Source organism: Maniola jurtina, chromosome 22, assembly GCF_905333055.1.
Source record: "Maniola jurtina chromosome 22, ilManJurt1.1, whole genome shotgun sequence".
NCBI lineage: Eukaryota > Metazoa > Arthropoda > Insecta > Lepidoptera > Nymphalidae > Maniola > Maniola jurtina.
Window position 1 is genome coordinate 2560474 of NC_060050.1, and position 1127141 is coordinate 3687614.

The 1127141-nt window shown below is 36.6% G+C and overlaps 23 protein-coding genes, 8 long non-coding RNA genes and 1 other non-coding gene across 45 annotated transcripts; 17 read left to right on the top strand and 15 right to left on the bottom strand.

The window, feature by feature from the left end:
• Window positions 1-13383: 13383 nt before the first annotated feature.
• LOC123876787 lies at window positions 13384-18042 on the bottom strand. Its single transcript, XM_045923139.1, has 4 exons — window positions 17812-18042; window positions 15594-15677; window positions 15110-15245; window positions 13384-13675 (listed from the first exon to the last, which is right to left on the bottom strand). Exons 1-4 carry the CDS (start codon window positions 18031-18033, stop codon window positions 13503-13505), a joined length of 615 nt encoding a protein of 204 aa, XP_045779095.1. The 5' UTR covers window positions 18034-18042; the 3' UTR covers window positions 13384-13502.
• Window positions 18043-33240: 15198 nt separating this feature from the next.
• Window positions 33241-34195, top strand: LOC123876786. Its single transcript, XM_045923137.1, has one exon. It carries the CDS (start codon window positions 33471-33473, stop codon window positions 34125-34127), a length of 657 nt encoding a protein of 218 aa, XP_045779093.1. The 5' UTR covers window positions 33241-33470; the 3' UTR covers window positions 34128-34195.
• Window positions 34196-86644: 52449 nt separating this feature from the next.
• On the bottom strand, window positions 86645-92332 carry LOC123876765 (serine/threonine-protein kinase 40-like). The gene is made up of 7 exons (XM_045923124.1): window positions 91667-92332; window positions 90777-91010; window positions 90297-90429; window positions 89244-89424; window positions 88759-88852; window positions 87684-87881; window positions 86645-87231 (listed from the first exon to the last, which is right to left on the bottom strand). The coding sequence occupies exons 1-7, from the start codon at window positions 92144-92146 to the stop codon at window positions 86671-86673; spliced, it is 1881 nt and encodes a 626-aa protein (XP_045779080.1). The 5' UTR covers window positions 92147-92332; the 3' UTR covers window positions 86645-86670.
• Window positions 92333-92472: 140 nt separating this feature from the next.
• Window positions 92473-97079, top strand: LOC123876762 (AFG3-like protein 2). Its single transcript, XM_045923120.1, has 2 exons — window positions 92473-94359; window positions 96155-97079. The coding sequence occupies exons 1-2, from the start codon at window positions 92907-92909 to the stop codon at window positions 97009-97011; spliced, it is 2310 nt and encodes a 769-aa protein (XP_045779076.1). The 5' UTR covers window positions 92473-92906; the 3' UTR covers window positions 97012-97079.
• A 1626-nt stretch (window positions 97080-98705) lies between these two features.
• LOC123876756 (transcription initiation factor TFIID subunit 3) lies at window positions 98706-103319 on the bottom strand. Its single transcript, XM_045923108.1, has 2 exons — window positions 103100-103319; window positions 98706-102945 (listed from the first exon to the last, which is right to left on the bottom strand). The coding sequence occupies exon 2, from the start codon at window positions 102924-102926 to the stop codon at window positions 99423-99425; it is 3504 nt and encodes a 1167-aa protein (XP_045779064.1). The 5' UTR covers window positions 102927-102945; window positions 103100-103319; the 3' UTR covers window positions 98706-99422.
• A 461-nt stretch (window positions 103320-103780) lies between these two features.
• Window positions 103781-115537, top strand: LOC123876766 (general transcription factor IIH subunit 1). Of its 2 annotated transcripts, XR_006798417.1 has the most exons (12): window positions 103781-104184; window positions 106486-106687; window positions 107667-107803; window positions 108491-108692; window positions 109782-109887; window positions 110189-110314; window positions 110824-111087; window positions 111160-111258; window positions 111946-112072; window positions 112363-112553; window positions 113077-113275; window positions 113434-115537. XR_006798417.1 is itself a non-coding variant. In XM_045923125.1 (11 exons), exons 1-11 carry the CDS (start codon window positions 104031-104033, stop codon window positions 113197-113199), a joined length of 1731 nt encoding a protein of 576 aa, XP_045779081.1. In that variant the 5' UTR covers window positions 103781-104030; the 3' UTR covers window positions 113200-115537. The 2 variants fall into 2 exon arrangements, 1 of the variants encoding a protein (XP_045779081.1); XM_045923125.1 differs by having other exon boundaries at window positions 113077-115537.
• A 3677-nt stretch (window positions 115538-119214) lies between these two features.
• LOC123876771 (syntaxin-12) lies at window positions 119215-128599 on the bottom strand. Of its 2 annotated transcripts, none has more exons than XM_045923129.1 (6): window positions 128473-128599; window positions 127465-127701; window positions 124895-125060; window positions 122660-122788; window positions 122031-122169; window positions 119215-120475 (listed from the first exon to the last, which is right to left on the bottom strand). In XM_045923129.1, exons 2-6 carry the CDS (start codon window positions 127689-127691, stop codon window positions 120300-120302), a joined length of 837 nt encoding a protein of 278 aa, XP_045779085.1. In that variant the 5' UTR covers window positions 127692-127701; window positions 128473-128599; the 3' UTR covers window positions 119215-120299. The 2 variants fall into 2 exon arrangements, with proteins under 2 accessions (XP_045779085.1, XP_045779086.1); XM_045923130.1 differs by having other exon boundaries at window positions 127465-127696; window positions 128473-128593.
• A 3397-nt stretch (window positions 128600-131996) lies between these two features.
• On the bottom strand, window positions 131997-137857 carry LOC123876764 (zinc finger protein 2-like). The gene is made up of 8 exons (XM_045923122.1): window positions 137322-137857; window positions 136772-136943; window positions 136472-136564; window positions 136143-136277; window positions 135688-136026; window positions 134758-134858; window positions 134069-134112; window positions 131997-133437 (listed from the first exon to the last, which is right to left on the bottom strand). The coding sequence occupies exons 1-8, from the start codon at window positions 137417-137419 to the stop codon at window positions 132293-132295; spliced, it is 2127 nt and encodes a 708-aa protein (XP_045779078.1). The 5' UTR covers window positions 137420-137857; the 3' UTR covers window positions 131997-132292.
• A 5360-nt stretch (window positions 137858-143217) lies between these two features.
• Window positions 143218-154942, top strand: LOC123876779. Its single transcript, XR_006798421.1, has 3 exons — window positions 143218-143356; window positions 145827-145828; window positions 154930-154942. It is a non-coding gene; the product is annotated as an uncharacterized LOC123876779 (long non-coding RNA).
• A 28872-nt stretch (window positions 154943-183814) lies between these two features.
• Window positions 183815-285956, top strand: LOC123876758 (fibroblast growth factor receptor homolog 1-like). 4 transcript variants are annotated; one of them, XM_045923115.1, is made up of 15 exons: window positions 183815-184047; window positions 223114-223257; window positions 271277-271433; window positions 272970-273097; window positions 274309-274611; window positions 275328-275519; window positions 276079-276281; window positions 277454-277589; window positions 277904-278160; window positions 278474-278711; window positions 279667-279856; window positions 280223-280331; window positions 281271-281464; window positions 282704-282841; window positions 283281-285956. In XM_045923115.1, exons 2-15 carry the CDS (start codon window positions 223155-223157, stop codon window positions 283483-283485), a joined length of 2553 nt encoding a protein of 850 aa, XP_045779071.1. In that variant the 5' UTR covers window positions 183815-184047; window positions 223114-223154; the 3' UTR covers window positions 283486-285956. The 4 variants fall into 4 exon arrangements, with proteins under 4 accessions (XP_045779071.1, XP_045779069.1, XP_045779070.1 ...); XM_045923113.1 differs by lacking the exon at window positions 276079-276281 and adding an exon at window positions 276753-276970 and having other exon boundaries at window positions 183816-184047; XM_045923114.1 differs by lacking the exon at window positions 276079-276281 and adding an exon at window positions 276753-276970 and having other exon boundaries at window positions 183816-184047; window positions 223117-223257.
• Window positions 196599-198027, top strand: LOC123877096. The gene is made up of 2 exons (XM_045923603.1): window positions 196599-197462; window positions 198011-198027. Exons 1-2 carry the CDS (start codon window positions 196634-196636, stop codon window positions 198025-198027), a joined length of 846 nt encoding a protein of 281 aa, XP_045779559.1. The 5' UTR covers window positions 196599-196633.
• Window positions 252051-253840, top strand: LOC123876769. Its single transcript, XM_045923128.1, has 2 exons — window positions 252051-252342; window positions 252678-253840. The coding sequence occupies exons 1-2, from the start codon at window positions 252159-252161 to the stop codon at window positions 253838-253840; spliced, it is 1347 nt and encodes a 448-aa protein (XP_045779084.1). The 5' UTR covers window positions 252051-252158.
• LOC123876768 lies at window positions 253880-256131 on the bottom strand. Its single transcript, XM_045923127.1, has 4 exons — window positions 255991-256131; window positions 255666-255827; window positions 255429-255526; window positions 253880-255033 (listed from the first exon to the last, which is right to left on the bottom strand). The coding sequence occupies exons 1-4, from the start codon at window positions 256080-256082 to the stop codon at window positions 253880-253882; spliced, it is 1506 nt and encodes a 501-aa protein (XP_045779083.1). The 5' UTR covers window positions 256083-256131.
• Window positions 285957-288212: 2256 nt separating the features above from the next.
• Window positions 288213-304646, bottom strand: LOC123876774 (putative glutathione-specific gamma-glutamylcyclotransferase 2). The gene is made up of 3 exons (XM_045923133.1): window positions 304151-304646; window positions 300932-300967; window positions 288213-290563 (listed from the first exon to the last, which is right to left on the bottom strand). Exons 1-3 carry the CDS (start codon window positions 304382-304384, stop codon window positions 290015-290017), a joined length of 819 nt encoding a protein of 272 aa, XP_045779089.1. The 5' UTR covers window positions 304385-304646; the 3' UTR covers window positions 288213-290014.
• LOC123876778 lies at window positions 291225-298775 on the bottom strand. The gene is made up of 3 exons (XR_006798420.1): window positions 298643-298775; window positions 294212-294213; window positions 291225-291235 (listed from the first exon to the last, which is right to left on the bottom strand). It is a non-coding gene; the product is annotated as an uncharacterized LOC123876778 (long non-coding RNA).
• A 3704-nt stretch (window positions 304647-308350) lies between the features above and the next one.
• Window positions 308351-684529, bottom strand: LOC123876757 (rho GTPase-activating protein 7). 3 transcript variants are annotated; one of them, XM_045923109.1, is made up of 20 exons: window positions 684290-684529; window positions 377284-377355; window positions 350021-350169; window positions 336377-336490; window positions 332134-332276; window positions 319706-320321; window positions 318868-319013; window positions 317332-317472; window positions 316983-317092; window positions 316179-316346; window positions 315981-316093; window positions 315337-315589; window positions 315077-315180; window positions 314610-314737; window positions 314132-314291; window positions 313710-313804; window positions 312179-312316; window positions 311629-311769; window positions 310887-311063; window positions 308351-310441 (listed from the first exon to the last, which is right to left on the bottom strand). In XM_045923109.1, the coding sequence occupies exons 1-20, from the start codon at window positions 684501-684503 to the stop codon at window positions 310327-310329; spliced, it is 3297 nt and encodes a 1098-aa protein (XP_045779065.1). In that variant the 5' UTR covers window positions 684504-684529; the 3' UTR covers window positions 308351-310326. The 3 variants fall into 3 exon arrangements, with proteins under 3 accessions (XP_045779065.1, XP_045779066.1, XP_045779068.1); XM_045923110.1 differs by lacking the exon at window positions 684290-684529 and adding an exon at window positions 653091-653617; XM_045923112.1 differs by lacking the exon at window positions 684290-684529 and adding an exon at window positions 383924-384502.
• Window positions 415927-428172, bottom strand: LOC123876781. Its single transcript, XR_006798423.1, has 3 exons — window positions 428152-428172; window positions 420053-420345; window positions 415927-415967 (listed from the first exon to the last, which is right to left on the bottom strand). It is a non-coding gene; the product is annotated as an uncharacterized LOC123876781 (long non-coding RNA).
• LOC123876763 lies at window positions 439071-442628 on the top strand. The gene is made up of 3 exons (XM_045923121.1): window positions 439071-439283; window positions 439705-439907; window positions 440124-442628. Exons 2-3 carry the CDS (start codon window positions 439712-439714, stop codon window positions 442097-442099), a joined length of 2172 nt encoding a protein of 723 aa, XP_045779077.1. The 5' UTR covers window positions 439071-439283; window positions 439705-439711; the 3' UTR covers window positions 442100-442628.
• On the top strand, window positions 500013-504002 carry LOC123876783. The gene is made up of 2 exons (XR_006798424.1): window positions 500013-500057; window positions 503872-504002. It is a non-coding gene; the product is annotated as an uncharacterized LOC123876783 (long non-coding RNA).
• Window positions 511551-516444, top strand: LOC123876780. The gene is made up of 3 exons (XR_006798422.1): window positions 511551-511659; window positions 514030-514031; window positions 516435-516444. It is a non-coding gene; the product is annotated as an uncharacterized LOC123876780 (long non-coding RNA).
• On the bottom strand, window positions 564984-578757 carry LOC123876777. Its single transcript, XR_006798419.1, has 3 exons — window positions 578725-578757; window positions 571561-571564; window positions 564984-565151 (listed from the first exon to the last, which is right to left on the bottom strand). It is a non-coding gene; the product is annotated as an uncharacterized LOC123876777 (long non-coding RNA).
• Trnak-cuu lies at window positions 684058-684130 on the top strand. Its single transcript has one exon. It is a non-coding gene; the product is annotated as a tRNA-Lys (tRNA).
• A 14232-nt stretch (window positions 684530-698761) lies between the features above and the next one.
• On the top strand, window positions 698762-722648 carry LOC123876776. The gene is made up of 3 exons (XR_006798418.1): window positions 698762-698773; window positions 708453-708455; window positions 722490-722648. It is a non-coding gene; the product is annotated as an uncharacterized LOC123876776 (long non-coding RNA).
• On the top strand, window positions 699842-702285 carry LOC123876767 (uncharacterized protein PF11_0207-like). Its single transcript, XM_045923126.1, has 2 exons — window positions 699842-699937; window positions 700506-702285. Coding segments are annotated over exons 1-2 (1602 nt in total). The 5' UTR covers window positions 699842-699935; the 3' UTR covers window positions 702106-702285.
• Window positions 703397-706171, top strand: LOC123876772. The gene is made up of 2 exons (XM_045923131.1): window positions 703397-703714; window positions 704807-706171. Exons 1-2 carry the CDS (start codon window positions 703561-703563, stop codon window positions 705484-705486), a joined length of 834 nt encoding a protein of 277 aa, XP_045779087.1. The 5' UTR covers window positions 703397-703560; the 3' UTR covers window positions 705487-706171.
• Window positions 708605-850372, bottom strand: LOC123876755 (rho guanine nucleotide exchange factor 17). Of its 5 annotated transcripts, none has more exons than XM_045923103.1 (20): window positions 849981-850372; window positions 797242-797347; window positions 793533-795555; window positions 727479-727556; window positions 723141-723323; window positions 722034-722262; window positions 720985-721297; window positions 720811-720902; window positions 720088-720310; window positions 717892-717983; window positions 717089-717219; window positions 716660-716820; window positions 716019-716111; window positions 715177-715451; window positions 713438-713618; window positions 712421-712488; window positions 711815-711951; window positions 710872-711049; window positions 709958-710128; window positions 708605-709021 (listed from the first exon to the last, which is right to left on the bottom strand). In XM_045923103.1, the coding sequence occupies exons 2-20, from the start codon at window positions 797301-797303 to the stop codon at window positions 708735-708737; spliced, it is 4977 nt and encodes a 1658-aa protein (XP_045779059.1). In that variant the 5' UTR covers window positions 797304-797347; window positions 849981-850372; the 3' UTR covers window positions 708605-708734. The 5 variants fall into 5 exon arrangements, with proteins under 5 accessions (XP_045779059.1, XP_045779062.1, XP_045779060.1 ...); XM_045923106.1 differs by having other exon boundaries at window positions 797235-797347; XM_045923104.1 differs by having other exon boundaries at window positions 797242-797340; window positions 849974-850372.
• A 12663-nt stretch (window positions 850373-863035) lies between these two features.
• LOC123876760 lies at window positions 863036-869420 on the bottom strand. Its single transcript, XM_045923119.1, has 8 exons — window positions 869208-869420; window positions 868572-868746; window positions 866595-866687; window positions 866366-866500; window positions 865846-865960; window positions 864949-865809; window positions 863837-864336; window positions 863036-863584 (listed from the first exon to the last, which is right to left on the bottom strand). Exons 1-8 carry the CDS (start codon window positions 869279-869281, stop codon window positions 863144-863146), a joined length of 2394 nt encoding a protein of 797 aa, XP_045779075.1. The 5' UTR covers window positions 869282-869420; the 3' UTR covers window positions 863036-863143.
• Window positions 869421-870200: 780 nt separating this feature from the next.
• LOC123876775 lies at window positions 870201-877463 on the top strand. 2 transcript variants are annotated; one of them, XM_045923135.1, is made up of 6 exons: window positions 870201-870274; window positions 870594-870859; window positions 872318-872385; window positions 873000-873119; window positions 874029-874079; window positions 875337-877463. In XM_045923135.1, the coding sequence occupies exons 2-6, from the start codon at window positions 870673-870675 to the stop codon at window positions 875421-875423; spliced, it is 513 nt and encodes a 170-aa protein (XP_045779091.1). In that variant the 5' UTR covers window positions 870201-870274; window positions 870594-870672; the 3' UTR covers window positions 875424-877463. The 2 variants fall into 2 exon arrangements, with proteins under 2 accessions (XP_045779091.1, XP_045779090.1); XM_045923134.1 differs by having other exon boundaries at window positions 870213-870423.
• A 2838-nt stretch (window positions 877464-880301) lies between these two features.
• Window positions 880302-968271, bottom strand: LOC123876759 (protein trachealess). 2 transcript variants are annotated; one of them, XM_045923118.1, is made up of 11 exons: window positions 947933-947936; window positions 941800-941802; window positions 937375-937610; window positions 915861-915937; window positions 912186-912275; window positions 905250-905418; window positions 896308-896432; window positions 892894-893087; window positions 892036-892145; window positions 883999-884146; window positions 880302-883482 (listed from the first exon to the last, which is right to left on the bottom strand). In XM_045923118.1, the coding sequence occupies exons 3-11, from the start codon at window positions 937520-937522 to the stop codon at window positions 882297-882299; spliced, it is 2247 nt and encodes a 748-aa protein (XP_045779074.1). In that variant the 5' UTR covers window positions 937523-937610; window positions 941800-941802; window positions 947933-947936; the 3' UTR covers window positions 880302-882296. The 2 variants fall into 2 exon arrangements, with proteins under 2 accessions (XP_045779074.1, XP_045779073.1); XM_045923117.1 differs by lacking the exons at window positions 941800-941802; window positions 947933-947936 and adding an exon at window positions 967512-968271.
• A 74825-nt stretch (window positions 968272-1043096) lies between these two features.
• On the bottom strand, window positions 1043097-1047909 carry LOC123877097. Its single transcript, XM_045923604.1, has 4 exons — window positions 1046939-1047909; window positions 1045265-1046392; window positions 1043721-1044241; window positions 1043097-1043148 (listed from the first exon to the last, which is right to left on the bottom strand). The coding sequence occupies exons 1-4, from the start codon at window positions 1047749-1047751 to the stop codon at window positions 1043097-1043099; spliced, it is 2514 nt and encodes an 837-aa protein (XP_045779560.1). The 5' UTR covers window positions 1047752-1047909.
• Window positions 1047910-1070472: 22563 nt separating this feature from the next.
• Window positions 1070473-1095667, top strand: LOC123876789. The gene is made up of 3 exons (XM_045923141.1): window positions 1070473-1077401; window positions 1093307-1093310; window positions 1095654-1095667. The coding sequence occupies exon 1, from the start codon at window positions 1071722-1071724 to the stop codon at window positions 1076930-1076932; it is 5211 nt and encodes a 1736-aa protein (XP_045779097.1). The 5' UTR covers window positions 1070473-1071721; the 3' UTR covers window positions 1076933-1077401; window positions 1093307-1093310; window positions 1095654-1095667.
• A 967-nt stretch (window positions 1095668-1096634) lies between these two features.
• LOC123876790 lies at window positions 1096635-1113575 on the top strand. Its single transcript, XR_006798426.1, has 3 exons — window positions 1096635-1097189; window positions 1097374-1097378; window positions 1113566-1113575. It is a non-coding gene; the product is annotated as an uncharacterized LOC123876790 (long non-coding RNA).
• The last annotated feature ends 13566 nt before the right edge of the window (window positions 1113576-1127141 follow it).

The window sequence follows — 1127141 nt, forward strand, 5'->3', positions numbered from 1 at the left end:
TAAGGACGTTTTTCTTACTTTTGAGATGCTTAGTTGAACTATTTTTTTTTGACCACGTTTGAACTTTTACAAGGTCTGATAAAGTAAATAAATTAATTAATTATACATACTAATAATAATATAGACCGTAGGTAGGTATAGGTGTCTGTCTGTTGCCATTTCATGACTCAAGCTTTTTTTTACTTTTCTTTTTTAGGGTTCCGTTCCTCAGAAGGAAAAAAGGAACCCTTATAATCCTTATGACGGACACGACAGACGGACAGACTGACAGATAGACAGACAGACAGACAGACAACAAAGTGATCCTAGAAGGGTTCCGTTTTTCCTTTTGAGGTACGTAACCCTAACAATGTATTAAAACCAATGTGTGTATTAAAATATTGTAAATCCCAATCTATATTAACAGTTACAACTTATCTACACGGGTTCCAAAAGCCAATATGCATATTTGCATTGTTTGTTACCGTGAAATGACTATACGCGAGTGCATATTTGTTGTACAATCAACCGCTCGCATTGAACATCTAACTAGACAACTATATACACTAAATCAATCTTTATGATCCTAAATTTAGGATATATATTCGGATGTAACATTTTCACAATAATTTATTAAACTTTTCGGTTGATTGTGAAATGAAAACAGCTTTTGGCGCGGTGCGTTAATGGATTTCAAGTCCTACATTGTTTTCGGATACATCGGGACAAATGGAGGACGGACATTTGCAATCAGAGTGGTTTTTTATTGGACATTCATGCTATTCCGCTTATTGTTATATGTGGTCACTTTTAGACACATCCGGACCACTATTAGTTTGGAAATCGACTAGTACCTTAGTTAATGAATGTTCGAAGGGTGAGCGTCCAATAAGTGCAAAAACAAAATAGCATTTTAATTTTTAACCGCTTGCCGTTTTCCCCCTGGCTACGACTTTATCTCGAAGTTAGTAAAATTAAAATTAAAATACAAAAACAAGTGATTTGTAAGTTGTTAACTAGATGGCGCTAAATTATTTTAGCTTGTGGTCTGTACCATCATACGAGAAATAACATTTTTTATTTATTTTTTATTTTCATGACTGACCACTAGCCATAGTTACATATTTATTATTTTTTTATTATTTGCTGTTATAGCGGCAACCGTCGATTTTGAAGCGCCACGCAGAAATAAGTACACATTTTTTTTAAGAATATTAGCCATGTTAAATGACTACTATTTCCCTTTCCTCTCCAACTAAGAGTCAGGTGCTAGGAGTAGGTACGACAATAGTGCAACGGGCGGGGTTTGAACCGTCGACCTTTCGGTTTTCAGTTCACTCCTTTACCGATTGAGTTATTGAGGCTCTAATACAAAGACATTATCATAAGATACAGTCCACTGGTCGACAGACAGATGGACAGACAGCGAAGGCTTAGTAATACCCAAAGGCTCGAATGGGCCCCGTTAGCACTTCGAGTACGGAACTTTAACAACTTGACTAATATCTTCTTTCACTTCATATTTTTATTTTTCTAAGCTTTAACAATTTTTAATCTCGAAAGTTCCTTTTATCTTTCCTTTTGCCGAGAGCTTCATCTCAGGAGCGCTTAATTGCATTCTCTCATCAGGTACCTAATACCTCGCTAATTATTCTCTCAAGTTTAGCACTTGATCTCTCTTTTACGAATAACTGAAGCGTTTCATACTGCAAGTTAAGTTTAAGCAACGAGGTCTACGTACTACACACTAGATGGGTCATTCTGGAAAAAAAATGTTATATGAAGCTGTCAGAATTGTTGTTATGGCAATCAAAAATGAGCCCCCCAAAAATTTTTGTTCGGACTAATAGGAAGAACTTTCTAGGACGCAGTTACACAGGAAATCTTTAGAATCTTTACATCCAGTGGCATGTAGGTCATAGAGCTATAAAACAACTGCTTACCCCAATTGTAATAAATCAGATCATGACCTGTCAGTAATTATTATATTTCTACCTAAAGGCTTATCCAAGCTTCAAACCATGTCTGCTTACCAAGTGACACTGGCTATAAATTTTTTGGGGGAAAAAATCATGTATGTTAGGTAATTCGTGTTTTTTTAAATTTTATTAGCTGTTTTCTCTATTACGTTAATCCCTCAATTAGAACGGATTTCCAGAAATTCACTTGGAGGCAGCAAAGCCAAGGCCTGTCAGCCAGTATTTGTAAGAAAATCCTAGCAGATATATGACAGCTGAAAAAATAAAATGCTGGAAGGCTGGAAATGTTAGTAGCGTAAATAAATATCACTAATCATAGAATTCTTTTCATGTCTCTCCCTACTCCCCCGGGGCAAGGAGTAGAGACTAAAGGAGGAAAGGCTTTAGGAAACGTTTACCTGGAGACCCCAAGATGTAGCTGACATACTAACACACAAGCAAACAGAGGGTTGCTCTGAGTGCGTTGAACTTGGTCTTGTATTGTACGTACCGCGACTTTTCTCTCAATTTCCTTTCATGCACCCTTTTACATGGGAATAGTTGGGCTTTGCGCTAGAAGTGTTATGCAAGTAATCCAGTAGGTTGATTCCGGAAAAATCCGCGTCAATCATTATTACATGCGCAATTGTTGTGATTGGCTGATTTATGGTATTCTGTTGCAACAATGCATTGTAGCCAATAGTGAGCGAGCGTCAACCAATCAGAGGTAATTTAGATAATGACATTGTAGTTGTCATTCTACTGCAATCGAGCAGCCGGATACATACTGCACTCGGAGGACCAAAAAACATCCCAGTCAAGAAGCTGCAGTTGTTCCTGACCAACCAGTTTCGGGAACTATAAATGGGGGTGATCTATGTCTGAATAATAATATAACGTGTAATATATTATGAAAACTTTATTAGATCCATTAATTATTACGAAAGTTTAGCGCTAGATCTCCAAATGAGTAAGTGCTCGTCATTTTAAAGTTCTACTAAGGCTCTAGACTAGTTAGGGAACTTATAACAAAACGACGAGGGATCAACGTCACTGGCATGCTTCAAATGTATATCGTCGATTCAAGATCAAACTGAGGGTTCACTCACTCTGTCTAGGATCTGGACGTAGGCTCCTAAGAAGAACCTATTCGCTCATGCATAGTGAGTAAACAAATTTTTTTGTAGGACTCAAGTCCATCTCTTGTGACCACTATGTTATCCAGATTACGCTTATTGCCATAGTTTCATAAACTGGTCACTTCCAGTTCACGAACTATAAAATGACTATAGCTTTGTAAAAAAAGTCCTGTTTTTTATAATAAAACTTTTCTTTGTGGTTTGCACATGTCTTGCTAGTATACCAACTACATATCGTAGTATAAATTTATACTGCGGCCCTTTGATCCGCCGATGTCACCAAGGAATATGTTAGACGTATAAAAAATGGGAAAGGGTTAGAAAAATTATAATATTTTTCAATAGAAAATTGCGAACATGGTAGACATCAATTAGAACGTAGGTTAGAATCATAAACTACTTAGGGAGGCTAGAATAAAGAACTTACATGTTTTTTTACATACACCTTTCAATATTTTTAAAAACAAAAAAAACCTTTAATATTCTTTAAAACAAGTGTAAATTAAAAATTTATAACACCCCCGACGATACAAAGTATCTGAGTTTTCCAAAACATCATTTTCAAATAAATAATTATGTATTTAGGCAACGTCCATCTTGACAGCTTGACATTTGTCTATTGACATAATATTAAGAACCTAACGGTTATCTAACCTTCTTTTCTACAAGAAAACTAGAAAAGAGCTGATAACTCTTAAACGGCTGAACCAATTTTTTTAGATTATAGCTAAGAACACTCTCGATCAAGCCACCTTTCAAACAAAAAAAACTAAATTAAAATCGGTTCATTCGTTTAGGCGCTACGATGCCACAGACAGATACACAGATACACAGATACACAGACACACAGATACACAGATACACAGACACACAGATACACAGATACACAAGTCAAACTTATAACACCCCTCTTTTTGGGTCGGGGGTTAAAAAGATCCTTCAAAATTGTTTAAAAACTAGATGAAGCCCACAACTTCGTCCACATAAATTAAGGATTTTAAAAATCGCATGGGAACCCTTTGAGTTCCCGGGAGAATTCAGGGTATGAGCTATCTACATTCCAAATTCCAAATTGTGGGGTGAAAGAGTAACAAACATCCAAACATCCAAACTTTCACATCTACTTATATTAATTATTATTAGGATTAGAAATAAGGATATAATTTTATCTTATCTGAGAACATCTAATTTGGAAACCAGACAAATGAATAAATAAATAAAAGACCAAATGATAATGAATTGATATGAATTATCCCGCGTCAATGTATATTTGACACAAAAAAATAATATTAAGTATACCTAAAGTTTTGTTTAAAATATAAAATAACGTTTTTGTATTTCTTCAAAATAGCGTGTGTTTAAAGCAAACAAGAAATGTATTCCCCGAAAATAATAATTTTCCATATATTCAAACTGTTTTCAATGCGCCCGAAAGTTGAATAATAAGTAATCAACTTAAAAAATCAGGACCAAAAATGGTATGATTGTAAAACACAATATTAATATTTATAAAGGAAGCGAATATTTTTTAAGGATAGGTTTTATTATACTTATTCGAGTGTTCGAAACCATTTTCTAAAAGTTTATTTCATTAAAATACTTTTTTATCCGCGATAGCTTAGTGGCTAAGCCCTATTCCGATTTCGAGGTTCAATCCCGGACACAACCTTTAAACTTTTCGGAGTTATGTGCGTTTTAAGCAATTGTGTATCACTTGCTTTAACGGTAAAGGAAACCATCGTGAGGAAACTTATGCCAGAGATAATAATTTATCCGGCTGAGTTTGTTGTGGGCTCTTTTTAGACTTGGGCGCGTTTGGAACCCTCGTAGCTTTAGTTTTAAGTTAAGAGGGGTCTCTCCGACACTCGCTTCATACAAACGTAGTTCTAATTCCAGATATTAGTTTCTAGAATATGTCTGCTAAATTTCATGGACTTTGGTTGCTTAATATTCAAATGAAATTGGAACTACGATTGTATGAAGCGAGCGATGGAGAGAGCCCTGTTAATGTAATGAATTATCACCATCATTGTACATCATTGTTTGACGATCAGAAAGTGCACAATAGTGCTCAATTTGAATTTTGAGTGACTTTGACTTTTGATAAAGGTAGCTAAAAATAAAGAGATATACTCGTAAACCTGCTACCCCTTTTAATTCCTAACAACACAGACGTCAATAAACATTCGTATGCAAAATCAAATCAAATACACCCATTAGTCGCGTACGTGAGCTCACGACGAAACGTTTTATACCAACTCTCCTGGACAGTAACTTAAATGAAAATCATAACTTCGCTCGTCTGACGTACCTGACTGAGAAAATTAATGAACAACTTAGTTTTAGTATAGCTTATGTTCTTTTTATTACATACCTACCTATGTACCTATATTATGAACAAGTAGCATTTTTTCTAGTTGAAATAAATAAAAGTAAAAAGTTACCAATTTTATACAGAAATATTTATAACAAAATAGATATTTGTGCAATAGGCAGCCTTATCGCTAAAATAGCGATCTCTTCCAGGCAACTTTAATAAAAAGCTCCCGAATTTTAAAAAAGGTTTAATAATAATTATTCAAGAAAGAATAATAATATAATTATAAGCCTTTAAAAAACCTATACCTAAGTATCGTAGTGAGTCTGAGTACCTACCGATATCCACTTCTATATCTCATATTATCTCATATTCATATTTGGATGAATTTTAACGCGAAAAAAGCGTAATAAAAAAAAAATTTTAAAAATACAATTGCCCTGCCAAAAAATTGAAAAGTAATCACATTCGGAAATGGCGCAAATACAGCCGTCTTTTTGGTTTGGTATGTTTTTTTTTTTAAAGAGCTTCGGATAATGTAAGGATTCTAATCATACCCCATACATCCAAATCTGTTTAGGCATTTAGAAGCTATGGCTGAATAAAACTCTCATACTACATGAAAACATTACACTTCTTTTTGGGCAGTCATGCAAAGAGCCCTAATCTCTTTAACTATATTTATATACTGTATTGTATATTGTCAATATTTCAATCATCCGTGCCAGATCAAATCATTAACGGATTGAGGATGTCAATAGATTAGCATAACGTTTGTTCATGCTCAATCCAATCTACAAACTGAAGACCCAATAGCTAAACAATAAATGCGGAATGTACCTAATCTGACTCATCCATACTTCCATACTTAATAATATTATAAATGCGAAAGTGTGTCTGTTTGTCTGTCTGCTAGCTTTTCACGACCCAACAGTTTAACCGATTTTGATGAAATTTGGTACAGACTAAACTTACATCTCGGGGACGGACATAGACGATTTTTTATCCCGGAAAATCGAAGAGTTCCCATGGGGTTCTTAAAGGCCCATCTGTTTGCACAGGGGTACCTTGCGTCCTAGAAATTGAGATGGGTGATTTTTATCCCGGGAAATTAAAGAGTTCCCACTGGATTTAAAAACCTAAATCCATGTGGACGAAGTTGCGGGCATCATCTAGTATGAAACTTATTGTAGCTCAAGAATTGCTGAAATGAAATGAAATGATTCTTTATTTTGCGAAATGTGAGTAACAATGATGGTAGGTATATTGACAGGACCTTGGTCCTTCACATTTTGCCATTTGTGTATGGCGTGCAAAATATATAGTTAGACTATTAATTACAATAAATAACCAATAAAAAACCAATAAAACTGAAATTGTATTGTAACAATTTGAGAAGACCAGCTGTGTTCAGTGATAGGCCAGTTGGGATGATGATATATATTTTACGTAGACTCTTTCAATTTTTTCAATAACTTAGTAAAAGTGACTGAAAGCTGGCCAACTACAGATTGGCCGACTTCACATATCTTTGAGAACATTATGGAGAACACTCGGGCACTATATTTTCAGCAAGTGATAATATTGAATTGGTTAAAACGCACATAACTCTGAAAAAGAGTTGTGTGGCTAGACTAGGCTATCACCCAAATATCGGAAAATAAATGATGTATTTCTTGTGCAACAACCAACCTTATTTTATCAGAATTAACGAATTCATTCCCTCATTATCCATATAATTCCCTCAAGGCGTCTCACATTAGCAAGTTCCTCTCGAACTTGGAACGATAACGTCGACTGCTTTACTCCTTTACGGTCCAATTTGCACAAATTGCTCCAAGTTCAGAATTGAGACAAACTTAGCAGATATCGTTAGCTATACGGAACTTACTTCGGCGCATACGAGTACAGGCAAACCGCATTTTACTATTATTGTACTGATCTTATAGGAGATTAGAATTAGATTAAAGTATGCATTCTTAACCCATCGACATAGCTCAAAGAATTAGCAAGCAGAAGTGGCAATGGGCAGGTCATGTCTGTCGTAGAACCGACGTGGACGGCCGATGAGGCAGACCTGTTCTGGAGTGGAGACCGCGTACGGGTAAGCGCAGTGTACGACCTCCTGCCCGCTGGACCGATGACCTGAAGAAGATGGCGGGGAGCGAGTGGATGAGGAAAGCGGAGGACCGGGTTTGTTGGCGCGCTTTTGGAAAGGCACATGTCCAGCTGTCGACGCATACAGGCTGATGGATGGATGGATGGATGCACTCTTAAAATAAAAACAAGCTATAGGTCCAAACTCCAAACGCATTTGCGCTGCACTGCGCTTGTTCCATATAAATTTCTAATAATAATATGCAGATAAATGCATGCAGATAATGTACTAAAAGCTATAAAGTAATTAGGTAGGTACGAGGTACCAGTCACCAAACCATTGTCTTCATCATTCTAGACTCTAGACTTTAGAGCGTTGATCAAACTATAAAATCATGATGCCTAGCGTAACTTGAGTAAATAAATAAGTATAATATAAATGATCGTTCTGTGATGTCATACGATAATACTGACGGATTTACTTTTACACATATTTTGCATAAGTTTATTGCTATCCTATACTGATTTTCTTGATTGTTAAGAAAGAATATAGGTACAACAAAGATACAAGGTGGGAGAAGGTAGAACGTTAGTGGGAATTGGAAGGCATTAATTGCTATAAATGATTTTTTAAGGATGCAAAAAAATAAGGTTCCTCCCTACTACGGTCTACTATTCCAGACCAAGGTGCTACACCTGAACTGGGTATCCTAATCCTACCTTGTGCACAGAGTATATACTCTAAGGGTGCCTTTCCACCAGAGATGTGCTATGTAGCTATGCTACGAAGATGTGAAATCTACGCTACGAATATGTGACCGTTTCCACCAATACTACCACTTAGGTACTCTGCACATAGCTACACCACTCGCGACGGCCTATAGCAGGCATCCATAGCACGCATCCTTCCATATAAAAAACATATCTTAGTTGAATCCGTTTCCACCGGTGCTAAGCTATGTGCACCAATGAATATGATTGGTGGATATCAAACGCATCCATAGCAACGTAGCATAGCACATCTCTGGAGGAAAAGCAGCCTAAGGCTAAAATCTATATATAGGGCGCACTTTGACTTTATTCAGACTTAAGATACTGTTAAAACGAGACAGTGTTATACCGCTGACATAAATCTGTCTCGTTTTAACTGAAACTTAAGTCTTAAGCAAAGACAAAGTACTATAGATTTCAACCTAAATGTTATTTGAGGAATGTGTGTATTGAATTTGCAATACAGAAATTGAAATGAATTTGCTTATGACTTTTTCAGGTTATCAATGAAACACAGAACATACGAGTAATAATTGCAAAAATTTTCCTTTAATCATAAACATGTGAAAATTGAACAACAACAATGATGTACGAGGTGCAAAGACTAAAGAGGCTCAAAGGTAAACAGATGTTGAGGCTCAAGGTGCGCCAAATGGTGTATTTGAAGGGACGAAGCTCCAAAAATTTAAGGACATCGTAAGTTCTGTTTCTGAGAGCATCATCTGAAAAGATAAAACCATTAAAGTTTTATGTCCCTCTAAGTTCTAATGGTCCAAGATGCCACTGCCACCAGACCTTCCTTATTTTCTGAGAAACAAAACATGTGGGATAGAGTAGAACTAGTATGTACTTTTAATGTACGTATATTTGCTAGCATGTACCTCGGGCCAATTTCAATCAGTTCCTAGAGGCACGTAAAAACATTATACACTTTTTTTTAATGTCTGAGTGCTGATTTTATACAATGTATAGTTATACAATTATACATACAAACATATTATTTAGTACTTACGAGAACAAACCAAAAGTTGTCTATTTAGATGTATCTTGATCCTGTCAACTTGTATAGTAACTAATTCTGCTAGGATTGCTGGTACAAGCGGTATAATTGTATTGATTGCCCCATCGAACATGTATATAACGTCCATCTGCAACCACACAGCAGTAACCGTTCGTTAAAAATTAAGTTTAATAAAAAAAAATTCAAAAGAAAAATAAAACCGAAAAAGAAGAAGACGGTTTTACTTTTCTTTTGAAATTTTTTTTATTTCACAATTTTTTGTGGCCCCACTGTACTATAATATGCTTTGCCCAGTTAAAACCCTATTGTTTACCAAGCTATTACACTGATCGCGAGCAATTTGCTCTTATCCATTGAGGAGTTCTGTTCTCCATCTCCGCAGATATTCATCAGATCTTCATCAAATTTATATGGGACCACCTGCACAGTATAAATACCCTTTCAAACAAAAAAAAATCCAAATCGATTTAGGGGTCTTTGAGTAATCGGGGAACATACATAAAAAAACCTTTTTAACCGACTTCATTGGAAGTCGGTTAAAAACCTCGGTTACGTGCGAGTCGGACTCGCGAAGGAAGGTTTCCAGGCTGGGACACACCAAGCGCGTATGCAGCACGTAAGCGTAGACGTAGCGCGTACCATGACGTTGTAATGTATGGAACTGTATGAGATATGGCATACCGCTTGCGTGACGTGAACGTTCGCGTAGACGTAATGCGTGCTGTCATGTCTATGGATTCACGCGCGTCCCTACGCGCGTGGTCACGTGTACGTGCTGCATACGCGTTCGGTGTGTCCCAGCTCCATTTTAATATTTTTATGTGCAACACTGCAAATTAATGACAACAGCGCTATCTATAATAAGTTAACATCGGTCTGCATCATCTATATATGATTTAGTAAATTAATTTTTTCGTGAAGACATTTTAACTTATTTTTTTTTTTTTTTTTTTTTTTTTTTTATTGAAAATATTACAATAAAACTTAAAGCTAGCCTTATCTAATTACTATACAAATCATGCCCGCGTGGAATGGTGCCAAGAATACTGGCTGCATTTCCGCGTTGGACAGCCAGGCTGATCCGTTGCGCAAAAAATGAGCCAGCCCTTCTGTCACCCGATGAGGCTATTAAACGCGGTGAAATGTCTCGTAAAAATTTCTTTGCACTAAGACTCCATGGCCCCAGGGTCTCCACGGCAAACGGAACAAAAATGTAACTCTCAATAAGAGAGGCATACTTGCGCCGCTTGCCGTTTTCAGCCATTTCTGCTGCGGCTCCCGGTCTTGATACTGTCTCCCTGATATGACACGGGGCCAATGTGTCAACGCACGTTGCGTCCCACATTAGCGCCCGTCCCCGTTCCCAGGGAACCAGCGTCAATCCATCAGGTCTCTTGCCATCATCCCGACTAATCCCTGCCGGCTCAATGAGCGCAGGAACGTCTATGGTGGCAAGAGCCCTTTTGATCGTGTCGTTAAGAGAGCCATGCCTAAATAGCCTACCAGCGCTCCTTTGGCAAGAGAGTCCGTGGATTCCAAATTTATCAACCTCTTTTCCACACGGACATCTGTGCTGATGGCACAGCGGTGTTCCCAATCTGAGACCTAGAGCCACACGAAAACTTTCATTATCTAAAAGGGTGCCGAGATTTTTGGATGGCAAGGCATGAAGCCAATACCCAGATTCCTTTTCCGATAATGCTAGGAGCCTGGCTTGATCTCTGTCACTTGTAAGATTTTGCAGCAAATTTGAATGTGTCAGCTGAACCAATGGCAAATCCCAAAGTTTTTGTGTAGAACGTTCCTTTGGAATATCGACATTGGGACATCTGACCTTCCAACTCTCTAGGGCCTCTGTGGCATAGGTCAATGATATTGAATTTGATTTGAGAATTTGAGAGCTAAGCTCTCTTATACTATGCACAGAGGACAGAAAAGCTGGAAGAGCTACACTGGAAATTTTCCTCACGCCGATGCCACCGTACTTGACCGGTAAAGTAGCTTGGTTCCAGGAGTGCTCATCAAAAGTTAAATTTAGAATTTGTTCTAGTGTACTTTTAAGGGTGGCATCCATATTATCGAGTAGTCCAGGAAATTTCCAAATTGGGCTCGCGCGAAGGATATAAATTAATTTAGGTACGAAAAGGCAATATTTTAGGATCGAAAATGCAATGTGAGAATTTAGAGCGCCCAATTTGTCGGTATTAGTCGAAAATGTTCTAATTTTTTGATCCAAAAGTGGTTGTATGGATTCATTATAAAGAGGAGCACCAAGAAGGCAAAGTGAATGTTTATCGAGTATCTTAATGCTAGGGGTAATTTCATTAAATAAATCAGAGGCCAATCGTATTCTATCTTGCGACAGTTTTTCTGTGAAAAACAATTCGCATTTCGAAAAATTTAGTTCTAAACCAATTTTGCCAAACTGTTGCTTAATATGGTTAAGATCTTTTAGAACGTCATCCACGTTGCCCCCAATGGTTCCATCATCAAGATACCATATGTTAAATTTAGATGTTAAATTTGAAATATGGTTATGGATCCCTAAGCTGAACAGGGCCGGACCTAAAGGATCCCCCTGCTGAACGCCTACAGAAGACTTAATATCGCTATCTCCAAAAAATAATTTTGAAGCTGAGCTGTAACATTGCCAGACATATGGATAAATTTCAGGAAGTTGCGTTGAGACTTCGGTCAGCAAAGTTGCCCTGTCCAAAGAATTAAAGGCATTCTTTACATCTACTTTCAGCAGTACTTCAACCTCGCCATTCGCTAAGAATGTACGAGCCGAATGAACTGCTGCTTCACAACCTCCTTTACTGCCGAATCCAACTTGAATAGGTTGGAATTTATCCTTTAGGGTAGAGACTATGTGTTTACACGCTAATTTTGACGCCAAACGGCGAAACGTACAACCAACAGCGATGGGACGGATGCCGCCATCTTTCTTATTAAAAGCACAATTATCACTTATTTTGTGATGTAACCATAAATTCACGGTTTTCGAATTTTCCCTTGACCTGTGCTATAAGACTTAATGAATGCAGTCAATGAAATCGGCAAATCTGTCTTTCGTTGCTTCAAAGCGAATTTGTATTCGATCTTTCCAAGTCCATTTAGATGTTCGTAAAAATGCTCTCCATTGCTCAACATAGATACAAGTGAAATTAAGGTATAGACCACATATTTGTGCACCGAGGTTATTACAATTTGTATCGGTACAGGAAATGCAATTTGCACGTTACATCTTATATAGGTTCCAAGTATAATGAAACATAAACAATAAATTCTTCCTAGAATTGCAAAAATCATGTTTGTTCTGAGCTCTGAATACAATCCCAATATTAAACGAACAAACATAATTACATCAACAGTGGTGTTGCGTTTCCAATAGCTCATCTTACTTTTCGTTACAACAATAAATTTACTATATTACAATTTAAAAATTCACAGTACATAGTTTTATTATTACGATGTAAAAAATACATAGATTCAACTACGTCTGTGTTAAAATGCTACTTCAGCACAAAGTGCTCACATATTGTTAGGATCAATCAATTTAAAAGCTTCCATTTTCATTTCTTTTCATTTCATTGCTTTCATGAAATAATCATGAGGTTAATTAGAGTGACAAATTAATTATTTAGTCTAGTTTCTATAACGATATGAACTCTACTGTTCATAGAAATAGATCTGACGTGGTTTCAGAAGCATACGAGTTGATAGAACATTTTTCAATGATATAAATATAGATATCTATGTATAAATACGATAGATAGAAACAACAATAAATACAAGTGTAAATTAAAAATTTATAACACCCCCGACAAGTGAAGGTTACAGTAACTAGAAAAGAGCTGATAACTTTCAAACGGCTGAACTGATTTTCTTGGATTATAGCTAAGAACACTCTCGATCAAGCCACTTTTCAAACAAAAAAACTAAATAAAAATCGGTTCATTAGTTTAGGAGCTACGATGCCACAGACAGATACACATTGCAAATACACAAATACACACGTCAAACTTATAACACCCCTCTTTTTGGGTCGGGGGTTAAAAAAAACTTATACAATGGATATAGACATAAGAACGCCTATGTATTTACATCATCTGAAACTATATTTAATTTATCACGCAACACTAATTTATTATAGCCTATGTGTTCTGAATCAAGCAAAAATTTTAAATCTATCAAATCTTAAAATTAGTTCCAGATCCCTAGCCATATACGTGAGAAAATTGAACCATGACGATAGTATAAGTGGTACAGAGACTAATGAGTCCCAAAGGTAAGGATATGTTGAGACTGAAGGCACGCCAAATGGTGTATTTGAAGGGACGGAGCTTTAGAAACTTGAGAGCGTCGTATGTTCTGTTTCTGAGAGCATTATCTGAAAATGGAATTAAAAGTCAATGATAACACATGTTTAATTAATGTAATAAGTAAACAAAAGCACCAATTTAAGTAATATTGTTTAAATTAGCGACTTGAAAGATAATAATGATGTCTTTTTTTATTTCATAATGTCTCTATAATTTATGAAATTGTTACATCGAAAGCTTAGATACTTATAATATCAAAAGTGCTTGGAAAGTACCTAATGAAAGATGTAAAATAACGATTTATTGGTTCTGTTATATGCGAACATAGTTAGACCTTAGATGTTGTTAACCAAAAAAAGTTAAAAACGACATATAATTAGTTTTATTGACAATTATCCATATCCATACTAATATGTAGTATTTCGTTAAACTGTGCTAATATGCCATATAAATGCGAAAGTGTGTCTGTCGGTCTTTCTGTCTGTCTGTCTGCTACCTTTTCACAGCCCAACAGTGTAACCGATTCTAACGAAATTTGGTACAGGGTTAGCTTATATCCCGGGGACGGACATAGGCTACTTTTTATCCCGGAAAATCAAACAGTTCCCGCGGGATTTTTAAAGACCCATCTACTTAACAGATTTGTATGAAATTTAGTACCAAAGTAGATAGCGTCCCTGTACTCGAAATTGGCAACTTTTTATCCCGGAAAGTCAAACAGTTCCCATGGGATCTATAAAAAATCTAACTCCACGCAGATGAAGTCGCGGGCATCCTCTAGTTCAGCATAAATGCTGTATGCCTTGCACTTACACAAAAACCATACAGCGCTGGTTTTCAGCACTGGCTGACTTCCACGCACCATGGTCTTGGTCCTGAATCCAGCGGCTACTTACGAGTCGTTTGATGTGTTTTCCGATTAGAAGTAGCGTTTTCAGCACCTTGGGTTAACCAGTATCGGTTTTTCGAACTATGTGCCTTGCCCATTGGCACTTCAGCTTTACAAAAATTCAAAAATTCAAAATTCAAAATGTTTTTATTCAATTAGACTTTTACAAGTTCTTTCGAATCGTCAAAAGCATCTACCACTGGTTCGGAATGCCTTTCCTACCGAGAAGAACCAGCAAGAAACTCGGCAACTACAACCCGTTGAGAGTGTCGGTTACTCTGGTTTTTAACCCCCGACCCAAAAAGAGGGGTGTTATAAGTTTGACGTGTGTATCAGTGTATCTGTGTGTCTGTGTATCTGTGTATCTGTCTGTGGCAGCGTAGCGCCTAAACTAATGAACCGATTTTAATTTAGTTTTTTTTGTTTGAAAGGTGGCTTTATCGAGAGTGTTCTTAGCTATAATCCAAGAAAATCGGTTCAGCCGTTTGAAAGTTATCAGCTCTTTTCTAGTTACTGTATAGTTACCTAACGTAACCTTCACGTCTTGTCGGGGGTGTTATAAATTTTTAATTTACACTTGTTCTACGTATCTTCTCTTTGTTTGTATACTTACTGGAGCAAAATAATAGTTGTCTCGTCAAATGGATTCTGATTTTATCAACTTCAGCGGTCACCAACTCCGCGAACAGGGCCGGTACGAGAGGTAATATTACATTGATCATACAGTCGGCTATGTACATTATGTCAAGCTGTTATGTCAAACATATAAAAAATAAAATTAGTTACAAAATGTTTGAGAAACATGTCAAAAAGGGATAAGTAAGTACCTAGCCAAAATATATAAACCGGCTTATTCGATATTTATTTATGTTTAATTTTTATGAATCGTAAATCATTTATTTGCCAAATTATGTTATGGGTTATCATCATCGATATATAATTGTTAAAATAATAATTATTGTTTACAGCGAAAACTTTACGGGTAAGTAAACAGCCAATGTGCAAGTTATAATTATCAAAAAAAAAATACTTTTATAAAACTAAGTATGTACTTTTAAAATAAAACGGAATGAAATTATAAAAAAGTCGATACTCACATCATATTGGTCACCTTTCGAAACAAGTTTCTCCAACACGATCGTAAAAACATATACGAAATAAGACGGCAAACTCAGGAATATCTGAAAACAGAACTAAATTAGTTTTTAAGCTTCCGTACATTTATGAACATCATCTGGAATATGCTGTTTGTATTTGGAATCCCTATTACGATAAATATGTTAAGAGATTAGAAACTATACAAAAAAATTTTTTACGGAGGATGCACTATAAATGCACAAGAGGATACCTTCCCTATGACCAACTTCTTTTAAAATATAATATACTAGACTTACAGTCGAGGCGCAAACAACTTGAAGCTATGCTCTTATTTGATCTGTGTCATAACAAATACGATTGTATTCCCTTAACTCGTAAACTCTGCTATAAAGTACCAGTTAGAAGTCATGTACGTAGTAATCAGACGCATAAACTTTTTGCTATTATAAAATGTCGTACAAATTCTGGCAAACGCTCACCACTATGGAGAATGACACAGTCATATAATGCATGCTTTGGTAATATTGATATCTTTTCGACTCGCGTGGGCTCTTTCAAGAAGCTGGTCATAGATTCTCTTAAAAATAATAATACTATATTAAACTAAGGCTGTAGGATAATTAGAATATAGACGATAAATTAACTAATATATTTTTAATTACAACACTAATATTAATTTATAGATGTAACTATGTAGTAAAGTATAATTAATAATATGTGGTTGACGTAGTGGGTAGCACATATAATATTACTATATCTATATTATTACTGTTTTTTACTGCTTGTGTGCTACCGTTTGTTAATCCAAAAAAAAAAATTAAAAAAATAAAATAAAAAAAAATCATATTATTTTGGGTGCATAAAATATTTTTTTCCGAGCTAGAGCATCACAATAAGCCTAATAAGCCTTTACCGGTTGAGCTATTGAGGCTCTCTGAGGTAAAGGAGAGACTGAAAACCGAAAGGTCGACGGTTCAAACCCCGCCCGTTACACTATTGTCGTACCTACTCCTAGCACAAGCCTGACGCTTAGTTGGAGAGGAAAGGGGAATATTAGTCATTTAACATGGCTAATATTCTTTTTTTTTTTAACCGTGAAAGAAAACCCCAAAAGATGTTCGTTTCTTTTGGTCAGAGTTTACAAACCATTTTATAAATCGTTGTTTTCAGTATTTGTTGTTTAAATACAGTATATGATGCATAATACACCGATATTACATATTCCTAACTAGTTTAATTTTTGAAATTGCTCCCGTCACAAAAATGGTCTAAAATTGACAACTTCGATGGATAAAAAAAAACATGGTACTTTACTCAATGAGTTCTAAACAATGATACCCCACATGTTAGAGTAAGAAAAAAATCTAGCTCCATCATATAGGAAAAATAATCTAATTGAATTTCTAATTGAATATATCATTTTGATTTTGGGTCAACGCTCTACACTGAATGCGAAAATTTCAGGTTTGTAACTCAATTTGTCTACGAGCTAGAAGAGCGTTGTAGCGATGACAGACAGACAGACAGCAGAGTGACATTAATAGGGCTTCGATGACCGCAACCAACCTCTGATGCTATATTTGAATTTATGAGCACGATTAAGTAAAATTAAAATTGCAAATAACTTAGGATACGCATCATGGATACCTGAGGTATGTAAAGTTGCGTCAGTAATTGATATTTAACAAGTGTAAATTAAAAATTTTCAACAACCCCGACCAGTGAAGGTTACAGTAACTAGAAAAGAGCTGATAACTTTCAAACGGCAACTTTCAAACGGCTGAACCGATTTTCTTGGACTATTCCGCGCCTACGATCCAAAGTATCTGAGTTTTCCAAAACATCATTTTCAAATAAATAATTATGTATATCTAGGCAACGTCCATCTTGACAGCTTGACATTTGTCAATTGACACTTGAATATTATGAACCTAAGGGTTATCTAACCTTCTTTTCTACAAGAAAACTAGAAAAGAGCTGATAACTTTTAAACGGCTGAACCAATTTTTTTGGATTATAGCTAAGAACACTCTCGATCAAGCCACCTTTCAAACAAAAAAAAAGTAAATTAAAATCGGTTCATTCGTTTAGGCGCTACGATGCCACAGACAGATACACAGATACACATATACACAGACACACAGATACACACGTCAAACTTATAACACCCCTCTTTTTGGTTCGGGGGTTAAAAATCAGAAAACTTTGAACACTCACCAGTAATTTGGATGCATGACCAATTTTTTTCACATTATCTAATTGCATTTTATACACATTTACATATTTTTCTAACTCCAAAATGTGATGATTAACCTCTCTATCGAACATGGTTGGTGAAAAGTCTAATTTACTCTCCATTGTTTTTCGAAGTACCCTCATTCGATTCCACAGTAATTCAAACATCATTATACGTGTCATATGACTGACGTAAACAGCCATATATATCAATATTATATTTATCGCAGTAAATGCTATGTGCCAATACCAAAAACGTATAAAGAATATTGTAAGACGACAAAATATTCCCAACATAATTATTGAAAATATTACAATGGAAAAAAGTGGTTCAATCTTTTGAATCTTCAAAGACGAAGCAACGTCGATCTTATGTAATCCTTCAAGATACTCGTAGAAATTTTCTCCTTTGCTGAACAACGATACTAACACTACAGCATTGTAAAACACTAGTTTTTGGATTAAACTAATTAAAACATTTTTAGGTAACTTCTTTGTCAAATTTGCATGTATGTAAGCTCCTATAATAGCAAAACAGACGCAATAAAATTTAGCTATAACGGTGAAAATAAAATTTGTACTAATTTCAGAATACAGTCCGAGAGTTACACGGATAAACATTATAACATTTATGGAAATAGAGCCTTTTTTAGGAGAAACATTGTCTTCCATGTAATTGTTTTTCACCAAATTCATGATATTTTGCAATAGAACAAAAGACGCTAAAATATCTCAATTTAACACAGAAACCACAAACTCACAACAGTTACTGTTATTACAATACACTGCATTAATACACTCAAAGTTTTCCATCACGTTTTCATTAAATTAATGTGCTTCTGTCACATTTTATCTATAACATACACAATAATAATGATATTTATCCATCAATATTATTAATATGAGTTAGTGTTTTCTATGTCAATTTAGACATCTTTCATAAAATATATATAAGTGAACATTAATTTATTTAGTCATCAATACCTATCATGTTAATCAAGGACAACTTTTAATTCAAAAGCAAAATTATTTTTGCTAAAAGAGTTTTAGGATAACGTTTTGATCAAAGATTTAGTAACAGTAGTTAGTTCATGATAATTTATAAAAACAAATGAACGAAATAGTTTTTTTTTAAACCATAAGCAGATACACATTTTTTTTATAAAAGAATATTAGCCATGTTAAATGACTAATATACCCCTTTCCTCGCCAACTAAGCGTCAGGCTTGTGTTAGGAGTAGGTACGACAATAGTGCAACGGGCGGGGTTTGAACCGTCGACCTTTCGGTTTTCAGTCCGCTCCTTTACCGGTTGAGCTATTGAGGCTCTACAATAATAATGTACTTCGAAAGAAATATTAATTTCAATCATCTAAAAGCTCTTTCTTTAATTATCTCTTCATCGATTAATGTCGAATTGCTATGAGCAATATTGGTCGGTATAACTTAGGGCATTATTTATATACAACACAAGCCTCGTAGACATAGGACTTCAAATTGGTAGTTCATCAAAACACGAGTATTAAAACACTACAATGATCAAAGTAAAATCTAAATGTGTAAAGGAAGGTTTTTCAAAACCGAAGCCTACATCGAAACTTCTTAAATTAATTTTAACTGTTCTTTTCTTCGTATTCTTTATGGATTTTGGTTTGATAAAATATAAATCATTCAAGAGAAAAATTGTCATTAAAATAACCATTATATTATCTTCTTTCTTAATCAGTTTCACTATGTTGTTTTATTATATCCCATTTGAGGGCATTTATTTCTATTGGTATACAAACTATATCTTAGAATATAATGTTTATATTCTCATATTACTGACTACTCCGGAGAGTAAATCATTCTGCACATTTCTTACTGACTTACACTCTATTGACGTTAAACTCTGCCATGACAGTAATTTTTATCGATTAGATATCAAGATCTTATTATATTGGGTAGGATCAATAGCACTTAAAACTATAACAACAATTGTTTATTGTTCAATATTCGATGAATGTATAAAACCTATGTGGGTTCAATTATTGTTCTTTTTCCCTTACGTGTCCTTGAACATTCCTATGATACTCTTTTTCTTTATATTTTACGCTGCTCGTAACCGATTAGTTGTTTTAAGAAATTTCATTGAAAACAGCCATTGTGAGGCTTCATACTTTCAGAGCTTATATAAATCTCTAATTGATGCAACTGAAACCATTAATCAAGCATTTGCTTCCATTGTAAGTGGTAGATTCTAGTAAAATTGTTTAGCTATTTTGAAACTATCATTTTCACAATAGATTTTTTTTCAGTATGTCGTAACATTGATTGCTGAAATTCCTTGTTTTCTGGCAGTCATATATGGAATTATAAAAGAAATCACACATGAATCGGTAAGTTTACTAGCCCTAATAACTAATTCTGATTTAGTCAAAACGTGCTTTAAATTTTCATCATAATTTTCATTATCACCACTTTTTAGGGTTCCGTGCCTCAAAAGGAAAAACAGAACCCTTATAGGATCACTTTGTTATCTGTCTGTCTGTCCGTATGTCCGTCGGTCGTGTCTGTCAAGAAAACCTGTAGGGTACTTTCCGTTGACCCAGAATTAGGAAATTTGGCAGATAGGTAGCTCTTATAGCACAAGTAAAGGAATAAATCCGAAAACCGTGAATTTGTGGTTACATCACAGAAAAAAAATTAAAATGTGTTTCACTTTTCAAAGTAAGATAACTATACCAAATGGAGTACTTATGAAAGTAGTAGTAGTAGTAGTAGAAAGTTAAGTAGTTTTTGATTTATCGCGCCAAATGTCGGAAAACATGTACCCTGTAGGTAGTACGGAACCTTCGGTGCGCGAGTCTGACTCGCACTTGGCCGGTTTTTTAATGGCTTATCACTTGCTTTTAATATTATTTATTCCGTGAAATCAAAATCAAAATCTAAGTAGATTTGCTTGACTATCTTATTCACCTAATTATATATTGATTTTATTGATGATGTTCACAGAAAAATTTTGCTGCCTACTTGACTGAGAGCCTCGTTGTGACGTCATTATTTATTGTGATGTTTGCGCCTGCAGTGGCAGCAGATTCCTTATTGAGTGAGGTCAATAAAATCAAAATTTATTTACATGACCTTCTGCTCGAACATATAGGTTTGTTTAATCTATTTTTTTAACTGGCTTATATATAAAAACAAGTAGTTTCTCGCTGAGCTTTCTCACGGCCTCTCTGGCGCAGTAGTAACCGCTGTGTTCTTATTAGTGGGAGGTCCCGGGTTCGATTCCTGGCAGGGGTTTGGAATTTTATAATTTCTAAATTTCTGGTCTGATCGGCCGTGGTTAGTTACCACCCTACCGGCAAACCCGTGCCGCCAAGCGATTTAGCGTTCCGGCACGACGCCGTGTAGAAACCAAAGGAAAACTGCCATATGCCTTCCAGTTTAGCCCGCTTCCATCTTAGACGGCATCATCACTTACCACCAAGTGAAATTACAGTTAAGGGCTAACATGTATCTGAATAAAAGAAAATACCGCACTATACGCAGCCCATAGGATCTTGTTGATGTGACAAAGAAATCATGATACGAGTAAAAACCTAAGTACCAAAGGTATAAAAGATTTCTCCTAGAAGGTTACTGCGATTTTTTTTTCTATTAAGTCAACTTTGTGCTAAGCTGGAACCTTTTTAGGGTTCCGTACCTCAAAAGGAAAAACGGAACCTTTATAGGATCACTTTTTTGTCTGTCTGTCTGTCCGTCTATCGAATCTGTCAAGAAAACCTATAGAGTACTTACCGTTGACTTAGAATTATAAAAATCCCACGGGATTCCTAAAGGTCCATCAAACGGATAGACCTTTAAGAATCCCGTGGGAACTCTTTGATTTTCCGGGATAAAAAGTAGCCTATGTCCTTTCCCGGGATGTAAACTAACTCCGTACCTTTCATCAAAATCGGTTAAACTTTTGGGCTATGAAAAGGTAGCAGACCGACAGACCGACAGACAAACAGACTCACTTTCGCATTTATAATATTATATACATAGTATGGATAGTATGGATTAAATAATTTAGGATTGTGTTAATTAATGCCTAGTAAGTAATTATGTACTTATTTTTTAAGATCCACAACAAGAGCGGGAAATACAAAAATTTATCAATTACATCGATGCTCGTCCATTTAAGTTCACGGTGCTTGGAATCATTCCATTGGATGCTACTCTACCGATGATTGTTCTTAATTTATCCATCACATACATAATTATTTTATTACAATTAACACATTTGTATTAAAACGTTATTATCTAACATGTATAATATTTCTAGCACTAATTTAGTATATACAACAAGTGTAAATTAAAAAATTTCAACACCCCCGACAAATCATTTTCAAATGAATAATTATGTATATCTAGGCAACGTCCATCTTGACAGCTTGACATTTGTCAATTGACACTTGAATATTATGAACCTAAGGGTTATCTAACCTTCTTTTCTACAAGAAAACTAGAAAATAGCTGATAACTTTTAAACGGCTGAACCAATTTTTTTGGATTATAGCTAAGAACACTCTCGATCAAGCCACCTTTCAAACAAAAAAAAGTAAATTAAAATCGGTTCATTCGTTTAGGCGCTACGATGCCACAGACAGATACACAGATACACAGATACAAAGATACACAGATACACAGATACACAGATACACAGATACACAGACACACAGATACACAGATACACACGTCAAACTTATAACACCCCTCTTTTTGGGTCGGGGGTTAAAAAATAATATTAATAGTGTGATAGTGTGATAATTCTTCCTGTTTTATATCGCTATGCTGTTTGTTCAAGAATAAGATACAAGAAGGCAATGGTTCTTGAGACGGCACGCATTGTGAGGAGGTTCCTCACTCTGGAGCCCTGACCACTGGTGGCTTGGGTTCAACCCACCCCACTGCTAGTGGGTCCCATTTTACACATATTTTAATTAATGTTTTTTCCGTGATTCCGTTAGTTTTCTGTTGTTTCTGTTATTATATTTTTTGTTAAGTATTTCTGTTATTCCATTTGTGTAAGCACTTTTTAAAATAGAATAATAATGAGAGAATAAATGAATGAGAGTAAAGATATTGTATTTTTAAAAACAGTTGGTGTCCCGTCCCGTAAGGCTATGGAACCATTGATTTTGAAGTCTGAATGTGAAACCAATTTTATTATTATTTCAATATTTAGAAAATATAATGTTTGCACCATCTGTTTTATTTCAAAACTTGATTTTGTTCAAGTTTGTTGCCTGTACTCCAAGATTTGTAATTCATAATAATAAATGCGAAAGTGTAGGTATATCTGTCTGTCTGTCAAATTTGGTATCACGGAGATAGCTTGCATGATCCAGAGAAGGATATAGGCTACTTTTTGTCCCGGAAAATCAAAGAGTTCTCATGGAATTCTAAAATAAACTTAAATCCATGTGAATGAAGTCGTAAGTATCATCTATTTGGTACAGAGATTGCTTGCATCCTTGAGACGGGCATATCATACTAATTTTTATTCTGTAAAATTAAAGAAATTAATCAAAAATCAAAGAGTTTCCATGGGATTTCTAAAAAACTAAAATCCCCGCGGACGAAGCCGCGGACTTTATATAGTTAGTGTTAATATCGCAGGTATATTGTCAAAGCCGTGATATTACAATCTCACTAGTGATATTATAATTAAACGGTAGATTGTCAAACGACAACCAGAGGCGGCCTCATACCTAACGACCAGTGAAATTGTCAAAATATCATTGCCTTAAAATATCACTGGAGTGACCCCGTGACATTATAATAACACTAAAATCAGAACGTTAAATTGCAAGAAGAGAAGTCATTGACAATCTACCGTTTAATTATAATATCACGAGTGAGATTGTAATATAACGGCTTTGACAATATATAAGTCAGTAAAAAACTTTTGAAGACAAGTCCGTCGTAAACTCCTGGAAGCATATCTTAGTATAAAGTTCTCTTACACCCGTGGGAGCCAATCAGATTTTCGTAAAGATGAAAAATTCATGAGCACTATAACTCTCAGTGAATATGTCACTGACACTGTGACACACTGTCTAATAAGTCGACGAGCTTTTATTACAAAACGATGGCAAAACATTATGTTATAGCATATTGTTTTGCAGTAGTACCAAAACCATTGCCTCAAAATATTTTGAACTGCTGACCCAGCTTCGAGATGTATTCTCGTCCGAAATTCCTCAAATTAAAATTCAAAATATTTTTATTCAATTATGCTTTTACAAGTACTTTTGAATCGTCAAGAGCATCTACCACTGGTTCGGAATATCTTTCTTACCGAGAAGAACCAACAAGAAACTCGACGGTTGCTCTTTTCAAAGATTTGATATACAATATTATGCCATGTATGCATATAATTAAAGTCCCGTGCATTGCTGGAGCGAGCTGCAGGTCAAATCCACGCTCGTTTATCATTGACATAATCTTCGATAGTGTAATATGCTTTTCTCAGGAGCATAGTTTTAATTGATTTTTTAAACTGGTGTAAAGGCAAGTCCAAAATTGATTGCGGATTTTTTTTTGTGAATTTTTTTTCCAGTGCTTGAGGACCAAAGTCTTTGAACAGTGAGTTGCCAGTGATGTCATAAATATGGATCCGAGACATGTCGTTCAGGTGGTCGGGTGGTCTCATAAGTAATGGGGTTAGTGGAGTCAATGAAGCCGTAAAACAGCCAATCTTCGGAAATCCTCAGAAACCCGATTTTTTTTTTTAATTTTTTTGTATTATATATTAGCAGATGATCCCTTCGACTTCGTCCGCGTGGATTTAGGTTTTTAAAATGCCGTTGGAACTCTTTGATGAAAAGGCTTTGTCCTTCCCCGGGATGCAAGCTATCTCTGTACCAAATTTCGTCAAATTCGGTTGAATGGTTGAGCCGTGAAATGTTAGCAAACAGACAGACAGACACACTTTTGCATTTATTATATTAGTATGGAGTATTGATTTAAAAACAGAAACCTTTTGAAGCTGGGAAATAATACGTATGATATTGATAGATCCATGACGTCCAGTAAAACGTTACCTTCTCTTTGAGAAGTTGTAGAGGTCAAATGCTATCAAATGACCTCTAAATACCTATGGGGCAAAAAGGGCCTGTTTTTGAGTTATTGATTGATTTGGTGTTTTTCGGAAAAATACGTACTCGTTTCATTAAAAATCAATTTTAAAAAACTGGCCAACTGCGAGTCAGACTCGCGCACCGAGGGTTCCGTACTCGGGTATTTTTTCCGACATTTTGTACGATAAATCAAAAACATCAAGCACAACCCCTTTCATATGATACCCCACTTGATATAGCTATCTTACTTTGAAAATTGAAACATATTTTTTTGTGATATAACTAAAAATTCATGGTTTTCGAATTTTTCATTTACTTGTGCTATAACCTGTCAAACCTACCTGTAAAATTTTATGATTCTAGGTGAACGGGAAGTACTCTATAGGTTTTCTTGACAGACACGACAGACGGACAGACGAACAAACAGACAGACAACAAAGTGATGCTATAAGGGTTCCGTTTTTCCTTTTGAAGTACGAAACCTTAAAAAGTAAGGCATTTTAAAATAAAAAATGCCAATATGCCTTACCTATATGTATAATGTTACAATAAAAATAAATAGAAATAAAACTCAAAATCATTTGTGCAAAGTAGGTACACTTTGCACAAATGATTTTGAGTTTTATTTCTTACTAGCTAGTAAATCGTCCCAAACTTTTATCTGGTGGAATTTCTAAAATCCTTTCTGAGTGGAGGTTTTCGTTATAAAGGAACCCTGAAAACCAAATAAGAAGTTTCTAGACTTCTTATCCTTACATATTCATATTATAGTTACAAAGTAATCACTATAGGTAAGTAACAAGTGAAATATTTAAAATATCTAAGAAATTAATCTTTATAAATAGTAACATTTAGCTACCTACCATCAAATAAATAAGTTTTCATCACTTAAGTGCTAAGTGATTAAAATGTTATCAAATCTAATGAATTTCAGGTCTTCAAAATTATTTGAATCTAATTTTCATAATTACAAAGAGCTCTTTGTAGGCGCAGCACGTTCTTTTAGTTGAGTGAAGTTCCCCCATATCTGAATCATTGAATAAAACCAGCATGATGGTTGAAATAGAATCTGCATCCAGAAAGAAAGACCACCATCTGGAACCTAAACCAATATCTAAACTATTAAAAATAGTATTCTTCGTTGCTTTAGTTTTGTTTTCAATGGATTTTGGAATAATTAAATACAAATCGTTTCAACAGAAAATATCTATAAAATTGTGCATTTTATCAGTTGCATCATTTGTAGCAACCAGTTTCTACATTTTAGCATATAAGTTAAAAATATATTACGTATATATTATCTATTATTCGAAATATGTAATTCTGTATTACGCTCATGTGTTAATACTTCTATGCATGCCGCAGAATAAAACATTTTGCACATTCCTTGAGAACTTAAACTCTATTGACGTAAAACTTGGTGCTGACAGTAATTCTTATCGTATAGACATCAAGCTACTAACATATTATGTTGCAACAATGATATACAAAGTTATAGCAAATATCACTTATTGTTCAGGCCCACAATTTTATGACGAATGTATAAAACCTGATTGGGTTTCAAATATATATTTCACACCATTCTCTGCGATTGACTTTCCCCCTGTTGTGCTTTTCTTCATATTCTACTCTGCCCGTAGTCGACTAACTGTTTTAAGAAAAGTTATCGAAAGAAGAAATTTTAAACCAATATATATTCAACATATATATAAATCTCTGATTGATTCAACCGAAATTGTTAAAAAAGCATTTGAACCTACGGTAAATAACTACCTAATTTATAAAATAATAAAATGTTTAGATAAAAATTAAATTAAAACAATGATGAGTAAGTAATTTTTGTTTTTTTTTTCCAGTTTATCGTAACACTATTTTTTGAAGTTCCTACTATAATGGTAGTTATTTATCAAACAATAAAAGAGATTACAATTCAATTGGTAAGTACAAATACAAATAATTTTAAATTGTGGCTTTGGGTCATTTTTCTTTGGGACTTTAATCCAAAAGTGATTGATAATATTGTTTTATGTTTACAGAAAAATCCTATCGGGTATTTGACGGAAATTTTTGCGGTTTTCTTTACATGTGTCATAATTTTTGCGCCAGCAGTGATAGCCGGCTCTATATCAAGTGAAGTTAATAATATCAAAATTGATTTACATAACATGATTCTTGAAACAAATGGTTTGTATAATTCAGAAAAAGCATCTTTTTTATTGCCTTTCAGGTTCACTTATATTATGTTTATAGCACACAGATCATAAGTATATGATCTTTGAAGAAGATCTGAATTGATGTTATCTCATTCTGAACTTTTGCTTCATTATACTAAATCAATTTTTCGCTTGATTAGCCATGAAATCATTGGCTAATGATTGGCTTTCTAAATTATGTATTTTCTCTGTGTACATATGTCTCAGTAATTTTTTGAACTTTTAACGATTAATAGTAAATAACAGTCCAGGCCTGAAATAGAGTGACTACTGTCCGAGGAACATTGGAAGGTCGAGGCGAAGCCGAGGACTTTTCAAGTGATTTTGAAAGGATGAGGCGCCAGCCGAATATTATACGGCCAGTAATCGCTTTATTTCAGGCCTGGACTGTAATACTACTACTGTACCATTATATTTATTTTTACTACTAAATTGTAGAGGCCAACAATATGTATTTTCTCATTTAGCAAAAAGTCGAATTTGTAATTTATACCAATTTCTTTTTCCTATCGTTTGTCTCTGAGTCGCTTTCACTTTGCACGATCTATAGCATTGTCCCTTTGAAGATCGTTCGCACGTGCATCTGCTAATGCGATGTCAATCCATCTATTAATAAAGTACACATTTTTCAGATCCACAAAAAGTGCAAGATATTCAGAAGCTGATCAATTACATTCAAGCTCGCCCATTTAAGTTCAGAGTGCTCGGAATCATTCCCATGGACGCGACTTTTCCAATGACTGTTCTCAATTTATATGTCACATACATCATTGTTTTATTGCAACTGACTCATTTGTATTAAAATCACTATAGTTTGCACGACTTGAGGTGTTTAATTTAATAAACCATCTAAGTATTTTAATCGGCTGTGCACCATAACCTTTACAACGCAACCCTTGCAAGGTGAGGGTATCTTGTATCAACAAGATACCCTCACCTTGGTCATACGATATACATGAATGACCTCTCAGAATGTAAGGTTTTTGGCCAAAGTCCACCACGCTGGCAAGTGCGGATGGGCATCTTCACACATCTTTGAAAACATTATAAAGATTACGCAACTTTGAGAACTCTCAGGCATGCAGGTTTCCTCACGAGGATTTCCCTCACCGTTAAAGCAAGCGATATTTAATTTTTGAATTAGTCCGGAATTGAACCCGCGACTTCCCGAATAGGAGGCGGACGTCTAAACCACTACACTATCACTACTTTTAAAATCTTAAGTAAATAGCTCGTAAAATAAAACTTAAGTAAATACTTTTAAAATCTTAAAAAAATATCAACAAAGCACCCATAATCTATAATCTAAATATATAAATGAAAGAGGTGACTGACTGACTGATCTATCAACGCACAGCTCAAACTGCTGGACGGATCGGGCTGAAAATTGGCATGCGAATACCTGTTATGACGTAGACATCCGCTAAGAATGTACTTTGAAAATTCACAAAACCACATTTAATAAGCCACAAATTCACGGTTTTCGTATTTTTCCCATTACTTGTGCTATAAGGCTTACCTACCAGCCAAATTTCATGATTCTAGGTCAACGAGAAGTACCCTACAGGTTTTCTTGACAGACACGACAGACGGACAGATGAACAGACAGACAGTGTTCTGTTTTCCTTTTGAGGTACGAAACCCTAAAAAAGTAGCTTAGCGTCTTTAACTAATTCATGCAAAAAAATCACGTCGATCCTTGCTTCGTTGCGAAAACCAACAAGCAAATACTCTTTCACAGTTGCAGGGGTACGTGTAAAAAGGGTTTAACCAACAAAGACAATATTCCAAGATAATTGCATTTTGAAAGTTCAGACTTCATTTTCGTTATATCTTTAATATTAAACCTCAAATACATTTTTTTTATGATTCCATATATTATAAGATACCTTTGAGTTCTCATACATAATTTTTTGCATCAAAAGGAGTACAACAGCACCTACTTTAAATAACTGATTTAAAGTTTATTTCTTACTAGCTAGTAGGAAGATTGTCTCAAACTTTTCCCTGGTGGAATTACTGAAATCCTTTCTTAGTGAGGGACTCGTTATGAAGGAACCCTAAAACCGAATAAGTTTCTAGACTTCTTATCCTTACATATACATACATTATATTAAAGTTATAAAGTAAACACTATATACCTAAACTATATGGTTAATAACAAATAAAATATTTAAAACCAGAAATCCTTGACTGTCTGCCTTTATAGATGGTAACCTTTATCTACCTACCATCAAATAGGTAAGTTTTAATCACTTAAGTGCTAAGTGATTAAAACGTGTTCAAAAATAATGAATTTCAGATCTTCAAAATTATTTCAATCCAATTTTCATAATTATAAAACGTTCTTTGTAGGCGCAGCACGTTCTTTTAGTTTAGTGAAGTTCCCCTATATCTGAATCATTGAATAAAAACAGCATGATGATTGAAGTAGAGTCTGCATCCAGAAAGAAAGACCACCATCTGGAACCTAAACCATTATCTAAACTCCTAAAAATATTCTTCTTCATTGCTTTAGTTTTGTTTTCAATGGATTTTGGAATAATTAAATACAAATCGTTTCAACAAAAAATATCCATAAAATTCTGTTTTTTAGCAGTTGCATCATTTGTTGTAACCAGTTTCTACATTATAGCATATAAGTTAGAAATGTATTACGTATATATTATCTTTTATTCGAAATATGTAATTCAGTATTACGCTCATGTGTTAGTACTTCTATGCATACCGCAGAATAAAACGTTTTGGACATTCCTTGAGAAGTTAAACTCTATTGACATAAAACTTGGCGCTGACAGTAATTGTTACCGTATAGACATCAAGCTAATAATATATTATGTTGCATCAGTGATATACAAAGTTATAGCAAATATCACTTATTGTTCAGGCGCACAATTTTATGACGAATGTATTAAACCTGATTGGGTTGCCTATATATATTTCATACCATTCTCTGCGCTTGACTTACCCTTTGTGATGCTTTTCTTCATATTCTACTCTGCCCGTAGTCGACTAACTGTTTTAAGAAAAGTTATCGAAAGAAGAAATTGTAAACCAATATATATTCAACATGTATATAAATCTCTGATTGATTCAACTGAAATAGTCAAAAAAGCATTTGAACCTACGGTGACTAACTAATTTATAAAATAACAAAAGGTTTGGATATAAAATTTCAAATAAAACAATGATGAGTAAGTAATTTATTCATTTTATTTTCAGTTTATCGTAACACTATTTTTTGAAATTCCTACTTTAATGGCAGTTATTTATCAAATAATAAAAGAGATTACAATTCAATTGGTAAGTACAAATACAAATAATTTTAAATTGTGGCTTTTCTTAACAATTAATGTTTTGAAGATTGGGTCATTTTTCCTTGGGACTTTGTCCAAAAGTTATTGACAATATTATTTTATGTTTACAGAAAAATCCCGTCGGGTATTCCTCAGAAATTTTTGCGGTTTTCTTTACATGTGTCATAATTTTTGCGCCAGCAGTGATAGCCGGCTCTATATCAAGTGAAGTTAATAATATCAAAATTAATTTACATAACATGATTCTTGAAACAAATGGTTTGTATAGTTAAGAATAAGCATCTTTTTGGTTAGTTTGGTTTGGTGCTTTTCAGGTTCACTTAAGTATATTATGTTTATAGCACACAGATCATAAGTATCTGATGTTTGAAGATCTGAATTGATGTTATCTCATTCTGAACTTTTGCTTCATTTTACTAAATCAACTTTTCTTTTGATTTGCCACGAAATCATTGGCTAATATTACTGGCCGAGGAACATTGGAAGGCCGAGGCGAAGCCGTGGATTTTTCAAGTGATTTTTAAAGGATGAGGCGCCAGCGAATATTACTCGGCCAGTAATCGCTTTATTTCCGGTCTGGAATGTAATGTACTAAAAAATAAATATAATGCTACATAACATCTACTGTTATGTAGCATTATATTTATTTTTTTACTAAATTGTAGATCCCAGCAATATGTACCTATTTATCTCATTTACCAAAAAGTAGAATTTTTAATCTATACCAACTTCTTTTTCCTACCGTTCGTCTCTAAGTCGCTTTCACTTTGCACGATCTATAGCATCGTTCCTTCGAAGATATTTCGCACGTGCATCTGCTAATTCGGTGTCAATCCATCGTTATTAATTTATATAATAAAGTACACATTTTTCAGATCCACAAAAAGTGCAAGATATTCAGAAGCTGATCAATTACATCGAAGCTCGCCCATTTAAGTTCAGAGTGCTCGGAATCATTCCCATGGACGCGACTTTTCCAATGACTGTTCTCAATTTATATGTCACATACATCATTGTTTTATTGCAACTGACTCATTTGTATTAAAATCACTATAGTTTGCACGACTTGAGGTGTTTAATTTAATAAACTGTCTATTAGTATTTTAATCGGCTGTGCACCGTAACCTTTACAATGCAACCCTGACAAGGTACCCCCACCTTGGTCAAACGATATACAGGAATAACCACTCAGAATGAAAGATTTTTGGCGAAAGTCCACCACACTGGCAAGTGCGGATGGGCAAACTTAACGCACCTTTGAAAATATTAGGAAGATTACGCAACTTTGAGAACGCTCAGGCATGCAGGTTTCCTCACGAGGAGTTCCCTCGCCGTAAAGCAAGTGAAATTTAATTTTCGAATTAGTCCGGGATCGAATCCGCGACCTCCCGAATAAAAAATAAAAGCAGTAAAATAAAAAATAGTAAAATAGGTGTTTGAAATTTGTGTGGTCCACGTGGACGAAGTCGTGGTCATAAGCTTGTACTATTATAGAGGTGTAATCAGAACGCTAGCAAAAACGAAAGCAAGTGATATTAGTATTGATAAACTGATAAGAAACCATAAAAAAACCTATAAAAAAAAATTAAAAATCCTGTATTTTTAAAAGGTCACAATATATTGCAATTCAAACATCTGACTGACGCTAGAGGTCAACGAAAGTTCCGTAAATATGTCATTCGAAATCAACGCCGCGTCGTAGGTGGGGCACAAGTTTTGCACGCTAGAGAATGCTGGTTTGAAAAATACTAAAGCACTAAAACTGCAACATAAGGCAAGTGGTTACTGGCACTAGATTAATGTGTTAAGGTAGTATAATAATAATGCGAAGTTCTTGCTAACGTTCTGGTAACAGCCTGTATAATATGTACCCGTATTTAATAAAAATTGTTGTACATTTCTACCACCAGTATGTCGCGTTGTAGCTTTCAGTGCCCGTTCCTTCGTAGCGCCATTAAAACACGCTGGATCTGTGGAATCTCCACCATTCGCCATTTTATATCTTGAATACATAATTTATGTTCCGACTCATCTCCAACTGGAACTAGCTCCCTTAGCTTTTACATAGGATTCATCGCTCCACGTGTTAAGGGTCATGAGCCCGGCCTGCCCGCGAAATTCAAATTTAATTTGGTTTTTCACAATTTGTAAACTAATACGACAACTTAGGCTTATGGTATTTTAATTGCGACAATGGCAGTATCATCCTCACAGGTTTGTATAAAAACCTTTACTTGAAAGGGTCCAGTTTAAGAAACTAGCTCTAGTATCGACTATTCTCACAAATTAGTCTACGCTAACTAGAACTAATTTCTTAAACTGGACCTTTTCTAGTAAAGATTTTTATGTAAACCTGTGAGGATATACTGCCATTGTCACAATTAAAATGCCATAAGCCTACGTTGTCGTATTAGTTTACAAATTGCGACAAACCAAATTAAATTTGAATTTCGCGGGCAGGCCCGTCTCATGCCCCTTATGCAAATTTGTTGCTGATCTTTCTCGCTGATTCAGAACCAGTGCAGTGAAAGCATTAGATGATTTAAAAATACTGGGTTAAGTTTATTTAACTGGGTTAAGTTTAGTTTAAGTCAGTCGTCGACTAACGGTCGCACGTAACGCACGCACGCTCGTTAAGCGATCACATACATATTTCTCATAGTACCTACTTAGTACCTAACTACAATGCAGTCTAAGTGTGATGTGTGTAAAAGAACGGTTACAAAATCACTACCGGGATTAGAATGCAGTAAGTGTGACATAGTTGTGCATCTTAACACCAGATGCAGTGGTCTGACTGGTAAGCAAATCGCCGCCCTCAAAGCGGCCACCAGCTTAGAGTGGACTTGCCTTGAATGCCAGCGGGAATCACCAAGACGCAATTCATCAATCATTATTCCGGAAGAAGACGACGAAGACGACAACACACCTGTTCAAATCGACGCAAAGAAGCTGTTGAGCAACATTTCCAAGGAAATTGAAAAGGCGATTAAAAGTGAGATGCGTGAACTTAATGAGGCATTGCAGTTTCATAGTGGAAAGCTAGACGAAGTCGTGGAGTGTATGGACGCATTCAAACAAACTATTAAAGCACTCGAAAGGAAGAATGTGGAGCTAACGAATAAAAATAATAACCTAGAAACTCGTATCGGAGCCCTCGAGCAACGATTACAAGAAATCGAGCAAGAAAAGCTTATAAATTCAGTGGAAATTGCAAATGTACCATACCAGAGCACAGAAGCGGACAGTAAAATATTGGAAAAGGTGGCCCTGAAACTCCAACTACCCATTGGAGGTATAAAAAGCTCACGAAGACTCCAAGGGAAGAAAGAACAACCGCCGAACATTAGAGTGGAATTACAAGACGAAAGTACTCAAGAACAATGGATTACGGCTGCTAAAAGCATCAAAACTATGGTAGTGGACCTTTGCCCCTCCGAGAAAAATAATAAGGATATAGTTTACATCAGTGAAGCAATGACGAAAACCAACAAGACCTTACTGTGGAAGGCTAAGCAAGAACTAAAGATTAACCAGAAATTCAAGTACGTATGGTTTAAAAAAGGATTCGTAAAGGCACGCAAAGACGACGGTTCAAAAACCTATATTTTACGAACCATGGCGGATGTAAACGCCCTACTAAAGAACAAAACGTAAGGCATTATTTGATACCTGCGTTATATACCTGCGTTTTAATATGGACAGTTCACTAGACGAAATTTACGAATTATCGGACTGTATAAATATTAACGACTTTTTAAATAATATCTCTAATATTAATATAAACTTATTGTGTGTACATTTCAACATTAGATCTCTTATAAAAAACTTCGCCACGCTAGAACAGTGTATACTTACTTCGAATAAATGTATTGACGTAGTTATCCTCACCGAAGCTAATATATCTGATAAAATAAGTTGCCTTTATCATATAAATGGCTATCAAATGTTCACAGCTCTAAGAAAGTCAAGAAGGGGCGGTGGCATTATCGTTTATGTACGTAATAAAAACAAATGTAGCATAAAAAATATTAGAACAACCTACTTCGAAAATATATTATTTACAATAACCACCCCTTCTAACTACACTGCGAACATTTGTGCTATTTACCGTCCTCCTAATACAAGTAAAAACCTATTTATCGACGAACTCTTTACCACTATTGATAAATTCGCAAAAACCACAGATTTTTACTTTCTAGGAGATATTAACATAAATCTGAGACTAGACAACCCTATAAAACATAAATACAGTAACATGCTGCACAGCCTAGGCCTTATGTGCGGGATCACTGCACATACTAGGATTGAATTATGTAATGGCAAAATAAGCAAATCGTGTATAGATCACATTTATGCTCGATCCCGCACACAAGACCTGTATACGGCGGCGATCGGTACGACACTGGCTGACCACCGGGCGGTGATACTCGCTTGCCTCGGCGCTCGAACACAGGATGTTCCGAAATACAGAACTTGTCTTAACAACCAAAAGTTATTCTCATCATTAGAACAGATAGATTGGGGGCCTACAAATAACATGACGTGTCCAATATCTATATATAATTACCTAAAGACTAGACTTACGGAATGCTACAAAAAATCTGAATATAAAATAAAAATAAAACCTAACAACGTACGAAGTCAAAACATATGGATCAATAAAAAAATTATACAAGCATGTGAGTATAGGGATGATTTGTTCTTAAAATGGATAAAAAACACGAATGATCTAATCGCAAAACAAAAATACAATAAAGCCCGAAACTACGCCAATATGTTAATTCAAAAAACTAAAAATAAAACCACAAAGTCGGACATTATCGCAAACAAAAATAACCCTAAAAATCTATGGAATATATTGAATAGGCTAACTGGCAAAATGAAGTCTTCAATAGACGAAATACTGCAAAGTACTTTTGGTGGTCATTGCAAAGATATTGCAAACAATTTTGCGGATACGTTTAACAATAGTGTCAAACGGATAATTCCTAAATGCTCCGAACCATTGCTCGACAATTCAACATATAGCTCTTCAGCAAATGTCACCATGCGCTTTAAGCCTGCAGATCCCAAATCAGTAGAAAAAATAATCAAATCTCTAAACAGTAATAAAGCACCAGGAGTAGATCGAATAAGAGCTATTGACATAAAAATGCTATGTGGAAAAATTAAAGCAACCCTATCGAACCTGATAAATGCAAGCGTAATTACAGGTAAGTATCCTACTGAACTAAAAACTGGCATTGTAAGACCAATACATAAAAAAGGCAGTAGGCTCGATTGTGATAATTATAGACCGATAACGATATTACCTACGGTTGACAAAATCGTCGAAAAATACATTAGTAATCAAATACACAATTTTTATGATAGCAATGACATACTAACAAACAATCAATATGGATTCCAACCACGTAAGAACACTACTCAATTGCTTTCAGCATTCACAGATAGTGTATACAAACATATCGACAGTAAAAAGCATATTTTGGCCGTATTCATTGACTACAGCAAGGCTTTTGACACACTAAGACATAATAAACTGTTGCAAACCTTAGAGGACAGCGGAATTAGAGGTAAGCTACTCACATGGTGTGAAAACTACCTGCAAGAAAGATCTTACAGGGTTAGAGTTGGTGACGATGATAGTCTTCCAGTTCAGGTAACGGAAGGAACGGCACAGGGATCCGTACTAGGACCTTTGCACTACCTTACTTACGTAAATAGTCTGTCCAACACCATAAAGAAGTGTGAGATCTACCAATTTGCAGATGACACTTGTTTAGTTGCCGCGGCCGACAATATAGAAGAGGCGCTCACGCAACTTCAAGATGATTTCGACTCGCTGGCAAAATGGTCTCACGACGCAGGGCTGGTGCTCAATGCCAGCAAAACTAAACTGATATACATTAGCACCAGCCACAATAGAAGCTCGTACAAGCCTAAACTAATAGCGCATAATCACCATTGCCTTCATGTGAATACCGCTAAGAATCTGACACCTTGTACCTGTGATACAATCGACGTAGTTGACAAGCACACCTATCTTGGGCTTGTCATCGACAGTCGACTTAACTGGACAGACCACGTTAACCATGTGTGTGACAGGCTTAGAGGGATATTAGCAAAATCTTCGCTAATAAAATCTAGAATACCATACAAAACTCTCTTATTACTGTACATTTCTTTGGCTGAATCGGTTATATCATATGGGTTGTCAAGCTACGGAAGAACATACAAAACTCACCTTGATAAAATATTCGCACTTCAAATACGGATCCTAAAGCAAATAGTTCCAAATAAAATCAAATTAGCTCATAAAGATGATTATCGTAAACTATTTGCTTTCTGCAAAATAATACCAGTACATGAAAAAACAGAACTGACATTATTACTTGAGCAATATTTTAATGAAAACTTAAGAAAAGTGCAGACCCCATATTCAGCCCGAAGAATTGACAACCCTAAACTCTTATTACCTAAATATAACAACTTATATGGAAAAAGAAGATTGAATTACGTCATACCTTACTTAATTAATCAGCTCCCTAAGTCATTAACCGACGTAATAAATCAAAAAAATATAAAAGTTAAATTAAAGGAATACTATCAACAAATTATAATATCGAAGTATAATAATTAAACTGTATATTCTACAGTCTAATTATTGTACCTATTTAATTTTGTAAATAACGTGCCAGTAATATCGAAATATTGAATTGATAAATAAGTATCCACTTGTTACTACAACCTACACTTACTAATAATAGTAATATCTTAATTCACTAATAATACTAACAACTAAACTTACCTATAATACTTATAATAATACTAACAACTTAACTTACTACTAACATATAATAATATCAATCATATATTTAGCATCATATTTGATAGTTACATTACTTGAACTAAACATTGCACTTACACAAAACAAAATCATCCTGTACCAAAGTTATAAATCACACACGAAGTAGTGTTAGTAAGATATCATATTACATGAAGTAGTGTGAGTGAGCGTCGACTGGTTTTACCACGTCTTACGCTATTCGCACCATCCTACCTACCAACTTTTTTTTTTATCTACCTACATATATTTAGAATTCTTATTGATAACCCATATTTAGCCTAATGTTGTTAGTTTATAAGTCTAGTTGTAAGTACTAGTAGAAATTGTTATACTAGATTAAATTATTGTTACGTGCACTACACATTGTCGACGACAGGTGTGCGGAAAAACTGATAAAGTTTATGAATACACCTGTTTTGTAAAATTTGTAAAAATTTGTTCTTAAATAAATAAATTATTATTATTATTATTATTATTATTAAATAAAAAAGGTTTGTATTTCTATTTCTATTGAAAATTCCAATACGTTTTTTGTAATTGTAACTGTAATTTTCAAAATATATTGGGCACGTATTAAATTGAGCCCTAGTAGTTCCATGTAAAGTTTATATTACAATATTCTTTACAACAATTCAAATTCAAATCCCTGTGTGTATATACTTATTGTATACCCGTGCTGATTTGGAATACGTCAGGTTAGTAATCTCTATAAGATTGATGGATCCATTATTGTAACACAAGTGAGAATACAGACCAGCATACAATGAGCTTCTACGAAATTCTACACAAAACCAAAAATCTGAAAATTCAAAGAACCTGTAAAGCCGGCTCTACACTCGCACGTGAAGTCGCGCCGTTATTTCACGCCGTGAATGTATGCCGCGATCAACGCGTGAACTGTGTCCCTTCCACACTCGCAAATCTTCACAGGCTAATAAAATTGATTTAAGTATAATTTTCTTTCCTTCGTAATTTTTATGTTCTTCTTTGAAAATCTGCCTTTTTGTATTAATTAGATTTGATAGTAATTTGTATAGATACATAGATGAATGTAACGCCGATCAAGAACCCCTTACTTTAAGTGAATGCTGTGAAGTCGATTGTTTGTGTACTTACGTGTATGGGTAGGCTTATAATAGGCATAACTCATGACTGAGTAGGTTCCTGCGGTAGTGGAACGGTGCGGGAGGGGTGTGATGACGTGACGTGGCGCTCAGTGATTCGTCGACTTGTGACAACTGTCACCCTCCCGCATCGCTCCACTACCGCAAGAGCCTACTCAGTTATGCGCTACACCTATAATAACACTAGATAATAGCAGTGGACTAAATATTTCTTAAATAAATAGTATAGTTTGAGAAATAAATTATTGTCACAAGTAATATACAATACTTATCCATACTAATATTATAAATGCGAAAGTGTGTCCGTCTGTCTGTCTGCTACCGTTTCACGGCTCAACAGTTTAACTGATTCTGACGAAAGATACAGGGTTAACTTATACCCCGGGGACGGACATAGGCTACTTTTTATCCCGGAAAATCAAAGAGTTCCCACGGGATTCCCGAAAACCCACCCACTTAACTGATTTCTATGAAAGTAGCTTGCATCCCTGTAATTGACATAGGCAACTTTTTATCCTGGAAAATCAAACAGTTCCCACAAGATCTTAAAAAACCTAAATCCACGCAGACGAAGTCGCGGGTATAATCTAGTACCTAATAACATACATTATGTAGTTAAAGATGATGAAATGATAGATGTCCACTCCTGGGCATAGGGACTCTTGTATGGACTTTCACACGCCACCGTTCGATCTTGCGCCACCGCCGTCCAGCGGCTCCCTGCGACTTTTTTGATGTTGTCGGTTCGTTAAAAGCCGATTCACACCAAGCACGTACATGTGATACGTGCGTAGTGACGCGCGTAAATTCCTGACACACCGGATTACGCATACGTCCACGCTTTACGCAAGCGGTGTGCCATGTTTCATAGAATTCCATACATTACATTAACGTAATAGTACGCGCTACGTCTTCGCTTACGCAGCCTGTGTGAACGAGCTATTAGTGGGGGGTCCTTCAACGCTGCGCTTTCTGGGGTCAGGTCGCCGTTTCAGCACCTTGGGACCTCAACATCTATTTGTTTTTCGAAGTATGTGCCCTGCCCATAGCTACTTCAGCTTCACAACCCACGAAGCGTTGTCGGTTGTCGGTTACTCTGGTACTCCTACGGATCAAAACAATAATTGTATTATTTTCTTAAAAGTTACCAAGTATTCAGATAAACAGGATGTTTCATGAACTGATGGAGCTCTAGTAAGGCTGGTCGGTATTCGGAGGCCCGTTGAATAATTCATATAATTCCATACAGACATCGTTCGACGCGATGTCACATTATTCACAATTTGCGAGATACCTTAATTCGCGTGTATCATGTAAATACATTTTTATCCGATTTATTTTACGGTAATCTGCTTGATATGATATAGATACGTGTTTTCATTCCGTTAATTCGATGTGATATCCATTTGTTAAGCAGGATTTGTTTAAATACGCATTAAGCATCACTTATATACCTACTAAACTATCTTTCTTAAGTATCTATGTATTAATGATCTCAATTAGAAGATGATACCCGCTACTTCATATTATGTGCATTTAGGTGTCTTAAAAATCCCGTACGAACTCTTAGATTTTGTGGAACAAAAAGGCCAAGTGCGAGTAAGACTCGCGCACCGAGGGTTCCATACTCGGGTATTTTTTCCGACATTGTGCGCGATAAATACAAAACTATTATGGATAAAAATAAATAAAAATCTGTTTTAGAATGCACAGGTAAAGCCCTTTCATATGAAACCCCACTTGAAACATATTTTTTTGTGATGTACGTGTTCACGGTTTTCGGATTTTTTCCTTTACTTGTGCTATAAGAATTACCTACCTGCCAAATTTCATGGTTCTAGGTCAACGGAAAGTACCCTATAGGTTTTTTTGACAGACACGACAGACGGACAGACAGACAACAAAGTGATCCTATAAGGGTTCCGTTTTTCCTTTTGAGGTATGGAGTACAACAGTACCTACTTTGAATAAGTGATTTTGAGTTTTGAGATATATTTCTTACTAGCTAGTAGGTAGACTGTCTTAAACTTTTCCCTGGTGGAATTACTGAAATCCCTGAAGGAACCCTAAAAACCAAATAAGTATCTAGACCCAGCGGTCAGCTTATCCTAACATATACTTACATATATTATAGTTATAAAGTAATCACTATTATAGGTGAGTGACAAGTAAAATATTTGAACTAAGAAATTCATATTTAGAAATTATAACAAGATTTAACTGCCTACCATCAAATAGACCGTAAGTTTTAATCACTTAAATGCTAAGTGATCAAAACGTGTTCAAAACTAATGAATTTCAGGTCTTCAAAATTATTTCAATCCAACTTACATAATTACAAAAGGTTCCTTGCAGGCGCAGCACGTTCTTTTAGTTTGGTGAAGTTCCCCCATATCTGAATCATTGAATAAAACCAGCATGATGATTGAAGTAAAATCTGCATCTAGAAAAAATGACCACCATCTGAAACCTAAACCATTATCTAAACTCCTAAAAATAGTATTCACCGTTGCTTTAATTTTGTTTTCATTGGATTTTGGAATAATTAAATACAAATCGTTTCAACAGAAAATAACTTTAAAACTGTGTTTTTTATCAGTTGCATCATTTGCTGTAACCAGTTACATTATATCATATTATTTAGAGATGAGTAACGAATATCTTATCTATTATTCGAAATATATAATTCAGTATTACGCTCATGTGTTAGTACTTCTATGCATGCCGCAGAATAAAACATTTTGCACATTCCTTGAGAATTTAAACTCTATTGACGTAAAACTTGGCGCTGACAGTAATTCTTATTGTATAGACATCAAGCTATTAACATATTTTGTTGCAACAATTATATACAAAGTTATAGCAAATATCATTTATTGTTCAGGCTCACAACTTTATCACGAATGTATAAGACCTGCTTGGGTCGCAAATATGTTCATACCATTCTTTGCGATTGACTTTCCCCTTGTTGTGCTTTTCTTCATATTCTACTCTGCCCGTAGTCGACTAACTGTTTTAAGAAAAGTTATCGAAGGAAGAAATTGTAAACCAATATATGTTCAAAATGTATATAAATCTCTGATTGATTCAACTGAAAATGTTAAAAAAGCATTTGAACCTACGGTAACTAACTAATATATGAAATAATAAAAGGTTTAGATATAAAATCTCAATTAAAACAATGATGAGTAAGTAATTTATTTATTTTCAGTTTATCGTAACACTATTTTTTGAAATGCCTACTCTAATGGCAGTTATTTATCAAATAATAGAAGAGATTACAAATCAATCGGTAAGTTCAAACACAAACAATTTAAATAAATGATGGCTTTTCTTAACAATTAATGTTTTGAAGATTGGGTCATTTTTCTTTGGGACTTTATCCAAAATTTATTGACAATATTGTTTTATGTTTACAGAAAAATCCCGTCGGGTATTTCTCAGAATTTTTTGCGGTTTTCTTTACATGTGTCATAATTTTTGCGCCAGCAGTGATAGCCGGCTCTATATCAAGTGAAGTCAATAATATCAAAATTAATTTACATAACATGATTCTTGAAACAAATGGTTTGTATAGTTAAGAATAAGCATCTTTTTGGTTATTTTATGTTTACATAAAAATCCCGTCGGGTATTCCGCGGAACTCTTGACGGTTTTCTCCTCATATGTGTCATAATAATTTTTGCACCAGCAGTGATAGCCGGTTCTATATCGAGTGAAGTTAATAATATCAAGATTACTTTACATAACATGACTTATGAAACAAGTGGTTTGTATAATAATTAAGAAAAAAGCATTTTATTTTATTTTTGTACTGGCTTGCAGATTCACCTTTACAATATTTTTAAAACACAAAGATCTTATTTATTTCATTAATTAATTATTTAATATGATTTTATTAATTTACGTGTATTAGATACATGTAAGTTGATTTGGTAAACTTAAAGGTACTAGGGTTCCAAATGCGCCTTTCAAACACCTTTGTAAAGAGCGCACAGACACACAGAGAGACCGATACACAAAAGTTAGGAAACAATGTAAGTTGAGTGTTAACTTAGCCATAGATAGTCGTTGACGGACATAGACCTGTCAGTGTGCCGAGTGGGAGATCCACAAAATTATTCGAATGACTTCACTACTGCGTTAACCGAGCTAACCTCAAACGCATCGAGAATCGCGAGTCAGCGAGTGTGAGATACCACCGAAGCTAACCAGCCCATACGCGTGTACTCACCGTGAATGGCGTTTATTATTTTTGTAATGTTGGCGTCGTGATATAAACCAACCAAATTTAGAATGAAATTTCTATGAAGTGATTGTATGGAAGCAGCTGTCTATCAAAATTTAACTGGTTATATCTACTCTCTATGTTTATGTTTTGAAATCATCGTCTTTGTAGGTAGGTATAGTATGTACGTCATCATTATGTATTAAAAATGAGTCAAGTGTGAGTCGGACTCGCACTCTAAGGGTTTCGTAGCATCGTACAAGATATTTTAATAATTTTACGTGGAAGACTATAAGTTAATAACAACAGCGCCATCTATATGTGATTTATAAAACTGATTATGTTTATGAACACATATTCTTTTAGAGCCTAGAAAAGTAAATTAAAAGTAGTTTTGACTAAAATACCGCCCTGCCATAATTTTTAAATCGTAGTCCTTTAAATTAAACTTGAAAAATGCAAATAAATGTCTTTAAAATTATCTCCTCACTCAACTTTCACTGTAAAAATCTATGCGACAACTTAACTATCGCGTTAGCGTCGTGTTTACTCGATTTACTTCGCGAATTGTCAAAATTTGATACTCGCACTCGCATAGTTCTTGAATCAACCAATCACGTGCGCTCACGTTGTCACTTTCGCATGCGAGTCGGTAAACAATAGTCGGTCCCGAGGACGTAAAAAACTCGCACTCACAAATTATGTTTCCACTTCTTGTCACTAGATGGCGCTATTTCAATTCCATACAAAACGCAGTTAACTTTTACGCGATCGAATAGGTTAAAAAACTCCGACTAGGCACACAGAACGAGAGCGGTGAAGTGACGCGACGACGTTCCGTTTCGCGTTACAGGCAACATTTACATTTTACATTTTTTTTTCAGATCCACAACAAGTCCAAGATATTCAGAAGCTGATCAATTACATCGAAGCTCGCCCATTTAAGTTCAGAGTGCTCGGAATCATTCCCATGGACGCGACTTTTCCAATGACTGTTCTCAATTTATATGTCACATACATCATTGTTTTATTGCAACTGACTCATTTGTATTAAAATCACTTTGGTTTGCATGACTTGAGATGTTTACTTTAATAAACTATCTAAGTATGAATCGGTCTTAAGATGTAATATTCCGTAGTTTGAAATCAACTTAATTATTATTGTAAGTCAAGGCTATTATACAATTGATGTGACAAAGTTGCTTGGAAGCAACCAGCTGAACTTTTAATTGCCCCCTAGATGGTTGAGTATATTGTTACCACTACATATTTTAATTTTTCATGATTTGAAAAGAGCAATCGCTGAGTTTCTTGCCGGCTTTTCTCAGTGGATTCTGTGTTCCATAGAGTGATAGAGTCATAGACGAATCATAAATGAGACACTAAGTAAATTAAAAACATCTCGTCTTGAATTTTGCTGCTCAGTTAACACGCTTGACTAGATATCCAAATGGAGCGATCATTAAAATAAAAACTTAATTTAGATAAACAATTAACATTTATCATTTTGGAAAAATTCTAAAAGCCATTAGTGACAAATCAATTAATTTTATATTCAATTACAGTGTCATCTGAAATGGTGACACTGACAAAATTAATAGAAAGCACTTAACCGATTACAAAACTATCGATTGTAGGTTATATTATTATAGTATATTTTAAAATATTGAGAACCAAAACAAACGTAGCGTACTATTGATTAGAATATTTCCTCCTTCAAATTACTTTCAGTAACCCAGTTACATTCTGTCATACAAAAGTTGCTGACGTATAAAAGAGCATAATGATTCAAGTAAATTCTGAAATCAAAAAAGAAGATGATCCAAAACCAAAACCAATATCAAAACTTCTCAAGGCAATGCTTACTGTAGCTTTAATTTTATATTCAATGGATTTTGGATTGATTAAATATAAATCATTAAAACAAAAAATAGCTATTAAACTGGCTTCTCTAACAGTAATAACGCTATACACAGTCATTTTACTCATAAAGTTACTTTTGATGTATGAAATGGGAAATTTTATGTGGTACACTAGATACATCATTGAAATTAACACTCATGTTCTTGTATTAATGGTAACACCAGAGGCTAAAACATTCTGTTCATTTTTAAACCACTTGCATTCAATCGATGCAAAGATAGGCGTAGACAGTGATTCTTTTCGATTAGATGTGAAGATTTTGATTTACTGTGTTGCATCAATAACACACAAAATGGTTGCAACCATTATTTACTGCACAGATTTCGAAGATTGTATGAGACCTATTTGGATTCAAATATTAATTTTTGTACTTTACTCGTCCTTGGAGATCCCTCTTATTATTCTTTTCTTCATATTCTACGCCACTCAGTGCCGATTGATCGTTTTAAGAAAATTCATTGAAAAGAGAGGATGTGAACCGATACATTTTCAGTATTTGTATAAATCTTTAATCGATTCAACTGAAACTGTTAAAAAAACGTTTGATCCTATAGTAAGTAGTTCTGCAACATAAGTTATATATTTATCGATTTATTGAATTTCAAACAATTATTATTGATTTGTTAACTATTTAACGATTATTATTAGTATTACTATCATTCTGTTCCAGTTTTACGTAACACTATTCATTGACGTTCCTTGTATTATGGGAATAATTTATCTAATTATAAAAGATATTACAGTCGGTTCGGTAAGTTAATTTTTTAATTAATATGTAATATAACTTTACAAATTACGAAATCATAATTTTCAATACTTACAACAGTTAATTTGAGAATCCAAAAAAGCCACTGTTATTATTTCCCATTTTTCACTTCACTTATATGCATAGTTCCCACTGACCGCCAGTTTTTGTTTTGAATTTATTCCATTGCAGACGGGTCTTTCGGGTTTTACGTCAGAGAGTGCTGTGGTGTTATCATCACTTATTATAATTTTTGCACCTGCAGTAGCAGCTGGTATATTGTCAAATGAAGCCAACCAAATCAAAGTTTGTCTTCATAACATGCTACTTGAAGAAAACGGTTTGTATGATTTCTGGAGTTTTTGTTTCCAGATGTACTATAGACAAGTGGTCCGATTAAAGTCAGCAAAAATAGAACACAATGACATTTGGACCTACAAAATTAACGTTAATTTAATTTTAATAATGATTTTTTTTTTAATTTTTACAATGTGATTTCCAATGCCCTGACAATATGTCCTTATATAAATTTTAGATTCAAGCATCTACCCGTAAACATATAAATGACATCTAATATAATAATTGTACCAGTGGTAGATTATTTTGACGATTCAAAAGCACTTGTAAAAGTTTAATTGAATAAAAATAATTTGAATTGAATTGAATTGTACATGAACGCAAATGAATAATAAATGCATTTAAATGCTGTACGGGAGCGTAGTCTGTGTGTTCGACCATAGCCATAGGGAAATTTTCTAAGCTGGGTTGTTCTCCGGGGCGCCAGCTGGGCCAACGGTTGTATCTTGAAACTTCTATATAATATAGTGCAGATTTTAGAAAACTCTGTTAGTGTGATTCAGATTTGCGTGTTCTACTTTGACTTCCGATGAAGGTATCCTTACTGCCATCTAGTGCGAGCGTCGTGAGTAGTCAAGCTTGAGTTCGTATCCAGTGATTGCTGATTGAGACGCGCCATCTGCTTGTGAATATGGCGTCCGCCACTATACCATTCGATTTTCGGACAAAGACAAAGCCCTACGGTAGATTTGGCGTAAAATCGGATATTCCTAATGCATTAATTTTGGGAACGCACTGCCATATTTTTACTATGTGTCAACTGGCATGTCAAAAGTACAGTTTACTCTAAGATTAAGGACTAAAATCTAACTTTTGACATGAGTTGCAAATATGGCGACTACGTTCTCGCAAATATGGCGACTACGTTCTCAAAATGTATGCACTATAGCACTTTTCACTGCCTAAAGCTTGGATGAATTATTAAAGTCGACCATTGATGGACCAAAATTAGTCTCAAACTTTTTGACTATCTAAAAACAATAATATTCCTTTAAAAGTAAACTATTGTTATTGATGTTTCAGATCCACATAAAGAGCAAGATATTCAAAGGTTCATCAACTACATCGATGCTCGTCCATTTAAATTCAATGTGCTTGGAGTAGTTCCAATGGATGCCACTTTGCCGATGTCTGTTTTGAATCTGTATATCACATACGTCATTGTTTTGTTGCAACTAACACACTTGTACTAAAAATTCTACAATGAAAAGTTACGTTTTAACAGTAACACTTTAATAGTTTTTTTTTTCCTTACATAAAGCTCCAGTATATAATGGCAGCTATATTGCTACTACCAACTAGCCTATAGTGGCGAGTTTCTAATTTAATAGTGACGAAACTTTTAATGAATTATGTAAGGCTTTTGATTATAACTAGCCCGAAGTTTTGTTTATTATTCACGTATTTAAGAGTAATAGGTATACAAGGATTTTTATAACAAATATAATCACTTAAACGAGAAGGATTTATTATTTATCGCATTTGAGAAAACCACCTTATTAAAATTTAGGGTTAGACACCGCGTCTTGCAAGGAGTTGTTACTCAGCTGGATTATTCAAACAATTCATAGAGAGTTTGTACAAGCGGTATAAGATAGTGGAATAGATACATTTTTATTCAAATAAACAAAATTTTACAAGTACTTTTGAATCGTCAAAATGATTTACCACTTGTTCGGAATTCCGTTCCTACCGAGAAGAACCAGCAAGAAACTCGGTGGTTGCTCTTTTCAATTGTTCAATTTACAATAATATTCCATACTATTCAAGCAATTGCAGCCCCTCGCATTGCTGGAGTCCAATCCATGCTTTCTTATCATTTACATAATCTTCGATTGAATATTATGCTTTTACCAGGAGCATATTTTTAATGGATTTTTTTAAACTTTTGTAAAGGCAAGTCTAATATTGACTGTAGAAATTTATTATAAAATATTACACTCAATCCCACAAAAGTGGGATGTGGTAATCTTTTTAGTAAGAAATTCTGTCTTTCAGTTGTTATTTTTTTTTTGCACACTAGCGTTTGGCTGCAATGAGAATTGTTGGTAAGTGATGATTCAGCCTAAGATGGAGCGCGCTATGCCTAAAAGATGTCTATTCTCTCTTAATTTGAAAGCACCCATTTTAAAATGGAGAGGAGAACTGATGCCAGTAGGGCGATAATATCATAGCTGTTCGAATTAGAAAAGAGGAAGCAAATCGCTTCATATGTGTCCGTGGAATTTTATCTACGTACGGGTGCAGTCTTTGGCGATGCCTTGCAATACGATAGTAGAAAGGTGATGGAGTGGCCAAGTCAAAACGTTCTTAGGCACACTCTCCGAAATATATCCGAAATACTATATAATATTAATTGCTCCAAAATGATATAACTTAGCAAAATAAACTTGATTCCAGATGAGCTCATAACTAAAGCGATCGCCCCAACTTCCTAAATAGGATGGACGATAAAATTTCCAAAGAACAATAACTCGGATTGTATAAACAAATAAAATAACGTAAGTCGCCATTAAAATATTTTATCTGTTATGAATATAATCCAGGTTTTATGGGCCATCTTAAATTTGAACAGTTTTAAGGGCAACATAAAGAAGGCATAAAATCGCGAACCGCCCTTAGGAAGGATTATCTTTCGCCCTACCTTTTTTTTATTATTTTTAAGGGGTGCCACTTTAAAACCCCTTTGCTTGTAAAGTGAGATCTGGGTTATTAATCGAATTAAGAGTGAGTTTCGGAGAAAGCTTGCAAATTAACATGAATGCTAGACATATACTCAAATAGAACCAAGCCAGGTAAGCTCATCACAAGCTTAAACCTGATATTGAACACAAAATATCAGGCAAAACTAGGCAATCATCATTAACCCATCCCGGCTCACTACTGAGTACCTGCTCTCCTCTCAGAATGAGAAGGCTTGGTTGGTGGCCAAAGTCCACCACGCTGCTGGCCAAGTGCGAATTGGCACAGTTCTCACACCTTTGAGAATATTATAGAGAACTCTCACTCTCAGATACTACAGGTTTCCTCGCGGTGTTTTCTTTCACCGTTAGGTGGATGTGACGGGACTGCCCGCGAACCCGCGAAATTCAAGTTTTATTAGGTTTTTCGCAATTTGTAAAGTAATACGACAAAGTAGGCTTAAGGAGTTCTAGTTGCGACAATCGCAGTATCATTTCCACGTGTTTATATAAAATCTTTACTTCATAAGGTCCAGTTTAAGAAATAAGCTCTAGTATCGACTAATTTGTGAGTTATAGTCGATACTGGAGCTAATTTCTTAAACTGGACCCTTTCAAGTAAAGATTTCAGACCCATCGCTTGCCCCTTGAAGCGGTGATAAGTATTTGCTTAAAACAAAAAAATATTTATAAAATAAAAAAATCTATTCTATTCTATGTTCTGACTACAATACTTTCCTAAACAGAACTCCAGGATCTATACAATTATGATCAATGCATCAAAGTTTGCGTCCCACAGGCGACAACCAGATGAATTTCGCACCATCCATCATCTTTGTACCGTCCCCAGAGTCCAGCGGTTCAAAAGTTAAATTGACTGCACTTTATATTCTCCCATAATACGTACTTGTAAACATCGCTCTTATTGCGTAAACCGTAGTGATGGAAATCGAAAAACATCATTTTTACCCTGCAACTTTGTTACGGTATGGTACGGTTTCCTTAATCTAAAGGCGACAAATCGAAAAGTTTATTATTAAGATACACTTGATACAAGTGTAAATTAAAAATTTATAACACCCCCGACAAAGTATCTGAGTTTTCCAAAACATCATTTTCAAATAAATAATTATGTATCTAGGCAACGTCCATCTTGACAGCTTGACATTTGTCAATTGACATAATATTATGAACCTAACGGTTATCTAACCTTCTTTTCTACAAGAAAACTAGAAAAGAGCTGATAACTCTTAAATGGCTGAACCAATTTATTTGGATTATAGCTAAGAACACTCTCGATCAAGCCACCTTTCAAACAAAAAAAAGTACATTAAAATCGGTTCATTCGTTTAGGCGCTACGATGCCACAGATAGATACACAGATACACAGATACACAGATACACAGACACACAGATACACAGATAGACACGTCAAACTTATAACACCCCTCTTTTTGGGTCGGGGGTTAATAATTAAAATTGGTATACAAATTGAAGAATTCAGACTTTTTCGAATCATGTAGATAGCAATTTTAACAGGGCTCTCTCCGTCACTTACTCTATACAATCGTAGTTCCAATTTCATTTGAATATTAAGCAACCAAAGTTCATGAAATTTTGCAGACATATTCTAGAAACTAATATCTGTGCCTGTGGTGTTTTAGATTTTTCTAAAAATATGTAGTTTTAAAATTACAGGGGCTCAAAGATTTGTAGTGAATTTTTAAGACCGCGTAACTTTGAAACCGATTATTATTAAGATTAAATTGATTAAGAACCTTGCCTATAGGATGTACAAAATCTAGATAATTATGTCTATAATATTTTATTTAATCTTATAAATATTTGTATTGTGACTGAACTAACGGGGTCCTAAAAAACTCTACCCTATTTTTCCTTCGGATCTTTCTAAAGATTACATTTTAAAACAATTTCTTTAAAGTGGCACGTGTATCGTATAACGGTAGGACCCCTTGTAATGTTGTGTCCATAATAAACCAAGAACTTTTAGAGCGTCGGAAATAATGAGTTCATCAGATTTAAACGACTTTACAGAGTTCAAGTATTGAAAATGTGTGATTGCGTATAATGTCTCTCAAGCGTTCGGTCCGGCAAGACTATTGCCAGTGCTAACTGAGTTCGAGTATTGAAGGTGTGTTGTTTGTGTATGAATATTTATTTAGCATTTGATCTGATAAGACAAATGCTAGTTTAAGAATCAAAAGGTGTGTTCCCGCTTAGGACTGAATTAAACTATGGATAGGATCATGAGACATTCTTACAAGACAACACATTATAAAGAGCCCTACTTATTAGACGTGTGTGTGTGAGTGTGCTTCTTCCTTCGTAAAGGAAGAAGTTGTGTGCGGCATCATTCGCTCCAGTTGGCGTAAAAGGGGCTTAGAGCGAATGATGGTACGTAGCTCCACCACGCCACGTACGGTGAGCTTCTGCCTTCCCTTGGTATCCCATCGTCATACTGGGACCCTCGATAAATCAAGAGATCAATATGGCACATAAAATACCAATGAACAGTAGCTCCCCCCCCCCCACACACGTCATCATCCAAATAAACAGCGCAGCGTATGCAAGCATACTTTAGGAAGTGGTGCGTGCCACTTATGATCCCACGTTGCAGCCGAAGCTGAAATAGCATTTTTATAGTGGTGCCCTCCCACTACAGACCTGTAATAGGTTTCAAGGACGGGTCAGACTCACTGCGGGAATATCCACAGGCCTTAACCCAACCTTCAGTATATATGCATTAGCGTAATTTTGTATGGGTATGTTATTAATATTGGGTAACCACCGCAAGGCGGTTAAGTATTCCAACAAATGTCAGAATACAAACAGAACAGCAGCATTACCTGCCCTCTGTGGTCAGTCTGTTATTAAAGCACATTAGAATCATCTCAGCAAAGGATTCACACAAAGCGCCTAAGACACTAGGGCTCTCCTTAGTTAGGATTGACAAAGCATCAAAGGCACCAGGGTACTCCCTCGCATAAGTTTCTTCCAACGCACTCTGTCATATGTCAGATAGTTAGTTAATATCACCGAAAGCCATCTCAAGCAAAGATCACCGAACATCCGGAGGACACGCGGTTCTCCCCGCCTGAGCAGCCACGTCGTCAACAGTTCAAACATAAATCGCTTTTAGATCTTAGGAGGTATCGCCCCTATATAACAAATATATCTGTGTAATTAAAGTGGTCCCTTCTATTAGAATATTTGCTTAGAGTGTTTCTCTCCAAGCACCAACTTGGTCCGAGTCTCAACTCAGTATTCTTTAATATAAACTTTATGTATCGCTCCAGTACAGAATTTAAACAAATTAATTATCTCCGCGCATTACGACGTCCGCGCAGGCACCGCCCGCCGACGCAAATGCACGCGGTCCCGCTGTGCGAGTTACTTCGTTCACGTTCTGATTTGGACTCTGCTCCGAGCGTTACGACGCCCGCGCACACATCGCTCGCTAACGCAATTCGGCCGCGGTCGATCGCGTCTCTGCATCACCGACATGCCAAACGGTGTTTGCCTCTTCTCGAAAATGCGGACGGCCCACATTAAGATTAAAACGTCTAACTGAATTAATTTTATGTTCGTATGTGTAAGTACATCTCTACAAGTATTCACTGACCTGATTTTGATAAAATTGAAGCAAAAAATTTAATACTATTTTAATATAGTTTTATATCACTTTGGTGTACGTCTAGGGTCGTTACAGTATCACTTTAAATTACACGAAACAAATAATATATCTATCGTATAAATAAATTCGATGCAATTACTTTAAATTACCTCAATGAGGTGCATTTAGCGATCGGTACAGTCGCGACAAACAATCATTAATACGAAATTAGTCAACATTAAATTCTACGTACGCAATAAATTAATATCGAGTCTACAAATAATACCACTAGACAAGACCGCAACGTCGATTTGGTGAACCATGCGCTACGAAAGCTAACAAACTGTAGGATATTTGATTTTTACCTAACTGCGGCAAAGCCAAAAGGAAGGGTTATGATTTTAGCAGTCTATGTATGTATGTTTGTATCCAGATTATGTGTGGAATCGTGTGTGCCGTTTATTGAAGTTTGCTTTACATCCACATTTTAAATTACGTACCTAATACTGTAAATTACATTATAGTAGTCTCATCTAAGAGTCCAAAGATACAAAATATTATGTTTTAAATAGTACAGTGCCCGGCAGGAAATATTGTACATTGAACTTGGGCGCGTTTGGAACCCTCGTAGCTTTAGTTTTAAGTAACGTAATTAATTATCACCACTATATCGTACAAGTTTAACCATTTCGACCATCAAAAGGAGTACAATTGTACCTACTTTGAATAAATGATTTTGACTTTGACTTTGACTTTGAACTTTAGAAAGAGATTTCGGCTCCGTAGAGCGTTGTCCCGGTTACTCATACCTGTGTGACGTCAGTTTCCACGACAGAGACGAAACCCTTTCTTTTCGATGTACAATATTTCCTGCCGCGCACTGATCGATGGTTGTATGCATTGATTGAGTTTCAAAATCATAATGACAAGTGACAGCTCCTAGAAAGCTGAAGTAGATAACTAAAACAAAATCACAAGCCGTGTCCATAAATTAGGACCTCTGATCGGATATTAATAAAGAGCTTAAAATCGACACTGATATATCGACAAGCGATTTATACACAAATCTCCGAACGGTTTTACCGGCTTTGACTTGCATACGATATATGACAAAAAAAAGCAAAAATATGGTCTCCCGCATTCGCTTTTGTGTTCCTTCTGTTTGTATGTACTTTGTTTTTGACTTAGTTGGTTACTAGAGGATGCCCGCGGCTTCGCCCGCGTGGATTTCGGTTTTTTAAAATCCCGTGGGAACTCTTTGATTTTACGGGATAAAAAGTAGCCTATGTCCTTCCCCGGGATGTATCCCATATCTGTACCTTTCATTCAAATCGGTTCAGCGGTTGGGCCGTGAAAACGTAGCAGACAGACAGACAGACAGACAGACACACTTTCGCATTTATAATATTAGTATGGATTATTAGAGAAAGCTTCATTCAAAAAATGTTGTGATACCACCACCTCATTTTATCTCTGAACGTCCAATAGTATAAGATTTTATTCAAATAAATTTAACAAGTGCTTTTGACTCGTTAAAATAATTGACCACTGGTCCGGAATGTCGTTCCTACCGAGAAGAACCAGCAAGAAACTCGGCGGTTGCTCTTTTCAACTGTTCAATTTACAATAGTATGCCATATTATAGTTAATACAAGCAATTACAGCCCCGCGCATTGCTGGAGCGAGTCAAATTATGAAAGCATTATTTTATGCTCACATCTTCGTTATCATCATCATAATTACCTATTGCCAGCCCACTACTAAGTACAGATCTCCTCTCAGGTAGAAGGGCTTAGGCCCAGTGCGGCAGTTGGCAGTTTGGCACAAATATGTTACTTACATTTATTTAGTGTCGTTTGTTTTTAACCCCCAACCCAAAAAGAGGGGTTATAAGTTTGACGTGTGTATCTGTGTATCTGTCTGTGGCATCGTAGCTCCTAAACTAATGAACCGATTTCAATTTAGTTTTTTTGTTTGAAAGTGGCTAGATCGAGAGTGTTCTTAGCTATAATCCAAGAAAATCGGTTCAGCCGTTTGAAAGTTATCAGCTCTTTCCTAGTTAGGCCTTCACTTGTCGGGGGTGTTATAAATTTTTAATTTACACTTGTATGTATTTATTTACTTTGTTTTAAATACTAACAGTACAGTAAGGTGTTAGGATACAGTGCAAGCTCGGACAGCGCGTGATGAATGTGCGGTGTCCGCTGTCAATTGTGGACTATGCTAATATATGGGAGTTGTGATTTACGACTACACTTCATTAGTTACCCGCTGTGATGTTCACGGCTGTGTACATGTACTACGCTTACAATTAATATTAATACATCATGTGAAGAAGCGATGATAAGTGGTTAAGATGTCGGACTTCAAATTCAAATTCATATTCAAATAATTATTTTTATTCAAGTAAACTTTTACAAGTGCTCTCGAATCGTCAAAATTATCTACCACTGGTTCGGAATGCCGTTCCTACCGAGAAGAACCAGCAAGAAACTCGGCGGTTGCTCTTTTCAAGTATTCAATTTACAATAATATGCCTTCTATCCGAGAGGTCTATCCAGTACCTCTAGTTTTTCGGAATCATGTGCGATATAGAAACAGGCGTTGCGGAAGCATCCTCAGGAGATGTAGACCTTACAATGCATCTTTACAATTGTGCATTGTACATGCCTGTCGTAGAGGCGATGGCCGTAGGAGCCGGAAAGTCCTTGAATCGAGAACGCGTTTAAGCAAGCGTAGTGTGGGACGCCCTCCAGCACGATGGACCGATGATATAAAGCGGCTGGCGGGAATTGGCTGGATGAGGAAGGCTGAGGACCGGTTGTGGTGGTGCTCCTTAGGAAGGGCCTATGTCCAACAGTGGACATCCACAGGCTGATTATAATGATGATGACGGTCTACATCTCCTGAGGATGCTCCGGTGTCGGAACGAAACGTGCGTCGAGTGTGTTCTGTTGACTTTTTGAGTTCATCTTGGAATAATAACAAAAGATTCAACCAAAATTCAAATGCCTGTTAGTATACTAACAACCAGAAATTATCCAAAAAATGACCCCAAGATTCCTGAACGAAAATTCACAAAAGCATCCATCCAATTTGTTGGAGTAACGTACGAGTAGATACGCGTACAATTGTATTCGTATTCAAACATCGCTATTTACATAAGATACCCTATTTGCTTTCTATTTTCGAGAAATGATCTTTTCAATTGAAGGAAAGTGAATTGATAACGCACCCATGCTGAAATTTGGATTTCAATGGAACTTATTACACGAGGAATAGAGGTTATAATATTAGAGATTCTGTTAGTGATTAAGGCAAGGGTGTTATTCAATTGCGATGCGATGGCGATAGAAAATTCAGTGAATATACTTCAAAAAATTATAGAACTAACATAACAATTCAAAAGGGCCATTCAAAATTCCTTTTCAAAATTTTTAAAAATTTTAAAAGGAATTTTTAAAAGGAATAAATAAATAAATAAATAAACAAATAAATAAATAAATAAATTTCCTTTTCAAAATTAAGTTTTTTTTTAAGTTTTTTACGACTCAATAAGATCCATTTGCTACAATAGCTAATCAACTAAGTATTGAGTCAAAAATTTGATGCTACACCCGCTAAGAAGTTGACAAGCACTTCTGTAGTTATAAAATATAATATTTTAAAAATAATTACAAATTTTTAAAATATTATTATTTTGAAAAAGTAACTTTGAAACTTTCTTCCAAACAAGCCTACATACCTTAAAATGATCCTCGTTAATTTTGACACTATATTAATTATCGATAATATAAAATTTATCTTATAGCATAGCTAAACATTCGCTTTTCTTATTAGAACTACGTCCTTATAAGCCCGTAGGATGATAGGCGTAGGTTATTAAAATACAAATATTTATATTTGTGATACTTTTACCCGAATGTTTGGATTTACTTTGGTGGTCTAGTTACGTTTTCCCTTTGAAGGCTCTACCTTTGGGTTTTATCGATGTTGATTTTGCTACTATCCTTTTCTAATAGTTTGCCGAATAAAAACGGTTTTTTCCTCTATTGGTGTTATAACATACTATATAGTAACATACAGATATAATATGTTCTTCAGGGAGAATATACTTTGAATTTGATCTGGATGTTTTCTCTATAACTGGTTTGTTTTTGGGAGATGGTTCTCCAAACATTGCCTCGACTATTAAATTATAAATATTAAATGACTATGACTAACTAATCCTTCACTTCGATTGGACTTTGACTGTTTTGATTTTAGTTTACTTTTCTTCTTTATATGACTTTTTGCAACAAAAGATTCAAAGATGTTAAATTAGATGACTGCACCTCAAGCATACTGGACATTGATGGTTTTGACTTCAGTTTCATTTTGTTTTTTTTTAGATTCACTCGTTTATTTATTTGTTGGTTCCATTGGCGTAGAAGGAAACTATATTAGTCCATATTATAAGGTACAGGGTGTTTCGAAATATATCAAAGTATTTTATAAGTTTTACTCGTGACTTTCATCATTCCCCGGATAACTTGGTAATAATTTCTATACATCGTGAATTATGATATTATTTGGATCAAAACTAAACTGAAAAAACTTTATTTTATATGGTGTAAAATTTAACACTAAAATATTGGTAGTAAGATAAACTATAATCTCTATCCCTATCGACAAAATGTCAAACAAACTTTTATAACGTAAACATATTTGCATAGAAATGGCAATATATACTGTCGGAAATAGTCGGTGGAAAAATTTAAAAATGAATATTTACTGGTCACTTGCAATAACCTTCCCGTGCCGTGGTACAATGGACCATTGGGCTGCAAGCTCTTTATTGGTCTGTGGTGCAAACTATGCGGTGACGGCGGGCTTGCATTCTCAAGAATTTGGATGATTCTTCTTTTTAACCCCCGACCCAAAAAGAGGGGTGTTATAAGTTTGACGTGTGTATCTGTGTATCTGTGTATCTGTCTGTGGCATCGTAGCGCCTAAACGAATGAACAGATTTTAATTTACTTTTTTTTGTTTGAAAGGTGGCTTGATCGAGAGTGTTCTTAGCTATAATCCAAAAAAATTGGTTCAGCCGTTTAAGAGTTATAAGCTCTTTTCTAGTTTTCTTGTAAAAAAGAAGGTTAGATAACCGTTAGGTTCATAATATTATGTCAATAGACAAATGTCAAGCTGTCAAGATGGACGTTGCCTAGATACATAATTATTTATTTGAAAATGATGTTTTGGAAAACTCGGATACTCGGACACTTTGGATCGTAGGCGCGGAATAATCCAAGTCGGGGGTGTTACAAATTTTTAATTTACACTTTTTAACTATAAACTGTATTTAGTCAATGTAAGCCCGCCTAGTTTCAAACCCATCGGGGCTCCTTTTCATAGGGACTCGGCTCGCTGCGCGTCGTGGTTGAGACTGCACGACAGCGACTGTCGTCGCTGTGAGGGTGCCTAAAAATGGCTGCAGAACATCTTCCGACAGTTCCTGCTCATCTTTTATAACCTGACCTGACTTTCATTTATGATTTGATCACGTAAATAAACTCCAAAGACAGCTCTCTCCATCGTCCGCTGAGGGACTCAGGGCACATAGAATCTGCTAGCACTTGTCCCTTAACCCGTCTTCCTCCATATCGCCGGTACGCACTAACTGTACATCAAACGGACATTCGTGTGGACCGCGTCGCATACTAGTTGTTAATTTTGCACGGAACGCCTCCACGCTACTGGTTTATTCCTACGGCTATGGCCTCCGAGGGGGTGATTTAGACCCGTAGCTTGACAATGGAAGACTCCGTCCCGAATTTAAGGGTTAAATGTGGTGACAGCAAGCGTATTTCAGAACGTCCGTTTCGTGTAATTGTTTTGATGATTAAATGGACTTGGAGAAATGTCTATTGTTGTATTGAATTGTTTGAAGCTTTCATTTAGAAATTGGATGCAAAACCCATAACTACAGTGCGTACACAATATATATCATGCAATACTGATCTGTTCGGTTGCTTGCTTTTCCTGTATATTTAGTGTAGTAGCGGAAGGGCGGGTAGTAGCGCATGCTGTACGATTATAACAGCAAAATGAGCTTCTTGTTGTTTGTGTCAAGTCTATGATCGGAGCTATAAATAGGCACAGTCAGCAACAAAGCTAAGTTTGCACCCATCCATACCGTTGCTGACTGTACCTAGTACATACGTCGTTTATTGAATATCTCGTGGACAGACAGATACACAGATACACACGTCTTTTATACGAACTTCTAACGCGCTTCTTTTTTGGCGGTTAAAAAGCCGTACGGCATCTTAGAAATCCCGCCAAACATGCGTTCTATTTCGCTCATTCATATGAACAACACTTCGCGCTGCCCAGCCAATGAGATTTGCGTTTTATCGCTGCGTGAAACAAAGAAAGATTCAAACAAGACGTGTAAGAAAGATTCAAAAACAGTCTTTATCATCATCATCATCAGCCTGTGGATGCCCACTGTTGGACATAAGCCTTCCCACACACCCGGTCCTCAGCCTTCCTCATCCAGCCGCTTTAGATCGTCGGTCCATTGTGCGTCCCACACTACAACAGAAAAACAGTCTTGCTTTAAAGTAATCTAAATCCAAATTAAATATTTTATTAATACAAATATGACCGAGCCATAAACTATGGGCATGCAATAGCAATCAAGCGAGTGGTCATACAGACCGGCGGCAGCTGCAGTGACGGGTTAATTTCGTATGCTAATACACGGGATGTGTCGCCTATTAAAATATTGGACATTACTATTGTCTGTCCTCACTATAATCTCACGCCTTCAATACTTTAACATTCTTAATTTTTAACCCCCGACCCAAAAAAAGGGGCATTATAAGTTTGACGTGTGTATCTGTGTATCTGTGTGTCTGTGTATCTGTGTATCTGTCTGTGGCATCGTAGCTCCTAAACTAATGAACCGATTTTAATTAGTTTTTTTTTGTTGAAAGGTGGCTTGATCGAGAGTGTTCTTAGATATCATCCAAGAAAATTGGTTCAGAGGTTTAAAAGTTATCAGCTCTTTTCTAGTTACTGTAACCTTCACTTGTCGGGGTGTTATAAATTTTTAATTTACAATTGTGGAGGATGAACTCGGGAATTCTACAATCTTGTTATATGTTTCCAATTCCAAAATGGCAACATTTGGTGAAAAAAGTCACCTAACCTAGGACGAATCCCAGCAAAAAAGGTCTGTGAACGTAAGAAGAAAGCCTACCAAAATGGAACGTTATTTTCAAGATTGCCCTCGCTAACATTGAAAATCGCCAAAACTCCTATAACTTTGTTCATTTTTAACGCAAAACAAATTAAGTACTTTAATGTCCTACTTGCGGTGTTATGTATCGTGGCTACACCAACGTTTAACGAGAAACGCCGTTGAACATCGCGTTGATAGGCGTTAAGTGGCCGTTAATGACCGGGACATTAAACTAACAGAATACCTACAATAGTAGTGGTAAATACATGTGTATTTATAAACGGACAACACATTTTTACATTTGTTCACGGGGTCTCTCATTTCCATGATTTCGAATGGAAATGGTATTTTTTTAATAAATTTACTTGAATATGGATGCACTCGGCACTGGTGCAAAATTGTGTGACATTTTATTGCTCATAGTAGCAATTTTGGTTCACAAAGTATTTTACTTTTTAAGTATAACTTAAAATTTAAAAAACCCCCGACACAAAACCCTCTATAAGAAAACTAGAAAAGAGCTGATAACTCTGTAACGGCTGAACCGATTTTCTTCGATTATAGCTAAGAAAACTCTCGATCAAGCTACCTTTCAAACAAAAAACTAAATTAAAATCGGTCCATTCGTTTAGGAGCTACGATGCTACAGACGGCTACATGTCAAACTTATAACACCCCTCTTTTTGGGTCGGGGGTAAAACTATTATATTGTTGGATGGGAGAAACAAAAAGCAACTGGTTCAAAAACTAAACTAAAAAAGCGGTGATAGCTTAGTGGTTAAGATGTCCGCCTGCTTTTCAGAAGGTCGAGGGTTCCCTCCCAGGCACACCCCTCTGACTTTTCGGGCTATGTGCATTACAAGCAATTAAGTATTACTTGTTTTAAACCTTGCTTGAAAGATTTCCATAATATCCTCAAAGGTGTGAAATCTGCCAACTGGGCCAGCGTGGCAACCTATAGCCTACACCCATCTCATTCTGTGGCGAGACCCGTTCTCAGTAGTGGGCCGGTAATAGTTCAATCATGGTTATGATGATTCAAAAACTACTAACAAACAGATAAAACAATGTCTTTTAATTAAAAAGCTTCAATTTGATTAAATATCTTAAATTTCCGCGCCATTATCCAAGAACAAAGGATCTCTCCATAATCTACAATCTCAGCAACAATACTCGTTAACTCGTTTCATAGTTGGTGTCATTAATCATGCCTTATAAAATAAAACGATTCGGACTTTGATCGGAACACCGCATTAGGAGAGCTTCCAAAAACGTCTACTGACTTAGTTTGTTCTTAAATTTTAATCCTTCACGCTGGCCAAGTATGAATTGGCGAAATTCACACACCTTAAGGTGAACGCACACTTTTCCGAGCCGAACGCGTCGAACGAGTCGCATGAAACGAATTTTATAGGAAACTAGCCGATGCCCGCGACTTCGCCCGCGTGGATTTGGTTTTTCGAAATCCCGTGGGAACTCTTTGATTTTCCTGGTTAAAAAGTAGCCTATGTGCTAATCCAGGATATTATCTATCTCCATTCCGAATTTCAGCCAAATCCGTCTAGTAGTTTTTGCGTGAAGGAGTAACAAATATACACACACACACATACAAACTTTCGCCTTTATAATATTAGTGTGATCTTATGAAACCTCGCACACTTTCGAATCGTCCGAATCGGAAGTGTGCGAGGTTTCATGAAATTTCGTATACAGAATTCTAAAATTCGTTTCGTTCGACGCGTTCGGCTCGGATAAGGGTGCGTTCACCTTTAAATAACTTTCTGGAGAACTCTGAGACATGAAAGTTTCCTCACGATGTTTTCTTTCACCATTAAATCAAGTGATTAGAATTTTAGATTATTTTTATTACTATGAAATAATTTATTTTCGACATTGGCCTCATCCCAATCGTCCAATTAGGTAAACTTTTACTATAAGTATAAGTAACTACAGATTTAATTCCATTTGAACGGAGCAATATTTCTATGGTTAATCCAGAGCGTAGTGGCAAGGTAATAGCGAGTGGCATTGTATATAAAACACTATTTCTCGGCTAATACAATGTAGCTAAAAGCATTGACAAATCCAGCGCAATGCATCAGGGGCGGGATAGACCGGAACACAGTAATTACGCGTCAAACAAAGGGACACGTATGTAAATATACGCGATATTACGCGGATAGACAGACGTATGTGAAAATTATACCAGACCACTAGCTACAGTTACGCCAGTTGATGACAAAGAATTTCATCCTTGATTAAATTCCGCTATTTGTGCATACCTTTTGAGAACTCACGCGCCATATTTGCTGTATGTGTCAACTGTCGTGTTAAAAGTACTATTTTAAGGATGAACTTCATTCAAATTAAAATCTTATACTGAGGGTCCAGATATCTTTCTATAAGATACCTTTTTAAGATAAGGGTAAGGGTAGGGCTGTTTAGGGTAAGATATCTTTTTATCTGTGGGTAATGATCCCTTTGGAATTTCGATGAGAATTAGAGAGGATTATATTTGAATGTTCTCAAGCGTCCATCCAGCAGCGGGGTCTTCTCCATCTGACCTAGGTCAAGACGGGGGTACGGGCCTCGGGGTGTGGCCTCCTTGACCGGATGTGGCGCGGGGAAGAACACTTCCCCGGTAACGTCCTTTAAGCCATTGTCGGCTAAGGCCTGCCTTCTTGGCTTTGGGCCTCGAGGTCTCGGATGTGTGTTGGATCCAGGGACCTTGTGCTGTGGGCGATGGACTCGCCATCGCGCACGGGGGCGTTAAGCGTCCATCTCTCTACGAGAGCCTAGTTCCTCGCGTAACCGCTAGGAGCGCTGTACGCTACGGCAAAGCCGAAAGGAAGGGTTATGATTTTAAAAGTCTATGTAGGTATGTATGTAGGTTTGTATTTATGTGTGTGTGATTTTGATGAATGTGGTGTCAATCGATTCGTTATTATAGTCCGAGTAACATAAGCTACATTTTATACGAAAAAATTGATCTGATGGATATTACATCCAAAAAAGGCTTCAATTTTTTTTTGCTATTGTATCGAGTGAGATATCAAATGTAAGAGAAAATAATTCCGAGTTCATAAATATAAATATAGGACAATATTATAATACACCGAACGACAGAAAAACAGTTTTATACTACATAATATATCGCTATCTATTGGCATTTCGTGTAGTAATCGGCTTTTGTACAAATAAAAAAAGTTTTCTTTCTTTTCTTTCTTTCTTTCTTTTCTTTCTTTCTTTCTTTTAGTGCTGTTTAACTTTATCTTGTTTAAATACCTGGTATCGAATACACCGACAGTACCCACAAACCACCGTAAAGGCTGGTCATTAAACAGGGATTTGAAGGGTCGAATGGACCGAAATAAAGTTAGTCTCGGCACTATTGAGGAGCTATAGTGCCCAGGTGATTAACAGCGCTTTAGGGTTGATAATCTTCACCCACGAGACACCGGGTAACGGTTTATTGCCTCACTTAAACCGAGTTTCTAATGGATAACATCAAATTAGAGTAGGATCCGGATTAACTACTTCATTACTTCATAATATCTATAGGTACAACCAGCGACAAAGCTATAGGTTTGCACGCGGCCGTCCATAACTTCGCTTGTAGGTACCTTCTGGCGGGTGAACTGTAAACCTAGCTTTATTGCTAACTGTACCAACAGTTCCTTTTAAGTATATGTCGTAGGATGATGTTTCATAATTATGACATATTTTTAGCCCCCGACCCAAAAAGGTGGGTTCCCAACGAGTAACACCAAAACGAGTAACAGTGACAGAGTAACGATTTTTTTTCCCAACGAGTCACACCACAGCTACAGTGTAACTCGTTGGGAATTATAATCAATAAAAAAGTTGCAACGAGTAACACTGTGACTAGATGGGAATAAAAATCGATGTTTGCACTTCCCAACGAGTCACACTGAAACACGATTGGGTAATAATAAGTTTTACGTGTGTATCTGTGTATCTGTCTGTGGCATTGTAGCTCCTAAACGAATGAACCGATTTTAATTTAGTTTTTTTTTTTTTTGTTTTAAAGGTGGCTTGATCGTATTTCATAAAAACAATGTTACTTCGTAGGTTCAATAGATTGAGATCGGTTGTAAAAAATTATCCGTGAAAAATTATTTCTTAATTTGAAAAGATAATAATTGGTTGCGACTTCGTCCACATGCTTATGATTGTATTATAAGTAAATTAATATTAATAATAAATAAATCATATGATGTAATGATATCTAATACCTAAATATATTGTTGTACTTACTACGAAGTTGAAAGTATGCCTCATCACTATAAAAATACTTATATAGATTTTTATTATCATTAGATAGTATATTCGTCAATCTAAGGTTAGTCCTAACTTCCTAAAAGCCTTACATTAGGCTCCAGCTATGCAGAATCGCCGACGATATATCTCTACTAATCTGTTCCCTTCAAACGCCTCTCGTCCTATCGCGCTACGCCACCTTTAGCATCATAAATCATCATTTGAAGCTCCGAGCCTTCATGTTACCGTAATATCTTGATTTAAGCTCAAACTATAGTTACTAAACTATAGGGATAATATAGTGTTTTCTGAAAGGTTTCATCACCACTGGCTAGCTAGTGGCCAAACACTGAAAAAAAAACCGTCTAAGTGTGAGTCAGACTCGCGAACTGAGGGTTCCGAACTCGGATATTTTTTCGACATTTTGCACGATAAATCAAAAACTATTAAGTATGCATAAAAATAAAATAAAAATCTGTTTTAGAATGTACAGTTAAAGCCCTTTCATATGATACCCCACTTGGTATAGTTATCTTACTTTGAAAATTTTATATACTTTGCCTTGTGTACTTTGCCTTTTCCTTTACTTGTATGCGGTTAATAACTTGTAGGCAAATCAAACTCGGCAAAATGCACTTATCGAGGGCGAGAATGTTTATCACGTTTTAGTAAAATGTATCCAGATCGAAAAAGAAGGGTTTAATTTTAGAAATAAGTTTAACATTATAAGTATAGAGATAATCTAAGGATCATTACCTTAGATTTCTCTGAATCAATTTATCACATCGCTTCACAATTATTGTTGGAATGGACACGAAAATCACAGAAAGGAACATACGTTATAAGAGAATCAGCGTCTAGTTGACCGTGAAATTGTTATCTGTATGAGACGTTTTTGATGTGTGGGAGGGCTTCTATTGTGTGCCTAAGTAGTTACACACTACACAGGTATTTTTAGTATGATTTAGAGATGGACCATTTCAAGTTAGTATGTGAAAAGTCACTTGAAAAGCCTTTTCATAATACGCATGGAGGGTTCCGTACTCGGTTATTTTTTCCGATATTTTTCACGAAAAACGTTATGCATAAAAATAAATAAAAATCACTTGGTATAGTAATCTTAGTTTGAAAGTTGAAAATACTAATTAATTATTTGTTCATGACCACAGTTTTATTTTGTGATGTAACTACAAATTACCAACAATATCTACCAATTTCAAGAGACAGACAGACAGACAACAAAGTGATCCTGAAGAGTTCCGTTTTTCCTTTTGAGGTACGGAACCCTAAAAATCTAACGTAAAATCTCACAGAGTTTGAAAATTGTTACATTTAATAGCGTTTTATTGTTTAAATTTTGTGCACGCACGATCATCGACCGAAGCTAAGACGCTAAAAAACGCACGAGCGAGACCACTCGCATCGCTGCATTTTAGAAAGGGAAAAACAAAAAAGAAAAAGGTAACACAGACGAACCCACTTTCCCATTTATAATGTAAGTATCCAGGATTGAATTCAGATCTTGTAGGTATAACTACTATTCTTTGGACGATCCAGCCTGGACCTTAATTTAATTTAGCCCTAATAATTGCAACTACCAAATACGAGACAAAACTAACAGAACAAGAAAATACTTTTATTTGCAAAAAGTAAGTTGTTAAAACGATAACAAAACAAGTGTAAATTAAAAATTTATAACACCCCCGACAATTGAAGATTACAGTAACTAGAAAAGAGCTGATATATTTCAAACGGCTGAACCGATTTTCTTGGATTATAGCCACTCTCGATCAAGCCATCTTTATAACAAAAAAACTTAATTAAAATCGGTTCATTAGTTTAGGAGCTACGATGCCGCATACAGATACACAGATACCCACGTCAAACTTATAACATCCCTCTTTTCGGGTCGGGGGTTAAAAATGTAGTATGTATTTCCAAGATTAAATTCCGTTCCAATTCACGCGATGTTCCATTAGTGAAAAGCGATAATAAATCAGTTTAAACTTGCTCGCACTGCTCCGAAAATACAAATACTTTTTGGTAATAAATCCATCTCGAATTAAAAGAACGAGAACAAAGACAAGCACACACTGGTAAATCCGGCACGCTAATACATTCTCTGAACAAATGAATTAATTTAACTCTGAACGTAAAATTATTTGCAGTTTTCAAAATGCAAACATAGGTAGATACCTATACTTCTGTTGACACTAATTCTTTTTCTATTTCTATATAATACTAGAGGATGCCCGCGACTTCGTCCGCGTGGATTTAGGTTTTTAAAGATCCCGTGGGAACTGTTTGATTTTCGGGATAAAAAGGTGCCTATATCAATTACAGGGACGCAAGCTACCTCGATACCTTTCATACAAATCGGTTAAGCGGATGTGTTTTTAAGAATCCCGTGGGAACTCTTTGATTTTCTGGGATAAAAAGAAGCCTATGTCCGTCTCTGGGATATAAGCTAATCCTGTAACAAACGTCAGAATCGGTTCAACTGTTGGGCCGTGAAAAGGTAGCAGACAGACAGACAGACATACTTTCGCATTTATAATATTAGTATGGATTTAGAATACAATTGAAAATTTCTATACATTTAAAATACTTTTCGCAGCAAGAAACTCGACGGTTGCTCTTTTTAAATATTCAATTTACATTAGGTATGTTGTATTGTGCCATATATCTGTAACTAGATTTCTTCTGTTACGTAGTTTCTGTTACGTAGATATACCTACTTAGGTTTCGAAAAAATCGTGTGGGAATAGGTAGGAATTTGATTTTCCGGGATGAAAAAAAACCTATATCCATTTCCGGCACGCAACCTATCTCTCTTTACCTATCTATCTCTGTTCGTCAAAAGTGAAAAGATAATAGACAGACAGAGACATAATATTTTCGCATTTATAATGCGTAGATTTAGATTATAAATATTAGTATGGGTATAAACAAGTACCTACTCACAATATAATGTGCAGTATTGCATATACCTATTTATTATTGTTATAAGCCTACCTCTAAAACTTTTTTTTCATTTTTTTTGTTTTGTTTTCCTTAATATTAAGTATACTATTACATATTAAGATTAAATAACTGTTTTTTCAGAGGTGATCCCAAATGCGGGCAAAGGCCTCCCCCCTTTCCTTTCAGTTCTCATACTGTGAAATTCGGGGTTATATAGCATATACCTATACCTACATTTATTCCATACCTATACCTACATGATAGTAATGGACAAGAACGGAAATCGGGGGTAGGGGTATGTATTGTCACCTGTTCGAGTTGATTATGCCTGCGAGGCATCTGAACGTAGACAGTTGCTAGTTTAATTAACCTGTATTGGCTGGCTTAACAGGGCTCTCTCCGTCACTCGTTTCATACAATCGTAGTTCCAATTTCATTTGAATATTAAGCAACCAAAGTCCATGAAATTTTGCAGACATATTCTAGAAACTAATATCTGTGTCTGTGGTGTTTTAGATTTTTCAAAAAATATGTAGTTTTAAAATTACAGGGGCTCAAAGATATGTATGAAAATTTTTAAGACCGCGTAACTTTGAAACCGAATATTTTAACAGAAATCTGGAAAACCACAGACATAGATATTAGTTTCTAGAATATGTCTGCAAAATTTCATGGACTTTGGTTGCTTAATATTCAAATGAAATTGGAACTACGATTGTATGAAACGAGTGACGGAGAGAGCCCTCTTAAATTGTAGACAAAGCAAGTTTGTAAAAATGTCACTGAAGAAGCCATCTGTCATTACCCACTGCATTACATCGATTAGTCCTCAATTTACAGTACTCCATAGACCATAGTCAAAGGCAGTTTAGTTCAGTAATTCAGGCCACAATAGTAATTAAGCTAGCAACTCCAGTCATACGCCGTGGGGCACAATTACATACAGAGTCCGTCAATCAGTTCAATTCCTAACAATGGGCATTGAAGTTAGTATTAGAACTTCCCATATGTAACCATCTGCCAGCTAGCCGTAAAGACGATTTAACTGCATAACTTCACAATGAGGGTGATGAAATAAATTATTTTTTTAGTAATTAATAAATAGAGGGTCTTCCAAAATTCGTAAAATCCATGTCCACTGTTAGTTTTGAGTTTGCTAACCATTTTAAATTATCGTTTTAACTAAAAAAAGTACGTCAAATTGCGTCAAATGTGTATGACGTCACATCTGTGTATTTCATACAAGCTGCCTTACTAGGTCTTCTGGAGAACCTAACCCGTAGGTATAACTGGAGATGTGTGGCACAGCTTTCAAAAATAAAATTTTTCTTTCTTTCTTTACTAAGCGAGTGTTTTGACGTTTGATAGAAAGTCGTTGATTTGACTAGTAGTTATCATCCATATTACTGCCTTCCTTATTTTACAAAGTAGGTATCCAGTTTTGGCTCAAGGGCGGTGGAGACGTTGGCCTCCAATTTGGGAGGCCGGGGGTTCGATCCTTGGCATGCACCTCTAACTTTTCGGAGCTATGTGCTTTTGCGGAACGAATTTGGCTGATGTTTGGAGTGAAGATAGCTCATACCCTGATTTAACGCATAGACTGCTTTTTGTCTCAGAAAATGTAAGAGTTCCCGCGGGGTTCAAAAACCTATATCCACGCGGATGAAGTCGCGGGTATGGTCTAGTATCGTATAATATTTCAAAATGAAATGTTCATGAAACAAAAGATAATTCAAAACTTCACTCCACCTCGGGCCTCGGGCCTGCGCTATGAAATCGAGAAACGGTTTAGCCCGATAACTCGGTGCTTCAGCCAGCAATGTTGCCGCTAGATATCTTTGCTCTGTAATTCAAGATACCTATCCCTAACTACGAGCTTTCATTATCAAGTCGACTGGAAAACTCACTTTCTTCTTTGCGGCGAAAATCTATAAACATGTTTTAACTCGCAGGCCGGGTACTTCAAACGCTACATGCACCTTAAACTTTGATTGGAGAACAAGTGTAAATTAAAAAATAACACCCCCAACAAGTGAAGGTTACAGTAACTAGAAAAAAGCTGATAACTTTCAAACGGCTGAACCGATTTTCTTGGATGATAGCTAAGAACACTCTCGATCAAGCCATCTTTCAAACAAGAAAAAATAAAATCGGTTCATTCGTTTAGGCGCTACGAGGTCACAGACAGATACACAGATACACAGATACACACGTCAAACTTATAACACTTTTTGGGTCGGGGGTTAATAAGCCATTTTCAGATTTTAGTCTACCTTACAAAAAACATACTTAGTCTTACTTAGTCACTTAGTAAATATAAGTAGTAAGTAATTAGTAGATAGTAATTTTGACACATTTTGATTTGCTCAGTAATTAATGTTTAGTGATTTTTCGACCAAAAGATTTTGAAAAAAAACTTATTATAAGCCGCCAAGGCCGCGACTTGAAAGATTGCTTGAGCTAAATCAAATCTTTTTTCAAACAGAAGTAACCAATTATTATTAGTTAGTGTCATAAATTAAAAGATATCTTTTAGTTACTACATGATATGATATAAAACGATTTACTTCAACCGCACGTAAAGGATATTTATTTTTTCAATCAACATAAAGTTAAGTAAAACTAATTTACGATTTTCTAAAAACTATTAGAAATAAAACTTTTTATATTAATCCCAAGCAAGAAAAAATTTGAATCTCGCTTTTTGTGGATAAAATTTTAAACTATTCGTAACAATTTATCAAAATTAGGCAAATCAACTTTGAATTTAAAAAATGTTGTTTTTATTAGCTTGAAATTTATTTAAACTCATAGTAGTTCTCCGCAAGCCAGCTGCAGGCGAGGCATGCATTATGTATAACTTTTTATAAGACGCTCCAGAAAATGCAATTTGAAACAAAGTATCAAGTTTAATGTGATCTCAGATTAAAAATGGCGAGAAAACACTGACTCGGAAGTGTATAAAATGATTTACTTCCTTCTACTGCATTAATGTATTACCTATCTTACTTGGCTTTGTTTTTCATACAAACTTCATAAAGACACGATACCGTAAGAAATGAATCGGGTATCTACTATTAAAATCAGTACCCATTATAAATGCGAAAGTCTGTTTGTTTGTTCATTCTAAATTGGTTGCGAATCCTGAGATTTGAGTCGAAGTTAGCCTAGAGCTGGGAAATAATTGGAGGTGTTAGTTACACCCCTGTGTCTCGACACTTAAGGCCGTTTGACCTACTGATTTCTCTCTGGTCTTCTCGGACTTCCGATTATTGGAATAAGAGAGTGAGGAAATTGAGTAAATAGGTACCTATGTTTGCGCACGCATTAAGAGGGGTCTCTCCGTCTCTCGCTCCATACAAACGTAGTTCCAATTTCATTTGAATATTAAGCAACCAACGTCCATGAAAATTTGCAGACATGTTCTAGAAACTAATGTCTATGCCTGTGGTTTTCCAGATATCCGTTAAAATATTCGGTTTCAAAGTTACGCGGTCTTAAAAATTTTCATACATATCTTTGAGCCCCTGTAATTTTAAAACTACATATTTTTAGAAAAATATAAAACACCACAGGCACAGATATTAGTTTCTAGAATATGTCTGCAAAATTTCATGGTCTTTGGTTGCTTAATATTCAAATGAAATTGGAATTACAATTGTATGGAGTAAGTGACGGAGAGAGTCCTGTTAATTTCTAGCGCACTATAATAGAGATACGAGTAGGTAACGAATGTTACCTAGAACACTTTACGAAATGCCTGTAAAACTTGCCTGTGAAAACTGAAAAGCCTTGATAAAAGAGATTAGTCCATCCCCATAGACCTTCCACCCCATAGATTTGTTTTGTATGGTCCAACCAAACGGACCGAAATACATAAAAGGTAGTTCTTTCCATTTCTTTTTCTTCTTTCAATCCTCCGACATGACAATCATGATCTTATTGCAACAATAAGCCATCCGGTTGTGTGAAGTAACTTCTGGTCTATTAACTAAGGTCAATCGTCATGTTGTATCTGATCTTTCAGTCGAACACCTATTACATTTTTTCTTTAGTCTGGAGGACTGTGAGCTTCTGGTTGCCTTTAATTTATGAGGCTAGTTTGAAAATAATGCAACTTTAACCAGGTATATAATATTCCCATCTAGTTTTACAGATTTAAACAGACTTGTTACTTTCTGAAATATCTAAGTTCCAAATTAATTTGATACTGGCACAAGTGTAAATTAAAAATTTATAACACCCCGACAAGTGAAGGTTACAGTAACTAGAAAAGACCTGATAACTTTCAAACGGCTGAACCGATTTTCTTGGATTATAGCTAACAACACTCTCGATCAAGCTACATTTCAAATAAAAAAACTAAATTAAAATCGGTTCATTAGTTTAGGAGCTACGATACCACAGACAGATACACACGTCAAACTTATAACACCCCTCTTTTTGGATCGGGGGTTAAAAACAACAACATTGTATACAATCCACCCGCTCGGGTAAAGAGCAATAAAAATTCACAAAGAACAACAGAAGCTCTAATTAAAGTATAATCCCGTTCTTTATAATTGCATCCATTAGCTAATAAGTCTTACAACAATTTCGCTCCGGAGCGAGATATTTTATTACGTCCTAAATTAAAATCCGCTAGAGGTAATCCGTCAACAAACGTCCGCAAACAAGATGGTAGGAAAAGGATGAACAAAATGGCGGAACCCAGGTGCAATTTTAAATGCGGAATTTTTAAAAACGGTTTACGTTTTCTTTCAGTTTTATTGTGGAATAGGAGAAAGGGTTTAGCGCTGGTGAATATGTAAACAAGTTGTAGATACCTAGAACTAGGTACTTGCCTAGTACCTACGTTATCTGTATTTTTACCCGACTGAGGCAAAAAGGAAGGGTTATGACTTTAGCAGTCTATGTATGCATGTATGTTTGTATCCAGATTCTGTGTGTTCCACCGTAGCGCCTTACTACTGGGCCGATTTTGATGAATGAGGTATCAATTGATTCGTTATAAAGGTCCGGGTGACATATGCTACATTGTATACAAAAATGACCTAACGGATATTACATCAAAACAAGGGGGGTCTTTAAAATTTTTTTTTGCTATTGTATCGAGTGGGATGTGAAATGAAAGACGAGAAAATTCTGAGTTCATGAATATAAATGTACTACAACATTAAAATATACCAAGCGACAGAAAACGATTTTACTAAAATATTTCAGCGTTTAGTCGGGTTTTAGTTTTCAACTTTATCTTGTCATAGAGATAAATACTTACGTTTCTACCGAGGATTAACTATCACACTAATATTATAAAGGCGAAAGTTTGTATGTGTGTGTGTGTGTGTGTGTATGTTTGTTACTCTTTCACGCTAAAACTACTGGACGGATTGGGCTGAAAAGAATTGAGATAGATTATACTCTGGATTAGCACATAGGCTACTTTTTATCCCGGAAAATCAAAGAGTTTCCACGGGATTTTTAAAAAACTACATCCACGCGAACGAAGTCGCGGGCATCAGCTAGTAAACTATAAAAGCTATCGAATGTTCCAATCGTAAAGCGGGAATTTCGCGCTCGCTCGCACATCGCGATCTATTCATGAGGTTTTATGACCTTTATGACAGTTAAACTGAAGGAACGGTAAACTCTTGTTCTAGACTTTTATTGTTCTTGAACTATGGGCAAGATATCCTGGTGGTTAGATGGAATAAAATAACCTTTCCATAGCTGATGCCCGCGACATTATCCGCGTGGATTTAGGTTTTTCAAAAGCCTGTAGATATTTTTGTTTTTCGACATAAAAAGTAGGTAGGTTATGTGTTAATCCAGGTTTTAATGTATCTCTATTTCAAGATTCAGCCAAATCGTCTAGAAGTTTATACGTGAAATGAACGCGTTAAACTGAGTGGCCTCTTTTTTTTGTTTTTGTTTTTATTTTCTTATAAAAAGAATATTAGCCATGTTAAATGACTAATATTCCCCTTTTCTCTCCAACTAAGCGTCAGGCTTGTGCTAGGAGTAGGTACGACAATAGTGCAACGGGCGGGGTTTGAACCGTCGACCTTTCGGTTTTCAGTCCACTTCTTTACCGGCTGAGCTTTTGAGGCTCATGAAGGATAACATTTGAAGGATAACGTCTAATGCCAATTGAATTGGGGTTAGAATCGTCTAACGCCAAACGCCATTATGAATGCCGTTGGCCGTAGTACGTTGATCGTGGCTACATCTACGTTTAACAGGAAACGCCGTTGAACATCGCGTTGATTGGCCGTTAATGTGCATGCCGGGACGTAAGAATTTATTTGAATACTGGCTGTGCCCGCGACTTCGTTCGCGTGGAATAGTGACTTTTCGGGCAGCATGTACGATAAAAATGTTATAAATTATTGTTATAACAAGAAATTGACATAACTTTTTTATTTATGAACCGATTGACATGAAATAAACACTAAATCTTAAGTGAAGCTTACTACAATATATTAGTGAAAACCGTATCTAAATCGAATAAGCCGTTTCTGATATTAGCGTGCACAAACACACAGACAATCAGACAAACAGACAAACAGACAAACAGACAAACAGACAAAAAAAATTAATTACAATTTCGGGTTCGGCATCGATATAATAACAACCCCTGCTACTTTTTTTTTATATATTTCCATTGTACAGACACCACTTTTCTACAATTTTATTATATGTATATAGATATAGATAAAATATATACTTCCATCGTATGGCTACGAACAAAATGTTGAGTTTAGGACAATGAGGGCCATAAACTGTACTTACCAATCGGCAATCGCTCGCGGATGATTAAATTTCCAATATTTAAAAGCGATATAAACTGCATCGGCACTAAAACAATCATAAAAACCGATTCCGATCGTAAATTTAAAAATTCCCGCCCGATTGGACTAGGTACCTACGTGCCTTATTCTTTTCTATTCAAGGGAACTTTATGGGTCCCGTGTAGAAGCTATCGTCTTGTTTATTTTTATAGTTTTCCTTAGACATACCTACGCCAATTATTAACAAGATGAAGTACCTACAAGTGTAAATTAAAAATTTATAACACCCCCGACAAGTGAAGGTTACAGTAACTAGAAAAGAGCTGATAACTTTCAAACGGCTAAACCGATTTTCTTGCATTATAGCTAAGAACACTCTCGATCAAGCCACCTTTCACACAAAAAAGTACCGCAAAGTACCAACTAGCGGCTCTGGATGCCGTTGACCGTCGAGCTAGGAGACTTATAGGCGAAGACTCTCCTTTGTTGGCGAAACTTCAAAGTCTCGATCACCGCCGTAAGGTCGCCGGCTTATCGGTGTTTTATAGGATATATTTCGGAGAGTGTGCACAGGAACTTTTCGATCTTGTCCCCCCTTCACCATTTTACCAACGAACCGCAAGACGTCGGGCGAGTTTCCATCCTTATGTCGTCGACATTCCATCTACACGCACAAAACGTTTTGCGTCTTCATTCCTCATACGCATGGCTAAGGTGGCTAACTAAATTAAAATCGGTTCATTAGTTTAGGAGCTACGATGCCACAAACAGACACACACATCAAATTTATAACACCCCTCTTTTTGGGTCGGGGGTTAAAAACAGTACTAAAAAATTACTACTACCCGCGAACTGCCGATAGATAGCGATCTGCGATAGATCTAAGATAATATAATTGTTTTTCTGTCGCATTTAACATTTTAACATTGTAATATTATAATATCTATGTTTATAACTCAGAATTTTTTCCTCTATCATATTTTGGGAGACCCCCCCCTCTTCTTTGGATGTGACATCCGTCAGGTCGATTTTTTCGTATAAAATGTAGCCTATATCACCGTACAAACAAATCGATTGACACCTCGTTCATCAAAATCGGCCCAGTAGTTTAGGCGCTACAGTGGAACACACATTAATACAAACCTACATACATACATAGACTGCTAAAATCATAACCTTTCCTTTTGGCTTTGTGGGGTAAAAATCTGTCAAGTTAATGTCAGAGCTATTATTGTTCGTAAAGATTCTCCAAGCCAATCAGATTAAACAAAACCTTTCAATACAGATGATGCCCCGCGGATATGTCTCTGCCGGTGCTTATAAACGCAATCGTACGGATTATTTTTATTTACCGTGTATTAGATATCTACCTATATGGACCCTTATGAGTGCACTGTTATTCGTATTCCATCGTTGGGGTGCTCCCAATAGACGAGACTTGACACAGAATGTAATTTGCTACGTAGTATATGTTTTTTACTAATAATTTCCGTTGATTAATTACTTGTCCAAAGATACGTTATATTTAAGCAGCTGTGTATGCATTGCAATTGACATAACTGACATTTCGAATACCGGCTTTTTTCAACGCCGGTATTAATTCCGAAAAATTATGTGAAAAAAGTTGATTTTTGAAGAAATGTTTCCGAATAAAGTAAGTACCCATGAGCTCTATTAATATCACTCTGCAGCTGTCTGTCAGTCTGTATTTCTGTCTGTCTGTCCGTCTGAGCGAGGTCCGACTAACACTTGCCGGTTTTTATTTAGAATAGAATATAATAGATTTTTATTCAAGTACCTAAACTTTTAGGCCTGTGTCCAGCAGTGGACGCTTACAGGGTGATGGAATGGAAAAAAACTTTTACAAGTGCTTTTGAATCGTCAAAATAATTTACCACTGGTTCGGAATACTGTTCCTACCGAGCAGAACCAGCGAGAAACTCAGCGGTTGCTCTTTTCAATTCAATTGTTTACAAATAATATGCAAGCAATTGTAGTCCCGCCGTTACCGGAGCAACGAGCGAGCTCATTCATTCATTTAAGCTTTACGCAGCAATTTACGTTCTATCGCCGAACCCCGGTTATTTGGGCACGTATTAGCATATTAGGCGGCGCCCGAGGCGACAGATCCGCTTCATACACTCGGCTTTTGTCAGCAAAATTGTTCCATGCACAGGGCGGGCCGAGTTTCTCTTCCTTTTTTTACCCGATTGCGGCAAAGCCAAAAGGAAGGGTTGCCATTGTTTTTCTAACGGTGAAAATCTGTGGCTTCACCTTCTGTTTTTACCCGACGCGACTGCGGCAAGGCCAAGAGGAAGCGTTATGATATTAGCAGTCTATGTATGTTTGTTTGTGTCCAAATTCTGTGTGTTCCACCGTAGCGCCTGTACTACAGAGCCGATTTCGTCATTATGGTCCGGGGAGCATAGGCTATATTTTACACGAAATAGACACCTCACTCATCAAATTCGGCCCAGTACTTCAGGCACTACGGTAGAACCGGTGGAACATACGGAATCTGGATACAAACGTTACATATATTCATACATAGACTGCCAAAAATCTCGTGTGGCGAAAATCATAACCCTTCCTTTTGGCTTTGCCGTAGTCAAAGTAAAATTAAGAGCATCCTCTACACATTTCACGTATGAAAGATTACGCCTCGAAGCTTCCACAAGGCGGAGCAAAATGGCAAATATATCATTTGATGTCATCAAGCTATAAATTATTTACGCTGTTTTTATTCTACCTGCTTCCGAGCATTACGTGCAGCGTGGAGACAAATCTGAATGCAAAGTCGTCAAATTCTGTTTCCAAACCCGTGAAGTCGAAGTTTTTCGACCTCCGTGGCGAAGTTGTAAGCGCTGCGGTATTATTAGTGGGAGGTCCCGGATTCGATTCCCGACAGGGGTTTGGAGTTTTATAATTTCTTAATCTCTGGCCTGGTCTAGCTTCGACCGTGGCTGGTTACGTATGGTACGATGCCGTATAGAAACCAAAGGGGTATGGGTTTAGTAAAAACTGCCATACCCCTTCCAGGTAAGCCCGCTTACCTATAACTCGTGCGCATTAACATGGCACCTGACAATCAAACAATCGGCGAGAGCGGGACATCGCGCGGGGAAGTGGGAGGAGGATTGTTTTCGAGCCAGGTGCCATGTTAATGCGCACGGGTAATACCTGCCAAATTTCATGATTATAGGTTAACGGGAAGTACCTACCCTATAGGTTTTCTTGACAGACACGGTGGACAGACGGACAGATAGACAGAAGTGACCCTATAAGGCTTCATTTTAAGGGTACGGAACCTTAAAAAGCGTGAATTGTCTAAAACAGTGAGAGGAAAATAATAATTTGGGTATGGAAGAAAATAAAAATACCAGTGAAAAATGTGAAAAATATTGGCACGGTGAAAATAAAATAATGTAATTTGGAAGGATAGATACAGTTTTTGAAATATCGGCTGTCATTTGTTTGGCGCAAACACGTAGTGTACGCGATGAGGGAAACAACATGGAGTGATGTTGGCTGTTGGATGAGGTAACTAAGCTGGTAGATACCTAGCTACGGGTACCAACTATTGAGCTTGGGTGTTGCGAGTTTCTTTCGGAAATAAACCCACCATCAATTATTAATGTAAATGTACATGAAAGCAAATAAAAAAATCTGAATCTGAATCTGAAATTTTCGGGGAGAAAAAGCAGCGCTTGGGCTGGTGTACCTACCGCGGTAGCAGGTTTATCAATTTTAACCGACTTCCAAAAAGGAGGTGGTTCTCAAATCAGCTCTTTTTTATCTACAGTAGAAGTTAATAAAATAATAAAATAAAAATTTCTGTATCCAACTCATTAATCCTGATGGTGCAGACTCGTCTAAGTTATCAAGATTCCGGAAGTATTCATAGTGAATTAATATTGTAGGTACCAAGCAACGACTTCATGCTTGAACTCTAAGTCCCAACACCTCAACCCTGATGATGCAGGGCACAGCACTCCTAAACGCCCTTCCGGCATCAGTTTTCCCTTCCACCTATAATATGGGTACCTTCAAGTCAAGAGTGATCATGCTGAATGCAACTTCTACGCAAGCGCGCTCCATCTTAGGCTGCATCATCACTTGCTAGCGAGTCTGATTGCAGCCAAGCGCTAGTCTATATAATTTAAAAAAAAATAGTGATTCAGGAACTGCGGATGACGCGACATTATTTAAGGTACCAAGCATAGACTATCTACATCATTGAACTTCGGAGTCGAACTTCTCAATCCTGATGCTGCAAAGTACTGAACTAAGCATTTATCATATTAGATGGGTAGTAATACGGCCACAGTTTTACGATAGTGAAATGGCTAAAGTAGTCTCGAAGTATGGGAATATAGCAAAAAAATTAAATGTTGATTAAAAGCCGATTGACACGCACGCACGTACATGTGACACTTGCTTGTGATCTTGATGTTGAATCCGTAGACATAACTACACGCATTACGTCACGCGAACGTTCACGCCACGCAAGCGGTATGCCACGTCTCATACTGTTCCATACATTACAACGCAATGGTACGCGCAACGTCTACGTTTACGCGACGCATACGTGGCCTGTGTGCCCAACGCTTTAGTAATATCTTTTTTGTAGCTTTGTTGTATTTTTGCAGCTCCCGGTTGAATAGAATTGAATCGTGTGTGCAAATGTGATGATGCACATTAGGGCTTCATTCGCTCGCGGGGGATGGATGCCCGCCATTTGTCTCGGCTCTGTGCCGCGATGATGACTCCATTATTTATACCCTTTTGTACATCTCTGCGATATGATGTTTATTGAATTTTTACGGGGGAAATGAATTGGTTTGAATTTGCGCTGTCTTTTGCAACAGATACTGTACCTATACTAAAAAAATATAAGTATAGGTAATCCACTCAATCATCATCTCATCTCATTGTACAACAAATCTACAAATACATACTTCCATACTTTACTTTAATATTATAAATGCGAAAGCGTGTCTGTCTGTCTGCTACGTTTTCCTGAACCGATTTTAATGAAAGGTATAGACTTGGGATACATTCCGGGGAAGAACATAGGCTACTTTTTATCCCGGAAAATCAAAGAGTTCCTATAGGATGTTTAAAAAACCTAAATCCACGCGGGTGAAGCCGCGGGCATCCTGTAGTACAGAATCTTGAATCCATTGCCGGTCTACTACTGAGCACGGGTCTCCTCTCAATCAAAAATGAAAAGAGAAGAAATATAAATCTTATTTCGTAGCTGTTTACGAAACATTGGTTACCAACGTGAACGGAACCAAAAAATCAGACACTTAGGATTCATTCACACGAGAGCTTTTTTAGAAAAAGCGTTACGTTAAAACCCGGCGTTTTATAGCGTTGAAAAATCGTTGCGTCGCGTTGCGCTGAACATACAAAGTGCGCGTTAAAAAAGCGTTGACGTTTGAACAGATACTTGGGAATGCATTTGTTCTATTTGAAACGCTTTTTTTTTTACCGGACTTTAAAAAAGCTCTCGTGCGAATGAGGCCTTAGGTAATAATATAAGGGCGCTCTTAATCATTGAGAGACGTTTCGATAAGTCACAAATAAGGTAGTATATCAACTCTACACTTAAAATAATATTATATTCCCCAAAGGATAGTTGGCAACTTATACAGAAGTCAGAACGGTTGTTTAACAAGCATTAGGCAAATTGTAGCCGCGAGCGATAGCTTTGTACCACTTTGAACTACATACCTACTTAGTTACCTATTCGTGTTCGAGGAGTAGGTGGTAGGCAGTTTTCTGAAAGGGCTTTAAGAAAAATTCAGTATGAATTATTTTATTAATTTGAGTGGTATCTTAATATTATTATTGGTTAGGTAATTACAATAATGCAGACTCTAAAAATATCTAGGTCCTATTTTATCAGTTATCAGTATCGCTCCATACAAACGTAGTTCGTCTCTCATTGGAATACTTACCAATCATACTCATTGGAATTTTGTAGAAACGTTCCGGGTTCTATGCCTGTAATTTTCCAGATTTCCGTTAAAATATTCAGTTTCAAAGATCCGCGGTCTTAAAAATTCACATACAAATCTTTGAGCCCCTGTAATTTTAAAACTACGTATTTTTAGAAAAATCTAAAACATCACAGGCACAGATATTAGTTTCTAGAATATGTCTGCAAAATTTTATGGGCTTTGGTTGCTTAATATTCAAATGAAATTGGGACTACGATTGTATGGAGTAAGTGACGGAGAGAGCCCTGTTAAGTAGACATTACAGATGCGAAAGTGTATTTGTTTGTTGGTTTGTCCTTCAATCACGCCACAACGTTTCCATTTAACGGGTCGATATGATTTTTTGATAAATATCATTGAAAACCTAGAGAGTGACACTAGGTAGGTACTTTTATCCCGGAAAATCAAAGAGTGCCCAAGGGATTTTTAAAAAGCCTAAGTAAATCCACGCGGGCAAGTTCTGGGCATCAACTAGGTATCATCATTGTCATCGTCTTGTATTTTATTTAATTACCTATATAGACTAGCGCTTGGCTGCAAATAGACCTGCTAGCAAGTGATGATGCAGCCTAAGATGGAGCGCGCTTGCCTAGAAGTTGCCTATTCACTCTTGACTTGAAGGTTATAGTATGATTATAGTAGATGTTTGTAGTATGATTGTAGTAGATGGTTATAGTATGTAAGGATATTATAGGTGAAAAGGAAAACTGATGCCGGAAGGGCGTTCCATATCCTAGCGGTTCGGATTCGAAAAAAGGAAGCAAATCGCTTCGTACGTGTTCGAGGAATTTCGACTACGTATGGATGCAGACCTTGACGAAACCTGGCGGTACGATGGTAGAAAGGTGAAGGAGGAACCAGGTCAAAAAGTTCATGTGCACACACTCCGAAGTATATCCTGTAGAGTATATCTTGTAGAGATTTCCACACGTCAAGATCTTGTACCACCTGAACCCAGCGGCTACCTGCCACCCGTATGATGTTGTCTGTCCATATCGTGAGGGATCTACCAAGTTTACGCTTTATAGTAGGTACTTACCATTCTAGCACCTTGAGACCCCAACAATTGAAAAGAGCAACCGCTGAGTTTCTTGCTGGTTCTTCTCGGTAGGAACGGCATTCCGAACCAGTGATACATTATTTGACGATTCAATTTAGCACTTGTAAAAGTTTATTTGAATAAAATCTATTCTATTCAACGTCTATCGGCTTTTCAAACTATGTGCCCTGCCCATTGGCACTTCAATTTTGCAATCAGTTGCCGGTTACTCTGATTCTCCTACAGATCTCTTCATTTTTGATTTGAACATGTAGAGAAACTCCATCGCCCGCTCGCAGTCACTCATCGAAGTACATAGGTATAACATAATTTATTTATTTTATTAGATAAACAAACTCCATAGCCCCACGAATAATCTAACATTTCAACCTCAAATTGACACAGCATTTGATCCCCTTACCCTTTAATTGGGGGAAGCTTCACCCACTGAACTAGACCCTGAGGCGAGGTTTTAACGAGGTTTATCAAATTACCTAATGGATGGTATTGTTTTAATAATTTATGGTAGGATTACTTACAATTTGCATATCATACGTCCCTTACGCCTCACTACGTAGGCTTGGATGAATTAAACACGTAGGTAATGCGTAGCTAATACTTATCATGTTTGCATCTATCTATTAAATCCATCCATACTATTACCTAGTATTATAAATCTGAAAATGTGTCTGTCAGTCTGACTTTTCTTAGCCCATCTGTTCAACCGATTTTGATGAAAGGTACAGAATTGGCTTAGGTACATCCCGAGGACGGACATCAGCTACTTTTGTACTCGATAATTAAAGAGTTCCCACAGTATTTTAAAAAAACCTAAATCCACATGGACGAAGTCAGTCATCTGTGTAAAATCGTAAGAGTTGAGCGTGCCAGTTTCCTTAGTTGATCTTTTTAACAGATATAAGACATTCCTCGTGGTTTCTTGTCTTCCACGTTCCCAACCAAATTCAGTGGCTCGATTGAGATAGAATGATAGCTACAATGTCATGATCGCAATCACCTCATTGGTTGATCTTCAGTCCCTATTAGCTGCGATGCATGTTGCTGATTGGTTGACGCTCGCTCACCATTGGCTACAATGCATTGTTGCAACAAGGATACCATAAATTCAGCTAATCACAACAATAATTGCGTAATAATGATCGATGCAGGGTTTCCGCAATCGACTAGCAGCTTCTCAATTGTAACTTACTTTTATTTCTGCAGGGGACGATATCCAACATACGGTACTCATAGCTAAGGATCACTAAGGATGAAGGAACCGACTAAACTAAAGGAACTCCAATTGCGCGATAGGCAGATGCATGCAAATTCAATTCCTGCCGTTTCCGAAAATTTTGAAAACTACTGAGTACCTGTAGCTTATGCATTAAAAAAATATTTTTAGTTAAAGATGCGCTATGGTGGAAAGATGTGTTTGCGAGATAGATATGTAATTTAGTAGACTAATTATATCGGAAACAGAAATCTTTTTTTTGTGTGGAACCACAAATTCACGGTTTTTGGATTTTCCTCTTTACTTGTGCTACTTATAAGAAAAGCCTACCTGCTTTTCATGATTCTACGTCAACGGGAAGTAATGTATATTATAAAGTACCTAATGCATAACACTTATAGGTTTCTTGACAGACAGACAACGAAGTGATCCTATAAGGGTTCCTTTTTTTCTTTTGAGGTACGGAACGCTGAAAACAATTTAACTTTGTTATTTCACAACGTAGATTAATACTCGTAGTTCTTGCTAGTATAAAACGAAGCATTAATATTAAAATTAGTTCTCATTTAAATGAAGGCTAGGTCTGACGTGCGGACGCCGGGGCGGGGCGGACGCTGAAAAATGGCGGCGCCTCGCCTTGGGAGTTGGGAGTTTAGTTTTATGAATTTCTTTTACTTATGCTTTAAAGCTTTTGTGAAATTATCTATAGATAGATACCTAGGTAACTTTAGGTACCAAAGAACAAGATAAAGTTGAAAACTAAAATCTGACTATGCTGAAATAATATAGTAATTTTCTCTCGCTTGGTATATTTTAATGTTGTAGTACATTTATATTCATGAACTCAGATTTTTCTCTTCTTTCATTTGACATCCCACTCGATACTATAGCAAAAAAAAATTGAAGACCCCACCACTTTTTTATGCAACATCCGTCAGGTCATTTTTTTTCGTATAAAATATAGCCTATGTCACCCGGACCTTTACAACGAATCAATTGTTGACACCTCATTCATCAAAATCGACTCAGTAGTTTAGGCGCTACGGTGGAACACACAGAATCTGGATACAAACATACATACATAGACTGCTCAAATCCTAACCCTTTCTTTTGGCTTTGCCGTAGTCGGGTAATAAATCAGTCTCAGATTATGTAGTCTCTATTCATGTTGATCGTCATAATCGTCAACCGATAGACTCCACTGCTGGACATACGTCTCTTATAAGGTGAAAATGCCACGGTATATAGCCCCACTGTAATAATAAAATATGCTATGCCTAGACGACGAATTGAGAACCTCCTCCTTTTGAAGTCGGTTAAAAATAGCAATAGGAAACGAGCAGGCGGGTCACCTGATGTTAAGTGATTACCGCCGCCCGTGAACATTGATGTATGGGAAGCTGGAAGAAATCTCTGTATAGAGATAAGCATTTTCGTCTGTAACTTAATTTATTAACCGACTTCGAAAAAAGGAGGAGGTTCTCAATTCGTCGGAATCTTTTTTTTGTAACTACGATTTTGCTACTTAAAAAAACATTGGCAGCAGTAGAGGAACCGTCAATGCGTTGCCGGCCTTTCAGGGATTTTTTGGTCCGCCCCTTGAATAACCCCAGTAGTAATATTATAATGAAAGACGAAACTGTTTTTAAAATACATCTTTATTAGTCTACATACTCCTTTCACAGTATGCATCTAACAAATAACAAAATTGCCTACTTATTATACTTACAATAATTTTCTAAACTAGTATCGAATACATAACAAAAAAAAATCAAAATAAAAAATACCTAAAATTTAAAAAGAGTACAAAAAAGACATATATTTTAAAATTTAAAATACTTTAAAATAATCGGTCAAGCGTGTCAGACTCCTCACGATGGGCTCCGTGTACCATCGTACAAGTAAAATTTTCGATTATTTTTTTTCATGGCGGCCATATTGAAATTTTTATTGTTTGTTATTATAATGGCAATCACATACTGTGATTTCAATCTGATTCATATTTCAACATACGGACGGATGGACGAACGAACAGCAAAGGCTCAGTAATAAATTTTAGGGTTCCGTAGCCTAAGGCTGCCAACGGGACCCTATTACTAAGCCTCCGCTGTATGTCCATCAATCCAATAGAAATATAGGTACATTCTGTGAAAAGGAAGTTGGCGAATTTGGACCCAGCATTTTTAAAAACCGTTCAGATTCAGAAATCATTTAATTTTAATAATATTTTTCAGAGTATTTTTTCTATTTAAGCCTGATACTTTTAGAAGATGGGGATCAAAAATATAATTATTCACAAGCACACATTATAAATAACCGTTACATGGCAACACAAGTGAATATCTTTTTTCTCCCAACTTTATTTGATAGACTTTGATGAAGTTTCTTGTTAGACTGGTTTACTAGAACAAGCATGAGAAGTTTGATTCGTGAACGTGGGCTTGAAGCTCACGGTTCTGTTAGTTTGGGTCTGAAACTCTATGGAACTCGCCAATCTCCTTTCAACTCACTACCTATTACGGTTCACGAGATACATCCCGCTGACAGACGGACGGTCCCGCTGGCACCGTTCGGGTACGGAACCCTAAAAAAGAGCGTCCCTAGCGGCCATTTTAATTTAAATTGAATACAAAGTTGTAAACGCAAACTGCAGTCAACGAGTTTTTATTGATTCAAAAGCTACACTTTTACATTTGATTTAGTGTTTTTTTTTGTGTCAAAAGCAGACTTGTAAACCATTCAATATTAGATAATTAATTTTTTTTAAAAATCCAACTCTAGAATGTATTTTATTCACTAGTTATAAGTAAAAGAGGTTTATTTCTTACAATTAAATACACCTAATAATATAAATTCCTTAATTAGTCACCTACTTAAAGTAATATTTACAATGCGGAATATTTTTGTTGAATTCCTAAAATTTTGGCGAAGTAAAAAATCCAAATCAATTTTTCTTTACAATTAAAGGTAAAAACGTAATAAAATCGATTTAAAATGCTATCAATTATTACAATAAGTACATTAATAGCCAACTGTTAAAAATATTTTATGTTTATGTAATAATAATGTGAGGATTTTATCAATTTGATTAAAAAGTGTCATAACAGAAAAAAAAACATAGTATGGTAGAAAGATAAAAAAGATTACATTTTGTCATACTATACAACGTTTCGTTTACGAAAAAATTTAATATTATTTATTAGTTTTCAAATAATATATTTTTTTAATTTTTCAAATTTTTATTTAACTAAAACAATTGCCTAAATATTTCAATAGCCCATCTATTGAAATATTTAGGCAATTGTTTTAATTAAATAAAAATGATTTAAAAAAAACAATCATAATAATTTTTCGGCAGAAAACACGGTCCGAATATAAACTTTTAAACATATTGATAAAAAAAAAAAAACATTTTTTTATCTATGACCAGTCATTTTTTTTTTATCTATGTTTCTTATGTGCCAAAATACAGTTTAAAAAGAAATTCTTGATTATAATTAATTCCTTCCTTCATTAAATTCATAACACAGCTACCAATATTTATTTTATTTAAAACTTATCTAATTCCCCAAAATATATAGAATACCTTGGTACCATTTTATTTTCCCCATTAGATTATTGTCTTACCCTCTTCCAAGTCCCTAACAAAAGTTTGAAAATATTAATCAGTTTAATAGAAAACTGAAGATTTTTTGTTACTTAAATCAAAACAGAAATGTATTAACCTCGTGGATGTAAAGAAATTGATTAAAAATATCGATTAGAGAAGAAATCGCGTATTTCTTCTCTCATAACAGAGAAAGAGTTCAAAGATAAGGGTTTCCGCGATAGATGGAGAAGAGGTTATTAAATTTTATGCCGCAGCGCTATGCGAGCTGAATTGCACTTTATTGCGGCGCAACAAGAGTCGCTATTTATTTAAAAGTCTTTACAGAGTGATCATTCTGTACCTGGAAGGTACTATTAAGTATTCTGTGACAGTATAAAGAGATTATTTTCCGTGGCCTTATAAACATACACTTTTGACATCGATGGCTTAGTTCGCAATAATTGGGATGATGCCTATGTCAAACATAAATTATTATCTGTTAGGAATTATTAAATACCAAAATTCGTAAAATCCACGTCCACTATTAGTTTCAAGTTTGCTGACGAATCATAAATTAACGATTTGACTAAAAAAGTACATCAAATTACGTCAAACGTTTATGACGTCACATCAATTTATTTCATACAAGCTTCCATATTGAAGCACGCGTTTTGACGTTTGATAAAAAGGCGCTGATTTGACTAGTAGTCATCATCCCTATTGTGAACTAAGCTAGTCCTGTGTCAATCGTTCATTCTCTGCAATTCGGTCGTTCAAGTACTGATTGCAGCAACGACTGAGATCTTTTCGGTCGTTCATCAGTCATCAGTCGTTCGGTACTTTTCGGTACTTCGGTACTTCGATCCAATCTGTCATGATTGCTCTTCGTTCCTCACGAATGTATCGTTATTCGGTACTCAGTCTCAGTCGTCAGTCGTGAATCGGACGATGAGACTCCAAGTCTCGATTGCGCACGCTCGTTTCGTATAGTTTCGCGTTTCGTTATAGGTCGTCCGACGACACGGGTTCAAAATCGCTGCATTATTGTAATATTTTTCCCGATTGTATGCACTGTTATGATGTAATTACCTATCTTTTTAATTGAGCTTTTATTTTTAAACGTGTTTAATCATTATGTTAAGATTTATACATACTAAAAACCTTATGCATCTCATATACACGTGTTGCCTAAATGAAGTAACTAGGTAGATACCTACGATTTTACAATGAACATAACAACTGTAAATATTGGGAAAATATACCTACCTACCTAGTCCATATCTATATATTATTACTTACTATTACTATTTTACTATGATCTGTAGACCAATCATTTCTTTCAATATTTTTTAGTTTCATTCTTCGTTCTCGGTTCGTGGCGACTGGTTGAACCGGATCGGTCAAAAACGACTGATTCGTTCATCAGTACTTTTGCGCGACCTCAGTCAAATGACCGAATCGGTCGTGACTGACACAGGACTACTAAGCCATCGACATAATAACATACAAACATATGATTAATTAATTATACTCCAAATCGGAATTATCAATAGCTGGCCGAGGATTATTAACCACAGCCTCCGCGTTAACCGTATGCGTCGGCGCCGGGTTCATAATCCTATTATTATTGGGTATTCTAGAAACATCTAGAACGGGCAACTGTAAAACGTAATTCTGATCGAGTCTATCCATTTGTAAACGCGATCTTTCCGACCAAGGGATCGGTACTATGGGATTGGATAAGCGAGGGATTCTTTGAGCCAAAGCGCGCAGTCGAGAATTTTCTGGACGATCCGATCGGCTTTCCGATACGAAATTCTGTACGTCAGTCGGTCGTTCTGTCCGTCTCGAACTTTCCGAACGTTGGTTGGTAAACATATGTTGGTATCGAGCTATTTCCCAAGAGTGCAAAGGTCTTGCGTCCCTACCTATTCGCTGGACGGTAATTTGCCGTTGGTTTTGGTTGGTGTCTGCAGGGGTGGTCGGGTGAACTAAAATGCTATTTTGGGTCACTCTAGTCGGCGATGGGAAGTTTAATGCTAGGAAATCTGGTAGAGGTACGCAGAATACGCCTAGTTCCTCCTGCAAACAGAAAAATAGTTCAATTAATAAAAAAAATTGTTCAAGTGCTAGCCGAACTAGCACATGAAGTGTTCCATACCATCGTACAACAAATAACACTGTTTAATTATTATTTTTTTGTGATGTAAACACAGATGCACGGTTTTCGGATTTTTAGCCTGGTCAAGTTAGCTCAAAAGTAAGATTACAATAATTCGCGTAGAGCGTGAAAATTTGTAAGAATGTTCGTAATTCCATTATACATGATAATATTATGTGAAAAGTCCTCATTAATTTGACATTTGCAAAAAAAAATCAATGTCAAAGTTCGCAAATATGAGTTTTTTACGTTTTTCAGCCAAATGGTAAGTTTTATCATAAAAATAGGTTAGACTAAATTGTAGATCATGCGAGTATCTATGAAAGTTGACATAATAACGTAATAATTGACGTATAATGAATATTATACTTACATTGGCGTTGGGCGTCCTCTCCCCACTATCAGGGATGGTCAGGAAGGGCTTTCTCTCTATCTCGCTCGAACCGTTGGTGACGGGTTTCTCCTTCTCTTTCTCTTCGTCGAGCGCAATGTCAGGAACCACTTGTAAATCCTCAGGAGGGTTGGGAACTATGACGTAGCTTGCTATGATGCTGGATAGCTGGTCTAGGACCTAAAACATAAATTGTCCATACCAATATTACAAATTGAACAATTGAAAAGAGCAACCGCCGAGTTTCTTGCTGGTTCTTCTCGGTAGGAACGGTATTCCCAACCAGTAGTAAAATATTTTGACGATTCAAAGCACTTGTAAAAGTTTATTTGAATAAAAATCTATTCTATAGACTAGAGCTAGACGATACCTTCGCCTTCGTCATTAACTATGCCCATAAAAAAAAATCCCGTCAAACCATTGATTACTAACATTTGTAGGTTTCCATACCTCAAAATGAAAAAATATGTACGGAACCCTTCGTGTGTGAGTCCAACTCGCACTTGACCGATTTTTAGGTATCAGCTGCTAAAGGTATCTACGTAAATACCTAAAACCAGCACTCAGACTAAAAGAAAAGTGAGTTACGTTTTAACGTACCTTTAGCATATAATATCTTTAAATTGGTTCTGGGCACAAGCAAATATGCGTACGGTAGAGTACACTAAGGCTGAGATCTATAGAGCCCACTTTGACTATGCTCAGACCTAAGACACTGATAAAAAGAGTGTGCCGGCATAAAATTGTCTCGTTTTAACTAGAACTTAAGTCTAAGCAAAGTCAAAGTGCGCTCTTTAGATTTCAACCTAAGTACAATGGCAACGCCTTAAGACACTAACTGTTTAACGTTGACTAAGAGTAGAAATACGAAAGGTACGGAAGGTAATGCTGCAACAATGCAAATCATCATCATCATCATTATCAACCGATAGACGTCAAAGTGCACTCTATAGATTTCAACCTAACAACTACTCTATCCTACATTTTTATTCTCAGAAAATAAGTAACGTCTGATGGCACTGGGATATTGGATGAATGACGAGATTGATGAAATTACCTGGTCAGCAAGCAATCTGTGTTTAGGATCCTTGACAAGCAACCGCTGGATCAGGAACACTGTGTTGTCAGTCACTTGTACTGAATTCCCATCCCTGAAAATAAACATTTTGAGTGTGATCAGTTCCCACTTTAGAAATCTAAGAATAATAGAACAGATAGAATAGACCTCCCTGGCGCAGAGGTAAGCGCTGTGGCCTATTAGCGGGAGGTTCCGGGTTCGATTCTCGGCAAGGATTTGGAATAATTTCTAAAATTTTAGTCTGGTCTGGTAGGAGGCTTCGGCTGTGGCTAGTTACCACCCTACTGGCAAAGCCGTGCCGCCAAGCGATATAGTGTTTAGACGTAGCGTTAAATAAACAGCCATATAAAAAACCAGAAAATTGAAAAATTGACAATTTCATGTCACACTTTACTTAATAATAATTTTAAATGTCTTTAGTTTTAGTTTGTGTACAAAAATGGAGATATTAAGCCAGTACTTACGGTGGTATATTATAGTTGGCAGCCTGTATACGACTGAACAGCTGGGCTAGACTCGTATCACAGAATGGGAACTGGCCATACAGCATTGTGTATAGAACTACCCCTAAAGCCCACATGTCTGAGGGCTTGCCAAGGTAGGGCTTACATAATAACACGTCTGGCGAGATGTAGGCCGGCGAACCTGCAAAAAAAGAATCGTCATCATGTTCAACCCATCACCGGCCCACTACTGGGTACGGTTCTCCTAAGTTTTACAGGCCAGCCTGCTACGCTGATATATTATGAAAAACCGGTCAAGTGCGAGTCGGTCTCGCGCACGAAGGGTTCCGTACCATCATACAAAAATATCATTTTTTTTTCTTTGCGATGTAATCAGAAATTCAGTTTTCGGATTTTTTTCATTTACTTCTGCTATAAGACCTACCTACTTGCTCATGATTCTAGGTCAACGGGAAATACCCTATAGGTTTTCTTTACAGACAACAGACAACGAAGTGATCCGATGAGGGTTCTTTTTGAGGTACAGAACCCTAAAAAGATGTATGCTGGGTTGAAATACCCGCTATTTACCTTATTACCCCACTACAGCAAAGCCAAAAGGAAGGGTAATGATTTTAGCAGTCAGCATTCTATGTATACGTATGTATCAGACTCTTTTATAAATAAATCAGTAAAGGGGTTGACATCTTCCGCAACACACTACCAAAATTCAAGAAACAAATAATAGAATTGTTAAGGTCATAAATCGGTTCATATTACATACTATTACACATTACTTATTACTTGTAGTCAATTTTCACCATTTGTTCATTAATTACTAGTTAGTATTATTATTATTTTACTTTATTTTAAGGCATAAATTTTGTACATTGTAAACTTTTTTATTGTTTAATAATAATTCTTTTTTATTTCTTTTGGCACAAGTTGTGACACCTAATTAATAAGTTATATATTTAATAATGTGTGTGTGTGTATATAGATTTAATAATGTATTAATATTATAATTTTCTGGTGTCCTAATAAATAAATAAATAAATAAATTATTAGTCCTACCTCTCTGGTCCTTCAGCAGATCCCTATCGCTACCTAAATGTGTTCCAAGACAGAAATTAGTTAGGATAACCCTGCCTGTCCTTTGATTTAATACTATGTTGCCCAATTTCAGATCTCTGTGTACTATGTTTGTCTGTAAAATAAAAGATATTCAATTAATCCTACAATATTAGCTTTAACCTGTGGTAACTGTTCATAGATAATAATTATCTTCATTTGCTTTAGTGGTGAAGGATTTTTGCATAATGTTCTCAAAGGTGTGTGAAAACTGCCAATCTGCACTTAGTCAGCATGGTAGACAATGCCAAAACTTTTTCTGAGCAGAGACCCGTGCTCAGTAGTGAGCCGGCAATGTGTTAATCATATTGAAACTAATACTAACTTTGTTCATTGTTAAATTTTTTAACAACGAACAAAGTCAGTATTATTTTATTCTTATAAGGCTGTAATTAATATGAACATTGATTCATAGTTACTTACTTTATGCAAATTAGCGACAACCCTAACAATATCATAGAATATCAGTACAGCCTCTTTCTCCGGAACCTTCTTCACTTTAGTGACATACTGCTGCAGGTTTATGAGCTCACTGCCCTTGTCGCTGAACTGGTGGGCGGTGACACTGTCTAGAACTAGGAACAGTCTTTGTCTCACTCGGCCAGTGTAAATGAACCCTGGGCCATTGGGATTTGGCACTTCTTCTAATGCATGGTCCTGAAAAAGTAAAAAATACTGTAACACACACACACACGCACACACCCACGCGCGGGCGCGCATACACGCACGCACGCACAGACGCACCACACATACAACATAGCAATTTTAATATTTAATAGGTTTAATTAATTACAAGCAACTGGCCCCTGCTTCGCACAAGTGGTAATTTTGTCATGAAACAAAATAATATTAAATTATAAGCATAAACCTTCTTCTTGAATCACTTTATCTATTGGTGAAAACTGCATTAAAATCTGTTGCTTAGTTTAAAAGATCCATGCATATATTATACAGACAAAATAAACAAAATGTTTTTGCTTAACAGGTCTGAACACAAACCACAAGGTGTGGAATGTCCTACTAGCATCTATGTTTCACTATGATAACTACTCATTTCTCATTTAAAACTAAGGAAAATGCTAGGTTTAAGAATAAAAGACCCATAAGTCCAATTTTCTAAAGAGAAAATCAACCTTGTTTCATGACTAAGTAGTAAGTACTTATACCTTATGTATATACAGGTATGATATAAAATACCTATAAAGTAAGAATAAAACATGCTAAAACTAAAGGTCTTATTAGGTTCACAAAACCAATTCATTAGAACCCAGAGGACACCTTCTCAGAACACATTAATTAACACTACTACAAACCTTAAATAGTCCATGATGATGAATAACACCATCCTGGTCCTTCAGCAGGGACAGAAGTGAATACTCAGTGTGTAAAAGCATCTTCCCCTGCCTGTCATCCTGAGTTTCCACCTGCCCCTCATTCCTCAAAGTCAATATCTTTATTTGGTAAAAGTCATCAGTCTTTTCCTTCCTTGCCAAGCATTGGACAATACTTTTCACAGGACTAGGCCCTAATTTAGGCCCCAGTAGGTAAGGTCCCGCCTTACGAACTAGTTTTTCGGGAACAGGTGTGCCAGGCGCAGGTATGTCGCTTTTATTGTACGTTACTTGCGTTTTCTTAGGTGAATTTGGACTTAACTTTTTGGAGTTCTTTAGAACTGAGCTGGACGTTGAACTCACGTATGCGGCCACTCTAGGTATCTTCGGTCTAGGTTGCAGTAACAAAGGTCGGGTACGTTTACCATGGTTCACACTACATCCAGGCTTTTCTTGATCCATAACTTTAGTATACAAATGAATTTGTCAACGTTAAACTATGAAATAACAAGCCACACTTTCACGTTTTAAGATTTGTAGACTTTTTAACACTAAAACATGCTGTTTTGAACTCCGACAACGGTACAAAAGTGAAAATCGAAATCGAAATCTTTTTATTTACCTACCACTTGGCCAAATGTCATCCACAAAAAAAAAACTAATTATGACAGTTCCACAGATTGCTACTTGTGTCCTAGATCACGGTATCACGATCTACAAAATGAAGTTTGTCTATTTACAGATGAATCTGTGAAGTGCGAAGAATAGACTTTCATTGTGCTTTGCGAGTTGCGAGTTTACAAAATAAAATCTTCATGTTTCCATTGGTTTATAAAAACTGCATTGAACGTAGTTATAATTAGTTATTTCTATGAATTTAATAATAATTTTTATTCAAAATACATATTAAAGGTGTATGTAGGCCGTAGGGGATAATAGTAAAACAGGGGGTAAAAGTAATCGCGATAAGATACATTGTTCGGCGTTCCCGGAAAATCTTGTGAAAAAGAACTTGTGAAAACGTGTGCAACACTATTCTATTTTCTATGATTACCTACTATTGACTTTGAATTTTCAGTTTTGACAGATATTTTTAACCATGTTTTCGGGAAGACTTGTGTAGTTCTGAGTCTGGAAGATATTATTGTGACATAATAATTAATTTTATTGTGAAATACGAAATTGACAGAGGTACTGTAAATAAAAGAGACCCTAAAACAGTATGTGGAAGGGCCTCAGATTAACGCAGTCGCAACTGTTGAAATTAAACTTCAATGGACATAAACTCCAACCTCTCGGAGTACCAGCGTTGGATTCTGTGTTGAACCAGTGGTACGAGTTCTGCAAGAAGCCTCCTAAAGGGTTCGAGAAGTATTTCCAGCCGGGTGGTGGTCAGAAACAGGAGAAAAAGCCTGAGAAAGATGATTCGCCAGCACCGTCCAAAACTACGCCGCCTCCTCCGAAATCGAGTTCGTCACAAGATAAATGGAATATCAATATGTTTTCGAATACCCCAGGAGGGAGCAGAGGCCCCGGCCGTGGCGGTTACGAGGGCCAGGACCGAGAAAAGTGGATGATGTTCGGCGCAATGGGTGTCATGACATTAATAGCTTCAATAGCATACTTCGAGCTTAGATATAGAGAGATAAGCTGGAGGGACTTCCTTAATTTATATTTAAATAAAGGGTCAGTCGAAAAATTAGAAGTCATAAACAAAAAATGGGTAAGAGTCAAGCTACAGCCAGGTGCATTTGAGAATAAAATTATATGGTTTGCGATTGGCAGTGTAGATTCCTTTGAGAGAAATTTAGAGAATGCACAGATTGAAATGAATGTAGATCCACCGAATTTCGTCCCCGTCATATACAAGACGGAGGTAGAGGCCGCTAGCTTGACAGGTATGCTGCCTACTTTATTGATAATTGGATTTTTAATCTACATGATGAGAAGATCAGCTGATATGATGGGTAGAGGAGGTCGTAAAGGTGGCGGCCTATTTGGTGGAGTCATGGAGTCAACTGCCAAACTTATAAACCCAACAGACATCGGTGTAAAGTTCCAAGACGTAGCAGGTTGTGAAGAAGCTAAAATTGAGATTATGGAGTTTGTAAACTTTCTGAAAAATCCACAGCAGTATATTGATTTGGGAGCCAAGATACCTAAAGGAGCCCTATTAACTGGGCCTCCTGGTACTGGTAAGACGTTGCTAGCTAAAGCAACTGCTGGTGAGGCAAATGTGCCATTTCTAACTGTATCAGGCTCGGAATTTTTAGAAATGTTTGTCGGTGTCGGCCCATCTAGAGTTAGAGACATGTTTTCTATGGCCCGTAAGCATGCACCATGCATCTTATTCATTGATGAAATAGATGCTGTTGGTAGAAAGAGAGGTGGTCGTAGCTTTGGGGGTCATTCGGAACAGGAAAACACTCTGAATCAACTTCTAGTAGAGATGGATGGCTTTAATACCACAACAAATGTTGTAGTACTTGCTGCAACAAATAGGGTGGATATTTTGGATAAGGCGTTGCTAAGACCTGGCAGATTTGACAGGCAGATCTTCGTGCCTGCTCCAGATATAAAGGGAAGAGCGTCTATATTCAAAGTTCATCTGGCACCTCTTAAGACGACGATTAATAAAGACAATTTGGCTCGCAAAATGGCTGCATTGACTCCAGGTATGTGCAGTTGTAATAACCTCTTAACTTTTCAGAGTTATGTGTGTTTTAAGTAATATCACCTGCTTTAAGGGTGAAGGAAATCATTGTGAGGAAACCTGCATGCCTGAGAGTTCTCCATAATGTTCTCAAAGCTGTGTGAAGTCTGCCAATCCACACTTGGCCCGCTTGGTAGAGTATGGCCAAAACCCTTCTCACTGAGAGACCTGTGCTCTGTAGTGAGCCGGCGATAGGTTAATCATGATGATGATGATGTGCAGTTGTCAGAGAATGTAAAATCTTATATTTTTACTACATTAGTACTGAGAAAAATTTGCAATGATCAGCTCTGTTCATCTAAATTATATAAAAGGAAAATGACTGACTGATCTATCAGTGCACAGCTCAAATATGTGAACTGGTTTTTTTTTATCCATACTATCAATACTTAATTAATATTATAAATGTGAAAGTGTCTGTCTGTCTGCTACCTTTTCACGGCCCAACAGTTTAACCGATTCTGACGAAGTTTGGTACAGAGTTTATCCCGTGGACAGACATAGGCTACTTTTATCCCGGAAAATCAAAAAGTTCCCGCTGGATTGCTGATGCTCCTGCCCGCTGGACCGATGACCTGAAGAAGGTGGCGGGGAGCGGGTGGATGAGGAAGGCGGAGGACCGTGTTTGGTGGCGCGCTCTTGGAAAGGCCTATGTCCAGCAGTGGACGCATACAGGCTGATGGATGGATGGATGGATGGATTGCTGAAGACCCATCCGCTTAACCGATTTGTACGGTTGGTACAGATCACGGAAAATCAAACAGTTCCCACAGGATCTTTAAAAACATAAATCCACGCGGACGAAGTCGCGGGCATCTTCTAGTTCATTATAGGCAAACATTTGACCACAATCACACAAGATGGAAAGTGATTATAGCCTAAGATGGGACGCGTTCTTGTGCCAGTGACATCAATCTCGACGTTATGTTACAAGTTCCCTAACTGTTATGAACTGTGACTGAAGCCACAAGATGTTTGTTGCGGTGAGTATTGGATGCTACATGGGTAATGCTTGGCACTCTGGTAGAGAGTATGGCCTTGCATCACACCACCCGTCGCCGCCTGTCTCCCTGGCCCCAAATCCGTTGCACGTGCGGTGCGGCGCCGCACGACTTCGTAACGCATCGTGTAACATGGATCCAATGATTTTTATGTAGGACTAGCTGATGCCCGCGACTTCGCGTGGAACTAGGTTTTTTAAAAATTCCGTGAGAACTCATTGTTTTTCGAAATAAAAAGTAAATGTGATAATCAAGGGGTATCCATTTTAAATTTCAGCCAAATCCATCAATAATGAAAGAGAAACAAATACACACACACACACACACACACAAACAAACTTTCGCCTTTATAATATTACGGTGATACGCACGGTACCGCTGGCATCTTGAAACCTGTTTGTCGTTTTTTGGAACCATGCACCCATTGCCACTTCAATAATGTCTTATTTCTAAATAATTTTTTAATACATACCAGAAATTGTGGGACCGGCATTATTAGAACCCGCATCTTCTGGGAATCGCGCCCAATGCCTTGACCATTAGGCCACAGTCCGCCTCGCTGCCAGTGCCGAAATTCGAGATATGTATGTTTACCCAGTCTTGAAGCGACTGTTGAGCGGTGATTCCCAGAAGATGCAGGTTCGAATCCTGCTGATGCCACAATTTCTGATGTGTACTTATTTAAAAATTTTTTTGAAACCTTGAGTAAAACACTATCATAAAAAATTATAAACGTCTTTTTATTTTCTTTTCCAGGTTTCACTGGCGCGGACATAGCCAACGTGTGCAACGAAGCAGCTCTAATCGCCGCAAGAGAGCTAGCCAACAACATCACAATGAAAAACTTCGAACAAGCCATTGAGAGAGTTGTAGCTGGCATGGAAAAGAAATCGAACGTACTCCAACCTGATGAGAGAAAGATTGTGGCTTATCACGAAGCTGGGCATGCGGTGGCAGGCTGGTTCTTACAACACGCCGATCCATTACTGAAAGTCTCCATCATACCAAGAGGCAAAGGGCTTGGATACGCCCAGTACTTACCAAAAGAACAGTATTTGTACAGCAAAGAACAACTCTTTGACAGGATGTGCATGACATTAGGAGGTCGAGTAAGCGAAGAGCTTTTCTTCGGTAGAATAACAACAGGAGCTCAAGACGACTTGAAAAAGATAACCCAAAGCGCTTACGCCCAAATAGTACACTACGGAATGAACGCTAAAGTTGGGAACGTTTCCTTCGAAATGCCACAACCCGGCGAAATGGTCATAGATAAACCATACTCGGAAAAAACGGCAGAGTTAATCGATTCCGAGGTCAGAGAATTAATAAACTCCGCGCACAAACATACCACGGAATTATTGACGAAACATAAGGAAAACATCGAAAAAGTGGCTGAGAGACTTTTGAAGCAAGAGATTTTGAGTAGAGATGACATGATCGAGCTTTTAGGACCCAGACCCTTCCCTGAAAAGAGTACTTATGAAGAATTCGTTGAAGGTACAGGTTCTTTAGAGGAGGACACCACACTACCCGAAGGTCTCAAAGATTGGAACAAAGAAAAGCCGACCACGCCAAAGTCTGATAGTATACCCTCTGCGAGTCCCAGTAAATAAGCCATTATAATAGTTAGATTGTTGAGTTTTTAGTCGGTTTATGTGAAATAAATAGATTACATTTAAGACTTAATAAAGTGCTTTTTTTGCTTTTGTTATGTTTTGATAGGTGTTGCAATCACAACTTTATATGTGTACTAATGTATGTATGTTGTATAATTTACATATTAAACTACGCAAAAAGTTAAAATAAAGATCATCACTGACTTACCTAGCACCGCACAAACATGCCCAATCTCACAAATACAATCTCTAGAAAAGAGAACAGAATGAACAAAAAAAACCGGCCAAGTGCCAGTCAGACTCGCGCGCCGAGGGTTCCGTACTGGGGTATCTTTTTCCGACATTTTGCACGATAAAAGAAATTATTATACACTAGAGAATGCCCGCGACTTCGTCCGCTTGGATTTAGGTTTTTAAAGATCCCGTGCGAACTGTTTGATTTTCCGGGATAAAAAGTTGCGTTGCCTATGTCAATTACAGAGTCGCAAGCTCCTCGCTCCGCTACCTCGGTACCTACCAAATTTCATTCAAATCAGCTAAGCGGATGCGTTTTTGGGAATCCAGTGGGAACTCTTTGATTTTCCGGGATAAAAAGTAGCCAATGTCCTTCATACCTATTTAAAGGTAGCAGACAGATAGGTTTGTCTGCTACCTTTTCACGGCCCAACAGTTAAACCGATTTTGATGAAATTTGGTAAGTACAGAGTTAGCTTATATCCCAGAGGGCATAGGCTACTTTGTATCCCGGAAAATCAAAGAGTTCCCACGGGATTCTTAAAAGCCCATCTGTTTAATTTAAGCGATTTATGTGAAATTTGGTACAGAGGTAGCTTGCATTCCGGAAATTGACAGTAGCAACTTTTTATCCTGGAAAATCAAAAAGTTCCCACAGGATTAAAAAAAAAACTAAATCCACGCAGACGAAGTCGCGGGCATCATCTAGTCTGAAATAATTATGGTAGGTAAATAGTACAACTAGACTATCCTCATAAAGGTGCCCACGCACTTGAACTGAACCGCGCTGCACGAAATTCTCTCCAGCCGCGACGCGCGTACCGCGTAGCGCGTCACTGCCGCGCGTCGCGGCTGGAGAGATCGTGCGGGGCGCTGCCGCGACGCGCAGTTCAGTTCAAGTGCGTGGGTATCTTTACTCGGCATAATGAGTAACGACTGAGATGGAAGGCGCGTGGCGCACTTTGAATCTCCTTTGTGTTTATATAGGTACATAGGTAGGTGTATACATCATCATGATCAACCCATCGCCGACTCACTACCGAGCACGGGTCTCCTGTCAGAATGAGAAGGGGTATGGCTATAGTCTACCACGCTGGACAATAGGGATGATGACCACTAGTCAAATCAGCGACTTTTTATTTGGCATTGTACATCGGTTACGATTTCGAAGATGAACGCATGCTTGGATCAATAAATAATAATTAATTAATTCATCCAAGAACGTACTTATGCACAAACTAAATAAAAAGCAAAATACGAAAGTTAGTAAAAAAAATTTAATTCAAAATTGATTCCTAATTTTATTCAGCTTGTTGTTGTATGTCGCATTAAATACCTAATTACTATTTGTGTATGCACTGAGAATGTTTTAATGAAATAAATGAATTCTGGCTATTACTGTTTTTTTTCTTACTCCGAATAATTTATGAAGACAGGAATTAAATAATTTACTACAATTTAGAGTACCAATATATTTAATTGGCCACTGGCTGAAATCAAACTTTTTACATTTACCTCCCCTCCATGTATGAACGTTAGGGCCGAGCACCTCCGCGCCGCTGTGTCAACTTACTGGTGATAATAATTCACACACAGAGAGAGAAATGCGAGATTGTGCTAGCCCTGTACATAGATAAGGAACAACTTCAACAAAAAAATTAAAAACAAGGTTATATTAAAATTATAATATGAAAATATTCAAATATTGGCTGAATATCCATCCAGCCTTCTTTCTGTTTATTTAAATATTCACTACATTACATTACTTTATACATCACCAATTTCTTAAGTAAATTCAGTTTTTTGTACAATATAAAAAGAATCTTATATTAAACCTCTATGTTCACACGCGGTCGTGCACGACACGCCCGCACTCTCATTAAAACTTGATCTAACCGAGCGAACGATAAAATAAGAAATTTAACAAAAAGCATTAAAATTATGGTAATTAATTATTATTACATGTACCTACACTACGTTTTTATGTTCAACATTTTATGTCAATATTAAATCATTATCTATACTTAGCCTAGCCTATGATATAACGTTATAAATGACGAAAACGTATCCGCACGATATCAATCAACAATAATTCATTAACAAACCGCCATCCATTCACTCGCCACTAAACGGAAAATTAAATCTAATCTCAGTAACAACGAAAAGTCCGACAGTCAATGACAGTCTCTGATTTTTTCCGCTTTCGGTTTGCGGCCGCGTTTCTTGCCGGAGGTCACGCCGGCCAACACCATCGCGGCTCGCTTGGCCAAGCACGACTTGCAGAACCAGTCCTCCGTCGCGCCCGGCTCCTCGGTGATGCCCACGCACACCCAGTGGTACCAGCCGTCGCAGCCGTCGCACCCGATCATCGGCGAGCCGTTGTCGGGCCGCCCGCACGCCGGGCACACCCAGATCTTGTTCCCCTGCTCGTCCACGTAGTACGGAGTCGGCAGCGCGCCGCCGGGCTTGTCCACCGCCGCCGCAGCGGGCGCCGGCGCGGACTCCTCCGAGAACGAAACCGACTCGTCGTCTAACTCGTCCACTTGACTCTTCTTCGACATCGGCTTGAACAAGATCTTCTTTAACTTGGAGTGACTCGACGGCGGACGATTCTTCCTCGACGGCGACGCGGGAGGCGGCGACAGCGGCGTCTCCGCGTCTGCTATGTGGTTATGCTTTGAATGCTTCTGTTTCGGCGGTCTCGTTACTAGAGCAGAAATCTGAGCCAACTCTGGGGAGCGACTGTGCTCCCGCGACGTCGGCTCTTCTTTCAACGAGGAAGCGTCATCCTCCTCCTTTTTAACAACGGGCTTTATATTCAATTTAAAAATATCCGGTGAACTCGGAGGCATCGGAGAGTTAGAGTTGGAGGAACTTAATTTAAGTGTGAGCTTAGGTACCAAGCCGTCGGCGACCTTTTCTTTCTTTTTCTCCTTCTTTTCCTTTTTGATTTTGTCTTTCAGCTCGTGACGCTCCTCTTTATCTTTCTTCTTTTCCGCCTTATCTTTGTTTTTGTCCTTCTTATCTTTTTTCTTCTTAACTTTCAAACCATCTTTGTCCCTTTTTTCTTTTTTGTGGGATTTGTCCTTTTTCTTTTCCAAATTATCAGGTTCTTTTTCTTGTGGAATATCTGGGATTGTGACCTTTTCTGGCTCAGGTTTGGGAACGGGCATCGGTTCGGGTATCGGCGCGGGCTCCTCTACTTTCGGCGACGGCATCCGCACGGGCGGCGGGGGCACCCTCGGCGGCTCCGATCGAACCGGCTCCATCTTCGGAGGATTCAGTTCGATCGTTATATCGGGCTGTACAGGTGGCATTTTATACAAGCTAGCTTTATGATCTTTATTTTTCAATTTTTGTTTCTGTAAAATATTTGGAATGGTCGGAGATTTGTGCTTGTCGTGACGATCCTTGTCACGCCCTATCATGGGCGACTTATGCATTATTCTTTCCTCTTCGTTGTCGACGGGTATTACCTCCAAACTAGGGCGACGGAGCATTTGCGGGAACTTTACAGATGACGAGCGAGATGTGTGAGGAAAGTTGCCCATTTGCATGAGGTGATTGGGAATACCTGGTCCTAGACCACCCGGCAGGAAGCTGGGCCCCGGTATCAGTCCAGGTCCTGCTGATCCTAATGCAAATGGATTGGTAAGTAAGTTTGGAGGTGGTAGACCTCTGAGTGCTGGGTTGTTAGCTATGTTAGCAAATAGGTCGCTAGGTATCAAACCTGGTCCGGACATCATTCCTCGACTGTGAGGCATGGCTGGGAAGAAGGGGAAACCTGGATGCAATTGTGATAGGTTTGGATCTTTCTTTGGCCTATTTGGTTTTGGTGGCTTTTCATTACCCAGTTTCATTTTCTTTTTCTCAGCCATTTGCACCATTTGGAAGGCTTGCAACTGCTGTTGCTGCTTCTTCAGTTTTGCTTCAATCTTTGATGCTTTGTCCTTCTTCTCTCTATGTTTCTTTTCCTTCTTTGTCTTTGGACTCACACCGGCCAAGTCTTTGGAGAACGGATATTGCAGAGATTTGTTGATCGATAGGACACCTGTTGGTCGGGGCTCAGGTTGTAAAGGTCTAAACTGTGGCATGGGGTGCATGTCTAATGAATCATCATCAATGCTAATAACTTCATGGGATCTTATATCTATTTCTCTGGACAAATTTACTGGACTATTGTTATTGTTCATAATAGACTCAACACTTTTAACTCTAATGTTTTCACTTTTTGATTCGGGTGCAGAATTCTGTATTCTTGAGATCATAGCATCGGACTGTGGATGCAATTTTTCAGGGACAACCTCTGGAGTGTTTTTGTCTTCTTTTGATTTGTTCGATATTCTTTTAAAAATATTGCTTTTTGATCTGTCGGGTTGGGAGGCCAGTTTTTCCTCTTCCTCGATCACCTCCTTTTTAATTTCTACTTCTGGGATGAGAGAATTTGTGGCTGGCTGTGGCTTGTGTAAAGGTAAAGAGTTTGATGCGAGTGGTGATTTTGAAATTGGTATTTTTCTTGGTACAGGAATTGCATCTTCGGCGACTCTAGGTGGTGGTCTACTTATTGGTGGTGGAAGAGGAGGAGGAAGGTCTACGGGCTCCTGCTTGATGACAGGCCTCAGGGGTTCCGGCATGGGCACGACTGGTGGTGGCAATGGTGCTGCTGGAGGGGGCATAGGGGCCTTCACGGGAGGCATCGTCTTCGGCGCAGGCATCGTTACATGATTGTGAAGGGTTGGATGTACATCTTTACTCTTTATCGGGTATCCTGGTGGATGCCTGTTCAATTTATTACTATCCCTAGATTTACTACTTTCGCCTTTATGACTCTTATCTTTCCTTTTACTCTTCATTATCTTGCCGTTTAATAACTTATTTTTCTTAGATTTCTTATCACTTTTGTCTAACAATGGTACTTTCATTGCATTCGAATGATGTGAGTTTGCTTTGTGTTTGTCATGTCTATCTGAAATTATTGTGGGTGGTTTTGCTTCTGGCAGTTTACCTTCTCGGGCGGGTGACAAGAAACCAGACATAGTCATCATGACACTGCTGATTTCTCTAGTTCTTTCCTCTTCGTCTAATCGTAACCTTGGCCTTTTGCTATTTGGTAATGACACTGGATCAATTGGCCTTTTAAATATGTCTTTAGATTTCTCGGGACTGTCAGTGACTGATATTTCAGGGCTCGTACAGGTAGCATTGGTCTCTATGCTATCAATACCATTTTGACGGATCTCAACTGTGCCAGCCACGGCTGGAGTGTCTCTTTCTTTCTCGGGATACATGGGAGGTAAATGCTCGTGCACATGCATGGGCCTCGTGACGACCTCATGACTGCCAGGTTTAAGGAAATTCAAGTTAGACTCCTTAGGTTTGGGGAACTTTTCAGTTCTAACGGGTGGTGGCACGGGTGGCACACTGCGTGTGTACTCCGCTAGCTCTGGAAGTTGTATATGTAAATCACGAAACACTAATCCTAAGTCATGTAAATTTGGTTCAGTCCTATTGAATTGTTCAGCATATCTGTTAGCTTGTGTGCCCAGTGTACATATGTACTTTTCCAAAACGTGTACCAAAATGTCGAGTGGAGTCGAGTTTATACCGTTCCATCCTATAGTTTGGCATATTTGCGCAACATTCCTCCGTAGTATCTCACGGGCGTACGCCTCTGACATTATGACACCAACAAGTTATCTGGAACAAACGAGTATAATGCATAAGTACGACGAAACAACGGTCAAATAACATGAGTAGAATTTGCTGACCACAACAACCAGGGTCACTTTACACTCCAATAGCTGTACATACGATAGGAGAGCTAAAACAGCATATCTCATGGTTTTCATACCTGCAAGTGTCTTGTAGTACCGAGACGGTAACGCAAATAGGTGGAAACCTCGAGTTTGGAACACACATGTATGCTTCGCTACGATCTTCAGAATTTACGATTAATTTATCATAACACATTTATGGATTACAATGCAAATTAACGAAGTGTTTACGTAAAAACTTCTCAGCATTCTACAAACACAGAACCCCGTGCGCCATGATTGCATTTTGGTTGTCAATGTTTGGTGTTGCAAGGTAATAATAAAGAAAATGGCGGTCAATTACGGATGCGTTCAGTGAGTTGACCTAATTTAAGTTTGCGATTCAAGTCCCTTTTTATTTCAACTAACGAAATTAAACTGTCCATGTTCTGATTTATTTCGTAAGCTAACTACGCATCAAAAGAAACCAAACAATTTTATCAACCATAAGCATTGCAGATAATAGGTACTCTAGTAAACCCGCAATACGAAGTTGAGCAATTTAGCATTCGTGTGCTAGACTCTACATAAGTTTTATGACCATCTGTATTCTGAAATTCCATGGAAAATTCCTGTCTTTTATAATTTCATTCGACTTCAGTGGCACTCTAGTTGGATCCATAGACAATTTATGATACAGATCAAAAACTTTTCTATGGCATAAATTAAAAATTCTATAGTTTATGGTAACAATTGAATTTGACATAAAATGTCAAACACAAACCGAAAATGGTTTTTGGCGATGTGCTTTTCGTGAATGTAAATTTCGTAAATAATTTACCTTTTTTATACGCGTTACAACGTTTCCTAATATGTGAGACCCAGTAATTTAACTAAAAGCTACAAAACAATTACACTTAGTGCAGATAGTTGATTTGGTAGGTCTTCGGAATTCGGTCTCGTAGTCAATGACCAGGGACTTTTTTGTATTAAAAGTGTAGTGCCTGTTGATATTTTTACGAGTTTAAAATGACTACATCGTCGGAGGACGTTCTGTTGAGCGTGGGACACGTTAGGTATAAGAAGGGTGATGGGACTTTGTATGTGATGAACCAAAGACTAGCATGGATGTTGGAAAATCGGGACACAGTCGCTGTGTCTCACAAGTACGCTGATATTAAAAGTAAGTTGTGGGTATATTCATATTCTTAATTAATATTGTAGATATTCACTGCTAGAAAGGTCTTCAAGGTCTACCGCTTTACTATATATCTGAGACAGCTTGCACTTATTTGTTCTTGCTATAGATGTCCTTGTAATAAGGCCAGCTCTCCAGTCTTACATTTTACTTTTGCTCCATCGTCTAAGGCTATAGAGCTTTAGGCTGCTCTTACTGGGACTACTGACTTAAAATGAGGCAGATTTATGTCGGAGTCTTAACTCTGTCTTAACTGAAACTTGAGTCTGAGCAAAATCAAAGTGCATCTATACATCTCGGCCTAAAAATCATCATCATCATAGAAATGGTAATAAATATAAACTCTTGAGCAATCCACAACAAGGTTATGAATAAGTCTAGTGGTATTTCCGCAAGAAAAAATCACATCTAAGTATTTTCTTCAGAGCTTTTATGCTAGCTTATTGATAGTCCAAGACTGGTAAATGTTATTGGTGGGATCACTTTCAATGGATGTAGATTTTGATCAAAAGAATATTAGTCATTTTAACCATGACTAACATTCCCCTTTCCCCTCCAACTAAGTGTAAAGCTTGTTCTAGTAGTGGGTACAACAATAGTGCAACGGGTGGGGTTTGAACCACCAACCTTTCTCTATAGATTTCAACCTTAGACCTGTCAGTTTTAGACATTGTGCAAAACAGGATTAGCCACAATAGCTATATCAAAGTAACAAATAACTATATTTGGACAGCTGAATGCGAATCCAACTGCTTTAGTTAGTTTGTCACACTAATATTATAAAGGCGAAAGTTTGTATGTGTGTGTGTGTGTGTGTGTGTGTGTATGTTTGTTACTCCTTCACGCAAAAACTACTGGACGGATTTGGCTGAAATTTGGAATGGAGATAGATAATATCCTGGATTAGCACATAGGCTACTTTTTATCCCGGAAAATCAAAGAGTTCCCACGGGATTTCAAAAAACCTAAATCCACGCGGGCGAAGTCGCGGGCATCGGCTAGTCATTAAATAATTAATCAATAACCTTGACTAAACAAATGTTCTCACACATTGTTTAAAATGTAATGACTAATCTGAGAACACTTTTGGAATCATGTTTTAAAAGCATATCCTCAACTTCACAAAAAGGAACCCACATCACAAGAAAACATTTTTTTGTTAATAGCTGTTTCTATAAGTTTTGTTTTTGTTAAACATGTTTGTTACCCTATAGTTATCCTACCACTTAATAAATAAGAATGTGACAATTCAAAAGTACTTGTAAAAATCCAAATGAATAAAAATATTTTGAATTTGAATTAAAAAAACGCTACCATGTGATTAATCACATAATGGTAGCCAAGGTCATAATCCTTAGCAATAAAAATATGAGAGAATCAACCATACAAAGGATTTCTGTAATGTGTTATTTTTATTATTTATAATAGGCTAAGTGGCTTTTGCTGATGCGTCTATATCATAAGTGCTTTGAGTTTTCCAAATCTTCTTCTTTGAGGCTATGCAGTCCTTGCATTGGCCGGCTATTTTACAGCTCTTTCCTGACTGAAATTAGACTCGTTATGGCTGGCAACTAAACAGTGACCGTAAGAATCTGTAAATACGCATGCAGTCGCCACAACTTCGTGCCCATACACACAGCAACTTCCATATAAATTACACATACTAACAGTCTTGAGTTGCCAGGTGGCTAGCCGACTGCGTAATGGCTCTTGGAGTAACTTCCTCAAGAGGTACAATGTGGTTCCCTAGGTGGCTACTATGCACTAGAAATAGCAGACTATGTTAAACAAGCCAAAATAAAAATAGTAACATGGCTTGCTTCCTTAGGTTACTGCACTGTGTTACTACTTTTCATTCAGACATATAATGCAATGCAACAAAATACTTCATAGCTTTACATCTTTATTTTTTTTAACCTTAGAATAGTTATACCTTAATTAGTGAACCAAGTGTCAAATAAAAATTGTAAACGGCACATTGTTATTGCGAATTAGGTACCCACGATACAGGATTACCTACTATGGGTACCATCAGACACAGAAAAATTGTACAAGACTTTGTATTTGGTAAATGAACATTTTTCATTTTCATTGTCATGTACATCAGAGTCTAAACAGACTCTTAGGTTTAGGTTTAAAGAGTTTATTTCTCAGAAGAACAATGTTCAGCTATATGAGAATAATTCTAAATATAAATATAGATAAAACATAATTTTTATAGGTACGGTGACTTTATACAATAATAATATAACCCTTGGCATGTCTAATCTTACTTAATCTTTTCAGCACAAAAAATCTCTCCCATCGGCAAACCAAAAGTGCAGCTACAAGTGGTCCTCCACGATGGCACGTGTTCCACGTTCCAGTTCGTCAACCCGGCAGGCGCGGAAGCTCAGGCCAAAGACCGCGACCAGGTCAAGATGCTACTGCAGGATCTATTGCCTAAGTTCAAGAGGCAGATTGATGGGGAGTTGGAAATGAAATCTAGGTATGCATACTTCATTTTCCACAGATACCTAGAAATGCCGACAATCAAAGAGGACGTGAACAAGTATTCCAAAAAGTACAAGCTTAGATTGGAAAAACATCCTAACACACTGGCACAGAAATTGCTTGTAAACCCCAACACTAAATGCCTTAAAAGATGGCACATATTGGAATTGGGCGAGAGATGATGCTCCATAATTTACAGCACGAAAGGGGAGGACATTTATTGGAATGGCCCCTAAACTAAGGAACCAAAAGCAGATGGACTTATTGGAAACAAAAGAAAACTTCATTTTACCTCTACAGAATTTTGAGTTTATTCACAGAGAGCTGTTAGTATAGGGCTCTCTCTGTTACGTAATTCCATACAAATGACAGAGATAACAAACTCGGTGGATGTTAGCAGAGTGAACTAGAGTGAGGGAACAATTAATTTGATCCTGTATCAACGATATGTCAAGTATTAGGCTATGTTGTTGTAAAATCAAAGAAAAATGGGGCTACTTTAGGGCTACCTGCGTCAAATGTTTTTTTTTTTTTAGCCATGTTAATCATGACTAATATTCCCCTTTCCCCTCCAACTAAGCGCAAAGCTGTATTAGGAGTAGGTACGACAATAGTGCAACGGGTGGGGTTTGAACCGCCAACCTTTTAGAATTCAGTCGGCTCCTCAGCCTGTTGAGCTATCGAGGCTATTTTTATTTGACACCTGTCAGTGACGTCGGAGCATCAACATTTTGTTAGACATTCCCTAAGTGTTGTTTGTTGTTGTTGTTGAACGAAACTTGTTTTCTGTACTTACTGTATGGGAGAAACTGTGTTTCAAAAACATTTGAGATTCAATTTGTTCAAAATTCCTTGTCTACATTATAAAGGGATTTTTTGTGCAAAATTTCACCTTTCTTCATCCAAGAGTTTGGGCTGCATGTTGATGTACATATATTTTGATAAATGTTAACTTGAAAATTGTTTAATCACAGGTTACTATCATTACATCCGACACTGAAGCATTTATACGAAGACTTGGTGATATCAAAGGTGATCAACAGTGAGGAATACTGGAACACCCCCACTTTGAAACACTACACAGAATCTACTAGCATGAAACAGGAGGCTGGTAAGATTGTTTTTTTTAAATTTATTTTTAAATATATTATAATATTATAATATATTTTTTTTAATTTTTATTAGCCTAGCATTAAAACTAGTCAATTATGACTAACATTCCCCTTTCCCCTCTGACTAAGAGCATAGCTTCTGTTAGGAGTAGGTAGGACAATAGTGCAATGAGTGGGGTTTGAACTGCCGACCATTCAGATTTCAGTTGGCTCCTTTAATTGTTGAGCTATTCAGGCTATTGTTATTATATTTATCTAGTTACTTCCTTTGGCACGGCAACCTTTTATTGGTCTTTATATAAAGACTTCTAACTTTATCTTCTTTCTTCGACTTCTAAGTTTCAAACTGCGGTGCAGTTTGGCGAGAGATAGTTTATAAGGAATTATTGTGTCTATGAATAAATAAATTAAAAAAAAAAAACTAAATGTTCCAGATATTTGTATACAACTGTTAGGGTTCAAAAGATTGCTAACAGGATTCTATTACTATAAGTCTCAGCTATACATCCGTTTGTCAATGGGCTGTATCTCATGAACTGTAATAGGTGGAGAATTGAAATTGTACACAGTATGTATTCTTACTGCCCCTATAATGACAAATATTAAAAATTTCATAATCTTGTACGATGGTACAGAACCCTTTGTGTGCAAGTACAACTCACACTTAACCAGTTTCTTTTCCCCAGGTGTATCAGGAGCGTTCCTAGCAGATATCCAACCACAGACAGATGGCTGCAACGGACTGAAATACAACCTGACACAGGACATCATAGACGCGATATTCAAGACATACCCCGCCGTGAGGAAGAAACATGTGGACTATGTGCCTAACAAGATGACAGAAGCTGAATTTTGGACCAAATTCTTTCAATCGCATTATTTTCACAGGTACTTTATTATATCTAGGTCACAATAACATAGTGAACGGTAAGCATATAATAAACTAAGGACAGTTAATGGACTGTAAATTAGATTTAGAAATCACACTAAGATTATAAAGGCGAAAGTTTGTATGTGTGTGTGTGTGTGTGTGTGTGTGTGTGTTTGTGTATGTTTGTTACTCCTTCACGCAAAAACCTCTGGACGGATTTGGCTGAAATTTGGAATGGAGATAGATAATATCCTGGATCCTTTTTATCCCGGAAAATCAAAGAGTTCCCATGGCATTTCGAAAAACCTAAATCCACGCGGGCGAAGTCGCGGGCATCGGCTAGTTATTCATAAGTAGAAGTTTAAACTAGAATAATATTACTTACTAACCCATAGGCTAGAATCTGGATGGTAGTAGCAATAAAGCTGCCATGATATGATGGAGCTTTATGGTAAGAAAAAAAAAGTTAGGTAAATTTCAATAATCAAAGTTACTTCCAAACTTCACTTAGGTTCATATTGCGTGAACGACCAGAACTGTGAATTTGTTTACTAGCGTGTGACGTCATACAAAAATAAAGACCAAATTAGTTATTGTGGATAATCGTTTTGTATGCGAATTTCCTTGAAAACTAATTTTCAAATGACCGTTAAGAACTTTTGACAGATAAAAAATCATTATTAGGTTCGATGTATATAGACTATGTCGGACTTCGTCTGTGTTGGCGTCTGCTGGCGCGCGTTCTGTGCCTTTTTGGAGTGTTTTTTTTTTGTTGGAAGTGGCCAGTTTTTGTGTTATTGCTGGTGGAACTGACTGGGAGACGCTCTGGAGGGGCGCCGCGCGTGTGTCGGCGGGCGCCGGCACGGACGAAGTCCATACTTATACATAATAGTTTCCGTAACTTGTAAATGACTACAAACTTGACATTGGCTAATAAGTGTAAAGCCAGACGAGAGAGAAAAAAAAATAGACTATGTCATAGGTATATTCATAGAGTTGTAATATGTAGTTTGTTTATTTATTTGTATTTTATCTGTACGCGCAAGTAAACAAATTCATTGATTGGCCAAAGTTTCGTGTTTTATTGTTTTTGGATAATTTTCCAGAGACCGCATCGCATCGTCGTCGAGTAAGGACCTGTTTGGTGAATGCGCTAAACTGGACGACCAGGCCATCGCGTCGGCCATGAGACATACCACAGTGGATCTCACCGTGAGTTCTTATTCTTTGGGGCTATGCCAGAAATGCGCAACCTAACGCCGACTAAAACTGAAACCAATGAAATACAAACCTTATGGCTTGACGTTAAGATTTTAAACTCAAGAACAACAGAGACATCGTGCTATCTCTCTCATAATACGCGCATACAAAACATGGCATGCAGGCAACAACTAATAGCGGACGGACGCGCGCTTCGTTCTTCGTTTTGCTTTTTGCCCCACTGGTGAAGTTTACTTCAAAAATGTACCACAAATCTTGTTATTAAAATAATAAAACGTCTTTTTATGTGTAGGTGGATTTACCTCAATTCACGGAGTCTGTCCCGTTCTTACCCGAAGACGATTTGGGTGAGAAGGAAAAGGACGGCACCTCCATACACCGCAGCATGATCAAAAGATTCAACCAACACTCCATTATGGTATGTATAATTTTCACAAATGGAACGTATACGAATAGATCGATACTATCGCACGCAAAATGCGCCACACACGCGCTACAGACGTGCCGCACACGTGCAACAGACGTGCTACAGACGCGCCACACATGTGCAACATACGTGCCACACACGCGCAACAGACGCGCCACACACGGGCAACAGACGCGCCCCACGCGTATAACAGACGCGCCACACACGCGCAATATACGCGCCATACACGCGCAATATACGCGCCACAGACGCGCGTACATCCATACATCCATAATGCTTTGTTTTTTATGCAAAATTCGTATGGAAAAGTCGATTTTTTTTTAACTATTAATCTTATATCACTTCAAACATGGCAGTTGTATGAACTCCTGAATGATTTAAGATAAAAATTAGGTAAGAAAATCGACTTTTCCATGCAGATTTTGCATAACAAAGAAAGCCTTTCCAGCTCGGAAGGGCTTTCTTGTGTGAGATGTAAAATTATTATATTTTTCCCGCAGGTGCTCAAAGCTAGTCATAAATCAAACAGCAGTACCAATAGCAATAACACAAGTAGTAATAGCAATAGCAAAACAACGAATAACAATAACAAAGTCATCGAGAACGGTGTGAAAGAGACGAACGGTGTCGAGAAAAGGACCGCGCGAGACAAAGATCCGACCGAGCCCGTGGATAAGAAGAAAAGGATTTTGGAAAAGATACATTATGAAGATCTAGATAATGTCCAAATTGGTGAGGAGGCGCAGGAGTTAAAATTAACGAAGGTATGTAATAAAATTTATGTGGCTTTAGTCTCTGGCATGCAAGTTTCCTCATATTGTTATTTTATTTTACAGGTGGAAAGGTATTTGTTAGGTCCGTCGTCACAAGTGAGTCAGTCCAGTACTAGCACCACCCGCCCACCGCCGCTGTCGGCGCTAGCGTCTATATGTCAAGTAAGCAAGAATTTAAAAAAAAACCTATTAAAATATACATGTTATCTCTATGTTAAAATGCATCTAAGTTTATAATAATACTGTGTGTCTCCATAATATAAATAAAAATAAATAAGTGCAGCGTGCTCAGAGCACCAGTGTGGACAGGTTTTGTTGAGACGTGCGCGAACACGAACTGGAACCAGGTATGGACACAGGGAGGGACAAAATGGGAGTACTGTTGTATAAAAGCAGGAGTTATTTTGCGGAAGTCCATGATATACATTATACAAGGAACCTATAATCCGCTAAACCAGACAAATCTGTATGGTACAACATGCAGCATGCGATATGCACCGCTCACCCTCCCACTGCTAAACATGCAGGAAAAGCCAGCCACCAAGCAAGCAATACGCACCACCAACACGCAGCACCACACAAATCACCACTCGACGCACGTTTCGCCCCGACACCGGAGCATCCTCAGGAGATGTAGACCTTACAATGCGCAATTGCAACATACAAATTTGTCTGGTTTAGCGGATTGTAGCAAATTAAGCTTTTGGTTCCTTCTAAATGCCAGTATGTATTCGGTTCGTGCACGCGCTGCGTCCACACTGATATAATGCTCCTTTCAAGTTATATTGCATGTTACCTTCCATCAGTCTGTACGCAGCTTTGCAGAGTTAAAAAACCTGTCAATTTCAGGCGTGGTCGAGTGGACAACAGTGTCAAAGGCCGTTCAGAGTGAGCGCGTCAGCGGCCGTGGGTGCTTTGGGCGAGCTGAGTCCAGGAGGGGCGTTGATGAGGCAACACCAAGCCGCGTGTATGGCGCGTGAGTCTTATGTGTAGTTCTTCATCCATCCATACTTCTCGACGTATGCGGTCTCCAATCTAGGACTTTCAGCTCCAACGGCCATCGCCTCACGACAGACATGACCTGCCCACTGCCACTTCAGCTTGCTAATGGTTTGGGCTATGCCAGTGAACTCGGTTCTCCTGCGGATCTCGTCATTTCATTTTCATCCTTCAGGGAATCTCCTAACCTAGCCCCTCCCATAGCTCACTGAACGGCTTTAAAGTGGACAAGGCATTGAAATGAATGAATTTCTGTTCCCATTTCAGAACTAATACCACCGGACGTGAAAAACGAGTTACACCGCATTTACCTATCCGGGGGCGAACTACTCCGCGAGCTGTGGCGATGTTTTCCGCAGCCCGGCGCCAGCGCGGAATCCGAAGACACGCCCGTGCGCGCGGAAAAGTTCTACGATGCGCTACTTAGGTTTAGAAACGTCAAATTAAGGCCCTTTGAGGTAAGTCTGGAATTCCGTTCGTGGCAATGTAATATCGTAATTTTACTTAATTCAGCGAAAAAAAAGAAAAAAAAGAAAAGGAATTTTCGTTTGGAATTATCCGTCAAGATTGTTCTATGCGTCATGAATTTTTCACTAAATTGGTTGCAACCCCTCCAATCCTGGTATAAAGCGTCTGAACTAACACAGGGGGAAAAATTCATCATGTTATGATGTCTTAGCTAGAAATATGCATTTTTTAATGGATTTTGTGGGAATTAAAAATTCCCGTGATAAGTAAAATATATTAAAAATGTATTAAATCAAAATATATTTCTAGCTAAGACGCCACAACGTGGCTTAAACTTTCCCCTTTGTTTGTTCTGTATTCTGATGCATTATAACAGGCCGTCATTTTTTGAAAAATACTCGTGGGTGTTATGTTTTTTTTTTTAATTCAATTCTGATCTACTTTTTAATTTTTTTTCGATAACTCACTTTATGTCGTAGATAAGTGCTTTTAAAACATTTTTTTAATTTACAGGAAAAAATGCTCCGTGAACTAACTCCGTTAGCGACTTCGCTAACCAAACATATGAACCAAATGATCGACACAGCATGTGCCAAGTATGCAATGTGGCAACAGAGACAGGCCAAGCTACGGTAGTATACGCCTCACTACAATGCCCTATCGCAAATATAGGATTTGTGTGCTAAAAGTGCAATTAAAGTGACATTATTAAGTGATAAATTGACTAATAATATTATGCGCCAAGTTTGCGATAAACTGCGCCAAGTATCCGGTAAACTGCGCCAAAAATGCGCCATGGCAACACAGGCCAAGCTGCGCTACTACGTAACTACAACATCGTACCGCAAACATAGTGTTTGCGTACTTAAAACCAATTAAAGTGACATTATTCAGTGATAAATTGACCATTATTATTATGCACCAAGTATGCGATGAACTGCGCCAAGTATGCGCCATGGCAAGTTAGGCCAAGCTGCAATAGTACCTAACTGCAACATTGTACAGCAAATATAGTTTTGTGTGCAAAAAACTTATTAAAGTGACTTTATTCAATGATAAATTGATTACTGTGCGCCGAGTATGCAAAAAAGAGGCCATGTTGCATTAAAATACGCCTACTAATGCATTAAAGTTACTAATCATTAGTAAATAAATTCATTATTACATGATGCAGTCTGGCCAAGTTGCAGTTGTATATACCTAAGTGTTATCGAATCCAATAAAAAAAAAATATATTTTATTCTAACCTCAAAATAAACAATTTTCCGTAGACTGACGGATGGGTTTAAAACAAAAAACTTAAACCCCTGTGAATACGGCTGTTTATCCGACTGAAATGATATTTAACAATAATTCTAGAGTAATAGATAACAAATTCCCATAAAATGCCCATTTATCAAAAAAAAAAATGTTCAGATGTATTTTGGCTCTATAAAAAATTAATAGCAAAAGTTATATGAAAAAAAATGGGTTTAAATTGGATATGTTTTACATTTAAACCGATTATTATTTGTTACTGATGTAAATTAGAAAGCAAAATATAAAAAAAAAAAATATTATCTTTTGGCATTTCCAACAACATAATATTATAAACCATGGTTCAAAGCATATAATATTATTGAAATCCGATAAAATGTTTAGAAGTCTGTGGCTACTAATAATAATGTAAAACATATTTGATTTATAACCTCTATAATATAAAATTACAAAAAAATGTTCAGAACTTGAATTATAAAATAATAAGGGTTGAATGGCCTGAAAACAATGACATTATTGCTTGAAAAATTAACTAAAAAAAATGTAAAAAAAATATTGTACATAACCTTTTTGTATTGTATAGTTCTTGATTACTGTTAAATTAAATGTAACACAAAATAAAATAAGTAGGTACAGGTTGCGTCAAACTTCTAGAATGCTTTATATCATAAAAGAAAGAGATTAACTTGTACAAAATGTAAGTATTGAAAAGAGATGGCATAATGTTTTAAAGTTTCAAACTAAAGGTAATCGCACACTGCTGTGAAACTAGTTCGCATTTTCATACCTGAAAACTTGATTTGACTTTTGCGGGTCCTCTAAAATTAGGTGATCAACAACTTCGAAAATATCGTAACTTGACAACCCAACTCAAACTCAACCAATAGGGATGTTGCCAACTAATCAAATCAACAACTGTCAAAAACGTCAATCTGTTTTTCAAGTTAACGTTACCTGTGAGTAAATAGTAATCTGTCCTTAAGTAAATGACATGTCAAATGACTTTTTGAGATGTTAAATCATAGTTTTCCCGAAAGTCAATCTATACAGATTGATTAAATTAATTGACGAGCAGTTAACGTTAACGTGAAATGTTAACGTTAACTGTTATTCAGTCTCAGAGTTCTAAAAGTTTGGCGCGGCCGATAGATAATACTGAATGAAGGCATTTCTATTAAACCAAATGACTGTTTGTTTTGTATATTTTTTAGCTATCACAATAATACTGTGTAAAATGAAACCAAATTGTGACTAATTCTGTTGTACACAATCTCTAAACTAAAATGACAGGTCTAAATATATTGCTGTCCCTTTCATAATGCACTCTGTGGAAAAGGATAGAACAACAGTTGATTTCACGGTTTGTGTACAACATAATTAACCACATTCTTAGTGTGATTCCAACACAGAAATGTTACTATGCGTTTGAAATAAGTTGAGAAATAAAATAAACAATGCAGTTAGAAATTAAAAAGAGTTGTGCTTGATTTTTTTCACAGATATGCAAAATATATTGCATAAAATATAGATTAAAATAAAAGGTTAATTTATTTGAGTCGCATTGTCCTTATTTAAATTTTTTAATCATATGTGATTCGATTTTATATGACGTGAAAAAACTTGACTTTAACAGTGTTTGACACAGTTTGACAGTGTGACCATCTTTGATTGGCCAACACTATTGGCTAAAATTGGCAAGGGTATGAATTTTGCAAATTAAAAAAAAAACGATTCCGACGAATTGAGAACCTCCTCCTTTTTTTAAAGTCGGTCAAAAACAATTTTATTGAGATAATCGCTATGATACAGACACAACTTTCGTACTAGGCCCTTGTTGATGTCAGTGTGACAATATATTATACTAGCGACCCGCCCCGGCTTCGCACGGGTGGAAAAATCCTATCTATTTTCCGGAATAAAATATAGCCTATACGGATTCGGAAGGATCCCTCTAAGTAATGGTAAAAGAAATTTTGAAATCGGTCCAGTAGTTTTTGAGCCTATTCAATACAAACATACAAAAATACAAAGGTTTCCTCTTTATAATATTAGTATAGATTTAACTTATTTAAAACGCTAAAGTACATTTTTGTAATTTTTTTGTACTGTACTAATCTGCCGTGATTTGTAACTTGAAAGAAAATAAGAAAAGTTGATTCTTCCTTTTTTTTAATTTTGGGGGGGTGGGTTATTTTCTGTGTATTAAGTACTCTAATAAGATATTTTTTGCTAAAAATAAAACTGGTCAACTGTTTACTATCGTTCCTTTTAATGCATAAGTTAAACAAAACAAAAAAAAAGTTGTAATTTGTAATAATTTATCGACAATAATCTGTTTAGTAATAATAAATGTTAAGTGGAAGTCAAAATTTTACGTTACCACATCGTCGGTTAGGTTTTACTATTCCTATGATTACTGTTTCGGTTAAGAAGTAAATTAAGTTTATTTTCCAAAAAAAAGTGCTGCTATACACACGATTGGTTCCGCATAGATTTTAGGGCTTGGCACTTGATTCTTGTCCAATACTTTTATCTTTACTTTTACAATTACAAATCAGAATTCATTTCCAAGCAAAACAGTTAAAACTTTGCTAAAATTGAATCCACTTGGATTCTTCTCCACGAACTTTCGTGATTTCGATCAAAACGGTACAATCACAGTTGTTGGATCCTCTTGTAAAATTTTATTTCGTGCAATTATACCGTTTTGTTCGCCAGCTCCTCATTTCTCTCGCCCGGATGTGCCGAACCGACTATGCGTATAGCAACACCAATAAATTAATAAGCTGGGTTTTCACACTAATACATGCTTGACGTGGTCACCCTCACTCTCGCAACGAGACGAGCGATCTCAGTGAAACGGCATACAACTTTAATATTACATCCATACTAATATTATAAATGCGAAAGTGTGTCTGTCTGTCTGTCTGTCTACTACCTTTTCACGGCCGTTTAACCGATTCTGACGAAATTCGGTATAGAGTTAGCTTACATCCCGGGGACGGACAAAGGCTACTTTTTATCCCGGAAAATCAAACAGTTCCCGCGGGATTCCTAAAGACCCATCTGCTTAACCAATTTATATGATATTTGGTACCGAGGTAGTTTGCGTCCCTGTAATTGACATTGGCAACTTTATCCCGGAAAATCAAACAGTTCCCACGGGATCTTTAAAATCCATGCGGACGAAGTCGCGGACATCCTCTAGTTTGAAATATGCCAGTGCTCTTTGATAAAACGCATCGTATTGTATTCGTATTTGCGTAAATGCACTTAAAGATGGCATTATGTACGTGGAAACCCAGCATAAAGATTGTCTCATCGTGAATTCACGATAAAAAGCAATAATTTTTCGTACCTAAAGCTTATTGTAAAACCAACCAGAATATTGATAAAAAGCTGCAAAAATTATAGTAATTAAGAATATGAAAAAATTGCAATACCTATATCAAGCGAAATATTGTATACTTTGCATAGATTAAAATAATATGCATTATTTTGGAGCTTCCTATCTTTAAAGCAAACTTTATTTATTTACCTACTTTGCAAAGCAAGAAATAAATTATGTATTTTTCTTAATAATTTGGTTGGTTCAAAAAAATGTTTATTTATAACTACACTGTCAATGTTCTTATAAGGCACGTTTGGCGCTCAACTCTCAAACTGAATAAAAATTGTAAATAAATAAACAGTATTTTCAATTAAAATTTTATTTCTTACCTACCTAAATATTTCTACGAATTTTCATTATATGGAAGCTTTTTGAACAATGCAATCAAAGGTAAAAATGCTTTAACCCTGGAAGGATTCTCACAGCTTTTGAATAAAAAATTCTCATTAAGTAAAAGTAGGGTTGATTGAAAATTGATATGATGAAAATATGTAATATTGACTATTCCATGTTCCATGTTTTATTGAATGATCCCTAAAAAAATGGATTCAAACTCCTCAATCCTGATGCTGCAAGAGTCCTGACCACCAAAGCTGATGGGTTAAAGAAACTGTCTGTTATAAATTGATATTGAAGGTATCTATCTATACACCTTTTTAAAAACCTAAATCAACGCGGGCGAAGCTGCGGGCATCTTCTAGTCTTAAATAACATTCGTAGTTAAAGAGCAAGCGACGGGTCTGCCCGCGAAATCCAAATTTTATTTGGTTTTTCGCAATTTGTAAACTAATATGACAAAGTAGGCTTATGGAATTCTACTTAGTTGCGACAATGGCAGTATCATTTCCTCGTGTTTATATAAAAATCTTTATTTGATAAGGTCCAGTTTAAGATATTAGCTTTAGTATCGACTAATTTGTGAGAAAAGTCGAAACTAGAACTAATGTCTTAAACTGGACCCTTTCAAGTAGTTTTTTATATAAACCAATGAGGATGATAGCAGCCATTGTCGCAGTTAAAATACCATAAGCCTAAATTAAATGTGAATTTCGCGGGCAAGCCCGTCTCTTGCGAGTTAAGTTTAACAATTTCGACCATCAAAGGGAGTACAATTGTACCTACTTTGAATAAATGATTTTGACTTTGACTTTGACAAGCATATTATCTCCATTTTAAAATGGTAACCCTGTTAGCCGATTATCTATGGTCAGAATGCAAATCGCAATGATCCCAAACTGCGTAAATCAGGAATCGACATGAGAGGCTACAATAAATAAGACACCGATTTTTTTTATAAAATATCTTTAATGACAACTATAATGAAGCGATAATATTTATAAAACAATTGTAAAATGGTTTTTTTTTCCTGGATGAGCTTATGATAAATTATAAATTATGATAACATTATGATACATTTTGACAGTCTTAAATACCTTACTATTAAATATTATACAAATGGCATTACATAATAAATAACTACTAATACGATGTAAGTAGATCAAATTCGCAGGGCTACTTTGAATTTTGAAATCATTAGGATATTCTATAAAAGTAGACTATTACCGCACTCGGGCGAAAAAAATATCGCACAAGTGGGGTAATGTAACCCTATATCAAATGCTACCAGGCAGTTAGACACTACCCGTTAACTTCATTCACATAATAAAATGATGTAATGATGTTGCTAATGAAGTTATGAACGAAGCTAGCACTTAGGGGGTAATTTCCGGAACTAATTTACCAATTCTGAAAATTCTTTCACTGATAGATATTATTCTCCAGTGCTACAGGCTATCAATTATATTATGCGAAATAATTAGTGGGTAATATAACTTTTTATTTAGGATAAGTTAGATTAGTTTTATATGTACTAGTATGTGACCAATATGGCCACAAAACTAAATAGTTTTAAAGGTATTTTGTTGTTGATAAAGTTTAAAATCCGTCTTAAACTCTTGGCGCTATTTAAAACCTTGCCTACGGTTCGGGTATCGAAATTTTCGCCGAGGCTATAATTTTCTACTTTGCGCCCTTGCAAAATAAATAACTATTGCTATGAGTACACATTTGTAAAATTCATAGTAGCTCTGAGGGATAAAGTTATAATAATTTATATAAATTAAATTATGTCCCCATAATTTAATTATAGTTTCTAAGTTTAATGTTTTAACTAAGTTAGAGCACTTTAGAGATAAGGCTAGCTTTAAGTATTATTGTAATATTTTCTTAATAAGAAATAAAAAAGTAAAAAAAAACTTTTAGAGATATTTTAAAACGCTCAAGTTCATTTCTCATTATGGTAAAAACGTAACAATGTTTAGAAGTAGGAATGAAATAAGTAACTGTGAAAAAAATTACACCCTTTTTCGACCATTTAGTGAATATTATGATACAACAACAGAAAATCTATAAATACTTAACTTAGATATTATATCTAGCCACACAATCAGTATGGCCAGGTGAAAATTTTTGAAATATGACTTTTTATGCATATTCGACAATCACGTGAAAAGTATGATTAATCTCCAATGATAACACTTAAATTTTTGACAATTACGTGAAAAGTATTACAATTTGCAACGATTAACACACAAGTTTTCAACCATTATGTGGAGAGTATTACAATTTTCGACAATAACACTCAAGTTTTCGACCATTACGTGAAAAGTGGGACAATTTTCGACGATAACATCAAGTTTTCGACCATTACGTGAAAAGTGGGACAATTTTCGACGGTAACATCAAGTTTTTGACCATTGCGTTAAAAGTATGACGATTTTCAACACTATCACTAGTTATCGACCATTACGTGAAAAGTATTACAATATTCAATGATTAACACTCAAGTTTTCAACCATTATTTGAAGAGTATTACAATCTTCAAAGATAACACTCAAGTATTCAACGGTAACATCAAGTTTTCCACCATTACGTGAAAATTATTACAATTTTCAACGCTAACACTCAAGTATTCGACCATTACGTGAAAAGTATGACAATTGTCGACGATAACACTCAAGTTTTCGACAATTACGTGAAAAGTGTGATAATTTTAAATTTTTTGCACAAATGAACATAAATAAACGGTTTATCTGAATGCTTTAACGAGCCACACGATTAATATGATGGCCAGTATGATGCCTATAAGCGAGAAAAAGAACATCTTCCGCCTGTAGCGGCGTTGGTACTCGGCGGCTTTGGCCAGCTCGTCCACGCCGGCTTCTACCCCCGCGCTCGCGGCTGAGATGTGGCTCTCCACTGTGTCTGTGGATACAACAAGATAAAGTTGAAAACTAAAATCCGACTGCGATTGTCTTAATAAACGCTGGTATATTAGAGTATTTTTTTTTAATTATATAGACTAGCGCTTGGCTGCAATCAGACCTGCTAGCAAGTGATGATGCAGCCTAAGATGGAGCGTGCTTGCCTAGAAGTTGCCTATTCACTCTTGACTTGAAGGTACCCACCCATATTATAGGTGGAAGGAAAAATTTATGCCGGAAGGGCATTCCATTTTCTAGCAACTGTAAGGTTATTTTTAAAAATTGATTCGTGTTGTCAAAAGTAATATAACATTATTTATTTATCTAATGCAGGTATTTTGATAAAATCAATATTTGGCTCATTCGATGTCATACAATCTGTTGCTAGGAGGCCAACAAGATTGAACTTGCATAAATACGGGTGTTTCGAAGGTTTTAGTTGAGTCTCCTTCTGAGATTCGGAGCGATATCGCATATTTTCGGTATTTGGATTGTGAACTGAATAATCAGATGTTGTGATAGCAATCACGCTCTAATTAAATTATTTATTTTGGCATTAGTTTGTTTAGATTAAAATCCTTTACACATTGAACTTGTGTTTTTTGTGTTGGTTTTGGGAGGACATTCCAATAATTCGATAAAAATATTTAAATAATACCTGCTTTTCTGAGTGACGCCAATACAAGAAAAGAGGAAGCAAATCGCTTCCTCTTTTCTTAACGTGTTCGAGGAATTTCGACTACGTATGGATGCAGACCTTGATGATGTTTGAAAATTGTTTTTCTGTTGCTTGGTACATTTTTATGTTATTGTACATTTTATATACATGAGCTCAGAATTTTCTCCTTTCATTTGACATCCCACTCGATACAATAGCAAAATAAAAAATTTTGGAGACCTCCACTTTTTTGATGTAACATCCGTTAGGTCAATTTTTTTAGTATAAAATATAGCTTATGTCACCCGGATCTTTACAACGAATCAATTGACACCACATTCATCAAAATCGGCCCAGTAGTTTAGGCACTACGGTGGAACACACAGAATCTAGCCCACAACAAACTCAGCTGGGTATTTTTTTTTAATCACCACTTTACAAAATCACTTATATCATTAGTTCTAATAAGTATTTTTTTATTCAGATACGAGTTAGACCTTGACTGCAATGTCACCTGGTGGTAAGTGATGATACAGTCTAAGATGGAAGCGGTCTAACCTTGAAGGGGTGTGAAAGTTTTCATTGAACCCATTCTCCTTTGGTTACTAGGGAGTTTCCACTGTGCCAAGGTGTTCGTCAAAACAAAAGTTTGTTTCTAATGCCTAACCACTAGCTTAGTGGCTTATTCGGCTGCATATTATGAGGTCTCCGGGTTCGAGTCCCGAGTCGGGACACAAAAGTAATTGGGGTTTTCTGCCAAGACTGCCCTCAAACTAGAAAGTTGGTGACGTATCCACATGTCTTCAACTCCATTGGTCCTTTACCTGATCTCTCTCCGGTCGTGTCAAATTGCCGTCCCATCGGAATGAGAGAGTGAGGGAATAGAGGGAACTCTTACCGACTGTCTGCGCCTGCGCGCTGACCATGTCGGCCAAGTCCTGCATGATCTGGTTGACGTCCAACACGTCGGCTTCGATCTTGTTGATGTACGCCTCTTTCTCCAGCAGCATGCTTGTCTCGAATTGGACGAGCCTCGCCTGAAATAAGTGTTGTATTATCATCACCTCAAGTATCAACACATCATCGGCCCACTGCTACGAATGGGTCTCCTCTCAGAATGAGAATGGTTTAGGCCAGAGACCAGACTTCAATTAAAAGCATTGTTTAAAAAATCTTGACTTACCTACTTGATACTTGATTATAGTATAATTTCACATTTGCATGCCATGGCATGGCAGATTGTAGCTCATAACAATTGAAACAATGGCAATAATCAATTGACACCTCATACATCAAAATCGGCCCAGTAGTTTAGGCACTACAGTGGAACACACAGAATCTGGATACAAACATATATACATACATAGACTGCTAAAATTATAACCCTTCCTTGTGGCTTTGCCGCAGTCGGGTAAAATGAAGTGTCAAATGAGCTCGGTGACTATTATTTATGCTAATCACTGGGTTAGCTGGACGGTACTCTTAAGTTTCTGTGGTCTCATCGTATTTAAGTCTAACTCTACTCACCTGAGCCTGTTGGTTGGCCAGCAAAGCCGCTTCCTCGTCATCTGCAATGGCCTGCTCCTCCAGCGCTCGAGGATCGTTCCGAGGTCGGCCCTGAGTCGGCATATGGGCCGCCATCTTTTCTGACACTTGCTGCAAATAATATTTTAAGATGAATAGCAATTTTTTTAAAGATTAGATACACTGTTTACATATTCAGATGTCTCTCGGACTTCGTCTGTGTTGGTGTTAGCTGGCGGGCGTGCTGCCTTTTTGGAGTGTTTTTTTTTTGTTAAAACTGACTGGAAAGCGCTCTAAGGGGGTGCCGTGCGTGTGTCGGCGAGCGCCGGCACAGACGGGGTCCATACTTGTATAGTTTAACTAACTTGTTACAAATAACTACAAACTTGTCATTGGCTAATCTTTGTAAAGCCAGACGAGAGAGAAAAAAAAAGATGTCTCTCAACAAGTTCTAAGTTTTCATAAAAAGTAAACTTATTGTAAAATCTTATTACAATGTAAAGGATTATTTACTTAAATCATCAGAAAGTTTGGAAATGAGTTTCTTTAAAGCTTTGATAGTTCTAATAAGTTTAAGTGATTTTGTGAAGAGGTGATAACTGATAGTAAAAAGAAAACCCAGCTGAGTTTGTTGTGGGCTCTTCTCAGACCTGCGCGCGTTTGGAACCCTCGTAGCTTTAGTTTTAAGTTTACACAATAAATTATTACCATTACAAATTCAACAATCGACAATCAAAAAATGTACAATAGTTACCCAAATCGAATAAATGATTTGACTTTAACTTAATAATATGCATGTATTGATGTAGATAAGTCTATAATCTATTATACAGTGTGGATGGTCAAGGTAAGGAAGAACTTATAAAACACATCTCAATCGCATATTTTCACTCCATTGCGCATCTTCAAACCAATGGTAGGCAAAGGTAGGTAGTCATTTACCAAAAACTATTTGCATTTTGTAAAATTATACCTATTCACGCAAAAATAGAACTAACATTATTTACCAAGAACTTTAGAAAAAATGCTGAAGGTGCAGTCAACTTGCAGAATTGATAATGTAAAACTACAATTACCAAAACATAATGAACTAGGTATTTGTATGGGGAAAGAATGCTTAACTATGTTATAACACCTAACCTAATTAATCACTTAGGTAACTAAATCTCCGAGAGCCGCCACAGAAAACAATATAAAATAAAGATATGTTGCGTACAAAAACACTTCTCACGCGCTATTTTTTAACTGTTTGGGTCAACTGTCATGTCAAAGTACGGTTCACCTTTAAAATAAGGACTAAACCCGTTTTTTGACGTATTTCACGCAAAAAGTTGGGATATCATTTTTTACGCATTATATTATATTCACAAAGAGGAGGTAATTTAAAATTTAGGTAAAGTAAGTGATACTTACTGTACCTAAACTCTAAATTACCTCCTACCCACATTTCGATCGATAATTTATAGTTAGGTAACTTAGTAGATAAATACGTAATTTCTAGCTGGGTAAGTTGTTTTACATTAATTTATACTTGTATTAGGTAAATGTGAATGTAATCAGTCTAATCTAAAAGCGTTTGTATTTGATTAATCTAGAACTGTTTTTTTATTTATAATAAATATTGTGTGCCCTATGTCGACGGCACTACGGTAGTGTATAGAAAAACTCAACCGAGTATGTGTTTCGCCATATTCGTAATAAATAAGAAATAAAATAAATTAATAATACCTTTTATTATCAAATTACTCCTCCCACTAAACAACTTATGGACTTCTTAAAAGCCAGCACATGCCAGACCTTCGGTATTTTATAAAAGCTGAAATCTGCGTATTGTTCCCAAAACAGTGAGAAACGATCAGCGACTATGAAATTTGGATCATGGTGGTTTTGGGAGATAAAGGTGTAAAAAAGAATAACTTAAAACAAAACAGTACTTTACTAATTACAATCTAGCCTACAAGTGAAGCTAATAAGCAATATTATATCAACCTAAACTTATAAACTTAGGCACTTATATACCTAAAAATCGGTCCATTGACTTATCTTAGTTTATACTTAGTTTTTATTAGAAGACACTTTGTTCTTGTGTTTTTTAAATTGCACTAGCACTAAATATGGTTATGAATGCAAGCCTGACGCTTAGTTGGAGAGAAAAGGGGAATATTAGTCATTTAACATGGCAAGTATTCTTTTTTTTTTTAAATGGAGATTTCGAAAGTACAAGTAGTTTTCACTGACCTTTTGCACAGAAGAATACTTGGCGAGTGCATCTCTGAACGCCTGCGTGAGGCGTTCAACTTGCAGTTTCTGTGGCTTGTCCCCGCGCCGCACCACCACGCCCAGCCTCTGTATGTCCCGCGCCGTCGCCGACACAGAACTGTTCACGTTCTGTTGTGTGTCGTGGCTACGAAATTAGAAGATAAAGTTGAAACCTAAAACTGGACTACCTACAATCTTAATAAAATAGCAAAATAAAAATTTGGAGACCTCCACTATTTTTAATCTATATATATACTAATAAAATTGGAGTGTCTGTCTGTAATTTCGAAATAACTACCTCATATTAAGCTCATATGGTTATTTGAACGATACCATAACTGAATCATACGTTTTTAAACTTTTTGTCTATCTGTCTGTCTGTTTGAAAAGGCTAATCTTCGGAACGGCTAAACCGATTTTGACGGAATTTTCACAGACAAGTAGAGGATTGGCCAGGGAGTAACATAGGCTACTTTTTTAACCGACTTTCAAAAAGGGAGTTGTGTTTTTCTACCTATGTACACCGAAATATCCGAGATTTTTGAACCGATGTGCGTAATTTTTAATCGATAGCGCTAAATACACGCGGGCGAAGCTGCGGGCATCTAATGTAACATCCGTTAGGTCAATTTTTAGGGTTCCATACCTCAAAAGGAAAAACGGAACCCTTATAGGATCACTTTGTCGTCTGTCTATCCGCCTGTCGTGTCTGTCAAGAAAACCTATAGGGTACTTCCCGTTGACCTAGAATCATGTTTGGCAGGTAGGTCTTATAGCACAAGTAAAGGAAAAAATCCGAAAACCTTGAATCCACCCCAAACCCCACCCGTTATACTATTTTCGTACTTATTTCTAGTACAAGCATTACTCTTAGTTGGAGGGGAAAGGGAAATAGTAGGGTGGATTATGCAAACTAGGGCAGTATCATACGACATTCAAAGTAAAAAGTAACATTGTGAGTGTATATTGCTGGACAACTTTTTTTTTCTGGACAGCTTATGAAGTTCCAGCGAAAACAAAAATCCGTAAAGTGCGAGATGGACTCGCACATTCCATACCATTGTACAAGAAATACCTAATTTTTTTCATGGTGGCCATTTTTAAATTTTTATTATTTATATATTGTTAAGTATAGGCAATAGAAATACACATTCTATGAAAATTTCAACTCTCTACCTATATTAGGGCTGTTGTTGTTGATTATTTTAGTGGCTTTATACTATACTAGAGGATGCCCGCAATGGATTTAGATTTTCATAGATTTCATGGAAAATGTTTGATTTTCTGGAATAAAAAGTGGTCTATTTCGATTACAGGGACGCAAGCTACTTCGGGACTGTCATACAAATCGGTTAAGTGGATACATTTTTTAGGAATCCTGCGGGAACTCTTTGATTTTCCGGGATAAAAAGTAGCCTATGTCCGTCCCCGGGATATAAGAATTAGAATCGGTTACACTGTTGGGCCGTGAAAAGGTAGCAGACAGACACACTTTCGCATTTATAATATTAGTATGGATTAGGGTTAACAAGATACAGCCCACTGACAGTTACGGACTGACAGTGGAGGCTTAGGAAAAGGGTCACGTTTTGGCACGCTTCGGAAACAGAACCCTAAAAAGCAGGTAGTTCAATACTAGCTGTGACAGTCTAACTTCACTTCTCGCAGCATCGTGACCATGATCCATGGAACTGGATCTAAATATCGATAATTTAAACCCATCACATTTTGGTACATATCTACTCACTATTTACATTATAAGTAGGTACCTATTTAAATGTTGTAATATATTCTATTTTTGTTATACTTATTAAATTAATTCCAAAACTGATAGGAAATATGACAAGGGAAATTACAATATGTAAATATAGGACCTATATTTACCTTTTCCGACTAAAACTTTATACCTACCACAGCATATTAACACACATTAGTTAATTAAATCAATTTCTGCCTTTTGCAACATAACTTCATTAGCATATGATCTAATAGCTATAGGGTTTCATTATACATTGTAGTATTGAATATCATCTAAAGAAGGTCATCTAAATCCATACTAATATTATAATTGTGAAAGTGTGTCTGTCTGTCTGTTTGTCTGCTACCTTTTCACGGCCCAACGGTTTAAACGATTCTGACTAAATTTGGTACAGGGTTAGCTTCTATCACAGACATAGGCTACTTTTATCCCGGAAAATCAAAGAGTTCCCACAGGATTCCCAAAAACCCATCCGCTTAAACGATTTGTATGAAATTTGGTACCAAAGTAGCTTGCGTCTCTGCAATTGACATAGGCAACTTTTTATCCCGGAAAATTAAAGTTCCCACGGAATCTTAAAAAACCTAAATCCACGCGGACAAAGTCGCAAGCATCCTCTAGTAAACTAAATATATAAAAGGAAAAGGTGGCTGCCTAACTGATTTATCAACGCACAGCTCAAGCTACTGAATGGATCAGGTTGTTGGCAGATAGTAAATTATTATGACATAGACGTCTGCTAAGGAATTTTTGGAAATTCAACCAGTAAGGGGGTAAAATAGGGGTTTACATTTTGTCTCTAAGCTGCACACTGTCGTTGGGTCCTCCGATCTGTCTCATCATCTTCTCCAGTGCGCGTAGGCCTGTGTTGATGGTATTGATGTTGTCTGCAATGCCCTCGCTCAGGTTATATAGCTCTGTAGGGCTGAAGTCAGCAAAGGCGACCGTAGGGGGCGCTGCCACGGCGCCATAATCGCGGCTGGAACCACTTATCGGTTCTCGTTCCCGTTCAGACATATTCACTGCTCTGAAATAAATAAAACCATGTACACAAGCAAAGACTCAGACTTTGCAATAATTGTGTGTTGAGGAGTCTATATCTCCTGAGGATGTTTCGTTGTCGGAGTGAAATGTCTGTAGAGTGTGTTTTAGATGATTTGTGGAGTCTGCAACTATTGCTTGATTTTTCTGTTTCTTTAATACCTAGTGAGAGGGAGGGGTGCATATCACTAAGTTATTGAAAAAGTTGTAGATATCAACAGATAATAGTAATAAAGTTAAGAACTAAATTAATAAGTAAGTTAATGCCTAAACCAGATTTTATTCATAACAATTTTTGTTCAAGAAGTGGCTGCAATATGGACCATTTTACCCATTGTTCTATAATATGTAAATTGTGATAATAGTCTTAAAATAGGCCACTTAGGCCTTACTAACCGCTACTGAAAACTAATTAGAATAATTTTTATATTGCACCATTAAAATGTTCTGAGTCAAAGTCAGTTGTTCTTTTTATGGGTCCACAGTTTTGTGTAGGTTTATATGGATATATAGGGTTAAATTATAAGCTTCTAGGTTCCTTCTTATATATTATAAGCTCTGTTCAAGTAATCTGCTACTGTTTTAGATTCTCCATAAATAACTGATGCAAAACAGACAAATGACGTACAAAACCAACATAAACGGATAATGTTCAGATTAAGCTATGAATCATTTAAATTTAATACGTACTAATATCTAAAAATGCAACAACAAACCTATTTCCACTGAAATATTAAAGGAGGAATGTAACACTTACGTTTGAGCAGTCTGATGGAAGAAAACCGGATTATAGAATTAATTTTACTTTATGAACCGATTAGATTCCAGTTTTGTGATGTTTTAAGTAACTAATGATATGTGGTTTTAGTTTCGGACTTAGAGATGTTATAGTAAAAAACAAAACGTCATTCGTAAACTAGTGTTGCCTCTATTTGCACTGTTAAAGGCCGTATACACGGTCGGAAACAACCCCCAACAGAGGTCACCTTGGATCAATCAACCAATTTTTTTTTCTCTCATCTGGCTTTACACAGATTATCCAATGTCAAGTTTACAGCTAATTACAAGTTAGGGAAACTATATAAGTATGGACTTCGTCTGTGCCGGCGCTCGCCGACACACGCGCGGGCGACGACCCTTTATAGAGCTTCCCAGTCAGTTCAACCACCAAAATCACCAGTAAAACACAAAAACCGGCCACTTTTAACAAAAAAAAACACTCCAAAAAGGTACCGTACGCACGCCAGCAAACGCCAACACAGACGAAGTCATCAACCAAATTGGGATTTCCTTTTACACGGTGGTGTGGTTGGGTTGGATCCTCTTTGATTGGATCAACGATCAACTTGTGAGTGGATTGTTTCCTATGTCGGTCAAAGAGTATGTAATCAATCATATGAAACCTTTGGAAACCGAGTTTTTAGCCTTTTATCTGAATGAGAAATTGGATATGCCGCCCCTGTTTCCACAGCAAGAACGAATATAAATTATTGATAGGCTCTGGACTTACAACCCTTACAACCTATTATATTGACCTACTGGAATACTATATTTACCTATGTACCTACTAAATATATTTACCTAAATGATGCAGGCATATTTGAGCTGTAGATTCGTATAACGATTAGAAAAACGTGATGTTATTGTACTATGTATATGGAATGGCTCTAAAATATTAAAATAAAACAGTGAATTTCAGATTTTTTACTCAGCAATACCACATCCAAAAGGATACAAGCATGACATTTCACAAGATGGCGGCGTTAGTTCCGATTTTGGCCACGCGCTAAAAGATCAAAGCTACAGTCCGACAAGGCTCTCTTGGCGCGTGACCAAAATTGAAACTAACGCCGCCATCTTGTGAAGTGTCATGCTGCCCCGTAGTGCTGCCCCCTTGTATGTGGTGTTGCTAAGTAAAAAAATCTTAATTTTACTGTTTGTAGGGATCCGTACCTCAAAAGGAAAAACGGAACCCTTATAGGATTACTTTGATGTCTGTCTGTCTGTAGTGTCTGTCAAGAAACCTATAGAGTACTTCCCGTTGACCTAGAATCATGAAATTTGGCAGGTAGGTAGGTAGGTCTTATAGCATTTGGAATAAATCTGAAAACCGCGAATTTGTGGTCACATCATTAAAAAAAAATAACAATTTTCAAAGTTAAGATAACTATGCCAAGTGGGGTATCGTATGAAAGGGCTTTACCTGTACATTCAAATTTTTATTTATTTTTATGCATAATAGTTTTTGATTTATCGTGCAACATGTTGGAATACCCGAGTACGGAACCCTAAGTGCGCGAGTCCTACGCGAGTCTGACTCGCACTTGGCCGGTATTTATTTTTCAATATTAGTGATTCCATATAGGTAGGTACGTAACGTAGCTTCGCGATATATTATTCTGATAATAAAATTAATACATCATAAATGTATTTATCTTATAGCTATATAATATATAGCTATATTTAGCACTAGGTAAGTATAGTATTTGAGCAGGTAAACATGATAGGTTGCAAGTCCTATCAATGGTTTTTATGATTCATTTTCGATGTTACATGTCAGTTTTACCTTACCCCTAATAGATTTCCACACGGCATCGCAACAAAAAGCGTCGTCACTTGGCGGCACGGGTTTGCCGAACAATTGGCACACGAACACGGTGGCAATTAGGCACGGCCAAAGTATCCCACCTGAACAGACCTGAAGCCAATTTTGAAATTCTCTAATTGCCCTTGCTATTACAAGTTGCCGGGACAAGTAGGTACTAAGGCTGAGATCTATAGAGCGTGCTTTGACTTTGCTCAGACCTAAGCTTTTAAAACGAGACGGTTTTATGTCAGCAGTATCGCGCTTTTTGAATTTAACGGGGCCTACAGGACTGTTTTTTAATAATTTTATTCTTATCCCGTTGGCCCCGTTAACGGGGACACGGCCAACGGGGCCAACAGGACTATACGGCGGTCTCGGTCTAAGATAAATCAAAGTGCGCTCTATAGATCTCAACCTAAGTCCTTCCACCTATGCACCCCAGCGCTCACCGTAGGAAGGTCGTCAAACATCTACAAAATTACGGTACCTACCTAAATAAATAAATAATACAAAGGATTAATAATAATAATTGTTTATACTTAATTTAAAAAATGATTTATTGTCATAGATACAAAATTCGATAAATAATAATACAAGGTCAATTCCTAAAAACTACCAATTATAAATTAATATAAGAAAGCAATCATCAAGCATTGTCAAGCAGTCAGCCCCCGGGCCAAAGGTGGCCATGAAGCCTCGATAGCTCAACGGTTGAGGAGCGGACTGAATTCCGAAAGGTCGGCGGTTCAAACCCCCACCCGTTGCACTATTGTCGTACCCACCCCTGGCACAAGCTTTACGCTTAATTGGAGGGGAAAGGGGAGTATCAGTCATGATTAGCATGGCTAATATTCTTTGTAAAAAAAAAAAACTGGCAGCATTGCCACGCTGAATGGCGAAGGACAACCTTTGGACCGTAGGCCCCAGACCCAGAGCACGGATCACAGCCTCTTTCTCTTAGAAAACGTCCGATGTCGTGTTATACTTTTAATATTATAATTAGAATTTATTTATTAATCACTTACCTACTACACAAAATATTTTACAAACAATAATAATAATTAAATATCAGCGAAATATTATTTGCAAACGAAAACAAGATAAACTATAAAAGTATTATTTACTAAACAAAAAAGTTAGGTACGCGCTTGTACATGTTGTCGCCAACGTTGTCTGTCTGTCTGTCTAGAAACCTATAGGGTTCTTCCCGTTGACCTAGAACCATAAATGGTAGGTAGGTTAATCTTAAGTAAAGGCCAAAATCCAATAACCGTGAATTTGTCGTTACATCTCAAGATAGTTTTTTTATAGCGAGCAGGCGAGTCACCTGATGTTAAGTGATTACCGCCGCCCATGAACATTTGCAGCACCAGAGGTACCGCCGATGCGTTGCCAGCATTTCAGGGATTTGCTGATTCGCCCCTTGAATAACCCCATGTTGTAATCTAGTGGGAACACCGGCGATGGGAGTTGATACCACAGTTTGCACGTGCGTGGAAAAAAGGATCTGGCACAACGAGCGGTCGAAGTGCACCAGGTGGCGAGGGTGAAATTGCTTTGACAATTTTAAGTTTAAGGTGGAAGCGACGGGCCTGCCCGCGAAATTCAAATTTAATTTGGTTTTTCGCATTTTTTAAACTAATACGACAACGTAGGCTTATGGCATTTCAATTGCGACAATGGCAGTATCATCCTCACAGGTTTATATAAAAATCTTTACTTGAAAGGGTCCAGTTTAAGAAATTAGCACTAGCATCGGCTAATGTGTCAGAATTAGTATTTAATAATACGAAATAATTTGTTATTTAAGGGCACAGTTAATGGAGAGTTAAATCGATATCTGGGTTAATTTTAGGCCTATTACGAAAGATAACATAATAATAGGCGTAATAAGTTTGTATGGAGAAGCGCGTAAGAAGAGCCAGCTTTGAAGGCCCTGTTTGAAGTACGCACGTTGAGCCATCTCCGAAGGCGGGTTGAGACGTGCGGCTCACGAACATGGTGAAGGCTTTTCACCAGTGGCAGTGTGAGTTCTCATAATATGCTTCATTAGATTACTTCTGTCTGCACATTTGTACTCGCATGTCGTACACGAATATGGCTTTTCACCAGTGTGCGTTCTCATGTGCATCACAAGACTCCAATTTGTTGTATATTTGTAATTGCATAACTTACACAAGAAAGGTCTTTCACCAGTGTGCGTTCTCATGTGCCTCGCAAGAGTAGTATTTCTTGTACATTTGTAATTGCATAACTTACACAAGAAAGGTCTTTCACCAGTGTGAGTTCTCATGTGCCTCACAAGACTACCACTTGCTGTACATTTGTAATTGCATAAATTACACAAGAAAGGTCTTTCACCAGTGTGCGTTCTCATGTGCGCCACCAGACCACTATTTGTTGTACATTTGTAATTGCATAAATTACACAAGAAAGGTTTTTCACCACTGTGCGTTCTCATGTGCATCACTAGACTGCCGTTCACTGTACATTTGTAAGCACATAACTTACACGCGAAAGGTTTTTCACCAGTGTGCGTTCTCATGTGCCTCACTAAAGAGCCACTTAGTGCAGTTTTGTAATCACATAACTTACATGAGAAAGGTTTTATATCAGTGTGTGTTCTCAAGTGTGTCGCAAGACTACTATTTGTTGTAAATTTGTAATTGCATAACTTACACAATAAAGGTCTTTCACCAGTGTGCGTTCTCATATGCGTCCTCAATTGACATTGATATTTACATTTGTACTGGCATACCTTGCAAGTGAACTGTCTTACTTCAGCGTGAGTCTTTATGTGTTTAACCAAGAGACGTTTTCGTTTATACATTTTTCTACAAATGTCACAAATGAACCAACTTTCCTCAGTGTGTGAACTATTTTGTGACAAATTATTAGACTTGATATTAATGTCATTCTTCAAAAAATCGGTTTTACTTTGTAAACAACAAGTTTTTCGTGTTTTCTTCAGCGTCTCGTCGAGTCTCGGCATAACTTTCTTAGAGAACACATTATATAATTTGACAACACAATCTGTTAATCTCTTGTTTTGACAACTGGCGTCTGTATCGGCTTGCTCAGTTGAGCGCACTTTTGTTTCATTATTTGTCGCAAGACTCGCGGGCAGAGGAGCGCCTGAAACGAAACATTTTGACTATTTCTTTGTACATAAAGTTGGTTTACAAAATATGTGTAAAATGTAAAATAAAAAACCGACTTCTAAAACCACAAGCACTAAAAAGTAAAAAATAATTAATGTTTCTACATGTTTAATATATGTATGAAGTCGGGCGAGCTCACACTTGGATTTCTAGTTTATTTTATTATGCTCGCTCGACTTCATACATATATTAAACATGTAGAAACAAAAATTATTTTTTACTTTTTAGTGCTTGTGGTTTTAGAAGTCGGTTTCATTTTTCTTTTGAATTTTTTTTATTTCACAATTTTTAGTAGTAGGTACTATAATATGCTATGCCCAGTTAAAACCTTACTGTTTACTAAGCTATTACACTGATCGCGAGCAATTTACTCTTATCCATTGATGAGTTCTGTTCTCCATCTCCAAGATATTCATCAGATCTTCATAAAATTTATATGGGACCACCTGCGAAGTATACCCTTTCGAACAAAAAAAAAATTCCAAATCGGTCCAGGCGTCTTTGAGTAATCGGGAAACATACATAAAAAATATTTAAAAAAAAGATTCCAACAAATTGAGAACCTCCTCCTTTTCTGAAGTTGGTTAATAAATGCAGCATCTTACCTAAGGTCTGAGCAGAATGTGTAGATGGGCTGGGGTCTGCCTGTCTGTGAAACAAATAATTAAAACAAGTGTAAATTAATAAAAATTTATAACACCCCCGACAAGTGAAGGTTACAGTAACTAGAAAAGAGCTGATAACTTTCAAACAGCTGAACCGATTTTCTTGGACTATTCCGCGCTTACGATCCAAAGTATCTGAGTTTTCCAAAACATCATTTTCAAATAAATAATTATGTATTTAGGCAACGTCCATCTTGACAGCTTGACATTTGTCAATTGACATAATATTATGAACCTAACGGTTATCTAACCTTCTTTTCTACAAGAAAACTAGAAAAGAGCTGAATAACTTTTAAACGGCTGAACCTTTTTTTTTGGATTATAGCTAAGAACACTCTCGATCAAGCCACCTTTCAAACTAAAAAAAGTAAATTAAAATCGGTTCATTCGTTTAGGCGCTACGATGCCACAGACAGATACACAGATACACAGACACACAGATACACACGTCAAACTTATAACACCCCTCTTTTTGGGTCGGGGGTTAATGAGTCTAAAGCATACTATTGTTGCTGTACTGTATATAACAGGTTAGAGAGGAAGAAATATTATAATGATTTCCGATACTAGTATGAGTGTATAACTTGTAACTTGAACTAAATGTCATCGGTACTGGCAGGTATACTGACTTGTTCTCAGTGATGAGTGAAGAGTGTGCAGAGCTAGAGCTCACGGCTGTATGAGGCCTGCATACTTGTGACGTCTCACATTCACCATCACTGTCACCCTTCTGCAAAACATAGAAAAAATAGTGGGTGTAACCATGGCCGTAGCCAGGGGGGAGGGGGTTTGGGGGTTCGACCCCCCCCCCCCCGAAATCCCAGAAAAAGAAAATTTGTTTTAAAATGCATAATAGAATACTCTTGAATTTACCAATCTTTTTTGTAAATATATCAAAAATCTCGCGCTCGATTCACTCGCGCTTTTATATTGTATTAGTTCATGTCCGGAACTTAGTTCACATTGATTTGGGTTTTAAAAAACCCCGTGGGAACTCTGATTTTTTGGAATAAAATACATATGGGATGCTATTTCTGAATAGTATCAAATTTTTGCTAATAAGATGGACCCTGAAAAGGACTTTTGCTAGTATTTTTTGTAAATTTTTTAAAAATTTCGCGCTCGTTTCGCTCGCGCTTTTATTAGTTATATTAGTCGATACATCGGAACTTCGTCGATACGGTATTACGTTTTCGAAAATCCCGTGGGAACTCTTTGTTTTTCGGGGATAAAAATAGCAGAAAAGTAGAGTGAGATGCGTTCAAACATAAAATTTTGTTATGGCTGAGCTTTTTATCTTTTTTTAAGTGTATTAAACAAAAAAAATTGCGCTCGCGCTCCTATTTCTTCTTGTAGTCTAATCCTGCTATCAAATAGAAAGGTAAAATTCCACTAACCAACCAGGTATTCACCCCGTCCAGCCGAGCAAAAGATTTTTTTCTCATGAAAAGATCGGTTAAGACCCGGATGAAACCCAAACCCCCCCCCCCCCCCCCCCCCCCGGTGCTTCAAAAGGTAAAATTAGGTCACCCTAAGTTCGTAGTGGAAAACTATCTCACCTGAAGATTTGCACTCATATGTCGCATGTACACATGTTTCCTCTCAAGAGCTTTGGAAAGAGCTTCATCCAGTGCTCTTGATTCCATCATAATGCTATAGTCAGATATGTCTTCACCATTAGAAGTTATGAACTCCTCAACAACCGACATAGAGTCATCACTTCCTTCAGTTTTCACTAGAACTTGGTGTCCGGTTTCCTCTATTTCTGTATGTTTGTCTTCTGAGGGGTGTTCTACTATGTGTAAGTTACAGTGGTCAGGTCCTAGCATTATCAACTCCATGTTACTTTTTAGTTGATGTTTTGTGCGGTTTATTATTTTAATATGACGTCTTGTTATCTGTTGAGAGACAAGTTAAATATTTAGTGTGTACCCATATATATAAGAATCAAATTTAAAGCAAAGGTGGAATTAATTAGTTCATATACTTAAGTATATATGTATTAAGTACTCACTAATTCATGTTTTTCAACTAAGCTCATCATCAGTTCACGGGCTCTCAGGCTCTTGTCTCTAAATCGAATAGAGTTTATCAATCTCTGTGCACATTGTACGCAAAGTGTTTGTTTTAGGTTTCCTTGATCACACAACTGAAACACAACAACATTTCTTAAATAATCCTTGTTTGTATCTGCACTGTTTCCTACTTATCAAAAACATTTGACCGTGTACTGCAAGGTAGGTTCAATCTAGATTCTAGGGATTCAACTTTAATATACATGGCTCTGTGCTGTGTGTGTAATACAATACATAACTATAGGTACATCACAAATTAACAACTTACAGGCTGTCCAGTTAACTTTTCATATGCTTCTTGCAAATTGTGTTTACTCATTAGTAACATCTTGCTGTCAGTGTCTAGGCATATCAAGCAAACCTGGAAATATACTATTAGTTACTTCTAAAATACTGCTTCTATACAATACTACAACAAATGGTCCTTCTTCAGCCACACTTTATCTGATTTAGTTACTTTTGATTTACTGACAACTAACAATACATGTATATAAAGACCAATGTATATTATACCATATTCTAGCAAATAAACACTTTTTATTCCTATTCTTATGACATTATGAGTTACCTGCACGGTCGAAGGAATAGCACCAGTATGAATTTGCCTTAAGCCACTTTCTGTTTCATAAATGTCATCATTTAGAAAGTGCTGGGAGCAGATCACAGCAGAGTCTGGTAGGTTGTCTGGTTTCCCGAGGGCTCGGAGCCATGCAGCACGGAGATGCACTTCACTCGGGAAACTGGAAATTACCTTTTCTGTTACATATAATAAATTTGTACCATAGTGATTCATATTTACACAGTAAAACTACCTATACTCATGTTTCATACAGTAACTAGTTACATTTCAAATACACACACACTTTTTAGTTGTCTGTCTGTCTGTTTATCTGTCTGTCTGTCTGTTCGTCCGTCCGTCTTGTCTGTCAAGAAACCTATAGGGTACTTCCCGTTGACCTAGATTATGAAATTTGGCAGGTAGATAGGTTTTATAGCACAAGTACAGGAATAATATTAAAATGTGTTTCAATTTTCAAAGTAAGATAACTATACCAAGTGGGGTACAAGTGTGAACGGGTTATGGCTACGACTTGCGAGTCAACTCAAATAATACTCACCCATGAAAACTGATTTCCTTCAGTTCTCCATCAGAGGATGGTATTGTCCGAAATATATTGTCCGAAGTATTTTTGCAGAAATGCACACAACACCGCATTTTCAGTGCTTATTGTTTTGCCTTGAATCTCAATTCTCAAGGTTGATTTATCATTGGAAACGGAGTGATTTACAATCTCTGGGTACTCTTGTGTAAATTAACTAAAACTTTAGTAACACGCAGCGATATAAATGGTATCAGGTGGAGTTAGGCACGCTTAAGCAAATGTTAAATTTGTTAATGGTTAATGGTATGGTAGACGGTAGTTTTCCGTGTTATCTTTGTAATTTAGTGAAATAATTTTTAGACATCAAGTTTATACAAACAATCTAGATTACCCACATTAAGTATGCGTTTGGAATTTGGCTAACCTATTTTAATAGTTTAAAGTACTTTAAAGTTTGTATCACTTTTAGACGTTTAGACGTTTTTGACAAAAAATTGATAGAGTGAAAACCTCGTAAGTGTAAAAGAAGTAACTTTTCAGGAGGAAGAAAAAACTGCGTGCTGTAACCATCGATGGCTGTAGCAGAAGCGAGTATTTACGAGTTTCTCATTTAATGTCATAGATAGCGTTACGAGTATCGAATGAACAAATTAGTCAGATCAGGATGTGCGTTGCGAGGTTTTCTTCCTAGAAACGCAATATAAAATAAATTTGAGCAAAAATGCATTCCCGAGGTTTTCACTAAGACGACAAGACGACGATAATTGACCTATGACATTGACCCACAGATTAGGTATTAGTGACCTGATCAATTCGTGGTCTGTGGTAGTGATTACATACTCTTTGGACATGCTCTGGACAGTTGACATGTTGACACCTTACTTTTTAACGGCTCTGGGTTCTAAATCTTGAAGCGAGCAACAATAGTAATTATTATTTATGTAGTAAATAATAATTGCAAAGGTATAAACTTTTTTACTGGTTTCACGGCCTGTGCTATATTTATAAAGTATTCTGTGACCCTCTACCCGATTTGCTTATTTTGATGCAGTGATGCTAGAGGAACAATCCGACGAGGATTTGAAACTTGCGGGCCGAAAGATTTGCCGGGGTGCTGGCGCTCGCTGTCGTAGAACAAAGGCTGCCAGCAATTAGAACTTCTTCAACTCTAGGACAAGTCTAGGACATGCATGACATTTCCTACCAAACCAAACTAAAAATAATGAGTTAAAATATCTATTAACTATTAAATAATTATTAGGTATACCTTAATATCAACTTTGCTAACGACCAACCCGGGGCAGATCCAATCTATTTGATTTATGTGTGATCGCAAGGTACAATTTTTACTCAAAGTAGGTGCTTTAAATGTACAAGTACAAGCCTTGGTCTATCCAGCAATCTTACTTAGAAAGTGTAAATAAACATTAAAGCCATTTAATGCGTGCACAATAAATAACAAAGATTCCACAATAAATCGGCACAATTCCAGCAAAGCGATTACATATTCAACAAATCAACATTCTTATTCTTTAGTCCATAAAGTTTGCATGTAAAAATCTCACAAGCCACCAGGATACATAAACCAATCCGCACCTGTTGTGCGATTAAAAATAAGGCTAGACGTTTAAAAATCGAACAAGTGCGAGTCGGACTCGCGCACTGAGGGTCCCGTACTTGGGTATTTTTCCAACATTTTGCACGATAAATCAAATACTATTATACATAAAAATAAATAAAAATCTGTTTCAGAATGTACAGGTAAAGCCCTTTCATATGATACCCCACTTGGTATAGTTATCTTACTTTGAAAATTGAAACACATTTTAATTTTTTAAATGATGTAACCACAAATTCGCGGTTTTCAGATTTATTTCTGTACTTGTGCTATAAGACCTAAGTACCTACTTGCCATTTTTCGGGATTCTAGGTCAACGGGAAGTACCCTATAGGTTTCTTGACAGACAGACAGACAGACAACGAAGTGATACTATAAGGGTCCCGTTTTTCCTTTTGAGGTACGGAACCCTAAAAATCAGTCAAGTGCGAGTCGGACGCGCATACGAAGGGTCCCGTAAAATCGTACGAGTAATAACACTTTAAGTAGGTAGATAAGTAAGTATATTGTTTTATTATTTATTGTTATAGAAATAGGTACATATTCTGTGAACTCCAAATTACACGGACAGACGGACGGACGGACGGGTGGACGGACGGGCAACGGAGACTTAGTAAGAAGGTCCCGTTGATACTCGGGTACGGAACCCTGAAAAGCTTGGAGATTAAAATTAAGTGTCAGAACGGATCCAAAGAGTTTGCGTGCAGAATATTAAACTTTTTTTCTGTGTTGTAACAATAGACCTCCCATTGTTTTGTTTTTTAATCTGGGCGATTATGTTGAGCCTTGAGCACAGACTATATCTATGATCGAAGGCCTTGAGGCCAGAGGCCTTGAGCCCCAATGGTGAAGCCTATGCGGAGGATACTGGATAGTGACTTCGTCTGTGTTGGTGTTAGCTGGCGGGTGTGCTCTGCCTTTTAGGAGTGTTTTTTTTTGTTAAAACTGACTGGAAAGCGCTCTAAGGCTGGTTTACAGTGACGCTTACCGCCCGCGCGGGTGGTAAGCGCGGTGGCCGAATAGCCGTCAGCGCGGGCCATCCGCGCGACTATGTAACGATCCAAGAGACGCAAAGCTCGTGGCCCGCGACGCTTACCAACCGCGCTGGCGAAAGCGTCACTGTAAAACCACGATAATTTTCCGAGAACAAAAGTACTACCCTATGTCCTTCCCGGGGTGCATGTGTCTGTATGAAAATCGGTTAAACGGATGGGTCGTAAACAGCTAACAGCAACACAAAAAAAGGTGAACAATAATAAATAATTATTATTATAGATCTATTATTATCTATAGATATTATAGATAACAGCCAGACTGACAGACACATTTTCGCACTGACTGATTTATTCTATTAAAATTTAATTCAATCAACGTCTTTCGAATCACTTAGTGCCAAGTGCATTTAGTAAATTCTAGTACCTACTCAGCCTAAACAAATAAAAAAAAACAAAACACTAGTGCCTAATGGTGCGGGCAGCTTTAATATTGTAGGCATCTATGCAGGTACTTATAAGTATACTAGAGGATGCCCGCGACTTTGTCCGCTTGGATTTAGGTTTTGAAAGATCCTGTGGGAACTGTTTGATTATCCGTGATAAAATGCTTATGTCAATTACAGGGACGTAAGCTACCTCGGTACCAAATTTCATACAAATCGATTAAGCGGATGGGTTTTAGGAATCCCGTGGGAACTCTTTGATTTTCCGGGATAAAAAGTAGCCTATGTCCGTCCCCGGGATATAAGCTAACCCTGTACCAAATTTCGTCAGAATCGGTTAAACTGTTGGGCCGTGAAAAGGTAGCAGACAGACAGACAGACACACTTTCGCATTTATAATATTAGTATGGATTTGAAAATACTAGCCAATCTTTGTGCTTTTAGCCGTCCAGTTGCTCAAATGCAGTTGAGTTTAGTAACTCAACTGCATTTGTGCGGTGCGATCTTAGAGCTTTCTTAGACCACTTCAAATACCTAGCGATGTCGATTCTAGACATAAAATGTGATAATTCCTGTGTGATACGGACATTTGAGTTCTTTCAGACGTAATCGAAGTAAGGTTTATTCACTTAGAAATGTCCAAATACATTTAAAAATTTGGCAGTCAGAGAACTGAGCCGACAGAAGTGAAAACTTAAAACTATGAAATAACAGTGTTTTTTTTTGGATTTTCAAAAGAATCGTAGTAGGTACCTACTGTTTAAAAGTTATAATAAGTATCAAAATTTGTACGCGCTACACGCCATACTTTTAGCTGATTCTAGCTGACCACAATCACACCTGATGGAAAGTGATGATGTGGCCTAACATGGGACGCTTTTACCTAGAAGATGCCTATTCACTCTTGTTTTAAAGATACCCGGATTGTAATTGGTAGGGATCACATGTATCTCTTTCATGCGCGTAAACTTTTATCCCTCATTATCTATCTCTCTTGCTGTCTCTCTCCCTCTCCCCCTTTCTCTCTTTCTTAGGAGGTAAGACTTGCGCGGGAGCTTACTTTGACTTTGCTGACTTAAGTTTCAGTTAAAACGAGACAGATTTATGATAGCGGTATTATGCTGTTTCTTTTGACGTGACAACGTCTTATAATTCGATAGAGCCGGCTGCACGCACGAAAAACCATGACTCATGCGGCGATACCTCGCTCTGAGGCGTTCCATGTAAGGCTTGAAGTGCAAGCGAGAACGCGAAACGAGCGACAAAGAAGCACAATCGGCCTTTGTTGTCACGCGTTCAACTATCGTCAGTAAACCGACTTTACAGACAACCAATTTTTTAATAGTGTCTTAAGTCTGAGTAAAGTCAAAGTACGCTCTATAGATCTCAGCCTAACTCTCATGCCAAAAATCAAAAGGTAGGTAGTTACCTAAGATTGTTACTTTTACATTTACGAACGAAAAATTTGACCACAATAAAGTATAGCCGATTTCTATGTGGAATTTTCTAAGTAAGCAGGCTTTATTAGATAACAAGTTAGTATTTACTTTACCATTGATATAGGATATGGGTAGTTAACTGACAGGCCGTATAAGCACTGTCGATTAGTATACTGGGGAAGTGGAGACTAATTACTCTGGTAGGTAGGTATTTCTTGCATTTCACAAGTTTTGTTTTTCTAGAAAGTAACAATTAGTCTGCAATTATAAACCATTTATTAAGCATTTTAACATAGATTAGATATGACTAAGCGTCCTATTGAACTGAACGAAATAAAGGTGTTAATTACGTATTAGGTACTTTACACTAGTTAGGTACTAAAACTTGATGACCGTCCTGGCACGTCCTGGTGCAGTGGTAAGCGGTGATTTTGGGGATACCCCATTAGGATTTTTAGGGTTCCGTATTTCAAAAGGAAAAAACCGGCCAAGTGCGAGTCAGTCAGATTTTTTTACCTTGGTGCGCGAGTCTGACTCGCACTTGGCCGGTTTTTTTAAAGCCGGGCAATTTCTTCTAATCTTTCACTAGCCAAACTCTAATAGGGAGGGTTTATTTGGGACTTTACCAAATAAACACGCAACGGGCACCAAGGTCTCTCATATTATTACATCGCGTCGATGTTTTCATTAGGTAGGTAGGTGGTAATGCACCAACCACATAATAATATTTCAATTGTGATAAATTAAGACAGAAAGAAAGAAAACTTTTTTTTATTCGATCATTATAACACTAGGTACAATAATCTTAAAACTAATTTAATTAATCTACATAATATTATACTTATAAGTCAAAATATACTAAATAAAGTGTCATATTACGTGACCAAATATAGGTCTCCCACTCAGCATAATGCTACAGCAATCTGCAGCGCTCGTTTTCAGTGGGAGCCTAAAAAGTAAGGTCACGGACTACAAGATACTTATACTAATTTAGTTTAAAGAATACTATCTACTATATTGTAAAATAAAGTATGCAGGCAAGGATTAAACAAAAATTTAAAAAAAACCACAAAGACTAATAATATAAAAATGACGGTAAATTATTATAGTAGTTTTATTGATTTTGTATAGGCAGGTACCTATACCAAATTTCTGCCGGGAATCGAACCCGGGACCTCCCTCTAAGACCACAGCGCTTACCACTGCGCCACGGAGAGTTGATAGAAGATTGTGTGAAGTCTGCTAACCCGCACTTGGCCAGCGACCCAGGGCGGCGGACGATGGCCTAAATCTCTGTTCTCAGTAGTAATGATGATGATTGTTCTTAGCTTGCGTGATTAGAGAAATGATAGATGGTTATCATTGTCACCCGAAGCTACACACTTTCTTTACGTAAAAGCTCACCAAGACTAAAAGGGGGTTTTAAAGAACAAGGCAATTTATTAAAGTTTGAACTTTTGACCTTACAAGTCGCATGAGCTAATGATGTGTCGAACATCCTATTAGGTGTTGTGGTGTGTTGTGTGACAATGTTACAGGTAAAATGCTGAACTGCGTAAAAGAACAAAAATACCTACCTATTGATTTTTACCCGACTGCGGCGAAACTCAAAAGGAAAGGTATGTGTGGACCTGTATGTAGATATGACGGTTCCTATGTCCACTCATATCTACTCAACGGCTCAACCGATTTTGATAAATGATACGTCTGGATGACAAGACGTGTGTCACTGAGTACATAAAGTTCAAAGTTACGCGGTCTTAAAAATTTACATTCAAATCTTTGAGCCCCTGTAATTTAAAACTACATATTTTAGAAAAATCTAAAACACCACAGACACAGATATTAGTTTCTAGAATATGTCTGCAAAATTTCATGAATTTTGGTTGCTTAATATTCAAATGAAATTGGAACTACGATTGTATGAAACGAGTGACGGAGAGAGCCCTCTTAATCTTTTAATAATGTAAATGTGCGAACATGCATTCTAGCACCATATTAGCGTTTTCCCCGCTAATTAGTTAGTAACCACTGATAACTCCTAGGGATTACTTTACACTAAGTATTTTTACTTATCTATTTGTAGAGGAGCCAAAGGAATAAACATTTATCGATACGGTACTGGGTAATAATATAGAAGTTAAAATCGAATATGCAAATGTTAGTTCAAGATAAGTAAATGTTACTTGTTTATGTACTTAATCAAGTACCTATTTACATATAAATACCTAAGTACCTATATTTTGTATGCAGTATTTACTGGAAGTACATACTTAAGTACCTTTAACCAACTTACACAAGTTATTTTTAATACGATTACAAGTGTAAATTAAAAATTTATAACACCCCCGACAAGTGAAGGTTACAGTAACTAGAAAAGAGCTGATAACTTTCAAACGGCTGAACTGATTTTCTTGAATTATAGCTGAACACTCTTGGTCAAGCCACCTTTCAAACAAAAAAAAAAAACAAAATTAATATCGGTTCATTAGTTTAGGAGCTAAGATGCCACAGAGAGATACACAGATACACACGTCAAACTTATAACACCCCTTTTTTGGGTCGGGGGTTGAAAATAGGTTTAGTTAATTATAATTTTGTACTGTAGAAGCACTTAGTTATAACTATTCATCCATAAAAGATAATAATAGGTAAGTCGATTGTTGCTTTCTTTAAACAATGAAAACACCTTTATGCTTTAATTCACGAAGTAGGTACCTATGGATGCGGTAAAATTCGTACTTTGCACAAGACAAAGTTTAAAACTAAAACCCGACTGCAAACGTCTTAATAAACGCTTAAATTGCTTTTCTGTCGCTTGGTAGATTTTAATGCTGTACAGTTATATTCATGAACTCAGAATTTTCTTCTCTTTCATTTGACACTCAATACAATAGCAAATTAAAAAAAAATTGGACACCACTGCTTTTATCGTACAAAATATAGCCTATTTCACCCGGACCTTTACAACGAATCAATTGACACCTCATTCATCAAAATCGGCCCAGTATTTTAGGCGCTACAGTGGAACACACATAATCTGGATACAAACATACATACATACATGGACTGCTAAAATCATAACCCTTCCGTTTGGATTTGCCGTAGTCGTAAAAAGGTAACTAAATAAAAGGTTAAAAGCGCAATGCTGGGAAACAAGCGGCACAAGATCGTCAAGTATTATACAGCGATCCTTGCAAGAGAACTGTGGACGTCCAACAGTAGACGTTTATCAGTTAAATTACAACAGAGTCTCGATAGCTCAACGGTTGAGAAGTGGATTGAATTCCGAAAGGTCGGCGGTTCAAACCCCACCCGTTGCATTATTGTCGTACCCACTCCTGGCACAAGCTTTACGCTTAATTGGAGGGGAAAGGGGATGTTAGTCATGATTGAAATGGCTATTATTCTTTTTAAAATAAAAAAAATAAAAATTAGGGTCCCACGGTGTTAGATTACCTTTTATGAAAGCGGAGCGATGGGAGGCAAGTGGAACAAGACCGTATTCCACTGCGATCTTTGCAAGAGAACTGTGGATGTCCAACAGTGGACTGTGGACGTTTATCAGTTAAATTACCATGTCCATGCAACTTTCCTTGCCACCTCTGGTGGTGGGGGTCTGGGGTGTCACTCTCACGTCCCGCGTGGCAGGAAGCGTTCTCGGCACGCGCGTCGTTTCCTCGCTGCCAGGATGTTTTGCGCTGCGAGTTGCTATTTGCGTTACTAGGTTCCGTTGTGTCTAGCAGTAGTAATGCCCAGAGCTGGATTAGAACACAATAATAGATTCCAACAAATGGTGCGACAGTGGATTTACGATATCGACGTTTTTTGTCATAGGCTTGTTACCTGCCTCTCCTTGATTTATTTATTACTAGCTGATGCCCGCGACTTCGTCCGCGTGGATTTAGGTTTTTCAAAATCCCTTTGATTTTCCGGGATAAAAAGTAGCCTATGTGCTAATCCAGGATATTATCTATCTCCGTTCCAAATTTCAGACAAATCCGTCAAGTAGTTTTTGCGTGAAGGAGTAGCAAACATACACACATACACACAAACTTTCGCCTTTATAATATTAGTGTGACTAATGTGATTTGGGGTAGTATTAATTACGGGTTATTATCGTTACGGGTTACGGCATCAAAAATACGGGAGACAGTTGCTTTACATAGATTTTTTACCTGTGTCCGAAGAAACAGCTTTTAAAAGCTCTTCATTTTGTGAAACAAATTACCCACATTATATCAAAACTTTGCATGTTAACACATAAATTGAGTCGGTTTTGGCACGCATTGCGGCACAAGGAAAATATTGTTTCTACTGGACAAAACGTTAAAATTTGGTTTCGTCCCAGCCAGCTCTGGCTGAATTTGTAGAAAATACGGGAGCTTTATTTACCCCATATTTTATTTTTGCAATTACGGGGTTCTGTATCATCATACCCTGAAATATGGGGTGTATATTTAGGTATACATTGGGGCAAATAAAACACTAACTTTACATATTAGCTGCTGTAATAATCGGTCTGTACATGTCTCTTAGGCAAACAATGGCCGACTGACTAGTCACACAATGTATATGTATAATAACAAGATAACGCCTACTGTAAAATATACGCAATTAATGCACAACCTGACAAGGCGCTACGCCGAAACACGGGGTAACCCGTAAAATACGGAGCATCTTGAAATCCTAGTAGCTATATAGGTAACTAGCTGATACCCGCGACTTCGTTCGCGTGGATGTAGGTTTTTTAAAATTCCCGTGGGAACTCTTTTATTTTCCGGGATAAAATATCCAGGGTATAATCAGCTATCTCCATTCTCAGCCCAATCCGTCCAGTAGTTTTTGCGTGAAGGAGTAACAAACATACACACACACACACACACACCCACACACACACACTAATACAAACTTTCTCCTTTATAATATTAGTGTGATACAAGTACCTATGTAATTATGTATAGATAATAAATAGATTCTACCAAATCCAAAACACGTTTTCTCTACAAACAACTATGTATTTGCAGAAGACAGCTTGCACCGCATACCTCGAACACGAAGGTCATTGTTGCATTCAGACCTGTAAATAGATTCTAATACTATAAATAATGCAATTAATTTGCCTTGTTTGCGTACATCTGTAAATGCAGGATTAGCTTCTGACAGAGTTATTTGCAATGTACAAGTAGTTGCAACTTGCAACCACAATGACCATTCGCATTCAATGATTACAATATAACAGTGAAATAATTTTTCTTTCACAATGGACCTTTTTATAGTAATTATTATTAAAGAACTAGAGGATGCCCGCGACTTCATCCGCGTGGATTTAGGTTTTTAAAGATCCCATGGGAACTGCTTGATTTTCCGGGATAAAAAGTAGCCTATGTCCGTCCCCGGGATATAAGCTAACCCTGTAGCAAATTTCGTCAGAATCGGTTAAGCTGTTTGGCCGTGAAAAGGTAGCAGACAGACAGACAGACAGACACACTTTCGCATTTATAATATTAAGTATAGTATGGATAGAATTAAAAAGTCGGCGAGACATTGAAGAAAAAACACCTACGTCGAAATTAAAAGATCATTATGACCCATCACTAAAAATCATGGGTCTCTTATTTTCTTCTTCCTTATATCGAGTACATATGCGTCCACCACTGGGCCTTATCAAGAGCCAGGCCAGCAAAGACAGTTATCCGTCTTTCACGTCCACCCGCCTTCTAGACCGTCGAGTGTCGACCTGGCTAAAAATCATCCTATGAGGTCCTACACTGCGCTTACAATTAGGAACCCTTCAAAGCCGCAAAGTGCCGCGATAACACCTGATAATAATTATTCTGATAAAATATTACGTAACAGAACCCAAGTGCAAACAATCCTGGTTTTTATTATTTCCCTGCGACATTATGAATAGATTAATAAGCTCAGGTACCCGGCAGTATTTTATAGTTCGCAAGAAAGATGGCCGACACAGGCGAGTCTTGGTCATTTACATCATTATGGAGCGGATATGAGGAACAATTGAATATTGATGCCCGTCCGCATGGGGATGGTCATTTGTCTAATCAATATTAACAAGTAAAAATCAAACGTCCGTTTGCCGGACGCTTGGCTGTGGGACGAGCATGCGTTTCAATTTTCTAGGGCAAATTTTGTCCAGCCTACTGATTCGCTAACTCGTTGTATAATAGTGTTTCCATATATGAAATTATATTATATTATTTAATTAAATATTGATAATGTGGAAACGCTCTTACTGTTAGAGTGTTTCCACATTAGCTGAACTTAGGTACATTGTCTCTGTGTGTGTAGTCTTGACGTGCGGCGGCTATTTTGAAACTTGGACTATTCCATGTTTGGTTGTAAATATGATGTCGTCATCATTTAATACGACATAATTACTTTAATTAAACTATTAGAATCTAGATTCTAGTCTAGACCATGCTTGTGGGATAAAACTCACGAGGAATATAAAAATAAAATACTCCGAGACAATAATTGGCGACAAGTATGTGAATACCTTAATAAGAAGCACGAAAGTGATTAAAAAACTTTCCAGAAGCGTTTAGTAGCTAGCTAAAAAGAGTATAAAATGCTCCTTCTGAATATTTAGCTTGTAGAATGGGATATATCTGTCTAAAAGATCTGTCCACAGACAGTATTGGACAGATCTTTTTAACCGACTTCAAAAAGGTGGAGGATCTTAATTCGTCAGAATCTTTTTTTTGCGTCTCAAATGATCTGATAGGAAGGATTTTCAGGAATCCCATTCGAGTGAAGCCGGGGCTGTTGGTCAGCTAAGTAGGTAATTAATTGTAATCTATCATTTGATAAATCCATACTAATATAATAAAGGCGAAAGTTTGTGTGTATGTATGTGTGTGTGTATGTTTGTTACTCCTTCACGTAAAAACTACTGGATGGATTTGCCTGTTCTGAATGAAAATAGATTATACTCTGGATTAGTACATAGGCTACTTTCTATTCCGGAAAATCATAGAGTTCCCATGGGATTTTTAAAAACCTAAATCCACGCGGACAAAATCGCGAGCATCCTCTAGTAATCAATAAAAACAAAAATCAGTCAAATAAATGGTCCATTTTTTGTCCCGTGTTTTATGGCCACCCTTCTAGCGCGGTGAAAGTTCTGGATAAGCTTTTATTATTAGCTTCTGGCTTCCCTTGTGGAATGAAAGCTAATGGCTAAGCTATCTTTTGCTATTTGTGTATTTATTAACCACCGATCCAAAAAGAGGGGTGTTAAAAGTTTGACGTGTGTATCTTTGTATATGTCTGTGGCATCGTAGCTCCTAAACTAATGAACCGATTTTAAAATTTAGTTTTTTTTTGTTGAAAGGTGGCTTAAATGGATTTTTAAAAATTTATTTACGAGGTCGAAGCTTAAGTCGCGAGTATCATCTAGTCCTTACTATAATATTATAAATGAGAAAGTGTGTCTGTCTTTCTGTCGGTCTGTCTGTCTGCTCCGTTTTCACGGCCCAACCACTGAAACGATTTTAATGAAATTTGGTACAGACTTGGGATACATCCCGGGGAAGGACATAGGCTACTTTTATCCCGCAAAATTGAAGAGTTCCTACGGGATTTAAAAAACCGAAATCCACACGAGCGAAGCCGCGGGCACCCTCTAGTAGTAAATAAAGCACCCATATTGCACAAATTAATATAAAAGCTACTATAAATTTTAAAATATAGGTACTTACTTAGTTAAAAAATCTTTGAAAGTGCAAACTTCCGGTTCATTGACCCTGCACTGTCAAAGTAGTTAACATCGTAAATTAGTATACAATGGGCATGCATATTCCGAAAAGAATTATAATTTTGGGCACGGAGGAGTTGAAAGGACGTTGCCAAGATCACCTCTGCTCTGTACAAAAAAAGCTGAACGATAGTTTTGCTGTCTGATTTTAGGGTTCCATAACTGAAGGATGCGAACAGGGTCCCATAACGACACCTCCACTGTCCGTCCATCTATCCGTCCGTCTGTCTGTCCAACCATGGTGACGGACGGACGGACGCATAGAGTCACTCTGTCCGTCCGTCCTTGTTATATGTCAGTTTGTCACCGGACTGTATCTCATGAACCGTAATAGGTAGAGGTATCACAAAGTGTGTATTTCTATTGCCGCTATACTTAACAACAAATAATAAAACGTATATAGCTCCGTAAAGTTAGAGGTGCGTGGCCGGAATCGAACCCTCGACCCCCCTTTCATACATGCACTGCACGATGTGCAAGTAATCACAACAACAACAACAAGTAACAACTTAACTTTTTAATTTACACTTGTAACAAGTTAACAAGTGTAAATTAAAAATTTATAACACCCCCGACAAGTGAAGGTTACAGTAATTAGAAAAGAGCGCTGATAACTTTCAAACGGCTGAACCGATTTTCTTGGATTATAGCTAAGAACACTCTCGATCAAGCCACCTTTCAAACAAAAAAACTAAATTAAAATCGTTTTAGTTTAGGAGCTACGATGCCACAGATAGATACACAGATACACAGATACCACATCAAACTTATAACACCCCTCTTTTTGGGTCTGAGGTTAAAAACATAATATTTTTATAGGTAGGTAGGTCTTTTTTATATATAAAGTTGTTTGAAAAGGTTCAAGTACCTATACTCATACAGTATTATTATAATAAAGTCTAATAATAATATGCAGATTAACCGGAAAAGATTGTAAACGAATCATAGATGCAAGATGCGACTCAGTAACATCGAATATAATAAGCTATTCAGGCAGAGAGTTGCCATGATATCTACTAGAGTAGCGATATTCGGTAAACTGTCTCTGGTTTGGTCTCTTTGGAGGCTTCGGCCGTGGCTAGATATCATGCTACCGCCAAGGCCGTGCCGCCAAACGATTTAGCGTTCCGGTACGATACCTCGTACAAATTGATAAGGACTGCCAGGCTCTTTCCAAATTATGCTGCGACGCTTAGACTGTGCACTTACCACCAGATGAAATTGTAGTCAAGGAATAATTATGTCATCTTAAGCTTTTTTAATTAGATAATTTTGACGCCCGATGTATTTAGTTGCGGAGCACACTCTGGTAACGGTCGGGGCTCCTAATATTTTAAGATCACTTCGTTGTCTGTCTGTCTGTCTGGCAGTTTGGAGAAAACGGTGGTGCCTAAAGTTTTGTTCTCATATTTGGTGTTTGTGGAATACTATAAAATGTTACATAGAATCATGAAATTCAGGTAGGAAGACAGATCGTTTAACAAACATTTCATATTATAAGTACCTAAATTATGTACCTAATTATGAAAAATCGAAAAATCTAACTTACCTACGGCCATCTTGATTATCACAGTCAAAGTGGGCGTCTATCGGTTGATGACGACGTACAAGGGTTGCACCTCCATGATCTATTTAACTCGATGCATTCAGGCATCAAGCAGATTTACAACGAGGCGTCTAAAATTATCATGTCTAATGTAGATACAAGTAATTGTAATGTACGTAATGCAATAGAGACATTAGCATAATTTATTCGCCATAAATCCTAAGTGTTATCAACGTGCGCAGCAATTATGCGGATCCCTTTATCATGGCATGGTTTATTTCGCTTAGGACCTAGAAGCCCTTAAAATATTCCATGGCTGAAAAGTTGTCACTGACAACTCTTCGTCACATGTTTTTTTTTATTAAGAAAATAGCGAGTAAACGAGCAGGCGGGTCACCTGATGTTAAGTGATTACTGCCGCTCATGAACATTTGCAGCACCAGAGGTACCGCCGATGGTTTGCCGGCATTTCAGGAATTTGTTGGTCCGCCCCTTGAATAACCCCATGTTGTAATCTAGTGGGAACACCGCCGATGGGAGTTGATACCACAGTTTGCATGTGCGTGGAAAAAAGGAGTTGTCGTGGCCAACCGTGATTTCAACCGATGCATACCCATCACTTATCAAAATTGGACTTTCAGAGCTCAGAATCACTCAGCGGGCGACGAAGCTAGAGAGAGAAGCTAGAGTTAGAGGGGAGAGAGCTATGCTTGAGTTTCTCTACGTGATCAAATCAGAAATGAAGAGATCTGTAGGAGAACCAGAGTAATCGGCATAGCTGGTTACGCAACGGATTGCGTAGCTAAAGGGCAGGCCGGGTCAGTTTTTTTAAAGTTTCCGTACCTCAAAAGGTAAAAAGGTACCCTTATAGGATCACTTCATTGTCTGTCTGTCTGTATGTCGTGTCTATCAAGAAAACCTATAGAGTACCTTCCGTTGACGTAGAATCATGGGAAGTAGGCTAGTCTTATAGCACACGTAAGGGAGAAAATCCCGTACAAATTCAAGTGATCTAGGTCATCTTTTAGTTTTCCTAGGTATATTAATAATATTAGGAATATGGACGGTTTGGTACCCGAGGTGGGACCAAGTGGCACAACCAATTCGTATTTCACTCAGCGATATGTACATGGCAATTAACCAGCTCTCTGCCAATAAATCTACAGCACAGATACAGCCCATAGCGATAGTAATTGAATTGTTAGGGGCTTCACATTATAATTATACGGCTAAATAAAATATAGCGAGATCTACCAATTATACCGACTTGTATAAGGTCGATTTTTAGAGTTCCGTATCTCCAGAGGAAAAAAGGAACTCATATAGGGTCACTTTGTTGTCTGTCTGTCTGTCGTGTCTGTCAAGAAAACCTATAGGGTACTTCCCGTTGTCCTAGAATCATGTTTGACAGGTAGGATAACACTACTAAAGGAAAAAATCCGTAAACCATCAATTTGTGGTTAAATCTCCAAAATAAAATAAAAAGTACCTACCTAATGAAAAAATATTAGTTAACTAAATCACATATAGATGGCGCTGTACATCATTAACTGGCAGTGTTCTACATAATGGTGGATCACATACTTGAGACAAACAGCAAACAGCAAGCGTGTTGCCACCGATATTGATTGGTTATACATCGCTGCTTCATTGAGTGGTAAGTTTCCTTAGAAAACCTTCGATGGATTAAAAACAAATGTCAAATGAACTCTATGACTATCATTCATAGTAGAACACTGGTCTTAGGTAGATAATTTCTTGAGATCTCACATCAGGAAATTAAACGTGCTCCGAGCGTATAATTTGCAATATGCACTTGAAATGCATCGTTGGCAAAACTAAATTAGTATATTTGACGGTTAATCCCATCTAGTTTAATTGCCTATCAGTTAAACATTTAAGAGGGCTCTCTCCGTCACTCGTTTCATACAATCGTAGTTCCAATTTCATTTGAATATTAAGCAACCAAAGTCCATGAAATTCTGCAGGCATATTCTAGAAAGATAAGATTTTAAGATAAGATAAGCCCTGTTAAGATTTTAAAATAATCCAACGGTTTCCCGAGCCTAACAATTATCTTGTTAGTTAAGTAATAAACTTTCACGACTTGATTGGATATTCGCCTTGTTTATTTTGTACCTACATAAATACCTACTATTGTTCAGAATCTATAATTATGCAGGCGCCTAGAGGGGATATTATGACAATTCAATTTAGTATTATAGCAAGGAAGCGATGATAGCATGATACTTATAGCCCAGTGGTTAAGTGGTTCTATTCGGAGGATCCAGGCTTCAATCTTCGGCACGCAAGTCAAATTCGGAGCTATGTGCGCTTTTAGTAATTAAATATCATTTGCATCACTTGCTTTAACAGTGAAGGAACATTGCGAGGAACAAATATTTCGAGTTAGGTTAGCGGTAGATTAGGATTTTTAATATTACTTAGTTCTTTTGGATATTAGGCACTCATCCGATCCGAGTCCCTGAAAATACGAATATACATATACAAGTGTAAATTAAAAATTTATAACATCCCCGACAAGTGAAGATTACAGTAACTAGAAAAGAGCTGATAACTTTCAAACGGCTGAACCGATTTTCTTGGATTATAGCTAAGAACACTCTCGATCAAGCCACCTTTCAAATAAAAAAAACTAAATTAAAATCGGTACATTAGTTTAGGAGCTACGATACGACAGACAGATCCACAGATACGCACGTCAAACTTATAACACCCCTCTTTTTGGGTCGGGGGTTAAAAACTCGGACCGAACTCGGATATTGCTTACGTACTAATCCGATCTCTGATCCAAATCCAAGCCATTCAGTGGACATCTTTGACATATTTTGTAAGTACGTCCGATTTGAATCCGAGGCACATCCGAGATTAGTCACGGATGACGGAGAGATATCATTTTCAGGGTCTCGAATCGGATCAGTGAGTAAGCGATCTGTAAGAAATTGTAGAATTGACAACGCGGACTGGAATTTTCAGTAGGTACCTTCTGAAAAATGCGTTGCGATGCGTGTAGCGCGTTTTGCACAAAAGGTAGGTATTGGTACGTGTAGAACTTACGACCCCAATTAATCTCAAAAGAAATCACACAAATGTTTATAAAAGCTTTTAGAAGGAGTTCTAAACAGTAGGAGGTCATTAACCAACGCGTGTAGGAGAATACTTGGATATTTACAAAACTGTGGGTAAATACATCTAGCAGTCTACAATACGATAAAAATACGATGAAAAAATACGCACTGTATTCAAAACTTGCTTTTTTATTTTTCATAATTAATTGTATTGCTTTATATTACTTTTTATTAACTATTCCTGTCAGGAATCTGAACCCGGGGACTCCCACTAATAAAACCACAGCGCTTACCACTTCGCCAGGGATGTCGTCAAAACCCAGTGGTCCTGTACTACGGCAGAATCGAACGACGATGAGGCTACTCCCTCTAAAGTGAACGTGTTGCTTTTTGTTCTAAACCAGTGTTCCAAACAGTAGCCAGTAGGTAAACCGAATCAAAGGAAATGTTAAAACAACATCAAAGTTCTAACGTTCTGGGCGATCAAGGACTCATTAGGTGTTAAAGCTTCCCGCTTGTTGATAACGGAAGCCAATGAAAAGTTTGCTTTTTTATGTTCGGTGCTGGTTAGAGTGATTGACATGAGAGAATTTGGGCTAGTTTTGGAGTGAGCAAGCTTAGATATACATACAAAATTTGGGCACGCTCTTTATGAGTTTTCGGAGTTATGTGGATTTTAAACAATCAAATATCACTTGCTTTTGCACCATTAGGTGAAGGAAAACATCGTGAGGAAACCTGCATGCTTGCGAGTTCTTCATGATGTTTCCAAAAGGTCTGGTCTGCCAATCCACACAGGGCCAGCGTGGCAAACTACCCTTCTCATTTTGAAAGGAGACCTTGCCAGTAATGTCTAAATTAGAGCCTCGATAGCTCAACGGTTGAGGAGCGGACTGAATTCCGAAAGGTCGGCGGTTCAAACCCCACCCGTTGCACTATTGTCGTACCCACTCCTGGCACAAGCTTTACGCTTAATTGGAGGGGAAAGGGAAGTATTAGTCATGATTAGCATGGCTAATATTCTTTATTAAAAAAATATGAGCCGGCAATGGGTTGATCATGATGGTGATGAACTATGTCATCTTATACAGTGATTAAACACCCATGTTTACATACTGTTTACACTGTTTATACCTATTTCGGCTAGGATAGGAAGTAACGGAGTCATTTCACACCTTTCTATAGAAACTGGTTCAGTAGTTACTCACTGCACTGCTAAATGTCTAATTAATTTCCGATTATCACGTTTTACAACTTGAACAGTTGAACATTCATGAAAGAATCGCTTTTATGTTTAAACTAAACTGGTAAACTTACAAATTAAGGTAACTTGATCTCGTACTGAACTGAATTAAGGTAACTTGATCTCGTACAGAAAAGTAGGTGTACTTTTCTGTAATTAAAGATTCGAAATGAAGAGATCCGCAGGAGAACCATGATAGAGTGAACTAGAGAGCTCTCGGTGTGATCGATATATCAAATATTAGGCTATGGTGACGTAAAATCAATGAAAAACAGGACTATTTAGGGCTTTAGCAAAGGAGCTGATAAGTCCTACTCAAGAAACAGCAGTATTAAGAGGTAAGACGCAACTGAATGAAAAATACAGAGCACTGGGCGTGGCGTCCTCTAAAAGAGAACTTCCAAAGGCTGTTTTGATGATGATTTTGTCTAAGAGGTTCCTCTAGAGCCTTTACAAAGTAAAAGATTGTCAAATCAAAAATCTTTTTTCAGGAAATCCGTAGGAGAACCCAAGTGAGACACGACCCAACGGCTTAGCAAGCTGAAGTGACAGTGGTAGGCCGTGTCTATCGCAGAATCTCAATGGTTGCTGGGGCAGACGTGTTCTAGAGTGGAGATCACGTACACAGCGTACGACGACTTTGAAGCCCGGTACTGACGACCTTAAGAAGATAGGGTAGGTGGATGAGGAAGGCGGAGGACGTTGTGTGGTGGCGGGTTCTCGGGAAGGCTTATGTCCAGTTGTTATTGCTTGATTGATGGAAATCTTTGGAAAACATGGATTAAATTATCCTTGTCTTAAATAAGTCGTTTAAAGGATCATACTGCAAGGATGCCGCAAGGGATGTCGCTAAGGCCATAGTAAATTGATTAGTGCGAGAAAATGTTGTAATCTCAGGTCGCGGGTCCTTTATTGAGGACCATCATTGGTCTACAATACGAGAGGTACAATTGAATAACGATTTTAATGTCCACGGTGTACTGGGGTTTGAGTTTAGTGATGGACATATTTTTGATGATTGTTTATCGAGGTTTTTTAATGTTGATCACTCTCATCTTCACTTTTCGGTCAGATATATTTTAAAACCTGCAGCATTAATGCTGAGCCGGGGCCTTTTCATCTTGTGCCATGTGGGTGCAGGAAGTTTTTCGATTATTATTAAGTAATTATTAAAAACTACTAACCTACTAACAAGATGAATAAATGAATTTTCTTTCTTTCTTTCTTTCTTTTCATTGTCTGTCTGTTGGTAGCTATATTTTTATATGGTGGTAGGTACAATCTTTACGCACTACATCTGATCCGAATCAGAGAATTTTTGTTCCGAAATAGCCGTAGGTACTACTTGTAGGAGCGGTTTTTCAAAATTTTGTTTTCCGAAACCGTAAATCCTGATCAAAAATTTTCGGATTCAGATCGTATTCAGTGCGTAAGGTACCTTACTGTTTGTCTATGAGAATTTCGATATTATTTTATTATTATTTTTGAAGGTATGTTTCCTTTTTTCTAATAATAATTATTATTGGTAATTACTTAGCGTGTTTTTATTTATAGTAACTTGTTATGTTCTACCAATTAACCTTCGATCCTTGATATCATAGCTTTCTATCATACAATAATGTGGTCAAGCAAACAGGACGGTGTTAAATAGGATTATCAAATATTAAAACAATATATTGTTATGAAAACGAAGTAAACAAGAAAGTAATTAGTAATAATTAGTAAATAACGAACGCGTTACTATTTACATTATCACGGTCGGTAGTGATGCCGATGTGTGTTTCATTTCAATCATTTTTTTCTAAACTGAATAGTTTGCGCGAGAGACACTTCCAAAGTGGAAAATGTCTGCCCCCCCACCCTGTAACTTCTAAAATAAACTAAAAAAAATTACGATGTACATTACCATGCAAACTTCCACCGAAAATCGGTTTGAACGAGATCTAGTAAGTAGTTTTTTTTTTTTTTAATTTAAAAAAATACCCTAGTACGGAACCCTCAGTGCGCGAGTCTGACTCGCACTTGGCCGGTTTTTTGTTAAAAGGATATTGGCCTCTTAGGTAAGTATAGAGGGTATAATATACATAATATAGTTCGGTACACGGTTATGATAACTATAAGTAAGTACCTAATGGAAGTTTATTAATTGTACTTTGTAGCCATTTACATGAGCGTATCAAGGTGTACCAACCACAATCACACCTGATGGAAAGTGATGATGTGGTCTAAGATGGGACGCGTTTACCTAGACCTAAGGTGCCTATTCACTCGTGTTTTAAAGATACCCGGATTGTAATTGGTAGGAAACACAGATCGCGGAAGAGTATTCCAAACCTTAGCCATGCGTATAAGAAATGAAGACGCAAAACGTTTCGTGCGTGTAGATGGAATGTCAACGACATAAGGATGTATTTTATTATTATATTGATTATTATTTACGAAAAATTTATCTGCCCTTTAAAACGTTAATTGATAACTAAGTTAGAGTCATAAAAATAAAATAAGTTGAATTATATCGATATCTGTAACCATAAAGGGACATCACTAGTATTCTAGAACACTTATCAATGACGCACATGATCCATGTAGTGGTCACTAAGTGGATACGGGAGTCTATTTGGCATTGTATTTGTACTAAATCACCTGCTGGTAATCTAGTACATAAATAACTACATAGTTCACTGAGATTTGATGATGCGGCTCCCTTTTATTTCTTGAGAAAATCCTATTTTTTTTTATTCAGATACAAGTTAGTCCTTGACTGTAATCTCACCAGGTGGTAAGTGATGATGTAGTCTAAGATGGAAGCTGGCTAACCTGGAAAAGGTATGGCAGTTTTCATAAATCCATACTCCTTTGGTTTCTACACGGCGTCATACCGGAACGCTTAATCGCTTGGCCAGTAAGGTGGTAACTAGCTACGGCTGAAACCTCCTACCAGACTAGACCAGAAATTAGAAACTATAAAATTCCAACCCTCTGCGAGGAATCGAACCCGGGACCTCCCAGTAATAAGACCACAGCGCTTGCCACTGCGCGTGAAGCTGACATGGGCAGTATCGAACTACGTATTCGGTATTTATCTGATATTTTATACAGGTACCTACCGATATTTATCGTTAAACCACGGAATAAGCCTAAAATGATTGGTACTTGTTGCTTATTTTGTGACCACAAAATTTTCAAGTAGGCTATAAAAAGAGCTAGTCCGCACAGCGAATAAAAATCGCGCGATTTTTTTTTCGCAATTCTGTAACACTTGCAATCATAATATAGAGAAAACCGCACTTGCGATAAGAAAATCGCGCGGAAAAAAAACTGTTATTTGATACCACGCGTGTTTAATAATTTAATTTATTCCCGAATATTCGTCAATAACAATATAAATAGTAAATGTCACAATATAATATAATTACGTCTAATTTATATAAATTCGCGCGAATATTTTGTGCAGTATGCGGTTGTACGGCTCTCACCGCATGAATCGCAGTGCGTGCAGGTGAAATTCTGTACGCGGAAAATAAATCGCGCGAATAAAAATCGCTGTGCGGGCTAGGTCTTAATGTGTAGTAAAGTTCGATGGCTTAAAGCTCATCAATTGGCTTGTGATCGTCTTAATGGAATGCAATTGGTCTTGCTTCTGAGAACGGTTATTGATGGCCCTTGACATCTCGAGCATCGTGGTGCACTGCAAACTGCGAATGTTGCATGCGAATTAATAATAATAGTTTTATATAGTCCATACCAATATCATTAATGCAAAAGTGTGTCTTTCTGTCTAAGTTTAACTAATACTTTACTTAAGAGGGCTCTCTCCGTCACTCGTTTCCACTCTTTTCATACAATCGTAGTTCCAATTTCATTTGAATATTAAGCAACCAAAGTCCATGAAATTTTGCAGACATATTCTAGAAACTAATATCTGTGTCTGTGGTTTCCCAGATTTCTGTTAAAATATTCGGTTTCAAAATTACGCGGTCTAAAAATTTTCATACAAATCTTGGAGCCCCTGTAATTTTAAAACTACATATTTTTAGAAAAATCTAAAACGCCACAGACACGGATATTAGTTTCTAGAATATGTCTGCAAAATTTCATGGACTTTGGTTGCTTAATATTCAAATGAAATTGGAACTACGATTGTATGCCACGAGTGACGGAGAGAGCCCTGTTAATTTATAATACTCCGGAGATTGACAGCTACTTTTCATTTCAGAAAATCAAAGAATTTACACGGGATTTTAAAAAATTGCTTGTCTTAAAGCAAAAGAAATTGGATTAGATCATCGACCTACCTATACCTACGATAATAACAAATAATTGTAGATCATTGGATTATTGAAATATTTTGAGGTGTTTCTGAGGCATTCATTCATGAAATAAAGATAAGTTTAATGGATTTTGAAGTTTGAAAGTTAGCTGTTTAGCTAGTTCAGTTTCTTATAGAGGTTTTTGTATCGGGGGTTTATTAAATTTTATTTAAGTCTAATAAATCTACTATCCGAATCTACTGAAAAAAAATTATAAATCAAGCCAATTAAGTAAAAAAAAATTTTTCGTATGTTTTTAGTCACGCGATCGAAAATCACCGTCACCCAATATGTAGCAGCCATTAAGTTCACAACAGATAACAAATGTTTTATGTGTTATCTAAATAGAGTCCGTATAAAATTCACCTCCTAACGACCTCGTATAGCTTTCTCGTACAAATTATGTTTTCCTTGCGACACCGGACGTAAAAAATAATGGTCCGTGACACCGCAGAGAACTATAAAATTTGAGAAGTGTTACTGTTTTTGGTTGGGTTATTTAGGAAGTGTTTTGTTATATCCATGGCTATAAGAGTGGATTTGGCCCGATTACCGATTGGGATTACCCATTCCGAAGTTAATAGATATAATACTAATACGGGTCTCAAACCACTAGACCTAGGTGTTTAGTGTATAGCAAAATTTTAAGTTTCTAGAACTAGTAGTTTGAGTTTTATTCTAAAGTTGCCTTCAAACTACGGAAATATAATATAATATATAAATATCGCTCACCCTACTTTGAAATGTCACTGTTCACACTTAGATGTAATATAATATTACATTTCCGTAGTTTGAAGGCAACTTAATATGTCGATATCTTTCTTCTTTTCTATGCACAAAACACATCTGTCTCACCGCTTACGATCTGCCAACTGCCTTATCGTTCTCTACTTTTTGGCGGTTGCCACAATAGCATTATTATGCTAGCTAACACTATGACGCTATTAATATAATAAAAAAGGGTTCTAAAATCAATCACGCGATTCGAATTTCGAACCTAAGCTATGACGGGAAGCAATTTACAACAATCTTACTAGATAGCACCACAGGTATCTTCAATCACTCACTATAAAGCTTGGATCTCGCTAGCAAAGTGTTACGGTCGGACCGGCTGGGCCCCGAGCATGACATGACACCCGCTCGGAAGAAGATCTTCAAATTGTTACGGTCGAGCCACAGACCAGAGTGGGTCGAGCCCACAACACACTGCTCCCGTACCTACATTTTTAAATTAAAAGCTGCGTCTGTAACTTGCAACATTCTCAATCTAGGGTAATATCAAGGTTAGTTTAATGATTTAGGCTGACTTGCCCTAGTTAAAATAGATTAATGGATGCCCTATAAATTATCTACGTATTAGCAGCTAACCCTGTTTTATGCGGAGTATGATCTGTTCTAATATTTTATAACAGTTCATCATCATAAGCATAACAAGCAAGTTTGGCATCATGGCCAGCATCATGATCTCAACCCGTCGCCGGCCCAGTACTGAGATTTTTTTCTATTCAGATACAAGTTAACCCTTGATCTCACCTGGTGGTAAGTGATGATGCAGTCTAAGCTGGAAGCGGGCTAACCTGGAAGGACTATGGCAGTTTTTATTAAACCCAACCCTTTGGTTTCTACACGACATCGTATCAGAACGCTAAATAACTTGGCGGCATGGCTTTCCCGGGAGCCACGGCCGAAGCCTCACACAATACTAGACCAGAGATTAAGAAATTTTAAAATTTCAAACCCCTGCCGGGAATCGAACCCGGGACCTCCCCCTAAGACCACAGCGATTACCACTGGGCCAGGGAGGTCGTCAAAAAGAGGTTGAGATCTATAGACTATACTTAGACTTGGCTCAAACTTAAGACATTGTTAAAACATTATATAATTATTATATCGATCCGTCTCGTATTACGAGTAGGTTGAAACTTAATTCTGAGCAAAGTTATAGTAGGTACGCTCTATAGATCTCGGCCTGAGTATCGGCACAGTTTTACGATATACAATTAAATCTGTGGTATCCGCATAGTTTTACGATGTATCGGTCTGCTTACCACCACGCTGGCCACTATCAGAAACTTTTATAATTTTTGCAAAGTAACAGAACCCATAAAATTCTTCTGTGAAAGCAGTAATTGCGAACAGACAACAATGAACTATAAATTTATTAAAATCTCCGGTTGTAAAACTGTTCCGGTGCCCAAAAATCTTTTAGTCATTAAAACATCGATCCGCTATTGTTATCGATTTTAGTATTCACTCGATTCGCGAAACGTCGGGAAATCGAGATGCGAATTTCAGATAAAACCTTAATAGTGTACTCGGATTGAATTTGAATCGGTAATTCTGAGGACTTGCAACGATTGCGGCGGATAGGTAAAGATTTAGGTATGTAAAGGCAGTTTAATTGGGCGCAGGTCAAACAGAAAGCGTAGCGTGTAAGGGTGACCAATAAACATTGAGCCAGAGTAAACTTGAGAGAACACTCGGTTTGAGCCTGACATATTAGGCTGTGGGTGACGTGAAATCAAAGAAAAACATGCTATTCATAGGCTAACGTCAAATGTAGGAACTAGCATCAAAGCTTCGATGTTTTATTGCAAGTTCCCTGACCGTGATTGAGCTATGCTGCGCTGTGCTGTGCTCAACTAAGCTAACTTTCTCGTACTGTTTTTTTCTACAAACAATAATGAGTTACGCGGTATGCTGTGCGACTACGACAACGCGACATACATGCGCACAAGTGCGAGCAAGTTAGTTGCAAGACTGAGCGAGATGGGCAGAGACTGAAATGGGAATTAATGGAATAAAGCTATATGCACAGAGATTCCCTTCATAATCTAACTAGGGTTCCCCGCGTTTTGATTGACCGATTCCTTATAAATCGGTCACATCAATATTGCAATGTACCTACTATGTGAGATGATTTCTCATTTAAACCAAGGTTGGAATACCAATGAGCACTAGATCTCTAGGTTTACTTATTTATTATTTATAGCCTAAAAAATCGTATCTACTTAGTACTTAGCTACCTATATAAATTTTGCGATTTTTGAAAACTGTCAACACTGCGCTTTTCCGTGCGAGTTTGCCATTCAAGCACCTGGGACCCTAAGGACCGGCGCACATATGGCGGAGCGCAGCGCAGAGCATTTTTCACAGTCAAAATATTATCGACATTGTCTTCTATATGTACATTCAATAATATCTAAAATCAATTGTGCATCCGTGCGAATACTCGCGCATCCGCGCGCAGTCCCGCGTCTGCTCGCGCGTTCTCTGGTAGAAATTGGCGTAATGTGTCATACGATTAGAAAACTTCGCGGGCATGCTCTGCGCTGCGCTCCGCCATATGTGCACCGGCCCTAACGTCTACCAATTTTCGAGCCAACTTTAGGTAATTCACCACGGTTAGTGAAACGACTCCTAAGATTTTTTAAGCACTGGGTCTCCATGGCAAACAGAATAAAAAATAATTCTCGATAAGAGAGGCCTACTTATTCATATTTAAATAAACATCATCATGATCATCCCATTGCAGGCTCACTACAGAGTATGGATCTCCTCTCAGAATAAAACGGGGTTTGGCGATAGTCTGCCAAGTGCAGATTGGCAGACTTCACTCACTTTTGAGAACATGATGGAGAACTCTCAGGTACGTAGGTTTCCTTACGATGTTTGCCTTCACCGTTAAAGCAAGTGATATTGAGTGATAAGAAATAAATACCTGCCTATATCAAATTTTGATTTTCCCCGAATAAAACCAGGCAATCATTAACGTTGTCAGTGTGTACGACATCTTGCAAGATGCTCTAATGACCCACTTCCCCTTCCTTGCTCAGAAATAACACGAGACAAATTCGCGAGACATTTTCTCGAATTTTCCGAGCACACAAATTATTATCATGGGTATAGCTAAGTTGGTGAATACTTTTGATGATCCAAAAGCATTTGTAAAGGTTTAGGTGAATAAAAAATACTTGTATGTAAGAGTAAAGTTGTTTCATCATCATCATCAACCGATATACGTCCTCTGTTGGACATAGGTCTCTTGTAGGAACTTCCACAATCTACACGCCACGGTCTTGCGCCGCCTGAATCCAGCGGCTTCCTGCGAGTCGCCTGATGTCGTCGAGGTTCCTAGTGGAGGGGGGGTAGAGGAGGGGGCAAAGCACCTTGGGACCCCAGTCTATCAGGGTTCCATATCTCAAAAGGAAAAATGGAACCCTTATAGGATCACTTTGTTGTCTGTCTGTCTGTCTGTCCGTCCGTCCATCTGTCCGTCCGGCCGTCGTGCGTGTCTGTCAAGAAAGCCTATAGGGTACTTCCCGTTGACCTAGAATCATGAAATTTGGCAGGTAGGTACGTCGTATAGCACAAGTAAAGGAATAAATCCGAAAACCGTGAATCTGTGGTTACATCATTAAAATAAAATTAAAATGTGTTTCAATTTTCAAAGTAAGATACCAAGTGGGGTATCTTATGAAAGGGCTTCACCTGTACATTCTAAAACAGTTTTTAAATTATTTTTATGCATAATAGTCATTAATTTATCATGCAACATGTAGGAAAAATACTCGAGTAGGGAACCCTCGGTGTGCGAGTCTGACTCGCACTTGGCCGGTTTTTCGAACTGAAAGTTGTTTGAATTACCGACGTAAAAAGGTCTGGCATTACAAAAAGAACGCTCTGGTGGTTACTATCTCATACGTTTCTTTTTTTCTCAACCAAATCCGCTGAGATCAAGATGAGAGCTGAGCTGAGATTTGCGTTATTATACCAGTTAATTAAGCTAATGTTAATTGTACCTATTGATAGAAAAAATAAATAGGATGTTACTGTAGTATGGCACTCGCTAGGTGTCAACAAACAATGCATCGCGTCGAAGGTCGCTCCTTATTCTGATAACGATGCGCACGGGCAGCATATCAACGCGTTAGTCACGGTTATGCAATGTGCACAGAACATGCTGGATGATCGGTGATCCATTATTGATCGTTCATTGATTGACAGTATAGTCATCAATATAGCTACTTGATTATGCCGCTAGATTTCACGGGCCAATAAAGAGGACAGGTCTAGTGGTAGATCTTTTTCCTTAAAAAAACCGGCCAAGTGCGAGTCAGACTCGCGCACTGAGGGTTCCGTACTCGGGAATTTTTCCCGACATTTTACACAATAAATCAAAAACTATTATACATACAAGTGTAAATTAAAAATTTTCAACACCCCCGACAAATCATTTTCAAATAAATAATTATGTATATCTAGGCAACGTCCATCTTGACAGCTTGACATTTGTCAATTGACACTTGAATATTATGAACCTAAGGGTTATCTAACCTTCTTTTCTACAAGAAAACTAGAAAAGAGCTGACAACTTTTAAACGGCTGAACCGATTTTCTTGGATTATAGCTAAGAACACTCTCGATCAAACCACCTTTCAAACAAAAAAAAGTAAATTAAAATCGGTTCATTCGTTTAGGCGCTACGATGCCACAGACAGATACACAGATACACAGATACACAGATACACAGATACACAGATACACAGACACACAGATACACAGATACACACGTCAAACTTATAACACCCCTCTTTTTGGGTCGGGGGTTAAAAATAAATTAATATCTATTTTAGAATGGACAGGTAATAATATGAAATCCCACTTGGAATGGTTTTCTTAGTTTGACAATTTAAACACTTTTTAATTTTTTTTTAATGATGTGAAAAGCGTTGACGTGTGAACAGATACTTGGGAATGCGTTTGTTCTATTTGAATGCTCGCGTACGAATGAGGCCTTATTTTATAAGGCGACCAAAACAGAGTACCTGCTTAAAATATTTTAAAATTCTGACCTACTTCAATCAACATTTTTTTTTTTTAAGAATATTAGCCATGTTTAATGACTAATATTCCCCTTTCCTCTCCAACTAAGCGTCAGGCTTGTGCTAGGAGTAGGTACGACAATAGTGCAACGGGCGGGGTTTGAACCGTCGATCTTCCGGTTTTCAGTCCACTCCTTTACCGGTTGAGCTATTGAGGCTCTAAAGATTATCGCACAACATGGCCAGTAGGTATTTTTATAACTAACTACTTAGTAGCCTAGTGATCTAGTGATTTCATGTTGTTTATCGAAGACATTTTCATCAAGACCCATCGCTTTCGACTATTAGGTTATTGTTCTCATTACAGTCAAGGCGCCAGCTTTTGTCTGGCGCTTGGCTTTTAAGAGGGGTCTCTCCGTCACTCGCTCCATACAAACGTAGCTCGTTTCTCATTGGAATACTTACTAACCAATCATACTCAATGGGATTTTGTAGAAACGTTCCGCGAACTAATAGTTACTACTAATGTTCTAGAAACTAATGTCTATGCCTGTGGTTTTCCAGATTTCCGTTAAAATATTCGGTTTCAAAGTTACGCGGTCTTAAAAATTCACATACAAATCGTTGAGCCCCTGTAATTTTAAAACTACTTATTTTTAGAAAAATCTAAAACACCACAGGCACAGATATTAGTTTGTAGAATATGTCTGCAAAATTTCATGGACATTGGTTGCTTCGTATTCAAATCAAATTGGGACTACGAATGTATGGAGTAAGTGACGGAGAGAGCGATGTTAATAAGAAATCATTTATTAGGTCTCCACCCACCTCGACAACCCACTTCTTAACAGTAATCCTCAATTAATGCAAGCTGTTTATGAAAAGTGTAAGTTGTAATTAAAGTTTACTGTTTTCACGTCATAACTGACGTATAAACGGGTGAGTAGGTGTTGTTTTGGTACAGTGGGCGGTGTAGGTGGTACCTAACTACCTACTCTAGCATTAAATTAGTAACCATTGTAGGCACAGAAATATTACACCTATGAATTACCACACGCATGATGTTATATTTGGGTTAGCGGGGCCTGTTCCTGGTATTTAATCAAGGTGGACTTACCTATAGGTACATTACAATAAATATTATTATTATTTTGATTCCTATAGTCGTCTTATTCAGCAAAAACCAGCCAAGTGCGAGTTATGCCCGCGCACTGAGGGTTCTGTACTCGGGTATTTTTCCGACATTTTGCACGATAGATCAAGTACTATTATCCATAAAAATAAATAAAACCTGTTTTAGAATGTACAGGTAAAGCCCTTTCATGTGATACCCCACTTGGCATAGTTATCTTATTTTGAAAATTGAAACACATTTTAATTTTTTTTTAATGATGTAACCACAAATTCGTTGTTTTCAGATTTATTCCTGTACTTGTGCTATAAGACCTACTTGCCTGCCAAATTTCATGATTCTAGGTTAACGGGAAGTACCCTATAGGTTTCTTGACAGACACGACGGACAGACAAACAGACAGACAGACAACAAAGTGATCCTATAAGGGTTCCGTTTTTTCTTTTGAAGTACGGAACCCTAAAAATGAATGAAAAGCTAAGCTTGGACAACTTTAACCCTTCAACGAGTAATATTACATTAATTCTGAGTTATTATGCGTGTATTAAATGATTTCAGGTAGAGCTACAATTTATAAGGTACTTTAATAGTTATTATGTAATTTATTTTAGTCTACCAATCCACATTGGGCCAGCGTGGCAGACTAGGGCCTAAACCTTCTCACTCTGAGAAGTGACCCGTGCTCAGTAGTGAGCCGACAAATGGTTGATCATGACGATGAATAAGCTACGAACTTTTATTTACTTAGGCAGATAAAGAACTACATTTCTATATTTAGAAATCACAAGTATTAAAGCAAAGAAATAAAACCCTAGTGTACTAACTTTAATTAGATGCTATTTGAGAGTAAATAATTTACTTATTTTAGGCAAAACTAGCAAAGAGAAGGAATGAAACGATGTACAAAATTAACACTCTTTATATTTTTCAATGATTCATTGGATTGGTTTATCAACGAGTTAAAATGGGTACACAACAATTACACAGTTAAGATGAGTTTCCACGGAAATTATTAGGTACATTATTAGGTATACATAACACAATTTATAACAATCAAATACAGAGAGATACAGTAAGAATACTTATCTTTATTCGAGGTGGCTCGTTGCACAAAAACTGAACTACTCTCACCCCAACAGTGGTTTATATAGGTTACTATCTTTCTTTGTTCCCTCTACATTTTCCTTATACCAAGCTGACAACATAACACAATATTCTGTTCATAGTAAACAATTAGGCTGAATTACTAACAATTATATGTTTCCAGGCACTAGTTAACATTAATATTAATAATTGAAACCATTATCAAGTTAATACAATATTTAGTTTAAAGTTATTTATCAAAAGTACACACAAGTCATAAGTCAATTGAGGTATTTTAATTCACAATTATAGTACAGCATTACACAAAATTATTCTTAAAGATCATAAGATATTATTCTAATAATTAACAAATAGTTTTCTCTATTTAAAACATTATTATAATTTAATTAAGTAGCAATGACGTGTAACTTGAAAGTTTCTGTCGGAACTCTATAATAGTCAACTGTTCTATTCTTGAATCACATTATTTTCTTGAAACATAAATTAACTACACATTACATCACAAAATTAATAATTATTTATTCTAATAATGTCTACACTTTTCTCTGTTTTTCAATTATACATATTTTAGTAACAAAAATAAAAGAGTATAGCTAATCTTGATAATCAGCCTATTACCATCATAATAAGTACGAATACAAGATAAACAAGTGTTGCCACCCCTTTTTACAATTATTGCTACCTAATTTAACAGTAAACAGTGTTTACATACTTCAATAATTAACTATTCCTCATAAATCACAGAATAAATTTCTTATTTTAAAATAATAATCTATCACGGCCAAACTGACCGTGCTTCGCTCTCGAAGCATAACGACAAAAAAAAACAACTTTTCACATAAGGACAATAATAACTCATGACACAGTGAAAAACCAACATGTCTGTGGCTACCATTTACTCCTTACTTTCAATGTGTGTGAAATCCAAAATCACTCCACCATTAATTCCAATAAAAAAAATTGACAAGTTTTTATTTCTTACCACAGTACATATGTGATACTCCATGGCCTTAAACACCATTGGTTTTCAAGCAGCACCAGAAAATAGCCATGAATACCATTGGTTTTTGAAGCACCACTAAATAATAAAATATCCTTTAACACCATTCGTTTTATAGCAACATTTTATAATATCCTTTTAACACGAGTGGTTTTAAAGCTATAGCATTTATTTTTTTACTAAAAATTACAATCTATCACTGGTCATCGACATGCTTTTTTATTCACTACTTTCAATATAATCTTCAACCAAGACATTTTGATCTATCCATTCACCAGGCCAACGTCTTAACTTTTCCTTGGCAATTATAATATCCTTTAAACTTCCTTTCCCTTTTAAAGAAAATCGATCATTTTCCAAAATATTGATAATTTCATATGGACCTTTGAATTTGGCTCTTAATTTATCATGCCGTCTGTGATCCTGATTTACATAGACTACGTCCCCAATGTTATATACTATATTATCTCGCCTGGATAAATCAAAACGCTTTTTAAAATCACTAGCTACATTGACTAGTCGTTGGTGAGCTAGTAAACGCTCAGCACGAACATCTACTAATTCTTTTTGTACATCATTACCATTATCAGTCACATCATTCAATCGAGCCTGTATGCAAGGTATATTACCATTAAGCCCAACCAATAAACGAATAGGAGCAAAACCAGTAGATTTTTGTATAGTTGAATTGAGTGATAATTGAACTTTCCATAAACCGTTTGGCCAATCTGACGTATTACATGACGTAGTTAACATATCTATTATAGTTTTGACATACCTCTCTATTTGACCGTTAGCACGTGGAGTGCCAGTAGTTATCATATGATGTTCAACTTGCCAACTTCTAAACAATGTTTGTAATAGTTTACATGAAAAGTTTGTACCGCGATCTGTAATGACTAGTGAAGGGGTGCTAAATAGAGTTAACGATTCTCGCACATTATTGACCATTTCATCACCACCCATTGACTTCAATGGTTTTAAAATACAATACTTTGTGAAACCATCTATAATCATAAGAATGTATTTATAGCCGGCACTAGATTGTTGAAAAGGACCCGTACAATCTAAATGTACCGTATGGAAAGGTATAGGAGTTTTTTCTATTGGGTATAACATGCCTTGTTTGGGCCCTGTATGTGATTTACGCTCTGTGCAAACTAAACAATGAGAAAGATACTTTTTAATAAAACTTGTTAGTCCTGGAAACCAAAAAGACTCAGAAAGTTTTTGAAAGGTTTTATCATAACCTACATGACAATTTTCATCGTGAAATAAACGTAAAATGCTTAATCTGCTGCCTTTGGGAACATACAACCTTGCCCTACCATCGGAGTTAGTTTTGTAGTATAATAAATTATTTTTAACTAAGTATTGGTTAGTATCCAATTCGCCCGCCTGTACTTTTTCAATCAATGACTGAGTTTCATCATCCTTTTGTTGTGCGATTTCTAACCATGAGTTAGTTGGTATTAATACATTAATGATCTCCTTAGATTCTGGATTGAAAATCTCAGTTGTTGATGTAGATAATTTAGGCTCTTTTTTCGTAGTAATTGGTACGATAGGATCAGATAAGGTTACGGGGTTCCGACTTAAATAATCTACATGACCGACGAATTTTCCTTTTTTGTAAATTATTTCGAAAGAAAAATCTTGCATATACGTCCACCATCTAGCAACGCGTGACGAGATATCTTTTTTATTGGCCGTTGATTTAATAGCGTTACAGTCGGTGATGATTTTAAAGTGTAACCCTAGTAAATAAACGCGAAAATGTCTTAACGCATTGTATACAGATAAAGTTTCCAATTCATACGAACAGTATTTAGCTTCCGACGGAGATGTTCTCTTACTATAGTATGCGACCACTCTATCCACGTTATTTACTTTTTGCAAAAGTATTGCCCCATAACCTAAGGCACTCGCATCTGTGTGTAACTCAGTAGGCAGCGAATGGTCAAATATTGTCAGTAACGGTTTTGATATTAAATGATTGATGACATACTGACGTGCTTCATTTTGCTCAGGACCCCACTCCCATAGTTGGTCTTTTTTTATCAATTTTGTAATACTAGCAGTCCGAGAAGCAAACTCGGGAATAAACTTCCGGAAGTAGCTAGCCAACCCCATGAATTGTCGTACCTGCTTAATTGTCGTTGGAATGGGAGAGTTCACTAAAGCAGAAATCTTATTTTCACTTGGTCTAACACCCTCTTCGGATATGTGTTGCCCAAGATATTCAATACTAGTTTCAAAGAATCGACATTTATTTATATTAATTGTGAACCCTGCGACATTTAAAGCATTTAAAGTTAAATCTAAATACTCAAGACCTTGTTCTATTGTTGAAAATGGAATAAGTAAATCATCTACATAAACAAGTAAAAATTTAAGATGTCGTACAGCTTTAGTTATGGCTCTTTGAAAGACAGATGGGCCATTGCAAATTCCAAAAGGCATTTTCACAAATTCGAAATGCCCATCTGGCGTGACAAATCCAGTATACTTAACAGAGTCTGGTGCAATAGGTATTTGGTAGAACCCGTTTTTCATATCGATTGAAATAAAATATTTTGATTTACCTAGCTTATCTATCTGATCCTCGATAAGGGGCAAAGGAAATCTTTCTCTTTCAATTATTTTATTTAGGGCTCTATAATCTACGCACATTCTATCATTTCCGTCCTTTTTTTTCACTAATAATATGGGACTCGCATAGTCCGATGTACTCTCCTGAATTATATTGTTATTTAACAAATCCTTTATTATTTCTTTAACCTTTTCTCGTTCCACTGCAGCTAACCGATACGGGCGGTAATTGATTACTTCATCTTTTTTTAATCTAATTTTTAATTCTCCCGTTCTGACGGTACTCAAATTACCGTTAGACGGTATAATGGACGGGTATTTCGTAAAAATTTTTAAAATACTTTCCCTTAGATTAGAATCAAGATGTTGGATCCTATCAGATAATTGGGATAAACTGTTATTACCGCATTGATATTCTAGTAAATTAACTTCTTGTTGAATTACACGAATCTCTGTATTTCGAATTAATCTACTTCCATTTGAATCTGTAACAATGGCTACGTCCGGATGTAACACCGCATTGCGCCCTATTATACAATCATATTTGAAATCATTATTTTTTACGACGTAAATATCTAACTCGAGACAAATTTCCTCAAATTTAACAGGAACTGTTATTTTCCCCTCTACGTTTATTTTTCCGTTACCTATACCATCAATAGTAAAAAAACAAGGCGATATATTACAATCAAGGCACTTGGCAATTGAATATTTAATGATACTACAACTAGCCCCCGTGTCAAGTAAACAGTTAATCGTGTAGTTATTGATCGTAATCTCAGTTAATTGTCATAGTTGTTTAGCAGCAGTTTCCTTATCGATCCGTTTTTTGTGAAAGCAAAAATCAATGGAATGACCCTCCTTGCTACAAAATACACAGTAAAGATTTTTAGTCTTTTTTACAACTTCTTTACCGTCCGAAGAAGAAGAAAGATTTTTATTTCCTTGTAAACATTGAGAGGAAATATGGCCTAATTTTCCACAAGAAAAACAAGTACGGTCCTTATCAGTTTTAACTCGCTTTGGAATACTAGGCCCGGCACTATTATCGGCATTATTTTCTAATGGGCGTTTTCTTGTTTGTTTCGAAAATGTAGAAAACAAAGTTATTAATTCCGACGTGTTAGTAACGGAAGTATTATGGCAAGTTATTTTAATATTTGGTTCCCGAATTCCCCCACACACAAGCTCAATTAATTGATTTTCAGAAAAATTAATCTTACAACTCTGTAGATTTTTAAAGATAATAAAGATTTTTCTTTTCAGGATATAATGCAATAATATCTTTGCTAAAATTCTCCCAATTTCTACCTTGTTCGGGCTCCCATGACTCAAACCAAGATAAAGCAGACCCTCGGAGGGCCTTACCTGCTTTAGCTGCTTTTTGAATACTGCTCCATCCAAGCTCGGTGCCGAGTAACTCGATGCTTTTGCACCAGGTCTCAGCCCCGTTGTCGCTTTTCTCAGGATCAAAAATAGGCAGCGCGATGTCATCGCTGCGTTGATTGGATGTTAACGAGTCACGTATACTCTTCAAGATTTCTTGCAGCTGCTCGTGGTTGAGATTCATTGTCCCTCGTTTTTTCAAGACCTGTGTAACAAAAATGCTATTAGGTTTCCATTGCCATAAATAATTCGTATCCCACTTCTGATATTAAATGATTTCAGGTAGAGCTACAATTTATAAGGTACTTTAATAGTTATTATGTAATTTATTTTAGTCTACCAATCCACATTGGGCCAGCGTGGCAGACTAGGGCCTAAACCTTCTCACTCTGAGAAGTGACCCGTGCTCAGTAGTGAGCCGACAAATGGTTGATCATGACGATGAATAAGCTACGAACTTTTATTTACTTAGGCAGATAAAGAACTACATTTCTATATTTAGAAATCACAAGTATTAAAGCAAAGAAATAAAACCCTAGTGTACTAACTTTAATTAGATGCTATTTGAGAGTAAATAATTTACTTATTTTAGGCAAAACTAGCAAAGAGAAGGAATGAAACGATGTACAAAATTAACACTCTTTATATTTTTCAATGATTCATTGGATTGGTTTATCAACGAGTTAAAATGGGTACACAACAATTACACAGTTAAGATGAGTTTCCACGGAAATTATTAGGTACATTATTAGGTATACATAACACAATTTATAACAATCAAATACAGAGAGATACAGTAAGAATACTTATCTTTATTCGAGGTGGCTCGTTGCACAAAAACTGAACTACTCTCACCCCAACAGTGGTTTATATAGGTTACTATCTTTCTTTGTTCCCTCTACATTTTCCTTATACCAAGCTGACAACATAACACAATATTCTGTTCATAGTAAACAATTAGGCTGAATTACTAACAATTATATGTTTCCAGGCACTAGTTAACATTAATATTAATAATTGAAACCATTATCAAGTTAATACAATATTTAGTTTAAAGTTATTTATCAAAAGTACACACAAGTCATAAGTCAATTGAGGTATTTTAATTCACAATTATAGTACAGCATTACACAAAATTATTCTTAAAGATCATAAGATATTATTCTAATAATTAACAAATAGTTTTCTCTATTTAAAACATTATTATAATTTAATTAAGTAGCAATGACGTGTAACTTGAAAGTTTCTGTCGGAACTCTATAATAGTCAACTGTTCTATTCTTGAATCACATTATTTTCTTGAAACATAAATTAACTACACATTACATCACAAAATTAATAATTATTTATTCTAATAATGTCTACACTTTTCTCTGTTTTTCAATTATACATATTTTAGTAACAAAAATAAAAGAGTATAGCTAATCTTGATAATCAGCCTATTACCATCATAATAAGTACGAATACAAGATAAACAAGTGTTGCCACCCCTTTTTACAATTATTGCTACCTAATTTAACAGTAAACAGTGTTTACATACTTCAATAATTAACTATTCCTCATAAATCACAGAATAAATTTCTTATTTTAAAATAATAATCTATCACGTGTTTGTCCAGATCACAAAATTATAATAATACTAACACTAATTATAATAATACTTACACGTGGATGAACCTAGGTTTTTAAAAATTCCATGGGAGCTCTTTGACTATCCAGGATAAAAAGTACCCTGTGTCCGTCCCTGGGATGCATATTGTATGTATTATTATCCCTGTACGTGGGCCGTGATAATATTAAAGTCGCATTGCCATGTCTTAAACAACATAAAATAATGGGTATCTGCTATATGATACTAATTTTAAGTATGGATATTTTTTGTGCTTTCGCTAAAGTATCAGCTTCATTTTTAACACATCATACCTACTCTCTCAGAAGTCTCAAGTGTCAGGGCTATACAACTTCTGAGCTGTCAAGCGCGAAGGCGAAATCACACAAAAACTTATATAAAAGCTATTTTTGGCCAATCAATAACAAAATAATATACCTACTTAGCCAGTTACAATAGGAAGAGATGCCCAAAACCTTACAACTCGTTACTCGTCACACGGATGAATGAAAATGATAAGGATAAGAAGAGAGGAGCGGAAAAAGAGGAAAATAAGAAGTTCCAGAAAGCATTTCTGATGGCTCCAACTTCGTCCGAATGTACGGATTTAGGTTTTTAAAATTCCGTGGCAACACTTTGATTTTCCGGAATAAAAAGTAGTCTATGTCACTCTCCAGACCTTTACTATATCAGCTGTGGCGTGATTGAAGGACAAGCCAATAAACCGACAAAAGAACATAGAGATTTTCACACTAATATTATAAAGGCGAAAGTTTGTATGCGTGTGTGTGTGTGTGTGTGTGTGTGTGTGTGTGTGTGTGTGTGTGTGTGTGTGTGTGTGTGTGTGTGTGTGTGTGTGTGTTACTCCTTCACGCAAAAACTACTTGACGGATTTGGCTGAAATTGAGAATGGAGATAGATAATATCCTGGATTAGCACATAGGCTACTTTTTATCCCGGAAAATCAAAGAGTTCCCGCGGGATTTCAGAAAACCTAAATCCACGCGGGCGAAGTCGCGGGCATCGGCTAGTCTAACAATATACCCTAATGATCTTGGCCTGATACAGCCATGAAATCCCTGAATTTTTTTACATTTCTCAACATACAGTATGGATATAACTTACACTAACTCGAAAAACCGGATACACAGCATCCCATACAAAATATTACAAGCATACATTTAATCTATCCGAGGCGACATCTCAACACGAATAGGAAATGCAAGCTCAAGGAAACTATTAATTGTTCAAATAGACAAAGAGCTGGTGTCAATTATAGCAATTTTTTAAGAAAAACATCTATAGGTACTTACTTAAAAAACCGAATAAATGAGCAGGCGGGTCACCTGATGTAAAGTGATTACCGCCTTCCATGAACATTTGTAACACCAGAGGAACCGCCAATGCGTTTGCCTTTCAGGAATACGCCTCATCTAGAAATCTAGCGGTTTTTCTTGTTCCTTTTGTTTCTGACAACTAACTAGTCCTCATCGTCGATGGAAGTCCACAGTTGGACATAGATTAGACATAGAATTATTATAGAAACGGTATTTGTTTCTTATCTTCAATCCATATTATGAGGCAAGCATTGTATTTTCTACTTTTCCCACTATAATTTATTATTTAGTAGAAATCTTATTTTAAGCAATTTAATATAATATTACTTATTTAACGGTGAAAGAAAATATCTTGAGGAAACATGTATGCTTCAGAGTTCTCCATTATGTTCTCAAAGGTGTGTGAAGTCTGCCAATCCGCACTGGGCCAGTATGGCGGACTATGGCCACATCCTTCTCATTTTGAAAGGAGACCCGTGCTCAGTAGTTGGCCGGCAATGCGTTCATGACGATGATGATTATAATGAACAGATACTTAGTACTTACCTATAGGGGAGATGTGAGATAAAAGTCAAGACAGATCCAGATCACAGTCCTAAAGCCACCTTTTCCATTCTTTAAGAATCACGAGATGATTAACACCACTATCTCCTTGACTATAAAGCACCGCTTTGAGCGCGTGCGCATCCGTCCGTCGATACTATACTGGTTCGGTTTTTTCAAATCCTAATATAGAAAGAAGAAATGCTTCTTTTTTGGCTCGCTATCCGTCGTTTGAAATAGTTAGGCCATTTCTTAACGATGTCCTGTTGGGTAAACAAATGTGGAAGAGGTTTTTTAAAATTATTATTAAACATCAAGATAAAATCAAACTCACACCATTTATTCAAATTGGGTATGTACACTTTTTGAGTGTCAATTATTATGGAATTTGTAAGATGATGTAAAACTTAAAACTAAAGCTCCGAGGCTTCCAAACAAGATTTGAAAAGAGGCCCACAGCACACTTGCCGGGTATTATTTTCATTAGGTATCACTAGAACTTTCAATGCTGACAACTCATTCCATAGTAGATCTTCGTTAAATTGTTAACAGGGCTCTCTCCGTCACTCGCTTCATACAATCGTAGTTCCAATTTCATTTGAATATTAAGCAATCAAAGTCCATGAAGTTTTGCAGACATATTCTAGAAACTAATCTGTGTCTGTGGTGTTTTAGATTTTTCTAAAAATATGTAGTTTTAAAGTTACAGGGGCTCAAAGATTTGTATGTAAATTTTTAAGACCGCGTAACTTCGAAACCGAATATTTTAACAGAAATCTGGAAAACCACAGACATAGATATTAGTTTTAAGAATATATCTGCCAAATTTCATGGACTTATTGGTTGCTTAATATTCAAATGAAATTGGAACTACGTTTGTATGAAGCGAGTGACGGAGAGACCCCTTTTAAATCTTCTTTATTCTAAGTATATTTTAATAAAACCAGTCAAGTGCAAGTCGGACTCGCACACGATAGGTTCCGTAGGTATGCCATGCAAATTAAAATATTTTTTAATTTGTATGGCGGTTATTTTGAAATTCGCCATTTTGTTTTTTATTTTTTGGTGGTTGTAGCGGCAATAGAAATATTAATTTCAACTTTCTATCTATTACGGGTCTTGAAATACAGCTCACTGACAGACAGACGAGCAAACAGTGGAGCCTTAGTAATATGATCCCGTTGGCATCCTTCGGGCACGGACTCTAAAAAGAACCTTTGATATTAAGGAACCTGTAGGTATCCATTCCTTTCAGTTTGGTAGATCCATATCCATAATTACCTGGCCATGTCAAAAGTTCCCGATACGATGTGACAGACAGACAGGCGCGTTGCGTAGGAAGTCATTAGTTACGCGTTATGCGGACGCTACTCTCTACCGGCTACCTACTGCTGTACCGTCCACAAAAAAGAAAAACTTCAAACGAAAATAGCACCTATTTACCTTAACAATAAAACCAATAACTCCTTCCTACTAATTTTTAAAAATAGTAAAAAGTTTGCCATTTTTATTCAATATAGCGCAATAAAAGTAGCTAGGTATTTATATTTTTAATAGAGACCATAATATTTGCTTGTAGTTGTAAAGGTTTGACCATAATAAGTGCAGTGTACCTAATGTGTACCTACTCTTTAAGGGTAATTGGCTATAACCACTATAACAGTGTTAAAAAGTCGTTAGCGCGATTCAGTAATCGGATTTCACACGTGTAATGTAATAGCAAATGAGATTTGAGTAATTTAATACTTCCGGTTGTCTAAAGCGCAATGCACACTGACAGAGTAGAGTCACAGAGTAAATATAGTATTCTTTATGGTTTATAACTTATTAGTAGAGTAGGATAGAGTAAGAGTAGGACCTACTGTCAGAGATGGAGTGGAGTTGGCTTGATTCTCCACTCCACTCCGTCTATAATAATTAAGTATGTGTTGGTCCTTAATCGAAGTCTTGTACTTTTTAGGATTAATTGGTTATTTGTTAAAAACTCGTTAGCTCGATTCAGTAATCGGATTTCTCACGTGTAGTTAACTGTAGTTAATGAGATTTGAGTAATTTTATACTTCCTGTAGTCTAAAGTCAGGTTTGACTCTACTCTGGAAGTAATGCCAGCTACTTCCAGCTGGTCTGTGCACAAAGATTCTCTTTTTAGTGTAGACATGAGAAAAAGCCCAATTTTTCGAAATTCCCACGGTATAGGGAATAAAAAGTTATAGTAAGAGTAGAATGTTTTCGGCAAGAGAAGCCGCGGAGGGCTAGTCGGCAAGTCATAAAGTTAGCTCTCAGAGGATTCGTGGACATTGGGTGTCGAAAATATTCTTGTTTCTCACCCACCTCACCTACTTAGATTCAAGATTCATTTATTCAATCAAAGTTCTTAAACTATTTTAGCACAAAAAGTTATCCTAAATATTAATTTTATAATATTTTTGTTATTTGTTAGTTGATGTGTTCTTAACAGTAGGCATACTTTACAAAAGTTAGTAAGAACGTACGAATAGGCATGACAACCCCAGTGCTTAGTAGAATTTTCCCCGTTTCTTCGGTAGTTTACATCCACAAATCAATAAAACAATGTCCATAAATACGGGATCTGTATGAACGTTCATAAATCAAAACTGCGGAGACTGTTGCAATGGGCAACGGGACATAAAGACTTGGCTATAAATAATAATCTAGGTATTTGACTTAAAGCACCTTAAAGCTTCGTCATAATCTAAAGTTTGTTCAACGGTTGAATAGGTTTTGATGAAAGGACAACCACAACTTTCTATGGTGAGTTGGTGTCAGGTTAACTCCCTATAGGGAGTTAATCTAGAGAGATCGATATATCGATCTCTCTAGCGTAGTGCTAAGCGCTGTGGTTTTCTTAGTAGGAGGTCCTTAGATCAATTCCCTTCTGGGTCCGTTTTGAAAATACCTAACTATATGATGCCCGCGACTTTATCCGCGTGGATTAAGGTTTTTTTTAAATCTCAGGGAATTCTTTGATTTTCCGGGATAAAAATTAGCTTAGTAAGTTACCTAGGACTGTACATGATTTCACATAAATCGGTTTAACGGATGGGCCTTTAAGAATCCCGAGGGAACTGTTGGATTTTCCGGGATAAAAGCCTGTGTCCTTTTCCGAGATGTAAGCTAACTATGTACCAAATTTCATCACAATCGGTTAAACTGTCGGGCCGTGAAAAGCTAGCAGACAGACAGAAGACAGACAGACATTTCTAAATTGGTTCGGTCTGGAGACTGGACTCATGGGAATTCACACACCTTTGAGAACATCAGGGAGAATTACTGTCAGGCATGCAGACTTCATCAAGATGTTTCCTTCACTGTTAAAGCAAGTTATATTTTATTTGATTAAAAAGTTAAAACTCACCTTACTTTCGTTTGTCTGGTGGGAGGCTACGGCCGTGGCTAGTTACCGCCCTACCGTCAAAGCCGCGCCGCCAAGCGATTTAGTGTTATCCGGTACGATGCCGCGTAGAAACCGATCAGGATTCAGGAGTATGGGTTTAATAAAACTGCCATTCTTCTACCAAGTTAGCCTGCTGCCATCTTAGACTGCATCATCACGTACCACCAGTCGAGTGAGATTGCAATGTGTAATCGAATAAAAAGCCTAACTCTGAAATGTTCGAGGTGTGTGCCTGGAAGGCTGAAGTCTGGGTCTGTATATTATAGTACCTATATATGTATAATCATAATTTACAACTTGTTGACTGATTCTCGAGTCGATAGCTAAGTATAGCCGATCATTAATAGACTTCATTCATAACGATGGAGTAGTAATCGGTTCCAGTTGTCGATACGCTCCGATATCGATTACATCGACGTATTTGAATATGTTTTTATTACTTTCTTTGCTACGATCTTATCTGATGGTAAAAAGTATCTCGTTTAAACCTTAGCTTGCATTACCTGTATGAATTACCTACATATTTTTAACCCCTGACCCAAAAAGAGGGGTGTTATAAGTTTGACGTGTGTCTGTCTGTGGTATCGTAGCTCCTAAACTAATGATTTTAATTTAGTTTTTTTTGTTTAAAAGGTGGCTTGATGGAGAATGTTCTTAGCTATAATCCAAGAAAATCGGTTCAGCCGTTTGAAAGTTATCAGCTCTTTTCTAGTTTTCTTATAGAGGTTTTTGTGTCGGGGTTTTTTTTTAATTTTGAGTTATTCAAGATAAGTGTATTCATGAAAATGAGTATCCTATTTGGGCTTTCGGTCAAAACTGCAGTATGGATTTTCGAAAATTCCTCTCGGGGGATCCGCTAGGAGAAGTATGACAATAAAAACGTACGATGCTCGATAATCATAATGGCTATAATATATCTACTCCCATATTTCACGAGAGGAGTCGTACATTGACGACACCCACGCGAATTATTTGCCTACCATTGCATTGTTTCATTATTTATTACTCGTTGCTGATTTATTTGCTCAAGATGTTACCCGCGGCTTCGCTCGCGATAACATCTTGTACAAACTCTACTTAGGGCGTTCCTGATAAAATTTATGATCTATGCCCATTTATCCAACTATAGCCGTTTCTGGTAATAGTTGTGACTATTTTTTCCGCAGAGAATCACCTAGGCTGTTCGACGCTTCTTCATCGTGTCTTCCAACGCTACGCTTTCAGATGTAAGGTCGCCATTGTACCTTGGGACCCTAACGTAATTCTTCTATGGATTTCCTCATTTCTGATTAGATCACGTAGAGAAAACTTCAAGCATCTTTCCATTGCCCGCTGAGTAACTTTGACCACTTTATTATAAGGCCCATAGTTAGCGACCATGTCTCGGATCCATATTTACTTATGTCATTTGGCAACACGCACTTTTCGAAGGCTTTGGTCTTCAAGCACTGAGGAATTTATACTTTTACAAAATAATTATTGATTTTTTTTATTCCAATGATGTTGGGCCACTATTACATAGTTTTAATAGTAACTGAAAGAATCGACTGTGACAGACGGACGGACGGACGGAGAAAGTCGCTAATAGTTCCATTTTTACCATTTTGGTACGGAACCCGAAAAATGATAATGAATAATGAAATTGGGTAAAAATGCTAAAACATTGAGTAGTATAAAAATCCTCGAACTCGAAATATTTTTTTTCACTGAAAAAAAAAACTATTTCCGCAAAGGCACGCGTTCCACCGGAAGCGGATACCTATTCGAGTACAGAAGTATGTCGGAGCAAATCCGTTGCCAACCGATTGGGTATCGATTGATTGATGTATGTAGGACTGTTTGAAATAAAATCTATTAGCTGCCATATTGGTTAAGGGGAGCGCGTACTCTATAAGTTCTATAACTTTTAAGGGCCAGCACATACTCGAATACTGTCCTTACGAATATTATAAATGGGAAAGTATGTCTAGCTGTCTGCTAGCTTTTCACGGCCTATCCGTTTTGACGACAGGCATAGAGCTTGCAGCTCGGAAAAGAATACATACCTTGGCTTACTTACGAGTGTGTTCCAGAAAAGCAAAGAGTTTCCACGGGATTTTATACGGCATCCGTGGCTAAGTGGCAAGCGCTGTGGTCTTATTAGTGGAAGGTCCCGGGTTCGATTCCCGGCAGAGGTGAGAAACTTTATAATTTCTAAATTTCTGGTCTGGTGGGAGGCTTCAGCCGTGGCTAGTTACTACGCTACTGGCAAAGCCGTGCCGCCAAGTGATTTAGCGTTCCGGTACTACGCCGTGTAGAAACCAAAGGAGTGTGGGTTTAATGTAAACTACCATACCCCTTCCATCTTAGACTGCATCATCACTTACCACCAGGTGAGATTTCAGTCAAGGGCTAACTCGTATCTAAATTTAAAAAAAAACTTAAGTATTGAATTTTGTTACGTAGAATATTTCTGTTTACTCTTTAATAATATTTGTTTTATATATAATTACAATTTTATATTTGACCTTCTACTAGGTATCTACTATGCAAATTACGTGTTGCTACGTAGTATTTAAATCTTGCCCGATGGTCTTCTCATTTGAAACGCATGCTACATTTCGATTACATAGTAATGGATTCTGTATAAATAGGAAGCAGGAACATTAGAATGAGGCAGACAGTAAAATTGTTTACTGAGAACTTCTCGTGTACCACTGACTGTACGGAGGAAATTAACTTCCTAGACTAGAATACGAATCAATTTCTCTAGTAAATCATTTACTTATTGAAAATGAATTGTACCTTGCCTAGTAGGGCAGCCCGGTAACTCTATGGATGACCGAACTTTGAGGTTCGAATTTGGCGTTTTCATTTCCTTCGTGCCTCGGAGAGTAAGCCGTCGGTTCCGATTATTATAATTATTGACATCTGATACTAACTGCACAAACCTAAGAGTAACCTTAGTAGAGTTGCATGCAGAAGGATCTGGGAACCGATCGCGTTACTATACAAAGAAAATTCTTACCATTTGATTTATGTTAGAGGGTCAGGAGTCACGACCCTTAACAATGAGGAATGTGGAGGTACAGATTCGTCCACTGACCGTGGTCAAAATTCTGTCACAAGGCCATTATCTTTCAGAAGAATGTTAGCTACTTACATATTTTTTATTCATGACTAATTTTTCCCTTTTCCTTCAACTAAACTTAAAATTTGGACTGCATTTTTTTATGTCTAAGGAAATATTGATCAAAATTTCAAAAGCACAAGTTAATTCAATGAAACAGCAGCAATTTGTTTCACCCGATTTCGACATGAATGTTGAATTGGATGGAAAAGCTACATCTTTGTAGGAAACCGAACCGATATCCGACTGTTACAACTTCAACGAAATAAATTTGTTTCTGTTCCGTTGAATAGAAACCAACATTAACATGTAGCCCGAAAAACAAGGATATTCAACATTATATTTTTGGTGGCAGATTGGATAAAGCATCAAAAGTCATTAGACAAAAAAGAAACCATTTGGCTATTAATTTACCCTCTGAGACATAGAATAGAATTATGTACAGATAACGTATTATGCTTCTGATGTTACCTGATTACTTGGCACTTGTTTAGCATTCAAAAAAGTGTTTGAAAGTATAAATTAAAAAATCTGTTACAAATTATTAAAAAGGAGAGCTTGTATTTTTAAAGCATTCTTGTTACTAAGTACCTATAATATAAATGTAGATAATATAGGTAGTAATATTTAAAAATGTTTCAAAACTAAAGATAAATGGGCAAAAATAAAGAAATATCAAAAACGTTAATGTAAAACGTGAAGTTTTTTGAAAATTTTAAATGTTTTATAATATTTTACATTATCTTAAAGCCCGCTCTATCCTGTACATAAAATATCTCTTTGTTGGAAACATAAAAAACATTAATCAGACGACAGAATAAATCAAGAGAATTACGTAACTGTAGCGGCGGCTGCGTTTTCTTAATTTTCACGCAAAGACATTCGGCTAGACAGAGAGAGAAATAAAACAAAGTGCGAGCTTTTGATACTAAAGATAGAGATAGCATGACACGACAGATTGGGGCGCACGCGCATCGCTGAAAGCTCGCGGCTCCGATAATCTTCAGTCTTAACTCAACCCTCGAAGTGTGCGGACGTGAGAACCGTATCGCGTTCTCTGAAAAATTCAACTCGATATCGTTTCATCGTGAACTAAACCGTGTTGAGTGACATTTAAGTGCTGTGCTAATTTTCTTGTGACCTCTGTCGATATATTTGACTTGATTTTATCATTGTGACATTTAGTTATCGATGTGCGCGGGAATTGTACTCGTTTCCCGTAGCTGGTAAGCCCATTTGTGTTTATTTTAGGATATAATTAAATATAGAACGTTCGTGTATGAAAACATAATTAGTTTCATATTTAACATGATTCAGAGTTACCTAGAAATATTCGTAGCGTGTAATGTTGTTGCCGGTTCGTTGGAAAATGGAATTTGAGACACATGTGTGGCACATACCTATGTATTTCTTATGAATAGGAATAAATGTAATTATTTATTTACTAAACTACGGCGAAAACCAAGCGAGGGTTATGTGTTTGACCTGTATGTATTTATGTACTATGTATGTGTATGTCCATTCCTATGTGCGCTCGTAACTATTCAACGGTTCAATCGATTTTGTTAAATGTCTTGATGACGCGAGTGTCACTGGGTACATAAAATTCTTAAAAAATTGAAATGGTGGATTTTGGGGCTATAAAATAATTGTGCTACTTAAAAAAGATACAGTGCGAACAGCAGTCGTGGTTTTTTTGAATTAGGTACTTGTTTAACTTATTTTACTAAGTTAAGCTAGTCACAGCAAAGGTAGATTTCAAAACAGCTTCAAAATTAATTATTTAAGTTAACGTTGACTCAAGTAGGTAACTGGATGCGGGACCAAAAGGTGGTAAAAACTACTTATGGGTCCTGAAGAGTGTGCTCTCGTAGCTTTAGTCAATCATCATCACCATCATCATCATTATCTTAAAAAATTCAACTATATTTTGAAAAAAGTGTTCAATGGTACCCATTTTAATTAAATGACTTGAGTATGAGTTTGTTTTAAGCCGTCGATCCTTGTTAAATCAACTTATAATAATAATTTTAATAGCTCTAAATGAAAATAAGAAACTTCTATTTTTTTACGCGCTACGCTCCGTAGCGCTCGCTGTTTGATGTTGTGGCAATAAACGATAAGCTAAACCAATATCGATAAATTATACATCAAAAATATTCGCAACCCTAGCAAATATTTTTTCATGTATGTGAAAACCAAAATAAAATCGATTTTTTTAAAGATATTTTCAGATATAAATCTTTACCTAAATAATATAGATACGAATCGATCAAAAGACATAGTAGGTATGCGGTATGATATATTTTATTATATAGTATGTTTGATCAACGGTGAACAATTAGAGCCTGTAAGGTAAGCCAAGGTTGAAGATTATGTTATAAGCCTGCTCGCAAACTTGCCGGTACAATAAGATGGAATTCTGTTATACCTGAAGAATGTAAATTATCTGTTGTGCGGGCTAGTAGTTTACTAACAAAGATATCTCACTACCTTTAGATTATTAGGTGTTATTGCCATACCAAGAAGAATTAAACGGTTTTTGGTCACCATTAAAATGAAAACAAATACACTTAAATAGTGACTGTCCATTAGAAATAACGAAAAAAAGCTTTAAGTCGATCCATTCATAAAATTTAATCAAAACATTATGAACAGAAATTAATTACATAAAATATTAAATTTCCGAGCAGGCTTTAAAAAATCCAAAACAGTAGCTTTACTTTGCTTTAAGCCTGCTTTAATTTTTTTTCGATTGTTCCAATAAGAATAATAAATTGTTGTTATACGTGAGAGTCTGTAAAGTTCATGAATATTATTATATAATAATATTATGAAGTGGTGATCATATAAAGTTATCAGCCAAAAGAAAGGCATCTGCCGAATATTATCTCTGATAGTTTTTACTTTGTTCGTACTCGTAGGACGTAGATGCTTCTGATTTTGTAGGTAGTTAGTACTCGTATGTGGAGCATTATATTAACCAGTTTTAAATAAAACGGATTAGAAAATTGGTTCGTAGCGTTTGCGTCCAGCCTATTTCTTTCATAAGGCGAGTCAAGGCTAGAGGCTGGGACCCTTAGCATGCATCCCGCGTCCTAACACGTGGCCAACAATGTGTTTTTGTTACTAATGGACAGAGCGAGGCGTGGAGTCGCTCTATTAATATTTATTGTTAAACTTTATTATATTGTAGTGGTCTTCAACCAGGCCTATTCTTTCATATGGGAAGTCAAGGCTAGAGACTGGGACCCTTAGCATGCATCCCGAGTCCTAACATGTAGCCAACAATGTGTTTTTGTTACGAATGGACTGGGCCAGGCGTGGAGTCGCTCTATTAATATTTATAGTTGATTTATATTCTCCCAACCAGCCTTATTCTTTCATAAGGGAAGTCTTAAGGGCTAGGATCCTTAGAATGCACCACGGCCAAACAAGGTGAGGCATGGAATAGCTGTATTAATATTTATTGCACATTTTTATCCTAATGAATAATCCTGTAAAGTTCAAATGTAACTTTTATTGCCGTTCGCTGGCAAATAAATAATTTGCAAAATAATATTTCAAATTAAATACATTTTACCTGAAATAAATTATAGTTTTATGCATGTTGTATTAGTATGAAAATTAAATCCATACTCCATAGGTACTACATAATATAAATGTGGAAGTGTGCTTTCTGTCTCTTATCTATCATCTTTTCACAAGCGATCCGCTTAACAAATTTTGACATTTAGCACAGAGCTTATGGCCATCTGTACGAGTTTCGTCAAAATCAGTTAAGTGGATGAGCCGTGAAAAAGTAACAGACTGACAAAATTTTGCATCTGTGATATAAGTATGAATATTATAAATTGTAAATTTTATAATGTTTTTTGTGGTGGACTATGGCCTAAGCCCGAAAGAAAACCGTGCTCAGTAGTGCGCTGGCGATGTGTTGGTCAACAATCTTGATTCAAGATGATAATTTTTTTGGAGTTATGATGGAGTCTCCCGTCTATGTTCTAAGTTACACCTAACGTGTGCCAAACACGTGGTTGTGGTCCCCTAAGCAAAAAAGTTTGTCTATTGCTTTCGAGCCGTTCTTATGTTTATTACCACCAATCAATGGCACCAAGTAGATATCTTATGGAGATTTTCTGAGATGAAATTGGGCATGTTCAAATTAAATTGCCCATACTAACTTCTTAAAATACATTGGTATTATTTCTGAATAGTGCGCAATTCGAACATTTATTTGAATTGACTTTATTCAAATTAAAAAATGTATATAATATATTATGTACATTATTCCTTATAATGATTAAATAATTAACTTGAACTTCTATCATAATTATACGAGAGCTTTGTCCGAAGAAATTAGCATGTTAACCTATAATACTTAATATTCTTTGATATATTTTTCTTGATAATTCTTTGATAATATTGAATTAGATATGTGAATACATATTTATATTTTTTTTCTTAAAAAAAATTGTGATTTGATACTTTCACGCCTTGCGGTTTTAAATTCGCGCAAATATTTTAGTTCAAGGCGTTCACCGAACTCGCATGCATGTAGGTGAAATTCCGTACGCGCAAAAAATCACCAGAATAAAAATTGCTGTGCGCGCTAGGCCTTATTCCTCAAAATTACCAAGCGTAAAACTGATAAATCTTGCTACAAAGTCTTTCAAAATTAATTACTGCCCAACGCCATCTTAATAAGGATTCTTTGCATTCTTCAATGTCCAATGTTATCCAAAATTTCTTCTGTATTTAGGTTAAAGCGTTCACGTATTGAGGTTTATCGCCATTTTTACTCGCAACTTCGGAAACGTTTCGCTTTTTCGTGCTTTTTCATGTTATTTCTGTATACTTTGATCATGGCTAATGAAGCTCGCTTAAAGTGGTTATTATACGATGATTTATTGAAAACATTAGCTACTGTTGCGATATAGTTCTCCTTTATATCTTAATTGTGCTATTTTATTGGGGTTTTATTGCGTTTTTAATGACGAGATTTGACTAAGACTCTCTAGTTTCTACCACCACTAGGATTTCATCTCGATAATTCCTCGAATGTGAACTTTTATTCACGTTACAAAAAACTCTCTCACTAGAGTTAAGCTATTTATTGGTTACTAGTTGTTGCCCGCGATTTTCCTATTTTTCTAGGTAAAACCTATATCTACGCGAACGAAATCTCGGGCATCAGTACCTAATATTTTTTTTTGATAGTAGAAGCTCTGTGGATGAAGTACAGCTGTCGCGTGTCTCTGTTACAAGTAGTTCTACTTCTTTACAAAACACTGGAACAAAACCGCCATCGACTCTCAGTGCATCGTGTTTACAGCTCTTTAGAATAACATTTACTTATTCTAAAAGCTTTTGAACTATCAATTTCTACGTATAAAACATTAAGTTGGCTAGCAAATGGGTTTTCCGCCCCCGTATCAAGATTATGACTAGGCTTGGCAACTACCATAATATTTAATTAGGTATCTACTTACATTTTATAATGATTTTGAGATAGGTACCTTTATAAATAGGTACCTTTATCAATTGCAAAGAGGTACTTACCTATTAATTGTAAGGTCTGTACGTTTCATGACGATGGAACTGAATCATCGAGTATGTTTTAGGGGAACCATAAACAAAAACAAGGGGGATGGCGTGGTGGTAGTGCTTGGTAGCTGGCTTTTCCTGCATGTTTGGCAGTGGGCGGGCGGGCGGTGCATATTCTATATGTTGCACTATACAGATTTATCTGTCTCAGCGGATTATAGCAAATTAAGCTTTTGGTTCCTTGTTGGTGTAATATCGTGGACTTCCGCAAAGTAGCCTGCTTCTAATCTAATGTAATTTATTATGTAAGTTCATTTATTAGAACCCACAAGTTCAATGTATTTCCTTGAATTTAAATGCAATAACTAACATAGGTATTGCCTAATTCGTATTCTTATAACTATATCGGGTTTTATTCGCCTGGCGGCGTAAGAGGTTGTGTGTTGCATAAGTTATTAGAAATTACTATATGGTTATTTTAAGCATCGATGATTTTAAGCTACATACTATTCAAATGTGAAATCCTTCCTTATTACATTGTGTCAGGATAGGTACGTTTCAGAATTCCTTTAGACAGATTTGTGTTACTCTAAACGAATAGACAGAGCTACGAATAATTCGTAGAGACTGGTATCTACGAAAATAAGCTATATTTAGCTTTTATCACCAGTCTACTAGTTATAGGCTACTTTTTATCCCGGAAAATCAAACAGTTCCCGCGGGATTCCTAAAGACCCATCCACTTAACCGATTTGTATGTTTGGTAACAAAGTAGCTTGCGTCCCAGAAATCGACAATTTTTATTGACAAAATTATCCTCTCCGCACACTTATTATGGACTATCAAGGTACAAAAATGATGTGATTTTGGTAATTAACAGGAAAAGCATAGAGTTCAAAGGCCTTGTTTATAAATTATTATTATACGTAAATATATGAACTCTACGTACAGTGCATCGGCGTACGCTGTTATTGGAATATTAATATAAAATTTTATTCTCATGACATTATTTTGTATGCCGAGCTGCACAAAAATGGATGACATAATATCGAAGGAGTATATGGATGCCGCCGCTCGTTATTATGGTACGGCTACACTATCGGATTCGGCAAATGATTCGCAAATAGTGTGGCGATACGATTGCCGCCGGCCGCACAACTTGCGATATTACTAATCATTCGCCATTCGGATAGGAGCTATAATATCATCAGGAAAATTATGCCTTATTTTTGTCATTTTCTTTGATTTAGGCCCAGTTGTATGACAGGTGATTAAAGTTTTAAAGTTACTTTACGGTTAAATTTTGACCGTCAATAAAAGAAAAATAGGTCCCATATGTCAGCGTTTAGTACCTCTCCAAGACTGGGAATTGGCGGTCCGTAGTGGGACTACGATAGTAACCTAGTTAAGGTTAGCCCATAAAGTAGAATGTTTTTCAAATATATAATGGGTTAAGAAGAATCTCAATATATAGGTACTGTATATTAGTTTATTATGACGAGAACGTGATATCCTATCTAAAGGAAGCAAGCCGCGTTGATATATTGGCGGATATTGTTGACCTGCCCCGACCTTTGCATCGATCTTAAATACTATAGGTATCATATGAATCCAAGACACTAACATAAGAAATTGATATCTATTCTATGCACCTATTACTATATGGGCGAAGTCTACGTGGACACGTGGAAATAAAATAAGTCACCAGTAATAAAAAATACCTAAAGCTACCCAGATAAGTCTTTCAGTAAAGCCGTATACGAGTAATTTATAGCCTCGATAGCTCAACGGTTAAAGGAGCGAACTGAAATCCAAAAGGTCGGCGGTTCAAACCCCACCCGTTGCACTATTGGCGTACCTACTTTTAACACAAGCTTTACGCTTAATGAAAGGGCAATATTAGTCATAATGATAAACTTGGCTAATATTCCTAAAAAAACTGTACTATTAAAAATAAAAAATAAAAGTGTTCTAACTTCTAATTAGTGACTGTTTTGGTGCTGCAGAATGCAGATGTTATTTGGCGATCACTAATCACTGATTAGTTAACATAAATACATGGATATACATATTTAAATATTACATCTAATTATATTGTGTGTATTTTTGAAATTTCTTGTATCAAAGGTATGTCAAAATGAATTGTGAATATATGAAAATGAATTGGTATATTTCACCTAAGTTAATAATATTATTAAAACAGAGAAATTACTACCTCTAAGTTCTAAATCAGAAAAAAAGGCCAGCCCGCACAAAAAGGTAACTGTCAGTATTTTCCGGAAAAGGTCTTAATTTAGATCTAATATTTTATGTATCATCAACAAAAGTTAGAAAATGTCTTTATCTACAACTACAACTTATAATTTGTTGTCATTCTTTCTAGAATAAAAAGCATTCCACCATTAACTATCAAGTAGGATGACCAACAAACGACAATGTACGCGCGAGCTCCCTCCATTATGTTACAACCAGAGAGTTGCTGCACTTACAACAAGAGCAGCAATCTCCCGCAAAATCTAGTCAGCTTTATTAGTGTAACAAAGTACTACTGGTAAACTTCAAGTTTATTTTGTTATTGAAGTAATTCATTCTAGACCTGCTTTATATCTATCATTATCTTTATGAAACACCAGATGATGCCCGCGACTTTGTCCTCGTGGATTTTTTTAATCCCGTGGAGAAAAACCCATTACTTTAAAGTGTTCCAAATTCTGTACTCAAGTAATTTTTATAACTTTTTGCGCCAGCGCCAACAGAATCTTGGACACGATACCCAGATTAGATTTAATAATTATTTTTTGACGTCTCATATGGGTACGAGGTCTGATGCTCTATTGACTACCTCAATGATTACTGCTTTAACTAATGACGTCACATTTTTGAGATAATCTGTGAGCCTTTTGTACTTTCGACAAAGGTCCAGGGGACGCCGACAAAGGTTAACTTTAAGCGAACGAGAGGAACGGTTAATGTGTGAGTGTGTGTTTGTTTAATGCCGTGGTAATGCACCTTGTATTCATGACTTCTGAATTATTTTGTGAGAATATATTGTTTTGAATATTTCATATCTATCTATCTATCTTATTTTTTTTTCTTTTATGGTTACTGTTGAGCCTATAGTTGTGATCATATAAAATAAAAATGAAATACCTACGTATTCATGTATGCCAAATTATATTATGGCACTTATAATATTACTGGACCAACAATTTTTTAACTAAAGCAGATTCTACTGAGGAGAGCTGGCAAAAAACTCAGCTCAAAAACGTATCTTGCCTTAGGGCTGTGAGATCTTTCGTAGCTTAAACCATGCGAGATAGTTTAATCTTCTGTCATCGATTATTTTGTAAGATCAATGGCTTATGGACAGTTTAAACTATCGATTAAATTGAATCAACCCAAAGCTTACACTTTTCTTTATGGGTTAAACTGTTTTTATGTCAATAGACAATTTTGATATCCACAAAAGATACTACAGAGTAGTCCTGACACTTATCTCTGAAAATTTGAAATCATTTAGATATTTGCTAACCCTCAACCCAGTATTCAAATCAAAACAAACACACGGTAATTCAATAAAACAAAAACGGCCCCTGATTGCTTCAAATCACATGAGTGGTACATTATCTTCGATTGTCCAACGACAATAAATACGAAGGAACGTTTTTCAAACGTGCCACGAAAAATCAAACTTTATGTCCTGAAAATAAAGCCGAGGTTTATGTTGATATTATTGTGAAGTACTTATTCTAAATAGTGTATTTGAAAATCAACTATGTGGGCATGGGTTTTAAGTCGGTAATTGTATACAAAGATTTGTTGTGGTGTCTTCACCGTTCCGATTTAAGCATGAGACGCAATAAATTTCAATTAATACCGTCGACAGCACAGTATTGTCTTACAAAGAGATTTGGCTATGATTTTTTTTCAGTTCGTTGTGGTTCGTGCGAACTTTTCTTTCGTTAATTCGGTTGTTAGTATAATTTATGGAACTATTAATTCGTTTAATCTTTCGGTCTTAACGCTTGAAAGTTGAGATGGTCTAAAACAGTGTTAGTTTATCAAAGAGTAGACTTTTTTGTCTAGACATCGGTCCTGTTGCATGACAGGGCGGTTAAAGTTACTTTACGGTTAGCGTCTGACCACCAATAAGAAGGAAAGTTAATGCACAATTATTTAGTATTTTAGTAGTTAAGTAGGTGTATTCGTACCTACATGATAAAGGTTAAAAAAATTACAAAGTTGACAAAGCCTGACTTGTGCAACCCATTATGATTTTGGGGACGATCAAAAACGGTAACCGTAACGTAAGTTAAATCGCCTGTTATGTAACAGGGCCTTAGTAAGAATCTGGCAATGCATGACGTGATTTCTAATTCTATTCCGAAGAAAATTTTAAAAAATTAGACTTTATACTTTGACGAAAGATTTTATACGTCTTTGTTACCTGTTATCTGCCAAAGCCACCATGATCGAAACGTCATAGTCGCTGATCGTCCCTCCCTTTGTTGGGGACAATGCGCAGAGAAACGTTTAGCTTTAATAAAATACCAACGGTCTGGCACTCCCGGGCTCTTTATTGTCATTGAATAAAAAATACGTTTAATAGAAAAAAACATCTGATTCAGAAAATTGTGAAAACATAAGTATTTTTGGGGTTATCTTTCGTATTCGGGAAAGGGAACATACGAAGTCCCGAGGAGAAATATCCATCCATACCTACTAATATTATAAATGGGAAAGTGTGTTTGTCTGTCTGTTTGCTACCTTTTCATGGTCTAACAGTTTGACCGATTTTGATGAGGTACGGAGTTACCTTACATTCCGGGGACGGGCATAGGGTACATTTTATCCCAGAATAATGAAAGAGTTCCCACGGGATTCATAAAGGCTCATCCGTTTATCCGAATTATGTGGGTACAGAGGTAGTTTGCGTCCTGGAAATTGACATAGGCAACTTTTTGTCCCGGAAAAGCAAAGAGTTCCCACGGGATTTAAAAATAATCTGAATCCACGCGGACAAAGTCGCGGGCATCATCTAGTCACACTAATATTATAAAGGAGAAAGTTTGTATGTGTGTGTGTGTGTGTGTGTGTGTGTGTGTGTGTGTGTGTGTGTGTGTGTGTGTGTGTGTGTGTGTGTGTGTGTGTGTGTGTGTGTGTGTGTGTGTGTGTGTGTGTGTGTGTGTGTATGCTTGTTACTCCTTCACGCAAAAACTACTGGACGGATTGGGCTGAAATTTAGAATGGAGATAGATTATACCCTGGATTAGCACATAGGCTACTTTTTATTCCGGAAAATCAAAGAGTTCCCACGGGAATTTTTAAAAAACCTACATCCACGCGAACGAAGTCGCGGGCATCAGCTAGTTTTAAATAAAAGTTCATTATCCGAACACAAGAGAACATAATCAAGATTCAAGTGTAACCCCCTCTAATGTTATATCAATTGTCGGTGCCGGTCGTTCTCTTCCATTTACAAGCAAATAAGCAATTGATTATCAATTCGCCTTTCTTATTTATTGACCGACTGGCGACTGTGCGATGCATCGAGTCCCTTTAAATAATACGATATCGATACGACTACGACACGACCGCACACAAAAGCTTGATCAAATCATTTATCAAAGTAGGTAAAATTGTCTTTTTAACAGTCAATTGTTGGATTTGTAAGACAATGATGTAATGGTGATAATTTAAACTTAAAACTAAAGCTACAAGGGCATCAAACGTGCCCAGATCTGTGAATAGCCTACAACAAACTCGGCCAAGTTTCTTTATAATAAATATTACTACTTTGTCCAAACACTTTTCACTCTGAGAAAAGACTCGTGCACAGGTAGTGGGGTTGATGATGATGATGACGATGATATTGTTAATCGCACCTAACTCCACCCTTTTAAAAGTTAAGTCGAGTAAGGAAAATATATATATTGTATACTTAATATTTTCTAATTAAACGCGATAAGTTTTTCTCTCTTAAGATGCACGATTCTATCGTTTGAAAACATATCTACAATAGTTTTAAATTTCATTTTAATGTTATCAAAATTTAAATATCCGAAAGCCAAACATATATTTTGTTAGTGGATCGTTCCCGTACAGTGTAAAGGCGGATGCACTATCAAAGCACCGAGAAACAACGATAATAAAGATATAAAATATATTCATTATACATCGAACATTTTATATGACAAGCGAACAGCTTAGTATATTGTCCGTAAGTAATGAATTGCTAAATTCAAATATTTACGGTCACTGTATGTAAACGCGCATTATCTATTGTTTGCTCGAGTGATTTATTTGCAAGTATTATGTAAACTGCACGTGAATAGAGTTATTGTAAGCACGTGTTGCAATCGATCGTAGTAAAATACTCAAACCGTACCTATTTATAGCTTATTTTTTTCTGAAGTGAATTTCACTGTTATCTCGCCTGGTGGTAAGTGGCAATGCAGTTAACCTGGAAAGGATATCGCAGTTTTCAACATCCCCCTACTCCCTCTCACGAAATTTTAGACATGAAACAACATTATTTCAAGATGTTCTCTTCCGCTCGTTCTTAAAATAACTCAATTTTTACTGAAAAAATACTGAAAAAAATCGCGCTTGCTGCGCTCGGGCTTTTATTTTTAAGAAATAAAATCGGAAAGTCTACTGTAGTGAAGCCGGGGTGTGAGACAGTTAGAGTTTTGTATTTTAACAAAAAAATTGAACTCGTTGCGCTCGCACTCCTGTTAATTTCTTTATCAAAATATTAAAAGGCAAAATTTTATTGATCCGCCATAGACAGGTAGATGGAAAACTGCACACAAACCAAAAAAAAAAGATACAACGAAACTATAAACTAAGAGTAAAAACCATAATAACCATACAGCCCTAACCGAGACATTTTTTTCAATTTTTTCTGATTCTGAATGTCTGAACCTAGCATAATCTGATGCCTAAGCCAGGTACTAGATATTATATAACACGTCCACACCGAATGGCTTCGGATATGATAATGACAATCAACTAATAGAATATTCAAATTTTACCTATTTACTGTCATACATGCATCCCGATTAATATTTCTCCACGCCCATCAGAAATCGTTCCCACTTCCTTGTACGTGCGGTGCATTTTATTGACTTTCTTTTGTCCTTTTCTCTCTAATACAAAGTTGTGTGCATGCGAGTGAGAGGTGAGAACGTCTGGTAGCAGTCGATCATCTTTATTCGTGATGGCCAGTGGTATATTATCGAAGCTTCCGGTCCTGTCAAGTCATTGACTCAAGGAATACTGGACACGGTTGGTTCGATGGTCCTTGATGTTACTTCATTATGTAATAGGACAACTCGAAGTTTTATTCAAGCCATTGACAAATACGAGTAATAAGTAGCGTATCTTAGACAGAGATGCTACTCAAAATATTTGTAACTAGCCGATGCCCGCGACTTCATCCGCGTGGATTTAGGTTTTCAGCTTTTTGATTTTCCGAGATAAAAAGTAGCCTATATTATCAATCTCTAGGTCTTTAACTATATCCATGCAAATCACCACTTTCGCATTTATAATGCTTATAATATTATGGGTAGCGATTCCTTGATACTTTTTTTTTGAAGTATCAAGGAATCGCTACCCATCACACTAATATTATAAAGGAGAAAGTTTGTATGTGTGTGTGTGTGTGTGTGTGTGTATGTTTGTTACTCCTTCACGCAAAAACTACTGGACGGATTGGGCTGAAATTTAGAATGGAGATAGATTATACCCTGGATTAGCACATAGGCTACTTTTTATCCCGGAAAATCAAAGAGTTCCCACGGGAATTTTAAAAAACCTACATCCACGCGAACGAAGTCGCGGGCATCAGCTAGTAATATTATATTCCAAATTCCAATGCTGCGCATTCCGGTGTGAGGTCACCATTGTAGCACCTTGGGACCCCAACCTCTAACGGCTTTTCGAACTAAGTGCCCTGCCCATTGCCACTTTAGCTTCGCTACCCACTGAGTTATTGCAGTTACTCTGGTTCTCCTACGGATCTTCTGATTTCTGGTTTAATCACGTAGAGAAACTTCAAGCTCGCTCCATTTGCATTGCTCGCTGAGTGACTCTGAACTTTTTTAAGAGGCCCATAGTTAGCGACCATGTCTCGGATCTATGATATGACATCACTGGCAACACGTACCTACTGTTTCGAAAACTTTGGTCTTCAAGCACCAAAGAATTTTGGACAATGTGAAGAGATTGCCTGAGAAGTATGTGAGGCTTGTGAAAGCGATGTATAGACGAGCGAGTACAAGGGTCAGATCAGAAGCTGGCGTTACGGACAAGTTCAATGTGGAAGTAGGCTTGCATCAGGGATCGGCTTTAAGTCCTTATTTGTTTGTCCTGGTAATGGATGCTCTGACGTCAAACATACAGGAACAAGCACCCTGGTGCATGCTGTTTGCCGACGACATTGTGCTTGTCGGAGAAGATGCGGCCGACGTCCAGAGCAGACTGCGTAGATGGCAAGAGAAATTGGAGAGTGTTGGCCTGAGGATCAGCCGAACGAAGACAGAACATCTGTTCTGTGACTTCGGTGGCCCCTCCAGTTTCTCTGATATCTCTTTGGATGGCGTAACTCTACCTGTCTGCTCCAATTTCCGGTACCTCGGTTCGCTCTTCCAAAGTGACGGTAGCATTGATCGAGACGTGAACAATAGAATGAATGCGGGATGGATGAAATGGCGACAGGTCTCAGGTGTTATATGCGACCCGAAAATGCCCCTTAAACTTAAGGGGAAAATTTACAAAACTGTCGTTAGACCTGTCACATTGTATGGTTCAGAATGTTGGGCGGTAAAAGGGAAGGATGAAAGACGAGTACATACGACCGAAATGCGAATGTTGAGATGGATGTGTGGTGTGACAAGAATGGATATGATAAGGAATGAATATATAAGGGGAAGTTTAAAAGTAGCACCAGTGGTAGAAAAAATGAGGAGTAATAGGCTGGCATGGTATGGGCATGTAATGCGGAGGGAAGAGAGTCATATCACTAGAAGAATGTTAAATATGCATGTGGATGGAGAAAAGAGAAGAGGACGACCAAAGAAAAGGTGGATGGATTGCGTGAAAGAGGATATGCGTATAAAAGGGGTAGATGATAAGTTGATGGATGACAGAAGAGAGTGGAAGAGGAAGACATGTTGTGCCGACCCCACGTAGCATGGGATAAGGGCTGGAAGAAGAAGAATACATCTCGAAGCTTCCTGAACGCAGCCCAGCTGAGTTGGATTCGGTGGTTAACCTCTTTCTCGAAATTGTACGTACCTGGCTGGATTGTATTGTACGGCCCACGTACATTGTATATACTCGTCTACAATTTCAAGTGCAGAGCTCTCAACGATTTTTGGATGGGACGAGACTTGAGCATTAGACGTGATTTTCGTCTCACTCACTATTACCGGTACCAATTTGGCTCAATTAGTACGAGGTAGGAAAACCATAAACTTTCGCCCAATACATAGTTTCGGCTACAATCAACACTACTTGTAAATTCTATCACAGTGCTGTTAACCGTTCGATTAACAAGAAAGAATTCTGTTACGACATGCTGTAAGAATTCAAATCGATCCTCGGGAATGCTAATGGCTTACTTTCCTATCGTAGGTGTCTACACGATTTGATGACCTTATTTACATTACCATTTTGAAAACTATATTTTTTAATCAGTTTTTGCATTTTTTTATACCTGAGGAATTAGCATGGTTTGAAAATTAAGCTAGAGTTCTTAAAATGGAGAAATTCCATTGCTATCAAATTTAATATGTCTATCATATGAATAACAGCATGCCTATCATGTTATGTTATATTATATTATTGGTAATTTTAACCTACGCTTTTATAACCACCGCTTTGGCTATAAGATTACCTAAAAATAAGACTTTTGCTGAATTGTATAAAATTCACTTTTGACCATACCTACCTACTTCTACGGACTACAATACTCTACAATACATTGATTATACTTCGTCCATTGAACTGTTCACAATATCACACCAAGTTTCCTGTCAATCGCTAATTTTTCAACTCGCACTATCACTATCATCTAACAAATTGCTTACAATGAGGTGTTAAACTCAACACCCCCTATTGTCTGGGGAGATAGATATCTTGTCATTAGTGATGCGAAGCACTCCTTGGCCTAGCTGAGATGAATTGGGAATTAGGAGGCTTTCTTAGAACTGTTTTGTTTGATAAAAAATGTGTCGATACCCGTAAAGCATCCATTTTCGAAAGACGAGGGTCGCATCTCTAATTTGTCTTATTTTTTGGTGAAATTTTGGTTGATTTTTGATGGCTTGCTTTTTTAAATAATTTTGTTGAATGTTGACAAAAGTCTCCCTTTTTGATCTAAGATAGATCATTACTAAAACTCTTTAGCCTGCTTTCTAATTTCATTAGATTTATTTATTACTAGAGGATGCCCGCGACTTCGTCCGCGTGGATTTAGGTTTTTAAGGATCCCGTGGGAACTGTTTGATTTTCCGAGATAAAAAGTAGCCTATGTCTGTAGTAAAATCAGAGTTTCGTCAGAATCGGTTAAACTGTTGAGCCGTGAAAAGGTAGCAGACAGACAGACAGACAGACAGACACACTTTCGCATTTATAATATTAAGTATGGATTCACATTTCATTTTTCAGATGTATGTATGATACGTCTTGTTCATTTGTTGGTACTTACCAGTACTTGGGGCAGATTTTTTTAATCATTAAATAATAAAGACACTGATAGGTTTCCAGTATAAAAATTGTCGGTTCTTATTTTATTTATATTCATTAGATTATAATCTTTTCAGTACCAAAGTATAATGTGTGAACCAGGCATTTTCAGTAACCTTACTTACAAAAACCTATGAAGGTAAATGATTTGTCACCCACATTTTCTTTCCTCTTATTTTCAACAACTCATGCTCAACTATCATTTGGTACTGAATGTCTCAATACACACGCCACGGTGCAGCCTGAATCCAGCGGCTCCCTGCAACTCGCCTGATGTCTTTCTTCCAACTAGTGGAGGGGTCTTCCAACGCTGCGCTTTCAGGTGGGAGGTCGCCATGCTAGCACCTTGATGGGACCCCAATGTCTATCGGTTTTTCGAACTATGTCCATGCCCTACTCATTTCCACTCTATCATACAAGTCCCAACAAGTGACCCACATTACAGTGGACCCCCGGTAATCCGGCCCCTGTCTAATCCGGCAGCCCCTGTAATCCGACAAGTTTATTTTATTATTGAACTAGCTAATGCCCGCGACTTCGTTAGCGTGGATGTAGGTTTTTTAAAGTTCCCGTGGGAACACTTTAATTTTCCGGGATAAAAAGTAGCCTATGTGCTAATCCAGGGGATAATCTATCTCCATTCTTAATTTCAGCCCAATCCGTTCAGAAGTTTTTGCGTGAAGGAGTAACAAACATACACACACACACATACATATACACATACAAACTTTACCCTTTATAATATTAGTGTGATGTGATATGGTTTACTTTTGACATATAGAATATTATCGTTGGATCTTTAATTTGTCGGATTAAAAGGTACTCTTTAATAAAAAACGCCGGACTATAGGGGGTCTTACGCAGTACTCTATAATCCTACAAATTCGATAGTCCGACACTGCCCTGCAAAACGTTTGTCGGATTACCGGGGGTCCACTGTATTATGTAGGTCACTTATTGGGACCAGCTGTGGACGTCTATCGGTTGACGACGACGACGACGATGATGTCTCAATCAAGTACCAAAGAGCCTGCAGTCTAATAAACCACTCAATAGACAAACAGGAGGGTGGGATAAGTAACTGGAGTAGTTACAGTTTAAAAATAAACAAAGGCCCGATCTATCAATCTCAAGTGCTCTCGAGTCTCGTTCAATCTGGACTCTGGCCTATATAGTGCCCCTATTGTTTGGCCACCTTGCTTCCATGTTAACCTATTTCGCGGAGTATAGATTATAATGTTCTTGTAGTGAAACATTAGATAATTAGGTCTGTGGGATGTTTTATATCTGTATAGGTAATATAATTTATTTCTTAAGCGGCTTTAAAAAAAAAAGATTTTCACCTTTATCATTTAGTAGACTTGGTGTATTTTAAAAGAATTGTTATTTCAACTGTATTTATCTTTTGTTTAAAATAATATTGTTAGATATTACAGAGTATTTCAGTATTTTTGTACTTATTTTTGCTATTTATGATTTTGTTAAGAGAAAAAAAACCAAATTTAAAATGTGTTTGTGAATTAGTATAGCTAGTACTTACTGAGAATAAGCCCTATCTAAAACTATGTATGTTAAGCATTAGAATTTTCACATAGCACCCTTCGCAGTTTGTAAAATCTATGCAGGGAACCTTTGTCCATCAGTAAAAATCTCTATCTATCTAATCTAAATCAGATTCTAAAATTGAAAAGTTCACTGTTAAAATTCAAAAATTCAAAATTCAAAATAATTTTTATTCAATTAGACTTTTACAAGTTCTTTTGAATCGTCAAAAGCATCTACCACTGGTTCGGAATGCCTTTCCTACCGAGAAGAACCAGCAAGAAACTCGGCGGTTGCTCTTTTCAAAGATTTGATATACAATATTTGCCATGTGCAAAAACAATTGAAGTCCCGCGCATTGCTGGAGCGAATTGCAGGTCAAATCCAAGCTCTTTTATCATTTACATAATCTTCAAGTTAACAAGTTCAAAGACCGTTTAAGTTCAACTCGAATTAACGTAATTTACTAGCTAGATATAAACAAATAAAGCAATTTGCCGCAATGGAAGTACTCTATAAGTGGTAACGTAAAATATATTTTTTAAACCAAATCCCTCTGATGTAGAGCAATAAAACCGATCGTCTTTGGGGATATCCGTTAGAAGTTTATTTTTGTGTGACCGCAGGAATTTCTGTTTTTATTTATGTATCTCGTACGCATTGAGCTGTGATCATTCAACAATAAAAATGAAGTCACTATTTAACTAAGTAGGATATATCTATTTTTGCTTTTTAATAATCTAGGGTTGGTTGTTGGAGTTCGCATATATTTCTCAGAATTTTCATGATGCCTAGATAAGAAGGGCATGAATATAAAAGAAAAATCAAAGAAAAAAAACAGAAAAAAAGTTATGAAAAATGGTGGTTTATATTGTATGATTTTTTTTTACTATACGAACGGGCATTTAAAGAATGATAATCAAGGAGATCTACATAATAGTATCTATACCAGCTGAATAAGATTGGGTTGGATTTTCAGAAAACACGCATACTTCACGCATATAATTATGAAAAGGTGAAGAAACCAAGACTTGAATTCTAAGGAATCTTCTATAAATTGATAGCATTTTATTTGATCTTGACTAGTTTAGTTTTGCTGATTAATAAAAATATTACACTAATATATAAAAATAATATACTAATATAAAACTAATATGCTAATAACTAAAAATAATTCAACGTTTAGGTCCGAAAATCCATGCAAGGCTGTGGTAATATCATCAGCTAAAATACAAATTCTACAGTTCAAGAGCTTTTAGTCCATGGCCTTGAACCAACCAATTGTATATTAATATCGACCATAGTAACTCGTTTCCCAAATGATTCTCAAACGTTCTGAAAGTGCAGTTTTTTACAATGTAAACAAAAGTGTTTATTTCACAGCTCACAGGCGATTTTCGTTCTAAATATACATATGACGATTCCGAAACTGAAACTGTTCGACCTTCCGTGGAACTCAATTTTTTTATAAGAATCGTTTCAAATTATTATTCACAGACATCTCTAAATATTGGACTAGTAGTTTTTGTTCGCGTAAACTCCACCAAGGCTCTAATTTTCAAAAGTTTGAGCTTTGCTTTGATAGATCAATCAGTCAGTTAGTTTTTTTTTAAATATATTTAAATTCTTCTATTGAAATATCTTCTTTAGGTGCGTCTGAGCAAAGTCAATCTATAGATCTCACTACGAGTATAATAAGAGTATACATAGGGTCTGAAATCATTGAAATTATATGAAAGACTTTTGAATTTATTTCTATCACCATAAATTTTGAAAGTTGTCTATATACTCGTACTAACTGATGCCCGCGACTTAATTCGCGTGGATGTAGGTTTTTTAAAATTCCCGTGGGAACTCTTTGATTTTCCGGGATAAAAAGTAGCCTATGTGCTAATCCAGGGTATAATCTATCTCCATTCTAAATTTCAGCCCACTCCGTACTGTAGTTTTTGCATGAAGAAGTAACAAACATACACACACACACACACACACACATACAAACTTTCTCCTTTATAATATTAGTGTGATATAGTAACTAAGGTTAATTCTCGAGTTTTACTATGATTTTAATCCTTATGGGAGCAACTAATGTTAAAGTAAGTACTCAAAAGGTATAAGCCCCAATTTTTTTTTGCCATCATTTTCGGACTTACGTAGTCTCAATGGGTACTTTTCATCTTAAAGAACCTGCCTAGCTATATTTGATTGCTCAAGTAGTTCAGATAGAACTCCTGGAAAATTATTAACTCTTGCCTTATGGGTATCTAAATTATGAGTGGCAGGAAACGATGGACGCCGGAAGGACATTCCACACCTTAAACGTAGGTACGTATTAGAAACAAGGAAGCAAAGCTTGATGGACATTTATAGAATATTAATCACATAAGGGCGCAAAGTGCTAACCCTAACAGTATTAGTTGACGATAAAAGAAGAAAAAAGTAGTAAATGTTCTAGCAGCTAGAAGATACTAAGCAGTTTGAATAAGACCAAGTCAAAGTCAAAGTCATTTATTCTAATTGGGTACTATTGTTCGCTTTCTGACTGTGAAACAATGATGTAGTGGTGATAATTCATTATGGTAACTTTAAACTAAAGCTACGAGGGTTCTGCCCAGGTCTAAAAAGAGCTCACAACAAACTCAGCTGGGTATATTTTTTTTACTGTCACCACTTTTCAAAATCTCACACTATAAAGGCGAAAGTTTGTATGTGTGTGTGTATGTTTGTTACTCTTTCGCGTAAGAACTACTGGACGGATTTCGCTGAAATTTGGAATGGAGATAGGTTATGCCCTGGATTAGCACATAGGCTACTTTTCATCCCGGAAAATCAAGAAGTTCCCACAGGATTTTGACAACATAACTCCACGCGAACGAAGTCGCGGGCATCATCTAGTCACATATACTTATTAAGCTTATCAAAGCTGTTTGGCAACTCATTCTCAATTCAAAATTACGTGTGGTTATGGTACGCATAGAGAATTTGCACACTATAGAATAGAGCCAAAGCATTTTAATTAGAAACGTGTGCCGGCCGTATATCTTTTTAGCGGATTTCCTGACCTCGAATTAAATTCGGATGTCTTGGAAATCACATGTGATTGAAAAAATATGTCGCATGTAAACAGTTCGTTTATACGCTTGTTTTTCTTGAGAAGACTGTATTTTTATAGAATTATCGTGAATTATAAAATTCGTCGAACCAGATATACCTACTTAGTTTTTTATTTTTCAAGCATCATAGTTTTAGATTTTAAATGATAAGGAATAATATTATTTTCCTAGGTTATTCGAATGGGAGGATTATCTTGTGCTCAATGTCTTATAAAGAGTTTGGGTCGAGGGTTAACCCTCGACCCAAAAAGAGGGGCGTTATAAGTTTGACGTGATCTGTGTATCTGTCTGTGGCATCGTAGCTCCTAAACTAATGAACCGATTTTAATTTGGTTTTTTTTTTTGTTTGAAAGGTGGCTATATCGAGAGTGTTCTTAGCTGTAATCCAAGAAAATCGGTTCAGGCGTTTGAAAGTTATCAGCTCTTTTCTAGTTGCTGTAACCTTCACTTGTCGGGGGTGTTATAAACTTTTAATTTACACTTGTGTTCTATTTGACATTCTTATAAGAACTCATTTAGGCCAATCGATTGAATGAATTGTATTTAAATCTATTATACTTGTTTTAAATTTACCTGGAGAATCTTTAGCATAATCGTCGCCTTCGTTTTGTTTTATCTTGAATGTGGCTAGACCTTTAGCAGCTAAAAATAAATCCGCATCATATAATTGAAGAAAACATTTAGTACCACGTTCCGCCCGATTTTTGATAACATTAAAATATTCATTTGCACATTTATCTTCCTAACCAAGGAACTTCAATTGGCAAAGACGTACCGCGCATACCTAAATTGAATTCCAAAGCATTTTTATCTTTATTAGAGCTGGGTTAAGAGTTTTATTTCTTTGTGGGGTTTATATTGAATGATTAGGAAGATTGACGTAATGTTTTAGCAGGCTGAATGATCTCTATTCCCGGTTCTTGAATCTTGAGTCTTGACCATGCCTTGATTTGACCTTAATCTATTTTATAAGATAGATATTATTTTCCCGCTAAGTTTATTTTGTCCATATACTCGTACCTACGATTTTCTTGGAAGAAATTCTGAGGTAAGTACTGAGGAATTTATCAACTTGCATTGCGTTGTTTAGCAGTGTGATTGATCTTAATATTGTGTTTTGAGGTCTTTACTATCATCATTGGGACTTATGTACATTCATTCATCTAAGGTACTTCTAAATGTTTTCCTAAATAGACTTTTGATTTATTCTTGCTCTGGGCTTTGGATATGCGTGGTATTTGAATAGCTATATTTAGGATTCTAAGAGAAGATAAAAGTTATCGCAGTTTTTTGATTTAGAACTGCAGACGTTTCAATTGATTCAGTAGTGATTTCTTAGGTGCATGCACAAAAACAAACAAACACATTTAGTCGATATAGATAAAAGACTTTTATGTAAGTAGCGGCTCCGAAAGACTTTTGATAAAATTTTTAATAAAATCAGTACAGCAATTTTCTAGACTACGTGGTGGCCTTTAGAGAGCCTTCAAATTTACCGCGCGGAGGCAGCGCGAACGCAGCGCTGTAGCCGCGCAGCAGCCAAGCTGCATCCGCGCGGCACTTTGTAGCTTTGAAGGCGCCCGTATTTCTAATGGGGTTTTCCGGCAATCTATGTGGGGTTCTACTTAATGGCATTTCCTCTTACACTGTCGTTTCCAATCTTTGCTTTGGAAAAAGTTAAAAGTCTTGAGACATTTCTCTCGTAGACAAATCACGGTGAATTTATCGCGGCGCGGACAGCATTACGGCCGGAATAAACAGAATTAAACTGTAATTACTTAGACACAAGGTATAATTTAGTTCGCATTAATGTTTACTAATGCACCGCCGAGTGATTTAGCAGTGGGACGAAGATTTAGACATTTTTAGATAGACCTTTAGTTTGATCTGAGTTTAGAGTTTTCAAAAGTGTTAGTTTTGGGGTTTCTTGAAGGGCTATTATATCTTCTATCTATGAGTCTAAGGCGTCTGCGTCCTATATGAGAGGTCGGGGGTTCGATCCTGCGCACGCACCTTTAACTTTTCGGAGTTATGTGTATTTTAACTTTAAGACAATTAAATATCACTTGAAGGAAAACATCGTGAGGATACCTGCATACTCCAGAGTTCGCTATGATATTCTCAAAGACGTGCGAAGTCTACCAATTCGTACTTAGCCAACGTGGTAGACCAATGGCCCAAACTCTTCTAATGCTGCGAGGAGATCTGTGCTCAGTAGTGAGCCGGCTATCGGTTGATCATGATGATAGTGATCTTCTGTTAATCTGTACGGCAAATCTGAGTCTTTCTAAAAAGTTTGCTCTAGATTTTCGCTTAAATACTACGATAGTTGGTGAATCAGGATATGACGTTCATGAATTTCCACTAACCATCAAATATACCTAAGATACCTACACTTAGGTCATACCTGCCTATTGTAATTTCCAGATACAATTCTCTGAATTCAGTATTGTTTAATCTCGCAGTGAATTAGATGTATGGATACATACATACCTATTTTTTATTGATTCAGCATACCTTATCTGATGAGAGCTTTTAGTTATTTATCGTATAGTCTCAAATATTGTCTTTCCACTTGTGTCAAATATGGGATGGAATAATAAACAGATCCTGATCAAGTAAGTACCAGAAATGATATAGGTACTAGTAGGTCCTACTGTATCAGAATGGGATAGTAATAAATAGGGCCAGGTTAAATACCACGAATACGAAGTATATCAAAATATAACAGTAGTACTTAAATATAAATCTCAGATATTGTTGTTTCATGTACAAATTACTATGTCGAACATGGGATAGAATAATAATAATCAGATCCTGTTCAAATTCCCAGAAAACGCTACAAATATGTTGCTCACAGTCCAACAGTACTAACTACTAATATGAACTACCTACACTGAGATAGTGCCGTACTGTGTAAAAATTTCTGTGTCAAAGATGGGATAGAATAGTAAGCAGGTCCTGTTCGAATACGGGGAATGTGCTACGAGCATGTTGTTAAAATCCAACAGTACTAAATACTACTCTGAGTCTAAGATAACGTCATTCCCTGTAAACATTTCTGTGTCAAAGATGGGATAGAATAGTAAGAAGGTCCTGGTCAAATACCAGGAATATACGAGTATGAAGAGGCAGATCAAAGTACACCTGTTGTAACGTAGATACCTACTACGTTCAATTTTCACTGAGCTTTAGGCTAGGTGCACATTGGCTACTGCCGCCTGAGGCCTGAGCGTCTAGCCTCTTTAGCAGCCATAGAGTCTAAGGGAAAAGTTCAATTTGTACGCCTGAGCCTCCTCTGAGCATTTCGATGGAAAGCTAAAGATAATAATCAATGCTCAGGCAATTTCTTAGGAGTATGCAGCGCGTGAGTATGCAGAGTGCGTTTAGGGTCTGCACTCTGCACTCTAGACGTCACTGCCACTCGACACTTAAGTGTATGAACATGCAATTACCCGCCCAGTCTACGATCCAACAGAGCTGACACTCCAGTCTAAGCGATACTCAGACCTTAGGGACTTGGTATAAGCACCCCGGCACGCTGTGAAGACAAAATGTATGGCGGTGTGTGGAACGAAACGGGCATGCATCGGACGCGGTGATTGGATTTTATGCCATTGTCCAAATAGCGTCCATATATATATTTTGAGTCAAAGCGTAGTCCCGGGGCGATTACTATATCAAGAGTCAAGATACTTAAACTAAACAGCCAAAAAGCAGTTACTCAGTCGCTAAAAAGAATCGCTCAGGTGATAATAGCCAATGGGCGTCTACCTTTAGAGTTGTAGCAGAATTCGCGTCACGTAACAGTGTGTAGCGACCGTTATGGCTCGTAGCGCCCAATTGAATAACGATCGAGCTGACCGTTAGTGATGTACTGATATCGATGTTTATGACATTATTCTGGGACGGAAAATTTAACTTATTTTCTTATGATTTTTAACCAACGTCATATAAATGTTTTCTAATTAGATCAAAGTACTGTGTATGACTGCTAGTGATGTACTGATATCGATGTATGTGACATTCATGTGCTAGAATAGGATACACGCCATCCATCCATCCATCCAGACCTGTAAATTAAAAAAAAGTGAATCAAAGAACTGTGTATCAAGAGTTTGCAGAAGAACGCTCGCGCCCGTCAGTGATGTACTGATACCGATGATTCCAAAAAAAGTACTTTTCCATATTAAATATCTAGGTTACTTCAAAACTTCTCAATTAACATGTAGGTTTATTAGCGTGCATTTAAAAGGAAGTAAATGAAAATAACTATTTCAACAGCGGATGCACAAATTCCTGAAAAGCTGGCAATGCATTGGCGGTTCCTTTGGCGCTCCAAATGTTCATGGGCGGCGGTAATCACTAAACATCAGCCATTTTATACATAACTATGAAACTACTATACTAGAAGTAAGATACAAAACCTTGGATGCTATGATGCCAAAATAGATACCTATAGTTGTTTTGCATAGAATTCAAAATTCTTACTATCCTTACACCCGTATTCACAAACGTTACTATGAGGTCTCATAGTGCGCTCGAACGCACAGTGTCCGTTCCATCAATCAGATGACTGTATCACGTCAATTTACAATGATCTGATTGGTGGAACCTACACTATGCGTTCGAGCGCACTGTGAGACCTCATAGTAACATTTGTGAATACGGCCGTTAATGTCTTTATTGCCCTTTGCTGTCAGTTGAATCTGGTTTTATAATACAGTTTGATTTCGATTAGTAAAGAATTCTTGAAAGGTGTTTTCAAGATAAAAGGGATATAAGAATGAGAAATGGCATAGACGCGTGATGCGAGAAAGTGATTTTAATGCTCAGAATATCGATTAAAATGACTTTTATACCACTCGAGCGCCAAAATTGTTGACAAATTGTGAACGTTTGAATGAGGTTAATGGAAACACAGCTTTGGGATAAAGCCAACCAATGTAAACCCTGTGAGTAGATTCTCTTAACCGTAGGTTTTTGAGTTTACGACCACGGTCCGAAGAATGCTAAATAGTCATTAATATAGCTAAAGATAAAGCTGAAATACTTAACATTTCGAAAGAATTTCCACAATAAAGTTGGATGGAAATGATGCTAAATTTTATTTCAATCTACTCCGTAACATGGAATGTTAATCCAACAAAAACATAAGAAATGCGAAATCCCAACATAAATATAGAAAAACGATGTTAAATTGTAAACATAATCCAAATACCACATAATGCACGGTGCAGACGATTTAACGTAATAACCTTACTTCCCGCAATATGCGGTAATAACGTAGCGAATTTATCGACAATAAAGATCAATTACGCGTACATCACTAGCAAATCCCAGACACTTATCTTGACACAATAGTCCGTTTCGGTGCAGAGGGAGAATAATACTCTACAACATATAGTGATTATTTATACACACCATTACAATCTCTATTATTATAAGATTAGGGAATAATATTGTTTGATATATTTATGGCTATTTAGCATTGGACCTTGAAGTTCGTTTGTACAATACGTTTAACAAAATACGGAAGTTTTTTTTTTTGATTTTATGGGTTTTGAATAGGTTATTATTTATTAATAGGTGCTGATTTCAATTCGATATGGGATATTTGTATAGTTTACGTGAAATATTACTTTATGAGGGTAGTTTTTGTGATTCCCGAGGTAGTTAAACAATGCTGTGGTTTTTAACAGGGCTTGGATTTTAGCTACTTATTCGATCTATCTGATATTCGAGATTATTATGTTCAGTGGTTAATCCGTTTTTCGTGGCAATATACCTAGTCCTTTGGCGTAGCATATGAAGAAGACGTAGTTTTTTAACCTTATGAAAATAATAATATAATAATTTTACTTTGCGTAGCTTTCCCGCGCAAAGCATTGATCGATGGCTTATGGTTTTACTTTTAGTAGGACGTAGTAAAATCTTTTGAAATTCCATTTTTCAGTTTCGCAGACTGACTAAATTCAAGAAGCAATACAAATTATGAAACACTAGCCGATGTCTGCGACTTCGCCCGCGTGGATTTAGGTTTTTCGAAATCCCGTGGGAACTCTTTGATTTTCCGGGATAAAAAGTAGCCTATGTGCTAATTCAGGATATTATCTATCTCCATTCCAAATTTCAGCCAAATCCGTCCAGTGGTTTTTGCGTGAAGGAGTAACAAACATACACACAGACACACACACACACATACACACACACTTACAAACTTTCGCTTTTATAATATTAGTGTGATTAGTGTGGTTATCTCGTACGTAGTGATTTTCGAAACAACTAAGAAGATGAACTCAGATTGCCCTGGTATCTAAGTACTTATTTTGTATCTTACACAGATGGCTTTTCGTTGAAAAGTAGACGATCCATAATAATTTCCAAATATCGAGTTTTCTTGTTTAAAAACTGGTCATGTTTCTAGCTATTATCGGCTCATAATTCGCGCGCGAGCATTATTTGGGATACGATCTTGCAGAAACCATCGATAGATGGGAAACAGCAGTCGCCGACTGCCTGTGTTCACATCGGGCGAGTTACTTGCTTGTTTTCTATGGGAAAACTTTCTATCAATTCATATTTCACGGGCAAGCATTATTTGGCGCACCGTTTTGCAGGTACCACTGATGGAGGAGGAAAAGTAGCCTCCGACAAGTTGTACAGTTTGCTTGTGCTATCTCTGAATACAGACGGTCTTGTAATGTAATAAATTATAATCATACAATTAAGTATGGTTTGCCAAATCATACTTAATTGTATGTTGGTTCTAATTTAAAACAACGCCTTTTCGTGATTTTTTAGTATCTTTAATTGATTGTGTATTGAGTAGGTATGTATTGTAACATTTTGTTTCTAAAAAAAGAAACAACTGTTTTGAGTTTCTTGCCAGCATGCTTGCCAGAAAAAGAACTATCAGATAATTTTATAAACAGTAAAAAAAGCATTTTTTTTTTTCAATTTCTAGTTCGTTCTCCTTTACGGTTAGTTTAGTTGTCGATGTAAACGAGGCACAGCGACTACAGAAATAGCATATTGCGTGCAAGATTTGACCGATCGCACGAGCGAACATAAAATTAGATTCGAATATCCAGACTATGTTGCAGACTTTAACTTAACTAGGGTTATTTTACGTTCAGACATTTTAGTTTTTACAGACATAATATGTAGGTAATAAATATTATAAATGCGACGCAGTACCTATCCTGTCTGTTAGGCTACCTTTATCCCAAACATAAAAACCGGTCAAGTGCGAGAGGGACTCACACATGAAGCGTTCCGTACCATCAAGAAATAAAACTCTTTTTTAGGGTTCCATACCGCAAAAGGAAAAACGGAACCCTTATAGGATCACTTTGTTGTCTGTCTGTTTGTCTGTCAAGAAACCTATAGGGTACTTCCCGTTGACCTAGAATCATGAAAGGTAGGTAGGTAGGTCTTATAGCACAAGTACAGGAATAAATCTGAAAACCGCGACTTTGCGGTTACATCATTTAAAAAAAATTTAAATGTGTTTCAATTTTCAAAATAAGATAACTATTAGGTACCCAAGTGGGGATATATTTTTATTTTTATGTAAGTATAATAGTTTTTGATTTATCGTGCAAAATGTTGGAAAAAATACCCGAATACGGAACCCACAGTGCGCGAGTCTGACTCGCACTTGGCCGGCACAAATTTTCCTTCAGACTTGCTATACTTACGCACAGGTGCTAAACTAGGTCAACGCATAAACATGTGATATATAACTTTGCTTCCATATAACCCCGTAAAGTTAGAGATGTCCGGTACCAACCCCGTACCCCCCCCCCCCCCCCATTTATCATCCCGCTAAATGTTCACTTAAATCATAAGTACCTAGGCACTCATACTTTAGGTAAGTACTAGTTACCTAAGTACCTAAACTGTCTAAACTAATATCCACAAATCATCTGTAAAAAGGAACACAACGTTCATTACAAACAATCGAATGAATAAATCACACTAACATTTCGTGAATAATTCGAAGGAAACACGTTTCTCAGGAAATTAGTAGTGATTTCTCTCGAACGAATCTTATTTATTTCCTCGATTTTAACAGAAACGTACTTGTTCCAGTATTTATAGCGCCGCGTCATTCTTTGAAATTGTAACTTCATATGAGGAAATTATTGGAAAAGCTTGTTGGAGAAACAAAATAAAGGCATTGATTTCAGCTGGAACTACAAACAAGTTTGTTAAACTCTTATACGAATACAATACAATTTATTCGAAACTAAACTCTTACAAGTGCTTTTGAATCATCAGAATAGTTTACTAATGATCCAAAATGCCGTTAACAGACTTGTATTGCCAACTGAGATTATTAAAAAAAATTAGTTTGGATCTCTGCACACAAAAGTACCTAGTTTATCGCGATGTAGGGATATAATATGATGGTCAATAATAAATCAATGTGCAACAAAAATTAATAACTAAGTACTTATAATTACTTATAATATGTATCTACTTTTTTTTATTCAGATACAAGTTAGCCCTTGACTGCAATCTCATCCGGTAAATGATGATGCAGTCTAAAATGGAAGCGGGCTAACTTGGAAGAGCTATGTCAGGATCCGTAAAAACGGAGCCCTATTAATGTCTGTCTGCTGTCTGTCTGTCCGTCTGTTTGTCCGCGTGTCTCTAGCTCGTAAATTAAATGTGTTAAAACCTGAAATTTTGGTATTCGGTGTAGAACATTGACCCAAAACCAAATAATTAATTAGAAATTAAATTAAATTATTTTTCACGGGGACTCCCATACATCAAAAAGGAGAGGGAAAAGCCTAAGCCAAAAGAGCAGATATTATTTAACAAATTTTATAAGTTATTTAACTAATGTTCTCTCATAAATCACAACGCGCAGAGGCTTATCAAGGGTTTTAATAGAGAATCTATATGTACACTTAAATACTTTGTAAGCAGATAAAACAATAACCAAAAAAAACAGTGTGTGTTCAAGAGTATATTATGGGTGCAAATAAAATAAACAATTATTATACAACGGTCGCCCGACGACGCCAGATGGCGCGTGCGGCGTTTTTTATGAATATTAGTAAACACTGTTTGAAGATAACGCTACAGAGTGATTTCTTTGATTTAGCTTATTACTCTACACCTACCTAAATACCTAGGTACCTACTCTATCTAGCACATGAAATGAAACATACTCATTACTCATAATTTATGTGTGATTTTGTGAGCACTTACAAGAATAAGTAATTACTAATTACAAAGGTTAGTAAGCTGCTAAGTTTAAAGATCATTATAGGAAATCGATTTTATACTTTCTTTACTAGATCTTTCACTTATAGATTCATTCATTATTTCCGAGTGATATCCATATCTATGCCTACTTAATATTATATGTTAATACGAAAGTGTGGTAGTCTGCCTCTATTTTCTTAGTCCAACAATTTAACCATTTTTAACCCCGACCCAAAAAGAGGGGTGTTATAAGTTTGACGTGTGTATCTGTGTATCTGTCTTTAGCATCGTAGCTCCTAAACGAATCGACCGATTTAAATTTAGTTTTTTTTGTCTGAAAGGTGGCTTTTGATCGAGAGTGTTCTTAGCTATAATCGAAGAAAATCGATTCAGCTGTTTGAAAGTTAACAGCTCTTTTCTAGTTTTCTTATGTGTCGGGGGTTTTTTTAATTTTAAGTTATTGACGAGTACAGAGATACCTAGCTTGCGCCTATGGGAATAGACGTACGTACATACCTATTACCTACTATATACCTATTCCAATATTCAGAACACACTCAACGTAGACGTTTCACTCCGACACCGGAGTGTCCTCAGGAGATGTAGACTTTGCAGAAATAACAAACAAACAATACTTATTGTGTTGTGTGTGTTTCGGAAGATTGATGCGGTGTGTGTTATTGGTGTGTATTGATTGTTGTATGGTGGGAGGTGGGCGGTGCATATCCCATGTTGCAGGTTGCAAAGTCTGTTTTAGCGGATTATATCAAACGCTTAATTGACCGCCAATAAATAGTAGTATCCTGCATAATGTTGTCAATGGTGTATAAAGTCTGCCAATCTGCACTTGACCAGCGTGGTAGACGTTTTTTTAATTACTATAGGCAAGCGCTTGACCACAATCACACCTGATGGAAAGTGATGATATGGTCTAAGATGGGACGCGTTTACCTAGGTTCTAGTAGGTGCTTATTCTAGACTATTTGCACGAGGCTATTTGCTGCCTAAAATTAACAAAGCTCATCAGTTAATTTCGCACGAAACCGCCAACCGCCATAATGTACAATGATGTAGCAAATTCGATTCTCGATTTCTACAACATCCTGTGCAAGGAAACGCACGTGTTTGTAAACTTCCTGCCTCCAAACACCACGTTATTTTGCACTTTTATCCGTCATTAATCTATTGTAATAGAGTTCGAAATCGAACAATGCGGCTATTCTTATAAAAATGTAAAAGCACCTGTGCGCCTTAAAGCTAACACAATAAAAGTCAAATTAGTATAGGCTTACTGTAAAGTAAGCTTCTGTATAATAGAGCTTCTGTTCTGCCATTATTACAATGGAAATTTTACTTTAAATATAGGAATGTAGAGTTGAAAATTTTTACCTTGGTTTGTGTATCTATACCTTACTTTACCTTCGTTTTTATTTATTTCTTTGTTATTAATTTCCGAGATTAAAAAAAAGTATAACTAACAAGTTTTTTATCACGCCAATTAACTTTTTTCACCGATGATCGACATCAAGTGCATGTAAAAAGGTAAATCCATTGCTAAATATACTGTTTACACGGCTGCTCAAAAAGAGGTGTATTGTTTTCAGGGTTCATGCATGTTTTTTTATTCCACCATAACTCCTAAAAACCTTATCAGATTTGGATGTATGGGGTATCCTTAGAATCCTTACATCACCGAGTAATACTGACTTTATTTTTTTTGAAAAATTCAATATGGCGGGTATAATATGGCAAATGTGGGAAACATAATATTCAATTATTATCTTCATTTTTAAACACATGACAGACATTAAGACGGGAGTGCACATTGCAGCCAGGTTTTTGAAAACTTTATAGGTAACTTGTTAATATAAAAATATTCATAAAAAATTACTTAGTATATATATTTTGCGTGCCTCATTTGTTATTTTATCTGTGCCAGCCACACAGCTCAAAAAGGCTAGAACGCTGAGCCTTGAACCCACTTTGAATTAAAAAAAAATAGAAATAAATTTTATTTTTTAATCTCCACCAACTTGTTATATTTTATCTGCGCGCGCCTCGCACAGATAAATAACGAATAAAACATGCACATGCATTATCACAGTACATGTAGGTTTTCGTTGTATAGCCCACGCCGACATAAATAACGCACATTCATCCAAGGGAGACATGCGGCACTGATTTATTCTTATTTGATTTCTAAAGGGTTACTTCGGATAGAGTGCTCCAAGATATTGTTCTTTTGTGAACAAGATTCAAGTGGTTTTTGAAAGATATAGGCTACTTGAACTTGAAACTACTTAAGTTCCTTGCTAGCTACTGTACAACGTCTCAAAAGTATTTTTAAATTGTGAAGATTGAGTTCAAAAGAGTTTTTTTCATTCTAACAATGAACATCGGTTTTCGAACGGATTTCAGTTCCTGATAACTGTCACATAATGTTATCTAAATAGATATGTGCGATAAAAAGAAGCACAATACACTGATATCACAGGGAAATTCCAACAAACCATCAACAAAAAGGGGTCAAACTTTTAGTAATGAGTAATGCGATGCAGAGCAGAGACCTCGTATGAGTTTATTTTCTAAGCTTATAGACAAAACGTCTACCTTACAAAGGTACCTTTTTAAATAGCCAAAGATCGAAAACCATACAGCCCTGAACATGCCCTGAAGAATCATTTGAAAATAGAATTTGTCACCCTTGTATCACAATTATTTAACCGTCACTAAGACAACAGATTATAAAAAAAAACTCGGAAAATAAATCATCTAAAAACGGAACGTTGAAAGTTCTATTTTCGAACGAGGGTAACAGAACAATAAAAAAGTAATCCAACCCTCGAGTTATTTCCACTTTAAAATTTTTCAGCTTAACCCTTCAACGTGCTGTGATATATGAGACGAAGGCACGTGGTTTAAACTGCCTAATGCAATGTAACATTTACTAGAGTTTAAAAACGTTCAAAAACGGTTACGATATGGTAGGTCTTAATAGCACATGTAAAGGAAAAAATCCGAAAACCGTGAATTTGTGATAATATCACAAAAAAATATTAAAATATGCCCATGAACAAATAATTAATATTTTCAATTTTCAAAATAAGATAACTATACCAAGTGGGGTATGACATGAACGAACCTTACCTACCTAAACATTCTTAAACAGATTTTTATTTATTTTTAAGCACAATAGTTTTTGATTTATTGTGCAAAATGTCGAAAAAATAGCTAAATACGGAACCCTTGGTGCGCGAGTCTGACTCGAACTTGGTCGGTTTGTTTTCTTGTGTTGATACGCTCTTAGTAACAAAGTCTTAAAACGTTACAAGTACATTCAAAATAGATAATAGATAAGTAAAAATAACCTGAAAGCAACCCCTTCCAACGCACGGGCGCTGAATCAAAACTGAGAATTTTATATCCTTGTTTATTTTAATGTTTAATTTTATACCATGCCAACGAACTCGTGCGGTAATGCGTTCCGATAAAATTGTATGTAAAGTAACACCAGAGAAACTCCAAAGGAAAAATGCATTAAAAATACCTTGGTAATTGGTAGACGTCCATCACACCGTAGCTAACTTTGAGTTTTGCAAACCTGGCATACATATTAATATTATGAATGCGAAAGTGCGTCTGTCTGTACATCTGTCTGCAAGCTTTTCAACGGATCATCTGTTTAACCATTTTTGACGAAAGGTACAGGGAATAGAGATAGTATGCATTTCAGCTGCCAGAGAAGGACATAGGTTATTATTTTGTCCAGAAAATCACAAGAAAGAAAAAAATCACAAGAAAGAGAAGAAGAAAGAGTACTCACAGGATTTAAAAAAAATGGTCTGTGTTAAGGAAAATCATTCTATAACGTGGAGTACTTTATTTTAGTTTATTTATCGTTTGGTTTACTTTATTACTATTTAAATGGCTTAACATGCACAATTTTTATGAACTTAAAGAATTTTTTGACATAAAATAGATAGATATGGACTTTGAGTGATTTTAACCATTGATGTTTCATGCACGAAATTTGCACGCCATTCCATGGCAAATGTGGTGATACCAATATGAATTTGTAAGACCTATTTAACCCGCATTTAAGCAAATAAAATGATTTGATTTGATTTGATTTGATTTAGGTATCACACTTTAAAATTGAAAACTTGCATGTATCTACCTACAGAGTAGGTACATAAAAACATTAATGGTCAACGCAGCAACGTAACGTTACCAAAAATAAATTCGTCTCCATAATAGTTTTTTACGAGACTTAATACCTTTAGACGTTGATGTAAAAAAGAAAGATGGACAGTTACCTATCAAATCAAATCAATCAGCCTGTTTGCGTCCACAGCTGGACATAGGCCTTCCCAAAAATACGCCATCAGACACGATCCTCCGCCTTCCTCATCCACCCACTTCCCGCTATCTTCTTGAGGTCGTCAGTCCTGTTACCTATACCTACCCAGAAATACTCCGTATATGTATTTAGTTTTGCAAGGATAAGACTCGAAACCTACTAAGAAACCGGCCAAGTGCGAGTCAGACTCGCGCACTGAGGGTTCCGTACTCGGGTATTTTTCCAACATTTTGCACGATAAATCAAAAACTATCATACATAAAAATAAATAAATATCTGTTTTAGAATGTATACGTAAAGCCCTTTCATATGATACCGCAATTGGTATACCTAGTTATCTTACTTTAAAAATTGAAACACATTTTAATTGTTTTTAAATAATGTGACCACAAATTCGTGGTTTTCAGATTTATTCCTGTACTTGTGCTATAAGACCTACCTACCTACCAAATTTCAGGATTCTAGGTCAACGGGAAGTACCCTATAGGTTTTTTGACAGACAGACAGACAACAAAGTGATACTTATAGTTCCGTTTTTCCTTTTGCGGTACGGAACCCTAAAAAGGTGTACATCTTAAGTGATGTATGTCAATGGTCTGTGTATAGAAAGGATATTCTCAAGGTGTGGACTGGTAAATCTTGGCTGGTAAATAACTTATAATATAAAGCGGGCAGTAAAGGGAATGCGTTTTGACGTTTATGTGTTTTCACGCACCCTGTATTTCAGGCGCGGTTAGGGTTGACACTTCCCAATTTCTTGTGTAACAAAATATGAAACTGCTTTGAAATAGCCAGGTTAAAACAATTAATAAGACAGACTTAGTACTATGTTTTATTAAAATTAGATGAAACTCAGTTTTCGGTGTGATTTTTTAGAAATATGTAATTTTTTAAATTCCGTTTATTAATTTAGTGATCCCTAAAGGTATCTGTATTTTTTATACATTGAACTGGCGGGTCTCATTTTGAACATTTCTTATTTCATCTCGATTTCGTAAGATTTTTTTTAATATTACCTTTATCTAAACCTATACTTATTATTACTCTGTTTACGGAAAGAGGTAAGTATAGAGCTCTTTTTGTTACGTAATCCTGTACAAATGACAGAGACGAACATCTCAGCGGGGTTAACCATTTTGAGACACCGACCAATCACAAACGGAACTATGTTTTCGAATTGAAATTCGAATATTTTTTGCAAACATGTTTGTGATTGGTTGGTGACTCAAAATGGTTAAAGCCCACTGAGATGTTCGTCTCTGTCATTTGTGTGGGATTACGTAACAGAGAAAACTATATACTAACTTCTTTTCGTGGATAGAGTATAGATGATATAGTACTCGTAGTTTGGACACATAGAGCAAGTAAAAATTAATATTTTTTTGTGTTTATGTGTCAACCCTAACACTTTGCAATGTGAATTACGTATTAAATTTTATAGGCGATGTGTAAGTAAGTAGGTATTTTTGGAAGTGCAACAGATGTTTGGAAACCATACATCTTTGCAACAAATAGGCCCACTGTTAAATATTAGTCTGGTTCTGTCGGAAATGTTCCCATAGTGTAATTTGTAGCAAAATTTTCAGTATTACAGACCAAACAGCCGTGCTGAGAGAGTCATACAATAAACTTTAAGGGCCGGGGCGGATGGCGGAGCGAAGAGCAGAGCATTCTCACAGTCAAAATATTATCGACATTGTCCTCATTGAAATAATATCTGAAATTGATCGTGCATCCGTGCGGATACTCGCGCATCCGCGCGCAGTCCCGTGGTACAAATTCGCGTAATATGTCACGCGATTGAAAACTTCACGGGCATGCTCTGCGCTGCGCTCCCCCATATTATTTATGTGCGCCGGCCCTTAAGCCACAATTTCAAGAGTAGATATATTTTTCGCTAACTTTTTTTTTATTTCATATAAGATAGCCCTTGACTACGATCTCACCTAGTGGTAAATGATGATGCAGTCTAACATGGCAGCGGGCTAACTTGGAAGGGGTATGCAAGTTTCATTAAACCCTAGTCGGTTTCCACCGGTCCGGCTTTGCCGGTAGAGTGGTAACTAGCCACATGATTTTTGCATGGATATAGTTAATGACCTAGAAAGTGACCACTAGGTATTTAGTGGTTGCCTTTAAATATGACTGACTTATTGTTGTAATTTTTAAAATGTTTATAGACCAAATTCACAGAACAGGGAATCGGCTTATTAATTATTTTGTGCGGTAATAAAAACTTATATACTATAATATATCGTTATTTTTGGTGTGGAGGAAAAAGAACAGAATTACGAGGATTTACAGAATAATTTCCTGAAGATATTCAGTGATATTATGAAAATAGATTGTACTAGTTTTGAAATACAAGGTATAAAAAGAATTGGTAAAAAATGCGATAAACCTAGACCCGTTATTGTTACATTTTCTACATTTAGGAGAAAATTCAAAATTTTACGCAACAAAAAATCACTTGAACAGTTAAATTACTATATAAAAGAAGATTACCCACCAAAAATTTTACAAAAAAGAAAAGAACTTCAAGAAATTGCGAAGGAAGAGCGGGAAAAAGGCAAAAAAGTGATAATCAAATATGATAAGTTAATTGTCATTCCACAAAAAGAGACAAGTGAAAACACAAAACGAGGAAGTAAACGCAATCTTTCTGAAACTCCTCCTGACAAGAATGATAAATTTACAAGAAAACCCAAAAAGACGACCCAAACCCAAAAAAGTAACACCCTAACATCTTACTGGACCGACAAAGCCACCCAAAAATATAACCAAAACGAAAACCACTTGAATCCAGAGTCTACAGCAACACCTTAATAAACGGAGATATTTACTTAGTTATTATAATACTTACAACATAAGGTGCCTCCCTCCTCCTCCTCCAAGACGGCTGGTCACCGTGGAGGAGTATGACCACAACCCCCCCGGTTTGAATATACATATTTAACTACTCAAAATACAATATTTATTATAATATTTTTTATAATAAACGCATAATAGGATAAAAACAGAATTTATTTACATAATTGAACAAAATGGAATGTACTTGCCTGTGAGGCTATGATAATTACTTAAACATAAAAGGAAAATTCTGGGATACTAATTACTAACATGAGGAATCTAAAGAAGAAGTAGGAATATGAAAAGAATTGATATAATTATTATGGATTTTTCAAGAGCTTGCATTAATGAAAAATACAACAAAATAAAGACAAAACCGGGGGGAGGCCTTATACCCAAATATGGGATCCTTATCTAGATTTAATAGTGATTACCTACGCAAACAAATAATTACTCAATAATAATATATGTATATAGCAATAGATATAAATGTAGGTATATACTAAGTAGTTTTAAACATTTGTAAACTAACGATTTTATTAACTAACACTGTACAAAACATAACATATGAACACACACACATATAAAACACAATTGTACTTACTAACAAAACTAACATAAAATAAAGGTAAAAAATGTAGAATAAATAGCTATATAGTTGTAAGAAAACCTCTTCTTCTTCTTCCAGCCCTTATCCCATGCTACGTGGGGTCGGCACAACATGTCTTCCTCTTCCACTCTCTTCTGTCATCCATCAACTTATCATCTACCCCTTTTATACGCATATCCTCTTTCACGCAATCCATCCACCTTTTCTTTGGTCGTCCTCTTCTCTTTTCTCCATCCACATGCATATTTAACATTCTTCTAGTGATATGACTCTCTTCCCTCCGCATTACATGCCCATACCATGCCAGCCTATTACTCCTCATTTTTTCTACCACTGGTGCTACTTTTAAACTTCCCCTTATATATTCATTCCTTATCATATCCATTCTTGTCACACCACACATCCATCTCAACATTCGCATTTCGGTCGCATGTACTCGTCTTTCATCCTTCCCTTTTACCGCCCAACATTCTGAACCATACAATGTGACAGGTCTAACGACAGTTTTGTAAATTTTCCCCTTAAGTTTGAGGGGCCATTTTCGGGTCGCATATAACACCTGAGACCTGTCGCCATTTCATCCATCCCGCATTCATTCTATTGTTCACGTCTCGATCAATGCTACCGTCACTTTGGAAGAGCGAACCGAGGTACCGGAAATTGGAGCAGACAGGTAGAGTTACGCCATCCAAAGAGATATCAGAGAAACTGGAGGGGCCACCGAAGTCACAGAACAGATGTTCTGTCTTCGTTCGGCTGATCCTCAGGCCAACACTCTCCAATTTCTCTTGCCATCTACGCAGTCTGCTCTGGACGTCGGCCGCATCTTCTCCGACAAGCACAATGTCGTCGGCAAACAGCATGCACCAGGGCGCTTGTTCCTGTATGTTTGACGTCAGAGCATCCATTACCAGGACAAACAAATAAGGACTTAAAGCCGATCCCTGATGCAGGCCTACTTCCACATTGAACTTGTCCGTAACGCCAGCTTCTGATCTGACCCTTGTACTCGCTCGTCTATACATCGCTTTCACAAGCCTCACATACTTCTCAGGCAATCTCTTCACTTTCATAGCCCACCACAAAACTTCGCGAGGAACTCTATCATATGCCTTTTCAAGGTCGATAAATACCATGTGCAGGTTTCTATGTGCATTCTTGTATTTCTCGCAGAGTTGACGGAGTGCGAATATTGCATCTGTGGTACCTCGACCTGGCATAAACCCGAACTGGTTTTGGGTAACCTCAGTCTCCTCTCTCATTCTTCTTTCTATCACTTTTTCCCAAATCTTCATACTATGTGACATGAGCTTTATTCCCCGATAGCTGTTACAGTCTTGTACATCACCCTTGTTTTTGTAAATGGGCACCAGCAAACTGTTGCACCACTCTTCTGGGATCTCCTCCTCGTGTAACATCTTATTGAAGAACAAAGCCAGCCAGCTCCATCCATCTCCTTTTAGAAACTTCCATACCTCAGCTGGTATACTATCTGGCCCTGTCGCTCTACCATTTTTCATACTTAATACTGCCATTCTTACTTCATCTATACTCACCTGTTTCACCACACCCAAGTTAGTTGGTACATTAGCTAGCTCTCCACTCCACTCATTCTCTTCGTTCATTAACTTCCTGAAATATTCTCTCCAACGGTCTTTTATGTCATCGTCATTCGTTAAAACTTTCTTTTCGTTATCTTTTATGCATTTAATGTGGGTAATATCCCTTTCATTCTTTTCTCTTGCTCTTGCTAGTCGATATAGATCTTTTTGGCCTTGGGGGCTTTCAAGAGACCTATACAATTTTTCTTGTGTCTTTCCCCTTGCGATAGCGACAGCTCTTTTAGCTTTCTTTTTACACTCCATATATAGTTCCTTTTTATTCTGCTTCACAGTCATGTCACTATCACTCACACCTTTCCACTTTTTAAAGGCATCCTTTTTTTCTTTCAGAACTTTTTGTACGTCCTCACTCCACCACCACGTGTCTTTATCTATCTGTCTTTTATTTTTTGTCTCACCAAAAACATTCCTTGCAACTCTCCTCATACATGAAGCCATTTCATTCCAGCACTCATTCACTGATTTCTTTTGAAAATCACCATCCATCTCGATCATTTTATCTACCACTTGTCTCTGAAACTTTTTCGCACATTCCTCTTTTAGTTGTAAGAAAACCTATTGTACTTAAAGATAAGGAGTAAATAAAGGCTTAATAATAATAAAATACTATAATATACTCATATATTAATAGCCACTTTAATTTTATTTTCAAAATTCCATTGTTCCAGAAGCTAATGGATCCCAACAAGACAAGTTGAACCGCTGAAACATGAAGCCGGCGGCCATTGCGTTTTGGCGCGAAATGCCGATCGCTGTCAGCCTCGCGCTCGCGGCTTTGGCGTGCTGCGTTTCAGCCAGAGACATTGTTTTGGGTGAGTAAATAAACAAAAGTTTAATTATTTGAGACTAATTTAAACTGGAGAATTATTCTTGGCGCCTGATTGACATTCCACGGGCGCAAAGTTTAGGTGTTAATAGCTCGTTCACATAGTCTGCGTAAGCGTTGCATAGACGTAGCGCGTATCATTGCGTTGTAATGTATGGAACTGTATGAAACATGGCACACCGCTTGCGTAAAGCGTGGACGTATGCGTAACCCGGTGTGCTAGGGGTTTACGCGCGTCATTACGCACGTGTCACGTGTGTGCAATTGGTGTGAATCGGTCTTTAAGGTTAATTTGTTATTCTATGAAACCGTGCGTTCATCGTTGAACTCATCTTCGAAACTTATTCGACACACGTCTAATATATTATTATCTGCCACTATTTGTGCATAAAAAGCAAGGCTGTCTAGAAATGCTGGTTTTATATTGTATATAATATATAGAAATAAAGAGACTCATAGAAAGATAGAGCTACCGATTGATGTAGTTTTCAGCTTTTTGTTGATATTGAGTCAATGTCATACCGATACAGTAGTTTCCTGTAGTAACTGTCCTGTATCTTTTGCTAAAAGATAATTGCTATAAGTAGCTACATTTCTAGACTCTAGGTCTAGACTAGAGTAACCTTGCGTAATTAATTGATAGCTACACTGCACATTGTGACGATCTCTATCACCTCTAATTGGCTGATACGCCATTGGCTAGAATACACGGATGCAGCAAGAATACCAGAAATTCAGCCAATCACACTAATTGAGATGGTAGAAATATGTAAATTCTAAGTTTACTGCTAAGAAGGCTGGTCTGTAACTAAAATAATGAGGTGAAACCGCAGCCATTGCAACGCATTTTCGAATATTTTGTCATTTTCATCGATAAAGCGTTGCAAAGCTGCGAGAGATATAATGTCGCATTGATTGTGCTAAGGCTTCTGGAGAGTTATTCTTGGCACTAGTTGGCATTCCACGCTCTCAAGATTTGTATGTAAGGTTAGGTTAGCCGTGAAATTATCTAAAACGATGACTCTGATCATTGTTGAGTTCACCGTTAGAAACAATATTTTTTTTGACTGAAATTTAGGTTGCTAAACCAAATTTTACTAAGATCCATCTTTTTTTAAAGTAAATAATTAGGAAAATGTATTTTGTGTGCTCTTGCAGTTTTGTGATTGAGAATCAAAAGCTAGTGGGCCTGTAGCCTACTTATTTGACTTAATTATAACCAAGTTCTAAAAAGGACGACATTCTCAGTTTGAGCGTTATGTACCTACTTGCTTGTATGTACATATTTTTTTTAAATGCTTCAAATAATAATTTTTCCTTTGTACATAATACTTTATTCAATCACACTTCACATCACATCACACTAATCACACTATAATATTATAAAGGAGAAAGTTTGTATGTGTGTGTGTGTGTGTGTGTATGTTTGTTACTCCTTCACCCAAAAACTACTGGACGGATTGGGCTGAAACTTAGAATGGAGATAGATTATACCCTGGATTAGCACATAGGCTACTTTTTATCCCGGAAAATCAAAGAGTTCCCACGGGAATTTTAAAAAATCTACAACCACGGAACGGCATCAGCTAGTGGTGAATAAAAAATGATTTTGGATTCTCGCTATCAACGTAGAACTATAGGATTAAAGAATACCCCATTATTGTTTATACCTAATTAATTCTATTTTTAAAGTCCCGAAAAAAATATATTTATTGTATGATTTAATAAAATTATTGCTTCAAATATTATCCGTTAAAGCCAGTGCAGTGCTTTTAAATGCAACCACTCTTGAATACCAATATAATCATAAAATTGTTTAACAATACAATCATGTCATACCTAAATGATTTTTAAATAGATATGATGAATATGGTATGAGGCATAATTTGCAATGAATAATAAATTCGGACGGTTCCTTTCCATTGCCAAAAATATTGATGCATTGCGCCTGTGTTAAGAAACTTGTGATTGTTATTGGTGCAATGCAATTATCCCGTTTTTCCGAAGACCAAAGTCTACGAACAGTACGTAGTGCCAATGATGACATTTATGGATCAGAGACATGATTAGGCCAGCAACGCATTGGCGGTTCCTCTGGTACTGCAGATGTTCATGGGCGGCGGTAATCACTTAACATCAGGTAACCCACCTGCGCGTTTGCTCGCTATTTAATTTAAAAAAATAGTTTGGGTCTCATAAGAAAGCTCAGAGCCACTCAGCGGGCGATGGAGAGAGCTATGCTTAGAATTTCTCTACGTGATTAAATCGGGAATGAGGAGATCCGTAGAAGACCCAAAACTGACATAGGTAAATCGTTTGAGTAGCTGAAATGCTCTTGGACAGGGCACATAATTCAGAAAAATCATAGTCGTTGGGGTCCCAAGGTTGGTTCTCATCAACCGATTCGATAGAATCCAATACTCATAGGTCTCTTGCAGGGATATCTACACACCACGTCTTACACCGCATGAATCCAGTAGCTCCATGCATGTCGTTTATCCACCTAGTGAGAGGTCTGGAAATGCTGCAATTTCCGGTGCAAGGTCAGTATTCTAGCAACTTGGGATCTCGACATCTATCGGTACTTATTGCATCAACGATTCCTAATACAACTGGCTAAAGATTTCGACTATGATTTGTATGCAAGAGCCAAATGCAAAAATTTAAATTCCAAACAGCATGTCGAAGATTTTTGTTAATATGTCATGCTGGGATGTACGATGAATATCTAATATCTAATTTAGCATTTCCAATTTTATTAGGACGATCAAAATTCAAAGCGTGTACGATTTAACCCATTGTTGGATTTGGACTTTAAGTCAGGCTCAGAGTAGGTATTGATTTTAGCAGAAGTATGATAAATTATATCCGGATCCGAAAAAAACATTTTTGTATTACTTCCTGCGTCTACTTATCACAGGATGTAATAAACAATTAATGTAATCTTGATGAATTTTGATGTACCAACGACTTAAGTACAACGCACACTCACAGAGTGAAGTGAAGAGCGTGTTTCTTGAGAGTAATTTAAACTAAGCTTTATTTACTTTAACATTACGAGCTTTGGAGGGAAGCGCAAGGCTGCGGCGCCACGCATTCTTCATACTACAATATTGCTTATTACAATACTGCCAGCTACAATATTGGTAGGCTTAGGACTTTCAAAAGAAAAGTGAATAGGTATCTTCTGGGCAGGCACTCTATCTTAGGCTGCATGATTTCCTACTATTTGGTTTGATTGCAGTCAAGCTATGTCTATATATTTTTCAGCATCAGCAAATCTTTGTCAGCATCGCTTGTACTTGTACTGTCGGTACAAATTGAAGGGCAGAATCTAAGCGTAGCACGTTATTGTTTCACGGACCCAAATCGATTGCTTCCCAAATGCGACAACCCTCTCATTTGGTACTCATTAAGCCGCCGGATGCATAGACAATTATTTTAATGACCAGTCTACCAAGCTCTTTGCTTTCTTTGTGGACATGTTGATTATTCCTGAATAGCGTACAGAGGGTGGGGGTCTTCTGTGATTGGTTAAATGGCTGGGATGTTTTATTCAACAATTCATTTGATGTAGACCAATCGGCTCCGGTTATGCTAATTTACTTTTATGAAGAATAAATGGACCGTTTGATACATTTTTTATCAGACTGTATTTTACTTTCAATCAAAAGATTATTATCAGCTTAAATTAAGTAATTTATTCTATAAACTTGCTGTCTACATAATATGGCATCATCTTCTTTTTAAAACTTGAATAAGTATATCTTAAAAGTTCTATTCAATTTAATTTCATGATTATTTTAAGCTTTGTATTGCATTTCAACAAGAATTTTTTTCTGTGTGATGATGAAAGTTGATTTGAATTTTTGGGTTTTAGGTATTTACTTAGTCTTGAATATTATTTGAAAATTCATATTTTATGTATTTCTAAGCTTTGTAATCAGATACCTACAGCTATGTAGTTGATTTCAATTTCTTATTTCATCTATCTATACCCCTTATAAATTCTGTTTGAAATCCAATTCGTGAAGATGACATGTTATATGCCTACCTGTAGTTTTCCAAATAAAGAAATTATGTAACTACATATTTACATTTTTTATGCCTTACTATGCCTTACTTTTTTCAACTATCGTAGCAAATGTCTTCCGCGTTTTGTCCTTATTACTTTTCTCCATCAATATAAATTCGTTTTATTACTTGTAATAAAATATACATTCAAATCTTTGCACTATAAAAATAAGTAACTATACTCCACTCTATATGTGAAACAGATCCAATGGTTAGTCTTAGACTATAAAATTTATTTTCGATTTTATGACTGAAGACTATCGCGATGGTTTACGATGGCAAAACAAACACCCTCTTTATCTGAAAGTCGGCAAATATTTACATGGATGACATTCTGCTTCATCTGTGTTTAACTGTTTACCCCAATTTGGTCCTAAACAAACACTTATAAAAATGTCGATAAGGAAGATTTACAAGGAAATACCTAGAAATGAAAGTTTTTGCGACTCATATTGGGGAATTTTAGATAATTTTTTCCTTTATAGATAAGTGTTTATTTTATATTATGTTACGATAACGGAGATACTAAAAAAATTAAATTAAAAATTTAAAAAACCCCCGACACATAAACCTCTAAAAAGTAAAAAAATAATAGGTAAGTATGTATGGGCCCTTTAAGAATAGTATAAATAGTAAAGTTTTTATCCAAGCGTTCGTTGCGTCGAGGGACCGCTACCTATCATAAACTATGAAAGTCATCTGTTGTAGAAAGAATAGTCTTTAGCGGTCCCCCGACGCAACGAACGCTTGGATAAAAACTTTACTATTTATACTATTCTTAAAGGGCCCATACATACTTACCTATTATTTTTTTACTTTTTAGAGGTTTATGTGTCGGGGGTTTTTTAAATTTTTAATTTAATTTTTATTTCACGCTTTTTAAACTTTTATGCATAAATTACCGTTTATTTGTGCCATTCTAAAACCAAATTTCTATAATAATATAAATCCAATAAGGCAGCTAATATCTCTTCAAAAGTAACATCAATGTTATGTTAATAATAATTATACGTTATAATACGTTAAAAATATTTTTGACCGAACATCACTGAATCAAGAAATATCTGAATGACTCACATAGTTTAACACGTCCAAAACGAAATATCTGTTTCTAACATGTCGTTGCTTTAAAAATGTACCCATTTTACGTAGTCGTATAATAGTTCGCTTTTTTTAAGATATACGATTAAATTGAAATCGACTTTCATCCGATGAAATAAGGAATAAAGTGGCTCGTATGTCATTTTGTTTTTTTTTTTTTTCTTCTCTCGTCTGGCTTTACACTGATTAGCCAATGTCAAGTTTGTTATTTACAAGTTAGGAAAACTATATGTATAAGTATGGACTACGTCTGTACCGGCGCCCGCCGACATACACGCGGCGCCCCTTTAGAGCGCTTCTCAGTCAGTTCCTCGGTCAGTTCCACCACCAATAAACACCAGCAGGACACAAAAACCGGCCACCTCTAACAAAAAAACACTCCAAAAAGTCACAACGCGCGCGCCAGCAAACGCCACCACAGACAAAGTCCGTCATTTTGTTTGTTATTGCATGTCAAATTTTTATTTGACATAACTTTCAAAAACCGGTCAAGTGCGAGTCTGCCTCACACATGAAGAGTTCCGTACAAGTTTTTTTTTATGTAATGACAATTCAGTTGTCGGATTTTTCTCTTTACTTGGGCCACAGGAGTAGAGTGCTTGGGCTATAAGATATTGCTACCTGCCTTTCATGATTCTAGGTAAACGGGAAGTATCCAATTTATAAGTTTTGATTCTCTTGAAAGATGCGACAGACGGACACACAGACAGACGACGAAGTGGTGAAGGAAAACACCGTCAGGAAACCTGCATGCTTGAAAGTTGGCCATAATGCTCCCTCAAAGGTGCGTGAGGTCTGCCAATACGTGCTTGGCCAGTGTGGTAGCTTCTCATTCTGAGAGGAGACTTGTGCTCAGTAGTGAGCCGGCGATGGGTTGATCCTGATGATGATGATTTTTAAACGTATTTTGTCAAAGTAAATAAGCTGAGTTCAAGCAGATAAAAGAAGGTGCGCCTTATGCATCATCCAAACCTGCGCGATAAAGCGACTACGAAGCGGGAACCTCAGCCGCGCGGAGGGTCATCACCTTCTACGATATTTAATGGTGCCATGCACACCTACGCGACTACATCAGTCGAGGCTACAACATCTTTTTTTTCTCTACAAATACCTACTGAACCCTAAAAATAGTTTGACTATGGTTTGGGTTTGGGTTGATTGTTCGTGGCCTTTGGTTGACTGTTGTATATTATAATTGAATTGATGTTTTCTCGTTTAACTGTGATTATAATATTTTATAAATTAGAAACTCGAGATTGGAGTTTTCCAAAACATTATTTTCAAATAAATAATTATGTATCTAGGCAACGTCCATCTTATTGACATTTGTCAATTGACATAATATTATGAACCTCTGTTACAATAGTGAAAGATCCCAGGGCCACCAGCCGTCACGTATTTTCTGACGAACGAAATGTGGACGATTGAGTAGTGTTAGTATGTACTAAGAACGCATGCCTACAGACCTGCTAGCTTGCTTAGACGGCCAATTTTCAGGTATCAGGTAATCAAAGTACATAAAAACATTACTTAACTCACGTAAATTCTCCAATTTTTTTAATTTTTAGCTGATTTTTTTAATATTAATAATTAATTGACATAAGTAAACTATAAGAGAGTGAGAGAAAAGTCAATATATCCTAATACATGTCTCACTCAGTCTCATGCGCGTAGATAATGCCCTCGCGCTCAAACTCACAGAGGCATTAAAATTGAATTTAGGGGATGATTGGCCCTCTGGATCGGTCTGTCTTCTTGTAAAAGGTTTTGAAATAGTTGTCTGGTGGACATATATAAAAATGGAGCATCAGAATTTACGTGCAGTTAAGTAATTACTTATTTTGGGAGCTTTAAAGCGTCTGCAAAGCAATACGGCCGACGCGGGAAGTGTCTGGGAGTATTGGCGACTTATTTTTAAGGATATTGCCTAAAATATACGTAAAAATCAGCTTGGAGAATTTACGTGAGGTAAGTAATGTTTTTATGTACCTTGATTATCAGAAACCTGAAAATTGGCCGTCTAAGCAAGCTAGCAGGTAGGCTAGGCATGCCTTCTTAGTACTTACTAACACTACTCAATCGTACATATTTCCTTTGTCAGAAAATACGTAACCTCTGGGGGCCCTGGGATAAAAGTAATAAGAAAACCAGAAAAGAGCTGATAACTTCCAAACGGCTGAACCAATTTTTTTGGATTATAGCTAAGAACACTCTCGATCAAGCCACCTTTCAAACAAAAAAAACTAAATTAAAATCGGTTCATTCGTTTAGGCGCTACGAGGCCACAGACAGATACACAGATACACAGATACACAGATACACAGATACACAGATACACAGATACACAGATACACAGATACACAGATACACAGATACACACGTCAAACTTATAACACCCCTCTTTTTGGGTCGGGGGTTAAAAATCGGCTGAGTTTGTTATGGGCTCTTTCTTCTCAGACCAGGGCGCGTTTGGAAATGTCATAGCTTTAGTTTTAAGTTTACGTAATTAATTATCACCACCTACATCAACTTTCTACCTTATAATATTGTAAAAAAACGTAAAAGTATAATAGCATCTTGTACCTAGATTTTGAAAAAACAATTTTAAATATCTTCAATATACACACTTCAAATTAGTATGGAAGAATGTATGAAGTCGTTCTCATACACATTTCATACACGAAGATATCCAAGAAAAAAGGTAAAGAGGATAATACCAATAAATTTCAAAAAGTAACAATGCAGAATTAAAAGTATATTTATTAAACATTAAAAGTAATGTTAATCCAGCTATTGTGATCGCAACAATATTGGAATACAAATATTATGATCTTCCAAGCCATTGAGTCGAGAGATACCATAGAGCAGCAAATGTCATGCGTCAGGCGTCAAAAAGCACTTACAAATTAGTCGAGCCTGACTTCCGAAATTTCACTATTGTCGTATCCACTCCTAGTACAAGCTTTTCGCTTAGTTGGAGGGGAAATGGGTTATTAGTCATAATTAACATGGCTAATATTCTTTTCAATTAAAAAAACGCAAGTTTGGAAATAACACAAATTAATTCAGCCTGTGGTTCCCATTGAAAATTATTAGTAAAAAAAATATATTTTAGAAAGCTTAACAAGTTCTTATGCTTACATTTGCTTTCGTCATCATCATGTTACGGTAGGTACCCTCCTCAAGGTGGGCCACCGTTATGGCGCTTTTTTGAAATGAAATGAAATGACTTATTTATTTTGCGAAATGTGAGTAACAATTTTGTCATATTTATTTGAGTTTTTTTTTGGCCTGGGGACCTGTCTTGCCTAAAAATCTTCCCTATGAACACTAATCTTGCTCCAATTTAGCTAGACAAAGCAAACATGTACAGTACACTCACCAACACACACACCCAAAATACACACACACACACACATACACTATAATTAATTAGTAATGTTTTTAATTATATTCTGAGGTGGTCGTTAGCTGTGTTAGTTAAAAAACTGTGATACAGCTATATCACAGTTTTTTAAACTAACACAGCCGTTACCGTTTCTTTAGTTCAAACATAAGGTACCCTTGTAACGTGTAAAGAATGTAACCTGGTGAACTTGTACACCAGTCAATAAAGTCGATTTTGCAGGACATTGCTGCTCTAGTTAAACGACAACTCTCTGTCCCAAGGCTGTGTAAGGACGGAGCCGGTCACGACGCAGAATCACGAGTTTCCCAGTATGTGGAATATCGCATGCGCGGGACGTGTATCAAGATATGACGAATTCTCATAGGATGCATCCGTCAGTGCGAACTTGGGTAAAGAACACCGACTTCCGTCGTGAGCGTCATTGATATTCAATACTAATGGTACCTATATGCAAATCCTAATGCCTCCTTTTTCTACATTCTAATATTGAAACTCTACGGAAAGTAATTGTTAAACAAAACCATAGACACCATAGAACCGTACAAAACCGTTTAAGCCATGTTTAAGCTTTCTAAAATTTTTTTTTTGAAAATTTTGGTAGTTTTATCATTCATATTTAAATAGAGTAAATTTTACCATACAATGTTGGTTTCTATAAAATACATAATTATGTTTGTATGGTAGGTTCATTATATCACCCCAGCACCAGCCCACAACTGGGAATGCTCCTCTCAGAATAAGAAGAATGTACACAGGTGCAACAGGTGGATCCACCACACTAGCCAAATGCGGAGTGCCCTTTTGAGATCCTTAATTAAGTGCTAAGTGCTTTTCGTCATGTAGGTTTCTTCACAATATTTTTCTCCACCGTTAAAGCGTAGTGAGTAATAGATTAATATCTATTCAGATTATTAAACTTATATAGATTGGCACCTTGCCCCTGAAAGCGCAGCGTTGGAAGAACCCCCACTAGGTGAACGGACGACAGCAGGCAAGTCGCAAAGAGCCGCTGGATTCAGGCGGCGCAAGACCAATCTCTTGTAGGGATTCCCACAAGCCTATGCCCAGCAGTGGACATCTATCGTTTTTTGGTGATGATAATGATGATGATAATATTTATTCTGTGGCTAAAGCAAGTAATATTAAAGTTAAACGCCAAGCGGAGATACCTACTTCATGCTCTTTATAAATATTTCAGCACATTGTTACCGATAGGCATAAAATTAAAGTCTTTTTACGACTCCTCTCCTTGGCAGACAATTTACCCACCGCAGTCAATTGTTTTCAAGAAACATGCCATTAAATGGAATTAATAGGGCATAATGCGTTTGACATCTATAAAACCCCACTAAGTTCAATTGCATGGCAGGCGATTAAAATTACGTTACGGTTACAATTAAATTTTGACCGTCAATCAAATCTAAATTGCTTGTACAAGTCAGAGTTTGTCGGCTTTGAACTATTTGAACATTAATGATGGAGGTATGAATTATTCTACGGGCCTGCGCCGTACAGTGATAGAAAAAACTTGTAATATAAAGTTTATTAATTTTTAGTTAATGTTTATTGACATTTTATGCAAATTATGCTGAGTGAGAGTATGTGCACTGCACATCTGTAGATCACTGGTTCATATCCGATTAGAAGGACTAAATATACGGGCAGAAAAATGATAGAGAGTGCTTGTAATATAAAGGTTGTTGATTGCTAGGCGATACCTAGGAGTAACATATTATGCAATGCTTACGATGGTGGTTTGAATTTCGAATTAAATTGTAAGTATGTGTAAAAGATAAAAGTAGTTCAGTGATGATTGCGCAATTTTGTGTAGTTTTAACTGTGGACCGCACAAATACTAACTTGTGCAGACAACTTTGCTTTCTGTTGATGCTCAAAGTTTAACGGTAACTTTAACCGCTTGTCATGCAACTGGACATGAGTCCAATGAAAGCAAATTCAGCATCCAAACTATATAGTTAGGGAGATGACGCTTAAAACGTCGTAAAGATTTTATAGTTTGAAGGAAAATAAATAGTTTTTCGCCGCGCCCCATCGAAGAGTTATACAATAAAAAGTTTACAACTGTAAGAAAATAGACTGGCTTAGGAGTGGCCACCGTTTCCTAATCGTAGCTTTAACCGCGTACAAATAAATAACATCCAGTTCCTTAATAACTTTCTGTTTTCACATGCTTAAAAATCTTCTGTACACATTTGTATACGTGTACAGAAGATTTTAAAAAACCCAAAAAACCCGACTAACAAAGCCACAATAACGTAAAAAAATATTTTTGTTTCTACTTGTACGAATACCTATATTGAATCGGGTGAGAGAATTGCGTCGATTTCTAGTTTCAATACAATGATACAAAAATATTTTTTATTTATTTGTAGTGGCTTTTAAGTCGGCTTTTGCAAAATAAAAATTTTGCAGGTCCATAAACCGCGGAGAAATCGGTGTAAGTACTTATTCATAGAACAAATTTACATTTGAAAAGAGCAACCGCCGAGTTTCTTGCTGGTTCCTCTCGGTAGGAACAGCATTCCGAACCAGTGGTAGATTATTTTGACGATTCGAAAGCACTTGTAAAAGTTTACTTGAATAAAAATGATTTGAATTTGAATTTAAATTTGAATTCAAAATAACTCACTCTTCCTTTTTGGATGCCGGTCAAGAAGAAAAAAACTGACTGACTGATGTCAACGCGGCCACATTACTCGTATTTTTAACCCCCGACCCAAAAAGAGGGGTGTTATAAGTTTGACGTGTGTATCTGTGTATCTGGCTGTGGCATCGTAGCGCCTAAACGAATGAACCGATTTCAATTTACTTTTTTTTTGTTTGAAAGGTGGCTTGATCGAGAGTGTTCTTAGCTATAATCTAAAAAAATTGGTTCAGCCGTTTAAGAGTTATATCAGCTCTTTTCTAGTTTTCTTGTAGAAAAGAAGGTTAGATAACCGTTAGGTTCATAATATTATGTCAATAGACAAATGTCAAGCTGTCAAGATGGAGGTTGCCTAAATACATAATTATTTATTTGAAAATGATGTTTTGGAAAACTCAGATACTTTGAATCGTCGGGGGTGTTATAAATTTTTAATTTACACTTGTGACTCTAGAATACGTGTAGTCAACAGCGTTTTGGCAAGCCAATGTTAATTTCATGTTTCGAAAACAAAATTGTAGTTCTCCGAATCATGGTGTTCTGACTTTGCAATAAAATAATTATCACCTCCAGAACAGGTCCATTAAATTTAAGATTTAGATGAAGAGCGGGCAGCTGCGTGAGAAAATAAGAAAAAAATATATGCCATCAAATCCAGAATTATCCTCCAACATGATACACTTTACATCAAAAATACAGAGTATTCTGTACAAACAAGGTTTATATTTAATAAGTCAATTTATCAAGATGTGCATGGCTTCTAAAATGCGTTTGTGTTCCTCATAAATCATTATCATTTTCTCATCAAAACTAAACAATATTAGAACTGAATCAAGGGATTCTAGACCTTATACCATGTTTAGTTTAGGTCAAAATTGAATGAAGGGTTTAAGAGCTAGACCCACGCGTAAGCTAGGATTAAATGCACGATTAGTCAATACGACTTGTTTGTGAAAGTTATGGCCTGTTGTAATGGATTTGCCATTGGAACCACCCTGATGTGAAAATAAATGTCCCCATAAAGTACTGACCATTTCTCGCGGTATGTCTGATAGCTATAAATGATACGCATAAATCAGAAATATTGAATATATCGTTAATGGAGCAAAATGTACGTACATGCATATCGGTCATCATAAGTTAGGACATAGTTCCATAGTGTAATCACTAAACACGTTGTTCACAAACATAAATATACCACCTTGTCCTTCGTTGAAAGCAATTTATCATATCGTTGAAACTTATCATAATATTTTACGGTGATAAGTTATCCTTGTAAAATGCTTTGAAGAGTTTAAATTAATGTCTTTCTAGAGTTGAAAAATGGTAATTTCATCGATTGCGATGATGTCAAATTAGCATAATATTCCTAGGATAAGATGCGTTGTGGAGAAAATTTAAATCTAAGCTACATAAGGGCCTGTTTCACCACCTCCAGATAAACTTTATCTAATGAATAAAGATGTTATGACAGTTTTTGGGTTGGGAATCTGTCAGAATGTCAAATTTATCCATTTGATAAAATGTATCTTTCGGTTGTGAAACAGGCCCTAAGTATATGCCCGCGACTTCGTCCGCGTGGATTTAGGTTTTGAAGATCCCGTGGGAACTGTTTGGTTTTCTGGGATAAAAATTTGTCTATATCAATAACATGGACGCAAGCTACCTCGGTACCAAATTTCATACAAATCAGTTGAGCGGACGGGTCTTTAGAAATCCCGTGGGAACTCTTTGATTTTCCCGGATAAAAATCAGCCTATGTCCGTCCCCGGGATATAAGCTACCTCTGTACCAATTTTCGTCAGAATCAGTTATACTGTCGGGCCGTGAAAAGGTAGCAGACAGACAGACAGGCACACTTTCGCATATATAATATTAGTATGGACATGAAAGTATGGATTGGATGTAGTTTCGCTCACATTAATAAATTACTTATCGGTTATTTTAACTGTCACTCCCTATTCATAGACTACAATATTTCACGTGCCATAACATTTAATTTTGCATGAAGAATCCTCTTATTTCATAGCAGCTGCCTCAGTCAGCTGTCCACACATCATCCACTACACGAATAAACGTGCATTCCTCATATAACATGCGTTTAGATTTTCATTAAGTTACTCGTACCAATAGCTCTTCACACTTCACAAATCAGCAAGGTTATTACTTTAGTTGTCTTCACTTTTATTAACCCCCGACCCAAAAAGAGGGGTGCTATAAGTTTGACGTGTGTATCTGTGTATCTGTCTGTGGCATCGTAGCTCCTAAAATAATGAACCGATTTTAATTTAGTTTTTTTTGATTGAAATGTGGCTCGATCGAGAGTGTTCTTAGCTAATCCAAGAAAATCGGTTCAGCCGATTGAAAGTTATCAGCTCTTTTCTAATTACTGTAATATGTAACCTTCACTTGTCGGGGGTGTTATAAATTTTTAATTTAAGTACACTTGTTGTTGCTGATTCTTACTTAATGCCATGATTATCTCATGCTAGTGAATACTTTCACAGTGTAAATAGGGCTTATAGTTATTAGAAGTGTATACTGTACCTATAGATAAACTGATATCTGAAAATATTTTTAGTGACCACAATGTTCTTAACAGCATGCGTGACGATTACCAGTAAAAGTTTCAGATAAGCAAGTGGATTTTAGACCAAACAACATGTGAGATGTTAGAACTAAGCCGTATTGGGTTTAAATGGGTTTTATAAAAGTAATGATTGGTTTGGCTTTAAAAACATTTCTTTTATTAGCGGTGATGGAAAATAGCGTGAGGAAACCTGCATGTCGGAGAGTTCTAAAAGTAACGTAAAGTCTGCCGATAAGCACTTGGCCAGTTTTGTGGACTATGGCTTTCTCACTCTGAGTGGAACGTCATTCTTAGTAGTGGGGTTTTCAAAGATTTGATTGATTCTTAAGTATACTTTGTTAATATCATTAACTTAACAATTAAATGATTTCTTTCAAACTTCAGCAAAATTTGGTAATCTAGCAGATTATTTTGATACATGTCTTTTATTTTATAAGAGTGACTTGTCATTGATGTACAACTAAACAGACGCAAACGCAGCTGCCTTCTCTAAATATTTGCCAGCATGATACCACAGTTCATTGGCACGCCGATCTATATTTGAGATCGCTAGGGAAACTAGTATTTCCATACGTATCATATACTTGATCAGTGGCTTACTCTATGGAGAGAAGTCTTTAATTTTTTATTAAATTAACTTGCTTGCATACTACCCATCACTGCCCATATTATAAATACGAAAGTGTGCTTGTTTGTTGGTTTTATCCTTTAATCACGCCACAAAAGAGCAACGGATTGACGTTATTTTTTGCACGTAGACTAATTTTCCCGGAAATTCAAAAAAGTGAACCATATAAGATGTAGTTCTTATTCTAGGAGTGAACTATGACGTTGAAAAAACATCTCACAATACTACAAATAATATTAGACAGACAGACAGACTTTTACATCAAGGTACGTGCTTCACTCGCATATCTACACGAATAATATTATAAAGAGATGTTTGTAAGTTTGGATGTAATGAGGGTAATCTTCAGAACTAGTGATCTGATTCGGAAAATTCATTTACCGAGAGCTACGAGCACATTAGATATCCCCATAGCTAATGCTACAAATTACATAATATGTCACGTAGACGAAATCACGGGCAAAATCTAGTTCTTTTATAAACTTAAGAATTGACTACTACTCATTTTTCTTCAATAGGTTAAATATACCTAAAGTATTTATTGCAGGGTGAAAATATAAAATATTGCTTCAGCTTAAAAGTCCATTGGATGATGATTTTCAACGAAGCCATCTAACTTAAACATCGAAATTATTTAGAAACCTTTTCTTTTTTCTCATTTAGCCTCAAAACGTTCTTCTCCCTAAAGACCATTAGCAACGGGGCGAAACGTAACGTCAACGCCACCAAAAGCAAATGACAAATTATTCACTTGTCAGTATTTACCAGATTCTGGTGCAAAAATATCTGAATTGGCATAACGAAAATCCTTATGTCCAAAGTCTTTAAGGACTAATTTTGCTGAACCAATGGTTGTTGGACGCAGATGTGTGTACCAGTGCAGGTTTTTGAAGGCACATGGTGTCTCTCCGTTCATTTTACAGTCTGATGCTATTCTAGGAATCATATTCCACCATATCTTCTGGTGTATTTTTGGTCAGGTGGCCAGATGTCGTTGCTATTTTGTTCCTTTTGCAAAATTTTCAGCAGGGGATGTCATTTTAGCAATTTGTCTTATTAGGTCTTTGGGTTCATGCGCTTGGATTTATTGAAGGACTCTTGGTTTTATTTTGATGGTATTTGTGGTGCATCACCCCAATTACTCGACAATGACTAATTGTTCATTATTTTAGGTCACAGGTCTCTAATAAAGCTTTCGCTTTTGTGTTTTGTAATTCGACTCCAATTCTGTTGTAATTGCGGTTCCAATTAAATTAGATGTACCTACTTACTAAGTAAATTGGTTTCATCGTCATTTTTACATTATTCAATCATAATAATTGAATGTTGACATAAAAGTAAACCGGCCATACCTACGCGAATGTTTTGCAAATCTGTTACCATCAGGAAAATATTGTTTGTTCCAATTTTATCTATAAGGACTGTTTTTTAATTTTTTTTGCCTTTGAAGATAAAGATTAGGAATGGCAAAATGTTAACACTTAGCGCTATTTTATTCGTTATCAGTTTCTTCAGTTCAGTTTTTGTCTCAAAAAATAGATATCGGTAAACAGGGATGCAAACAGCGCTAGGTTACCGTTGTTTATAAACGTAGCGCCTTTTTGCGAGGTGTCGGCGCTTCACAAAGAGATGCATGTGTGTATGTTATTACGATTTTCTCACGAACACATCTGCTCGAACAGGAATCCTGTGCAGTGGTTTGAATTCGAGAAACGGATGTTTAATATGGATGAAGCGAAAGGGATTTTACTCGTCGTGAATTAAAAACGAAGTAGTCAAGCGCGAGCGGCGAGTTGAATTGGGAGGGTTCGATTGACTATCGAGTGAACTGTTTGAAATATGAGTTTGAGAATCGTTATCGATCAATATAAATCGATATAAGGTAGGTATAGGTAAAAAGTCGATACAGTGTGTCCGTTTGTAAGTTTGTTATTGTCTTTGTTCTTGACTTCTCAACCAACTTTACTTACTAGGTACTTTACTATTCAATTGATTGGTATAAAGCTTAGCCACTACCGGGAGAAGGACATAAAAAAATATCCTGCGAAAGTAGCTAGATTGCTTCAAGATTTTTAAACTAAGTTCTCGTGGGCAAAAGCTAATTCAAAAATAAATGTAGGAACAAAACAAGCCTTTTTTATGGAGTTGATATAAAAATAAAGAATAGCTTTAAAAAAACAAAAATCTAGAGAGTTATAATAAAGAGTTCGAATTCGATGTGTGGTTAAATGAAGGAACCCTAAAACATACTTACATGCATCGATAAATTTCTCTTTCGTAGGAAAATGTGGATGCCTTTTAGTATGTAGAGTTAGTTCGACTCTTACTAGTAATAGTAGGTGGTATTTACGTTAAAGGAATAATTTAGGATGTTACAGCTTATAACTATTAAAAAAAATTAAATCATATACCTACCAGTTTAAAAATATTTCACAGGCTCGTTATAACTTAGAAAGTGTTACTTAGTTAATAAAAGAGCACGTCGAAATCTTTAAAATGACCAATTTTCAAAATTCGCGGAAAACTCTCCAGGTAAACTGCTAAATGCAGTGAAATGAGTCAATGCAGATGCTTGTCAGTTTTGCAAATTCAGACGAAAAACCAAAATGGAATCAATTAGCAACTAACTTTTTTTTACGACAGGTCAGGATTATTAAGCTGCAAATTAAAATAAGATAAAATAAAATTATAAGTATATAAGTCTATGTTCTCAACAGTTTTTTGTAACCTTGTTAAACTAGAGATTTATGGAGTGTCCTTTTTGACTTGTTTATTTATTAGAGACATCGCGTCGCGCAAAAAACGACCTTAAAAAGGTCGACGTCGCAGTAATTGATTAACGGTTTTAGATTTTTATGAGACATTTTTAACGAGTAATAATAATATCCACAGCTAGATAATTTAGCATTATTACCTACTAGCTAATACCGGCGAATTCGTTCGCGTGGATAAACGTTTTTAAAAATCCCATAGGAACTCATTAATTTTCCGGGATAAAAAGTTGCCTATGTGTAAATCCAAGGTATAATCTATCTCTATTCTGAATTTCAGCAAAATCCGTCCGGTAGTTTTTGCGTGAAAGAGTAACAAACATACACACATACACACAAACTTTCGTCTTTATAATATTAGTGTTAAGTGTGATATACATTAGTGTGATATGTGTGATCCATACCGTCTACCACTGTGCCAAAAAGATCGTTAAAAAAACTTCAGATTTTTCAAATTGACCAAAACGAGGATCGAACCCTGGTCCCTGAACTAATAAGGGCACAGCACTCACCACCCGCAAGATGTTAACTCAGGAATTGTATCCGGGAACGATGTTTTTAAAAGCAACTCGTATCACTTTACTGCATTGGTTAGCTTTACTAAGAAAACATGGGAATTGTTACCTGAGGATTTATCTTTCAAAACAGTATGGCTAATGTGGCTTATAGTCAGGGGTATGGGTTTATGAAACTGCCATACCCCTTCCAAGTTAGTCCACTTCCATCTTAGATTGCATCATCACTTACCACCAGGTGAGATCGCAGTCAATGGCTAACTTGTATCAGAATAACTAGCAGTGATTTTTAAGTCAACATCATCATGATCAACCCATTGCCGTCTCACTACAGAGCACGGGTCTCCTCTTTGAGAACGTTACGGAGAACTCTCAGGTATGCAGGTTTCGCATAATATAGGTATAACTCCTAAAAGTTACAGGTCAAATCTTATATTTAGAGCTTTGAAATTTCAGACCTCTCGAATATACCGAGGCGGACGTATATTTAAACCACTAGCTAGGCTATAATAATAATTAATTATAATTGGCCGTTGTTATTTTGAAACAAAATAAAAAACAAGCAATATCTCTTCACCTTGATTTGAGACAAATGTCGTAATACCTAGACCGAATCTAGACAAAGTGCTCTCATCTGACCTCCAAATACAGTTAGCTAATGCAGACGAGTAAAAAACCAGACACGGAAAGCGTTTTATTATTGAGATAATTTTTAATAGTCATGGTGCATACTGACCGAATCTGCACTCGGACCGTAGCATTAGCATGTCGTTTGAATTTGAGATCTATTTTCTAGGTTTTATGTTGCATATTTCTTTATTTTGACGAAAGATGAAGATTTTTTGGATGTGTTGCTAAGTAATTGGTATACTTATTGCAATTTAATGGAGTCTTGTAGTTACTTAGTACTTACCTAAAGGTGTGATTGATTATATACCACTAGTGTATCTAGGTCTGCCAATCCACCCTGCTAATCCGCACTTCGCCAGCGTGGTAGATTGTGACCAAACCTTTCTCATTCTGAGTGGAGATTGGTGAATAGAATAGAATAGAATAGATTTTTATTCAAATAGACTTTTACAAGTGCTTTTGAATCGTCAAATAACTTACCACTGGTTCGGAATGCCGTTCCTACCGAGAAGAAGAGAAAAGAGAAGAGAGAAGGTGGTCTGTTAGTGAGCCAGCGATGGTTTGATCATGATAATGATTAGTATATGTAGGTCTCTATTGGACACTGAAATCCTTGTGCTGGCTATACACGCTCAAGTTTACCTCCTGTCAAGTTTGCAGCGGATTTGACAGTAAACTTGACAGTGAATATGGCTATCATTGTGTATGACATGCAGACACTTGGAACTTGACAGTAAATTTGATGGTATATGGCTAGCGTTAGGTACCTACTATATCTATAGCTGAATAAGGGGTGTTAATAAAAAAAGCATAGGTGTTGGTTAATACGAGACTGAGAAAATCTTATATTTCAGTACTCCATGCACTTAGATAATAATGACCTTAAATTCAATCACAGTACAATAATAAAATGATAAAAGTTTGCGATAAACACTTACTATATAGAATTATATTAACTACTAGAGGATGCCCGCGGCTTCGCCCGCCTGGATTTCGGTTTTTTAAATCCCGCAGGAACTCTTTGATTTTCCGGGATAAAAAGTAGCCTATGTCCTTCCCCGGGATGTAGTCCATGTCTGTACCAAATTTCATCAAAATCGGTTCAGCGGTTGGGCCGTGAAAACGTAGCAGACAGACAGACAGACAGACAGACAGACAGATAGACAGACAGACAGACAGAAAGACAGACAGACACACTTTCGCATTTATAATATTAGTATGGATATTTATAGTTATTTGAACCATAATATTCTATTTTCGTTTCACCCCCGCGTATTCACCTATTCAAGTCAGGTTCAAGGGCGGTTGTGGGGTAAATCGGAACTTGTGTTTACTTTGTAACGCCACACACCATGCCTGTGCAAACTTCACTAACTCCTATATAGTAGGTATTTACCTAACAAATAAAACGATGCTGTATGTACTACAGAATGCCAAATTGATTTGACGATCTCCCTGGCCCAGTGGTGAACGCTGTAGTCTTATAAGTGGGAGGTCCTTGGTTCGATTCCCAGCAGGGGCAATTTGGGAATTTAGAATAGAATAGAATAGAATAGAATTAAATTTATTCATTGGATCAACATACAGGTAATACAAAACACACTTAAAATATAAAACTTAAAAAATAAAATTTATTACTTCTAAATTGTCTCTGGGCTAGTCTCCGGTAAAACCGTACCGCCAAGCATTTTAGCGTTCCGGTACGATGCATTGTAGAAACCGATGAGGGGGCTACTGTACCTACTAATGTGAATGATATGGATTTAATAAAACTGCCATACCCCTTCTTAGTTAGCCCGCTTCCATCTTAGACTGCATCGTCATTTACTTGGTTACTGTTAGGAAACACTGGCTATCTTTTTCAGCCAGTGGACCGGTGATGATAATAATGATGATGATAGACTATTAAAACCATAACTCTTTCTTTTGGCGCTGTCGTAGTCGGTTAAAAAGAACAATAACCGGCCAAGTGCGAGTCAGACTCGCGCACTGAGGGTTCCGTACTCGGGTATTTTTTCCAAAATTTTGCACGATAAATCAAAAACTATTATGCATAAAAATAAATAAAAATTTGTTTTAGAATGTACAAGTAAAGCCCTTTCATATGATACCCCACTTGGTATATATTTGAAAATTGAAACACATTTTAATTTTTTTAATGATGTAACCACAAATTCGCGGTTTTCAGATTTATTCCTGTACTTGTACTATAAACCTACCTACCCGCCAAATTTCATGATTCTAGGTCAACGAGAAGTACCCTATAGGATTATTGACAGACACGACGAACGGACGGAAGGACGGACGGACAGACAGACAACAAAGTGATCCTATAAGGGTTCCGTTTTTTCTTTTGAGGTACGGAATCCTAACAACAGGCGGCGCGGCGTCACAAGAATCAACACCGACTACCAAGCTAAGTGCTAAGTTATGTGAAGTGCAGTGCAAATAGTGTAATAGGTGTCATTTAGTTGGTTTACCTGATATTATTTATTTGCTAAGTAATATTTAAACGCTGCCTCATTAACTAAGATGACATGCGTAGTCGGTAGTTAATAGAAGTTTAAATAAAAATAATATTATGTAACATCCTGTGTCTAGGACTTTAAACTTCGGTTCTCATGTTTTACCTCTGGTAACCACAGCTGGTACGAGTGTAAATTATAAAATAACACCCCCGACAAGTGAAGGTTACAGAAACTAGCAAAGAGCTGATAACTTTCAAACGGCTGCACCGATTTTCTTGGATTAGGTATAGCTAAGAAAACTCTCGATCAAGCCACCTTTCAAACAAAAGGCTAAATTTAAATTGGTTCATTTGTTTAGGAGCTACGATGCCACAAACAGATACACAGATATACACGTCAAACTTATAACACCCTTCTTTTTGGGTCGAGGGTTAAAAATCATCGAATGGGTAAAATTAAGAAACGTTAGAATTCATTGGAATTAAAAATAATAATATTATAATAATATGAGTCAAATCCAGGTTTACAAGGCCTAACCAACACAACCAACAGGAGTCTACAACCACCCCCAGTTCAATGCCCTAAACCAGTTATTAATTACTCTGAGTCAATCAGGGGTGATTCCACACTCTATTCGAGTGCGATATGACAACGATGACTAACAGCCCCGTCTGGGCTGAGCGGCGTCTCCGACCAAGGTCATGTGATTCATGGCAATGGTGTGAAAATATTTATATTAGCATTCAAATCCTTTTCGCGTTGACTTGCGGGCCGTAAATGTCTCCTGAAGGCGATAAAGTCAGAGTTGTACGGCCAATCTTTTATTCCCAGAGGACACAATGCAAGCGACAGTATCTACCTAATCTTATTCAGATGCTCAGAAGTTCAAAGTAAGGCTTATAAAATGGATATGTTTGTAACTGTAATGTTTTTAACCCCCGACCTAAAAAGAAAGGTGTTATAAGTTTGACGTGTGTATCTGTGTATCTGTCTGTGGCATCGTATCTCCTAAACTAATGAACCAATTTTAATTTAGTTTTTTTTTTGTTTGAAAGGTGGCTTGATCGAGAGTGTTCTTAGCTATAATCCAAGAAAATCGGTCCAGCCGTTTGAAAGTTATTAGCTCTTTTTAGTTACTGTAACCTTCACTTGTCGGGGGCGTTATAAATTTTTAATTTACACTTGTTCACTGCCTGAGACTACTTATCACCTTCAGTAAGTACCTACGGGATAAATATGGATTTTTGCTGTCTTCTACCAGATCGGTCCTATCCTTTCTATTACTTCTTTCATATAATAATAGCTAACTAGCTATATTAACTAGCTAGCTATATATTGTGGGGCTGAGGGTCGTCACTCCTTTCCATGTATCGTTTAAGTTCGATAGGAGTTTTTTTTTGAAATAATAATACGATGTGCTCCTAAGTTCCAGTTATTATATCGATTTATGTCGCCATTATCTAGGTTGATTGATATATAAAACATTGTAAAAAATATTGATTTTAAAGGTATGAGCCTTTATAGATTCCTATTTTTGACAACTTTGTGCGCAACTAGATAAGATTAGGTATCTAGATCCTGTGCCACGAACCTAATACTAGACGCTATACGCTCTAACGAATCATATCCATCTGCCTAATTGCAAACACCGTCTTCCCTACATCCGTCTGTTCTTGTGTAAGCATAGAAAAACAAACAAAACTCAAATATGATGAACACTTGCTCTACTTAGCCGCTAAGATACAGTGAGTCAGGCGGTAAGGATTCGCGATTTGCGCGGGAGTGGGCGGAAATGCCTAATCTTGCCATTAGCTATCGAGGTTCCCACTTTACACGTGCTAGACGCAAACAAAATACAAGAATGTCAAATGTGTCTGTCTACTATAAAAACTGTTTCAGAGCTATTAATAGTGGCGGTACTATAGAGATACTTGAGAGAAGAATGAAATACCTGCCAAAAATCATGATTCTAGGTCAACGGAGGTACCCTATAGGTTCTCTTGACAGACACGACAGACAGACAGACAAATAGACAACAAAGTGATCCTATAAGGGTTCCGTTTTTCCTTTAGAGGTACGGAACCCTAAAAAACGAATAATATGATGATGAGACTATATTATTATCATGATGCCTAATTTATTTCATACGAACTGAAACGACCCAAGAAATTAATATAACTGTACACTTTCCATGCACAGCTATTTAATTTTCAAATAAGCTGACGTGTTGAATACAAAGCACTATTATGTTTAATCAGTTTCGGTCACAGTTAAGTACCTAGGTGCAATGGTGCTTAAATTTGGTGGCGTATAGTTATTGATATACGTGATTTGATAACGTGTATTGTAACGTAATACATTCAATGCAAGGACTAAGGATACAATATTGATTACATTGGTTTTCTTTGACCTACTTCTGAAGAGCCTTTTTATGATTAACTTATTTTATTGAGGCGTTCGCAGTGGACGCAAACAGCAAACAGGCTGGTTTTCCAGATTTCTGTTAAAATATTCGGTTTCAAAGTTACGCGGTCTTAAAAATTTTCATACAAATCTTTGAGCCCCTGTAATTTTAAAACTACATATTTTTAGAAAAATCTAAAACACCACAGACACAGATATTAGTTTCTAGAATATGTCTGCAAAATTTCATGGACTTTGGTTGCTTAATATTCAAATGAAATTGGAACTACGATTGTATGAAACAAGTGACGGAGAGAGTCCTGTTAAGGAAAGCGTATAGGAACTAAATATATCACAATGTGTTGATCAGTCATCGTTCACGGAACCAAAACCGAATAGGGTTCGTTTGCGTCACTTAACACAATGCGAGAGATGTGTTTACGTATGTTCGATTGTTTGTTACGCGCAGGACAGGCGCCAGGATTAAAAGCATTCGAAATTCAAAAGTACGCACATACTTGAACCCTGAAAACATTACACTGCTTTTTTTTGGAAAGTTGTGTATTAAGAAGAGAAATAACAAAAAACTTTGGAGAAAGATCATGACTCAGATGTAAATGTCGTATTAATATCAAACATAATATACGACAAGATAACATAAGAAACCAGGAATTAAGTGCTCAAGATCATAGATTCAGATTAATATCGAGTACCTAGCTACTTAGTAAATAATCTGAGAATTTGTACCTACTGGTGAAAGTAGTATATTTAGACGCAACCGCAATCCAGCTGATAATCTCAATAATTTTAACAATACCGTTATCTTTTATCTACAAGACGGGGATTTTCAATTAAGCTTAACTGGGCGTAGTAAGTTATAGTACACCGCGATTGAAAAGATAAAGGGATGTCTTCTTTGCCTTAGTATATCCTGATTTAGCTTACTTAAGTTTAATACTTTAATCGGGGGACTTTAACCGCGGTTAATAGCCTCATCTGGTGACAGAATGGCTGGCTTATTTTTTGCGCAAATAATCAACCTGGCTGTCCAATGCGGAAATTCAGCCAGTATTTTTGGTAGTATTCCACGCGGGTTTGCTTTATACAGTAATTAAAAAAGTCTAGATTTAAGTAGTATTAACATTTAAAAAAAAAGACTATTAGAGTTCAGTGATTCTGAAATATCTTAGAATATTTATTAATATATCATGATTTGTATAGTAATTAGATAAGGCTAGCTTTAAGTTTTATTGTAATATTTTCATCGAATATTTTAAATTCACGTTTTGCTGTGAAATATTTCAAAGTATTATCTTCAGTTTAAAAATATGAAAAAATAAAAATTAATGTTTTAGTTTCATCTTCGAAACTACGAATGTGACTGTTAACGACCAAAGTCATTATGACCAATTTTAACTCAAAAAATAGGCTTAAAATTTTAAGAAAATTATTTTCAACAAAATAATAGATAAAATAATGATTTTAAATTAACTTTGTGAACTACTAATACTATTAATACACTAATATTATGGTAAGAGATAAAGTTTGTAAGTTTGGATCTTGTTTGGATGTAATCTCGGAAACTATTCATCCGATGTCAAAACATCTTTCGTCATTTCAAAGGTACTTTACTCCAGATGGCATAGATTTATACTTAGGTATAATGTAACCACTGTACTCGTAAGAATATATGCGCGCCAACTTGGGGCAGAGGGAAATCTCCGGAACTTCATCACAAATTTGAAAAATTCTTGCACCATTTAATAGATACATTTCTTCAGATGGATATGAAACAATATACCTACATACTATGTATATTAAATTCCACCCAAACGAAGCCTGATAGATCAGCTAGCAAATAAGTATACTAAAGCAGTAATTATTGAAGTCTAAAACTTAGAAATGATTTTTTTTCGAAACTGTTCCTTCATTAATAATAATCATCAAGTTAACAAGTGTAATTTATAACACCGGAGACAAGTAAAGGTTACAGCAACTAGAGAAGAGCTGATAACTTTCAAACGGCTAAACCGATTTTCTTGGATTATAGCTAAGAAAACTCTCGATCAAGCCACCTTTCAAACAAAAAAAAAACTAAATTAAAATCGGTTCATTAGTTTAGGAGCTACGATGCCACAGACAGATACACAGGTACACAGTGACACAGATACTCACGTCCAACTTATAACACCCCTCTTTTTGGGTCGGGGGTTAATAATACACCTTTGCGTTGCGGAGTAAAAAAGCTATTTGATTGATTTGCATCTATGCGTTTTATAATTTTAACTCTTATACGAACTCTTGTATCGCACATCCGATACTGATTTGTAACAGACCGCTTTTAATTTCGTCTGTGGTGTTTTTAATTTCGTCCCGGTTATTCCTTCCGGACCTAGCGCCAGTAATAGTGCCACTAATAGTGCCAGGGAAACGGTCTCGTGACAAATGGTTTCCTTGGTTATTTGGGATGGTCCAAATTAGCTGGCCGGAAGACGTCTCCAAAGAAATGGAATAAGAAACCGAAAGTATTTGCCAAGACATAATAAAATATGAAACTGTGTGTGTGTGCGCGTGTGTGAAACACACTCTATTCTTATCTCTATTCCCTCACTCTCATCAGCCAACGGTAATCCTATTCCTTGGTTATTTGGGATGGTCCACATTAGCCGGCCGGAAGACGTCTCCGAAGAGATGGAATAAGAGAAACGGTGTGTGTGTGTGTGTGTAAAACACTTTATTCTCTCTATTCGCTCATTCTCATCAGCAAACGGCAATCGCATTTCCTTGGTTATTTGGGATGGTCCAAATTAGCTGGCCGGAAGGCGTCTCCTGGCGGAGATGGAATAAAAAACCGAAAGTACCTATGCCAAGACATAATGAAATATGAAACTGTGTGAGTGTATGTGCGCGTGTGCGTGTGCGTGTGTATGTGACACACTCTATTCTCTCTATTCTTATCTCTATTCCCTCACTCTGATCAGCGAACGGCAATCCCATTTCCTTGGTTATTTGGGATGGTCCAAATAGCTGGCCGGAAGATGTCTCCAAAGAGATGGAATAAGAAACCGAAAGTTTTTGCCAAGTAATAGGTGAACACCTATAATAGTTATATCTTTGGCCTTCGTGGGGTCCGAGATTCCTTATAACTGCAAATATTTTTAAACAAATCCCGGCAATCAAACCGGGACCTCATGATCACCAGCCACTAGGTGACTAGAGTCTAGACCAATGAACCAAGGAATAGACAGGCATAACGATCGCCTTGCGAAGTAAATTGTGGTTATTTAATAGTATGGGTGGGTATCAGACTGGGCGGTGTTATGTGATGTAGTGCATCGTATGTTCTGCCAATTTGTAAAGTAAAAGTCATTTCAAACGTAATAAAAAAAAATAGGTAGGTACGAAAGACTGATTTTTTTTTTTGATTACGTTTTGTCTGCACCGATCCATATCCAAAAGTCTAGACTGGTTTTTACTACCTATCTACGTTTTATTTCATAATGCTCCATTATATTCAATATCAATACTAGCTGATGCCCGCGACTTCGTTCGCGTGGATGAAGGTTTTTAAAATTCCCGTGGGAACTCTTTGATTGTCCGGGATAAAAAGTAGCCTATGTGCTAATCCAGGGTATAATCTATCTCCATTCTAAATTTCAGCCCAATCCGTCCAGTAGTTTTTGCGTGAAGGAGTAACAAACATACACACACACACACACACACACACACACATACAAACTTTCGCCTTTATAATATTAGTGTGATGAATTCAGTGCTATTTTATCTAAGGATACCTGTTTTAGTTTTCATATTTACTGGTGAAAACTTGATGACAATGCAGTAAGATTTTTTTTTAGATTAGTAAGTAATAAGTATGTATTGTGCAAAGAAGTTTTAATTGCTACGAAGTAGGAATTTCTTAATTTCTTACTGATTCCATACTTACTACATAATTACCTACTAGTTATTATTTTCTCTATACATAATATGTACTTAGAATTTAATGTTTTACTCATTCTCAAAGAGATTAATTAACATAAAGCGTATAAGTTGTTTTAAACAACAAGAATTTATGAAGCTTTTCGCATTTCTAGTCGCTAGTACTCTGAAATGTACCCTCAAAATTGCGGAAACGAGACGATTTCAGCTCTTTACCTAGGATGCTAATTTCAGAGAACATCGATCAGCTACACTGACAGAAGAGGATAATAAAACACTTGGACACGCCATAAATGACGTTAAGTTTGCAACTATGACTGTTTACAGAAGCATCCTGAAATAGCTAAATACTAAGTCAACACGAAACATTGCAAGCTACAACTGTGCCTGAAATACATTTTAAAACAAGTGTACTTAAATTAAAAAATTATAACACCCCCAACAAGTGAAGGTTACAGTAACTAAAAAAGAGCTGATAACTTTCAAACGGCTGAACCGATTTTCTAGGATTATATCTAAGAAGACTCTCGATGAAGCCACCTTTCAAACCAACAAAACTAAATTAAAATCGGTTCATTTGTTTAGGAGCTACGATGCCACAGACAGATACACAGATGCGTCAAACTTATGACACCCCTCTTTTTGGGTCGGGGGTTAAAAATACCTGGCCATTTGAGCGATGTCATTTTGTTAGCGGTCTGTCATCTATACCTAACTATTCTATATCAATGATGAAAGTTACCTAAAGGACATAATTTATGAACATTTTGCGAAAATAAGCTACTTACCTATCTTGTAAATAAAAACCTGTAAGTACAGCATTTTCAAAAGGTCCAATAATTTTACTAATATTTTTAGTTTTTTGACTGCAGGATTAATTCCTAGTCCAGTAAATAATGCGGTGGCTGCGCGGGCGTCGGAAACAAGACGAATCTGCCGCGAGCTAATTTAATGACACTCAATTACGACTGTGATAAACTCGTCGCGGTGTTTGTCTAAATCTCGGCTACTTGGCTGCTTAGCTCATATCCACGACCACGTTCTGTATATAGCCCTGTATGTTCATAGAAGCTTGTATAATATGTCTTTCATTTAGTATCAACATACAGAATTAGGTATAATAAGAATTAAGTATTCGAGCCTCAATAGCTCAATGGTTGAGAAGCGGACTGAATTCCGTAAGGTCGGCGGTTCAAACCCGACCTGTTGCACTAATTGTCGTACCCACTCCTGGCACAAGCTTTACGCTTAACTGGAGGGGAAATGGGAGCATAAGTCATGATTAAAAGGCAAGGTTAATATAAAAAAAAAGTTGACAATTCTATAAAAAAACTTAATCTAATTTGAAAAAAATAACTATTTGATTTTTGAACATGTTAATCATAACATAATTTACAATTACTACTTATTGCTCTACCTAGATATTATTATATTTTATTTTGTTCAGAAATCCGTTTGCTTATTGACTTTCAATCAAATTTAACGATTCCAGAAGCTAATGAATGTCTTTCACGTGTTGATTTTCAGTTCCTGAACGTGTTCCGTGAAATCGATTTCCCACAAATCAAACTAATGGGGATGCTGACTGCCATTTTATCACGCCAGATGGCGCATCGTCGCCATGGCCATTGAAAACTGTCATATTCATACGTTTAATAACCTTTCACAAAGTAATTTTTTAATTTTCTCAAAATATGCCTCTTTGTGCTGTGCCAGGATGTACTAACTCCGGTGTCCATTTATTTCCGAAAGATCCAAAGTTAAAAAAACAGTGGGAGAAGGTTATACGTCGCAAAAATTTTGTGGCGACTTTGCATAGCAGGTTATGTCGGAATCATTTCCAAGAGTCTGATTATGTAGGAGAGTCAGCTTACACAGGTGAGTTAAAAAGTATCTAATTCCAGTCATTAGTGTAACAGAATCGCAGTTATCATTTGTACCAGTGTGTTCATGGAACTATAAATATTTTACTGTGTTTGAAAGCTGATTTCCAACACACATAATTTGGTTTGAATATTTCCCTAGTTTCTTTTAAAGAATAAACAAACCATGCATCACTAATGTATCACTATGTATCCTGTCACCCTTTATCCACCTATAGTTTTAGGCCTGGTCTAAAAAGCTCTTATTTTTATCAATGTTACTAGTTATGTTACAATACTAGTTTAGACAAATAATATTGCTGACTTGTTCAATTTATTTTTATTTTTCAGGATATCCTCAAATATGCAGGTATTTAAAAAAGGGGACCATACCAAGCATATTTCCTTGGTCCACCCATGTGTCAACAACTCCTACATCAAGAGCCCGTCGATATTTGGCAAGAAGCAGACGCCAAATTGACTTCGGTCAACCAACTGTGGATGAAAGTATTCCAGAACCCTCTACGAGTACTGAAATAGAAATATCTACAATAATAGAGTCCTCAACAGAAGACATTACTCCAAAAGCAATATCTGTTAGCACTCAGTGTGGTAGTACTTTAGGAATATTATCACTAGAAGCTATGAGAGGCAATAATAAAACTATTCATTTTTATACCGGTCTTGAAAACTATGACAAATTCATGCTGCTCTTAGACACATTAACTCCTATGTGCTATAATTTAAACTATTTGAGAAGTACAGTTATGAATGTTTGTGTTCGTGACCAAATGTTAATAACAATGATGAAACTTAGAAGGTATTTACCAGATTTTGAGTTGGCATTTTTGTTTGGTATTTCAGAAACTAATGTTGCAAACATTTTTATAACATGGATCAATTTTATGTATGAAATATGGAATTTAATTGATATTTGGCCCACTAAAGAATTAGTTGAATACTTTATGCCGGAGGCATTTAAAAGAGGTTTTCCGAGTACAAGAATTATTGTGGACACAACGGAAATACCCATTACAAAGCCTGGTAATCCTATAGCACAGCAAGTGACATTCAGCAATTATAAACACAAAAATACTGTGAAGGCTATGATTGGGGCAACACCTGGTGGTCTAATATCATATATCTCAGAATGTTATGGTGGTTCTGTCAGTGATAGACAGATCATAGAAAGATCTGAGCTGGTTAATCGTTGTGACAGTGGCGACTCTATTATGGCTGATAGAGGTTTCAATGTGCAGGATATATTTGCTACAAAAGACGTTACTATTAATATTCCAACATATTTGAAAGGAAAGACACAAATACCTGGTATTAGAATAGTCCAGGATCGAAAACTAGCAAGCAAACGAGTGCACATAGAACGTATTATTGGGCTAGCCAAAACTTACAAGATTTTAAAAAGTGAATTAAGCCCATACCACGTAGCCTTATCATCAAGAATTTTATTCATTTGTGCTTTTGTATGTAATTTTAGAGAAAATATTATGAAATAAAAGCTGTTTAATCTTATATAAATTTTTTATTAGACATTATTATTCTTTATATAGGAGTTTTTTAATCACAGCAGCTTTAAAGAAGTTGTGATAAAAATAATCAAGTTTTTCTAACATGTACTTAATGAATTCTTCATCATAATCAATGAATATGACTTCTAAACTTTTGAAGGTATAAACCAATAAGTTGCAAAATTTCCTTTTTGTGACATACAATTGCCCTTGTATTTGATAGTAATATATGTTGTTCTTTTTCAAAGAGAGTTTCCCATTTTCATATTGTAGATATGGCACATTTAGTGGACAAACTTCTTTGTTCCGCGAACTATATGGACATTTTACTTCTATTATTGTTTCTGATCCCAGTAAGCCATCAGGGGATGCTCCTAGGTAAGGACGTTCCTTACTCAAAAATAACCCACATTCTGTAATTTCAAGATTAAAAGTGTCCATATATTTTTTCATTGCAATTTTTTCATTTATATTACCATGTGCCATTGCTTTGGTTTTTATTGTAGTTTTATGTAAGATTTGACTGGAATATTTCAATAAACTTTCAGTTTTTAAATGGCACACAGTATGAAAAATGCTGGCTGTTATATGGGTTTTTCTGTAACTATGCCATTTTGGGTTATTGCTTTGTCCTCGAGTCTCCCTTTCTATTTCCAGAATCTTTTGTTCTGATACATTTTGCAATACCATAGATTCTAAAAAACAATCTATGGCACTTTTTTCCAAGTACTCATGGTCCAAACATATGCTTCGTTGGCTGGCTACAGGATATATCTGTTTTATAGGCATTGATGACTGTGGATAATTTAGAATCATGGACTGGAATCTGCATTGAAATGCCTTCTTGTCAAAATCAGGGTTTTGCTTCAAGTATGGCGAGAAGACAGTATTATTTATATCCCTTTTTGATGGGAATCTGGAAGCTCGTAATGGAGTAGCATAATATTTCCTTGATGGCTTATGGAATGTCTGTAGTTGTGACGTAGAAACTTCATGAAGTATTATTATTTTTTGCTGGACAATGTTTTCTGCTGCAAGAAGCACCACAGCAATGTGTTTACAGTGGGCTTCATTGCCTTCACCTGCTGCACATTCACAGTTTGCCTCTTCAGGCATTCCATCGTTATTTAATTTGATGTTAATCTCGTATTGAAGTTGTTTCATGGATGCCTTGCAATAACCTGGAAGTATAGGTATAATAAATTTTAATTATCAAATTAAGGCAAGTACACAAACAAAATCTAAAACCACACTGTCATACCACAATCAATAGTAGTTGCATATTATTTCAGTCATCGCCTTTTATTTTCTTATATCCTACTAATATTAAAAATGCAAAAGTATGTTGGTTTGTTGGTTTATTCATTTGTCCTTCAATCACGCCACAACAGAGCAATGGAATGTGATTTTTTGTATGGGTATAGTTAAGAACCTGAAGAGTGGCTACTTTTTATCCTGGAATATTGTGTGAGGAGTTTCAGTAGTACTTAATCAAAAAACTTATTCCACACAATTTCCAAGGCATCAGCTAGTTAAAATTAAATAGCTAGTCTAGTATAAGTGGAAATAAGCCTACCTTTTAGGTAAGTATCTTGGCCAGATGTTGCTGATCGTAAAACAAGAAGGTATCTCGATTCATACAATTTAACAGCATCGCAGATATTTTTATTGAATCTGAAATAAATACCAATGCATGAGGACTGAATGAGGCTTAGGGTATTACATGATAAATAAAGGAACAGTATTATTATATTAAATGTCTTTTGAAAGAATTATATTATATTATTTGTTATTATAAGCACTAGGTACCTACCTATCAAAGTAACTTTGAATATGATGTTTGGTAATCTTCGGCAATATGGTGGAGCTATTAACGTCTTTGTAAAGTTCTACAGCAGGTACGTCAATTGCTTGGCTTTGAGAAGCTTGCAGGGTTTGGTGACCAAAATTAAAATTTCGATCGTAGGCTTCTAACCTAAAAATTAAAAACATATATTATGTACTAAAGTAACGATCTCAGGGCTATACTTAATTTTTTAACATGAATTATTTAAGAATAAAAACATTCAAATCCAAAAAAAAGGTGCTAATTATATAAAAGACCACTAAAAAAAATTAATAATATATATTAGGACTACCTTTCTACAAGTTCCGATTTCTTTCCAGTTATCCTCCCTCCTCGTTTTTTTAATTCGTCTTTCAATTCTTTGAGCTTCCAGGTAGAATACATATCAAGTATTGCGTTGATCGATAGGTTTTAACCACAAAAAACAGCAAAAAATCGATTTGCAAACTGATGTAAACAAAGCAATTACAAAATGACAGCGGCCATCGCGCTTCTAGCGCCCTCTGCGCTCAGCTTTGCGTCAGCATCTTCATTGAAAGCAACCGAAAGATGCGCACGCGCACCTCTATAAATAAATCCAACATGGCGGGCGACCCTTCGTACGTAGACAAAAAATTATTTAAACCGTCGTCTGGCCTGTTTGAAGCTATTAGCAGAAACCCGTATTATAAATGCGAAAGTGTGTTTGTTTGTTGATTTGTCCTTCAATCACGTCGCAACGAAAGATTTTTGCGTAGATAGTTAAAGACCTGGAGAGTGATGTAGGCTACTTTTATCTCGGAAAACCAAAGTTCCCGCAGGTTTTTTTGAAAACGTTAATGTACGAAGATGAAGTCGCGGGCATCAGCTAGTCTATAAATAAATCCAATATGGCGGGTGACCCTTCGTACGTAAAAAAAAATTAAACCGACGTCTGGCTTGTTTGAAGCTATTAGCAGAAATGAAGTCACTATGGGGCTTTGTTAACTAGATGTTTAAACTAATAATAAGGGAAAATGTTACGTCTGTAGTTTTTATAAGCAGACATGAGTTCTTAGAGTGCTTTAAAAATACGCCTATTGTCATCATCATCGTCGTGATTATTTAACCGACAGACGTCAAGAAGACTTAAAACTAAGACACTTGATTCATATTTGTAGAGCGCTATCTCTTCTACTCTTATGCGTTTTCATCTTTTATCTTACTCATTACCGAGCACGAAATTATATAGGTAGGTACATCATGTAATATGAACGCAAAATATTGTCTTTGTCATAATTGTCTTTAACATTATCTATGACTTCACGATGCATATCTAGGTACAGTGCCACCAAAATCTGTTTAGGCGAGCGAAATTTTAACTAGACCCGAGTCAGCCGCCATTTCAAAATCCACATGGACGAAGTCGCGGGCATCAGCTAGTATTGCAATGTAATTAAACTGTATTGAAACTTCGCCATATTAATTTTTTTTTTGGTGAATTACATAAAATAGTAATACAAAATTCTTCACTAGTGACGCTGTCACTTGAACATGAGTTGGTACCTGGTGGCACTGTAGTTTGATATTCAAATGATCACGGATTATGGTGTTTTTTTAAGAATATTAGCCATGCTAATCATGACTAATACTCCCCTTTCGCCTCCAATTAAGCGTAAAGCTTGTGCCAGGAGTGGGTACGATAAAAGTGCAACGGGTGGGGTTTGAACCGCCAACCGTTCGGAAGTCCTCAACCGTTGAGCTATCGAGGCTTTCGAGGATTTGGTAACATAACTTCATAAGTCTAAGCTGTAATATTACCGGTCGCAGGAGGAATCCAAAAAGTGGGCCCGAAGCCCGAAATCCGAACGGGAGGAAACGGATGTGTCGTTGTCGCCTTTTTAATAATTCTATTTTATATTCCGGTCGCGTAGCCACGATTGTGGCGATTAAAAATAAAAATCTCTTTTCATCTTGCCCGTGTGTACGGCATCCTATATGAAAAATTTGCTTTTGAAGTTCATCACTTCCACGATCTAGGATTCATAACTCAATTTTGTTATTTCTCCTCGTAGGCACGTAGACAATAACGGTTTACATTATGAAGTTGCTTTCAAACTATGGAAATATAATATAATTTATATATATCGCTCACCATACTTTTAAATGTCACTGTTCACAGTAGGCAGTTAAAAGTAGGGTGAGCTATATTTATATATTATATTATATTTCCGTAGTTTGAAAGCAACTTTAGTCTTTTCACCGCTTCAATATTGTTGTTTTCAGTATTTACCTAGAGGCATTGTAATGTTCCTCTTATTTTTTTTGTTTATCATTCTACGAGTTATATTTTAATCTAAATGACCAAAAGATAATATTATGATTTATCTTTCTTTATTACATTATCATTATCACAGTGTTGGAGTATAAAACATGTCGGTGGGTAAAAGTAACCCTATAGTGCGCTTCTAAGCGTTTTCCATACAAACCTTATACCATTCTGCCAACCTTTATGAAATTTTGTAGATACGATCTAGGAACTAATTATTATGTCTGTGGTTTTCCAGATTTCCATTAAAATATTTAGTTTCAAAGTTACACAGGCTCAAAAATTTACATACAATTCCTTAGTTTAGGCCCTTGTAATTTTAAAACTAGGCAACAAATCACAGACATATTAGGGTAGATATGTAGATATTGGTTTCGATATTGAAGTTTGATTGTTTAATACTTAAATGAGATCTAAACTACGTTTGTATGGGGCGAGTGACGGAGAGTCTGTTAAAGATTTGTAATTTAAGAGATGATTTAGATAAATTCAGTCAGCTGACTAATGTGAATTTATTTTTACAGGCGATTTATCTAAAACGTACCCTGCCAAGACGCTAGTTGTACGTGCCACGATATTAGTTATGACAGAAAATTACACCATCACTTGGAGAGGAAACGACGCTATTTCCAAACGTCATACGCCAAAACTAATGTAACGGTAGTCATGCGACACCCTCAAAGATACAAACTTATCTACAACTTCAAAAACTTCATCCAGTTCTCTATTTAATGTGTAATAGAGTTCAAAACTGAATAGCAAGCTCATTTTAAGACGGTAAAATGATGTGGCAAGTTATGCAGTATCGTTTTTAGAAACGACATCGATACTTGACGCCCCGAGTGTCTTGCAGTTTTTTGATTGCTTTATTTATAAAATTTTGAAGTATTTTAATGGTTTCGCTGTTTTAGTTTTTTTTAAATTAAAAACGAAAGTCTTAACAATTTTTTATATGATGGTAACAGCTGTAAGGTATCGTGTGAATAGGTTACATCTCATTTATATCAACTAAGCACCTTTCATTTATCTAGTGTTTTTATACATCAGTTTTTTTTTGTTTTTTTTTTTTGCAGTCATTTCAAACGCATTATATATTTTGGCTCTTAAATTTACTGATTGCATCTTTGCTATTTTTTTCGTCGCAGTCATTTTAACAAATTACAAACTTTAACCAGATAGTTTGACCAGTTTTAGGGAGCTCAATTCGAGTACAAATCCTATGTGGTCATGAAAATGATTATCGACAGGGGATGATGGAAAGTTGAACCATTCGAGGCTGGGATGGGTAATAGCCTTACAGTAATAGGCTAAGAGACATATTTTGACCTTTATTGTTTGACTAGAGGATGCCCGCAACTTCGTCCGCGTGGATTTAGTTTTTTAAAGATCCCGTGGGAACTGCTTGATTTTCCGGGATAAAATGCCTATGTCAATACAGGGACGCAAGCTACCTCGGTACCAAATTTCATATAAATCGGTTGAGTGGATGAGTTTTTAGGAATCCCGTGGGAACTCTTTAACTTTCCGGGATAAAAAGTAGCCTATGTCCGTCCCCGGGATATAAGCTAACCGTGTACCAAATTTCGTCAGAATCGGTTAATGTTTGGCCGTGAAAAGGTAGCAGACAGACAGACACACTTTCGCATTTATAATATTAGTATGGATTTAGAAATATTATAAAAATCATTTACGAGTTATTTCACTATAGCTAATAGAAAATATAGAAAACATACTAACCGACATAATGGGCTGCGAAGCTGAAGTGGCAGGACACATAGCTCAGAAAACCAATAGATGGAGGGGTTCCAAGGTGCTAGAATGGCAACCTCGCACTGGTAAACTCAGCGTTGGAAGATCCAGGACCATGTACCTAACACTAGATGCACTGACATCATCAAACGAGTTCAAGGGAGCCGTGGGATTCAAGCAGTGTCTGGAAGTCCTCACAAGAGACCTATATCCAGTAGTGGATGTCGATCGGTTAATAATGATGACGATAAATACAAAATATTGGATGATTTGTGAATATGGTAACTTTCACAGAAAAAAAACTATAATTTTATAGTAATAAACGAGACTAGACGAGAATAAACAATGTTGAATATAATCATGATTTATAAACTGGATACATAAGCTAGGATAATTTATTGAGCAAACTCCGCTTGTGGAAATAGCTATGATACAATAAATATAATATAAAACTTCTCTGAATTCCTGAAATTATTAAGATTTAAAAATATCATCCACAGAAAAGGGTCAATGGTTTTTTTATTGATACCAGATTTTTGCTTGACTAATATTGTACGTGAGAAGATGCAGTTAAAATGAAATACGATGATATAGATGATATCAATTGGATGCTAAAAGAGGGAAAGGTTGACTAAGTACTATTTTTTACAATTGATCAACCCATTTCTGCCCCACTACTGAGTACGGGTCTCCTCTCAGAATGAGAAGGGTTTAGGCCATAGTCTGCCACGCTGGCCCAATGCGGATTGGCAGACTTCACACACCTTTGAGAACATGGAGAACTCTCAGGCATGCAGGTTTCCTCACGATGTTTTCCTTCACCGTTAAAGCAAGTGATATTTAATTGCTTAAAACGCACATAACTGAAAAGTTAGTGGTGCGTGCCCGGGATGGAACCCCGACCTCCGATTCGGAGGCGGACGTTCTAACCACTAGGCTATCACAGCTTGACTACTATACCAACAGTTAATAGGCACATTTTAAACTGATAATGATGATTATAAAGCTTATAAAGCTATCACAATACATGATATCAGATCAGATCAAAATTAAGTAATTATAAAGAATTATACTATAACTCTGATTATATCACACGCTAAGACTGAATATAATAAAGGAAATTATAGGTAAGTATAAAGGTATAAACACGTTAAAGGGTCGCGCATTCGGAATAATTTTACTACTAGTATAAAGTGTTCTCATTTAAAAAGCTGAACATTTAAACAAGGTGCACAAAATATAAAACAACCTTTAATAGTCTGTCTGCTTTATTGTGAGAGCAGTAATTAAGGCTGGTATAAAAATGTGCCTTTTAAATACCTAAGTGCAGGAAGAATAAATTTATTCTCGACAACAAAATGTACTTGTTTGCGTTCGCGCTCTTAATTAAGTTTATCTCAAGATCCTATCTTCCAGTGGCATTTAGAAAACAAAGGTTACTGTTCATCCGATAATGTTTTAATGACTTCCCAGTTCCTGTAGGAACTTGTCGTTTGGGCCCTGATGTATTAATTGCTGAAAAGCGGATAGGTTGTGTAAACATAGCCGGTGATAGACGTTCCTAATATCGGAATGGTATGTATTTTTAACCCCCGGCCCAAAAAGAGGGGTGTTATAAGTTTGACGTGTGTATCTGTGTATCTGTCTGTGGCATCGTAGCTCCTAAACTAGTGAACCTATTTTAAATTAACCTTTTTTTTGTTTGAAAGGTGGCTTGATCGAGAGTGTTCTTAGCTATAATCTAAGAATTCTAAGACAATCGGTTCAGCCGTTTGAAAGTTATCAGCTCTTTTCTAGTTACCGTAACCTTCATTTGTTGGGGGTGTTATAAATTTTTTATATACACTGGTGTTATTGGGAATATTGTGAAGATAGTATTCCCTTTCTTCTTACGAAAAGACATTGTTTATATTATATTTTCATGCTAGGTAGCTGTTGTATAATTATATCGCTGCAAAATGGCATAAGGCAGATGGGAGATGTTAAACGACAACTAAATTAGACCATTTCACTGAACAAATCTAGTCAATAGTTACTGACAAACGAACCTTAGGGATATGGCTAACTCCCGACCATGTCGCTGCGACAATAGACCAAAGTAGTGGAATACTTACAACAGAAACACCCAAACTAAATCGTAAAAAGGCTATTCAAAAAAAGCAATTGTCAATCTTCCTCTACCTAGTAACGCTTATAAATAAGAAGTTATTTAAAAACACATTAGGTACGTAGATTCCGTAATTAAAGCCCACGAATCATATTTCTTTACTAATAAACCCGTCAACGCTTCTGAGGGCGACAGGTCTTTTCTGCAGACTCGTTACCGGGAGTTCTAATAAAAGTGAGTTATGACATACGACTTCAAGATATAAATACTACGCTAAAAGACAAATAACGCGCTCCGTATGAGAAATGATATAGAAAAAGTTTCTACGAAACTAAATTATCTTGTTGATATAGAAGATAATTTGTAAGGCGAAGAATTTGTTTTTGTAGGGGATAATTGGGCAGAACTTTATTAAAACTTTAATCTTAACTAGACGATGCCCGCGACTTCGCCCGCGTGGATTGAAGTTTTTCGAAATCCCGTGGGAACTCTTTGATTTTCCGGGATAAAAAGTAGCCTATGTGCTAATTCAGGATATTATCTATCTCCATTTCAAATTTCAGCCAATCCGTTTAGTAGTATTTAGTTAGTAATTTAGTAGTTTTTGCGAAAGGAGTAACAAACATAGACACACACATACACACAAACTTTCGCCTTTATAATATTATTGTGATAATTAATTAATAAAAAGTCTTGATTCTCTCACTGACTATCTCATCAACACCCAGCCCAAATTCTTACACCAAGAAAGCTAAAATTTTGTACAAGGTGTGTAAGGTCTGATTTATTGTAATTCCCACAGGATAGGAAATAAAATGAAGTGATGTACGTGAAACGATACAATCACACTAATATTAATAAAGGCGAAAGTGTGTGTATGGTCTGTGCGCGCGTGTGTGTTGTGTGTGTGTTTCTTTGTTGATAGATTTGGCTGTGGAATCGGAATAGATTATACTCTGGATTAACACATAGGCTACATTTTATCCCGGAAAATCAAAGAGTTGCCACAGGATTTTGAAAAACCTAAATCCACGCGGATGAAATCGCGGGCAAATACTCAGTGTAATGAACTGTACCTAATAATATTGACCTAACCTAGTGACTTTGTTGGAAGAACAAGTGTAAATTAAAAATTTATAACACCCCCGACAAGTGAAGGGTACAGTAACTAGAAAAGAGCTGATAACTTTCAAACGGCTGAACCGATTTTCTTGGATTATAGCTAAGAACACTCTCGATCAAGCCACCTTTCAAACGAAAAAAAAAAACTAAATTAAAATCGGTTCATTAGTTTAGGACCTACGATGCCACGGACAGATACACAGATACACACGTCAAACTTATAACACCCCTCTCTTTGGGTCGGGGGTTAAAAAAGAGATACTCCTAGGATTCTGATTGCTAGAACTTTATAGTAGTAGCGTAGGTATAATTTTCATGAATTTGTTTCCAAATTAAACAGCTAAATCATAATAGAAACCATTATAATAAACGTATTTCAAACATATAAACTGTAAATGATGGACTGCAAACAACGTCAAAGGTTGGCACAAAAACAGATATTAACAAACATGTAAATCATAACATCGTTTTAAACACGAAATTAGCGCGGCTTGTAGCGGTGGTCTTTTGTAATTCCATGTAGTATGGTTTTTTGATAGCTTGGAGCTATTCCAAGGAGACTATACGTGGGCGATTGGTTTTTTCTACGTGGAGATAATGTTTGTACTTATTAGTTTGTATAATTATTCAGTACCTCCTCATATTATCAACTGTTGTTCTAGTGTAGAGGCATGCAGCCTCTTTTAAGACCGGCAGCTGCGAAGAAAGCAACACACTTTGCAGCTGTCACTTAGAGAACACAATTTGAATTCGGAACGATTCAAAATATCTTGCTGGCCTGGACGAACCCCGGGCAGCGCATTCAACGAATTCACTTCAGATCATCAAGACCGACACCTCGGTCTAGCGTCAAGCTCCGGCCCTCGTTTTCCTACCACAGTTTTAATTATAACCAAGGCATATATTGTAAATAATAATTATTCATGTAATACAACGTAATAATTGTAGCGGCATTTCATTTATCAGTTATCATGGTTATCATACGCTGCATGGCTGCTACACTAGATCTGCTTCAGTAAATTATATCTCCAAAGTATCCACTTCTACTCTTATGCATATTTGTACACGTTTCTAGTTTTCGTTCAACTCTGTTTTCTCATTGTCTAGAAAATTATAGCCTTAAAAATTATCATCATCTCAACCCATCGCCAGTCCACTACTAAGTACGGGGCTCCTCTCAGAATGAGGAGGGTGTAAGCCACTACGTTTAAGAAAATTATGGAGAATTCTCAGGCAAGCACCATCACCATCAAATTCACCATCAAAGTAGTATTTAATTACCTAAATGCACATGAACTCTGAAAAGTTAGAGTGCGAACGTTAAAAAAAAGATTTCGACGAATTGAGAACCTCCTCTTTTTTTGGAAGTTGGTTAAAAATATAGTAAAATAAAACTTTTAAAAAAAATTAAAAACTTAGTTTTAATTTAAACTTTAGTTTACTAGATAAGTAGAGATTAGAGAGCTGTTGCAGATTTTTACAAGCACTTTTGAATCTTCCAAAGTCAATCCGTATTTCCATAGTGAATTCATTATTATTTACTTTGAATCATTGTTTTACATTAAACACAGATTATAATCAGAGGTCTGTAAACAAAAGATTCGATATCCCAGATTAAGGGGTTTCGAGCTATTGTTCAAGAGTTAATAATACCAATAATACGCCCTTTGATGGTAAGATTGGGAACATATGACAATTAGAGGACTGATCTGAGTAAGAAGAATACGGAATTATTTAATATTTTAAGGATAATGAAACCACACGCGCTTTGGTCGTCTTGTATTTTGGGAGGAAACGAATTGAGGTATCCCTAGTTTTAAGGACTCTGAAAGATCATAAAAGATTAAAAGATTAGTTGGTCAGTCAGTCAGTAAAAGTCACATTCATAAAATAAAACTAAACTTGCACTAACAATGAACAGTTTTAATTGGAACGGTTGAAGGGTGAGAAATGAAGATATTATTTTGACTGTAAACTCATTGGTTGTTCGTTGAAGTTAGGAAACACATAGTTAGCTACCATCTTTTCTCAGATAACCCTATTAGTATTCACATTTACACAATATTTCGGCTGCCTACATCCTTTCGCCTTTCCCGCCACTTGCAAATCGCAAATGGAATAAAATTATCGAAAAATTCCAAAACCGACGGTCACACATCCAACGTCCACATTTTGTTCTCACGAACTTTGTCGCCATTGTTTTTGTAAGAAAAAAACTCGGTGATTGAGTCTTGAGTCTGAGAAAGGTTTTTTGGAGCCAAGGGCGCAGGTTTGCATCTGTTCAACATGTGCACCAAATCGACCTTTAGTGGGTTTTGCAAAAGGTATAGTGATGTGTGACATCGGACAGTGAAGATATTATATCGACAGAAATGACTGAATCCATACTAATATTATAAATGCGAAAGTGTGTCTGTCTGTCTGTCTGTCTGCTACGTTTTCACGGGCCAACCGCTGAACCGATTTGAATGAAATTTGGTACAGACATGGGATACATCCCGGGGAAGGACATAGGCTACTTTTTATCCCGGAAAATCAAAGAGTTCCCACGGGATTTAAAAAAACCGAAATCCACGCGGGCGAAGCCGCGGGCATCCTCTAGTAATAAATATTTTTGTTATGAAAAATCTTTTCATATGAAAAATTAATGAATGGGTGAAAGAAATTCCAATGGTAGGTAGGTACGAGTATTTGCTCAGTACGGGGCATTATTTCCGTACAGCAATTAAACAGGTATTAGGTAATTCCTAAAAGCTTTTTTATTTATTTTTTACTTTAGTTTCTATTACACCTAGATACTAAGGGTCACATTAACTTGCTTCGTTAGGTTCAATCATTTATTTAAGTATTTTTAAAAATTGTCTTAGTTAAGTAAATAAATAAAATGTAACATGAGAATCACGAAACAAAAATATCATGAGGTATGTAGTTGATCTGAGCCTTGTGAAATTCATCTCGTATTTAAAATAAATAAAAACTGAGGGTTAAATACTTACAGAGCACCATGATTCATAAACCATTCAATCATTCGCAAAACATTTTAAATGCTGTAAAAATGTTTATAAATTCTTTGATCAAAGCAATAAAAAATATTTTCTTTTACAACAGAGCATTTCTTATTCATGATTTCCTTGTATTTTATTTCGTAGCAGGCGCCGTGGCAGAGCTTCTATACTTGAGGAGCTGGCGAATAAATCTGACGTTTTCACTGATTCTGAGCGTAACTCTTTTTCTTACCAAATGTATAAAGAAAAGGACAGACAAATCTAATTTAATTTAGAACTGTCAAACCTCGTGACTATAAAGGCCAGTCTAACCTATTGTTTAAAGAGTGAACTACAATTTAAAGTTTTTAAATTTAAAATTCAAATGCCGTCCTTTTTTGCAATATCAAAAAGAAAAAGATGCAGATACTCTAAAGTTTAGAGAAAAATATCAGAATCAAGCCTTTAGTCTGTTGTACACAACCTCTAAATTAAACTAAACTAGCTGATGCCGCGACTTCGTTCGCTAGGATGTAGGTTTACAAAAATCCCGTGGGAACTCTTTGATTTTCCGGGATAAAAAGTAGCCTATGTGCTAATCCAAGGTATAATCTATTTCCATTCTAAATTTCAGCCCAATCCGTCCAGTAGTTTTTGCGTGAAGGAGTAACAAACATACACACACACGCGTACACACAAACTTTCGCCTTTATAATATTAGTGTGATCGGCAGGTCTTAATCTAGTGCTATCCTTTTCTGCAGGGAGCATTATGAAAGGTATATAGCATAGCAATACATTTTTGACTTATCATTTTAATTTAGTTGCACTTAAATTAACATCGAGAATCCAAAATCTGCAAAAAACAGACAGATAAAAAGCAAAGTAATCCTACAAGGGTTTCTTTTTCCTTTCGTCGTACGGAACCTTAAAAACACCGGTAGTATGGACAGTTCTACTTTTGTTCGCCAGCTCCTCACTTCCTTTAAAAGTTATCGACGTCGAATGTCGATAAAACAAAGCGCATCACTGTTCAAAAGCAATAAGTCACAGGCCACAAATCTGTAGGGTCGTTAAAACTTCAAGCGAGCCCACTCCCCGAAATAAAGGAGTGCAACATTACAGACTTCACTTGCCCCGCTGACCTCTACACAAGCACGCTGGACCTGCGATAGCTGACTTGTGTAAAACAACTTGATTTTCGCTATTTTAGCGCTGGTATTCAGCAGTGAGCGTCATTTAAACGTACTGGGGCCTTACTACCATCGCTTAAAGTAGTAATGTTTTAATATTGTTTTGACATTTTTCATATAAAACTTGTATGAAATTGTCAAAACAATATTGAAACATTAATTACTTTTAGCGGTGGTAGTAGGGCCCCTGGGAACTAAATTATATTAGTGACTAGCTGATGCCCGCGACTTCGTCGACGTGGATTTAGGTTTTTCGAAATCCCGTGGAAACTCTTTGATTTTCCGGGATAAAACGTAGCCTATGTGCTAATCCAGGATTTTATCTATCTCCATTCTAAGCAGCCAAATCTGTCCAGTGGTTCTTGCATGAAGGAGTAACAAACACACACACACACACACACACATACATATATACACACAAACTTTCGCCTTTATAATATTAGTGTGATGACTGAATGAATATCTGTAAACATAGTGTCAACACTAAGACCAGTAGCTCGATTCGTTAAAACCTGCATTAATCATTATTACAATCGCAATTGTTGTTATTGGCTTCTTGTTGCAGCAATGCATTTAGCCAATAGTGAGCGAGCTTCAACCAATCAGAGGTGATTACAATCATGACATTGTAGCTGTCATTCTACCACAATCGAGCCCAGCTGCTCGATACTCGAATGATAGCTACAATGTCACGATCGCAATCACCTCTGATTGGCAGATACTCGCGCACTATTGGCTACAATGCATTGTTACAACAAGAATACTTAATACTTACCTATCATAAATTCAGACCATTACAACAATTGCGATTGACAACCATTACTGGTTGTCAGGTTTTCCGGAATCGACCTGCTGTAAACGTAATGTCAACACGAAGACCAATTACCTATATCAAAAGTTAATTTTAATTCACGGTCTGTTTAGTGGTGCTCTTCGAATTGGTACAAAAAATAACTGATATTTTCTATGGCATACCTCTTCCAGCGTAATATTATATCCATTTCAGTGGCTTGCCCATACACTAGCTTTTTAACCTTGACTCACAAGTGATACAGGTTCTAGTGCACTTGTTTTGTCCAAACCAGTCCGAAACTTGGTCTATCTAGTTGAGATAAGGCTGTACAAGGTCCTTATGGAGAAACCGGGACTTAATAGTTTATACTAATATTATAAATGCGAAAGTGTGTCTGTCTGTCTGCTACGTTTTCACGGCCCAACCGCTGAACCGATTTTAATGTTTGGTACAGAGTTGGGATACATCCCGGGGAAGGACATAGGCTACTTTTTATCCCGGAAAATCAAAGAGTTTCTAAGGGATTTAAAAAAATCGAAATCCACGCGGGCGAAGCCGCGGGCATCCCCTAGTATTCTCATAAATGGAATTTCAAAATACTTAAACATATTTTTATGGAATGCTTATTAATTAATTGGGTGTTTTGATAACATATTGACTTTAATCTCTATTTTTAGTTTTAATTTCGATTTAAGTTTATTTTATAAAATTGTTAATTAAAATATGTAACAGAATACAAATATTTTTCATTCAAATAATATTTTTTTTTTGAATAATTCTCTCCCCCGAGATGATGCCTGAAGCCATAACACTTCTCATTCAGAGAGGATGTCCGTTCTCAGTAGTGGGCCGGTGAAGTGGGTGGATCAGTCAATGATAATAATTTTTTCTATGATACCCATGAAACCATAATATTTAATACTTACCGTAATCAGAAGACCTTACGTACTGCGTAATTATTTATTTAATTAATTTTTTTTTATTTAATTATTTCAGCGTATAGGTATCTACGAGAGAATCAAATAAAAAAATAGGTCTTTGTGTATAAAGCTATGTAAATTATTATCCCCTAAAAGCATTTTTTTTTGTATTTCTCTCGTCCCAAAAAGTCAACGTGTCTTTTCAAAAGAAATAAAGTAGGTACCCTTAAGCTCAGAACAAGCTCGAATTAACGTTGTTTACACAACCCACACATCCCATAACAATTTGTTACGCTAATCTCATAAAATGTGCATATTCATTACTCCTTATGCTCACAGACCAAAGATAAAGATTTGGACAGTGCATGCCGTGAAAAAGTGAATTATCTCTAACTAGCTGATACCCGCGACTTCGTTCGCGTGGATGTAGGTTTTTAAAATTCCCGTGGGAACTCTTTGATTTTCCGGGATAGAAAGTAGCCTATGTGCTAATCCAGGGTATAATCTATTGCCATTCTAAATTTCAGCCCAATCCGTCCAGTAATTTTGCGTGAAGGAGTAACAAACATACACACACACACACACACATACAAACTTTCTCCTTTATAATATTAGTGTGACTAGCTGATACCCGCGACTTCGTTCGCGTGGATGTAGGTTTTTAAAATTCCCGTGGGAACTCTTTGATTTTCCGGGATAAAAAGTAGCCTATGTGCTAATCCAGGGTATAATCTATTGCCATTCTAAATTTCAGCCCAATCCGTCCAGTAGTTTTTGCGTGAAGGAGTAACAAACATACACACACACACACACACACATACACATACAAACTTTCTCCTTTATAATATTAGTGTGATTTTGTATTATTACCTCTGTGATTTTTTTGATGCGTTCCTACTACTTTACATATAGTGACAAAGTATTATAGGTATATTATTTAGTAAGTCTATTACTTCCATCATCATACCATCATCCTATACCCATCATCATCATAACGATTTTTCTGACATCAACATCCACATGGATGTCCACTGTGCATCCTTGGCATGAATCCCTGCACAGATCCCTGGGTGGAGCTTATTCGAACAAAATCTATCAAAACGAGATAATATAATATCGTAAGATTTATTTATTTGTTGTGAACACATTTCTAGCATACAATATTTTACAATACAATATTCTTAATTGATAAATCATAATATTAAAAAGAAAATAAAATAAATATAAATAAACAAACCTTTTTTAGAAACCTTAAAGAGATGCGAATTTTAAAAAGAAGATGATTTTCCTAAAATCCCTTGTGGAATGCAACGTGCCTTAAATTAAAACTCGTTATTATATTTGCTTCACATTAATGACATTGACTCCATCTATCCTTACTTTTTAGTCTATGATTAAACTGCAGCCCAAAAATAATGTTAGCGTTTTTACAACCACACGTCTTGAGACTTATGAGGGTAAGCGCGATATTTTAGCGCGCATAAAATTAGGTTTCTGCCCATATGCAGCACGTACAAGGCACTTGGTTTTTTTAATGTTTACTGACCCTTTTGTTTCTTTACTCACCAGTGACCGTAGATACTTCGGAGTTCGGTCAATTCGTAAGTTTGGATATAGGGGGTAATCTCCGGAACTAATGATCCTGTCTCAGATTAAGGATTGGTCTCTAAAATTGGAGTCTAATCCTTAATCTAAGGATTCTGTTCTAAAAATTCTGTCACTGATAGACACCTAAAAAATTAATTCAGCTTCATTACTCCCCAGTGCTATAGACTATACCTAAATTACTACACTAGGACTACACTAGGACGAAGTTGTGTTGCGGGCAGATGATTGACTTAGATCACTGCTCATATTAATTATTAATTAATTAATGCGAAAGTGTGCTTGGTTCGTTCTTCAATCACGCCGCAACGGAGCAACAAATCGGCGTGAATTGTTGCATGGATATATCATATGGATATATCATGTAGTTAAAGACCTGGAGACTAGTACATATATAGGCTTTTTATCCCGGTAGAAAAAAATTGAAATCAAAGAGTTCCCACGCGATTTTAATTAACTCCATCCACGCGAACGAAGCCACGGGCATCAACTAGTAATTCAAATCTGCCCATCAATAAAATAAAGCCTGTCTTATGCATCTTTCAAAGCTGGACACCTTTTTTAAACTCATCATCATCATCATTATGTCCTCTCCTGGACATAGGTCCCTTCACCCTTAGGACACGTCACGGTCTTTACATCCTTCCTGCGACTCATTTGATGTCGTCTATTTCCCTAGTGGAGTGTCTTCCAACGCTGCGCTTCCCGGTGCGAGGTCGCCATTCTAGCACCTTGGGACCCGACTGTCTATCAGTTTTTCGAACTATGTGCCCTTGCTTTTGAAACCCAATTTAATAAAATATTTTCATATTGTTACAGATGAAGACTACACAGTGATACAAGCGTCAACGAACGAGAGGTTACGATTGATATGCGGGCTGAAGCCGAGGAATCAGGTGCATGTGGTGCGATGGTACATCGATGGCAAACCTCTCGACACCCAGTTGAGGCCCAGAGTGGTGCAGATGAAGCAATGGTTAGTACAATATACCTACTAAGTAGGTAGGCAGTAGGCACTACTAGAAATCGATATCTACCTATTGATATAATAAATGTGAAAGTGTTTTTCTGTCTGTCCTTACAGCCCATCTGTTTGACAGATTTGGATGGGTACCTACAGACAGATCTGTGGGTACAGAGATAACTTGCATCCTGGGAATACTTCGTGTTCCAGATTTTTTTTTTAACGAGGGTTTCCTAAGACCTAAATCCACGTTTAGGAAATTGCAAGCATCCTTTATTTTGGGCACAGGTAGCTTGTATCCTTATATAGGAGTATAGTATTTATATCCCGGAAAATGGAAGAGAGAGAAAAAGGAAATCGAAAGCCTACATAGTGGATGCAAGCTATCTCTACCATATTTAGTAAAATCTATGAAACACATGGACCGCGAAAAGGCAGCAGGCAGACACACAATTTTGCATCTTACGCCTGCAATTTTATAACCAGTATGAAATTTATTTATTTGGATCATGGAACTCTCATATAAGTATGGATATTACTCTCCTTCCAAACCAATTCCTTGAATATTTCACATAATCTCACCAAACAAACAAGCAAATGCTAAACAAGCTAAGCTAAAGCTATACAATTTCTCATAACATTTCTTACTACCCGTCGTCATACTCCCACCGGATTTAGATCTGAATTTCTATGTTTTGCGTATCATATCCTGCGCTTAAATCGCGACTAGGAATCTAAAAATATCGCACTAAACCCAACTAGTATCAATATTTATGCATTTCTGTCCGAGCGCGCAATAATTCATATGCAACGGCATATTACATGGGATTCTATTTGAGGCATGTGAAAACAAGCTTAGGTGCGATCATAATAACTCGTCAATCATTTGTTTATGGGCAGCACCGAAAACGATGGTGACTATAATCACATACATAAAAATTAATGTTTGTGTCTGTATATATTCGTTATCTATGCGTTCGCGTTGCGTTCATCCACTTGCATGAAGGTTTATGCCATTACCATCAACGCCGGACAAACTGTGGAATCAACTCCCTTCGGTGTTCCCATTAGATTACAAAATGGGGTTATTCGAGGGGTGGACCAACAAATTCCTGAAAGTCCGGCAACGCATAGGCGGTTCCTCTGGTACCTACTGCAAATGTTCATGGGCGGTGGTCATCGCTTAACATCAGGGTTACCCACCTGCTCGTGTGCTCGCTATTTGTATAAAAAAAATACAAATAAATACGGTGGCGCGCGCGTCAGTATTGCCAGCCAGACCGAGCATTAGCTAGTAGGAAATATCATCATCATCGTCAACCGATAAAGTCTGTTCCCACACGCCGCTTGAATCCAGCGGAACTTTTTGAATCCACCTAAGTAGAAAATGTAAAATACATCATTCTATCATTTCTATAGTGTCTATGGTACCTTGATATGATGAAACACCTCCTAATGCAGAGGTGTGAACTGCGAATACTTTTTCATTAGTCAACCTACTCGAAACCTTACCTAACGGAAACTATTAACAGTTTAATCTCTTTTCAGGTTAAAAATCAAATCGTTCCGAGCCAAAGACGCTGGAGTGTACACGTGTCAAAATGAAGAGGATAAAGGCAAGGAAATGAGTGTTACAATCAAACACAAGCCAGATCTCACTTCGGACAACATAGAAGGTAATGTTTAATTTCATTTAATAAATTAAAAAATAACACCCTGACAAGTGAAGGTTACAGTAACTAGAAAAGAGCGGATAACTTTCAAACGGCTGAACCGATTTTCTTGGATTATAGCTAACAACACTCTCGATCAAGCCACCTTTCAAACAAAAAAAAACCAAATTAAAATCGGTCGGTTGAGGAGCTACGATGCCACAGACAGATACACAGATACACACGTCAAACTTATAACAACCCTCTTTTTGGGTCGGGGGTTGCCATGGCTTTGAAAGATCTTCTGGGCCTGGTCTGGTAGTTGTCAACAGAAAAATGCAAATAAAGCTTAAAAGTCACAGTCATCCACCATGGATTGACACATAGGCTACTTTTTATAATCTACCTCCAATTGAAATTTCAGATATTTATCTGAAAATCCAGCCGTTCAGTAGTTTTTGCGTGAAAGAGTAACAAACATACACACATACATACTTTCGCCTTTATAATATTAGTGTGAGTAGGGTAGTCACACAGTGTGACTACACTTTACAATATCCTTGCAGCTATTAATCAGAAAAAGAAGACACAGAAGTTGCATACCTCTGCTATGTCTCATCGTGTTTCCTTTACCTATAACATCCGCCCTTTTCTTAATGACTTTCGCTGGTAGGTATGTGTGTTCGTAAGCTGAATCTGCTTAGACATTTCGATATTGCATTCAATAGCTGTCTTCATTGCTCTCCAGATGTGTAAATACTACCAACGTCCTGGATTCCTAAGCAGGAAAATGTATTTGTGTAAGCTTGTCGACACATTATTGTCAATTAAAATACTTCGAGTGCTCATAAACTTGGGTTATTAAAGGAATTGCAAGTCCAAGGCAATAAGTGAATTAATGCGAAGGTCAAATTGTTCTTGAAATGTGCAGTAAAATTTCTCTTACTTATCTTTATTTTGTTTATTATGATTATTGTATCCTTGCTTAAAAGCAATAATATTTCCAAAATAAAGAGAGATTGTCAACATTTTCCTTAAAAATAAGTAAGTACCTACCTATTTAGCCAAATATTAATCTGATGTATCAACTTCTGCTGAATCAAGAAACCTTTTCAATGATTATATGTATGAGGAATCTCTTATCTATTGATTGCATTTTCGACGCAACACTCCACATCACGAGTTTCACACAACATAAGAACACGGATTAAAAATCTCATCCCGTTTGTTCACAGAATACCAATCAGACGTGGACGTGTTAAGACCGATGCCTGAAATACTTTCCCAACATTCAGCATCACTCGTCGACAACAACACAATCGAAGAGAACGCCACTGATCCTAGACTCAAGTACAAAGAGTATGACGTCACCAAGGACGACGACATTGATGACAAAAATGAAAAAGAACATCTGAACTACGGTCATGTAGATGTGACTAAATCGAAATATGCACCAAAGTTCAAACATCCAACGAAACTGTTCAAAATGGAAATGAAGCCAGCAGGAAGCTCTATTCGTTTGAAATGTGCAGCTGAAGGTGAGAGGAATTTTAATATACCCATTACTGTATCAACGCTAGAAGTTAATTTCGTTGAACATAATACCTTAGACAGGATCAAAATCCATGTAGCTTTCAGAGAAAATTGTGTAACAAAACAGTGATCTATCAATTTATTTTATATTTGTTAGTGCTGATTCCTGCAAGGATTAGGGGTTTTCAAGTATCCCATAAGTTTTTTTTTAAAGGCCTAAGTTTCAGAGATGAAATTGATACATATATGATGAAATTTCGTCCACTGGTTTAGGTTGTGCATTCCCAGTCAGTCATAGTTATTTTTTAATAGATATTATTTTATTGTTAACTGAATTTAGCAGAAGCTTGATCTAGTCTGATCATGGTATGATCTAACTCTAGTGATAAACTTCGTACATGACGTCAAAGACATATTTTATTCTATGAAGTGCAGTGAATGACGTCACGAAATGCATTTCACGTGTAACGAGATAAATGCCTTTAGTTAAGGAAACAGGACCAAGGTTAGCCATGTATACTTGGATTCGTTGATGCTTTAACCCAAAAATACTTCGTAGGATTGTTATAAAGCAGACATTTTTAAAGATGCATTTCTACTACATCACATAAAAGTAACACCAAATGTAAATAATGTTCTAAAATTAAATGTACTGGTCATGGCACTGGGTGCGCAGCACACGAAAATAACCCCAAGTTTATTACAACGTAAACATTCGCAGGTAATCCCATGCCGAACATCACCTGGTACAAAAATAACGGGACACCAATATCGAGGAGCTTCTTCAAACCATCGTATGGGAAGTGGTCTATGGCAATTGACGAATTGACGAAGGCTGATAACGGGAACTATACGTGCAAAGTGTGCAATGAATTGGGATGTATCGAGCATACGTACACACTACACATACAAGGTAAATTCTATTATGCTAAAACAAACTTATGAGTTTATTAGTTACTGAGTAGATCCTCCTTATACGAGTGTTGTTTAAGTACGCGTACTCGAAACTTTATTTAATTTGCATTGCCTTAGCAGTTTGTAATTTTTTGTAACTGTCTGATTTTGAGGTCTGTATGTCAATGGTCAAGACTTCAAATAAGTACCTAGTAGGTAGTTATACGCATAACTTCAAGTACCTATCTTAAACGTTTTCTACAATCTCAAAAATTTTGAGTCTTTAGTTTATAAATCAGTTGAGAAATATATATCTTAGGATGGTGGCTGCAAAGTGGCTGGTTATGGTTTAATATAGATTTAAAATCAGAAATAGGATTTTTGTTTCCGTACAAAAAATGTGTTAAAACAAAAAATCTGATACCTAAGTGTCTGTTAATAGAGATTGAGTAAAATAAAAACCCACTGTTGATAAACGATTAAAAAACAATGATAATACATATACGTAGTTATTACGTATATTGCAACTAATTGAGAATTTATCAATAAAACTTAAGCAAAATTATATGTTCCCTTAGAACGCTACCCTTCTAAGCCGTACATAAAAGAAGGTCACCCAGGGAATATAACGGTGCTAGTCAATGAGACTGTCACATTAACCTGCCCACCTGTTTCCGACTTGGAGCCCTACCTTTATTGGCTCAGGCCTACGAACTATACGTCAAAAGACACGGAGGTTGGACCGAGTGACGCACCAGCTCCCGTTGGAGATGTTATCGAGGTGTTTGTTTATTTTGAATCTAGGTGATGGTACCTAACTTGGTTGCGGTGAAGCATAAATGGCAATTCATGCAAATACTCTATTATATTTCTTTTCCAACTACTTTTTATTCTTCTATAAGTACTTTGATTTACTTACTTGCATCTATGATTGGAACATAATGATCCAAGAAGTTCAAATATTAGGTACTTTTATTTTGAAGGAGCTAACTCTGTAAAAACTTAAATAATAATTTGCATGAATTGCCCTCACAATCATTTATTAGAACAACAATATTGTTAACAATAATTGTAGTTACACATAATAACCGTTTCATGTTTAATCATTTCTTCACAAAGGTAAAGGTACCAGGTATTGTTTTTCATAAGGTGGAGGTTATTTATTAATTGGTGATGGACAATGTTTAAAATGTATGTAACAGAAGTGAATTCCATATGTATAATAATGAGCATATTATGTCTTTCTTTATAGAGCGTTTATACGCAAAACCCGTCCTAACAGTAGCGGCTGTTAACCAAACCGCAGTGGTCGGAACCACTGCTGTCTTCACTTGCGAATTCCTCAGTGATCTCCATCCGTACATTTACTGGATGTTCTACCCTAAAAACGAGTACATCTATAATGAGACCACAACTGACCCCTCTACAAAGGAGTCCATTGTTGTTGAGGATAATAATAGGATTGTTTCGGTGAGGGTTTTGTCACTAACAGTTGGTTGTGTGTGTAACGGCATGTTTAGTTAAAATTGCAGAAATCTGTGCAACATCAACAGGATAATCTGCAGTTTAAACACATACAGCGTATGTGATCACAATCAGCATGGCTTTAAAGATTGAATTGAATATAAATCAAGTCATATCTAAGCGAGCGATAAAAAAAACGAGGCTGTTACTAAACGTTTTAAATAAATAAATGCTTATATTTCTTATATTTGTTGCATGTTATCTACTAACGGACTAACATTTAAACCAAATACGTTATTAACTATTTAATTGTAATTTAGAAAATGTAGGAATACTAAGTTTTTCGATGGCTATTCTAAAAACTGATGCCAAACAATAAATAACTCTTCGCTTCTCCCAGCTATATTTTTCAGTTTATTATTTTCTACGAGTTTTATCATAACTTATTAATGGTAATACAATTAATATAACAGTAACTGAAATTCGCAGACTGAAAACCCAGCGGATAAACCCGAACAGTTGACCATATACAACGTTACCAAAGAAGATGAGGGGTGGTATGTCTGTGTGGCGCTTAACTCCCTTGGCAACACTACAGCAAAAGGCTACCTTTCCGTAGTTGATTGTAAGTAGATTTAGTTCCTCAAAGTTTACTATTGCATCAAAAAGAAAATATAATATAATTCCATTTTGTCACTTTTTTTTGTTTGTCATCTCATCAAGGGGTCTTATCTTATAATAGGTACATAAATTATGTCATTATTAACCCACAATTCGGAAAAATTGATTTCCTCGTGGATGACTCCATATTGTAATATGTGATCATTGATATAAATCTTTCAATCATTACTTTCCATTGGAGTAGAATTATAATACATTCCCTCTGATCACTAATTATTACCAACTACATATAACTTTAATTATTTTCATTAATTACAGCATACCCAGACACAAAACCTCTTGATCACGGAAAACATAGCCACCTTATAAACATACTAACCGCAGTACTAGGCGCCATGTTTTTCGTAGCAGCCATCATAGTGGTGATGATATTCAAGAGGCTGAAAGAAGAGAAGATAAAGAAGCAACTAGCTATCGAGACGGCGAGGGCGGTGATAGTGACGCATTGGACGAAGAAAGTAACTGTGGAGAAGCCAAATCTAAGCGGAACTGTCACCACTACTGGGGAAGGATTGGTAAGCATACGTTATAAGTGAGAGTGAGATATTTTGATGTCGATTGATATTTTTAAAATGTATTTAAATTGAAGAGTTGAAACGAATGAAAACGAATCAGCCAGCAAAGCCAAAGCCAAACCTTAAGCCAAATTTTAGTAACCTATTTACTCCTAAGATAAGCAAGATTACAACTCGGACTACTGTACGAGTAGCTAGTATTTAATTCACTTCCTCAAATCTTATTCGATGGAGAGTCAAGAAATAATAGAAATGTATAAGTAGGTTTTAAAACGAAAACACGTCCGACTTTGATACTAAAATTTTGTTACAGTTAATGCCAGTGGTAAAAATCGAAAAACAGAAGCTCTCCCAAGTGCAAAGCAACTGCGATTCTATGATGATGTCAGAATACGAACTACCAGTGGACATAGACTGGGAGGTCCCTCGAGAATCCCTCAGTATCGGCAAGGTCCTCGGTGAAGGAGAATTTGGGAAGGTTGTCAAAGCTGAGTGCGTCGGGATTGTAAAGCCGGGGATACAGTCTGTCGTTGCTGTTAAAATGTTGAAAGGTATTGTTATTTTTTCCATTCGTTCCATTTCATTCCATGAGCCTGTAAGCATCCACTGCTGGTCATAGGCCTTTCCAAAAGCGCGCCACCAAACACGGTCCTCCGCCTTCTTCATCTACCCGCTCCCCGCTACCTTCTTCAGGTCATCGGCCCAGCGGGCTGGAGGTCGTTCCACACTGCGCTTACCCGTACGCGGTCTCCACTCCAGAACACGTCTGCCTCAACGGCCGTTGGTTCTGCGACAGACATGGACTGTGGTGCTTTGTTTAACATTATTAACATACCATCTTGCTTTATCAAAGCAGTTATTACAAACTCCTACGACTTACTGAATTAAGCTCATTCAATGTTGAAATAAGCAAAGGTGTGTGGAACCATATTCTTTGGGATTATGCTCCATGATTATCCTGCAGCTTTCAAATTTCGTGAATAGTACTTTACTTTGCTATATTTCTCAAAATAATACGTAACAAGTAACAACATACCATATAAAACAATCCCAGGAAAGAGAAAATACTGTAATTTACTACTGTACTACTAAATAAAGTACTGTATAAAAATACTGTACTACTACTGTACTACTTAGTTACTGTAATTCACGCAAGAGTTATCACACTAATATTATAAAGGCGAAAGTTTGTATGTGTGTGTGTGCGTGTGTGTGTGTGTGTGTGTGTGTGTGTGTGTGTGTATGTTTGTTACTCCTTCACGCAAAAACTACTGGACGGATTTGGCTGAAATTTGGAATGGAGATAGATAATATCCTGGATTAGCACATAGGCTACTTTTTATCCCGGAAAATCAAAGAGTTCCCACAGGATTTCAAAAAACCTAAATCCACGCGGGCGAAGTCGCGGGCATCGGCTAGTTCAACATAATTGAGCTTTCATTTTAGCCAATAGCTTAAGTCTCTATTTAAAAATACCGATAATCTTACTTATTGGTTTGTTGACAGAGGGTCACACAGACGCAGAAATGATGGCGCTAGTGTCAGAAATGGAGATGATGAAGATGATCGGCAAGCATGTCAACATCATCAATCTGTTGGGATGCTGCACGCAGGATGGACCGCTCTATGTGATAGTAGAATACGCTCCCAATGGCAACCTCCGAGAGTTCCTCAGAAACCATAGACCTGGGAATAGGTAACATTATTATTTACTATCCATGGCATGAATCGATAACATTATCAATTAAAATTGAGTATTTGGAGAATAATTGATAAGCTGAAATTGATAAAACCTTTCCAAATAAGATTCTAGTTGAGTTTGGTGTTATTGGATAAATTAAATGATCGAAAATCCAGAGAAGTTAAAAATTAGACAAATTAAAGAAGGTATAAATTTTCAATTTCATTGGATTATTGCAAAAAGTTATTTTTGAAACCCTTCATGTCTTTAGATAATATCTGTGCTAGGGAAACAATATTATTAATAACTGCTAGAAAAATGTTGAAGTTAGATTGAAAAGTAAAAAAAAATACCTACTAACCTTGTTGGATTTAATTTCAGGTATGAATCAGATGTAGAAGATAAAGAAAAGAAAACATTAACACAGAAGGATTTGGTATCCTTCTCATATCAAGTTGCGAGAGGAATGGAGTATTTAGCATCTAGAAGAGTAAGTAAAGTTTGTCTTATTGTTGGAACATCATATTATTACATTGTTCTACTTTATTTTCTTATACATTAATTTATATCTAGAAGTTTTCTATCTACTGCTATATTCATATGAGCACCGTTCATTTTGCATCTTCTTTTAGTGCTCTTTTCTTCTTTTCTTTTCAATGTTCTTTTAAAAAGAAAATCTTTTTCGTTTTTTTTTTCATATTTCGTTTCTTTTTCTTTTACATAGTCTGATTTATGTAATCTTTACCTTGCATTTTACTCTTTTACTTCCTTAAATTTAAAAATTTTACCTTCCTCGTTTACTGTTCCACTTACATCGTGTGTATCTTTATATATTTCATAACATACCTGTTTCCTTTAAACTTTTGTTTAGGTCTGTTTTTTATATTACTCTATTCAAATGCGTCTAACTATTCACAATTATTGATTATATTGATAGTAAAATGAAATTGTGAGTGAAGAGGGTTGCAAGGGGCACAAAATGGCGCCTGTTACTAATTTGAATAGGGTTTCTATTGAAGTTTCTTTTGTCTTAGTATTGGAACGTCTTTTGACGATTCAAAGGCAAGAAAATTTGATTACAAATAGCACCTGATACAATTTTGAATGAGAATTTTTATTGGAGTTTCTTTTGTCTTAGTATTGGAGCGTCTTTTGACGATTCAAAGGCAAGGAAATTTGATTACAAATAGCACCTGATACAATTTTGAATGAGAATTTTTATTGGAGTTTCTTTTGTCTTAGTATTGGAACGTCTTTTGACGATTCAAAGGCAAGGAAATTTGATTACAAATAGCACCTGATACAATTTTGAATGAGAATTTTTATTGGAGTTTCTTTTGTCTTAGTATTGGAGCGTCTTTAAACGATTCAAAGGCAAGGAAAAGTTTATTTGAATAAAAATCTTATTAAAAAGTATTCTATTGTCCAGTGCATACACCGAGATCTCGCAGCGCGCAACGTCCTAGTGTCAGACGACTGCGTGCTGAAGATAGCGGACTTCGGGCTGGCGAAGGACGTCCACAGCAACGACTACTACCGCAAGAAGACGGAGGGCCGCCTGCCCGTGCGGTGGATGGCGCCCGAGTCGCTCTACCACAAGGTGTTCACCACGCAGACTGATGTGTGAGTTATTTACCCCCGACCCAAATAGAGGGGTGTTATAAGTTTGACGTGTGTATCTGTGTATCTGTCTGTGGCATCGTACCTCCTAAACGAATGAACCGATTTTGATTTAGAGCCGATTCACACCAAGCACGTTCACGTGACCGCGCGCGTAGTGACGCGCGTGAGTCCACAGACTCACAGCACGCATTACGTCTACGCGAACGTTCACGTCTTGCAAGCGATATGCCATATCTCATACAGTTCTATACATTACAACGCAATGCTACGCGCTACGTCTACGCTTACGCGACGCCTACGCGCCCTGTGTGGGTAGTGCTTTAGATACTAAGTATCGTAAATTAAATATTTAAACTAAAACATATCTACACACTCAAAAATGGAGCTATACTTTTAAAACGTAGTTAGGTAGGTACCTAAGTATTTAAGAGACGCCATGAGTACCTATTGGTTCTCTCAATTTAGTTGTTTTACAAAGGGACAGTGATCCAACCCACACAGCGTTAGTTTTTAAGATAGGTATGTACCTATACATATATGCGTACCCCTATAAGAGAGAAACGACACCCATGTACCTGCATTATAGCGAAAAACTCGGGTTAGTGAGAAACCTCTATTAACGAGAATTAGATTTTGCTCCCTTGAACTCTCGCTTATCCAGGTTTAACTGTACCTAGATATAAGTTTAGAGTACTAGGTTGGATCCTTTCAATGTCCAAAAACGTAAATGAATTCGTGGAATGTAGGCGTCGAGGACAGATTTGATTTAAAAAGTTGATAAAGTTACCGTTATACAAAATAATCTGTTGTGTAATATTGCTATAAATATTCACGAAGGCATTCCAACCATATGTTCCATTATTCCATAGAGATATTATAAGATATGTTCGTATCTTTATATTCAGAAAAGAGTCAGGAAGCTTCGCTTCAAACATTAAATTTTCCGTTTGACAGCCTCCCTAGCGCAGTAGTCTTATTATGGAAGGTCCAGGGTTCGATTCCCGGCAGGGATTTGGGATTTTATAATTTCTGGTATGATCTGGTGGGAGGCTTCGGCCGTGGCTAATTACCACCCTACCGGCAAAGCCGTGCAACTAAGCGATTTAGCGTTCCAGTAAGATGCCATAAAGAAACCAATTGCTATAACCTAGGTAAGCCCGCTTCCTTCGTAAACTGCATCATCACTTGCCACCAGGTGAGATTGCAGATAAGGGCTAACTTGTATCGTCTTCCTTCCAGCTGGTCGTTTGGGGTCCTCCTGTGGGAGATCATGACGCTGGGCGGCACGCCGTACCCCACGGTGCCGGGCCAGTACATGTACCAGCACCTCAGCGCTGGCCATCGGATGGAGAAACCGCCGTGCTGTAGCTTAGAAATGTAAGTAGTTATTTACCTATTTATCAATCCTATCTGTAATCTGTCGATAAGTTACTTAGCAACGTACTTATCTGTCAAAAATTGATTTTTTGACAAATACTTACCTAACGTTGATAATTTATCGATTTGTTTATTTTTCGGCAGATAGGATTGTATTAATTTTGTCCTTTAGAAAAGAACAAATTCAATATGAAAGTATTATTTTTGATTTTTGAATCGGTCCGAAACATTTTGCTTCCAAGATGGCTACCGTACCATGTAGGTGGTAGACGTTGTTATACGTCCGGTCATTTAACTTACGAGTTACGAGCGATAATGCAAATTAGCACTAATTAATTACTCAATAAAATTGAATTAGTCAGTTGAGTAGTTTAGGTTTTATAGATAAAATTATCGACTAAAATAAATTATCTTTCTTATACCTCAAATTCCATTCCAGATACATGTTAATGCGCGAATGCTGGTCCTTCTCCCCGGGTGACCGGCCTTCCTTCACGGAGCTGGTCGAGGACCTGGACAAGATCCTCACCGTCACCGCCAACCAGGAGTACCTGGATCTGGGACTCCCACAGCTGGACACTCCACCCTCCAGCTATGATGGCTCAGGGGACGAAAGTGATAGTGAATTCCCTTTTATTAAATAAAACTTTGCTGTCTGAGTAATAAAAGTTTGGTTTAAAACGTGGATACAATCCAAGAGTACCTGGACCTTGAGCTCTCAATGTCCAGCTACAACGGCTTGGGCACCGAGAGTGATTTGGACTCTGGCGTTAAAAAATATAACGTGGAAGTGAACTGACAAAATAATTCCTACTTGGGTTCTTTGTTTTTAAAAGAGGTATTTTAAATAATTAGGGCCTGTTAGTACCTTTGAACGTAGTGCTCGGAATTTGGTAAATATTTGTCCAATTAATATCAGTGATGACTGTTTTTTTTTGGACTTCAATCGATAGTGTAGGCAAAGCAGCCTTTTAGAACTGAAAGCCTTTTAGATCTTTTTTCCAGTTGCCTAACATCCGAAATTAATAATTTATCAATTTACCTGTGATCGGTGGATTAGTTACTAACACCCGTTTTCAATATTCAATCTGTATTTGTAGTCTGTAGAAACGTTGCTATTTATTGTCAAAACAATATACTATTTGACAAATAACAACGTTGCTGTAGTTATCTGCAGATTACAGATATAGATTCGATATTGAAAACGGGCGTTAGCAATGCTGTCAATTGTCAAAACTTTTATGATCCTTCTTGTCATTGACAAATAGCAACGTTGCTTAGATAGTAACTTTATAAATTAAGATTCCTACAGATAGACTGATTTAAATATTAATTTCAGCTATTTAACTAAAAGCTCGCTTTCCACACTGTAGGTGGCTTGGTGTTAATTTATTTTTAACTCTAGGAGTTTTAGCAATTTTACGATTAATCTTATTTTTTATAATAATTTTAGGAATCAAATGTTAATAATTTTCCCACCTTAGTTATTTAAATAAAACAGATTAGTACACTTGTCTGAAACTATTTTTTGTAGTGAGTAGGTACCTACGAATATAGGGATTATTCTTATTGTATTTATTTGACTGAACGTCGTGAAAATGCTATTCTAAATATTTAACTATGTCTTAAGATAATTCTGATAAATAAAATGTATGAATCTGTTCATGTTGAAAATTTCATAGTTGTGTAGGTAAATAGAAACAAAGTAGTTACTCTACATATAAAACCTATGGAAGGTATGAGATTTTTTTAATGATTTGTTCAGACTGATTTTATTTTACCTTACGTGTGAATAACAAGTGAATTGTGAATTTTTATTATATGAAGAGTTGGATATCTCTAAGTTGTCAGGTTTTATAAGTTTTTGTTAATGACGAATTATGTACCTATTTGTTACTTTTTGTTTATTTTAATCTTTTGCGCATCGTACACATGCAGTAATTTAGTGTATAAGTATTTTTTGTTTATTTATTATTTTTGTATACCAAAAATGCATCACTAAGTAAGTATAATATTGCATAATATTTTGCTTATTATTATTAATATTAGGTATATTTTGCACAATTACCTACAAAAGATTTTGTACATATTCTAGAGCCAAAGTTTAGAAATTGATGTATTATATAAAAGTATTACTATTATATTAAAATGTATTTTTAAGTGTTTTAATTTTAAGTGACAAAGTTTTCGACTCGCGATTTTCAAGTGCCTTGAATAAAATATTTGTCTAAGTACAAGGTGAATTAAGATTTTAGTCAAACAACTAGTTTATTTAACTGTTATAGGCAATTTAATGTCTACAGTTAACCATAACATATCTATGATTATGTGTGGTATGACTTTTCAAATTGTGCTAAAATTATTGTTCAAAAATTAGAAAAAATACCACATATCATATATCCTCTGTATAATATCTAACTAGTCTTATCTATCTTTTTTTTGTCACAATTTTATGACATCTTTATACCATAAATTATACCATTAAATAAAATATATTTTTTGAACCAGAACACTAGACGATGAACCGTACTTAATTAGTATTTAGTAAACAATATTTAATAGGAAACTATCGCAAAAATTAAATCTAAGTGTATATATTTCAATTGTAAAAATAGTTTAGGCATTGAATCACCACCATTTGAAATAGGTAACAATATTTTTTTTAAACTAGACAATTTAAAATTGTAATAAATATTATTATCATTATTTTTTTGTAAAAAATCTCACAATATTTTCAGATTTTTTTTCGGTCATAAACAGGTCTTAAAGCAAGTTGCACCTTGTTGTAAGATTATGAAAGTGAATACCGTTACGTACGTAGTTATACCTAGTTGGTAACTGCCATTGTTTTTTTTTTTTTTTCAAATCAATCAAAAATTATGAGAACAATAATTCTCATTAATAGGTACACAATTTAAGTACATAGGTACGTAACAATAATTCCTTTATTTTCTTTGGTGCCGTAATTTTTGCATTTCTTAGTATGTGCGTATTAGGTAGTGTGGAAAATGTTTTTTTTTTTCAAAATATCTTGTTTGTATATTTGAGTTAATTACTATGAATGTATTATTGTTGTACTGAGAAAAGTGGTGAATAAAATTATAGTGCAAATAAATATATTGTTTTAATTATTATTAGCTAATAGGCCCCAATTTTTATATTTTACCCTTTTTACTATTTAATAATTAATAAATAACCTGGTAATAGGGATGATGACTGCTAGTCACATCAGCGACTTTTTATCAAACGTCAAAACGCTCGTTTAGTATGGGAGCTTGTATGAAATACACAGATGTGACGTCATACACATTTGACGCAATTTGACGTACTTTTTTTAGTTAAATCGATAATTTAAAATGGTTAGCAAACTTAAAACTAGCAGCGAATGTGAATCTTACGAATTTTGGAAGACCCTCTATCAGTGGCGTAACTATATCATCTAGGGCCCGTGGTAAATTCTTTTAATGGGGCCCTATCAGTAAAAATCGCCACGTTGTACTCAGTTTAATTTTAATAAACTTCGAGAGTTTCAGCATACCTACTCAATTACACGTTGTACCTACATATCCCACTAATGGCCATAGGCAAGGCCGTAGCCAGGACAGCCGTTTCAATTTGACAGCAAGATAGAAAACAACAAGATATAGGAGCGCGAGCGCAATTTTTTTTTTTTAATACAGATAAAAAAGCGAGAGATGAACGAGCTCAGCCATAAAAAATGTTATGTTTTAAAGCACCTCACTCAACTTTTCTCATGAAAAATAAAGAGTTTCTAGGGATATTAATTAATGTTAACCCATGCGGATGAAGTTCCGGGTAAGTACTACAATAACAACTAATACAACAAAAGCGCGAGCGAAATTTTTATTAATTGTATTTACAAAAATCTATATTAATATTAGCGACCTTTTCAGGGCTTATCTTCTTGGGCAAAATTTGGTACTATTCAGTGGTAGCTTGCATTGTAATTTGTAAAGGTATTTTATCCCAAAAAATCAGAATTTTCACGGGGTTTGAACGAAGTTCCGGTAATCTAATACAATATAAAAGCGCGAGCGAGGCGAGCGCAAAATTTTTGATAGATTGTAAATTCGAGAACTAGTTATCATGCATTTTGAAAACAATTTCTCTTTGTCTGGGATTTCGGGGCCTCTTGGGCCGGGGCCCTCTTGGGTCGGGGGCCCGTGGCAATTTGCCAGCCCTGCCACCCTATTGTTACGCCACTGCCCTCTATTATATTAATTACTAAGAAATAATTTATTTTTGATCTAGGCATCATCCCCATTCCCTACGAAACTCGATTTCTCTTTGGTTCATTCATGTCTAAATTTCGTTTTCGAAACTAAAATTCTCACACTAAGTAGAGGTGGTTTAAAAAAAAGTCAAAACTTTTCACATGATTTTATTTTAGTATGATTTATTTTAGTACATGATCGATATTACTCGGCTTTGCCGTAAAATCAACCTTTTTTATACCTAGTACAAAATTTCATACAAAATCTATGCAATACCTAGTGTATTAAGTAGGTATATTGTCATATTATATACAGTAATATTCCTATGGATTTCATTTATTATGTAAGAAATGCTGAACGATTTTGAAATGCTTTTTAAGAACGCTGAATTTTACTTAGAATATCAATCACTTAAGTAGATCTGAAGATCAACAAAACAATATTCTTTTATTGATTGTAAGAAGGTAATATTAAAAGGCTAGAGTCAAATCGTTCAACAATCCTTTTTACTTAGATTGTTAAATTAGGTAGGTACTTATTTAATAATTTCAGATACTTTAATAAATTATAAGAAAATAAACTTGATCACAATTTGGTTAACTTAAACTTATAACTTATCTTTAACTTATCTAGATTCGTAACGTAATACTTTGTCAATTTCGTTTTCCATTATGGTCATAACTAGTCATTGGTAGGGAATATGATTATTAATGAAAATATAATTCTGATTACATATATATTTATATACATATATAGTTATGATATTATAATGATTTTAGGCTTATTTCGTAATTTAATGACATATTATATTGTAGTTAACGGGTAACATGATTAATTTGGTGTTTTTTATCTTCCGATATTTCGACCAGTTGCTAGTATATTCTTTTTGTCAGTTACAGTCATAAATTCAGTACCATTGATTTTCATTTCAAAACGTTTCCGCTAGGAGCGCTGGCTGTAAATGTACAAACTTGAGCTTTAAAACAAGGTAGTTAAGGGCCATTTTACTTTAACGCTATAGTATTTCGACTCTCAAATACTATCAACGTTGGCGAAACGTAAAAATCTTTATATACTGAGTGCTATGACAGACGAAGTTCGAGATTCTTTAAAATAAAATAAAACCCAAAACAAACTAATTTTACCTCATTTAAGATTTTCACCAATGATTATAATTCTGGTTTAATTAATCAGAAATCAGATAATAGCATATTAAATCAATATGTCATTAAGTTTTCTGTAATTACGCAAGTCTTTATAAAAATATGATTTTGATAGTAATAATAATTACTTATCTATTATCTTCGTTTCTCAACTGATACAGAAAAGTGACTGATGCTAAATCACACATTTGGAGTGTCAATCACTTTTCACATTTGGAGCGGAAAAATGGTCCATTCAGGACATAAATTAATAAACTCAGTAGTAATAAAATCAGATGATAGTTTGTATAGAGAGTAGTTTATGGGGCTAGAATAAAAGAGAATATTTTAAAAAAAAACCGGCCAGGTGCGAGTCCGGACAGACGGACGGGCGGACGGACGGACCGACAGACAGACAGACAACAAAGTGATCCTATAAGGGTTCCGTTTTTCCTATTGAGGTACGGAATCGAAATTTTTAACACACTTAATTTATTATTATTAACGTCACGTGGCGCTGTACGGAAGACGATTAATGACGTCACAAACGATAAACGACAGTTATTTTTCAATTTTTTAACATAAAAATATTTTCTCGCAGAAATTACTCTATTTTTATGTTCATAAATCAAAATATTAACCGACTTCAAACAAAAAAGGTAGAGGTTCTCAATTTGTCAGAATCTTTTTTTTTAATTGTTTTCTTTAATTCTATTCTAGACCCGTAAACTACAAAATAGCACAATCATTTTAATGCCCTATTATATTCCAAAATTTTATTCCCTATTATAGTCGAAGAGCCTATTTTTCTGTCGATAGAACGATTTCAACTCGCACTAGTCAGTTTTTTCATTACATTGCATTGCATCTACAGACTTCCAATAAAAACTAGCCAATTATTGACCACATACATTCTTTAATATTATCTTAGGTTATTGTATAAGGAAAAGTTAAATGGTATGTATACCTATAGAAAAAATAAATAAAATAGGAAGTTGTATTCAACGGCATGGTATGTTATCAAACCGTGTCCATACATAATCAAAACATGCGAGACTATTTTGAAATCCATTGAATGAACAATTGATTTGTATACGCTTAGGTACTTGTATAATATAATAATATAATATTCAGTATATCGTCAATATAATAACGTCCTAATACCTCAAGTCATATTATAATCACAATACAATTTAATGATTTTCGAATTCATCATTGTAATATTTATACTTAACTAAAAAAATATACGCTCATCACATTTGGAATATTCCGTTAGGCGTGAAAATTATTTATCGAAACTTATAACTTAAATCCAAAAATTTGTTTTTGTTATTAAGAACTACCCGTATTTAGTACCTACAAGAGTCATTTAATGGTTGCTTCGTTCGGATTTGTTATAAAAACTTAATATTCGAGCAAATGCAATTTTACTGCTACAAATAATATAAGTGTGTGGATCTATTTCGTTAAAAGGACGCCAACGTCTTCGCCAGCAAAGACGGGTCCCAAAATGTCCACACACAACTTTACAAGCCTATCAATAACATAGTATTAATCCTGAAGTCCTCACCTCTTTCATATTTTATACGTCATAAAGTTTTCATTCAGTGTCATTCTGGACAAAGCTAAAGCCAATAATACAGTCCTCAAGTCATCAAGGGTTTGACGCATTCGGAAATGTCGAGGGTAAGTTCATCTCATTCCCTAATGGTAACAGTAAATAAAGGCAACTCTCAGTCAAAAGTTCCAAGTCATTTTCATATCCCTAAGTGCATTTAATAAGCGACTATTGGAATTCACATATTGACGCAACGCAATTTCTTATCAGGAATCCGAGAAGCGAATTGGAAGGACGGAACAACTGCTTTGGCTTCAGGTTTGCTTTCCTCAGCTTTCTCCACATCGCCCATCAGAGTTTTCAAGCATATCTTCATGTCTGCAGCGAATATCTTGACCAGTCTTTCTAAGGAGAATAAATGCTCATCCAATGCTTCAGGGATTTCTTCCCTCATGAAATCGGCTAACTTCAAGAGATATTCGACATTTGATCCGGCAGAACCACGGCATTCCAAAATCTGTTTCGCTATATCTGGTAACGGTGCTGCCCCGAGCCAATGTCTATTTTCTGGGACAGCTATATAAAGAAGCGCATCTTTTTTGCTGTCTATGGAGTTATGGTTTATGTCTATGGAACTATGACTAGTTGAAGGCAGGAATACGGGTTTGGGATGGAAGTTCACTGTGTATATTCGGTATCCTCCTAATTGGCATTCTCGCGTTGAAAGGTAAGGCAGAGCGGCTTTGTCTTCTGCTGCGATTAAGAAGGCCTTCCCCCAAGTTATGCCCTGTAAAAATACAAAAAATATGTTATTATTATTATATTTGTTAGCTGTAATAATCAATTATTATACATATCAATTGGTTTGATCAAACAATACCAGCAGGTAACTGGCGATAACCAGATTATATGGTGAGTTGTGATTTGAGAACCACATCCTTTTGGAAGTCGGTAAAATAGTAACCAACGTGGATAGAAGGGTTAAGACAACCAAATTGAAATATATGTCACAATTGTTTACCCTCATTAAAACCCTGTTCATGACATTGGTTCTACATAAGCTGTCGCACGTGTGCAGTGTACTATAATCTATTTACAGGTTAAGTAACTTGTATAAGAGAGATAATGACATTGAAGAGGCGTAGGTGGTCATAACAGGCGGACATAACAGGGTTAATGTAAGCCGATTAATATAAGTTTTAATATGCAAATGCGCATTGGAATTATAATGCAACTGCAATCTCAGATAAATATGACAAGCTTGTTTAGTGTCTAGCTCTATTGAAAACACAGATCAAAAGATTTCTGCACGAGTTAGAAATATATGAGATGATAAGGTTTCTAGCACTTAGTTACTGTGTCAACAATATGAACTAGCTGCTCGATTGCGGTGGAATGACAGTTACAATGTCACGATCGCAATCACTTCTGATTGGTTGCTGGATTGGACGCTCGCTCGCTATTGGCTATACAATGCAACAAGAATACCATAATTTCAGCCAATCGATTGCGATTGTAATAATGATTAATGCAAGTTTTACGGAATTGACCTACAGGTCCAATACATAAACCAATAGCTATAACTACATAGTGTACTCGTGTCTAGATAAAGTAGAAAGTTATCTTCATCGAGTGTCTTAGATACGGAATCTGAACAGACATATTTAGGGCGCAGACGCAGACGTTCTAGAACCAGAGCATAGTACATTGTAAATAGTTGAGAGATTACAACAAAATAGTCAACGCCATAGTATAATTTGAATCGCATCCAAAATTTCATTCATGAATTTGTAACCATCCAGAGCCAATCATTCACGAAATTGGAGTTCGAAGGTTAAATGTGCAGGCGTTATTTTGCGGAAGTCCATTATATAGCTTCAATATAAAAGCTTAATTTGCTATAACTTAAAAAAAAGCCACGCAGAAATTCAATTTGCAATTAGGCATTGTAATTTGTAAGGTCTACATCTCCTGAGGATGCTCCGGTGTCGGAGCGAAACGTGCGTCGAGTGGTTTTGGGATTTGTGTGGAGCTGCGTGGTGGTGGTGCGTTTGGCTGGCTTTTCCTGCATGTTTATCAGTGGGAGGGCGGGCGGTGCATGTCGCATGCTGAATATAACAAGACGATAAATACAGCCCAAGCAGAACAATTGCGATATAATAATAATAATTGATGCAGGTTTTCCAACTTTGCCTTAGCTCTTGTCATAGTCACAATGTCTGTTTGTGTTTATCATTTCAGGTCACAGGTCAGTCTGTTTATCAATTCATGTGTTCCGCACGTGGTATTACTTAATATTTGCACTTAAATGAAATAGTATGCATGTGCAAATATTGGTCTATTGACATGCAATTTAAAAACATATTAACTCGTTAAACTTATCAGTTTGAGCTAAATGGTTTTTGTAATTAAAACGCAATACTGGTAAGGGGCCGCCATTTTTTGAAGTACGCTTTTAAGTGTCAAAAGCTGTATCCTACTATCTAGTACTTACTATTAAAGTTTTCGAGGATATGTAAACTCATACTACATACTGCTGATCTGCAATTCTCTTTACTGCCCAAATGGCCTTAAATATATAATACTAGCTAACGCCGGCGACTTCATCCGCGTGGATTAAGGTTTTTCGAAATCCCGTGGGAACTCTTTGGTTTTCCGGGATAAAAAGTAGCCTATGTGCTAATCCAGGATATTATCTATCTCCATTCCAAATTTCAGCCAAATCCGTCGAGTAGTTTTTGCGTGAAGGAGTAACAAACATACACACACACACACCTACACACACACATACAAACTTTCGCCTTTATAATATTAGTGTGATTATATAGGTCACGACTCACAGGTTTGTTACAGTGTGTGTTATAAATAAACTTAGTGTAATTGTGAATATAAGCACTGCTTTGTGTTTCCATTTACTCAGTTGCGAGGAATTTAATGTTCCTGCTAATTATTTGCTAATTTTCTGAAAATAATGGTTCATTACAAGTGCACTTTTTTTGTTTTATTTTAGACACCTTTTCTCATTCCAAAAAAAATATAGATATATTGCTCAACAGGAATATGATTAATCCTTAAATTATTTCAATATGTACAAGTAAGTGGGTACTTTTACTAAGGGTACGGTCTACTGTTGAAAAATCATAATAACTAACCGCTTACTTTGTTTGATATTGCACTGTGTGAACGAGCCCTTATTCTAAAAATTATGTGGAACGGTGCCCATTGGTAAATGAAAAATGTCTATTTTAATGTGTGCTTGAATTATTTCGCGTGGAGTAGGTATTTAGAGACGATGGCCAAGTTTTATCGGTTTTAATAATAAACATTCCGGTGACCTGGACTAGTGATATTTTTATCAATCAATTTTTCATCATGAAGTAGGTACGATAAATTCCTACAACTTATAAAGAGCTAATTAGGTAGACGCAAAGATTTGACTAGACTAGACTTATCTACAATAAACAAAAAAATCCTTAGTAAAAATACAATAAATTAGGTAGGTGGTACTACAGTTAAATTACTTTCTCCATCGCGACATGGTGTGTGGATACTGAATGCTTACAAGTGTAAATAAAAAATTTATAACACCCCCGACAAGTGAAGGTCACAGTAACTAGAAAAGAGCTGATAACTTTCAAACGGCTAAACCGATTTTCTTCGATTATAGCTAAGAACACTCTCGATCAAGCCACCTTTCAAACAAAAAAAAACTAAATTAAAATCGGTTCATTAGTTTAGGAGCTACGATGCCACAGACAGATACACACGTCAAACTTATAACACCCCTCTTTTTTGATCGGGGGTTAAAAATGGGACGTATGTACCATCAAAATGGTAGGGACTGTCCAAAGTTAAACATCCGGTTTTTGAAGCAACTTCTAGATCATTAAAGAATTAATTACTACGATTATATCGTAACGTTAGAGATAAGATAAGATGAAATGCCATATGTAACTGTTAATAAATAGGTCAATTGTTTATCAGTCCATACATGCAGAGGACTATATACCTACTTCCTGACAAAGTAGGTACATAGTTAATATAATAATTACTGTCCTTTGTTCATAGCTCTAAGAGTTGTGTTTATATAAAAAGTGATAATGGTTGAATAAAAATAGAAAAGCCAAAAGGTCAAGGGGTTGATCACCTAAACAAGTGCTATTAAGAGTATTTGCAGTAAACAATTAATAGTAAAAGTAAGGGATAATATTTCAAATGGCCGAGTTTCACTGCGATTTTACATAAAATCTATTGATAATAATTAATAGTAAGTAGTTTTTATTTTTAGACATTTATATCAAATGTCTGTTTACTGAAGATTTAAAAAATTATACAGTGCACAAGGAACCAAAAGCTTAGTTTGCCGTAGAATCCGTTGAGACAGACATGTATGATGTAACAAACAGCATGCGACATACACCGCCCGCCCTCCCACTGCTAAATATGCAGAAAAAGCCAGCCACCAAGCAAGCAATACGCACCACCACCGTCGCACATCACCACCAAAACGACCATTCGACACTGCAGTAAGTATAACAATACGGTTTTGTTCAACGTAAGGTATGTTTGTAGATGAGTGGACTGATGACTTCTTTGCAATATTGCGGAAGAAGTCATCATCACTGGTGACAAGATTGCGTTCTAGTACAAACCGCTTCCTGCCCGGCTAGCATGGGCAGTAGATAACAAGTGTAAATTAAAAATTTATAACACCCCCGACGATCCAAAGTATCTGAGTTTTCCAAAACATCATTTTCAAATAAATAATTATGTATTTAGGCAACGTCCATCTTGACAGCTTGATATTTGTCTATTGACATAATGTTATGAACCTAACGGTTATCTAACCTTCTTTTCCACAAGAAAACTAGAAAAGAGCTGATAACTCTTAAACGGCTGAACCAATTTTTTTAGATTATAGCTAAGAACACTCTCGATCAAGCCACCTTTCAAACAAAAAAAACTAAATTAAAATCGGTTCATTCGTTTAGGCGCTACGATGCCACAGACAGATACACAGATACACAGACACACAGATACACAGATACACACGTCAAACTTATAACACCCCTCTTTTTGGGTCGGGGGTTAAAAATTATATCCCCCGATAGTGGATATATCCACTGATGTCATAGAAATCAGTGGATATAATCGGGCATATAATTTTTATCTACTGCCCATGCTAGCCGGGCTGAACATGTTTGCGAGCAAGATGGTTTCACCAATGCTTGAATTAAATTCGGGATAAAAAGTAGCCTTATGAATCCATGGTATAATCATCTACCTCCATTCTGTCAGCCAAATCCGTCCAGTAGTTTTTGCGTGAAAGAGTAACAAACATACGACACAAACTTTCGGATTTGCAATATTAGTGTGAAACTGTCATTTTGCCACAAGTAACATTAGTTTTTAAGAAGTAAGTGTGTCTACTAACAAATGAGCCCTAGTTGCTTCGAATAACAAGTGTAAATAAAAAATTTATAACACCCCCGACAAGTGAGGGTTACAATAACTAGAGCTGATAAATTTCAAACGGCAGAACCGATTTTCTTATTTTATACTCGTAGCTAAAAACTCTGGATCGAGCCACCTTTCAAACGAAAAAAAACTAAATTACAATCGGTTCATTAGTTTAGGAGCTACGATGCCACATACAGATACACAGATACACATGTCAAACTTATAACACCCCTCTTTTTGGGTCGAGGGTTAAAAAGATTTATAGCATTCCGTCTACATGTGATGCCTGCCTTGATTTAATCGAAGTTTCCTAACAGTCGTGAATTGTGTCTAAACACTGATAAAACGCAGTACATTACTAAGGTGAGTGGTCACATCATGACACCGTCCAGTCGTCAACACTAACGATATCAATTGCATCCGCCGATTTGCACATTGGAAATAGTGTGATGTGATGTGTGTCTCAGTGTGGGAACTTTGACTCTGAGGCTGAGACCTCTGAGACACTGTCAAAACGAGTCAGTTTAAGAAATTAATTCTAGTATCGACTATTCTCACAAATTAGTCGATACTAGAATTAATTTCTTAAACTGGACCTTTTCAAGTAAAGATTTTTATGTAAACCTGTGAGGATGATACAGCCATTGTCGCAATTAAAACACCATAAGCCTACGTTGTAGTATTAGTTTACAAATTGCGAAAAACCAAATTAAATTTGAATTTCGCGGGCAGGCCCGTCGCTTCCACCTTAAAGCATATTCAATAGTATTCTTTAAAAGCAGGTGGTTACAATTCAGGAATGGGAGAAACTTAAGTCAAAAATTAATCATAAACATAAGAATATTTATCTAACTACGCCAAACCGATGAGTTCCAATACGTCGTCAATGGCGCGCCTTACTAATAAGTTAAAAATAACAAAAAAAATATCTGTGATGTAAAGGTTAATGCCTTGTGTATGTGTAGCTGAGATGACGCCTATAAATGGTTTCATAATAAAATTGTTATCAACCCACAATATAAACAATTGCACGACTTATCTTAGACGATATGCACGCTATCGAAAACAAAATACTGACAAAATTGGCGAACCGGCTATCATATTATTTTAACGTGTAAATAAAATAAATAAAAGATAAGCTAAGGAGTAATATAAACAAGAGCGAGAAGATATAAATGAAAGAGATCAATACTTTTGTTAAGCAATTACCTAAATGGTACTATTTGAACACGATACCTATTGCTTGAATTTCACCCAAATTAAATACTTAATTAATCTTCTGAAGAAAGAATGGTATAGAATTCTTATCAATGAATTTCTTCAATTGAAAGGACACAAACAAAGCAAGCTAAATAAAACCGTTAACAGGGCTCTCTCCGTCACTTACTCCATACAACCGTAGTCCCAATTTCATTTGAATATTAAGCAACCAAAATCCATGAAATTTTGCAGACATATTCTAGAAACTAATATCTATGCCTGTGGTTTTCCAGATTTCCGTTAAAATATTCGGTTTCAAAGTTACGCGGTCTTAAAACTTCACATACAAATCTTTGAGCCCCTGTAATTTTAAAACTACATATTTTTGGAAAAATCTAAAACACCACAGGCACGGATATTAGTTTCTAGAATATGTCTGCAAAATTGCACAACACAAATGCATCTCTTGTCTCATTCTTGAACAATGAAAAATCTTTGTATATGAGGACTATAATACAAACTCAAGAATAAAGAACCCTTATTGTATTCAAGTGATAAGAAGATCAGAATAATACTGCGACACAAATGCAGGCATTGTGGCGACACGTGTTGATAAATTGCGTCGGAAATACTATAATGTGTGAAATTCCTTCTAATGTACAGCGTTATTTCGAAATACTAGAAGGACAAGTGTAAATTAAAAATTTATAACACCCCCGACAAGCGAAGGTTACAGTAACTAGAAAACAGCTAATAACTTTCAATCGCCTGAACCAATTTTTTGGATTATAGCTAAGAACACTCTCGATCAAGCCACCTTTCAAACAAAAAAAAAAAAAAAAAAACTAAATTAAAATCGGTTCATGAGTTTAGGAGCTACGATGCCACAGACAGATACACAAATACACACGTCAAACTTATAACACCCTTCTTTTTGGGTCGAGGGTTAATAAAAATATGTAAACCGACTTGTTCCATCCCAAACATTTCCATTATGATGGAACTCCGAAATCTGAACACTCTTTCGGGAAATGTTTCTTGCATTAAATCATATAACTTGAAGATCATTCAAATATCGTTATTTGGATTTAAAGCCCGCTTTGGGTACCTAAATAATATCACACTATATATAATATTATAAAGGGGAAAGTTTGTGTGTATGTGTGTGTGTGTGTGTGTGTGTGTGTGTGTTTGTTACTTCTTCACGCAAAAACTACCGAACGGATTGGGCTGAAATTTAGAATAGAGATAGATAATACCCTGGATTAGCATATAGACTACTTTTTATCCCAGAAAATTAAAGAGTTCCCACGGGATTTTTAAAAACACCCACGCGAACGAAGTCGCGGGCATCAGCCAGTGCTTCAAATAAAAGCAATGTTGGACCACATATATACCTACTCATGTTGCGAATTTTCTTCTGCAGTTATGATGCAGTACATCAGGTCTTATATTATACTAGCTAATACCCGCGACTTCGTTCGCGTGGATGTAGATTTTTTAAAATTCCCGTGGGAATTCTTTGATTTTCCGGGATAAAAGGTAGCCTATGTGCTCATCCAGGGTATACTCTATTGCCATTCTAAATTTCAGCCCAATCCGTCCAGTAGTTTTTGCGTGAAGGAGTAACAAACATACACACACACACACACACACACACACACACATACAAACTTTCTCCTTTATCATATTAGTGTGATGTGATGCGTATTTTGAATGCGTCACAAAATTTTACGCATTTGTGTCCCGATATATCTTAAGGAAAAACCATACCATGTATTGCATACCTACTTGTTGTAATGTAAACTTTGAACAGGTATATGCAAAATAATTTGGCGCTCTGCCATTGTTATGTTTAAAATTTAAGCTTAAATGGAACATGAATTCGTGGCCCAGTTTCCGAAAATGTAACTATCGCATATTGACGAGTGATGTGCCAAAATAAAGTACCTAATGATAATTTACCAGAGTAACCGATATAGCTCACCGATACATGGAACTAAACTGGCAAAAGGCTAGAACCCGGCACATAGAATGAAGAATCAACAGACGTTTGGGTCGTAAGGCCAGACAAATGGTGACCCCGCGGCATAAGACCCTCTACCATGGACGGACCTCAAGAAAGTTGCTGGAAGGCACTGGATTTAAGCAGAGTTCCGTGGAGATTGCAAACCTCCTAGCCCTAGCTGGTCCTATCGGTTGAAACAATCTGGTGTTTGACAACTACTCAAGTCAGTATATTTTTATCAAACGTCAAAACACGCATTTAGTACGCGAGCTTCTATGAAATACTAGCATGTGACGTCACAATAATTAGGCGTGCTTTATTTAGTTTAATCGATAATTTAAAATGGTTATTACACTTAAAAATAACAAAGGACGCGGGTTTTTCGTATATTGGAAAACCCTCTCTTTAATAATCACAGAAAAAAAATTTTTTTTTGACTTATGTCAACCGAATTGAATCACTAACGGCCAAAACTAATGCTCAATCTATCTTTAACTTGTCGACCAACGCTGTTATTTGTCAAAAAGTCTTTTGACGAATAACAACATTGCTAAGTAACTTATCGACAGAATCACAGATAGATTGATTTTAGTAGTCATTTGATACTCGATACCTACAGTTGTCAAGGCATTATAATAAGTTTATAACGTTCTATGATGTACGGGTTAACGTACGTGCTAAGCATTATGATTCAAAAGTATTACAGTTTTCGTCATCCGGTTTATCTAAATCGGTCATAAGTGCAATACATAGGAATTTTTTATCATACTAAAAACTGGAATTCTTGTTTAACACACAAAATTTATAATTATTCCATGAAAAATTGTACTTTTTAGGGTTTCGTACCCAAAAGATGCCGACGTGAAAATTTAAAAAAAAATCTCTTTACCAACAAGTGTGAAAAAAAGAAAAAACAATTTGCATAGATCTTGAAAGTCCACGAGCTAACCTCGTTTGTGAATGAGGGTCACATTATCAGTATCCCGCGGAAGACCAAAGATTAGGATCGAGGTCACAGCCCACTCGAAAATTAATCGAAGACAATCGATTTCGCAATGGACTAGATTAACTTAGATTAATGTTCAATGATGTTTTTTACATTCATTAGAGCTGGAACAAAGTTGCCAATAATTCAGGGAAACGGATATCAACCTTGATAAATACCTACGTAATGCGAAAAATAATATTTTTGAAAGCTTGACTAAAGTACACTTTTTTTTGTTCAAATTGTGTCATTTAGGAAAGGTCTCTCTTCCAATTAATGAAAATAGATTAGACCCTGGATTAACACATAGGTTACTTTTATCCCGGAAATCAAAAACCTATACCAAGCGAACGAAGTCGCGGGCATCAGCTAGTACTTAACTGAATGTTGAATACAAATCTCAACTTTTATTCTCTATATAAGTGTATACATACCCGCTCATAGAGTGGGACCCAACGTGGGGTTCGAACCCACGACCCTGGCATTAAGAGTGAGACTCTTAATGGCTCTGCCGACTGAGCCAGCAGGTGAAAGATTGTCAACACACAGTGAATCATTAGCGGAAGACACGACAAGAAGAGAACAAGGTCAATGCCAAGCTGCTTCCTAAAGTAAACAAAAACAATTCTTTGGCTGCTTAAGAAAATCGCGGAACATTAAGCAACAAACATTTAATTGCTAAAACCAACAAAAACAATAGGTACTTTGGATGTGATCAGGAACTTGAAAAGCGGGGCTAATTCACGCGATTATTTAGCAAATACCTTCCTATATCTAACTACAGGAAGGTGTGAAGAAAAAGATATCGATCTCGATATTTTTAGGGTTCCGTACCTCAAAAGGAAAACGGAACCCTTATAGGATCACTTCGTTGTCTGTCTGTCCGTCTGTGTCTGTCTGTCTGTCCGTACTGTGTCTGTCTGTCTGTCTGTCCATCTGTCGTATCTGTCAAGAAAACCTATAGGGTACTTCCCGTTGACCTAAAATCATGTTTTTGTTTCAGTTTTCAAGGTAAGATAACTATACCAAGTGGGGTATCATATGAAAGGGCTTTACTTGGACATTCCAACACAGATTTTTATTTATTTTTAAGCATAATAGTTTTTGATTTATCGTGCAAAATGGCGGAAAAGTACCAGTGCGCGAGTGTGATTCGCACTTGGCCATTTTTTTTTCTGTTTCTAGGTCTATTTAATTCTCAGCTCTTTGTTATCCTTTCTCGAAAACCAATTTTCGAGAGCCCAATGATAAAGGCACTATAAAAATAGGCGATAGACAGCTGTGGAACATACCTCAACCTATGCGATGATATAGATCGCAGGTCTTACTCTTAGCTGAGATTTATAATAGTGGACCTTGACTTTATTCAAACTTAAGTTACAGTTAAAATGAAACTTTATGTATGATACAGCCAAATGCTTAAAGCTGTAGAAGAAGAGAATAGGGTAAAGAGGAAGACAGAGAAAGAAGAGTCAGCAAACTAAAATGCTTTACATAATTACCTCTTTATCTTCTATTAGAGTTGCGACACGCCCAGGCTGTGAACAAAATAAAAAAGTTTTTAATATTTTTTTTACTAGCTTATAAATAAAAATATATAATATGAAAATGCCAATTACTAATGTAATGTTATGTACTTAACAAAATTGATTTCAATGTTATTCTTATTTTTGCATTGATGCCTAATAATATAATCTTTAGGATTATTGAGAACTTTTGTAATGTTTAAAAAAATGTCAGTCAGCAGGGAAGATAGAATAGAAAGGATAACTTAAAACCTCAGTTAAAACTATGAAATTGCAGTAAGTACTTATAGTATCAAAAATTAAAATTTCATAATTCGTAAATTAAAACCATGCATTAGTTTAGTTTGTACATCTAATTATAATTAACATTAGCATGTTGGTGACACCCTTGACCCTTAACATTTACTTCAAATAATCTAATCTCAACAGTTGATATATTTTAGCTTCCCAGACAACGTTTTTACTCACATTAAAAATGTCATGGCCAAGAACAGGTGTCTGTCTATATTTATTAAATAAACTAACAAATACTATGTAATGCCAAAACTAGTTATGTATGAGTTGTAAAAAAGTGACAGACAGATAGACACAATTTCGCATTTATACTATGTAATGCCAAAACTAGTTATGTATGAGTTGTAAAAAAGTGACAGACAGATAGACACAATTTCGCATTTATAATATCAGTAACGATAGATACCAGAAGTGGCAAATAAAACCTGTGATAAAATGTACATATTTAAAAGGGAATCAAAGCCATTAACTATGTACTGTAAATATTTATAATGATTTGATTGATGTATTAGCCTAGTATGACCAATGCATTAAATGCTTTGATATCATCAATGATAACTAATAGGCTTTTTATATCATATCTCTGATAACTATAATGATTTTTTGAAGACAACCATTAATTCTGACAAGTAGAAAAGCACCATAACATAGTAGGTAAATTGTATCAACATTTCATCAAGCATTAAGAGGGGTCTCTCCGTCACTTGCTTCATACAAACGTAGTTCCAATTTCATTTGAATATTAAGCAACCAAAGTCCATGAAATTTTGGAGACATATTCTAGAAACTAATATCCATGTCTGTGGTTTTCCAGATTTCTGTTAATATATTTGGTTTCAAAGTTACGCGGTTTTAAAAATTCACATACAAATCTTTCAGCCCCTGTAATTTTAAAACTACATATTTTTAGAAAAATCTAAAACACCACAGACAAAGATATTAGTTTCTAAAATATGTCTGCAAAATTTCATGGACTTTGGTTGCTTAATATTCAAATGAAATTGGAACTACGATTGTATGGAGCAAGTGACGGAGAGAGCCCTGTTAACAGTTGTTAATGCTTGATGAAGTGTCAATACAATTTGCAATCAGTCAAATCTTCAGCATGGTTATAAAATATCTAATAGATAAATAGATAGATGCATCAATTCTTGAGAATACAAAAACCACTATATCTATACTAATAAATAAAATTGGAGTGTCTGTCTCTAATTTCGAAATAACTACCTCATATTAAGCTCATATGGTTATTTGAACGATACCATAACTGAATCACACGTTTTTAAAATTTTTGTCTGTCTGTCTGTCTGTTTGAAAAGGCTAATCTTCGGAACGGCTGGACCGATTTTGACGGGTTTTTCACAGACAAGTAGAGAATTGACCAGGGAGTAACATAGGCTACTTTTTTAACCGACTTTCAAAAAGGGAGTTGTGTTTTTCTACCTATGTACACCGAAATCTCCGAGATTTCTGAACCGATTTGCGTCATTTCTTTTTTAATCGATAGAGGAACTTCGCGACATTGTTTCATAAAAAATTTGGAGTCCAACTCCTCAATCCTGATGCTGCAGGGGATCTGACTACTTAGTTGAATTATGTTAGACCATGCCCGTCCATGCAAAACACAGATATTCCACAACTAGTAGCCCATCCACTGGTTTTGCCATGCAAACATGTATGGTGTAGCATTAATCAACCTTTATTGTATAATGAACACTAACTCACATTCTTATTTCATGTACTTAGTTTATAATGGGGCAGACATGTACTTAGATATAAAAGTCCCTAAATAAGTTTTAAAAAAATTATCTTTTTTTTATTTACTTACTATAATACTGCCTAGCAAATAAAATTTTATTTCTGGTTTAGGTATGATAAGTAAATAATATTTTTAGCATTCAGTTAACCTTTTTAGACTAAAATTTAATGAAATACATTTATTAATTTTACTGCACTTATTGTATTGCACTTCGAGTGCAATACAATAATGCATTCCGAGCTCTGCTGGGGCTGCCATGGAGGTGTAGCGCGTCAGGTATGTTTGCGATGCACAGGGTTGACGATTTCTACGCTATAATGCGTAAGGCCAGGGCGAGGTTCTTGTCCCGACTGAATTACAGTCAAAACCTAATATTAGGAACTCTGAAGTATTATCATCATAATGAACCAAAATTTTTCCACGTCTGATGTTTTTATTTTATTTTATTAATTTTATTTTGTTTCATTTCATTTTATTTTTTTGGCACAATACACAATATACAAAACTTTGACTATAATATTATTATTTTAATTACTTCAATTATTTTAATTTTACATTATTTTATTTTATTTTAATTTTAATTTACGTAATTTAATTTAATTTGTATAAAATTATGGACAATTTATACTGTCTGAAATAAAATATTTTTATTTTATTTATTTTTTTATTTTTATTAATTTATCGTCATTTCTAATTTAAAAAAATGAGTTTTGGTTTACAACCCAATATATATAAGTATAATTATTTGTTCTTGTTTTGTTTTCTGATTTTTATACTTATTAAGTTCTTAAATTTATGTCATTTTAAGGCTAAATTGAGTACCTAAGCATAGGTTTAAATTGACGCCTTGACACATAGTCAAAAGTTCCGCAAGGTGAAAGGTAACTTAAATATTGCATCAGACAATACCATGATATGATTCAAACAGGTGCCAATATCAAGTACCAAACATAAATAACTTAGTACCAAATACAATTTTTTAAAATATAATATGTACCTATTTATATTTCTTTCTGTATAATATGTACCTATTTTTATTTCATACTGATCTGACCTTTTTTGAAAGAAAGTTTTATTCAATGTTAGGATATAAAACATATTACGTACAAACGGTTCTAAGAATGAATTATATACTTAAGTACCTTAGAATCAGTGCCTCTGTGAGTAGTGTTCCCTTGCCAGAATCTTCTAGAAAATCCTTTGACGTATCCAGTGACTGACTGCTGAAATTCGAAGCCAGGGTTCCAGCAAAGAGACCCGTAGCCAAATACCCAGAAGGCTTCTTTTCGTGTCAACTCTCCAGATTTTTCTTCAACAGCAGAAGTAATCTTGACATCAAAATCAACCTTTTCTTCTTTTTTCTCCATTTTAATCATGGAATTTCCGAATTTCTCTATTTATATTCACCTCGTGTTTGTAGAACACTTATTTCGAATGAGTGAAAGTAGTCGAATGCCGTAAGGATAGATTTATCACAGGTATTAAAGTGACGTTATTTATTCTACTTGTGTTTCATTGTCGGTAATAAATTGGAATACGCGCGTAGTTAAAAATATAAACTAACACTACAATATTACGAAATCAACTCGATAAAGAACCTTCCATGACGCCGTATAATTGTCAACTGACGTCTGACGTTTATCTTCTCCCGCTCCGCTCGCGGTTGCTGTCATGTCATTCATCTGTCAGGCACTATCCGGCGTTTTGGCGTTTCCGCATTCCACGTTCCGTTTCACGGGTCTGCCCGCGAAATCCAATTTTAATATGGTTTTTCGCAATTTGTAAACTAACTATAATACGACAAAGTAGGCTTATGGCACTTTAATTGCGCCAATGGCATTATCATCCTCACAGGTTTATATGAAAGTCTTTACTTGAAAGGGTCCAGTTTAAGAAATTAGCATTTTACCGTAACTACTCAATTCCCATGATTCAAGACGTAGAAAAACTACGAAGTGAGCGATGGAGAGAGCTATCTCTCTCCATCGCTTACTGAAAGACTCTACATCGTTCTTTACCTCCGTCAACTCTCTCACTGAGAAGTTTTGACTCCATTTAGGGTAAAAATAAAACTTCGTTTCAAGTATCATCACTTATAATGGTCCATATAATTCATAAAGAATAAATCACAATGCATTAGTTTATTATTACTTAGAATAAGTATTTTACACATAACATACAAGGAGTATTAAAAGTTGAATTTGAATTATATTATTTTTTACATAAATATCAGCTTGTTGGATTAAAATAGCGTGCATTGGAACGATGATATTTTAAAGCACCACCAGACAAGCGGAATGTTAGCCAGTCGGAAAGGGACAACATCATTATAAGTTGAGAAGTTATGTAAGTGCATCCTTATCTAATTTGTAAATATTATAGTTTTATACCAACATTTACAGTTCTTCAACAAATTCGCCTTTTAAACATCTTAACTTTTATGAATTCAAAAATTTTGATATGGAAAATACTGCATTAAGATTTCGTACACGTACATTATTTACGTTACCTTACTATTAATTAAATTAACGGTTATTTCTTATCATGCGGGTTTTCAAAAGAATATATCTGATTTATTTCTAAGAGTGACTAGTATATTAATTATTATATTTGTGATTTTTTACTATGATATTTAGTTTAAAAATATAATATAGGTAGATAGTTATAATAATATTTATTACAAGTATTAAAAATTAATGTAGATATGTATCTAAGATACCAAAATACGTAAGCGCTCCTCATTTTACTTTGTGTTTATTTCAATTTATACCTACTTATTTAGGTCGCTATATTTTGGCATGATAATAAATAACGTTAATTAAATAAATCTATTGTTGTTTTTTGTCTGGAGCTTTGAATGCTTTTAACGTTGTGTTGTAAATAAATGGAATTCACTGACATTGATATTATATACGAGTAGTTACATTGGAATTCAAAATAAAAATAATATTAGCGTGTAGCAATGGAAAACAACACTCTTAAGTTATTTTCAGAAATATTGCATTAATTATTGTACAAACTATTCTTATTTTGAAATTTGCGAGGCTGAATTTCAGTGTGGGTGTTTTGGTTTGACCAGTTGGCCCTTTTCATATTGGAATCCCATTTTTTAGGGTTCCGTACCTCAAAAGGAAAAACGGAACCCTTATAGGATCATTTTGTTGTCTGTCTGTCTGTCTGTCCGTCCGTCCGTCGTGTCTGTCAAGAAAACCTATAGGTAGGGTACTTCCGTTGACCTAGAATCATGAAATTTGGCAGGTAGATCGGTCTTATAGCACAAATAAAGGAATAAATCCGAAAACCGTGAATTTATGGTTACATCATAATAAAATGTGCTTAAATTTTCAAAGTAAGATAACTATACTAAGTGGGGTATCATATGAAAGGGCTTTATCTGTACATTCTAAAACAGATTTTTTATTTATTTTTATGCACAATAGTTTTTGATTTATCGTGCAAAATGTCGAAAAAAATACTCGAGTACGGAACCCTCAGTGCGCGAGTCCGACTCGCATTTGGCCGGTTTTTTAAAATAATATATTATTATATCCATTAACAATGACGTAAACGCAATTCTAAGTAACCCTCACTGATTTTTGTATTTTTAAAGTGCTTATTTTAAAGTTATTTCACAAACTTTTGATTGGCCCAAAAAGTTTTCAATTTTTTTTAGATATTTTTGCACATGTTCTATAATCAATAAATATTTAAATATATAGAGAAAGTATTACTAATAAATATAATTTGTGTTTATCCATACTATCGGCACCATTACTTAAATAACCTAAGTAATTAACATAAATTGTGATTTCACAGGTAACTAACAACACAAAAATTATGTTATTCTGAGATTACTGTTTATTTAAAATATCATTATCATTTATCACCTAATAAACTTAGTTTAATATATACAAAATAATCTGTGATATTTGGCTCCATATTATTTTTCTATCTTACTTAATTGGAAATAATTTGTTTTTGTATGAGTGCTTCTTATTATAGTTATGCATTTTATATTAGCTTTTACATCTTTTATATTTTATGTGTCTGTAAATAATATCTTTTTATTACTATATAACATACATTTTATGATAATAATATTATGTTGATTTGCAAAAATATTTAAGTACATCAAGCAAGCATTGGTACTAGGGTAGTACGTACATAAGTCTCAAAACCATTACTGGTATAAAAATAGTGCTATCCCTTTCGTTAGCCAACATTGTGACAAGGATCACACTATTTTATACCTGTCAATTTAGTACTGACATTTGTCTTGAAAACAAATTGCAATTACCTACTAGATTCCAAGCAACTTAGTTGCAATCACAATAGTTTTTGATTTCTGAGTATTTTTTGCAACTACCCTCATTTTTTGTAAATAAATAATTCAAATAACCAAATAAGAAACACTTCATATACCTATACTTACAACAATAATTATTATAACACATTTAAATTTGTGATGATCTTAGAATATACTACACCTGAATATCTATGTACTAAGTATTTATTTACAATCAGACTTTTTACAGTAAATTTTAATTTATAACACTAACAAACACCAATAATTTTTAATGAATTATACAATTAAGGTACGTTTAAATATCAATAATAATTTTTTGTGGTGTTATTATAAATTTGCCGTCTTGGAAACTACCATAGACTCAACTTTTTTTAAATGACCAAATTAATTTAGTATTGCTATCTTACTCTTAAAAAATACATTTAAAAAGAGAACAATGCTGAACGCACATTACACCGATTGGACGAGCCGCACGTAATAACTTAATCAGTACCTACTATCTGAAAATTCGTCAAAGAATCGCTCTATCTAGAAATCTTCGGTTATAGACAGATTGTGCAGCTACCATACCATGTATGGTAAGTATACCATTTCACTGAGATGAGTCATGAGGTAGGGTTAATAGTTGACTTAAAAATCAAGCCTTCAAGTCACTGTCACTTTCCCGTAGTTTACGAGCAATCTCAGTCAAGTGATACCATAAAGATAGTCATAATAGGTCCATGAGTGGTAGTGGTACCGTCTAAATCTGAAGTAGCGTCCTTGTCTATGGCAACTAATAGAGTATTACAGAATACAGATTATAAAAATTATTATTTATTGGGGGATTTTGTAATATAGGATTTTTTCCTGAACACAGGGCAGGTACTGACAATGTTTTATAATTAAGGCAAAAGCATATTTATAACAGGACGCAAACTGACCTGCTGCCACATAACTCGAGTGGGTTCTGGTAAAATATAGTCTGAAAAACCATAGTTAACAAACACTCGACATCATAGTTATTATTATTTTGGTGTTATAAATATGTTTCCACTCTTATTTTAATATTGAACATTATGTTAATATAATAATAGATATGACTAGTGATATGTAATGATAACTTTACATAGAGCTTGGTAAAACATTTTTATATCCCGATGCAAGAACACGGGAGTTGTCTTTGACGTATTATTATTGTTTGTAGCATCATAGCTCCCAAACTTAATATGAATTGATGTTCGGAAGATCATCTCAAATATTTATATCTGCTTATTCAATGTTAAAGTTCAGGAGTTCGTGCTACAAACTGCTAAGTACAACGCTATAATTATAATACTTGTTGATATAGATAATATTATGAGATATTACAATTTATATAAGTAATTATTATTGAAAATTGTGATGATTTCTTATATCTTAATAATATAAAATATTTACATAATGCACCATGGGGGGAATTTTACAACGAATTTCGTATAAAATATAATTTTCTAACCTAAAGAAAACTAAATAATATGCATAATGCAGTCAGGCTTTTTGGTAGGTCCCTTGTGGGCGATAAGGGCCGTATTACATTCATCTCACAGGCCACAGCCTAATCATTTTAAATCGAAGGAATACCTTATATAGGATTCTTAGTTAGTCAGTGTAATTTTCTTAGTCTGTGGTAGGCCTTTCGACAAAGGTAGGTATATCAGTTCGATAAAATGAAGTAAAACTTTACAAATAAAGCACTTTGCCCTGAAACTTTTAAAGTGAAACTTCGTCATATTATTTACTTTTGCTGCCACATACTACACATATATAGGTAATATGTGTGTGCCTTAATGATATTATGTTATTTTATGATAAAGCATTGCGTTTATTTCGTCATCTCATATATTATACCTACCTATTTATTTCAATTTTAAAATAAAGATATTAACTGTCAGTCGAGTAGCTACCTCATGTAATGCGGCCCTTATAAGGTATAGAATATAACACGAATGTTGGAGGTAGGTAAAACTTCTATTTATACTAATAAATATTATTTTTTCAAAAAGATTATGCTTAAAATTTACATATTGTATGACTATCATTAATATCAAAATTTCAAGTTGATCGCATATCTGTCACCAATCGCCATGCATTATAAGATAAGAGGATTTAGGATTTTTTTTAGTAATTTCTCAAAATTATAAAAACTTCATCCGATCTTGAAACAAGCGGGATTTGATATCTCCATACAAAGGCAACGTAACTCTAATCTCGTTAACTAGAAAACTTGCAATAAAAGCTATGAACTTGACGACTACCCATCTTACACACTTAAGAAAAGCGATAGCTTTTATTTCATTTTATTTTCAAATGCCGTCAACAGAATGACGATAAACGAAATGCGGTGCGTGCGGCTGATAGATATGCCATCAACTTTAACAAACCACGATTGGTGGCTTACATTTTAACAACACAAATTTTTGACTTTAAGGTGCATACAAACTAGTGTCGCGAATTGTTGTGGTAATCGGAATCAAACATCGGAATCAATAATATTGTAAAATAAAGTTCCTTCCTAAAATAACAACATTGACTACGTAGGAATTATTATAGTGCCCGAATGTGTGCACAAAAATAGGTGCAAACTCCATTCCCTCATTCTCATAATCCGACGGGCAATGCGACAGAAAACCCTATAACTTTTTGACACAACCCATTACTCAAAACCTGGACCTTATAATTCCCAGCTGAATAAGTTAATGATAATTGCGTCGTTGGCGCCATTTTTAGCTTATTATACAGACGCCAAGAAGTTGCCATCAGATGCCAGATGTCAGTTGAGTGAGACATCACTTCGATATTGTACTTAATTTGTTTGCACCTTAATAAAACGCCTGTAGGTACCCAAGGCTGTATACATATTTCACAAACAACGCCATTACTAAGGCTGAATTCATATTTCACAAACACAGCCTTAACGTATTCACATATCACAAAGTCTTTTCAGGCTTAAATCCAGTCCAATATGGAGTGGACTTAAGCGGAATGTTTGGATCATACATTCGACTCGGGCCCTTCTGTGTTGTGCTTGAAAGAGGCTCGGATTCTCGCTAAGTACAGAGCGCAGATGTGACCGTAGCATTTGTTGTACCATTCGGGTGTTCGGCCCCTGAAATTAAAAAAAATGGATTTTGAAGGTAGTCTACAAAAGTATTAGATTACGTTTAATAAAACGAGCTTAATCTCTCAAGGATGCCCATTTTCAGGAGTCAATAGACAATGGTTCGTTCAACTCTTTCGAGGTACAAAGTTATCAGTACGATGTTCATATTTTAAGGTATTCTGTTTGTAGTATTGTCTAATTATTATTATTGATATTGTTTCTTTTCAGATATATATCAAGCAAGTAAAAAAAAATCTAAAATAGATGTACCAGAGTAACTGACATTGCTTATTAGGTTGTGAAGCTGAAGTGGCAATGGGCGAGCACATTCGAAGAACGAACAGATCTTGGAGAGAAGGTGCTGGAACGTTGACCTCGTACCAGAAAGCACAGTATTGGTAGACAGAAGCCCTACAAGAGGCCTATGTTCTAGAATAAATCTTGTACTCACATGGTATCAACCCTAGCTAAATGCACCAGTCGACTTCTGCCCTTCCCAGCCGGTTGAGCGAGGTATCGGGAGGCGAGGACCACTCCCCGCGCACCCTCTGTCGGCGGCGCTCCGTGAGCTACTGACGTTTCCGCGACCGCACACCATCCGCCACCCCCACCACCTTGCTGCCATGACCTGAAAAACAATTGAAGTAAAATAAGTTTCCTAATATTTCATGGCTTGGCAAAGGTCCCCTTTCTCATTTGATACAAGGATAAAGGTAGACTTGCCTAGACGCTAACGATCACAGGCACTTCTACCTTTTTTCCTCTCTTCAAGATACCCGACGTCTTGGAAAAGAAATCGAGTAATGTAGGACTTTTAGCTATTATACTCATCCTAGAAAGCACCCATATTTGGCGGCCACTCTAGCAGTTGTAGGAAAGTCGTTGTGATTCTGCCAATCACAGCAGCTGCAGCCATATAACTTTTGAGCTAAGAGGGCGAAAGTCCTGTTTGGAATACATCCTGAAAATATATTCCAAGAGTCTCTCGACCCAATCAAACCTTCACCTAGATGCGTATCGAAAATAACCTCACGCTTGAGTAGGTATCGACCACTTCATCTCAGTTATGGGAAATCTTAATGCAATCTAAGATAAAACACGCTAGGACAAGGCTGCCAATATTATTCAATCTCACAATTTCGATATGTTGTCTTCACTCTTCGGGAATCACTTATGAATTTAAAGTTACCTACCGCAAAATGCAATAGTCTCTCGGCGCTAAGTTGAAGCTAGATGCTGTAATGTACTGAAACACCTCAGCGTTCGGCCCCAACTTCTCGGCAACCCTCCACTTCACCAGAGAATCATCCCAAATGTGCCGTTCGCGGAGTATCCTGAAATGAAAAGAATGAATACTTTTTCGTTAGATATATTAAACCAGCTATTAACCTTTATATTAACCTTCTCGTGTTAAGTTTTGGAGGGTGCAATACGGGTCTAGTTTAATATATTATCATACTACCTACTGCCAAAAATGGCGAGAGTGACTAGACCATCGTTTAATCTTTCTGCCCTAAAAAGATTAAGGAATAAAAATACATTTTTACAAGTAGCTGGTCAGAAATCCAGAACAAGACTGATAGATAGAAAACTTTACTACACACAAAATATGAAAATCCAGGTCAAAACAAAGAAACTAAAAACAATTGTATGCAAAGGCGGTCTTATTGCTCAGAGCAATCTCCACAAGGCAACCTTTGGCGTAAGGCAAGACTATTAAAATAAGTAAGACAAATAGTTTACCTTTGCATAACCTCCTGCGGCGGCGCTTCAACGTCAGTGGTGGCACGCCACAATCTCAGCGGATGGCCGTCCCCTACCTTCTTGCAGCACAACTCCACGTGAGGCGCCGCTCCTGACACTGACATCCAACCTCGCGTTCTGCAAATATGGACTTTATGGGTATTGTAACAAGGGCTACTGGAGGGGTATTTCTCTCAGGGATAAAATCCGGAACGAGGAAATGCGTTGGAGAACTGGAGTCACCGATATAGTTCAAAGGATAAGCAAGCTGAAGTGGCAAGCAGGTAGACCATATTTGGCACAGAACCAATGGCTGATAGGGCAGATTTGTGCTGTAGTGGAAACCATTTAACGGGAAGCGCAAACGATCTTCAATCCGCTAGCGTTTAACGGTGGTAGGTAGTCGGTGGATGAGGAAGGCAGAGGACCATATTTGGTTGTACTCTTCAGAAAGGCCTAACTATGTCCAGGGGACACATACAAACTGATGGATTATAAAGGCGAACATTTATCTTGTCTGTGCTTTTTGGTGTTTAAATATATTGACTGGTTATATGAACTTTGTATTGAATGTGAATTTATTTCTCATTTCTTTGTAGTTTATAGGAAACGAAGCTCTGAGCAACTCCTGTAGTTTAAACACTGTCTGACTTGATACTTGACGTAGTTATATTGTTGATTTACGAACATATCATGTCAAATGTAAAGATTTATATTTCGTGATAATTATTTTATTTTATCAGTGTGTTGTGATGTGTTCATTAGATTTATCATTTTTTTTAATTTGTTTAACATGCTACTATTATATAATTTTTTCCTTTCTTTTGATTCTTTGAGGAAAAAATCTGCTTTTTATTCCTATAGGGTCAAAGTTTGATATTACTTAGGTAACCAATTTGTTCTGAATTTAGCTCAAAGAATAAAAAATAAGGAAAACATTAAGGTTTACACCAACATAATTCCATTTATGTTTTTAATTTATTTATAATACTACTTAACCTTTCTCTATTTATCACATTGACGCTAAAAACAAAATCGCTAATAACATCTAGGTGTGCCCTATACGGCTACTAATGACGATGAAGTGAATAACCATCAAATTAGTAATTATAATCTGTTCTTTAAAGTTAAAGATTTCATATCATTGTAAGTCATGCAGAACTTTTACTAAGGTGTTATACCTTAGGCTGAAGACAAGGCTGGTAAAATTAAGATTTATATAGGTACATTTTAATATCTGGCACGACTTAGTGAAATATTTAAAGGAAATATAGTAAAGTAAACAGTAAAGAACAGATAAATCATCAAAGATGAGAAGACCATGAGATATGACGCTAACACCTAAGTCTCACCTCTTTCCTGAGCGGCCACAGACTCTAAAAAGGCATGAAAAAGTTAAATGCTTTAAGAAATGCTAGAGAAAATTTGAGAATTCAGAAAATCCTACTGTTAGTTCACAGTGTTGAGTTAGTAGCAGCAAAGTTTTTAAGGGGTTATTAGAAAAACAATCAATGAGAAGGTGAATACGTACTTTTCTTTGGCTTCTTTTAGTAAAGCTTTGATGCAGGCTTGCTGGAAACCTTTCCAGTCTTGATTAAAGTCTGCGCCTAGTTCTTCAAGGGCGACCTGAAATGTATGGTAATTTGAAAATTAGTTATATCCAAAACGTGTTATTAATAAGGATTAAGATTACGGTAAGGAAATTCTAGAGAAACAATAATTTAATTGCAGTATCTTTAATTTATTTCTCTAAAAAGCACCATTTGGTATCTAGCAATTTAAGGGTAGTTAGAAAATATGTATCATATTTCTTGTTCAAAGCTAAACAAGTAACAAATGATGATCACCAATCAAGTGAAGAAGAAGAAACAAATGATGATTATTTGGTAGTAGGTACATCCTTTTCTGATGTTGAAGCGTGAGTAGCTAACTAATATTAGGTTTTATGCTTACCGGCACGCTCTCTTCAAAGTAGTTGAACTTGCATCTTGCCAGCATATCAGCAGGCGCCAAAAACAGTTGTTGATGCTGTTGTATGAGCAGCAATAGACACGCATGAGCTGCCCGCGATTCACTGATTTGACGCTGATCTGCTATGCTTTCTATGATCGTCCTGAAATTAACACAATTTGAAATTAGCACACCAGAATAAAATAAAACAGAACAGGACCTTGCACGAAGAAGAACTAGAATGACTTGAATGGAGGAGATTAAAAAAGGAAAGCTAAGTAGTTAGTCGGTGTCAGTAATGCTACATAATTTGGTAAATAACCCTGCAATAATGCAATTTCTTCTCCACGCTTTGAGCTAACTTGAGAAAGGGAAAAGCCGAAAACAGGAAACAGGTGTCCAAAGAATAAAATATTAGGTACATTATCATGTTCAACAGCATTATATTTTGATCTTAGAACCCCATGTGAAATCGTATTACCTATTTGAGTTGCCCTCTTTAGTGCTGCCGGTGTGTGGAGGCGCGTGATGAAGCCTTAACAACGTTGGTGCAAAACAAACTGCTAAGTTGGAAGCTGTCATCTGATTCACAGCCGAATGTTCTCCTACCTGTAAAATTAATAATATATTTTTGAATGTTGAGACTTTTGGAGTGGTGAACGCTGTTATCTTATAAGTGAAAGATCCCGGGTTTGATTCCTAGCAGGACTTTTATAATATCTTAAATTATTTCTGGTCTGGTCTGGTGGGAGACTTCGGCCGTGACTAGTTACCAACTCTAGTGGAAAAGTCGTGCCGTTAAGCGATTTAGCGTTTCAGTACTGTTCCGGGTAGACAACGATTCGGGGTATGAGTGGAATGAATTGCCATAATCCTTCTAGGTTAGCCTGCGTCCATCTTATATTGCATTATCATTTACCAATTAAAAAAAATAAGAATGTAACAAACCTCAGACAAAAATATTAAAAGAGATTGCAACGCTTCTAAATGTTCTTCTGGTAAAAGCAACAAAGCACATTGCACAGCATCAGGTCTCAGTGGTTCAGGTACGTCTAAAAATATTTCCAAGAATGAATTATTGTAAGTTGTCAATATTATCGAAATTATAATTGAATCGTTATTAATAAAAAGTAGGAATAAGGCTGGCCCGTTAAGTACTCCTTGGTGTACTCTTAAAAATTAATGTAATAAGTATTGTTAAAACTTACGTTGAAAAATTGCAATAAATGTTTCACTCAGTTTATTCGTCAATAATGAATCTGGTAGCTCTCTAAAATACTGCTTGACCATATCCGCTACATCGTGCGCCTGCGCACCATCGAAGTTTAGACTAGACTGGTTTGGATCAATGGTGTTGATGTTTTCTATAGCGAAAGCCGCGTTTGTGCCTCCGGCTGATTCTACCATTGCACGGAGTTTTGCTATTCTCGATTTCACACCTGCTTTTCGAAATATACCCATCTGAAAAAGTTTAAGCATTTAACATTCTCTCTCTATCGCCTATTGTAAAATGTATTTATCCATAGGTTGCAAGAGAAGCGGTTAAAGTAACATTACGGTTAGCATTTTGACCGTCCTTAGAACCAGAATGGGTCATCATTGCTAGATTTTTATCTTTAATTTCAATTAAGAAAGTGTGACAACTAACTTATGCGTCCACTTTGCTTTTATTATTGCTCAAAGTTAAATGTTAACTGTAATGTAATTTATACGACAATAATGCTGCTGGGACTAAACGTGGTTACGGCAAAACAATGAATACTAGAAAGATTTACAGAACTACTTATTATATAAGAAGCAAGTACTAAAATAATATTCTAAGAAAATTATGTAGGCCCCAATTACCACTTACCTGATCTAATGCATTATTTTTCAACCAATTAAGAGCACACTGAATTGGTTTTGGTAACGAATGTCCTGTCCTTTGCAATGATACAGTCAATGGTACACCAAAAACAGTTTTATCTGAAAAAGTACCATATAAATTATTATTCGAAAAAACTATGAAAGCCAATAGTTTAATAGGAAATGTGTGAGATCTTATGCTTACCTTTGTAATCCGGTGTTTTGATTTTCCTAATAAGTTTTGGTAATTCCCAGTTCCAACCAGATTTATGTGATGGACAGTATCGTTCCATACAAGCTGTGAGCCGTAACAGAGCCAGTTTTCTTAGTATATGGAGCTGACCACATGATAATGAGGACATAGGACGGGATACTGAAATTAACACGAATACTATTTATACCTGTCCTGGGCGCGTTAAACCTTCGTAGCTTTAGTTTTAAGTTTTCGGAATTAATTATCACCACTATGTCTTCTTACAAATCCAGCAACTGACTATCAAATCGAGTAGTACCTAGTACTTTGAATAAATGATTTGACTTTGACTAAAATGTACATAGTTATAGTTTTGGTGACGGAAGGGCAGGCTTACTGTTGCACAAAGAATCAGCTATTTAGCAATATTCGAAAATCTAGTGTTCTTGGCATGTATATAATAATATACATGGGGTATAATGTTAGTGTAAACAATAAAAAGGTACATACAAGAAATCTGTTAATCTGCCAAATGTTACGATAGCATTTTTTGAAACACAATTAAAAGTTTTCTCTTTAATTCTTTAATGATCAGAAAATTTCTGCTACAAAAACTCGAGCTTTACGATAAATTGTTCACCTGAATTTAGTTAAATACCATCCCAAAACTTTCGTGGATTTGAAATGAATTTTCTTAAACGATGTTTTACTTTCGTGAAAAGCTTCTATTAACTTAGCTTTCTAGATAAAGGTTCTACAGAACAAACAATTTTTTAGCGGTCTATGATTATGATAGATCTAAATAATAAAACTTACGGTAGGTTTCAGGATTCTTCTGATTTGGTGAAGGCTGCAACGTGTTATTTGCTTTTGGCCCGCCATTTAGAGTGTTCGTTCTAAAGGAGTACCATCTCTGTATGTTGTGTCTGAAAGAAAAAGAATGAAATTTACGAAATGGAGAAAAGATTTATGATAATATAATAATATATATTATGTAGATAATTATGATATATTATATTAGGATACTATTACTATATTAGGATATGTTGGGATACTATTACGTGATAACAAGCATACATTGGACGATTAGATTACCTAAGCCATGAGCTATGGGGGAAATTGGACGATTTACTTGATTGCATAATATGGTGGCCATTAAACTTACTTTTTAGTCTTCATATCAAGACTATCATCGTCATCGTCATGATCTCCATCATGTGATCTAGATCCCGCGGAGTTTGGACTGCTATCCATTTCTGAACTTCTAGACGCAGATTTGTCTCTTTTAAGGCTTCTATCTCGAAATCTGCAAACATATCACAAATAACCATAAATATGATATCATTCATGACATTTTTTGGGGTGTTCAATTTTATTCTTGAACTTCAGCAATATCGCTGTGGATTAAACATTTCCTCGGATCGGCCTCAGTAGGTATTTTGAATAGTTAAAAGGTGCGGAGATTAACTTTAATCCTTTTTAAAGTTTATATTTCTCGTAGATTTATGTCCCACCTCTAATAAAATAATTTCATTTTAAAACCAAAACAAGCAAATATAGTTTGTTGTGGCAAGTGATTTTCGAAAGAATTCGAAATATGGGGACAAGATTGACAAAAAAAATTATTTCATGATTGAGTTTATTTTATCAGAAATGTTGAGCATAAGATCATATACCAACATAAAATAACGTTTGCAGCAAAGGATATGGATAGACATTTTATTCGAAAACTAAAGTAAAAGCAAAATCCATCACGCCTGTAAATAGATAACCAGAGATGAGTCACAGTCAAGTAACCATGCCTTACACCAATACTCTCGACATTGGCATATTGAATAACTTACTATACTCTCATTGTTTCCATTGTATTACTTGTTACAGAAACGCATTAAGTAATGGCCCTGACTAAGGTAATTAGTCTGCAGTAATCGCTTTCAAAATGGCGCAGTTATGGACGCCTGTGGACGTGCTACCATGTACGTTGCCATTGATTTATTAGCTTACATAACCGTCCTTGCATATATAACGATTTCCATTTTGGGTCACTACACTGGATAACAAAATAATGGACTTATCTAATCCTTTGTCGTAGAACTTCAGAGCTTTAACTTGATACAGTACTATCAAGACAACGAAGCAAAAATGACACATTTTAACCATACGACCGGATCTAATTTTTGGAAAATTCATACATAGGTGATACAAAAAAGTATACATCCTTAAAATTTTTCTACCTCTTAATATTTTGGGCAAATCAGTAGGTAATATCCTAGTATTTTGATTTCTTTCACATCGAATTTATAAAATTTTGCTGAGTTTTGATTTTAATGAAAACTACATTTTGAGTTATTGCCAGCAACAAGTCTTGTATCTGGTTATCTACACAATAAATAAATTATTTTAAGATAATTTTTAAAAAAAGTTTACGTGTGTATGTCTGTGGCATCGTAGCTCCTAAACGAATGAACTGATTTTAATTTAGTTTTTTTTTTTGAAAGGTGGCTTGATCGAGAGTGTTCTTAGCTATATTCCAAGAAAATCGGTTCAGCCGTTTGAAAGTTATCAGCTCTTTTCTAGTTACTGTAACCTTCACTTGTCGGGAGTGTTATAAATTTTTAATTTACACTTGTTGTATAAACGACTTTGATTACAGAGTTCAATAACTTTAGCAGTAGGTACGATTAGACATGTTCTTACTCACTTTTGTCCTTCTTTTCCTAAGTTCAAAGAGCTTGTTCTAATAGCTTGCCGTCTGTGGTGGGTATGGGCTGGAGATTTCTGCACTTCACGTAGCACTTCAGGATCCGGTTTTAGTTCTAACTGCGGTGCCAGTGGTTCTATGCTTACCTGAAACGATAAATCATGTTAACCTGGCCTAGAATGTTGAAGTTCTGCTTTTGAATGTAAGAATATTTCTGTGATTTGGACCACTGCGTGGAATGCCCTTCCGGCGTCCGTGTACCAAAATACCTTTAAAGCAAGAGTGAATAGGCATCTTCTAAGCAAGCACGCTCGAACCTAGACCTCATCATTTCTTTATCAAACACTAGCCGATGCCCGCGCCTTCGCCCGCGTGGATTTAGGTTTTTCTAAATCCTGTGGGAACTCTTTGATTTTTCGGGATAAAAAGTAGCCTATGTGCTAATCCTGGATATTATCTATCTCCATTCCAAATTTCAGCCAAATCCGTCCAGTAGTTTTTACGTGAAGGAGTAACAAACACACACACACACACATACAAACTTTCGCCTTTATAATATTAGTGTGACTAACCGATGCCCGCGACTTCGCCCGCGTGGATTTAGGTTTTTCTAAATCCTGTGGGAACTCTTTGATTTCCCGGGATAAAAAGTAGCCTATGTGCTAATCCTGGATATTATCTATCTCCATTCCAAATTTCAGCCAAATCCATCCAGTAGTTTTTACGTGAAGGAGTAACAAACACACACACACACACATACAAACTTTCGCCTTTATATTAGTGTGATGATTGTCGTCAAGCGCAAGCCTATCACACAATACAATAAAAATTCACATACCTCTGTATTATGATGAGTATTATGTTCCTTATAATAGTTGTGTCTCCAACTTGCAGGTTGACATTCTGAATCACTAAGGGCGCTTGAATCGTCACTTTTCAGACCTCGATGGAAGATCCTCTTGGCTCTACCTAATTTTGACTTGGAACTTTTATTGCTTGACCCCATACTGTTATCTGACGCGTAACTAGAACTATCATCACCGAAAGGAGGGTGTAGAATTGGAAAGGCTTGTTCTAAAGGTGCTATAGGTGACGGTGGCATGATCGTCATAGGAGAAGGAGGTTGTGTTCTAATAGCTGGAGCATGGATAGGGGAACTGTGGAAGTCTGGGAAAGGAAAGGCAGTTGGTGAGGTTGGAGTCATGTCTATGTAGTTCAACTCAGGATATTTGTCCTGTTGAACATCTAGAAAATGCGGTGATGATACTATAACTTCTGTTCTATTCTGTCGCTTTCTTCTTCTCGTTTTGAGGGATTCAACTCTTCGTAGTAAAGCTTTAGCTCCATCACGTAGTCTTTCTGAACCAGTTCGTCGGAATCTGGTACCCGTTTCCTCTTCATCTTCTTTGTCGCTTGGTAACTGAATGTGAGTTTGTTGACCTGGTACTGTTAATCTGAAACAAGAACATCACGTGTCATTATTGGACGGAATTTGAATGTACTTCTTCTCGTGCCACTCTACTATTGGAGGTTGGCCAGCATTGATGGCATGGCCAAAAGGAAAAGTTGTTTTGAACCAGAATTTGAATAAATGACTCAATACTAAAACCACATTTTTTTCTTTAATTTATAGACTACAAAGATCATTCCAAAATCGATAATCAATCTGCTGTTGAAAGCTTGATTGGACATCAGAATTTCGAAGCTATTAATTAAAATGACGGTAACATTGGAATCGTTTTATCTATTTCCAACCGATTTAAGGCTTCTATCACATATGTAAATGGGAATATCAGAGAAGATATCAAAGGCAGGGCAATTAGTAACAATTTACATACCGAACTGAATGGATTAATGAAAAGGCAATTTGTTACGACGATTAGATTAATTTCGGACATCGAAAGGCGAACCCATTCTACTGGTTTTGCTATGACAAATTGCCGAGTTACGTAGGTGAGTTAAATAATGTTTGGATCGAATATTAAAGTCAGACAGATGTCATATCACTAGAGAAACAAACTTCATACATCAGCAGCCCTAGTACAATCAATGCGACACATGTCTCGCGGCTTTTGCAACGCTTTGTCAATGAAAATCTCTTTGATGATATTAAAAGCGTGGATTTGACTCCCTCCAGCAATACGCGGGGCTGCAATTGCTTACCTATAAATATGTACATTATCATAAAGAATACATTTGAAAAGAGCAACCGCCGAGTTTCTTGCTGGTTCTTCTCGGTGGGATTCCGAACCCGTGGTTTTCGACAATTTAAAAAGCACTTGTAAAAGTTTATTTGAAAAAAAGTCTATTCTATTCCTTTACTCTTCTCACATTACTGCAAGAGTTGCGTCGTATGATAAAGATAGCAATAGATATTATTGATAGTTGAAAACCAGGTTAGGTTCTTTAGGGTCATTTTGCAGAACATCACAATTCACAACCTCTAGTATTATTATGTCAACTCCGTGGTTAAAATTATGTAAATTGAATTAAACGACACAGGTGATACGGAAGTATGGGCAACAAGCAGGTACACTAGCGGCACGCTATGATGGCCGGTTTGACACATTACAATAGTGATGTGGAATGTCAATTTATTCTCGAACAAAAAACAATTAAGTTTTATTTTTGTACCTGATTAAATAGGTTTAATAAAACAAAAATGTATATGTTTATTTAATTTATTTGAACGAACTGAATATTTGAACGAAAATGAATATACATACTTTATATGCACACAAGAAACATATGAATACAAAAGATACCAAAAAAGGTGCCACAAAAGGCCATAATTAATCAGATTCGTCCATACTACTATTTTCACTGTCGTCACTGCTATCATCACATACATTAATAATTATATGTTCGTTTTCTATAATATTATCTATTTTCACATCTCTTTCATAATCTTCCCTTATTAATTTAACAGTTCTATTCACAACCTTTTCCCAGTCTCCTTTAGTCACATGTTCACAAGCTTCTTCTAATAATTTTAGCATTTTTTTTGTGGTAAATGGGGGTTCTGTATTGTGTCTTGCAGCATATCCCTTAATTTGAGCCCACACCAACTCAATCGCATTATACTCACAATGGTAAGGCGGTAACCGTATAACTCTGTGCCCATGTTCTAATGCTATTTCGTCAATGACGTATCGGATCTTGGTTGGTTTGTTTTCTTTTAAAAGACGTACTAATTCCGCTTTTAACATATTCATGTTTGCATCTACGCCATTTTTACGAAGCCATGCGACGATATCAGCTTTCTTTTGGGATTGGGCAGGTGGCTTGTCAATTTGCATCGAGTGGTATGGGGCGTTGTCCATAATTATAATAGATGGTTCAGGGAGGCTACACAACATTGAGGTAAACCATTCAGTAAACTTTTCTCCATTCATGTCTTCATGATAGTCTCCAGTGGTTTTTGACGCAAAAGCCATGAGAGAACCTTCGACAAACCCGTTGATGGTTCCGGCGTGACAAATTATAAGTCGCGATCCTTTTCCTACAGGAACTTTGGAAGTAGATGCTGCTGTGTCATCGTTCCAAGAACGGCCTACAGTATGGTTAGCATTAAGCCATGTTTCATCCAAGAACACAACATTTTGCCAATTTTTGATTTCTTTCACTTGCCGTAAAAAAGTATACCTTGCCATCGCTATATCAAATCTTTCCATCAATATTTTGCGTTTGTTACATTTTTTGTATCGAAATCCAATGGTCTTCAAAATCTTCGTTAAAGAACTTTCCCCACCGAAGAATAATCCAGCTTCCTTCAGTGAATGCACCAACTTTTTTCTTGTTGGATACTCCTTCTGTAAATAGTAGCCGTAAACATGTCTTCGGATAGCATCGGCATCAAAGCTATCGATGCCTACGACTGGTTTTGCTCGTTTTCTCTTTTTTGGTGTGTGAAGTTTATTTTCTTCTGTGCCAGTCTCGCCATATTTTTTTTTAGTTATCCGTCTAACAGTTCGTTGTCCAATATTAAGCGCATCAGCTACGCGTTCAACCACTGACGTTATAGGTAAAATTGGCCCTCCATTTTGAGCTTCACGATCGAAATAGTTACGAAGGCGTATTACGAACTCACGTGTCTGACTATTTAGAACAGTTCTCTGCGTACGTTCGGTCATATCGACGAAATCCACAACAAAGGGCTTGAACAGAGTCCAAATTAACGAGCAAGGGTCAACAGTAATGCAGTATCAATATTTGAAATCCAAAGCCAGGTCAAAACTATATCACAATCGCATTGCACTGACAGTTTATACTTTTCGAAGCAACGTCAATTCGAAACTGCTTTGTTTTGCATTGAGCATTGACGCGAGTTTGCCGGAGGTAGTAGTTGTGCTAGCCAGCGATCCTATGTGACGATCGTATTAGATTCCATTTTTAAAAATTTATTGATATTTTTTTGCGATTTCAGAGGTTTGTCCACATAGTGAAAATTGTTCATATTCACAAGTACATTCACCCCTTAAATGGTGCAAACTGATTTTTCTACACTTGTATACATTTAAGAAATCAATTTAATAAATAAATTTTGAGTCCTAAACCTAAAACTACATTCGATAAAATTTATGAATCTCTGCACATCACTATCGTCAATAAAGTAATACAATTATTTCCTTCAAAGTCGTTATCAATTAATACGGAACTTCATGAGCGGACAAACGTCAAACCGGCCATCATAGCGTGCCGCTAGTATAGGTACCTATCAGATATCAATGTTGTCAAATGATACAAGTTGTTATGGGTACATTCATTTCTAATTACTTTTTGTGTTATGTTACAGCTCTTCATGTGGAAACTGTAATTGGACTATAAAAATCACATTATAATTAAAATATTTACAAACGAAGAAACAAATGACTTGAAAGTTGCATATTTATTTTGTAATTACCACTCTTGCATATGCAAGCAAGTAAGAGGGCAGGAGTGCATATTTCTACAAGCAAAGTAGGCTTGGAATAATTGGAAGTAGGTATATAAAAAAACATTCCGAAAAACATTCCAATCCATTAATATTATAAATGCGAAAGTGTGTCTGTGTGTCTGTCTGTCTGTCTGCTACCTTTTCACGGCCTAACAGTTTAACCGATTCTGACGAAATTTGGTACAGAGTTAGCTTATATCCCGGGGACGGACATAGGCTTTTTTTATCCCGGAAAATCAAAGAGTTCCCACGGGATTCCCAAAAACCCATTCGCTTGACCGATTTGTATGTTTGATACCGAGGTAGGTAGCTTGCGTCCCTGTAATTGGCATAGGCAACTTTTTATCCCGGAAAATCAAACAGGTCCTACGGGATCTTTAAAAACCAAAATCAACGCGTGCGAAGTCGCGGGCATCCTCTAGTCAACAATAAAGTCAAAATTTCACTTTTTTTTAATCTACGGACTACAAACTCAGCAGTGATTATTTTTACGACATATCTATGTTTTTAACCCCCTACCCAAAAAGAGGGGTGTTATAAGTTTGACGTGTGTATCTGTGTATCTGTGTGTCTGTGTATCTGTGTATCTGTCTGTGGCATCGTAGCGCATAAACGAATGAACCGATTTTAATTTACTTTTTTTTGTTTGAAAGGTGGCTTGATCAAGAGTGTTCTTAGCTATAATCCAAAAAAATTGGTTCAGCCGTTTAAGGGTTATCAGCTCTTTTCTAGTTTTCTTGTAGAAAAGAGGGTTAGATAACCGTTAGGTTTATAATATTATGTCAATTGACAAATGTCAAGCTGTCAAGATGGACGTTGCCTAGGTACATAATTATTTATTTGAAAATGATGTTTTGGAAAACTCAGATACTTTGGATCGTAGGCGCGGAATAGTCCAAGAAAATCGGTTCAGCCGTTTGAAAGTTATCAGGTCTTTCCTAGTTACTGTACCTTCACTTGTCGGGGGTGTTATAAATTTTTAATTTACACTTGTTACGGATGATTTTCTATTAAAAAGAAAGCGGGTGTTAGTTAAAAGATTACGCAAATCTAATTAATAGCTTTTAAACCAGACGTAAGAGATTAAAGAACAAGTATTAAATAGCTTGCAGGCAATGAAAATATTGTTTCAAAATATAGTATAATTATAGGTTACTTTGATATCTTTAAACATAGAGATGATTATACATGGAGGAGCAAAACTCAGATAGGCCTATAAACTAAAGGATGCCCGCGACTTCGTCCGCGTGGATTTCGGATTTTAAAGATCCCATGGGAACTTTTTGATTTTCCGAGAACGTTGCCTATGTCAATTTAGGGACGGAAGCTACCTTTTCCCATGCAAATCGGTTAAGCGGATGTGTATTAAGAAATCCTGTGGGAGCTCTTTGATTTTCCGAGATAAAAAGTAGCCTATGTCCAAATTTCGTCAAAATAGGTTAAACTGTTGGGTAGTGAAAAGGTAGCAGACAGACAGACAGACACACTTTCGCATTTATAATATTAGTATGGATTAAAGATTTGAGGTTGGTACTACTAACTGTTTTAAACCTACGTGTTTTTCAACTATGCTACAAAACAGACTTGTAATTTTTTTGAATGCTTATAAAAATAAAGATACGTCTATCTTCTTTACTATTTTTATATTACTGAAGAGTTGCATCATATGATAAAGCATAAAGATATAATGATCTCCTGACTTTAATTTCGGCCACGACAGTCAACCTCAACTGTGCCTAGAAGGAATTCTCAAGGAAATAACTTAATGCACAAGTTTGTGCGCAGACTAGACACTCTGAGATGTAGATAATAGAGTGCATCTACTTACTTCTACTCATTTATACATCTGCTCATTTATCTACATCTAAGATGTAGATAATAATTCATTAATTGGATATAAACAGAGACAGGCGCAGGACTCGTCAAGGCACAAGAATAAAAAAGATAAATAGAGTTATTATAACATAAATAATAACAGATAATAGACATAAGCAGCGGTAACGCCAATTCGCTAAATGCTGAAAAGTACAACTGGTGTCACATAAGTTAGGATGAAGGCATTGCACGTTCTAGTAATAAAGCATCTCACTGTCCTTCCAAAGTTATGTGAAACTCCTTAGGCTCAGGGGTCTTTAGGGGTTTAGAATAGTTAGGCAACTTTCGAGTTCGTAGTTAAATAAGTATACATAACTTGTTTGCAATAATTATTCTATTAAAGTTCTCTTAGGAAGCCATTTTCAAAAGCGGAGTTCAGTGGAATTTAATTATTACCGACCGAAATGTCTAATTTGCTAGTTTGTTATTTAATTTTGGTTTTGCTTGGATTTAATTTGTATTAGCAGTCTGTAGCGGTGTCTAGGAACCTATTTACAAAGTTTCAGAGCTTTGTTGTTCGAAATGAGAATTGTTAAAATAACTAGTTAATTGAAAGTGGCAACAAAATGTTTGAGAAATGTTTTAATTGGACTTTTAAATATATTTTTAACCCCCGACACAAAAAGATGGGTGTTATATGATTGACGTGTGTATCTGTGTATCTGTCTGTGGCATCGTAGCTCCTAAACTAATGAACCGATTTTTATTTAGTTTTTTGTTTGAACGGTGGCTTGATCGAGAGTGTTCTTAGCTATAATCTAAGAAAATTGGTTCAGCCATTTGAAAGTTATCAGCTCTTTTCTAGTTACTGTAACTTTCACTTGTCGGGGGTGTTATTTTTCAATTTACACTTGTTTTGAATATTTTCGTGTTCGAGGTTACGAACAAATTATTCATCACTAGAGGATGCCCGCGACTTCGTCCGCGTGGATTAAGATTTTTAAAGATCCCGTGGGAACTGTTTGATATTCCGGGATAAAAAGTTGCCTATGTCAATAACAGGGACGCAAGCTACCTCGGCACCCATACAAATCGATCAAGCGGATGAGTCTTTAGGAATCCTTCCCCGGAATGTATCCTAAGTCTGTACAAAATTTCATTAAAATCGGTTCAGCGGTTGAGCCGTGAAAGCGTAGCAGACAGACAGACAGACAGACAGACAGACAGACAGACAGACACACTTTCGCATTTATAATATTAGTATGGATAATAGGTCTGTCTACCTATTATGGTGAACACTGAAACTTGACTTTTGATACTTCCTTGCATTATACAAGACAAATTCATTTTCTTTCACAAAAGCTTTTTTATTCTTCAAGTCAATTTGATAGGTACTCTCACATTATAATATGGCTTCCAATTGTAAAGAACACGCACTTCTATTTTGTATTGAAGATGGACACGATGGGTGAGGCGGTTGCCACACTTCTAGCGTTTTTAACCCCCGACCCAAAAAGAGGGGTGTTATAAGTTTGACGTGTGTATCTGTGTATGTGTCTGTGGCATCATAGCTCCTAAACTAATGAACCTATTTTAATTTAGTGTTTTTTTGTTTAAAAGGTGGCTTGATCGGGAGTGTTCTTAGCTATACTTAATCCAGGAAAATCGGTTCAGCCGTTTGAAAGTTATCAGCTCTTTTCTAGTTAATGTAACCTTCACTTATGTGTGGGTGTTATAAATTTTTAATAGGACAGACAGATACACAGGTCAAACTTATAACACCCCTCTTTTTGGGCCGGGGGTTAAAAAAAAAGTTTAAAACGCTATCAGTGGAGCCACACAAAAAACAACACAACCTATCATTATTCTGTACGGTTTGGCAATCCGAAATAGAAACGTGATAGGTGAAGGGCCGAGCCCAAATAGTGAGTAGAGCAAATACCCACAGGGCGTAATTACGGCCAGATTGACGGACGTCACGATGCACCATTGTTTACAGCTACCGATTAGTCGTGTCGTAACTCATAAGTGGAATCATTTCCCATGTTCAAGCAGTGTAATTATAGCTTTTTTTATGTGTTTGGAAGTTGAAAATGCTAATTATTTTGTATTGTTATTTTTTTATGTATGTAACCACAAATTATCAGTTTTCAGATTTTTCCTTTTACGTGTACTGTAAGACCTACCTACCTGCCGAATTTCATGATTCTAGGTCAACGGGAAGTACCCTATAGGTTTTTAACAGGCAGACAGACAACGAAGTGAAATAAGCGTTCCTTTTGAGGTACGGAACCCTTGTTTATTTATTTATTTATTTATTTATTTACTAAAGTACCGCCCACAGAGTTACACATTTAAATTATACATGTTGTTCCTTAAATTCTAGAGCTCTTATGCAACTCCACTTACGGGCAGTCACAGCGTGCATTAACATAAACATAAGTCGTACAGTAAAATATAAAATATAATATAATAGCTAACCTAAGGACAATGAAAAAATACTTAAGTTATAAATTTTAAAAGAATATAATGAGATGGAAATTAAGTTAAAGTAAAGTTAAGTTAAACTAAGCTAAATTATCTTAAATCATCTAAAATACAGAACCCTAAAAATTATACCTCAGATAGGTCCCACTTTCGATCCACCACTTGACTGTTAACAATCTGACGTAGAAAAGGAAACTGGCTTACTGACTCCATTATTACTTGACAGCCGCCCCTTCTATTACAATCAAGACACGGTCGTGTGTCGAAGTCAAGTTCGATAATTACATCGCTAATAGATAGTCCGAGAGATGCTTTAAGGTTTTTGATTTTCCAGGATAATAATTAGCCTATGTCACTCTCTAATTTTTCGGAGTTAAGTATTTGCCTTTTAAGCAATTTTTAAAATTATAGTTTACTAACGGATGCCCGCGACTTCGTCCGCGAGGATTTAGGTTTTTAAAGATCCCGTGGGAACTGTTTGATTTTCCGGGATAAAATGCCTATGTCAATTACAGGGACGCAGGCTACCTGACCAATGACCTGAAGAAGGTGGCGGGGAGCGGGTAGATGAGGAAGGCGGAGGACCGTGTTTGGTGGCGCGCTCTTGGAAAGGCCTATGTCCAGCAGTGGACGCATACAGGCTGATGGATGGATGAGGCTACCTCGGTACCCTATTTCATACAAATCGGTTAAGTGTATGGGTTTTTAGGAATCCCGTGGGAACTCTTTGATTTTCCAAGATAAAATGTAGCCTATGTCCTTTTCCGGGATATAAGCTAACCCTGTACCGAATTTCGTCAGAATTGGTTAAGCTGTTGGGCCGTGAAAAGGTAGCAGACAGACAGACACACTTTCGCATTTATAATATTAGTGTGGATAGTATGGATTTTTAAAAGTTAGTCCTTTCACACTATCGGAACCCTGACGTAAGTTCTCAGTTTCTTGTAACTCAGAGCCGCCGGTCTTCCTCCTCCGTCTCAAACTAAAGCAATTAACAATTAAACATCACTTGTTTTAACGGCGAAGGAAAACACCTAGAGGAAACCTTCATGCCTGAGAGTTCTCCGTAATGTTCTCGAAGGTGTGTGAAGCTAGCCAATCCACACTCGGCCAGCGTGATGGACTATGCCCAAACCCCTTCTCATTGTGAGAGGAGACCCTGTTCAATACTTGGCCAACGATGGGTCAATGATGATGATGTTACTTTCTACGTCTTTAACTAAGGGGCAAGCGACGGGTCTGCCCACGAAATTCAAATTTTATTTGGTTTTTCGCAATTTGTAAACTAATACGGCAAAGTAGGCTTATGGTATTCTAGTTACGACAATGGCAGTATCATTTCCACGTGTTTATATAAAAATCTTTACTTGATAAGGTCCAGTTTAAGAAATTAGCTCTAGTATCGACTAATTTGTGAGTTACAGTCGATACTAGAGCTTATTTCTTAAACTGGACCCTTTCAAGTTAAGATTTTTATATAAATAGGTGGGGGTGATACTGTTACCGTCGCAAATATAATGTCAAAGCCTACTTTGACGTATTAGTTTTCTAATTGCAAAAAATCAAATAAAATTTGAATTTCGCGGGCAGACCCGTCCAACATCCATCCATCCACCACAACTACATCGTTCTATGATTGCGGGGTGGTTGAAGAACAAACCAACAAACAAATCCACTTTTGCATTTATAATTATGGGTATTATTATAGTAAAGCGCTCTCAAGGAATCATGTACGGCTCTTGGTCTATTACATATAGCTGGTAGCGCCGATAAAGAACAAAAGACTTACAGCCATTACGTACTGTCTCAAGATTGACATGCGTCCAGTTTGAACAGACCTATACATCGTTCACTCTGCCTACTAAGTATGCATATATAACTAACCAGCGTGTTGTTTGTTATTAACCCCCGACCCAAAAAGAGGGGTGTTATAAGTTTGACGTGTGTATCTGTCTGTGGCATCGTAGCTCCTAAACTAATGAACTAATTTTAATTTAGTTTTTTTTTGTTTGAAATGTGGCTTGATCGAGAATGTTTTTAGCTATAATCCAAGAAAATCGGTTCAGCCATTTGAAAGTTATCAGCTGTTTTCTAGTTACTGTAACCTTCACTTGTCGGGGGTGTTGTCAATTTTTAATTTACACTTGTACTTTGCAGTTTACTACTAGATGAGGTCCGCGACTTCGAACTCTTTGATTTTCCGGGATAAAAAGTAGTCTATGTTAGTCTCCAGGATGCAAGCTATATTTGTACCAAGTTTCATAAAATATGTTTAAATGGATGGGCCTTTAAGAATCCTTTGATTGACTTTGATTTTCCGGGATGAAAGTAGCCTTTGTCCATCGAAACCGATTAAACGGATGTGCCGTGAAACGCTAGCAGGCAGACAGACAGACACACATTCCCATTTTATAATATACAGTACCTACCTACTTATGTTTTTTTTTTTTTTAACTGGGACAGTATGGGGAAATCCAGAACTATTGGAGATACAGGAAAACTATCTCAGGAACCTTTACGTCTTTTTTTTGTGAAAACAATTTTGTCATAGTAAATTTTTTGGTCATGCATGAGTTGTCCATAAAAATCAACGACCAAGTTTTTTTAACGCCAATCGACTCAGTTTCCTGTAAAGATCATTCCATTGTATCGAAAGAAAATATTCGAACAAATAATTTAAACCGGACATTTTACTCTCTAATATACTTAGCTTAAAATTTTTCCTTAAGGGATTAAAATTCAAGAGATGTGTGAAGGCTCTATCTAAAATGGTGACGTTTGACTTTAAAAGAGAGACGAGCCTTTGTATCTAACATTTCAATCAGTTGCGCAATCAAGGGCCAATTATCCCAACTTGGAAGTATTTACTGCCACTCGTCATTAAGGCATGGACAAACAAGAAACGGGACGGCAGCGACGCATACTGGCAGCGTTATCATAATGTATTAATCACAATTTCTGCTGGAGAAGGCGTTACTTTGCCGAACTCCATGATATACAAGGAACCTAAAGTTTAATTCCTTTTGTTCTTTAAAACAGACAAATCTGTATGATACAATGTGCAGCATGCCATATACATCCGTCTACTCACTGCTACAGAAGCAGGAAAAGCGAGCAATCAATACACACTATCAACACACAACACCGTATAAATCTTCCAGAACACACTCACAAAGTGACTTTGCATTTTGCATTGTGCAGTCTAAATCTCCTGAGGATGCTTCGAAGTCGGAGTGAAACGTTTATTTCTTCACCACTACTGAATGACAGTGGTGAGGAAATATCTGCACATTAGTACTGTACTTTAGCGCAAAAAGCAAGAGGTTGACTGACGAACCAATAGCGCGGCGCTACGAATACGCACACCGTCACTTCACTTCATACCACCTAATATTATATCCATAAATCACCCACTGCGCAAGTTAAAAGTCAGAGTTATTTTGTACCTAACACGTTGCCGCCGCGCGTTGTGTCTGGCAGTGCCTTTACATTACTCGCTCATTAACATGATGGTTCCAATGATTAGGGAGTATTGTGAAGAGGTTTTATTAATTTCTTTGTTGGTTTATTGATTGATATGATGCGTGGTTTGGTGATAAATTATATGTATGACATTTTAATTTCTTTTCCTTTGTTGGTATAAATTTTTGGGCATATGAATGATGAATTTATTTTTACTTTTATTTAACTGGAAAGTGATAAGGAAGTGTAGTTAAAGTCCAATTAATCAAAGAAATTAATGACATGTGGGATGAATAATTAAAATCTTGATTCTTGCATGTGAGATTTTGTTAGCATACACGTCGTATCAAATTGAATATGGTTAAGAGCCAACTTAAGCTTTTAAGAGCTTTTTAATGAGTATCTGATACTTGCGACTTCGTCCGCGTGGATTTAGGTTTTTAAAAATCCCGTGGAAACTGTTTAGTATTCTAGGATGAAAAGTCATACTATATACTGCATCATCACTAACCACCAGGTGAGATCGCAGTCAAGAGCGGACTTGTAACGGTATTAAAAATACTTACATATCAGGCTCAACATCTGTGTAGTGTCCATCTGCATCCACCAACCCCACCCTGATGGTGGGTAGGGTCTCATCTTCATCATCTTCGACCTCCCCTCGCGCCTCCCGCGCTTCTCTCTCTGCTAAAGCACGGGCTGCTATAACCTGCAATGAAAGTTCTCAATTGATAAAAACATTTTAATAGGTAGCAAGGCTAAGTCCGACTAGCCCAACGCAACAGATTTTTTGTAGATTATGACTTATATTCGCTATTCCCCGTCAACTAAACGTAAAACTTATGCTAGGAGTTAGGACTAGGTTCAACAATAGTGCAATAGGCGGGGTATGAACCACTGACTTCTCGGAATCCACTCCGTTGAGCTATTGAGGAGTTTTAGATGAGTAAGTACTTGAGGAGTTCCTATGACCACTTCCCAAACCCATCATGAAACTCTGGACATCATCAAAACAAATCCAACGAGTCCAAACGCAACAAAGTTATGTTATAAAGACTAAGATAGAATTAGACATAGAACTAGGATCCAGACTAAAAACAACACTCAAGGCACAGGTAACTTTTCAAATCCATCAGACTCTCATAGGTCCTTTGCAAACACTTTTGAAAGCAAAAACATTTTCGCACCCCTGTCAGCTGTGCCCCTGTTTGATGTTGTTGTATGTGTAGGACAAAACTATACTATGGAGTACCAAAAAGGGAACAACTTTTCCATTAAAATAGAGATAATTTATATAAGTCATAAAGTATTATTACTGCCATACAAAATGATAGTTATTTTTTGTGCGGGATTGAAACTACCCACAGAGCGAACCGGTGCGGGTGGCGGAGTGAACTACGGGTATTAAAATGTATACAATATATAATATGTACAAAAATGGCAAAAATCTATTTGCTTCAAAAACAAGTCGGCAATCCAAGTCCAGCGTACTTCTATTAGAAGAGGTCAGTGAATTTTTCGAATTTTCCACGGGGTAGCGTGACGTTAATTGTAACTGTATAAAATAATAATATATTCATAGGAATAATTTGCCCGGAATAGCTGTTTTATGATCCAAGTTGAATAATGCATGGAAGGCGTTATTAGACTTTGTAATTTGTTTTTGGTACCTTTGGACGACAATATTAAAATGTGTATTAAAGGACACGGACAAAGGGCTTGATCCACCAATTTAAAGTCAGTGGCTAGGGGAAGTTGTCCTCAAGGATAAGATTTTAATGTGAGATTCGTAAAAGAATAGTATATTTCGAAGAGTGTGCACAGGAACTTTTCGATCTTGTCCCCCCTTAATCATTTTACCACCGAACCACAAGACGTCGGGCGAGTTTCCATCCTTATGTCGTCTACATTCCATCTACACGCACGAAACGTTTTGCGTCATCATTCCTCATACGCATGGCTAAGGTTTGGAACACTCTTCCGCGATTTGTTTCCTACCAATTACAATCCGGCTATCTTTAAAACAAGAGTGAATTGGCATCTTCTAGATAAACGCGTCCCATCGCGTTGGGTCTAAAAACATTTTGTATGTTGGCTTTCTCTCTAAAGTAGACCCCCGCTAAGAAACGATTTTGAGAAATTCCACCCGAGTGGAGTTGGGAAAGAAGTTTATATTATAGCCTTTGATTAAAGGTATTATTCCTATTATATCTTGAGGAGATCATGCCGAAGGCGGCAAAATTTGAGGAGCGCAGAATTTTCTTCTCAAATAAAATTATTGTGATTGGAATTAGATATTGGATTACTGATCAATTTCTGGGGCATGTTTCTGACGTAACCGTTATTATTTTTAGGTACTAAATAATGCTCGCGACTTCTGCCGTCCTGGTTTAGGTTTTCTAAGAAATCCTATGGGAACTGTTTGATTTTCCGGGATAAAAAGTAAAGTGTGTCATTTTCCAGATGACTTCTTCCGTCTAGGTTTAGGTTTTCTTATAAATCCTATGGGAACTGTTTGATTTTCCGGGATAAAAAGTAAAGTGTGTCATTTTCCAGATGACTTCTTCCGTCTAGGTTTAGGTTTTCTTATAAATCCTATGGGAACTGTTTGATTTTCCGGGATAAAAAGTAAAGTGTGTCATTTTCCAGATGACTTCTTCCGTCTAGGTTTAGGTTTTCTTATAAATCCTACGGGAACTGTTTGATTTTCCGGGATAAAAGTAACCCATATATTTTCCTAGATCTGCAAAAGAGCGGAAAGCGCCATATACAGGGTGGTCAAAAAGTCGTGGATCAAACGCAATAGGGAGATAGAGGAGGTCATTTCCAGCAAAAAAAAATTCTACAGCATGGCCATATTTAAATTGCCCTAAGAGTTATGAATATTTTTGGGTTTTTAAAAAAAATACCAGATTCTCTTACAATTAGACTAATTAAAAAAAAATGAGATAAAAAACAATAAAACAAACGATGCTGTGTCATTACTAGATAATGTATCAGTACTACAAACCTTCTATTGAGGCTCGGGCTACCAAATTACAGGAGCAATTAATTTTTTTCCAAAACTTTTAAAGCGTTACCAAAAATTAAATGTCACTTTAAAAGCGCACTGTGAAAAAAAATGTACTACGGAAAAATGACCCTGTATTAGAAAAACTTGCTGATTTAATGCCAATTCAAATGAGGTATAACACATTACTCTCTGTTTCGTAATTCTGGTATTATAAACGTTTTTTCATATCAAGGTGCAAATTTCAGTAGATTAGTTTACTTCAAAATAATTTTGAAGATTATCATGTTGCTAGTTAAACTGTTAGTTTTTTGTACGTTCGAATGCTAGAAACATCACTGTGCTTGTCACACTTAAAATTTGTGAAAAGAACAGAAACTCTTCACTACCACCACGTGCCAGAACTACCCAGAACGCCCTCTTTTCTAGGAAAAAAAGGATAAAAAACTATGCCTCTCTTTCACATCCTTCTTTATTCCAACAATGCAAATAGAAAGGATGATTAGTGTGAACGAGAGGCATAGTTTTTTTATCCTTTTGTTTCCTAGAAAAGATGAACTACTTGCAAGACGGGCGTTCTGGGTAGTTCTGGCACGTGGTGGTAGCGAAGAGTTTCTGTTCTTTTCACAAATTTTAAGTGTGACAAGCACAGTGATGTTTCTAGCATTCCAACGTACAAAAAACTAGCAGTTTAATTAGCAGCATGATAATCTTCAAAATTATTTTGAAGTAAACTAATCTACTGAAATTTGCACCTTGATATGAAAAAACGTTTATAATACCAGAATTACGAAACAGAGAGTAATGTGTTATACCTCATTTGAATTGGCATTAAATCAGCAAGTTTTTCTAATACAGGGTCACTTTTCCGTAGTACATTTTTTTTTCACAGTGCGCTTTTAAAGTGACATTTAATTTTTGGTAACGCTTTAAAAGTTTTGGAAAAAAGTTAATTGCTCCTGTAATTTGGTAGCCAGAGCCTCAATAGAAGGTTCGTAGTACTGATACATTATCTAGTAATGATAGAGCATCGTTTGTTTTATTGTTTTTTATCTCATTTTTTTTTAATTAGTCTAATTGTAAGAGAATCTGGTATTTTTTTTAAAAACCCAAAAATATTCATAACTCTTAGGGAAATTTAAATATGGCCATGCTGTAGAATTTTCTTTTGCTGGAAATGACCTCCTCTATCTCACTTTTCCGTAGTACATTTTTTTTTCACAGTGCGCTTTTAAAGTGACATTTAATTTTTGGTAACGCTTTAAAAGTTTTGGAAAAAAGTTAATTGCTCCTGTAATTTGGTAGCCAGAGCCTCAATAGAAGGTTCGTAGTACTGATACATTATCTAGTAATGATAGAGCATCGTTTGTTTTATTGTTTTTTATCTCATTTTTTTTTAATTAGTCTAATTGTAAGAGAATCTGGTATTTTTTTTAAAAACCCAAAAATATTCATAACTCTTAGGGAAATTTAAATATGGCCATGCTGTAGAATTTTCTTTTGCTGGAAATGACCTCCTCTATCTCCCTATTGCGTTTGATCCACGACTTTTTGACCACCCTGTATATGTGATTTAGAAACTAATCATTTCTTCGCGAGCACATTTGTGATGTAACCCCAAATTCAGTTTTAGAATTTTTCTTTTACTTGTGCTATAAGACCTAACACCTGCCTTTTGATTCTTTTTTCTTAACAGACACGACAGACAGACAGACAACGAAGTGATCCTACAAGGGTTCCTTTGTCCTTTTGAGGTACGGAACCCTGACTGAAGTGCGAATTGACAAGATTAAGCTTACCTGCAATCTTCTCTGGGCCTGCGGCGTGATCTCGACGACTCTCGACCATCTTCTAGACTTCCTCTCGTATTGCCACTTGTCACTTAAAGCGCACTGCTCGTCGTCTGAGTCGTTCTGTAACAAATAGAACAAGTATAAATTAAAAATTTATAACACCCTCGACAAGTGAAGTTAACTAGAAAAGAGCTGATAACTTACAAACGCCTGAACCGATTTTCTTGGATTGTAGCTAAGAACACTCTCGATCAAACCACCTTTCAAACAAAATAAACTAAAAAATCGGTTCATTAGTTTAGGAGCTACGATGCCACACACAGATACACAGATACACATGTCAAACTTATAAGTTATAACACCCCTCTTTTTGGGTCGGGGGAAATAGCATATAGGAAACTGAAATTTCATCCAAAGTAGGTAGATACGATAAGATGGCTTTTATGACATAAGATGATAGGATTTGTGACAATCCAAATGGAGAAAATCATACCAGAGAAATAGAAAAACGTAAAAAAACGGTATTGTAGTACAAAAAAAAACTTTCGTCTAAGTATTTATCAAACGTTTTTTAAAGCTTCCTTTGTAGAACAAAGAACCCTTGTATATCAAGTATGTATGTCTTTAATTATATTTAGAGAGATAGATAGATAGATAGAACGCTTTATTGCACACAAAAACACATGTAAAGGAACACAACACAGAAAAAACAATTGTGTGCAAAGGCGGCCTTATTATTGGGTTTAGGTAATGATAGCACCTATATTCTTGAAATTTGAGCTTTTAACGAAGCTTTCTTCATTCATATGTTTTACGTTTAGCACCATAATATATCATCCATTTCCCATTTCCAACTTCACATTTTCCGTAAAAGTGGGAACGGGCGAGAATGTCAAGTATACGCAGCTCGCAACGGACTTCGTATTGTGAAGGAACGCTTTGAATAGCTTTCGAAAGCCTTCGGTCGAGAATAAATGCCTTCATAACTTCCCTTTGTGGGAATTTTATGTGTTTATAATTTAAAAAATTTCAGTGTTTAACCACCTTAAATATAATAAATAAAAGGGAAATATGTTATGCTAAAGTCATTACAAGTAGTTAAAAGTTAAAAGTATCTTTTCTATGCATAGGTACCTACTTAATTGGTCTCTTAACTCTTTGTAGATAAAACTTAAATGCTAGCATAAATATAGGAAAGTTCTGAGTATTTTGATTTGACTATCCAGTCCTTAACTCTATGATATAAGTAACTTTATTATAATATATCGGTCGGTGTGATATAGCGTTACTAGGTTATGCCTGCGTCTTCGTCCGCGTGGATCTATGCAAAATTCAAACCTCTATTTTACTCCTTTTGGGGTTGAAATTTCAAAAATCCTTTCTTAGCGGATGTCTACGTCATAATACCTATCTGCCTGCCAAACAGCCCTATCCGTTCAGTAGTTTGAGCTGTGCGTGTTAGTCAGTCAGTCAGCTTATCCTTTTATATATTCAAGATTAGGTATGTCAGTCAGTCGGCTTTTATTTTTATAGGTATATATTGAATAATTTAGGTATATATTATATCGGTCCCGAATATTCAATGTCGAAGGCTTGCTCCCACAAATCCGATTAGTCGTCCTTTGTGCCGGTCCGTCGAAATTAACTCATTTAGGATTAACACCACAACTCTATGACCAAACTATTGTACGGTAGGAATAGGATTGATAGAGTTTTCGGTCAAGGCGAGATTCTATATAAAATCAAAATCATTTAAGTATTCAAAATAAGTACTATTGTACACCTTTTGTTTGTCCGATTTGTTAGACTTGAAGGATGATATAGTGGTGATAAATATAATTAATTACGTAAACTTAAAACTATAGCTACGAGGATTCCAAACGCGCCCAAGTCTGAGAAGAGCCCACTATAATTTCTATATATATCTTCTAGTAGATACAGTGCCCAGCAGGAAATATTTCGCTTCCTCACCCTTAAGTATTAAGAACATTCTGTCCGTTTACAAAAATAATTTCTTCTCGAATCAGCCCATCACACGCTTACACGTATTTTATCATCATAAGGTCATCAGTCTCCTTAACCAGCCATTGAACTTCGAGAACTGGAATTATAATAAAAATACCTACTAATTTTGCAATTACGACCATTTTCGAAGTATTTCAAGATTGCGCCGAGTCATTTGCGCGGTGGGTACAGTCGCCTGAATAAGTTTTACATGGCTCGTTTTAACATTGTTGTTGAAGTCTGGACTCTGGCCTCTAGACACTATCGTCTATCTCTGGTAGGTACTGTGATTGAAATTAATTTACTACTCAGGTTGCATTATATGCTGGCTATATTATATAGCCTAGTGGTTAGAACGTCTGCCTCTTAATCGGATATCGGGGGTTCGATCCCGGGCACGCGCCACTAACATTTCAGTTATGTGCGTTTTAAGCAATTGAATATCACTTGCTTTAACGGTGAAGGAAAACATCGTGAGGAAACCTGCATGCCTCAGAGTTCTCCATGTTCTCAAAGGTGTGTGAAGTCTGCCAATCCGCATTGGGCCAGCGTGGCAGACTATGCCCTAAACCCTTCTCATTCTGAGAGGAGACCCGTACTCAGAGTGGGGCGGAAATGGGTTGATCATGATGATGATCGTGAATATACATATTATTAGTTTTCGCTAGATTTCATAAATTCCTCTATTTATTTTATCCTGTCCGATAACAAAACATTGGGTAGCTGTGGCCACCGGGCAACTAGAGTTGCCACGGAGGCTACTTAATTTATTTACCTTGTACTAACATTACTAACATAATTATAAGGAATTATTGTTACTAACACACTAACTTTCTATATAGACTGTTTTGTACATCCATACTAATATTATTAATGCGAAAATGAGTTTGTCTGTCTGTCTGTCTGCTACCTTTTCACGGCCCAACAGTTTAACCGATTCTGACGTTTGGTACAGAGTTAGCTTTTATCCCGGGGACGGATATAGGCTACTTTTTATCTCGGAAAATCAAACAGTTCCCACGGGATCTTTAAAATCTAAATGCACCTGTAAGATGGTCTGAATTAAAATATTATTTATTTCTTTATTCCTAATTTTTTACCGTTTCAAATTACGTTACATTAAATTGTAAGTACCTCTAAGTCAATGTTTGACTTCATTTTCTTTCCTTTTTCGTTGGTTCAAAGTTGATTTTTCCGTTTCATGTTTTCCTTTCCTATTAAATTTACATAATGTATTCATATTCCATTTTGTTTTATTAACATTGTATATTTATGAGTGTAGATTATAGACATTATTCAGATTATTCATCACTAGAGGATGCCCGCGAATTCGTCCGCGTGGATTTAGATTTTTATAGATCCCGTGGGAACTGTTTGATTTCCCAGGATAAAATGCCTATATCAATTACAGGGACGCAAGCTATCTCGGTACCGAATTTCATACAAATCGGTTAAGCAGATGGGTTTTTAGGAATCCCGTGGGAACTCTTTGATTTTCCGGGATAAAAGGTAGCCCATGTCCGTCCCCGGGATATAAGCTAACCGTGTACCAAATTTCGTCAGAATCTGTTACACTGTCGGGCCGTGAAAAGGTAGCAGACAGACAGACAGACACACTTTCGCATTTATAATATTATATATGGATATATGGATTATTATGTATTCGTTTGTAAAAAAGTTTGAGTTGACGTGTTAGTTTGCGAGTTGATGGTCTCACTAATACTAATGCGCAGTTTATTACATGCGGTACGGTCCAGCCTTTTTCTTAACCCCCGACCCAAAAAGAAGGGTGTTATAAGTTTGACGTGTGTATCTGTATATCTTTGTTTCTGTCTGTGACATCGTAGCTCCTAAACTAATGAACCGATTTTAATTTAGTTTTTTTTTTGTTTGAAAGGTTTTTTTGTTTTTAGCTATAATCCAAGGAAATCGGTTCGGCCGTTTGAAAGTTATCAGCTCTTTTCTAGTTACTGTAACCTTCACTTGTCAGGGGTGTTATAAATTTTTAATTTACACTTGTTTCTTCTGGCTTTACACAGATTAGCCAACGTCAGGTTTGTAGTTATTTATAAGTTAGGGAAAGCCAAGTACGATTTTTCCACCCTTTTTTTCAGAAACCAATTTTCAATTCAAAATTCTGTAAAAAATACCGGCCCAGCCTTTACCATATCGTCGAGCGTCGTATCTAACCAAGGCTTAACTCTTTATTTCCGTCGATTTAACTCTATTGAAATCGACAGCTCGTAAGCTGTCATCTAGTCGTTAGCGAGCTGAATGGCGAATGGGAGAGTGAATTAAACGTATTGGATTCGCTTCTGCCGCGCGCTACGACAATTTGTTAGCATGACGTGGTACAATGCTATCGATAAAATGATCTGAAACCGAGATAGGTTACCTCGGGAACGAAAGTTTTAACTATCTATCTAGATAGGTATAACTAGCCGTGACTACACATTTTATTAGGAACCCATATTATAAGGATATTATAACATAATTATAAGGAACTAGCTGATGCCCGCGACTTCGTTCGTAGGTTTTTTAAAAATCCCGCGGAAACTTTTTGATTTTCCGGGATAAAAAGTAGCCTATGTGCTAATCCAGGATATTATCTATTTCCATTCCGAATTTCAGCCAAATCCATCCAGTAGTTTTTGCGTGATGGAGTAACAACCATACACACACATACCTACACACATACACACAAACTTTCGCCTTTACAATATTAGTGTGAAGTGTGGTTACTGTTACTAAAACACTAACTTTGTAATTAATTTGTATTTATATGTACTTTCAGTCTGAATAAAATATTATATTTATTTATTTAAAAATGTGAAAATATTGTTTGTATATTGGTTTGTCCTTCGCAAAGGAGCAACGGATCGACGTAATTTTTTGCATAGGTAGATTTACTTAGTTAAAGAGCTATCAGTGATATTATAGGCAACTTTTTCAGAATTCAAAAACTTTCAAAATCCAGATGAAGTCGCGGGTGTCAGGTAGTGTTAGATAATCGACAGTCATTGAAACAAATTGTCGAACAGGCTCAATGGCGGATAGTGAGCAGTGAAGTGAGTGCAATACGATTAATTCACTCGCTCAGATTTATTGCCGCTCATTCGATAACAAGGTTATGACAGGCGGCTGGGTTTGAATACATTCAGCGTTTATGTTGTGAATTGGATTAAAATGTAGAGCGAAATGATGGATGGGTTTTCGCTATTTATCTATTGTTTGACTGAAATATTAATAAACGTACCAATTCTAAAGTTTAGTTTAGACCACTAGGGTTTGGTATCTATTGTTTTCTCTATCACACTAATATTATAAAGGCGAATGTTTATATGAGTAAGAGTGGGTCAGGGTGTGTGTGCGTGTATGCGTGCGTGAGTGCGTGCGTGTGTGCGTGAGTAAGTGAGTGAGAGTGTGTGTATGTTTGTTACACATTCACGCAATAATTACTGTACAGATTTGGAATAAACATATAATTAACATAACCGACAGTCGTTAAAACAAATTGTCGAACAGGCTCAATGGCGGATAGTGAGCAGTGAAGTGAGTGCAATACGATTAATTCACTCGCTCAGATTTATTGCCGCTCATTCGATAACAAGGTTATGACAGGCGGCTGGGTTTGAATACATTCAGCGTTTATGTTGCGAATTGGATTAAAATGTAGAGCGGGTTGATGGATGGGCTTGCGCTATTTATCTATTATTTGACTGAAATATTAATAAACGTACCTATTCTAAAGTTTAGTTTAGACCACTAGGGTTTGGCATCTATTGTTTTCTCTATCACACAAATATTATAAAGGCGAATGTTTATATGAGTAAGAGTGGGTCAGGGTGTGTGTGCGTGTATGCGTGCGTGAGTGCGTGCGTGTGTGCGTGAGTAAGTGAGTGAGAGTGTGTGTATGTTTGTTACACATTCACGCAATAATTACTGTACAGATTTGGCTGAAATTCCGAATAAACATATAATTATGTTGTTGTTTATAATATGCGTGTGTGTGTGTGTGTGCGTGTGTGTGTGTGTGCGTGTGTGTGTGTGTGTGTGTGTGTGTGTGCGTGTGCGTGCGTGCGTGCAGTAAATTCAACCAAAACAAGTTAGTGCCTACTGCCTAAGACCTAAGCAGTGACAAATGTACCTATCAATCAATCTAGCGAATTAAAAAGGCATTTTCGCCAACATGTATTGTTATCTTACTTTTGTTGTGTGCCTAGGTCCTAGACAGTAATTATAAATTATAAATTTAACACCTGGCAATTTAAGCGGTCTAGATTCGAACCTGTGGCCTTTGATACGGGTTCACTCGTGATAATAATTGCGCGCGGCCTTTGAAAGTAATTGAACCAATTACGCTATTAAGCTAATACTAGATTACGTCCAGATTACTTGACTTTACGTACATTTAGAGAATAGGGTGGCCATGAGTGTGTATGATTGATGGATGGTCTCATTTTAACAAGATCTGTGGTACGAGTAACTTACAGACCTTAACAAGTACGTTGGACCTGCGATTGCCGACCTGTTTTTGAAGCAACTAGATTTTCCAAGTTAGCCCGCTTCCATTTTAGACTGCATCATTACTTACCATCAGGTGAGATTGCAGTCAAAGGCTAACTTGTATCTGAATAAATAAATAAAAAATAAAATGGCACATAGTCTGGTTATAAGTCAAGATATTTTAAAGTAAGGCCCATACTGAGGTTTACCACAAAGCGATCAATTAATTTGAAAAAAACCAAATATTAAAAAAACTGATATCTAGAGTCGATATAGGTAAGTGTAGATAGGTCATGTCCGCTATTTTTGAAACTGATGGTGTCTGTACAAAGGTGTTTATCTAAATCACATATTTAACATATTGGTCGACGTGGTAGTTTAGTAATTTCCGGTGTACCTAATATTTGATATTTAAGTTTTATCGCCTGATTATTATAATCTAGTAGAAACTAGAGAGTGGTTTTGTATGAGTAGAGTATATTCATTAATGTTTTTATACTGCTTACTAGCCGATGCCCGCGACTTCGCCCGCGTGGATTTAGGTTTTTTGAAATCCCGTGGGAACTCTTTGATTTTCCGGGATAGTAGCCTATGTGCTAATCCAGGATATTATCTATCTCCATTCCAAATTTCCAATTTCAATCCGTCCAGTAGTTTTTGCGTGAAGGAGTAACAAACACACACACACACACACACACACACACACACACACACAAACTTTCGCCTTTATAATATTAGTGTGATAGTGTGATTAGTGTGATATCAGGAATCGCAGATTCGATTTTGGTGACTTCCCGTTGCAAGTGTAGTCGTTTCAACTTTTTTTTATTGAAAATAAAAAAAAACCAGAAACAGAAAAAAAAAAAAAAAGTGTAGTCTAGGTGTAGTTGAGCAGAGTCGACTTTAATAAAAAAAATACCCGGTTGAGTTTGCTGTTAAGTAGCTATTTCTTAAACCACGCCCGTATGATAGCGTCGTAACTTTAGTTTAACAGGGCTCTCTCCGTCACTTACTCCATACAATCGTAGTTCCAATTTCATTTGAATATTAAGCAACCAAAGTCCATGAAATTTTGCAGACATATTCTAAAAACTAATATCTGTGCATGTGGTGTTTTAGATTTTTTTTTAAATATGTAGTTTTAAAATTACAGGGGCTCAAAGATTTGTATGTGAATTTTTAAAACCGCGTAACTTTGAACCCAAATATTTTAACGGAAATCTGGAAAACCACAAGATACTAGTTTCTAGAATATTATGTCTGTAAAATTTGATGGACTTTGGTTGCTTAATATTCAAATGAAATTGGAACTACGTTTGTATGGAGCGAGTGACGGAGAGACCCCTCTTAAACGTTTCCGTCTGTTGTGCGTTCCCTGCGACTCATTACGACATCGTCTGTCCAGCTACTCCACTCCACTATTGGAGGGTCTGCCAACGCTGTGCTTTCTAGTGCGAGGGCATCCAGGACCCTAAAGTCCATTGGTTCTTCTGATTACGAACATCATTCATTTTTTAACCCCCGACCCAAAAAGAGGGGTGTTATAAGTTTGACGTGTGTATCTGTGTATCTGTGTATTTGTGTATCTGTCTGTGGCATCGTAGCGCCTAAACGAATGAACCGATTTTAATTTAGTTTTTTTGTTTGAAAGGTGGCTTGATCGAGAGTGTTCTTAGCTATAATCTAAAAAAATTGGTTCAGCCGTTTAAGAGTTATCAGCTCTTTTCTAGTTCTCTTGTAGAAAAAAAGGTTAGATAACCGTTAGGTTCATAATATTATTATGTCAATAGACAAATGTCAAGCTGTCAAGATGGACGTTGCCTAAATACATAATTATTTATTTGAAAATGATGTTTTGGAAAACTCAGATACTTTGGATCGTCGGGGGTGTTATAAATTTTTAATTTACACTTGTATATACATTTTCAAATAATTCAGCATCTGCTACGTAAACATGTAGAATTTAATAGGTATGATAAGATTTCATATTATATTTTCCACAAAAGCCGGCATCTTTTACGTAAAACATAACAGGTATTCAGTGATCAGCAAACACCCTCTCCGGTAAACTAAAAGCTGGTACGAGGACCCCTTCGCACCCTTTTCAATTTGTATGTCATGTATATGAATTTATGAAGGTATACTTAGTTGTTTCTCTGAAATATTATATTGTTGTTGGTTCATTATATTTTTGATATTATGAAACATGGTATGATTTTACCATTAGAACGTTTTTTAGGGTTTCGTACCTCAAAAAGAAAAACGGAATCCTTATTTGGTGTCTATCTGTCTATCTGTTTGTCCATCTGTCGTGTCTATTAAGAAACCTAGAGGGTACTCCCGGAAACCTAGAGTCATGAAATTTAGCAGTAGGTAGCTATAGCACAAGCTCTTTTGGGTCTCAGGCCATCTTCTTAAGCGATAACTTCAAAATGCACTTTTTATTGTTTTATTTGTCAGCCTATCTGATCATGCGAACTTTAAGATAATCGTAAGTTATTAATATTATTCAAAATGCAAGGTTCTTGACCGCCAAAATCGATTGCATAATTTATTCTTATCACACGGAATTATCGAATCGTAAACATAATGGATAATAATAAGGCTGAGACCGTGGAGTCATCTGATATAACGGATTCAAGACTTGCATCGATGGGGTTTTTTGAAAGGACGAACTGAAAAAAAAAAATTAGCAGATTTCTGATAAGAGCCGCAGGTAATAGGTACCTATGAAATAAACGCATATAATAGGTATTGCTAAACTTTCCATAAGGGTGTCTGGCAGGGGTTGTCACGATACTAAGTGGCTTGCAATGCATGATATGATTCTAATACTATTCCGAAGAAAATATTTAAAAAAAAATAGGCTTTATTATTTATTTTATACGTCTTTGTTACCTGTTATCTGCCAAAGCCACCATGATCCAAACTTCATAGTCGCGGGTCGTTCTTCCCTGTGTTGGGGACAATACGCAGACAACTTTCAGCTTTTATAAAATAACGAAGGTCTAGCCCCCAGAGGTTCTCTCTCTTTAGGTATTTATTCACCTCTATTATGCCATCAATACTTATTAAACACTAGAGGAATCCCGTGAGTTCGTCCGCGTGGATTTAGGTTTTTAAAGATCCCGTGGGAAATGTTTGCTTTTCCGGGGTAAAAAGTTGTCTATGTAAATTTCCGGGATGTAAGCTAACTCTGTATCAAATTTTATAAAAATCGGTTCAACTGTTGGGCCTTGAAAAGGTAGCAGTCAGACAGACAGACATACACACTTTCGCATTTATAATATTAGTATGGATAATTCACATAGAATTTTATCTCACCCACTCACATCGGAACAATGCTCGGCTTCCAGAGTCTGACCTTTGAAACAATCAATATTGTGTAAATGTTGATGGGAAAATGCATTTGGAGCCGTTAGGAATAACTGCAGATAAAGAATAGTTGAACGAGTAACAGTTATCGCAATACATTATGCATCTTGCAACATAGCTGCATGTTATGTAGGTAAAAAAACAGACTATTCTCCATAATGATCTCAAAGGTGTGTGAAGTCTCCACACTGGACCAACGTGGTGGGTAATGACCTAAACCCTTCTTTCTCATTCTGTGAAGAAACCCATGCTCAGTAGTTGGTCGGCGACGGGTTGATCATGATTATGATGGTGATGAAACGTCAATATTAAGTTCAAATTGAGTGCATCAACTTCGTAACAACTCAATATAACCGGAGATTGCAGTTTCCAGAGGTAAAGACCACCAAATAGGTCATTACGGGCGCTAAATTAGACGATCCCCAACCAACGTGGGTTGCTTGTAGCGGTCGAAGTTGGTTAAGGCTGGGACAGACCCAAAGCGTGGCTGGTGGCAAACGTCACACTGCATCTAATTTTTTTTCAATTTTACCTTATTGTACACTGTCCTTATATTATAGAAGGAAAAGGTGACTGACAGACTGATCTATCAACGCACAGCTCCAAACTACTGGACGGATCGGGTTGAAATTTGACGTTGATATCCGCTACGAAAGGATTTTTGAAAATTCAACCCCTGAGTTTGTGCACTTATTCGTATTCGGGTCGTACCTGTTTTTATGTAACCAAAAAAACGGATCAGAAATTTACGAATTACTGTTTGTGCACTCATTCGAATTCGTTAAGAAAAAAAAAACAGATCCGAAATTCAGGAATGGCGTGTTCACGCGCCGTCGATTTCTGCCCACCTTCCCCATATCTCCCCGAATCCTACGACTGACTGATCTATCAACGCACAGCTCAAATGCTTGACAGATTGGAATAGGCATGCAGTTAGTTATTATGATAGTAGATATCCGCTAAGAAAGGATTTTTGAAAATTCAACCCCTAAGGGGGTAAAATAGGGATGTAGTGTAGTCCACCAACCCCGTTGTCCCTGTTAATGAGGACACGTTAGCGGGAACAACGGGACAAATTTTTAATAATTTTATTCGAATCCCGCTGTCCCCGTTAACGGGGACACGGCTAGCGGGGAAAACGGGACTACACCTCGCACGAAGTCGCAGGTATTAGCTAGTATCATAATATAATTGCAAGAAACTGTATTTATGAAGGGCATCACACTGACACACAGTTGAAACTTCTACGAGCTGCATTAGAGACTACATAACGTCGCCATTGTTTCGGCCACGCGTTGTGTTTGTCCAAGCCTTACAATATGCAGCGAACTTTATGGCCAAAATTACCTTAAAATGAACTCCTGTTTAATGAAACCTTAAATTTGGTGGTGTGGCCGTATTACACGGAGCATATTATTAACTATTACAAAAGGCTTACTTTTCAGGAGCAAGATTTTGTATTTTATTTTAGTACTAATGAATATTAAAATGCGATCTTAAATTGTACAATGTTGGTAAAGGGTTTTAGGGTTATTATAAAGGAGTTTACAAGACTTTTCTTCAATTGCAAGCGTTAAAGTTGCCCTTTAGGTCTCTAGATATTCCACGAAACACGGAGACCGGATGGTCTATCGGGACATAAGTGCGGTTATATCCTTTTCGAAAAATTAAAAACGGACTCTTGGAAATCAAGACGTGACCGAAGCCACTAGGGTCAAAACCCCACTTTATAGAAAGTTGACTATTTTCATCACCTTCCTTATTGATTACTCCGGCACTCCGACAAAGTTTCTATCAATAACTTAATGCACTGTCTCATTAAACCTAATTGCGAAACTTCCAATAAAATACAAGGTTTACAATCATTGCTGTGGCAAACAGTTCGTAAAATATGAATAGGCAAGAAATATGCTATCGCAGACGTCCGATAAATGGTCAACCCGACAAATGTCGGTGATTATAAACACACTGTCATTAAACAGTCTGTTTGATTTAGATTTTATAAAAACCTTACACTTTGATTTTCTGGAATCAAAGTTTTCCGTCTCCAGGATACAATCTATTTGTATGCCGAATTTCGTGAAGATTCGTCAAGCTGGTTTGTCTTGAAAAAGCAACGTACTGACAGACAGAAACACGTTAACATTTATTATAATAATATTGCACATGCTCTACGCGATGAAGATGAAAAATCAGTTGTCTGTGTTAGACTTTATACATAAAATACGAAGAAAGTTGTCCACTTTGCCTTTGACAGACCATTTGAAGCGTAGTCAAGTCAATAAAAAGCTCAAGTAAATAAAAGTAAGCGCGCATTATGCTAATCGAAACGAAGCTGAAAGTTATGTCGTTTTCATACCACTGTTTGTATGTTATGCTACAGGAATTGAGAATAATAATTAGACATTTAATGAAATGTTTATTCCAGTTGATTAAACGTATTGCGAGTCTTCAAATAGGTACAAGTGTGTACTGTACAATACTCATTCATCTAAATAATATATAGAACGAAAAACTGACTGACTGACATATATCTATCAAAGCACAACTCAAACTATCGGACGGCACGGGCTGAATTTTTTTAAAAAAGAATATTAACCATGTTAGTCATGACTAATATTCCCCTTTCCCCTCCAACTAAGCGTAAAGCTTGTGCTAGGAGTGGGTACGACAATAGTGCAACGGGTGGAGTTCGAACCGCCGACCTTTCGGATTTCAGCCCACTCCTTAACCGTTGAGCTATTGAGGCTACAATTACTATTATGACGTAGACATCCGCTAAGAAAGCATTTTTTTAAAATTCAACCCCTAAAGAGGTCAAATAAGTGTTTGAAATTTGTGTAGTCCACGCGGATCAAGTCCGCATAGCTAAGCTAGTAACTAGCGGCATAAGCTATTTTTTAGGGTTCCGTACCCAAACGACGGAGCCCTATTAATGTCACTCTGTTGTCTGTCCGTCTGATAGTCTGTCCACGTGTCACAGGATTCTAGCTTGTAGACTAAATACCGCTGAAGAAAAATTGGTTGTCTGTAAAGTCGGTTTACTGACGATAGTTGAACATGACAACAAAGGCCGATTGTTCTTTGTCGCTCGTTCCGCGCTCTCGCTTGCACTTCAAGCCTCATAGAACGCCTCAGAGCGAGGTAACGCCGCATGAGTCATGTTTTTTTGTGCGTGCAGCCGGCTCTATCGAATTATAAGACGTTGTCACATCAAAAACATCGCGAGGAAACCTGCATACCTGAGACTTCTCCATAGTGTTCTCAAAAGTATGTGAAGTTTGCCAGCCAGTCAATTTGGCCAGCGTAGTAGACTATGGAAACCCGTGTACAGTAATAAGTCGGTAGGTTGATCATGGTGGATGGTGATAACTGATAAGTAAGTAAAACTATCTTCAATTTTTACAAAATGGCGATGGTTCAATAATAGTTTCAACAAATCTATGTAGATAACAAAGTTTTTCAATTAAGTACTAGATTGGATTTTATCCCGGGACTCGTTTAGAAACTAAGATTATCTCGAAATAGACTCGTTTGTCCTTTAACATGATTCCAACTTTAATTTCTTGGATTTTATAGTCTTTGAAGTGGTTTTACCCACTTAGATTAAATGTTACTCTCTTACTTATTGACTTACTTGTCCCGGTTTCTACACAGCTTCATACCGGAACGCTAATTCGCTTGGCGCCTCGATTTTGCTAGTAGGGTGGTAACTAACCACGGCAGAAGCCTTCCGCCAACGGTGGTAGTGGTTTTGTTACTTACGGATCTCTTTTGATGGTGGTGGTGTTCCAGCTTCATATTCGCGCAGCGGTTGAGTGCAGTGAGTCGCCTGAAGAGGGACTGCAGCGAGTCGGCGTCGAGGAACGGGTGGTCGTTTTGGACCCCTGATATGTCGATTGGGAACTGGAGGTCTGGAACAAAGAAAACAAATTAGGTCAAACTATTGATCCAATAATTGATATGATAATAACTATAAAATCAGATTTTTCAGGGAGCCGTTGGATTCAGGTGGCGCAAAACCGTGGTGTGCGGAAGTTCCTAGAAGATACCTATATCCAGCAGTGGACGTCTATCGGTTGATGATGACGATGATGAATCGGATTTATTGAGACAAAGAAAACAGGCCAAACCCTGTTCGAGATATCAATTAGTTTACTATTTTGTTATTTTATATTCTGTTATAAATATTTATGAGCGTCACTCAGAAAAAGCAAGTATTATTTAAATATTTTTAACGAATTATTGAATGCCCTCCCAAAACCTACGCAAAGAACATAGGTTCAACCTTAGATTTCTGTGGGTACAACACATAGAGGTTATCCGAGAGTTTGTAAGACTTATGTAAAATCGTAATAATTCCTGGTTTTCAGATAAGAAAATAATTTCAACCCCTTGTGTGACCTTGTTGTCAAATGAAACCACTTGTGAATGTCGTAAAGCTTTATAAAACCTTCAGGTTTAATATGAGAAAAACGTATGAAAGTCACAAAGCGTTATATTAAATCTCTGTACATGACTAAACGCGATATGAGGAAGGCAAGACACAGTAGCGACTTTTTGTTCCGGAACATTTTGTCTTAAGACATCATATTTTAACACATGGGTCATTTAATAGTATTCAAATATTAGTCTATATCAGAACTGACTTATTTTATTCTATTTTAGAAGTCTTTATTGCACACATTACAGGAAAACGATACAAGATACAGAAGACATTATACAAAGGTTGCAAGGGCGGCCTTATTGCTAAAGCAATCTCTTTATTTTTATATGAACTAAGTTTATATTTAGTTTCTCTCTCTTTCTCTCTCTATAGCACTTGATCTGCTACTTATAATAAAACGATTATGATGATAAGGACGATTTATGGCTATTAAACATATTTTGAAAATTTTAATCGAGGTAGCATTTTTATCCATAATTTATAGAACCCGAAACAGTACTTTTTAAATTTTTCTCTGTCTGTGCACGCTTCATGCTTAATCTACTGAAAAGATTTTTAGCCTACTTATGCTTAACTCGTTTCGGTTTAACGTATAAATATTATAATATTTAAAACAGCTGGCTCTAGAAACTTAAGATTTTGTATGGATAGGAAGTTCTGTCTATAATATAGACACCAATTAAGAAAGAATTTTAAAGTGAAACCGAGGTGAGTCTATTACTTTGGATACACAATTAATTTAAAAGTTTTCAAAAAAAACCCCTGACTGTGGTTTGCACTGCATCTTTTTCAGCCCGCACGTCATTAAAGCGCATAAAATCTGCCATTCAGATTTTTTAAGAATTCTATTTACCTACCCAGGACACTCGCGCCATAAAGACGACTCTTATTACGTATTATTTATCAAAATCGATTGAGCCGTTGAGTAGTTACGAGCGGATATACAAGGACATACAAGTCGAACACACATGTATAGCCCTCCTTTGGGTTTCGCCACAGTCGGGTTAAAATGGGACTGGGCAACATTTTGTCGTACAACAAGTCGCTAGTGAGAATTTGGTCTAGCAACTTTATTGCTAAGGGTACAGCAATAAGGGTTATATTGCTATGAAACATACTTGTATCTAAACGGCACGATTATTCACTGAACCTGATAATGGTTAGACGTTGAGGGGAAAATTAAAGAGCGTTTTTAATTTATCGCCGGTATTTGAGGAAAAGGTTTCACGCCTTCTCTGGTGAAGTGATGAGTACTGTGGTCTTATAAACGGAGTTTCCGGGTTCTATTACGGGCAAGAGCAACTTGGAAACTTATATATTTTATAAACGTCTCATCGTAATGTTTTACATAAGTACGGTTAGCCTCAGAATTCGAGTAGCAATTCCGCGAAACTATTGCATCTATGTTGCACTTATGACCTTTTTCTATAAACACACCACGCACACTTGTCGCATGTGCATATGAGTTATAACAGTGCCACGCGAATATGATCATTAAGGTGTTAAACGACTAACGGCCTTTGACTGTACCGTGACTGTACCTATCCAATATTCTCAAAGGTGTGTGAAGTCTGCCAATGGCCACATGGCAAGCAAGGTGAACTGTGGCCTCAATCCTTTACAATCTGAGTGTAGAGCCGTTCTCAGTAGTGGGCCAGCGATGAATTGAGATGATGATAGACGATGATACCGGAAATACGTCTCTTGTAGGGTCCGGTCGTTAGCTACTGCAAGCGTTTTAGTGGTCCGGTTTCCGAATAGACCTATATACGAATTTACGGACTGGGCTCTTTGGGTTCCTTGTTTTAGGTAGTGACATGCTAAAACAAGGGACTCTAAAAAAATAGGGTAAATTGTCTATATGGGTGTCCAGATTTTTTTTTATTTTGTTCGAAAGCAACTGGAATTTCGAGGAGTAAATAGACGAGCGGTTTCGTGTTCACTAGTGGTGACAAAGGAAAATGGAGTGTGTATTTTTTGCATATACAGGGTGTTTGGTAATTATTATATAATGGCGACACGTACCCATGCTACTTTGATCTGACAAATACAATGCTGAAGTAAAATGACGAAATAAAATCATAAAAATTTCCATACAAAATTTTAAATTTTTTTTATGACTAAGTTTTCATGGCCCTAACGTGCCCTAACTCACTGAGATCGTTGGCCTCGGCCTATCTAAAGATGGCCAACGATCTCAGTGAGTTAGGGCACGTTAAGGTCATGAAAACTTTGACATAATTTTTTTTTTAAATTTTGTACGGAATTTTTTATAATTTTATTTCGTCATTATACTTCAGCATTGTGTTTATCAGATCAAAGTAGCATGGGTACGTGTCGTCATTATATACTAATTACCAAACACCCTGTATAGAGATTTTAGCATTTTTCAGACAGATATAACTGAATAACAAATATAACTGAACTCTTTGCGTGTTCTATCGCCTTTATAATGGGGACTGCTCTGAAGAGTTGTTTGGCTTCATTCCAGCCTCCTTTTTCTACAACCGCACCGCACGCCACCGCAAGCAATTTCACCCTCACCATCTGGATGCCTGGTGCAATTCGGCCACCCGTTGTGCCAGATCCTTTTTTCCACGCACATGCAAACTGTGGAGTCCACCCTTCACATACACACCCTTCTGCGGTGTTTCCATTAGATTACAACATGGGGTCTACATTATAAAGGAAGGATTTTCAGCTTTCTAGGTCCAAGGATTTGGGCTGGGCTTTGATGCGTCAGTCAGTGAGTCAGGTATTTTTCTTATCATATATTACTAGCTTATGCCTCGACGTCTTGTAGTTAGAATTTTTTTTAATCCTTTTTTTAGCGGATGTCTACGTCATAATAGCTATCTATCTGCATGCAAAACAGGCCAATCCATCCAGTATTTTGAGCCGTGGGTTGATAGACCAGTCAGTCAGTCAGCTTTTCCCTTTATAAATATAGATTTTAGATTTAGATTGAAACTTTACTAGTAAAATGTTCTGGCTATAGTTCTATAAATAAACAATAGTTCAAGGGACGAACTGGCATAGGCATATTCACGTGATTTGGGAGTTCAGCATGAAAGCGAGTTCGTTCAAGCGTGCAGGCACAGTCCACTGCGCACGAACTAAATTTAACCCCGAGGGTAGTGTCATGTGTTGTGTAGACACTATGTGTTGAATTTCATATTGTTTTTGTGGTAGGTAAATTGATTTTAAAGTCATGAATATAATATATAATGTTTATACGTATATATAAGTTTTTATAAAATGAAAACTGACTGAAAAATCTTTACAATGTAAAGGATTATATTTAAATGATACGAAAGCTTGGGAACGAGTTGCCAAAGAGCGTGATTTTGTAAAGTGGTGATAGTGAAAAAGAAAGAATAAATACCTGGCTGAGTTTGTTGAGGGCTCTTCTCAGACATGGGCGCGTTTAGAACCTTCGTAGCTTTAGTTTTAAGTTTACGTAATTAATTATCACCATTAAATCATCATTCAAATCTAACAAAGCGGGATTTTTGAAAACCTAAATCCATGCGGACGAAGTCTAGTATAAAATATACAGGTTCAAAAAATAGGGTGATATTTTAAAATCACATACAGCTACTTTAACTTTACTTGTGTAGAAGATGGAACAACGAATGTCGTCTACACGCTCGGAGTCGGTAGTCGGGACAGTTTCCTTTGTACTTCCTCCGTTTCCTGTTCACGCCGGGGACTGTGACGTGCGCTGACAGCTGACCTGTTTTACACTTACTTCTTAGGTACTTAGCAACTACGTACAGTAGTACTTTTCAAATGAAGAGCTGGTGAACATAACTCTTTAAATTTTTTATTTAAAGAGTTAGCGGGAAATTAAATACAGGAGGACCAAAAAACTGAATGTAAACCGTTGAAAGTTTAATGTAGACTGCCTGTATGTGTGTGGCTTTTTATACTGTAGACTTCTATAGAATAGGTAATTGTCGTCAACAGATAGATATCCACAACTGAACTTAGACGTCCTATAGCATCTTCCACACACCACACATAGGGAAATTCGGGCAGCACTCAGTCTTATTTTCTAGTACAGCGTTTTTTATCACGCAAATAAAAAAAATACGGGTTCAAGAAAAAGGTGTCATTTTAAAATCACAGAAAGTTATATTAAAACTTGTGTACAAGATAGAACAACGAATGTCGCCTACACGCTCGGAGTCGGCAGTCGGGACGGTTTCCTTTGTACTTCCTCCGTTTCCTGTGTGCCTAGTGAATTGAAACAGCGCCATCTAGTGACAAGAAGATGGCGCTGTTTCAATTCCATACAAAACGCAGTTAACTTTTACGCGATCGAATAGGTTAAAAATCTCCCACTAGGCACCCTGTTCACGCCGGGGACTGTGACGTGCGCTGACAGCTGACCTATTTTACTATTCTTACCATCTGAAGTAGGTATGTACCTAAGTAGCTTTAACTTGCAAGTTCTGCAACTGAAAGTCGGAATCTCACATGAAGGATTCCGTACCTCGTACGAGAAATGACACTTGCTAATTTTTTTTAATTTTTCTTAGCGTTTATTTTTAAATTTTTATGATTTGTTGTTATAGCGGCAATAGAAAAAATATTCTGTAAACATTTCAACTAGGTATTACCACTACGGTTTACGAGAAACATCCCGTTGACAGACAGACGGATTGAGAGTGGAGGCTCCCGGAGTAATAAGGTCCCATGGGGACCGGTCGAGTACGGAACCCTAAAAAAATCAGCATCAACTTGGAACCATTTTTAAACACCATGGCACCATTGAACATTGACTTTTTGCCTCTGTGGAGTCCACGCCTCTGGTAGGTATAGTAATCAAATAGTACTCTTATGTAGAGCACTAAGCACTTAGCTAGTGAAGTCAAATTACCACATTCGGCTTTGTGAACTAACAGTTTTTTTTTTTTTTTTTCTTTATATCTGGCTTTACTCTGATTAGCCAATGTCAAGTTTGTAGTTAATTTTCAAGTTATTGAATCTATAAAGTATGGACTCCGTCTGTGCCGGCGCCCGCCGACATACGCGCGGCGCCCCTTTAGAGCGCTTCCCAGTCAGATCCACCACCAAAAAACACCAACTAACACAAAAACCATCCACTCTTAACAAAAAAAACACTCCAAACAAGCACAGCACGCGCGCCAGCAAACGCCATCACAGACGAAGTCTGAACTAACAGTGTACATTTCAGAGCTATAGTTCAATTAGGGCTGCCAACAACCGCCGCTCTGTGAAAATATAAACTCTCCCATCCCGAATTATTTCCCATCCCGAATCTCTGTGCGGCTACGTGTTGATAATGATGAGTAAGTCGATAAACGACAACAGATTGACGAAAATCCGAATTAAATTATACATAATGACAAAAATAATCTTGTTTTACGAGTGGGGTGCACTCGTATTTCAAATTAAAAAAAAATATTTTCTTCTAGTGCCAACCCTAGCTTAACATGCACTCAAATTTCACAGAAATAGAGAGATTTAGTATGTGTTCGCCACATGAAATGGTTTATTTACTACTTGAAGCTTTTAGGGTTGTCTGAGATTGGACAGCGGAGTTCAGAAAATAAGAAAAAAATACCGCCTAAGTGCGAGTCAGACTCGCGCACCGAGGGTTCCGTAAGCTCCAATTTTTCCCACATTTAGCACGATAAATCAAAAAATATAAAAATAAATTAATACTCGTATATTTTGTAGAGCTTTGAAGCCCGTAACATACAATATCAACAAAAACCTTTCCCCGCAAACCGTCGTCCAATCCGACATACAATACATACTTAACATAAGTAGATAATATTGTTGGTCGGGTCTTTCAGGAATCTGTTGGAGACAGGTGTGATGGACAGCCCTACTTGTATACAACACAGTTGATATGGTTGACTTGTGGTTGACGTACAATAGTTTGGGTGGACAAAACGATTTTGTGCCTGATTACAGTTGCAAATGTAAATTGAATAAGTACACTATTCATTTCTGAGGTAAGGAATTTACGAAGTTAGAGATACTTTACCTATTTCAATATTCAGATTCATTTCAAAGTAGTTTTCATCATATAGTTTTAAATATACTAAAACTAGCTGATGCCCTAGATGCAACTAGATGGATGTAGGTTTTTTAAAATTCCCGTGGGAACTCTTTGATTTTCCGGGATAAAAAGTAGCCTATGTGCTAATCTAGGGTATAACCTATTGCCATTCTAAATTTCAGCCCAATCCGTCCAGTAGTTTTTGCGTGAAGGAGTAACAAACATACACACACACACACACACACACACACATACAAACTTTCTGCTTTATAATATTAGTGGGAAGTGGGATGTTTTACAAGGACAGTCCGTTCTGAAAATTATCGATGATATTATAACTCTTTGATTTTCCGGGATAAAAAGTAGCCCATACTGTGTCCGGGATACATGCTATCTCTATATAAAACGGATGATGCCCGTACTTCGTCCACGTATTTCATGGTTTTTAAAATCTCATGGGAACCTTTGATTTTTCCGGATCAAAAAATAGCCTATGCCCGTCCCCGGGATACAAGGTGTCCGTATCAAATTTCATGAAAACTAGCAGGTAGGCAGACTGACAGATAGCACACACTTTCGCATTGATAATATTAGTATGGATGGATTGTAAACTTAATTTTAAGCAGAGGATATGAAACATTGCCAATCGAAAAACAAATTAATATTTATTTACAAAATAATCAGAGAAATTCAATTAAAATTATCAGAAGTTTTATTTATTCAAGCTTGGAACTTTAAGGAAATCCGCCATTTTGAATAATAATAATTCTAAGCCTCTTTGCGTTGACCTATTTCTTCGTAATTGTCTTCGAAAATTTCTTCAAAACAAAGAAAATGTTTGCGAAAAACTGATCAATATTGACGAACAATGAATATACTTGCATGAAAATATTACAAAAAACTATTTTTAAAGTTTGTTTTATATATTTTAATTCCATAAACATAAAGCAACCCAGCGTAAACCTCGCTTTTAAGAGGGCTCTCTCTGTCACTCGCTTCATACAATCGTAGTTCCAATTTCATCAACCAAAGTCCATGAAATTTTGCAGACATATTCTAGAAACTAATATCTATGTCTGTGGTTTTCCAGATTTCTGTTAAAATATTCGGTTTCAAAGTTACGCGGTTTTAAAAATTTTCATACAAATCTTTGAGCCCCTGTAATTTTAAAACTACATATTTTTAGAAAAATCTAAAACACCACAGACACACATATTAGTTTCTAGAATATGTCTGCAAAATTTCATGGACTTTGGTTGCTTAATATTCAAATGAAATTGGAACTACGATTGTATGAATGAAACGAGTGACGGAGAGAGCCCTGTTAACTTATTTCCGCTAATTAGTTACAAAAGAGGTCAATAAAAAAATTGTAACAAAACATCCTGTGGATACACGTGCAAACTGAAAATTGACTTTTACAGGCTTTCATACTGTTCAGTAAATAAATTGAGGCCGGAAATTGATTCTGCACAGCTTTCCAGCGGAAAGCATGCATTGTTGTAGGTTTTTTTTAATTTCAATGAAGAAAAAATGTGATTTTGGATGATTTTCAGCTGAAAAACTCTGTTTATGAACTGATTTTTCAATAGCAGAATAAACTTGTAGTCTCTGAGCTGGGACTTCGTCTGTGTTGGTGTTAGCTGGCGGGCGTGCTCTTTCTTTTTTGAGCGTTTTTTTTGTTAAAACTGACTGGAAAGCGCTCTAAGGGGGTGCCGTGCGTATGTCGGCGAGTGCCGGCACAGACGGGGTCCATACTTGCATAGTTTAACTAAATTGTTACAAATAACTACAAACTTGACATTGGCTAATCTTTGTAAAGCCAGACGAGAGAAGAAAAAAAAAAGAAGTCTCTGAGCTTTCTACCAATACTATAAATGAGAAAGTGTGTTTCTTTGTTGGTTTGTTAGTTTGTCCTTCAATCACGCTGCAACGGAGCAACGGATCGACTTGATTTTTTGCAGAGATATAATATTATAGTACTCATAGAATTTGAAATTGACATACTCTACTTTATCTCTCAGAAAAATCAAAGTATTTCCACATGGATATAGGTTTTTCGAAGTTCCGAGGGAAATCATTGATTTTCCGGGGAAAAAGTGACCCATGACCGTCCCGGGGATGTAAGCTAACTCTGTATCAAGACAGACAGATAGACAGACAATCTTTCGGATAAAGAACTCAAATACAATATTTTACATTTTGCACCTATAGGAAAAAATGTGCCTAATCCCTTCTTATCATAAGAACATTAATGTCAAGTGTAAATTAAACAAGTGTAAATTAAAAATTTATAACACCCCCGACAAGTGAAGGTTACAGTAACTAGAAAGGACCGAAAAGACCTGATAACTTTCAAACGGCTGAACTGATGATTTTCTTGGACTATTCCGCGCCTACGATCTTAAGTATCTAAGTTTTCCAAAACATCATTTTCAAATAAATAATTATATATTCAGGCAACGTCCATCTTGACAGCTTGACATTTGTCAACTGACATAATATTATGAACCTAACGGTTATCTAACCTTCTTTTCTACAAGAAAACTAGAAAAGAGCTGATAACTCTTAAACGGCTGAACCAATATTTTTGGATTATAGCTAAAGAACACTCTCGATCAAGCCACCTTTCAAACAAAAAAAAGTAAATTAAAATCGGTTCATTCGTTTAGGCGCTACGATGCCACAGACAGATACACAGATACACAGACACACAGATACACACGTCAAACTTATAACACCCCTCTTTTTGGGTCGGGGGTTAAAAATAACACCCACGACAAGTGAAGGTTACAGAAACTAGAAAAGAGCTGATAACTTTCAAACGGCGGAACCGATTTTCTTGGATTATAGCTAAGAACACTCTCGATCAAAACACCTTTCAAACAAAAAAAAAACTAAATTAAAATCGGTTCATTAGTTTAGAAGCTACGATGCCACAGAGAGATACACACGTCAAACTTATAACACCCCTCTTTTTGGGTCAGGGGTTAAAAATTTATTCATAGCACGAGACTTTTGAAGAAAAGAAAAGCTTTTAAAAGTTCCTAATTCTGCCGTGTCATGGAGATACGAAAGGGCTATTAAACCTTATTAAAGCCGACACCTAAATCCTTTTAGGCTCTGTATACATACTTACTCGTATTACATAATATTAAGAAAGTCGAAAAGACAATCTGTGCCAACTTTATCTAACTATACACATATAACAAGTGTAAATTAAAAATTTATAACACCCCCGACAAGTGAAGGTTACAGTAACTAGAAAAGACCGAAAAGACCTGATAACTTTCAAACGGCTGAACTGATTTTCTTGGACTATTCCGCGCCTACGATCTAAATTATCTGAGTTTTCCAAAACATCATTTTCAAATAAATAATTATGTATTTAGGCAACGTCCATCTTGACAGCTTGACATTTGTCAATTGACATAATATTATGAACCTAACGGTTATATAACCTTCTTTTCTACAAGAAAACTAGAAAAGAGCTGATAACTCTTAAACGGCTGAACCAATTTTTTTGGATTATAGCTAAGAACACTCTCGATCAAGCCACCTTTCAAACAAAAAAAAGTAAATTAAAATCGGTTCATTCGTTTAGGCGCTACGATGCCACAGACAGATACACAGATACACAGACACACAGATACACAGATACACACGTTAAACTTATAACACCCCTCTTTTTGGGTCGGGGGTTAAAAAGACGTTTTGCCCTGACTGACTGACTGAGTGATCTATCAATGCACACACTGGGTTTAGAAACTTGAAATTTTGACAGTAGTTTCTTTTATAACGTAGGTACTTTTTTTTTGAAATTACCGCCTTTAAAGTGATTCAATAGGGGGTAAAATTCCTCTATTTTTCAATTTATATCAATGACAATTGGTAAATACCAAGGCTGTGAGTTAAAAATAGGTTAAAGATAAAGAAATGCGTGTTTCACAATCTTTAGAAATTTCACCCCTAAGAAGCTTAAATAGGGGGTGAAAGTTTATTTAAAAGTCCGTCATTTTCAAGTTTTATCCATAAAATATGGTATTTGGGCATTAATGCTAAAGCAGGTAGTTTAGACTTTTTTTGAAATTCCACCCCCTCACCTCACCGATAGGTATTCTCATTCCATATCAGCTAGTAGTTTAGGTCAATAAGTATCGAAAAGGTTACTGAACCGATATCCTAATCCCCTTCAGGGTCTGTATATTATTTAGAAAATTGCAAAAAAAGCCGAGCCGGGTATATTGCGGTGTATGTTCACAGTTGACTGGACGAAAAAAAAGGGGTATTCATTCACCCGAACTCATTTATAACAGCGAATCCACGGACGACTGCCCGCCGCCCTTTGTGTATAGTTAATTGACGGTCTGTCAACCTGATAGGCGAGGAGCTAGTGATCAGCAGAGTTACACCATTCGGGCATTTTTTAACCCCCGACCCAAAAAGAGGGGTGTTATAAGTTTGACGTGTGTATCTGTGTATCTGTCTGTGGCATCGTAGCTCCTAAACTAATGAACCGATTTTAATTTAGTTTTTTTTGTTTGAAAGGAGGCTTACTCGGGAGTGTTCTTAGCTATACTCCAAGAAAATCGGTTCAGCCGTTTGAAAGTTATCAGCTCTTTTCTAGTTACTATAACCTTCACTTATCGGGGGTGTTATAAATTTTTAATTTACACTTGTTAATTATGTTGTGTTGTCGATGACTTACTTATCTAATGTTAGTATTCACAAATCAATGTATGGTGCAACATGCAGCATACGATATGCACCGCACTGCTAAACATGCAGGTTTTGGGATCTGTGTGGTGCTGCGTGGTGGTGGCTGGCTTTTCCTGCATGTTTAGCAGTGAGAGGGCGAACGTTGCATATCGCATGCTGCATGTTGAACCATTCAGATTTGTCTGGTTAGCGGATTATAGTAAATTAAGCTGTTGGTTCCTCGTATGTCAAACATTAGGCTATAAGTGACGTGAAATCAAATAAAAAAAGGCGAATTGGCTGTATGGCGAACACTCAGGTATGCAGGTTTCCTCACAATGTTTTCCTTCGCCTTTAAAGCAGAAAATATTTAATTGTTTAAAATTCTATAACCCCTAGGTTAATCTTTATACAATTGTAGCGCTTGCGAACTCTATGGCAATAGAAGATATCTGATAGACCTATGCTAATTGAATACAGTCTATATCTCAATATCCATTAAGACTATAATCGCATGTCACGTGTCAGTTTTGCACAGTGAGCGAGGCATTGTGTTTGCTTGGACTGATTCGGTCAGTTCGGTTTGATTGATTGGACTTATATTTCGATGTTGGTCTATTTGAAAACCGTAATTGAACTGCAGATCGAATCAAAAAGCGTTTTTAGAGTCTTACGACAGACAGACGACAACAAAGTGATCCTATAAGGGTTCCGTTTTCCTTTTGAGGTACGGAACCCTAAAAATTAATAGAGCGTTTTCACCAACTGCATGTTTCACGCTTTATTGGAGGTGAAAGATGACTAGGTACCTTACTTATAATATTGTTTAATATTCTTTTCTTTGAGAAAATGAAACTTGAAGTTTTTGCGACAAAAATCCGTAATATTATTTGAAAATTGTATTAGAAATCATTCATCTAGAACGCTCGACGCGGCGAAAGCGTCTATTTAGTGATTTTTTTAAAGGTTCCACATGTTTTTTTAACCGACTTCCAAAAAAAGAGGAGGTTCTCAATTCGTCGGGATCTTTTTTTTTTAACGTTTTATAAATGAAGCATTATTAGGTATACTTAGGTACATGCCCTTTGTGATGAAAGTGAGAGGTGAGTGGCTTGGATAGGTACCTATTCTTGTTTTTTATTCAGATACAAGTTAGCCCTTGACTGTAATCTCACCTAGTGGTAAGTGATGATGCAGTCTAGATGAAAGCTAGGATTCTAGGCTTGATAAAAAATTAATACAATAAGAAGCAGGAATACCTTTACACACGTGTTACTAGTATTGTATGGTGTAACTAAGTATCAACATAGGTATAGAACGCGACAGGTCGAGATGGCAATCAGGGTGGGGACACAATGCGGAATAGCGCGGATGACGTACTGGTGTGCCGGGCACCCCCCCCCGCCTCGTATCCCGATTGCCATCTCGACCCGTCGCGTTACACGTAGATACTATAGTACTTTTTTTTTAACGCTGGGAAATGATTTTACGCATCCCACCCGGAAGCAGCGTAGAAGCCACGCTGCTTCCGGGAGGGTATGTGGGACTCACTGGCAGCCCAGAATATTTATTTATTTATTTATTTATTCAAAGGTACACAAAACAGGTTGTAACTAAAAATGGTCCAAACATAAAAACAAAAGATCCTAATCTAAGTGACAACCCCTAATAGGTGTACACAGCAATACTATACCTAAATAAAATATACAATTACACAAGATATACACAGAATTTTTAACATGAAGGCTTAATAAAAATTTACAATAATATTTACAATATAAAATGGTTTACTACATGAGTTTAAGTATTTAAATAGCGTACTATAGTACCTATCCTAACAACGTTAATCATAATAAGCTTATTTAAGTCCAGTTAGATAGGTAACCACAAACCACGAACAGTTCACTAACTAAATTATGACTAAATTACTAGTCCAGTCCGTAGGTAAGTAGCGAAGCGAAATTCGTTCAAATTGGAATTTCTAATGAGTTTGCGTTACACTGCATATCGTTACGGGATCCGACCTCGTACTCCTGAGTTAATTATTTAATTCGATGTTGCGGGTATTGTTCAAAACTCATGTCAAAACTATATTATAACTGTGTTACCCAACGACCTTTATTAATGTAGTACAAGTACGTACCACAGATGGATCGTTCGGAACTAAAATTTTCGCGCACTGCACCCTTTTTGCACCCGACTGTGGCAAAGGCAGAAGGAAGGGTTATGATTTTTGCTGTCTATGTAAGTATGTATGTATGTGTAACAATTGTGTGTATATGTATGTATGTAGGTATTACATTGCATATCACAACGTCAACGGGATCCGACGACCGCGTACTGGTGAGTTCACTATTTAATTAGATGTTGCGGGTATTGTTCAAATCAAAACTCATGTCAAAACTATATAACCGTGTTACCCAACGACCTTTATTAGTGTAGTACGAACCACTGGATGGATCATTCGGAACTAAAATTTGCCCGCACTGCACCCTTTTTGCACTCTTTTTACACGACTATGGCTAAGTCAAAAGGTAGGGTTATGATTTTAGCTGTCTATGTATGTATGTATGTGTGTATGTATGTATGTATGTATATTTGTATTCATGTATGTATGTACTTCTAGCGTAGCGTATTCTACCGTAGCGCCTAAGCTACGGTAAGATTTTGGTTTATCGTGTAAAATGTCGAAATAAGATACCCGAGTATGGTAATAGCTTTTCTATAGGTACTAATTTAGTCAGCTACTTAGACTGCATACAACTAACCGAATAACACGGTTATTTAATGCAAGTCACGTGTTACCGCTTAAAGCTACTCACATGTTCTCAAAGCTCTCAAGAATCCCTACTGGGAACGGTATCGTTTAATATAACGATATAACCGCTTAGTATGTTACGAGGTATATGGATCAAGCCCCATACAATACAAGCATTGTATCGGATTATACGCACAAGCGCGGTAACCTTGGCTGTGAAACATGCATTAAATTCTCACTATAAGTGGTTACAGATTAGTTGATCGACTCAATTGCATCGGTACACTAAGGCCTTGGAAAAACAAAACGCGCGACGTGAGCGACGCACGATTATAAGAAGCACGTTAAGAAGCAAGTCATTTAGAATCAAATACACAAGCCCTGCTGTTATCTGTTTTTGTACAATGAGCAGTTATATGCAAATATTGGACTATTTATTTTGGGAGCACTGTTATGTATTCTACCTAAAAGTGGTAACAGATTAGTTAGTCGATTCAATTGCATCGATGCAATAAATTATTGGAAATCCACGTGTTACAAGTCTCGAGTTCTCAATGATGTTCATAAGAGTCCCTACTGAGAATAACTACTCCAGCGTGTTACAAGGTAACTAGGTATATGGATCAATCCCCGTAGAATACTATCATTGTATTCGATTATACGCATATTATGCGCGCTAACCTTGGCTGCAAAACAGGCATTAAATTCTCACTCACTATAAGTGGTTACAGATTAGTTTGTCGACTCAACTGCATCAGTGCACTAAGGCCTTGGATAAATTAAACGCGCGACCGTGAGCGGCCCGCGATTGCAACGTTGAAATACAAGGCTGATAGCGGAGCTTGCGCTGCGAAACCGTGCTTTTTAGGGCTCAGTAGTAAAACAAGGAAATCTTATTTACCGTTATATCGTTCAGTCAGCTATTTTAAAACAAACTATAAAAGCTGTAAAGTTTAAAAACAAGGTTATAAAAACCTGTTACCGCTACACAGAGATGCTACTTATTAATTTTTTTAAATTTTAATCTTGAAAAATGTCTTCAAGTCAAAAAAACTTTGATTTAACTTCTTAGCTTCAGTTCAGTTTTTTAAGAAAAAAAACATGTATTTCCCGTGGCGCTTCGTTTATGCCCAAGCCTTTATTAATATTATACAACAGCTATGAACTCCCAAGTTGGGTGGGAGATTTCTGTTATCACATCCTACCTAATAATATAAATTAGGAATATCTAAGTAAATAATAATTTTATTTATTATACCTACGTATTCTACGCGATATTACGATTATATTCATTTACACCTTTATATCTATAACCTCTACAATATTATTTAAATGAATAACTCAAAAAAAAAAAAAATATAACAAACAAATTGTAAGCTATATTGTGGCTGCATTCTTAAAAAAACATGAACCTTTGAGCGTAAAATTTCACACGTAAACCTTGACGTTAACGTAATATTTCTTACATTTTTGTGAATTTCGCATGCCATTAACGAAATTCATATGACAAACAAGACATCACTAAAATGACATCAAATAAGACAACAAATTAGATACAACTTATTGTCCTTATTGTATAAAAAAAATAACTTACATTTATTATTGACACCTCACGAAAACTAATTTTATTTGTCAGGCCAAATGAGTTCGCAAATAAATAACAGTTAAGCAGTTAATTTCACACTAATCATCTAATCATCAGTAAAATATGTGCAGACCCACCCAAACGCACCACAAAACTGCCATGCCTGATGGCTCTACAAAGTACAAATATGTCCAGATAAAAAATATTTTTGACATATCTGTTTTCGTTCTGCTGTCAAAAATTCCGACCCCCTGCCTTGTTACTCCAAAACTAAGAAAACTATTTCTACAAATTCAAAAAGCTCTTATCACAATAGAAATAAGGCATATAATTGTGTGTACATTTTTTTCAATCTGCAATATTTTGATTCCTTGTTCGGGTCACGTCGACGTCGACGTAAAACTATTGCATAAGATTTTAAATCTTAGTTTAGTGTAAATAGAGTCTAAAATGAAGGTCTGCAGTAGTTTTTCGAAGAATTTAGTCATTTAAAAGGATCGTTTACCTGAACGATAAGACTAATCGCTTATGGTTTATTTGTATTTTGTTTTGGCATGAGAATGACATAAATGATATTTTGTCTATTTTATGATAGGCGAGCGCCCCAATTTTTTATTATATTTGTAGAATTTGGGAATGCTTACACGAGATAAATCACTCTCATTTTTTTGGATTCTGTATTTTTTATTTTAAAGAATATATCCCTACCTTAAACCTACTTAAGTATTTGTAGCTTAATAATGCGTACCTACTGTATCTATTTGGAAGAAATTTTCTTTGGGAAAGCCTAACGATTGCGAAATTCTGTTTGTAATTTTCTCCTTGCGTTATTCCAAGAAATTTTTCATTCGTAGTATTTATTTTTCACGATATATTTACAAAAAACAGTCAAGTGCGTGTCGGATTCGCAAACGAAGGATTCCGTACCATCGTATAAGAAATAACAACTTTTTTTAATTTTCTTGGCGGCTATTTTGAAATTTTTATTATTTGTTATAGCAGCCCATTCTGTGATAATTTCAACGCTCTACCTTTTACGGTTCGCTATATACAGCTAGCTCGCTGACAAACGGACGGACAGTTGAGGCTTAGTAATATGGGATCTGTTAGCTGTTAGCCACGCTTCGAGTACGAAACCGACCGTAAATCATAAATTGTTGACTTTAAACTGGAGTAGAGTTGTCATCGTAAAAGAATTTAACAGAGCTCTCTCCGTCACTTACTCCATACAATCGTAGTTCCCATTTCATTTGAATATTAAGCAACCAAAGTCCATGAAATTTTGCAGACATAGTCTAGAAACTAATATCTGTGTCTGTGGTGTTTTAGATTTTTCTAAAAATATGTAGTTTTAAAATTACAGGGGTTCAAAGATTTGTATTTTTCTTTAAAAAAAGGCCCAACTTTGTGCTCGTTTTTCTAGACAACGAAGCAATTTAATGAAATTTGGAAAAACCACAGACCTAGAAAATTTAATGAATATCATGCAGTAAAAAAATTATCGTTATATATTTTATATTGTTATAATTATGTTGGAACTACGAAAACCAGAAATTACACCCAGAAATCTTGAAAATTTCGTGCTGTCTCGATTTCTGCAAGAGGGGTGGTGAGGTGCGGGGGACGACCAACCCCCGACGGTGACGGGAGGCGGAAACTGACAGTCTAAACTGGTCTAAACACACGGGCCACATTTAAACTACACCCGACTCTAAACTTGTCGATAGGTCTAACTAAATACACTGGTACATTTCAACTTGCGTTAGACGTATGCGTTACCTACTCAGACGTTGCCTGTAGATAAAAATATGTCTCATGTTTGCTGGCAATAGCGCATGCATCAAACCCTGCAAGTTGCACCTATTCCTCACCCAATACGCAATTCCTCACGCAATACGCACAGCTTTAATATTATAATTTTTGACAATGTATACTATATGTAATGCCATATCACAGGTCACTCTCTGATTTATTGCTAACAATTTACTTCCAAATCAATTCCAAATGCAAAGAAATCTAAGTGTGTTCAATTCACACTGCCCAATACCAGGACCTTAAATGACATAAATTCATTGATTAATAATCATATGTTGAAAATAAAGGAGAACCCCGTGTTTCTCGGTATAACGTTAGATGCAAAGCTTCTATGGAACACCCACATATCAACACTTGATGGTAAACTCAACTCTGCTGCTTACACTGTTAGAAAAATTCGACAGGTACTGACGTGGAAACTGCAAAAATTGTATATTTTGCCTATATTCACTCTATTATGTCTTACGGACTCTTGCTATGAGATAAAGCGATAGATATTGAGAAAAAAATGTATTACAGAAAAGGACAGGACGTGCAATTTATAATTTAAAACCGCGCGCTGCCATACAATAAAAATATAAGGAAATAAGTACCTTATTTATTATCTTATAGTAGCTTTTAAATATATTTACAACTAGCTAATGCCCACAGCTTTGCTCGCGTGGATTTAGGTTTTTGAAAATCCCGATCCTTTCATTTCCCAGAACAAAAGTTGCCTCTCCGTAATAGCCCGTCCCCGGGATGCAACTTGTTTCTGTATCACGTAAGAACATTTAAACGGATGATCCTTTTCAAATCCCGAGGGATCACCAGGATTTAGGAATGCAATTTCTTACAGCATCAGGGTTGAGGTCAACGACAAAGTATTTACTTGGTATAGATACCTTCAATATCAATTAATAATCGACACTTTTTAAATCCCATTAGCTTTAGTAGTCAGGTCCCCTGCAACATCAGGATTGAGGAGTTGGAATCCAAATTTTTTATTGAACAATGTCGCAAACTTTCTTTATCGATTAAAAAAACTAGCCAAAATTACGCAGTTAGGTTACCTGCCAAATTTCATGGTTTTGAGTCAACGGGAAGTACCCTAGAGGTTTTCTTGACACACTCGACAGACAGAGAGATAGACAACAAAGTGATCCTATAAGAGTTCTGTTTTTCGTTTTGAGGTACGAAACCCTAGAAACGTAGGAACGGCATTCCGAACCAGTGGTAAATTTTTCTGACCAAAAAACACTTTGAAGTTTACCTAAAAGTTTACAGGAATAAAAATTTATCATTGTACTCCATTCCATTTCATTCTATTCCATTCTGTTCAAAGATAAATAGATTATAAAAATATTTGTCACCGAAACAATAATTTACGATACATCAACCAATATCAATTTTACTGATGACAATCTGACTATTACCAAAGTGAACGACTACTATAATATCTATTATATACGACTAACATAATATGTATTATAAATTGTGTGCCGTTTGCATTATCACTAAGTTCTCATTAAGTTTGTTTTATTTGGTTAAACTTTCTGGCATTTATATTGTTATGACGTTTAATTGGCAAACAGTCTGTTTATTGGCTGAAACTCAAAAATTCAGCCAATCACAACAAATAAAATATTTTAATAATGATTGATGCAGCTTTCTGTAATCGAAAACAAAATATTTGACATTAACTTGAATGTGACAGTGATTTCCGAGTAGGGTTGCCAGAGGCCCCGTATTTTACTGGTTACTGGTTGGTATTTCAGGATACAGAAACCCGTAATTATGAAAATAAAATATGGGGCAAATAAAACTAAATATTTTTAGGGTTCCGTACCTCAAAAGCAAAAAGGAAATAGGATCAATTCGCTGTCTGTCTGTCTGTCCGTCTGTCTGTCTTTCCGTCTGTCCGTCTGTCTGTCTGTCCATCTGTCCGTCTGTCCGTCTCTTCGTCTGTCATGTGTTCATGAACAAATATTAGTATTTTCAATTTTCAAAGTAACTAAATATTAAATCAAGTAGGTTATTATATGAAAGGACTTTACCAGTACATTCTAAGACAGATTTTTATTTATTTTTATGCATATTTTTTTTAATGCATAACAGTTTTGATTTCTTGTGTAAAATGTCGAAAAAAAATACCCGAATACGGAACCCTCGGTGCGTGAGTCTGACTCGCACTTGGCCGGTTTTTTACAAATTCAGCCGGGCTGGCTTGCGAAACCAAACGCTGACGTTATGTCCAGTAGAAAGAATACATATTTTCCTTGTGCGACAATGCGTAGAATAATACCTGCGTAGCCGAAACCCACTCGATTTTGATCATGGCCGTAGCCAAAGAGGCGGAGGTTGGTTTTAGGATCTAAGCCTTTTTTTATACAAGTTAGCCCTTGACTTTAATCCCTCCTAGTGGTAATAGTGCAGTCTAATTTCTTGGCCGGTAGGGCCATACTAACCATATAACTAGCCATGACCCACCAGACCAGAAATTTAGAAATGGCCACTGCGTCTGGGAGACCGTCAAAAACCTAAACCTAAAATAATACTTACACTATTTCTTGCATTTGCTTACCAATTTTTTTTGGAAATATATCAAACATTTCGCGCTCGCTTCACTCGCGTTTTGAATTTGTATTACTTGGTGTATGCCCCGCAATTTCGTCTGCATGAATTTAGGTTTTTAAAAATTCCGTGGGAGATTTTCCGGGATAAAAGCTTATGTTCGTTTCTGGGGTGCAAGTTACCTCTGAATAGTAAGTATCAAAATTTTGGTAAAGAAGTATCTTGCTATGGCTAAACTCGTTTCCCTTTCACTTATTTTTTTCTGTATTGAACCAAAAACACTTACGCTCACTGCGCTGCTCTTTTTCATTGTTGTATTTTATTCCACTATCAAATTGAAAGGCGAAATTCAACTAACCAGGTAATTAGCTCATAAAGTTGAGCGAACGTATTTTTCCTCATGACAGGATTCAGTTCCGGCCCTGATAAAACCTCTCCCGAAATCAATTCCTGGCTACGGCCATGGTATTGATACTTTGAAGGTGGAATTACAAGTTAAATGTAATTTTAAGTTAACATGCAAAGATTGTATGCATGAAATTTATAACATTTTATTTTACAAAATGAAGAGTTTTTAAAAACTACTGAAATAAATAAATAATCTTTTATTTAAAACCACATTGTAAACACAGTTCCCCGATCAAGACCCGGCAACATACAGAGAAAAAATACAAAACATACAAATAAACTGAAATACCTAAATAAGCTTTCAGAGAGAACCACCGCCTATTTCTTCAAATACAATAATAAACAATTCAATAATACAACAATATATAAGAAACAATGTCTCCCGTAAACAAATCTAAACCCCGTATTTTTGATGGTGGTAGCCTGTAAATCTAAAAGAGGCAGGTGGCAACCCTACACCTACCCTACACCTAGACAGAATGAAAAATTTGTTTTCATTACTCGGCAGGCCTACTGCCAAAGTTTGACAGAAAGTGTGGCGGTAGTTGTGACCTCTGATTGGCCGACTCTCTTTCACTATTTGCTAAAATTGATGATTGCAACAACAATTTTTGCTTTTTTGTAATCTAAAACAGAACACGGACGTCAAACAGGTTGACTAATTGCAATCATTTCTGACCGGCTAACATTGTTCCGCTAGTGGCTCAAACTCACTGTCGCAGCAAGAACATGGTAAATTCAGCCAATCACAGCAATTTGAATTGGTTATCACAAATGTACCGATCTAGGAACCGAGAATGCACGAACCAGGGCAAATAGAGATAAGAACAATAATATCATACGTAGGAAATCGACGGGGGCTCGTTGACAAGTATCCTCTTAATATAATAAAGGTATTTTCCCAGGATAGTCTTGTCTGCGTCATAATAGCCTCCCGGAAGACCAACCTTTCTCTGGAGTCGGGCTTCAATAATACCTCAAAATGCCTTATCTTATCAACGATAACGATTACACCCAGTCTAACTATCATACAGTAGGGCTGGTTTGAGATTTGCAGTATTTTTTTAAAGGCTTGCAACGCATCGGTTACCTCTGGTGCTGCAAATGTTCATGGGTGGCGGTAATCACTTAACAGCAGGTGACCCGCTTGCTCGTTTTGCTATTTTTTTTTATAAAAACAGGACAACTGGAGGCGCTTATCCCGTAGTATAACTATTCTGAACTTTTCAGAGTTATGCTGTTTTCAAGCAATTAAATATCACTTGCTTTACCTAATGGTGAAGGAAAACATCGCGGGAAAACCTGCATGCCTGAAAGTTCTTCATAATTGGCAGGCAGGATTTTAATGATGAATATCACGTTATTTTTAGGGCTCCGTACCTCAAAAGCAAAAACGGAACCCTTATAGGATCACTTTGTTATCTGTCTGTTTGTATGTCTGTCTGTCTGTCCATCGTGTCTGTCAAGAAACTTATAGGGTACTTCCCGTTGACCTAGAATCATGAAATTTGGCAGGAAGGTAGGTTTTATAGCACAAGTACAGGAATAAATCTGAAAACCGCGAATTTGTGGTTACATCATTAAAAAAATGTAGTAAGATAACTATACCAAGTGGGGTATCATATGAAAGGGCCTTACGTATACATTCGAAAACAGATTTTTATTTTTTTTATGTAAGTATGATAGTTTTGATTTATCGTGCAAAATGTTGGACAAATGCCCGAGTACGGAACCCTCAGTGCGCGAGTCTGACTCGTACTTGGCTGGTTTTTTAACAGAAGGGTTGCAGGTATCCGGGGCGTCCAACAAACCAAAGGTCACTGAGCCAGCGTAGTAAGTATTTCTGAACTGTACGTTTGCTAAACAGTGACATGTCTGGGAATTCAGAAATGGCGTTATCGTAAATCATTTTCTACTCGAGTAGTATTTACTATTGAAGTGTTCTGGTATATCGGTTATTATCGCTTTTTTTGTTAACTTTTTTAATAATCCTATTGTGTGTGAATTGTTAGCTTTATGCAACGTTTCGAGTGTAATACGAAAGCCGGGGTAGGGAATGATAAAAGTAAAAGCTATGTCGCCAAAGGCTGGCGCCATACTTATATTTTTTTCTAAGATTTTTTTTCGACTAAGAAAAAAAGTGCGACTACTATGAATATGATGTTGGCAATGTTTCGTAATACCTAACAAAATCAAAAAATATCGGTCGACAATTACGGGACAAATTCAAGTTTCAAAAATCAAAAAAGAAGTTGAAAAAAAAGTTTAAAAAATTAAAATCAAATATTCAACAAATTGGATCAGCGTGATTTTTTACATGGACATGGTTAAAGCACATGAGTAGTTAAAAATTAGAAGAGTGATATATGCTACTTTTTATCTCAGAAAATCATAGAGTAGGTAGACCCACGGGATTTTAAAAATCTAAATCAAGTCACGGCTTTCAGCAATGGCTGTGCCTGTGATAATTTATATAGACGGACAAGGCGGAACTATTAAGTTACCCTTAAAGTAACCCTAAAAAGTTCCTAGGATGTGGAACGCCCTTCCGGCATCAGTTTTCCCTTCCACCAATAATATGGGTACCTTCAAGTCAAGAGTGAATAGGCAACTTCTAGGCAAGCGCGCTCCATCTTAGGCTGCATCATCACTTGCTAGCAGGTCTGATTGCTGCCAAGCGCTAGTCTATATAATTTAAAAAAAAAACCAAAATTTTAACATTTCCTTACATGGAATGCGTCCTCATATTATGTCACAAATAGGCAAGAGTGACTGAGCATATTGCGTCCTCAAAGGATAATTTGGTTCATATTGTCATCGCGACGCGTGTGACCGTTAGAATCGTATGGACATGATCATATTATTATCATATCAGATGTTAGTGATAACATCAAGGCCTAGGCCACACGTCCCTAAACTTCTAAAAGGCTTTTATTTCTTTTTACAAAAAACTCTCGGAATGGCTAATTCACACATATTTTAATAATAAAAAAAAACAAAATCAAAATCATTTATTCAAAGTAGGTACTATTGTACGCCTTTTAAGATTTGTAAGTGGTGATAATTAATTACATAAAATTAAAACTAAAGCTACGAGGGTTCCGAACGCGCCCAGGTCTGAGAAGAGCCCACAACAAACTCAGCCGGGTATTCTTTTTATCGTCACCAGTTCACAAAATCACTTAACTTATTAGAACCATCAAGGCTGTTAAGCAACTCAATCCCAAGCTTTCTCATCATTTAAATAATCATTTACATTATAGTTGGATTTTTCATTAAGTAATTTAATCCATACTAATATTATAAATGCGAAAGTGTGTCTGTCTGTCTGTTTGTCTGCTACCTTTTCACGGCCCAACAGTTTAACCGATTCTGACGAAATTTGGTACAGGGTTAGCTTATATCCCAGGGACGGACATTGGCTACTTTTCATCCCGGAAAATCAAAAACTTCCCACGGGATTCCCAAAAACCCATCCGCTTAACCGATTTGTATGAAAGGTACCGAGGTAGCTTGCGTCCCTGTAATTGACATAGGCAACTTTTTATCCCGGAAAATCATACAGTTCCCACGGGATCTTACATCCACGCGGACGAAGTCGCGGGCAACCTCTAGTTAGTAATAATGGTGACAATCTTAAGAAAACCTTTCAATAAAGTAATGACGCGTTTTATCACCATATAAGTTGTGACGCGCCCTTTACCGGTATGACGTTTACACATTCATCCATACATTAATATTATCAGGTATGACTCGTGCGAATACTCGGTTTTATTTCCTACTTTGTCATTCATGTGACAAATATTTCCTTTTAACCATATTTATTTATAGGTTTGCATATGGAAATTGTATAACGTGTCATGAATACAGTATCTTTGTTTAAATAAAAGGCTTCTATAGATATTTGACTCATCTCTGGCAATTGACATTTTGAAATTTGAAACATTGGTACCTATATTGCAATGAGTCAATAACGAGGATCTAAACTCTACGTCGTGTTTCGGAAGTAGGTAAAGTAACTAAAGTAGTAAAGTCCGAGTTGGACTCACATGCAAAGGGTTCCATACCATTGCATAAAATCGCATTTTTAAAATTTCATGGCCATTTCGAAATTTTTATGATTTGTTGTTATAGCAACAATAGAAATACACATTCCGTGAAAATTTCAACTCTCTACCTATTACGGTTCACGAGATATAGCCCGGTGACAGACAGACTGTTAGATATAAGCAGTCATAATGGTAATTTTTGTAAAAATGGGTAAACTTTTTTTCATATTGGAAAAATAAATTAAAATATTAAGGAAAAACATAAAATTTTCCTTATGCTACAGCTAGAATGTCGGAATCATTTAGATACCACTTTGACATAAATACATACAAATTAAATATTCTTATTTGCATTAGTCATACATTTTTACTAGAATTGAACGATGACATAGGAATCTCTAGGACGAATGTTTCTACTTTGATTGATCGAGTTTTTCCTAAACAAGTAAAAACAAACTGGGAAATCCGAAAGGTTACCAACAGGTTCTACTGACTATATCAGCCAGGCATCTGTTGAAAATGATAAAAGTAAGATACGTAGTAATTATTATATGTATTAAACTCAAATGTGTTTAATGGCAATGTAGTATAATTTTGTAAGCTTCAAATAAATACATGAAAATATACTGCCGTTTTTTAGTTAAAAAGCGGCTAACCTCAAACACTATTTTTCGACTTAAGTTAATGCCAAAAAAATTTGAAATGCAAAAAATATCAAAATCAGTCCATTGGTATTTGAAATGATCGCGAACATATTAAGTACTAGGCTGATGCCCGCAGCTACGCCCGGGTGAATTTAGGTTTTTAGAAATCCCGTGGGAACTCTTTAATTTTCCGGGATAAAAAGTAGCCTATGTGCTAATCCAGGATATTATCTCCATTCCAAATTTCAGCCAAATCCGTCCAGTAGTTTTTGCGTGAAGGAGTAACAAACATACACACACACACCCACACACACACACATACAAACTTTCGCCTTTATAATATTAGTGTGATATAGATATTACATATTATATAAAAGGAGATTATGTACTTGGATCGAATACATAATACCCTTTCATTGAACTCGGTCAAAAATACATCTAGATATTATAGTATAAAACGAAAAGCTGACCTGACTGACTGATCTATCAACGCACAGCTCACACTACTGGACGGATCGGGCTGGGTATGAAGATAGGTATTATGACGTAGACATCCATTAACTAAGGGTTTTTGAGAATTCAACTTCTAAGGGGGTAAAATAGGGGTTTGATATTTGTGTGGTCCGCGTGGACCACACAAATATCAAACCCCTAAATGGTTAAATGTTAACCATTGGTAATGTTGGTATGGTTAAATATTAGGTACCATTATTTTTGGGGCGCATCCATATCAAGCTAGCAGATGAAGCAAAGAATAGCGCTCAATTGAGAAGGATTTGGCTTCATCTCTGCAGCTGAACTTCGTTACCATCTCTACATACAGGATGTTCATAAAATGTAACTTTGAGATAACATTATTAAAATACCTTACAAAGTAAGTGCTTAAAACAAAAAAGTACTTAGTTAAAAAATTTTTTTTATAAATTCTTTAATAAACGATGTCCGTTTATTATATTCAAAAAATAATTAAAAATTGATGGATTTTATTCAAAAATGTTCCTAGTAGGTATTTTATTCTAAAATAGGTCCAATTTGGAAATAAATCTGGTATCTTTTTCTAGCGTTTGGGAATATTTTGCAGCACTGTGCTAGATAAGTCGGTAATCTTGGAACACCCTATATATCTGGGACAAGCAGCGGATAAGTATGATTAATAGATTCTTGGGGCAGGTCGGAATCCTATTTAACTAAACTCTTCCTTAAAGGACTTTGACAATAGACACACACACACTTCATTTTGTATTAAGAGAATGTATATGTGGGTATAATGACTAGTTATAAATCTATACATACTTACATATTATAAAACTGATAAACTGACTGACTATAATATCATCAACGCACCGATTGACTGAATAACCGGAGATTTTTGTATATAGGATAACGTAGATCTCTACTAAGTTACACTAAGTAAGTTTTTCAGATATTCTATCCGAACTTACCCGGGGCGGATCATCTAGTTCTGTACAGTTTTTTTTCCAGGTTTGGGCTTGCATTTTAAAATAGTTCAATTGATAAAATTAGTTGTGCTAGCCTACTGGTTAGAACGTCCGCCTCCTAATTGGAGGTCGGGGGTTCGATCTCGGGCAGCTAACTTTTCAGGAAGGAAAACATCGTTAGGAAACCTGCATGACTGAAAGTTTTCCATGTTTTCAAAGGTATGTGAAGTCTGCCAATCCGCATTGGGCCAGCGTGGCAGACTATGGCCTAAACCATTCTCATTCCGAGAGGAGACCCGTACTCAGTAGTGGGGCGGAAATGGGTTAATCATGATGATAAAATTAGTTAACACTTGCGAGCATGGGAAAACCATGGTTTTTCAAGACCAATCGTCTTTTTCTGCTCGTATCTCAACACAAAAATTCTATTTAGTTCTTGGAAGACTTGTAGTTTTTTAAATTTCTAGACTAAGTGCTTGACTGCAATCAGACTTAAGTAGCTCATTAGCACTCGGTTATGAAAAAAAAAACCAGCTATACTCTGGTTCTTCTACGGATTTCCATGGGTTGATGGAAATCAGTTTATAAAACTCACCCTCGTACATCTGCGCATATTGGGGAAAGCCGGCAGCTCGCAGCCATTTGCATGCCTCTGCTGCTTCGATCTCTGTAACAAAAATAAAATCTTTTAGAAAAATTCGTAATTCTATGGTTCTTACTAGATCTCCAAAAAGGACGTTAAATTAACCCCATTCTACGCACTCAAGGCCTTTTATGACATAGACAATCACTGGTTTTAAAAATATTTTGAATACATTCTATAAAGAAAACTCAGCAAAAAATAAAGACATGTAAGTAATATTCCTGCAGCAACTAACTACAAAGGAATATTGGTAAAGAACGATTTTTTTAGACAAGAAGCAAATTACCATAATAGAACGATTTTCATATGAAGAACATTACCATAGGATACGGCAGGGGTACAAAACCTTGTCAAAAACATCCAACCCTTGTCCAAAAAACTTATTCAAATTCCACTCGACGTCAGTTTACGTGATATAGAAAAGGCGAGTCAACAAAACAATGGCTTAAACATTTCACCTCGCCTGATAAATATTAATAAGTTCCTGAACCACCGTCTGTCGATCCCTGACGCCCTTGGAAAACTGTAGTTCGTCCCAAGAGCAAGTGGGAAGTTCTTATAAGCTTAAAGACTTTCTTTATAAATGAGCATCATTAGCATCTGAGTACGCCGGCGCCACCAAGGTTTCCATGCCTAATAACTGTACAGGTATTGTATTATAACTTTTCTAAACTTTGACTTTAAAAAAATTAAAAATGGTTTTATTCAATTAAACTTTTGCAAGTACTTTTGAATCGTCAAGTGCATCTACTACTGGTTCGGATTCTATTTATCAAATCTTTATTCTATCTCAGTCTGTTAAGTTCTGCTTATTATTTTGAACTGATTTGACACTTTTTATTCGATAGTAAGTTAGCCCCTGCGATCTTGTGTGGAGGTAGAAGACTGGACCTATAAAGCGTGCTTTGACTTAGAGATAAAATGATTTGAATGAGATTTTTGTCTCTGATACAAATCTGTTCCGTTTTCAAATTCAAAGTACACTCTATATACCTCAGTATAAGAAGCATCATACTGGACAGCTTTAATGGATTGGCGGCATGGCTTTGCCGATACATCATGCACTGAGAAAAATGACACCACCTAAAATACTAAACTGTTATATATTTTATCACTTAATTAAGGAATTACTTGTATATTGTTGAAAATTGATTATTAGAAACAACAACCGCCGTGAGCATTCGAAACATCATTGGTAGATTCACTGGACGATTTAATAATAATAATAATAATAATAAACATTTATTTCAGAGTATTTCATCCATATAGTGTTAGTGACAGGGCCTTATGAACTATGTTAGTGATTAAATTAAATTAAATAAATCAAATCAAGTCAAATAAAATCAAATTAAATTAAATCAAACCAAATCAAATTAAATTAAATTAAATTAGATTAAATTAAATTAAAATAAATTAAATCAAATTAAATTCAACTAAACTAAATTACATTATTATTAATTGTCAAATTAGGCTCAATTCATGTAGCTTCGGGACCACTGGGTGTTCATATGTATGTACACCCAGTGCTTCATAAAGGGGTTTTCCCACTTTGCAGCCAATGTGTTCAAAATACTGTTGGAGCTCCCGCGCACTCTGCTCATCACAGATGCAGCTCTTTAAATTAAAATCACTTTAAATTTTATTTGAATAATTTTTTTTTAATATTATATTCTTTTACCTTCTCATAACTACCACCAGTTCTCTTGGTGTACCGGTATAGGTCACTAGTGGTGGGTCTAGCTAACTGGTTATGCATGGTTCGTACAGGGCAAAGGGCCAATCAGGGCTATTGTACGTTTGACAGCAACTAATGTCTATATAATAAGGAGAAAAGTAGCTGTATACACTTGGATATGTGAAGGAAGCTCGATGGAAATTGGATGCGATAGTGTGCGATTTCGTAAAATAATTTTTAACCCACGACCCAAAAAGAGGGTTGTTACTTGTTATAAGTTTGACGTGTGTATCTGTGTATCTGTCTGTGGCATCGTAGCTCCTAAACTAATGGACTGATTTGAATTTAGTTTTTTTTTTTTTGTTTGAAAGGTGGCTTGATCGAGAGTGTTCTTAGCTGTAATTCAAGAAAATCAGTTCAGCCGTTTGAAAGTTATCAGCTCCTTTCTAGTTACTGTAACCTTTACTAATTGTCAATTAAACCGTTGACAACTCACCCCTTGACTACAATTTCACCGAGGGGTAAGTGATGTCTACTAACTTGGAAGGGGTGTGGCAGTTTTTTTGAACAGCTGGACTCATCGTATCGGAACGCTACATCGCTTGGCTTTGGCTTGGCTAGCTTTGGCTTTGGCTTGGCTTGTACTCGCAATTGTTGTGGTAGATATAATATGAATACTGATGGATAAATAATAAACCGAAAAACAGGTTCTATCTTATTTGTTTTATTGTGTATAAAATTGATTCTGATTATTGATTTAGACATAACAAAAAAAAAAGGATTTTAACTGATTCCGTTTATCGAAAAAGAAAATTGCTCAAAGTAGGTATTTCAGTTACCATACGGTAGATCTATACATATAATAAAATTGTAGAAAAGTGGTGTCTGTACAATGGAAATAAATAAAAAAAATAGTAGCAGGGGTTGTTATTATATCGATGCCGAATCCGAAATTGTAATTAATTTTTTTCGTCTGTTTGTCTGTGTGTTTGTGCACGCTAATATCAGAAACGGCTTATTCGATTTAGATACGGTTTTCACTAATATATTGTAGTAAGCTTCACTTAACATTTAGTGTTTATTTCATGTCAATCGGTCCTAAAAATATGCTGCCCGAAAAGTCACTATTCCACGCGAACGAAGTCGCGGGCACAGCTAGTCTTACCTAAATTATACCTCGATAGTTAGAGAACCAAGTTTTTATAACATATCTATATGTATAGATACATTTCTAATATCTTTGATAAGTAACCACAAGTCCATCATAATTGCTCATCATTAAACAAACATAAACTGTAAACAATTTAATATCTACCCAAAACACAACTTTGACCTTAACCAAAAATAAAAATATAAAAAAAAACCGTATCCGATTAACATAACTAATTACGTAACCCAATGTTAAGGTCGGAAGAGGTCTGCATTTTAAGTGCTCTTGCTTGTGGTAATTTTTCACCGGAACTTTGTACTGTGTTTGGACCTCACAGGTTCCTATTGTACTGAAGGTAGGTAAAGTAAGTTCTATTTATTCTATTACAGCCTTTATAATACAGGTTTTACGGTCTGTTCTCAATGAAAATGAAAAGCTTAGTGTGAATTTGTTATGTAGGTTTACCAAGCGATTTGTTCACTGAGGACTGAAATGATAAACAATATCGTAATCTTTTTAATTGGTATCATAATACGAATGTTTATAGAGCGAAATGAGATATTCAATTTCTACAGACTACAGTAACCTTAACAGGGGTCTCTCCGTCTGAATATTAAGCAACCAAAGTAAATGAATTTCTGCAAACATATTCTAGAAACTAATATCCGTGCCTGTGGTGTTTTAGATTTTTCTAAAAATATGTAGTTTTAAAATTACAGGGGCTCAAAGATTTGTATGTGAATTTTCAAGACCGCGTAACTTTGAAACCGAATATTTTAACGGAAATCCGGAAAACCACAGGCATATTAGTTCCTGAAACGTTTCTACAAAATTCCATTGAGTATGATTGGTTAGTATTCCAATGAGAGACGAACTACGTTTGTATGGGGCGAGTGACGGAGAGACTCTTCTTTACGAAATAGGACGATTCACTTGACGGGTCATAACAGACAACAGATATACAGACAGACAACGCAGTGATCCTATAAGGGTTCCTTTTTTTCTTTACAGATATGGAAACTATACCTACATATGGAATTGATATTACTTACATAGTGTTATCAAGTAGAAAATGGTAGCCATCTAACCCAACCATCAAAGTTTTCAAAATATTATGTGCAAACTCATTTTAGGGATAGGCAATATAGTGCATAAATGTAAACTAGCATTACCTATGAGTACTTATTTCAGCGAAGTCTACGTTTTTAATCTTTTGAATGAAATTTTATAGCGAAAATACTTTTTATCTTATCGCTGTAATAGATTTGTGTACATAAAACGTATATGTTGTTGTAAACAGGTTTACATGTAGGTATACAAATATTAATAGGACATACCTACATATTTTATTTTGAAATCACACTTCACACTAATATTATAAAAGCGAAAGTTTGTGTGTGTGTGTGTGTGTGTGTGTGTGTGTGTGTGTGTGTGTGTGTATGTGTGTGTGTGTGTGTGTGTGTGTGTGTGTATGTGTGTGTATGTGTGTGTATGTTTGTTACTCCTTCACGCAAAAACTACGGGACGGATTTGGCTGAAATTTGGAATGGAGGTAGATATTATCCTGGATTCCCACATAGGCTACTTTTTATCCCGGAAAATCAAAGAGTTCCCACGGGATTTTGAAAAACCTAAATCCACGCGGGCGAAGTCACGGGCATCGGCTAGTACGTCAATAAAGGCAAATTCCTAAGGTCTTGAATGCCGATACCACGGATAATTTCATGATTATGCGTTTCGCGTTCGTTATACGGCTGGCATAAATCTGCCGCGTTATAACGTCTAAGCAAAGTCAAAGTGCGCTCTATAAATTTCAACCTGAGAGGAGATCTGTACTCAGTAGTGGGCCGGCTATTTGAGATGAAGATGATGATACTAGAGCAACGAGGCATTCTAGATTATTAAAATAACAACATGGTAATTTGTATGGTAACCCTATCTGCCACTGGGATGCTGCGTAGAGATGAATCGTGGACCACCATCAAATGCACTGATAAAAATAAAAGTAAGGCTTTTAGTTCGTATGTAATTTGTACATGTTGAAACATTTATTTATTCACGTCTACTTGATAGATTTTAGTGAAATATATTATCGTCTGTCTGACGAAATGTGGATACGTGAGAGGCAATGGGCCATAACTTTGATGATTAATGATTTTATGACATCTAAATCCCTACTTCAATTTATAACATGCAAAAGTAAAGTTTTTTTATCGGTCTTTCTTTCAATTACGCCGAAACGGTATCGGCGTGGTTTTTAGGGATCCGTACCCGAAGAGTGCCAATGGGACCCTATTACTAAGCGTCCGCTGTCCGTCCGTCCGTCCATCCGTCTGTCTGTCTGTTAGCTGGCTGTATCTCGTGAACTGTACTAAATAGAGTGTTGAAATTTTCACAGAATGTGTATTTCTATTGTCGCTATAACAACAAATAATAAAATTTTCAAAATGTTAAAGTATAATCTTGTACGAGGGTACGGACTCCTTCGTGTGCGAGTTTTTTACCGGTTTTTTACGACTTGGCACATGCTACTTTTTATCCCAAGAAAATAAATGATTCTTGCGGGATGGAATGCCATTTTTCACGCATTTGTCTGTCAATCACTTAGTAACAGATCAAAGGGTCTATCTAGTTCCTAAGTGATTCTTTCCGTAGATATATAATACATTTATAGTTAAAATCCTGGAGAGTGACACAGGCTACTTTTATCTCGAAAAAACAAAGTTGCCACGGTACTTTTAAAAAGTTTGATAAATGGGTGGAAAAACCCCGGGATTTTATTTTCCTTATTTACGTGTTCATTTTAATAATATTTACTTACTTTTAGTATTTTTTCCATGGTAAAGTAAGCCAGTCTAAAAGCCCAGTAGGTAGGTAGGTGTCTGGGTAATCGCAGTACGTAGCATTCATTGATACACTATCATTCATTGTAAACTCCCAAAATATAATATTCTTTATTCTAATTAACTTTTGAACTCATTATTACGATTAGTTATCGTCATGTGACAACCTCATTATATAATGAAGTAAGCATCATTAAATACAAGTAATCAGTTACCAGTTATTTTGACACAATACTGTTTGTATTATACATGGTTTATTCGATATTTTAGAGTGAGGGAGCTCTCGGTTTGATCCTGTCAAAATGTCAGATATTAGCATGATATGATATGATAGCTATGGTGACATGAAATCAAAGAAAAAAAAGGGCTACTTAAGGGCTACCTGCATCAAATGTACTAAGATTTTTTTTTTAAGATTTTATTTTTATTTTTTATTTGACGCCTCCTGTGACGTCGAGGCCTCGATGTTTTGTTAGAAGTTTCCTAACTGTGCGTGAATTGTGATATTGTACACAAGGTTCGATTACCGGTTGACATACACCTTGTCAACCAATAACTAAGTAGGTACTTCTACAGGACAACCTAAGTCAACCCTATCATTTATAAAACAGAAGTCCACAGCGCTTGCCACTGCATATTAGAAATGCGAAAGCGTGTTTATATGTTGGTTTGTTCTTCAAACACTTCGCAACGGAGCAACCGGGAAAGTGATATAGGCTACTTTTTATCCCGGAAAATTAAAGACGCCCAACAGGATATTTGATCCTAAATCTACGTAGCTAAATACTCGCGCGGACATCATCTAGATTCTAGTTAATTACGAAACAAGTGATCAACTAAAGTAGTTTCCAGAAAAGGTAAATTAAAGTAGCACAAAGTAAAACAATCAAAGACATTAACATAAAAGAAACTAAAATAAATCACCTGTAATTTGGTCCACGCTCAAATTTGGAACACTCATTGCTTATCACTTTACACAAAACACTAAACAACGAATCGGCACGCGCCCGCGCATCCTCATAAACACTGATTCATACCACTTTCATCACAGAAAAAAAAATCTCGATCACTAACAAGTTTTCCGGCGAATTAACACGTTTTTAACGAAGCTATTTTCTCCAAAAAGTTACACAATAACCGGTTTTAGTACCGGCACTAGGTGATCAAAGCTTACGAGTATAAATCGATAACCATACCGAACACCTGTACGTTTTCCAATTTTGTGCATACAAATTAACGTTGTGTTTGAATAACGTTACGTTATAACGGTAAAGTACACTCCCTTGAACTAGTTCACTCCAAAATAAATACACATCACTAATAAAAACTCGAACGACATTCGATTTTTGAAAATGACATAGATGCGTGAAAAAAATTAGGTGCGCGATATTTTTAAACTATAGATTAAAAATCAAAGCTCTCGTGATCGCGGTAAAAAAAAAAGGTTGAAAGGTTTTTTTTAATGGAATTCCACGATTGCAAGAAACAAACGCGCGTGCACTTGAGGCGTTGCTCTAGAATGAGATTATCAGTGTTTATCATAACTAGTCGGTACTTACGTCCTTTAATCGCTGACCACGTCACTTCGTCAGCGATAGCCGTGGGCCTTTGAGTTAGGAAAAACTCGCGACATGTTTGATGGGGCAGTTTTAAGGAATCTAGAGATGCCAATCTTCAAATGTTAGAGCCTCGATAGCTCAACGGTTGAAGAGCGGACTGAATTCCGAAAGGTCGACGGTTCAAACCCCACCCGTTGCACTATTGTCGTACCCATTCCTGGCACAAGCTTTACGCTTAATTGGAGGGGAAAGGGGAGCATTAGTCATGGGGGGGCATGCGATATGCATGCCCCCCCCCCTCCCCCTCCCACTAATGAATAAGCAGGAAAAACAAGCAATAGACACCACCAACACATAACATCACACTAATCTTTTAGAACATACTCAACAAACGTTTTCACTTCGACAGCTGCACAGCTGAGCGTCCTCAGGTGATAAAGACTCCATAATTCATAATCGCAAAGTGAACAACTTGCTTACATTACAGTTACTAGAGCGTAAGGTTACTGGGACCTTAACGAAGACAAATAAATTTCCGAATCAAAGATTTTTATAAAAAGAAGCAAAAAACTAAAAGAAAAACTCGCAAAATTAGGGTTTATCGAACCGATTCTGCATGAAACTAGATTTGAAATTCTTTTATACTGCTATCGCCTCGTATACATTTATTTTGATGTGTGATTGAGTGCTGAAACAATTTCAAACCTAATAATATAAATGCGAAAATGTTGTGTCCCTCTCTCGTTAATTTGTCTGTTGTGTGTTGTTTAAATGACAAAATTTGGTAAGTAAATACAGAGATTGTTTGATTGTTTGTTTGTTGTTTGTTTCATACCGGAGGTGAACAAAGGCTACTTTTATCCCTGTGCATCAAAGAATTTCCACGGTATTTAAAAAAATCTGAATTCAAGTGAAAAAATCAGGACTGATCGTGTCGGCAACCAACTTGTTGGAACATCTATAGAAGCTATTTTAGTTAGGAAAACCTCGAGACATGTTTGATGAGGCAGTTTTGCCTAAGCTGTAAATAATTACATAGTGGAAACGTCGTTAGCTGTTGTTATGTAAAGCGAATTATCTGTTACGTGATATCAAACAAGATAAAACTATGTTATCTGTCAGTTCGTCGCTTTCAGTTTTCTATTCTAAAATTTTATGAGATGATAACAAATTAGTTTGTACCCACTTACAAAATAACTTATTATTTGATATTAGATATGTCAACTTTGATGATAAGTTTGGTAAGCGACGGTACAATCCAAGGTACACACGCACACTAATCACACTAATATTATAAAGGAGAAAGTTTGTATGTGTGTGTGTGTGTGTGTGTGTGTGTGTATGTTTGTTACTCCTTCACGCAAAAACCACTGGACAGATTTGGCTGAAATTTGGAATGGAGATAGATAATATCCTGGATTAGCACATAGGCTACTTTTTATCCCGGAAAATCAAAGAGTTCCTACGGGATTTTAAAAAACCGAAATCCACGCGGGCGAAGTCGCGGGCATCGGCTAGTTGATGATAAGTTTGGTAAGCGACGATACAATCCAAGGTACACACACACACACTAATCTAGAATTAAGTCTATTATTGTCACAAATACGAGTATGTACTCACATTAAGTATGGGAATTAAATATGGAATCATAAATAGTCGTAGCCAAGCGAGTTTTAAGTAAACTGCCATGCCCCATCTAAGTAAGCTTGCTAAGTTAACTCGCTTCCATCTTAGACTGCATCATCACTCAGCACCAGGTCAGATCTTAGTCAAGTCAGTCAGTCCAATAAAAAATGTTAATCGGTTACCACGCGCTATCATACCTAAGCCAAGCAATAATTTTTATAGACGTCACACAAATATTAAAAAAAACTTAAAAGGCAAAGACCGTGCTGTTGCATATACATATATGAATTTCGAATTGAATCAGTTGCGTTGGCAATATATAGTAGTAATTGGTATAATCACTCTTGTCTACAAATCCCAGCCTTATTTGGATATTTAATGCCATGATCTCGTACATTTAGTCTCAAATTAGGGTTGCCTCTTTTTGTACCAACCAAAGCTATTGAGAATATCGTTGAAAACTCAGCTTACTAGATATATAACAAATAATAATTTTGAAAATGACGGATTTATTTTGACGCGTCTCTTGCAGGCTGATAGAGGACTGTACCAGAGTGGCTTAGGCTAATCCTACTAAATATATTTTTTTTCCTTTGATAATGCCTGCGACTTTATCCCTGTGCGTAAAGGTTTTCACATTCACGTGGGTTTAGGGTTTTCAAATCCCGTGGAAATTATTTCATTTTCCAGGATATAAAGTAGCCTATGTCCGTCCCCGGTACAAGTATCTCTGTACAAGATTTTATTTTAATCGGTTCAAAATATGGGTCGTGAAATGGTAACAGAAAAGACACACTTTAATATTCAGAGCCTCGATAGCTCAACGGTTGAGGAACGGACTGAATTCCGAAAGGTCGGCGGTTCAAACCCCAACCGTTGCACTATTGTCGTACCCACTCCTGGCACAAGCTTTACGCTTAATTGGAGGGGAAAGGGGAGTATTAATCATGATTAGCATGGCTAATATTCTTTTTTTTTTATATATATGAAAGCGTTTGTAACTGTATATCCATCACAAAGTGGGAACCCTATTTAAGATATACATACATATTTATTGCAATTCAGGCTGTATGTTAAACGCAATAAGTATCGAGCACGTAGGTTTTTCCTGTGGCCGTGTAGGTACAGTTTTGCAAAATAAACACTGTATATGCGTTAAGATTAAGGACGTATTTGCACACTTGTATAGATTTTCGGTACGCTTTGTGGCTAAAATATACTAAGTAAATTGGAACTACAGATTGCTAAAAATAGATTGGTCCTTTATCTCCAGAGATCGAGTAATTTTTTGATAAAATCATTAATTTTGATACTATAAGAACGATTTTCCTTCACCTCTTCCACGCAGAATTAACGATTTAGGGTCAAGTTTAGGTACATTTTTCTCAGTTTACGTACGGATTTTATTCTTCTAATAAATATTTTCCGTTAGCACATAATGTGTACCTCAAAATGTGAGATAATTATATTAATAGTATTATAAAAATAAATAAAAACATCGTGTATAAATTTTTCACGTATTTTGCTTCAACCGCAAACCTTAATACAGTGCACTAAGGGTTATTTTGATATTGGGCAGGCAATGGTATGATTTCAAAATTATATCAGTCAGCGGCCAGCCGCCTTCGTGGGTGGTCTCTGCGTCGGTTGCTATAATTTTTTGATGTGGAAAAGATCGCTGTACGAACACAAAATAGTTCGACAAAACCCTAACTGATATTTATAGGTACTTATTCCGTGATTGTGCTGATATTTTGGCAAGGTAAGATAATAATGATAATATTATGTACCTATTATCACATTTTATCGTTAGCTGGATTTTTTTCTTGAGCATGATAGTGATCTGATAGTGATCTTCGAAGGCTGCGACAGGAACTTGAAGACTAGAAGAACTAGATGTGTCCAGTTTGGGCTCGTTTTCTTAGTCATGACGAGATCTTACCTCCGGATTTGTGGAGTGACCTGATGGTATACCTCGAAAGTCACTATTGGAACTCGGAGACGAATAGAGCTAGGTGTTTCGAGTTTGGGCTCATTTTCTTAGTCATGATGAGATCTTACCTCCGGATTTGTGGAGTGACCTGATGGTATACCTCGGAAGTCACTATTGGAACTCGGAGACGAATAGAGCTAGGTGTTTCGAGTTTGGGCTCATTTTCTTAGTCATGATGAGATCTTACCTCCGGATTTGTGGAGTGACCTGATGGTATACCTTGAAAGTCACTATTGGAACTCGGAGACGAATAGAGCTAGGTGTTTCGAGTTTGGGCTCATTTTCTTAGTCATAATGAGATCTTACCTCCGGATTTGTGGAGTGACCTGATGGTATACCTCGGAAGTCACTATTGGAACTCGGAGACGAATAGAGCTAGGTGTTTCGAGTTTGGGCTCATTTTCTTAGACATGATGAGATCTTACCTCCGGATTTGTGGAGTGACCTGATGGTATACCTCGGAAGTCACTATTGGAACTCGGAGACGAATAGAGCTAGGTGTTTCGAGTTTGGGCTCATTTTCTTAGACATGATGAGATCTTACCTCCGGATTTGTGGAGTGACCTGATGGTATACCTCGGAAGTCACTATTGGAACTCGGAGACGAATAGAGCTAGGTGTTTCGAGTTTGGGCTCATTTTCTTAGACATGATGAGATCTTACCTCCGGATTTGTGGAGTGACCTGATGGTATACCTCGGAAGTCACTATTGGAACTCGGAGACGAATAGAGCTAGGTGTTTCGAGTTTGGGCTCATTTTCTTAGTCATGATGAGATCTTACCTCCGGATTTGTGGAGTGACCTGATGGTATACCTCGGAAGTCACTATTGGAACTCGGAGACGAATAGAGCTAGGTGTTTCGAGTTTGGGCTCATTTTCTTAGTAATGATGAGATCTTACCTCCGGATTTGTGGAGTGACCTGATGGTATACCTCGGAAGTCACTATTGGAACTCGGAGACGAATAGAGCTAGGTGTTTCGAGTTTGGGCTCATTTTCTTAGTAATGATGAGATCTTACCTCCGGATTTGTGGAGTGACCTGATGGTATACCTCGGAAGTCACTATTGGAACTCGGAGACGAATAGAGCTAGGTGTTTCGAGTTTGGGCTCATTTTCTTAGTCATGATGAGATCTTACCTCCGGATTTGTGGAGTGACCTGATGGTATACCTCGGAAGTCACTATTGGAACTCGGAGACGAATAGAGCTAGGTGTTTCGAGTTTGGGCTCATTTTCTTAGTGATGATGAGATCTTACCTCCGGATTTGTGGAGTGACCTGATGGTATACCTCGGAAGTCACTATTGGAACTCGGAGACGAATAGAGCTAGATGTTTCGAGTTTGGGCTCATTTTCTTAGTCATGATGAGATCTTACCTCCGGATTTGTGGAGTGACCTGATGGTATACCTCGGAAGTCACTATTGGAACTCGGAGACGAATAGAGCTAGGTGTTTCGAGTTTGGGCTCATTTTCTTAGACATGATGAGATCTTACCTCCGGATTTGTGGAGTGACCTGATGGTATACCTCGGAAGTCACTATTGGAACTCGGAGACGAATAGAGCTAGGTGTTTCGAGTTTGGGCTCATTTTCTTAGTCATGATGAGATCTTACCTCCGGATTTGTGGAGTGACCTGATGGTATACCTCGGAAGTCACTATTGGAACTCGGAGACGAATAGAGCTAGGTGTTTCGAGTTTGGGCTCATTTTCTTAGTAATGATGAGATCTTACCTCCGGATTTGTGGAGTGACCTGATGGTATACCTCGGAAGTCACTATTGGAACTCGGAGACGAATAGAGCTAGGTGTTTCGAGTTTGGGCTCATTTTCTTAGTAATGATGAGATCTTACCTCCGGATTTGTGGAGTGACCTGATGGTATACCTCGGAAGTCACTATTGGAACTCGGAGACGAATAGAGCTAGGTGTTTCGAGTTTGGGCTCATTTTCTTAGTCATGATGAGATCTTACCTCCGGATTTGTGGAGTGACCTGATGGTATACCTCGGAAGTCACTATTGGAACTCGGAGACGAATAGAGCTAGGTGTTTCGAGTTTGGGCTCATTTTCTTAGTGATGATGAGATCTTACCTCCGGATTTGTGGAGTGACCTGATGGTATACCTCGGAAGTCACTATTGGAACTCGGAGACGAATAGAGCTAGATGTTTCGAGTTTGGGCTCATTTTCTTAGTCATGATGAGATCTTACCTCCGGATTTGTGGAGTGACCTGATGGTATACCTCGGAAGTCACTATTGGAACTCGGAGACGAATAGAGCTAGGTGTTTCGAGTTTGGGCTCATTTTCTTAGACATGATGAGATCTTACCTCCGGATTTGTGGAGTGACCTGATGGTATACCTCGGAAGTCACTATTGGAACTCGGAGACGAATAGAGCTAGGTGTTTCGAGTTTGGGCTCATTTTCTTAGACATGATGAGATCTTACCTCCGGATTTGTGGAGTGACCTGATGGTATACCTCGGAAGTCACTATTGGAACTCGGAGACGAATAGAGCTAGGTGTTTCGAGTTTGGGCTCATTTTCTTAGTCATGATGAGATCTTACCTCCGGATTTGTGGAGTGACCTGATGGTATACCTCGGAAGTCACTATTGGAACTCGGAGACGAATAGAGCTAGGTGTTTCGAGTTTGGGCTCATTTTCTTAGTCATGATGAGATCTTACCTCCGGATTTGTGGAGTGACCTGATAGTATACCTCGGAAGCCACTATTGGAACTCGGAGACGAATAGAGCTAGGTTTTTCGAGTTTGAGCTCATTTTCTTAGTCATGATGAGATCTTACCTCCGGATTTGTGGAGTGACCTGATGGTATACCTCGGAAGTCACTATTGGAACTCGGAGACGAATAGAGCTAGGTGTTTCGAGTTTGGGCTCATTTTCTTAGTCATGATGAGATCTTACCTCCGGATTTGTGGAGTGACCTGATGGTATACCTCGGAAGTCACTATTGGAACTCGGAGACGAATAGAGCTAGGTGTTTCGAGTTTGGGCTCATTTTCTTAGTCATGATGAGATGTTACCTCCGGATTCGTGAAGTGACCTGATGGTATACCTCGGATGTCACTATTGGAACTCGGAGACGAATAAAGCTAGGTGTTTCGAGTTCGGGCTCATTTTCTTAGTCATGATGAGATCTTACCTCCGGATTTGTGGAGTGACCTGATGGTATACCTCGGAAGTCACTATTGGAACTTACAAAACGAGCTCAAACTCATAACATCTAACTCTACTCGACTCGAAAGTCCAATAGTGGCTTTTGAAGTATACCTTCAGAGCACTCCAACAAGTTTCAAGGTATAATCTCGTCATAACTAACAAAACGAGCCCAAACTCGAAACACCTAGCTCTATTCGTCTCCGAGTTCCAATAGTGACTTTCGAGGTATACCATCAGGTCACTCCACAAATCCGGAGGTAAGATCTCATCATGACTAAGAAAATGAGCCCAAACTCGAAACACCTAGCTCTATTCGTCTCCGAGTTCCAATAGTGACTTCCGAGGTATACCATCAGGTCACTCCACAAATCCGGAGGTAAGATCTCATCATGACTAAGAAAATGAGCCCAAACTCGAAACACCTAGCTCTATTCGTCTCCGAGTTCCAATAGTGACTTCCGAGGTATACCATCAGGTCACTCCACAAATCCGGAGGTAAGATCTCTTCATGACTAAGAAAATGAGCCCAAACTCGAAACACCTAGCTCTATTCGTCTCCGAGTTCCAATAGTGACTTCCGATGATACCATCAGGTCACTCCACAAATCCGGAGGTAAGATCTCATCATGACTAAGAAAATGAGTCCAAACTCGAAACACCTAGCTCTATTCGTCTCCGAGTTCCAATAGTGACTTCCGAGGATACCATCAGGTCACTCCACAAATCCGGAGGTAAGATCTCATCATGACTAAGAAAATGAGTCCAAACTTGAAACACCTAGCTCTATTCGTCTCCGAGTTCCAATAGTGACTTCCAAAGTATACCATCAGGTCACTCCACAAATCCGGAGGTAAGATCTCATCATGACTAAGAAAATGAGCCCAAACTCGAAACACCTAGCTCTATTCGTCTCCGAGTTCCAATAGTGACTTCCGAGGTATACCATCAGGTCACTCCACAAATCCGGAGGTAAGATCTCATCATGACTAAGAAAATGAGCCCAAACTCGAAACACCTAGCTCTATTCGTCTCCGAGTTCCAATAGTGACTTCCGAGGTATACCATCAGGTCACTCCACAAATCCGGAGGTAAGATCTCTTCATGACTAAGAAAATGAGCCCAAACTCGAAACACCTAGATCTATTCGTCTCCGAGTTCCAATAGTGACTTTCGATGATACCATCAGGTCACTCCACAAATCCGGAGGTAAGATCTCATCATGACTAAGAAAATGAGTCCAAACTCGAAACACCTAGCTCTATTCGTCTTCGAGTTCCAATAGTGACTTCCAAAGTATACCATCAGGTCACTCCACAAATCCGGAGGTAAGATCTCATCATGACTAAGAAAATGAGCCCAAACTCGAAACATCTAGCTCTATTCGTCTCCGAGTTCCAATAGTGACTTCCAAGGATACCATCAGGTCACTCCACAAATCCGGAGGTAAGATCTCATCATGACTAAGAAAATGAGTCCAAACTTGAAACACCTAGCTCTATTCGTCTCCGAGTTCCAATAGTGACTTCCAAAGTATACCATCAGGTCACTCCACAAATCCGGAGGTAAGATCTCATCATGACTAAGAAAATGAGCCCAAACTCGAAACACCTAGCTCTATTCGTCTCCGAGTTCCAATAGTGACTTCCGAGGTATACCATCAGGTCACTCCACAAATCCGGAGGTAAGATCTCATCATGACTAAGAAAATGAGCCCAAACTCGAAACACCTAGCTCTATTCGTCTCCGAGTTCCAATAGTGACTTTCGAGGTATACCATCAGGTCACTCCACAAATCCGGAGGTAAGATCTCATCATGACTAAGAAAATGAGCCCAAACTCGAAACACCTAGCTCTATTCGTCTCCGAGTTCCAATAGTGACTTCCGAGGTATACCATCAGGTCACTCCACAAATCCGGAGGTAAGATCTCATCATGACTAAGAAAATGAGCCCAAACTCGAAACACCTAGCTCTATTCGTCTCCGAGTTCCAATAGTGACTTCCGAGGTATACCATCAGGTCACTCCACAAATCCGGAGGTAAGATCTCATCATGACTAAGAAAATGAGCCCAAACTCGAAACACCTAGCTCTATTCGTCTCCGAGTTCCAATAGTGACTTCCGAGGTATACCATCAGGTCACTCCACAAATCCGGAGGTAAGATCTCATCATGACTAAGAAAATGAGCCCAAACTCGAAACACCTAGCTCTATTCGTCTCTGAGTTCCAGTAGTAGGTTCCAAAGTATGCAATTTCATCAAGTCGGGAGGTAATGTAATGCTATCCTTCTCAGATTATTTTAGTCATAGTAGGAGCTCATAATTTCATAAGCATGGAAATGTTGTTCATTGCCAAGAAGTCATGGTGAAATATTTCATCATCAGACCCTTAGTCTGTAGGCACTGTTCTACTTACTGTATTATTGTCAAGATACATATTTAAAAAAAAACTGTTAAAAAAAAATAGATGACCAAATATAAAATAAAATAAAAATATCAAAGTATCAAAATCAAGTCGATTCACTCATTTTGACGCAGCTGTGTGCGTGTGGGCAGTGTACTTATGTAGTAGTGCAATTTTGATACCTATTCATTTTGCAAAGACGTCCTTAACGATTTTAAGAAATAAATATATTTATGGTAATAGGACATTCGCTTGTCGTAGAATGATACTGTGCCGTATTTGGTCCATTTAATTAGTATAAGTATTTATAATATTATAAAAATGTCGTCCTTTACGTAAGCTGTTCACCCTCTTACCCTATAGATCCAACATAATGTCTTAGCTTGGATAAATATCCAATATTGTGGTCCAAGGTATTGCAGTGGCATCAGAAAGTCAATGTTGGCAGACCCCTTACTAGCTATATTCAAATTTTATGAAAAACGTCAATTTTTACTTAAAACCTCTCTATTTTTAACCCCCGACCCAAAAAGAGGGGTGTTATAAGTTTGACGTGTGTATCTGTGTCTGTGCATCTGTGTATCTGTCTTTGGCATCCTATAGCTGCTGAACGACTGAACCGATTTTAATTTAGTTTTTTTTGTTGAAAAGTGGCTTGTTTAAGAGTGTTCTTAGCTATAATCCAAGAAAATCGGTTCAGCCGTTTGAAAGTTATCAGCTCTTTTCTAGTTACTGTAACCTTCACTTGTCGGGGGTGGTATAAATTTTGATTTATATAATAATTGTTTAATAGTAGGTAAACAAAGATTATTACTATTTAAGACTACATGTTGTAACTTTGTCTGCGTGGGTTTTGGTTTCAATTCTCGTGAAATCTTTTTTTTTAGGGATATAAAATGCCGTATATCCGTCTCCGGGATGCACGGTAACCCTGTACATGATACAAGAATGGATTGTTTTATACTAATAGTTTAAAGTAAATAAAAATTAATTTAAATGCACCCAGGAAATAGAAATACCAGCTCCATTTTATTTCAATACGCCACGGAAGTCCTTCCGCTGCGAATGGGTTTCAAAATTAAGGAAAATATTTGGAGCCGCGCCTTATCGGAGCTGTCATTCAACATGGGCTACCTATATCTAATTGTAAAGCCCGTACAGTGTTTGTACGGTCAGCCTCAGAATTCGAGTAGCAATTCTGTGAAACTATTGCATCAAAACCTGTCGCACTTATATGACCTTTTTCTATAGATACACCACACAGAACTTACTGGCGAATATGATCATTAAGGTGCTAAACCATTTACGGCCTTTGACTGTACTTTGTATGATCCGTACAAGAACAAGGTTCTGCGAATTCTAGTCATCATCACCATGATCAATTCATTGCTGGCTCACTACTGATCACTGTTTTCCTCTCAGAAGGGTGTGGCCTGAAAACGTAATCATCTTAGAAGGCGAGGTTTTTTAATTGAAACAGTTTTGATTTAGGAGTGCGAATTACGATCAGTTAGAAATAGTATAGTACAGGTAAAATAAGACCGTTAATGAATAAATATAAACGTTTTGTGGCAAAATATGTACATCAATGAAACTTTATATATAACTTAGTATAGAAATCTCGGTTAGTAGGATTCCATCATTCTTACTTTATTATCACCTAAGCCTTCGTATGAGAGTCAATCGAACTTATCATCGGATAAAAACTAGGTATTATGACGTGTAAAAGGTTCATGATGAAACAGAAGTCAAACTTGCGGATGAACAAAACCAGAGGCCCAAGGGCGTGTGAGTCACTTACGGAGAACCGATAGCGATCAATTTTACTGTTTTCCTATACATCAGGGAATAGCTGCAGAACGTAGTCGCAATCGCAATCGCTTTCATAATTTCAATCGAGTATTTTTCGTAGAATACAATTACTACACTTACACAAATGTAAATTAAAAATTTATAATACCCCAGATAAGTGAAGGTTACAGTAACTAGAATAGAGCTGATAACTTTCAAACGGCTGAACCGATTTTCTTGAATTATAGCTAAGAACACTCTCGATCAAGCCCCCCTTCAAACAAAAAAACTAAGTTAAAATCGGTTCATTAGTTTAGAAGCTACGATGCCACAGACAGATACACAGATACACACGTCAAACATATAACACCACTGTTTTTGGATCGGGGGTTAAAAATAATACTCCTTATTAATGAAAACGTAATGGATAGAATAAGGTCGGAATAGCCTAAGCGTAGCGAGCAATATTTTTTGCTATACAAAAAATTTTGGTAATTTTAACGGCTGCAAGTTATCAAAAAAAAGCTGCTGTTGAAATGGAAGCTGCTATATTATATTTAAAATAATACTAAATACTAAAATAAAATTTATGATAAAATAGTTTATTAGAAACAACTAGCGCCGCACCCGCAGCTTCGTTCCCATGGGTATTTCAAAAAATCTGGCCCTATTCTTTGGATCCATTATAATCAATGTGTCCAATGCAATCTCTGTGCAAAATTTTAGCTTTCTAGATCTAAGGGTTTGAGCTGGGCGTTGATGTATCAATCAGTCAGTGAGTGAGTCAAGACTTTTTTATACTTACACAATTTTTAAATACATATCAAAAATTGCGGAACCGGCAGGATTCGCACTCGCGTCTTCTGGGTTCGCGTCCGACGCTCTGACCGCTAAGCCACGGTTTCACTTACAGCCAGTGACGAAATTGATTATAAATATACATAAGTGGTAAATTATTTATGCCAGCCTGTATGCGTCCACTGCTGGACATAGGCCTTTCCAAGAGCGCGCCACCAAACACGGTCCTCCGCCTTCCTCATCCACCCGCTCCCCGCCACCTTCTTCAAGTCATCGGTCCAGCGGGCTGGAGGTCGTCCCACATTGCGCTTGCCTGTACGCGGTCTCCACTCCAGAACACTTGTGAAAGTTTATCAAGTTTATTTGATTATTAAATCTATTCTAAACTATTCAATTCTATTAATACATTTTCATACATTTTTAGATTAGGTTTTATATTGAGTGTCATTAAAAACCATAAACTGGACATTTCAGAGTCCCATAATTCTGGGAGACCTACGCGCTGCCACGCATAAAGGCAGATAAAGTTTTCACAAAAAATTACATTCGCAATTTGAGATACTGATTGCGAGAGCGTAACGCAATAACCCGCATTAAACTATGACGCAATAGTGACTAAACCTCTTTGTTTATTGCAATTATAAGCACTAACCAGAGTTTTATACTGCCATGTGAAATTCAGGTCGATAAGGTTATAAAAGGTACAAATGGTTAGCTTACATTAATCTATACTTCCATACTTAATATTATAAATTCGAAATGTCTGTCTGTCCGTTGGCCTGTCCGTTTAAAACTGGAGCTCGATTGCGGTAGTATGATAGCTACAATGTCACGATTGCAATCACCTCTGATTGGTTGACGCTCGCTCACTATTGGCTACAATACATTGTTGCAACAAGAATACCATAAATTCAGTCTATCACAACAATTGAGATTGTAATAATGATTGATACAGTTATTCCGCAATTAACCAGCTGGTTGTGATGTTTGTTACAGAGTTAGCTTAGATCCGAATTTTCCAATTTTAGCAACATAACCTATTTTTGTTTTCAAATTCTGTCTGTCTGCTACCTTTTCACGGCCCAACAGTTTAACTGATTCTGACGAAATTTGGAACAGGGTTAGCTTATATCCCGGGGACGGACATAGGCTATTTTTTATCCCGGAAAATCAAAGATTCCCCACGGAATTCCCCTAAACCCATCCGCTTAACCGATTTGTATGAAATTTGGTACAATGGTAGCTTACATCCCTGTAATTGATATAGGCAAATTTTTATTGCGGTAAATCAAACAGTTCCCACGGGATCTTTAAAAACCTAAATCCACGCTGACGAAGTCGCGAGCATCCTCTTGTACAAAATAAATTAGAAAAACTAAATAGTTATTTGTAGGTAGACGTAAAATTAAGAGTTTTTTTTAAATTGGTACCTATAGACTGTATTGGTCTTATTGATTTTTACAGCAACATGAGAAACTATTAAAGACATCGCTTTATTGCCTTATAAATAATCATAAAACAAACTGCTAAGGTCCAAGCCACAGTGTACCTTTTAATGATCCTCATAAATGATGGAACATTACATCTTCGGGTTAAAATGTGCTCTTGGATTTTGGAAGTGTGACTCGTATGGTGTCAATTCTGAGTCTTCCTGAGTATCTTTGAGTATCTCTTTTTATCTTCTTTTCTTCCTTTTTAAAATTGCTAAAACATAGTACCAAGTGAAAGACTAAATATTAGTGCTACTCTACAAAGGTTGTAACTGTACATTGTACTTATACGTTGAAACTGCTCCTGTATATAGGTTCCTATATGTTTCATTGTAGAGGGCGCTAAATACTAGTATTTATTTATTTTTTTACTAGAGGATGCCCGCGACTTTGTCCGCGTGGATTTAGGTTTTTAAAGATCCCGTGGGAACTGTTTGATTTTCCGGTATAAAAAGTTGCCTATGTCATACAAATCGGTCAAGCGGATGAGTCTTTAGGAATCCCGCGGGGACTGCTTGTCTTTCCGGGATAAAAAGTCTATATCCTTCCCCAGAATGTATCCTAAGTCTGTACAAAATCATTAAAATCGGTTCAGCGGTTGAGCCATGAAAGCGTAGCAGACAGACAGATAGACAGACAGACACACTTTCGCATTTATTACATCCCATAGGATCCCATAGGATTTTTCTACCTATAGTATAGTAGTTGATCGAGTAGATAATTAGCTCTATATCTTAGTTAACGGAAGAGCTATTTGAAAAATCGGTCAAGTGCGAGTCGTAATTGCACACGGAGGGTTCACGCCAAAGAGTTAGCTAATGGAAAAGCGCTCAACATACAGTCTACAGTAATTGTACTACTACATAATATTATGTAGCTTATGTTAATGAATAACCCAATTTCTATTTAAGCGGTACTCGGAAACACATCTGGCGAGGCTGAGTCTACTCTGCAGTGCAGATGCTGTCAGGAATATAGCTTTCAAGCTTTATTGTTTCTACCGCCGCAGCATCCGCGTTAAAATGATTTATGGGTTCGGGTGACCACGATTTATATAATTTGAGATTTGTCTTTTAAGCTCATTTTTCAGTGTGGGATATATACATATTATATTACAATCGGGTCCAAATAGGCATTCAATGATGGAATAATTCGCATAGAGCTAAAAATTAGTACGAATGTTGGGAATACCAATATAAATAAACTGTGGAAAGTCCCCATCGATCTCACATTTGCAAAAAATATATTATATTCAAGGTCAAAGTTCACAAAAATAAGGGTTTTGCATTTTCCAGCTAAACGATAAGTTTTATCATGAAATAGGTTAGACATAAATTGTAGATCATAAAATTATCTACAAAAATAGTCTTATACTTTTTTTAAGAATCATCATTCCTGAGATATCGTGATTCTAAAAGTTTTGATTTTAGTTTTAGTCGGCTTTGAAGACAGTCAATAAGGTGATGAGTACCATTACCGAAGACTCCGTCAGACCACATGTGCGCCAAATTAGTGTATCAGCGAATTGGCAATTATTCTTAGAGTCAAAGAATATTAGCAGGATAAACTTTGCATAGTTAAATTATACCTAAATATTAATTATAATAAAAAAATATCATAATCACAAGACGAAAACAAACGAAGTTATATAAAGTAAGCATTACGAACCAAATAAATCTAAATAAATTAGTTTACACAACAATCATCGGTTGATAGCGAGTTTTCAATGTAAAAAAAATTGACAATAACTACCAATATGGTCACATTAAGATAAGGTTTATCTTTATTAGGTTATTTTTAACAAAATGTCATGTTTTTGTTAAGGTTTTTGTTATAATAAGTAGGTAGGTATAAGATAGGAAATCTGTACCTATTTGCTAATCGTAACTATAACGTACGTAACGTAAATATAAAATACAAATATATTTTCTTAGGTTAGACATTTACCAGTAAAACAGTGAATCAACCACTCGTTCAGTTTTACTGGATAGAACAAATTGGCAGGGAAATATGCGATAGGTTGATCGAACTTAAACGTCTTTGTCCGCGTTGGTTTAGGTACCCATAATATTTAATTTTGCGGGATAGAGTGTGTTACATAGGATACTTTTTATCCCGGAAAATCAATGGGATGGACATAAGCTATGTCTATGAAAATGTACCTAATGTTTAGGCAAAGTTACAATTGAATTTTTAGTATTAAATTTGATTCTGCGTTTTTTAATATAATTTTGGGGGGCGTATAAAATAACAATTAACAGTATCTACTATTAGTTTTAAAAACTAGTTTTAACCATTTTACTAACGAGTTACACTTTACATACTTTATTACTCTCTACGAGATGTGCTTACTAGATGTATATCCATACTTCCATACTAATATTATAAATGCGAATGTCTTTCTGTCTGTCTGCTACGTTGTCATGGCTCAACCACTGAGCCGATTTTAATTAAATGACTTCTAGGCTACTTTTTATCCCGGAAAATTGAAGAGTTCCAACAGGATTTTAAAAAACCAAAGTGCACGCGGGCGAAGCCGCGGGCATCCTCTAGTTGTAAATATAGTCTACTAGATGATGTCCGCGACAGACATACTTACTACTTTTGCATCTATATAGTTTCAGTGAATTTTAGTGATTACACTCTCTCCATACGTATAGCATCGCTGTTTAAAATATAAATATAGATTAAGAAAATGTACAGTAGGTAAACCTTGCGGGGAACTAACGCACATAAAATAAATACTTTACGTTATTTGACGTGAACTAATATTATGGTTTTGGTAAGCACACATAATGTAAAACAACATGTAGAAACTAATGTTACAAGTTGTAACTGACACGCTCATGTATGTTGCATGGGTTGCATGTGAATCGAGGTAATGGAGTTAATGTCATGAATAATTTTTGTTTTGATAAAATTATGTCAAATTAAAAACTTTTTTGAAGTTACGAAATAACTTTAAACTTTGAAACCTGTTCAAGTTTATCTTTTATAAGGGTGAGATTCCAATTAAGATTTAATTAAAAAATAACGCGGCTCCTCCCTTCAAGGGGGTAGGTGAAAATAATAATTCACCCCGAAAGTATAGTAAAGAAGTGATAGCTTAGTGGATAAGATGTCCGCCCTTTTTCGGGAAGTCGGGGGTTCGATCCCGGCTTCTGTAAATTTTTGGAGTTACGTGCGTTTTAAGTAATTAATCACTTGCTTTAACGGTGAAGGAAAATAAAGTGAGAAAACCTGCTGCTATGTACATAATATGTGAGTTATTTTACTCTACATAACTGCCCTGAACAGATTTGGATGTAGATAGGTTTTTTAAATAATAAAATAGCGAGCAAACGAGCAGGCGGGCCACCTGATGTTGAGTGATTACCGCCGCCCATGAATATTTGCTGCACCAGAGGAAACCATGCGTTGGCGGCCTTTCAGGAATTGGTTGGTCCTCCCGTTGAATAACCCCATGTTGTAATCTGGTAATGTGGTAGGTACGGGGAATCGTTTGTATCCTTGCATCATTTCGAGTGCATTGCTTGCATCGATTTTTTGATAAATGAATCAATATGGTAGCCGTATGACACTATTTCATGTGTGAAAAGTTTTACTTTTTACTGCGTTTTTTTTTTACTCAGATACAAGTTAGCCCTTGACTGCAATGTCACCTGGTGGTAAGTGATGATGCAGTCTAAGATAGAAGCGGACTACCCTAAAAGGGGAATCGCAATTTTCATTAAACTCATACTCCTTTGGTTTCTATGCAGCATCGTACCGGAACGCAAAATCGCTTGGCCGCAAGGCTTTGCCAGTAGAGTGGTAACTAGCCGCCATATTGATATGTGTGAAATTTTTACTTTTTAATTCGTTTTCTGGCAGGGAAAACCTGTTTTTAATGATTTTTTAAATTACGATTTGTCATCAAAGCAATGTAATTGTCATAAGAAGGTCGTTAAAAGGGGTCTCTACGTCACTCGCTCCATACAAACGTGGTTCCAATTTCATTTGAATATTAAGCAACCAAAGTCCATGAAATTTTGCTGACATATTCTAGAAACTAATATCTATGCCTGTGGTTTTCCAGATTTCTGTTAAAATATTCGGTTTCAAAGTTACGTGGTTTTAAAAATTCACATACAAATCTTTGAGCTCCTGTAATTTTGAAACTACATATATTTTAAGAAAAATCTAAAACACCACAGGCACAGATATTAGTTTTTAGAATATGACCGCAAAATTTCATGGACTTTGATAGATTAATATTCAAATGCAATTGGAACTACGATTGTATGGAGTAAGTGACGGAGAGAGCCCTGTTAATACTGAAAATGTAAGTAACTAAGTAAATGTAGTTGAACGAGTCGGTGCTCTCAGCATGGGGTGCCGCCATAAAATATCACGCAACGACACTTTTACGACGCCACATGACTGACCGCTCGCTGGCGGGACTATTTTATGTGTCACTTAAAATTTCAATGTTTAGGATGAAACATTTAGTGGCAAGTCGGGAGATGTTGTATAAACGTTCATAAAAGTGTCATCCTTTATTTGATGACTAGCTGATGCCCGCGACTTCGTCCGCGGCTATCTGGTTCCTAAGAATCCCGTGAGAACTCTTTGATTTTCCGGAACAAAAAGTAGCGTCACTCCCATTTAAAAAATCACGTTGACCCGTGACTCCGTCGCGATTGAAGGACAAACCGAAAAACCAATAAACCAACAAATGAACACACTTTCGCATTTATAATATGGGTAGTGATGAAGTATCACTTGCTTTAACGGTGGAGGAAAACATCGTGAGGTAACCCGCTTGCCTGAGAGTTCGCCAATCCACACTTGGTCAGCGTGGTGGATTATGGCCAAAACCTTTTCATTCTGAGAAGAGAACCGTGCTCGGTAGTGAGCCGGCTATATATTGATAATGATGCTGCAATGATGGTGAACTTTGTCGATCTCCCTATCGCGGGTCTAGGAAATAAAGCTCACAGGAAAATGCTCCCGAAATGAAACCCCAAGGAAAAACCACATGAAATAATATTTTTGCATGACTGACTAAAATGATCTTCGTCAGAAGACTCGTTGCGTCGTCCTATCGTAAGGCCCGGTATCCAGCCAAGCGGAGAGGAGAGGAGATGTGTTCAGTCGACCAATCAGATTCATAATAGATGACGCGAAAAAATTATCACGTTCCTAACGTCTCCTCTCCGCTTAGGTGGATATCGGGCCTAAGAGTAGGTGCCTACCATTAACATTGACGGTCATCTTTGGAGCAAAAAACGCTTATTATAAAAATACATTACCGTTTTTACAATCAACAGATACGCATTGCGTACATAAGGACATAACATTTAAGCACCGATCTTTATTCCGAAGACGTCCCAAGCGAGAAGTAGGTATATCATTAGAGGAATTCTCTGTCGTAACATAGCAATATAATGGGGTTTCCTATACATTTATGTCAACCATAAGTGGTTCCCCATCAACCGCCCGTAGTGTTTTTATTAGTTTACGCACATCCGTTGAATAAATTCCAGCCATCAAGAAACACATCTTGAAGAAGATATAGCGGACTCACCCAAAACAATGAACTGACATTTCAAGCGAGGGGAAGGACGGTTACACATGATAGTTACTAATAAAAATTTACATACTGGTTATAACCAGTGCATAAATCATGACATAAACAGTGTGATTATTTTATAAGGCCCTTCAAATATGAAGAGTGGGCTTGTCTAACGTAGCATCGATGTTAGTCAGCTCATTTAAGTGATAATCTGTTGCATCTAGTCAATGATACGATGGATGATCCTATTTTAACATTCGCTTTTCCTCCGTTTTTTTGAAGAGCAGGTTTAGCTATCTAAAAAGTAATAATAGTAATTATTCTAAGCTGGTTGGCTATCCATACCTGACTGCACAATAGTAAACGGCTTACATGACATTTTTTAGCTTGAATCTGACTAAGAAATTGAGAATAATGTCGAAGAAGCTACGACGCGGATGCAACAAATATAAATTAAAAACATACTATCCATTCACACTTTGGTGTCTTTGCATTTTTTTACCTTTGAGGACCAATGCATAATTTAGCACCTCCCCACAGAGGGCCTAGGTTCGTTTTCTGTAGGTAATGGATTGTTCTTCTATGACTAATGCTACTTATGGTAGACATTTTATAAAGTTACCCATAGGTTACTTTAGTGTCACCTCTATGTATGTTCCTGCATGCTCAGCTGGTCATGTACCTTGGCAGAAATAACGATAAGTTTTGTCTTGTCCCCTTGAGCGTAATATTGCTCATTATCACTGGTAATGGATCGTTACTGTCTCGATGACCGCGGCTCTTCATTAAAGGCGTTTTTGTGTAATTACTAGCCTGGAGGTTACGGCCGTTCTTCACATGGTAGGTGGTCATTAATATAAGGTTTAATTTATGTTATGATAAATTTTAATTTTAGGTTTCTACAGTAATGACTTCAAAAATTATTAGGCAGTTGTGACATTTTTTTTTCAATATAAGGTGCATTAAAAAAGATTTGTTTGAAGATCTCTCTCGAGTTCAGAAGAACATTGTACTAAGTTGGGGTAGCTCTTTGAGGGTTTTCGTGTTTTTTGTTACCCATAATATCGTATAATATTTGAAAACCATGTTTTAAAAAATGCTAAAAACGGTAGAAATGCTAATAAATTTTCAAAATTAGTATTAGTTAATTAGTGATCTTTTTACTCCTCCAGGAATGAGGCTAGTACTCATCGATGTATATGGATTAACCTTTCCCATACAATTCCGTCCGCAAAAATACGCTTGAATCTTACGTCATCGGCATTGACAAAGTCAAGAGACTTTTGCAAATTCTATTGACTTTTTGAGCGCGTTTTTTATCTTCGAAGGGCCCATCCATATACATCGATGCTAGTACTAGGTACTTATTTTCACGGTTGATTTTGACGAAATTTAGTACAGAGTTCGCTTGCATACAGGATACGGACAAATGCTGCTTTTTATCACGAAAAATCAAAAAGTTTCCACGGGATTTTAAAAAAACCTAAATCCAAGCAGACAAATTCCAGATCATCATCCAGTAATCAAAGTAACTAAATAAAAAGATTATATACTTAGATCAGAAACATTTTTGCTTATGACCACTGACTTTATAATAATATCAAATGTATTCTGATTTGTTATTCATAATAATATGCCACGCTATCGACATCAACATCAGCGTAAAAACTAGCTTGTAATTATATCACACGTAAGGTACTAAGTCGTACACTGTAATAATAAAGCTAGATTTTCTGTACGAACAACTTTTTTATAATTTATGATTAAGTTTACGACCTATTAGTTAAGCACGAAATACACGACAGTTCCGATCCGTTTCGGTGTGCCCGAAAGGTGCCAACTGCATGCTATTTATTACTGAGCATTCGCTGTCCGTCCGTCCGTCTGTCAGCGGGCTGTATCTCATAAACTGTAATAGGTATAGAGTTCGCTTCGTGAATGCCTTCATGTTATCATTATCGTCATTATCCATTCATCGCATCACTACTGAGCTACAGATCACTACAGGACGTTTCCTCTCAGAATGCGAAGGGCTTGCCATAGTCCACCACGCTGATCAAGTGTGGATTGGTAGACTTCACACACCTTTGAGAGCATTATCACACTAATATTATAAAGGCGAAAGTTTGTATGTGTGTGTGTGTGTGTGTGTGTGTGTGTGTGTGTGTGTGTGTGTGTGTGTGTGTGCGTGTGTGTGTATGTTTGTTACTCCTTCACGCAAAAACTACTGGACAGATTTGGCTGAAATTTGGAATGGAGATAGATAATATCCTGGATTAGCACATAGGCTACTTTTTATCCCGAAAAATCAAAGAGTTCCCACGGAATTTCAAAAAACCTAAATCCACGCGGGCGAAGTCGCGGGCATCGGCTAGTGGTGTATAAATCTGAAAACCGCGAATTTGTGGTTACATCATTTAAAAAAAATTAAAATTTAAAAGTAAGATAACTAACTATACCAAGTGGGGTATCATATGAAAGGGATTTTTGTATACATTCTAAAACAGATTTTTATTTATTTTTATGTATGATAGTTTTTGATTTATCGTGCAAAATGTTGGAAAAAATACCCGAGTACGGAACCTTCCATGCGCGAGTCTGACTCGCACTTGGCCGGTTTTATTATAAAACGCACATAACTCTAAAAGTTAAAGGTGCGTGCCCGACCTGCCAGATAGAAGGCGAAAGTCTTAACCACTAGATATTTCATAATATAGTTCTTTCTATTACAACTTCTAGAGCTGCGTTTAATACGCTATTGTCACGCGTCATGTATGACCAGGGTTTTATACCTATTTTATCAATGCTCGCAAAACGCAAGCTTGAATGAAACGGAACCGGATTGGAACCGGCCCAAGTGGGTCGTGTAGTCCGAGCATAATGAGTACGATAAATAATACATGTCACACAGCCTTCCACTAATATTCCTTTACAAATAATTCGCTAACACACCTGGCAGGATACAAAAAGTATTTCAGTAGAATATTAAACCAGTGGAAAATACTTAGTAATATATCAGCCATAAAATAATATATTATAAACTAGCTGATGCCCGCGACTTCATCTGGGTGGATTTAGGTTTTTCGAAATCCCGTGGGAACTCTTTGATTTTCTGGGATAAAAAGTAGCCTATGAGCTAATTCTGGATATTATCTACCTCCGTTCCGAATTGCAGCCAAATTCGTCAAGTGGTTTTTGCGTGAAGGATGTAACAAATATACACACACAGACACACAAACTTTCGTCTTTATAATATTAGTGTGTGTAATTTCAGCCAAATCCGTCAAGTAGTTTTTGCATGAAGGAGTAACAAACAAACACACACACATACACACAAACCTTCGCCTTTATAATATTAATGTGAAGTGTGAAGGAATAATTAGGCGGGCTGAATTTACAGTAACTAATGATGTAAGTAATTGATTTCCAAAATCTAAGTGCACTCGGCCGATACGTATGCATCATATTATAAATAAATAAAGTTAGTAAGTAAATAATTAATTCGATTACAAACTCAGCATCCAGTTTAACTTTACCAGAATTTGAAGATCTGATCTCAGAGGCTATACAAAGGTCAATCCACAAACGACATGGGTCTGATACATATCATTTTGATAGCTGAATCGAAATCTAAAACCGATATTCAAATTAGATTCCACATTACCTACATTATATCTAACTATTCATTCTTCGATATTCTGATACTCCAATAAACCCTCTTTTTTGAAGGTTATTTACTTGTTTCAAATATTTCATTATCCTCTCGTATATCCTTTATTATCTATATTCTAGAATCGATATTCATAAGGAACAATAATTTCAGAATCAAATCGATCTTCTTTCTCGAGCATCTTTATTCCTACAGTTTTAAAACTAGATAGTTAAAGATCTAACTACGATAAACTTATAGGAAGCGTTTTTGAATGAGGCGTAGCTATCAGCGCGCACGGTGGTCAGCGCTGATAGCTACGCGGCCGCACGCGTTGCGCGTCTGCGCCGCGTAACTGTCGGCGCTGACCATTGCACGAGCGCCTCTGCCTTCTATGAGCGTTCTAGTGTCGAGCGGAGCGGATGTAGTCATCGTGTACAGTCATGGCGAATCGCCGGTTTCTATTCCTTTGGGATAAGTAGTACAAAGCAGCAATAATTAATACACCCCGCATTTTTGTCGTCGTCTGTACAGTAAGGCGTTCAGTACGACACTGAAACGAGCCACGCTGAGCCTCAGAGCTGATGAACTACGCGCAGAGCTATGAGCGCTGACGGTGAGCGTGAGACTAAAATCAGCCTAACAGATCCTATTCAAAGGCCACTCGATACGTGATACGTCGCTGTCCTGATTATATTCGCATTTCTCATAATCAAATCACTTCAAAAATCACAATTACACATGCAAAAATCAATCCCACCAAAAACATTTCATGTAAAATGTTGCCAAGACTCACAAGTTCATAATGCTTTCACTGTTAAAAAGTTATGAGATCTCTAGTAGAGCCAAGCCCCTAGCTGAGCTTAGAATTGCGCTGCCCATGGGACCTATCCCAAGTCCAAAGTATATAGCTCTTAAATGCTCTTGAGTATATCACATTGATAATAATAAAGAACAAATAACTCTACTTACAAGCTCTGATTTTACAAACCCTAAATCTTGGTTAAAAAAGGACGGCTTGGCCGTTTAATGTTCGTGGTACTTTTATCTGATATGACATTTAAGCCCGGAATAGCTTGTGCGACAATCATGAAGAATAATATAAATTAGTAATTGTCGAACAAACTATTCCTTATGACCTTAATATTATAATATGTTATGACATGTAATAGTTTCACGAACATTAAACGGCCAAGCCATACTTTTTTAACCAAGATTTAGGGTTTGTAAAATCAGAGCTTGTAAGTAGAGTTATTTGTTCTTTATTATTATCAATGTGATATACTCAAGAGCATTTAAGAGCTATATACTTTGGACTTGGGATAGGTCCCATGGGCAGCGCAATTCTAAGCTCAGCTAGGGGCTTGGCTCTACTAGAGATCTCATAACTTTTTAACAGTGAAAGCATTATGAACTTGTGAGTCTTGGCAACATTTTACATGAAATGTTTTTGGTGGGATTTCATTTCTTTTTGGCAGGTGCCCTAGATTTTTTTTTGGATCTATTTTTTGTAGGTACCTCTTTTTTTAAAAGCTTTTATTCCACTTGCAATGTATGTAACTATGTTTGTTTGGGTGGAATCTTGCAACTCAATTTTAAAGCAGATATATCAAATTTCAGTCTTTTAGGACTTCAGGAAACACATTTTTTAAATGTACAGACTGGGAAAAGTTTATTTTCCAATTGTTTGAATGAAATCCCTAGCCTACATACCAAATTTCAGTCTTCTAGGACTTAGGGAAGTACTTTAGAACTTTTGACTAGAGGGGTTTTGAATGGCAATAAATCTGAAACCATAACAGGTAGAGAATTGATACTTGGTACGTTTGATAAGTCTGTCAAGGACATATTATCCTGAAAATATCAGCATTCTAGCGATAGACTTTACAAATAATTTGCTTCCCCCATACGGGGAGTGGAGGGGGAAAATTTTGAATTTCTTAATTTTCCTGTAGTTTGTATGCAATTTCTAGTGTACACACCAAATTTCAGTCTTCTAGGACTTCGGGAAGTACCCTAGAATTACAGACTAGAAGTTTTGACTGTCAATAAATCTGAAACTATAAAAGCTAGACAATTGATACTCAATGCGTTTAATCAATTTGCCAAGGATATCTTATCCTGAAAATATCAGCATTCTAGCGACAGAATTTACAGATTTGCTTCACCCATAAGAGGCGTAGAGGGGGGGCATTTCCAATTTCTTAATTTTCCTGTAGTTTGTTGTCAATTTCTAGTCTACATACCAAATTTCAGTCTTCTAGGACTTCGGGAAGTACCTTAGAGGTTTTGAGTAGAGGTTTTGATGATCATCAGTGAGGGACGAAATCGGCGTATTTTAGGTATCAATAAATCTGTAACCATAAAAGCTAGATATTTGATACTTAGTATATTTGGTAAGTTTGCTGAGGACACCTTATACTGCAAATTTCAGCTTTCTAGCGTCATCCAGACCGAAGTTATGACGAGTCGAAAATACGGCGAAACACTTCGAGAAAAAGGTACGTAGCGCCCCGGCCGCCGTTTGGCTCGTCTTGGCGGGGGCACTGCCGTGCCCCCTGATATCGCGTAATCGTTTCTGCAATTCTGGATCTTGACAAAGATCTAAGAGATCATAATCAAAGGTCACTCGTTTAACATACGTCGGCCGTGTCGTCTCGATTATAATCGCATGTCTCATCATTAAATCGATATTCGAAAAGAATGATTTCACATGCAAATCGATATTGCATAATCGGTCGTGCGAATCTCATTGCATAGTTATAATGTTGTAAGCGTATCGAATTAGCATCGTCCTACGTGCACTTCCTACGAGGATATGACTAAATCTGATGATGAATGGTTTCCCAACCGCCCGGTAATACTTAGGTGTCGATCACAGAAATCAGAATACATATAGAAATGATAAATAAGAGTGTCGACGCACCGCCCGATGGGGTGGGTGTGAGTCTGTGACCAGGATTGGCAATGTTTCAAACAAATGTTTAAAACACGTGTTTTAAACATATTTTTTATTTTAAAAAAACAATTTCAAATGTTTTGAGATTTTTCCAACCCTGGCTATTATTTGTGTACGTCTTTGCACATGTGAGTTGCCCAAATCGGCGATACGCGGTCGCCGTATTCAAGACAATAGATCATACTATTTCCATTACTTCATTTAGAGTTCTGCGGTGCCGATGTTGCGAGATATGTTGCTCTTGGTGAAATATAATTTATTGTAATTGGCCTTTTGTTTATGAGCAGAGTTCGTTGAACTATGGCAGTAGATTGTGTGATTTTTTGGTGTGCTTTTCTATTCGGAAGGGTAGGTACGATAAAAGACAATCATCCCAACACAGAGCACAGAGCACAGGTTAGTCAGAATTGAAAGAGTTTAAGCCAAAGTCCACCACGCTGGCATCTTGCGGATTGGCGCACTTCACAAATCAAAAGGTATATACGTATACCTATTTGCTTAAAAGTAAAACACGCATAGCTCCGAAATATTAGAGGTGCATGCTCGGATCGAACCCTGGACCCGCAAATAGTATGCCAATATCTTAACCACTAAGCTATCATCATAAGAAACAATACTTAGTCACACGAGTAGATATCCACACTTAGTCCTGCATAAAAACGCTGTGTTGCATACAACGTACCAACTGTAGGTAGCTGTATAGTATGTCAAACACTTTGACGACCTGTCTTATGAGTATTTGATTTCCTGTAAGAGAACCTACATGTACCATTTTTTTTTTATTATATAGACTAGCGCTTGGCTGTAATCAGACCCGCTAGCAAGTGATGATGCAGCCTAAGATAGAGCGCGCTTGCCTAGAAGTTGCCTATTCACTCTTGACTTAAAGGTACCCATATTATAGGTGGAAGGGAAAACTGACGCCGGAAGGGCGTTCCATATCCTAGCGGTTCGAATTAGGAAAGAGGAAGCAAATCGTTTCGTACGTGTTCGAGGAATTTCGACTACGTACGGATGCAGACCTTGACGATGCCTGGCAGTACGATGGTAGAAAGGTGAAGGAGGAACCAGGTCAAAGAGTTCTTGTGCACACTCTCCGAAATATAGACTCCGAAATATAAACCCACCTACTCATAAGTTCAAAGCTTACTAATAATATTATTCTAACATCTAGAATAAACACTTAGAAAATTAATAACATCATAATTCGTAATCGTGACTTCACTTCATCTCAAGTGTAAAACATAAATACAAGCAAACATGTACACTTCAGTTTTTCTGATTTGCGCGCATAAAAGCTGTTTGGCAATCATTAAAACGTTAAACAAACAGTTCACGAGATAAACTGACATCACCTTACCCCGGTCTTATTTTCTTGTGTTGTGGCTCAAGTGAAAGGCTTGAAGCGTTTTTGCATTCCTTAAATTGATGCTCAAAAAAAGAAGAAGGTAATATATCTGGAATGCTTGGAAATAAAGAAGCTGTAAAATATTGGCAGCACTGGCTTTATAGGAAAAGAATTTATGGTATACTCAGATTAATTATCTCTCTATCGTATTTATACTCTCTCCACGGAAACAAGTTAGTACGGCAAACATACTCTCGTTTCTGATTGGTTGGTCACTCAAAATGGTTAACGCCCACTGCCTTTTTTTTCTTTGTCATTTGTATCGGTTTACGTAACAGAGAGAGACTTATATTAACTTATCTCCGTGGTTAAGTTTGTTTCTTTCTAATATTGGTATAATAGTTCTTTGAAAAGGCTTTAGAATATCATTTACGTAAATAAATATATTTTTCATTGAGTAATTTGGTGGCTAGCAGATTTTACAGCAGATGATTGAGTTTTTTATAATTTTTTAATTTTTATACCATAAATTCCATTAAACAATGGACTCACAATGTTTGACACATTTCCAAAGCCATCCGTAGCTACTGTACAAACTTAGTTGCTCATTTTTAGCAATCTATTTTTACCCCTAGCACTATTTATCCATACAAATACTATAAAAAGTGTGGCAGTCTGTCTGCTAGCTTTTCACGGCCCAACAGTTTGACTGATTTGATGGGTACAGCTTACATCCCGGGGAAGAACATAGGCTACTTTTTATACCGGAAAACCAAAGAGTTCCCACGGGATTCTTAAAGGCCCATCCGTTTAACCGATTTATATGAAATTTGGTACAGACTTAGCTTGCATCCCGGAAAAATCAAAGAGTTCCCACGGGATTAAAAAAACTTAATCCACGTGGACGAAGTTGCGGGCATCATCTAGTTTTTCATATAATCTGGTAGCATTGGAAACGTCAAAAAATGTTGTTTGATTAAAAATTCGACTATAGGAGTTTATGACCTGTACCACACTTTGATACAGAGAGCAAATGTTGCGTTTTGTTTGTATATTAACGCAATCACACTTACGAAACGGCGGTGTTAGGCGAATCTTCCTCGTGTTTTTTCTCGCATTCCTCTGTATTTAGGAAGCTCTTATCAAAATATCATGAAAGTTTCGAAATTTTTATTAGACCTTTATGTAATATGGTGTAGGAAGGACCCTGTAGAATTATATAATAGAAGATACGCACAAATATTAAAAAAAAAACATAAATAATTTGTTAAAACATGGATATTTTAGGGTTCCGTATCTCAAAAGGAAAAATATCCGTCTGTCCGTCTGTCCATCTTTCGTGTCTGTCAAGAAAACCTATAGGGTTAGGTACCTAACCTAACCTTTTTATGATGTAACCACAATACACAATTATCGGATTTTTTCCTTTAATTGTGCTATAAGACCTACCTACCTGCCTTTCGTGACGCTAGGTCAGCGGGAAGTACCCTGTAGGTTTTCTTGACGGATACGACAGACGGACAGACAGACAGACAACAAAGTGATCGTATAGGGGTTTCTTTTTCCTTTTGAGGTACGGAACCGTAAAAACGAAAGCGCAGCATTGGAAGACTCCCAATAGGTGGACAGACGACTTCAAGTAAGTCACAGGAAGCCGCTGGATTCAGGCGGTGCAAGACCATGGCGGGTGGAAGTCCATACAAGAGACCTATCTCCAGCAGTAGACCTCTATCGTTTGATGATGATGATGATGATGATGATGATGATGATGATATTTTCGCCGAGCAAAGCCGCGGGTGGTCACTAGTGCTATTATAACCTGATACAATCAGGAAAGAAAACATTCACTTTGCGTGCGGTCGGGTTACAGCGGAGCAGAAAATCTACGACGGCATATCAAACTGACCGGAAACTACAATTAATTTGCATAGGGTCTAGTCCAATGGTAAACTACCAACATTTACTCTTTTTTTTATTTTTTTTATTCACTCTAGGTAAGCGCTTGACCACGATCACACCTGATGGAAAGTGATGATGTAATCAGTGTAGTTATTTTCTCTAACTTTTCACTCCGAACCGTTTTGAAACATTATAGATTGTACTAGCTGATGCCCGCGACTTCGTTCGCGTGGATGCAGGTTTTTTAAAAATCCCGTGGGAACTCTTTGGTTTTCCTGGTTTGGTTATTGTTAAAGCACTACCTAAGTATGTATTTCTTTTTCCCGACATGTTCGCCTCATTATCGCGGACATACCCACAATGTAGGTAAGGTATCTAAGTGATAACTTGATTATCACAATTATTGTCTCATTCGGTTCCCACGAAAGTCCATTAAGTGGGGAGTGGGCCCATGCCCCATCGATCTGACTTGGTACAGCACCACTATCAAGATAATTCTAGCTCAGGCTATGATAGTTGTCCACATGGCACATGTTCCGGTAGATACGGTGGCGCGTAGAAATCGATAAAGGGCATGGGTTGAATGGGATATTGCATTCTTCGATCTTCTTAGTTGAGCCTGGGATTTTGCACTACCATTGTATGATTATTTTGGTGGAGATTGGCTCCATCTTGTGATCTAAAATCTTGACCTTCACAAAATACACAGGTTGGTATTTTAAAATCAAACACAGAGACTCTCAAGAACGCAAAAAGTACAAAGAACCTACCTAAAGACAACATACCAAGTCGTGAAAAAAGGAAAACCGGTGGAAAGTCACATTTTATCACTTCATCATATTGTGACTCTTATCAACATTACAATAAGAGCAAAAATTGACTGTTAAATTTGAGTCTCAAAACACTCGAACTTTTAGAATTTGCATAACTCGGGAACAATGTTCTTTGTCCAGGTTTTTAAACAAACAAAGGTGAAAAAAGCTACAAGTGGCTCATGTCAACACTTGCAGGTAGCTTCGCGAGTTCACTGTCAGGATAAAACCACATTAAGTGCCTGTGCTTTGTACTGCAACCACAGGATATAGTAGACTAGCTGATGCCTGCGACTTCGTCCGCGTGGATGTAGGTTTTTAAAATTCCCGTGGGAACTCTTTGATTTTCCGGGATAAAAAGTAGCCTATGTGCTAATCCAGGGTATAATCTATCTCCATTCTAAATTTCAGCCCAATCCGTCCAGTGGTTTATGCGTGAAGGAGTAACAAACATACACACACACACAAACTTTCGCCTTTATAATTTTAGTGTGATTATAGTGTAACTGTAGTAGTTGGTATAAGATCAAAAACACACTCACTAACTTCTCATCATTTTGTATAGGTATGTATCTTAAATTAAACAGAATAATCTCCACAATACATAGGTATCTGATTAATTTAACCACCAAATTAATCAATCGTGGAATGAACCCCGGTAAAACATTGGTATTTTTTTGGTATTCTGTTTTTTGTTGTGACTGTAAATTGTGGTGTGTTGCTTTTTTAGAGCACCAAAAGGGTGCCGAAGTGACTCTACTAAGCCTCCCCTGTCCGTCGGTTTGTCTGTTAGCGAGCCGTATCTCATGAACTGTAATAACTACAGAGTTGAAATTTACCCAGAGTGTGTATCAATTCCTGCTACATCAACAAGTAATAAAAAACTGAAATGGCGAATTTCAAAATGGCCGCCAACATCTTATATTATCTTGTACAATTCGACGGTACCCTACGTGTGCGATTCCGACTCACACTTCACCAGTTTTTCTTTAAGAGTAAGTAAAGTGAAGATAGTAAGGAAAGTAAAGATAAATTACTGATTTGCCCCACCGGAAATCGAACCCGGAATCTTGTAGACCAATGCTCATCACTGTGCTAGGGAGGTCGTCATTTCATTTTAGTTACAGACCAGAGCCGATGTAAATACTGTAATCCTGTTTCCGCATGGCATAATCCGCCATCGACGATTTTCCGCAACGCGTCTTTCGACCGCACATAAACACCAACCAGATATTTCTCTTCCTGGTTCCTGCTATAGAAATATCACACAGAAACATGATAATGTTGTTATGTATGCCATACTCATATTATAAATGCGAAAGTGTGTTTATTTGTTGATTTGTCCTTCAACCACGCCGCAATGGTGCAACGGATCGACGTGATTTTTTACCCGACTGTAGCAAAGCCAAAAGGAAGGGTTATGATTTTAGCAGTCTATGTATGTATGTATGTGGGTATGTATGTGTGTGTTTTTATCCAGATTCTGTGTGTATCACCGTAGCGCCTAAACTACTAGGCCGATTTTGATGAATGAGGCGTCAATCGATTCGTCGTAAAGGTCCGGGTGACACGGATATAGTTCAAGACCTGTTGAGTGGTAAAGGCTACTTTTTATCCCGGAAAATCAAAAAGTTCTCGCGGGATTTTAAAAATGCGTGGACTTAGGGTTTTATTAATCCCGCGAGTACTCTGATTTTCCGGGATAAAAACTAGGTTATGTCACTATACAGGGTCTTTAACTATATCTATGCAAAAAATCACGTCGATCCGTGGCTTCCTCGCAGCGCGCTCGACGACCAACCAACAAACTAGCTTATAATAATATGGGTAGGTACTAGGTAGTGATCTACATCTCTTCATTTACCTTCGCTCAGGATTCATTTTGCACTGAACCTTCGAGAGAACCTGAAAATTACAATGATAATAATATGATGTCACATCAAAATTCAACATCACCCACATCGCGAACTGTATCATTACAAACCGGGGCGGCCATTGCATAAAAACATACACACATAATACATTATTCAACACACATTGTATTTAAATGGCGAACTTTCGCCAATCCGAAGCTTTCGAACTAACCCTGGACATCTAGGCTGTGGGCGTCGCCTAAATGACGAGCTGGTCTTGGTGTAATGATAGAAAGTCTATGTTTCGTCGGGTTAAATGTTTTATTTAATAGCTTTCGCCTCTGACTCAAATTGTTCTAGATATGTGGCACCAGGGGCGGACTAAGGGCACGAGGGCACGTTCCGTCCCAGGGCTGGGGTCTTCGGGCCACAAAGTCCCGTAACGTCCGTTAAAAAAGCGTTCAAATAGAACGAATGCATTCCCAAGTATCTGTTCACACGTCAACGCTTTTTTAACGCGCACTTTGTATTTTCAGCGCAACGCCGGGTTTTAACGCTACGCTTTTTTAACGCTCGTGCGAATTAGGGAAAAAGCTGCTATTATTGTCTATAATTTATTGTTCTGAAAGCACGAGTGGAACCTGTTATTGTGAATCAAGAGCCCGCAAGGGTCAGACCTTCGTTAATTTATAAAAGCTGAAAGTTTCTCAGCGTATAGTTCCCAACACAGGGAGGAACGATCCTCGACTTCGAAGTTTGGATCATGGTGGCTTTGACAGATAACAAGTAAAAAAGGTGTAAAAAAAAAACTTACACCAAAGTAAGAAGTGTATTTTCGCATTTTTTATATTTTTTTTAGAAATCACGTCATGTATTGCCAAACACTTAGGTCGTGGCAACCACCACCCTTAAGAGGGCTCTCTCCGTCACTCGTTTCCACTCGTTTCATACAATCGTAGTTCCAATTTCATTTGAATATTAAGCAACCTAAGTCCATGAAATTTTGCAGACATATTCTAGAAACTAATATCTATGTCTGTGGTTTTCCAGATTTCTGTTAAAATATTCGGTTTCAAAGTTACGCGGTCTTAAAATTTTCATACAAATCTTGGAGCCCCTGTAATTTTAAAACTACATATTTTTAGAAAAATCTAAAACACCACAGACACAGATATTAGTTTCTAGAATATGTCTGCAAAATTTAATGGACTTTGGTTGCTTAATATTCAAATGAAATTGGAACTGCGATTGTATGAAACGAGTGGAAACGAGTGACGGAGAGAGCCCTGTTAACTTAGATTAATTGTTAATCTTTCAGCTTTTATAAAATAACTAAGATCTGGCCCTCACAGGCTTTCTCTTTCTCTATTAGGATAAGACGTTTAGTTTTTATTGGCCACATTCGCAATGATGTAGCTATGCCATCTGTCTTCGATTCAATGTGTGTGGTACAAAAGAAAGATTAACGGCGGAATACCAAGCTTTATTCTTTTTCTTTCTTCTATTTGATATAGCACAAGTGTAAATTAAAAATTTATAACACCCCCGACAAGTGAAGGTTACAGTAACTAGAAAAGAGCTGATAACTCTCAAACGGCTGAACCGATTTTCTTGGATTATAGCTAAGAACACTCTCGATCAAGCCACCTTTCAAACAAAAAAAAACTAAATTAAATCGGTTCATTAGTTTAGGAGCTACGATGCCACAGACCGATACACAGATACACACGTCAAACTTATAAAACCCCTCTTTTTGGGTTTAAAAATGTCAGTTTCTTGTTGTATTTATTTCAGTACCACCCACAGAATCACACATTTAATTACAAATTTTATTCCTTAAGTTCTATATGTCTCGTGTAGGTAACTCCATTTACGGGCAGTCACAACGTACAGTGAAAACAATCATATTATAACAGTCCTACATACTTTTGTTTCTAAATCGCTATCGCTTGTGAATTAAACAAAATGAAATGATACCTCAGCTGCGCGGCAAAGCAATGAAAACTAATATTCGTTCCCCTCACGTCTGTTTGATCGGTGAACGAGATTTTATAATTAATGGCTTATTAATGTAACTAGCCGATGCCCGCGACTTCGCCCGCGTGAATTTAGGTTTTTTGAAATCCCGTGGGAACTCTTTGATTTTCCGGGATAAAAAGTAGCCTATGTGCTAATCCAGGATATTATCTATCTCCATTCTGAATTTCAGCCAAATCCGTCCAGTGGTTTTTGCGTGAAGGAGTAACAAACACACACACACACATACAAACTTTCGCCTTTATAATATTAGTGTGATTACTAACCCCCTTTCGACCGGTAGACACACATTGCCTTTTTTGGTATGATCCCCATTGAAAATCATTTAAGCCATTCCAGTCCAGGTGTGTAACAAAAAGTGAAATTGTAATGTAAATAAGAATTTAGGGTCGATTCACGTTGGCACAGAGTCAAAACGAATAGAAACGTTAATTTAAAATTATCTATACATATAATAAAATTGTAGAAAAGTGGTGTCTGTACAATGGAAATATGTTAAAAAAAAGTAGCAGGGGTTGTTATTATATCGATGCCGAACCCGAAATTGTAATTAATTTTTTTTGTCTGTTTGTCTGTTTGTCTGTGTGTTTGTGCACGCTAATATCAGAAACGGCTTATTCGATACGGTTTTCATCAATATATTGTAGTAAGCTTCACTTAACATTTAGTGTTTATTTTATGTCAATCGGTTCATAAATAAAAAAGTTATGTCAATTTAAAGAATCACGGCGAACATTTCTATTCCACGCGAACGAAGTCACAGGCACAGCTAGTACATAATATAACAATTCATTATTGACTCTATTTTCAACAAGTAGAAGAAATAGAAAGAAATATTTATTTCATCTTAACACCATAAAATTACATTTCACAATTCCACAGGGTTGTACACAATTGTTATTGGAACAGGAATACCTACTTGGTTTGAAACACTATTATAATATGTACATTGTACAGAGTAAACAGTAAACATGGCTTTATTATATCTTCTCTATAAAATCTACTGCCCCTACTTAGTGTTGCACAAATTTCGACCGAAGAAAAGACTTTTTCTAGGTTCTTTTCTGTGCGTTTCAGTCAAGATAGAGGTCATAAGTAGACAGGGAAGCACTTACCTCTATAAGAGATCTCTACCAGTGACCCTTGGCAGTTCTCCTTTTTCTTAAAAGTTAATTCTTGATAATTTTGAAAAAAAGCCAAATTAACTTTAATGGCAAAGAGTCAAGAGAGTGTAACTTTTTAAAAGGAAAGTCGTTTCTCTAGTGTTCAGCTAAGTATTAAAAGTATAATATTATGCAGAGGAAAGAGAACAAAAAAAATATTGTGGAAAAATGAACATTTTAAAATATTATCATTCCAGAGAATCTAGAATCAAGACTCTAAAAATTAGTATTTCAAGATTTTATTATAAGTACCTACTCTGAAACCTGGTCCCAGTTTATTATTTAACGAAATTATTTGATCAATTTTATCAACCGTATAATACACAGGTGTTGACACAGTAATTTTATTTATATGTACAAACAGGCTATTCGGAACCAGCCCATATAAAGAAAATCGCTTAATATAATAACAAATTAATAAATAATTCATTAAAACCAGTATAAATGAGAAATTGTGTCCCCAGTATGGTGCTGCTAACGGTACCGCAGAGATGTTAAAATACATTTCCAAAAATAGTAGTCGTCTCGTAGGTACTTTAAAATTCATAAAGTTAACGCAATGACTCGGTTATTTTCTTTTGTGAATGTTCACTTCACGTTGAAAAAGTTTCATTCTTGTAACATCAGAAAAAAAAATTAAATTTCAATAAAAAAATAACGGGTCTATATTATCGGTTGAATCGGTAATTTTATGCCAAAACGTTGTAATATTTTTGCATTATTTAACGATAACTTACAGGATGGAGTTTTAGATTTTCATTTGCACTACAAAATTCCTGTAATTAAAAACTTCAATAAACAATTTAAAAATTAAAAGTAAATATCATTAATTTTAACGTTGGTACGTATAACAAGAAATTTCTGTCATTCAAAATCAATACGTACTAAATACTAATTTAAAGCACTGAATTAAATACACTTTTTCTGGCAACCGTACCTGACATTCTTTTCCAAAACGCATTCAATTCAATGCGGACATGATCGCTTAAAACAGAAGCTGTATTTAAGTAGCGTTGACAAAAAAACGACCTGCAGGAAGATGGAAAAACAAAAGCCTCCAAAGTCAGGACTTCTGAATGGATGGCCAAAAAACATGGACGATTTCCCGTTGTGTCCTCGTTGCGATTTTAATGGACATGTATTTAAGACTGTCGCCGTTTATTTATGTTACTTTTGGCACATGCTTGAGGTCGGTTCGGCAACTACAGCAAAAACAGTCAAATTATGTACCTGCAAATACAAACTCTTGCAGGAAACAAAGCAAAATAAAGAATTTTTGACCCCTTTTACAATTTACACATCATTTATGCATGAACAACAAAGATTTACAAGAAGAACTAATACGAAAAATTAATATAGTTCCCCAAGATTTCAGTGTTTACGGATAGGTACACCAAGACACCTGGTGGTTTTTAGGGGTACGTCCCTCAAAAAGAAAAACAGAACCTTATAGGAGCACTTTGTTTTCTGCCTGTCCGTCTGTCAGTCTGTCGTGTCTGTCAAGAAAACCTATAGGATAAACCTATACTTCCCGTTGACCCATGTTTTCTGTCTGTCTGTCAGGATCATGAAATTCGGCAGGTAGGTAGTTTTATAGCACAAGTAAAGGGAAAAATCCGAAAACCGTGAATTTGTGGTTATATCATACAAAAAAACAATAAAAATGTGTTCACAAAAAAATTAATTCACTAAATCACATATAGATGGCGCAGACCGTTATTAACTTGCAGAGTTCTACATAAAGGTGTTAGGTATATCTTGTACGATGGTACGGAACCCTTCGCATGCAAGTCTGACTCGCACTTGACCGATTTTATAACTGAATAAATATATCAACCACTATTGAATTTTTATTTTATCTAAAATAAATTATGTAAGTATAGGTAAACCACCACTAATTTAGGTTTATTCAAAAATGATTAGGTAAGTGGTTAAGATATTTTTTCATTTTAAATTAAATCATGCATTTTATTTCAAAATAATTTTGGGATTTACTCAGTACATTTCCCCGTAGATCGCCGCGACTGATTTGTATCTAGTTAAAACTTTCCTCGTTTGAATTTTAGTAACTCATTTAGTTTATTTTTTGGGTCAGAACTCAAGAGGCGTCGAGACCAAGTGATTCAGATATTCAAATTTGTGTAATATTTGTGAATAAATCTACTAAATAGATACACAAAAGGATAAGGTGACTGACTGACTGACTGATCTATCAACGCACAGCTCTAGGACCACAAGACTGAAAGGCACACAGCTAAGCTAAGATTTTTTTTAATTCAACCCCTAAGGCAGTAAAAGTTTCGTTTGTTCGAAAATCAGTTAGTTTTGAAGTTATATCCATGAAACTTGGTATTTAGGTTTTGAAGGAAAACGGTTAGTTTTCGGTTAAACATAAAGGAATTGATATTTCAGGATTTTAGAAAATTCAGAGGGAAAAGGAAGAGAAACAAGTGTAAATTAAAAATTTATAACACCCCCGACAAGTGAAGGTTACAGTAACTAGAAAAGAGCTGATAACTTCCAAACGGCTGAACCGATTTTCTTGAATTATAGCTAAGAACACTCTCGATCGAGCCCCCTTTCAAAAATAAAAAAACTAAATTAAAATCGGTTCATTAGTTTAGAAGCTGCGATGCTACAGACAGATACACAGATACACACGTTAAACTTATAACACCCCTCTTTTTGGGTCGGGGGTTAAAAAATGGACTTTCATAGACAGGTAGAGGGTTATCTAAGCAGTATTCTATAATGATCTAAGTATCTATCTACACGGGATTTTTAAGAGCCTAATTTCACGCAGACGAAGCGGCAGGCAAAAGCTGGTAGAAACCATCGTTTACGCAATATTGTAAGCCTCAACCAGTCGACTTTTTGTGCTGATTAAAACAGTTTTAAATTCTTGAAATACGTCATGTACACTACAATTTTTTTTTTCAAGACTCAAGTTTCCATATACGTAAAAGCAAAATGTGTCACCGTAAAATTTCTCGTGGGAATATCGTTATATTTGTTGGTGGATCGGATGTCAATCGATGTTTTAATCGATCCATCTTTCATTCAACAATGGACACTCAATCACCTACTGAAGATACTGAATTTAGTTTGTAAAGAATTTTTGCAAAATCTGAATGCTTCTTTGGAAAAGGCCTTATTTTTGCCTTTTTCCTTTCTATATAAAAAATATCATATTTGTCACCTCTTGAGTTGCCCATAGTAAAGATCTTTGTTGTAATAACCGGCAAAGTTTCTTGAAGATGCAAAGAAGTTAATTAGAAGTGTGCTTGTTTTATCAAGTTAGTAGGTGTCATCTAAGGCTCAGAGCAGACCAAGTGCAGCTGGAATTGACGCGCGGCGGGCGGCGGTGAGTATGCAGCGGCTAAATACACGGCGGTGATATTATAGGCCTGGATAGGATTCTCGATCATTTGGTTTAAGTAAATAAAAACACAGTGGTCGCACCTCGCCACCACTCCACTTGGTCGGTGTGCCTTGCACTTTAGACTTTTTACTGGCTGTTAATGTAACAAAATTAAGAAAATGTTCTTGCAGGTTCGCAACTAGCTTTAGTTTTTTAAGTTTTTATCCCGTCTCGCCCTTTTTCTCATAAACAAGTAGGCAACCACTTTTTATCCCCACTGCATTGCATAACCACCATAGGAATGTCACCGCACCATAAGATGGAACTAAAATGAATTTTATGCGCTGGCGCCGACAAAAAATCCAAAAGTACACTATTGTAGAGAACTTGGATTTAAAAAGTTGCTATTTTTGTAAAAATAGACAGGACTATTTAAATGTCTAGATGGCGTTAAGACCAGTGGCTTGAAATACTTATGTTTTTATTTATTTCTTTTCATCCACTGTTTTCTTTACATTTCAAGTCAAGTAGTAACTTCTTATCTAGCTTTAAGTTTGTCAATGTGTTTATCCCACTAATATCATAAAGGCGAAAGTTTGCGTGTATGTAGGTGTGTATGTGTGTATGTTTGTTACTCTTTCACGCAAAAACCACTGAACGGATTTGGCTGAAATTCGCTGGATTATGGTGCCCACGCACTTGAACTGCACTGCAGCGGAACTGCGCGTCGCGTCAGCGCCCCGCACGATATTCTCTCCAGCCGCGACGCGCGTACGTCACTGCCGCGCGGCGCGGCTGGAGAGAATATCGTGCGCTATCGTATCGTTCCGCTGCAGTGCAGTTCAAGTGCGTGGGCACCTTTAACGTTACTTTTATCTATGCAAGTAGTTTGTTGGCGAGTTAGGACAGGCCTATGTCCAACAGTGAAAGTCCACAGGCTGATTATGATGATCATAAAATAAAATTTATTTTACTTAATATAAATTTGTAAGGACCTGCCGCCACTTGAAACATGTTTACAATGTCACTGCGTATTCCCTATTCCAAAAGATACATATCAAAAAAAGTAAACACTAAACCCAGGTGCACTTCCTTTGAACAAAGTGACTTGACATTTATAAAAAAAACAAAATAACTCCCGAGTCCCAACCGAATTGTATTTCCACTCAGCGAGCGGTATGCTCATTGAATAATGTATACTGTAGCCGAGAAAAGTTGTACGCACATCTAACACGCACCGTACGCGCCGAATATAAAGCATTGCAGTACCTCAAATCAAAATTTATTTTTTAGCTCATTAGTCCGAAAATACTTTTTGTCGTTCAGAGACGCGGTTCCTCCTGAAAGTCTTCATATATTAAGTGATCCGTTGATATACTTACTTTATTTTTATTATATTATTGAATTAAAAAATATGTTAGTCAGTTTCAGTTCCATTACATAACAAATACATATATAGATAGGTAGTTCAGTTCGTTAAATTATAAAAATACATTATGAACATAAAATATAATATTATTTATTAAATGTTTCAAATTGGTACCTGTGGTACTAATACGCCCAAAAACAAAATTTTTGAATTGTTTTTCTTACATTTTTATTAAGTTGTATACTGGGATGAAAAAAAAAACAATTGTGTTTCGCACGGCTGAAAAATTAGCAGAAATGTATTGAGTAATGTATGTCAGACGCGTGCGGCCGATGCCATACACTTTCAATGTTTAATATGGTCGCTTCGGTTTTGACCCGTGGAAGGCTATCTTTAAAGCTACCTCTGTGACACGTCGCGATTTCGTTCGTTTCTACAAACTTATTTGATAAAAGAATGTAAAAATTGACTTGACATTAAAAAAAATATCTGAAGACCCAACTGAATTCTATTTCCACTCAGCAAACTGTATGCTCATTGAATAATGTATAGTTGTGAAAAACACATCGCACATCTATTAGCGCGTATCTTTACGCATTTTAGACGACATTCTTAGCACAGAGTTTGAGCAGATTTTTTAAAGTAATTTCCAAAGTAGTCAGACCAGAGACGATTTTATTTAGATTGGCTAATTTTTATCGGTCCACTAGCTTATTTACGGTAAGATGTAGCATTTTGATGCGATGCTACGTAAAACCTCTTTATCTTAGCTACCGTAGAAACCGATTAGAGAGGTCTATTTAGTTGTAACATGTCTTTTCTAATACATGAAGCGATCTGGCATAATATTATACTGATAACTTAATAAGAATTTTTGCGACATCGTTTGCTATGACATCGAATTTTAATACCAAAAAACATGCATCAAATATTGCCGTTGGCTTAAGAGGGATCTCTCCGTCACTCGCTCCATACAAACGTAGTTCGTCTCTCATTTGAATACTTACCAATCATACTCAATGGAATTTTGTAGAAACGTTCCGGGAACTAATATCAATGCCTGTGGTTTTCCAGATTTCCGTTAAAATATTCGGTTTCAAAGTTACGCAGTCTTAAAAGTTCACATACAAATCTTGTGCCCCTGTAATTTTAAAACTACAAATTTTTAGAAAAATCTAAATCACCACAAGCACAGATATTAGTTTCTAGAATATGTCTACAAAATTTCATGGACTTTGATTGGTTAATATTCAAATGAAATTGGGACTACGATTGTATGGAGTAAGTGACGGAGAGAGCCCTGTTAATATGTGGCACGTTCGGCGGAGTGCTGGTAGATGTGCGCTCACTATAAGGTAGCCGAGAAAACGGCTCTAATTTATGTGAAGGTATTTTGTACCTCGCCTTAATAGGACACCCAAGTCCCGAACTTTTTAGTGCAAAGGCTACCTACATTGACATTTAACGTGATCGCACTAGGGAGTTAGGGGCGTGTGTAAAGTTGTTATGTACCCCATTTTATATGGAAAAGCAATTGGAAAACATGAAGGTCCGACCTCGTTGAGACTGTTGATACAATAAAATGTCCCAATAAAAGGCGGGGAAATATTGTCCCATTTGTTTCATCGATGTATTACTTACTACGATTTGTATCAATTCGGAAAGGGACAAATCTAGCGAAAACTCGCGAATAAAATTCCGCTACAACGCTACTTATTGATACAGCCTATCTATACCCATCAATGTATATGGATTAGCCTTTCCATACAATTCCGTCCGCAAAAATACGCTTGAATCTTACATCATCGTCATTGACAAAGTCAATAGACTTTTGCAAATTCTATTGACTTTTTGAGCGCGTTTTTTATCTTCGAAGGGCCTATCGGCTATCCATATACATCGATGTCTATACCTAATGGAAACAACAAACAGGGCTGGCTCATTTTTGAGAAAAGGATCAGCCTGGCTGTCCTGGCTGTCCAGTCTTGACACTTCCACGTGGGCATGATTTGTATTGTAATTAGATAAGGCTAGCTTTAAGTTTTATTGTAATATTTCATTAGAAAAACAGACAAGATGTCAAAGGAAAATAGCACGCATTTCTTCAAGCATGAATCCCACAAAATGTAATAAAATGCGCGTACTAAAACGCTAGTCTGAAACCGCTCTAACAACAGAACTATATTAAAATCATTACAATGTCTTTGAGCTTAGCTCTAGAGTACAACTTGAAAGTTAACTTCGGAGCATAAATCTGAGTTCTTAAACTTAAGTAAGGCATAAATCTAAAAGGAGTGCTTAAAGTTAAGCCTATTTCTTTTGTAAAGTGCGTCGGCATTCTACAAGACCACTATGGCTTTACCTTTATAAAACTCGAAAGAATGATTGTATAAATCATAGCATTAAGGTTGTCATGGATGAATCTACTCTATTTAACTATTTGATATTAGTTAATAATAAATAGTTACCTAATAGCTTAGTGGTTAAGACTTTCGCTCCTATTAATATAACTTTTCGTAGTTATGTCCGTTTTAAGCAATTAAATATCACTTGCTTTAAACGCTGAAGGAAAATATCGGTCCAATCCCCTAATACAGGTCCAGCGGTGGACATCTGTCGGTTGATTAAAGTTATGTTCATCGTAGTCTCAAGTCTCTACCTTCAATATCCTTAAACTCTTATATATATTTGATTGATAGTGATACTTATATTGGTGCGTATTAAGCCTATAATACTACTAAACCGTATAATACGCTTTGTGGCTTACCGTGGCAAAGGATTTGAGTGCACTTATATTTATTAGGATAATCCTCTTATGATCTACTGGGACATTTGTGGAGTCTATGGCTTACTGAGCGGCTAATATACAGGGGGTATCATTTTTGGATTATTTAGTCAATGAATATTGCAGTGTTATAATATTTTAGTATGTTTTTGTTTCTTAACTATCGATTTTTAGTGTTTGAGTAATAAATAATCAAACTATTCATTGGAGTGAGAACCAGCGTAAGTTTTCGATTTAAAAAACGTAAAAATGGAGTGACGCCATTAGACTTTTTATCCTACGTAATAATAGCAAAGTTAAAAAATAGAATTACGCTGGTAAAGCTTCAGACACCTAATTGATCATAAAATGTTATTATCCTCATTAGAAAAGTTTGATATAAGAAACTTTTTGCATCGAATAAAAGCTTTTCCAAGAAAAAATTATTAATTTGGTCAAATTGAATTTAGTTTTAGTTGAATAGGACTGTCTGATACCCGCGACTTCGTTTGCGGGATATAGGTTCTTAAAAATTCCGTGGGCACTAATTTTACGGGGTAGAAAGTGTTAGTTCAGGTTATATTAGCTATCTACATACCAAAGAGTCATGTCGGTTCAGTCATTGTGGCATGAAGGAGTAACAAACATCCAAACGATTACGTTTATAATGATAAGTAAGACGAACAAAAACACCCTGTATATTACAAAATATGTCAAAATCAATATTTATGGGGTTTAAAAATTTGATGGTGAGCATTAAAACCAGCCGGTAGCTATTTATGAAAGGTTGTTTGTCGGCGGCTTTTGTTATTTTATTTTTATGTGATCATAAGATCACCTGATTGTAAGTGGTGATGTTGTCAAAGATGAAAGACCCTCTACCTTGAAGAGTACTAAAATACTATAGTTCTTTTCTTTACCACAAACGACTTTACGGAGCGTACCTACGAGTGGCGCCTGTTACGGTTTTTAGTTTGCCTATCGTGTAATTGATAGCAAATTTTTTGTAAATGAGAATGTTTTATCTTAAAAAGCCCGGCTAAGTGCGAGTCGGACTCGCGCACCGAGGGTTCCGTACCCAGGTATTTTTTTCGACATTTTGCACGATAAATCAAAAACTTATGCATAAAAATAAATATAAATCTGTTCTAGAATGTACAGGTAAAGCCCTTTCATATGATACCCCACTTGGTATAGTTATCTTACTTTGAAAATTGAAACATATTTTTTTTTTTTTTTTTAATGATGATACCACAAATTCACGGTTTTCAGATTTATTCCTGTACTTGTGCTATAAGACCTACCTACCTGCCAAATTTCATCATTCTAGGTTAACGTGAAGTACCCTATAAGTAGGTTTCTTGACAGACACGACGGACGGACGGACGGACGGACAGACAGACAGACAGACAGACAGACAAACAGACAACAAAGTGATCCTATAAGGGTTCCGTTTTTCCTTTTGAGGTACGGAACTCTTAAAACTTAAATTCACGCGGACGAAGTCAGGTATCAGCTGGTATTTCTACAAAATATACCTACTTATTTGGAATTTACGTTGTATGGTTGAGCTAATATGACAGAGATATATGGAGCAATATGTTATACACACAGTATTGTATTAACGAGTATAAATTACACTCATCGTAAATACTTGACGGATTCTCGCGTACCTGAAACAAAAAAAAATGGTTAAGTCCACATACAAAATCACAAGAGAATTTGAACTTTATTTTCTTCATATTAAAGTGTAATTTTGTATAAGCTGTGGAAAATACTATCTATATACCAGCCACACGCCATAAATCCATCACTTTAGAAATAGAGTAAGAGCAAGTGATGTATTTGTACGAAGTGTTTGTACTGGTTTATATTTTACATACTAGGCAACATGTATCGACTTGTAACTTGTTCATATGACAAGTAAATATATATTATATAGCCAGACGAACACCCCCTTTCCAATATTTTTTTTTTATATTAAATATTATTCAAGATATTATGAAGAATTGCTTCAAAGACAACTTTTGATCCTGCCTGCAAAACCTAACGCATTCAAGGTTTTTAAAAAGTAATGAATTTTCAAAAGCTTTGGGACTATACTTTTTCGATTCTTAGATTCGTAAAAATGAGATATCAGTCCTTGAAACGGATATTAAACAGAAATCGAGCTTGTGTTATGTTTAATAATGACTTATATGCTTATGAGTAATGATTTTGAGAAGAGTTCTTGCCAATTTCTTGTCAGTTTTTTCCCCCTTTGAGTACGGCTTGTCTTGGCCTATCATAAATGCCTGTAAAGTAGGACCTACACGAGTTTAATAAACTGAGTTTGAAATTATAGTTCACTAGCTCTTAGTGTACAAATACTACGAAACGATTATTTTTCTCTCGTCAACAATAGTAGCGCAGTTAATCTGGCTTATACAATTACATCCCTATCCAATTACTGAGATATTATCTTTTTTACGTAAAAAAATATTTATACTACCATTGTCCGTAAATGGGATTTATCGTAACCCTTTCAACGGGTTACGGAGCTATAAGAAAATGGAGGAGGCGTGTGATCAATGCGATCATTTGTTTTGGTTAAATAAAATAAATAAAGATTAATTAAGCTTGAGAAAAGAAAATGTTAGAAAGTACAAAATTCATTTATAAAATTGTATAATTAACTACCACAATATATTATGTACTTACGCCTCTACGGCTAATTTCTTGAACTTCTGTAAGAATTAATTATAATCTTTTGTAACACACGTTATGCAAAAAAAGAATTTCTATTTCTAAAAAAAAAAACACAAAAACAACAAATCGTACAAGCTACGAGTTGATAGAGGATTTATATGAAACATGACATGTTCAAACTGCTTGTTGTGTAGTAAATCAACAGAAAACTTTTACTAAAAAAAATAACTTATCATTAACATTCTATAGTTTGTTCAGTACGGTTTGTGTATACACATTGTTGAAAAAATGATATCCTCACATGATCACTTCGTTATCTGTCTGTCTGTCGTAGCTGTCAATACTGGTCAAGTGGATCAAAACCTATACAGTACTTCCTGTTGACCTAGAAACATGAAATTTGGCAGATAGTACAGTCTTATAGAAAAAACTGTGAATTCGTGGTTACATCACAATAAAAATGAAAAAGTGTAATTTTGAGTACAAGGCACAGAATGTGCGAATCCGAATCGCACTTGCCCGGATTTTTTATGAGCCATATCCATATTTTATTGGATCCATGTTTAGACAAAGGTCAAATATAAAGCTGGGTCGACAAGTAATAGCATATTGTCGACCTGTGAAACGGATGCGCCATTGTCTGTTTGTCTATTCAATATTTTAATAGCAACCTTTCACAACCCTTCTTTATTTATTTTTCACCCGTATCTCATTGTCAGACATTTTTAACCGACTTCCAAAAAAGGAGGAGGTTCTCAATTCGTCGGGATCTTTTTTTTTTTTTTTTTTTTATTTTTTTTTTTTTTTTATGTATGTTCCCCGATTACTCAAAGACCCCTGGACCGATTTGGAAAATTTTTTTTTTGTTTGAAAGGGTATACTGTGCAGGTGGTCCCATATAAATTTGGTGAAGATCTGATGAATATCTTCGGAGATGGAGAACAGAACTCCTCAATGGATAAGAGCAAATTGCTCGCGATCACTGTAATAGCTTAGTAAACAGTAGGTTTTTAACTGGGCATAGCATATTATAGTACAGTGGGGCCACTAAAAATTGTGAAATAAAAAATTTTCAAAAGAAAAATAAAACCGACTTCAAAAACCAAAAACACTAAAAAGTAGAAAATAATTTTTGTTTAGCTACACATGTAATGTACCTAGGTATGAAGTCGGGCGAGCTTCACTCTTGGATTTCTAATTTTGTTTTAATATGCTCGCTCGACTTCATACCTAGGTACATTACATGTGTAGCTAAACAAAAATTATTTTCTACTTTTTAGTGTTTTTGGTTTTTGAAGTCGGTTTTATTTTTCTTTTGAAAATTTTTTTTATGGATCGACCCATATTGATGTAGATAAGGATTACCGTTAATTGAAAATCACACTAATATTATAAAGGTGAAAGTTTGTGTGTGTGTGTGTGTGTGTGTGTGTGTGTGTGTGTGTGTGTGTGTGTGTGTGTGTGTGTGTGTGTGTGTGTGTGTGTGTGTGTGTGTGTATGTTTGTTAATCCTTCACGCAAAAGCTACTGAACGGATTTGGCTGAAATTCGGAATGGAGATATATAATATCCTGGATTAGCACATAGGCTACTTTTTATCCCGAAATATCAAAGAGTTCCCACGGGATTTCAAAAAACTTAAATCCACGCGGACGAAGTCGCGGGCGTCATCTACATAGTTTCTGATATAACTTAGTTTTTATCACGGTTCTGTCCGCGACCATATTATATTCATAATCATAATGATCAACCCATCGTCTGGCCTGCTGAGAACGGATCTCCTCTCAGAATGAGAAGGGCTTAGGCCATAGTCTACCAAGCTGGCCAAGTGCAGATGGACAGACTTCACATACCTATAGTACGCGACAGATTGAGATACTAATCGGGTTATGAGGCGGGTGCCCCGCACACACGCACGTCGCGTCGCGTCACCTGCGCTCACCCGCAGCGGGTTAGCACGGGCTGTGCGAGTGTGCAAGGCGTCTCCACCCCGATTACCATCTCAACCTGTCGCGCACTATGATGAGAACATTATCGAGAAAGCCTTTAATTTCAAGTTTTCCTTTAAAGCAAGTGAGATTTAATTGCTTAAAACGCGCATAACTTCGAAGAGTTAGAGGTGCGTGCCCGGGATCGAACCCCCAATCTCCTGAATACGAGACGGACATAACCACTAGGCTATCACTTTTCATTACGGGTGCCTAATTCATAGGTAACCGCAAAACGTCACAGGCAGGTTCATCATTAAATGACCGCTTTGAAGCCGAAACCACACTTACCGCAACACCTACGATATTGACTGGCTTTGATCAAGAGTTTCACGAAATTGGTCATTGTAGGTGAGTGATTGACCTAACTAACCACGTATAGGTAAAGAATACTATTACGACAGTTCACGACAGGGAACTTCTAACAAAACGTAGAGGCGTCATCGTCACTGGTGGGCGTCAAATGGTGGTCAAAGGACATTTGACGCAGGTAGCTCTTTTATAGTCCTATTTTTTAATCCCCGACCCAAAAAGAGGGGTGTTATAAGTTTGACGTGAGTATCTGTGTACTATCGTAGCTCCTAAACTAATAAACCGATTTTAATTTAGTTTTTTTTTGTTTGAAAGGTGGCTTGATCGAGAGTGTTCTTAGCTATAATCCAAGAAAATCGGTTCAGCCGTTTGAATGTTATCAGCTCTTTATAGTTACTGTAACCTTCACTTGTCAGGGGTGTTATAAATTTTTAATTTACACTTGTTATGGTTTCACGTCGCCATAGCCTAATATTTGACATATCCTCATTTCAGGATCAAACGGAGAGTTCCCTCACTCTAGTTCACTCTGCTATTTAACTACGTAGAGAAGTGACACTCACTTCCCTACCAGTATGTTGTCGCCCGTAGCGTTAAGAGGGCCGTCTCCGTCACTCGTTTCATACAATCGTAGTTCCAATTTCATTTGAATATTAAGCAACCAAAGTCCATGAAATTTTGCAGACATATTCTAGAAACTAATATCTATGTCTGTGGTTTTCCAGATTTCTGTTAAAATATTCGGTTTCAAAGTTACGCGGTCTTAAAAATTTACATACAAATCTTTGAGCCCCTGTAATTTTAAAACTACATATTTTTAGAAAAATCTAAAACACCACAGACACCGATATTAGTTTCTAGAATATGTCTGCAAAATTTCATGGACTTTGGTTGGTTAATATTCAAATGAAATTGGAACTACGGTTGTATGAAACGAGTGGAAACGAGTGACGGAGAGAGCCCTGTTAATGGCACGGCTACTGGCATTGCCGCGTTGGCGTCACTTGGTTCTCATCTTGCTGTCACGTGAGCGAGAAGCACTGATGTTGTTTATGTAAAGCGTTGTGCTTGTCCAGCCTGATTACAGTAGACCCCCGGTAATCCGGCCCCTGTCTTATCCGGAAAATTCGATAGTTCGACAATGTCCTGCAAAACGTTTGTCGATTACCGGCGGCCCACTGTATTTTCGCTCACACTGTGCCTCAGCCCTGCAGTTACGTACACATACACAAACACACGCGCACACATACATACTACTCATATGTTAACAGGCCGGTGTTCCGGTAGTAGTAATATCAGTTCACTTGTAGGTAGGTGGTAAACTTTTTGGTGGATATTGGGTAAGCATAGGTACACACTACACACGAGGGGGTAACCAAAATTTTCGCAAGGTTTGCCGTGCGCCGGCGTCGCTATATACCAAAAAGTAAATAATACATTGATTTGTTATCAAGAAAGATGCTGCATTTTAGGTCTACCGGTGTTCGTTGTGCCTTATGCTCCACTAAGCTCTGTTGTTTACATGTATTTCTATGTAGATATAGTAGGTACCTACATCTTATTAAAACAATGGTTAGCTATAAAATTGCCTCGCCTGACGTGTGAGCCGGAATGGTATTTTTAGTGTTATTTATGTCCAACGCTTCATTGGGCGTTGGTGATTAAGCTGTACAACGCTCACTCTCATTGTGAAGCGGGAGTGGCCGGACAATGCCGAGGAGTTTATTGTGTTACGCTTAATTAATTGTATGGACTGTAGTGTTGAAATAGATCGCTTTTGTTCGTTTACTTATTAGCTAATGCTTGATATGAGTTGCAAATGACTCACACGCCACCTATTGTATGTTGATGGTACTATCTCAAAAACTTTGTGTTGTTCTCTGTCTCGAGTACTTCTACGATCGCCACCACTAGCGCGCAGGCGATCCTAGCGATGATGATGACGATGTTAGACCTACTGGATATGACACTGTAAAGGAAACAATCCAAAACCGTGAATTTGTGGTTACTTCACAAAAAAATGTGTTCACAAAAATTAATTTACTAAATCACAAACAGATGGCGCAGTAAGGCATTAACTTGCCCGAAGTCACGAGTTCACAGTGCGCTTGTGTTGTGTTATTTCTTGTACGAATGGTACGGAACTCTTAGTGTGCGAGACTGACTCGCACTTGACTAGTTCTTTTTCCTTCTTCACAATAATTCCGCAAAACCAGTTACCGATAAAACCCTTCCAATAAAATTATGAACGCTCTCGATATTATTTGGTGAGAATCGTGTTGAAAACGCCGACCAATTATTGTGAAGAGGATTATCCTGTGTAATTGTATTACCTGGATTTTGGCACTTAAATTACGCAATCTTCAATCTCTGTGAGGCTTGTTTCACACTGATGGCGTTTTATGAATGCAGAAGTGTCTTTGTTGGTTTGTCGTTCAATATTCAATCGCGTCGCAACAGAGTAATGGATTGACGTGATTTTTTGCATTGGAATAAGTCGTTAAAGATTTGGATAGTGACATAGGCTACTTTTATCCCGAAAAATGACTATGTCAACTCTTTGAATTTCTGGGATAAATAGTAGGCATCTACCTAGCCTATGGCCGTCCCCGGGTCGTAAGCTATCTCTTTACTAAATGAAAATCTTGCCGACAGGAAGACAGACAGACACACTTTTCTATTCACAATATTAAGTACATGGATAGTATGGATATGAATTTCGCTTTAGTACGATTAGTTCGAAATCATGAATATCTGGCCTCAAAACAATCGAAACTTAATTCAAACTCTTCAAAGCCCAAAAAGTTATTTTGAACTTCATCAAGTTCATTTCCTGTCATAACATAACATGGGTCCAATTTTCTCTATCTATCACACTAATATTATGAAGACGAAAGTTTGTATGTGTGTGTGTGTGTGTGTATGTTTGTTAATCCTTCACGCAAAAGCTACAGAACGGATTTGGCTGAAATTCGGAATGGAGATAGATAGTATCCTGGATTAGCACATAGGCTACTTTTTATCCCGGAAAATCACAGAGTTCCCACGGGATTTCGAAAAACCTAAATCCACGCGGACGAAGTCGCGGGCGTCAGCTAGTAGTCTATAATATTCAAATTTCTATACGCAAGCATGAAAATGAAAACGGATAATTTTGCATCTGCAATGCGTACAAGCCTTTATTTTCACATTATTTTCATTCAAGATCGTGTCCGGTTTATTTTATTACTCTTAAATTCTTATAATTCGGCTAAGAATTCGGATCGGATATTATAAAGGGGTGTGGCCGAAGACGAATACAGAAAATTCTCAAGACCGAACACCTTGTATGGCGATAATACTACAGGATGTAAATTATCTTGGAGTTATCTCATGTGAACGCGGTTTTACATCTGTAGAAAAAAATGTAGGTGATGATAAAAGTCACGAAAGTTCAATATAAGTAGACTTTATCAGTTTGCAATTTAACACTTTTTGTACTTTTTGTTTTAAAATAATTGGAAGTAGTTAATATTGGAAGTGTACCTACCTATTTAAACATTGTTGCTGCAAATTATACTTAGTAGAGTTATCAACTCACCATAAAAAGCTTAAGTCTTTCGGTTCGGAGGCCCGGATTACATCACTGAATGAAAACCCCTGGTCTTTTATGGAAGGAGGAAACAATTAGGTAAATTATCTTGAACTATAAATTAATTTATTTAAATCAAAATACGCTTTTTATTTCCTAACTTAACTTTGCAGTCTCTAGTATTTTCATATTTATGTCTTGTATTTTTCTATGTTGTTATTTTTATTTATTTTAAACTTAAGTATGACTTTGCGATTATGTACAATTCAGCTTATTTCTACGTTATTGGTTTGCTAGAATAATATAATCCTTGTGAAAAAAATGGCTGCTTGTATTATTTCAATAGGTATGAGGCGGGGGGACGTGCCGCACACCCGCGCGTCACCCACGCTATCCCGCCCCGAATTAGTCGGTTGCCATCTCGACCTGTCGCGTGCGTACTATACAACAAGGCTTTATAAGCATTTGAAACTCATAGTATCTCTAGCCACTAGCATCTCCCATCTTAGACTACATCATAAATTACTTTTGTCTGTCAAGCGTTAGCCAGTCTACAAAATGTTATAGAGAAGCATAATTTTTGTTTCTGTTTACACAATTACTGTTCAGTTTATCTCGAGTGATAATCTTGTTAGTTCAACGCCAAAGCGTGGAGAATTTATCGACGTATACCATTTCACTGAGGCGGGTGCGTGAGAGATAATATCTGTTTCGGATAGCGCCTCTACTGATTCAGATAAAACTTTCTTAACACCCACAGCTCGGTATGTACCCACTTATTAGAAGAATGGAGAAAGATATTCCCATCCTATAGCGTCCTACTCAGGTAGGTAACTACTTATTATCAGATTAGCTGATCCCCGCGACTTTGTTCGCGTGGATGTAGGTTTTTTAAAAATCCCGTGGGAACTCTTTGATTTTCCGGGATAAAAAGTAGTCTATGTGCTAATCCAGGGTATAATCTATCTCCATTCTAAATTTCAGCCCAATCCATCTAGTAGTTTTTGCGTGAAGGAGTAACAAACATACACGCGCACACACACACACACACACATACAAACTTTCGCCTTTATAATTAGTGTGATAGTATAAGAGTTAATATTAAGACGGTTAGTTCTACCAATAACATCAAATATCAGGTGATGATGCAGCCTAAAGTAAAATACGCATGCCTAGAAGGTGCCAATCACTATTTTTTTGAAAGTGAAAAAGGAAAAGGGAGGCCGAAACGCATTCCATATTCTAGCAGTGCATATTAGAAACGAGGAAGCGAATCGCTTCGTACGAGTCCATGGACGAGTAGAGTAACCTTTGCAATGTCTTGCGGATCGCTAATAAAATGGCGAGGGGGGAAATAGGTAGAATAGCTCCTGGGCACACTCTCCGAAATATATCCTGTAGGAAACCAACAGACAGGAAACCTTGCGCCGATGTTCTAGGCTTTGGAGCTTGCCAGCGGCGTTTCATCGCCAATGAATGTAGCTGGACGATCCACAGAATCCAATGCATCAAGTGAGTGCTTGGCAGAGCCATCCCATAAATAACTGCAATATTCCATGCACAATCGAACTTGAGCACAGCTAATAAGTTATCTATACAAGTGTAAATAAAAAATTTATAACACCCCCGACAAGTGAAGGTTACAGTAACTAGAAAAGAGCTAATAACTTTCAAACGGCTGAACCGATTTTCTTGGATTATAGCTAAGAACACTCTCGATCAAGCCACCTTTCAAACAAAAAAACTAAATTAAAATCGGTTCATTAGTTTAGAAGCTACGATGCCACAGACAGATACACAGATACACACGTCAAACTTATAACACCCCTCTTTTTGGGTCGAAGGTTAAAAATAAATACGACTACTAGATATACCTATGTCGTAACTAAACCATTGATGACATGACGACAGATTCCCACGCGACCAGTTTTGGAAGCCTCCAAATTATTTTACGATACAATAAACACTGATGAACTAAGAGCCGGCGAGGGCCAGAACCTCGTTATTTTATAAAAGCTGAAAGTTTATCTGAGCATTGTCCCCGACAGGGAGGAACGATCATTCAGCTATCATCTAGTATCGTGGAATGCCTTGTTAGACAGACAAGTTTAAGTTAGACACCCTTAAACTTTACACTTTAAGGGTGTCTGGCAGAGGGTTGCCACGACTCTAAGGTCTAACAATGTATGACTTGATTTCTTTATTCCGAAGAAAATATAAAGAAAATTCACTTTATACTTTGACGTAAATATTTATCCTGTTATCTCCCAAAGCCACCAGGATCCAAACTTCATTAGTCACTAATCATTCTTCCTTGTGTTGGGGACGACACGCAGATAAACTTTCAGCTTTTATAAAATAACGAAGGTCTGCCTCTAGCCGGCTCTCTCTCTATGATGTTATCAATATGATAATGAAGCATATGCAAACACTTTTACTTCCTTTATGGTTTGATCAAGTATTCGGTAGGTATGTGCAATAGTTTTTATTACTATTTTAATTACTTTTCATTTCCTAATTACGTATTAAAATGTTTTGCTTTCGCTTTCCGTTTACTCATCTGGTTCAAGACTAAAATGTGCATTTTTAATTAAACAAAATTCGTTATATCTTTTACGTTAAAAGGAGTATAATGTTTGCATGGTTCATGTAAGTTGGTATGTTTCTTTATTCTGCCATAATTTCTAAACGCCCGGATGGATTTAGATGTATCGTCTGAATCCTTACCTACATCATCCCGAGAGACACTAGATTTTTTTTGGAAAAAAAGCAACAGGTAGGTAGGTACCACGATAGCGCCTTTTTCAAATGTGATAAAATCTGTTATTTCACTTAATAAACACCAGACTTGATGCCAATCTAGTCGGATTTTTAGAGTTCCATAGCCAAAATTAAAATGTGTTTAAATTTTCAAAGTAAGATAGACCAAATGGGAAATCATAATATGAAAGGGCTTTACCTGTATATTTTGTAAAATGTGTTTCAATTTTCAAAGTAAGATAACAATACCAAAAGGGAGTATCATATGAAAGGGCTTTACCTGTACTTATATTCTAAAACAGATTTTTATTTATTTTTATGCATGATAGTTTTTGATTTATCGTGCAAAATATCGGAAAATTACCCGATTACGGAACCGATCAGTGCGCGAGTCTGACTCGCACTTGACCGGTTTTTTATGAAAGATAGAAGGGTATGTAAGGTTTTTTATGAAATTTATCTCTGTAATCTCAGGTCAGGGTACAAATTCTAAATTCTATCTAGTTCCATGAGTGTACGCATTAAAGTGTTGGAAAAACATAATCAATTTTATTTCTTAAAAAATCCTGTGATAAAAAATTCGAAACCTTGCAAAATTAAAATTAGCTTTATCCTTTTGATCTACTAAGGGATCAATTTTGAGAGCCGTTTAGTATGCAAATTTTGCGAGCCCGATTTGAGGCGGCGTAATCCAAGTTTGATTTTCTGATAAATTATTATTCAATCAACTTCTCAAGCCAGGCTTTGTTGGACTTCATTTTGTATTCAATAAGCGCTATCGGAGTTTGGGCTTTTGTTTTCGTGTCTATTTTGAATACAAGTATGGCCAATTTTATAATTTTTGACGCAAATTCAAGTTTTGCGTAAGAAGATAGATACATAATATCCCTACTATATTAAAAGTAGGTAAATCACACATAATTTTGAAAAGTTAAAAGGGCGTGGCCGAGGTGTTAACTCTTAACCGCTAAGCCCGACGTACCTCTTTTTAACCTCCGACCCAAAAATAGGGGTGTTGATAAATTTGAACTGTGTATCTGTGTATCTGTCTGTGGCATCGCAGCTCCTAAACTAATGAACCGATTTTAATTTAGTTTTTTTTTGTTTGAAAGGTGGCTTGATTGAGAGTGGTCTTAGCTATAGGGTAAATCCGGGATAGATGCCGCAGCTGGATAGTTGCCCCATTTTCTAAAAACCTAACTTCGCAAAATCGCAACACAGCGTTAATAGTCTAAACCGAGAGCGCGTGCGCCCCATGCTCAGTGCCCCGCAGACCATCGCACGGGATTGATGTGTTTAGCTCGTGCGTGCGATTATCTCCGCGACGAACACGACGAATGCTTCAAAGTTTCAAACGTAAGTATTTACTGTTACGTATCTTTTTTATGTAGTAATAAATTCTGTTTTATTTTTTTATATACATATATTGGTTAATTAACTATATATCTACTTATTAATAATTACCCTTTTGTATTTAGTTAATTCAAAAAATAAAAGGGCATCTATCCATAACAAAAAGGATAGTCGCCCCAATTTTTTGCAGTATAGATGCCCTTAGGGGCATCTATCCCCCATAATACTATACATTATATGATAGCATATTTTTAAAATTACTTTTTTTTTATTTTGATATAATTCTTATTGCGTTTTCATATAGATCTCTACTGATGGTTTGTAATGTTCTTTGGGGCTGTATACCATCATAGTGTTGAAAATATATTTCAAGTATTATGTTGTTTAATGAATGTGTATTTTTGTTTGTTTCTACTAATCACAGTTGAACCATGCCACGAAGATATAAAAGAAAGGAAGGAGTACGACCTCGAATAGTTTCTTGGACTACAGAGGCATTACAAAACGCTTTTGATGAAATGGACAAGAATATCATGGGGATAAACAAAATATCCCGACAATTCGGAATTCCGTCCAGAACATTACGGAGACGTTATGCTGCTAAAAACAAAACAAAATTAACATTGGGTTAGTAAGTACATATATGAATGTAAGCGGGCACTTAAAAAGTGTAGATCGGTATTTTTTTCCTACACTGAATGTGTTAAAATATAGGTAGATATAGGAAGATAACAAATATAATATAAATAATAGTAGTTTGTTCCGCTTCTACTAAATAGATAATTTATTGCAGCCTATCTATTTTCTAAACATTTTCTTTAATTTTCATTTTAATTGCTTTAGGAAAACATCCTATCTTCGGTTTTGAAAATGAGAAGAGGCTAGTAAAGCATATTTTGAAGCTTGGAGAAGCAGGATTTCCTCCAGACAGACGATCCATACGAATGCTAGCCTACCAATTTGCCGAAAAGCTGAAGTTAAAACATAAATTTGACCATGAAAGCCAAAGGGCTGGAAATGAATGGTGCAAAAGTTTTATTGAACGAAATCCAGAGCTGGCTATCAGACAAGCTGAGGGTTTATCTGTGGCTAGAGCTAAAGGTCTTAGTAGAGAAGAAGTGAATAATTTTTATGAACTTTTGGCCAAAGTCATGATAGATAATGGCCTTTCAGATAAACCGGAAAGAATATTTAATATGGACGAATCAGGTATTCAGTTGAACAATAAACCCGGAAAAGTTATCGCCAAGAAAGGCGCAAAGGTCGTTAATTCAGTCACATCTGCGGAGAAAGGTGAAACCATGACAATAATTGCCTGTTGCAATGCGATTGGTAATTTTCTTCCACCGGCAGTCATAATAAAAGGTGTGAATAAAAAGACAGAATTTGAAGATGGACTTCCACCGGGCTCAAAAGTTTATATGAATAAAAAGTCCGCATATATTAATACTGAGATTTTTTATAAATGGCTAACGGAACACTTCATTCCCCTCAAACCGCAGGGTAAAGTTCTACTTATTTTAGATGGACACTCATCACATTCAACTGCACCAGACATGCTACAAGCTGCAGCTGACAACGACATAATTTTATTATGTTTGCCTAGTCACACAACTTCAGTTCTGCAGCCTTTAGACAGATCGGTATTTGGACCTCTGAAAACATATTTCAACCATGAAACTAATCAGTTCATGCGCATGCATCCAAACAAAAAGATCAGCCGTTACAATGCTGGAGCGCTTATACGCAATGCTTGGCTTCGCGCTACTACACCTGCAAACGCTCTTGGTGGCTTTAGAGGTAGCGGAATTTATCCACTTGATCCGAATGCTTTACCAGATACAACATTTATAATATCAGATATTGGGTTGAGCAGACAAAATGCGGGCGAATCTCGTGGACCTGATGAAGGTGATCCTCAAACATCAAGAATCCTGCCTCAGACGTCTTCTTTGTCATATCATCATCCAGAGCTGGACAATACAAGTGAAACTGTGGAACTATGTGTGCCTGTCGAAGCTGAAAGGAGAGCACAAACACCCCTACCACAGACGTCTTCATCGACATGTTGTCAACTTAATCCCGTTAATGAAAGAGAAAATATTACTGGATTAGACCAAAATAAGACACCACCGAATTCGATACTGGCTTCAGTCCATAGGGAATCTCCGAGTATTTTGATTGATCCTGAAGTTTTAGAAGATATAAGCATTGTTGATATTGGTGACGATACAATTGAACAGTTTCTAGCTGGCATAGAAGAAAAGGAAACGCCTTCAAAAATTCTGGTCCAAGCATCGCCAATACCTCAAATACCCTTGACTATGGCTAAGAGGACCAAGCAATCAGCAGATATTCTAAATTCAAAAGAAAAAATAAAAGAAAAGAAGAATATGGCTGAGAAGAAGAATAAACGAGTTAAACCTAAATTAGACAAAAGTAATAAGACTGAGACTACCAAAGAAAAACGAAAATTTAAGAGTACAAATAAAAAAACTAAAGAAGGTAGTGATAAAGAAAATGATACAACAGATAGTGATAGTGAAGAAACACCCACAACAACATACTATAAAACTAGAGGGAAAAAAACTCAAGGTTTGCCTGTAAAGAAAACAAAGAGGGATAACCAAGAAAGCCCAAAAGATACAGACGATAACTATTATTGCATAGAATGCTTTGATAGCTATCAACACACGAAGTCAAAATCTGATTGGATTCGGTGCATATCGTGCCAGAAGTGGCTGCACGAAATTTGTACACTTTTTAGAAATTATTGCTCAAGATGTGGCAAACTGAAAGCCCTTTCTAATTCGACCTAAACTAAGGACAACATTTAATTATGTTGATTTTTTAATTTCGTTAAATTTTGAAAATTTTAGATATTAGCTTTTTATTAAGAATTTTAAATATTATTTTTAATATTACCTTGCTTGTCTGCTTACGCACATTAAAATTTAGATTTTTTTTCTTAAAAAAATGTTAATAAGTTTAATTATTTTTAAGGATACCATTATAAAAATTACCTAAATAGTACAAATAAAACATATCAAAACTATGTATTATACTTATTTCAATCTATAGGGCGTCTATCCTACATCACAGGCATCTATCCTCCTCAGTATTTTCATAGTGAGGCATCTATACATATGGGTAGGCATCTATCCTCAAAAAAATGAGTTTTCAAAAATTCAATTTATGCAGAATCTGTTATTGTTAAATCAACAAAAACGAGTCGTATTGCTAGTACAAAGATCAAACTTTTAATATTCATGGAAATTCTTTATGAAAAACGTACAGTTTGAAAATTAGAAAGCCTTTTCAAAAAGTGGGGCAACTATCCCGGTTTTACCCTAATCCAAGAAAATCGGTTCAGCCGTTTGAAAGTTATCAGGTTTTTTGTAGTTACTGTAACCTTCATTTGTCGGGTGTGTTATAATTTTTTAATTTACACTTGTCACATAGCATACTCAATCCGAAAAAAATAGCGATCTATCCAATTTTCGGACATAAAGATTACAATAAAGGAGTGATGATCACACTAATATTATAAAGGCGAAAATTTGTATGTGTGTGTGTGTGTGTGTGTGTGTGTGTGTGTGTGTGTGTGTGTGTGTATGTTTGTTACTCCTTCACGCAAAAACTACTGGACGGGTTTGGCTGAAATTTAGAATGGAGATAGATTATACCCTGGATTAGCACATAGGCTACTTTCTATCCCGGAAAATCAAAGAGTTCCCACGGGATTTTTAAAAAACCTTCATCCACGCGAACGAAGTCGCGGGCATCAGCTAGTCTTAAGTAAGTTTCTTTTTTTGACCAACTGAACTAAGTAACCTCTCAAGGCTCAATTGTATATAATAGGCCACACAGTTCACTAGGATACCCATCTATCTCATCACGATATCAGGGAATTAACGATCGATAAAAATCTTCAATCGATCTCTAAACAGAAGCCCTGCGTTGCATTAAATATTATGCAACAGAAAGATTACTATTATGTAAACCCCAAATAACTTGCCACTTGACCTCTTATCAGAATGCCCGATATCGAAATACCGAAGCAAAACCAATAAAAAAACCACCAAAGCAAAACGGACTCTAACCGAACTACATACGGTCCTGAAAATAAAAAAATAATAAATCTCAAGTACAAAGTTTTAATTGCGGTTGGGAAAATAAATGTCAATCGAATTTCTACTCTGATTTTTATGTAATAAGGTTGTACGATAATTCTGTTGGTGATGTGTAGATGGGTTAACTTAATTTCAGGGCTTTGAGAGGCATCCTTTGATGTAAAGGATATTAACTACCTACTACCGGTAATAAGATTTTAACAAGCTTCCGTTGAGCATATTTACGAAGGATCGTTATTAATTTATGGTAAAACATAGTGTAAATATATCTACCCCATCCAGGTAGGTATTTTATTTTTATTGAAAAGGCACACAAAACACTACAACCTGTTTGAGTGTCTAAATATAAGAACAAAAGATCAAGATCTAATAGGTGTGCACAGCTTTGATAAATATAGGCATTAAACAAGATAACATAGAATTTGGTCAAGTGCGAGTCGGACTCGCACATGAAAGGTTCTCCGTATCATCGTACGAGGTGTACCGTATATCTAAGAATTTATAGATAGATAGAAAGTCCTTATTGCACACAAAAACACATGTAAAGGAACACAACTCAGAAAGAAGAAAACAGAAAAAACAATTGTGTGCAAAGGCGGCCTTATTGCTTAGAGCAATCTCTACCAGCCAACCTTTGCTGAAAGGAGAAGATTCACTTTATGTGAATTCGAAAATTATTTATTTCGTGAACATTTTAATTTTTTTTATTACCACAAATTTCGGATTTTTTCCTTTACTTGTGCTATATGACCTTATGCTACCAACCTCATGATTCTAGGTCAACGGGAAGTAGTACCCTATAGATTTTAATTCCATTTTCTCGACAGTCATGACAGACAGACAGACTGACAACAAATTGACCTTATAAGGCTTCTTTTTTTCCTTTTGAGGTACGGAACCCTAAAAACGCCAAATTCTTCGCAAAAACCATCGTACAATCATAAATCGTGTTGACGCAATAATCCTCTGATGTATTTTCAAAAACATTTTTATCAAACAGGTGCCCGAAACACGATTAGTAAGCAAAATGGAGAATAACGTTTTTTAACTCACCCTTCATAATTTATGGGTGAGTCAGCGTAACGGTGTGAATTGAGGCTCGGACACACAGGACGCGGAGGAATCGCGTCAAATGGGTCTCATAGAAGTTGCAATATAATGATAAATCGACGACTTCTTGGCGCAGTGGTGAGCGCTGTGCTTTTATTTTGGTCCCGGGTTCGATTCCCGGTAGGGGTAGTTTGAGAATTTATAAATTCTAAATTTTACTTAGACAAAGTAGCCGATATTCTTTACTTTGACCGCAAGCACACGCGATTGGCTTCATTCCGACGCTCTGGCACATAGACTGTATTACGTAGTTCTGGTTTGCTAACGCCACAGCGCGTCTCTACCGCTGCGCGTTGTGTTTGTCCAGACTTTAAAACCTCATGATGGATGGGGCTGTTAACCTGTTTATTATTCGTAATCCATTTATTGTACTTTTGCATTATCCAGATGAAATGCGAAGTATTAAGAGGAATGAAGTTTTGGCAGGAATTTTGAGAAGTACAAAGGAGCGGGGCAACAGCCTCAGAGTCCGAGAAAATGAAAAATGGAAAAAGAAACGGTCGAAAAAATTATTTATTCAACATCTTTCTGTATTTTGTTCGATTGATTGGGGAATAATACGTCTATTTTTCTCGACTGCGGCAAATCCAAAGGGTTATGATTTTAGCAGTCTATGTAATGTATGTAGGTACATACGAGTATGTTTGTATCCAGATTCTGCGTGTTCCACCCTAGCGCCTAAACTACTGGGCCGATTTTGATGAATGAGGTGTCAATTGATTCGTCGTTAAGGTCCGGGTGACATAGGCTACATTTTATATGAAAAAAATGATCCAACGGATGTTAGATGAAAAAAGTGGGATCTACAAAATATTTTTTTTGCTATTATACGGAATAGGATGTCAAATGAAATATTTGTAGGTATTATATTTCAGCGTTCATTAAGACGATCGCAGTCGGGTTTAAGTTTTTTAATTTTGTCAATAATGGACATATTCTTTGATTAATTATAATAACATAAATAGATATAGAGATAAAATTTTCAAAATAACCTAACATTGTTATCAATCAGGTTAATAATTTAATACCAACAAAAAGCGCATTTGCATTTGTACAAACCACAATTTAAATATCGTACTCCACTCAATCTTTCATGTCAGTCCGATGATGTTTTAACACCTCATGATTAACATTAACAAACGCATTTCGAAACTTACGACTGACGAATTAATAAACAGTGTGACGTAACATTTTATTAAGACAATGCACAACGTCCCATTTATTCCCGTACAATACACAAACGATTACCGACCCTATTACGATAGCTTTAATGTTGAAAGTTGCGTGTGTGATGGCAGGCTCATTTGCACGTGGTTTACTGTAATTTTCTTCATAGATGCATGGGTTCAGACAATGGCCTGTGGGCGTCTAAGGGCCACGATCTATTGCGCACATCGGTTCAGCTGTGAAATAACACAATTCCGCTGATACAATATCATTCAAGTGTCTGTCTGTGTGTCTAACGCGCGTTTGCATTGATGAAATCTATAGATGAAAACATGTTGAAAATTCTCTTTCTGGCAATGTATGACATGACTATCGTTTCTTCCATAACTTGTTAAAGAGAATCAGCAAGTAAAATTTTTCACACTTGAAAATGGTGACATACAACCGCCATATTGGTTTTGAAAAAAAAAATAACTAATGTCCCTCGAGATGACGTAAAAATTCTAACAATGCTGGTAGATACTAAGTACAGTTATTGAGAAGCTATGCTGCAATAAAGGAACGCACATACATACACCCTGAAAACATTAAGTACATTTTTTTCTGGCAGTCGTATAAAAAGCGTTCTTGCACTGATGTCAAAGTCAAAGTCAAAGTTGAAAACATACAATTTTTTCCTGGCAGTCGTATAAAAGCGTTTTTAATACAGTTGCTCAAAAAGTGGCGTATTGCAGGGACGTATAGCGTTCGGGATGTGGGCTATTACATACTCGTGCTTTTTTTTTACCTTTCCCGCACTCGTACTTTTTCTTTCCCAACTGTCAAAATATTAAAAAGAAAAACCAACCATGAAGTTTTTACTAAAAAAAATCATAGAAGTTTTTATGATTCATGCAAATACGTATATTTCTAATAAGAAGCTACTAATTTGTTTCAATATCAGATTTAATGATTTGATTGAATGAGTTTGGTTAGGTTTCATTTCATTTCATCTCATTAAATTTCATTTTCATTTCATATCAATAAAAAACTTCTACTGAAGACTTGGCTGTATGGGCATAGTTCCCTTTGCCTACCAGAATGGGTGAAGAAAAAAAAACTCTGCTTATATTCTACGGTTGGCGCCATTTTTCAGAAATTTTCTTTGCGAGTTTAGTTGTTGGTTGCCTAAAATGAGTAATTTCGACCCTAGTTTTTTATATCTATTAACAATAAAGTTGTTTTAAATTAAATTAAATTAAAATAGTTGAGTTTATTGTGTTTTTATTATTTTATTAAATTGCTTCATTTTTTCGCAACTGTATTAAAAATAGTCGTTCAGTACACGTGCGGAACCGTCATTGCAACTCGTTCCGACTGTCAACCCTCGCCTTCAGCTACGCCTCGGCTCGGGTAGACATTTGTCGCAACTCTTTGCAATGACAGCCTTTCCGCACTTGTAATGAAATATACTATTTTGCACTGATGTCAAAGTCAAAGAAAATCATCAAAAGATCGTTTATTAAAATAAAGTACCATTTGTATAATTTTTGACTGTCAATTATTGTTGAATTTGTAAGATACGTATGACCTAATGGTGATAAATTAATTACGTAAACTTAAAACTAAAGCTACGAGGATATAAGAAAAGTATTCTAACCTGCTTTCATGCAGGTAGAATCGTAGGCAAAGCCAGTGTTTCAACTAGAAATATTCACAAGATGTTGTCAAAATGTCAGCAAATGATTTTGTTTTTGCGGTGTGTTCACGGCAACGGACAGTTGTTTAGGCCTTGTTTGGCAAATGTTGAATGTAGGTAATCAAATGTATTGTTGCTTATATTACCGATTGCTAAATTCTAAATTGCTAAGTGTAGGCTTAAGCATCCACTTTACTGTTATACCGTGATATTACCGAGATTTTACGGTGTTGGGTTAATTTAACTATTGATATTGTGGGAGAGTAGGTATTCGTCCTACGCTCTTATGCGCGTACTGATAAAATCTTTTCCTGAATCCTGACCGAATTTCGGCCTCGGCAATCTCAACGTCGAATAATCAATTACGCAGAAAATATTATATACTTGGTGCACAAATGTTTGCACAAACATAAGTGCATCTATTCCCTCTTTCTTATATTCCAATGGGACAGTAATCCGACACGACAAGAGAGAGATCAGGTGCAGGCTCAATGGCTTTATGTGCTCTCCAAGGCGACATTGCAAACTTTCCAATTGCTACTGAGTACCTACCAATTTGAATGAAAAACTCATTGGACAAGAAATGACAAACCCAATAGGTTATTTGACCCGACCCGGGACTCGAACCCGGGATCTCATGATCCGCATCTAACAACTTAACCGGTGAGGTAATATACCACTTTTTTCATCGATTAGAAGGAAGCCCTTGATTTCGATCACACACACTCGATGGCAAGTGATGATACAGAACGCATCACTTAACGACACGGCTCTGGCGATATGGTGGTAACTAATTTTTGTCCGTAAAATTTTTGATTTAGGTTTTAATATGGTTTTAGATTACCTACTTAAGCTTCTTTTCGTCAAATATTTTCTGCAAAATATTTTTACGTAACATTTCCCTGTAGGTTTCCCTGTTTTGGCGTTAATATTATAATTTTCTTGAGCAATTTCGAGGTTACGTTACGTTGATTTGCCTTATATAAACGAGTTAACAGTATCTACGGGAACTTAATTTTATACTTTAAAAACCAGAGAGATGTTAATTATATTCATAGAGAGACTGGATCTGCCTATAATATATTATTCTGTTCTCGTGTGTCAATATTATGATGCAATTATCCATACTAATACCTATTATAAATGCGAAAGCGTGTCTGTCTGTCTGTCTGTCTGTCTGCTACCTTTCCAACAGTTTAACCGATTCTGACGAAATTTGGTACAGGGTTAGCTTATATCTCGGGGACGGACGTAAGCCACTTTTTATCCCGGAAAATCAAAGAGTTCCCACGGGATTCCTAAAAACCCATCCGCTTAACCGATTTGTATGAAATTTGGTACCGAGGTAGCTTGCGTCCTTGCAATTGACATAGGCTTTTTATCCCGGAAAATCAAACAGTTTCAGATTAAGGTTTATTTATTTGCTTTCATGTACATTTACATTAATTGATGGTGGGTGCTAAAAGCTAAATACATGAGACCCTGTCAGGGTATTGCAAATACAATTTTAGGTAGCATATACAATTTTAACAGTTCCCTCGGGATCTTTAAAAACCTTAGGTAATCCACGCGGACGAAGTCTCGGGCATCCTCTAGTAAAAAATATTTTTATTTCATATCGTTTCCTCCGTGTCTTAGGGAGCATGTAAAAAATCGGTCCCAGTTATTATCATCGATACCATCATCATTATCATCATCATCACGATCACCCATCGCCGGCCCACTACTGAGATCAGAATGAGAAGGGTTCAGGCCATAATCTGCCACGCCGGCCCAGTGCGGACTAGCAGACTTCCCATACCGTTGAGAATATTATGGAGAACTCTAAGTCATGCAGGTTTCCTCACGATGTTTTCTTTCACCGTTAATACAAGTGATTGATTAAAACGCACATAACTCCGAAAAGTTTGAAGTAAATATAGTTATAGTTAGTTTGCAGTCAAACTTGACATTGGCTAATCTTTGTAAAGCCAGACGAGAGAGAAATAAATGGCGAGAACTCATTATTTACCTAACTATGATTTGCTCCTCCATAGTGTTATTATCTCGATGTCACAGCAAATTACGTATGCGTGTAAAATATTGTTAGGGTTTTAATATAAAATGAAAGCTTTTAAAAATAAGTTCGTAACAACAACGCCGAAGGGACTTTCAAGCTATTAGGTAGGTATACTGAAATAACTCTGAAATATACTGAAAGCATACTCTTTGGCGTAAAAATTATATTACGCTGTTGTATCAGAGCGTGCTGAGTACTGTCACAGTCTGCTCTTTGTTGAGAGGATTTTATGATAATAATAATATGATATTACATACTTTATGACGTTTATTCGCCAGCTACTCTCCGGTGCTCCTAGCTCTCTCAAAGGGAACCACAATTTGTCATGGGTACGTAAACCATGTGGTAGCTTATATATTATTGTATTGAAAAATATGAGTAACTTAAGAGGGGTCTCTCCGTCACTCGTTTCATACAAACGTAGTTCCAATTTCATTTGAATATTAAGCAACCAAAGTCCATGAAATTTTGCAGACATATTCTAAAAACTAATATAGCTATGTCTGTGGTTTTCCAGATTTCTCTTAAAATATTCGGTTTCAAAGTTACGCGGTCTTAAAAATTTACATACAAATCTTTGAGCCCCTGTAATTTTAAAACTACATATTTTTACAAAAATCTAAAACACCACAGACACAGATATTAGTTTCTAGAATATGTCTGCAAAATTTCATGGACTTTGGTTGCTTAATATTCAAATGAAATTGGAACTACGATTGTATGAAGCGAGTGACGGAGAGAGCCCTGTTAAAAAAAGTGACTGTCTTAACGTTAAGACGAGAAAAAAAAAATGTTACTAAGCAGTAATTTACTTACGTAAAAAATGTACAATGGTACCTAATTTGAATAAATGCTTTGGTTTTTTATAGCGTTCTTTGTTGAAACAAATTACTCGTAAGTTTGTGGGCTTATTTGCTAATGGACAGTAAATTTTAATAGATATAAGTACATATTACCTGTCATAATAATAAGGAACTCACGACCATTCACGGTGCATGTGCACGACATGCATTACGCATGGCGTCGTGTCAGGAACCGGATGGCACGTGCATGCAACCATGCTGATACCTAGCCTGACAGGCTTCCTGTATCCGATTTTATAGCTTTATTTCTTTGACTAGCTAATATTCCTTAATAGATCATATTAAGGCTGGTCTACACTAGCGCTTTAACTGGAACCACTCATCATCCACCACAGCCACACCCTCCGCTCCTGGGGCTATGCCCCATGGGTGCGTCTATTGCGTCTCTGCCAGGGACACTCAGAGGGACGCGCGGACAACAACCCGGCCCTACCAGGTCAATTAGCCATGGCTAACAATATCCTTTGAAGAGAAACTGTTAACCATGTTACCAGGGTACTCCGGCCCAAGCGCTGCTGTTATCCTCAACACTCAGGCATACGGGGAGGTTACCTGACTGGATAGTTTCATAGAACATCTGGTCTAATCCACTCCAGTCTTGGACTTGGATTGCTAGGACGTGAGATCCCTTGGATGGGATAGGAGAATAATAATTTTATTTATTAAATTTATTTTGCAGGGTCTCATTAGTGAAGTTCTCTTTATTTTGTCTCTTATTTCTCAATAATAACATTAATGAACGTCATCATCTGGGAATTAATGAGCTTCGACGATGACTGGTGATAATTAATAGGCACTTCTCGTATTTCAATGAAAAGTAAAAAATATTTATTTTCGACTGGCTTTCCCGGTGACTTACCTACACGTGGACATAAGGTCTGTTCAAGATTCTGTGGGAATCACACTAATATTATAAAGGAGAAAGTTTGTGTGTGTGTGTGTGTGTGTGTGTGTGTGTGTGTGTGTGTGTGTGTGTGTGTGTGTGTGTGTGTGTTTGTTACTTTTTCACGCAAAAACTACTAGACGGATTTGGCTGAAATTTGGAATGAAGATAGATAATATCCTGGATTAGCACATAGGCTACTTTTTATCCCAGAAAATCAAAGAGTTCCCACGGGATTTCGAAAAACCTAAATCCACGCGGGCGAAGTCGCGGGCATCGGCTAGTTTCTCATAAAACTTTCTTAGTGGAGGCCTACGTTATAGAGAAACCTTTTCTCTTTCTCCAGAGATAAAAAAGAACCTTACATTATCACTTCGTTGTCTGTCTGTCGAGACCTTGTTGTGGTCTTATTAGTGAGAGGTCCCAGGTTCGATTCCCGGCAAGGATTTGGAATTTTATAATTTCTAAATCTCTGGTCTAGTCTGGTGGGAAGGCTTCGGCCGTGGCTTGTTACCACGCTACTGGCAAAACCGTGCCGCCAAGCGATTCAGCGTTCCGGTACGATGCCGTGTAGAACCCAAAGGGGTATGGGTTTTATAAAAACTGTCATACCCCTTCCAGGTTAGCCCGCTTCCATCTTAGATTGCATCATCATTTACCACCAGGTGAAATTGCAGTCAAGGGCTAACTTGTATCTGAACACAAAAAAATGCTGCCCTGCATGCAAAATCTCTAGTTACCTGATCCATTGGTTTGATCTTAGTAATGCATTTGTTAACAAGAAAACTAGAAACGGCTGAACCAATTTTTTTGGATTATAGCTAAGAACACTCTCGATCAAGCCACCTTTCAAACAAAAAAAAAAACAAAATTAAAATCGGTTCATTCGTTTAGGCACTACAATGCCACAGACAGATACACAGATACACACGGCAAACTTATAACACCCCGCTTTTTGGGTCGGGGGTAAAAAGAACATACTTTTGAGAGATTCCTGCTACGTACGTTTTTCTATTTCCAGAAGTATGGTCATACCTGAAACAAGAAAAATTTGGTAAGTTTCGAACCAAAACGCCATAAAAATATTTACCCAACATTGTCATCACTACTACCCATATTATAAATGCGAAAGTGGAATGTAAAGTTTGTTGGTTTATTGTTTTGTTCGTTTGTCCTTCAATAACACTGCAACAGGGCAACAGATTGACCTTTTTTTTTTTTATTCACTATAGGCAAGCGCTTGACCACAATCACACCTGATGTAAAGTGATGATGTGGTCTAAGATGTGACGCGTTTACCTAGAAGGTGCCTATTCACTCTTGACCTGATTTGTACATGTAGTTAAAGACCTGGAGAATGGCATAGGTTACTTTTTACTTATCCCCTAAAATCAAGGAGATCCCATGGGATTTTTGAAAATCTAAATCCATACGGACGACGTCGCGGGCTTCAACTAGTCCAAAATAATTTTCAATGGACCAAAATATGGACCAGTTCAATAGCAAATTAGGCAGCGTACAGACAAGATATTACCATTTTCGTATTTAATAAATAAATAAATAAATATTCCTTATTTCAGGCAAAATGTACCCATATTACTTATTAAAGAGTAGTACTTATTAAGAGAGAGAGAAAATATAAATTATATGAAATAAAAAATTATGATTAATAATGATTATCAATAATTATGATAATTCTATTTTCAAACGAAATAATACTTACTCAGTACTTAAAATAAGTAAATAGCAAAGAAAACGAGCAGACGGGTCACCTGGTGTTTAGTGAATACCACTGCCCACGAACATTTGCAGCATTTCGTCGCTTGAATAACCCCATGTTGATTTTTTTTATAGGCAAACGCTTGACCACAATCACAGCTGATGGAAAGTGATGATGTAACCTAAGATGGGACGCGTTTACCTAGAAGGTGCCTATTCACTTTTGTTTTCAAGAATATTCCAAACTTTAACCATACGTATGAGGAATGATAACGCAAAACGTTTCGCGTGTAGATGGAATATCGACGACATAAGGATGGAAATTCGCCTGACGTCTTGCAGTTCGGTGGTAATATGGTGAAGCGGTATCGAAGATCGAAAAGTTCCCGTGCATACTCTCCGAAATATATCTTATTAAATCGATGATCGACCTGATCGAGACTTTGATCGAGACTTTGAAATTTCGCCAGCAAAGGAGAGTCTTCGTCTATGAGTCTCGTAGCTCGACGAATTGCTGTGTCGTTGTTACAAAACTGGGAGTCGCGCGACATTTAGTCGTTCGTTTGCAAATAGCCTTATATCACACAAATCTATGTAGAATACCAATGCACACGTGTACCAATAACGGAATCACTTCATTATCGATACGACGAGGTCTGAACAATGTTTTTTTGAATACAAAATAAAACATGTATTCCAACTCCCAACTGCTTGTGATTCTGACCTCTAAAATAATAATGTTTTAACCGACTTTCAAGGAGGTGGTTCTCAATTCAGCCCGTTTTTTTAGGTTAAAATTTAGGTATCAAGCGACGGCTTCATGATTACACTCCAAGTCTGAACTCCTCAAACCTGATGATGCAGGGTACATCAGTCCTAAACCATAGAGATTCAGAAACTGTTTCTTGTTTCTGGTGAAATATTATAGATTTTGTTATTTAATTCCAAGTCCCAACTCTTGAGTCCTGATTCTGCAAGGTACTGAACTCCTAAGCTGTGTGGATTTGAAAAGTTTTGCTGGTGAATTTATATTTTAGGTACCAAGCAATTACTACTTTAACTAAAAAGCTTAAAATTAAAAAAATAAAATTCATTAACTGACTTCCAAAACCACTACAAAGTAGTGTCGGGTTCGATTTCCAGCAAGGATTTCGAATTTTATAATTTCCAAATTACTGGTCTGGTCTGGTCTCGTGGGAGGCTTCGGCTGTGGCTAGTTACCACCCTACCGGCAAAGGCGTGCCGCTAAGCGATTTAGCCGTCCGGTATGATCAAGTGTATAAAGCAAAGTGCCATACCCCTTACAGGTTAGCCTGCTTCCATCTTATCTGCATCATCACTTAACACCAGGTGAGATTGCAGCCAAAAGCTAACTTGTATCTAAATAAAAAAAAAAACTGAAATAATATTAACAAACCTATGCTACCTAAACATTAAAAAATACTTGGATTAGCGATAAGACCGCTTTTTTAATCCCCGACCCAAAAAGAGGGGTGTTATAAGTTTGATGTGTATCTGTGTATCTGTCTGTGGCATCGTAGCTCCTAAACTAATGAACCGATTTTAATTTAGTCTTTTTTTGGTTTGAAAGGTGGCTTGATCGAGAGTGCTCTTAGCTATAATCCAAGAAAATCGGTTCAGCCGTTTGAAAGTTATCAGCTCTTTTCTAATTACTGTAACCTTCACTTGTCGGATGTATTATAAATTTTTAATTTACACTTGTACCTAGATTTTAACTTTTCTTTTTGTAACCTGTCATTTGTATTTTGTGGTGCAATAAAGTATATACATACATAGCTGAGTAGGTATACCTAACCATTCAACCCTCAAACACCATTAATAGAATTGCTATCTATTAATTAATCAACCCGTTCAACGCATATGTACGTTCTATTGTACCCACATAGGGTTGTCATCCGCCCGGGTTGGTCTAGTTTGGACGAGGTTTTGTGTATTGTCCGAGTTACAAATTTTGTGCGCTATCTAAGTATTCGGCGCAAGAGAGAAATATCACACTAATATCATAAAAGCGAAAGTTTGTATGTGTGTGTGTGTGTGCGTGTGTGTGTGTATGTTTGTTACTCCTTCACGCAAAAACTACTGGACGGATTTGGCTGAAATTTGGAATGGAGATAGATAATATCCTGGATTAGCACATAGGCTACTTTTTATCCCGGAAAATCAAAGAGTTCTCACGGGATTTCGAAAAACCTAAATCCACGCGGGCGAAGTCGCGGGCATCGGCTAGTAATTTAATAATAATTTATAATTTGTGTAATTTTTTTATTTTTACATGATTTATGATATTGTCACTAACGTTAAACGTATTTTGCTTGAGAAATAATTTAAAAATGAGTGAATGAATCTAATCAATCAATCAGTCTGTTTGCGTCCACTGCTGGAGTTAGGCCTTCCCAATAGCGCGCCACCACACACGATCCTCCGCCTTCCTCATCCACCCACTTCCCGCTATCCTCTTAAATGTCGTCAGTCCAGCGGGTTGAAGATCGTCCCACACTGTGCTTGCTGATACGCGGTCTCCACTCCAGAACACGTCTGCCCCAGCGGCCATCAGTTCTGGGGCAGAGGTGGCCTGCCCACTGTCACTTCAACATTAAAAATAAACACAAAAAAGACATAAGCTTTTTGTGCCGGAAAATCAAAGAGTTCCTAGCCGGGATTAAAAAAAAAACGAATCCACGTTGATTAAGTCGCGGGCTGCACATATTTGGTACAGCTTTGTATCCTGGAGATGAGCATAAAGACTTCCCACGAGATTTAAAAAAATATATCCACGCGGATGAAGTCGCGGACATCATGTAGTATTTTAAATAAACAAATAATAATTTTTGAAGTAAAGAATTATGGACAGCTTTCAGACAAATCCCAGGGTTTTGAGTTCTTTTTCCTAGCTTATAGAATTAATAGATGGCAACCCTATTGTACATCAAGGACGTTCAAACCCGCTAGCTTTGCTGTAGGTTCATTCACTTTGATCACAATTGGGGCACAACAGGCCTCATGGCTCATTAATCGACTTAAGATACACACGGGCGATTAACGGTTAAGACTATAAAGGGTGTGGAGAGCTGCAAGATTGACATCTGTATTTTTAACTTACCGATGTGCTATTTTTTGATGCACTAGTTTAGGCTTTAGGTGAAGATCTGGGACAGGACTTCGTCTGCGATGGCGTTTGCTGGCGCGCGTGCTGTGCTTGTTTGGAGTGTTTTTTTTTGTTGGGAGTGGCTGGTTTTTGTGTTAGTTGGTGTTTTTTGGTGGTGGAACTGACTGGGAAGCGCTCTGGGGGGGCGCCGCGCGTGTGTCGGCGGGCGCCGGCGCAGACGGAGTCCATACTTGTATAAATTCAATAACTTGAAAATATCACAAACTTGACATTGGCTAATCAGAGTAAAGCCAGATTAAAGAAAAAAAAAAAAAGATCCGGGACTCAATTCCCGGCAGGGGCAATTTGGGGATTTATAATTTTTTATTTGTCTCTGGTCTGGTCTTGTGGGACGCCTCTGCCCTTAATATTTGATATATCGTCGATTCAGGATCAAATCGAGAGTTCCCTCACGATAGTTCACTCTGCTTAGGTGCCGGCAAAATTCATTTTTCGTCCTCATTAGCGATATTAATAAAAAGAAAAACCGACCAAGTGCAAGGCCGGACAGACGGACAGACAGACAGACAGACAACAAAGTGATCCTTTAAGGTTTCTGTTTTTCCTTTTGAGGTATGGAACCTTAAAAAGGTGCACATACTGTAAATTCAGTTTAGAGAAATGCACAAATATCAACGCCAATTTTCAAGTTTTTGTTATTATCTCATCTTAGTTCGATGATCTTAGTATAGGTACACATGCAAAAATGAGCTAGATAACGCAAAAAAACTCAAATTATGAAAAATATTGACTTAGATCCTTCACCCTCCTAACCCTTCATTTTATTTAGGTCTATAATATATAACTTTCCACTGTCAAACTAGATGGCGTAACGAGTACAGTGCGCCGCGCTGATATATCGAATAACGAGTACTATAAATAAATACATATCGTACGCTATCCGTCTTAATAGTCCTTCTTCTGAATTCTGATAGGTAAATACAAAACGAAGCGGCAAGTGAGTATTACCCACTACCCAGCATTGCACTGTAGCTGGTTAGATCTTGTCGAGCGTTCTGTTATGATTACCTTGTGGGCATAGCCTTCGAAGTATTTGCTCCTAATTTTTGGAAGTGGTAGCTGCGGCCGGGAGTTCCCACTCGTACTAATCAATCAATGCTACCATCATCATCATTCATATTTCAGGATCAACACATCGGCGACCAACTACTGAGCACAGATTTCCTTTCAGAATGAGAAGGCCAATAGTCCGTCACGCTGGCCAAATGCGGATTAGCAGGCTTCATACACCTTTGAGAATATTATGTTTTCCTTCACGGTTGAAGTAAGCACTAACTCCGAAAAGTTAGAGGTGCGTGCGCTATTGTAGGGTGTAGTAGGACTTGAAGTCTCCGCTGTCCTTCCGTCTGTCTGTCCGCGGGCTTTATCTCATAAAGCGTAATATATGTCAAAAGTTGAAATTTTCAGTGTGTATGTGTTTCTATTCCCGCTATAACGACAAATAATAAAAAATTTAAAATGGCCGCCATGCAAATTTTCTTCTCTAGAAATAAAAATGAATAGCCGAAATGTATGTAGGTACGCCCATAACTTCCGAACGTCTGCACCAAATTGGATAATTATTTTTTGGATAAAAAACTTAAATCCACGCAGGCAAAGTCGCGGACCTCATCTAGTAGTTACCTAACAAATAAAAAACAACTCGCGCTTGATAATTTCATAATTTTCTAAAAATGTTCTTCAAAACTTTCTGTTTCTTTAAAATGCCCAAATCACTTAACGAATGCAAAAAGTGGGCAAAAGTTTTATGGGTCAAACTTATTGAAGAAATATAAAGTTTCCAGAGTGGCAGTTACGAGGCTCATTAATCATAAATTTGGGCTTTTGAAAACCAGCGAGAAGAGAAAAGTCGCAGTACGTGCTTATGCATAAATTATGCGAACTCCTATAAATAACTGTTTGTGTAAGGAAAAGATGATGAAAACAGATTCTGAAAGATAACTATCGGCCTATCAGTATTCTGCAATCTCACCTGGTGGTAAGTGATGATGCAGTCTAAGATAGAAGCGGGCTAACTTGGAAGGGCTATGGCAGTATTCATTGAACCCATACCTACTAGGTACTTTGGTTTCTACACGGCATCTTATCGGAACGCTTAATCGCTCGGCGGCACGGCTTTGCCGGTAGGGTGGTAGCTAGCCACGGCTGAAGCCTCCCACCAGACCAGACCAGAAATTTAGAAATTGCAAAATTCCAAACTCCTGTCGGTAATCGAACCCGGGACCTCCCACTAAGACCACAGCGCTTACCACAGCGCCAGGAAGGCCGGCAAAAGAATATTGCCCAAGAACTTTTTGACCTGATTCCACCTTCAACATTCTACTAACATACCGCAGTCGAAATTCCACTTATACGTATGAACTGATTTGCCTCCACTTTTATAATTCGTACCGCGAGGATATGAACCACACATCCGGCATCAGTTTTCCCTCCACTTCAAGAGTAAATAGACATCTTCTAGGCAAGCGCACTCCATCTTAGGCTGCATCATCACTTGCCTGCAGGTCTGATTGCCGCCAAGAGCTAGTCTATAAATAAAAAAAAACAATGTCTTCGCCACACCCACACCAGTTATTTCAGCATCTATTTTTAACCCCCGACCCAAAAAGAGGGGTGTTATAAGTTTGACGTGTATCTGTATATCTGTGTATCTGTGTGTCTGTGTATCTGTGTATCTGTCTGTGGCACCGTAGCGCCTAAACTAATGAACGGATTTTAATTTAGTTTTTTCGTTTGAAAGGTGGCTTGATCAAAAGTGTTCTTAGCTATAATCCAAGAAAATCGGTTCAGCCGTTTGAAAGTTATCAGTTACTGTAACCTTCACTTGTCGGGGGTGATATAAATTTTTTATTTACACTTGTTACAAATCCATTTACACCTACAATAACCATCTAAACTACCAACTAAACAAGGACCGAATACTCCCGTTTACGTAGCGTAAGTAATTTGCGAGCCATTTCTGCGTACCGTGGCTTAAGTAAACGTAAATGGTATGCAGTAAACCGTATAATTACCCGCTCGCTCCGAGCTGTGGTCACGAACAATGCCCGCGCGGTAATTGTCACTCGTGTGAATCCAGCTTTATCAAGGATAGTTGAAAAAATTATAGCAGCTGAGAGCGACTTTTTCATTTTTCGCATTTTACGCTTCTAAAAAGTAGTTTTAATAATCATTTCATCGCTGAAGTAAGATTGCACTCGAAGTCAAGGGCCCAAAAAAAACTTTTATGAGCAAAAAGCGTTGAAATGAAAAACTTTGAAAAATTTAATTAATTCCGCCGTCACAATGTTTGTTGAAGTAACATGATAGCTCCTGACCCTTGTCACTTGAAGGAAAATAAACCCAATTTAAGAGATGCTGCATGGGCGAGAGATGATGCTCCATAATTAACAAACTCCCAAAATCTTATTATGGCCGGAGGGCCGATCGCAGATAGACATATTGGAAACGAAAAAAAAAAAATTATTTAAGAGCGATTGCGCTCTGCATCCTATCCGAATCCGTGAAAATACGTTCCGAAGTAGGCATAGAGTTATTTATATGGGTAGCTTACGCACTAACTCCGACTTCCATCTTCCGAGTTCTCTCTGTCATCCGTGAGAATATTTTGGATATGGCAAAGATGCCCACTGAATAGTTTGGACATGGATCAGAGATCGGATTAGTGCGTAAACAATATCCGAGTTCAGTCTGAGTATTTATAAGTATATCCGTATTTTCACGGAATCGGATCGGATGAGTGCGTAACTTTCATTTCTGTACCGAATATACTAATGCAGACTTTTTACTTAGATACTTAATTTAACAAACTGATACTCTAAATAAAGAGTAAAAAAATGTATTATGACGTGGCATTAAAAAATCAATTACAAGAGAAGGATTTTTCATGATCCATGTTCGAATAATACCGCAGCAGCTGGCGTACAGGATGTGATCCATTGTACACGGCCGGACTATGCAAATTGATAGAGTAAGGGATGGTGGATGGTACAAGCGATAGCGATTCAAGATGCTCTAGAAGGTGTGTTATAAGACGATGCAAGCGAAGACATAGTTATCTAAAGTGAGGGAACTCTCGGTTTGATTCTGAATCGACGACATGTCAAAAGGGTAACGTAAAATCAAAGAAAAATAGGGCTACGCCACTGGCAGGCATCAAATGTTAGTACATGTGACGCCTGCCAGTGACTTCGAAGCCGCAACGTATTGTTAGAAGCTCCCTAACTGTCATCTGTTCCCATTAGGCGTATGTAATACATTCTGCACTCATGATGCATTTGAAGTCAGCAGCAGGAGTCAACCGATTTTACTGCATCGAAAATGTCTTAATGACGTTGACGATGAAGCTGCTTGGCCTATTCCTGACAATGGGTAAATAAGGGCTAAAAAAGAAGAAGAAGAAGAAGATTGTTATTAGTACTAACCCGTCGCCGGTCCACTACTGAATGCGTAGAATTTTTCTCAGAATGCGTAGATTTGTAATCGCTGGAAGTTTGGATAGCTTAATTTTCCAAGTAGACTATAAATTATTGCGAAAAAATACAGTTACAGTAGATTCACGCGTAGGAAAAGTTGATGAATTCATTTACGTTAGTGAATAAAAAAAAAGTCTATGAATTCTGCTAAAATCAGAATCAGAAGACAAAGCTACATCAGCTTGCTTGCAATTCAAGCATAAGCAAATGATTAAAAAGCAATCACTGTGACAGCTTATTACTTATACCACGCGTAAAATAAATGATATTTTGATTGATTCATAATTCATATCGATGTTATAGGAAGATCAATTACCATGATGAGCAAAACATATACCAAGTTCGTATCATGTCTTTTTTGTTCACGATCGCCATAATTCAGTCCCAACTCCCAGCACTCTCACATTATGCTAATATGCTGACACAAGTATTATCTTACACGATTAAACAATAGACCTGTCTGGTTGGAATTCTAATATTCGGAATGACTTGTATAATAATAAATTCCTATCTTGATATTCAAACATAATATTAGCATGTATGATGTAATTGTTATGTTTTAAGGGGCTCTCTCCGTCACTCGTTTCATACAATCGTAGTTCCAATTTCATTTGAATATTAAGCAACCAAAGTCCATGAAATTTTGCAGACATATTCTAGAAACTAATATCTATGTCTGTAGTTTTCCAGATTTCTGTTAAAATATTCGGTTTCAAAGTTACGCGGTCTTAAAATTTTTCATACAAATCTTTGAGCCCTGTAATTTTAAAACTATATATTTTTAGAAAAATCTAAAATACCACAGACACAGATATTAGTTTCTAGAATATGTCTGCAAAATTTCATGGACTTTGGTTGCTTAATATTCAAATGAGATTGGAACTACGATTGTATGAAGCGAGTGACGGAGAGAGCCCTGTTAATTTCTCTTTGAGTGGCTATTTCTAATGTTATCTTTTATGAGACTACAGTTCTTTTATTTTGTCATGTTTTATTGGCTTCAACTCTTCCAATCCTTGCCACATTTTCAGAATTTTCCTCTTTTTGTGACTGTTTCTAATGTCATCATTCATGATACTAGAGTTTTCTTCTTATGTCGTGTTTCATGATATGCTTTACTTCTTGACTTCAGCTCTTCCAACCCTTAACTTTCCTTTAGTCTTTTTCTCTTTTTGTGACTGTTTCTAATGTCATCATTTATGATACTAGAGCTTTCTTCCTTTGTCATGGTTTAAGACATGCTTCACTTCTTGATTAGAACTCTTCCGACCCTTGCCTCATTTTCAGTCTTTTCAAACAATCGTCAACAGCTAGTCATAAGCAAGAGTTTCCACAGTACCTTGTGCTGCTTACAAGTCCAGGTGCTCACAGTTGCTAATTTGATTTCATTTTCCTTTGATCTTCAGATTAAGAAGACTTCACCGATATAAATAGATTTCTCATACAACAATAGAAAGTATCAAAGCATAATAATTTAAGAGATTTTTAAAATGACATTAGATTTGTATAGGTTTAAAATAATTCTGTAATTTTTGGTTAAAAATAAAAAAAAACAATTCTAAAAGTACTAAGGTATTAAAATTAATTCTAAGAAGTCCAGATTAACAATGTAACCTAGATACAATGCGGTAATAAATATCAAAGATTAAATCTAATAACCATGACCTGAAAAGATTCTGCTAGAATATCATCAATCATCATACAGGTAGCTACATTGGCTTAGACAAATTAAGTATTGTGTTGGAAGATCTATTCACAATCACTATAGAACATTGTGGATCGTATCGAATTGATGTAAACTACCTATACATATCGGAAATATAGAAAAGCTATTGATTACTGAAACATTAAAAAGCAAACTTTTACATGAATCTTATCTGATCTAAGTTAATACTGATTGGTGGAACCTAGTAAGATGTATGATAATCTATGTATAAACCAAAATTAAATACTTAAGTAAAATACCTAAGAAAAATTAAAGGGTTTCCACGGGATTTCAAAAACTAAATCCAAGCAATATGTTGCAACTTGCAACAAAGCCATACAAAGACGCACAACATCTAGAATTATGTTAAACAAATATTTATTAATGCAACTCGCATTTCAAGTCTAAATATAACCAGACATTAATAATCTTGGTCAGCCCTTATCAGTTGCGAAGAATCGTCCGAAGGCAAATAAAATTTCAATTAGACCAGTTCGAAGAACGTGGTGTATAAAAAGGTTATTATTATGGCTAATACACGTGCCTTGAATAGAGATGTACCAATACTATGCGAACAGCTGTTTAGTCTGCAGATGAGCATGTATTCAAGCGATGCATTCCTTAGATAAATGTGTATCAAGATGGGTCGAGCCTCCATAAGGCGCGGGTTCATAAAAACGTATCGCGTTTTTCGTTAGCTGCGAGATACACTATGATTTTATTCATTGATTTTGGTAGCGTCCCCAATCTCATTGAAATCAAATCTGTTACTGACAAAATGAAGATGCATGTGTATTTAATATTATTTTCGTTAGATATCTATTTTTTACTAATTTACTCGTGATTGATTGATTTATTCGTTGGGAGTTCCGTCCTCCATCTTTGAAAATATTTTCAGAAAAGCAGAACTTCATTCTTACAAGGGAGTAATCTGACGGACGGACGTTGTAATACAAGTCGTACACACATATAGTACACGACAAGTTGAGATGGCAATCGGGGTGGGGACGCCCCGCACACTCGCACAGCCCCCACGCTAACCCTGTGCAGAATAGTACGGGTTTGCGGGGCGTCTCCCCGCCCCGCCTTATATTCCGACTGCCTGACGCGTACCTACTATACGCCCGCGTTCTGTGCGTCGCTACCGTATCGCTATGTGTGTGACCAAGCCTTTAAATAAATGTGTATCAAGCTGTTATTCGTTATTCAGGAATTTTGTTCACCTCGCTTACCATGAGAAAAGAATTTTAAAATAATGCTACTAGTAATTAGTAATGCCCTAAAAGAACTTAATCGGAATAAAAACAGATATAACCAACCGACATAAAAAAATTAAGTTGCTTATCTAGTTTTATAAGTAGGTATGTTTCATTATCATCATCATCATCTTCATTTGCGGCCTCCCTGGTTGACAGTAAGCGTTGTGGTCTTGTTAGTGGAAGGTCCCGGGTTCGATTCTCGGCAGGAGTCTGGAATTTTAGAATTTCTAAACTGATCTGGTCTGGTGAGAGGCTTCGGCCGTGGCTAGCACCCTATCAGCCGTTTAAAATCAACCTGCGAATTTTAAAACGTTAGTTCAATACAATTGAAAAATTAAACACTGCATTTTTGTTCCAGTTAAACTTATAATAATTATTGAATTAAAGAGAATAAAGCTGAATGGGACAAAGACGAATTAGCAATTTAAAAGCGTATCGTTAGTTTAAGGTTAAATTCACAGTAATAAGAGCCTTGTCGGCTAATTGAAAGAAAGTGGACGAAAATAAAAGAGTTTTAATTAATTCAGGAGGGGTACTCAATGAACATGTTTTGTTTTGTTTTATTTAAGAGTTATAAAATATAGCGAAATTATTTTGTATGAAAATTTTTATAATTTTATTTCGTCATTATACTTCAGCATTGTGTTTATCAGATCAAAGTAGCATGGGTACGTGTCGTCATTACATACTAATTACCAAACACCCTGTATTGTGCACCAAATTTTACCCGAGCGAAGCCGGGTGGATCAGCTAGTTCTAGAGAAAAAATCTAATTTACATTCTACAGCACACGTGGAAAAAGTTCCTTTGAATTAAACAAAATTCAGATTCCAGTAATTGATAAAAAAAGGAGCTGGAACGAGCGGGCGATGTGGGGATTTTAAATCAGCGGGATCGAACAAAGCATTGGAAAACGATTAATGAAAAAGAAAACATCAATGAGCATTGCGATGAAAAGGTAAGTATCGACAGCGAGCTATAAGATATTGAGAGTTAGCCATTAAGCCCTAATTCGCATGAGCGTTAAAAAAGCGTTGCGTTAAAACTCGGCGTTGCGCTAAAAATACAAAGTGCGCGTTAAAAAAGCGTTGACGTATGAACAGATACTTGGAAATGCTTTTGTTCTATTTGAACGCTTTTTTAACGGACGTTAAAAAAGCGTCCAAGTAGAACAACGTTAATACCCGCCAACGCCAGGTTTTAACGCAACGTTTTTATAACGCTCGTGTGAATGAGGGCTTAAAAAAGTCACCGTCTAAAAGCATTTCTCATACATGGCTTAGGCGTCATTTCTGTCATACAAATTTTGACGTGTATAAATCAAGATATAAACAACTAACACGTTATTTTTGAGGGTTGTAACCGCTTCAATAGTTTTGTAAGATACAAGCATACAAGTTACGAGTAGATCGAATTTCAAAATATATCTCAAGCTTAGCATCCAAATTCGAACAGTATCTCGAACCAGAGACGCATAAATCGTGAAGACTTCAAACCACTTTTACTTTTATATAGCAAAGGGAGCCGCATTTCTTAACTATACACTTGCTGTAGTCAAAGTTTGCAGAATGTGCAAATTCACTAGTGACTGGGCAAAGTAGTCTTTGTCAGAGTCACTGAGTAATGTGTGGTTTAGCGTTCAAAAATATCGATGATTTCCCTATGCCTGGGAATAAGAACACTGTTAAACAAGAGCAGTGGTAGGCAGAAGAAAATCCATAAAAAGTAGTCGGAGTAAAACTTGTGTAAAAGCTAGTAGTTTCGAGTTTTGGAGTATCTTTGGATTATAAAAATTATACCCCTGTTTTAAAAGAAAGAAAATCAGGCAAACTCTAGAACCATTAGGCGCTACTCTACCAAGAAAAACGATTTCTTTGGACTACATAGTACGCAATGGATAGATAAACAAAAAATTTTGATGGCTATAACTCTTGCTTACAAACTGATGGATAGTGTTATATTTAGTTTAACAACTTCACACGCGTAGTTCTCCATAATTACATTCCGAATAGCCTGTCAACGGCCCAAAAGCTCTACGCAAAATTGACTCTGCCCGGGCATTACCTATTTTGCGCTCACTATGAACTTTGGCTGTGGCATATACACAATAATGTATTTATGTACATTCATAAGGTCGATTATAGTAGGAGCGGTCATAAATTTTGTTATTAGTAGTGGGTAATTCGCCGTTTCGATGTATGAAATTATGGCCGTTTGATTCTTTCTTTGCGTTTTTTGCTTTCCTTGGTTCGATTTTCCTTATAGGATTCTTTTGCTTTCTTATTGTGGTTATTTTGGCTGTGTTGGCTTTTCACTGGCAAAGCCATCTTTATAAAGCTTTTTGACAAATTTTTTATTTACATATGTAAGTATTATAAGAGTTTGAGAAAATAAATAACTTCATATCTAATTCAAGCGAGGTATAAATGTTATAAGTACAACAACAAATTATCATTATCATCATTTTCAGCCCGGCGCTGGCATCGGCCATAGTCTACCACGCTGGACGAGTGCGGATTGGCAGAATTCACGCACCTTTGTGAACATTCATCCATACTAATATTATAAATGCGAAAGTGTGTCTGTCTGTCTGTCTGTCTGCTACCTTTTCACGGCCCAACAGTTTAACCGATTCTGACGTTTGGTACAGAGTTAGCTTATATCCCGGGGACGGACATAGGCTACTTTTTATCCTGGAAAATCAATGAGTTCCCACGGGATTCCTAAAGATCCATCCGCTCAACCGATTTGTATGAAATTTGGTACCGAGGTAGCTTGCGTCCATGTTATTGATATAGACAACTTTTTATCCCGGTAAACCAAACAGTTCTCCAACTCCAAAAAGTTACAGGTGCGTGCCCGGGATCAAACCCCCGACTTCCCGAATAAATAGCGGACGTTTTAACCACTAGGCTATCTCAGCACTAGGCACGGCTAAAAATTATACTAGATATATCATTGTTAGTTTCATCAATTAATTTTCTTTCATATTTTGTACACAATAGAATTGAATCCACTGTATCATTAAATCCTTTATCTTCCTAACAATAGTATTTTAGTTACTACAAGTTTCAAACGCTAGTAAGAACAATAGAAAAGCATATATAATACAAGATTCGTGATTAAACATCGAGGTGCAATAATTATTTCACAATTTTATCTTGTCTCGATTATTTTATTTATAGTGCACTAGAAATTCCCAATGAGCTCGAAGGGTTAGGATAGTGATGCTGAAAGTGAAACTCTATTTATCGATTCATGGTGAAATAAATATTAACTTAAAATATTCCTATAGGTATTTTTTTTTGATAGTTAGATAGGTATCTGTCTCGATTATTTTAGATCCAAGGGGTAAAAATAGTGATGCTGAACTATTTATCGACTTATCGAGAAATCGGAAGCTTAGTTAGATACATGGGCTGGCAAAGTGTAAAATAAAGATCATCATCATCATCGTCGCTATCTTAAACCATCGCCGATTCATTACTGACTATCAGTGTACTCTTGTGCTAGGAGATATGTGCTGTGTGGTGAGATGGAACTTCGTGAGGTTTTTAGTCGGTAGGAGTCCGGCATACCCACTGCGCTCCCCCGTGGCCGGTGGCATCCACGACGGATTTTCCTCACGGAAAAAATATATTTAGTTGAGCAAACTCTTGTGCACCTGGATCTAAATTATTTTAATAAAATTAACTGTCATTTGAAGTATCGATATCATAACAAGTAGGTAGGACAACATCGCTTTGTTGATTCTTCTTGTTCATTACTTACAAAATTGATCTAAATCATGTAAACCAAATTGATCATCATGTAAAGTATCGATATCATAACATGTAAGTTAAACTAAGTCACATCCCTAGTCTTGCATGCGGGTGCTTATAAGTCCTGATATCATCTATTTTTATCTATGAACTCCTGCAGCAGCATTACAAATGAAATGAGGCCCTTTGTTGTAAAATTACAGTATTTCTCGTTATTGTGTCTATGGTAGCATCGCGCGGTGTCTATTGTGCGCGCCATTCTTAGACAACTTTAACGCTTTGTTGACTCTTCTTTGTTCATTAGTTACAGAATTTAAGAGGAAAACCTATGCGAATGACATTGACGATTTCCCCTTCAAACTAGCAATTTTGACATGTCATGACCCTCTATTGACAATTAATCAAGCAGACATTTCAATCTGCGAAATTTACGCGGACTTTTAGTATTTTGACGTAGGAGGGTAAAAGATCCAGTACATGAACGAATAAGGACTACCCTGACTTTGACCTAAAATTAAGATATATGAGAATCGTTCTATATATAATTTTTATATTTTTTTTTATCTGTGTCTATACACAGTAGGTATACACTCTTAAATTATTTAAATATCAAAAACGCAAAAAAATGCGTGGTATTAATTATTATAAATTATTTTATTTAACAAAAGGATAAATTGCCAGTAAATGAACTGGGAATTTCAGTGAATAAACGAACTCTATCTAGTGCATAAACTCTCGATTCCTATTAATAAATTCTTAAGTATATTTTCGCCTTGGAATTTTAAAAAAAATGTCAGATTTTCAGTTTTTGACTTATTGTATATTTTTTTCTACATTTTGCGCGATAAATCAAAAACTATTTTACATAATAATAATAAATAAAACCTGTTTTAGAAGACTGCAAGTTACAATAGAGCCGCTTGGAACAATTTTTTTTGCTGTTTCTTCTGGTAATATTCACAATGCAGAAATAATAATCATCATGGTGTTTAGATGGTTTGCGCCAAATTATAAAATTTTTTTTTAGTAAAAGTAGTTAACTATTCTTATTTGCTCATAAACGCAACGAGGAAATACAGCTTCCACATATAAAAATTTGAGTCCAGGCCTTGCTGTTAGCTGCTAATGGGTTCTCAAAGTAGCCCGAGTATGCTTGTTTTACTGGGCACAAAAGGAAAGAATGAAAGGAGCTTACCCAGTACATCTTAAAAGATCCGTTATAGATACATGCATCCTGCCATGCCTTACCTATGCCAGCCAAACATGGGTCCAGACAAAGAATATAAAAAGAAATAGTGACTTGCTAAAGGGCGATGGCAAGGTGCATAAATTAAGCAAAAAATATTCAAAGTGAGAATTGAAGACATAAGAAAAAAGACAAAGCCTACAGACACCTTGAGACATGCCCTAAAACTGAAATGCAAATGGTCATATTGTATCGATTTTTACAGATGAAAGAAAGACAGGTAGGTAGACCGAAGACGCGTTGGTCTAATGCTATTGTGCAAATCGCGAGAGAAAATTAGCTTGATAGTACCAAAGACAGAGAGAAATGGGGATACCCAAGAGGGATCCATATCCAAGAAAGCAGAATACCAGAATAAATATAAAAAAAAATTCAAAAGAAAAATAAAACCGACTTCAAAATCACAAACACTAAAAAGTAAAAAATAATTTAAGTTATTGTGGTTTTTGAAGTCGGTTTTATTTTTATTTTGAAAATTTTTTATTTCAAAATTTTTAGTGGCCCCACTGTACTATAATAATATGCCATGCCCAGCTAAAACCCTACTGTTTACTAAGCAATTACACTGATCGCGAGCAATTTGCTCTTATCCATTGAGGAGTTCTGTTCTCCATCTCAGAAGATATTCATCAGAACTTCATCAAATTTATATGGGACCACCTGCAAAGTATACCTAGCTTTTCAAAAAAAAAAAAAATCCAGATCGGTCCAGGCGTCTTTGAGCAATCGGTGAACATACATTAAAAAAAAAATTGAATTTGCTCTTATCCATTGAGGAGTTCTGTTCTCCATCTTCAAAGATATTCATCAGATCTTTACCAAATTTATATGGGACCACTTGCAAAGTATACCCTATCAAACAAAAAAAAAATCCAAATCGGTCCAGGCGTCTTTGAGTAATCGGGGAACATACATAAAAAAAAAGATACCAACGAATTCAGAACCTCTTCCTTTTTTTAAAGTCGGTTAAAAATATACTAAGATTTACTAACATGGTGTTATACCATAGAGTAGCAAACAGAGGCAAAGCTTCTAAGAAGCGAGCAAAATTTATAACTATTTTGGTAGGGCTGGCACTGGAGGATACAATTTAATTAACAATAGTTATTTGTTCAACAAGATGGTAAAGTTTGTTTTTGTTGTGATTGCCTAGTTTAAATATCGATCTTTAAATATCGATCGATAGATCTAAATATCGATTTTGAACGAAATCAGTCAATTTAGAAAGAATTATAAATGGTGCCAACTTTTTAAATTTTGGTTACAGGTTCCTATTTTGTGATCCCAGGGAGCTCTAAATATCGATTTTGAACAAAATCGGTCAATTAACAAAGAATTTCAAAATGGCGTCGACTTTTTTAAATTTTGGTAACAGTTTCTTATTTTGTGATCCCAGGGAGCTCTAAATATCGATTTTGAACGAAATCGGTCAATTAACAAAGAATTTCAAAATGGCGTCGACTTTTTTAAATTTTGGTAACAGTTTCTTATTTTGTGATCGCAGGGAGCTCTAAATATCGATTTTGAACGAAATCGGTCAATTAACAAAGAATTTCAAAATGGCGTCGACTTTTTTAAATTTTGATAACAGTTTCTTATTTTGTGATCCCAGGGAGCTCTAAATATCGATTTTGAACGAAATCGGTCAATTAACAAAGAATTTCAAAATGGCGTCGACTTTTTTAAATTTTGGTAACAGTTTCTTATTTTGTGATCGCAGGGAGCTCTAAATATCGATTTTGAACGAAATCGGTCAATTAACAAAGAATTTCAAAATGGCGTCGACTTTTTTAAATTTTGGTAACAGTTTCTTATTTCGTGATCCCAGGGAGCTCTAAATATCGATTTTGAACGAAATCGGTCAATTAACAAAGAATTTCAAAATGGCGTCGACTTTTTTAAATTTTGGTAACAGTTTCTTATTTCGTGATCCCAGGGAGCTCTAAATATCGATTTTGAACGAAATCGGTCAATTAACAAAGAATTTCAAAATGGCGTCGACTTTTTTAAATTTTGGTAACAGTTTCTTATTTCGTGATCCCAGGGAGCTCTAAATATCGATTTTGAACGAAATCGGTCAATTTACAAAGAATTTCAAAATGGCGTCGACTTTTTTAAATTTTGGTAACAGTTTCTTATTTCGTGATCCCAGGGAGCTCTAAATATCGATTTTGAACGAAATCGGTCAATTAACAAAGAATTTCAAAATGGCGTCGACTTTTTTAAATTTTGGTAACAGTTTCTTATTTCGTGATCCCAGGGAGCTCTAAATATCGATTTTGAACGAAATCGGTCAATTTACAAAGAATTTCAAAATGGCGTCGACTTTTTTAAATTTTGGTAACAGTTTCTTATTTTGTGATCCCAGGGAGCTCTAAATATCGATTTTGAACGAAATCGGTCAATTAACAAAGAATTTCAAAATGGCGTCGATTTTTTTAAATTTGGTAACAATATCCTGTTTTGTGATCCTAGGGATCCTCAGATATTGATTTTGAACAAAATCTATGACAGTTCAAGAAAATAGATTTTAAACACTATTTAAATTATTATCATTAACATTAAATTAAATGAAAACACGACGCGCGACGTGTACTGCAGCCCCTGAACTTGAGCACAGGCCGAGCCGATATAAACCGATTTCTCTCCGTACGCGACGTAGCGCCTGTGCTCACGCACACACGCGCCTCAAGCTTGTAGTAGTGTACCTATCGTAGCGCGCTTGTATGAAGCTTTGACTCTGTTCGCTACTCATGTGGTTATACAACGCAATACCACACTAACAAACACTCGTACAAACATACAGACAAGTATATACTCACACACACTCACACACACACATGGACGCACGCACACGCACATTTGAACGGTTTGAACGGAACACGGTTTTGAAATTGAAATTGAAAAAAGTGTAAGAATTTGTAAGAAAATATTTAAAAAAGGTATATCAGCCGGTTTTTTATTCCAGCTCTTAATACATGTAAAAACGTCCAATCTGTTCATTTACTTGAGCCTTTACCCTAGTACCTAATTATATCGACCGCCCCATATCAAAACAAAGTAAATGTCATTTTTCCGAAAATCGTTTTATGTCATAAGCCTAACTTTCATAGTATGTCCCGTTGTATTGTAAGGACACCCACATTAAAGTAAAATTAAAAGCTAGTAAGTCGCTTTGACCATTTTAAAACATAGTAAGTCTATGAACTGGCTAGGTTTTTTATAGATTAATGCGCCTTACTAAGTTTTTCAAAGGAATTAGATAAAATAAAATAAATATCACCCATTATCTAAATACCATGTCAAAACAGTAAATACTTAATGATGCATTAAAACTTAAAAGTAAGATAGGAAAAGTCAATGACCTCTACATGTCAACTGTTAAATATGGCTTGCAAGGGAAATACTTTGCATACTTACATAATGTTTTTAAGGTTCCATATCTCAAAAGGAAACACGGGACCCTTATTGGATCACTTTGTTGTCTGTCTTTCTGTCCGTCTGTCCGTCTGTCGTGTCTGTCAAGAAAACCGATAGGGTATTTCCCGTTAACCTAGAATTATGGGCAGGTAGATAGGTCTCAACTCTCATAGCCCAAGTAAAGGAATAAATCCGAGAACAAATTTCGTGATTCTAGATCAACGGGAAGTACTGTATAGGTTTTCTTGACGGACGGACGGACAAATGGACAGACAACGAAGTGATCCTTTAAGAGCTCCGTTTTTCATTTTGAGGTACGGAACCCTAAAAAAGAAAGTGATGCACATCTAATGAATAAATGTGTAGGCCAGTCTTCACACTAAAATATTTAAACCCCTTTAATTTAAAAACTGTCATAGCCTAGTGGTTAGAACGTCCGCCTCCTAATCGAAGGTCGGGGGTTCGATCCTGGAATCACGCACTACTAACTTTTCAGTTATGTGCGTTTTAAGCAATTTAATATTGTATATCAAATCTTTGAAAAGAGCAACCGCCGAGTTTCTTGTTGAAGACTACGGCCTAAACTTCTCTTGAATTTAAACCACTTACTAGGTTTTGATCTGAGAAAGAAATTTGACATTAATTGACAAAATTGAGAGACCTAAGCTTGTATAAGAACACAGAAGTGTCATAATTCGTGTTCACTTTGCCTAACGTCTCTCGGAGAGCAGAGAGAGATTTAAACTGTTTCTTATAATCACTGGCCATATTTCAAATGCGAAAGTGTGTTTGTTGGTTTAATATTCAATCACGCTGCAACGGAGCAACCAGTCGACGTGGTTTTTTGCATGGATACATTTAAAGACCTTGAGAGTGACATCTCTCTCCGCATCGTATTCTTTATTGCTGAGGGTTGTGACCTCTTTCCATTATTCCTACATCTAATGGTAGGTTTTCTTGGGATAATAATGCGGTGGGTTCAAAGAGCCTACGGAACTCGACTAGAAAAACGAGATTTTGACTCTTAGGTTTAACGGTTATGAATTAGTTATTATTATCAGTGATAAAATTGATTAGGGCTGCCAGGTAAAATGACATTTATCTCGGAAAATCAAAGAGTTTCCACGAGATTTTTTCCAAGTTTGCGCTACTAAGTACATATATTATGAAGAGGAAAGGTTTGTTTGTTTGTTATCGATAAACTCTGAAACTACTGAACTACTTGCACTAAAGACATAATCATCAACATCAACCGACAGACGTCCACAGTGAACATAGGTCTTTAATAGGGTCTTCCACATGCTACGGGTTTGCGCCGCCTGAATCTTTGCGCTTGCGCTTGACGACAATCATGCTTTAAAGAAAGCAATGATGAGGTCCAAGTTGGAGCACGCTTACCTGGAAGATGCCTATTCACTCTTGGCTTGCAGGTATCTATGGTATATATGGCAGGAAACACGGCCGCCGAAATGGCGTTCCAACCTTTAGGCTCTCCCCATTGCCCGCAGCATGAATCTGAGCTTCCTTATGATGGTTATATTATGTACACAACCTAGGACACCATCCCACAGATGAGGATTGGGATCTTGCTAACAACACAGTCACGCGAGATAGAATCAGCTGGGCTATTGACACCTTTCACCCTTTTAAATCAGGGGGGACCGACAAAATTTTCCCTGCACTTTTACAATGGGGAAAACTTCAACTGACACCATGGCTGGAAATAATATATAAGGCCTGTATAGCATACAAATATATCCCAACAGCCTGGAGAGAAGTAAAGGTAGTCTTTCTACCAAAACCTGGAAAGAGTGACTACACTTTACCAAAGTCCTTCAGGCCTATCAGCCTTACATCATTTCTACTAAAAACACTAGAGAGACTGGTTGATCGGTATCTCAGGGATGGAACCCTAAGACATGTACCCCTACACTCACACCAACATGCTTACAGCACTGGCAAGTCAACGGAAACCGCTCTGCATTCCGTTGTTGGCAAAATTGAACATGATCTAGAAAACAAACTATCAACACTGGGTGTCTTCATTGATATTGAAGGAGCTTTCGACAAGACAACCTTTAATAGCATAGACAGGGCCTTGGGACGATACGGGGCGCCAAGAACTATACGCAGCTGGATAAGAGCATTATTAGAACTAAGAATCATACAACTAGATATCAACGGAGTCACAAAAGGCATAGTAGCGAGAGGCTGCCCTCAAGGAGGTGTCCTATCACCAATCTTGTGGAACCTTGTAGTTGACGACTTGATAAACAAACTAAACACAAGCGGATTTTACACCATTGGTTATGCTGATGATCTCACCATCTTAATCAGTGGAAAACTAGAGAACACATTATATGAAGTCATGCAACGGGCATTGCGCGTAATCGAAAGATGGTGCAATGAAAATGAACTCACCGTAAATCCAAAGAAAACAGAGATGATTCTGTTTACCAACAAAAGGAAAATAGAGCTAACCAAACCACCAACTCTGTTCAACACAAGCCTCAAACTGTCAACTGAGGTAAAATACCTTGGTGTGACTCTGGACAGCAAGCTCAGCTGGAAAAGGCATACAGAAGATAAAATTAATAAATCGCTTACGATACTAAACCAATGTAAACGCATGCTGGGGAAAAAATGGGGGCTTAAACCAAAGATAATAAAGTGGTTATACCTAGCGGTAGTAAGAAGCTCATTAACATACGCCGCTTTGATATGGTGGCCGAGAACTCTTCTTACGACCGCCCAGCAAGAACTACAGAAATTTCAACGACAAGCATGCCTCGCCATTACAGGCTGCATGAGTACCACACCAACAACAGCACTTGAAATCATACTGGGGATCCCGCCCCTACACTTACAAATCAGAGAAGAAGCAACGCTCGCAGCCTTGAGACTGAAAACCTCAGGTCTATGGAAAGAACAGAACACAAGGCACACTAAAATTCTAGTGCAAAGCATAACCAAAGAACCACGCCTGGAGTGGAAATGTGACAGAACCAGGAAACAACACATACTGGACAAACCATACAAAATATATCCAGAGATAAACATAGATACGAAGTCAACACGGGATGCAATAGAAGTGTACACCGATGGATCCAAAACAAAAACTGGCACAGGAGCAGGGGCCTACTGCCAAGAACTAAACATGAAAATAAGTCACGCACTCGGTAAGGACAACTCTGTCTTCCAAGCAGAGTGTGTAGGCATTACAACCGCAGCCATAGCAATGGCAAATCGACAGGTAAAAAACTTTAAGATTAACATTAACTCAGATAGCCAAGCTGTTCTCAAAGCTTTGGCTAAATTCTGGACAACCTCCGAACTCATACAAGACTGCCATAAGGCTCTGGAAACACTCGCCATGTCGAATGATATCACCCTACGGTGGGTCAAAGGACATGATGGGGACCAGGGAAACGAGGCAGCGGACGCATTAGCACGCAAGGCCACGACGCTGAAGGTGACAGGGCCTCAGCCTATTGTACCCATACCCTTCAGTGAGTATAAAACTTGGTTGCATGAACTAACACTTAAGGAGCATTCCCAATTATGGGCAAACGCAACTGACTGCAGGCAAGCCAAAGAGGCTTTCCCTAACATAGATATACGACAAACTAACAAACTACTCCGCCTGGACAAAGGTAAACTTAGGAAGGTGGTGGGACTCATAACAGGGCATAGCCCACTAAACAAACACCTTTTCGTTATAGGTGTTACCGACAGTCCTCTGTGCAGGGCCTGCATGGAGGTCGATGAGACGCCGACACACGTGCTCCTGGAGTGCATGGTCGTGGCAGAACAACGAGAACGCCATTTGGGTTCCCCAACCTCACTCCATGAAGTCCTCGGCAACCTGGGCGGTCTACTTGGCTTCTGGAGCGAGCTTGGATGGCTGGAGTGAAGACTTCGGCGGGGAGGGGCAACGCACGCACAACAGACGGAAACGTTTAAGTGCGGAAACCAGCCCAGAGAGAAGAAGAAGAAGAAGAAGATTATGTACATATAATATCTCATAAGAAATCTCTAACACACAATCCAGCTAAGTAAGTCCAATTTCGAAAAAAGCTAGCTAGCCGACAAATCTAACTCAGGCAGCCTTCGGGAACCTTCGAGATGTCTCTGTCCAAAATTCCTCAATGCTTGAAGAACAGTCTTTGAATAGTGCATATTGTCAGTGATGAAATATGGATCCGAAATATAGGTCTTTTTTTTGTATACAGGAAATGCCTGACGCATACCCCTCCGTCATGTGGGGCTTGCACCAAACTTGCACTACTACGAAATCCATTTCGGAACACGGCACCCGGAACGAGGCGCGCTATCTCCTAACATAGGTATAATACCTATTTAGAACACTTACTATCTGTCATCATAATCTATGACAACCTCCGAGTATTTACCTGGTAAAACCGTAACTTTAGAATAAAATTTAGTATATAAGCAGGCTTCATTTAGAAATGAAAAAATCCCTATTTTATTTTTCAACGATTATAAACACAACTTTCATTCAAAAATAATAAGCTTATATTCATTTTAAATAATATTTTGCGACGAAATGACGCGCACAGTCCTTCCGCCATGACAGTCCAGTGGACACTGAATTCCATAGAGCGCCTGCAAGAAAATAAATAGCACAGGAAGTTTTTTGGTTAGTTTTAGATTATTTAAGAAACGAAAAACATTTAGTATAAAACTAACAGTTAAAATTGATTGCTAAACCTAAACATATCATTTTCTGGAGGTTGGCTTCAAAGTATCAAGATGTTAAAGAAAACTTTTACAGAACAAGTTGCGAACAGCAATGTTTTCAACTTGGTTTTTTTTTTATTATTGGGATAATGTATACTAAATTAAAAAAGGCCCTTATAATCTTCACAAACTGAAGTTTTTAATTGCATGTATTTAATAGCTGTTAATGCTTTAGAAAAATAAACAATTTACTTCAAAGTACAGCATTTTTGCGATTTGTCAAATAGCAATTACCTTAACGTCTTCCTGGATAATGTTTTCTTTTGTAAGTGTTGTTTTTCATTTAAATTTTGCCGTGGATTTTTATTCTTAATTTTCCTATTATGCTCATTGTATATTTTCATCTTATCATATTCTTTGTATGAATTGACCAGGTTTTATTCATTATCCTTAACTGATTTACCGGGCTACACATTTTTCATACTTATAGTATACTAAGTTTTTTTTGTTAGGTTATAGTTTTTTGACCGATGCCATAAAGCGGGGTATTAGGTGTCTTTTTGAGGGGCAAAATACGTTACAAGGAAATCCGGAGGAGAAACAAAATGAGCGACATACTCGTAGCTCAATAAATTAGTCAGCTGAAGTGGCAGTGGGCTGGTCATGTCTGTCGCAGAACCGATGACCGCTGGGGCAGACGTGTTCTGGAGTGGAGACCGCGTACAGCAAGCGCAGTGTGGGACGACCTCCGACCCGCTGGACTGAAGGTAGTGGGAAGTGGGTGGATGAGAAAGGCAGAGGACCCTGCGTGGTGGCGCGCTCTTGGGAAGGCCTATATCCAGCAATAGACGCAAACAGACTAATTGATTGATTCCAGAGTACCATAGAAACTTTTACTTTGAAATCAAAAACATAATAAATTTAAATTGACGCCATATAAATCAACGGTGAAGTGTTAGACAGAAAATTACCTTATATGGGCATAGTTTCATCCTATTGGCTTTTAAAGGTGCCCTTGTCCAGTATTTGATAGATTTATAGACTACAGCTGACTTGATTTGCAAATCAGAGGCTCTGATGTGGTTGAATATTTATTTCACTATATTGAAATTTTCTCTAAGTACTTGACACCTATATCTTTTAGATTAAAGAGTAGGTCTACTTTCTGTATCTAACGGCTGTTTTTAACCCCCGACCCAAAAAGAGGGGTGTTATAAGTTTGACGTGTGTATCTGCGTGTCTGTGTATCTGTCTGTGGCATCGTAGCTCCTAAACTAATGAACCAATTTTAATTTATTTTTTTGTTTGAAAGGTGGCTTGATATAAAGTGTTCTTAGCAATAATCCAAGAAAATCGGTTCAGCCGTTTGAAAGTTATCAGCTCTTTTCTATTTACAGTAACCTTCACTTAATAGCACTTTGGGTGCCAATAGACAACACATCACCACACCACACCACAACAAACTTTATTCATTGTGACACAGCCTAACTGACATCTAAAAGCCACAGTGTAAAAGGACATGAGCATTCCACTTTAAAACAACTCTAAGCATTCAACAGATTCTCTGTGCTATGTACTTTTTATGACTTCGCTTTCACTCATAATGAGTTTCATGGAATCGCGTACAGCAAATGAACATTGCAATGAAGTCCAATTAAGTGTAATGAACCTAGTAATAAACTCACATATAAATAACTTCCTAATTCGGGTTTCCTCTACTACAATTGATAGTAAAATTATGAGTTATTATGTGGGGTTCGTTGAACTTGAGTTTTAATTGTATAGAGCAGATGTTCTCAAAGTGTGTGATTTAGATCTGCAGGGGTCGGTTTTTAGTGAATGAAAGGGACTGATAGCATCGACGAAATCATTTAACAGACGTCGCGTCGGTTGCTAAAATGAACCACTGATTGGAGTAATAGGTACTTATTTTTGCTATTTACCCGACTGTGGCAAAGCCAAAAGGAAGGGTTATGATTTTAGCAGTCTATGTATGTGGGTGTGTATGTTTGTATCCAGATTCTGTGTATTCCACCGTAGCGCCTAAACTACTGGGCTAATTTTGATGAATGAGGTTTCAATCGATTCGTCGTAAAAGTCCGGGTGACATAGGCTACATTTTATATGAAAAAATAGACCTAACAGATGTTACATGAAAAACGGTTGGGGGTCTCCAAATTTTTTACACATGCACATATATAATATTATAATATACTATTAATATAATATAATATAAAAATTAAAAACATATATATAATAGTCCATAGAAAAGAATAGAACATAATGGTTTTTTTTAAATAAACTTTTATAAGTACTTTTTAATACTTTACCACTACCATAATTTAATATTTTATATCTTGTATACTAAAAGTATTGTAGTGAGGAATTAAATTTTTAAAGCAATAATGAAAAAATTATTTTTTTATAAACGAGCTTTCAACAAATAAAGTTTCGGAACCACAGAGATAGAGCAATTGAAATTTTTTCGTTATGAATTTCGCTTTCAGCTTGTGTATTCTAGGCCAATGTGCCAGCTTAGTGTAATTGATGTGATGCTATGATTGGAATGGTGATAGTATTTAAGTATGTAACCTACTGGCGAGATTGCTATAAAGTAGCCTTGGTAGGTATTCGATTTTCCCTTGGGAATTGGGTTGATGAAAATTTTACTGTCGTACTAATAAAAACTGATATACCTAGCTAGTTGTTAATAAATAAACCGGGCAAGTCCGAGTCGGGCTTCTGGCTGTATTAGGGTTCCGTATATAATTCTGTTTTGGTCAAGGAAACTTTGGGAACAACAGACATAGAGCAATTGAAATTTTTTCGTTATGAATTTCGCTTTCAGTTTATTTATTTCTAGGCCAATGGCTTAGTGTAATAATTTATGAGAAATGAAATGAAATGAAAATTTGCTATGATTGGAATGTATGTAACCTTTAGCGAGTGTGTTTGCTATAAACCTTTAGGTATTCGATTTTCCCTTGGGAATTGGGTTGGTGGAATTTTTTACTGGCATAAAATTAAAAACTGTGATACCATAATGGTTAATAAAAAAGCGATGATGGGCTAGTGATTAAGAAGTCGGCCTCCTAACCTCTAACTTTTTGAATTTATGCACGTTTTAAGCAATTAAATACAAGGCATTACTTTAACGGTGAAAGAAAAGACCGCGAGAAAATCGCATGTTTGTGAGTTCTCCATCGGAATTTACATTACGAAATTAGTGGCACGAAATTAGTTTCATCTCATTATCAATTGCACGTGTAAACGTCTAATTTCGCAGATATGATAAAGATAAAGGTAAACATTGTGAGGAAACCTAGGTATATGCCTGAGAGTTTTTCATCATGTAGGGTTAAGTACTCAAATATGGCCTGCACGGTTGACTAGCGATGGCCCGAATTCTTCTCATCAGTAGTGGGCCGGCACTGAGTTGAAATTAGTTGTGGAATGTCGTACTATGCGGAATTTCACTAGATTTAATAAGTCCAAGCTTCACCGAATTAGAAAATTTAGGAAATGTAGTGCTGTTTTTTAGAAAAAAACGGCCAAGTGCGAGTCGGACTCGCGCACCGAGGATTCCGTACTAGAGTCGAATTTTTTTGACATTTTGCAAGTTAAATCAAAAACTATGTATAAAATAACTGTTTTAAAATTTACATGTAAAGCCTTTTCACATGAAACCCCACTTAATATACTTATAAATCTTACTTTGAAAGTTGTTCATGAACACATTTTAACTATTTTTTGTGATGTAACTACAAATTCACGGTTTTAGGATTTTTCCCCGTATGTGTGCTATAAGACCTACCTGTACCTACCTGACATGGTTCTGGGTCAACGGGAAGCTTGTTTCTTGAAAGACACAACAGACAGACAGACAGACAGCGAAGTGATTTTTTCCTTTTGAGATACAGAACCCTTAAAAAAGTAAGTAAGTATCTATCACAGGCGCATCTTCATTTTCCATTTTCCTAGAACATTTCTCAATAACAGTACCTACCAATACAATCTACATTCAATGGAAAAGTATCAAATTTATTCAAATCACAGCGCAATAGAGATGTCAACATTTTATATCGATAAAGCAATCTGTCGCCGTGTTTACATAAACATAACGGTAATGCTAAGTAATTTTGAATACAGAAATTGTGCACGTGAATTCAATAAACTAGCGGCTATTCAACCGTCTGTCAGAGACGGCCATTACTTTTAAGGCTGGGACAAATAAACCGCGTAGCGACAGTCGAGCGAAGACTATCACGTATACTATATGTAGAAAGTTTATTTTTACATGGAGGTGTATGCATAATGCCATACACACGCACACGAGGCGCATTGGGATGTGGCATCAGTGATAGGGAATGCTTTTATTTATTACTCTCGACTTTTATGTACCACAGGCCAGATCATTCCAAATAAAAAAGAAATTGAGCTGCAACTTAATATCCATGTCTTACTAATTTCTAGTTTCACACAATGCGTTTTTATTCATTGATAGCTCGTCTATAAGTAAAAATTTTATTTTATTTTTCTCCTTTAATTAGTTAGGTATACTTATCGGTCGACGAGACGTATGACTGAAAAAGCGCAGCCATGCGCTCGTTTCGAAGTATGAACGCTTTGTAATATTTCTGCATTCATACCAGTGGAGATATCGTTACGCGACGTGTTTGTCTTAGGCTTTAAAGTACTGTTATGGAATATAATTTAGAATAAATATGTCGATAATAAGTTAAAATTTGGTTCTAGTTGGTGCCACGGGGGACTTTATGGTTTAACACTTTAAGGTTTAACCACACAAGGAAATGGCTATGTTTTATTTATGCTGAACTTTATCATATTGATTTGTATCAATGGACACAAAATTATTGAACAGATCAGTATTGTCTTTTTTTATAAATATAAAAGAATAAACTGACTAACTGACAAATAGAAACTTGAGAATTGATATTTTAGATATAGGTTTTCTCTATAGCCTAGACTCTCTTACTCAAAAAAAAATCAGAATTTCAACGGGATCTTTGAAAAATTTAAATCCAGGCAGGCTGTCACAAGAATATGATATAGGTTGACAGATACAGACTAGAATATTATGACTGCGAAAGTGATAACTGTGTTTGTTTGTATGTTTCTTCTATCACGTATTAACTACTAAACCGGTTCCAACTTTCAATTACATTTGGCATTAATATAGTTTGCATCCACACATGATACTTCTTATTCTGGGAAAATAAAGAGTTCCCACAGCATTTAATAAAATATATGTCGCGAGCAGACAATAATAATATTACTAAGTAGGTATCATATTTTTTTAGCAGCGCATCTGGTATTTGTTCAGTATCTGATCATTGCTACACCAACAAGTGAAGAGTAAAACATTGAAGAGAATAGCGAAGTAGTATTATTGTAACAACGAGTACTATAATAACATCAGCAGTAGATTTAACAAAGCATAATAATGTACCATTAAAACAACATTTCTCTATTTCGTGCCACAGTGTACTTAAATTAAATACGGAAGTAGCAGTATTCCCACAATCAATTGTGTGATGCCTCAGTAACTTTTTATGACAGTGAACTACTGTCAAATTGTACTTACTTGCTTGGCCCTGATCACGATCAACCCGTCACCAGCCCACTACTGAGAACTGGTCTCCCCTCAGAATGAGAAGGGTTTAGGCCAGAGTCTGCCATGCTGGCCCAGTGCGGATTGGCAGACTTCACACACTTATGAGAACATTATGGCGAATTCTAAGAAATGTAGGTTTCGTTACGATGTTTTCAGGTGTATTGGCCCCTTGAACCTGCGCAGTGGGTGATTTTAGTAAACTTCCAGATTTACTATTCTATCTGTATTCTGCCGAGTTTCTTGCTGGTTCTTCTGGATAGAAACGGCATTCCGAACCAGTGGTGGATGCGTTTGTAGATTCAAAAGTACTTGTGAAAGTTTAATTGAATAAAAAAAAAGTATTTTGATTTTGATAAGTTACTTAGAGAAACGTTTTTGTGTCAAAAATTATATGGTATTTTTTGAAATAATGATAACGTTCCTAAATAGCTTATAGACATAGTACAGATAGATTGAATATAGAAACTCATCTGTCAAATTATTCAAAACCCAACGTAAAAACCCAGCTACCTACAGTAGGTATGTATATTATTATTTTACTCGTGATTTTTTTAAGAATATTAGCCATACTAATCATGACTAATTCTCCCCTTTCCCCTCCAATAAGCGTAAAGCTTGTGCCAGGAGTGGGTACGACAATAGTGCAACCGGTGGGATTTGAACCGCCGACCTTTCGGAATTCAGTCCGCTTCTCAACCGTTGAGCTATCGAGGCTATATGTCAAGCAGGTACAATACATTATATGCAAATATTTAGGAGACGTAAGAAAAAAAATCTCACCTATCAACTTGCATACTTGACATAAGTGAAAGCGTATTACAAGAGATTGAAATCAAATTGTTCTTATCTAATTCCATTGTGCCAATCTGTTCCATAATCAACCGAAAGTGAAAATTGAATGGCCTACAGCTGAATCGATTCGCAAACGATTCGTCACTGTACGCTACCGCTTGTCGATAGAGGTGTTCGCATCACTAATCTCGTGTCGAAATTGATTGGATCGGATTTCAATTGGCGTCTCAATGTCTCTCGTTTTGTGTCGACAAATTATTTTCTATATTATTGATGATTTATTCTTTACTAGAGGATGAACGCGACTTCGTCTACGTGGAATTAGATTTTTAAAGATCCCGTGGGAACTGTTTGATTTTCCGGGACAAAAAGTTGCCTATGTCAATTAAATGGACGCAAACTACCTCGGTACTTTTCATAGAAATCGGTTAAGCGGATGGGTCTTTAGGAATCCCGAGGGAACTCTTTGATTTTCCGGGATAAAAAGTAGCCTATGTTCTTCCCCAGGATGTTGTAAGCTAACGTTGTGCCAAATTTCATCAGAATCGGTTAAACTGTTGGCCCGTGAAAAGATAGTAGACAGTCAGACAGACAGACACACTTTCGCATTTATAGTATTAAGAAGGACTAGGTTATGGTTGCGATTTGCCCATGTCCATTGCTGGGATACAAAAGCTGTCTTTGTACTAAAGGACAATGCTCATAATATAGTATGGGAAGATAAAAGATGGAATAGGTAGGTATAAATGAATAAATAAGCACTGCATAGTTGTCCTAGATGAAATATAATAATCCGTACTAATATTATTATAAATGGGAAAGTGTATCTGTCTGTCTGTCTGTGTCTATCAGCCTATCTGTCTGTATGCTAGATTTTAATGGCCCGGCAGTTAACCGATTTTGATGAAAATTGGTACAGAGTTATCTTACACCCTGAGAAACCCTATGTCCTTACATAGGCTACTTTTTATCCCGGAAAAACAAAGAGTTCCCACAGGATTCTCAATGTCCGTTCAACCGATTTACATGAAAGGCACAGCGGTAGCTTGCGTCCCGGAAATTGATAAAGGTAACTTTTATCCCGAAAAATGCAAGAGTTCCCACGGAATTTAAAAAAAAAACCTAAATCCACGCGGACGAAGTCGCGGGCATCATCTAGTAATAATATACTTTGATTTGATTTCATTCTTTGGAGCCGCTTTAGATTCACAGTTCACACCCGTCACGCGCTACTGCCATCATGCGATGTGCTTAACATATTCGCATCACTAATTTTTGTGTCGATATTTTGTAAGCGCGACTGATTGAATCAGATTTCAATTGGCGTCTTGATGTCTGTCGTTTTGTGCCTACAAGTTACTTCCTATGTTATCTAAGAGCGGCCACACACGGGCAGTTTGGAGCAATCGTGCCTAACTGCACTTTTCAAGCTACGACTGCCCAAGTAACATTTTGAAACAATATAAGCCAATGTTACCCCAAAATGGGCGCCAAACAAGAGCTCAAATAAAACAGCCTAAAACATGACAGTATTTGACTAACGGTTAAACAAATGATAAGTATATTTTATTCAAATACTATATAAATGTTTAAGGAAACGATTTCATCTATTTTGAAGCCACTATGCAGGAAGGTTGTTTAGTACTATATAGCTATCCTTAAATATAGATTAAATAATTTATCTAGACTGTAATATCATCACCTATTAGGGTTTCGGTTCAGGTATCATGATAATACTGACTTCTTTGACGCAATAGTCCCCCTTTCAGCAACTGTAGCTAAATTATTATCGACTGCTCGAGCGATCTTCTGCGTTGCTAAATTAACTGCTCAAGGTACCCGTGTGTGGCCACTCTAACACAGATTAGTTACATCATGTACATAACTGGCTTTGTAATAAAAAATCCAATTAGCATTAATAATGTAAGTAGATATTGCTGTGTCGGGATTATTGTAATTTCAAGATTTTATTTCGCATTTCCTTTTACACTTTGCAAAACTCGTTTTTATTACGTTCCATGACTATTTTTAGATTTGATTACATACTCAAATACAAATAAAGAAAAAAATACACGATATTATCCATCTGATCTTTTCCTGAAAAGGATCTGTCAAATACCATAATTCCGTGGTATTTGACAGAAAATGCCGTGTATGCCGTGCCGATAGGAGTTTCTTAGCAAGATGCCACCTATTACGGACAACGTTCAGTATAATTTTAAATTATAAGCTCCGTAAAAGCTCCGTAAATATTAGATACGGTGTCATTATATATTGAGCTGCGCTGCGCGGCGCAGCGCGGTAAATATAATTTATATGAGTTTCTATGGGGCAAAGCGCACTTAAGCGACGCGGCGCGGCGCGGCGAAGAGGTATAGTTTTATATGAGTTTGTATGGAGCAAAGCGCACTTGAGCGATGCGGCGCGGCGCGGCAAATATGGTTTTATATGAGTTTGTATGGAGCAAAGCGCACTTGAGCGATGCGGCGCGGCGCGGCAAATATAGTTTTATATGAGTTTGTATGGAGCAAAGCGCACTTGAGCGATGCGGCGCGGCGGGGCTAATATAGTTTTATATGAGTTTGTATGGTGCAAAGCGCACTTGAGCGATGCGGTGCGGCGCGGCAAATATGGTTTTGTATGAATTTGTATGGAGCAAGGCGCTTCCGCGTCGCGTCGCGTAAATGTGTTTGCACCTTAAACTTTCATTACATTATTGCTAATTATACGTTTTATTATAGCGCGACTTTATACAATTAGCGTGATAGTGTTGCCATTATGTAAGCCATAAGCTCGTCTAGACGGTGTTGAAACTTTTTTTTTTATAATTGCATGTGGTTCTTTCAATGGAAGTTTTGGTTTATTATAAAATAGTTAGGAGAAACTTTCGCAGAGATAATCAAGATAAGAAGATGTCATTGTACGTTTTCTTTTATAGATTTAATTTTATAACATAAGACAAGATTGTTATATTTTATGATGGCAATTAAGAGAACTTTTTTGAATGTAACATCATTTAATTATAGTGTATGGTATAAAATCGTCATAACCTTCGTAAATCGATAGATGTTCACTATTGGACATAGGCTCTTCCACACACCGTCGGGTCTGCGGTTGATCTCTCTCCGGTTGTGTCGAATTGCCATCCTATCTGACTATGAGTATAGGATGACTGCAGATGGCTGCAGATCGTCTCCCTACAGTTCCTACTGATCTTCATCGCTAACCCGTCACCGTAATCTAGGCAAATACGTAAATATCGTACTTTAACGATGAAGGAAAATATCGTGAGGAAACTTGCATGCCTAAGAATTCTCCAGTGTATGAAATCTGCCAATCAGCTCTAAGCCAGTGTGGGAGACTTCCCCTGGGGCCCTTCTCATTTTGAAAGGAGACCCGTGCACAGTAGTGAGCCGACCAAGGGGTGCTAAAGATGATGATTATTTTATTTCTCGTCTCCAGTTGTTAGGACCACGTTCGTATGTGTGCACTCCCGTTTTATTGTAATATCTCGGGTTTTATTGACCCACGCTGAAGTTTGTGATTCCAATCAAACTGTTCAAACAGCCAGCCATCTCCAAAGGTTTAAATGTATTATTGCAATCGTCACGTGGGCGAATTGGCGGGGATTTTGCTTCTAAGTATTTTTTGTCATATGATTTATTTGGTTGCTTTGACAAGGAGAAAAAGAAGAAATGGATTGATAGAAATTATAAGTGTGGTTCTTTGTGGTCGTGAAATAGCTCATAAAAACAATAATGTTCAGAAGTAAAATCCGACTATGTACTCCTCTTAATAAACGTCAAAAATTAACAGGGCTCTCTCCGTCACTTACTCCATACAATCGTAGTTCCAATTTCGTTTGAATGTTAAGCAACCAAAGTCCATGAAATTTTGCAGACATATTCTAGAAACTAATATCTGTGCCTGTGGTGTTTAAGATTTTTCTAAAAATATGTAGTTTTAAAATTACAGGGGGTCAAATATTTGTATGTGAATTTTTAATACCGCGTAACTTTGAAACCGAATATTTTAACAGAATTCTGGAAAACCACAGGCATAGGTATTAATTTCTAGAATATGTTTGCAAAATTTCATGGACTTTGGTTGCATAGTATTCAAATTAAATTGGAACTACGTTTGTATGGAGCGAGTGACGGAGAGACCCCTCTTAATAGGTATAATTTCTCAACACATCGAACAATATTGATGCATTCTAACCAGATCAATTTCGATTTTCTCTTCTCGTTTAGTTTAATACTACAGTGGATTTATTATCGAGGCGTGCGATCTGCTAGCATATAAATGAAAAGTAGATTATATAACCGACCATACTTATCACAGTCTACTCATGTGGTACTTATAATGTGACATCTCACATTATGGGTGGGTTTGATGCATTCCACACTGACTAATAGAGCGATGATAATATTTCCGGAGGTGCCAGTAAAGAGTTGCCCACTAAAGTTCTTCGGATATATTGTCTCCCTAGTTCGTACCTATATGTTTTTTTTTGTAGTAGACCAGCTGATGCCCGTGACTTCGTTCGCGTGGATTTAGGTTTTCTAAAATCCCGTAGGAACTCTTTGATTTTCTGGGATGAGAAGTAGCCTATGTTACTTTCCAGGTTTTTAACTATACGTTCATGCAAAAAATCACGTCGATCCGTTGCTCCGTTGCGACGTAATTGAAGGACAAAACAACAAACAAATACACTTTCCCATTCATAATATGGTTAGTGATGGCAATAAAATAGTGAAAAGCTACCACGTGTGACCGACACACGCAAAACGATAAGAAACTAAAAGTACAATCGCGACGCAATAGAGATGGACCATTTCACAGATAGCATGTGAAAAATCACGTGAGAAACCATTTCATGTGTAAAACTTGCTACCTCCCGCTTTATTCTTTAAATTTAGTGGGTGCACGGTGATAGTTTTGAGCAAACAGCACGCGAGCAAAAACATTCGCATCGCTGCGTGTTAAAATAATTTTTGTCCAGAAAAATCAAAGAGTTCCCTCGGGATTTTTAAAGACCCATCCGTTAAACGATTAACATGAAATTCGATACAGTGGTAGCTTGAATCCCGGAAATTCCTCGGATCCGGAGTTCCCACGGAATTTTTAAAAAACCTGAATGCACGCGGACGAAGCCGCGGGCATCATCTAGTTAGTTAAGTGAATTGATGTAGCAAATGATTATGTAAGTGCGCAAAATTAACTAATCATTTTCCGTGTAAAATAACCTGTGAAATCACTGTGAAGAAAAATAATAATATCAAGAAATGAAAGTGATTTCGAAGTAACCCATCTCTGCAACGCAAGTGTAGAATAGAGGAAAGTTCACTTGGTCGTCGTAAATTGTGGCCACATGTGAGATTGCGATCAAGTCTTACTCAACGATGTGATAAAAGATGCCGAGATACAGCCTCCGGAAAGATCGCAGATAGCGGTGGAAAGCTGTGTGCGTTGTCGATAGTATTTTACCTCATTTACACTTAAGTGTACCTTCTTGGTTCTTATAATAAGGTGTCTGGGTCTAGCGAATTGTGAAAACGTCTACGTGGCCTCCAACAATTCAATAACAAGTATCTAATATATATAAAAAATTAAAAAAATCCAGTTAGTTGCCAATCTCTAGGACAAAAACCAGACATCGATATAAAACTCCTTCTTACACTTTCCGCTTCGCTCACGCAAAAATAGCACAATCTCCACTCACCTATCTATAAATTGGGCACAGCGCTGATCATTAAAAAATTACTTAGATTTACCTAAACATTGAGATTTAAACTGTGAATTTTTCTTAACACTCAGTGGAAAGTGATGGATTGTTATCAAAAAGTTATTCAACCAGAAGGATGTGAAAGTGTTGTTAAGTTCTAAAAGGCGAATCAATTTCACAGCTATAGTCAGGCTGGGCAGCTAGAATAGCTCAGCATGAAATAGATCACCTAGATGGCAAATTGTATACATATATTATAGACAGAAAGAGCCTATGTTGCAATCTTTGGGAAGAAGTTAACTTGGCTAAAGAAAAAATTGCTGTACCATTATAACTGGAATGAGGACTTCACAAAAATGACAAAACTTCAAAGATAAGCACATAAGCTTTAGCGGAGAAGCGGAAAGAGTATATCATTCATATTTCTAGCATTCTTTTTTAAAATGGAACAAATGGGACATCGATAAACCGTACATCGATATAAAATAAGAACATCACTACAAGTTGCAACTGCGTAATGAACATCGCTGCAACCTTGTTACACTTTCCGCTTTGCTCACGTAACCGAGGGACGAGTAGGTACGGTATGGACTAAGAGCCCCGTCAGGCACGACCTTCGCTATTTTATAAAAGCTGAAAGTTTCCCTGCGTATTGTCCCCAACACAGGGAGGAACGATCAGCGACTATGAAGCTTGGATCATGGTGGCTTTGGGAGGTAACAAGTAATAAAGGTGTAAAAAATCTTACGTCAAAGCATAAGGTCTAATTTTTTTATATTTTCTTCAAAATAGTATTAGAAAACACGGCATGTATTGCTAGACACGTGTCGTAGCAACCCTCTGCCAGACGGCCTCAAAGTTTAAAAGTTTAAGGGTCTCTGGCAGATGGTTGCCACGATACTGTCTGGCAATGCATGACGTCATTTTTAATATTATTTGGAAGAAAATATAAAAAAAAAGACTTTATACTTTGACATAAAATTTTATGCACCTCTCTTATCTGTTATCTCCCAAAGCAACCATGATCAAAACGTCACAGTCGCTGATCGTTCCTCCCTATGTTGGGGACAATACGCAGAGAAAATTTCAGCTTTTATGAAATAACGAAGGTCTGGCACACGCTGGCTCTCTCTCTAGTACGTTCATTATCAACTCGAGGAATTCACGCCAAAGTTTTAATTAACCAAAAGTTTATCGCTCTACTGCTATGTTATTTTACCGTGAATTCACGTGTACATTTAGAGTATGTTTGCTTTTATGGAAAATTATTTAACAAATACAGTTAACTAGTTAGGTACATCAATAGGCTGAGAGAAGCTCTCGGCCTAACAGATCCTATTTTCCAAGCACATGCAAACTGTGGAATCAACTACCATCTGCGGTGTTTCAATTAGATTATAACATGGGGGTTATGGGAGACCAACGAATTTCTGAAAGGCCGGCAACGCATTGGCGGTTCCTCTGTAAATGTTCATGGGCGGCGGTAATCACTTAACATCAGGTGACCCGCCTGCTCATTTGCTCGCTATTTATATTGAAAATAAAAATTATGAGCCCTGCCTATTACGACGGGCTTTGTAATCCGCTGAGCTGAGTCGGTAACTCTGGTTCTCCTACAGATCTTCTCATTTCAGGTTTATCACGTAGAGATACTCCAAGCAAGCTCTAAGCATAGCTCTCTCCATCACCCGCTGAGTGACTGAGCTTTCTAATGAGGCTCATAGTTTTTTTTTTCTCTCGTCTGGCTTTACACTGATTAGCCAATGTCAAGTTTGTAGTTATTTGCAGGTTAGGAAAACTATGTGTATAAGTATGGACTTCGTCTGTGCCGGCGCCCACCGACATACACGCGGCGCCCCTCTAGAGCGCTTCTCAGTCAGTTCCTTGGTCAGTTCCACCACTAACAAACACCAGCAAAACACAAAAACCGGCCACTTCCAACAAAAAAACATTCCAAAAAGTCACAACACGCACGCCAGCAAACACCACCACAGACGAAGTCCAAGCTCATAGTTAGCGATCATGTCTCGGATCCACATGTCATTGTAATTTAACTTTAATCTTACTTAATTTAACTGATAAGCAACGGACACTTGGAGCAGTTAAAATAACTAAACATACTCATAGAGATACTACCTACCAATTTTAAGATTATTTCAAACATTCAATCTGAATCATTGAAAGTTAAGCAACAGGTAGGTACTTGCCTACTTACATTTCAGGTCTAGACCGAGCAATAATTTGTTGCGATACGAAATTTCAATGCAACAGGAAATTCTAACAAGCAAATCTGCGTGCCTGGCATAGTACGAACGCTGTTACTAAAGACACTTAAAATTCCTTCACATCGGACCCTAATAATTTCTAGTTGCGAAAATCTGATTTATCACTGCATTATACCAAATTAGGTTTAGACTTCATTCATACATAGTTTAGGTATGATTTTTCTGTTAAAAATTCTCAGTAGGTAGTAGCCACGACAACAGCTTGCTGCATGAGGCCAGGGAGTGCATCCTCCAGAATGAGCCCATTGACTCCAGGATGACTGGGCGACGCGCAAGAGATGCGCCAGCGCACGTTCTAAGAGTTCCGGGCCTCTTAATATGCGTTGAGAATGGCCACCGAGGGGGTTTTAGTGGGTAGAAGTCCCACATAACCCAAATGTTAAATGTTCCCAAGATACCCGATCTCTTTGAGGAGAGATCGGGTATCTTGGGAAGATTCCCCCCACCGTCAACAAAAAAAAGGTTGTAGCCTGGAGTTAGGAAGTTGCGGTGTACCACCCTGTACCTCAGAGAGTAGGTAAAGACATTGGTCCAGCATCTGAACTCTCTCCGGTCTATGAGAGTGAGGGAATAGAGTGCACCTGTGTGAGCACACACACTATAATATCTCCCACGCAGTTGGCTAATCTCTTTGAAGATTAGCCCCCCGTGGTCAAAATTCAGAGGGTAGGAAATTATTAGCAATACCTACTTACCGTTTTTGAGATTTCTCTGACATAAAGTTTCCTCTCCAGTCATAATTCTCAGGTTCGATTCCCAGCTGAGTTATCACACTAATATTATAAAGGCGAAAGTTTGTATGTGTGTGTGTGTGTGTGTGTGTATGTTTGTTACTCCTTCACGTAAAAACTACTGGACGGATTTGGCTGAAATTTGGAATGAAGATAGATAATATCCTGGATTAGCACATAGGCTATTTTTTATCCCGGAAAATCAAAGAGTTCCCACGGAATTTGGAAAACCTTAGTCCACGCGGGCGAAGCCGCGAGCATCGGCTAGTTTGTTGTATATGCTTTCTGAGCTAGCGGCTGATTGACTGACAGCATCTCAAAGGTGTGTGAAACATCTTCGAGAACATACTGGACATACTTACGGGAGAAACATAAGAGTTAAAATGGAACTATGGAATTTAGTAAAAAAATCTCAGGCTCTATAGAAAAACTGGGTGGCCTTATACATGATTAACCTACCTTCATAAATAGCAGTAATAAATCATTTAATATCTAGTTCTAGTTTACATTAATCAGGTTATACCTATCATAAAGCGTAGCCATTTCTCTTATCTCTTCCTCAGCATTCATCGCAAAGTGTCACACTTGTCGATAAAAGATAGCTCTGTCGATACGTCAACAATAAACTAACTGCAGTTCCGCATTTAAGAGGGCTCTCTCCGTCACTCGTTTCATACCATCGTAGTTCCAATTTCATTTGAATATTAAGCAACCAAGGTCCATGAAATTTTGCAGACATATTCTAGAAACTAATATCTATGTCTGTGGTTTTCCAGATTTCAGTTAAAATATTCGGTTTCAAAGTTACGCGGTCTTAAAAATTTTCATACAAATCTTTGAGCCCCTGTAATTTTAAAACTACATATTTTGAGAAAAATCTAAAACACCACAGACACAGATATTAGTTTCTAGAATATGTCTGCAAAATTTCATGGACTTTGGTTTCTTAATATTCAAATGAAATTGGAACTACGATTGTATGAAACGAGTGGAAACGAGTGACGGAGAGAGCCCTATTAAGCTCAATCCGTGAGATAAGGCGTCTCGTTCTATCGACATTCCCTATCACAGCCCTAGTAACTATTTGCAATGCAGTGAAATATTAAACAAGAGTTGAAATAAAGCGCATTATAACAGGTATTTTTGAAGCGAAGTTTTTATCCTTCACAGACGTTTAGGATAAGTGCAAGTCGCAACGCCCACGCTTTTGTTCACAATTTAAAAATACCTTGAAAACCCCAAAAAAAAAGAAGTTTTTTTTTAATAAAATGAACTTACATCTAAATTGAAACTAAAAAAAAATTAAATTAAATTAAAAACTAAATAAAAAAATAAAAAATGTATTGTACTGTTTTTTTTTAATGAAAATATTACAATAAAACTTAAAGCTAGCCTTATCTAATTACTATACAAATCATGCCCGCGTGGAATAGTGCCAAGAATATTGGCTGCATTACTGATAACAGAATATATCACATAAGTTAATAATTCTTTAAAACATATCACGTAAGTTAGTAATTCTTTAATATAATTTTTTCTAGCCGATGCCAATTTGACGCACGAACCGTTTGCACTTCATATTATTTGTTGGTGACTCTACATTGGCACCAAGTCCAAAAATATTATTATAGACAAGTGTAAATTAAAAATTTATAACACCCCCGATGAGTGAAGGTTACAGTAACTAGAAAAGAGCTGATAACTTTCAAACGGCTGAACCGATTTTCTTGGATTATAGCTAAGAACACTCTCGACCAAGCCACCAAAACAACAAATCAAACAAAAAAAACTAAATTAAAGTCGGTTCATTAGTTTAGGAGTTACGATGCCACAGACAGATACACAGATACACACGTCAAACTTATAACACCCCTCTTTTTGGGTCGGGTGTTAAAAATAACGCGTCCAGTTCAGAACCTTCTCCTTTCCATAAAGACGGTTAAAAACTTGGGCGTTCCCGTAAGGCGTTGGAGATTTCTAATTTCTTAAATAGGTCTCTAATCGTTTGAAAGTAGCATTTTAATAAGAAGCTTTAACATAAAACAAAAGGTTTGCACAGAGTGTATTGCATCCGCTAACATTTTAAAACCCTACTTAAGGTACCGTTTCATCACTCATTGAATATTATAATTACTGTTAAATTTAAATAATTAGGTATGTTTTCGTCAAAGAGGTTTGTGTGATGACCTAAGATCTAACTAGAAATTTTGAGCATCTAAAAACTGTTAGAAGGCCCTTCTCAGTATGGAAAAGTTGACCTAACAATCGAACCATGGCGGCAATTTTCTGAACTCCTTTGATCTAACAGACTTATGAGTTATGACTATTCTCTAGACTAAATTTAGACTACTAAACTACATTTTCTCGTTCTGTTAAGAAAGAAATATTTTAAACTTAAGCGTAGTGGCAGAAACAGACCTTTAGTTTTGTCGTTTTTAATTAAAACATTTCATCTCGGTTTCTCGGAAGATTTTTCATTAAAACCCCTTTGAGATGAAATAGCTTGTGGTGGTAGTCAGTCTTTTATTTTGAAAATATGCAATACTGGCTGATGCCCGCGACTTCATTCGGGTGGATTTACGTTTTTTAAAACCCCCGGAAACTTTTTGATTTCTCGGGATAATAAGTAGCCCATGTGTTAATCCAGGGTATAATCTATTTCTATTCTAAATTTCATCTAAATCCGTCCAGTAGTTTTTGCGTGATTGAGTAACAAACATCCAAACATCCACACTTTCACATTTATCACACTATCACACTAATATTATAAAGGCGAAAGTTTGTATGTGTGTGTGTGTGTGTGTGTGTGTGTATGTTTGTTACTCCTTCACGCAAAAACTACTGGACGGATTGGGCTGAAATTTAGAACGGGGATAGATTATACCCTGGATTAACACATAGGCTACTTTTTATCCCGGAAAATCAAAGAGTTCCACGGGATTTTGAAATATCTAAGCCCACGCGGACGAAGTCGCGGGCGTCAGCTAGTAATATTATATTAGGATTAGGATATTAGGATTAGGATAAATACAAATTAAAGGTACCTTCTTTCTATATTTAGGTTTAGACTCCAGCGTTCTAGCTTTTGCCATATCGAAGAGCAATATTTTGCTTTCATAATAGGGGTGTCTAACTAGTCAAATCAGTAACTTTTAATCAAACGTCAAAACAAGCGCTTAGTATGCGAGCTTCTATGAAATATTGGAATGTGACGTCAAAATGATTAAGACGCGTTTTTTTAGTTTAATCGACAATTTAAAATCGTTATTCCATTTAAAACTAACAAGTGACGTGGATTGGAACCACTGAGAAGTAATTTATTATTGACATAGGACCCTATTAATGTCATTCCGACTCCCAGATCCTTTCGCAATAATTGAGTTTCAGCGTTGGACCTTTAGGATGATAAAATAGCTGCGAGAGATGGACAGACCGACAGTATTCCATACTTGTACCATTTTGTATGTTGTCGTAAACCTCCTTTGATAAAGGTCGGTTAAAACAACAAAATCTCTCGTATCTTAATTATAATAAAATGGAGTCACGTATACAGATTTGCAAGTGAGAGAAACTTTTAACGACTTTTGCTTTCCCAGTTTTGTTAGGTAAGTAAGTAGACATAAAGTTTTGTCATTTGCACACTTTGACAATTGTATTTAATTCTTACGAAGAGCTTTTGAACTCTAAAGGTGCCCACGCACTCGAACTGAACTGCAGCTGAACTGCGCGTCGCGGCAGCGCCGGAGAGAATATCGCGCGGGGCGCTGCCGCGACGCGCAGTTCACCTGCAGTTCAGTTCGAGTGCGTGGGCACCTTAAGTAGGCATGTAGGTAATTTTATAGGTAGGTACGTGCAAATTACTATGAGTTGACCTCACACTGTGACCTTCCATATGTTTGAAACCTAGAGAAGACCCTAATACATAAATATTCTTATCATCATCAACCATCACTACTATCGTACTGCAAGGCATTGCCAAGGTCAGCATCCGTATGTACTAATAAAGGCACTAATCAATTTTGATGTAAAATTCATTTCTGCTCCAGATCAACCACCTTTAATTAACTAGGAATCTATAAAGAGCAAGAAAATAAAGTGAAAACAAAATAAATCTTTTATACGCAGTAAAAGATAAATGCATCGTAAAATCGTTAAGCTGGGTTCACACGAGCGCAATTTAGCGTAAACCGCTCCGAGCTGCAATAAACAACGCGGCGCCTAATTGCACGCTACTTCCGCGCGCGCAGATACCATCGCGCATCGTCCAATAGGTACAGATACCGCTCACATGGGAATGTTTTTACTACCGGCCAGCGCTATAAATATAAAATCTAGCTTTAGACGTATATGATTGGACGCCTTTTTTATTAGCTTAGAAGAAAATTAATACCATTTCAAGAAAGCAAATATAACACGTATGTAAGTGAGAACTAAAAATCCATTTCGAAATATAACTGGTACAGGTAAGGCTTTAATGTCTTAGTTATATTTATTTTTATGTAGTAAAAGATAAGTGCGTCGTAAAATCGTTAAGCTGGGTTCACACGAGCGCAATTTAGCGTAAACCGCTCCGAGCTGCAATAAACAACGCGGAGTCTAATTGGACGCTACTTCCGCGCGCGCCGATACCATCGTCCAGTAAAGATGGCGCTACCACAGCAGATTTCATAATTAGCAGATTTCATAATTATACCGCTGTGCGCTTACCAGCGCACAGCGGTATAATTATGAAATCTAGCTTGTAACTTATGATTCAATGCCTTTTTTGTTAGTCTAGAAGAAAATTAATACCATTTAAAGCTACATATGGAAGAAGAAAAATAGTGAGATGCCAACGATTTCTTCCGCATCTATGTAGGCTGTTTATAATCCCGTGGGAACTCTTTGATTTTCCTGGATAAAAAGTAGCCTGTACAGGATCTTGCATTCTTGTTATGTGCGTACCAAATGTCAAAATCGGTACTATGTCCTAAGCCCTATTCAATAGAGAGAGAGAGCCCTAAGAGAAAATCCGTACAGACGATAGGTTGCAATGATGATGAAATTAATAAAAATTTGTCATATTTTTGAGCAATTTTAAAACGCGCAAGTGTGCTCTCACCTTAATAAGATGATAGATGACCGCAGAGGCAGGCTGACTTATTAGCCAGTACCCTTTCCTCTTGTAACCTTTTAGATAGTAATTAAATTACCTTTGCACTACAAGCTACCTTATTAAGACAGACAAACAATTAGAGTGATTGTATCTTTAGTTAGACAACTCGATGGTTTTCGATGATGGAGGGTACGAGGTTCGATTCTTGGTAGAGTCAATCACCATTATCGTCGTCGCCGTCAACTGAAAGACATTCACTGCTGGATATGGGTCTTTTGTGGGGACTTTCACACGCCACGTTCTTGCGTTCCGTAATGCTGGTTTTTTTAAACACTAGACTATTATACCTAGAGATTATTTTAAATAACGAAGGTCTGGCACGCGCTGGCTCTCTCTCTATAAACCCAACGGCTTCCTACGATTCGTTTGTTATTGTCTGTCTGAAAAATACTTAACAGGGCTCTCTCCGTCACTCGTTTCATACAATCGTAGTTCAAATTTCATTTGAATATTAAGCAACCAAAGTCCATGAAATTTTGCAGACATATTCTAGAAACTAATATCTGTGTTCTGATTAATATCTGATTTTCAAAATTTTCACACGCATAATGCCAAGTCAAATAATTTTCGATAAAAATAATATATTGTGTCATATTTTATTTCAATAACTCCTCTGTAGACGCAAACACCTTTATCTACCTACATTAGACTCTCGAATGCTCTCTTCGAAGACAGAATACCTCTTGATGGCCGATTCACACCAATTGCGTATGCAGCACGTACACGTGACACGTGCGTAGTGGCGCGCGTAAACCCGTAGACGTAACGTCACACATTACGTCTACGTGAACGTTCACGCTACGCAAGCGGTATGCTACGTCTCAAACAGTTCCACACATTACAACGCAATGGCGTGCTACGTCTACGCTTACGCAGCCTGTGTGATCGAGCTCTTAAACACACGCATCAGTACCCATACACGTGTGTCGCTAAAAGCCTAGGCTTTGTAAACAGCAAACACTAGATAGAACGTAAAAACCCCTTAGAACCCTGTGTTTACCGTTTCCCATCCATCTAAGCAACTGGTGGCCTCCGTGCTTCGATTTATAGTGATGTAAAAAGTTCAGGTAGGTATGAGTTATCGATAAATGTATTTTTTTTTAATTATCACACTAATATTATAAAGGCATAAGTTTGTGTGTGTGTGTAATGTGTATATATGTGTGTATGTTTGTTACTCTTTCGCGTAAAAACTACTGGACCGATTTGGCTGAAATTGAAAATGGAGATAGATTAACACATAGGCTACTTTTAATCCCGGAAAATAAAAGACTTCTCACGGGATTAAAAAAAATCTATATCCACGCGAACGATGTCGCAGGCATTAGCTAGTTGTCGATATTTTTGATCATAACGACTTCATTATTCTTATAATAATTCCTATTATTGCATGAATAAATTAAACCCAGAAGTCTTGTTTAAAAAATAAAAATTGCCTGGACTACAAATCAAATCATAATCTCTCTCTTAGGGAAAACTTCAACACAATGCTAAAAGCATTAGGGCCTTACCGATTGTACTAAAAGCCAGTTTACTGATCTCAAACAGCTCAGTAAACAATCAACCCAAGCCAACGCTAGATAGGACGTTAAAAAACCCTTAGGGTCCTGTTTTTCTCGTTTTCCATCCGTCTAAGCAATTAAACAACTGGTGGTTTCTTCAGATTTTTAGTGATGTGAAAAGTTCGGTTACGGCTTATCGATAGAATAGTTAATTTTCTTGTCAAAGTGAACATAACAATGTCGAATTATCCACTGATGTATCATTATTTTCACTGACCAATCTGTGTTTTTGTAGCTTGTGATTAGTTACCATTTTATATTTTTAAGGTCGTGGGATGCGATTTATGCATTTTATTTAATGCCAAATAATTTAAACTAAGTTTAAGGTTTAACTGGAAAAGAGCTGATAACTTTCAAACGGCTGAACCGATTTTCTTAGATTTTAGCTAAGAACACGCTCGATCAAGCCACCTTTCAAACAAAAAAGGTTAAAATCGGTTCATTAGTTTAGGAGTTACGATGCCACAGACAGATACACAGATACACACGTCAAACTTACAACACCCCTCTTTTTGGGTCGGGGGTTAAAAACCAAGTCAAATGAAGTGCAACGCGCGACGGCAACATGTGACACTAGGGAAGCAGCACTTGCACACTGATTTGTATAGAAATGACTGGAGAGCATAAGTGAACGACTTTTACACGCAACACTTTTACAGATATCAGTCTATCTAGTCTAGAATAAAATCTAAAACTTCAACACACTGCTAAAAGCATTGGATAGTGCTCATCTGTTTGTATCTCTCAACAAGACAACACTAGAAAGAACGTTAAAACACTTGAGCCCTGTTTTTACTGGTTCCCTCAGTAATAAGCAACTAAGCAACTGCATTTGATTTTTTATTTTTATTGTTTAGTGATGTAGAAAAGCTTGGAAGAGAAAATATTATATCGATAAAAAATTATCATATTTTAGTAAGTACCTCATAAACACTTATTTGTGACTAGCCGATTCCCGCGACTTCGCCCGCGCGGATTTAGGTTTTTCCAAATCCCGTGGGAACTCCTCGCTTTTCCGGGATAAAAAGTAGCCTATGTGCTAATCCAGGACATTATCTATCTCCATTCCAAATTTCAGCCAAATCCGTCCAGTAGTTTTTGCGTGAAGGAGTAACAAACATACACACACACACACACACATACAAACTTTCGCCTTTATAATATTAGTGTGATGTGATAGTGTTGATTTGTATAGGTATACCTAGACATAAATAAGAGCTTAGGTTTTGCGGACATAACATACTGAGCGATTTTTTTTGTAACTTTTTATTGATTGATGAACTTTTTTCCATTCATTGGGAACCTCCGATACCCAGCTTTATGTACTTATCAATTAATTAATTATTACCTAGTGGTATAAACTTAAAGTAAAATATAATTATTAAAATATGATACTTATCGACATATCAAATAGGATATTCAATATACTATTGAAATTAGTATTAGGTATAGTATTAGGAATATACTATTGGAGTTAGAGCCTCGATAGCTCAATGGTTGAGGAGCGGACTGAATTCCGAAAGGTCGGGAAACCCCACCCGTTGCACTATTGTCGTACCCACTCCTGGCACAAGCTATTCGCTTAACTGGAGGGGAAAGGGGAGTATTAGTCATGATTAGCAGCTAATATTCTTAAAAACCGGCCAAGTGCCAGTCAGACTCGCGCACTGAGGGTTCCGTACTCGGTATTTTTTCCAACATTTTGCACGATAAATCAAAAACTATTATGCATAAAAATAAATGAAAATCTGTTTTAGAATGTACAGGTAAAGCCCTTTCATATTATGATACCCCACTTAGTACAGTTATTTTACTTTGAAAATTGAAACATATTTTAATTTTTTTTACATGATATAACTACAAATTCGCGCTTTTCAGATTTATTCCTGTATTTGTACTATAAGACCGGCCTACCTGCCAAATTTCATGATCCTAGGTCAACAGGAAGTACCCTATAGGTTTCTTGACAGACACGACGGACAGACAGACAACAAAGTGATCCTATTTAAGGGTTCCGTTTTTCCTTTTGAGGTACGGAACCCTAAAAAAAAATTGTGGGTATTTTCTAATATAAAGTGATATTAATCGTCTATTTATCCACAATGGCCGATAATAGGGAGCCTATTTGCGCACGCACGCACGCTCTATTGGTGTTTGCAGACAACCACTGCTCCGTGTCGGCAAATAAATTGATTGTTAATTCCACTAATGGTCAAGGCTGTATGGATTGATAATTTGGATGAATAAGACTGATTACGATTAACACACGAGTTCCATTGCTTTGACAGTAAAAAAAATAACAGTAACTAGTAATAAGTAAGAGAAGTAATTATTATACTAGTGGTATTGTAGTCTAGAGGCAAATCTATCCATTTTGTTTCTTTCATAGCTTTATATTAACATTTTTTTCATTTGTATTAAAAATTCATTCTAAATTATTGCTGACTAGGCAACGCTGGCTCAAGTTAGTTAGTGACGGACACTTTTACTCTGTTTAATGTAAAATCCGTTCGGGTTGATTCGCTTAACTCAGTGATCAACACTAAATGATAGCCATTGCTGCTTCACTGAATGATTCATTGATAAAAATAAATGTCAAATGAGCCCGGTGGGTATCATATACTTACTGAGTTAGCGAATCACCCCGCTGAAATTGGTAAACTTAAGAATATCAGTGTCAGTTGTGTCATATGAACGTTGACGAAGTCACGGGTATTAGACAAACTTTATGTTAATCTACATATTATAAATGCGAAAGTGTTATATAGGTATTATGATGGAGTAGGATTTTCTTGACAGTTTTGACACAGTATCAAGTAGTATCTATCAAGAAAATGCCTACCATTATTGGTAGAAGATACGACCCTCAGCAATGTGAAATTTGATACATATTTATGTGGATTGCTATTTGCTACACAGGCCGCTAGAAAGCTTCTGTTGATTCATGGATGTAAGAATGATTAAAGCTCAATGACTGGGCATGTTGCAATTGTACAATTCATCGAGATCAATGGCACAGCGTGTACTAAGATTGATGCAATGCAACAAGTACGCTATACAAAATAAACATATTATAGGTAAAGGGCCAGAGCAAACGTGAACCCTTTAAGTGGCAGCGATCGGCGATTTTGGGATCGCTTCGATGCTACATTTTGACGACTTTCAAAATCGAAATCGCGCGTTTTAGCGACTCTTTGGATGCAGCTTCAAGTTTTGACAACTTTCTACATTCGATCGATGTATTGATGACGCAGTTTGAAAATCGCTATAAGGATTAAAAGTATCGAGTGTATCACAACCCTATATCGACTGAATACGTTTCTAGATTTAAATTGACGTGTGAAATGTGCAAAATTAAGAATAAACCAATGGTAAAATTGCGTTTATTAATCAAATTTTCAACTCTATTAACGCTCAATCGATAACAAATTGATTTTGACAGCAGTAAAAGTTAGTTTATTGCCGCACGGAATGCCGGGCTTGACCTTAGCTGTCAGTTGAGTTGGCTTGAATGAAAGAAACCTGCGTAACGATCATTGGTTTGGTACGCACGAGATATTAATAAGTTTTGCTGTGCGAATTCGGACACTCATGATAATTATTTTCTAGGGTTCCGTAGATAACAAGGAACCTCTTTTACCCGACGATAGTGTTTGGCATTTATGTATTACTGGTATATATTACTGGTACCTTATGGTACTGGTGGTAGATGCTCTTGATGATTCAAAAGTATTTGTAAAAGTTTAATTGAATAAAAATTATTTTGTTTTTTTTTGGATTTTTTACTAGCTGATGCCCACGCTTTGTTCGAAAGGACCTAAGTTTTTTTTTTATCCCGTGAGAACTCTTTGAATTGTTGATCCAGGGTATAATCTATCTCAGTTCAAAATTTCAGACAAATTCGTCCAGTACTTTTTGTATGAAAGGGAAACAAACATACATAGGTACATACTACATACACACATACATACAAACTTTCGCCTTTATAATATTAGTGTAATTTATCGGTTCATTAGTTATTTCGTAGAGCTGCCAAACTATTCGAGATTCTGATAAATGGGATATCATTGACTTCATGTTAGCATCCCGAGTGTAGGTAAAATATGTGTCCGTGATATAGCTTTTACACGTTATGGCATAGTTATATTATTATAGAAAAAGTCGTTTTTTCTACAATAATATAACTACGTCACAAAATATTGTGACGTTATTGTAGAAAAACTTGACATATTGTGTAAAGGCACTTAAGGCCTAGAAATTTAAAACCGCTTCATGTTAATTTAATCTCAAATGTTATCTTTATTTTCAAATATGATCTTCAAAGACATAAAAATGTCAGTTGCAAAGTATCTATTTGTAGTGGTCAGTAGTAAGTTTTCTTTGTCCACTGAACTACAGAACCCTATGTGTATGACGAGACACGCACTTAGCTAATTTATTTATCTCACAATTCCTAGACGTAGTATTGTTGAGAAAGGTTGGCGCCAACAAGCCTTTATGGTAGATATCTGTACCGTTAGATCCGACATTGGCCTTACAACTAATTGCGAAAGACTGGAGACATACCCAAAACATTACTCTCAAGTGACTGAAGTCTCAACCCAACCACGCCACGAAATATGTTGGTAATGTGTTTCTGGTCATCACTACCCACATCATTAATGTTAAGTATAAGTATAGCTGTTAATCTGTCTGTCTCTTTATTTGTTTGTCTAAAGCTTTCTCGGCCTACTCTTCGATGTTTGGCACTGGGATGTGAGTTATCCCGGAAAATGAAAGGTTTAAAAAAACCTGAATTCACACTTAAGAAGTCTAATGTTGTTGTTTTTTTTAGTGGCTTTTTGTTGTCGCCAAAGCTAATGTTAAGAAAGTTATTAAATAAGTACGATTGTACCTACTATTTAATCCCAATGACTGTAATTTTTTTTTTGCGAAACTACTTTCATGCCTTCAAATGAATATTTTACCTAACTTAGTCTGGAAAAAGGTTGACTCTAATAATAAAACATTACAGCCAATAATTCTGCATCAGCTTGGAGCATGTTATGAGTATGACACCATTCTAAGTCTCACAATAGGTAGAAATACGCAATAGGAACTCCCGATAGAATTAATTGCCCACTTTAAAGAATGGGTGGAGATTAAATCATAAGATTGAGGGAAAGCTCATCTTGGGAAACCAATTAGTGGATTTTAATGCGGTTTTCATTACCCTACGGATTACTAAGGTTAAGTAGGTCAGTATTCATTAGAAAACTAAACTTGATCGCACATTAGATATATCACAGGCTGCACGCAGGTTCTAGCTCAACAGTTATAGGAGCTGAAATCCGAAAGGTCGGCGGTTCAAACCCCACCCGTTGCACTATTGTCGTACCCACTCCTAGCACAAGCTTCACGCTTAGTTGGAGGGGAATGGGGAGTGTTAATCATGACTCATGATTAAAAAATGGCAAATATTCGTCTTTTAAAATAATAAAAAACCAGCCAAGTGCGAGTCAGACTCGCGCACTGAGGGTTCCGTACTCGGGTATTTTTTCCAACATTTTGCACGATAAATCAAAAACTATTATACATAAAAATAAATAAAAATCTGTTTTAGAATGTACAGATAAAGCCCTTTTATATGATACTCCACTTGGTATTATAGTTACTTAATTTGAAAATTGAAACACTTTTTTTTAATGACGTAAACACAAATTTGCGGTTTTCAGATTTATTCCTGTACTTTTGCTATAATACCTACCTACCTACCTGCCAAATTTCATAATTCTAGGTCAACGGGAAGTACCCTATAGGTTTCTTGACAGACACGACAGATGAACGGACGGTCGGACAGACAGACAGACAACAAAGTGATTTTACTTTAACGCTGAAGTTCTTCGACGCTCGAAAGCTTAACGTTGGTAAAATGTAAAATCTTATACTAACCATACAGATGTTGGTATTGAGCGCGTGTGAGTGTTTATGATCATTCGCATCTTGAGTATGGAAAATGCGTTGTTTGCGGCCCATGCGGAATTTACCCATATGCGGCGGTTACTGTAATATGCGATCACTATTACATTTCTGATGAAAGTCACGTTAACTGCCCTGTAATTTGAGATTGTAATTCTGTCTTTTGGTAGTAAAATGTTCGGAGTCATTTTATTTGTAATTGTAAATTGTAAATGAATTAAGTGTACATTTAACGGTAGCTATAAAATTAGTTTACTTTTACTTTGATTACGGGCGTATTAGTTTATTCATCTCAAAAGAAAGTGGCTGTATATTTCTTCATTAATTTTCGTATTTTATTGAATGATGAATTTATTATAAAATTTTATACAAGCACGTACGTACCTACCTACAGCATAATTTTTATTAACTTTGGTATAAACAAAATATTACATGAATAGTAAGCACAAAACGGACAGCTAAAACCTATCGCCTAGCAGACAAAAATGCGCATTGCAGGCATTCTCAAATACTTATTTGATAAATATGTAAGAAGTTGTTAAATATGTATGCTAATGTAAACAAAAAGATATTAATATAGGTTAATATTGAACTTCATTCTTATAACAAGTGTGAATTAAAAATTTATAACACCCCCGACAAGTGAAGGTTACAGTAATTAGAAAAGAGCTGATAACTTTCAAACGGCTGAACCAATTTTCTTGGATTATAGCTAAGAACACTCTCGATCAAGCCATCTTTCAAACAAAAAAAAACTAAATTAAAATCGGTTCATTAGTTTAGGAGCTACGATGCCACAGACAGATATACAAACACACAGATACACACACGTCAAACTTATAACACCCCTCTTTTTGGGTCGGGGCTTAAAAAATATTATTAACAGTATCGATAAAACACGAGACAGCACTAAAATAATCGTAATCGATTGCAAAAACCACAAGATCTACGCGTCATGCAGTCTAGAGGCTGGACGGTTGCAAAACAAGCAAAAACTTTACAATCACCATTTTGCATTCAGTCCATGCGATTTTGAACCTTATATATCATGAATTAAATATCATCTTTTATACTTTAGTAAATGATTTTTGTAATAAAATGAGGCAGCTCTACGTGTTTACGGAAACTCTCTTTTAAAATCTTATTGCTTTGATTTTAAAGTTCAAAATAGTAAAACAAAATTATGTACTTATTAAAAATACATGTTATATCGACATGTTTAAGTTAACATGTCACGGCGGCCCTCAATGGAATGTTGTTTAGTAAATAAAAAGCTCTATCTATCTACTTTGTCGTCTCAGCACATAGCAATTAGCTACCTACCGTGCCTATAGTGCGCGAAAGGGTTAGCGCGGGCAAGTGGTGCGGGTGTGCGCTCACCCCGATTGCCATGTCGACCTGTCACGAACTAAGTATAGCAAATCTTAGGTTTTCATCTCCATTCATTATCATTATACAACCTTATATACTTACCTACAATCGAAGATTATGTAGCATGGATTTGACTCGCTCCAGCAATGCGTGGGGCTGCAATTGCTTGCATAGTAGGTACCTATGGCATATTTTTGTAATTGAACAGTTGAAAAGAGCAACCGCCGAGTTTCTTGCTGGTTCTTCTCGGTAGGAACGGCATTCCGAACCAGTAGTAAATTATTTGTGACACGTTGAACTATGTTGGTTATTCTGTTTCTGCTACGGATCTCCTCATTTCCCCATGATCAGAGGAAGAACTTTAGCTAGGTAACTATACCTGATTGTTTTTTTTTTGTGATAGATAGCTCGTAATTGATTAACGGACACATTACCTGAAAAGAAAAAAGACGAAATTAATAAAAATATATAAAATTATGTCCTACTTATAGGTACCTACTTATTTGGACAGTTTAAACAATCCGGGTATCTTTAAAACAAGAGTGAATAGGCAACTCCTAGGTAAACGCGTCCCATCTTAGACCACATCATCACTTTCCATCATGTGTGATTGTGATCAAGCGCTTGCCTATAGTGAATAAAAAAAAAAATAAGTTAATCAAATAAATAGATTCTATATATACGTATAGTTATTTGGAAATCACTATAAATATAGAGTTATTGTGTAATGGTTTTTTTGTTGTGTGTCTTTTTTATGATATGATCTATGATATGATATGCTTACAATAAAGCATATTATGTCAATTCAATTCAATTATATTTTCAATTCAATACAAGACAGACTATTTTTAAGAAATCATAATATTATTTAGAGCCCGTTACAGCAACAGCATACCTAATATTGATAAAGACCTTAAAAATAATCGCTCGATTGTGTGTTGAACATTGTAAGCTAAAGAGTAGGTAATAAAGCCAATAATTACTTACAACGATTAAACACGCATGAATGACTTAATACGCGATTAAGAGGAAAAACATTAATTATAACGTATTTACAGCGTAATTAGCAACTAGCACCGATAACGTTACTCGACAAGTACTTATTTAACGATAAAAGTGTTATTAATAAACCGAGGATATAGAAATACGTATATTTTACAAGTAGATTAACTTACCATTTTGCGTAAAATGAAAGCGACTCCGTACTGTAATCATTTAGACAATTATCTAAAAAAAATTGTATAATAATGTTGTACGAGGCTTTCGTACAACGGGCGATCAGTAGGTAAAGCCACGTACAGCAGTGAAACCAGCCTTAGTACCTAACAGCCGGTTCCCATTTGTCGTCTGTCGGACCCGGATTTTAATCGGATGTTCTAGCGGCCGAACATTTTATATGAAGCTATTCACACTTGTCTGAAACCGATTTTGTGTCAAAATGTTCTGTCACTGGAACATCCGATTAAAATCCGGACCCGACAGCCGACAAGTGGGAACGGGCTGTAACCTGCCAACTGTCCAGCGTAGAGAAGTCGGCACGACAAGCCGGGAGCGACCACCGACTAGTATGAGCTATGGCATGACGGGCTTCGGGTCTTGTGATACAAATTAGCGTAAAGCGTATTAGCATAGATAAAGATTTTTTTTGAAGAATATTAGCCATGCTAATCATGACTAATACTCCCCTTTCCCCTCCAATTAAGCGTAAAGCTTGTGCCAGGAATGGGTACGACAATAGTGCAACGGGTGGGGTTTGAACCGCCGACCTTTCGGAATTCAGTCCGCTTTTCAACCGTTGAGCTATCGAGGGCTCATCCAAAAACCAAGCTGATATTTGAAAATATTTTTTGTAATGACAAGTGTAGATATAAACACACATAAAAATTACAAAATGATTTTTATTATTATAAATGTAAGTGTAAAATGTGTCTGTATGTCTGCTAGCATTTCATGGTCCATCTGTTTAACCGATTTTGACGAAAGGAAAGGAAAGGAAGGACATAGGCTACTTTTTGTCCCTGAAAATCAAAGAGTTTTACACGTTAAAAAATATCTAAATCCATTTCGAACAAGTAGCAGGCATCATCTCCTGAAATTGAATTACTTGACATTTGATTTTGAAAACAGCCGAGTTTCTTGCTGGTTCTTCTCGGTAGCAATGGTATTTCCAACTTGTTAATTCTTTTGACGATTCAAAAGCACTTAAGTAAAAGTTTATTTGAATAAAACATCTTTCTTTTTCTTTTCTTCTCAAGCCTAAGGACATAATGCTTACCTAAGTACATAAAAGCCTCAATAGCTCAAAGATTATAGGAGCGGACTGAAATCCGAAAAGTCGGCGGTTCAATCCCTACCCGTTGGACTATTGTCGTACCCAATCCTAGCACAAGCTTTACGCTTAGTTGGAGGGGAAAGGGGAGAAGTTTGTTAGTCATGATTTAAATGCCTAATTTTCTTTAGAAAAATAATATTTTATAAAATTTATGTACAAAAAAATATGGGTAAAAATATGTAAAAATTATTTTCGATCTAAATCATACTTAACACTAATATTATAAAGGCGAAAGTTTGTGTGTGTGTATGTTTGCTACTCCTGCGCGCAAAAACTACTGGATGGATTTGGCTGAAATTTAGGATGGAGATAGATAACATCCTGGCTTAGCACATAGGCTACCTACTTTTTATCCCGGAAAATCAAAGAGTTCCTACGGTAATTCGAAAAACCTAAATCCACGCGGACGAAATCGCGGGCATCAGCTAGTATAAATATGTAACATTTTATGTGAACAAAATGATTGTCCCTAATATCCAATTTTGTCCAAGCCCCTTGTCCGAAATCCGTATAATTCAACCTAAAGTGTATTCAAGCTGCCTTTATTATTTCTCGTCGTCCCTTCAGGCTTGAAGGCAAGCTGAAATTAATATCACGATAGTCGTGACCGCTCTACATTTTATTTGGTTCATAATATTATTATTAGATGTGTAAAATTATAATCCTGCTACAGGATGCCCGCGACTTCGTCCGCGTGGATTTAGTTTTTTTAAGATCCCGTGGGAACTGTTTTATTTTCCGGGATAAAAGGTTGCCTATGTCAATTACAGGGACGCAAGCTACCTCGGTACCAAACATACAAATCGGTTAAGCGGATGGGTTTTGCGAATCCCGTGGGAACTCTTTGATTTTCCGGGCTAAAAAGTAGCCTATTTCCTGCCCCAGGATGCAAGCTATCTCTGTACCGAATTTCGTCAAACTCTGTTTAACTTAATATGGGTTTATTGCTATGATTTCTTGTTTATCATGGTTTCTTATCCCATGTAAGCATTAACAAAATCCTGCGGGAGAATCCGATACCATTAACAAAGGCGGTCGGCCGCGGGTTTTAATATTAAGCTTCCATTATGCGGTTAACAATGTCAGTTGTCAGAGATGTTGCTGTGTCGTTCAGCTCGTACTAAATCCTTAATGGCATCTATTAACCTTTACTTTACGCTATACACATTATAATATTATAGTCGCGACAGGCCGAGATGGCGATCGGGGTAGGGACGCCCCGCACACCCGCACGTCACCTGCGCTATCCCGCATCGCGTGAGTGCGGGGGCTATGCGGGTGTGCGGGGCGTCCCTACACCGATTGCCATCTCGACCTGTCGCGCACTATACCTATCATAGATAGATACGTATAAATGTATCTATATTCTATAGGTACTTTAATTAACAAGTATAAATTAAACATTTATAACAGCCCCGACAAGTGAAGGCTACAGTAACTAGAAAAGACCTGATAACTTTAAAACGGCTGAACCGATTTTCCTGGATTATAGCTAAGAACACTCTCGATCAAGCCACCATTCAAACAAACAAAAACTAAATTAAAATTGGTTCATTCGTTTAGGAGCTACGATTCCACAGACAGATACACACATACACACGTCAAACTTATAACACCCCTCTTTTTGGGTCGGAGGTTAATAAATAAAATTGGAGTCTGTCTGTAATTTCGAAATATCTACCTGATATTAAGCTCAATTCATATGGTTATTTGAACTGTACCAGAACTGAATCACACGTTTTTAAAATTTTTGTCCGTCTGTCTGTCTGTTTGTACAGGCTAATCTTCGGAACGGCTGAACCGGTTAGCGGTTAAAGCAAGTGATATTAAATTGCTTAAAACACACACATAACTCATCACAACCAAATAAAACTTTAATTAAAGTATCCCATGGAAGTATAGCTATAAAGATGGTAAAAGCCTAGTGTGCTAACATATGGACATCTAGGTGCCTAGACATTGTCTTCACCTTTCACTTTCGATACGGCATTGTACTGCCCAATTGCAATTATCTAATCTAAATCACTTATCTAGATGCTTGAAACACTATTGTATTAATTACCACTACTATGGTTTCTGAACTCAAAAAATTCACATACTCGTAGGAGTTACTTACTTTGAATGAATTACTTTACTTAATTTTCGATAAAGAAAATCAAGAAAAAAATTAGGTTTCCACGACCAAAGGGTAAAAACGGCGCCCTATTGTATTATTTTGACAATATATTTTGATGAACTGAGATCTACAGAGTTTACTTTGAATTTGTTTAGCTCTTACTTAGAGTTAAAATAATTAAGATCAATATATTATGTAAATTTTCCGCATAAATGTTTCATAAAATATTATAATTAGCTACCTACTATTAATTTTAATCTATCCATAAAATCAAAAAAACCAATTAAAGTTAAAATTAGAGTATTAGTTAGAGTTAAAATTAGAGTATTAGTTAGAGTCAGATTAATTTGCCTCGTTTTCACTGTCTTGAGTAAAGTCAAAGCGCGTTCTAAAGATTGCAGCTTGGATGTCTTTATTTATAAAGTGCTCTTGAATCTTGATATTCACTGGTATACAGTAACAAAAAATAATTCCAATTCAATAATCCATATCGAATTTAAAATTAGAGTTTCCTGTAATCATTATAACAAAGATCTATAGGTTATTATTAAGAGACTTTTCTCCTACATTTCAGTACATGTAATATGAATCTATGTATAATATTTAATCATATTCCACCCCGATGTAGTCATGGGCGTCTGTACTAATCTGATAAAGCGCATACCGTTATGTATTCAAATAGATACAAAATATAAACAAATACTCATTTTAATTCTCACTCAGCTATCACTTGCAGCCCACGCGAGTCTGTTTCGAGAAACAATGGTACACACAGATATACATCTACGCCACACCGCGGCTTGTTTAAATGGTCGCGAACAAAAAGTAATTCCTCTTCTCGAGGGGAGATGCTACACGTTCTACTTTTCTAATAATCGGGCCATTGCCACTGGGTCAAGAAATACACATCACTTTTAAGTGTTATGTTTAGATTGAATAGGTATAGGTTTAGCTTTATTATACCACGCCGCGTTTTGCTGCGAGCGTATGTGGGTGTTTAATTGTGGCAGCCCAAAAAAGCATTAAATAGCGTGAGCGCGGGTTTCACAGTCTAAAAGTTGGATTCGCTCTAAAAATTGGATGCTCAAGCCAGCATGATGTGAGCTAGAATATGCTAAGAGAACGAGAAGAGAGAGAGAGAGAAGAGAAGCTACGTAGGTGAAAAAATGATGAGGAAGTTGTGTATTCCATTACGATTTTCTCTCTCATGAAATGCTAGTGCTGTGTAGTCCTCCACGCGGACCCTTTCGGGTCCCGGGGTAACTGGTCAGGGCGATGGCCCTCTTCTGTGGTGGCTACGCCGCCTGCGACTGCGGGCGGGGCACGGGGTTGGACCACTGGTCGGGGAGTCGAGTCCGGGTTGTCATGTCCGTTGGTGGCCGCACGGCAGTGCGATCGAGCCCGCGGATGTTCGCGAGCGATCGGCTACTGCGGCGGCGTGGAATGTCCATGTGGCTAACGCCCGCGGCTCGGCGAGGTCGAGCCCGCCGGAGTGCTAGTGCTAGAGCTTGTCTTGATGACGAGAATGTCTGTGTCTTATCTTAGACTTGTTGCTTGACTGTCGCAAATGTATTTAAGAAAATTTTCTTGTCTTGGGCTATTGTTTATTGTATTAGGTATATTGTATTAGATTCTTTAAGTTTCGTAACAATACTGGTTGATTCATAAATTAAGATTCGTAATATTACCACGTGTAGTTTGTAGGAATGTGGTGTTTGCGATTATACCTTGTGTTTTGTTGTCGCTAAACTACCAATTTTAAGCATAGTATAAATTATGTCCTAGTTAACTAACTTAGTTTACCTAGTTTAGACCTCCAGGCCGCTGGACTGATGACCTGAAGAAAGTAGCGGGGAGCGGGTGGAAGAAGAAGGCGGAGGACCGTGTTTGGTGGCGCGCTCTTGGAAAGGCCTATGTCCAGCAGTGGACGCTAACAGGTTGATGGATGAAACTTAGTTTAAGTTGATAATTATTTTAATCAATAAAGATAGGTTCTCGTCTTGAATCTAGTTGGTACTTTCCCTGTAGGTATGCGTTGGACCTCAGATATATTTTTTTGACGTTGACAAATCCAAAACGATGTGTTTTTTCATAGATTTTAACAAGTCCTATGGAGTCTTTTGTCAAATTTTCATAATTCAGTCTGTTGGTAAATAATTTACCAACTGTTATCTCCTAAATGAACTATGTATGTAGTAAGAGGCAAGTGCACGCTTGCGTTTTACTTTGCTTTGCGTTTGCGTAAGGAAAATAAATAAAAAACTTTTTCATAGTTTAATTAAATATACCTAAAGCTTTATAAGCGTGACTGACATTAATTTAATTTAACTTTGTAGGTACCTTTTATTTATGAAATAAAAATTCCATTCAATCGCAGAGTGAACACCAAATTGCAAAAGACAAATAACGAATAAATAAATCGTGAAATATTGACAGTAATGACAATAATATGGCGACCGACCTTGTCAGAACTTGTCAAAATTTATTGAATAAAGTAAAAGGTATCCCACGAGCGCCGGTGATGCAATGAACCCTTCGATTAAACTAGGCTAGCAACTGTTAAGGTAAGTGCACAACGCCGCAAAATTCGTGCGACGTGAACAGAACGGGACGATTTGCGAATATAAATAGTGAATGGGACGAGTTGCGAATGGACGAGGTTCGAATGGGACGAGCTGGGAATGGAACGAGCTACGGATTGAACGAGTTTCGAATGGGGCGGCTTGTCAAACCGTGTGAAAGCTGGGACCGAAAAATTGCGGCAAACGTAAGAATATAGAACGTGTATTCTCTGATTAACTAAGAATGAAAGTATTTGATACTTTATTCTTTTAAATATTTTCTTGTTACGTATGCTAATTGATTATCATAATAATTAAATGCATTAACAGTATTTTAAACTGGTTTTTTTCTTATTTAAAATGTTCACAAAATACCTGGTAATTTCTATTGGCTGGGCTACAATTATTATTAGATTCCACATTTAAAACTTTTACGTATTAATAGATCAGGTCTCATAATTATAAATTCTGCAGAATGTTTGCAGGTTTATAAAGACGCATAAAAGTCACCCTCAGCTTTCATTATACAAACTTTATACCAAAAATATCAAGTATTTTTTGTAAATTGGGATCATAATTAATACTGATTAGGACATAAAAAGAAACAGGAGCTTCTTTGTTATCTAAATGGAGGCTGTTAATTTAATTAATTAGGTTTATATTGTCCTGCTTAATAAGAAAATGTATACAGCCTAATTTATTTAAATGGGTACTTTTCCTGAATAAAGTAGGATCAAAATAAATAAATTAGCTACATTGATGTCAGAAATGTCTTTATTTTTAACAAAGAACCTTAGCTATTCCAGGTGTCACACTTATCTGTTTGAACTATGACACAGTTAATACGAGACAGATTTATATTTCTCACATAAATACTCTAATTTGAAAAGATCCGATCCGATATAGTAAATATATCGGAACTGTCCAGGACATAATAGGTCAATAATATCTAGCAGATTAGAAGGGACTGGATTTTTTTTCCGTTTGTTCCACAATCGCACTAACAGTGCAGTGTAACAGAACGAAATATACGCCATAAACGTCTCGACCTGTCTTGTTAGTCTAAGCAATTTCAAAGTTAGTCAATATCAAAGTCAAAGTCATTTATTAAAATTGGGTACTATTGTACACTTTCTGATTGTTAAACAATGATGTAGTGGTGATAAAATATTAACTTAAAACTAAAGCTACGGGCTCTATAATAGGTATAGTGCATTAGTGTTAATCGCTGCGTCATTAACACACTGTGAATACTAAGCCTAGACGTTGAACTCTGCTTATCATTACATGCTCCGGTAAACGTTTAAATGAATTCGTTAATGATCCAACGACAGGTTGAAACGTTAATGATACGAACTGAACCTATGGTCCATACTCTAAGAGCTATCGAATGAATTGTCCAAAATATTTGAACATTATAGGTATTCGTAAGTGATTCAAGAGTATTAAAGATACTTATCCACGCAATTTTCAAAAATTGTCGCTGCACTGCCGATGGTGATGAAAATGACTCTAAAAGTTGTAAGGGTTTTTAAACATTTTCAAGTTCTTTGAACAAATCGTTCACTGGCTCTTAGAGTATAAGATATTGGATGAAGCAATAAACACTTTGGTTTATGCGTTGGATTCCACATGAAAGAGATGCATCTTATGGAAATCAGGAACGGTATTCTGTTTTAGATGGGGCCTTAATTAATTATTAAGAAATCTGTAAAATTTTCAAGTAATGCTGTTTTTGACCTACCACTTTTATGTTGATTTAAGAACTTACTAGCTAATGCCCCCGATTTCAAAAATTTCAATCCCTTATTTGAATTCTCAAAAATCTTTTGTTAGCAGATGTCTACGTGATAATAGCTTTCAGCCCAATCCGTCCTGTAGTTTGAGCTGTGCGTAGATTGATCAGTTAGTCAGTCAGTCGTCTTTTCCTTGTATATATTTAGACTACCAACTACAATACCGGCAAAAACTTTCATACTAAACCACAAATAAAATTGTCAAGTGCTAACTTCACATCGAAAAAAGTTATTCAAGAGTTTCTATGACCTGGCATCAATACATAATCGGTACTTCTTCAAATTAGAGAAATAGAGATGGACCATTTCACAGGTAGCATGTGAAAGTCACGTGAAATGGAATATTATGTAACAATTGCTACCGTACTGTGAAAAATCACTAAGTAAAATCTCTCCAAAGAAAATTATCACATTTAAACCCGCTTTATTGTTTGAATGCTCGCACTGTCATCGGCCCGAGCTAAAAGGATAAAAGGAACAAGAGAGAAGAAAAACATATTATTAAATTAAAGTTTCACGGAAAGCAAATTTTTGCATTTGCAATAATAGGAGCAAAAACTCAATTACTGTGAATAACTTGTCTGTAATAAAATATCATCACTATTGATCCTTATCATAATACTTAGTTAGGTACATTAAAGCAGAAAACGATTGAAACTTCGAAAATTAAAAAAAAAATACTTTCCGTGAAAAACCACCTGTGAAATCACTGTAAAGAATTATTTTTCTTTTATTTCATCTAATGATTATATTCAAAAGTAGCAATAATGCCCATCTCTACACAGAACAAAGAATGAGCTTTCCAAAACGGAGACCAATTATATTATAATACCTACACAGCAGTCTATTTGTCCGTCAATCAATCAGTTACAATGGGGTGTTACCGAGTTCGTATGTTATCTGTGTCAAAACGTCATGTGTGGGCCGTTTGACATTTAGTATAAATACATAATAGAGGTTAGAAAGCTCTCAAATTAATTTTTGGTACAATATAGCACGCAATTTCCTACTAACCCTATTTTTATACCTACTGAACTAAAATTGATTGGCAAAACTAATTGATTTGGTGAGAAATAGGGTTACTCTACCGCCAAAACAGTATAGTATGATTCAGCGTAACGTATTTTCACAGGTAGCAATATACCTAATACAGCATTGAATATTGAATTAGATCAGTTATATAAGTTTAGGATATCGATACCCCTTTCAGAGGTCCCTTCCTTCCTGAGCTTATGTCGAGTAACTTCAAGTTTGCTTCAAATTAACTTACGTGACATGAATGCTAGGATAGTTATTTAGTATGGACGGGTGTACTTTTTTGTAGACGGGTTTTGCTTGAAATTGAGTTCAGATTTGTATTGGATTAATCACGCAAGTCCAGTCGGTTAACCTCTACACATTGAACCTGTGTTTTTTGTGTGGGTTTTGGGAGGACATTCCAATAATTCGATAAAAATATTTAAATGATACCTGCTTTTCTGAGTGACGCCAACATTAGTTATATTGGCATACCTACTCTAAAATCATTCTGCCTTTTTCATATATTGAACTATCATACTAACGTATTCTCATATTACCACAAAAGCAACATAAATCACGTTTGTTTCATTTCAGTCTTTTGCATATTTTAAACTAGCTGACGCCCGCGACTTCGTCCGCGTGGATTTAGGTTTTTCGAAATCCCGTGGGAACTCTTTGGTTTTCCGGGATAAAAAGTAGCCTATGTGCTAATCCAGGATATTATCTATCTCTATTCCGAATTTCAGCCAAATCCGTCCTGTAGTTTTTGCGTGAAAGAGTAACAAACATACATACACACACACACACACACACACACACACACACACACACACACACACACACACACACACACACACACACACACACACACACACACACACACACACACATACAAACTTTCGCCTTTATAATATTAGTGTGATTCCCCAGCGTGGCAGCGAAATGGATCCTTTCATAAAAGTTCATTAGCGTATCTTTAAACAAATGGAGTGCACTTTATTTTGTTGAACATATCAGATTTTATCTACTCTCGTCGGAATCGCTTAAGGCGCATTCACACTACACACATTATGTAGGTCGTGCTTCGAAAGCACGTTAAAAGGGGTCTCTCCGTCACTCGCTCCATACAAACGTAGTTCCAATTTCATTTGAATATTAAGCAACCAAAGTCCATGAAATTTTGCAGACATATTCTAGAAACTAATATCTATACCTGTGGTTTCCAGATTTCTGCTAAAATATTCGGTTTCAAAGTTACGCGGTCTTAAAAATTCACATACAAATCTTTGAGCCCCTGTAATTTTAAAACTACATACCTACCTATTTTTAGAAAAATCTAAAACACCACAGGTACAGAACTTTCTTAAACTGAACACTTTGAAGTAAAGATTTTTATGTAATCCTGTGAAGATGATACTGCCATTGGCGGAATTAGAATATTGTACGCCTACTTAGTCGTATTAATTTACAAATTGCGAAAATCCAAATTAAATTTGAATTTTGCGGGCAGACCCGTGTCATACACCTTAAATTCTCCACTGTACAGTACGTATTTTACGTACGAACGGAATGTTTTATGGCAATCTCTCATGTTTATGGGACGGGTGGCGTACCTACAGCAACAGGTTTCGCTTTCGTCCAGCGAAATGAATCAGATGGCGCGAATCCGCATTTTTGCTTAAATGCATTTTTCTTAGTGGCATAATTTTAATACAAAAGACATCACTCACTACTAATATTATAAATGCGAAAGTGTGTTTGTTTGTTGTTTTATCCGTTAGTCACGTCGCAACGGAGCAACGCATAAACGTAATTTTTGCCTGAGAATCAGACCTGGAAAACAGTCCTAACAAAAAAATTGGGGAACAACCGAATTTTTATACCAAGAAAATTCACACTGAAATGTAATTGATGGAAATCGTCACGATTCATAAAATTAAGTAATATAATATGTTGTATTTTTTTTATTCAGATTTTTTTTTGGGATCTTTTAATTACTATGTGATTATGCCAGATCCATTATATCCTAATAAAACTTCGATCTATCTTAACTTAGTAGGAGCACTACTACACGTGAATATTTGGCCTTTTGAAAAAGTACCTTAGTATCTTGCCGCTCTTCTCATTAGAATTTGTTTTCCAAACCGATGGTAAAGGCTTGACATGTTATAAGAGTCACAAGTGTTGCCAACATTTTGAATCTGAATATTGAATTTTACTATTATTAGTCCGTGTCAAAGATCACTTGAAATCATCAAACAAATCACTTAAAGGCGTTAATAAGTATCTTGGTATAACGACATTTCACAATCCTAAAGTTCCCCCTATAATAGTCAAATGATTCACTGAACTTATCGTGAACTTTCGACTTTAACTAGAAACCACATAAACACGTGTTATTAGTAAATAAATTAGCATCCGACGTGATTTTTGCTCGTTTAAACACGCCGCCGACGCCTTTCTAATCTTTATATATGCTAATTGTGTTTGGACATATAAAAGGCAAATATACGGCTGATTCATTGAATGACAAGCTTATATTAATGCTAATGTGAGTATTAAGTTTCTTGCATTTTTATACACGCCCTAGCTTTTACTCGCGGCGTTTTTCTACAGAACTTATTGACCCAATTTCCTTTTTATCATCATTCGCCTTATAATGTCTTTTTATAATGGTCTATTAATCTTGGAGACAAACGAGTTATCATCGTTCACTGGACTGTTAATATAGGTTACTTGTTAACTATTATCTTACCGTGCCGTCAAGTGATCTAGTTTTTCATTACAGTCATCGTTATCAATCAATTGACAATTGACATCCACTGCTGGATATAGATTTCTTTTAGAAACCTTCTCTTCTTGTTTCTTGTAGTTGTTGTTCTATTTGGCACGCCCGCCGCTGTCTTACACCTTCTGAATCTAGGAGTTCTCTGCGACTGTTAATTTAGTCACCAAACGGGTCTACCAATTATGCACTTTTTGGACCTCATGACAGTCCTCAACAACAATAATTACTATCTTGGTCTCACTTAATTAAACATTTCTTCTCAATTTATTAAACATATATTTATATCATGATTACTAGGTCATCAATATAAACCAAGAATAGAAAAAGTCCTAATAATGAACCTTGTGTGACACCAATTTGTCGGTAAGGCCCCAGCGGATTCAGAGGCAATGAATAAGTATAGATCACTATAATAATTGCGTTGTTTAGAGCACTGAAAAATCCCCACAGACTGCCAATTTTTCAAAAAAAAAATTGTCAGAACCACCAACAGTCATTACACTAAACTAGCAGAATTATAATATGAGTATATCGAACTACCTGTGTATGTGCACAGCGCGATCCGCGCTTGAGGTGAAATTTCGGCGTTTGAACGTTATAGAAAAAACTGCTGACCTTATAAAAGTCACAGTTTTATCGAAACGCCATAAAGTAAGTGATAAGAGCGCGGAAGCTGGGAACGTATCTCAAATAGTATCTTGTGAAATAGGAAGTGATGACGGTAACACTAGGAGCGACATCGATACCCGTGAGTCAGAGTTGCGTGGGACAAGACATGAGCTGAAATTCTCTTAAGACGTCTTACATCATTGAAGAGAAAGAACCTAGACGCTAAGATAAATCCCAGCTTTATGGCTATAATAATGATACCTAACTTTACAGTCGTTTTGTAATCCTTCGATCTCCTGTTCGGCGGGTCTCGGGTACCCGTAACTTTTCGGAATTAGGTATGTGCGTTTCAAGCAATTAAATATCATTTAGCATAACAATGAAAGAAAACTTCACGTAAGAAATTGAGGAAATCTGTATGTCTGAGAGCTCTAGAAGAATGTTCTCGGGTGTGTGAACTATGCTAATTCGCACTTAACCAGAGTGGTAGACTATGACTTAAGCCCTTCTCATTCTGAGAAGGCACCTGTTTTCAGTAGTGGGCCAGCGAAGGATTGATAATATGCAAAAAAAACAACATACAGTCGAATCGAGAACCGATTTTCGAAGTCAGGTAAAAAGAGCAAAACTTGTCATGTAGTGAATGGCGTAGTAGTCAAGATCAAGTAGTGAAACAACAAGTGTAAATTAAAAATTTATAACACCCCCGACAAGTAAAGGTTACAGTAACTAGAAAAGAGCTGATAACTTCCAAACGGCTGAACCAATTTTCTTGGATTATAGCTAAGAACACTCTCGATTAAGCCACCTTACAAATAAAAAAAACTAAATTAAAATCGGTTCATGGGTTTAGGAGCTACGATGCCACAGACAGATACACAGATACACACGTCAAACTTATAACACCCCTCTTTTTGGGTCGGGGGTTAAAAATGAAAGCTACAAGGGTTCCAAACGCGCCCAGGTTTTAGAAGAACCCACAACAAACTCAGCTACTACTTACTTATATATACTTATTACCATAAAGCCACCATAACCATGTGCAATATGAAAGAAAAATATCTCTTCTTTTTCCGTTTCCAGTAATTTAGTTCAGTGCAGCTGCCAAACTACACTCGTTTATTTTAAAAGTACTACTTAAAGGGTACACCAGTACTTTATAGCACTTATTTGTCAGCTCTTGGCGCTAAAGCATTGTATTTACGACAGCAAACGCAAGCCTTATTTATTTCTCCGTTTATTTATGTCTCAGCTTTTACAATGGGCCCGATAACCACAATAGAATTTCTGTCTAGGCTATAATTCGATTTATTTTTCAAAGTCATAACTCGCTTTATTGTCCGTTTGTGGCCGATTTAAAGTTATGCAATGTCATAAATCTTGTTGTCGAACAAAAATTAAAAGATTGAGATAGTGTAAGAGTAAATAGAAAATTGTGTGCATCCAATTTGGCGGTAGGGATGTGATTGAGGTTCTGAAATCGATTTTAAAGTCGTTAAAAGCTTTAAAAAATATGAGTAGCAAGCAGATCACCATTACCTCACCTCAAAAATAATAATTTTTTACTTTCAAAAGTGATTCATTAGATGCTAATTGAAATGTCATTCTTTTTACTTTAAAGGCATTACAAACTTATTATTTAAATTATATCCAATTAGTTTTTTAGTTAACATATGATATTATTTTAAGCGCATGAGAAATTAGAATACGTGCAAGCACTGAATCGATTTTAACGGCTTTTATGAAAATGGATTTAATAAACATCGATTTTCTATTAGTAAGCGATTGAAATAAGAATCTATTAATTTATGCCATCCCTGTTTGTCCCTATTGGGTACGTTGATGTCAGATAGCGATGGAATTTGTAACGGTGGTTTATGATTGTTTAAATTACAATAGTATACCGCGAACAGACATGACGAATATTAATACTCTAATCTGATAGCAATTCAGTGCAAAAGCAACCAGTATTCTTACTATTCTTGTTACAATCACACTTCAATCATAATAACGAATTACGATCTAGAAAAAATGATAAGAACTTATTTTCATTATGATCCTAATATTTAAAAACATACACACATACATACACACACACATACACACACACATACATACATACATACATACATGCATACATAGACTGCTAAAATCATAACCCTTCCTTTTGGCTTTGCCGCAGTCGGGTAGCAAAAGGATTAGGACACAGTGGGTTCCGTACCATCGTACGAGGTATATCTAACATTTTTATGTAGAGCACTGTTTCATTCATTCATAAAAAAACTTTGAATGCAAAGACTACCTATGAATATGTAAATGTCAGTAAACATTTTCGTACTAGGATTTCGTTAATATTTGCTTAGGCTTTTCTCATTATTCTTACTTGGATAATAATAACTTTGGCCTACATGAACTAGTTTCTTTTGATCTTTTTAATTAATTTTTGTTATATTCAATTCATTTCTACTTATCATTATTCCATTAAAATTATTTGATTTGAACTACGATGCCCGCAACTTCGTCTGCATGGACTTAGATTTTTAAATCCGGTCTTAAAATCCTTGATTTTCTGGAAAAAAAATAAGCTAGTCCGTCTCCGGGATGCAAGCTTTCTCTATAGGTACCAAACGGCAAAATCGGGTAAACGGAGGAGATTTGAAAAGGTAACATACAGACAGATAAACACACGTTCGCATTTATAATATTAGTATAGATTTCTGATTCTAGTCCTTATAGAGAAAATAATTCAAACTTGCAATAACCGATCGGGTAATTTCACATAATAAGTTAATTCGCTTAAGTAAACACTTCCGCTTTGAATCATATGTGCTATAATTACTTGGAGTTAATTCGTGTTTTCGAATAAATATTCCGATTGTAATTATTCGAAATCACAATAAACGATTAGACAATGTTACCACCAAACTGAAAATCGAAATCGAATCGAACTCGAATTGGCATTGAAATTTTCGACGGCCATCGCATTCAATCGATACGTAATAACTGCCAATGTTATTGTCCGTTTATCGCCGATCGTTGTTCGACGTGAAAACGATTTTGTAACGATCTCTCACGCAGATCGTTCCGTTTCGAGTGTCGAGAGTTCAAGGGCATCGTGTCAGGGGCACTTTATTTCTGTAATGCAATAAAGTACGTCTGGTTTCGGATTTTATAAAAAGGCTCTTTGAATTTGCAATTGGTTTTTATCGAGTGGGATACAGTTACATTGAATATACGTTTCTGATTCTTAAATTTTTGTTTTTAATTTCGTATTGTTGATACGCATACCTACATAATCCCTGGGACGAAATCCAACCCAGTGGTGGTTGGACTTAAGAAGGTAGCAGGAAGTAGGTGGATGAGGAAGGCGGAGGATCGTGTGTGGTGGCGCGCTCATGGGAAGGCCTATGTCCAGCAGTGGACGCAAACAGGCCGATTGATTGGATAACTTATGTAATTATTTTGTTTTTGATGCCGGATTACTACATCCGCTAGAGGTCAACTAGCATTGCGTAGATAGGTACCGAGGGGTCAATACCGCGTCGTAGGTGGGGCAGTGACCCCGAGTTTTGCACGCTATACACTGCGGGTTTCAAAAATACTAAACTACTAATAATTTTAATACTATTACTGATTCGTTTAACACCATATAGTATTATATTATAACCATATTATAACTAAATGATGATCGCGACTTCATCCGCGTATATTTAGGCTTTTTTTAAATCCCGTTGGAATTCTGATTTTCCTAAAAAATATCCAACAACTCTCAGTCTATATAAAAATGGACTATAATGTAATAAATTTTAAATTAAGTGGAGAAATCGATTACAAGCTATCGGAAGTCATGTGATTCAGAGAATCTCATAAAAATCGCCAGTTTCGATATGTGATATAATATGTAAATATTATACCTATCGACATTTTTTGATTAATGTTAGTCTATTTAAGTTTTACGACCATATTATCTATACGCGACGCTGATTGCGTCTATTTATATTATAATTTATTTCTATGCATAATTTATTAGCTAATAAATTGAGTTTGGTGAAGTATTTATTACTTATGTTTTTGGAATGTCTTTCAAAACCGACTATTGCTATTTGATTGCGTGACTAAATTGCTCTTGCAAAAACTGTATGCGCGGACATCAATTAGAATTTAGGTCGCCGGAAGCCTGAACAAAGATTTATTTATTTATTCAACAGCCAAACATTTTTCAATTTTTTTAGGGTTCCGTACCTCAAAATGAAAAATGGAACCCTTATAGGATCACTTTGTTGTCTGTCTGTCTGTCCGTCCGTCCATCCGTCGTGTCTGTCAAACCTATAGGTAGGTATATAACCTTCCCGTTGACCTAGAATCATGAAATTTGGCAGCTAGGTAGGTTTTATAGCACAAGTACAGAAATAAATCTGAAAACCGTGAATTTGTGGTCACATCATTTAAAAAAAATTAAACATGTTTCAATTTTCGAAGTATGATAACTATACCAAGTGGGGTATCATAATATGAAAGGGCTTTACCTGTATACTCTAAAACAGATTTTTATTTATTTTTATGCATAACAGTTTTGATTTATCGTGCAAAATGTTGGAAATAATACCCGACTCGCACTTGGCCGGTTTTTATTAATACATTCAATCAATCAGTCAATCAATCAGCCTGTTTGCGTCCACTGCTGGACATAGGCCTTCCCAAGAGCGCGCCACCAAACACGGTCCTCCGCCTTCCTCATCCACCCGCTCCCCGCCACCTTCTTCAGGTCATCGGTCCAGCGGGCTGGAGGTCATCCCACACTCCCAATAGTATAATACATTAAATTCATTAAATTAATTCTAGCTTCTAAAAGACTAATTTAGCTTAGCAGTCTACTAAAATAACTGTTAGAAAATTATGCAAATCGCAAATTTAATCAGTGACCGTTTTTGGAAAACTGCAGGGAACCTACTATTTTTATCAAGCAAAGTCGCAAACAAATCAGTATTTTTGAAGAGACATTTAGTGTATCTAATATAAATATAAATTTTATTAGAAATGGCTTAATAAAACTTAAGGATTCGTGTTTTTTTCATAAAATATGTATATTGGTGTTGAACGTTATTGCACATATTTACGGTTATTATACGTAGAGATGCATAGTTTAGGGTTCTGTAACTCAAAAGGAAAAAGGAACCCTTATAGGATCACTCCGTTGTCTGTCTATCGTGTGTGTCGAGAAACCTATAGGGTACTTCCCGTTGACCTAGAAATCATGAAAGGCAGGTAAGGTAGCCTGGTCTAGCACAAGTATAGTGAAAACCCGAAATCGTGAATTTGTGGTTCCATCACAAAAAAAAAAAAATGGTTATACTTAATTAGTTTACTAAATCATATCAAGATGGCACTGTACGGAATTAACTTGCAAAATTATACTTCTTTTTTATTTAAGATTTCTTATACGATAGCGCGGAACCCTTCGAATGCCAGTTCGACTCGCACTTGACCGGGTTTTTTCGTATTTTATTGTATTCTTTAATGGGATGTTTATACAATTCTATTCTAATACTATAATATCAAATATAATAATATTATTTAGTTTATCTGTTAATGCGAACATCACATTCCTAATTCATTTGTCGTCAATTAATTATATTGGAGCATAACTTTCTCAGTTTGCATAAATAATAAATATACTTTACACTAATATAATACAGGTAAAGTTTGTTACTTTGTGAGTTTGTATGTAAGAAGTAATCTCAGGAAAAAAATTAACCGATTTTGAAAATTCTTTCATTATTAATTAGCTACGTTATCCCCGAGTACCTACCTACTTACCTATTCCCATAGATGTATATTCCACGCGGGCTGAGCTGAGTCACAGACAAAAGCTAATGTATAGAAAATCATCGAAATTGGTTCACCACTATCACTACTTACCTACTATATAAAACCTCGGCCCTCCGCCGAATTTGTCTGTCTGTTCGCGTTTATCTCAGAAACTGCTGATTCTGGATTTTTATACGGTATTCAGTTCTCACCAACGGATAAACAGAGGATGAACCTAGAAATCCCATCATGCACACAATTTATTTTAATAAAATCTTTTATTAAACTTATAATTTTAGTCTTTTACTAAAATCTTAGCCCACACACAAATATCACCTTGACATTATGACAGACTGAAATGTAATATAATTATTATATACCGATGAAAATACAATCGTCTGACGATCTTGACCTGATGCTGCTGTCAGAAAGGTCACAAAGGTCAGACAAAACCCTGGCTGTTAATATGTCTAGTTTATATTTAAGTAAAGTTAATGTTAAGCTTAGTTAAAGTTATTTGTTATTATAACTTATTCCTTTTCTAGAAATATTTTTATGCACATATATTGTTTATTGTAGGCAAAATAAAGCGGATAAATAAATAAAAAATAAATAAATCTTTATTATCTTAACAAAACAGTGTTTACAAACTTTAGTGTGAGGCCCTGCGTCCTGATGAAGTGAAAACTGTGTTTCAGGAGGCAGTGTCTTCCCATAATATAAAGTATCAGCAGGATGTAACTACTTATAAGATAAAATATAAGATAAAAAGATAAAACAAATAATAAAAGAAATTGACAATTTACTTACAATAATACTAAAAGCCTTAACTTTACACATAACACCTTATGTAACAATTGTACCAAGAATACTGGCTGCCTTCCCGCGCTGGAGAGCCAGGCTGATCCTTTGTGCAAAAACTGAACCAGCACTTCTGTCACCAATAATAGTGTCAATCAGTCAATGAAATATCTCGTAATTTTTTTTTTTACTAAAACTCTGTTCTGACAAAAATATTTTGGATACAGTTAGCTAGTTTTTAAGCGGATAAAACCACTATAGACAAAGCCAGTATTCAACCAACAACTGTTATAATCATATTAGTTATAACTAATTTAAGTTGATCCGTTGAATTTGACCTTAAACCTCCATAACCATATATTAACTTTCTCGCGTTTATTTGAAAAGATCAACTGTTGAGTTTCCTGTATGATTTTATCACAGTATAATATTCAGAGCTGACTGATTAAACGTTAACTGATTAAAGTAAACTGTAACGTTAAACTTCACACTGTTAAATGAGACTGGTTAATATTGTGTTATAGGCTAACAGCCAGCGCGTGCAAGACCTTATTAACCCCCGACCCAAAAAGAGATGTGTTATAAGTTTGACGTGTGTATCTGTGTATCTGTCTGTGGCATCGTAGCTCCTAAACGAATGAACCGATTTTAATTTAGTTTTTTTTTTGTTTGAAACGTGGCTTGATCGAGAGTGTTCTTAGCTATAATCGAAGAAAATCGGTTCAGCCGTTTGAAAGTTATCAGCTCTTTTCTTGTAAAAAATACATACTAAGTGGAACTGTGTAGAGTGCTAGATTTCTTAATTTCTGGAAGATGGATTTTTGATGGAACCTGGAGGTATATAATATGGAAATTACCAAAACCTTTTCTATCCAACCAGCGCATTAAATGACGTACGTACCTGTAAATAAAGATAAAAATAAATTAGTATTTTTTCATTTTTAACCCCCGACCCAAAAAGAGGGGTGTTATAAAAATAAGGAATAAATTGCACATACAAGAACACTAAGCAGAATCAAAACAAAACTTCTGCAATTATCAAGCATGCGTTTTCATTTTCTCCAGTTATTATAATATTTTCCTCAAACTATATTTATGGAACACAGATATCAGACCGGCAACACAATAATACGGCCGGATTTAATTGCCTGTCCGTACGCCTCGAATTACCATATCGACTTCATTTGCATAGCCTAATAACTTAATTTGGCTTGTTTTACGTTTATAAGGAGAGGCCGCACACGGAGTGCGGTGCAAGACTTATCACATAATATAAGCACATTTTACAGTAATGTCAATCTAACAATAATCCATACTAATATTATACTAATATCCATACTAAAATCACTAATATTATAAATGCGAAAGTCGTGTCTGTCTGTCTGCTAGATTTTCAAGGCTCAACAACAATGGGTACAGAACTACAGAGTTAGCTTACATCCCGAGGGAGGACATAAGCTACATTTTAACCAGGAAAATCAAAGAGTTTTTACTATAAGGATACAACTGCTTTGAGCTCCTTCAGTTGGTCTCAAATCAAGGCTGTTGATCCGAAATTCGGGATGCTGTGGCTGGACGGATGTGCGCGGGCGCAGCAACTAAACGTGACGTTACTAGCTTTTTCAGTCTTGAAAAAGCGCTATTGACGACGTGTGCTGCCATATACGCTCAGGTTAAAAGCTGGGACACACCAAACGCGTATGCAGCACGTAAGCGTAGACGTAGCGCGTACCATGACGTTGTAATGTATGGAACTGTATGAGATATGGCATACCGCTTGCGTGACGTGAACGTTCGCGTTGACGTAATGCGTGCTGTCATGTCTATTGATTCACGCGCGTCACTACGCGCGTGGTCACGTGTACGTGCTTGGTGTGAATCGGCTCTTAAAGAAAAGCCGCACGCGATGTGCGGTGAGGGTCTTCTCACATAAATTGGACAAGAGATTCGGTTCGGAACGAATATAGACGGCGCGGCATCTAATTGCAATGACGTAAAGTATATTTTCAGTGCTGAAAATGCATTGCATACGGTGCGTACTGCAATGTGCGATCAGGTTTAAGGAAAGGCCGCACACGACGTGCGGTGAGGGTCTTCTCACATAAATTGGACAACTTGATAGCGCAACGGACTTAATTGCTTATCTTGTCAATGAAATGCCGGGAACTTGTCAATTATATCAATGAAGATAAGCCGTAGAAGCGGAGGCTTTCGCAATGTTTAATTCATTTTACGACTCGATATCAAATTGGGGACTTTTAAAAAAATAATAAGGATTTCTTTTATATAAATATAAAATAAGGTGCAGATAAAATTTTATTGACAAATTGTTTTTATCTCCATTTTAACAGAGTATCTGATGCAATTAAAGTACGAAAAAGAAACGTTAACTAACTATTCAGTTATTAACTAAGGAATGTTGACCTTTTGATAGTTTTCATATTTGTATGATATTTTATTTGATTCTTCACCGTTAAAGATTGTTTTCGTTTTAAGCTAACGTAATTAATTATGACCAAATTACATTATCCACACTAGCCATACTAATATGATAAATGCGAAAGTGTGTCTGTCTGTCTGTCTGCTACCCTTTCACGGCTCAACAGTTTAACCGATTCTGAAGAAATTTGGTACAGAGTTAGCTTATAAGTTATATCCCGGGGAAGGACATAGGTTACTTTTATCCCGGAAAATCAAGGAGTTCCCACGGGATTCCTAAAGACCCATCCGCTTAACGGATTTGTATGAAATTTGGTACCAAGGTAGCTTGCGTCCATGTAATTGACATAGGCAACTTTTTATCCCGGAAAATCAAACAGTTCCCACGGGATCTTTAAAAACCTAAATCCACGCGGACGAAGTCGCGGGCATCCTCTAGTTATCTTATAAATTCAACATTGACAGTTAAAAATTGTGTAATGTAGGTACTTTGAATAAATGCTTTGAGGTCCAATCTATATGAAAGCTCTCTCATCATAAATTTTTATACGTCGCATCCTTTTGTCTTTCACTTTTTCGTTTACCGTTTGCTTGCTTGTTGTAAATATACAATTATTTAAAGGGGAAAGTGGCACTGAAGGATTTATTTATACCCATGGGTATTATTTTGTGGTGTGACCCAGTATGGACCCCGCAATTTTGGTTCCGATAGCTATTGTTAGCAGAATTTGTCGGTAGACATTTTGATCATAATAATATCACCTTGGGAGAAGTAATTTGATGGATCGAGAATTGAGATACAACTCAATAAAAAAGAGGGCTGTGTGATACAATCAAACGAACGGACAAACAGGATGAACTAAAAGAGTTCTAGTTTGCCACTTATCGCTCGAGCCGCAAAAACGGTGTGTTAGGGGTTACGCGCGTCACTACGCACGTGTCACGAGTACGGTGTGAATTGACCTTAAACATCTAAATCTGTTCAGGCATATAGAAGTTATGGTGGAATAAAAAACTCACATACACACATGAACCCTGAAATGTTACATTCCTTTTTTGGGCAGTCGTATAGAAATGGCAAAAGTGAGCAAGACCCGTAAATAGTCTATTGACCTCATGAATGACCTAATTGGTATTTGGGATGCACTCAGCAAAAATTTGGTCCCAAATGGTATCCTTAAATAGACTAGCCAATTTGTCTCTATTCTTAGCACTTAAGTTTATAAGGTTGTAGTGACAGTGGATAAGACTAGCGGACGCGCAGGCGGGAACGGTGGTAGACTATGAAACGGGGAAGCCAGTCTTCAACAAAAGATTAACTCTTTAATATTCCGGGGCAAAATGTAGCCTATAGCACTCACCAGGTCCTCTCGTTCCAAAAATCAATTCAATCCGTTGCTTCGTTGCGACGTGATGTAAGGAAAAACCAACAAACACACATTCGAATATGAGTAGTGATTGTCAAACTAACAAGCATCAAGACTTCAAACACGCCGTAGCGGAGCAACAGATTAACCTGAATTTTTCATGAATATAGCTAAAGACCTTAAGAGTGACATACTCTTCTACATTTCATCCCACAAAATGAAAAGTTCAAACGGTTAAAAACTTAAATCCACGCGAACGAAGGTGTGGGAATCAGCAGGTCTTCTATAACTTCAAAAAAATGAACTGCATATGTTAAACCGCTGGAAATGTACACTACATGTAAGTTGCAAAGCGACATCGTAGATCCTACTAAGAATAGGTTTTGCAAATAAGTCATAAAAATCGCTACTCGACCATTAATGTAGCCTATCCTTGAGGCAGTAATCAACAGGGACGAATCGACGGGGAAGCGAAAGAGGCGTACCTAATCAGTTCGTGAACAAAATTGAATGAGACGTCCAACTGAAATGAATAGCCGAATTCGTTTCTGTCTTATCATTGACTGAGTGAGAAATAAGATGTGATTGAACATTCAATTAAGGATCAATGAGTAATTGCTTAATACAGTCGCAATCATTATAACGTATGTTGAAGCAGTGATGGCCCAGTGGTTTAAACGTCCCGGCCTTATAATCAGGGGTCTGGGGTTCGATCCCGGGCACGCACTTCTAACTTCTCGGAGTTATGTGCATTTCAAGCAATTAAATGTCACTTGCTTTAACGGGGAAGAAAAATATCGTGACGAAACCGGGGTTTGCCTAAAACTTTCCATAATGTTCTCAAATGTTTGTCTGTCAGTCTGCCAATCCGCACTTTTCTAGTGTTGGACTATGGTAAAACCTTTATTATTCTGAGAGGAGACCTGTGCTCAGTAGTGATCCATCGATGGGTTGATCTTAATTATGATAATAGCTTGTTTAGGAAGCTGAACTGAAGGATACCCATCTTTTTTTATGCAACTTTTTGTATCTAAAATGGCTTGCGCTTGACCGAAAATCTTGCCTGATGGAAAGAATAATGGCTTTTAGAACTTCAAATGATATTACGTACATATTAAAGAAACTTCTAATAAAGTTCCATTCATGTTTACAGAATTTCTCCAACAGCATTATTAGGTATTAGAAAATACTAGCAATCCTACCATAATATTAGTTTAGTACAACTAATATTTTATCTAATATCTATACTCTTGGTAATAGCGGACTATTATCTTCGAAGACAGGAGTCAGGCAAACTAAATAAGTTTCGAATACCATTATTAGGTAGTAGTCATGATGAATAGCTTTCAAGTTACAACACTCGGCCATACTGATGTGCAATTTAGATCGGAAACCTGTAAGGGAACAACATAACAGACATACGACAAGACTATCGCAATTGGGATGGTGACTACTAGTCAAATCAGCAACTTTTTAACAAAACTTGTATGAAATACATAGATGTGTGGTCATAAACATTTCATGTACTTTTTAACCCCCGACCCAAAAAGAGGGGTGTTATAAGTTTGACGTGTGTATCTGTGTATCTGTCTGTGACATCGTAGCTCCTAAACTAATGAACCGATTTTAATTTAGTTTTTTTTTTTGTTTGAAAGGTGGCTTGATCAAGACTGTTCTTCGCTATAATCCAAGAAAATCGGTTCAGCCGTTTGAAAGTTATCAGCTCTTTTCTAGTTACTGTAACTTCACTTGTCGGGGGTGTTATAAATTTTTATTTACACTTGTAGTTAATTGATAATTTAAAATGGTTAGCAATTTAAAACTTACAATCGACCTGGATTTTACTATTACAAATGCATATTCTGTCTGTCTGCTAGCTTTTCACCGCCCATCCGTTTAACCAATTTTGACGATATCTTGTATCCCGGGAAAGGACATAAGCTATTTTTTAACCTGAAAAATCAAAGAATTCCCACGGGATATTCAAAATTCTGAATTCACGCGGAAGAAGTTGCGGGCATCATCTAGTCCATACTTAATATTATAAATGCGAAAGTGTGTCTGTCTCTCTGTCTGTCTGCTACGTTTTCACGGCCTAACCGCCGAACCGATTTTAATGAAATTTGGTACAGACTTGGGATACATCCCGGGGAAGGACATAAGCAACTTTTTATCCCGGAAAATCAAAGAGTTCCTACGGGATTTTAAAAAACCGAAATCCACGCGGGTGAAGCCGCGGGCATTCTCTAGTAATTAAGAAAGCCAAGGAATTATGCATACTTTTCGACCTCCACACCGATGTGATATTAGCTGATGCCCGCAACTTCGTCCGCGTGGATTTAGGTTTTCAAAAGTCTCGAGGGAACTCTTTGATTTTCCGTGATAACAAGTAGCCTATGTCAGTATCCAGAACTTTAACTATACCCATGCAAAAAAATCACGTCGATCCGTTACTCCGTTGTGACGTTATTGAATGACCAACAAACCGACAAACGCACACACTGTCGCATTTGTAATATGAGTAGTGATGTTAATTCATGAGATAATTAATATTTAAGATCGAAGTTTTGTCTGATGTCTGCGCTATCTAGTTTAGTGCATAAATCAATCACACGGTCACAGGGAGCGAGTTGCAAAAGTTTGAATACATTATTAGCTTATTTACACTCACGATATTAGCATTTAATTGACTTCAAAACGTGAATTCAGTTATATATCAATCGAATCTTAGGTATATTCACAAACGTGTTTATTATTTCTTGATGATATTTACAATAATTCATCACACGTTTTACGCTTAATGAAGACTTAAGCCTTTTATCCCGGAAAATCAAATAGTTCCCATGGGATCTTTAAAAACCGAAATCCACGCGGACGAAGTCGCGGGCATCCTCTCGTATATTATATAGTATTCACGGGAAAAAGCGAGTTTATAAAGGTATAGATTGTCTACCTGTACCTGATAGAGACATCAGTGGATTTTCCTTTAAAAGTAATTCACTTTTAAAAGCTACGAAATGGCCTTTTAATTATACCCATTACCAAATCTGTTATCCCTGGGCGAAAACTTTATAAAGGTTAAAGGTAAATAGGCAGAGAGAGTGTTTTTTAATTGGGACTAAAAGATTATGTTAGCTCTTTGTTTTATGAAACTTGAAATAGTATTGCTACTAATCACATTAAAAAATTTTAGATCTATAGTTTTATATGGATTTGGCCTAAGTCTACCACGCTGGACAAGTGCGGATTCGTAAACTTCACACACCTTTGAGAAGATTATAGAGAACTCTCAGGCACTCAGGTTTCCTCGCGATGTCTTCCTTCACTGTAGGCAGGTACTTATATTTAATTGCTTTAAACGTACATAACTCCTAAAAGAAAGAGGTGCCCGGGATCAAATCCCCAACCAACCGTATAAGAGTCCCCGGAGAGAAATAAAGAGGCCGATATTTAAACTTTATTTTAAAATACGTACGCACCAAGCTAAAATAAAGAAATAAATAAAACAAAACTATTAACTGAACAAACACGAACAAGACCGAAACAACTCAATCCTAATGTATAAATCACGTTTTGCCATTTGAAACGATTCGATGTATGAACCGTATACCATTTTTGGTCTAATGGTATAACCGTACAAATCATTATTCATTAAGAGTGTGGACACATTCATAGTTTTGATGCCAAGGCGAGTTAGGTCGTCACGTTTGTTGGTCAATGCGCCAATACGACTATTTATATTTAACGACAAAGTTCCAATTACTATACGATTTAGAATGACAGAATAGAAAAGGATAGGCCTTTAAAAATCCCGAAGAAACTTTTTTATTCTGCGGGCAGAAAGCAGCCTAAATCCGTCCTCGGAATGCAAAGTATAGCTGTACTTTTCGTAAAAAATGGTTAAACAGATCGGTAGTGCAAAACAGCAAAAAGACAGACACACTTTCGCATTTATAATATTAATAAGTATATCATGGATTGACTCTGTTTCCTTTTAGTATAGAGATACATACTTTTACTATTTTTTGCCTGGAGTCATTGCCCATTTATGATTTCACGGTTTATCACTGTTCCTGGTTAGGATGTTTGTCTTGGCGTCGAATTGTTAAAAAAATTGTCTGAAGCTAATGCGCCATAACAATAATTGTTGGCTAATACAGAAGCGATGCCAATATTGATATTTGCATAAGTTGCTTCTGCTGCCAGCTATTGCAAAATACTGAGTCAATGTTGGTTTAATGTATTATTGATCACGGAAATGTCTTTGAGAATTTAGTAGTAATTAGCCTTGATGAGTAACTAATTTAAATTCCATTACTAGTTAGTCTTGGACTGCGATATCACCTGGTGGTAAGTGATGATGCGGTGCGGCCATAGACAATGGGTACGGCGGCTTTTATTAAATCCATGTGCCCATACCCCTTATCGGTTTCTACAAGGCATCGTACCGGAACTCTAAATAGCTTAGCGCTACGGCTTTCGCCGTCGGATGGTAACTAGCCACGCCCGTAGCCTCCCACCAAACCAGACCAGAGACAATTTAGAAATAATGAATTCCCAAATTGCTTCTGCTAGGAATCGAACCAGGTATCTCCCACTTATAAGACCACAGTACTCACCCCTGCGTCAGGGGTTTCGTCAAAGTAATTAAAAAAAAATTAGTAGGTATAAAAAAATGACTTAATTTGCTTTGGAGTCGCTCAACAACGCGTGAGCCGTCACGTTGTTTAGCGACTCCAAAGCAGTTCCAAAAAGTTGTAAAGCCACGTGTCCACAGGCAAGTATTTAAATTCTGCGATTTCTTGCTGAAGTCAGCTTTGGCAAGTTACTTGCACTGTCTACACTCCCGCAGCAAGAAGTCAATTTTTGCAAGTTACTTGCAGGAACTTGTCACAAGGGACCGTATGGAAACATTCATAAAGCGGGGCCGCGCGTAGGATCATTGCAATTTCCGTCGCACTTTGCAGTATTGTGTGCTCCATAGTATTACACTTAGATTAAGAGGGGTCTCTCCGTCACTCTCTTCATACAAACGTAGTTACAGTTTTCCAGATTTCTGTTAAAATATTCGGTTTCTAAGTTACGCAGTCTTAAAAATTTACATACAAATCTTTGAGCCCCTGTAATTTTAAAACTACATATTTTTAGAAAAATCTAAATCACCACAGATACAGATATTAGTTTCTAGAATATGTCTGCAAAATTTCATGGACTTAGGTTGCTTAATATTCAAATGAAATTGGAACTACGATTGTATGAAGCGAGTGACGGAGAGAGCCCTGTTAAGGATTGGTTTCCGCTGTGCTCCAGTGTTACATTAAAAATCTCTAAGGGCCTTTCTCTAGACACATTTTTTGTCTGAAAGCTTAAGTTGTATTTAATATTTTTATAAAGATAGAAAATGCTTTGTACACAACTTTACTTTCATGTTTAATTTTAGATATATGGACCGATTTTTGCTCCATATTTTCCACATAAGGAACCAGTACCTTTATAATTGAATTAATAGGCGTCTTTATTTAGTAAATCAACTATTTTACAGTTCCAACAAGTTTTGGTTCTTTATATTTAAGTGCGACACATACACAATCTTATGCATGACTGCTGGTATTTTTGAAAAACATTTTATCTGAAGAAAGAGCCCAAAAGTACTTAAGCAATTTATAAGTCACTAGAGGACGCCCGCGACTTCGTCCGCGTGTATTTAGGTTTATAAAGATCCCGTGGGAACTGTTTGATTTTACGGGATAAAATGCTTATGTCAATTACAGGGACGCAAGCTACCTCGGTACCAAACATACAAATCGGTTAAGCGGATGGGTTTTCAGGAATCCCGTGGGAACTCTTTGATTTTCCGGGATTTTTTTTTTGTTCCTTGTTTGTTAAGTTTATTTTGTGTTGCGCTGTAGTTTTGTACCTACATACCTACTTTAATAGTGCATGCCGAGTCCACATCGAGAAGACGCAATTGCGCGCATGTATCTTTGTCCATGTATCATCTTGTATTTTTTCTTTCCAATTGTAGTCGGTTTTGTGGACTGAATAAAAAAAAAAAAAAAAGTAGCCTATGTCCGTCCCCGGGATATAAGCCAACCCTGTACCTTTCGTCAGAATTGGTTAAATTTTTGGGCCGTGTAAAGGTAGCAGACAGACAGACAGACACACTTTCGCATTTATAATATTAGTATGGATTTTTGAAGAGCTGCATGCATCATATTAAATAGGTTTCTAGGTAGGTTTTCAAAAATCTTAACCCACACAGACGAATTCATGAACATCATCTAGTTTAATATAAGTTTATCATTTGAAATGCTTATGATTTTGGCGAAAACAAGACTACTTATATTCTGGTGTGATTCAGGGGTTGAAATTCGTGTTAAATCGGCGCCATATGTCAGGATCTTATGCAATTAAAGACAAGCATTCCAAAAGGAACAAACAATGTTTCACAGCCTAATAGACTTGCCTTTATCGAGTCTGCCACAAACGCAGCATGTCAATCTCGTTAAGGCAAAGGGCTAAATCTCTAATAAGGCGCACAAGAGAACAATACAGCATTCACGGACTGTCGTTTATGAAATTATCTCGTGATCAGGAAGGCAAATGACGAATGGAGGGCCTTAATAGGTAACACTTCTAACTTTCACGTAGGTACTTAGGTATTTTTACTGTGTGGTTTTGGTTGATGGTCTTATTTTTGTGCCTAATTTGTCATTGTTCAGGTAAAAGGTTTTGAAACATTATAATAGTTTATGGTATGGTATGAAGTGCACTCCCTTATGGCAAAACATATTACCTACGTACTAGAAACAAGCTTCAGAACAAATATTTTAAAGCTGGACGCATATTAAGATTGGTGAACATCGATTGTAAAAAAAAAGAAAAATGTTTTCAAAGTGCCTTTTGTGGCCCAAAAGGTATTTTAAAAACATTTTCTTTGTTTTTATTAAAAAGACGGATAGTTCCTTTAGTTTTAATAGTTTCAAAATATTTTCAAAATTGCTTTCACGACGATAGATATATGTGAATTTTTGGTAAAAAGATAGGTACGCCAAATCATTTGGCGTACCTATCTTTTTACCAAAAATTTACAAGCCGTTTCCTACCTGGAGAAGCCCAAAATTTACAAAATTTAATTATAAACAAGAAGTGGTAGGTTTTTGTTAAAGAGACAAATACCTACCTTTGACGTATTTTATATCGATTTATCGATTCACATAAACTTCTATCTATTTACCATGTTCAGCATCAAATTAAACCTACATTTTGCTTTCTAATCACACACATTATATCTACCTACAGTAGCCCCCTACGTGTGTACTAAATAAACACCTGATTTGGCAATTCAATTTCCAATCAACAGTCTGAAGGGCGTTCATAAATATTTATACACGGGTTTGAACACAAACTGTGTAAGGACTTTACTAATGAGGACCGTTTACGCTTTGAATTGAAAAGTGTTGGCCCATTGATGGCACTTGAATGACAAAATGGTGGATTTCACAATCAATACGTGCGTCACAATTATATGACATTTTAAATCAATTTCAATTGAATGTGCCAGAAAAGGCACATTTATTATTCAAACACTCGATGACGTCCGCGACTTCGTCCATGTAGTTATAAACTTGAAAAAACCATGGGAAATGTTTTACGGGATAAGAAGTACCTAATCTATGATCAATCTGTAATCTTTGACTATGTCTATGTGAAAAATTACGTGGATTCGTTGATAAATGTTTAGCTTTATTAAAGAAAAAATTTATATTTTTTCGTCTTTCAAAGAAAAAGGGCGTGAAAAATCGCATGCCATCCTTCTCCAGATCGTTTAATATGCTATATCAATTTCACACAAAAAATCACTTTAATCTTTTTTTCTATTGCAGCGTAGTTAAAGGACAACCAACAAACAAACACATTTGTTATGGGTACCGGGTTACCGGGTTGTGATTTTAAATCAGTTCAATTGAATGTGCCAGAATAGCGACTTTATTATTCACTTATTCTAGACTTGAGACATGTGATTAATTTAAGGCTTTTGGTACACAAGTAGGTACTTGATGATATAAGTATCTGGTGGTCCCTATATACATTGACTCAGTGACTTGGGACAAGATAAAGGCCCACTTCTAGACGGAAGTGGGCCTTACGGGTACGGAACCCTAAAAATTGAAATACCTATGTATTTCAATTTTTAGGGTTCCGTACTTCAAAAGGAAAAACGGAATCCTTATAGGGTCACTTTGTTGTCTGTCTGTCTGTCCGTCGTGTCTGTCAAGAAACCTATAGGGTACTTCCCGTTGACCTAGAATCATGAAATTTGGTAAGTAGGTAGGTCTTATAGCACAAGTACAGGAATAAATCTGAAAACCGCGAATTTGTGGTTACATCATTTATAACAAAAAAAAAATCGTGCAAAATGTTGTAAAAAATACCCGAATACGGAACCCTCAGTGCGCGAGTCTGACTCGGACTTAGCAGGATTTTTAGGGTTCCGTAGTTTTATTTAATTGTTCACTACTACTGTACACTGTCATTACAAGGGATCCTAGTACGACAGTGTACAATTATATTCTACTTGCTCCAGTAATCTCTTGCGAGTTGTGACTAATTTGATGTATGGTATTTGATATCTTACACACTGCGTTTATGAAGAAAGGATATTTTTATGTATAAGGCCTACACTAGTACGGCCATGTAGTCCTCACCGTGCATGCAAAATGGCCTTGTAGGTACAATATGTTCGCCAAGTGCACTCGCCGAGTGCATTGGGCTATCGTATACAAGGGGCATTATAAATACAGCTTAACCAGCTCTAGTCAATCAAAAAGCAACTAAGATTTCCCAGTACTAGGTCGTTAAACTAAATAGACCATAGCAAATTATAGGCCTCAATTTTATTATACGCTTATCCTAATATGGACTCGCCTATCAAACATAATTCATATTACTGTTCCAAGTATATCAAATGATCGGGCACTTCAAAGCGATCCAGTAAGGAATGTATTTACGGCATAGAATATGATAAAGGTTTGGTCAAACGTAACGCGAGATGGCAGTTGTAAAGTTCAACACGAAGTTCTCGCGTGAACTGGCCGCAACCAATGAGTCTATGAGGTTTTTTATGCGTGTTATATTCATGAGTCGAGAGTCTAGCGTCCTAAACGCTATTGACGCGCGTATTTGAATTCGCGCGAAGCTTTTGCAGGCGACGTATTGGCACTCAGTAGGTACCACACCAATGTGCATATAATTTGCGTGAAACGATTTGTGGCGAACTTGCCTCTTGTGGACAATTCTAACTCTGGAAAACGCGTCTAGGAGCTACGATGCTGTCCTTTCGCTTGTGACATAATATTATATAGCTCTAATAGAATTCTAACGTCGCAAAACTTTAACGTCAAAGTAAAAAGGATTCAACCGCCTTGTTTTACAGTTCAAATTAGGCAGTACATCCGCAGTCTGCGCCCAAGTGGAAACCGTGCTAGTTAAAAATCGACAGTACTGAATGTATAACTTTAAACCTTAGGACATTTGGGTTCATTTTACTTTGACATTATTCAGTTTCGATGCTTGAATTTATCAATTATCAAACTGTTATACCTACTGTAAAGCCAGAAAAAAAAATCTTAGAATAATAATAATTAATCTAGTCCCATGAAGTTTCCAACATGCAACGCTGCCGTTGCGCTTTGTGTCTTCCCAAGCCTTTAGGCAAGGAATTTATTTACGGCATGGAATATAATAAAACATTGAATCCGTGTCCAAAATCAATATATTTCTATGAGGTGAATCTAAATCGGCGTGAACAATGGATCGTTTCGGCTTCCGTCACTTGGTGGTCCAAATAAGAAGGAAGAGCGATTTTAAATCTTTCTTGTCAAGTTTGATGTTTTTGAAATATTACCGACTATTATATGCTCACAACTTCGTCCGCGTGGACGGGAATAGGAAAAGGTGACTGACTGACTGACCTATCAACGCACAGGTCAAACTGTTTGACAAATGGGCTGTTTAACATGCAGATAGATAATATGACGTAGAAATTCGCTACGAAAGGATTTTTGAAAATTCGACCCCTAAGGAGGTTATAAAGTGGTTTGAAATTTATGTTCACGCAAACGAAGTCACGGGCATAACTTAAATTTGTTTTGGCTCTTCTCAGACCTGGGTGCGTTTAGAGCCCTCATAGCTTTACTTCTAAGTTTACGTAATTAATTATTATCACCATTACATTATCATCTTACAAATCCAGCAATCGACTATCAAAGAGTGTCACCTATTTTGAATAATTTTTTTGATTTTAAAATAAATAAATAAGATTTTATTTCATACCCACATAATATGTTGTATACGAATAGGTCCATATACAAAGTTAGTGTGTTAGTAACAATGATTCCTTATAATTAAGTTATTAATGTTAGTACAAAGCAAATAAAGTGGCCTACCGTAACTAAGGCTTTTTGACTACGTACGTATGTTTTCACTTTGACTAAGCTAGATTTAATAATAACGTTGGTGTTTTGTCGCTCGCTTCATTTTATAACTTGGAACAAGCTAAGTTAACCAGTAAACCACAAATTGCGGACTCCCCGCGGCTATTATAATGTACACCGGCGTAATTGCTTCCTGTATGACGACAGTTTACGTGTAAAGAGCCCCTGTGTAGTTGTATTCTGTATGTATATTCTTTATTTTATTTAGGCATCGTAACGCCGTAAGGACGACCTCCGACATGATGGACTGATGACCTTAAGAGGATAGCGGGAAGTGGGTGGATGAGGAAGGCGGAGGATCGTGTGTGGTGGCGCGCTCTCGGGAAGGCCTTTGTCCAGCAGTGAACGCAAACAGGTTGATTGATTGATTGAACGCCGTTTATGGTGTCTTGCTGCATCCCTAACACAACTGCAGCAAGACTTCAAATTTTCGGTAGATGATCTTCTCCTGCGCCTGAGACAGATCGGGAGTCGGCGCGAGACGGCGCAGCACAGCGCTAGATCGTTGGTTCGTTGGTCATTTTTCGCCAGACCCAGCCACGCTTCGCCTCACCGGTGTGCAACCACCTTTAGCTTTACACACTGTATCCGATTCGAATCCAATCCGGATACTAGAATTCTAGGCAGGTATAAGTATGTAGGTCTTATACAGGGTGTAACCAGAACGCTAACAGAAACCCACCTACGCCGTGGCATTGACTCCGAGTGGCCTACTTACGCAACATCCGTTGACCTCTAGGGTCAGTCAGATGTTTTATTAAGTACAGGATTTTTCTATTTATTTTTTTGCGTTTTTTTTGTGGTATCATATCAATTATCATAAGTACTATCACCTGTCTTCGTTTTTGTTGGCGTGTACTTATACCAAAACAAAATCAAGGATAATTTCTAAAGGGTAGTTACTAAAAAGCCGAGGCGATGTCACAGCTAACTTCGTTTACAATTTGTATGACAAGGTATGTAATTGTAAGCTTCATACCGAGTTCAAACGTAGTCTGCCACCTTACGCCTTACTTTGACTTCATTGAGGATACAACACAGATTACTTAAACGTAGAGGAAATCCATACGAATCTTAAAAAATTCGAAAGTGTGTCTTTTAACAGATTTTGACAAAAGTTACAGAGATAGAACACGATGGCGCCGATTTTGCTGTCTTCTGTTGGAAGACCATCCACTAGGTAGATGGACTAAACAAACGAATCGCAGGGAGCCGCTGGATTCAGGCGGCGCAAGACCGTTGCGTGTGGAAGTCTCTACAAGAGACCTGTGCCCAGCAGTGGACATCTATCGCTTTATAATGATCATGATGATGATTATGTGATCTCTAGCAGCTTATGAGTGACCTTTAAGAGAAAAAAAGTTGCATTACTTTACAAAATGAAGAATACTCAACATTTACTCAACATACTCAACATTTAAAAAACCCAAACACAAAAACCTCTATAAGAAAACTAGAAAAGAGCTGATAACTTTTAAACGGCTGAACCGATTTCTTCGATTATACCTAAGAACACTCTCGATTAAGCCACCTTTCAAACAAAAAAAAACTAAATTAAACTCGGCTCATTCGTTTAGGAGCTACGATACCATAGACAGATACACAGGTCAAACTTATAACACCCCTCTTTTTGGGTCGGGGGTTAAAAAGTTTCATTAAAATATACGAGTAGGTACAGTCTCTGTAGGTAACCACTCTACGTGACTCAGTTGTAGAGAATTACTCGTAAGATTGAATTACAGCTTCGTCGTGGTCTGAAAATTCAGAGAGTAGGTATCTACCTCTTAATTCTCAACCCACGACCTTAGGAGATACCTATATATTTACGTTATTAACCATTTTATAAATTGCTTTATGTAAATCTAAATTACACTTTTTAGGGTTCCGTAGTCCGTACCAGAAGATTTCCTACGGGACCCTACTACTAAGCCTCTGCTGTCCGTTCGTCTATCCGTCTGTCTGTAACTCGATATGTAGAGAGTTGAAATTTTCCTAGTGTGTATTTCTATTGCCGCTACAACAACGCTACAATTTTCCTAGTGTGTATTTCTATTGCCCTACAACAACGCTATAATAATAAAAAATCGGTCAAGTGCAACTCGGAGTCGCACAGGAAGGGTTCCGTACATAGTACAAAAATAACACTTTTTAATTGTATTAATTTCCTAATAATAAATATACATCTACATGAGATAGATAGATAGATGTAGATGTAGATCTATCTATCTATCTCATGAAGATACTGAGGTGCCGTACTATAGGTACGACCCAATGTCAGTTCTTGTAAATAGCAGTGCCTTGCTTTACTGGGATCGGTCGGTTATCACTGACAGGTATATTGTAGCCAATAGACCTGATATAGTGCTAGTTGACCGATCAGCGCGTCGAGCAATGATTGTTGATGTCACTATTCCACATGATGATAATCTAGTGAAAGCAGAAAAGGAAAAAGTATCGAAATACTTGGACCTGGCCCACGAGATTACCGCCATGTGGAGTGTTGACTCAGCGATTATTGTACCGATAGTTGTATCAGTCAACGGTCTTATTGCGAACAGTTTCGACCAACATCTTAAGAAACTGTCGCTTAACTGTTGGATCAAGGGTAAGATACAGAAGGCAGTGGTTCTTGAGACGGCACGCATTGTGAGGAGGTTCCTCACTCTGGAGCCCTGACCACTGGCGGCTTGGGTCCAACCCACCCTGTTGCCAGTGGGATCCATTTTATCATATTTTTATTCAATGTTTTTTTTTTCCGTTACTTTAGTTTTTTGTTGTTTATGTTATTTTATTTCTCTTTTGTTTCTGTTATTAATTGATTTTGTTGTTGATGTTATTTTATTTTTTGTTCTTTCTGTGTTTCTGTTATTTTTTCTGTTGTTTTTGTTATTTTATTGTTTAAAAATAGGATAAAATGTGAAAAATAAATAAATGAGAGAAAAAAAATATACATCTACATGAAATGAATAGGTACTTTCATTTCTTAACAAAACCTACGAAAAGAGGTAAGTACCTTCCTATTTTATATCTTTTTTTAAGTAAAAAAAGTAAGTTATCTACATCTTTTATTGTGGAAATTTTTCATTTCTTCATAAGAAAAGACTAACGCGCGAGGGTTGAATATAAAATATTGTTTTCTGAGCTGCTCTGAATAAATAATGTTATTCATATTACCTACCTATTTATTAAATTTTATATTATCTTTTTCATTTAAGGGCCTTTTTATTAATCGTCACAAAAAATCTCTGACAGACACCAAATATTGATGCGCCTGTTTTTAAGGGACTTCAAAAAAAGGAGGTTCTCTATTCGACTAAGTATATGTTTTTGGCACCGACTCCAAAAAATGGAACTACATTAACTCTGTGAGACATACCTACTTACATACAAGTTTATACATAATATTAATATGTTCAGTAATAAATTAAATTATTTTTGACTTTTTAGTGTTTGTGGTTATTGAAGTCGGTTTTCATTTTTTTTGTTCTTTTTTTTTATTCCTATAGGACTTTCCTCGGGGTTATCCTAATTCGATTTCTCGAAGAACATAATTTCCAGTCTTTTGTCTTGCTAACAAGTCTCTAAATACGAGTAGATATAATATTATAAATAAGTTACAAAGAATACTAATTAAGATAAATATTTTAATCAGTAACATTTTCATTACATATTTCATATTCGAAATAATGCACCTCCTTGTAGTATTATACTACGTCAGGTCAGAGTGAACAAGAGTGAGGTAACTCTCGGCTTTGACGCCTCGACGAATCAAAGCCTAGCGTCAAGATTAGGTAACATTTGACGCCTGCCAGTGTAGGCGAAGCCTTGTCGTCTTGTTGCAAGATTCCTAACTGCCTACCTTCGAACATAGAGGACGTGACGAAAATTCAATTTCCGAACAATACGGCTCCTGTGATGTTCGAAATTCAAAAACAAAGGCATGATTCGTTGACAAAGGTTTCACTTTGAACGTTCGGAAACATCCGTTAATTCAATCGCATGCTTTTTAACCCCCGACCCAAAAAGAGGGGTGTTATAAGTTTCACGTGTGTATCTGTCTATCTATCTGTCTGTGGCATCGTAGCTCCTAAAGTAATGAACCGATTTTAATTTAGTTTGTTTTTGTTTGAAAGGTGGCTTGATCGAGAGTGTTCTTAGCTGTAATCCAAGAAAATCAGTTCAGCCGTTTGAAAGTTATCAGCTCTTTTCTAGTTACTATAACATTCACTTGTCGGGGGTGTTATAAATTTTTAATTTACACTTGTAAATTATTAATACACTTTATTCTAAGATTGAATTAAGTATCTTGTTTGAATTATATACTGGTTTAATGAAACTCGTAAAACTATAAATAAGCGATTTGAACTAAATTCAATAAATGTATAATGTTCGAGGTCTATAATAGAGTTTGCTTATAATTATCCTATCTAAATAGACCGTCCCACGCCAAAGCTCGCACTAATGACAGGATATCACGTTAAGGCGGACCCAGGCTAGCATATACACACAGTTTATAGCATTTAAATATATGTGTGGCAACACCCTTATAAGATTGCTTACTTAAAATGTGGATAAATGAAATATTATTGTTGTAATTACTGTAAAATGCTGGCGAAAGCCGTGTAAGATTAGACTTCTGATCAAAATCCTTTTTGTAGAGTTCCGCATCTCAAGAGTTAAAAAAAAACGGGCCGAATTGAGAACTATATCATTTTGGAAGATGGTTAAGAGGGCTCTCTCCGTCACTCGTTTCATACAATCGTAGTTCCAATTTCATTTGAATATTAAGCAACCAAAGTCCATGAAATTTTGCAGACATATTCTAGAAACTAATATCTATGTCTGTGGTTTTCCAGATTTCTGTTAAAATATTCGGTTTCAAAGTTACGTAGTCTTAAAAATTTTCATACAAATCTTTGAGCCCCTGTAATTTTAAAACGACATATTTTTAGAAAAATTTAAAGCACCACAGACACAGATATTAGTTTCTAGAATATGTCTGCAAAATTTCATGGACTTTGGTTGCTTAATATTCAAATGAAATTGGAACTACGATTGTATGAAACGAGTGACGGAGAGAGCCCTGTTAAAAATTAACCCTTGTAGGAATAGGAATACACTTCGTTGTCTATCTATCTGTCTGTCAAGAGTCAAGACCCGTCGTCAGCAAATGAAACCCGATCCGGAATCAAAACATGTATAGGGTACTTCTCGTTGATCTAGAATCATGAAAGGCAGATAGCGATGTCTTATAGCTTAAATAGTACAAGAAAAGGGAAAATCCGAAAACCGTGAATTTATGGCTCTATCACAAACAATTCAAAAGTTTTTTTTTTTTTTCAGATAAAGTTAGCCCTTGACTGCAATCTCAACTGGTGGTAAGTGATGATGAAATCTAAGATGGAAGCGGGCTAACCTGGAAGGGGTATGGCAGTTTTTATTAAACCTATACCCCTTTGGTTTCTACACGGCATCGTACTGGAAAACTAAATCGCTTGGTGGCACGTCTTAGCTGGTAACTGGTAACTAGCCACAGCCGAAACCTCCCACCAGACCCAGACCAGAGGAAAAGAAATTATAAATTCAAAATTTTCCCCTGCTGGTAATCAAACCCGGTACCTCCCACTAATAAAACCATAGCGCTCACCACTGTCAAAAAATATGGTTCAAAGAATAGCACAAAAAAAATTGCCAAGGTAGGTACGCCTGGGTTTTTCAAGGGCGAATTACATTTTGTCACGGTAATATTATCTATACAGTATTCTAACTCGGCCGTATCTTTGAAATAAATACCTACAGCTGCGCGGTACGTAAACATGCGGTAGGGCTGCCCGCCTCCAGCATTTTATTTACATTTGCCTACTTTGTGTTTCCATCTAGTTTTGTGATTGTAAATATACTTTTTTTATATAAACAAATAAAATATTTTGTGAATTGCATAGGAAATGTTCAATAAAAATGCGTGTTGTTTTTTGATTGGTAGGTTTAATTAAAATTGGTAGGTTTATGATTGAATAACAATATCGGTATTACATCAATTCAGACCGAAAAATATTTACGCCTCGACTGAGACGTAGGAAATTAAACGAACGTTACGAATTATTAAATTTTAAAGTTAAAAAAATCCGCATTCTAGTATAAAGCTTTTAATTAAAAATTGTTTTGGGAAACATGGACAAGATGGAGAAAAAGCAATATCTTTTACTTGGTTATAGATACCTACAGCTACTTTACAATTTATATATTTGGTTTTAAATGAAGTACGGAATATTTTCTCCATTTTTTCTATATATTCCACAAAATCATCGCTGGGTATAATCAAAAAAGTTTGCGAATTAATCTTATTGTAGTCCCGGTACCTTAAATACCGACATTCTAAGCTGAAATTGTGGCTTCTTTGATCGGGTTTCACATACAACGAAAAAATCGCGCGGTTATTGTTAGAAAAACAAAACACCGCCCGTTCGTCACTGCGGGACAGTCGCGACTGTCTGCGTGTCGAGCGCCTGCCGACATCGAGGTGCGTAGGTATAACTCGCGTTTCGTCCGTTTGTATGAAGTTGGAATACTGTACATAATATTACCGTGATTTTGTTTTCATTATACCCGTATAATTTGCACAATGACGTGGCTGTAGCTTGAACAGCTGGTCCCATCTCATGATGCCATTGATATACTGAACAATTTCAAAGATACACAGTTCCTTTAATACATCTACGTCCGCCAAGGGTGAATTACAAATTGTCTTGGCCTGTATTATTTGCACGACGCTGTAGCTTGAACAGCTGGTCCCATCTCATGACGCCATTGATATACTGAACAATGTCAAAGATACACAGTTCCTTTAATACGTCTACGTCCGCCAAGGGTGAATTACAAATTGTCTTGGCCTGTATTATTTGCACGTCGCTGTAGCTTGAACAGCTGGTCCCATCTCATGACACCATTGGTATACTGAACAATGTCAAAGATACACAGTTCCTTTAATACATCTACGTCCGCCAAGGGTGAATTACAAATTGTCTTCGCCTGTTTTATTTGCGCGACGCTGTAGCTTGAACAGCTGGTCCCATCTCATGGTGCCATTGATATACTGAACAATGTCAAAGATACACAGTTCCTTTAATACATCTACGTCCGCCAAGGGTGAATTACAAATTGTCTTGGCCTGTATTATTTGCACGACGCTGTAGCTTGAACAGCTGGTCCCATCTCATGACGCCATTGATATACTGAACAATGTCAAAGATACACAGTTCCTTTAATACGTCTACGTCCGCCAAGGGTGAATTACAAATTGTCTTGGCCTGTATTATTTGCACGTCGCTGTAGCTTGAACAGCTGGTCCCATCTCTTGACACCATTGGTATACTGAACAATGTCAAAGATACACAGTTCCTTTAATACATCTACGTCCGCCAAGGGTGAATTACAAATTGTCTTCGCCTGTATTATTTGCACGACGCTGTAGCTTGAACAGCTGGTCCCATCTCATGATGCCATTGATATACTGTACAAGATCAAAGACTCATTTCCTTAGGTGAAAATGAAAAATGAAGATGAAAAATATTTACTAACCAAAATACAACATACTTACCCATTCAATTTTTCACTGTCCGAAAAATATATCTGTATTGCTTGCTCAAGGGCGAATTACATTTGTTTCCATATGCCCGTATAATTTACACGATGTCGTAGCTTGAACAGCTGGTCCTATCTCATGACACCATTGATATACTGAACAAGGTCAAAGATACACAGTTCCTTAGGTACATATTATACTTTAGCCTGAAAAGGTGATCGAGTCCGCAGCTGGATTTTTTAAAAAGTCCTACATCCACGGTCGAAGTCGCGGGCATCATCTTGTTAATATATTCGCCTGCATAATTTCTCTGGTTGTAGCTTGAACAACCACCTGTCCTGTCTCACGTTACCATTGATATTTTGATACGCTGAACAAGACCTTCAAACTATACATCTTTGGTTTTGTATACCAATGTATTATCCGTGAGATATAAAAAATGCAAGATGTGCATTTCCAACGGAACAGTGACGGCTGGGACCTATAGATATTATTCAGTAAGAAGGTACCTACCTACTTACATAACTTATCCTTGCAAAATACGAATATCATACCCGCTTACTAGTTTTGCCAGCTGTCTTTTATCTCTATTTGGGCACAATATACCTAAATAGGGTTGTCAATGTCTCTTAAATATATTTTTGAACTAGCTGATACCTGCGACTTCGTTCGCGTGGATGTAGGTTTTTTAAAATTCGCGTGGGAACTCTTTGATTTTCCGGGATAAAAAGTAGCCTATATGCTAATCCAGGGTATATTCTATCTCCATTCTAAATTTCAGCCCAATCCGTCCAGTAGTTTTTGCGTGAAGGAGTAACAAACATACACACACACACACACACATACAAACTTTCTCCTTTATAATATTAAGTGTGATGTGAAGATTATTTAATAAAAATAATAATTAGGCGCATTAATTTAAGTGAAAGGTACGTAACATTTGTTTTAGTTGCGGCTAACAATTAATTCATTGGTATGTACCTACCTTAATGTATTGAGTCAGTACTTAAGAATAAAATTGACAGAAAAATTATCAATTATTACAGCTTTTGGCTTCCACAAAATATTAATTCATTATTTTCGGAAAGACAAAAGCTTATAATAATATAAAGTACTATTATAACCATTGATTTTAGAAGAAGAATTGTCTCATAAGTCATGTGAAATATAAAGTGAATAAAATAATTTCAAAAGATAAGTGAGTAGTTGACAACCCTATTTAAAAACATTTGGTACGTAATGTAAGCTATTTTCAACCGTAATTCATGCCAACAAAGTCCATATTCCCATACGAACAGAACAACTATCAATAGATGTTATCTCAATGAACATTCCATTACAGAATTCTATTCACTCCTCGTTTATAAGAAAAACAAACGAAAAGGTATCACAAAGGTCCTAATTGGAAAGCAGATGGCCCTTAGCCACGTGCCGCTGGCGCCAACATCTGTGACAAAAGAGCTTCAATGCAACAAAATTTTCAAACTAAATTACTTCATATTCCAATCACAATAAGGTTCAGTTTATAAATTATAGGAATAAATTCGGATGAAATAGAACCGACATTATAATAAAAGCCTATACATCCAGGTGGACAAAACACTAGACTTTATTTTAAAAAGATAACAGTCTTATTCATAAAAAATTGTAGAAGCTTTATTAGCTTGTTATAAGCAAAGTTCTCAAAAACATGATTCATAAACGTTCAATAGTGCTAAAAGTGTTCAATAACGGCTCCATAACTTATAACAGGCTGAACCCTACTATAAACCCTTATTAAAGAACAAGATGGTCGCCGTCTTGTCTTAACAGCTGATAATTTGTTTGGAAGTGAGGTTATTTTGTTTTGGTTGATTCTAGTGTCATTGCATTGTAATTATTATTTGCATTATCAACCCATTTCCGCCCCACTACTGAGTACGGGTCTCCTCTCAGAATGAGAAGGGTTTAGGCCATAGTCTGCCACGCTGGCCCAATGCGGGTTGGCAGACTTCACACACCTTTGAGAACATGGAGAACTCTCAGGCATGCAGGTTTCCTCACGATGTTTTCCTTCACCGTTAAAGCAAGTGATATTTAATTGCTTAAAACGCACATAACTGAAAAGTTAGTGGTGCGTGCCCGGGATCGAACCCCCGACCTCCGATTAGTAGGCGGACGTTCTAACCACTAGGCTATCACAGCTTTTTTTAATTATTATTTGTACGTTATTTATTCTGGATTCGAGAGGCTGTGGTAATTAACTAGAGTTGCAAGTTTTAACTGCCATAAGATGCTAGGGACGGACGTCGTGAAGTAGGTACCTAAAAGTTTCTACCTAATTTCGAAGTTTCTTTTCATGTAATAATCCTTTACATAGCTATGTGATTTCTTCTAACGTAAGAAATATGGCGGTGATGCAGCTCAGTACCTAACTACATAAACCGAGAAGGATTTGAGTAAAAAAAAGGGCTGGCTCAGTTTTTGCGCAACGGATCAGCCTGGCTGTCAAGCGTGGAAATGCAGCCAGTATTCTTGGCACCATTCCACACGGGCATGATTTGTATAGTAATTAAATAAGGCTAGCTTTAAGTTTTATTGTAATATTTTCAATTTAAAAAAAAGGATTTTATTCCATGAATGTCCAGGTACTGTATCTAAATTCTAATACATACTTTTACCTAATACATCTTTTTTTTAAATAGTATAATAAAATCTAACGCTAATTTCTAAATTCCTTCCTGTTTCCATTTTTATAACTAATTAAATCGGAACCAAACTCCGAACGACAATACCTAACTATCCTCCAGAACTCAGACAATTGACCGAAATTCGAAAACAAATGTCACACCTGCGTCACTTTTCTGTGTAGAGCCCAGTTTTTTTGCAATTTTGTCTATGAATTCATCAGAACGACAACATAACAAAGCGAAACTAGCCTATAGCGAGAATTTAGTTGTGAGAGGTTTATTGAACCTTTATGAATAAAGAAAGTTATGAAACGTTTAATAGGCCTAATGAGCATTTTAGCTAATGAACGTTTTAAACCTATATTAAGGGATTTTTATGAATAAGACTGTAAGTATACATTTTTTGTAGAAGTAAACGTACTGCTAATATCGCCTTTTGAAAAGTCGGATTTTAAGTTTGGCTTTGCTGCCAAATACTGCAAAACATTTTCTGTGAAATTAAAAAAATGCGCTCGCTTCGCTCCTTCAAGCCCGAGTCAAGAAAACTAGTAAATTAAAAAAAAATGTTTATTTAGCACACATAACAGTCAAAGTTTATTAGTGCTTAAATCGAGTAATATGGATATTATGATAAGTAGGTAATATAATTTATAAAGAACCTTATTTATTGGACCCGGATAAAATAAATCACATCTCATCAACACTCGGAACGTGTTGAAAGTTTTAAATAACTCAATGATCGCCCAGCAGTCCATATAAAGTGTTTCAATGTTTATAATTATTTTGCTTCAGGTGACCAAGTATTAACCACTGCAAAACAGGACAAAAGAACTGAATAGACGTTGGAGTGCCAAGGTGCTGGAATGCCGAGCTCGCACCAGAGTGCGCTGTGTTGACAGACCTCGAACGAGGTGGACAGACGACGTCGAACGAGTAGCAGAAAGCCGACTGTGGCCTCTGGAAGTCCCTTCATAGAACTGTCTGTCTGTCTGAATCTGTGCGTCCGTGTGGACGAGTAGAGTAGAGTGTTCTACTCTACTCGCGCAATTAATCGCGACGCGCCACACTAGGTCACTTGCCTTTGCAACGCGATGGACGTCGAAACTGTGGCAGCGTGCGCGCTATTGCATACTTAGTGACAAAATCGGGAGCGATGGGCATGAACGAGGAACATGCGAATAACGCCGCCAACACTACGTCTCTGCCTCCGTTCCTCGCTGCTTCCCACGTCACACAGGCAGTGTGTGGACGGGGCGGGTTAGACCAACAGTCTATCGATTGACGACGACCTTGACAGTATAAAAGACAAATTCGATATGAACACTATGAAGACTCAAGTACTTTATGTAAAAGCTTCACTGAAATCGGCCCAGTAGTTTCTAAAAAATAACAGTTGTAATATTGCAAAAAAGTATTGAAAAATGCAGTTTTTACATCATGTCCTGAAACCGAAGCTGAGTCGGTTGGTTGTCTGGTTCGGTTTCCAACGAAAGTGAATACTTTCGAACGAGTTGTATGTTTGTTGTGTCCATTTCCTGTACGTCTAAACACGTTGCCTTATATCGAATGTTCAATTGCTACCACTGGTTTTTAATTGATAACCATATTACTGTTAATTGAAATTCCGTTAGGCTCTCTACACACTTAGCAGCTTCGATACTTTTTTTTGTAACTTGTTGCAAAGAGATAGTGTGAAGTCGATTAAAATCTATAGCGATCTTTTCTCAAAATCAAAGCCGATGTTGGTCACTGACAGGTAATCGGAAGTGTGGTATTGGTATTTTGGTAATGGATATTTTGGAAATTACTATTCCAATAATCTTGAGAATTACTTTCTTTAATGTAAATGAGCTGTCAAAAGGAAGTTCTCATCTCAGCAGGAAGCTCAAAATGCTAAGCAAACCAAGCGTCAAATAGACAGTAGGTTGTTTACATGTTAATTAGACTTGTCTTAAATTGATAAGAGTTGTAATTTGGCGATTGGAATTCGATTGCTTTCAGTTTTATCGTTGACAGGTAGCACTAGATTACGATCTTGGTTTTAACCTGTAGATCATTATTACAATCGCAATTGTTGTAATTGGCTAAATTATATAGTATTCTTGTTGCAATAATGCTCAACTCCTATCGGCGGTGTTCCCACTAGATTACATTCAAGGGGCGGACTAACAAATTCCTGAAAGGCCGGCAACGCATCGGTGGTTCCCCTGGTGCTGCAAATATTCATGAGCGGCGGCAATCACTTAACATCAGGTGACCTGCCAGACTCGCTATTTTGTATTTAATAAAAACAATGCATTGTAGCCAAGTGTGCGAGTGTCGGGCAATCAGATGTGATTGCGATCATAACTCTGTCGCTGTCATTTTACTGTAATCGAACCCCAGAGCCGTGAGTATTTTCAGTCACTAAATTAGGCGTCATCAATAAGGAACTCTCTTCGTAAGAAAGTTTCATGATGATAATTATGATGATTAGTTACTGTTAATCCGTCAATTTGTAGAGATTTTATTTAATTACCCCAAAGGCGCTGTGCAATGTTCTATTCTATACTACAAAGAGAATACTAACTTTATTACTCATTTATAGTATCATTTATAGCTCAAAGGATTAGCAAGCTGAAGTGGCAATGGGCAGGTCATGTCTGTCGCAGAACCGACGGTCGATGGGGCAGATGTGTTCTGGGGTAGAGACCGCGTACCGGTAAGCGCAGTGTGGGACGACCTCCAGCCCGCTGGACCGATGACCTGGAGAAGGTAGCGTGGAGCGGGTGGATGAGGAAGGCTGAGGACCGTGTTTGGTGGCGCGCTCTTGGAAAGGCCTACGTCCAGCAGTATGTGGCCTGATGGAATGGAATGGAAAACTTTACTACTAAGTATGCCTCCAGGCTAAGACCAATGTTTTTGTTATAAAATTGAAATTTTGATTTAATACTACCCTCAATATTCATGAAATAAAAACAAAGTGACGCAGTACAAACAATGACGACACACGTCCCCCCACGTCATTTTATGGTATAGTTAAAAGAAACAAAATGTCTTACATGCTCCATAAAACACTTTTATTGTAGGCGTTCAATGTGACTTACCCTTCCAGTTTAAATCGCACGCCGCGCTTCTTATGTGTCCAAACCTTTAGTGCCTACTCTGCTATTATGTTATGTATAATGTAAATCATCCCTTTTCGTTTTTTGCTACAACAACATTGAGTTCGTAAATAATTTACATTTGAAACATTACTATGCAGAGATTAGGTAATAACTTTATTATACAAAGATATTATTATATGTAGGTACCTAGTAACTGTGGTTGCAAAAAAAATACATGTACCCAATTGGTAAATCTAGCAAGCGAACCTCATAAAATACCTTTAATATTCAGAATTTTAAATAATATTCAAATAATTTTTATCAATAATAAATTAATTATTTTAATTTTAATAGTGGCCTTTTTAAAATTGTATCATTTGTTTTATAGCAGCAATAGAATATACGCACTCTATTTACCCACCCAAAAAGAGGGGTGTTAAACGTTTGTCGTGTGTATCTGTGTATCGGTGTATCTGTCTGTGGTATCGTAGCTCCTAAACTAATGAACCGATTTTAATTTAGTTTGGTTTTGTTTGAAAGGTGGCTTAATCGAGAGTGTTCTTATTAGCTATAATCCAAAAAAATCGATTCAGCCGTTTGAAAGTTATCAGCTCTTTTCTAGTTATTACTGTAACCTTGTCGGGGTGTTATAAATTTTTAATTTACACTTGTTTATATAAATTATTTAAAAAAAATTACACTAGAATATCTAACTGTCAACAAGATAATATTTTACAATTAAAACGATTGCATCGGCTTCTACCAGCGAGTGCTTTACACAAGTCTATAGCGTGTCAAATGTTGATTTATTTATAACTTTGATAGCATGTGAAGTGCCATAAATAATGTAAGTGACCTGTCACTTTGAAATAACTAATAAATAAGTGAAAGGAAGGACGCCGAATGCCTCGTGATTTCAAATGGCTATAACTTTTGATGATATTTTGTTACAATTTGTGGTACTCTTTGAGTATGGACACTCAAAGAAAATATTTACAAAAGTAACTAGGTAGGTACTTTATTTAATAGCTCAATAAAAATAAACAAAAAGTGTACCTATATGCTTATTTAAATAGGATAAAGATAAATTAAGTCAGTATCCATACTAATAAGAATAAAAAGTACCTATTATTATTAAAACGCGTTTCTGTCTGTCTCCTAGCATTTCACAGCCTCGGTGTTTAACAGATTTTGACCAAATTTGGTACAGACACAGCATGCATCCTGGAGAAGGACATAGGCTACTTTTTTCCCGGAAAGTCAAAGAATTCACACAGAATTTAAAAAGACCGAATCTTACGCGGCTCAAGTTAATTCAAGTTATTAATTCAAATCCGTAATTAATTTTTATAGCTTAATTAAACCAAAAATAATGTATTCAAAGAAAACGATTAAGTAAATATATAGAATTAATAAAAGCACTTATTTTTATATGCAGATGTGTCAGTATTACACATTGTAAACCTAACATTATAATATTAATAAGATGATAATGAGACTCATTAATACGTCTTTCAATACTTAACTTTTTATTAACGAGATAATTAAATTTATGAATTATTTTCAATACATACTAATTAATTTGCTGAGGTTCGGTAATATTACCACAGTTTTACGATATTATATTACCTGGGGCGAAGGAACGCCATTACTAAATATGTACTTAGATACTTATAATAATTAATATAAAGAAAAACCGGCCATGTGCGAGTTAGAATCCCGCACCGAGGTTCCGTACTACAGCCGTATTTTTTCAACATTTTGCACGATAAATCAAAAACTATTATGCATAAAAATAAATTAAAATCTTTTTTAGAATGTACAGGTAAAGTCGTTTCATATGATACCCCCTACCTGTCTTTTATGATTCTAGATCAACAGGTAATACCCTATCGGTTTCGGGTTATAGACAGATAGACAGACAACGAAGTGATCTATAAGGGTTCCATTTTTCCTTTTGAGATACGGAACTCTAAAAAATGAAAGTAAGTATTTCAAATAATTTATTAGACACTAAAGTATAGCTTATAATGAGTTTAAGTTTTAATTTGTGTAGGTGAGTATTAATATTATGAAATATTAGGTATTTACTGTAACTTATGAGGTATCTTCACATTTGTTGGAGACACTTATGTGTAAGACATATATTGTAAGAGTTACGACGCTTTAAATTATTATTTTTATTAATATTTTCACACGGCACTATAATTTCCTTGTTTTTTATCGATGATATAGTTTTCCCTTGACTACAATCTTTTTTGATGGTAGGTGTAAAATAACAGAGCAGATGTTTCTTTTATATATAGTTACTTAGGTATTCATATTGCATTACTCGTCAAGATAGATTCTAAAAGGAGTAGGAATATGTCTTAGCATTTACATTTTTAATGTTTCAATACGAAAAAAAAAACTAGATATCTATACCTTCTTAACTAAATTAAGTACCTATAGTAATTTTTTTCATCGCTTTTTTCCTACCTAATATGCTATGAAATAAAACATTACACAGCTTAAGTAGCATGAATATTATTAATGACCTTTGCAGACGTATGTAACTTATTTCTCTTAAAGCTACATTGCATTCAGACAAAAAGGACCTCATGTATGCCCGGCCTTAACCCGTCTCCGTGTAACTCAATATCTCTGGTAAGGTACCCCCTACCGGCATAGCACTGTGACGTGTATATAATAGTGTATTTACAGCTATCATTAGAAGAGCCGAGTGGACAATTTAATAAAGTGTCCAATTTAATACGTTGCATCGTGATGATTACTATCGTTTTACTGGTGTCACTTACGTGGTTATTCAACATGGTGGTGTTGACCTCTGTGTCATAGATAATGTCGACCAGGATGAAATGTAGTAAAAGCCATTTCGTCGAAAATGGGTTTTTGATGCTATCTTACACAGTTTGACGAGCTCTATCGATCTGTATTTGTATTGTTTCGATAGGTATTGGGCATTTACAGCTATCATTAGAAGACTGTCCACTTTAACAATTTATTAGTGTCAAATACGTTGCATCGTGATTATTGTCGTTTTAGTGATATCACTTACATCGTTATTCAACATGATGATGTCCTTTTATCCAACATGACCTTTAGCGTCAGTCAGATATTTTATTTGCAATATATTGTGAACTTTTAAAAAATACAGGAGATTCTAATTTTTTTATACTTATTTTTTGATATTTTTATCAGTATTACCAGCTGTCTTTATTTTCGCTGGCGTTCTGATTACACCCTGTATAGGTATGAATAACCATTTATAGCGCCAAGTAAACATTCTAATTCTGTAACACCACGACCACACATGGGGGACAAACCACGTTATTTCTGTCAGTTGCCACCAGATTGTTTCCAATCTTTTCTCTTTATACTAATCAAATAAACAGTCTTAAGACACGCATGTTGTAGATCATGGGTTTTGTTTATTTTTATTTTTAAATGCATTTGGGTTTGATGCAATTGAAATAATAATACAATGCATCAATTTGTTTTCTTCTTTTTTTTTTTGAGATGAGAAATATGCACTCTAATATTATGAAAGATTGTGATGTATAAAGGACTAGAGGATGCCCGCGACGTCATCCGCGTGGACTTAGGTTTTTAAAGATCCCGTGGAAACTGTTTGATTTTCCGGGATAAAAAGTTGCCTATGCCAATTACACGGACGCAAGCTATCTCGGTACCTTTCATACAAATCGCTTATGCGGATGGGTTTTTCGGAATCCCGTGGGAACTCTTTAATTTTCCGGGATAAAAGGAGCCTATGTCCGTCCCCGGAATATAAGCTAACCGTGTACCAAATTTCGTCAGAATCGGTTAAACTGTTGGGCCGTGAAAAGGTAGCAGACAGACAGACAGACAGACATACTTTCGCATTTATAATATTGGTATGGATAAAGAACACCTGGAAACTAGGTGGTTGAAATAAGGGCATAAACGAAACTTTGAAGAGGAAAATGCCAAAGCCTAATTAAAAGATGCTATTATGGGCTTCTTAATTGATTTAAACCGATAGGTACAGTGGGACACAATTAAAAAAATCTATACCTATCCAGTAATAAAAATTTATGTTATAGATATTGTACCACGTGTTATAGAGTCGAGTGGGTAAAGTTGAAAAGATAAGTAAAGGCCAATGGATGAGTTTTCAAGTAAAAACTACAATGTAAAATTTTAAGGTACAGTTTTTATTATTAATTCACAAAGATGGTGTAACTACGTACCACATCATTACAGTGAAAATTTGAATCTGGGACCTTTGCTTGCTCAATGAACTTTGACATCGATCCCCCAGAAACGTGTTAAAATAACTCTGATTTTACTTTCTTTGTCATAAGAATTTAGCAAGTATGTCAAACCAAATTATCCGTGCATAATCCGACCCAAATATGGGGCTGCTCCAACAATGTTGATTTGCTTGCTCTACAAAAACCAACGCCCGCCCTCAATTGCGTTCCCAAAATAATATGTGACAGATTCCAAGAGTTCGCATAGTGTCCATATTTCTTATTTTAAAAAACTACTTACTTCTAAAATACTTAAATCAAAAATTTTTACTTATTATAAAATCTTTTTGAAGTTGAAGGAGGAACTCCTTCATCTTTCACGATCGTACCGCAAGGCATCATCAAGGTTTGCATCGGTAGTCGATTTAACGGACACGTTGTACGAAGCGATTTGCCTCCTCGTTTCTAATTCGAACGCTTTGATTTTCCGGGATAAAAAGTAGCCTAACTTTTTATCTCGGAAAATCAAAGAGTTCCCACGAGATTCCTAAAAACCCATCCGCTTAATCGATTTGTATGAAATTTGGTACCGAGGTAGCTTGCGTCCCTGTAATTGACATAAGCATTTTATCCCGGAAATCAAACAATTCCCACGGGATCTTTGAAACCTAAATCCACGCAAAGTCGCGGGCATCCTTTAGTGTCAAATGAAATTAGCCGTGCATAATCTGACCCAAATATTATGGGACTGCCCCAACAATGTGGATTCGCTCTATAAAAACCATGCCGTTCTCAATTGCGTTCCCGAAATAATAATGTGACAAATTCCGAGAGTTGGCATAAAGGGTGATTATCATCAAAGCGTTCAAGTGACCCAAATTCATGGCACATTTGCCTCTACTCAGAAGCTGAAATGTAATAGCGTGTCTTATTTGGTGTGGCGTAGGTGTTACAAATCTGTAATTTGCCTGCTTGTGGATTTGCAGTGTATGATTTAGTATACACTAGCTTTTACCGCGATTTCGTCCACGTTGAGTGAATAAAGTAGGTACCTGATCCATTTACTTTTCGGGACAAAAAGTATACTTTCGACTCTTTACAGTCTCGAAACATTAAATTCTGATCAATCGATCAATCTCGACAATCAAGGATAGAAAGAATATTTTCGTACCTCTAGTCATATTTTCCAATTTTTCCTTTACTTATGCTATAAGACCTACCTACCTGTCAAATTTCATGATTCTAGGTCAACAGGAAGTACCCTATAGATTTTCTTGACAGACACGACAGACGGACAGACAGACAGACAGAGAGACAACAAGTTGATCTTATAAGGGTTTCGTTTTTCCTTTTGAGGTACGGAACCCCAAAAACATAACACGGACGAGGCTCAGAAGACTCGGATCTGTGAATCGAAGGTCTGATGTGACCTCATACAAACAAATTGTGTGTCTCGGGCCCGGCATGGTCTAAAATAAATCATCCCTAAATCAACAACAATATTGTTCTATTTAGATAGGACACCCATAATATTGGAGTGAAAGTTCGAGAGGTCTGGGCCCTAGATCAATTCCACAATAGAAATGTCCCTCTGACCCTATGAAGACATTGCATTGTATCAGCGTCCACCTACGCCGCTTTTATGATGATTATAACGATCATAGCACGACGTATCCTTTAAAACTTTAATAATAAATCAGTGAGTGAAATTGAAGATTTAGTATACCAGAAACGTATGACTATCATATATTTTAGTGATTTGTGGAAATTTGTTGTTTCCGCTCCGATTTTCTCTTTTTAGCGCAAGATCCATTCTGATATTATAAATACGAAAGTGTGTCTGTCTGCTAGCTTTTCACGGCCCAACATAAAGCCGATTTTGATGAAATTTGGTACATAGGAGTACATTTCCTAGGAGATTATAAAAACCTAAATCCATGCGGACGAAGTCGCGGGCATCATCTAGTATTGAATAAGGCTGACTTTCATGTAATTTTTTTTTTTAATTTATAGACTGGCACTTGGCTACAATTAGCCTGCTGCTAAGTAACAATGAAATGCAATCTAAGATAGAACGCGCTTGCCTAGAAGATGCCTGAATAAAAAACTGTACCTTCTATTGTATCCTTAGTATAAGTTCGTAATATACGTAATAACGTTGAAAGATTTCAAGTATCGAAACACCTAAGTGTAATCTGGAAGCTCCTACATTTCTCAGTAACAAACATAACCTTTCGACCTTCATCCCATCCCGTGAACCATGGACTATTGTTATACAAACCGCAGAGTCACGAAACTCATTATTAGCAACTCCAAATATATCGTGAATAAAAAATTGAGCTTTGCTTTGTATCCTTAGTACAAGTTCGCACTTTTCAACAAAGTTGATCGATTTCGAATATCGAATGGCCTAACTCCATAGATATATACCTAACTCTAATCTGGAAGCTTCTACATTTCTCAGTAACAAACATAACCTTTCGACCTTCATCCCATCCCGTGAACCATGGACTATTGTTATACAAAGTGCAGAGTCATGAAACTCATTATTAGCAACTCCAAATATAATCGTGAATAAAAAATTGAGCTTCGCTTTGTATCCTTAGTACAAGTTCGTACTTTTCAACAAAGTTGATCGATTTCGAATATCGAAATACCTAAGTCTAATCTGGAAGCTTCTACATTTCTCAGTAACAAACATAACCTTTCGACCTTCATCCCATCCGGTTAACTGTGGACTATTGTTATACAAACCGCAGAGTCACGAAACTCATTATTAGCAACTCCGAATAGGTCTATCGTGAATAAAAAACCGAACCGCACTCTGTGATCTTATTACGAGTTTCTACGTTTCGATAACGTAGTACGATCTATGAACGTTGTCGATATGTTCACTCTCGTACTAAGCCTTCCGATGTTTACTGAGCGATATCTATCATTCTTTGTTGTTGCCGACCTTTGTACAAAGTGGGTAAGTACATACTATTGATAAGGTCAAGTGGGAGTTGGGATTCCATATCAAATTCCTAACATAACCTTAACCATTATAGCTCGCTGTAAATAAAGTTAGTTAATAGTCGAAATAAATAAATCAATCCTATCTGTAATCTATCGATATGTTAGCAACGATATTATTGGCCAAAACTCGTGTGATCCTTTTTGACAAATAACAATGTTGCTAAGTAACAGACAGACAGACAAGCTTATGCCCGCCACTTCATCCGCGTGGGCTACATAAACAAATGTTTATTTTATCCTTGGGGTTTGAATTTTCAAAAATCCTTAGTCGATGACTACGTTATAATATCTGCATGTCAAATTTCATCCCGATCCATCCAGTAGTTTGAGCTGTAAGTTGATAGATCAATCAGTCAGTCACATTTTTTTTTTAATATAATATACATAATAGATTACACAATATACATCGATAGTTAATATTGGGCGTAAATCTAAATAGGTACCATAGTACCATGCATATTTCATAGAAATATTCTAAGAAGAAGATAGATTCTTCAATAGATATTAGTGGTTCAAACGAGAGACCTTCTGAGATCGACATGACAATAAACAACATTTGAATGTTGTATCTTGCTATTGATCTTGAGTTCGAGCTTCTGTGCCACGCATTTTCCGACGTAACCCTAAAACGCACGAGCAATGGCAGAAACATTACGAAACACAATAGGAATACCGTTAACGCCAATGCTGCAATGTAAAAGGCTACTCAGACGCTATAAAACTTGTGCGTTTTTATTTACTGTACGTAACTAAAAATCATAGGGTACGTACTTATGTATTGGTCTCAAAAGTAATGCATGCAAGAAATGTATTGAGTATTAGTTATATTATTGTGGTCAAAAACAGCATCGTTAATATACTATAGTCTGAAACCCCGTTATGGTACTTGGACAAAATGACGGACAGTTAGCCGAGGAAAATGGATGTCAGCGTTGTGACCGTAGTTCGGTTCGGTTCGGTTTGGTTTTGCCGTGATTTATATATAAAATGGTTAGCCCAGATGTTTGACTAGATTTATCCGCACACAATATGTAAAATGTATAAAATAACAATTATTATTGTTGTGAAAAGTCGCAGCGTTATGCGCCATCAGTTTGAAACGCCATTAAGTTACTTGGACAAAATGTGACATGGACAGTTAGCCGAGAAAAATGGATGTCACCGTTGTGACCCTAGTTCGGTTTGGTTCGCTCTGCCGTGACTTGTACGTACAATGGTTACTTAGCCCAGATGTTTGACTAGATTTATCCGTACACAATATTATGTAAAATTTATAAGATAACAATTATTATTGTTGTGAAAAATCGCAGCGTTTATATGCCATCAGTTTGAAACGCCATTAAGTTACTTGGACAAAATGTGACATGGACAGTTAGCCGAGAAAAATGGATGTCACCGTTGTGACCCTAGTTCGGTTTGGTTCGGTCTGCCGTGACTTGTACGTACAATGGTTACTTAGCCCAGATGTTTGACTAGATTTATCCGCACACAATATGTAAAAAGTATAAAATAACAATTATTATTGTTGTGAAAAGTCGCAGCGTTATGCGCCATCAGTTTGAAACGCCATTAAGTTACTTGGACAAAATGTGACATGGACAGTTAGCCGAGAAAAATGGATGTCACCGTTGTGACCCTAGTTCGGTTTGGTTCGGTCTGCCGTGACTTGTACGTACAATGGTTAGCCCAGATGTCTGAGTAGATGAATGCCTTTATGTCTGCATGCCCGACATGAAGATTTGTTGCAGTCACTCGATGTATTTGGTTTTGTGCGGTTTAATGAAATATGATTTCGGTTAATATTTTATTATTCGGTCGGTCAATATTTGTATCTACATACAGCTTTAACATTACAAAAATTTGTTATGAAGAACTAGAAAAATAGGTTTTAGAAAATGTAATCTTTATTTTTCAAACTTAAAATAAGGAGCAGTTTTTTAATTCGTTACGTACTTATTTAATATTCAAAACTATTCCATTTATCTAGGGTACAGTAAAAAGTACTGTAAGTAGGGTAAAGTTTAGTTTAAAAATTTTATGTTTATGTAAAATTGTTACATACTTTTCAGTGTTTTTTTAATATAATAGGTACCTACTAGCGACCGTCTGTTTTACTACTGAGGGAATTTTTTAAAATCTGGTCTTATTCTTTGTCTACATTATATGTAAGGGGTTGCTGGGCGTTGATGAATCAGGACTTTTCCTCTGGGTTTTAGTGGGTATTCTGGTCTGGCAGTGAGTTCCACATACCCCTCCAGGGGTAAAAGCATTTCCCAGCGAAAAAAAAGGACTTTTCTTTTTGTACAATTTTGGTCTGGCCTTTTCAGTAATCAAACATAGGACATCTTGCTTGCGTGTCTAATATTCGTTAAATTGGCATAGTTACCGTAATTTCGCAGATTTGTTACGGTTTGGTGGATACAATTTATTTGTACCGTTATATTATGTAATGAACTCTGATGAGAAATAAGCTGTTACTAGAACGGTATAAAAATTGCTTTTATGGTTTTCTCTCATGATAAGTTTCGGCTGCTGTATATTGCTAAGTTTTACTATTTTAAATGGTAAGTTTTTTTACATAATTAACTGCTGAGGATCTTTCTGATCTGCATTTCAACCGGTGGTGGTAGAATAAACTACAGCAAACTAACAGACTCGACCATTCTAAAGAGCCTCCGTTTAGCCTCAATAGCTCAACCGGTAAAGGAGTGGACTGAAAACCGAAAGGTCGACGGTTCAAACCCCGCCCGTTGCACTATTGTCGTACCTACTCCTAGCACAAGCCTGACGCTTAGTTGGAGAGGAAAGGGGAATATTAGTCATTTAACATGGCCAATATTCTTTAAAAAAAAAGAGCCAGCAAAATGAGTCGTGTTGAAATAATCGTTATTTGTTTGTATTGAGGTAGCCTACCATTCAAGGTATGGTGCTAATCCATACTAATATATCTATTATAAATGCGAAAGTGTGTCTGTCTGTCTGTCTGCTACCTTTTCATGGTCCAACAGTTTAACCGATTCTGATGAAATTTGGTGCACGGTTAACTTATACCCCGGGGACGAACATAGGCTACTTTTTATCCCGGAAAATCAGAGTTCCCATGGGATTCCCAAAAACCCATCCGCTTAAGCGATTTGTATGGGTACCGAGGTAGCTTGCGTCCCTGTAATTGACATAGGCAACTTTTTATCCCGGAAAATAAAACAGTTCCCACGGGATCTTTAAAAACCTAAATCCACGTGGACGAAGTCGCGGGCATCCTCTAATCATAATATAAGTTGTCGGAAAGTTAACCTTTAACTTACTCAGGGAAACTTCTAATACAGCCCTCTCCAGGTTTCATAGCTCGCTGAGAAACTTTAAAATGTCCGGGTGCACTTTAAAATGATTCATAAAAGTATGCCTCAAATTCGAACAATGTCGACCACGAAAATAAATACGTCAAGTCGTCACATAAGTCAAAGGCAGGAATTTCAACGCGGGTGGTGACAGTCGATAATTGACCTTAACCACTTAAGGTGCGGTTTCTAGTTTAATAAATCAAATAATGGTTTTTTTTTTTCAGGGAATTCCCTAGATTCTGAAAAACTAGGAAAAACTGATATTATTTAAATATCTTGTAAGTATTTAATCATTATATTAAGGACACCCCAAACTATCAAAATAGACCGCTTCCATTTGTTATGCAAATTCCATCATAGGCATAATATCCAGCGAAAGCCATATTGCCCTCGGGAGAACTTCCTGTTGGGGAAATGACAATATCGACTGACATCCCTATCCTGACATTATTTATTACAGAAACATTGATGAGAATCTGATGGAGTGGGTAACCAACTAAATCCACTTTGTTCCTGTAAAACATAAAACGAACAAGATAGTTTTTATTAATAAGAACATAAACATCATTATTGGTTATTAAAATATCTTAACGAAATCATCCGTAAAAATCCATACTAATGCTATAAATGCAAAAGCATAGACTTACGATTTTTTCGCTACGCAGAATGTGCAAAAGTGTATCTGTCTCAAAATCAAAACAAAATCAAAATTTAAATAACTTTTCACCTAACTCATGTCTTTACTACATATTTTATGTTTCTAAGCGGTTCGAAATGGAGAATGCAGAGGTCAGAGTCTGTTACCTATTCACGATCCATCCATTTAATCAATTTTGACGAAATTCAGTGCCGAGATAGCTTATATCCCAGACACGGACATGGGTTACTTTTTATCCCGAAGAATCAAAGAATTCCTACAAGATTTAAAAAAACCTAGTTGCACGCGGACGAAGTAGCTGGCATTGTCTACAGATTATTATAACATTGACGGAATTGACGATTTTTTTCCAATAGGTATTTTATCATATATAACTTTTCATATTGTGATACGTCATATTTATTATATAAAAGGAAAAGCTGACTGACTGACAGATCTATCAACACACAGCTCAAACTACTGGACGGATTGTGCATGGTTATTACGACGTAGGCATCCGCTGACAAAGGATTTTTGAAAATTCAACCCCTCACGGGGTAAAATAGGGGTTTGAAAATTTGTGTAGTCTACACGGACAAAGTCGTAGGGATAAATCAATGAGTTACTCAGCGATGTCGCATAAACTGCTGACTGAAATCGAAATAAGTCAGAGAATATGTATACCATATAAGTATCTATAAAAACTGATGAACCTAAATAAACGTACAGCTAGAACTGCTGAGCCTAAAAATGCAATGCAAAATTGCATGTACCTAGGTTCGCTCTATAATGAAGCTTTCCACTAAGAAAGGATATTCTTAGAAATTTCAAAGGCATCTTCAAAGACCTAAATCCACGCAGACGAAATCATTGGAAAAGCTTTTTCGCCAGCCCTAATATGAAAATTTGATTCCCTTTTCAAACATATTTTTTGCAGAAATACTTAGGTTAAGAGAATCTCATAATTAATTATGTTATCCATTACCAAGAACCGACATAGCTGATTCGTATTCTACGAAATTAACAGAAAATAGTCCATCTGTTCTTCTGAATTCATTACAACATAAAAATATTGAATTCTCAATTATTTGGAACTAGATTAGAGACATATTCACACTTAAATTCAATGACATCTAATGTCAGATTTTTTAAAATCAGATACAAGTTAGCCCTTGGTTGCCATCTCACCTGGTGGTAAGTGATGATGCAGTCTAAGATGGAAGCAAGCTAACCTGGTCGAGGTGTGGCAGTTTTTATTAAACCCTTACCCCTTTGGTTTCGAGACGGCATCATACCGGAACGCAAAAACGCTTGGCGGCACGGCTTTGCCGGTAGGGTGGTAACTAGCCATTGCCGAAGCTTCCCACCCGACCTAATAATATTAGTAAGTACTACTCACAACACAAGAGAGGCCATTCCCAAGATCCGTCTTGTGCATAGTACTTTTATAATAATCAAATGATTCCAAACAAAAATGTTTGCAGTAGTGTTGTTATGGATATCCATATCCGTAACCGAAACTATCGGATATCCGAAATAAAAAAATATCCGTAACCGTAACTGAATCCGTAATAAAAATTTTGGATAGTTTCGGATAGGGCGGAGTCTAACTAAATACTACACTCGTACGAATTAACTATGCACTCCGCTGGAATGCGACACCTTCATCAGTTCATATTTTACAGTTCCTTAAAAAATTAATATCCGTAACCGAAACTATCGGATAATCCGAAATAATTTAATATCCATAACCGTAACCGAAACTGATATTATTTTTTACCAATATCCATATCCATATCCGGATCCGAAATTATATATCCATAACATCCCTAGTTTGCAGCCTGCAACTCATTGCTTAGGTACTAGGCTACAAATGGGTACAACTAATTAATGTCCAGTGTCATACTTATTATTTTGAAAGCTTCATAGAACACGATTTTTATTTGTAATAGTCTTAATTCAATGCTTAAATTCAAAATGGGGGCAGTATCTTTATAGTCCAATACCAGGAACCAGCGACGGCACCGGCCCTTAACTGCGATATTAACATTCGAGGCTCGTGTACATTCCTCGACCTCACTTTGTCGGCTGATCTAGGATATGTTCTATGGATGTGTATGGTGAAAGAATTTGTTATGATTTCTTTGACCGAATAGCGTAAGGGCCTTATACTTTAAAGAAAGTTTACATAGGATAGGAACAGATTATCTCTCTCTCTGTATCGTGTATTTTTCTCATTGCTGACGTGGACCTCTTTCCATTAATAACATAAAATTAGGGGTATTCTTGGGATAATAATGCGATAAGCTCTCAAATCTTTCTACATAATATGATTCACCTAAGAGTGTGGGATTTTGACTCTTTACTTACTGATTTCGATTTCATTATTATCAGATAAGGCAATATCCGGGGTGGAAACGCTAATATTGAACTTCCAAAGTCAAACACACATCCAATTATTTAATTGAATTACCTATTATTTTGGAAAAATGGGAAGATGAGGATCAGGAACATTGTAGCAAAGATTGGGTAAATTCTAGTCAAGATCATAGATGGTTTAAAAAATATACTCTACAAGGAATTGATTTGCTTGCTTTATCTGCTTTCAGGTTGAAATTGAAAGTAATTGATTTTTAACCCCCGACCCAAAAAGAGGGGTGTTATAAGTTTGACGTGTGTATCTGTGTATCTGTGTGTCTGTGTATCTGTGTATCTGTGTATCTGTGTATCTGTGTATCTGTCTGTGGCATCGTAGCGCCTAAACGAATGAACCGATTTTAATTTAGTTTTTTTTGTTTGAAAGGTGGCTTGATCGAGAGTGTTCTTAGCTATAATCCAAAAAAATTGGTTCAGCCGTTTAAGAGTTATCAGCTCTTTTCTAGTTTTCTTGTAGAAAAGAAGGTTAGATAACCGTTAGGTTCATAATATTATGTCAATAGACAAATGTCAAGCTGTCAAGATGGACGTTGTCTAAATACATAATTATTTATTTGAAAATGATGTTTTGGAAAACTCAAATACTTTGGATCGTCGGGGGTGTTATAAATTTTTAATTTACACTTGTAAAAGAAATTGATTTAACCAAGCTAACACTGAGTACGATTAGAATTAATATTAGAAGGAAATGGACACAGAATTGAATTTCAGAGTCAGCTCCTACTCACAATAAACTTGAACAGTTTCTACATAAAATGCGTTTATATTTATACGTATGTAACTGTTTGCTGTACGTAGGCGGTAAGCCAAAGCTGTTGTTCTACCAACAGCTACTGGTTCCGCTGGTAAGTGACCTTGAAGTTTCGCTCAAGGCATGAAAACGTGCTTCGAGTACGCACGACTGGCTTCCTCAAGAATACGCTAATATGCAAACTTTCTGATCAGATTTCTCGATAGGCAGGCTTAGTAGAATATTGCTTATATCTGTAAGGATGATGAATTTCGAGTATCGAATATATGTCAGAGTAAAATCAAGCTAATGTTCTTTTACCAGCTACTAGTTCCGTAGGTAAGTGACCTTAAACAGTTTCGCTAAAGGCATGAAAACGTGTTTAGATTACTTCCTTGGGAATATGCTGAGATGTAAACTTTTTGATTAGATTTCTCGATAAGCAGGCTTAGTACAATTTTGAACATCCCTACAAACATTGACATATTTCGAATATCGAATTTCAGTCACAGTGAAATGGGCTAAATGGTCGTTGACGTTCACAGATGGTAAACCAAAACGGTTGTTCTGCACACAGCTACTGGTTTCGCAGGTAAGTGACCTTGAACCGTTTCGCTCAAGGCATGAAAACGTGCTTCGATTACGAACTGGCTTCCTCGGGAATACGCTTATATGAAAACTTACTGATTACGTTCAGAAGACTTAGTACGAGATTGCACAATGTTGATAAATTTCAATTTTTAGCTATTTAGAATAAACATAGGTAAGTATTTAGTTACAACACATTAGGTCTAGATCAAACGTAGTGTTTCGACACTTCGGATCTATCAACGTTGTCGAGACGTTAAACTCATACTTAGCCTACGGAATTTTGCGTTGCTTATCTCGAATTAAAGTTTTAATTGTCTAGATATACGATATACATTATATAATACATATTATTGCGGAGTAAGCTCAAAGTATGTTTAATTAAATTATGCCTTTGGGTATGGTAATAAATTTTCTTTACTTAGCTGAAAATAATGAGGTTTTCTTCTCTCTTTCTGCTTTATATATTACAATAATAGCCCCTTTTGTGAGTATTAAACTTAAATTAATATATGCTGTGTTATATATCTTCCTTCGGTCAATTGCATCGTTACTAATTTTCTCATCTGTTTATTTTCTCCATGTTTCTCTTTTCATCCGTTTTGTTTTCATCGTACGCTTTTTAACCCCCGACCCAATAAGAGGGGTGTTATAAGTTTGACGTGTGTATCTGTGTGTCTGTGTATCTGTCTGTGGCATCGTAGCTCCTAAACTAATGAACCGATTTTAATTTTAAAAAGTTAGAGGCGCGTGCCCGGGAACGAACCCCTGACAACCGATTGAAAGGTGGACGTCCTAACCACTGGGCTATCATAGCTTTACTAAACTACATAAATCACAATAATCTGTGTTTAGACACAAAGAGTAGTTCCACAAACATTGTTCTGTTAGTAGAAGAGATTGAGTATATACCTAACTTCACCAAAGCGAAACACTGCAACCTACGCCAACATGTCACTTACTTAAACAATACATTTGTAGTGCGGTTTCCACACAGTTTATACTACAAACTATGTAAGTTAGACTACAAATTGCTCGCCTATTGTGACTTCTAAAACGGTTCAATTTTAATGCAATGCAAATTTCAAATAGATCCATCATTTCATAACCAATCAAAGGTCTTTAAAAAATTGTCTTGTGTTGCAACTTAGGACATTTACTTACCTACTTATTTTAGTTTGGTTCAATTTGAATAGCTGTTTTAATTTCTATCACGTTTTTAGGGTTCCGTACCTCTAAAAGGAAAACAGGAACCCCTATAAGATCATTTTGTTGTTTTTGTCTGTCGTGTCCGTCAAAAAACCTATAGGGTTCTTGCCATTGACCTAGAATCATGAAAATTGGCAAATAGATATAGGTCTTATAGCACAATTAAAGGAAAATATCCGAAAACCGTGAATCTGTGGTTCCATCACTAATTTTTTTATCGTTTTCAGGGCCCAAATTAGACTACTTTCTCTATAACCTACCAATGCTTACTGATGTAAACAGACAGAGTACATGTATTTATTATAGAGACGCATCCACCACGCCCCGAAAACCTGACCAGATGTGATCTGAATATAATGACGTCATTGTATGCAACATCATACACGCCGCAGCATTGTGTGGGAGTACATGTTAACGTACTCAACTCGACTTTTTACACTGGTTTACATTTGTAACCCAGGGTCAAGTTCATCTGTTGAAATGTTGTCACCTTTTTAGGGTTCCGTAGTCAAGGGTGCTAACAGTACCTTATTACTAGTCGCGAGCATACGCTAGACTAGGTAAAAGCATGGTTTACCTCAAAAATATTGAAACACAAGTGTAAATTAAAAATTTATAACACCCCCGACAAGTGAAGGTTACAGTAACTAGAAAAGATCTGATAACTTTCAAACGGCTGAACCGATTTTCTTGGATTATAGCTAAGAACACTCTCGATCAAGCCACCTTTCAAACCAAAAAAAACTAAATTAAAATCGGTTCATTACTTTAGGAGCTACGATGCCACAGACAGATACACAGATACACACGTCAAACTTATAACACTTTTTGGGTCGGGGGTTAAAAAGATAAGAAGTTTAATAATATGCTTTTGAATTAAATTTCTGCCATGAATAAACTTGTTTTAACAGAACAGTAAAGCAGATCATAAAGTTTAAAATTAACATTAACTTATGTTTTCCCGTAGGTATTACGCAAACTTCGCGTACCATTGAATGGACATAATAATATGCAAGTACACTGGACATGCAAAATGGCAGTTATTTTTTGTGCCGATTCGAGGCGCCCAAACGCACACTGGCAAATGTGCCAAATAGTCTTCATGTTGACACTATGTTAATGAAAATGTACCTATTTAATAGATGTCTCATCATATCACATCAAAAACAGATCGGCAATCGCTGGTCCAGTGCACTTGTATTAGTAGAGCTCAGTGGTATCCATAAACTCGGTATAACGCCAACTACTAGCCAGTAAAAGTTTTCCAATCTTCTGTTTCTGTATTGAGTTATAAATTTCTTACTTTACTGCACAGTTATGTACCTAATATCTTACTCTAGTAAAAATTGGCTCCCACATTATGACTTAGTAGGCGGCGTATTTGGCTTCCAGATGGTGTGATTATGCAACTTTTTACTGTTTTAACAACTTTTAACGGACAAGACCATATTGGCTATACTCATTGATGTTATTAAAGAGACCATTTTTAAGCTTATGTTTGTGGTTTAAAGACATGGTTTTATTTTTTCTTTAAACGCTATGGTTCCGTTTTTAAAGCGAAGATGCGTTCACTGCAGTTTAACGGACCAGTTAAATTATTACTAGATAATGTATGAATAATCTGATTGGCCTACTGAATACACCTCTGTTCCATTCTTCTTAAGTGGGTGCCAGGTCTTAGGGTTCGTTTCCACTGAGGTAGAGCGGAGCGGAGATGTGTTTTATAGACCATTAGTAAAGGTTATTGTTAGATGACGTGATACTTTTATCGCGTCATCTCTCAAGAATCTTATTGGTCTAAAACACGCGCATCTGTTCTGCATTAGTGGAAACGGACCCTTAGACTGAAATTACAATAGGAAAAGGTTTAACTAAAAACCTTTGCACCAAAAGACAATTTCCCAAGAAAACTCTACCGGAATTCAAGATGTCGCCTGGTGAAATCTAGTGATTATAATCTGTGATAAGAAACTAAAGGAATGTCCACCACAATTTCCGCCTACCCGCATGCGGTTCCCCATGGGAGTCTAAACTCACCTTAACACGTAGCATGCAGTTAGTGGGTGACCATAATGTTACAATATTAGAAAATATTTCAGGACATTACTTAAGGGCTATTTAACCCTTGAAAAAATATATGAAGAGGCTTTGCTGTTAGAGACCTATAGAGCGCACATATTTGCCATTCCAGCAATGGGTTAGGACTTCGATGTCCTGTTGAAGCAGTTTAAGATCTTTACTAAATAAATCAATAAATAAAATTAGTATAATTTGGTCGGCAGTTCTCTACCAGGGTATTAATAAGCTTCTGTTTTAATTTTATGGCTTGATAAAATTTTTATTGGAACTACAATCACATCACATAAAATTCAGTAAGAATATACTAGAATCTAGCTCACTTAATTAATCAATTGTTTAAAAAAGCACTAACTCCTAATTGCATTCATGACTTATTTTGTTACATTGTTTTTGTCTATTCAATTTGCATTGTAAATACAATAATTGAAAACTTGCAAACAATAATAAATAATTAAATGCAACATCGGACGTGATTCAATCAAAAACTTAATCTCGCTTGGAATTTTTAATTCGTCACTTTAAATTCGGTATCATTCAAAATTAAACTTTGATACCAAGAATTTAAAGTACCAAATCAAAAAATAATGTATTCCGTTAATTGAATTTCGATACAAAATATCGAGGGATGAATATGCAAAAGTTGAATGCAATCAATTTGGCTAAAAGAATAAAACCCTCGAAGTATTTTGACATTTAAATAATAACTTATTTAATGATGCCGAGATGATATGAAAAAGTCATAATTTTTAAAAGAAAAATTTATTGAATGAAAAATGAATTTGTTTGTACAATTCGCTTGCATTGTTACATATTGTATACTGATACAATTCGTGTGGTTTTTTTAATTAGTTCACTCAATAAAAAGTTTATATGTGTGTACCTATTTCGAAGTAACAATATAAATTACATACATTGTGATGCAGAATTGAGAACGCCTGCTCTTTTTTTGTAAGTCGAGGACAGTTTTAGAATATTCGGAAGCCTGGCAACCCTACGCTCAGTTAACGGGGTTGCCCGCTACAATAAGCCCGGAATAAACGAAGCGATAAATCAAAGCAACTGAGAGTGTTGCCACTTGGCAGTAAAACGTAATTGAATAATACCAACTGCAAAGTCACAATAAAAAATTAACAAATTTCGCCCGCCATTCCCTCACGCTATAAATTTTACGACTCGAGTCGTTTCCAATTTGTTGTTGTTGGTGTTTTTAATGGAACTTTTAAGAGCTGCTACTTTTTGTTTTTATCTTCTTTTTGATTCAGTTAAGGTTTATTAATTGGAAATGACCGTGACTTTGTTCAGGTGAAACATTATCATCCTTTTTTTTTTACTTCTTAAAAAAATATTTGCCCTGTTTATCATGAGTCATGACTAATGATTCCCCTCCAACTAAGCGTAAAGTTTGCGCTAGGAGACTAGATGTACGAAAATAGTGCAACGGTAGTGCATAGGACCAAATACTTATAAGTTTCAGGAGCTTTTTAAACTTTTAGTACATTTATCTATATCTCAGTATTTAGAGCGAAATGCTTTACAACAAATAAATCGTTAGACTCTAATCTTCTACATTCCATGCCAATTTTTAGTCATTGACCAAATCAAAATAGGTACCTACCTATAACAACTTCGTAATTTCTTTTACTGTACCTATTACTTTTACTACTTTTTAAGTCAAATCAATAATTAATTTAAAATGGTTATCAAACTTAAAACTAACAGTGGATGTGAACTTTACCAGTTTAGGAACGCCTTTTATTTAATAATTACTAAGAAATAACTAAACAAATAAATTTTTGACACAGGCACCATCCCAAATTTACTGTCATGCGAAGATAGGCATCATCTGGTGAACTGAGAATTCATTGAACTATGCCACTTACATTACACATCGTAGGTTTGTTATTTTTGTCAATAAATCTTTTGAACCAAAACGATTAAGCTTCATCATAGACAATAAATAATCGGAACCAGTGCTGTTATTCTCTTACGAAAGCAAACAAATTATCTACAAAGATGGCCGGCGTCGAGTTGTCACTTCGATTACGAAAGATGGCACTTAGGTTGCGCACGCGCTCCGTTTGATAAATTATTCTCTACTGATAATCTCAATAACGCTTGAACTTCTAACCTTTGGAGTTGCAATTTGTTTAAAGGACTTAACGCTTAATTCAAGACTATTTGCGTGATGATTTTCATGTACTTATAAGTTTTTAAGTAATCCTTATAATGAGCAATCATCAACATTTCTTACCAAAAAGCCATTATATCGGCACATCACACTAATATTATAAAGGCGAAAGTTTGTATGTGTGTGTGTGTGTGTGTGTGTGTGTGTGTGTGTTTGTTTGTTACTCCTTCACGCAAAAACAACTGGACGGATTTGGCTGAAATTTAGAATGGAGATAGATAATATCCAGGATTAGCACATACTACTACGCTACTTTTTATCCCGGAAAATCAAAGAGTTCCCACGGGATTTCAAAAAACCTAAATCCACGCGGACGAAGTCGCGGGCATCATCTAGTGAGGGATATGGATAGGCTACTTTTTATCCCCGGAAAATAAAACAGTTCTCACGGGATTTTTAAAAACCTAAATCAACGCGGACGAAGTCGCGGGCATCAGCTAGTATGATTATAAAGTAAATGCCGTCTTTTTCAATAGCTGTCGTCAACTAAAAGCATTTACAATAAAGGTAAAAAATAAAATCGTTACTTTAATCTTAATGGACATTTAATATCACGTGGACTTATACATCAGGTTGCAACTTACGAGTTACAACATAATATTACGATGTCATAAAAATGTCGAATTTCTTAAAACAAATAACTTCACAACGTAATTTCAACTGTTTGTTACTTCACATACAAACTCGCAAGGCCCTGTATTTGGGCTAATTACGATCATCCATCGCACTCTACCACGTAATGAAAGAGTGGGATATCAGATCGGCCTAAATACGGACACGTGTGAAATCGGCACTGAATTTTAAGTGATGCCAATTTGTTTTCATTTACAACTTTCTTTTAGGAATTTACTCATTTTTCGATCGGAATTTCGGATGGGATTTAAAACAAACCAGTTTTTCGGTATCGAAAAGTCATTGAAGGCTTTATAAAATACTAGCTGATGCCCGCGACTTCGTTCGCGTGGATGTAGGTTTTTTAAAATTCCCGTGGGAACTCTTTGATTTTCCGGGATAAAAAGTAGCCTATGTGCTAATCGAGGGTATAATCTATCTCCATTCTAAGTTTCAGCCCATCCGTCAAAGCAGTTTTTGCGTGAAGGAGTAACAAACATACACACACACACACACACACACAAACTTTCTCCTTTATAATATTAGTGTGATAGTTTTGATAGATTTAAAAAATATAGAGATAGATTGTTTGTTGTCTTACTTGCACTTGGCTGGTTTTTATATTCTTTCAAGAGAACTATTCGCATGTCCAGAAGTGTACTGTGTACTAAGTCTGTGAGACAACGAAATATCCAGTACAAGATATACTTTAATAGCCAAGTATTTGATAGCATTTAGACTATGACCTGCCTCAGAAGTACTCGTACATAAAATACGTTAAGACTTACGAGCGAACCTTAGTTTTATCGGCAAATTGATAACTCGCTTTACATATTGAATTTATGCACCTTCCACTTTACGAATGTTCCTAGTCAATAAAATTTTATCTCGTCATACAATATGCCTGTAGATTATTTTGTGATATACTGAATATGTAGTAGACACTTTCAATAAACTATATACAGGGGGATTTTACAAATACTAGGTCTTGCAAGAAAGCTTATATCACTCAGCGTGCGATCAAGAAAGCTATGCTCGGAGTTTATGTACGTGAACCAGAAATTAGGAGATTAAAAGGTAACCTATAGATAACCCAACGGGTTGCGAAGTTAAAGTGGCTAAAGTGTTGTTAACGGGTTGCGAACCGATAGAGGTTGGCGTCACATGGGTTCCCACTAGGGGAGTATATTGTTGTGCACGCATACTGTCGAGCGAAGACGCCTGGACACGATATAGCTGAATGAAGGGCTATCATGATGCGAAGGGAAGAGAAAGAAAAAGAAGAAGATAGAGATTTAGGAGGTCAGCTTGAAGTAATGCCAAGCAGTTCCGTGTCCATAGGGATTTTTTCCTCCCCCGAAGAAAAAAAAAGAAAAACAGGGGAATGTGTTGTGTATTTTATCTGTTTATTCTGTGTATTTTATTTTATTTTTTGGGGAAATCTTTTAAATCAAAGGTGTTACAGGAAATTAATCATATTTTGTATTTTGATGAAATGACAACTATAAATAAATACCTACCTAATGGCAAAGTAACATTTTTTGGTCAAATGTAAACGTAGCATATTCATAATACCTTTAAATAAATTTAAATTTGATAATATTTGTCAAAACAATATTCGATTATAGTTTTGAACAAAGAAATTCTACATCTACAGGTACAAACTTTTTTTTATAATAAATTAATATAAAACTTTTGTACAATCTTTATACTTAGTTATTACTTGTCTTGCCTGTTAGTTCGCAACAGTGTTCCCATTTCTGTTTGTTTTTGTTTTTTTTTTTATCTTTAAAGAGATTTTTTTTATTCGTATTACATTCATCCTGTATAAGACTCTCATCTGCAACATTGTAGCTAGGTGTGTTGCATTTAAATGTACTCCTGAACTTGTCAACGCCCGCGGCTCTGCCCGTATTTCACGCGTAAGCACGAGATCTTTGCATTTTGATGGGACGCGTAGCATTGGGAGTTAGGAGAGCGAGTGGCAATAACAATGATATAACGGCGGATTTATTCAGTGGAATCGAAATTCATCCATATACGTTGGTACTATCATTATTATATATGTGAAAGTATATAGGTATGTCTGTCAGAGATAAACGTTGCTTGTATTCTTGAGAAAGACGTAGGAACGTTTTACCGGAAAATCAAAAGTTTGATCGAGATTGTTAAAAAAACCTTAATCCACAAGGACGAAAAAGGACAAGGAAGGAGGGAGAAGTGGTTTGTGCACTCATTAGATTCGTATTCGTTTTTGTAAAAAACTAAAACCCGACTACAATCGTCTTTATAAAAGCTGAAATATTTATAGTAAAATAGTTTTTCTGTCGCATACCTAGTGTATTGTAATGTTGAAGTGCATTTATATTCATGAACTCTGAATTTTCTCCTCATCCATTTGACATCCCACTTGATCCCCACTTTTTTATTTTTTTACGTGGGCCTAATTAAGTATTTATGATAATATTAGCCGATGTCCGCGACTTCGCCCGCGTGGATTTAGATTTTCAAAATCCCGTGGGAACTCTTTGATTTTCCGGGATAAAAATTAGCGTATGTGCTAACCCAGGATATTATCTATCTCCATTTCAAATTTAAGCCAAATCCATCTAGTAGTTTTTGCGTGAAGGAGTAACAAACATACACACACACACACACACACACACACACACACACACACACACACACACATACACACAAATTTTCGCCTTTATAATTTATTAGTGTGATGGGTATAGTAGTATAGTGATACTAAAGGCATCTTCTGAAGATAACTTATTCTATGATTTTGTCACATTGTTATTAACACATAGTCGTAAATAAAGACGTTCATTACACACATACATAGTTCAATACATACGCCATACAAATAATGAAACTGTCAATGTGTGTGTGACCGCGACCTCTCTATTCTCTTTCGATTTGGTTATTGCTTGGTCCATTGATACTAGTATTGCTATTGACACTTGATTGTTGTAATTTATACCAATAATGAGCGATTATGAGGGTCGGGTTGGGTAATTTTTATTTTTTGTTTGAACATAGTTTTGACTTTATGCAATAGCGACTAGTAAAGCTATTCGATGATAAATTACAATGCAGTCCATACTATTATTATAAATTAGAAAGTGTGTCTGTCTCTCTGTCTATCTGTCTGTCTGTCTATCTGTTTGCTACCTTTTCACGGCCCAACAGTTTAACCGATTCTGACGAAATTTGGTATAGAGTTAGCTTATATCCCGGGGATGGACATAGGCTACTTTTTATCCCGGAAAATTAAAGAGTTCCCGCGGGATTCCTAAGGACCCATACGTCTAACCGATTTGTATGTTTGGTACAAAGAATCAAAAGCTTTTTGGTATAATCCGCTGAAAAAGGCAAATCTGTATATACAACATACAGCTTGCAACATGCACTACCCACCCTCCCACTGCTAAGCATGCAGGAAAAGCCAGCCATCAAGCAAGCCCCAATTACCACCGCGCAACACCTCACAAATCCACCAGAACACACTTGACGCATGTTTAGCTCTCACCGTACCAGTCCAGGGATTAAGCCAACGACCTTTGGGTCCGCAACTAGAATTATGGGTCGAACGAGTAACGACGGTGATAAATCGAAAAATTTTGGCTAAGAAAGTAAAGACAGGGTCAAGTGAGGTCGTTACGCGCTACGCTATACCTACGCAGCATCGTACCGGAACGCCAAATCGCTTATCGTTACGCCTTAGGTACCATACCAACCGAAACTAGCCGAAGCTACCCACGAACAGAGCAAACTTAAGCTTATTACCCGACTACGGCAAAGCCGAAAGGAAGGGTTATGATTTTAGCAGTCTATGTATGTATGTATGTATGTATATATGTAAATATGTATGTATGTTTTTTTGAAAATTTAGTTCACCCAATCGGGAATCGAACTCGGAACCCACTTGCTTGTAATACCTACTACAACGTGGCTATAACACCCTTGGGAGTTCTGGGATCTAATCACACTATCACACTAATATTATAAAGGCGAAAGTTTGTATGTGTGTGTGTGTGTGTGTGTGTGTGTGTGTGTGTGTGTGTGTGTGTGTGTGTGTGTGTGTGTGTGTGTGTGTGTGTGTGTGTGTGTGTGTGTGTGTGTGTGTGTGTGTGTGTGTGTGTGTGTGTGTGTGTGTGTGTGTGTGTGTGTTACTCCTTCACGCAAAAACTACTGGACGGATTTGGCTGAAATTCGGAATGGAGATAGATAATATCCTGGATTAGCACATAGGCTACTTTTTATTCCGGAAAACCAAAGAGTTCCCACGGGATTTCGAAAAACCTAAATCCACGCGGACGAAGTCGCGGGCGTCAGCTAGTCTAATGTATGTTAGAATTTATTATCTAAAAATCTAAGTTCCAAACAATTACATTTTACTAGATGATGCCCGCGACTTCGTCCGCGTGGATTAAGGTTTTTTTAAAAATCCCGTAGGAACTCTTAGATTTTCCGGGATAAAAAGTAGCCTATCCTTTCCATAGATGTGAGCTAACTCTGTACCAAATTTCATTCAAATCGGTGAAAATGTTGGGCCGTGAAAAGCTAGCAGACAGACAGACAGACAGGCCGACAGACAGACAGACACACTTTCAGCATATATAGTATTAAGTACTTACTTAACTTACTTGCATCTGCTAGTACAATCACAATGCTTCTTCTCTAGTGATGTAAGTACCATTACTACTGGCGTTACCGAAACATCGGTGTCATCGACCCAAATACCGTTGTTGCAGTACTAACAGTGGGCTGATTGTACTACGAGGAAGCGCTTTTCGTCGATATAGGTCGACTTTGAGCGCTAGTGAAGCGAATTATTAGACAATTTTAAGAAAATCTATCGATAAATCGTTGCGGAAACTTAGATAATACTATTTTCCTCTGCAGTTAATTTTTTTTTTCGAAAAGAATATTAAGCATTGTACAAGCGTAAATCTTATACTAGGATAATGTTATTAAAAAACATTATTATGAAAAGTAATAGTTGAGACAAAAACACAACTTTAACTGCATGTTACTGATTTCTTCAAAATTGTAAATTTAAACAATTTAAATAACTAACAGGTTATAATCATTTAATAATCATAAATTCAGTAATAATAATATTATTTTAATTTAAATAAAAATAATAAATAAATAAAGCCTTTATTCCAATGTAATCAATTATCATGTCCAACGTCCATCGGTTGCTCTTGCTATGTGTCCGACCCAGCGCCATTTAAGGAGATATGCTAGTTTGCCGAGATTATTTTAACTTACAAAATTATTATTCAGATTTCTGGCCAAGCAGAATTCGTACTCGTAATTCTTGTATTCACGTACCTGTAAAGAAAAACATAATAGTTAAATTATGTTAAATATTTATAATGGCAATATAACCAAGACAATGTGACTAAGCAATTTTGTATTAAATTGACTTAATATATAGTTATAAATATAAGATGATGACGTAGTAAACTATACTTTAAAAATAAAGACATGACACTTTACATAATGGACGATGATCGTAGAAGAGTTAAATAACATTGTAGCATTTGATGACAATTTTACATTTTAAAGTAGAGATTATCTACAGTGTGTGCTTGTTTTCGATGGCACCTTTTAATGACTATTTAACATTTTATAAAATATCACATCACACTAATATTATAAAGGCGAAAGTTTGTGTGCATGTTTATTACTCTTTCACGCAAAAACTACGGGATAAATAAGGCTGAAATTCTGAATGGAAGTAGATTATACCCTGGATTAACACATAAACTACTTTTTATCCCAGAAAATCAAGGAGTTCCCACGGGATTTTTAAAACCTATATCCACGCGAACGAAGTCGCGGGCATCAGCTAGTGTATAGAACATTTTGGCGTATTATGGCATTACAAAACACAATCATAATACAAAACACATTATAATTATCGATTGTAATTTTTTATCGATATTGCTTTATTCTCATCCCTAACCGCGCCGAATTGCATCATTGAACAACAACTTAGATTTGGTAGATGTTGTTTCGTTTACCAACTTCTTCCATCCTCATTGCCACAGAGCGTTTTCTTTGTTTTTGTAAAGAATGGCTTCTTAGGGTTAGTTCAGACTAGAGGCGTTCTGCTTTAGAATTTTTTATGCTGTTTTTTCCCCTTATATATTCGACCATGGATCTAAGTGTCTTAGCTGAAATCAAGCTTTTCTAACTTATTTAATAGTACAGACTAGTCCTCAGAAGAACCGACAGGTGTAAAGTGGTGCAAAAGAGGTATGTTCCTACATTTACGTACAAGTTCTTTGGTTCTTGGTGTCCAAGACCAAGATTCTCTTTAGATTGTTGTAAATTGTTGATCGCCAGCAAGTATTTAAGCTGAATGCATATCTACGAGTATTAGCAATTATGTTCTCGAATGCATTAAATTTTAAATGCTGTAAAAAATTAGGTGTCTGAAAGTGAAAAAAAAAAACTATGTAATATTGGCAACTGTACTGTACCTACCTAAGTACCATTTTTTAAAAATTGCCTAGATTTTTCTGTTAATAATGATGATGAAGAGCCGTTTTACACAATAAGATTGTAATACTTAATTTGATGAATTGCATCAAACTAAGTGTTATCTCTGTCGTGAGTGATGATGTCAGAGCGAGAGAGAGAGAGAGAGATGTGATGATACTCACGACAAGACAAAATGTCGTAAAACAAAAAGTCTCATAGTATGATCTTCGCTACAACAGCTCACAGTCAATGACCGAGAATAGCGATTTGTAACGCCTAGTTTTCTTACAATATTACGGATTATCCGATTATGCAGTTTTACTGTTGCAATGGTGGCGTTACTTAATTTGATTTACCGTTCTAAATTGATAAAAAAGAGTCATTGATATTTTTTTATCAATTTTGAACGCTATTATTTTTGTACCCGGCTAACCAAGCTTATCGTACTTTCCGAGGCACGGAGGAAACGAATAGGCCAAATTCGGACCTCCAAAATCGGTTATCCATCCAGTTACCTACTTGGATCAATGATGCTTAACAATCGTAAACGATTGATATGCGTTGTCACAACTATGTACCTAAATGATATAGGTTTAATAAAAACTGTTCCCCCCAAGATAGCCCGCTTCCATCTTAGACTGCATCATCACTTACCACCAAATGAGATCGCAGTCAAGGGCTAACTTGTATCTGAATAATGCCCCTCCAACAACAAAATGTTCCATCGGCGGTGTTCCCACTAGATTTTCCACTGGGGTTATTCAAGGGGCGGACCAACAAATTCCTGAAAGGCTGGCAACGCCTCGGCGCGGCGGTTCCTCTGGTGCAAATGTTCAAGGACGGCGGTAATCACTTAACATCAGGTGACTCGCCTGCTCATTTGATCGCTATTACCGGCCAAGTGCGAGTCAGACTCGCGCACCGTGAGTTCCGTACTCCGGTATTTTTGCCGACATTTTGCACCATAAATAAAAATTGAAACACATTTTCATTTTTTTTCTGGGATGTGACAGACAGACAAACAGACGGACAGACAGACAGACAGACAACAGAGTGATCCTATAAGGGTTTCGTTTTTCCTTTTGAAGTACGGAACCGTAAAAATTAACTCAAATCACAATAATATCTTAATTCTTAATACAGCTGTTTCAGTGACATCAAAATGTTCAGAGGGAACGTGTGACGTCATACTACACATGTCTCGCACCGGATGCTCGCTGAAACATTTATCGGAGAAAGTGCTATAAACACCGCCTGTGTGCCTATATGGAGCGCGCATCCGCTCGCGTTTGAAATTCCATTCGTGCCATATCTATGATTGTATTGGACTAACATAACGTAATAGTATTATCTTTACAACCAAAAAAATCTGTAAAGTAATTTTTGGAAAACTCAACATATTACTGAATTAGTTTTATTTGATAACAAGTGTAAATTAAAAATTTATAACACCCCCGACAAGTAAAGGTTACAGTAACTAGAAAATAGCTGATAACTTTCAAACGGCTGAACCGATTTTCTTGGATTATAGCTAAAAACACTCTCGATCAAGCCACCTTTCAAACAAAAAAAAAAACTAAATTAAAATCGGTTCATTCGTTTAGGCGCTACGATGCCACAGACAGATACACAGATACACACTTCAAACTTATAACACCCCTCTTTTTGGGTCGGGGGTTAAAAATCAGACAAAGTAAATAGTATCAATGTTTATGAAGGCATTGGTCCCTAAGATACGTAGGTACTTTCCTAGTATAGGGGCTAGGATTTTTTTTTTAATATATCGCGGTGGACCCACTAGATTACAACATGAGGTTATTCAAGGGGCGGACCAACAAACTCCTGAAATGCTGGCACGGCAACCTATTGACGGTTCTTTTGGTGCTGTAAATGTTCATGGGCTATTTTTTTAGGGTTTCGTACCTCAAAAGGAAAAACGGAACCCTTATGGGATCACTTTGTTGTCTGTCTGTCTGTCCATCCGTCGTGTCTGTCAAGAAAATCCATAGTTTTTAATCGTAATAATTATTATGGATATTTAAAATGTTACTTACGATTATTTATTTTTAACGGTAGAGTAGACCTACTTCTTGTCCCTGTCTATATTTAACTACCCGTATGTACTACAAGAATACAATAAAATTCAATGTGGCTATAACATTTTCAATGTTAACTATTACATGGTATAGTTGCCATGTTTTACAACCATTCAATAGGGTCTTACTTGGGGTAACCAACTATGCCGATTCTCTCGGATAAATCTTGTACTTTCAGGAATTCTAATAAAATAGTTCTTATAAAGTCTAGAATTAGCTAAGTTGTAAACAAATAGACCGACAAGAAAATCAGTTATATTGCATTGTCATTCAGTACCGAGGTATCTTTAAAATTTCAAGTCTAGCTAACCGGGAAGTCATTTAAAATTGATTGTAACATTGCTGTCGAACCAACAAACAAACAAACAGACAGACCGTCAAGAAAGCTAGTTAAAATTAGCCAACTATTACCTAAAGGATTTAACCAGCTGATCGATTGCGGAAAAAACTGCATCAATATTGCCGCAATCTCAATTTGTTGTGATTGGCTATTTTATGATATTCTTTCTGTAGCAATGCATTTCAGCCAATAGTGAGAGAGTTCTTTACTATTTGATCCACGGAAAAACATAGTACGGAAAACATTGCTCGTTTGTGATTGGTTGGTCAACGGTCACTCAAAATGGCGTTCACGTACTTTTTGTTCTTGGTAATTCGTATGGGATTACATAAGAGAGTGACAGGAACGAGTATAGATAATAATATTATTTTTTGGCACCTTCTGTGAAGTTTTACCTGTGTCTCGATTTTAACATATCCATACATGGTAACACTAACCATGCATATTGAAAACAACTGTGTTAACATAGTTTGACGCCATGTTTTATTGTTTATTCTACGCTTTACCACAGATTAAATAACAGTTTGCCTTGTACGGAATACGTACAGCTACCATTTAGTACAAGGTTAATAATAGTTTCGTTTGTAGTTCTACTATAGTTAAATGAGCAAAGTTTCTTTTTTTAGGGTTCCTTTGCAAAACACGAAACCATTCTTTGTATACTACTAAATGTTGCATGCGATTCCATCCGCATCAATTTAGTTTTTCCCGTGGAAACTCTTTGATTTTCCGGGATAAAAAGTATATCTCCAGGATATTATCTATCTCCATTCCCAGCCAAATCCGTCTAGTAGTTTTTGCGTGAAGGAGTAACAAACATACACACACACACACACATACACACAAACTTTCGCTTTTATCATCAGACAAGTGATAAGCTGACAAGGGTTTAGGGCTTAGGCCCAGTCCACCACGTTGGCCAAGTGCAGGGTAGACTTCACACATTTGGTTTACCTCCTTGAGTGGTACCCTAACAGGTAGGTATATATTTTTTTGGGAAAATAGCCAAAGTGTAGGAAGTGTAGGTGTAGAAACTAGTATGGCTACAGAACTAGTCTTAGTCTAGTCGCTAAGTCTTATGCGTTTTAGACACGCTTGACCAGTTTTTGTATTAATAAAATTAGGTACAATTTTATTTCAATATGTTGTAACTTGTAAGTAACGTGTTTGATGACCTTCGCAATGCTATAGAATTTTCGATATAATACTGGTACTATTCATTCGATATACCTAGTTGGTAGATATTCAATTTCAATGTTGTGCAAAAATGAATTAGGTAAGTAGGTTTATACTGTACTAGATGGCTCCCGCGAGTCACGGCTTTGACCGCGTTAATTTAAGGTTTTAAAAATCCCGTGGGAACTTTTTCATTTTTCGGTATAAAAAGGGCACTGTCCTGTCCATCTCCAGGATGCAAGCTATCCTTGTACCAAATAAATAATGCTCGGAACTTCATCTATGAGGTTTTTTTTAGTTTAAATCTAAAGTCTATCTCATAGGGTTCTGCTTGAGTTTAATTGCAGACAAAATGGTCAAAGCATAGATTGACCATTTACCAGAGTAATCTATGTGGATTAAGGTCCAGGTACTCTATGTGGATTAAGGTAACACTGAATTTGCATGCAGTGTTTATTTTAAAATGATTTAACATAGTTGGGCATGATAGAAAAACCAATGTATTTATTATAGTTATTAAGTTTATGTTAAATCGCTAGTAAACCTTTAAATTAAAAAAAAAAAAAGGTACAGGTACAGGAACGGGCAGCTCTTGATATTGCCTATGTCCAGAAGTGGACGAATATAGGCTGATCGATTGATAGATGGATGACGGATTTTACCAAAAGCGGCGTAAATCAAAGAAAATCGCACATAAACTTGCTTCCTTTCAACTTCACATCAAAGTATCAAACACGACATAATAATTATACCATCAACTTGACCTGAATATTTCTCTCAATTGACATTTACAAGCATCAAGTGACACACCATGCAGGAGACATGCACGTTCTTTACTGATTACACAAAATTCTAGCATTTGCGGGAAGAAATATTATAGGCTTCCAATACGCACAACTATACTTCATCTCTATGACAAAACAAAAGACATCCATAATGTTACAAATAAATTTGCAACACACCACCCCTATCACGCACAACACACTATAGACACCCAACGCAATGGGCCATTTTTTCGGGTATTAATGTGGCATAGGAATGTGTTGGTCCGTTAAAAGTTCTGACCATAAGTCCTGAATGACACAATCATAATACTCACTACATGATGCCAACAACTTCGTCGCTTTAGGTCTTTAACTATATTCATGCAAAGAATCACGTTGATCCTTGCTCCTTCACAGCATGATTGAAGGAAAAACCAACAAACAAACATTTATAGTACTTCCAATAGGTATTTTGACATGGGTACTGATTATTATTTAGTGGACCTGGTGGTCCGATACTTTTGCCAATAGTAACGTTGTGTATGCCTTCTCCCTTTCGAAGGCTGGCGCCAGGATGCTTATTAAGAGCATAAAATTGAAGTCTACACGCAAGCAGGCTGTGTGGTCATTATAATTATAGTGGTTAATTAATAGGTGGTTATTACTGTCGTAATGGTGTTAACCTTCTATGGAAATTATCGTTTACTAGCTTGCGCCCGCGGCTTGGTCCGTGCGCCGCCGCTCTCACGTGCGTCGCGTCGTCCTATTTCATTCAAGGCATGAAGCTAATATTATACATTTAATCAGTTAGTAATTAGAATATTATCTTCGTCCTAAATGGAAGGCCTAAAGTCAAATAAAAAAACATAAATAGGTACAACTTGTACCGCTAGTGTCTTTTAAACGTGATTTTTTCTTTTGAATCATCACCATCACCACAAACCCACTACCAGCCCAATACTAAGTCTACTATTACACAAGTGTAAATTAAAAATTTATAACACCCCCGACAAGTGAAGGTTCCAGTAACTAGAAAAGAGCTGGTAACTTTCAAACGGCAGAACCGATATTCTTGGATTATAGCGAAGAACACTCTCAAGCCACCTTTCAAACAAAAAAAAACTAAATTAAAATCGGTTCATTACTTTAGGAGCTACGATGCCACAGACAGATACACAGATACACACGTCAAACTTATAACACCCATCTTTTTGGGTCGGGTGTTAAAAAAGAGAAGTGACTACTCTTAGAACGAGAAGAGTTTAGGCCACAAGCATTCACGGACGGCTCCCAGTTTTTACCTCTTTACAATATACTAGCGACCCACTCCGGCTTCGCACGGCTAGCTTGTTACAGTTTTCATAAGGATCTCTAATTTTCTGGAAAATAAATTATAGCCTATGTCACTAAGAATAATGTAGCCTTTTACTGGTGAAAGAATTATCAAAATCGGTTTATTACGGATTACTTCCTACAAACAAACTTACAAACATTACCTCTTAATAATATAATAATAATAGTATAGAATAAAGATAATTAAGTAAATAAGTTAGTAAGTACTTAATAAGTTAAGAAAGTGAGCTTATTATGTTTTCACTTGCGTACGTATCTTTAGAAATCATATTACAGTAGAGCCTCGGTAATCCGACAAACGTTTTGCAGGACATTGTCGGACTATCGAATTCGTCGGATTATAGAGTACTGCCTAAGACACCTTATAGTCCGGATTTTTTTACAAAAGAGTAACTTGTAATCCGACAAATTAAATTACAAATCCAATGATAAGATTCTATATGTACTCATACTCTGAAGTACAAATCATACTTCACTATGTATGTCAAATTTAGTAAATTCAATAATAATAGACATGTTGGATTACAGGGGGTGCCGGATTAGACAGGGGCCGGATTAGCGGGGGTCGTCCACTGTACTTTACATTACACAGGTAATATCATTGATGTACTAATGAATGAAACGTAATACGAAACTAAAGAATGCGAAATGGAAATCCACACTTCGGTAAATTCATCAGCAAGTATGTAATAACATCACTTCGTAATTTCTACATTGAAACGTTTCAATAATTTTGCAAGACTAAAAACACGGAACAACCTTGAGTGTAAGTTTACACGTTAAGAGGGGTCTCTCCGTCACTCGCTCCATACAAACGTAGTTCCAATTTCATTTGAATATTAAGCAACCAAAGTCCATGAAATTTTGCAGACATATTCTAGAAACTAATATCTATGTCTGCGGTTTTCCAGATTTCTGTTAAAATATTCGGTTTTAAAGTCACGCGGTCTTAAAAAATTACATACAAATCTTTGAGCCCCTGTAATTTTAAAACTACATATTTTTAGAAAAATCTAAAACACCACAGGCACGAATTCTAGTTTCTAAATTTCATGGACTTTGGTTGCTTAATATTCAAATGAAATTGGAACTACGATTGTATCGAGTAAGTGACGGAGAGAGCCCTGTTAACAAATGTGACACTTGAGTATAGAATAGAATAGAATATCCCACCAAAAACATTTCATGTAAAAAGGTAGCCAAGACTCACAAGTTCATAATGTTTTCACTGTTAAAAAGTTATGAGATCTCTAGTAGAGCCAAGCCCCTAGCTGAGCTTAGATTTGTGCTGGCCATGGGCTTTTAAATGTTCTTGACTATATGACATTTATAACAATAAATAACAAATCACTCTACTTACAAGCTCTGATTCTACAAACCCTACATCTTGGTAAAAAAGGACGGCTTGGCCGTTTAATGTTCGTAAAACTAATACATGACATAACATATTTTAAGGCCATAAGGAATAGTTTGTTCGACAATTACTAATTTGTATTGTACTTCGTGATGGTCGCAGAAGCTATTCCGGGCTTAAATGTTATTTCAGATAAAAAATCCACGAACTGTAAACGGCCAAGCCGTACTTTTTTACCGAGATATAGGGTTTGTAGAATCAGAGCTTGTAAGTAGAGTGATTTGTTATTTATTGTTATAAATGTCATATAGTCAAGAACATTTAAAAGCTATATACTTTGGACTTGAGATAGCTCCCATGGCCAGCACAAATCTAAGCTCAGCTAGGGGCTTGGCTCTACTAGAGATCTCATAACTTTTTAACAGTGAAAACATTATGAACTTGTGAGTCTTGGCTACCTTTTTACATGAAATGTTTTTGGTGGGATTTCATTTCTTTTTGGCAGGTGCCCTAGATTTTTTTTGGATCTATTTCTTGTAGGTACATCATTTACATGGCCCACTCTCTATCGTTACCTCTTTTTTTAAAAGCTTTTATTCAACTTGCAATGTACTCGTATGTAAATATGTTTGTTCGGGTGGAATCTTGCAACTCAATTTTGAAGCAGATATACCAAACTTCAGTCTTTTAGGACTTCAGGAAACACAGATACTTGGTACGTTTGATAAATCTGCCACGGACATCTTATCTTGAAAACTTTAGTATTCGAGTAACAGATTTTACAGATATGCATCTCATATACGAGGGGATGAAGGGGGACCCGATTTCTTAATTTATCTGTTGTTCATAATTCTTGAAATTCCTGCTTAATGCCAAATTTCAGTCTTCTAGGACTTCAGAAAGTACCCTAGAATTTGTGACTAGAAGTTTTGACTGTCAATAAATCTGAAACTATAAAAGTTAGACAATTGATAGTCAATGCGTTTAATAAATCTGCCGAAGACATCTTATCCTGAAAATATATCAGCATTCTAGCGACAGAATTTACAGATTTGCTTCCCCCATAAGAGGCGTAGAGGGGGGGAAATTTCCAATTTCTTAATTTTCCTGTAGTTTGTATGCAATTTCTAGTCTACATACCAAATTTCAGTCTTCTAGCACTTCGGGAAGTACCCTAGAATTACAGACTAGAAATTTTGACTGTCAATAAATCTGAAACTATAAAAGCTAGACAATTGATACTCAGTGCGTTTAATAAATCTGCCAAAGACATCTTATCCTGAAAATATCAGCATTCTAGCGACAGAATTTACAGATTTGCTTTTCTCATAAGAGGCGTAGAGGGGGGGCAATTTCCGATTTCTTAATTTTCCTGTAGTTTGTATGCAATTTCTAGTCTACATACCAAATTTCAGTCTTCTAGCACTTCGGGAAGTACCCTAGAATTACAGACTAGAAGTTTTGACTGTCAATAAATCTGAAACTATAAAAGCTAGACAATTGATACTCAGTGCGTTTAATAAATCTGCCAAAGACATCTTATCCTGAAAATATCAGCGTTCTAGCGACAGAATTTACAGATTTACTTTTCCCATAAGAGGCGTAGAGGGGGGGGCAATTTCCAATTTCTTAATTTTCCTGTAGTTTGTATGCAATTTCTAGTCTACATACCAAATTTCAGTCTTCTAGGACTTCGGGAAGTACCTTAGAGGTTTTGAGTAGAGGTTTTGATGATCATCAGTGAGGGACGAAATCGGCGTATTTTAGGTATCAATAAATCTGTAACTATAAAAGCTAGATATTTGATACTTGGTATATTTGGTAAATTTGCTGAGGACACCTTATATTGAAAATTTCAGCTTTCTAACGTCATCCAGACCGAAGTTATGACGGGTCGAAAATACGGCGAAACACTTCGAGAAAAAGGTACGTAGCGCCCCGGCCGCCGTTTGGCTCGTCTTGGCGGGGGCACTGCCGTGCCCCCTGATATTTTTATTCAAATAAACTATTACAAGTGTTTTTGAATCGTCAAAATAATTTACCACTGGTTCGGAATGCCGTTTCTACTGAGAAGAACCAGCAAGAAACTGCGGTCCTACTGAAGTAGCATAATGCTTGCACTATTAAGTTTGCAAAGGGTTCAAAGAAAAATTCGAAGTACCTCAAAAGAAAAACTACTTCATTCTACATGAAAAGGTAACAGACAGACGGACATGCAGGCACTGCCCTGGGTGCTTGGTGCACTTTGGCCGCTTGTTGTGCCAGATCCTTTTTTCCACGCACATGCAAACTGTGGAATCAACTACCATAGGCGGTGTTCTTACTAGATTACAACATGGGGTTATTCAAGGGGCGGACCAACAAATTTCTGAAAGGCCGGCGACGCATTGGCGGTTCCTCTGGTGCTGCAAATGTTCATGGGCGGCGGTAATCACTCAACATCAAGTGACCCTGCTCGTTTGCTCGCTATTTTTGTTTAAAACTAGCTGACGCTCGCGACTTCATCCGCGTGTATTTAGGTTTTTCGAAATCCCGAGGAACTCTTTGGCTTTCCGGGATGAAAAGTAGCCTATGTGCTAATCCAGGATATTAATATCTATCTCATTCCGAATTTCAGCCAAATCTGTCCAGTGGTTTCTGCGTGAAGGAGTAACAAACATACACACACACACACACATATACACAAACTTTCGCCTTTATAATGTTAATGTGAAAACAAAGGCACTCTCACATGTATAGTAATTTATATTGTTTCCAAATGCTATCTAGAATAAAGTTAGCAGGTATAGAGTAGGTACACACTACACAGTAGGTAAATACGGAGCTAACGATTATGAATACCTAACTAAAACATAAACAAGTTATACACGACATTCTTCTCGTCGGGCAACCTTGAATTTGTGTGTAATATTAAAATTACCATACACGCGTATTTATAGACACGTTATAAATATACGGGGTGTATCTCTTTTCATGATTTATGAATAATTTATACAATTTATTATCTAATTACTGTACAAATCATGCCCGCGTGGAATGATGCCAAAAATACTGGCTGCATTTTCGCGCTGAACAGCCAGGGTGATCATTTGCGTAAAAAGAAAAGCCCGCCTTTCTGTCACCAGATGTGGCAATTAATCGAGCTAAAATCAAGTCTCGTAAGAATTTTTTTAATTACACCTCCAAAGAATTTAAGAACTGATGAATAACTTACATTTTATGTGTTGACACAATTTCGGCGATAAAGCCACTAATTATAATATGAACATATTTTATTCCTGTTTATTTCAATTTTAAATGAGCTTTTAGTGCCCTTGAATGTGGACACAATCAACTCACGAGATCGATTTGTTTTGTTGGGGAACTAATTTATGCTACTATTATTGTCCCTACTGTGTGTTTGCGAACCAAAAATTCAAACTGGTATCAGCTTGCAATATTTTCATAATGATCTCTTTTAACCAACTTCAAAGAAGAGGTAGGTTTTTCGTTTAAGTGGTCAGTGGTTCATAACAGAAACAGCCTGTATACGGTTTGGCTAAATAACTGTTTATTCTAATAAATCATACAGTAAAATGTTAATGCATACAAAATTTTGTGATGAATCGTATAATGATATTCGAAATCAAAACTGTAGGTTACATATTATAGAATTAAGTAGCTTAATTTTTTAAAGTGGCATTAACATAGCAAGTTTATTATTGTCGACAGGTTATCTTACATGGCTGGCGTGGTACAAACAGCAACAAAGCCAGGTTTGCGTAGCAACTATTTACGGGTGCAAACCTAACTTTGTTGCTGACCTTACGTGTTATGGGGTTTAACGGTTCGAATACGGCAAGGAATTTTGTCGAATAATCCATACTTATACTGTTATACTATATACTATACTTAATATTATAAACGCGAAAGTGTGTCTGTCTGTCTATCTGTCTGTCTGCTACTTTTTCACGGCCCAACAATGTTACAGATTCTGACGAAATTTGGTACAGGGTTAGCTTATATCCCGAGGACGGACATAGGCTACTTTTTATCCCGAAAAATCAAAGAGTTCCCGCGGGATCCCTAAAACCCATCCACTTAACCGATTTGTATGAAATTTGGTACCGAAGTAGCTTGCGTCAAGAAGAAGAAGCCAAGTGCAGATAGGCAGACTCCATTCATCTTTGAGGATATTGTGGAAAACTTTCAAGCACGCAGGTTTCCTTACAATGTTTTATCTTCAGCGTTAAAGCAAGAGATATTACTTCATTTAAACCAACTATCTACCTACTATAATAATAATTACAGCTGGAACTTTGATTATTTACTTATTAACAATTCAAAGATGTATTTACAAACAGGACGTTTTGGGTCTTTACATACCAATTAAATATTCCCAGAGGTCCAGACAAGCTTCTGCTTCGTCAGATATAAATTATTTATAATATTCCAAGATCTCGAAAGGTCACACTATAGGTCAGAGGTCACGTGATAAAAACCCGAGAACAAAGGTCATCGCATACTTGAACCGAGGCGCAAGAGCCACAAAAGCCGCAAGAGACTAATCAAATCCACACAAGATTCGTATTTGAACAGCCTAAGCTGAGCTATCTTAATTTGAGGCAAACTGTGACTAAATAGATACGTGTGCTCCTCTGTTTTCATAAACCATAATTACAGTTTGTCAATGTTGGAAAATTAAGACTATATCCTAGGAAATTTATTTCGAAAATTATGATAAATAAGTATAAATAAAATAAGGCAAAGCGAAATTATGTCATGAAATAGCTTGATGGCTGTGGCAGCGTCTCAATTTGAGGATTGGCTCCTTTGGATAGAAAAATACAGACGACCTAAGTAGCAATCTGTAGTCATATAGATTCGGCGCGTAAACAGCTGATGACGTCATTTGCATTTTCAGAAAAATACATTCTGCAGCGCTTACGCCTTTGACGGCTCTTGCGGCCTATCTCTAGTGTGCACTGATCTTTAGAATTCTGATTTTTTGCTGCAGTATTACTATGCGCTTCATAACACATTTTAAAAGTTGTTTTTTTTAGTTGCGGTTTTTTATCGTAAAAGTTTAAAATTCCTATTAAAACTTGTTGAGTGGAGATATTAAAATGTAGAGTTGAAGTATCTTTTTACGTGAGTGGTTATACTTTGTACAGAAATTGTTGAATTTAGAGTTAAAGTGGTGCTCTTTGAGTGACCTTTTGTGAGCGTTAGCACTCTGTGGCAGCTGGTAAGAATTAACCATTTTCGTATTATTTTAGTTTCAATAGCCTTTTTAATATCTCCCAAAACGATGAAAAACTCTGTAAAAAGGTCTGTACTTTAAATAAACAGAATACGGATGGAATCACCCCGATTCCTATCTGCCTGTCCGTCTGTCCGTCTGTCTGTCAATATGTTACAACCGTTTCTTTAGTAGGTACTTGCTCCTTACCTAATATTATTTACTTGATTAACAAATTTCTGTAACGGTCTAAATTACGGATGTAAAAATCCAATTTTTTAAATAAACCGGCTTTGAAAACAGATAGACGGATAAACAGAGATCGTGGTAATTCCATAAGTGCTTCTACGTCACTGGCAGGCGTTAATTACCTACATTTGACGCTAGGTAACCTATGAAACGCCTATTTTTCTTTGATTTCACGTCCTAATATTTGACCTATCGTCGATTCGGGATCAATCCGAGAATTCCCTCACTCCAGTTCACTCTGACTAAACAGAATGAATAACTAGTTTAAACGTACGTGCACCGGTTTCTAATGAGATGCATTTTGGAAATTATATTAGCAAATAGCAATTTGCATGCAGAAGTTGCCAATTTGACCGCAAATTGCCTGCGCTCTAAATCGTTGGGCTCTGTTCCAAAAACAATTAAAGTTATTGCTCCAATTTGTGTTTTGGCAAAGAATTTTGTTGCAAATTGGTAAATCGTTAGAATAGCTGTTTCACACGATTAGGAGGTTATGACAATTTCACTAAGGGAGGTCACCCACGGCGTTTCATTTGTCAAGCGTGTACAGGGTTTCATTGATTTCAGGTTTTCTAATCTTATGATACGATTATTTAACCCCCTGACCCAAAAAGAGGGGTGTTATAAGTTTGACGTGTGTATCCGTCTGTGTCATCGTAGCTCCTAAACTAATGAACCGATTTTAATTTAGTTTTTTTGTTTGAAAAGTGACTTGATCGAGAGTGTTCTTAGCTATAATCCAAGAAAATCGGTTCAGCCGTTTGAAAGTTATCAGCTCTTTTCTAGTTAGGTACTGTAACCTTCACTTGTCGGGGGTGTCATAAATTTTTAATTTATACTTGTTATTTTTTTTTTATTCGCAATATTGTTGATTTTGTCTAACGGGAGCAAAGGGCCCTGAATAGCTTGGGGTTGGAGCCCTTATAACGATTCGTCCGTATTGATTTAATACAGTCACGCGGTTGCATCAATGTGGAAACGGCGTAATTGCGTGAAATAAAATATGTAGGACTAGCTGATGCCCGCAGCTTCGCCCGCGTGGATTGGTCAGATCCCCTGCAGCATCAGGATTAAGCAGTTGGAATCTAAATTTTTTATGAAACAATGTCGCAAAGTTCCTCTATCGATTAAAAAAGAAATGACGCAAATCGGTTCAGAAATCTCGGAGATTTCGGTGAACATAGGTAGAAAAACACAACTCCCTTTTTGAAAGTCGGTTAAAAAAGTAGCCTTTGTTACACCCTGGTCAATCCTCTACTTGTATGTGAAAATCCCGTTAAAATCGGTTCAGCCGTTCCGAAGATTAGCCTTTTCAAACAGACAGACAGACAGACAGACAGACAGACAGACAGACAAAAATTTTAAAAACGTGTGATTCAGTTATGGTATCGTTCAAATAACCATATGACCTTAATATGTGGTAGTTATTTCGAAATTACAGACAGACACTCCAATTTTATTTATTAGTATAGATGTCTCGGTAGGAAAGGCATTCCGAACCAGTGGTGCCTAGATGCTTTTGACGATTCAAAGAACTTGTAAAAATCCAATTGAATAAAAATATTTTGAATTTGAATTTGTAGTATATATAGGTATTGTATTATAAAATATTTGTTAAAAGAGGAGCAAAAAACTTAATCAAAACTGTCGAAATTATTTTTTTAATCGAAATCACGAACTTTGGACTCATTTTAAGCATAGTTTGAGCCCGTTTCCCTTTTAAATGAGTTCAAGTTTCTATTCAGTGATCGAAAACATTAACTTGGGACATTTTAGTACAGTTTTAGGCCGTTTTGCTTGGCAATGATTTCAGATTTGTATTCAGTGGGCCCAAACAGGTGATTTACACTGTTTTGTTCGCAATTTCCTAAATTATTACTCGTATATTATGTACTTAAGATACCTAATTATAATTTTATACTCATAATATCTAAGCCGATTGAAGCTCTCAGCCATGGGAATTAATTCATTTTATATTTACGACTCTTAATCCCTATAAACAACAAGCGGTTCATTTACATTCAATATAAAATATTGCGCACATAAAATGGTTCCTATTATCATAAACTCCTATGGGATTATATTATCTTTTAACTATTACTGGTTATTGAGGGGATTTGCTACATATCTAGAAATGAGGAATTCTTGACCTTGAAATTTTTATTGGTATGTTTTAAACAAATAAACTTTCTGACCAAGACTACCCAAGACATAAATTATTACTTTCATATTATCACATGGATGGCGTATGAAATTGGTTCTCGCTCATAGAGTATAGAAATAATGAATAAAACATAAAAATAACAAGTGTAAATTAAAAATTTTCAACACCCCCGAAAAATCATTTTCAAATAAATAATTATGTATATCTAGGCAACGTCCATCTTGACAGCTTGACATTTGTCAATTGACACTTGAATATTATGAACCTAAGGGTTATCTAACCTTCTTTTCTACAAGAAAACTAGAAAATAGCTGATAACTTTCAAACGGCTGAACCAATTTTTTTGGATTATAGCTAAAAACACTCTCGATCAAGCCACCTTTCAAACAAAAAAAAGTAAATTAAAATCGGTTCATTCGTTTAGGCGCTACGATGCCACAGACAGATACACAGATACACAGATACACAGATACACACGTCAAACTTATAACACCCCTCTTTTTGGGTCGGGGGTTAAAAATTAGAATAGATACTTACGCGTGATATGTACCTAATCCTGGTTTTTACCCCCGACCCAAAAAGAGGGTCATAAGTTTGACGTGTGTATCTGTCTGTGGCATCGAAGCTCCTAAACGAATGAACCGATTTTAATTTAGTTTTTTTTTTGTTTGAAAGGTGGCTTGATCGAGAGTGTTCTTAGCTATAATCGAAGAAAATCGGTTCAGACGTTTGAAAATTATCAGCTCTTTTCTAGTTTTCTTATATAGGTTTTTGTGTCGGGGGTTTTTAAATTTTAAGTTATTTCTTGTATTTCCTTAATATACTAACTAACTAACTATCGACTGTCCCCATTAACAATTGCCAATTTTGTTTCTCTTACGACGACGGTTATTTGAATAAAATTGTTTCTATCTCTATATAACTTGATCTATCAGGATAATAAATATTGTATTCCTTAGCATTATTATCGATACAGTACATCCATATCGTATATCAAGTTAATTAAGCAAAGGACAGGTGTTGGTTGGTGTTACTTTGTATTGAACCTGAGTTAGGGACATTTCACACTTATTCGGAGACTTTAAAATTCTCGGTTAGTGGTAGACTGACTGCTGGTTAAACTCGACTATCACGTTTTATTAGAAAGGCGTAAAATTTGAAATTGGAATTCATAAAAACTTCGAACGCTTCCTATCGAACAATAATTGCCAATAAATAGAATATTTTTTATATTTTGAATGTTAAATTACTGTTGTAGTAAATACAATATAATACAAACAAATATATATCGAACAGTAGCTGTCAATAAATAGTATAATAATGTTTTTAACATTGAATTACTGTTATATTAAATGACATATATATTTATAAAAACAAATAGGTATCATAGAGCAAGCAAGACAGCGAGTAATTATCTGAAATACCATGTGGATTGGATATTTGAATTATTAAGTATGTACCTCAATGATGATAATGCATAAACTAAAATCGAATCGTGTATGGCTTGAGGTGAAGGCAAAACAGAAAGGAAAGAACACTGATATGAAAGCGCCGAATCAGACGAACAAGTGTAAAGCTACCCTAACAGTTCCATTAAAAGAAAATATCAAATAGATAGGAGTAAATGAATGAAAGCCATAACATTTTTATTGTTTCTGAGAGAGTTATCTCTCGAGTCTGTTGTACCTTTTAATAGAATCTTGATGAGGTTATGTTCGTTCTATGACTTCTATGATTTCTATAACATTTATGGTTCAGTAAGCTTTGCTCGTTAACGAGTCTTGATCGATATTTTAATGATTTTGCATATGTTATCTAAAATAATCTATAAGTAACTATATAGAAAGAGAATTTGACTAAGTACACAATAGGTATATATCTAGATAGCAATTGTTATCCAGATATCTTTAAAATAATAGTGAATAGGCATCTTCTAGGTAAACCTGTCCCATATTAGCCAACACCATCACTTTCCATCAGGTGTGATTATGGTCAAGCATTGCATTTATTGAAAAAAAAAAATACCGCTGCCCAAAAAAATATTGGATCCAAATTTCAGCGAAATTGTGGCGTTAAGAAATAACATACTTTCACTTTCATAATTTAAGTAAGATAAGATTTTAATTAATTATGAAATATTATAGTTTTTTATCAGGACATAATTGGTCCCAAGCGGGCTAAAAGAGACTGCACCGGCCTTGGTATTCATAAATGTTTGAACGCAAGGACATATCGATGTGGTCATCTGCAAACTACAGTAAAATGCATGGGGTTTTAAGTCAAGGTGAATACTTCAAACCTATAGCATACCCCGATACCAGAGTTAACAGGGCTCTCTCCGTCACTTACTCCATACAATCGTAGTCCAAATTTCATTAGAATATTTAGCAACCAAAGTCCATGAAATTTTGCAGACATATTCTAGAAACTAATATCTGTGCCTGTGGTGTTTAAGATTTTTCTAAAAATATGTAGTTTTAAAATTACAAGTGCTCAAAGATTTGTATGTTAATTTTTAGGACCGCATAAATTTGAAACTCTAGGTTTGACGATAGTATGTCATGGTGACGTAAATCTGGGATGATATAAAGATTTTCACGATAACCCATACATCCAAATCTGTTCAAGCATTTAGAAGTTATGGCAGAACAAACGAACTTACACACATAATTAAACACATGAACCATGAAAACATTACACTCCTTTTTTTGAGCAGTCGTGTAATTAGAAATATGGTTTACTTCACAATGTTGCTTCTTCATATCCAAATGATAACAATCTTATATGAATATCAAAATAAATTCAAATAATTATGTACGTAATACGTCCTACGTAATTTTCGTTTTCCTTGATCCCTTTGATGATACCGCAAGTCTTGCTGTAAACGTAAATTACGTTGTTTAAACAGCATGAAGAACACAATACGAGACCTTGTATGTAAGAATGGGCAGGGTAATTATAGGCAGGGGAATCTTACGGTAGTCGGAATCGTACGATTTAAGATTTTAAGCCTTTCATTTCGGTAAAGTAAGTATATACTCAGATAGTAGGACCTGTAATAGCGTGGTTAGGACATCCGCCTCCTTGTCGGAGGTCGGGGGTTCGATCCCGGGCACGCACCTCTAAATTTTTAGTGTTATTTATTTATTTATTTACTAGCTGACGCCCGCGACTTCGTCCGCGTGGATTTAGGTTTTTCGAAATCCCGTGGGAACTCTTTGGTTTTCCGGGATAAAAAGTAGCCTATGTGCTAATCCAGGATATTATCTATCTCCATTCCGAATTTCAGCCAGATCCGTCCAGTAGTTTTTGCGTGAAGGAGTAACAAACATACACTCACACACACACACACACACAGACATACAAACTTTCGCCTTTATAATATTAGTGTGACTATAGTACCGCCCACAGAGTTACACATATGTAACTAATGTATGTATGTATGAGTTATGTGCGTTTCAAGTAATTAAATATCACTTGCTTTAACGTGAAGGAAATCTACATGCTCCATAAAGGTGTGTAAAGTCTGCCAATCCGCACTTGACCAGCGTGGTAGACTATGGCCCAAAACCTTCTCACATTGAGACGACGACTGTGCTCTGAAGGTCTGAAAATCGGTTTTGTGGTTAAAAAGGGAACAGATACATAGATAGACTGTCTGCCACGACAACACACAACAGCCATCGAAGGTAAAAGACAGACATGCCGGTGTTTTCTGTTGACTGTCATTTTGGCATTCAAAAATTAAAATATTGCTAGAGTGAAAGTGATCTAATTGAATTACAATAAAGTTCAACCTACATATTATATACCCCACAATGATCCCACACTATTACTGAATAGTATTTGGTAACTTCCTAAATAAATAACCGTAAATCAGTCTCCTTCAAGCTCTGCAGTTTTTGGCAATAATGACTCTCAGGGCGGTTCCACACTCATTCGGTCCGAGTCCGTGAAAATATGTTCCGAAGTAGTCATAGAACTAGAGATCGTTTCAACGAATAGTATACTTAGTTCCTATGGCGTTATGTTGGCTCCCCTGTCTGTCTAAGTCATTGGGTGGTCATTGGCACCATATTGGCATGAGAAGACGCAGATTTTGTTTATTTTCATTTAATTTTCATTTCATTCATTCATGAAAATCCAATGAAAATAAAAAAAAATGCGTCTTCTTATGCAAATATGGTGGCAATGAATTGGACAGACAGGGGAGCCAACATAACGCCATAGGAACTATACTTTGAAGTAATCTTTATTTGTATGGTAGCTTATGCACTTGGTAGATCCGACTTCCGTCATCCGAGTTCTCTCCGTCATCCGGGAGAATATCTCGGATGTGCCTCGGATTCAAATCGGATCTAAGACGTAGGTATGTAAAAGATGTCCACAGAATAGCTTGGATTTGGATCAGAGATCGGATTAGTGCATAAGCAATATCCGAGTTCGGTCCGAATTTTTTATACTTATCCGTATTTTTGTATGGCGTAGTGTGGGACGCCCTCCAGCACGATGGACCGACGATATAAAGCGGCTGGCGGGAAGTGGCTGCATGAGGAAGGCTGAGGACCGGGTGTGGTGGCGCCCTATAGGGAAGGCCTATGTCCAACAGTGGACATCCGCAGGCTGATGATGATGATGATGATGATCCGTATTTTTACGGAGTGGGATCGGGTGAGTGCGTAACCGCTCTCAAGGTGTGTTGGTGTAGAATGACTTTATACAGCTGGCTATCCTTAATGTTATTTGTATTTAAAATTTACGCCGAATGAATGTAATGCATCGATGCCCACGCACGACCCTCGATAGGTTTACATCATCGCAAAATATTACTCAGTCCTAATATCACAATGTAATTGGTGAAGGCTTGATTGTAAATACCGGTCAAGTGCAACTAGGACCCGCCAACAAAGGGTTCCGTACCGTCGTACAAGATCTTATCTTCGTGCTTTAAAATTATTATTCAATTTATTATTTTGAAATTTTTATTACTATTTATTTGTTATACTGGAAATAGAAATAAACACTCCATGACAATTTCAACTCTCTGCCTATAACGGTTCATGAGATACAGCCCGCTGACAAACAGACAGACAGACGGACAGTCAGCGGAAGCTTAGCAATAGAGTTCCGCGCTTGCAGCCTTTGAAAACGGAATACTGAAAATTTCTTTTAAATCAATTTCTGGCTTACCTAAATGTCTGTCGCTGCGTTATCCTTAAATGTTATTTGTATTTAACATTCACACTGAATGAATGAATTCATCGATGCCCACGCATGGCCCTCGATACGTTTACATCATCGCGAAATACCTATTACTGCTAACGACCTATCACAACACTACATAATAGGATATTTCAGAGAAGTACTAATCTATTATTTAGAGCCTCAAACACACAAGAAAAAATTACGTCATTGAATAGAAGATTGGGAACGTATAGCAGAAAAAAATCATTAAATCGCATGCCAGAGGTTTTGTAAATGACGAATCACAAGGAACCAAAAGCTTAATTTGCTGGAATCCGCTGAAGCACACAAATCTTCTTGGTGCAATTTGCAATATGCACCAACCACTCTCCCACGGCTAAACAAACAGGAAAATGCAATTGCTTTGCGTTGTAAGGTCTTCAATCTACGGTCTTCTGAGGATGCTCCGGTGTCGGGGTGAAACGTGCGTCGAGTAGTTTCGGATTTGTGTGGTGCTGCGTGGTGGTGGTACGTGTGGCTTGGTGGCTGGCTTTTCCTGCATGTTTAGCAGTGGGAGGGCGGGCGGTGCATATCGCTTGCTGCATGTTGCACCGTACAGACTAGTCTGTTTCAGCGGATTATAGCAAATTAAGCTTTTGGTTCTTGTGTATCATGGAATTCCGCAAAGTAACGCCTACTTCTATACAATTACGAATGAATTTCTGGCATACTAGACGATGTCTTTGGATTAAAGGGTGATCACTTAATTGTGGTTTTTTTTAATTTTTAGTAAGTAAGTATATTATATTTTTATTTAAATCTATTTAATCTTGACTTAAACAAATTACCAGGCAATTAATACCTGCAGGCACGAGCATGATTCTAGAATTTGCCGATTTGTTTGCCTTATAGAAGCTTCAAAATACCTATCAATCTCATCGACGAGCTAATGATACTAAGTATTTCGAATTTTCCTCAAACAGCAATACAGTAGTAGGTATAGTTTGACTGTCCATAATCACGTTTCAAGCATAAAATACTTGCCGCGTGGGAACCTGTCAGCGATGAAATACAGACTGCTCTACTTTTTAAACTAAATGACACTTACATCCAATGAATGAATCTATCGATAGTCGATGCCCACGCGCGACCCTCGACAGGTTTACATCATCGCGAATTATTACTTCTAACGTCACATCACTACTAATATACATACTTGTAATTAGAGGTAGATTGATAGAGACCTTCGCATTTTAAACACGATGGTTGAAGACAATTTGTTGGTAATTGTAACTAGGTACTCCATAGATAAACGATGTCTCTTAAGAGGGGTTTCTCCGTCACTCGCTCCATACAAATAAATAAAAAAATACTTGGTTTCAAAGTTACGCGGTCTTAAAAATTCACATACAAATCTTTGAGCCCCTGTAATTTTAAAACTACATATTTAAAAAAAAATAGATTTTTTTTATATATGTAGTTTTATGTATGTATGTCACCATAGGCACAGATATTAGTTTCTAGAATATGTCTGCAAAATTTCATGGACTTTGGTTGCTTAATATTCAAATGAAATTGGAACTACGATTGTATGGAGTAAGTAACGGAGAGAGCCCTGTTAAGATACGAGCTATTTCAAGCCTAAACTATCGCGTGGGAACCTGTGAGTGATGAAATATAGATTGCTCTATTTTAAAAGTTAAATGACAATTATACCTACATCAAATGAATGAGTTTATCGATACAATCGATGCCCACGCGTGGCCCTCGCGAATTATTACCACACAATACTTAATAGTATCTTCAAGGTTATTAATTGATGTCACTTTAAAAAAACACAGTTGAAAATGGCGCCGACAGCCGCCATATTGAATTTTTTCAAAAAAAAAAAAAATTGCGAGTGACACTTGGGATTAAGTAATTCTACTGATATCCCGTACATCCAAATATGTTCAGATATCAAGAAGTTTAGGTGGAATAAATAACCTCACATGCATACATTCATGAACCCTGAAAACCTCACACTCCTTTCTTGCAGTCGTGTAGAGTTCAGTGGAAGAATTTAAACTCTAAATGAAAATGTAATTTGAACAAGATAAAGTTGAAAACTATAACCCAACTGCGATGTCTTAATAAACGCTGAAATATTATATCAAAATTATTTTTCTGTCGCTTTGTATATTTTAATGTTTGTACATTTATATTTATGAACTCAGAATTTTCTCTTCTTTCATTTGACATCCCACTCGATACAATAGCAAAAAAATTTTTTGGAGACCACCACTTTTTTCATTTAACATCCGTTAGGTCAATTTTTTTTATAAAATAAAATACATAGGCTACTAAAATCATTCATAACCCTTCTTTTTGGCTTTGCCGCAGTAGGGTAAAAAAGTTATAATATAATACAGACATATAACTGATTATTGTACCCGATAGGGACATAAAAAATAACTATCCCATAAATCGTCTGTATAACTGCTCTATTTTTAAAAGTAAAAGGCATATTACATCAAATGAATAATTTTATCGATATAATGCACGAAGCCCACGCGCGGCCCTCGACAGGTTTACATCATCGCGAATTATGACTTCTCACGGCCTACATCACAACACTACAAATGCTACAATACGAACATTGATCCCTCTCGAGTTTTGAATGGAAGCGTGGGCACCTGCTATCGATGGAATATAGATGGCTCTATTTTTACGCCACTACGGCTAAGTAATTCAATATCATGTAGTTAAGTAATAAAATAGTAGTAAGTAATAATATAACAAAGTATTAAAGTAAGATATGAAAATGCAACGATAAAGGACAGCTGGACCTTGGCAAAAAGGTCTAAATTAAGTTAATATTAGATTAGGATACATACTTATATTATTAATGCGAAAGTGTGTCTGTCTGTCTGTCTGCTACATTTTCACGGCTCAACCGCTGAACCGATTATAATGTTTGGTACAGAGTTAGCTTACATCCCGGGGACGGACATAGGCTACTTTTTATCCGGAAAATCAAAGAGTTCCTACGGGACTCTTAAGAATCTATCCTTTAAACCGATTTATATGAAATTTGGTACAGAGGTAGCTTACGTCTCGGAAATTAATTTCGGCAACTTTTTATCCCTTTAAAGCAGAGTTCCCACGGGATTTTTAAATAAACCTAAATCCACGCGGACGGAGTCGCGGGCATCATCTAGAATTAATATAAATTAGCGAAAGATGTTGCAATATAAGCAACAGGTAAAAATGTCGCATAAAAATACAAAAAAAAAAAACAAAACGCCATTACGGCAAAGCCAAAAGGAAGGGTTATGATTTTCCGGGATAAAAGTAGCCTATGCCACTCTTCAGGTCCTTAACAGACGTCCATGCATGAAATCAAGTCAATCCTTGCTCCGTTGTGACGTGATTGAAGGACAAACAAACCAACAAACAAACACACTTTCGCATTTATACTATGGGTAGTGATATGGGTAGTGTTATAGTAGGTATGCCTTTGTTTATTCTGAGAGTGCCTTATTCCCTCTGGCGCCTGCAAGTATGAAAGTACTCAAAAGGTATCTCTAAATGACATGTTCAGCCTTAGTCGTTGGTTTGTTTTCTTTATTAGGCTTTAGAAGGTATTTATCACGTATAAACCTACAATGTTTCTAGGAAAACGCATAAACTTGATACAAAACGTTGTCCCGCTGCTTTCATTGTTTTAAAGAGCCAAAACATTGTGCTAATGTGTGTTGGGCGAGTATTGCTTTTCCGTTTATAGTTTAAGAGATGGTGGTGGTTAATTTTTAACCCCCGACCCAGAAAGAGGGGTGTTATAAGTTTGACGTGCGTGTTTGTGTATCTGTCTGTGGCATCGTAGCGCCCAAACGAATGAATCGATTTTAATTTAGTTTTTTTCTTTGAAAGGTGGCTTGATCGAGAGTGTTCTTAGCTATAATCCAAAAAAATTGGTTCAGCCGTATAAAAGTTATCAGCTCTTTTCTAGTTTTCTCGTAGAAAAGAATGTTAACTAACCGTTAGGTTCATAATAATATTATGTCAATTGATTGTCAAGATGGACGTTGCCTAGATACATAATTATTTATTTGAAAATGATGTTTTGGAAAACTCAGATATTTTGGATCGTAGGCGCGGAATCCAATCCAAGAAAATCGGTTAAGCCGTTTGAAAGTTATTTATTGTAACCTTCACTTGTCGGGGTGTTATAAATTTTTAATTTACACTTGTCCAGTTAGGAGATATTTATATCAAAACTATGTAATGTAATGAAACGCTTTAAAAAGCTGTGCGTGATAGAAAATTACTACCATCATCATCTACCTATATTATAAATGCGAAAGTACGTATCTTGGTTGGTTTGTCCTTCAACCAGTTTGTGGAATTCACAACGGATTGACGTGATTTTTGGCATAGGAATAGGTCCTTAAAGACTTGGGGAGTGGCATAGGTTACTTTTATCCCGAAAAATCAATGAATTCCCACGGTATTTTTAAAAACCTAAATCCACACGGACGAAGTCGCGGGCTTCAGCTAGTTGTTTATAAACATATAAATATTACTTTTTAGTGATGTGACTGTCTCAGATCAAATTCAAAGTCAAAATCATTTATTCAAAGTATCTAGCAATTGTAAGTATTCCTTTTGATGGTCGAAATTGTTAAATTTGTACGATATAGTGGTGATAATTAATTACGTAACTTAAAATCGATCACTAACAACGAAGATGTCAAGCCACCATAGGTAAATTGCCACCAACTTCTAGACTATTCTGTTGATAACAGCTGCACTAAATGACGTTTTGTCCATACTTAGATGTTTGAGGCAATCGTGTTTTCTCAGAAATGGTGGAATAGAGACATAAGTCTGTATTTTAATACACGATTTTATTTTTAGATAGATATTTTTGTAGTTTTTGAACATCGAAAAAAAATTAAAAAAAAAAAACTAATTTCGTAAGGTAGAATGGGCAGCAGATACAACCCTGGAACTAGTTATCACCTCAGGTAGCAAGGTTCTTTATTTTTAACCCCCCCACCCAAAAAGAGGGTTGTTGTAAGTTTGAAGTGCATCTGTGTATCTATCATCTGTGGCATCGTAGCTCCTAAACTAATGAACCGATTTTAATTTAGTTTTTTTTGTTTGAAATGTGGCTTGATCGAGAGTGTTCTTAGATAGTATTATTTGGATTTCTGTGGTTCTTAGCTATAATCCAAGATAATCGGTTCAGCCGTTTGAAAGTTATCACCTCTTTTATAGTTACTGTAACCTTCACTTGTCGGGAGTGTTATAAATTTTTAATTTACACTTGTATTTATTTTAATTGCGTCATTCTTGATTAGTATCCATGCATAATGGCCTTAATAGATTTCTACGTGGAATCGTTCCGTAATGCATTGGTTCCGTTCCCTGAAAGATTCAGAGTTTGAGCAATAAACCAGATTTAGAGACTAGAGTGTTCCAGAGTTCTTAGTTCAGACCGGACTGACTCAAGCTCTCTGTCAATTAGATTGACATCTAAATTAATGTACTAATATCATCACTAGCAAGCGCTACCACGCTTAGTTCGTGTTTGATCGGGCTCAGAAATCGCTCAACTCTGAAATTACTGTACCTATTTTCATATGGTTTTCACCAATAGAAAGAGGAAAATATCGTCTTAAGTGCTAACTGCTAACCGTGCGAAGCCAGGGCGGGTCGCTAGTACATAAAACTCAGAGTAGTAAATAAATTACCGAAGCATTACAGCAATCCAGGTAAAACAACCGTACAGTTAAGTAAAGACATTAGGTTAATATCTGTCTTCCTGTTCGCATGAAAGAATTATTATCCCGTCACTTTGAAATCCCTATCCTGCAGCCACGGATAGGTTGATGGGTGGACGTGTAATGAATTTGTTGGACTGTAATTTAATAGCAAATTATATCTTGGTATGCTATTTAATCCATGCTTAAAATAAAACATAAGTTTGTCTATCTGGATAGGTTCTTTTTAGAGTTCCGTACCTATAAAGGAAAAACGGAAGCCTTATAGGATCACTTTTTTATCTGTCTGTCCCTCTATCGGTCTGTCGGTCTGTCCGTCCGTCGTGTCTGTCAAGAAAACCTATAGGGTACTTCCCGTTGAACTAGAATCATAAAATGTAGCAGGTAGGTAGGTCTTAAAGCACAAGTAAAGGAATAAATCCGAAAACCGTTTTATCCTTACATCACAAAAAAAAAATGTGTTTCAATTTTCAAAAGAGAACTATACCAAATGGGGTATCATATGAAAGGGCTGTACCTGTACATTCTAAAACAGATTCTTATTTATTTTTATGCATAAAAGTTTTTGATTTATCGTGCAAAATGTCGGAAAAATACCCGAGTACGGAACCCTCAGTGCGCGAGTCTGACTCGCACTTGGCCGGTTTTTTTCTTATAGAGATTTTTGATCCTGACCAAAAAACTATGCATGCGCTGCCGTAGAGATTGACTGCTAGGTTAAAGCATCTATGTTCCCACTGAAAATCGAATCTTAAACTTTTCCTTGCAGGTTCAAATCGCACACGTTGAGACATAGATGTCTTCACGTCATGAATAGTCAAAGGGTCGTTTCGCTGGTAACGGCCAATAGAATTTTAACCAGGCAAGTCGCGAATGACACTTGTGAAACAATGCGCATGCGATTTCACAGTTATTCTCGTACGATCATAATCTCGGACGCGCGGTGTAAATGCATTTATTGGCCAGCGTTGACTTGCGACAGCGTATACGTAACTTATATATTATATTCTCTACATTTGTACGGTTCCGTACGTCATAAGGAATAAAAACCTGGCCAAGTGCGAGTCAGACTCACGAACCGAGGGTTCCGTACTCGGGTATTTTTTCCGACATTTTGCACTACAAATCAAAAACTATTAAGTATGAATAAAAATAAATAAAAATCTATTTTAGAATGTACAAGTAGAGCTCTTTCATACCTACCCATTTGGTATAGTTACCAATCTAACTTTGAAATTACTAATTAATTGAACAACATTTTAATTTTTTATTGTGATGTAACCACAAATTCACTGTTTTCGGGGTTTTTCCTTTACTTGTGCTATAAGATCCACCTACCTGCATGATTCTCGGTCAACGGGAAGTACCATATACGTTTTCTTGACAGACACGACGGACGGACAGACGGATCTCTTCGCGACTTGTCCACGCTATCACTACAAAGTTACTATGAAATCTAAGCGTAAAATCGATTTTAGGATGTAAACGTGAAACACTATTCATATTGCGTGGTTACCAAATGCTAACACAATGCTAAAAGTCAATGTAGGTATTATACCTACCAAGATTCCGTAATGTTGCTTAATAAACTACTTATTTAATTACAGTGCTAAGTTTAGATTAGTGTAATTCATAGGAACTTGTTACTACGCAAGATTTACTCAAAATCCAATAGAATTCGATATACCTAATACCAATACAGCTTGATTTAAACATGTCGCGGGTGATGCCGAGTGCAAAAGCTAGTTAAGTTCAGCTTTTTTACAAGGTTTATTTTTAATATTACATTTATCTCATTGATATAATTTCTACAAAGTACATGGAGTTAAAATTTACAAGTAAGTATTTAAAAACAAAAACTAGATTTTTTTTAAAATAAATTAATTTAAGTAATTTTTCGATTACTTCAATTCTGCTAAATACGAAAAGGTTTTATAAAATTCAGTAAATAACTCAATATTTCAAATTTTTTGTAAAGGGATTTTTAATCATTATTGAATGAATGAATTAATGAATGAATATTATACACCACAAAAAAAAACAGAAAAAACACATACAAAGCACAACAAAATATAGGCAGGTCGGTACAATTTGGTGGCCTTACTTACTTTATCGTCAAATTAATTTTCCCATAAATCTATTTTTAAGAGTTATTGAATACAAATTATTTGGTACAAAACAATGGAGCAACGTGGCTGGTTTTTCGAAAGAGATCTCCGATTTTATAAAATGTGTAATTGTATAGTTCGTCAGTAATCGTCATATATGGCTGCAGCATTATAGCGCGGGTGTAACAATGACTCATTCAGTACACTTTGTATTCACCGACAAGTAGGTATGTCGAGATAATGAGCGGTTCCGGGAATCTAGATGCTGTTTGGTGAATAAATGAGATTTTATTTACTCTTTCACTTAACATCAAGTGAGATCATGGTCAAAAGTTAGTGGGTAATGCTTTTATAGCTGATGCCCGCAGCTTCACCCGCGTGGATTGGTCAGATCCCCTGCAGCATCAGGATTGAGGAGTTGGACTCCAAATTTTTTATGAAACAATGTCGCAAAATTCCTCTATCGATTAAAAAAGAAATGACGCAAATCGGTTCAGAAATCTCGGAGATTTCGGTGTACATAGGTAGAAAAACACAACTCCCTTTTTGAAAGTCGGTTAAAAAAGTAGCCTATGTTACTCCCTGGTCCATTCTCTACTTGTCTGTGAAAATCCCGTCAAAATCGGTTCAGCCGTTCCCAAGATTAGCCTTTTCAAACAGACAGACAGACAGACAGACAGACAAAAATTTTAAAAACGTGTGATTCAGTTATAGTATCGTTCAAATAACCATATGACCTTAATATGCGGTAGTTATTTCGAAATAACAGACAGACACTCCAATTTTATTTATTAGTTAGTATAGATTGCCTAGTGGTAAGACTTCCGCCACCTATTTAGGGGATACGGGATTAGATTACAAGCACGCACCTGTAATTTTGTGGAGTGGAATTTAAAAAATGCATATATTACTTGCTTCAACGGTGAAGAAAAACATAGTGAGGAAACCTGTGTGCCTGATAGAGTTCTCTATACTCCTCAAAGGTGTGTGAAGTCTTTAGTCTACCAATCCGCATTCGGATAGGTGGACTATATAGCTAACAACCTATTATTAATTACCTATATTACGATTAATAATTACCTATATTATCTATCTATTCCTAATGTATATCTACACTTCTATAATAATATTATAAAGAGGTTAAGTTTTTAAGTTTGTTTGTAGGAAGTAATCTCTGGAACTACTAATCTGATCTTAAAAATTCTTTCGTCAGTGAAAGCTACATTATTCCTGAGTATCAAATAATAAGCGAACCTACGAAAATTTTTAATAAGCTACCCGTGCGAAGCCTGGTCGGGTTACTAGTATTATATAAACAGGTAAAGTTTGTAAGTTTGTTTGTAGGAAGTAATCTCTGGAACTACTGAACCGATTTTAAAAATTCTTTCGTTAGTAGAGAGCGACATTATTCCTGAGTGACATAGGATATTAGGTATAGATTTTTCAAAAAAATTAGAGATTCCTATATCTATACTTAATATTATAAAGAGGAATTATTTTTGTATGTTTGTATTGAATAGGCTCAAAAACTACTGGACCGATTTCAAAATTTCTTTTACCATTACTTAGAGGGATTCTTTCGAATCCGTATAGGCTATATTTTATCCCGGAAAATAGATAGGATTTTTCGTGGTAGTGTCCACCCGTGCGAAGCCGGGGCGGGTCGCTAGTAAATTATAATAAGCTACACGTTCGAAGCCGGGGCGGGTAGCTAGTAGTAAATACGTCATCTAAAGATTATAATAACAAGACATGTTCGTTATTATTGTGTACTGATCTTAATGAATTCCTTATAAGATCTTCCTTATGAAGTAAGTTCCTAATAATATCAATAAAAAAATAATACAATAAATCCCGAATGATTCATTTTATTGTAATTGTGTATTGGATCGCAAACCGCAAACGAATTTCTTAGAAGTTGGGACACGGAAAAATACTAAAGCTACCACCTACTTCATAATATTTTATAATAATTTCGCATTTTTATGTAGGCATTATGTATTAAAATTTTTGTTATTTAACATACTATATTATAAAGCACATTTTTTCAATTATTTTTTTTCGTTTTAAATTTGTTTCATCTTTCATTTCGTCGATTCATGTATTTTAATGATACTAGGGCAGAAACATTCACGCAAGTGCTAACAATAACTGTTCAAAGTTTCATCTCAATTAGATGATTGATGCGCGAACGCATAGATCTGAAGAACACACAAACGTTTATATTTTATTTATTTATATCGAAGTCACGGGTATTAATATTAGCAAAAGTTTATTTTATGCTTTACTATAAATGCGAAAGTGTGATTTATTATTTATTATTTTGTATTGCACACACAAACATACATAATATATATTATACACGAGGATGTAAAGGCGGTTTTATTGCTAAAGCAATCTCTTACAATTTCAATGTACCTACTTCTTTGATTTTTGTATTGTGGTAAACAAGCCTACAGGCCACATGCATAAAGAGGCAACTGCCAATTTCAATCACGATGTATTTATTCTTTGTCACAATATTTTTGAGCCCCAATAAATGATTTGATTGACTGGCATTTTTGCTTTGCTTCACATTTACATAATCGGTGGATGTTATTGCGATGAACGGCGCGCCACCGATTTGCGCACAATGATAATCCTGCAGATTTTTTGCTAACACAATGCCACAAAGGCGATTACAATTTATAAGGAGTCATGACTTTTTCATACCTTGATTTTGATTGTCATGATAAACAGAATAAAAACATGTGTTATTTTATTTAAATTTAAATCCTCTGGACTGAGCTCCAATCTAAATAAAGTAGGTACAAAGTACAAAGAGTTTTTTTTAATGCGAGATACTTACGCTTGACGATAATCATCCATACTAATATTATAAATGCGAAAGTGTGTCTGTCTGTCTGTCTAATACGTTTTCACGACCCAACCGCTGAACTGATTTTAATGAAAGGTACAGGTTTTTTATCCCGGAAAATCAAAGAGTTCCTAGTTGCCTAGAAGATGCCTATTCAATCTTGCCTTGAAAGTATTTAGGTTATATGTGGCAGGAAACACAGACACCAGAAGGGAATTAAGCATGGATCTTCTACAGAATAAGGACCCAGGCCATAGTGCACCACAATGGCCAAGTACGATTTGGAAGACTTTAGACTTGGAGAATATTATGGAGCACTATCAGGCATACTATATTTATCACGATGTTTTCTTTCACCGTTATGATTCAGCATTAAGTTATAGTTAACCATCTCATTTTCTATAACCTATATTTTGACGGTTACAAAAACTTATTAAAGCATCGATCTTACGAAACATCAAACGCATGTAAATGATTAATTTATTTTCCCATGAGCTCTGTTACGTTAAAGTTTAGAAAGCTATAATTATTTAACGGGTTAGAGTATACATAATTGAACACATAAAACAAATTGCGGTAATTGGTTTTATGTTAATGCCATCAAACTATTGCTGTAAACTGTAATATGCTCGCAATTGAGTCTTTTGGCCGGTTTACATCATTCCAGTGAGCTACGTCGTACAAGTCGTACTAATTCAGCTTTCATTGTTGTGATTTCAGAGTAAAGATTCTAGTGAGCGATCTGATCTAGTAACTGACTGATAGATTGACTAGTGTAATTTCTCTATGGCCATTGAGTAGTGTGCAACTCAATGGCCTATTTCGTTTTTAAAAAATATCACTAGGTTATGGCAGGCATATGTTGCGAAAAGACTTGCTTAAAGTTACCACCTATCGTCCCTTGATGGTACTAAACCAGAAACCTTCACGGAAGTGCCAACAACAACTGTACAAAGTTTCAACTTTATCGAGTGAACGATACGAACGGCTAGTCAGACAGAAGATGATCATTAATTAATTTTTATATTAAATGTATGTAAACATGGGTAATATTTCCCTGTTCCCTCCAATTAAGCGTAAAGCTTCTTTTAAGAGTAGGTAGGTACATCTGTAATGCAAAACGTGGGGTATTACCTTTCGTATTCAGGCCGGCACTTGCCGTGCTCCGGCTAAGGATTGAAAAGATTTGATTGAAGATTGCAGTGCAATAACTTACTGGCCCTGTGTGTGTGTGGAGAGTCTTGGATAATGTGAACTGGCCTTTTCAGTCTTCAATTATTATGGTGAGACCAGAGACGCGAAAGTTTTGGAAAGTCGAGAAACAAGTCAAAAACTCGACCCCCAACATTACTGGAAAAGTCCGATGTGAATTAACGCCTGTTTAGGTGTGCTAATAAATGTTGAACAAGTGTAAATTAAAAATTTATAACACCCCCGACAAGTGAAGGTTTACAGTAACTAGAAAAGAGCTAATAACTTTCAAACGGCTGAACCGATTTTCTTGGATTATAGCTAAAAGCACTCTCGATCAAGCCACCTTTTAAACAAAAAAACTAAATTAAAATCGGTTAATTAGTTAAGGAACTACGATGCCACAGACAGATACACACGTCAAACTTATAACATCCCTCTTTTTGGGTCGGGGGTTAAAAATGGGTGTTACATTGTTCTTCTTTTTTAGCGATAGGAAGCTAAAAGCTCTTAAAGTTTTTTTTTGTGAAATAGAATATTAGCCATGTTTATCATGACTAATATTCCCCTTTCCCCTCCACCTAAGCGTAAAGCTTGTCGCTAGCGACAAAAAGTTACATCAAAAAATTCTCAGAAATTGTAGAGAGAAATTTCCTTACAAAACTGCTCAATCAAATTAAATTATTTTAGAAAAGAAGATATTACCACAAACAATAAATAATCTTCCCACTGCCTGAGCATAACTAAGTTTCTCAGAAATAGAAAACTGTATTATGAAAGTCGGTTTTGAAGTAGGTATTGTTTTGTTTTTTATTACGCGCGCCTACATCAATCACGTAGGAGGTTTTGAAAAATAGCATAATTTTGCAATTTAAAAAGTGAAATTGCGAATCTGCAATATTTATTGTTTAGCGTTACATCATGTCTTTAATAGCTGAAGTAAAGGTAGGTAAATGAACAGTTAGCTTTAGGCAAAAGATTGTTCTTTAAAAATAAATAAAGAGAAAAATATATTTTTTTACTATTCTTGTTCGCTTTTCTATATAAGTAATACTAACAGACACACGCTGGCTTTGCTCGAGTGGAATTTTTGAACAATCGTTATGGGGGGGTGGAATTTTTCAAATCCTAAAACACGTAATTCTTCGTTTTTTCGGAAAGCTCAAATACTAATTTCATAGTTACAACTTTAAAAACAACGGGCTTTTATATCATCCCCTATTTATTTAATCCTTCCACAGGGGTGGAATTTCCAAAACCTTTTCCTTTTACACTTAGTGTGTATTATAAAAGGACATTACTTCCAGTTTCTAACTCCAACGGTTTATGTTGCGTATAGATAAAAATAAAATTAATCAGTCAAAGTCTTTTTATGTACGTAAAGACTATCTGACGCCCGCGACTTCATTCCCGTGGATATAGGTTTTTAGAAATCCCGTGGGAACTCATTGATTTTCCGGGATAAAACGTAGCCTATGTGTTAATCCAGGGTATTATCCATCTCCATTCCAAATTGCAGTCAATACCGTCCAGTAGTTTTTGCGTGAAAGAGTAACAAACATCCATACATCCATCCATCTATACACACACACACACTTTCGCGTTTATAATATTAAGTAGGATTGTAAATTATTATAGCGCGCATATAAGTTTCTAATATTTTTTGATACGACACATTAAGGTGAACTCACATTCCCGTAAAACGCCCGTAGCAATCCTCTGACAAGTCGTAAGTTGACGTATGAAATGACTTCTGGCCTCAGGCTTTAGTGGTGAAATTACAGTAGGTATGTGTGGATACAACTTAATAATGTACCTATGAGGCGATAACAGAGTGAACTAGAGTATGGAAGCTCTCGGTTTGATCCTGAATCGACATCTGTCAAATATTGGATACAATATGATGCCCGCGACTTCGTCCGCGTGTATTAAGAATTTTTAACGGACGTATTTAGGTTGTAATTAGGTTGTTTCGACGGATTTGGCTGAGGAGATAGATAATATCCTGGAATAGCACATAGGCTACTTTTCATCCCGGAAAATCAAAGAGTTCCCACGGGATTTCAAAAACCTAAATCCACGCGGACAAAGTCGCGGGCATCAGCTAGTCATAATATATGAAGTGAAACAATCACGATTGGTAAAACTTATCGCACGATCTCAATAATAAACTTGTCGCGTTTATAACGATCATATTTCATAATAGAACCTGTTCGTGAGTCAATAGAGACTGATCGACAATGATGTGACAGCCATCGGCGCTTATTCGTTCAATCGTTGCACGTTGCTTATCTTTACGGCTATTCTGTAAGCGCAAAACCTTACTTGCAACGCTGCTGCCATTGCGTTTAATCGACCCGTCTTAACTTGAAGCAAACCATATTAAACTCGTGTAGGTTGAAATGACTATTTCTTTTACTATTGTTTTACTACCACAAGAATTACATCGTACAATTACTATAGAAGTTAAAATAGGCAAATACGTAATAGCAAATGCAGCACAAATTAACTGAACGGTAAAAATTAAGAACTGTACAGCAGTTGGGTTGAGAATTGAGACTGTTTTGTGGGACTAATGTCAGTTAGTCAGTTAGCGTTCTAACTCTGATGGTTACTCTCTGGTTGATTGAACGAAGAAAAGAAAATGGATCACTTTCTAATCCAGCATCTTCCCGCCACCCTAGGTACCTACATATGGTTTATGGAGCTGAAAGGTGCCCCACAATACGCAGTTGTTTCCACGCTATGCTACTCTATATATATGTTGCACAGTGGCATATACCTATCGATCTCTATATACGCACTACTTTGTGCAATTTATTGAGCCTCAACGGTGAGCTCAAAGACGAATAAAGCGTTTTATAGAATAGCACTCTGTAACGCAATACTCTGCAAAGGTAAAGCCGCTACCGAATAACTGGTTAGAACTGATCTTTGTGTTTAATGTCATAACTCATACGACATGTGCGATGTGAGGTTTATTAGGAAAATGAGATGTTATCTCGGTGATATCTTGTGTGAATATACGCCGCCCAAGTATGAAGTCCAGGGTTCGATTTCGAATTAAGTGAAAGTTGGAATGTGTGTTTTAATTACGCCAAAACGGATGAACGTATATCTACGTCTAGGTACTTATGCTCGAACGATATTTTTGAAAATCAGTAAGAGGGTTGGAACATTTAAAAATTCCGAAATACGAATTTCTTTATTATCAACCAAAAGCCCAAATACTTAGTAATTTTTATGGATATAACCTGAAAAAGACGGACTTTAATACAACTATTGAGGTTAAATAGGGGAACCCCTATTTAACCTCAATAGGAATGGAATTTCCAAAAAAATATTTCTTTATATCTTCTTTCATTTCATCTACGTCTTAAAAGTAATTTACTGTTATTTAATGTTACTAACCCTAGCGGTTTAGGGTGTGCGTCGATCAATCAGTCATACAGTAAGTATTATATACGAGTAGATTTTGGTCAAAAAGAATGATTTGAAGGGAAATATGTTTTGAATTAATATTCTGAAAGTTAGTGTTTTTGGCGTTCCTTGTACAAGCCGAGTGATGTTCCGAAATCCTTCACTTAAAACTTAAGGTGCCCTAAAAATTGCATACTTTTCCTACTTTATCGTACCACAGCTATGATATTGGTCTCGTACAAAATATTTAAATTCCATACACGTATTCAGCGAATTATGTTTCAATGAATCATTTTGTTTTTTAAACGTAATAAGCATGTTGCAATAATTTTTATGTTTTCAAATTGAAGGTTTAAGATATATCAACAAAATAGTCTGAGAGTCCTTGGGTCTTGATACGTACCATTTTTGTACCTATGATTTCACAGACTAGCTTATTACACGAATTTAAAAATAAAAGATTTTTAAATTCGTGTAAAAGCTAGTAAAATAATATTATTATGGTTACAAAAATTGTAATATTATAAAATCATGAATTATTATTTGTAAGTAAATGATAATGTCATGTATTTGACTTGCTTTAGAAAATTTTGACATAAAACTTCAGAAGAAATTATTTTGCAAGCTCTATTTAACAAAGTATCGGAAAAATTATACGTCCACCACGTGGCTCTTTAAAAAACGCTACGATTCCCATACATATTTAATATTTATCATGTCACTGGGTAGTCTGCACAAGCTTTTGAGCAGTGTGCACAAGTCTTACGTTATTTATTTTTGGTGAGTATACCAAGCACTTCCATTGGTATAAACATTTTGAGAAAATCACCCACCAGCTCTTATATTATAAAACAAAGCGGTTGTACACTTATTTCATGTAAATGGGTGGTCTAAATAAACTTCTTTGTAGTACGCACACGTCTTAAGTTATTTATTTATACAAAATTCTGTGTAAATACTTTGGACAAATTCACCCACCAGCTCTTATAATATAGAACAACGCGGTTCCACACTTATCATGTCACTGGGTGGTCTGCAAAGACTTGTAAGTAGCAGGGGCGGATCTACAGGGCGTTTTCGGGCTCCATGGATATAAAGGGGCCCCCAACCCCCATTGAAAACAAAATGGACTGTATAATATATCATAAGGTTGGACAACGCAAACTATATCGACTTAGGGCCGATTTTTCAATCGTCAAATATCTTTTACTTGTGGAATTTTGACGTATTGACAAATTTCCTATACTCCTAGCACAAGTTTTACGCTTAATTGGAGGGGAAAGGGGAATATTAGTCATAATGATAAACTTGGCTTATATTCTTCTAAGCAGAAAAAAAACTCTCAAACCTTCCTGAGACAAAAGTTTTTTCACAATTAAAAAATTGGCCCTAAATCAATTATCAGTTTTTTCCATAAATTGTGATTTAACAAATAATGAGCAAATAAAGGAATTTGCACCTCAAAAATGCAGAAAGGTTGCTCTAAATTTTTTCCTATACCGTGCACCTGTGCCTAGTACTTTAAATTTCTATTAGTTGATTACATAATTAGGCAGGCCCCCAATTAGTATCAGCCTAGGGTCCCAAAACTCATGGTCCGTCCCTGCTAAGTAATGTGCACGGCGTCTTATGTTATTTATTTTATTGATTCCTATTTGTGGATGAAACGTTGTAACTTACAAAAACAAAATGTATTTCGCAGGCTATACGTTTTTATTTTTCTTTTCTTTTTACAGGGTCACTAGATGATGCCCGCGACTTCGTCCGAGTGGTTTTAGGTTTTTTTGAACTCTTTCATTTTCTGGGATAAAAAGTAGCTTATATGTTAATCAATGGTATAAGCTACCTCCATTCTAAATTTCAGCCAAGTCGGTTAAACTGTTGAGCCGTAAAAAGCTAGCTGACAGACAGACACACTTTCGCATTTATAATATTAGTGCGGATCTAATATGAAATGCTTGGGCTGCAGGTGTTTTCGATTTCACATAAAACACCATTCTACTCGTAACATAGTCGTCACGGGTGTTAAAAAATCTTATGCTGAATAAATTATCACAATCGGACGTAAACAAAGTGTGCACAATTCCAAAATTCACACTTTCTAACGTCTTTGTGTAAGCATTATCAAATTATCTGCCATCTGTGACGCCACTGCGCTTACGCGACATAGGGCCGCAATTTTTTGATATTTTTTTTGGGTTCGTACCTCAAAAGGAAAAAGGAACACTTATAGGATCGCTTCCTTTTCATCATCATTTATTGTCTGTCTGTCCGTCTGTGCATCTGTCCGTCTGTGCATAGTAGTTTTTGATTTATCGTCCAAAATGTCGGAAAAAGTACCCGAGTACGGAATCCTCGGTGCGCGAGTCTGACTCGCACTTGGCCGGTTTTTTATTTTTATCATTAGTTATATCCTTTTCCATGCATTACGTTACTATTGAAAATTGTGGCAAGTTATGCCCTTCTTATGCGTTTGTGCACACACTCGTATTCGATTAGTTTTCGTGATTGGTCAAAACACGATGGCATTCACGATAAATGTTTGGTTTTTGTGCACTATTACATTTTGTAAAAGAAAACAAGATTGCTTTTGTAAAAATACGGATGTGAGTCGAATACGAGCAAGTGAAAAATAGCGCAACATCGCGAAGAAGGTGATATCTCGAGGAAGCCACGATCCTAAAAATTGAAGGACCGACGCGAGAAGAAGTGCAATTTATCTATACATAAAAGAGTTATTTATTTATACAAAAAACTTGTCTTAATTGACTGACTGCTCTATCAACGCACAGCCTAAACCCAGGGGTTTAGGCTGTGCTTAGGCTTTACATAAAAACATTGGTGTAGGACGAATCATCTAAAATTATAGTGTGGACTGTAAAATGTACATGTAAATGAGGATAAAAGTCCAGGTGGCAGCCCTGTAAGTCCACTTTCGGTAAGCAAACATTCAGTAACTACTCGCCGCGAGCGAAACGGTGAACAAACATCGAGTGCCAGCGAATGGTAAAGCGTTATGACATTTTAAATATTAAACGAGCCGCCAGTGTGAGCGGTGCATTATAGTTTTCCCTTACTTTTAAGTGAATTACATATAAATTCTAACCCCCGACCCAAAAAGGGGGTGTTATAAGTTTGACGTGTGTATCTGTCTGTGGCATCGTAGCAGCTAGCAGGTAAATATTTTTCTTCAACATAATGACAGTGAAGTCACTTACGCTATTTTTCTTATCAAGTGTCATCGTGCATCGTCATGGGAGAGTGAACGCGCTAGATAAAATACCTACATTTCTTCGCCGCGCGTGGGAAAATTGATTTTCTTTCACTGTTTAACATTCACACATCTTAAATTACTTACTTGGTAAAAAGAATTATAATATGACTATCACATTTTTTAGCAAGATTCGTCTTTTCCAACCCACCTAGGTATATCTCTGTGTAAGTATATTTCAATTAAAAAAAAAAGAATATTAGCCAAGCTTATTATGCTGTCTAATATTCCCCTTTCCCCTCCAACTAAGCGTAAAGCTTGTGCCAGGAGTGGGTACGACAATAGTGCAACGGGTGGGGTTTAAACGGCGAACTTTCGGTTTTCAGTCTGCTCCTTTAACCATTGAGCTATCGAGGCTATGCCTTAAATAATCCGCCGTTTATTCGGGAGGTCGGGAGTTCGATCCCGAGCAAGCAGCTCTACCTACACATATAAACGCATGAGTCAGCCTAGATAACAGGTGTTTTTATCAAGAACCCATGTCGAATTTGTCAAGAGCCTGGATTTGACCTTGCAGGTCGCCCCAGCAATGCGCGGGATTTCAATTACTTTTATACATGGCATAATATTGTGTATCAAATCTTTGAAAAGAGCAACCGCCGAGTTCCTTTCTGGTGGATCTCGGTAGGAAAGGCATTCCGAACCAGTGGTAGATGCTTTTGACGAATCAAAAGTACTTGCAAAAGTTAAATCAAAATATTTTTTTTTGAATTTTTTAGAATTTTGAAAAAGGCGGTAAGGGGAGAACCACTATTTCTACTCTTTGATTTTACGTATCGTGTATTATTCGAAAAAAAAAACACAAAGATCCATTCACATTGTAGACAACGTACATATCCTCTGCCTACCCATATAAACACATGAGTCAGCCTAGATAACAGGTATTTTTATCAAGAACCCATGTCGACTTTGTCAAAGGTCGGTACACCGGATTCCTTCAAACTGGTTGGTGCTCATTTTGCCGTTTCAAAACTAGCTTTAAGGTCTGGACGTATACAAAGCGTTACAATAGCTGCACAGTTGAGCGTCACACTAAACGCATTTATTCGTTAGACGCACTAATCTCTATAATAAGTACAAGCAAGTAGGCTGTACGCTAGGCTTGCGATTGCCGATCTGTTTTTGAAAGAACTTGATTTTCGCCATTTTATCTGAATGCGTATGATATCTGGTCTCAAAGTTTCTGATACGAACCGCTAAGGTTTAAAATGCACTTCCGGCGTCCGTGTTTCCTGTCATGTAGATATAAACTTAGGTTATAGACACCTTCAAGGTAATAGTGAATAGGCATCTTCTGGGCAAGCGCGCTCTAACTTAGACCTCGTTATTACTCTTTTAAAGACATCACTTCATGGTGACCATAACCGTTTTGCCGACAGTATATACGAAGAAAAATAAGACGATTTACAGGTGCTCCGCAGTTTTAACTTAAAATCTCTAAAACCGCGTGTCGCTGCGATCACGCGTTGTGTCTGTCAGACCTTTATCTCCCGACGAGCGTTTTTACTCGTTTTTCAGCTCCTTAATGTCATAGTATAGATGACCTTGGTGCAAAACGAAAACAAGCAAGGTTGGGCAAGGCTTTTGATTCAAAAAAGGTAAACTAAGTTTGGAACTTGTTTTGAATCTACCTACGTAGATCCTTTATACGTCTAAATATTTTCAAGACGTTGCATTGGCTATACTTAATATATGAGAAGATACCTGTTAATACGTATATCAACGCTCAAAGCTTAAGAACCTAAACGCACGATCGACGAGTTGCCTGGCAACTCGGTCGACGGCGACCGTTAGAATCTGTGATTTGTATGGAAGTTGCCGAGTCTATACGCGCCGAATTGTGGCGACTCTATCGCATAGACACGGCAACTTCGAGTTGCCCGTCGACTGAGTTGCCGGGCAACTATCAACCGTGAGCAATACCTCTAAGACTGCATGCAGACGAAATATTTTTTTTTAGAAATTCCATTGGAGCGAAACCCTGCGGCTCATTTAGTGTCCATACTATGTATAAACAAATGTCATAAATGGGAAAGTGTGTCTAGATGTATTCTACCTGTTCTCAGCCCATCCCCCTAATCGATTTAACCAATATTTGGTACAGTGAAATAGTTCAAAATTCAAAGAGTTCTCATGGGAATCTACGCAGACAAATACGCGGATAGCAACTAATATTAATAGGACCTCAAAATGAAAACAATTCCTAAAAAAAATTTGAGTAAGGTGATTAATTAATTAATAAGTAATATTAAGTATTCCAAATAAAGCTAACTACTAATTAGTACGGGTCTAAGGCCTAAGCCTTACTCAGGAAGATATCAAAGAAATTATAGCATTATAACACCATAGGGGCATATCTCATGAATTAATCTATTATTTGAACAATGGGGAGCTGCCGGTCTCAGCTGTAGTAACCGCATATGCAGTTAGGGTAACCATTTATTTTGCAAATCACTACCCATATTATAAATGAGAAAGTGTTTCTTCGTTTGTTGGTTTGTCCTTCAATGACATCGCAACGGAGCAACGGATCGACGTGATTTTTGCAAGGTTTTATAGTTAAAGATCTGGAGAGTGCTACGCTACTTTTTATCCGGGAAAATCAAAGAATTCCGATGGGATTTTTAAAAACCTTTATCCACGCGGATGAAATCGCGGGCATCGGCTAGTGTCAATAAAGGTAAATAGTATAACAGAAGGTTTGTTTCCTAACCATCGTATAAGATATATTTGACAAATAAATTTGGCATTTTGACGAATTCCCAACACGAAAACTGCCAAAATGTCAAATTCATTTGTCAAATAAAGTTTATTTGGTGGTTAGGAAACAGCCCCATAGTGTTATGTCAAAACATTAACATAATAACTAAGTAAACTCAACATTTCTCTAAAACTTATTTCGGAATTTCTTAAAGTTTAATAATCACTTTAGTAAAAATTATAATTAATTTGTTGGTTTAGTTTTTGGTATTTTTAAACAACTTCCAGATATAGGTCATATTTTAGAGGTTTTCCTTGTAAACGTTCAAAGTTTGTGTTAAACGCAAACTTTTTCAATATCCAATGAGAACGATTTAAAATAGCATGAACATAAATTCTTAACTAAGTACACAATAGTTAAATTCCATTACGTCTTGACAAAAAGGATACCAAATGGTTTTTCTTATCAATAGTTATATAATTAAACTTAAATATTTATAAATAAAACCTGTACGTTAGGCGTTGAGACGTAATCGCAATTATGTATATCTATTAATAACTTACTTATCTATGTATTTGAAAGTTAGTTTACCTAACAGCCTGTTTGAAACTGAATTCCTATCACACTAATATCACATCACACTTAATATCATGAAGGCGAATGTTTGTATGTGTGTGTGTGTATGTTTGTTACTCCTTCACGCAAAAACTACTCGACGGATTTGGCTGAAATTTGGAATGAAGATAGATAATATTCTGGATTAGCACATAGGCTACTTTTTATCCCGGAAAATCAAAGAGTTCCCGCGGGATTTCGAAAAACCTGAATCCACGCGGGCGAAGTCGCGGTCATCGGCTAGTAGTTTATTAAATCTAGATACCTTATGTTAGTTTATTATACTGCTTTTATCCTCGGTCCAAGGTTGTATGGATTTGGCCTGCGACCCCTGCATTCCAGGAATCGTAATCGTTAAGATAAGACCCGGAGTGACTTATTTTATGGTCACCCTAACCGTTTGCTACTAGCAATGCAGTAACTTCATGCTATTCTATCATTATCAATAAGAAATACGTCTAAGAGACAACATATTATCGGTGTTGGCCGATGCAAAAGTTAAAAGCCCATGCAACATTTTTACCTACGACGTTTGGAAACTGTAATTACAATTCTTACATTAGCGTTTCAACATGTGATTTTCTTTGTAAAACTATGTACTACTACTTCTAAACTAACTTTTTTTTAGTTTTGATTGGAAACTGTAATAAATTTTCTGTAGTTATTTTCTACTATGTTGATAGTTTCAATTTCCAAATATGCAGGTAATTGTTCTTTGTTTATTAACAAAGTTTAGTTTTAAGACGTTAGAATTAGATTTTTTTAGCCTATGGTGGCCAGAATTGCTTGGCAATAATGCCATCTCTTTTTCGCCACACTAAAGTGATAGTGTATCTATCTCACATTTTTGATTCTGGCATCTGAAGCCTAGATAAAAGCCTAGATAGAAAGACACAACTACAATTAGCCAGATACTTATACTTTTCACCTATCTACTGTATTTTTTTTGACCAAGCGGTCTAGTGATTTGGGAGACGGGGATAGTACACATAACGAGTCCCTTCCAAGAGAGGGGTTATTGCTTTTTGTTCGAAATGAAACAACACACGTCTTATCTTATCTACACCTTTTGCCAGTAAATATTTAATACCACCACTGCGTTTACCGTCATTTCCTTATGCTAGCTTCACACAGAAAACATAAAACAGTTTATTATTAAGTAATTAACTTTTTTTTGTTTCCTGACTGATAAAAACCTTGGTAAAGGGACGCCATTTTTGAAGCATGTGTCGTATGCTCGTATGCATGCACGAATATGTCGTGGGCACCTTCGCTTCGAGTGCGTAATCAACGTGCCATTATTTATGTAGGTAGGTACTAGGAATAATAGGTACTAGGAATAATAGGTACTAGGAATAATAGGTATAGGAACTAAACTAGTCTGTACCTAGGTCTACGGCCTACGCGCATACGTAGTATCACATACAAGCGTACGAATGTCTTCCCTTTCTGGAATGTGAATGTGAATGTATGAGCTTTGCCTATCTGAAGTTTCATAGTCTTTGTTGATAAATTAAAATGACGTAAAAGTGAAGGACAGGACTTCTATACTAGGACCACCTAGGACGTCGTAGGTACCACCCTTATGCCCATCACTAACATTGTTTTTAGGGTTCCGTACCTCAATAGGAAAAATGGGACCCTTATTAGATCACTTTGTTGCCTGTCTGCCTGTGTGTCTGTGTGTTTGTCCGACTGTCCCTCTGTCTGAAAACTTATAGGGTAGGTACTTCCCGTAAGGACCTCTATACCTACTTATAACCATTGATGTCGGAGGAGCCACCTTTATACCCATCACTAACATTGTTTTTAGGGTTCCGTACCTCAAAAGGAAAACCGAAACCCTTATAGGATCACTTTGTTGCCTGTCTGTCTGTCTGTTTATTTGTCCGTCAGTCCGTCTATCCAAAAACCTATAGGATACCTTCCGTTGACCTAAAATCATGTTTGGCATGTTTGACCTAAAATCATATTATGCAGGTCTTATAGCACAGCATATAAAGGAAAAAAAATATATTATTGTGCCTATTTTCTATAGAACTAGATTTAAGTACCTTTTAACAATTACTTTGAAATATAATGAATGGGTCTCCCACTTAAAAACTATTGCTTAATAGCTAAGTAATTTCCACTTCACTTACACTACACTTAATTACAAACTAAGAAATAATTACTTACATTAAAATCGGCAGCAGCTGTCGAATTGTATTCATCTAAATTCTAAATGCTATAAAACATCACACTGTTTAATAGGCGAAGAGCTGGTTATATTTATTGTTTATTAATGTTAATTTGACTATTTTATTTTAGTGTTAATTGTAATCATATTATTGTACCTACAACGAATTGTATTTGCAATACAGACACATAGACAGGGTCTTATATATATGTAGGTATTGCTATAGTATATGCACCCACCATCAAATGTTCATGAAAAAAAAGCAAATGAATTAAATGAAATATTTTAAATAAGTCATTTATTGTACCTACTAAGACACTTCTTATGGACATACAAAATCATAAAAAGAAATATTTTGACTCACTGACAGACTTCTTAAGGCTCAGCCAGATAGTCAGAAAGCAGAGAAGTTCCCTTTCTAAAGTAGGTAAGGAAAAAGGTTAAATTTTCGAAATTTCGAAAATCTAATAACATAGAAAAGTAGCAAACTACTTAAATATTTTCAGATAGGTACTTTTGATCAAAATCCGTTAAACGCATGTACCATGAAAATAGACACACTTTCGCATTCATATTATAAGTATGGACTACTATAGATACAAGTAAGTACAATATGTTGCCATATTTTATTGATACTTTTCTTCTCCGTTCTTTAATTATTAAAATAATATATTATGTACCTAAATGAAGCAGTGTATTATTTATAATACATCCAGATTTGAGAAACATTATTTTTTCTTTACTTTTACAACAAAGTTCCTATTAACTTTTTTAACTACACAAACTTCTACAAACAAGCCCCTCTTTGAGTATAAGTACCAAAAGCTGACCGCAAGCGAAACCTTCCCTTTGCGAAATTAAACATTAATTAGGTACGAGGCCGTTACATTAGGATTTACAGCTACTGCGGCTATAAGCTAAGAGTTTGTTACTTGTAATAAATTAGTTAAATCTTTCAGTTTCTTGTCATCATCATCAACTCATCACCAGTGCACTACTAAGCACGGGCCTCTCCTCAGAATGAAAAGCCTTAGGACTAGTCTACCTGACCAAGTGCGCATTGGCAAACAAATATTATGGAGAACTCTCAGGCATGCAGGTTTCCTCACGATGTTTTCCTTCGCCGTTAGAGCAAGTGATATTTAATTGCTTTAAACACACATATTCTCAGAAAAGTTAGAGGTGCCCGGGATCAAACCCCCGACGAACTAGGAGACGGTCTTAACAACTAGAATATCACCGCTTACTAATACATCACAGACAAAAAAATAACAAGAGTAAATTAAAAATTTATAACACCCCCGACAAGTGAAGGTTACAGTAACTAGAAAAGAGCTGATAACTTTCAAACGGCTGAACCGATTTTCTTGGATTATAGCTAAGAACACTCCCGATTAAGCGGTCTCGGTTCATTAGTTTAGGGAGCTGCGATGCTACAGACAGATACACAGATACACAGATACACACGTCAAAGTTATAACACCCCTCTTTTTGGGTCGGGGGTTAAAAATAAATTATGTATGTACTTAGTAATACCTAGTAAATTATGTTCTTGAATAAAACAAAGGGCATAAAAACTGGCGAGCTCTCAGACTAGTTTTATTTTTGTATATCCCCGCTCTGTAAGTAGAAATTATTATGAGCGCCTTTTTTCGGTAATAAAAGAAAGCAGTTTGTTTAAATTTATAATAAGTCAACACTTTTTATGATAATTTTATGCTGTAACCTTGTCTAATAACTTTTGCCTTTGATAAAAAATACCACCTTAATTGGCTCCCTCGCTAAATAAATTGAACTGAACATAAAAATTACAAGGGTTAATAAATAATAATCACTGTAATTTTGATTTTAGACTTTTTACCTAACTTTTAACTTAATTAACTTTTAACCTAAGAGAAGGAATGCCATCTAAGGGACTCCACGTGCAAATTTCATACAATTGCCTCTGATGGAAGCAATTGATCCGCGCAAGATTGCAAAACTAATCTATACTATTTATTTCATAAATAAAATTGGAGTGTCTGTCTGTAATTTCGAAATAACTACCGCATATTAAGGTCATATGGTTATTTGAACGATGCTATAACTGAATCACACGTTTCTAAAATTTTTGTCTGTCTGTCTGTCTGTCTGTCTGTCTTTCTGTTTGAAAAGGCTAATCTTGGGAACGGCTGAACCGATTTTGACGGGATTTTCACAGATAAGTAGAGAATTGACCAGGGAGTAACATAGGCTACTTTTTTAACCGACTTTCAAAAAGGGAGTTGTGTTTTTCTACCTATGTACACCGAAATCTCCGAGATTTCTGAACCGATTTGCGTCATTTCTTTTTTAATCGATAGAGGAACTTTGCGACATTGTTTCATAAAAAATTTGGAGTCCAACTCCTCAATCCTGATGCTGCAGGGGATCTGACCAATCCACGCGGGCGAAGCTGCGGGCATCAGCTAGTTTAGATTAAAACTCCAGGACCACAATCTTCAGAAATGAAGGAATGACTGGTAAATCCGGACTGAGAGAACCTAAGGGAATACCCGACTGAAGCTAATTAAAATACGGTCGATTTCTACTTACCTAGAACCATTCAAAAATCTAACACGAGACTTGATTTCTTCAAGAGTTTGCTGAAAATAAGTTCATCTTTCAAAATTTTCCTACGATTTCCTTTAAATGATTTTCTGAACAAGTGTAAATTAAAAATTTATAACACCCCCGACAAGTGAAGGTTACAGTAACTAGAAAAGAGCCGATAACTTTCAAACGGCTGGACCGATTTTCTTGGATGATAGCTAAGAACACTCTCGATCCAGCCACCTTTCAAACAAAAAAAAAACTAAATTAAAATCGGTTCATTAGTTTAGGAATTACGATGCCACAGACAGATACACACGTCAAACTTATAACACCCCTCTTTTTGGGTCGGGGGTTAAAAAGGGAAACATCGAAAGAAAACCTGCATGCCTGAGAATTCTACAAATGTTCTCAAAGGTGTGTGAAGTCAACGTGGTGGACTGGGCCTAAACCCTTGTCAGCTTATCACTCGTCTGATGATGATTCAAAATGTTGGTCAATTCAATGATGACTAATAAAATGTTGATCAATTCACGCGAAATTATTTTCACGAATAAGTAAATGTGTAGGTACATTAAAACACCGAATCAATTTGAAAGTTGGGTAAACAATCACAAAACTAACACCTACGTAATAGCCTTCGGTGATCAGTTTCTAACTTTGCAAGAGCTATTATGGTGAAATCGTGGATACCCATTGCGGTAACCGTGTCGCCATTGAAAACCGCGGTCAAAGGGTGCCACCATAGCCGTCCACTACATTAAAGGCTGAAATTTGAGAGTGTTTCCATGTTTACAAAAAAAAGAAGGATTTTCAGAACGAAAAAACCTCCGTAAAAAACTGTAATAAAATTATTTATAAACTAGCTGATGCCCGCAGCTTCACCCGCGTGGATTTAGATTTTTAAAAATCCCGTGGGAACTCTTGATTTCCCAGGATAAAAGAAAATACTTTCTTCACGAAAGTGGAAACATGATCACACTTCACACTAATATTATTAAGGCGAAAGTTTGTGTGTTTGTGTGACAAAGTCACGGGCATCCTCTAGTTATTATAAATCAACAGTATCTTTAAAATCTAAGGATAAAACAATGTCAGCATACCGATACAACCTGTGTAAGTACCCGTATTCCAATTTGAAGAAATACTTTCTTCGCGAAAGTGGAAGCAATTTCATACACAATATTAATTTAATGTAAATATAAAAAAACAATTATTATATTATTACGATTATAGACTAGCCTATTATTTTATTCGGTTCCTAAGATTCGAAGACATAAATGGAGGCGTCCTGAAAAATTCGTAAAATATTGTGCCCCTAATTTTTACCTTTGATTTCTAGATTTGGCAGGAATTGAATCAGGACTTCTATGTTGGAAAGGTATAATTATTTGAGCCTTTTTAGTGAATTAAAACCAGGCGGGTATGGCTACGCCTAGGGAACTAACTATTAACTAGTTCCAATCGAATACAAGTTAGTATTAAATTGGAGAAAACTTCCAAGTAGTAACACTGGTCTGAACATATCTAGTCCTTTTAGGGAAGTGCGCAGTATCTTAAACTGTGTTTTTAGGGTTCTGTACCAAAATGGTGCCAAAAGAACCCTATTACGAAACCTCCGCTATCCGTCCGTCCTCTGTCTGTCAGCGGGCTGTATTTCGTGAACCGTAAATTAGACGTAACCGTAGAGCTGAAATTGATTTCTATTGCTGCTTTAAACAAATAGTAAAAAATTGAAAAATGGTCGCCATGAATATTTTAAGATTTTAAAAGTGTTATTTCTTGTACGCTGGTACCTACGGAACCCTTTGTGTGCGAGTCTGACTCGCACTTGACCGATTTCTACTAAGGCCATGCAAAAAAAACCGGCCAAGTGCGAGTCAGACTCGCGCACTGAGGGTTCCGTTTTTCCTTTTGAGGTACGGAACCCTAAAAATCAAGTCGATCCGTTGCTTCATCGCGGCATGATTGATGGACAAACAAACAAACACGCTTTAGCATTTATAATACAGTAAGTAAGGTGTAGTATTTGTTGCTAATCCATCCTAATACTTAATATTATAAATGCGAAAGTGTGTCTGTCTGTCTGCTACCTTTTCACGGCCCAACAGTTTAACCGATTCTGACGAAATTTGGAACAGGGTTAGCTTATATCCCGGGGACGGACATAGGCTACTTTTTATCCCGGAAAATCAAAGAGTTCCCACGGGATTCCTGAAGACCCATTCGCTTAACCGATTTGTATGAAATTTGGTACCGAGGTAGCTTGTGTCCCTGTAATAATTGGCATAGGCAACTTTTTATCCCGGAAAATCAAACAGTTCCCACGGGATCTTTAAAAACCTAAATCCACGCGGACAAAGTCGCGGGCATCCTCTAGTCTGTTATAATATATTTAAAATAGGGTCAGCACCAACTCATGTAATTTAAGTGTTTTGCATACGTACCTACGGAGCTAAGACACTAGGTAAGCACTTGCCATAATATATTGCAGCGGCAGAACATTTAGTGCGCTTGTTATTCATAACAGTAACTTGATACCTATTTAATACCTACTTAAATAACTGGTCAATGACCTCTACAATACTATTTTCTCTAGCAAAGTGCACTTTGAAAAGAGTCATATTTACTATCATATTTTTTTATGGCGGCCATTTTGTATTTTTCATTATTTGTTATTATGCGGCAATAGAAATGCAAATTCTGTGAAAATTTTCTACCTATTACGGTTCACGAGATACAGCCCGCTGAATGAAAGATGGACGGACGGACGTACAGAAATCGCAGTCTATTACTAAGACCATGGTCCCATTGGCACCCTTGGTACGAAACCCTAAAAGCATGCAATAGACTCGAAGAGTGACATTACTTTTTGTCCTTACGGGATTTGAGGACGAAAAGTCACGGGCAAAGATCATCCGTAGCGCCCTCAAAAAAACATAGTTTGATTCTTATATTCTAAATCCCCTGTGCTTGTGCCACTTTGAAACCACACATTTTTACTGAAATCTGGCAAACCAGATATTTTTAACCCCCGACCCAAAAAGAGGGGTTTTATAAGTTTGACGCGTGTATCTCTGTATCTGTGTATCTGTCTGTGGCATCGCAGCTCCTAAACTAATAAACCGATATTAATTTAGTTTTTTTTGTTTGAAAGGTGGGGCTTGATCGAGAGTAGCTATAATCCAAGAAAATCGGTTCAGCCCTTTGAAAGTTATCAGCTCTTTTCTAGTTACTGTTACCTTCACTTGTCGGGGATGTTATTAATTTTTAATTTTCACTTGTTTTAGAACGTACACGTATCTACAATTTTTCATTAAGATTGATTAGTTTTTTTTAGTTTAGTTGAAATCAGGGCGCTTTTAGAACCCTCGTAGCTTTAGTTTTAAGTTTACGTAATTAATTATCATCATCATTGCACCAATTATATTTTACATATTAAACAATCGACAATCAAAAAGTGTACAATGGTTTTTACTATTTACTATTTTTAATAAATTGACTTTGACTTTGAAACCAAAGTACCTTTGATGAAGAAAACGCTGGGGAGCGTTCGCGAAACATATCAAGAATAATTATAAAATTTTGACTCCATCTATCTCTGTTCCATACACCATGTAAAGGCATATATCTAATCTGTGCTACAAGAATATATCAAAGTCAGTCTACATTACGGCCAACATCATATTCGCATGACGTACCTGCGCGCTGTACCGATATTATGCGTGCTTTAGTTTAGTGTAACAATTAGTCACTTCACTTTATTCGAAACTAATTACTCTTGTACACAAATTAATAACTAGTGTTGCACGTTCAACATTAATCTATTAACTATGTATTTTCAATCAAGGACTATTAACCATGAGAATATAATTTAAAGACATGATTTCTCTAGTGAAGCCACACTTTGTAGGCACACGGCATTTTCGTGGGCTGGTATCTATATTTTTTGTTAAATCCATTATAGGCAAGCGTTTGACCACAATCACACCTAATGGAAAGTGATCATGTGAGCCTACGATGGGATATTGCCTTAGGTAAAATTCACTATCCAAAAAAACCCGGTGCACAGCGAGACTGACTTACACACGAAAGATTCCGTACCATCGTAAAGAAATAACACTTTTTATTTTTTTAAGTTTCACTTTTTACTTTTTGAAATTTTTATTACGTGTTGTTATAACGGCAATAGACTTACCCATTCTGTGAAAATTACAACTTTCTACCTATTACAGTTCACGAGATACAGCCCGCTGACAGACAGATGGACGGACGGACGGACAGACGGACAGCCGAGACTTAGTTATAGGGTCCCATTGCAACGGAACCCTAACTGCAAAGGATTTCTAAGGGATTTTTAAACACCTTTTATAACGTGGATGAAGTCCCGGGCAATGCTAGTAGTAAATATCGAGTGTATCGGTAGTTGCGTATATCGAAACACAAACATTTTATAGCCATCTGGTAGTAAAGTAAAAAGACTCTTCCGTTTTATGTATGCGCGTAAACGCGTTTTAATGGAGTTGTATATTTATTTAACGCGATAATCGACTAGAGACTATAAAAATGTTCAAGGTTAAAGCATTCTATAGTCCGTTTTTTCTTAGTTTAAGAGGGCTCTCTCCGTCACTCTTTTCATACAATCGTAGTTCCAATTTCATTTGAATATTAAGCAACCAAAGTCCATGAAATTTTGCAGACATATTCTAGAAACTAATATCTATGTCTGTGGTTTTCCAGATTTCTGTTAAAATATTCGGTTTCAAAGTTACGCGGTCTTAAAAAAATTCATACAAATCTTTGAGCCCCTGTAATTTTAAAACTACATATTTTTAGAAAAATCGAAAACACCACAGACACAAATATTAGTTTCTAGAATATGTCTGCATTTCATGGACTTTGGTTGCTTAATATTCAAATGAAATTGGAACTACGATTGTATGAAACGAGTGACGGAGAGAGCCCTGTTAAAGAAAAGCTAAACAAGTAGCTACTCGCAGAAATGCGTAAGGCGCATATTATGTACCCTTGTTACTGCGATCTGTCGATTTGCCATACATTTAAAGCATAATGAGCTAAGCAGTGATGTTCGAAATGGAAAAATATAAAAATCATTTTAGGTACGCCTTATCCTTATTAAGATTTGCTTATTAATAAGAATCATATTTTAATCATTATTATAGCTAATAAAAACTATAAAATTCCATTAAAACGCCATAAGAAAAAAACAAGGTTGGTAAAGCGTATTATTATTCGCATTTTTTACTTACTTAAGTAACGTACTTTAGTAAAAAAAACTCATGCCTCTGTTATCTAATTATTGGGTTACTGAACTTCTTATTATAGACATCGCAAGATAAAACAGGAATTAAGTAATAATTTTAATGTGTTTAATAGTAATAATTGTAAGCACTAATGTTTAATAGGCGACACAGTTATCAATAAAAGATAATAAACTACTAATGTAGCTACTCGATCTCATTCCTCCTTCACCTTTTTATCAAGACGGTCTGCAAGGCGCCATAATAGCTCGTTCACACAGGCTGCGTAAACGTTGCGTAAGCGTAGACGTGGCGCGGTACTATTGCGTAAGGAACTGTGAAACATGGCACACCGCTTGCGTCAAGCGTGGACGTAGCCCGGTGTGTTAGGGATTTACGCGCGTCACTACGCCGCGCACGTGTCACGTGTACGCAATTGGGGTGAATCGGCCTTAACGGATTGAACTCACGCGCTTCGAATGTAACTTCTCTTGTACAAAAATTGTGATTTTACGGTTCCGTACCTGAAGGATGCCAGTGGGACCCCATTACTAAGACTGCTGTCCGTATGTCTGTCCGCTTGTCTGTCCGCTCGTCTATCTGTCAGCGGACTGTATCTCATAAACCGTAATGGGTAGAACTGAAATTTTCCCAGAGTGTGTAATTTGTATTTCGCTATAACATAATAAAATAACAAACCCAGACGGCGAATATCAAAATTGTCATAGGTCCAGTGTTGGACATACATAGGTATCTTGTAGGGACTTCCATGTAACAGTTGGATGATGATTTTTACGACACTTGTTGAATCAATGATTTTTTTAGGACCTCAAAAGGAAAAACGGAACCTTTACAGGTTGTTGTCTGTTTGTCTGTCTGTCCGTCCATCCATCCCTCCATCCGTCCGTCCGTCTGTACGAAGGTGCCTACTCATTCTTCTTTTGAAGGTAGGTAGCAATATTATAGCTAGCGAGAAAAACGGAAGCCGGAAGTGCATTCCACATTCGCGGAAAATCCGCGAGTCATACTCCTGTATTACCCCCCATTTATACAACCAATTAAAAAAAAAATATTAGCCATGTTTATTATGCTGACTAATATTTTCCTTTCCCCTCCAACTAGGCGTAAAGCTTGTGCAAGGAGTGGGTTCGACAATATTGCAATGGGTGGGGTTTGAACCGGCGACCTTTCGGTTTTCAGTCCGCTCCTTTAACCATTGAGCTATCGAGGCTTTAAATTGCAATAATTCGGTCATATTGCTGTCACATTCATGCCACTGTGGGGCAGGTGTATTCTTTATCAACGGCATTCTTGCCCCGGTTAGCATGATAACGAGTTATGTCAACAACCGTATTATGTGATACTGCGCCCACGCAGCATCTTTATCTCCCGGACCGGTTTTAAGATGTGATAATGCCCGAAATTATGAGTTAATAGGTACGCGTGGTGACTTGTGATGTAATACATTATTTGCTTTACAATTGACTTCAAAGGATAATATCTTCGCTGCGCTGTTGACTTTATTATACTGTCTACAGGATCACTAGCCAGTTTTATTTTTTATTAAATTATCCGATTGTGAGTAAAAATATTATAGTCCATACAAAATGACTTATCACGCGCCATTTTAACTCTATGAATCAATGTCATGTCAAAAACAAGGTTCATCTTTAAAATAAGGACTAAAATCGTACTTTTGACAAGATATTTTGGCACATAAAGTTAAAATAGCGTGTAAATTTTTTACGCATTATACTTATGAATTTTTTTACACGAATGCCCAAGAGAAGCGCTAGAGGTTTACAATATATTTACCTATTTATTACCTAAAGTTACTTTTAAGGAAAAATCGCATCGGTTTGTATCATATCGACGTAATGGGCATCGGTCAGCATAATCGGATATGCAATCAGTTGATAATAACCATTATGATTTAACTTTAAACCATTAAATAAAACTTAATGGTAGGTACTTAATTAAAATCTAATGGTCATTTTTATCATTTTGAGTTACCTTTATTATTTTCTTTAATAACTTATATCAGTAGGTATTGTTGGAACTGGCTGTACACTAAATTGTTTATATTTAAATATATTCTTATTCTTATTCTTTTTCTAAAATCCTTTTGTTTTACGTTCGATGACTTTTTATCTCACTTCAAATATATATAGCTTTTCTTTTTACTGATATTTTCCTATAAATTCAAAATATCCCAACAGGTATAATCTAAATACTTATGGTTATAAAACTTATTACATGTCAATTGTTTTAAGGACTGAAATTCAAAACAAAAAGCTTTCAAGTCACAAAAAGAAGTCGAGGTTTATTTTACACTCACATACTTTCTTATCAATCCGATGGGAGGGCAATCCGACACGATCGGAAAGAGACTAGAGCGCAAGATCAGCTTAAGGGTGTATCGACAATTTCCCAACTACTACTACTACAGCCGCTACTAGAGTTGCCATTGTAATTTGTAACTTTTATTGATTTTAGAAGAGTTGCTGAGTTTCTTGCCGGCTCTTCTCAGTAGAATCTTCTTTCCGAAAAGGTGGATGTATCATAAGAGACCCTACATGTTGTACCCTGAAGTAAATGAATTTTTAATACATAATTTATTATTAAAACATTTGGTAGTTATGAATAGGTAGTTTGTGTATGTGGTAATTTCCAGAACTAATGATCCCATTCTAAAATTTCTTTCACTGATAGATAGCTATATTATCTCAGAGTACTATTAAGCTATCACTACCCATATTATAAATGCGAAAGTGTGTTTGTTTGTTGGTTTATTGGTTTGTCCTTCAATCACGTGGCAACGGAGCAACGGATCGACGTGATTTTTTTGTATGTGTATAGTTCAAGACCTGGAGAGGGACATAGGCTACTTTTTATCCCGGAAAATCAAAGAGTTCCCACAGGAGTTTCAATGGGACGAGGTCGCAGGCAATAGCTTGTCACACTAATATTATAAAGGCGAAAGTTTGTATGTGTGTGTGTGTGTGTGTGTATGTTTGTTACTCCTTCACGCAAAAACTTCTGGACGGATTTGGCTGAAATTTGGAATGGAGATAGATAATATCCTGGATTAGCACATAGGCTACTTTTTATCCCGGAAAACCAAAGAGTTCCCACGGGATTTCGAAAATCCTAAATCCACGCGGACGAAGTCGCGGGCGTCAGCTAGTATGCCATAATTTTATTGAGCTGACATATTCCAGTTACGCGCAAGCCGAATGTAAATAACAACTATGGTAAGCGATTGTTGTATCGGACACAATTATAATTAATTGCTCTTTAGAGTAATGAAATAGACACCTAGGTAATTAATTTTATAATAACGCGATTTATCAGTTCCAATAATACGACCAGAGCTGTTATAAAAACTATGCTTATGGTAATTACCATCATTTATTTAAAAAAAATCGCCTTAGAAATAGCTAAAAAATAGTAATAGTAAAAAAGGTCTAATCTCAGAAATCAGAAAAAGGACGGGTTTGGCTATAGTCCACCACGCCGACCTTTGAGAACATTATGGAGAATATAGGCATAAGGTTTCCTCCCAATATTTTATTTTTAACCCCGACCCAAAAAGAGGGGTGTTATAAGTTTGACGTGTGTATCTGTCTGTGGCATCGTAGCTCCTAAACTATTGAATCGATTTTAATTTAGTTTTTTTTTGTTTGAAAGGTGGCTTGATCGAGAGTGTTCTTAGCTATACATCCAAGAAAATCGGTTCAGTCGTTTGAAAGTTATCAACTCTTTTCTAGTTACTGTAACCTTCACTTGTCGGGGGTGTTATAAATTTTTAATTTACACTTGTACAATTAAAGCATTTGATAGTTAATAGCTAACAAGTGTAAATTAAAAATTTATAACACCCCCGACGATCCAAAGTATTTGAGTTTTCCAAAACATCATTTTCAAATAAATAATTATGTATTTAGGCAACGTCCATCTTGACAGCTTGACATTTGTCTATTGACATAATATTAAGAACCTAACGTTTATCTAACCTTCTTTTCTACAAGAAAACTAGAAAAGAGCTGATAACTCTTAAACGGCTGAACCAATTTTTTTAGATTATAGCTAAGAACACTCTCGATCAAGCCACCTTTCAAACAAAAAAAAAACTAAATTAAAATCGGTTCAATAGTTTAGGAGCTACGATGCCACAGACAGATACACACGTCAAACTTATAACACCCCTCTTTTTGGGTCGGGGGTTAAATATCACTTGCTCTTGACACTTACAGGCGAATAACAAATTATCACTCATGCTTAGAGCAATCTTATCCTTATCCCATCGCTTACAGTCACAAAGCATGACAGCAATCGGTCAGTAATTCAGTACTGTCACAATCAGTACCCAACTAATATAATCGGTCGTGAATCGGACCCTTATTGTGTAATCGCGATTCTGGTTTCTAACGACTATCCATCTAAAGGTGCGCTTACACGGGCAATTTTTAAAAGCAATTATTGCTGGCAATACAATCTTTTGGACTATGAATAAATCTGGAGGACCAGTCTGCAGCAGTTTCAATAAATCAATAAAATGTGGCAAATATTCCCGCAGTATTGTTTATTAATTGCTCCATATTATTCCAGCTCAAGGTCGCTGACACGAATTTTCAGTGGGTGTGGAAAAAGTCTATAATAATTTAAGTCCTTAATAATTTTTTTCTCTATGGTTTGATTACGTCTCGCTTTCTTAGAGCGAGTCGTCTGTTTTGTAATTTATGGGCCAACTTAATTGAAAAGAAATTAAAAATCACTTCGGGATATTCGAGTTTTAAACTGCAAAATCAATAAGTGCAAGGAAAAAAATTTACGTAAATTTGCATACCCGCTGGATATTTACCAATTAGTGTCGGTGACTTTGAGCAATATGGAGTATAAATGAAGCAATTAGAAAAAAATGTTGCCGAAACTTTTATTGAATTGCTGCAGATTGCTCCACTAATTGCTCCAGATTGATGCATATATCTGTTACTGAGCAATAATAATTGCTTAAGCAATTGCCCGTGTAAGTGCACATGTGACATGTTGAGCAATAATCTCTGTGATCGCACGAGCATTCGTGTGTGGTAGCTCTGACGCGATGATATCATTATGATAAAAGTTTGGGACTCCGTTTACACTATGACGCATCGACTTACGAAAGGAAATATCCAATTACTTTCATACCTTTTGATTGTATGACTTGGCAAATGGCATCGATTACTTACTTACAGGTTGGATTGATGCTATTCGTTTTAACTATAAATTATTACATAATAATAAGTGAATATTTAAGGTAGACTAATATTAAGTTATTTGAGGCCAAGCAAGACTAGCATACCATCTTACAAAACACAGCGAGTTGAGAACCTCTTCCTTTTCTGTAAGTTGGTTCAAAATAAGCTATGACACTAGTTATTTCCAATCAAATTATTTCATCAAATGTCACGGTTAAAATGAACTCTATCCTTGATCATAATTATTATATTGTACAGTATTTTTTTAGATAGAAGTGTCTTATCTAACGGTGTTACTTTAAATAAAAAGTGATCTGGTCTAAAGGCCTCAATTTAGATAAAAATTAATTTAAGATTCCACGAATGGTTTTTGTGTAAAGCATTTAACTTAAGTTTTATTTTTTACCTGATAAACAATTTAATTTTTGATGCAAAAATATCGCCTTTTAATGGAATTTCTTTTGATCGTGATCTCGTATTGTGGACGTACTCTTAGCCCGTTTGAATGGTAAAGCTATACTTGTCCTAAACACCGCTTAGTAATGTTAAGTACATTAACATGTGACACAGCACTTGGCAAGGCAATACCGGTAATACTAACTGACTCCATTCAAAGAACTCTTCCCGAAGGCGTCTCATACATATAAAATAGTACCACGTATCTAATTGCGAAACAAACCTACAGTAATTGAAGATACATAGGTATTCTACCCAACAAGCGGTAATAGCTCACACCTTCTGAGACCTGGGCGCGTTAGAAACCCTCGTACCTTATCACCACTAACTACATCATTGCTTGACAATCAGAAAGTATACAACACCAATTTGAATACGTGACTTTGACTTTGACTTTAACCTAGTGTTTAAGACTATATTCGGAAGGTTCCGGGTTTGATCCCGGGATCTAACTTTTCAGAGTTTGTGCGTTTTAGAAAAGAAAAGATCGTGAGGGAAATTTCATGCAGATTGCTTGAGCTTCCATAATGTTCTCAAAGGTATGTAAAGTCTGCCAATGTGCAATGCTCCAGCGTGGTGGACTATGGCGTTAAGTCTAAACGTGGCTTAAACCCTTCTCATTATGACAGGAGATCCATGCTTAGTAGTGTGTCGGCGATGAGTTGATTATGACGATGATAATGATTTTGTGACAGATTCTCTTCTCTCAGATCACATTCTCTTCAAATCAAAATGATTATATACATATTAAAGTCCTATATTAAAGATTAAAAAAAAAGAATACTAGCCATTTTTAATCATGACCAACATTCCCCTTTCCCCTCCAACTAAGCGTTAAGCTGCTAGGAGTGGGTTTTTTTTTTTTATATAACGGTTTTATCTGTTGCTATTTACAGTGCAACAACCTTAAAAACTATCACTTGTAATATTAATATTGTAATATACTTAATCTAAACTTAAACCAATTTTATGAGTGTGCTAGGAGTGGGTACGACAATAGTGCAACGGGTTGGGTTTGAACCGCCGACCTTTCGGATTTCAGTCCGCTCCTATAACCGTTGAGCTATTGAGGCTTAAGATATAACAATCATTATGAATAGTAAAAGCTTAAGCAAAAATAGTCTGCAAAACCTGTGGGCTACTCATATAGGCTCAAGCTAAATGAGCGTCTTAATGTGTTATTTCTAGATTTACGAGTTCCCTGCATTTACTATTACCTACTAGCTTAAACAACGTTATTAAGGTATGCAGTATGCTAAACGTTTAGGGTTGTCCCCTCGAGATTCCTGGCATTGCGTTTACTTCACTACACATAACTACATGTTTCAAATACACTCAGCTAAATTATGTAGTTATAAGTCTCTTATTAAATTCAAAGGCTTTTTAAGTGCTGACTTATTGAAACAAAACAATTCAGAATTAGCTTTTTACTTAGAAAAATTTCAGTGTTTTTTAATTCCAATTAAACTTTGTTTAACTTTGTAACTTCAGATTTATAATATTAGTGTAAAACAGAATAAGATTACTTGCGTGATTGGCTGCAAAAAATCTGTCTCAATCATCGCTATTTTCAAATTACCGAATATAAGTCAATTATTGTTGTGTTTGGCTGAATTTATGGTATCGGTTTTATGGTATTTGTGCTGTAAGTATGGATATCTGCAGCCAGTGAGAAAGTGTAGTGATTGCGATTATGACACTGTAGCTGGCAACTTACAGCTGTATGTCACCTATATTTGGCTTTTGCCAGCCCTACATACGCAAATCCAAAGAAATGCACTCCGCGTGATTATAAGTATCAAAGAGCTTCTGCGTCGCTAATCGACTTCGCAATTAGTGGTCTAATAGCTTTTCTGATCTATGTACTTTTAGGTACTACCCTACTATAAACGCGAAAGTTTGTATGTATGGATGGATGTATGTATGGATGTTTGTTATTCTTTCATGCAAAAACTACTGAAATTTGGAATAGAGATAGATTATACCCTGGATTAACACATAGGCTACTCTTTATTCCGGAAAATCAATGAGTTCCCACGGGATTTTTAAAAACCTATATCCACAGGAACGAAGTCGCGGGCATCAGCTAGTACAGTATACGTGTGATAACAGAACTCGCATTAGTAACATGTAGAGGTGTTCTAAATTAAAACTGCGCACGCGCACCCTATTTTTATATTATGTTACCGCTAGAGTACCAAAATTGTTAATGTCTGGATTAACTAGATAATCTTAACATTACCGATTTCAATTAAAGTACCTACGGAATTGTAGGTAAAGAAGCACATTTCTGAACTTTACCTAGTAAATTTTCACCTTGATATAATATGTATACCAACCTTTAAATTGTGAAATTGTCTATTTTGAACATATTTGGCTGTGGCTACACGAAAAGAAAATAGTACTTACTAAAGAACTCCGATTTATTCGTCGAGGGACCCAAAGATGTCAAGTATTTAATGGACAACGCTAAAGGACTCGCTGCATCCTTCCTTCATTCAGCTTTAGTTTCGTTATAGATGTCGACAGCTCGCTACCTCACCACATCCTTCTTTCGCTCCATTCGGCCTCAAAGGCTCACTTCACCTAGGAGCTCCTTCACAAAACATCTTTTTGTACCTTAAGGAACTCAGCCAGGTAATTTCCAAATTAACTAGTTAATTTCAACTCTGCTTTAGCTCACTTTAGCAGTAACATATTCAGTTTGCAGGGAAAGAGGGAATATAATATTACTTACTAGAGGATGCCGATTTATTTTCCGGGATAAAAAGTTGCCCATTTCGATTACAGGAACGCTACTTCGGTACCAAACATACAAATCGGTTAAGTGGTTGGGTCTTTAGAAATCCCGCGGGAACTCTTTGATTTTCCAGGATAAAAAGTAGCCTTTGTCCGTCCCCGGGATATAAGCTAACCCTGTACCAAATTTCGTCAGAATCGGTTACACTGTTGGGCCTTGAAAAGGTAGCAGACAGACGGACAGACAGATAGACAGACAGACAGACACACTTTCGCATTTATTATATTAGTATGGTCTTAAAGAAAAATGAAAATCTTTTTTAAAGGTAACGACGCAATTCAATGGGTACTTATTCATACCTACTCGCAATTTATTTCATGCTAACGTGTTAACGTGTATGTATAGTTATGCGCTGTTAAACGATGAGTGTAGAGTTTAATTAGGGTCAGTACTCAGTTCACAGAGCAAGGTCGCTTTTTGTATGATGAGTTGATGACGTTTGTTGGGAACAATAACAAGTTTTAATGAGAACCATTGGTGCAGTGATGTGGCCTGAAAAGGAAGAGGTTGCAGGTTCAATCTTCAGATAACGTTAGGTTTCTTTAATAGGATCACAAAGTAATGTATCCACAGTCAATTTTAGACTTGCCTTTACATAAGTTTAGAAAATCTATTAAAAGTATGCTCCTGAAAAAGGATACTATATACAATCGAAGATAATGTAAATGATAAAAAAGCATGGATTTGAATCGCTTCAGCAATACACGGCGCTGCAGTTGCTTGTATAGTAGGTACAGTATGGCATATTATTGTAGGTAAATTGAACACTTGCAAAGAGTAACCGCCGAGTTTCCTGCTGGTTCTTCTCGGAGGAACGGCATTCCGAACCAATGGTGAATTATTTTGACGATTCAAAAGCACTTGAAAAGTTTACTTGAATTAAAATATTATATTTTATTCTATTATATCACTACGGCATATTATAAAATATGCGAAAGTATGGTCTTTGTTGGTTTGAAATTGAATTGAAAATTGAAATTAAAATATGCTTTATTGTACACCATCATAACAAGGAATACAAAAGTAAAACATTACACAACAAAAATGGTAGAACGATTTGCCCTTCAATCATGCGGTAACGGAGCAACGAATTGACGTGATTTTTTTATATGGTATATTTAAAAACCAATCTATCCATCCAGATGGATAGATTCAATCTATCCATCCAAATGGATAGATTGGACGACATCAAACGAGTCGTAGAGAGCCGCTGTATTCAGGCGACACAAGACCGAGGCGTGTGGAAGTCTCTAAAAGAAACCTATGTCTCCAGTTTGACGTCTATCGCTTGATGATGATGATGATGATAATCACTTAACACTATCAGGTGAGATCAGAGTCGCTAACTTCGTCATTTATTATAAAAAAAAATTTAATCACAGTCAGTTACATTGCAAGGTCACGTTTTTGTGTGATGATGTTTGGTGGAATAACAACCAGTTTATTATTTTGCGTCGCGAAATTATTATAATTACAATAATTACTATACTGTTCTTAAGAACTGTTAACAGGGCTCTCTCCGTCACTCGTTTCATACAATCCTAGTTCCAATTTCATTTGAATTTCATTTCATTAGCAACCAAAGTCCATGAAATTTTGCAGATATATTCTAGAAACTAATATCTGTGTCTGTGGTGTTTTAGATTTTTCTAAAAATATGTAGTTTTAAAATTACAGGGGCTCAAAGATTTGTATGAAAATTTTTAAGACCGCCTAACTTTGAAACCGAATATTTTAACAGAAATCTGAAAAACCAAAGACATAGATATTAGTTTCTAGAATATGTCTGCAAAATTTCATGGACTTTGGTTGCTTAATATTCAATGAAATTGGAACTACGATTGTATGAAACGAGTGACGGAGAGAGCCCTCTTAACTGTTAACACAGGAGACAATTTCACAAAATATTAAGAAACAAACGAATGCGACTGACTGAAGCTGTCATTGTCGACTGCTTAATAAGGTGATGTTGACAAAAATATTATACAGTATTTTGCAATATCAATCATGTATTCCAGTAAGTATTATTATTACCAGTATTATCGGTTACACGTAATAACTTTTCCAAAAGTAGGTTCATCTTACTTGTTTTAAAGGAAAACTAAAAATGCATCTTTTTGCAAACATTGCAATAAAAGTAACTAAGAGTCTAATACTCGTAAGAGATCTCGGAGCCTCCCAATATGCGCTGAGGACGACACCGATTTTTAGTAGGTAAAAATCCTAATACCTATCCTATGTCTTTCACAGGACATCGAATATCTCAAGATGATCCCCCCCCCCCCCCCCCCGTTAACATAAAAAAAAACAGAACTGTTAAAACTTTTTTAACAGTTATCTTTGGGTTTAACTTTATAACTTTATGTACGTCAACAGCTGCAAAGTTAAAGTTTGGTATGGTGATAAAACACAATGAGTTAATTTGCCTATTTTTTGGCATTAGACTAAAGATTCCCAAGAAAGAAACAACAGCAGCATTAAATATAGTGAGTATTCTGGTTTCTCATAAAAATAGTTCTCATACAATGATGTTAAATGTTACTATTACGCAATATAAGTAAATAGTATAATGTATTTTCTCGCGATGATGTGTTTAACATTTGATATCAAAGCAATTTATCTCCGTTTAAATATAAGGATGTGTGTCATGGGCGTTGAATTGCTGTACTAACTAGTAACAACAAAAATAAACATAAACATTATCGTCATAGGTACTGTGCGATATATTTAGAATTGGCTTGTAATTCCACAATTCAAAAAATATGTATTTATATAAACCAACAAACCTTAAAAAATGATGGAAGAATTACTTAGTAAAATCTGTTTCAGGCAACCCATTTAATATTAATTTATTACTTTGAAAACCAAACCATAACGTCGATTGAACTCACCTTTTTTAACCCCCGACCCAAGAAGAGGGGTGTTATAAGTTTGACGTGTGTATCAGTGTAACTGTGTATCCGTATATCTGTGTTTCTGTGTATCTGTGTATCTGTCTGTGGCATCTTAGCTCCTAAACTAATGAACCGATTTTAATTTTGTTTTTTTTTGTTTGAAAGGTGGCTTGATCGAGAGTGTTCTTAGCTATAATCCAAGAAAATCGCTTCAGCCGTTTGAAAGTTATCAGCTCTTTTCTAGTTGCTGTAACCTTCACTTGTCGGGGGTGTTATAAATTTTTAATTTAAACTTGTAATCAATATGATTATCATCAGTAAGGTAGTAGGTATAGTAATTTCATAACTTTGAGTTACTAACTATGAATAATAATTATTGTAATAATTTCATTTGCAGTTTTGTCTTACTTGTCGTAATATTATTATGTTTTCTATTGCTAACTTACCGCATTCCATCTGAGACTGCATTACCATTTACATCCGGTGTGATATCCATTACATGCGCCAGAGCAGGCCTGTCCAATAAAAAAGCAACTGCCATAAACTAGGTGTCTAGTCTAGACAATGCTAGGACAAACACTACTTGTGTCGTTATTCTTATTTTTTGTACATTTACGTTTACAACAAACAAGCGTGGCCTCCATCTGACGAGTCTCTGTTACTGATTTTAACGACTCCGTTTCCTATTAAAGAGCTCAATACTATTTGCAGTCACATTAACGATTGTCATTGCAATTTGTAACTTACAGCCTTGTAATAAAGATTCGGGGAGTTAAAGTGAGTGCAAATTAAAGTTGGTAAGCGCATGTGCAGCAGCCGAGTCATCATCATTACCATTAGCTGGTAGATGGGATCTCGCGAGTCTTGTATTTGGTTTAAGTGTTACATCCGCTAGTAAACTATTTATTTTGTTCGATTTGAAATCATTTCTTTTAATTCAATCGATAAAAACTCCACGCTCTTCATTGTGAGGTAGTGAGCCTTTATGCTCCTGACATTGACTGACAACGTTGGGATTAATAGTATCTCTTATTAACCCCCGACCCAAAAAGAGGGGTGTTATAAGTTTGACGTGTGTATCTGTGTATCTGTGTGTCTGTGTATCTGTGTATCTGTGTATCTGTCTGTGGCATCGTAGCGCCTAAACGAATGAACCGATTTTAATTTACTTTTTTTTGTTTGAAAGGTGGCTTGATCGAGAGTGTTCTTAGCTATAATCCAAAAAAATTGGTGCAGCCGTTTAAGAGTTATCAGCTCTTTTCTAGTTTTCTTGTAGAAAAGAAGGTTACATAACCGTTAGGTTCATAATATTATGTCAATTGACAAAATATGTCAAGCTGTCAATGCCTTGATACATAATTATTTATTTGAAAATGATGTTTTGGAAAACTCAGATACTTTGTCGGGGGTGTTATAAATTTTTAATTTACACTTGTTAATTTTAAAGAGAGTGTCTGGTAATGTTCTTTCAGAATTTGGGAAATAATTATAGATTGCTACGGCTGTACTCACTATTCACGTATGTACTTAGTAAGCCTGCCTAGTTTTTAACCCACTCGGGGTCCATTTTCATAGGGACTCAGCTCGCTGCGCGTCGCGGTTGAGTCTCAACCGTGAGACTGACACAACAATGTAGATGACAGTAACAATCTATACTTATAATGGAAATCACTCAGGATAGTTTAACACAAAAAAGTGTTTATAATAACAAGCAACTAAATCATCATCATTATAATCATCTCAACCCATCACCGTCTCACTACTGAGCACGGGTGTCCTCTCACAATGAGGTAGGCTTAGACTGTAGTCAACCACGCTGGTCAAGTGCGGATTGGTAGATTTTCTTTTAGGCCATTATAGGGAATTGTTACCCATGCAGATATCCTCACGGTGGCTTTTTACTCCAAAATTAGAGGATTAGGTATGCCTTAACCACTTGGCTATCACCCTCCAACCACCTATCACCGCTTATAACGGACATAAACGATATTTCGGTTCGTAGAATTGACACTATTTGATACAAGACAACCTTTGACATTAAATAGATTGCGAACTTGGCTCATATCATTTATGGATGTAAGAAGAGCTAATTAGCTATTAAATAGATACTTAGTTAAGCTGGTAATTAGACGACATTTAAGTTAATTAAAGTAAGAAAAGATATTATACGTCTTCGTTGCGTAGGCAACCGCAAAAAATCTGAATTTCACTATCATTTAACATCAATATACTTACTTAAAAATAGTTTTTATATTACGTTAATTTGGCAAATACCTATGCAGAAGAAAAACTATATTCACTTAAAGGATCATTTGCATGACAGGCAGTCAAAGTTACTTTACAGTTACTGTTAAATTTTGACCTTGAATAAAAGCAAAATGGGTTACACAAGTGACGGTTTGTTAACTTTGGACCATTTTACCTTTAGTCTTAAATCTTAATCATGTAGGTACGAATATACTAGGTAACTTGTACAGTCTTGTTCACCTCGCTTATCTTTCGATCAGAATTCAACGGTAACTGTACCTTAATCGCCTGCCACGTAAATAAAAAATGATAAAACTAAACCGGGGTTAAATGCTTGGTAAAATTGGGCCTTAGAAACTTAACTCAAAGTTAATTTAGGCAAGTGACTCAATTTATTAATAGTACACAATAACCGATTGCTGTATTAGTTCAGTATGTACAAGCCTTAATCGAGGGCAAAATATCATGTAGGCGTTTGAATAGCGCTTACAGTACTATCAATGGAATTTGAATGAGACCACAACAATGGTGTTGACCTGGTATTGACATCGAAGCAAGCGTCAGTAGCTCGTATGGGTTTCCAAATAGTTCTAAATCGTCTATTGTATAGCTACATCGTATCCTAAGTTTCTTATACTAATATTTGTAGTATTAAAAGGACGGACAGGCCGCTGATGATAAACATAAGGCAAAAAGTTTTACCAGAAATGTCATGTGTTCAATTCACACAGCAAAACATTACACAGCACTAAAATTTGCATTAAGTAGGTAATTATTTGAATAAAATCGTTGTATCATACAGACAGATAGACAAACATGACAAAGCTGTAAGGATTCCTATTTTCATGCTCCATAAAAATAAATAAACAATATAGATTGCTTATCACAACTTACAGAGTCGTAAAATTTCAGTGTTATAAAAAAGAAAATATTAAAAATTATTAAAGAAACTAGTATATTAGACTATATAAAAGCAAGATTAGTAGAAAAAAGCCGGCCAAGTGTGAGTTAGACTCACGCATCGAGGGTTCCGTACTCGGGTAATTTTTCCGACATTTTGCACGATAAATCAAAAACTTAAAAATAAATAAAAATCTGTTTTAGAATATGCAGATGAAGCCATTTCAAATGATACCCCACTTGGTATAGTTATCTTATTTTGAAAATTGAAAGATTTTTTTTTTAAATTGATATAACCACAAATTCACGGTTATCGGATTTATTCCTTTACTTGTACTATAAGACCTACCTATTTGCCAAATTTCATGGTTGTAGGTCAACGGGAAGTACCCTATAGGTTTTCTTGACAGACACGACGGACGGACGGAGACAGACAGACAGGCAGATAACAAAGTGGTCCTATAAGGGGTCCTTTTGAGGTACGGAACTCAAAAATAGATATCTAAACCACTGCACTTTTGTATTGGAAAAATATCACAAGGATAAAGGAAAGACAGCCATATGGATTCTCACAAACGCTCCTCGAAAATCTAGATCTATGACAATAGGCTTTCAGCTTTTCAAGCACGCAACCGGAATACAAGAGAGATGCAAATGATCTGCAAAGTAGCTCATTCCGATAAGAGGTCCGCAACTAGAGAGGTGGGCCGGGTCACTCATCGGTCACCTGATGCACTCAAGTCATTTCCGAGAAACTAATATTCTGCCGTCCGTTAACTAAAACGCTCTAAGTGATGCATGGTAAATATTGAGTTATTAACCCCCGACCCAAAAAGAGGGGTGTTATGACGTGTGTATCTGTGTATCCGTCTGTGGCATCGTAGCTCCTTAACTAATGAACCAATTTTAATTTAGTTTTTTTGTATGAAAGGTGGCTTGATCGAGAGTGTTCTTAGCTATATTCCAAGAAAATCGGTTTTGCCGTTTGAAAGCTATCAGCTCTTTTCTAGTTACTGTAACCTTCACTTGTCACATAAATTTTTAATTTACACTCGTTTAATACCATTTTTTTGCAATCAATTAGTTGATTCCGGAAAAACCTGTATCGATCGTCATTACAATCGTAATTGCAGTGATTGACTGAATTTAATGGTATTTCTGTTGCAACAATGCATTGCAGCCAAAAATGAGCAAGTGTCGGTCAATCAGAGGTGATTGCGATTGTCACACTGTAGCTGTCATTTTACCTTCGACTTGGTGTTTTGATTACAATTTGAAGATTGGTTGACGTAAAAAAATGTACTTTTCTATATCTATCATTTAAAGTTCTTGAAATAAAATAATCTGAATAGAAACAGAAATGAATCATTAGTTTTTAATGCTAAGTAAATAGGTGTTATGTAAATATTAGTTAGGTACCTACTTATAACATTAATTATACTTGCAGATTTTTATGCAGCATTTGGTTTAGTTTAAGTGGAGTGTTGGATACCTACTAGAATTAGTCTTTTTAAAAAAAAGCGCATTACCAGCTGAATAAGCTTGTTTAAAAAATTAAAGAACACAAAAGCTGTATTTATTTTAGCAGCAGTGTCCTTTAAACTCCTCTGTTAAACTTATAGTTTTAATAAACTTAGTAAATAGCTCCTAGATCCCAATTCTATCAAAATCGACTTTTTATACTTAGCCGCTTTTTAGTTAGCAGCCGTATTGCGGTCTTGAATTTAGATGGGTGTGAACGAGAACAAGTTTATTCAAGATCGAAAATGTTAAGTCATCCATAAAAAGTTTTCAACAAGCTAGATGATAAATAGATAATGTTTAGCCAGACGGCATCTTATTAGGTGTTTGTTTTTCAATGATGTTATTAAAGACATAGAGACAGACTGTGTCGCAAACAAGTCGACCTTGAACTGAAGTTTGAATGTTGAATTGCGTTTCTTATCTATGATTTGGTCGGTACATTTACGAAACTCAATCAATATTTGATCTTGCTTTACGACATGGTTTATTTGGATTACGATATCATTTTAATTTACGAGCTTTTTTCGCCGACTGCTTTCATTGTATGTACATATCAAACAAGGTTATTTCTGTTTCCTTTATTGGAAATAAATAAATAACAATTAAAATAGTTAGCATGCTTCCTTTTCCTTACTATTTTATTTTATTGCTTTAATTTACGGCTTTAGACATACGAATTGAAATGCGTGTCTAAAGTTTAATAAAATACATATTATGTTCCACATCAATATAGATATGTTTTTTCAAGTTCCTTGTTTTTTAAACCACATAAGTTTTCGATACTATTAACACAGCTTGTTTTTTTTAACAGTAAATGTATTGGTGTAGACAAAAAGTAAGAACTGGTTTGTCCATTTTCTAAGCATTAGCAGTAGGTATTTTTGTATAAGTATATTAAAACAAGATAGGTAATACAGCCTAATCTCAATTTCTTTGAATTGCATTGATCTGTTACTTTGAAGCATGCTGCAAATTGGTCTGCAATAAAAGTATTTTTAGAATTATCTCTACTTTTAACTTTAGTTTTTAATATTAGTTATGGTCTTTTGTTGAACAAGGACTTTATAAGGTCAACTGATATGATCTTGCCTAGCAATATTCTCAAAACACAAATTCTTTAAATGCATTATTTAACAATTTGTCCTTTAAGTCAATATTGTGTTTACAAAGAAGTGCCCAAGCTAAATGGGCGGCGGATCGGTGGCAAGAATCTAGTTCACCTTGGCCACTATTTCCTATTTACCTACTGTTGTGTACCAACATCGACATATTCTGAGCGATTTGATTTTCATAATGTTTCCTACTGAATGAAAGAATGAATATACTTTTATTGTACACCACAAAATTAATACAGAAAAACATACAAAACATAACAAAATATAGGCAGGTAAGTACAATTTGGCGGCCTTATCGGTACCTAGCGATCTCTTCCAGTCAACAAAAATAGTGCAAGGATATACCTAGCTAAATAGAGGTAGGTGGTGCGAGTATATATACATTAAGGTATAATATTAAAATAAATAAATACATACATTCCTATTGCCTGTTTTTGATTTTTAAGGTTCACTTATATGACTCCGTAAAATCATGATTAGCCAAATCTATAACAGGTATTCTTTTTTTATGGTGCTACTTCTAATGAAGGTTGGCAATAATTTTGGAAACTTGAATTTTGAATATTGCAGCTAATGAATAATGATTTTGTGCTTTTATTAACCTCACAAGCTCAGGTTTTTAGTCCTAGGATAAAAAAGCAGTATTTTCTTTTCCAAAACAATAATATTTATTGTTAAGAATTTTATTTTACTCATCTTTTCTTTAGTAGGGGTCGCAACCGATGGATGTCTACAATCAGAAACGTTTCGTGTGCCATTGAAAGTCACCGGTTTTGTACCTGTCACTTGTATGCAGCGGCTCCCTAAATCAAAGTCATTTATTCAAATTGGGTACTATTGTACACTTTCCGATTGTCAAGTAATGATGTAGCAGTGATAATGAATTAGTTACGTTAACTTGAAATTAAAGCTACGAGGGTTCGAAACGCACCCAAGTCTGAGAAGAGCCCACAACAAACTCAGTCAAGTATTTTTTTTATCAACAATTTAGAAGATTTATTGATACCACCTATCCTATCGGGGCTTCTATGAACGCTGCATATTCTTATGTCGGGTTGGGAATCCAAAACCTTGAGATCCCAATGTAATTTTATGTACACGTCGTTCTATTTTCTTTACATTTTACAGATGGATCTTGTAGATTCTTTGTGCGATATACCAATTTAGCTATGCGGGTTGAATAATTGGAAATGTGTGTAACCCATAATTGAGATAAATGATATTTTAAAAGAAAAGGAAGTGTAAAATAAAGAATTTTGTTGATTTAACAGTTTACGACTACGGCAAACTGTTCCTGTTAAAGTCATGAAAAGTTTCCTTTTGGGGCCCTTGGACTTTACAATTAATTAGTAGTAAGTTGCTTGATAAGATTAGTTTTCTAATATATATTTTTTACTTTTTGTAGAATTCTAAATAAATGACATTGACGACTACTGCACTAAATGATGTTACTGTCTATGCCATGCGGAATTTTCCAGTCGGTAATATTACATTTTCAATATTTTTATGTTTATTTATAACTTGTAATATAAAAAAACAGTTCTTAAATATTACTACAGGAAGAGAAAGCCTTTTATTTTTTTTGTTACTATTTCATACTTGATAATAATTGATATTAACAATTTAAAATCAAGGAAGCAGTCGGCACTCAGATTGTTATTGCTTTACCGGTAATCATTCTTAAAAATATGACGCATACATAATAATTAATTCCTGTTTCTCGTATTGTAAAATGCAATTGTCGATTCAACTTCGGCTACTGTTTCTAATTATAGCTTATCATTGGATTACAAATTCAATATAATTAGACATTTTTGTAAAAAACGTAAACGTAAACGTAAAAACGTAGAACTACGCCTACTAGAAACGTAGTACAAGGTTCAGAGCAGCGGTGAACAAAATCCAGTTAGCCTGAACAGGGCTCTCTCCGTCACTCGTTTCATACAATCGTAGTTCCAATTTCAGTTGAATATTAAGCAACCAAAGTCCATGAAATTTTGCAGACATACTCGTATTCTAGAAACTAATATCTATACCGTTTCAGCGATTGGGCCGTGAAAACGTAGCAGACAGACAGACAGACACACTTTCCCATTTATAATATTAGTATGGATTAATAAAGTACCTAACTAATATTTCTTAGATATTTTTTTCTTATTGTGGCCTTCTAGCACCAGTGAAACATAAAGATAATTTTTGCATTTAAGAGGATTCCTTTCAATGTAATTTAATAAATCTTGTTTCGACGACTACTTGTATCTAGAAGGTAAACAAGAAATAGGCTTGTACAGTAAGCTTTAGGTAAATTAACTAAGTGTCTCTGGCCTAAGTACTTAGGTACGTTTTAAGTTACGGTCGACGAAAATTAATTAAAATAAATAATTTACAATTGAATGGAATTAAATTGAGTAGAGTTAAATAATAAAAATAAAATCATGAATTTTATATCATACTTGTATATCATGAACTTCCGCAAAATAACGCCTGCTTCTATAATACATTTAAATTCATGAATTCCTCCTAGCACTTTGGTTTTTGTTAATTTTTTATGCATAATATTATGTAGCTTAACTGCAAAAAAGCAAAAAAGTATCTTCTTACATTAAATACTAAATATTTGAGTATCTAATCAATCATTATTTCTTATTAAGTAGCTGTGTGAGTAAAAGATTTCTTAGTCTTTGGAAATGTCATTATCGTTTTAAGTGATTTAGCTGTGGTGGATAGTAGTATATTTTGTAAGCTAGGTACAATACTTAGTTTCTTTTCAGACTATACCTAAATTAGTACTACTACTAACTACTATTTGTATTACTGTAATAACATATTTTTTCTTAGATTTAGGAAGGTCATATTGTTTATTACCTAGTTTGTATTAAATAACCTAAGTATTTATTTATTTAACCGACTGATTATATAAATTAAATTATAACAATTTAGTAATACTAATGTTACTCTACATTTTTCTTTTTCTATTTTACTTACTCTAATCTTATTTAAAACATTATGATTTTTCTTTAGTCGACTATACAATGTTGCGCCTACGTTTTACTAAGTTTTCATTCAAGCGATACGACAAAACAGTACCTACCAACAAGTAGCAAGTAAAATAGGTAAGTAAATAACTTAAGTAAGCACATAGAATACACAAGAAACATTACCGTTTTGTAAGGATAAAGCAAATAGCTCGTCGTCTTGCAGCCATTGCAGCTCGCTAATTATAGACATATCAGCTTCGTACGACATCAATGTGTCATCATAACTGCCAACAACAATCCACCAAACGCACCAAGCTCTAAACAACACTATACAACACTATCGATGACGTTACCATCACAACACTAGACGTCAAAACCGTTAATAAGAAAATCTCGCGCCATAATTTTTCCGCGCATTCGTAAAACACTTTCCCGTGAACGTCAACTTTTGACAACTGATTCGATCGTGTGCAGTTAAACTAAACACTAAACATCACAATCGATGCCGGCATCATCACAACACTAGTTTATAGCGTCAAAAACACGACAAAATTGGCGCCAATACGATTTTCCACGTATAAGCAGGATTTGTAACACACTTTTCCGAAATTCACGCGAACGGAACGTCAATTTTTGACAGCTGATTCGATCGTGAACTCGAGAATCGGGGTAAATGAACGCGGGCACGAGGCACACGTGCAATGCGCGCGGCTCTACCACACTGACTAAAGTTAATACTAGTATACTAAACAGCGAAACATCAGGCGGAATACCGAGTGCGCTAAGCGGGGGGCCCGGCATGTTACGTCCTTAAAACGATACATCATCGATAACTTCTGTACAAAAATCGATAGTGCGACGTCACTAAAGGTGTTTTACACAGAACCGCGATGGCACAGGGACGTGGCTGGGATGTGATCTCACAAAAATAACATACTTATCTATTAACTTATTAATTGGGACTGAGCAGGTGATGTGTGCCAGCCAGATGACTTGTGGGTTGTGGACCAAAATCCACTTCTTTCTGGGCCCCCAAAATCATCAATGCCAGTGTCACAGACATGAATTAGATAAAACAATCATGTAACCCAAAAGAGGTCCAGAATAGGGAGCTGTGGAGAAATCGGTCGTAGGCCTTTGCCAATTGCGGAGCAGAATTTAGTTTCAACTGCTTAGAATAAAAAACCTAGTTCAACTGATTAACTATCTATTTCATTGGCTTATGATTTTCTTATTTAAACGATTTCTTATGCTTGTTCCCTTCCCGCCTCTCCCAGCCAACGATCACTGGTAGAGATCTCTAATCTTATTATAGATCTCTAATCTTCTTGACAATACAGCATTGTAAAGTCGAAATCTCCTGAGGATGCTCCGGTGTCGGGGCGAAACGTGCGTCGAGAGTAGTGGAAAAGTCTTGTGTGGTGTTGCATGTGAATGGTGGTGGCAGTGCTTGCTTGGGAACTTGGCTTTATTGCTTGGTTGGGGAGGTAAGCGGTGCTTAGCTTGTAACTGCATGTTTGACCATACAGATTTATCCTGTTGGCGGATTATAGCAAAATAATTTTTAACTGTTTCTTGCTAGATCTCTAATCTCTTGTCCTTTTTATCTATTTTTGTCAGATTGAGTACACATTGCATAACTACAAAGTTTGAGTAGAGTCTGCATCATACTGTCTTTATAACGAAAAAATCTTTCTTAAACAGAATTCCTTTTAAGAATTAATTTTAGAACATAGTAATTCAATGCAGAGTTTATTTAAATTTTCGCCAATAGATAATGTTTCTATTTCTTAGAGACATATTTATGCACTAGCTGATGCCCGCAGCTTCGCCCGCGTGGATTGGTCAGATCCCCTGCAGCATCAGGATTGAGGAGTTGGACTCCAAATTTTTTATGAAACAATGTCGCAAAGTTCCTCTATCGATTAAAAAAGAAATGACGCAAATCGGTTCAGAAATCTCGGAGATTTCGGTGTACATAGGTAGAAAAACACAACTCCCTTTTTGAAAGTCGGTTAAAAAAGTAGCCTATGTTACTTCCTGGTCAATTTTCTACTTGTCTGTGAAAATCCCGTCAAAATCGGTTCAGCCGTTCCCAAGATTAGCCTTTTCAAACAGACAGACAGACAGACAAACAGACAGACAGACAGACAGACAGACAGACAAAAATTTTAAAAACGTGTGATTCAGTTATAGTATCGTTCAAATAACCATATGACCTTAATATGCGGTAGTTATTTCGAAATTACAGACAGACACTCCAATTTTATTTATTAGTATAGATCATCACCATGTTTTTTTTTCATTTTTGTATAAACGCTCCCTAAATCTGGCTCGCCACCTCGTGCAAGTGCTAACGTCCTGCACTTTACGACGTACAAGGTGTCAGTTAAAATCATTTTGGCAACTTATTTTAATGGTAACTTTATGGTTTTTTTACGGTGCATTTAGACTTGCTCACCTCTTACTTGGGTTTATTCGATGATTAATGTGTCTCCAGCATTGATATAGGTTATTAAAAACTGAAGATGGGTAGGCACAACTAACACAGCTCCTGTAATAAAATAAATAAACCATAACTGTCACAATTTATTGTAGAGAAAGTGACTGAGTGATTAGAAAAGAGATTATCCAAATATAATTTTTAATTTTATTGTTTTAATTGCTAGGTCTCAGGTAATCTACACTCACTAGGCACTAGGTATCTACCGATTTAGATTTCAGGGCATAGGTTTAACAATTTATTTTCAACGTTACATTTAATGAGTGTGCAATAGTTGAAGTAAAAATGGATTTATTAAAACAATAATATGGAGTTTAAGCAACAAAGTTGGTTATTGACTGTTAAAAAAAATGTTCAGTGGACAATACCACAAATTAACGGAGTCCTAGTGCATTGAAAATGTTGATTTGGAAATTGCAAAGATATCAATGAACTATTATCCATAATGGCATAATTTTTATTTATTACTATCTTGTGTCGATAAATCAATGCAATACGTTTTACAAAACGTACTAACAAACTGATGTGAGGTAATTAGATATATTATAAAAGTATAGATTTCATTAAATCAATCATAATAATATATGTATATCGCTTAGTATATATTTTCACACATTAGATTTTTAAGAGATACATGGACAAAGCCTTTACAATTATTACCTGTTTTTGTCATCTAAGACTTCACGTGAAACTCTTTGTCTAGATTTTTCTATATCAATGTCCTCCCAGCTTCATAATACTTTGTTGTGGGAAATCGTTATAAAAATATTTATCGTTTATTTTACCTGGTATTATTTTATTAGCATATTGAGTACCTATTTATTTTTGTTTACTGTTTGTATAATTACAAAATATTAATTTATTGTATTTATTTATATTGCTGCAATAAACATTTACAAAGATTTATTGATGCAAATCAATTAGTTTTATGAACATGGAAACCATATTATTTTATTTTCAGTGAAGAAGAAGTAGAAGGAAAAAAAACTGATCAATAAAAGTAACGGTTAATATGCATTTCACCATAATTTTGATAGGTAGATAGACCGATAAACATTTTTTAACCCCCGACCCAAAAATAAAGATGTTATAAGTTTGATCTGTGTATCTGTCTGTGACCTCGTAGCGCCTAAACGAATGAACCGATTTTAATTTAGTTTGTTTTTTAAACAAACCTTTTAAAGTAAGTAACGGAAAACTTATCTATTTGAACAGAAAAGAAGTCTTTCTTTAACCGATTGGTTTTGTTTAAAGTGAAATGCCAAATTTATAACTGTACCGTTTTGTGATAGTAAAGATTACTTCCTTAGAGATTACTAAACTACTTCCGCAAAAAACCGAACAAGCATAACGCCAAAGGAAAACCGTAAACGTATCAATACGTATTATATTCTGTGAAAATTTCAATTCTCTACCTATTTCGGTTTACAAGATACAGCCCGCTAACAGACGGATGGACGGATGGCGGAATCTTAGTACATAATAGGTTCCTTAATCAAAGTTGTAAGTATTTTTAAATTAACTTAACTTTTATTTACCAAATGTTGTTATCATTAAAGCTTTGATAGTGACACTTAAAACATTATCATGGAATGAAAAATGACGAAACTTCTTGCGTCATAAACTTACGAAAGTCCAACTTTTCGGGCGAGCTTTAACTTTTTTGTAAGATAAAAACGTCTTTTGACCTGATAAGGCGGTGTATTTAACTAGGCTAAGGTATCCAAACAATCCCTATTTAATGTTGAAGAAGAAGTAAGGATCACACTAATATTATAAAGGCGAAAGTTTGTATGTGTGTGTGTGTGTGTGTGTGTGTGTGTATGTTTGTTACTCCTTCACGCAAAAACTACTGGACGGATTTGGCTGAAATTTGGAATGGAGATAGATAATATCCTGGATTAGCACATAGGCTACTTTTTATCCCGGAAAATCAAAGAGTTCCCACGGGATTTCGAAAAACCTAAATCCGCGCGGGCGAAGTCGCGGGCATCGGCTAGTTAATAAATAAAATAAAATATAAGTAAAAAAAATCTTTATTTGAGGCACACTGCAGTAAAGAGAGCATCCTTATTATAACAGGCGTAAAATATTTAAAAAATAATAGGTTCTAAAATTAAAATAAAATAAAGATAAAAAACAAATACAATAGTTTATTAGGTCTACTGTCTAATATTTCTATCTTTACTTTTGATTCGTAGAGTTTATGGTAGAGCGTGCAACATGTAGGTATGTACCGCCTGCGTTTCCGCTACTACACATGCAGGAAAAGCAAGCAATACGCCACCACCATGCCACCATTTTATAAGTTTAGGTTAACATAATATTACTTACTAGCTGATGCCCGCAGCTTCGCTCGCGTGGATTGGTCAGATCCCCTGCAGCATCAGGATTGAGGAGTTGGAATCCAAATTTTTTATGAAACAATGTCGCAAAGTTCCTCTATCGATTATTAAAAAAGAAATGACGCAAATCGGTTCAGAAATCTCGGATATTTCGGTGTACATAGGTAGAAAAACACAACTCCCTTTTTGAAAGTCGGTTAAAAAAGTAACCTATGTTACTCCCTGGTCAATTCTCTACTTGTCTGTGAAAATCCCGTCAAAATCGGTTCAGCCGTTCCGAAGATTAGCCTTTTCAAACAGACAGACAGACAGACAAAAATTTTAAAAACGTGTGATTCAGTGTTGGTATCGTTCAAATAACAATATGAGCTTAATATGAGGTAGTTATTTCGAAATTACAGACAGACACTCCAATTTTATTTATTAGTATAGATTAGCTTTACTCGTAGGCTAGATTGTAATCCTAATTAAATTCAGCTGCTGTCAGTACTCTAGGGTTATATAAAAAAAAAATGCCACCATACAAACTCTCTAACACACACTCCATGCCTCCGATGCCTGAGCATCCTCAGAAGTAGGTAGGTACCTACTTAGCACACTAAACTTGATTAGGATTAATACTATTTTTATGCAGGATGTAGGTACAAAGTCATTTAAATAGATAAACAGAAAAAAAGAGTTTTAGCGAAGGAAGTCGCTTGATAATAAAACTTGTTTTTAAATAAGTTATAGGTACGTATACTATACTATACTATACTATTACCTACTGTTCAACAATAAAAAATACACGTTTATATAATGTTACCTACAAGGAAACAAATTATATTATAAAACAAGAACAATTAATTATAATTGACTGTTTTACTTGAATATTAACAGGGCTATCTCCGTCACTCGCTTCATACAATCGTAGTTCCAATTTCATTAGAATATTAAGCAACCAAAGTCCATGAAATTTTGCAGACATATTCTAGAAACTAATATCTGTGTCTGTGGTGTTTTAGATTTTTCTAAAAATATGTAGTTTTAAAATTACAGGGTCTCAAAGATTTGTATGTAAATTTTTAAGACCGCGTAACTTTGAAACCGAATATTTTAACAGAAATCTGGAAAACCACAGACATAGATATTAGTTTCTAGTATATGTCTGCAAAATTTGATGGACTTTGGTTGCTTAATATTCAAATGAAATTGGAACTACGTTTGTATGAAGCGAGTGACGGAGAGACCCCTCTTAATGTATACCTATGGCTTGTAGTTATTTATCTATGACAAATTCCATTAGGTAGCTACTAAGTACAATAAATTATTGATTAATACCTACATAATATTAATAATAAATTGATTATTAGATCTATTAATAGACAAATAAACGTGCTTCGTAATTAGTGTTTTAATTTTATTAATTTATTGACGTATTTAAGTAACATACCCAGACGTAAGATAATAAATAAAATAATAATACTTATAATTAGTTTTTTATTATAATTGTATTTTTATTTTTACTTATAGGAAAAGTTACTTCAGGGAAACTTCAGGATTCGAAATTCGAAATCTGGGAATTGGACCTGGAGCGCCTTTGACCGCTAGTCCACGGTTCACTTACCAAGTGTCCCCAAGTGCAAATTCCTCCAAGGGTCAAATTTCGCTTCGGGACCCAAGGAGACAAAGGTTGTAGCTGTGGCTGTACTTCTAACAATCGTCTACACATACCTAGCCATTCAAAGTGTACCAATTTTGTAAAAGTATTCGCTTACGGCCTTCAAAGCAGCACGCTAATTCCAACACCCATTGAAGACTTGAATCATAGCTGTCAATTGCGTCATTTCTCTAATTGGCGAGTCATGCGCAGAATGTTTGCGCGAATATCCTCACGGCATGTAACGCTGAAGAGATGGTGGCAATTTGGATCATCATCATCATCATCCCATAGCCGGCTCACTACTGAGGACGAGGCCCGTCTCAGACTGAAAAGGCTAAGGCCATAGTCTACCAATCATGCCCAAGTTCGTATTGGGAGTCTTAGCACACCTATGAGAACACTATGGAGAATTCTCAGGCATGTAGATTTCCTCACGATGTTTTCCTTAACCGTTAAAGCAGGTGAGATTTTTATTGTTTAAAAAGGGCATAGCTTCGAAAAGTTATAGGTGCGTGCCTGAGATCGAACCCCCGACCTTTCAAATATGACGCTGACGTTTTAACCACTATACTATCACCGAAATTGAGATACTATATTCTTATCCATTGAAGACTTGGATCATAGCTGTCAATTGCGTCATTTCTCTAATTGGCCAGTCATGCCAGAGTGTTTGCGCGTTTTTATGAATATCCTCACGCCATGTAACTATTAGCTGAGGAGATGGTGGCAATATGGACATTGCGATCTTATCTTCTAAATTATCAATGACTAAATGATGCCCTCGACTTCGTCCGCGTAGATTTAGGTTTTACAAATCCCGTAAGAACTCTTTGATTTACTGCGATGAAACCTCTCTGTACCTACAAATCGGTCAAATGGATAGACCCTTAAGAATCCAGTAGGAACTCTTTGATTTTCCGGGATAAAAATGCCTATTTCCCTCTTCGGGATGTAAGCTAGCTCCTTACCTTTCAACCAATTCGGTTAAAATGTTGGGCCGTGAAAAGCTAACAGACAGACAGACAGGCAGACATACATACTTACTTTTGTATCTATAATATTAGTATGGATTAGTATTAGTACCTAGTACATATTTCATAGAGAAAAATAGTAAAATCATTCAGTAAGTCTTTTTCATTAGTATATTATGTTAAAAATATATCCAAAATTAAGGTAGGGTTTTTAGGACTTAGCTGAGCCACATTTATTAGTAGTGTACTGATTCCTTCACAATTCCTGAAAATGTTAGATTGTGCGAGAGAGAAGGAATCTGAAAACACAACGCCTTAATTCCACCTGCTCCCTAACTACGAAGTACGAATATCGCCATTGGCCGCTTTTTGTGCGTTCGCGCAGATTGGAGACGGGTTCGTAGAAAAACTGACCATTGAATGAAGGCCGTGGGTGGACTGGTTATGAAGCATTCATATTTTAACAACCTCCCTGATGCTGCGATGCGATAGCTCACTCGAAGATTGTTGGTTTGACTCCCGGTACTATTTGCCTCGAGTCTAGTTGAGTTGAAAGACAAGGTTTTGCCACAGCATAAAACCAACGTAGATGTAACCTTGGAAGCTCTTGGAAAGGCCTTCGTCCAGCAGTGGACGCTTACAGGCTGATGGAATGGAAGATGTAACCCCGATCAAGATACAACGGCATTCATAATACCGTTTGACGTTAGACGATTTTAACCCCAATTCAATTGGCTTTAGACGTTAACCGTTTAAGTGTAGCCACTCAGTTTAAAGGTTGAATATCGCGATAATTATGGCGTTGTTGGGCATTGACGCTAACCTTAACGTAGCCGCAACATAACAGAAAAATTCAATAGGTTCCAAAACATTTTTTGCCCGACCCGGGAAGCGAACTCGGGACCTTGTCATCTGCAGTCTAACTGCACTAGATCAACGAGTCAGTTAGTTTTTTTTTTTTTTTTTAATAACAAATAATTTATTTCCACAAAATATTAATATTGTTATAAAATAACTAAGTACAATTAAATTTACATCTTATTAAATACCTACAATCCTAAGTACTTACAACAAAGTGAACTGTAAGCATATACAATTAGTAAGGTAACTTAGTTATTAAGACAATTTTGTCAATTTTGAGTGTTGCAAGATCAAGGACTGGCTATCCTAGCTAGATTTTTATATCTGTGTTAAGGATAGCCAGCCCTCTCCCTCAGTTAAAGTTCGTCGTAACATAACCTGCAGTTTGTAAGTTTTGTAGTTCACGTCCCAAAAGTCGGTGAGGCATGTATGTCAGTCTCATTACCCCTCTTCCGCGCGATCGCCGATCGTTACGTAAAAAGGTTATTGTGTTTCGACAGGAAATTACTGACACGGCGCGTGCGCGAAAGTAAACTTAATACGACAATGTTGCGCGGCCCAAGAGGTTAGCTGAAGCGACAAAATCCATCAAAAATGTCTCTGTCTGTTTGCTAGCATTTCACAACCCAACAGTTTAAGGGACAAGCGACGGGTCTGCCCGCGAAATTCAAATTTTATTTGGTTTTTCAAATTTGTGAACTAATACGACAAAGTAAGCTTATGGCATTCTAGTTGCGTCAATGGCAGTATCATTTCCACGTGTTTATATAAAAATATTTACTTGATAAGGTCCAGTTTAAGAAATTAGCTCTAGTATCGACTAATTTGTGAGTTACGGTCGATACTAGAGCTAATGTTAATAAAAACTTTACCATTAGAATACGTCCAAATTATTTTATGGAAAAAATCATACTTATTTCTTTTATCGATTAATGTTGAAACTTATTCTATTTCAAGGAAATTCAATTTTACGGTCTATGAATTTCACGATTCATAATATTAGTATTGGTAGATTGGCACACCATTCGAACTTTTTATTATTCCCATTTATTCCTATTGACTCCAACAATTTACATTATTTTTGTAATGTTGCTTTATCATCATTGCCAGCATCCTGTGGCATCTGTTAGAAATACATTTTTACTAGCGTTTTACATACAAGATATCATATACAGTGTTGAACAAGTTATTTTTATTAATATTAATATTAGAGTCTATAAGAATAGACTTGTAGTATGACCTTTTCTATAGGAATTAATTTTCCTCCACCAAAGACTATAAGATTAGGTATTGCTTTGTCTCAGGCTGAGATTTATAGAGCGCACTTTGACTTTGCTCAGACTTAAGACACTGTTAAAATGAGACAGCGTTATACCGCTCGCATAAATCTGTCTCGTTTTAACTGAAACTTAAGTCTAAGCAAAGTCAAAGTGCGCTCTATAGATTTCAACCTCAGACAATTTTAATTTTGTCTCATCATCGACAAGTTTTTTGAGATCTCGCAAACTCAAAACATCAATCTAGGTGCTCCGTATCACATTCAAAACAAACTGGGATTAGGTTATAACTTGTAAACACATCAGCGGGTCGAATAAAATTGAAACAAGTGTAAATTTAAAATTTATAACACCCCCGACAAGTGAAGGTTACAGTAATAACTAGAAAAGAGCTGATAACTTTCAAACGGCTGAACCGTATTTCTTGGATTATAGCTAAGAACACTCTCGATCAAGCCACCTTTCAAACAAAAAAAACTAAATTAAAATTGGTCCATTAGTTTAGGCGCTACGGTGCCACAGACAGATACACAGATACACAGATACACACGTCAAACTTATAACACCCCTCTTTTTGGGTCGGGGGTTACTAAAATAGAAGAGACTATCGGCACAAAGAGAAATGTCAATAATGTTAGCTGAAAGCTCTTGACTTAGCTACGTCAACACCTAGGGTAAAATGTTTGAAACACATTCGATAGGGTTACTTTACGTGTGAAAACAGAGCTTCCGTAAAGCTCCCCTATTCTAGCCATTTTATGACTCACCCCTATATTGATCTCTATTGCACCCGCTACAGTCCGTACCATAGAGAAAGAGACGTAAAATGATACAATGAATAGAAGGAATTTCATAATAAGACACCAAAAAATGATATTTATAAAACAAGTCCCCTTATTGTACGTGCAGATACCCGATCGCTAAACAGAAATGAATGGATACGCTTGGATACTAAATTTTGAAATAATATTAGTTGTCTATTATACCTACTCTAGTTTTCCTTAGCTAACTTAAGATAAACTTAAGATAACTTAAGATAAGACTTAAGATAATCTTCTCGAAGAAATGCGTAAGCGACGCAATTTGCCTGGCGCTTTAGACCTTTTTAAGTTAGGTTTTTCACTCGTATCATCATTTTGTGTGGAGGCGGAGAAGGCGATTTATCAGCGTCCACATTTCCGCTCCATACGTCATCACAGGTAGGTCACATTCGGAATATTTTGCCTTTAGGCGTTGCTAAACAAATAATGGTAACTGGTAGTAAACCTGCTTCAATCTTAGACTGCATCGTCACTTACCATCAGGTGAGAACGCAATCCAGGGCTATTTTATAGTAGAACTAGCTTTTGCCCGCGACTTCGCCCGCGTGGACCTCACAAATTACAACTCCCTATTTTACTCCTTTAGGGGTTGGATTTTCAAAAATCCTTTTTTTAGCGGATGTGTATGTCACAACATGCCTTTCAGTCTGATCCGTCCAGTAGTTTGAACTGTGCGTTGATTGATCAGTCAGTCAGTCAGTCAGCTTTTCCTTTTATGTACATAGATTTAAAAAAATATAAGTCTAAAATCGTCGATCTTATGTCGACTCAACACATCCCCTGTTCGATGCAACGACCGGACAAGGCTTCTTTGTGTCTAATTACAAGAGAAAGAAAACATTGAAAGAGAACTTAAAAACCTGCGAGCTGCGACCCTCCGACAAATTGGCAATGTGATTCATCATGCAATACGATATTTTACCATACACTAGCTATGCGTTCTGGTTTCACTTATGTTTTCCATCTTTTTAGCGAGCAGAGGTCCTTTTTAGTATGGAAGGAAAAGTTTTTCTGTCCCTTCGTCTTTTAACCGACTTCGAAAAAAGGAGGAGGTTCGTCGGAATCTTTTTTTTTTGTGATGAAAATTTTCGTCAGCTACTTTGTCTAATACTACTTTAAAATCATTTCCATCTGGTGAAATTATTATTTTTCTTTACAGTGATTTCACAGGATGTTTTTGACGAAAAGTGATATCTGTTTGCTGTTTTGCTACGCACTTATTTTATGCATTAAAATTTTAATAATAATCCAGAACTTGATCATAATATTTTATTTAAATTATATAACAAAGTGGATAGCGCTTATATTATTATTTTTATAGGTGGTTTTTCAAGTAATGTTAATTTTCGCAATTAAGGTATGATTGTGAGTTCCGAAAAGGCTTTTCACCTAATTTTCACATACTAAATACCTGTGAAATGGCCGACCTCTAGTTTTGAGGATCAGTTAGGTCCCCACCTCAAAAAATAGATAAATTATATAAATAATAAAAGATCAATGGAAAGTCGTTTGCCTATAAAGGATTGCAATATATTATTAAAAGCGAAATTAATTTGATTTTGTACTTTCAAAATTGTATTAGATAAGGGGAAGTTCTCCATTGTAGAGCCTTTGTAGAGCACGTTTAAGCATTAATCATTGACATAAATTTAATATAGGTACTTAATATAAAAAACCGGCCAAGTGCGAGTCAGACTCGCGCACTGAGGGCTCCGTACTCGGGTATTTTTCCAACATTTTGCAAGATAAATCAAAAACTATTATACATAAAAATCTGTTTTAGGATGTACAGGTAAAGGCCTTTCATATGATACCCCATGGCAATTGGTATATTATCTTACTTTGAAAATTAAAACACATTTTAATTTTTTTTTAATGATGTAACCACAAATTCGGGGTTTTCAGATTTATTCCTGTACTTGTGCTATAAGACCTACCTACCTGCCAAATTTCATGATTCTAAGTCAACGGGAAGTACCCTATAGGTTTTCTTCACAGACACGACGGACGGACGGACAGACAGACATACAAACAGATGGACAGACAGACAGACAGACAGACAACAAAGTGATCCTATAAGGGTTCCGTTTTTCCTTTTGAGGTACGGAACCCTAAAAATTAAAATTCAGACCGATCCGTTCAGAGTGTGAGCTGTGCGTTGATAAATCAGTCAGTCAGTCACCTTTTTCTTATATATATGTATTTGAGAACTATTGTTCTTTTGATATGTTACAGATTAGTTAGTAAACTTGCCATTTGGACAGTTCCTATCGTGTCTCGCTCCCGAACGATTGTTTTTTAGACTTCTCCGTTGGCCAACTAGGTTTATGTCTCTGTGGACTGCCGTTTTATAGTTAAATAAGTACTTTAAATTGGTATTTTACAATATGCAAACGATGCAAACGTGACATTTACACTCTTACGTGCTGTATTCGTGAAATATTCATGCAATTAACAACGCCAGTCGAATCCGTTTTGTAACAAAAATTCTATAGCAGTCCCATGAATAAAATATTGTTGACAGTTTGGCGATAGCTCATTGGAAAATAGCTTTGAAAATAGGCCTTTAGTGTTGTTGCTGGTTAGATATATTTTAATTTTTAAGTGAATCAGCCGAGAATCGAGTTATAACGATTAACGATTCGATTATAGGCTAATGGCTGATACAAATTTCATTATATCACATTTGATTTTCACGAGTATTTAACCATAAAATCATTAAACATACATTCATAAGGCATTCCGAACCAGTGGTTTAGTTTGACTATTCAAAATTATTTGTAAAAGATTAATTGAATGAAAAATATGTTTATTTATTTAATTTATTTATTTTATTTATAATCATACCTACATAATATAACAATATTATAAATATAGGTGCCTATACTTGCGTTCAAGAAATAAGATTCTACTTTCAAGGCATGTAAATCTCAAATGATAAAAATATGGCATATTAACGTCTCAACTCATCTTCGGGCAAATAAATTACTAATTTTATTTTATTCTATAGAAAATAGTACAATGGGCTACCTAAGTATAATATTCTTGGTAGCACTTCGCCTTAACACCGCAATTTATCAATATCGAAAAAGATTTCTAAACATTATACCGAAGCGTCGGATTTTCCAATACATTTCGCAAAGTGGAGCTATCAATTAAATAATAAAATTTATATGCCCCTTAATAAGACGGCTCGCGGCAATTTTATAATCGCGTTAACGTAATCAATAACTTACATAAATTCTTGTGTTAATGCATAGAAATCGATGATATATAACTTGACTAGAACGATTATTTAAGTTTAAGTTCTTTAATCAGGTACCTACCTAACAAGTGAAAACCGGCCAAATGCGACTCAGACTCGCGCACCGAGGGTTCCGTACTCGGGCTATTTTTCCGAGATTTTGCACGATAAATTAAAAACTATTATGCATAAAAATAAATAAAAATCTGTTTTAGAATATACAGGTAAAGCCCTTTCATATGATACGCCAATTGGTATAGTTATCTTACTTTGAAAATTGAAACACATTTTAATTTTTTGTCGTAATGTTAATGTTGTAACCACAAATTCTTGGTTTTCTTTTACTACTCCTACTCCTTAAATTATTCCTTTACTAGTGCTATAAGAGCTACCTACCTGCCAAATTTCATGATTCTAAGTCAACGGGACGTACCCTATAGTTTTTCTTGACAGACACGATGGACGTACGGACAGACAGACAGATAGACAGACAACAAAGTGATCCTATAAGGGTTCTGTTTTTCCTTTTGAGGTACGAAACCCTAAAAATTAGCAACTTTACAGAGCAAAAAAACTAGCTGTTTTCAAAGGTTTGGATTGTTATGATGGATAAAATATACAGGTGCTCCTCTGTCTGGTCTGTCCGTCTGTCAGCGGGCTGTATCTCGTGAACCGTAATACGTAGAGAGTGGAAATTTTCACAGAATGTGTATTTCTATTCCCGCTAAAACAACAAAAAATAAAAATTCCAAAATGGCCGCCATGAAAATTAAAAAACTTAAAAAAGTTATTTCAAATACGATGGTACGGAACCCTTCGCGTGTGAGTCCGACTTGAACATGACCTTTTTTTTAATTTCGAGTTTTTATTAGACGTTTTCGTGTCTGCACTAACGACGACGAAACGACGCGTTTCTCGATTCTCTAGCGAATGGCTTCGAAATGTTAAAACGCCCAAAAAAGACTTGGATAAGTACGTGGTGTTAGAAATTATACGATATAGCTAATCTAGCACATTTGTATTTCATAGCGATTACTTCCTGACTACAACTATCCTAATCCAAGCCTGTCGAGCTACACGACGCACGCGCAATAATTACCATACAATGAGTGCGTGCTAGCGCGCATCAATGAGGAGATAGGGTGACCATGATCACTCTTTATTGTCTCATTAGCTGATGCTCGCCACTTAGGCTGAGATCTATAGACCGAACTTTGACTTTGCTCAGACTTAAGATACTGTTGAAACGAGACAGCGTTATACCGCTGGCATAAGTCTGTCTCGTTTTAATTGTAACTTAAGTCTAAGCAAAGTCAAACTGCGCTCTACAAATTCAACCTTAGACTTAACATACTGTTAAAACGAGACCAAAGTATACCGCTGGCGTAAAACTATCTCGATTTAACTGATACTTAAGTCTAAGCAAAGTCAAAGTGCGCTCTATGCATTTCAACATTAATTCGCGTGTTTTTAGGTTTTTAAAAATCCCGTTAAACAAAGTAAAAACTTTTTATCCCGGAAAAATCAATGAGTTCCATTGATTTTTCTGGGATAAGAAGTCACTCTTCAGATATTTACTATCTATATGCACGCACGTCAATCTGTTGATCTGTCGCGACGTGATTGAAGGACCAACCAATAAACAAACACACTTTCACATTTATAAGAAAAATAACACCTCGTCGCCACACGTGAGTCCATCTAATTAATAACTATAATTGGGAGTAACAATATTAGCTGCATCTAACTTTGATGCAAACATAAAGGTTAGATTAAAATGTAAGGACTTTATGATTTAAGTAGTAGGTAATTCTATGTAAGTTTCCTTCAATAATTCTGGGTGCCGCTTACATAACTGACCCCGTAATAGAAAAAAACAGACAGACAGACAACAAAGTGATCCTATAAGGGTTCCGTTTTTCCTTTTGAGGTACGGAACCCTAAAAACAAAAGTATTCTTTGCCAAACGTTTTTTCCACGCACATATAAACTGTGGAATCAACTCCCTTCTGCTGTGTTTCTATTAGATTACAACATGGGGTTATTGAAGGGGCGGACCAACACATACCTGAGAGCGGTTCTTCTGGTACTGCAAATGTTCATGGGCAGCGGTGATCACTTGACATCAGGTGACCCGCCTGCTCGTCTGTTCGCTATTTTTATTTAAAAAGAAAGAAGTGAAAGCTTAAAACTATGAAATAGTGGATTTTTCCCAGATTCCTTGACTATCCTGGTCACCCTACACATAGCATCGGTCCTTAACCCTGCCCTATGTTTATCCGACTGACTGTTCACCTCACTCATTACATTTTCCTGCTCCATCCCTGCACTTTGATGCAGATGCAGTGTGTATAGTGACAGTTTAATTTAACTATGCATTCCTTAGGCTACCTGTCCACTGAAGCGTATCGAGGACGTTCAAAGCAAAATGAATATGCCATACTGTTGTAAGCTTGGCCCATATTAATTATCTATAAAACATAGTTGGCGCCACTCAAATCATAACATCATATTAGAAGGCGTCATTGATTGGCTGAAGTTGTTCAACATCTGATCGATAAACGTACTGTATATAAAATTCTTATAGTTTTTAGTTGATGAATTGTAGCATAATAAAGGATAATATTTGTAATCAATATATAAGATGAAAACATCTTTATTACTTAGATGATTTGTGAAACGAGCTTGATGATTTGTATATTAGTCACTAAGTTTATTCATTGTACAATTTGGATTGGCCGATAACGATAAGATAAAAAGGGGAGTGGCTAATAAACGTGGAGAGGTTACCTGTAAGAGTGGTTTTAAAACGACGACATTCAAAAATATACTAACGTAAGAGGAACAACATTTATTTGACACAAATGTAAAAGTTAATAAATTTAAATATGAAATAAAAGTGTAATAATTTATCATAAAGATTGTGTTTGTGATTTCGTCAGACCTTACCCAAAAGGTCAGAAGAGGGACATCAAGAAAATATAATATTTTCTTGTCACGCTCACGACTCAGAGAAACAAGTGGAAATATACAGAGGAACGAGAAAGAAGTGGAGGTCTAGTAGACCACAGACATTTTGGAGCACAAGGCCAATATTTGGGCCTCAATATATCAAAGTACCTAGTCATGGCATCAAAGGATTTCTGGATAAACGGGTAGGATCTTTCCATGATTTTATTTTTATTGATACCTATTAATGGTAATTTTTTTTTTATTTGTGTGGGTTTTCGTTTTGTTTGTTCTACATTTAGTTATCATTTTGTTAGAAAGCTTTGCTCCGAGTTGGAATGGAAATTATATAACGTTATGATACCTAGAATTACCCACATGTTTATAATTCATCTTGTATATTGGTTATACAAATGCGATCGACTTTCAAATTGTGGTTTAAATAACATTGAGGTATTTAGAAGGCTTATTTTACAATGAAAAATGAAAAATGTTTATTTACAAAATACAGTCTTGTACAATTTTCCTGTGTCTGTGTGGTGGTACCCGCACTAGGTTATCCTGTATCGTGGGTACAATGGAATAGATAGTGAACATAGTGTTAAACAATATAAAAAGTGTGGTTTACTTAATGATGGGCGTTATTGTTACTTTTAAATAGTTTTCAGGATGTATCTACTATGTCCTGCCGGGGTTTTATTTCTCATTAAATGATTTCACAGGTGAATATCTCACGGAACGTGGTATTTCAATCTTCACACTTGTAATCGTGTGCCGAATTAGTTTGGTTAAGAGTTACGATAGGGATTTATTTTCACATAGTGGTTTTGTTTTACGGAAGGTAGGTTCTGGATTTAGGTTCAATCGTTTGCTGCACTCATTGTATAGATAGATGTTTTCCTTTTTCTAGCACACAGTGACGCGATATTATCACACAGCACTCATTGGGCATCTTGAATGTTGTTTTGTGAAATTATTATTTTTTGTAAACCGCTTTGGGATAAGGTAGAAAAAGTTACATGAAATAGCTTTTCGTTTTACGCCTGCCAGTGAAATAATCCGTCTCTACTTGTAATGGTTACTAAGTGATTGGGGATATAAAATGTTAATTGATAAAAATGAAGGTGATCCGTTGTAATAAAGTAATAGTGACCAGGGTTAATAAATTGAGCATTTTGAGAAATATAAATCCTAAAATGGGTGTAAAAGTAGGTTTATCTTATCTGGTTATTCTTTAACTAAATTTAAAATTATGGTAGGTAGGTAGTCAGATAGTTTTAAAATACGGGGTGCATAAATAAGTGTTTTTTTTTTTACAAAAGTGAGGAGAAATGTTTTCATTTATCTATTTTTACCACTTGAAACGCGTAATGTTTGAGTTTCAAACATAACTTTGCTGATAACAGCTCACCATGAACAACCCATGGCCGGCCCACTACTGAGCAACAAGTGTCTCCTCACAGAATGAGAAGGGTTTAGGCCGTAGTCTACCACGCTAGATAACAGCTAATTTACTTTTAATACTGGCACAATAATTTGAGTACTACGAGTAGCAGGTAGGTATAGTATATGGGCAGCGGGGTTTTTTTTTTTTTGTTTACCTGTATTCACGCAATTAACTGTGTACTGCCGCATTTAAATGCAATATGATTTTGTTTTTATTGGATTAACATCGCTTGGCGGGTTAAATTCCTGGCAAATGTTCTATTAAAATTAGAGTAAGTTTTTTTTTAATGGTAATATACCTACAGTACTGCCCTTAGGGCAGGGCGCGATAATAAGTACCTACTACCAAAATACTATTTTCTTTGTTGTACGAAAGAAATTTTAGGCAAATATCTTTGCACTACGCTCGCGTTTGTGGCATGACATTATCCCAGAAATATATTTAAAAAAATTTTCACGCTCGCTTGACTCGCTTCGCGATAGTTCAGTTTCGATATGCATTTAGTTAACGAAACTCTCAGGAAACCACGTTTGTTGTGCTCTCGAAATTGATCAGTCTGTTTGATAAAATCGAAATGCGGTGCCTTATAAATTTCGCTTAGGAGCGCCGGTAGTATCTCATGATAATATGAATAGTGATCATAATTTTTTTTTTAGGCTGATTAAGCATTGAAGGTTTTTCGGCTGGTCTGGCATTTCGCCTGATTTTATGTTTTTGCTTATTTAGCGCGTTCAGGAAAGCTTTGACAACGTTTTATAACATGAGTATATATATATTTTTTTTGTTTTAGTTACCGAAACAGAAAAAAAAAAGCATTAAAGATGTGGGACCGAGGGATAAATCTAGTGTGATTTTTGGTTGGATTATGAAGTTGTAGTTAGGGTATTTAAAATAGAAAGATTTCAATTGTAGGAAATGATGTAAAACATGTTGAGGATAAGTTGTGTAATAAAGTCGATAATTCACTTGTTGGATGTCACGCGATCTCATTGCGAGGAGGAATCTTTTTCTTGTCTCTGTTTTTATAAATACGGTGTTCTGACGGGTTTTTTATTTACGTCTCGGATTATTGAATACTTTCGGTGTTTGATTGGACGGTTAGAGGTTGCAAAAGCAATCGCCCTCTAATTAAAACATTTATTTAGGCATTAGTTCAATTTGGATTAAATCTCGCGAAAAGCCACGGTGGCTGTCTCTCGCGCGTCTTGGAAAGACATTCCTAATGCCTGTTTTTCTGAGGGAGGGATGCATTATCAAGTGAGATGAGCTGCAATGTTTGCGGCTGACTATTTTGGAAAATTTGCAATCGTGGCAAGTGGAGTAAAGTTTGACTAAGCTATTTAATGAACAAAGTATATAATGGATTTGGTGAATGGTTATATTATATAACATTTTGATAAATGGATGAATTTGAAGAGTGTATGTATGTGGTTGATGCACATTTGTTTCATATTTTTACTTAAGTTATAAAGTATTACATTTGGTGAGTAGTTATTTATATTTGGTAGGGTAGGTTTGATAAACAGGTAGTTATCTTGATTAATAAGTGAGTTATCATTTTATAAATGCGTACTTTAATGTTTGATGAACTGGTATACTTGATAAATGTGCATATTTTCATACTTCAAAGACAAGTTGTACCTATTAGTTTCTTCAAGCTTTTAGTTGCTGATAATTATATTAACATTCTTTAGAGCGCATGTCCTATGGACGAAATCGTTTATACATACTTTCACTGTTTGAAATGTTACAATCATAAAGATATAGTTATGACTAGAGGGGGTCATAGCTTGTTGCCGCTCTTGTACATCCATGTGTCAACTAGGTATTGTTATCTCAGTATATTTCAGGGAACCTCCGTTCGGGTGAAAGCGATAGCTGTTGGATAAATGCTTGTTGGGTTATCAGAAGACCGTGTAGTCTTCGATGAGGTTACTTGTAAATATTATAGCGAAATAGTAAGTTTAAAAATAGAATGAGGCTAAACTAAAAAAATGAGACAAAGATAAAAATAATAACTTAAAGCATTGAAACAGCATAAAGTGAAATAGTAACTTACAAACTATACATACATATTTACGAATTATGTAGATAGATATAGTATTACTGGATTATGTATATCAAATAAGAATACTGTCAGCTCATGTTTTGTTTTCGGCGTGGTAATTTTACGCTTAAAACTCATAAGAGATATCATGAGGTTCGCTTTCTGTAAAAGTTATTAGCTTTAACAGTTAATTGATTTATTACATTATTTATTTATTATACACTCAACAAGTAAAAGTATTTTGTTTTGACAAAATCCAAAGAAGTACCTATTGGATTAATAAGGCAAGGTACGAAGCATTGGCTGGATTTTACAACATTTAAAGTTTCCTGTTCATTTTTATCATTGAGTTAATTTGAGGCGGAAGGATCCTCTGGAAAATTTTTAAGATTAAGTTATTAGTAAGAAAGTATATTTTGATTAGGTTAGTTTAAAATGTACAGCCGGTAATTTAAAAAAAATATATATATTTAATTTTACATAATAGGTGAAGCTGGTTGATGCACCAAAAATCAAATTATCATAGGAATTTAATTAAGCTAACATTTTTATTTATTATCAACTTCAAATATACAGTAGCAAACTGATTAGTTGGAATACATGCAGTGATTGGAATATTTAAGTTCCGATAGAAGAATCTATATCGTGGCTTGTTCCTTTATGGACAAGAATATTTTTTTTTGACTCGTGGGACCACTTACACAAAATATCAACGTTCGGTTTGGAGGTCTTCCATGGCTATTCCTACAGTTCCATGAGGTATTGAAGAGGTTAACACTTTGTCGCTCATCACATCAACCAGCACGGCATTTGGGTATGATGGATGGATGTAGATAGGTACACATTTGATGGGGGGGGGGTTTAGTGGTTTGTATCAATAGGAACCAGGGGTTGAATGAGGAAGGCTGAGGACAGTACGTGTGGTGCTTACTAGGGAAGGTTTATGTTCAACAGTGACCTTATGATGATGACGATGTAGATGACGATGATGATGATGATGGACGTACGAGGACGAATCTTTTACGAAACGAATAAAGGAAAATCGAACAGATGCGGGTCATTACGGTTAACATATAAAATAATGTATAAGGTACCTACTTTCTTCTAATCTTTATGATCGATCAGCTTGTGATAGAGATCTTGATGTCGTAGAGAATAGAGATGTATCGAACGGAATATTTATTTCATTTTTTTTCCTGCTATTATGTTGATATCGCTTTTCTCTATGAAAAGGAATTAATGATAAACTAATAGGTATCATTCGGCGGCGAGTCGCGACTGTGTCGTTCCCAGGGTCGAATTTGGTAGTTCTGCTTATGTTACTCGAAACGACAAAGTACGCCATATGGTGCATATTATGGCTAAAATAAAATATATAAGTATCATGTGAAATTATAAATCAAAGATTCTTTTTGCATGTAGATATTATATGGTTAAGAGGCACAAGTGACGCAACTACTGTACCCTGGCGTTTGTTTAACATTGTCCATTAGTACTTCAGAATGTGGATTTTGCTAGGAAAAAAAAAAAAAAAAAAAAAAACAATAGGTAATTGTAAGAAATATGGGAAGCGTAATCTGCATTAAAAGAAAAAGTTTGAATTGGAAGCAACCAGGCATAGGATTTTCATACATCCGTAATCACGTTCCTCTCAACTCTCTAACTATCACGGTTCACGGTACGCCGTTCACAGTTCAGGCCGTGACGCACGTGCAGACGGACAGACGGACGGAGAGCAGAGGTTTAGAAAATAGGGTCTCGTAGGCACCCTTCGAGGGGTACGGAACTGGAGAAAACTAAATTATAATAATGATAATAGGTTTTCTAGGTTACCAAGTAAAATTACTTCTCTTAGGTCGGATTGTATTATGATGGATGCTTATGAAACAAAATTAAATGAACGGTCTACTCAAAGTGTTTTATGTTTGCAGGATCCAAGGATGTTGGAAATGAATAAATGAGGAAAAGAAAGACCCAAAACTAGGTATGGGTCAGGGACACAAAGTCCCAAGGAAGGAAAGCCCCGAGGTTACGGGCTATGGACAAAAAGTCCTATAGGAGGAAGGAGGTAGACCCTAGGATAAGGGTCATTAAAAATTTGGATCTGGAGGGAAAGAACCCTAGGATAAGGGTCATTAAAAATTTGGATCTGGAGGGAAATAAGGACAATCACATATGTATCCCGGTAGAAGAGAGACGCGCCAAGGCTCGGAATCCGCGATTTTCCAAGAAAAGGGAAGAAGAAAATATGTGCGTAAAACTATTGCGTTGAAAGTGTATGAAAATGTTTTGTGATTTAAATCGAGAACTGGCGGCGATTAACTTTAAGTTTAGAGAGTTTATTTTATCAAAAGGACAAGAAGTTCACTTACACATATTCATATTAAGAATCGCTCCCGATTCTAAATATAAATATAGAAGAAAACATAATCTTTAAAGGTATGGTGACTATACAATAATATAAAAAGTCAAAACACGTTATATTCGTTAACAAACTATACCTACATCTAGCTAAGATATCTATGGTGTTTGACACTGTTTGATTAAACTTTAAACTTTGTAAAAGATTTTTCCTCCAGTATGAGTTTCGGCAAGTACATTATGTAGTAGAGCTAGGTAGTTTACATACCATAATTAGTCCTAGCTTTATGTAATTGTAGCATAATAGGTATGTTCGTTTTGTGTACCATATTTATGAGATTTAGCTTTAAAGTGATGCGTGTATGTACGGACTTTAATAGTATTTTCCTAACAAATAGACATATTTTGAATTTGTATAATTGACTTATATAATATAGTTCATCAGTTTTCTTATATAATTCTTTAGTGGGAAGGAGAGTCTAGTTGGAACAGAACTTTTAACAATTTATTTTGAGATACTTGAAACCCTTTAAAGTAGTTTTTAGTAATTAGTTTTACATGCTCATCCCCAAATCTCTATTGAGTGTTCCTGTAAAATATTGGCTTGTGAGTTATAATTGATGCTTCGGACTTTATGCATATACCTACCTTCTTTGATTAAATTGAGGCCTCCTTTAGTTGCTACTGGTCTCGCAATTTTTGATATCTTTATGATTTTTGAAAAATTATTTATAAATTTAGAGTGTCTGCATCTTTTTATTTTAATATTAGCGGAAGAGAACAGAAAAATGAATTTTAGATTAAAGGCTAAATTTGAGTGCTACTGTAGACTGGCAGGTAAAGTTGCGAGGGTAAATAGTTTGGAATTGAATTGAGTTTATCTGCTATTTTCTAATTATATCGGATGGAAAGGGGTGCTGCGAGTGCTCTAAAATTAAGTTGCAATCATAATCAATACCAATGTATCAATAAAACTGTATATTCCTTCTAGTTAAGTTAGCAAGAATATTAATTTAATTAATTACTATCTTAATTTTTTTTTTGTTTTGTTGAACTAAGTCTTTGTCATTTTGGTTGTGAAGTTTACATGTTACTTAAGTTTTAATTTTTTTTTTAAAAGCGATGAGACTCGCTTAAAACAGGATGGCCGAGCTGTAAGCTTGGCCCATATTAATTATCTATAAAACATAGTTGGCGCCACTCAAATCATAACATCATATTAGAAGGCGTCATTGATTGGCTGAAGTTGTTCAACATCTGATCGATAAACGTACTGTATATAAAATTCTTATAGTTTTTAGTTGATGAATTGTAGCATAATAAAGGATAATATTTGTAATCAATATATAAGATGAAAACATCTTTATTACTTAGATGATTTGTGAAACGAGCTTGATGATTTGTATATTAGTCACTAAGTTTATTCATTGTACAATTTGGATTGGCCGATAACGATAAGATAAAAAGGGGAGTGGCTAATAAACGTGGAGAGGTTACCTGTAAGAGTGGTTTTAAAACGACGACATTCAAAAATATACTAACGTAAGAGGAACAACATTTATTTGACACAAATGTAAAAGTTAATAAATTTAAATATGAAATAAAAGTGTAATAATTTATCATAAAGATTGTGTTTGTGATTTCGTCAGACCTTACCCAAAACTGTACTATACAAGCAATTGCAGCGCCGTGTATTGCTGGAGCGAGTCAAATCCAAGTTTTTTGTCATTTACATAATCTTCGATTGTATAATAAGCTTTTTTCAGGAGCATACTTTTAATAGATATTTAAACTTGTTTAAATTTTTTGATAAAATCCTTCAAAAATTTGATTGATCGATTTCGAAGACAACGTATTGAAATGATCTGGTTTTAGTGGATGCAAACAAGAAGTCAATATTATATTGAGTCCCAATATGAAGGAGGTAGGTAGGTACTAACCTGGTGCAGGATGTGCGGGGCGTCCCCCCGCCTCATACCCCGATTGCCATGTCTACCTGGCGTGTACTAAGTATAGCTATCTATTAGTGGACGAACTATCAGAATCAGATCTTCAGTTTCGGTTATTACCACCGATATCCAAACTTTATCTCTTTATAATCTCGTACATGTTTAGCTCTCTTTGATCAAGCTTCGGATGCCTACGGCTACAGACTTTGATGAATCATGGTATACGCGTCCCATCTTAGGCCACATCATCACTTTCCATCAGGTGTGATTGTGGTCAAGCGCTTGTATTATAATGAATAAAAAAACCTACCTACTTCGTCGAAGCCTGTAGATCTTTAATCATTGTTATTATTATTATAGATATACATAAATAACATTATATCAGGTAGTATCGTTATAGCAAAATCATACAGTAACTAGGTGCCTTATTCATTGTAGTTTTTGCAAAAAACGAACCTCTTATATAACGCCTGCAATTGTTGCAGAGCAAATTTTTATTACTACGATATTGATGTGAAGTTAAAACCGGCAGTCGAGTTTAAGGTCAATAAAATCAATATGGCAGACAGAACAATTGCTGCAGTCAACGACATACCTACCTACTATAATATGGCATATTATTGTAAATTGAATATGAACTTGAAAAGAGCAACCGCCGAGTTTCTTGCTGGTTCTTCTCGGTGGGAACGGCATTCCGAACCAGTGGTAGACTTTTTTGACGATTCAAAAGCATTTGTAAAAGTCTAATTGAATAAAAACACTTTGAATTTGAATATTATGCCCAATAAATAAATGAAAAATTCTAGTTTGTGCGTTTGTTGTGGCGGTTCCGCATTTTTGATATTTACCTAGGTAACTACCTATTTAAAAATTATTTAGAAACCTTTAAGTGTATGTAAAACACTATCATAAAAACTATAACAAGTGTAAATTAAAAATTTATAACACCCCCGACAAGTGAAGGTTACAGTAACTAGAAAAGAGCTGATAACTTTCAAACGGCTGAACCGATTTTCTTGGATTATAGCTAAGGACACTCTCGATCAAGCCACCTTTCAAACAAAAAAAAAATTAAAATCGGTTCATTAGTTTAGGAGCTACGATGCCACAGACAGATACACAGATACACACGTCAAACTTATAACACCCCTCTTTTTGGGTCGGGGGTTAAAAATATAATTGTAGATAGGTATGTAAAATATATGACTCATTTCAGTACCGTAAAGGTGCTCTCAAAAACAGTAAAATTCGTGTAACTAACGGCCCTGATGGTATACCGATAAAACCAGCTGGTATTCAGTTGATATAAGAGTCAATAGACTAGAAAATCTGAGGCTCAGGAATGGACTGGAATCCACCCAGGTGGAAACTGAAGAAGATCAGATTAGGTATCCAATACCGTTGCGGGCTATGTAAAAGACAGATTTTACTTATCTAGATATTGGATCGGACGATATTGAAATGCTGTTAACCCGGCAGGAGGCGCTTCTGGGTACTACCTACCATGGAACTTAAAAGTGTTAAATCTCATCTAACTTATTTCTAAGTTTTTCTTACAAAAAAAAAACTCGTAAACTACATGTGAGAGCCATCTAAGTACCCAGTTTTCAAAAAGAGAATTTGGGAAATGGGTAGGTAACGCATTCAGCAGTTACGGTGTTTTAAAGTGACAAATGGGCATTATTTTACCAGCGACTATTATGACCTGATACTGTGATGAAATTCTTTATTTTTGGTATAAATGTTTAAAACAATATCTATTTTAACTATTAAAAGCACTCATATTTAAGTGCTTTCAAATTACTTCGGGGGCATAATATTTTGGGAAATATTTGCACAAGATTTTATACAGAATAGGGCGTACTTGCACAGGCTTTACTTAAAGAGAGTTAAGTGGATACAAATTTATATCAGACACATTAATCTGTCATGTTTCAACTGTCTAAACCTAAGCAAAGTCATCTCAGTCTTAAGCCGAACTAATTTCGTAATGCATGCATTACGAAATTATGCATTTACAAATGTCGTGCCAATACTTTCATAATGTAAATTCCGCATTAGAGATTTAATATAGCCTTTAGGACGTGCGGACTGCGGACAGGGCCCTGTGAAGACAAAAGTATGACTCTCTATGGAGAAAAATTACATCTTGTGTCCATAGCGTTCAGCCCGCGAGTCCTGGACGTTTTCTATACCTATTGTCAAGTCTATCCTTTTGCCCTTTTCCATAATTAATTAATAGCATATGAAACACACTAAGGGTACTTTTTACCCAGCAGCGTAAGTTTATGTCCTAAACCTGGACACGCCGGATTTCAGGTTAACCTGAACGGCCATTCAGTAGTCAACGACGCAATTCACTTCGCTTGGCTCAAAGCCACACCGCATTCGATGTTTACGGGCGTCATTTCACAAGTTCTGGGGACGGATATTATCTTTAATGTTGCATAATGTCTGAAATAAATATTATGGGTTATGGGGTCAAATGTCACGTAAAATATTATCGGCCGTGAAATTTGTTAAGTTGTGCCCACACCTGTGAAATATAGCATATAATATAATATAATAATATAACGCAGAGTTAATTTTATAGTCTATAAACATCAAACATGAAACTCTCCTGGCTACAAGATGAAGTTAAACAGCACTAAAATTCGACTAAGTAGGTACTAGCCGCGAACTTCCGATAAATCAATGTACCTATTTATTATAGTTATTAAATTTATATGTTAAATCGCTAATAAACCTTTAAATAAAAATAAAAAAATGAATAAATTTATGAGTTAAGAATTTTTCTTCTGTTATTTGATATCCCACTCGATACAATAGCGAAAAAATTTTTTGGAGACCTCAATTTTTTTGCATGTAACATCCGTTAGGGAAAAAAATTTTGGAGACCCCCACTTTTTTTCATGTAGCATGCGTTAGGTCAATTCTTTTTCGTATAAAGTGTAGCCTATGTCACCCGGACCTTTACAACGAATCGATTGACACCTCATTCATCAAAATCGGCCGAGTAGTTTAGGCGCTATGGTGGAACACAGAATCTGGATCACGGATACAAACATACAATATACTCACATACATACATATCTACATAAACTGCTAAAATCATAACCCTTCCTTTTGGCTTTGCCGCAGTCGGGTAAAAACACCGAGAAGAACCGTTTGAAAACTCGGCGGTTGCTCTTTTTAACCCCCGACCCAAAAAGAGGGGTGTTATAAGTTTGACATATTGTGTATCTGTGTATCTGTCTGTGGCATCGTAGCGCCTAAACGAATAAACCGATTTTAATTTAGTTTTTTTTTTTGTTTGAAAGGTGGCTTGATCGAGAGTGTTCTTAGCTATACTCCAAAAAAATTGGTTCAGCCGTTTAAAAGTTATCAGCTCTTTTCTAGTTTTCTTGTAGAAAAGAAGGTTAGATAACCCTAAGGTTCATAATATTCAAGTGTCAATTGACAAATGTCAAACTGTCAAGATGGACGTAGCCTAGATATACATAATTATTTATTTGAAAATGATGTTTTGGAAAACTCAAATACTTTGGATCGTAGGCGCCGAATAGTCTAAGAAAATCGGTTCAGCCGTTTGAAAGTTATCAGCTCTTTTCTAGTTAATGTAACCTTCACTGGTCGGGGGTGTTGAAAATTTTTAATTTACACTTGTCAAATAGTCAAATATTTGATATCTTAGGTATACGAGTATAATGTCATGCCATATTTCACTATGCCATGCTGGAAGAGCGAGCTGCAGCTCAAATCCACGCTCTTTTATCATTTGCATAGTCTTCGGTTGTGGTGGCGCTCTTTAGGGAAGGCCTATGTCCAGCTGTGGACATCCACAAGCTGATGATGAATAATTTTAATAGTTTTTTTTTTTTGTGTAAAGGCAAGTCCGAAATTGATTGCGGAATTTTGTTACGTATACAATTATACCACATAAATGACTTTTGGAAGTAAGGCCCCAGTATTATTGCGGTCCCGCGAAGAATAACGGGTCCGTTTTTCCTTTTGAGGTACGGTACGGAACCCTAAAAATCATGACCTCTAAATACCGTAATTCGGAATAATAATTTCGATGAAACTGTTTTAGAAACAAACAGCCAAACAGCTTTCAAATGCTGAAAATATAAACAATTGTAGGTGTTTTTCAAACTACGAATTTACAAACCAATAAAATTTTACTGCTTCCTTTCTTCGCGAGAATACGATTTGAAAGTCGGATTGTGAGTGCGATTTGAGTGTTCTTTTTATAAAATGCAATTTCAAATGGAAAAAATCGGTCAAGTGCGAGTCGGACTCGCACACGAAGGGTTCCGTACCATCGTGTTAACCAAACCCAAAAAAAATCACTAAGCATTAGGCTCCTCTAGGTTGATGATTTTTTTGAAAAAAATGCACCCAATTATTCATAATATTATCATGTACCTACCTAAGCTATTTTTACCCGACTACGGCAAAGCCGAAAGGAAGGGTTATGATTTTAGCAGTCTATGTATGTATGTATGTATATGTATGTATGTATGTGTGTGTAATTAGTCACGTTTATTTTTTTAATAAGACAGAACTTCCCAGAATCAGATTCTTTTCGATATTTTCGCCACAAAAACCTGGTAGAATTCAGTTTATGTAGGTATTTAATGTAAAAATACTATTGCTAATTAAGGCTGTAGACGGTTGACAGTCATCGTAATGCCTTTTATACCTAAGTTAGGTATGCCAGACAGACATTCCATCAAGATATAGTCGTTTCATCTTGTCGCAACATTTATGGGTTGCTTTTATCTATTGTCGTAGATTTTATAGCAGCCTTTATTGCCAGCCAGCCCTTTTCTAATCTACGCTTTGTTATTAAACAATTCAGAGATAAGTAAACTTTAAAGATTTAGGGCTTTATTACTTCTTTTAGGAAACATTTGTATAAAAATCTTAATAAAAATTTCCAAAAAAATATCTCTGCGTCGTCTATATTTTTATATTATTGCTGAGGGTCACGACCTTTTCCATCAATCACGTAGTGAAAAAAGTTTTCTTATGATAAGTAATAATGCTCTGGATCCCCAAATCCTTCCGCACATTACAACTCGGACGAGATTTCGACTCTTAGGTTTTTAGTTACCTAATATTTAGATACTAGCTATTCCACTTGTCCTTAAAAAGACTTATCATGCACCATTTTAACTCTATGGGTAAATTGTCACCTCAAAAGTACGATTCACCTTTAAAATAAGGACTAAAAAAATTTCAGAAGAAACTTTTCCAAATCGGTCAGGCGTCTTTGAGTAATCGGGGCACATACATAACAATATTAAAAAAAAAAAGATTCCAACGAATTGAAAAGCTTTATCCTTCTTTGAAGTTTTTAGAGTCGTGATAGCCTAATGGTCAAGACGTTCGCCTTCTATTCGGGAGGTCGAGGGTTCGATCCCAAGCCCACACCTCTTACTTTTCCGAGTTATTGTGTGTTTTAATGTTTGTATGTTTCTTGATTTTAAAATTCTTTCACTTATAGAAAGCTACATTATCAGCGTGTATAATGGGCTGTATTCTATTTTCAAAAATTAGTTAATCACTTATAATGTTAATTTTAACTTCAACTTAAATATTTGCACACTGTCGGTGACAGTCGATTGTGTAGGGACTATACTGATTCATTGTTAACTTGTTATGTACCCACAATCTGGTAAATGAAATATTTATTATTATCTATACTAATAAATAAAATTGGAGTGTCTGTCTGTAATTTCGAAATAACTACCTCATATTAAGCTCATATGGTTATTTGAACGATACCAACACTGAATCACACGTTTTTAAAATTTTTGTCTGTCTGTCTGTCTGTCTGTCTGTCTGTCTGTCTGTCTGTCTGTCTGTCTGTCTGTCTGTCTGTCTGTCTGTCTGTCTGTCTGTCTGTCTGTCTGTTTGAAAAGGCTAATCTTTGGAACGGCTGAACCGATTTTGACGGGATTTTCACAGACAAGTAGAGGATTGACCAGGGTGTAACATAGGCTACTTTTTTAACCGACTTTCAAAAAGGGAGTTGTGTTTTTCTACCTATGTACACCGAAATCTCCGAGATTTCTGAACCGATTTGCGTCATTTCTTTTTTAATCGATTGAGGAACTTTGCGACATTGTTTCATAAAAAATTTGGAGTCCAACTCCTCAATCCTGATGCTGCAGGGGATCTGACCAATCCACGCGGGCGAAGCTGCGGGAATCAGCTAGTTATTATTATAAAAAATTCAAAATGGCCGCCTTGAAAAAAGTGCTTTCGTGTAGGTACGATGTTACGGATAAAGGTACCCTTCATGTGCGAGTCTGACTCGAACTTGACCGATTTTACTTACATAACTGACTGTACTACGAAGTCACAGAATATAAACAAGCTTTTTTTTTCTCCCTCGTCTGGCTTTACACTGATTATTGTATTATACCAATGTCAAGTTTGTAGTTACATATTTACAAGTTAGGGAAACTATATACGTATAAGTATGGACGTCGTCTGTGCCGGCGCCCGCCGACATACATGCGGCGCCCCTTTAGAGCCCATCCCAGACACTTCCACCACCAATAAACACCAGCAGAACACAAAAACCGATCACTTCTAACAAAAAAACACTCCAAAAAGTCACAACACGCGCGCCAGCAAACGCCAACAAGTTTTTTTTTCTTCTCGTCTGGATTAAACAAGTTATATTAAGTATAGAATAAATTCGACCTCGTTAGCACCAGCCCGGCTAGCTCAGTCGGTAGAGCATGAGACTCTTAATCTCAGGGTCGTGGGTTCGAGCCCCACGTTGGGCGGAACACCTTTTTCTTCTGCTTTTTTTTTAATATGTAATTTTTTTTAAAACTCCCCACGTTGGGCGGAACACCTTTTTCTTCTGCTTTTTTTTAATATGTATTTTTTTTTTAAACTAATAAATTATGAAACTGTATGGAAACTGTTTAAAAATTACAAACCTGCAATTTTCCGTTCCCTCATTTTCCTCCATAGTTGCTCAGCTTTCCTCATAGGCCAGTTTTCGATCTTCGCACTGAAGCTTCTAAAGAACTTGTATTCTTTAAAATGTGACATTCTTCTCTCCATTTTGCTCGGCATCGGTTCTGGTGGTGGTGGAGAAGGTTCTTTTGGTGGTGAAGAAAGCGCTTTTGGTGTAGAAGACGGCGACGCCATCTTGAATATTTTTGAACTTCGGACTATTCAAATAACATTGATTTTGTTATTTTTTTTTTATTTTTTACGCCCGATTTTCAAGCATAATATTTTGTTTATTTTTTTATTACAGTATGTTTTTAGCTTCAAAATATTATTTTTCTTGTAAATAAATGTTTTTTTTTTTAAATTCGGATTCTTGACTTTGGTCCCAATTTTAGACGATTCCGTAATGGCGTATCATTCAATTTAATAACACTTTTTTATGATTCAGGATTTGGTTTTTAATAAATATTTTCACATTGATTACTTTTCAGACTTAGATAGGATAAGTAATTAGGTATTTATTTATATTTTAATACAGACTGATAAGTGATAGCTTTTTATCAAAACCTATTTGAAAATGACTAGATTTTTAAATACTTTATTATTTATTATAATTTAAAATATTTAAGTTTTCCGCTTAATTTATTTAAATATAATTTGGCAAATAAGCATTTTAACACTTATTTTTTCACTGTCTTGTCGACGATATTTTTAACCTGTAAAAGATACAAAACCGGTTAATTTAATTATACTTATCTAATTTGATTAAATAAATAATCATTACTAATTTACTAATCTTCTAAGTATATACAAGTGTAAATTAAAAATTTAGACCACCCCCGACAAGTGAAGGTTACAGTAATTAGAAAAGAGCTGATCACTTTCAAACGGCTGAACCAATTTTCTTGGATTATAGCTAAGAACACTCTCGATCAAGCCAAGCCACCTTTCAAAGAAAAAAACTAAATTAAAATCGGTTCATTAGTTTAGGAGCTACGATGCCACAGACAGATACACAGATAAACACTATACACACGTCAAGCTTATAACAACCCTCTTTATGGGTCGGGGGTTAAAAAGAAAAGAAAAATAAAAGCTGGACGGATCGGGCTGAAAGGCACGCAGTTAGCTATTATGACGTATACTGCCGCTACGAAAAGATTTTTGAAAATTCATAACTAAGGGGGTAAAATCGGGGTTTTGAAATTTTTGTTGTCTACGCGGACGAAGTCGCGGGCATAAACAGTCTACTGATAAATTAGATAAAGCTAAGTTTAAGTTACTATTTAAAAGATTGCGAAGGTAAGCGTCAGAGCTTAGTCGTATTATGTACTAGCTGATGCCCGCGACTTTATTCCCGTGGATATAAGTTTTTAAAAATCCCATGGAAACTCATTGATTTTCTGGAATATAAAGTAGCCTATGTGTTAATCCAGGGTATAATCTATCTCCATTCCCAGCCAAACACGTCCAGCAGTTTTTGCGGTGAAAGATTAACAAACATCCGTCGTATCATACATACAAACTTTCGCATTTATAATAATAGTAGGATATTTAGTAAAGTATGTTGTTTCTGCTTTTAGCTCTAGATTAAGCTAACGTAGGCGTTGCATGTTAGTAATCCCTCTACACGGATAAGACCGTTGCATATGCAAATTACGCTAATTCCCTTATAAAACGGTTGACAGAATGTCGCTTAAGCTGAGATACTAACTTACTAAGTAAAGCGAAACACTAAGTATAACTCAAACTCAACTAAACTAAATGATGCCCGAAACTTCGCTCACGTGGATACTGGATAGTTTGTTTAAAAATAACGTGGGGACTTTTTAACTTTCCGAGATAAAAACAGCCTATTCCTACTTCTGCGATGGACAGGTTTTAGAGGAAGAACCCATCACCGCTCTCTACAGAGCACGGGTGCCTCCCGGTATAAGAAGTGTTCGTAGAAGTGTTAAGTAGCGTTCTGGTTAAACCCTTTTTATACAAGCCCGACTGAGATCTGTTTTTATACAATGCTTTTTTGTGCTATCTTCAGATAAGCCCATTTGTTTTGCACAGATGGTGTGATTCATGAGATTCTGACTCTTGCTGTATGAGATTTGTGTCTCTAGTAATGACATCTCTCTGCCCAAAGGTTTAATGTAAATCAACTAAGTGCTGGCTTGGGAGATGGCACTGTAATAAAATTAAGCAATTAAGCTCATCCATCACAACTCCGTAATGGGTTCAGTGTCTATGCACAGCTTAAAAACACATACAGTGACCCCAGAAGACGCTCTTGACGTATGCGAGCGAGCTGGCTTCGGTCCCGGTTCCCGGAAGAAAGAATACCCGGCTGTGTTATGGGCTCTTCTCAGACTTGAGCGCGTTTGGAACAAAAATTCCGAATTGAATGAAATTATTTTACAAAATGAAAATTATATAAAAATAGCAATAATTTCCATCTCTAATATTATCTACTGCTCAAAGTATGTAATAATAGCTGAAGTGTGCGACTTCGTCCGCGTGGATATAGGTTTTTCAAAATCCCGTAGGAACTCTTTGATTTTCCGGGATAAAAGTAGCCTATGTGTTAATTCAGGATATACTTAATCTATCTCGATTCCGAATTTCAGCCAAATCCGTTCTGTAGTATTTGCGTGAAAGAGTAGCAAACGTACACACATACATTCAAACTTTCGCCATTATAATGTACTGCCGGTCGACTTCTGCCGGTCAGTATAATTCCTCCCCTTGTAACCCCGAAGGGTTGCTCTATCAAGACACCTCTATCCACTGACTGTATGAAGTATCTCTTTACGCTGTGGTCTATGTTAGCAAAACGGGAAGATTGTTTCCCTTTTTCATTGAATTTTCACGGCTTCCAAACTTTGTTTTATTATTTAAGGCGATTTAATTGTGGTTAAATGCTTTTAACAAATTAATACCGGAAAGTCCTGGGTAAATTTTTGAGCAACAAATTGTCCATTAGAGTAAAATATCAATTTTGATTATTTGCTTCTCATAAAAGTTCATGTTTTTCTGTCTGTCTGTTTGTTGGATAAGTAGGTACGTTTGTATGAAAAATGCTGAAGAGTGCAGTGGGTCACACTGGATGCAACAAACAGGCTGATTGTTGGATGTACTGAGGCCTACCTTTGAGCTTTGAGTACACCAATATGGTGGCCTCAAACAATCACAGCGGTATATAAAGGATTAAGGTGTCATCCTACCGACAGCCGCAGCATACATAGGTTTAATATTCTGTGCTATTTGGAATATCACGCCACGTAGAACTAGGTAAATTACGGTTTAGTCTAAGACACCAATTTAGTTTGCATCAATGTAATCGCTTTTAATTAAACATCAGCTATTTCATCGTGTTTCAATAATAATCAATTAATTACTTACTTAAGTTCATAAACTTAGGTAATAAAAAAAAAAGATTCCGACGAATTGAGAACCTTCTCCTTTTTTTGAAGTCGGTTATTTATCTTAATTTAAGTGACCTCGAGAAAAATACCTAACTGATCAATATTTTCCTGATTGAATCTTTTATAAAAGGGTATAATTAATAGGTAACAAATTAGCAAAATAATGCCTTCTATAGGTTGATCTATATTTATATCTATACCTAGGTAGGTTACTATAATAAATCTGTAACTGGATAAATAATTTATTTTAAAAATTTAAATCGGGTAAAGCTTTTCTATCGCGATAATAGAGCTAAAAACAGTTTTTCTCATTATTTATCGGTCTGGCTGTTCGCTTAACAGGGCTCTCTCCGTCACTTACTCCATACAATCGTAGTTCCAATTTTATTAGAATATTAAGCAACCAAAGTCCATGAAATTTTCCAGACATATTCTAGAAACTAATATCTGTGCCTGTGGTGTTTTAGATTTTTCTAAAAATATGTAGTTTCAAAATTACAGGAGCTCAAAGATTTGTATGTGAATTTTTAAGACCGCGTAACTATGAAACCGAATATTTTAACAGAAATCTGGAAAACCACAGGCATAGAATATTCTGCAAAATTTCATGGACTTTGGTTGCTTAATATTCAAATGAAATTGGAATTACGTTTGTATGGAGCGAGTGACGGAGAGACCCCTCTTAACACTTTGAAATCAATGATCGGATTTGAAAAACAATTTTTAAATTTTTAGATAATAATCTGGCTTATACTTAAGATATTTTTATCCTGAAAAACAATTGGGTTTCTTCGTGATAGAGGATGCTTGTCGATGTTAGGTACATACTCCATCAGTCCGTTGAAACTGGTGAAACTAAGATAAACTTGATATTTATGTATGTTATATTGTGTCCTCCCTAAGAAAGGATTTTCATTAATTCCATCTGAGCGAAACTGGGACGTGTCAATCCATACTATCCATACTAATATTATAAATGTAAAAAGGTGTCTGTCTGTCTGTCTGTCTGCTACCTTTTCACGGCCCAACAGTTACACCGATTCTGACGAAATTTGGTACAGAGTTAGCTTATATCCCGGGTACGGACATAGGCTACTTTTTATCCCGGGTTCCCGCGGGATTCCTAAGGACCCATCCGCTTAACCGATTTGTATAATATTTCGTACCGAGGTAGCTTGCGTCCCTGTAATTGATGTAGTCAACTTTTTATCCCGGAAAATCAAACAGTTCCCTTGGGATCTTTAAAAACCTAAATCCACGGATAAAGTCATGGGCATCCTCTAGTAGTTAATAAATAATAGACTTACCTCACTAATACGTCTTTCAGTATGTACACGAACACTTAACACCTATTAACACTAGGATAAAATACTAAAACACAACACCAATACAGGAAACACACTACGAAGAGAAGAAAACCGCGACAGTGTTAGAAAAGTTCTCGCGAAACGCGTGAAAACTGTACGTCTGGTCTACACGCGCGAATCTACAGGTCTGCTGCATTGACACAAAACTTTCCCGCGTCGAGAACAAACAAGGACAAACATATCCTTAGCCGGTAATCTGAAAAGAGACGCATAAATTTTCACAGTTCATCGCGGAAAAGCTCGGAAAATTCATGGTACGAGCCATGGGGATATAACGTCATTAAGTGCTATAAATATGAGAATATGATTGTAGATATCGCCTTGAGCCGGAGGGCTTATCGTTATTGAATTGGTAAGCAATCACGTATCTCAAAAGATACTAGACAGCGTGGGAGTTCCGTAGAATATGTCCCAAAGATCCTCTGCAAAGCCGCAAAGCCTTATTTATAACTAAGTATATCTGTTTACAGACAAATTCACATGTCTTTACATGGTTTTATAATGAATCATTATTTTTCCATATAAACTCCTTTTTTCATTTATTATTCCTCAGATAAAAGTTATTTGAGGATTGAAAAATTGCCCCTTAGTGCTTAATTAAGACGTTTTTTTGCGCAACGGATCAGCCTGGCTGTCCAGCGCGGAAATGCAGCCCGTATTCTTGGCACCATTCCACACGGGCATGATTTGTATAGTAATTAGATACTTTTAAGTTTTATTGTAATATTTTCTTTATTAAAAAAATAAAAAATAAAAATTAAGACGTCTAACTCACTTTGTTTTATTCCGGTAAGTACCTACAAGTTAGCTGCGACTTACTGTTACTGTGTTAGTAGACTGCGATCTCACCTGGTGGTAAGTGATGATGCAGCCTAAGATGGAAGCGGGCTAACTTCGAAGGGGTGTGGCACTTTCATTGAACCAATACTCCAGATCGGTTTCTACTCGGCATCGCACCGAACGCTTAATTGCTTGGCGGCACGGCTTTGCAGGAGGGTGGTAACTAGCCACGGCCGGAGCCTCCCACCAGATCAAACTCTTACTCACTCTTTATTTTATATATTCATTACTTATATAGTAACAATAGCATTGTAGTAATTTGCTTACCCATACCCAGAGATCTACAACCGGTCGACCTAACAAAAGCTTGCTTGAATGAAAATCCTATATTCGTAAAGGATATTTTTGAATACAGGAGTATCGGATCAGGTAGAGATATTTGAATGAACGCTTTCAAAAATATTAACGAATCTTTTATGAAAGCTTGTATAAGAAATTGCTCCATCGTAGCGAAAATCCTGCTATGTCGACTGAAAAAAGTATTTTCAAAAGCCAAGCTTACCTTTTAGTTCATTGCTAAACTGTAAGTATGTCACAAATCAAAATGTTTTTAACCCCCGACTCAAAAAGAGGGGTGTTATAAGTTTGACGTGTGTAGCTGTGTATCTGTGTATCTGTCTGTGGCATCGTAGCTCGTAAACTAATGAACCGATTTTAATTTTTTTTTTTTTTTCATTTTAAAGGTGGGCTTGATCGATCAAGAAAATCGGTTCACCCGTTTGAAAGTTATCAGCTCTTTTCTAGTTATTACTGTAACCTTCACTTGCCGGGGGTGTTATAAATTTTTAATTAGGTAGGAATCTCAATCAAAAAAAAAAAAAAAAATTACTTACACTTGTCAAATGATTCACTTTGCAAAGTTCGTTATAATTCGAAGTTCTGCCAAGTTGCGAGTTTTGCCATAACAAAAAATAAGCACCTGAACTAAGTTTAAAGACTTTTAAAAGTTCTTATTAAGCTCTCAATTCACTTTCCGGATTTCCGTGAGGAGAAATGCCGTGATGCTGTAGAGTTTTGAATGTCGTATTGAAATGAACTTAAAGTTTACCATAGACGTTTCTTCGCGAGCTTTTACTTTTTTCGTGCGTCTTGGTTGTTTGATTTTTTTTACTTACTGAACTACTTAGTACAGCTAAACTCCTTTTTCAGCACATAAAATTTCTAGATTGATATTGAAGGCGAAATTCCACTGATTTTATCCTTAGCCTTAAGCGAAGTATCACTAGTAATAAACCTTGCAGAAATTAGTTCTAGCAAGTTACTTGCACTGAATAAACATACACAAAGTCAATTTCTGCAACTTTTTCCATTGGTAAATAAAGTTAAAACACAGAAAAATAAGGTAGGAGTTGCTTTTTTAATTCTCGGATATCTCTTGAACCCCATGACTTACAGCGGTGCTTCTAAAGAATGAAATTAAGCACTAAAACTAAGCTTTTCACTGACACAGGTTTCATTAGTGTTGAGTAGGTAGACCACTTTGCCCATTCTCCTTTTGCAATTTCTTGAAGAATGATTTTTGCAAGTTTTATTGCTAGTGTTTAAGCAATATTTAATTGATAATTATTATCCAAACGAAATCAAAGAATCAAAAACCAAATCGAAGACGCTTGCATTTAGAATAGGTACTTAAACTATGAATTATATTGGAAACTAATTATATACGAAACTGATTGCCCCATTTGCTCTTTCAATATTATTATTTACTTTCCCAACATGAAGGACCTTTCCTTCATAAGGTATATCCAGCTGGCTACAAGTAGGTATTGCGAATTTGAGATTAGTTCAGAAGCTATTGGCATAGTTCAGGGAGTTTTGAAATTTCTAACAAACTTCACGGCTTCAGCTACACTGGCAGACAAATGTAGGCTACTCAGAATAAATATGCTCCACAAGTGTAAATTAAAAATTTATAACAACCCCGACAAGTGAAGGTTATAGTATCTAGAAAAGAGCTGATAACTTTCAAACGGCTGAGCCGATTTTCTTGAATTATAAGCTAAGAACACTCTTGATCAAGCCACCTTTCAAACAAAAAATCAGTTCATTAGTTTAGGAGCTACGATGCCACAGACAGATACACTGATACACACGTCAAACTTATAGCACCCCTCTTTTGGGTCGGGGGTTAAAAACAATGAAAGGTATATAGTCGTCAAACAATTATAGACGTTCACTGCTGGATATAGGACTCTTGGGCTTCCTCGCGCCACGATCTTGCGCCGCCGCGCCGCGCCGCCGCGCCGCCTAGATCCAACGGCTCCTAAATAATAATAAAAACACTTAAAATAAAGAAGATGAGTTTTTTTAACCCCCGACCCAAAAAGGGGGGTGTTATAAGTTTGACGTGTGTATCTGTGTATCTGTCTGTGGCATCGTAGCTCCTAAACTAATGAACCGATTTTAATTTAGTTTTTTTTTTGTTTCAAAGGTGGCTTGATCGAGAGTGTTCTTAGCTACAATTCAAAAAAATCGGTTCAGCCGTTTGAAAGTCATCAACTCTTTTCTAGTTACTGTAACCTTTACTTGTCGGGGGTGCTATAAATTTTTAATTCTCTTGTATTATTTAGAACAAGTCCCTAAAATGTGACAAGTGACAGTTTTAAAACGATCTGAATTACTGGTTAATAAATCGTTTATCTGTCAGTTCATAGATAAATCGATAATCACGAAAAAGAGCGGAAACTACCTGACATACTTTCGAGCACGCCTGGCTAATTTATTTTTACGACCGTCGAGTTTCCGGCTCTTCAGAAAAATTCCAAGATAAATTGCTTTTGGGTGTAAACGAAAGGAAAAATTCGGTCAAGTTCGAATTTGATAATAGTGACAATTTGAGATTTTTAGAGTAAGGACATTTTATTATATCAAACATCTAAATAAAAAAGAGTGTGCAATTCTAATTGTTGGTTGGAATAGCATTTTCCTCATTCTTCAGGTCATCGGTCCAGCGGGCTGGAGGTCGTCCCACACTGCGCTTACCGGTACGCGGTCTCCACTCCAGAATACGTCTGCCCCATCGGCCGTTGGTTCTATGACATACATTACTTCCCCAATTCCACTTCAGATTGTTAATCCTTTGAGCTATGTCGGTCTCTCTTGTTCTTCTGTGAATTTCCTCGTTCCAGATTTAATCCCTAAGAGTGATTACCCAACATAGCTCGCTCCATAGCGCGCCGAGCGACTTTTAGATGTATATTGTACCTACTGCAAATGGCAAAAAGTTATTTTTTCTTAACTTTTAACGACAAAGTAGATAGTAGAGACGTAAACAAAATCCCGGTAAGTATACGATGGGCGGCCTGGGATTTTGATCATCTTCTAACTACATATCTGTTTTATTATTTTTATTGGTCAATTGACCTTTGATTGAAAGTAAACTGTTCCGAATGAGGAAACTTTGAAGAGACCGACTGTAGCCTAAAAATAAAACAAGAACGTTAAAATTTCATACATTCATCAAAAACTGCTATGCTTCACCGCGCCCATTTTTACCGCTCCATGAAATAAACAAACTAGTTATATTTTAAAGAGTAGTTACATTTATGAAATTCCAAAGTACTTATATGTTTTGACTAGGGATGCTCTCGATATTGAAGATCGATCTGGGTTGCTTAATCAAGTATGGCATAGCTCGATATACTTACTCGGGCATTGCTAACATTCATCATCATCATCATCATCACCATCAGCCTGTGGATGTCCAAAGCTGGACATAGGCCTTCGCTAAAGAGCGCCACCACACCCGGTCCTCAGCCTTCCTTATCCAGCCACTTCCCGCCAGCCGCTTAATATCATCGATCCATCGTGCTGGAGGGCGTCCCACACTACGCTTGCTTAACTTGCCAACATTCAAAACATAGTAATTCTAATAATAATATAATTAATAATTTCTAACTAGTTGATGCCCCCAACTTCATCCACTTGGATTTAGGTTTTTGAAAATCCCGTGAGAAATCTTTGATTTTCCAAAATAAAAAGTAGCCTAACTATCTAGTCATGTCATGTCACTCTCCATAACCCTACAAAATTCATGTTGATCCGTTGTTTTGTTGCGACGTGATTGAAGGACAAACGAACAGACAAACATACTTTCGTATTTATAATATGTGTTATAGCGATTCTTTTATAAAATCATGACAAGTATAAACAAATTACGACCAGAATCTGAAAAGTTTTCGTAACAACCCTATTCTAAAAACCACGTAACCTTTCAACCTTCCATCAGGTTTACGTTATCAAGATTGTATTAATAGGTATTTGCGCGTGCAGCCATAAAGTATGATAACAAAACAAACAATACCCTAAAATATACGATTATATTTTGATGTGCATATTGTAATTTCCCATTTCAAATTTTCATCGATAATTCGTGCAATGGTCGATGTAACTCTCGAAATACGAGTACAGAGCAATAAAATTACAGTAAACAATAATTTAGTTTATAAAATATTAGCTGACCCACGACTTCGTTGGCGTGGATGTAGGTTTTTTAAAAATCCCATAAAAAGTAGAAAAAAAAATAACCTAAATAAAAAGATAAAATAAAAAGTAAGTAGCCTATGTGCTAATGCAGGGTATAATCTATCTCCATTCTTTTCAGCCCAATCCGTCCAGTAGTTTTTGCGTGAAGGAGTAACAAACATACACACACACACACACGCATACACACAAACTTTCGCCTTTATAATATTAGTGTGATTTTTTGCATACCAGATGAAGTCGGAGGCAAAGCTAACCTGTAAACAAAAAGTAAAGTAAAGATTTTTTTAGTGCGTGATAGGCTTGCGCTTGACGACAATCAATTGCTTAAACAAACTTATAACACCCCTCTTTTTGGGTCGGGGGTTAAAAAGCAATGATACCGTCGTATTTTATTAACAAATACATTATGCTTGCACAAACAATATATTTTAAAATGGATATTTACTAAAGAAAAAATCTTTTATTCTCGAGTCAGTGCACAATAATTTCCTGATGGCTGGCTAAAATCCCGCGATCGTCTGGTTTCCACAGAAAATTCTTGTTCACTGAAAAATCCGAAAGTTTCGTAATAACATTAACAATTTATTATAAACAGATCTAATGATTTAGCTATGCATGTTTTTTATAATTTATAGACTAGCGCTTGGCTGCAATCAGATCTATTGGCACGTGATGATGCAGCCTAAGATGGAGCACACTTGCCTCGAAGATGCCTATTCTCTCTTGCTCCCCCCCCCCCCCCCTTTAAGCAAAGGTTTACACTATGAATCCTGAAAACCCTTTACAATCATCATTACCTGGCCTTCAGTGTAAAAAAAATTGTAATTAAATCTACCAAATGTTTTTTTAATGAAAACGGTAGGGTAACCTTGGTCAAGCGCAAGACTATATTAAAACTGAATTCAAACGTGTGTATGACTTTTCATCCAATATCCTCTAATAGTCCACACCGATCGTCATAACACCATGTTATCAACACTTGAACCGACATATCAAAGGCGAGTTAAAAATATCCAGCTCACCACTTAAATCGAGCTTTTCACGGTCAATAGTGTCGAAAATACGACTATGATTTCATTTCCAATGTTTATCTAATATTGATTTACTAGTTATTGCATACTGCTTTACATATTTCGGTATTCTACAGGATATATTGCGGAGAGTGTGCCCAAGAACTTTTTGACCGGATTCCTCCTTCATCGTCATCATCATCCATCGCTGATTCATTACTGAGCACGGGTCTTCTGTCATGAGAAAGGTCGGGACTTGGGACACAGTCCACCGCGGTTTCAAGTCCGGACCGCCACACTTTTGGAAACATTATTGACAACTCTCAGGCATGCAGTCATAGCAGTGACATTTAATTACTTAAAATGCGCATAACTCTAAAAAGTTAGAGGTGCGTGCCCGGGATCGAACCGCCAACCCCCCGAATAAGAGGCCGTCTTAACCACTAGGCTATCACCACCCTCTTTTTAGGGTTCCGTACCTCAAAAGGAAAAACGGAACCCTTATAGTATCACTTTGTTGTCTGTCTGTCAAGAAACCTATAGGGTACTTCCTGTTCACCTAGAATCATGAAATTTGGCAGGTAGGTAGGGTCTTATAGCACAAATACATAAATAAATCTGAAAACCGTGAATTTGTGGTTACATCATTAAAAAAAATTAAAATGTGTTCCAATTTTCAAAGTAAGATAACTATGTACAAAATGGGGTATCATAGACGTAAGTATACATTCTAAAACAGATTTTTATTTATTTTTATGTATGATATTTTTTGATTTTGATGAAAATGTTGGTAAGAATACCCGAGTACGGAACCCTCAGTGCGCGAGTCTGACTAGCACTTGGCCGGTTTTTTTATTTAAAAAGAATATTAGCCATGCTAACCATGACTAATATTTCCCTTTCCCCTCCAACTAAGCGTAAAGCTTGTGCCAGGAGTGGGTACGACAATGCAACGGGTGGGGTTTGAACCGCTGACTTTTCGGAATTCAGACCGCTCCTCAACCGTTGAGCTATCGAGGCTATAGGCTTTCACCTTTCTACTAACGTACCGCAAGGCATCGTCAAAGTCTTTACCCGTACATAGTCGAAATTCCACGGATACGAAGCGATTTGCCTCCTCGTTTCTAATTCGAACCGCTAGGACACGGTGATACTATGGAAACCTCTTCTGGCACCAGTTTTCTCCTGACCATTTCAAACTAAGTAGTTATTTTAGTTCAAATTAAATGTAGTCTTTACTTAACTTGATGACCCAGTGTTACATTTTGATGATAGGTCACGATTTTTGGTCGGAAATCGTCCTACACATTTAACTCAATGCTCACCCACCACTGCTGTCTGGTGAAGAAATGGGGATTTTAAGGAAAATACTCGCCTTTTATACCCTTCTTAGTGGGATATGTTTACCGGAGCGGGTAATAAGTACACAAACAATCTTATTATTGTGTAAAACTCACAGGAATACGGGGGAGGTTGGGGAGAACTTTCACTGTGGGTTAATTTAACGAAGGATTTCGGCCACGCGCCAAAAGATCCTTGACGCAGAGTACTTTGCACAGTTCTTCTTTTCTTTCTTTCTTTTCTCTGGGCTGGTTTCCGCACTTTAATACTTTGCACAATTTCCCTAACTTGTAAATAACTACAAACCTGACATTGGCTAATCTGTGAAAAGCCAGACGAGAGAAAAAAAAAATAACGAAACTTTTATTTACTGACTTTTCGCTTTCATTCAATTTTTAGGCTTCTGAACTCGAAGCCTCTGATGGCCATCCATCTATCTATCAGCGGGCGGTATCTCATGAACCGTAATGAGTAGAGAGTTGAAATTTTTATTACCGCTATGACAACAAACAATATAAAACCAAATGCAAATTTAAAAAGCACTTATTATTTTATCTTTTACGACGGTACGGAACCCTTCGTGTGCGAGTCCAGCTCGCATTGGACCAGTTTTTATCTTACCAATTTCCCAATAATTATGATTGACAGTCAAAAAGTGTACCAATCGTACCCAATTTGAATAATTATTTGAATTTGGTTTTGAGTCGATTGCCAAGACATGAGCAAGAAACGACCAAGATAAGAACGAGACAAGATCTCGACACGACAAAGTTACGACCAAGACAAAACCAAGACAAGATCAACACAGGACCAAGACAAGACCCAGACAAGGCAACTCTGAGGCACTGAGGAAACAAAAATACCAATTGTGGACCTTAAAGTTTAACCCATCTAGTTAATGACTTGAGTCAATGTTGCTTAGCAATCACAATTGATTGGTATGCGTTGGTCACAACTAGATTACATATCTTTCAATTAGGTGCCAAAAGTATATTACATTAATAAAAAATTATAAGTTTTTTTCAAACATTTACCACTTCATCACCAGTTGCCAGCTCAAACAAACGCTAGGCAATAAATTAAAAATTAGACAGTTAAACTGTGACCCATCTCGCCTCAAGTTCCCTGCTCGGTTGCTCCCGGTCCGTAATCAAGGAAACTGGACAACCCTTCAGCCGTCAGTTACAGTAACTTTGTTAAGACGAATGCTGTGTGATTTTAATTTCTAGAAGTAACCTACCTTTTTAATACAGTTAGTGGACATTAAAAAATTAGGCTTTTAGACTGCCCAACCATCCCTACTAACGATTTCAAAAAATTAGCGATATTTTTAGTATATATATTTAGTATATGATGCCCGCAATACATATTTTTGTTTTGTTCTAGGATATAGAATTGATATCTGATAGTAAAAGCAAATTTGAATATTTATGTGATTCCTAAAAAAGTTAAAATATGCATTGAATATCATGAATTGAGAAATAGATAACCCTTACGTCATATTGACCATGACGTAAGGGTTTACAGTTTTTGGTATTAGATTATTAGGTGTTAGATGAAAAATTTGACATGACATAATATCAAGGTTAACCTTGGGAAAAATTAGAGTTGTTTTTAACCCCCGACCCAAAAAGAGGGGTGTTATAAGTTTGACGTGTGTATCTGTGTAGCTGTGTGTCTGTGTATATGTGTATCTGTGTATCTGTGTATCTGTCTGTGGCATTGTAGCGCCTAAACGAATGAACCGATTTTAATTTAGTTTTTTTTGTTTGAAAGGTGGCTTGATCGAGAGTGTTCTTAGCTATAATCTAAAAAAATTGGTTCAGCCGTTTAAGAGTTATCAGCTCTTTTCTAGTTTTCTTGTAGAAAAGAAGGTTAGATAACCGTTAGGTTCATAATATTATGTCAATAGACAAATGTCAAGCTGTCAAGATGGACGTTGCCTAAATACATAATTATTTATTTGAAAATGATGTTTTGGAAAACTCAAATAGTTACTTTGGATCGTCGGGGGTGTTATAAATTTTTAATTTACACTTGTTGTAAAGTAAATGACACATTTTCAAGAGAAATGGTATTTGGGAAACTAAACAACGTAAATCTATAACAGCTATAAGTATATTTCAAATTCGATTCAACTACTTATAGTTAATTAGAATTTTATCTTTTAAATACTTATTTCAGTTTTGGACTAAAACCATTATACCTAAAACAGTGACGTTGTGTGTTTTGCCACTCTACATAACATTAAAAATAAACAACTTCTTTAAAACAAGAGTGAATAAGCAGAGACGTGGACTTTGCGACTGACCGAAAAGAAGAAGATTGATGCTCTGGAGATGTGGTGCTGGAGGCGGATGCTAGGAGTCTCATGGACCGAATTTCGCACCAACGTCTCTATACTCCAAGAACTCGGCATTAAACAACGGCTTTCAGCGTTAGTACAGAGTCGCATATTGAAATTCTTTGGACACGTCTCCCGGCGTGAGAGTAACTCCATAGAGCGTCTTGTCGTGCAAGGCAAGGTGGAGGGCACCAGAGGGCGAGGAAGGTCGCCCATGCGATGGACCGACCAAATTAAATCTGCTGTGGGCGGTCCCTTGCACGAGTGTACCAGGCTGTCAGCCAGCAGGGAGAAGTGGCGAATGCTCGTGAGGCGTGTAACATCTGCCCTCAAAGACGTTGCTTCATGATGACCACGACCGCTCTGTCAAGAGTGACACGACAAAGAAGAAGAATAATAAGCATCTTCTATGTAAACGCGTCCCATCTTAGGCCACACCATCACTTTCCATCAGATTGTGATTAAGCGCTTGCCTATAATTAATAATAAAAAATAAGTAAGTACAGAAAATAAAAATATACGAAAGGAGTACAAACTTACCCTTATTGCAAGCGGAGAGCAACAGTCACTGAGCATTGTTTAATTTAATAACGGTCACAACCGTCCCAACAGAATTAGTAGCAAACGAGAAATACAAAAAATAAAGGAATTGTTTGGCCAACCCTAGGGAGCTCCACCTACGAGGATTTCCTATATAAAAGCTGCAACGTTGTGTTTGATTTTCACATACATTTGTACCAGCGTGAAGTTACAATCGTCTTGAAGTTTGTTTTCTTATCTATCATGGTTTTTATATGATCATTTATCATTGTTGTGTTTAAAAAATGTAAGTAGAATGATTATATTTTTATGTGAACTGTTTTTTGTGCAACGAATCAAAAAATTTAATGCACCAAATTTATGAAATTATAATAGCTGGAAGAAATCTCTATTAGAAATATGAGCTTGAAGTGTGCTTCATTTATTAGGTACCATTAATTACCTAATTATAAAATTTTTGTACATAAATATTAGAATTAAATTAAAAATTATTATGAAATAAAGCAATTAAATATCCATAATATATATAATTAATTAAATAATAATACTTTAACGGTGAAGAAAAATATCGCAAGGAAACTTGCATGCCTAAAAGTTCTCCATAATGTTCTCAAAGGTGTGTGAAGTTTGCTAATCCGCACATGGCCAGCATGGTGACTATGAACTTCTCTTTGTAAGATAGTGCTCAGCTCAGATAGTGAGCGAGCGATTGGTTGATGATAGTGATAATTAAAAAAATACTGTTGATCTAGATATACAAAATAATAAAATAATCAACTTGATCAATTAGAATTCCACAGTTAAACAAAAACCTAATAGCAATGGTTTTAGTAAATGAAAAACCTCTCTTGCAGGTTTTTAAGGATGCGGAAAAAAATTACTTTAATACTAACACTTCTGCTTATATCTGACGATGTTTTCGGGAAAAGTGGAAATAAAACCAAGCAGATAAAAACTGTGCATAAAAACTATAGCAGTAAACATAAAGTTAACAGTGCACGTGTAAAAAGGTCCTTAGATGATGGAACTGAAAAGATATTTGGTAAAGAAAATATAATTAATGAATCAAATCAATACGATTATTTAGATGGAAGAGGAACAGATTCAAAACTGAAATCAGTAGTTGAAAAACAAATTCCATTTTGGGGTAGCAGAGGTAGACGTGAAAGCTCTTCCGACGAAACAGTCCCTGATGTGCAGTTACCAACACCAAAGCATAATAAATATAGCAAAAATTTATACAAATTATTGTTGAACTCTGATGATCAATCGAATGATGAAGTCCCTCCATTCTGGGCTAGTCGCGGGAGACGTGATTCCGACGACTCTAAAGACGATGATTCACCTCAATTTTGGGCAAGCAGGGGAAGGAGACAAGATGAAGAACCTTTTTGGGCCTCAAGAGGTAGGAGACAAGAAGATAACACACCTTTCTGGGCTAGTAGAGGTAGGAGACAAGAAGATAATACACCTTTCTGGGCTAGTAGAGGTAGGAGACAAGAAGATGATATGCCTTTCTGGGCTAGCAGAGGTAGGAGACAAGATGATGACACACCTTTCTGGGCTAGTAGAGGTAGGAGACAAGATGATGACACACCTTTCTGGGCTAGTAGAGGTAGACGAGAATCATTCGAGCCATATCCGGGACACGGAAGAAATAAAGCAAAATTGCATTACTCGTACGAAGACTTATTGAACCAAAAAACATATCTAAAAAACGCCATCCTTGACGCTATTGATGATCTAGGGAAAAGCAACAATAATTTTGAAAGAAATAGAAGAAAGGATATCGAAGCTCCATTTTGGATGAACAGAGGTAGAGATAGCAAATTGAAAACTCTATTCAATGGTCTATCAAGAAACCGTATGCAATACAATCCAAGCACTTCTAACAAAGTTTCGGCTAATGAACTGCACTCCAAGACATTTCAGCAAAACACTGTGCACGATGATAGGATTTATGCTGAAGAACCTCATTATATTTTAGTAGAACGAAGCAGTCGTTCCTCAGCGGAAGATGATCCATTTTTCATATCAAGAGGGAAAAAGTATAGCAAGGCCAATTTCAATTTGGCCAAGGCACCCCGAGGTCGTCGAGGAGCATTGGAAGATATTATGAAATCCGTACGAAATGATCCCTATAACATAGCGAGAGGTAAAAAGGATTACGTACAAATCGGAAACTCAAACTCAACGGAAAGTCAATTTATTAAAACAAAAGATCTTATTTGTGCTTCTATTGATTTATTGACGATGAAGCATTCAGAAGGAAATAAAGTAAAAAGAGAGGTCCTTGACAACGATAGAGACAGACGAACTACTTTAAAGAAACTGGCGTTACAATTACAAATGGATCCCTATTTTGTTAGCAGAGGGAAAAAAGATGGAGGAAATAATATCAAACTGGATGATTTGGAGCAGTTCATTAATAAAGTCATGATTCTATGTAATTAGAACACAGGAACATTAGAACACATATTATGACTCGTATAATTCGAAGTATGTAATATATAAAATTGAAGATTAGGAGATAAAGTCTTTGAAATACTAGGCTGCAATATTAACCTGTACTAAGAAGATTAAAGATTCATTTTACTATAGACCTTATTGTGTGCTTGTAGAATTGACGACGTTTTATTGGCTGGAACAAGTAAATCATCGACTAATTAAGAAAGGTGTTTCATTTATTTTTAACCCCCGACCCAAAAAGAGGGGTGTTATAAGTTTGACGTGTGTATCTGTGTATCTGTCTGTGGCACCGTAGCGCCTAAACTAATGAACCGATGTTAATTTAGTTTTTTTTTGTTTGAAAGGTGGCTTGATCGAGAGTGTTCTTAGCTATAATCCAAGAAAATTGGTTTAGCCGTTTGAAAGTTATCAGCTCCTTTCTAGTTACTGTAACCTTCACTTGTCGGGGGTGTCATAAATTTTTAATTTACACTTGTTATTAATAGAGGTGTCTATTAACACTCATTTCCTAATGAATTACTAATTACTAGAGGATTCCCGCGACTTCGTCCGTGTGGATTTAGGTTTTTAAAGCTCCCGTGGGAACTGTTTGATTTTCCGGGATAAAAGTTAGACGCAAGCTACCTCGGTACTAAATTTCATACAAATCGGTTAAGCTGATGGGTTTTTGGGAATCCCGTGGGAATTCTTTGATTTTTTGGGATAAAAAGTAGCCTATGTCCGTCGCCGGGATATAAGCTAACCCTGTACCAAATTTCGTCAGAATCGGTTAAACTGTTGGACCGTGAAAAGGTAGGTAGCAGACAGACAGACAGACAGACACACTTTCGCATTTATAATATTAGTATGGATTATTAGGGTTCCGTTGGCATCCTTTGGGTAACGGAACCCTAAAAAGTACCATACTAACTTTGTTGCCTAAATGCCCCAAATTCAAAAGCTTTAATTTTCTAAACAGGCCTCTTCTTTCTTAAATAGGTACCTACTTCTAGGTCTTATTTCTTAAAATAAATTTCTGTAATTCTAAATAATCTACCTACGTACGATACTACAGGTACCTATTTAATTTATTCTTTAATTCAATTAATATTCCAGTTAGTATTTATTAAATTAAATTACTTCATCAGGTTAGTATTTCACGGATATTAGAATAAGAAAATTCTCTATTTCTATTTCAAGTTTTGTATGTGATTTATCATTTTTGCACGTTAATAGAGTAACTACCTACCTATAGACTAGACCCAGCAGGGTTTCATTATGCAAGCGGCAACGTAAAATGGCGGGCGCAATGTAACGTAGGTCAACATTCTCTGTGGCAACAAGATGGCGTGGAGAACGGTGTTTGACACCGTAACGTCAAATAGCGTTGCCGTCATTTGCGTCCGCCATCTTTACGTCGCTGGTTAGTTTTGTGAGTTGTTTTTTCAATAACGTTGCAAAATGAGTCATATCTGGAGCATGGGAGATGATGAAATCTTAATAAATTTTGTTAAGATTCATGAGCCAATTTATAACATCAAATGCAAAGATTATAGGAACAACCAGTTGAAACAAAAATTGTGGAGTAATATCGGGGAGATTCTTAATAAAACAGGTATGTAAATTATATAATATATATTTTAATTTATAATTTTAACTATTTTACTCATAATTTTGATTCAATAGAATAATGAAATGAACGTAGTTAACTTAACGGTGAGTGGTGTGCTGTGTATCAACTAGGGTTACCATCTGTAAAATCTATAATCGAGGACAAAAACTCGGAAACTTCAGATTTTCAAACGTAAACCCCGGACAGAAAGATATTCTTTTTATCTCAAAAATTAAATTTAAAAAGTATGATTTGTTATTATTTATTTGATTATAAACCAAAATAGCCTAACTTTGGTACCTAACTATTTTTAATTTTATAATAATAGGATTTTTTCTCATCATTCAAGAGATCCTACAGCCCCTGTTTCATTGAAATAAATTTTAAAATTTTCTCGTATTTAAATGGGATTTTTCGACTAGGTCATTGTGATCAGTGGCAGTAGATTTTATCAGTAGGTCACTGATATTTTTTGACTCGAAGCCAGTACTTTTTTCCCCCTTAATAGGCAATAAGTAATAAGTAGGTAGTAACTAAGTGTATTATGTTGGGTATAGTATAAAAAATACATGAAATAAAAACCAGTTTTCAGTCGTTTCTGGTCAACAAACTATGAAACAGGGTAAGAGTAAGATCCTGTTCACACCCACACGACATCTTACCAAAGTAAGATGTCGTGTGGCATACATAGCGTTTAGAATGTTGTTTAGTACTACCATTTATTAGCCATGCTTACTCCAAAAAATGTACAAAATAGTGATCGAAAAAATTTGTTTGAAGCCTGAAATAAAAAGCAAAATATAATATTACAAATTTACTTTTTAACCCCCGACCCAAAAAGAGGGGTGTTATAAGTTTGACGTGTGTATCTGTGTATCTGTATATCTGTCTGTGGCATCGTAGCTCTTAAACTAATGAACCGATTTTAATTTAGTTTTTTTGTTTGAAAGGTGGCTTGATCGAGAGTGTTCTTAGCTATAATCCAATAAAATCGGTTCAGCCGTTTGAAAGTTATCAGCTTTTTTCTAGTTACTGTAACCTTCACTTGTCGGGGGTGGTTATAAATTTTTAATTTACACTTGTATATTTTTGCAGATTCTGATTGCTCCAAAAGATGGTGTTATGTAAGAGATTATTATATTCGACGTAAAGGAAAACCTGGTATTGGTTCAAGTGGAGAAGCAGCGAGAAGGAGAGCTAATCTCCTATCATTCTTGGACGGACTCTCCTCGTCACAAAAAAACAGTATGACTAATGTTGTTGATCATGAGAACCAAGGGGATGGGAGTGAAATTATGAGAAATACTCAGGATAATAGTGAAGGAACACAATGCAGAAATCTGAGACTGCAAGAAATAACGATTGATAATAATAAAAATAACGACAAACAAGATAATACTGACACTGATGATACCAATGCTGACTGCAATCGTGATAGTAAAATTAAGATTGCCAAGAAACGAAAATATACTTTTAACGCTCAGGAACGCTTGAATTTTTATAAGAGAATAGCTCAGCGAAAACCTACTCTAGATGAATTAGATGAAAATGATCTCTTCTTCAGTTCCATGGCAAAAATTGTAAAAAAGCTTCCTAGGTCTGAACAAGCTTATTTAAGGATGCAAATTGGATCAATAGTTGGTAACGCTGAATTGCGCCATATTTCAAACGAATTGCCTCAAAGCAGAGAGTATCCACAAGATCCACTTACGAATGCTAATGATTCAGAAATTAAAGTACCTACAAGTAGTATTAACGCCGGGGATTTTGATTAACGGCAATTCTTTAGCCAAGACCTATAATCGTCATAGATGATTAAGAAAAAGTATTTTCCATTTCGAAGTCTACTTTTTTTATAATTGCGAGCAAGCGTGCAGGCGGGTCACCTGATGTTAAGTGATTACCGCCGGCCATGAACATTTGCAGCACCGGTGGTACCGCCGATGCGTTGCGGCCTTTCAAGAATTTGTTGATATACCGCTTGAGTAACCCCGTGTTGTAATCTAGTGACACCGCCGAAGAGGTTTTTAAAGGAGGAGGAGTGAAAAACAAAAAGTCATTAAAGTGCGATTTCTTTTATTCCATCTGTATAGCTTCATTTTTACAGATACCTACTTCATTCACATAAATATTAAAATACAATGTAAAATTTTGCTCTGACTATTAATTTTCTTGGTAGGTAACATAAAAAAAAAGAATTTCATTTTGAGCAATAGTTTTTTCAACTTTGTATAATATAAGCTTCACATTGACTTTATACTTTATTATAATTAGGTACATACATATTATAGTAAGAGATCTAATGAGAACAATTATTTCACATCTATAGAGAACGGAGAAAATACCATAGAGATTAGGTATTAATTTTTTTTAATGAGTCTTCTAAGATTTCTAAGACATCCAAAAATGAAAACAGGGTTTGTATTGTGGTCGTACAAGTATTCGGCGGTAATATATTATGTAGTATCTACAAAAAAATGTCGAAATGTAGGTATATAACTTTAACAGGTGCTTATAAACGGGGTTTTGCCAATTGCAATATGCCATTGTCAGTCTGTATTTTGCAAATATTTTTTTTAAGAGGGGTCTCTCTGTCACTCGCTCCATACAAACGTAGTTCGTCTCTCATTGGAATACAAACCAATCACACTCAATAGAATTTTGTAGAAACGTTCCGGGAATTAATATCTATATCTGTGGTTTTCCAGATTTCCGTTAAAATATTCGGTTTCAAAGTTACGCGGTCTTAAAAATTGACATACAAATCTTTGAGCCCCTGTAATTTTAAAACTACATATTTTTAGAAAAATCTAAAACACCACAGGTACAGATATTAGTTTCTAGAATATGTCTGCAAAATTTAATGGCCTTTGTTGCTCAATATTCAAGTGAAATTAGGGCTAAGATTGTATGGAGTAAGTGACGGAGAGAGCCCTGTTAATACATGGCTATGTTGGGCCTGCAAGTTTTACAGTTATGAGCAATTCATGTAGCCCATTTATAAGCCACATTTGGTAGGTACACAGTTTCCTTTCAATTACTCTAGTAGAATAGCCACGACAATTTTATATAGTAAAATATTCACGGACATCCAACATTTTATATTGATATGATTAGATAGGTACACGTAATAAATCTTCCCAAAAACATACTTCCTTTTGATATAAAACGTCAATTATGGCCCATGATCGTAAGACAAGGTTAAAGTAAGGCTAAAATTTTGTCGTACGACGTAACAATCCTTTGTACATCGTTTTTTAAACGCGGTGTTGACGCGCGTTTTAGAAAGGTGCGTCGTCGGCGCGCTTTTATCCTACAGACCAGTTGGTTGTCGTCTGTATCGCTACACACGCGCATCTGTGTCGATTCAAACGCGTGCTCCAATTTTATGGCAATTTTTTATAGGCAGCTTAACGTTTTACTACTATTGTTTTCATAGTTTATTCTAAACGCAGACCAAATTTTAGCCTTTACATCTTAGGCCTAGCCCACACAGCGATTTTTCGCGCGATTTATTTTCCGCGTACGAAATTTCACGCACTGTGAATGCGGAGACCGCCACACAACTTCATACTGCACAAAATATGCGCGCGAATTTAATTTCGCGTGATTTTTTCCCGCGCGAATTTTAAATAGAGAAGCTTTTCGGATGATGTTCGTCAAACTTCGTTTCGAAGAAGGCACGCGATGATAACGATGAACTTAAAATCGCAATGCGGGCATCTCCATATGGTTGCAAGTGTTATACAGAGTTGCGATAAAAATGTCGCGCGATTATTGGTCGCAGTGCGGGCTAGCTTATCTTGTAATGGTACTATAATTACAAAGAGGCCGTTAAAAATCCAATACCTATAGCTTATGACACGTTTAATAATACTGCACGAAGTTAAAAATTGTATTTTGACACACAATATAAACTTTCTCTTACAACTGTTGATAATAACTTGGACATTTGATGCCCTAACTTAACCTTTAATTAATAATCTCAATACAGAAACGCTATCTATGCTAGAACGCGCAAAACAATTTTAAACATCTTAAGTAGTTTTAAAATTTATTTTAAGTATATCAACAATTTTTTTAATAATAAGCTGGAAACATTTTATTTACGAGAATAATCAACAAAAATTTGTGATAAATCATTCTTTATTACATTAAGGCTGTTTTACACCAAAGCAACACAGTGCGACATAGAAGCATGCCTCAGGACCGCTTTCTAGAACACTGTAACATTCCGTTTCTAATAGCACGACGCACGACGTTGTCCCAGCATAAAATCCCAGCCGTATGAGGCTTAGTAAGGCCGCAAGTCTTCATTTACAGCATGCCGCATAGTCGCATGTTATTGCTCAAGTGTAAAACATCCTTTACACTGTTCGACATTCAAATAATCATCAATTCGTTTTTAGCAGTAAGTACATGCATTTTCTAAAACAAATAAAGTCTATCCAAAACAGATGCGAAATAAATCATGCGAGATCAAGTCGAAAAATCTCAGTTTTTGACACTCAGCTATCCTTCTGATTGGCTGGAACTTTTCCACTATCGACTAAGCTTCAGAGCACAAGCAAAGGTCTCGGAAATTCAGCCAATGCTTCAGCCAAAATAACAATTGAAATAGCAGAAAGTTCTCAACGTCATGTTTGTTTAGTTTGATGCCATACTTGAATGGTGGAACCGCGCCGGAAAACGTCTTAGACGCTTTAAGAGATCTTCCACTGGGTGGATGGATGAATTCAAGCGAGTAGCTGGGAGCCGTAGTAGCTGGATACAAGTAGCATAAATCCTTGCAAGAAACCTGTGATACTTGCAAAAGACGTGATTCTTGCAAGAGAGTCAGCGTCTATCAACAAAGAAAATATGCTTTAACGTCTTTCACACAACTATCAGTCAAAATATCGTATGATGTTCTAAAACTTCGCATCTGTCTGTGAGAGCTTTAGTATGACAAAAATTTGAAGTCCAAAAACTGAAACACGGGTCCCAGTGTTGCATTAAAAACCCTGTAGGCCGTGAAAATCGTTCATACTCTCCAAAGTAGAAGGTGATTGGTCGAATCCTCTCTGCCAGCGTCTTCTGTCATGGATGAACTCCTGAAATCCTCGTAGCCGTCTCCACCAGAGATAATTAAGGTTTCCTTATTGTTCTGTGTGTTTTCCGCTTGTTTCTGAAGTTTCTCCGCATTTGTGGATCGTCGACTCAACGCTTTTGTTTTGAGGCTCTGGGTTGGTTTTGTGGTTGGTTTTTGAGGTACTGGGTTCTCTACTATTGTCAGGAATCGCACGTGGCCTGTATGCCCGTATGTGATACCTGAAAACGAATGAGAGGACATTAATAGACGACATAATGATAAAGCCAGAAGGTCAATAGTCAGGTCGAATTCCGATAAAATCTGAGCAACAGTTAGGTTTAATTGAAATAATTACCTCATTAATCTGATACGAAAACTTTATCTATAGGTACCAATATTTTATGAAAGTTTATAGTTCTAATGGTGACAAATGATAATTAAAATCCAGGTATGAGAACTCCATTCCTAAAAAAATGCCTTCGACCAAGGGTTTATCGAATGTAATGACCACAAAAGCCAATTACTTATAAAAACTTCAGTACTAAACGACAATCAAGTGTTTTCTATTTTATTTGTTTATTATGGAACACATAGTACACTAATTAAATGACAGGCAAATACATATACAAAACACTCAAACTATAACTGTCTCGAATGAAACATTTACACACATTACACAACTGTATGTCCAAACCGGGTATTTAGCACGCGTAGGTACAAAAATCCATACTAATATTATAAATACGAAAGTGTGTCTGTCTATCTATCTGTCTGTCTGTCTGTCTGTCTGTCACCTTTTCACGGCCCAACAGTGTAACCGATTCTGACGAAAGGTTTTAGGTTAGCTTCTATCCCGGAGATGGACATAGGCTACTTTTTATCCCGGAAAATCAAAAAGTTCCCGCGGGATTCCTAAAGACCCATCCACTTAACCGATTTGTATGAAATTTGGTACCGAAGTAGCTTGCGTTCCTGTAATCGAAATAGGCAACTTTTTATCCTGGAAAATCAAACAGTTACCACGGGATCTACAAAAATCTAAATCCACGCGGACAAAGTCGCGGTCATCCTCTAGTGACAAATAAAGAACAGAACGATTTAAAATTAAAAACCCCTTTCTGTTATGACGTGATTTAGGGCAAAATAGAGGGTAGAAGATAACAACAAAATCGTACCACTGAGTTGTGGGACAGTGAAGCTCCCAGTGCGGGCATTGGGTGAGTTGTGTAGAGGAGCAGTGAGCAGCACGCCAGCGCTCGTCCCCACCCATAGAGTATCGCGGTGAGCCAGCAGCGCGGTCACTCGGAGACACGCTGCCTTGTGCTGACGGATTATGTCGTCGCAACCTGAAACATCACACTAATATATAGGCGAAAGTTTGTGTGATGTGTGTGTGTATGTTTGTTACTCCTGCACACAAAAACTACTAGACGGATTTGGCTGGGAGATACATAATATCCTGGATTAGCACAAGGCTACTTTTTATACCGGAAATCGAAGAATTCCCACAGGATTTCCACGCGGACGAAGTCGCGGGCATCAGCTAGTGTGACAATAATTAAGTTCCTCGTTTTATCATTCTATCTCTGAGTTTTCTTAGGCGCAACAGTGGAGTAGCACCGAGGCACGGCTAGAGTTCCAAGGTGCATGAATGGTGATCTTGCACTGGAAAACACAGCATTGAAGTATCCTACTAGTGACAAGCGAGTCGTTTCAAGCAGTTGAACACAAGTGTCACAAGATCATGTTTTGTGGTGATCCTTGATATCTAACAGTTGGCGTCTTTTGGCTGAAACGACGATGATTTGGGTTTGGGTTCATACCCAAACTCAAATCGTCGTCGTCGTCTGCTGTCATCAGCAGAATTTATCTGTGTGCGCCCAACCTGCAAAGTTACACGAGAAGACATAACGTTATGTGCCTGATTGACTTAGTATCTGAACACACATAAACTCCAAAACATATCTACCAAAAATGCCCTGCTGTTGAATGCCCGAAATATCGCTTTGACGAAATGGTTGATGGTGGAAAGTTCTCAGAGAACCCGATGGCAGATTGGGTGAATGAGCCAGCCTAATAAGTATTTTACCATGTAACATCTTGGTGACTTGCGGCGTGATGTTGATCTCGGCGAGCTGCTCGCGGCTGGTCGCGTGGTAGCATCTCAACTGCGCCGCGTTGTGCAGCGACAGCCAGATAGAGCCGCCCGCCACCGCCATGTGGCTGATCGGCTTAGTTTCTGAACTTATTTGGAATGTTTCGTCCACCTGCAAGAAACAAAGGTCAGCATAAAATTATACAGACGAAGAGAATAAGAGCGTATTAACCACTTCCATAAGCTTTTTATCAGTTGAAACAAATGCGTTGCAATTGCAAATACAGTACGTCTCGTTCACTGCGAAGACATGTCAAAATTTCAACGAGCCAGTCATATTTTACCTTTGTTTTGTCCAAGATGGACCAAGTGATGGATGGCAGGAAGTGGTTGGATGAGGAAGGCCGAGGACCGGGTATGGTGCCGCTTTTTAGAAAAGGCCTATGTTCAACAGTGGACGTCCACAGGCTAATGATGATGATTATCAGTTATATTTTAGTAGACGAGAGTTTCACCAGCTAATAAGAGTTCTTATATTTTGACACCGCTGTCAAAACTCATTATGTATACGTCAAATGGCTTTGATGTCTGATTTGGTGCCTGGACCTGACCTCTAAGTGATGCCATCTTGAGACTGCCTTTTTCGAAACCCCTCATTGCTGCAATTCTTTCACGCAATTATGAGATGTAGCCTTAATGATAAAATCAGACGTTGATTCTTTTTTTTATTAAAAGATTATTAGCCATGCTAATCATGACTAATACTCCCCTCTAATTAAGCGTAAAGCTTGTGCCAGGAGTGGGTACGACAATAGTGCAACGGGTGGGTTTTAAACCGCCGACCTTTCGGTATTCAGTCGTTCCTCAACCGTTGATCTATCGAGGCTTCAAATTCTTTAGAGTTTAGATATTAGCAACTATTCTGAGTTACACCTACCTGCAAAGAGTGCGGGTTGATGATTTTGATGGAGGAGTGCGTGGCGCACCACAACCGCCCCTCCGACAACAGCATGCTGCTGACAGGGGTTGCGCCCGAACCCACGGGGATCGTCGACCGCTCAGACCACGACCCATCTGCAAAGGACAAAGACAGAGATAAGAGAGAGATAGGAGAAAGAGAGATAAGGAGAGAGGAGAGATAGAAAGAGATAGGTAGGGAGTCAAGAAGGCGCCCCTGGGAAACACGCTAAGAATAAGTACCAGGGGGGCTCCTCTGAGAGATTAAGGGAGCCATGGGGTGGGTTGACCCGTCTAGAAGTAAGGCAAAGGATAATTTCTCACTTTAAAATCTGATTTTCCTAACGACCGCGTTATGGTCTAACCTTTAGGATCGATTCACAGAGGCAGTGAATCAAAGCGAATTTCTAAAATTACACATTGATCTCTATATCGACCATGTAAAGCACAAACTGACCCAACAGAAAAATTCACGCGGATGAGCATGAATGTTTTTTTCTCGGTAGAGATTGGTGCTTTGAGAGACCGCTAATTGTACTGAATGATAAAAAATAAGGAGATTGAAAGAATTAATATGGGTATTTACCGATATCTCGACAATACACCACAAGGTCGCCATTTCCAAGAGCAACAAACACTTTTCCCTCCACGTACCTGAAAACAGACCCATAAAATTAACCAGTTCATAAATATTTTGGAGGTGATAGCCTAGTGGTTAATTCAAGAAGTCGGGGTTCAGTTCCAAGCTCTAACTTTTCGGAACAATTTAGAATAGTTAAACAGGTATCACTTGCTTTAACGGTGAAGAAAAATATCGTGAGGAAACCAATATGCCTGAGAATTCTCCACAAGTCCTCAGAGATGGGTGGAGTTTCAGATCGGCAGTTGGCCGCTGTGACAGACTATGTCCATAGCTTCTCGTTCTGAGAGGAGATTCAGTAGTGAACCGACAACGGGTTGATGATTATGATAAAATATTTCCGAATATTGACAATATTAGTTCAAGAAGTTTTTTTTATAGAATATTTATCATCATTATATCATTTTAATCATGACTAACATTCTCCTTTCCCCTCCAAATAAGCGTTAAGCTTGTGCTGGAGTAGGTACGACAATAATGCGACGGGTGGGGTTTGAACCGCCTACCTTTCGGATTTCAGTTCGCTCCTATAACTGTTGAGCTAATTGAGGCTTAAGAGGGCTCTCTCCGTCACTCGTTTCCACTCGTTTCATACAATCGTAGTTCCAATTTCATTTGAATATTAAGCAACCTAAGTCCATGAAATTTTGCAGACATATTCTAGAAACTAATATCTATGTCTGTGGTTTTCCAGATTTCTGTTAAAATATTCGGTTTCAAAGTTACGCGGTCTTAAAATTTTCATACAAATCTTGGAGCCCCTGTAATTTTAAAACTACATATTTTTAGAAAAATCTAAAACACCACAGACACAGATATTAGTTTCTAGAATATGTCTGCAAAATTTCATGGACCTTGGTTGCTTAATATTCAAATGAAATTGGAACTACGATTGTATGAAACGAGTGGAAACGAGTGACGGAGAGAGCCCTGTTAATAGTTAGTTTATCAGACAATACTCACACAATGGAATGAACACCAGAATTATGCTGCAACTTGACCTTGTTCTTCTTTATCCTGATGTTATCCAGGCAGTTGTACACGTGAATACAACCGTCCTCAGTGCCAAGCCACATAGTTGGCTGGTTGGCCGTGGTTGCACTGTCCTCTGATGATTGTCTACTGGCAGGGGATGAGAGGGTACCTGAATATGAAAATATAAACGCTGTTACGGATCTCTTTAGGATATTTGATGATCCCAAGTTAGACCATCCCAAGACCTGTGGGATTTATAATATAACTAAATAATATTGTATATCAAATCTTTGAAAAGAGCAACCGCCGAGTTTCTTGCTGGTTCTTCTCGGTAGGAAAGGCATTCCGAACCAGTGGTAGATGCTTTTAACGATTCAAGAGTACTTGTAAAAGTCTAATTGAATAAAAATATTTTGAATTTGAATTTATCGGAATAAAAAAAGTGACAATTTTCAAAATACAAGCTATCTCTGTGGAAAAATGTGTCAAGATCAGTTCAGTGGCTGAGCCGTAAGCCGTTAAACAGTGATAGACAGGCAAACATATAGATGGACAGACACTTTGGCATTTATAATATTATCAAAATATATGGTTGTATTCATTCTACATCAGATATTATAGTAAGTAATTCTGAAATTGTGTAGATAATGAAGATTCTTATACACGTTATTAAATTAAAATAAGTCTGATGCAAAAGTCAAAGAACAAAAATCAATTCGTACCAGCCATAATGCGTCCAGGAACTAAGTAGCATAAAACATGAGAACACAGTGTTTAGATGATATAATGATTTTTTTTTATAAAGAATTATTAGCCATGCTAATCATGACTAATATTCCTCTTTCCCCTCCAACTAAGCGTTAAGCTTGTGCTAGGAGTGGGTACGACAATAATGCAACGGGTGGGGTTTGAACCGCCGACCTTTCGGAATTTAGTCGGCTCCTCAACCGTTGAGCTATTGAGGCTCTTGATTGATTAGATGATAAATGATTTAGATGATAGTGCAACCACAGATTATGGAAGAATTAAGTTACCAATTCATTTTAACCACTATACTAGTCAACTATAAACAATTAAAACACAAACTAGAAGATGTACACAAGAAGGGCAGTAACAGGTAGGTTAAGGTCCTGTTGCATGACAGGCGGTTAAACTTACGGTTACCGTTAAACTTCAATAAAAGCAAAATAGGGTCTGTTAACCGTTGCACAAGCCAGAGTTCAAAATTGTACCTTTATGGAGGTATGATTAGAGTTGTGCAACCCACTTTTAACTTCTTATTAGTAGTAAAACATTAATCCTCACCGTTATGTTACATTAACCGAATGTCACTTAACTGGACCTTAATAAATTGGGAAGCAAAGATAGACAGATGCGAAGTGCTAATTTTCAAGACATTCAAAAGTAACTAGGTATCAGGGTTTAATGAAGGGTACAGAAAATGCAATAGGAAAGTCGCTAAATTAATTAAAGATAGGTACAGTACCCGGAAATATGGCAATATGGCATATCGAACTTTAGAAAGAGACACCTAACGGTGTCTTTGAGACCAACCAAATGTCACATAGGTATTGAGTGACAGAGACAACGCTCTACGAAGCAGAAATCTCTTTCTAAAGTTCGATATGTAATGTTTCCTGCCGGGTACTGTACTTGTAGAGTTTGAGATATAAAAGAAGGAATTGTACTTAATGAGCAAATACAACCACCCACTGAATGTTGTATACCTAATAAGTTCTCACCAGAAGTAATCCCCATCGCCTGTTTATCAACAGCTGGATTTGAATTGGACTTCATCACTGGGTGTACTGGGATATTCTGCCCTGTGTGTGGCGTGCTAAGACTCTTGCTGTGGTTTGGAGTCAGGGTTCCTCGATGGTTAAGGCTGGAGGTGAGGCTGCTATGGAGTCGGAGGCTGGCAGACTCTTGGCTTCTTTCGGATAAGGCATCTTGATTTTCTGATGTTGAGGACCCGTCGTCTTCGTCGTCGCTTGATGATGAACTGTTCATAAATAATTTAGGGTTGTTATTTTTTAAACTAATAAAAAAATCTAAATTAGGCGATTTTATCTATAAATAGGAGTTTTTTTTAAATACGTTCTACTTGTTTTTGCTTTTTATTAATTCGAGGGTATACTTATTTTTTGTAAAACTTGATAGACTTGAGAAACTTTTCAAAAGTTTCACATTAGCTAAAGTACCAATAAATATCTGATGACAGATAACCTAAAAGTTTTTACTATGGGAGAATAGCTTGAAATTTAAATAACCCCCGACACAAAAAGCTCTATAAGAAAACTAGAAAAGAGCTGGTAACTTTCAAACGGCTGAACCAATTTTCTTCGATTATAGCTAAGAACACTCTCGATCAAGCCACCTTTCAAACAAAATAAAGTAAATTAAAATCGGTTCATTCGTTTAGGAGCTACAGACAGATACACACGTCAAACTAATAACACCCCTCTTTTTGGGTCGGGGGTTAAAAAGGAACCTTAATTGGTTTTAGGTTATACATATAACTTAGTTATTCTTAATCATGATATGATATGAGTAAAAAGAAGGTAGGAACCTGTCTAGTCGTATATTCTTGCAGCTTTCATCAGGATCCGATATGCTGATTCCGGGTTTGGTTGATCCGGTACTATTCAATGAGCTTGTACTTCTGTAAAAATAGATTAGACTGAAGATTCTGCAGTATATTTAGGGTTCCGTACCTCAAAAGAAAAAACCAAACCCTTAACACTTTGTTGTCTGTCGTGTCTGTCAAGAAAACCTATATGGTACTTCCAGTTGACCTAGAATCATAAAATTTGGCAGGTAGGTAGGTCTTATAGCACAAGTAGAGGAGTAGATCCGAAAACAGTGAATTTGTGGTTACATTACACAAAAAAAATATGCGTTCACGAAAAAATTTAATTTACTAAATCACATATAGATGGCGCTGTTATCATTAACTGGCAGTGTTGCACATAAAAATATTATAATGTCTTGTGCGATGGTACGGGACCCTTCATATGCGAGTCCAACTCGCACTTGACCGGTTATTTTGTCTATGGGTATAACGATAAAGTTCAAAAGCTAAGATCCTACTACATTTTTTAAATATCAAAATAGAAGATCTTTTTCATCATCATCATCATTAACCGCTATACGACTACTGCCATGTAACTTTAACACTGATATCGCCATGGTTTTTAAATGGACTCTTACGGTATATCTAAGGTCTGTTGCCTGGTGAGCGCTGGGGCCGGCGGGACGCAGGCTACGCATAGAATCCTGGCGTTACAGACTCCGTTGCAAGACGTCACTTGAGGTTTTGGGGACAGCGTGAGGACGCACACTTGACCCACGTAGCCATCGCTATTGCAGACCTGAAATAGGTATACGATTATAAATAATTTATTATATAACTATGCTGTTGGAAAATAAATTCACCAATCTCCAAAAACTTTCTCGAGTATTTTTATTTTATAAAAACTATAAGTACTGATATATATTTAATAGGATTCATACCCCCTGAGTCGTTTTTGAGCAATTTTGACCCCTAATATTTTGTTAATGCTTGCATTTACTTAAAAACTTATTTATACTACATTACATTATAGACAATTTCCTGTTTTTTGTAACTGAAATTTTTACCCAAACATCAGGAGACTGCCCTTTGGGAGGCAGCGTGGGCGCGGCGCAGGTAAATTGTAATCCTGCTCTAGTCTTCCTTATTGGAACTGGTGACAGGAACTCGGGAGCTGGTCTTTCTTGACCATACACACCTGAAATTTATACATTTCTAAGGTTATTATACGAAAAACAGTGAAATTTTATAATAAACAAATCCTATTACTTAGTATAGTATACCTATTATAATTTTTTTTTATTAAAAAGAATATTAGCTATGTTAAATGTTAAATGACTAATATTACCCTTTCCTCTTCAACTAAGCGTCAGGCTTGTGCTAGGAGTAGGTACGACAATAGTGCAACGGGCAGGGTTTGAACCGTCGACCTTTCGGTTTTCAGTCCACTCCTTTACCGGTTGAGCTATTGAGGCTCAATTACTTAAGACTTAATTACTTATTAGATTCTTGTCAGATAATCTACGGATTTATATTTATTATTTAACTTCAATACATAAGTGTTCCCAAATTGGCACGGCGGTCAAGAATGGGATAAACTTTTGCACAGATCGCTAGTAATTTAGAAGAAATCGAAAATTTTGACGCTAGTTATATCGAAAATGCGAAAATGTATTTATTTGTTGGCTGGTCCTCCAATCACGCCACAACGGAACAACGACGAGATGTTTTTATGCAAATATATACCTAAATAAAAACTTAGAGAGTGACACAATCTATTTTTCATCCCGGAAAATAAACGAATTACTCCGAGATTTTCAAAATCTAAATCCACGCGGCATCATCTTATATTTAATCAAGAAATACTTACAAAGCTTCTGTTTGGTCTCATTAATAAGTTCCTCCCAACTACTCCTTTTTTCAGTTTTGGGGAATATTATGGTAAGGCTCTCAGGGCCGCTCCTAAAATTAAGGCTGCAGTTTGAGTTATGGATAAAGCGGATACCTACTAACCAGTGAACGACAAAGCATAGAAATATTCAGTACGCTCCATTACAGCGTAATGAAATTCCTACCGTGGTGTGTTATGCACAGGGCAGCTACTCTATGGCGTGAGTCTTCAATTCAATTAAAGCTCGTAACTGTAACTTTAAGTCAGTCAATGACAGCAGCAGCCAGTGTCGCATGACACTCAGTATGACCCAATCCTGAGCAGACGTGAATTAGTGGCCCCTATTTACGAAAAACAATTGTTAGAAACGCGTTTTCTATGCTTTGTCGTTCACTGTATCTAACCACAAATTCGCCAAAAAAAATTTATTTAAAATTAAACAACTTTCTGAAATAAACTCCCTTCCTTTGCAATCAACAAGTAGGTTCCTTTGAAACACATTTTCAAATTATACCAAATAAGAGAAATCAAATTAATTGGGTGCATTTTGGGTGCATACCAAATAATAAACTGAACGATAACAAACTATATTTTATACATTCGCCATGAAAATTATTTCAAGTACCTACTGCGAGGCATAAACTCCTCTTACACTGATGTTGGCCGCTGATGTCGGTCACGCGTACCTACTATCTATAGTTCGCGACAGATCGACATGGCATTTGGGGTGGGAACGCACATCCGCTCAGCCCCCGCGCTAACCCAGCGCGGAATAGCGCAGGTGCCGTGCGGGCGTACGGGGCGTTCCCCGCCTCATACCCCGATTGCCACGTCAACCTGTCGCGAACAATATTTGCACTGTCAGCATTATCAATCCATACTAATATTATAAATGCGAAAGTGTGTCTGTCTGTCTGCTACGTTTTCACGGCCCAACCGCTGAACCGATTTCAATGAAATTTGGTAAAGACATGGGATACATCCCGGGGAAGAACATAGGCTACTTTTTATCCCGGAAATTCAAAGAGTTCCTGCAGGATTTAAAAAAACTGAAATCCACGCGGGCGAAGCTGCGGGCATCCTCTAGTAGATCATAAAGGTGCCAACGCACTCGAACTGAAGCTGCAGTTCAGTTCGAGTGCGTAGGCACCTTAAAGGTTACGGTCAGTTATTTTAACTGACTGTACATGTATAAAAGCGACCAACGTACGTGAATCGGCGTAGAAGGAATTCAAGCCTCAAACTAAAAATAAAATTGTCCGTTAATAAAAAATAACAACAACAGTCAATAGTTTGTTGTAAACTTGTAAAAAGCTAATCTTGCAAAAATGGTTGACGTACCATCGAGATCAAATAGTGCGTAGTACACGCGTGCTATTCACACGTCTGTGTAAAGAAAATCACAATTTTACGTAGTTCTTCGGCAAAGCTTAATATATCATTTATTACGTCGGTCCATAAGTTCATCCGCTTTTTTTTCAAAATCCGCTTTTTTTTTATTAATAATAGTTTTAGTTGTAAAGTGTTTTATTATCTATTAAAAATCTCTAAAACTGAACTTAGAACTTTGACTAAAAACTTTGAACCTCTCTAAAACTATTTACTATCCTATTATTTTCAATTTGAAATAAAAATGACAGATTACTATGAAATTGTAGATTGTCGACAACCATTTGCTTGCTGTGCGCTGCGGTTTATTTTTAACCCCCGACCCAAAAAGAGGGGTGTTATAATGTAATGATTTCTTCACAAAATAATAATTTTTACGGAACATGTAATATTATGCTGTCGTATAAATATATGGTAATGAGAGTAGACGTAACAACACCAATAAAATTAATAACAATCTCATAAGGCTATGTGTTTGGAGTCATCCACTCTAATAGAAGACATTGTAAAGATGAGACTTTATAATATTTAATCGATCAGTTGAAGGGTTGGCTCAATTTTTGCGCAACGGATCAGCGTGGCTGTCCAGCGCGGAAATGCAGCCAGTATTCTTGGCACTTAGATTGGTAATTAGATAAGGATAGCTTTAAGTATATTTGTAATATTTTCAATTAAAAAAAAATTAGTCTCATATTAATTTATCACAATTTCTTATAACCTTCTTGATAGTGTATTGAAAACGAACAAACTTATGCACCAACCCAATATATTAATTGGTATACTTACGAAGTATTAACACTAATTTCCATATAACATAGCTGCATGTCACTATTCTGCCTTTCTGATAGCTGTCGGTTGACTGTATGCAACATTTCTCTTACTATCTCTTCTAAATGTGCATGGTGAGTATGTAACGCCGCCACATGTTCTGATATTTGAGTCAGGGTATTGACATCTTCTGTTAATGTTTCTACTTCGTGCATTATTCGCCTAAGATTTTCGTCTTTGGCTGAAAAATAGATTTTTTTTCTATATCAAGATGTTAATGAACTATATATTCGTATTAATTCATAAATCATGTACCTACTCTAAAATTTTCACAATCTATTTTAATTGCTTAGCTGGTTTTATACTAATAAATAATTAAGTATTTTAAAGGAACAACTACCGAGATTCTTGCGAGTCCTTCTCGATAGGAAGAGCACTCCGTACCTACCAGTAGTAGATTTAGAATAGAATAGAATAGGTTTTTTTCAAATAAACTTTTTGAAGGCTTTTGAATCGTCAAATAATTTACCACTGGTTCGGAATGCCGTTCCTACCGAGAAGAACCAACAAGAAACTCGGCGGTTGCTCTTTTCAATTGTTCAATTTACAATAATATTCCCTTTCATAAAATTCACTTGATGTGTCGGAAACATTTTGACAAAGACTAACTATTTGAACGAAAATCTTTTCTGTTTTCTTTTAAAGAATGATTGATTTTAAGCCAAATTAAAATCTTCTTACCTTTAACAATTTCTAAATCAGCTAACGATATCCTCGTCAAAAGTTTGTACTTATTGCCTTCCATTTGACTCGCTATACTACTTTGGTATGTTCTGAAATAAAATATCAATCACCATTAATCATTACGATCGATTCTTCAAACGTTAATGTTAGTTTAATACCTAGTTTACTTACGGAATGGGTTTCTTTATAGTGCCAGTTCTTCTTTTAACACTGGTAATCAAGAGAGTATCGTTAAAGAGGAAAAGAGCTCTATCTTTAATGGTTCCTTGAGCTGAGGGCATAGTAACCATTTCGTGTCTAATAAACATCCTGTCTGCAGTGACCAAATTAGATAGACCCTCGATCATTTGTTCCAGTTCACGTAATGTTTGTTGCTGTTGTTCTAATTCTAGGCTTTCTCTTTCAGTGCAGTTTATTAGCTCTAATAGATCGTGTATCTCCTTTTGAGCTTCGAGCAGCAATTTGTGGTCTGGATGTGTTGGATCTGGAAAATTACAGACGATTTTTTATAATCTTACATCAAACCGAAGTTACTAATTACCAGCCAGCAGTTTTTCTATTCCATTCTAAATTTCAGCCCAATCCGTCCAGTAGTTTTTGCGTGAAGAAGTAACAAACATACACACACACACACGCACGCACACACGCACGCACGCACGCACGCACGCACGCACGCACGCACGCACGCACGCACGCACGCACGCACGCACGCACGCACACACACACACACACATACAAACTTTCTCCTTTATAATATTATAGTGTGATTGTTTATATAGTTTTGATGGTGTGGTATTTGTTTTTGGTAGTATCGAAAGCTTTTTGATAGCAACATCGTGTTGCTTCTACAATCTTCTTAACCGAGTTAGAATATTTTGAAGGAGTGTTATATTAATACTAAGTATAGAACAGGTATCCTCTCAGAATAAGCAAGGTTCGGCCATAGTCCATAACGCTGATCAAGACGTATGGATTGGCAGACTTCACACACCTTTGAGAACATGGAGAACTCTCAGGCATGCCGGTTTCCTCACGATGTTTTTCGTTCACCGTGATATTAATTAATTGTATAAACGCGCATAACTCTAACTAACTCTAACTAAAAAGTTAGTGTGCAATGTGCATGTCAGTGATCGAAACGCCGACCTCCCAAATAGGAGGCGGACGTATTAACCACTGGCTTCAAGATGGCTCCAAGTTAATAAAGAAGATGTAGGTACCTGTATGTTTGATCAACCTCTGTATAAGCAGTTTGTAGCTTGGGAACTTCTGTACTGGCTTGATAAGAAGATTGTCCAGGGATAGTTTTCCCTTGTGATCCCTTGCCATAGCGTCGAGAAATTTTGCAAACGCTGGTCTCGAAGCCGCCGAAGTCTTGATTGTTTCCTTCGCTTTTTTCAGGTTGTTGATGAAAGACATGTATGTGTCCATTACGGTGGGTTTTGTAAACTGAAACATGGAAAGATAAGATACATGCATTAGCTTGAAAGGTTTATTTTCTGATTTGAAAAAATAAAAAGTTATTTTCTTCTCCGTAATTGTGATCAGATACGTATATTCAATTTTGAAAAAACACCTTGTTGTTGCAACATCCTTCGTCAAGGTTTTCTAAAAATTCTGTCTTTTGTTTCTCTAAATGACTCCTCGAAGAAAGCTTCCAATGAAAATGAGCGGAGACTCTTCAATCCTGATGCTGCAAGGTACTGAACTCCTAAGCCGTGTGGATTTGGAAAGTTTTGCTGGTGAATTGAAATTTTAGATACCAAGCAATTACTACTTCCACTAAAAAGCTTAAAAAAAATTGAAAACCCAACTTCCAAAACCACTACAAAGTACCTAACGAAATAATTTTTGTTTTACACGTGTATATATGTAAGAAGTTAGGCGAGCATAACAAGTGTAAATTAAAAATTTAACACCCCCGACAAGTGAAGGTTACAGTAACTAGAAAAGAGCTGATAACTTTCAAGCGGCTCAACCGATTTTCTTGGATTATAGCTAAAAACACTCTCGATCAAGCCACCTTTCAAACAAAAAAAAAATTAAAATCGGTTCATTAGTTTAGGAGCTACGATGCCACAGACAGATACACAGATACACACGTCAAACTTATAACACCCCTCTTTTTGGGTCGGGGGTCAATAAAAGGAACTAGAAATTTAAGCGTGAAGCTCGCCCTACGTAAATATACATACACGTGTAGAAACAAAAATTACCTACTTTTTTAATATCCTAGAAATCAAAGAGTTCCCGCGGGGTTACAAAAACCTATATCCACGCGGACGAAGTCGCGGGCATCACCTAGTAATATTAGTAAATTAACTCACAACATCTAAGAAAACGTCTCCAATCTTCTGCTGCAGGTCCCATTGTTCCAGCCTCCGCCTCAACTGCTCCAGAAAAACTTGGTGCACGTTCAAGATGGCCGGCACCTGGTAGAATATCTCGTCCACCACGAACGCGTCGAGGAGCCCAGCATTCTCTGGGCTTTTGAGGGGTTGGAGGTATTTCTGGAAAATAGGAAAACAGTTCTCAGTACAAGCTTTAGACTCAGTTGATGGGGCACGAAAAAATATTGGGCATTCTCTAGGCATTATAGAGATCGGAGGTAGGTATTTCTGGGAAGTAGAAAAAGAATTCTCCTAATACATGCTTTATGGCGGCGCCACATGCTTGCGACAACGGACGAAATGACGGCCGGACGGGCGGACGGACGGACGGATTATACTAAAACAAAACAATAAAAAAATCACTAAAGTCCAATACTTCTTTTAAATGTATCTAAAACTAGAAGATGCCCGCGGCTTCGCCCGCGTGGATTTCGGTTTTTTAAAATCCCGTAGGAACTCTTTGATTTTCCGGGATAAAAAGTAGCCTATGTGCTAATCCAGGATATTATCTATCTCCATTCCAAATTTCAGCCAAATCCATTCAGTAGTTATTGCGTGAAAGAGTAACAAACACACACACACACACGCACGCACGCACGCACGCACGCACGCACGCACGCACGCACGCACGCACGCACGCACGCACGCACGCACGCACGCACGCACGCACGCACGCACGCACGCACGCACGCACGCACGCACGCACGCACGCACGCACGCACGCACGCACGCACGCACGCACGCACGCACGCACGCACGCACGCACGCACGCACGCACACACACACACACACACACACACACACATACAAACTTTCGCCTTTATAATATTGGTGTGATAGCTGTGGAGCAAGAACAGTTTGCCAATAAGGTTTCCGCCAATTCATTTATTCCTTAAGAAATACCTTACCAGGTAAGGCTTACCTATCGATCAGATTAACCTTCAACGAAAATGATCGAAGGGGTAATTTATCTCACGTCTTATAAAGATGACGTAAAATTCGGTTATCGGTATAGAAATGCATTAGGGGTAACCTTCGATGAAAACGATCGAAGGGGGTAATGTTGGGGGTAATATGGGGTAATACAATAAGCGACGCCCGAACCGCAAAGTATCGCGGTGGGGCGGAGAATTAACGAGCAATTGTGGTTAAGGATATTGGTTTTAGTAGGTACCTAAGTGAAGATCTTAGCTAGCGTTTTTAGCATTCCGTATCTCCAGAGAAATAAATGAACACTTACAGGTTCCCTTCTTTGTCTGTCTGTCTGTCTGTCTTATCTGTCAAGATCCGTGACAGGAATCAAAACTTACGGGATACTTCCCGTTGATCTTAGACTAGAATCATAAAATTTGGCAGATAGCATTGTCATATAGCACAAGTAAAGCGAAAAATCCGAAAATCGTGGTTTGTGGTTACATCACAAAAAAAATTAAAATGTGTAATATTTTGTACGATAGAACGGGACCCTTCGTGTACAAGTCCAACTCGTACTACTAAATTCTGTATGCTTTTAAACATTACATTTTTCAATGACCTATGATATCACCTGAGTCCTTTTTGGCTTCTTTACGTAAACAACACTTATGGTTACCTAACTTGATGTTGTAGGGTTTTTCATGTTTGTCGAATATTGCGACGAAGTTATATTTATGAACATGATTAGGTACAAAGCCATTTCTATATAAAAATAAGCTTGAGGGCAAAATCATTACCAAGGGATTACGGACTCGTTATATCCGACAAGACAGGACCGAGGAATTTACAAGATTAGAAAACCGACAAGCTTGGAATTGAAAAATTGTAAAAATAAATTTTCTCGGAGTCAGAAAATTAGGTCTCGCTTTGGAGAAATTGATAAAACGCAGGGAATCAGTGCCATTAGAGCTCCAAGTAACGCAATAAACACTCCTCGAGCCACTAAGTGCTGTAGTGGAGCGGAAAATTTGCGCGCATTTGTGGACAGGGATGTCACGCCACGTCCATTTACTTCGCTTCGTTGGATTACATACACACACACACACACACACACACACACACACACACACACACACACACACACACACACACACACACACACACACACACACGTGCACACGCACACAGACACACATACACAGTCATCTATAATTTTAGCCTAGTTTGAATATTAGAAATTAATTAAGAAAACTTTAAACTTTGTACTCCTACCTTCTGCAATACAGGTATTTCCTAGTGCAGAAGGTAGGAATCTCAATCTTGCTATGTAACCCATGTATGTATAAGTATCAATAAATTATTATTAAATTAATTATTATTTTGTAAATGGATTGCATGTTGGTTCAAGGATATTAGGATCTCAAGGATCCACACCCGCTTCACGATTACGGTAGAATGACAGCTACAATGTCACGAATCACCTCTGATTGGTTGACGGTCTCTGACTATTGGCTACAATGCATTGCTGCAACAAGAATACCACAAATTCAGCCAATCACAACAATTGCAATTATAATAATGATTGATGCAGATTTTTGAGAATCGACCTGCTGATTGACTGACACTCGCTATTGGCTACAATGCATTGTTGCAATAAGAATACCATAAATTCAGCCAATCATGACAATTGCGATTGTAATAATACCGGTGTAATCCCAGTTTTCAAATTGACATGGCTGGATTTCAACAAGTTTTTTTTTTACGCCTTAACAGACGATCAGGTGTTGGACTATGAGGAGATTGATTGGAGGAAAGATTGGCGAAGGAAAATTAAGGGTGTGTACTGTGTATCATTTTAGTTCGTCGTTTCAACCGATAGATAATGATTGCTAGACATAGGCCCTATGCTTGTCTCCACCTTCTAGTGATGGTCCACCACTTATTGGACAGTTTTCTAATTTTTCTGATGCGGAAGAGATTTGAACGTCTATAAGTTTTAAGAGCTGAGTCCCATCTCCGTTTTGCAACTTGTTGAGCTATGGATTATTGTAATTTTTGAAACTTAAAATTATATAGAAATAAATAAATTAAATAGAATATAAAAAATGTTACATTATTTTTATATTAAATTGGGTTGAAGAGACTAAAGGCTGGAAGAGCTGTCCATGCCTTAGCGGTTCGTATCAGAAACGTTGAGCAAAAACGTTTCGTGCGAGAGGTTTACCTAGTGTTTTGCTTTGTACTTACTGTTGGTGCAGGTGAATACTACATACTTTGTAGCCCTGTTTAGTAATTGCTATATAGATGATAATATGAAAATAATAAGGAAAGTTCTCGGAAACGTCAGCCCTGATGTTTCATTGGATGCATAAATATAATGAATTTGTCATCCGCCAGTAAATTTAGGACGGTTGAGAGGACGGCCTGAGTTATTGTGACTTACTTATACCGAGCTATATATCTTGGGGCTCGTAAAAATTATCTATATTTATAAAACTTTCCAAACGCCAATAAATAAAGCTCTGGTTTCTCTGATAAACCACACCTTTGCACGTCCACTATAAATCTTGTTACAATAACATAATTGTTATAATATTTCAATAACTCTAATGGTGGTATCTAGTCCCGGGCATGCACCTCTAAATTCAGTCTTAGGTATGTTTATTTTAAGCGATTAAAAATATAACTTGCTCTAACAGTGAAGGAAAACGTTATGAGGAAACCTGCATGCCTGAGGCTGAAATGTATAAAGCGTACTAGGACTTCGCTCAGACTTAAGTTTCAATTAAAACGAGACAGATTTATACCAGCTATATAACGCTGTCTTGTTTCAACGGTGTCTTAACAGGGCTCTCTCCGTCACTTACTCCATACAATCGTATTCCCAACTTCATTTGAATATTAAGCAACCAAAGTCCATGAAATGCAGACATAATATTCTAGAAACTAATTTTAATTTTTTTTTAAATCTAATATCTGTGCCTGTGGTGTTTTAAATTTTTCTAAAAATATGTAGATTTAAAATCACAGTAGCTCAAAGATTTGTATGTGAATTTTTAAGACCGTGTAACTTTGGAACCGAATATTTTAACGGAAATCTGGAAAACCACAGGCATAGATATTAGTTCCCGGAACGTTTCTACAAAATTCCATTGAGTATGATTGGTTAGTATTCCAATGAGAGACAACTACGTTTGTATGGAACGAGTGACGGAGAGACCCCTCTTAAAGGTGTGTAAGTCTATACCAATCCAAACTTGGTCAGTGTGGTGACTATCGCCTAAACCCTTCTCATTTTGAGAGTACACCCATGCTCAGTAGTGGGCCGGCGATGGGTTAACAATGATGGCGGATTCTTACCTTAACTAAAATCTCCAGTGCCTCTACATAAGACTTTTCAGTCTCGTAAAGTTCGACCACGACGTGTGTCCGTGTGTCCTGCAAAAAAAAACAAAATAAAATTGTTATTTTTTGCCTTAAGAATTGCCTTTTTATCTGTAATATTATGTATTCTGATTTGTTACGCAATTTGTGGGTAATATTATGTATCTACTACCTATATACCTACTTTTAGTGCTAAGCTTTCACAATATTCCCGGCAGAAAAGGATAGAACTGCTTTTAGACTTAAACTTTTAGATTTAAATTAAGTTAAGTTTAGAGATTACCCTACAACGTTCGACCTTCAAAGTAATATTTTATTTAGACCTTAAACCAACTAGGTCATCTTTCAAACAAACCTCGTTAAAACTTCAATGATATTTCCAACTACAGTTCCCAAAATACCTACAAAGTTATCTAAACGAGCACTTCAATTCATCTGTTATTTCAGACATTCGGGATTGCCCGTTAGTATCTACCTACCTATAGAATAACTACAAATGTATTGAGGAAAATCTTCTACGAAAGCTTTTGCTTGTACAGAAAATAATAATTTTCGATTTATTTCATGGATTAACGGCGAACGTACCTACTTAACATAATCTATATACATATAATAAAATTGTAGAAAAGTGGTGTCTGTACAATGGAAATATATAAAAAAAAAGTAGCAGGGGTTGTTATTATATCGATGCCGAACCCGAAATTGTAATTAATTTTTTTTTGTCTGTTTGTCTGTGTGTTTGTGCACGCTAATCTCAGAAACGGCTTATTCGATTTAGATACGGTTTTCACTAATATATTGTAGTAAGCTTCACTTAGGATTTAGTGTTTATTTCATGTCAATCGGTTCATAAATAAAAAAGTTATGTCAATTTAAAGAATCACGGCGCCTCGCGCCTGAGCGTCCGTGGCTATATAAAGCGCGAAAAGTCACTATTCCACGCGAACGAAGTCGCGGGCACAGCTAGTTACATAATATATCGGGTATTGCGTACCCCAACGATATACGAATCTACTCCATTACCTAGCACGAAAAACAAGTAGGTATCCCAAACAAAAACATTTTATGTGAAAAATAAGGGTCAGTTCCTATTAAAAAGTTTCGGCCATTAAAAGTAGTGATATCAACAATTATGGCCAGTTCTTTGCTAGGCTCGGTAAATGGAACCATACAGTTTTATATGGTGTATCTTCTTCGACCACCTTCAAGCTGTCATCGCATTCATAGGGATCCTGTTAAAATGTGTTTAAATAATTATTAACACCGCAATTTGAAGCTCATTTGGATTGGCAATGGTTTTCTTGTTTTCAGCTTGACAACATTTTTTTGAATTTTGCCAAGAAAGTGCCAGCCAGTGGTTACATCATTAAAAAAATGCGTTTAAATTTTCAAAGTAAGATAACTATACCAACTGGGGTATCATATGAAAGGGTTACTACCTGTACATTCTTAAACAGATGTTTATTTATTTTTATGCAAGCATAATAGTTTTTGATTTATCGTGCAAAATGTCAAAAAAAAAATACCCAAGTACGGAACCCTCGTGCGCGAGTCCGACTCGCACTTGGCCGGTTTTTTTAACCTAGCTTCACTAAAACGAAAAACTTATGCCACGGTATCGATCTAACTTATGACCTTTCGAATACCAGTCCGTCCTCGTAACTAAGTTATTGCAGACACATGGACAGATAGCGACGTATGCTAACAAGGTAACATAGTGGTAACGCCTCGGTAACACGGGGTAACACCAAGGCAATAAGCAGGGAGATGGTGGTAATTTCCGTACACGATTAGGTCGTTATTAAAATTGGTGATTAGTCTTGAAGTAGGTATGTATAATTTTAGTACCGTAGGACTTATTCCACGTATTAATGCGCCTTAAGGTGCCCACGTACCACAACTACACTGCAGCGGAACTGCGCGTCGCGTCAGCGCCCCGCACGATATTCTCTTCAGCCGCGACGCGCCTACGTCACTACCGCGCGGCGCGGCTGGAGAGAATATCGTGCGGGGCGCTGACGCGACGCGCAGTTCCGCTGCAGTGCAGTTGTGGTGCGTGGGCTCCTTTACTCACAACCTTGAACGGGAAGCTGGAACAAATCTCTGTTTAGAGACAATCATTTCCAATATTGTACTTAATTTATTCTAACTTTGTAACTACAATTTTGGGACATGAAAAATAAAAATAAAATAAAAAAATATGTAAACAGGCTTGTAAGTAAAAACGACGATAGCCTAGTGGTTAAGACTTCGCTCTCCTCGGTCCAGGGTTCTCAGTCGCATACGACACCCGGGATCCTGAGACGCCTCTAACCTGACGTGGACGGCACCGCTGGGTTTTTTAGTGGGTATGCTATATGAATGCAGCATCAAATGCATTGCTAGTGAGCCCCACATACCCGCTTTGGAGCGGCATGCGTAATTGCATTTTTACCAGCGGAAAAAAAGGGGTTCAATACAGAGCACGCAGAGCGCCTCTAACTTTCGGAATTGTGTGCGTTTTTAAAAAACATGCATGCCTGAGAGTTCCTCGCAATGTTTTCAAAGTTGTGTGAAATCTGCCAATCCGCACTTGGCCACGTGGTGGGCTATGGCCTAACCCTTCTTATTCTGAGAGGAGACCCGTGCTCAGTAGTGAGCCGGCAATGGGTTGAGATAAGAGATGACGCTGTATTTATTATTATTTAATCAGATACAAGTTAGCCCTCGACTACAATTTCACCTGGTGGTAAGCGATGATGCAGTCTAAGATGGAAGCGGGCTAACTTGAAAAGCTTATGTCATTTTTTATCAAACCCACAGGCCTTTAAATAGGATAGAATAAGTGGCAAGGTAAGGTGTCACTGATTTTTGATAAAAAAAAGTACATTATTACCAATGCCAAAAACTGAAAAGAAGTCTGGCAATGAGATAGGTATGAAAGTTTTATCAAAATGATCTAAGTCTAAGTATTTTTTTTATTAACTTAATAACCCAGCGCCAATGGCAAAAATGTAGGTCAAAAATTAGTTTCAGTAGTTTTTATAATAATAATCAAAGCACTAATTTTAACTTCAGGCATGCGCTAAGCAATCAATCGTTCCAGCCATCAGCTCTTTACCTAGGAGGTAACACCAAGTAAATGTATTCCCATTGTTACGTCAATCTTTAAATCGGTGAAAGTTAATAAAATGGTAACAAGTAACAAAGCCCAAATAGGTAACATTGCAACATTGTCGATCATAATAACAAGCAAATTCAAACCTTATGTTTAAGAATTAGAGTTGATAGTTGAATAGATGTAAAGTGGGTTGTTTGCAATGGTGTCGTTTAGTAGCGTTTCCAGGTTTATTATAGCATTGCACATGAGCTTTGGATATAATTGAAGTGTCCAAAGCTAGGGTTGTACACAGCACAAGTAATTTTTTAGGTTTCCGTACCTCAAAGGGAAAATGGGAACCTTTATAGGATCACTTTGTTGTCTGTCTGTCTGTCTGTCCGTCGTGTCTGTCAAGAAAACCTATAGGATACTTCCCGTTGAACTAGAATCGACCCTTTGGTACCCGAGTACGGAACCCACGGTGCGCGAGTCCAAGTGGTGCAAGTCACTCGTTTAGGAGCTACGATGTCACAGACATATACACAGATACACAGATACACACGTCAAACTTATAACACCCCTCTTTTTGGGTCGGGGGTTAAAAAGGGGCGTTAAAATGACTCTATAATACTAATATCCAGGCATACTTAAAAAGCGAATTAATAAAGACATAAAAGTCGTATAAGCTGATCTAAATGTAAGAGACTTAAAACCTAGGTAGATACTAGATATACCAGACAGAACGTGAGGAGGCTAGGCTTGCCGGTGACCTTTCTCCATTATTGACTACCTCGGTATCGTTCATTTACATCGGATTCACCTTCGAGTTAGATCGATAGAGATTAGATAACAATACGTTTCAAAATACACAGTAGGCAAAACACCGAATCTAAAACAAATATGACAAAAGAGTACAAAGAGAGCTAAAAGTATTGCAGTGTAAAAATGCAGTCGTATTTTTTCTTCATAGCTTTTTCGGAGTTCCCATAAAAATATTATTTATAGAAAAGTAGCTTATGCCCGCGACTTTGTCCGTGTGAACTACCCAAATTTCAAATCCCTATTTTACCCGCTTAGGGGTTGAATTTTCAAAAACCCTTTCTTAGCTGCGCGTTATTAGATCAGTCAGTCAGCTTTTCCTTTATATACATAGATTCTAAAGCTATGCCTTGAGGGTCCCGTTGGCACCCTTCGGTTACGGATCCCTAAAAACAAAGTCGCGAACGGTAAGAAACAACTAAAAGAAACGGTGAAAAATAAAGTAAGGCTCGGGGCACACAGTGCGATGCGGCGCCGCACCGCAAAGATTCCACCGTATCAGCGGGCACACGAGCGGTGCGGCGCCGCAACGTTGTTGTGTCGCAGCGTTCGTACACTTTACACCATATATGTATGTATTCGTAAACAACTGAGCGGTGCCGCTCCGACGTCGCAACGCCCTCGTCTCGGTGGTTGCAAGTCCGGTGCGGCGCGGCGCCGCGCTGGAGCGCATCGTGTGACATGCCACAGATATTTCTATGTAAAACGACGCAGCGACACCGCTCCGGCGCCGCACCGCCGCCGCAACGCATCGTGTGCCCCCGCTCTAAAGGTCTATTCACAGACGTCACAGTTCCGGCACAGTAATAAATGTTTCATACAATGACATATATTATTTCAATACTTTTTTACTGTAGTATCATGGAAAGATAGGTGGGTGGTCGGTAGTTAGGTACTGTGGAAGGTGTGAACGCTTTCATAGACAATTTATGAAACAATATTTTTAAATATATGTACTAGAATTGTAGCATCCCTGATATGTGTGTAGATTTAAATTACTTTTAAATAAAGGTCTATTGTTAAGTTAAAAATTTTAAGTTAAGTAAAAGTTAAGTTTAAGTTAATATGCTTAAGACTTTAACTTCCTTTTCCTATCAAAAATCACGCAAGCAAATCAACAAACGATAGAACAACTCTCCAACTTTAGACACCTAAGTGTTTAAAGCTGTTAAAAGCTTTAAGTAGAGCAAAACTTCAAACAGGAAGGCTCAAATGCTCTTCAATAAACTTTGAGATTCGCACTGTTAAAACTTTTGATATTCACTCTACAAACTGAAACTTTATATTTCGGTTAATTTCAAAACAACTTTAGCTAATTATTATTTTGTTTAACTTTGGTCGGTTATTAAATGGCTTTAAGTTGAATGCCTACATATTAAGTTTAATACAAGTAGGTAGGTATAAATATAATTGAAGCGGTACTGTATATAGGTTGGTATTTATCATCGGAGATAAGCGCTGATAGCCAAGTGGTCAAGACGTCGGTCTCCAGTCGGGGCCCAGGGTTCGATCCCGGGTGAATACCCGGCTGAGTTTGTTGTGGGCTCTTCTCAGACTTGAGCGCGTTTGGAACCCTCGTAGCTTTAGTTTTAAGTTACGTAATTAATTATCACCACTATATCGTACTTTAACAATTATGACAATCAAAAGGAGTACAATTGTACCTAATTTGAATAAATGATTTTGACTTTGACTTTGCACGCATCTCTAACTTTTCTTAATCAAATATTCACTTGCTTCAACGGGGAAGGAAAAGATCGCGAGGAAACCTGCAATCTACATAACTTAGAGTTCTTCATAACCTTCTCAAAGCTGTGTGAAATCTACCAATCCGCACTTGGCCAGCGGCGTGGCAGAATATAGCCATCATAGCACAACGGCATTTACAATGCCGTTTGGCGTTAGACGATTTTAACCCCAATTCAATTGACATTAGGCGTTAACCGTTCAAGTGTGGCCACTCAGTTTAACGCGTTGATTATCGCGATAATTACGGCGTTGTTGGGCATTAACGTTCACCTTCATATTGCCTCAAGTATGCATAACTTTGGATATCAGCACAGCTCTAACAAGCTTTCACAATTCCTCTATAGAACCCTTATAAGAGGCATCCCTACTTTACTTTGTAACTCCTACAGTTGTCAAGTACCCTTTTATTATACGCCGAAGAAAGCCCTGAGTACTAGTAAACAATAGGGCGACAGAATAATCACATAACATCTATTTTCCCCTGTGTTATGTACTAACGAGACATTTCCTCGCTAACTGATAGATTGATTGAGTCATTGATTTTGAAAGAGCCAGGGATTGAGTAGAAACACATAGTTTTGACACCCGAGGAAAGTTTACCTTTTTCAATCCATATGCTACTCTGACTATATAGACTGTAAAGTCGTAACAACCCCATGTCTGACGCCCTTAAAGTTTGAAAGTTTAAGGGTGTCTGGCAGGGGGTTGCCACGATACAAAGTGTTTGGCAATGCATGACGTGATTTCTTATAGTATTCAGAAGAAAATAGAAAAAAATTTGACGTTATACTTTGAAGTAAGATGTTTTATACCTGTATCACCGGTTATCTCCTGAAGCCACCATGATCTAAATTTCATAGTCGCTGATCGTTCCTACCTGTATTGGGGACAATACGCGGAGAAACTTTCAGCTTTTATAAAATAACGAAGGTCTGGCACGCGCCGGCTCTTAGTTTATTCTTTTCTACGTTGATAAAATCGACGGCATCTACTAGTTAGTGATATCTATAGGAATATAAAATCGCAAGAACAAAGGCCCTAAAGCCTTCATCCCAGAGACTTGTCTTTGAACAGTAGAGCCCTTGACCGACACGTTTCTAATTGGCGACACTCTTTCTTATGGTAATAGGTACAAGGACTTTCAAAAAACTGGAACAATGTGTCTGTCAAAGATTCTATCTGAATAATCTGAAAAAGAATTGTAAAGTGGGCAGTATTTTTTTAACCCCCGACCGTTTTTTAGTTTTTTTTTTGAAAGGTGGCTTGATCGAGAGTGGTCTAAGCTATAATCTATATAATATATTGTTGGGGTGTTATAATTTTTTAATTTATACTGTAACGGGTGTAGACTCTACGCTTTGATCTGTCAGTTCATCGGGTAAACCAACAATAAAACACGTTCTCTGTCATATACATTTATAAGGAAAAGGTGACTGATTGACTAACTGACTGGCTGACTGACTGATATGTACAAGTATCAACGGACAGCTGAAACTAACTGGACGGAACGGGCTGAGGCATGCAGAGTGTTATTATGACGTACAGACATCCGCTAAGAAAGGATTTTTGAAAATTCAACCCCTAAGGAAGTAAAAAAGGGGGTTGAAAGTGAAGTCCACGCGGACGAAGTCTTTACATGCTCTCTGAGGCATAGGATGTATAAGGTATACGATATTTAGCAAATGACATTTCAAGATAACTCAATAAAACCCCCGACACAAAAACCTCTGTAAGAAAACTAGAAAAGAGCTGATAGCTTTCAAACGGCTGAACCGATTCTCTTCGATTATAGCTAAGAACACTCCCGATCAAGCCACCTTTCAAACAAAAAAACTAAATTAAAATCGGTTCATTCGTTTAGGAGCTACGATGCCACAGACAGATACACACGTCAAACTTATAACACTCCTCTTTTTGGGTCGGGGGTTAAAAAGCCACAAAAATCAGAAAAGTTAGGGGTGCGTGTCCGGGATCGAACCCCGCAGTACTCTAACCGAAAATCAGGCTGAAGTCTTCCACCTTCCTTCTTCTTGAGGCTTAGATGCCACTAGGCGTTATAGAATTTCACTATGCTTTATCATTATCGCCAACCGATAGACGACCACCGCTGGACATTGGTCTCTTGTAGTGTAGGTATGGTTGGCCTTAGAATTCGAGTAGCAATTCCGTGAAACTATTGCATCAAAAACCTGTCGCTCTTATGACCTTTACCTACAAACACGCCACACACACCTAACGCATGTGCATAACCGTGCCACGGGAATATTATCATTAAGGTGCTAAACGACTTACAGCCTTTGACTGTACACGCTACGATCTTGCGCTGCCTGAATCCAACGGCTGCCTCCCATCGGTCTCGTCGTTATTAATTTCAACCGTCCATCCAAAAGAGCGCAAAGCTTCAACGCACACTTCAATAACGCACTCTATTTGTTCACGTGTACAAAATTACGCAAGCAAAGAGGCTGGATAAAAAGCCTCCGAGCCATAAATTTCACTGTTATGGCATACCTACTCCAACGCAACGTGGAAGGTAAGTATTCCCGTTAATGACCCTGGGCATTGATGCTACTCGATTTATTCTGTTCTAACACAATCTAATAATAATAAAATAATAATTTATTTATTTAGGAACAAATTTTTACAAATTTTACAAAACAGGTGTATTCATAAACTTGATCAGTTTTTCCGCACACCTGTTATAGGTGTCGTCGACAATGTGTAGTGCACGTAACAATAATTTAATCTAGTATAACAATTTCTACTAGTACTTACTACTAAACTTATAAACTAACAACATTAGGCTAATGAGAAGGCCAACACAGTTTACCAACGGAGATTACTCAGATTTCTAAAGGGAATAATCGTGCGGGGTGTGAAAAGCGATACGCAGGAGGTACAGACCCTACTACATCTTTTTCTTTAAAAAAGATCTATAGTACACGACAGGTCAAGATGGCAATCGGAGTATGAGGCGAGGGGATGCCCCACACTCGCCACCCGCACAGGGCGTCCCGACCCCGATTGCCATCTCGACCTGTCGCATACTATAGTTTTTCTTTTTAACCCCCGACCCAAAAAAACGGGTGATATAAGTTTGGCGTGTGTATCTGTGTATATGTCTGTGGCATCGTAGCTCCTAAACTAATGAACCGATTTTAATTTAGTTTTTTGTTTGGAAGGTGGCTTGATCGAGAGTATTCTTAGCTATAATCCAAGAAAATCGGTTCAGCCGTCTGAAAGTTATCAGCTCTTTTCTAGTTACTGTGACCTTCACTTGTCGGGGGTGTTATAAATTTTTAATTTACACTTGTAAGTTAGATGGGTTTGACAATTGTATGTTAGTTATATATCTAAATATTTCAACGGGGCGAACCACAAACACAGGTAGTAGTTACAACCGTATCTACAAAATTTCATTGAGTTTGATTGGTTAATATTTAAATGAGAACCAAACTCCGTTTGTTTGGATCGTACTACTAATAAATTCCTCTTAAATACGTATCAAAGTATCAGCTGTTTTTATAACGGCAAGTTATCGATTAATATTTTCACTATTATTAGGTACTCTCAAGAGATTGATTATAAACAAAACTATCACGATTTAATGGTAGAGCAAATTTTTCGTTAAGATTCACTGAGCGTTCCGCTCATAGTTTATTGATATACCTATTCAAAGTAGATAAATGATCGAATTATAAAGAATTTTCAACACAGTTCTAGGCAGAGAGAGTAAAGATAAATATTAGTCACTAGCTGACGCCCGCGACTTCATCCGCTTGTATTTAGGTTTTTCGAAATCCCGTGGGAACTCTTTGATTTGCCGGGATAAAAAGTAGCCTATGTGTTAATCCAGGATATTATCTATTTCCATTCTGAATTTCAGCCAAATCCGTCCAGTGGTTTCTGCGTGAAGGAGTAACAAAAACACACACACACACACACAACACATACACACTAAACATCGATACTAATAATTTCTATCCTTCTGAAGTTTTGTAGTCACCCAAAGACTAAGCGATCGCAATGGTCAAAAAGTGTTTGTGAAATTTTAAAAGAAGTGAAACAAATAATCGCATATTTTGAAAATAGGAACCAACATATATGTAAAATAAACCTATTGAAGTGACATCAGCAAAATTGTATGCCAGTAGAAATTCTGTTTCCAGTTAACAAATTAATGTGAAGTACCTAAGGAACGGGCAGAAGCACGGACGGAATACAAAAATCCTATACGGGTTCCTTTCAATATTATCTATGTGATGACGGAACCTTAATATACAAAAAAAAAATTAAAAAAAAAATCGGCTGAACCGATTTTCTAGGATTATAGCTAAGAACACTTTCGATCAAGCCACATTTCAGACAAAAAAAAACTAAATAAAAATCGGTTCATTCGTTTAGGAGCTACGATACCACAGACAGATACACAGATACAAACGTCAAACTTATAACACCCCTCTTTTTGGGTCGGGGGTTAAATATAGGTAAAATCATGACGAGCAAATAACTACTAGGTATCCTTTATTGCAGAAAAGTAAACGTTGACGCTAGATACAGGCCGTTTCTATACGGGTTCCCGCATAAAATTAGAGAAAAATAAACACCGGGAGCAAAGTAAACCGAAAAAAACAAATACAACGACCTTTACGAGAGTATGGCACGAGTTTTACTTTTAATAGGACCCGTAAGTACAATCCTGCAAAGCTTTTACGCTTACATAAAATATGCTTAGCACCAGAGAGTTGCTATAAATTTAGGGCAACAAGTTCTTCACCACTCGGTCTTTTTAACCCCCGACCCAAAAAGAGGGGTCTTATAAGTTTAACGTGTGTATCTGCATATCTGTGTATCTGTCTGTGGCATCGTAGCTCCTAAACTAATGAACCGATTTTAATTTAGTTTTTTTGTTTGAAAGGTGGCTTGATCGAGAGTGTTCTTACCTATAATCCAAGAAAATCGGTTCAGCCGTTTAAAAGTTATCAGCTCTTTTCTAGTTACTGTAGTCTATAACGAGGCAGTCGCCAGCGCATCTTGGATGAGTCACCGTGGCCTACGTGACCGGCCGCTCGTAGGCATCAGCGAAACTTCGCGAACATTCTACGAGGACGGTCAATCGACGCGGCCTGCGACGCTTCGCCCCACTCCGACCGCCTCCTGCCGTTCGCTAATAAATACGCCGGGCCGGCCACCGAGCCGGCAGTTCGACTGGGAGCGCCGCTCGCCGCCAAAGTCGGAACGTGGTTAGACGCTTACGACTGGCGGGTGGTGATACCAGCGAACGAGACAGGAGGTGTTGACGAGCCGTCTCGTCAGCTCCGCCGATATCCCCGCTCCCCCCTCGCGTTTCCCTCCGTAGTGCGTAGTCTGCCGGCCGCCGGCGGCCGAGTGTTGTTAGGATAATTAGAACCCGTGTAGGATAGGTACTTAGGTTTAAGATTTAAGACTGTAAGAATCCAATAAACGCCGAAGGGCGTTAGTGTATACCATCCGTGTTTAATTTACCTTCCCCCAACCCGGCTAGGGACAACTGACGGGAGGTAGGTTCGACCCCTGCTCCTCCATGTACGTAGCGAGGCAAGGCAGGACTCACCTGAGCTAGCCCGCTACGTTACATTGGCGCCCATCCGAAAAACCCACCCGGCCGTCCGGGATTCGCGCGCGTCGCATAGACCCGGTCGTATCCGTTTCCGAATAGTATTCCGTAAAGATTAAAGATACGCCCTGCTACATCGCAGTGGCATCCGATCCGAGAGGAGACAGGGAAAACACACAGGTAACACTTTTATTCAAATTCCAGTGATTTGAAAGCATTAACGAATATAAACCCTTGCACAAAGTCGGCCCGTACAGTTCGAGTTCGACTGTAAGGGTGAATATTCGACCGCGAAACTCAATAAACACTCACAAGAATAGAATCGCGAGAATTGGATGCTTATCCAGGATTAGTTGGCTCGGGGGCTCCGAGAAGATAAATCCAAGATCAGCTCCACATCGTTACAAAATACCACACAACACAGACACACAAGGGGGAAAATTAGAAAAATCAAAAAACGCGTTAACGGATATAAACTCTTGCAAAAAGTTGACTCGTACAGTTCGAGTTCGACTGTAAGGGTGAATATCCGACCGAAATATAATAGTGAAAACCTAGAAATCCGACAATTAAAGGCGCGAGTTATATGCTTATCCAGGATTAGTCGGCTCGGGGGTCCCGAGAAGATAAATCTGAGGATAAGCATCCGACCAAATTTATAAAACGAGGGGGAAAAAAATTATCGATATATATAGTCATAATATTCCGTTACCGATAAAATATAAGATATAAAATCTAAAAGATGAGATATAGAATATATAAGATATAAAATATAGATAGATAAAGTACCGTCCGCTCATCCGTCGAAATATAGATATAAACTAAAAATAAGCCGTTACCGTTACCGTTTCATATAATAATCCGTTACCATTTCATCCGTACGATATAATAATCCGTTACCGTTCAAAAGAAAGATTAAGAAATAAACTAGTTAACCGTCATTCTCTGTAATTATAGTCATATTTTACCGTTGTCACCGGTATCGAAAGTGATCGTTACCGGTACCGTTCTGTCCGTTACCGTAGAAGTTAAGATAATAACCCGTGATTTAGTTAGCATAAACCAGATTGCTTAATATAGAAATTCTTAAACAAGATAGAAATAAGTAAACCATAGTAGTAAAAGAAGATAATGCCCACGGCCTGGATATACGCGCTAAATAAACAAAAATTAATCGAAGAACTAGAAAATAGAAATATACCGGTTACACCCACGAGTACAGTCGACGAATTGCGTAAGCAATTATCACAGATAATCAAAACCGAGACAGAAACGTTCAAAGACTGCACAATGGGGAACGAAGAGGAAATGAAAGAATTTGATAAGGCCATATCCCGCTGGAAGATCCATTACGATACAACAGGGGACGCCGCCGAATTTCTGGAAAGAATAGAGGAACTAGCAGATACGTTAAAGGTCAATAAAGACAAAATAATACATCTAATACCCAGATGTCTTAACGGAAAAGCATCACTATGGTACAGAAACAACAACCAGTATTGGAAAACCTGGGAAGATTTCACAGAAAACTTTAAACTATATTATTACCCGAGGAATTATGAGAAAAATCTTTTAGAAACAATCATAAATAGACGACAACGACCTTGGGAAAACTTCGTACAATATTTAACCGATATACAAACGCTCATTAGAAGATACGGAAAGCTTACACCGGAACAACAACTGGAAAGAATATACGACAATATGAAGTCTAATTACCAATACTATATAAAGAGAAGAGACTTTGATACAATTACGGAACTTATTCAGCTAGCAAGGGACTACGAAAAGATAAACACAGACCGATACAAAGATAGGTACACAAAGTCAAATTATCAACACAGAGAAACCCGAACAGAACAAACCGACAAGGCGACAGAAAATCCGAAACAGGAAGACCATAAAAGGAACGGAAAACTGGTCAACCAAGATTACGATCCGAATACCTGCTGCTGGAAATGTGGGAAGAAAAACCATAAATCCCAGGAATGTCGGAATAAACAGGTCATATTCTGCAGCAGATGCGGTCTTCTAGGAAAATTGACGAAGAACTGCTGTAAAGAAACAGGCAAAACGAACAGAGTTAAACAAGCATATACAACAAACATACAAGTGGGAAAGGACAAGAGGATCTTTACCAAGATAAAAATACACGGAAAACCGTTCAACGCGTTAGTAGATACAGGGTCAACAAATACCTACATCAACAAGGAAATCATGGAACACGTAAGAAAACACAATAAAGGAACAGTAAGGAAAGAAACAACAATAAAATTAGCAGACGGGTCCAAGGTAACGACAGATACAGCCGTAAACATTGAATTAGAATTAAACGGAAGAGTCCTAACGCACCAAGTCATCTATCTCCCATCAACAACAGTAATGATAATGGGGATGGACCTGCTTACACGAATAGGACTTACAATAGACTGGAAACAGGCGACATGTGAGCACACAGAGACAATAAACCCGGAAGCAAAAGGGAACAAGACAAACACCCTTACCACCGAACAAAAAACCATACTACAGACCGTTCTGAAAGAAGAGTTTGAAAAAGCTGAAAGAAGCCCAAAAGGAAATACCTGGGTAAAACACGTAATAAAGCTAAAGCATAAAGAACCAGTAAAGCAAAAATACTACCCGAGAAACCCGAAAATGCAAGAAAAAATTAACGAACACGTAAATCAAATGTTGGCAGATGGAATCATCGAGAGATCAAGCAGCCCGTATAGCTCACCAATAGTGATGGCCAAAAAAGATAATGGCCAATACCGATTTTGCATAGACTTCAGAAGAATAAACGAAATTACCGAAAAAGACGCCTACCCGATACCCCAAATAGACGACACACTAGAAAAGCTAAGTAAAGGAAAATATTTTTCAAAATTCGACCTAAAGAATGGCTACTGGAACGTCCCACTAGACGAGACAAGCAAACCAATAACGGCGTTCACGGTACCAGGAAGAGGACTATTCCAATTCAGAGTTATGCCATTCGGACTACATTCAAGTGGTGCAACATTTCAGAGATTATTAGATAGAGTGATAGGCCCAGAATTAGAACCAAACGCCTACGTATATCTAGACGACATAATAGTCTGCAGCAAAACATTTGACGAACACATAAAGCACTTAAAAGAAATATTTAAACGAATCACCGACGCAGGTCTCAGAATAAACAAAGAAAAATGTGAGTTTTGCCAACACCAAGTAGAATACCTAGGTCACGTGATAACAAAGGAAGGTCGGAAGATGGATGAAGGGAAAATACAGGCGATAAAGCAACTCAGGGCACCGGAGAGCATAAAGGACATAAGGCGGTTTATAGGAATGACATCGTGGTATAGAAAATTCATTCCCAACTACGCAGAACTTACGTCACCATTGGTAAAACTTCTAAGGAAAGACGAAAAATTCAACTGGGGAAAAGAACAACAAGAATGCTTCGAAAAAATAAAAAAATTACTCATAGAAGACCCCATCTTAACCAGAGCCGACTTCTCGAAACCATTCGTACTCCAAACAGATGCAAGCGACACAGGCCTCGGAGCCGTCTTAATGCAGGAGGAGGACGGACAGCAAAAGGTAGTAATGTACGCAAGTCGAGCACTACAACCTCCAGAAACAAGATACTCAACCACGGAGAAGGAATGCCTTGCGGTAGTATGGGGAATAAGAAAGATGAGACCGTTCTTAGAAGGATACCACTTTACCATAATAACCGACCATCAAGCTCTCAAATGGTTAAACACCTTAAAAAACCCATCTGGTAGGCTAGCGAGATGGGCATTAGAACTACAACAATACAGTTTCGACATAGTATACAGACCAGGAAAACAAAATGTGATAGCGGACGAACTATCAAGAAACCCGGTATACACCACAACAGTGGAGAAAAAAGACTGGTACACAAAAAAATACGATAGCGTAACTAAGAATCCGGAATCAGAAACCGACTACTGCATACGCGAAGGAAAATTGTACAGAAGGATAATTAACCCACGTTACGGAGGAAAATTGGACCCGGCAACCGAATGGAAATTATGCGTAACTAACGCAGATAAGGAAAAAAATATTACGTCAAAATCACGACGAACCGAACGCGGGCCATTTAGGTACATCAAAAACATTCAATAAAATTGCTTCGCGTTATTATTGGCCAGGTATCTTCAGAGATGTGGCAAAATACGTAAACCGGTGTGAAACGTGTCAAAAACACAAAAGTTCACAAGAAAAAAAACCTGGCCTAATGCACATTAAAAATGCGGAAGAACCGTGGCAAGTGGTCACAACCGACTTGATCGGACCGCTCCCACGATCCTCGAAAGGGTACCAGTGGATCATCGTTTTTCACGACAAGTTCACCAAATGGTCAGAAATAAAACCCTTAAGAACCGCAACCGCGAACACAGTAGTAAATGCTCTTAAGGAGTGCATCTTAATGAGATATGGGGGAATAAAAACACTACTAAGTGATAACGCAAAAATATTTATTAGCAAGCAGTTTAAAGATACACTACGAAAATATGGAATAGAACAAAAACTGACAGCTCCGTACACACCACAGTGTAACCCGACCGAGAGAGTGAATAGAACACTCGAAACCATGATAGCAGCGTTTAGAGAAAAAAACCACAAGAAATGGGATGAATATTTAACCGAATTCAATTTCGCATTAAATACATCGATCCAAGAATCGACAAAATACACCCCAGCATTCTTGTTATTCGGCAGGGAATTAAGAAACATACACGATGACAATCAATTTCCCACTCCCGCGTTAAAAGAAAAACAAAAACTAGAAGAAATCTATCAAATAGTCAGAAATAACCAAGACACCGCATCAAGTCAACAAAAAAACCATTACGACAAGTATCGACGCGAATGGAAACCGAGTATAAACGAACTCGTTTTGAAAAGAGACTACCCGTTATCAAACGCTAGCAAACAGTTTTGCGCCAAATTAGCACCGAAGTTCTCAGGACCATATAAGGTCATAGAACAAAAGTCACCCGTAATATTTTTACTAAAATGCCTCGAAGGCGGGAAAATATGTACGGCACACGTAAAAGATATGAAAAAATTCCATTCCTAAAATGGACCAAAGTCGTATCAGAATCGTATCGTAAGGTATAATGAATATCGTAATCGTATCGTATGGTATAATGAGATCATACCTAAGTACCGAACCGGCCGTACAGCCACTGAAAGTAACAAGATACCTAACTCTGTGATTTTTACAGGTAAAAATCCTCCGACGGGGGAGGGGGATATAACGAGGCAGTCGCCAGCGCATCTTGGATGAGTCACCGTGGCCTACGTGACCGGCCGCTCGTAGGCATCAGCGAAACTTCGCGAACATTCTACGAGGACGGTCAATCGACGCGGCCTGCGACGCTTCGCCCCACTCCGACCGCCTCCTGCCGTTCGCTAATAAATACGCCGGGCCGGCCACCGAGCCGGCAGTTCGACTGGGAGCGCCGCTCGCCGCCAAAGTCGGAACGTGGTTAGACGCTTACGACTGGCGGGTGGTGATACCAGCGAACGAGACAGGAGGTGTTGACGAGCCGTCTCGTCAGCTCCGCCGATATCCCCGCTCCCCCCTCGCGTTTCCCTCCGTAGTGCGTAGTCTGCCGGCCGCCGGCGGCCGAGTGTTGTTAGGATAATTAGAACCCGTGTAGGATAGGTACTTAGGTTTAAGATTTAAGACTGTAAGAATCCAATAAACGCCGAAGGGCGTTAGTGTATACCATCCGTGTTTAATTTACCTTCCCCCAACCCGGCTAGGGACAACTGACGGGAGGTAGGTTCGACCCCTGCTCCTCCATGTACGTAGCGAGGCAAGGCAGGACTCACCTGAGCTAGCCCGCTACGTTACAAGTCTTCCCTTGTCGGGGGTGTCATAATTTTTTTTAATTTACACTTGTTAACAGGGCTCTCTCCGTCACTCGTTTCCACTCGTTTCATACAATCGTAGTTCCAGTTTCATTTGAATACTAGCTGATGCCCGCAGCTTCGCCCGCGTGGATTGGTCAGATCCCCTGCAGCATCAGGATTGAGGAGTTGGACTCCAAATTTTTTATGAAACAATGTCGCAAAGTTCCTCTATCGATTAAAAAAGAAATGACGCAAATCGGTTAGAAATCTCGGAGATTTCGGTGTACATAGGTAGAAAAACACAACTCCCTTTTTGAAAGTCGGTTAAAAAGTAGCCTATGTTACTCCCTGGTCAATTCTCTACTTGTCTGTGAAAATCCCGTTAAAATCGGTTCAGCCGTTCCCAAGATTAGCCTTTTCAAACAGACAGACAGACAGACAGACAGACAGACAGACAAAAATTTTAAAAACGTGTGATTTAGTGTTGGTATCGTTCAAATAACCATATGACCGTAATATGCGGTAGTTATTTCGAAATTACAGACAGACACTCCAATTTTATTTATTAGTATAGATTAAGCAACCAAAGTGCATGAAATTTTGCAGACATATTCTAGAAACTAATATCTGTGTCTGTGGTGTTTTAGATTTTTCTAAAAATATGTAGTTTTAAAATTACAGGGGCTCAAAGATTTGTATGTAAATTTTTAAGACCGCGTAACTTTGAAACCGAATATTTTAACAGAAATCTGGAAAACCACAGACATAGATATTAGTTTCTAGAATATGTCTGCAAAATTTCATGGACTTTGGTTGCTTAATATTCAAATGAAATTGGAACTACGATTGTATGAAACGAGTGACGGAGAGAGCCCTCTTAAAAGAAGGAAATCTCGTTATTTTTTTAAAACTGCGAGTTAATGGTAATAAATATAATATGGGTAAAACTGAAGATAATATACTACTAAGCTCATGCCCGCGACTTCATGCGTGGACTACATAAATAATATGCGATAAAATATTGGTTTAAAAACCCCTATTTTACCGCTCAAGTGGTTGAATTTTCAAAAATCCTTTCTTAGCGGATGTTACATAGTCATTTGTCAACATAGCTATCTAAATTCAAATTCAAATTATTTTTATTCAATTAAACTTTTACAAGTGCTTTTGAATCGTCAAAATAATCTACCACTGGTTCGGAATGCTGTTCCTACCGAGAAGAACCAGCCAGAAACTCGGCGGTTGCTCTTTTCAAATGTACAATTGCCTGTTGAATGCCCAGTTTCAGCCCAATCCGTCCAGTAGTTTAAGAGCGGTGCGTTGATAGATCAGTCAGTAAGTTAGTCAGTCAGTCAACTTTTTAACCCCCGACCCAAAAAGAGGGGTGTTATAAGTTTGACGTGTGTATCTGTGTATCTGTGTGTCTGTGTATCTGTGTATATGTGTATCTGTGTATCTGTGTATCTGTGTATCTGTGTATCTGTCTGTGGCATCGTAGCGCCTAAACGAATGAACCGATTTTAATTTAGTTTTTTTTGTTTGAAAGGTGGCTTGATCGAGAGTGTTCTTAGCTATAATCCAAAAAAATTGGTGCAGCCGTTTAAGAGTTATCAGCTCTTTTCTAGTTTTCTTGTAGAAAAGAAGGTTACATAACTGTTAGGTTCATAATATTATGTCAATTGACAAATGTCAAGCTGTCAAGATGGACGTTGCCTTGATACATAATTATTTATTTGAAAATGATGTTTTGGAAAACTCTGATACTTTGGATCGTAGGCGCGGAATAGTCCAAGAAAATCGGTTCAGCCGTTTGAAAGTTATCAGGTCTTTTCGGTCTTTTCTAGTTACTGTAACTTCACTTGTCGGGGGTGTTATAAATTTTTAATTTACACTTGTATAATAATAATTTAGAATTTTGATATAGTTTGCGATTTCTAAATAAATGTCAGATCACTAGATCACTGTCAAGTTCAATTTTGTTGCATTAAATTCGACCTCGACGTTTGTTCAAACTAAGTAGGATGCCCATTGCCACTTAAGCTTCACAACTCAATGGACTACCCTGGGTATAACTCTGGTTCCTCTACAGTCTATGCCAAGCTTATATCTTCATAAGTTACCGGTGGGGTTGCTTTAGTGATGTATGAAGTTTGCTACTCCATTATCCAACTCAATGCATAACAGAGTACATTGTAACATTTATTAAACCCTTTGTGTACTTAAATATATGCAAAACGACATTGTAGGTCTAGTTATGCTTGGTTTTGAGCATGTATATGTTACGGGCAACGTGATTAATTGGGCATTATTAATAAGGACCGGCCATTATTAATAATGCCCAAGAGCGATGGGCAAAGTGATTAATTTATCACTTTGACCGGCCATTATTAATAATTCCCGACGGCCCGTGGTCCATGTAATAAATCAGTGTTTGAGATAGCTTGAATTTATCACTTGGACCGGGCTGTATGAATAATTTCCTACTTGTAGCCGGGCAATGTGATAAATTGGACCGCGGCCGTTGGCAGGGGCGCGTACGTGCGGGGGGAGGGCCTTAGGTTAGGTTAGCTAAGGTTAGGTTAGGTTAGCTCCTCTTCCATTGGCAGAGGAAGCTCGAGTCACCCACTGCTGGTCATAAGATTATCGAAGCTATCCATCCCATCCTCGAGGATTGGACGAAGAGGAAGCATGGAGCACTCACGTTCCACCTTGTACAGGTTCTTACGGGGCACGGGTGCTTTGGAAGATACCTGTGCAGGGTGGCGCGAAGAGAGCCCACAGAGGAAAGCCACCAGTGCGGTAGTGTCTCAGACACGGCACAACATACGCTGGCAGAGTGCCAGGCGTGGACGAAGCCTCGCCAGTCACTGGTGGATATTATGGGGCAGGAGCTCACATTTCCCGCCGTGATTAAATCCATGGTGGACAGTGACAGAGCCTGGCAAGCGATGGTCTTCTTCAGCGAGGAAGTAATGACGCAGAAGGAGGCAGCGGAGCGGCTGAGAGAGGAAGCCGAAAGCTCTCATCCCATGCGCTGCAAGAGAATCGGGCGCAGGCGAGCTGCACACGACCGTCGCTTGCCCCCTTGAGTAGGGCCTCCGGGTAATAGACACGGGGAGTCTGTTACCCGCGGGAGAGTAGGTCCTCGAGTTGGAAGGCAAGCCCTTGTTTCCAGCGAGCCTTAAACGGTGTTGGGCCCCTTTTAGTCCCAGAGCTGTGCCTGCCTTGGCGGGCACCGTTAGCCGGGTCGCAGTTCAAAACGCTCGTGTCCCTGTGCCCAGCAACAACGATTGAGACGGTAAGCCGTGGGGTTTTAGTCGTTAAGAGTCCGACATAACCACCTCGCCTCGCCGAGCACGGTGGTATCCATGAGGATTTTTCCACGTATAAAAAAAAAGCTTAGGTTAGGTTAGGTTCTTTCATTTAATTAACAAAAACACTACAGTTCACCTATTTTATTACTTTGCCCAAGACAGGGTGGGCATTATTCATAATGGCCGGGAAAAGTGATTAATTATGCTGTTTTAATCACATTGCCCAATTGAGTCGGGCATTATTAATACAGACCGGCCCTTATTAATAGTGCCCGGACTTATCAAATTGCCCGTAACATATACATAAATAAAGTTACAATTATTACTGTTCAAGTTCGATCCCTAAGGGCCGGATAGTAGTAACAACCTTGGAATTGAGATTTATCTATACATATAATAAAATTGTAGAAAAGTGGTGTCTGTACAATGGAAATATATAAAAAAAAGTAGCAGGGGTTGTTATTATATTGATGCCGAACCCGAAATTGTAATTAATTTTTTTTGTCTGTTTGTCTGTGTGTTTGTACACGCTAATATCAGAAACGGCTTATTCGATTTAGATACGGTTTTCACTAATATATTGTAGTAAGCTTCACTTAACATTTAGTGTTTATTTCATGTCAATCGGTTCATAAATAAAAAAGTTATGTCAATTTAAAGAATCACGGCGAACATTTTTAACGTACAGAGTACGTACTACACGCCTCGCGCCTGAGCGTCCGTGGCTGAGAGCTATTCCACGCGAACGAAGTCGCGGGCACAGCTAGTCTTGATTAAAATCCATACTTAATCTTATAAATGCGAAAATGTATCTGTCTATCTGTCTGTCTGCTAGCTTTTTATGACCCAACAGTTTAACCGATTTTAATGTGGTACAGAGTTATCTTACATCCCGGGGGCGGACATAGGCTACTTTTATCCCGGAAAATCAAAGATTTCCTACGGGATTCTCAAAGGCTCATCCATCATGATTAATATGAAAATGAAAATTGGTACAGGGGTAGTTTGTGTCTCGGAAATTGACTTAGGCAACTTTTTATCCCGGAAAAGCAGAGTTCCCACGGATTTTTAGAAAACCTAAATCCACGCGAACAAAGTCGCGGGCATCATCCAGTCTTGAATAAGCAAGTAAACGGGCAATCGTGTCACCTAATATACAGTGATTACCACCGCCCATGATCCTAATAAGAAGAGCATGGAAGAAAATTTGTCTCTTCATTATTTTTTATAACCCCACATAAAAACTTAGTGAGAACGCCACAGTCATTTTCACAATATTGGTGTCCTTACAGAAAAATCGAAAAATAAGCACCAGATTATTCGGTTTCAAATAGGTAATTACTTATTATGTCCGAGATTACAATTTTCCTTCACCATTCATAAACTCCTTTTATAATATTTTACTGATTCTCTTCTACATTATGATAATATTTGTGATACCTAATCTAATTTCATAATTGTATTTTTTTTTTTGTATTTCAAATTTACTACATTTACCGAACCGTATTACAGTTCGAACAAAGCAAATGTAGTAAATTTTGAAGTAGAGAGTTGTGTGTATATATTTCTATTACCGCTATAACAACAACTAATAAAAAAATTTAAAATAGCCGCCATGAAAATTAAAAATAAATAAAGTGTCATTAATTCTCGTAAGACGGTACGGAATCCTTTGAATGCATGAATGAATTAAATAGGTTTTCTTGACAGACACGACGGACGGACGGACGGACGGACGGACGCACGGACAGACAGACAACAAATAGATCCTAGTGAACGCATAGAAGCTAATGGACTGGATTGGACTTAGTCCAAAACCTGACTTAGCGAAATAGACTTTATCATAAACACTTACGTGAGTAGCCGTTATCGCCGGAATCATGTTGGCATCCTCAGCGCCACTTCTAGAACTCCTGGAACTCCTGCTGCCTCGGTCACTCTCATCATCAGATTGGGAACAGAAGAACAAGTTGACAGAGACAGGTGTAGGATCACTGAGTTTCAACTTCAAACAATCACGACGCATCGTACTTTATCACTTCGAACATTGTCGTCGCACCACTTTGTTCTTTAGTTTATGATCTTTGGTATTTCTTTGGGAATGTTTCGATTTATTTTGATTAGATATTTGACTAGAATTGTATTTAAAACTGTAGGGAAAAGTAAGAACGTATTCATTTTCAATTCAACATGTTCAAGAAAGTAAGTTTGTCATCTCTAGAATTATCATACCCCATACATCCTAAAATCAAGTCAGTTTCATTGTTGTGCATTTTGAATTTATTAGTAGTTTTAAACGTAATATGTACATATGAATTATATATAAATATACTATTGCTCACTCTTATTTTTAAGATTGCTTATTTTGAATAGGTTTTTATCTTCGTAAAAATTCTAATTTAAACAATTGAATTTTAGGTGTTAAATTCTTCATACCCTAAAGGAAATTTTCAAGTTAAGACTAAAGACTGTCTAACGTCAAAAATTCAACAATTTTTCAGTTCATATTCATTAGGCAGATTAACGTCACGTTTTATTACATTTAACTAACTGAAAACTTATACTATAACTAGACACTTAGAAACGGAATAAACATCTTGTCTTAAAGTACTTAATTAACTTTTCCGCCGTCGTCGTTAATTATTGCAAATAAATAATTAACGTCCAACAATTTACATGAAGATAACAATTATGTTTAAGCTTACTAAGCACGACTAAGTCGGTCGCTAAGTTAGTACATCAATCAATAAGTATCGACAAATTGGTATCTAATTACACTGACACTATATCCAAGGGATTATATCCTTTATGGCAGGTCGTTAAGGGGCATAATGGAATGTTCTCAATAGACACATTATGTGGTACATTATTCGCCTCGGTTAGCATGAACGCAACCACCCAGACATAAGGTTTCCATGCGTTGGGAAAATCGTAGAATTTGTCGGGAAATATTATCGTACTACGTATTTGATCTTTTTATTCAATGCTTATTTTTTATTAACCCTCGACCCAAATAGAGGTGTGTTATAAGTTTGACGTGTATATCTGTTGTATATGTCTGTGACATCGTAGCTCGTAAACTAATGAACCAATTTTAATTTAGATTTTTTTGTTTGAAAGGTGGCTTGATCGAGAGTGTTCTTAGCTATAATCCAAGAAAATCGGTTCAGCCGTTTGAAAGTTATCAGCTCTTTTCTAGTTACTGTAACCTTCACTTGTCGGGGGTGTTTTTAATTTAGACTTGTTATGAAAAGTAATATACGGATGATTAAGTACTTTTTTCATACCAACTGTTTTTTTAGGAGACATGAATTATTTAATAGTGGTAGGAACTAATTTTAATTATTTACAAGTGTAAATTAAAAATTTATAACACCCCCGACAAGTGAAGGTTACAGTAACTAGAAAAGACCGAAAAGACCTGATAACTTTCAAACGGCTGAACCGATTTTCTTGGACTATTCCGCGCCTACGATCCACAGTATCTGAGTTTTCCAAAACATCATTTTCAAATAAATATCATGTACTTACTTAGGCAACGTCCATCTTGACAGCTTGACATTTGTCAATTGACATAATATTATGAACGTAACGGTTATGTAACCTTCTTTTCTACAAGAAAACTAGAAAAGAGCTGATAACTCTTAAACGGCTGCACCAAAATTTTTGGATTATAGCTAAGAACACTCTCGATCAAGCCACCTTTCAAACAAAAAAAAGTAAATTAAAATCGGTTCATTCGTTTAGGCGCTACGATGCCACAGACAGATACACAGATACACAGATACACAGACACACAGATACACACGTCAAACTTATAACTCCCCTCTTTTTGGGTCGGGGGTTAAAAATATCATCTCTACCTCATCATAATATTATCTGTTTATTTAAATAGGGAATGAATATTTTTTAAATTCTTTAATATATCCATCATCATGCTAACTGCTAAGCGACTGCCGTTTAAAGCAAAATATTAAGAAAGAAAGTCTGCCAATCCACACTTGGCCAGCGTGGTGGTGATTCTACCACCACCGGCTTGAATGCAGATTCTACTCTTGGAATTTTATTCCCATTCATCCTTAATTTTATGGTTGCCCTACAATCATGGCCGTAACCTTACACCCTCATTCGGACAAGCCAGTCCGAGCCTTTGTCGGCTCGCAACTGGCTTTGTGATGACTATATATACACGTCTACGACCAGTGTGCATAACAGAGATGAACCATTTCACAGAAAATGTGAAAAAACATCGATGGTGAAAAATCATATGAAAAGCCATTTATGTAACACTTGCTATCTTTATTAAAGTAGCCTGTGAATTTTCACGAAGCAAAATCGCACAAACATTAGAAAGTATTTCATTAAATACCGCTTTATTATTCAGATACATACACACACACACACACGTACAAACACACACACACACACACACATCCACACTTCATACGCTCACCATAGCAATCAAAAATACTAATAGAGAAGTACTTACTAACATTAAATTAATACTAGATATAAAATGTAAATAACTTAAAAAAAAAATGTAAATAATTAGGATTAAGATAAGATAAGGAGTAAATAAAGGCTATTTATTTATTTATTTATTATTCAAACCAACGATGTGCGCACGGTCTTATACCTGAGCTAAAGAGCGCGCGAGCGAGAACACTCGCATCCCTGTGTGCTAAAAAGGAAAAAAAAACAGGTATAGTACGCGACAGGCCGAGATGGCATTCGTGGTGTGGATGCCCACACAGCCTCCGCGCTAACCCGGTACGGACGTCCCTTTGCATACCCCAATTGCCATCTCTACCTGGCGTACTAGGTATAGTCCAATAAATGTAGTAATAAGTAAACACCCCAAAAGCGGAAGAATAATTCACTTTTCGTGAAAAGAAACCAATCTACGAAATATCAGTGCCATTTATTGATATTAATCACAATTTTTCATAGTTAATGTAGTACAGAATTATAAGTGTGAAAAATCACTTTCCTGTGAAATCACTGTGCAGAAAAAGAATTTAATAATTTCACCATGTGATTTAAAATTAGCAATCATGCCCATCGCTAGAGTATAATAATGGACTTGTGCTTTCCGTCTCACAATCTTGCAATGTCACGAATCAATAGAATTTGAATGCCAGGATGATAAGTCAAACATCGCGCACAAACTACAAACATCGTACAAAGGGCAAAGTGTATAGCAAAAATGTATCTAGGCACACAACAATAACACTAACAAATAACACTCCAATTTTATTTATTAGTATAGATTTATGTAAATCTATACTAATAAATAAAATTGGAGTGTCTGTCTGTAATTTCGAAATAACTACCACATATTAAGGTCATATGGTTATTTGAACGATACCATAACTGAATCACACATTTTTAAAATTTTTGTCTGTCTGTCTGTTTGAAAAGGCTAATCTTCGGAACGGCTGAACCGATTTTAACGGGATTTTCACATACAAGTAGAGGATTGACCAGGGTGTAACATAGGCTACTTTTTTAACCGACTTTCAAGAAGGGAGTTGTGTTTTTCTACCTATGTACACCGAAATCTCCGAACTTTCTGAACCGATTTGCGTCATTTCTTTTTTAATCGATAGAGAAACTTTGCGACATTGTTTCATACAAAATTTGGATTCCAACTCCTCAATCCTGATGCTGCAGGGGATCTGACCAATCCACGCGGGCGAAGCTGCGGGCATCAGCTAGTATATATATATAAAAGAAAAAGGTGACTGACTGACTATCTGATCTATCAACGCACAACTCAAACTACTGGACGGATCAGGGTGTTTTTTTTTAACGAATATCAGCCATGGTAATCATGACTAATACTCCCCTTTCCCCTCCAATTAAGCGTAAGCTTGTGCCAGGACTCAGGAGTTGGTACCACAATAGTGCAACGGGTGGGGTTTGAACCGCCGACCTTTCGGAATCCAGTTCGCTCCTCAACCGTTGAGCTATCGAGGCTTTTGTATTTAAATTTGTATGTAAAGGCCTGCAGATAGCTATTATTATGACGTAGATATTCGCAAAGAAAGGATTTTTGAAAATTCGATCCCTAAAGGGGTAAAACAGGGGTTTGATATTTGTGTAGTACATGTGGACGAAGTCGCGTGTAAAAGGTAGTATACTATAAAAAGCAAAGCGGCTGAGAATGGCTGAGGAGTACGGTGGATGACAGCTAGTTATAAACAAGTGTAAATTAAAAATTTATAACACCCCCGACAAGTGAAGGTTACAGTAACTAGAAAAGAGCTGATAACTTTCAAACGGCTGAACCGATTTTCTTGGATTATAGCTTAGAACACTCGATCAATTTACCTTTCAAACAAAAAAAAACTAAATTAAAATCGGTTTATTAGTTTAGGAGTTACGATGCCACAGACAGATACACAGATACACACGTCAAACTTAAAACACCCCTCTTTTGGGTCGGGGGTTGGAAACCAAATTATTTGATTTGTATCAAAGGATAAAGTTACATATTAGGTATGCCCGAAAGCTCTCACTAAGTTCCTCTAACGAACACACATTACTCCAAGCTGCGATGTATGTTCCCAGAACATCCAAGCTCTTTAACGTATTCACTACAAAGTACTCGACGATACTAGTTTCTAATTCCAAGTAAACTCGCTGAGAGTAATCCAAACAGTAGGTCCTAGTGCTTAAAGTCTTTGCAAGTTAATGTTTTAAAAGATCTTCCCCTTAAGAGAGATTTCTTCGTAGTGCCCTCCAAACAAACGCATAGTTCGCGACAGGTCCAGATGGCAATCGGGCTATGAGGCAGGAGGACGTCCCGCACGTCACCCGCGCTATCCCGGACCGGGTTAGGTTAGGTTAGGCCGTGCAGAAGCAAATGGTTGGATGATGTAAGGGGGTGGACAGGGCTTTGTTACCCGAAGTTACAAGAGTAAATTAAAAATTTATAACACCCCCGACAATTGCAGGTTACAGTAACTAGAAAAGAGCTGATAACTTTCAAACGGCTGAACCGATTTTCGTGGATAATAGCTAAAAACATTCTCGGTCAAGCCACCTTTCAAACAAAAAAAAACTAAATTAAAATCGGTTCATTGTAGTTTAGGAGCTACGATGCCACAGACGGATACACAGACAAACTTATAACATCCCTCTTATTGAATCGGAGGTTAAAAATATGTAAATATCTGTATATCGCCCTGCACACTAAAAATGTTATGATAAAACCAATTACTGAATACGAGTAACAGGTCAAGTTTACGATGACCGTAGATTTAGAATGTCCTTGCGAAATTTATTGTACAGTTTAAAATCGAGTTTAATGTTACAGGAAAAGTTAGAAATGTAGTAAATCTAAGAAAATACCAGTAGAACTTAAAATATGGAAATTCAGTATTTTTGCAGCTTATGTAGTATAACTAGGTGTATGCTCGAAGTAAATATGGCAATAACTGGTAAATTGCTAATAGCACAGTCTAACTAGATACATACAGTTGGACGACAGACAGGTCTAGACATAGCAATTCTGCAAAGTCACAGAGGCAAGACGGAGTAGGACAATAATACCGACCGGTAGAAGATATCTACTCATGTGGAACAGCTAGCTGATGCCCGCGACTTCGTCTGCGTGGACCCCTATTTTACCCCCTTATGGGTTGAATTTTCAACAATCCTTTCTTAGTGGATGTCTACGTCATAATAGCTATCTGCGTGCCAAATTTCAGCCAGAGCCGTCTAGTAAGTTTGAGCGGTGCGTTGATAGATCAGTCAGTCATCTTTTCCTTTTATATATTTATTTTGGACTAGCTTATGTGCGTGACTTCATCCGCGTGGACTACACAAATTTTAAACCCCTATTTTGCGGGTTAAATTTTCAAAAATCTTTTCATAGCGGATGTCTAACGTCTAATAGCTATCTATCTGCATGCCAAACAGTCCGATCCATCCAGTAGTTTGATTAGTCGTTTATAAATCAGTTAATCCGTCACTTGTACTTTTGATATATTTATAGATATATAAAAAGTACAAGTGACAGATTATAGATATATTATAGATAGATAGAGATGATAAACCTGAATTAGATTGTAACAAGTTTACCGAACTTCTAGCTTTTGCAGTAACATGGACAAAATTTCTTATTCATAAGTAAGGAATTTGTTGTTTATGTCAGCATTCGGTGGTTCCGTGTTCCGTCGGCCTTGGGGGAGGCGATTATTATTTTCTATATTTATGAAAACGTTTCCTTGTGTCGCACGTGTTGTGTGATAATGTAGATTGGATGAGCGAAGCCATTTTAAGTTTAGAAAGTGCAGGCAAAACAAGTGTAAATTAAAAATTTATAACACCCCCAACACCCCCGACAAGTGAAGGTTGCAGTACCTGAAAAGAGCTGATAACTTTCAAACGGCTGAACCGATTTTCTTGGATTATACCTAAGAACACTCTCGATCAAGCCACCTTTCAAACAAAAAAACTAAAATCGGTTCATTAGTTTAGGAGCTACGATGCCACAGACAGATACACAGATACACACTTCAAACTTATAACACCCCTCTTTTTGGGTCGGGGGTTAAAAACTCCACTTTTACAAACACCAAACCAAACCTTTAGAAATTAATTCCTGAACACCTTAACAATAACACGAAAACAGGTCGGCTCAAAATATTTGATAGACATTTTGATCAATGATTCATCATGGTCCAAATAATTGGAGTGAGTTTGCACAATGGACATTATTATACTCCGTGCTTAATCCAAAGCTTCCTAAGACAACTAATCTGGCACATTATATCTCGGACTGTATCGCCACTTTCCATCAGATGTGATAGTTATCGTGCGCTACTCGGTAAAAAATCACTTAAGTGTGTTCGTTTGTTGGTTTGTCCTTCAATTGGGTTGCAACAGAGAAACGGATCGACGTGATTTGCATGAATATATTTGAAGACCTTAAACCCGACACGCCCATACAGAGTGCCCACGGTATCCGTCCATACTAATTGTAAATGCGAAAGTGTGTCTGTCTGTCTGTCGGCTAGCTTTTCACGGCTTAACAGTCTAACCGATTCTAATGTTTGGTACAGAGTTAGCTTATATACTTAGGCCTTTTTATCCCGGAAAATCAAACAGTTCTCACAGGATTCTTAAAGACCCATCTGTTTAACCGATTTATGTAAAATTAGGTAGTAGAGGTATTAGTAGTAGAGGTAGCTTGCGTAGGTACGGGAATTTGAGATAGGCAACTTTTTATCCTGGAAATTTTTGACTTTGAACTCCAAAGAGTTCCCAAGGGATTTTAAAAAACTTAAATCCACGCGGACGAAGTCGCGGTCATAATCTAGTTTAAAATAGATCCGCGCTGACAAACTCATTATATTCAACTTTCCCGACTAACTATCTACATTATATATGATTTTCGAACTGTAAAAATAAAACGGTCTAATGGATTTACAAACAAAATACAGACCGACAATGTAATTGAAGGTTTTTATAGTAGGTATGATGAGAAGACCAATCCGGAACTCAGATTGAGGCGAACAACAGTTGTGTTCACTCCAATTAATTGATAAAATCTATAAGATCATACAAATAACTTACGGATACGAAGCTTAAGGGTGTTCGCACACTAGGCTATACCAAAAGCTCTTGACTATACCGTTAATATTATAGACGGTCGTATTACTTACTTTACTTAATAAAGCAAAACTAGTCAATGCATTAATGAACTAAACTAGAGGATGCCCGCGACTTCGTCTGCGTTGATTTAGATTTTTAAAGATCCCGTGGGAACTGTTTGATTTTCCGGGATAAAATGCCTATGTCAATTACAGGGACGCAAGCTACCTCGGTACCTTTCATACAAATCGCGGTTAAGCGGATGGGTTTTTACGTTTTAGGAATCCCGTGGAACTTTTTAATTTTCCGGGATAAAAAGTAGCTTATGTCCGTCCCCGGGATATAAGCTAACCCTGTACCAAATTTCGTCAGAATCGGTTAAACTGTTGGGCCGTGAAAAGGTAGCAGACAGACAGACAGACAGACGCACTTTGGCATTTATAATTTTAGTATGGATTGTGATTTATCAAGCCGTATGTTTCGTGTCTGCCACTGAAGAATTTCCATTTTCATCGCATTCAGCCTTCGGCAAAATAATCATGAGTGTGATCGTAACAATTTCGCGATCAATCGTCCAATGAATGTTTATCCGAACGGAGTTTATTGATGCCGTTTTCAAATTGAGATTTTAAAGAAAAATGGAATCCTTATAGGATCACTTTGTTGTCTGTCTCTCTGTCCGTATGTCTGTCAGCTTGTCTGTGTGTCTGTCTGTCCATCCGTCCGTCGTCGGATTACATCACACAAAAATGTGTACACGAAAAATTGTCATTAACTTGCTGTGTTGCACATAAAAATATTAAAATCTTGTACGATGGTACGGAACCCTTCGTATGGGAGTCCGACTCGCACTTGACCAGTTTTTTCTCCCCCCCATATTCGGTTTTTGGGTTCCGTAACCGAAGGATGCCAACGGAATCCTACTATTTACTAAGCCTCCGCTGTCCGTCCATCGTCTATCAGCAGGTTGTATCTCGTGATCCATAATATGTAGTTAGAGATTTAAAACTTTAACAATTTTTTATGTATATTGCAGCTATAACAATAAATACTAAAAATTTCAAAACTTCTGGCATAAAAAAAAACAATTACTAGTTTCTTGTACGGAACCCTTTCTGTGCGAGTCCAACTCGCACTTGACAGATTTTTTGTCCGTCCGTTCATCTGTCTATCAGCAGGCTGTATGTATCTCATGAATGGTAGAGTTGATTTGAAGCGACGGGCCTGCCCGCGAAATTCAAATTTAATTTGGTTTTTCGCATTTTTTAAACTAATACGACAACGTATCATCAGTTTAAGAAATTAGCTCTAGTATCGACTAATGTGTCAGAATTAGTCGATACTACAGCTAATTTCATAACCTGGACCCTTTCAAGTAAAGATTTTTATATAAACCTGTGAGGATGATACTGCCATTGTCGCAATTGAAAATGCCATAAGCTTACTTTGTCGTATTAGTTTAAAAAATGCGAAAAACCAAATTAAATTTGAATTTCGCGGGCAGGCCCGTCTCATGCCCCTTAAGTGCCACTTATTAGATAAATTTATGCTGAGTAGGTATATTATGACGTAATAACAAATCCAACATGGCTGACATGATAAAAATTCAGCAAGAAAAAAATTAATTCTATCTTTGAGTAGAATATTCCAAGGCAGAGTTATTTACGAAAGTTATGAAGTAATTTGACCTAGATGCGTAAATGAAAATTATTCGACTGGAATGTAAAAGGTCAAAAGGCGGGAATACCTATTTGCTCTTTATTGTTTTACTTGAAATTATTGTAGCACAAACTTTTAAAATGAAAAATATTTTACTTCAACTTCTGAAAATAAGCGAGGGTCGGGCCTTGCATTTGTCTGTCCGTCACTGTTTGTCCATTACCAAAGGAAACCTTAAAGAATCACTTTGTTGTCTGTCTGTCTGTCAAGAAACCTATAGGGTACTTCCCGTTGACCTAGGACAAAGGCAGGTAGGTAGGTCTTAAAGCACAAGTAGAGAGAAAAATCTAAAAAACGTGAATTGAAGTGAAAGGTCAAAGGTCGGGAATACTTTGCTCTTTACCATGTTTCACTTGAAATTATTGCGGCAGACTTTGTAACAGGAAACTTCAATATTATTCTAGATTTTTCCCGCGAAATTGTCTACGTTTTTAGGGTTTCATAGTCCATACCCAAAGGATAAAACAGAGCCCTATGAATGTCACTCTACTGTCTATTGATTTGTCCGTCTGCCTCTCCGCGTATAGCGGGGTCTCTAGCTCATTAACAAACCAGATTTTTTGGCATTCGATTTAGAACGTTGACCCGAAACCCTATACTGAATTTAAAAATTCAATTACATTCTTTTCCAAGTGGGTCATGAAAAACGGAGCCGAGATTTTTTTTTCTTACCTTAGCATGTGGGTTACTATTTATCTAGAGGTCATTGAGTATTCAAATATACATTTTTTTAAATTATTATTTTTAAAATAAATAAATGGGAGGCCAACAAAGTTGCCAGTTTTAGACCATTTTTGTGACGGGGTCTTTCTCAAACACGAACTAGTTAAGGAATATAAAATTTCAGTATATTATGTACCATATACTGTATTTAAACAACAAAATACCTACCTATTGAAAACAACGATTCATAATAGTTTGTAAGCTGTGACCAAAACATAATTTTGTACGGAACCATATAAGAGCAAGGCCCAACTAGCACTTGGCCGGTTTTTTAACTAAGAGACATGTGTTGACTGCAATCACACCAAACAGTAGAAGATGGTGCAGCCAAGGTGGAGCGCGCCTGCCTACTGCTTATCCACTCTTTGAATTTTTCAAAATCCTTTTTAAGGGGGATCTACATGACAGAGTTACGTACATTATGTTAGCTTGAAAAGTAACACAAGAGTCTCGTACTAATTAGGTACAGTAGTACAGTACATACTGTAAGTTAAAATATTCCTTAATTTTTTTTAATCTAATTACATGCTTACTACTTAATACCATTTCAGCTGATTATACTAAACCGTTACACAATGCTGTCCACCCATAGACCTGTACTAATTTAAGTGCGCTGGACCTGCGACCTGTTTTTGAAGCAACATGGTGTGATTGGTGTGATTTTAATCCGTGTGGATCTGACCAATTATTAAGCCTCAATAGCTCAACAGTTATAGGAGTGGACTGAATTCCGAAAGGTCGGCGGTTCAAATCGCAGGCGTTGCACTATTGTCGTACCCACTCCTAGCACAAGCTTTATGCTTAGTTGGAGGGGAAAGGGGAATGTTAGTTAAAATGGCTAATATTCTTTAAAAAAAAAAAAACCACGCGGACGAAGCTGCGGGCATCATCTATGTAGAAATGTAAAAATTTTGAGGCACTATAGGCTCGGCCCTTCCGGCGTCCGTCCGGGTTTCCTGCCACGTACCTATATTATTACTTAAATATCTTCAAAGCAAGAGTGAATCGGCACTTTCTAGGAAAGTGATCTCCAACCTGAATCATGAGAATCATTGGCTAAGACAATCTTACAACAACAAAAAACGTTACCCACATTTAAATACCATAAACTGATACAAAAAATACAAGTGTAAATTAAAAATTTATCACACCCCCGAAAAGTGAAGTTTACAGTAACTAGAAAAGAGCTGATAACTTTCAAACGGCTGAACCGATTTTCTTGGGTTATAGCTAAGAACACTCTCGATCAAGCCACCTTTCAAACACAAAAACTAAATTAAAATCGGTTCATTAGTTTAGGAGCTACGATGCCACAGACAGATATACAGACACACAGATACACACGTCAAACTTATAACACCCCTCTTTTTGGGTCGGGGGTTAACAAATATAGAATGAAATAAAGCAAAGTAACAGTGCTCAGTGTATTATTGATAAAGGTCAGTGTAATTCGAAATCAATAATCAATCAAAGTAATATACATTATACATTTTATAATTATGTCGTTCTATAGCTTCTACCTTGTTACAGCGGTTGCAGCCTAATAATACCTATACCTACTTATGAAAAATCATTTTAGCGTATGACTGTAAAAAGCATCAAATAAGTAGACGTACTGAATATTAAACCTATTTGTTATTATTATTTATTATCAAATAATGGATATGTACGTTGTTAAATAAGCCGAATAAATTACGACCTCTGCCTGCAAATATGACTGTAAAAAAAAATTCACCGCGAAAAGTTGAATAAACAGATCCTGAACGCATTCCCATTCTACAAGACGCAAGACGCCATGCCGATGTATCGTAAAACACATAAAATCACTATTTTCGTGTCGCCATTACGGAAATTGGACATAAATAACTAATTAAGTAAACATTACAACCTCACATGACGTTTTTATTGGTATTTGGGATATGAAAATGTCTTTTTTGTGGCGATGTTTGATTTTCTCAGTGAAAAAAGCGCGGGGTTGAATTTTCGGGAACGTCGCAACGTCCACCTCCGGTGGCGCCCCGGACGGCACTGACTGAAAACTGTTTGTAAAACTGAAAACAGGAGTGTTCGATGTTCGAACTTATTGATGTTCTTAATTTTACAGCAGTAAAGCCTAAATTCGCATGAATAATTCAGGATGTTTACGGCGATAGGGCTGTCCCTTTTGTTCCGCTCATTCTCATTCTAGCCGCTAGTGGATTTCGTTCCGGGAGCTACAAAATCGTTATACCCACCGGCTGTCATTACATTGCTAGGTGGTTAATAAATTTATGGGATTCCTTTGTTCCAAGTCAATACGGATACGACGACGGTTCTTTTAATAATACCATTTCCCCTTGAGTTGATCACGAATGGAATGTCCCTACGCGTGATTTTCAATATTGTTTGAAATAAACTTATGATCAAAAGATCGTAAGGGAATCGTTGTATTTAGGTGTATTGGGATTGTTAGGGTTTTGAGGTATCAAAAGGAAATACGGAACCCTTATAGGATCACCTTGTTGTCTGTCTGTCCAGAAAAGCTCTAGGATATTTCCCGTTGACCTAGAATCATCAATTTTGGCAGGTAGGTAGGTAGGTCTTATAGCGCAAGTAAAGGTATAAATCCGAAAACCGTAAATTTGTGGTTACATAATTAAAAAAAAAATTAAAATGTGTTTCAATTTTCAAAGTAAGATAACTATACCAAGGGGTGGGTACCTATCATGGAAGGGCTTTACTTGTATATTCTAAAACAGATTTTTATTTATTTTTATGCATAATAGTTTTTGATTTATCGTGCAAAATGTCGGACAAATTACCCGAGTACGGAACCCTCGGTGCGCTAGTCTGGCTCGCACTTGACCGGTCTTTTTTTTGGTAATAAGGTGGATGCGACGGGTTTGCCCGCGAAATTCAAATTTTATTTTGTTTTTCGCAATTTATAAACTAATACGACAAAGTAGGCTTATGGCACTTTAATTGCGCCAATGGGAGCTGTCATCCTCACAGATATAAAAAGCCTTTATTTGAAAGGGTTCAGTTTAAGAAATTAGCTCTAGTATCGACTATGACTCACAAATTAGTCGATACTAGAGCTAATTTCTTAAACTGGAGCCTTTCAAGTAAAGATTTTTATATAAACACATGGAGATGATACTGCCACTGTCGCAACTAGAATGCCATAAGCCTACTTTGTCGTATTAGTTTACAAATTGCGAAAAACCAAATAAAATTTTAATTTCGCGGGCAGACTCGCCGCTTGCCCCTTAATTGTAAATTATTGTCTATTGATATCATGGTAATCATGGTAATTAAACAAGTGTAAATTAAAAATTTATAATACCCCCGACAAGTGAAGGTTACAGTAACTAGAAAAGAGCTGATAACTTTCAAACGGCTGATCCGATTTTTTTGGATTATAGCTAAGAACACTCTCGATCAAGCCACCTTTCAAACAAAAAAAACTAAATTAAAATCGGTTCATTAGTTTAGGAGCTACGATGCCACAGACAGATACACACGTCAAACTTATAACACCCCTCTTTTTGGGTCGGGGGTTATAAATTATTCTGATAGTATACGTTTAACTTCTTAATGTATTTTCAGAAGAAAATACATCTACAAAAATTTTTTTTTCGTCGCAAAATATTATTATCGTTTTTCCATATGGAAGGCCATTTCTTACCTCGGAACACCCGAACTCGACCGCGTGTAATACGTAATGTAGCGCCATCTAGTTCACAACTTCAACATCACTAAGATGATAAGTTGTAAGAGGCTCATCTGATGTTACGGACGGACGGTCTCGTAGCTTGGATACCACAAAGAGAGTGAATTAGACTGAGGAAACTCTCGGTTTGATCCTGAATAGACAAAAGCGTAAGTTAAAAATTTATAACACCCCCGACAAGTGAAGGTTACAGTAACTAGAAAAGAGCTGATAACTTTCAAACGGCTGAACCGATTTTCTTGGATTATAGCTAAGAACTACTATTTTATTTTAATTTTTTGACATAATTTTTTGACATGTACACAATATTTTAAATGTATGACGATGAGATTATTTCATATTTATTTTTTAACTTTTGGAATTGTAAATCTTAATATACCTAGATGCCTCTAATTGTTATAATAAAATCTAATAATTGTAATTCGTGTGATTGTGTATAAAATGATAATTGTAATACATTGGAATAAAGGCTTTATTTATTTATTTATTTATTTATTTATAGCTAAGAACACTCTCGATCAAGCCACCTTTCCAATAAAAAAAACTAAATTAAAATCGGTTCATTAGTTTAGGAGCTACGATGCCACAGACAGATACACAGATACACAGATACACACTTCAAACTTATAACAACCCTGTTTTTGGGTCGGGGGTTAATAAAACAGGTTAGAATTTCGTAATGCCACCTGAAGGGAAGGTACTCTTAATACAGACTGTAGAATGAAAATTTTACTCAAAGAAAACATTCCTTTATTCTTGAACAGAAAGAAAACTGCATTCAAAGATTGTCAAAAATTCACTTACCACGCCCGGGAATCGAACCGGCTAAAATCTGTAAAAATTTCAACCTGTATTTTTATTGCATCGGTCTTTAGGATCAATTATAAGGATCAAATCTCTCTAAGAAAATTGTAAATAAGTAATTAAAATAATTTCAGACTTCATGGGTTTCCTTTCATAGTAATCGCACGTCCAGCGTACTTGTATTGTAAATAGAGAGATCAGTGGATCAGGTAAGTATCTATAGGTACTAATAAATAAAATTGGAGTGTCTGTCTGTAATTTCGAAATAACTACCTCATATTAAGCTCATATGGTTATTTGAACGATACCATAACTGAATCACACGTTTTTAAAATTTTTGTCTGTCTGTCTGTCTGTCTGTCTGTCTGTCTGTCTGTCTGTCTGTCTGTTTGAAAAGGCTAATCTTTGGAACGGCTGAACCGATTTTGACGGGACTTTCACAGGCAAGTAGAGGATTGACCAGGGCGTAAAATAGGCTACTTTTTTAACCGACTTTCAAAAAGGGAGTTGTGTTTTTCTACCTATGTACACCGAAATCTCCGAGATTTCTTAACCGATTTGCGTCATTTCTTTTTTAATCGATAGAGGAACTTTGCGACATTGTTTCATAAAAAATTTGGAGTCCAACTCCTCAATCCTGATGCTGCAGGGGATCTGACCAATCCACGCGGGCGAAGCTGCGGGCATCAGCTAGTAAATAATAATGTCCTCCCGACCGAATTTCCGGCCCGCTGGACCGATGACCTGAAGAAGGTGGCGGGGAGCGGGTGGATGAGGAAGGCGGAGGACCGTGTTTGGTGGCGCGCTCTTGGAAAGGCCTATGTCCAGCAGTGGACGCGTATACATGCTGATAGAATGGAATGGAATGGAACTAATGGAAATAAAGATGTGTGCGCAAACACAGGTGCACTCTCTATTCCCTCACTCACATAACCCGATGGGATGGCAATCCGACACTACCGGAGAGTGATCAGGAGCTGGACCGATGGATTTACGAGCTCTCCGATGGAGAGAGGTGAATCTTCGCCAATCTCCTAACTATTTGAATATATTAGTAGGTAAATAGATATACCCTTCAAGACTTTATAAAGTCACTTTCCCACATTATTGAACTAAGGAAGTCTGAGGATTTCCATTAAATTCTCTCAATAACTTTCAGGAACTCATTTCCTAGAAGCTCCTGCAAAGTTTGCCTTTACCGAGATTGCTCTACCTATACAGAATGCTTAGGTACTAGATAATACTAGCTTGTAATAATATCGTGTTTTTTTTATTAACAATAAAAATAAATAATTAAATTTAGGGTTCCGTAGGTACCAAAGGGGTAAAAACGAAGCCCTATTAATGTCACTTTTCTGTCTGTCTGTCTGTCCGCGTGTCATAGGCTCGTGCAGAACGTTAACCCAAAAGTCAAAACTGAATATTGAATTAGAAATTCAATTATTATTTTTCAGGGAGGCTCCCCTCCCATATATAAAAAAGAAGCCAGTTTTTTATGAGGCGTATCACTGTCTAGAGCTCATTGAGTAAGTATCTTTTTATCTTAAAAAACCGGCCAAGTGCGAGTCAGACTCGCACTCGGGTATTTTTCGACATTTTGCACGATAAATCAAAAACTATTATGCATAAAAATAATCGAATGGGGTGTCAGTGTCCAATGAATGAGGAGAAAATTCTGAGATCATGAATAAAAATGTACAACAGCATTAAAATATACTAAGCTTCAGAAAAACAATTTTACTCTAATATTTCAGCGTTTATTAAGACGATCGCAGTCGGGTTTTAGTTTTCAACTTTATTAAGGTACGTACTTAAACATTTTACTAGTGACGCAAGTCTCCTGGAACTTTTCAATGGAAAACAAATTTTCCAACTTATTTCCTATGAGGTTTCGTTTCAAGTTCCCGCCCGCGGTGATTGCTTGGTACACAACATCGGACTATAACATGGCAACTTTGTAAATATTAGATTTTATTTATTATTTGCTATTTTTAGGGTTCCGTACGGCACAAGGATAAAGGAACCCTTATAGGATCACCTTGTTGTCTGTCTGTCCATCTGTCAAGGAAACGTACCTATAGGGTACCTACTTTCCGTTGATCTATGTAGAATCATGAAAGGCTTAGATTTTATTTATTATTTGCTATTTTTAGGGTTTCGTACCGCATAAGGAAAAAAGGAACCCTTATAGGATCACCTTGTTGTCTGTCTGTCCATCTGTCAAGGAAACGTATAGGGTACCTACTTTCCGTTGATCTATGTAGAATCATGAAAGGCAGGTAGGTAGGTCTTATAGCATAAGTAAAGAAAAAATTCAAACACCGTGAATTTGTGATAAGTATAATTAAAATGTGTTCATAAACCAAATATTATATTTGTATTTTCAATTTTCAAAGTAAGATAACTATACCAAGTGGGTTAGCATATGAAAGGGCTTCACCTGAACATTCTAAAACAGATTTTTATTTATTTTTATGTAGGTATAATAGTTTTTGATTTATCGAGCAAAATGTTGGAAAAAAATACACGAGTACGGAACTTTTTCTATAAGTATGGTTTCTTTATCTATATCATATTTTAACTTACAGCCCTTATAATTTGTTTTGAACTCGAAGTGACTCACAGACATATACACAGACGGACAGACTGGACGAAACTATAAGGGTTACTAGTACTACTAAGGAACCCAAAAAAAAAGTAGGTAACATTGCGCTACAAATATAGATCTGCCATTGATAACAAGTGTACTTAAATTAAAAATTTATAACACCCCCGACAAGTAAAGGTTATCTAGAAAAGAGCTGATAACTTTCGATCGGCTGAAACGATTTTCATGGATTAGGTATAGCTAAAAACACTCTCGATCAAGTCACCTTTCAAACAAAAAAAAAACCAAATTAAAATGGTTCATTAGTTTAGGAGCTAAGATGCCACAGACAGATACACAGATACACAGTTACACACGTCAAACTTATAACACCCCTCTTTTTGGGTCGGGGGTTAAAAATAAATAGAACCTAATATAACACCAATTCCATTAGTTGATAATATGATTTTGGAACAGTAATTTGTGCTCATTTTGTCACTCTCGACTGCTCATAAAGAATTGATTGATCTAAATTTATTTATTTATTAAATTTTCGATGATCTAGTTCCGACTTGGAAGAAGCAATTTATTCATGAAATTCCTTTGCGAGGTAAAGCTGCGTACAGACTGGCGAAAGGTAACATGCAATATTACGTGAAACGGTGAAAGGAACATTTTCATCCCGTACGCCGTACACGAAACGAACATACTTTCTCCCATCGGCTTCCGGCGAGTGTCAACCTAGCATCAGTCTGTTTAGAACACAAGAAGTAGCTGTGCCCCTATACCAGTACCCTAAGTTCAAGATTTCACTTCTCACCAACGCTGATAGTATTTGATAGTCGGAACACTTAGTGTTGTTTTAAAGCTCAAGCTTGTACATATATGTATTTACAGCCAGAGCTCCAAGCGGAAAAGTTGCGAAATTAAAATCAATAGTAAGTAAATCAAGAATCTTTAGGTCCATTTTGCTTTGACGTTATTTGGTTGTTACTCTCGAATTACTATCAAAATTGGTGAGAAGTAAAATCTTATACTGAGCTGGTTCAGTTCAGGTTGGCGTACGTCTACAAAACACGTTCACACTGGCGCGGCTCTGAGCACTCTGCGTGCCTGTTTGTGTTCGTTCGCAAAATCGACAAAATATCGTGTATGACGCGAATAGCTCTGCGAATGACTTGGAATGCTCGTAGCGTGCGCATCAAATGCACAGTTCGAGCGCGCAAGGAGGCCAAACTATGGAAATTATTAAGGGTTACATTTGATTGGACTAATAATAATAATTATCTTTATTACAGAATACATTACATCCATTTTGTGAGTAATAAAATCAATTGCTTATGACTATGTTAGTAAGTAGGTTGTTTTATTTGTTATATATTTTATTTGACTGGAAACCCACTCATGAGACACATGAGTGTATGTGCAAACCAACCCAGTGTCTCATACTCGTAAATGGATTATCTAGTTTTTCAGACAATGTCTTCAGAATACCGTTGGAACTACCGCGGATTCTGCTCATCACTGATGCTGCTCTTTTTCTCATAATTGTGTAAAAATCGTCGGTACTAGCCTCAGCAAACATCAATGACGCACTGCAGAACCTCGGCACTCGGCAGCCCCAGCTAATGCGAATGGTAATTTTTTTCATTTCACGTTACATTGCATGTTTCGCCAGTCTGTCCGCAGCATCAGTATATCTATGCGGGGGTAAAAACCTGGAGGAAGGGGGATACATTAGGGTGTATGTAATAACGTTCATTTCTGTAATTTTTCCATCCCTTTTGCGATACAAAGTGATTTTCCGAGAACGTTCCCCTTATAGCATTTTTATGATATCTTTGACACAGCTTCTCTTTGAGTGCTTATATTTAAAAGTAAGTTATGAATGATACAGTTTTGGATAGGTGGGTACCTTACTATGTATTTATAGACCCCATAGGTCAACGTTCCAGATTTCTGGTACAAAGTAAAATGAGTAATGTTATGAGTTATGACTTTATTAAAAAAAAGTCAAAATCCCTCCCACCAGAGCAGACCAGAAAAGATTTAGAAATTGTAAATTTCCAAATAGCTCCTGACGGGAATCGAACACGGGACCTCCCACTTATAAGACCACAGCGCCTTAATTCAGCGCCAGAAAATTCGCTAAATTATATTTTTCCCAAAATATAACCAATTTATCTTGCTGCCTGCAATATGATTGAGACCCAAGACAACTTTGGAACGATTAGTATTTGTCTGTCGTCTGCACCATCTATTTTCCGAATGCAACTAAGGGCAGAAACACACAGACATAAAGCAACGCTGCGGTATGCACTCGCAGGCATTTGGACTGTAGTCGAAGGAAAGAAGGTACATAATACACAATTAATAAAGACTTGCTGATGCCCGCGACTTAGTCCGCGTGGTTTTAGGTTTTCCGAAATCCCGTTGGAACTCTGATTTCCCGGGATAAAAGTAGCCTATGTGCTAATCCAAGATAATATCTATCTCCGTTCCCAGCCAAAACCGTCTAATAGTTTTTGCGTGATTGAGTAACAAACATCCAAACATCCACACTTTCAAATTTATTACATAATACATTACTAGAGGATGCCCGCGACTTCGTCAGCGTGGATTTAGATTTTTATAGATCCCATGGGAACTGTTTGATTTTCCGGGATATAAAGTTGGCTATATCAATTATAGGGACGCAAGCAGGTAGCTTTTACCAAATTTCATACAAATCGCTTAAGCGGATGGGTTTTTGGGAATCCCGTGGGAACTATTTGATTTTCCGGGATAAAAAGTAGCCGGCTATAAGCTAACCCTGTACCAAATTTCGTCAGAATCGGTTAAACTGTAGGGCCGTAAAATGGTAGCAGACAGACAGACACAGTTTCGCATTTCTAATATTAGTATGGATTATCGCGTAACGACGACATCTGTCCTCAGCTGTAAGTCGCAACTGATACGAGTGCAGTGCACACTAGCTTTAATGCTATCTATGTCCGAGTCATTTCATCTTGGAATGCGTTAAATCTGTACATTGCAAACTTGTTCTATGACTTTAGATTGTTTACTTTGACGTCATCAGCTATTTCGGGAGCATAGTTTATTTAATACCTCCAGTTCACAAAATGTATGAGCTATTTTTAGCTGATTTACGTAGCTATTTCCGTCAGTACATCCCTGATTGATTTCGCATATTTTTATTGGCTAATATATTATGTAAATAGACCATCCGTCTTGGTGTTGTTAGCGTTCTCACATGATACGATATACGGTTTTTGAATGCCAGAACACAATACATTTCCTTTAAATATTTGTAGGTACCCTTCAATTCGAAGATAGAGTCTTTCGATATAAGAGTATACTAATAGTACCCACGCGACAGGTTGAGATGGCAATTAGGGTATACATAGTTTATAAAGCTACTATTAAGATGAACGCACACTTATCCGAACCAAACGCGTCGAACGAGTCGAACGAAACGAATTTTAGAATTCTATATATGAAATCTCATGTAACCTCGCACATTTCCTCGCGTTGAATCGTCCGAATCCGACGACGATTTCATATCGTCGTCTTAGAGTGAAAACCTCGGGAATGCATTTTTGCTCAAATTTATTTAATTGCGTTTCTAGGAAGAAAACCTCGCAACGCACATCCTGATCTGACTAATTTGTTCATTCGATACTCGTAACGCCATCTATGACATTAAATGAGAAACTCGTAAATATACTCGCTTCTGTTAGTTACAGCACGCAGTTTTTTCTTCCTCCTGAAAAGTTACTTCTTTTACACTTACGAGGTTTTCACTCTGAGCCGTCGATATACAGAATTCTAAAATTCGTTTCGTTCGACTCGTTCGGCGCGTTCGGCTCGGATAAGTGTGCGTTCACCTTTAACCAGAAGCTCGCTGCGAATTAACAAAGCTTTCGCCAGTTTCCGCCAACGTCGTAACAGCGGACATGACGTGACGGAAATCCCTCGCGCCTCCAATTTCTGCCGACCGAATTGCCTAAACTACAAAATTTGTACTACATTCAGATAAATACTATAATAATACAGTGTGCTGTTAGAACACTAACAGACAGACAGACAGACAACAAAGTGATCCTATAAGGGTTCCATTTTTCCTTTTGAGGTACGGAACCCTAAAAAAATTAAAATATCCATTTTTTCATAGCTCGCAATGTATTGCAAATAAAATATCTGTCTGAGGCTAGAGGTCAACGAACGACGCGTAAATATATGCCGCGAGATAAAGGGTGTTCACATTAGTTTTGTCGTAAGTAAATCACTTATGCAACTTACGTTAATTTATTTATTTATATTCATAAACTTTTAGAATGTACAGGGCATATTTGTTACATTCAGTGCCACAAAACTTACAAGTAATCGCGGCCTTAAATCTATGTACATAGATGTTCCAAAAATTGACTCCCAAAAAATTACAGTTTATAAAGCTACTTATTCGTTTTATTTATAGTCAAATTAACCAGAAACTCGCTTTTTCTTTTTTTTTCACTCTCGTCTGGCTTTACAAAGATTAGCCAATGTCAAGTTTGTAGTTATTTGTAACAAGTTAGTTAAACTATACAAGTATGGACCCCGTCTGTGCCAGCGCTCGCCGACATACGCACGGCACCCCCTTAGAGCGCTTTCCAGTCAGTTTTAACAAAAAAAAAATACTCCAAAATGGCAGAGCACGCCCGCCAGCTAACACCAACACAGATAAGTCCCCAGAAACTCGCTGCGAACTAACGAAGCTTTCGCCAGTTTCCGCCAACGACGTAACAACGGACATGTGACGGAAATCACTCGCGCTACCAATTTCTGCACACTGAATTGACTGAACTACAAATGCAGTAGATAACCACTGTACAGGGTGTTTGTAGAACGCTAGCAAAAATGATAGCGTTTTTGCTAGTTTTCGAAGACAGGTGATAGTAGGTACTGATGATGACTACTGATAAGTTCAGTAATCACCTAATAGATACCTAGTGTTCTTTTTTTTATAACTATATGGGCCTGCGCTTGACTGCAATCATATCAAGCAGGGGATGATCCAGCCTAAGGTGGAGCGCGCTTGCCCAGAAGGTGCCTATTCACTGTTATTTTGAAGGTACGTACCTATTATATACAGGTAGTTATTATAGCTAGCGGGAAAACCGGCCAAGTGTGATTCAGACTCGCGCACTGAGGGTTCCGTACTCGGGTATTTTTTCCAACATTTTGCACTATAAATCGAAAACTATTATGCTTAACAATAAAAATAAAATCTGTTTTAAAATGTACAGGTAAAGCCCTTTCATATTATGACACCCCACTTGGTATAGTTATCTTACTTTGAAAATTGAAACAATTTTTTTTTAATGAAGTAACCACAACTTCGCGGTTTTCAGATTTATTCCTGTATTTGTGCTATAAGATCTACCTACCTGCCAAATTTCATGATTCTAGGTCAACGGGAAGTAGGTACCCCAATAGGTTTCTTGACAGACACGACAGACGGACGGACGGACAGATAGACAGACAGACAGACAACAAAGTGATCCTACAAGGGTTCCGTTTTACCTTTTGAGGTACGGAACCCTAAAAAGTAATTTTCGTGAGGCATTCAATTAAAATTAGTAAAGTTTATATGGAATGAATGTTGCTTACAATTTAGTTAAGCTTGCTTACTTAACTGTCGGTTGGGGTGTTCATGACCCAAAAATGTTGGCACTCACTCAAACGCTCTGTGAGTAAACACTGTAGTGGACGCTTTCATGATATTTCACAAAGGCACCATTGCACTGAGTTTTGTTGTTATATCTTCCTCCCACAAAAAACGAAACTAGAATGATAACCACTCCAGATAAACGAGAAGGCATTTGACAAACCAAAGCTAAGTAAAACAATAGAATCGCTTCATTTTCATAGCTATACTTGCCTTAGCTCTGGTGGAAAATGATTCAATAAGCTAATGTATGAAAACGAAGCTATCCTTTAGTAGAATAATTCATATTACTTCCCTCGATTTATCGACCCTTGAGGGAAATGCAGGAGCGTTTGCTTACTTGATTGTCGGTTGGGGTGTTCATGACCCAAAAATGTTGGCACTCACTCAAACACTGTGAGTAAACACTGCAGTCAGTGGACGCTTTCATGGTATTTCACTGTTAGTTCATTTCAGTGCTTAAACCTCTTGATAATAAACTCGATCGATATCTAGATTATACCAATTTTATTTATATTTTCTAAAGTAGGTAAATAGGTAACAGCCAAGCTCCCCTCTTCGTAAAGGACGTATCAAAAGATGTTTGTCATAATCAACGTCATCGTCAACCGATAAACATCCACTGCTGGACATTGGTAGGTAGGTCTCTTCCACCAACCAGCGGCTCACTGCGACTCGTATGATGACGTCCATCCAGCTAGTGGGGAACTTCCAACACTGCGCTTCCCGATGCGAGGTCGCCATTCCAGCACCTTCTGAGTTCAGACCCAAACTACACTTCCAGCACCTTGGGAGTTCGGACCCCAACTACACTTCACGATGCCAGGTGGCCATTCCAGCACCTTCTGAGTTCAGACCCAAACTACACTTCCAGCACCTTGGGAGTTCGGACCCCAACTACACTTCACGATGCCAGGTGGCCATTCCAGCACCTTCTGAGTTCAGACCCAAACTACACTTCCAGCACCTTGGGAGTTCGGACCCCAACTACACTTCACGATGCCAGGTGGCCATTCCAGCACCTTCTGAGTTCAGACCCAAACTACACTTCCAGCACCTTGGGAGTTCGGACCCCAACTACACTTCACGATGCCAGGTGGCCATTCCAGCACCTTCTGAGTTCAGACCCAAACTACACTTCCAGCACCTTGGGAGTTCGGACCCCAACTACACTTCACGATGCCAGGTGGCCATTCCAGCACCTTCTGAGTTCAGACCCAAACTACACTTCCAGCACCTTGGGAGTTCGGACCCCAACTACACTTCACGATGCCAGGTGGCCATTCCAGCACCTTCTGAGTTCAGACCCAAACTACACTTCCAGCACCTTGGGAGTTCGGACCCCAACTACACTTCACGATGCCAGGTGGCCATTCCAGCACCTTCTGAGTTCAGACCCAAACTACACTTCCAGCACCTTGGGAGTTCGGACCCCAACTACACTTCACGATGCCAGGTGGCCATTCCAGCACCTTCTGAGTTCAGACCCAAACTACACTTCCAGCACCTTGGGAGTTCGGACCCCAACTACACTTCACGATGCCAGGTGGCCATTCCAGCACCTTCTGAGTTCAGACCCAAACTACACTTCCCGATGCCAGGTGGCCATTCCAGCACCTCGGGAGTTCGGACCCCAACTGCGCTTCCTGATCCGAGGTTGCCATTCCAGCACCTCGGGAGTTCGGACCCCAACTGCGCTTCCTGATGCGAGGTTGCCATTCCAGCACCTCGGGAGTTTGGACCCCAACGTCTATCGCTTTTTCGAACTATGTGCCTTGCCCATTGCCACTTCAGCATCGCAGGTAGCAGAGCTACGTCAATAACTCTAGTTCTACATCTCCTACATCTTATATTGATCTCCTCATTTCTGATTTGATCACATAGAGAAACCCCAAGCATAGCTCTTTCCATCGCTCGATGAGTGACTTTAAACTTTCTTATGAGACTAGTAACTTTCATAGTTAACGAGGTCATGTTTCTGATCCATATATTTTACTAGTATTGTTTAGAAAAGCCCTGGAATACGTTTTAACGATTTTTTAAGCTTGACCCACATTTCTACCAGATTTAACTGTCGTAAAAGAAGCTATGTAAAAATCCCATAAAATCGCGTAAAAATAGGTTATCATAATGTGTTGGATGATTTGGTACAGAAAAATAGGGGGTTAACTGCTTTTTTGACCCTTGAAAAAAGCCAGCTAGTTTTATTAAAGACCAGACAGTTCGTATAGACATCAATGAGATGGGAAATATGATTAATAGGCATAGACGTCTTTTAAAAAATATAGGTAAATAGGTAAAAGGAAAAGCTGACTGACTGACTGACTGATTTATCAACGCACAGCTCAAACTACTGGACGGACTGGGCTGAAAGGCATGCAGTATAATCGTAGACCATCCACTAAGAAAGGATTTCTGAAAATTCAAAATAAAAAGGGGTAAAATAGGGGTTGAAATTTGTATAGCCCATGCGGACGAAGTCCCGGGTATAAGCTAGTATTTGTATGAAATTAATGAAAAACGTTTAAATGAATGAGTAAAAATGTTTTTTAATCGTTTATTTTTAGGCCTCCGTACCCGAAGAGTGCCAACAGGATCCTGTATAGTAAGCCTCCGTTATTCCTTCGTCTGTCTGTACGTCCTTCCGTATGTCTATCAGTGGGCTGTACCTAACTCATGAACCGAAGTAGGTACAATCATAGATATGTAGGTACAATAGGTAAAGAGTTAAAATTTTTACAGAGTGTGTATTTCTATTGCCACTTTAACAAAAAATAATAAAAAATTCAAAATTCCCGCCCTGCAAATGAGAAAGAAGATAGTGTTATTATCTTGTACGATGGTAGTTGGAACGGTGAAAATAATACGGCCTGGCCTAGCATAAATATTGTCTTCTCCCAAGTCAATTTCTACCGAGTGTGAGGCATAGCTAAAAAATGTAAAAAAGACAAAACGAATCAAATGAATCAATTTTATTTCTATCCACTAACCCAGGGTGTCGTTTACTATCAGCGTGTGATCACTATAGTAAAATGTAATACATCATGCGGTCATCGAACGAACTGCGATTATCTTGTAAGACACAGTCTAGCAATCATATAGTTTAGAACAGCCATCTGCCATATACCTACACAGCCGTGGGTCGCCCCACCCACCTTCAGTTTGAGATCACTAATCATAAATCATTATTAATCACTAATCAGTCATCGTTCAGTCAACGAACTGCGATTAACTTGTAAAACCACAGCATAGCAATCATACAGTTTAGAACAGCCATCAACGCACTTTCAGCTTGAAAGTCATAAATCATGCAATCATGAGTCAGTGAACTGCGATTTCCTTCTCTTATATCAACGCAGCGTAGCAATCATATGTACAGTTTAGGTCAGCCATACACTGATGCGGGTTACCTAACTCTCCTTCAATACAGTAAAACAACAGCTTGGCATCACTATTGCAAATCATTCAGTCGTCAGACAATGAACTTTGATTATTATCTTATACTAGCTGATGCCCGCAGCTTCGCCCGCGTAGATTGGTCAGATCCCCTGCAGCATCAGGATTGAGGAGTTGGAATCAAATTTTTTATGAAACAATGTCGCAAAGTTCCTCTATCGATTAAAAAAGAAATGACGCAAATCGGTTCAGAAATCTCGGAGATTTCGGTGTACATAGGTAGAAAAACACAACTCCCTCCTTGAAAGTCGGTTAAAAAAGTAGCCTATGTTACACCCTGGTCAATCCACTTGTACTGGTCAATCTACTTGTATGTGAAAATCCCGTTAAAATCGGTTCAGCCGTTCCGAAGATTAGCCTTTTCAAACAGACAGACAGACAGACAAAAATTTTAAAAACGTGTGATTCAGTTATGGTATCGTTGAAATAACCATATGACCTTAATATGTGGTAGTTATTTCGAAATTACTGACAGACACTCCAATTTTATTTATTAGTAAGTATAAGTATTGGTAAGTATAGATTAGCACAGCTTAGCAATCATACGCTTATACACGCGTGTACGCTCGTACGAAATGCGTGTGTGACAAAAGGCGTGCATATACGCGATAAAAAACAACCTTGTACGCGCAAAAAAACGTTAATCTGAAATTGCGTTGCAGCCAACGCAAAAACTGCGTTTCCCGCGCTGCTCACAAAATCTCCAAAATCTTTTCACCCTGCGAAAACAGGCTGTTTCCTGTACCTACTGTACGCTTACTAAACAGTGTTATCAGCGCACAACTTGGATTACTAAGAAGCCTAAAATAGTTTTGCATTGTACCTACACTATAAATTACCTACGTTTTGACAGCTACTTGTGTTTACATTGTATTCGAGTACTTATTTCGTTTATAATATGGCGATGAGGATTGAAAGTCATGATCACAGAACTCGGGTAATGTAAAACATATATCTATTTTCTTTAGTACCTACTTTTCAATGACTCACTTAAAATTATGCAAAAATGTATAGGCCCCATATTGTAAATCTCTTCACCCCATTCTCTAAGTAAAGGTTGTTGAAGATATGGTTTTCAAAGATTGAAAATAAAAAACCATAGGCGATACTGTCATGCTAACAAAAATAATAATATTGGTCTGTTGTTTTTCTTATTTCCACATATCGATGTCGGAATAAGTGAGATACAAGTAAAATTTTCAAAATTTAAAAAACCCCCGACGCATTTTTATTAGAATTTGGCTGGACACTAATTTGTATTGTTGTTGTTGTTGTAATAACCGGTCTTATAAGAAAACTAGAAAAGTGCTTATAACTTTCAAACGGCTAAACCTATTTTCTTGGATTATAGCTAAGAACACTCTCGATCGAGCCACCTTTGTAACAAAAAAAACTAAATTAAAATCGGTTCATTAGTTTAGGAGCTATGATGCCACAGACAGATACACAGATACACACGTCAAACTTATAACACTTTTTGGATCGGGGGTTAATAATAATATTGGTCTGTTGTTTTTCCTATTTCCATATATCGTTGTCGGGATAAGTGACATAAAAATGATTTTACCTAACTAGAAAGCAAATGACTCACTCAGTAGTGTGGGCAAGCGAAAATAATTAAGTACCAGCCTCATTCATATCGCACACGTAACAGAACATAGCGACGTGAATTCTTTGGCATTGGCATTAGTGCGCCAGAAATAACTTGCGGTGATAATAAATGTGTGATTTTTTTGACTGAATTTTGAGTATTTTCGCCAGTTTCAAGCGCCAATGTCATGTCTCTTCCAGGAAAGAGTGTTTCATCTTATAGATTTGGAGGTCATTACAAAAGTAAGCATCACAGTTTATTCCGGCGCTTTTTCTACTGCTTAAGGCATGTAGGCTTTAATGCTCAAATGGAGGGAACAACAGGATAACCAACTCTTTGAGCGGTTATGCACTCATCCGATCCGAGTCCGTGAAAATACGGGTATAAAAAACTCGTAGCGAACTCTGGTATTGCTTACGCACTAATCCGATCTCTGATCCAAATCCAAGCTATTCAGTGGACATCTTTGATGTAATCAACGTCATACGTCCGATTTGAACTCGAGGCATCCGATGTAAAGGAATGGCTAGGTAATAATGAAGTGAATTATGTAAAGAATGATCATATGACTGATTCGGTTGCATTTTGGAGCTCTTAGTCAAGCAGTACACATCGTGTGATAGAGAATCTATGTCTGTTCATCATACGATTTTCTTTATAGTGATACTATCATGTACATCTGCGAATTAGCATTTTCTTAATTGTGTAAACACTGCCAACCGGCTACGTCATTACCTAAAGCATATTTACGTTAGCCATTCAGGTCCGAAAAAAAACCACACGCAAACATGTCAAACAGCTGCTAAATGTTGTGCTGAGAAGTGTTGAAAATACTTTTATTACACCGTAGTTGTACGTAGAAGTACGTCATTGTAATCTGTCGTCTCTACGGTCTAGCTGTTTTTGGTTACGGAAGTCTTAGAAAGTCATTACTAAATAGTAATGACTAACCAGACGATGCCAGGGAAAAAAGGACTAAACCTTTGAATTACATTCCTAACATTCCCCTTACCATGACTAACATTCCCCTTTCCCCTCCAATTAAGCGTAAAGCTTGTGCTAGGAGTGGGTACAGCAATAGTGCAACGGGTGGGGTTTGAATCGCCGACCTTTCGGATTTCAGTCCGCTCCTATATAACCGTTGAACTATTGAGGAAAGCGTACCTAGTGTAAGTGATGAAAGAACACGTGAACAATGTGTATATCTAATCATGAAAGAGTAAGATGCGTGATGCGTCTTCTTATTGTATAAGATAATTATAAGCTTAGATTAAAGTTAAACAACTAATTATTCCTAGACCTAGTTGGACAATACACGCTTTGTTGATAAGGCAACCGATCTAAACGTGTAACTAGACTGTTGGCACTGTTGATATGAAATAGTAATATGAAAATTGGAGCCGAATTATTTGCTATGAGATAAAATTTTATGGATTGGGTTTATCAGTTTTATGTGTATGGTAGGTACCTAATACCTAAGTATTAAAATCTTTTTAACGATATCTTATCATTAAATTAAATTAATAACTTTCTTGACACAGTCACGTTAAAAAGTACTTTTTTAATATAACATCCGTTAGGTCAATTTTTTTCGTACAAAATGTAGCCTATGATGAATCAATTGATACCTCATTCATCAAAATCGGTCCAGTAGTTTAGGCGCTACGGTGCAACACACAGAATCTGGATACAAACGTACACACATACATACACACACACATACATACACACATACATACATACATACATACATAGACGGCTAAAATCATAACCCTTCCTTTTGGCTTTGCCGCAGTCGGGTAAATAGGAGAAGGAGAAATATCTTCTGATGAGATCGTCTCTACCTAATAGGAAATGGAATCGAAAAATATTCGCATTTATATCTACGCCTTAGAAGCCCGCGATATAACGATTAACAAAATTTCCCCAAAGATAACATCACACTTCACACTAATATTATATAAAGGCGAAAGTTTGTATGTGTGTGTGTGTGTGTATGTTTGTTACTCCTTCACCAAAAAGTACTGGACAGATTTGGCTGAAATTTGGAATAGAGATAGATAATATCCTAGATTAACAGATAGGCTCCTTTTTATCCCGGAAAACCCGGATCCCGGATTTCGAAAAACCTAAATCCACGCGGGCGAAGTCGCGAGCATCGGCTAGTAATAACATAAACACTATTCATATTAGCCTCTAAACAAATCGTTTTCACTCCAGGCTTCGGGATCGCTCTTGGCAGGGCATCTCCGAACTGCATCGCCAAATGCGTCCCATTAAAAATAGCCTCGCGCCAAACGAAAACCATTCCTGATGAATTCTCATCTCTGCTGATTTAGGAAGCGCATAGACTTTAGATTGCAGTACAATCTTATACTATTTACTATTTTACTATACTTATTTTACAATATTTTTAACCCCCGACCCAAAAAAGAGGTGTGTATCTGTCTGTCGCATCGGAGCTCCTAAACTAATGAACCGATTTTAATTTCAGTTTTTTTGTTTGTTTGAAAGGTTGCTTGATTGAGAGTGTTCTTAGCTATAATTAAATAATATCGGTTCAGCCGTTTGAAAGTTATCAGCTCTTTTCTAGTTACTGTAACCTTCACTTGTCGGGGGTGTTATAAATTATTAACTTGTATAATATTTGAATTAAAATTAAGCATTCCAGAATAAAAAGATGATATCACAAATTACAATGTACCTATAAGAAGTTATAAAAGTAGGTTTCGTATGAAGGTACCTGCTATAAAGCAACCGTTAGATTATAAAACCTAATTTAGACATTGATATTCTACAAGTAATATCACCAATCTTTACGACCGTCTACGAGTAAGGCAGTCGGAAAGATTTATTGCATATGGACAAAAAGTTAACTCAAACCACTTATACTTGGCAATAAATTTCTATATTGGCAACGCCATGCTATAATAGGTAGCTGGTAGCTATCAATCAAATATTAAACATAGTATCCTAGTTGAAACTCCATCTTGGATGAAAAGCGATAAAAAATCGGCCAAGTGTGAGTCAGATCTGCTCACAAAGGGCTCCATGCGATCGTACAGGAAATAAAACTTTTTAATTTTTTTAATATTCATGACGGCCATTTTGAATTTTTCATTATTTTTAGGGTTCCGTACTTCAAATGGGAAAAAGGAAACCTTATAGAATCACTTTGTTGTCGCTCTGTCCATCCGTCAAGAAAACCTAGAGGGTACTTACGTTGGAAAAATCCAAAAACTGTGAATTTGTGTTTATATCACAAAACATAAAAGTGTGGCACAGCGTAAGTATATCTTGTACGATGTTCCATCCCTTCGTCTGCGAATCCGACTCGCACTTGACGATTTTTGTTATAGCGGCAATAGACCCACATTCTGTGAAAGCTTCAACTCTCCACCTATTACGGTTCAAGAGATACAGCACGTTGACAGATAGACGGACGGACGGATGATAGTGGAGGCTTAGCAATAGGTTGCTACGCTTCGGGTACGGACCCCTAAAAATAAAGTCTTGTCGGATGTCTGCGCGCTATCATCCCACACTGTTATAAATAAATCAACAGGTGTCTAATCTTGGACTAAATTAATAAACGTCAATAAACCCTAAAGCGACATCTGTCTGTCGGTGGGTGCATTAAGAGAATTATACTTCGCGCCTGCGTAGCGATCGTTTAGAAGAGAAATGATACGTGACTTCGGGTTATAATAATTGCTAATGGACGGTAGTTTGCACTACCCCGAATTTAGGGTCGATTCACGAACCAACCATCTAAAAATCTAGTACACAGTTATTTGACTTTTATTTTCACAATGTAGGTAGACCGTATACTACCGAGAAAAGTCCGGCCAAGTGCGAGTCAGACTCGCGCACCGAGGGCGGAACCCTCAGTGCGCGAGTCCGACTCGCACTTGGCCGGTTTTTTTTTTGTTACAACTATTTAAGTAATTGTGATGAATGCGAGGGGCAGGCAGGACATGACGTTGTGTAAAGCACGAACATGTAGAGCCATGGAACACAAAAGAGCCACCAAAAAGTTGAAAAAGACCTAGGTCAGTGGATTGACGGAACTTGAGCTATTGAGACCTAATAATTCCAAAGACCATGCAAGTACTCGTAACTCCCAAAGCAAGCGGCCACACGTCGAATCTAGCAATTAGTGTGATATTTGGCAACCGGCCAGCGACTTCCGTCCGTTATGAAAAAACCATTTCTGCGCTATCGACATTGCCAGTAACGAAAATAGGCGACAAATTATCGTATTTATCTCGAAAACTATTTACGTATACATTAAAAATACGTAACATGGAAACTATGAATCATAAGGCTTACCTACCTACAAAGGCGTTCTAAGTCCCCCTTTGTAAGTACAGAAATAGAACAGGATAGAAATATTTTTTATTCAAATAAACTTTTACAGTACTTTTGAATCGTCAAACGCCTACCACTGACTGGTTCAAATGCCTTTCCTATCGAGGACTAGCAAGAAACTCGGCGAGTGCTCTATTCAATAAAGCGACGACCGAATGCATCAGCACGGTAAAACATCGTATACTGAAAGCGAATGAGGTTGAATGTATGAATGAATGTGTGTGTGTGTGTGTTACTGTGCACCACAAAATTAATAAGTACAGAAAAAAACACATACAAAGCAAAACAGTTTCCTAATATCTAACAAAGAACTGTATGAAGCATGAAGCGCTATATACTTCGGAGCTGAAAGAACAGAACTAAAATTTTCTAGCTATAATAATATTGGTACCTTCAGAGTGAATAGCCTGTAGCCACCTTCTAGGCAGGCTATAAGGTTATATCATCTCCTACTACTTATTTGATATGATTGCAATCCAGCGCAAAGCTATATTGTTATTATTAACAAGTGTAAATTAATAATTTATAACACCCCCGAAAAGTGAAGGTTACAGTAACTAGAAAAGAGATGATAACTTTCAAACGGCTGAACCGATTTTCTTGGATTAAGTATAGCTAAGAATACTCTCGATCAAGTCACCTTTCAAACAAAAAAAAACTAAATAAAAATCGGTTCATTAGTTTAGGAGCTACGATGCCACAGACAGATACACAGATACACACGTCAAACTTATAACACCCCTCTTTTTGGGTCGGGGGTTCAAAATATAGTTTTCAAATAACATTGTGGAAAGTGGCATGCATTTATAGGCCGATTGGTTACTCTAAGGCCGATTCTAAGACAGAGACTTTTAATTTGGTAGGTCTACTTCTATACTTACCTTGATGCCTTAGTTAGACACATAGATTTGAGATAAAATACATAATTTTAGTTGCCTAATTTACATCTATAAAACAAACAAAAAAATGTTTTTTTCTTTCTCGTTTTCAAAATCGACACTTTAGAATTTCTTTTTCCAAAGATTTGAAAAAAAAATTACAAATCCGACTGCTGAACCGACTCAATTAATTTGCGTCACTGTCTATCCAAAGATCACAGAATGTTTGTATTTTTCTAGACTTTATTTATAGGTCGTTAGATGACCCATATACTCTGTAAATAAACATAGTTCCATGCAGTTGGATCACTATTATTTTTATTTTCGCCAATATTTTTGTAACACTCCGCAAATCGTAAACGTCATAGTTTACGTGCGAAATGAATTAGTCTTATACTGGCTTCCCACGGTGCGCGATTCTGCGGATTATCACGCACGGCCGACGACCACGGACAGCCCCGCACCGCGCACACGACTCGAATGACGACGACGACGTGTCTGTGCTACCACGGACTACGTATTTGCGATGTTGCGTAGATGCGGGCTGATCCGTGTCCGTCCGCAATATCACGCACCGTGGGAAGCCGGTATTAGACTAGAGACAAATATCTAGTGTAATACCACGAGCGGAAAAATTAGGTTACTTGAACTAATTATTTACTTACTTACTAATTTATTATATTATGGTACATCCATGGTCTAGAATCTAGATTTACGTACATATCTACTTAATCAAGTTGCATTATTTTGTTGCGCAATTATTTCCTACAATGTCGCAAGTATTGCATAGTCTATAGTTTTCGAAATCCATAATTGATTTAGATTATATCGATTTGAATTTAATTTCGGTAAACGAGCGTTTTTAGCGGTAAAAAATCGATCGTCATTACTCGCGTCCAAGCGGCAAACCGCAATATCGCTGGCGGCGCCGTTTTTTATTATTTTAACTTTTGGCGCCAATTAGTACCTACTTATTTACCTAATATTTAATTAGAATCTGTGTGACCGAGAAAAAATAATTAAAATAAATATTTTATGTTAAACATTGACTTTGCAATATTTCACTATAAGTACAGTTTTAAATAGAAATACATACCTATATCAAATCATGATTCTTATTTAGTAAATTAGTAAAATACGGCAGAAAATTCATAGATTTTAGGTACCTACCTACTTAATATAATATAAGTGTGAAATAAAATAAATGTGAAAAGGATGTTTGTTATTTCTTCGCCTAAATGGGATGCTATAAGGACAGTTTTACGATGTACTATTATAGTATTATTGTGCTTAACAGATTTGCTCACGGATTTAAGTTGCTTAAAAATCCTTGGGAACTCTTCGATTTTCCGCCACAAAAATAGTCCATCCCCGATATGCAAGCTACCTATCTCTATACCAAATTCCATCAAAATTTGTTTAACGGATGGGCCGAGAAAGGCTAGCAGACAGGCGAATAAGAAGAAAGATTAATGAATTAGTCAAATCTGCATGCCGACAAAATGTAAACAAAAAAAAATGAAACACGAGTCATGTGCATAATTAACATCGGTAGCGCCACATGCACATGTCTAAATATAAAATGACATGTGATTAATTATTCGACCGACGCAAGAAATCGTAATTATCGCAATGCATACCGGACGAAATTCACTTAGTGGTAGAATTGATTTGTCGGACTTTCTGAGAGTCTGAAATCATATTCTAAAACCTGCTAAAACCAGATGATGACTAGTTTTTTTTTTATCCTGTGGGAACTCAGATTTTTCGGAATAAAAGAAATTAGTCTATGCCCATCTATTAAGAGGGCTCTCTCCGTCACTCGTTTCATACAATCGTAGTTCCAATTTCATTTGAATATTAAGCAACCAAAGTTCAGAAATTTTGCAGACATATTCTAGAAACTAATATCTATGTCTGTGGTTTTCCAGGTTTCTGTTAAAATATTCGGTTTCAAAGTTACGCGGTCTTAAAAATTTTCATACAAATCTTTGAGCCCCTGTAATTTTAAAACTACATATTTTTAGAAAAATCTAAAACACCACAGACACAGATATTAGTTTCTAGAATATGTCTGCAAAATTTCATGGACTTTGGTTGCTTAATATTCAAATGAAATTGGAACTACGATTGTATGAAACGAGTGACGGAGAGAGCCCTGTTAAGACTCGGTTAAACGGAAAAGCCGTGAAAAGGTAGCAGACAGACGAAACGCACAACTTTTCATTACACTACAGCAAGCACGAAAAAGGCTAGATGCTTGATACAAGAGGCGCCAGTACCGTGGAGGTTTCAATAAGACTGTGAAGGAGGTTTGACTTCAAGAAGATCATATATATATGGCTCATTGATGTAGTAAATAATAATTCTTATAATAGTAAAGACTGTAAAAACGAACCACGTTTCTAAACGTTCCATTGTGTGATATTTTTAATAGAAAGAACTTAGTGTAAATTAAAAATTTATAACACCCTCGACAAGTGAAGGTTACAGTAACTAGAAAAGAGAATTGATTACTTTCAAACGGCTGAACCGATTTTCTTGGATTATAGCTAAGAACACTCTCGATCCAGCACCCTTTTAAACAAAAAAAAAAACTAAATTAAAATCGGTTCATTCGTTTAGGAGCTACGATGCCACAGACAGATACACAGATACACACGTCAAACTTATAACACCCCTGTTTTTGGGTCGGGGGTTAAAAAGTACGCCAACCATTGATTTTCGTCACGTTCGAATTATTTTCAACTTGTACTTTGCACGCTAGCGAGTAAAATTACCACTTTCCACGCAGATTTCAAAGGGCAAACGAATCCTTTCCGAGCGAGTGAGATAAAAAAAATGTTGTTTAATTAAAAATTCGACTATTTAATTGAAATGGGCAATATTCATATTTACAGTGTGATGTAACAGGAATAAATACAGACGCAGTGCAACGCCACTGACCCATTTCGCGCATGACTCACTGTGAAGGGTTACGAATAAATATAGTTCAGGTATATACCCATTGTTTTGTTTTCCTCGCGTTTAAAACTGTTGTTATTCTTTACTAACTGACTGACAGAAAGTATTATATTACTATGTGTCAGTCAGTCATTCGTACATTAACTGTCATCAATTCTACTGTTGAAAAAAGACTTGAAAAAAAAACAATCCATATTATTAACATGATAAATGTGAAAATATGTCTTTCTCTTATCTTTTCACGGTCCATCCGCTGATTTTGATGACAGCCACAGAGATAGCTTGCAGCTCGAAGAATATACTATTCTATTCTATAATAGGCTACTTTTATCTCGAAAAATCGTAGAGTTCCCAGGGGATTTTCAAAATCATAAATCCACGCGGACGGAATAGTCGAAATAGCGGATGAATCTAATCGAGTAATCTATACTAATAAATAAAATTGAAATGACTATCTGTTTGAACGGGCTAATCTTCGGAATAGCTGAACCTATTTTGACGGAACTTTCACAGACAAGTAGGGGATTAACCAAGGAGTAACATTGGCTACTTTTTTCTACCTATGCACGATATCTCCAAGATTTCTGAACTAATTTGCGTAATTTTTTTTTATCGATAGAGGATATCGACATTGTTCCATAAAAATTTGGATTCCAACTCCTCAATCCTGATGCTGCAGGGGTTCTAACCAATCAACGCATGTGAAGCTGCGGGCATAATTTAGTAGATTTATTAAACTTATATTAACAACTGTAGCCCATTTGTAACTTAATAAAGCAACAAATAGGTACTTTATTTGTTCAAAGTAATCTTATTGATCCCCCGTTTACCCGTAGTCAGTTTATCGAGCATCCAATATGTCACAAGAACAATACTGTGCGGATATTGGATACGATAATGGGTGCGATAGGTGACAGGTCTTTACTTTGTCATCCTTTGCTTTTGTTTCCCATCTCATCTGACTGGCGACATGCAGACGTAGGCGACGTAGTTCAGAGCAGTGCAGAGCAGAGAGAAACATGTACAGTGTACACCTCAGAGTTCTCCATAATGTTCTCAAAGGTGTGTGAAGTCTGTCAATCCTACGAACAAATTCCTGAAAGGCCGGCAGTGCATCGGCGGTACTTCTGGTGCTGCAAATGTTCATGGGCGGCGGTAATCACATCAGGTGACTGTTCGTTTGCTCGTTATTTTGTACTAGCTGATGCCCGCGACTTCGTTCGCGTGGATGTAGGTTTTTTAAAAATCCCGTGGGAACTCTTAGATTTTCCGGGATAAAAAGTAGCCTATGTGCTAATCCAGAGTATAATCTATCTCCATTCTAAATTTCAGCCCAATCCGTCCACTAGTTTTTGCGTGAAGGAGTAACAAACATACACACACATACACACACATACACACACATACAAACTTTCGCCTTTATAATATTAGTGTGACTAGCTGATGCCCGCGACTTCGTTCGCGTGGATGTAGGTTTTTAAAAATCCCGTGGGAACTCTTAGATTTTCCGGGATAAAAAGTAGCCTATGTGCTAATCCAGAGTACCTATAATCTATCTCCATTCTAAATTTCAGCCCAATCCGTCCAGTAGTTTTTGCGTGAAGGAGTAACAAACATACACACACACACACACACACACACACACACACACACACACACACACATACATACAAACTTTCGCCTTTATAATATTAGTGTGAAGTGTGATTTAAAAAAAAATATGTAGAAAAGTAGAGCAGCGTTATTATAAATACGCAGTACCTACTGCAGTATCAAACAAAGCCGTCATCGATCGCAACTTCAGTAATGGACGCGCGTCTATTCTTCCCGAACTTATTGTTCCATGGGAACTCGGACGGGTGCTTCATACAGGCAAATGTTGGAGTTCTCACTGATACCTATCTAGTATCTACCTACTAGTGAGTAGTGACTGACACCTACTTACTCGTGAGTTATAGTCACTGTTTTTCGACGTGACAACGTCTTATAATTCGATAGAGCCGGCTGCACGCACGAAAAAACATGACTCATGCGGCGTTACCTCGCTCTGAGGCGTTCCATGTAAGGCTTGAAGTGCAAGCGAGAGCGCGGAATTAGCGACAAAGAAGCACAATCGGCACGTTCAACTATCGTCAGTAAACCGACTTTACAGACAACCAATTTTTTTTTAAAGAATATTAGCCATTTTAATCATGACTAACATCCCCCTTTCCCCTCCAACTAAGCGTAAAGCTTGAGCTAGGAGTGGGTACGACGATAGTGCAGCGGGTGGGGATTGAACCTCCAACCTTTCGCCAACCAATAGGTTCACACCGCTCCTATAACCGCTGAGCTATTGAAGCTTACCCTCATTGCCCAACTAGTACATAATTATTATCTGCCTACTAGATACAGTAACCAGGACGCTAGCAAAAACGAAGACAGATTGTACTAATGATTACTGATAAAACTACGAAAAAATATTATAAAAATCCTGTATTTTTAAAGGTTCAGAATATATTGCAAATAAAACATCTGATTGACGCTAGAGGTCAACGAACGTTCCATAAATAGGTCGTAGTCATTGCCGCGTCGTAGGTGGGGCATTGACGCGAGTTTTGTACGTTATACAATGCGGGTTGGAAAAATACTAAATCACTAAAACCACAAGATATGGCAAATGGTTATTGGCATTGGATTGTGTTAAGGTAGTATAACAATAACGCTAAGTTTTTGCTAGCGGGTGTATAAAAAACCCGATGCCCGCGACTTCTCCCGCGTGGATTTAGGTCTTCCGAAATCCCGTGGGAACCCTTTGATTTTCCGGGATAAAAAGTAGCCTATGTCCTAATCCAGGATATTATCTATCTCAAATCCGGCCAGTAGTTTTTGCGTGAAGGAGTAACAACACATACACATACACACACACACACACACACACATACACACAAACTTTCGCCTTTAAATTATTAGTGTGAAGTGTGATAGTGTGAAGTGTGATGGGCTCCAATAATAGGTACTTGAAATGTAAATGGTTGGTAAACGTTACACAATACATTGTTACAAAAATAATAAATAATTAAGGTAGATAAGTATGCAACGCAACAATGACCAAATATTGACTTTTTTACTTTCATGTTTTAATTAAAAGGGAAAGTAACAGGAAAAATGATTGCATTCAATTAATCAATATTACAAGTGCGATTTGTTAAAGGTGACAATTAAAAGGTAGGTTTATTATCAGAAAAGTGCTACTGGTTTTATAATGACCCGGTTTTTATTGAGTTGCATTTATTAGGGTTCCGTAGGCAAAGGGTGCCAACGGGACCCTATTAGATACTAAGACTCCGCTGCCCGTCCGTCCGTGTGTACGTCTGTTTGTCAGCGAGCTGTATCTTTTGAACCGTTAGGTACAGAGCAGAAGTTTCCACAGAATGTGTATATTTTCTATTGCCGCGATGACAACAAATAATAATAAACATTTCAAAATGGCCACCGTGAAAATTAAAAATAAATAAAAAGTGTTATTTCTTGTACGGAACCTTTTGTATGTAAGTTTGACTCGCACTTGACCGATTTTTGTCAAGTTAACATTTTTGTAATGTTACGCAAGGTAGCAAGGTACTGTAAACAATGAAATGTACGCTTTCTGAGTTTGACCCGTGGTTTTGACCATAATTTTTAGCCATTTATTTGAAAGTTTAAAAAAGCGATGATAGCCTAGTGGTTAAAACGTCTATCTCGTATTCGGGGTTTGAACCCGGGGACGCACCTCTAACTTTTCGGAGGTTTTCTTACTCAGATACAGTAAGTTAGCCCTTTACTGCAATCTCACTTGGTGGTAAGTGATGATGCAGTCTAAGATGGATCGAGCTAACCTGGAAGGGGTATGGCAGTTTTTATCAAACCCATACCCCTTTGGTTTCTACACGGTGAACTAAGGTCAAAACCCTTCTCATTCTAAGACGGGACTCGTTCTCAGTAATGGGCCGGTGCGATGGATTCAGATCAATGGCGAGCAGTTCTGTTCATAGAGGCATAATTAAACTGCTTGTCTACTTGAAATGGCTTTACATATACATTTTTCACTATCACCAATCATGCATAGAGATGTGTGTTTCCTACCAATTACAATGAGGAATATACAAATACTCACTCAATACAAACGTAGTTCGTCTCTCATTGGAATACTAACCAATCATACTAAATGGAATTTTGTAGAAACGTTCCGGGGACTAATATCTATGCCTGTGGTTTTCCAGATTTCCGTTAAAATATTCGGTTTCAATGTTACGCGGTCTTAAAAATTCACATACAAATCTTTGAGCCGCTGTAATTTTAAAACTACATATTTTTACAAAAATCTAAAGCACCACAGGCACAGATATTAGTTTCTAGAATATGTCTGCAAAATATCATGGACTTTGGTTACTTAATATTCAAATGAAATTGGGGCTACAATTGTATGGGGTAAGTGACGGAGAGAGCCCAGTTAAATCAAGAGTGAATTGGCATTTTCTAGGTAAACGCGTCCCATCTTAGGCCACATCATTACTTTCCATCAGGTGTTATTGTGGTCAAGCGCTTGCCTATAGTGAAAAATAATAGCACTAGTTTCAAATCCCGTGCACGCCACTTGTGGAGATAATGTGACACCAGTAAATACCTACTGGGGTCTGGGAAGTTAGCACGGAAGTTGTGAAGCTAAAATAGAACTGATTCTGCAGTTTCTCGGATTCGTGTAGAAAACCGTGAATTTGTGGTTACATCACAATTTTTTTTAAATTCATAAAAGTTTTTATTTATCTTGTAAAATGTCGAACTGATACCCGAGTACGGAAGGAACCGTCAATGTGCGAGTCTGACTCGCACTTGGCCGGTTTTTATTCTAAAAAATCAAAGAGCTCCTACGGGATTCTTAAAGGCCCATCCGTTTGAACGATTTCTATGAAATTAGGTGCAGTTTCAGTACGAATAAGTATCTGTTAATAACCGCAGACACCCTTAAAATGTAATGTTTCGTGAACAGCTGTTGCATGATTCATACGACATTGGCCTGCCTGAGATGCTGGGGAAGACGAGTATAACGTATTTAAACATCCGACCATGAATTTGATCTCGGATTAAGTGAATCCGTAAACGAAATCTTTTAAATATTTCTCGTATACTATCATTCCAATATTTTAAATAAGAGATTGTGTTTGTTTGTTGGTTTGTCCTTCAATCACACCGCAATGGAGCAACGGATCGGTGTCATTTTTTGCATGGTTGTAGTTGAGGATCTGGAGAGTAACTACGACCACTTTTTATCCCGAAAATTCAAAGAACTCTCACGTCATTTTTAAAAACCTAAATCCATACTATATCCATACTAATATTATAAATGCGAAAGTGTGTCTGTCTGTCTGCTACCTTTTTAAGGCTCAACAGTTTAAACGATTCTGACGGGTACAGGGTTAGCTTATTTCCCGGGGACGGACATAGGCTACTTTTTATCCCGGAAAATCAAAGCGTTCCCACGGGATTTCTAAAGATAATATAATACTAACTGACTGCTGGATAAGACTGCTTAACCGATTTGTATGAAATTTGGTACCGAGGTAGCTTGCGTCCCTGAAATTAACATAGGCAACTTTTTATCCCGAAAAATCAAACAGTTCCTACGGGATCTTTAAAAATCTAAATCCACGCGAAAGAAGTCGCGGGCATCCTCTAGTCTTATATAAAGATCTTTACAAGGTCCAGTAACATTGAAATCGTTGCTAAGTGAGAAATGCATTAAGATTTCTATAAAAAACCAAGTTCTTGAATTCACAGACATCTTCATTTAAAAATTATTGATGGTAAATTAAATGTTAAAGAATTAGTAAAACGAAATTAAGTATATTAAAAAGAAACTGACTGACTGACATATTTTATCAACATAAAACTCAAACTGCTGGGTCTAAAAACTTTAGATTTTCTATGTAGGTCCTCTCCATAGCATTGGCCCGCAATAAGAAAGCATTTTTGGAAATTCAAACCGAACGAAGTCTACTCTGACTTCGTTCAGCTGTTAAAAAACAAAAGTGCATACGTAGGTAAGTGCATACGTAGGTAATGACTAAGAAAATAAATTCACTAAAGCCAATAATACAAACGCATCTGTATTCTGTTTTCCGCAAAGATAAACATTATAACACGATTCTTAATTCAGTTTCCAAATATTCCCGTTGAGAGTAGGAACATAGATCGCAAGAGTAGCGTAGGTGACTTTAAAATTGCAACGATAATATTTGCTTCAGCGAATTCATATATTAATTATTATTCACAATGGTGAATATGATTCAGGAAACGTGCTAACAGTACATATATACAGTACTAGAGGATGCCCGCGGCTTCGCCCGCCTGGATTTCGGTTTTTTAAAATCCCGCAGGAACTCTTTGATTTTCCGGGATAAAAAGTAGCCTATGTCCTTTCCCGGAATGTAGCCCATGTCTGTACCATATTTCATCAAAATCGGTTCAGCGGTTGGGCCGTGAAAACGTAGCAGACAGACAGACAGACACACTTTCGCATTTATAATATTAGTATGGATGGATAAAGAGAGCTGTGGTACATATATGATTCAGTAGACGTGCTACTATAATGATAACATAACATAATAATCGATATTAATTTAGCCTGTATGTTAAGTTTAACAAAGTTTGTGTTCTTTGTATCAAAGAATGCTGCAGCTACGTCTTTGGAACCATCAGTAAAAAGGTAATAGTAATGGAACATGGAACAGCATGCTTGCCTTTCCAGCATCCGAGAAGGCAAAAATGCAATACAAATTAGTATTAAGAGGGCCTAAGGCGTAGAGAGGATATTTTTGAACCCCTATAAATAAATTTAATTGAAAAAACATAACATAATAGCAGAAAAAGAGCTGAGTGGCCATACATTAATAACTCGAAGTAGACTTGACTGACTGCTTGAAGCTGCGACTGCATAGCGAACTACAATTTTCCTTTCATTGCCATCTACGAGACCGCTCGAGCAGTTGATTCCAATTGCAGTGAATTGTCCTATGCTTTAGCAGTTGACAAATCCAACTGCAGTCAAATGCTCGAGCAGTCGAGATTCAACGATCAATTGCGAGTGTTTTGTATGGCCATTGGCCACTCTAAAAAAGGTAATGTCAGTAACATCACCGCACGCCATGCTTGGTGCGTTAAGTCAATTCAAACACAGACATGAACCCCTTCCAAACATTAATCTTTGACTACATTATTACTATCAATTGAGATCACAGTATATAAAAAGCGAATTGTCATCGAATCATACAAAATTGTAGTAATTTACTTTCTCAAGTATGATCAAAACATCACAAGCAACCAATGCGACGTGTTATCGGGTATTTATAGTCTGTTCTGGTCATAGAATACTACGAATTATTTTTACTACACAAACGTCGCATGAATTGAACTGGTACGCTAAAAGTAATTGCGGGTAGTTAAGTATACTAGGTACTCACATTATGCTGATGTAGAGTCAGTATCACGTTGTCGAAGGTGGCAGAATTTGACAGAGCTTCAGAACTGCCTCGCAGAAGTTCAGCCAACAAGTCAGTACCCGACTTGACTCCTGCCAATTTCGAAGGTGACGAGGTAGCTCTTACATGCGTTACTCCTTTTGGTCTATTACTAGCGTTCGGCAAAGCACCGGTGCTTACTTTTCGACTAGGTACGGTTGCGTCCGAAAAACTTCGCCGACCCACTTCGACCGATCGACTTGTAGGAGCTTCTAAAGTCCTTCCAAAAGGACTTCTATAAAACTGCCGTCTTGGTTCAACATCTGATGTGTCCGACGGGCTATAAGGAGAAGGAGAAGCGGTTCGATCTCGTGAGCAAGAATCGCTCTCCGCTTCTGACGGAGAGTCCCCACGAGATGTAACGCCATACTTTCTTCTCACACGGTACGTATCTTCGTCTCTTTCATCTGAACTTTGATGGGAAAATCTCGCCCGTCTATTCCTCAACTCTTCTGACCTTGGCCACATAGGCATTGTACCTTCACAAGGACTCGGAGGTCCGTTCGTACAAGAGTCGTCAGATTTATCTCCGAGCAAGGAAGACGTTCTGGCTTCAGCTGATAAACGCATATCTGAAAGAGACGCGTCACTGCTTTCTCGCTTCGATCCATTTATTGAAGAAGTGGGAGGGTCTTCTTCACCTCCATCATCGCTCGCGGTTGTTATGTAGATACCTTTTCTCCTTTTTGTCTTATCGAGCGGTCGTCGTCTTTCTCTAACACTTATCGGGGCCGGTGAGCACGGGTTCTGAACCGCTGCTAGCAAATGTGCAACTTGCTCACTCGTTATAGTCTCGTCTTCTTTATCCCTATCTAAAGATCCATCAGATGCTACATCCGAACGCTGAGCTTCTTCAGGTAGATCGTTCGACCACTGTTTCACTATACACTCATAAACAGGCACAGGTATAGGAATTGAATCGTCAAAATCACTTAGCGATTCCTTACGAGGCGGAAAGTTTACACATTCACAGTCGACATTCACACAAACGTTAGAGGGTGGGGCTGGGAGGGGAGGGAACGCGAAAGGCTGAGCGGGTTCGAGGGGCGAGGTTCCTTCACTGTGCGCCTGCGCACTGTCAGCTTGTGAACCGTCACTTTCTTCGCGAAGTTCGTGTAAAACTCGCGGCGGCATCAACGCGGGCAGACTGCCGCCGCCATCGACCGAGCTCTCCTCCCGCACAGGAGGCACGCGTCGCGGCAGCGGATGTGTTAACGACCGCCCACTCAGCTGTTTGTGCACTGACTCCGGGGGCGAGCTGCGCGGAGCCGGCGACGCGTTCACGATCAGGCCTTCGTCCGAGCCCACGGCGGAGTCCACGGACGCGACAGACCCGCCTTCGGTCACATGTTCCTCTGTCACAGTCGTCGTAATGTCGTCGCGACCTGGCGGCGATTCGACCTCATCTTTTCTCTTTATTCGTTTTCCAAAGTCGAAAATGGACGGTTGCTTTCCGCGGTAGTATTTCTCCTGCGCGAAATCGCCCTGCGAGAAGGACGCGCTTCGGTACGGTATAGTCTTTTGGGCGTAGGAGCCGACGATGGACCGCGGTTCGACGCGGACTAGAGTGATCTGGTCGGCGTCGAACTCGTCGCAGCGGTCGACGGACACGCCGCGCACGGGACTGTGGCGGTGGCGCGTGCGCGGCGGCGGCACGGGCGGCAGCACGGGCGCCGAGTGCGGCGGTGGCGGCGGCGGCGGTGGCGGCGGCGGCGTGGCGCTGTGCGTGCGCGGCTTGAGGCGCTCGGTGAGGTCGCGCAGCAGCTGGTGGCGCGAGGCCCTCGCCTCGTCGCGCGAGCCGCGGCCCAGGCGGCGCTGGAAGCGCTCCAGCGTGCGGCGGTCGGGCTTGGCGCGGCCGAGGCACGCCGCCACCGCCTCCTCGGAGCAGCAGCGGCAGGGACAGGCGCGCGGCGGCGGGACGCGGCGGACCGTGTAGCGCACCGCACCCAGCGTCACGTACGGCGACCTGCGCACACGCCGATATATTTAGCGTAACGTGTAATCCGCCGAGCGGTCGAGCGGCGAGTGCGACGGATTTAGAGCGGGCCAGCTTCCCCCGCGACTCGACGCTGAATTCCGGGAGGATTCCCCGCGACCCACTCTGACCGACGTTTATATCGCACCAGATGATTCCTATACGAGCTTCCCTTTGATGAGCCGAACGCTATGGATGCGGGGCCGGGGAACATGGAGCGGTTCCGATTGAAATGAGCCCAAATTATTTTGTCACGCATGACGAAACGAATGGACGTCGTACGGAGAGGACAGACATCAACGTTGGGGAACAAAAATTTGCTCGCGATGTCCGTGAAGTCAGCAGGTGGCAGACAGACGGACGGAAGACGCCTGAGGTATAAATAGGCGAGCGTTGGCGATTCGCGACCTCGCAACAATGTTTACATGTTGGATCTCGTTGCAAAGGACAACGTTGTGCTTATGATATTAATTGAATTCCTCGAATTGCATCTCGAGATAAGGAAAGACAAATTGTGTTTAATGCGTGAGCAAATAGAGGAGACGTGAGTACACCTCCGTGCTGCCTACACGTGAAATATCATCGTGATTGAAGTATTTATACTTAACGCGCTGACTCAGACGGGGCAGTGATTTAGCTGAATCTCTGATGTTTATATCCATCTCTAGATACCAATTATTTTCTTGTATTTTAATAACCTCATTTCCTTTCAAAAGCCTTGAACTAAATTACAGAACTAAAGGATCAAATTAGAGAGACATGAATACGGAACTATTTATATAGAGATAGGTTTAAGTATCATCTACTGTGTAAGTGATAACAGCTGGAACCAAAGGCTGAAGTGAATATATTTCCTTTAGTTCCGCTATCCTACAACTTGGCACTAGCCTCGGTTAAATAGGCAGTGGTAGTAATCAGGCCCAATTTCTTCTACAACCTGAGTGACACTAAAAAATCCTGGCCAAGATCATTCGTTTGTTGTTACTTTGTTTCAAGCGTTTAAAAGGACATGCAGCATGTGTTTAGGACAACAAAAAAAACGTGCACTTTTTTAATGTTTCTGCTATCTACAATTTTATTCAAGACACGTGAATTATAAAGTAATTATATAAAAAATTAATATGATCATAAACACTTTGATTTAGATGGAAGCCATTGCAAGCTAGCCTGGGGGTTTAGGACGACCCGCAAACGTATGACTAGAGCAGGTTCAGATCTAAAAGCTGCTTTTTAACCAGGGATATGTGACGATCCATTAAGCGCTATACGTATGAAACCTGTCAATGGGATAGCTAAATAACATGATTCCACGAAACTCACTCAGTTTTCAGTCCATCGTCCGTTGACGGTCTTTCTCTCTTTTAACGGTGAAAGGAAACGTCGTGAGGATACCTGCATGCTTGAGAGTTCTCTATAACTTTGTCAAAGGTGTGTGAATTCTGCCAATCCACTTGGCCACACGACACAGCTTTGACTATGGACAAACCCTTGTCAGGAAACCCTTTTGGGAGGAGACAAATGCTTAGAAGTGAGTCGGCGGCGATGGGTTGATCATGATGATTATCTCTATATGCCCTGGATATCCCTACTCCCTAGTTGAAAGGCAGCCTTATGCTTAACGTGCAAAGTGCGGAATTAGGAGGGTAGTAAAATAAAAAGTTGGTAAATACAGGGGACCTGGAGAGCTCGCGTCGTCTTCGGAGGCCATCTTGCGGGGAGCGGGGGCGCGCGGTCGCCATTGATCACGTGACACCGCGCATGCTGCGCTTCTCTACCTGCTCGTCTGTAACAACAAACAGTACTTCATTAATAACAAATCTAAATTAACTAAAACTTGCTAGTAATTCCAAATGATTTACAGGGCTCTCTCCGTCACTTACTCCATACAATCGTAGTCCCAATTTCATTTGAATATTAAGCAACCAAAGTCCATGAAAATGAGAGACGAACTACGTTTGTATGGAGCGAATGACGGAGAGACCCCTCTTAAAGTTTAAGTACATCTTTTTTTATTCGGTGACAAATTAACCCTTAAAGCTGCGATCTCACCTGAAGGTATCAATTTTCTAGTGTACCTATCTATATTTTTGGCATACCCTTACAGGGTCTCATGTGTAATGTGCCTACATGTGAAATGCAAAATAAATAATGAATAAAAAATGAATATGAAGGTGAAGATTCAGTCTAAGATGAAAGTGGACTAATCTGAAAGAGCTATGGACTGTAGCAGTTATATCATATCCACACCCTTTATAAAGGAAACCGGTGGTAACCTTGTGGTTAAGAGTTAAGACTTTAGGCTCCTAATAAAAAAAAATGGTTTCTTTTTGGCCGCCCGCATACAGCGGCCAGCGCTTTGGGAGGCCCTGCAATAAACTGAGATAAAGCATATGACCACAGCCTAAAAATATAGGTACTTCATACAGTCAATTGACGGAGGCATCTAGATCAGTCTTGCGTAGTCATAGGGACTATTATACCACAAGTGGAAATTAAAAATTTATAACACCCCCGACAAGTGAAGGTTACAGTAACTAGAAAAGAGCTGATAACTTCCAAACGGCTGAACGATTTTCTTGGATTATAACTAAGAACACTCTCGATCAAGCCACCTTTCAAACAAAAAAACTAAATTAAAATCGGTTCATTAGTTTAGGAGCTACGATGCCACAGACAGATACACAGATACATACGTCAAACTTATAACACCCCTCTTTTTGGGTCGGGGGAAAACCCCCCCCAACCGGTAGAAGTTGTCAGAATAAACATTATTGTGCTTAGTTATAGAGGATCAGTATTTCAGATTATATACGGTGTTACGACCGTAAGGTCGGCTAATCCACAAACATCAAGGGCGTCGTTGCAAGTATGCACGCTTAGATCTATGGCGGGTAAACCAGCTGCCAAAATCACAAACTTTCCAAAATAGGTCGGGAACCTTCATTCTTCATATGCATGGCTAAGGTTTGGAATACTCTCCCGCGATCTGTGTTCCCTACCAATTACAATCCGGGTATCTTTAAAACAAGAGTGAATAGGCACCTTCTAGGTAAACGCGTCCCATCTTAGACCACATCATCACTTTCCATCAGGTGTGATTGTGGTCAAGCGCTTGCCTATAGTGAATAAAAAAAAAAAAAAAAGAACAGGAAAATCACAAGTAAAAGCTCTCAAGTAAATAAAAGGAGATAATATTATCACCTAACGAAAGCTTTATGATTTCACTTCACAGTCGATTTGTGCACTGTTATTTTAAATTTTCCTTTTGTATTTGTCTGGAGTGCTCTAGATAAAACTGGTGATGTCTTGCTGTGATCCCACTGGGTATTGGGATGCTGCCTATGTGAAAAGTAAATTATTTCTTCCAATCCTATTTAATTCATTAGCCTGTATGCGTCTACTGCTACATGTAGGGGCTTTTCCAGAGCGTGGCACCAAACACGGTCCTCCGCCTTCCTCATCCACCCGCAACGTATTAGTATTATTTTTTACTAGCTGATACCCGCGACTTCGTTCGCGTGGACGTAGGTTTTTTAAAATTCCCGTGGGAACTCTTTGATTTTCCGGGATAAAAAGTAGCCCATGTGCTAATCCAGGTAATAATCTATCTCCATTCTAAATTTCAGCCCAATCCGTCCAGTAGTTTTTGCGTGAAAGAGTAACAAACAAACACACACACACACACACACACACACACACACACACACACACATACAAACAAACTTTCTCCTTTATAATATAGTGTGATAAATTTTTCTTTCTTACTTTCTTGATCATGATTAACCCATCGCCGGCTCACTACAGAGCACGGGTCTCCTCTCAGAGTGAGAAGGGTTTTTGCCACAGTTCACCACGCGGGCCAAGTGCAGATTGGCAGATTTCACACATCTTTGAGAACATTAAGGAGAACGCTCAGGCATGCAGGTTTCCTCACGATGTTTTCCTTCATTTGCATAGTAGTCAGCAAAAATACGATTACATTGAAACATGCAACATGAAACAAAGCAAAATAAAACGATAACAATTTTGTGACAAATTACAAATTATATTTCAAATTCGAACAATGATATTCATAATTATAATTTCCCCTTGTAAAGAGACCGTATCATATTTCAAAAAGCTCGAGATCGCTTTGATCTTTAGAACAAGAACCGCCCGCGGGATGTTAAAACATGATAATATTATGACCTTTCTGTTTTACGTGGGCACGATTCATTTAGGGTATATAAACAACTCAAATTAATAAAAGGTCATTTTTCTCTGACTACGCACAGTAAACCAAGGGGTTTTTAACAAGAAATTCGCTGAAACCGCCGAAATATAAGCTTTTTCTTTCATTTTTCAGAATATGTAAACATGATTCTAAAATGGGCTGTTAAAATTAAAGTAGTGCTTTTGTTTTAATGTAATTATTATCATGAATACATTTTGAAAACTCCCTCGGCATATTTGCTCTATGTGTCAACTGTTATATCAAAAACCGGCCAAGTGCGAGTCAGCCTCGCGCACTGAGGGATCCGTACTTTGTACGTGGTATTTTTTCCAACATTTTGTACGATACAGGACACGGGTAAAGCAGTTTGATAATATGATACCCCACTTGGTATAGTTATCTTATTTTGAAAATTAAAACACATTTAATTTTTTTTTTAAATGATGTAACCACAAATTCGCGGTTTTCAGATTTAATCCTGTACTTGGGCTATAGGACCTACCTACTTACCAAATTTCATGATTCTAGGCCAACGGAAAGTACGGTTTCTTGACACACACACCGGACAGACAGACGGACATCAAAGTGATCCTATAAGGGTTCCGTTTTTCCTTTTGATGTACGGGACCCTAAAAATACGGTCCAAATATCTGTACAATGTATAGTACGCGACAGTATGAAATGGCAATGGGGGGGGGGGGGGGGCACAACCCCGCACACCCGCACAGCCCCCGCGCTAACCTGATGCGTGCGAGCGCGGGTGACGTGGGGTGTGCAGAGCGTCCCCCCGCCTCATACCCCTCATCTCATCCTGTTGCGGACTATACAAGGTATATCAATCGTATGTACAAATACAAGCCAGATTGCAGTACCGGAAACCGACCGGAAACATGTAAAATTTTCTTCGGGTTATTTCTTCATTTTAGGTTTTGAATATTATAACGCCACCTGTTGTGAGACGCGAAATTTACCGTGCAAAAGCATGTAGGGCGCCGAGCTGTTGGGCGGGCGGAAGAACATCCGCCTTTTGGAATATTTCCAGACGTCTACGATAGATGTCGCATAATAGTTTTTGATTTATCGTGCAAAATGTCGGAAAAAATACCCGAGTACGGAACCCTCGATGCGCGAGTCTGACTCGCACTTGGCCGTTTTTTTATTTTTTTGAATGACGTATTATAACATTCTTCGCAAAACTTCCTGTCCAGGATTCGAACTCGTGACCCGTCGAAGGTTCCATAGTCAATTAAATCCAATAATGCTGGAGTATCAGTCAAGTGGCACTTTTATAAATTAAACACATTTGCATTTTCACACTTCGGCTTATCGTGTCAATTTATCTGAAATGACATTGTGATAAAAATCAATTATATTTTAACAACGCTTTTTGTATGAGTTTTATTGCAGCTACATATTTTTAACCCCCGACCCAAAAAGAGGGGTGTTATAAGTTTGACGTGTGTATCTGTGTATCTGTCTGTGGCATCGTAGCTCCTAAACTAATGAACCGATTTTAATTTAGTTTTTTTTGTTTGGAAGGTGGCTTGATAGAGAGTGTTCTTAGCTATAATCCAAGAAAATCGGTTCAGCCGTTTGATAGTTATCAGCTCTTTTTTAGTTACTGTAACCTTCACTTGTCGGGGGTGTTATACATTTTTAATTTACACTTGTCTATTTGGTAAGACATATAACACCCCACTTTTTGGGTCGGGGGTTAATAATACCCGCAACTTCGTCCGCGTGGATTTAGGTTTTTGAAAACCCCGTAGGAACTCTTTGATTTCTGGAACAAAATGTGTTTATCCGGGATGCAAGCTATATAAATCCGTAAGTACCAAATTTCATCAAAATCGTGGACAGTGAAAAGCGAGCAGGCAGACAGACACTTTCACATTTATAATACCTATTAAGTATAGATAGATATGGGTATAGAAATATGAATTAAGTATGTAAGTTTTGAATCTGGTATATAAACTAATCGAATTAATGTATTTAAAATTCAAACAACGTATTTTAGGTAGGTAGTTAAAACGAAAAATACTCCTTAAGCCTCAAACAAGGATGCAGCAAGGTCGACAGAGGTATTAATTCCAATTTGGATATTAAAATGCTTCCTTACATCTCTGATTGCCGGTGAATGCCATTTAAATTGTCCTCTTCCATTTTTTTATTACTCTCTTTTTATATGACGGGTCTTTTGATGTCATATGTTTCGCAGGTTTTGCAATTTAAGAATCATACAAGTGTAAATTAAAAATTTATAACACCCCCGACGATCCAAAGTATTTGAGTTTTCCAAAACATCATTTTCAAATAAATAATTATGTATTTAGGCAACGTCCATCTTGACAGCTTGACATTTGTCAATTGACATAATATTAAGAACCTAACGGTTATCTAACCTTCTTTTCTACAAGAAAACTAGAAAAGAGCTGATAACTCTTAAACGGCTGAACCAATTTTTTTGGATTATAGCTAAGAACACTCTCGATCAAGCCACCTTTCAAACAAAAAAAAGTAAATTAAAATCGGTTCATTCGTTTAGGCGCTACGATGCCACAGACAGATACACAGATACACAGATACACAGATACACAGACACACAGATACACAGATACACACGTCAAACTTATAACACCCCTCTTTTTGGGTCGGGGGTTAAAAACACTAACTACTTTTCCCAAATTAAATGAAAAGTGAACGCATTATTATTAATTAATAAAAGCCCAGTTGCATAACAGCCGGTTAAACTTTGACCGCCAATAAAAAGCAGTGGTTTGCACAAATTAATAGACCGGGAGGTATATTGGTCCGGATTGTTCGATGAATTGAACAGTTTAAGGTGCACTTGACGGGTCTGCCTGCGAAATTCAAATTTAATTTGGTTTTTCGCAATTTGTAAACTAATACGACAAAGTAGGCTTATGGCATTCTAATAGCGCCAATATTAGTATCATCTCCACAGGTTCAAGTCTTTACTTGAATGTGTTCAGTTTACGAAATAAGTCAAAATGACGAGTTTGACGTGAGTTACTCACCAATTAGTCGATAGTTGAGGCACGTAATATCTTAATCATTTATTTCAGGCATTAGGCATTAGCCTATCACTTGTGAAATAATGTGTCCAGATAATCTGTGGTTTGCGGTTGATACGACCGCAGCGCAAGGACGACCCACTTTTAGACCTGTGAACCTATAACATTATGTACCTATCTGCTCCAAAAAAAATAATTTTTAGTAAAGACTACCTTCCCGTAACTGCCTCCACGTGTCTTTAGTATTTGTTCCTAAAATGTGTCTACAAAATTTCTTTGTTTTTATTGGTATTCCACAAGATAAAATTGAAAACTAAAACCAGACTGCGATCGTCTTAATAAACGCTGAAATATTATAGTAAAATTGTTTTTCTGTCGCTTGGTATGTTGTAGTACATTTATATTTATTAACTCAGAATATTCTCCTCTTTCTTTTGACACCCCACTTGTATTGTATAATAGCAAAAAAATAATTTTGGAGACCCCTCACTTTTTTCATGTAACATCCGTTAGGTCAATTTTTTCGTATAAAATGTAGCCTATGTCAGCCGGACCTTTACGACGAATCGATTGACACCTCATTCATCAAAATCAGCCCAGTAGTTTAGGCGCTACGGTGGAACACACAGAATCTGGATACAAACATACACACACACATACATAAACTGCTAAAATCATAACCCTTCCTTTTGGCTTTGCCGCAGTCGGGTAATTAATCAGAACCAAACTAGGTAACTAGGTAATTTAAAGCCATGTCAACATGGACAAGTCGTTTTTGCTTTCTATCCTGCTAAAATTGACGCCATTTCTGGTATCATCATCACCAACCCATTGCTGGTTCACTACTGAGCACGGGTCTCCACCCATAATGAATTTTAAGCTTCACATCGACCAGGAGTAAGCCAGAATATTATGCAGTCATAATTCTAAGAGTCAATAAAAAAGATAGACACACAGAGGTTTTCTATTCCTTATCAGTCATGCATATGTATATTATGTTTGCGTCTTCATTATAATACTGGTACTAATTAAATTTATACGGACAAACATACAAATTAGCACGGACTGGGGCCTTATCTAAATTGGACGGGAAAGTGTTGATTTAATTAATTCAGTAGCTAGTGACATTCGCATCTGCTACTGAGGAAATCTTGTTCGCGTGTATATTTTTATTAGGAATCGTTTATAGCTTAAGGCCGAGTCACATGATTCCAGCAAATATGGCAGTTCCACTGGTGATACAACCACTCGTTGAGAATGGCATTCCAAACCCGTGGCAGTGGTAATTCATTTGATGATTCAAAAGCACTTGTTTATTTAAATAAAAAATCTACAACTATACATATAATAAAATTGTAGAAAAGTGGTGTCTGTACAATGGAAATATATAAAAAAAAATAGCAGGGGTTGTTATTATATCGATGCCGAACCCGAAATTGTAATTAATTTTTTTTTGTCTGTTTGTCTGTTTGTCTGTGTGTTTGTGCACGCTAATATCAGAAACGGCTTATTCGATTTAGATACGGTTTTCACTAATATATTGTAGTAAGCTTCACTTAACATTTAGTGTTTATTTCATGTCAATCGGTTCATAAATAAAAAAGTTATGTCAATTTAAAGAATCACGCTGCCCGAAAAGTCACTATTCCACGCGAACGAAGTCGCGGGCACAGCTAGTATACATATAAAAGTAAAAGCTAACTGACTGATCTATCACCGTACAGTTCAAACTACTGGACGAATCGGGCTGAAAGGCATGCAGAGCTATTATAACGTAGACATCGTCATCCCTTCTAACCCAGTGCGAGAAGTGCCCGTGAACTTAGCAGAGCATATGCCAGCAGATCAAAAATAAAAAGGAGTTCCCTTCGCATGCAGAAGAGTTCTATAGTTCCTGATACTTTTTAAAGATAGTTCTGGCGTTTTTGCTAAAAAAATCGCAGTTGAAATAATGCTCTGCTAACTTCCGGTAGCAGATCATTTTCGAGCAAAGCGAAAAAAAAAGAGTTCTCTGTACGCACGTATCTCAGTTCTATAGTTCCTCATACTTTATAATGATAGTTCTGGCATATAAACCTAAAAAAAGTCAAATGAAAAAATCAATAAATTTTCAAATTTAGTCATCATAAGTAATTTAAAAAAATTCTAGCAGCTAGAACTCAAATCTCAGAACCTAGAACTCTACGATTTCTTATAGCTCATTAACTAAGCTATAAAATAAAGCTATTAATTAGCCCAGAACTCACAAAGAAGTCCCAGCAGAGCATAGAAGAATAGTTATAAACAATAAATTTTCAAACTTCACACCAAAAGTTGTTAAAAAATTTCCAGCTGCTAGAACTCTCATCTCAGGGGCTAGAACTTCTCGATTTATTATAGATTATTAACATACCTATTGAACAAAGCCATTAACTAGACAAGAACTCTCAAAAACGTGCCAGCAGAGCATACCAGAAGAGTCATGATACACTAATTTTCAAACTTATTATCATAAGCCATGAAAAAAAATCCAGCTGATAGAACTCTGATCTCAGAGGCTAGAACTCCTCGATTTCATTAATATTATTGATAAAGCTATAAAAGAAAGCCATTAACTTGCCCAGAACTCTCAAAAAAGTGCCAGCAGAGCATACAAGAAGAGTCATAAACGATAAATTTTCAAACTTAAAAATCACAAGTTACTAAAAAAATTCCAGCTGCTAGAACTCTCATCTCAGGGGCTAGAACTCCTCGATTTCTTTAAGATTATTAACATACCTATTAAACAAAGCCATTAACTAGACAAGAACTCTCAAAAAAGTGCCAGCAGAGCATACAAGAAGAGTCATGATGCACTAATTTTCAAACTTATTATCATACGCCATGAAAAAAAATCCAGCTGATAGAACTCTGATCTCAGAGGCTAGAACTCCTCGATTTCATTAATATTATTGATAAAGCTATAAAAGAAAGCCATTAACTTGCCCAGAACTCTCAAAAAAGTGCCCGCAGAGCATACAAGAAGAGTCATAAACGATAAATTTTCAAACTTGAAAATCACAAGTTACTAAAAAAATTCCAGCTGCTAGAACTCTCATCTCAGGGGCTAGAACTCCTCGATTTCTTTAAGATTATTAACATACCTATTAAACAAAGCCATTAACTAGACAAGAACTCTCAAAAAAGTGCCAGCAGAGCATACAAGAAGAGTCATGATGCACTAATTTTCAAACTTATTATCATACGCCATGAAAAAAATTCCAGCTGCTAGAACTCTGATGTCAGAGGCTAGAACTCCTCGATTTCTTAAATATTATTGACAAAGCTATAAAACGAAGCCATCAACTAAACCAGAACTCTCAAAAAAGTGCCAGCAGAGCATACAAGAAGAGTCATAAACGATAAATTTTCAAACTTAAAAATCACAAGTTACTAAAAAATTTCCAGCTGCTAGAACTCTCATCTCAGGGGCTAGAACTCCTCGATTTCTTTAAGATTATTAACATACCTATTGAACAAAGCCATTAACTAGACCAGAACTCTCAAAAAAGTGCCAGTAGAGCATACAAGAACTGTCATAAACGATAAATTTTCAAACTTAAAAATCACAAGTTACTAAAAAAATTCCAGCTGCTAGAACTCTCATCTCAGGGGCTAGAACTCCTCGATTTCTTTAAGATTATTAACATACCTATAAAACAAAGCCATTAACTAGACCAGAACTCTCAAAAAAGTGCCAGCAGAGCATACAAGAAGAGTCATAAACGATAAATTTTCAAACTTGAAAATCACAAGTTACTAAAAAATTTCCAGCTGCTAGAACTCTCATATCAGGGGCTAGAACTCCTCGATTTCTTTAAGATTATTAACATACCTATTGAACAAAGCCATTAACTAGACCAGAACTCTCAAAAAAGTGCCAGCAGAGCATACAAGAACTGTCATAAACGATAAATTTTCAAACTTAAAAATCACAAGTTACTAAAAAATTTCCAGCTGCTAGAACTCTCATCTCAGGGGCTAGAACTCCTCGATTTCTTAAAGATTATTAACATACCTATTAAACAAAGCCATTAACTAGACAAGAACTCTCAAAAAAGTGCCAGCAGAGCATACAAGAAGAGTCATGATGCACTAATTTTCAAACTTATTATCATACGCGATGAAAAAAATTCCAGCTGCTAGAACTCTGATGTCAGAGGCTAGAACTCCTCGATTTCTTAAATATTATTGACAAGGCTATAAAACCAAGCCATCAACTAAACCAGAACTCTCAAAAAAGTGCCAGCAGAGCATACAAGAAGAGTCATAAACGATAAATTTTCAAACTTAAAAATCACAAGTTACTAAAAAAATTCCAGCTGCTAGAACTCTCATCTCAGGGGCTAGAACTCCTCAATTTCTTTAAGATTATGTACATACCTATTGAACAAAGCCATTAACTAGACCAGAACTCTCAAAAAAGTGCCAGCAGAGCATACAAGAACTGTCATAAACGATAAATTTTCAAACTTAAAAATCACAAGTTACTAAAAAAATTCCAGCTGCTAGAACTCTTATCTCAGGGGCTAGAACTCCTCGATTTCTTTAAGATTATTAACATACCTATAAAACAAAGCCATTAACTAGACCAGAACTCTCAAAAAAGTGCCACCAGAGCATACAAGAACTGTCATAAACGATAAATTTTCAAACTTAAAAATCACAAGTTACTAAAAAAATTCCAGCTGCTAGAACTCTCATCTCAGGGGCTAGAACTCCTCGATTTCTTTAAGATTATTAACATACCTATTGAACAAAGCCATTAACTAGACAAGAACTCTCAAAAAAGTGCCAGCAGAGCATACAAGAAGAGTCATGATGCACTAATTTTCAAACTTATTATCATACGCGATGAAAAAAATTCCAGCTGCTAGAACTCTGATGTCAGAGGCTAGAACTCCTCGATTTCTTAAATATTATTGACAAAGCTATAAAACGAAGCCATCAACTAAACCAGAACTCTCAAAAAAGTGCCAGCAGAGCATACAAGAAGAGTCATAAACGATAAATTTTCAAACTTAAAAATCACAAGTTACTAAAAAATTTCCAGCTGCTAGAACTCTCATCTCAGGGGCTAGAACTCCTCGATTTCTTTAAGATTATTAACATACCTATTGAACAAAGCCATTAACTAGACCAGAACTCTCAAAAAAGTGCCAGCAGAGCATACAAGAACTGTCATAAACGATAAATTTTCAAACTTAAAAATCACAAGTTACTAAAAAAATTCCAGCTGCTAGAACTCTCATCTCAGGGGCTAGAACTCCTCGATTTCTTTAAGATTATTAACATACCTATAAAACAAAGCCATTATCTAGACCAGAACTCTCAAAAAAGTGCCAGCAGAGCATACAAGAAGAGTCATGAACGATAAATTTTCAAACTTAAAAATCACAAGTTACTAAAAAATTTCCAGCTGCTAGAACTCTCATCTCAGGGGCTAGAACTCCTCGATTTCTTTAAGATTATTAACATACCTATTGAACAAAGCCATTAACTAGACCAGAACTCTCAAAAAAGTGCCAGCAGAGCATACAAGAACTGTCATAAACGATAAATTTTCAAACTTAAAAATCACAAGTTACTAAAAAAATTCCAGCTGCTAGAACTCTCATCTCAGGGGCTAGAACTCCTCGATTTCTTTAAGATTATTAACATACCTATTGAACAAAGCCATTAACTAGACCAGAACTCTCAAAAAAGTGCCAGCAGAGCATACAAAAACTGTCATAAACGATAAATTTTCAAACTTAAAAATCACAAGTTACGAAAAAATTTCCAGCTGCTAGAACTCTCATCTCAGGGGCTAGAACTCCTCGATTTCTTAAAGATTATTAACATACCTATTGAACAAAGCCACTCACTAGACCAGAACTCTCAAAAAAGTGCCAGCAGAGCATACAAGAAGAGTCATGATGCACTATTTTTCAAACTTATTATCATACGCCATGAAAAAAATTCCAGCTGCTAGAACTCTGATGTCAGAGGCTAGAACTCCTCGATTTCTTAAATATTATTGACAAAGCTATAAAACAAAGCCATTAACTAAACCAGAACTCTCAAAAAAGTGCCAGCAGAGCATACAAGAAGAGTCATAAACGATAAATTTTCAAACTTAAAAATCACAAGTTACTAAAAAATTTCCAGCTGCTAGAACTCTCATCTCAGGGGCTAGAACTCCTCGATTTCTTAAAGATTATTAACATAGCTATGAAACAAAGCCATTAACTTGCCCAGAACTCTCAAAAAAGTGCCAGCAGAGCATACAAGAACTGTCATAAACGATAAATTTTCAAACTTAAAAATCACAAGTTACTAAAAAATTTCCAGCTGCTAGAACTCTCATCTCAGGGGCTAGAACTCCTCGATTTCTTAAAGATTATTAACATAGCTATGAAACAAAGACATTAACTAGACCAGAACTCTCAAAAAAGTGCCAGCAGAGCATACAAGAAGAGTCATGATACACTAATTTTCAAACTTATTATCATACGCCATAAAAAAAAATCTAGTTACTAGAACTCTGATCTCTAGAACTCTTCGATTTCTTAAATATTATTGACAAAGCTATAAAACAAAGCCATTAACTTGCCCAGAACTCTCAAAAAAGTGCCAGCAGAGCATACAAGAAGAGTCATAAACGATAAATTTTCAAACTTAAAAATCACAAGTTACTGAAAAAATTCCAGCTGCTAGAACTCTCATCTCAGGGGCTAGAACTCCTCGATTTCTTAAAGATTATTAACATAGCTATGAAACAAAGACATTAACTAGCCCAGAACTCTCAAAAAAGTGCCAGCAGAGCATACAAGAAGAGTCATAAAGGATAAATTTTCAAACTTGAAAATCACAAGTTAATGGCTTTGTTTGATAGGTATGTTAATAATCTTAAAGAAATCGAGGAGTTCTAGCCCCTGAGATGAGAGTTCTAGCAGCTGGAAATTTTTTAGTAACTTGTGATTTTTAAGTTTGAAAATTTATCGTTTATGACTCTTCTTGTATGCTCTGCTGGCACTTTTTTGAGAGTTCTGGTTTAGTTGATGGCTTCGTTTTATAGTTTTGTCAATAATATTTGAAAAATCGAGGAGTTCTAGCCTCTGACATCAGAGTTCTAGCAGCTGGAATTTTTTTCATGGCGTATGATAATAAGTTTGAAAATTAGTGCATCATGACTCTTCTTGTATGCTCTGCTGGCACTTTTTTGAGAGTTCTTGTCTAGTTAATGGCTTTGTTCAATAGGTATGTTAATAATCTTTAAGAAATCGAGGAGTTCTAGCCCCTGAGATGAGAGTTCTAGCAGCTGGAAATTTTTTAGTAACTTGTGATTTTTAAGTTTGAAAATTTATCGTTTATGACTCTTCTTGTATGCTCTGCTGGCACTTTTTTGAGAGTTCTGGTTTAGTTAATGGCTTCGTTTTATAGCTTTGTCAATAATATTTAAGAAATCGAGGAGTTCTAGCCTCTGACATCAGAGTTCTAGCAGCTGGAATTTTTTTCATCGCGTATGATAATAAGTTTGAAAATTAGTGCATCATGACTCTTCTTGTATGCTCTGCTGGCACTTTTTTGAGAGTTCTGGTCTAGTTAATGGCTTTGTTCAATAGGTATGTTAATAATCTTTAAGAAATCGAGGAGTTCTAGCCCCTGAGATGAGAGTTCTAGCAGCTGGAAATTTTTTAGTAACTTGTGATTTTTAAGTTTGAAAATTTATCGTTCATGACTCTTCTTGTATGCTCTGCTGGCACTTTTTTGAGAGTTCTGGTCTAGTTAATGGCTTTGTTCAATAGGTATGTTAATAATCTTAAAGAAATCGAGGAGTTCTAGCCCCTGATATGAGAGTTCTAGCAGCTGGAAATTTTTTAGTAACTTGTGATTTTCAAGTTTGAAAATTTATCGTTTATGACTCTTCTTGTATGCTCTGCTGGCACTTTTTTGAGAGTTCTGGTCTAGTTAATGGCTTTGTTTTATAGGTATGTTAATAATCTTAAAGAAATCGAGGAGTTCTAGCCCCTGAGATGAGAGTTCTAGCAGCTGGAATTTTTTTAGTAACTTGTGATTTTTAAGTTTGAAAATTTATCGTTTATGACAGTTCTTGTATGCTCTGCTGGCACTTTTTTGAGAGTTCTGGTCTAGTTAATGGCTTTGTTCAATAGGTATGTTAATAATCTTAAAGAAATCGAGGAGTTCTAGCCCCTGAGATGAGAGTTCTAGCAGCTGGAAATTTTTTAGTAACTTGTGATTTTTAAGTTTGAAAATTTATCGTTTATGACTCTTCTTGTATGCTCTGCTGGCACTTTTTTGAGAGTTCTGGTTTAGTTGATGGCTTCGTTTTATAGCTTTGTCAATAATATTTAAGAAATCGAGGAGTTCTAGCCTCTGACATCAGAGTTCTAGCAGCTGGAATTTTTTTCATGGCGTATGATAATAAGTTTGAAAATTAGTGCATCATGACTCTTCTTGTATGCTCTGCTGGCACTTTTTTGAGAGTTCTTGTCTAGTTAATGGCTTTGTTCAATAGGTATGTTAATAATCTATAATAAATCGAGAAGTTCTAGCCCCTGAGATGAGAGTTCTAGCAGCTGGAAATTTTTTAACAACTTTTGGTGTGAAGTTTGAAAATTTATTGTTTATAACTATTCTTCTATGCTCTGCTGGGACTTGTTTGTGAGTTCTGGGCTAATTAATAGCTTTATTTTATAGCTTAGTTAATGAGCTATAAGAAATCGTAGAGTTCTAGGTTCTGAGATTTGAGTTCTAGCTGCTAGAATTTTTTTAAATTACTTATGATGACTAAATTTGAAAATTTATTGATTTTTTCATTTGACTTTTTTTAGGTTTATATGCCAGAACTATCATTATAAAGTATGAGGAACTATAGAACTGAGATACGTGCGTACAGAGAACTCTTTTTTTTTCGCTTTGCTCGAAAATGATCTGCTACCGGAAGTTAGCAGAGCATTATTTCAACTGCGATTTTTTTAGCAAAAACGCCAGAACTATCTTTAAAAAGTATCAGGAACTATAGAACTCTTCTGCATGCGAAGGGAACTCCTTTTTATTTTTGATCTGCTGGCATATGCTCTGCTAAGTTCACGGGCACGTGCGAGAAAGAACTTACTGGATCCAGCAAATGGAATGATGTGAACCGCGCATTATATTTCTGATTTTATATTCATGTATTTTACTTTAAGCGACTTTCATATAAATCTTCTATAATATAAACGATACTCCTCATTAACTATTGAATGGTTGTGGTTTTTTTAACGATAAAGCAGCTTTCTTAGTCAATAGAATTTTTAATTTTTTGCTTATTATTTTATCGTCCACGTGTTATTACCACATTTTTTTTAATCTCTTAAAAATTGATTATACATCATTATTCATCTCGTCAAATAGATAAAAGCACAAAATTTTAAGTACGGTTATTTCTTGAGCACTTCTGATAGCGTATCTAAAATCTAACTAATCAGTTCACACATTATATTGATTAGTGTTTGCGTGATTGGTAGCCACCTACTTATTTATTCATCAAGTGAGCTTTGATTATGTACCTATCTACTTTATTTTCAATCAAATCGCAAAAAAGTACGAAAAACTTCCAATGCTGATTTTATCAAAATCGACTCTTAGCCATTTCTAGTTCAATATTACAAACTCTTCAATCTATAATACGTCTATCTATACTCTATACTATACTAATAAATAAAATTGGAGTGTCTGTCTGTAATTTCGAAATAACTACCTCATATTAAGCTCATATGGTCTGTCTGTCTGTCTGTCTGTTTGAAAAGGCTAATCTTGGGAACGGCTGAACCGATTTTGACGGGATTTTCACAGACAAGTAGAGAATTTACCAGGGAGTAACATAGGCTACTTTTTTAACCGACTTTCAAAAAGGGAGTTGTGTTTTTCTACCTATGTACACCGAAATCTCCGAGATTTCTGAACCGATTTGCATCATTTCTTTTTTAATCGATAGAGGAACTTTGCGACATTGTTTCATAAAAAATTTGGAGTCCAACTCCTTAATCCTGATGCTGCAGAGGATCTGACCAATCCACGCGGGCGAAGCTGCGGGCATCAGCTAGTAAGTATATAAAAGGAAAAGCTGACTGACTGACTGACTGATCTATCAACACACAACTCAAAGTACTGGATTGATCGGACTGGGCATGTAGAGCTATTAGGACGTAGAAATCCGCTAAGAAAGAATTTTTTGAAAATTCAATCCCTAAAGGGGTAAAAGCGGAGTTTGAAATTTGTGAAGTCCACGCGGACAAAGTTGCGGGCACAAGCTAGTGGTTACAGACCTATAAGGTTGTTGGTAGTAATATGTAAAGAACACCAGCTTTCGTACAGTGTCCAGTGCTGTGTCTGGGAAAATGTAGGTAAACCTAAAAATTAAATGCTCAATCTGATCCTAAAGGAAATAAGAAATAATAAAAATACAAAAATAAAATGTGTAGGTGAAAACGTACATCATCAATCATCACTTAACCAACAATTACAATAATAGTTATCACCAATAAAATACATAGATTAAAATTATTATCGGCAATGGCTGCCAAAAACTTCGAGACGGTATGGCGGGGTCTTTAAAATAGACTATGAGTAAAGTCGCCTTCACATTATACGAATTTCTTATTACAGCGCTTTGATATAATTTATAATACAACATGGCAAAATATGAGGTATGTAGTACTGAATATATAGTTAGAACGGTGCAACTATAGACTCAAATGTTCTTAAAAGGTCCTTCGAGTCCACAGACGTTTATTACAAGTTCATTCCACGATCAGCAGTTAGCTAAGTAGCTATTAAAAGTATGCTCCTGAAAAAAGCATCCTATTATATAGTCGAAGATTATGTAAATGACAAAAAAGCTTGGATTTGACTCGCTCCAGCAATACACGGGGCTGCAACTTTTATAGTACAGTATGGCATATTATTGTAAATTGAAGACTTGAAAAGAGCAACCGCTGAGTTTCTTGCTGGTTCTTCTCGGTAGGAACGGCATTCCGAACCAGTGGTAGATTATTTTGACGATGTAAAAGCACTTGTAAAAGTTTAATTGAATAAAAATATTTTGAATTTGAGTGAGTTCTCAAAATGTATGCAGATGCACTATACATCCGTTGTGTGGAACCTCACACTAATGTTAAAAGGTTCGTAACCTAATAAAAACCAATAAGTATACAGAAATAAGTATTGGCAACTTGCCACATACTGAAACGATTTTTTGTCACATAATATCGTATCGTAATGGTTAATAGATCCGTAGGCGGCTGCAAGAAAAGAGGGTTGTTAAAAATTAAAAATAGTCGATACAGTGACTTTTGTTGAGGAGTCGGGGAACAAAATTGTGTATCTATACTAATAAATAAAATTGGAGTGTCTGTCTGTAATTTCGAAATAACTACCGCATATTAAGGTCATATTGTTATTTGAACGATACTATAACTGAATCACACGTTTTTAAAATTTTTTGTCTGTCTGTCTGTCTGTCTGTCTGTCTGTCTGTCTGTCTGTCTGTCTGTCTGTCTGTCTGTCTGTTTGAAAAGGCTAATCTTGGGAACGGCTGAACCGATTTTGACGGGATTTTCACAGACAAGTAGAGAATTGACCAGGGAGTAACATAGGCTACTTTTTTAAACGACTTTCAAAAAGGGAGTTGTGTTTTTCTACCTATGTATACCGAAATCTCCGAGATTTCTGAACCGATTTGCGTCATTTCTTTTTTAATCGATAGAGGAACTTTGCGACATTGTTTCATAAAAAATTTGGAGTCCAACTCATCAATCCTGATGCTGCAGGGGATCTGACCAATCCACGCGGGCGAAGCTGCGGGCATCAGCTAGTGCATTATAAGTCTATGTGTATGCATGAAATAAAATTTAACACGAGCAAAAAACTAAATGAAAGCTGTTTAAACATTACTAAGTAGGTAGAGACCGTTTTACCGTAGACCATTTTAGTTAAAATAACGATTTTTTAGTAATGTAACCACAAAATCACGGTTTTCGGATTTTTTCCTTGACTAATTGCTACCTGCCAAATGTAATGTCAACGGGAAGTATAGGTTTATGGTTTACAGGTTTTGATTTCTTGTCGTGACAGACACGACAGACAGACATTTTTTTTCCTTTAGAGGCACGGAACCCCAAAAATGAAGAATTAATTTTGAAACAGAATTCAAATTTTTATAGCAAACGCAACTGTAATTTTAAAACGAGAGGAAATTCGCATGTATTAACTTAACTAGAAAGCCAAAAAAAACAAAAAATTGTTTTATAAGGAATTAGTGGAATAACTAGAAAAACCAGAACAACATCATAACTTTTATCATCAGACTACCATCGTATTGTAAAAGACAACGATATAAAAAGCTAAATACCTAAAATATAAAAAAAATATTCAAGAGTTACTTTGATGTTTATTTATCGGTTCTGGTAGGTACCATCAAAAATCGACTAGTTTTTTATAATATCGATGATATGATGTTATTAATTTCTTAGAACTGAGAAGTGATTTATGGCCTATGAGCTACTCAAAAAATTGACGATGCGTCATGATTTAATTTATAAGTTTGTACAAAGCGAGAGGGGTCTCTCCGTCACTCCATACAAACGTAGTTCGCCTCTCATTGGAATACTAACCAATCATACTCAATGGAATTTTGTAGAAACGTTCCAGGAACTAATATCTATGTCTGTGGTTTCACAGATTTCCGTTAAAATATTCGGTTTCAAAGTTACGCGGTCTTAAAAATTCACATACAAATCTTTGAGCACCTGTAATTTTAAAACTACATAATATTTTTAGAAAAATCTAAAACACCACAGGCACAGATATTAGTTTCTAGAATATGTCTGCAAAATTTCATGGACTTTGGTTGCTTAATATTCAAATGAAATTGGGGCTACGATTGTATGGAGTAAGTGACGAAGAGAGCCCTGTTAAAAATACTCTTGTACTGGAACCTTACTCCGACGAGTCGATAGGCAAACAAGGAATCATTAATCTTTTTGATTTGTTTACTGACGGTTCGTTGGTTGAGGACAAGGAGGTGTTGAGTAACGGACGATAGACTGATAACATCTATTAGATACAGAAGTCCATTGTATACAGGCTAGTTTTTTGGCAATTTCTAGATACAGTGTAGTTTCTACCAGACTCTAGCGCACCAAAATATTGCTGGATTGGACATTTACTGGAAAGTAATCTTTTAGCTTCAATCATCACTTTCTGGCAAAATTATCTTATCTTAACTTATCTCATCTTATCAGATCAATATAGTTTAAAGCAAGATGGAATTATTGTTTAAGGTCATATTTATTTTTTATTGAACCGAAAAGAACACCCGCAGTCACATGTAATGGGATATCAAAAAGACTACTCAGTAAAAGAGAAATCTTTGGGACAGCTTTCACTGATATTGTATTACAGTATTCGGGGAAAACGGTCTTTGAAGCTCTTAGATGAAACATTTCAAAGATGTTTAGAGGCTAATTTTACCATAATAGGTTTTTTTTTTTTAAAGAATATTAACCATGCTAATCATGAATAATACTCCCCTTACCCCTCCAATTAAGCGTAAAGCTTGTGCCAGGAGTGGGTACGACAATAGTATAACGGGTGGGGTATGAACCGTCGACCTTTCAGAATTCAGTCCGCTGTCAACCGTTGAGCTATTGAGGCTCTGAATTCCTAGGTATTACTAAAGGAATGTCTAATAATGTTTGTTATTCATCGTAAAAGAATACTTTTTTGATTTTATACTAGCACTAGCTGCAATCAGACCAGCTGGCAAGTGGTTGATGCAGCCTAAGATGGAGTGCGCTTGACATGCCTATAAACTCTTGACTTTTTACCAAACTCAATTTCATTATTATTTTGGAATTTATTTTGAAATGTGACAAGCACCAACATCAACACTATTAAAATGTTCGAACTCAGGCAAAAAAAAATTGTTTTTTTTTTACGAAGAACAATCAAAGTTTTTTTTTTGGTTTTTTGAAAAATTCGTGCTTTTAAAACCATACAAGACATTCCACTGATGTAAACTGAAAAGACTGGTACCCAATTAGAGAAAAACAAAATTAAATACGCGGACCGCTAAAACGACGCCAAGAATACCTCATTATATCAAAATCTGATGACTTTGGCAGATAAGAGGGAACTAACAGACACACAACCCAAATGCCGGATAGAACAAGAAACATTGAATGGAAGCCGAGTTCTATACCTTATGTAATAATTGGAAGAAACTTGACTCCAAATCATGCCACCGGAACGCTGTAGACATAATATCTACGCGTAGCAGATATTTTAGACACGGTTTATATCATCATCATCAACGCATAGCCGGATCACTACTTACCGAGCACGGGTATCGTCTTAGAACGAGAAGTCACTCGCTCCCTACAAACCTAAGTTCTCATACTCGATATATATTTTTAACCCCCGACCCAAAAAGAGGGGTGTTATAAGTTTGACGTGTGTATCTGTGTGTCTGTGTATCTGTGTATCTGTCTGTGGCATCGTAGCTCCTAAACTAATGAACTGATTTTAGTTTAGTTTTTTTTTTGTATGAAAGGTGGCTTGATCGAGAGTGTTCTTAGCTATAATCCAAGAAAATCAATTCAGCCGATTTAAAGTTATCAGTTCTTATCTAGTTACTGTAACCTTCACTTGTCGGGGGTGTTATAAATTTTTAATTTACACTTGTTATAGACACGTTCTAAAAATTAATATCTATAGTACGAGACAGGTCGAGATGACAATTGGGTTAGGTATGACGCGATGGACGCCCTGCACTCACATCATCCGTGCCAACCCGCATCGGGTGCGGGTGTGCGGGGCGTCCCCACCCCGATTGCCATCTGGACCTGTCGTATACTACAGGTACAGAAAAATAACAACAAGTGTAAATTAAAAATTTATAACACCCCCGACGAGTGAAGGTTACGGTAACTAGAAAAGAGCTGATAGGTAACTTTCAAACGGTTCAACCGATTTTCTTGAATTACAGCTAAGAACAAGTATGTATGTATGTAGTATAGAAGCAGACGTTATTTTGCATAATGTTTCTTGTATAAGTAGGTATGTCGATAAATTAAAAAAATAAGATTTTGTTGAAAGAAGTTATTATGATCGATGTGCTTTGGTAAAAGCCGTGAGAAGAATAATAGAATTCCGAGGTACTAAATTTAAATTTTTGAGAAATATTTTGAAAGATTTACTGATTTATCTGAAACACACCAGTAAATCTTACAAAAATATTTAGACCAAAAATAAACGTCCCATAAAATTAACATTGAAAAGATACGCCGAAAGACTTTAGTCTAAATAATGTACGATGATAATAAATTGATATTAGTACAGAATATCGTTATAATTATTATTGGTTTTGCATAACTAATTAACCGGTTGATTTGAATAATGATAGGATTTGTATGATAGAGGGCTTATAATGATTAATTTAGTGAATAATCTAAATTATTTCATTATGGAAAGTGGATTAATCAATATGTTGTTAACCCCCGACTCAAAAAGAGGGGTGTTATAAGTTTGACGTGTGTATCTATGTATCTGTCTGTGACATCGTAGCTCTTAAACTAATAAACCGATTTTAATTTAGTTTTTTTTCTTTTGAAAGGTGGCTTGATCGAGAGTGTTCTTAGCTATAAATCCAAGAAAATCGGTTCAGCCGTTTGAAAGTTGTCAGCTCTTTTCTAGTTACTGTAACCTTACTTGTCGGGGGTGCTATAATTTTTTTAATTTACACTTGTAATGCGTTGCTTCAGATTTCAGTTCAGACAATCTACATCGCACATTCTGTTGAAGCTTAGTATAGTAAACTTACAAGAGCTTTGGTCACGCGCCAAGTGCCAATTGACATGAATGTTTGAGGAACACTGTACCGAATGTTTATTTATTCGTGTAACCACAGGTACTCAACTCGATTCATGGCTAGCCACTCACTGCTTGAGTGCTTGGATTGTTAGCTTTAGGGCTCATTTTGTATAATTTACTCTAAAGTACGTACTAGATTTTATACACAAAATGTTTCCCTAAGTAGTCTAAGTCTAGTTGCCTCCTCAATAAAGTAGGTACCTATTTGCCTTTTTGTTATTTATACGTAAATGCTTTATTTGTGTCAAGGTTTCCTTAGCACGCAATGTTATCAAAGTTTTTTTCTTATAAATTTCTTTCATCCCTTCAATTTTTAGGGTTCCGTGCCTCAAAAGGAAAAACGGAATCCTTATAGGATCACTTTGTTGTCTGTCTGTCTGTCTGTCTGTTTTAAGACAGAAAACTATTTATCAGTCTGATCGTCACCAGAATCATTGTTCATCAAATTTCTTAATGTTTCATAGCATGCAGCCCTTGATATATTTATCAGGATTTAGATTCAATATATTTTTTTTTGTGATATTTTGCTGTTGTGTATAAATTCGCGCAATTGCCTATTTAAAATGTTTACGAAAACTGATTCTCCTTCTATGTCATAAAAACTAACAGATTGCATAGATTTATTCGGCTTACATTATACATTATTTATATATTTTGTTTTTTTTTTCTTCTTTTCCTTACCTTGCCCTTGCCCCATTTCATTTGGGTTCGCGCCTCCTTGCACGTAAGTGCCCGGGTTTTTTGCCTGGGTTGTCATTACACTTTACACTAGAAATATTCTCTTTAGTTATTAAGACGTACAATTAATATACGCTAACTGTTTCGAAATTACGCTTATGTTTATCATAGCAAAACGTTTCCGGTAGTCCGTGTGTCGTCTAAAATGTTTTTCAAAGATTTATGGCCATTATCTTTCACCGCTGGAACTAATGTAATTAATATCTTCACTCTTTGCCATACATCAACATTTACATTGACTATAACTTCTATCCCTATAAGTATAGAGTCGTTTATCGATTGTATTAGTTTTAGCAATGTTGTTACTTTTTCGACAACTTTACATTTGCATACGATAACAGCCTTAGGTTGATTTGATACTACCTTATTCTCTAGGTATAAGTGTTAGTTTTCGTTAGCATTAAGTTGTACAACTGCACGTTATTCAGTGTTGAAGCGTCAAAACAGCGCGCTATATGGACGGCCAGAGTTAAACGAACTCACACTTGACCTTTGCTAACGTTTTATGCCTATTGCAAACGATCGATAATATTGCTAGTTTGTCCGACAATATTCGGCAAGGATAGAACACCGGACATTTATTTCGTCTTCTAGAAAACAGTCCTGCAAACATCGAAGCAAGTAGGTATAAGTAATTTCTTTTTAACTAATCCGATTTTTGACTAAAAGAAGAATATACGATACGAATGTGAACACACGCTAACTTGACTATAATACAATCTACGCTGCGTCATGATTAGATGACCCATAAACAGACCAATCAGGTTCTTAACAGAACATGACGACATAATTGTATTATATCATCTCTCAATCTGATTGGTTTAACTGAACGAACTTGTCTTACTATTTATTAACTGAAATACTTAACTGAACTGAACAATTTGTCGTTTATTAAATTAAAATGTCTAAAAGGTTTTTTTTTGAAAACTTCCACGCGCAAACATAATCACACTAATATTATAAAGGAGAAAATTTGTATGTGTGTGTGTGTGTGTGCGTGTGTATGTTTGTTACTCCTTCACTCAAAAACTACTGGACGGTTTGGGCTGTTTAGAATAGAGATAGATTATACTCTGGATTAGCACATAGGCTACTTTTTGTCCCGGAAAATCAAAGAGTTCTCACGGGAATTTTAAAAAATCTACATCCACGCGAACGAAGTCGCGGGCATCAGCTAGTTTATTATAACTTTGGAACAACAATTTTGCTGCTTGAAAAATAAAAATGCATAAAATATTTTTTGCTATATTCTATTCCGCTTTATTCTCTGAAATTGGCCGAAAATAGGTCTCGGATAAAAATCGGTGGTCTGCGTTAAGACTCAAGTTCATACATACTTTATCACTGTACTCGGTACTGTTATTAAAAGTATTGAATACGGTAGCCTTTAGTCTGATTTTGATATTGATGAAGGCTTAAGCATTCCATATGAAATAACTTTTTGCGCTTTTTGCCACACGAAAAACTTTGCGAAGTGATTCTCGGAATGAATTACCATTTTAATTATTCCGGTGGTACTTTTAAGAGGGGTCTCTCCGTCACTCGCTTCATACAAACGTAGTTCCAATTTCATTTGAATATTAAGCAACCAAAGTCCATGAAATTTTGCAGACATATTCTAGAAACTAATATCTATGTCTGTGGTTTTCCAGATTTCTGTTAAAATATTTGGTTTCAAAGTTACGCGGTCTTAAAAATTTACATACAAATCTTTGAGCCCCTGTTATTTTAAAACTACATATTTTTAGAAAAATCTAAAACACCACAGACACAGATATTAGTTTCTAGAATATGTCTGCAAAATTTCATGGACTTTGGTTGCTTAATATTCAAATGAAATTGGAACTACGTTTGTATAAAGCGAGTGACGGAGAGAGCCCTGTTAAAGCTTGGGTAATATCATCATTCGATGTTATGCCGACATCAACAGTCAAAATAAAAATTGAGATCCGGTATGAAACACGAAGTAGGTAATTTTATTTTTATTTAGTAGACAAGTAGTACATACTTAAATTCTTTTTAATTTTTACTTACAGATTTCTCTGTGCATCTAACATTTTGCAACTCCGAAGTTCAACATTTTGCGAATTCAACATTTTGGACCTGAAGGATCTAACATATTATCGATGATCTATCTTGTATAATGTTAAATTCTTTACCTAATAAACGTAAAAATATAATAATGATAAAAAAGCATGGATTTGACTCGCTCCAGCGATGCGCGGGGCTGCAATTTCTTGTATAGTATTATTGTAAATTGAAGAATTGAAAAGAGCAACCGCCGAGTTTCTTGCTGGTTCTTCTCGGTAGGAACGGCATTCCTAACCAGTGGTAAATTATTTGACGATTCAAAAGCACTTTTAAAAGTCTATATTTGAATAAAAATCTATTCTATTCTATTTTGTTGAACATACCAACCTACTTTTGATAGTTTAGTACGTTGTAATTGAAGTGTCTAAAACACAGAATATGTGCAATGGCTGTGCGGATGTGAAGGGCGTCCCCACCCCGGTTGCCATCTCAACCTGTCCCTCACTATACATAGTGTCCTGACAACATTTACTATCCCAAAGGACTCCACATGCGTAACTTTGCTTGCATGTTGCAGTTGCGCTCAGGAACGTCAAACGTGGCACCACTACAATGTTGGCCAACTGTATGACAGCTAAACAGTGGCACCACATAGTCGCCATCAAAACAATAAGCATAACAAAAGGGATATAACACAAATAAATGGGTTAGTACAGTACTTTCTGCTTTCTAACCCACTGTTCTACGACCACGTAGGCGCACTCCTTTATATGTTGCATTGTTAGTATGAAGTTGTAGGTATAAATATTACGCCGCTGAACCTACAAAGATGATGAATACGAACATTAAAATGATTGAGTGTCTTTATATTGCTTAATAGAGAGTTTCCAAGGCAGAGAAAATTAAATCTATAGAAATATAGATAGATAGAAACACTTTATTGCACACAAAAACACATGCAAAGGATGTGACAACACAGAAAGAAGAAAACAGAAAAAACAATTGTGTGCAAAGGCGGCCTTATTGCTTGGAGCAATCTCTACCAGGCAACCTTTATCTATGTATATACCCTATACAGGAGAAAATGACAAACTGACTTATGAACATACAGCTCAAACCACTATTTCTAGGATGTTTTAACCTCGTTTTTGAAGTTGCCTCATAATTTGGCCTAAAATATAGATTAGTAAAATAAAATATATAAGTAACTAGATCATGCCCGCGATTTCGTCCGTGTGGATGTAGGTTTTTATAAATCCCGTGGGAACTCTTTCATTTTCCGGGTTAAAAATTACCTACCTATGCGAATTTCCGGGACGCAAGCAACCTCTGAACCTTTCATATAAATCGGTTTTAACGGATGGACCTTCGAGAATCCCGTGGGTTTTTTTTGATTTTCCGGGATAAAAAGTAGCTTATGTCAGTACCCGCCATGTAAGCTAACTCTATACCAAATTTCATCAAAATCGATCAAACTATTGGTCGATAATTGACTTAATTTTAGATCTAAACCAACAGATAATAGAATAACGACGTCGGTAATTATGGAGAAGGGCGTAGGTATTTATGATGTGTTACCTTAGGTTAACTTTATTCTATCACTTAACACCACGTGAGATTACAGTAAGGGCTACCTTGTCATCTAATAAAAAAACCAAAACCTGTTGTTGATATGAAAAATTACATTGAACTTGCCAAAACTTATAATGATAACACATTAGGCTGCCTTTAATGTAAAACATTAAATTTAAAACCGGTATAAATTTTTTGGTAATATATTTTGACATGGTAAGCACCTCGCCTAGGATTAGATATAAGCTTAGTGGCCAGGTAGCTAGCTACTTATACTGTTTGAAGAAATTGACTTGCAAGTTTTTACACAGTGTAAGTTATATGCAAGTGACATCACAAGTGAATATTATTGTAAATTGAACAATTGAAAAGAGCAACCGCCGAGTTTTTTGCTGGTTCTTCTCGGTAGGAACGGCATTCCGAACCAGTGGTAAATTATTTGACGGTTCAAAAGCACTTGTAAAAGTTTATTTGAATAAAAATCTATTCTATTCTATTCTATTCTATTCTACATCTGAAAATTTTATTTCTAGTGGACACTTGGTCAAACATAAAATGCTTTAGTTTCACAAAAATTAATGCAAAATATTTAGAAGGCAACCTAAGTACTTGATAAAACCCAAGAGTTTGTAGGGTTGTAGTACTAGATCGGTTGGCAGGTTTAGACTTCTATAATACCCAATTCATAGAAGGACTACAAACATTCAGGTTTTATCAAGTACCTCCTCTTCCCATCTGCTTCCTGACTTCATATTCATAATGTTATACTAACGCGCAGGAATTTTTAAAATCTACATATACTAATAAAGTTAATTGCAAAGCGGAGCTGCAAAACAACTCATAATGAATAGGATAACAATTTACGTACTCCTCCATAGTACTTACTGATTACGTGTATTCATTTGACCAAGTGGTCCAGTATTTTGTCAAAGAGAGTTCAGCACCTCTCCCTCGAGCGATCAGAGCGTGTTAGTGTTCATGACAATTTGATAGATTAGTCGTTTATCTTGATTTAGGATTTAATTGTTTAACACCTACCGACCACTCAAGTGTGAGCATTTATTGATTACAACTATTAAGCAGATTATATTTTAAATATTTGAATATATAAATGCTTTAAGTAGGTATACAGTTAATACGTCGTATAAAAAATAAAGTTTTTTTTCTTATGAAAAAAATCAAATGAATAAAATCGCAAATATAACATTCATTTCTCCATTGACACGTCTTGTAAATAGAGGAAAATGTTAGAAAATTTTATCGAGTATCTATTATGTAGGTACATATATTTATGTGGAATATCTTGTACTTAACTACTTATTTTGAACTAATGGTGTGCAAGTTACAGAGGCATAAAAGCACTACTTACCCCTATAGGCTATCACCCCTAGATAAACTATAATAAGTATCTAATTAAACGAAAAAAACATAGGAACGCACAACTTGAGAATCTCTTTTTTTTAATGAGCCATTCGAATTAAACTTAGAACTAAGGGCCGATTTAACCAACGTAGGTATAATAATAAGTCTTATCCGAGAGTAGGTAAATTTGATATTTTGGCGGGTTTTTAATACAGAAACTATTATTACGCCCCATAGTAATTGATATATAGTCTATAATGTCTATGTTACATCAGAATCAATCAGCACTAAAAATGTGCAAATCAATTTTTGCTGGTTTCTTCTCCTATAACAAGATTTATGCCTATTATTTAAAAAATAAATGAAATAAATTAATTGTATTTTTGTTAAAAGCTTTTTTTCATTTATTGCTTCAAGTTTTTTTTTACAATAAAACTGACAAAACGACCTGTACCTACTTCTTTTAGAGGTAACAAGTAGTAAGAGGTCGCACAAAATTTCTATTCTTTCACACTTTTACAACCTTATTAGCGATGTTAATAAATGTGATATATATGAAATTAATACATTCAAATATACCTATAAAGACGTAAATTTCCCGTTTTTATTGGATTCGCTAAATATTTTACGACTTATTTACATTCACCATCAGTTATTTATTAGTTCACTAATACGCCTTTTGCGATTTTCTTCAGAGGTGATATTTTTTATTACGTCCCTAATGAGATCACAAAAAAAAGTTGATGCTTGCGGACATGACATTTTTAAGTTATTGTCTATAAATGTCTCATATTTTTGCGTAAAAAAGAGAAACTTTATCGTTTAAAATTCCACATAAATATAAAATTTACCTGCTATTTTTATTATAAAAACATGTTTTTAACCCCCGACCCAAAAAGAGGGGTGTTATAAGTTTCACGTGTGTATCTGTCTGTGGCATCGTAGCTCCTAAACTAATGAACCGATTTTAATTTAGTTTTTTTTTGTTTGAAAGGTGGCTTGATCGAGAGTGTTCTTAGCTATAATCCAAGAAAATCAGTTCAGCCGTTTGAAAGTTATCAGCTCTTTTCTAGTTACTGTAACCTTCACTTGTCGGGGGTGTTATAAATTTTTAATTCACACTTGTACTATAGTAGGCTCAAAACCGTAATACGACCGTTTTTTTACGAATACATTATAGTTCACAAACTCCATGACATTCAATCTAACAATAGGCTATTACTTGCTATCGATCAAAACAATTTTTTCAAGAGACGCGGCATTAAATCATCATCATGATCATTAACAACCGATATCCGTCCGACCCAGGTCTCTTTAACAGGGCTCTCTTCGTCACTCGTTTCATACAATCGTAGTTCCAATTTCATTTAAATATGAAGCAACCAAAAACCATGAAATTTTGCATGAAATCTAGAAACTAAAATCTATGTCTGTGGTTTTCCAGATTTCTGTTAAAATATTCAGTTTCAAAGTTACGCGGTCTTAAAAATTTTCATACAAATCTTTGAGCCCCTGTAATTTTAAAACTACATATTTTTAGAAAAACCTAAAACAACACAGACACAGATATTAGTTTCTAGAATATGTCTGCAAAATTTCATGGACTTTGGTTGCTTAGTATTCAAATGAAATTGGAACTACGATTGTATGAAACGAGTGACGGAGAGAACCCTGTTAACACGTCACGATCTTGTAGTCCACAGTTACGCATCCCGCACAAAAGCGGGTATGTGGAACTCACCGGCAATGCTAGTGAAGGGTCTTCCAACTCTGCGCCTTCTGATGGTCGCCATGCCAGCACCGTTGGACCCCAAGGTCTATCGATTTTTCGAACTGTGTACCCTGCCCATTGCCAGTTCAGCTTCGCAAGCCATTGAGCTGTATCGGTTACTCTGGTTCTCCTACAGATTTCCTCATTTCTGATTGACATACAATAGGCCTACTCGCTATCAATCAAAGCAATTTTTTTGAGAGGCCCGGCAAAAAAATATAGACACATAATATTAACAAATACGGCGTTAGGCGTATCCACTTTGAGTTTAATGATGCGAAAAATTCCACCGAAGCGAAAGCGACCGTGCAAAAAGTGCGTGTCAATTTGGCAAAAGCAAACAAGAGTCAAAAGTGATACAAAAGGAGATTGTTGAACCCAGTTTGACCGTAAAGAAATAACCGGCCAAGTGCAAGTCGGACTCACACACGAAGGGTTCTGTACTCCGCACCATCGTAGAAGATTAAAATATGTATAATGCGTAAAAAACGGGACAGGTGCGAGTCAGACTCGCGCATCGAGGCTTCCGTATTTGGGTATTTTTTCGACATTTTGCACGATAAATCAAAAACTACTATGCTTAAAAATAAATAAAAATAGAATGGACAAGTAAAGCCCTTTCATATGGGTATACTTGGTATAGTTATCTTACTTTGAAAATTAAAACACATTTTTAATATTTTTTCCGTAATGTAACCACAAATTCACGGTTTTCAGATTTATTCCTTTACTTGTGCTATAAGACCTATCTACCTGCCTTTCATGATTCTAGGTCAACGGGAAGTACCCTATAGGTTGTCTTAACAGACACGACGGACGGACAGACCGCATTGTATAGCGTGCAAAACTCGGGACAATGCCCCACCTACGACGCGGCATTGACTCCGAATGGCTCATTTATGCAACGTTCGTTGACTTCTAGCGTCAGTCAGATATTTTATTTGCAGTATATTGTTAATCTTATCAGTACCTAATCATCAGTACTATCACCTTTCTTCGATTTCGCTAGCGTTCTGGTTACACCCTATATATACATAGATATCTGATGTCGACTGTTATACTGCAAGGGAGCGTCCTTGATCTCGCGTCAAGATCAATATTGTCTCATGTTATCTGCGCAGGCGCACAGATATTTCCATTGTCAGGCATCTGCATATCACATTCACTCGTCACGTCTTTGTCTGACCGCATTCTCGAGATAACTTGTGTTTATTTGCACTCAACATTACTCTGTTTAATCTTTACACTAACTATAAAGTAGGTGTGGAACAAGGTTAACCTTTTTACCCGACTACGGCAAAGCCAAAAGCAAGGGTTATGACTTTAGCAGTCTATGTGTGTGTGTGTGTGTGTAGGTTTGTGTTTATGTGTGTTCCACTGTAGCGACTAAATAACTGAGCCGATTTTGATGAATGAGGTGTCAATCGATTCGTTATTATGGTCCGGGTGACATAGACTACATTTTTAACCCCCGACCCAAAAAGAGTGGTGTCATACGTTTGACGTGTATGTGTATCTGTGTATCTGTCTGTGGCATCGTAGCTCCTAAACTAATGAACCAATTTTGATTTAGTTTTTTTTTTGTTTGAAAGGTGGCTTGATCGAGAGTGTTCTTAGTTATAATCCAAGAAAATCGGTTCAACCGTTTGAAAGATATCAGCTCTTTTCTAGTTACTGTAACCTTCACTATGTCGGGGGTGTTATACATTTTTAATTTACACTTGTATACGAAAGAATTGACCTGACGGATGTTACATCTTATACATCCCAAAAAGTGACGGTCTTTTTTTGCTACTGTATCGAGTGGGATATCAAATGAAAGAGGAAAAAATTTTGAGTTTTCACAAATATAAATAAAGTAGGTGCAATGTTAAAATACACCGAGTGACAGAAAAAAACCCGGCCAAGTGCGAGTCAGATCCTATAAGGGTTCCGCTTTTCCTTTTGAGGTACGGAACCCTAAAAACAGTTTTATTATATCCATCGGAAGTTCGCGGGTAGTAGTCGGGTCTTAGTGCTGTATAATTTCATCTAGTTACTCTTCTAAATGAGTGGATGAAGCGATGATAGCCTAGTGGTTAAGGCATCGGCCTCCTTTTTGGGGGGTCGGAGGTTTGATCTGGGGCACGGATCTCTAACATCTTCGGAGTTATGTGTGCTTAGAGCCTTAGATAATTGAATTTCAATTCCTTTAGCTGTGATAGAAAATATCGTAATTAAACCTGCATGCCTGAGAGTTCTCCATAAAGTTCTCAAAGGGCGCACCTTTGAGAACTTTATGGAGAACTCTCTCAATCTTCTGCCAATCCGCACAGGATCAAAAAGGCAGACAATGGCCTACCGCCTAAGGGGCCTAAACCATTCTCGTTTTGAGAGGAGATTCATGTTCAGTAGTAGGCCGGGCGGCGACGGGTAGTTCGTGATGATCAAACAATTATAAATGCGAAAGTGTGTTTGTTTGTTGTTTGGTTGGTTTAGTGGTTCGTTCTTCAATCCAGTCGCAACAGAGCAACGCGCAACGGATCGACGTGATTTTTTTGCATGGGTACCTATACTTAGTTAAAAAGATCTGGAGAGTGACGTAGGCTATTTTTTAACCCGGAAAATCAAAGAGCTCCCACTGGATTTTAAAAACCTAAATCATCTAGTAGGTATATATATAAAACAACCTCCCAAACTCTACAATTAATGCTAACGTTGAATACGATGATTAAACTCCGAATCATCAAATCATCGTGTAATTGCTCACAATATCTGCACCGTCATCGTCATCAACGCCCATTCAATATTAACTGCACAATTAAAATCTTATGAATGGCCTGTTTAAATGTTTTGGAACATTGCCTATTTTGGAAACGTTAGTTATTTAAACAATAATTGTGTTAATAGGTTTAGGTGCGAAAGGTTAAAAGCTTATCTTAAAATTTAATAAAGCATAGTAACCAATATTAGACACAATATAAAGCTTTATTAAACTTCTATTCAAAGCACTTTTAAAAGGGATGCCAAATCCATTATCATAAACACGAAAGTGTGTCTGTCTGTCTGTCTGTTTGCTAGATTTTCACAGCCCAACAGTTTAACCGCTTTTGATGAGTACAGAATTAGTTTACATCCTGGGGGCGGATATAGGCTACTTTTTAGTCCATTTATTCTACTACCTCGTTTCCTAGTTACAAATTACTCGTTATTCTGTCTATAGTCTTCACAATATCTTAACTTATTAGTTATTACCTACTTTTTATAATTACATGAAATGTCAATTTGTTAATATCAGTATTCGTCAAAGTATATAAGATTTTTTGTTTTATTATTATTGCATTGTGTGCTATGTAGTATAGGTATGTCAGATTACTTTGGTAACTATTTACGGTAGAAGTCGCCCTTGGGCGTAGGCCTCCCCCAGCTCTCTCCATGTTCTTCTTTCTAACTACTACTACTTCAACTAAATTAATAGCTACTGAGACACGGAATAACCCTGAAGATTAGTACGGACCTTTAACTCTGAGCAGTCAAAGTAAGGCCTATAGGTAGATCTCGCCAGTGAACTTATTAATTGTATAGACTATAGACTTACAGAGCACCAAGCGCATCCAATTTATCTAAATTTCCAGTGATTAGATAGTTATTATACAAGCGACAACACACTCTTGGCAGCGGTGACCAATCGCATTCCAACGTGACGCGATATATTGCACACTTACTACATTACCGAGAAATTGGGCTATGAATATTGTGTTATAACATTTTTGTTATTTAATATGACCTAACTTTATCTACACTAAAATAATGTTAGACAAAAATATTTGAGGCACAGATATTAGTTTCTAGAATATGTCTGCAAAATTTCATGGAATTTGGTTGCTTAATATTCAAATGAAATTGGAACTACGTTTGTATGGAGCAAGTGACGGAGAGAGCCCTGTTAATAATTAATGAATGAAAACACTTTGAATGAACACCTATTTGCCTAAAAGGCGTGTTAAGTACCTATTTAATTAATGAGGTGACCACACTTCACAACGATTTCTAGGAACAAAAACTGTATCAATTATTGCTAAAATCTCAATAATGGTCATTGGCTAAATTTATGGTATTATTTTGCTGTAAAGTTCATTTTATTGCTAAAATCTCAATCCTGATTGGCTGGATTTATGATATTTTTGCTGTAAAATGCATTTTAGCCAATAGCGAGAGAATATCGGCTAATCAGAGGCAATTGTGATCCTCAAATGCCATTTTTAACCGACTTCCAAAAAAGGAGGAGGTTCTCAATTCGTCGGGATCTTTTTTTTTTTTTTTTTTATGTATGTTCCCCGATTACTCAAAGACCCCTGGACCGATTTGGAAATTTTTTTTTTGTTTGAAAGGGTATACTGTGCAGGTGGTCCCATGTAAATTTGGTGAAGATCTGATGAATATCTTCGGAGATGGAGAACAGAACTCCTCAATGGATATAAGAGCAAATTGCTCGCGATCAGTGTAATAGCTTAGTAAACAGTAGGGTTTTAACTGGGCACAGCATATTATAGTACAGTGGGGCCACTAAAAATTGTGAAATAAAAAAATTTCAAAAGAAAAATAAAACCGACTTCAAAAACGACAAACACTAAAAAGTAAAAAATAACTATTGTTTAGCTACACGTGTAATGCACCTAGGTATGAAGTCGGGCGAGCTTCACTCTTGGATTTCTAATTTTGTTTTAATATGCTCGCTCGACTTCATACCTAGGTGCATTACACGTGTAGCTAAACAAAAGTTATTTTTTACTTTTTAGTGTTTGTCGTTTTTGAAGTCGGTTTTATTTTTTTTTGAAATTTTTTTACCGTAATCGAACCGTATCGTAGGATAGATGAGAGATCGGATCGGATATAATGGGCTCAATTCCTAATACGTTCGAACATAATATCAGAGTATATTATTACGCCATGAAGTAATGCAATCTTTGCAATACTAAGTACTAGTAACGGTGTTATGTAATTGCAGGCGCCATGATTGTCTCCACTCATCAACAATAAGCTGTTTTGTCTGTTGCAATAATGCCGACAAATTGTATCTGTGAAAGGTTTAAATGTGGAGTTAATAAGTTACCTCTCTCTTTGCGTCGTATTTCTCATTTCTGATGGTTGTGACCCCTTTCCATGTCTGTGCCCTTTTCTAAGCCCCTTTCCTGTTAGTCACTCATAATGGTAAGGTTTTTAGGGTTCCGTACTTCAAAAGGAAAAACGGAACCCTTGTAGGATCACTCTGTTGTCTGTCTGTCTGTCTGTCCATCTGTCCGTCCATCGTATCTGTCAAGAAAACCTCTAGGGTACTTCCTGTTGACCTAGAATCATGTTTGGCAGGTAGGTAGGTCTTATAGCACAAGTACAGGAATAAATCTGAGAACCGCGAAAATGAACTGATCTTAGATTGCAAACCAACTGCAAAATTGCAGTTAGGATGCAGTTTTATTGCAGTCGACACTGAATGCCCGTACTAGAACAGCACGATGACTGCGCTGCGCAGTCAGACTTTGTTGCGATGCAGTTATGTCAACTGCTATAAAATTGCATCCCAACTTCAATTTTGCAGTTGCAACGGAGTCTAAATGTAGTCCGTCTGTTTAGACCCTAAGAGTACTATTTCAACCTGTTATTTTGACGACTATTATCAAATGTTAGTTAAAATAACCTGGGCCGATGATGTACCGAATGGCTCTTTATATGCTCTTCGAGGCACGGAAAAATGGTAAACGATCGATTTGGACTTTTGGAAGTCCGAAACAACACTCAACCATCCAATAAGAATAATAATAACAAGTGTAAATTAAAAATTTATATCACCCCCGACAAGTGAAGGTTACAGTAACTAGAAAAGAGCTGATAACTTTCAAACGGCTGAACCGATTTTCTTGGATTATAGCTAAGGACACTCTCGATCAAGCCACCTTTCAAACAAAAAAAACTAAATTAAAATCGGTTCATTAGTTTAGGCGCTACGGTGCCACAGACAGATACACAGATACACAGACACACAAATACACAGACACACAGATACACAGATACACACGTCAAACTTATAACACCCCTCTTTTTGGGTCGGGGGTTAAACATTGAAAAGATAATTTATTTCGTCACATCATAAGTTTGGTGTTAAAGCTTAAAAGCAAGGTAAAAGCTGTAATTTGAGCATCGTCCAAGAGGGATAAAACACTTCCACGAAGCATATTATTAACAGGGCCCAAGTAATTTTGGCTGTAACTGTACTTCCCGAATAATAATTCAAAATGATTGCACCTCGGAAACTGGATATTAAATTAAAAAGTCGTAAATTTGCATTCCTTCAGCGGATTTTCTAACCATTCGAGTCGGTCTCATTGCAAAACAACTGCTGAATAAAACTGCTGTTACGCACGGACAGACGATGGAACAAGTTTTTGTATTTAACGAAACGCTAGACTTGACTATATTATATCTATAGTAATTAGATAAGGCTAGCTTTAAGTTTTATTATAATATTTTCAATAAAAAAAAAAAAAAAATTAATTTATTATTTGAATTTAAAAAAAAAAAAAGACTTGACTGCAATCTCACCTGCATCAATAGGAGTCAAGTGATTTTGGCTCCTGTTGGCCTACAATCAAGAATATATTTTTGGAATAATAATACTTACCATAATACGGTGAACGCCCAGACACTTCCACATGGGTGCCTATAACGTGTTATAACTACAATACTACGCCTACGATAAATGATAATACGTGTACTATATATGGGACATCAAATTATTCTTCGGTTTAGTGATTAAGTTATTATGTGAATAAAATTTAGTGACTGAATTGTATTAAAACTAACTAAAATTAATATTTAACACATTGGGAGTCCTGAATTCCATATAAATCCTGAATTAAATAGACTATGCCACAATCCACATGTCACCGCAAAATTGATGCACGAACCCGAAAGAAATCTTGAATGCCATTGTCGCAGTCACTACAAAATTGTTGTAAACAATATGAACAAATGTAAATTAAAAATTTATAACACTCCCGATAAGTGAAGGTTACAGTAACTAGAAAAGAGCTGATAACTTTCAAACGACTGAACCGATTTTCTTGGATTATAGCTAAGAACACTCCCGATCAAGCCGCCTTTCAAACAAAAAACTAAATTAAAATCGGTTCATTACTTTAGGAGCTACGATGCCACATACAGATACACACGTCAAACTTATAAAACCCCTCTTTTTGGGTCGGGGCTTAAAAATTGCTAAAACGCACACAACTTCGAGAATTTAGAGGTTTTCAACCCCAGCATAGAAGGCTGAAGTACCAGAGTAGCACCGAGGCTTTGTAATCTGTATCAGGTGCACATCTTAGCTGGTAAGGTATTGTCTAGTAAGGACTAGCTGTGATCGAAGCCTCCCACCAGACCAAAAAAAAGACCCTCTATTCTGGTCGACCTCCCAAAATACCCAGCTCTCACCGCTCACGTCGTCAAACTTGATTAATTGTAAGTGTGTTCCTACCACAATAAAGGATTTTTTAATTGTATGGTTGGCTTCAAATGAAACTGGATACCTACCTACTAGAGTTCCGTTAGCCGTCAATACAGAGAAACACAAAGTCAGTTAATTACTACTAGGAACACAACTCGGAGCCTACAATTTATTATTTTCCCTAAGGTGTATTTCAACAACTTGAAATACTCTCGGGAGAATAATAACTCAATAGTCAATATAATTGGTTAGGCTGTATGGTGTACAACCTTTGCCCACTGGAGATAAAATTTAAAAAAAAAGAAGAGAAAATATATGTTTGAAAAAAGATAAGACGCAATGCACATGAAGCCTGCATCCTGAGACGGAATTACTAAGACTAGATAAAACATATACTTAGTATAGTATCTATTTATCATGAAAAATCTTTGGAAAAATCAAAGAATTTCAGGGGATTTGAAGGAAAAATTGGCAGCATTGAGGACTGCCGACAGAAGTGACAATACCTAACATAACAGTGATATTTTCAAATTGATTGTAATAAATTTCAAAGATAGACCAAGGATAGACCTAATAAAAAATTAAATTTTCCTATTCCTATGCACTATTAACATTTATAGCATGTCGGTGATGCCGGATGCGGATGCGGATTGAAGTCCACAGTCGCCCAACGCGCCTAATAGAAGTTTTTACTTCAAAAAATTGTACCCACGCGGACGAAGTCGCGTTCATCATCTATGTAGTTATGCCAATAATCATTAAACGTGTTGAAATGATACCATGCAAACAGTACAAAAATCCTTTTAGGTAGGTAGGTACTTACCATCCATAAAAATTCTGCAAATTCCATACAAGTTAAACCAGGCGTCAAATAAGGCGAGCAAATGTTTGCCGAGCAAACTTTATGGTCATGCGTCGTGGGCGAGCGATATTGGCGCCAGGCTATGATTGCAGATTTACTTTAAATTAATAAGTAGACTTAATAACTAGAATTTAGACTAAGGCATCATCTTCACAAGCGAGAGTATCGCGGCGATATTCTCGCCGTGCTACCAAATTCAATACAAACTGTATGGGCAAACGCGACAGTATCTAATTCTCCTCAGGGCGATCTTATTGCGGCGATACGACGAATGACTCTAACGTCACGGACTCGTCGCGTCTCGCGGCGATACCATTGAGTATCGCGACGATATATTAGTAGTATGCACAGAAATAACTTGTAATCCATACTAATATTATAAATGCGAAAGTGTGTCTGTCTGTCTGTCTGCTACTTTTTCACGGCCCAACAGCTTAACCGATTCTGACGAAATATGGTTCAGGGTTAGCTTATATCCCGGGGACGGACATAGGCTACTTTTTATCCCGAAAAATCAAGGAGTTTTGAATTTGTATGAAATTTGGTACTGAGGTCAGCTTGTGTCCCTGTTATTGACATAGGCAACTTTTTGTCCCGGAAAATCAAACAGTTCCCACGGGATCTTTAAAAACCTAAATCCACGCGGACGAAGTCGCGGGCATCATCTAGTTTTAGTATCGTGATCAAGATATTTCCTTGATCCTTAGCACTCAGGGAAGGATTTAAGAAGTGGAGTTATCCAGATTTTTGAGTAAGTTTTGAAGGGGGCCTCAGTTTTTTTTTCTCGGACTAATATTAGTATGGTTTTACACATTATATTACGGGTAACGTAACAACGTTTTTATGGCCAAAAAAGGTGGACGACCGATAATATACCTAAGCGCCGCACTGCCTGTTTGCTTCTTGAACCAGGGCTTAACTAAATCCCGTCAATAGTCATAGCTTAGCGTCCACCTACAATTTTGAGTCATACCCTGACTGTCTTATTATCTAGGTCCACATTTCGTATCAATAATACTCTACTTTTTTAGGGTTCCTTACCAAACAAGCGGGACCCTATTACTAAGCCTCCGCTGTCCGTCCATCTGTCTGTCCGTCTGTCTGTTAACAGACTGTGTTTCATGAACCGTAATGGGTAGAGAGTTGAGATTTTCACAGAGTACCTATGCATTTCTATTGACGCTATATCCCTTAACAACCAACAAAAAAAAAGGTGCGCCTAGCCTTTCAGCGTTTACCTTTTAAGACAGTTATGAAAAAATAATATTAAAAATTAGGTACCTATGTCTATATTATACCTATTGTTATCACACTAATATTACTAAGGCGAAAGTTTTTGTATGTGTGTGTGTGTGTGTGTGTGTATGTTTGTTACTCCTTCACGCAAAAACTACTGGACGGATTTGGCTGAAATTTGAAATGGAGATAGATTACACCCTGGATTAGCACATAGGCTACTGTTTATTCCGGAAAATCAAAGAATTCCCAAGGGATTTTTAAAAAACCTACATCCACGCGAACGAAGTCGCGGGCATTAGCTAGTAATTTCTTAATTTCACTAGGCAGAAGGCATTTACAGAATTTGGTCGGTCGGTAGAGTAACCTGAGCAACATAAAAATAACATCGTTTTCTAAATTGACCGAAAAAACGGTACCTTTTGTTTGCGATATGAGTGCGTGCATAAATTATCCTTCTTTCGCAAACGATACCAAAACTCGCTTTTCCCATCAAGAGCCAACACCATAAACCAAAATCCGATAAAAGCCTACTACGGTAAAACAGTAATAAAGCTCTGGTCACATACAACGCGTAACGGAAATGACACGTGTCACTGGCGTCACGTGTCATTTCTGTTACGACTCAAGGCGTCTTCGCTGTGGAATCGTGCTGCTCCGTAGTGTGACTTTATTTTCACTTTATAGTTTACTAGGTGATTTCTACAACTACGTTCGCGTAGATTTAAGTTTTTACAAACCCCGTGGGAACTCCTTGATTTTCCAGGATAAAAAAGCCATCAAAATCGGTTTAACTGACTGACAAAAGCTAGCAGACAGACTGACACACTTTCGCAATTGTTTTTTTGAATCCCAAAGGAAGCCACTTATTTTTCCCTGGAAAAAATTCTAGTCCTTCTACGTACAGTGTTTAGATGAGCTTCTGCTACGTTGAAATCATTGAATAAATTATTGAGGCGTAGAAGCAAAAGTAACTGACTAACGAGCACTAGGAACTGCTCGACGTGCCACAGCGCTGTTGTAACACGTTCAGTGTCTACAGCACGAGCACAATCATTGCAACAGCATTTTCAGCTTAATGGCTTTTTCAGCGCTTAGTCGATTCAAAACTCGCGAAAAAGCGATTGCACTTATGCTGCTTCAAGCTGCCAGAAAGTGCTATCGGACCGATTTTTGAGCTGTTTCCGCCGCGCGTTGTGTGTGACCAAAGCTTAAAACACAGTTACATCTCACCGTGGAACTCCAAGCAGCCAAAACTCGAGTGTCCCGTTTTTTGCCAACTCATCAATATGCAAGATTAATATCTTAAACGATTGTAATGGCCTATAATTTATGCAGTACTGTCAGCAAAAAATACCAAACCCGATGGAACGTGTCGCACGCCTAACTAATGAGACGGTTTCGTGTTTAACTGTATGAGTTGGGACTTAACTTTTTTTTTATTCATAGACTAGCCTGCAATCAGACTTGCTGACCTAAGATAGAGCGTACTTGCTTAGAAAATACCTATTCACTCTTGACTTGAGGGTACCAATATTAAAATTGGAGAGGAAAATTGATCCCGGAAGGGGGTTCCATATCTTAGCGGATACGAGTGCAGACCTTGGCGATGATAGTAGATACTAGAAAGGTAAAGGAGGAACCGGGTCGAAAATCTCTTGGGGACGCTCTCCGAAATATTATGGTAGAATACAAATCGATAGGCAAATGATCCAAACTTTGCGCAGATGTTCCGAACTTTGAAGCTTAGAATTGATAAGCACTTCGTCAATGAGTTTTCTAATCCACTGGTGGTCCACCGAATCCAATGCAAGCTGGTAAGTAGGTATTTACCAGAGGCATCCCATATATGGCTACTACTCCATGCATGATCGAACTTGATCTTGGCACTAGGTAAGATGCTGGTAATTTTTTTTTTTTTAAAAGACTAGCGCTTGGCTGCAATCAGACCTGCTAGCAAGTGATGATGCAGCCTAAGATGGAGCGCGCTTGCCTAGAAGTTGCCTATTCACTCTTGACTTGAAGGTACCCATATTATAGGTGGAAGGGAAAACTGAGGCCGGAAGGGCGTTCCATATCCTAGCTGTTCGAATTAGGAAAGAGGAAGCAAATCGTTTCGTACGTGTTCGGGGAATTTCGACTACGTACGGATGCAGACCTTGACGATGCTTGGTAGTACGATGGTAGAAAGGTGAAGGAGGAACCAGGTCAAAGAGTTAATAATGTTAATTAATTAATAATAATTATGTTAATAAAGTTAATTATGATACATAGAGTTAAATATATAATGTTTGTGTTAATATAAAATTTGTAATAGAATAGGCGGTGGCGGTGGTAGGCCTTGGCCCAATTGTATTGAGATGTAATTAGGTAAGTTATGTACGTACGTCCTACACACCATATACGCAAGGCGTTGTCGTTGCCTCGTAAGTGCCATGTTGACTGTGCGGATCATGAGGTCTCGAGTTGGATTTTTTTTGGTTTTTCTATCAAGAAATCCCTCCCTCCTAGGACAGTGACGCCTTCCTGACGCATGGTGAGTGCTGTAGTCTTATAAGTGGGAGGTTCAGAGTTCGATTCCCTACCCTAGAATCCATCAAACCTAAACAAACCCATTTATTTTTATATCCAGAAGATTGTGGTTGAAGATCTAGAGTTATAACAAATATTGGAGTAAAGAAACTGGGGGAGATGAGGGTTTTAGTAATTTGGACGTGGAAAAAGTCATTATAACTCTGTTAGGTAGTTTCCTTATCAAGGATCCTAAACAGCTGTTTTGGCGGTGACGATTTTTATTATCATGCCGTGATAGCCTAGTGGTTAAAACTTCCGCCTACTACTCGGGAGGTCGGGGATTCGATCCCAGACAAGCACCTCTAAAATTTAAATCAGTTAAATACACAGTTAAATATCACAGGAAAGAAGAAGGAAAACATCGAGAGAAAACCTGCATCCCTCAGAGTTCTCCATAATGTGGGCCATCGACGCACTTGGCCAGCATGGAAGGGTTGATGATGATTCTTCATTAGGGTTCCGTACCTCAAAAGGAAAAACGGAACCCTTAGGTATAGGATCACTTTGTTGTCTGTCTGTCTGTCTGTCAAGAAAACCCATAGGACATAGAATCATGAAATTAGGCAGGTAGGTAGGTCTTATATCTGACTCTCTCTGACTCTATCTGAGTCTGACTCGCACTTGACCGGTTTTTTGACTCTCATCACAATAAAACATTATACCGAGCCTGCAGTTTTACCGTCACTCCTGTCTGCCCACTCTGCGCGAGAAAGTATGCGTGAATGTATTTAAATAAGGTAGCCGATACAAGATTATTGGCGGTAATTATCTTGACATGACCAGCCTCTCCCGATACTCTCTGAGCTGGTCGACAATTTGTTTTACTCATTTTTACATAAAATACCGCCTGTTTTTACACCTAAGGGCATTCTTTCTGCACCAAGTTACTAGTCCCAATACAGATCCATACTACAAAAATTTAAGATGTTGCATGTATTTTTACATGTTATCGTACAATAGGTACTAGTATGAATTTTTACCAATCCTAGTACAGAAGTTACCCAAAATAACAAAATAACGACGCACAATAAAAACAATAAGAAACAAAATACAAAAGATCTTTTTCAGATCACGGATTCTCTATTTCTTTGTTCTGTGTAAATACTCAATGTTCGCTAAGTGTTAACTCCCATAACTGAATGAATATAGTGAAACTTGGAGTCTTTGGACGTCCATAAATGCGAAAGTGTGTTTGTTTGTTGGTTTGACGTTCAATCAAATCGCAACGGAGCAATGGATAGACGTAATTTTTTGCATGGTTACAGTTAAAGATCTGCAGAGTGGCATAACCTACTTTTTATCCCCGAAAATCAGAATTTCCACAAGATTTTCTAAACCAGAACAAAAATGGATGAAATCGTGGGCATCAAAACTATATAAACTCTTAAGATGAATATGCTGCCTAGCTCTTTGACTATGATATGGTGATGTAACCATTGTGACGCTATCTATACGGCGGCTCGGTAGCCGTCAAGATTTACGATTAACAGTCTAGTTTAGTTCCTAAACGGTATGTGAGGTTATTTATTCTCTACTGACCGTAACTGCCTACTTTTCTTAACGAACGTCGAACGTTGATAAAGAGTTACATATAGTTACTTATATCATACTAGCTTTTACCCGCGATTTTGTCCACGGTACATATTGTGTAATGGTTATACTTTTGGATAAAGTAGCCTTCTAATGGTGAAAGAATTTTTAAAATCGGTTGAGTAGTTTCAGAATTTATCGACCACAAAATGACTATAAACAATTAATAAACAAATGTTTCATCTTTATAAAATTATCTTTAAATTAATATTGGCATAAATTGTTGTGTATTTGGTGCCTGAAGTTTTTGAAAAAAAAAATGTTGCCATATTTTTTAGGGCTCCGTACCTCAAAAGGAAAAATGGAACCCTTATAGGATCACTTTGTTGTCTGCCTGTCTTTCCGTCCATCCGTCCGTACGTCCGTCCGTCCGTCCGCCCGTCCGTCGTGTCTGTCAAAAAAACCTATAGGGTACTTCCCGTTGACCTAGAATCATGAAATTTGGTAGGTAGGTATAGGTCTTATAGCACAAGTAAAGGAATAAATCCGAAAACCGTGAATTTGTGGTTACATCATTAAAAAAAATGTGTTTCAATTTTCAAAATTAGATAACTATACTAAATGGGGTATCATATGAAAGGGCTTGACCCGTAAATTCTAAAACAAATTTTTATTTATTTTCATTCATAATAGTTTTTGATTTATCGTGCAAAATGTCGGAAAATTTACCCGAGTACGGAACCCTCGATGCGCGAGTTTGACTTGCACTTGGCCGGTTTTTAGTATTAAGCGACGGAACTCTACCTTATCACGCACTTGAATTTTTTAATCATCATTTGTAGCGGTCAAATTGTACTCAGCCTTATACTGTGTACTGACCCTGGCCATCTGCAATGCAAAAAAACAGTGAAATAAAAACGCCGTTTTAATCATACAGAGCGCCATAAGATTTAAAAGTTTCGTATTGGATTTCGAGAGTGAAATACAATACTTCTGACATCATTAAGGAAAAAATTCAAGGGCTCCTTCACATTATAAGAATTGTTTATAAGACATTTATCTTCTACTTCTTCTTCTGGTGAAGTACTTACTTAAGTTCAGTGTAAAATTGTTTACTATTATGCTTTTTAAGTAAGAATACTCTAAGCAGAATGTATATAAGTAACGTTAGTATTAGATAACAAAACTGTCATAAAATACTTACCTTATTAATTCAAGAACTACAAAAAAAATATTCATGTTTGGGATTCTAAGCGTTCAAATGGATCTTAATAGATACGCAAAATTATAAATGCGTAGGTTTAATAGCTTCTGCCTAACCATCACCATAACTGGTGAGGTCAAAAGTAGCTCGAGATGGTTCGTGTAAAAGACATACTAGCCGTCTGTCGCCGTTCTTATAAGATTCTTATTCGAACTGGAGGACGCCCCGCACATCCGCACGTCATCCGCGCTATCCCGCACCGGGTTAGCGCGGGCGCTGTGGATCTTATTAAATTTATGAACGACTAGCCGATGCCCGCGACTTCGCCCGCGTGGATTTAGGATTTTCGAAATCCCGTGGGAACTCTTTGATTTTCCGGGATAAAAAGTAGCCTGTGTGCTAATCCAGGATATTATCTATCTCTATTCCAAATTTCAGCCAAATCCATCCAGTGGTTTTTGCGTGAAGGAGTAACAAACATACACACACACACACACACACACACACACACATACAAACTTTCGTAGTGTGAAGTGTGATGTTTTACCCACTAATAGGCGTGCAAATATTTATAGCACATGGTTAAGAGGATCATTGTCAACGATCCCCCGTCGATTTCCTACGTATGATATTATTGTTCTCATCTCTATCTGCCCTGGTTCGTGTATTCTCGGTTCCTAGATCGGTGCATTTGTGATAACCAATTCTAATTGCTGTGATTGGCTGAATTTACCATGTTCTTGCTGCGACAGTGAGTTTGAGCCACTAGCGGAACAATGTTAGCCGGTCAGAAATGATTGCAATTAGTCAACCTGTATGACGTCCGTGTTCTGTTTTTGATTACAAAAAAGAAAAAATTGTTGTTGCAATCATCAATTTTAGCAAATAGTGAAAGAGAGTCGACCAATCAGAGGTCACAACTACCGTCACACTTTCTGTGAAACTATGGCAGTAGGCTTACCGAGTAATGAAAACAATTTTTCATTCTGTAATGTCATGTGGCAAGTAGGGTTGCCACCTGCCTCTTTTTGATTTACAGGCTACCACCATCAAAAATACGGGGTTTAGATTTGAAGAAATTTAAAAATTTGAAGTATTTGAAGAAATAGGCGGTGGTTCTCTCTGAAATGCATGGAAAGCCTATTTAGATATTTCAGTTTATTTGTAAGTTTTGTATTTTTTCTCTGTATGTTGCCGTGTCTTGATTGGTGAACTGTGTTTGCAATGTGATTTTAAATAAAAGATTTATTTATTTAAATAGCTTTTAAAAACTCTAGTTTTGTAAAGCAAAATGTTATACATTTCATGCATACAATCTTTGCATTTTAACTTAAATTTACATTTAACTTGTAATTCCACCTTCACAGTATCAATACTATGGCCGTAGCCAGGAATCGATTTCGGGAGAGGTTTTATCAGGGCCGGAACTGAATCCTGTCATGAGGAAAATAACATTCGCTCAACTTTATGGGCTAATTACCTGGTTAGTGGAATTTCGCCTTTCAATTTGACAGTGAGATAAAATACAACAATAAAAAAGCGCGAGCGCAGTGAGCGTAAGTGTTTTTGGTTCAATTACAGAAAGAATTAAAGTGAAAGGGAAACGAGTTTAGCCATAGCAAGATTTTATTTTTAAAGCTCCCTATCCATACTAATATTACAAATACGACAGTATATCTATTTGCCTATCTATTTGTTACCCTTTCACGGCCCATCTTCTTTACCAAAATTTTGGTACTTACTATTCAGAGGTAACTTGCATCCCAGACATAAACTTTTTAGCCCGGAAAATCCCCCACGGAATTTTTAAAACTCTAAATTCATGCAAACGAAATTGCGGGGCTTACACCAAGTAATACAAATTCAAAGCGCGAGTGAAGTGAGCGCGAAATGTTTGATATATTTCCAAAAAAAAATTGGTAAGCAAATGCAAGAAATAGTGTAAGTATTATTTTAGGCTTAGGTTTTTGACGGCTTCCCAGGCGCAGTCGCCATTTCTAAATTTCTGGTCTGGTGGGAGGCTTCGGTCATGGCTAGTTATATGGTTAGTATGGCCCTAACGGCCAAGAAATTAGACTGCATCATCACTTACCACTAGAAAAGATTAAAGTCACGGGCTAACTTGTATAAAAAAAGGCTAACATCCTCAAACCAAGCCCCGCCGCCTTGGCTACGACCATGATCAATATCGAGTGGGTTTCGGCTACGCATTGCCGCAAAAGGAAAATATTCTTTCTACTGGACATAACGTCAGTGTTCGGTTTCGCCAGCCAAGTGCGAGTCAGACTCACGCACCGAGGGTTCCGATTCGGGTATTTTTTTCGACATTTTACACGAGAAATCAAAAACTGTTATGCATTAAAAAAAATATGCATAAAAATAAATAAAAATCTGTTTTAGAATGAACAGGTAAAGCCCTTTCATATGATAACCCACTTGATATATGTAGTTATCTTACTTTGAAAATTGAAAATACTAATATTTGTTCATGAACACATGACAGACGGATAGAAGGACAGATGGACAGACGGACAGACGGAAAGACAGACAGACTGATAGACAACGAAGTGATCCTATAAGAGTTCTTTTTGCTTTTGAGTTACGGAACCCTAAAAATATTTAGTTTTATTTGCCCCGTATTTTATTTTCATAATTACCGGTTTCTCTATCCTGACATACGGGGTAACCAGTAAAATACGGGGCCTCTGGCAACCCTATTCGGAAAACACTGTCACATTCAAGTTAATGTCAAATATTTTGTTTTCAATTACAGAAAGCTGCATCAATCATTATTACAATATTTTCTTTGTTGTGATTGGCTGAATTTTTGAGTTTCAGCCAATAAACAGACTGTTTGCCAATTAAACGTCATAACAATATAAATGCCAGAAAGTTTAACCAAATAAAACAAACTTAATGAGAACCTAGTGAGAATGCAAACGGCACACAATTTATAATACATATTATGTTAGTCGTATATAATAGATATTATAGTAGTCGTTCACTTTGGTAATAGTCAGATTGTCATCAGTAAAATTGATATTGGTCGATGTATCGTAAATTATTGTTTCGGTGACAAATATTTTTATTATCTATTTATCTTTGAACAGAATGGAATAGAATGAAATGGAATGGAATACAATGATAAATTTTTATTCCTGTAAACTTTTAGGTAAACTTCAAAGTGTTTTTGGATGGTCAGAAAAATTTACCACTGGTTCGGAATGCCGTTCCTACGTTTTCTAGGGTTTCGTACCTCAAACTGAAAAACGGAACTCTTATAGGATCACTTTGTTGTCTATCTCTCTGTCTGTCGTGTGTGTCAAGAAAACCTCTAGGGTACTTCCCGTTGACTCAAAACCATGAAATTTGGCAGGTAACCTAACTGCGTAATTTTGGGTAGTTTTTTTAATCGATAAAGAAAGTTTGCGACATTGTTCAATAAAAAATTTGGATTCCAACTCCTCAATCCTGATGTTGCAGGGGACCTGACTACTAAAGCTAATGGGATTTAAAAAGTGTCGATTATTAATTGATATTGAAGGTATCTATACCAAGTAAACACTTTGTCGTTGACCTCAACCCTGATGCTGTAAGAAATTGCATTCCTAAATCCTGGTGATCCCTCGGGATTTGAAAAGGATAATCCGTTTAAATATTCTTACGTGATACAGAAACAAGTTGCATCCCGGGGACGGGCTATTACGGAGAGGCAACTTTTGTTCTGGGAAATGAAAGGATCGGGATTTTTAAAAACCTAAATCCACGCGAGCGAAGCTGCGGGCATTAGCTAGTTGTAAATATATTTAGAAGCTACTATAAGATAATAGATAAGGTACTTATTTCCTTATATTTTTATTGTATGGCAGCGCGCGGTTTTAAATTATAAATTGCACGTCCTGTCCTTTTCTGTAATACATTTTTTTCTCAATATCTACCGCTTTATCTCATAGCAAGAGTCCGTAAGACATAATACAGTGAAAATAGGCAAAATATACAATTTTTGCAGTTTCCACGTCAGTACCTGTCGAATTTTTCTAACAGTGTAAGCAGCAGAGCTGAGTTTACCATCAAGTGTTGATATGTGGGTGTTCCATAGAAGCTTTGCATCTAACATTATACCGAGAAACACGGGGTTCTCCTTTATTTTCAACATATGATTATTTATCAATGAATTTATGTCATTTAAGGTCCTGGTATTGGGCAGTGTGAATTCAACACACTTAGATTTCTTTGCATTTGGAAGTAAATTGTTAGCAATAAATCAGAGAGTGACCTGTGATATGGCATTACATATAGTATACATTGTCAAAAATTATAATATTAAAGCTGTGCGTATTGCGTGAGGAATAGGTTGCAAGAGAGTTGCAACTTGCAGGGTTTGATGCATGCGCTATTGCCAGCAAACATGAGACATATTTTTATCTACAGGCAACGTCTGAGTAGGTAACGCATACGTCTAACGCAAGTTGAAATGTATTTAGTTAGACCTATCGACAAGTTTGGAGTCGGGTGCAGTCTAAATGTGGCCCGTGTGTTTAGACTGTCCGTTTCTGTCAGTTTCACGTGTCGTCCCCCGCACTTCACCACCCCGCTTGCACAAATCGAGACAGCACGAAATTTTCAAGATTTCTGGGTGTAATTTCTGGTTTTCGTAGTTCCCACATAATTATAACAATATAAAATATATAACGATAATTTTTTTACTACATAATATTCATTAAATTTTCTAGGTCTGTGGTTTTTCCAAATTTCATTAAATTGCTTCGTTGTCTAGAAAAACGAGCACAAAGTTGGGTCTTTTTTTAAAGAAAAATACAAATCTTTGAGCCCCTGTAATTTTAAAACTACATATTTTTAGAAAAATCTAAAACACCACAGACACAGATATTAGTTTCTAGACTATGTCTGCAAAATTTCATGGACTTTGGTTGCTTAATATTCAAATGAAATGGGAACTACGATTGTATGGAGTAAGTGACGGAGAGAGCTCTGTTAAGTCTAAACTTATGCTAAAAGTAATAATATCAATTTAAGTTATTGCCATACAAGGCATAACAGGCAAGGATACAATTTTTAATGAATATACTAAACCATTATACTAAAATTTTAATGTCGGACAGCGCCATCTGGATGAGATTTAGTAAACTTATTATTTGTACGGGACCAGAAATCTTTAATTTTCTTTGTATGTAACCGCAAATCCACGGTTTTCGGGTTTTTTCCTTTACTTTGCTATAAGACATTGCTATTTGTTACCTACCAAACATGATTCTAGATCAACTCAACGGGAAGTATACCTATAGATTTTGATTCCCCCGAATTTATAGACATGCCAGGTTTTAAAGACTTCCTTTTTTCTTTCTAAATACGGAACCATTAAGGCTATTAATAAAACATGTACGGCTGCCAGGGTAAAATATTCAGCCTAATAAATTTGACACTGACAACCCTAGTCGAGTACAGTCTGTGCAAGCCTTTATCGAGTTCAATTATTATGAAGTGTATTTTTATTCGCGTCCGATTGTCTGAACATAAATTGTGTATCAGTTTATGCAAATCTAAAAATTTATTGGTCTGTTTCCTCAATCGTTACCTACTCACTTTGATTAACATTTTTACCTAATGGCTGGTTGACATGTCTCCAGTAAAAATAATACCACCATCCAGGTACAGACACTACGTACACACTAAATAGCGACTCTTGACACGACGCAATAAACTGCAATTCAGCTCGTACACTTGAAAAGAGCAACCGCCGAATTTCTTGCTGGTTCTTCTCGGTAGAAACAGTATTCCGAACCAGTGGTAGATTATTTTGACGATTCGAAAGCACTTGTAAAAGTTTAAACTTGAATAAAAATGATTTGAATTTGAATTCCCATTGAGGCCGGCCTGGTAGTAGTTCAGTTCAGCGATCTAATCCAAAGTTATATCTAGAACATGTTTTCTAAACGCTCAACCCAATCTAGTAGCTTTTTGGCACAAACCATAGTGTTTAGTACTTACTAGCGAACAACGTTATCCTTAACCCATTGCACTCTCAGAATGAGAACGATTTGGGCCATAGTCTGCTACGCTGGTCCAGTACGGATTTGCAGACTTCACGCACCTTTGAGAGCATTATGGAAAACTCTGAAGCATGCAACTTTCCTCAGGTAGGCCGACGTCTTTATCACTAGGTTATCACGTATTAGAGTACAAATTACTGAAAGAATGGAATAATGGTTTAATTTAGATTAGAGACGATACCATCCATTCCAGTCCTAGGTAACCTTTAGCTTACTTATGTCTAGTTTCAGAGCTGGAAAGTACTTCCAACAACTGAATTCATCTTACTATAAGTAAATCCAGTGTTATTCCAAGGCACAGTCAAGTTTTAAATCTCAAGGACCTACATATAAATAACCATCCATTAATCCATCGTTGAAAAGACAGCAGCTATAAAGATGTGAACAGGCCATAACATTTTTTTAATTCAGTGATTAATTTAATTTATTATTTTTAATTAATTTAATTATCTTCGCCAGCGTATGACGCTCTATAATTAATTTATGATAATCTTTATCGACCTGACTTAGATAAGTTATTGATTGTTTTTTCGATAACTTTATTTATAGCCAGTAACTTTATTTATAACCAACTAGATAGTTGACTTTTGCCTGAGATCCTCCTCCTTATTTGAAGTCGGTTATAAAATATAGATGCCCGCAATTTGGTCCACGACCACGTTAATTTAGGTTTTTCAAATCCCATGAGAACTAGATATTCTAGGAGACTATTATAGACTTTGTCAGCCGGAACTGTGATTTTCTGGGATAAAAAGTAGTCTATATATCCGTTTTCAAGAATTTCAGGGATGAGAAATAGTCTATGTCCGTTTTCAAGATTTTCCGGGATGAAAGTATGTAGTCTATGTCCATCTCCAGAACGAAGCTGTCTATCTCAGTAGGTACCTATCAAGTAGATGATGCCCGCAACTTTGATTTTCCGGAACCAAACGTAGCCTTTATGTCCTTCACCGAGATGCAAGCTTTCTCCGTACCAATTTTTAACCCCTTGCACAAAAAGAGGGGTGTTATAAGTTCGACGTGTGTATCTGTGTATCTGTCTGTGGCATCGTAGCTCCTAAACTAATAAATCGATTTTAATTTAGTTTTGTTTTGTTTGAAAGGTGGCTTGATCGAGTGTTCTTAGCTATAATCCAAGAAAATCGGTTCAGCCGTTTGAAAGTTATCAACTCTTTTCTAGTAACTGTAACCTTCACTTGTCGGGGGTGTTATGAATTTTTAATTTACACTTGTCATCAAAAGCGGTTAAACGGATGGGCCGTCAAATGCTAGTAGATAGACGGTACAGATTTGATTGATTTATTTATTTACACTTTCGCATATAAAAGTATAGACTAGCATCCAGGATGAAGGGGAGAGTATATCCAAATTCCAAATAGCATCTGTCGGCAATCAATCAATTAAAAAAAAAAAACAAACCCATGATCTCCCATAAAGCCACAGCGCTTATACCACTACTTCAGAGAGATACCTATGTAGGCAGGTACCTAGGTATATCTATCTAACAACTTTGTTGCATAGAGTCGTAGTAAGCATCTACGGTAACTTTTGCTTACAGTTTAAATTCCAATTTCAAAATCACAAAATGCTTATACCCACACCGTATTATTTTTATTAAGTAGAAGATACTAATTAAAAATTCGAAAATCAAGTTGAGACGAAAAGAAACATTGCGTGTATGCATTTCGTTATTTTCTTACTTACACCAACTTATCTCAGAAACGTGACTTACTTACCTTTATCCTGTTATAACTTGGTAAGAATATAAATGCAAGCCTTTGTAACTATTTTTTCGATGTTCCTTAAGTTTACGTCACTTTTGATTTGACAACATGTTATTATCTTTAAACATATAAATAAGTACATAATATACCTTCAGTGTACATATACATCTGTCATGAAACATGCTCTTTACACAAATATAAAGACGTAGATAGAACTTGCTAATAATATAATCTTGAACACATTTTGATAAAGTTTAATGGGATCAAATGAGTCCATGCAAAAGTTAAAAACCCAGGTAATATAGGTACCTATTTACAAGTGTAAATTAAAAATTTATAACACCCCCGACGATCCAAAGTATCTGAGTTTTCCAAAACATCATTTTCAAATAAATAATTATGTATTTAGGCAACGTCCATCTTGACAGCTTGACATTTGTCTATTGACATAATATTATGAACCTAACGGTTATCTAACCTTCTTTTCTACAAGAAAACTAGAAAAGAGCTGATAACTCTTAAACGGCTGAACCAATTTTTTTAGATTATAGCTAAGAACACTCTCGATCAAGCCACCTTTCAAACAAAAAAAACTAAATTAAAATCGGTTCATTCGTTTAGGCGCTACGATGCCACAGACAGATACACAGATACACAGATACACAGACACACAGATACACAGATACACAGATACACACGTCAAACTTATAACACCCCTCTTTTTGGGTCGGGGGTTAAAAATAAGAAATCTTATAAAATTTACTTCATTAATCCACTCCAAAAATTTCTATCGGCTCTACATAAGGAGTTATTGAAATAGTTTAATTCTCTATCTACTAAATTCTTATACTGTCTACTAAATTCTACATAATGGATAGAAAAGTAATTTCCATACAAATCGAGATTAGAAACGCCATTAATCTAATTTTAATGCGAAAATATTGTAAAATAAACCCATAAGTCAGCAAAAAGTTTCACCGAACAATATAATAAAATCCAAACCCGTCCAATAAACGTAAAATTCAGCATCCGAACCGCAACAATGAAGAAAGTGCTCCAATCATAAAATACACTTACCAGTTTTTGAATCAAGATAACCACGACAATGAACTTGACTGGACCAATTGGTATCAGATACCACGAGACCAATACCGGTAACAATTTCACCCGAACCGAACTCCACGGCTACGCAGGACTCGGATGCAAAAGTCGCGATGCAAAAAAAAAGAACTATCACTTAAAAATCTTTCGCAAAGCAAGAATCACTTAGAACGTACGAACGTATTCGAACATCACGATTCACGATTGGGTCTTTACCCTTTTCTAATCGATTGTTCACTAAAAGTCACCTAAAACTTGCGTGGTCGGACAGTGTATTGTTAAAAAAAAAAAAGAAATGATCTCGCCGGTTACTGAATCCGACGCCGCGGTGCGCGGACGCGGTATACGTACTAAAACTGAACTAACCGGTCTGAAGTAGACGCGACTCGCATACGAGACTGAGCTGAGAGCGTGGCCGTGCTCGATCAGCCAAAAACGCAGCTAACTTCACGACGCACCGATAATATTACATTTATATAAAGAAAAAACGACGCATATAAACGAAGGGCCAAGCCAAACCAAATCGATCAGATTGCGATCAAGATGGAAATTCTGGTCACGCGCATGCACCTTTGCAGCTTTTTCGCGAAAAATGACGGAGATTACATCGTCAGAATCTCCCAAGTCGCAATTAACCCAGCGTGCCAGCAAGTGATCTTGAAAATGCATCGAAAATAAAAAAGCCTAGCCACAAGTCGTTATGATTGTGCAAAAAGTTGCTGTGAAGATGAGGTATGATTCTATTTATGATCATTTCGATCACTCTTTTAGATCAAACGCATCTAATATCAACGGATGCGATCATAATAAAAATAACAAGAGCCGGAGTGCGTGAATGATAAAAAAATATAATGCATTCTGAAATTCCTGCAACAAATAGAAGATATCATAATACATATTATTATGCAAAAAATAAAGGATAATTTGAGAAGACATGATTTTAGAAAAATGCAAACCCAACAGGAATCACACTAATATTATAAAGGCGAAAGTTTGTATGTGTGTGTGTGTGTGTGTGTGTGTATGTTTGTTACTCCTTCACGCAAAAACTACTGGACGGATTTGGCTGAAATTTGAAATGGAGATAGATAATATCCTGGATTAGCACATAGGCTACTTTTTATCCCGGAAAATCAAAGAGTTCCCAAGGGATTTCAAAAAACCTAAATCCACGCGGGCGAAGTCGCGGGCATCGGCTAGTGCTCTAATATTTAACACATTAGAAGTCCTGAATTTCATATAAATCCTGAATTAAATTGACCATGCCACAATCCACATGTCACCGCAAAATTGATGCACGAACCCGAAAGAAATCTTGAATGCCATTGTCGCAGTCTCTACAAAATTGTTGTAAAGAATATGAACAAGTGGAAATTAAAAATTTATAATACCCCCGACAAGTGAAGGTTACAGTAACTAGAAAAGAGCTGATAACTTTCAAACGGCTGAACCGATTTTCTTGGATTATACTTAGCTAAGAACACTCTCGATCAAGCCACCTTTCAAACAAAAAAAAAACTAAATTAAAATCGGTTCATTAGTTTAGGAGCTACGATGCCACAGACAGATACACACGTCAAACTTATAACGCCCCTCTTTTTGGGTTGGGGGTTAAAAATGACTCTATCAAAGATCGGCCTAATCCTACTTCGAGAGCAAAATCTTATAATTCTAAGGACGTGATCATGACGAGAATAGCAAGGGCCAATAAATGAGACTCGTTACGATGAATAAAATTGAAATTTATGTGCAACGAAATCCCTTAAAACTAACGCAACCCAGATTCTCGTCTAAATTGGGAGGAAGGAAGCCGAAATAAATTGGTGTTCAATAATTTATTACGGATAATAAAAAACTGCCGGTCTCTTTAACCCAGATAATGCCATTCGAAACTATTAAAATTGCCTCATAAGTCATATTGTATTTTACAACTGTTTCTGCGTTGTTGTTACTTATATTATATTTTATTGCTGATATAAAAAAACATAGGTAATGCGGTGCGGGCTCCTAGATCCTTCTGCAAACGACTCAACAAGTGTATTTTCGATTATTTTTAATAAATTAATGATTAACAGTGATGGACCAATGATTGGGGAACCAACTACGAGATATGGAGGAAACGTCGGTCACCCATCTAGGTAATTGGATCAATATTGCTTAACCAGCACAATCGATTGTACACACAGAAAAGTAGGAAGTCAATTTTAGACGCAGCTCGATTTCTTTACAGCTATTTTTAACCCCCGACAAAAAGAGGGGTGTTATAAGTTTGACGTGTGTATCTGTCTGTGGCTTCGTAGCTCCTAAACTAATGAAGCGATTTTAATTTGGTCTTTATTTGTTTGAAAGGTGGCTTGATCGAGAGTGTTCTTAGCTATAATCCAAGAAAATTGGTTCAGCCGTTTGAAAGTTATCAGCTCTTTTACTAACCTTCACTTGTCGGGGATGTTATAAATTTTTAATTTACACTTGTTTGTATCCTAATTTTTTTTCTTCCTCATATTCATTTACTTCTTTGGTCTAGTCTCTTTCATTTTGACATGTTTCGGTATAGCTACAAACAGTTCCTCCAAATTACTCCGTTATCGAGTCGCAAGCGAATTCTTATCATTGGTTTATCATATTGTATTGACATTGCAATATTCAGCGATATTATGTCCCTCGCAGTTTCATATCGTTCAGCGAGTCTATAACGGATAGATAATAATATTTCAATCGATGCTATCGGTCAAATGCTTTTGAAATAGCAGGACTTCATACCTACTTCGTCTTTAATTTTGTATGGTTCCGTACCTCAAAAGGAAAAACGGAACCCTTATAGGATCACTTTGTTCTCTGTCTGTCTGTCCGTCCGTCGTGTCTGTCAAGAAAACCTATAGGGTACTTCCCGTAGACCTAGAATCATGAAAGGCAGGTAGGTAGGTCTTATAGCACAAGTAAAGGGATAAATCTGAAAAACGTGAATATGTGGTTACATCACAGAAAAAAAAGTGTTTTAATTTTCAAAGTAAGATAACTATACTAAGTGGGGTATTATATGAAAGGGCTTTACTTGTAAATTCTAAAACAGATTTTTATTTATTTTTAAGCACAATAGTTTTTTATTTATCGTGCAAAATGCCGGAAAAAATACCTAAGTACGGAACCTTCAGTGCGCGAGTCTGACTCGCACCTGGCCGGTTTTTTTAATATTACTTTTCTCTTTGCCATTTTTTGGATCCCGGGCACACACCTCTAACTTTTGAAGTTACATGAGTTTCATCGATTAAATATCACTTGCTATAACAACAACGGTGAAGGGAAACATCGCGAGGAAACCTGCATGCCTAAGAATCACACTAATATTATAAAGGCGAAAGTTTGTGTGTATGTTTGTTACTCCTTCACGCAAAAACTATTGGGCGGATTTGGCTGAAATTTGGAATGGAGATAGATAATATCCTGGATTAGCACATAGGCTACTTTTTATCCCGGAAAATCAAAGAGTTCCCACGGGATTTCGAAAAACCTAAATCCACGCGGGCGAAGTCGCGGACATCGGCTAGTCCTCCATAATTTCCTAAAAGGTGTGTGAACTTGTTAAGTCTGCCCAGTCCGTACTTCCACCAGCATGGTGGACTATGTCCTATACCCTTCTCAATCTTAGAGGAGACTCGTCCTCAGTAGTGACCCGGCGATGGGTTGATCACGACGAAAGCAATAGACACACCTATGTTAAAGTAAGCTAGAATTTTATCAACCTCTTTATAAGCTCAAATTTCTCGGAACACAAAGAGATAGAAATGTTGCTCGGTCATTGTTATTGAAAATTTGTTTGATAGGTAGGTACCTCGTGTTACATTGTAAGTAAATTGTGACGTGCTTGTTTTGACCTTTGCTCAATGGCTGTGTTCCTATTACAGCTTTGACGCTAATATTATAACTACAGATTCATTTGTAGGTAAGTAGGTAAGTTTTGTCTAGATCGTGGTTTTTAACCCCCGACCCAAAAAGAGGGGTGTTATAAGTTTGACGTGTGTATCTGTGTATCTGTCTGTGGCATCGTAGCGCCTAAACGAATGAACCGATTTTAATTTACTTTTTTCTGTTTGAAAGGTGGCTTGATCGAGAGTGTTCTTAGCTTTATTCCAAAAAAATTGGTTCAGCCGTTTAAGAGATATCAGCTCTTTTCTAGTTTTCTTGTAGAAAAGAAGGTTAGATAACCGTTAGGTTCATAATATTATGTCAATTGACAAATGTCAAGCTGTCAAGATGGACGTTGCCTAAATACATAATTATTTATTTGAAAATGATGTTTTGGAAAACTCTGATACTTTAGATCGTAGGCGCGGAATAGTCCAAGAAAATCAGTTTAGCCGTTTGAAAGTTATCAGCTCTTTTCTAGTTACTGTAACCTTCACTTGTCGGGGGTGTTATAAATTTTTAATTTGCACTTGTGTTAGATTGGTTTGTACTGTCTCTGTGGTTTCAATAGATTTTATTAAATTCTGTATTGTTCATTTAGATGAAAGACAGAAGATAGAGAAACTTTACATAAGTTTTAATAAGTAAGTAGGTATTCAATAATATTAAGTACCTAAGTATTTAATAACAAAAGCGACCGACATAGCTCAAAGGATTAGCAAGCTGAAGTGGCAATGGGCAGGTCATGTCTGTCGTAGAACCGACGGCCGATGGGGCAGACGTGTTCTGGAGTGGAGACCGCGTACCGGTAAGCGCAGTGTGGGACGACCTCCAGCCCGCTGGACCGATGACCTGAAGAAGGTGGCGGGGAGCGGGTGGATGAGGAAGGCGGAGGACCGTGTTTGGTGGCGCGCTCTTGGGAAGGCCTATGTCCAGCAGTGGACGCATACAGGCTGATGGATGGAAGTATTTACTTACCTACCTAACAACATCTTTTCACGTTTTCAGTAAGTGCTCGTATTATATAGAGAGCAAGCCGCTGCTAGCTGTCTTAAACTTTAACATGTCTTAGGTGAGTCTGGCAGGGAGTTGCCACGATAGGCACACATACACTGTTAAAATGAGGCAGCGTTACACCGCTGGCATAAATCTATCTCGTTTTAACTCAAACTTAAGTCTAAGCAAAGTCAAAGTGCGCTCTATAGCTTTCAACCTGAGTCTCTGAATCACAGTTTTACAATCTATAAAACTATCTGAATTGTTTATTATTGACACCCAACTTACCCACCTAATAAATTTTTAATTTACACTATTTATTACCTATGTAAACATTAAGTTATTTCTAAGAATAATTAAAGTAAATTAAAAACTAAAATCTAAATTACTAAAACAAAGAACCTAAAACTAATAACCTTAAAAAAATATATGTTATTAGTCCTTTGGTTCTAACATAGGGCGAAATCTTTAAAAGCGAAACTGCCTATCTACCTATACTAATAAATAAAATTGAAGTGTCGTGTCTGTTTGATGGGCTAATCTTCTGAATAGCTTAATCTATATTGACGGGACTTTCACAGACAAGTAGAGGATTGACCAAGGAGTAACATAGGCTACTTTTTAACCGACTTTGAAAAAAGGAGTTGTGTTTTTCTACCTATGTACCTACACTGATATCTCCGAGATTTCTGAACCGATTTGCGTAATTTCTTTTAATCGTTAAGAGAACTTTGCGACATTGTTCCATAAAAATTTGGATTCCAACTCCTCAATCCTGATGCTGCAGGGGATCTGACCAATCCACGCGGGCGAAGCTGCGGGCATCATCGTGTATCTAATATGATAGCAGCTGCTAGTTGTCCATTCAATTTCATTATTATTGCACGTCTATAAACTGCATGTACGTACCTAGGTCTAAATGTTAATACATCGACCAAGATATTCCCTTTTAAGGATTTATCCAGACTTATCAGTGTTTAATTCGCTCATTAATGTAACCCACATTTTGACAGCCTACCAGCTCTATAAGGAACGATTGTTAAGTGATTTACGCAATCCTTTTTAGAGTCCCGTATCTCTTTAATGGAAAAAAGGAACCCTTATTAGACCACGTTGTTTTACATCTGTCCGTATGTCTTCTTAGAAACGGCTTGAGGTATCATGTTGCTTATTAAATACGTATATATTGAATACAACCGCGTCGATTGATTTTTTGTTATGTTGATTTTTTGAGGCGGTCTTATAACAACGAATAGGTAAAATGATTATGACGTATTTTTTCAAAATAAGTACGGAATCTTCAATGCGTGAGTCTGACTCGCACTTGGTAGGTTAGGTATACTACACTTAATTTTATATCAATGGGTTATACTTATTTTATTTGTTGACACTCATACCTGGCATGGGTAGTTTATATCTATACCAATAAAGTGGAAAAAAATATTTGTTTATCTATCTGAAACTAAGAGAACACATTTTTTTTTTACCATTAGAAAGCTAGTTAGAATTATACAAAAGTAAAATAGGCTAGTTATAAATTACTTTTATTTTATTTATGGAGATACCTACTGCGGAAGAAGTCGCGGGCAAAAGTTAGACGATCATAATATTTGTAATAAAATAAACAGTGGACTTCGTCTGTGGTGGCGTTTGCTGGCGCGCGTGTTGTGCCTTCTTAGAGTATTTTTTTGTTCAGAAGTGGCCGGTTTTTGTGTTCTGCTGGTGTTTATTGGTGGTGGAACTGACTGGGAAGCGCTCTAAAGGGGCGGCGCGTGTATTTCGGCGGGCGCCGGCACAGACGAAGTCCATACTTATACATATAGTTTCCCTAACTTGTAAATAACTACAAACTTGACATTGGCTAATCAGTGTAAAGCCAGACGAGAGAGAAAAAAAAACTATGTATAGTCTACAGTTAGATTTCGTAAGTCTATGGTTAGATTCATTACCTCAACACATAGGCTTGACGTCGGACTTTGTCTGTATCGGTGTTAGCTGGCGGGCGTGCTCTGCTTTTTAGGAGTGTTTTTTTTTGTTAAAACTGACTGGAAAGCGCTCTAAGGGGAGTCTAGTGGTAGGTAGGTTATAGGTATATAGGATAGGTAATCGACGAAGACGCGACGGTCTGAACATGTCTCCGATCCAATGGACAGGCATCCTAAGAATGAATTGTATAAGGTCGGTGACATTACAAGGAAGCCAGATGCACGGACTTTCCTGTTATCTGTTAATTTTGTACGTAACTAATGATACGTTTCTTATAAGATAATCGTGCTTTAAGAAAGCTATTCAATGCAAATCGATAGGACGTAGAGAGAGAATGTTGCATGAATAATTAATTTTAACTTACTGGTTATTTATATTCTTGATAATAAGTATAATAAATTGATTGACTGGACTGAAATAATACAACAATGCTTGATTGTATAGTCGAAAAATTCCGAATTCCAAATTGATCGCTTTTATCCTAATAACTAGAACAAAATATATTTGAATTACAAACTTTCCGCCATATTTCCTTACGGGTGCAATCAAAATAAAGTTTACTCTATTGTCTATGGTAGTTTATGATTGACTTTGAGGCACACTTTCATTTAGAAAACTCCCTATTCCTATACTGAATATGCAAGTTTTTAGAAGTAACAGTCGCTGAGCTTCTTTAAATATTATCTGCCTATACTGATAGGTGAAGTCAAGCCAACATCTTAGTTCTTCTCTATCGAAAAAAGATGAATTTTCGTGGACCCCCGATGACGAATTGTGAACCCCCATTTTTATGTCACACCACCGTAGACCTCCGTCGAATCTCCCATGGACCACTTTGGGGACTACTGAACCGATCACTATGAATAATGCAAATAGATCCTAAGTGTCCGGCCCAAGTACTATTTACTAACCAAAGATAACGAGATCAGATATCAAAATCGCAATAGCAAACCATCGTGCGTAAACCTGCATGCCTGACAGAGTCCTCCATAATGTTCTCAAAGGTGTGAAGTCTGCCAATCCGCACTTGGCCAGCATGGTGAATGGTGATCTATGGCCAAACCGTTCTCATTCTGAGAGGAGCCCCGTGCTCAGTAGTGAGCCAGCGATGGGTTGATGAATAGGATGCTCAAATGAAACTGCAATAGTAGGGAGGTACATACTTTATTACAAAGTATAGAATTAAAAATGCTTCAAAGTACAAACCAAGTTCTAACAGATAGATTTAGAGATACTCGTAGATAGTTCTGATAGATCAGTCAGTCAGTCAGCTTTTCCTTGACTGACTGACTAATCGATTTTTCAACTTTCGAAATTCGAACTATTTTTTTATTTTTATTAATTAATCTATTATGACATAGATTTAAGGAATAAGGAAGCTAAGGATTTTTGAAAATTCAGCCCCTAAGGGCGATTACGCACGGCATCCGATCCGAATCCGTGAAAATACGTTCCGAAGTAGTCATAGAACCATTCACATGGTAGCTTACGCACTAGCTCCGACTTCCGTTATCCGATATCTGTGTCATCCGTGAGAATATCTCGGAAGTGCCTCGGATTCAAATCAGACATATGACGTAGATATGTCAAAGATGTCCACTGAATAGCTTAGATTTGGATCAGAGATCGGATTAGTGCGTAAGCAATATCAGAGTTCGCTTCGAGTTTTTTATATCCGTATTTTCACGGACTCTCTAATTCGCATGAGCGTTAATAAAGCGTTGCGTTAAAATCCGGCGTTGCGCTGAAAATACAAAGTGCGCGCTAAAAAAGCGTTGACGTGTGAACAGATACTTGGGAATGCATTTGTTCTATTTTGAACGCTTTTTTAACCGACGTTAAAAAAAGCTCTCATGCGAATAAGGCCTGATGTGGACGTGTGCGTAACCGCTGCAAAAGGGAGTATGATAGATTTGAAATTCGAACAGCCCATGCGAAGTCGTGGGCATAAGCTATAGGTAAAAACATATGAGCCTATCGGCGCCGCACCGCTCGATTTTATTACGTGGAAATGGCAGCGTAGGGCCGGCGCGGCGGCGACACTACAGCTCACATCTATAGAGTGCACTTTGACTTCGCTCAGACTTAAGACACTAAAACGAGACACTGTTATACCGCTGGCATAAATCTGTCTCGTTTTAACTGAAACTTAAGTCTAAGCGAAATCAAAGTGTGCTGTATATATTCCAACCTACGACGCATATATGCGACTTTTGTTTGTTTACACCAGAGGTTCCCAGACTTTTTTTCTCATGGACCTGTGGGCACCAATGTATGGTCACCAATATGTGGGGTACCGTATGGGTATATGTATATGACTCCGCTAGATGGTAAATGATACACCCAAGTTATGTACACTGGTTTTATTTTTACCACATTATATACAAAATAAGAAATTTACACTAAGAGTTGTATTTACAAATGCTAACTAATTATTTACACGGAACAGAAGCGTTCTATTCATCATCGCGAGTCGTCCAACAAAGATGGATGCAACGACCGTCAAAACAGGCTGATAAAACGAACTGGACACTTGGCCTGTCTGATCCTCCACGCGGACCCTTTCGGGTCCCGGGGTGACTGCTCAGGGCGATGGCCCTCTTCAGTGGTGGCTACGCCGCCTGCGACTGCGGGCGGGGCACGGGGTTGGACCACTGGTCTGGGTGTCAAATCCGGATCGTCGTGTCCGGTGATGGCCGCACGGCAGTGCGATCGAGCCCGCGGATATTCGCGAGCGATCGGCTACTGCGGCGGCGTGGGATGTCCATGAGGCTAACGCCCGCGGCTCGGCGAGGTCGAGCCCGCCGGCGATGTTCCGGCGAGCGCCCGTCAGCCAGCGGCGGGGAAGCAGTGGTGTCTTTTCAGGTGATCAAGTCACGTGGCAGACCTAACTTGTCCGGCGGACGCCGATGGTATGGCGCGATGCCCCGCAGGTGCTGGGCGTGCGCTCCATCAGCGCGCGCGAACATCGAGGTGCTCAGGCGGCGAACGTGGTCGTCGAGGCTCTCCATGCGCAGGTCCCTGGAGATGACCGCGTTCCGTACGAAGCGTGGAGCTCCGGCGATGGTGCGGAGCGCTAGCGACTGCTGCGCCCGCAGCGACTTGCGGTCCGTTTCGCTTAGTAACGCGTACCAAGCTGGGGCCGCGTAAGTGAGTCGCGTGCGGACGTACGTCTTGTAGACGCACAGCCTCGTACGGAGATGCAGGTGGGACGCCAGCACTGGGCGCAAGAGAGCCCGTGCGGCGCGCGTCTGCGCGACCACGTTCTTCACGTGGGATCGCATCTTGAGTCCCCTATCGATGGTTACCCCCAGGTATTTAGCCGAGGGCGTCCACTCGATGGTCTCTCCTAAGAGCGATACCCGTGGCGGCGGGGCAGTCCGCCCGAAGGATACCGCCTGAGTCTTCGCCACGTTGACCTTCAGCCTCCAGTCATTCAGCCAAGCGGGAAGTGCATCCAGTGCACGCTGCATTTTGATCGCCGCGTGCGGTCCTTTGATCGATTTCGTGATGAATGCAGCGTCGTCGGCGTACAACGCCAGCATGGCGTCGCCGACCACTGGGATGTCGTCCGTGTATCTGCCATAGCAGACGGGCGACAGGCAGCTTCCCTGAGGCACACCGGCTCGGATGGGGCGCTCCGTGGACAGGGCGTCTTCAACCGCCACTTGAAAACGTCTGTCTCGCAAAAAGGTGGCCACAGTCTTGACTACTCGACGGGGAATAGTAGACGTGGACAGCTTGTAGATGAGCCCGGTGTGCCAGACGCGATCGAACGCCTTCTCCATGTCGAGGAATACTGCAATGCACCGCTCTCGCTTGTTCATGGCGGCAGCGAGATGGTGCAGTACCCTCGAGACTTGGAGCGTGGTAGAGTATTCGGCACGGAAACCGAACTGTTCGTCGCGTGGCTGAAAGTGAGGCGTGATGTGCAGCAACAGCAACTTCTCGAAGACTTTCGAGATCGTCGACAGCAGCGTGATGGGACGGTAGCTCCCAGGCTGCATGATGTTTTTCCCCTGCTTCGGTATCATGATGACTCGGCCGAGCTTCCACGACGATGGGAAGTGCCCGGTACGGAGTATCCCGTTGAATAGCCGCGTCAACGTCGCGATTGCTCGCGGGGGTAGGTGACGCAGGGCCTCATTGGTGACTCGATCGGGGCCGGGCGCTTTGCGCAGTTTAGTTCGTCGAATCATCCGAAGGACTTGTCCAGGGAAAAATACGACGGGGTCTTCCGTCGGCGCTATCGGCGACTCGAAGTATGCCTCCAAGTGTCGCTCGATGGCTTCTTCGTGCTGCACATCTGTGGTCGGGTTCGGTGTGAACTGCGTCTCCAGGTGGTCCGCAAAGATCTCCGCTCGGTCCTCGGCTCGGTAACGTGGGGTTCCGTCGCCGGCCAGGAGGGGCCTAATCGGAGGCGGTTTCCCGGAGAGTCGGCGGCAAAGGCGGTGGATGCCGGACCAATCGTCGCCGGCTCGCTCGATGGCCGTGTGCCAAGACTCGTCAGCGATAGTTTGCAACGCTTCCGAGATCTTGGCGGCCAGAGCGTTGAGCCGCGTCTTCATGATCGGGCACCGCTGGTTTTGCCATGTCCGGCGCAGTTTCCTCTTCTCCTCCAGCATCGCTTGGATGTAGGATGGGAGCTGGCGTGGTTTTCGCAAGGCTGCAGCGTCGAGTCTGGACTCTCGAAGCGCGGTGGACATAGTCGCGCTGAGGTCCTCGGCGAGTCGGTCGACGTCTGCAGGGCTCTCCACTCTAAAGGACGGCGAATGCTCGGCCATGTGTTCGGCGAAGATTCGCCAGTCCTGGCGATGCTTTGGCGGAGGGAGAAGGGAAGTCATCGGCGTTGTCTTCAGCGTCAAGAGGACTGGTTGGTGGTCGGAGATGAGATGGTCATCCAATACGTCTAACGTCGGCGTGGCGGACAAGCCACAGGTGACGGCTATGTCGATGACGTCAGGCGTATATGCTGTGGCGTACGGGTAGTGCGTAGGGACCTCTGGCCCCAGCACCACGTACCCGTGGCGGTCTGCATCGTCCAGGAGGCGTCTGCCGTCCGGACACACGTGGTTGGAATTCCACGCCGTGTGTTTCGCGTTGAAGTCCCCGGCGATAATCGTGGGCAGTGGCGAGTCCAGCAAGGTGTGGACGTCAGTCACTGCGAGGCGATTCGTCGGCGGCTTGTAGAAGGCGAACACACGGGTGGGTTGGCGGTCAATGCAGACCTCCACGCCCAGTGCGTAGGTCGTCTGCAGCTGAGGTACTGGCAGCACTTGGTGGATGACGTTCCGACGGACCAAAACTGCTAATCCCCGGTAAGCAGTCCCGATCGGCGAGGCGTGGTCCTCCCGGTAGACGTGGTATCCCGAAAAGTTCAACCGGTCTACTGGTCTGAGGTGAGTCTCGTTGATCAGGCCGATGTCCACTCGACGCTGAGACATCAGGGGACACTGGGGATATGGAAAAAGCCCTTTTATAGCCTTTCCCCATCCACCGTACTCAATTACGCAAAACCCAGTAAATACCGGTTCTTACCGGTTGCGCGCAGGTGTGTTTTGCAGGTACGACATGCAGCTGCCATGTGCAGCTGTGGTTCTAGGAATTTGCCTGCCGCGAATCACCGTCGTCAAACCACAAACAGTTGCGCGACGACCAAAACGCGGTCTAACCAACCTACAGTGGTCGGTCGCCACAGACCACTTTCAAGATTTAGCTGGTTCCGGTGGACCCTCTGCACCCACATTTCTATCATATTCCCAAACCTCGACAAAAAATGTGAAGATTAATTATATATGAAAATTTACGTTGAGGCCGAGTTCCAACCACGAATTTAGTTTTCAAAAAAAAGTGAGAATTGATTAGTTAATTAATTAATCGATTGTGCTGTGTGTGGATGTCAAAAAAGTGATTTCATGCATCTTTACTTCTTTGACATCTACTCACAGCTCAAGGAACCAATCAATTCTCATTTAGGTATTACATTTAGAAAACTCCACATTTTACATTTTACTTCTTAACTATTGAAAACAGATACATTTTCGTGGACTTCCGGTTACGACTTGTGAACCCCCATTTTTTGTCACGCCACCGTAGACCCCGAACCCCCGGGGTCCACGGTACCTGGGCCACTTTGGGAACTAATGGTTTACACTAACTCACAGTGCGCCGGGTTCATGTGCAGGAGGCTCAGAGTGAACTAGCAGTTTGGCAACAGCTGTCCTTGCATTACTTACAGGCAAAAGCCGCGGTGCTTAGCCAGTGTGAGTCCTCATGTGCTTTACTAAACTACTGCTTACTGTACATTTATAATTACACAGCTTACACACAAAAGGCTTTTCGCCAGTGTGAGTCCTCATGTGATTCACTAAACTACTGCTTACCGTACATTTATAATTACATAACTTACATGCAAAAGGCTTTTCGCCAGTGTGAGTCCTCATGTGACTCACTAAACTGCCGCTCACTACACATTTATAATTACATAACTTACACGCAAAAGGCTTATCGCCAGTGTGAGTCCTCATGTGCGTCACTAAACTACCATTTTGTGTAAATTTATAGTGGCAAAACTTACACACAAAAGGCTTTTCGCCAGTGTGAGTCCTCATGTGTCTCACTAAACTACCATTTTCTGTAAATTTATAGTCGCAAAACTTACACACAAAAGGCTTTTCGCCAGTGTGAGTCCTCATGTGTCTCACTAAACTACTGCTTACTGAACATTCATAATTACACAGTTTACACACAAAAGGCTTATCGCCAGTGTGAGTCCTCATGTGTTTCACTAAACTACCATTTTTTGTAGATTTATAGTCGCAAAATTTACACACAAAAGGCTTTTCGCCAGTGTGAGTCCTCATGTGTTTCACTAAACTACCATTTTCTGTAAATTTATAGTCGCAAAATTTACACACAAAAGGCTTTTCGCCAGTGTGAGTCCTCATGTGTCTCACTAAACTACTGCTTACTGTACATTCATAATTACATAACTTACACGCAAAAGGCTTATCGCCAATGTGAGTCTTCCTGGGTCTCGGTAACGTACTACTTTGAGTGAATTTGCGCTCTGTTAACTTACATGAGAAAGTGTTTGCGTAAGTGTGCGCCCTAATGTGGGTAACTAAGGAACTTTTACGGTGAAATATCTTTTGACAAACGTCACAGATATACTGTATCTGGTCAGTATAGTTTCCTAACTGTGTACCGGGTATGTCCTGGGAATTGTGTTTGTTTTCAAAAAGAACATTTCGCCTCTTTGTACGCAAATTGATACTATCACTTATTTTTGCCAACGATTCCTTCGGTTTTAGTAAGGAGTCCTGGGATTTCCTTGAATATTTTAAAATGTTCGTATTATTTTCGAAAGACAATACATCCAACTCGAACTCTGTATCAATTGGATGTTCTTCGTTGCCGTGATTGGTCGTGAGTACTGTAGGAGCGACTGAAACAAAGCAAAAGTCCATACTTAACCCATATTTCCATGCTAATATTACTATGCGAGTATGCCTGTGTGTCTGTTTCCATTTTACGGCCATTGGGTAGATAATTTGCATCCCAGAGACGGACATAGGTCACAGGCTAGCAAAATCACGATGGCGCGGGCATCATCTAATCTAATAAGGGAATATTTTGTTGAAATGTCGGACTAGTTTGCACTATAACGGAATGACTAACTTTTTCCTGCACCTTCGTGCATGCAATGCAATGCGAATAAGATAAATGACATAAAATTAAATAACATATATGCGCGCGCCTTTAATAATATCTCAAAATCCTTCCGTACTCTTCTAAAGGTACTTGAGGGTATCCTCCAAACAAATTTCCGGCTCCCCCGGTTTAGACTGTCTGGCATTGTCTGTCAGTCAGTCAGTCACTCTGATGTTTAATATATTTTATAATTATATAGGTATAGATAGAAGACAAAACAAAAGACAGACAGACAGGTTACAGACAGCAAGGTGGTTCCATAACAAAATTTTATGTTTTTGAGTAAGAAACAAAGATATCTGTCCCAACATAGGAGCTAAAACGCGTGTAAAGTTAGTTGTCTTACCCAAAGCTTGATCGCAGTCCTCTGACGATTCCTGCTTGGGGATCGTGTGGCTGAAAGGATATAACTCTGTCTCAGCCGCGGCTGGCTCATCTTTATCATCTTCCCATTTGACTGCAACTGCTTCGTCAGTTGCGGCTGTCGCGTCTAGTTCTGTCCGTCCGTCCGCGTCAGAGTGTGCTATCAAGCGCCTTATCAAACAAGCCCCTGACGACTCCGGCTTGCGAATCATGTGGCTGTAAGGACATAACCCTGTTTCAGCCACGGCTGGCTCGTCTTCATCATCTTCCCGTTTGACTGGAACTGCTTCGTCAGTTGCAGCAGTCGCGTCTAGTTCTGTCCGTCCGTCCGCGTCAGAGTGTGCTATCAAGCGCCTTATCAAACAACCCCCTGACGACTCCGGCTTGCGAATCATGTGGCTGTAAGGACATAACCCTGTTTCAGCCACGGCTGGCTCGTCTTCATCATCTTCCCATTTGACTGCAACTGCTTCGTCAGTTGCAGCAGTCGCGTCTAGTTCTGTCCGTCCGTCCGCGTCGGAGTGTGCTATCAAGCGCCTTATCAAACAACCCCCTGACGACTCCGGCTTGCGAATCATGTGGCTGTAAGGACATAACCCTGTTTCAGCCACGGCTGGCTCGTCTTCATCATCTTCCCGTTTGACTGGAACTGCTTCGTCAGTTGCGGCTGTCGCGTCTAGTTCTGTCCGTCCGTCCGCGTCAGAGTGTGCTATCAAGCGCCTTATCAAACAACCCCCTGACGACTCCGGCTTGCGAATCATGTGGCTGCAAGGACATAACCCTGTTTCAGCCACGGCTGGCTCGTCTTCATCATCTTCCCGTTTGACTGGAACTGCTTCGTCAGTTGCAGCAGTCGCGTCTAGTTCTGTCCGTCCGTCCGCGTCGGAGTGTGCTATGTACACATCGCAGTAGTCGGGCTCCGACACCGCCGAGACAATGTCAGACTGTAGTTGGTATTTTACGCGGCTTATCAATTTGACATGTCGTATTGTTATCTGAAACGAGTGTATGACTTTAGTCTAAGCACTTAATGGCTCGTTCACATAGGCTACGTAAGCGTAGACGTGGCGCGTACGATTACGTTGCAATGTATGGAACTGTATGAAACATGTCATGCAAACATGAAACAGCTTGCGTAAAGCGTGGACGTATGCGTAACCCGTTGTGTTAGGAATTTACGCGCGTCACTACGCACGTGTCACGTGTACGTGCTTGGTGTGAATCGGCCTTAAAGGTCGACATTCACAACGAGCGTGTCCATTACTGCGTCTGCTAAACATGCCAGGCGGACTGACTAGACGAATGCTCGCATTGTAACGTGTTACAATGCTCAAATGACACAGGTGGCACCCTTAAATTCTGTTACATAAAACAATTAAAGTGCATCAAACATTCCTCACCACTTCATGTCTGTCAAGTAGCTCCATCATCAGGGAGCGCGCTCTCAAGCTCTTGTCTCTGAATGTGCTGAAGTTCACCAGTCTCTGGGCACATTGCACACAAAGCGTTTGTTTGAGCTTTCCTTGACCACACAACTGCAACAAACACAACTAATTCATATACAGTTGCATCTTAGAGCGGCCGTGCACTGCTCTACTGCTCACTGAATGATATAAATAGACAACTTACAGGATGTCCCACTAAATGTTCATATGCTTCTTCCAACTTGTATTTACTCATCAGAAACAGCTTGCTGCGAGTGTCCAGGCATATCATGCAGACCTGTGCAAAGTTTTGTAAGTATAAATGCTGTATTCTCAATCATTACTATGAGGTCTCATAGTGTGCACAAACGCACATTGTAGGTTCCACCAATCAGATCATTGTAAATTGATATGATACAGTAATCGCATTGGTGGAATCACTATGTGTTCGAGCGCACTATGAGACCTGATAGTAACGTCTGTAAATAAGGGTGTAAATGTATCACACTAATATTATAAAGCCGAAAGTTTGTATGTGTGTGTGTGTGTGTGTGTGTGTGTGTGTGTATGTTTGTTACTCCTTCACGCAAAAACTACTGGACGGATTGGGCTGAAATTTAGAATGAAGATAGATTATACCCTGGATTAGCACATAGGCTACTTTTTATCCCGGAAAATCAAAGAGTTCCCACGGGAATTTTAAAAAACCTACATCCACGCGAACGAAGTCGCGGGTATCAGCTAGTCATTAAAAAAAAAAAAGAATATTAGCCATTTTAACCATGACTAACATTCCCCTTTCCCCTCCAACTAAGAGTAAAACTCGTGTTAGGAGTGGGTACAACATAATAACAGTATAAGTGGTAAATTTTGAAGAATCCTTTTATAGGTATGTAGCTAGTCGACTGACGCCCGGCTCTATTATTCCTTTTGCTTTATATTTTAAAGGTCAGCTAGGAATTATTTTGTACTCAGAATTCTATTTTTTTTAATTTTTCACTTCTATTTCAAGTGAAAAATTTATCAATGACATGGTGGATGCGTTTGACAATTCAAAAGTAATTTTAAAGTATTTTTAAATAGAAAAACTATTTCTATTCCAATCATTTCCACCTTCCATAATGAACTTGAAATGTGAACCGTACTTACTGAGGTTAGCTTTTGAAAGGGGCTATACATATTTATATTATACTAGCTGATGCCCGCAGCTTCGCCCGCGTGGATTTAGGTTTTTAAAATTCCCGTGGGAAAGGAGCCTATCCGTAATAGCCCGTTCCCGGAATGCAACATGTTTCTGTACAACGTAAAAGTCATTTAAACGGATGATCCTTTAAAAATCCCGTGGGATCACCAGGATTTAGGAATGCAGCATCAGGGTTGAACAGTTGGGTCCTCGAGGTCAACGACCAAGTCTTTACTTGGTATAGATACCTTCAAAATCAATTAATAACCGATAGTTTCTAAATCCCATCAGCTTTAGTGGTCAGGTCCCCTACAGCATCACGATTGAAGAGTTGGAACCCAATTTTTTTATGGAACAATGTCGCAAAGTTCCTTAATCGATTAAAAAAAAATTACGCAAATCGGTCCAGAAATATCGGAGATATCAGTGTACATAGGTAGAAAAACACAACTCCCTTTTTGAAAGTCGGTTAAAAAAGTAGCCTATTTTACGCCCTGGTCAATCCTCTACTTGTCTGTGAAAGTCCCGTCAAAATCGGTTCAGCCGTTCCGAAGATTAGCCTTTTCAAACAGACAGACAGACAGACAGACAGACAGACAAAAATTTTAAAAACGTGTGATTCAGTTATGGTATCGTTTAAATAACCATATGAGGTCAATATGAGGTAGTTATTTCGAAATTACAGACAGACACTCCAATTTTATTTATTAGTATAGATAACTAGCTGATGCCCGTGATTTCGTCCACGTGGATTTACGTTTTTAAAAATCCTGCGGGAACTGTTTTATTTTACGGGATAAAAAGTAGCCTATGTGTTAATCCTTCATTCCAAATTTCAGCCAAATCCGTCCAGTAGTTTTTGGATGCTTGAGTAACAAACATCCAAACATCCACACTTTCACATTTATAATAATAGTAGGATTATACTAAGATAATTAAATTGATAATAATATGCTTTGGAGCTTAAAATAAAAGCTTTGAGCATTATAAAGGAGTTACCAGCACTGGTGATGGGACAGCACCAGTACGAATGCGCCTTGAGCCTCTTTCTGTTTCATAAATGTCATCGTTCAGAAAATGCTGCGAGCAGACCACAGCAGGCTCTGGCAGGAGAGTGTCTTGTTTGCCGAGGGCTCTGAGCCAAGCAGCTCGGAGATGCACTTCTCTGGGGAACCTGGAAATTACACCCCCTATACTTTGACACAAGAGCTTCCATAACATGCGACTCATAGTTAAACAAAAGGCAATTAGCTCTGCCTGGAAGGGAACTCGAGTTGGACACAGACTAGCTCGGTTTGTGGACACGCAGTTTGTGATCTGTGCTCCGATCGGCCTGGGTCAGCGGGATGCAAGGTGGCTCAGGTCAGTGACCTCTCTGCCGACAAAGCGCGGCCTCGAGCGTCTAGGCTATAGTATCAATCAATCGGCCTGTTTTTCGTCCACAGCTGGACATATGCCTTCCTGAGAGGGCGCCACCACACACTATCCTCCGCCTTCCTCATCCACCCACTTCCCGCTATCCTTTCAGGTCGTCCCACATTGTGTTTGCTGATACGCGGTCTCCACTCCAGAATCCAGGCTATAGTACCTATAGTAGATACTTATATATGACAAAGGTTTCGATGGAACACTCACTCGTGAAATGTAATCTCCTCGGATTCGGAGACGACCTCCGCAGTGGTTTTGCAGAAGGGCACACAGCACCGCATTTCGAAGATTATATCAAAATTATTTATTAGTACTATAGATTACTGAAAAAGCTTTTACTATGGACATAGTTAGTTTTTTTAGACAAATTACAAACTGTCAGCGTGGTCCGCTGTAACCACCAAGCAAATAGAATATACCACCAAGTTCACAACTCAGTCTGACCAAAACCTTATAAAACAAAACAACAATAAAGTACTCTGTGTTGCAAACAAAACCAAAGGCAAAATAAAATTGGGCATAATTGGAAGTTGGAATTGGATATATAAGCTAAAGCCACCGACCAGAAACAAAAGAGCTAAGCCGCCATCTTGTGAAGTGTCATTCTTATGCTGCCCTTGTATGTGGTGTTGCTAGGTAAAAAGATCTAAACACTGTCATTTTTTCAATAATATAATATTACTACATAACTTTGCGATAATTCTGATAATTAATACAACATAAATGTATCTATAGCATCTCATAGCTATATTTAGCACTAGGTAAGTATAGTATTTGAGCAGGTAAACATGATAGGTAGCAAGTCCGTGGCCTATCAATGGTTTTTATAATTCTTTTTCGATGTACAAATAAGGACGGCTTTCCTGATTTCTCTTTAAATTAAAATTAGATAAAACTTACTCGATTTTCAACATTTACATTTTGAACATATTACCTAAACTTGAGAAGATTTTATTTGCTGGCAGTCTTTGCGTTACAACTGCGCCCGCTGTCAATGTCACTGTGCCAAATGCCAATTGAGCCTGGATGGGGCGCACCATAGGGGCGAACTATAGTAACCATTGATTATAGAAAGGAGCCACCCTGTCGTAGACAGAGCAATCTGTTAAACTATCTAATAGTCTATTATTCTGTCTACGCACCCTGTCAACCTGTCAACCAACGCCATTGTTCAACTGTCAATGTCGTTGTCAAAAAAGTTTCGCATTTGCGTGCTTGTGATGTCAACAACCTCTTTGTAAACTTTATTTTCTTTAGTATTTACCAGTTTTCTCGTAAGTTTAATGTTTTCTTTACATTATTTACTTAAATAAAAACGAGAACCAAATGCCGATAATTGACGCCGAAACGTACCCAGTTTAATTGAAGTTTTAAAAAACAACCGCCAAAAGTTACTGTAGCTGTAACGTAAAACGTTATAAAGGTGTGGCATCTTTACAAATTCTATTTCTCAACGTTTTCTATGCGTTATAACCAAAATCATAGAAAGTTGGAAACCTTAAGGCTAATATTTGGCATTGAAAATGCCTGTTTTGGAGATTGTATCTATTTGAGCATTGTATAATTTTCACAACTTTTTGCTATTATTTTCAGGTGCAAAGTAAATTACAGCCAATATTTGGAATATTTGGCATATGTTTTAAAGCACTAATACCAAGAAAACTACACTAAAATGCCTATATTGGAATCATGTTGGTCACCATGCATTTGGTCATCAACAGTGAAGAGTGGCAGCCGGGCAGTGGCAGTGTATACAGCTGCTATGAGCCTTGTGCTGATAACGTTTATAGTGTATCAGATGTGTGGAGGTGATTCTACACAGCTATGGAATCCATTGTTTGAAGCAGATGTGAGGGGATGTGAGTATTTTTTTTTACATTAGACTACAAAGTAGCCTTTGATTGTTCTCATCTTGTTGTAAGTGATGATGCACTTAAAGATAGAAGTGGGCTAGTTTGGAATAGATGGCAGGCTGCAGCTAAAAACCTATCATCATTAGAGCCTCAATATTATAGCTTACTAGTTGAGGAGCGGACTGAATTCCAAAAGGTTGGCGGTTCAAACCCCATCCGTTGTACTATAATCGTACCTACTCCTAACACAGCTTTGCGTTAGTTGGAGGGAAAAGTGGAATAGTCATGATTAGCATGGCTAATAATCTTTTTTAAAAAAAAAAGAAAATAATGTAAGGTTATTTTTAAAAATTGATTTGAGTTGTCAAAAATAATATAAAATTATTAATTTATCTAATGCAGGTAGTTTGATAAAATCGATATTTTGCTCATTCGATGTCATACAATCTGTTGCTAGGAGGCCAACAAGATTGAACTTGCATAAATACGGGTGTTTCGAAGGTTTTTAGTTTAGTCTCCTTCTGAGATTCGGAGCGATATCGCATATTTTCGGTATTTGGATTGTGAACTGGATAATTAGATGTTGAGATAGCAATCACGCTCTAATTAAATTACTTATTTTGGCATTAGTTTGTTTAGATTAAAACTCTCGGATAACCTTACACATTGAACTTGTGTTTTTTGTGTTGGTTTTGGAGAGGACATTCCAATAATTCGATAAAAATATTTAAATAATACCTGCTTTTCTGAGTGACGCCAATAATAAGCTATCAGTAACGCTCTGGCAGCTCACTACTGAAGGACTACTACTCTCAAAATGAGAAAAGAGAGGCTTCCTTACTTTCTATGTGCCCCTAATTCTATTCTTTAGCATATATATCAGAGAATGCTTAAGAACTATTCAACCTGGGTTGAATAGTTCCACGCTTGCCATTTAACTATTGGACTGTAAGACATCACTAAGGTCTGCACCCTACATAGTCCAAATTCCACAAACTTGTATAGTCATTAGTGTAGTATATAAATAGTGTAGTGGTAGATGCTCTTAACAATTCAAAAGTAAGTACTTGTAAAAGTCTAATTGAATAATTTTTTTTTTAATTTGAATTACTCTTAGCTTCTTCATTTCTAATATGCACTGCTAAAATTTGGAATGCCTTTTTGGCTTCCATTTTCTCCGCTAGCTATAGTAATATTGTCATAGCCTCCAAGCAGGTGACCTAAACTCAGTTAAATTATATTGGTTTAATTTTTTTATGTTCCGGTTAGTCCTCTACCATCTTAGACTGCATCATCACTTACCTCCAGGTGAAATAGCAGTCAAGGGCTAACTTGTAATGGAATTTAAAAAAATTTTGGAGTGTGTGGCAAATTTTAACACCGCAAAAGTGCTACAAAAATTCTGGATCCTGATTTGTAGATGTAGATTTTTTTTTAATTAATCTCAAAATCTTCTATTTTCAGCTCTACAAGTGTTTGGATTAATATTTATTTGCATTCTTCTCATACTTATAATATCATCAGTGCTTATGGTAACTATTTTTTTTTCCTTATATAAAAATTAAAGATGTTGTAAAATGCCAACTTCAAACTATTGCAAAGTATAAAAAAATGTTTTTTTTTTACAATAATTGTACGGCGAACTTGAGTGAGTATTTAACAGTTTTAAAACAAAACATATTTTCTAACTTTTTACTCATAAAAATGCTTTTAGGGTTCAGTACCTCAAAAGGAAAAACGGGACACTTATAGGATCACTTTGTCGTCTGTCTGTCTATCTATCAAGAAACCTATAGGGTACTTTCCGTTGACCTAGAATCATAAAATTTGACAGGTCGGTAGGTCTTATAGCACAAGTACAGGAATAAATCTGAAAACCGCGAATTTGTGGTTACATCATTTAAAAAATAAAATAAAACGTGTTTCAATTTTCAAAGTAAGATAACTATACCAAGTGGGGTATCATATGAAAGGGCCTGTACATTCTAAAACAGATTTTTATTTATTTTTATGTTTGATAGTTTTTGATTTATCATGTAAAATTTTGGAAAAAATACCTGAGTACGGAACCCTCAGTGCGCGCGTCTGGCTCGCACTGGGCCGGTTTTTTAGTAATAAAACTCCTAAATCAATCATTACATTTCAGGTTATTGGCATCAACATCTGGATGCGAGGTTTCATCCTGCCCTGGCTCATCACAATGGGTCTGATTATTCTATTCCAGTTCATATTTGGATTGTGGCTGCTCGGGGGATATTATATTTATGTAAGATGACTATTACATTATTATAAAGTATAAGATGATGCCCACAACTTAGTCCACATGTATTTAGGTTTTGAAAAATCCCGTAAAAACTCTTTGATTTTGCAGGTTAAAAAGTAGCCTATGTCCGTCCCCAGTAAGCAAACTCTGTACCAAATTTTAGCAAAATCAGTTAAACGGTTTAGCCTATGTCCATCCCCAGGATGTAAGCTAACTCTGTATCTTTTATCAAAATCGGTCAAACTGTTAGGCAGTGAAAAGCTAGCAGACAGACAGACACAGACAGACAGACACACTTTAGCATTTATATTATTATTGACTAGCTGATGCCCGCAGCTACGCCCGCGTGGATTTAGGATGCATGTATTATACATATAAACCTTCCTCTTGAATCGCTCTATCTATTAAAAAAAATTGCATCAAAATCCGTTACGTAGTTTTAAAGATCTAAGCATATATAGGGACAGACAGACAGGGAAGCGACTTTGTTTTATACTATGTAGTGATTAATATTAGAAACTAGTACTTACTATATACCAGTTCAGCCTTCTTTTTGGTGGGGTTTTGGCTTGTTAGACTTCACACACCCATAAGAACAATGGAGAACTGTCAGGCGTGCAGGTTTTCTCAATGGTTTACTTCATTTTTATAGCAAGTAATATCTCAAAACTTCGGAGCTAGAGGTTCGTGCCTGGGACCAAACCTGGACCCCCAAAAGGAGACAGGCTTAAACACTAGTGACTAGGCTATCACAGCTTTAGCAGATAGAAGTACTAGGTATAAATAATATGTCTATTCGATTGAAAAATGGTTTTAAAAATCTCTACTCCTGAAGCATGATTCTCTGAGTGGTTGAAGATGAAAAAATACCAACATATTATATTATTCAATTTTGTTTCTTTTTAATTTCAGCTTGATGCCACTTTTGCAGCCTTAACAGATTTCCTCTGGATGGCATATAATGTAAGTATTGGCAATTCTGTTATAATAGTATATATAATATGTAATAATTCTGTTATAATATATAATAATTTTTGACAGACAACCTAAGTAAATTATCTACAAACTAGCGACCTGCCCCGGCTTCGCACGGGTGGACATTTATTTTTCTATTTTCCGGGATAAAATATAGCCTATACGGATTCGGAAGAATCCCTCTAAGTAATGGTAAAATAAATTTTGAAATCGGTCCAGTAGTTTTTGAGCCTATTCAATACAAACATACAAAAATACAAAGGTTTCCTCTTTATAATATTAGTATAGATTACAGATGGATAAATTGAATTTTTGCCATAAAGTCTGAGCAAAGCACACTTTATGGATCTCAGTAGAAGTTAATATTCATTTCTTGGATAAAGTATGTCATTTTTGTAACAAGAATACAAGATAATTATGTAATCCTACAAAAAAAAAACCGGCCAAGTGCGAGTCAGACTCGCGCATTGAGGGTTCCGTACTCTGGTATTTTTTCCAACATTTTGCACGATAAATCAAAAACTATTATACATAAAAATAAATAACAATCTGTTTTAGAATGTACAGGTAAAGCCCTTTCATATGATACCCTACTTGGTATAGTTAGTTATCTTACTTTGAAAATTGAAACATAATTTTTTTTTAATGAACACATCACAAATTCGCGGTTTTCAGATTTATTCCTGTACTTGACCTACCTACCTATAAGACCTACCTACCTGCCAAATTTCATGATTCTAGGTCAACAGGAAGTACCCAATAGGTTTCTTGACAGACAACACAGTGATCCTATAAGGGTTCCGTTTTTCCTTTTGAGGTACGGAACCCTAAAAAGTGTCACTTCGATTTTTTTTGTTTACAGAAAGACCAAAAAATAAATACTTGTGTGCTTAAATTTTTCTTAATTTGCATTGCGAAACTTATTCCGAGAATGTTAAAGTACAAAATATCACCTGAATTACAAATATTAACACTCAATCCGTGGTATTGAAGTTCGAGTCCGTAAAACATGCATCAATCATTATTACAACCGCAATCGTTGTTATTGGCTAAAATGCTATTGTTGCAATAGTGCATTGTAGTCAATAGTGAGCGTCCGTCAACCAATCAGAGGTGATTGCGATCGTGACATTGTAGCTGTCATTCTACCGCAATCGAGCTGCTGATATTTTTATGCACAACTTTGATGCTCATCTAACAAAATCTATTAATCAAAGATTTTACACTGTTTTTATATATTTTCAGATTTACTGCTGGCTCTGCGTGCTGTCACAATATCAAATAATACTGGACATGCAGTCTCCAAATATAGAGATACTGATTGAATATTAGTATACGTATTGCCTAGTATGAATTTATCATAAGTCTAAGGCGCAGCGCACACTGGCAGAGCCGAGGTGCGGTGACTTTCTTGATACTAGCTCAAAGTAAGCTTTATTTACTTTGACAAAAAGACGGTGTCGCGTGTCGTCCATGTTTTGTTTGCAGTATTCCGACAGTATGTCAATTATTGATCTTCGTAACGCACAAAAAATGTTTCTATCGTTGTCCGTTATAGACTGAACCGTCCAACCGATGTGCCCCAAACCAGTTTCATTAGAAAGACAATAATGCGAAGATGGTTTTGTTTTGTCTTAACGTAGTAGCACAAGCCGGGTATCCGCTAGTGTTGAATAAAATGTTATCAACAAGACCCACTCCGCTCTGTCTGTGTGTGTTGGCCCTTATTGTATAAGTAAGTAAGTAAATTGACTTAATTTTGACTTTAGACCAAGTTGTAGATAATATTGGTTTAAATGAACTTAAAGGCCGGACCACATTACACTACGCAGCGCGGCACAGCGTCACAATATTATTTCAATAATTTCGTAGGGTGTATGACGGCTGTGTCGCATTAGAGTGGTGCTGCACAGCCCATCGCAGCAAAGAGAATATTTTGCCATAAGCAAAGCGCCGCTGTAATGCGGTCCAGCCTTTAAAGCTATAATTTGAATTAATTTCTAAGGAGTGTGCACAAATTTTTGATACTTATAGAAATCTATTTCTATATTTTTCAACCATATAATCATAGAAAAGAAAATATAATTCGTAATATTCAAGATGAAGAAAAATGACATTCAAATATTTAGCAGTTAAGTTCATATCACATCACAGTAATATTATAAAGGCGAAAGTTTGTGTGTATGTTCGTAACTGTCACGGAAAAACTACTGGACGGATTTGGCTGCAAAAAATGGAAGTAGATTATACCCTGGATTAACACATAGGCTACTTTTTATCCCGGAAAATCAGAATTCCCACGGAATTTTAAGAACCTAAATCCACGCGAACTAAGTCGCGGGCATTTGCTAGTTACAATATAAAAATAGGTACAGTTCTACTACTTTTGTAAATCGCATCGGCAAATAGTGTAAAAACTCATAGTCAAAGTATAAAGCCTAATTTTTTTTATATTTTCTTCGAAATAATATTAGAAATCACGTCATGCATAGCCAGACATTTAGTGCCGTGGCAACCTCCTACCACATTAAAGTTCAAAAGTTTAAGGGTGTCTGGCAGGGGGTTGTCACAAAACTAGAGTCGGCCAACACTCCAAGCGGATACTTTACTAAATTTAAATCGGTGGTACTGAATTTTGGACTTTAAATCAATGTAGCTTAGGTCTATTTTACTGGTTTACTTTAATTTATAAAAGTTAGTGGGACGAAAAATCCTATACTAAGCCTACAGTTTTATCTTTGCTCAGGATCCAACGCGAAAACACAATTACTATTTGACGTTAAAGTTCCAAGTTCATCATTTATGTTTACCGTAATTATGTGTATAGGAACTAGATTAAGAAAGAAGTGCCTAAGACTTGAAAATGTAGATCATTTTTAGCTTAGTTATATACCTATAGCTACCTATAGCTTTAAGTAGTTACATAAACTGTCTGAAAATATCCGTCCATTTTATATTTACAATATTTAGCTTTAGTTATGTTTTCGATGTTTACTGATTTATGGCACTCTAAGGCCGGCCTTACACGGACCGCTCGAACAGTCATTGTCAACAGCTTGAAGCTGCCGTTGATAACTGCTGCAGCAGTCAGTTTCAACTGCTAGATCAGGCGCGCGCGACGCGTAGGTGGGACGCCTCCAGAGAAGGTAACTGCGCGAGAGCAGTTGACTGCTCGAGAAGTCAGTGTGCCTAGCCTGCTTGGCCGCACGATGAAAGGGGTTTGAATATTTTAGTATAGAGCCTGGCCTGCCTACATGTACGCCATTTTTCTTTTTTTCAAAATAGCGGACACGCATAAAACCTGTATTAATCAATAGCTGGCATCAATACAAATGATTGTATGAGACAAAATCTTCCAAAGCGTCACATTTTCGAGATATAAGCTTTAACTTTGATAGCTTATATCTCGGAAACGTGACACTTTAGAAGGTTTTGTCTCATACAATCCTTCTTTGTGTTGATGCCAACCATTGATTTATGCAGGTTTAATGCGTGGCTGCTATTTTGAAAAAAAAAAGAAAAACGGCAACCAACTAGATAGGCCAAAATCTAATATTAAAGCATTTTCATCGTTCTGCTGACCGCCCAGAGCAGTCACAGAACGGTTCCACGTATGTATGTATGTACTATGTAGAAGACTAGTTCACAGTCAATCCTGACTGCTTCAAGGTGCCCGTATAAGACTGGCCTAACACATGTTAGTTATCACAATCATTATACTAAGAGGTCTCATAGTGCGCTCGAACGCACAGTGTATCACGGTAAAATCCACCGAAAAATTATACACTTAAGCAATAAATGAAATATTTATAGTTATTATTTATGTTTTGTTTAGTTATTATATTTTTGTAAGAGCCATAGAAATATAAGTGATGTCATTTTATACATTTCACTGGTTTACTTTTATTCAACACAAATGTTTTTGTACTACTCTCCGTATTCCCTCAAGTATTGAAGGCGGAAACATGTTTACATGGCGCGTCATAACCCGCCAGAAGCTATTTTATCATCATAATAAAGTTAAAGTTCATTTAGTATGGTTAAATATACTTTATAGTGAGCAGCGTGTCGTGTCGCCTTGTGTCTCTCTAACTACTAAATGTATGAAATACATATGCTTCTGGCGCGTCAGGACACGTAAATGTTTCCACTAGGCTGACGTTCACCTGAGACAAGCCGAAACGTATCGACTGAAAATATGACAAGCGTCTTATTAGTGGGAGGTCCCGGGTTCGATTCCCGGCAGGCGTTCGGAATTTTATAATTTCTAAATTTCTGGTCTGGTCTGGTCTTTGGCCGTGGTGAGTTACCACCCTAAAGGTAAAGCCTGTAAAAACCTGTAATTTTTTATAGTTCACAATATATTGCAAACATCTGACTGATGCTAGAGGTCAACGATCGTTGCGTAGATGGTGCCGCGGGCTCGATGCCGCGTCGTGGGCGGGTCATAAGTAAAACTTTTAATGGGTGTTAAAGGTAAAAAGGTGTTGTAGAAAACCTCATTGGATGTCAAATAAAACTAACCACACTAAAAATTCTTAATGTTTTATTGGAGAGATTTCTTTCACGTTATCATTAAAAATAAAAAATAAAAATCAGTTCGAAAAAAATAAGAATTGAAACGTAACAAATAATTTTTTCATTCATAATACATACAAGCCTATACCCGATTATTATTTTTAATTACAACTTTATTACAATTTTAATGATAATAATTATTATTTATTTATCTTAAATTACGATAGGATAGATAACGAAGCTTATTTTAACAAAAAAAAAAATGAACAACTTTTCTTCTCATATTGCACGATGAAAATAAGCATAAAGGCCTGCGCAGACGACGGATTGTTGTCCGCGGAGGACAAAAAGTCCTTTATCTTTCACTACGGTGTTTCGCCGTACTATTAGTGCGTCGTGTGCGTTATCCGATGAAGTTCTTAAGTGATTAATTTTTGTCCTCCGCGGACAATAGTCCCTCGTCTGCGTACTGCCGTTTCAAATATTTTTATATAATAATTATTACCAAATAACATCTATCTATTTTTAATAATATTTTTGTGTATAAAAAATAATATTAATAATACAAAAACTGGAATGGACACGAGTATTGTTTCAAAATTGTCATGCATCAGACTTAAAAGTTATTTTAATTTTAGAAAATAAACATTACTTTGTGGAATGTATAAGTTTCAAACTGTGACCAATTTTTTTACATAATATAAACAAAAAGTAATAAAACCTTCGATTCTGTATTTTTATACCATTTTGTTGAATATTGCAAAGGGGTTATCACATAATGCGATAGCAATTAGCATACGACACTAACACAGGTGGCTGTTTTTGGCTAAAACGGATTATTATCCGAGAACGGCCGAATGACAGAGTGGTTTCCCATTGGATCTGAATCAGTTGAACAAGAATCTAGTTAATTGACAGGTCTAAAGACTCTAAAGCTAGTGCTATATCTCTTTCCGCATTGATAATAATAGTGAAAATTGTTGTTTTTATACTATTCAAAGACCTATTTACCCGACTTTTTACTTTCTCGGTTAGTCATAAATAGATCTAACGGTCGTTGGCTCCAAAAATCTAGCAATTATTTGAATTAAAATTTCCAGGACTTGAAAGTTACTATTTGGATACGCTTTTCGCAATAACCCCTCTGGTAAATGTCATTTATGCCTATACTGTCATAGTAGTTATTTCAACCCCGTGCAGACGAGGGAAAATTAGTAAATAACTCCGTCGTCTATGCGGGGCTTTAGATTTAATAAAATATTAGTAACTAGGTAGTATTTCAGCCAATGCAATTTAAATTGTTAAGACAGGCTATTTAAAAAGTTTCAAAAAGCAATTGAAACTATACTTTTTAACCCCCGACCCAAAAAGAGGGGTGTTATAAGTTTGACGTGTGTATCTGTGTATCTGTGTATCTGTGTGTCTGTGTATCTGTGTATCTGTCTGTGGCATCGTAGCGCCTAAACGAATGAACCGATTTTAATTTAGTTTTTTTTGTTTGAAAGGTGGCTTGATCGAGAGTGTTCTTAGCTATAATCCAAAAAAATTGGTTCAGCCGTTTAGGAGTTATCAGCTCTTTTCTAGTTTTCTTGTAGAAAAGAAGGTTAGATAACCGTTAGGTTCTTAATATTAAGTCAATTGACAAATGTCAAGCTGTCAAGATGGACGTTGCCTAAATATACATTATTATTTATTTGAAAATGATGTTTTGGAAAACTCCAAGTTTTTGAAAGTTATCAGCTCTTTTCTAGTTACTGTAACCTTCACTGGTCGGGGGTGTTGAAAATTTTTAATTTACACTTGTTGTATACTTAATGACATTTCTGGCCCATACTTGCAAAATCTTTTTTAGGTTCGCTGTTCACAATTATTTAAAAAAGAACTACTTATTTCCTATAAACAATACTATATATAATAATTAAGTATAGGTATATTTAACAAAAGTCTTTGAGCGTTGCCAAAAAACAAAAAAATCTATACCATTATCTAAACGATATATTTACACGAAATCCTATTTCTAACAATAAAATAGTTATTATACAATACTTATTTATAATTTACAGGAGTCAAATCTAAACCTAAATAATTATTATAGTTGTCCTAACAATTGTACAATAATTTACACTGAAGCTTATATAAAACGTTAAAATGATATGCAATAAGCTATACAGGATGTTCTTTCTCCAGCAGTGCCTTTATCAAGAGTAAAGTTATTTGGTCAGGACACCATGGCGTCGATTTTAAAAGAAAAAACTTTAAGTAAATACCTAACTTTATGCCCGGTTGAAATAAAACTGCTATGACGGTGTTGCAGATATTACGATTAAACTAAAAATAAGTTATGTTAAAATTAAAAAGTAAATTATTAAAATGACTAAGTAGGAATTCGAGCTTTTAATTTTTGACACTAACTACTTGGTAGTTTAAAATACCTCCATAAAAAGCGGCGGCTTTAAAACTGCTGTTCTGTTTGACGTGCATTTTAAAGAGGAAAACGTTCCTTCTGCCCGAAATCTAAATCGCCACTAAAAGTTTTACTTGTAATGTAATGAAACATATATAAAAAAGAGCATATACAGAAATATTAGTAGTAGGTAAGTGTGAGCGAAAATTATTCAGTGACGCTCTAATTTTCTAGGAGCGGAATATGGTGTCACTCAACTCAAAAAACTCTTCAGCGGTGCTATTTTCTAGTCAGTGTTTTTTGACAGCGAGGTTATGTGTTTTAAAACGATGTGTTGGAAACCACGCTATTTCAAAACGAGCTTGAGAGGTTTTTTGTCTTATAACCTTTTGAAATTGATCCTACTACAATAAAACTATGTCGCCAGTAGTTTTTTCATAATCAAATCGACGCCGACGCTATATTTCTTTAAACCAAATATCTCTAAAGTAACTCTTATAGTTTTATTGTTTCCCTTATCGATGGCTGTAGAAATAACCATCCTGTAGCTTAGCGGGTAAAATAATCCGCTATATATAACACTAAGGACAAAATACTGTTTAGGCTAATGTACCGCCATTTTGAATATACTATAGATAATATACGTATATCGCCATTTCGTAAAAAAAGAACGATGTAGATTGTAGACAGATTATAAATAACATTTTAACTTTGTGATTTCTGCCACGTACCACCATAACGACAAAATACTATTCACCTATGGCTTTTGATATAACTTGTGTACCGCTATTTTGAAATATTTCAGTAGATACTATACGCGCTACCATATAAAAACATAATATGGGTTCACAAATTATTGTAAATAATGTCGTAGGTAATATTTTAAATTCTAATTAAAATGCTATAATTCATGTATGCCACATTCTCTTTTAATATTTTTGGCACATTATTGTAAAAAAAATTATCTAACATGTTGGCCCTTCCTGAGTATTCGGTTAAGTCTTTTTTATATTATGCAGTTTGTATAATTCATATTTCACAAAAATTTCAACACAAACGACAATACTGTCCAAAACTAATATACAGAACATATTTTTATTCAATGTCAAATTCTCATATTTCAATGATAACAAAACTTTAAAAATTGTCCGAGAGGTGTGAAACAACCTCCAGCAAACCAGTATTAACAGTTAATGAAAAACCAACGTTCAAATAAAACAATTGAAGCCTACAAGGAAAATTCCTTCGGAGATTTCCAAATTTCGTCACTACCACGAGTACGGCTATGAGCTGGTCGAATACCAATTAGTATTCGGTGGAGCTGACTTATCCGTCGATTGGTGCGAGTGAGACGGATGAGTAGCATGCGCTTGCGGGTGATAGAGATGGAATGACGTAGGTGGATGGAAGAACTGGGACTGGTCTATCGACGATGCATAGTCCAAAGCACCGGGCACAGCTGAGTAAGCCTGAGGTTTCAGTGGGAACGAGGATTCTAAATAGGAATGCCTTATTGCTTCTGAATAAGCACTGTTATCGTATGGCAAAGGGTATTGTTGTTTATCTCTAGGAGACACAGATCCTGGAGGCGTCATTGCCGGATGATAGTCCGCATAGGGTCCGTATGGTAAAGAACTAATATCCGTGCCTTTGTGACCTAATTGTTCTCCATAACCTGAGCCTTCGCTACCGGGAGGCGTCGGCAAAGGTCCCGATTGACCGTCACTGGAGTAATAGCCTCCTGTTCTACCATCCCCTAATCTGATAACACTCTCTCGACTCGCGTACAGTTGCCTTAATAACGCCGAAGCGGGCGTCGAAGAATGCGTAACAGGAATTTGACGATTCAAATGATTCAAGTGGTGGTTCTGCGTCCCTATCCATTGAATAGTTGATTTCTGTTGCTGCTGTTTTAGTAACGCATCTGTAGAAAAATCTGTAGGTCGATGAGAAATCTCCTTTCCATCTAGCGAAGGCAAATGTTTGGACATAGCGTTTTCTAAGTCTCTTACGGATGTTGCGTCAGATGTTTCTGGAATCGCCAGGTTAGTTTTGGACATATCCCGCTCGGTAGATATAGTAGGAGCTGGGTTTGACGAGCTCTTTCGTCTTTCTTCGTCTCGTTCTGGGTCTTCCTCGCAGTCTGTGGTGTGTTTTCGTTTTTTCATTCTTCTGGCTGGCATTGGCGAGGTTCTTTCTTGGGTTGTGTGTAATGATAAGGGTTGTGCATCGTTGAGTCTTGTTAGATGAGGGACTTCTGACGTGGGAGGTGCGGTTGACGCTGAGTCAGTATTTGCGGGGGCTTCAGTTCTTTCTGCGGTGTGTCGTGGAGGAGGTGGGGGTGCTCCCGGCGTATCTGCATCAGGTGGTCCATTTTCTGGATCACCTGTAGCTTCTTCCCGCTTCACACCTTGTAAACTTTCTTCCAATTGGCAACAGTCCATCACCGTGTTTGGGTATTCCCGGCCACTGGAAGGAGAAATAGGCAATTAGCATTGAAGTTTTTGTGGTACTTATACATTTAAAAGGTAGTATTACTCTTCAGAATGTTGATATTCCAAATAACAAGGATTTCAAAAATGTCTAAGAACAACAACAATTTGATATTGGGAAAATGAATTTGTTCATGAAAGATGACAACCTCAAATTGAAAGAATTAGGAATAAATTGCGTTTGCTTGGTAGCGGCAAATAGAAACTTGGAATAGAATAGAATAGATTTTTATTCAAATAAGCTTTTACAAGTGCTTTTGAATCGTCAAATAATCTACCACTGGTTCGGAATGCCATTCCTACCGAGAAGAACCAGCAAGAAACTTGGCGGTTGCTCTTTTCAATTCTTCAATTTACAATAATAATCCATACTATACAAGCAATTGCAGCCCCGCGCATTGCTGGAGCGCGTCAAATCCAAGCTTTTTTATCATTTACATAATCTTCGATTGTGCCAGGAGCATACTTTTAATGGACTTGGGGAATACATTACCTAATAACATAATTGACGCAAATAATGTTCTGCTCTTCGGCATTCTTGGAGGAGCAGACGACGGTTGCGCAGGTCTGCATCCAGGTGTACCCGCCTAGCTTGTTCATCAGCCTGTAGTAATGTGTCAGCACTTGTCCTTTGTTCATCACTGGAAACAGAAGAAAATATACCTTAAAATCATTAACATATGGATGTCTTTACTTTGTTTTCAATAGCTTTATAACAAGGGAAGTTTTATCTTCTAGAAGAGATTTCTTTATCCTCGTTACCTATTTATGTCTTGAAACTTGGTAAATAATATATTGTTGTAGAGGTTTCAAAATTTCAGTTAAAAATATCGTTTTTTAATAAAAATTAAGTACTCATAGTTGACACAGATAAATGATTTTGTTATCATGAACTACGTTAGTCTTTACCATAAAAGGGCATTCGAATAATTAATGAATTTCTTTGCAGAATAAGTAAGACTATTAATAAAATCCCTTTAAAAAAGGGGTTTTAGATTGCATTATCGTTACACCAAATCAAACGCATAAAACAAACGAACCTAAAAAGCCTTATCTTCAAAAGGCACGAACGAAAAGTAATTTAAAGGAAGTAATAACGATAAATGATGCAGATAGTCCAAGCAGTTTTTATTAAAATAGTAAGCAAAAAAACAGAAAGCTTAAGGTCCAGAAAATACTTTTCATATCTCAATTCTTTGATATGATACAAATGATAATAAACGCAATAATAGGACAACAAAAGGACGAACTTAAAGGTCCTAACCATAATATACAATTCAAAGAAATAATAGCGATTAATCATGTAATTCAACCGCCATAATTATATTTATTACAACTGAATCAGGACGGGGATATTCATAATCACGACCTTGAATTAGTGACTTAAATCGCATCGATGACGATCATGGTATTCAAATTGTGCGAAACAATGGCAATGAATGCGTACCTGTACTAAGACATTCCAGTCTGTCCATTCCAGTAATTTTTAACCCCCGACCCAGAAAGAGGGGGTCGGGGAAGTTTGGCGTGTGTATCTGTGTATCTGTCTGTGGCATCGTAGCTCCTAAACTAATGAACCGATTTTGATTTAGTTTTTTTTTTGTTTGAAAGGTGGCTTGATTGAGAGTGTTCTTAGCTATAATCTAAGAAAATCGATTCAGCCGTTTGAAAGTTATCAGTTCTTTTCTAGTTACTGTAACCTTCACCTGTCGGGGTTGTTGTACATTTTTAATTTACACTTGTATAGTTCTAAATTCAAGAACCAACGAAAATACTTTCGTATCAAGCTGTTCCAATTTCACACTTACTAAAATCTTTCTTTATCTTTTTCTTCAAAATTTTCACTTCTTTTCTCAAAAAGTACCTACTGAATGATCATCGTCTCAACTGCATTCAATTACTTAATTCTGATTGCATTGTCACAGATATCCGGAATTTTCTCTGGCACGTACTAAGCTATTTTTCCCCTCAAATGTTGCTGATTTTATATGTTTATCTAAAAGCTACTTAGAATCTACTACACTACTTAGATTCTAATATTATTAGCTTTAGAGGTTCTTGTAGATTGATAACGTTAACGTTTCTTGTTTGATAATTTTTTTTAACCTCCGACCCAAAAAGAGGGGTGTTATAAGTTTGACGTGTGTATCTGTCTGTGGCATCGTAGCTCCTAAACTAATGAACCGATTTTGATTTAGTTTTTTTGTTTGAAAGGTGGCTTGATCGAGAGTGTTCTTAGCTATAATCCAAGATAATATAAGAGGTTCAGCCGTTTGAGAGTAATCAGCTCTTTTCTAGTTACTGTAACCTTCACTTGTCGGGGGTGTTATAAATTTTTAATTTACACTTGTACCTAGATGCATCACATTGTATATTCCATACATACAAAACACAAAGTGTTCGACATGTGTATTGCGTACGTGAATCATTAAGACAATCCCGCTTTTTGGTTTTGTTATTTTATTGTTTTATTGTTGCCATTATTAATTTACAATGCGTATGGCATCGCGCCATAAGTTAGGCGTCATTTGCTAATAGTATATAACTTATTGTTGTGGTAAATTGTATTGATTGCATATTTGAGGTTATGCCTTTTTATAACTCCCTAAGGTAGTTTGATGACGTACATAGACACTTTATCCATACTAATATTAATGCGAAAGTGTGTCTGTCTCTCTGTCTGTCTGTCTGTCTGCTACCTTTTCACGCCCCAACAGTTTAACCGGTTCTGACGAAAGGTACAGGGTTAGCTTATATCCCGGGGGACGAACATAGGCTACTTTTTATCCCGGAAAATCAAAGAGTTGCCACGGGATTCCTAAAGACCCATCCGCTTAACCGATTTGTATGTTTGGTACCGAGGTAGCTTGTGTCCCTGTAATTGACGTAGACAACTTTTTATCCCGGAAAATCAAATAGTTCCCACGGGATCTTTAAAAACCTATATCCACGCGGACGAAGTCGCGGCCATCCTCTAGTTTATTATAAATAAGTAGGTATACTAATTCATAAATTCATCTCAACCGGGCCACTACTAAGAACGGGTCTTCTCTTAGAATGAGAAGGAGTTAAGTGATAGTTCATCACGAGAGTTATAAAATTCTTTGAGAAAAACATCGTGAGGAAACCTTCCCTTCACCGTTAATGCATACCTCCAGCTTACGTTACACTTACGATAAAGAAACTGCCCTACAAATTGATTAACAGGGCTCTCTCCGTCACTCGTTTCATACAATCGTAGTTCCAATTTCATTTGAATATTAAGCAACCAAAGTCCATGAAATTTTGCAGACATATTCTAGAATCTCATATTTGTGTTCTGTATCTGTATCTGTGTGTAGAATCTGTATCTGTGTGTAGAATCTCAGATCTATTCATATCTGTGTCTGTGGTGTTTTAGATTTTTCTAAAAATATACCTATAGTTTTAAAATTACAGGGGCTCAAAGATTTGTATGAAATTTTTTAAAACCGCGTAACTTTGAAACCGAATATTTTAACAGAAATCTGGAAAACCACATCTAGAATATGTCTGCAAAATTTCATGGATTTTGGTTAAGTACTTAATATTCAAATGAAATTGGAACTACGATTGTATGAAACGATTGACGGAGAGAGCCCTCTTAAAGGCCCTAAATTGCAAGAAAATCTTTGAAAATCGAAGTCCGAGCGATGAATTGGTCTATGAATTGGCGAAAGCGATCGCCATCAAAATCGAGATGAATAACTGAGGTAAGACATACAATTTGGCTCAAATACAGAGGAACACACATTGCACATTTTCTCGTTTCTCTTGGCATTGTTCCCTAAACCATATTATATAAATAGGAGATACATCAAACAACCCTTTTCTACAATGGACAGATGATGACACAAGTGGAAGATATTTGGCTCCCAACCTATACCTAAAGGTAACTAAAAACCTACAAATAGTATCTGGACATTATACAAATATTACATTATTATCATAACAAAACACATGCAAATATTACAAATAACTACAAATATCATATTACAAGTATTATATTATTATTATCAAAGCTGACTATTGGAATTCCGAAAAAAAAATAAGCAACAGAAACATTGGACCTACGAGTATGTTTTTGTATTGGGTATTGGGTACCTATACATTAGAAGAATCAGACTGGACTTGATAATGAATAAATAAAAAATCCATACTTAATACTTAATATTATAAATGCGAAAGTGTGTCTGTCTGTCTGTCTGTCTGCTACGTTTTCACGGCTCAACCGCTGAACCGATTTTAATGAAATTTGGTACAGAGTTAGCTTACATCCCGAGGACGGACATAGGCTTCTTTTTATCCCGGAAAATCAAAGAGTTCCCGCGGGATTTCTAAAGACTCATCCACTATAACCAACTTGTATGAAATTTGGTGCCGAAGTATCTTGCGCCCCTGTAATCGAAATAGGCAACTTTTTATCCCGAAAAATCGAAGTTCCCACGGGATCTATAAAAATCTAAATCCACGCGGACGAAGTCGCGGGCATCCTCTAGTAATCGATATAAAATCGAGGCAAACCTTATAGAAATCGATAATAGATTGTCCAGTTTCGAAGAAGTTGGTTGTAAATTTTCCTTCTACCTTGAAGTCGTCTTGACATGAATTTCTATTCGCACACATTGAATACAAAGTGGGGTTACGCCATCCGATGGATTTCACTCTTATTGGGTCATGGGTGGAATCGACGAAAACAATCGTTTATGTCAATCGATAAGGATAATCGATTATAATGACTAAGGTGGAAAACAAAGATGAGCAAAGAGGACATTGCGTAAAAATCCATTGTTTTAAGTTAAAATGAGTTTTCCAAATATTAAAGCTTTACAAAACGCTCACTTCTTGTAGTATAAAAAAATGTAAAGTGATGACCTTTAAATTCTCAGTCAGGAATATCTTTAAATTCAAATGTTAATACATTTCATTAGCGCGAAAAGTAAATTACCTTCAAAATCGTTAAAAGTTTCGATAGAGAATATATCTAGTCGCCAGATTTCTTACTATCGAAATATTACTTGGAACAGGGCAATAGTGATAAATACACCGCGGTTAATTGCATGTAGTGACAGAAGGGCTGGTTCATTTCTTGGCTTCGCTGCAGAAATGCAGCTAATTCTTGGCACCATTCCACGCGGGCCAGAATTTACAGTAATTTGTTTAAGGTAATTTTATTGTAGACAGAATTATTTTTAATTAAAAAACCGGCCAAGTGCGAGTCAGACTCGCGTACTGAGGGTTCCGTACCTTTTCCAACATTTTGCACGATAAATCAAAAACTATCATACATAAAAATAAATAAAAATCTGTTTTAGAGAGTACTGTATACGTAAAGCCCTTTCATTATGATACCCCGCATGGTATAGTTATCTTACCTTCAAAATTGAAACACATTTTTTTTTTTAATATGATGTAACAACAAATTCGTGGTTTTTAAATTTATTCCTGTACCTACTTGTGCTATAAGACCTACCTACCTGCCTTTCATGATTCTAGGTCAACGGGAAGTACTTTATAGGTTTTCTTGACAGACACGACGGACGGACGGACGGACAGACAGACAGACAGACAGACAAAAAGTGATCCTATAAGGGTTCCGTTTTTCCTTTTGAGGTACGGAACCCTAAAAAGTCTACTTATTGTACTATTAAAAATCCTTAGGTATCTGCCGACATAGCAGTGGAAAAAATGGTACCAAATAAAGCCATCTCAGTCAGTCTGTGTGCGTGATATCATTATTTTTCCACGCATCCGTCTGAATACAATTTAGGCCTAGCGCCATACCGTTTGTGATTTGAATAATAATTCCGTAGCATCATTTCGTTTCCTTTTCCCTGGCTTAGACGTGGGAAATGTCGGCCCGTAATGCCTTTGAAGCCTTCTTGGTAGGGACATAAAATAAAATAGACATTTATCTTTTATGTAGATACTTACCTATTTGATTCTGAGGATACTTAGTCATCTACGTTGGGTTTATGATTCGAGGCATTCTGCAATTCAAATAGCAACGTCCCATACATCTACATACATTTATTGTTTTGCCTTGCTAAAACACCTTTAAGGTTTAGGAATCATTATAAACCAGATAAAATTTTAGAAAAAGCGCTATAAAAATGTCTCCAGCGAAACAGACAGACGACTTGATAGCGGGAAGTGTCTGGATGAGGAAGGCTGTTGACAGAATATGGTGGTGCTCATTGGCCTATATCCAGCCGGGCGATTCAGAACACTCGATTCGGTCAGTTACCGTTCGATAAGACGTACTTTCCATTGAAAAATACATCTTATCGAACGATTACTTACCGAATCGAGTGTTCTGAATCGCCCGGCAGGAGTGGATGTTAACAGACTGAAATGATGATGATAACAATCTAAATAACCGTACGATAATCCATACTAATATTATAAATACGAAAGTGTGTCTGTCTGTCTGTCTGCTACCTTTTCACGGTCCAACAGCTTAACCGATTCTGACGGGTACAGAGTTAGCTTATATCCTGGGGATGGGCTTTATCCCGGAAAATCAGAGTTCCCACGGGATTTATAAAGATCCATCCGCTTATCCGATTTGTATGAAATTTGATACCTAGGTAGCTTGTGCCCTTTAATTGACATAGGAAACTTTTTTTCCAGGAAAATTAAACAGTTCCTACGGGATCCTTCAAAACCTACATCGACGCGGAAAAAGTCGCGGGCATCCTCTAGTAAAAAATAAAAATAATAATGCATGGCGAGATAACTTAAATTATAACTAAAGCTATTCAATCAGCTATGGATGACCCATAAGTAGGTATTGGATAAGTAATATCAAATTATGCTCGCTTAATTTTTACTGCAAAAGTAATTGATAGAGCAGATCATAAAACTTATTCTTCAAGATTTACTAAATCAGCGTGAAGGATATAACAATGGAATCTACTGAAAGACGTTATTGTTCCTAATAAATCGCTTATTTACGAGTATTTACTGAATATCTACGGATTATACTACAATAATGCTAATTTCACAATCGAAATCTATTGTTGTTTTTTTACATTGTTTGTCTCATAGCGCATTTATTTAACCAAGATAAAAATAAGGATTGCATTAGTTTATGCTCTCTAAATTATGAATTAGTTCTAGTACTTGGAAATCGATGAACTCGAAAATCTAATTTGAACTTGGATTTTGAAACTAAGTATAAATAGGTACCTAGCTAAATATTTATCTGAATAAATGTCCAAGGAACAAATTGAACGAAAAGAAAAATGGATGAACAAATAACGAAATTAGTGATAATGATAGACAAAGGACGTTTTAAAATCCCAACGGGGAAAGAGCAAGAAATAATTAAGAGGGAAGGAAAAAGTTTATTTAAGATAGGAGCTAAGCTAACCTAAGCTCGAAATTAAACTTTAATTTGGAAAACTCTATGCTTTGGTTGGTTGGACATCATGAGTGTAGACCTAAGAGCTAGATTTAAAACCTAATAGTGAGTGAAGACATAAGAGACCTAAGGCCTAATAGACTCAAAAAATTGGATGGACCTAATAGACTCAAAAAATTGGATGCTCAAACCGAGACAGATCTAGAGTATGCCGGAAAGAGGATCCTACCAAGTGGCTTAAAGCTAAGTTGAAGAAGGCCTTTGTAGAATTTCGCCTACACACTCAGAAACACAAAACACTAGGCTTGCGTAACTGACAAAACCAAGATGGCCGCCGATTAAGGCGAATCACGCCCCATCGACGTCATTTAGTAACTTTTTCACTACAACCGTTGATAGGTTTACGAGACCATTAATTTGAATTTAAAATGCACAATATACAGATGCCGGTCAAATGTGGACAATTCTGCTGTTGAATAACAATTGCTGGAATTACCATAAAACACCGGGTGTTGGGTAGAAAGCGGGTAATTTGGTTACAACTGTACGCTCAAATGGTATGCAATATCAGTGTATAAAGTATATTAGGTAATAAAATTAGGGAATTATACGGCTAGAATTTCCGCCAATGAACGATGGTGGAATATGTAATAGGATAAAGTGGGCAGGTACCTACATTATAATACTTGCCCATACATAAATAAGGTAGCTTTAGTTCCATTGAAAAGCAGAAGTTTAATATGAGCCGGCAAAATTGTTAAATTATCCAAACACTTCACTGGATTCAGCGTTAATACATTATAGTACATGCCACTCTGCTGTGTCTTGCTAATCCGCATTTAGTCAGCGTGGTAGACTACTTATCTTCTCACTCCTTCTCAACCCAACTCAACCTTTCTCATTCTGAGAGGAGACGGAGAGCATCGTGTCAATTAGTAGGACAAGTTAAGTTATACTTTTAAAAAGATCTGCTAGAGGCGAATATCCCATTTGCCGAATTCCTTTTAATTAATTTAAATTATTAATTATTTATTTATATTAATATCATCATTATTTCTATCTTTTCGTACAGCTAATATTGAACGTTGACTGAGTGTACAAGTTTTGTTTAAAACTTGATGGCTTCAGGAATATTAATTTACTTACGATCAACGTGACATTTCCTAAGCTTGTTTGCGTCTTCTCCATGGCAGAGCGCGTATAGATTTTTCCCTGTAAGTTCCTCGGCGGTGTACCCTAGTAGTTCTGATACCCTGCTGAGAAATATGAGATAAAAACCATTAAAACCTACAATCTTGGTATTTTAACTTGATAAAAAAATTATGCTTGACTAGCTGATACCCGCGACTTCGTTCGCGTGTATGTAGGTTTTTTAAAATTCCCGTCGGAACTCTTTGATTTTCCGGGATAAAAAGTAGTCTATGTGCTAATCCAGGGTATAATCTATCTCTATTCTAAATTTCAGCCCAATCCGTCCAGTAGTTTTTGCGTGAAGGAGTAACAAACACACACACACACACACACACACACACATACAAACTTTCTCCTTTATAATATTAGTGTGATTATTACATTCTTAGTAGGAAAAAAAATCAACAATTTAGGTGCCCATATATCATTTATTGAAAATAGGTACCTAATCTATTGTCGGTCAGAATATTTAAGAGTCTAGATACCCCATATAAAATGATAGAAGTTTAGTTATCCAACTTTACACTTACTAAAATCTATTGAAATAAATTAAGCATTGAGAACCAAGTTTTTGAATAATAGTCAGCTATGTCTAGCAACACACTCATTAATGCTTCTGAAATGTTTAAGTTGTACATGAAAAAGGAATGAATGCGTTTTTTTGTAAAAGGAGGAAAACATAAAAAAATACTAACTTTTCAAATGAATAAGAAAATCTCTTCGCGTGGGAAACCTTTGGGGATTTGAAAAAAAAAAAAAAAGAAGGTCAAAAATGTTTATTGAGAAGTACATAAAATCATGTAATTGTAATACCTGGGCTCGCAGTGCGCTATTCGGAAGTCGAAGTTGATCCTCGTGACAAACATGTCGGATTCCAGTCTTATCTCGTGAACGGATGGTGGAGGTAACGCTATCGCCAAAGCCACCATTCCCAGTAGAGCGGGCGGGGTCTTGCGACTGTGTGAGAAGGAGTACTGCGGCCGTAGACGACAGAGCATTAGCACTACCTGAAAATAAAAGAAACGTTCCTGAAAAACTTGAGTTACGAAAAGAAAACTAATATTGAGAAGAAGACGTTGGAAATATGGACGCTGAAAAAAAAATGAGATAAATATGCAGTAGAAGGTGTCGTCTTTGCACCTAATAAACAATCTGTCAAGTAACAATAAATGAAATAAAGCTAAACATCAATGAAGTACAAGTGTAAATTAATAAAAATTAATAACACCACCGACAAGTGAAGGTTACAGTAACTTGAAATGAGCTTATAACTTTCAAACGGCTTAACCGATTTTCTTGGATTACCTATAGCTAAGAACAAGCTTTCAAACAAAAAAGTCTAAATTAAAATCGGTTCATTAGTTTAGGAGCTACGATGCCACAGACAGATACACAGATTACACACGTCAAACTTATAACACCCCTCGTTTTGGGTCGGGGGTTAAAAATAGATAAATACATAGTAGAAGGTGTCGTTCTTGCTCTTCATACACATCCTGTAAAATAACGATTAATGAAATAAGGTCAAACATCAACGAAGTAAAAAAACTGAAAACCAAGGCAGATGTTTTAACGAGCCTAATAAATAATTATTGTGTATTTAAAGTAAGAAAAAACAATTTTAATTTTCTTTAACCTTCACAAGTGCCTAACAATTTGTTGAAACTGTAATATCAATAATTCCAAGAAAAGTTAGACTAACGTACGAAAAGTTATTATGATGATGGAGTTCTTTTATTCCCCCGTGGAACATTTTGTTTGCAGTATTTGTTTTCGTGACCTCCTGTCTTGTCTTAGCATAGTTCCACGAGAGTCCCACTTTTATAAGGTGGCCTCAATAAATCTCCTTCGGGTGCTGGTGGGTCAACCAGGTCTCCTTCGAACGACAGGCCACTAGAACGCTACTTGAGCAATGTTTCTCTCTCTTCGCAAAATATTCCTGACCTATCACCATCGCCTCAGAGCTATTTCCTTGCATTGCGGGAGGTGATAGCATGTTTCCCACAGGTCTTCATCACAAAAAGTTATCGCATGTATTTACATTACTTACTTAAACTAAACATTAATTTACCCACAAACAGTTTTGTCTCTGACATAAAACAAGTTAATAGGTAGCACAAAGTTGTTAAAACTTTGTCTCAAACTCCTAATACGAGACGTGGTTTACAAGACCGACAAACTTCCAAAGAAGATTCAGAATCTAGCCGCAAAGGTGTCACGTATACAAATTCCCAGGTAACTTCTAAAATCGAGAAGGATGAACTAATTTGAAATTTTCGTAATAAACGCTTTGCCTTTGGCACAAAAGCCATACAGAGGGTTAGGAACGATTTTCTCTAATTGTTCCGTCGATATTTGCGAATTGTATGAGCAATTTAGATTGAGATAAATACGAATTATGGGCTTAACTTTAGAACTGCTAATCGTTAGATTTATTGTGCGGTTTTGACTAAACCAACATATTATCTTACTGTAAAGTAATTGACTCCAAGGCTTAAAATTATTTATTCAATCAGAGAAGATTTGCTGATTTCAATCATAAATTACAAGTTTTGCAAACTAAATGACAAGCCAAAGATACACTGTACAAAAAAAATACCTAGAATCAAACGTAAATTGTACTAAATATGGCAGATAAAATCTGGGAAATAATCATCGTTTAAAAGAATCATAAACTGCCCAAGTTGATAAATAAAAGGAGCATAACCACCGAAAACAATCTATTACGAACAATTTTACCCACCTAGTACGTTATTCGCAAGTCGCTAGAGATATAATCACATTTTATGTTCTAACACCGAGTTAAGGCAAAAATTATGGGCCCACAATTCGCCCTGAGGCACCCCACGCTCCGCAATAATTCTAACAATAATATTTGTGATCTAAGGAAGGATAAAGCTCGCGTGAACTTATTTAGGAGTAATAAAATGGTAATTCGAGTATTTATGTGAACGGTATGACCACCTCAATCATATTTATTAACTTGTTTCAATAAAACCTTGACATCGTTACCTTTTCAAATGCATTCTTTGATTTGAATTTGGTATTCTATATGCGACAGAATTCTTATGTCTTTAAATATTCTATCTCGACTCGAAATATTCCGTGCTCTAGATTCAAAAATTAAAAAGTTCTGTAATTTAATTTAACTTTATCGCAAGAAACTTTATACTTAACCAAGTCAAAATTAGTCGTTTTGCAGAATGATAAGATTTTGCAATTTAAAATTTTAGGTTTATAAAAATTGTAAAACCTAGGTAACTAACGGTTCCAATTTGTCATACTTATGATTCAAACACTTCTTCTTGTCTGCTCTAAAATACTAGAATTTTTGAAAAATATGTACTAGAATTTTCGCAGCAGTTACCGAGGTTATATCCACCAGGATAACTGTAACTTATTCCTAATTACACTATAATTCCTAATTGTACTAAAAATAATACTATTTATTTAGGTTGTCTTAGCTGTTTTGCGTCTGCGCCGATTAATCTATTGACGGCACTGTCAAAACACTTTTAGTACATCTATTTACAAAACATTTATTAATAGGTAAAACACAAATCTTGTCTATTCTGATACCCACCCGCCAATTACCACCCTCTCCGTAACTGGATGGTTCACCGTCCTTGGTTCTTCCCACCTAGATCGAAAATGAAAATTCAGCGTACATTTACTTCTCATTCTAAATCAATAAGAGCTATGTCCACAAATTTTCACATTCAACTTGTTTTTAATGTTAATAAGTAACAAGTTTTTTTTATCAATGATTAGTTTTATAATTTAAGATGATTTACTGGAGTTTTAGTAAAAGTAATAATTATAAACTCTATAATTATCCTAGCACAAGCTTAACGCTTAGTTGGAGGGGAAAGGGGAATGTTAGTCATAATTAAAAATGGCTAATATTCTTAAAAAAAAAAAAAAATGTTATTTTCGTTGCAATGTTTTTAAAGATTACCTATTTAGTTTAAGGTAATGAATATTTTCTATGGTTTTAGTTGTTTACCCCAACCATGATTTTATGATTTATCACATTTATTGCATTATGATTACATTTTGATTGATTCATAGCTCCATAAAAATCAACATGATTAGACCAATGAATTCTATGAAGCTGATCACATTCACATTTCAGATCTACTTATACACTTGGTCTTTACAAAGATGAACTCGATTTCTTCCCCTACTAAAACTTCAGTAAATCACTTCCATAAGAGATTTCCTTACCCTGTAACCTGACGACTTAAAGTGACAGCCTCTCTTAGTTAGGGTGCTCTTCATCCGAACGCAGAACGCTCTGTCCATCCCTCGGAATAATGCCCCACTGGCTCCTAACGTCATTTGTGCTGACACTGCGGACAAAGACATCACACTAATATTATAAAGGAGAAAGTTTGTATGTGTGTGTGTCTGTGTGTGTGTGTGTGTGTGTGTGTGTGTGTGTGTGTGTGTGTGTGTGTGTGTGTATGTTTGTTACTCCTTCACGCAAAAACTACTGCACGGATTGGGCTGAAATTTAGAATGGAGATGGATTATACTAGCACATAGGCTACTTTTTATCCCGGAAAATCAAAGAGTTCCTACGGGATTTCAAAAAACCGAAATCCACGCGGGCGAAGCTGCGGGCATTCTCTAGTACAATATGAATCTGATTAGGCTGCAGAAAGTTAAAATTTGAGGGTCGTGTAGCCTAGCTGCGATAAGTACAATGATTACTCTAAATATAGGTAAGCAACGTAGACCCGAGTCGGAAACTGGGTGAGACCTTAGAGAGGTTCGAATTTGGCCTCTTTGTTTCCTCCCTGCCTCGGGTGAATTTAAAGTATTTAGTTTAAGATTAATTATTAGTTGAGATTCTAAAGGCAATTAGGAATACCTACAACGAAAAGAGAGAAAGGGATATATTATTTCAAATTTTTTTTTATTAAATTCTAATGAAATAAGCAGTTGCAATTTCATTAATCAAGTGACTAATTAGACAATTTAGTTGAATTTAGATATTTTACTAACGTAACCTAGAATTTTCTTCTTAAATCAAGGGCATACTAGTCTATGTTCAAGGAGTTATAAAGCAACATAAATTATGTATTTTCATAGGTATGAAATCTATGAGGGCTTATAAAAACACGAAGAAACTTCTTGCCATAGTAATATAATTTCCGTGAAATAAGAAAAAAGCTCTTTTGTCATCAAGCGTAAAAACTTTACGTAATTTGTACTGCCCTCAAAATTTAGCGTAAAAAGTTATCTAATTTTCAAAACAAACCAACAAGGTCACGTTAACAGGGCTCTCTCCGTCACTTACTCCATAAAATCGTAGCCCCAAGTTCAATTGAATATTAAGCATCCAAAGTCCATGAAATTTTGCAGACATATTCTAGAAACTAATATCTGTGCCTGTGGTGTTTTAGATTTTTTTTTTAAATATGTAGATTTAAAATTTCAGGGGCTCAAAGCGTTGTATGTGAATTTTTAAGACTGCGTAACTTTGAAACCGAATATTTTGACGGAAATCTGGAAAACCACAGACATAGATATTAGTTCCCGCAACGTTTCAACAAAATTCCAATGAGAGACGAACTACGTTTGTATGGAACAAGTGACGGAGAGACCCCTCTTAATACGGTGTAAAATGTTCCAAATCAAAGTGATGGCTCGACTGATTATAGCGGATATTTAATTAATGATTTCTGGTGCAACGCTGGGACTTGGGAGAGAGAATCGACGCGCCTAATTGATTTCATTGATGATCCCAAGTGAATTTGTCAGTGGTTCTAAAAGTTTTACTTGCCAGTTAAACCGGCCAAGTGCGAGTCCGTACGAGGGTTCCGTACTCGGGTATTTTTTCCGACATTTTGCACGATAAATCAAAAACTATTATGCTTAAAAATAAATAAAAATCTGTCTTAGACATACCTACAAGTAACAAAGCCCTTTCATGTGATACCCGACTTGGTATAGTTATCTTACTTTGAAAATTGAATCACATTTTCATATTTTCTTTGGGATGTAACCACAAATTCACGGTTTTTGGATTTATTGCTTTACTTATGCTATAAGAGCTGCCAAACTTCATAATTCAAAGCTAAGTCAACGAGAAGTGCCCTATTTTTTGACAGACGGACAGAAAGACAGATAGACAGACAACGGAGTGATCCTATTAGGGTTCCATTTTTCCTTTTAAGGTACGGAGCTCTAAAAACTGATGATGCTAACGAACTACGGTCACTGAAGCCATCTTGCAATGCTACAAATTTTAAAACTGCCTTACGAGGCTATGTCTCGTCGATTATGAGATATGGTTTAGTTTTGTGGAGAAACTCAACAGGTACGATAAAAGTGAACGAGAAGATTTTTGACCATAGTCTACAGTCAAAGTGCGGATAGGTAGACTTCACATACCTTTGAGAATATTAAGAAGAACTTTCAGACATGCAAGTTTCCTCAAGATATTTTCCTTCCCGTTAAAGCGAGTGATAATTTTTTGATAAATCCGAAAACTGCAAGTTGTTTAGTATCAGGTGACTAACTCGAACGCATTTTGCAAATCATGATTCACCAAGTATCGGTGACTGTAATGGGTTTTTTGCTATTACCGTCTAATTTAGGCAGTTTTGTATCGCTAAAGAAATGAACTCTATAAATATTTGTCGCTTTTAATTTGGAAGTAAAAACGTATTGGCTACGTAGCGTAGCGAATTGATACTAATTTTAACTCTATATCTTACTATAGGATGCCCGCGACTTCATCCGCGTGGATTAAGGTTTTGAAGGATCCCGTGGGAACTGTATGATTTTCCGGGATAAAATGCCTATGTCAATTACAGGGACGCGAGCTACCTCAGTACCTTTTATACAAATCGGTTAAGCGGATGGGTTTTTAGGCATCTCGTGGGAACTCTTTGATTTTCCGGGATTAAAAGTAGCCTATGTCCGTCTCCGGGATATAAGCTAACCCTGTACCAAATTTAGTCGGAATCGGTTAAACTGTTGGGTCGTGAAAAGGTAGCAGACAGACAGAGAGACACTTTCGCATTTATAATATTAGTATGGATAAAGGAACCCGTGATAACTCTTTAGTAGCCGCCAACGTCTCAACCGATCTGTCCACAGTTGGTTTCTGACTTTGGAGGACCAATTTTGGCGTTTCCGTTTCCTTTGTGTTTCGGAATGCACGTCCTGGCTATTATCACTAATAATCTGATAATATTCGTTAAACCTAAGGCACAACACACACCAGCAGAGTGGATTATAGCCGAGTTGCAGCATGTTTAATGATAATTCACATATTAATCTCTAATTGCTTTAGCATAAAAGCGACTCCAGTCCAGGCCCGCCGTGCTACCGTCGAATCCTGACTCATACTTGACCGGTTCTTTAATTTAATAGCTATTTAAGCTATGGAAATGATTGAGCCAAAACTTTAGAAAACTGTGGTCCAAAATCAACTATACGATTCCAAAAGCTATTCCAATAACGATCACGGCACAATATGACTTTATCCACGCACTTCACTTGTCGATCATTCACCACGGTATTCTAAACACAATCAAAAACTGTCAACCCAGAGCCTTGATTGATTTTTTCCAGAAAAAAAAATTGGGTACACATTAGAAGTCAAAATTGATTCCTTTATCGCTGGTAAAAAGTTGGGCTGATTGAGAAACTTTGTTAGCCAGTATATTTCGTGGGCAAGTTTAATTAACTTTGACTATTATTATAAATATTATTACCTACCTTTGCCTTTTGAACGAATTCCAAATGAGATTATCATTTTAACGACTTCATTCACAATTTGAATTTTTTATTTTACGGAATAGGGGGCTGACAATCAGGAGTCACAAGTGCAAATTAAAAATTTTTAACACCCCCGACAAGTGAAGGTTACAGTAACTAGAAAAGAGCTGATAACTTTCAAACGTCTGACGATTTTCTTTGATTATAGCTAAGAACACTATCGATCAAGTCACCTTTCAAACAAAAAAAACTAAATTAAAATCGGTTCATTAGTTTAGGAACTACGATGCCACAGACAGATACACTCGTCAAACTTATAACACCCCTCTTTTTGAGTCGGGGGTTAAAAAAATGCTTCTGCTTGGGCTTTTTGGCTTTAATGCTCAAGTGTTAGAACCTTAGATAGGTACAACTAGTGATGTATGGTACGACTTTCAAAGAATAACCGTTCCTTTTTTCTTTCTTTGAAAATAATTAGCCCGAAACTTTGTGAATGCTCTGAAAATATCGTACGAAAAGTCAAAAAAGATTATGCAATTTTTTTTGTAATTTCAAGGGGATACATTCAGAAGCAAATAGCAATTTTCATTGATCCCATTTAAAAATCAACCTACAAACTTTAAAAAATAACAATAACGCTAACCTCCTGTTAGTAATAGATAACAAAAATCATGGTCAAGCCTGTATATTAATAAAAAATGTATAAGACAGTTAAATTAGATTCGACACCATGAGTAGGTATTATTAAACTAAACTGTGATCTAAGACCTGTTAGGTGGTATTGTCATTTGTCAAAGCGTCCAGTAATGGCTAGTCAAGGCAAGTGATAGTCTCGAATGAATCAATTAGGCCCAGTTTACACTAAGCGAGTTACTTGTCCGAAGATCTTCATTTGGTTGATGGTTGATGGTTGAGACAGAAAATAGACATACTATCTTCTATCTGGGTCTCGACAAACGCCAACTATTTGACTTCTTTAAAGTAAGTACTCAGTCCAGTGCACTCTCTTATCCACTCGCTAGGTGTAAACTGGACCTAAGCTACTGTACAAAATTGCGTTACAAACCGATAAATGTAATTGTCCTATTCCAGTGAAATTCGTGGTACTTTCGATCGCATAAAAACGTGAACTAATTTAATTTTTTTATCACATTATAACAAAATAAACCATTTCTATTGAAACAAATACAAAATGACTATTACAGATGCGTAAAATACTGATTAAAGTTTTTTGTAACCAAATGTACATTGAAATTGTACTACATTTCGTAGATAGTATTCTGTGAGCACTGGACCGTATAATGACAGCTGTTAGAGAAATTATAATATTTTTTGCCTACCTTCACTTTAATTAGCTAATCTTACTCTATATTTTGAAAGTTTAAAATGCCTCTCTCAAATTAGTGCTGGTTAGTCGTTATGATATTTATATTAAAAAAAAATTATTCGCTTTTTGAAACTTTAGCCAAACAGAACAGCTGTTTTGAGGCCGCCATTTTGGATCGATGTGTTTTATTTAATCCATACCCCTTATCATCAGTCTGTACAGACAGAGCTTATATCCCAGAGACTGCTTTTATCCCGGAAAATCAAAAACTTCCCACGTAATTTTCAAAACGTAAATCTACACAGACGAAGTTAGTTCATCTAATATAGCTAAATATATCTAAAGCAAGTAGGTAGGTACTTGCACATACCTAGATAAGCACCTAAATAAACAAGTGTGAATTAAAAATTTATAACACCCCCGACAAGTGAAGGTTACATACAGTAACTAGAAAAGAGCTGATAACTTTCAAACGGCTGAACCGATTTTCTTGAATTACAGCTAAGATCACCTTTCAAACAAAAAAAAAACTAAATTAAAATCAGTTCATTAGTTTAGGAGCTACAGTGCCACAGACAGATACACACGTCAAACTTATAACACCCCCCTTTTTGGGTCAGGGGTTCATTAAAGACTTCTTTTGGTTGCATTTATTTTTAGATTCCGTACCAAATCCAATAACCATTCGATTCTTTCCCATAACGATATAAATATAATATTAATCAACAACATAAAGGTTGGCGCTGACTCCCCATTGACCGTTTCATAAGGTGGCAACACACCGTGACGTTTTCGTAATCTAATTTCAATTTGGTGTAGAATTTATTGCCATTGTACTCATAGCTGGACCATTCAATGAACTTATGGGACCAGTAAAGTTTACAGAAAAGGCGCTTTATGGTCTAAGAGTATGTGGAAGATTTTGAAGAGACAATAATTGATACCCACCGAAGGCTTGGCCTGAAAATCAGCGTTGTAGCAGTCAAATACTGCAACTTTATTCTTATTTAGCGGGTATAACACGGAATCGATTTGTTTTTAACCCCCGACCCAAAAAGAGGGGTGTTATAAGTTTGACGTGTGTATCTGTGTATCTGTCTGTGGCATCGTAGCGCCTAAACGAACGAACCGATTTTAATTTAGTTTTTTTTGGTTTGAAAGGTGGCTTGATCGACAGTGTTCTTAGCTATCATCCAAGAAAATCAGTTTAGCCGTTTGAAAGTTATCAGCTTTTTTCTAGTTACTGTAAACCTTCACTTGTCGGGGGTGTTATAAATTTTTAATTTACACTTGTTTTCTGGATCGATTCTGTTGTTCTACATATTTTTTAACTCGTAGGTAGTTTTAAGTTTAGTAGTTTGTAGTTTTTGTACTTTTTCTTATGTTTTCCTGTGTTGACGATGATTATTAATCTATTTTTAGGGTTTCATACCTCAAAAGGAAAAAAGGAACCCTTATAGGATCACTTCGTTGTCTGTCTGTCTGTCCGTCCGTCCATTCGTCGTGTCTGTCAAGAAAACCTATAGGGTACTTCCCGTTGACCTAAAATCATGAAATTTGGTAGGTAGGTGGGTCTTATAGCACAAGTAAAGGAAAAAATCCGAACACAGTTAATTCATGGTTACATTACACAAAAAAATGCGTTCACGAAAAAAATAATTTACCATCTAAATCACATTATAAATGGCACTGTTGTCATTAATTTGCAGTGCTGCACATAAAAATGTTAAAATATCTTATACGATGGCACGGAACCCTTCATAAGCGAGTCCAACTCGCACTTGAACGGTTTTTTTTATAAAATATGAAAGCAATATGGTTGGTAAATTACCTGCCCTAACTTTTCAGTCACATGTGTCGGGGCTATTTTGGACACCCTCTTTCCCACCAGCTTTTGAGCTATTAGCCTTCGAAATGAGGGAACTTTAATTGAATTCCGTATAGTTTTTTCTCGATTTGACAGAGGTCGGGCGTGTTTTTGTAACTGGTCGTTTTAGCGGGAAAATGCAGCTAAGTAGATTGGCTAACGGTATAGCCGGTCTATTTTATAAATTACCGCTCTTTTACTAACTTTTTCGGTGCTAAATTCTAATTTAAGTGCGCCTTTAGCAGCTAAGGTGAAGCAAAGATCAAATTATGGAATTACACTTGGAAAAAGAGTTATTGTAAACCTCTACACCTTATATTAGTAGGCATTTGATGATGCGTGCGGCTTCGCCCGCGTGGATTTAAGTTTTTAAAAATCCCGTGAGAATTTTCACACATTTTGGGATAGAAAACGGGATGCAAGCTAGCTCTCTACCCATTCGTTTATCGTTAAATGGATGGCCCGTGAAAAGCTAACTGGCAGACAGACAGACACACGTTCGCAATTATAATAGGTACCTGCCTACCTATTATTTAATTTCATTTATTTTTTCTTTCATGTACCTACCTACATTAATTTGATGGTGCAAGAGGCTTAAACCACACACACGCTTATCACATGAGACCATGTCAGGGCATCGCAAATACATATTTAGTATTTGTTGTAAAATATGGTAATTAAAATTTAAAATACAATTAAAATTAAAATAAACAAATTGTCATTACTAAATATTAATGTTATCAATTTTCATTTTATCTATCTATCTATTAGTAATATAATCGTCTTTACGCGCCTTACTTCTACAAAACAAAATCGTGTAAAAATGCAATCATAAGCAGTGTCAGTTTTTCCACCGCCCTGTAAGTATTTAAGAGGGCTCTTTCCGTCACTCGTTTCATACAATCGTAGTTCCAATTTCATTTGAATATTAAGCAACCAAAGTCCATGAAATTTTGCAGACATATTCTAGAAACTAATATCTATGTCTGTGGTTTACCAGATTTCTGTTAAAATATTCGGTTTCAAAGTTAAGCGGTCTTAAAAATTTTCATACAAATCTCAAAGATTTGTATGAAAATTTTAAAACTACATATTTTTAGAAAAATCTAAAACACCACAGACACAGATATTAGTTTCTAGAATATGTCTGTAAAATTTCATGGACTTTGGTTGCTTAATATTCAAATGAAATTGGAACTACGATTGTATGAAGCGAGTGACGGAGAGAGCCCTGTTAATTTCGTGGACTAGACTAGTTGGGTTCGCTAGCATCATTTGCAGGTGTAAATAACATCTAACTACATTTGAAATTCCAATCCACCTACAGCCGGATGCGATTGAAATCCGCAAATGATCGCTGGTTAGGAATTTAGCACATAATTGTAGTTTAGATTTCATTCAACAATGGACCAGGCATCGCTGTTGAACTCACGTACCTACATCAATACAACTAGATACCTACCTAACAGTGTTTGTTAGATCCGATTATTATGGACCACAAATTCACGGAAATCCGTACTTATAGCACAGAATATTAACTACTAGAGGATGCCCGCGACTTCGTCCGCGTCGATGTAGGTTTTTGAAGATCCCGTGGGAACTGTTTGATTTTCCGGGATAAAAAGTTGCCTATGTCCGTCTAAGCGTATATATTAGCTTACCGTGCACCAAATTTTGTCAGAATCGGTTAAATTGTTGGGCCGTGAAAAGGTAGCAGACAGACAGGCAGACACACTTTCGCATTTATAATATTACTAGAGGATGCCCGCGGCTTCGCCCGCGTGGAGTTTGGTTTTTTTTAAATCACTCTTCAATTTTCCGGGATAAAAAGTAGCCTATGTCCTTCCCCAGGATGTATCCCAAGTCTGTACCAATTTCATTAAAATCGGTTCAGTGGTTGGACCGTGAAAGCGTAGCAGACAGACAGACAGACAGACAGACAGACAGAAAGACAGACAGACAGACAGGCAGACACACTTTCGCATTTATAATATTACTAGAGGATGCCCGCGGCTTCGCCCGCGTGGAGTTTGGTTTTTTTAAATCCTGTAGGAACTCTTCAATTTTCCGGGATAAAAAGTAGCCTATGTCCTTCCCCAGGATGTATCCCAAGTCTGTACATTAAAATCGGTTCAGTGGTTGGGCCGTGAAAGCGTAGCAGACAGACAGACAGACAGACAGACAGACACACTTTCACATTTATAATATTAATATGGATTTTTGAATTTACATACTTACCGTCAGGGTTATTAGTTCCATGCTGACTGCCCTCCTCGCTCCCTGAGGCGGGGCTGTTCAGGCCGGTGCCGCCCGACCTGCCCGCTAAGGACAGGCCCAGCTGTTCTGCAATCTCCCCGTGATCAGCCTGGTGGATGTAGTCGAATATACTGCTGCCCGTCATCTCTACCTGAGAACAAAGACATCAACACATTACAAATAACAACGAAAGAACACAAAGAACAGATCTATTTCCTTCTATCAGGAACACCTATTATTTTTAAAGTTCCGTACCTCAAAGGGAAAAAAGGAACCCTTATAGGACCACTTCGTTGTCTGTCTGTCGTGTCTGTCAAGAAAACCTATAGGATACTTCCCTAGAATCATGAATTTATAGGTGACCTACCTATAAATTCATGATTCTAGGGAAGTATCCTATTATAGCATAAGTAAAGGAAAATTGTTTGGTTACATGACAAAAAATATTAAAATGTGTTTTGAATGAACAGATAATTAGTATTTTCAATTTTCAAGATAACTATACCAACTGGGTATCATAATATGAAAGGGCTTTATTTGTCCATTCTAAAACAGATTTTTAATTATTTTAGTTTTTGATTTATCGTGCAAAATGTCAAAAAAAAAATACCCGAGTATGGAACCCTCGGTGCGCGAGTCTGACTCAGACTTGGCTGGTTTTTTTAGATTCAGACCATAGCCTAAAGAAATTATGAAATTGGCCCTTAGTCAATTAAAAATTGCATATGATTTTGAAAATATTCTCAATTACTTTTTTTGGCTGAAGCTGAAATCGATTTTTTTGTCTTTCACATCTTTTCTACTGTGTATTCCTTCGTCCTCATTTTACTATGGCTGGAGATTTTTTTTACGAAAAAGAAACAATTGGATTTAAAAGTGATTGAAACTAGAAACATACCTACCAAAGCCCCTAAATGTACTTTACTATCGACACATGATGTACCTTATGCAAATTCCATTAGGGTTCAAATTACCAAAGCTCAACCATAGTCAAATGAAGACAGCTCACGTACGGTCATAGTTATGAATGAACCAACTGTTATCATACATCGCATGGCAGGTGGTGTTACAAACGACGGTGAACAAGGCGAACTAGAACCTGCGCAAACAACCTCGAATACTGGAAAGCCGACTTTTAAAGTGAAATTAAATGAACATGATTCTTTTGACGATAAGATTGTTTGTAACATCAAGGATGGGAGTTATGAAAATGATAGGCTGCGGGGATTTAACAATTATGTTTCTGACGCCATTTATAAAACTGAATTCAAAGAATTAACTTCCTGTCAAGCTGAATTTAAACTAGATGAAAAATTTAGTGGCAGAAATGATACGAGTAAAATTACTGTCTCCCGTTTATTAGAATTATCTAGTGTCTGTCTATTAGAATTATAAATGAAACGGAAAACTTTTCAGGATATTAGAATCACACAAATATTTATATTTCTGAATAGTTAAAAGATGGTTTATCCGACACAATATAATTAACTGTTTTTATTTAAGATATCCTTAAATAGTATACCAAAGAGTATACCTATAAGACCTACCTACTTGCATGGTTCTAGATCAACGGGAATTAGGTAGGTTTTCTTGACAGAAACGACAGAAAGACAGACAGACAGATACCCAAGTGATCCTATAAGGGTTTCTTTTTTCCTTTTGAGTTACAGAACCCTAAAAAGAATTCACGTAAACTTTTGTGTGAGATACAGTAGGATTCTAAGTAGGTACGAGAACCCACCTACCACAGTGCAAAACAGTGAACAGTGCAAAACAAAATCATCTACACAGGTGCATAAAAGAATTCGAAGAACGTAGAAATTATCTTGATTGTCATTGACCATCGATTGGAAACTATCTAACTTTCTTGCTCCTTTCACGGCGTATGCAAATGTTTTCTTTAAATAAATTTATCAAATATAATTGTGAGATCCTATTAAGCATTCAGCAGTCGTGTATCCGCAGTGGCGCTGTGCATGTCAATAGCGCGAACAATGGTGACGTTACGGTGGTCGCTTCTGGGAAAGATCCTAAGCATTTTATGGCGTTTACCGATTCAACGATTGAGCTGAGGGCCCACAAATTTGATGCTGTTGACAGGTGATTTTGATGTTGAATATGTTATGTGACTGTTGGCTGTTATGTTGTGACTTATGATCTTTGCAATCATCATGATCAACCCATTGCCGGCCCACTACTGAGTACAGGTCTCCTCTCAGAATGAGAAGGGTTCAGGCCGTAGACTGCTACGCTGGCCCAATGCGGATTGGCAGACTTCACACACCTTTGAGAACACGGAGAATTCTCAGGCGGGCAGATTTCCTCACAATGTTTTCCTCCACCGTTACATTGACCGTCTAATATTTTATGTAACTTGTGGTAATGTAGTCCCACTTATTTTCGAAGTTATGTAAGTACGTTTTAAGCAATTTTTAAAGGCTGCTGCTGCTCTCCATAATGTTCTCAAAGGTGTGTAAAGGTTAAGGTCTGCTGATTCACACTTGGCCAGCGTGGCGGACTTGGAACCCCTTCTTATTCTGAGAGGAGATCCACGCTTAGGAGTGGGCTGACAAACGAGTTGAAATGGTAATGAATGATAGCATCAACGATTTAAAACTTCAGAAGAAAATATTTCCATGCTGAATTTGCAAAATTTTAGCTAACGTTCGAGAACAGCTTCATTATTATGGGAAAGATCTAATTTATAAAACATTTGACCTTAGTGAGACTTCAAAGTACTAACATTCGTGTGGAAGTGAATATTAACATCAAAATTGAATGAAAATGATGATAGATTCTTAAAATCACTCACCCACCCATAATATCAAATGAAATAACAGGAATTTTTTAGATGTATTTACCAAACATAAGTTACATCAGTAGGTAGATAAGCAACATAGGCGATAAAAGAAAGGCAAGAATAGATGGAAGTTTATATGTCTGAGAAATCATGTCCATAACTCGCAAAGTAGATAGGTACGTCCATAACTCACAATAATGAATAGACAAGAAGCATCACGTAAATGATTTCCAAAACGAAGGGTCGAAGCATGTAAAACAAAAAGTAAAATATCCATTTTCTGATTTAAGTATCCATAGAAAATACGATTTCGGATTTCCTATTGTCGACGTTATCATCAGTCTTTAGGGGTCCCGAAAAAATGGCGGCAGAATTTAATATAACAGCAGCAAGGCTTATAAGGAGGCTATAAGAAAGTTGTGTCTGCTTATTTACCAGGAAGTTTATGTATTTTACGTCTATACACACCGACGCCTAATGTCCATATGTAAACAGCCTTGTACACGTTGGACCAAGGTACTCGGCCAATGCACCTTAAGCCGTAGCTCGTCAGACTCGGTTATTTTTACTAATATCTGATACAAACTGTTAAGCCTACAAGTATGAGTTGAAATCTCGTTCATCGTATGTATGGGATCTTGAAACCACCGCAATACTCCTACTACTGTATGAATAATGGAAATGGATCACGACCCTCACCAATGAGGAATATGATGCAGAGCGAGGACTCGTCTAATACACTCGGCGAACGTTTACAAACACATTTGGCAGACATTTCTCGCTTGTAGCCAGTGCTGACTTTTACGGGGTTTTAACAAAGAACCATCAATTTGAACAGCAGTTTTACTCATTGGCCAGCACTTGCTAAACGCTTTGGGCCAACGTGTATAGGAGCCTTTGGATGTTTGGGCCTCATTTGTGTGAGTGTTTGGGGGGTGTGTGAGTATTCCAGCATTAGAATGAAGAGCACGCGCGCGCCTTGCCCGGGACGTGACTAGCATATCTCATTTCTCTTTCCCCCCGTCCGTTGTCTCCCTCACACCACCCTCCAGCCATTTTGAATCAACTGTTTCTCAGTTTTCAGATCTTTTCCTCCTTTCCTTTAATTTCGTAATGTTTAATTTCATCTGGATGTAAATTTTTCCATTTTCGCGAGAATAAATTTTTTCGTGAAAATTATTTTGAAATGTCTTTTAAAAAAAGGAAGTTGAAATCAAGAATATTTTTTTCAAATACCTATCCAAGTTCCAGTTGCATGACAGGCGGTCAAAGTAACGGTTACCCTTACATTTGACCGACATACAGTAGGTAAGTGAGTCTGTCTTTTGACAAAAAATGTAATTATCCTGAATCTATGCAGACGAAATCGCGAGCATCATCTAGTGTTGTATATTCAAAAGTTCTAAGAGGAATCTTATTTGAAATTTTGAATAATTCACATTTTTTTCGCAGTCTATGAAAATCGTAATACGCTCTTCTGCCGTCTTAAACTAACAAGCCGTGAACTGTAAAAATGCTTTATGGGTTTTTGTCAAAAACAATGTATTTAAAAGCTCCCACATTTTTTGGCAATAACTCAAAAATATTTTGCAGTTAACAGTTCTTAGTTAAAGGACAGCATTGTGACTTTCATAACTATGTCACAAGAAGTATTAAAAGCCACAATAATTCTAGTTTAAGTAATAAGCTTCATTCATAGTTTGACTGTTTCACAGGCGAGCAGAGACGCAGACGAGATAGTATCACCAGCGTTAAGCCACTGATCTCAGATAACGCTCACGTGTGTGTACGTGGGCTTAACGTTGTATCAGACTTAAGTACATACAGAACCTACCCATTATGCCTATTGTCGACTTTTGCCTTGTCCTAGCTAGCTGATGCCCGCGACTTCGTCCGCGTGGGTTTAGGTTTTCCGAAATCCCGTGGGAACTCTTTAATTTTCCGGGATAAAAAGTAGCCTTGTGCTAATCCAGGATAATATCTACCTCCATTCCAACATATACACACACACACACACACACACATACACACAAACTTTCGCTTTTATAATATTAGTGTGATAGTGTGAAGTGTGATAGTGTGAAGTGTGATAGAGAAAGAGCCTGTGAGGGTCAGACCTTCGTTATTTTATAAAAGCTGAAAGTTCCTCTGCGTATTGTCCCCAACACAGGTAGGAACGATCAGCGACTATGAAGTTTGGATCATCGTGGCTTTAGCAGATTACAGGTAACTAAGGTAAATTCGTCAAAACAATGTAATTTTTTAGGGTACCGTACCTCAAAAGGAAAAACGGAACCCTTATAGAATCACTTTGTTGTCTGTCTGTCTGTCTGTCCGTTCGTCCGTCCGTCGTGTCTGTCAAGAAAACCTATAGGGTATACCTAGGTACTTTCCGTTAACTTACTCGTAGAATCATGAAAGGCAGGTAGGTAGGTCTTATAGCACAAGTAAAGAAATAAATCCGAAAACCGTGAATTTGTGGTTACCTACATCACAGAAAAAAAAATTAAAATGTGTTTCAATTTTCAAATTAAGATAACTATACCAAGTGGGGTAGCGTATGAATTGAGCTTTACCTGTATATTCTAAAACAGATTTTTATTTATTTTTATGCATAATAGTTTTTGATTTATCCTGCAAAATGTCAGAAAAAATATCCTAGTACGGAACCCTCAGTGCGCGAGTCTGACTCGCACTTCGCTGATTTTTTATATTAACTTCAGATAGAGTTGGTAAAACTAACATTGGACTTCGTCTGTGTTGGTGTTAGCTGGCGGTCGTGCTCTGCCTTTTTGGAGTGTTTTTTTTTTACTTTTATACTTGTATAGTTTAACTAACTTGTTACAAATAACTACAAACTTGACATTGGCCAATCTTTGTAAAGCCAGACGAGAGAGGAAAAAAAACTAACATTTAAATGCAAAAGAAACACCATAACGCGACCCTAATAAAAGCCTACATAATTCATTCATAGTTTGATTGATTAATTGCCTCTATGAATTTTCATTGACTTAATAATAGGTATTAGATACGCACTCAGTAGTAATAGAGTCATTTAATGAAAATAACGCATGAGTTCTTAGAACACGTCCGCCGTTCTAATGAGCATGCATACCGCGCGTTAATAATATCTATACTAATAAATGAAATTGGAGTGTCTGTCTGTAATTTCGAAATAACTACCTCATATTAAGCTCATATGGTTATTTGAACGATACCATAACTGAATCACACGTTTTTAAAATTTTTGTCTGTCTGTCTGTCTGTCTGTCTGTCTGTCTGTTTGAAAAGGCTAATCTTTGGAACGGCTGAACCGATTTTGACGGGACTTTCACAGGCAAGTAGAGGATTGACCAGGGCGTAAAATAGGCTACTTTTTTAACCGACTTTTAAAAAGGGAGTTGTGTTTTTCTACCTATGTACACCGAAATCTCCGAGATTTCTGAACCGATTTGCGTCATTTCTTTTTTAATCGATAGAGGAACTTTGCGACATTGTTTCATAAAAAATTGGGAGTCCAACTCCTCAATCCTGATGCTGCAGGGGATCTGACCAATCCACGCGGGCGAAGCTGCGGGCATCAGCTAGTTATAATTAAATCTCATTAAGTTCTCCTGCTAGATATTATAAAATGTGCAAATCTATTAGTATGTAGAGACTTGGCAGACACTTATAGTTTTTTTTTTTTTTTTGTTTAAAAGGTGGCTTGATCGAGAGTGTTCTTAGCTATACCTAATCCAAGAAAATCGGTTCAGCCGTTTGAAAGTCATTAGAGGTTTTGTGTCGGGGGTTTTTAAATTTTTCAATTGAAAATATGTTATTTATTTATTTTATTTATTTATTTGTACCAGAAAGTTGTAACAATATAAATAAAAGGAAAGAAAAAGTGGATAGGGAAGCACTTATCTCTATAAGAGATCTCTACCAGTGACCCTTGGCAGTGCGAGAGGTTGTAAATGGAGTAGAATAGGTACAGCAAAGATAGACAGTAATCATGAAAAATAAAAAATAAATATAGTAGATATTATGTTATAATATATACTTACAAATATTTATATATTAAAATAGAATATTATACTTAGTATGGAAAGAAACTAACGGTGAGTATAGGTACTTACTTGTGATAATCCTAAATATATAGATACAGTTTCAGATATGTACAGAAACCTCCCGTCCGCCGCCACCGACAACGCGAACCCGTCGAGAGACTGTGGACAAAGAAAAACATAGTTAATATAAGATTAATTTTTAATGCAACAGGTGGAGACAGCATAATATATAGATGTCAAACAAGTCATACTTAATTTAACAAGTGTAAATAAAAAATTTATAACACCCCCGACAAGTGAAGGTTACAGTAACTAGAAAAAAGCTGATAACGGCTGAACCGGTTTTCTTGGATTATAGCTAAGAACACTCTCGATCAAGACACCTTTCAAACAAAAAAAACTAAATTAAAATCGGTTCATTCGTTTAGGCGCTACGAAGCCATAGACAGATACACAGATACACACGTCAAACTTATAACACCCCTCTTTTTGGGTCGGGGGTTAAAAAATCACTAAGGACCTAATGAAACTAGGGGAATCTTAGGAAATTAGAGTTTTACAAAACTTACACGATGAATGATCTTTGTAATCATAACCTTGGAAAAGGTTAAATGCTTTTAGGTAAGATATGCCTTGTTGTTTTCTAATAATAATCGCAATTTTTTTGATAGAAGTTAAAATTGTGTATGGATTACGGAAGTTTCACAAATGGTCAAATCCTTGAATTATCTGAATTTACTCTAAAAAAATCTAATTCACGCAAAATTGTTCGAAAATCGATTACGCAATCGGAATGACCTACAAATCGTAAAATCGTAGCATGCGCGTCCTTATTTTTTTCTCAAAAAACGTACGTACAACTAGTCCCGCAACGTTGCACCGATTAAAAAAAATCGAATCAAGGAATCACGTAGCAGCCCGTTCTCGATCCACAATAGAAACCACAGCACCACAGTATTATAATGTAAGATTGCATAAAATTATATTGTTTACGTGAGCGAAATGAGAGTATTATAATCGATTTTTTTAGCATTCCGCGCCCGTTAGGCTGAAACGCGTTTTTTTATCGACACCGCACCGCGCCGTGCCGTTTGCAAACGCAAGAAAAATTTAGCGTTTCACTTTATAATTTCCTAAAATTAACTAGATAAAGAAATACTAGCCTAACGAAGAAAAGGCCTAAATCCAGCAGTCGATGACTACCTACAGGTTGAAATAATGATGGCTAAAAAAAATTCAGCGGTTGTACAGTTTTTCAGTAATCTTTTCGCCCATTCTCCGTCTTATGCCAATCAGTCATAACAATAGATAATCGATTAAAACAACGAAATTTCATCATCTAACCAACAGCAAGATTAGCTATTTCATCTATTATTTTTCTGAAGTTGCATTACTTTGAACACAGTTACGGAACCCGAATTACGTAGCCGTTCGCACTTGGCCGCGATTTTTAAGCAATCCTTTAACAAAATAGGTATCTAATATAAGTATTCAATTAATTTTGGTTATGAAATTTTTAGTGAAACCGGCAAAATTATTGAATTTTGATGTCGAAAGTTATGTGTTTAGACACAAGCGTGCGACAGGCTTTTGTTAAAAAAGTTATTGTATATTATATTTATAAAAAGCATGAAGTTAGCCAATTGTGTAACAAAGTCAAGTTCGATTGTGTTTTGGACGTTATCGGTAGTGATGAAAATAATAGGCCAAGAGTTGGTCATATATTTCTACAGTGTTTTATTCCATTAAAAGCCGGAACAAGAGGCTAATTATTTAATCGACTTCAAAAAAGGGGGAGGTTCCCAACTCTGCGCATATTTTTTTTTTTTGTAAATTGCATTGCTTGATTACAAATCAAATTACAAAAACATTAGAGAGTATTTAAAGATTAATTATAGAGAGGCATATTCGCCCAGCGAATAATCTCTTAAAATAAAGATTAAAAAAAAAAGATTAATTAATTTAGATGAAGATATTTCACAGCGAATTATTTCAATTTATGCCTACATACAACTTGGCAGGGCAATTCCAAACAATCTAATCACAATTAACATTGCTATTCATAATTTTTATAATAATGTTAGCACTTAAAGAATGTTATAATATTTTATAAGATTTCACTGATAACACTAGCCGATACCCACGACTTCACCCGCGTGGATTTAGGGTTTTCGAAATCTCTTGGGAACTCTTTGATTTTCTGGGATAAAAAGTAGCTTATGTGCTAATCCAGGATATTATCTATCTCCATTCCAAATTTCAGCCAAATCCGTCTAGTAGTTTTGCGTGAAGGAGTAACAAACATACATACCCACACACACACACACACGCACACATACACACAAACTTTCGCCTTTATAATATTAGTGTGATAGTGTGAAGTGTGATAGTGTGATCTAAGGCCCATTGAAGTTTGTACGTACGAAATGTACAGACCTACACCTGCTCTTTGACTATAATCAGATTGATGAAAAAAAACTAACGGAAACAAAATTTCCGAGACGAACGATATCAGCTGTGAAGTTAAGAGGAGTCTCTCCATCACTCGTTTCATACAAACGTAGTTCCAATTTCATTTGAATATTAAGCAACCAAAGTCCATGAAATTTTGCAGACATATTCTAGAAACTAATATCTATGTCTGTGGTTTTCCAGATTTCTGTTAAAATATTCGGTTTCAAAGTTACGCGGTCTTAAAAAATTACATACAAATCTTTGAGCCCCTGTAATTTTAAAACTACATATTTTTAGAAAAATCTAAAACACCACAGACACAGATATTAGTTTCTAGAATATGTCTACAAAATTTCATGGACTTTGGTTGATATATGGATGGATTGATGATGGATATTCAAATGAAATTGGAACTACGATTGTATGAAGCGAGTGACGGAGAGAGCCCTGTTAAAGTGTCAATCACATTATTACAATTACTGACCTTCAATATTTTTTTCGGTCCAATCTCCAATTGTACTAGATTCTTATATAGTTCAATACTTTCTCTATACCTACCTACTCTGTAACATAGTGTAGACTCTATTTTTTTGTGGTCCTCTATGAACTTTCAATTTGTTCTAAGCCGGTTTGGGTATTATTGTTTTTTACTACCTAGGTATGTCATTCATACTCAAAACAGGTTTTCCGTAAAGCGGTAGGCTTCTTTCTATATTTCGTGTTTTTCTTTTTCTATATAAAATAATAATAATAGGTGTTATGGCCATACCCACCTAGGTAGGTAGGTAGCGAGTTGAAATTTTCACAGAATGTGTGTTTGTATTACAGCTAAGTTTAACAACAAAATATATACGTATATAAGGTATTATTATTGTTATCTTTCTTTGAAAATTGAAAATACTAATTATATTTGTTCATGAAAACATTTCAATTGTTTTTTTTGTGATGTTACCACAAATTCACGGTTTCAGGTTTTTACCTATAAGAGTTATACCTACCTGCCAAATTTCATGATTCTAGGTCAACGAGAAGTTATACCCTACAGGTTTTCTTGACAGACACGACAGACGGACAGATGGACAGACAGACAGACAACAAAGAGATCCTATAAGGGTTCCATTTTCCTTTTGAGGTACGGAACCCTAAAAATAAATAAAAGGGTTATTTCTTGTTTGATTAGGTACGGAAACCTTCGTGTGCAAGTAAGTACGACTCGCATTTGACCGATTTTTTATCTTCAACGACAAATCGTGACGCAAGATACTGGCGTCAATAATAATGTGATCTTACCTGAAGGATGTGTGTGCCTTGGTGCTGCTCGAACAGCTCCATCGCAAGACTTGCAGCCGTCCGCCTGCTTTGTGCACCTGCAACAATCGACAACATCGTTACATAGTATGATCAACCCATTGCCGGCCCACTACTGAGAACGGATCTCTTCTCAGAGTGACAAAGATTTAGGCCATAGTCTGCCACGCTGGCCCAATTATACGGATTGGCAGACTTCACACACCTTTAAGAACATGGAGAACTCTCAGTCATGCAGGTTTCCTCGCGATGTTTTCCTTCACCGTTAAAGCAAGTGATATTTAATTGCTTAAAACGCACATAACTGAAGAGTAAGAGGTGCGTGCCCGGGATCGAACCCCCGACTTCCGATTAGGAGCCGGACGTTCTTAGATAGTATTTGGCTTTTATTAAGTACTATAGCTTATGCCAGCGAATTTGTCCGCGTGGACTACACCAAACCCCTTAGGGGTTTCAAAAATTCTTTCTCAGAATATTGTCGACGTCATAATAGCATAGCTGCATGCCTTTCAGCCCGTCGTCCAGTAGTTTGAGCTGTGCCCTGTGCCTTGATAAATCAGTCAATCAAGATTTCTGCTTAGATCCTATAAAAGTTAGATTTGTGCTAGTTTCAGAATATAAGCTAATGTGAAATAATGCTTAGCTTTCATTAGTAAGTAGAGAGGCACTACAAGAAGGCACAAGAGTGAATAGGCATCTTATAGGTAAACGCGTCCCATCTTAGGCCGCATCGTCACTTTCCATCAGGTGTGATTGTTGTCAAGCGCTTGCCTATAGTGAATAAAAAGTCCCTAATTATGAATACAATTTCATGAGTTAATACATGAACGCGAGACTAGTAGGAGAATATAAAGATGTATGCAAGAATATAAAAGCCTATAAACAAAAGGAAGCTCTCGTCACAAGCGGCGCGCGATAGCATCAGTGTCGGGTTACAACTTACAAGTTAGTACAACTTTTCTTTGACAGGAACTTTATGAGTCCCTTTGTTTTACCTACTGACTGATGAATATAACATCTACTATTATTAAATTGTTATAGTTTGTATGTTTATTTGTTTGTACATCACATCATGCAAAAAAATGCTAACGTTAAATTTTTGAATATAGGTACTTGATTCGCGTTTGGGTGCAATCAAATCTGCTGGCAAGTGATAATGCAGCCTAAGACAGAGCGCGCTTGTCTAGAAGATGCCTATTTATCCTTGACTTGAAGGATATTAGGATGCTTTCACAGCTTGACAACATATACCTACCTATTATTAAGCCGGCAAATTAAGCTAATAAAACTGTGAAGTGAAGAGGTTTCCTTAACTACTCATTAGTAAGGTAAGTATAATATTTATGATAACTGACCAGTAAAAAAATCTGAATTTAAATTTTAGTGGCCATAGCAGTACTTAGGTGTCTAAAAATATTGAACTTTATTGAGTTTTCTGAATGACGGCCAATTGTTATTAGTGGCTACACTTTTTGTTCATTGCATCAAAAAATTGCTAAAAATGTAGCCCATTTCTGAATTCAGGACAACGACATTCGTAATAACCAGTGAAAAAATGTATCCTCAAAATGACCAAGGTTAGCGACGCTTGGCAGACGTCTTCTAGTAGTTAAGTTCATATACCTACTACCTGGCTACCGTGGTGATACCATCGGTGTCAAGTTACTTGGCGGTGCTTTATGTGTCCCTTCCTTTCTATTCACTGACAGTATATTTTTAAGCCATTTTAAGTGAGAAAAGGGAAAAATCCGTACTAATATTATAAATGCGCAAGTGTGCTGTCTGTGTGCTAGTTTTTTACGGTTCATTCATTTAACCAATTTTGACGAAATTCGATACAGATCTGAATGGGGATGACCATAGACTATTTTGATCCCGGAAAATCAAAGATTTCCCACGGGACTTTTAAAAAACCTAAATCCACACCGAATAAGTGCTATTTGACATTGAGATAGCATTTGCATCTGGGAGACGGACAAAGGCTACTTTTTATCCCGGGAAAACAAAGAGTTCCATCTTTCCATCACCGTCTGAATGGCTCTGAGCTTTCTTATGAGACTCATAGTTAACGACCATGTCTTAGATCCGTAAGTATGTCATCATTGGCAACACGCACTGTTCAGACTTTTATCTTCATAATATGTAGTATTGAGGGCAGAGCCCCTCTGAAAAAGGACCCTGGATGGGTTCAAATTTCAAAACTAGGGCTTACTTACTTCTAATCACGAGCTGATAATAATTACTTAGATTAATTTTAACAGTTTTGAGGAATGGTAAAAGAAGGCCGTTTCAGAGTTTCAAAGTCTAGGTGCCATAAAGTTAACGACTTGGTTTTAAGTTGCCGGAATCAACATGCAGTTTTCCACGTTCACAACATTGAAAGTGACTCCAAAGACACGCAAGGACACGCCGTGCGTGGATCACGACCGGCGGAACGGACAGACGGACAGACAGACAGCAGAATGACATTAATAGGGCTCCGTTTTTACCCTTAGGGTACGGAACCCCAAAAACTGACTTACATGTTCCTTCCAAGTAAGCCCGCTTCCATCTTAGACTGCATCATCACTTACCATCAGGTGAGATTGCAATCAAGGGCTAATTTTGTATCGGCATAAAAAGTTAACGACTTGCTTCTAGGTTATCGGCATCAACATGCAGTTTTCCACGTTCACAACATTGAAAGTGACTCCAAAGACACGCAAGGACACGCCGTGCGTGGTCGTGACCGGCGGAACGGACAGACGGACAGACAAGCACGACCCGCGCAATATTACGATACTTAGCGCATTGCCCGTCACGAGTCTACGTTTTATATCACACTAGCCGATGCCCGCGACTTCGCCCGCGTGGATTTAGGTTTTTCGAAATCCCGTGGGAACTCTTTGATTTTCCGGGATAAAAAGTAGCCTATGTGCTAATCCAGGATATTATCTATCTCCATTCCAAATTTCAGCCAAATCCGTCCAGTAGTTTTTGCGTGAAGGAGTAACAAACATACACACACACACACACACACACACACACACACACACACACACACACACACACACACATACAAACTTTCGCCTTTATAATATTAGTGTGATTGTTTTAGAAGGCTATTCTTCATGTGAATATGAATGTTACAAGCAGAAGTTTAGGTGAAAACGATGTAACTTACATCGTTTTCAACCCCCGATCCAAAAAGAGGGGTGTTATAAGTTTGACGTGTGTATCTGTGTATCTGTCTGTGGCTTCGTAGCTCCTAAACTAATGAACCGATTTTAATTTAGTTTTTTTTTTGTTTGAAAGGTGGCTTGATCGAGAGTGTTCTCAGCTATAATCCAAGAAAATCGGTTCAGCCGTTTAAAAGTTATCAGCTCTATTCTAGTTAATGTAACCTTCACTTGTCGGGGGTGTTATAAATTTTTTATTTACACTTGTGTACAATAATGTTTCCGAGTAAATGACAGCTTTTAAAAAAGTTCAATTGTTTTTCTTGTCACCTAAACTTCTGCTGAAACCCTTATGTGGTCGACATCCAATGTATACTCGTACGAATCATTTCTGCTCAACGTTTCTGATACGAACCACTAAGGTATGGAATGTCCTTCCGGTGTCCGTGTTTCCTGCCAAGTAATGCTTAACTTTAATCCTTCGATGCAAGAGTGAATAGGCATCTTCTACGCAAGCACGCTCCTAACTATATCATTGCTCATCCTCTGTTTCTCAGGCATGATAAAAACCTAACGACCGCGACATCCTATTTAAAAAAATCGTACGACCCGTTTAAGTTACTTAGAGGCTGCCTCAAAAAATATAAGTTTTCGGTGGCTAATGTCCGCCATATTGTTTTTTTTGTGACGTCACCCACCCAGTGTCACTCTGACAATCAAGATGAATCTAACGTCACCTCGTTTATTACAACAAACGTGCCCGTTTAGGCTGCAGGTGCTGCAGGCGACGCCAAACACTTTTTAACACATAGGTACAAACATACACCCTAAAACATTACCCTCCTTCTGATGCAGTTGGGTATAGTAGCCTGAGAAATAAGCAGAAAAACATCTCTTTTGAACCCCTGATTCTAAAAAGGATGATGTTCAACGTAGAAAAACATGACGAAACGGTAGACAAAAGGAGCATTTCAAAAATTTTATTATAACAAAGGAATACGTTTATTTTAGTGAAGTGTGCGTAAAACACTGTTGTGTATGAAATACAAAATGCATATTGTTTAAACCACGCTGTCACAAGAAGCCCACCGTAACTTCGCTACAAAACAAAACAGAACAACTTTTGCTCTATGACTTTACCGAACTGTGGAGACTGCATGGTTTACAGTTTTTGCGGAAATTCCTCATTATCTCATTCAGCCAGCCTTTCTGTCATCGGGTGACAGAAGGGCTAACTCATTTTTTGCGCAACGGATCAGCCTGGCTGCCCAGCGTGGAAATGCAGCCACTATTCTTGGCACCATTCCACGCGGGCATGATTTTTTTTAAATTAAAAAAAGAATATAAGCCATTTTAATCATGATTTACATTCCCCTTTCACCTCCAACCAAGCGTAAAGCTTGTGCTAGGAGTGGGTACGACAATAGTGCAACGGCCCACCCGTTGCACTATTGTTTGAACCGCCGACCTTTCGGAATTCAGTCCACTCCTATAACCGTTGAGCTATTGAGGCTTAATTGGTGGTAATTAGTTGGCGCGCTCTTGAGAAGGTCTATGCCCACCTGTGGATGCAAACAGGCTGATTGATTGAAACCTTTCCAATGTGAGCACATTAGAATTTCTTACAATTAAATTCGAGCAAAGATAAAACAAAACAAGCAAAAGATAGATAAAACAAATTCGAGCAAAGATAAAATAAAGATAAAACAAGTACGAGTATTAGTGATATCGTATAAGTCTAATTCAAAAGCTTATAAAACTAAAAATAAGCTATTAAGATGTTCATTCATATTTCCTAGCAAAAACACTTGGAAAACATCAGAAAAATGCTATCAATAAGGACTAAAGATTAAACAGACAAATAAGGGATGTGACTCTACAGAATAGACATTCCGTCAACCTTTTAAGGTTCAATCCTTAATAGGACTATCCATAACAATAAGAAAGATGGCTGCCCTACAAAGCCGCAAGTCGGCGATATCAAAGCCGAGAAACCTCTGTTTTGTTGAATTAAATCGTAATAAAGCACACGCTCGGCCTATCGCGACATCGCGTGGGTTAAGGGTCTGGACGAACAGAGCGCGGCGAAAACGTCGTATGACGAAAATGTCTAACAAGAGTCCTCAAAGCTGCGAAGAATACGGGCATCACTGACGAGGTAGACTACGCAAGGAATTGACACCACTGGGTTTTATACACGAAGAAGATCACAACAAATTCTACGCTATAGAAAAGACAATATCCTTATTAGCAAAAGTACAGGATCAAACAGCATTCTGTGTGTAGATCAAAAACTAAGATTTTCTGACAACATTCGAGTGGTGTTTGCGCTTGTCAGATCGGTTTAAAAAAATAACTGTTACTAAAGCAAAATCTCTAATGGGAAATAAAATCACTTACCGATCTGTTTTATTAATTTACAGTTTATTATTTCAAGTTTTTTTTTTGTAGTTTGACTAAATAAATAAATGATGTTATTATTCGTATTTTTTTTGTTTCTCTTTCAAAAACTCCTGGAAAATTCAAATTTTTTCAATGTCCATTAATTACGAAAATTTACATCAGTAGTCTCTGCTATCATGACACGTCTCCACCCTAACCAAAAAATTCTTTAAAAGGTCCACTCTGCAAAATAAATAACATAAAAGCAAAAGATAACTGACTGGCTGGCTGATCTATCAACGCATAGCTCAAACTACTGGAGCGATTAGGCTGAAATTTGTAATGCAGATAACTATTATGACGTAATCATCCCCTAAGGAAGGTTTTTTTTTAAATTCAACCCGTAATGGAGTAAAATAGGGGTTTGAAAATTTATGTAGTCCATGCGGACAAAGTCATTGGATAAGCTAGTATTTTTTAGAGTTACGTGCATGAAGGCGCATGCCGCCGTTTTTCGGGTCATGACGTGACCAAATAAGCCAGACCTGCCCTTACGCGTTGTGTTTGCCCAGGCCTCAAATCCTACCTTAAGACCTATCGCGACATCGCACGGGTTAAATATAGTCGCGGCCCAAATGTAGCCATGTGAACTTTTGTTTTTATCAGTGTAAAATTTCAGGGCAGATTGGGTCACCCGATTGTATTTCGCTTTTTTGATGTCTAAACGATTTATATTGTTGATATACTGAACAACAAAGGTAAGTGATATTAAAACCTTGGTTAAAAGCTATTCCGTAATGTTGTCGAAACTGTCTCAAGGTTTTTCTCTAGTGGTAGGTAGTAATATCTCTTCTTAGATATTATGTTTATGGTTTCGATAAGTTCATGTAGTTTTTCAACATAAAGAATGACCCATTTAATGGATGTGTATAATCAAAATATTGGGCTGAGTTTGTGGGTTATTTTCAGACTAAGTATGGCGCGATTGGAACTCTCGTATCTTTAGATTCTTTAATAGATATTAAATTGACAACAAAAATAGTAATCATTATTACCTCACATTTAGAACATTTTTTTTAAATTTAGATAAATACAAGCTAGCCCTTGACTGCAATCTCACCTGGTGGAAAGTGATAATGCAGTCTAAGATGGAAGGGGCATGGCAGTTCTCATTAAACCCACACTCCCTTGATTTCTACGCGGCATCGTACCGGAACGCTAAATCGCTTGGCGGCACGGCTTGCCCGTAGGGTGGTGAGTAACTACTAGCTAGCCACGGCCGAAGCCACCTACCAGACCAGACCAGAAATTTAGAAATTATAAAATTCTAAACTCCTACCGGGAATCCATTATGGTGAACTCTCAGACATGCAGGTTACCATACGATGTTTTCCTTCACCGTTAAACCAACCATACCTACCTATAATAACTCCAAAAAGTTAAAGGCCCGGGATCGAATCTCTTACCTCCCGAATAAGAGCCGTGATAGTCTAGTGGTTCAGCCTAGATGTAATAAGCAAAACAATTTATATAGCTCTATCGTCCCCAAGCAAGAACAAATTTTTATTAAGGCCGCTAAGACTCGGCATAATTTTCTCATTACGCCCACCCAGTGTGGTATTACCCTTAAGTCTGATACAGGTCTCATAATGGCTGTAATTTCCGAAGCATTATACCAGTTACAAGTTAATAATGTTGTAATAATCCGTCGTTTATAAGAAATCCGTCTTTTATAAGAAACTAGCTGATGCCCGCGGCTTCATCCGCGTGGACTTAGGGATTTAAAAATCCCGTGGGAACTCTTTGAATTTTCAGGATAAAAGTAGGATATGTCACTCTCCAGGTCTTAACAGGGCTCTCTCCGTCACTCGTTTCATACAATCGTAGTTCCAATTTCATTCGAATATTAAGCAACCAAAGTCCATGAAATTTTGCAGACATGTTCTAGAAACTAATATCTGTGTCTGTGGTGTTTTAGATTTTTCTAAAAATATGTAGTTTTAAAATTACAGGGGCTCAAAGATTTGTATGAAAATTTTTAAGACCGCGTAACTTTGAAACCGAATATTTTAACAGAAATCTGGAAAACCATAGACATAGATATTAGTTTCTAGAATATGTCTGCAAAATTTCATGGACTTTGGTTGCTTAATATTCAAATGAAATTGGAACTACGATTGTATGAAACGAGTGACGGAGAGAGCCCTCTTAATAGCCCTTGCAAAAAATATCGTCGATCCGTTACGACGTGATTGGGTAAAGTTTAAGACCTGGAGAGTGACATACCTAGGTTATTTTTTGTCCCGGAAAATCAAAAAGTTCCCACGGGTTTTTCAGTAAGTAACTAATATCAATAAGTAGGTCAACTTTACTAACATTTTCTTCTTTTTTATTCTCATTTAGAGAGGTGGGTCGCCAATGCGACCATGTGGTTCTTGTAGGTCTAAATAATATTATTGTAATACTTAAAACTATATTATCTAAATAGCTACTATTTAAAGATTATTTCTGCGACTTATATTACTACAGACCATACACGTTTTGCTGCCTCGGTCGTCGGGTTTGCCAAAATAATGTCATGTCCTAACGTCCTTTCCGTAACTTCACTTCGGTCAAACTAACATTTTCGCAGTCGGATAAAGTTGGCCAATCAATCAATAGAGTTTAAGAGTGGGTTCGACCACAAAGGGCGTAATTCTTCATTAGATGCCCCGGTTCCGGTCAAGTGGCGCCCCCAGGGGTTGGTAATCAACGCGAGACTTGTATTATTTTTGAGGGGAAGTTTGTCTTTCGGGCATTTCTTTGAAGGAAATTCCAAGTTTACGGGTTTTTTTCGGAAGTTTCTGTGGCAAAAACCCGTTTTAATGCTTGATTTTTCTAAGCAATGGTTTCTGTTCGCCATCTAATTAGGTAGTAGGTGGTTATTGATTAGGACGGTAAAACCTAGATTTTTTCTTTTTCTTCCAACGAAATCTCGGGATACTTAATCTAAGCTGACTGACTGACTGATCTCTCAACAGCACAGCTCAAACTACTGGACGGATTGGGCTGAATTTTGGTATGCAGTTAGCTATTATGACGTAGACATCCGCTAAGGAGTTTTGAAAATGCAACCCTGTAAAATAGGGGTTTTAAAGTTGAAGTTGGGAGCGTAAGCTAGTATACCCACTGGTACTTATATTAAGATGAGATGTCAGTAGATAAAAATAGATATTCGACAATAAATACCTAAGTAAGTATAGTTTAGCTATCTCATGTTAAACAAAACTATCTTCCAGTTCGCCGCCCCTCGGTTTATTAGGCGTTGAGTCGTTATTTAATTTCGCCCTGTGAAAACACCCCCGGTCAATGTTAGCACTGTCCGAACACGTCGAAGTGGACAAATACCGCTAAATTATTACCTTTTCTGTCTAAACATTGGTGTTTTTCCCTATTTCCCAAGCGTTGTTGTCCAGAGGGTATAAAGTGAAACTCTCAAGTTGTGTAAGCCTGTGCATTAACTATGAGGTGAACCCACGGACTTCGAGTAGGTTAGATGGAGGCTTCGGCTATGGCTAGTTACCACCGTTTTTTTGTTTCGCTGTGGAATATGCATTTATGCACAAAAGTGGGTATATTAATATGTGGGACTCACTAGTAAACTACCGTAAGAAGGTACCTACTTTACCTACCGCCAAGCGATTTAGGGTTCCTTTGCAATGCCACATTTAATGTCGGTTTAATGAAAATGCCATACCCCTTCAAAGCTAGCCCGCTTCCACCTTAGACTGCATCAGCACTCACCACCAGGTGAGATCGCAGTCAAGAGTTAGTTGAATATTTGAAAAGAGCATCCGCAGAGTTTCTTGCTGGTTCTCCTCGGTAGGAATGGCATTCCGAACCAGTGACAAATTCTTTAGCACTTGTAAAAGTGCTTTTAAGTTAGTGCGTGGTGGTAGTGCATGTGGCTTGCTTGGTGGCTGGCTTTTCCTACATGTTTATCAGTAGAGGGCGGGCGGTGCATGCCGCGTGCTGCATGTTGCACCATACAGATTACTCGTACTTCGGTTTGGCGGATTATAGCAAATTAAGCTTTTGGTTCCTTGTATATCATGGACTTCCGCAAAATAACGCCTGCTTCTATACTACTTGTAAAAGTTTCATCGTGATCATGATCAACCCATTATCGGCCAACTTCCGAGGACAGGTGTTCTCTCAGAATGAGAAGGGTTTAGGCCATAATCCTCCACGCTGATCAAGTGCCGATTGGCATACTTCCCCACCTTTGAGTAAGTACATTATGGAGAACTCTCAATCATGCAAGTTTCCTCACCATGTTTTTCTTCACCGATAAAGTAAGTTATATATATAGAGGTCCCTGGGATCGAATCCCCGACCTCCCGAAAAGATGACGGTCTTAACCCAAGGCTGTCACTGCTATTTATTTTTAAAACTGATCATTGGGACTCATTGCAACCGTGAAATAGGTACTAAATCTATATGGATCCCACAAACTGAGTGCGAAATACCGAAAAATCAGGACAGCATAATGAATTGTAACTAGCCAATTACATGGGCGAATAACCCTTCACCCGGCGACCGGGGCCGAAGCGACCCCGATCGATACCAGATAAAAATGCCTACAAAGTACGGAAAATGTTGCTCATTCCCAACACGTACTGTCAATATAGAATGGCGATGATTGTGATGCACCGGCCGAGGGACAAAAATGGCGTTTCGGCTGCGGGATTGATAATAAACGGAAGCTATGGATAGTTTTGTGTCGACTATAATATTATGTAGAACTATACAACCTCATCCCCTTTTTGTTTCCTTCAAACTTTCGTTTTTTTTTTAATTTTGAGGGAATCATGTTTTTCAGGTATAAAAAGTAGCCTATATGCTGCCCTGGGATGCAAGCTAAGAAAGGATTTTTGTAAATTTCATGCCCTCCTTTCTTCAAACTTTCGTTTTTTTTTAATTTTGTGGGAATCATGTTTTTCAGGTATAAAAAGTAGCCTATATTCTGCCCTGGGATGCAAGCCAAGAAAGGATTTTTGTAAATTTCATGCCCTCCTTTCTTTAAACTTTCGTTTTTTTTTAATTTTGTGGGAATCATGTTTTTCAGGTATAAAAAGTAGCCTATGTTCTGCCCTGGGATGCAAGCCAAGAAAGGATTTTTGTAAATTTCATGCCCTACTTACTTCAAACTTTCGTTTTTTTTTTTTAATTTTGAGTGAATCATTTTTTCGAGATATAAAGTAGCCTATGTCCTGCCCTGGGATGCAAGCTAAAAAAGGTTTTTTATAAATTCGACACCTAAAATTTGTGTGAAAGACCATCATTTTTAGAATGAAGACATGAAAGAATAACAAGGTGAAAAGTAGGAAAGCAAACTTTTGTTAGTTTTGTAAGTAGGTACCTATTGTAAAACGTGTATTTGCAATGAATAAATTATGATTATGATTAAAGTTTACTTGTACCATAGAGAGTCAAAATCAATCAGAGTGCAAATAGAATTTAGAACAGATGGCTAAAAAACTGCATAATATAGTCCTTAATCTATTCAACCAAGCAAAAGATTGAAGACATAATTAAAAGAATAACAAGGTGAAACGTAGGTACTCTTTGAACCAATAGAACTTACTTGTACCGTAGAGTAGAGACTTAATCAAAGATGGATTAGAAGGGTTAACTTATTGAGACCAAGGTATTCATGAGTGTATTAAGAGATAAAAGGGGTTTCATGGGCTTATTATGAAAGTAATCAAGAGTGTTTAAGTATTTGTGGAATGAGGGATCTTCCTTATTATTAGATTCCTTTAATCTAATGCTGGGCGCAAATAACCTGGGCGCCTAGCTGTTCTAGCAGCCAAAGTTACACTACACTGGCCAAGTGCGCTTTGGCAGACTTTATACACCTTTGAAAACATTATGAAGAACTAAAGCATCCAGGTTTCCTCACGATATTTTCCTTCACAAATCATGCATATCTATATGCCTACAAAAAATTAATTGAAAAGCTAAACTAGAAAGGATTTGAAATAAATTTGATTGATTTTAATTAGTGATTTTGGTCATTAACAGGGCTCTCTCCGTCACTCGTTTCATACAATCGTAGTTCCAATTTCATTTGAATATTAAGCAACCAAAGTCCATAAAATTTTGGAGATATATTCTAGTGTTTTAGATTTTTCTAAAAATATGTAGTTTTAAAATTACAGGGACCAAAGATTTGTATGAAAATTTTTAAGACCGCGTAACTTTGAAACCGAATATTTTAACAGAAATCTGGAAAACCACAGACATAGATATTAGTTTCTAGAATATGTCTGCAAAATTTCATGGACTTTGGTTGCTTAATATTCAAATGAAATTGGAACTACGATTGTATGAAACGAGTGACGGAGAGAGCCCTCTTAATGTCAATTTTTTTTTTAAGTTAATTAGTCGCATCTTTACTTGCGTTGAAAGTCCAAGAAAAGCGAATTTTGTTTAGAATCCCAAACCAAAGCTTTGGCCGACAAGAAAAATGGTGAAAATCCAATATTTCGCGTGTGAGCCGGTGTCGCGGCGCGCTTTTCCTTATTTATTGTTATTTTTCTATTTCGCCGGCAGATGTGCCGTGCTATGATTTACGGACGCCCTGGTATTAGGATTTAGGAGTGAGAATTATAACCGGAAGGTCAACTTAGGTTAAACCGTTTTTTTTACTATATCTTTAATCATACATGTCTCGGAAATGGAATTTCAATATTTCGGGATGGTTTTTGATCATGAGCACGTCCTCTGGATATACCTACAGGATAATTGTACCTACGTATCTATACCTGTATTATCTATGCGACCTAACCATGGTACTCAATCGGATACCACAGAACACGGGCGCCTTTTATATTCTTAGACTGTAAAAGTGCTAAACTAAAAAAGAAAACTAAGGCCGACTACATTTTTTTTTTATTTCACAATTTTTAGTGGCCCCACTGTACTATAATATGCTATGCCCAGTTAAAACACTACTGTTTACTAAGCTGTTACACTGATCGCGAGCAATTTACTGTTAGGTATCCATTGAGGAGTTCTGTTCTCCATCTCCAAAGATATGGGCCACCTGCAAAGTGGCCTTTCAAAAAAAAATATCAGACGAGGAGTGGTATGTAAGATTAACTTTTTCGCTTTTGGTTTTGAAAGGATTTTACTGACAAAACTTTTTGTACATTGATCGATACTGAAATCACAAACCTAGAGATATTTAAAAAATCTATATGAAGGAAACAACAAGTCAAAAATCCCGGTAACACAGCACATCCTCCTCGCGAACCCTACACGCTATAAATCAAAGGTGCTACCGCGCGGCAGTATGGGGGACAGAACATGTGTTTACCACCCAGTTAATTTGTCGAATTTATCTGCTTGCCTCTCCGATATTGTATTGAGAAATATTGCCTTTCCTTGAGAAATGTTTCGACTCTACGATTTCTCTCATATTCTTATGTCTGAAAATTGAAAAATTCCTTTTGTTATATTAGTAAGCCACTAGTCTATTGCTGTGACTGTGTCCGCGTGGACTAGTTACATTCAAACCCCTATTTTTAACCCCTGACCCAAAATAAGGGGTGTTATAAGTTGGAAGTGTGTATCTGTCTATGGCATCGTAGCTCCTAAACTAATGAACCGATTTTAATTTAGTTTTTTTGTTTGAAAGGTGGCTTGATCGGGAGTGTTCTTAGCTATAATCCAAGAAAATCGGTTCAGCCGTTTGAAAGTTAGCAGCTCTTTTCTAGTTACTGTAACCTTCACTTGTCGGTGTTATAAATTTTTTATTTACACTTGTATCACTCAACGTTCGACCATATTAGGCCAAGCGAAACGTATATTAATAGCCAATCAAAATACATACAACTCAAAATAGGTACTATAACAATTTTAAAATTATTTGACACTAGCTGATACCCGCGACTTCGTTCGCGTGAATGTAGGTTTTTTAAAATTCCCGTGGGAACTCTTTGATTTTCCGGGATAAAAAGTAGCCTATGTGCTAATCCAGGGTATAATCTATCTCCATTCTCAGCCCAATCCGTCCAGTAGTTTGTGCGTGAAGGAGTAACAAACATACACACACACACACACATACAAACTTTCTGCTTTATAATATTAGTGTGATATAATATATTGTGATCTAAATTAATCACAGGTGCGATTATTATTATCTACCTAATAATAAACGCTATCTGTACTTGCAGTACGTAATCGTCTGAACCTGCACGCCAATCATACAATTACCAGCATTTTATAAAGTACCGGCTAATTTGACATCCGTTGACATTTGCGTTAATAATGTTATCACTCAACGTCCGACCATATTAGGGCATTCACAAACGATAGCAATCATTTTTATTTGCAAGAGAATGGACATTTTATTTATCTGCAGTTCATATTTTGTAAGAATAATTTCTGCTTGAAAATTTAATAGTAGGTAATTATTCTGCTTGTAATCTTTATAAAAAAAAAAAGAAATGCTATCTTGAATTAAAAAAAAAAAATTCTGATTTAGTTTGAATAAAAGATACGGACTTTTGTAGTTTAAGACAAGGATTTTTTAAAAAACTTAATAAAACTATTTTTATCTACTTATAACTAGATGAAGTACGCTAGTTTGTCTTTATGGGTTAAGGTTTTGTTGTAAATCCCATAGGAACTCGTTGATTTGCCGAAATAAAAATAGTAATCTAAATATTCTGTTTTCTGGACGCAAGCTATCTCTGTACATACCTAGTTACAATTTTTTTTTGAATCAATTAAGATGAAGAGACATTCTTCCACATTTGTTATAGGTATTAATTAGCATGATTTAGTTCATGTACAGAATAATTATCAAAATCAAAGCAGATAGTGACTAATATCAGCTTTATTATGTAAGTATAGGTACTTTGCAAATGACTATCCAGTTACCTTTAATAATTATAATTCATGTTTTAAACTAAATCAGCAACTGAAGCTAATAAAAGAAAAAACGGTCACTACTAGCTACTACCTAAGAATTACAATTGAAACTAAAGCAGGATACGTGATTAAAATAAACACGCAATCATAAAAATATAACTAGCCGCGCAGGCGTCTTTATAACATCATTTTGTCCAATCATGGTGTTGGTTATAACGGGCACCTCTATCGTAATGGTCTTTTTACTCCAGAGTTATGCAGTAAATGCGTTATAGAACATAATCTCGCCTTTAAATAAACGCACAGCGCATAAAATAATTTTATACGTTCACACGACAGTTTAAATTAATTGCAAGAGCACATCAACAGGCAAACTTGTTAAGCTCTATATCTTTTAAAGTATTGACAAAGTCTAGGAATATGATCTGACGAAATGTTATTCTGTTATTTATCCACAATTTTGCAAAACAAGTGTTATCCAAGCGATTTTCTGAAAAAGTTGACTTCTGGAAAATGCCTACATTACTCAATAACTAATTTGGCGGTTCTACATTCGTATTATGAAGACACAATATGCATAAAATTTCCAGTAGTAGGTACTATTATTAAAAGTTACTGTTTCCAATATTATCGAGGGTGACGATAAATTCCTAAAAATATTCACTTCTGAAAAATTCTAATTACCGAACTGATCACAAAAAAGACATGAGTTATAGATTCCACAGAAAATAATAACATTCTGCATCTTACTGAACTTAAACTGAAAAGAAATGAGAAAGTGTTTGAAAACGCTTTTAATCCAAAATGCCACACTGTGCTAACCAATTAAACGGGCCAGACAAAATCGTCAAGTGAACCCCCAATGATTTGAATAACCAAGTCACGTTCGCCAAATAAGCAACACTAACAAGCGGTGTATCGTTTGCACTGATTGTTAATTGATTAGATTAAAAATTTTGGCCCAATTCACGGCGTATTGTTACAGGGGGGTACCGGAATAATTAGATATTTAAACGGTGTCTTTTACAATTTGGATGTTGACAGATGCGTTTGAGGTGATCTTGTTATATTCTTTGAAAAAATTTCAAGTCTATTCAATTCTTGATTGTACTCATTTTTTTTTAAATTGGTGTTACTATTTATATGTCGTCAATGATTAGTAAACTTAAAAATATCTTAGGTTGTTACTTATTTGCTGTTGCTACTAAGAAATATTATAATGTATAAATAATAATAAAAAATATACTAAAAAAGGTTATAATGACTGAATCAATAGTTTTTAGCCGTTCGTCATTTTACTCAAATTCTTTTTGTAAGTTTGCATAATTTATTATTACTTTCCCTTGAACACAAATTTTATGCTTCATAAAATTTTATGACACAATGAAACGATTTATTATCTAATAGAGCACTGTTGCCTTTTATACTTATCACGCGGAAGTGAATTAATTACATTTATCATAATATAACCTGTCCTAACATCGCAATATAAACTTGTATATAAAATGCTCATTTGCAACTTAGATATCTATTTAGGTACTTAATCACACTAATCACATCACACTAATATTATAAAGGCGAAAGTTTGTATGTGTGTGTGTGTGTGTGTGTGTGTGTGTGTGTGTGTGTGTGTGTGTGTGTGTGTGTGTGTGTGTGTGTGTGTGTGTGTGTGTGTGTGTGTGTGTGTGTATGTTTGTTACTCCTTCACGCAAAAACTACTGAACGGATTTAGCTGAAATTTAGAACAAATATAGATTATATTCTGGATTAGCACATAGGCTACTTTTTATCCCGTAAAAATCCATGGTTCCCGTGGGATTTAGAAAAATCGTAAATCAAGTTTTTACTCCTTCGCGCCACAAGTAATGAACCAATTTGGCTGAAATTTGAAAAAAAGATAGATTATACCCTGGATTAGCACATAAGCTACTTTTTATCTCGTAAAAATCCATGATTCCCGTGAGATTTTGAAAAATCGTAAATCAAGTTTTTACACCTTCGCGCCACAACTAATGAACCAATTTGGCTGAATTTTGAAAAAAAGATAGATTATCCTTTGGATTAACACATAAGCTACTTTTATCCCGTAGAAATTCGTGGTTCCCGCGGGATTTTGAAAAATCGTAAATTACGTTTTTACTCCTTCGCGCTACAACTAATGAACCAATTTGGCTGAAATTTGAAAAAAAAATAGATTATTCCCTGGATTAATACATGGGCTACTTTTATCCCGTAGAAATTCGTGGTTCCCGCGGGATTTAAAAAAACCGAAATTCGCATGTTGTTCCTTCACGCGACAATAATGACTAAATTCGGCTGAAATTTGGAATGGAGACAGTCTATATCCTAGATTAACACAGGCAACTTTTCATCCCGTAAAAATCCATGGGTCCCGCGGGATTTTGAAAATCGGAAATTCACGTGTTATCCCTTAAATGTCTCAATTAATGAACAAATTCGGCAGAATTTTGGAACTGAGATAGATTATGTACTGAATTAACACATCAACTACTTTTTATCCCGTAAAAATCTATGGTTCCCGCGGGGTTTTGAAAAATGGAAATTCACGTTTTTACTCCTCCTCCTACTACTGAACTAATTTGGGTGAAATTTGAAAAGTAAATAGATTATACTCTGGATTGACACATGGGCTACTTTTATCCCGTAGAAATTCGTGGTTCCCGCGGGATTTTGAAAAATCGTAAATGTTATTCAACTAATAATTGTGGTGTGAAGGGCGGGATAAAAAGTAGTTTGCCTATTTTTATCCTTGATTGTTTCAAGTTTGAGAACATTTTTAGTGGAATTTCTGACAGAAAGATCTTCTTACTGTACCTAGCGTTTTTTTTTTGTTTCCTTCTATTATTGGCTTTAGATTTATTGACTTTTGACTATGCCATCAGAGAGTTAACAAGTGTAAATTAAAAATTTTCAACACCCCCGACAAATCATTTTCAAATAAATAATTATGTATATCTAGGCAACGTCCATCTTGACAGCTTGACATTTGTCAATATACACGATTGACACTTGAATATTATGAACCTAAGGGTTATCTAACCTTCTTTTCTACAAGAAAACTAGAAAATAGCTGATAACTTTTAAACGGCTGAACCAATTTTTTTGGATTATAGCTAAGAACACTCTCGATCAAGCCACCTTTCAAACAAAAAAAAGTAAATTAAAATCGGTTCATTCGTTTAGGCGCTACGATGCCACAGACAGATACACAGATACACACGTCAAACTTATAACACCCCTCTTTTTGGGTCGGGGGTTAAAAAGTGCAGATTCGCTGAGTCGGTAGTAGTTGACGAAACGCTGACTTGCTCGCGACAACAATTTTGTCAGGTTTTTCATCGTCTCAAATACTTAAAAATATTTTTTCAAAGTGTGTTATTAATTTATTCAAGGGTTGATTGCGAGTGATAAGTTTTTACAAGCTTAATCTGTTCCATGTTTTCCATTTGCTGTCATTCTCTTTGCCAAGTTATTCTTAGACGATTCAGTTCAATAACTTTTTATGTACACAAACTTATTCACCGCGGGTAACACCGCGGGGCACAGCTAGTGGTGTTATAAAAGCCTCGTAAAATAGGTGAGGAATTGCAGTCTGATAGGTACACATCATGGCATAATTTGAATAAAACACTGTAACCACAGTACAAAGTATAGGTGCTTACTGATTTATTATAGAGCTCATATAAATCTCCCAGGTGACATTTACTTACAAATCGAAGTACTTTTTCAAAGTACCCCACTTTATAGCCTACGTGAGCATATTGGAAACTGTATAGCGTATAGCCCCCAAAAAACATTTTGCTACACAATTTTGACACCCCTAAATGGCTATGTTTTATTGTCGAATATTTTTATTTTAATACCGCTATAGACTATAGGTGGGTTTGAAAATTGAGTTAAAATGACAGTGGCATACGTAGTGATTCGCTCCGCGGTCGCATTAAGCGTATTAGGGGCCAAAATTGGATTTGTCGTGGGGCGGTCTGTTGCTACACTTGTTACGAATTTGGAGATGTTAAAAAACTGAATGTGGAAATTCTTCTATTCTATGTTTAGAGGTTAGGTTTTCTATTAAACAAAGTAACAGAAAACATAAGAACATACATACACTTGAACTGATCATTGACAATACATTCTTACTGTGCATTTTCAGCAACATAGAGTTATGACCTGATATAAAATTTATCCAAATCTTAGTTGAACTCTATAGGTACCTACCTAGTTAAATATTTTAATATCTGTAATCCATAACAATATTTTTTTTTCTCATATAAAGAGCTGGGTCTATAATAATGTTATAATTCCAAAAGTGTATCTGTCAGTCTATTACCTTTTCATTGCTCATCAGTTTAATCAATTTAGTTGAAATTTGATACAGATATAGATATTTTGCATCCAGGCGACGGACATAGGCTACTTTTTTTTCCGCAAAAACAAACATTTTTTTCTAGGACTTCTAAGGAATTTAAATCAATGCAGACAAAGCCAGAGGCATAATTTAGTATAATATTATCGTTTACAATCAAGGTATACACTCTAAATTTTTATCATACATAAAATTTATCAAAAACAGTTAAATACACAAGTAAACAACAAAAATAATACGCATCTCCTTCGACAATCAACCACATGTGCCACGTTTACACAGTAAAGCAAACGTTTGTATTTTTTCCCAATAGCTGTATAGGTAATTTATTTATTTGAAGTATTGCGGTGAATCAGTGTCCCCAAGGCGTCTTTATTTGCGTGCACGCTTCGCTTGTCAATGTTTGTGATTTAGTCCGCACCTCACTTTTTTATTCGAGAAAAAAGATTTTGTCTTGCGAATATTGTTTTAATGTGCTATTATATTCTTCGGTTTATAAAATTACTGAGATTCATTAGGAATTACAATATTTTGATACTGTTATAGTGACAAACAGTTTTCTTATTAGAATTTTGATAGATTTTTGTTAAAGTTTGCAGGCGTCTTTATTTCACGCTATAAGTATAAATAATAATAAATATTAAAATAAAATAATTATTATTCATAATCTTGATTATTTTTGTTTTTAATGCTTGTCTTTCTTTTTTAAAACAAAAAACAAACAAACTTTAGATAACACCAATAACACGCTGCTGTGTATATCACAAATCAACTTGTGTTAATTAGTTAGGTAGACCGTACTTAAGTAGGTAAGTAGATTTAAAACATACATAGATTGCAAAAATCATAACCCTTCCTTTCGGCTTAGTCGGGTAAAAAGTTTCGTAAAGATGATTTGAATTGACGTTGCTATGTACCTACCAGTTAATGATGATTACTAAATATGCCCAGTGGTAAAAGGGTTTTAATTAGGTAGATAAGTTTTGTTTAAAGTCAAAGTCAAAGTCAAAATCATTTATTCAAAGTAGGTACAATTGTACTCCTTTTCATGGTCGAAATCTACGAGGGTTCCAAACGCGCCCAAGTCTTAGTTTTAAGTTCTAGTTACCAATGTTTACAACTATTCCACCATAAAATCAACAGAACGTAAACTGTAAATCTTGTTAGCCGCCCGCACAGGCGTAACACGGTTAGTACCGACAATGACTTGACGAAGGCAAATCTGATTTGGAACCCTCCCCGGTTATTTTAAAGCCACTCACTCACTTTGCATAGTTCTGGAGGGTGCCACCGCACTGCCTTTGACGGAAATATCTGACGTAGGTATATTATTTTTATTGCAAAATTGCAGAAGTGTTAACTAAGTAGATAGATGATGCCCGCGAGTCACAACTTTGTCCGCATGGATTCAAGTTTTTTGATAATTCCGTGGGGACTCTTTGATTTTCTGGAATAAAATGTAAAAATCCGGGACGGGATGCAATCTATCTCTCTACTGTAAGGTTACTTTTAAAAATTGATTTGAATTGTCAACAATAATATAAAATTATTAATTTATCTAATGCAGGTAGTTTGATAAAATCGATATTTGGCTCATTCGATGTCATACAATCTGTTGCTAGGAGGCCAACAAGATTGAACTTGCATAAATACGGGTGTTTCGAAGGTTTTAGTTTAGTCTCCTTCTGAGATTCGGAGCGATATCGCATATTTTCGGTATTTGGATTGTGAACTGAATAATTAGATGTTGTGATAGCAATCACGCTCTAATTAAATTATTTATTTTGGCATTAGTTTGTTTAGATTAAAACTCTCGGATAACCTTACACATTAAACTTGTGTTTTTTTTGTGTTGGTTTTGGAGAGGACATTCCAATAATTCGATAAAAATATTTAAATAATACCTGCTATTCTGAGTGACGCCAATACTACCAAAAGATAATGTTCACGAATTCATCCACTTGGGATAAAGTTTTTAAAAATTCCGTGGGAACTCCTTGATTTTCCGGCACAGAAAGTGGCCTATGTCCGTCCCCGGAATTCAAGTTATCTCTGTTATGTCGTTAAAATAGGATGGGCCGTGAAAAGCTAGCAAACAGACAGACACACTTTCGCATTTATAACATTAGTAGGTATGAATAATTGTATTATGATAATAATTTAGATAAGTAAGTAGACTAAGTAGTACTGATAAGAGGTGATAGGGTTTGGCTTTTTTGCGGTAGCAAATCCCACAATAGGTAGGTAGGTATGTGGTATTTCCTCCCAAATAAATTTTAAATTTTAAACCTACCCTTTAAAGCTTTGCTACTCGGCAGATCTCAACTACACGGTGGGTAACCACTAACCATGGTTAGCGAAGTCTCTTAGTTTGACGTAGCTTAAAGTCATCCTTATGATAGAAGCTTTGTCGAATAGACTGATTATTATAGCAGACAGTAACGACTACATCTCTTAAAATTAATACACATTATGTTTGCATGAATTTAAATACCTACCAAACTTAGCTTCATTTCAGAAACCCTAAACTAATTTTTAGGCAATTCATCCAAATGGAAATTTGGGGTAAAAGTATAATATGTAGTATTTTCCCCCAAATAAATTTTAAAGGTTAAACCATTGAAAATACTACGTAGGTTAAACCTACCTTTTAAAGCTTTGCTACTCGGCAGGTCTCGACTCCACGGTGGGTCTCCATGGTTGGCGAAGTCCCTTAGTTTGAGGTAGCTTATGGTCAGCCTTATGATCGAAGCTTTGTCCAGTTGACTGGTGATGGCGGCGGGGAGGGGCAGCATCTTCGCTAGTTCATAGAACTCGTAGTTTTCTTTGCCTCGGCGTGATCTGGCTGCGTCTCTGCTTTTTTCTTTCCGCAGCTCGAGGATGCTGTAAAGAGAGATTTAAGTTAGTTTTGATAGTTCCCTTAATTGTATCTAATTTGGATGACGGTGGGTTAGTAATTGGTATGTCTTATAAATTCATTGTCAGGGCTCTCTCCGTCACTTACTCCATACAATCGTAGTTCCAATTTCATTTGAATATTAAGCAACCAAAGTCCATGAAATTTTGCAGACATATTCTAGAAACTAATATCTGTGCCTGTGGTGTTTTAGATTTTTCCAAAAATACGTAGTTTTAAAATTACAGGGGCTCAAAGATTTGTATGTGAATTTTTAAGACCGCGTAACTTTGAAACCGAATATTTTAACAGAAATCTGGGGAACCACAGGCATAGATATTAGTTTCTAGAATATGTCTGCAAAATTTCATGGACTTTGGTTGCTTAATATTCAAATGAAATTGGAACTACGTTTGTATGGAGCGAGTGACGGAGAGACCCCTCTTAAGATGCAGTTTAGTATATAATACACTTGGAAGATGTTTGACTTGTTTTGAGTATGAACCTACATAGGTTGCTAAGTAGGTAGGTATATAGTTTTGCAGGTACTTAGGTAGGCACCTGCCGACCTATTCAGGGTATATTAATTAAAAAAAACAATGGTGAGATGTGGTTTGGAGCGCGTTTGCCTAGAAGATTCCTATTCACTCTTGCCTTGAAGCATTAAATACGGCTTTGAAGAAATACCTATCGGTTGCGAAGCCGCAGGCAAAAGCTAGTAAAATATAAACTCGACGATGTGAAGTGGTCTGTTAAAAATCGCATCTTGTCAGGTGGGAGTTCCCGCTCCTCCCACGCCCCTCCCACGGGCGGCGTCGCTAATGACTTTGTTTTATTAAACGGTAACAACGGTCCTATACACCGTGGATATGCCGTAGATACTTGATTGCTTACATTTTTTTATGGTTCCGTACCTACTCCAAGAAGAAAAAGGAACCCTTATAGGATCACTTCGTTGTCTGTCGACACGAAAAGAAGACCAGACGAACGTCTGTTCGTCTGTCCGTCTGTCCATCTGTCGTATCTGACAAGAAATCCTATAAGGTAGGTACTTAGGTACTTTCCGTTGACGATCACTTCGTTGTCTGTCCGTCTGTCCATCCGTCGTATCTGTCAAGAAATCCTATAAGGTAGGTAAGTACTTACTTCCCGTTGACCTAGACTCATGAAATTTGTCAGTGGGTCTAATAGCACAAGTAAAGGAAAAAAATCCGAAAACCGTGAATTTGTGGTTGCATCACATAAAAAAAAATTTTAATGTGTTCATGAACAAATAAATAATTGATAGTTAGGTAGGTAGGTACCTGACTTTACTTACCCACTTTCAATTTACAAAGTATGTAAGATTTAATTCTTCCAGGGATTAGCCAGATTGAGAACCAATACTTCTTTGGAAGTCGGTTAAAAACAAGAATTACCTCCATTTATTTAGATTTATGTCATTCATGTTTATTCAAAGATGTTGCAATGATTAAAAATAGGTGTTGTTGTACTGTATAATAATGTTCTTGTTTTAATCACAAATTGTACATTTTAATTAGTAGAAGCTAACAAAATGCCAACTCTGTAAGTACCTACCTATACAACCTTTTTAATGTACCTATATTAAAATATCTATATTATCTCAATATATTGTAAATAACACATCTGAGTGACGTTAAAGGTCAACGAACGTTACGTAAATAGGCCACGCGGAGTCATGCCGCGTCGTAGGTCGAGCATTGACTCGAGTTTTGCATGTTTTAAGTACATTGCGGGTTTGAAAAATATTAAGTCACTTAAACTACAAGATAAGGCAAATGGTTATTGGCATTGGGTGTTGTTTAGGTAGTTTAATAATAGGTTAATACTCTAAGGTTTTGCTAGTGTTTTGGATACACCTTGTACTTATAATGATAAGAATACAGAAGAAAGTCATTAATTGCACATAGTTGACTAATTTATGATACACCCATTGTCCTTATTAAGGACAATGGGTCCTAATATTTGAGACTAGCCGATGCCCGCGACTTCACCCGCGTGAATTTAGGTTTTTCGAAATCCCGTGGGAACTCTTTGATTTTCCGGGATAAAGGTAGTCTATGTGCTAACCTAGGATACTATCTATCTCCATTCTAAATTTCAGCTAAATCCGTCCAGTACTTTTTGCGTGAAGGAGTAACAAACATACACACATACACACACACACACACACACACACACACACACACACACACACACTTTCGCTTTAATAATAATCTTTGAGATGCGTTTCAATAGCTATAGGTATGGCTGTGGATCTGGTTTAATTACAAAATGAGTAAAGAACACAAAATATTTTAATCAAATTAAGTTCTATTAACTCTAGAAAGGTAATATACTTATTTTTTGTACTTAGAAAGCATTAACTGAGCGCAGTTTACTGGCGTGCGAGTTAAACCAGTGCTGAGTGCGCGTTTCGTTGATGGGTCTGGTTTACGACGGAGCCCGATTACTTGCCTCCCCAGAGGCGCTGCTTTATTGTCACCTGAGTAAGGTCATCGGAAACAGCCTGTTTCCCTGACACTGACGAAAGTTTTGTGACAGAAAGTTTAGTTACGCCATTTTGAATCTTTACTGACATAGTGCTTTTTGAATAAGTTTTTTACCCGACTGCGGCAAAGCCAAAAGGAAGGGTTATGATTTAAGCAGTCTATGTATGTATATTGTATGTATGTATGTTTGTATCCAGATTCTTTATTCTTTATTCTGTCAAATTTTATTTCTCATTTAAATTATTCTATTCATTAAAAACCCCAATGATTATAAATGTTAGAGTATATTACTTTAGTCTTATAATAATAGCATTTGGTTGCAAAATAACATTCGAATGTAAACCATCAATAACATTTTCTGAAAACGATATCCTTATCTCAAAAGTAACTGCAGTTCTGGGACTAATAACTCTTTAAAAATAAAGAAAATCTAAACAAACCCTTTAAACGATAGAAGATCAAATTTCCAGATAACCGTACAAAACGGCTAATGTATAAAACAAGCGGCCCTTTGAGCTTGATTTAATGTTTCTCAAGGGTCAGTTTTGACCCAATGCGGCATTAAATTGTTTAAAATAACTTTATAGTAGCCGAGGGTTGACCGCCCCAGGCTATTACGTAATATCTTGAGTCGTTTTGAATTTAGCGATATCGCCTTCAATGTTTTTGTATTGTATTCCATTATTTCCAACTTTTGTGACATTTTTGGAGCTCCGTATTAACGGACCGGACCCCACTAAGTACTAAGCGTACGCTGCCCATTCGCCTGTCTGACCGTCAGCTCATGAACTTTTGAAGATGCCTGGATCATAATTGGTATATACTTATGAACATTATGAAGATTGAATGACTATGACTATGACTATGACTATGACTATAACTATGATTACACAGATCTTGGAAGAGTATTGCAACCCCTAAGTAGCTATGCGTACGACAAATGATAACGCAAATCGTTTCGCGCCTGTAATACTTAGATGGAATGTTGATGATTTAGGGGTAGAAACTTACCCAGCGTCTTTCGGTAGGTACAGTGGTGTAAAAAGGTGAAGGGAGAACAAGATCTAAAAGCTTGAAATACTTATCCATACTTATTATTATGTGAAAGTGTGTATGTCTGTCTGTCCGTCTGTCTGTCTGCTACCTTTGCACAGCCCAACAGTTTGACCGATTCTGAAGTTTGGTACAGAGTTAGCTTACATCCCGGGGATATACCTACATAGGCTACTTTTTATTCCGGAAAACTAAAGAGTTCCCACTGGATTACTACAGATCCATCCGCTTAACCGATTTGTATGAAAGGTACCGAGGTAGCTTGCGTCCCTGTACTTAATTGACATACTTAGGCCACTTTTTATCCTGGAAAATTAAACAGTTCCTCCTTAAAAACCTACATCCTCTAGTCTTCTATAGGTAAAACACCATAAGCCGGCAACCTATACGGTAATCAAGCTTGAAGTTTCACTAGAATTGGTGAATCTTCTAGCTCAATGATTAACGGCATGTAAACCTGTTTGTATTTGTACTCACGTTTTATAACAGTAACATTGATACTTTATAATTGACGTGTGGATTACTAATCATAGCTATTCGAATACCTACTCTTCAGTAAGGTTAGACGTGAGTTTTGAATAAAATTATGACTAATAGTTGAATACTGAACCAGCTGGTCGATTGCAGAAAAACTGCATCAATCATTATTACGATTTGATTGTTGTGATTGGTTGAATTTATGGTACGAGTAATCTTGTTGCAACAATGCATTGTAGCCAATAGTGAGCGAACGTCAATCTATCAAAAGTGATTCCGATCGTGATTTTGTAACTGTCATTTTACCGTAATCGAGCCACTGCTGTTTAAATACGTCATAAATTGACATTTTGACCATACAACATGTCAAAATATTATAGTATTTTACTATACTTACTTTTATTTTAAAGTAGGAAAGTAGATGTATACTAGTTAGATGGATGTAATTTAAAATGTTTATTAGGTAGGTATTTTTTCGCAAAGTAATAATACTATCCTTCAAAAACTTTATAGCATCTAATCCCGGCCATTATTGTCAATTTATTACACCAATCATCAATACCCATTGGACCACAACAATGAAAACCAATGTTTAGACTGACGGCTATTCAAGCAGAAAATACTCCAAAGTTCCCAGGCGAGGTCTCAAAGACCCGCAACAAGAGATTACGTCCCCGAATACACTCCCATCATTTGAACGGTTAATCGATCGACCTTTGATGTCAACCCTTTAAAGGTGACAGTTGACAATAATGTACCCAGAGTCACAGACACTTAGTTTCCTTTAATCTTTCGCTACCCGATAGCTTAATCTGTAAATAATAAAGTTAAAGTGCGATTTCTTCTATAAAAGATCGGGCTCTGTTGGTAACCTATTAAAAAGGGATTATACATATACCTACCTAGATAGTTTATTCTCGGCATTTTTTACGTTTTTTTAATAATAATAAAATATGTGTTCGTTGACGAAATATTGATTCCAGTTAACCGATTTTATTATGTGTTTTTATAAAATTGATTTTTACTTTAAAACTATCTCAAATCAAAGTATCTAAGTACTAGATTTTTTCTGATGAAATGACAATTTTTGACAAATAACAACGTTGCTAAGTAGTTTACCTATAAATTACACACAGATTGAAAAAATAATTCGATAGGTAATAAGTATTATAACCATAGACGTACAATTTCCGCTTCGTAAGTCTTTGATTATAACAACGTTGCTAAACATAGTTTTTGATTAATATCTACAGTTTACAGATAGATTGATTGTTATTTTTTCCATTACCAATCAGAAATCATTTTTTTTTTGGTCAACATATAAATAGGTAGGTAAATAACATTAGCCCAATTTTTCATGATTTTGTGTAACTAATGATGTAGATACTAGATACCTATCTGCAAAATAGCTGCAATTATTTCTCCCTGCATGTAACACAAATGTAATCATAGAGTGACACCTCCGTCATACTATGCAAGGAACTCCCCGGGGTGAACTAATTCGTACCCGGGCGCAACTCAATTTGTCCCGGGCACATTAGCCGTAACTACTGCGACACGGTTGCGTACCGGACTTTTTATGACCGGTTCGATTTCTGCGTACCCCGGCTTTCTACTATTTCAATTTACGCGTCAAATTTCCTTTACCAAATATATTTTTTACTCTTTTTTCCTCGAGACAAGATACGATTTCGTTTCCCCCAATTTTGTGAGTTACGACATTTTTCGTCAGACCTATACTAATCAACGCTGACCGCCGTGTTCGCAACTTATCAATATATTTTCAACTTTGTCTCAATAGCTTTACGGTTTATTTTCGCGTGGTATTTGAGGGGTGAGTTTACTGGGGTCAAGACGTTAGTGCCGTATTGTGGGTTCGATTCCCAGGTGTACAGGGCGTCGGGACACGTACGTGAACACTTAAAGACAGACACTTCGAAGATGAAGGGAGGACGTCATAAAAATAGGACGAAAAGCATCGGAGTGGTCTTCGTTTTGAGTAGAATTTATGGGAAACATGTATTCGATGGAAGAGCAAAATTATGTTTCTTATATATTTTTCTGAGCCTTTTAAATAGAGTATAGGTTCGACCTAGTAATAACTCTCTTTTCATTGCATTTGGCATTTCTTAAAGATTGCGATCCCTTTCCATTAAGCTCCGTGCAGGGGTTTTATTGGGATTATAATAATTCAGTGGACTCTCAGATAATTCTGCAATAGCTCGTTGCAATAGCTTAAAAATGTTAACAAAAATTAAAATAACAGAAAACAAATTGACTTTATTATTTGACTGTAAGAGTAGGTAAGTAGTCTATGGGATATCGTCTCTTAGGATTAGCAATTAGTGATTATATCCGGTCGTGTATACCTAACTTTGAATAATTACAAACTCACATGAAATGAAAAAAATACGCATATACAGACTTTTTAGTTATTTATCTCAGATTTTTTTTAAAGGCTCGATAAAGTAATTTTCGAATGAATGACCCTTTAAGAAATGTCTTTTTTTTCACAGATATAGGTCTCATCTATAGAAATCCTAACACTGGAATGCGTCGATTTATTTGAATTTCCTTGACCGTGGGTATGAAAGACCCCCGGGACTGGACGGTTGACTAAATTCCAGGGGCTCGGGAGTCCGCGCTTTTAAAGAAAGCTAGCCGACCCTTAAGTGTATGGGGTGTGAATTTCCCTTTGAAAAGTTTCACTCCGTTTAACTCTATTACCTACTGCTTGTACTTTGTATTGGAATTTTTCTTTAGAGACCTTTTTTGGAGGAAATAAAAAGACACGCGGCGCGCTAACTTCGAAAATGTTAGCTAAAGTCTTTAATAAATTGAATTTACCTTACCTTACACTTTCCTGTTACAAGTATAAGATACTTTATAATATAAGTTGTATAAGTTACCTTACTAGCTAATGGCCGCGACTTCGTCTTCGTCTATTTTAGGTCTTTAAAAATCGCGTGAGAACATTTAGATTTTCCTGAACAAAAAGGTAGCCTATGTCACTCTCCGGGGTTTTAACTAATAACAATCAATGTATCAATCAATAAACACACTTTCACATTTACAACATTGGGCAGTAATTTTTTATGTTAGCCCTTGATTTCAATCTCATTTGGTAGCAAATGACGATGTGAAGGATACGCTTTTGCCGGTAGATAGCTAGCCACGGCCGAAGCCTCTTATCAGACCAGAGCAGAAACAATTTAGAAATTACAAATTTCCAAAATTTCCCTGTCGAGAATTGTACTCGGGGAGTTCCTAAGTATGATATAGTACGAGTAATTAACACGCAACGAATCTATAACCTTTTAGATTTCAATCCCTTATATACTTTAAGACCTCAAATAAGTCCCTTCCTTACAAAGATTCCTTCATAAAAATATTAAGAATGATATTATTATGGTCTCTATTAAGACTCCCCATTGATCTGAAGTGGGCATTTGCCGTAACCACTTTATGGTGACAATGTGACATGTCATATTTGTCACTGAAATTCTCACCGCACTTAAAAATTTTATCATAGGGGTTGCTATTGATATTTTATTAATACTACATTTCTTTAGTGTGACATAAAATGTACGGTAAAACGTGTAGGTAGGTACTTAAGACAAGTAACCCTAGCGGGCTACCCAGGGCTTTCATTAGAATATTAACCAATCAAACTCAATTTCCCTAGACACGATATGGACACGATATGGACACGATATAGAAATATACCTATTATGTCTGTAGTTTGTCAGATTTCAGTGAAAATGTGTAATTTCGAAGTTACACCGAAAAAATATCTAAGATTGACATGCAAATCTTTGAGGTTTTTTCGTTACAGAAGGGACTATAATATGGAGAATCTTAAGTTTTTAGACCCATTAGTTTGATGTGGTACCTACATTGATAATATGATAATATCAGTCATTCAGTTTCTCCTATTAGCCTTTGCTCGCGACTTTGTCCCTGTGATATAATTTTTAGATCTCGAGAATAATGTGTGAAATGAGTGAAAAATTTTTTTGGAATCCTTTTACTAATTCACCAATGGTATCACCAATGGTACCTATTATACCTATCTACCATAGACATTTGATGTTCATAATACATCCATATAAGTCGTGCTCGGTGATGAGTGAGACAGAAAAAAACAAAAAAAAAACACATGAAAGTAAAATAAATCGCGCGCTCTTCAAAATTAACCAAGTTTCATAGTCTGTTTTAAGTCTTCATTTTAGATATGGTATAGGAAATTTAGTATTATACTAGCTGTGCCCGCGACTTCGTTCGCGTGGAATCAGCGCGCTTTATATAGCCACGGACGCTCAGGCGCGAGGCGTGTAGTACGTACTCTGTACTTTAAAAATGTTCGCCGTGATTCTTTAAATTGACATAACTTTTTTATTTATGAACCGATTGACATGAAATAAACATTAAATGTTAAGTGAAGCTTACTACAATATATTAATGAAAACCGTATCTAAATCGAATAAGCCGTTTCTGATATTAGCGTGCACAAACACACAGACAAACAGACAAAAAAAAATTAATTACAATTTCGGGTTCGGCATCGATATAATAACAACCCCTGCTACTTTTTTTTATATATTTCCATTGTACAGACACCACTTTTCTACAATTTTATTATATGTATAGATTATCTACTTATTTTTGCCGTATATGTGTATTATTATTAAATATCACCTAATACCAACATAATTAAACTCGGGATATATTAGCTAAACGATCTAGCGCCGGAATATTTATTCGAAGGGCACACTCATTGGGGTGTCCCTGTGCTGTTACTATTTGACATCGGAAATGAAAATGTCATCGGCTTATTACGCCTCGAGATTATTGATATAACAAACGATCGTTTTCGTTGATAATAATAATATGTGTGGGTAAATTGTACCCACTGACTTATTAACGGGTTAGTTTTTCGAAATTTTTTGATGCATTTATTTCTTTACATACGTAACATAAAAGGATGAACTGACTGATATCAATCTACAACTTAAAAACTAATGGGCCAAAAAATGTACAAAAGATCCTGCATGTTCTATCTATACCTAACGTGAAGTTTCACCCAGAAAGAATATTCACTAAGAAAGAATTTTCACCAAGAGAGAATTTTCGCTAAGAAAGATTTTTTAGTAAGACAAAATTTTCACCGAAAGTGAATTTTTACTACTAAGCAGGTACCAAGTGAAGTCTAGCGGTTTAGCTCGTAGATAGGTAGAGCAAAAAATCATTGTTTTTATTGAATAAAATCTTATGATAACAAGAAAATATAATGTGAGTCATTTAACTTTTGAAAGCGGCCTCAAACGCGTTCAAATCGATTTTGTACATTTGAATTTAGCAATAATTTAATAATTTAGGAATAATGTAACCTACTAAGCGTTTATAGCAAACTTACCTAGTGCTCTGAGTACTAAATTTTAGGGGATAAACTGGAAAACTTTGAAATACAAAAAAAAATGATTTTTTTTAAATTCTGTTTCATTTTTTTGTTTGTATTCTGTACCTAATCTTCCTTTAGATTTTTGATTAATCGGTAAATATTAAGAGCATTTTAGGAATCTGAAGTTTTACTCTTTACATACAAAAATAAATACAATCCCCATAGTAGGTGTATTATTTCATAGAATTCCTAAATACAGAATATCATAATGATCACCGCCATTTTTGATTGCAAATTACAAGATTATGTATTTATAAGGTAATAAGGACATAATCGCATACAATATAATATGTTTGGCTTGAAATTCAAATGCAGTCATACAAAACTATGGAATTATTGATGTCGTAATTTTAGGCAATTGTTAATCAAGATCCTTGTAGTAGGTATTAGTCATCGAACCATTGTTGTAGTGGTTAAGAAAAGGAAATACCTACTTAAGCACATTATTATAATATGTTGGTAATTTAAAATTTTTGTTTTTATTTTTCCTTAAATGATTGTATGGCGCTAGAAGAATATGACAATGTTTTGTGGTAATGAGAATGACAATAGATACCTACCTACTTGAAGTTATAGGTCATTTTTTTTAACCCCCGACCCAAAAAGACGGGTGTTATAAATTTGACGTGTGTATCTGTGTATCTGTCTGTGGCATCGTAGCGCCTAAACGAGTGAACCAATTTTAATTTTTTTTTTGTTTGAAAGGTGGCTTGGCTTGATCGAGAGTGTTCTTAGCTATAATCCAAGAAAATCGGTTCAGCCGTTTGAAAGTTATCAGCTCTTTTCTAGTTACTGTAACCTTCACTTGTCGGGGGTGTTATAAATTTTTAATTTACACTTGTTAATTAGGAGGTTGACGAATACTTGACAAGCCCTACTGGTACTCAAGTTCGAATCATCGTGGTCGTGGTTGTCATTGCAACCGATGTAAGTCCACTTGGACATAGGCATCTTGTAAGGATGTCCATAAACTGGCTAGGTAGGTAATGTGCCGTGTAGAATAGAACAGAAAGATTTTTATTCAAATAAAACTTTTAAAAGTGCTTTTGAATCGTCATAAGAATTTACCACTGGTTTTGAATGCCATTGCTACCGAGAAGAACCAGCAAGAAACTCAGCGGTTGCTCTTTTCAAATGTTCGTTTACTGTATGTAATATTATGCCATATTGTATTTACTAAGCAATTGCAGTATAATTACACAGTTAATTATTATAGTCGCACTAAATTCTTGTCCTCTTTCAAATGAAGGCAAGATAGGTAAGTTACAATCTAACAGTTTTTTGCTGTACTTTTAGATCTGTTTATCCGACTGTTTTATGATAACAAAAAATTTATTGAACTGATTTTTATTGAACTTTCACTTTTTTATGGATTAGGAATACTTAGTAAAAAAAATCTTGACATACCTACCTGCCTAGGTACCTAGTCTACTTTTATTATATCTACCTATAACACTTGTCGTGTATGTATTACTAAGAGCTTTAGACTTTAGAGCTCTGTGCTCTAATCTGCTGTAGGTAGGTACGTTGCGTAGTATTTTTTTTTAAACAAAAAATCTAAAGATCATCGCCCACCGCGGCCGTGTCAAACACGATTGATACGCGTGACCAGAAAGGTCACGTCGTCAGGTCAGGTTCAGTCGGTCATTCATTCAGTTTCTTGCAGAGATGGGCTTATGACTTTGAAATCATTTTAATTTGTTAAAGTATTAGTTTTCTTCACACTGATTTCACATGCTACTTTTCACGGAAAGTGATTTTTCGAGTTTTGCACTCACAATCGTTTGCTATATTAGTAGGTATGACTAATGATAATATTTCACAGGTGAAAATTCGTTTTCCGTGGAATATGGCTTACAGTTTTTTTAACATCTTTATTGCTAAATATAATAAATATTACAACTAATAATAATACATAACTTATGAACAATTGTTTAACTCTTAGCTCTGGTGCACGCGTTATACCTATTTAAACAATAAAGCGGAACTAAATCTAACAACTAATTCAAACTTTGTGAAATTTTGCTTCGTAATTTTTCACAAGCTACTTTAAGTAAAGTAGCAAGTGTAACAAATGAAAAGGCTTTTCATGTGATTTTACACATGTTATGTACTTGTGAAATAGTCCATCTCTAGTTTTTTTATTTTCTTCGCATTTTCTTGTACTGTGACAAAACGCCGCGCCGTGGTCTATCATAAATTGGTCACAACGCTGTCTTATTGTCATTTCGCTTAGCAAAATGACAAAAAATAGGTTTGATAACGTGACTGTAACGTTTTTACCTTTCGTGTCTTTTTAAGACATCTGTTTTTAGGTGGTTTAAAAAAGTGTTCAGTTTGTCTGTATTTATTTAACGATTAGAATCTTACTTTTTACTAATTTTAGAGTTTTATTTTTTATGTAGGTACGGAGAAAAATCATAAAGTAGGCTATTCTAAACAAATGTGAAACCTATCATTACGTAGCTAGATGCATCACTTAAGATGATATAAAATTATAAAAATACGTAAAAGAAAAAACTTAAAAAGCTTTACAATTTTAAAACTCACAAGTTCTCTATAATTTTTGCTTAATGATTTTAAGCTTATCTCATGATTTAATGTCATAATTATTACTAACACGATTAATTTGACGATTTCGACTTGTCGATATTTCTATTTTCGACTTACTTAGTCGCATGGTCGTGGTATTATAATTGTTGTTGATGTGTTACATGAATCTTTGTTTATTTACTTAGGTATAAGCGGCGGCGGCGCATGGTGCTTTGAGTCTCCTCATATTTCATTTTCATTGCTCCAATTTCAACCGTATGATAAAATAATTAAAGCTTAATTTAATTTTTTGAGACAAAGAGCTGCGGCTTGACTCCACTATGTAGGTGTGCGTCGGACATTAGGCACTACAGTACAGTACAGGAAGATATCCTGGATAACTATTAAAGATCAGGATCAAAACTATTCTATCCGGGTTCGGTCTCCCGGGGCAGCCGTTTCATCTGCACCCCTGTGATGAGGGTGGTATGACTCGGCGAATTTCCGAATGACCTCGTAACTTTTAAAGTTCCTTACCCGGAATGCAACCTATCTCTTTACCGTTCGTCAGGGAAAAATTAAACGGATGGGCCGTGAAAAGCTAGCAGACAGACAGACAGAGAGACAATTCTGCATCACACTAATATTATAAAGGCGAAAGTTTGTATGTGTGTGTGTGTGTGTGTGTGTGTGTATGTTTGTTACTCTACACTACGCGCGTTCACGCAAAAACTACTGGACGGATTTGGCTGAAATTTAGAATGGAGATAGATAATATCCTGGATTAGCACATAGGCTACTTTTTATCCCGGAAAATCAAAGAGTTCCCACGGGATTTCAAAAACCTAAATCCACGCGGGCGAAGTCGCGGGCATCGGCTAGTGTATAATATTAGCACAGATATTAGTATGGATTAAAATTTAAATTTCCACAGCTTTTTATCATTTTTTGACCTTTCTATAAGACTTATCTTTAAGAAAATAAATGTCTCTAAGACTTTATATAAAGATTTATAGTATAAGTCTATGACGCTCTTTATTAATTTTCTTCTGGTAAAATGCTAAATTGGTTTACATTTATCGTCAAAACTTACAACCTCAAAATATAAAAATGGTGACAATGGTGGTGGATGGTGGTGGTGGTCTTTTAATAGTGATATCTTCAAATAAAAATCTTGGCGATTAAAATTAGGTAGTGGAACCCCTATGGTTTTTGTTTTTACATACAGATATAACATTTACATTTAGATACAGATAATATGTTTGTACATATAGACGCTTCAAATTGATTTCATGTAAAATGTTGTATGAATTTTGCAATTGGTCTTTTATTTTTTTTTGTGTAAGTAACTAACGCAAAAATAAAAATGCCCGTGAATATTTAACCCGCACCCACAGAATTCCTCGCAGTCTGATAAAGTTTATCAAGATCCACCTCGTTATGACATCACTCTGTTAGGTACATGTACTTTAGTATTACTGTACCTAACTGTAGAAGTGTATTAACAGCATAGGTTAAAACGGTGTTAGACTAGTTAACATTTAGATAAGATACCTAAGTAAGTCTAGTCGTAAAAAAAGAAGCATAGGTAGATACTTAGGTATACCTAAGTAGGTTCTTACCACAGAACTCTACACAAGATAGACAATAGAAAGGGCATCCGCTGCCTTTAATAACGGGACAGCATGTAACGCCATGATAGCCCAGTGGTTAAGATGTACGCCTAATATTCGGGAGGTCGGAGGTTCGATCCGGGCACACACCACAGAGTTTATTATGTGCGTTCGCAATTAAATACCACTTTTTTTAATGGTAAATCTACATGCATTTATTATACTTGGTAAAAGGTTGCCTGGTAGAGATTGCTCCAAGCAATAAGGCCGCCTTTGCACACAATTGTTTTTTTCTATTTTCTTCTTACTGTGTTGTTATCCTTTACATGTGTTTTTGTGTGCAATAAAGTGTTTCTATCTATCTATCTATGCATGAGAGTTCTCCATAATATTTTCAAGGCTTTACCATTCCGCATTTGACCAGCGTGGTGGAATGTGGCCTAAACCCTTCTCATTACGATAGGAGACCTGTACCTACCGTTAGTACCAGATTTCATAGTTTTTAAAATACCAAACTCGAAAACACGTTTCTCCATAATATTATATCTTACATAATGTACTCAGTAGTGGACCGGCAATGGGTTGACCAATTTAAAAGTCAAAAATAATTATATAGTGTATTTCTTAAAGATTTACAATTCCCATACGCTAGGTATCTATCTACACATAGGTACACAGTGGTGCATTTACGTTAGAATTCTGGACAAAAATAAATAAAGCCGAACTGCCCTGTCCATTGGGACTAACGATTTGCGCACTGGCCAAATTGCCGGCTCTTTAGGCGGACTTTAATAATCACGTCATATCCAATTTTCCTTTGCAACGGGCGCGGAATACCAAGTAGGGTGCTAAGACGTTGATTGAATGCTTGTTTAGTATAAATTGACGTAATTATCAGGTACATTTCAATTAGCTATATCAGTTACGCTTACCTACCTTACAAATTCCGTAAATTTCCTAAGTTTAAATGCTTATAGCCATCTTATAGCTTATACCTCAAATTTAAACGTAGGCACTTACTTATCCAAGTTACTTTAACTAGTAATAATAATAATTAAGTTTTAAAGGTGACTTTAAGTGACATTTGATTTACAGTGTTAGCGATTTATTTATAGAGAAATGTGAAGAATACTAAAAATACAACAATTTTTTTAGCGTACAACGAAAACTAATGGCTTAATTGCTGTACGGACAATCTAGGGCTGGACTAGTTGAGCTACTTTTAAATTAATCAGCCATAACTCCTCAACGATAAGTCCAAATTGCTTGGTATTCATTCTGATGGGCAAGTAATTTATCCCTTTCCAAATGTATCCATAGTAATTTATTTCTAACAAATCGCATTTTAGTGCTACAGCCAAAGTCGGAGATGCTCGATTGGTGAGGTAAATCGGCTGAGGGTGTAATCTTCGATTTTTTGGGATAAGAAGTAGCCAATATCCGTACTCGAGAAGTAACTTATCTCTATACCAAATTTCACAAAAGGGGTTAGACTGATGGTCCGACAAAAGCTAGCAGACAGACAGTCACACTTTCGGCTTTAAATGTTTGAATGGATTCTACTTCTAATATTTATCTTTTCGATACTGTACCGGATGCAATGGCGGAACTAAATTATACAAAATGACTCAATATTACTAAATTTAGTAAAAAAAAACTCAGTCGCAAAAAAAATAGTATAACAGATCTCGGCCAATCTCTTGATTTTATGCAGAATAATTAGATTTTTCAGTCGGTGACAGATAAAAAATCCCAGACCGTGAAAGAAACAATTTCAAGCGTCACCTTAGGTGCTTTTCAGATGAAGCAACTATTGCAACTAGCTGTTTACATATATATATACCTCAATGGAACTACAGCAACTGGCTGTTTACATATACTTCACACACTTAGCAACTTGAGTTGAGAGTTCCAGTGATCAACAACAGTTTTCAGTTGCTGCAATCGATGACTAAGCTAGTTTCTGATTGCCGCAAATAGCAACTGTCAAATTTGTATCAGCTACGTCAACGGCGGCGACGTAGCTGATAAAAATAAAATGAAAACAAATGCTGTTACTTCGATATCAATCGTCATACTGTACGTAGATTGAGCAACTCAGCTAATTGCCATAAAATTGCAGTAACCATAACCCGGGCTATTCCATTGTAGCAACTGGCAACTTTTAAACGAAACTTTTAACAACTTCTTCAACGGAAGTTGCTCCATCTGCTAAGCGCCTTATTTTAATGAAACATTCTTAATGGAATAAGCAGTTTTTGTGCAATATTTGAATTCTGCATCAATCCTTTTGTCGCGCGTCACCTCTTTTATGATGATACATCAAAGTAATGACTAAATTATATCAAATTGTAATAATGTTCAAAAAACTTCAAGTTTACATCAACGCACGCGCCACTTGCCAAGCTGTTTTTTGTACGTACTTCAACTTACTTAACTTAATTTTACACTTTAAGTAGGAATACAGAACACAAAATAACTTACTCATCTCAAACGTTATATAGAAAATTCACAAAAGAAAGCAATCTTGTCTTTTTAATACCTATATCAAGAAAATTACTAAATGAAACACGAGCACAACTTTTAACCGTTTTAAATTAATTAACTGCTAAGAATCAGTCTGTTTTCCCAATCGTTGGTAAGTAATCATGAAATATCATGTCAAGAACCCTAAGTTGATTTATATAAAACAAACATTTGAATTTAAATTTAAAAGCATACAAATTGCTCGAAACAATTTCTTCCAGACAAACTTTTATACTTTTGTTTTTAATATCTAGCATTATAACTAAGGTAGATTTACTAGTTGATATCCACAACTTAGTCCAGGTGGATTTCGGTGTTTTTAATTCCCATGGAAAAACTTTGATTTTTCCAAGATGAAAATTATTTTATGTCACATATCCGTTTCTAGAATATTACCTAAGAAAAGTTAGAGGTGCGCGCCTGGGATCAAACCCCCAATCTTCCGAATAGGAGACAGACCTCTTACCCACTAGGATAGGTTATCACGATATTAGTATGAATAAGGATAATAGAGCTTTATAATGACTAATGATATTCCTAAAACCCTCATATACCTCACATGTTTCTATCCATATTACACCCCAATGGGTACTGATCCGACGTTCATGGACAAAAAATAGCCAATCTGCCCGACGCGTCGATACAAGCATGACTAATGGTTGCTGGCCGCTTAGCAAATTGCCCGCCAAAACTGTAGCGAAACTGGAAAATTGTTTCATTCATAAATGCAATAAACTGGGATTTGCTGTGGATAGTTTGTGATGAATAAAATTGCGATCTTGGGTATAACGTGGTCCCATCTGTGGTGGCTGTGATTTGAAATGGTCAAGTGAGGTTTTAGGTGCATGTCATTAACGAATACTTTGGTGCCTTTTGTTTGTTTAAAAACAAAATGCAAATAAAAAGTAAAATAATAAATTTGATTTTTTCTATGAAATTGAATAACTTTGTTGTGATGCCGTCAAAATCAGGTAAATTTCATTTAAAAAAATTTTAAACTAAGCAAAAATTGAAAATTGGTGAATATTGGCCTATTTAACTAAGTACTTAATAGGGATGCATGTTGCCCATGACAAAAAGAAATTATTTCTTAGTGATTATTAAATACAGGGTCTACCAAAATAAATTATATGTCTTCTGTTAGTTTTAACTTGTAAGTTTAATAACTATCTATTTTAAATTATCGATTGCACTAAAAAAGCACATCAAATCTTTATGACGTCACATTTAACTATTTCATGCAAGATCCACGTTAGGCGTTTTAACATTTGATAAAGAGTTGCTGATTTGATTAGTCGGAAAGATCCATAGTCTGCACTTTTTACTATCTTAACCCGGATTTTTGTTGTTATTCAAATCACATTTTGATAGTGCATAAAATTCTACATAAACTCAATCGGTTAACTCTAAATAAATTCTAAAGCCCTTTTATTTAGTCCATTGAATTAAAATGTCGAATCGAGTTAGCGAATTCCAGTTCCTTAAGAGTCCCTAAATAGAGAAAACTAGCGCTGGTAAAATTAGCAATACAAAGAGAACCGTTGGGGCCACATTCTGCCAATTGAAAGGTGAAGGAAATAATAGTTATTTGCAATAATCGACTGAAGGGACGGCTGATTGCGCCCGGGGCGGGAGAGAATTTTTCCCGTATTTTTGTCTGGAAACTTACAATTTAACTTCACTGTGCTTGCTTTATCTTTATCGACTACTAGATGATTCGCCTACTAGATGATGATCTTGTTTCTTCTTTATCTTTTGAGTGCGGTAAATGAAAAACTCATCAGAAGTAATATTAATAACAAGTGTAAATAAAAATTTATAACACCCCCGAGAAATGAAGGTTACAGTAACTAGAAAAGAGCTGATAATTTTCAAGCAGCTGAACGATTTTCTTGGATTATAGCTAAGAACACTCTCGATCAATCCGCCTTTCAGACGAAAAAAACTAAATTAAAATTGATTCATCAGTTTAGGAACTACGATGCCATAGACAGATACACAGATACACACGTCAAACACCCCTCTTTTTGGGTTGGGGGTTTAAAGGGTTCCTTTTTCCATTTCAGGTACGGAACCGTAAAAAGGAAATAAAACGCCATTGAATCGGTACATGGTGACAAAAATATTGTCACCATCACATAAAATCCCTACATACCTACCACAACATACCAAATAATGACCCCCTCACCCTATTTCAATGCCAATTCAACCCTAAAAGAAAGAATTAAAACAACAGGGGTCACCGTACAAAAGTGCGTTGATGAGGTAAAGGGGAAATGATGCATCATTTACGGGACACTTGTCTCGCTAATCCCGACTGGTCCCGCTTGATTGATAGTCACCCAGTCACTATCGGAATTTCCATTACATTTAGGAATATTAGGGTTCCGTACCTCAAAAAGAAAAACGGAACCCTTACAGGATCACTTTGTTGTCTGTCTGTCCGTTGTGTCTGTCAAGAAACCTATAGGGTACTTCCCGTTGACCTAGAGTCATGAAATTTGGTAGGTAGGTAGGTCTTATAGCACAAGTACAGGAATAAATCTGAAAACCGCGAATTTGTGGTTACATCATTCAAAAAAAAAAAAAATTAAAATATGTTTCAATTTTGAAAATAAGATAACTATACCAAGTGGGATATCATATGAAAGGGCTTTACCTGTACATTCTAAAACAGATTTTTATTTAATTTTTTATATACCTAATAGTTTTTGATTTATCGTGCAAAATATTGGAAAAAATAACCGAGTACGGAACCCTCAGTGCGCGAGTCTGACTCGCACTTGGCCGGTTTTTTTTCTTTATTAGCACGGCCTAATAGATTCCCCATCAACATCATTATTTTAACACATGGCCGGCCGAACGGGTCTCCATTTAAAATGAGAGAGGTTTTGACCACAAGGTACTATAATGGCTAAGTGCAGATTGGCAGACTTCACACAGCTTTGAAAATATTATGGTGAACTCTCAGGTTCTAGAGAAGGTATTTGGGAAGTAAACTAAAGTCTGCGCACACCCTTAGCTCTGTTGTTTCTTGTTGTAAGCAAAGAATAGATGTGTAGCCCCGATAGCTTCGCATTCCACGATATTGTCAGCGTAAACGACGATTGCGGGATCATAAAAATGTAAATTATACAACTACCTACTTAAATCTCATTATACTTACTTGAACTTTTATAAAAAATATTCCAGCTCCGAAATGCCAAGTTTGACAAATTAATTGTTCGAATAAACTACAAGTATAAATTAAAAATTTATAACACCCCCGACAAGTGAAGGTTACAGTAACTAGAAAAGAGCTGATAACTTTCAAACGGCTGAACCGATTTTCTTGGATTATAGCTAAGAACACTCTCGATCAAGCTACCTTTCAAACAAAAAAAAAAACTAAATTAAAATCGGTTCATTAGTTTAGGAGCTACGATGTCACTGACAGATACCTACACAGATACACACGTCAAACTTATAACACCCCTCTTTTTGAGTCGGGGGTTAAAAACATAAACGGTTAATTGCGAATTTTTATATGGAAACGATGGAAACCTAAGTACTTAGTAGTCTTTGAGAAAACAAGTGAAGTTTTTGTTTACTTTCAAGTCTTAGATAAGCATAAGTTTTTAAGCTGTTATAGCCGCGGCCCGTATTCTAAGTTAACGGCAGGTACGCATAAGTACCTAATTTGAACTTTTGAACCGATCTTAATGAAATTTTGGCACAAGGATATCTTACATCCTGTAGATGGAGAAAGGTACTTTTTATCCCAAAAAAAAAGAGCTTTAACCTCGTGAAAGTCCCGGCATAAACAAGACCACAACACCAAACACGTCTAAAACAATCTTAGTACGGAAACCAACCAAGAGGAAGTAAAACATCTTAACAATCAGAACATGTTATTCCAAATCATCGTTATGAAACTTTTACTGCAACTGGTAATTCCAAGCATCGATTACCCTACATTACAAAACGATTATTGGATATAAAACCGAATAAAAGTTAAGAAATCGATGTTTCAAAAAAGTGCATCAATTTGGTACGTCTGCGGTTTGGATTTGAGGTTTGGTGCAGGTGCCTTTTTATAATCATAAAAGTTACCTGTACTCTTAGTTGAAAACAGTCACAAATTTTTTATAAGTAGGTATCATGGCATTTTGATGCAAGGCATGCAAAGTGCAAAGGTTTAGAATTACATTATTAAAATTGATAAAATTTTATTTACCTAAGGCCTGTTAAATTTCTGTAGCTAATTGGTTTTGTACGACCAAATCAAATCAAACCTTTCTTTATTGCGAATATGGGTAAACGAATTAGGACCACAGTAAAAAATGATTATTTTATTATTAAATGTAGGTATACCTACCACGAAATAAAAAGCAATATTCTCGTCAATAAACGAACGATTTGGTCATAAGTATTACGAGTTACGACTAATATTTTTTCTCGGTTATTTTCTAACATGTTCTAGTTGAAAGTGTTAAGGCTCGATCTGTCGATACAAAAACTCCAATGGACAGAAGGCGCGACGAATTACCGTGATTCAGCGGTTGCTCGCTGATTGAACTGACTACCGTGCTCTACAGGATGTAGAGAAAACTCTCTTGAATATTCATAGTACAAGCACAGACAATCAAAAAAAAAACAATTAAAATCAAAAATCATAAACCAATATCTGTGATTTTTGCGGGCGAGTTGGCATCATTAATGGTGTTACCAGACCTTTTTTGCTCAAATTTCTGTCTTTCATTCGGCATATTTCACTCGAAATGAAACGTCTAAACACGAAACTAATCAAAAGTGATAGACAAAACGAGACAATCGCATCTGATATTACCTTATACACAAGGCCGGGTTGTCCAAGTGCGCCGCGCGATTTTAAAACTACTCCGCATTTGGTATTTCAATTTCAACCGTATATCAATGTTGCGCATGAAGTGAGTTGAAATTGTTATCTAAAAAAATACATCTATAAACTGTTATCTAAAAAAATATCTTGTTAGGTAAAAAGGCTATTAACTTCAGTCCGTCTGTACTGTATACCTACTGTATGTGCTAACCCTTAAAATTTATAGGCAGGGTCCACTTTTATTTTATTTATTACTGTTCGCCCTGCTATTAAGTTTTCCTGCGGTAAATAGTTTTCAAATGTTTTACCTTAACCGTCATACCGACTATGACATTTTAATGAATATTTTTAAATTAATCAATTTAGCTAATTACTTCATAATGTAGGTCTTTTGAATCACATTACTCAAGGAAAAACCTAACTGATTAATTTTATTGACGTCAAAATTACAACATCCTGTAGAGAAACCACAAAAATAATACAAGACAAAACGTAATAGATCCATATATTCGAAAAGGGCCGGCGATCATTTTTAAATCCGTAGCAGATTTTTATTCAAGTTGAAAATTCGTAGACATTAATACTAAGGCTTAGAGTTTAAAGTTGCTTAATTTATTTTCATTCTAAACTATTGTTGTGTCAGTTAATCTCTACCTAATGATTGTTAGAAGGCTGGTTTACTTGTGATACTTCTAATATTCGTCATCTGTAGGTAATCTGTCTGTCTATCCGTCTGTCGTGTCTGTCTAGAAAACCTATAGATTACTAATTAACGTTACCTATCTAATACCTAGTAGTACCTATCTAGCTGAAATGTTTCGGGGTCCTAAATATTATGACATATTACGATAAAATTACCTGATTATTTATCTACTAGGAGATACTAGGAAGAAGGAAAGTGGGATAGAGAAGGACATCCTGGCTGAAGACCTGAGCCAGTGGTTAAAAACACTCGAACACTCTTTAGAACTTCAGTATCAAAAGTTCAAATTGTGAATCATCAAAAGAAAGAAGATCGTTACTTACTTGTGCAATAATACTTTTATTTTATTTATTATATTCTGCTATGTGAAGTGCGAGCGCCGCAAAAGCCAAAACATTGAAAAAAAAATACATTTTATACTTTGACGGAAGGTTTTGTACACCTTTGTTAGCTATTACCTACGAGTATCTGCCAAAGCCACAATGATCCAAACTTCATAGTCGCTGATCGTTCATCTCCGTGTTGGGGGCAATGCGGAGGGAAACTTTCAATTTTTATAAATAACGAACTCTGACCTTCACAGACTCTTTCTCTATTCTTTAAAATGACCAAAAACAGAGAGCAATTTCATGTATTTCTTTAAAAAAATAGGCACTTTTTAGGTAGGCTCTATGGTACCTACTACCTAGGTAGTAGCCTACCTAAAAAGTACCTATTATTTTTTTTTTTTTTATATAGTTCCAACTTTCATCATTCAGAAAATCAAAGGAATTCCCTCTATCTATCATCAAATTCATGTACGTAGAACCATTTAGTCACGGCCTTTATTTTCCAATCAAAATAGCTTAGACAACGGATGTGGAGCACTTTTTGACTTTTTATCCTCGTTTCAAAAGCTTTTTTTTTATAAAGAAATTTTGATGAAGTGTAAAAGGGCTCTATAGATTGAGTCAAAAGATTTTAGATTTCGGTATACCAAAAGGTAAAGTTCGGGTTACAAAAAGTGTTTTGGATTTTTTATAGTGTCTCCTTAAAATAACTTTTAAACGGTAGTATAATTAACTTGTTTGTATAAACTGGCTTGTAGTACGTTCAGTAGAAGTAGCTATTTACCTATAAAGACATCGCCTAGGTAAGTATGAACAAAAACATTTCACTGTTAATAGTAGGTAGGTATCTACCTCAAGAGGTGTGAATTGCGCTTAATGCTCCTATTTTTTTTTTTGGAAATATTTTACAAATATGAATTATTATATTATAGGTAGGTAATGCTTTGCGATTTCGTCCGCCTAGATTTACTAGGTTTTATAAAAACTCCGGGAACTCTTAGATTTTTCGGGGTAAAAAGATAACCCGTTACTCTTCAGAGGTTATTGTTATTCATAGAGATAACATGAGTCAATGTGTCGACAAAATATCCTCGTGGGCGCATGTTAGACGTGCAGATCTTGAACTACTTAAATCCATGTAAAAAGATTTTTTTTTCATGGTCATTGCAGGTTGATCCGTCGCGTTGCTCCGTTGCGGCGTGATTAAAAGACAAACCAACACACTTTCACATTTAGCTATACCTAATATTAGTAGGATTGAGTAATTAAATACCTAATACAAAGACAAACATTGTGTGGTTGTGAGTTGTGACGAATTCTAGACTTACCGCTAGGTTTTATCATAACTCTTCACTTAAATCTAAATGTAGTAAAGTATATTTGGAGCCACTTTAGAAATGTAAATACAGCTCAAGTTCGTTAAATTTAATAGATCATTAAAAAAATACGATTCTGGGAAAACGACAAATTACTGAGACAGAACATGATTCAGCGATAATAGTAGGTATGCAAATTATATTACTTTTGTTTCGAAATAATAATAGAGAGACGGGGATTTTCTAGTCTATGACTTGTGAGCATGAACACAATCTTACAGAGTGATCTAAGTATAAGTATGTAATGACGAATTCAGGTGGGATGTCATCTAGAGCTAATATGGTTAAAACTTGGTTAAAATAGTTTTCTCCAATCCGACCCAACTATTATAAATAATGCTACCCGAAATTCAGACCTTAGGTACACTGAAATTCGGCACACTGGACACGTCACATGTTACGACCTTAGATTTTTAGGGTTCCGTATCTCAAAAGGGGAAACCCTTATAGGGTCAATTCGTTGTGTGTTTGTCTGTGTGTCGCTCCGTCTGTCATGTCTGTCAAGAAAACCTATAAGGTGTTTAAGTACCTACTTCCCCTAAACCTAGAATCATGGCAGGTAGGTTTGCTTATACAAGTAAAGGAAAATAATCGGAAAACAATGAATTTGTGGTAACATCACAATTTTTTTTAAATATGTTCATGAACAAATAATAATAGATAATTACGTAGTAGGTATTTTCTATTCTCAAAGTAAGATAACTAAGCATACCAAGTCGGGTATGATATGAAAGGACTTTCCTTGTAGGTTCTACAACAGATTTTTATTTATTTTTATGCGCAGTTTTTGATTTATCTTGCAAAAGGTCGAAAAAATACCCCGAGTACGGAACCCTCGTTGTGTGAGTCTGACTCGCACTTGGCCGGTTTTTTTTTTGTCTAAGGTACCTGATCTATTTCCCGTTTTCAGATCGATCTAGGACAGCCAAGAAATCAATTACCACTTAGATTTCTAAAATGTTGAGAACCTAATTAGTAATTTGCCGCATGGCTGGCGATGAAAGATTACGGTAGGTATACGTGTAGGTGCGTGTGCCTTGCATATGTAAAAAACGCGTCGATGTGTGCCAACTAGTCTACTGGACTGATGTGGTGGCAAATTGCTAATTTTGCACCACATACCTACCTACTTAATGTGGGTGGGTGGCGCGCTTTTCGGAAGGCCTATGTCCAACAGTGGACGCAAACAGGCTGATTGATTGATTAATCGACTTAATGTAGGGAACTAATATTTAGGACATACAGAAACGTAAAAACCTGCAAATAAAAGATTTTAAAAAAATGTGGAGTTCTTAAACTCTCTACGAAGTACAGATTAGGTGCTACGTCTTGTAGCACTAGTGATCAATATACTTACTTATTATAGGTAATAATCGGTAGCAGTTTTAGGGTAAATCACACTAATATTATAAAGGCGAAAGTTTGTATGTGTGTGTGTGTATGTATGTTTGTTACTCCTTCACGTAAAAACTACCAGACGGATTTGGCTGTTTGGAATGGAGGTAGATAATATCCTAGGACATAGGTTACTTTTTATCCCGGAAAATCAATGAGTTCCAACGGGGTTTCGAAAAACCTAAATCCACGCGGGCGAAGTCGCGGGCATCGGCTAGTAAAATATGAATATTGTGATGTTTTGTATAGTAGTAGTTTAAGGGGCTAGAATTCATTATTAAAGAGAATAATAAAATAAAAACCATGATTTTTCTTTATTTTTCACATATTTGATTAAATAAATAACGTCACGCTGTATGAAAAGCGATCAATGACGTCACAAGGCGATAAAAGATTTTTTTTCAATTTTTTAACTTAAAAATAAAGTAATTAAAATACTTAGGTAGGCATATAAATTTTTTTTCATGGCGGCCCATTTTAATTTTTTTTTTTTTTTGTTATAGCGGTAATAGAAATAAACATTCTGTGGAAATCTCAACTCTCTCTACTTAAGTATTATGGTTTACGAGATACAATACATCTACTGACAGACGAACTAACGAACAGCGGAGGGTCAGTAATAGCCACTGTTCGGGTACGGAACCCTAACAGGTGGTAAATTATTTGACGATTCAAAAGCACTTGTAAAAGTCTATTTGAATAAAAATCTATTCTATTCTATTCTAACAAGAAAAAATCCACACCTGCCCGGCTAGCATGGGCAGTAGATAAAAATTATATCCCCCGATTATATCCACAGATGTCATAGAAATCAGTGGATATAATCGGGGATATAATTTTTATGCTAGCCGGGCTGAAGTCATAAAAATCAGTGGATATAATTTTTATCACTGCCCATGCTAGCCGGGCTGTATGTATAATGTTATCCTCAAAACAACATTAGGCACATAAAATAGGTTTTTTAATGTATCATTATAGGTTAGTTGCGTGATCAAAACAAAAATAAATAGCTCGGTATTGTCCACGAGTCATGACATGATAAAAATCTTAATTTACGTAACTCCACTCATTGTAGTTGTTGCTTTAAATAAAGTTAGTTTATCCTCTGGGCTACGATTTAGTTAAATTAGCGTTACCGTTGGATTTTGTGCTGACGAAACGTTTGAACTTAAAACATTGATTTATATTGTTGAATAGAAAACAACGTTTTAAAATAATTGTCCAAGAATTCATCCGATTTTTTAAAGAAGAGATTACGTCATAATCTAGATATATGACGACCTGACAAACATTTAGGCATTTATGTTTTTTGTAAGGCAATATGCATTATCTCATTTTTTTTTAAATCTCACTATAACGTGTTACCAGAGGCATGCACAGGATTTAGAGTCGGAGTAGGCATTCAATAGGCAGGAACTTACTGTGTGGTAAATTATATTGAAAATCAGCATTGAACCATTACAACAAGGGTAAGCAGTGCTATTATGCCTCTTTTATCTGCACGCCACTGCCTTTTACCGTGTGTATGTTTAACACTAGCTGATGCCTACAATTTCATCCACGTGGATTTAGATGTTTAAAATTCCCTTTGGAAGGGGATTTAAACTCTTTTATTTTCCGGGATTAAAAAGTAGTCTATGTCATTTTCCAGGTCTTTAACTTTACCTATGCGAGAAAATCACATCGATCTGGTGCTCTGTTGCGACGTGATTGAAGGACGAACCGGTTACTTAGGCTCTCAGTATACAATAAACCTTAATTGCAGTAGATCGGAAATTCTGATAAACTTTGTGGACTTTGGCCTTGGCTATGTTTGCCCTTAGAAATATTAAGTACTAGATGATGCCCGCGACTTCGTCCGCGTGGATTTAAGTTTTTTGAAATCCCGTGGGAACTCTTTGATTTTCCGGGATAAAAAGTAGCCTATGTGCTAATCCAGAGTATAATCTATCTCCATTCTAAATTTCAGGCCGATCCGTCCTGTAGCTTTAGCGTGAAGGAGTAACAAACATACACACACACGCACACACACACACACACACTTACAAACTTTCACCTTTATAATATTAGTGTGATGTCAAGCTATAATTCACGAATCGCGCAAAACATGTCTAGGTAGGTATTTGGTTCTAATCACTACTTAGTCACACTAAGCTCCCGCTTTTGTGATGGGGTCATGGCCCAGCGGCTATAACTTTAAATAGTTGTTTTATACGGAAAATCTTTTTAACCTTGGTATTTCATCTCGTCGAGAACGTCTTTTGTTTATGACTTTAATAAGTAACAAAAAGAATGGTTTTATATAAAGATGTCAAAGTAAGCGAATTATAAATTTATCAAAGTTAAATCTGTAATGGATATTACTTCCTGTCTTATCTACACCTACGTATTTAGTGAATAGTGATTCAATTACTGTCTAAGTATTAAGGGATTCGAACGAAAAAAAATACATTAGGTATTGTAAGAGGCATCAACTTACAAAATCTGGTAATGATGAAGGTGAAAATACTGAATGTTTTCATAATTTTTCTCTATGAAACACTATTGATATTACAATAAAAACATGTCTAAAATTGTTGGGATATTTTGAAGTTATAGGAAAAATATCAGTAAAAAGAAAAGCTTGGACGTCCTGTTTGAGATATATATTTGAAGTGAGATAAAAAGTCATCGAACGTAAAACAAAAGGATTTTAGAAAAAGAATAAGTTTAAATATAAACAATTTAGTTTACAGCCAGTTCCAACATCCCCCTTTAAACTAAATTGTCTTACAAAAAAAAACTTAACAACATATCAACACACAGCAACAAATATAGCAAAACTGGACAATTAACACCACTTTTCCACTTATGATTTTTCCCAAGAGCTTCGTGCTGATAACGTGTTGGGATATTTTGAATTTATAGGAAAAATATCAGTAAAAAGAAAAGCTTGGACGTCCTGTTTGAGATATATATTTGAAGTGAGATAAAAAGTCATCGAACGTAAAAAAAAAGGTGAATAGTGATTACAGATTTCTGTTAAAATATTCGGTTTCAAAGTTACGCGGTCTTAAAAACTTACATACAAATCTTTGAGCCCCTGTAATTTTAAAACTACATATTTTTAGAAAAATCTAAAACACCACAGACACAGATATTAGTTTCTAGAATATGTCTGCAAAATTTCATGGACTTTGGTTGCTTAATATTCAAATGAAATTGGAACTACGATTGTATGAAACGAGTGATGGAGAGAGCCCTGTTAAGTAAAATTGTTAAAAAATTTGCATTAACTGTAGGTACATACCTACTACTCTATCCCACACATTTTTTTTTTTCAGAAAATAAGGAACGTCTGGCGGCAGTGGGATCTTGGACCATATTTTTTGTGACTACAATAATAAGTGTAATCTACGCAATACCTAGGTACTTAATAATGCTTCGCCGTCTTGTTGAGACGGTTTGGAAACGATCATGCTTAGAACCAGTAAGACAATGTCGTTGAGATACAAATCGGCCACAATTTTGAGCAATTTTGCTGACTCGGGCACTCTTAATAAAAACTTTATTATGTTGTTTAGTTGCTTTTTCATTACCAACCTTTATTTCATAATATAATAAATCGTAAACTAGGCAAGTAGGTATACAAGAGCTAGGTAATGTGTGAAATCGGTCGATTTCGTAGTGAGTGGCACATTTTGTTAGGCCTCATTTACACTAGCTTTTTAACGTCCGTTAAAAAGGCGTCCAAATAGAACAATTAATGTATTCCCAAGTATCTGTAAACGTTAAAAAGCGTTGTCGTGTGAACATACCTACTTGGTAATAAGTACATTTGATCTATTTAGACGCTTTTTTTACGGACGTTAAAAAGTTTTCGTGTAAATGATTAGAGTACGGCTTCACTATCGGGATTCGGCAAAGATTCGTGATATCACGAATCGTGTGGTGAACATCCGCGCTAGAACCTGAATTAGGGTAAAGGATTTAGTGAGTGAACACCACAGTGAATCAACAATTCACATGTTTTATATTATGAGCTGGAATAGAAAAAAATTGTAAGAATAATTATTACTAATAGCCCTAGAGCACGTAGAAAAATTGAGATAATCCCATTTCTAATAATATCTACTTATTACAAATATAAAAGTTTGGATTTTTGTTTATTATTACTCCTTAGGCCATAATGGCTGAAATAATTTAGCTGAAAGGAATGATGATAGCTTTTAATATTAGGTATATCCTAAATATCCTTATGTCCGTCGACATTCCATCTAGGTACTCGCACGAAACATTTTACTTCATCAATCATCATTTCTTATACTATGCATGGCTAAGGTTTGAAATTTTGAACATTTCTGATGATAGAACGAAATGACACCGCATTAATATACCTTAGTAGAGCTTGCTAAATTTAATAGATTAAGGACCTGTTTTACAACCATCCAATAAAGTTTATCTAATGGATATACAAAAACTGCCATAACGTCTTTATTCACTAGATAAAGTTTATCTGGAAGTTGTGAAACAGGCCCTAAGATATGTTAAGATAGAAATAGGTAATTATTTTCAACGAACAACATCAATTCTCCATAAATCTATACAAGCACATTAAATAAAGCATTCAAAATAAATAAGACGCAAAAATAATTTAAAAAATGCTTTTTAACACAAGACCTAATTTGCTCATATTTCTAAAATATGTTTTTCAAGTAGCTAGGTTTGAGGCCCTTATACCTAGCTACCTATCACCTGCACTGCAATTCATTCCTCATAAGCGAAGCGAGCGCGAATTTTATTAATGATTTTATAGAACTCTTGCATAGAGCAAGAAGGTAGCTTGCTACTTGAATTAAAAATATAACCGTATGACTGTGGTTCAGTACTTCATGATATCTATTATGCCAAAATGGAACTGTCCATAAGTTAATGGACTTTTATTAGAAAGTAAGAAAAGAAGAAAAAGAAAGGAAGAAAAGGTGCCTCAGCAGAAACTAGAAATACGAGCAAATATAGAGACTTGGTTGTAAGAAGAAGAAACACTATAACTAAAAAGAAAAATATAATAAAAGAAAAAATGAAACGTGCCCAGGTTCGAGATGCGATTGGTTGGATGCTTGTTGCTGCCGACAGATATCCGGGCTTGACTGTACGAACCAGGAATGGGTGAAGGCCGGGTTCAGGCCCGGGTTGAGGCCCGGCCCGGGGCCTGGCAGGCCCATGACGGGCAACCCGCCGGCCCGCTGGTGGTGGTGGAACCCTGAGGCCACGTAGTCCATTGCAACCGCTTGGTATGGCAACATTATCACTTTATCGTATCTGTCTGTTAAACTTTTAGTCTTTGACAGTCCTTTCCCGCGCTGTCACACTCATTTTAAAAACGAAATTTTAACGTTCGAAATTTTAAAACCTGATTATTCCATTTTCAAACACACAAGCTTCAAAATGAGAAGTTCGGAGCATGAATTAGTTTCTACTTATTCCATTATTTAAATAAAAGTCTTCACTGTAGTATCGATAGAGTCTTTAATATTAGTTTGAAAATAGAACGCACATTTTCGGCGAACTCGGTGCCGCAAAAAATCCACACGAACAGTCAACAGTTTCAGCCGCAAACGTTTTCAGTTAGCAAACAAAACAAGCCGTCCTATTTCGCGACCGATTTACGTGGGCAGCTACAAGCTATAACCTATTCACTGGAGAGAAGTCACGCACAGCCACCCACTTAATAAATATTCTGGGCATATATCCGTTTTTACGCAGACGTGACCGGTCGGGTACTGGCCGATTTTCACGTACGGAACGCGCGGCCGATTATCGAAAACAGTTGCACGACCCCCTCCTTCGACCTCGGACGTGCAACTGAGACCTCAGACAAAGCACGCGCCAAACGCGACTTTATTCACTCGGTCTACTGTGTCTAGGTCCCGTAGCTTTTCGTGGATTAGACAGGGATGGAGGTACTAAAAGGAAAGAGACGCGAATCGATCGGACGTCATCGCGAAGTTAAAAGCCTGCGTCGTTACACGGACTGTAATAGGCGGTTACGTGATTGGGCGTGGCTTAGACTATTAAGTTGAATTGTCGCGCTCTGATTGGTTGAAATTGGTAGTAGTCTCGCACGTGATATGTTCGGGAATACGTTTATAGCTTGCGCTCATAGAATATAATAAGTAGTAGGTTGGGAGTTCGCCAGTTTTGTGCCTGCGTGTTGTGGTTTTGTAGGTTCGCGTAAAGGTTTTTAATTGTTGCAACACCGTTAATGTGCGATCAGACGCTGAGCTATGAGCGTCTGGCGTGCGAGGGTGTGGCTCACACCTGTAGGTATTGATTGATGCTAATTTGAAATGCCATTACGACACCTATCTGGGAACATTTTCCAAGGATATTTTTTTCGCATCATCCATCTGCATGGTAGTTCTATGAAGTAATGCATAGATAGGTACTTACTCGAAGAATCCTTTCACCAGAGGAAGTAGGTATCTAATGACCATAGATTAATTAATTATTATAATGTAGTCTAAATCTGAATTGACTCCACCTACCTGAACTTTGGCAGGACCATTAGTGTGCACTAGGAAGCGAGCGATGAAAAATAAGCATTGATTTATTACAAGTAGGATACTAAGTAGTTGTACTTAGGTATCTTACTATACCTAATTCATAGGATACTAAGTAGTTGTAACTTGTATCTTACTATATTATCTTACTTTTATTACTTACATAAATGCTTACCCTAACTTCAAACTTGTGCACGCCACTGATTATGACCTACATACCTACTTCGTCAGAAATTAAAATTTTAAATGCTCAACTAGTCTATCTTTAAGTACCTAGGTAGGCAGTAGGCACCGTCTACATTAGGTACTTACTTACTTAATTTTTGATATATTACCTACCAATGCATACCTTCCTAATTAAATTTTCTAAGTATCTACAGAGTACAGACCTACTTATTTAGTATTTAATGTACCTACTTAGGTACCATTATTTTTCGCGCCTGGCCTCAACTTCATGACTAACTCAATCTTTCTTCGCCACGCCCACGACGACGCGTCTAAATCAATAAATACATCGCACTAAGCAATCCTACTTATAGTTACTTACCTATAGGCTAGGTAGGTAGGTAAGTACAAACTAAGTAACTAAGTATATCATCAGAAAACAACGAAAAGCCTATCTATACCTTTTTGTTATTGTAAGTATTGTAACTCACCTAACAACTCGAAGTTTTCCTATGTCCTTAGAACAAACCATAATATCTAAGGTTCTCCTTACCTCCGATGACATAGGAACGTGTATTGAATCAATTATACTTAGATTTGATACTGATTAGATACTTAGGTACCCAGGTACCTACGTACCTACAACAGGAAAATAACATCGAATCTAACGTCCATTTTAGAGGTCTTGGACAAGTAAACTAAGATGGCTAATGTAAGTAACTTACTTACATTAGCCATCAGCTAAGTACCACCCAAATAGCGCCTAAAGACATTCAATTTTTTTTGTTTTTTTTTTTTCACCTCACTAAGCAGCACTTTTCCATTAGCCACCATTTAGGTAAGCCTTAATGGCAATAAGGTTCTCTACCTAATTGCTTTTGGTATTTTATTGTAAACTATAATAATTAACAGGACTCTCTCCATCACTTACTCCATACAATCGTAGTTCCCATTTCATTTGAATATTAAGCAACCAAAGTCCATGAAATTTTGCAGACATAGTCTAGAAACTAATATCTGTGTCTGTGGTGTTTTAGATTTTTCTAATAATATGTAGTTTTAAAATTACAGGGGCTCAAAGATTTGTATTTTTCTTTAAAAAAAGGCCCAACTTTGTGCTCGTTTTTCTAGACAATGGAGCAATTTAATGAAATTTGGAAAAACCACAGACCTAGAAAATTTAATGAATATTATGTAGTAAAAAAATTATCGTTATATATTTTATATTGTTATAATTGTGTGGGAACTACGAAAACCAGAAATTACACCCAGAAATCTTGAAAATTTCGTGCTGTCTCGATTTGTGCAAGCGGGGTGGTGAAGTGCGGGGGACGACACGTGAAACTGACAGAAACTGACAGTCTAAACACACGGGCCACATTTAGACTGCACCCAACTCCAAACTTGTCGATAGGTCTAACTAAATACACTGGTACATTTCAACTTGCGTTAGACGTATGCGTTACCTACTCAGACGTTGCCTGTAGATAAAAATATGTCTCATGTTTGCTGGCAATAGCGCATGCATCAAACCCTGCAAGTTGCAACTCTCTTGCAACCTATTCCTCACGCAATACGCACAGCTTTAATATTATAATTTTTGACAATGTATACTATATGTAATGCCATATCACAGGTCACTCTCTGATTTATTGCTAACAATTTACTTCCAAATGCAAAGAAATCTAAGTGTGTTGAATTCACACTGCCCAATACCAGGACCTTAAATGACATAATTTCATTGATAAATAATCATATGTTGAAAATAAAGGAGAACCCCGTGTTTCTCGGTATAATGTTAGATGCAAAGCTTCTATGGAACACCCACATATCAACACTTGATGGTAAACTCAGCTCTGCTGCTTACACTGTTAGAAAAATTCGACAGGTACTGACGTGGAAACTGCAAAAATTGTATATTTTGCCTATTTTCACTGTATTATGTCTTACGGACTCTTGCTATGAGATAAAGCGGTAGATATTGAAAAAAAAATGTATTACAGAAAAGGACAGGACGTGCAATTTATAATTTAAAACCGCGCGCTGCCATACAATAAAAATATAAGGAAATAAGTACCTTATCTATTATCTTATAGTAGCTTTTAAATATATTTACAACTAGCTAATGCCCACAGCTTCGCTCGCGTGGATTTAGGTTTTTAAAAATCCCGATCCTTTCATTTCCCAGAACAAAAGTTGCCTCTCCGTAATAGCCCGTCCCCGGGATGCAACTTGTTTCTGTATCACGTAAGAATATTTAAACGGATGATCCTTTTCAAATCCCGAGGGATCACCAGGATTTAGGAATGCAATTTCTTACAGCATCCTATACCTTCAATATCAATTAATAATCGACACTTTTTAAATCCCATTAGCTTTAGTAGTCAGGTCCCCTGCAACATCAGGATTGAGGAGTTGGAATCCAAATTTTTTATTGAACAATGTCGCAAACTTTCTTTATCGATTAAAAAAACTACCCAAAATTACGCAGTTAGGTTACCTGCCAAATTTCATGGTTTTGAGTCAACGGGTACCCTAGAGGTTTTCTTGACACACACGACAGACAGACAGATAGACAACAAAGTGATCCTATAAGAGTTCCGTTTTTCATTTTGAGGTACGAAACCCTAGAAAACGTAAGAACGGCATTCCGAACCAGTGGTAAATTTGTCTGACCATCCAAAAACACTTTGAAGTTTACCTAAAAGTTTACAGGAATAAAAATTTATCATTGTATTCCATTCCATTTCATTCTATTCCATTCTGTTCAAAGATAAATAGATAATAAAAATATTTGTCACCGAAACAATAATTTACGATACATCAACCAATATCAATTTTACTGATGACAATCTGACTATTACCAAAGTGAACGACTACTATAATATCTATTATATACGACTAACATAATATGTATTATAAATTGTGTGCCGTTTGCATTCTCACTAGGTTCTCATTAAGTTTGTTTTATTTGGTTAAACTTTCTGGCATTTATATTGTTATGACGTTTAATTGGCAAACAGTCTGTTTATTGGCTCAAACTCAAAAATTCAGCCAATCACAACAAAGAAAATATTGTAATAATGATTGATGCAGCTTTCTGTAATTGAAAACAAAATATTTGACATTAACTTGAATGTGACAGTGTTTTCCGAATAGGGTTGCCAGAGGCCCCGTATTTTACTGGTTACCCCGTATTTCGGGATACAGAAACCTGGCTGGCGAAATCAAACACTGACGTTATGTCCAGTAGAAAGAATATTTTCCTTTTGCGGCAATGCGTAGCCGAAACCCACTCGATATTGATCATGGTCGTAGCCAAGGCAGCGGGGCTTGGTTTGAGGATGTAAGCCTTTTTTTATACAAGTTAGCCCGTGACTTTAATCTTTTCTAGTGGTAAGTGATGATGCAGTCTAATTTCTTGGCCGTTAGGGCCATAGTAACCATATAACTAGCCATGACCGAAGCCTCCCATCAGACCAGAAATTTAGAAATGGCGACTGCGCCTGGGAATCCGTCAAAAACCTAAGCCTAAAATAATACTTACACTATTTCTTGCATTTGCTTACCAATTTTTTTTGGAAATATATCAAACATTTCGCGCTCACTTCACTCGCGCTTTGAATTTGTATTACTTGGTGTAAACTCCGCAATTTCGTTTGCATGAATTTAGATTTTAAAAAATTCCGTGGGGGATTTTCCGGGCTAAAAAGCCGCCTAAAAAAAATGTCTGGGATGCAAGTTACCTCTGAATAGTAAGTACCAAAATTTTGGTAAAGAAGATGGGCCGTGAAAGGGTAGATAGGCAAATAGATATACTGTCGTATTCGTAATATTAGTATGGATAGGAAGCTTTAAAAATATAATCTTGCTATGGCTAAACTCGTTTCCCTTTCACTTTAATTTTTTCTGTATTGAACCAAAAACACTTACGCTCACTGCGCTCGCGCTTTTTTATTGTTGTATTTTATCTCACTGACAAATTGAAAGGTGAAATTTCACTAACCAGGTAATTAGCCCATAAAGTTGAGCGAATGTTTTTTTCCTCATGACAGGATTCAGTTCCGGCCCTGATAAAACCTCTCCCGCAATCGATTCCTGGCTACGGCCATAGTATTGATACTGTGAAGGTGGAATTACAAATTAAATGTAATTTTAAGTTAAAATGAAAAGATTGTATGCATGAAATGTATAACATTTTGCTTTACAAAACTTAAGAGTTTTTAAAAGCTATTTAAATAAATAAATCTTTTATTTAAAACCACATTGCAAACACAGTTCACTAATCAAGACACGGCAACATACGGAGAAAAAATACAAAACTTACAAATAAACTAAAATATCTAAATAGGCTTTCCATGCATTTCAGAGAGAACCACCGCCTATTTCTTTAAATACTTCAAATTTTCAAATTTCTTCAAATCTAAACCCCGTATTTTTGATGGTGGTAGCCTGTAAATAAAAAGAGGCAGGTGGCAACCCTACTACTTCCTAGACAGAATTTAAAAATTGTTTTCATTACTCGGTATGCCTACTGCCATAGTGTGACAGAAAGTGTGACGGTAGTTGTGACCTCTGATTGGCCGACTCTCTTTCACTATTTGCTAAAATTGATGATTGCAACAACAATTTTTTCTTTTTTGTAATCGAAAACAGAACACGGACGTCAAACAGGTTGACTAATTGCAATCATTTCTGACCGGCTAACATTGTTCCGCTAGTGGCTAAAACTCACTGTCGCAGCAAGAACATGGTAAATTCAGCCAATCACAGCAATTTCAATTGGTTATCACAAATGTACCGATCTAGGAACCGAGAATGCACGAACCAGGGCAGATAGAGATAAGAACAATAATATCATACGTAGGAAATCGACGGGGGATCGTTGACAACGATAGCCTTAATTTGATTGCACAATTTTTTAATAGAATAAATAGCACTTACCCTTATCTGTCATTCTTCTAAATTTTCAAAAAAAAAAATACGATTCTTTTTATCTTTCATAGGAAATCCAATGGTCTTACCTGAAAGATAGAGCGAAGGGGAGGAGGTTTTTAATAGGCCGCTGGGTAGCATCCCCAATGGAGGCGGTAGCCAGTGGGATTTTCCTCCTCCCCAAACGAAAAAAAAGGCAAAAAGCCCAAATACCTAAGTACCTCATCTCAACGCACTGGCCCAATTTTGAAGACGGAACTCCTGTCAGAAGGAGAAGGGCTTAGCCATTAGTCCACCACGCTGGAAGAACATCAGTGAGAACATCGGCGATGGGTTGAGATGATGATGTGCCTAAGTGTGTGTGTGTATGTTTGTTACTTTTTACCCAAAAACTACTGGGCGGATTTGGCTGAAATTTGGATTAGCACATAATTATGCTACTTACATTTTATCCCGGAAAATCAAAGAGTTCCTTTTTAAAAAACCTAAAATCCACGCGGGCGAAGTCATGTCATCTGGTTGACTATAAATTCAATAAGGAAAACTATTCCCTTGAAATATCTATAAAGTTCACATTTAACCAGGGTTCAAGTTCGTTCATACTGAGGCTGAGCAGTAGTTAATATGCCGGCCGCACTTCATAGTCACCCATAGAATTCGCTCCCGACAGACGGTCTACGAGATAAATAGGTGTAAGTAAGGCCTCATTCGCACGAGAGCTTTTTTAACGTTCGTTAAAAAAGCGTTTCAAATAGAATAAGTGCATACCCAAGTACCTATATCTATTCACACGTCAACGCTTTTTTAACACGCACTTTGTATGTTCAGCGCAACGCCGGGTTTTAACGCAACGCTTTTTTAACGCTCGTGCGAATTAGGGCTAAGCATAGATATGTAGGACTAAGTAGGTACTAGGTTTTATTATATTGTGATCAAATGAACTTCAGTGAAATTCGATCAATATTATAGGGTGTAATTAGAACGCTAACAAAAATGATGACAACTGATTTTAGTACTGATAAGTTGCCACTTGATAACCTGTATTTTTTAAAGTTCGCGATGTGTTGCAAATAAAACATCTAACTGTCGCTAGAGATTAACGAGCGTTGAGTAGATAGGTACCGCGGGGTCAATGCCGCAATAAGTAGGTATAGGCGGGGCACTGACTCCGAATTTTGCACGCTAGCTCTAAGCTTTCTAAGTTTTCTAATAAAGTGCGGATAGGCAGACTTCACACATCTTTGAGAACATTACTTAATCTCAGGCATGCAGGCTTATTTCATCCACGAGGTTTTCTTTTTATACTTAATTGATTAAAAATTACATACTTAACCCCGAAACGTTTGAGGTGCATGCCCTATATTGAACCCCGGACCCTAGACTAAGATTCTTAACTAAGTACCTACTAGGCTATCACCGCTTACCTACATACTTGACACATGATTCATAATACCTGGGTATTGAACCAACTGATGAGTCCTGTTAGCCGCTATCCGCTGACCGGATGTCCAAGCGTTTGCGGCTTCCGTTTGGGATAGCCGGCCATTTAGCTTTGTTAGGGTTAGATGAATAGCATTAGGTATCTGGGTACTTACCTAGGTCACAGAATGTAAGGCAATCACACTTCACACTAATATTAAAAAGGCGAAAGATTGTGTGAATGTGTGTGTGGACCACACCACGGATTTGGCTGAAATTCGGAATGGTGATAAATAATATCCTGGATTAGCACATAGGCTACATTTTATCCCGGAAATCCCATATTATAAATGCGAAAATGTATTTGTCTACTAGTTTTTCAAGGCCCATCCGTTTAACCGATTTTGACGAAATTTTGAAACGCGGACAAGGGCATAAGTACCTAGGCTACATTTTGTCCCGGAAAATGAAAGAGAACTAACTCCACGGGGGTTTTAGCTTTAAATTTTGGAAAAGTTTTTTCCTCCAACCTGTGTTTCGGTAAGTCATTTTCATAGTAGCGCTCCCTCAAACTGTATGGTTTTCTTACCATATTTAGTCATATCTTTAGTTAATTGTAGTTTAAATGTTTGTCTCGTAGTTCCCATGGGATTATTAAAAATATAAAAGTTATACGTTTCCATTTTCTACCTACAAATGAAGTAACATAGCTGATTAGACTCGTAGCAATCAGCTACGATTTTCGTGCTACAGTTACAAAAAAAAATTACTATTCAATTTTCGAAGAATTCCTAGTAGCAATCCATTGACGAGCACGCTCATTGAGCGTTTGTTTCACCATTCCGATGTTTTTGTTTCGCGGGTGGTTACGGTAAACACTGGTAATCAATAAACAGCTCGCTCCGGTGGACACGGTCACGCGAACTGCTTAGATGCGGACGCATCGGTACGCAGACTGCGGGCACTGTGTATCGGCTGAGCGGAAATAATTTTCCGCCCAAGAAACCTAAAAAAAGCCTAATCCTAGAAACCTAAGACCTGCGCTATACTACACTACGCTACTACGTAGGTATGGGTTTTAACGTCTTTTAAGCTGCACTGCTTACATCTTTTATACTTAGTTACTAATCTTAATTTACTTTTACTAATTTTCATTTTGCAATAGGTAGGTACGTACTAGCGATCATTGGGAAAGGCATATCACGTTAGTAGACCTTTGTCTAATAGTAAACATTCATACCTACTGGTAGGTTTTTATGATACTAATAACTATGGCAAGAGAATAAAAACTCAATCGGTAGGTACTTAGATGAGATAAATTACAAAATCGCTTCGCTTGTAAAAGTGGTCGCACGAATAGACAATCAACCAGAAAAGTGGTTCTTATTGGATAATTCGTGATTTTCATTTTTTCCCCGCGTCAGGTGTTTGAACCTGTCACGATCTTGACATTGGGGAGTTTGGAATTGTAGGAGCACCAATGACGTTGCGGTTCGATGGACGATCAACTTTAGGCTTTCATTGGATGACAGGTTCTGCATTCCGTTGTGAGCGACCGCCACACCGTCAATCATGAGTGATGAGTGATTGACAGAATCGAGAATATCAAAATATTTGTCTTGCAAACATCAGTCGTATAGCATGGTAGAGGTATTCGTCAGTCAATAAGTAACTGTGGTAAGGCTGAGAGCAAAACCAACCAAAGTGGTAGCACAATTAGACAATCAAGCAGAAAAGTGGTTCTTATTGGACAATTCGTGATTTTGCCACGATCTTGACATTGGGGAGTTTGGAATTGTAGGAGTACCTACCAATGACGTCGCGGTTCCATGAACGATCTACTTTAGGCTTTTATTGATGGACAGGTTTTGCGTCAATCATGATTCATGAGTGATGAACTTAGTGATGAATGATTGATAGAGCCGAGAAATGTCGAGATGGTAGCTGATGCCCGCGACTTCGTCCGCGTGGATTTAGATTATTAAAAATTGCTTGCGAGCTCTGTGATTTTCCGGGATAAAAAGTTGCCTATGTGCCTATGTCACTCTCACTCTCCAGGTCTTTAACTAATCGTTGCTCAGTTGCGACGTGATTGAAGGACAAAACAACAAACTAACAAACAAAATACACTTTCGCATTTATAATATCGGTACTTACTTAGACGTTTGGTCATGCAAACATCAGTCATCGTAAGTTAGGTAATCTGTCAGTCACTCAGCAATGAGTGTGGCAGGGCAGAACTGACAGCAAAACCTATGGTATAATGGACGCCATGAAGAACGTTTACTGAAACAAACAATCTAATGGATTAGTTTACTGAGATATACTTACCTTGCCTTGCTTTTTACATTGAAGAAAAAGCTATTTATTTACGTGGAAAAGTTTGAAACAATTTTTTACTTAGGTAGGTAGGTATTCATTTAAGCAGCTTTTTTAAAAAAAAAACTGCAAAAGTGATCAATGCGATCGGATAAGTATATATTTATATTTATATTTATTTTTCATGTACCAAAATTGTAGTTACAAAGTTAAGATAAATTAAGCTATGTACATAGGAAATGCTTATCTCTAAACAGAGATTTCTTCCAGCTTCCCCGTGCAGGTTGTGAGTAAGGTGCATAAATACGTGGAATAGGTCCCATGGTACTAGATTTATAAAATGGTTAATACAAGTGCTACACAATAATATTTACATAAATATCTTCCAATAAATACCATAATAAAATACTTACATACAATAATAATATAATAATAAATAGTTATGCATAATATAATAGAGAGAAATCCTAATAACCCTAAAATTCATAAATTTAATGGAAATAAGTTAGCTAATCAAGCACGTACAGTTTTAAAACACAACATTATCTCAAAAGAACTATTAGATCGAGTACAAAAACAAGCAGAAGGTGTTATATCAACAGAAAACCCTGAACCGATTTCAAACGAGGAACAGATCATAACACCAATGCAAACACATAGCACACAGCAACAGCAGCAAAACACACATCAGGTACAACACACACAAAATACATCAGAACAAGCAGAAATAATAGATCAACTGACACGCAACATAGAAGTGAATGAAGACCAAGACCCATTAATTATACAGTTACTTCAAACGTTAGCTGAAACAAAAGAGACACCAATTGAAGAACGCTTACTATTACCTAAAGCTAAAATTAACAAAAAATTTATAGATAGCTTAAATTTATTAAATAATTACCTACCTAAATTACTAATAACTAACAATAGTTTGCGCGAAGTAAATAATATTATATATGCATCTGCTAAAACGCTAATAGTTAACAACAATCAAACACCTTACGCGCCTAAAAATACAGTCAAACCAAAATCTGACCCACCGTGGAAGAAACGAATACAAAGCAAAATCGATAAACTTAGGAAGGAATTAGGGCAGTTAGTAGAAATACAAAGAGGAGTAAACACGCTTAGGATGGTAAAAATTAAAGACAGATTATATACCAAATACAATATACAAAGCGAGAATGATCACAGTAATACAGCAGAAATAATAAAACAAAAAATTAAAGCTCTTGCAGGTAGAATAAAGAGATATGTAGATATGAATAACAGAAAAGAACAAAATAAATTATTCAATGTTAATGAACACAGATTATATAGAAGTTTAGGTAGTAATGGTAAAAAAGACATTAAAGTACCAAATAAACAAGGATTAGAAGAATTCTGGACCTCAATTTTATCGAACCCTATAGAGTATAATTACGAAGCCAATTGGATTAAAGAAATAGAACATGCATCAAGAGAAGTAATAACAACAGACATACAAGAAATAACAGAAAATCAAGTTAAAAGTGCCCTTAAAAAACTACTCAATTGGAAATCACCAGGATTAGACAAAATACAAAATTACTACTTAAAATATTTGACCAGTGTTCATAAATACTTAGCTTTATTGTTCACTAATATAGTTTCGGGTGCAGAAAGGTTGGAAGAATGGTTTACTACAGGTCAGGTTATACTGATACCAAAAAACGAAAATACTGAAGACCCGAAAAATTGGAGACCAATAGCGTGCTTACCAACAATGTACAAATTGCTCACTTCAGTGTTAGCCGACGTAATGTATAGCCACTGTGAAGAGAACAATATAATGGCAGTGGAACAAAGAGGATGTCGACGAGGGGCTAGGGGTTGTAAAGATCATCTCATGACTAATAAATCCATATTAGAAGATGCTCATCAATCACAGAAAAATTTGAGCATGGCGTGGATAGATTATCAAAAAGCTTTTGATAGTGTATCTCACGAATGGCTTCTTAAGTTACTAGATATATATAAATGCCCAACCATCATAAAAAGATTCCTTCAGTTAACAATGCCTTTTTGGAGGGTGATTATGACAGCCCGTGGCTCCCAGGATTCGATAACTACTGAACCGATTTATATTAGGAGAGGCATCTTTCAGGGCGACTCCCTTTCACCATTTTTGTTTTGTTTAGCCATCAATCCTCTCTCATTTATACTCAATAAGTATGAAATGAAAGGATACAAACTCAAAGATAGCGTCTGGATAAATCATTTGTTGTATATGGATGATCTAAAGATTTATGCAAATAATACAAATAACTTAAAAGTACTAATAGACAGCGTAGAAATATTTACCAATGACATAGGTATGAGATTCGGTTTAGACAAGTGCAATATATTACATATTAGTTCTGGATGTCGAAGCAATGCAATAGGAGAAGGACATATATTATTAAGTGGGGAAACCTTCGAACAGCTTGAACTTGGACAGAAATATAAATACTTAGGAGTTCAGGAATCAGGAAAAATAGAACATAATGCTATTAGAGAGCAAATAACAAAAGAATATTTCAAAAGAGTTAAAAAGCTACTAAATACACATCTTAATTCACGAAACCTGATAAAAGGTATAAATACATATGCTATTCCAATCTTACTCTATTCATTCGGCATAATAAATTACAAAAATAGTGATCTCAAGAAAATAGATGTTAAAACAAGAAAAATGTTAGCAATGAAAAAGGCACATATGCAGAAAGCAGACGTTGAAAGGCTATACCTACCGGTAACAGAAGGAGGAAGAGGGCTTATAAATGTAGAGTTCATGTATAAGTCACAGATAGTGAAATATAAACAATATTTAAATGAAGAAAGCGATTACCTTATTAAAGCAATAGTACAACACGATACACATAGGGATAAATACTCAATAATGAAGGAAGCACAAGAGATAGAAAGAGAGTTACATTTACAACAAAAAAATATACATACGAATAAAGAGATTAAGGACGCAATAATAAAAAGACACAATGAAGCATGGCGAAGTAAACAGTTACATGGCCAATTTCCTAAGAAAGTACTAGATCAGGCTAATTTATACAAGGAACTTTCATTTAAGTGGATGAAAAGGCAACAGATATCTCCAAGCATTGAGGCCTCAATATTTGCCATACAGGATCAAGCCGTCATGACGCGACAACATCAACGCGACATACTAAAAGAACCAGTAGATGGAAAATGTCGCCTATGTGCAACCAAAGATGAAACCACGCAGCACATTATTTCAGGGTGTGAAAAATTGGCAGGGACCTATTATGTCAAAAGGCATAATAATCTTGTACAATACGTCTACTGGTGTCTGGCCAAAAAACACAATTTTGAAGTCTCCAACCTGTGGTGGAAAGAAATTCTCACCCAGCCGCAAGTTATAGAAAACGCAACCGCAAAAATCTTATGGGAAATGCCAGTTCAAACTGATGTCACCGTAACTCATAACAGACCCGATTTAATTTACATAGATAAAAATAAAAACCGAACATTTTTAATAGATATAACAGTTCCATCAGATTATAATATAGGGCCTAAAGAAATAGAGAAGTTAAGTAAGTACCATCTTTTAAAAACCGAAGTCAGTCGTTTGTGGAATACACAAGCGACAGTAATTCCAATTGTAATAGGTGCGACGGGTGTAGTAGCTAGGAGCATTAGAAAATATATAGATATATTAGATACCAACATCGACATAAGTATTCTTCAAAAACAAGCAGCAATACACACTTCAATTATAATATCCAAAGTGCTAGGAGATACTGTTTTTGTTCACCACACACAGCCGGAACAACATACGCTACGTGATAATATCGCAAATTAAGAATATGTATGTGTATGAGTATATAAATTGTAATTAATTATAAAAAAAAAAAAAAAAAATATGTGTAGTAGCGTAGGTTTTATAATTTAAATATGGTATTATGTATGTATGTGTATGAGTATATAAATAGTAAAAAAATAAAAAAAATAAATAAATAAATAAAGTTGTAGTAGTAGCGTAGGTTTTATAATTTAAACATGGGGACATAAATACCTTTTTTCCTGCGTGTGGCGGGACGGGGTATTTATTTGAACCGACCAAGATAGTCGAGAGAGGAAAACATGTCAAATACGAATAAATATAATATATATAAAATATAATAAAATACTCTATTGTAATGATAGGTAATACTGCTTCACTCTGTATTTGAATGAATGTACTGAGCGGCAATTCTCTCTAATATTCTCAGGAAGTGAGTTCCAAAGATGGGTGGCTAGTACGGTGAAAGATTTGCTGTAGAAGACTGTGTTACAATGGGGAGTGACGAGAGGATTTTTTGAGACACAAGACCGCATAGGCCTAGTAGGAGGGAGCGATAATTGAAATCGCTCTCGCAGATATCCAGGGGAAGAGGTATTGAGAACATTGTATAGAACAGTCAAAATATGCAAATTGTGGCGAAAGCGAATAGGGAGCCATTTAAGCTGACGACGGTAGTCGGAAATGTGATCGAATTTGCGCAGTCCGTATATAAACCGTATGCACAGATTCTGAAGCCGATCGAGTTTGTCAAGTAGCTCTTCAGTGGCGTCTAAGTAGCACACATCAGCATAGTCGAGAATTGGAAGCAACAGAGAATGTGTTAGCATGATTTTGGTACGTAGCGGAAGAAAATTCTGCAGTCTCTTCAAGGAATGGATCGAATAATGCAAACGTTTACTAAGCTGATTTATATGTGCTGCCCAGGCGAGGTTGCCATCCATAGTCAACCCTAGGTTTTTTGCTGTGAATGTGTAAGCAACGGGTGTGCCATCATAAGAAACCAAAGGCAAATCATTGAAGTTAATACGATTTCTTAGCGGCCTACTTCCAATAATCATAACCTGAGATTTATTAGGGTTAACTAATAAACCAAAAGAGTCAGCCCAATTTTTGATGGCAACTAGATCTGCGTTCAAAGCAGTTATCTCTGTATCCAAGTCTGACAATGTTGCAAGCCTATAGAGCTGCAGATCGTCTGCATATAGGTGGTAGTTAGAAGTAAGAATTTTGGTGATTTCATTGATGAAAATTGAGAAGAGAAGAGGGGATAGTACACCGCCTTGAGGTACACCAGCAGAGAGGCAAGCCCAGTCAGAGTTAGCCTCTTCAGAGTGCACCCTCTGCAGGCGACCATGAAGATAGGAGTGAAACCAGTCAATCGCAGAGGAGGATATGTTAAGAGAACGAAGGATACCAAGAAGGATATCAAAGTCAACTGAGTTAAATGCGTTACTAAAATCCAACAAGGCGATAATAGTCACTTGTTTGTTATCCATTGCATAACGAATGTCATCAGTGACTTTGATTAACGCTGTAACGGTGCTGTGCGAGGGTCGAAAACCTGATTGGAGGGGACTCAACAGATTGTTCTTAAAGAGATACGTTGATAATTGTTTAAAAACAGCATTTTCAATAATCTTTGATAGGATAGGTAAAATCGAAATAGGACGAAAATATATGCATGATTGGATTGAAAATTGGAAAAAAATTGCTTTGTTTTTGATTTGTAGGTAAAATTTTAACATGTAAGTAAGTCAAAGTTTTAAACCATAATAATATAATAGGTAAGTACAACAAAAAATATTAAATAAGTACCTACCTACTTATTATTATTTTTAAGAAATTAAGGCAACTTCAAACTTAGGGTACCTGTAAGTAAAATATGTGATAATTCCTACGTGACGTCATCAAACCCCGTAGATACACCAGTAAAGTACATCGATACGGAATTTTAAGCAGCATCGATCGCACTTGCCCCACATCCGAGGGTGCACTGACCCAACATTTATTTTATTGTTAGGGGGTCAAAGAAATCCACTATAATAGTGGTACAAACGTGGTTGGGAACCGTAATTGCTGTTTAATCTTCGAACTGGAAGACCGTTCGCGTTTCTGAAGAAAACTGTAGAATTTGCTAAGTAGTAGGTACCTATACTTACTTAACTTACTTTTGCGCGGCGTCGGCGGTTTTTCTTCGTATGAAAATCGACCTAGAGAAAAAGTTTTGACGGAAAGGTTATACTTAGATATAACTTATTTGAATAAAAATTAAACTAAGTAGGCATGATTTTATGGTATAATAATGGCATCTTTACAACTTAACCTCACTGGCTTACTACTGAGCACGGTTCTCTTCTCAGAATGGGAAGGCCTTAGGCCATAGTGTATGCCTATGTGCCTGGCCAAATGCGTCTTTGCGGACTTCACACACCTTTGAGAATATTATGGAGAACTCTCAGGCAGGTAGGTTTCCTCACGACGATTCCTTCACCGTTAAAACAAATGATGTTTTATTGCTTAAAGCACACTTACTTAGCTCCGAAAACTTTAAAGGTCGAAACGAGAGCGGACCCCGAGCTCCCCGACTAGCGTAGGTACCTAGACCAGCACTAAAACAGGATTTTGAAAATTTATATATCAAATTCAAATTCAAATTCAAAATGTTTTTATTCAATTAGACTTTTACAAGTTCTTTCGAATCGTCAAAAGCATCTACCACTGGTTCGGAATGCCTTTCCTACCGAGAAGAACCAGCAAGAAACTCGGCGGTTGCTCTTTTCAAAGATTTGATATACAATATTATGCCATGTATAAAAGCAATTGAAGTCCTGCGCATTGCTGGAGCGAATCGAAGTTCAAATCCACGCTTTTTTATCATTTACATAATTTACATATAGGTACGAATAGCAATGAAGCTGAGGAGAAAATAATTAAGAAACACATCTAGGTACTTGATAAAAAATGTAAGATGAAAAAGAAAACTCTACATTTTCTAATTACACACACCTACCGCAGTAATTTTCTAAGATAACACCAAATTTAATATTCCCCAATTCACCATAACATCCTAATTAGACATAAATACACCGCAATCTCCATACAAGCCCCGTGTACCCACATAAATTCCACCATAAACATTCACTTATACAAATAAACATGTCCAGGGCCTTACACGAGTTTATCTCGGGAATTAGGGAACAAGCTCGCATTAAGATGGCAACCCTGATACTTCGATGTGTATTAAGATATTCTAATTTTAATTGCTTGCGCTTTACGCTTGCTGTGTTGCCAGTAAATGAGACTTTGCTTGCTTTTGGTAGTTATTTTAATTACTACCCATATTATACCTATGCGAAACTGTGCTTGTTTGTTGGTTTGTCCTTCAATCCCGTCGAAACGGGGCAACGAATCAACGTGATTTTTTGCATGGGTAATGCGTACATACATATTTTAAGGACCTGGTGAGTAACAAAGGCTACTTTTTATCCCGGAAATTCAAAGAGTTCCAACGGGATTTTAAAGCTGCTATAACAGCTGGGATAGCTAATGCCCTAAATGCTAATTAGCTAAATCATTTTTTTAATTTTCCTGTAAAATTTACTTTTTGCGATTACCCTATTATTCGTCGGAGACGACGATATGTACTGTTGGAACTAGGCCACACTACCAAAAGATCCAGAAACATTACAGTAATAAGACGAACGGGAAGACCTCCAGCCCGCTGGAGTTAGCACTTGGCAAGAAGGGGGTGGATGAAGCAGAACGGTGGCGTGCTTCTTGTAAAACATAATATCCAGTAATAAGCGTTAAAAATCTGATAACAAAATAAATTGATAACCCAAAGTAGGTACCTACCCAAGTCCTTGAAAATTTACCCATATTCCTATACAAAAACCTCTCAAAACAAACCGAATACACGAACCCTAACCAAGAAAATGTATTAGGCGATGATAAAATCAGGGCGAAACATTAAACTTTGCATATGGGAGCCAATTATGATGAAATTTGTATAATTTCGAAGATACGAGTAAATAAATTAATAAAACAACCCCTTCTGAAGGGTTAAGTTATCTCGATATGATCTCTTAACCCTTTCGTGTGCAGTTTAACTTTTTTTTTTAATTACGACTAAGTATGAAGGTTTTGTTCTTGGTTTGTTAACTTTTCGAAATACCTAATGTGTAGTCAAAATATTTGCACCTTAACTTACCTATTTAAATTTTTTGCAAAATATTGTAGCGAAAATCCGTGGTTTTTCATGAATAACTAATGTAAAAATTGCAACAATATTTTGCAAAAAATAAAATAAGATAAGGCTCTAGAACTTCCTGCATAAACATCGTAAAATCCTTTCTTAGTAAGTGCCAACGTTATAAAATAACCAATACTTACTTAGGTACTATAAATTTCAAGTTTCTAACCTCAGCTCTTTAGGTTGTGGGTTGACAGACCAGCCAGTCAGGACCAGTGTTTTATGTAGAAGATAGATATCAACAAAACTCAATTATTTTGCACCATCATCAAAATATTTCCGTACCAAGTTTATCCCAGCGAGGGAAACTTGGCGTGATATTAATCCTACGGCAGTCACTAAAAATAGCCGAGCCGGATATGAGTTTTGGAGGCTGCATCAAGCATTCAGGACACGCGCTCACAACCCCTGCTAAGAACAGTCTACTCTCTACATGAATACCTATAGGTTATACTTACGTATAACGTAAAGACAAAATCATTTCCAGCCGCTTTTATATATAGTTCAATCTATATATCAAGTTTGGTTGATAGTATGTTTTATATTTATTATTTACCAACGAAAAAGTTGAGCTGAAAGTTTTTTATTGAAGTGAAACTTCTTCAGTGCCGTTGTGATTTGAAAATCCTATCTGACAAGAAAACCGTTAACGTAAACCGAAAAGCGTACTTCCCGTTGATCTGGAATCATGAAAGGTAGGTACCTAAAGGTATATGTCTCATAGCAAAAGTAAAGGAAAAATCGAAAAACCGTGAATTTGTGGTAACATCACAAAAAAATTAAAATGACTGTGTTCACGAAAAAATCATATATAGATGGCGCATCTTTAACTTGCAGTGTTCTAAATAAAAATGTTAGTTATATCTTGTACGACGGTACGGAACCCATCGAGTGCGAGTCCGACTCGGACTTGAACGGTTTTTTCAAAGTTTTATTTTCTGAAGGTTTCACTTCTTCCATGAGTGAACTGCACACTTTAGGTATACGTGTATGCACACGTGTTTGTTTTTTATACTTCATAATCTAAAAGATTACACGCATTATTTTTTGCTACTGCATAAACCCATCCAAGAAAGGTATCCTACCAACAGACAATTGAAAAATTACCCGCGTTATTAGGTTTTCCGAAGAAAAAAATTCACTTGTACACTTTTATTGGCTCCGGTAAAAAACGCGGGCATTCGAGCAAGAAAAATGTACTTGCGAGGGGAGGTGCTAATGCAATCGCGCTTTAGTGTAAGCGCCAATTTGCAATTACATTTGAACAAATGTTCCTTTAAAAGAAATAGGTAGGTAAGTTTCTAATTATTCTTGGAAGAAAGATTTTCCGGTATCGATTCTGGATGAAACTGACTCAGTGAGTGACCGGAGTGGCTCTCTTAATTGTAATTTCATCACGAGACAGACAGACAAATCTTCTTGGTATAGTTATCTTACTTTGAAAATTGAAACACATTTAAAAAAAATCTGTGATATAACCTCAAAACGGTTCTCGGATATTATCCTTTATTTGTAAGATCTACCTGCCTGCCAAATCTCATGATTCAGACAGACAGATAGACAGACGACAAAGTGACTCTACAAGGGTTCCGTTTTTCCTTTTGGGGTACGAAACCCTAAAAATCATGGGATATTTTGTACCCCAATATTCGTTACTTATCCGCATTGACCCGCGTGCTACGCGCACAATACGCGTGCTGACGACGTGTTGACAGTCGACGAAACTCGCTTAACTTCACCCACCCACGATTCCATACCCCATCGGACATTGTTACAGATGCAAGAGTCGATAGATCTGGCACTTATAATTTCTATTTTATTTATTTTATGGAAACACACAGTACAATAATTAAATAACAGACAATACATATATAAAACACGCAAACCATAACTGTCTCCAATAAAACATTTACACCCATTATTCAATGTGACTTGTAAGACGTATTACTTACTAGATGATGGCCATTTTAAAACCCGTGGGGACTTTTTTTTGAATAAAAAAATAGTGAGCAAATGAGTTGGTGAGTTACTGATGTTAAGTAGGTATTACCGCTACCCATGAACGTTTGCAGTACCAGAGGAACCGTCGATGCGTTACCAGCCTTTCAGGAATTTGTTGAACTTTTTGATTTTTCGGAATAAAAAGTAGCCAATGTGTTAACTCAGGGTATAAACTATTTCCATTCCAAATTACAGCCAAATAGGTTAATCATTGTGGCGTGAAGGAGTAACAAATATCCGAATGTCCAAACCATCCATTTCAGAAAATTAACAAGTTCCCGTGAGATTTTTGAATAGGTTTATACCTATCCATGTGGACGAAGACATAAACATAAAAAACACATAAAGGAGATCATTCTAGCTCCATACATTTTTGGGCCTTTTCTGAAAGTGCCGGCCAACGAAAAAAAATGTTACGGATCGTTAGAACTAGCCATTTGGAGTAATAGTTAATATGGCAGAAAAGTTGTAGGATTGTTCTGAACCAAGATATACAGGGTCGAAGATTTGTCATTTTCATACATTTTATTGATTTCTAAAAGTGCTGGGAAATAAAAAATAATGTTAGATATTGCTAGAACTAATGATTTGAAGCAATTGTCATTATGACCCGAAGGCTGTGGGGCCATTATATGTCGTGTTATACAAGTTATACAAAAAATGAATATACTTTGTATAATTAATTGTAACCGATTTTATGATTTTGTTAATGTTTTGATTTTTTTATACGAATTTGAATACACTTACAATTATTTTGACTCCCACGAAGTGCTGGATCAGCTGCAATGTAGACAAAATTCGTTTATACATACCTGGATTGTATGCGACCTTGTAATACTAGGTGATCTCATCCAGCCATCTCCCAAACTTCTGCTACTGGGATATCTCCGGCGAGCTCCGTGATGAATGCGCCATTTGGTTATAAGTATTGTTCACCATAGTAACAACGGGCTTGCTTCAGTTGATAGCTGCCCAAAGCAACCTGCGTCGATTCTTCTGTGAATCTAGGAAAGTCATTGAACGGAGGATGTCGGCTTCCATAGCCTAGAAATGAGCTCTCCTTCTATTATAATTACATATTGTTTGTGATAACAAGTTCTGCTGAACTGTTTTGCTCATTGACCGTTCATGGATTACGTCAAGAAAATCACGTGCATGCACGTTGTTGTCTATCAGAACATGATAGTCGTTCAGCAATGCTGACAAAATCCTGAAATAATCGATCATGTTACTTAATGTCCGGTTACAAATCCTGAATAACCCTGAGTAAACAAAAATTTCTTCCAAAGCGGTAGTTAATCATTTACATTATCCAGCAGCAAATGGTAAAAAGTCTAGATTTATTGGCTTGGTCAGTAGTTGGCTGGGTTTTTACTGATGTTTTGTTACTGGCATTTGTGCCACATAACCACACACCTCAAGAAAGAAAGATTACCTCAAGATTGTTTATGGTATCTCTAAAACCATGGACTAAGATAAAAATCCAGTAAAAATCTTCTATATCATTTAAGGTATCATTTAAAATCTGGGCATTGGAAGTTGCTGCAGCATGTAGATTATTGTTCCATCGCAACAAATATAAAGGCGTTTAGTGGTTTCTGAACTTGTGGTTAGGGTATGATTTTCACTGAAAAAAGTAATTAGTGCTTTTCTGAAGATATATGTACATGCCTGTATCTGTCTGTACATGCCCTTTATAGATAGCCTTTCTTTCTTGAGGCATGCAGTTATGTGACACAAATGCTAGAAACAAAACATTTAAATGAGACCCATCACCCAGCTAATTACTGACCAAACCAATAAATCTAAGCTTGTTACCATTTGCCGCTGGATGGTGGAAGTGATGAACAATTGCTTTAATAGAGATTTTCGTTTGCTCAGGATTGATCAGAGTGACCGGGCATTAAGTAACGTGATCGATTATTTCAGGATCGCGGTAACATCGCTAAACAGCTATCATGTTCTGATAGACAATAACGTGTACTACAGACGTGATTTACTTGACAAAATCCATGAACTGGTCAATGCGCAAAACAGTTTAGCAGAACTTGTTATCACACACAATAATTATGATAGAAGAAGAGCTCATTTCTAGGCTATGGAAGCCGACATCCTCCATTCAATGACTTTCCTAGATTCACAGAAGAATCGACGCAAGTTGCTTTGGGCAGCTATCAACTGAAGCAAGCCCGTAGTTACTATGGTGAACAATACTTATAACCAAATGGCGCATTCATCACAGAGCTCGCCGGAGATATCCCAGTGGCAGAAGTTTGGGAGATGGCTGGATGAGATCACCTAGTATTACAAGGCCGCATACAATCCAGGTATGTATAAACGAATTTTGTCTACATTGCAGCTGATCCAGCACTTCGTGGAAGTCAAAATAATTGTACGTGTATTTAAATTCGTATAAAACAATCAGAACAGTAACAAATCATAAAATCGGTTACAATTAATTATACAAAGTATATTCATTTTTTGTATAACTTGTATAACACGAAATATAATGGCCCCACAGCCTTCGGGTCATAATGACAATTGCTTCAAATCATTAGTTCTAGCAATATCTAACATTATTTTATGTTTCCCAGCACTTTTAGAAATCAATAAAATGTATGAAAATGACAAATCTTCGACCTTGTATAACTTGGTTCAGAGCAATCCTACAACTTTTCTGCCATATTAACTATTACTCCAAATGGCTAGTTCTAACGATCCGTACCATTTTTTTTCGTTGGCCGGCACTTTCAGAAAAGGCCCAAAAATAATGATCTCCTTTCAAACATTTGTAGGTACAGATATAAGCTTCAAATATTATACTAGGTAGGTACTGTCACAATTTACTTTTCGTAGGTAATCATTTTTAGAATTTCAACTTAGGACCACTAGGACTGTCTAAGAAAATTGTAACTCTACACCGAACCCCTCAGTTCGCAGTAATGAACGCAAGTTTGTGGGTGACTTTAAGAAAAAAATGTAACCGTTTAAAAAGTCCCTATTAAAAACATGACTTGTGCATTACGGTGGGTGACACAGAGACTTAATTTTACAATCGAAATAGCGGTATAAAATTTAAAAGAACTTGTCTGGCAAATGGTCTCAGGTTCGACTCCCGCGTGGGAGACTTAGGGAAGTTAAATTAAAAAAAAAACTGGCCAAGTGCGAGTCCGTTGGGGACGTCCGTTGGCACTGAGGGTTCCGTACTCGGGTATTTTTTCCAACATTTTGCACAATAAATAAAAATCTGTTTTAGAATGTACAGGTGGTACAGGTAAATCCCTTTCATACGATACCCCACTTGGTATAGTCATCTTATTTTGAAAATTGAAACACATTTTAATTTTTTTATAATGAGATAACCACAAATTCGTGGTTTTCAGATTTATTCCTGTACTTGTGCTATAAGACCTACCTACCTACCAAATTTCATGATTCTAGGTCAACCGGAAGTACCCTATAGGTTTCTTGACAGACACGACGGACAAACAGACAACAAAGTGATCCTATAAGGGTTCCGTTTTTCTTTTTGAGGTACGGAACCCTAAAAACTCTTCAATGGATTACTGACTGAGCAGTGAGGAGTAGATATAGTGCGCGACTGGTTGATATGGCAACCGGGGTGGAGACACCCCGCACACCCGCACAGGCCCCGCTCTAACCCGAGGCGGGCAAGCGCGGCTTACGTGCGGGTGTACGGGCCGTCCCCCCGCTTCATACTCCGATTGCCATCTCAACGTGTCTCGAACTATACCTACCCAAGAGGCTCTGGTTCCATAGCTGTACATTTCAAACATTCATGGTTCAATATAAATGCCGGCCAATAAAACAATGAATGGGCTTACAGCAATAAGACAGTAGCTAAGGTATGCGTCTTTGTCAGTCAAACGATTATACTTTGTTCTATTATTTGTTTAGTCTTGATACTTGGACTTATTATACTTAGAATATTTATCGTGACTTTCTTTATTGTGAATTCAGTTTCATAGAGAGTATGTTGATTTCACCTTACTAATTACACAAAAGACTATAATATTCTCCTGTAACTTGGAACTAAGCGAGTGTTAGATTTACCTAGTCTTCATAGGTACTGAAGATATCTCGGTGAGGGTGTGAAGGAGAGTAATTTACAAGTAAACTGGTAGGTAACGTTGTTTTTCACGGAATATGTCGCAGCCGCCGGGGCTATTGACGATAGCGTTAGCGTAGAAACAAATAATAAAAATTTCAAAACAACCACCATAAAAATTCAGAAAAAATGTTAGCTATTTGTTACGATGGTACGGAACCCTTCGTTTGCGAGTCCGACTTTCACTTGACCGATTTTTATTATACATTTGTGTGCCAATAAAACTTTTCCATCTCTTTAGCGCAAAGTTCAAGTATCAAAAGCAGTCGCTATACTACACAACTATCTCAAAGTCGAACTCTAAAGTCACGTATAGGCGCGGTCGTCACCGCACGTACACCAATCATCTAAACCGAGTCCGTGACCGTATACCTCTCCCTTTCAACCTTATATAAAATGAATATTTACATCTCTTTCCGACGTCAATCCACCGGGAAATCTGAGTGGTATGAAGCCATCGGGCGTCGAATTAGGTGCTTTGACAATTCTTGTAAGGCGTTGATAGATTTCGTTTGATATCCTTTGATGTACTTGTACCAAGGTGAAAAGTAGGAACCAGATAATATATTCAAAGAGTGGGTACACAATATAGGTAGGTGCCTATTACGCGACAGGTCGAGATGGCAATCGGAGTGGAGACGCCCCGCACATCCGCGCAGCACTTATGGAAGCACTATACTCTAAATTGATTAATGGACGGAATGATACGCAACAATAGTAAACCTTAGTGGTTTTTTGTTGTGTTAAAAGCAGATTATAAAAAAACATTCAATAATTGATAATAAAAAAAAAAAACTTGCGCTAACCCGGTGCGGGATAGCGCGGGTGACGTAAGACGTCCCCTCGCCTCATACCACGATTGCCATTTCGACCTGTCGCGTACTATAGGTATACTTGCAGATGAAAAAGATTTTTCGGTAGGTACTTTTAAAATATTACCTAATAGCAGGCAAATGAGCAGGTTTCAGCATCGTTTTCAGCACCATAGGAACCACTACCACTGTTGAATTTCGAGGAATTTGTTTATCCTTGATTTGATGGAAACTCGTTCCATAGTTTGCAGAAAAACGCGGGAAAATCGCCCCACATGGGTAGAAGAATACCTACGTCCCACGCAGGGCTAGAAGAATACTAAGAATACTTAGAGTTGTGGAGTGAAAAATATTTCTGAACATCCGGCTCGAAGGACACATAAATGTCTTTTTTGGTCCTTCGAGCCGGATATAGCCATATCTCACCAATTTAATGTTAATGAATCTGCTGCTGCAAATGTTCATGGGCGGACCAACCAGACATCTTGATGGTGAAGGTGGACATTATTTCTGCGACGTATGATGCGAACACGAAGTCAGGAAGATCATTGGTGGTGATAGGAATATACATAGTTACAAAAACTCCTTTGGTATTTCTCAAAATCCTTCTAGGGTCTATCAACATTATATAGAGAAAATAGATACCAAACCTAAACCTGTAGCTTCTAAACACACGTTTGAGCTATACCTACGTTGAATAGGTATAAATAGTTGGTACAAAACACAAGTACCTAAGTACCTACTTATCAAGTAGCTATATCGAATTGAAGACAAGCATTCCCTACAGTGTCACAAAGAGAGTTTCGGAGCCCTCGCGAAGAAAGCGCTCGTGCGTACCTCTCTGAAATAGAATTGCGAATTGATTTTGTAGCTGTATACGTCAGACGCAAACATCGTTTTTATTTTTAGGTATTAATAGGTATTAATAGCTCATCCAGTTCAACTTTTAGGCAATTTATTAATCTTATAGAATACCCACTAGAGCCGGCTTCGCCCGCGTGCAGTTCGGTTTTTCAAATCCCGTAGGAACTCTTTGATTTTCCGGGATAAAATACTTTTTGTAGCCTATGTCCATCCCCGGGATGTACCTATCCCAAGTCTGTACCAAATCTCATTAAAATTGGTTCAGCGGTTGAGCCGTGAAAACGTAGCAGACAGACAGACAGACAGACAGACACACTTTCGCATTTATAATATTAGTATGGATAGGTACTTACATACATTTTAGCAATACGTAGAAAAAAAGATATCTATAGGGAAAAAACTTTTCACAAAAATTATTTTTTACAGAAAATATTACACTGTCCGGACCGTCCAAATGGTCTCGCTGAATGGCAAGGCTTAGCCGTTTATAACCTTAATCTCTCAATAGTATAGCTAATTAAATATTAACTGAAAGGGTTGTAGATTTGATTAGAGATCTCATAAGGGCCAAGGGCATAGAAAAAAAAACGCGCCCTTTGTAACTTTTTTTTGGGAATTTCCTATTCTCGACTCCAATAAAATTATGTCTAAGTACATTGTACACCTTCAAAGCAAACGAGTGTCCATCAGTCTAATAATATGTTTAGTATGTATGTATATAATATGTTGGGGTAACCTCACTTCATGAAGCCCTCGGCAACCTGGGCGGTCTACTTGGCTTCTGGAGCGAGCTTGGATGGCTGGAGTGAAGACTTCGGCGGGGAGGGGCAACGCACGCACAACAGACGGAAACGTTTAAGTGCGGAAACCAGCCCAGTGAGAAGAAGAAGAAGAATATGTTCGGGTTTCCCTTTGCTTTTCCTTTTCAAAAAGCTACGTAAAAGATAAGTTTCAATTTTTCCGCTTGGTCATATCATTTCCACATGTAGTCCGGCATCAAAGTCAATTTTTCTGGTCAAACAGCGATCGACTCGCAACCATCATCGATCCATCAAGACGGTTCGCGCGCTGAATCGCAAATGACCAATTGCGTGCCGCGATTCAAACGGACCTAAGCGTTCGATTCGAAATTTGAAATTCGGACCAATGACTTTTGTTTTACAGATTTAATTCGTGTTCACCGTGTTCTTTTATCGGCTTTTGATTTATACGTTGTAATTTATGTTTTATTAGGTTCGGAATAGAGTTGGGTTTTGTTTGTGTTAGTGTAGTGAACATGAACAATTTATTGCAATTTGTTTGGAGAATATAAACTATTTCCTGTTAAAAGGTATTTCTTTCTCTGTCTGTGTGTCGTCGGTTTCACTTTGGTGAATGTGTTAGCGGTGATGTCATGGCTAAGCTTTCGAATGGATCTCATTGTTTTAGTGTTTTTATAAAATGGCTGATAAAAATCGGTCAAGTGCGAGTTATGAAAGGTTCCGTACCATTGTACAAGAAATAACACTTTTTAATTTTTTAATTTTCATTGCGGTCATTTTGAATTTTTTATTATTTATTGTAATAGCGGCAATATAAATATACATTCTGTGCTTATTTTAATTCTCTACTTATTACGGTTTATGAGATACAACCCGCTGAGGCGCTGACAGGCAGACAGACGGACGGACGGACTGCGGAGGCTTAGTAATAATATGGTCCCGTTGGCTCTCTTTGGAACCCTAAAAATTGCATTAAAACTTTACACCTTTGTCTTCGATGGTTGACGGAAGTCGTTATTTTAGGAATATGGCCAATAAAGCCTGTATGTAAATGGGATTGTGTCTAAATTCGCCACACCCATAAACATCTAAGGCGATTTTATCATTATTGATACCTAGTAGGTACCTGCATTGCAATCATTCTTAGCCGATTTTATAGAAGTCGTGCTGAAAATGCTAATTATAGCATTATTTTTGCGACATCGATTATTATTATCGCGTTACCATAGAGCATACTTACTTACCAAGACAAATAAACCTGTCAGATTGCATGTTTGGGGAAAACTAAATAAAATTAAAATATTCGTAAATAAATACAAGGCGACCTTTTCGTAGTGGTACCTAGTACAGGAGTGGTTGGTAGAAGGAAATTGGAGTAGAGCTTGTATTGTGTATTTTGAAATGACGCGCCCCACCACCGCAATTAACACATCTAAGTCAATAAAATTATGTAGTAGGGCGCGTCATTTAAAAAGAGACAAGCTCTACCTATTTATAAGTTCATAACAAGTGTAAATTAAAAATTTATAACACCGCCGACAAGTGGTTACAGTAACTAGAAAAAAGCTGATAACTTTCAAACGGCTGAACCGATTTTCTTGGATGATAGCTAAGAACACTCTCGATCAAGCTACCTTTTAAACAAAAAAAACTAAATTAAAATCGGTTCATTCGTTTAGGCGCTACGATGCCACAGACAGATACATAGATACACAAATACACAGATACATACGTCACACTTATAACACCCCTCTTTTTGGGTCGGGGTTTAAAAACTGAGATGAGCACAAAATACAGTCTACATAGAGGCACCCTACATTGTTAAGAAAGTCACAAAAATCTTTTTTCCAAAAAATATTGTAACAATAAATATTGCAAAGCATTAATTCTCTTAACAACCCTTCACTTCAGGTGGGTACGGTAACAGATAATTTATTCAAATAAATCTCACGGATGCAGCGGGGTCTAGGAGGCCCCGGGGCGTCGTTTTGCAATTCTTTTAACTGCACCGAGGAGATTCTTTTTATCTGGATCTTAATGGAAATTTTTCGAAAACGTGGAATGGTTGAACGAGATTTTAAACTTATTCAAATTCAAATTCAAAATATTTTTATTCAATTAGACTTAGGTATTGCTCTAGCTAGCTGAAGTTAACCATTTAGCATAGATTCATTAAAAAAAATGTCATGTTAAACTCTAGGTAGGTATATTAAGTACTTCTATGTAAGAGATTTCTAAATAAGATAGAAATATAGAGCCTCAATAGCTCAACCGGTAAAGGAGTGGACTGAAAACCGAAAGGTCGACGGTTCGAACCCCGCCCGTTGCACTATTGTCGTACCTACTCCTAGCACAAACCTGACGCTTAGTTGGAGAGGAAAGGGGAATATTAGTCATTTAACATGGCTAATATTCTTTAAAAAAAAATAAGATAAACGCATTAAAATACAATAAATGCACAAGACAACATTCTTAATCTTATCCCTACAGTAATTTTTTTTGTAATCAAAATCTAATGTTTATTGTAGTTGTTACTTTGACGTTTATTTAAATATGTTTTTATTCAGGTACAAATGAACCCTTGACTGCAATCTAACCTGTCTGGAATCGAACCAGGGACCTCTTACTAATAGGGGGCTCGTCGAATCTATGCTAAATACCTAGGAAGTTGGGGTCTGAATAAAATAAAGATTAGCCTATACTTATCATGATGCCCGCCGCTTTATGAACGAGGATTTTAGATTTTTTAAAAATACCGTGGAAAATGTTGGATTTTCCGAGATAAAACGCGTACCTATACCTACCTAGGTATATGTCCTCTCAGCGAAGTCAAAATCAGTTAAAAATAAGACCCGGCTTACAATTTCAAGCTCATTTACCATCATATTTTGACAGAGACAATATTATATCATTTTTCAATCGAAACACATTATAATACCATTAGTACATTTGAGGAAGTATCGCAAGCCGTAAATAAGACAGATAAGTATTACATTATCGCGTTGTTTTAATTTCTCCCGCCATTTATCATAGAGTCGCCTCCATTTATAATGTACTTTTTAATTTGTAGCCGTTTCGTAGCGCTCGCGGAGGGTTGAGTTTTTATTTATGCGCGTGATGACTGCTAAGGAATTAAGTGAATTTCTTTTTAATTTTTGTACTTACACTGATGAGTTGATAGCAAAATCATATTACCTATAATCGGGCGAAAAAAAAAATTTAGTAAGAGTTAAAAAATATTAGTAAGTTTAGGTACTTAGGTAGGTATATTATTTTCTTTTAAAAATTTTAGCCTAGTGATCAAAAGTAAGACATTGGACTCTAACACTGGAGGTCGGGGGTTCGATCCCGGGCACTAACCTCTAACTTTTTGCCACATCGTAATTGAACTATGTTTTCCTTGGAAGAAATTGTCTGAATCCCGAAAAAAGTGGTAGGCAGTCTATTGGAGTAAGGTCCGGGGAGTATGGTGGGTGTCGGAGACATTCCAATCGCAGCTCCTTTAATTTAGCGACCGTCTGTCGTCAAATATTATGAGGTCTAGCGTTGTCCTGAGGCAGCAGTGGGCCAGAGCAATTGACTATAGGTAGGCTCGGTTGTTTAGCGGCTAGCTTTTGTACCATAGCTATGGAACAAGGTCGGGGAGTATGGTGGGTGTCGGAGAGATTCCAATCGCAGCTCCGTCCGTTCGACCGTTTGTCGTGAAATAATGAGATCTGGCGTTATCATGAAGCAGCAATCGACCAGTCACGGTTGTTTACAGGCTAGCTTTTCCATCATGGTTTGCAATTGTTGACAATACAGATCTGCCGTACCTAATCATCTGACTAAATCTTAGGAAGCTGTACTTAGTGCATGACACCAGCACTGACTCACCAAACACTCACCACTTCCTAATTTGAACCGTAAGTAGGTATATAGAACGCCCTTCTAGCATCAGTTTTCCCTTCCAATTTTAATATGGGTACCTTCAAGTCATAAGAAGAATAGGCATCTTCTAGGCAAGCGCGCTCCATCTTAGGCTGCATCATCACTTGGCACTAGGTTTTTTTTATACACCGGAAATGCCTAACGCCTACCCCTCCGTCAGCGAAACGTAGGGGTTATGTGGGGTTTAAAAAAAGTACCTTTTTCCGAATAAGGACCTAATATTTTGTTTTACACGAAACCAGTTCCTAAACCCATTACAACTGTATGAATAACAAATAACAAATCGCACATTAATATTAACCCCTATCTGCACCCCGCACATAAATAAACATTAAAAAAAGAAACCGCATAAGAATTCTTTTAAAAAATTCATCGGGGTTTTCGTCTTCAAAGCCGAGTTCACACCTCCGACTTATTTAGCAGCGGGACCGTGGAGAGCTTCTTGGTGTTTTTCTCCGTATAAAATTTACATATTTTCTCCGTAAATTTGTCTACCGCCTTAAGAGGGCTCTCTCCGTCACTCGTTTCATACAATCGTAGTTCCAATTTCATTTGAATATTAAGCAACCAAATTCCATGAAATTTTGCAGACATATTCTAGAAACTAATATCTGTGTCTGTGGTTTTCCAGATTTCCGTTAAAATATTCGGTTTCAAAGTTACGCGGTCTTAAAAATTTTCATACAAATCTTTGAGCCCCTGTAATTTTAAAACTACATATTTTTAGAAAAATCTAAAACACCACAGACACAGATATTAGTTTCTAGAATATGTCTGCAAAATTTCATGGACTTTGGTTGCTACGATTGTATGAAACGAGTGACGGAGAGAGCCCTGTTAAGATTACAAGTATGGAAATTTGGCAATATGCCGCCGCTGGGATTTGTTCTCCTTGAGACTTTTTTTGTTTTCACAGCTTAATTAGGTAACACTTGGAGTTTTGAAGTGTTACATTCTTTATTTCGTTAAAATCAGCGGTTACCTTTTTATTTTCGTCAATTATATTTATCTACTTAGGGAATTGTTACTGACATACTTAATCCAATAATTATTAGTTAAGTATACCTAATTCTTATAATCCAATACTTGGGTCTTGGACTGTAGTAATAAAACGATGTAATGTTTTGTATAGCGATAGTTTATGGGGTTAGAATTCAATAGTAAAGAAAATAATTTAAAAAATTTTAGATTTTTCGAATTTTTAACAATTAGCTAACGTCTATACGAAGGGCAATCAATGACGTCACAAGGCGATAAACAACAAATATATTTCAATTTTTAAACACAAAAAATATTTTCTATTGAATAAAATATAATGACTATTTTATGTTAAAAATTTAAAAATATTTGTCATTTATGCCTTATGACGTCATTGATAGTTCTGTAACTACAGCGTGACGTTAATAAATAATTATGTTAAAAATAAAAGAAATCATGATTTTTATTTAATTATAATCTCTTTAATCATGAATTCTAGCTCCACAAACAACTTACAGCTAAACAAAACATCACATCTTGAATTTAATTTAGGTAAGTATATCAAGTCTAATGAAAATTTAATAAAAAAAAATAAGTTATTTATTGAGGTGCTACATACATAATATAGAATTTTGTAATCTGTATTCTATTTTTTTTTTTTAAATTTAAGGGGAATAACTTTGCGGTGTAATACAATCGTTAACATTATTACAAGTTGTCTAGGAATGTAGGATTGACACGGTGTGTACAGGTAGAACTGGCGCAATATCGCGTAGCGCTATTACCCGTCGCTTTATGGCCATTTTCACAGGAACGCATGCGGTCACCGCGCGCCTTTTGCATACTTTATTGGCCGCGATAAAATAAATAGACTGCTTAATAAGCAGATCATGTATCGCTACTGGCCAAGTACTCAGTATGGCCGGTGTGTTCTATTTTTGAAATGTGCACTAACGGTCCGAGCGCGTGATCGCGGTACCATTTTAAATTTCGACGTTCGGAGAAATTCGGCCACCGCTGACCAATCGCAGTGCCCCGTTCAGGAATTAGCATCGTTTCTCTTTTTAAAAATTCAAATTAAAAAGAGCTGGCGAACAAAACGGTGCAATTATACTTCTGATCAAATTCGATTTTAGGTTTCCGTACCCAAAGGGAAAAAATGGAGCCCTACTATTAATATTACACTGCCGTCTGTCTGTCCTCGTGTCACAGGTTTCTAGCTTGGAGACGAAATGAGTTGGAGAGAAATTATAGTACTTATTTGGTGTAAAACGTTGACCCAAAACCAAATATTGAATTGGAAATTCAATTAAATTATTTAGTTTTTTCTTTCATGGTTTTTTGTGATGTTCTAGCTCGGAAAGGAAATATTTCATACATCCAAAATATGAGGTTCATAGTTATGTACGAAACCCTATTGAGTGAGGCCCGACTCGTACTTGACCAGTTTTTCTTTTATTTTACGTCACCATAGCCTAATATTTGATAATATCATCGATTCAGCATCAAACCGAGAGTTACCTCACTCTAGTTCACTCTGGTAGTGTCGCAACAACGCGTCGCCTGCTGCTGCCTACAGTCATCGCAAAACTGCTTCAGTTGGCTACGGCCTACGGACTTGTACCTTTAGGAACATCCATACTAATCCATACTTAATATTATAAATGCGAAAGTGTGTCTGTCTGTCTTCTACCTTTTCACGGCCCAACAGATTAACCGATTCTGACGAAATTTGGTACAGGGTTTGCTTATATCCCGGGGACGGACATGGGCAACTTTTTATCCCGGGAAATCAAAGGGTTCTCACGGGATTCCTAAAAAAGTAAAAAGTAAAAACCCATCCGCTTAACCGATTTGTACGAAATTTGGTACCGAGGTATCTTGCGTCCCTGTAATTGACATAGGCATTATTCTGGAAATCAAACAGTTCCCACGGGATCTTTAAATACCTAAATCCACGCGGACGAAGTTGCGGGCATCCTCTAGTTCTACATAATTTTTTCAAAGAAACCCGAACTTCTTGTCCCCCTGGGCGTATGTACACTTATTTAAAGGGATATTTTGTCGCTAAACAAATTGGTATTGCGCTATTCGGGGCACGGACAAGACGCGACCTTTCAACTTGCCGCTCCGAAAGAAAAGGGTGATAAGTCAACATTAATCGTTTTTGGAATTGACTGCCTTAATATCACACTAATTACTATAAAGGCGATTTGTAGGTGTGCATGTGTATATATATGTGATGTGTGTGGCTGGATGAGGAAGGCTGAGGACCGGGTGTGGTGGCGCTCTATAGGGAAGGCCTATGTCCAACAGTGGATGTCCACAGGCTGATGATGATGATGATGTGTGTATGTGTATGTTTGTTACTCTTTCACGCAAAAACTATTTGGCTGAAATTATAATGGAGATAGATTATACCCTGGATTAACAAATAGGCTACTTTTTATCCCGGAAAATCAAAGAGTTCCTACGGGATTTAAAAAAAACTACATCCACGCGAATGAAGTCACGGGCATCACCTAGTAGCAAATAAACGATTAGGATCACTTGATGTTTTTTTATTCTCTAAGGCACATGCTTGGCCATAATCACACCTGTTGGAAAATGGTGAGGTGACCTAAGTCATCTACATAATACACCTAAGAGTAAGTGAGTGGTGACAGTTCGTGTTCCATACTAATACCTATTAGGTATAAATACCAAAGTGTGTCTGTCTGTCTGTTACCTTTTACGACTCAACAGCAGAACCGATCTTGACCATATAAATTTTGGCACAGAGATAGCTTGCATACTTAGAGGATTTTTCCCTTAAAACATGCATTAAGGCTTAGGTCACTTTACCTTGGATTCTGACGTTAGGGTTAGATGAAAAACGAGCGGGCAGAAATTAAGTCTCGCCGTGAAAAATGGTTCTCTGCATGCGAGTGGGCAGTGTTTATATAAGTAAGTTTTCCCTCGATTCTTAAACGAAAATTTGGTGATAAATATTTTGTGATAAAAATTATTCTATGTTATAGATTCAATTTCAATTTATTTCCACAAAAATATGCTAACAATTATACAACTCTAAGAAAATATTGATAGGTATTATGCTAGACAGAATTATTTGATTCTTTAGATTTTGTACAAAAAAGTGCAGTGATTACCCACCGGCTTCATCCGCGAGCAATTTGGTCTTTAAAAGCCGATTTTAATGTTTAATACAGATTTAGCTTACATCCCGGGGTAGGACGTAGGTATCTTTTTACTTCAGAAAATCAAAGAGTTCCCACGGGATTTTTAAAAATCCAAAAATAAAAAAGTGTGCTTTTTTGATGGTTTGTCAACAATGAACGACTCGAGATATCCTCAGAATGCTCTCATTCCATCCTACACACACATTATTTTACACCTACAGCTTCTTTCAAGTTTCATCTCTGCAGTGCTTTAATAAAAAGTTTAGGCATATCTCCATACATCTTCATTCACTAAGCCTACACGGTTCGTCATAAAGATCATAATCTGTTTCACTTTTGCCCTACAATAAAAAAAAAGTGGTTATAGCTTAGTGGTTAAAGACTAAAGGCACAGAGTAAGAGCTAACCCGCACAGATATTTTTATTCGAGCAAGAGATGGGAAGTATTTACAAGATGTCCCATGCTTCGCCAGATGGTACTATATGCAGTGGATGTAACGGCGCCCTTTTTTTTTGTTCTCATGAGGAAAATCCGTCATGCCACCGACCACGGGGGAGTACAGTGGTTATGTCGGACTCCTGCCGACTAAAAACCTCACGAAGTTCCATCCCACATCCCAACCTCTGCTCTGTCGGATGAAGCTACAGGCTTTGTTACAGTTGTACAAGGCCTTACGAAAGTAGGTAATTTAATAATTGTAGATGCCTTTCGGAGTGACGTGTTCCGAAAGGAAAAAACTTCATAAATTAAAGATTATAATAACTTAAATTTAAAAAACCCCCGACACAAAAACCTCTATAAGAAAACTAGACAAGAGCTGATAACTTTCAATCGGCTGAACCGATTTTCTTCGATTATAGCTAAGAACACTCTCGACCAAGCCACCTTTCAAACAAAAAAAAAAAAAACTAAATTAAAATCGGTTGATTAGTTTAGGAGCTACGATGCCACAGACAGATACACAGATACACACGTCAAACTTTTAACACCCCTCTTTTTGGGTTGGGGGTTAAAAAAAGGTATACGCTGTAGGATGGATTAGTCTTTGAGAGCATATAGAACTCTCAGGCATACAGGTTTCCTCACGATGTTTTCCTTCACCGTCAAAGCAACGGATAGGTATTTTTAAGTGGTTAAAACGCAGATAACTCCGCAAAGTTAGAGGTGCATGCCCGGGACCGAACCCCCGAATCCCGATTGGGAGGCTGACTTCTTAACCACTAGCCTATCAAGCATCACCACTTTTTACGGGACCCCAAAAACACAAGTAAAATTACCCCCAACCCTTCTTTACTGAGAACCTGCGTAAATGACACTCGTGAGATTGTCATCTTAGATTTTTCTTTGAAGAGCAAAGTTTTGGGGTAAAATTGAATATTAATAGCGAAATTATAACCCCCGGCCGTCCGTTTTCGGATTTTTATTACTTTATTAGCCTTTTCTCTTTAATGCGATAAAAACAAATAGCTGTTATACCTTTATATGTTCCAGGAAGGTGGCTGGTGTCAAAAAACAGTAGCATTTTTATAGCTTAATCGTCTCGTGTTTGTTTTGTATAATTTATTTATATTAGCACTATAGACTTTGTGGGTTGCAATAAAGTTTTTTGTTGGTGCGTTCTTTGGTTTCTAACTGCTGAAGCAGGGTCGTAATATTTTTTTGTCATGTTTGTATTTAGATAACGGAGAATTAATGTGCTTGTAAAATAATCCTGGATGAAATATTACGCTTTATTTCAATTTTATATACTGTGTGTCATATTATTTGCATTGTGTTCAGTAATTATAATTATAGTAAATTCCGAACCAGTGGTAGATTATTTTGACGATTCAAAAGCACTTATGAAATGAAATGAAATGAAATGAAATGAAATGAAAATGAAATGAAATGAAATGAAAATTTATTTCACAAATTTAGATACACGCATTTCATGGAGTCCTGGCCCCTAAACTAGGACAGCCCGTATTATAGGGGCCAGTGCCTTCCCATACAATGTTTATAATTAATTGAAATAAATCTAATTATAAGTTAAAAATACAAATATAAATTGTTATGTAAAGGTTGATGTGTGTGTGTGAGTGTGTGTGTGTGTGTGTGTGTGTGTGTGTGTGTGTGTGTGTGTGTGTGTGTGTGTGTGTATGTGTGTGCGTATATGTCTTTGATTTTGATCAGATTATATTTTGCGCAATGTATGTATTTAGTAGTTTTTCTGTTTCCTCGTAATTATATTTAGTTAGGTAGTTTTTTAGGCATTTTTTAAGACCATGTTTATTTAAATGGGTGATTTTAACTTTTTTGTTAATACATCTATACAAGTACGGCCCTAAATAGTTAAACTGTCGTCTGGCAAAATTGGTTTTGGTCCTAGGCAAAGCAATGTGAGTCTTTCTCCTTTTTTTATGTTCCGGTGACATAGGAGAGGGGTTGTTCGCATATAAAAGTTTAATTGAATAAAAATATTTTGAATTTTCTTTTTTGAATGGAGAGGCTACGTAAGGAGTCTCTCTGAAGGATAAGATTCGAAATAAAGAGATCTGCAAGAGAACCAAGTTCAAGTGGCAATGGGCATGCTATGCTGCCGTAGGAGCGATGGGGGTGGAGCCGGAAAGTTCTAGAGTAGAGTTAATGGTCAGTGACTACCTACCTTACCTTTTCCTATGAGCTAAACCCTTGAATATTTTATTCTACCTACTGTAGGTACAGTAGGTAGAATATATGGTACCTAATCACACTAATATTATAAAGGCGAAAGTTTGTATGTGTGTGTGTGTGTGTGTGTGTATGTTTGTTACTCCTTCACGCAAAAACTACTGGACGGATTTGGCTGAAATTCGGAATGGAGATAGATAATATCCTGGATTAGCACATAGGCTACTTTTTATCCCGGAAAACCAAAGAGTTCCCACGGGATTTCGAAAAACCTTAATCCACGCGGACGAAGTCGCGGGCGTCAGCTAGTATTATTTAAATTTATTTAAAAAATTTGCTATGCTAAAATAAAGTTAAAATCACATAGCTAAAAAAATCACATAGCTAAAAATTATTATCTTTTGAACCATGCTGAATGCTGTGTCACACATACAAGCATATGAATTAGTCTTCACTTTTTTAAATAACAATGTATGAGCTTTGTCTATCTAAGTAGGTATACCTAGAGTTTCTTGGCTGGTAGCTGCCTTCGTGAACTGCCTTTTCGGAACTAACTTTTAACTGGGAAAGTAACGATAAATCTTTTATTTCACATAAAATATTAATCTTAAAATTAAATGCCCCTAAAAGCTCATAAATTAATATTACACACAACTTGTCAAAATAGTGTAAAAGAAAAGGAACACAAGAAAAAACATAACAAATTGGCAATAAACCACAGAGACATGTTTTGTCTATGATTTATATTTTTTTTCTACGGCAATAATTTTTTTTGTGCCTTTTCAAAAAGAGAACGGTGGGTTCGATTAAGTCGTATATTATCTGCAAATTGCTTTAGATAATAATCAGAGTATTGAATTTCCAAATATTTGAGGTTTGGTTTTTTTACTTAGTTACGTTTACCTAGTCCGCGTGGACTACACAAATATTAAAGCCCTATTTTACCCCCTTAGGGGAAGAATTTTCAAAAATCCTTTGTAAGCAGATGTCTAAGTCATAATAGCTATCCTATCTGCAAGCCTTTCGGCCCGATCCGTCCAGTAAGGAGCTGTACGTTGATAGATCAGTCAGTCAGCCGGTCACCTTTATAGCCCCCGACCCAAAAAGAGGGGTGTTATAAGTTTGACGTGTATATCTGTGTATCTGTCTGTGGCATCGTAGCTCCTAAACTAATTAACCGATTTTAATTTAGTTTTTTTTTGTTTGAAAGGTGGCTTGATCGAGAGTGTTCTTAGCTATAATCCAAGAAAATCGGATCAGTCTTTTGAAAGTTATCAGCGCTTTTCTAGTTACTGTAACCTTAACTCGTCGGGGGTGTTATAAATTTTTAATTTACACTTGTATATATTTAATAATAATAATAATAATAATAAATAATAATTTAGATACCTACCTAGTTGTGGAACCAACAGGTATTGAACCTATATCGCTCTAATAGCTATCGTGGCCTTGCCTAGCTAATAATCGTTGATGTCACCGATTGCTCCGACGCAAATTCAACGATTCCACACAGTCTAGTAGGAATTTTACTGAAAAAACCCCGCCAGGTATGGTCGGAACACCTGTGTCCTTAGTATGAGATTTTACATCTCACCAATGTTAATAGAATTCGAACATTGATACACTTCAGCGTTAAAGTTAAATGAGCCTTAACCACCTTGTTTTAAAGCTCAAGTTCGTTTATAGCTCTAAAGCGAGCGCTTCAAGCGGAAAGGCAGCGAAATTAAAAGCTTTGGTACTGAATTTTTGACTTTGAATCAAGGAGTTTTAGTTTCATTTTACTCCGACGTTATTATGTTTCGATCTCGAATTCTATCAACGTTGGGTCATGGATGAGATGTAAAATCTCATACTAAGGACATCAAGGTTTGACGCGCCATGTCTGCCGTTTGATATCGGGATCATAATGCGCGGTCAGATTTACGACGTCGTAAAATGGCCCACAATGGACTGATGACAAAACAGGCGCCTGTGTAACCCTGCTCGTTTTGTGTGGATGTGATCATTAGGTATTATATCTAGCTGGTACTTAGGATTGTGACATATTTTGTCGAAAAATTTCGTACATCTACAAATTTTACTCTAAGTCTGGTTTGTTTTTTTTAATTACCGAGCAACCGAGTCGCCCTCACGAACATTTGCAGGACCAGAGGAATCGTCAATGCTTTGTTTGCCTTTCTGGCATGAATTGATGTGCCCCTTGAATAACCACATAATATTGTAATCTAGTGGGAACACCGCCAAAGGGTTCAAAGTTTCACAGTTTGCATGGGAAAAACATCTGGCACAATGGGCGGTTGAAGTGCATCAGGCACCCAGGTGGTTAGTAGGCTTATTGAAGTCCGGGGTCTTAACTGGCCGGGAAGACGGGACCTTGCTGTGACACAAGGTTTTGTGCGTAACTGCCTAGATGCAAGCTACATGAGGCCAGAGAAGTAAGTACCTAGGTACATCCCCCAGAATGAGCCCAATGGGCGTCGCGGAAGAGTCACCGGCGCATGTTCTTTAGAGTTCCCGGAGCGTTTTAATGTGTGCTGAGCATGGCCACTAAGGAGATTTTAGTAGGTAAAAACCCCACATAAGTAATATTTAAACTGGCCATGTCCACAAAATCTTTCCATTAACCTATAACTCACCCAGTTGTTATACAAGGTCCAAAAACCAACTCTAAGCCAGTGACACAAAAACTGCTTATTGATATCCATTGATATCATCATATTACAGGTATCCTCATAATTTTGACGTTTTATTAACACCATGCCCCCTGAGAACGGTGGCTATTATGGCGATAATTGCCATTGATAGGTGTTCTACAAACATTTTGATGTTCATTTTATTTGTTTGTTGTTAAATAAGACAAGTAGGTAGGTACTAGCTTATGCTTGCGACTAGGGGTTGAATTTTTAAAAATCCTTTCTTAGCGGACGTCATAAATAGATAGTAACTAACTATCTGCGTGCCAAATCAGTATTACCTATTTGTGTGTCATGATCAACCCATATCCACCCCACTACTGAGTACGGGTCTCCTCTCAGAATGAGAAGGGTTTAGGCCATAGTCTGCCACGCTGACCCAATGTGGATTGGCAGACTTCACACACCTTTGAGAACATGGAGAACTCACAGGCATGCAGGTTTCCTAACGATGTTTTCCTTCACCGTTAAAGCAAGTGATATTTAATTGCTTAAAACGCACATAACTGAAAAGTTAGTGGTGCGTGCCCGACCTCCGATTAGGAGGCGGACGTTCTAACCACTAGGCTATTTGTGTGTAATCAAGAATATGTTTTCTTACATAAGTAGCTAGGTACCTACCTACTTGTAAAAATAGCATGTACCTACTTAGGTAGAGTGAAATATGATAAAAATATTCATAGTCAGTCCGCATCACACAAATCTGTGTCCATCTCCGGGAGTGACGGGTATCACCACCATCTGACATGACAAACGATTCCCGTATCCTTTGACCACCGCGACTTGACCCCCTCATCTTACAACTGCCGAACGAAAATATGTTAAAATCGAGGGATATAGTGTTGCTTGGGGGGGTCAAGATAAAGTGGAGGTTTTTGTATCCGTCTGTTAAAATGGGGGACGATGACAAAATGCTCCGCGGCGCTCTTAATAAAAAGTGTTTTACATGTAATAATAACATTTATTTAAAAACAAAAGATTTTCCTATTCATTTTTAAAGTACGTACGTACCTATTTAAAGATTTTTAAGAATGGGAGATTTTTTTTTGTATTATCATACCTAGGTATATCATCATCATCTCAACCCATCATCGGCCCACTGCTGGGCACGGGTTTTCAGAATGAAAATGGGTTTCGCAATAGTTCACTATGTGGTCAAGTGCGAATTGGCATAAGTACCTACTTCAGACATCTTTGACAACTTTGAAGAGAACTCTCAGGCATGCAGCATTTTTTAGTTAACATTTAACGCAAGTGAAGCGCAAGTGATATTTAATTGCTCAAAACGCACATAACTCTCAAAATTTAAAAGTACGTGCCCAGGATCGAACCCTGGAACCCCGAATATGAAGCTGAAGTTTTAACATACGAGTAGGTACATTTTATTTTATCACATTACATTTTCATTTCAAATCCTCGAAACATGGACAGCTTACTAATATGAAAAAAAGATTTTCAAGAATGATACAAGACTAACACTGATTTTATCACTCAACATTAGAATCAAATGGACATAGACGCAGACAACCTATTTTTTCTGGATCCGACTTATTTACTTTATTAATTACTTTGCACACAATCTCTAAACTAAACAAAAATGTCAGGTCTAAATCTATTGCTATTCTTTTCATAATGTTTCCCGCGGAAAAAAGGTAGCACTAGATTTAATCAGCCCTGTCAATTTAATTTATTTAGTTTAAAGCTTTGCGGTAAAAGCGGTTCAATCCCTGGGGCGAACCTTATACTTTTCGGTATCATATCGCTTGCTGAAAATATTGAAGAAACCTGCACGCCTGAGAGTTCTCTATAAAGTTGTCAAAATGTGTGAACTCTGCCGATCCGCACTTGGTCAAACTTAGGTAGGTACTAACTCCTATTTTTGAAGGACAATTTTGGTTGTGGGACGTCTGCAATAATGTGTTAATGTCGTATTTTCCCCCGATTTGTCGGATCGGATAAAATCTGTAGTCTGCCATGGGTTATCTACACTATGTGAGAGTTGCTTAAACATTCTAACTTGGTTGACTTGACGATATTTATGACGACATTGAAAGATTTATTATAACTTATTCAGGTCAGGAATCGAATCGACTACCGTTTCCTGTCCGTCCAACTGTTGGGCAGCGATAATTTTAATGTTTTTCGTACTAATGTTATTGAAAAATGACTTCTATTTCCTAAGAGGGTAGGATGAAATTGTATTGTGTAATAATTATATAAAATTAAATACAATATCAAAAGTTACACGATAGCGTAGCGCTAAAAATGTACCTATCTACCTAGAAAGTAAGAGATGTCATGAGTTCAGCTCCCGGGCAAAAAATTTCGAATCTTATCTACATAATATTACAAATCTTTAAACTTTAATATTTTTCGGAAAGGCTAACCATAGACACAGCAACATAGCTATACCTATACCTACCTATTTTTCTAGAACTTGTCTACAAAATTTCGTTGAGTTCGATTAGTTAGTATACATCGATGGTTAGTATAATTAATTAATGCAAACCAAACCAAACTACGAGTGTATGGAGAAATGGAATCAAAGAAATTCCAAGTGATTTTTTTTCATGCAGGTTAACTTGTGTCACTTATGATAATATGCCAAGACTCTATCACCGGTCCGGAAAGCAAGCTTCTACTCAGAAGAACCGGCAAAAAACTTTAAAAACTCTTTCAAAAAAAATTAAAAAATTCGTAGCACTTAGCTAGATAAATAGCGCGCTAGGGAAACGTCTCTTAAAATACCTCAAAAAGAACCTAATCAAGTAAATAAAGCACATCCACCCGAAGTCCCGAAAGCAACCCTTAACCGCTGCAGTCGAAAATGTCCCCTCAGATAATAAAAACCGTTTGAGTGCCATAGACAATACGGAGATCATAAGACACGATCATTCTAACCCTCCGCACGGCAAAAATTGTAAGGAAATGCAATAAAAGTGAACAGGAAATATACCCATTGGTTCCGTAGAACTTTTATCTTTTTAACTTATTTCAGGAACAGTACAAGGTATTTTATGAGAACCTAAAAGTGAAAATACTCAAAGTAAAATGACTACCTTGGCATACATTTTGTACCTAAATACAAAATAGTAAGTAAGTAAACTGAAGATTATAAGGAGCTGGTTAGGAGCTGGTGAACAAAATGGTGTAACTACTGATACTTACTTATATAATAGACTTTTTTTAACTACTATAATAATAATTGACAATGTACTTTTTTACTACAATATACGTTACCTATTGGTCCACTGAATACAAAATATCTGAACTAATTTCCATGCAAAACGGCATAAAACTGTACTGAAACTGAGTTCAAAGTTTGTGATTTAAATCAAAACAGTACATTTAGATACAGTAAAGTTTTAACAACTTTCATTCAGTTTTCGCTCTTCCCCTAAACTTTTATTCCGTGCAAATTACACCTTTTTGTTTAGCCATCCCATCAATTGATCATAGCTGAGAACTTATTACAGTGCAGCAGGTTTCCTCATATTGTTTTGCTTCATTGTTAAAAGCAAATGACATAATGTGGAAATTTTTTGAGGGAAAGGATTTTTCAACAGAAAATGCGGAACTCCAAAAGCGATTACAAGGTAAACGGTGTTTTGAGAGCGGTGTTGAATTTAAACAATATTGTCGCGGGGGCTTAGTCGTTACGACTTTACGTTTTGTAAATACTAAAAGTTTTTTGAAAGCTCTTTTGTAGATTAGAAATCTAATAGAACGAAATAAGGCTCAGGTTTTCACTATTAAATAATCTAGATGGGCTGGATTTAAAGTATAAGGCTGACCTTACACATGATCGGGAATCACACTGAACGCTCCGAATAATAATGGTATGCGTTGAAACAAGTGTAAATTAAAAATTTATAACACCCCCGACAAGTGAAGGTTACAGTAACTAGAAAAGAGAACTAGAAAACTGATAACTTTCAAACGGCTGAACCGATTTTCTTGGATTATAGCTAAGAACAATCTCGATCAAGCCACCTTTCAAACAAAAAAAACTAAATTAAAATCTGTTTATTACTTTAAGAGCTACGATGCCACAAACAGATACACAGATACACAGATACACACGTCTAACTTATAACACTCCTCTTTTTGGGTCGGGGGTTAATAAAATTATCACTTGGTAAAACATCTGGAGGAAACCATGCATGCCTGTGAGATCTCCGTAATATTCTCAAAGTTGTGAGAAGTTTGCCAATCCAAAATGACAAGTGCTCCAGCCTGGTGGACTAGAGTTTAAATTCTTCTCATTCTGAGAAGATATCCATGCTCAGTAGTCGATAGATCAGAGCTCATAGATGATAATGATGCAACTACCTAGTACTCAGGTGATAACATAATCCAATATGCTTCCAACATAACGAAAATAACCGCGATTTTCGAGGATTTTAACACCTTGGGTTATTCAAGGGGCGGACCGACTAATTCCTGAAAGGCCGGCAATGCATTAGCGGTAATTCCTCTGGTGCTGCAAATGTTCATGGGCAAAGATAATCTATTAACATCAGTTGACCAATGCTTATTTGTCCAATATTCTTATTTTAAAAAAAACCTGCATGGTCATGAAATCGGATAAATTAATGTGTAATTTCTGCAGCATCCACTCCTAGGAACCTCTATAGCGAGAGAGGAAATTCAACCGCAGAAACAACTTTGTTTCTAAAAAAAATAGATTTTATTTCACGGTAAGAAGATCAAATGACCTATAAAATCTACAATAAAAAATAATGGAAGTAATCCTTTTCTTTAACAACTTTAAAAATAAGGGCTCTTGCACAGTGTCCCTAGAGTGCACCTGTGTGCACAATTTATAGCTATCGCTTAAAATCGCTTCAATAGACGCTGATTGACAATTTTCTGTTGTAACATGGTTGTATTTACGTTTAATGGCACTTAAAATATACAATATTCGTTTATTTTGGAAGCCGTGATAGCTTAGAGTGATCAATATCATGTTTTGCGCAACGGATCAGCCTGGCTGTCCAGCGCGGAAATGCAGCCAGTATTCTTGGCACCGTTCCACGCGAGCATGATTTGTATAGTAGGTAATTAGTTAAGGCTAGCTTGTAATATTTTCTAATATGGCATAAGTCCTCGGGCGTGCTAGTCTTCAAAAAGTCATTAATATCTGGTTCAATAATAAATCTCTATTTTTAGGATAAAAAAATATTGACTTCATTTGAAAAATGTCCCTAACTTAAGATTTTCATCCCGCCAATAAAACGTTTAACATTTTTACGAAGCTGTCACTTTGTAAATTCAAACAAATGATCTTTGAGCGCCCTCTTCATAAAAATAGGGTAAAATAAGCGGAAAAAAACGCAGTTAATAACTCTAGCGATTTGTTACGCGTCTAGGAAATCGTTTTACAAGGTGTGCGAGGAGCTTTATTTTTCATACATAAATCCCATTATTTTGTTTTAATGGTATCTACTTTCGTCTTTATACGTTTTTTTTAAATTTGAATATTGTTGTAGCTAGTTACTATAAATTTCTTTTTTTTTAATTTATTTATTTACTAAATATATAATAATGCACATGAACTTATAACTTGGTAGGTACATCTCGCCAAACTGCACAGCAGAATTCAATGAATTGAATGCTATGTTTTTTTTTTCGTTTTAAGAAACATTGATCAGGTACTAAGAAGATATAATTAAGTATCGGGTCCTAAATAATAGATTCCAATTTCCAACGTAGAAATGACGAACTACCCCTATTCGAAGGCTGTTGTTCATCTCGTAAACACCGCCCCAACACGTCTCCAACGATAGAGTTCAGCGCGCAATTTATATGCAAATACGAATCTTACCACGAATACCTGATGCTGCTTCGTACCCTGATAGCTGATTGATCTTAGTTTTTTATTATATTCAGCTGGAAACCTTATTAAATCCATACCTCCATAATATCTATAATCCTAATATTATAAATGCTAAAGTGTGTTTTTTTGCCTGTTTGTCCTTCTTCCTAATATGCATATTATAAATTCGAAAGTGTCTTGGTTTTTTGTTTGTCCTTCCTTCACGCCCTAACTCAGCAACCAATCGACTTGATTTTGTCGTGGAGATAGTTGAAAAGACGGCGAGTAACAGACGGAGAGGCTACTTTTTATCCCGGAAAATAACGAGTTTCCACGGGATTCTTAAAAACCTAAATCCACGCGGACGAAGTTCGTTTCCGGTCGTCAAAATCGGTTGAGCGGATTGACCGCAAAAAGTTAACAGACAGACACTTTCGCGTTTATAATATTAGTATGGGTAGTGCAATTAATGGATCTTATAATAAGACTCCAACTACTGATCTGGAAAGGACGTTCTACTGAAAGGATTTGGCAAGAAACGATTTATTTAAAAAAAACTGTTGCTTTTCTTGCACGGAAATCAAATTTGAGACGATCATTAATCAAGCGAACCCGCGGGGCAATCGTATCGCACATTACATATTGTGTACACTTATCAAGTCCGCCTGCCCCCCAATCTGTCTGTCTGTCGTATATTAACCCTGTCGATATCGCGATTGGGGTGCACTGAATAAATTGAGATCACAAATCAGTGGGAAACTTGAAGAAGATGAACTAACCATGAATAATTAGGCAGCTATGTATTTTTCTTTAAGTTAATAACATAAATAACTAAAACGGTAGATTTGAGAATGTTTTATTTATTTTATGTACAGAATTAGGTATAATAGTAATCGACAATTCTATAAAATAAAGTTAAATTTAAATTAAAACTAAAAAAAAATTAAAAAAAATTAAATTAAATCTAGAACCTCATCGAGACCACCGCAACGAGGCATTCATTGTATCCAGAATTCTGGCAGTGAACCCTTTGGATGGCAGCGTTTACCCCTTTGGAATTCTTTGCCCAAAGTAGCTGCCAGCTCTCGGGTTGTCGGTTGACTCGATAACCCTTTTTTACCCAACTGCGGCGAAGCTAAAAAGAAGGGTTATGATTTTATGATTTAAAAAAAAACTAAAAAACAAAAAACAGCGTAATTTCAGAGCTTCGTCACCTACGCTTCGTCCGAAGAAAGTCCGAAAGTCGTCTGTGACAATTGAAATTTATAACGAAATTCCACAATGAATATAAGACTTGTCTTTATTCTTTAAATCTGTCTAAAGTACCTACGCTCCTGAAAAAATGGTAAGTATTTAGGATATTAGATACACCATAGAAGATATTCATGTAAATGATAAAAGAGCGTGGATTTGACTCGCAGCTCGCTTCAACAATGCACAGGACTGCAATTAGGTACTTCTATATCTACATGGCGTTAGTCAAATCTTTGATAGGAGCAACCGCCGAGTTTCTAGCTGGTTCTTCTCGATAAGAAAGGCAATCCGAAACAGTAGCAGACGCGTTTGCCGACTCAAAAGTACAAGTGCAAATGATTATTTGAATAAAAATCTTTATCTTTATTTTAGCCTTTACCTTTTAATCTTGGTCTTAAAAAGCTAAGTTCAAGAAGGTCTATAAAATGGTCAATTAGCGACCACCATAACCATAAAGTTTTAACCCCTCTCTGCCAACCAGGAGCACTTTTAATTCCTTGCGCGGCACCCATTCGCCACGGAAGGGTTACGGCTTAACGGACCTTGAAATAAATTCTTTTGCCCGCAATAAAAGAAATTAGGTATCGCTATAAGAAAACTGTTCGCAATTAAAGAAATTTCTGTTATTTGCTCAGTAGACGTTATCTGCCTACTGGATATCATCATGATCATGATCAACCCGTCGCCGACTCACTACAGAGCACGGGTCTCCTCTCAGAGTGAGAAGGGTTGTCTGGTGAGAGGCTTCGGCCGTGGCTAGTTACCACCCTACCGGCAAAGCCGTGCCACCAAGCGTTTTAGCGTTCCCGTACGATATCACGTAGAAACCAAAGGGGGGGTTTAATGAAAAACTGCCCCGTCCAGGTTAGCCCGCTTCCATCTTAAATTGCATAATCACTTACCACCAGTTGAGATTGCAGTCACGGGCTAAATTGTATTTGAATAAAAAATAAAAATAAAAGATTTTGGTCTACCACGCTGGCCAAGTGCGGATTAGCAGACTCACATACTTTATTATGGAGAACTCTCAGGCATGCATATTTCCTCACTGTTTTTCTTCAGCGTTAAAGCAAGTGATATTTTATTATTTTTTATTATTAGGTAGGTACTTAAAACGCACATTATCTCCAAAACGTTAAAGGTGCGTGCCCAAAATCGATTCCTGACATCCGATTGAGAGGCGAACGAGCTAACCACTAGGCTATCACGGCATTACCTACTAGGTAGGTACATAGGTAAGATTTTTGTAAAAAGTGAACATTCACTTCAACACGAATCGAAAGTAAGTAGATGTACAGACAGACAGACAGATCATTTTCGGTACGGAAATAACCTTACTTCTATCTTTATTTGAAATGGCCGCGAAACAGAACGGCTGTTTTAGGCCGCTGTTTTATATATTACGAGTAGGTACAAAGTACTTCACTAAACTTATTATGACTATGTGGGCAGGTAGGTATATAACTAATTAATAATACTGAAAAATTACCAGTTCTCTGGGGCATAGTATCTGAAACAAGTTAATTTTTCTATTAATTATTTTTATTGTTAGTATTTAAAATTAATGCATCTGATAAAATAAGCAATTAAATAAGTAAAATAATTAATTAAGGGTGCCAGCGCCATCTCGTGGTGTATAGAAAAACTGAAACGTAGATGTAGTTTTAAGCTTTCCTACTATCGGTAGATGGCGTTAGTAGAATCTTCAAAATTAATAAAATAAATAATGTTATAATGATGAGCGGGAAAACTTCAGGAAAACAAACGGATTTTAGCCAGTAGGTATTATTAACTTAACTTAATAAAATTAATTTATAATTATTATCAGCTAAAGACTCTTCTTAAATACTTACCTAGTTGCTAACTTTACTTTGGGTAGGTAGTTAATTATTATTTTCATTATGGTCTAAACTCTAACGTAATGACTAACTCCTGAAAACTAGACTGAAATCAATTTTCAGTAGGTATTAGACATTCTTACGTTTATTCTAATGGCACTTTTTATTTGGTAGGTAAGATAAAAAACCTCGATAAAACCATAAAAGATAAGTTCAGTTCAGTAAAACGTATTACCTAAGTACCTAATTCTTTACTGTACTTTATTAGTCTGAACTAAACATTATATAATTACTTATTACCTATTTAAAATGTTAATACTTAAGTAAGTAAGTACATAATATAACCAAAATAAACCACCCAATATCATCTTTCCATCACAAAAGAAAATCCAGTCCCGAAATTAATTTCCACGCTCAATTTTCCAATCACAACAAACAAAATCACACCCCGCATTAAAATGACATTATGAAATAATAACCCCGGCACCTTAATCTTATTACATTATAACTTGGAATAACTTACAGATGTTTTCTCAATCGAAAACAACGACCCCCGAGTTTTTCATCAATGGAAATTACTTTGTGAATTTTCATAACCACTAGCGCCATCTAGTATAGAGTACCAGAACTAAAATTTTATAAAAAATCACACTCTATTCCAAGGATATAAAGCTTATTATAGAATAGCATAAATAAGTTTTGAGGTGTAAGATAAGGGTTTCGTAGGTGGTGAACTTGATGAAGCGATAGAGCCAGATAGAGCCCTTTGCAAAAACAGTATGAATAATAATCCGATTTGCATAATATCGTGGCTGATCTAACAAGGATATTTACTTTGATAAGGGCTCCTGGGATGGATGATTTATTGGAGAGAAATCGATGGTTCGTGAGGAGGTTACCTCTTAACTTAACGCTCTTTAAGCTGTGACTTCTTTCACCGGCTTGAGCTAAGAACAAGCATCAAGCAAACTGTGTATACGGTCAAAATGCTTGGCTCAAGCATAATACGTGCGCACCTTTGCTTTACATCAAGCCGCTTGACCGTCTCGGAATCTGCTACCAACTGCTGCCCCAACACGTGGAGGAATCATCAGCGACTATAAAATTTGGATCATGGTGGCTTTGGGAGGTAACAGGTAATAAAGGTGTAAAAAATCTTAGTAACAAAGATCTGACACGCGCTGGCTCTTAGTCCATTAGGGTAAATCCATAGTCCACACATGTGAACTATGTGTGGACTTCGTCTGTGTTGGCGTTTGCTGGCGCGCGTGCTCTGCCTTTTTAACCGACTTCGCAAAAAGGAGGAGGTTCTCAATTCGTCAGAATCTTTTTTTAAAGTGTTTTTTTTTTGTTGGAAGAGGCCGGGTTTTGTGTTTTACTGGTGTTGTTGGTGGTGGAACTGACTGAAAAGCGCTCTAAAGGGGTGCCGTGCGTATGTCGCAGCCGGTACAGACGAAGTCCATACTTATATAGTTTCCCTAACGTGTAAATTACTACAAACTTGAGATTGGCTAATCTTTGTAAAGCCAGACGAGAGAGAGAAAAAAGAAACTATGTGTAAACTGTACTTTTGACATGACCAAAGAGTATGTAATCACTATGGAAATGACGGTTTATTTATTTATTTATTTACTAAAGTACCGCCCACAGAGTTATACATTTAAATTATACATGTTGTTCCTTAAATTCTAGGGCTCTTATGCAACTCCACTTACGGGCAGTCACATGGAGCAAATAATCGGAGTTCTTTCTCATTTAGGTATATTTCATTATATTGAACTCGGAACACAAACATCAGCTGTACCAAACGTATTAGCATACAAATCGCGATGGTGGAATCGCGTAAATAAATAATTGTAATTCTTATAAAACAACCCCACAGCCGCACTAAACTACACGTGGTGCAAACTATTGCCGAGTAAGTACGTGGATTGAAAGATCTTGAGCATTAAACAGACTTCCAAAAGAGATTTTAAATTCTCTGGTTGTTTTTTTTTTCAGTTACCTGAGAATCAGCTCTAGTGATTAAAAAAAAATGCAAAACATAACGATTCATCGTACGCTTATTTGAAAGGAAGTAATATAAGAATTAATCAATATTTGGCTGAAAAATGGCGCGTTGTCTTGTCTCTACCCTTGCTAAGATTTTTGGATTTTGGTATTTTGAACAAAATAATTAAATACGGAGGTTTGTTTTTCACATCACATTGATAGAATCGATGTTATTATTAATCATTTCGTTTCTTTTATGATTTTCAATAAGAGAGATTAAAAGTAAGCCTATATCCGTCTTTTCTAATAATTATTTATTGCACAGCTATCCATTCGCGAAAAAAAAATAATCCGCACCTTTTGATCAGATCAGATCATTTTGCATATCCAAGATTGAGTTTTGATAAGAATGGAGAGGGGTTTGGAAATGTTTGTATATAGAAGCTGACATGATACTGGACGATCTGCTACTAATTTTTAATTTAACTGGTACATTTGTACTATGGATATAATATGAACGAACAAAAATCTCATTTAATTTCAAATGTGATGGAAAAAAATATGTCGCCCTACGCTTAAAGTTTCTGAGCCTCTTTACAAATATCAGGAAGTTTCAAGCGGTCTACATTAACGAAGATAGAGTCGTAGCTAGCCGTCCGTAATGACCACACTTTACATAATTCGATGCCCAGCCTTCATAGGTCTGACCAATATCCCTCTCCGCCACAGAATTCTAAATAATGTAATAGAAATGGTATTTGATGTTCTTAAATATGGGGTTTTAGCTTATCAGTTATCACACAAAGGAAAGGCGAATATGAGGCGTGCTAGACACGGCTTTCGCAATTTAAATAAAAATCTGTCTCTAATTACAAAATTGTTACCTACTATAAATTTTATCTATTCTATTGCAATCAATGAAAATAGAAAAAATATTATAGGTACTGAACCATGTTTTTACAGTAGGTAGGTAAGGTAAGTAGGTATAAGTACGTTCTTCAAAAACGAGTAGGTACGTTTATGATATATGACTGTGTCATCCTTAAATCCATAACTATTAGGTAGAGAAATATCCTAGAAAATCAAATGATTTTACTAAAAAATAATCAAAGAAATCCTACAGGATTTTTAAGAGTCTACGCGGACGAAGTCACAGGTACCAACTAGCTAAATAATAAGTTGAGAACTAACGAAATCAGAAAGGTGATAAATGTTTCAATATTTACGTTTTCTTAACCAAATGCTAATCACATGTATCTTTAAGATCAGCAAGGGAGGTGGCCATATTGATTTTAATTAGCCAGTTCGGTTTCGAAGGTACACGGCAAAAACACAGACTTGCACACATTATTAACCTGCTAATATTCATTGAATGCTAAACATTGATGAATAATTAATTAATTAAAACTTGAAAGTAAGTCAAAAAAGGATTTGTGAATTAATTTTTCAAGCAGATGCGTATTGGAGTCTTTCGCGGAAGGAATCTTTGACCAGGTTGTTTGGAAGGCATTGCTATTTTAGAAGGAAAGAAAGTAATTTTTGATGATTATGTACCTAACATGAAGTAGGTAGATATTTTACATCTTAGGCTTACAGTTAAGTGGGATATAAAGTGCCTAGGTATCTATTTCAACTTTCAACAGTCTTACAAGTGTAAATTAAAAATTTATAACACTCCCGACAAGTGAAGGTTACAGTAACTAGAAAAGAGCTGATAACTTTCAAACGGCTGAACCGATTTTCTTGGATTATAGCTAAGAACACTCTCGGTCAAGCCACCTTTCAAAAAAAAAACTAAATTAAAATCGGTTCATTATTTTAGGAGCTACGATGCCACAGACTCACAGATACACAGATACACACGTCAAACTTATAACACCCCTCTTTTTGGGTCGGGGGTTTAAAACGACCGACGACATCAAACGATTCGCAGGGAGCCGCTGGATTCAGGCGGCGCAAGACAGTGGCGTGTGGAAGTCCCTACAAGAGACCTATGCCCAGCTGTGGACGTCTATCATCTGACGACGTTGATGATGATGAATAATCACACTTCACACTAATATTATAAAGGAGAAAGTTTGTATGTGTGTGTGTGAGTGTGTGTGTGTGTGTGTGTGAGTGTGTGTGTGTGTGTGTGTGTGTTTGTTACTCCTTCACGCAAAAACTACTGGACGGATTGGGCTGAAATTTAGAATGGAGATAGATTATTACCTGGATTAGCACATAGGCTACTTTTTATCCCGGAAAATCAAAGAGTTCCCACGGGAATTTTAAAAAACCTACATCCACGCGAACGAAGTCGCGGGTATCAGCTAGTTATTAATATAGTATATTGTATTGTATTATTAATATAGTATATTGTAGGGAGGTGATTATTTTTATACGGATCTCTGAAAGTGTAGAGTGCACAGCGGGACCTGTCAATCAGTAGGTTCGTTATTTATATGAAAACGCGTCGTTTTTCCGCGCGCATAGCTTCGCCTTGCGCGGGCGCCGCGGTAACAAGCTTGAAGCTGATATATTGTGCTTCCGAATAAAAACAATTAAGTATAATAAAATAATATTATCCTCCATTTTATATAAGCCTGCATTTTGACATATCAGGTGTTGGAGGTTTTTTTAATTTTCATTACACTTAGGACACTTTTCCAATAATTATTATCGCTAGGTATTAAAGTATCTACCGTTTCACTAAATAATATTGTAATTCATATAATTGTAAAAAGTTAGTTTTTGAAGGAAGTTTGTTCGTAGGAAGTTTTTGATTTGCTGGAAAATAAAATGCATGTGGAATGGAAATGCGTAATAAAATGTCCGTCTCCGAAATATAACCTATATATTATGTGCCAAACGTAACAACGTGGCAGACAGACAGACAGACACATATTTATTAATTATAATTTAACCCTGTCAATGCTGCGTGGGATCCGTGGGATCATAAAGTCCCAAGCCATTTATTTAAATTAATTAATACGAGTTGTAAGTACCTACAGTGTTCAAAGGATGGCATACCGAGTATTGATACGTGGAACCTGATACAAACCACACCAAAATAAAGAGCACCGCAAAATTACTTATTCCATTATGAAAACGAAAGGTCTATAGGCAGTCCATTCATGACAATCCAACGGCCTTTATTGCCCGGAATTCCATTTAACAGCCCCGATAGCTCGCTCTAACAAACGTTTATCGAAACTGCCCCGCATTTTATGAGACATAACCGTCCGATGCCCGACTATCTGATGCATTTTTACACTCGGTTTTGGGTTAAGACAATCGGTTGGGAGTGTGGTCTGAGATGAAGAAGCTAGAGGTTATGTAGTATATCGCTAAAGATATATTTAAATAAATAAATAAAATAAATAAATAAAAGTTTATTTAGCTCAATCACAAAAAATACAAGAATAAGAATTAAGATACATTTAAACTTAAATATTAATTAAACTTAAAACTAGAGAATACTAAATATAGAGAATACTATTATTGTGTCTGTGAGCTAAAAGGGCTTTGCCTCAGCAAGATGCTGCAGTATTTGACTACTGCAGCGCTGATTATCAGGCAGAGCCCTGGTGTCACGACCTGACAACGAAACAGTGCATTTTAAAAGGTTTAAAGATTAATTTTTTTTTGAAACCATTTATTTATGACTTGAATAGGAATTTGGATTGGGTGCGGTTTATAACTTAGAAAAAACTATGCCGATTAAGTACTTAAGTACTGAAATTCGAAGAAACATCTTTTCAAGCCTGCTAGGTAAAATATTGGCAAACAAAAGAGGAAAGAAAAACGTTTCTTATTTCTTTTTAAGTAAATGAGGTACCTGATAGAGGTTTTTTTAAGAATGGAAAAGTACAATTAAGCTTATTTATTCTTATCAAATTACTGTAAGCGTTTTGCCCAGTTGGAATGGTGGTAAGAATACTGGTTGAGTAAATGTTAGAATATAAAATTAATTTACCTTACCTTTCCGGTATCTAAAAGTAATTTTCCACAGTATAATCTAACTTTACAACTATTTTTAGTTAATTAATAAGTTTAGACAATTGATAACGGGTTTTAATTAAATAATATCTGTAAAGTCGAAGTTATTTGTAAATCGCTAACCGCTTATGAATTCACCGTACATCAAAACCAATCTACTCTGTATAATACAGTTTGGCGGATTAGGATAAACGTTGGTTTCCGTTTTTTTGCCGTTAGAGGTCATCCCTGTATCCCTTGTAGTGTTCCATCGTTTTGAGGATAGACAAAGGTATTCAGTAGATTACTGATAAGGAAGAATGTGCCATTTCAGACAACTATAACAAGTGTAAATTAAAAATTTTCAACACCCCCGACAAATCATTTTCAAATAAATAATTATGTATATCTAGGCAACGTCCATCTTGACAGCTTGACATTTGTCAATTGACACTTGAATATTATGAACCTAAGGGTTATCTAACCTTCTTTTCTACAAGAAAACTAGAAAATAGCTGATAACTTTTAAACGGCTGAACCAATTTTTTTGGATTATAGCTAAGAACACTCTCGATCAAGCCACCTTTCAAACAAAAAAAACTAAATTAAAATCGGTTCATTCGTTTAGGCGCTACGATGCCACAGACAGATACACAGATACACAGATACACAGATACACAGATACACAGATACACAGACACACAGATACACAGATACACACGTCAAACTTATAACACCCCTCTTTTTGGGTCGGGGGTTAAAAATGAAGTAAACTGTTATGGATCTATTAAAGCGCTTGTAACTACCTCAAGGGGCAATGGGGTAATTGGGCACTGCACTCGCAATCAGCTGCTATAATATCGTTCTGATTATTATGAGCGTTTACGATGTTGCTCGGATTTAAGATGCTACACTGGCTACACTTAGATCATTACAAAAATCTTGTTATTCTATTTATATCCAGCATTTTTCGTGCCAACATCTAAGCATAATAATTTACTTCACCAAGTCAACCAAATACAATTTTTTACTTATTTTATTGATAGGTAGGAATCTCTGCGAAAAATTTTATGATTTTATCCAGCTATTTAATTACTTTTATTTCATAAGAGAGAAAAATTACATGTATATAATTATATAAATATAATAAATCGAGCTGTCAAAATTAGCATGAGTAAAAACGAGTTACAAGTTGCAACCCACTACAAATATTGTTTGGACTGACCCGTCCATACTACCTTATCAAAATTCCTAATTGAATTGTTGTAATGATAAACATTAAAAGACTAGAAAAACTCCACGTTTTAAAGTTTTTTCAGTTACATTTTACATTTTTAGAAATTTTTCTATTAATACGATAAGTAGTAAGTACTGTATATTTCGCAAAACAAGACAGACCTCATAAAATAGAGTCCAACTATAAATCGAGATATAACCAGCAAGGAGGCGATCGTAAAAGTGACCCCACGTGCCCATTCTAAGGGTCAAGAGCACTAAAGGATATTTCTATTCAATAATTTATACAATTGATAAATAATAAATAGGGTACGGCGAGCCGCCATATTTTATTTTTATTTTATCTGTTCTGCTTCTGCAGCACGATCATCGTTGCATTTCAAATGTATGACGATCTCCATGGCTCAATGTTGAGCGCTGTGCTTTTATAAGTTAGAGGTCCCTGTTTCGAATCCCGGTAGGAATAAATTGGGAATTGATAGTTTCAAAATACATATTATGTCTTACATTTTCTAGACACATTATATAAGGTGTAATCAAAAGCTAGGAAAAACTTAGCGCTATTACTGTAATACCTTAACGCAATCCAATTATAATAACCATTTGCCTTATCTTCTAGTTTTAGTGATTTAGTATTTTCCAAACCCGCATTGTATAGCGAGCAAAACTCTGGTCAATGCCTTACCTACGAGTACGACGCGGCATTGACTTAGAATGACCTATTTACTGAACGTTCGTTGACCTCTAGCGTCAGTCAGATGTTTTATGAAGTTATAAAAGTACAGGATTTTAAAAAAAAGTAGTTGTTTTTCATGGTATGTTATCAGTGATCATCAGTACTATAACCTGTCTTCCTTTTTTGCTACTGTTCTGGTTACAACCTGTATTTACTTTTTGTTTTAAATACTACCTACACAGATTTTCAAGAGATTTTCCCCAACCCTAATATAAAGCGGCACTGTATAATATTATTATCGTTTTGTTTTGCGTTAAAATGCCTCCGATCCCAACGAGGTGATTTAATTTATCGATTATGGCAATCCTTCCACGGCGACAAGAAGGTGCGAATGCATTGAAAATTTATTAAAATTCACGGTGCCTTTTAAAGTATAATATAATGGCATAAATAAAATTCAAACACCGATTACCAATTTTGTATTCTAAATATTTAATGTTACGTTTTTATGTTACTTTTTCCTTTACCTTTAAAATAAGTGATATTTAATTGCTTAAAACGTACATAGCTCCGAAAAGTTACGGCTGTGCGTGCCTGGGAACCAACGCTTCGTAAAGACAAGATTAAAATTAATTCATTTCATTTCATTTCATTTATTTGCATACTTAGATTGAGGAGTACAATAGATGTTATGCTTATGGGTAAACAATGAAGCCACAGAGTGGCATGCAAAATAACTTATTCTAATTTTACAATATTAAAATAATATTCATCCATTAACAAAATAAAAGTATCAGATTAATAGCTAATAAATATTTTTGACTTACTGATCCTAACGCAAAACTCATTTTTCACTATGGTATATAAATTATATTATAGTCCGGTCAAAATAGACATTGAAGGATACAAATTCGCATAGAGCTAAAAATATGGAATTGGAAACACCAGTATAAATGAATTGTCAAAAGTCGCCATCGATGCCACATTTACAAAAAATATATTCAAGGTTCAAAGTTCACAACAATGGGTGTTTTGAATTTTCCAGCCAATCGATAAGTTTTATTATAAAATAGGTCAGACGAAAATTGTAAATCATAAAATTATCTACAAAAATTGTCTTATACTTTTTTTTCTAAGAAACTCCATTCCTGAGATATCGCATTCCCGACATTCGTACCAATTTTTAGATCTCTGCGAATTATTGCAACCCTGAATGTCCATTTTGACCGGACTATAATATAATATATATCCCATAGTGAAAAATGGGCTTTAAGCATCACACCTCGTATAATATTGGATAATAAACTTTTTTCATACAATCTGATTTCTATATGATTGCACATTTTCACTAAACAACGTTCGCGCGCTGAATCCGAATGGCATTCCTTAGCAAGTTTTAATTCTACACAAACCAAATTAAATTGAATTCTTTTGCTTAGGTTTTATGATCCATTTTCGTTTGTCACTGTTTCGTTTCAGTGATCTTTCCTGCAAAGAGAAATTAAACTTTATGAAATGGGAAATAGAATTGAAAATTAGAAGATAAGATGGATGTAAGACGTAAGGTCACAAATGAAATACTCAAAAAAGCATTTTATCTCATATAAGTTGGATTAGGTTCTTCATAATGGCCGGATTGCTTTGTTACCGATATTCGCATTGACTGAGAGCTGTTATCAGAAAATACCTTTTCCTAAAAGACGTGAGACTGCACGAGATGAGATCTTTGTTGGGATTTTATTGTGAAATGCTCATTGTCTGACGTCTATCGAGATTTTTCTTTGATATTGATATACATACCTTATGTGACAAAGAAGACTTGCGCTTTTAGATTTAGAACACGATTATTATTAGAAAAACTTATAACACTCCTCTTTTTGGGTCGCGGATTAAAAAGGAGGGAAGGTGCATAAAAATGCAAAAAAGGCAGAGTTAAAAATGTAAATGAATATATTGTGAAGTTCATACTACAGACTACTTAAATATCACTTGAGTAGGTATCCCTACTTTTTAATATTATAAATGCGAAAAATGTCTGTCTGTCTGCCATGCCCGAGATTTTCACGATCCACCGTTTAACCAATTTTGACGTTTAATTTAATACAGAGGTAGCTTGCATCCTGGGAAAGGAAACTGGTTACTTTTTATCCTAGAAAATCAAAGAGTGCCCGCAGGATTTTCAAAATCTAAAATCCATACGGAAGATGTTGCGGGCATCATCTATTTTATACAGAGATACTTTCATCCTGGAGACGTACTTTTCATCCCAAAAAAATTTAAGAAAATGAAGGGCATCATCTAAATATATGAAAGGAAAAGCTGACTGACTGACTGACTGACTGATCTATCAACGCAAAGCTCAAACTACTGAATGGATTGGGCTGAAAGGCATGAAGATAGCTATTATAACATAGATATCTGCTAAGAAAGGATTTTCGAAAATTCAACCGGGTAAAATAGGAGTATGAATGTAGTCCACGCAGACGAAGTTGCGAGTATAAGCTAGTCTAGTATAAATAGCAATCATCCGCCTAGGTATATTCAACCAACCTTTTTAACCCCCGACCCAAAAAGAGGGGTGTTATAAGTTTGACGTGTGTATCTGTGTATCTGTCTGTGGCATCGTAGCTCCTAAACTAATGAAACCGATTTTAATGTAGTGTTTTTTGTTTGAAAGGTGGCTTGATCGAGAGTGTTCTTAGCTATAATTAATCCAAGAAAATCGGTTCAGCCGTTTGAAAGTTATCAGCTCTTTTCTAGTTACTGTAAGCTTCACTTGTCGGGGGTGTTATACATTTTTAATTTTCACTTGTTGTTGTAAGTACAAGAATAGAAGTAGATTATTCCAAGTTTCCTACTGCGTAGTTAAGGCGAAGACAAAACTCCCAGTAGGGTCGTCCGAGAACTTTACGAGATCCTAACGACTGGCGGCTGTTTAATGGCTCTTAATGAGGTCTTACTAACTTCCTACTTTACCTCTACCTAGTAAGTATGTACCTATAGGTATAAAAACGATTTTCATGAATTTTTTAAATTAGTGTGGAATCTTTGATGTGTGGCCTTAGTTGTGACAGTGCATAGTCAAACAACCACACTGGGTAAGTGTTTGATTAATAAGTACTGAGATTGTTTGAGAATATACAACAACAAAAAGTTCTCAGGAGTGAACGCGAAAACATATTTAGGAATCCGTATCTCCACAGACAAACAGCAACCCTTACAGGATCACTTCGTTGTCTGTCTGTCTTGTTTATCAAGACCCGTCAAGGGAATCTCTATAGAGTAGGTATTTCCCGTTGACCTCGCATCATGTTTGGTAGAAAGCAATGATTTATAGCACAAATAAAGGGGAAAAATCCAAAAACTGTAAATTTGTAGTTAGGTACATTACAAAAAATACTAAAAAATGTTATTTCTTGTATGATGATAAAGAACCCTTTGTGTGCAAGGCCGAATCGCACATTGACCGGTTTTTTATATGAAACGAATTGCAAAATTAATTTCAATTTCTTACAAACGGAGTAACATACGCAACATGGGATCCGCAAACACTTGTCTTGACAAATAACGCCAATAAAACAACGGAGTATTGGCTTAGCGAGAGTCACTTTATCAGGCAGCGGGGCCCGTAACATATTACTGCAGTGGCTCCTCAGAGAAAAAGGTAAAAGTGCGATTTTGTAAAACTAAAAAAATTAATTTTTAAAACTAAAAACAGCCAACGCAGTGCTTTCCAGTGCGAAGTCACTATTCTAACACCTTGGGACCCCAATGTTTATCGGTTTTTCTAACTACAGTGGACCCCCGGTAATCCGACAAACGTTTTGCAGGGCAGTGTCGGACTATCGAATTTGTCGGATTAAAGAATACTGCGTAAGAACCCCTATAGTCCGGCGTTTTTTTACAAAAGATTACCTTGTAATCCGACAAATTAAATATCCAACGATAAGATTCTATATGTTATACATACCTACTCTGAAATACAAGTCATAGGTTCACTATATTATTATGTATGTCAAAAGTAAATCACATCACATCACACTAATACTATAAAGGGGAAAGTTTCTGTGTATGTGTATGTATGTATGTTGGTTACTCCTTCACGCATAAAACTACTTAACGGATCCGGCTGAAATTAAGATTGGAGATGGATAATACCCTGGATTAGCAAATAGGCTACTTTTTATCCCGGAAAATCCCACGTGAAAGTGTTCCCACGGGATTTTTATGAAACTTACATCCACGCGAACGAAGTCGCGGGCATCAGCTAGTTCAATAATAAAATAGACTTGTCGGATTACAGGGGGTGCCGGATAAGACAGGGGCCAGATTACCGGGGGTCCACTGTATGTGGCCTGTCCATTGCCACTTCATTTTCGCAACTCATTGAGCTATGTCGGTTACTCTGGTCAATGAATCTCCGGAGACACAGATAACTACTTGAATTATTTTACTAAACTTCAAAAAATCCAAGCAAGGAGAAAATACTTTAACCCCTACACCCATCTCACCCTTGGCTGCGTGGATAAGGTTGTACCCCTCGATAAATAATTTGGCATCATATTAGCATATGTCGATTTATCTAAAGTCGGGCAAAAAACAGAAATATTATATTCAAAGCTTACTTGCATACTGAGCTTCAATATAATAAGTAATGAGATTTTTTTTATTGACTAAGTATGCACTTGTGGTTACGATTATCGTACGAAAATAACTGATCGTGCTAATTAAAAAAAGTCTGTATTGATATAAAACCAACAAACAAACATACTTTCACAGCCTACTATCCTACTAATATTATAAAGTTTGTATGTATGGATGTATTGATGATTGTTACTAAAACTACTAGACGGATTTGGCTGTGGAATGGAGATAGATTATACCCTGGATTAACACATAGGCTTCTTACTTTTTATCCTGGAAAATCAATGAGTTCCTAGGGGATTTTAAAAACCTATATCCACGGAAATGAAGTCCCGGGCATCAGCGAGTTTATAATATTAGTGTGATACTGATAAATCTTAAATGCTAAATGTTGCATGAGTTATTGCAATTGTTTTAATCAGAGTGCGTATTTGCATCCCTTATTCTGGTACATTTAACTGATGCTAACTAAAATGGGTTTAGCAAATTGGTTTTGCTGACTGTATGTAAGGAGGAATTTTGGTTGTTTACCTGTTTTGATATTTAAATGTTTCTGTCTGGGATAGATACCTACTTTGTTTTTATTATGAAGAATAAAGAGACTTACGCGTAGCATAAGAAATTCGTAGATACCTACGTCATACTTAGGTAAGTAATAATAATTACTTCCTACGTATCAATATAAAATTAAAAGCGGAGCGTCTGTACGTGGATTTTTTCAGAAGTTTTCAGAAGTCGGCTGCGAGCAACCGCCGAGTTTCTTGCTGGTTCTTCTCAGTAGGAATGCTATTCCGAACCAGTGGAAGATTATTTTGACGGTTCAAAAGCACTTGTAAAAGTTAAATTGAATAAAAATATTTTGAATTTTGATTTTTTTTGAAAAGTCAAAGAAAATAGTACTTACCTAGAAATAGATAATTATGTACCTATTAAGAAAAGTGTGAAAACTGTGCATCAGCGAAAGGGCATTAAGGCAGCTGTTGAAGAGAGCGCTCGTAAAAAGACATTGGATTTTTTCCAACCCCCGGGCGGGGTTTAATTATTGTTTTATTGCAAGTCGGGGTCGAGAGTCAGGGTTGATGGTAATGTGGTGACAATGTTCGGTGCTCTGCATTTACGTGAAGTGGATTATTGACAGTAAATTTGTTCACTTTGTCAAGAAAAACCAAGCAGCCAAGTGCAAGTCTGGCTCGCACACTAAGAGCTCTGTACCATCAAGAAATAACACTTTTTTGTGATGTAACCACAGTTTTCCGATTTTCCCTTTAGATACATCATGTGCTATACAGACAGACAGATAGACAGACAACGAAGTGATCCTATGAGGGTTCCTTTTTTCTCTGGAGTTGCGGAACCCTAAAATTCGGTCAAGCACAAATTAAACTCACCCAATGAGTATTCTGTAACTTGGAAAGAAACATAATATAAGTAGTTCTTCTGTTAAATTACTTTATCATCTCAAAAACAAATCTGTTTTATTTGAGACTGCAAATCTAACTTTGTAAAGATTTGTTGCTGGCCAACAACCTCTAGGTATGTTAAGTATACTATCACACTAATATTATAAAGGAGAAAGTTTGTTTGTATGTGTGTGTGTGTGTGTGTGTGTGTGTGTGTGTGTGTGTGTGTGTGTGTGTGTGTGTGTTTGTTACTCCTTCACACAAAAACTACTGGACGGATTGGGCTGAAATTTAGAATGGAGATAGATTATACCCTGGATTAGCACTTAGGCTAATTTTTATCCCGAAAATCAAAGAGTTCCCACGGGATTTCGACAACCTTAATCCACGCGGACGAAGTCGCGGCCGTCAGCTAGTATTTTATATAACGATAGCGACCCGCCCCGGCTTCGCACGTGTAGCTCTAGCTTATTACAATTCATAGGGATCTCTAATTAAAAAAAAATATATAACTTTGTTACTCAGGAATAATGCGTCTTTCTACTGGTGAAAGAATTTTCAATCAATCGGTTCAGTAGTTCCAGAGATCCACAAACACCCTTAAAACAAACTTTACCTCTTTATAATACCTACTTATTATCCAACCAACTTTAATGTAGTTTGGTCAAAAAAAAATGTAACCAAAGAGCATTTGTATACAGTCGATTTATCTTGCAAGGAGTGAGTATTATTATTTATTGCCTACCCTCACTACAATATGTTAAGCAAATCCCTGGTTTTTCCGGGGGCGTCAAATGTTTACCGGATTATAGACGATATGGAAGGGTTGGGTAATATACGTCTTGGTTTTGACTTTTTGGCGAAAAAGCGTTAATTTAGAGAATTTTTTTTATAGGGGAATGATAGGGGAGCATGCTTTCTGTATTATTAGATTTTTTAACACCTCTCTCTAAGTAAGTGTATCTCTTCCAGTGCAAACCATGCCTTTTCACGACTCCCCTGATGTGTTATAGGTAAGTAGTCCCGAATTAAATTTCTGACAGCGGCAATTTGGGAATTTATATTTTTAACCCCCGACCAAAAAAGAGGGGTGTTATAAGTTTGACGTGTGTATCAGTGTCATCGTATCTGTGTCTGTGGCATCGTAGCTCCTAAACTGATGAACCGATTTTAATTTAGTTTTTTTTGTTTGAAAGGTGGCTTAATCGAGATTGTTCTTAGCTATAATTCAAGAAAATCGGTTCAGCCGTTTGAAAGTTATCAGCTTTTTTCTAGTTATTACTGTAACCTTCACTTGTCGGGGGTGTTATAAATTTTTAATTTACACTTGTTATTTATCTAAATTATCCCTGGTCTGGTCTGGTGGGAGGCTTCGGCCGTGGTTAGTTACTACTTCCGAGTACTTCCGAGCTATATGTAATTGTATGGGTATATAGGTATGGGTTTAATGAAACAGCCTTACCTCTTCCAAGTCGCCCCGTTTCCATTTTAGGCTTCAAAACCACTTACCATCAGGTGAGATAGCAGTCAAGGGCTAACTTGTACCAGAATAAAAAAAATGCTACGATACCTACCAGAGCTTTGGAGATAGATATATCTATATTAGCTACTAGATATTTCGCTCTAATAAACATTCAAGAAGGTACAAAGAAGCCCCTTCATCTCAAGGGAGTCGACTTTGATTATTGAAGTTTGATGTCTTGGCTCCAATTCACAGAATTAGCATGAACTAATTTGTTTACGAGAAGAGATACTCATTCATACCCTGTGGCTTAGTGGTACAAAATGCGTGGTTCCTTTGCAAACGGTCACCGGTTCAAATCTGAGAGACCCCAGCTTTTATTTGGAGAGCAAAAATATCGTATTTGTATTTTCTTATATTTTACTTAATTTTCTTAAAATATTTAATTTTAATACTTACACTTAAAACAATGTCATTAAAAATAATCAATCATAAGAAAAGCTCAATTTATTATCTTTCTTATCGGAATAAAGGGTGGGCCACATCAAGAGTAAGCGGCGATGATTAGCGCTGACGTACGACAAGACGGCGACAAGCGACTTATTAATACCTTCATAGGCCAAGAGGTGACCGAGAAATTTAAGACGTGAGAGACGTATTTAACTTCATTCTATTCCTATGAAATTATAATAAGCTGGCTTCCATTGGGAAGGAAAAGAAAGCTACTTGTAGTCCCGGAAATTCAAAGAGTTCCCACGAGATTATAAAATCCTAAATCTACTCAGATGAAGTCACGAGCATCTTCGAGATTTTATAGTTATTAATATAACAGTGTCAGTCTATCAAACCACATTTTTTCTGGGGACTGGAAAGGCTTTCAAATAGTGAGCCGTTAATAATAATTAATAAGAAAGCGATTTTGGTTGACTAGGGCAGTTCTTTTCTTAAAATAGCGGTCAAGCGGTACTAGTTTTAAATAATAAAAAATAAGAATAATAACTAAAAGGTAATTTTTCCAACATTGTGGCATTACTTATTTTCAACTCAGTCCTCTACCAGAAGTAAATGGCTTAGCTAAACCTAAATCAATTGCGTTATGTCCTTAGACATGTTTGTCTAAGGTCTATCCGGTAATTGCAATCTACAAATCGTACCAATTAAATCAGATTTAATTTATTTTCTTCGACATCATTTGTCACATTTAAAATATAGCAACTATCTCTTAGACTATTATTAAAACGGTTCGCGATGATCGAGTTAATTAAAATCAAACATTTAAAGCATCACTCCCCTCAATGTCGGGGTGGCTGATGACAGCCGCTCGTGTTAAATGATCTTGATAAATTAGCTCAATAAAAGTTAAACGACTACAATTCTCTTTGGCAAGAGCATTACAAATAGAAAAAGAGTGAATTTCAAATTTCAGACATGCTCTAGCTAGATCTAGACTAGAATAATCAGGGCTGAAATCAATATCCAATCCATCTGTTAGGATTTTTCAACAATGTGGTTTTTTTTTTCGAAAATCTTTTTATCACTATCCAAACTACAAATACAAAAGCATGTTTTTTTGTTTGTTGGTTTATCCTTCAACCACGCCGCAGAGGAAAAACGGATACCGCGGATTATTACATCCAGGACATAATTAAACACCTAGAAAGTAACATAGACTACTGTTTAGATCGGAAAATAAAAAAAAAATTACACAGGATTTTTAAAAACAAAAAGTAAGGACTAAGTCGCTGACATCATCACATCACACTAATATTATAAAGGCGAAAGTTTGTGTGTGTTTGTGTGTGTGTGTGTATGTGTATGTTTGTTACTCCTTCACGCAAAAACTACTGGACGGATTTGGCTGAAATTCGAAATGGAGATAGATAATATCCTGGATTAGCACATAGGCTACTTTTTGTCTCGGAAAACCAAAGAGTTCCCACGGGATTTCAAAAAACCTAAATTCACGTGGACGAAGTCGCGGGCGTCAGCTAGTGATCATGATAAAAGGGTTTCTTGTCTCCGTAGTAAGATAACCCTAAAAATGGAAACAATTTAAATACATTGTAACAACTTTAAAAACTGTCACAAACATCACTCATTGTCAACACGAAAACGAAATAAAAGCGACGGTAGCGTAGCGTTTCTTGTCGTGTCAAAGAAAAACCCGTCAAAGGTGCCGCCTGAACAATCGGCGACCTCCATTAATCAGGAGCCGCGAGGGTTGCGGAGGAGGACACTTAATCAAAGTATCACAATATGACGACTGACGAGTATAACAGGTACATGAATATTTATAAGGAATTAGGCGCGCCACGGCGAGACGGTGTGGCATTGCCTTAATAATTGTTTGCGGGGTAACTTTTTATTTCGTCAGCGTCAGTTATGTGTTTTTGACTCAGCTTTAATATTTCGATTTTTTTTTCAGCCACAATAAATGCCTATCTTACTTCAGTATATCAGTTAAAAATGAAATGCTAACGGAACCCTAAAACGCCGTGACTCCTTCACTGACCAACTCATCAACGCCCAGCCCAAACCTTTGCAGTTTGGATCTAGAAAGCTGAAATTTTAACAAAGATATGGTAGAGAAATAATAAGATCGGATTTTTATGAATTCTAGCTGGAGCAAAATCGAAGGCGACCTATACTAATATTTTAAACGCGAAAGTGTGTTTGTTTGTCCTTCCTTCACCAATCGACTTGACATAGAAACAGAATGGACGGAGAATAACATAGGCTACTTTTATCCCGGAAAGTCAAAGAAGAGAAGAAAATCCAAAAACCCCACGGAAATTTTGAAGATCTAAATCCACGCGGACGAATTCGCGAGCATCAGCTAGTAATTTTTGAAAACGTTCCACGCTTTTAGGTTTTTGGGGGTGGGAAATATTGGGGAAACTGAAATGCGAGAGGTAAATTATTTATTTATTATTTATTTATTTAAATTACTCTTGGTTCAAGTTTTAATAGTTTGAAGGGAAAGACAGACATTTTACTCATGTTTAGCTAAACTACAAATCTTTGTATAAAGGATATTACAAAGTCTGCAGATAATAATATATCCAATTTCTTTTTAAGAACATTATATTGACTAACATCTTAGAAAATTATTATTAGAATGCAGAGTCTTAGTAATTAGAGAAAGTTAAATTTATTGTCTCGATTATAACACTGTTTTACCCTCGACGCTTTGTATTGAGTAAATTAAAGCTTTAACGTGGATATACCCTACCTAAACTGCAACATTTTACAGTATTAAAATAATTTTACAGAATAAATCAAAAAAATAATGAGCAATTAGGTACGTGATATTGTAATTAGTCATAGTCATTTAATCCTCAAAATATATATTATACTTTTTATTATTACAATTAACTGCATAAAAAGGATATAATACTGTGTCCCTATGCTTTTTCTTTTTCTTTAGTACACCAAGCCTACATTGACAGCGCTCTTAATAGTCAGTTTCGAGCATTTCGTAAAGGTTCTAGTGATTATAATGATACTGTCCATTTAAGGAAGACATACAAGAGATTGATATTTATTTTACTGTAAAAACATTGCTGTAAAGTCATAAACCAGAAAGAAAACAGGCGAGAGCGTTTGTATGGAGAAAAGACCACACGCAATTCCTCTTAAGCATATTAATTTTCAAACAATTTTTAATCTACCATAAAATTCAATTGTGCAACCATACACAACAAGAAGCTTAAAAACATTGATACATGAAAAGAGTCGCAAGATGCCACAGTTGTTTTTGTGATCTGTTCAAAGCATTTGATTGCGTTGATCATACAACTTTGTTGCTTGAACTAAGCCACAGCAGCGTTAAAAACATTGTTCATGATTCCATTGCGTACTATCTTGATGAAAGAATTCAAGGGGCACGCATTAATGATATAAAATCGAACAGAATTACAGACTTTAATGGGTGTTCTACAAGGATTAATTTGGCTCCTTTTCTGCTTCTTATGGATATCAATGATCTGCTATTCAATTGTAAGCAATACTTATGGCAATGTACTGTTGATAAATGATACATGATTTATTGTTATTTAATGCTAATAGAAATTTAAGATTTTGGCAATAATTAATGTACATAACGTGTACTCCCTATATTATGTGTGAGCCTTTTTTGTATCATCGATAAGATAGTTCGTATTATGCCAAAATAACAGGTTTCAAAGCACTATTTTTTAGTTTGTTCCTAAGCTATGTAGCAAGATTTTTTTTTTAGAAATCTCAGGTTTTCTGAATTCCCATATTTTTGGCGATAACTACGGCTTTTTAGATAATAACGGCAGAATACACAGTTCGTTATATCCACCTTATCCCCAAGACAACCAACAGGCGACATAATTAAAAAGAACGTAGGTATTGGGTGCATTAATTTATACTTTTTTACATTTGCGCTTTTAATTTGTCCTCCCGGTGTTTTGCATAAATTCCTCCTTCGCGAAAATGCTCGGAAACGCCAATTAGTTGGGCGGGAGTAATTTATTTGCTCTTTATAAGAAAATTCGAGAATTCTTTTTTTATTTCGAGGAATTAGACTTTTTTGAGGACTTCTGAAGAGAGTGAAAAAATCGTGTAGACCGTATAATTAATTCTGCGTGAAAGATGTGGTTCTTTCAAGTAGGTATAGCAGTAAAAAATATTAAAAAAAATCAATGTTTAGTACGTACATGAGACATGTAAACTTTTGTATGGAAAAGTCCGGTGAATGATTCAGCTTTAAACTGATTAGTGATTCGTACAGTAATTAGATTAGGTTAGCTATAATTTTAGGTATAAGTACATAACCGTATTTTTCAGCAAATACAATAACTGTACTAGTTAGTTAAACCAAAAACCTAGGTAGGTATATATTTTTAAAATTATTGTTTAGTCTTCCAAACGGCTTAACCAATTTTGCCAGGCGTTTCACAGGCATGTAGGTAACCTGGATTACTTTTTATATCCTAGGAATAAATAGGGTATCTCTAAAATCTTAATTCGATAGGTCGAATTCGAGGAATTTCGAAACAATCCTGACTGAATGGTTTCATTTTGAGGTTCAAATGAAATCAAATTACGAGTAAAAATTAAATTTAGCAGGCACGAGGCGCTTAAAGTACCTAAAAAAAATACACACGTAATCCACGATTTATTATCAAATTTTAGTCATTTTCCCGAAAAAACATATTTCAAAGCATAAATACCTCACACCGCCATAGTCCATAACTACAACTTAGAGTAATATCATAATCTTACATAGAAATGCTTTCACATTTCAACCACCTTTTTGGCCACCCTAAAAATCATTTCGCCAACACCTTCCTCTACAAGCAAATTTAAACTCTATTTCGATAACATTAAGTCTAATTTTCCTTATGCCATTTTTATTTTAAAACCATTTGGAACAATACTTGCACATTGTAATTTAAACTCTATTCCGTATGAAATAAAGTTGATATTTGTTTAGGTATAATTGTCTTAGTAAATGAAGTGGAGTCGTCCCTCTAGGCTATTAGTCCAAGGATTATAGAATTGATCCCCGGATCGGATGACCAACGTCATATTATTAAACCGGGATTTCGGACACTTGTAGCACTAATTTCATATTGCACGTTTGTTTGAAAAGAAATTGGTTTAAAAAAATTGTCAGTCAGTGGACACTGCCGACATTTTGTAAAAACTAATGGGTTAACAGTATTTATCCATAGCAAAACCGCATAAAAAAAAGCTGCATTTCTATAAAAAAAATCGTAACTGTTTAATCTATTTTTTTAAATTATTTTTGAAAATAAAACTAAAAATTGAAAGCGTAAATGGATAGAAAATACCAGGAGTCATCCCTAAAAAGAGTATTAGCATACAAATACAAGCAGACAATAGTCCATCCATACCTACTTTCTAACTATACAAGGCATTCCAGGGCAGATTGAATACCACACAATACCCGTGAAATGAGATTTTTTCACATTTACTTTTATTTAAATGATAACTCAAAACACCTCCATGACGTCTAGTCTAATAAAATAAAAAACTGGTCACTTGGACACGAAGGGTTCCGTCCCATCGTAAAAATAACATTTTAGTAAAATTTTCATGGCGGCCATTATGAAATTTTTATTATTTGCTGTTATAGCGGCAATAGAATTCTGTGACAATTTAAACTCTCTACTTATTGCAGTTCACGAGATACAGCGCGCTGACAGACAGACTAACGAATGGATGGACCCCACAGACAGTCAGCGGAGGCTTAGTAATAAGATCCCATACGCACCCATTGGGTACGGACCCTAAAAATCACGTGGATCCGTTGCTCCGTTACGACGTGATTGAAGGACAAACCAACAAACAAACTCACTTTTGCATTATTTTATAGGTAATATGGGTAGATATTAATGATTCAACTAAGTACGTGATCTATTTATAGTCTATACCTATCTATCTGATGATCAGATGAGTTCTGTATGAAAAATCTCTTTGTAAATATGAAGAAGTCTTAGGTACTTCTATTACGTATTAAGAATATCTATAGTTAACTTTAAATTTCCAAACGTGGCTATGTAAGTCACCTTAGAAAATTCACTGCTCCAAAATGGCTCTAAAGGATAGTTTAAAATTCCTTCAGAATATTCCGCTATGCAGCCAAGAAATCTTCGCAAGTTTTATAGCCAAACGATTATATCCGAGAAGCTCATTTGACAGGCGCCCGGTGCGCGGCCAGGTGATTTTTCATGGAAAATCCTATAAAGTAGGGAAAACTGGGAAAACTACGAGCTAGTACGCTGGTCACGTGCTGTGTGGAGGGAAAGAGAAGGGTGTATTAAACCTATAAGTTTGAAGGAGACAGATGCGTTATGTATTAAAGATATTTTCTTAGTGAGTACTTTACTCATCAATGTTAGTGTTAGTCAGTGTAACGTAATTTTAAAGTGAAGATACAGTAACTTTTTTGAAGGTGAAAATACATTTTCTATTTCTTAGAATTTGTAATTAATTTATTTAATACTAGCCGAAGCCCGCGACTTCGCCCGCGTGGATTTAGGTTTTTGAAATTCCCGTGGGAACTCTTTGATTTTCCGGGATAAAAAGTAGCCTATGTGCTAATCCAGGATATTATCTATCTTCATTCCAAATTTCAGCCAAATCCATCCAGTAGTTTTTGCGTGAAGGAGTAACAAACATACACACACACACACACACACACACACACACACACACACACACACACATACAAACTTTCGGCTTTATAATATTAGTGTGATGTGATAGTGTGATAAAATAAATACTAAGCTGACTTGATCTTTTTTTTACTAATATAATCCTTTCTTAGCAGAAATCTATCGGCTGAAATTAATAATAAGTAATAATCAATCTATCCGTAACTATACTTACGGCCAAAATTAATGCTCAATCTATTTTTAACTTATCGATAAGTTACTTAGCAACGCTGTTATTTATCAAAAAGACTTTAACTTATCGACAGTTTACAGATAGATTGATTTTAATTTTGGCCGTTAATCGGTAATCGATGACGTTATGATTGACAAAAAAGACCATATTATTTTTGCTTATAGATAAATATTGCAGATAGGATTGATTATTAATTTATTTTATTATATTAGTTATATTTATATAGTTATATTAGTTTATAATTATTACTTTTACGTTATTAATCAATAAGAATTCAGCAACTTTTATTGAAACCAACTTCGTTCATTGATTCCTCCAGACTATGGGACTATTTAAAGAGCGGATAAGACAAAAAATGTTTAAAAACTGACAACCCAAATAGCGGTCCTCTTTACTTATAATCAGGTGACCGCCTCTGTTCGAGAAAAACTTTAAGCAAAAATTTATAAAGTTTGATTTGATTCGATTTAAAAATAACGTCAACATAATATAGTAAACAACGAGAATAAGTTGCGGCTGATTCTCGCAAAAGTTTCGCATCATTAAACCTTAAAATCGAATACAGCTTACTCGATTCAAATCTACAATCATAACATCAGCATCGTAAACCCCCGACGCTCATTAAAACATATCCTAAACCATTGAACCAACCATTACAACCATGATAAATCCCATAACAATAGTTGGGAGTAATTACTGAATGCCTAGTAAGGGACAAGAATCGACTAGATCAGTATCGATACACCGATGTATCGATTCCTTATTCGATTCCAGTTGGTTTATTGTTATTGTTTTAATCAAAACGTATTTGCATACGATAGTTATGAGCGAGATTTCAAGTTGCCTCTTTAAGTTATGGGAGCGATATTCAAATAAAGTTAAACTGGTTGGAAAATTAAATTGTTTTTTTTTTCAGAGTTAATTGGACAGAAGCAATAATAGAAATTGGGTAGCTCTACCCAAGCTCTACCTACATGATTATTTTTTTAGACATTCATGACCAACCCATTGTCGGCTCACTACTGAGTATAGCAGGTCTTCTGTCAGAATAAGAACGGTTTGGTCATTGCATTGGTCTAACACGCTGACCAAAGTGCGGATCGGCAGACTTCACAGACCTTTGAGAACGTTATGGAAAACAGGTTTCTTCACGATGTTTTCATTCACCGTTAGAGCAAGTGATACCTATTTAATTACTTTAAACTACTAACTATCTAGTATCACACACAAATCATCACAAACAAACTACTTAGTATCACATGCATCACCGCACAAATCCTCCAAAATACACTTTCTCATGTAGGTACTCTTATGTGCAAGCGATGCTTTGCTAAAGTGATGCGTAGGTATGTATTGCTTGCTTTTCCTGCACGTTTAGCAGTGGGAGAACGGCGATGCATATCGAATGTTGTACCCAATGGTTGTACCATACAGTCTGTTTCAGCGGATTATAGCAAAATAGCTAATAGCCCAAATCCTTGAACCTGCACAGGGGTTGAAAAAGTGAGTATTTACGGTTTCACCGAGCGAAGCCACGGGCGGACGCTAGTAAGGTATGTTCGCACCTTACAGCAGAGTCCAGCACGTAACACAAAGATGTAATTAGGCTCGGCTTAGCCGGGGCCGAGTTTTTCATTTTCATCCAGTGTCTTTAAGCCCCGAGCCGAGCGCGACTCGAATATTAATAAGTTATAAGGATTAACTTTACAAAAAGCCTCGATAGCTCAACGGTTATAGGAGCGGACTGAAAACCGAAAGGTCGGCGGTTCGAAACCCAGCCGTTGCACTATTGTCGTACCTACTCCTAGCACAAGCTTTACGCTTAATTGGAAAGGGGAATATTAGTCAGCATAATAAACTTGGCTAATGTTCTTTAAAAAAAAAAGGTTTCAAAAATATTTCTTTAGTAATTTTTTTATATTTTTAGTATTAGTAGTATTTTTTATATTTTTGGTATTTCTTTAGATTTTTTAACAATCCCGCAGGAACTGTTTAAAAAAAAAAAGATTCCTACGAATTGAGAACCTCCTCCTTTTTTTGAAGTCGGTTAAAAAGTAGCCTGTCAGGGTAAGCTACCTTCATTGCAAATAGCCAAATTGGTTTAGTCATTATACCGTGAAGGCGTAGGTAATAAACATCCAAACTTTCTCTAAGTAGGTACCTACCTTACATAGGCTTTTTTTTTTATACACAGATGCCTAACGCATATACCCTTCCGTCAGGGGAAACGGAAGGGTTATGTGGGGCTTGCACCCACTACTTTTTAAATTCTCATAGATATCTGCAGTCATAGATCTATTTTCTTCATCACCTTCTTTTATAGCCAAAATTAATAATAATTAATCAATCTATCTGTAATGTGTCGATAAGCTACTTAGCAACCATAGTTAGCAACATTGTTCATCAAAAATTTTTGACAAATAACGATCATGTTGCTAAGTAATTTATCGACAGATTAGAGATAGGATTGACTATTAATTTCGGCCTGTTTACCTACGACTTCCACATATGCCATCCAAGCAATTATCTTGGCCAATGTCACGTAGAAGTCAAAGGTTGTATCAAACGCGTCGAACGTCAAATTACGTCCCGAACGACATAATTGTGATTGGATATTGTCTCTTTTTCCCTTTTCTAAATCGAGTATAACCATAGGGTTCCGTCGAAGCAAGTAAAAACCATATTGCGTAACTGCAAAAAGAAAACAGAAATATCAATCGCAGGTCTAAGCATTAGGAAAAACTAAGCTACAATATTCGTAGACCTTGTTTTCCTATATTATCTATGTTTCACCAGGTTCTATTACCTACTCTAAAGTATGATAATTCTTTTAACTGACAGTTAGAAAACGCTTCTTTTCCAGAACAAAGATCGTATGTCAACCCCCGGGATGCATATTTTCAAAATCAATGAAACTGATGGACTGTGAAAAGCTAGCAGACAGACATACACTTTCGCATTTATAATATTTGTACGGATAAGATTGGCATTTTATTTTAAAACCAAATATAGGTAAGTACCTCTATAATGATTTTCTGAAATAAATCGATGGTTTTCTTATTAATTAGTTTTATTAAGTGAAAAGCTGAACACCTTATGAAAACCCTCAGCTCGCACTTAACCAAAATATTTTTTTCACTCGTGATCCTTTGTTTCATCCGTGAGAACGGCGGATCGGAAATTACCATTTTTAGAGATTGGATTATCGGATACGTAGGATTTTGAGGTCGTTTCCAAAACTGGATCGCTATCGATCCGGGAGCGATCGCGTATGGAGATTAAATTTTAGAGTAACGCTCCGGGCGAGGTTTATGTCGAGCTGTGTTTTGATTGGGAACTTGCAGTAGTCAATTTATTATACTCACCTATTTCTTAGGAGGTTTCTTTTTTCACCTTTTTTAATGGAGCATCTACAGTTAATTTTTGTGATGCGATGTTTAGCAACTTAACATGGAGTCATATAATTCTTTTTTTTTTTTGGAAAAAGCCGGTTTCGAATTAAAAATTATCAATTTGAACTTACCGGCTGTTAACTGATGCCGCGTTGCTAACGCCATCTACTGATGGCTTTCTGAAACAAGAGAATTTTTAAATTAACCCCAAATCGGCCAAACCATAAAGCCTCCCGATGTCACATTACATAGAAACATACCTACCTACTTATATATAAGTACATAGTTACAACTACATGATTGATTGCTGAACAGATATTCATTGTTAATTATAATCTCAACTATTGTGATTGGCTGATTTTATGTGTTGTATGATGCTTTTATTTCAAGAGAGAGACCACAGACAATGGTGACACAGACAATAGACAATATATAACATTCTGCTTAAGTGACTTTACACGACAATAATGGCGACTTTATACAACATCTCCCTTTTTAAATAAATAAATTATTACAATTTTTTAGTTGACATTTTAAGAAGTTGAACACTATAACATGACATGACATTATTGAGTAAATTGCTAATTAGTTAATTACAAAGAGACAATTTTTTACATAGGTACATATAATAGTTTAAGTTTTACATATAAAAGTATAAGTTTTAAATTACATTTAAAGTTACATTTAGTTAAAAAGTTACAAATCATATTTCATAGGTAATTTAATTTCTCTACCAGATCTAGTCACATACTTGTAAAATTCCTTAGGTTTATGAACTGAATCCATGAATGAATCTGTAAATGAATCATGGTCTGCTTCCACCTGTCTCTCGCTTGGTTCCTCTTCCCTTTGATTAATTTGGGTTTCAGAAGCATTGGATGGCACCTCGGAATCGAACTTGTGACAACTTTCATTGGACGTGAACCTTATCTGTACTCTATTTCTCCTGTACCTATTACCTTTACTGTCTTCTATTATGTATGACCTCTGACACTTTAACCTTTCTTTAACAATAGCAGGAAGCCAGTCTGAATTAGGATTCTTTTTAAAAGTGACATGATCACCAGGTTGTAAAAGTGGTAATGGTTTTTTATTTCTATTGTAATAACTTCTACTTTGTGCTCGGTCTTTATCAAAACTTTTTTTATAATCACTGAAGGTGACTACTTTAGGTTTAAGCTTTTTATTAGTGACTGGTATATGCATTCTTAGATTTCTGGACATTAATAACTGAGCTGGAGATGGAAAATTTGCTTTAGGTGTATTTCTATACTGTAATAAAGCCATGTATGGATCTTTATTAGACTCCAAACATTTTTTTAATAAATTTTTCATAATTTTGACAGAACTTTCAGCTTGACCGTTAGACTTTGGGTGGTATGGACTTGTAAGTTTATGTTCAATATCCCAATTATATAGAAATGATTTAAACTCTGCTGAATTATAAGGTGGACCACCATCGGAAACCAGGGAGACTGGTATCCCGTGGCGTGCAAAAATAGATTTTAACTGTATTATTATGTTAGAAGCTGTATATCTACTGTTCAGCATTGCTAATTCAATAAATTTTGAATAATAATCTGTGACAACTAAATAAGTTTTGTTATTAAAATGCATTAAATCAATACCTACTTGCTGCCATGGAAATTTGCTTATATTATAGCTTTGCAATGGCTCTGACTGATTATTAGGCTTAAATTTAGCACAAATAGAACATTGATCAACTAAATTCTTTATATCTGCACTCATGTTTGGCCAAAAAATAATATTTCTAGCAAGACTTAGACACTTATTGATGCCTTGATGACCTTCATGGACTTTCGTTAACATTTCATTTTGCATTGACTTTGGAATAATTAATCTATCATTTTTAAATAATAAATCATTAATGACATGAATTTCCGCCTGAATATTCCAGTATGACTTCAATAAAGGATCTACTTGATTTTTACTAGTAGGCCATCCATTCTGACAGTACTTTTTTAACATTTGCAATTGACCATCTAATTTAGTAGCTTGTAAAATTTTATTTTTGTATTCTTCACTTATAGCCAAGTTAGAATATACTGCATTTACATGACATGACAAATCTGACTCATAATTTGGAATATAGTTTTCTTTTAAAGCTGCCCTAGACAATGTGTCTGATATGTACATTTCTTTACCAGGCACATGAATTACATTTAAATCATAAGCCTGTAAAGCAAGCATCATTCTTTGTAGACGTGCTGGTACATCGTGCAAAGGTTTTTTAAATAAATAGACTAAGGGTTTGTGATCTGTATGTACAGTGACCTTATTGCCATAGACATATTGGTGAAATTTTTCACAACCAAATTGAATAGCGAATAATTCTTTTTCTATTTGAGCGTATCTTTCTTGAGTTGTAGTTAGAGTTTTAGAACTGTAGGCTATAGGCTGTTTATTTTGCATGAGCACTGCTCCTAATGCTTTCTTTGATGAATCGACTGACAAGACTATAGGTATATTTGGGTTGTAATGAGCTAAGACAGGTGCATTTGTGATTGCATTTTTTAAAGATTGGAAACTTTTTTCACAATTTTCATCCCAGACCCAGACTGAGTCTTTTTTTAGAAGATTTCTTAGAACTTGAGTTTTTTCCGACATGTTTTGAATGAAAGGACCTAAATAATTTATCATACCTAAGACTCTTTGTAGTTCTTTGACATTAGTTGGGGTAGGCATGTTGACAATAGCCTTGACTTTTTCCTGATCGACCTTAGCACCTTCTTTACTGAAGACATAGCCTAAAAAACATACTTCTTTGACTGAAAATTTGCATTTATCTTTATTTAATTTTAAATTGACTTCTCTTGCTCTCTGCATGACTTTATATAATCTTTTGTTATGAATTTCTTCTGTTTCCCCATATACTAGAATATCATCGACAAAAACTAAGACTCCTTCGAGATCAGCAAAAATTTCTGTCATTACTCGATGAAAAATTTCTGACGCAGCATTAATACCATAAGGTAATCTTAAATAACGATAACGACCAAAAGGTGTTTGAAATGTGCAAAGATCTGAGCTCGCACTATCTAGTTTCAGCATCCAAAAGCCAGAAAAAGCATCAAGATGTGAAAAATAAGAAGCACCTTTTAATATTGACCTAATTTCATCTATACTTTTAAGAGGATAATGTTCTCTGATAATGTATTTATTTAAATTCCTAGGATCAAGACAAATTCTTAACTGACCTGACTTTTTGACAGTGACTACGACAGAATTTACCCATTCAGTAGGATGTGTGACTTTTTCTATGACGTTCATTTCCGACATGCGATCCAATTCTTCTTTTAATTTGCTATATAATCCAAATGGAACTTTTCTAGGAGGATCAACGCATGGTACTGCATTGTCCTGAAGCTTCAAGCGACAAACAGGAGGTAGACATCCAAGACCCTGAAAAACATCATTAAATTCTGTTAATATTTGACTTTGAGACATTTTTTTATTGTTGATCGCAAAGACTCTTTTTAAGACACCTATATCAACACATGTAGGTAGACCTAAGACTGTAGAACAACTAATGTTAGCTATATAAAATGATATTCTTTGTTGACAACCATTAAAATTGCAAATTAAATCACATTGACCTAAAACTTCTATTGACGACCCATCAAAACCTTTTACATTGGCTTGAGACTTTTTAATTATTGACTGTGACAATTTTAATGTTTTAAATGTATTATATGACATGATATTTATATCAGCACCAGAATCTAATATACATTTGACTTGTACATTGTTTATAAACATGCTAAGATACCAAGACTTATTAGAATTTGAAGAATCACTGCAATTTTTCACCATTCCTATAAAAAATTGTTCACTGTTAGACATCTGTTCTGTGGAATTGACTGTTGACTGTAAATTTCTAATGTTATTTTTGTTAAAGTAGCAAAATTTTGAAAAATGATTGAGACGATTACACGAATTGCACTTAACTCCTTGAGCTGGGCATTTGAAGCGATGAAATTGACCACACCGTCCACAGGTTTTGTTATTGGCACTGCGCTGACTAAATGGACTCTGACTGCGTTGCCTTGACTTGACTTGACTATGTGACATACTTTGTTTATTTGAAGAACCTCTGGACCTTGACCTTGGTCTTTGCCTTTGTATGTGCATGACTGTGTCTGGACATTGTGTAATCTCAATTTTTTGGGCATTTTCTTGCGCCATTATGACAGTTTTTGCTAGTGTAAGTGTTCTTTCAAGAGTAGGGTTGTTTTCTTGCAGTAATCTTTGCTTCACATTAATCAATTTGGAACTCATGTTTGCTATAAAGATGTCTCTGATTAATGAGTCTTTTAGCTCTCCAAACTCACATTTATTTGCTTTGTTCTGCAAGTCAGTGATGAAACAATCAATAGTTTCCTCATCTTTTTGGACCCTCGTGAAAAATGAATGACGTGTCATCGTTAGGCTTTTTTGTGGCTCAAAGTGATTGTCAAATTTGTTTTTTACTTCCGATAATGTTATCTTCTCTAAATCCAAGTTAAAAGAATTGTAAATCTCCACGCCTTTTTCACCGACAGTGTGTAGCAATATGGCTATTTTACGTTTTTCGGACGCAGCTTCCAGGTTCGTGGCGAGAAGGAACATTTGGAAACTCTGCCACCACTTCTTCCACTCCACTGCATTGCTCTGGCTATCAGCCTTCGAGACGACAAGTTTGGGAACATTATTAAAAATGTTTGATGTCGAACACGTGTCGTTTGCCGACATGACTTGAGGAGTTTTTTCTGTGTTCGGCATTTTGTCTAAATTGTTTTAAACTGTAAGTTATTTATTTAACTTTTACGACTGACTTACTAATTTTCCACAAAATCTTGGTACTTTTTAGCAGTTTGACTATTCATTTTAATTTTAATTTTTATAATTCTGACACCATGTTGTATGATGCTTTTATTTCAAGAGAGAGACCACAGACAATGGTGACACAGACAATAGACAATATATAACATTCTGCTTAAGTGACTTTACACGACAATAATGGCGACTTTATACAACATTATGGAACTTTTACTACGACACAGCATTTTAACCAATGAGCATCATTATGATCAACACATGACCGGCTCACTACAGAGCACGGGTCCCCTCTCAGAATAAGAAGGGTTTGGCCACTGAGTAGGGAACTTCATTTATGGTTTTGGTAACAGAGAGAGCCGTATACTAACTTCTCTACGTGGATAAGCGTGTTCTCTGTTGTCAGCGTGCCGGAATTCGATTTCCCGTGTCGATTCGACTCGAAAATATTCGATAGCTAGTTGCTTCCTCGTCGGCGGTCGTACAATCTTATAACAATTAACCTTATAAGTACTCGTACTTACATCCAATATTGATCCGGAATACTGGAGCCATGGGGTCCGTAGTGCCCCGTCAAATATGGAGCACATAGGTTCATCATAGGCATTGCATACATTTCAATCAAGTTTAAGTAGTCTACTAGGTATATGTTTTGTTAAATTTTAAGTTAATACTAGGATTAAATTCATGACGTTCAATATTTTTTTGTAAGTATTTTTTACAAGTTTACAATTTTTACAAATAATGTAAAAAATATAATGTTGTATTTGCTGAAAAACGTTTTGTTACCTTTGCAAGAGATAAAAGGTTTGTTTTATTTTATTTATTCATGAATTAAAATTATTAGTTGATCATAAGAAACAACCAACTTATTTGGTTGTAGTCCGCTTAACTAGATTTTGTATGGTAGGTATTAGGTACAACTACAACAAGCACTATGCACTAGATAATATGTCTGCACTATATCAGAAACCTAAGCACCGCCCGCCCGCCCTCCCGTAGCTGAGGGCGGGCGGTGATTAGGTTTCTGATATCAATTCAATCAAGTCACATTACAACGCATACTAGGCATATTATGTCATAAAGGTAGGTAAAATAGCTGTTATAATTTATGCTTGCTTTTTATTTCATTTTTTCGTGTAAAGTTAGGGAATATCTATTTAACAATAGTTAGTTGCCACTTTAATTCTGCCAGGTCATACTTAAACAACTAAGTGTGTGTATCTCTTACAACCATCTTACAACAGTCTCCTACAATAATAATAAAACCTAAGGAGGTCCACTCAAAAGTACTGGCAACAAAAACCATGCATTCCAAATTTAAAATACACCGCAACCGTCACTAAATAGCAGCTAGTTGACAGAAAAGCCGCCGAAGATTTTCGACCGAATCGAATCGCATAATAGTTCCACTTAGAGGCACAAGATGTCGTTAGCGCCCGCTGAGTGCATGCGGGGATACGAAATCGAGCTTGAATTTCGAATTTCGAATCCGATTGCAGTCATTAGGGCGGGAATAATTAGGTTCTTTACAATGTGTACTTTTCCATTGTTGATTTTTTTTTTAAGACGCCCGAACCGAACAGATAAAATGTGAGGATAGATTTATTCACTGAAGCGTACTGATAAAGAGATGGCAATAAAGCAATGTTGGCTGCCACGGCATAAAAAACCAAATTATCTATAATACCTACTTACCTTTTTTAAATAAACTATCTGTGTAATTTTTTATATAATATGTAATTTTTCACACCTATAGGCTACAAGGTCATATAATAATTAAATTGTTCTTTAAAAAGTGAAAACAATTTTCCATTTTCCTATTTTCCATATAAGTACCAAGATTAACATTTCCAACTGTAGGTAGCAGCAATCACACCGATCACAAATCGATCTAACCGTCAACAACCGCAGCCACCGAGTTCGATCCGATTGTGATTTACAATCGATTGTAATCCGATCACCGATGTCGGTCACATCAAAGGAACCGGGAATTCATCATGAAGACACCGTAAACAAGATAGTTTTTTTTTTTTAATAATTCAAGGTAAGGCAATGGTCAAATCGAAATGGACTTGTAATAAAAAATGTAACAATGGTCACTTTAGTTAACAAAGTTTTTCTGTTAATGTAGGTAATGTAATGTTATCAAATTGTTATAGTAGGGAATAGGGATGGCTCTTTATTTGTTTGTGTTAGTCATAACATTGAACCGTCAACCGATTGAGATTAAGTAATCATACTCAGTCACATAGTACAAAAGTGCCTAGCTAGGTTTAAAATACTCCAAGTTCGTCTAGAATCAACCCAAATAAAATGGTTGTACTTAGTTGAGGGCAAAAGCGGTACATTATTTTCAAATAACTGAGTATATTTTGTTTTAGATAAGTACCTAAGTAAAAGTATTGGATGAAGTTTCAAAGTTCAATGAATTTGTGCAAGTTTGCACTAGGTACAAGCTTGTACCTAAGTATCAACATAGGTACCTACTAGATATTTTAGATTTTGTTATATTTAAGTAGATCGCTTAATTTGGCTTTATCGATAGGTATCGATTTTACTTAATAAGAGAAGTACCTAGTAACTTAGTATTCCACTGAAATGAAAATGAAATTTTCGCTTAGGTAATTTATTACACGTCCGCAAATTTTAATTTAACGTGCGGTCAGTCGTAAATGAAAAGAAAACGCATCCGCAAAAGCACTTGGTATGTTCAAACAATTTACCCCGACTTCATTTAAAAACTTATCAAATTAATTACGCAAGATAATGTGAGTGAGTTTTGAATTCTTTCATTTACGTGTTCAACAAGTCAATACAAATGTCTTCATTACAAGCGGTTGGTATTTCTGGCAAAAAATCGGACTCCCACATCGCCGATTTCCGAGAAATCTACTCAAAACATCAAAAACCACGATTAATCGAATATGGCCTGCGAGTGATTAATCGGACATTGCGAATAAGTAAGCAATCGATCACCGACTTGTTCTTCGTCACTAAACTCGATATTGGGAGCAAAAAAGTTTTTATATCTTCCTGTGTTGCTAAAATTTTATTCAAAGTACAAATCTCTTTAACATTGACATCAAATGCTCAATGTTGAGACTATTTTTTTAAATGAGAATTCAAGTATATTTTTTATAACACATTTTTACATATCGTAACTTGAGTTTCGTTTAAATATTCTAAGAACCAAAAAGTTAAATTTGAATTTGGAGCGCAATACGTTCGGTTTTTTTTTGCAAGCAAAGTTTTTTTTATGTCACATTCGTAAATTAAACTTTTTATATATTATCTATGACACTTTGAAGCTTCTGAAACTAACTTTTGAAATTGGAATGGAACGCGTAGGCCTGCGTTCGTCGCGGCCCGTCACGTGTTTATGCGACGACATTGCACGCGCCCTCCGGAAAATTCGCATCCCCTTGCATTTGAGTTTACAGCCTACAGGGTTCATGTGTGGGTGCCGAGGATATTTAAACGCTATATTGGTGACAGAAAGGACAAAGTGACAAAAAACGAGTTACCTACAGAGAGTCTTTTGGCAACTTTTTGTTTTGCTATATAAAGCGGACAATATCCTAAGAAAAGTTCTATAATTAGTGAAAAGGGTTCAAGATCCTCAACAATGAGAATGCACAGACAAAGTTAGAGATAGGAGAGAGCGATATTGTCAACCTGAATACTTTATTTTATGTCAATGCCCTTACAAATTCAGTGCTTAGTTGTCTTCTCACCTGAAGCAAAGTGACGATGTAGCTCAACTGAATATGCGATAAGTAGCAACGGATATGAAAACAAAGTCGTCTCTATTTCACTCTATTCACTTATAGTCGGTTTTTATACAGTGTCGTACCGAATCGTACAACTTTGTCGAATCGTCTCATGATATAACTTTGTAGACAAGCAAATCCCAGCCAGGTTTTTATCTATTATAATAAAATTTACAAAAGAGACGATTAATATCAGTGTCATTTAATTTTGTTCAAGTTTCGTGTATAAAGATTCAAAAAATCCCAATAGCCGATCTATCCTGAACTTAATCTCCTTGGTGGATACCCTTAATCGAATAACAAAGTGTGGTACCTACTTGTAATGATTCATTAATTCATTGCAACACGTTTCAAGTTCACCTTTGACTTGCGGTTTTGAAGTCGAAGGAAAGTTTGCGGTTTCATGACATGAGGTTTAAACGGCTTCTTTGCGGAAGTATTACATTAATTATGAATTAATTTCGCATAAATATGCTATTAAAGGCTTCGTTTGCACGAATTTAATATATTGTTATCAAATGTTTGACTTTTGCCGTTTTAATTGTTCATTTAAAAAAAAAAGATTAATAAGTAACTTTTGAAATTCGAATAGAGCTTTAGATTCTTAGAGTTCTAGACTTTTAGAAAGAGTTAGGGGTTATTTTTCCTAGTAGGTATGAGATTAGACTGGTTAGGGCCAAAGACATTTAAGTAAGTTCCTATGAGGTACAAGTTGGAGTCCCAAGGAGCTGTAAGTTGAAATCTATAGAGCGAACTTTGACTTTACTTACGTTCTCTTGGGATAATAATGCGGTGGGATCCCAGATCCTTCAGCATACAACTTGGCTAAGAGTCATTTGGAACCATTTTATTTTTCGGAGAACGAAATTTCGACTCTTAGGTTAATTTACGGTTTTTTACAATTATTTACAATTACTTATAACGAAATTTAACACAATATATTATTATGATCCAGCTAGGATTCGAACCCACGACCTCTTACAAGGTAACAACCACAAAGTCAGGCGAGAAAGGTCATAAAAAAAGTTTTTCTACTAGTCCGCCGTAGCCCGATTTGTTTTCCCCTTACGTCCCGGGAATATTTCTCCAATATTAGGGTAATATGACAACACAGGGCCATCCTGTGAATAATAGATGCACTGGTTGGGACCCGCGACGCGCTCTGTCAATTATTTACCCGCAAATGATGGAAGTGCTTCTTTACTACAAGGAAAATGTATTCAAGGGTTTCGTTCTTGGGTTAGGATCATCGCACATAAGTACAAATATTTTTGCGTGCAGTTCAAGTATTGATTTAGGAGGAATCCATTGTTTTCCGTTATTTTATTGGCACTCCTAGTAAGTATATTAATGCCAATATTTTTTTCTAAAAAGAGTGACCTAAGTGACCCACCTACGACACGGCGTTGACTTCGAATGACCTATTTACGGAACCTTGGCCTTTAGCGTCAGTCAGATGTTTTATTTGCAATATATTGTGAACTTTAAAAAATAGAGGATTTTTAAATTTTTTTCGTAGTTTTTTTCTATTGTATCTTATCAGTAATCATCAGTGCTATCACCTGTCTTCGTTTTTCCTAGCTTTCTGGTTACACCTGTATAGTCTTGATATTGTGTTAAAAGAGCCATAAATTGGTCGTTATGAAAGAAACATTTTTTTTAATTTCATATTTTCAAAAAATTCTACTAGGTATAATTAATTAAAAGTATGAGACTCCAATTTAAGAATTGTGCCCGCGACTTCGTTCGCGTGGAATAGTGACTTTTCGGGCAGCATGTACGTTAAAATTTTTCGCCGTGATTCTTTAAATTGACATAACTTTTTTATTTATGAACCGATTGACATGAAATAAACACTAAATGTGAAGCTAAGCGAAGTTAAGTTAAGTGAAGCTTACTACAATATATTAGTGAAAACCGTATCTAAATCGAATAAGCCGTTTCTGATATTAGTGTGCACAAACACACAGACAAACAGACAAAGAGACAAAAAAAAATAATTACAATTTCGGGTTCGGCATCGATATAATAACAACCCCTGCTACTTTTTTTATATATTTCCATTGTACAGACACCACTTTTCTACAATTTTATTATATGTATAGATAGAAGATTGAAGTCGTTGACACAAAAAACGAATAAATACTAACTCTTGCCCAAAATAATGTTTCGAAAAAACCTAAAAGTAATTTTCTTCATACTTTAATCACCTACTTGCCATGTGAACATGATGATATTATGCAAATCGGTATCGAAATATTGATACGAAGGCTGAATTACGATTTTTTGCGTTCAATAATGCACTATCCAAATAAATATCTAAAACGCTTCGGGGTAGAGCGATTTATATCGTGCCCATAGACTTGCAAGTTTGAGACAAGACAAGACAAGACAACCTAAAGTTACTTTATGGTCAAGAGTCTATTATATAGAAATATATTATAAACTATCTAATGCCCATGACTTCGTTCGCGTGGATTTAGTTCATAAAAATCCCGTGGGATATATAAAACTCGGAAGATAAAAAGTAGCCCCTTCAAATACGGAACCCTAAAATCTTTGGGATGGTAATTAAATCATGGCCTGAGACTAGTACTAGTAATACCTAGTAGGTTATTACCTATTACCTATTCTATTTAGCCATGTCCATTGTATATAAATAAAGCTGTTTTATTTTTATTTTTTAGTTACCTAATTAGCGGAATAATTCTTACAGATTTTATACTTAAAGAGCTTCCAAATTAAAAAAAAATTGAAATCCCCTAGTTAAAAAGTTTAATTAGTTAATTTGAAAATTAGTTTTATTACATTTTTAAATTTAACAGAAAAAAATAGGGATACCAAACCTTTTACTGTCTACGTTGAAAATTTCAATTAAAGCTCACTTACTTAATAAATGATAACAAAGGCAAAGTACATATACTTATACTTATATTCATAAATCTACTGTCCCAAATCCCAATTTCTTCTTTCTTTGCAAGCTGTGACTTGGGTAAAGTCTCGGTATGTCGTTATTTTTTTTTTGTTTTCTTTTCTTTTAGAAATAAAACAGTTATATTAAACGCTATAAGAAGCGCTCCAGTCGTGTGCAGGACAAGTCGGCGGTAATACAATAGCAATAAGTCGGTTTACTATCGCACTGGGACGCTCATAAAGCAGGGGGCCTAATGAGGATTTATGCGCGTTGTATTACACTGAAAGCCAGGGTAGATACATTTGAGGTTTTTGTAGAGTATTCGCTAGGTTTTTTTTATATTTAAAACTAGAGGATGCCCAAGACTTCGTCCGCGTGGGTGTAGGTTTTTGAAGATCCCGTGGTTTTCTGGGATAAAAAGTTGTTTATGTCAATAACATGGACGCAAGCTACCTCGGTATCTTTCATACAAATCAGTTGACCGGATGGGTCTTTAGGAATCCCGTGGGAACTCTTTGATTTTCCGGGATAAAAAGTAGCTTATGTCCGTCCCCGGGATACTAACTCTGTACCAGATTTCGTCAGAATCGGTTAAACTGTTGGGCCGTGAAAAGGTAGCAGACAGACAGACAGATAGACGGACAGACACACTTTCGCATTTATAATATTAGTATGGATAGTCTATCCATACTTATAATATAAAAATGCAAATGTGTGTCCATCTATCTGTTACCTTTTCACGGCCCATCCATTTAGTCGATTTTGATGAAACTTTAAGAGATAGCTTGCATTCCGGAGGCGCTCATAGACATCACTATCCCGGAAAGTAGGAGAGTTCCTAAGGGATTATTAAAAACTCTAAATCAAAACTCCAAAGGGATGTCCAACAGTGGATGTCCATAGGCTTATGAATATAAATAAATGTTATAGTTAGGAATATTATACCTGCCTATTAGAGCTAGTAGATAAAATATTATAATAAATTAGTTATTGCATAAATCAGAAGAAAATTCAGAAGAAAGTCTGAAGCTGAAATACAGTTTTAACTTTTTCAGTTGTCATCGTTTCCTAAATAAATTAAATTCACAAATGTATGTACAAAGAAATAAAAAACGGTTTCAAAACAATATTTTCATACCTACTCGTAGTTTGCAAGATATCAAATGCAAATAAAAAGGTTGAACAACCCTTACATTTTAGCAGAGTAGCTACAGTTCATCCAAAAATGCCATGACATCTTCAGCATGTTTTATTTCTTTACTACACAGGTTTATTGTCTTTGCATCGAAATAAATAAAATTTAAGTACCTACCTTACCTACCACAAAAACATTAGGTATTATTCAATAACTAGCGACCCACCCCGGTTTCACACGGGTGGCTTATTTTAATTTTCGTAGGGATCTCTAATTTTGATTTGATGATGATGATGACGATCATGAATAACCTTCTGCCTGTCTAAAAAGCTATGTAATTCTTTGGTCAAAATTTGTTAAAAAAATAGTTTTCGAAAAGACTATCACAGACTAACTGGCTCACCAGTTTGACGAGGAAGAAAATGTAAGAGCCCTATAAAATTAATTCGAATGAATAAATTAAAAAAAAGAACTGTCGCTCGGTAACAATGATAGCGATTATCGCAAAGCAAATGTTACGTAATCCACCCTGTAGTTAAATATTAATGATTAACAAATATGGTATAAGAGAGATCCCCGCTGAAAAACTACGCATAATGCTACATGGCACATGCTCCATACAATCTGCTATGCAACTTTTTCTATACAAATTTTGTCTGTGTGAAATCCTTTACTTAAATCTTGATGCATAGTTTACCAAGACAACCTCAGTTTTTTCGGGTTCCGTACCGCATAATGGAAAACGGATCCCTTTATAGGATGTGTTAGTAAAGTGTCTGTTTTACAATCGCCAGATAAAATTTATCTAATGGATAATTTGACATTGTGACAGATTTCCAATACAAAAACTGCCATAACGTCAAAATTCATTAAGTAGATAAAGTTTATTAACCCCCGACCAAAAAAGAGGGTATATTATAAGTTTGAAGTGAGTATCTGTATATCTGTGTTTCTGTCTGTGGCATCGTGGCTCCTAAAGTAATGAACCGATTTTAATTTCGTTTTTTTTTTTAGTTTGAAAGGTGGCTTGATCGAGAGTGTTCTTAGCTATAATCCAAGAAAATCGGTTCAGCCGTTTGAAAGTTATCAGCTCTTTTCTAGTTATTACTGTAACCTTCACTTGTCGGGGAAGTTATAAATTTTTAATTTACATTTGTTATAATTTAGATTTAAGAAATTTTAATATAGGTACATCGCTATATTGTGTATCTTTTACTAAGCAACCCCGGAAGCAGGTTAAACTCCCAACACGGTCGTAATCTCATAAAGTAATTAGCGAAATCCACGGAAACCCCGCGTCTTCTAAGTTTTTAATGTCCTCTCTGTTAGCCTGGGGTTACTTTACTTACGTTACTTGGAAACTTTCTGAAGCATAAAGTAGGTTCTTCACTGAACGGACTTTAGTGTCTTGAGTGTCTGTTTTTAACCCCCGACCCAAAAAGAGGGGTGTTATAAGTTAGACGCGTGTATCTGTGTATCTGTCTGTGGCATCGTAGCTCCGAAACTAATGAACTGATTTTAATTTTGTTTTTTTGTTTGAAAGGTGACTTGATCGAGAGTGTTCTTAGCTATAATCCAAGAAAATCAATTCAGCCGTTTAAAAGTTATCAGCTCTTTTCTAGTTTTCTTATAGATTCTTAGATATTTCTTTTGTGTCGGGGGTTTTTTAAATTTTGAGATATCTTACCAAAATGTTAAAGACGTTGACAAACCAAACCAAATTACTTATTGAAAATACATTTAAAATTACCATGAGTAATTTTACGAATTAAGTAAGTCAAGTTCAACAAACCTTTACGGCGTAGTAAACTAATTATTTACTATTCATTACAATTGTCTAAGTAATAGGAGAAATCTCTCATTTTATACTTTTTTAACCCCCGACCCAAAAAGAGGGGTGTTATAAGTTTGACGCGTGTATCTGTGTGTCTGTGTATCTGTGTATCTGTGTATCTGTCTGTGGCATCGTAGCGCCTAAACGAATGAACCGATTTTAATTTAGTTTTTTTTTGTTTGAAAGGTGGCTTGATCGAGAGTGTTCTTAGCTATAATCCAAAAAAAATGGTTCAGCCGTTTAAGAGTTATCAGCTCTTTTCTAGTTTTCTTGTTGAAAAGAAGGTTAGATAACCGTTAGGTTCTTAATATTATGTCAATTGACAAATGTCAAGCTGTCAAGATGGACGTTGCCTAAATACATAATTATTTATTTGAAAATGATGTTTTGGAAAACTCAAATACTTTGGATCGTCGGGGGTGTTATAAATTTTTAATTTACACTTGTTGTTTCATTATTATAGCAGATACAAAAAAATTAAATAAAACAACAATAGAAACTCAATATTCCAGACAGGCTAATTAAGTTTTATATTAAGTAAGTTGGTGCTGAACTGGTGGTGGTGGAGTGGTGGTTGGTGGTGGTGGTTGGTGGTGAAGAAAGCTGTCAATAAAAAGTACATTACACCAAACATTTTCCCTAATTGCCATATAAAAACCACATTTCATCCCCAAAAACTCGGCTAACCATAATGTTTCCTTAAATCTTTTGTATTAAGTGGAGGATTTCTCTAAGTCTTTATGCTCGTTTTAAAATTACTTCCTCTGAGTGATGGCGCACATTTGCTTAAGTACCTTTATGGTTTTGAGGAGCTGCGCTTATCATAAGAGATATGGGGTAGGGGATGAATTATTATTTAAATATCTACATACATTCTAATATTGTAAAAGCGAAATTCTGTCTGTCTGTCTGTGTGCTAGCTTTTCACGGCTAAACAGTTTAAACCGATTCTGATGTTTGGTACACAGTTAGTTTACATCCCTGGAACGGAAATAGGCTACTTTTTATCCAGGGAAATCGAAGAGTCCCCACGGTATTCTTAAAGGCCCATCCGTTTTATCGATTTATATGAAACTTGGCAAAGAGGCAGCTTGAGTCCCGAAAATTGACATACGCCACTTTTTATCCCGGTCAAATTTTCAAAAAATATTTCTTAACATATTAATAACTCTCTACATGGCTCTCAGCCTGATCCCTCCACTAAGTAGTTTGAGCTGTGCGTTGATTCAAGATGGGGCAGTCACTCAGTCAGTTGCCAGTTTTCCTTTTATATATTTCTATTCGTTTCCAGGTTTCAGTCCCAGGCAAGCACCTCTCACTGGTCACTCACTTTTAAGCAATTAAGTATCACTTGCTTTAACGTTGAAGGAAAACATCGTAAGGAAACCTGCATTTAAATATCATTTGCTTTAATGGTGAGCGTTACAAACATTGTGAGAAAACTTGCATCTCTGCGAGATCTCCATAATATTCTTAAAAGATGTGTGAAGTCTGCCAGCCCGCCCTTGGCCACCATGGCGGATTATGGCCTAAACCCTAATTCTGAGATCCGTTCTCAGTAGTGAGCCGGCCGGTGCGGCGATGGGTTGATCATGATGACAGAAGCTTACGTTCCTTAACGACTTTAAACAGACGCCCAAGGTTATTCACACCTGCACTTACTTAACAGAGCTCTCTCCGTCACTCGTTTCATACAATCGTAGTTCCAATTTCATTTGAATATTAAGCAACCAAAGTCCATGAAATTTTGCAGACATATTCTGGAAACTAATATCTGTGTCTGTGGTGTTTTAGATTTTTCTAAAAATATGTAGTTTTAAAATTACAGGGGCTCAAAAGTTTGTATGAAAATTTTTAAGACCGCGTAACTTTGAAACCGAATATTTTAACAGAAATCTGGAAAACCACAGACATAGATATTAGTTTCTAGAATATGTCTGCAAAATTTCATGGACTTTGGTTGCTTAATATTCAAATGAAATTGGAACTACGATTGTATGAAACGAATGACGGAGGAGCCCTCTTAATAAAATGCAAAACAGAGTAGTGCAACCTGTGAAAAATGTAAATAGAGATTATTAAGTTGCACCTAATTAGATAACCCTTGCAGTTGACTCAAGTTAAGGGGCTGTTAAGGGTAACTTTATGTTAAGCGTATAAAGATACCTGTCCATCCAAGATCTTTAGGTTAGCTCGCTTGAGGCGCCTAACGGGGTATATCAGTCACAATTTAAACAAAACTACTCGGGACGATTTGATCCTGAACTCGCTTCGTTACTTTCGTACTGTCCGCAGATAAAATATTAAGTTATTTAATATATCACACTAAAATTATAAAGGCGAAGTTTGTGTGTGTGTATGTGTGTACGTACTATTTCTTGTTACTCATTCACGCAATAACTACAGGACGGATTTTGCTGAAATTTGGAATAGATCTAGATTATACCCTGGATTAACATATAGGCTACGTTTATCCCGGAAAACGGGATTTTGAAAAACCTAAATCCACGCGGACGAAGTCGCGGGCGTCAGCTAGTTATAGTACTTATATTTATTTCTAGGCAAGCTTATTTCTTGTTTTGGCATTGCTTCCATCCAATTTTAGGTATATCTTTGCGAGTCTACATGTAGAACGAAAAACTTTCGGGAAAAATTTTTTTAACCATTTTTTTTTAATTATATAGACTAGCACTTGGCTGCAATCAGACCTGCTAGGAAAGAACTAAAGAACATAATATACATTACAATTTCTAGGCAAGCGTGCACCATCTTAGGCTGCATCATCACTTGCTAGCAGGTCTGATTGTAGCCAAGCGTTAGTGTACCTATAAATTAAAAAAAGGGTACAGAGAATTTTGCGAACGGTACTTGGAGAGTAATAAGTCAGTAAAAATGTGCATACAATGGTTGGCATTTGAAATGCAAAGCGCAAGCGCAGGCCGAGGTGGAAGACGTCACTCGGGCCCATTATACGCGGCCATCGTACAGACGGACAATTGTCAGGTTCGGATCAGCTTTTACTTTCTGCGATTGTATTATCTACTAATAGGGGGGCAGGTAAATATATCGAAAATATTTTTTTTAATTCAGATACAAGTTAGTCCTTGAATGCAATCTAACTTGGTGGTAAGTGATGATGCAGTCTAAGATGGAAGCGGGCTAACCTGGAACAATGGCAGTTCTTTTTTTTACTAACCCATACATACCCCTTTGGTTTCTACACCACATCATACCGGAACGGCTTTGCCAGTAGGGTGGTAACTAACCACGGCCGAAGCCTCCCACCAGACCAGACCAGAAATTTAGAAATTATAAAATTTCAAATACCTGCCAGGAATCGAATCTAAGACCTCCCACTAAATAAGACTACAGCGCTTACTAACTGACTGACTCATTAACGCCCAGCCCAAATCCTACAAAGCTGAAATTTTCCAGAGGTTCCCTTTGTCAATGTACCTATGTAGCAGCCATGCAGCGTATGATAGATAACTTGATAAATAAAGATACCGCTACATATTAACTTGTATTACTTGGGCTGTATTTACAATATGTGCTTGGGTTACAATTAAAACTGTGGTAGAAAAACGAGGTGTTTCGGTCTTGATAATCAGAAGTGAATTCGTTGAATTCGCTGCCCGGGGTTCGTCCAGGCCAGCAAGATATTTTGAATCGTTCCGAATTCAAATTGTGTTCTCTAAGTGACAGCTGCAAAGTGTGTTGCTTTCTTCGCAGCTGCCGGTCTTAAAAGAGGCTGCATGCCTCTACATCACCCCCCTACGGAGTGAAAAAGAAGAGAAAAGAAAAAGATTAATAAATTATTTGCTAAGCGGCATGATAAGGTACGAGGAAGCGAACCGTACGACTGGAACATGTGGAATAAATATATATTAATTGATTTAATTGTACAGGCGGAAGTTTCTCACGCCGTTGAGTGAAAACGTATAATAAGGGTTTGTGGACAAATTGCAGTTTAGCTTTTTTAGCTAAAAAAAATGCAATTAGTTGCCAAGCCTTATTAACTTGTTGTAAACAAGCGCCGACATGAGAGCTAGACGCATCGGTAAATAACCCGAGTTGAGCGTCGGCGACTGGATGAGCTAACAGAGTTGCTTTAGCTAAACTCTCCTTGCACGAGTTGAAACAACGCTCTAAGTCAGGTGCCCAAGTAAACGGCTTGTCGCCTTTACCTTGAATGGCTGACAGAGCATCAATGAGTGGAGAGGTACTGTGGGCTATGCCCGGTAAAACTTATGATAAATAATCACCATACCGAGGAATCTTCGAAGACCTTGTACCGTCTTCGGCAAGGGAAACTCCTGAAGATCCTTAATGGCTAATTTGTGAGGGCCTAGGCGGCGTGGACGACACGATACCGGTGGACCATCCGTCGTTCGGATGAGGTGCACCGTGGTATGTTTGATCTCACGCACAGGGCCTGGAGGCCTTAAAATAGCAGGAAACTTGAATAATATTTCTGCTTACCATTTATGGTTTTACGCTAACCTGGACATCCGTAGTTATGGATGCCATATAAGAAAGACCAGTCGTGTTGTCGATCAGCCGACCGCTTCTGCAATTTGGCAATAAATTAAAATATGATAAGAAAACGGCCCCTATAATAGCGGTGTTAACATCGCATATTATAAAGTGCCTATATAGGTAAAAGGTGCCATGATGCTAGGGGGGGACCTCTAAAATTCAGTCTGCCAGTTCGGCAACCTTATCAAATGAAATTTTGGACTGCGCAGCTAATATGGCTTGCTAATATTGTGGCAAGCGGCGCACCCAAAGCTGAGGTAAACAAAAATCTGGTCGGTAAGTAGGTACGTGACCAGCCAGGGAACATATATGACGAAGAAACTGGGACGGCTTACGATTCCCTCGCACTTCGTCATTAATAATTAAGGACTGGACCCTCTGTTCCATTTTAAATAGCTGAAAACCTTACACAAAATAAAAAGAATCACAACATAAAAAATTACAAAATGAATAATATATAAAATATAAAATAAAATATTAAATGTTTACAAATATTCATTTTTCAGATTTTGAAAGTTCAAAGTCACTTAATGTCTCTATTTTTTTTTATGCGTGTAGATAGAAGAGTTCTTATAAGGATTTTAAAATTTAAAAAGTCAATTGTCACTCCAAAATGTCTTTCACCAAAAAAAAAATGAAAAATAAATGACACAATAATAATAAATAATTGTTCGAATATGTTTTTCAGCACAGAAGAACAAAGTAATGTTTTTATAGAACCTGGATCCTCCTCAGGGCGCCTCGGATATGTCCTCACGAGGCATGTATGAACCAGCGCGTCGGGTTCAAAGGTTCAGTTGTAGCGAGCCAACTATTATGGCAGCAATACCCATATGTTTGCGTGTTCTTCTCGGCGGTCACCAGAATATGTAGCCCACATGCTTGCGTGTTCCTTTCGGCGGTCACCAGAATATGTATATGCTTACGTGCTCTTGTCGTGGGTCACCAGAATATGTAACCCATATGCTTGCGGGGTCACCAGAATATGTAGCAGCCATGCAGCGTATGATAGATAACTTGATAAATAAAGATACCGCTACATATTAACTTGTATTACTTGGGCTGTATTTACAATATGTGCTTGGGTTACAATTAAAACTGTGGTAGAAAAACGAGGTGTTTCGGTCTTGATAATCAGAAGTGAATTCGTTGAATTCGCTGCCCGGGGTTCGTCCAGGCCAGCAAGATATTTTGAATCGTTCCGAATTCAAATTGTGTTCTCTAAGTGACAGCTGCAAAGTGTGTTGCTTTCTTCGCAGCTGCCGGTCTTAAAAGAGGCTGCATGCCTCTACACCTACTTATGGCCGGACCTGTTGAAATTCTCGCGAGAGCGAAGCAGCGAGCGGTTGAAATGGAAAAGGTGACTGGCTGACTGATCTATCCACGCATAAACCATTGGTGACTTGGATCGGGCTGAAATTTGGCATACAGAGAGCTGAAAGGATAGAAATTGGTACTTTCAACTCTATCAAAATACCTAGGTAGGTATATTACGATGAATACCGTAGATTTGGAAAACTTTATTACACACATACTACATAGATACTCAGATATTATAGATCTATATTACATAGATACTCGTATATACTTACAGAAAACATCAGAAGAAACTATACTAGCTGATTCAAAGGCGGCCTTATTACTATAGCAATCTCTTACCAACCTCACATTGCCCACCTTTGGTGTACGGATGTATCTACAAAAGAGCAACTCTATTTCACTTTCTTTATCTAAGCATCCTTTTTAGCAATTTTACATTTTCTTATGGCACCATGACGTGGTACGTAGTCTATGAGGAAACCTTTGTATTTTTGTATGTTTGTATTGAATAGGCTCAAAAACTACTGGTCCGATTTCAAAATTTCTTTTACCTTTACTTAGAGGGATTCTTCTGAATCCGTATAGGCTATATTTTATCCCGGAAAATAGATAGGATTTTTCGTGGTAGTGTCCACCCGTGCGAAGCCGGGGCGGGTCGCTAGTACATTATAAAATCATAAGAAATAGAAGTGAAATAAAGACTTTTATTATATTATTACACCACAATACAAAAACAATTAGGTAACGATGACCGCGTAAAAATTATGCAAAGCCATAAAAAACCTGTCACATGTCAAAGTATTTAAACACACAACATACTTACGAGTACATACGCAATTTGAAAAGTGATCGTCAACATTAATAACAGTTTTTGAAACGTCTCATTGTCCCGTGGACGGTTGGAAAGTTTCAATCGTTGGTCCTTTGCCGTAGAACTCAAAATAGGTATAGAAGTAGTGATCAACGAAAAGAGCAACCGCCGAGTTTCTTGCTGGTTCTTCTCGGCAGGAAAATCATTCCGAACTAGAGGTAGGTTTGACGATTCAAAAGTAGAGGTACTTGTAAAAGTGTAATTGAATAAAACATATTTGTATTTTATTTTATTTTAAAAATCAGAAATGATAAGATCCGTAAGAGAACTAAAGTAATCGATATACTCGTAGCTCAACTGGTTGCGAAGCTGAAATGGCAATGCGCAGGGCACATAGTTCGAAAAACCGATAATGTTTTGGTCTCAAAACGCTAGAATAGCGATCTCGCACTGAAAAGCGCAGCGTTGGAAGGCCCCCCTTAGGTGGACAGAAAATGGTTGAATCTGATAGGGAGCTAAGCACGCGAAAAAACTGCAATCAATGGCTATCAATTGATGCGCCATTTCGATTTGCATTGTATTGACTAAATTATATGACGCGTTGCTTCTTTGATTACTAGTAAAACTTCTTTCGGCTAAGTGAGCTGATACTATTTCTGTTACTTTCTTCAGAATTCTGTGTCCCTTACGTTCCCAATCTGCATGTTAAGTGTGGAGAATAATAAAAATTTACATTAGTACAAAAACCCCTTTGTTTGACCCGCCTGAGTCAGATGGGGACAGTGTGAAAACCTCGGTCGACGGCCTAAACAAAGCCGTCTCTCGCGGTACTGTCAGAGGCTTAGACTCTCCGAAACGTTTTGTGTCGAAAGAAAATAAAATTTCTGAATCCCAGCAGCTCAGTCTGGAAAGCACTCAAAAGTATTTCAACTCAGTAGCATTTTTAGTTTATGGCTCGCAGATGTACAATGGTCGGCAAAATGAAATTCTCCAATGACACAAATTGAAAGCGTTTGAAGCTGAACATAGAATTTATGCATACTTCCATACTTAATATTATAAATACGAATGTGTGCGAAAATCAAAGATTACCTACGATTCGTTTAACTGATTTAGGTAAGTACCTATATGAAGTTTGGTACAGAGGTAGCTTACGCCCCGGAAATTAACTTCGGCAACTTTTAATTCCGGAATAGCAGAGTTCCCAGGGGATTTTTAAAAACCTAAATCCACGCGAACGGAGTCGCGGGCGTCATCTAGTAGTTTAAAAATAGAAGGTACGAGCACAAATAATTCTGCAGCCGTGCAAAATACCCAACTATTCATCTCACTACAGTGGGGAAAAACAAACAAAATTATACGAACTGAATATTAGAAAAATTTTCCACGGTTAAAATGAACTTTTCTTCGCAGATTTCCGAAAAAAACCTTTTCGAGCTAGCGAGATGAAAAATAATTTATTTGAGTAAGTGTGGAAACCGTTGTCGTCAATGAGAGTGAAACCGTATGGAACGAAAACACTTCTTTCTCCTCTCGTTGTCCTAACGACAGACATTTACAACGTAATGACAAATATTGCTACACTGTGTGTTACACATGGCAACACCACATTAAACTACACTAACTCCTTACTAACATTAGCATAACGGCGATAATCGACTAACTAGGATGTTTGTGTGGTCCGCTGTACATGTAAAACTGCTTTCGAGGAATCCGAAAACGAAATCACAATATGTAGCAATGTTGACCCACATTGTGATGTCTTAATATTGCAATAGTCATAACTCATAAATCCATACTTATTTACTCATTCATATTTCATAGAAGCGGTGATAGCCTAGTAGTTAAAACATCGGTTTCCTTTCCTGGAGATTCGCAGTTCGATCCCAAGCACACACGCGTCCCTAACTTTTCAGAGCTATTATAACGGTGAAAGAAAACATCTAATATTATTTAATTTAATTGAGAATCCATTTAAAATTTTGTTTTGTTTTACCTTTTAAAAGGCCAAAATCAAAGTCAAAATCATTTATTCAAAGTAGTAATGATAATTAATTACGTAACTTAAAACTAAAGCTACGAGGGTTCCAAACGCGCTCAAGTCTGAGAAGAGCCCACAACAAACTCAACCGGGTATTCTTTTTTTTTTTTTACTATCACCACTTTACAAAATCACATAATTAGGCATAATTTAATTCAGTTTGTCGTCGATTTCACAATTTCACGAGACGTTCCAACTTAGAAGCGACTTGACGAGTGTCATTTGGTAAAATATAAAAATAATAGCCGTAACATTTCAAAACGCCTTTGCAGTTCTTCAGCCAATTATTATGAAATGCTCAAGCCTACTTACAAGGTGTAAGACTATTGTGCTCAAACTCGACCAGTTCCGTCAAATGCGTGCAAAAACCGTCACTTTAAACGAAGTGATGTCTCGACAAGGCAATGTTCGGAATCTGCGCGGCTCAAAAACAAGGAATGCAACAATGGCTGGATACTATCGGATTCGGTATTTGTTTTCGTTCTATCAATTTCGGGCAGTTGCGGAATTAGATCGAACCCGCACTTTATCTTGTCAATTTCTCGGTTATGATTGCGATTGGTACGTTCGAAATTCGAACTTATTCTTTGTGATTTTTGTGAATGATCAATGATTACGATTGGAACGCTGTGATTTGATTTTGTGTTCCTAATTCTTTTAAATTATGATTAGTATCTATGATTATATTCTTTTAATTATTACATATTTTGTTCCATGGCTGTGATTTGATTTTTATGAATGATCGATGATTAAGATTGGAACGTTCTTTTTCATCCAGAATATTATTACTTATTGATTAATATCTACGATTATGAGTTATGGCATTGTGTTTGTTTCATGCATGCTATACATGATCAAGATTTCATGTTTTCAAATCAGTTTCATTGATCAATCACTGAAGAAGTTTAGAATGCTTTTTCCGATAGCTTTTGTTTTAGATAATATGGTTAAAGAATAATGTTATGTTATCTAACTACATAATAATATGTACATATTTGTTTAAAGGCGTTCTCAGTGTCTTTTAATATTTTATACTTCATAGGATTCTTTTATTTAAATATGGCTCATCTGAATTTTAAATAATAATAAAGTTATTTTTATTAGAATCTTAGAACTCCTTTACAATGTTATTATTGACACATTTGAAGACAACTCTATCATTTACGGATATTCATCTTTTAATCATCGTCTTCAGACAATGTTATACGAACTTATAAGTAGGCTCTTTCTGCGTTATTTTCCTTTGTAGATAAGTCAGTGGTTTATTTCACATGTTTTTTTTTTCATCATCAATTTGTGTTTTTAATTACAGTAGCCGCAGAGTTTCTTGCTGGCTCTTCTTCGTTGAATCTGTTTTCCGAAGGCATAAGTGGCACAAGTTTTCCAACATGAAAAAAAGGAATTTAAATTTTACATCATCGTTGACTTCGATGACGTACGATGAACTAGCTGATGGATGCAAGCGACTACTTCATCCGCGTAAATTCGGTTTTTTCAAATCCCGTGGGAACTCTTTGATTTACGGGGATAAAAAGTAGTAGTATTTCACTCTCTACGTCTTTAACTATATCAAAAAACCTCGTACTTACATCCGTTGTTCCGTAGCAGCGTGATTGATTAACAAACTAACAAATAAAGACTTAAGGTACGCATTTATTATTATAAGAGTAGGATAGTAAGCGCAAACGACAAGACGCGCGCGGTCGTAAGCGACCGATAAAATCCTGGAAGACGGAAGAATTGAGACCTAATGTGAAGGATCCCTTACCTTTGAATCTACGTCTCGAAGTCTACGTATCGGAGTCCGAAACGCTAATTCACTTGGCAATACAAAACAGGCGACTGCATTTAAAAGTAGTTACCATATTTCCAAGTATTATTAAGGGCACTTAAAATCGATACCTAGAAACCAATCAATTCCTCAATGACATCGAAACAAACCCCTTATTACTATTTTTTTATTCGATAATAGGCTGTATTGGTCGGTTATACTGCCATTGTCTTTTTGCAGTCAAATTCTCTCTTTCTCTTTGAAATAAAGTTTATTTTAGTGCGGTTTTATGGTATCAAAAGTTTGTTAATCGAATGGCTAAGGATATTTTATCCGGCAATTATATTTGGAATAATTTTACCTGTTATGGTGACAATTTTTTAATTAATTTCTGATTTCTACTAGCTTTAGAGCGCTTTTCAAGTTTGAGTCCATCAATAAACATCTAAAGCTTCACAAAACTTCGATAAATCTGAATTTAAAAGAAAAAAGTTTTAGTAACAAATTCACGCTTTCATCATATTATTACGTAAGGATTAATATTATGCAAGGAGTTTCTTGTTCCATAGATATTTGTTTGCATAAGTCACTCTATACGATTTTTATTATTAAAAAAATTGGTCAAGTGCGAGTCGTTTTTTACCTACCCGTCTAAAAATAATCTCGATGTTATTGTACACAATCAACTCATAATAAGCGTGTCCCGAGAAATTAATGTAATTATTATCCTTCTTGGATCGAGCGAGATCGATCGTTGTGTGAAAGAGACAGGCGATTTCGACAAAGGAGTGAAAGGGACAGGCCTATAACTATAAACGTGTTATTACGGACGGCAATTTGATGCGTTTATGAAAATTTCGCGCAACGCATCTTGCGTGCAATTTTTCTCTGCATTTAGTATGATCACATAAAATAGATATTATTTTCATTAAATATAATATATTTTAATAATAAAATATTATATTAAGCATGAGTTTTATTATTCAATGAGTATTGAGCTCTGAATTTTTCTCGGTAATTTCTCCTTTATAGGGTTTCGTACCCAAAAAGTTTTAACGGGATCCTTTTACTAAGCCTCCATGTCCTTCCGTCCGTCTGTCCGTCTGTATGTCTGTCTCTCAGCGGATTGTATCTCATGAGTTTCTATAGCCGCTGTAACAAAAAATAACAAAAATTTCAAAATCAGCGCCATCTAAATTAAAAAAATCAAAAAGTAGTTAAGTAATGTATCTACTCCTTGGTTTGTCAATATTACCTACTTAGATTCTGAGTCGCGATCAATTTTTCTTGGCCTGTTATCGAGAACCTTAATTTAACCGTAAGTTAATTTCCTGTAACTTATTATGAAAATTATAGTCTTATTATTGACTTTATTCGCTCACAACATCTGTCCAATAATTGAACGTAATATGAAATTACTGTATAAAGTCATTACTTGTATTATTACAAAAAAAAATCGTTATTTTTACAATATTATAACAAGTATACCTAAATTAAAAATTTATAACACCCCCGACAAGTGAAGTTTACAGTAACTAGAAAACAGCTGATTACTTTCAAACGGCTGAACCGATTTTCTTGGATTATAGCTAAGAACACTCTCGATCAAGCCATCTTTCAAACAAAAAAAATTAAATTAAAATCGTTTCATTAGTTTAGGAGCTACGATGCCACAAACAGATACACAGATACACAGACACACAAATACACAGATACACACGTCAAACTTATAACACCCCTCTTTTTGGGTCGGGGGTTAAAATATACCGTTACTTTTTGTTACTTTTTAAAGAATTACGGAAATAGTTTTTAATTTTTTATGTACTTAATTATTCGCCCGACTTCATCCGCATGGAGTTTTAAAAATTCTGTTGGAGTTACTCAACCGAGTTGCTTGAGAACCTATTAGCTACAATTTTTTCAAATCTAGATCCAAAAATGGCAGTCTATCATCAGTCTAATTCCCGATAGGAGAAATTTCGAATTTCAAATTTTCCTCTGGTCTGGTCTGGTGGGAGGTTTCGGCCGTGGCTGTTATCACCAATTATGTTGCAAAATTTAGAAAAAAATACCCGAATGCGGAACCCTCGGTGCGCGAGTCTGACTCGCACTTAGCCGGTTTTTATTCTTACTTATCATTTCATAGCTAGGTACTAGATCAAAGCGGCGTACTAATATAAATTCAATGGCACTCTTATCACTCAATCATATCAATCGACCACTGACAATACAGACAGGACAAGCTAATTTTATATGTATGTACAAAAAATTGACCAACTGGTTTATGCAATCGTTTACTGTCAATGCGAAATACCTACTTTTGTACACTTACATTGTATTTTAATTGATCGCTTTGTAAATTGTAATTTCAAATGATTTTTATATGATACTGTCTTATTATAATAATTAATACTGAAAAAAAAAACTATCTCAAACTACGATACCTACCTACTATACTAGATATGTATTTTTAAGTATTAATTTAAAAATATATTACGTATATATAATTATTTGTTTCGTTACCGTAACTTGATTATTTTATACTTTCAAATTTCGCGCCACTAATGTACCATCGACATTACCACTTCGAAAATAAGTGCAATGACAGTACGCAGCACAATTAGCTGTCATGCGCGTCTTGCCGTCATCTGTCACCGACGACATCACGGTCAACTGCCATTCGAAAATTATCGCTGCTACGAAAAGCATCGCGCGCGCGTTTCGAACGAAAACCCACATCATTCTAGCAAGAATCCCTGGATCCAGGAGGAAATTCAGCGAGTGCAAGGGGCAGAAATAAGGTACGTGTACGTGCATTATAGCTGTCATTGCCTATTTCAAAGTGAAACCTCGTGATCGTGGATCTCAACCGATCTAATTTCCCAATGTAGCCGGGCCACCAAGCTGCAAGTAGCTACATTATCTGGTGCCGAAACCCGGGACTTTCCACCTATTTTATAGCAATCAATTTGTGTATGGTATTTCTGGTTAATTGTAATTCGTAACGTCGTAACTTAGGTCATTTAAATCGACACATTCATAGTTCTCGCGGTCTAAGTTGCTCCATTCTTACTCAATTGCCTAATATCGCTAGTACCTACATAGATTGAACCAACTCGAACAGGGATTCTATCGTATTGAACGTAAAAGTATTGAATTACCTACTCAAGTTCAAATAAACAATCACTCCAACATATCGGTGTTTATTTTCTAAACGGCTTTCAGTAATTCAATCTTTTAACTCGTTAAATTAATGATTCCATCGTAATAACATACCTGATGTTAACGTATTTGAATGTTTTAGGACCTACTTATTTAAGTTTTACATTATAGAACTGTATTTTATATTATCAAAATAACCGGGTAGGTTGAACGTTTTTAATCAACCTTACATTTACCGATCGACCTTATTTCTAATAGGATAAAGTCCATTTTCTGTGTTCAGCTAGGTCTTCGATAAGTTATTGCAGTGTGTACGGTTCACCCCACAAGTATACGCGTAACTTACATACGTTTTCATACATTGGTGTAACAAAACTTGTGTGCTGCTTCGTACGCATACTGAATTTAATCCGGTACAGTTCACCCCACAAGTAGACGCGCAGTTCCCATATAGTTTCATACATTGGTGTGACAAAACTTGTGTGATGCTCTGTACTTCACACCGAGTTTAATGAGTTTTAAAAACTGGTAACGTACCTATTTAGTTTTAAATCGAATTGAACACTATTCTATCGCGTTGTTTACGTTATATTAAGGCTTAGTATATTCTTACAACATGTCTCTTGTAAAAAAGCATTCCACTCGTAAATCAAGCATTCTTAAGAAGTCGCGATCGAAATCTCAGGACGCTGAGTACACGATACATGATTTATCATCATTACGGAGGCAACGTACGATCGCTTATAAACGGATGGGTAAGGCCTTAGAGGTCGGGAACGCAGCTGTAAATGATCACTCTCAGCGAGAAATGTTTTTCTCATATCATCAAGACATTAAGAAAATCGCTTCTAATTTTGAAGACGCGCACTTCACGATTTTGGAAATTCTAGACGATGCGGAGAACGATGATACTGGAATGCAAGAACGTTTTGACGAAATGTATTATAAGGTAATATCCATTTATCGCAGTTTAACAAGAAATGAATCGTGTACACCTCAGCCGCAATGTAGTTCGATGTCGAATGTTCGGTTACCGAAAATACAGCTACCTACTTTCACTGGAGAAATTAAACGTTTTCCTGAATATTTCGATACTTTTAATGCCTTGATACATAATTCGACTTCTCTTAGCGACACTGAGAAATTTCATTATCTAATTTCTTCTCTCAGTGGTGATGCATTAACGGTCGTGAAAACTTTTCCACTAAGCAGCGAATATTATCGCGATGCGTATGCTGCGCTTATCGCACGCTATAAATGTAAGCGGGAACTCGCTTTCACGTGTTGGAAGGAGATGCTAAATATGAACTTCAATGTGAAGGATGGTCACGAGTTCCGGAAGTCACTAGACTTATTCGAAGAGAATTTATGTATTTTAAAGTCTGTGGATTTACCAGTTAATCATTGGGATTTTGTGTTAGTGTATAATATTTTATCGAAATTAGACACAAACTTGCGCCGTGATTTTGAAGAGAAGCATTCAGACACCGAACTGCCCTCTTATTCACAACTCAAAGAATTCTTACATTCTAAATGTGAAGCTCTGTTACGCGATACACACTTTACCGAGCAAGCTAAACAAAATAAGCCTACACAAAAGATTTCTTTTCAACCTTCTCAATCTAAGCGTGTAACTACATCGCATGTTCTAATAGCTGCGGATGAGAGTCAACCCGAAGTGCATAGTTCGATAGCTGCGACACGTTCTGTGACCTGCTCCTTTTGTAACGAATCACACAGCATTTCATCATGTCCAGAGTTCCTAAAAAAATCACTTGACGAACGGATGAAAATAGCAACTGAAAAAAACTGGTGTTTTAATTGCTTAAAATCGTCTCATCAGTTAAAGAACTGCAACAGTATTTTTTCTTGCCGTACCTGTAAGCGAAAGCACCATTCTTTGCTTCATCGACACCCATCAAGTGAACCTAGTGAAACCACGTCGGCGTTAGTTTCAAGGTCACCATTAAACACAACTGTGCTGTTAGCGACTGCTATTGTGCAGGTCAGAGATGCATCAGGAAGCATGCAATCTTTCCGTGCGTTGTTTGATACTGGTAGCCAAAGCAACTTTATAACCGAATCGGCAGTTAAACGCTTAAACCTAAAACCATCACAGACAGCCGCAAGTGTTAGCGGACTTGGCGAAACAGCCGCTTCAATCCTAGGAGATATCACTTGTAGCATCGGTGCTAATGATAAAACATTATTTGAATTAGATTTGCACGTGTTGTCGAAGATATGTGGCGACCAACCTATATCGAATTTAAGCACATCAGGATGGTCACATATTAAAACGTTGCCATTGGCCGATCCTGGTTTCGATATTCCTGGACCAATCGATATTCTGTTCGCCGCGGATGTCTTCGCTGAATCGTTGCTGAACGAACACATAAAAGGAAATTCAAATCAACCTACTGCCTTCAAATCCATTTTCGGTTGGCTTCTTTTAGGAAAAACGCGCTTAGCATCGACCACGCTATTAAAAACATTCGAATCAGACACTGAATTAAACTCATTAGTGCAGCGTTTTTGGGATCTAGAGTCCTTACCAAAGGCTCGACTGCTCACTCCCGACGAATCTTTGTGTGAGCAGAAATTTATTTCTGATCACTCGCGTGACAATAGTGGACGATACATATTACGCTTACCGTTTAAGGAAGACTCGGAGCCTACATTTGTTGGATCACGTGAAGTTGCCCTTCGACGATTTCACGCGATAGAACGTAGACTATCGCGGGATCCAAGCTTATACAAGCAATATGCAGATTTCATGTCTGATTATATCAAGGCTGGACACATGTCGTTAGTTCCCAGTGATGAAATGGAAAAGGGAAAATATTACATTCCTCACCATTGCGTTTTGCGCCCTGAATCTACCACCACTCGCTTGCGCGTCGTATTTGACGCGTCCGCCAAGGATCTCAATTCACGTTCGTTAAACGATACACAGCTGATCGGCCCGAAATTGCAACCCAATATCGCTGAAATTCTCCTGCACTTTCGGGAACATAACATAGTTTTCATGGCTGACGTCCGTCAAATGTACCGGCAAATTTTGATTTCTCCAGATCATCGCGACTACCAACGCATCTTTTGGAGAGCCTCGCCCCACGAAGCTCTCAAGGAATATCGGCTCAATACTGTTACATACGGCGTAGCTTCATCTCCTTTTCTAGCTTGTCGTACATTACAACGACTCAGTGAAGATGAAGGAAGGTCCTATCCGATCGCCAAACAAATATTGTTATCGGACGTTTATGTTGATGACGTGGTATCAGGATGTGACTCTTTGGAAAACGCACAAGTGGCAAAGTCACAAATAATAGAGCTCTTCAATCAGGGAGGCTTCCAACTTAGGAAGTGGGTTAGTAACGACTCAGAACTCTTGCGTGATCTTCCCGCAGAAAATTGCTTAACCGGTTCTGTCTCTCTTGATGATTCAGAACCAGCAGTTTTAAAGGTTCTCGGGTTAAAATGGGACCCATCATCTGACACTTTCCTTTTCGAAATCAAATCGTTAGACCAAAATTGCACAAAACGATCAATTTTGAGTGAACTTGCGAGGATATTTGACCCTCTCGGTTTTTTGTCCCCGATAACCATTCAAGCAAAATCTCTCATACAGAGACTTTGGATACTCGGTGTTGGTTGGGACCAAACTCCGCCTAACGAGATAATTCACGCGTGGAATACTCATCGAAGTCAACTCCCGCAATTATCACAACTTCGAGTTCCACGTAAGCTCACTCGTGAAAATGTCAGATCATACGAATTGCACGGCTTTGCAGACAGTTCCGAAATCGCTTACGGTGCCGTCATTTATTTGCGCGTAACGGAGGAAGATGGTCAGGTTCATGTGTTTTTGGTGTGTTCGAAGGCAAGAGTGGCACCGTTGAAACGTATATCACTCCCTCGATTGGAACTTTGTGCCGCTATGCTTCTGTCGGATCTATATCTATTCGTTCGCGACACGTATCTCACCCGTATTTCATTTGATGCAGTCTATTTCTGGTCGGATTCAACAGTGGTTCTATCTTGGTTGAGTTCCCCATCCACCCGATGGGCAACATTTGTGGCTAATCGCGTCAGTCATATCCAGGACATTACTCCTATTGAATGCTGGCATCACATCTCATCGGCTGATAATCCTGCCGATATCTGTTCGCGAGGGCAATTTCCAAGTGAGATTCTTCACAGTACATTATGGTGGGCGGGGCCTCGTTGGCTATCTGAAGATCACGACACCTGGCCTTCAAATCGAGGGACAATAACTCCCGAAGAAGAATTAATTGTAAACGCGGAAACACGCAACGCTATTTCCTTAGTTACCGAACATGTGCACGATAGTGAAGTATCTAAGGGTACCGTTATCGATGAGTTGCTTACTCGTCATTCTTCGTTACAAAAAATTATTAATGTTTTGACTTATATCAACCGCTTTATCAACAACTCTCGTAATCCACTTGATGCTAATCGCAACAAATTTCTCAATAACGTTGAGCGACATAATACGCTGATGCAAATCGTAAAACACGTTCAAGGCCAAGTTTTTGCTGAGGAAATCTCAAACATTAAAGCTAACAAACCATTACTTAAGCCATTTCGTAAACTGAACCCTTTCCTGGATGATCAGGGTATTCTTAGGGTGGGTGGTAGGATTTCCCGATCAGGTTTAGGATACGAACAAAAACATCCTGCTTTCTTACCGTCTGACCATCGATTTACCGTATTGATTATCGATTTTATCCACCGTCATTATTGCCATCCTGGCATAAACACTACACACTTCTTGTTGTTACAACAATTTTGGATTATATCTGCCAAACGCGTTATTCGTCGCAGTTTATCTAAATGTTTACAATGCTATCGAACGAACCCTCAGCCCTTGCAACCGTTCATGAGCGATCTACCCTCCTATCGAGTCAACCAAGTGAAGGCGTTTTCCGTTGTGGGCGTCGACTTTGGCGGACCGTTCCGCATCAAACTTGGGCAACACCGTGGTGCGAAAATTGACAAGGCATATTTATGCTTATTCGTCTGTCTAGCAACTAAAGCCGTCCATTTGGAAGTAGTTTCAACGTTGTCAGCGGATGGATTCATCGCTGCTCTCCGGCGTTTTGTTGCTCGTCGAGGAAGGTGTAGTGTTATTCACGCTGATCAAGGAACGAATTTCACCGGAGCTCGGAACCAACTATCATCTCTTATGCATCAAGCTTCCAACGAAGAAAAAATTGATTTCAAATTTAACCCCCCTTCTTCTCCCCACTTTGGCGGGGTGTGGGAAATACAAATAAAGGCAGCTAAAACTCACTTGTATCGTGTAGTTGGCGATCAGGTCTTGACTTTTGAGGAGCTCACAACACTTTTTAGTCAAATCGAAGCCGTCTTAAATTCAAGGCCGTTGTGTCCAATTAGTTCCGATCCTAATGATCTATCGGTCTTAACACCTGGACATTTCTTAACACTAGAACCTCTAACGGCTGTCCCCGACGAGGATCTCACAAATATCAATAAAAATCGGCTCAGTCGGTGGCAACTGTTACAGGCGTTTCATCAGAATTTTTGGTCTAGATGGAAACACGAATATCTAAATTCGCTTACACAACGCGCCAAATGGACCAAGAATTGCCAACCGTTGCAGATAGGGTCGATGGTAATCATCAAGGATGACAATCGTACCCCATTGCAATGGTCTCTCGGTCGTGTTACAAATCTTATTCCTGGTCCTGATGGAATCAATCGAATCGCCATTCTAAAAACCGCAACAAATAATCAAATGCAACGACCGTTGGTCAAATTGTGTCCCTTACCAACAGAAAATTAATTCAAATCGTCCTATATATCTATGTAAATTTTTTGTTAGTTTCTAAGATCGTAACGTAATCTAATTTAGTTTCAAGTGTAATTAATCATCATATTAGTTTATCCTCATTAAGGATTATTATTATTATTATTTATTTATTTTACCAGAAAATACCATAGGCATTTTGGTGGGCGGAATGTTTCGTTACCGTAACTTGATTATTTTATACTTTCAAATTTCGCGCCACTAATGTACCATCGACATTACCACTTCGAAAATAAGTGCAATGACAGTACGCAGCACAATTAGCTGTCATGCGCGTCTTGCCGTCATCTGTCACCGACGACATCACGGTCAACTGCCATTCGAAAATTATCGCTGCTACGAAAAGCATCGCGCGCGCGTTTCGAACGAAAACCCACATCATTCTAGCAAGAATCCCTGGATCCAGGAGGAAATTCAGCGAGTGCAAGGGGCAGAAATAAGGTACGTGTACGTGCATTATAGCTGTCATTGCCTATTTCAAAGTGAAACCTCGTGATCGTGGATCTCAACCGATCTAATTTCCCAATGTAGCCGGGCCACCAAGCTGCAAGTAGCTACATTATTCTATCTAATACCGGTATAATATCGGTATTACCGCACTACAAAACTTAGCTTCTGGAACGAAATTAAATTATTCTATTCCTTGCTAAATTAATTTTTCTTAAACTCGATGTTGCCCGCTACTTTTTTCACGTGGATTTAGGGGTTTCTTTAAAATCGGGTGGAATTATCGTTCTCTATCCCATGGGAATTTCGAAAAATCGTCTATCCTAGTTAGTCGACATTATTTTAAAGGAAACTGTGTAAAATTTCAGCTTTCTAGATCCAAGAGCTGGGCGTTGATGACTTAGACAATGATCAGTGTCAGGATTTTTCTTTTTATACAGGCGCTTACTACGTATTGATGATGCTAATCATGATAACTGACATTATCACCATGATTAAATGTTCATCAAACTGCAAATTGAATAATTTTTTAATAACTACTGCATAGTCCACATTTTGCTTAAAATAAGTATGTACCTAGGTAAGTTTAAAAATTTACACCTCCAAGCCAAAACCAACTTAATAAAAGACTTCAATAACAAAACATGGTATCATTAATCAAAGGCCAATAAAACGTCACGTCAGCACTAATAGAATATTAAGGCTACGCTATTTATAGCTCACTCAAGTGCCTCGCAAATTGCTTCGAGTTTTGGACATTTAACTTAAACACTGGCTGCGCGTACGCACCGTGGTGGTAATTTTTGAATAAGTACGTAGAAGGTAAAAAGGACTTATTTTTATTTGATTTCATACACAGATGTACCTATTCTTTTAAAAGATGATAAAAATACACTAATTATATAAGTATACTAATACTATAATACCATAGAGATTATTCTGCTTAACACCAATCCTACATTTTCCCTCTAGGGCAGAGGTTAACTACTACTCTGCGGATTCCTTGGTTATGCCTACCTAGATGAGTTCGTAAAGTCCTACTAATAACTGGCGACGGCTACAAACTAATACTGAACCGGATATAAAAAGTACTGGTAGGTATATTCCATAAGTGTAAATTAAAAATTTATAACACCCCCGACAAGTAAAGGTTACAGTTACCAGAAAAGAGCTGATAACTTTCAAACGGCTGAACCGATTTTCTTGGATTATAGCTAAGAACACTCTCGATCAAGCCACCTTTCAAACAAAAAAAACTAAATTAAAATTGGTTCATTAGTTTAGGCGCTACGGTGCCACAGACAGATACACAGATACACAGACACACAGATACACAGATACACACGTCAAACGTATTACACCCCTCTTTTTGGGTCGGGGGTTAAAAAGACGGCTACTTATCTTTATTGATTGATCTAAGACGATGCTATTTGCATTTACGGCGAGGCAATGAGTAATTAAGGTACACATATATACCTATTCACGAACAGGTTACCTACATTAATATGCACTTTATATAACTCTTCTGTTCTTCAATTTAAAGTTTACAGTTGATTAAACAATATCTGTTTAATACTTGCACGCATATTATTGTTTACTTTTTGCAGTGAAGTGAGGTGCATTTTTCTCGAAGTGAAAATACGACATGTGTCATATAATATGTCTGCTTGTTGTTTTGTCACAACCTTTTATTGTTTGTGCTTCCTTGTACTAAACAATGCAAAAGGCCGTCGAACGTTTTCAAGTCTTTTGTACAAAAAATTTAAATAAAATACTTAACTCATAAAATACACTCAATATCCATATCTACCTAAGTATAAAAATACTTGTCTTGACTGACTGACTGATATAACAACGCACAGCCTAAACCGCTGGGGTTAGAAACTTGAAATGTTGACAGTAAGTTTCGTTTATGACGTACGTGCCCACAAAAGGATTTTCGTTTCCAATTTAGGTCGAAAGCCCAAATACCAATTTTCATAGATAACTCGAAAAATTAAGGAATTAAAAAAATTAAGGATTTAATTAGGACTAAGAATTCCTAAAAACGTGTTAAATATTTTGTTTCTTCAAAGATACGAAGATTGCTTGTATCCTGGAGAGGCTATTTTTGAACCGGAATATCCAAGAATTCCAATGGGATTTTCAAGAAAATGCAACCGCAGCGCAATGCAATGTAATTAAACGCAAATGAAGTCACAGGCTTCATTTAGTACTGAATAATTGTAATGAAAAGAAAAATTACCGTACTGTAAATGTAACGTACCGGTGTAGACCGGTATTTTTTATAAGTAGGTACCTACATCATTAATTTTATATCGATAATTTTAATTATACCGGTGATCTGGGAGCACACGTAGGTATCTGGTACCGATCGAATCCCAGTTAATATAACATCGTAAACTTGAGCGTCACTCACTTATTTGCATTTCCCGAAACCTGTATTTATCAAAATCGCTGTGTTCGATCGAAAACACTCCAAAAAGATAGGTTTTTTTTTGTTTTTATGAACAAAACATATTCGACGCCCTCCCGCGGTGTTTATTATTAAAGATTTATACTTTCTTCTACTTAGTCGTATTCCTCATTGCTGAGGGCCATAACCCCTTTTGTTAAACACATAATGGTAGGATAATCTTAGAATAATAATGCCGTCCGGCGGAGTATTGTCGGTCCCTTGTGCTCCGTCGTCAGCGGTGGGATGGAACTTCATGAGGTTATTAGTCGGTGAGAGTCCGACATAACCACTGTGCTCCAACGTGGCCGGTGGTATCCATGACAGATTTTCCCCACAGAAAAAAAAAGGATAATAATGCCGTGAGTTCTCATATCCTTCCGCATAGTTACAAATCTACTAGGAAAACGACATTTTGGCTCTTAGGTTTTACATACCTATCAATGAATATCAGTGATACCTAATAACCTAATCAACGGCTTAACGGGGCTCTTTCCAAAAATTAGAAGGATTTAGGCCACGCTAGCCAAGTGCAGATTGACATACTGTAACCACATTTATAGGGAACTCTCAGTCATGCAGTTCCTCTCATGATGTTTTCCTTCACCCGTGATCATGATCAACTCATCGCCGGCTCACTACAGAGCACGGGTCTCCTCTCAGAATGAGAAGAGTATTGGTCATAGTCCACCACGCTGGCCAATTGCGGATTGGCAGACTTCACACACCTTTGAGAACATTATGAAGAAGGCATACAGGTTGCCTCATGATGTTTTCCTTCCCCGTTATACAATGATATTTAATTACTTAAAACGCACATAACTCCGAAAAGTTAGAGGTGCGTGCCCGGAATCGAACCCCCAACCTCCGATTAGGAGGCGGACGTCTTAACCACTAGGCTTTCACAGCTTCTTTACACTTCGCTTAAATAGTGAAAAGTGTATCTTTTCACATACAACTGACTCTATACAACCTCTGTACAACACTCAGCACAGGATGTTCTATCGTAATTCAAGCTATAAAACAATTAAACAACAATCGCAACCCGCCGCGGCGACACGCGGTCATTATGGCCCCAAATCCACCGTAATTGCTAACCGCGATGCGATACATAGCGCCCCTAACCCTTACTTAAACGGTGACCGGTTTGACCCATTGTTTTAGGGTTGAACAAGTTAGAAACAATAGGGATTAGAATAAAGTCGGTTAAAAAAATTGTAAGCCTCTGTGACCTCTTTGATCAAACGATAAAATTGCGCTTGACTATAATCCACACTAATTTAATAAATGCAAAAGCTTATCTCTCTGCTAGCTTTTTACGGCCCATCCGTTTTAAAGATTTTGAAGAAATTTAGTACAGAGATAGCTTGCAACACGGGGATGGCCAAGGTAGTAAAGAGCTTTTGTCCCAGAAACAGATTTTCCAGGAAAATTTTAATTGCTTGCCTAGCTAAAAAAAACCACGTGAACGATGTCGCGCCCTCATCTAATACTTAATTTAACTAAACCAATGAGCACCTTTTCCTACTGATTGCATTTTGATCTGAACTACGCTCTAGTTCTACAATATTTTACTAGTTATACTAACGTAACTCTTGAAAATGAGACTTTAATTGGTCCACAAATTATTGTAAAAATGTATCAATATTTTCGCACCACGTTTTAAGTAAAAATTTAGCGAACACGAAACTTTACTATCGACAACCCTAAGGACATTCCCATTGTTTTCCAAGCCACAAAATAAGCCATCGCTGACCGCCCCTTGGCAGGGGATGTCGATATCCAATTGAAACCGCATGATTGCGACCATTCCGCTCAAATGTCTCAACTTTAATATAGCCCCAAATGATGGTTGATGTATTGACCCATAGCCTGCATCTGCAGGGTTTTGTTTTGTTTTTTAGGGTTTCGTACCTCAAAAGGAAAAACGGAACCCTTATAGGATCACTTTGTTGTCCGTCAGTCCGTCTGTCCGTCTGTCCCATCAGTCAAGAAAACCTATAGAGTTCCCGTTGACCTTAGGAAGGTCTTATAGCACAAGTAAAAAAAAACGTGTAGTTACATCACAAAAAAAATTAAAATGTGTTCATAAACAAATAAATAATTAGTATTTTTAATTTTCAAAGGAAGATAACAGATAGCTAATAATTATATACCTAGAAATCCACTAAGAAAGGATTTTTGAAAATTCAACCCCTAATGGTTTAAAGAAGAGGTTAGAAATTTGTGTACTCCACGCGGATAAAGTCGTAGGCATAAGCTAGTGAACAATAATAATAATATCCATATAATAAATCCATGCCCTCTTGAGACAAGCAAAGCCGAGGTCGAATTAAACAAACACCATTCACTATCAACTTCCCTAAATCAAATTCTAATACAAAATCCGTCGGATTAGTTCGGCCCGCAAATATTTACCGGGCCGTGATTAAAATATTAGAGTGGACATCGCTGTTTGCTTTGATGACGGTATTGCATTGGTATAGGTATAATATAACCAACAAATAAAACTAACTAATTTCTCAGGAGATTTAGACACTACAATTTTGCAGAGTAACTTTTTTTTTATTCAGATACAAGTTAGCCCTTGGCTGCTATCTCACCTGGTGGTAAGTGATGATGCAGTCTAAGATCGAAGCGGGCTAACTTGGAAGGGGTATGGCATTTTTCATTAAACCCATACTCATTTGGTTTCTACACGGTATCGTATCAGAACGTTTAATCGCTTGGCGGCACGGCTTCTCCAGTAGGGTGGTAGCTAGCCACGGCCGAAGCCTCCCACCAGACCAGACAAAAAATTTAGAAATTATACAAGTCCAAACCCTTGCCGGGAATCGTACCCGGGACCTTCAGCTAATAAGACCACAGTGTTTACCACTACGCCAGGGAGGTCGCCAAACTTTGCAATAAAAGTCACATTGTTACATAATTGTACCTAATCATGAGGTGTTAAAGTTTCGGTTTTTTTAAAACCCCCTGGGTAATCTGTGATTTTCTGGTATAAAAAGTAACCTACTTAGGCCTTCCGAGATACAAGCTATTTATTCTGTGCTTACCAAATTTTGCCAAAATCGCGAAAAACTAGCAGACTGACACACTTTAGCATTCACCTATAATCCTAATCCTAATATCCTAATAATATTATAAATGTGAAATTGTGGATGTTTGTTACTCAATCACGCAAAAACTACAGGACGGATTTGGCTGAGGAATGGAGATAGATTATACCCTGGATTAATACAAAGGCTACTTTTTATCCCGGAAAATTAAAGAGTTCCCGCGGGATTTTGAAATCTAAGTCCACGCGGACGAAGTCGCGGGCATCAGCTAGTTGTTATTATAAATATGGATTTAGAGATCAATGCAAAGATTTGCTTTGATAAAGTCAATTTCTTGTCAAAATCATTTGTCCACAAGAAATTAACCTTGGCCTTCGGACAGTACTTTGTTTACTATGACAAATAATAAATAAGAAAACTAAATCATCGAAATATTTTTAGTCCCAAGGAAAACCAAATATTATTGCGATGGGAATTACAATACGCCATGTAAAGTGCTTTTACGCCCGGTTTACATTATTTTAGTAGCGCACTAGGGTGGAAATTAATATTTAAATAAAATATGAATATGTACCTAATTATTTATTTGGAATACAAACTAAAAAAATTATAAGTAGAGATCCTACAGTAATTTACATAATTTAAAAACACTCGACGTCGACCAGTACATACAAGTTAGAATACTTCACTGAAATGAAAACCTAGCCTACACAGGAGAAATTATAATGCACAAGTGTGCGCACTGGTCTGTATTCCCTCACTCTCAGCAATTCGATACGACCGGAGAAAGATCAGGCGCAGGCATCGATGGGCGCAGGTCACTGTTATTGCGTTACTTATTACCTTTCGGACCAGCATAGTGCCTCGTCCCGATACCTGAAAAAAAAAAATATAATTAATATGCTTCTTTATAACGAACGCGTCATCTTAGGATTGTAGTTCCTGATAATAATTAACAATTTAGGGTAAGTTCTTTTGTTAAAATAAAACTCATGCTTTAATAATTATTTATTTTATACATAATTATTATAGAAAAATAAGAAATGACTTCTCTCGGGTGTAACTTTTTTATTATAAAATAATTTGTACAGTATAGTTATTATTCACCCGTATAATTACACCCGGTTATTTCTTATTTTTCTATAATAATTATGTATATTATGAATAATTATGTAACCCATTTCTACAGCACAATTGTAATGAGGGATAATAATTAATATTTTGTGAGAAATAATAGAATAGTTGTTGAATTTCATTTTAAAATGAGCGAACTTTATTCTCTACTAGCTGTGCCCGCGACTTCGTTCGCGTGGAATAGCTCTCAGCGCGCTTTATATAGCCACGGACGCTCAGGCGCGAGGCGTGTAGTACGTACTCTGTACGTTAAAAATGTTCGCCGTGATTCTTTAAATTGACATAACTTTTTTATTTATGAACCGATTGACATGAAATAAGCACTAAATGCTAAAGTGAAGCTTACTACAATATATTAGTGAAAACCGTATCTAAATCGAATAAGCCGTTTCTGATATTAGCGTGCACAAACACACAGACAAACAGACAAACAGACAAAAAAAAATTAATTACAATTTTGGGTTCGGCATCGACATAATGACAACCCCTGCTACTTTTTTTTTATATATTTCCATTGTACAGACACCACTTTTCTACAATTTTATTATATGTATAGATATCTTGTCTTAGACGTGTTGATTGATGACTAGATGTGACCAAGAAAGGGCATCGCAACACACAGCCTAGAGATAACAGTATAATAAAACCGTCAAGCTACATCGATAGCTCTATACGTGTTAGGGTTTTTTTTTTCAAAAAACACAGCTCAATAAGGCATGAGATGTGCGATAATGGGGCAGATACTGAAATATTCTTCTGTATTCTAAGTTAGAGATAAACACTACAATTCCTTTCGCACCTGACAAAGATCTGGTAGGTATGCTGGATGTGGCATAATTTTAACCAAATCAGGCTTAGAATTCATACGAATCTTTATATTGAATGCAAAGTCAGATAAAGGTTGATTTTATATGTAGTTCTGATGATAAAAATAGGAACCTTTACGGTTTCATTCAGTCCGTGTGTGTGTGTGTGTGAAATAATAAATGTCAACTCATAATATGCACTTGAGCAATTATTTTTCTTTAGAAAGGTGGTTTACAGTGAACGATTCTACATATACGAGTACAAATTCAATCACAACGAAACTCTGAAACGTTGAACATTTTTATTCTACGATGAAAAGTGGAACTCAAAAAATAGTTCTTCACCGGGAACCTATAGGCCAAGAATTAATATTGAAACATCTAAGTATATTGTACGGTAAGTTGAATAGCTTACGTCTTCATCGGATTGAAATTTTGTAGATACTTTCTAAAAATTAATAGCTGTCTGTGGTTTTCAAGATTTCTGTAAAAATGTGTAGTTTTAAAGTTACACGTGCTCAAATATCTTCACCGGTCTACAAAATTTCTTTGGAGTTGATTGATTAATATTCAAATGAGAACCATAATACTTTCGTTTGGAGCACGCTAGAATAAACTCTTCGTAACAAAATCTGGACCCAGCAAAATTCAATCACAGGAACGCTCCCAAACTAACCATTCTATGAATAAACTCTTCGTAACAAAATCTGTTTTGTCAAGCACAAGAACGCTCCCGAACTCACCATTCGAGATATCACATCTAGTATCTCTACATCAATGACCTAGACCATTTTCAAAGTCTACGACCTCCCCGGCGGCAAATGAATAATTCACAACGGTCCAGTAAGTACTGGCTACATTATTAATAAGCGCCGAAGTACTAACGCATCTCGCTCTTGGTACCTAGACTGCGGAATGTCGATCTGTGATGTATGACCACTCGATTTTCATACATTCATTAATTATATTCCATCTATCATTATAGGATTCGTCCAACGATTTTGGACGAATACAATAATTATATTCCATTAACCATTATAATAATAATAATATCTTTATTTATTTAAGCAACAAAGGCCCACAATATTATGTTAGTAAACATCTTAACCTATGTTAGTAACTAAATTATAATGTAATGTATGTTAGTAAGAAACTTATATTATATTAACTTGTATTATAGGATTCGTCCAACGATTTTGGAACGATTTGTTCAGAGTGGCCGTCTAGTCATCGGTGGATCTTTATAAGGGGTTTTTATGCTGCAGCTCACAGCCCTGTGGCTATACAAGGTCCCCAGCCCCTGTTAGACACAAGTGTAAATTAAAAAATAACACCCCCGACAAGTGAAGGTTACAGTAACTAGAAAAGAGCTGATAACTTTCAAACAGCTGAACCGGTTTTCTTGGATTATAGCTATGAACACTGTCGATCAAGCCACCTTTCAAACAAAAAAAAACTAAATTAAAATCGGTTCATTAGTTTAGGAGCAACGATGCCACAGATACACGTGTCAAACTTATAACACCCCTCTTTTTGGGTCGGGGGTTAAAAGTTGACAATATTGTGAATTTAAAAAATCGTACCATAAGGTTAGCAGTGTAACAGCAGTAGGCATTACAGAAGAAACCCTTCAAGCAATGTGTAAGTCGGTTAAAATGGAAGTTAATTGTCTAACCTTAAAACCTACAATCATTAACTTAACGCACGCTTTCACGTGCTTAAGCTTTAGTCAAAGGAATAAGTTTAAAGACCTAGGCATAAAGCAGCCTTAAACCACGTTTAAATTATAAGTAGGTACCATTTCGTGAATAGGTTAACACGTCATTGCGGACTGAGACCTATGTTTGTTTAGCTTTTTAACAAAAAGAGGAACAAAGCTAACCATGCTCGTTTTGTCCACAGTCTATTCGGCATCAGTATATTAATTAATTTTTTTACAAAAAAAAGTGTACAATAATAATTGTTAAACTTTAGAAATAAATCAATAGAGACAGACAAGTGTGATAAAGGCTGTTGACCCTAGTGGTCTTCTTTGTACAGTGTACCCAAGAGACGAACAAGCTCTGCCTGGAGTGAGCCGTCTATATAATATACCAAAAACTAAGAAAGAAACTTTATATATACAATATATATGTCCATAATCCTCGTAGTATTGGACAACTTGATAGTGATCGGCATTTTTAATGCGCCTTTCAGAAAATATTCGTTATTCTTAACATGACTGCCCAAAAAAATGTTAATTAAGTCTATACAACTTTTTTTTTAAACATATTGTGCCGACCATACAATTCGCAATGATACGAATCATTTGCCGGATCTCGATAGTGAAGTCGAATCGAGAGAGAGACTACTACGATATTAAATGAACAATACAGAGAGCCAAAAGAGAATGAAAGAAGCTCCCAGTTATCATATAACATAGCTGGCTAGGCTAACAAGGTGTCAGGTATCTGTTTATCTTCGTTTATCGCCGCAGCTCGCGGGATAATCGGCTAATTGCGTTCCCCTGTAATCATATACAGACACTGGCTTTGTTTGCTTTATTAACGAGCGAATGTCTACTCAAATAGATTGTTTCCAACTTTACAATTAGTGTAAAGTTACTTAGCCTTTTTGAAGCGAACTTATATGACTGATATAGATAGACTATGGTTTTTGGAAAGTACCTCCGCCAATTTTGTCTGTCCATGTGCGCTATTCTCAGAAACTAATTTTTATAAAGGTTTAGTATAAATGGGGTGATAGCCTAGTAGTTAAAACGTCGGCCTCCTATTCGGGACGTCCAGGGTACGATCCCGGGTACGCACCTCTAACTTTTCGGTGTACATATACAAACAAATGGCAAAGAGATTGTTTCCAATTTTACAAGTGTCAGGAATAACCTTAAAAAAAGGTTTTAAGGTTTTAAAAAGTCCAAATAATAGGCTTTTTGGAACGGACTGAGTTGACTGGTGTAGGTAGACTATGGTTTTTGGAACGTACCTTTACTATTAGTCTTAGAAACTACTGTAGGGATTTTATTTATAAACGTTTTGTGTAAAAACGGTGATAGCTTAGCTTAGGTGTTCAGACGTCAGCCGGGAGGTCCAGGGTTCGATTCCACGCAGGCACCTCTAACTTTTCGAAGCTATGTGCGTTTTAAGCAGATCACTTACCACCAGGTGAGATTGTAGTCTAAGGGCTAACTTGTAAATAAATATCACTCGTTTTAACAGTGAAGAAAAATATCGTGAGGAAACCTGAATGCCTGCATACTTTTTATCCCGGAAAATTAAAGAGATTTTAAAAACCTAAATCCAGCAGATGCATCGCGCGGTAGGTACTTATCAGCTACTAGCCGATGCCCGCGATTTCGCCCGCGTGGATTTAGGTTTTTCAAAATCCCGTAGGAACTCTTTGATTTTCCAGGATAAAAAGTAGCCTATGTGCTAATCCAGGATATTATCTATCTCCATTCTGAATTTCAGCCAAATCCGTCCAGTAGTTTTTGCGTGAAGGAGTAACAAACATACACACACACACACACACACACACCCACACACACACACACACCCACACACACACACACACACATACAAACTTTCGCCTTTATAATATTAGTGTGATTCACCAAAAAATCTGTGGATATTTTGTGCCACCCGTGCGAAGCCCGGCCGGATCGCTAGTTATGACTATGTATTTCGAATAAGATCTTCGTAGCGCCCTCTCCGACAAATGACTCGGTAATATCCCCATCTGTATGCGCGACGGGAAGTCTTCCTATATTACTGCAAGCCCGGTAATATTACCTGATGTTTAACATTGCAATATGAGCCTTATTCTTAAACTAATAAGCGTAGGGATGTAAGAAATCTAAGACTTGCGTTTCGCACTTTTGTGCTTTGTGTAGAAATTCAGTGTTTTCCGGGGTTTTTTTTTTTAATATTTTTTAACTTTTAGGTTAAACTATCGTGAGTAATATCCATTATATAATAGTTCAATCGTGACAGTCGATGGATGCTGCCCGCAGCGTGGAAACTGCATTAGTTCCGTAGACCACTACGGTGACGGTGCCCGCCACGAAGAAAGATCTGCCATCAAGAACCGTCGGAAGACGATCTGTAGGAGTCCTCAAAGCCTCCCACGCGACGTGCCTTGCGTACCAACCTATCTTTTTCCAACGCATCGCAAGCAGAAGCCCTTTGAAAAATGACCCCGGGTGGACCCTGAACATGAGTTTAGCCGTAAGAGTTAAGTTATGTAATTAATTATCACCACTATATCGTACAAATGTAACAATTCCGTCCATCAAAAGGAGTACAATTGTACCTACTTTGAATAAATGATTTTGACTTTGACTTTGACTTTGAGATTTATACCTTTTATCCACGTATCTAACTTAAGTAACTTAGCTGTGATTCCCAACTAAGTAGGTAACGGAAGTAAAAACGTTCTCTTTTTAAAAATAGCATCGTGAATGGTAGGAAGTTAAAATCAATGGCAACATTAGCATGTCGACAAGCCGTTCGGAAACGGTGCGCGAGTGATATAAAATGCCAAATGACAGGTCGCGGGTGTCGACAATAGCGCGGGAGCCTGTCGAGCGACGTTCCAAAACTGAATTCGATTACGCTTTATGACGTTCGAATTTTGAACACGAGAGTGCTAGATTTAAAGCTTTTGTTCGAAATTCAATTTACATAAGTACCTTTATAAAAGTTTGCCATAAATAAAAATCTTAGGTTTTAGGAGAAATCTATATCGAGCGATCAAGTTCACTTTGCGAGTGGAAGATCCTGTATTGATTCAAGCATAGGTAAATATTTATTAAGGTCTGTTTGGGCAGAGTACAGTTTATTGTGTAAGTACAACCGTCATCATGATCGACCCATTGCCGGGCCACTACTGAGCACAGGTCTCCGCTCCGAATGAAAAGGGTTGAGACATAGTCCATGGCCCAGCACGGATTAGCAAAGTCACACACATTTGATTCGGTACCTACGAGTAGATATTTTCATATGTCCTTCAAACACGTTGCAGTGGATCGACGTAATTTTTTGCATGGGTACCTACTACCCATATAGTAATAACTAAGCGTGCCTTAAAAACCATGGTCATGTTGTGCGACCATATAGGATTGCAAAAAGGTCAAAATGTAGTAATTTAAGAATTAGGTTAAAATTATTATTGTAATCTGTTTTGGTTGTCAATAAATAAATAAATAAATACCTACTTACGTAATATTTAAAATGACCTGGATAATGACATAGACTACTTTTATCCCGGAAAATCAAAGAGTTCCCATGGACTTTTTCAAAACCTAAATCCAACCGGACGAAGTCGCGGGCACCAGCTATACTAAATATATAAAATTTGAACCTGACTGACTGATCTATCCACGCACAGCTCAAACTACTGAACAGATCGGGCATGAAGAAAGGATTTTTTTTGAAAATTCTACCCCTAAGGGGTAAAACAGGGGTTTGTAATTTGCGTAGTCCACGCGGACGGAGTCGCGGGCATAAGCTAGTATATTAATAAAGCCAACGTGTAAACATGGTGTAAATGCACCAATATCGGGCGCACATGTTGTTCTCGCAGTGAAAATTTTAATAAAGAACCATCGACGCGGGAGCCAGGGAAATGAAATATGAGCAATAATAAATTCTTATGGCTTTGATGCCATCGTAACATGGCAGTTTTCCTTAAATTTTCCCTAGATAACCCGACTTTTCTAGCGCATCGAAGATGAATAACCTATACGGTGCTTAATTCTTGAATTCTACGCTGCTGAGTTCAAATAAAGTATTTTCAATTTTCAAAGCAAGATTACTATGCCAAGTGCGATATCATATGAAAGGGCTTTACCTGTATTTTCTTAAACAGATTTTTATTTAGTTTTATACATAATAGTTTTTGATTTATCGCGCAAAATGTCGAAAAAATACCCGAGTACGGAACCCTCGGTGCGCGAGTCTGACTCGTACTTGGCCGGTTTTTCTCTTACCTAGGTATATCAAATAGACCGTATAAAAGGAGAAACTGATTGACTAGCATAATTATATTGAGGTTTAACTGAAAATTATGCATTCAAATCCTCTTTCTATTTGTAACCTTTACTAGGAAGATTCTAAAAAATTCCTTTAGGTCTTTAAAACCAAGTTCACGAGAATAAAGGCGTGAAAAGCTAATAATTCCTAGGTACATATCACGTTTACACACAGATGTGATACATATTATACCTACCTACTGCATTTGTGTTAAATCTGTGTGATTAGAACTGGATTAGAGCCGTGAAAGTTGTCAAAACGAGCAAACTTGTGGACATAAAACACACGTGCCATGTGTATGTCTTAACCTCCCTCGCCTCAAACAAAATGCTCCCCAAACTTATCGCTTTCTTAACCTATTTTAAAGTAGTTTTAAACACTCTTGGTCAAAACTATTTTACAGACTAAAAATTTTCATTTAAAACTACTTAAAATAAATAGTTAGTCTCCTACGATTTTTAGTCATAAACTCTACTACATAATTGTTTTAACAAATATTTTAAAGTTAAAATGATTCAAAACAAGCATCTTTGGCTAAAGATATTGGTCAAAAGTATTGACCAATCTCTTTAGCCTACCTACGTACTTACTTTAAACTGTTTTTGCTGTTAAAAGCAGTTTTGATTGGTTAAAAATTCTGCGTGTCAAAGTCAATTATAATGACGGTGTAACAAGTGTAAATTAAAAAATTTCTACACCCCCGACAAGTGAAAGTTACAGTAACTAGAATACATATCTATGCTAGAAAAGAGCTGATAACTTTCAAACATCCATCTGATCCAAAGTATCTGAATTTTCCAAAACATTATTACCCGACTTGTATTTACATTATTTGTGGGCTGTGGCCTGCTGAAGCCAAAGCTGCTTTTTTTATGCAACTTGGAAAAGATAATGATTAGTTAGGAATGAGTGCTGAAATTTGGCAGTAAGGACGTGTATTATTGTAATTTATGCGTGCATGCGTGTTGGGAACTCCAAATTAGAAAATTTACATTCAAAACGCGATGACAATGTTACATTATTTGCTATGTAGAGCATTGTGATACAGGGGTGGATTGGAATCTGAAAAGTAGATTGGAGGCATTTTTTGGATTCCATACCCAAGGGTACCAACGGGACCATAATATTACCACAGTTTTACAATATTATTAAGCCTTCGCTGTCCGTTCGTCCGTTCGTCTGTCAAACAGCGGGCTGTATCTCGTGAACCGTAATAGGTAGAGAGTGAAATTTTCATAGAATTGGTACCTAATATATGTATTTTTTATTGTCGCTATAAAAAAAAAATTATAAGAATTTCAAAATGGCATCACCAAAATTTTAAAAACATCTTGTACAATGGTACGGAACCCTTCATGCGCGAATCAAACTCACACTTAGCCGGTTTTTTAATAAAATTCTATTTTTCTAGGTTTCTTATATTAGTTTAAATGGTGATAGCCTAGGCCCTAGACTGCCTAGTTGCTAAGACGGCGCCACCTAATCGGGGGATCCAGATTTCGATCCCGGGCACGCACCTCTAACTTTTCAGAGTTATTTGCGTGCTAAGCAATGAAGCATTAGGTACTAGATTTAACGGTGAAGGAAAACATCGTGAAGCAACCTGCGTGCCTAAGAATTCTCCATAATGTTCTCAAAGATGTGTGAACTCTGCCGATCCACATATGACTAGAGTCATCGATACATCGATGGCTAGAGTAGATAGACGAAGGTACGGGTGTTTCCTATATGTCACTAATATCATAAAGTTTGTGTGTATGCATGTATTTGTGTATGTGTGTGTGTGTGTGTGTGTATGTTTGTTACTCCTTCACGCAAAAACTATTAGACGGATTTGACTGGGAATGGAGGTAGATAATATCCTGGATTAGCACATAGGCTTTTTATACCGAAAAATCAAAGAGTTCCCAGAGGATTTCGAGAAACCTAAATCCACGCGGGCGAAGTCGCGGGCATCGGCTAGTACAGAAATAAAGCTTAACAGGTACATTCGTGCACACAACGCAATAGGCATGTAAATGTACAATCGCGCGCAGTGCTCAGGTGTGAAAGGTTGCGCGCGTTATGAGAATTATACTTATCTGTGATTTTACGCCGCGGAAACAACGAGACGATAATGCAGTGGATAAGACCTATTGTTTGTTTCTATTTTGTTTTAATTTCGAAACGAGAAAAGTTTATTTTATACCGAGTCCGTTCTCGGACTGGGCAGTGGATACAGTGTTCAGGCATTTAAAAGTTATGGTGTAATAATGAAACTCACATACATTCCTACATACATGAACTCTGACAATATTACACTTCTTTGTTTGGCCAGTCCTGTAAAAGCTTATTCAATGCAGATGGTGGCGACTTCATCCGCGTGGATTTAGGTTTTCCAAAAATCCCGTTGGTATTCTTTGATTTTCCGGGATAAAAAGTACCGTATGTCACTCTCCACGTCTTTAACTATACCCGTGCAAAAAATCACGTCAATCCGTCGCTCCGTATGTGACGTGATTGAAGGACAAACCGACAAACCAATAAACAAACAAACTAACACACTTTCACAAAGACTTTCACTTTTATAATAATGGGTAATTATACAATTACGACCTTTTTAGCGTGCTAGGTAGGTATCTACTACCTACGCTATAAGGCTCATATCTAAGTGAAAAATGAAGCACTCACTTGTTATAAAGAAAATTGTGCATTTATTGTCTTTGACACTCATTGTTGTTCCTACTTGAATAACAACACATATTTTTATAGGCACATTTTTTAAGCACATCTTGTAAGTTAAGAATAGTTATTAGTTAGGTATTTATGATATGAACAGGTGTATTAAGTTCTCGCAATATTTCATATTCGTTATGAGTTATGGGTTCTATGAGTGATGGCTGTTGAATAAATGCATAACGTGTTTGTGTCAAGTGACAATAATCTATGGCAATAAATTGTTATCGTATGATTATTTTGAACATATGCATTAAGTGACCATTTAGTCAACTTAGTAGCCACATAGGTTACAACTTACATACTTATATAGTCAACAAAGAGCAATGATCTAAAAATAATACTGTTATACTTAAAGCGGAGTTTATTCCTACAAATAAACTCAATTTCTCGTTTCAAGCAAACGTAGAGTGGCTCTTATTTGAATACTAACCAATCAAATTCAATAAACAAGTGTAAATTAAAAATTTATAACACCCCCGACAAGTGAAGGTTACAGTAACTAGAAAAGAGCTGATAACTTTGAAACGGCTGAACCGATTTTTTTGGATTATAGCTAAGAACACTCTCGATCAAGCCACCTTTCAAACAAAAAAAAAATCACATTAAAATCGGTTCATTAGTTTAGGAGCTACGATGCCACAGACAGATACACAGATACACGCGTCAAACTTATAACACCCCTCTTTTTGGGTCGGGGGTTAAAAATAGATATGTAGTGTTAGGTAATACCTGTGGTTAGGCAGATTTGCTTTAAAATATATAAGAATATATATAAGATATATAAGAATTTTAAAAATAATTTGTTTTCACCAAAACCATGTCCACGCTTTACCATCGCCACGGGGTCTATAATCCCGCGTATAGTTATTATTTTTTCCGATACTAATAAGCGGTTGTTGCGGTCATTGATAGAAAATTACTGATCGAATGGCAACCCGGCCGATAATGCCGTGTTGGCCAACATTGGCGCCTCGAACCAAGGCTTTAGCTCGAAATAGGGTCTTGGACTGTAGTCATAAAATGATGTGATGTTTTGTGTAGCGGCAGTTTATGTACGTACCCTATAGGTCTAGAATTCATTATTAAAGAGAATAACTAAATAAAAATCATGATTTTATTTATTTTTAACATATTTAATTATTAAAGAGAATAACTAAAATATAAAGACCTAGATTTTTATTTCTTTTTAACATATTTAATTAATTATATTATTAATGTCACGCTATAATATGGAACGCAATCAATGACGTCACAAGGCATAAACGACAAATTATATTATTACATTTTTTTAACATAAAAATAGAGTAATTTCTGCGGGAAAATATTTAATGTACTTATACTTATAATTTTTTTTTTTTTTAATTTCGAAGAATCTAATTTTTTTTTAATTAGACGCCACGATCTTCCGCCTCGTTTGTCCACCTACGGATGGGGGGGGGGGAGGGGGGTTCTTCCAACCCTGCATTTTCCACTGTAAGGACCCCAACGTCATCCGGTTTATCAAATTGTGCTACTTCAGTCTCGCTATGGTTGCTCCCGTTGAGCTATATCGGTTACTTTGGTTCTCCTACGGATCTCCTCATTCCTGATTTGACCACGCTGACAACAAGAGCTGTAATTGCATCTAACTCCAAATAGAAAGTTAGTGACACCAAATCATTCAAATTATCGCTTCCCACTCTGATAAAGTAAGCGCAACTATCCACTCAACTTACAAACAAGTACCTAATAATCTCCAATCGTTGCCTATTTGGAAACAAACTGACAAATTCACACGAATCGCAATCCAACTACAATAATATAATTGTACCAATAATGATAGTTGTTACCAGTATGACTCACGCCTTATTCACACGAACGTTCAAAAATAAACCTTAATTTGTAACACATAAAATTTTATTTACAACGGTGTTGTAAAATATCTCATATTTCACCACCATTTGACGATCATACAGTTTAGAAGCGAACTTAGTAGCGCAATTTGGAGACTTTAATTTTAAGACAATAGTGTAAGGTTTTGAACCGGGCGTCCTGACTCGACCTAGAGAGATGGTATATTTTTGATATGACACTAGCTTTTGCTCGCGACTTCATCTGCGGTAGATAATTGTAATTTATAGCCTTTGTTACTTTTGGATAAAATTGATTTTTTATTTTGAAAACATTTTTAAAATCAGTTCAGTAATTTCAGAATTTATCGATTACAAACGCGCAGCGAGCCGAGTCCCTATTAAAAAGGACCCCGAATGGGTCCGAAACTACGGACTTACATCGACTAAATACGTGAATACTGAATAGGTATTAACCCATTATAGCCTGAATTATTTTAAGGTCTCAGAATTGAGTTTTTCATTGATATGTTGTTATTATGGACCCTATTAGTCAGATCTAATCACCAGAATTTTGGTGCAAGTCTTACTTCTGGAAATAACCATGGATGCTGCATGGCACCGCTAGGCTCCTACCGTGTCTTTTCAAATGTCTCATAAATTTCTTATAACTGATTTTTACCAAAATATTCTACCACAATTTGATAAGAATTATTAAGATATTAACTCTTGTATAGTTCAAGGTTCAAAATTGATTAAAAGATCCAATATATTACATGAACATTTACATATATTTCCATAAAATTACATATTATTTGTAGGAAGCTTGTAGGTTGCAGGGTGCACAGAGCCCCACGATGCATTTATTGCACTATAGTCTAGTCTGACTGACAATACTGTAACCCACAATTGCGATATGACTCGCTGGGTACCAATAAATGATTTCTGCTGTCATAACATATGCTGTCAGACCCGATTACCAGTATTTTTTAGATGTTTTGGCTTGGTGTTTGAAGCTGATAGACGGCCACCACCTCGTGGCGTATTTTTGAACTGAAATAGGTATGAATAGATGTAGAGCCTAGCACCACTTCACATCTAGCATTGAGTTGCCGACCAGTGGGATTATTTATGAAACCACCCTCGTCTTTGTCAGATAGGATTATAGGGTCTGGAGCTTCAATTTATAGCATTTGAGGCTTGAGTTCATCGTCTTCTTCTAGTATAGCAAGTGCCTCATGTAATGTACAATCTCCATTGAAACAAAAAAGCCATTACATAAGGAATAACCAAAGAAAAGACATAAATTAGATTTTTAGTATACATAATAAAAAGACAACATAATGACCTAGCGGTGCCGTACGGCATCCATATCTTTTAACATGCCATAATCCAAACAATAAAACAAAATACGACAGTTTTATGATATGAACAAGTCAATGCGAGGTTTGGCATCAAGTGTAAATGCATAAAAGTATTACATTACTCAAAATAAAAAAATTATGATCCCCTTACTTGAATGTTGCATCCATTATTGGCAGCAATTTCACATCACTGATTTACAGATGCTCGTGCAGGTCACAAAAAGCTTATGGGACAAAACAAAGTAAATGGAGTAATGGCTATGTCCCTCTAGCATGGCATTGACAACAAACCACTTGACTTCACCTCTTATTACAAAGACAGGGCCCGACAATTTAAACATACGAAATTGGGTGCCATATGGCACCGCTAGGCTATAATGGGTTAATAGCCGGTACATTCTAGTAGGTATACTTAAAACTGAAATCACTCACGATAGTTTAAACATTAAAATCTTTCGTCTTTATGGTTTGTTATGGCCGCGGCCAAACCCAAACCAGACTTGTGCAAAAGGGAATGTATTTCTTCAATCGGACCTAGTCAGAGCTCAAACCGCTGTCAGAGCTTTTAAAGGAGAGATAGAGTTGCAGCTTAATTAGTTATAGCTATAATCGAACTGTATGATTGCTAAACTTTGACTTCACTATTACGCTAGCACTTATGAAAATGTAGACTTTAAAGTCGTGGAAATAAGGTTTAAGTTCAATATTATTAGAAACAAAAGTAAGGAGTTCAGCGGGGTACGATAACGGTACAAAGTAATTTTCACACGAAAATACACAATTTCTCGGTATTTTTCGGTTAATCTGTAATTTTGTGCTATGTGTCAAAGATCGCGAGAGATCGCTAGAAATTATTGTGTTGTTTTAACAGATTTTTAACATTTTCTTGTGTGTTCGATCGGTTAAATATTAATTTAACGTTTTTTGCTTTTAAAATGTAGGTAGGTTTGCTTTATATTTCCAAGTTTATAGGACATAATATTTTTACGAGATAATTTGGCAAGTAAAAGTAGGTAAGTAAGTTAGTATAAGGAAAGGTGACTGACTGACTGACGGGCCCAAGATCGAGGCCCCCTTTTTCCGTTATATGATTTCACAGCCTTTACCCCCGAAATAATAATTTAAATAAAGCGAAGCGAGCGCAATTTTTTCCATAATTTAACAAAAATTCTCACTCATTCCATAATTTAACAAAGATTCTCACTCATTTATTTTACGTTTAAAGCAAACATAGTAAACAGGATCTGGTTTAGGATTAATTTTACCTTTTATATTATAAGTAAATTAGCTTCATAGCCTTTTAAACATAATTAACAAATCAAACACCTTTTCGTTAGCTCAACTCATTAGTATAGCAACGCGAAATGTCTGTTTATCACACATACCTTCGGAGGATAATTACAATCAAATAAACTACGGAGATGTTGGCTTTTATGCCCCAATAACACTGTAACCCGAAATATCATAGAATCCAACCACACCTATACTTCGCGACAGGTCGACATGGCAATCACGATGGGGACGCCCCGCACACCCGCACAGCCCCCGCGTTAACCCAATGCGGGATTGAGCGGGTGATGTGCGGTTGTGCGGGGCAGGGTAAAAAGATCTATGTAAGTTCGAATAGTACTTAGCTTAAGTTTGTAGTTTCAATTGATTGTACGATCAAAACTAGGTAAAAATTAATAAGCCCTTAGATTGTCATCCTTTTTTATCTAACGATTTTTGCAGAAAGAAATTATCACTGATTTATTTTCAGCAAAATAGGTAGGTAGGTATACAATATTCAAATTTTTTTTGGCAACTCAACAGAATAAATGTTGAGATTTTTAAAGAAGTATACAAAGTATACAAAAGTTTAAATCTAGATTCTAGATGATAAAATCTATACTACCTAAGTACCTACACAGTCCACGTGTTAAAAGGTAACTACGTAAATCAATACAGCCTATAATAAAACCTAATACGAATAATATCATATTACTAGCTAACTTCATATCAACAATCAATATATAAAAGTACGTATATTGTGCGTATACACGGGGGTATTTTTAGACGCTCAAAACGGCCATAATGCCCAGACCGTATAGTCGTAAAATAATATTACATAATACATTATAATAGTCGCCATCCCGGGTAATGTTCCTAAGTATTGGAATTACAGGGCGGCTTCGACGTCTTATATGGTGTATGGTGCAAGCAATAAGCCTTCCGAAGACTAATACAGTCACATAACACATTGTTCTTTGTTTGAAACTGTTTATCTTCTTGCTGACTTTTAGAGAGAGCGCGCACTGGGGTGCAGTGAGTTGCGGTGCGTTTTAAAATACGTGAAATTAAATCAATCAAAATCCCATGCTGAATTAATTCAGGAGTGCGCACGCTTCTATATAGTTCTATAATTCCTAGACTTTGCAGATAAAACGTACGGAAATTTACAGTTGTGCGCTAGATCTAAGTCCTATGTAGATCAAAATTTATTTATTTCATCTGTGACTCTACCACCGGTTCGGAATGAAGACTCTACCGGCAAGAAGTAATAAAAAGTTACACTATGTAAGAATACAACTACACCATATTAATAATGAGCAACTGAAAGCTCAATCAGTTGCTTCCATATAACTGTGATGCGGCTCAGATGGCATAAAACCACGTCGTGTAGAAGATCCATCCCAGGACTTCAAACTATTCAAATCGTTTCTCAGCCATCAGCAGGTCAGTCATCGGCATGTAGTCAGTAATTAGTATTCAAATAGACGTAGTTTCTGAACGGTTTGCCTTATAACAAAATTAACTTTTCTGAAATGTTAAAATCTAAATAACTCATGAAAAATAAAGTTGGAGTTAGAGTTTATAAAGAAAAAGATGGTTTTACTTTTTACAAATTTATTCGTAATAGGCACTTTTTCCATTCCAACAGCGTGTACATGTCCACTGCTGGACTGCTGCAGAAGCCTTTTCATGAGCGCGCTATCAAACACGATCTTGCGCCTTCCTCATCCACCCGCTCCCCGCCACCTACTTCACGGTATCGGTCGGCTGGAAGTCGTCGCACGCTGTGCGGTACGTGGTCTCCACTCCAGAACACGTCTGCCCCATCGACCGTCGGTTCTGCAACAGACGTGATCTGCTCATTGCCACTTCAGCTTGCTAATCTATTGCTAGTCTTGCTAGTTTTTGTCCTTCTGCAAATTTCCTCATTTTTACTTACATTTTAACAACTTCAATGGTAAGTATTAAATTACCACAGATGATAAAATCGCTGCCGCCTATAAAATTGTACCACACACGTACATCCGATCCCATCGGTGCGTTTGATTGGCTGCGGGTGGCGAAATTGTCCGACGATGATTCGATTCATTTCGATGACAGATTATTTTTCGAATTTCGATTTAAAACGATTTCGATTCGAAGTCAAATCAATTTCCTGCCTTATGGGAAAAGTATAGTCGCTGAACAGTTTTAACACAAATAAAGGTAAAAATTTTACAATTGTTTGAAATTTCATGAAAATTTTACAGGTGTTTGAAAATTGCACTATTCTAGGGGAAAACGGACATAATTAGGTTCCCTGTTTCCTCGTTTTTACTGAATTTATATTAAGTCTAAACTAGCATGCAATTTACTCGAACTTAAAGTTGAGGGATGCTAGAAGTGCGGTCAATTTCCGCAAAATCAGTCCCAGGACAGTCAATTTGAAAAATCTAAATTTGGCTTAAGTCTGCTATAGGAAGGCTTTAGGTAAGAGTAGTTACCACCCTATTACCTGCTAAGTTATAAGCGTTCCGGTACGATGCTGCAGACTAGAAAGTTAGAAGTAGAAACCGATTAGGGATAGCTAAGTATGGGCATAGATCTATTTGTATACATACATACACAGATGGGTGCGGGTTAATAAAAACTGCCATAACCCTTCCCGATTAACCCGTCCGTCTCCATCTTATGGCTGAATATAAGACCTACCTATCTGCCCAATATTCTTGGTCAACGGGAAGTAAGTATCCAGAAGATTTTCTTGGCAGACACGACAGACGGAAAGATGGATAGACAAACAGACAACAAAGTTATCCTATAAGTGTTTTTTCCTTATGAGGTATTGAAAAGTAGATCCTTTACTTAAACTCTAGTTAGCTAATTTGCAGAATGGCACAAAGTTGTCGGAAAGAACCAAAAAACAAACAGAAGCGAACTCAAGCGACACCAAACATGTCTTTAAATGGATTTTTAATATAAATTTCAATACGTTTTATCTGTTACAAATCGACGAAAACGCCACTTAAGGCGGGTCTTGAAAAGACTTATTAATAGTGTAACCAAGAATTCTGTGTGAAAACGTGGGATAGTATCTATTAAATGAAATGAAATGAAATAAAATTACTTATTTATTTACCAAATTAATTACGATTATAATATGGCTGTGGCTTTTTGTAAGCATAATAACATAATGCAGCAGAAGACCTGAAATCTAATCTTTACAAAGATTTTTGATTTGATGTGCAGTTCTACTTATTTGAAAACCCTTTTTATTTTTCGGAGTGGAAATCATTTGTTTTCCAGTTGCTCGCAAATTGCTTCAATTTTTTTTTAAAGTCAATCGTTTCTTTTTGGTACGCAACGAAATAACACTTCAGCTATTTCTAACAGAATAGCTGGACAGCTCCTTTATTTTGACGAGGTTCTTTAAATGTGCACTAAGATAAATTAGGTTTTTTCTTAGGTGCACATTGTTCTATTAGCGTAGATAGTTCGAGACATTCCATGTTAGGAACGAAAAGTTAGCCACCCTACTTATTACCATCACAATCTGGCCGCATAAAGTTAAGATTGTAGTAATTAACTATAGTCCCTGTTCGTTTATACCACAGATAACGGGCAGATAAATAAGGAAATCTGATACATATAGAACCTCTTTAGATATTTAAATGGTTACAAGGACTACTTAGTGAGGGCGTAAATTATAACACTCATTTCTTTTTCAGTGCATTCTGTACGTAAAAATAATACTACTAACTATTAATAGCTATAGAAAAATATTCAAAATACTCCGTTATTTGAATTTTTTCCAAATTCATTAAAAAAAATTCAAGCTTTTTATTGTGGCGTCATCATCGATGGGCGTCAATAACGATAGATAGTTTGATATACCTAGTTTCTTTACGAGTACTGGTCAAAATATCTTCATGAGATTAGGACTTGGCAAATGGAACCATTTGGTACAGTTTCGCCGAAATTAATAATAGTATAGTATTATTAGTTAGTTCATTATAGTATCTCCTTATAAAGTTTTAAAGCTACAGGAACATTCAAAAACGGATATTAATAATTATTATATATTTAATTATATATTTGTATAAAGAGTACACGAACATTTATTTATTGATATCTTTATAGGGAGTATACAAACAAATAAAGCAACTGCGACGTTCCCAGCACGAGACCGAATGCAGCTAACTTATCACCTCAGCTCTACCGGCAGACCGCAGCCGCCGGAATATGTCATCCCTTTGGCACAAAAACTTCACGAATAAACACAAGTAGAATTATTCAAAAAAACCGGCCAAGTGCAAGTCAGACTCACCACGCAACGTGGGTTCCGTATTCAGATATTTTCGACATTTTGCACGATAAATCGAAAACTATTATGCATAAAAATAAATAAGAATCTGTTTTAGAATTCACAGGTAGGTACTTAAAGCTCTTTTATAAGTTATCCCACTTCGTATATTTATCTTACTTTGAAAATTGAAAATACTAATTATTTGTTCATGAACACATTAATTTAATATTTTTTTGTGATGTAATCACAAATTCAGGGTGTCGGATTTTTTCATTTAAGTACTTATGCTATAAGACTAGAAAAGTACCCTATAGGTTATCTTGACAGACAACACAGACGGACAGACAGACAGACAACGAAGTGAACCTATAAGGATTCCTCTTTTCTTTTTGAGGTACGGTACCCTAAAAATTATAAAGTAAAAATTATAAAACTAGTCGACCTCATAATCGGAAGGTCGGAAGTTCAATCCCGGACATCTAACTTTATATTGTAATGTAGGTACGCACATGACCACATGATGTTTTCCTTTACTTTTAAAGCTAATGATATTATTTATTGCCTAAAACGCGCGTAACTCCGCAAAGTTAAAGATACATGCCCAAGATCGAAGCCCCGACCTCCAAATACGTCAAACTTTTAACACTCTTAACCACTAAGCTATCACAACTTGCTATTTTGCATAACACACGTGTTTAATTAATTCGTATAAAGTAGCAATTATGAGAATTTGTGAATGAATTCTTATCAAGACGCCGCTGGATTTATAAGTGTTGTATCGGTTAATTAATGGCTCAATTCGTTTTGCTGTGTCGATTTTGTTTGAGTTAATGAAAGTATATCGTCGAGATAGCAGCGCGCGGCACGCTACTTTGTGGCACGATGCTTTATGAGGTGTTCATGACAATTTACTTGCTTGGACACATTTTAGTGAACTAACTTTTTAACGCGACCCTACTTAACAGAGGTTTCTTCATCACTTCCATACAATCGTAGTTTGATTCTTATTTGAATATTAAGCAATCAAAATCTAATATATCTGTATCTATGCTTTTCCAGATTTCTCTAAAAATATTAACTTAGTTTTAAAGGGCTCAAAGATTTGTATTTTTTGATCAAAAAAGGCCCAACTTTGTTTTTCTAGACAACGAAGCAATTTAACGGATTTTAGAAAAATTACAGACCTAGAAAATATAATGAATATTGTATATTAAAAACTTTATCGTCATATCTGTTATATTGATTTTATTTTATCATCAAACATCTTAATTCAGTGTAACTATTTTGCTGTAGGTTCGAATTATGTGGTGGTGATAGCCTAGTGGTTAAAGCGTTGGTCTCCTAGTGAGGGGTCCGAGGTTCGACCCGTTTCCGTTTTAATCAATTAAATATCACTTGCTTTAGCGGTGAAGAAAAAATACCGTGAGGAAATCTATATACCTTTGAGTTCTCCATAATGCTCTCAAGGTGTGTAAAGACTGCTAATCCGCACGTTGGCCCGCCGAAACCCCCTTCTCATTCTGAGAGGAGACCTGCAGGGCGATTTAGAACACTCGATACGGTAAGTTATCGTACGATAAGATGTATATTATTTTCTTATCACACAGAAAATACCTCTTATCATACGAAAACTTACCGAATCGTGTGTTCTGAATCGCCCTGCTGACTGGGAGCCGACGATAAGTTGATCGTGAACACAAAGATGCAAAAATTTCCTTCCCATCCAGTTATTTCGTCCAATACCCCCCACCGCCACTCAATTTATCATCGCAATACTATACAGGGTGTAATGACAACGCTAGCAAAAACAGCCTTATTATTATACTACCTTAACACAATCCAATGCCAATAACCATTTGCCTTATCTCGTAGTTTATGTGATTTATTATTCTCCAAACCTGCATTTTTTTTTTTGAATATTAGTCATGCTAATCATGACTAATACTCCCCTTTCCCCTCCAATTAAGCGTAAAGCTTGTGCCAGGAGTGGGTACGACAATAGTGCAACGGGTGGGGTTTGAACCGTCGACCTTCCGGAATTCAGTCCGCTCCTCAACCGTTGAGCTATCGAGGCTCGCATTGTAGGTATAGCATTCAAAACTCGGGTCAGTGCCCCACCTACAATGCGGCATTGACTTCGAGTGGCCTATTTACGGAACCTCATTGACCTCTAGCGTCAGTCAGATGTTTTATTTGCAATATATAGTGAACATTTACAAGTGTAAATTAAAAATTTTATAACACCCCCGACAAGTGAAGGTTACAGTAACTAGAAAAGAGCTGATAACTTTCAAACGACTGAACCGATTTTCTTTGATTATAGCTAAGAACACTCTCGATCAAGCCACCTTTCAAACAAAAAAAACTAAATTAAAATCGGTTCATTAGTTTAGGCGCTACGGTGCCACAGACAGATACACAGATACACACGTCAAACTTATAACACCCCTCTTTTTGGGTCGGGGGTTAATAAAATACAGGGTTTTTAAATTTTTTCTTGTAGTTTTTTTTATCATATCTTATCAGTAATGATCAGTACTATCATCTTTGTTTTTGCTAGGGTTTTGGTTACATCCTGTATATCTACGATACATTCCGTAACTCTGTAACGCTCATAATAAAATTATTTACTCAATAAAACAAATAGAGTATAAAGTGTTACTTTTGTCACTGTTGCCTTGTACGCCGTAATGGCCGACATAAATAAGGCGTAAAGGTTTGTCCACATTCACTGGACGACTGGAAATGGCTCTTGTAACCAATCAACATAAAACAAACAGTTATAACTCAAAATGTTAAAGAAAGAAACAATTAGTAGTATAAATGAATTCTAAAGAGATTGTAAAAGTTATCAGTGGCGGCGTGGGATGAAAAATTTTGTCATAGAATTTTTGAAAATAAGCTTTCTTGGTCAAGAGAGTTATCGACGTTTGCTGCAGTAACAAATTCCTGAAAGGCCCGACAACGCATCGGTGGTTCCTCTGGTACTGCAATTAATTGTTCATAGGTGGCAGTAATCACTTAACGTCAGGTGACCTGCCTGCTCGTTTGCTCGCTATTTTTTATGTAAAAAAGAAGTTTGTATAGCCGTCAGTGATCATGCACAAGAAGAATTATTATATTTTTGTTCAATATTAAACCTGTCCGGTAAATGTGGAACGACCCTTCGGATCTCCAGCAAGCAAACGGTTAATTTTACAGTGACAAAATCATAACTTTAAATGGTGCTCGTATTTATTTGTAAGGTTTCAATTTGTTAAGAATATTCTTTACTGAGAAATCGTAACTCGATATACTTAATTAAATTAAAGATATACTTACTTTTTGATCGATAACGATCAATTATTATTTAGCACTAGACAAGGCGCATGAATTAGTTTTTTTAACAGGCATAAGCTAAAGTGATAATGCAGTTTAAGTACATTTTAATCTAGATGGAGTGGAGTCGATTTTTTGCCCATTCTTGTATAACATGGATTGCATCAATTATACAGATATAGATCTTTATTAAGATCTACATAAGCTTTATCGCATAACTTGTCTAATTAATATGCGTAAGACGAGGTCTCTTTGAATGCTAATGAGCGATGACAAAATGCCTAGCAAAATTTATGAGAGATAGAAATTCCTAGCTCAGAATAATTAGTGACGATAGAATTCTTTGAAGCTTTTTTTATGTTGATGGGCTAACACTGACTTCAAGTTCACGTGATGGTAAGTGACAATGTTTTGGTAGCGACACTAGCGACGTCAGTATCTGTCCATGTCACACAAAATCCGTCGTAAAATAGGTTTTTATTCCACAAATAGCTGTGCCCGCAACTTCGTTCGCGTGGGATAGCTCTCAGCGCGCTTTATATAGCCATGGACGCTCAGGCGCGAGGCGTGTAGTACGTACTCTGTACGTTAAAAATGTTCGCCGTGATTCTTTAAATTGACATAACTTTTTTATTTATGAACCGATTGACATGAAATAAACACTAAATGTTAAGTGAAGCTTACTACAATATATTAATGAAAACCGTATTTAAATCAAATAAGCCGTTTCTGATATTAGCGTGCACAAACACACAGACAAACAGACAAAAAAAATTAATTACAATTATCGATATAACCCCTGCTACTTTTTTTTATATATTTCCATTGTACAGACACCACTTTTCTACAATGTTATTATATGTATAGATGAAAATGAAATTTATTCCAGATAACTATAAGTACACTGTTAGAAACTTAATAAACACGGTTCTATTGTGGTATATTGTTTACAACATACCATACCATACCGTTTTTTTTTTAATTATATTAGGAAGCTCTACTAGTTCTATGTCCCTAAGCGGTTGTAGACGGTTCTCAGACGGTTATAAAGGAGAAAAATCCCGTGGAAACAGTCCTGATTCCATTTTAAAACGTCATCCAATAATCAAAACGGCTAATAGGCAACGCCTGGCCGGAACACTGAGCGCCTTTTAATTCTCACACCCCATTCGGTCCGTGCAGTCTACAATTATGACAGAAATGATATAGAGTAGAATCCTTGTAAAAAAAAATTGCAAGGCAACCTAAATACGAAGTACCTATAAATTGTGAAACGTTAAATGTGTGTGACTTCAAAAAGTTTGCGGCAATTCAAAAAGGGGAAAATACTACTTAAGTACTTAAATATATTAAATATAATGAAATATTAGGTTCAATACTTACTTATTATTATTCAATAATGAGTACCATGAGTTAGAATAACTTCGCCTTGCTTCGCCTATCTACTAGTAGAACCAACTACTAATTTTAACTTGTAACTAAACTTATTTTATTATTAATAACTTGATTTGGTGCCGACTTCGAAAACTAACTATACCTATTAGGCTTGCAACATGACTTTGTTTTTTATCAATTTGAAGAAATCTGTACACAATTTAAAAATTGTTTAATGACCTTTCAGTGTTTTGTCGGTTCACTTTTTTTAGATTTTTATGTAGTTAAATTTAATGTGAAGACAATACTAAGCTAGGCCCTGGTGAAGACGTATCGAGCACAAAAATGACTGTTCAAGTAAAAAGTGGTGGTAAAAGAGACTCTATGCCATCTCTATTCCTATTGTTTTCCTAATTCCTTTCATTTGCTCAATCGCTCGTTGAAGCACATTTCTTTTATTTGCACTTTTTCACTTTTTATTTCCCCCTTTCAGGAATGTCGCGACTACGATTACCTCCATAGTAATTATGTGTCGCGAATTTATTTATTTTCGCCCCCAGGGGCGGGATGAAAGGTGGAATTCTATTGACTTTTTTTAAGGTCACGGCAAATTGCTGCCACGTTTCAAGAGGAGTTTATTCGGAGCGCGCTGTATACAAATGAAGTTTAATTCTTTTATTTTGACCACTTGCAGCAGAAAACAGGGGATGTCAAATCAGTATTAATTGAATGAATTGGAATTCAAACTATATTTATAAAATTAGAATGTCGCTTACATTACTAAATAATTTTTTTTTTCGAATAATCTAGATACCTAAATAAAAACCAATTCCCGCATGTATGAAACATCATCACTTGAGAACGGCTCGACCGATCTGGCAGTTTTTTTTGTTACGTTCGTTATTGTCAGGATAAGGTTTTTTTAACCCCCGACCCAAAAAGAGGGGTGTTATAAGTTTGACGTGTGTATCTGTGTATCTGTGTATCTGTGTATCTGTGTATCTGTGTATCTGTGTATCTGTGTATCTGTGTATCTGTGTATCTGTGTATCTGTCTGTGGCCTCGTAGCGCCTAAACGAATGGACCGATTTTAATTTAGTTTTTTTTGTTTGAAAGGTGGCTTGATCGAGAGTGTTCTTAGCTATAATCCAAAAAAATTGGTTCAGCCGTTTGGAAGTTATCAGCTCTTTTCTGGTTTTCTTATTACTTTTATCCCAGGACCACCAGAGGTTACGTATTTTCTGACACTGGAAATATGTACGATTGAGTAGTGTTAGTAAGTACTAAAAAAGCATGCCTAGCCTACGTGCTAGCTTGCTTAGACGGCCAATTTTCAGGTATCTGATAATCATGGTACATAAAACCATTACTTACCTCACGTAAATTCTCCAAACTGATTTTTACGTATATTTTAGGCAATATCCTTAAAAATATGTCGCCAATACTCCCAGACACTTCCCGCGTCGGCCGTATTGCTTTGCAGACGCTTTAAAGCTCCCAAAATAAGTAATTACTTAACTGCACGTAAATTCTGATGCTCCATTTTTATATATGTCCACCAGACAACTATTTTAAAACTTTTTACAAGAAGACAGACCGATCCAGAGGGCCAATCATCCCCTAAATTCAATTTTAATGCCTCTGTGGGTTTGAGCGCGAGGGCATCATTATCTACGCGCATGAGACTGAGTAAGACATGTATTAGGATATATTGACTTCTCTCTCACTCTCTTATAGTTTACTTATGTCAATTAATTATTAATATTAAAAAAAACAGCTAAAAATTAAAAAAATGGAGAATTCACGAGAGGTAAGTAATGTTTTTATGTACCTTGATTACCTGATACCTGAAAATTGGCCGTCTAAGCAAGCTAGCAGGTCTGTAGGCATACGTTCTTAGTATATACTAACACTACTTAATCGTCCACATTTCGTTCGTCAGAAAATACGTGACGGCTGGTGGCCCTGGGATCTTTCACTATTGTAACAGAGGTTCATAATATTATGTCAATTGGCAAATGTCAAGCTGTCAAGATGGACGTTGCTTAGATACATAATTATTTATTTGAAAATAATGTTTTGGAAAACTCAGATACTTTGGATCGTAAGCGCGGAGTTTCTAATTTATAAAATATTATAATCACAGTTAAACGAGAAAACATCAATTCAATTATAATATCCAACAGTCAACCAAAGGCCACGAACAATCAACCCAAACCCAAACCATAGTCAAACTATTTTTAGGGTTCAGTAGGTATCTGTAGAAAAAGAAAAGGTGTTATAGCCTCGGCTGTTTTAGTCGCGTAGGTGTGCATGGCACCATTAAATATCGTAGGAGGCGATGACCCTCCGCGCGGCTGAGGTTCCCGCATCGTAGTCGCTTTGTCGCGCAGGTTTGGATGATGCATTAGGCGCACCTTCTTTATATTTTATCTGCTTGAACTCAGCTTATTTATTTTGACAAAATACTTTAAAAATTCATCATCATCAGGATCAACCCATCGCCGGCTTACTACTGAGCACAAGTCTCCTCTCAGAATGAGAAGCTACCACACTGGCCAAGCACGTATTGGCACACCTCACGCACCTTTGAGGGAGCATTATGGCCAACTCTTAAGCATGCAGGTTTCCTGACGGTGTTTTCCTTCACCACTTCGTTGTCTGTCTGTGTGTCATCTTTCAAGAGAATCAAAACTTATAAATTGGGTACTTCCCGTTTACGTAGAATCATGAAAGGCAGCAATAGCAATATCTTATAGCCCAAGCACTCTACTCCTGTGGCCCAAGTAAACAGAAAAATCCGACAACTGAATTGTCATTACATAAAAAAAAACTTGTACGGAACTCTTCATGTGTGAGGCAGACTCGCACTTGACCGGTTTTTGAAAGTTATGTCAAATAAAAATTTTACATTCAATAACAAACAAAATGAAATACAAGCCACTTTATTCCTTATTTCATCGGGTGAAAGTCGATTTCAATTTAATCGTAGGTATATCTTGAAAAGCGAACTATTATACGACTACGTAAAATGGGTACATTTTTAAAGCAACGACATGTTAGAAACAGATATTTCGTTTTGGTCATGTTAAACTATGTGAGTCATTCAGATAATTCTTGATTTAGTGATGTTCGGTCAAAAATATTTCATGGAACGTATAATTAACATAACATTGATGTTACTTTTGAAGAGATATTAGCTGCCTTATTGGATTTATATTATTACAGAAATTGGGTTTTAGAATGGCACAAACAAACGGTAATTTATGAATAAAAGTTTAAAAAGCGTGAAATAAAAATTAAATTAAAAATTTAAAAAACCCCCGACACATAAACCTCTAAAAAGTAAAAAAATAATAGGTAAGTATGTATGGGCCCTTTAAGAATAGTATAAATAGTAAAGTTTTTATCCAAGCGTTCGTTGCGTCGGGGGACCGCTAAAGTTAACAAAAACTATTCTTCCTACAACAGATGACTTTCATAGTTTATCATAGGTAGCGGTCCCCTGGCGCAACGAGCGCTTGGATAAAAACTTTACTATTTATACTATTCTTAAAGGGCCCATACATACTTACCTATTATTTTTTTACTTTTTAGAGGTTTATGTGTCGGGGGTTTTTTAAATTTTTAATTTAATTTTTATTATTAGCTCAATTTAGAATTTTAACAGACGCTCTTTATTTTGTTAATTCGAATAGTAACCAATCAAACTCAATGAAATTTTGTTGACAGAGTTAAAATCCTTCAATTTCAAAGTCACACGAGCTTTCATGGGTAGGGGTAGACAAAAATTTACACACAAATTTTTGAACCCGCGTAACTTAGAAACTACATAATTTTGGAAATCTTACAAACACAGGCACCAGACTCTATTAGTTTCTAGAGCTTGTTTACAAAATTTCATTGAGTTAGATTGGTTTATGTTAAATAAGAAAATAAGAAATTTTCCTTTGTATGGGGATTCCTTGGGAGCGCTGCTCTTAAACAGCTGTTTAGTCAAATTGTTGCGTTTTTATGTTCATTGTTTTATGTTTATGGTGGTGGCTAATTTGTTCTATAATACCTTTTTTACAAAATTGAATGACGAGTATTTTTTAGTAAATTAACATGTTACTGCATTCTGGAGATATACGTGTAAAATGTGTTTGTGATCTTTAAAAACCGGCCGAGTGCGAGTCGGACTCACGTACGAAGGGTTCCGTATGATCGTACAAGAAATAACACTTTTTTAATTTTCGTGATGGCTATTTTGAAATTTTTCCCACTGTTAAACATGCAGGAAAAGTCAGCCACATGTTTAGCATGTATGTTTAGCAGTGGGATGGCGAGCGGTTCATTTCGCATGCTGTGTGTTGAACCTTACCTACTGATTCGAATGTTTCAGCGGATTATAGCAAATTAAGCATATAGTCCCTTGTATATCATTGACTTTCACACTATAACACCTGCTTATATACAGCTTTTTTTTAAAAGAATATTAGTCATGCCATTCTTGACTAATATTCCCCTTTCTCCTCCGATGAAGCATTAAGCTCGTGCTAGGAGTAGGTACGACAAGTGCAGCGGGTGTGGTTTGAACCGCCGACCTTTCGGAATTCAGTCCTCTCCTCAACTGTTGAGCTATTGAGACTCAGCTCAATTTGGTTACCTACTTATTTAAAAATTCACTTATAGCAGTTACTTTTATAGTTCGTTCACACAGACTGCGTAAGCGTAGACGTAGCGTGTACCTTTGCGTTGTAATGTATGGAACTATATGAAACGTACTGGATGTGGACGTATGCGTAGCCCGGTGTGTTTGATGTTTACGCGCGTCACTATACACGTGTCACGTGTACGCAATTGGTGTTAATCGGCCTTTAATCGAGCAGAGTACACCAATAGCTAATAAGTATTATTTCTATCTCGCAGGGAAGCCACTGGTATGTAATAATTGCGAGTTGGAAGCGTAACCGCAATGTCACTGTACCGCGGTTGCGGAGTTATGCAACCACATAATGCTGCTTAATCATTGCTGCTTATTGCTGACTAGTTTTCTTTGATTGCGCAACCCTGGTCCATTTTAGTGTTTATTTTTTTGTACGTAATAGAACTCTGGTAACTTACGGACGTAAAAATCGGTCAAGTCCGAGTCGGGCCTCGCTCTTTTAGGGTTCCATATATAATTATTATTTCTTTACTTTTTTTTTCATTTTCTTTCAATATTTCTTTTCCAAGCTAGAGCATCGCAATAAACCGTGAATGAAAAACCCAAAAAATTTAAAGCCTCAATAGCTCAACGGTTGAGGAGCGGACTGAATTCCGAAAGGTCGGCGGTTCAAACCCCACCCGTTGCACTATTGTCGTACCCACTCCTGGCACAAGCTTTACGCTTAATTGGAGGGGAAAGGGGAGTATTAGTCATGGCTAATATTCTTTTTAAAAAAAATTAAAAAATGTTCGTTTCTTTTGGTCACCGCTTACAAACTATTTTATAAATCGTTATTTTCAGTATTTGCTGTTTAAATACAGTATATGGTACATAGTATAGCCAAATTTCATATTCCTAACTTATTTGGTTTAGGTCCCTTCACAAAAATGGTCTAAAACTGACATTTCCTTGTTTTTTAAGATAAATAATGTAAATAGAAACCTGCATGCCTGAGAGTTCTTCATAATGTCCTCAAAGCCAGGCTCTTAAACTGAACACTTTCAAGTAGTTTTTTTTGTAATCCTGTGAAGATGATACTGCCATTGTCGGAATTAGAATGTCATAAGCCTACGTTGTCGTATTAGATTACAAAATGCGAAAAACCAAATTAAATTTGAATTTCGCGGGCAGACCCGTCCCATGCATCTTAAGTTTAGACAGTATTTTTTGCCTGTGAAGTGCACATCAACATTGTAACCGCGAAAGGGACGACTAGTTTTCTTTAACCCTAGTGTATTTTAAATGAGACATTTTAAGTTAGATCGACATTTGACGTTGACGGATTGATGAAGGCATAAAGCAGTCCTCATGGTACTTTATTTAGACACGTAGACGTAGCTTGGGGGAGAAAAAAGCGCTCTTCAACTATTTAAATGTATCTAGACAATTTTTATTCGACTTAGCCATAAAGGAAGGGTTATGATTTTAGCAGTCTATGTATGTAGGTTTGTATATTTTATTTGTGTTCCATCGTATCATCTAAACTACTGAGCCGATTTTGATGAATGAGGTGTCAATCGATTGTTATTATGGTCCGGGTGACATAGGATACATTTTAAGTAGGTAGGTATATAAAAAAAAATCGACCTGGTGGATGTCACCTATGTACCTACCTACAACCAAAAAAGTGGGGTCTCCAAATTTTTTTTTTGGTATAAACAGGGTGGCGGGAAGTAGATGGATGAGGAAGGCTAAGGACCGGGTGTGGTGGCAATCTTTGGAAAAGGCCTGTGCGTCCTTGGGCGTTCGCAATGATTATGATGATGTTGGGTTCTACGATGGTGCCCTGGCCAGCACCCTACGTCATGAACACGTTATTATTGTCGAAGTCTGTCAAACCAAGAAGTGTGGGTACAAAGCGCTACAAATAACCACGATTCACGGCTTAATTGCCCCATAGAAATTAATTTGAGAAAGGCGCGTTGTCAGCCGCGCAACTGCCATATGAATGGGCATACTGCCGCATTGATAATGGGGCGATCTGATCACATTCATGCGAATATCGAATGTATCATGAATATATCGAATGTGGAATAAACGATCATCTTGTTAGGCTAATATACATAGGCACCTAAATAACATAAGACGTTTTTCTCCCAGGCAGCCCAATAATAACCGATTCGGTGTGTGGAATAGGTTATTATTTCGGTTGTTCATGCGAATCCTACTTAATATTATAATGCAAAAGTAAATTAATGGTTTGTTGGATTGGTTCAATGACGCCACAACGAAGCAACTGATTAACGTCATTTTTTGCATTAAAACCCTGGAGAGTGACATAAGCTACTTTTTAGTATCTACGCTACTTGAGTATCTACTTTTTAATGTGATATAGGCGACTGTTGAATAAACCATCATCTTATTAGCCAAATCTTCAGTCTTCATACTGATAAGAACCTTTATTTTTATGCAGTCTAAGATGAAAGCGGGCTAACCTGGAAGATGTGTGGCATGGTAGTTTTTATTCAACCAGACCCCTTTGGTTTCTACTCGGCATCGTACTGGAACGCTATCACTTGGCGGCACGGCTTTGCCACCAGACTTTACAGTCTGGTGTTTTGTCGTGAAGATTTTTTCCCATGTGTTACGTTTTCACTCTATTGCTGAACCGATTTTGGTGAGAGGCACCTTGCCAGCACTGGGGCACCATAGCTTGAAACCTTAAAACAACGTACAACCTACTCGTTTATCACGAAAACAGAGACACTTTACATTTGTTAGAATTTATTATACTTACACTATCTTTAGGTTTATTGATGAACTAATCGATTCAGCATTTTCGTAAAGTTAAATTTAATTGAAATATACCTAATTTTTATATTAACATTTTGATTTGTTAGGATTTTAGCTTATATTTTATTTAAGTTCTATTCTAAGCTTATATAGATACGCACGAAGACTATTTACAAGACTACTATGTAATTCTTTGCAATAAAATGATTGATTGTCTATGGAATTCTTAAATACCTAAGTCCTATAGAGACGAAAATAAAGCAAGCAATAGCCAAGCAATTCAGGAAAGCTTCAAACTTTAACCACCTGCTTTCATAATGCAAGCTAAACAAATTAATTGACGACAAATAAGTAATAAATATTATAATTTAATAGTAATAAATAATACTTAATGCACTTATTACGAAAATTTATACAAAATTCATGATTCGCATCAATTTGCAATACAACTTGCAGCTGTGTTGACGGATGTCAAATAAATTAAAATCAAACAAATTGCTGCAACTTGGCAGTGCCCAATCGAAATAAATATAATATTTAAAGTAATAAACATGGCCGATCCTTTGTTTATATCGACGCGCGTTGACGGACTTATCGTCCTATTGTATCTGTTGTTTGTGTTTTTGTAATTTTTAGGGTTCCGCGCCTTAAAAAGGAACTCTTATAAGATCACTTCGTTGTATGTTTATCTATCTGTCAATACCCTTTTTCTCAGGAACGCGTGGAGGTATCAACAATCCTTGGAGCTGTGAAAAAGACAAACTTCTAAGTCATAACTCATCACAATTAAGAGATGCAGTCATTTATGATGCATATTTTGACCCTCGCAAGAGAGTCAGAACCTAAAGGGTAGGTATTTCCTATTGACCTAGAATCATGATATCGAAAAGCATGTCTTACAGAAGAAGTACAGAAAATCCGAAAAACTTAAAGCTTTACTTAATACCACTTTGAAATTTACGGTTATAAACTAATATACCTAGCTAAGCACGGTACGGAACCCCCGGTGCGCGAGTCCGACTCGCAATTGGCCGGTTTTTTTTTGCGATCGTAAGCAATTCGTAATTTGTTTAATGTTCTTCTGATAATGGTTTATTTCCTTATTTTTCCGATATGTTAACAAAACTCCATACTTGTTTAAGCTACAAATAAAATGAAATTACTCTTTCAATAAACATAAATAACCGACGTACATTTATTTGTACCTACAGAAAAAATTCTAAGTTAGTAAATAATTGAACATAAGCCCACTAGAGTAGCCGTTTAGGGGTTGGACTAAAATTCGAAAATTTCCAATTTCTCCCTGTTCTATACACGGGCAATTGAAATTGCGCAATTTCAAGCAATTTAGTCAATTATGACGTCACGACCACACGCAACAATTTACAGCATTGTCCAGCAACAAGTACCTGAAAATTTCAGCAATGTTATGCAAAATAATTACACCAGATTGTGCCACTTATTGCCCATGATTGGTCCATGCGTGTTGCTGAGCGACAATTGCATAAAAAATTTCTATGCAATACGCACCATAAGATAAGATTGTTGCACTTACATGCATTAACAAGAAGAAAATACATGCGTAAAGAATGTTTAATTTAAAAAAAACTGTTTAATTAAAAAAAAAATTTAATTAAAATTTTCTGTATGCATAAAGAATGTTTTATTTTAAAAAAAACCTTGCTCAGGTGTAGAAGTTTAGTCTCTGCAAATAGCAATCCATTTTGCCATTCCGATTCAGTCCGCTGTAAAGTCTAAAGTCTAAACCATCTTAAATCCATCACCGCCTAAGAAATAAATCGGTATACCTTACAAAACCACAGCCTAGTCACTAAAAACACTAAAAATAAACCAGTTCAGACTAATTGTCGCATATTTTACGATCAATGCACGTTAAGGAGAATTAAAGAGCAATTGAAGATAGTATAGTTTTTTGGTCCGCTTCGATTTATGAAGCTTGCGGATTCCTCGAGATCCATTTAAGGATAATGTCCCTGTCTCATGAAGTTTTAGTACAAGGGCTCGTATCCAGGAATTCGAGGAAATGGGATCGCGGTATATTTTGCTTTTTTTCTGCTGCGTTGGGTTTTAGTGGTTTGTGACAAAAGTTTCGTGTAAAACTTGATGGCCGTCCACTCCAAATGGAAGAAAAAACGGATCTAGGTATTCAGTTGCATTCTGAGTGAATTTTCAAATATCTAGACAATATTGTACCTACCTATTTAAGTACCTACCTTATTTAAGTATTACCTACTTTATTTACTTACTTATTTATGTAGGTTAGGTAGGATTAAGTTATAATTAAGATAGGTTTAGTATTAGTAGACTTTTTTGTTCGCTTGATTTATGAAGCTTGCGTATAATGTATCGTAATCTGTAATGATTATAGTGAAATTGGAAAAAAATAAAAAATACTTAAGTAAGAAAATACCTATAAACAATTTATAGTTGTACCAACTAAAATATAATAATAACAGACCTCATTAGATGACAAATAAGGGAATTTCACCCGCGAATTTATGCAATGATGCTTTGTCGATGAAAAATTCAGATCATGTAAGGGCATACCTTTGATGTTCCAAAAGAACTTGTAAAAGCACATTTGAATTGAAAATATTTTAAATTGAATTGAATTGGGCATCCAGAGTATTGAAAAGAAAGCCATTGAAATACCTGAAAATGATATCCAATAAAAATTAAAATATCAAGAGTGAATAAACGAGCACCGACGCGAGTTGAAATTTACAAGAAATTATACTTGAAGCAAATTAACCAAAATCAAAGGGCTAGTGTAGACACGATACATTTAGTATCGGCGATCAGCGATTTCGCGGCTCACAGTAGTTCCGTAGTCCGTACCATTGAACAAAAAATAAGAATTTTTATTAGGTACAAGAAAGTGATCTTATAAAGGTTCCGTTTAAGGTACGAAACCCTAAAAAAGAATAAAGATACCAACTCAGCCCGAAACGAACGAAAGTTATCATTTATTACATTTATACTTAAGTACAATCGCAGTTGTTGTGATTAGCTGAATTTACGGTAAGCGCCTACTTGTATTTGAATAAAAAAAAAATTTAAAAAAAAGTAGGAACTCTTGCTGCAACAGTGCATTTTATATAGGATTTTTTTTAGATAGGATTGTGGCCAAGAACTTTTTGACCTACTTGCCTAGTTCCTCCTTCATCTTCCCACCTACCGCAAGGCATTTTCATGGTCTGCGTCTACTTAGTTGAAATTCCAGGGACACGTAGGTACGAAGCGATTTACCTCCTCGTTTCTAATTCAAATCTCTAGAATATGGAACACCCTGCTGGCATTAATTTCCCCTCCACTTTAACCACCACCTTCAAGTCATGAATAAATTGACATCTAGGCAAACGCGCTCCGCCTAGGCTGTATCATCACTTGTCAGCAGGTCTGATTGCAGCAAGGCGCTAGCCTACAAATTAAAAATATACACACATATGTATGTGACATAAACACATACATACATACATAGACTGCTAAAATCATAACCCTTCCTTTTGGCTTTGCCGCAGTCGGGTAAAAAAAAAATTGCTAATAGCTAGTGAGATTATCAGCCAATCAAAGGTGATTGCGATCGTCTCAGATATCGTAGTTTGAAAGCTGTAGCCGTCAAACTGCGATAGGCACTTTCACAATACCTGCGGTGCGACGTCACATGATAAAAGACGATAACGTACAACGCATCGTGAAAATTTGTATGGGAATCGATTAAGGTGCCTACGACGTCGTTATACGATGCGCAAATATTGTGGAAGGGCCCTAAGGCGGTGGTGATCAAAATCGCCGATCGCCGATACTAAAAGTATGGCGTGTGCTTCGCCCCAAAATATCGAAGACAGAATACGTAAAAACGTTAAGATTCCTTTCGCAATACGAGGTATTTGTTTTAATTATGCGAAGAGTTCGCCCGCGGGCTCAACATTAATTATTGATGATGAGAGAAGTCGAACAAACGCAAACATCTGCAGTAATCGACACCAGCGACTAATGAAGTGGTCTCAAAGTCAAATGCGACCGGCCAAATATTGATGTTGGAGGTAAAAAGTTGAAACCAACGTACCTACTAAGGTAGATTGGATGACTTTGTTTAAATCTGGCCAATGTATCTAGATATACCTAAACACAAATTTTTCTTGATACTTTCATAATTTTATTAATAGAAAGCAATCAGTTAGAACGTGAATAAACGAAAACCATATTTACTTACATATTTGTTTTTTTAGGACTATTTTTGATAATACATAAATTTCCTCTTGGACTAACCCACAGCTGTAGGAAACCACACCTTTATGACAGGATGTCAGTAAGATTTAGATAAAATCTTTTGAATTTATCAAAATCTGACTGACCTTGATGAAACGCTGGGATACCCCTTTATAGGTTTCTTTTTCTACGCGGCATTGTACTTACGGCTTGAAGTCTCCTCCAGAAAAAATATAACAAATCCAAAATAATGAATTTGACCTCTTTGTAATCACACTTCACACTATATAAAAGCGAAAGTTTGTGTGTATGTACGTGTGTCAGTGTATGTGTGTATCTATGTATGTTTTTTACTCATCCACGCAATAACTACTGAACCTGAATTCCCAGAAAATCCAAGAGTTCCTACGGGATTTTGAAAAACATAAATCCACGCGGGTGAAGTCGCGGGCGTCAGCTATTCGTATAAATAGCAAGTATAAGAAATCGTATTATCGTATTAGCTGTCCGATGTCGTTCTAAATACAAATCGGAACCAACCGGACCTGACGTGGAACTGTAATTAGGATGAGATCAGATGACCACAGCGACCCGTCAAATGACACGGTTGCTGCGATTTTGTTGCCATTTTGATTGGCAATTTTGGACTGCCACAGATTATAGTGCGGCACCTACGCATAGCGATCGGATACTGACGATTTGGATTGTACCGATATTTAAAGTTATGAATTTGAAATTAATACTACAGTATTTTTGAAATGAAAAAATGAATATCGGAACAAAATATCCCTCTAACTTTAACAATTTATTAAACTTTAAGGGCAGGGAGTTGCAATGATACTAAATGTCTGGCAATGCATGACGTGATTTCTAATACTATTCCTAAAAAAAAAATTACAGCTTCATACTTTGACAAAAGATTTTATACTTCTTTGTTACCTGTTATCTGCTAAAGCCACCCAATCACCCAATTTCATGGTTAATATTCAAACTTCATAGTCGCTAATCGTTTCTCCCTGTGTTAGGGGCAATATGCATCGAAACTTATAAAAAAAGCTTTCAGTTTTTTAAGGTCTAGTCCTCACGGGCTCTTAGTCTAGTGGTTTATTGATGGGTAGATATACTTACTATGAACATAGCGCATTGATAGGTAAGTACGTGCAATTTAAAAAGAAACGCAAGAATCGAGTATTATTGAAATATTACAGTTCTTAGGTTCTATGTCTGGTTCATTGTTTTATATTTGTGTTCTACGTAATGTCGTACTTAACGAAGAATATAATATTTTCGATTATTTCTCAAGGAATTTCCGAACAATACGAATCCTTCCTATGAGGCTTCACTTATCAGCCGCTCAAAAACAAAAACGAAACAACGTCGTAAACAGTCGTAACTTTCCTGGGGATCCTTATTTTCCCGTTCGCTATGCGACGAGAATGAAAACCCCGTCACCGGCATCTTGCCCTTGTAATAAAACTTAAAACTAAAACACAAACATTGAAAGGACATTTTTATTTTTATCTCCTTACGAAATTTGTACCAGAAGCCCTGTGTAAGAAAACAAAAAACTTTTAAAAAAACCAGAAAAAGTACTTACTATAGGGTCCTAGGTAGGAATATTTATAGTCCTTTGGTTCTATGCCGCGTTCTTTGGTTCGTTTATGTGTTCTACATAATGTTGTAGTAAGGAAGAATATTACGATTATTTCGGTCAGAATTTCCGAACAATACGAATCCTTCCTATGAGGCTTTATCAGCCGCTCGAAGACAAAAACGAAACAACGTCGTATACAGTCGTAACTTTCCTGGGGATCCTTATTTTCCCGTGCGTTATGCGGCGACAACAAAAACCCCGTCGCCGGCATCTTGCCCTAATAAGTAACCTTATCCGAGCTGCCTGGTTTTTACGCCGCGATTTTGTTCGTACGCACGATCGTTTGATAGACAATTATAACTCCTGCGCAGTTCGGCATCGATCACACTGTCACAGTTCTAGAGTTCTGGTTTCGGAGGTCACTTTTATCTTTGCCATATTATTATTGGATCGTATATTACAGGATTATTAGGTTACAGGCAGTAGCGTGTACATGGTTTATAGCCAGGGTAGGCATAAGTGAGGTAGTTGCCTATTTACAAATAAATACCCCAAATAAATAGGCAAGTACCCCACTTATGCCTACGACTATTTGAATCAGGATAAGCAGTGCTTTTATGCCTCTATGACCTGCATGCCGCTACTTACAGGATCGCGTAGGTACAGCCCTAAATCACGATATATTTGTAGACTTGAGAAACGTAATTTTTAAACGACTTCCAAAAAGAAAGAGGTACTTTTTATTGTCCTGCTTGCACGAATCAATATTTATCACTTTACCCACTTATCACCAGTAGGTATATGTAGGTATGGCTCTCCCTAAGAGTGACGGTGTAGGCTCGCGAACGATACCTTAATCCTAATTACGCATACCTGCCAAATTTCGTGATTCTAGGTCTACAGGAATTACCCTATATGTTTGTTAACAAACACGACAAACAGAAGACACACAGACAGACAGACAACGAAGTGATCCTATAAGGTTTCCTTTTTGCTTTTGAGGTACGGAACCCTGAAAAAGAAGGATTAAAAATCACAATTAAAAATTCAGCACGAAGTACGTACCCAATGTATACTTAGGTATAGCATTCGATCAGCACCAAATACAGTTCGGTGCTGACCTCATAGACAAGAGGAGGATTTTGGTACGCAAGACAGACATAACCTCCCAGCAAAGAGAGAGTTCTTTTCTCCCGAAGAAAAGAGAAGAACTCTTAAAGAACTCTAGACCATTGCCAATGGAATCGATGCCTAATGCAGGTGCTATGTGGTGGTTCCAGTACACAGGCTTTCTTATAGTTTCTTAGGTCATCTTAAGATGTACCTTAGGTATTAAAATAAAATCTCCCGTTTATATTAGTACTTAAGGTATCTCTCTCCTGCATACATGAAGGTATTAGAATTCTGATAAGATATAATATTTCTTCGAAAAATGTAGTTTTCTTGGCTCATTAATTCTCAGTTTTATTTTGAAAATTCAGCAACAATTTTTTTAGCCTCCCTTAGTTTGGTTAGATGGTAAACAAATCGCAAAAACCTTAGAGCAACACAATTTGCCCGGCGCGTTAAATTTTCTGGAGTTAGATTTTTCATTAGTGTCATGATTTCATTATGTAACTTAGGTAGCTTATACATAGGTACATAGTACGCCTCTTACACATTTCAACGAAAAGCTAAGTACTCGGGAACAATAATTTACGGCTGCATTTTGCATGTTTTCTCAAATGTTCTCTAATATTATGTGAAAATGAAAAATAATATAAACTACGATTAGAATAAGGGCTGTATCTTTTTATTAGGTAGGTACATTTTAACGACGAACCCAGAATTTTCTACAGGAGTACTTATACTTGGGTATTTGATATAAATACCTTATCACCTTTCGCTTCAAACCCCTTTCGAAAAAAGGGCGTTGATAGTTGATAGTGTTGGCAGCACCTCGTTCTCACGTCCGGTGCTGGTCGTTATGCTGTGGTCATGACGTCAGCGTCCCCTCCATGGAGACTGAACAGAGGGCGCTAGGGCGACGATGTGGCGTGGAACGACAAGCGACACTTTCTGTTTGCGCTCCGACCGGTTTACATTGCATTATACGGGTTGATTTAACTATCTGAGAGTTTAATTGATAACATCAGAAGTGTGTAGTAACTTACGCTTTGAGGAAAAATCGGTCGAAACGCAAACGTACTTTTTCCATCTAGAGGTCTTCAAGTGCCAGGACACCGTCGGCTGCGAAGGAAACGTAATAAGGTATCTCGTAAAGATACCGAAACTGTGAGTACTTCGAGTAATTATTAAATATTGAGTGAATATGGTTTAATATTATTCAAACTTTTGTATAGTCAGGTGAGATAATTCGTTACTAGACTCTAAGTTGAAGGTATCAGGTAAAAGTCTGGTACGATTTAATATTGCGTACAGTCTATAAGTGGCCCGCGTGGAAATAGTGATTGGTAAACGAAATTGTCTTTTACTTTTCAAATTTAAAGGAATGTGTTTGAAAAATGGTTAATTTTTAATTTGTTTGAATTTTATTTTGGAACAAAATGTTAAATTCACGGTTGTGTCAACTTTTTTTTTTTTTTTTTTTTTTTTAGTTTCAAGTAGTCAACTATTATAGTGGGTCAATTATTATAGTACCTAGCATCAGTTATATACGTCCTTAGAATATAATAATTTAAAAACGAGTGACGATTGAGCTAGTTACTTACATAGAAGTTTTTATAGTAAAAATATTAAACACGTGGGTTGTTCACGTGACGAACAAGTTTAAATGTGATGGTGGTAGTGGTAAAAGTAATCAAAGAGTGTCATAGGTTAGTCAAACTTCACAAGTGAAATGTTAGCTCAGATATAAGTCATGATAACCAAACCCGAACTCGTATTGTAAGTAAATCTTACATAATAATATGTGGGGTAGGGTAAATCATAAAAAGTGTATATTTTCGACACATGTCATGAGGCATTCATAGATTCCGGAAGTAGTTGTCCGCGTATATCAGAATCGTTAGTAAAGGAATTTCAGTTTAAAACATTTATTTCTCAATAAAGAGCAGAAAAGTCCTTTTAGATATCAGGAATTACAGCTATTTACATTTACAATGGTAGGTACTTACGCACATGATATCAAATGTCATATTCTAGTACTTCGTATCTACATTAAATAATTGTGTGGGTAAGTAATAATATCCATACGTTTACAATACTAGTTTTAGGGAAGAGATGTTTTCGTAATTGTTCTTCTTTTAAAGCATAATTGGGAGTATATAATCCTGTTATTATTTTCCTTATAAGAATACAAGTTTGAAGCGCGTACGAGTGACTTATATTTAGAATTTTCGTATCTTCATAGAGGTAATTCTTTATTTTTTCTTTATTTGCATTCATGTCTTACATCATAAAAAAAATATATATTTATAATATTACAACATGAAGCCCCGCAAGGGCGTTGCAAAGTACAACATAGGTAAATAATTAAAGGTAATATTACAATTCTATGAATTGCCAAACAATTACGAAATTATGAAATATGAATAACAAAAATTATGAATTAATTATATGGGAGCTTTCAAATTATGTCCTACTATAATTAATTAGTCTTAAAAAAAGTACTTACAAACAAAAAGTGCTTTACAAAGTTATTAAAATCTTCTTATATCGTATCATCGTATTATTGAGGTCTATTCATTCAAAAGTTCTTGCACACTGTAGTAACATTCTTGGATTAGCCATTTTTTAGTTTTGGTTAAATATTGTTGCTTTTGTTTCATCTATTATTATTATCATACTGGTTACTTAAAACAGTAAATATTTAAAAAGAGCCTTTGTTGCAGTTTTAAATAAGTACCTTACAGTTTTATCTTAGTGCTACCTACGTAAATAATTAATTAGATAGATAATAACTTTAAATTATTACAGTAAAGATTATTTACATATGAAGTTTTAGTTCTATTTTTTATATTCTGCGTGTCCATCGAAATTTCGATATAATATTCAATATAAAATATAATAGAAGAGAATAGAATAGAATAGACAAGACAAGACCAGACTAGACTAAAATATAATGTTATATAATAGAATAGATTATAATTCAAGTAAACTTGCAAATTCTTTTGAATCGTCAAAATAATTTACCATACATTCAATATGAAGTTTGACTAGAGCGTTATAATATTAGGGCGTACTTTTGGTATGCAAGATGAATAATTCTACGTAAGGTTTATTTTTAAAGATAAAGCCGAAGGTTTTTTTTTTTTTTTGTTGATACAAGGGATTTTAAGCAGAATTGCAAAATATTAACATTTCTTTTGATTCAATTGCGTTAAGTGAATTTATTTTTACGTTAAAGGTATCTACCTATTGACTAGGGAGTAATAACTTGCTCGGACGGAATGTAACAGAGTGATCCGATTTGGTTTATCCTCGAGAAGAGTACTGTAATAGTAGTAGACTCGTATACACATTGACCTCTGAAAGCATTTTAGCTATTTTTTTTGTCCATCCAAACAGAAAACCGTTTTGTATACATACACAAGTCAATTAGGTTGAACTAGTACGAAGGTAAAAGGATTGTACATTATATTTTAATAAAATAGACACAAACAGACTAGTATCGATGAAAGTAATATTTCTCTTCAGAGTTAGAACTATTGCCTGTATTGTCTGTTCACTTCAAAAGTTTCGTTGTATTTGTTAGGTACCTGCTTCAGAAACAAATAATAATTATTAATTACAGATTGTAGTGTGTATAATATAATAATGAAGCTTTATTTAGTTTGTAAAGTTATAGTACGTCATTAATAATGCAAATTGGAATAATATTGATATAAGTTGGTAGTTAATAATATTACAAATTATTAAGTACATACATTATAGTGGTATCTTGTGTGGACTCTTTTGGGTAAAAGCTGTGACATTTGCCTTGAGTAAAGAAACATTCTAGTCCAGATAGCTAAGTGGGTATTATTAATTTGGAAAATTCTCATTTAAAAGATTACAATAAGAGGGTAGACAAATACAACATTTTTATGCTCTCAGCTGCAATTCTGTGCTATAATCAGGACAGGCCGAAAATAATAAAGGCCGAAATTATTTTTATTGTTTGATACTAGAGTAATTCATGAATTAAAATAGTTTGTGGGTTATAAGATTATATTTGGTGAATGGTGACCAACCATCGTAATTAATAATGCAGTGAACTAGTGAAATCATTAATATAACTGCAGTTAAGATATTGATTAGTTTAAAAAGTGATAATAATTATTTAAAGTTAACATTGATAGTACCAGCTTTACAATCAAATGATCTGTTTATAATAATAAAGCATTGATAGTTAAAATAAAATGGATAAGATTGTTGTTGTTGTTTATTTTAGAAAGATTCTTATGAGATCAAATAACTTGTATTATGAACTAGGCACCAGTGATCCCTTGCTTTGATGCGCGGTAGATAAAGATAGTGTGGTGATTGCATACGTGGATGAATAGTGTCGGGGCACTGTGTGGATACAAGATGCTATGGCATTGAGTATGTGTTAGAATTTAGTAAAGAACTTTGAGATTTAGTAAAAAGGTATGATCTGATTTTAATCGTGAGTGCTAATGCATTGATTCTTTAAAGAGTATTCATGGAGTATTAAAAACCGTGTTGGCAAGGCTACCTTGTGTATTATGTTGAGTAATCTATTCAAAATTAAGTATGTATAGCAACATAATTGATATAGCGAGCCGTGATAAAATTTTGGAAGGTTAATTAGTGGGAATATTGCACCATGGATATCACATTGGGATACGAAGCTTGAACTATGATAAAATATTAGAGGGTTAATTGGGAATATTGTACCATGAATATAAATTGGAAATTGATTTAAGAAATAAGACGCTTGAACTTGAAGTCGAACTTGGTACGTTTAAGTGAGCGAAATGCTCTTTAAGCGCAAGTGGTCTTCAAGTGGTCTTCTTCGATGCTTGGAACTTGAAGGCAACTTGATAGTCTTAAGTGAGCGAAATGCTCTTTAAGCGCAAGTTGTCTTCACCAACTTGGTACGCTGAAGTGAGCGAAATGCTCTTTAAGTGCAGGTGGTTTTCAACTATGACAAACTTGGTCTCCTAAGTGTGGCAAAGTCCCTTTAGGTGGAGTTGTCTAGTTGTTTAAGTTGCAAGCGAAGTATAATTGTAAAGTGTTAAATGGTAACGAATGTACAATATTCCTTAGGAACCTTACGAGTATGAAACTACGACAAACTTGGTCTCCTAAGTGTGGCAAAGTCCCTTTAGGTGGAGTTGTCTTGTTGATCAAGTTGCAAGCTATCGTATGATTGTTAAGTGATAAGTGACAATGAATGGGCAATATTCCTTGGGAAGTTAGGAAGGATCCTTAGAAGTATGTAATGTAAATGAGGTGTTAACGGTTGTCTATTTTGCAGTAACTTTATCCCGACTCGTGGGGTGCCCGGGGCGGGCACCATGCAGCATGGCCGTGTTGGCAGCACCTCGTTCTCACGTCCGGTGCTGGTCGTTATGCTGTGGTCATGACGTCAGCGTCCCCTCCATGGAGACTGAACAGAGGGCGCTAGGGCGACGATGTGGCGTGGAACGACAAGCGACACTTTCTGTTTGCGCTCCGACCGGTTTACATTGCATTATACGGGTTGATTTAACTATCTGAGAGTTTAATTGATAACAATAGTTCACACATGTACAGACGGACAGACTACTTAACTATACCTAGGCTATATAATAAGATAAACTCTACAATTATCCTACTCCTATATCCTAATACTCTGCAATCGACTCATACAGCTACTCTCGAAGCTTAATTTTCTGAAGGTTTCACTTCTGCCGAGT

Coding starts and splice junctions, on each gene's coding strand:
- LOC123876787 (XM_045923139.1), bottom strand. CDS start 18,033: ATGGCTGTTTACGTCAGTCATATGACACGTATAATGATGTTTGAATTA. Junction 15,678..17,811: donor GTCATGCATCCAAATTACTG/GTGAGTGTTCAA, acceptor TTCTGTTTTCAG/ATATTCCTGAGTTTGCCGTC. Junction 13,676..15,109: donor ACAACTATTATTTTGCTCCA/GTAAGTATACAA, acceptor TTCCATTTTCAG/ATAATGCTCTCAGAAACAGA.
- LOC123876786 (XM_045923137.1), top strand. CDS start 33,471: ATGCGTGAACTTAATGAGGCATTGCAGTTTCATAGTGGAAAGCTAGAC.
- LOC123876765 (XM_045923124.1), bottom strand. CDS start 92,146: ATGGATCAAGAAAAGCCTGGATGTAGTGTGAACCATGGTAAACGTACC. Junction 91,011..91,666: donor ATCATCATGGACTATTTAAG/GTTTGTAGTAGT, acceptor TTACTTTTTCAG/GACCATGCATTAGAAGAAGT. Junction 88,853..89,243: donor GCCAACTATAATATACCACC/GTAAGTACTGGC, acceptor GTTTATTTTCAG/GGATGGGAATTCAGTACAAG.
- LOC123876762 (XM_045923120.1), top strand. CDS start 92,907: ATGTGGAAGGGCCTCAGATTAACGCAGTCGCAACTGTTGAAATTAAAC. Junction 94,360..96,154: donor AATGGCTGCATTGACTCCAG/GTATGTGCAGTT, acceptor TTTCTTTTCCAG/GTTTCACTGGCGCGGACATA.
- LOC123876756 (XM_045923108.1), bottom strand. CDS start 102,926: ATGTCAGAGGCGTACGCCCGTGAGATACTACGGAGGAATGTTGCGCAA.
- LOC123876766 (XM_045923125.1), top strand. CDS start 104,031: ATGACTACATCGTCGGAGGACGTTCTGTTGAGCGTGGGACACGTTAGG. Junction 104,185..106,485: donor CAAGTACGCTGATATTAAAA/GTAAGTTGTGGG, acceptor TAATCTTTTCAG/CACAAAAAATCTCTCCCATC. Junction 111,259..111,945: donor CGCTAGCGTCTATATGTCAA/GTAAGCAAGAAT, acceptor TGTCAATTTCAG/GCGTGGTCGAGTGGACAACA.
- LOC123876771 (XM_045923129.1), bottom strand. CDS start 127,691: ATGTCTGAACGGGAACGAGAACCGATAAGTGGTTCCAGCCGCGATTAT. Junction 125,061..127,464: donor GTGCAGCTTAGAGACAAAAT/GTAAACCCCTAT, acceptor CTAATTTCGTAG/CCACGACACACAACAGAACG. Junction 120,476..122,030: donor CGCGCAGGCGCAGACAGTCG/GTAAGAGTTCCC, acceptor TTGTATCCACAG/ACACAGTGGAGAGCCACATC.
- LOC123876764 (XM_045923122.1), bottom strand. CDS start 137,419: ATGCGGTGTTGTGTGCATTTCTGCAAAAATACTTCGGACAATATATTT. Junction 136,944..137,321: donor AAGGAAATCAGTTTTCATGG/GTGAGTATTATT, acceptor GGTAATTTCCAG/TTTCCCGAGTGAAGTGCATC. Junction 134,859..135,687: donor ATATGAGTGCAAATCTTCAG/GTGAGATAGTTT, acceptor TATGTTTTGCAG/AAGGGTGACAGTGATGGTGA.
- LOC123877096 (XM_045923603.1), top strand. CDS start 196,634: ATGTATAGACGAGCGAGTACAAGGGTCAGATCAGAAGCTGGCGTTACG.
- LOC123876758 (XM_045923113.1), top strand. CDS start 223,155: ATGAAGCCGGCGGCCATTGCGTTTTGGCGCGAAATGCCGATCGCTGTC. Junction 275,520..276,752: donor GTACACACTACACATACAAG/GTAAATTCTATT, acceptor CTTTCTTTATAG/AGCGTTTATACGCAAAACCC. Junction 277,590..277,903: donor CTACCTTTCCGTAGTTGATT/GTAAGTAGATTT, acceptor CATTAATTACAG/CATACCCAGACACAAAACCT.
- LOC123876769 (XM_045923128.1), top strand. CDS start 252,159: ATGCCTCTTTGTGCTGTGCCAGGATGTACTAACTCCGGTGTCCATTTA. Junction 252,343..252,677: donor AGGAGAGTCAGCTTACACAG/GTGAGTTAAAAA, acceptor TTTATTTTTCAG/GATATCCTCAAATATGCAGG.
- LOC123876768 (XM_045923127.1), bottom strand. CDS start 256,082: ATGTATTCTACCTGGAAGCTCAAAGAATTGAAAGACGAATTAAAAAAA. Junction 255,828..255,990: donor AAATCGGAACTTGTAGAAAG/GTAGTCCTAATA, acceptor TTTAATTTTTAG/GTTAGAAGCCTACGATCGAA. Junction 255,527..255,665: donor ATTCAAAGTTACTTTGATAG/GTAGGTACCTAG, acceptor TATTTATTTCAG/ATTCAATAAAAATATCTGCG.
- LOC123876774 (XM_045923133.1), bottom strand. CDS start 304,384: ATGATTAAAATGGAGAAAAAAGAAGAAAAGGTTGATTTTGATGTCAAG. Junction 300,968..304,150: donor ACAGAGGCACTGATTCTAAG/GTACTTAAGTAT, acceptor TTTTGTTCACAG/CCTGGGCGTGTCGCAACTCT. Junction 290,564..300,931: donor CTCTAATAGAAGATAAAGAG/GTAATTATGTAA, acceptor GTATTTTTACAG/GGCATAACTTGGGGGAAGGC.
- LOC123876763 (XM_045923121.1), top strand. CDS start 439,712: ATGCCACGAAGATATAAAAGAAAGGAAGGAGTACGACCTCGAATAGTT. Junction 439,908..440,123: donor CAAAACAAAATTAACATTGG/GTTAGTAAGTAC, acceptor TAATTGCTTTAG/GAAAACATCCTATCTTCGGT.
- LOC123876757 (XM_045923109.1), bottom strand. CDS start 684,503: ATGGCGTCGCCGTCTTCTACACCAAAAGCGCTTTCTTCACCACCAAAA. Junction 316,094..316,178: donor CAAAACACCGGATTACAAAG/GTAAGCATAAGA, acceptor GTACTTTTTCAG/ATAAAACTGTTTTTGGTGTA. Junction 314,738..315,076: donor TTTTAATATTTTTGTCTGAG/GTTTGTTACATT, acceptor TTAATTTTACAG/GTAGGAGAACATTCGGCTGT.
- LOC123876772 (XM_045923131.1), top strand. CDS start 703,561: ATGAGTCATATCTGGAGCATGGGAGATGATGAAATCTTAATAAATTTT. Junction 703,715..704,806: donor GGAGATTCTTAATAAAACAG/GTATGTAAATTA, acceptor ATATTTTTGCAG/ATTCTGATTGCTCCAAAAGA.
- LOC123876755 (XM_045923103.1), bottom strand. CDS start 797,303: ATGGCGACCGCGCGCCCCCGCTCCCCGCAAGATGGCCTCCGAAGACGA. Junction 720,311..720,810: donor TGATTTAGAAATTGTTAAAG/GTAAGAAGATTT, acceptor TCTATTTTTCAG/CCAAAGACGAAAATCTTAGG. Junction 716,821..717,088: donor GGCAGTCTCCTGATGTTTGG/GTAAAAATTTCA, acceptor TACCTATTTCAG/GTCTGCAATAGCGATGGCTA.
- LOC123876760 (XM_045923119.1), bottom strand. CDS start 869,281: ATGCGGTGCTGTGTGCCCTTCTGCAAAACCACTGCGGAGGTCGTCTCC. Junction 866,688..868,571: donor CTGTCCCATCACCAGTGCTG/GTAACTCCTTTA, acceptor AACTTTGCACAG/GTCTGCATGATATGCCTGGA. Junction 864,337..864,948: donor GGACTGCGATCAAGCTTTGG/GTAAGACAACTA, acceptor GCTTTGTTTCAG/TCGCTCCTACAGTACTCACG.
- LOC123876775 (XM_045923135.1), top strand. CDS start 870,673: ATGCCTATATTGGAATCATGTTGGTCACCATGCATTTGGTCATCAACA. Junction 873,120..874,028: donor TCGGGGGATATTATATTTAT/GTAAGATGACTA, acceptor TTTTAATTTCAG/CTTGATGCCACTTTTGCAGC. Junction 874,080..875,336: donor TCCTCTGGATGGCATATAAT/GTAAGTATTGGC, acceptor ATATATTTTCAG/ATTTACTGCTGGCTCTGCGT.
- LOC123876759 (XM_045923117.1), bottom strand. CDS start 967,726: ATGTTGCCATACCAAGCGGTTGCAATGGACTACGTGGCCTCAGGGTTC. Junction 915,938..937,374: donor GAGTAGCAAAGCTTTAAAAG/GTAGGTTTAACC, acceptor CGATTGTTGCAG/GTGCACAAAGCAGGCGGACG. Junction 883,483..883,998: donor TGCGTCAATTATGTTATTAG/GTAATGTATTCC, acceptor TTCTCCTTCCAG/TGGCCGGGAATACCCAAACA.
- LOC123877097 (XM_045923604.1), bottom strand. CDS start 1,047,751: ATGCCGAACACAGAAAAAACTCCTCAAGTCATGTCGGCAAACGACACG. Junction 1,044,242..1,045,264: donor AATATGTCTATGGCAATAAG/GTCACTGTACAT, acceptor GCTTTATTACAG/TATAGAAATACACCTAAAGC. Junction 1,043,149..1,043,720: donor AAACCTAAGGAATTTTACAA/GTATGTGACTAG, acceptor CTCTTGTTTCAG/AAAGCCATCAGTAGATGGCG.
- LOC123876789 (XM_045923141.1), top strand. CDS start 1,071,722: ATGTCTCTTGTAAAAAAGCATTCCACTCGTAAATCAAGCATTCTTAAG.